At 35.8% G+C, this 1,153,433-nt stretch overlaps 3 protein-coding genes, 3 non-coding genes and 4 pseudogenes across 6 annotated transcripts; 5 read left to right on the top strand and 5 right to left on the bottom strand.

Annotated features, from left to right (window-relative positions):
* Nucleotides 1-202,316: 202,316 nt before the first annotated feature.
* LOC137776597 (elongation factor 1-gamma-like) lies at nt 202,317-203,625 on the bottom strand (annotated as a pseudogene).
* A 32,380-nt stretch (nt 203,626-236,005) lies between these two features.
* Nucleotides 236,006-236,403, top strand: LOC137776844 (large ribosomal subunit protein eL32-like; annotated as a pseudogene).
* A 114,025-nt stretch (nt 236,404-350,428) lies between these two features.
* On the top strand, nt 350,429-357,671 carry SYT4 (synaptotagmin 4). Its single transcript, XM_068563511.1, has 4 exons — nt 350,429-350,462; nt 353,329-354,143; nt 355,846-355,966; nt 357,364-357,671. The coding sequence occupies exons 1-4, from the start codon at nt 350,429-350,431 to the stop codon at nt 357,669-357,671; spliced, it is 1,278 nt and encodes a 425-aa protein (XP_068419612.1).
* A 107,986-nt stretch (nt 357,672-465,657) lies between these two features.
* Nucleotides 465,658-1,033,672, top strand: RIT2 (Ras like without CAAX 2). The gene is given in 9 exon segments (XM_068563388.1): nt 465,658-465,764; nt 590,856-590,873; nt 598,266-598,297; nt 673,033-673,113; nt 745,192-745,379; nt 1,032,081-1,032,128; nt 1,032,130-1,032,239; nt 1,032,241-1,032,279; nt 1,033,648-1,033,672. Coding segments are annotated over 9 exon segments (648 nt in total).
* LOC137776714 (mitochondrial genome maintenance exonuclease 1-like) lies at nt 574,279-575,379 on the bottom strand. The gene is made up of 2 exons (XM_068563387.1): nt 574,871-575,379; nt 574,279-574,516 (listed from the first exon to the last, which is right to left on the bottom strand). Exons 1-2 carry the CDS (start codon nt 575,377-575,379, stop codon nt 574,279-574,281), a joined length of 747 nt encoding a protein of 248 aa, XP_068419488.1.
* LOC137777107 (U6 spliceosomal RNA) lies at nt 662,643-662,747 on the top strand. The gene has a single exon (XR_011076432.1). It is a non-coding gene; the product is annotated as a U6 spliceosomal RNA (small nuclear RNA).
* On the bottom strand, nt 736,314-737,538 carry LOC137776590 (ribonucleoside-diphosphate reductase subunit M2 pseudogene; annotated as a pseudogene).
* LOC137776876 (YEATS domain-containing protein 4-like) lies at nt 876,021-876,976 on the bottom strand (annotated as a pseudogene).
* Nucleotides 1,033,673-1,040,046: 6,374 nt separating the features above from the next.
* LOC137777086 (U6 spliceosomal RNA) lies at nt 1,040,047-1,040,153 on the top strand. The gene has a single exon (XR_011076416.1). It is a non-coding gene; the product is annotated as a U6 spliceosomal RNA (small nuclear RNA).
* Nucleotides 1,040,154-1,103,041: 62,888 nt separating this feature from the next.
* LOC137777101 (U6 spliceosomal RNA) lies at nt 1,103,042-1,103,149 on the bottom strand. The gene has a single exon (XR_011076426.1). It is a non-coding gene; the product is annotated as a U6 spliceosomal RNA (small nuclear RNA).
* Nucleotides 1,103,150-1,153,433: the final 50,284 nt, after the last annotated feature.

Genomic DNA, 1,153,433 nt, shown 5'->3' with positions numbered 1-1,153,433 from the left:
AAATATGTCACTATTCTTCCTTAATAAGTGTACTAACAACTGAATGAGCTAGAAATACAGATGGCAATAAGAGTAAGGTGTTTGAAAAGAATTGGGGTACTATATCATACCAAACTTCCTTTCCTCAATAGGAAGTGCTCTGAGCAAGCTCTTTGAGGAACTCACAGTTTATTCAATCATTCAACAAGTGTTAACTGAGTGTCTACTCTAAGTAGGTGTTGTGTTGTGTTGTGCTGATAAGAACTGCAGAATTCTCAGCGTGTAACAGCTCTGTCCAAACCCTTGCACTAAGAGACTTGACCAAACAGTAGTACGGTTTCTAGCAGTCTATGAGTTTGTGTCTCTAGGATGACCCCAACCCCCCATTAAACATAGCATTTGCAGCTAACAATGGAGAGGGTTTGCAGCTAAAGTTGTAACTACCAAGTAAAGCAATTCTATATCAGCATTTGAATGTAAGGAGTTAGTCTACATTTGCTGATTCAAAGGAAAACTTAGCCAAGCCTGCTTGGCTAGCACCTTCTAAGCAAATAGGAGCTGAAGAATGGGGTTTAGGCTGACTAGGTAATTGCTCCCTGAGACAATTTTCAGTATAAGGCTAGTAGTCTGGAGAAAGGAAGAAGGACTCTTATGTCCCCTAATCCTTAGCCACTTTGTTAGTCAGTAATTCTCTCTAAAGAAACTGTGATATTTAGCAAAGTAGGGATAAGATCATTATTTGGTGAGACAGGATTTTTAAAAATATGATTCTTTTTGAAAGTAAGAAATGAAGCACACAAAACTTCAATAGTCACTGTCAGGTGCAACTGCACCCCCACAAGCTGCACTTGAAGACATCTGCAGACATTTTCAGAGCAAGTTTCTATCTTAAATTTAAGGGACAGCAGCTTCTATTTGGAAAAAGATAAGAAGAATATAAATTTCAAATTATGTGCTACAAACCCCCTTTAAAGTTCAACAATTCCAACAGCAGGAGACTCTAATTTTTTCTTCCCTACAGATCTCTATAACAATGGCTCAGTATTTTCAAAAAAACATACACGGGGGGGACCTTGAAGATGGCAGAGGAGTAAGATGTGGAGATCACCTTCCTCCCCACAAATACATCAAAAATACGTCTACATGTAGAACAACTCCTACCTAACACCTACTGAATACTGGCAGACCTCAGACTTCCCAAAAGGCAAGAAAATCCCTACATACCTGGGTAGGGCAAAAGAAAAAAAAAAAAAACAGAGACAAAAGAATATGGATGGGACCTGCACCTTTGGGAGGGATCTGTGAAGGATGAAATGTTTCCACAGACTAGGAATCCCTTTTACTGGCAGAGACAGAGGGTGCGCAGGGGGGTAACTTTGGAGTCATGGAGGAGAGCACAGCAACAGGGGTGCAGAGAGCAAAGTGGAGAGATTTCCACACAGAGGATCGGTGCCAACCAGCACTCACCAGCCTTAGACACTTGTCTGCTCACCCACCAGGGTGGGTGGGTGCTAGGAGCTGAGGCTAGGGCTTCGGAGGTCAGATCCCAGGGAGAGGACTGGGGTTGGCAGCATGAAGATAGCCTGAAGGGGGCTAGTGTGTCACAGCTAGCTGGGAGTCAGGGAAAAAGTCTGGACCTGCTTAAAGGCAAGAGATCATTGTCTCAGGGTTTGTGAGGAGAAGGGATTCCTTCTGTGTGTGCCCACAGAAGGTAGAGCACCACCTAAGTGAGCTCCAGAGTTGGGCTCGAGTTGCTATCAGCTCAGACCTCAAAGACTCTTATGAAACACTAAGGCTGTGCTGCTGCCACCAAGAATCTTGTGTGCAAGCACAAGTCACTACCCACACTCCCCCGGGAGCCTTTGCAGCACGCCACTGCTGGGTTCCAGAGATCCAGGGACAATTTCCCCAGATGAACACATGGTGCACCTCAGGCTGTTGCAATGTCATGTTGGCCTCTGCGGATGCAGGCTCACCCTGCATTCCAATTATGACTACAATACGTCTCCCTCTCCCCAGCCTGAGAGAGCAAGAGAGCCCTACTCAGCACTGCTTTAACCCCTTCATGTCTGGGTGGGGAACAGATGCCTGAGAACAATCTTCCACAGAGGCAGGGCCTCACCAAAGCTGAACCCCAGGAGCTGTACGAACACAGAAGAGAAAGGGAAATTTCTCTGTACAGCCTCAGGAGCAGCAGATTATATCTCCAAAATCAAGTTGATGAACCCTGCATCTGTGGAATACCTGAATAAATAAAAAACGTTCCCAAAATTGAGGCAGTGGAATTTGGGAGCAACTGTAGACTTGGGGTTTGCTGTCTGTGAATGATATGTTTCTGATTTTTATGTTTATCTTAATTTAGTTTTTAGTGCTTTTTAACATTGGTGGATTAGTTTATTGGTTTGATTGCTTTCTTCTGTTATTTATTTTATTTTATTTTATTACTTTTTATTTTATTATTATTATTTATTTATTTAATTGGTTTGATATGATTTGATTCTTTTTTCTTCCATTTTTTCTTACTTTTCTTCTGAGCCTGGTGGCTGACACCATCTTGGTGCTCTGGCCGAGTGTCAGGCTGGAGCCTCAGAAGTGGGAGAGCTGAGTGCAGGACACTGGACCACCAGAGACCTCCCAGCCCCATGTAATATCAATCGGCAAGAACTCTCCCAGAGATATATGTCTCAACACTAAGACCCAGCTCCACGCAACGGCCAGCAAACTCCAGTGCTGAACGTTCCATGACAACAACTACCATGACAAGAACACAAAGCCACCCATTAGCAGGGAGGCTGCCTAAAATAATAATAAGTTCACAGACACCCCAAAACACCACCAGATGTGGCCTTGCCCACCAGAAAGACAAGATCCAGTCCCAGACACCAGAACACAGGCACAAGTCCCCTACACCAAGAAGCCGAGACAGGCCACTGAACCAACATTATCCACTGGGGCCAAACACCAAAAACAATGCAAACTATGAATCTGCAGCCTGCTAAAAGGAGACCACAATCACAGGAAATTAAACAAAGAAAGAAGACAGAGAAATATGCAGCAGATGAGGGATCAAGGTAAAAACCAACCAGACCAAATAAATGAAGAGGAAATAGGCAGTCTACCTGAAAAATAATTCAGAATAATGATAGTAAAGATGATCCAAAATCTTGAAAGTAGAATGGAGAAAATAGAAGAAACATTTAACAAGGACCTAGAAGAACTAAAGAGCAAAAAAACAATGATGAACAACAAAATAAATGAAATTTAAAATTCTCAAAAAGGAATCAATAGCAGAATAACTGAGGCAGAAGAATGGATAAATGACCTGGAAGATAAAATAGGGGGGAAAACTGCCACAGAGCAGAATAAAGAAAAAAGAATGAAAATAATTGAGGACAGTCTCAGAGACATCTGGAAAAAAACTAAACACACCAGCATTCGAATTATAGGGGTCCCAGAAGAAGAAGAGGAAGAGAAAGGCCCTGAGAAAACATTTGAAGTGATTATAGTTGAAAACTTCCCTAATATGCCAAAGGAAATAATAAGTCAAGTCCAGGAAATACAGAGAATCCCATACAGGATAATCCAAGGAGAAACATGCCAAGACACGTATTAATCAAACCATCAAAAATTAAATACAAAGAAAAAGTATTAAAAACAGCAAGGGAAAATCAACAAATAACATACAAGGAAATCTCCATAAGGTTAACAGCTTATTTTTCAGCAGAAACTCTGCAAGCCAGAAGGGAGTGGCAGGAGGTATTTAAAGTGATGAAAGGGAGAAATCTACAACAAAGATTACTCTACATAGCAAGAATCTCATTCAGATTTGATGAAGAAATTAAAAACTTTACAGCCATGCAAAAGTTAAGAGAATTCAGCACCACCAAACCAGTTTTACAACAAATGCTAAAGGAACTTCTCTAGGCAGGAAACATGAGAGAAGGAAAAGACCTACAAAAACAAACCCAAAACAATTAAGAAAATGGTAATAGGAACATACATATCAATAATTACCTTAAATGTAAATGGATTAAATGCTCCAACCAAAAGACATAGACTGGCTGAATGGATGCAAAAACAAGACCCATATATATTCTGTCTACATGAGACCCACTTCAGACCTAGGGACACATAGAGACTGAGAGGGAGGGGATGGAAAAAGATATTCCATGAAAATGGAAAACAAAAGAAAGCTGGAGTAGCAATTCTCATATCACACAAAATAGACTTTAAAATAAAGATTATTATAAGAGACAAAGAAGGACACTACACAGTGATCAAGGGATCAATCCAAGAAGAAGATATAACAATTGTAAACATTTATGCACCCAACATAGAAGCAACTCAATACATAAGGCAAATGTTAGCAACCATAAAAGGGGAAGTCAAAAGTAACACAGTCATAGTAGGGGACTATAACAGCCCACTTTCACCAATGGACAAATCATCTAAAATGAAAATAAATAAGGAAACACAAGCTTTAAATGACATTAAACAAGATGGACTTAATTGATATTTTTATGACATTCCATCCAAAAACAACAGAATACACTTCTCAAGTGCTCATGGAACACTCTCCAGCATAGATCATATCTTGGGTCACAAATCATGCCTTCATAAATTTAAGAAAATTGAAATCATATCAAGTATCTTTTCTGACCACAATGCTATGAGACGAGATATCAACTACAGAAAAAAAAAAAAAAAAACTGTAAAAAATACAAACACATGGAGGCTAAACAATATGCTACTAAATAACCAAGCAATCACTGCAGAAATCAAAGAGGAAATCAAAAAATGTCTAGAAACAAATGACAATGAAAACACGATGACCCCAAACCTATGGGATGCAGCAAAAGCAGTTCTAAGAGGGAAATTTATAGCAATAGAACCCTAACTCAAGAAACAAGAAAAATCTCAAATCAACAACCTAAACTTACACCTAAAGCAATTAGAGAAAGAAGAAAAAAAACCCTCAAAGTTAGCAGAAGGAAAGAATTCATAAAGATCAGATCAGACATAAATGAAAAAGAAATAAAGGAAACAATAGCAAAGCTCAGTAAAACTAAAAGCTCATTCTTTGAGAAGATAAACAAAATTGATAAATCATTAGCCAGACTCATCAAAGAAAAAAGGGAGAATACTCAAATCAATAGAATTAGAAATGAATAAGCAGAAGTAACAACTGACACTGCAGAAATACAAAGGATCATGAGAGATTACTACATGCAACTATGGGCCAATAAAATGGACAATCTGGAAGAAATGGACAAATTCTTAGGAAAGCACAACCTTCCAAGAGTGAACCAGGAATGAATTGAAAATAAGAACAGAGCAATCACAAGCACTGGAATTGAAACTGTCATTAAAAATCTTCCAACAGCAAAAGTCCAGGACCAGATGGCTTCACAGGTGAATTCTATCAAACATTTAGAGAAGAGCTAACACCTATCCTTCTTAAACTCTTCCACATAGAGCAGAGGAAGGAACACTCACAAACTAATTCTACAAGGCCATCATCACTCTGCTATGAAAACCAAAGATGTCACCAAAAAAAGCAAACTACAGGCCAATATTACTGATGAACATATATGCAAAGATCTTCAACAAAATACTAGCAAACAGAATCCAACAGCACATTAAAAGGATCATACACCATGATCAAGATGGGCTTATCCCAGGAATGCAAGGATTCTTCAATATAGGCAAATCAATGTGATAAACCACATTAACAAACTGAAGGAAAAAACATATGATCATCTCAACAGATGCAGAAAAAGCTTTCAACAAAATTCAACACCCATTTATGATAAAAGCTCTCCAGAAAGAAGACATAGAGGGAACCTACCTCAACATAATAAAGGCCATATATGACAAAACCCACAACCAACATCATTCTCAATGGTGAATAACTGATACCATTTCTTCTAAGATCAGGAGCAAGACAAGGTTGCCCACTTTCACCAATATTATTCAACATATTTTGGAAGCTTTAACTAGAGCAATTGGAGAAGAAAAAGAAAAGAAATCTAAATCAGAAAAGAAGTAAATTTGTCACTATTTGCAGATGACATGATACTATACATAGGGAATCTTAAAGATGTTACCAGAAAACTATGAGAGCTAATCAGTGAATTGGTAAACTAGCAGGATAAAAAATTATTTCATGGAAATCTCTTACATTCCTATGCACTAATGATGAATAATCTGAAAGAGAAATTAAGGAAACACTCCAATTTCCCATTGCAATAAAAACAATAAAATACCTTGGAATAAACGTATCTAAGGAGACAAAAGACCTGTATGTAGAAAACTTTAAGGCACTGATGAAAGATATTAAAGATGATACAAACAGATGGAGAGATATACCATGTTCTTGGATTGGAAGGATGAACATTGTGAAAATGACTATACTATCCAAAACAATCTACAGATTCAATGTAATCCCTATCAAACTACCAATGGCATTTTTCACAGAACTAGACCAAAAAATTTTGAAATTTGTATGGAAACACAAAAGAACCCGAATAGCCAAAGCACCCTGGAGAAAAAAAAATGGAGCTGGAGGAATCAGGCTCCCAGACTTCAGACTATACTAAAAGCTACAATAATCAAGACAGTATCATATTGGCATAAAAATAGAAACATAGATAAATGGAACAGGATAGAAAGCCCAGAGATATACCCATGCACATATGGTCACCTTACATTTGATAAAGGAGGCAAGAATATACAATGGAGAAAAGACAGCCTCTTCAATAAGTGGTGCTGGGAAAACTGGACAGCTACATGTAAAAGAATGAACTTTGAACACTTCCTAACACCATACACAAGAATAAGCTCAAAATGGATTAAAGACCTAAATGTAAGGCCTGACACTGTAAAACTCTGAGAGGAAAACATAGGCAGAACACTCTATGACATAAATCACAGAAAGTTCATTTTTGACTCAACCCCAAGAGAAATGGAAATAAAAACAAAAATAAACAAATGGGACCAATGGAAATTAAAACCTTTTGCACAGCAAAGGAAACCATAAACAAGATGAAAAGCCAAACCTCAGAATGGGAGAAAATATTTGCAAATGAAACAACTGACAAAGGATTAATCTCCAAAATATACAAGCAGCCCATGCAGCTCAATAAGAAAAAAACAAACAACCCAATCCAAAACTGGGCAGAAGAACTTAATAGACATTTCTCCAAAGAAGACATACAGATTGCCAACAAACACACAAAGGGATGTTCAACATCACTAATCATTAGAGAAATGCAAATCAAAACCACTATGAGGTATCACCTCACACTGGTCAGAATGGCCATCATCAAAAAATCTACAATAAATGCTGGAGCAGGTGTGGAGAAAAGGGAACTCTCTTGCACTGTTGCTGGGAATGTAAATTAATACAGCCACTATGGAGAACAGTATGGAAGTTCCTTAAAAAACTAAAATAGAACTACCATATGACCCAGAAATCCCACTACTGGGCATATACTCTGAGAAAACCGTAATTCAAAAAGAGACATGTACAACAATATGCATTAGCACTATTTACAATAGCCAGGACATGGAAGCAGCATAAGTGTCCATCGACAGATGAATTGATAAAGAAGATGTGGTACATATATACAATGGAACATTACTCAGCCATAAAATGAAACGAAATTGAGTTATTTGTAGTGAGGTGGATGGACCTAGAGTCTGTCATACAGAGTAAAGTAAGTCAGAAAGAGAAAAACAAATACCGTATGCTCACACATATATATGGAGTCTAAAAAAAATGGTTCTGATAAACCTAAGGGCAGGACAGGAATAAAGACGCAGATGTAGAAAATGGACGTGAGGACACAGGGAAGGGTAAGGGTAAGCTGGGACAAAGTGAGACAGTAGCATCGGTATATATACACTACCAAATGTAAAATATATAGCTATTCGGAAGCAGCTGCACAGGGAGATCAGCTAAGTGTTTTGTGACCACCTAGAGGGGTTGGATAGGGAGGGTGGAAGGGAGGCACAAGAGGGAAGGGTTATGGCATTATATGTGTATGTATAGCTGGTTCACTTTTTTATACAGCAGAAACGAACACAACATTGTAAAACAATTATACTCCAATAAAGATATTTTTTTAAAAAAAGCATACATAGAATACCTAGTATTTGTTAAGATACCGTTAAGTACTGAGATTTAAAATGATGGCATGTCATATACTTTACCTTAAGAAATGTACATTGTGTGGGACCAGGAATCCAGTTATGTACATTACTAATTGAAAATGATAACCATTGTAGCAAAAGTATAAGAAAACTGATGTGAGAATACTCACCCAGGGGAGAATGGGAAAAGATTGGCTTAATAAAGTGTGGGATATATGGAGCTGAACTTGAAGAACAAGTACCTTATTAATAAGGAAGACCATGGGAAAGCATATGGATAGAGGAAGCTGCATGAGAATAGAGCTGGAAGGATGAAAGGACATTGCTCATTTAAAAAACAGTTGTCTGAGAGACAAGCAAAGGAAAATAGAATGTAATTACTTTTTCTATTCTATAGTGGCAAAGGACTTAAAGATTTGTATTTATTTATTTATTTATTTTAAAATTTATTTATTTATTTATTTTTGGCTGTGTTGGGTCTTTGTTGCTGTGCACGGGCTTTCTCTAGTTGCAGTGAGCGGGAGCTACTCTTCGTTGCAGTGCGCGGGCTTCTCATTGCTGTGGCTTCTTTTGTTGCAGAGCACGGGCTCTAGGCACGCAGGCTTCAGTAGTTGTGTCTTGCGGGCTCTAGAGCTCAGGCTCAGTAGTTGTGGTGCACGGGCTTAGTTGCTCTGCGGCATATGGGATCTTTCCGGGCCACGGCTCAATCCTATGTCCCTTGCATTGGCAGGCAGATTCTTAACCACTGCGCCACCAGGGGAGCCCAAAGATTTGTATTTAATTCTTTACTTTTCATAAAATGCAGGATAAAGAGGGAGTAAAGAGAAATTCTTTTACTGCAGTTGGAGAGTAATATAAAGAAATAGTGTATTCTATTTTTAGGAACATATTCTGGAGGCAGGCTCTGGATGCTGATTGAGCACCTGCACTTACACGTTCTGTGACCTTAGGCAAGTTATTCAACCAACCTGAAACTTGGTTTGCTCATCTATAAAATGGTCATAATAACATTACTCCCTTAACAGCGTATTATGGTGTATTGAGTCAATACATGTAAAAGTTTTGGAAATTTTTTCCTGGAAATTATTGATTCTATATATTGTCTAGTCTTTATTTTTGTCAAAAAGCCTCATCCACTAGTTATTTGATAGTTTATTGCTACACATATTGGTGGATGGGAGTTGGTATTATTATCAATTTATTTAGGGTCAAACTATGTTTTTATATGTAGGCATCATGGGTGCAGGTACCCATATTGCAGAAGGTGCATGGCTATGTACTTCTTTTTCTCAGAGGAAAGCACGTGGCAAAATAGAACGTTAAAGTCACCTGTTTTGACTTTTGAAAAGCCAAAGACCCTTGGAGATTCCCAGGTGCAGACAGACTGCCTTGAAATTACCTGAAGGGATTATTTCCCATAGATGAGGAAGCTATGGGAGGGGCTAGTAGAGGGGCTGTTACTGGGAATAATCTATTCTTTTCTTCCTGGTATCTCCGCTGAGGAGGCAGAAATGCCCAGAGACTGATTGGAGCTTAAGAAGGCAAACTAGAGCCTATTGGGTTGGCCCAAGAATGACATAGGATAAGCCTACGTGAGGGACATTATGAAGCCTGGGACGGTGCTGTCTTTGTGCCAGCCTATGTGACTTTATGACAGAGCATACCAGCAACACAACTACTGATATCTCTGAGAAGCTAGGTGAAATCCCAGGGGAGTGAGATGCCAGGAAATCCCTGGAATGACTGAGGTCCTTTATGGCCTGCCAATCAATAGAACGGTTGTACTAAATTTGTCACCAAGTTATGTAAAATAAAGAAATTGACCTGACTTGCCCACCTCAGATTATGGTTACATACTAGCTAAATATTGCCTATAAAGGAAAATATATAATTTCAGACAAATTCAGTTAATTCTTCCTCTTCCTCGGTTTTGCTTTCTTTATCTTGTTACAAGAAAGAAAATAGGGTGAAACTGGGAAAGCTAAGTCTCACAAGTTGTCAAACTAGTCCTTAATTCAGTTAAAAGAAACTCAGAGGTTATATTATCCACCAGAAGTGACCACGAATCTAGGGCAAATTTTATACTCAGTTCGTTTTCATTATTCTCCCAAGGCTTATTCTGAGACCCTTTCCAATCATCATCTGTCTCCTTTCTCTGGTCTTCAGGACAACAATTTTTCTCACTCTACCCACTTCTTACCAAAAGTTGTTCTACAATTTCTCTTTTCTCAATTTCTATGATAATCCCAAGCCTTCATTATTACTATCTGCCTTATAGAATTGATCTGATTATCTAATTAAAGTAATTTAGAGTAAGGTTGGAGGGAACATAATTTTCCCACAGGACATTTGCATTTTGTTAATATGAAGGAAATGCCAGTTACTAGAAAGTATAAGGAAAATACATTTAACACAGGATAATATCTTGAGCTCCTGCTTACTTAATACTTAGTTTTCCAAGATTTCAAATATGTGAGATCAGAGTGAAAACATTATTTCAAGTACCTTATCTCATTTGATCTTCATAATAACATTTATGGTAGGCAGGACTAGCACCGCCATCCTTAAATGAGCTTATACCAATTGCTCATACCTCTTAATGTTATGCATCAAACTTCTTCTGAACTCAAAATTTTGTGTAATTTTTTAACTCTTCATTAATGCACTCATAATTATTCATTTTAAAGAGTTTTAATAATTTTATTTTACAACAAATATTCAAAGTATGAATTTTAAGTAAAATTCAGTTTCCTCTGACTCAGGATAATAAATGTATAGAAAAAATTCGTTTGACTTTAAAGACTGATTAAAAGTTACTTAGAGGCTTCTAGTTCTTGCTAAGTTAAAGCCTAAAACAAGCTACCCAAGGCTAATGGGAAAAACAGATATAAGTTGCTCCTCTATGCTTAGATGGCTCTGTTCACTCTCTCCTTTTAGGTCTTTAACTCCACAGTGAAATCTCTTGTTTATTGTTCTTTGTTCCTACTTAGAAGGGCTTTATCACATATTAAAATCATAGCTACCAAATGCTAAAGCTGAAAAAAACTTTAAGAACATTTTACTCCAACTTCTACTTTCCAAATTAGGAGATAAGGGGTTTAAAATCCACAAAATTCACAGATTTGCTGCAGGTCACAAATAGAAATCAGGCATTAGGTATTGGTTTCCTAACTCACATATTCTACACTACAGTCAGATTAAAACCCATATACTACCCCTCCCCCCAAAGCACACAATTCTAAAGCTATTGATATTTCTCTATCTGAAAATATATATTAATGTCTTTCTCCTCTCCCTTCTCATTAGTCAGTAAATCCTGTCTATTAGAGAAATCCACTTATTTCTTTATAACTCTTCTCTACTGAGATAATTTCAGATACCATTATCATGCTTGGTCTGTGTCCTAATTTGTCCTTCTGACTCTAGTCTTATCTCTTATTCTGCCTACTGCAACCTAGACAAATATTCTAGGAGGCAAATATGATCATGTCACTCACCTCATTAGACTATTTCAATAATGACAACCAATAACTCATTTACAATTTATTAAGTGTAGCTGCTTGTCAGAGTCATATTGAGTAAACGACAGAAGTAAGGTTCAAACTTCAGAATTCAAGCCCTTAATGCACTGTCTGTGGAGACAACACACCAGGGATCTTACCACAATCTAAACTCCTCCCATGCCACAGGTTGTTGTTGAATATAGAGAAAGTTGAAATGACATTTCTCTCACCCCTTGCCATTACTCATATTCCATAAACATATTTAAGCCTGAATAAACTCTTGTAATTTCCCAATACCCTATGCTTTCTCCCTCCTCTAGATAAGGTGGGATTAAGAATTCTGGAAGACTTAATTGCTGGAAAGATATGGTGTTTCCCTACTTTCATGCAATTAAAATTAAACATGATATTACACATATAATTAAATACCCTATAATTAAGTATATACTATATAATTAATATAAATTATAACTAAGTGTAATTGTAGTATATTATTCACAGTATATTACACTTATATAAATATGTAAGTATATTATATGTTGTGTAAGGAAACACAATTAAGTTATTTTTTCTGAAATAGAGAGAAAGATATTTCAAATACCAAATTCTTAATATTTATTTCAAAATTTTTTGAACCCCTGCTTTTCTGGAGCCCTGATCCTGTACTTAGCCTGCCTGTTAGATAACTTGGCTTAGTCCTCTGGGGTTCTCTTTCTGTTCATGCTTTTTTTTTTTTTTAACATCTTTATTAGAATATAATTGCTTTACAGTGTTGTTTAGTTTCTGCTTTATAACAAAGTGAATAAGCTATATATATACATATATCCCCATATCTCCTCCCTCTTGCATCTCCCTCCCACCCTCCCTATCCCACCCCTTTAGGTGGACACAAAGCACCAAGCTGATCTCCCTGTGCTATATGAGGCTGCTTCCCACTAGCAATCTATTTTACATTTGGTAGTATTTATAAGTCCAGGCCACTCTTTCACTTCGTCCCAGCTTATGCTTCCCCCTCTGCTTGTCCTCAAGTCCATTCTCTACGTCTGCATTTTTATTCCTATCCTACCCCTAGGTTCTTCAGAACCATTTGTTTTTTTTGTTGTTATTTTGATTTGTTTTTTTAGACTCCATATATATGTGTTAGCATATGGTATTTGTTTTTCTCTTTCTGATTACTTCACTCTGTATGACAGACTCTAGATCCTTCCACCTGACTACAAATAACTCAGTTTCATTTCTTTCTTTGGCTGAGTAATACTCCATTGTATATATGTGCCACATCTTTATCCATTCATCTGTCGATGGACACTTAGGTTGCTTGCATGTCCTGGCTATTGTAAATAGAGTTGCAATGAACATTGTGGTACATGACTCTTTGAATTATGCTTTTCTCAGGGTATATGCCCGGTAGTGAGATTGATGGGTTGTATGGTAGTTTTATTTTTAGTTTTTTTAAGGAACCTCCATACTGTTCTCCATAGTGGATGTATCAATTTACATTCCCACCAACAGTGCAAGAGGGTTGCCTTTTCTCCACACCTGCTCCAGCATTTATTGTTTGTAGATTTTTTTTTGATGGCCATGCTGACTGGTGGGATGTGATACTTCATTGTAGTTTTGATTTGCATTTCTCTAATGCTTAGTGATGTTGAGTATCCTTTCATGTGTTTGTTGGCAATTGGTATATCTCCTTTGGATAAATGTCTATTTAGGTCTTCTGCCCATTTTTGGATTGGATTGTTTGTTTTTTTGATATTGAGTTGCATGAGCTGCTTGTGAATTTTGGAGGTTAATCCTTTGTCAGTTGCTTCATTTGCAAATATTGTCTCCCATTCTGAGGGTTGTCTTTTCAACTTGTTTATGGTTTCCTTTGCTATGCAAAAGCTTTTAAGTTTCATTGGGTCCCATTTGTTTATTTTTGTCTTAATTCCATTTCCCTAGGAGGTGGTCAAAAAGGACCTTGTTGTGATTCATCTCATAGAGTGTTCTGCCTATGTTTTCCTCTAAGAGTTTTATAATGTCTGGCCTTATATTTAGGTCTTTAATCCATTTTGAGTTTATTTTTGTGTATGGTGTTAGGAAGTGTTCTAATTTCATTCTTTTACATGTAGCTGTCCAGTTTTCCCAGCACCACTTACTGAAGAAGCTGTCTTTCTCCATTGTATATTCCTGCCTCCTTTACGAAAAATAAGGTGATCATATGTGTGTGGGTTTATCTCTGGGCTTTCTATCCTGTTCCATTGAGCTATATTTCTGTTTTTGTGCCAGTACCATACTGTCTTGATTATGGTAGCTTTGTAGTATAGTCTGAAGCCCGGGAGACTGATTAATCCAGCTCCATTATTCTTTCTCAAGATTGCTTTGGCTATTTGCGGTCTTTTGTGTTTCCATACAAATTGTGAAAATTTTTGCTCTAGTTCTGTGAAAAATGCCATTGGTTTTTTGATAGGGATTGCATTGAATCTGCAGATTGCTTTGGGTAGTATAGTCATTTTTAGAATGTTGATTCTTCCAACAAAAGAACATGGTATACCTCTCCATCTGTTTGCATCATCTTTAATTTCTTACATCAGTGTCTTATAGTTTTCTACATACAGGTCTTCTGTCTCCTTAGGTAGGTTTATTCCTAAGTATTTTATTCTTTTTGTTGCAATGGTAAATGGGAGTGTTTCCTTAATTTCTGTTTCAGATTTTTCATCATTAGCATATAGTAATGCAAGAGATTTCTCTGCATTATTTTTTATCCTGCCACTTTACCAAATTCGTTGATTAGCTCTAGTAGTTTTCTGGTAGCATCTTTAGGATTCTCTCTATATAGTATCATGTCATCTGCAAACAGTGACAGCTTTACTTCTTCTTTTCTGATTTGGATTCCTTTTATTTGTTTTTCTCCTCTGATTCCTGTGGCTAAAGCTTCCAAAACTATGTTGAATAATAGTGGAGAGAGTGGACAACCTTGTTCTGTTCCTGATCTTAGAGGAAATGATTTCAGTTTTTCATCATTGAGACCAATGTTGGCTGTGGATTTTGTCATATGTGGCCTTTATTATATTGAGTATTGAGGTACTTCCCTCTATGCCTATTTTCTGGAATTTTTTTTTTTTTATCATAAATGGGTATTGAATTTTTCAAAGCTATTTCTGCATTTATTGAGATGATCATATGGCTTTTCTCCTTCAATTTGTTAATATGGTTTATCACATTGATTGATTTGTGTATATTGAACAATCCTTGCATTCCTGGGATAAACCCCACTTGATGATGGTGTATGATCCTTTTAATGTGCTCTTGGATACTGTTTCCTAGTATTTTGTTGAGGATTTTTGCATCTATGTTCATCGGTTATATTGGCCTGTAGTTTTCTTTCTTTGTGACATCATTTTCTGGTTTTGGTAGCGGTGTGATGGTGGCCTCATAGAATGAGTTTGGAAGTGTTCCTCCCTCTGCTCTATTTTGGAAGAGTTTGAGAAGGATAGGTGTTAGCTCTTCTCTAAATGTTTGATAGAATTCGCCTGTGAAGACATCTGTTCCTGGGCTTTAGTTTGTTGGAAGATTTTTAATCACATTCTCCATTTCAGTGCTTGTGACTGGTCTGTTCATATTTTCTATTTCTTCCTGGTTCAGTCTCAGCAGTTTGTGCTTTTCTAAAAACTTGTCCATTTCTTCCAGGTTGTCCATTTTATTGGCATATAGTTGCTTGTAGTAATCTCTCATTATCCTTTGTATTTCTGCAGTGTCACTTGTTACTTCTGCTTATTCATTTCTAATTCTATTGATTTGCATCTTCTCCTTTTTTTTCTTGATGAGTCTGGCTAAGGGTTTATCAATTATGTTTATCTTCTCAAAGAACGAGCTTTTAGTTTTATTGATCTTTGCTATTGTTTCCTTCATTTCTTTATCATTTATGTCTGATCTGATCTTTATGAATTCTTTCCTTCTGCTAACTTTGGGTTTTTTGTTCTTTTTTTCTGTAATCGATTTAAGTGTATGGTTAGGTTGTTTATTTGACATGTTTATAGTTGCTTGAGGTAGGACTGTATTGCTATAAACTTCCCTCTTAGAACTGCTTTTGCTACATCCCATAGGTTTTGGGTCATTGTGTTTTCATTGTCATTTGTTTCTAGGTATTTTCTGATTTCCTCTTTGATTTCCACAGTGATCTCTTGGTTATTTAGCAATGTATTGTTTAGCCTCCATGTGTCTCTTTTTTTTTACAAATTTTTTTCCTGTAATTGATATCTAGTCTCATAGCACTGTAGTTGGACAGGATACTTGATATGATTTCAATATTCTTAAATTTGCCAAGACTTGATTTGTGACCCAAGTTATGATGTATCCTGGAGAATGTTCCATGAGCACTTAAGAAGAACGTGTATTTTGTTGTTTTTGGTTGGAATATAAATATCAATTAAGTCCATTTTTTTTAATGTATCATTTAAAACTTATGTTTCCTTATTTATTTTCATTTTGGATGATCTGTCCATTGGTGAAAGTGGGGTGTTAAAGTCCCTTACTATGATTATATTACTGTCGATTTCCCCTTTTATGGCTGTTAGCATTTGCCTTATGTATTGAGGTGCTCGTATGTTGGGTGCATAAGTATTTACAATTGTTATATCTTCTTCTTGGATCGATCCCTTGATCATTATGTAGTGTCCTTTTTTATCTCTTTTTATAGTCTTTATTTTACAGTCTATTTTTTCTGAAGTGAGAATTGCTACTCCAGCTTTCTTTTGATTTCCATTTGCATGGAATATATTTTTTCCAACCCTTCCCTTTCAGTCTGTATGTGTCCCTAGGTCTGAAGTGGGTCCCTTGTAGATAGCATATATGTGGGTCTTGTTTTTGCATCCATTCAGCCAGTCTATGTCTTTTGGTTGGAGCATTTTATCCATTTACATCTAAGGCAATTATCGATATGTATGTTCCAATTTTCTTAATAGTTTTGTGTTTCTTATTTTAGGTATTTTCCTTCTCTTATGTTTCCTTCCTAGAGAAGTTCCTTTAGCATTTGTTGTAAAGCTGGCTTGGTGATGCTGAATTATCTTAGCTTTGCTTGTCTGTGAAGATTTTAATTTCTCCACCTAATCTTAATGAAGTCATTGCTGGGTAGAATAATCTTGGTTGTAGGTTTTTTCCCTTTCATCACTTTAAATATGGCCTGTCATTCCCTTCTGGCTTTCAGAGTTTCTGCTGAAAGATCAGCTGTTAACCTTTAGGAGATTTCCTTGTGTGTTATTTGTTGATTTTCCCTTGCTGCTTTTAATATTTTTCTTTGTATTTAATTTTTGATAGTTTGTTTAATATGTGTCTTGGCATGTTTCTCCTTGGATTTATCCTGTATGGGACTCTCTGCTCTTCCTGGACTTGACTGACTGTTTCCTTTCCCATATTAGGGAAGTTTTCAACTCTAATCTCTTCAAATATTTTTTCAGTCCCTTTCTTTTTCTCTTCTTCTTCTGGGACCCCTATAATTCGAATGTTGGTATGTTTAATGTTTTCCCAGTGGTCTCTAAGACTATTCTCAATTCTTTTCATTATTTTTTCTTTATTGTGCTCTGCAGTAGTTATTTCCACTATTTCACCTTCCAGGTCCCTTATCTGTTCTTCTGCCTCAGTTATTCTGCTATTGATTTCTTCTAGAGAATTTTAAATTTCATTTGTTGTGTTGTTCATCATTGTTTGTTTGCTCTTTCATTCTTCTAGGTCTTTGTTAAACGTTTCTTCTATTTTCTGCATTCTATTTCCAAGATTTTGGATCATCTTTATTATCATTATTCTGAATTATTTTTCAGGTAGTCTGCCTTTTTCCTCTTCATTTGTTTAGTCTGGTGGATTTTTACTTTGCTCCTTCATCTGCTGTGTGTTTCTCTGTCTTATTTTGCTTCACTTACTGTGTTTGTGGTCTCCTTTTTGCAGGCTGCAGGTTCCTAGTTCCCATTGTTTTTGGTGTCTGCCCCCAGTGCCTAAGGTTGGTTCTGTAGGTTGTGTAGGTTTCCTGATGGAGGGGACTAGTGCCTGTGTTCTGGTGTATGAGTCTGGATCTTGTCTTTCTGGTGGGCAGGACCACATCCTGTGGTGTGTTTTGGGGTGTCTGTGACCTTATTATGACTTTAGGCAGCCTCTCTGCTAATGGATGGGGTTGTGTTCCTGTCTTGCTAGTTGTTTGGCATAGGGTGTCCAGCGCTTGTAGCTTGCTGGTTGTTGAGTGGAGCTGGGTATTAGCGTTGAGATGGAGATCTCTAGGAGATATTTCACAGTTTGATATTACTTTGAGCTGGGAGGTCTCTGTTGGACCAATGTCCTGAACTCAGCTCTCCCACCTCAGAGGCACAGACCTGACACCCTCCCAGAGCATGAAGACCCTGTCAGCCACACAGCTCAGGAGAAAAGTGAGAAAAAAAGGAAGGAAGAAAGAAAAAAGTAAAATAAAATAAAAACTAAAAAATAATTATTAAAATTTAAAAAAATTAAAATGTAATTTTAAAAAAAGAAAAGAAAAGAAGAAAGAAAGATAGACGGGAGCAACCAAATCAGAAAACAATGATAACAAGTGCTAAAAATTATACTAAAAAAAATAAAGGACAAAGAGAACCTAGGACAAATGGTAAAAGCAAAGCTATAAAGATAAAATCACACAAATAAGCAAACATATACACATTCACAAGAGGAGAAGAAGGAAAAAATATATATATCTATATATATATACTTTAAAAAAGGAGGCAGAGAGCAGCCAAATCAATAAACAAATCTACCAATAATAATAAACTATAAATACTAAACTAAGATAAACAAAAATCCAGGAACAAATTAGATGTAGGAAGCAAACCCCAAGTCTATGGTTTCTCCCAAAGTCCACTGCCTCAATTTTGGGATGATTCATTGTCTATTCAGGTATTCCACAGATGCAGGGTACATTAAGTTGATTGTGGACATTTAGTCTCCTGCTCCTGAGGCTGCTGGGAGAAATTTCCCTTTCTCTCTATGTTCGCCTAGCTCCTGGGCCACAGGTTTCAAGTTGGCCCTGCATCTGCGTGTAGGTTGTCTGAGGACATCTGTTCTTCACTCAGACAGTATGGGGTTAAGGTAGCAGCTGTTAGGGGGCACTGGATCACTCAGGCTGGGGGGAGGGAGGGGTATGGAATGTGGGGCAAACTTGTGGCGGCAGAGGCCAGTGTGACATTGCAACAGCTTGAGGGGCACTGTGTGTCTTCCCGGGAAAGTTGTCCCTGGATCACAGGACCCTGGCAGTGGCAGGCTGCACAGCCTCCCAGGAGGGGAGATGTAGATAGTCACCTGTGCTTGCACACAGGCTTCTTGGTGGCTGCAGAAGTAGCCTTAGTGTTTCATGCCTGTCTCTGGTGTCTGCACTGGTAGCCGTGACTCACGCCCATCTCTGGAGCTCACTTAGGCAGTGCTTTGAATCCCTTTTCCTTGTGTACCCCAAAACAATGGTCTCTTGCCTCTTAGGCAGGTCCAGACTTTTCCCAGAATCCTTCCCAGGTAGCTGTGGTGCACTAGCCCCCTTCAGGCTGTGTTCACGCAGCCAACCCCAGTCTGGTGAGTGCTGGTAGGTCCTGATACTCTGTGTGGGAATCTCTCCACTTTGCCCTCTGCACTCCTGTTGCTACACTCTCCTCCATGGCTCTGAAGCTTCCCCACGCTGTCCAGCCCCCGTCTCTGCCAGTGAAGGGACTTCCTGGTGTGTGGAAACATTTCCTCCTTCACAGCTCCCTCCCAGTGGTACAGGTCCCGTCCCTATTCTTTTGTCTGTTTTTTCTTTTTTCTTTTGCCCTACCCAGGTACATGGTGAGTTTCTTGCCTTTTGGGAAGTCTGAGGTCTTCTGCCCATGTTCAGTAAATGTTCTTTAGGAGTTGTTCCACATGTAGATATATTTCTGATGTATTTTGGGGGAGGAAGGTGATCTCCATGTCTTACTCCTTCACCATCTTGAAGGTCTCTCTCTCCCTCTGTTCATGCTTTTTGCCTAACTAATTTACTAAATTTTCAGAATTCTGGAAAGATTACTGCATTTTGGAATAGTTTTCTCTGAGTCTGGGTTAGCCACTCAGACTTTCTTCTGTCTGTCACAGCCCTCTGCACATTCCCTCTAATGTGGCTCTTTAGCATACTGCCCATTTATTTGTCTATCACCTTAACAGAATAATTGTATAATCAGCACCTGTTACATCCTAGCAGATTACAAGTAATCAATTTTTACAGACCAAATAAATATGTGAATGAGAGTCAAGTCCTATCATTATACTCTATCTGTATTATAAATACAACAAGTTAGAAATTCAGAGATACTGGTTTTAATCTTGAGTCTATAATAAAATCATGGTCACCATCTCTTCATTTCCTAACAAAATAAATTTTTGAAAAAAATGTTTTACCTACACCATAGACACTTCATGAGGATTTAAGAAGATAATGTGAATAAGAGCAATTAAAAAGGAGAATTTTGTCAAAGAAACATATTATTTTTATTTTTATAAAATGTATTGATACCACTGAACAACATTTGCTACTTACTGAACATCAAATAATGGGCAACAAAAGGTTACTACCATGGTGTACAGATCTTGAGTCTTTAAAGCTGGAACAGTAATGAGTCTTGACAATATGGATTAAAGGGAGAAAACATGAAGGAAGGCCAACCCTCAGTATCACTGGATAAAATCAATAGAGTGTTCAGGAGATCTGGCTGCTGGCTTGATTTGGCAAAACTAGCTAAAAACTAGCATTGGATAAATAAACATGAAAGGAAAGTGACTGATTTACATAATGAGGTGAATTCCATTTCACCCTTTCCTACTGGAGTCAGTTGAGAAATTGCTATAGCTGGAGGGACCCAGGAGGCATTTATTTTGCAGTGGAGTGGAAGTAGGGACAGCATAACTCATTATGAAGTAGATACCCTGCGTCATGTCCAGAAATCTTTTGGTGGACAGAGTCCAAAATATATGGATGACCTATTTTGTATGTATAGGTACTACTTATTTCCAAAATTCAAAGCAGTGTTTCATGTGGGAAGAATACTTCACTAAGAGGTGAATACTTCACCTGATGACTGGATTTCTTCCTTTCACTAGATGTGTAGCCCAAGGCAAGTTATTTAGCCTCTATTTCTTATCTGGGAAAATTAGTGGAAAATATTTGCTGCATCTATCAGGCAGGGTTATTGTATGGGTTTAACTTCCCGCCAAGGTTGGTGAGAAAGGGATGGAGAACCTAGTCTCCACAGCAGAATAAAACCATTAATAGGCACATTGGGCATTACAATTAATCTAGTTCTCACAATTGGATTGTCTAAGATACACAGACTGAGGCTTTTCTAATAATACAAGTTTTAGGTAAGCCACCATAACAGGGATTCTTTGAATTTCAGGTCTCTAAGAAATAACTGGGGTCGGGGCAGGAGGCAACACCTGTTAAAATGCCAATATTTAAGGCTCATCTTTAAGGGCTGATTCAGTAATTTTGGGATGGAACTAAAATGTGTATTTTTAAAGAGCACTCCAAATAATTCTATTGTGGGTAGTCCAAGGATTGCACTTGAGAAGTATGTGTATCCAATATGTAGTCTTGATGTATAAACAATTAACTGTACTGTTAACTTTTACAATGATGTCTCATTAATTCGCTATTATTACAGAAGGTGCACTACTCTGTACAATTATTTTCCAGAAAATTGAAGCATCCTTTTAAAAATGGGACTTTCCTTTGTTTTAAAACTTTAATGAGTATTTTTTAAAATATAGTACTAATATTTGGTCTTCTTACTGAACTTCCATACTCAGTATCATTCCTATGGTTATTAAATTTACCATGAGTTGATGCAATAATGTTCCTCAGTGTTATTAAGGTATACAGTAAAATTTATCTATATGCTTAAAATGACCCTTGCTGGTTGTAAAATTACAATTTAAGGGTAGGATTATTATAGCTCTTTTAATAGTTTATTTTGAAATAATTTTAATCTTTAAAAAAACAAGTACAGTCCAGAAAACTTCCCATTTCCACACAGGTTACCCAACTATTAAAATTCCATTCTACTGCATTTGCTCCATAACCTGCCTCTCCAACCCCTCTAAATATTCTAGTGTTTATTACACCCAAATAAGGAAACGCCCTTCTATCTAATCACTATACAACCTTCTAAATCAGGAAATCAACATGAAACATGAAAACACTATTGCATCCAACTATGTCTCTTTTTTCTTTCTTGTTGAAGTTCTCATTCAGAAACATCCATTAATTTAATTATTATGTTAATACAGACCTCTCCAATCTGCAATAGTTTCTTAGCCTTTCTTTGTCTTTAGTATCTTAGACATTTAGTCTATAGGTCTTAAATTCTGTAGGATGACTTTTAACTGGATTTTTCACCATTACCTCATGTTCAGACCCATGGCATGTTTTCTTGGCAGAAATTCAAAGAGAGAGAGAGAGAGTCTGTGTTCTTCTTAGTGATTCATAACGGGTGCATTGAATATCCCTACATCCCACCCACCACTAATAATGTTAACCATAAATGCTTTATCCTGTTATTGTCTGACCCACTATAAATTAACATTTTTCCTTTGCAAATGATGAGTATTTTCCTAGAGTACACCGATGTTCTGTTCTTCATTAAACTGCTGCCCATAAGCCTTAGCTTCCTTTGTCAACTCCTACCTGAAACAATTAGCACTAAGATGATTGTCATACTGTGATTTTCAATTTTCATCATTTTTTTCTACATCTATTATGGGCATTCTACTGCAAAGTAGAGCTTTCCATTTCCCCACTACTTATAAATTTATTCATAATTTATTTATATCAGTATGAACTCATGGATTTCTATTTTATTCAATGTTTTGAATCTGTTGCCATTATTATTTATTGTGATACTCTAATCTTCCCATATTTGGACAGACGGGATTCCTTTTAACCTGGCTCTTGTGTCTTCTCGACATGTTTCTGACATTCATTCAGCATATGCTACAATAAGTTGTTCTCAGCTCTTCTTGTTCTTTCCCTCTCATAGTCCTAGAATGTTGCATTTCTTTAAAGAACCTTGATGGTATTTAGAAACCAAGATCTGGGTGCTGGATGTATTCACTATGGGGTGTCATTACTTTTAGGTCTTTTAGAAAATGTGCTATGTAATATACATATTTATATGTATGGATTCTAACATCAGGGATAATTTCTCACTCTACCCTTTGAAGATTTTGAAGTGCTTTCTCCAATGAGAAACCTGGTTTTCCTTCCTTCAGTGTATTTACTTATTTGCTCAATATAACCAATGTCACCACTATGCTCTTTATTTCCTCCATCTCTGCCACTTGCTACATCTGCACACAACCCCTTCAGCATGCTGTGTTCTAGGCTGCTAACATGCTTTGCGTAGCTTCCCTTGCTATAGAGTGTTTTGTAATCAGGGGCTAGTGAGTATTTTACAGTGCTTTTGTCTGGTGTTTTATACACTGCACCTCACATCTTTGGACACTGGCAGGCACAGTGTTGTTGTCTCAGAACGTCTCCTCTCCCCACTCTCACCACTATTCAGCAAGCTCTCTGGTACCCCTCAACAACTGTGCTCTGTGAAGAGAAGGAAAAAGAAGATGGGAAGAGCAAGGACAATGGGAATGGAAAATTATTATTGGCTTTCACATGCCCTTCCCTTGTATGAGACTATCAGCAGTTGCTTTTTCTGCTGTCAATATGCTTATCTCTAATGATCATTCTCCCACATCTATATACTTGATGTTTACATCAAGGTTGTCTAGTAAAGATACTTATTGTCTCTGTGCATTAGCTTCCTCATCTGTGTTATGGGATTATTACATTACATAGCTGATAAAGTTGTTGTGGGGTTAAATGAGTTAATAAAGAAAAAGTGCTTGGAATAGTGTTCATTTCAGTGTGAGCACTTAATAAACACTAATAAACACTAATGGTTATTTTATTCCTGTGTGGGCTGAGTGTTGACACCAGAAGCTCTGTTTTCAGGCTCAGCAATGGACATCCAGATTGGTGAAGTTCAGATTTTCCTGATCTGTTAGCACTTGGAAGATCTGACCACAGAAGCAGATTAGTCCTTTTGAAAACTTTGTTCATGAAGAAACAGGCTATAGGTCAGGGACACTTTTATTGTGGCCAAAACGACACGGGGGTCTTGGGAAGAGGTCATGGGAATCACAAATGCTACCTTCTTTATAAATAAAGTGTGAACATTTTTGATAGGCTAAAATGGATAGGAAAAAATGACTGTAGAAACATAACACTTTAAACTCACACCCTTCATGCCCTTTTATTTCCCTTTGCAGTCTTTAGTGCTATTTGAGGTTCTTTGTTTTGTGTTACCTGTTTTTAAATATGTTTTATGTACAAGTCAGCTTTTTTTTTTAAAATTTTATTTATTTATTTATTTTTGGTTGTGTTGGGTCTTCCTTTCTGTGCGAGGGACTTCTCCAGTTGTGGCAAGCGGGGGCCACTCTTCATCGTGGTGCGCGGGCCTCTCACCATCGCGGCCTCTCCTGCTGCAGAGCACAGGCTCCAGACATGCAGGCTCAGCAATTGTGGCTCACGGGCCCAGCCTCTCCGCGGCATGTGGGATCTTCCCAGACCAGGGCCCGAACCCGTGTCCCCTGCACTGGCAGGCAGATTCTCAACCACTGCGCCACCAGGGAAGCCCTATAAGTCAGCTTTAATTCTCTTCCACGCGGTAATTTTTATCTTTCCATCACCTAGAAATGGCAAGGCTTTATATACAGACTTACTTAAGGAGAATATAGTAACTCCTAATTCTTTTGCCATTTTCTGAGTCTGTCTCTATTGCAGCAAATATTCCATTGTTGCCTCAGTGGTGTCAAGTCATTAGTTGCAAACAATCTGATCCAAGCATAAAGATATATAGCATAAAGTGATGTTAAATTGTGGAAGTTGTAACCAAGCTCATCCTAAGGAGCAGATGGAATTGATCATTTACCACCTTATCAAGAACTTGGTGTTTTATTTATCATTTTTCCAGTGTCTATCATTCACACTACAGACAACCAGACAAAATATTCCTTATAGAACCTACAGTACTTTCTTGATTAGTATGTCCCTGGTTGTTGCCTTATTGCAACAGGATCATTCTTCCTTCTAAGATAGCTGACAGAGCCTGAGGGTTCTCAAGTAACATTGACTAATTTCACCCAGGGTCCTTGACCAGGCCATTCATCTCCTTAAGTATATTTTTAAGAGTTTCAAAAAAGTTTCAAAACTAGCATATGGCAGTTAATTTGGATCTTAAGTCTCTACTTTGAAAAAACAAATGATCATCAAGCTGTTTCAAACCTTAACCTGAAATTAAGAGGAATAATTTATTATCCAAACAAAAATCTTTTAATTAATCAAGACAACATGAAAGTCAGAATTAAGTTATGCTACCAAGACCATCTGTTGCCAGGCACACACAGATTTTCTTCTTCTTCTGAAACAATACTTTGTCTTATGTAAATTTAAAAGCTAGTTGTTGTTGTTGTTGTTTTTAAGTTAATTAAACTCAGTTCACTTAATGACTTAAGTGTTGGCTGCAGTAAAAAGTTATCACACATTTCCATAAAAGAGAAAGACAGTAGAATACAACAAATAAATGAAGAATAGGGCAAAAGAAACAGTTATCAATTTGTCAGGGAAAGAATGACAGAGAAGTGAAAGATTTCATTATTAACAATAATGACAAAATCCATCTAATCTGCCATGAAATTATGATCCAATAGCAAACAATCTTTTGTCTTCTTGATTTCTTAACAAACTGCAATTTAGTTATCTAGCAATTTTAAACACATAGGATGCAGACAAGTCTGGGAAAGAAATAAAATCTGAAACATTTACAAGTGAACAAAAAATAGACATCCCCAAACAAGTGTCAATTAGCATGCCACTCATGCAATGCTCAAAATTTATTTATGAAGTTGTTTTGAACAAAATTATAACTATTTGCCACTAAGTTTATGTTTGCAAGACTATAATAGACAAAATGCAGAAAATTGGAAAATTTTTCCAATTTTAAAACAAGTTATAAGAAGAAACAGCATAGAGTAACACAAAATTATAACTGATAACATGAAAGGAGACAGAGAATGTTAAATAAATACTCAAAAGGGATTTTAAAAATCTGTGTATAGCTATTTCTTGCAGTGAGATATAGCCTATATATTTCATGAGATCCTGAAAACATTATTATAGTGCAATTGAAAGTATTGTAATAAATATTGACTCAAGAATAATGTTATATTATGCTTACTGACCATAACTTAAGAAAGTAATTATGCACTGCATTTAATGCTATAAAAATTTAAATTAAAAATAACTTAAGATCCAAAAACCATGTTTAATAGAACAACATGTTTGTTTCCCTGGTAAGCTAGGTTTAAAAGGCTACCTTTTATTTTTCTGGTTTAAAGTTAATGTGGCCTAAGAAATTTAAAGAATACCTATGGTAGACTATGGGCTTTATAGAATAAGTTTACATTAGACTACTTTTTAAGCTAACTTGGAAGACAATTTTAAGTGAAAGATAGAACTGGGCTTTCTATAAGTCCTTTATGTAAATTGTGAATCCATTCAGTATTCATGTTGAAATATAAAAACCTAGGAGATAAGTTTTTAGAAGTGTTTATCAAATACTTTTCATCATAACCCTAGTTTCAGCTCCTAGTTCAATGAAACTTTAGTATGAAAGAAGAAAATTTTTCTTAAATTTCACTTCCCTACTTACTTACTTTCTGGTCAAATGTTGAAACTCTCAAAATAATCGATAGTTCTGTAGTTGATTTTCTTCAGAAGAATACTTCACCCTCACTTTCAGTTGTGTGTTCTGATTCTTTGGTAGAAAAAAAAAAATCCCAGAATATTCAAAGAAGGGCACAAGTCTGGGTTCCTTCATATTCATGCTAATGCTACATATAAGGATTGGCTAATTTACAAGTTTGCTAAAAAATTCCAAAATAATGAGATTTTTGGATTACTTGATACTGGCCATTCATCAACTAGTGAATAGCAGGGTCTTATGGGTGTAAAAGTGGCCTGAGAATATCAATTTGAGGAAAAGAGCTGTCAGGGATAAAATGCTTCACACATACAGTAGAAATTCAGGGGAGTAAGGAGCTCCATGGAGAAGGAGAAATGCAGTAGTTAATTTCATGAGCAGTAAAGAGGAATGAAGAAGTGCTGAAGGCAGACTTCTTTGCATAGTCATATTTAAGACAATCTTGTATGGTTAATGCAGCTTGCTGTGCCAGAAGGCTCTGAAACGTGTGTGTGTGTGTTTGTGTGCATGTGTGTGTATGTGTGTGTGTGTTGGGTTAAAAGGATAACTAGCAGAGGATACCATAGACACCCAAAGACTGAGTGTCTCACAGTATATTTCTGTTTCTTTGTGAGAATTTTCCTAAAGTGAGAGAGAGAGAGAGACCTTAAAAATAATCTAAAATCTTAAAGCTTAAAAGAGTCTCTATATATATTTATACTACTGATCTTATTTAATACACAGGAAATAAAGGCCCACAAATATCATGTTACTGATCCAATGACATAAAGAGATTATTTCAGAACCATGATGAGAAACTTATCATATAATTTGTCATGCACTGTTTTGTTTTATTTTGATTTCCCTATCCCAATGTGCTATACCAGATATATGACTGCATAATCTTTGTGATTTATGTGGGTAGCTGACAAATAAACATGAATGAGAAGAGAGAAATTTTGATAGGGTGTGGGATCTTATAACTCTCTAATGAACTATTCTTTTAGGTTTTGTATTTGGGATTGATTTAAAATTACCAATCTTCCCCCGCCCCCACTGCCATTCCCTCCCTTCTTCCTTCCTTCCTCTTACTTTTCTTCCTCTCCTCCACCCATCTCTTCTCACTGCCCCATACCCCCATCATTATCACATTCTTTTTATATGTATCTTCCTTTAATGCTTTGTTTTCTTTTGTTTTCCAATTTAGCTTTCCTTTCCACTGAAATGTTGTGATTGCTCTCCATATAATCTATTGATGAGTATGACCTGGCTAACATTCTATTTACTCAGATCTGCCTTTTATTCAGTAGCATTTGGTTAAAGAGGAAAATATTTATTTGAGACAATACAATGAAAAGATTATGTGGCTCTATAATTATGAATTTTAATGAAAATTATGTCTGTGTGTTAATATAAAAGCAATAATGTCATTCACTTTTGGAATACTAATGGAATAGTTTAATCATCACATAAGATTCTATGGAAAGTATCATAGTTTGTACTAATAAGACAAATGAACTCTTTTCATGCTTTAAACTTCATGTTCATTTTTCATCATAAATGTTTTTAAAAGTTCTCATTAAGCAAAAAGCGATTTTCTTTTGTTTGGTGAATTCAAGATTCAACAACTATATAGGCTCTTGATATTTCTCTTTTTAAATTTTTTTAAAATTGAATTATAGTTATTTTCAAGTGTACAACAAAGTGATTGAGCCATATATAAAAGTATATATATAATATATATACTTTTTCAGATTCTTTTCCCATATAGGCTATTACAAAATTTTGAGTATAGTTCCCTGGACTATATACTAGGCCCTTGTTTCTTATATATTTTATATACAGTAATGTGTATATGTTATTCCCAAATTCCTAATTTATCCCCACCAACACCTTTCCCTTTTGGTAACCATAAGTTTGCTTTCTATGCCTGTAAGTCTGTTTCTATTTTGTAAGTAAGTTCATTTGTATCATTTTTTTAAGATTCCACATGTAAGTGATGTCATATGATATTTGTCTTTCTTTGTCTGACTTACTTCACTTAACTGATAATCTCTAGGTCCATCCATTTTGCTGCAAATGGCATTATTTCATTGTTTTTTATGGCTGAGTAATATCCATTGTATATATATACCATGCCTTCTTTATCCATTCATCTGTCAATGGGCAATTAGATTGCTTCCATCTGTTAGCTACTGTACATAGTGCTGTTATGAACATTGGTGTGCATTTATCTTTTCATATTATGTTTTTCTCCAGACATATGCCCAGGAGTGGGATTATAGGATATGGTAGTTCTATTTTTAGCTTTTTTAAGGAACCTCCATACTATTCTCCATAGTGGCTGTGGCAATTTACATTCCCACCAACAGTGCAGGAGGGTTCCCTTTTCTCTACACCCTCTCCAGCATTTATTATTTGTAGACTTTTTGATGGTGGCCATTCTGACTTGAGTGAAGTGAAACCTCATTGAATTGATAGTTTTGATTTGCATTTATCTAATAATTAGTGACGTTGAGGCACGTTTCATGTGCCTTTTGGCTATCTGTTTGTCTTCTTTGGAGAAATGTCTATTTAGATCTTCTGACCATTTTTTGATTGGGTTATTTTCTTGATATTGAACTGTATGAGCTGTTTGTGTATTTTGGAGACTAATACCTTGTCAGTGGCATCATTGGAAACATTATTCTCCCATTCTGTAGGTTGTCTTTTAATTTTGTTTATGGTTTCTTTTGCTGTGCAAAAGCTTTTAAGTTTAATTAGGTCCTATTTGTTTATCTTTGTTTTTAGTTTCATTACTCTAGGAGGTGAATCCAAAAAGATTGCTGTGATTTATGTCAAAGAGTGTTCTGCCTATGTTTTCCTCTAGGAGTTTTATAGTATCCAGTCTTATATTTAGGTCTTCAATCCATTTTGAGTTATTTTTATGTATGGTGTTAGAGAATGTTCTAACTTCATTCTTTTACATTTAGTTGTCCAGTTTTCCCAGCACCACTTATTTAAGAGACTGTCTTTACTCCATTGTATATTCTTGCATTCTTTGTCATAGATTAATTGACCTGAGATGCATGGGTTTGTTTCTGGGCTTTCTATCCTTTTCCCATTGCTCTATATTTCTGTTTTTGTGCCAGTATCATACTGTTTTGATTACTGTAGCTTTCTAGTATAATCCAAAGTTAGGGAGCCTGATTCTTTCAGCTCCATTTTTCTTTTTCAAGATAGCTTTGTCTATTTGAGGTCTTATGTGTTTCCATACAAAAGTTAAAATATTTTTGTTCTATTCTGTGAAAAATGTCATTGGCAATTTGATAGGGATTGCATTGAATATGTAGATTACCTTGGGTAGTACAGTCATTTTGACAATATTGATTCTTCCAATCCAAGAACTTTGTATAGCTTTCCATCTGTTTGTGTCATCTCCAATTTCTTTCAGAGTACAGGTCTTTTGTCTCCTTAGGTAGGTTTATTCCTAGGTATTTTATTCTTTTTGATGCAATGGTAAATGTAATTGTTTACTTAATTTCTCTTTATGATCTTTTGTGTTAATGTATAGAAGTGCAATAGGTTTATGTGTATTAATTTTGTATGCTGCAACTTTACCAAATTCATTGATTAACTCTAGTAGTTTTCTGGTAGCATTTGTAGGATTTTCTATGTATAGTATCATGTTATCTGCAAACAGTGATAGTTTTACTTCTTCTTTTCCAGTTTGAATTCCTTTTATTTCTGTTTCCTCTTGGCTGTGGCTAGGACTTCCAAAACTATGTTGAATAAAAGTGGCATGTGTGGGAAGTCTTGTTCTTGATTTTACAGGAAATGCTATAAGTTTTTCACCATTGAGAATGATGGCTGCTGTGGGTCATATATGGCCTTCATTACGTTGAGGTGTGTTCCCTCTATCCCCACTTTCTAGAGAGTTTTTATCATAAATGGATGTTGAATTTTGTAAAAAGATTTTTCTGCATCTATTGAGATGAGATGATCATATGGTTTTTATTCTTCAATTTGTTAATGTGGTATATCACATTGATTGATCTGCAGATATTGACCCATTCTTTTGTTTTTTTATTGGAGTATACCCCTGGAAAAAATCCCAGTGGATTATAGTGTATGATCCTTTTAATGTATTTTTTTGATTTGGTTTGCTAGTATTTTGTTAAGGATTTTTGCATTTATGGTTATCAGTAATATTGGCCTGTAATATTCTTTTTTGTGGTATCTTTGATTTTGGTATCAGGGTGATAGTGGATTCATAGAATGGATTTGGACGTGTTCCTTCCTCTACAATTTTTTGGACTCGTCCAGTTTTTTAGACTAGTTTGGTTTGCAGTTACCATGAGGTATTGATATAGCAGTCTATACAAACACATGATTAAGCTGCTGAACTCTTAATTTCAGATACATTTCCAATATTCTACATTTGTACTCTCGTCTCCTTAGGATTACTGATTTTCATATATTTGTGTATGGATGATTTCCTATCTTTACTGTGTGTTTGCCTTTACTAGTGAACTTTCCTATTTCATAATTTTTGTTGTTGTTGTTTCCAGTGGTGGCCTTTCCTTTTCCACCTAGAGAAGTTCCTTTAGTATTAACTCTTCTCTAAATGTTTGGTAGAAATTACCTTTTAAATCATCTGGTCCTGGAGTTTTGTTTGTTAGGAGTTTTTAAATCAAAGATTGAATTTCAGTTCTTGTAATTGGTCTGGTCATATTTTCTATTTCATCTTGGTTCAGTCTTGGGAGATCATACCTTTTTAAGAATATGTCCATTTCTTCTAGGTTGTCTATTTTATTGGCACATAGCTGCCTGTTTTGGTGTCTTATGGTCCCTTGTATTTCCATGGTATCCATTGTGAATTCTTTTTAATTTCTAATTTTATTGCTTTGGACGCTCTTCATTTTTTTCTTGATGAATTTGGTTAAGATTTATCAATTTTGTTTGTCTTTTCAATGAATCAGATTTTGTTTCCTTGATCTTTTCTATTGTGTACTTGTCTCTATTTCATTTATTTCTGCTCTGATTTTTATGATTTATTTCCTTCTACTAAATTTTGGCTTTGTTTGTTCTTCTTTCTTAGAACTGATTTTGTTGAGTCCCATAGGTTTTGGGTCATTGTGCTTCATTTTCATTTGTCTGTTGGTATTTTATATTTCCTCAGTGATCCATTGGTTGTATAGTAGCATGTTGTTTAGTGTCCATGTGTTTGTGTTTCTTGAATTTTTTTTTCTTGTAGTTGATTTCTAATTTCATAGTGTTGTGGTTGGAAAAGATATTTGATATGATTTCAATTTTCTTAAACTTACTGAGCCTTGCTTTGTGGCCCAGCTTGTGAACAATCCTGGAGAATGTTCCATGTGAACTTGAGAAGAATGTGTATTCTGCTTGTTTCAGATAAAATGCTCTATAAATATTAATTAAGTCCATCTGGTTTAATGTGTCATTTAAGGCATGTGTTTCCTTATTGATCTTCTGTCTGGATGATCTGTCCATTGATGAAAGTAGGGTGTTAAAGTTCTCTGGTATTGTTGCTTTACTGTTGATTTCTCCTTTTATATTTGTTAACATTTTTCTTATATATTGAGGTACTGCTGTGTTGGTTGCATATATGTTTACAATTGTTATATCTTCTTCTTGGATTGATCATTATGCAGTGTCCTTCTTTGTCTCTGGTAACAGTCTTTATCTTAAGTCCATTTTGTATGATATGAGTATTGCTATTCCAGCTTTCTTTGGTTTTTACTTGCACTTAAAACTTTTTTCCATCCCCTCACTTTCAGTATTTATGTGTCTCTAGATTTGAAGTGGGTCTCTCTTTTTTGATATAAATTTATTTATTTATTTATTTATTTATTTATTTATTTATTTATATATTTTTGGCTGCAGTGGGTCTTTGTTCCTGTGTGCAGTCTTTCTCTAGTTGCAGCAAGTGGAAACTACTCTTTGTTGTGGTGCATGGGCTTCTCATTGAGGTGGCTTCTGTTGTTGTGGAGCATGGGCTTTAGGAGCATGGGCTTCAGTAGTTGTGTCATGTGGGCTCAGTAGTTGTGGCTCATGGGCTCTAGAGCACAGGCTCAGTTGTTTTGGCACAGGGGCTTAGTTGCTCAGTGGCATGTGGGATCTTCCCTGACCAGGGCTTGAACCCATGTCCTGTGCACTCACAGGTGGATTCTTAACCACTGCTCCATCAGGGAAGTCCCTGAAGTGGGTCTCTTGTAGACTACATATATATGAGTCTTGTTTTTGTTTCCATCAGCCAGTCTATGTCTTTTGGTTGGAGCATTTAATCCCTTTATCTTTAAGGTAATTATTGATATGTATGTTCTTATTGCCATTTTGTTTTGCATTTGTTCTTTTAGGTCTTTATTCTTCCTTTCCTCTTTTTTTCCCCTCTTTTGATTTGATGACTATTTTTAGGGTTGTGTTTGGATTCCTTTTTCTTTTTTGTGTGTATATCTATTACAGATTTTTGGTTTGCAGTTAACATGAGGTCTTTATATAGCAGTCTATATAAATACATGATTGTTTTAAGTTCCTGATCAATTAATTTCAAATACAATTCCAATATCCTGTATCTGTACTCTCCTCTTCTCAGGATTACTGGTTTTGATATCATATTTTTGTGTGGATGTTTTCCTACCTTTACTATAAATTTGCTTTTACTAGTGAGTTTTCCAATTCTGTAATGTTTTTGTTTCTAGTTGTGATCTTTTCTTTTCCATCTAGAGAAGTTCCTTTAGCATTTGTTGTAAAACTGGTTTGGTGGTGCTGAATTCTTTTAGCTTTTGCTTGTCTGTAAAGCTTTTGATTTCTCTGTCAAATTTGAACAAGAGCCTTGCTGAGTAGAGTATTTTTGGTTGTAAGTTGTTTTTTCCTTTCATGACTTTAAATATATAGTGCCACTTCCTTCTTGTCAGAAGAGTTTCTACTGAAAAATCAGCTGATAACCTTATGGAGAGTCCCTTGTATGTTATTTGTTGCTTTTTGCTTGTTGCTTTTAATATTTTCTCTTTGTCTTTAATTTCTGTGAATTTGATCACTATATTTCTCAATATGTTCCTCCCTGGGTCAATCCTCCTCTGTGCTTTCTGGACTTTGGTAACTGTTTCCTTTCTCGTGTTAGAATAGTTTTCAGCTATTATCTCTTCAAATATTTTCTCAGGTCCTTTCTCTCTCTCTCTCCTTCTGGGACCCCTATAATGTGAATGTTGGTGTGTTTAATGTTGTCCCAGAGGTCTTTTAACTGTCCTCATTTCTTTTCATTCTTTTTTCTTTCTTCTGTTCCATTGCAGTCATTTCCACCATTCTGTCTTCCAGCTCACTTAGCTATTTTTCTGTCTCATTTATTCTGCTATTGATTCCTTCTAGTGTATTTTTCCTTTCAGTTATTGTATTAATCAACTCTGTTGTGTTGTTCTTTTTATTTTATAATTCTTTGTTAAAAATTTCTTGTAACTTCTTGTACTATGCATTTATTCTTTTTCTGAGATCTTGGGTCATCTTTATGATCATTACTCTGATGACTTTCTCTTGTAGACTGCCTATCTCTACTGCATTCATTTGTTCTCCTGGGGTTTTATCTTGTCCCTTTATCTGAAACATATTCCTCTGCTCTCTCATTTTGTCTAAATTTCTGTGTTTGTAGACTAACTTCTGTAAGCTGCCATACTGTACCACTCTTGCTTCTGGTTTCTGCTCCCTGGAAGGTGAAGCTGGTCTAGAGGCTTGTGCAGGCTTCCTGGTGGGAGGGACCATTGCCTGCCTACTGGTGGTTGGAGTTGGGTCCTTTCCCTCCGGTGGGCAGGGCCATGTCAAGTGGTGTGTCTAGAGGCATCTGTGGGCCCAGGAAGTCTTTAGGCAGTCTGTCTGCTGATGAGTGGGTCTAGGTACCTGCCCCATTGGTTGTTTCACTTAAGGCATCCCAGCACTGGAGCCTACAGACACTTGGGCAGGGCCAGGTCTTGGTGCTGTTGACTCAAGCAAGATGTTTACCTCATCAAGAGTTCATGTAGCTGAACACTTCTCAAAATATCCACCACCAGTGTCCATGTCCCTAAAGACAACTACAGCCACACCTCACCTCCCCAGGAGATCCTCCAAGACTAGGAGATAGGTACAGCCCAGGCTCCTATGAAGTCACTGCCTTTCCTCTGGGTCCCAGTATTCATGAGACCTTGTGTGAGTCCTCCAAGAGTGGAGTCTCTGCTTCCACCATTCCTGTGGTGCCTTTGGTCTTCAAAGCCAAATGCTTTCAGGGCTGACGTGGAACTCAGAACTCTCACTCCTGTAGGAGAATTTCTGTGATATAATTATTGTCTAGTTTGTGGATTGCTCACCCAAGAAGTATGGGATTTGTTCATATTGTGTATGCACGCTTCCTATGGCCTTGCTGTGATTTCTTTTTCATATTGTTGGATGTAGAATATCTTTTTTGGCAGGTTCCAGTCTTTTTTATCAGTGGTGTTCAGCAGTTAGTTGTTTTTGGTATGCTCATGAGAGGAGATGAGTCCAAGTCCTTCTACTCCACCATCTTGGTTTTCACTCTTCTGACATTTTTTAATAGAGATACTTCAGCATTTCTTTTGGAACTCTGGAAAGAAGAGAAAAGTTGGTAGTTATTGGGAATTTCAGTTAGTTGTTAGTTATTGTTCCACTTTGGTTGCTATAAAAACTATTAAAGCAAGTATTTTGTTCTTTCTTATATTAGTCTGGTAATTAGGAGACATATTTAGTGTCTCACTAAATCCACTGCAAATGAAAAAGGAATCTTGTTTCTGAGAGACACAGGTTGAAATTCTAACTGTAGACTTCCTTCCCTGTCAACTCCATCCCCAATTAAAGCAGTTGCAAGAAGGCAGTCAAACTTTTTATTTTAGTGTTCTCTTTTTAATATATATTGAATTAAATGCATTTATTTTTAAATAAATAAATTCTGGTCCTATTATTTACTAGCTGCATGATATTAAGCAGGTTCTTTAAGCCTCATTTTCCTCACTCATATTTAAGCATAAAACAATACTTGTCTCATATCCCAAATAAGAGCTATTTGTAGAGATAAAACTAATACAAAGTGTCTTGTTTAGTGTTTTGTCAGATAAAATACTTTTAAAATTTGTTTATAATAATAATATTGATTATAATAATATTAATTATGATATAATGTAAACTTTTCTAAATTCTCTAAGTTTTCTTCTAACAAAATGTTTATATCTTATCACAGTGCTAAGAGTACGGGAGGGTGTTTTAATTGCTCTATATCAAGTTAGAGTCCTCCTTCTGTTGATTTAACACTGTAATGCATTTAGAATCATAGAGGTGAAAGGAAACTTAGAGATTAACTGCTCCAGACAGCTGGCATTTTCCTTTGCCCTTTTGCTAAGCCCCCTTCTCTTTCTCCATTTTCCTACTTGGAATACTGACATGATGACTGGGGTTTCAGCAGTGATATTTGACCATGGACTAATATGAGAAAAAAAAGTCAACTGTTAAAGATAGTAGAGAAAAAATGTAGACAAAGTCTGTGGCATTGCTGGCAACATAAAGGTGATATATCATCAACCTATTCTGCCTACCTCTGTACTTCAACAACTAATTTTTCAACCTGCTGGTATATCCAGTCTCTTAATTACTGAAATCAATTCCTCATAAATGGCAATGTTTAGCAGAAGACTAAGCTGGATTTTATTGAATTATTAGACCTCTTTTCTACACATGTGAAAAGTCAATTAAAAAAGAGAGAGAAGAAGGTTCCTTTTATTTTTGTGCCAGTTCTTACTCTTTGGCTAAGCAGTTTCTGATAAAGGAGAGTAGTCTTTCCAAATACATAAACTCTATGTAGCTTTTAACTAAAAATCGACATGTCACTATTATAAAACTTTGGTAATCTTCTGAAGTAGTTTCTAGCTTGCTCTCTTTTTGGAGGGCAAATCATTTCCCCCTGCTTCTTACTTTATGAACTTTCTTCACTTTTTGATGTAGTATCAATTACTATGTACTGGTTTGGGTAGTTTCAAATGCATTGGCTTACCTTTAACATGGCTCTCATCATTGTGTCCCATGGCCTTCCACTCTCCTGAGTCCCCTCAGGTGTTTGCCTGAACTCCCAGGGGTCTGCCAGGACAAATTTCAGTCAGGTTTGCCTTTCAAAGGTATCTCTTGCTCCAGGATTACCATCATCTTACTAATTTTCAAGTCATCCAAACTCTCATTGTCCTTTTTCCATCAGTCTTCCCAGAAAAAAAGAAAATTATCAGCTAACTCACTTTGGGGCATTACTGATGAACTCTAGTTTTGTATCCCCCCTAAAATTTCCTTGAGCTACTCTAGTCTTTGTGGATCAGTTTATCTCCTAAACTTCTATAAGTTTTATGACTTTACCACCCATACAACTTTAATTTCATAATGTCTTGTATCCCTCAAAGATCTTTTGTATGTTTACCCCTTTCTTATAGATTGTATATCTCCTGACAGTAAAACATTAAGAAATAATTACATCCTACAACAAATATCTCAGCACTAGGCATACTATACTTTAATTGATTTGACATTTAATGGTTTCAAACTCTGCTACTGTAAAACATGAAGTAGATTCTCAGGGCATAATTAGTGTCAAATGAAAAAACAATAGAACAACTTAAAAGTTGAGAATTATTTTTAACCTAGAGGACTTTCTAAGGACTCAAGCCCAGGATGCAACCTCTCAGTTCTGAGGGACTGATCCAAAGAAGTAAAGAGGAAGCCAAGATGCATATAAGAGTTTTGCAACAAAATCCAGGAAGTTGGAACATCAAAAGATTACTGTTGAGTAAAGAAAACTGGTCATCTCAATTTAGTAATGAATTTAGTGCTTTTTTATGTATGGGAAGATGAAAAAGTTTGGGTTCATTGAAATCAGTCCTTTGATATGCACCTTAACTATTGTTTACTGAAAAAAAAAATGCACAGCATGAAAGTTGTCAGTTAAGTTTAATTGGGGACAAAATGAGGACTATAGCCTGGGAGACAGCCTCTCAGAAAGCTCTGATGAACTGCTCCAAAGTGGTGGGGGGAAGGTCAGCACTATGTATGATTTTGGTGAAGGGGGATATGTACAGTTAAGCACACATTTTGGCAGAGCCTTGCTGCTACTCATGAGAAGTAGATGTTTCCATTAATGAGTTTAATGTTTTACTGAATATGAGAAGATGCAAGAATTTGGGCTCATAAAATCTTCTCTTAAAATATCTAACTATCTGAAGGCTTGTTCTGCCAGTTTTTCCCGGAGCAGAGTCCCTCATTCTTGATCTCTGCCTTGAACTCCTTTCAGTGTGTGTTGAAGGTCAGCAACTGCAGTGGCTAATGACCTAATCCTTGTAGAGGCCGATGGCAAGTGACAATTTTTCGGGGAACTATCTAGGGTCAGTATTCTGCTTTTCTCCACCCTGAATCCCCTCAGTATGCACAGTTGGAGGTGGCTGTAGTGGCTGCTGGCTTGAAGGCTGCAGCATCCTTTGTTTATTGATATGGCAGGCTACATTCTTTGTCTGCTGGGTCTCCTCTTGGTCATAAATTCAACCAATGTTTTGGAGGCATTTCATGACCAATTTTGTCACATGGTGCTATGAAGTCTCATTCCTAGATCAGGTGAAGATTCTGTTGATAGATCACTCAAGGTGTTAATTTTTGGATCAGGCCCTGTTGATAATTTAAAACTCTCTTGATAACCTGTCTTATTAGTCTTCTATGATCCAGGAAATGTTTTCCCTTTTTGCTTCTGCCTATATCTAGAGTTGCACTATTAAACTATACAGAGTTATATATTTTATCAGTTACCTCAAAATTTTAGCCATCATTAATTTTTTGTCAGAGACCTTGTTACATATTGGGTAATGCAAGAAACAGTCTTATAAAATAGACAGGATATATGTAATGCAGCTAGTAACATTAATAAATGCACAGTGCAGCAGAGACAGAAACCATAAATAATTGGAAAACAATAAGAGAGAGCAAATTAAAACAATGATTAGTCTAACTTAGTTGTAATCTGTTGCAGTAAGACATCAAGTCCACAGTGGAATTCTGGAATTCTGGAAGGATCAGATAGAAAGAAAAAGATAAATGTTTCATCTTTGTTTACAGTAGTATAGTTTATCATACTTTATCAACTTGTGTTTTCTGAAAAAAAAAATTAAAACCCAGTATATTTCAAAAAAAGTCATAAAATTATAAATCATATTTATCAGTTCATTCAGTCCCATGTAATTAATTCCTATTGATCTGCATGAAGTCATCATGTTTTCTATTAGAGTTTTGTAATTTCATACCAAGTTCAGTGGTACAATCTAAAAGTTGTCAGAAACATATATGTCAAAAAGTATATGAACACTTTTTATGAATCTTCTTGAAAATCTTCATTTATAAAACATCAGAGTAAAACAATGATTGTCTATAAAATACAAGACTTAAAGTGGCATGGTTAAAGGTCTGATTACAATGTAACTGACAAAAAACTTGGATATTTCTGTGTCACACAACATTTTAAGGTGAAGGCTAGAATTATGACTGATAACATTATATCAAGACATATCTCATTTTTAGGAATTCCATATAAATTTTGGAATATCTATATTAATGACATTTAACCATACAATATAACTTAAGGTTCATCTCCAATCACTTGACAATACTTCTCAAGTAATTTAACATGCCAAATAAGCCTAGTTAATTTAATATTCCTCTCTGAGATGTCTCAGGGTTCCTTTGAAGCATCTCAGAGTTAGCTGGAAGTCAAGAGAACTTTAGTTAGAATTTGATATTTGGAAAGTTTGTCAAAAATATCAAACAGTTTCTGAACGCTTGGTCAAATAAGATTATAGGTCATTATGAAACAATACTTATTCATTTAACCAAAGTGACAAAAGATTTCAGAAAACAAATACAGATCATTTAAAGGCAAAAAACAAAAAAACACACAAAAAAAACGCTCACACGATCTGTTACTACAAGCAGTATTCCAAGAAAATTTTGTTCTCTTAACAGAGAGAGGAACCAAATTCAGTCTTGCACTAACCTACTTTTAATAATAAAACACATTTATCTAATTAAATGTAATGTAATCTGAGACTGACCAGGTACAAAACTCCTTTTTCAGGCGTCCCTTGCTACAAACCTACAATTCTCTGTATTCATATTAGTGTGTCTCTTATTTTTACATCCAGAAACAACCAGCTCTAGGACAAAATCATTATTTCCCCTTAACAAAATGTATTTCCATTCCTCATACCTTCTTTTGCTGAAAACACACATCCTACTTTTCCTGCATACTGAAATGTTTCCCTTATTATCTTTAGTAGCATTAATTACATATTATAATTTTAACCCTTAAACACCTTAATCTTTAGTGAAAACTGACAAGCAGCAAGTAATTGTGAACTGTTTGTTATGTCAACATTTCCTGATTGGAATATCCCAACACCTCCAGAAACATAATCTTCTCATAGTACGATTTCTTTTTTTTTTTTTTTTTTTTTAATGTCGTACAACATATGTGTCTAAAAACCCCAAATGCCTTTATATTTCCTTTTGTAAGAAGACAAAATTGTTTAAATTTAGACCTGTTTAGCAATTGATGTTTCAGAATTTTATCTTATTTGAAATGATCTGGATATTCAATGAATTCCCATCATTTAACTTAGCTTATCAAAACTCGAGTTACCAAAAATCTGGAGAAACTCTTTTAGATAGACATACCCAAAACATAATTATTACTGAAAGAGTTCACCTGAAAACTCATCTCATTTATCTTTATTTTATAATTTATTAAAATATCATTATACCAAGTTAATATTTTGCTGACAAACTGTGCAACAGAAATAACATGAACTTATTTATCTTCTGTAAGCCTAGGTACAAAAAAAGGAGATGCTTATATTGATTAAACCAGCCAGGTTAAGCTAATTTTAACACCAGAAAATAATTTAATGTTGAATATTTCCTAGATCACATGAAACTGAAAATCGTTCTGGCCAGTTTCCTTTATATTTAGAAATATTTAATTTGTAAGTGCTTACTCTTAAGTCAATTAAATAGAGCTCTTTTATAAGTTTAATTTTGATAATATTTCCCAGAGGTAGACATCTCATATGTATAAAGTGTACACAGACATACAAACACACAAAATTAGAGATCTCATAGTTTCGTTTGAACCCTTAGTTATGAATCAGGTATTACAATATAAATTTACTAGTTTATAAATAACAGTTGGAATGAGTTAAATCTGCTTGTTTAGATGACTAAGGCTTTACTGTTTGTGGAAAAGACTCTTAAGATCTGTATTTGTCCTTAATAAACCTTTAAGGTGGCTATGAATTAGATTATGGGTGAGGGAGACTTTCTAACAGTTTGAGTTTAAAAAGGCCACTTTTCCCTTTGGTTTCAGGTTCTACCTGATTGAGCTAATTATGCCCGGTCTCAAGTCACTGTAGGCTGTATTTACATCTTTGATTTGTAGAGATTTACAAGACAAAGGCAGTTGCTTTTAATTCCCTGAAGAATGGGTCTGTCACCTAAATGATATTAAACGATTGATTTGCCCAATTATATTTTCTTTAATTTGATTTTTTATATCAGTGAGAATATTTCCAACTGAAATTCAAGAATTTTATGTTCTAGAATTTTAGGACTTAATTTATCATGTCCTTAAAAGCTGCATAAGGCATTCAACAAAGTCCTTCTCTCTGAGTGCACAGGTTAGACCCAGAGCAAAATCTAACATTATTTTTATTAACCCCTGACTATTAATTTCCAGTTTTTACTTTGTATTTTATGGGCTCAGGTAACCCAATTAGTTTCCTTTAGTATGTTAGTTAGTGTTTCCTAAGGGGCAGATTCATATGCCCTGTCTTATAATACCAAGTAGGGGTAGCATTCCCCAGTAAAACATGCATATCCCACAGTACAATTAAGCAAGAGAGATGTAACCATCTTATATAAAGCCCGTTTAAATGTACCAATTTTTATAAACTTTTATCTCAATTCTTTACCTTTTTGTTTCCATTACAACCCTCTCAACGTTCTTTGGTTTTACAGGAGTTCTAGAACTTTACTTTTTATCTCCTGACCATTTTATCTATTTTTGTATAAAAAGCTCTGGGGTCCTCAGCAAGCGGTTGAGCCAAGAGACTCAGGCCCTTCTATCAACTTTTTAACTTGATTAATTGGCCTAACTGTTGCCTCAATTAATTGTTTGTTAAGTATCTCAGCGTAATAGTTTTTCATCCTTTTAAATGTATGTATAAAACTGGGGTAAAGAGAGTTGACTTATTTGGGCCCTTTAATATTGAAGACCAATAGGGGATCTCTTTGGCCCATCCAATCTTAAGTAGTGTTACATCAAACCTTTGACTTAATCTCATTAATGTCCATCTTATTTGTTCCACTTTGAAATAACCATCTAAAGATTTCTTTATCCATTTGGGACAAGACCCTGTAAATTTCCACCTTATTGGGAAATAGTTTCTAGACTTTCCCTTCAGTTTTTTCTTATTTTCCTGTTAAGAAACCTAATTAACATTAATTATTCTAATATTGTTCTTAGCCTCTGTAAGACCCATTGAGGGAAAGCAGAGACCACAAATAAGGTTTCCCAAACCTTTTTCTTGTTGTTGTTGCTTTGTTTTAAACTAAAGGAGTCCTTAGGTTAACCATTAAATATATTTTTCACCTTTTAATTTGTTTTTACCCCCATATGTACCAATAAAACAGCTGTTTATAATGAGAGTTTTCTAAAAATTTACCAATTTAGAAGTTTCTCCAATTTAAAAGATTCATCATTTAGCTATTAATGAGATATATCTTAATAATGACTGAAACAAATAAGATGCAAGAGGCAATCCCACATAGAGTGTGAAGGATGCAACCTAAATAAGATCCAGATAGTTTACTCCCAAAAACAGTCTAAGAAAGTAAAGGCCTTTGTTGTACAGGCTGATGCAACAAAGTTTAAGATGGCAAAAAGGCCCTGAGAGTTGACACAGTCAGGAAGAGACTGCTCAGAGTCCCGGTCCATATGATTGGCTGCCAAAAGTATACCAGATGTGTACCTTTTGAAAGGCAGAGACCAAGTTCTCAACACACGCACGCGGGCGTGTGCGCACACACATACACACACACACACAGACACACTGCCAAAAAAAATCAGGAAGAACATTTACATCTCAAAGACACAGGAAGAGCAGGAAGAGAGATGTAAATTTCCCCTAGAAGGGCTTTTTTTAGGTCAGAATTCTGAAAAGATGTTTTATCAAGCCAGCTTTTGCTAACTTAGCTGTGTATGCAATAAAAGAACACCATCTTAGTCATTTTCAGGACCAGATTTCCTTTAATTCCCAATTAAGTATGTACTTGCAAGTATGAGCTCCATACGTACATGAATCTGCCTAGGGTGTTAGTCAGAGGTTAGCTTTCTGACACCCTTCATTTTTCTGTTTGAGAATCTATTTCCCATTTAAAAGTTGAATTTGTCAGGGATAAAACTTACTAGTGCAATTGTGTGGTGGGTGAATGTGCTACTTGTGAGCTTAAGTTCTCTAGGCTTTTACCTTAGAGTCATTTCAGCTACTCTTAACGTGTCTTGGGTTCTCCCTCCAGTAGAATAAGACCACTGTGGGTGCTCGAATCATGGAGTGGCCATTTTTTATTCATGTCCCTGTCAGAGCAAGTTGTTAATTAAAATGAGTTGGTTTCCCTACAGGAACAACTGCATGGTATGAGGACTTGCCTCCACCATTCCCACAGGTTTCTCAGTTGCCTGAGAAAGCCATTGTCAGCTGAGAGGAGATGTTCCCTCTTTGGAGCTGGAAACTCTCATGTAATGTTTTCAATTTTATACTGACAAATTCTTGTTAAGGTGGCCAATTTGAGGAAAGACATCAGGTCAGCCTCCTACCTAATCACTCAGTCCAGACTGCTCAGTATCTTTCTACTGAGCAAATCTCAGTGTCTTTCACCCAGGCTCCCCTAGTATATCTTTCAATTAGGGGCATCATCCCCAGTATCTTTCAACTGGGAAACCAGGTGCCTGTTAGACACTGCCAAATAAAAATCAGACCTCTGCTTGTACCAAGTCTTTGGTTCCTTGTAGAGTTCATGTAAAGGAGAGAAGTCTGCTTTGGGTCCCTTCATGGTCACCAAAACTGTTGAAAAAAAATGCACAACCTAAAAGTTGAGAATTATGTTTTATGTGGTGGACTTTCTGAGCACTCAAGCCCAGAAGGCAGCCTCTCAGATAGCTCTGAGGGACTGCTCTAAAGAGGTAAGGGAGGAGCTAGGATGTATAAAGGAGTTTTGCAACAAAAACCAGGAATTTGGAACATCAAAAGATTACTGTTAAGTAAAGAAAAACAGATATCTGAAGTTAATGAATTTAGTGCTTTTCTATGTATGGTAGGATGCAAGAGTCTGGGCTCATTGAAATCATTCCTTTGATATGCATCTTAACTATCTAGGGCCAGTATCCTGTTTTTCTCCATCCTGAATCTCCTAATGGTGCACAATTGGGGCCAGCTGCCATGGTTGTTGGCTTGAAGCCTGCAATATCCTTTGTTTACAAGGCAACATTCTTTGTCCACTGTAGCTTGAAGATGGTTGATTAAGAATATCAAAACATGTAACAAAGATTCATTGAGAGAAATGGTCTGAGAAAACTGAGATGAAATACAAGCCAGAATTACTATCTTGAAGCAAACAGGAATGTACTAAAAACTGAAGCTTGTGTAGAGAATTAGCAAGAGTCATCCCTTGTATAGATAAGAATATTTGGAATGAGACACCATCACATTAGGTATCTTGTGAAGATATTTATGGAAGGTTGAAACTGATAAATGTACTGCCCTTTTGTGGAGAAGCATGTTATAAAATTATTTCCAAACAAAATGCCCTCTATTGTAATGAACCCATAGAAATTCTTGTTCTGGGGCAAAGAGACAATGTGAACCTCACTCATTTCTTTTAGTGCATTCAATCTTTTTTTTTTTTTCCCCCACATGGTGTACTGTAAGAAACACATTTAACACTGTGATTCTGCACAACTTCATGCACGTACAGAAATGAAACAAAAATTTCACAAAGCATCCTTCTTTGGCGAAAGGTACTTTCTATCACCTATTTTAGTCTAGACTAGGTTATTTCCTTATACACAGACTGTACGAGCAAATTGATTTCAAAATCCACTCATGGGTCATAACAAGCAGTTTAAAAAATAATGCCCTAATTTATGTATACAAATCCCTCAAGGCACCCAGGAGAACAATTGTCATTTTGTTAAAAATATATATCCATCCTTGAGCGATATTGAGATTATAGGAAGCAAAGGTTTTTGTTCCTGTAGTAACAAGCACTCTGGGAAAAAGAAGGCATGCTTGCAGCTCCACCCCATCACAAGAAGCTGTCCTGCCATGGCAGGAAATTAACAGAGTGATATCTTTGAATCTACTCATCTTCACTTGCCAGCAATTTTGAAATTCCCTTGGACCTTTCTTTTTGGTGTCTGTGAGGATTTAATTGTTCTTGGCTTTTGAGAGTATAGACTTTTATTTCTTTTTCTACTCTGATAGATTTTTCATCATGTCTCAAACTGATTAACTAGATCATTTTAACTCATCCATATTAATAGACCATTTATTACAGGTGAAATCATTATGACTTGACATAGGCCACAGGCTTTTATAAAATTTTAATTTTCTATTATTCTCTCTGCAGGTAGAAAGTATGGGTCCCATTTAAGCACTGCATATTTTGAGAAAATGAAAGAATACTTTGTTTAGAACATAAAATACAAAGGTCTTCATGACCCATACTCAGCCGCTTGTGTGCATATGTATGTGTCTGAACTTTCTATACCTTCTAAAAGTTCCTTTTTATAATACCATATTGCACTCTATTATTTGTTTATTTCTCTTTAGCTACCTGTACATATAAAACCCATGTTTCCCTAGATAATACTAGTTGTGGGATACAAATAAGAATCATGCTAACTTTAATAAATAGCATTTCTTTGAAATGAATTCCATCTGCTAATGCAGTTCTTTTAGTCTTTTAAATATTTCCAAGGATTTTGGGACTCACTAAGAGCAGCTTTTGTCACTGGGCAAATTTGTCATTTTCTTTCTTTCCTGTTCTGGTCCTATTTGGTGAATAAGACATTTGCCTGAGAAGCTGCAATCTCTTTCCACACCACTGACTGAGTTCTTCCAGCAAGCTGACTAGGGCATTGCTGTTGAGCAAAAGATTCCTCCATCATCTGAGCCCAGGATCCTACTAATACCCTGGGGCATTCCATGCTCACTGGAGAACTCCAATGTGCTGAAGACACACTGTGTTTATGGAAGAGTGGGGAAGATAAAATTTTCTTCCTGTTGTGGTAAGAACTGATATATTTTTTACTTGTCTCAATGTTACACAAAATATCTAGACACATATTAATTAATTTTTCTTAGAGATAATTTTCTCCATCATTTTAAATAACTAGACTTGGTTGGAATACATGTGAAAAGATGGACATGATGCTACCAAAGGTAACTGCATTATTCTTGAGCCAAGATTTTCTTTGACTATGTTTCCCTTTAGAATATTTTGTAAATTTTCACTCAACTTCTCCTTGTTCCTTGTTTATTTAAATAATCCAATGTGTTTTTTTCACTAATATGTCAGATATTTTGAGAAATAACTAAATCCCAGCTATTGAGAAAATTTAGAGTCAAGTTGAAATACCCACATATGTATGGATGTTTATAGATCTGTCTCTTTCTCAAGAAGAGATGGATATCCTGTTTATTTTTATATTGTCAGTGATGTGTCTCATACACAGAAGTAGTTTAATTCATATTTGTTCATTTGAGTAAATCCTACGACCATATAGGGGATGTTTTGTCCACATCAATTTGTAGGAATGACATTAAGCAGTTTTACTAACTAGTTAGTCAAGAAAGCAATTCTCATCAAAATGCTAATAGTGGTTGTCTCTGGGAGGTAGAGACAATAGGTGATTGTTATTTTTTACTTTATGCTTTTGTGTATTTCTAGTTGTCTGAAATGAATGTATATTGCTTGTAAAATTAGAAAGAAAGCAATAACTGTCATTAAAAATGGAAAAAGGAAGACAATTATCTATTCAAGTTCACTTATTGATATATAGTATAGTTATGGTTTTTATAATAATCATTCTGGTTTTATTATTTCTGTTATATGTTTGCTATGGAAATGAGGCGACATATTTTCTCTTATGTTTTTCAGTTGTTGTTGTTATATGAAGGAGCTGGATCAAATAATCTATGAAGATTTTTCCAGCTCTATCATTTTGTGAATCTATATTGTTCTTTATCTGCCATAGCCTTTATATAGATTTCCTAGGACTTATTTGACCTGTATTTAAAGTGCTTTTTTTTCTAGAATAAAATTGCCTACAGTTAAAATTTACAGCTCTAGGATATGCAGCCCTGTAAAATCCACAGTCTGCTTCAGCAGAAGCCATGTGTAGTTCACAATTTTTTGGTTCCAAATCTGTGTCTGACAGTAAATGCACAAAGAGTGTGGATGCTAGCAAAACATTCATGAATTCCATTTCTTTCTATTTCAGCAATTACAGAGCTAGGTCTATAATGACTGATTAGTTAATGCATTTTAAAGTGAATCTGATAGGTCAAACTCTGCAAATGTCCCTCTTACACTCCCTATTTTAATGCCTACTCTCATACACAGAGGCAGGATTTCACTTAAATGTCATCAGAATTTCCTTCTCTTCACACTCTTCTTCCAGACCATCAATTTCTTTTCTCTTTACTGTTTTGACCCTGCTTGTATATTCACCCTCTTTCATACACTACACATCTCCTTCTGTATCTGTTTCTATCACTTCCAACTCTGGGCATGGCTAATTGTCTTTATAAAAGACCTCTTATCTATCCTAAATTGATTCTATTTATGTATATGAAATTTTAAATAAATTTATAACTAGATTTACTAAAATGTATGTTCAGTGCACTCATTTGCAAACTTAATGCCTTAAAACAACATGAATTTATCATCTGATAGTTCTAGAAGTCTGAGGTCCAAGACCAGTCTCACTGGGATAAATCAAGGTGTCATCAGAGCTGGTTCATTCTGGAGGATCTGAGGGAAGAACCCATTTGCTTGCCTTTTTCAACTTCTAGAAGCTGCCTGCATTCTTCACTTTTGCCTTTTCTTTGTATCCCCCCATGACGTCTTGCTTCCTCATCACACCTACTGCTACTGACGTTGAGCCTCCTGCAGAGTCTCTCTTATAAAGACCCTTATAATCATGTTGGTCTCACCTGGATAATCCAGCATAATGTCCAATCTGAAAATCCTTAATTTAGTCACACCTGTGAAGTCCCTCTTACTATGTATGGTAACATTTACCATTTCCAGGCATTAGAGTGTAGACATCTTGGGGGATTCAGCCTACCACATTCAGTAACCTCAGGTCATCTTTCATTGTCACTCAGTATTTAGTGCAGTCTGTCTAAAAGTACATCCATGCTCTACATAAAAATGTCAATTCTAGGTTCTTACCTTCAGGAAGCAGAAATCAGACATATGACACAGAAATGTTAAATTTTTAAAAAAATGTATACCTTAGTCTTAAAGGATTTGTTCATTCTTAATTAACTTAATGTTCTATTGACTAAATCAGTTCTTTGCAATGTTACTAATATTTTGTAGACCCAAATTATTTGACATATCTTCTATATCAACACATGACTTTGTTCATTAACTCAGTAAGGAAACAGTGTTCATTTGACAAACATTGAACACAAGATACATAGTTTTGATTTGAACTTTGAGGTGGTGCATGGCCCCAAGCAATGTGTTAAACTGAGCCTGTAGTTGCTTGTATTGTGGGCACCAGGCAGCACTTGAACCTGCAATTCCTTTAAGTCCTGTCAGAACTCCTTCTTCACCTTCTGTGGGTCTCGGGCAAGGCTGGTATGCAACTTCATATTGCAGAGGGCCAGCCTCTCTGGCAGGTCATCCAGTCTCTTGATCTTCTCTTTTGGATCTTCTCTGTGAATCCTGGACCAGTTATCAAAAATCCATCAGAAATTCCCCAAGGATTGGAGAAAAGATGGCTGAGTAGAAGGACTTGAACTCACCTCCTCTCACAAAAACAGCAAAATCACAACTAATTGTTGAAAAAGCATTGACAAAAAAGACTGAAATCTACCAAAAAGAAATATTCTACATCCAAATACAAAGAAGAAGCCACAATGAGATGGTAAGAGGGGTGCATTCATGATACAGTCAAATCACATACCCACTGGATGGGAGACCCATAAACTGGAAAATAATTACATTGCAGAGGTTCTCCCACAGGAGTGAGAGGTCTCACCCCACATCAGGGTCCCCAGCCTGGGGGCCTGGCATCAAGAGAAGGAGCCCCCAGAGCATTTAGATTTGAAGGTCAACAAATTTGATCGTAGGAACTCCACAGGACTGGGGGAAATAGAACTCCACTCTTGGAGGATGCCTACAAGGTCTCATGTGCACCAAGAGCTGGGAAAAAGCAGTGACTTCACAGGAACCTGGGCAAAACTTACCTGCTTGTCTTGGAGGGTCTCTTAAGGAGGTGGGGGCAGCTGTCACACACTATGGGGACAAGGACATTGGTGACAGATGTACCAGAAAGTACTCATTGGTGTGAGCTCTCCTGTAGGCTGCCATTTTGATATGAAGACTTGGCCCACCAAAAAGTGTGTAGGCACCAGTGTTGTGATGCTTCAGGCCAAACAACTAACAGGGCAGGAACACAGCCTCACCTATCAGCAGACAGGCTGCCTGTCTTCCTGAGCTCACAGCCATGTCTAAACACACAGATTGACATGGCCCTGCCCACCAGAGGGACAAGATAAAGCTCTACCCACCAGTGGGCAGGGACCAGTCCCTCCCAACAGGAAGTCTGCACAAGCTTCTAGACAAGCCTCAGTCACTATGGACAGACACCGGAAGCAAGACGAACTACAAACCTGCAGCCTGCAGAACGACGACAACAAACACAGAAGTCAAAATCAGACAGCAGAGGAATATGTTCCAGATGAAGGAACAAGATAAAACCCCAGAAGAGCAACTAAATGAATTGGAGATAGGCAATCTGCACAAGTAAGAGTTAAGGGTAATGATAGTAAAGATGATACAGGATCATGGAAAAATAATGGAGGTACAGACTCATAAGACATGAGAAATATTTAACAAAGAGCTAGAAGATATAAAGAACAGAAAAACAGAGTTGAACAATACAATAATTGAAATGAAAAACATACTAGAAAGAATAACAGAATAAATGAGGGAGAAGAACAGATAAGTGAGCTGAAAGACAGAATGTTAGAAATCACTGCCATGGAAGAGAAGAAAGAAAATAAATGAGGATAGTTTAAGACACCTCTGAGACAATATTAAATGCACCAACATTCACATTATAGGGGTCCCAGAAGGAGAAAAGAGAGAGAAAGGGCCTGAGAAAATATTTGAAGACATAATAGCTGAAAACTTCCCTAACATGGGAAGGGAAACAGTTAACCAAATCCAGGAAGCTCATTGAGTCCCAGGCAGGATTAACCCAAGGAGGAGCATACTGAGACACATAGTGATCAAATTGACAAAAATTAAAGACAAAGAGAAAAGATTAACCAAGAGTGGAAAAGCAACAAATAACATACAAGGGAATCCCCACAAGGTTATCAGTGGATTTTTTACCAGAAACTATGCAGGCAAGAAGGGAGTGGAAATCATACACACACAAATATGATATCAAAAGCAGCAATCATGAGAGAGGAGAGTACAAACAGAATATTTGAAATGCATTTGAAATTAAGAGACCAGCAACTTAAAACAATCATGCATTCATATAGACTACTATATCAAAACCTCATGGTAACCACAAACCAAAAATCTACAATAGATATACATACACAAAAAAAGAAAAAAAGAATCCAAATGCAATACTAAAAATGGTTATTAAATCAAAAGAGGACAAAAGAGGAAGGGAAGAAAAAAGACCAACAACAAAAAAATCCAAAACAATAAAACAATGGCTATAATAGCATACATATCAATAATTACCTTAAAAGTAAATGGATTAAATGCTCCAATGAAAAGACATAGACTGGCAGAATAGATACAAAAAACAAGACCTGTATATATGCTGTCTACAACAGACCCACTTCAAATCTAGAGATACATAAACATTGAAAGGGAGGGGATGGAAAATGTTATTTTATGCAAATAGAAAACCAAAGAAAGCTGGAATAGCAATACTCATATCAGATAAAACAGACTTTAAAATAAAAACTGTTACAAGAGACAAAGAAGGACACTACATAATGATCAAGGGATCAATCTGAGAAGAAGACATAACAATTCTAAATATATAGCAACCAACACAGGAGCACCTCAATACATAAAAGAAATGTTAACAAACGTAAAAAGAGAAATTGACAGTAACACAATAATAATGGGGGACTTTAACACCCCACTTTCATGAATGGACAGATCATCCAGACAGAAAATCAGTAAAACACAGGCCTTAAATTACACATTTGACAAGACGGAATTAATTGATATTTATAGCATTCTATCAGAAAGCAGCAGAATACACATTCTTTTCAAGTGCACATGGAACATTCTCCAGGATAGATCACATACTGGGCCACAAAGCAAGCCTCAGTAAGTTTAAGAAATTTAAAATCATATCAAGTATCTTTTCAACCACAACACTCTGAGATTAGAAATCAACTACAAGAAAAAACTGCAAAAAACACAAACACATGGAGACTAAACAATATGCTACTAAAAATCCAATGGATCACTGAATAAATCAAAGAGAAAATCAAAAAATATCTAGAGACCAATGAAAACAAATACACAATGATCCGAAACCTATGGGATACAGCAAAAGCAGTTCTAAGAGGGAAATTTATAGTGATAGTATCTCAGGAAACAAAAAATATCTCAAATAAACAAATTAACCTTACAACTAAATCAACTAAGGAAAGAAGAACAAACCCCAAAGTTAGTAGAAGGAAATAAATCATAAAGATCAGAGCAGAAACAAATGAAATAGAGATGAAGAAAGCAATAGGAAAGACCAATGTAACTAAAAGCTGGTTTTTTAGAAAAGATAAACAAAATTGATAAACCTTTAGCCAACTCATCAAGAAAAAAAGGAAGAAGGCTCAAATCAGTAAAATTAGAAATGAAAAAGGAGAACAAAAACCACATTCACAGAAAGATAGACAAGATGAAAAGGCAGAGGGCTATGTACCAGATGAAGGAACAAGATAAAACTCCAGAAAAACAACTTAATGAAGTGAAGATAGACAACCTTCCAGAAAAAGAATTCAGAATAATGATAGTGAAGATGATCCAGGACATTGGAAAAAGAATGGAAGCAAAGATCGAGAATATGCAAGAAATTTTTAACAAAGACCTAGAAGAATTACAGAACAAACAAACAGAGATGAACAATAAAATAACTGAAATGAAAACTACACTAGAAGGAATCAATAGCAGAATAACTGAGGCAGAAGAACAGATAAGTGACCTGGAAGACAGAATGGTGGAATTCACTGCTGCGCAACAGATTAAAGAAAAAAGAATGAAAAGAAATGAATACAGCCTAAGAGACCTCTGGGACAACATTAAATGCAAAAACATACTCAATATAGGGGTCCCAGAAGGAGAAGAGAGAGAGAAAGTACCAGACAAAATATTTGAAGAGACTATAGTCAAAAACTTCCCTAACATGGGAAAGGAAATAGCCACCCAAGTCCAGGAAACACAGCAAGTCCCACACAGGATAAACCCAAGGAGAAACAGGCTGAGACACATAGTAATCAAATTGGCAAAAATTAAAGACAAAGAAAAATTATTGAAAGCAGCAAGGGAAAAATGACAAATAATATACAAGGGAACTCCCATAAGGTTAACAGCTGATTTCTCGGCAGAAACTCTACAAGCCAGAAGGGAGTGGCATGATATACTTAAAGTGATGAAAGGGAAGAACCTACAACCAGGATTACCTTACCCAGCAAGGATCTCATTCAGATTCAATGGGGAAAGGAAAAGCTTTACAGACAAGCAAAAGCTAAGAGTATTTAGCACCACCAAACCAGCTCTACAACAAATGCTAAAGGAACTTCTCTAAGTGGGAAACACAACAGAAAAAAAGGACTTACAAAAACAAACCCAAAACAATTAAGAAAATGGTCATAGGAACATACATATCGATAATTACCTTAAACGTGAATGGATTAAATGCTCCAACCAAAGGACACAGGCTTGCTGAATGGATACAAAAACAAGACCCATATATATGCTGTCTACAACAGACCCACTTCAGACCTAGGGACACATACAGACTGAAAGTGAGGAGATGGAAAAAGATACTCCATGTAAATAGAAATTAAAAGAAAGCTGGAGTAGCAATACTCATATCAGATAAAATAGACTTTAAAATAAAGAATGTTACAAGAGACAAGGAAGGGACTACATAATGATCAAGGGATCAATCCTAGAAGAAGATATAACAATCATAAATATATATGCACCCAACATAGGAGCACACCAATACATAAGGCAACAACTAACAGCTATAAAAGAGGAAATCGACAGTAACACAGTAATAATGGGGGACTTTAACACCTCAGTTACACCAATGGACAGATCACCTAAACAGAAAATTAATAAGGAAAAATAAGCTTTAAATGACACAATAGATGAGATAGATTTAATTGATATTTATAGGACATTCCATCCAAAAACAACAGAATACACTTCCTTCTCAAGTGCACATGGAACATTCTCCAGGATAGATCACATCTTGGGTCACAAATCAAGCCTCAGTAAATTTAAGAAAACTGAAATCATATCAAGCATCTTTTGTGACCACAACGCTATGAGATTAGAAATTGATTACAGGGAAAAAAACGTAAAAAACACAAATACATGGAGGCTAAACAATACGTTACTAAATAACCAAGAGATCACGGAAGAAATCAAAGAGGAAATCAAAAAAACACCTAGAGACAAGTGACAATGAAAACACGACGATACAAAACGTATGGGATGCAGCAAAAGCAGTTCTAAGAGGGAAGTTTATAGCTATGCAAGCCTACCCCATGAAACAAGAAAAATCTCAAATAAATAATTTAACCTTACACCTAAAGGAACAAGAGAAAGAAGAACAAACAAAACCCAAAGTTAGCAGAAGGAAAGAAATTATCAAGATCAGAGCAGAAATAAATGAAATAGAAAAAAAGAAAACAATAGTAAAGATCAATAAAACTAAAAGCTGGTTCTTTGAGAAGATAAGCAAAATTGATAAACCATTAGCCAGACTCATCAAGAAAAAGAGGGAGAGTACTTAAATCAATAGAATTGGAAATGAAAAAGGAGAAGATACGACACCACAGAAATACAAAGTGTTCTAAGAGACTACTACAGGCAACTTTATGCCAATAAAATGGACAACCTGGAAGAAATGGACAAATTCTTAGAAAGGTATAACCTTCCAAGACTGAACCAGGAAGAAACAGAAAATATGAACAGGCCAATCAGAAGTAATGAAATTGAAACTGTGATTAAAAATCTTCCAACAAACAAAAGTCCAGGACCAGATGGCTTCACAGGTGAATTCTATCAAACATTTAGAGAAGAGCTAACACCCATCCTTCTCAAACTCTTCCAAAAAATTGTAGAGGAAGGAACACTCCCAAACTCATTCTATGAGGCCACCATCACCCTGATAGCAAAACCAGACAAAGATACTACAAGAAAATAAAATTACAGACCAATATCACTGATGAACATAGATGTGAAAATTCTCAACGAAATACTAGCAAACAGAAGCCAACAACACATTAAAAGGATCATATACCATGACCAAGTGGGATTTATCCCAGGTATGCAAGGATTCTTCAATATATGCAAATCAATCAATGTGATACACCATATTAACAAATTGAAGAATAAAAACCATATGATCATCTCAATAGATGCAGAAAAATCTTTTGACAAAATTCAACACCCATTTATGATAAAAACTCTCCAGAAAGTGGGCATAGAGGGAACCTACCTAAACATAATAAAGGCCATATACAAAAAACCCACAGCAAACATCATTCTCAATGGTGAAACACTGAAAGCATTTCCTCTAAGACCAGGAAAAAGACAAGGATGTCCACTCTTGTCACTATTATTCAACATAGTTTTGGAAGTCCTAGCCACAGCAATCAGAGAAGAAAACGAAATAAAAGGATAACAAATTGGAAAAGAAGAAGTAAAACTGTCAGTGTTTGCAGATGACATGATACTATATAGAGAGTATCCTAAAGATGTCACCAGAAAACTTCTAGAGCTGATCAATGAATTTGGTACAGTTGCAGGATACAAAATTAATGCACAGAAATCTCTTGCATTCCTATACACTAATGATGAAAAATCTGAAAGAGAAATTAAGGAAACACTCCCATTTACCATTGCAACAACAAGAATAAAATACCTAAAAATGAACCTACCTAGGGAGACAAAAGACCTGTATGCAGAAAACTATAAGACACTGATGAAAGAAATTAAAGATGATACAAACAGATGGAGAGAGATACCATGTTCTTGGATTGGAAGAATCAATATTGTGAAAATGACTATAGTACCCAAAACAATCTACAGATTCAATGTAATCCCTATCAAATTACCAAAGGCATTTTTTACAGAACTAGAACAAAAAGTCTTAAAATTTGTATGGAGACACAAAAGACCCTGAATAGCCAAAGCAGTCTTGAAGGAAAAAAATGGAGCAGGAGGAATCAGAGTCCCTGACTTCAGAATACACTACAAAGCTACAGTTATCATGACAATATTGTACTGGCACAAAAACAGAAACATAGATCAATGGAACAAGATAGAAAACCCAAAGATAAACCAATGCACCTATGGTCAACTAATATATGACAAAGGAGACAAGGATATAAAATGGAGAAAAGACACTCTCTTCAATAAGTGGTGCTTGGAAAACTGGACAGGTACATGTACAAGAATGAAATTAGAACACTCCCTAACACCATACACAAAAATAAACTGAAAATGGATTCGAGACCTAAATGTAAGACTGGACACTATCAAACTCTTAGAGGAAAACATAGGAAGAACACTCTTTGACATAAGTCACAGCAAGATCTTTTTTGATCCACCTCCTAGAGCAATGGAAATAAAAACAAAAATAAACATATGTGACCTAATGAAACTTCAAAGCTTTTGCACAGCAGAGGAAACCATAAACAGGACGAAAAGACAACCCTCAGAATGGGAGAAAATATTTGCAAACGAATCAACGGACAAAGGATTAATCTCCAAAATATATAAACAGCTCATGCAGCTCAATATTAAAGAAACAAACAACCCAATCCAAAAATGGGCAGAAGACCTAAAAAGACATTTCTCCAAAGAAGACATACAGATGGCCAAGAAGCACATGAAAAGCTGCTCAACATCACTAATTATTAGAGAAATGCAAATCAAAACTACAATGAGGTATCACCTCACACCAGTTAGAATGGGCATCATCAGAAAATCTACAAACAACAAATGCTGGAGAGGGTGTAGAGAAAAGGGAACCCTCTTGCACTGTTGGTAGGAATGTAAATTGATACAGCCACTATGGAGAACAGTATGGAGGTTCCTTAAAAAACTAAAAATAGAATTACCATACGATCCAGCAATGCCACTACTGGGCATATACCCAGAGAAAACCATAATTCCAAAAGACACATGCACCCCAATGTTCATTGCAGCACTATTTACAATAGCCAGGTCATGGAAGCAACCAAAATGCCCATCGACAGATGATGGATAAAGAAGTTGTGGTACATATATACAATGGAATATTAATCAGCCATAAAAAGGAACAAAATTGAGTCATTTGTTGAGACATGGATGGATCTAGAGACTGTCATACAGAGTGAAGTAAGTCAGAAAGAGAAAAACAAATATCGTGTATTAACGCATGTATGTGGAACCTAGAAAAATGCTGCAGCTGAACTGGTTTGCAGGGCAGAAGTTGAGACACAGACGTAGAGAACAAACGTATGGACACCAAGGGGGGATAGCTGTGGGGAGGTGGGGATGGTGGTGTGCTGAAGTGGGCGATTGGGATTGACATGTATACACTGATGTGTATAAAATTCGTGACTAATAAGAACCTGCTGTATGAAAATTAAAATAAAATTCAAAAAAAAAAAAAGAAGTGAAAAGGAGATATTACACCTGACACTACAGAAGTATAAAGGATCACGAGAGACAACCAGAAGAAAGTATAGGCCAATAAAATGGACAACCTGGAAGAAGTGAACAAATTCTTAGAAAGGTACAATCTTCTGACACTGAACCAGGAAGAAATAGAAAATCTGAACAGACCAATCACAAGTACTGAAGTTGAACCTGTGATTTAAAAACTCTCAACAAAGAAAAGTCCAGGACCCAATGGCTTGACAGGCAAATTCTACCAAACATTTTGGAAGAGATAACATCTACCCTCCTGAAACTAGTCCAAAAAATTTCATGAGAAGGAACACTCCCAAACTCATTCTATGAGGCCAGTGTCACCCTGAAACAAAAACCAGCCAAAAATACCACAAAAAAGAAAATTATAGGCTAATATCACTGATGAACATAAATGAAAAAATACTCAACAAAATACTAGAAAACTTAATCCAATAATACATTACAAGGATCATACAACATGATCAATTGAGATTTATCCCAGGGGTGCAAGGATTTTCAAATATCTGCAACTCAATCAATGTGATACACCACATTAGCAAATTGAAGAATAAAACCATATGATCATCTCAGTCAATGCAGAGAAGGCTTTTGACAAAATTCAACACCTGTTTATGATAAAAACTCTCCAGAAAGTGGGCATAGAGGGAACATTCCTCAACATAATAAAGCCCATATATGACAAACCCACAGTTAACATCATAGTCAATGGTGAAACTGTGAAAGCATTTCCCCTATAATCAGGAACAAGAGAAGGATGTGCACTCTCACCACTTTTATTCAACATAGTTTTGGAAGTCCTAGCCATGGCAATCAGAGGAGAAAAAGAAATAAAACAAATCCAAATTGGAAAATAATAAGTAAAACTGTCATTGCTTGCAGATAACAAGAGACTATACATAGAAAATCCTAAAGTCGCTACCAGAAAACTTCTAGAGCTCTTCAATGAATTTGGTAACATTGCAGGATGTAAAATTAATACAAAGAAATCTCTGGAATTTCTATACACTAGCAAAGATCAGAGAGATAAAGTAAGGAAACAATCCCATTTACCATCGTATCAAAAATAATAAAATACCTGTGAATAAACCTAACTAAGGAGGCAAAAGACCTGTACTCTGAAAACTATAAGACACTGATGAAAGGAACCAAAGATGACACAGACAGATGGAAAGGCATACCATGTTCTTGGATTGGAAGAATCAATATTGTGAAAATAACTATAATACCCAAGGCAATCTACATATTCAGTGCAATCCAAATCAAATTACCAATGGCACTATTTTGCAGATCTACGACTAAAAATCTTAAAATTTGTATGGAAACACAGAAGTCCATGAATAGCCAAAGCAATCTTGAGAAAGAAAAACAGAGCTGGAAGAATCAGGCTCCCTGACTTCAGACTATACTATAAAGCTACAGTAATAAATACTGTATGGTACTAGCACAAAAACAGAAATATAGATCAATGGAACAGGATAGATAGCCCAGAAATATACCCACGCACCTATGGTCAATTTATTTATGACAAAGGAGGCAAGAATATACAATGGAGCAAGTACACTCTCTTCAATAAGTGTTGCTGGGAAAACTGGATAGCTACATGTAAAAGAATAAAATTAGAACACCATGCATAAAATAAACTCAAAATTGATTAAAGCCCATAGGCAGAACACTCTTTGACATAAATCACAGCAAAATCTTTTTGGATCCACCTAATAGAATAATGGACAAACAAACCAAAAATAAACAAATAGAACCTAATTAAACTTAAAAGCTTTTGCACAGCAAAGAAATCCATAAACAAAATGAAAAAACAACCTACAGAATGGGAGAAAATATTTGCAAATGATGCAGCTGACAAGATATTAATCTCTAAAGCATAGAAATAACTCATACAGCTAAATATCAAAACAAACCAAAGAACCCAATCAAAATATGGGCAGAAGACCTAAATAGACATTTCTCCAAAGAAGACACATACATGGCCAAAAGGTCCATGAAAAGTTGTTCATTGCTAATTATTAGAGAAATGCAAATCAAAGCTACAACGAGGTATCACCTCACACCAGTCAGAATGGCCATCATCAGAAACACTACAAATAATAAATGCTTGAGTCTGTGTGAAGAAAAGGGAACCATCCCACACTGTTAGTGTGAATGTAAATTGGTACAGTCATTATGGAGAACAGTATGGAGGTTCCTTAAAAAACTAAAAATAGAGCTACCATATGATCCAACAATCCCTCTCCTGGGCATATATTTGGAGAAATCCATAATTCGAAAATATACATGTACCCCAATGTTCATTGCAGCACTGTTTACAATAGCCAAGACATGGAAGTAACTTAAATGCCCATCAGGAGATGAATGGATAAAGAAGCTGTGGTATATATATACAATGGAATATTATTCAGCCATAAAAAAATGAAATAATGCCATTTGCAGCAACATGGATGGACCTAGAGATTATCACACTAAGTGAAGTAAGTCATACAGAGAAATACCAATATCATATAATATCACTTAAATGTTGAATCTAAAAAATGATACAAATGAACTTATTTACAAAACAGAAACAGACTCACAGACATAGAAAAAAAGCTTATGCTTACAAAACTGGAAAAGTGAGGGGGAGAGATAAATTAGAAGCTTGTGATTAACGTATACACACTACTATATATAAAATAGATGATCAACAGTGACCAACTGTACAGCACAGGGAACTCTACTCAGTATTCTCTAATAACCTATATATGAAAAGAATCTGAAAAAGGATGTATATATGTATATGTATAACTGAACCACTGTGCTGTACACCTGAAACTAACACAACATTGTAAATTATCTATACTTCACATAAAATAAAATTTTTTAAAGATGTAAAAAAAGTAAAAAATAAAAAAATTAAAGATAATTAAGAACTGTTTATAATGTAAAACATGATGCCTATATTTAACACTGCTATCTGATATAGTTTAAGAGAGTAAATCCTGAGTACTCGTCACAGGAGGAAAATTTTTTCCTTTATTCTTTTCTTCTTCTCTTTTCATTGTATCCATCTACATGAGAATATGATGTTAGCTGAACCTATTTTGGTAATCATCTCACCATATATGTAAATCAAATCATCATGCTGTATGCGTTAAACTTATACAATGATGTTTGTCAATTATTTCTCATTACAAGTGGAAAAATATGTATAATTTTGAAACCTTACAAGCTACCACTCTATCTCCTTTTGCTCTTGCAACCATTGTCTCAAATCACCTCAGGGACCATGTTTCCACAGTCTTACCTCTTTCTTTAGCACCTTTACTTTGTTCCTTTGGCCTAGGAAAAAGTGTGCCTTTTCCTTTCACTTTTTCTAAATCAACATAAATACACAAAGTGGCAAAGGGGGGAAAAAAACCAAGATTTTTCTTTTCCCTTTCCCTTTTCCCCAGAATTCAGGAATAAATCCTGAGTCCAGACCAGGAGGGGTAAGTCTGTCAATGCACACAGTGGGGCCCCTCATATTCAAGTTTCTGCCTCCCTCTCTGATGAATTTTCTGTCTTCTTTCCTAGCATGGTCCCAGCCTTCAGGCTGACTGGGACATCCTGTTCAATCACTTTGATACACTTGTACATGGTATACCCTTCCACTCCGATGGCCTGAAGTTCTCTTCTTCTCCACCCAGCTCCCTCTGCCACTCTCCACACCCACACTGACACCCACCACACCTAAACATAGAAACACACACACAAATACACACACACACCACACCACACACACAAGCTCAGCCCCTCTTACAGACAGACACACAAACCTACCCCCAACAAACATACACTCAGACACAAACACATATACTCACATACTTACCCACACATGCAAATGCTCCCCCAACACAGAGATGCACACACCTTACACACATGAACACATACACACCACACTACCCACATATACCAACTCACCTACTCACACCCACACTCATAACACACATATCTACAAATTTTCACAACTGTGCTCATACCCATGCACACAAACTCACACACAGACATACATATGCCTCCCTCAATGCACAAACTCTCCCACCAACACACATAAACATGCACATATGTGCACATATCACAGGTCTCCCACACCCACACATACACTCTCTCACAACAAACACACACTGATGCACATACATAGACACACATATACCTTCCCTCCTAAAACTCACATATATACATACACACACATATACACACTTCCCCTTCACATATATATCTTCTCACATACACATACCTATATACACATGCACACACACACAGCCAGCAATACCTCTATATTATATAAAACAAGAAGTATGCAGTTCTACATTATCACAATTCTACATTATCACAGTTCTACATTATCCACATAAACTACAAAATTATGGTGTGTTTGAATATCAACAACAACAAAAGAACTTCAGTCCTTTTAATGTCAAATATAAACATTCCCTAAAGGAAACATTCTATGAAGGATGTGAGAAGTAAGAGAGTAATAAACTCTTTAAAAAAATAATGAAAGTGAATGTACCATATACCATAATTTTAGTAAAGCAACATCCAGAGGAAAACTAATCACTTTATAATACATTATTTTTATAAAATAATATAAAAGAGAAAAAATATTAAACTTAAAATTCAATATAACACATTAGAAAAAGGATACAAAAACACACAATTATACCAGGGAAGGAAAGAAAAAAGATACCAGAAAATAAACAAAAAATATTAAAAGACATCTAATTTATAAATTCAAAAGCAGGTTCCTTAAAAAATAACTAGTCTATTATACTAACATCTATAAAACAAGTCAAGAAAAAAGAAATATACTATCTGTAAAATTCCAAGTAAATATTAAAAATAATCTCATATAATCAGATGATAATAAATTTTAAATTCTCAATGGAGAGTGATTTTGCACAAAAATTCACTGTAGACATTAAAAATTAAAGTTAAAAAATGTTGAAAACATAAAGAATTAAGCTAGTAATGAGATAATTTGAATATCATTTTTAAAGTAAACTAAAAATGAAATCTAATATTCTTATCCATTAATTTAACCACTGAAATATAATACAATTTGGTCAAAGTCTCATATAAATTCTGAACTAAATTTTTGTCAAAATCAAATAATTTTACAAGATATTTTGGAGAAAATTGACCCCATTGTAGTATTTATGATTAAAAACATGAATATAATACCTTCACTTGAAATTATGCAGTCAATATAAATAATGCATTCATAAATGTTATAAAATATATATTTTTCAATTTTTAAAGTTTTAAAAATTAAGGTGAACTTACAATTGGTAGTATCTTACAAACACATCACATCAATTGTAATACAATTATTACCTCCTTTGAATGTGAAAACTTAGAGCTGCTCATTTGTCATAATTTAACCTGATAATATGTGCAATTTCATGCTATGCTTCTTGAGTTTGTGTTTTCAATTTCTCTTTTAAAAAAGGTTCACTCGTATTCTATATTGAAATGAAAATTCTATGCAAAAAGACATGGAAACAGAGCAGTGAGGTGTACACTTCATGACCAGATATGGTCATGAAGCAAGTAACTATTGTTGGGAGCAATCACTATCAATGAAACTTGTAGATTTGTTAGCAGCTCAGAAGAAAACCTTAGAGGCAATCTAAGACAACTTTTAAGAAATACTGTATCACCAATACTGTTGATGTAATTTCTTCATTGCTAAATTGGGAAGGTACAGTTGAATTTGCTACATTTTGCCCAATATTTATTTCCTAGGAATATAGCCTCAATCTTTAGCTGATCCCTTGGCCTTTCTAGAAGCCAGGTCTAAAAGTCATGTGACCAAGTTCTTTGCAATTTGGTGAAAACAGAAATACTATGTGCAACTTCCAATAAGTGTTTTTAATGAGTGGGAGTATAATTTTATACTTTGATTTTTCTTTTTTCTTTTTTTTTTTTTGCTAGAATGCAGGCATGATGGTTGGAGCATGAGTATCCAACTTAAATCACATTCTAAGAATAGGCAAATGACAAGATACAAGATATATGAGACTCTAATAATTATGGTGCCATCTTGGACTGTTTCTACAGGATTTCGTTTACCTGAGAGTGAATTTAATTTCTATCACCCCTAAACCACTTATTTTGGGTTTTTTTGTAACTTTCAAGTTAACATTAATCTTAAATCGTATGGTGCCATAATGCATGAGCTATTTATCTTCTTATATGTTTGAAAACCTATATGGTAGAATGAAGTGCAAAAAAGATGTAACTTTATTAATTGTAATTAAGCAGATCTTAGTCATCTTCAATCTCTCTAGTGGTGGGTTTAGGATATTACAAAATCTCTTCGTTTCAAATGTATCTTTGAGTAAATACCAGGCTGCTTCTCCATTCTCAAGAGGTTCTTCTCCTCCTTATTCCAAACTCTCTGTCTGAGGGAAGTTCAATTTTCCTCATGCAGATGTATGAATCCTCACTAGAGCCCCAGAGATCTTCCTCCTAATTGGGCACTAGTTGGGACAATTAAGATTTTATGGGACAATTAAAGAATTATGAAAGATAAAATGCTTTATCTATATTATACTTACAAGATAATTCAATGTAAATTATCATTTTTATAGTGGAATATAACAGAGTAGCCAGACAGGCAATAAGTTACCTTACCATGGCCATTTGAGAAATTGGTAGAAAAATACCTTGGAAACAAATTCACTTAAGCAACATAGGAAAAAAAACAGAGATAATTTTCTAAGTAGTTGTCAATTTTTCTTAAACTAAAATTAAGAGGTGCCTTTTCCTATGAGCCTTTTGAATCTTGCAAACTGCTTTGTATATACAGAATTGAAGATATCACACTAGATACTTCTATTGACCTTTCTATGGTTTTAAACATTTTGGTTTAAAAGGATATTCTTGGTGCTGTTTTAGCAAGAGGAATGAGATCTTTTTCAGGGAGCTAAAGATGGGCAATTCCTGAAGCTGTGATTCATGGCCTCAAATTCAGCTTGTAAAATGCTAGTTTATGACTTCAAGATAAAGCTTGTTTACTTATATAATATGGATTCATGGTCATTCAATTTTAACCCAAAGTTAAAGCTAACTGGCTCTCAGTTGAGCTTTATTCAAAACAATGTGCCGATATTAATAGCAAGTTGGCAGACTCAGCAGGGGAAAATGTGCAAATGTATTCCAAGGCATTCGTCTAAAAATCAGTGTATACAATGTTCATGATGTTAGGTTTCAATTGGACAAATCAATAAGTTCTGGATGTACATGGCCTTATGATTCTTTGGTCATCCTCCAGAAGAATACAATACTACCTATTTTTTTAACATCTGTATAAAATGTAAAATATGTTCACATTAATTTAAAATTCCATTACTTAAGTTACTTCTGTAATCCCTGGAGAATTTTTTCAAAAGCGTTAATGTTCTGACCTTGGCATCAGAAAACCTTGTTTTCAAACACAGTTCTGCCACTAGCCCTGCCACTAACATTTTTAAAGTAGGGAAGTCATATACAACTGCAATGTCATAAATCTGTTATTTTATTTATCTCAATTTATCATTGTTTTGAATTATCAATTTTTGAATGAATAATGCAAGTTCATTGTACAAAAGTCAAAATACAGATGCTTACACACTAAAATGTCAGACTGATTTCAGTCTGTCGATCAGCCAGTTGTTTTCTCAAGAGACAACTATGGTTAGGAGTTTCTTATGTATTCCTATAGATACTTTTTATATACATAAAGCATATGTATAGAATTGAGTATTAGCCATTGAAAAAATACAAAGATGATGTTTTACCAAGCACAGTTTACATTTTGATTTTTTTTTTTTTTTTTTACTTAAGCCTTCTTGGTGATTCTATCTGAGCATTTACATTAAAAATAACCCCAATCCTGAAACTGACCTTATTTCATTGTATGGAGTTCCTGTAATTTATTTTAAGCAGCTCCTTCTAGTAGATATTTATTTCTAATCTTTTCCTATTTTAAGCATAGTTCCAATGAATCACCATATGTATTTTTGGGGGGGATGCACTAGTATCATATTTGGAGCATGAATTCCTAAAATTTAAAATTGAGTGAAAGCACTTTTAATAATTTCATAGTTATTGCTAATATTCCTTCAAGGAATTTGCACCAACTTATATTCCCATCAACAATGTTTAAGAATGACAGTCCTCTTTGTACCATTAAAACACAGTGGTATCAAATTATTTAATTGGATATATAAAAATGTTATGACCATCATGTACATTTACCTTACACAAATAAGTTTGATACATTTTTCTGTGTTTAAAGGCTATTTGAATTGCTCTTTTTATTGAAATAATTGTTCATAGCCAGTGTTTTATTAGGTTCTTGGTTTTTTCTTTTTCTTTTCTAACGAGGCTTTTATATAAGGCAGAAATTGATCTTTGTAACATATTTTGAAAATGTTTTCCTAGTTTTTCATTTGTCTTTTGACTCTGCTTCTGGTGATTTTTTAAATTCAGATTTTAAATGTAATCACAGCTATCAATTATTAATTTATTGTATTTAGGTTGTATGTCCAAATTTTAATTCCGATTCTATTCTAGGATTTATTCTTATATTAACATATTCTTCTAAGACATTTTTATTAATTTGATTTTTACATTTAAGTATTGGTTCTATCTAGAATTTATATTGATGTAAAGAGAAGATAGGCAACGCATTTTTTTGGTTTTTCTATATGATTACCCAATTGTCGCAAATTATTTATTAAAATATCTTGGGTCTCTCTCAGATGTATAATGTTACTTTCCTATTTGACAGAAATTGATGATCAGATTTAATTGAGCAAGACTCTGGTAAAGATATCCTGAAGCTAGTCAAAGATTTGCCAAGGATTTCGTTCAGGAAATATTCATTTTGTCACAGTGTACAGGTTCCAGAAAAAATTGAAATGCAGATTATTTACAAAGCAAAGGATATATCCTGTACTGGTCATAGTTCTTATCTGCAAGCAATAGTACCCATTTTAACTAATTTAAGCAGAAAAATCTAGAAGGAGACTGTAAATGAGATTTCTGTCTTTCTCCTTAGAAAACTACCAAAATGTGAGCAGAGTGCCCAAAAACATCACAAATGTCCATTTTGTATCCATTAGTTAATTTGTGATCCTCACCACAAGTCTGTGAAATAGGCACCAATTATAGTATTGTCTGCATTTTACAGATGAAGAAATGAGAGCCCGGAGAGGAAGTATGAAATTTACATTGTGTCATCTATTGTACTTGATATTCCACGTTTTTCCATTTAATCCTCACTAATCAATAAGTTAACTATCCTTATGTTATAGATAATGTAATTGGATCTTAAAAGTGGTTATGTGAATTGCTTATGGTCACAGCGCTAGTAAATTGCAGAATGAAGATTAAAATCTATGTCACTTGACTCTGTAGCCAGTATTCTTTCCAATACACTGGGTTGCCTTTGCAAAAGTACACGATCATAAACTAGAGAAGTAAATTATCTCAATATCAGTTCATATCTAAAAAGCTGTGTTCAGATCACTTATCAATTTAGATTCCAAAATATGTATGCAGAAGTACTTGTATATGTTAGATAACCAATGGAAATTAAATTCATGTGTAATTAATGTTATCGTTATTTATAAAATATCAAATTATTGCAGTATTAAAGCAATACTATCTTGACTTTTTAATTCCAGTATGAAGAGACCACTCTTTATGAGTTAAGAATTTGGGAATGGTTATATTGAATCAGACACTGAACTTCCATATATTTGACACTTTGGAACAAAATATGTGAGGATTGACTACACTGTAAGTTGTCTTATTTGAGGGTTTTAAGATATAGTACACCCTTAGCATAACTTAGAATATTTCATTACATAGGGGAAAAGTTCAAGGTTAGAGAAAAGTATTTCTAAATTCTACACCAGAACATTTTGATGTGCTTCCTAGATTGAGAATCACTTTCTTAAAGTTTTCTAAAATGCTTGCTTGGGTTACTCTAGGCAAATTCGGTTTGTAAAAAATGTAAACTCAGAGCCTGTCTATGGAAAAAGTATCTTCTCTCCTTCAGAAGACTGTTTTGTCTTCCTCTTGTCCAAGAAGGTAAATTATTAAGATGATGTTTTGTAGGTACAGCTACCTTTGAAATTACAAAATTCAATGAACTGTCTTCTGGCATTTTTATAAACATGATAATTATCGTGGCTTCCATATTTACTCATGTTTATTCTGTTTCTTTTACTAATGGTTACAGCAGATGCCCACATTCCCCAAGGGCAACCCAAACACTCATTGTTCTTTATGGGTATGTCCAAGGCATGATTCTTGAAAGTCTTCATCAAGTAATCCAGTAGCCACCCTTAGGCCTCTGTCATTTCTTTTCTTCTTGGTTCCCCTCTTCTAAGGAGGGGTGTTTTTGTTAGAGCAGCTCCATGGTTTTGTACACTGCAATGCCTTAGCTTTTGTTAGGTTCTGCTATACTGTAACCCCAACAGGGTAGACTGCTGCTCCTCCTGGAGCCTGCTCTTAGTATCTCCTGGCTGTAATGCCATTAGTGGCTCATGTGGATGCCTTGGTGTGGGCTGAAACCTATGATATTACAAACCTATTCAGTGTCTGGTAACAAAGTGTGGGAAGTGACACTCTTTCATTTGTCACACTGTGAAACAGGACTACCATAACATTACCACCTTGGACCCAAATATCTTAGATCTTTGTTTAGATCCTAATACCAGAGACCTTGTGTTGTTCTCACCTGGCCCAACATATCTACTGAATCAGAATCTGCATTTTAACAGGATCCTCAGGTGATTCACATTAATGTAAAAGTCTGAGAAGCTCTGCCTTAGATTTGGTTACAGAGAAGATATTTTAATTGTGACTGTGGCTTATCTCTTTTACCCTATAAATCACAATGGAACAGGTCAAAAACAAGTCCTTGTTTCAGACTTACTATGTGCCCTCAGAAGGATGGACTTCTCTTTAGGAAGTCAACCTTGTTACAGAATCAAGTTTGCTTCTTTCTAGACCACTTTTCCCTAGAACCTATTAGATCCTGATGCAAACAAGTTTGTGCTTAACTGCCCCTCCAGCTTCTTAAACACACTTGAACCTGACTACAATTTAATCCTGGACTCTGATTTAAAAGGGAACATCCTACTACATTTGTATCATGTGCCATTTCTGTTCAAGGGTCTTTCAACAGAGGACTCAACTTTAGCAGAGTGAATCCATTACTATAAGAGGCCTTTTCTGTTGCTTCTTATTTACATCAACTCTTGCACAAAACCTTTATCAGCTATGTAGAAAAATTCGACAAAAGCAGGTAAGAGGGAAGTTAAAAGGTAGACAAGAGTATTTTGAAAATCTATACCAGAACTTCTCATGTGCCTCCTAGATTGAGAGTTGCTTAAGTTTTCTAAAAACTTGCTTGGCTTGCTTTAGGCAAACATAGCTCATAAGCTTAAAACGTTGTTAGAAAGAAGAAGCTTCATCAATGACAGTTGCTGGTCTGATAGATTAATTTGTTAACATCCCTTATTAAAATATGATAAATATAAAACAATTGCTTACATATGATATTAAAGAAGATTTTCTTAAGATTTTCCTTTAAGTCTGCAATTCATTTTGCATAGTTTTGTACATTAGCAGCTTTAAGCATTAAGCTTAAAGCATTAAGGCCTTTGGATTAAAATTTTTTTTAAAATAAGTAATAAATATTTCTTTATTAAACCATTAAATGACAAGGTCTAATGGTGAGTCTAATACTACTGTAATTTTTTGAAATTAAAAATTTTTATTTTTTAGAGACATTTTAGGTTTACAGAAAAATTGAGCAGAAAGTACAGAATGGATTTTATTTTAAATTGGTGCCATAATTTTGTTACCTTCTAGATCCTGCTTATTCAACATTACATTTTTTTAGCACCAGTATAAGACACAAGTATGCAGCACTAAACTAAAAATAGGTTCTGTTTTTCTATACTTATGGCCACCATCACTGTCATCATCATCATCCTAATCATCAGACTGTCTTCATTCTTTAGTTAAATATTCATTATTTAGCTATTTCTTCAGAAGTCTGATGGAAATTCTGAGCTGGGTCTTTCTCATCTTTTACTCTGTAAAAGAATAGGCCAGTCAGGCACTTTGTTTGTGTATCCTACTATTTCTCAAAGTAAATATCTTTTCAAAGAGGCAATATTTTAAAAAGAAGGATTTATCTAATTAAAAAAAAATTTTAAGCTAATCTCAGTGAATAGAAACTTTATTTTAATATTATTTCAGACTTCTAAAAGTACACCAAGGAACTGGTCAAATAAATAACATAACTACAGCTATTTGAATAGTGCTACTACGCCATCAGCACACTGAGTCTCTTCCTTCTGAAGTCTCCGTGTAACCAACTAGTCAGATAGACTAATTGAGCAGAAACCAGAGTACTGGTTATAAAGCTTCCTTTGAAGAACAAAATTATGACCTTTTCTGATTTTCAAAAGTAGAAAATAAAGAATCCAAAGAGACATTATAAAGGGAGACCATCAACTGACATAATCCTTTTCTCCATATAATAGTTTCATTATTAGAAATTATTTTCTGTTTCTGTCTTATGATGCTGGACATACACTTGGCTTCAAATTATCAAGTGCATGTCTAGAATTAATTTGTTTTAAATAGGTTTCACTGAGTTGACAGGCCACTAATTGAAATGAATTAATTCTGGACACAGATTCTCATAACTGGAGGGTACAACGGAGGGTTAAGGAGTGAAGATGAATAATAAAGAATTCCATCTTAGTCTCACTCCAAAAGCTCAGCTGCAGCTAAGGGCTGGGCCCTAAAACTAAAATGAAGAGATTACAACATATTCCTAATGGATATACTCTTCAATAGGTGGAAGCATACTTGATAGAAAATTACGAGGTATGACTGAAACAGAAAGAGTGTCTCGAAGTTCCCCAAACTTAATCCTAATGGACAAATTTGAGGCAAATGTGAAGAAAATTTTAAGAATATATTGGGTGCAGATACTGACTTTATAGAATTTCCAATCTAGCTAGAGAGAAAGCTAACATGGGTAAAAATAAAATGAAACCTTAGAATTAAGAAGTAAAGCTAAGTAAAATCTATTCTAACTACTGAGTTAATCTCTTCCACAACATTAATCTCTTCTGTAGTATTTCCAAAATATTGTTGCACACTTACTCTTTAATCACAACCAGTTTCAGGGAATTCATCAGTTCTTAAGTTTTTAGGGCCATATATTCCATTTAGACCATTCTAATACTTAGAAAGTTCTTCTTTCTTTTGCATCAACCTCCATAATTTCTAGTTATTGGCCTTCGTTGTGACTCTTATTAGTTTCTTCTTATCTGTCTCCAAGATATTCATTGAATAGTATCTTAAAATGTGATGATGCCCATTAGACCTCTACCTTTCTTGCTTCCTTGGAATCCTCCTTTCAGTTGAATATTCCTCACATGATATTATTCTGAGAGCTCTTTCAGTCAGGGTATTTCTCTCCTGCTGAACTCCCCTTCCCCAATGTTTATTTAAAGTGAGTTTTCTGAGGGCAGTAACATTGACACCAAAAATAATGGTTTCTTGTTCTCTTCAGTTTACTACTTCTCAACTAAAGGTTAAATTCTCGAGTTTATCAGCTTTATCCTTGTACTTAATTTTTTTAGTCTTTTACTCAACCAAGTTTTGGTCAGTTTCCACTAGCTCATACTTTTGCTCTGTTTCAAAAATCTTAAATGTTCCTTCTTTTCCTATTAAATAAGCATATTGCTTTTATGCAGATACACTGTTGTTATAGAATCCATTTGTTTAACCAGTATTAAAATTTCTTAAAACTAGGAAGATTCATGTGACTGTACAATGTGGATGACAAAATTAAGGAGAAGTCACAATGGGTTCAAGTTGGTGGGACAAATTTATTGAAAAATGAGTAGGAGTTTGTTTTAGTGGGAAAGGAGATTAGAGCACATGCTGGAGAGGGTACAGAATAGGAAAAGAGAATGAGTGAAATGAAAAAAGACCTCAGGAGAAATGAGAATTATTAGATAAAATAATAAGAGGAAAACAAATTCTAATGTTACTACTGACTCAAGATTTAAAAAAAAAAAAAAACTTTTGGAGATAAAGGAAGGCAGTTGTTTCTGGAATGGAGATCACTCTGGATTTGCTAGACAATCCAAAACTCAGTAGTTCTAAAATTAGAAGGGAGAATATACCTATCACTGTGATCCTTCTGCTCTGCACATAAGGAAAGCAGAAAGTTAAGAAGAAAGAAGCATAACTCTGATGATTGCATTGATGTCTACACAAGAACAAATTGTTTGATGTTATTTTTCTTTATTAACTTACTTGGGTTGGCCAGTACTCTTGTCCTCATATAGGCTCAGACTGGAAGATGGTGGGGATACAGTCAGTCACAGTTCATCAAGTAACATGCAAACAACAGTCCTTTCTTCTTGTTCCTACCTGTAAAAGTTACCTACGAGTCCATAAGAACAGGCTCTATTCAGTGTATGTTTAAATGCATTTACATCTTTACATATATCCAAATAGCAATTTTAAATCTGGGTAATTTAAAAGATTTTTCAATTGACAAATTAACTTCAGCTGGAAATCCAATTTGAGAGCTGATAATATTAATCAGCCATTGAGGAGTGATGTTAGTTAAACCCACATTGTTTCTTCTCTGAGCAATGATTAAACCAGTAAGAGCAAGGACAGAAAAGAAGCAAACAAATAAACAAAAAGCATGTGTACATTTGTGTGTGTGTGAATGGTCACTTACAGTAATCCTTGAGATAAGAACGCAAATCAGAGTGTACCCAGGCTTCTATCCTGCAGTCTAAGTTCTGACATTGACATTATCAACCCATAAACTTACAGTTTGTCCAGAAAAGACTGTTAATAGCAGTTCAATAAAAATGAAGGCAATTATGTATAGGAAGATGTTGCCTTTTTGAGAGGTGCTACAGGAGTTATCTCATGACTAAATTAAAGTCAAGTTGGAGGCTTCCCTGGTGGCGCAGTGGTTGAGAATCTGCCTGCCAATGCAGGGGACCCGGGTTCAAGCCCTGGTCTGGGAAGATCCCACATGCCGCGGAGCAGCTAAGAACCATGAGCCACAATTACTGAGCCTGCGCGTCTGGAGCCCGTGCTCCGCAACAAGAGAGGCCGCGATAGGGAGAGGCCCGCGCACCGCGATGAAGACTGGCCCCCACTTGCCACAACTAGAGAAAGCCCTCGCACAGAAACGAAGACCCAACACAGCCAAAAATAAATAAATATATAAATAAAAAATTAAAAAAAAAAAAACTAAAAAAAAAAAGTCAAGTTGGAAAGCCCAGCACACAATTCTGTTGTTAAAATGTCTTTAAACCAATCTGCTTCATCAAGTAATCATCCTTTGCCTGAGCTTAAGGACTTTGAATCTGGTTAGCACACATACCAGAGGAAATGTGTTCCTCTGTTTATGAGAGGATTTCTCTATTTTCATCCAGTAGGGTTTCAAACTCTGTTGAATTTGGGATTTGAATGGAGAAATTGAGGGGAAAACAACCCTCAAAAATGTTAGGAGTTCCCGGCCTAGTCTTGACTGATTAAAAGCTATTGCCCTGCAAGAAACTTTTAGAAGTCTTAAGACAGTTGTAAGCTAACCCATGTGATTTGTTGTGGGTTACTAAAATGTCATTTTGGATTGCCACATGCCAGGTTGGTCTTTCTGCTAATGCTTCCTTAACATTCTCTAGAAGGAATCTTACCCATTAGCAAAGGCTTACACCTCTATCCAAATCTGAAAGAATGCACAACAGACAGTATACATGTCAATTTATATTAAACAAGAATTAGGGCTTCCCTGGTGGCGCAGTGGTTGATAGTCTGCCTGCCAATGCAGGGGACACGGGTTTGAGCCCTGGTCTGGGAAGATCCCACATGCCGCGGAGCAACTGGGCCTGTGAGCCACAATTACTGAGCCTACGCGTCTGGAGCCTGTGCTCCGCAACAAGAGAGGCCGCGATAATGAGAGGCCCGCGCACCGCGATGAGGAGTGGCCCCCACTTGCCACAACTAGAGAAAGCCCTCGCACAGAAACGAAGACCCAACACAGCCATAAATTAATTAATTAATTAATTAATAAAAAAATTAAAAAAAAAAAAAACAAGAATTACCTAGGTATCCCTGTCACTAATAAACTGTAGAATTTTGATTAGACAGGCAAAATATTTGTTTAAAAATGACCTATGCTATCCACTTTTTTTCATTACATGGAGAGATGGAAAATCTGTGTTTTGTTATTTGTTTGCTTTATTTTTTTACATGAACCAGAGTGCACAATTGACCACCTGCTAGTATTCTGATCAAATGTCCTTTGTTCCTTCTAGATTTTACTTCAAGAGTATTGAGAAACCCAATAAGATAAACCCATGGCTACCAACACCATAGGAGGATTATGTCAAGGCCACAGAATCTAAAAACAGAACTGACAGGTGATGAGACAGAAGAGGAAGGAGGTGTGTGGAATTGATACATCAACACCACAGAATATAGATGTTTTCCTAAATTTATCTATAACCCCATATTTTTTCTGGGGTTCCTCCCCTCTAAAATAACCCTACTCTCTTTAATTGTACAAGAGGCTTTTACTGTATGAATACATTCATACTTTTGTAGTTATTGGAAAATTCATTGTAAGTTAACTTTTGACTGTGCTGAGAAACGATTATCTAGGAGTTAAACTTGGGAATCATATTTTAGAAGCCTGAAGAAGAATTGGACTGATATAGTAAAAGGAAGAGAACCTAAGCCATCCTACACTTATATCACAGTTTTCCTAATGAACAGTTTTGACACCCATAATTAAATCTAGAGCATAAGTTATTTTTATTAATGGTACTACAAATTTTAAATCCCCCTCCTGGGTACCATACCATCCCTCTGCTTGAGATTATTTTGGACCACCTGACATAGGAAATGTGCTCTGTATCTACCGTTCCTGAGAAAAGTTTCCTGTTCCTAGGTCAACATGTTTTGTACCACATAACTCCACTCTCCTGACCAGCAACAGGTTAGGGTCTGGAGTGGTGGTTCATACTGCAAACTCTGCCAGACTAGTGCTACCTACAAGGTGATGACAGCCCAGACTAGTCTGATCTGCTCCAGGGAATTGTCAAAACCAAAAATAAAAAAGCAATATTAGGACTTAGAAATCAACAAATATCTGCTTCTGAGGACATGGTTAGTAATGGAGTTTCTGTTAAAACTTGACAGCTTGTGTCATGTTAATAAAACCATTGATATACCTGAATTAATGACTGTTTCTTCTTCTCCTCCTTCTCCTCCTCATCCTTCTTCTCCTTCTTCTTCTTCTTCTTCTTCTTTCAGTTTCCCTTGTGTTTTTAAAAAAAATAATTTTTATTGGAGTACATTTGATTTACAATATTCTGTTAGTTTCTGCTGTACAGCAAAGTAAATCAGTTATACATATTCATATATCCACTCTTTTTAAGATTTTTTTTCCCATATAGGCCATTACAGAGTATTGAGTAGAATTCACTGTGCTATACAGTAGGTTCTTGTTAGTTATCTATTTTATATATGGCAGTGTGTATATGTCAATGCCAATCTCCCAATTTATCCTTCTCTGCTTTCTCCTTTGGCAACCATAAGTTTGTTTTCTAGATCTGTGTCTTTATTTCTCTTTTGTAAATAAGTTCATTTGTACCAATTTTTTTTAGATTCCACATATAAGCAATATTCTATGATATTTGTCTTTCTCTGCCTGACTTATTTCACTCAGTATGACAATCTCTAAGTCCATCTATGTTGCTGCAAAAGGCATTATTTCATTCTTTTTATGGTTAAGTAATATTCCATTGTATGTATCTACCACATCTTCTTTATCCATTCATCCATGATGGACATTTAGGTTGCTTCCATGTCCTGGCTATTGTAAATAGTGCTGCAATGAACACTGAGGTGCATGTATGTTTTCAAATTATGGTTTTCTCCAGATATTTGCCCAGAAGGGGGGTTGGTGGATCACATGGTAGCTCTATTTTTAGTTTTTTAAGGAACCTCCTTACTGTTCTCCATAGTGACTATATCAATTTACATTCCCACCAACAGTGTAGGAGGGTTCCCTTTTCTCCACACTTTCTCCAGGGTATATCGTTTGTAGATTTTCTGATGGCCATTCAGACCAGTGTGAGGTGATACCTTATTGTATTTTTGATTTGCATTTCTCTAATAATTAGTGATGTTGAGTATCTTTTCATGTGCCTTTTGGCCATCTGTATGTCTTCTTTGTAGAAATGTCTATTTAGATCTTCTGCTCATTTTTTGATTGGGTTGTTTGTTTTTTTGATATTGAGCTGCATGAGCTGTTTGTATGTTTTGGAAATTAATCCCTTGTTGGTTGCTTCATTTGTAAATATTTTCTCTCATTCTGTGGCTTGTCTTTTCATTTTGTTTATGGTTTCCTTCTGCTTTTTTCTAAGTCTACTCACATTAGTCCTAAGATGTTTTCTGGTCTCTTTATTTCCCCATATATTTACCCTTAAACCCCATTTACTGAAACGACTTGAGTGTGCACTTATCTTTTACCACGTAAATGAACCTAAATAATGTAGTTTTCTGGAGACAGAGGTCAGAAAGCAATAGAGTGCATCAACAGCATTTTTCCTTGATCTTGCAGAACATTATTAGTATTGTTGACACTCAAGCATGCTGTTGAGCAAACAAGGCCACATGTTTCAAATAGCATTAAGTTCTTTGTTACTGATTTTCATTCCTTTTAGACTGAAGTGGAAACAAAGAGATGGCTATGTTTGGGAAGCTCTATTCAGGAATTAAGTAAGGCCCTGTCATGACACTTAAGCCAGAATGGCAGAACTGTATATAACATTCCTGCCAGAAGTGTAAGCAGATCACAAATGACAGGAACCAGAGCCATGAAGAGATTCACCCAAGTTCTGTGCACATTGACATTTTAAAGACAGGATTTTATTTTATCTTGTTTTATATCTTTTCCACAATGGGCTTGAATTATTATATAATGTAACATAACATAACGTTATATGATATAATTATTATATGACATTAGGCTAAAGTGTTATTTTAAAGCTGTATTTAATAGCACACCATTTTCCCCCTGTCTGAGGCCAATCAAAAGAGATAAAAGATGTTGGTATAACTTGAAGTTATAATAATGTATGATATTTTTTCCAACCAGATATTTCTTAGTAATGCTAAGAATAATGACTTTTGACTTTGTTCCTATGACCACTATATAAAATCAAACAATTGACAAATTCAAATGACTTGAGAAATGGAAGGCTGAGAGGGAGGGAGGAAGAAAGGAAAGAAGAAAATACAAAAGATAGAGGAAAGGGAAAAACCCTGGATTCTTAGGTAAATTATTGGATTAATGAACTCCAATGATGATTTTTAAATGGTCAAAATGTTAAATCTCATCTCTGAATATAGACAGTGTCCTTATTGATAAGGCCATTAAATGTGTAAGTCAGAGGAAAGTACACATGAGATGAAATCAGTTGGTCAGGATACAGAAACCTGAACCCTGAATCATGAAACCTTTCTGCTTGAGGTGGTTTTAGGGAAGTCAAATGACATCTAAGTTTAAATAAATAAATAGACAGACAGGTTGATGATAAATAGACAGATAGATGATAAATAGATAGATATAGATGGGTGAATAGATGGATGGATGGGTGGGAGGGAGGAACGGAGAGAAGGAAGGAAGGAAAGAAGATCAAGGTTAGTAACTTAATTCTACTACCACAGAGAAGTTAGTGAAAATGTGAGATGTTTATTTTTAGAATCCCTTGAAAGATAAAAGGCAAGGTAGTATTATCGCTTTTTTAGACAGAATTTGGGTTTATACAGTTAATTTCATTTGGCTTGTGTTCTAGCAAACTTAGCCAATAGGAGACTAAATAGACCTTAGTTGCCAAGAATTATATCAAAGATGCATAGATGACTGGATCAAAAGGTTTACCCTTGAGGTAAGTTCATTAGAGAGATCAAGATGTGGAGGAGTAAGAAGCAGAGTTCACCATCTTCCATAGAAACATTGAAACTATATCTATAAGTGAATGATTCACACAGAACAGCCACTGAGAGCTGACAGAAGACCTCAGATGTCCAAAAAGACAAGGAAACCTCCAAATAAATGGGTAGGACAAACAGAAAAAGAAAAAGAAGGAAACAGGTTAAGGCCTGTGCCCCAGGGAGGGATCTGTGAAGGAGGAAATGTTCCCCCAACTTGGGAAGTCTCCTCACCAGTGGGGAGTTCAGCCTGGACAGAATGTAGCTTCAGAGCCTAACAGGAGAGAGCAGCAGCCATTTTGTGGAAGGCAAAATGGAGAGGAACCGGCACAGAGATTCAGCACCACCACCCTATGCTCCCCAACCTGAGACACTCCTCTGTCAGTACTAGTGAGGGTTGGGTGCTGAAGCTCAGGCTCCAGAGGTCAGTCTCAGGGAGAGGACCAGGGTTAGGTGAGGAAACAGCCTGAAGAGGTTGAACTGTGGAAACTGAGGCTGTACTAGGAAGAAGCCTGGGCTCTCCAGAGATACAAGTCACCATTACTGGGAGGTGCATGAGAAGAGGGGTGGGACCACCATAACAGCTTCTTTCCCTGTAAGTGCTCCCGGGAAACAGGACACAATCTACAGAAGTGCTGGGGTGGGTGCAAGTCACTACTGCCATCTTGGACTCCTGAGGCAGGCACTGGCTGCCTCTTCCAGCTCCATGGGCAGATGCCAGGCTCCCCACCCCTATTGTCCTGGAAGGGTGCATATAGCTTCTGCCACTAAAAATCTACCAGCAGGCCCCAGGACCTGCCCCTGCTGACCCAGATGGGCGTGTACAGTTCCCACCACTAGGAATTCTATCAGCAGACCACAGGAAACTCCCCTGCTGATCTGGAGGAGTGAGGACAGTTCTTGCCACTAGGAATTCTGTCAACGGGGCCACAGGACCCAACCCTGCTGTCCTGGGGGGTGTGCAGGGATAGCTTCCATGACTAGGAAATCCATCAGTGGGTGCTGGGACCTTCACTGTTATCCCAGGAGCATGCAGATAGCTCTCACTACTAGGAAATGCACCAGTGGGTGCCGAGACCCACCCCACTGTCCCAAGAGGGCACAGATAGCTCCATCTACTAGGAAATCTACCCAGAGGAGGAGCTGAAACCAAAGCTGAGCCCCAGGGGTTGTGTGACTAAGAAAGAGGAGCTGAATTCTCTCCTCACAGCTGCACAAACTATGGAGTTACACCTCCACTGATGGCATCCTAAATTCAGTGCCTGCAAAATATCTGAAAGGATAATAAGTGCTCCTGCAGCTGGGACGGCTCTGGCTTCAGCAGCTGTGGACTTTGTTGGCATGTACATGTGGGGATTGGGCCAGGCCACAGTCTGAGCTGCATCCATATCTCCCACAGTGAGTTCAGGTGCAAGACTACTGGAGTTTTGGGACATGACCTCAGTGGATCTGTGCTGGTGGCCTGGCAAAAACAACACCTGGGATATGCCAGGGCAAATTGCCAACATACTCATGGTTAAGGTGAGACCAAGAGGAGTGCCAACACAGTGTACTTTGTGAGCCTGCACAATGGGTGAAAGGGGACACAACGGAGCATGTTCACAAGTGAACACCTCCACAGAAAGAATACTCAGTGGCTTCTCTCCCAGTGGTGTGCCCGAATCCCACTTACCTCCCACTGCAGATCAGAAACACAGCTAAGAAACAAATCTGGGGCCTCTACTCCAACAACTAGGGAGCAGACCCTGCCCCTGACAGGGCATTGACAACCACAGAGCAAAGGACACCCCCTGCTCAATATCCAGGGCAGGTATTGGTCACCACAACATGAGTCAAACCCCTCTCAAGAGGATAATGGCCAGCATACACTGAGGGAAGAGGCGGCAGTCATCCATATTAAAAACAGCCTTTTCACAAAAACAAAACAAAACAACAACAACAATAAAAACACACTAAACCTACAAAGGCCACACAGAGACATTCCCACATAAAAATAGCCCTCCAAGACAGTCTGAGGGTCTGAGGGTCTGGCATTGAGAGGAAGAAACCCCCAGAATATTTAACCTTGAAGACCAGAGGGGCTTGAGTGCAGGAGCTCTACAAAGTTGGGGGAAACAGACTCCACCCTTGGAGGATGCACCCAAGGTGTCACATGCACTGGGACCCAGCACAAAATAACAACTCTATAGGAACCTGGACTAGACCCATCTAGGGGTCTTGGAGGGACTCTCAGAGAGGCAGGGGTTGGCTGTAGCTCACTGTGGGGGAAAGGGGACTGGTAGCAGAGACTCCAGTTTATATTAATATGTGTGAGTTCTCTCAGAGGTCCCCACTTTGGCACAAAGACCCTGACTAACCCAACAGCATGCAGGTTCCAGTGCTAGAATGCCTCAGGCCAAAAAACCAGCAAGATAGGAACACAGCCCCACCCATCAGCAGACAGGCTGCCTAAATCATACTAAGCACACAGCCACCCCAAAACAAAACACACCCACTGACATGGCCCTGCCCACAAGAAGGCAAGACTCAGCTCCACCACCAGAGGGCAGGCATCAGTCCCTCCCACAGGAAGTCTGCACAAGTGCCTGGACAAGCCTCACACACTAGGGGGCATACACCAGAAGCAAGAAGAACTATGATCCTGCAGTCTGTGGAAAGGAGACCTAAATACAGTAAATTACACAAAATGAGATGAAGGAGAAATAAGTTACAGACAAAGGAGCAAGATAAAAACCTACAAGAACAACTAAATGAAGAGGAGATAGGCAATCTACCTGAAAAAGAATTCAGAGTAAGGATAGTAAAGATGACCCAAGACCTTGGAAAAAGACTGGAGGCACAGGTCAGGAATATACAAAAAATGTTTAACAAGGACCTAGAAGAACTAAAGAACAAATAGAGATCAACAATAGAGTAACTGAAATGAAAAATACACTAGAAGGAATCAATAGCAGAATAACTGAGGCAGAAGAACGGATAAGTGAACTGGAAGGCAGAATGGTGGAAATCATTCTTGTGGAACAGAATGAGGAAAAAAGAATAGGAAGAAATGAGGACAGTCTCAGAGACGTCTCGGACAACATTAAACTCACCAATATTTGAACTATAGGGGTCCCAGAAGAAGAAAAGAAAGAGAAAGGGCTGGAGAAAATATTTAAAGAGATTATAGTTGAAAACTTCCATAACATGGGAAAGGAAATAGTCACCCAAGTCCAGAAAACACAGAGTGTCCCATACAGGATAAACCCAAGGAGAAACACACATATTAATCAAAATAACAAAAATTAAATAAAAAGGAAAAATATTAAAAGCAACAAGGGAAAAGCAACAAATAACATACAAGGGAACTCCCATAAAGTTATCAGCTGATTTTTCAGCAGAAACTCTGCAGGCCAGAAGGAAGTGGCATGATATATTCAAAGTGATGAAGGGAAAAATACTACTGCCAAGAAGGCTCTCATTCAGATTTGAGGGAGAAATCAAAAACTTTACAGACAAGCAAAATCTAAGAGAATTCAGCACCACCAAACCAGCTTTACAACAGAGGCTAAAGGAACTTCTCTAGTCAGGGGAAGAAAAAAAAAAACAAAAAAACAAAAAATACAGGTCACAACTAGAAATAAGAAAATAACAAATGTGAAAGCTCACTTGTAAAGACAAACATACAACAAAAGCAGGAAATCATCCACATATAAATATGATATCAAAACCAGCAACCATGAGAAGAGGAGAGTATAAATGAAGGAAATGGAGAATGAATTTGAAATTAAGAGACCAGCAACTTAAAAAAACCTCTACATATATAGACTGCTTTATCAAAACCTCATGGGAAATACAAACCAAAAAAGTACATTAGATACACACACATGAAAGAAAAAGCAACCTGAACATAACACTAAAGATGGTCATCAAACCACAAGAGAAGAGAACAAAAGAGGAAAGGAAGAAAGAAGACCTACAAAAACAAACCCAAAACAATTAAGAAAATGTCAATAGGAAGGTACATATCGATAATTACCTTAAATGTAAATGGATTAAATCCTTCCACCAAAAGACACAGACTGGTTGAATGGATACAAAAACAAAACCCATATATATGCTGTGTACAAGAGACCCACTTCAGACCTAGTGACACATACAGACTGAAAGTGAGGGGATGGAAAAAAAATATTCTATACAAATGGAAATCAAAAGAAAGCTGGAGTAGCACTACTCATATCAGACAAAATAGACTTTAAAATAAAGACTGTTACAAGAGACAAGGAAGGACACTACATAATGATGATGGGATCAATCCAAGAAGAAGATATAGCAATCATAAATATATATGCACCCAACAGAAGAGCACCTCAATATACAAGACAAATGCTAACAGCCATAAAAGAGGAAATAGACAGTAACACAATAACAGTGGGAGTCTCTAACACACCACTTACACCAATGGATAGAACATCCAGACAGAAAATTAATAAGGAAACACAAGCCTTAAATGATACCTTAGACCAGATCAACTTAATTGATATTTATAGGACATTCTATCTGAAAGCAGCAGAATACACAATCTTCTTAAGTGAACATAGAACATTCTATAGGATAGATCACATCTTGGGTCACAAATCAAGCCTCGGTAAATTTAAGAAAATTGAAATCATATCAAGCATCTTTTCTGACCACAACACCATGAGATTAGAAATCAACCACAGGAAAAAAAAAACTGTAAAAATCACAAACACATGGAAGCTAAACAATATGCTACTAAATAACCAAGAACTCAAAGAGGAAATAAAAAAATACCTAGATACAAATGACAAGTAAAACACGATGATCCAAAACCTATGGGACACAGAAAAAGCAGTTCTAAGAGGGAAGTTTCTAGCAATACAATCTTACCTCCAGAAATGAGAAAAATCTCAAAGAAACAACCTAAACTTATGCCTAAAGCAATTGGTGAAAAAAGAACACAAAACCCAAACTTAGTAGAAGGAAAGAAATCATAAAGATCAGAGCAGAAATAAATAAAATAGAGACAAAGAAAACAATAGACAAAGAAAACAATTGACTAAACAATATTTAGTCAATAAAACTAAAAGCTGGTTCTTTGAGAAGATAAACAGAATTGATAAATCAAGAAAAATAGGGAGAGGACTCAAATCAATAAAATTAGAAAAGAAAAAGAAGTTACAACTGACACCACAGAAATACAAAGGATCATAAGAGACTACTACAAGCAACTATAATGCCAATAAAATGGGCAATCTGGAAAAAATGGACAAATTCTTAGAAAGGTAAAACCTTCCAAGACTGAACCAGGTAGAAATAGAAAATATAAACAAACCAGTCACAAGAACTGAAATTGAAACTATGATTAAACATTTTCCAACAAACTAAAGTCCAGGACCAGATGGCTTCACAAGCAAATTCTATCAAAAATTTAGAGAAGAGCTAACACCTGTCCTTCTCAAACTCTTCCAAAAAATTACAGAGGAAGGAATTCTCCCAAGCTCATTCTATGAGGCCTCCATCACTCTGATAACAAAATCAGACAAAGATACCACCAAGAAAAACTAAAGGCCAATATCATTGATGAATATAGATGAAAAAATCCTCAACAAATACTAGCAATCTGAATCCAACAATACATTAAAAGGATCATACACCATGATCAAGTAAGATTAATCACAGAGGCACAAGGATTCTTCAAGGTATGCAAAGCAAACAATGTGATACACTGTATTAACAAACTGAAGAATAAAACCATATGATCATCTCAATAGATGCAGAAAATGTTTTTGACAAAATTCAATACTTATTTATGATAAAAACTCTCCAGAGAGTGGGCATAGAGGGAACCTACCACAATAGAATAAAGGCCATATATGACAAGCAAACAGCAAACATCATTCTCAATGGTGAAAAACTGAAAGCATTTCCTCTAAAATCAGGAACAAGACCAGAATGTCTACTTCCACCACTATTTTCAACATAGTTTTGGAAGTCTTATCCATAGCAATCAGAGAAGAAAAAGAAATACAAGGACTTCAAATTGGAAAAGAAGAGTAAAACTGTCACTGTTTGTAGAAGACATGATACTATACATGGTAAATCCTAAAGATGACACCAGAAAACTACCAGAGCTCATCAATGAATTTGGTAAAGGTGCAGGATACTAAATTAATAAACAGAAATCTCTTTCATTCCTATACATTAACAATGAAAGATCAGAAAGAGAAATTAAGGAAACAATCCCATTTACCGTCACATCAAAAAAATAAAATACCTAGGAATAAACCTACCTAAGGAGGAAAAAGACCTGTATGCAGAAAACTACAAGATACTGATGAAAGAAATAAAAGATGACACAAACAGATGGAGAGCTATACCATGTTCTCTGATTGGAAGAATCAACACTGTGAAAATGACTTTACTCCACCAAGCAATTTACAGATTCAATGCAATCCCTATCAAGTTACCAATGGCATTTTTTATAGAATTAGATCAAAAAGTTTATAATTTGTATGGAAACACAAAAGAACCCAAATAGCCTAAGTAATTTTGAGAAAGAAAAGCAGAGATGGAGGATTCAAGCTCCCAGACTTCAGACTATACTACAAAGCTACAGTAAACAAAACAGTATGTTACTGGCACAAAACCAAAATATACAGATATGGAACAGGATAGAAAGCCCAAGGATAAACCCATGCACCTAGGGGTCACCTAATCTATGACAAAGGAGGCACGAATATACAGTGGAGAAAGACAGTCTCTTCAATAAGTGGTGCTGGGAAAACTGGACAACTACATGTAAAAGAATGAAATTAGAACACTCCCTAACAACATACACAAAAATAAACTCAAAATGGATTAAAGACCTAAATGTTAGGCCAGACACTATAAAACTCTTAGAGGAGAATATAGGTAGAACAGTCTTTGACATAAATCCCAGCAATATCTATTTGGATCTGCCTCCTAGAACTATGAAAATAAAAAAAAATAATAATAATCAAATGGGATCCAATATAACTTAAAAGCTTTTGCACAGCAAAGGAATCCTTAAAACAGAACAAAAACACAACCCTAAGAATGGGAGAAAATACTGGCAAAGGAAGCAACTGACAAGAGATTTATCTCCCATGTATACAAACAGGTCATGCAGCTCAATATCAAAAAAAACAAACTATCAAAAAAATGCACAGAAGATCAAAATATACATTTCTCCAAAGAAGACATACAGATGGCCAAAAAGCACATGAAAAGATGCTCAGCATCACTAATTATTAGAGAAATGCAAACAAAACTACAATGAGGTATCACCTCATACTGGTCAGAATGGCCATCATCAAACAATCTACAAACAATAAATGCTGGAGAGCAAGTGGATAAAGGGACCCCTCCTACACTATTGGTTGGAATGTAAATTGGTACAGCCCCTATGAGAGCAGTATGAAGGTTCCTTAAAAAACTTAAAATAGAACTAACATATGACCCAGCAATCCCACTCCTAGGCATAAACCCAGAGAAAACCAAAATTTGAAAATATACATACACCTCAATATTCACTGCAGCACTATTTACAATAGCCAGGACATGGAAGAAACCTAAATGTCCATCAACAGAGGAATGGATAAAGAAGACATGGTACATATATACAATGGAATATTATTCAGCCATAAAAAAAGAACAAAATAATGCCATTTGCAGCAACATGGATGAACCTAGAGATTGTCATACTGAGTGAAGTAAGTCAGACACAGAAAGACAAATATATGATATCACTTATATGTGGAATCTAAAAAATATATTATAAATGAACTTATTTACAAAACAGAAATAGAGTCACAGATGTAGGAAACAAACTTGCCTTGGAAATAGCATAGGTTGAGTTTCGGCAACAACATGTTCAATTTCATAGTTTTAATTTAGTCAAGATCCTTATATATTTTCCAGGAGTTTGATTAGTAAAGACAATTTTAGAAAATCAAAATAGTTTAGATTAGTATGAAATATATTATTTTCATAATGTATTCCACATAATAAGACCGTAAGGTAGATAGTTTAATTCCATATTGATAGATAAAGAATCCGTCCTGATCATATAGTTACACATGTTATTCTAACAGTCATTATAACAACATAGGAATAACAGATTAGAAAAGGGGGGGGGCACTTCCCTGGTGGTCCGGTTGTTAAGACTCCACACTTCCACTGAAGGGGATGCAGGTTCGATCCCTGGTAGGGGAACTAAGATCACGGAAGCTGCAAGGCAGTGTCTAGTGAGTAATATTTTCCACTCCCCTAGATTCCATTTCTGTTGAATATTTGCACAGGTTCTTATTTATATATGCATTTCTCATGTAGTGTGCCTGGGAAGTAAACAGATTGGATTAAAATTCAGGCCATTAGGGAGTTTATGAACAAAGCCAGCCAAGTTTTCCAGATGCAGAGGATGTCAACTGTCACCTCTGTGATCCAGTTTGGGGATACCAAAGGAGAAAACTTAGACCTCTTTCCAATGTTCCTGACTCTGTTTCCATAGCCTTGGGCCTTGAGGAATTGATGAAATCAGCAAAATCATAGAAAACAGAAAACGGTATGGAAATAGGTAGGGAAAAGAGACAAAAAGTCTAATGGGTGGGGGGGTTGTAACAAAAAATAGGGTGAGATGGCAGTTAATTCCAAGATTTTACATTTTTTCTCCTTCCCTGGCACAATTAAGAAAAAAGTTAGGAGGCATAACTACCTGGAAAATGAATATGGAACAGGAAAAGGCTTAAATATGGCATACAAGAATCTAAATTAGACATGTATCTAAAATTCTGCCCAAGCTATTACTTTGTAAATGTTTATAAACTTGATCATACAAGTGCACATAAGGAATATCTTTAACTATGAGTTATATTTATTATATTTCTAATCAATTTAAAATGTGTGCTCCCTCAGTGAAAATAATCTCACTGCACTAATTGAAGATAATAAAAGAGGAACAAGTCTGCTGCCATTTAGTTTTTGACATTTTTAAAAAGTAATTATGTTCTTATTTGGAATAAACTAAACATTTTTTTTAGTTTGAAAATTTAATTGCCATAAACTCTGAAATAGCGTTCTGTTCGATTGGACAACGTGTATATTCAATTTAGAGCAATACAGAGATTAGATTAGACCAGAATAATCTAGATTACTAAAATCCTGTGATAAGCACAAAATATTATGATTGGGATTTAATTTCTCCCACTTTGAGGGTACTTTAGAGATGTCTTATTTATTCATTTACTCACAATGCAAACTCTTTCAGAATGATTCAATAAGAGCAAAGCTAAGCAGCTTTTTATGTTAAGGCTTTCTTAGAGAAATACTTGATTAAGTTATACTAAATCATTAAATCATTAGAGCAGTGTTTCCAGCCTTAACTGAACATTGGAATTCCTTGGGAGTTTTACAAAATACTGATGCCTAGGACTCTCTCCAGGAGCTCCTAATCTGATTGATCTGGGGTGTAGCCCCAGGACCTCAGGAATTTAAAAGCCCCTCAGGGACCTCTAATGTATGAGAACACTAGTTTCAGAAACCCATTATTCCAGCAAGACACTGGTTGGTGTAAATCAAGGCAGGCACATTCCAAGGCAGCTTTGGGGAAATAAGACAGAAGCAGAAAGTGTTCATTCCGTATGATCCTTGGATATATGACTGTCTTGGCTCATTAGTTCTATGTCTGTATAGCAAAAAAAATTACTTCTTAATTATGGTAACTATGCTGAGGAGTGTAGAAAGCTTAATTAAGGGAAGAAGTCCATAAAGAAGATGTATTTACACCTGATTATTCTATAGGATCCTTAAGGTTTTTTCCAATATAGCTTGCCTACTTCAGCCATTCTTACATTTAATAACTATTTATGACTACCAGCTGTGTACTAAGGATAGTTATGGAAGAGAAATAAATAATATACAAATAAGCCTTAACCCCTCTTACACATGAGAAGGTAAAACATAAACACAGAGCCACACACACACGTATATATCCACATGCACAACGATAAATGATAAATACTATGGTAGAAGTAAAAGTCAACCAGTTATGCCATGAACTCAGAAAAAGACAGTCCATTCTTGGAGAAGAATTGTATGTTGCTAATTACATAAGAAATGACAATAGAAAAATGTTTTATCAAAAATGTTTTTAATTAATATGTATTTTGTTCATAAATTTAAAACTTTTTGAAAATAAAAATCAAGTTATATTTATTTTATCAACTTTGGAACCAGCAGAGTTCAAGACAAAGAGTATGACTTGATACATTTTCCTGAGTTAATATAAATTTGCAATTAAAGCAAGTGGGAAAACTTGATGACTCAAGGTCAGTTTAAAACTTATCTACATTTGAAAACAGAATTAGGGAAGTCTAGCTGAGAGTGTTACAAAAAAAAGAGGCTAGAAAGTATATTTGTGGGTCTGAGTCCTTAACCAGAGAATACCTACTCTAACTAGTTTATAGATAAAAGTATTTCTTAAATTATACAGATAATTCACAAAAACATTAGAAAAAGCTAAAGAAATTCACTCTAGGCTGAGCTTCCAGGACAATTTCTAATTCACATTGCCGAACTGGCTCATCAAGGGAACTGCAACCTGTACCATTTTTAGGAATATTAATATTAATTAATAAATAATAATAATAGTAGTAATGGTAATAATTTACTGGCACAGCAGCATTTACACTGTTGGGAGCAAATAAATTATTTTTACTGGTTTGAAATGAAAAGAAAGAACCCTGGGACCCTGAGGCAGCCACCCTCCCCAGCCACCCTCCCCAGTGGTTGGAGCTAGAACCACTCCAGGGTAACCACACATGACTGTACACCATGGACAGTGGAGATTTGTAAGAATAAGAATTCACCTCACTGAATTTTCTAGGCCATTGAGCCCTTTATTAATTCACAAGATAGTGCTCTTCTGCAATAGGAATGCTGGGAAAGATCCACATTGCCCTAGAAAACAGCAATCTCTAAAAGCTTCTCCCATAGCCCATGTGTTAGGAAACCATTTTTGGAGCTGAACTGGGAATGTAGTTTGTCCGTCGGCCTGGTTGTCATTTCAGCACCCTGACCAAGCCTCAAGTCTGATGTTAGAAACGAAACTTTAAGACTTTTTGTCCATGGAAAGTGCAAATCTTCTGTCCATGTGTGCAGGCCTTGCAACCTGAGTGCAATCTGATATTTCCTACTGCCTTTCCCATTCTTCCTACCCCAGTCCTCCCATCCTCCTGCCCCTAGACCTTCTGTCCTATAGTCACTCTTTCTTCCACTTCTCTCCTGATGCTGTTGAGACCAATTCTAAGGAAAGTGAGGTGCATGGTGAACAATTCCCCTGATCAGTTACCCTACTGGTCAGCATTTAAGGAAATGCTGATGATCTAGGCATAAATGATTCTGTTTTCCATCAATCCTGTCAAATGTGATGAAGAAAAGTGTTTAAAATAACAAAATAAAGAGAAAAAAAAGACGGTTTCTTTACCGTGAGAAAAGCATGAATAAACCAGGAGACATAAGTTATTCATATGTAATATGCATAAGAAAAATATACTAAACAATGAAATCAAATAAGAGAGCTCCTAATACTGTAGTTAGGTTGCCAGGTATATCTAAAATGCCAGCTAATTTTTCTGCCCAAAACCATGTTCTTTCTCCCCAATTTGACAAAATTCCTTGAAGGTAAAGAAAAGTCTCATGTAGACTTAGCAGAACACATTGTTTATCTTGTACTAAGTGTGCTGTACTGTTCAAGTAGATTTGGAGATTGAACTTGTGCTTCCTATAATTTTCTATTTAGTTTCACAAATATCTGAAAGTCTCCTTTACACTTTGCAAAGTTGTGCACATCATCACAGATATAGTCTGCTGTAGTCTTTGTTCATGGTTTATTCTTCCATGAGATATCAAGTTTAGGCTCTTTTGAATTTCTATTTCAATAAAATCCATATTTAAATAAATGTCTGGATAGGTTCTTGACTTTTTAGTTTGCTTCTGCTGTCTACTAATCCACTGTTTCTGTTGGAGTAATTCTATAGTTTCTTTACTGACAAGTTCATGTTGGAAGTCTTAGCTACCATTTTTCCATGTTTATTTTCTAAAATAAACTTTTGGCTTTCAGTTTTTCTAAACTGCCCCTTATTAACTTTTACATTTTTACTATTGCCAATCTCAGTCTTCAAATTCCTGACTTTTAACTGATTTGTATTCTTAATAAAAAAATTAAAATTATTTTTGTATGAAGAAATAATTTTAAAAAATGCTTTTTAGGAACTTTTTACTATCAGAGAACTCAAGGGGCACTAAACACAAACCCCCATTGCAAATAAAGTATTTAGTCATGGAATGTAAATGGACCTGATTAGTGGGAATCAATGGTTTTGGCTTAATTAAAGGCAAAAAACCACCAAATGGGGTAGACGGTTCTTTTTTTCTTTTTTTTTAATTGAAGTTTAGTTGATTTAAAATGTGGTCACTTCGGGCGTACATCAGAGTGATTCAGTTATATATGTATATATATGTGTGTGTGTGCATAAATATAAATATATGTGTATATAAATATAAATATATGTGTATTTTGTCAGTTGTTTGCCATTATAGGTTATTACAATATATTGAATATAGTTCCCTGTGCTATATAGTATGTCCTTATTTATCTATTTTATATATAGTAGTGTGTATCTGTTAACCCCAAGCTCCTAAATTATCCCTCCCTCCCTTCCCCTTTGATAACCATAAGTTTGTTTTCTACATCTGTGAGTCTATTTCTATTTTGTAAGTAAGGTGATTCATATCATTTTTTTAGATTCCACATATAAGTGATATCATATTTTATTTGTTTTTCTCTGTCAGGCTTACCTCACTTAATATGATAACCTCTATGTACATCCATGTTGCTGCAAATGGCATAATTTCATTCTTTTTTTTTAATGGGTGAGTAATATTGCATTGTATATAGACACCACATCTTCTTGACCCATTCACCTGTCAATGAACATTTAGGAGGATTCCATGTCTTGGCTATTGCAAATAGTGCTGCTATAAATATTGTATGCCTGTGTCTTTTCAAATTATGTCTTTCTCTGGATATATATCCAGGAGTGGGATTGCTGGATCATATGGTAACTCCATTTTTAGTTTTGTAAGGAGCCTCCATACTGTTTTCCATAGTGCCTGAAACAATTTACATTCTCACCAACAGTGTAGGAAGGCTCCACTTTCACCACACCCTCTCCAGCATTTATTATTTGTTAACCTTTTGATGATGGTCATTCTGACTGATGTGAGGTGGTCCCTCACTGTAGTTTTGATTTGCATTTCTCTAATAATTAGTGATGTTGAGCATCTTTGCATGTGCTTTTTGACCATCTGTATATCTTCTTTGGAGAAATGCCTTGAGGTCTTCTGCCCATATATTGATTTTTTTTTTTTTTTTTGATGTTAAGCTGTGTGAGCTGTTTGTATATTTTGGGGATTTATCCTTTGTCAGTTGCTTCATTTGCAAATATATTCTCCCATTCCATATGTTGTCTTTTAGTTTTGTTTATGATTTCCTTTGCCATGCAAAAGCTTTTAAATTTAATTAGGTACCATTTGTTTATCTTTATTTCCATTACTCTAGGAGATTCAGCAAAAAAATTGCTGCTATATATGTCAAAGAGTGTTCTACCTATGTTTTCCTCTAGGAGGTTTATAATATTTAGTCTTACATTTAGATTTTTAATCCATTTTGAGTTTTTTTTTGTATGGTGTTAATAATGTTCTAAATTCATTCTTCTACATGTAGCTGTCCAGTTTTCCCAGTACCACTTATTGAAGAGACTGTCTTTTCTCCATGGTATATTCTTGCCTCCTTTGTCATAGACTAATTGACCATAGGTGTGTGGGTTTATTTCTGGGCTTTCTATCCTATTCCATTGTTGTATTTTTCTGTTTTTGTGCCAGTACCATACTGTTTTGATTACTGTAGCTTTATGATATAATTCAAGGACAGAGAGCTTGATTCTCCCAGCTTCACTTTTCTTTCTCAAGATGGTTTTGGTTATTCATGGACTTTTGTGTTTCCATACATATTTTAACACTTTTAGTTCTAGATCTGCAAAAAAATGCCATTGGTAATTTGATTCGGATTGCACTGAATATGTAGATTGCCTTGGGTAGTATAGTCATTTTGACAGAATTGATTCTTTCAATCCAAGATCATGGTATGTCTTTCCATCTGTCTGTGTCACCTTCGATTCCTTTCAACAGTGTCTTATAGTTTTCAGAGTACAGATCTTTTGCTTCCTTAGTTAAGATTATTCCAGGTATTTTATTCTTTTTGATACAATTGTAAATGGGATTGTTTCCTTACTTTCCCTTTCTGATCTTTCTTTTTTAGTGTATAGGAATGCCAGAGATTTCTGTGTGTTAATTTTATATCCTGCAATGTTACCAAATTCATTGAAGAGCTCTAGAAGTTTTCTGGTAGTGACTTTAGGATTTTCTATGTATAGTGTCTTGTTAACTGCAAACAGTGACAGTTTTACTCTTCTTTTCCAATTTGGATTTGTTTTATTTCTTTTTCTTCTCTGATTGCTGTGGCTAAGACTCCCAAATCTATGTTGAATAAAAGTGGTGAGAATGCACATCCTTCTCTTGTTCCTGATTGTAGGGGAAATGCTTTCAGCTTTTCACCATTGAGTATGATGTTAGCAGTGCGTTTGTCATATTTGGGCTTTATTATGTTGAGTTATGTTCCCTCTATGCCCACTTTCTGGAGAGTTATTATCATAAATGTGTGTTGAATTTTGTCAAAAGCCTTTGCTGCATCTACTGAGATGATAGTATGGTTTTTATTCTTCAATTTGCTAATGTGGTATATCACACTTATTGATTTGCAGGAATAGAAAAATCCTTGCATCCCTCAGACAAATCCCACTTGATCATGGTATATGATCCTTGTAATGTATTATTGGATTCAGTTTTCTAGTATTTTGTTGAGAATTTTTGCATTGATGTTCATCAGTGATATTGGCCTATAATTTTCTTTTTTGTGTGTGGTATCATTGGTTTTTATATCAGGGTGACAGTGGCCTCATAGAATGAGTTTTGGACTGTTCCTTCCTCTGCAATTTTTTGAGCTATTTTCAGAAGGATAGGTGTTAACTCTTCTCTAAATGTTTGGTAGAATTTGCCTGTGAAGACATTTGGTCCTGGACTTTTGTTTTTTAGGGATTTTTAAAATCATGGATTCAATTTCATTACTTGTGATTGGTTTCTTCAGATTTTCTGTTTCTTCCTGGTTCAGTGTTGGGAGATTGTACCTTTCTAAGAACTTGTCCATTTCTTCTAGGTTGTCTGTTTTCTTGCCATATATTTGCTTGTAGTAGTCTCTCATGGTCCTTTGTATTTTTGTGGTGTCTGTTTTAACTTCTCTTTTTTCATTTCTAATTTTATTGATTTGAGCGTTCTTCCTTTGTTTTTTTTTTTTTTGATGAGTTTGGCTAAAGATTTATCAATTTTGTTTATCATTTCAAAGAACAAACTTGTAGGTTCATTGATCTTTTCTATCGTTTTCTGCACTTCTATTTTATTTTTTTCTGCTCTGATCTTTATTACTTATTTCCTTCCACTAACTTTGGATTGTATTTTTTCTTCTTTCTTTAGTTGCTTTGGATGTAAGGTTAAATTGTTTATTTGAGATTTTTCTTCTTTTCTGAAGTATGATTGTATTGCTATAATGTTCCCTCTTAGAGCTGCTTTTGCTGTGTCCCATAGGTTTTGAATCATCATATATTTGTTTTCATTAGTCTCTAGATATTTTTTGATTTCCTCTTTGATTTATTCAGTGATCCATTGGTTTTTTAGTAGCATATTGTTTAGCCTCAATGTGTTTGTGTTTTTTGAAGGTTTTTTTTTTCTTGTAGTTGATTTCTAATCTCAGAGAGTTGTGGTCTGAAAAGATGCTTGATATAATTTCAGTTTTCTTAAACTTACCGAGGCTTGCTTTGTGGGCCAGTATGTGATCTATCCTGGAGAATGTTCCATGTGCACTTGAAAAGAATGTGTATTCTGCTGCTTTCTGATAGAATACTTTATAAATATCAATTAAGTCCATCTGGTCTAATGTGTCATATAAGACCTCTGTTTCATTATTGATTTTCTGTCTGGATGATCTGTCCATTGATGAAAGTGGGGTGTTAAAATCCCCCACTATTATTGTGTTACTGTCAATATCTCATTTCATATTTGTTTACATTTGCCTTACATATTGAGTTGTTTCTGCATATATATTTGTAATTGTTATATCTTCTTAGATTGATCTCTTGATCATTATGTAGTATCCTTCTTTGTTTCTTGTAACAATCTTTATTTTAAAGGCTACTTTGGCTCATATAAGTATTGCTACTTCAGGTTTCTTTTGATTTCTATTTGCTTGGGATATAATTCTCCATACCCTCACTTTCAGTTTGTATGTGTCCTTAGATCTGAAGTGGGTCTCTTGTAGACAGCATATATGGGTCTTGTTTTTGTATCCATTCAGCCGGTCTATGTCTTTTGGTTGGAGCATTTTGTCCACTTACATTTAAGAAAACTATTGATATATATGCTATTATTGCCATTGTGTTAATTGTTTGGTTTTTTAAAATATAGCTCTTTTTTTCTGCTTTCTTTGTTTTTTCTCTTCTCCTTTGATTTGATGACCATCTTCAGTGTTGTGTTTTGATTCCTTTTTCTTTTTTGTGAGTATATCTATTATAGATTTTTGATTTGTGGTTTCCATGAGGTTTGGGTGCAGCAGTGCATACATATATGTCATTGCTTTAAGTTGTTGATCTCTTAATTTCAACTGTATTTTAAATACCCTGCATTTGTACTCTCCTCCTCTCATGATTGTTGTTTTGATATCATATTTTACGTCTAATAGTTTTGTATATCCCTTAACTGCTTATTGTTGATACAGATGATTTTACTACATTTGTCTTTTAATCTCACTACTAGTTTGTGTGTGCATGATTTACTACCTTTACTGTATGTTTACTTTTACTGGTAAGAGTTTACATTTTGTAATATTGTTTCTACTAGTGGCCTTTGCTTTTCCTCCTAGAGAAGTTCCTTTAGCATTTGTTATAAAGCTGGCTTGGTGATTGCTGAATTTTTTTAGCTTACGCTTGTCTGTAAAATTTTTGTTCTCTCCATCAAATCCGAATGAGAGCCTTGTTATTTAGAGTATTTTTGGTTGTAGATTTTTCCTTTTCATTACTTTAAATATATCATACCATTACCTCTGGCCTGCAGAGTTTTTTCTGAAGAATCAGCTGGTAGTCTTATGGGAGTGTTCCCTTGTATGTTATTTGTTGCTTTTCTCGGGTTGCTTTTAGTATTCTCTCTTTATCTTTGATTTTTGTCATTTTGATTACAATGTTTCTTGGTGTCTTCCTCCTTGGGTTAATCCTGCCTGGGACTCTCTGTGCTTCCTGGACTTGCGTGACTGTTTCCTTTCCCATGGAAGTTTCCTGCTACTATGTCTTCATATTTTCTCAGGCCCTTTCTCTCTCTCTTCTTCTGGGACCCCTGTAATGTGAATATTAGTGAGCTTGATATTGTCCCAGAGGTCTCTTAAACTGTCCTGATTTCTTTTCATTCTTTTTTTGTTGTTGTTCTGCAGTACTGATTTCCACTACTCTTTCTTCCAGCTCATGGATCTATTCTTTTGCATCATTCATTCTACTATAGATTCCTTTTACTGTATTTTTTATTTCAGTGATTATATTCTTCAACTCTGTTTGGTTTTTTTTTAATATTTTCTTTTTATTAAAAACTTCTAGCTTCTCACTCTTTGCATTCATTCTTCTCCTGAGTTCTTTGATCATCTTTATGATTATTACAGTGAACTCCTTCTTGGGTAGATTGCCTATCTCCATGTCACTTAGGTCTTCTTCTGAGATTTTATCTTGTTCCTTCATCTGGAACATATTGCTCTGCTCCCTTATTTTGTCTAAATTGCTATTTGTATTTTTATGTATGTGGTAGGTTAGTTATGTTTCTTGGCTTTGGAGAAGTGGCCCTCTGTAGGAGATATCCTATGTGTCCCAGCAGTGCACTCCCCTCTTGTCACCCAAGGTCTAGGGGCCAGCTGGTCCCAGGGTAGTGTTTGGTCTGTGTTTGTGGACTTTTTCTACAGGCTGTGGGATCATAGATTTCTTGCTTCTGGTGTCTGCCCCCTGTTGGATAAGGCTGGTCTAGAGGCTTGTGCAGGCTTCATGACAGGAGGGGCTGGTGTTGGCCTGTTGGTGGGTTGAGCTTGGTCTTGGGCCTCTTGTGGGAAGGGCCATGTCTAGGGACACATCTAGAGGTGACTGTGGGCTCTGGAAGTCTTTAGTCAACCTGTCTGCTAATGAGTGGGTCTGTGTCCCCACATAGGTTTTGTTTAGCCTGAGGTGCCCCAGCACTGGAACCTACAGGCTGTTGGATGGGACCAGGTCTTGGTGCTAATGAGCCAAGATGTCAGCCACCAGGACAGTTCATGCACATGAATACTCATCAATATGTCTGCCACCAGTGTCTATGTCCCCAGAGTGAGCCACAGCTCCCCCCACCCTCTCCCCAGGAGACCCTCCAAGACCACTAGGTATGTGTGGCCCAGGCTCCTATGAAATTACTGTTTTTATGAAATCTCCCAATGTGCATGAGATTTTATGTGTGTCCTTTAAGAGTAAAAAGTCTCTCTTTCCCCCAGTCCTGTGGACCTCCTGCAATTAAGTCCTGCTAGCCTTCAAGGCCAAATGCTCTAGGGACTCCTTTTCCCAGTGCCAGACCCTGGGCTGGGGAGACTGACATGGGGCTCAGAACTCTCACTCTTGTGGGAGAACCTCTGCAATATAATTATTCTTTAGTTTTTAGGTTGCCCACCTGGGGTGGGTATGGGATCTAATTATATTGTGAATCCACCTCTCCCACCCTTCTAATTGTGGCTTCTTCATTATGTCTTTAGTTGTAGAAGATCTTTTCTGGCATGTTCTAATCTTTTTCATCAATGGTGTTTCTGCAGTTAGTTGTGATTTTAGTGTGTTCATGAGAGGAGTTGAGCTCAGGGTCCTTCTATTCTGTCACCTTGGACACTCTCTGATAATTCTTGATAGAACTGTTCACTTATTTTAAGCTCACTTTCAGACACTGTGTAATAGCAGGTGCCACTTTAATGAGTGAAAACGGACAATCTGGTCACTGCAGTGGGGCACTCTGATAAATCTGTGACATTAAAATTATTATTTTACTTTACAACAAATAACTTGTCAATTTGTCATTACATGTTTAACAAGAAAAGCTAATTTTTTAAAAACAAGCCAACAAATGAAACAGCAAGACTTGGCTAATCCAGAGACATATGCAGGCTCATTTGAGCCAGTTAATGTAATCTCTACAGTCACAAGGGCATGCAGCATAAAATGAAATTCTGATTTTATGGCTGACACGGTGGAGTGGTGAGAAGAAACTGGATCTTTTATCATATCCTTGAGATCATGGATCAATAATCCCTACAACTCATTGCTACTTTAGGTCTCCCAACTGCATCTTAGCTGGTGGCTCTTTTGATAATAGTAACATTATATAGTGCCTACAAGAAATATTCCAAGTACTTGTCATATATTAATTGATTTGAATTTTCATTAAAAAATAAGAATGAAGTCATGAGATTGTTTCTATAAATGTTCCTTTTTACAGATGAGGAAAATAAGGTACAGAGATGTTAGCACAGTCAGTATGCAGAGAAGTAAGTTCTACATCCTGAAGTTTTGTTCCAGAGTCTTTGTTATTTACCACTAACCTATGTAGCCTTTTGAAGTGTGGCCTCAAGAGAGTTGATGCTTATTGTGGTATTTAATGTGTGCCAGACTGCTCTTAAGTGCTTTCCATGTATATAATTGTATAATCATCTCAATACCTGTATCAAGTAGGTGCTTCTGCCAAATTGCTCACCTGACTTGCAAACACTGTATGTGAGATCCAATGGAAGAGCAAAGTTGTGTTTTCAGGTACTCTTTCCAGAAGTTACACTCTGAACAATAACTATTAAGTCACCCTACTTACCTAGACACTTTCATCTCATGAGAGCTAAATACAATAACCATGCTCATCTCAATGTTTTGTTTTAGGAATCATATGGACTGGCATTTGCAGGACCTTTTAGTTTATAAAACTCCTCTGGCACCTGCCTCCCCTGTTTGCTGCACTCTCTTCCAGCCTCACTCTCAATTACTTGTCAAGATTTGATCTTGCCTAGAACATTTTTTGGCTTTGTGACCTATATAAACAGAGCCATTTATCCTCTGAAACTTCCCCTGGGTAATTTAATTAGACATAATATTAGTGCTCTTAAAGGACACATTAATGTTTCAGAAGAATTCTAATATATGCTACTGTGATATAAAAATTATTTTGAGCAGAAAGAGTTTGAGGTTCTGAAATCTCTTATCTACCTAAAAGCAGAGCCTCTGAAAAGAACTCAATTGTCATAAGTGCCCTTCTTTGGAGCAATTAGGAAAGATTGACTCATCACCAGAGATAGTCTCCACACCACACCCAAACAGATATCATTACAAAACTTTCACATCTCTCATTCATTGTCCTAAGGGCTCATTTATCTTTCTAAAAAGTCATGTGTTTTCCCATAAGTGCCCTTTCTACTTCTCTTCTTTCCATATTAAAATGGTATATAAACCCCAAATTCTAACTGTTCCTTTGAGTCACATTTTTGTGAACTCTCATACCTATGTAATTAAATTTTGTATTTTCTTTTGCTAATCTGTCTGTCTTTTGTTTGTTTAATTCAGACTCCCAAATACAATACAGGAGAGAGTAAGGAAACTGTTTTTCCTCCCCAACACTTTTAAGTTAATATTTTAGGATTAAACACCAGAAGTTTAACACCAGTTTCCTCTGGAGAAGAAATCAGAAGTAGACTTATATTCTGAGATTTTCCCCTTTTTTTGGTTAACATCTACTAATCTTTACAACTAGATTAAAAATATGTTCAGTATAGAAACATTGTGAAGTTGCTGTCCAACTCCTGTCACCATTTTAAGCTGTCCACTTCAATCCACCTGTGGACTCTGGGAAATATTTTGCATAATGTGACATTGCCTTTTAGTAATTGTAGCTCCAAACAGGATGTGGTTCCCTTATACAAGTGTAGCCAAACAAATTATCTTTGTAGGAATTTTGGAAATGGAACCAAGAGGGCGAGAGATTATCATTTTATTTGGCTGGACATGTAATATATGCATTTGGAAGCTGTGGAGAGAGCACTTTTAACCTACCATATGGACTAGACAAGCAGACAAAATTAATATTGGGAGATGGTTTGTGAAGAGAGAGGGAAATAGAAAAGAATAAAATCTATTATGAAGACAAGCAAATATAAGAGGTAGAAAAAGGTTTGGAGGACAATCTTATTCTAGTTCATTCTAGCCCTCATGACACTCTCTATGATAAATTACTGTTCTCTTCCTAAACCATCCCAAGTCAGTTTCTCATATTTGCAAGCAAAGGAAATTCAATTATGAAACATTGTTTTATTTTAAAATACTTTTAATGGAAGATAATGTGTTTTTATGCACAAAATCTCAGGGTAGTATTTTTGGCAGAGAATCATTGTGAACAATACTTTTTAACTCAAGGGAATGAACCATTATTATTGATAATTACATGTGTCATGTCAGGACAATGAGGAAGATGTTTTATGGATTGGGTAACCTTCCAATACCCGCTCAGATTTTATGGTTTATAATGTGTGTTAAGGCAATAGCACTAATGATACACCTGGACAATAATCAGTCTCATGACTTTTGAGTTGCACTTTCTGTTCTGTCATAATGAAAACACAAGTTAATCTTTGAACCTCATTAACCTGAAATGTCAACGAGGCCAACCACTATTCCTCTGGTTACCCTCATGTCTGTGGAGGAAAGGGTAGTTCTTATCACCCTATTTCTCTTTTTGACTGTCAGTCCCTGGAGGCATAGGCAGATGTTGCTGTGGTAAGGCCCAAACTGATTCAATCTCTTCAACCTGGAGCAGTTAAAGATAGATATTTCAAGGAATGGTACCCCAAAATTAAATGATGTTGTCAGAGCTATGATATAAGACCAAATTATAATTTGTGTTTGCTGCAAAAGTCAATTGAATCTTGTCTTACATATTTGATATGACTTATTAGATACTCATGCTTTAACTTCAACTGGGAAAATACGTTGTGTGATTTTTAACACACCATTTTCACTTCATAAAGGTAAAATACTTTTATTTTTATACAAAAACTTTAAGCTCTATGAAATTACTACATTTCTTGGCTGAGGTATAAAATTAAAGGAATTTGTCACACATTGTACATAATACATTAAGCAAATACTTATTTCATGCTGATCATATAATTATCTACTGCTGTAAGTATTGGGGGAACCACAGTGAACAAAACAGATGATGTCATGTCATTTTGAATTTATATTTTAGTGAAAGAAGATGGTAAAACACAAAACAAAAAAAACAAAGGAGGCCAAATAGTGATAAATGATGTAAAAAAAAAGACATGGAAAGGAGATGGGAGTGCTTAGTGGAGGGAGTTTCAAATTAAAGTGGTCTCTTGAAAGCCTTGTTGAGCAAGGATGCAGGGTGAGGGAACACGCTCACAGTATATAGGGAAAAAATGTCCCAGGTGGGAAAAACAGCAACCACAAGAATAGGCTGGCATGCTGAGGACCTGCAAAGCAGTGAGTGAAGAACAGCAAGCAAAGAGAATAGTAACAGATGACAGAGAGGTTAACAAAGAGACCATATTATGGGGAGCACTATTGATGAAAGTAAGCATTTTGATTTTACTTCTAATAAAATAAGAAGTTATTGAAAAAAATTTTAAGCTAAAATGTAGTATGATGTGAATAATATTTAACAGTGTTATTGATGTAAATGATATACCATACAATTCACCCATTTAAAATGCACAATTCAATGCTTTTAATATGTATTCACAGGACTGTGCAACTATCACCACAATCTGATTTGAGAGCACTTGTTTTCCCAAAAAGGAAACATTTGCAATCACTCCTTGTTGAGCCTTTCTCTACTTCCCTCTCTCCCAGCACTTAGCAACCATTAATCCTCTGTTTCCATGGATTTGCTTCACTTAGCATAATGGTTTCAACTTTTATCCAGGTTGTTGCACGTATCAATATTATTTCTTTTTATTGTTGAATATTATTCAACATTATTGTATGGACATGCCACAAATTTTTTATCCACTCGACAGCTGATAGACATTTAGGTAATTTTTACTTTTTGTTAACTGTGAAAAATGCTTCTATGAACATTGGTGTAAAATTTTTTGAGTAGGCATATATTTTCACTTATTTTAGATGTATACCAAGTAGTGGAATTGATGGGTTTTATGGTAACTCTATGTTTAACATTTTGAAAAACTGCTACACTATGTTCCAAAGTTGCTGCACCATTTTATATTCCCATGAACAGTGTATAAAAGTTCTAACTTCTCCAAATCCTTGCCAGCGCTTGCTAGTATCTTTTATCTACATCCTAGTGAAATGATATGTCATTGTGATTTGATTGAATTTTCCTATGACTAATGATGTTGAACGGTTTTTCATGTGTTTATTGGCTTTCTGTATATCTTCTTTGGAGAAATGTATATTCAAATGCTTTATATATTTTTAATTGACTTGTCTTTTTGTTTATGAGTTGTATGAATTCTTTATATCTTCTGGACACAAGTCTCTTATCAGATAAATGATATTCAGATATCTTCTCTCATTCTATGTGTTGTCTTTTCACTTCACTTATGGTATCATTTGCAGGAAAATAAAGTTTTAAACTTTGATGTAGTACAATTAATCTAATTTTCTTTTGTCACCTGTATTTTTGGTATCATGCCTAAGATATCATGATATCAAGGTAATAAAAATTTATGCCTATATTTTCTTCAAAGAGTTATATAGTTTTACTTCTTATATATGAGTTTATGATTCATTCTGAGTTAATTTATGCATAGTGTAAGATAGAGGTCAAATGTTATTCTTTTGCATGTGTATATTGAGTTGTCCAACACTATTGTTGAAAAGATTGTCTTTCCCCAAATGAATTTTATTGAGATTCTTAATAAAATTATTAGCCATAAATGTAAGGGTTTATTTATAAACACTCAATTATATTCTGAAATCTGTATATTATGTTTATGTCAGTACAACATTGACCTGATTATTGGAGCTTTGCAGTAAGTTTTGAAATCAAGATGTGTGAGTCTTCCAAATCCCAGTAGGTCATAGTGCATAATCCTTTTTATATGTTGCTATATCAGGTTGCTAGTATTTTGTTGAGGAAATTTACATCTGTATTCATAGGAAATACTGGACTCTAGCTTTCTTTTCTTATGACTCCATTGCCTGTTTTTAATATTAGAGTAATTTTGGCTCCATAGAATGTGTTGGGAAATGTTCCACGTTCTATTTTTTTTTAGAAGATTTGGTGAAGGTTTGGTATTATTCTTTGAGAGTCTGGTAGAATTCAACAGTAAAGTCATCTAAACATGGGTTTTTATTTGTAAGAAAATTTAGTTACTAAGTTCATCTCTTTGCTTGTTATAGACCTATTTTCTACTAATTCTTGAGTAATTTTCCTTAATTCATTTCTTTATAGAATTTGTCAATTTCAACTATTTTTTTTAATCTGTTGGTATATGTACTCTTGTTGAGAGTATTCCCTTACAATCTTTAATATGTCTTTAAAGTTAGTACTTATGCGCTCATCTCACCTTAATTTTAATAATTTCACCTCTCCCCTCTCTCTCTCTCTCTGGTCAACTGAGCTACAGATTTGCCAATTTTTAAAAATCAATATTCATTTCCATTCTCTTCTTTAGTATTACCTTCTGTCTGCTTTCTTTGGGTTAATTTCCTCTTCCTTTTCTTGTTTCTTATGGAGGAATGTTATAACTTAACATCTTTCTTCTTCTTGAATACAGGAATATACAACTAAAAATATGCCCCTGAATGCTGCTTTGCCTGCATCCACTATGTTTTGGTATGTTGTATTTTTCTTTTATTATTCACTTAAAAATATTTTCTAATTTTCTTAGTGATTTCTTCTTTGACCCACTGGTTATTTAATACTGAATCTTTTATCAATAATTTCTAAACATTTTGTGAATTTACCAAATCCCTTATGTTTTTAATTTGTAGCTTAATTGCATTATGATCAGGGGCAAATTTTATACTTCAATTCTTTAAAATTTATTGTTGATTGTTTTATGGTGTAGCATATAATCTATCCTGGAGAAGGTCCTTGCATACTTCAGAATACAGATTCTGCTCCCATTGGGTAGAGTGTTTAATAGATATCTGCTAAGACTAGTTTTATGGTGTTGTTCAAGCCAAATATTTCTTTTTTTGTTTTTAACATCTTTATTGCAATATAATTACTTTACAATATTGTGTTAGTTTCTGCTGTATAACAAAGTGCTGTTGTGTTAGTTTCTGCTGTATAAAAAAAGTTAGTTTCTGTTTCAGCTATATGTATACATATATCCTCATATCTCCTCCTTCTTGTGTCTCCCTCACACGATCCTTATCCCACCTCTCTAGGTGGTCACAAAGCACTGAGCTGTTCTCCCTGTGCTATGCAGCTGCTTCCCACTAGCTATCTACTTTACATTTGGTAGTGCATATATGTCCATGCCACTCTCTCACTTCGTCCCAGCTTAACTTTCCCCCACCCCATGTCCTCAAGTCCATTCTCTACATCTGCATCTTTATTCCTGTCCTGCCCCTAGGTTCTTCAAACCATATATATATATATATTTTTTTTTTTTGCGTCCATATATATGTGTTAGCATATGGTATTTGTTATTCTCTTTCTGACGTACTTCACTATTTATGACAGACTCTAGGTCCATCCACCTGACTACAAATAACTTAATTTCGTTTCTTTCTTTGGCTGAGTAATACTCCATTGTATATATGTGCCACATCTTCTTTATCCATTCTTCTGTCGATGGACACTTAGGTTGCTTCCATGTCCTGGCTATTGTAAACAGAGCTGCAATGAAAATTGTGGTACCTGGCTCTTTTTGAATTGTGGTTTTCTCAGGGTATATGTCCAGGAGTGGGATTGCTAGATCGTATGGTAGTTCTATTTTTAGTTTTTTAGGGAACCTCCATACTGTTCTCCATAGTGGCTGTATAAATTTACATTCCCATCAACAGTGCAAGAGGGTTCCCTTTTCTCCACACCCTCTCAAGCATTTATTATTTGTAGATTTTTGATGATGATCATTCCGACTGGTGTGAGGTGATACCTCATTGTAGTTTTGACTTGCTTGTCTCTAATAATTAGTGATGTTGAGCATCCTTTCATGAGTTTGTTGGCAATCTGTATATCTTCTTTGGAAAATTGCCTGTTTAGGTCTTCTGCCCATTTTTGGATTGGGTTGTTGTTTTTTTTGATATTGAGCTGCATGAGCTCCTTGTAAATTTTGGACGTTAATCCTTTGTCAGTTTCTTCATTTGCTAATATTTTCTCCGATTCTGAGGGTTGTCTTTTCATCTTCTTTAAGGTTTCCTTTGCTATACAAAAGATTTTAACTGTCATTAGGTCTCATTTGTTTATTTTTGTTTTTTTTTCTCCATTTCTGTAGGAGGTGGGTCCAAAAGGATCTTGCTGTGATTTATGGCATAGAGTGTTCTGCCTATGTTTTCCTCTAAGAGTTTGATAGTGTCTGGCCTTACATGTAGGTCTTTAATCCATTTTGAGTTTATTTTTGTGTATGGTGTTAGGGAGTGTTCTAATTTTATTCTTTTACATGTAGCTGTCCAGTTTTCCTAGCACCACTTATTGAAGAGGCTGTCTTTTCTTCACTGTATATTCTTTCCTCATTTACCAAAAATAAGGTGACCATATGTGTGTGGGTTTATCTCTGGGCTTTCTATCCTGTTCCATTGATCTATATTTCTGTTTTTGTGCCAGTACCATACTGTCTTGATTACTGTAGCTTTGTAATATAGTCTGAAGTCTGGGAGCCTGATTTCTCCAGCTCTGTTTTTGGTTCTCAAGATTGCTTTGGCTATTCGGGGTCTCTAGTGTTTCCATACAAATTGTGAATTTTTTTGTTCTAGTTCTGTGAAAAATGCCATTGGTAGTTTGATAGGGATTGCATTGAATCTGTAGATTGCTTTGGGTAGTAGAGTCATTTTCACAATGTTGATTCTTCCAATCCAGGAACATGGTATATCTCTCCATCTATTTGTATCATCTTTAATTTCTTTCATTGGTGTCTTATAGTTTTCTGCATACAGGTCTTTTGTCTCCTTAGGTATGTTTATTCCTAGATATTATTTTTCTTTCCATTGCAATGGTAAGCAGGAGTGTTTCCTTAATTTCTCTTTCAGATTTTTCATCATTAGTGTATAGGAATTCAAGAGATTTCTGTGCATTAATTTTGTATCCTGCTACTTTACCAAATTCATTGATTAGCTCTAGTAGTTTTCTGGTAGCATCTTTAGGATTCTCTATGTATAGTACCATGTCATCTGCAAACAGTGACAGCTTTACTTCTTTTTTTCTGATTTGGATTCTTTTTATTTCTTTTTCCTCTCTGTTGTGGCTAAAACTTCCAAAACTATGTTGAATAATAGTGGTGAGAGTGGACAACCTTGTCTTGTTCCTGATCTTAGTGGAAATGGTTTCATTTTTTCACCATTGAGAACGATGTTGACTGTGGGTTTGTCATATATGGCCTTTATTATGTTGAGGTAAGTTTCCTCTATGCCTGCTTTCTGAAGGGATTTTTATCATAAATGGGTGCTGAATTTTGTCAAAAGCTTTTTCTGCATCTATTGAGTTGATCATATGGTTTTTCTCCTTCAATTTGTTAATATGGCTTACCACATTGACTGATTTGTGTATATTGAAGACTCCTTGCATTCTTGGTGTAAACCTCACTTGATCATGGTGTATGATCCGTTTAATGTGCTGTTGGATTCTGTTTACTAGTATTTTGTAGAGGATTTTTGCATCCATGTTCATCAGTGATATTTGCCTATAGTTTTCTTTTTTCATGGTATCTTTGGTTTTGGTACCAGGGTGATGGTGGGCTTGTAGAATGAGTTTGGGAGTGTTCCTCCCTCTGCTATATTTTGGAAGAGTTTCAGGAGGTTAGGTGTTAGCTTTTCTCTAAATGTGTGATAGAATTCACCTGTAAAGCCATCTGGTCCTGGGCTTTTATTTGTTGGAAGATTTTTAATCACAGTCTCCATTTCAGTGCTTGTGATTGGTCTGTTTATATTTTCTATTTCTTCCAGGTTGAGTCTTGGCAGGTTGTGCGTTTCTAAGAATTTGTCCATTTCTTCCAGGTTGTCCATTTTACTGGCATATAATTGCTTGTAGTAATCTCTCATGATCCTTTGTATTTCTGCAGTGTCAGCTGTTACTTCTCCTTTTTCATTTCTAATTCTATTGATTTGAGTCTTCTCCCTTTTTTTCTTGATGAGTGTGGCTAATGGTTTATCAGTTTTGTTTATCTTCTGAAAGAACCACCTTTTAGTTTTATTGATCTTTGCTACTGTTTCTTTCATTTCTTTTTCATTTATTTCTGGTCTGATCTTTATTTATTTTGTTTTCAAATCTATTTTTTGTCTAATATTAATGGCCACTCCAACTCTTTTATGATTACTGTTAGCATCATATGTCATTTCTCATACTTTTATTGCAACATATTTGTATTTTTAATTTAAATACTGTCTCTTATCGATAGCATAGATTTGGGCTTTTTCTTTAATGGAAGGAGGACAAATTATCCAGTCTGGCTATCTTTGTCTTCTAGTTAGATTGTTTAATCCAGTAACATTTAATATTATTGATAGGCTTGGATTTACATATAACAGTTTTATTTTTTGTTTTCTTTATTTTTTGTTTTCTTTATGTCTCATGATATTATTTTTCTTTTATTTTCTTGTCTTGCCTTCTTTTTTATTAAGTGGATATTTTCCAGTGTAACATTTTATTTTTTTTTTCTTTTTCCTTCGTGGTTCTTCTATGACTTAAAATGTATAAATTAACTAACCAGAGTCTACCTCAGATTTATACTGAATTAGTTCATATAGAGATAGGTAATTTAATCTCATACAGCTCTGTTCCATTTTCCTCCTTTCTGGCACTATTATTGTTATATCTAACATATTAAATATTAAATTATATAATCCAGTACATTTATATGTATAAATATATTATATTTATTACATATGTTACCTTATTGACACTTGAATAGCACAGATTTTAACTGCCTGGGTCCTTTTATACGTGGATAAATAAATAAATATACTGAAAAATTTTTATAGATTTGTGACAAATTGCAAAAACTCACAGCAAACCACATCACAGCAAACCACATAGCCTAGAAATATTTAAAAATTAAGAGAAAGTTAGGTATGTCATGAATGCATAAAATATATGTAGATACTAGGCTATCCTTATGTATGCATAAAGTGAGTGATATTTATTATAAAATTAACAATGTTTTACTTTTCTTACTGTTTTATAACTGTACTTTCAAAGAATTACATTACCATATAGTATACCTGTCTCGTAATTAGAGAAACTGTGTATCAGCCTATTACCACTGGTGAGTTTTTTTTTTTTTAACATCTTTATTGAAGTATAATTGCCTTACAATGGTGTGTTAGCTTCTGCTTTATAACAAAGTGAATCAGTTATACATATACAATATGTTCCCATATCTCTTCCCTCTTGCATCTCCCTCCCTCCCACCCTCCCCATCCCACCCCTCTAGGTGGTCACAAAGCACTGAGCTGATCTCCCTATGCTATGCGGCTGCTTCTCACTAGCTATCTATTTTACATTTGGTAGTGTATATATGTCCATGACACTCTCTTACCCTGTCACATCTCACCCCACCCCCCTCCCCATATCCTCAAGTCCATTCTCTAGTAGGTCTGTGTCTTTATTCCCATCTTGCCACTAGGTTCTTCATGGCCTTTTTTTTTTTTTTTTTTCCTTAGATTCCGTATATATGTGTTAGCATACTGTATTTGTTTTTCTCTTTCTGACTTACTTCACTCTGTATGACAGACTCTAACTCCATCCACCTCATTACAAATACTTCCATTTCATTTCTTTTTATGGCTGAGTAATATTCCATTGTATATATGTGCCACATCTTCTTTATCCATTCATCTGTCGATGGACATTTAGGTTGCTTCCATGTCCTGGCTATTGTAAATAGAGCTGCAATGAATATTTTGGTACATGACTCTTTTTGAATTATGGTTTTCTCAGGGTATATGCCCAGTAGTGGGATTGCTGGGTTGTATGGTAGTTCTATTTGTAGTTTTTTAAGGAACCTCCATACTGTTCTCCATAGTGGCTGTATCAATTTACATTCCCACCAACAGTGCAAGAGTGTTCCCTTTCCTCCACACCCTCTCCAGCATTTATTGTTTCTAGATTTTTTGATGATGGCCATTCTGACTGGTGTGAGATGATATCTCATTGTAGTTTTGATTTGCATTTCTCTAATGATTAATGATGTTGAGCATTCTTTCATGTGTCTGTTGGCAATCTGTATATCTTCTTTGGAGAAATGTCTATTTACGTCTTCTGCCCATTTTTAGATTGGGTTGTTTGTTTTTTTGTTATTGAGCTGCATGAGCTGCTTGTAAATTTCGGAGATTAATCCTTTGTCAGTTGCTTCATTTGCAAATATTTTCTCCCATTCTGAGGGTTGTCTTTTGGTCTTGTTTATGGTTTCCTTTGCTGTGCAAAAGCTTTTAAGTTTCATTAGGTCCCATTTGTTTATTTGTGTTCTTATTTCCATATCTCTTGGAGCTGGGTCAAAAAGAAACTTGCTGTGATGTATGTCATAGAGTGTTCTGCCTATGTTTTCCTCTAAGAGTTTGATAGTGTCTGCCCTTACACTTAGGTCTTTAATCCATTTTGAGTTTATTTTTGTGCATGGTATCAGGGAGTGTTCTAATTTCATACTTTTACATGTATCTGTCCAATTTTACCAGCACCACTTATTGAAGAGGCTGTCTTTTCTCCACTGTATATGCTTGCCTCCTTTATCAAAGATAAGGTGACCATATATGTGTGGGTTTATCTCTGGGCTTTCTATCCTGTTCCATTGATCTATATTTCTGTTTTTGTGCCAGTACCAAACTGTCTTGATTACTGTAGCTTTGTAATATAGTCTGAAGTCAGGGAGCCTGATTCCCCCAGCTCCATTTTTCGTTCTCAAGATTGCTTTGGCTATTCGGGGTTTTTGTGTTTCCATACAAATTGTGAAATTTTTTGTTCTAGTTCTGTGAAAAATGCCAATGGTAGTTTGATAGGGATTGCATTGAATCTGTAGATTGCTTTGGGTAGTAGAGTCATTTTCACAATGTTGATTCTTCCAATTCAGGAACATGGTATATCTCTCCATCTATTTGTATCATCTTTAATTTCTTTCATCAGTGTCCTATAATTTTCTGCATACAGGTCTTTTGTCTCCTTAGGTAGGTTTATTCCTAGATATTTTATTCTTTTTGTTGCAATGGTAAACGGGAGTGTTTTCTTAATTTCACTTTCAGATTTTTCGTCATTAGTGTATAGAAATGCAAGACATTTCTGTACATTAATTTTGTATCCTGCTACTTTACCAAATTCATTGATTAGCTCTAGGAGTTTTCTGGTAGCATCTTTAGGATTCTCTATGTATAGTATCATGTCATCTGCAAATAGTGACAGCTTTACTTCTTCTTTTCCTATTTTGATTCCTTTTATTTCTTTTTCTTCTCTGATTGCTGTGGCTAACACTTCCAAAACTATGTTGAATAATAGTGGTGAGAGTGGGCAACCTTGTCTTGTTCCTGATCTTAGTGGAAATGGTTTCAGTTTTTCACCATGAGGACAATGTTGGCTGTGGGTTTGTCATATATGGCCTTTATTATGTTGAGGAAAGTTCCCTCTATACCTACTTTCTGCAGGGCTTTTATCATAAATGGGTGTTGAATTTTGTTGAAAGCTTTCTCTGCATCTATTGAGATGATCATATGGATTTTCTCCTTCAATTTGTTAATATGGTGTATCACATTGATTAATTTGCGTATATTGAAGAATCCTTGCATTACTGGGAAAAACCCCACTTAATCATGGTGTATGATCCTTTGAATGTGCTGTTGGATTCTGTTTGCTAGTATTTTGTTGAGGATTTTTGCTTCTATGTTCATCAGTGATATTGGCCTGTAGTTTTCTTTCTTTGTGATATCTTTGTCTGGTTTTGGTATCAGGGTGATGGTGGTCTCGTAGAATGAGTTGGGGAGTGTTCCTCCCTCTGCAATATTTTGGAAGAGTTTGAGAAGGATAAGTGTTAGCTCGTCTCTAAATGTTTGATAGAATACGCCTGTGAAGCCATCTAGTCCTGGGCTTTTGTTTGTTGGAAGGTTTTTAATCACAGTTTTAATTTCAGTGCTTGTGATTGGTCTGTTCATATTTTCTATTTCTTCCTGGTTCAGTCTCGGCAGTTTGTGCATTTCTAAGAATCTGTCCATTTCTTCCAGGTTTTCCATTTTATTGGCAAAGGGTTGCTTGTAGTAATCTCTCATGATCTTTTGTATTTCTGCAGTGTCAGTGGTTACTTCTCCTTTTTCATTTCTAATTCTAGTGATTTGAGTCTTCTCCCTTTTTCTCTTGATGAGTCTGGCTAATGGTTTATCAATTTTGTTTATCTTCTCAAAGAACCAGCTTTTAGTTTCATTGATTTTTGCTATTGTTTCCTTCATTTCTTTTTCATTTATTTCTGACCTGATCTTTCTAATTTCTTTCCTTCTGCTCGCTTTGGGGTTTTTTTGTTCTTCTTTCTCTAATTGCTTTTGGTGCAAGGTTAGGTTGTTTATTCGAGATGTTTCCTGTTTCTTGAGGTAGGCTTGTATTGCTATAAACTTCCCTCTTAGCACTGCTTTTGCTGCATCCCATAGGTTTTGAGTCGTCGTATCTCCATTGTCATTTGTTTCTAGGTATTTTTTGATTTCCCCTTTGATTCCTTCAGTGATCACTTCGTTATTAAGTAGTGTATTGTGTAGCCTCCATGTGTTTGTATTTTTTACAGATCTTTTCCTGTAATTGATATCTAGTCTCATAGCGTTGTGGTCGGAAAAGATACTTGATACGATTTCAATTTTCTTAAATTTACCAAGGCTTGATTTGTGACCCAAGATATGATCTATCCTGGAGAATGTTCCATGAGCACTTGAGAAAAATGTGTATTCTGTTGTTTTTGGGTGGAATGTCCTATAAATATCAATTAAGTCCATCTTGTTTAATGTATCATTTAAAGCTTGTGTTTCCTTATTTATTTTCATTTTGGATGATCTGTCCATTGGTGAAAGTGGGGTGTTAAAGTCCCCTACTATGATTGTGTTGTTGTCGATTTCCCCTTTTATGGCTGTTAGTATTTGCTTATGTATTGAGGTGCTCCTCTGTTGGGTGCATAAATATTTACAATTGTTATACCTTCCTCTTGGATCGATCCCTTGATCATTATATAGTGTCCTTCTTTGTCTCTTGTAATAGTCTTTATTTTAAAGTGTATTTTGTCTGATATGAGAATTGCTACTCCAGCTTTCTTTTGATTTCCATTTGCATGGAATATCTTTTTCCATCCCCTCACTTTCAGTCTGTATGTGTCTCTAGGTCTGAAGTGGGTCTCTTTTAGACAGCATATATATGGGTCTTGTTTTTGTATCCATTCAGCCAGCCTGTGTCTTTTGGTGGGAGCATTTAATCCATTTACATTCAAGGTAATTATCGATATGTATGTTCCTATTCCCATTTTCTTAAATGTTTTGGGTTTGTTATTGTAGGTGTTTTCCTTCTCTTGTGTTTCTTGCCTAGAGAAGTTCCTTTAGCATTTGTTGTAAAGCTGGTTTGGTGGTGCTGAAGTCTCTCAGCTTTTGCTTGTCTGTAAAGCTTTTAATTTCTCCATCACAGCTGAATGAGATCCTTGCTGGGTAGAGTAATCTTGGTTGTAGGTTTTTCTCCTTCATGACTTTAAGTATATCCTGCCACTCCCTTCTGGCTTGCAGAGTTTCTGCTGAAAGATCAGCTGTTAACCTTATGGGGATTCCCTTGTGTGTTATTTGTTGTTTTTCCCTTGATGCTTTTAATATGTTTTCTTTATATTTAATTTTTGATAGTTTTATTAATATGTGTCTTGGCGTGTTTCTCCTTGGGTTTATCCTGTATGGGACTCTCTGTGCTTCCAGGACTTGATTAACTATTTCCTTTCCCATATTAGGGAAGTTTTCAACTATAATCTCTTCAAATATTTTCTCAGTTCCTTTCTTTTTCTCTTCTTCTTCTGGGACCCCTATAATTCGAATGTTGGTGCGCTTAATGTTGTCCCAGAGGTCTCTGAGACTGTCCTCAGTTCTTTTCATTCTTTTTTCTTTATCCTGCTCTGCAGTAGTTATTTCCACCATTTTATCTTCCAGGTCACTTATCCTTTCTTCTGCCTCAGTTATTCTGCTCTTGATCCCATCTAGAGTATTTTTAATTTCATTTATTGTGTTTTTCATCATTGCTTGGTTCCTCTTTATTTCTTCTACGTCCTTGTTAAATGTTTCTTGCATTTTGTCTATTCTATTTCCAAGATTTTGGATCATCCTTACTATCATTATTCTGAATTCTTTTTCAGGTAGACTACCTATTTCCTCTTCATTTGTTAAGTCTGGTGTGTTTTGACCCTGCTCCTTCATCTGCTGTGTGTTTTTCTGTTGTCTCATTTTGCTTATCTTACTGTGTTTGGGATCTCCTTTTCACAGGCTGCAGGTTCATATTTCCCGTTGTTTTTGGTATCTGTCCCCAGTGTCTAAGGTTGTTTCAGTGGGTTGTGTAGGCTTCCTGGTGGAAGGAACTAGTGCCTGTGTTCTGGTGGATGAGGCTGGATCTTGTCTTTCTGGTGGGCACGTCCACATCTGGTGGTGTGTTTTGGGGTGTCTGTGGCCTTATTATGATTTTAGACAGCCTCTCTGCTAATGGATGGGGCTGTGTTCCTGTCTTGCTAGTTGTTTGGCATAGGGTGCCCAGCACTGTAGCTTGCTGGTCGTTGAGTGAATCTGGGTCTTAATGTTGAGATGGAGATCTCTGAGAGATTTTCGCCATTTAGTATTACATGGAACTGGGAGGTCTCTTGTGGACCAGTGTCCTGAAGTTGGCTCTCCCACCTCAGAGGCACAGCCCTGATGCCTGGCTGGAGCACCAAGAGCCTTTCGTCCACACAGCTCAGAGTAAAAGGGAGAAAAAAATAGAAAGAAAGAAAGAAAGAGGCTATAATATAGTGAAGTAATATAACGCTATTATAAAGCAAAGCTATACAGACAACATCTCACCCAGAAGCATATACATATACACTCACAAAAAAAGGAAAAGGGGAAAAATTAATATATCCTGCTCCCAACGTCCACCTCCTGAATTTGGGATGATTCGTTGTCTATTCAGGTATTCAACAGATGCAGGCACATCAAGTTGTTTGTGGAGTTTTAATCCGCTGCTTCTGAGGCTGCTGGGAGAGATTTCCCCTTCTCTTTTCTGTTCGCACAGCTCCTGGGGTTCAGCTTTGGATTTGGACCCCTCTCTGCATGTAGGTCACCTGAGGGTGTCTATTCCCTGCCCAGACAGTACGGGGTTAATGGAGCAGCTGCTTCAGGGGCTTTGGCTCACCCAGGCCTCGGGGAGGGAGGGGTACAGAGGAGGCGGGGCGAGCCTGCAGCGGCAGAGGCCGGCGTGATGTTGCACCAGCCTGAGGCATCCAGTGCGTTCTCTTGGGGAAGTTGTCCCTGGATCACGGACCCTGGCAGTGGCAGGCTGCACAGGCTCCCAGGAGGGGAGGTGTGGACAGTGACCTGTGCTTGCACACAGGCTTCTTGGTGGCTGCAGCAGCAGCCTTAGCATCTCATGCCCCTCTCTGGGGTCCACACTGATAGCCGCAGCTCACGCCCGTCTCTGGAGCTCCTTAAAGCCACGCTCTGAGTCCCCTCTCTTCGTGCACCAGGAAACAAAGAGGCAAGAAAAAGTCTCTTGCCTGTTCGGCAGCTCCAGACCTTTTCCCGGACTCCCTCCCGGCTAGCTGTGGTGCGCTAACCCCTTCAGGCTGTGTTCACGCCTCCAACCCCAGTCCTCTCCCTGCGATCTGACCAAAGCCCGAGCCTTAGCTCCCATACCCCGCCCACCCTGGTGGGTGAGCAGACGAGCCTCTCGGGCTGGTTAGTGCTGGTCAGCACCTATCCTCTGTGTGAGAATCTCTCTGCTTTGCCCTCTGCACCCCTGTTGCTGCACTCTCCTCTGTGGTTCCGAAGCCTCCCCCCTCTGCCACCCACAGTCTCAGCCCACGAAGGGTCTTCCTAGTGTGTGGAAACCTTTCCTCCTTCACAGCTCCCTCCTGCTGGTGCAGGTCCCATCCCTATTCTTTTGTCTCTGTTTTTCCTTTTGCCCTACCCAGGTACGTGGGGAGTTTCTTGCCTTTTGGGAGGTCTGACGTCTTCTGCCAGCGTTCAGTGGGTGTTCTATAGGTGCAGTTCCACGTGTAGATGTATTTCTGATGTATCTGTGGGGAGGAAGGTGATCTCCGCGTCTTACTCTTCCGTCATCTTCTCCTCTCCTATAATCTTTATATTAAAGCTACCTCTTTTAAAATATTGTCTAAGATGAAGTTTAATCCAATGCTTTATTGATGAGTCCCAAGAGAAAGGTTCTTCCAAAATCTACCCAGATTGGAAAAAGCTATTGGTTATGTATCAATGGCATTATCTCAATAACATCACTGATCTTTATAGAGCAAAATAAGCCATTTGTTTCATTGTTAAATTTTAGTGCTGGGTTTCAGCACTATCAAAACCAAAAGGCAATGCCTCAGGCATTTACATTCCTGGTCACTAATATAAAAGTGAGAAGGGCATTACTAGCTGTTTTTGTCACACTGAATTTACTTTTCTTTCTGAAGAGAAAAATGAAAGAGCATATTAATACTCTTGATACTCTTGGCTTTTTCTTCCTGCTGATAATTGGAGTGCTTAGAAAATAAGATAGCCACAGATTCTTGTCAGGCAAATAGAAGGTTTTCAAAATGATTGCATGTATCTTTCTTCCAACTGCAAGACGCAGACAAGTCCTCATTCAATTATCATGCCTTTACCTGAGGAACATTCAAAAAGAGCCTAATGCCAATTTTCTTGTCAAGTATTTTCAAAATCTCATTTTTTAAAAAATTTTGAGGTAAATCTTTTGAATTACAAGATTGTTATTTCTTTTCTGGGCAACTTTTATAAGCTGATCACTAGAAACAAAGGACCACTTATGAATTGAGGAGCTAATAGAGAGAATGTATACAAGAATATTTGCATATTTTACTTATACTTGAGGAAAAATTGTCCCCCCAATATATTTGGTTCCATCCTCAGTTTTTTGCTATAGACTGAGTTTAAGAAGACTAAATGTTTCTGATTCCCATTAAAAGAGAGAATAGAAGTACGAATGGAAACTTTTTTTTAATTTTGGAAAACAAAAACATGGATTTATTTTTTAGAATTTTTTAATGTTTCAGTTTATTAACATCTGCTTTTATTATTTCTTAAATTAATTTTTATTGGAGTATAGTTGATTTACAATGTTGTGTTAGTTTCTGCTGTATAGCAAAGTGAATCAGCTATACGTTCACATATATCCACTCTTTTTTGGAATTCCTTCCCATTTAGGTCACCACAGAGCACCGAGTAGAGTTCCCTGTGCTATACAGTCGGTTCTCTTTAGTTACCCATTTTAAACGTAGTAGTGTACATTTGTCAATCACAATCTCCTAATTCATCCCTCCCTCCTCCAACCTTTGATGTCCATATGTTTGTTCTCTACATCTGTGTCTCCATTTCTGCATTGCAAATAGGTTCATCTGTATCATTTTTTGAGATTTCACATATCAGCTATATTATACAATATTCGTTTTTCTCTTTCTGACTTACTGCACTCTGTATGACAGTCTCTATGTCCATCCACGTCTCTGCAAATGGCACAATTTTGTTCCTTTATATGGCTGAGTAATATTCCACTATATGTATGTACCACATCTATATCCATTCATCTGTGAATGGGCATTTATTGTTTCCATGTCCTGGTTATTGTAAATAGGGTCACAATGAACGTTGGGGTTCATGTGTCTTTTTGAATTATAGTTCTCTCTGGGTATATGCCCAGTAGTGGGATTGCTGGGTCATATGGTAGTTCTATTTTTAGTTTTATAAGGAACCTCCATACTGTTCCCCATAGTAGCTATATCAATTTATAGTCCCACCAACAGTGCAAGAGGGTTCCTGTTTCTTCACACCATCTCCAACATACATTGTTTCTAGATTCTTTTATGATGGCCATACTGACTGGTGTGATGTGATACTTCATTGTACTTTTCATTTGCATTTCTCTAATAATTTGTGATGTTGAACACCTTTTCATGTGTTTGTTGACCATCTGGATGACTTCTTTGGAGAAATGTCTATTTAGTTCCTCAACCCATTTTTTTGATTGGGTTGTTTGTATTTGTTATATTGAGCTGCATGAGCTGTTTGTGTATTTTGGAGATTAATCCCTTGTCAGTTGTTTCATTGGCAAATATTTTCTTGCATTCTGAAGGTTGTCTTTTCATCTTCTGTATAGTTTCCTTTGCTGTGCAAAAGCATTTTAGTTTCATTAGGTCCCAATTGTTTATTTTTGGTTTTATTTCCATTACTCTAGGAGGTGGGTCATAAAAGATCTTGCTGTGATTTATGTCAAAGAATGTTCTGCCTACATTTTCCTCTGAGAGTTTTATAATGTCTGGACTTACATTTAGGTCTTAAATCCATTTTGAGCTTATTTTTGTGTATAATGTGAGGGAGTGTTGTAATTTCATTCTTTTACATGGAGCTCTCCTGTTTTCCTAGCACCACTTATTTAAGAGACTCTCTTTCTCCATTGTATGTTCTTGCCTCCTTTGTCATAGATTAGGTGACCATAGGTGCATGGGTTTATCTCTGGGCTTTTTATCCTGTTCCATTGATCTATGTTTCTGTTTTTGTACCAGTACAATACTGTCTTGATTACTGTAGCTTTGTAGTATGGTTTGAATTCAGGGAGCCTGAAACCTCCAACTCCGTTTTTCTGTCTCAAGAAGGCTTTGGCTATTCAGGGTCTTTTGTGTTTCCATACAAATTGTAAAATTTTTTGTTCAAATTCTATAAAAATGGCATTGGTAATTTGACAAGAATTGCACTGAACCTGTAGATTGCTTTGTGTAGTATAGTCATTTTCACAATATTGATTCTTCCCATCCAAGAACATCGTATATCTCTCCATCTGTTTGTATCATCTTTGATTTCTTTCATCAGTATCTTATAGTTTTCTTCATACAGGTTTTTACCTCCTTAGGTAGGTTTATTCCTAGGTATTTTATTCTTTTTGCTGTGATGGTAAATGGTATTGTTTCTTTAATTTATCTTTCTGATTTTTCATTGTTAGTGTATAGGAATGCAAGAGATTTCTGTGCATTAATTTTGTATGTTGCAACTTCACCAAATTCATTAATTAGTTCTAGTAGTTTTCTGGTAGCATCTTTTAGGTTGTATCATGTCATCTGCCAAGAGTGACAGTTTTACTTCTTCTTTTCCAATTTGGATTCCTTTTATTTCTTTTACTTCTCTGATTGCTGTGGCTAGGACTTCCAAAAGTATGTTGAATATAAATGGTCAGAGTGGACATCCTTGTCTTTTCCTGAGCATAGAGGAAATGCTTTCAGTTTTTCACCATTGAGAATGATGTTTGCTGTGAGTTTGTCATATATAGCCATTATTATGTTGAGGTAGGTTTCCTCTATGCCCACTTTCTGGAGAGTTTTTTTTAATAAATGGGTGTGGAATGTTGTGAAAATTTTTCTTCTGCATTTATTAAGATGATCATGTGGTTTTTATTCTACAAACTGCTAATATGGTGTACCACATTGATTGATTTGCATATATTGAAGAATCATTGCATCCCTGGGATAAATCTCTCTTGATCATGTTGTAAGAAACTTTTAATGTGTTGATGGATTTGTTTAGCTAGTATTTTGTTGAGGAAGTTTTTTTCTATGTTCATCAGTGATATTAACCTGTAATTTTCATTTTTAGTGATATTTTTGTCTGGTTTTTGTATCAAGGTAATGGTGTATTCACTCAATGTGCTTGGGAGTGTTCCTACCTCTGCAATTTTTTGGAAGAGCTTGAGAAGTATACGTGTTAGCTCTTCCCTAAAACTTTGATAGAATTCACCTGTGAAGCCACCTTGTCCTGGACATTTGCTTGTTGGAAGTTTTTAATCACAGTTTCAATTTTGTTAATTGTGATTGGTCTGTTCATATTTTCTATTTCTTCCTAGTTCAATCTTGGAAGGTTGTACCTTTTTAAGAAATTGTCCATTTCTTCCAGGTTGTCCATTTTGTTGCCATAGAGTTTCTTCTAATAGTCTCATGATCATTTGTATTACTGCAGTGTCTGTCATAACTTCTCCTTTTTCATTTCTAATTTTATTGATTTGAGTCCTCTCCCTTTTTTTTCTTGATTAGTCTGGCTAAAGATTTATCATTTCTGTTTATCTTTTCCAAGTACCAGCTATTAGTTTCATTGATTTTTTTTCTGTTGTTTTCTTTGCTTCTATTTCATTTATTTCTGCTCTGATCTTTATTATTTCTTTTCTTCTACTAATTTTGTGTTTTGTTTGTTCTTCTTTCTCTAGTTGCTTTAAGTGTAAAGTTAGGTTGTTTATTTGAGATTTTTCTTTTTTCTTGAGGTAGGATTGTATTGCTATAAAATTCCCTTTTAGTACTTCTTTTGCTGCATCACATAGGTTTTAGGTCTTCATGTGTTCATTACCATTTGCTTCTTAGTATTCTTTGATTTACTCTTTGATTTCTTCAGTGGTTATTTAGCAACACATTGTTTAGACTCCATGTGCTTGTTCCTGTCACTGTTTTTTCCTGTCATTGATTTCTAATCTTATAGTGTTGTGGTCAGAAAAGGTGCACGATATGATTTTAATTTTCTTAAATTTACCAAGGTTTGATTTGTGATTGAATATGTGATCTATCCTTGAGAATGTTCCATGTGAACTTGAGGAGAAAGTGTATTCTGCTGCTTTCAGATGGAATGTCCTATAAATATCTATTAAGTGTATCTGGTCTAATGTGTCATTTAAGACTTATGTTTCCTTATTAATTTTTTGTCTGGATGATCTGTCTATTGGTGTGAGGTGGGTGTTAAAGTCCCCCACTATTATTGTGTTACTTTTTATTTCCCCATTTATGACCATTAGCATTTGCCTGGTATATTGAGGTGCTCCTAAGTTGGGTGCATAAATATTTACAATTGTTATATCTTCTCTTAAATTGATCCCTTGATCATTATGTGGTGTCCTTCCTTGTATTTTGTAAGTCTTTATTTTAAAGTTTATTTTGTCTGTTATGAGTATCGCTACTTTCAATTTCCATTTACATGGAGTATCTTTTTCCATCCCCTCACTTTCAGTCTGTATGTGTCCCTAGGTCTGAAATGTAGGTTCAGACCCTAGGTACATAGTCCCTAGGTTCTCTTATAGACAGCATATATACAGGTCTTTTTTTTGGTATCCATTCAGCCAGTCTGTGTCTTCAGGTTGTAGCATTTAACCCATCTACATTTAAGGTAATTATCACTATGTATGTTCCTATTACCATTTTCTTAATTGTTTTGGATTAGTTTTTGTAGGTCTTTTTCTTCTCTTGTGTTTCCTGCCTAGAGAAGTTTCTTTAGCATTTGTTGTAAAGTTGGTTTCATGGTGCTGATTTCTCTTAGCTTTTGCTTGTCTGTAAAGCATTTGATTTCTCCATCAAATCTGAATGATGTCCTTGTTTCTTAGACTAATCTTGGCTGTAGGTTTTTCTCTTTCATCATTGTAAATATATCATGCCACTCCCTTCTGGCCTGCAGAGTTTCTGCTGAAAAATCTGCTGATACTCTTATAGGGTCCCCTAGTATGTTATTTGTTGCTTTTCTCTTGCTGCTTTTAATATTTTTCTTTGTATTTAATTTTTGTTATTTTGATTAATATGTCTTGGAGTGTTTCTCCTCAGGTTTATCCTGTATGGGACTCTGTCCTTCCTGGACTTGGGTGACTATTTCCTTTCCCATGTTAGGGATGTTTTCAACTATAACCTCTTCAAATATTTTATCAGACAATTTCTCTTTCTTATCTTCTTCTGTGACCCCTATAATTCGAATGTTGGTGTGTTTGTCTCAGATGTCTCTGAGACTCTCCTCAATTCTTCTCATTCTTTTTCCTTTATTTTGCTCCATGGCAATTATTTCAACCATTCTTTCTTCCAGCTCATTTATCCATTCTTCTGTCTCAGTTATTCTACTATGGATTCCTTCTAGTTTACTTTTCATTTCAGTTGTGTTTTTCATCACTGTTTGTTTGTTCTTTATTTCTTCCAGGTCCTTGTGAATCATTTCTTCTATCTTCTTGATCCATGCTTCCATTCTATTTCCAAGATCTTGGATCATCTTTACTATCATTACTCTGAAATCTTTTTCAGATACTTGCCTCTTTCCTCTTCATTTATTTGATCTTGTGAGTTTTTACCTTGCTCCTTAGTCTGCAACTTATTTTTCTGTTTTCTCATTTTGTCTAACTTATTGTGGTTTTGGTCTCCTTTCTGCAGGCTTCAGGGTCATAGTTCCTTTTGCTTCTGGTATCTGCCATCTGGTGAGTTTTGTTGTCCCAATGGCTTGTGTAGGCTTCCTCGTGGGAGGGATTGGTGCCTGCACTCTGGTGGGTAGAGCTGTCTTTTCCCTCTGATAGGCAGGGCTGTGTCAGGTCGCGTGTTTTGGGTTGTCTGTGAGCTTAGTACAACCTTAGGAAGCCTGTCTGCTGATGTGTGGTGCTGTTTTCCTGTCTTGATGGTTGTTTGGCCTGAGGAGTCCAGCACTGGATCCTGAGACAGTTGGGTTGAGCTGGGGCTTGTTTTCGAGATGGAGAGCTTATACTGATTAATACTGCCTGAGGCTGGGAATTCTCTTGAAGTCCAGCATCCTAGACTCGGTGCTCCCACCCCAGTGGCTCAGGCCCAACCCCTGGCCAGGGAACAAATATCCCTCAAGCTGTGCAGCATGGCAGAAAAAAAAAAAAAAAAAAGGAAAAAAACCCAGACACATAGCACAAAACAAATAACAAAACCAAAACAAACAACAAAAAAAAGAAAGACAAACAAAACTCAAGACAAATGGTAAAATCAAAACCAACCAAACAAAAACAAAGAAACAGACAAAAATCAAAGAAAACTAAAACAAGAGAACAACCTAACAAACAAAAGAATCAAAAAACAAAAACAGACAATAAAAAACAAAACTATTAAAAACAAAAACAAAACAAAACCAGAAAGCAAACTTAAAAAAAGCAAAAAAAGATGTAAACACACAAAAATGATAAAACAAAAGATAACTAAGAACAAAAACAATAAAAAAGTGAAATAGAAAAATTAAAAATATATTAAATTTTTTTAAAAAGAAAAGAAAAATAAACAAAAAGTAAAAAATAATAGTAAAAAATCAATAGAGCAAAACAAAATAAAAGAAAAAAATAATAGTAATAATAAAATTTTCCTGGGGGCTCAGCTGTCAGTGTCCTTGCTTCCACAGTGAGCCACAACAAACACCTGCCTCCCCAGGAGGACTTCCAATACCTCTAAATCTCTGGACCCCCTGTGGGCACTGTGGGGGCAGCTCAGACTCTGACCTGGCCCAACTCCCATGTGTACTTGCCCCCAAAGTCCACAGCTGCTAAAGCTAGACCTGTCTCTGTTGTGGGAGCACTCATTGTCCATTCAGATATTCCACAGAATCAAGGTCTACCAAGCCAATCATGGGGATTTAACCTGTGGCTTGTGCAGCTGCAGAAAGATTTCTGTTCCTCTTCCTTAGTCACACAGTCCCTGGGGTTCAGCTTTGGTTTTAGCCCCACCTCTGAGTGTGATCCACCCTCAGGTGTCTGTTCCTCACCCAGGTGAGAGGGGTGAAAGCAGCAGCTGATTGGGACACTTACTCACTCAGGTTGGGGAGGGATAAGGCAGCCACAACTGAGGTGTGTGTGAAGTGGTGACAGAGCCTGGCAGGAAGCTCCAAAAACTGGAGTGTGCTGTGTGTTCTCCCAGGGAAGTTGGCCCCAGATCGTGGGACTCTCAGCAGTGGCTGGCCATGCAGGCTCCCAGTAAGGTGATGGCAGTGACCTGCACTCGCTCACAGGATGATTGGTGGTAGCAGCAGCAGCAGTGGTAGTGGTCTGTGCCCACTTCTGAGGTCCAAGATAGCGGCTGTGGCTTGCATCCACCCCTGGAGCTCATGTAAGTCGTGCTCTGCCACTTGTGAGTGCACAGAGAAAGAAGTTCCTATGTTGGGTGAGCCCCTCTCCTCATGCACCCCCCAACAATGGTCGCTTGCCTCTCTGGTGGGCTCAGCCTTCTTCTCGGGCTCCCTCAGATTTGGCACACTACACCCTAGCCCCCTCAGGCTGTCTTCATGCAGCCAACCCCAGTCCTCTCCCTGGAGTCTGACCTCTGAAGCCTAAGCCTCAGTACCCAACCCCAACCTACCCCAGTGGTCAAGCAGACAATCATCTCAGGCTGGGGAGTGCCAGGTGGCACTGACCCTGTGTGCAGGTTTCTCTCCACTTTGCCCTCTGCACACCTGCTGCTGCATTCTCCTCTGAGACTCTTAAGCTCCCCCTCTGTCCCTGCCAGTGAGGGGACTTCCCAGTGTGTGGAAACATTTCCTCCTTCACATCTCCCTCCCAGAGACACAGGTCCCATCCCAATTCCTTTCTCTCTCTCTCTTTTTTTTTTTCTTTTACCCTACCCAGTTGCATGGAGATTTCCTTGCCCTTTTGGAAGCCTGAGGTCTTCTGCCAGTGTTCAGTAGATGTTCTGTGAGAGTCGTTGCCAATGTAGATATATTTTTGATGTATCTGTGGAGAAAAGGTGAGCTCCACATCCTACTCCTTTGCCATCTTGATCTCTAGTCAACCAGATGGTTTAAATAATAGTCTGTCATGGTAAAATGCTTTACATGACTTTCTAAACCCATTGCTGCACTTTTGCTAATGCTGATCTCACAGCCAGCTCCCATTAGAAACACTAGATAATGTCATGCATTATCATTTTTTTTCTCTTGTCCATCTAGCAAGCAACAACTTATTAGAAACCTCTGTACATCTCCTTTCTCTGAAGCCCATTCCATCTGCTTTGGACAACTAGTAGTCTTCTTCTTTGTATTTCCACAATAAAAATGTGTTGAAACTTTTGTTATCCAAAAACTGGGTTTTCCTCTTGGTGGGTGTTAAGCCAAAATACACTTAAGCCAAAGAGCAGGAGAAGGAAGGCTTTATTACTTGTGGCAAGTAAAGAGAGCACCAGAGATATTTCCCAAAGCAGTGTCTCCCTGAACAGCAAAATTGAGAAAATTTTAAGCTAAAGGGGGCATGCATACTCCTGAAGAGGCTTGAGCAAAGGAGAATTCAGCATAGAACTGGGGCAATTGTTGACAAGGTCCAGACTGTAGTTGATTGAAGTCATGAGGGTTAGAAAAATTTAGCATCTTTATTCCTTAGGTTCCAGTTAATCTGGTGGTTGAGTGCTGAAGGGGATTTGAATTCTGCAAAACAGCTCAAGAATGTGCTTTATTCTAATCTTTATCTTTGAAATAGAGCTGGGAGTCTTTACAACTAATAAACTGTCTCAGATATGGTTATCTCCCTGACCCAGTTACAGCTGTTTTTACCTCCTTTTGTTACCTTAAAATCATTAAGTACTGAGACCTATTCTTTGGCAGGGCAAGCATTGTGGCCAGGCTTAGATCACCAAATGGCTTAGGCCTAAAATGGCTTCTCTTATGTTAAAAAAGTTATGTATGGTTTTTCTCTGGGGACCCCCTACCTTATCTGCTTAGACTTCTATTAAAATTATTATTTCACATTCATATATATGTGTGTGCATATATATATGTATATATATATCTGTCTATATATATATATATAATTTATTCAACTTCCTAACTGCACTGTGAGTTTTTGATAAATAGAACCGTGACCACATTATCACTAAGGCTAAAGGTGTTATCTTCACATTTTAAGTGTTCAATATGGATTTGAAAAAAAATATAGTCTTACCTCTTCTGTAAAGATTGCTCTATTTTTCCAGATTATGCTCATTACACTATCCTACCTATCATACTTTAACCAAAGAAAATTGACAATAATTTAATGTGAGTAAACTGTGCTTTATAATCCAAGGTTTGATATATAGCTGGGCAATTAAGAGAGGCTGCTAGATAAGCTTGGTAAATGGATGCATAGATAGATGGGAAAAAAGGAAGGAATAAAAGGAAGAAGGGAAAACAGACCAGGGCTAATAGACAATATACAAATAACAAAGGCGAATCATGTTTGACAAAAGAATTCTGACCCACAGTCTCTTGAGTCATCAGTTCAGGGAGCCAAACCCCAACCTCTGTGGGATCAGCCCAGAATAGTCGGAACTTGGACTTAAGGTTTGCTCCCTCTCCCAACATCTGGCCAGCCAGAGAAACATAAATATGCTTCCCAAACCAATCACATAAGATGTCTTGATTCTAGTTAGCCTGTTTCTAGCTTTGCTAAGCAACAACCTTCTACAATAGCATACCTGAAGCCATCCTTTTTTTCCACTATAAAGCTTTCATGCTCCCCTTCCTGCCTTTGACTTTTTCCAAGTGCAAGTGATGGTGTTGGCTCACTTGCTATAGCAAAATCTGAATACAAAGACTTTGTTCCCATTTGTGTGATTTTTGTTTAATTCCACAGGGCTCTCTGTGGCCCTAGTTCTGTCAGTGATAATTTGAAGAAATATCAAACAGAAAAATAATAATGAACTAAATTGCATTTAAAAAAATCAAGACTCTTTACATAACACAGAAAAGTGGGAAATACAAATACCTTTGAAATCCTCACTTTGTTATTATTATTCTCAACGTTCTACACAATACAGCAAATATAGCCCTAAAACCCTCTCCCACACTTTCTGCCTGCAACTAAAATGTTATTTTAAACTAAGAGACTCTTTCCTTCCAACTCAGCCCATGAAATTCCTCCACTTCCCTCTCCCATAATTTTTATAACTCATGTGAAATTTCAGCCCTTTTTGATGCAAATTCTCTGTGATAAGTTTTCCTGTTGTTTCCTTTTTCATACTTTGCTCAGATTCTGAATCAAAAGACAATTTGTAAATAAAATTGGGGAAATCTGAATAAGATGGGAAGATCCTGGTTATGATATTCTATTACAGTTTTTAAAATAAACTTTATTTCTTAGAGTAATATTCACAGGAAAACTGAGCAGATGAGGGATTTATCATACACCCTCTGACCCCACACATGGATAGACATTATCTAAAACTCCCACCAAAATGGTACCTTTGTTACCTACATTAACACATCATTTTCACTCAGAGTCCATAATTTACACTAATATTCACTCAGTGTTGTATATTCTATGGGTTTGGACTGATTTATAATGACATGTATCATACATTTAGTTTTATTATAGTATCCTACAGAATAGCTTCATGCCCTAAGTTTCTTCTGTACACCATCTATTCACAACTCTCTTCCCACTAAACCTGGGAAACCACTGATATTTTACTGTCTCCATAGACTGCTTTTTACAGAATGTCATATAATTTGAATCATGCAGTATATAGTCTTTTCAGATTGGCTTCTTTAATTTAGTAATATGCATTTAAGATTTCTCCATGTTTTTTCACTACTTGATACTTCATTTCTTTTTAACACTGGTTGCTATTTAATGTACTATACTTGATTTATCCATTCCCCTACTAAAAGACATCTTGATTGCTTCCAAATTTTGGCAACTATGAATAAAACATCATAAACACCCATGTATAGAATGAATAATTTTAGTTGATTTCATCCCAGGTTCTAAAGACCACCTTTGTTTCTTCTTAATGCTTACTAGTAATCCTTTAATAATTCCTTTCAAATATTCCCAGAGGTTGAGGTAAAATGTATAATTTGTGGAATGCACCTCGTCTTTTAAATAGAAATGTCATGATATGCACAACTATTTCATCCTGGCAGAACTCAAACTGCTCATTTTTCTTTTTTTAACATCTTTAGTGGAGTATAATTGCTTTACAATGCTGTGTTAGTTTCTGGTGTATAACAAAATGAATCAGCTATATGTATATATATATATATATCCCCATACCTCTCCCTCTTGCGTCTCCCTCCCACTCTCCCTACCCCACCCCTCTAGGTGGTCACAAAGCACGGAGCTGATCTCCCTGTGCTATGCAGTTGCTTCCCACTAGCTATCTATTTTACATTTGGTAGTGCATATATGTCAAGGTAGATTAGTAATTTTCCAAGCCAGAAGTTACATTGTATATTTAGCTGGAATTTACCTACATGAGGAGACTTGAAATTGCTTGAAAAATCCAGTTCCTCTCTTTTAAACACCTCATCTATTTTAAGCTTCAGTCTTTCTCTGTGAAGGCTTTTCTCCTCCCTTCAAATCAAATAAACTTTTCCTTGACAGTGTATCCAAGAGACAAATAGCAGTCAAGGTTTTCCTTTTTATGTAAACTATTAATAATACATCATCTCCAAGGACAACAGTGCTTATCCTTTTGATGTGTATTATGGCTCCAAATCTCACTCTGGTTTTCTTGGCATTTTTTTTCAAGACTTGATTTTAACCAATCCATGATATACTGTTAACTTTGTTTATTATTTATATTTTAAATGATATTTTGATGTCTTTGCTCATTAAAAAATCAGAAGTACAGTTTTGTCTTCTCTGTAGAGTTTTGTCAGCACAATCACAACAACAATTTGCAATTTGGGGCTTGAATGATTCTGCAAAGTTTTTCCTCTCCATTCCAATGTGTTCCTGAGAAGTCATTTTTATTCTATGATTAGGTTTCTCTTACCTGTAAAAATGGAAATTGTAGTGGGTTGAATGGTGACCTTCAAAATGATATCTCCATGTCCTAACTCCTATAATTGGAATCATACAGTATATAGCCTTTTCAGATTGGTTTGTTTGTAATATGCATTTAAGATTCCTCCATGTCTTTTCACTGCTTGATAGCTCATTTCTCTTTAACAGTATAATATTTCATGTACTATAGTATAATACATGAACATAGTACATTTCATGTACTATAGCTTATTTATCCTTATAAGAAAAGAGAAGGAGAAATTGATAAAGAAACATGGGAACGAAGGCCATGTGAAGATGGAGCAGAGATTGGAGTCATGCAAGAGCCACCAGAAACTGGAAGAGGCAATGAAGGATTCTTCTCTAAAGCCTTCAGTGGGAGGGTGGCCCTGCTGACAACTTGATGTTGGACTTTTCACCTGCAGAAGTGTGAGAGAATAAATATCTATTGTTTGAAGCCACCAATTTTGTGGCAATTTGTTACAGAAGGCATATGAAACTAATATAGAAATAATATCACTTTTTGAGTGAAAAAAATTCTGATAATCCATATAATAATTTTAGCAGAGAATCTCGTACATATCTTTGAACACTAATTCCCTTCCTCTTTCTTAGATTTCCTTTTGAAATATAATGGCATTGAATTCAGGCTAAATATTTTATGTTTTTGGAGTCTACCTTTCTAAAAAGTTGGCTACCATGTTTAGATGACACACATTCTTCAATTTTCTTATTATTGTCACTTCATCAAACAGTCAATGTTACTTACAATAAGATAGAATTAGAGAATCACATCTAGCCACAGCTATGTTTCACTGTCATTAAACTGACCCCTGACTTAATCAGGTCTCCATTCTTTCACCTTGTGTGTCCTGCTGGTTTCTTTATTCTGTCACCAGCCTGGGAAAATGTTTCATACCTAGGTTCATTTGATTCAACTCCTCACACAAACAAAATGTCTACCATATATTTAGAGCCTGGTGTTTATGGTTTTATAGTCAAGAGAAAGGGAATATCAATGTCATAGAAGAATGAATAAGATTTTACCTTTCTCCAGAGAAATATACTTTACTTTGCTTGAAGGTGAGAAGCTGACTTAAGAAACCTCCTATAATCAATTTCTAGTTTTCTACTTTATTAAAGAAAGATCAAAAATATTTTTATTTAGTAGAAACCAATTGAACTTCTACAAATTTCAGGCTGTAGACTCATTTAAATTTGAGATATCTTACCTTGAAATTTACATTTAAGTGTCAATATTAAAACAGGTTTACCTTAACAAAATGACAACCTGATAGTACAGTAATTGTTTCCTAAATGCAATAATGTGAACGTCTCTGAATCAGATGAAATAAATGTTGGTCTATAAAAGCAATAATCCATTCTCACTGTTTGCTTTATTGCAATGTAAAAAAATATTATTATGCTTACTAACCTGAGCAAATAAACATTCATTGAATGATCACATTTCTTTTTTGCTATGATTTTCACAATAATAAAGGTATCTAAATTTTTCTTTTACATTATGTGTATGTTAAACATCTCAGATGAAAATGAGATGAACAACGTGATCAAAGTATTGAGGATAAAACTATTTAAGAAGAAATAACTTATATTACCAGAAAAGAACCTGTTTCTTTTCTGATATTCTTTTTATTTCCTTTTCTTTGCCACACCATGCATGTTCTTTATCTTTCTCACCTTTTCCTTTGTCTTCCTTTCCCTTTTCGCTTCCATCCTTCATTCTTTTCCTCCTTCTTGCTGTCTTTCTCCCATTCATCAAGTATGCATTGAGGATTATCTATGTGTCACACATGAGAATCTGGGTCTATGACAGGTAACAAGACAAAGTCACTGATCTCATGAAGTTGACAAGTGAACTCTTTGTGGAGAAAATTTCCTCTACCCTTCTAGTTTCTTCTGCCTAGTCTAAGAATTAATTGACATGAGATAGATTAAAAGGAGAAAATAAAACAGAAGTTTAATAACACATATACATGGGAGAGACCCAGGAAAACTGAATAACTCACCAAAATGGCTGAAGCCCTCACCTTAAATACCATCTTCAGCTAAAGACAAAGGAGGCTTTGGGGATGGGCGTTTGGGACTTCAAAGGGAAGGAAGGCAATTGACATTGAGATGGAAAAGCAAATGTTTGCTGGGCCATGTAGAGACAATGGAACACAGAGTAGACTCTGACCTCTATGCTCTCCTGAGTTTCCCTATCACACCTATCCCATATTCTTTGCATATCTCTCTGATGATAGCTCTATACTGGGAACAGGTCATCTATGGAAATATTTGTAGGCAGTTAAGAGGAAGTTGAAATTTCTTCTTGAGTCTTTTGGACCTTGATTATTTTCTACTCAATATAATCTGCATGCCAAAGAAACATTTTGGGGTGGCAAATTTTGCTCCCCTATACTTCTTTATACAGTCAGATTTTTGTACACAACCCCTAATTAGAAATTATTACCTGGTTGTCATTCTACAATTGCGCAAATATGACATCTACAAATTAAACTCATTTAAAAATCTCTGAGCCCTTATGGATTCCTTTTCCTCCTTTATTCTTTACGTCTAGTCACCAAAACAAGTTTATTTTACCTCTGTATTTCTTGAATGTTTGATTACTTCTTTCCAGGTCTCAATGTGGTTATTCTCCAAATTCCTCTTTATCCTGTCAATAAATGATCTCTCTATAATTTAAATTGTATCATATCTGAATACCTAATGAAAATATAAAGATGTTTTGACAAAAAAAGTTGCCTGCCATCCCAGTAAACAATGAATGTTGCTTGACGTCAAGCCATCAGCCACTGCAACTTCGCCCGATGGTGTACCCTGAGGAGAATGCAAGATGGAGAAAAACAGAATACTAGTCCTAGATAGTTAAGATGCGTATCTACGGAATAATTTCAGTAAGCCCAAACTCTTGCATCTTCTCATACATAGGAAGGCACTAAAATCATTAACTTGAGATATCTGTTTTTTTTGATTAGCAGTAATCTTTTGATGTTCAACTACATTTTTTTTTTCCTTTTTTCAGCAAAAACTCCTACGTATCCTGGCTCCTCCTTTATCTTTCTGGAACAGTTCCTCAGAGCTACTTGAGAGGTTAATTCCTGGGCTATAGTCCTCAGCAAGTTCCCTGAATTAAACACAACTCTCAATTTTTAGATTGTGTGGTTTTTTTGAGTTGACAGTTTCAGCAATGAAGAAGTGTCCCACAACAGACTTCTCTCCTTTGTCTGAACTCTATGAGGAACCAGAACTTTGGTACCAGCAGAGGCTTCTTTGCAGCCAGTAGAATAAACTGGCATTCTGAGCAGTCTTTTTGTCTGGCTGTGCCAAATCGCAGGGAAATTTGACATAAGGGGTTTCAGCCCATAAGGTGGCTTTGTCATCTTAACCTTTGTTTTGCCTGCCTGTACAATGAAGGACCTTTACTTTCTTAGACTATTTTGGGGGGTAAACTTTCTAGATCTTGTGAAGACTGCAGCATCCTTTGTACTCTCTTGTGGGGATGCCTCTTGTGTCATTGTTTTGAGTCACTATTAAGATACTACTCATCAATAGCAAGATAATGGATACTTTAAATTGGAAAAACATCTAATTTGTTAAACTTTTAGAGAGTTCTCATTGTAAACAGCTATTTTATTGGCATCTATGAAAAAAACTTGAAAGGTGGATAAAATATCTATATTATATATAGATATATATACATATATAAGTGTATATATACATGTACATACATATATATGTATGTATATGCTAACTTAAAACTTTCTTAGTTTAAAAAAAAACAAAAACCAGTTTAGGAAACCTTATTTGCATATGAAAATATTCTCAACATCACTACTTATTAGAGAAATGCAAATCAAAACTACAATGAGGTATCACCTCACACCGGTCAGAATGGCCATTGGTAAAAATCTACAAATAATAAATCCTGGAGAGGGTGTGGAGAAAACGAAACCTTCCCACTCTGTTGGTTGGAATGTAAATTGATACAGCCACTATGGAGAACAGTATGGAGTTTCCTTAAAAAACTGAAAATAGAGCTACCATATGATCCAACAATTCCACTACTGGACGTGTATCCAGAGAAAACCATAATTGGAAAAGATACAGGCACCCCAATGTTCATTGCAGCACTATTTACAATAGCTAAGACTTGGAATCAACCTAAATGTCCATTGACGGATGAATGGACAAAGATATGGTGCATATATACAATGGAATATTACTCAACCATAAAAGAGAATGAAATAATGTCATTTGGAGTGACATGGGTGGACATAGAGATAGTCATATTTAGTGAAGTAAGTCAGACAGAGAAAGACAAATATATGATATCTCTTATATGTGGAATCTGGAAAAAAATGGTACAAATGAACTTATTTACAAAACGGAAAGAGAGTTACAGATGTGGAAAACAAACTTATGGTTACCAAGGGGGAAAGGGGGGAAGGATAAATTTGGAGATTGGGATTGACATATACACACTACTATATACAGTAAGTCCCCTACATACGAACCTTCAAGTAGCGAGCTTTTGAAGATGCAGACTTGCATTCCATCAACGTCAGGCATGAGTGAAAATTGCTGCTTGCTCTTCATCTCTTATTGCTGCTGCTATTTCAGCTCTACCATCTCTCACCTCCTCTCCCTCCTCCAGTCAGTAACTCTTCTTACCTGTTCACTCTATGCCAGCCCCTATATGCTAGCTGTTGTACCGTACTACTGCACTTTTCAAGCTACTGTACTGTAAGATTAAAAAGGTTTTCTTTATTTTTTGTGTTTTTTTAATATATTATTTGTGTGAAAAGTATTATAAACCTTTTACGGTACAGTACTATGTAGCTGATTGTGTTATCTGGGTATCTAGACTAACTTTGTTGGATTTAAGAACAAATTGGACTTAAAACACACTCTCAGAACGGAACTCATTCATATGTAGGGGACTTACTGTATAAAATAAACTAATGGGGACCTACTGTATAGCACAGGAAACCCTACTCAATACTTTGTAATGACATATATGAGAAAAGAATTAAAAAAAAAAAAAGATCACACATATCGGGTGGTGTGGGGGGAAAAAAAAAAGAGTATATATATATATATATATATATATATATATATATATATATATATGTTTAACTAATTCACTTTGCTGTACAGCAGAAACTAACACAACATTGTAAATCAACTATACTCTAATAAAAATTAATTTTAAAATAATAAATTGGAAAAGCATCTAATGTGGTAAATTTTTAGAGAGGTCTTATTATAAACAGCTATTTTATTGGCATCTATGTAAAAACTTAAAAGGTGGATAAAATATATTACATATATGTATATACAAATGTATATATACATATATAAATATATATTTATGTATATAGTATATATACAAATGTATATATACATATATATGTATTATATGCTAACCTTAAAACTTTCTTAGCTTAAAATAAACAAAATATACTTTAGGAAGTCTTATTTGTGGTGGCATGTTTATTTCAATGGGTCTTACACATGGTAATAAAAACATTAGTTTAATTAATATTAATTAGGTTGATTAACTAAGATCAAATAAGAAAAAACTGAGCGGAAAGTCTAGAGAATTTCTCCCAAAAAGGTAAAAGTTAAAGGGACTTGTCCCAACAGCATAGAAATCATCAGATGATAGTTAAGAAATGGGATAGATAAAAAGGGCATCAATGGGATTAAAATGAAAGGTTTTGCTAAAACACTACCTAAGGTTGCATGGATAGGCCAAAGAGACTCCCTATTCATCCCCAACATTAGAGGGCCTCAAACAAATCTGCTCTATTGCTGCAGTTATCTATCTATCTACATATGACTGAAGAAAATTACACTAACATACCCAATCAACAGTTGTTTGGGGCAACAGTTAGGTCAATTAATCAAGTTAAAAGATTGACAAAAGTTCTTGAGTCACTTAAATTGGTCAGAGGATAAAAAGAAACATTTCTAGACTCCTTGTAATAGCAAGACTAGTTGGTAGTGTTGTAACAGAAGCTAAAGCTTGAAAATGCAAATATGTGCAATCTAGAAAAATGGTACAGATGAACATATTTTCAGGGCAGGAATAGAAATGCAGAACTAGAAAACAAATGTGTGGACACAATGGGGGAAGGGGAGGGTGAGATGAATTGGGAGATTAGGTTTGACATAAATACACTACCATATGTAAAATAGATAGCTAGTGAGAACCTGCTGTATAGCACAAGGATCTCAGCTCTGTGCTCTGTGATGACCTAGATGGGTGGGATGGTGGGGAGGGAGGTACAAGAGGGAGGGGATATATGTATACATATACCTGATTCACTTCACTGTACAGCAGAAACTAACACACTATTGTAAAGCAATTATACTCCAATAAAAAATGTTAAAAAAAAGTTGATAGAATTGAGATAAAAGTTTATAAATGTTGGTATATTTATATGAACTTTATATAAGATGGTTACAAAACTTTTGTTTATTTATATTATAGGATAGACATTATATCTCACTGGGAATGCTTCCCTTACGTGGCATTATAAGATAGGGCATACAAATCTGCCTCCCAGGCAATATTAATTAAACATATGAAAGGAAACCCACTCCCTCCACCCCCCGTTTAACTTCTACCTTCAAAAGAGGGACTTTGCTGAATGCCTTGGGCAAACTTTTTAAGGCATGATAAATTGAACCCTAAAGTTCTAGAACATTGAACTCTTGATTTTCAGTTTTGTTGAAAGTCTTCTCACTGATATTAAAAAGTAAATTTAAAAAATTTAGTTGGGCAAATCAATCTTTTAATATCATTTAGGTGACAGGCCAGTTCTTTGGAGAATTAAAAGCAACCGTCTTTGTTTTGCAAATCTCTACAAATCAGAAATGTAAGCACAGCCCACAATAACCTGTGACTGAACCTAATTAGCTCAATCAGGTAGAACCTGAAAGCAAAGGGGAAAAAAAGTGGGGGAAAGGCCTGTTTAAACTCCAACTGGTGGAAAGACTCTCTCGAAACCTAATTCACAGCCTACTTTAAGGATTTATCAAGGACAAAAACAAATCTTAAAAGTCTTTTCAATAAAGAGTAAAGCCTTAATCATCTGAGCAAACAAATTTAACTTATTCCAACTATTATTTATAAACTAGTAAGTTTACATTGTAATACCTGATTCATGACAATGTTTTAAAGTGAAGCTATGAGATCACTAGTTATGTCTGTGTGTATGTTACACACATGAAATATTTCTAACTCAGTATAGTATTAGCAAAATTAAATTATAAAAGTGCTCTAATTGACTTAAAGGTAAGTGCTTACAAATTAAATATTTCTAAATATAAAGGAAACTGGCTAGAATAAATTTCAAGTTCATGTTATCTAGGAAATATTCAGTATCAAATTAATATCTGATATTAAACTAATGTAAGCTTATTGATTAAATCAATACAGGCATGTATTACTTTTATTATACCTAGGTTTTCTGAAAGTCAATGAGTTCATTTTATTTCTACTGCAGAGTTTGACACCAAGAAAAATTAACTTGGTATGAAGAAATTTTCATGAGTTATAAAACAGAGGTAAAATGAGATAAGAGTTTTCAAGTGAACACTTTAGGAATCATTACATTTCGGGTATGTCTATCTAAAATAATTTCTCCAGATTTTGGTAACTTGAAACTTTAGAGTTTTGCTAAGTTAAATTATGGAATTCATTGAATATCCAGATCATTTCAAGTAAGATAAAATACTGGAATATTAATTGCTACTTTTATCTTCTTATGAGAAGGAAACTAAAGATATTTGGGTTTATTAGACACATGTGTTGTACCACATTGAGGAAAGAAATTGTACTATGAAAAGATGTATGTTTCTACAGGTGATGGAATGTTCCTAAGTTTGCCAGTCAGGAAATGCTGGTATGACAAACAGTTCCATTGACTTACTGGTTGGTTTTCACTAGAGATTAAGGTTTTTAAAGGTTAAATTGTGATATGTGCAATTACTAGAATTAATAAGGGAAACATTCCAGTATGCAAGGAAAGTAGAATGTGAGTTTTAAGTAAAAGAAGGTATGAGGAATGGAAATGCATTTTGTTAAAGGAAAAGAAAGTGATTTTGTTCTAGAGCTGGTTGTTTCTAGATGAAAAAGAAAATAAGAGATAAACTAATATAGATACAGAAAATTATGGAAAGCTTGTGGAAAGGGGGTCCTGAAAAAAAGAGTTTTATGCATAGTCAGGCTGGGATTGGAATGAATTTAATTAGGTAAATGAAGTTTGTTATTGAGGGTGGACTAATGTAACACTGGTGTTTGGTTTTCCCTATGTTAAGACAACAAAATTTTCTTAGAATGTTAAGCTACTTTCAGTAACAGATTTTGAGTTTCTTAGCCTTCTAAATGATCTGTATTTGTCCTAAAAATATTTTATTGTCATTTTTATTGGATGAATAAGTATTATTTCAGTGACCTATAATCTTATTTAACCAAGTGTTTTAAAACCTTTTGATATCTTTGACAACCATCTCCAAGTCAAATTCTAAAATTCATTTGACCTCTAGCTAACTTAAGGATGCTTCAAAGGACTCCTGAAACATCCCAAAGAGTGATATTAAGTTAGGTTTATTTGGTATCTTAAATTATATGAGAAACCATGTCAAACAAGTTATAATAAAACATTCTTAAGTTATAGTATATGAATAAATATCATTAATATTGTCACTATAAAATTTCTATGCAATGCCTAAAAATCTAGTATGTCATAGTATAATGTTATCAGTCATAACTATAATTATTATCTTAAAATTTTGTATGTCATATAAATAACTAAGTTTATTATCAGTTACTTTGTAATCAGATCTTTGTGTCATTTTAAGTCTTTTGTCATTTATAGACAATCATTGTTTTACTTTGATGCTTTTATAAGATGAAGATCTTCAAGAAGATTCATAAAAGGACTTTTTTTGACAAGCATAAGTTTCTGATGACTTTTAGATCATACCACTGAACTGGAAAACGTTTTTGATTATGCTATGACCTACAATAAGTCATATAGTACACTTCTGCAAACAAAAATGAAACATTTATCTTTTTCTCTCTACTTGATCCCTCCAGAATTAGGATTCTCCAGCTGGCTCCACTTTGGACTGGATGACTTATTGCAACCAGATTACAACTAGTTATACTAATCATTGTTTTAATATGTTCTGTCTTGTTGTTTTTCAAATTACTTATGCCTGTGCTTCTCTCTGCTGTACTATGACTTTATTAATGTTACTATCTATATTACTTGTATCCTCTCTATTTAATAAAATTGTTGTCTCTTGCATTACTTAGTATGTAACCAGGTCTCTGACAATATTAACAATGGCTAATCATCTTAGGGTAGTCATCATATATATAACTCTACACAGAATAATTGTAATAGTTCAACTCTAGATATGGGAAGAAGCAACAATGGAGAACAATTTCTGTGTCATCATAGACTAGTAAGACAGGTGATCCAGAGAATTATAGGTTATCAATAGGGCCTAATCCAAAAATTAGCACATTAAGTGGCCTATGAACAGAATCCTCTCCTGATCTAGGAAAGTGACTTCCTAGTGCCAAGGAACAAAAGGGTATGAAATGTCTCAGTAACCTTGGTCAAATTTATGATCAAAAGGAGATTCTGTGGACAAAGAAAATGTTGTCTGCCATTCCAGTAAACAACAAATGTTGCCCACTGAAGCTGCCCCCAAAAATGCACCCTGAGGAGAATTCAGGATAGAGGAAAACAGGATACAGGCCCTAGATAGTTAAGATGCATATCTAAAGAATAATTTCAATGTGCCCAGCATCTTGCATTTTTCCCATGCATAGAAAAGTACTAAAATCATTAACTTGAGATGTCTGTTTTTTGTGATTAGCAGTAATCTTTTGATGTTAAAGTACATGTTTTTTTTTTTTTTCCCAGCAAAAATTCCTATATATCTTGGCTTCTCCCTTGCCTCTTTGGAACCGTTTCTCAAAGCTATCTAAGAGACTTATCCCCAGGCTATAGTCTTGAGTAATGTCTCCAAATAAAACATAACTCTCAACTTTTAGATTATGCATTTTTTCCAGTTGACAGCCCCTACAATGAAATCAGCAAGATAATTTGGGGCAGAAATGGAAAAATCTAAATAAATAGAGGGATGTGTTATACTCAATATTGGAATACTTAATATTATAAACATGTTAGTTTTCCCAAAATGAATCTGTAAATTTAACCAATTCTAATTCAAATCTAAGCTTTCCCCCTTCAATTTAACTAAATATTTCTAAAACATTTTGGGAAATACTGTAGGTCACCAAGGACCTAGTCAATTTTGAATAATCTATTGTAAAGATACATTAAATAAGACCATATAGTACTGGTGCAAAAGTAGACATACTGACCAATAAAACTGAATAGAAAGTTCAGAATGTGATCAGCATAAATATGACTGCCTTATTTATGGTGACAGTGGTATTACTATAGAGAAGTGGGGAAAGAATGGTCTTTTCAATAAACAGTGGAGCAATTGACTACAGTTTCTTCATACATCCAAATATTAGTGTGAGTAAGTTTGGAAGGCCAGTACAGTTATTCTAAAGAAAAGTTTCACTTGGTCTGGTAATAAAAATTCAAGATTGAAAAGGTTTACTAACAACTGTTTATTTTCTTTTAAGTCTTGACTAATAAAGATAGAAGTCATTGACAGAAACAAGGAAATAGGAAAGAGTTGCAGGTTTGAGGTAGGGGTACACAAGTTAGGTTTTGGATATTCAGTTAAACTCATCATTAGCAGTGAGTGTGTTTTGTTACTCATTGCAACAACCACCAATATCAAAACAAAACAAAAAACTAGGTGGATGAATTCCAGGAAAAGTTTACCATCTGAAAATCCCTGCTTATTTCACAGACTTATAGAATATATTCATTTTTGCATACTCTTTAATATGAATGTGCCTAAATCTGCAAGAAACAATCAATTTAATTGGAATTGAGCTACTAATTGTGTGTAGAGTGACACAGAAGATGGATTGTTAAGGGCAAATATCTTTATTGCCTTTCAAAACTTCCTTTGCTTGGTTCTCCATTTCCAATGTTTAACACTCCATAATATTCTGCCATTTAGTCTTTTTACTCAGCCTAGGAATGCAAATGCTGCTCAGTATATCACAGACCTTTAGGAATCAATAAAAACAATAAATTAAATTCTACATGAGGCTGTGAAGAACTTAAAAAATACCTGGAGTGAGCATTTGCATTTATTTTCTGCAAACCAGCTCAGGCCAGCCATTCTCCTGTGTCCTGTGTCTCTATGAGTTGTTCAGAGAACAAAGAATACTTTTTATTCCTATGATGATGCTTCAAAGTCTTTAAAACAACACAAGAATCATGTTATTTTACATACATAGCAAAGCCTTACAACAGAAAGATGACAAACGGAAGAGTTCTATCTCCTTGGCACATCATATCAAACATCTGTTAACTCAAATAAATATGTTCTCCGTTTTTGTTCCAGGTAATGTCAAAAACACGGGCATTTTAGTAGAACACTGTCATAATATATTTTAAAATAATATGTTAGAGTTTATCTCTTCAGCAAAACATAGTTTGGCAATCTCAGGGATAATTTAATTGTTTTTATTAACAATACCATAAATGAATCTTTTGTGTGACACTGATGAAGCTGCAATCACGGAAGGAAAATAATCTACTGATAGACTTAGTTGCTGTATTTTAAATTCTTAAGGAGCCTCCAAATCCAGGAGGTTGTCTTTGTCTGAAAAGACAGGGATAAAATAATCTTGCTCTTCTTAATATCATTATCACACATTAATCAATAATACAAGCCAACCAAATTTTACATGGAAGAAAAATTACCTTCTTCATGAACTTGACAATTGATAAAAACATAAAATGTCAGAAATGAAAAGGATTTTAGAAGTCCTTTACTTTAACCTTATTATTTGCTATTTGGAAGGCAGCATAGTGTAGGAGAAAAAGAATTTGTAGTTAAGTGTCATGATTACAATTATCATCTGAGTGATCTTGGACTGGTGAGAAAACATATCTAAATTTATTGTCATCATCTCTATAATTATCCACAGCTTAGTATCCCAAGTGTGTAAAGAATGCTTATAAATCAGTAAGAAAAATTAAATGTTCTAATAGGAAAAAGAAAAATAGGGTATGAGGTAGCAATTCACAGAAGAGAGAATCTGCAAGCTAATATGCATTTGAAAAGATGTTTATTCTCACTAGTAACCAGAGAAATCAAAATAAAATGACAATGAGATGTACTTCATACTATCAGATTAGCCAAAACAAACAAACTAAAAGAACCAATCAGTATTAGACATTGGTCAAAAGGTACTGCAAAACAGTGGCTTTCCAACTTTTTGAGATTTCCAATTGCTCCAGAGAGCAATATGGCTATATATAGTGTAAGTGAACATTAAAATGCCATATGACCAAAAATGTTCACTTCTAGGTATATTCCCAAGGGGAATTCTTACAAATATATGCAAGTGGTTATATAATTGAATGTTCATTGTAGCAGTGTTTGCAGTAGCAAAAACAAATTGTGGCTATGCACGGTAATAGACTGTTCTATATCAGGTAAAATGGAAGAACTAGATTTATTTTTATTGACATGGTTAAATCTAAAAGTAAATTATTCATAGGAAAAGTTAAGTGGCATAAGGTAGAATATATCATTGTTTAAGTAAAACTTTAATGTACAGAAATAATATGTTATTTATATAAATTTGTAATAGAACTCAAAATATGGGCTGATGTTGTAAAAGTTAATAATGAGAAACCTCAATTAAAATAGAGTTAGGAGACAAGAAGGAGGGGATCTCACACTCTAGGATGATAGCAGAGCCCACCAGGAGGAAGAAAGACTTCCACTGCTAGGCTGGCCAATAAGAGATTTTCACAACCTAGCAAATGAAAAGCACTATACTTCAAACTCTCAATTTATCCAATGGAGTCTTTGTTTACTATAGCCCTCCCAACTTCTTTTTCCCCTCTTTAAAAGAGTTCTCCTCTACTTGCTGTGGGGAGACTTGCACATGGTTCATAATGGTTGCAGATCCAAATAGCAATTATTTGTTGATTCCAAATAAACCAATCTTTGCTGGAGAAATAACTGGCAGTGTACTTGTTTTAGATCAATGACATCAAAATAAATTCATTCTTATGCTACTGGGAAGGACAAAATGTGACTGAGATGTAGAATGAGGGGACTTCTTTAACATTATTTGTTATGAATTTTTTCCTCCAAAAAAGACAATTCATTGAGGCTGTTATTAAAAAGGCATGAGGGTATATTTATTAGGAAGAGCAAAATTATGAAGCTACTTACATAAGATTAAAAAAATGTTTTCATTAAGATTGATCAAGATGGTGGAGTAGGAGGATGTGGAACTCACAAACCAGCATGAACACATCAAACATACATCTATATGTGAAATAATTCTCACTGAAAACTAACTGGAAACTGGCAGAAATACTCCTATACAAAACAAGGGTGTAAGAAAAATACACATGAAATTGGGTAGGAAGGGAAGAGAGTGAGGAGTCAGTACCTGTGTCCCTGGGAGGGAACTCAGAGGAAAAGGGAGATTACATGGGCAGAGATCCTCCCTAGGGTGTGAATGGTTCAAACCACATGTTGGGTGCTCCAGTCCTGGGGTGTGACACAGGGAAGACAAGCACCTTTGGCTGGTTGTAAGACCAGTGAGACTAACAGGAGGGTTGTGGGAAGCCCATACTCTGCTCATGAGGAATGCACCTGTGCTGGCTTGCTCCTGAAGCAGGGCAAAGAGAGCAAATTGAAAACTGCTCAAGTGGCCACCCCATTTCCCACAACTGCCCCAGCACATGCCCCAGCCTGAGCCAAGAAAAAGCACTAAGCACACTTATCTCACATTACAGGTCCACACTGGGACAAGGGTTGGCACAACTGAGCAAAGATGTTGGTTGTAAGACACAGAGGCAGCTTAGACCCAAAATGGCATGTAAGCAGGTGGGGACAGCCATTACTGCCCCCACAGTAGGGAGCACATCAGAAGTAGTCCCAATCTCTGATGGTGTCCAGACCATCACAACCTGTGTCTTGACACACACTGAGAAACCACACATGACCTGCTTACCCTGCTGCAAATGTCCACACGAGGAGGAGGGCTGCAGAGGACAAAGAGAGGGATAAGTTGGGAGGGATGAAGGAGGCTTGGACCTGAAGTGGCATCTGAGTGGGGCCATTACTGGTGCTTACACAGGCAGATCATCAGAAGCAGCCTGTACCTCTGTATGTGGCTGGGCTGCCACAGCCTGTGGCCAATCACATGCCAGGCACCTCATGCTCTAGCACTGCACCACTCTGGGACAAGGGTACATGTATTGGGAGAAGGGAGAGTACAAACTTAAAGGAAACAGAGCAAACTTGAATCCATCTATCAGGGCTTCTTCTCCTACAATTTAGGACCACACTCCCAACCTCCAATAGGGCAATAACAGACACTGAGCATAAGGGAAGCCCTGCTTCACATCTGGCACTGGCTCTAGCTGCTTCATCTCCAGGGACACCTTCTACCAAGGTGATAGATGTCAGCATACCATGAGGAAAGATGTGACTTGTGTTCATGTCAAATCCAGCTCTTCCAAAAAAATGACTGGGCAAATGCAGACTATATAGTGATGCTCCCACAGAAGGACACTTTTTCAAGACAGCAATAGTAATTGTTTCACCTAATTTCATAGAGTCAGAGAAAGTTAAACAAAATGGGAAGATGGAGGAACTGGTCTCAGTTGAAAGAGCAAGAGAAAAATCCCTGAAAAAAAATAAATAATAAAACAGAAATTAAAACAAATTATCAGGTAAAGAATTCAAAGCCCTAGAAATAAGAATGCTAACTACATTAGGGAAAAGAGTAAACAAACTCAGTGAAAATTTTAACAACAAACTAGAAAATATAAAAAAAGAACATGTCAGAACTGAAGAATACAATAACTAAAATGAAAAACACATTAGAAGGAATTAATAGCAGACTAGGTGATACAAAAGAATGCATAAGAGATCTGGAAGGTAGAATAATGGAAATCACTCAATTAGAACAGCAAAGAGAAAAACAAATTAAAAACATGAGAAAAAGTTAAGAGATATATGGGATAATATCAAGCATACCAATTTCATTATAGAGTTCACAGAAGGAGAAGAGAGAGAGAAGGGAGTTGAAAATGTATTTGATGAAATTATGGCTGACAAGTTCTGAAAGCTGAAGAAGGAAAGAGATGTCAAGGTACAGGAAGAAAATAGGGTCCCAATGAGATGAACCCAAACAGGCCTACTCCATGACATATCATAATTAAAATGACAAAAGTTAAAGAATTCTAAAGGCAGAAAAAGAAAAATAAAGAATCATATAAAAGGGAACCCCCCACTTTGCCCAAGACTATCAAATGATTTCTCTGCAGAAACTTTTCAGTCCAGAAGTGAGTGGCATAATATATTGAAATACTGAAAGGGAAAATCATGCAACCTATGATAGTTGACCCAGCATGATTATCATTTAAAATTGAAGGAGAGGTAAATTACTCAGACAAGCAAAAACTAAAAGTTCATCAATACTAAACCTACACTAAAAGGAATGTTAAAGGGTCTTTTCTAAGTGGATATGACAAAAATTAAAAATCTATAGGAAAAGAAAACTCCCACTAGGAAAGAAAATATATAAGGGCTAAGGATCAACCACTTAAATAAGCTAGTAGGAAGATAGAAAGATAAAAAATTATATAGCATTTATGACTATAACATATGTAAAGGGATAAATATGAAGATGAAGATGTAAAATATGACATCAAAATAACAACATATAGGGGAAGGAAGTAAAAATATATACCTTTTAAACTTAAATGACTACAGTTTAAAACAAGTAGATATGGCTGTAGATCAACATATGTGAACCCCATGGAAATTAAAAATCAACAACTTAAAATAGAAAAAACTAGAGAGAAACAAACACAAACATCATATTAAAGAAAATCATCAAACCACAAAGGAATAAACAAAAAGAAGAAGAAATAAACAGAGAACTATAAAAACATTTAGAAAAAATAATAAAACAGTAATATGTACATACCTATCAATAATTACTTCATATCTCAATGGTCTTAATACTTCAATTACCTATCAATAATTACTTCATATCTCAATGGTCTTGATACTTCAATCAGTTAGGGTAACTGACTGGATAAAAAAACAAGACCCATCTATATGTTGCCTGCAAGACACTCACTTCAGAGCTAAAGACACACAGACTGATAATTAGGGGATGGAAAAATATATTTCATGCAAATGAGAATGACAAGAAAGCAGAGGTAGCAATACTCATATGAAACAAAATCGACTTTAAAACAAAGGCTATTAAAAAAGACAAAAAAAGGCATTATAGGGGCTTCCCTTGTGGCACAGTGGTTGAGAGTCCGCATGGCAATGCAGGAGACATGGATTCGAACCCTGGTCCGGGAAGATCCCACTTGCCATGGAGCAATGAAGCCCGTATGCCACAACTACTGAGCCTGCACTCTGGAGCCCATGAGCCACAACTACTGAGCTCACGTGCTGCAACTTCTGAAGCCCGGGCACCTAGTGCTCTGCAACAAGAGAAGCCACCTCAATGAGAAGCCCGCACACTGCAATGAAGAGTAGCCCCCACTCACCACAACTAGAGAAAGACTGTGTGCAGCAATGCAGATGCAACACAGCCAAAAATTAAATTTAAAAATGAATAAAAAAAAAATAAGGCATTATATAATTATAAAGGGATTAATGCAAGAAGAAAATATTTTAACACTCATTAATACATATGCACCAAATACAGAAAAACCTAAATATATAAAGCAACTATTATCAGTCATAAATGGACAAATTGACAACAGTAAAATAATAGTAGGAAACTTTAACCCTCCCATCAATGGACAGAAAATCAATAAGGCAACAGAATATCAATATCAATAAGACAATATCAATAAGGCAATGTCAATATCAATATTAAATGACACAGTAGACCAGTTGGACTTTAAATAGATATTCCATTGAAGAGCAGCAAAATACACATTCTTTTTAACTGCATATGGAGCTTTCTTCAGGATAGATCACATAGTAGGCCACAAAACAAGTCTCAACAAATTTAAGAGGATAGAAATTATATCAAGGATTATTTTCAACAACAACAGTATGAAACCAGAAATCAATTACAGAAAGAAAAATGGGAAAAGCACAAACATGTGGAGAGTAAACAACATGCTACTTAAAAACCAGTGGGTAAATGAATCAATGAAAGAGGAAATAAGAAAATGTCTTAAGACAAATGAAAATGAAAATACAACTTTCCAAACTATCCTTATGAGCTGCAGCAAAAGCAGTTCTAAGAGGGAAGTTTATAGTGATACAGACCTACCTCGAGAAATAAGAAAAACCTCAAATATATAACCTAAACTACTAATTAAAGGAATTAGAAAAAGAAGAACAAAACTTAAGAAGATGTGGTATACATATACAATGGAATATTACCTAGCCATAAAAAAATGAACTACTGCCATTTGCAACAGTGCAGATGGACCTAGAGAGTATTATGCATAGTGAAATAAGTCACACAAAGAAAAATACTGTATGATATCACTTATATAAAAGTGATTAGTGGTTATCTAAAAAAAAAAAAAAAAAAGAATATATAAAACAAAGCAGAAATAGACACAAAATAGATAACAAACTAGTGGTTACCAGTGAGGAGAGGGAAGGGAGGAGCAGTGAGATAAGGATATGAGTTTAAGAAACACAAACAACTATGTATAAAATAAATAAGCAATAGGATATATTGTACAGCACAGGGAAATATAGCCATTATTTTGTAATAACTTTAAATAGAATATAATCTCTCTCTATATATTGAGTAGCTATGCTGTATACCTGAAACTAATATAATCTTGTAAGTCAACTATACTTCAATTAAACAAATAAATCAAATAAAATCTTTCCATTATAAAAATTTCAAACATACAACAAAGTACATAGAGTAGTCATGTAGCCTTTAGCCCAGATTGAACAATTGTGGAGTCCTGGTTAATTTGTTATATCTATACTCCCACTCCCCTCTCTGTAGTATTTACAGCAAATCTCAGGCATCATCTCAAGTAATACATTATTTCATTTAAAATTTAAGATATTGAAGCAAGAAGGCAGAAGAGTAGAGGACGTGGAGTTCATCTCTCTCCATGGATGCACTAGGACTACATCTACATATGCAACAGTTCTCTCAGAACATAGGCTGAACACTAACAGAAGACCTTGGACACCAGAAAGGACTATAAAGATCCCTGCATAACAGGGTAGGATGAAAAACAGAAGAGAGAAGGAGGAGAGGAAGCAGGAAGGGACCCGCACCCCAGGGTAGGGGAGCTGAAGCAGAGGAGAGATTCCCGAATTCAGGGAAACCCCCTCTCTGACGGGGAAATTGATGGGACAGAAGGGAAGCATTTGAGCCTGTCAGAAGAGGGTGAAGTGGTTGATCTGTGACAGATAGGTCAGAATGAGAAATACACAGATGGTCCGTACCATGACCCTATGTACCCAGGTCTGGGACATGTGTTCACAGGTGTGCAAGGGGACTGGGAGCTGGAGCATGGGAACTGGAGAACAGGCCCAGAGCAAGAACTGCTGTTAGCTGTGGAGAGATGGACTGAGGGGACGGAAGCGAGGAAATCTGCAGCAGGGAATGCCTAGGGAGGAAGACAAGACTGCCATGGAAGCAGGGCGCTACTGCTGAGTCACACGCAGGGAGAGGAGCCACTATTGTAGCCTCTCTCTCCCCACACACTGATGCCTGCTGATGGACAATAAAAGAAGCCCTCTCAGGGCTGGCTCTTGTGTGCTGGCTGCTGAGCAATAAAAAAACAAAACAAAACAAAAAAAAACCCTCAGGGCTGGGCCTCACTTGTTTTATGCTGAGTACAAGAAAAGGCCCTCAGTAGGGCCTTATCTCTTGTGCCCTTGGCTGCTGGCTTCCCTGCACATTTGGTGTCACTGGGGCTCCTGCGATCCAAGGACTCATACCGCCTCTGAGCCCTGTATTCACTGGGGCAGACCCAAGAGCTCCAAGGCAGCCTCAGGACCAGACTCCTGTGCGTGAACAACATGCAGAGGTGAGGATAAAACCAAGGCTGAAACCCAGGGATGGGGCGACTAAGGAAGAAAATCGAAAATCTTTCCATCAGCTCTACAAGCTGCAGATTAAATCCCCATGGTCAGCTATGTAGACCCTGCATCTATGGAATATCTGAGTAGACAATGAGTATTCCCACACATGAAAACAGTCTAACTCTGACAGCTGTAGACTTTGGGGGCAAGTACACGCAAGAATTGGGCCAGATAAGAGTCTGAGTGGTCCCCACAGGGCCCACAACTGGTCCAGAGACCAGCCCAGTGACAGAGGAGACCCTCTTGGGGAGGCAAATGTGGGCTGTGGTTCATGGCTTGTGCAAGGACACTTACAACTGAGACCCCAGGGAAACATAATTATTACTATTCATTTTATTATGTTTTGATTTATTTTGTTTTTGGTTCTGTCTCTCTGTTGTTTTTTTCTTTTTTCTTGTCTGTTTCTTGTTGTTTTGGGTTTTTTTTTTTTTTTTTTTTTAGTCTTTTGGGATCTTCATGTCTTAGAACATATTTTTTATTTTTCTAATATATTTCTATTTTTACTTTGCTTTTCTGTTGTTCTATGTTCTTTTCCCTTACTTTTTTGCCTTCATTTCCTTTAATGTATTTTTATTTTTTTATATTTGCTTTTCTACTTTGCTTTTTTGTTGTCCTATGTTTTTCCCCTTTTTTTAGTTATTTTATTTTATGTATTTTGTTTATTTTATATTATTATTATTTTTAATCATTTTTATTGGTTTGTTCTATTTCTTTGCTTTATTTTTCAGTTGACACACTGCTTTAGTTTTGTTTTTAGGTCTTCCGTTTTTGTTAGTTTTGATCCTAATTGTTTGATTTCATTTTTGAGTTCTCCTATTTGTCTGGTTGTTCTCTTGCTTTTTGTTTTATTTGGTTCTGTTTTTGTTTCTTTTGCATGTGTGTGTTTTGCTGTTTCTATTTTTGTTTGTTTGATTTTGTTTTTAGCATTTCTCTGGGGTTTTCTTTGTCTTTTCTTTTTTCTTTAATATATTTTCTATTTTATTTTGTTATATTTCTATTTCTACGTTGTTTTTTGTTGTTCTGTCTTCTTTGCCTTTCTCTTTTTCTTTTCCTTTTTTTAAATCATTTTTGTCAGTTTGTTTCTTTGCTTCATTCTTCAATTGGCACTCTACTTTGGTTTTGTTTTTTAGTTATTTGTTTTTGTCAGTTTTCTTCTTAAATGATTTTGTTCTTGGGTTCTTTTGTTTGTCTGGTTGTTCTCTTGCTTTTTGTTTTATTTTGTTCTGTTTTTGATTCTTTTCTGTGTGTGCATCTTCCTTGTTTCTGTTTTTGTTTGTTTGATTTTACTTTTTACCATTTGTCTGAAGTTTTGTTAAATATTTTTTTCTTTTTAATCCCCTTTATTGCTGGGATGAGCAACTTAATGGGTCTTGGTTCCTCTACGGGAATTCAGGCCTGAGTCTCTGGGGTGGGAGCACTGAGTCCAGAATGCTGGACCACTAGAAAATTCCCAGCCCCAGGAAAGATTAATCACTGAGAGCTCTCACAAAGGCCTCTATCTGAATCCAAGACCTGGCTCCACCCAAATGCCAGCAGCTATCTGTGCAGGACCCCTCACACCAAACAACAAACAAGACAGGAACACAAGCCCACCTATCAGCACACAGACTACCTAAAGTCATAATAAACTCACAGACACCCAAACTACACAACCTGACATGACCCTGCTCATCAGAGGGAAAAGAATCAGGCTCACACACCAGAATGAAGGCACCAGTCCCTCCCATCAGGAAGGCTATGCAAGCCACTGGAACAACCTCACCACTGGGGGTAGAGAACAGAAACAAGAGGAACTATGACCCAGTAGCCTAGGGAAAGGAGACCTCAAATACTGTAAATTAGACAAAATGAGAAGACGGAGAAATATCCTGCAGGCAAAGGAGCAAGATAAAAACTCACAAGACCTAATAATGAAGAGGAAATAGGCAAACTACCTGAAAAAGAATTCAAAGTAATGATAGTAAAGATGATCTAAATTGTAGGAAATAGAATAGAGAAAATATAAGAAATGTTTAACTAGGACCTAGAAGAACTAAAGAGCAAACAAACAGTAATGAACAACACAATAACTGAAATTAAAAATACTCTAGAAGGAATCAATAGCAGAATAACTGAGGCTAAAGAATGGAAAAGTGAGCTGGAAGATAGAATGGTGGAAATAACCACCACAGAGAAAAACAAAGAAAAAAGAATGAAAAGGAAGGAGGAGATTCTCAGAGACCTCTGGGACAACATTAAGCACACCAACATTCGAATTATACACATCCCAGAAGAAAAAGAAAAAAAAAAAAAAAAGGTCTGAGAAAATATTTCGAGAGATTATCCTTGAAAATTTCCTCAGCATGGGAAAGGAAATAGTTAATCAAGTCCAGGAAGCATAGAGTCCCAACAGGATAAACCCAAGAAGAAACATGTGGACACACATATTAATCAAACTAACACAAATTAAACACAAAGAAAAAATATTAAAAGCAGCAAGGGAAAAGTAACATATAACATACAAGGGAATCCCCATAAGGTTAGCAGCTGATCTTTCAGCAGAAACTGTACAGGCAGAAGGGAGTGGCAAGATATATTTAAAGTGATGAAAGGGAAAAACCTACAACCAAGATTACTCTACCCAGCAAGTATCTCATTCATATTCAATGGAGAAATTAAAAACTTTACAGACAAGAAAAATTTAATAGTATGCAGCACCACAAAACCAGCTTTACAACAAATGCTGAAGGAACTCCTCTAGGCAGGAAACACAAGAGAAGGAAATGACCTACAAAAACAAACCAAACACAATTAAGAAAATGGTAACAGGAATATACATATCAATAATTATGTTAAATGTAAATGGATTAAATGTCCCAACTAAAAGACACAGATTGGCTCAATGAATACAAAAACAAGACTCGTATATATGCTCTCTACAAGAGACCCATTTCAGACCTAGGGACACATACACACTGAAAGTGAAGGATGGAAAAATATATTCCATGCAAATGGAAATCAAAAGAAAGCTGGAGTACCAATACTCACATCAGACAAAATAGACTTTAAAATAAAGACTATTACAAGAGAAAAGGAAGGGTACCACATAATGATGAAGGGATCAATCCAAGAGGAAGATATAATAATTTAAAATATGCACCCAACATAGGAGCACCTCAATACATAAGGCAAAACTAACAGCCATAAAAGGTGAAATTGACTGTAACACAATAATAGTAGGGAACTTTAACACCACACATATACCAATGTACAGGTCATCCAAACAGAAAATAAATAAGGAGTCACAAACTTTAAATGACACATTAGACCAGATGGACTTAATTGATATTCATAGGACATTCCATCCAAAACCAACAGAATATACATTCTTCTCAAGTACACACGGAACATTCTCTAAGATAGACAAAATCTCGGGTCACAAATCATTCCTCGGCAAATTTAAGAAAACTGAAATCATATCAAGCAACTTTTCTGACCACAATGCTATGAGACTAGATACCAATTACAGGGAAAAAAAAACTGTAAAATATACAAACACATGGAGGCTAAACAATACGCTATTAAACAACCAAGAGATGACTAATGAAATCAAAGAGGAAAGTAAAAAAATACCTAGAAACAAATGACTATGAAAACACGATGACCCAAAGCCTATGGGATGCAACAAAAGTAGTTCTAAGAGGGAAGTTTATAGCAATACAATCTTACCTCGAGAAACAAGAAACATCTTAAATAAACAACCTAACCTTACAAATAAAGCAACTAGAGAAAGAAGAACAAACCCCAAAGTTAGCAGAAGGAAAGAAATCATAAAGATCAGATTAGAAATAAATGAAAAAGAAATGAAGGAAACAATAACAAAGATAAATAAAACTAAAAGCTCATTCTTTGAGAAGATAGACAAAATTAGTAAACCATTAGTCAGTCTCATCAGGAAAAAAAGGGAGAAAACTCAATTCAACAGAATTAGAAATGAAAAAGGAGAAGTAATAACTGACATCACAGAAATACAAAGGATTATGAGAAACTACAACAAGCAACTATATGCCAATAAAATGGAGAACATGGAAGAAATGGACAAATTCTTAGAAAAGTACAACATTCAAAGACTGAACCATGAAGAAATAGAAAATATGAACAGACAAATCACAGTCACTGAAAATGAAACTGTGATTAAAAATCTTTCAACAAACAAAAGCCCAGGACCAGATGGCTTCACAGGTGAATTCTATCAAACATTTAGAGAAGAGCTAACATCTATCCTTCTCAAACTTTTCCAAAATACAGTAGAAGTAGAAACACTCCCAAATTTATTCTACAAGGCCACAATCACCCTGACACCAGAACCAGACAAAGATGTCACGCAAAAAGAAAACTACAGGCCAATATCACTGATGAACATAGATGCAAAAATCCCCAACAAAATACTAGCAAGCAGAATCCAACAGCACATTAAAAGGATCATACACCATGATGAAGTGGGATTTATCCCAGGAATGCAGGGATTCTTCAATATATGCAAATCAATCAATGTGATACACCATGTTAACAAATTGAAGGATAAAAAGTTTATGATAATCTCAGTAGATGCAGAGAAACCTTCTGACAATATTCAACACACATTTATCATAAAAACTCTCCAGAAACTAGGCATAGAGGTCACCTACCTTAACATAATAAGGGCCACATATGAAAAACCCACAGCCAACATTGTTCTCAATGGTGAAAAACTGAAAGCATTTCCTCTGAGATCAGGAACAAGACATGGGTGTGCACTCTCACTACTATTTTCAACATAGGTTTGGAAATTTTAGCCATGGCAATCAGAGAAGAAAAAGTAATAAAAATAGTCTAAATTGGAAAAGAAGAAGTATGACTTTCACTGTTTGCAGACGACATGATACTATACAAAGAAAATCCTAAAGATGCCACCAGAGAACTACTAGAGCTAATGAATGAATTTGGTAAAGTAGCAGGATACAAAATTAATACACAGAAATCTCTGGCATTCCTATACAGTAACAATGAAAAATCAGAAAAAAAAATTAAGGAAACACTCCTATTTACCACTGCAACAGAAAGAATAAAATATCTAGGAATAAACCTACCTAAGGAGGCAAAAGACCTGTATGCAGAAAACTATAAGACACTGATAAAAAAGAAAAATGAAAGATGATACAAACAGATGGAGATATACCATGTTCTTGGATTGGAAGAATTAACATTGTGAAAATGACTATACTACCCAAAGCAATCTACAGATTCAATGTGATGTGATCCCTATCAATTACCAATGGCATTTTTCACAGAACTAGAACAAGACATTTTACAATTTGTATGAAAACACAAAAGACCCCGAATAGCCAAAGCAATCTTGAGAAAGAAAAACGGAGCTGGAGGAATCAGGCTCCCAGACTTCAGACTATACTACAAAGGTACAGTAATCAATACAGTATGGTAGTGACACAAAAACAGAAATACAGATCAATGGATCAGGATAGAAAGCACAGAGATTAAACCCATGTACATATGGTCACCTTATCTTTGACAAAGCAGGCAAGAATATACAATGGAGAGAACTAAGCCTCTTCAATAAGTGATGCTGGGAAAACTGTACAGCTACATGTAAAAGAATGAAATCAGAACACTTCATAACACCATACACAAAAATAAACTCAAAATGGATTAAAGTGCTAAATGTAAGGCCAGACAATATAAAACTCTTAGAGGAAAACATAGGCAGAACACTCTATGACATAAATCACAGCAAGATCCTTTTTGACCTCCCTCCTAGAGAAATGGAAATAAAAACAAAAATAAACAAATAGGACCTAATGAAACTTAACATCTTTTGCACAGCAAAGGAAACCATAAACAAAATGAAAAGATGACCCTCAGAATAGGAGAAAATATTTGCAAACAAAGCAACTGACAAAGGATTAATCTCCAAAAATATACAAGCAGCTCATGCAGCTCAATATCAAAAAAAGAAAGAAACCAATCTGAAAATGGGTGGAAGACCTAAATAGACATTTCTCCGAAGATGTACAGATTGCCAACAAACACATGAAAAGATGCTCAACATCACTAATCATTTGAGAAATGCAAATCAAAATAACAATGAGGTATCACCTCACATTGGTCAGAATGGCCATCATTAAAATATCTGCAAACAATGAATGCTGGAGAGGATATGGAGAAATGGGAAGCCTCTTGCCCTGTTGGTGGGAATGTAAATTGATGCAGCCACTATGGATAACAGTATGGAAGTCCCTTAAGAAACTAAAATAGAATTACCATATGACCCAGCAATCCCACTACTGGGCATATACCCCGAGAAAAGCATACTTCAAAAAATACATGTACTGCAATGTTCATTGCAGAACTATTTACAATAGCCAGGACATGGAAGCAACCTAAATATCCATCAACAGATGAATGGATAAAGAAGATGTGGCACATATATACATTGGAATATTACTCAGCCATAAAACGGAACAAAATTGATTTATTTGTAATGAGGTGGATGGACCTAGAGACTGTCATACAGAGTGAAGTAAGTCAGAAAGAGAAAAATAAATACCGTATCCTAACACATATATATGGAACCTAAACACAAAAGCAAAAACGGTACTGATGAACATAGTGGCAGGGCAGGAATAAAGATACAGACATAGAGTATGGGCCTGAGGACACAGTGGTGAATGGGAAGCTGGGACAAAGTGAGAGAGTAGCATTGACGTATATACACTACCAAATGTAAAATAGATAGCTAGTGGGAAGCAGCCACATAGCTCAGAGAGATCAGCTCAATGCTTTGTGATGACCTAGAGTGGTGAGATAGGGAAGGTGGGAGGGAGGCTCAAAAGGGAGGTGATATAGGGATATATGCATACATATAGCTGATTCACTTTGTTGTACAGCAGAAACTATCACACTATTGTAAAGCAATTATACTCCAAAAATATGCAGAAAAAAGATATTAACATTCAATAGTTCTGAGCGGTAGTTACATAGATATGTTTTATGTTAGCCTTTGGCCTTTTCTGTAACTTTTAATTAAAAAAGAAGAAATACTAAAATGGCAAGGGACCGTAAGAAAGGGAATTAAAAAAGAAAGAAAAGAAGCGATAGCCCTTGACTATTTCTAATCATTTCCTCCAAGGTTAATCATTTCTCATCATTTCCTTCTGTTTCCACTACTAAACTTACTTTGACTTCTAGGGTATTCTTCTCATCTTTCACCTAATTATAGAATTCTTCTTCTTAAACAAAAGGAAGCATGTTGCAAAAGATGTCATCGAGAATATTGGATTTATTTATTACAAAATAGAGAAATATTGAGTGTGGATTGCATTATAATGATTTCCCTTCGGCAAGGTTATCTACAATTAGAAACTTCCTGTCCTGAACCTCATCTATGCACTTTAACCAAAGCAAAGCACTGTTCTACAAAGTGAAGATCAATGTGAGATTTTAAATGTTGTTTTTAAACATTAGAATTGAAAAACGGTTCTCAGAAGTATTTTCATCAAATTCACTGAAGGACTCCTGAAATGCATCCTCCCCCCACCCCTCAATAATCTAGAAAGGGAGGGTTTTTACAATTATTTTGGGTTAAATAAATGAAAAATTGTTCACACTTAGAGTTCCCAGAACCTATTTTTGACTGGGAAGCATACTCCAATTATGTTCATTAGAAATTTAAACTCACCCAAATACCAGGTGGATTAATCAATGACAAGAGACATAAATTAGAAAGTGGTGAAAAGAAATTTATTATCTTCATTTCTTTTCCACAATGCACACATTATTTGAATGTAAATGTCCAAGACAATTAATTTCATTCAGGTGAGAGAGAAGATAATTAGGTGTCAGGAGGAAGCATGGCTATAGAGCAACCTTTTCTCCTAAAATGTGAAAACTTAATTCACATGTCAGAGGTTAATTTAACATCTTAGATCATGCCAATTGAATTTAAGATGGGAAAATGTTATATGTCAAGAACTATTTGCTTAAATTCATGAATGACATAATTTAATTAACATTTTCTTAGTTAAATGTGATATTTACAAAATAAAAAATAAACCACAGAGATGTTTGATAATCAGCTCAGGAAGAACTACAGCTACAAAATATACCCAATAATTTCAACAAGTGCAGAAATAGAAAATATTATTTTTATATATTTTAAATTGATTTTAAACCATATTTTTGTCAATTATATTTTGGGAAACGCTGGGCTATGTAGAAAGCTAGAAATGTGAATGTGTCCACTCAGTGAACTAGAAAGGTAATATGTTTATGAGATATATTATTATTATTTTACTGATAGCTTCTAATTTTAAATGTGCAGTTTGTGCTATCTTCTACCAGATTTTAAATGTTTTCCTCCCAAGCCACTCATCTCCAAAGTAAGGTAGCTACTTCAGTTAACTACAAATCATAGTGGTTAAGAGCACAGATGTATGTGCTCTTTATTCAGCTATTTGAATTTGGAAAAGGAATATAATCTAAGTTTGTGGCTTCACCTGTAAAATAGGGACACAGTTGTACCTGTTTTTATGCTTACAATGAGAATTAGATGAGATATTGTGTGCAAAGTCCTTTTCACCATACCTGACAATAGTATGTATTGATTAAATGATAGTTATGATGACTATATGTATTATTTTCTATTTATTTGTTTTTCTTAGTGATGTTGAAAGCTCAGCTTCTCTGTACACCAGTGCCAAATCAAGCCTTGGAGACAGAGTTTTGGGTGAAGTAGAAAAGGATACCTTTATTACTTTGCCAGGCAAAGGGGGACACAACGTTCTTCTGCCTAGAAAAACTGTCTCCAACTTGGAGAGGATAGTGAGAAGTTTTATAGTAGTGGTTCAAAGAGGGCATGATCAGCTCATGGACATTCTTCTGCTGGGTTGGTTGTGAGGTAAGTAGGAGTCAGCATCACCAACCTTCATGTTCCAGCTGGTCTGGGGTCTACATGCTTGTGGGCAGCATACCATCATTAATCATTAACTTCTCCCACTTGGAGGGGGTTTCAGTATCTGCAAAACGGCTCAAAGATATTGTGTTTACCAGTTGATGGGGAACCTTGCCCCAAGGCTTGGGACCTTGCCCCAAGGCTGCACTATTGTTTCTCTTGACGGTTTGTTTCTCCCTTGTCTCACATCCCCTCCCTTACCTAATTAACAACTGCTTGAATTTGCCCATTGGAACTCAAGGAAAGTCATGAAGGCTGAATGAAGGCTATTTCCTGTAATCAAATAAATAGGAACACAGATAGACTTTGTGCCCAGGAGCTCCACAGGGCCCTGCTAGGTATCATTAGGTAGAAATGCTGTAATATTAGCAGCACTACTGACACTAATATAGTAACTTGCATAATAACATTTTCTTCTTGGGTTAAATCTTTTACCAGCATCATTCAGACAAAAAAAGTCGTGGCGTGGGAGTCAGAAAACCTGGATTTTAGTTCTGTCTGTTTAATGCTAGATTTAGCTGTCTTCCTTATCTTTTGTGTGTTTTGGGGAAACATTAAAAGGGCAGATGATGACAGGTCTTGAGTGTTATGCCAATCTTAAGAATTTTAGACTTAAAGATATAGTGGGTCTGGGGAGGAAGGTCAGTGGGAACTGAAGGATGTTGAGTAGGACAGTGAATGATTACTCTGGATGAGTGAGAATGTAATAGGGAAGTAGAAATCTGATTCCATATTGGATCTGTTTCTTTTACTTTAACCTTTGTTTTCTATTGCTCTTATTACAAGTTAATCACTAAAGGGATGTTGTCTACAGCTTAAAGTATACATAATGGTCCATCTCCGGGAACCCTGTCCCCCATGCCTGATTGTTAAACTAAAATACCTTTGTTCAGCTCACAGGAAACATCCTGACCCAGGCCACCTGTGAATGGCTGAAGAAAAAAGAACACATCCCCTCCCAGAGTCTGGCCAAAATCAGGAGGTATTTGCAAAAACTTAAGGCCTTTTTCTGTTACCTCCTCACATCTCCCTTTATTTGTTCCATAAGATAAACTAGCACACAGACCCCAGTAAGATGGTTCTCTAGGACACTAGTCCATCATCTTCTCAGACTCTTGACTTTATGAATAAAGTGGTTATTATTTGCTCCAACACCTCGTCACCCAATTTATTGGCCTGTGGCAAGCAAAATGAGCTTAGACTCGGTAACAAGAAGAATCATTTGAATGGAGGTGGGTCGGCCTTAAAAGGCAGGCTGAGTGAGGCTGTTGGAATAATATGGGCTGAAAACAAGATCCTGAATTAAGACCATGGGAATAAGAACGGAAAGAACAGGGTTAATATGGATGCATGGTATCATAGGTAATTATATCAAAGAGCTCGCCAATATGTGCCCTGTTGGCTTAAATACATTTCCTTTAGTTACTATAGAGAAGGGAGCCCTAAAGATTGATTAACACCAAGACTCGTACAAACGGAAATGTCATGAGATTATTACTACTGAATAAGGAAGTCTCTTTCAGTTATATAATGTCACTTAAGAATCAATGTTGGGAAGTCTGTCAGGGAGGCATTAATTCCAGTTTTAAAGTAAATACATAAACTGAGACTCAGAGAACTTAAGCAACTCATTCGTAGTGTCTCAGTTTTAAATGCTCAGGTCTTCTGTGCTCTAGTCCTCTTTCCATTCTGCTGCCTCTGAAGTTAAAATGCATGGGCAATTATTCTCTCCCTTTGATTAAGGCTGAGCCTCTATGGCAGTCTCAGGAGTTGAAAATGTCCTTTCCTGAGAGCAAGATTCTCACACCCTGAAAGTGAGTCACCCAGAGAAGAGTCAGAAAATATTTAAAAGTGAGTCAGAGAGGGGTGGTTTTGCTAGATAGGAAAAGTCTCTTGTAGTATAGTCAAGTCAAAATCCTGAGGCTTTATAATCAACCCCCTACCCCATAATGACTACTGGCATAGGCTTCCTACCCCTGGAATCAGAACTGAGAATGGCTGATTTTTCTTATATGACTGACACATGCTCCAGACCATTGCCTGAACTGCACTTCTTGGATTTCTGATCCTTCAGTCTTATTGTTCTTGTCTCATTGGCATATTCATGAATATAGCAACTGGCATGCTCCTGAGTCCTTTGTCCATCATTTTTCCCTTTTCCAAAAGGGTTTTTTCATCCCCCATTCTCAGTGAAACTCCATTCATTATTCAGGTTGTAGCCCTGGTCTCATTACCTCTTTAAGGCTAACTGTCTTACAATACTCACAGGTCCCAACACTCATTTGATTGTGTTACAATATGTTGCCATCTGCTATGAGGGGTTTAGAAAATGGTTTTTAAATCAGAAAACTTGAGTTAGCCTTCAGCTTCCATAAAATAAACCATGTAGCCTTGGAAGTGCTACTTAAATTCTTACATAGGGCATTTGTAAAGTGTAATCAAAAATATTTGCTGAATAAATATAAATTCAGCTTCCACTTTTCTTTGAAAGTGGTGCAGTATGTTGCTGTATTTCCCAGCCCAGCTGCAAAGTTATTTTATGAACTAAAGATTAAACAATGAATGAAAACAAAATTAATAACTACTACTAGGGTTGACTCACAAGATAACACAAATTATTAGTACAAAGTTTTCATTTTTCCACAATTTCCTTCTACTGAATTGTGCCTTGGCTGCAAATTTTCCTGTTAGCCTGATGTAATGAAATATTAGCAATAAATCACTCTGATAATATTATGGTAATAAGTAAATCATTTTGCCAAATTAAGTGAACATTATAATAATAACATAACCAAGATTTATAGGAAAAAAATTGTATTCTTAACTCTTACTAATTTTACTGATGAAGTAATAGGTAGATTAATCTCTGTTATCTTTGTCAAATGACATATACCAACTTGACATACATACAACTTGACAATACTTTTGAGATAGGGGTTACATAGCTTTAAAATATTTACTTTCTGTTTAGAATTACTTATTTGAGGGGAAAAGCTTGGTGAGTCTGAAAAAAATATGTCACACCTCCTTAGCTTTCCTCTCTTTAGTCTTAAGGTACCATAAAAAAGAACTGTTCTAATTCTGAGCATTTATAAAGAGGAAACAAGTAGAGAGTTATGAAATGTATGCTAACACATATATACGGAATCTAAGGGAAAAAAAAAAAAAAAAGGCCATGAAGAACCTAGTGGGCAAGACGGGAATAAAGACACAGACCTACTAGAGAATGGACTTGAGGATATGGGGAGGGGGGTGGGGTGAGATGTGACAGGGTAAGAGAGTGTCATGGACATATATACACTACCAAATGTAAAATGGATAACTAGTGGGAAGCAGCCACATAGCACAGGGAGATCAGCTCGGTGCTTTGTGACCACCTAGAGGGGTGGGATGGGGAGGGTGGGAGGGAGGGAGATGCAAGAGGGAAGAGAAATGGGAACATATTGTATATGTATAACTGATTCACTTTGTTATAAAGCAGAAGCTAACACACCATTGTAAGGCAATTATACTTCAATAAAGATGTTTAAAAAAAAAAAAAAGTTGGAGAGGGGTAAGACTTTGCAAAATTGAATCAAACTAAAAAAAAAAAAAAAAAAAAGAAATAAAAGAAAAAAAAAAAAAGACTAAGTTCATTGAAGCATAGGCAACATTTTTACTTGGTGTCCTGCAGAGGCCATATCTTGTGTATAGGGAAACTCTGACCACATGGCATTTGTCAGGACTTTATAGTTCATGATAAATTTTCCATGTTTATATGATAGTTTTTCTAATTAATGTCTCCTTTGTTTCTTTTTTCCCATAAGTAGGCTTGAATTAGAGCAAAAATTTGTATCTCACAATGTCTTTCACCTGCTCTAAAACAAAACAAAATCTTACTTCAGGTCCATGACAGAGTAATTGATATCTGCTTGTCTTTCCATAGAATACATCAGTAAGACTGCACAAAATGTAAAAGGTTGTCATAACATAAAGCACAGGACTGTGATACTTGAAAAAGATAAAAACACAATGTGAGTCCCATGATTAAGTTGGCTTTCTGTGTGGAGGAAGGAACATCCATTTATCAAAAAACTCTTAGCCAGAGAGATTCATGAAACAATAAAGCATCAATAGCAAAGAGTACACCTAGCACCCAGATCTTTACTTCTAGACACTATTCTCCATTACAAGAAACAGGAGCCCTTAGAAAAAAAAGCTGACTCCAACACTAAGGCAGCAAAAGTACAGATGAGCCTGGATCATCTTGTAACTCTAGAAAGTATTGAAATATTCTTGGGACATATCAAAAACACAGAGAGCAGGCTGAGGGTAAACTCACTAGAAAAATCTGGGAATATTTGTTCATCAAAATAAATAATGACAGCAACAAATATAATTAAGAATCCTTAAAACCATATCAATATAAATAAATGAATAAATAAATAAATGGAAAGAAAAACTCTTTTAGATATAGAAGAAATAATTGAGTTAGACAATCATCAAGGAATTGAAAAACAAATGGGTCAGTGCTTGATAAGAACAGTGATATTAACATTTTCCCAAAGTGTCTTCAAAGTAATAATTAATTTAAAAGGTAAAATGCTAATTTTATAATGCAGACTCCTGGTGGATATCACCTTATCCAAGTGATTAAAGTTAACAAACACGAAAATTGGGACTAGCTGACATTATGGGTCTCAGTGATGAACTGAGAAGGGTGCAACATCACTTCTGAGAAAGCATGCAAGGGAGGGATTATAATGGTTCACAATGGCCTTTCAACTGGCTAAGGAGTGAAGAGGAGAATCTGAAGGATATGTTATGCTCTTATCCTCACTTTATAGACAAGGACACAAGAAGATACAGTAGGTCAATCTACCTGTTCAATTTCACAAACAAGTGCGTCCCAAAGACTATAAGAGTTCTAAGCTCTGTAAATTTTATTCTTTCTGTATAATTTCAAGTAAACAAAACATGAAATTAAGAAATGGAGATTAAATGTGTTTCTGCCCAGAAAAATCTGTGAAATCTTATGTTCTCAACTTCCCTGGACATCTATTACTTTTGCTGATTTATATTTTTATTGTTATAAGAGCAGAATGCCTTTGACCTAGGGTTATTCCTTTAAGTGGCAGCCCAATATGCTTGCATGGGGTAAATATATTCTTTGTAAAACTTTCAACACATTCAACATTTTCATGTGAAGCATGTTGGGGAGGGGAAAATTTATCCCTCTACCCTTCTTGAGTTCTTGTGGCTGGGCTAATAATAAAATTGACACAAAACAGATTAACAGGAGAGAAAGAAACAAATTTTAATTCATGTGCATGGAGGTTCCATAGAAATGGGACCTAAGAAGTGTCCAAAGCAGGCAGCTCTTATATTTTGTAGACAAAGAAACAATTTGTAAGGAATTGAGAGGACAAAGAAACTTAGGTTTTTGGTGCCCAAATAATGAAGAATCTAAACAGAGTTTGGGCTTGGGGTAGTAAATTAAAGAAGTAACAAGATTTGTTGATATAGGCTTCTCAACCCGAATGACCTATCTTTGGCAACGAGAGGGTCCTTCTACCTCCAGAGGCAGGGAGTGCACCTTTTACATAAGAAACTTATTTCCTGCATTCATGGAGACAGAAAGGAGGAGCAGAATATTCCTTTTGCATTGGCCATTTCTTAAGTAACTTTAGTTCAAAATAACCAATATGCCATTGAGGCACATTTGGGGGCAGCCTATTCTGTGCCCTAACAAGGATAAGTCCATTATGAAATTTTTTTCTGTTTTCTACAAACTGTCAGAAATACATGTAAAATTAAGTAGTCAGTACTTTCAATATACAACACTGTGCCAACAATGTTTTATGAAGGAGTTTTCATTTAAAACACCTCACCACTCAGAAGCACTTAGGATATTACCCTTCAGAGAGTCCAAGTTTCTGTCACAGGTTTACTTCTATTTAGAGGCAGTTACAAATAATTACTTCAAATATAGAATTCTTTGTAAGTTCATGTGAATTCCTTTCATTTAAATTTTTTAAAAAGTTATAAAATTTTCCAGTTTCTCAGAAGTTTTATAGGAAAAATATATAAAACATAACTACATATAAAACATGGTGTCAGAGTAGGATCTATGAGATGTAATACTACCTGGAAGAGTTTAAAAGTTTACTGGTCCAATATCCAACATTCATGCACACACAAATAGAGGATCTCATGTAGTCATATACAGCCAAGGCCAGGCTTGTCAGTTCAAAGGCAAAAGCAGCCTGGGCTTTGTCAACTAAAGAATATCACTTGTTACCTGGTTATACAAGAATTAAATCATTACCCGCTGCAGTCACTGACCTTCAACACACCCTGAACAGAATTCAGTGCAGAGATCATAAGGAACTCTGTGTTCTGGGAAAACTGGCCAAATAGGCCATCAGATAGATATTTTCAGGAGAAATTTTTTATGAACCTAGATTCTTCCATCTTCCTATACTTAGAAAAACACTAAAACCATTAACTAGGATATCTGTTCCTGTGGCTAGCCTTCTACCAAGATGTGTGTTTGATTGCACATACCCCTCTGCTAAGATCACATGTATACTGTCCTCCCCCTTTATGTCTTCAGAACAGTTTCTCCGAGCTATCTGAGAGGCTTTCTCCTGGGCTATAATCCTCAGTAAGACACTGAATAAACTCAATTCACAGCTTTTATGTTGTACATTTTTAAAAAAGCTGACAGCTAGGTCTGGAATCAGAATATAAAAAGATATTTTTGGATAACAGAGGATGGGGTTTGCCCAAAGTATCCAAATAATAGAAATGGAGGAATTCAGACAAGTAAAAGCATGAGTAAACACAAGGTATTATATTTAGTAGTTGTATGTGGTGTTCTATAGGCTTCTGTTTACCAGATGTTCAGGTTTATTTGGGATAAGGTATATGAAAACACATTTTAGATGAAGAAACTCACAGGGAGATTCATCTCATCAGTGGCATCTCAGTGAGCCTTCATGGCACCAGCGAAAAGATTAGAGGAGTCTGTTAGTGATCCCAGAAGTATCCCCAACTCCACCACTTCCCGTACCCTGCCCTGGTTGCTATGTTCCCGCATATATGTGAGGCAAAACTTAAAAAACATTAACCCTAAGGAGACCAGATTTCTATTGGCATTCAAAGAGGAAATATGCCAAATCTGTCCTGCAGGAATGTAGAAACCCCATATTACGCCATATTAATGAAAGGAAAACACTAAAGCAACATCTACAAATCATATAGTATAAAGAGTTTACATGAGAAATTAGCACCTATGTTAAATTTACATATTTTTATCGACATAATTAGAGTTTTAACAAGGGAAATGAATGACGACAGAGTAAAAGTCTAATACACTTATAGTTGTCGAGCACTCTCTGCATGAGAAAAGACAAGGCAGGAAGATCTCTGCTTAAAGGTGAAGATTACTTTTGTAATTGTTCCTTAACAATCCAGTTCAAAAACAAAAGGACCTGGAATAGTGACTCTTACACAGCACTTATGTACCCCAGGTACTGGTCTAGTGTGTTACATATTTTTAACTCCTTGAAACCTCACAATGAGTATGTTAGGTAAGTAACTCAACCAAGGTCACACAGTTAATGAGAGGCAGAGACAAGAGTCAAAGCTGTGCAGTGGGGTCATGGAATCTGTCACGGATGAACAAATTTTCCTATACAGTTTTAGGTTCTTCTGGCTGGTCTAAGAATTAAATTGACATGAGACAGATTAACAGGAGAAAATCAAACAAAAGTTTAATAACATGTATACATGGGAGAGACCCAGGAAAACTGAGTAACTCACCAAAATGGCTAAAGCCCTCACCTTAAATACCATCTTTAGCTAAAGAAAAGGAGGGGATAGGGGTTTGGAACTTCAAAGGGGAAGAAGGCAATTGAAATGGAGATGAAACGCAAAGGTTTGGAAACAAATATTTGCTGGGTCATGCAGAGATAATGGGACACTGAGTGGACTCTGATCTCTAGACCCTGCCTAGAGTTTTCCTCCATCACACGTTACCCATATTCTTTGCAGATATCTGGTGATAGTTCCATTCTGGGAACAGGTTCTCTATTTAAATTTTTCTAGGCAGTTAGGGGGAAGGTCAAAGTTTCTTCATGAGTCTTTTGGGCCTTGATTTGATCCACATGCCAAAGAGATATTTTAGGGAGGCAAGTTTTGCTCCCCCTACAGGTCCTTGTTCATAACAAATGTATATTAATCATCCAATATACCAATTTCAGTGTTAGGCACTGAGGAAAGAATATATAAGACAAGGTTTTTAATCACAAGAAAATATCTATCTAATTTAACTTATATGTAGAAACTAAAAATTCTGTACTTATAGAAACAGTGGGTAGAATGACAGTTTCAGAGACTAGGGGTTAACTGTTGAATGAAGAAAAATGCACAACTTAAAAATTGCAAGGTATATTTTATTCAGGTGCCATACTAAGGACTATAGCTCAGGAAAGAGCCTCTCAGATAGCTCTGAGGAACTGCTCCTAAGAGGTAAGGAGGAACAAGAATATATAGCAGTCTTTGCTGAAAAAAAAAAAATGTAGTTGAACATCAAAAGATTGCTACTAATCACAAAAACCCAGATACCTCAAGTTAATGATTTTAGTGCTTTTTTATGTATGGGAAGATGCAAGAGTGTAGGCTTACTGAAATTATTCCTTAGATATGCATCTTAACTATCTAGGACCAGTATCCTGTTTTTCTCCATCCTGAATTTCCATCAGGGAGCACAATTTGTGGCAGCAGTGGCTGATTGCTTTATGGCAGGCAACATTTTCCAGTTATAAGATAAATAAGTTCTTGGTATCTAATATACAATATGGTGACTCTAGTTAACACTGTATTATATACTTGAAAATTGCCGAGAGTAGATCTTAAATGTTACCACCTCATACACACACACAAAAAAACATAAACTATGTGAGGTGATGAAGGTGTTAACTGAACTTATTGTGGTAATAATTTTTCAATATATACTTGTATCAGATAATCATGTTATACACTTTAAACTTACAAAAAGTTTTAATGCTAATTATATCTCAATAAGCCTGGGGGGTGGGTGTACAGAAATTCCACACTACAAGGAAGTTCATCGATTGAGAAAACCCTCTCTTTGAAATAGATTTTTATGTGAGACTAAACAAAGAGAAAGGCAGAGAACAACTGCAGCATTTGCCAAAGGCCACATTCTGAATTACTACCGTGGCTCTTTCAGTCTACTCTTTCATGTGAGCTGTTTTGAACTGTGACTGCACTATCTCCTGAAACCCAAACTAATCACCTCCTTCATCCTCTTCTCCTATTCTCTTCTATGCACAAAATACACTTGCTACCATATTCTGCATCTTTAAAACTTACTTATCATCCAAGACCTCATTTAAATCCTACCTCTTCCTTGAAGCCATCTGTTAACAGTTTAGCTCATATTTATTTTTCCTTTTCTTAACCTATCATATGTCAAATGCAAATAGAACTCATTTTGTGATGAAATCATGCTTTTACTCATTCAAGAAATAACCATTGTAGCCAGTATTCAGTGATCATAAAAAGAATGACCTTGGAGCTAGACTGCATGGGTTCATATCCTGGATCTCCTGCCTACTCACAGTATGACTTTGAGTATGTTGTACAACTTCTGTGAATTGCTACTTCCTAAAATGACTTTAATGGTAAATTTCTGTCTCATAGCATTTTTGTAAAAAATTCAATGAATTAACACATGTGAGGTGTTTATAAGAATGCATAATGTGCACTTAAGATTTACACATTTTTATTTTGTTCCAGTAACTGTTATATCCGCAGTCATTGAGATAAAGCACAGAGCTTGCAATTTTGTTCTATTCTTCACAACAATCTTCAAACAAGGGTGTAATATTTTGAATTGAACTGATAGTAAGTATTGATTGTATCCCAAGACATGGAGTTTGAATGAGTCTTTTTCCTAATCTGTCTACACCCATCTCAGTACTTGAATATTCACATCAAGTAAAGCCCTAAAATAAATTAGAATTTTAATTTATTGTTCAGTTTTACAATCGCTATTTAATAAAAATAATGGAACCACAGGGTATTGATTTATTAAGAGGACAACCATCAATTTGTTACATAAAATTAGCCCAGTAGAGTTATCCATAGACAGAAATAAAACAATGAGTCATTATACAATGTTTTCCTTCTTTCTCCCATTTAATCAATTGGTACAAATAGGGATTCTGTTTCTGCTCAGTTCCTTCTCCTGCCTTTGAATAATCTAAGTTTTATTCAGTTACACAGCAAACAGTCATCTTTTTCTTGTTGTTCTTTCTTTACTAACAAACATCATGCCTGTGCTGTACAATATGATAATCACTATCCACATGTGGCTAACATGTAAAATGTGGTCAATCCAAATTGAGATGTGCTGTAAGTATAAAAAACATGCTGCATTTCTAATGTTAGGTATGAAAATTTTAAAAAACAATGTAAACTATCATTAAGTTTGTATATTGGCTGCATATTGAAATAATATTTGAGTATACTGGGCTAAATAAAAATATATTATTAAAATCAATTTTATCTATTTCTTTGTAACTTTTTGATGTGGCTACCAGTAAATCTAGAATTACATATGTAGGCTGAATAGTATTTATATTGCAGTGTGGTTCAGGCAGGAAAAGCATCCAGTTGGTATTCTGATACAATGTCTTCTTACTCTTTTATTCACCCCTCTTAATGCTTGTGGACAGCAGTGGCAGAAAGAATATATTGGAAAGGTAAATAGATATTGGGAGATGATCCAATTTATTCTACAAACTATAAGAAAGAAAATCTGAAACTATGCTTATGGTTATAACACTCTCCAAGTGAAAATTCTTCAGTGAATTTTTGTTTTCCTCAAAGTAACATCCAGGGTCTGTCATGCACCTTAAGGCCTTGCATAACCTGGCCCTTGTCTTTGTTCAAGCTTCATCTCTCCAAACTCCCCAACTGGCAATTATATTGCCTCTATGCATTTTTTTAAAAAAATTTCTCATACAGAACTTCTTCTCTCCTGCCCACAGATTTTGCACAAGTCTGTAAATACCTCTCCTCAATCATCATTTCACATGGTTAAATTTTGCTCATCCTTCAGTTGCCATTTCTTTTGACAGAAGTTCCCTAATTTTCTAAAGGTCCAAAGTTGGCTTAGGCATATCAAGTGTATATGTTGTAATATCTCATATGAGTGGCAATTATATATTTTAATTTTATATGTTATGCCATATTTTAAAATGCACATTGTTTTCTTTTCCTGCAGTGGTATTGAAGAGAGGCACTATAAGCATGTTGGGCAGGCCATTCTTTATTAAATGGGTCTCTCCCAGGTTGTACAGGATGTTTACCATACCTGGACTTTAATCATTGAAGATCCATAGCACTGCCCAATCATTATGTCAATTAATAGCAACCAAGCTCTCCCCTCCCCCACTACATACACACACATTCACCGCTTGCCAATTTTGCACACCCTACCTAGAGAGAGGCTAATCAGCTCTGATTGAGACCCACATGATTATAAGCCCCATGAAATCAGAACACCATGTCTGACCATTTCATTACTGAGTCCCTTGCACCCAGTGTAGTATGTGCCATAGAGCAGTAGTGCTCTGTTTATTAAAGTAGAATTTTTCCTAGTATTATTTTAAACTTTATAACATGATACACCACTAGTCATTTTTAAATAACTAAAATAGAGCAAGTTTAAGTGCTCCTTATTTAGCAAATATTCATTAAGGTCATCACTATCACTACATTCCTCCTTGGGTCTTACAATCTAGACTATGTAAGTATTAATGAAATGAAGGCTGAGGAAACTAACTGTCCTTATTCTCATAGTCTCTGAATTCCAAGCTCCTTCAAACATCAAGGTTTATATATTGGTACATTTCAAAAGAACTTAATGCAATATCCAACTTAATAAAAAGCCTTTTCTAATGGTTCAAATATTTAGTTCATAATTATTGTTCAATAAATATTTATTAAATTAAAATTAATATGTAAGTGTCTATTTTTCTATAAAAGATAGTGTTTGTTGCTAGAAATGAAAATAGGTGTAACATTTAAAGAAAAAGGAGTAATTGGGCTGAATGGAGTACTTTGTTGACTAATTTATTGCTAACATATTACTGTAATTCTCCAATTAAGTTTAATGCCTGGTTATTGTTACATCAGTTTGCCCAGGCATTCAATTGATGCTTACCAAGCCTGTCTCATTTCCATCTTCTATTCTTGTCCCAATGTTTTTCCACTGCAACCCAAGATACCAGTGTTGGCAGAGTCCCTACATCATTTTTACAAATGACATGTGTATGCATGAGAGCTTTTGTTCTAAACAATGAGTCCTGAATCTTAAGCTCTGGACAATAATAGTACAAGATATAATATGGGAATTCATATTAAGTACAGAGATTAAAGTTAGATCCCAGCTCCAATAATCAATATTTAGGAAACTGCTAAAATATCCAGAAAATGAAAGCCAACACACTCAGAATACAACTAAGTGAACAAAATATTTGTTTTGAGATATCATTATAAGCCACTTAAAAATCATTTTTGGATTAAAGTTTGAGCACAGATAAACTAAAAATAAAATGTGTGTTTTTATTTTAGGGGGAAAGAAATATTGATCTTGGTGGCTGCCATGAGAAAAAAAAAAAATCAACTGATGCAAAATGGACTGATGACTTCAGATTTTTGTTGTTGTTAGATTTTTAAAACACCTGGTGCACCATCTGTACCAAGAATCTGACAAATTGAAAAAACTGATGTGCAAATGTGTTAGCTTAGAAGTAAAACAATATACTCTTCCAGTTCAACATTTAATTCACTACCTGATAATATGTATTTACATAGAATTTAAGAATGAATTATTTCAATTCATTCTTATAATTTCCCTACAAGTAGAGCATTATTTGTTTTATTTGTATAATTCAACAACCAGATTATCCACCCTTATTGATTTTCATTCACCGAGATTGACTGTCTTATCATTTAATTTCTTAGTCACACCCTTTCTAACCAATTTAACAATAAATTATATCTTTTTTAAGCTAATTGCTATCCCATATGTTTGTCTTCCTTCTCAGATGCACTAAAAGATGTTTTTGGTCCAAGCATCATATTATTACAGTTGTATACATTCAGACATATGTTTACTTACTCATTAGCCATGAACTGATCATTTATTGAATAGAAAGGCAATAGTAATATATATCTGAATAAAATGCAAAAAACAAAGAGGTTGCATTTAAGTTGCATAAGCAGCTTCAATTACAGATATTGCGTAAAAGGAATGAAAGGGCATTGTCCGGTGTACATTAAGAACATAGATAATCTACCTCAAGTTTCTATTCTTGAGAATGATGTTTTCTTATGTGCCACTTGAAAATCCTCTTTTAATAGCTGCCTGGTCCTTTCTAAAGCTTAATTACTAGAGTCCTGAAAGTAAGCATATTTAAAGGACTACCCCAAAATCATTATGCTAAATTTTAAAATGTATCTGGACATCTGAAGATACTTCACAGTGTTTGGTAAACACTGGATCCCTGCTAAGTATTCAGTAAATAATTGTTTGGTTACTGAGACTTTAGTAGACACTGTTGATGCTGTCAACTATAATTGGCACTCACCATTGGGACTTGCCATCTACCTCTACAAGGATTAAATCATGTGCTGCTGCAGCTGCTGATTTTCAACACCCCCCTGAAAGGATTTCAGGATTGAGAACTGAAATGAGGCACTCTGTGCTCTGGGAAAAACTGGCAGAACAGGTCTTCAGATAGTTAGATATTGTCAGGAGCTGATTTTATGAGCCCAATTCTTGTATCTCCTCATATCTAGAAAAACACTAAAATTCTTCATGGTGATGTCTGCTCCTCGTGACTAGCAGTAACTTTCATGAGACTAACAGAAACGTTCTACAAAAAATATGTGCTTGATTGCATGTATTCCCCCTTCACCAAAATCACATATATATTGACCTCCCCCCTTAACTCTTTGGAGCAGTTTCTCAGAGCTATCTGAAATGTTGTCTCCTGGGCTGCATTTCTCATTTTGCCCCAAATGAAACTTAACTCACAACTCTCACGTTGTGCATTTTTTAAAGACGACAGTTATGGCGACCACGAAGGAAGAGACAGAGTGAACTTCTCTCCTTTGCCTGAACTCTACAAGGATCGGGAGGCTTGGTACCAGCAGAGGTCCCTTGCATCCATCTGCCTCCTCAGAGAGTCCAGACGAATTTGGGTAAGTCTCTCCTGGTTCTCGGATCTCCCGTATTGGTTGATGATCCTGAGTTTAATTTGGCAGTATAGCAGGTACCTGCCTCCTCCCAGTGGGAAGATACTGGGCAGGGGGATCCTGGTTGATAGATACCAGGGAAATACCCACCCAGTGGAAAGATAGTGGGTGGGGCTTTGTTGAAAGATACTGGGGAATAACCACCCAGGTGAAAGATACTGGGGTGGGGGAGGCTGGTTGAAAGATATCAGAGTTTGTTCAGTTGTAGGAGACTGAGTGGTCTGCACTGAGTCGTTAGGTAATTTGTTGATCTGACGCTTTTTCTCAATTCGGCTGCCTTAATAGAATTTGTAGGGATAAAAGTGGAGATATTACATGAGAGCTTTGCTCCGAAGAAAAGGGACAAGACACCTCCCGGCCGGTTACAGCTTTTTCAGGTGACTGAGAAATATACAGGAGTGGTGGAGGCAGAGTCCTCATACTGTGCAGTGCTCCCATAGAGAAACCCACTCATTAATTAAAACGCTTGCTCATCCAGAGGTAACAGATAAGAATTGGTCATTCAGCGATCTGAGCACCCGTGGTGGTCTTAGACCGCCAAAGGGAAAAACAGAGAGGTAAGAGGGCTGAAACAACTCTAGGGTGATGCCTAGAGGAGTTAAGCTCACAAGCAGCACACTGATCTACCACACAATTTCACTAATGTTTTTATCCCTGACAAATTCAACTTTAAAATGGGAAATAGAGGCTCTCAAACACAGAAACAAGGGGCGTCAGAAAGCCAGCCTCTGACTAACACCCCAGCCAGGTTCATATACATACAAAAACTCATACTTGCAAGTACCTACTTAATTGGGGAACTTATACTAAAGGAGATCTCAACTTAAAATGACCAAATTGGGTTTCTTTTGATATTCCAAAATTAATATTTTTGCACACACAGTTAGAAAAAAGCCAGCCGTAAGATCAAACAGATTGAATGGAATGCTTACTAGAATCTTCTAAAAGAATAAATGATAGAGTAACTTCTTTGCAGGAAACCAACAATTAATTACTTGAAACTATATCAGACCAACTTTTCAGAACCGTTAAAAAGAAAGAAAAGGGTGTATCTACAAAAATTATGAACCAATTGTGCCAATTAAGTACCCAATGCCAATTAAGTACACAATGCCAGTTAAGTACACAATGTCAATCGAAGGTTAACTGACCCCCATTTAATTCCCAACCAGTAGAGAAAGCTAGCTTGAAGGAAAAAAACATTCTCTTCAGAATTCTGACCCTAAGGGAATAAGTCCTACTAGGACAACTTGATATTCTCTCCTTGTGCCTTGAGACCAGGGCTCTCAGGAACACTTACCTAGACTATTTCTAATTCCTGAGATTGGAAAATAAAATAAAATAAAATAAAAACCTGGAAGAAGGATTAAAAAATTTTTTTTATTCCAGCTGTTATTTATAAACTAGTGAGTTTTATATTATAATATCTGATTCATGACTAAGTATAGAAAGTGAAGCTATGAGATCTCTCATTGTGTCTCTATGTTTATGTGTGTGTTATCTTTGTTTTTTTCCTTTGGATAGCATTATCAAAAATTAATTTGTAAGTGAGCTCTACTTAATTGGATTAAAGGAAATTAAGTGCTTATATAAATTCTCAAAAAAAAAAAAAGTACAGAAGGTAACTGACCAGAATTAATTTTAGGTTCACATGAACTAGGAAATATTCTGTATTAAATTAATATCTGCTATTAATGTTTGTTGATCTAAATATTATAGACATGTTTTTAGAGTCATCAACATTAAGTATAATACTTTTATTGTGCCTAGGTGTAATATAAGCTAAATAAAATCTTTTATATCTGTTACAAATTTGTCCGCAAGGAAAGTAACTTGATGTGAAGAAAATTTTAAGGAAAGAAAATGTAAATGAGGTAAGAGCTTTTAGATAAACTCTATTAAGAATAGTTATGAGAAAAGAGAAGATGGCAGAAGAGTAAGATGCGGAGATCACCTTCCTTCCGACAGATACATTAGAAATACATCTACACGTGGAACTGCTCCTACAGAACACCCACTAAACGCTGGCAGAAGACGTCAGACCTCCCAAAAGGCAAGAAACTCCCCACGTACTGGGGTAGGGCAAAAGAAAAAAGAAACAACAGAGACAAAAGAATAGGGACGGAACCTGCACCAGTGGGAGAGAGCCGTGAAGGAGGAAAGGTTTCCACACACTAGGAAGCCCCTTCGCAGGTGAAGACTGCTTCTTTCTTTCTATTTTTTCTCCCTTTTACCATGAGCTGTGTGGATGAAAGGCTCTTGGTGCTCCAGCCAGGCATCAGGGCTGTGCCTCTGAGGTGGGAGAGCCAACTTCAGGACACTGGTCCACAAGAGACCTCCCAGTTCCATGTAATACTAAATGGCAAAAATCACTCAGAGATCTCCATCTCAACATCAAGACCCAGCTTCACTCAACGACCAGCAAGCTACATTGCTGGACAACCTATGCCAAACAACTAGCAAGACAGGAACACAGCCCCATCCATTAGCAGAGAGGCTGCCTAAAATCATAATAAGGCCACAGACACCCCAAAACACACCACCAGACGTGGACGTGCCCACCAGAAAGACAAGATCCAGCCTCATCCACCAGAACACAGGCACTAGTCCCCTCCACCAGGAAGCCTACACAACCCACTGAACCAACCTTAGCCACTGGGGACAGATACCAAAAACAATGGGAACTACGAACCTGCAGCCTGTGTAAAGGAGATCCCAAACACAGTAAGATAAGCAAAATGAGAAGACAGAAAAACACACAGCAGATGAAGGAGCAGGGTCAAAACACACCAGACCTAACAAATGAAGAGGAAATAGGTAGTCAACCTGAAAAAGAATTCAGAATAATGATAGTAAGGATGATCCAAAATCTTGGAAATAGAATAGACAAAATGTAAAAAACATTTAACAAGGACGTAGAAGAACTAAAGAGGAACCAAGCAATGATGAAAAACACAATAAATGAAATTAAAAATACTCTAGATGGGATCAATAGCAGAATAACTGAGGCAGAAGAAAGGATAAGTGACCTGGAAGATAAAATGGTGGAAATAACTACAGCAGAGCAGAATAAAGAAAAAAGATTGAAAAGAACTGAGGACAGTCTCAGAGACCTCTGGGACAACATTAAGCGCACCAACATTCGAATTATAGGGGTCCCAGAAGAAGAGAAAAAGAAAGGGACTGAGAAAATATTTGAAGAGATTATAGTTGAAAACTTCCCTAATATGGGAAAGGAAATAGTTAATCAAGTCCTGGAAGCACAAAGAGTCCCATACATGATAAATCCAAGGAGAAACACACCAAGACACATATTAATCAAACTATCAAAAATTAAATATAAAGAAAACATATTAAAAGCAGCAAGGGAAAAACAACAAATAACACACAAGGGAATCCCCATAAGGTTAACAGCTGATCTTTCAGCAGAAACTCTGCAAGCCAGAAGGGAGTGGCAGGATATACTTAAAGTCATGAAGGAGAAAAACCTACAACCAAGATTACTCTACCCAGCAAGGATCTCATTCAGATTTGATGGAGAAATTAAAACCTTTACAGACAAGCAAAAGCTGAGAGAGTTCAGCACCACCAAACCAGCTTTACAACAAATGCTAAAGGAACTTCTCTAGGCAAGAAACACAAGAGAAGGAAAACACCTAAAATAACAAACCCAAAATATTTAAGAAAATGGGAATAGGAACATACATATTGATAATTACCTTAAATGTAAATGGATTAAATGCTCCCACCAAAAGACACAGGCTGGCAGAAAGGATACAAAAACAAGACCTATATATATGCTGTCTACAAGAGACCCACTTCAGACCTAGAGACACATACAGACTGAAAGTGAGGGGATGGAAAAAGATATTCCATGCAAATGGAAATCAAAAGAAAGCTGGAGTAGCAATTCTCATATCAGACAAAATAGACTTTAAAATAAAGACTATTACAAGAGACAAAGAAGGACACTATATAATGATCAAGGGATCGATCCAAGAGGAAGGTATAACAATTGTAAATATTTATACACCCAACAGAGGAGCACCTCAATACATAAGCAAATACTAACAGCCATAAAAGGGGAAATCGACAACAACACAATCATAGTAGGGGACTTTAACACCCCACTTTCACCAATGGACAGATCATCCAAAATGAAAATAAATAAGGAAACACAAGCTTTAAATGATACATTAAACAAGAAGGACTTAATTGATATTTATAGGACTTTCACCGAAAAACAACAGAATACACATTTTTCTCAAGTGCTCATGGAACATTCTCCAGGATAGATCATATCTTGGGTCACAAATCAAGCCTTGGTAAATTTAAGAAAATGGAAATCGTATCAAGTATCTTTTCTGACCACAACGCTATGAGACTAGATATCAATTACAGGAAAAGATCTGTAAAAAATACAAACACATGGAGGCTACACAATACACATCTTAATAATGAAGTGATCACTGAAGAAATCAAAGGGGAAATCAAAAAATACCTAGAAACCAAGGACAATGGAGACACGATGACCCCAAACCTATGGGATGCAGCAAAAGCAGTTCTAAGGGGAAGTTTATAGCAATACAAGCCTACCTCAAGAAACAGGAAACATCTCGAATAAACAACCTAACCTTGCACCTAAAGCAATTAGAGAAAGAAGAACAAAAAAACCCCAAAGCTAGCAGAAGGAAAGAAATCATAAAGATCAGATCAGAAATAAATGAAAAAGAAATGAAAGAAACAATAGCAAAAATCAATGGAACTAAAAGCTGGTTCTTTGAGAAGATAAACAAAATTGATAAACCATTAGCCAGACTCATCAAGGGAAAAAGGGAGAAGACTCAAATCACTAGAATTAGAAATGAAAAAGGAGAAGTAACCACTGACACTGCAGAAATACAAACGATCATGAGAGATTACTACAAGCAACTCTATGCCAATAAAATGGACAACCTGGAAGAAATGGACAGATTCTTAGAAATGCACAAACTGCCGAGACTGAACCAGGAAGAAATAGAAAATATGAACAGACCAATCACAAGCACTGAAATTGAAACTGTGATTAAAAATCTTCCAACAAACGAAAGCCCAGGACCAGATGGCTTCACAGGCGAATTCTATCAAACATTTAGAGAAGAGCTAACACCTATCCTTCTCAAACTCTTCCACAATATTGCAGAGGGAGGAACACTCCCCAACTCATTCTACGAGACCACCATCACCCTGATACCAAAACCAGACAAAGATGTCACAAAGAAAGAAAACTACAGGCCAATATCACTGATGAACAAAGATGCAAAAATCCTCAACAAAATACTAGCAAACAGAATGGAACAGCACATTAAAAGGATCATACACCATGACCAAGTGGGGTTTATTCCAGGAATGCAAGGATTCTTCAGTATACGCAAATCAATCAACGTGATACAGCATATTAACAAATTGAAGGGGAAAAACCATATGATCATCTCAATAGATGCAGAGAAAGCTTTTAACAAAATTCAACACCCATTTATGATAAAAGCCCTGCAGAAAGTAGGCATAGAGGGAACTTTCCTCAACATAATAAAGGCCATATATGACAAACCCACAGCCAACATTGTCCTCAATGGTGAAAAACTGAAACCATTTCCACTAAGATCAGGAACAAGACAAGGTCTCCCACTCTCACCACTATTATTCAACATAGTTTTGGAAGTGTTAGCCACAGCAATCAGAGAAGAAAAAGAAATAAAAGCAATCAAAATAGGAAAAGAAGAAGTAAAGCTGTCACTGTTTGCATATGACATGATACTATATATAGAGAATCCTAAAGATGCTACAAGAAAACTACTAGAGCTAATCAATGAATTTGGTAAAGTAGTCGGATACAAAATTAATGCACAGAAATCTCTTGCATTCCTATACACTAATGATGAAAAATCTGAAAGTGAAATTAAGAAAACACTCCCGTTTACCATTGCAACAAAAAGAATAATATATCTAGGAATAAACCTACCTAAGGAGACAAATGACCTGTATGCAGGAAATTATAAGACACTGATGAAAGAAATTAAAGATGATACAAATAGATGGAGAGATATACCATGTTCTTGGATTGGAAGAATCAACATTGTGAAAATGATTCTACTACCCAAAGCAATCTACAGATTCAATGCAATCCCTATCAAACTACCACTGGCATTTTTCACAGAACTAGAACAAAAAATTTCACAATTTGTATGGAAACTCAAAAGACTGCGAATAGCCGTAGCAATCTTGAGAATGAAAAATGCAGCTGGAGGATTCAGGCTCCCTGACTTCAGACTGTATTACAAAGCTACAGTAATCAAGACAGTTTGGTACTGGCACAAAAACAGATATATAGATCAGTGGAACAGGATAGAAAGCCCAGAGATAAACCCACACACATATGGTCACCTTATCTTTGATAAAGGAGGCAAGCATATACAGTGGAGAAAAGACAGCCTCTTCAATAAATGGTGCTGGGAAAATTGGACAGGTACATGTAAAAGTATGAAATTAAAACACTCCTTGACACCATACACAAAAATAAACTCAAAATGGATTAGAGACCTAAGTGTAAGGCCAGACACTATCAAACTCTTAGAGGAAAACATAGGCAGAACACTCTATGACATAAATCACAGCAAGATTCTTTTTGACCCAGCTCCTAGAGAAATGGAAATAAAAACACAAATAAACAAATGGGACCTAATGAAACTTAAAAGCTTTTGCACAGCAAAGGAAACCATAAACAAGACCAAAAGACAACCCTCAGAATGGGAGAAAATATTTTCAAATGAAGCAACTGACAAAGGATTAATCTCCAAAATTTACAAGCAGCTCATGCAGCTCAATAACAAAAAAACAAACAACCCAATCCAAAAATGGGCAGAAGACCTAAATAGACATTTCTCCGAAGAAGATATACAGATAGCCATCAGACACATGAAAGAATGCTCAACATCATTAATCATTAGAGAAATGCAAATCAAAACTACAATGAGATATCATCTCACACCGGTCAGAATGGCCATCATCAAAAAATCTAGAAACAATAAATGCTGGAGAGGGTGTGGAGAAAAGGGAACACTCTTGCACTGTTGGTGGGAATGTAAATTGATACAGCCACTATGGAGAACTGTATGGAGGTTCCTTATAAAACTACAAATAGAACTACGATAGGACCCAGCAATCCCACTACTGGGCATATACCCTGAGAAAACCATAATTCAAAAAGAGTCATGTACCAAAATGTTCATTGCAGCTCTATTTACAATAGCCAGGACATGGAAGCAACCTAAGTGTCCATCATCGGATGAATGGATAAAGAAGATGTGGCACATATATACAATGGAATATTACTCAGCCATAAAAAGAAATGAAATGGAGGTATTTGTAATGAGGTGGATGGAGTTAGAGTCTGTTATACAGAGTGAAGTATGTCAGAAAGAGAAAAACAAGTATAGTATGCTCACACATATCTATGGAATCTAAGGAAAAAAAAAAAAAAAGGTCATGAAGAACCTAGTGGCAAGACGGGAATAAAGACACAGACCTACTAGAGAATGGACTTGAGGATATGGGGAGGAGGAGGGGTGAGATGTGACAGGGTGAGAGAGTGTCATGGACATATATACACTACCAAATGTAAAATAGATAGCTAGTGGGAAGCAGCCGCATAGCACAGGGAGATCAGCTCGGTGCTTTGTGACCACCTAGAGGGATGGGATAGGGAGGGTGGGAGGGAGTGAGATGCAAGAGGGAAGAGATATGGGAACATAAGTATATGTATAACTGAGTCACTTTGTTATAAAGCAGAAACTAACACACCATTGTAAAGCAATATACTCCAATAAAGATGTTAAAAAAAAAAAAAAAAAACTAATCTCTAATTAGGCACTTTCTCTTAATATGTACCCTTCAGTGACAACAGCAGTTCTTAAAACGTTCTCAGAGGCATATAAATAAACACTTAAATTAACAAAAATTAAAAAAAAATAGTTATGCTTTAGGAATGTCTATCTAAAATAGTTTCTCCACATTCTGGTAACTTGAAATTCTAGAGTTGTGTTAAATTAAGTGAAGTGATGGAAACTTCTTGAATAGCTAGGTCATTCCCAAATAAGATACTGAAACATTAATTACTGAACGCTGGCTTCCTCTTACAGAGAAACTAAAGATAACTTGGATTATTAATGAATATGTTTGGTGCCATGTTCTCTAAAGTAAGCAAATGTTTTTAGAAATTATCACTGGTATTTATGTTCACCAATCTACAAAATGCTAATATAAAGGACAGTTCATTGTTGCTTAAGGAAAGTAGGATGTGTGTTTTCAGTAAAGAAGGCATGAAGAATGGAATTGCAATTTACTAAGGGAAAAGAATGTAGGTCTGACTTACAGGTGGCTCTTTCTGAATGGGAAAATAAAGTGATGGATAAGGAAAGTGACAAAAGTGTTTGTGGAAAGTGGACCCCGAGAAAAGAGTTTTGTGCATGATCAGGATTGACTAAGTTTAAAATAAATTTAATGAGTAAATGAATTTTAAAAGTAAGTGGGTGCAAAACTTGAATTTGGCTTTTCTCTCTCTTAAGAGGACACGATTTCTTAAAATGTTGAACTGCCTTTGATAACAGATTTTAAGTTTCCTTACCTTGTAAGTGATCCGTTCTGTATTTGTCTTTAAAGTGTTTTATTGTTACTTTGGCTAAGTGAATAACTATTGTTTCACAGTGGCCTGTGATCCTAAATGACTGAGTGTTCTAAACACTTTGATATTTTTTGACAAAACTTCCTAAATCAAATTCTAATAAAGTCCTTTTGACCTCTAGCTAACTTTGGGATGCTTCAAAGGGCCCCTGAAACATCCCAAATAGACTTATAAACTAGGTTTATTTGGTACCTTAAGTTACATGGGAAGTATTGTCAAATGAGTAATAAATCTTCTTAGGTTTTAGTGTATGATAAATGTTATTAATATAGATATTCTAAAAATTATATGGAGTTCCTAAAATACTGGCATGTCCCGGTAAAATGTTATCAGTCATAATTCTAGTTATTATCTTAAAGTGTTGTATGTCACAGCATTAACCAAGTTACTTTGCCAGTTGCATTGCATTGTAAGCAGATTTTTTTAAATAGATCTTTATTGGAGTATAATTGCTTCACAATACTGTGTTAGTTTCTGTTGTACAACAAAGTGAATGAACCATATGCATACATATGTATATGCATACATATATCCCCATATCCCCTCCCTCTTGAGCCTCTCTCCCACCCGCCCTATTCCACCCTTCTAGGTCGTCACAAAGCACCAAGCTGATCTCCCTGTGTTATGCTGATGCTTTAAACGTGCCTTAAGTCTTTTGTCACTATAGACACTTATGGTTTCACTCTAATGCCTTTGCAAAAATGTTTCCTCTTCAAGATTTATAGAAAAGACTTTTGGATAAATACAACTTTCTGACTTTCAGACCGTAATGCTGAACTGGATAAGAAATTTTTTATTTTTTGTATTCTTTTATTTTTGGCTGCGTTGGATCTTGTTGCTGCGCGTGGGTTTTCTCCAGTTGTGGTGAGTGGGAGCTACTCTTCATTGCAGTGCGCAGGCTTCTCATTGCGGTGGCTTCTCTTGTTGTGGAGCATGGGCTCTAGGTGCAAGGGCTTCAGTAGTTGTGGCACTTAGGCTCAGTAGTTGTGGTTCGTGGGCTTAGTTGCTCCACGGCATGTGGGATCTTTCTGGACCAGGGCTCAAACCCGTGTCCCCTGCATTGGCAGGCAGATTCTTAACCACTGTGCCACTAGGGAAGTCCCTGAACTGGGTAAGAAATTGAAGAATTCTTATGAAAAACCTGATGGCTTCATAAAGCTGTTAACAAAAATCATTATTTACATAGGACTGAATGAACTGGTGAATATGGTTATAAATTTTATGGTTTCTATCTGAAAAATTACTGGCTTAAATCTGTGTTTTCCAGGTGTAAGGAAAACCTTCCCCTAAGGAAGGTTTACCTTATACATTTGTAAGCAAGATTGAAACATTCATCTTTTCTCTCTATCTGTTCCCTCCAGACATTGGAAACTCTTAGGTTCCCAGCAACTTTATCAGATGAATTAGGAAGGCTACCTCACTAACACGTATAGAAAACTCAGGGTATTTTGGGGACCTTGAAAAGGGAGGAATTCACCTAGCTCTGTTAGGCAAAATATGTGATAAGCTCTTGGCGTGATTTTCCTAGCCCTGAGAGGTATTTTTTATTTTATTTTATTTTATTTTATTTTATTTTATTTTATTTTATTTTATTTTATTTTATTTTATTTTATTTTATTTTATTTTTATTGGAGTAAAATTGTTTTACAATGTTGTGTTAGTTTCTGCTGTACAATGAAATGAATCAACTATATGTATACCTATATCCTCTCCCTCTTGGACCTCCCTCCCACCCCCTGATCCCACCCATCTAGGTAGTCACAGAGCACCGAGCTGAGCTCCTTGTGCTATACAGCAGGTTCCCACTAGCTATCTATTTTACACATGGTAGTGTATTTATGTCAAACCTAATCTCCCAATTCATCCCACCTCCCCTTCCCCCCATGTCCACAAGTATGTTCTCTATGTGTACGTCTCTATTCCTACCCTACAAATAGGTTCATCTGTACCCTTTTTCTAGATTCCACATATATGCATTAATATACAATATTTGTTTTTCTCTTTCTGGCTTACTTAACCCTGTATGACAGACTCTAGCTCCATCCACATCTCTACAATTGACCCAATTTCATTCCTTTTTATGGCTGAGTAACATTTCCTTGTATATATGTACAACATCTTCTTTATCCATTCATCTGTCATTGGACATTTAGGTTGTTATCATGTTCTGGCTATTGTAAATAGTGCTGCAATGAACATTGAGGTTCATGTGTCCTTTTGAATTATAGTTTTCTCAGGGTATATGCTCAGTAGTGGGAGCGCTGGGTCATGTGGTAGTTCTATTTTTAGTTTTTTAAGGAACCTCCATACTGTTCTCCATAGTGGCTGTATCAATTTACATTCCCAACAACAGTGCAAAAGGGTTCCCTTTTCTCCACACCTTCTCCAGCATTTATTGTTTGTAGATTTTTTGATGATGGCCATTCTGACTGGTGTGAGGTGATACCTCATTGTAGTTTTGATTTGCGTTTCTCTAATAAATAGTGATGTTGAGCATATTTTCATGTATCTCTTGGCCATCTGTATGTCTTCTTTGGTGAAATGTCTATTTAGGTCTTCCACCTATTTTTTAATTAGGTCATTTGTTTTCTGGTAATGAGCTCCATGAGCTGTTTGTATATTTTTGAGATTAATCCTTTGTCAGTTGCTTCATTTGCAAATATTTTTTTCCCATTCTGAGGGTTGTCTTTTCATCTTATGGTTTATTTTGCTGTGCAAAAGGTCTTTTAAAAGTCCAGTCTGAGACTCCTTATAAAAGTTTCAGCAAGCAAAAATCCTTTATGATCAATCATAGTTATATGAATCATCAGGTCAAGTTTATTGAGACTAGATTTATTTTTCAAACAAATTAGTCTTAATTTGCTTATATTTAGTAGAAATAAGGGTAATTTTAGAGAAAAAAAAAGATGTTTCAGTGAATGTTAAATCCCAGTTTTGTTAATGGAGGTCTGTATTTACTACGATGACTCACTTCTCGTATAGTTCCCTGCTATCATGTTATAATAATGTAAAGTTAAATTGAATTATTAAAAGGACACTCTAAGTTTGTTCCTGAAGCTTATCTCAGTAATCTATCTTTGGATGAAAATAAGATGTCCCACGACCTGCAACCAAAGGACTATGTATATTGGAAAAAACATCATTTAAAGGACTCACTACAACCCAGATGGAAAGGCCCCCACTAGGTACTCTTAACTAGCTCAAGTGCAGCAAAACTAAAAAGAATTCACCCTTGGTTTCATATTTCCCACTTAAAAAAGGCCCTTGCACAGGACTGGTCTATAAACTGGACTGCTGACCTCAAACTAACCTTAAAACGATGCTCAAACAGAGGAAAGTACACTCACACCAGGATGAGAAGATAACATCAGAACTAGACCTCTTACCCAAGATGCTGGATCTGATTCATATGATCTTTTATAATGTTTTCTTGAATTCTTGGACCTTTGCATATAAATAAAATGTTTCTCTATCATAGACACAATCCTATGCTAGTTTTAAAAATCAATCCAATTGTTGGGTTTGTGGCCAATTTCCTGTATCTAGTACTTCTGGATTACCTTGGTGTATTTCTGCACTCCAAGGCTCTAATTGGATTGCCCTTAGGAAATTTATTTTAGAAGAAAGAAAGTTCAGTCTTGTTCAGGCTACTCTCTATATTACTACATGGGATCCCCACACTTAGACAATTAATAATACCCGCTCCGACACTGACCATAAAAATGAATTTTCCTCTAAAGTTACTCAAGCTTAATCAGAGCAACAAGCAATATTTCAGCCAAGGAATAAAACCTCCCACAATTATGGGATGGCTTTATGTGGTTAACACCAGGCTATGGTTACTTAAGTTTTAAGGCACCTGTTTATCTTGGGAACAATTAAATTATACTAAGGATAACCAGCCTAGTAACTAGGAAATTAGGTGGGAGCTTTACAGACAGCACCAATATATCATTTCCCTGAAAGATAAGGATTGGTACAGAACAGACTTAGTCAGACGACCTGAGGATATACTGGTCTGAACCTAATGGAAGTTCTTGGCTTAATTCTTTCTTATGGCTTTAATAATACTGCTAGCTATGTTATTTGTATTTTGCCTGTTTTACAAGATTGCTTTTTCTTGTATTACCAAATATGTGACTGAGCCGCCAACAAAAATAATGATGACTAGGTGACTTGAAACAGGTGATCAAATATATAGTTCTGTATGCGATCAATGATTGTTATAGTGTAACTCTAGATATGGGAAGATGCAAGAAGAGGGAATTTTTTTCCTGGACCATAACAGACTAAGAATACAGGTGGTCCAGAGACCTTTGTTGATAAGACCTAGCCCAGTAATAGCACATTGAGTGGCCTATCCACGAAATCTTCGCCAGACCTAGGAATGAGCCTTCCTAGCACCGTGGGACAAATGGTCATGAAATGTCTCCCAAAGTATGGTCGAATTTATGAGTATGAGGGGGTCCTGTCAACTACAATTGGCACTCGTCATTGGCACTTGCCATCTACCTCTACAAGGATTAAATTATGTGCTGCTGCAGCTGCTGATTTTCAACACCCCCCTGGAAGGATTTCAGGATTGAGAACTGAAATGAGGCACTCTGTGCTTTGGGAAAAACTGGCAGAACAGGTCTTCAGATAGTTAGATATTTTTAGGAGCTGATTTTATGAGCCCAATTGTTGTATCTCCTCATATCTAGAAAAAACACTAAAATCCTTCATGGTGACGTCTGCTTCTCGTGACTAGGAGACCTTCACAATACTAGCAGAAATGTTCTACAAAAAATATGTGCTTGATTGCATGTATTCCCCCTTCACCAAAGTCACATATATACTAACCTTCCCCCCTACCTCTTTGGAACAGTTTCTCAGAGCTCTCTGAAATGTTGTCTCCCGGGCTGCAGTTCTCATTTTGCCCCAGATAAAACTTACCTCATAACTCTCACGTTGTGCATTTTTTTAAGTCGACAATTCCCTTCCTGGATCTCCTTTACCAAGCTGATGCACCTGCTCTCCCAGCTGCTGTGAATGTTGGTTGCTAATGCTCACAGAAACCCTCTTCTCTAGAAAATTGCCCTCAGCCAAATGGCAGCTGCCTTGCCTGGGAGGTTGTATTCCCTATCCCGGTAATTGGTGTTATCAATGACTGATTGGCATAAAAATAAAAATGGCCAACTTTCTTGCTTTTGGTCTTTTCTCTGTGTAGTACAACTTATGCTCCAGAGCTCCTATGGAGATTAGGCTAAAGCTAGACTCCAGCTGAGACACATATTGGGCAAACCTCTTTCCTTGCCCTGTCCTGCTTCCTTCATGCTCTTTCTTCTGAAGGCACTGCCTTAAAAAATATCACATGGACTTGAATATTTGCCTTAGGTTTTTCTTCTAGGGAATCTAGCCTTAGGTAGAAATTAAACTAAGTTAAAAATGCTTGTGTATAGTATTTTTGACTATAAAGAATATACAGGAAGCTACTAGTATCTGTCATTTTTCATTATAAGGGAGAATTCAGTATAAAGTGAATATAATGTAATTCATCAGTATTTGTATAATACAAGATCAAGGGAACTTCATTAAATAATTTCCTTTCTGAAACATTTCCCTTTAGAAAATATTTACTGAGTGCTGGATAAACTTGATAACAGATAGGTGGATAATTTAAAAACATCATTCTACTTAAAGCATATTTTAAAAGATTACTTGGGCCAGGATAAAGTATAAGTATTTTTTTAAAAATAGAGGTGCCTGGATCCTTAAGGGCCTACAAGTCAGAATAGTAGGGAGTGGGTTCTAGGAATCTCTATATAAAATAATAACACTTTACCTACCATCCTGTCAGGGAAGAAGGAATTTTCTTTGTTCTTCTATGTTCTTCTGGATAACATAATAGTTAAATTGACATGAGATGGATTAACAAGAGAAAATCAAACAAAGTTTAATAGCATGTATATGTGCGAGAGACCCAGAAAAACTAACTCACTAAAATAGACAAAGCCCTCATCTTAAATACCATCTTCAGCTAAAGACAAAAGAGGATGTTGGGGGTAGGGGTTTGGGGCCCCAGAAGGTAGGCAGGCAACTGACATGGAGATACAAAAGTAAATGTTTGGTAAATAAATGTCTGCTAAGCTAGGCAGAGACAATGGGACACAGAGAAGAATTTTAACAAACAGATTTTGCTAGGTTCCTCACTGTCTACCATACCTAATTCGTATTATAGTTGCCTATGGTAATACTTCCCTTCCTGGAATATGTCCTCTATCTACACTCTTTTAGACAGTTAGGGGGAAAGTCAGAGTTTCTTCCTGAGACTTTTAGGCCTCGATTGTTTTCAGCTCAAAATAATCTGCATGCCAGACATTTTTAGGAGGCAAGTTTCACTTCCCTACACTATCAACAATACAAAATAGAAAAATAATTGCTTTGATGAATGTAATCACATTTGCATGAACAACGGTAATCTTTTATACAGATAAATCTTTTATCATAACCTTAAAAGTAGTATAGATGATGCATGTAACGTACCCTGAAATGATCCTGGGGAAAAAATGTGTGTGAGTGTGTGTGTATGGAGATGAAGGAAGGAGAGATAAAATAATAAAGTAGTCAAATGGGGTTAAATGTTAACAGTGGATGAAACTGAATAATGAGTATATGGATGTTACTTGCACCATTTTTATTTCTGACACATTGTGTTAGTTGAATAAGTAAAAAAGATTTTTAAAATAGTAAGCGGCGCTTCCCTGGTGGCGCAGTGGTTGAAAGTCTGCCTGCCAATGCAGGGGACACGGGTTCGAGCCCTGGTCTGGGAAGATCCCACATGCTGCGGAGCAACTGGTCCCGTGAGCCACAATTACTGAGCATGCGCGTCTGAAGCCTGTGCTCCGCAACAAGAGAGGCCGCGATAGTGAGAGGCCCGTGCACCGCGATGATGAGTGGCCCCCGCTTGCCACAACTAGAGAAAGCCCTCGCACAGAAACGAAGACGCAACACAGCCAAAAATAAATAAAAAATAATAAAAAATGAAAAAAAAAAACCCTGCTAAAATAGTAAGTGATATAATATGGTCCATGATAGAGCAATGGCATGGTATAATGAAAAAATATATCCAGTTTTTGTTCCTATGGAATTTCTGGCACAAAGCCCCTAGAACCTTTAGAATTTCCTGAGTGATAGGAGTCCTTTTTATGTTAATGAAGTAAAAAGATAAGCTCCTAGATAGTTTCAGGGTGAGGGCTGGACACCATAAAGACCAAGTATATGATTAGAAGTTTGAAATTTTGGACCAACCTGACATCCAAAGAGAGGAGGGCGTGCTGGAGATTGAATTCAATCACTTAGTCAATGATTTAATTAATCATGCTTACATGCCCAATACAAACTCTAGACACAAGACTTGGTAGAACTTCCAGTTTCGTGAACACACTGACATACAGGGAGGGTGATATGCCCTGACTCCACAGAGAGAAGGAATAAAGGCTTTATGTCTGGGACACTTCAGATCTTGTTTTATCTGTAACCTTTATAATAATACTGCAATAGAAAGTATAGTGCTTTGAGTGAGTTCTGTGAGTTATTTTAGTGAATTGTTGAACCTGAACGAGTTGTGGGAATTCTCTAATTTATAGCTGGTCTGTTGGTTCTTAGAATTGAGGCTGGCGTTTGAAATGAAAGCAGTCTTATGGGAACCCTTAAACCTATGGAGTTTGTTGCTAATTCTGGTCTTGGGTGACCTCTGCTTGCAGCAGCTTGAAGCAGGATTTTGGTTCCTTGGCCAGAGACTGAAGTCAGGCCATGGCAAAGAGAGTGCTGAATCCTAGCCACTAGACCACTACAGCCACTGACGAGGCCCTGGACTGTTGGCTTTGTAGAAATGAATTTCTACAAAGTGATGGAAAGTAGTGAAACAAGTAAAGTGTTTATTAGGAGGAAAAAGAGTATGTGTGAGTAGACTCTCATGGGTGGGCTCAGAGAGAGAGTCACCCCTATGTGGTAGTTTGAGTCACTTATATGGGGTATTTCTTCCAGGTTTCCTTTGGCCAATCAGCTTGCTTTTTCTGGCTCTGAGTCTGTATTTGGTTTATCTCAGGGTCCTACAATGTGTGCATGTGCATCTCTTAGCCAAGATGAATTCTGGTGAAAAGGCCTATGGGTAGGTTGACATAACGTACTATGGGGTGGTGCCCCCTCCCTTTTTGACCTCTGAGGAGCCTTTCTGCATGTGCATAGTCAGGAAGGTATTCTTGATCCGAGGAATATCTCTTATGTGGGCAGGGTTCAGCTCCTCCTCACTCCTGGTATTATCTTTATCTTGGAGTATCTGTCCACAGGGGACAAACTCCAGCTGCTCAGCCTGGGGCCCATCTGTCTCCTGCCTCAAATCCCCCCTGAGAGACATAGACCCCAATAAATCTTTATTGGGAAGATAAAGAGTGAAGGCCTGTCTTCTGTAATTTCTTCAGGCCGGCATGGGGTTAGTAGACCCTACCTAGCTGGGGTCATGGAGCTCTCACCCTGTCTCATTAAGGGACCCAGGGTGACTTCTGCTGTTATTTCAGCAGGATCTGTTCCAAGGACTGGCCGGAATCTCTGCATCACTCTCATCTTGTCTGGGAAACCGTTGTGTCATTAGAAAGGACAAACTAAGTAAGTAGATTAAGAAGGCAGGGACCAAAGATCAAAAAAAGAATTATTGTAACCAGGGGCCCAAGCAGGAGTAAGAACCAGGTCACGTTTGGTAGCAACTTTGATCCTGGTTCAGATAAAGTTAGAACTTGGGTTATCCTGTACAAAAGAATGGAGCCATTTGGCATGGTCATATATATTTTTGATGTCCTCTTCTATTAACCCAGTGTAATTGATGTAGGTGTAACAGACACAGTTAGAAGTAGTTGGAGGTGTGCCAACTTGAATGTTAATAGACAAAATAGATCTCATTTCTTTTCAGGAGAATAAGCATGAAACCCAGTCTGGACCTTGTACTTTGGGGACACTTGTAGCCAGGTAGCCAGTTGTCTAATTTTACCTAAGTAGGTTTTAACCTTTGATGTGTTATTAACACATAAATAACAGGTGCTATTGGTCACCACACATGTGTTTTCTCCCTTTGTTAACATATGATCTAAAACAATTTTATCATCTAAAAAATGTAATAGTTATGAGAGGAGACCTTGAAAACGAAAGGTTGCAGCTACCAGTTGCCAGCTGGTGTCTTAAGAATGGCTGGTGACACACTATTTACAATAGCCAGGACATGGAAGAAACCTAAGTGCCCATCAACAGATGAATGGATAAAGAAGGTGTGGCACATATATACTATGGAATATTACTCAGCCATAAAAAAAACGAAATTGAGTTATTTGTAGTGAGGTGGGTGGACTTAGAGTTTGTCATACAGAGTGAAGTAAGTCAGAAAGAGAAAAACAAATACCGCATGCTAACACATATATATGGAATCTTAAAAAAAAAAAAAAAGTTCTGAAGAACCTAGGGGAAGGGCAGGAATAAAGATGCAGACATAGAGAATGGACTTGAGGACAAGGGGAGAGGGAAGGGTAAGCTGGGATGAAGTGAAAGAGTTGCATTGACATATATACATTACCAAGTGTAAAATAGATAGCTAGTGGGAAGCAGCCACATAGCACAGGGAGACAAGCTAAGTGCTTTGTGACCACTTAGAGTGGTGGGATAAGGAGGGTGGGAGGGAAACGCAAGAGGGAAGAGATATGAGGATATATGTATATGTATAGCTGATTCACTTTGTTATAAAGCAGAAACTAACACACCGTTGTAAATCAACTATACTCCAATAAAGATGTTAAAAAAATAAATAGTATACTAAGAAAAAAAAGAAAAAAGGATGGCTGGTGACGTCAAGTCTGATACAGCTCATAAAACCTAATTTCTCAGCAATACAAGGACTCCTCTGAAATCACACCCATAGTGTTACCTAATATTACCTTGCATGTCTGAACCATAGGTACTCCATATTGATTTTTAATTGTAATTTTCTCCTTAATAGCCAAAGCAGATGTCACCATTAATAATGTTAGTGTTTCTCTAGGTATGAGAAGATGCAAGAGTTTTGGCTCACAAAATCTCTTAAAAGTATCTAACTATCTGAAGACCTATTCTGCCAGTTTATCCCAGTGCACAGAGTGAGTACCTCATTCCTGATCTCCACCCTGCTCCCCTTTTAGTGGGTGTTAAAAGTCAGCAGCTGCAGCAGTTCATGATTTAATCTTTGTAGAGGTAGATGGTAAGTGCAAATTTCCAGTCAGGAGGGCCCCTTCATGGTCATAAATTCGACAATGGTTTGGGGAGTATTTCATGACCATTTTGTCCCATGGTGCTAGGAATGCTTATTCTCAGGTCTGGCAAAGATTTCACTGATAAGCCACTCAATGTGCTATGACTGAACTAGGACTTGTTAACAGTAGCCAGAAGTCTCTGTACCACCTGTCTTACTAGTCTCTTATGGTCCAGAAAAATATTCCCTCTTGTTGCTTCTTCCCATATCTAGGGTTATACTATTACAATCATTGATCTCATATGGAACTATATAATATCACAATTTTGTCAGAGGCTCAGTCACACATTTGGTAATGTAAGAAACAACAATTTTCTGAAACAGGCAATATAGAAAATAATATAGCTAGCAGTATTAGTAAGGTCATAAATAAGAATTTAGGTCAAGAACTTTCATTAAGTGCCATCCAGCATATCCCAGGTCATTTGACTTAGTCTGTTCTGTACCAGTCCTTATCTTTAAGGGAAATTATATACTGGCATTGTCCACAAGGCACCCAGCCCAGTCTCCTAGTGTTACTGGACTGATTATCCTTAATATGATTTAATTGTTCCCAACATAGAGGAGCCTTTAAATTTAAATTACCATAGTCTGGTGTTAACTACATAAATCCATCCCATAATTGTAGGAGGTTTTATTCCTTGGCTGAAATTTTGCTTGTTGCTCTGATTGAGCTTGAGTGATAGAGGAAAATTCATATTTATGGCCAGGGTCAGAGCAGGTATTATTAATTGAACAGGTGAGGGTAATCCCACCTAGTAATATCAATAGTGGCCTAAACAGGACTATAATTTGTTTTTTCTAGAATAAATTTCTTAAGGGCCAACCAATTAGAGCCTTGGAGTGGAGAAGTTCACCAAAGGTAACCCAGAAGTACTAGACACAAGCAACTGGCCATAAACCCAACAATGGGATTGATTTTTAAAACTAGCATAGGATGGTGCCCACAATAGGAAAACATTTGATTCATATTCAAGAGTCCAAGTTAAGAAAAAAATTATAAGTGATCATATGAGTCAGGTCGAGGATCTTGGGCTAGCTGTCTACTTCTGATGTCATCTTCTTCTTGTCCTAATAGGAGTGTAGTTTCTCCTCTGTTTGGGCATGGTTTTAAGGTGATTTTGAGGTCAGCTGTCCTCTCTATAGGCCAGTCCAAAGCAGGGGTCTTTTGTGAACGGAAATTAAACTGTGTCAATTCCCTGCAGTTTCACTGTGAGTGAGCTAGTTAAGAGTATCTGCTTTGTGAGTGTATATGTGTATGCTTCTGGGTGAGATTTTGTCTGTATAGCTTTGCTTTCACCATTAGTCCTAGGGTTAGGTCCGTCCGTGGTTTGTTTTTTTTTTTTCTTTTTTACTTAAAAAAATTTTTTTTTACTAATAAATGTTTTCTTAATAATTTTTTCCTTATTTTCTATATTTAGAAATTAAAAAAAATTAATAAGTTTTTTTCATATTTTTTATTTCAAAAAATTAAATTTTTTTTCTTAATAATTTTTTTCTTATTATTTACTATAAAAAATTAATAAAACTATTTTTAAAAATTAAAAAAAATTTTTCTGAATACATTTATTCTTAATAATTTTTTCTTATTTTTTATTATAATAGCTTTATTTTATTTTATTTTACCCTCTTTCTTTCTTTCTATTTTTTTCTCCCCTTTATTCTGAGCCGTGTGGATGAAAGGCTCTTGGTGCTCCAGCCAGGCATCAGGGCTGTGCCTCTGAGGTGGGAGAGCCAACTTCAGGACACTGGTCCACAAGAGACCTCCCAGTTCCATGTAATACTAAATGGCGAAAATCTCTCAGAGATCTCCATCTCAACATCAAGACCCAGCTTCACTCAACGACCAGCAAGCTACAGTGCTAGACACCCTGTGCCAAACAACTAGCAAGACAGGAACACAGCCCCATCCATTAGCAGAGAGGCTGCCTAAAATCATAATAAGGCCACAGACACCCCAAAACACACCACCTGACGTGGACGTGCCCACCAGAACACAGGCATTAGTCCCCTCAACCAGGAAGCCTACACAACACACTGAACCAACCTTAGCCACTGGGGACAGATACCAAAAACAATGGGAACTATGAACCTGCAGCCTGTGAAAAGGAGACCCCAAACACAGTAAGATAAGCAAAATGAGAAGACAAAAAAAACCACACAGCAGGTGAAGGAGCAGGGTCAAAACACACCAGACCTAACAAATGAAGAGGAAATAGGCAGTCTACCTGAAAAAGAATTCAGAATAATCATAGTAAAGATGATCCAAAATCTTGGAAATAGAATAGACAAAATGCAAGAAACATTTAACAAGGATGTGGAAGAACTAAAGAGGAACCAAGCAATGATGAAAGACACAATAAATGAAATTAAAAATACTCTAGACAGGATCAATAGCAGAGTAACTGAGGCAGAAGAACGGATAAGTGACCTGGAAGATAAAATAGTGGAAATAACTACTGCAGAGCAGGATAAAGAAAAAAGAATGAAAACAACTGAGGACAGTCTCAGAGACCTCTGGGACAACACTAAACGCACCAACATTCGAATTATAGGGGTCCCAGAAGAAGAAGAGAAAAAGAAAGGGACTGAGAAAATATTTGAAGAGATTATAGTTGAAAACTTCCCTAATATGGGAAAGGAAATAGTTAATCAAGTCCTGGAAGCACAAAGAGTCCCATACAGGATAAACCCAAGGAGAAACACGCCAAGACACATATTAATCAAACTATCAAAAATTAAATATAAAGAAAACATATTAAAAGCAGCAAGGGAAAAACAACAAATAACACACAAGGGAATCCCCAAAAGGTTAACAGCTGATCTTTCAGCAGAAACTCTGCAAGCCAGAAGGGACTGGCAGGATATACTTAAAGTGATGATGGAGGAAAACCTAAAACCAAGATTACTCTACCCAGCAAGGATCTCATTCAGATGTGATGGAGAAATTAAAAGCTTTACAGACAAGCGAAAGCTGAGAGAGTTCAGCACCACCAAACCAGCTTTACAACAAATGCTAAAGGAACTTCTCTAGGCAAGAAACACAAGAGAAGGAAAACACCTACACTAACAAACACAAAATATTTAAGAAAATGGGAATAGGAACATACATATCGATAATTACCTTAAATGTAAATGGATTAAATGCTCCCACCAAAAGACACAGACTGGCAGAATGGATACAAAAGCAAGACCCATATATATGCTGTCTACAAGAGACCCACTTCAGACCTAGAGACACATACAGACTGAAAGTGAGGGGATGGAAAAAGATATTCCATGCAAATGGAAATCAAAAGAAAGCTGGAGTAGCAATTCTCATATCAGATAAAATAGACTTTAAAATAAAGACTATTACAAGAGACAAAGAAGGACACTATATAATGATCAAGGGATCGATCCATGAGGAAGGTATAACAATTGTAAATATTTATGCACCCAACATAGGAGCACCTCAATACATAAGGCAAATAGTAACAGCCATAAAAGGGGAAATCGACAGTAACACAATCATAGTAGGGGACTTTAACACCCCACTTTCACCAATGGACAGATCATCCAAAATGAAAATAAATAAGGAAACACAAGCTTAAATGATACATTAAACAAGATGGACTTAATTGATATTTATAGGACATTCCACCCAAAAACAACAGAATACACATTTTTCTCAAGTGCTCATGGAACATTCTCCAGGATAGATCATATCTTGGGTCACAAATCAAGCCTTGGTAAATTTAAGAAAATGGAAATAGTATCAAGTATCTTTTCCGAGCACAATGCTATGAGACTAGATATCAATTATAGGAAAAGATCTGTAAAAAATACAAACACATGGAGGCTACACAATACACTACTTAATAACGAAGTGATCACTGAAGGAATCAAAGGGGAAATCAAAAAATACCTAGAAACAAATGACAATGGAGGTACGACGACTCAAAACCTATGGGATGCAGCAAAAGCAGTGCTAAGAGGGAAGTTTATAGCAATAGAAGCCTACATCTAGAAACAGGAAACATGTCGAATAAACAACTTAACCTTGCACCTAAAGCAATTAGAGAAAGAAGAGCAAAAAAAACCCCAAAGCTAGCAGAAGGAAAGAAATCATAAAGATCAGATCAGAAATAAATGAAAAAGAAATGAAGGAAACATTAGCAAAAACCAATGAAGCTAAAAGCTGGTTCTTTGAGAAGATAAACAAAATTGATAAACCATTAGCCAGACTCATAAAGAGAAAAAGGGAGAAGACCCAAATCAATAGAATTAGAAATGAAAAAGGAGAAGTAACAACTGACACTGCAGAAATACAAACGATCATAAGAGATTACTACAAGCAACTCTATGCAAATAAAATGGACAACCTGGAAGAAATGGACAGATTCTTAGAAATGCACAAACTGCCGAGACTGAACCAGGAAGAAATAGAAAATATGAACAGACCAATCACAAGCACTGAAATTGAAACTGTGATTAAAAATCTTCCAACAAACAAAAGCCCAGAACCAGATGGCTTCACAGGCAAATTCTATCAAACATTTAGAGAAGAGCTAACACCTATCCTTCTCAAACTCTTCCAAAATATTGCAGAGGGAGGAGCACTCCCAAAGTCATTCTACGAGGCCACCATCACCCTGATACCAAAACCAGATAAAGATGTCACAAAGAAAGAAAACTACAGGCCAATATCACTGATGAACATAGATGTAAAAATCCTCAACAAAATACTAGCAAACAGAATCCAACAGCACATTAAAAGGATTATACACCATGATCAAGTGGGGTTTATTCCAGGAATGCAAGGATTCTTCAATATATGCAAATCAATCAACGTGATACATCATATTAACAAATTGAAGGAGAAAAACCATATCATCATCTCAATAGATGCAGAGAAAGCTTTTGACAAAATTCAACACCCATTTATGATAAAAGCCCTGCAGAAAGTAGGCATAGAGGGAACTTTCCTCAACATAATAAAGGCCATATATGACAAACCCACAGCCAACATTGTCCTCAATGGTGAAAAACTAAAACCATTTCCACTAAGATCAGGAACAAGACAAGGTTGCCCACTCTCACCACTATTATTCAACATAGTTTTGGAAGTGTTAGCCACAGCAATCAGAGAAGAAAAAGAAATAAAATGAATCCAAATCGGAAAAGAAGAAGTAAAGCTGTCACTGTTTGCAGATGACATGATACTATACATAGAGAATCCTAAAACTGCCACCAGAAAACTCCTAGAGCTAATCAATGAATTTGGTAAAGTAGCAGGATACAAAATTAATGCACAGAAATCTCTTGCATTCCTATATACTAATGATGAAAAATCTGAAAGTGAAATTAAGAAAACACTCCCGTTTACCATTGCAACAAAAAGAATAAAATATCTAGGAATAAACCTACCTAAGGAGACAAAAGACCTGTATGCAGAAAATTATAGGACACTGATGAAAGAAATTAAAGATGATACAAATAGATGGAGAGATATACCATGTTCTTGGATTGGAAGAATCAACATTGTGAAAATGACTCTACTACCCAAAACAATCTACAGATTCAATGCAATCCTTATCAAACTACCACAGGCATTTTTCACAGAACTAGAACAAAAAATTTCACAATTTGTATGGAGACACAAAAGACCCCGAATAGCCAAAGCAATCTTGAGAACGAAAAATGGAGCTGGAGGAATCAGGCTCCCTGACTTCAGACTATATTACAAAGCTACAGTAATCAAGACAGTTTGGTTCTGGCACAAAAACAGAAACATAGATCAATGGAACAGGATAGAAAGCCCAGAGATAAACCCATGCACATATGGTCACCTTATCTTTGATAAAGGAGGCAAGCATATACAGTGGAGAAAAGACAGCCTCTTCAATAAGTGGTGCTGGGAAAATTGGACAGGTACATGTAAAAGTATGAAATTAGAACACTCCCTGACACCATGCACAAAAATAAACTCAAAATGGATTAAAGACCTAAGTGTAAAGCCAGACACTATCAAACTCTTAGAGGAAAACATAGGTAGAACACACTATGACATAAATCACAGCAAGATCCTTTTTGACCCAGCTCCTAGAGAAATGGAAATAAAAACACAAATAAACAAATGGGACCTAATGAAACTTAAAAGCTTTTGCACAGCAAAGGAAACCATAAACAAGACCAAAAGACAACCCTCAGAATGGGAGAAAATATTTGCAAATGAAGCAACTGACCAAGGATTAATCTCCAAGATTTACAAGCCGCTCATGCAGCTCAATAACAAATAAACCAACAACCCAATCCAAAAATGGGCAGAAGACCTAAATAGACATTTCTCCAAAGAAGATATACAGATGGCCAACAGACACATGAAAGAATGCTCAACATCATTAATCATTAGAGAAATTCAAATCAAATCTACAATGAGGTATCATGTCACACCAGTCAGAATGGTCATCATCAAAAAATCTAGAAACAATAAATGCTGGAGAGGGTGTGGAGAAAAGGGTACCCTCTTGCACTGTTGGTGGGAATGTAAATTGATACAGCCACTATGGAGAACAGTATGGAGGTTCCTTAAAAAACTACAAATAGAACTACCATACGACCCAGCAATCCCACCACTGGGCATATACCCTGAGAAAACCATAATTCAAAAAGAGTCATGTACCAAAATGTTCATTGCAGCTCTATTTACAATAGCCAGGACATGGAAGCAACCTAAGTGTCCATCATCGGATGAATGGATAAAGAAGATGTGGCACATATATACAATGGAATATTACTCAGCCATAAAAAGAAATGAAATGGAGGTATTTGTAGTGAGGTGGATGGAGTTAGAGTCTGTCATACAGAGTGAAGTAAGTCAGAAAGAGAAAAACAAATACAGTATGCTAACACATATATATGGAATCTAAGGGAAAAAAAAATGTCATGAAGAACCTAGTGGCAAGATGGGAATAAAGACACAGACATACTAAAGAATGGACTTGAGGATATGGGGAGAGGGAGGGGTGAGATGTGACAGGGTGAGAGAGTGTCATGGACATATATACACTACCAAATGTAAAATAGATAGCTAGTGGGAAGCAGCCGCATAGCACAGGGAGATCAGCTCGGTGCTTTGTGACCGCCTGGGGTGGTGGGATGTGGGGGGTTGGGAGGGAGGGAGATGCCTGAGGTAGGAGATATGGGAACGTGTGTATATGTGTAGCTGATTCACTTTGTTATAAAGCAGAAACTAACACACCACCGTGAAGCAATTATACTACAATAAAGTTGTTTAAAAAAAAAAAAAAGAGAGTATCTGCTAAGGCTCTTTCCATCTAGGTTGTAGATAGTCCTTTCAATTATATCTTTTCTGGTATGCATAATCCCCAGGTTGTAGGTCATGGGACATCTGATCTTCATCCAAAGGTAGATCACCAAGATAAGCTTCAGGAACAAACGTAGAGTGTCCTTTTAATAATTCAATTAAATTTTATATTAATATAACATAACAGCAAGGAACTATCTGGGAAGTGAGTCTTAGTAAATACAAACCTCCTTTAACAAAACTGGAATTTAATATTCACTGAAACATAATATTTTTCTCTCTAAAATTAATCTCATTTCTACCAAATATAACCAAATTAAGACCAATTTGTTTGCAAAATAAGTCTAGTCTCAGTAAACTTGGCCTGATGTTTTATATAAAGATAGTTGATCATATAGACTTTTTTTTTTTTTTTGGCTTTGCTGAAACTTCTATAAATAGTGCCAGACTGAACTTTTAAAAGACCTCTTGGGGATAGGAAAGTCATGCCAAAGGGTTATCACAGATTTTCCCTTACAGATTTAGGTGAATTCCTCCCTTTTCGAGGTCCACAAAATACCTTCATCTTCCTGCACCTGTTAACCCAGTTCAGCATTATTGTTTGAAAGTTAGAAACTTGTATTTATCCAAAAATCCTTTCTATAAATCTTCTTGAAGAGGAAGCATTTTTACAAATGTATCAGAGTGAAACCATAAGTGTCTGTGAAGGACAAAAAATATTAAGAAGGCATGGTAAAAAACCTGATTACAATGCAATTGACAAAGTAACTTGGTTAATGTTGTGACATACAAAATTTTAAGATAATAACTAGAATTATAACTGATAACATTTAACCAGGACACGCCAGAATTTTAGGAACTCCATATAATTTCTAGAATATCTATATTAATAACATTTACCATACAATATAACCTAATAAAATTCATTACTCATTTGACAATACTTTCTATGTAATTTAACATACCAAATGAACATAATTAGTTCAATATCTCCTTTTGGGATGTTTCAGGGGCTCTTTGAAGCATCCCAAAGTTAGTTAGAAGTCAAAAGGCCTTCACTAGAATTTGACTTAGGAAGTTTTAGCAAAAAATTATCAAAAAAAGTGTTTAGAACATTCAGTCAGATAGGATCACAGGTCACTGTGAAACAATAGTTATTCACTTAGCCAAGTGACAATAAAAAATTTCAAAGACAAATATAGAACAGATTACTTAAAAGGTCACAACACTAGAATTTCAAGTTACCAAAATCTGGAGAGACTACTTTAGATAGACATTCCTAAAACATAACTATTCCTATAGTGTTTACCTAAAATCTCTTGTCTCATTTACATTTAATTTACTTATAAAAATTTTTATCATACAAGATATTAATTTATTTGCTGCAAATTTGCAACAGATATAATAAGATCTTATTTAACTTCTATTAAACCTAGGTACAATAAAGGTATTATACTTAATGTTGATGACTCTAAAGGTATGTCTATATTAATTAGATCAACAAGTTTATACATTAATACCAGGCATTGATTTAATACTGAATATTTCTCAGTTCACATGGACCTGAAATTAATTCTGGTCAGTTACCTACTATATTTTTCAGAATTTATATTTGTGCTTAATTTCCTTTAGGCCAATTAAGTAGAGCTCATTGACAAATTAATTTTGATAATACCATCCAAAGGTAAAAACAAAGATAATGCACACATAAACATATAGACAGACACAAGGAAAGATCTCATGGCTTCATTTCCTAAACTTAGTCATGAATCAGATATCACAGTACAAAACTTCATATTTGTAAATAACAGTTGGAATAAGAAAAAAGTTAAAAGGTTTCTTCCTCTTTTTTTTTTCCCCTCAGTTCTCAGGAATTAGAGATGGTCTAGATAAGATAAGAGTTCCTGAGACCCCTCGTCTCAGGGCACAGGGAGGGAAAATCAAGTTTTTCTAGTAAGACTTTTGTTCTCCCAGGGTCAGAATTCTGAAAAAAACAAACAAACAAACAAATATTTTAACAAGCTAGGTTTCTCTGATTGTATATGCAAAAAAAGAACAGATTTTGCAATTTCAAAAAAAAAAAAGTTTTTTCTTTATCAATTTTCTCTGGAGTCCAAAGAATATTGTTGCCACACTGTCAAAACTCATCTTCCTTTTTCTGTTGTCATAGCTTCATAGCTAAAATTTAGATTGGCCCTGATAACAGGAGCAGACTTGTTGATAAAATGTTGTCCCAGCAGAGGTTGTCCCTCTGGGGAGGTGAGGTCCTAGTTTGATCAGAAGAATCTGAAGGAGTAAGGGAAATTGCAGGAGTGGGGGAAGCTTGGTTTCCCCCATGACAGTTGGGAGAAGTTAGAAGGGGATCGTTTAGAATGTCAGGAGAGTTTTTCTAATTCCTCAAGCTTTTGATTATAGGAGCCATATACAGCAGGATTATGATAAAGGGCCATAAATTCCTGGACGTAATGGAACCTCAGTCTATTTTCCCATCCTGTGACAATAAAGATCTAATTGTAAGATAGTATTTTAATCTAGAGACCCATTTGCAGGCCATTTTCCATTCCCCAACTTAAATAAAGGCCAGGCAATGTTACAGCAAAACTTAAGTTTTCCCTTCTTGGCCCATCTGGCTTAGAAAGGGGATCTTCCCATGTTGAGTAACCTGCATCCAAGAACAGCACTCCTAGAAAACATTACTATGAGGCACATGAAGGAGATTCAGAGCATCCTTTGAATTTCCTTTGAAACCTGTTGCTTAATGGAATTTTGAGCCTCCTCTACTCTCCCATTGATCCCTGACCAGATGTCTCTGGTCGATCGAGTTCCTCGCATGAGGGGTCCCCAGAAGGGGGGGACATTGGATGCACTGCCAGTGCATTGCCATGACTGTCCTTGAAGGGAATCTGTTGTCTATGACAGTGCATGGGTTGCCAAGGTCTGGAGTAAAGGGGGAACTCCTAGAGGAACTGGAGTTGGCTGCAATGGAAAGTGCCATGGGGGTCAGGACATGAGGGCCGAGAGGTGGGAGTATTCCCATAGGGGATTTTGGACACAGAGTAAGGTGGGAGATTAAACAGCAGAAGAACCCCTAGTCTATTGCCCTGTTTGTTTGGCAGCTAAGGTAAAATTGAAGAGGACCTAAGGTTTAGGTGAAAAAGAAATCTTGCCTCGTGAGTAAATTAGGAAAGAAAATCTCAGGAAAAAGTGAAGGGCAGTTGTGCACGCTGGTGGGGTGGTGTGTGTATCGGAGGGCAACTCTGGGAGAAAGACACTGGAAGACAGTGGGGTCCAGGAGATGAAATTTTTCTACCCCCAGGAAATAAAGTGTGCTGTGTAGCAGGGTACAATTTGTTGGAGGCAGCAGCAGACGACAAGCTATGACTCCCAGCGCGTTGCTCACAATGTTGATGAGTATATACCCCTTGAGTGCTGGGCATGCTGAGGGTTGTGGTTTAGGCAGAGCAAAAAAAGAGGGAGAGAGGAGAGAAAAAACCCTTGGGCTCCTTCAAGGTTGGAAATCACATTTCCACCAGGTCCCAAAGGACAGTGTCAGCTGTCACCCAAGCATTATTTGAATCTGCACAGCCTGGGGATACCAGCTGCCACCCTGAATTTGAGCGGAGCCATGATGCACATAATGCAGTGAGTGGACTGAGTTTATGCCTTGTGGGTCTTGAAAAGAAAGCAAAGCAGGGAGCAAGAGAAAGAGGGCAAGAGAGAAAGTCAGGGACCTTAAGCTGCAGCCAGGCAAAGCCTGCGGTTTACCTTGAATTCCTGGGTTTCAGCACCAAAATTATCTCAGGTGGCTTCAGTCTGCAGCAGATTGAAGCAGGACTTCAGTTCTGCATCCAAAGATTGAAGTCAGCTGTGTCAATGAGAGCACTGAATCCTAGCCACTAGACCATGATGGCCAGTGACACAGCCTGTCGGATTTGTAGAAATGAATTTCCACAAAGAGACAGAAAGTAGTGAAACAAGTAAAGTGTTTATTAGGAAGAATAACAGTACAGTAAGTCCCCTACATATGAATGCGTTCCATTGGAGAGCACGTTCATAAGTCCAATTTGTTTGTAAGTCCAACAAAATTAGCCTAGGCACCCAACTAACACAGTCGGCTATATAGTACTGTACTATAATAGGTTTATAATACTTTTCCCACAAATTATACATAAAAAACAAACAAACACAAAAAATAAAGAAAATATTTTTAATCTTACAGTACAGTATCTTGAAAAGTACAGTAGTACAGTACAACAGCTGGCATACAGGGGCTGGCATCGAGTGAACAGGCAAGAAGAGTTACTGATTGGAGGAGGGAGAGGAGGTGGGAGATGGTAGAGCTGAAGGATCATCAGCAGTAGCAGATGGAGGGCAAGCTGCAATTTCACTCACACCTGATGTTGATGGCACAGGTTCTGGTTCCTTGCTGGATTCAATTCTATCTACACTTTTGAAAAAATGACCCAGTGATGTCTGGGTAGTAGCTCTTTTCTTCTCATCATAAATGACATCCTGGGCTTGAAGTAAAGATACTGTACTACTGTACTCTATACAGTACTGTACAGTAAAGTACACAAAAGCACAACCACTTGTAGAAGATACATGCATATGACAATGTTTGCAAGACATGCGAATTAACTTATGTGATTGGACATGCAAATGCATGTTCACCTCTTTAAAAGTTTAAAATTTGAAGGTTCGTATGTAGGGGACTTACTGTGTGTGTAAGTAGACATACACGGGTGAGCTCAGAGAGAGAGTCGTGCCTTTGTGATAGTTTGAATCACTTATATAGGGAATTTCATCTGGGTTTCCTTTAGCCAATCATCTTGCTTTGTCTGGCTCTGAGTCCGTATTTGGTTTATCTCAGCGTCCTCCTCTGTGTGTGTATGCATCTCTTAGCCAAGATGGATTCTAGTAAAGAGAACTATGGGGTAGGTTGACATTACCTACTATGGGATGGCATGCCCTCCCTTTTTGACCTCTGAGGAGTCTTTTTGCACATGTGTAGTTGAGAAAGTCTCCTTGACCTCAAGAATGAGAAATATGTGGTCTCTTTATCTTTTATCTGGGCAGGGCTCAGCTCCTCCTTGCTCCTGGTTTTATCTTTATCTTGGACTATCTGTCCACAGGAGATAAACTCCAGCTGCTCAGCCTAGGGCCCATCTATCTCTTGACTCAATTCTGGGTAGTGAGAGACCAGAATTAAATTGCAGGTCACCAAACTGGGATCAGAGAATTGTTGTCAGAGCATTATTGGTGTTGATTTTTTCAAATAAATAACGAATGTACCAAATATCCCCCTCACTCAGTGGCCTCCGGGGGTTTCACCTCATGCTATTGGATCCCTCTGTTACCTCCACTTATGGTCTCTGATTCTGGAAAGCATGATCAGTGCATCTTTTAGAAATAAATGATTCTTGTATAGGCTTGTTATAATTATAGATTGATAATTAATTATAGTTTTAGAATGTCCCTTTTGCTAAAAATGACTAACACTATATTGGTAGAAATACCTGAAAATCTGTTCTTTCTTGAGTGTGGAATAGATATAGAGGTGTAGAAGGAAACAAAACTAGAAAGATTGGATAGAGTTAGAAAGCACAAAGGAAGTCCAATGAGCAGTAGAGTGTTTTGGACTTTATTCAATAGAAAACAAGGAGTCTCCATGTGTTCTTAAAGGGGGCAGACATTATCTGACTTGTGATTTAAGAAGATAAATTGGGTCACCGTGTGAAGGAAAGATTTTAGAGAAGAGATAACAGAGAAGTCAGGAATCCATTGCCACAATTACCCATGTGAGAGACAATGAGGACCTAAACAGGAGCTGTCGAATCAGCACTGAATACACAGGACACCATGACTGTCTGGATGTGGGGAAGGGAACAGAATCTAAAATGATGCTGTTTTATGGAGAAGTTTAAGGATTCATGTTCATGAATACTAAAGATAGCATAAATTTGGAGAGAGCCCAAATGGAGATGGTGACTTTCTGGAGCTTTAGAGCACTTGGACATAGCAGAAACACTGCAATACGGTCAGTTTTGATGTGGATAGATGTGAAATACAGCAAAGAAGCAACAGTTGCATTTTCTTTTCCAAATATTCATATATAATCTCCTGTCTCTCTGCAATTAAAACTATCTAGTAATGACATTCTATATGATGGGAGAATATTTGAATTCCCAATGTCTTTATATGAGTACTATTTTATTTTAATGAGTGTTATTAACCTTCATTGGGTATGACTTGGGAGATGTCATATGGAGTCTTTAATGGGACTCTTCTACCTCTAGAATGTATATTTATATACATTCACCAATTATTCCTAGTTGAAACAACACATTTCATTATACAGCCTGTAGAATGGTCACTTTATCATCTTAGAGTTAATTGGTGTCATTTTGGAAATACATATGCATAAATGTAGGCACCAGGTGTGTTGACTTTTTTCCTTCTTCAGAAGTGCATGTCTTGCTAATGGACAATTTCAGGGCTAAAATTTAAAAGGGACTTTTGGTATCACCTATTTTATTATTTGATCTTTAGGTAAGCTCTCTTAGATTATATTCATTTTAAGCTGGCAATATAATTTATTGTTTTTTTACTTTTATAATTTTTTTTCAGGGTTGTTAACTGACATTTATGACTGCTCTACATTGCAGGAAGGAGTAGGGAGTGTTTAGGGTTCAGGTTCCAGTGACACCCCCTTGGTTCAAAATCCTGCCTCCACCACCTAAGATGTGTGATCACAGGCAACTTGCTTAAATCTCTGAACTCCACTTCCTTGTTAGAAATTAGGGATACCCTAGAGATGATCCACAGCCAGGTTAGGGCCCACAGGCCAGTATCTGTTCCAAGGAGTCTGTACCTCTTCTTGCTGTTTGTCTGAAGTGTTGAAACTATGACTCTTGGATATGGCTGCTGCCCCACCTCACAGGGCAGCTGCAGGAAGTAGTGTTATGTCACTCTGCATGCTGTGCTCTCACCCCATCAGCAGGTATTCTCCCCCTTCATGCAGGAAGGTCTGGAATTAGGTAGTTACAAAGCCCTGTGTCACCACCTCCTAACTACATCCAATCTTTCCCAGCTAGCCTAGAAGATGGTCCTCACAGGAGAGGCAAGGCAATTAAAAAAAAATCAAAACTGAGGAGAGACCTCTCTTTCTGCTCTTCTGAAGACTTCTCTCCTGCACAGGGAGGTCCTGCAGTTATAGACAACACCCTGCTTCAAGATATCTACTCCCCTTTGAAGAAGCCATCACCCACAGGCAGGGCAGGAAAGGGTTCGATGTTCAGTTTCCTTTAATGACCCCCATTCTCCCTGAAGAACAGGTGCAGGCAGCTTGGCAATGGCAAGAGATGTTCACTTGAAGATCTTGCCCTGATTGAAGGCTTTGCCCGCATGCTGGAAGACCCCATTCCAGGAAAAGTATTCTTGAACCAGCGGCTGGGTATCCTCGCTGCTGGGATCCAGTTTCCGCCATGTGTATGACTCATAATCCACCTGCTAATCTGGACTCAGGGGAAAAGCAAGCTCCTGGCCTCGGAAGACCCAGACTCCAGAAATGGAGCTGCTACTGTTGGTTCCAAAGAGAGTGACACTGGCAAAGGCATTCTTCTTCAGTTTGTCCAATCGCTGGAACATTCCATCGATGAGGTTGCAACTTATGAATGTCTGGGTGAGCTCTTCAGGGAAGCAGTAGTCGGAGTACCACAGGGACCAGCCATTTTTATCAAAGTGCTCCCAAAAGTACGGCAGCACCACGGAGAGTGTGTCCTCGTTGGAGTACTTGCGCTTAAATTCATCCAACACACAGGTACTCTTGGGCAGGTGAGCAAAGGGATCCTTGGCCTTCTGCTCAGCAGCCAGTGCCTGCTCACATTCATCCAGCTCCTCCTCAGTAGCAGGGGCAGCTGTCTTCTTCTCCTCTTTCTGCTCAGCCTGGGGCTTCTGCTTCTCTTCTCGAGAAGCTGTCTCTTTCCGTGGGGTGTCCTTTTTAGGCTGGCTCTCTGCAAACTTTTTAGCATCAAACTGGGCTATTTTTTCAGTTTCACCTCCCCCAAGACAGCCCAGAACTGGGGCTGGTTAATGCAGGTGAGGAGCCAGCAGTTTGTATTAGGGAAAGGCTGGCAGAAAGAAGGCTCCAGAAGCTGTTTATAAAGCCACAACAGGGTGCAGACAACTGTGATGTCAGCCAGTGTCACACATTCGCCCACCAGAAAAGTCCTTGTCTTCAAGTGAGCATCCAGCAACCCCATAATTTGCCTCACCACCTCCTTTGCATTCTCTGTGACCTGCTTGTTGTGGTGCATGATGCCCAAGGTGGGGAACACCCAGGTACTGGCTGCGGGAACTACATCGCTATCAGCAAAGCTCACCCACTGCGCCACCTGGGCTGCTGCTTCAGGAGTACTTCTCCACAACTCCTCGTTGCTCACATAGTAGGCAATGGCATTGCTCTCAAACACACAGAATCTATCGTCACCCTCAAAGGCTGGAAACTTGCCAGCAGGAAATTTACCGAGAAATTCGGGGGTGCAGTTGGTTTGGCCAAAATAGAAGTGGGGTGGTGCGGAGAGCACACGGACCTGAGCCCCGCTGTACTGAGCGGCAGTGAAGGCCTTGAAGACCCTCCAATTTTCAGATATGTGTCCAAGGTCCCAGCCACCATGGTGATTCTGAAGAGAAAGGGGCTAATTTATTGTTGTATTACCATGTGATCATTTTAAGCTGGGTACCTTACAAAAGTGATGCCTAAGGCTCTTAGAGGTAAGGCTAGCATGAAGATTTTATCAATAATATGAAGATTCATTAAGTCAATTGAACTAAATTATACCATTGCTTAAACAACCCTATGATTTTTGAAGCACCCGCTCAATCTTTATTCAGCTTACTTAATACATCAAGGTTCTTTTAAAATATTTCATATACTAGCTGGAATAAATAAAAAATTCTCTTAAAAGTTTTTTTTTTATTTTATCTCAAGAATTAATATAAGTACGTTATTATTATGATAGATAATTCTACTTAGAACTATTATCTTTTCTTAAGTACAGTACTAACATTTCCATAAACCAGCAACAGGGAGAGCTAATATCGCTGGGATTTTTCAACCCTCATTACATGACTGGGACACATTTCTTTGGAAAAACAAAATTCTCAGATGACTATTACCCACTGTGATAAACTATTTCTTACTCTGCCATTATTGGCATAAGAGTTAATGAAAAGCCTCTTGTTGCTTTACAAGTACAAATCATTTTTTTAATTTTATTTTTTTATGGAAGTAGAGTCAAGTTACAATGTTTCAGGTATACAGCAAAGTGATTCAGTTATATATATATAAGATATTGAATATAGTTCCCTGTGCTATACAGTAGGTCCTTGTTGTTTACCTATTTTACATATAGTAATGTGTATCTGTTAATCCCAAATTTCAATTTTATCCCTCACCCCCTTTCCCCTTTGGTAACCATAAGTTTGTTTTCTATGTCTAGGACATTTTAAAATATTCATTCAGAAAATAGTTATTATTATTGTGTGACAGACTATGGATTAGGGACTAAGAATACAACAATAAAGACAAATGCTTGTGCCTCATGGTTTTCATTCTAGTGAAGGATAAGGTTATGTCTAAGTGGGTTTTTCCTTTCTTGGCCACACACTTAGATACTGACATTTGAATATCTAAATTTTAGCATCTCATGTTGTTTTGTTTGCTCTATTATGCATCTCTGATTCGTTTGTGTATTTTGTCTTTAGGGAGTTGGTAATAACTTAGTTGTAAAAAAGTGCAGGGTTAGGGCCTTATTGCCTAGGTCTGAGTCCTGCTCAGCTACTTTCTAGTTGTGTTATATTGAACAAGTTTTCTTTATCATTATAAGCTTCCCAGGAATAGCAGTAGGGACAACTATGCCATAGGTTTAAAAGAGACACTTGTAAAGCACTTAGCAGAGTGCCAGGCACATTCATTAACCATTATTTCTTAAGATTAACTATTAATTTTGAGGCCAAATATTTTCATTAATACATATTTTTCATATCCTATAACAATTAGAATGGTGCTGTGTTCACAGAGAGACAATAATAAATTCCCTGGAAAAAAGTAATAAGAGCAGCTTTGATAAAGAAAAGCAGGGGAGAATACACAGGCTCTAAGCAATTCCATCAGGGGAAGTGATAAATGAAGGGGAGAGGGAAGCTGAAAACAAAGGTCTCAAGGTAAAGCCATACTCCATAGTTAGTTACTCTTACCATTTATTAATGGCCAGTCTTAAGGGGGAGGATTCAAAAGAATTTTTTTGTTTGTTTTTTAAACAATATTCTCCTCAGAATTGGAACTCCATATCTATGGTTCTCCCTTTCCCTGGAGGAAGTTAGATAAGAGGATACAGAGAAAGGGTCCTCTTTGAAAAGTCTTCTCTTCCTTGAAATGAGTTTTCAGACCCAATAGCACAATGTGTTGGAGAGACAAGGGAATTGTGGCCCATTAACTGCAAAGATGTCTTCCTGCTCTGCTTTACTAAGAAGCCAGATGACTGGGAATGACTGCTTTGGTCTCCTGACATGTCCAGAAGGTTTGATGTGTTACTGTGGGGGCCAATGATCCATTTTCTCTGTGATGACAGAGTTCTGAGCCCAGCTGTGTCAGACACAAAGAGGAGTGATTCTTTCTTTCGTATGTTGGGGCTCTCACCTAGTGTGAGAAAACTAGATGGGGTTGTAACTTTGGGGAGATGTGACAATGATAGGATAGCCCTGGTTGCTGGGTCTGAGTTATGCATAATTCTTGCAGTCAGCAAGATCCTCAGCCAAGAACAGATAATCCTTTTCGTACCGAGTTTCTCTTTTCTTCACACTCTTCTCTTTAGAGAATTCTGAGTTGCATTGGGCTGATGGAGATTTTGCTGTTTATCACATCAGACAGCCTTCTCTCTAGACACAATTCTCCTAGGAGTTTCACTGATTTTAGATGAAAGTCTACATGTGCCACATCCAAATTGGGGCTGAATAATTTAGAAATGTAATCAGGAGTCATCACTATTTGGAAAATGTCTTTGTCCTTGCTTGTTAGTTTAGCTTTTGCTGTAGGTTTTCTCAGTCTGGAGCTGGTCCAAACAAACATGCTTTTACTAGCACCCTTCATGGCAAGCTGAGATGCTGTTGACAGTATGATTTCAACCTGAGAGTAGATAGAGTCCCAGACTGTGAGCTGATTGAAATCTCTCTCCTCAAGTACTGGAGGGGAACTCATCTTTTATTAAACCAGACAGCACCCATTATGTCATGTCCTGGTAAGGTGTCATTGGCATGGCAATAGGAGACAAATAGCCTGCTACACCTCAGCTCAAACTCACCCAGTGATTCATGAAGCACCATTACATTAAGGCAACTCAAAGTGGCTCATATAAAAAATTCTTCTTAAATCTCACCCATCTGAATGCAAATTTGGAAAAGCAAATGGAGTAATATAAAATAATTCAGTAAATTTATCATGAAAAATGCATTTATACCAATGTGTAAAGTTTGCTGCTAAAATATGAACGAGATGGTAGAATAAAAAACAGAAGGTTTGTCAATGTATCAAACAGGTACAAAAGGATTTAGATATGGATGGGGGGCTCTGTGTGTAATTTACAGTGTCTTTTTATTGATGGCATTTGTTTGTTCATGTTTAGAGCAAAGCCTTTTTCATTTCCAGAAGCAGCTTGAAAATGACAAATGGTATTTGTAAAAGGGTAAGGAACAGATATTTTTATAGAGCGAGGGAACAAACTGATGTATAGTTTATACATATATAATGCTTGATAAGACATGAATCTGTCACTTTATATTAAGTACATCCTAGTGATCTAATAACATGTTAATTCGCCTGGAAGAATTAAAAAACAGAACCCCCGACCTGCAGGTACATACCCTGTAAACACATTTTCTTGAAAAAATGCCATAGAGGAAGAGCAGTATAAATTAAAACACTTAGCTATATATCATTCAAATTATATTTGTGATTCTTAGAAGTATGGAGTGTAGTAATTTAGGAAACTGTGGATAATCTAAAATGAGGGATTATTTTTAGGAGAAATAGGGGAAGAGGGCATGGAGTGTAACATGGGGGCTAGGGTAACACCGTGGCTCATGTGCAGCTGTCAGTTTGGGCCACTAATGAGAGAGATAGGAAGTAAGGGGGTGGGAATGGAGACCTAGAGAGAGCTTGAAAGATTAAAAGAGAAGCATAAAATACATGTGCCAGCCAATCAGGAGACATCATTGCACTGAGAATATAACTGCAGGCACTGATTAGGTCAAAGGCTCCACACTGCCTTTCCATGCATTGATGAATCTTGCACTCGGGTTTACAAGACGAAAGCTTTCTCTTTAGAGCATTTGCTACTTTGCACTTCCCAGGATGCTTGAAATCTTGCCTAGTCATCACTAATCATTCACTCATCACTTGCTGTATTCAGTTGTCCCAGATCCTGATGCTCTATCAACCTATCTGATTTCCAAAAGACTACAGATCTATTGGAGCATTTGAAGTTGGGCTTCAATGGGGCTTCTGATCATGTCTTCATTCCTCCCTCCTCAACAAACAAAATTAGGCTTGGAAGAACTCCCTTTGCTTTTCATTCATTTGCATGTTAATAAAACAAAACCAAACCAATAGAGTATGGATCTATCAGTTTGATCTGCTTGTATCCCAGGGAGCTTTGTTAAACTACTTTTATCACTCACTATTGGAAGCAGCCAATTGAGTGAGGAACAATCTCTGCAGCCTGCTACTGATCTTGCTAACACGGGGGTAGGTGTAGTTAGTGGAAAGATAAATGGCTATAGATGCAGAAGATTCCACTGTATTCATACCCTGGATCTGCCTGAGGGCAAGTTTTTTGGGGGTCTGACTCCTGTTATCAGGGTGAAATAAAACAACCTCTAAAAAATATGTTGTAGTAACAAAAGGCTAAACATTCATTTATTAATAAATAAAATTATATTTTCAGGCAAATACACAATGAAATGTCTCCCTATGATTCATGCTTAGCTTTGGGGATACCACGGTAAAAGGGATTGATATGGTTCTCCCTCTCATGGAGTTCCCAACCTAGTAAATTAGGGGTTTGGAGGATGAGAAAAATGTCAGTGAACTAGGAAGAAAGAAAGAGGAGGAACATGAGAGATGCTAGGCTAAAAATCATACGATTATGTACCTTAACTAAACTGTAGACATAATTTCCTATACATGAAATAAAATGCAGCAAGACCTGAATTTTCTTGTTCATGATCTATTTCCTTTTCCCTGTTACCAACCCTGATCATAACATACAAGATCTGCTGAAATTCTGGCACTATCTGTTCCTTGTAATGTCCCAGGCTAGATAAATGTACCACCCTTAGAAACTCCAATTTGTTCTTCTGGCAACACAGGAATCTTCTTAGGTTGTTGAATCAGAAAAAAAAAAATTAGTTGCAGAGACTAGCAGGGAACAAAGAAACAGAGAAGGAATTAAGGCAAAAAAAAAAAAAAAAAGAAAGAAAGAAAGAAAGAAAGAAAGAAAGAAAAGAAAAGAAAAAATGAAAAAAAAAAGAGAAAAAAGGAAGAAAGAAATAATGGGGCTGGAGAAAAAAAGTATTAAAATCTTGTCATTCTTGCTTACTCCCCAGTCTGTCTTTATTTATTTATTTATTTATTTATTTATTTATTTATTTATTTATTTATTTATTTATTTATTTATTTTTCACTATATTACGTTCACCAATGCATGGAAAGGCAGTGTGGAGCCTTTGACCTAATCAGTGCCTGCAGTTATATTCTCAGTGCAATGATGTCTCATTATAAAAGGTTCTAACTCAGGAGCAGCCAGATGGAAGAGGCACCAGGGGCAGGTTGTGGGGAGAGGGCACAGAGCTTCCATGCCCTCTGAGTTCTCTAAATCTCCACAAGTTCATCAACCTGGAAGCTCTCTGAACCTTATCATTCTGGGGTTCTATGGAGGCTTCAGTACAACGGGCATGACTGACTAAATCACTGGCCATTAGTGATTGTGTCAACCTCCAGCCCTTCTCCCTTCTCCAGGAATCAGGGGATGGGACTGAAGGGAAGTAGAAAGATCTTAGAGGAACCAGATTCAAGTCACTGGGCAAAGAACATCTCTGCCTGGATATTTTAGTAAAATCTTCTGGTGACTGTCTAGAAGATGAGCCAGAGATATTTGGGGGGTATCAAGGCAATGCCAGCCTCACAGAATAAGTTAGGAAGTGTTCTTTCTCCAGAAGTTTTTTGCATGACTTTGAGAAAGATTAGTGTTAATTCTTCTTTAAATGTCATATGATTCACCTGTGAATCAATTTGCCAGCTATCAATTTGTTCCAGAGCTCTTTTTGTAAAGAGGTTTTTGATTACTGATCCAATCATCTTACTTGTTATGAGTTTATTCAGATTTTCGATTTCTTTGTGATTCAGCCTTGGGAAGTTTTATACTTTTAGGGATTTGTCCATTTTATCTAGGTTACCCAATTTGTTACAGTACAATTTTTCATAATCCTTTTTATCTCTGTACAGTCAGTAATAATGCCCCCATGTTCATTTCTAATTTTAATAATTTGTCTTCCCTTTTCTTTAGTCATTCCAGCTAATGATTTGTCAACATTGTTAATTTTTCCAAAGAGCCAATTTTGGGTTTTGTTGATTTTCTCTATTGGTTTTCTACTCTCTATTTTGTCTCTGCTCTAGTCTTTATTATTTGCTTCCTTCGCTAGTATTAGGTTTAGTTCATTCTTCTTTTGCTAGTTCCCTAAGTTTCATGAAGTTAGATTGTTGATTTGAGAGTTTTAAAAATGTGTTTATAGCTATGAATTTCTCCTTAGCACTGCTTTGCTGTTTCCCATGTTTGGTGTGTTGTGCTTCATTTTCCTTCATCTCTAAGTATTTTCTAATTTCCCTCGTGATTTCTTTGACACAGTGGTTCTTTAAAGTGGTTTAATTTTCACAAATTTGTGAATTTTCCACTTTTCCTCCTGTTGCTGGTTTCTTTTTTTCTTTTTTTTTTGAAATAACAAATTCATTTTTTTAAAGATTTTTTTGATGCTGACCATTTTTTAAAAGTCTTTATTGAATTTGTTACAATATTGCTTCTGTTTTGTTTTGGTTTTTTGGCCCTGAGGCACTTGGGATCTTAGCTCCCTGACCAGGGATTGAACCCACACCCTCTGCATTGGAAGGTGAAGTCTTTTTTTTTGAATTAATTTTTTAAAATTTATTTTATTTTTATTTATTTACTTTTTGGCTGTATTGTGTCTTCATTGCTGCAAGAGGGTTTTCCCTAGTTGTGGTGAGTGGAGGCTACTCTTCATTGTGGTGCATGGGCTTCTCATTGCAGTGGCTTCTCTTGTTGCAGAGCATGGGCTCTAGGCACGTGGGCTTCAGTAGTTGTGGTGCACAGGCTTAGTTGCTCCACAGCATGTGGGATCTTCCCGGACCAGGGCTTGAACCCATGCCCACTTCATTGGCAGACAGATTCTTAACCACTGTACCACCAGGGAAGTCCAGAAGGTGAAGTCTTAACCACTGGACTGCCAGAAAAGTCCCACTGTTTCTGATATCTACTATACCATTGTAGTTGGAGAAGATACTTTGTATGATATCTAGCTTTTAAAATCTACTGAGACAAATTGTGACCTAACAACACATGGTCTTTCCTGGAGAAGGTCCCACATGCACTTGAGAAGAACATGTGTTCTGTTGTTGGGAAGGGTTCTGTGTGTGTCTGTTAGATCTCACTGGTTTATTGTGTTGTCCAGCATTGTGTCTTCTACCTCCTCACTTCTATTGTCTGGTTGTTTATCCATCATTGAGAGCTGAATATTGAAGTCTCCAACTATTATGTAGAACTATTTTTCCCTTCAGTTCTGTCCACATTTGCTTGTCTTAAGGTATGTAAATGTTTATGACTTTACCTTCTTGCTCTATTGAACCCCTTATTAACATATAATGTCCTTCTTTGTCTCTTGTAAACTTTTCGCATTTAAAGTCTATTTTGTCTGATATTAGTACAGCCACCCCTGCTTTCTTTTGGTTACTATTTGCATGGACTATCTTTTTCTATCTATATTCAACTTTTTTTTGTCTTTGGATCTGATGTGAGTCTCTTATAGGTAGCAAATATTTGCATCAAATGTTTTTATCTTTTTTATCTGGGAATGTCTTAATTTCTCCCTCGTTTTTGAAGGACAGTTTTGCTAGATATAAGATTCTTGGTTGACAGCTTCTTTCCTTCAACACTTTGAATACATCAACACAAGCCATCTGACCTCCAAGGTTCCTGATGAGAAATCTGCTAATGGTCTTCCTGGCAAATCTTCCTCTCAGCTTCCTGGATGTTAATAATATACGTTATCATGTCTTATGCAACAGAAAATTTTTCTACAGTGTCCTGATATCAGTTAAGTTGTAACATCTTTTTGAGACCAGAGTTTAAGGAAAAGGAATTGAATATTTCAAGTGTAGATATTATGAGGTCTTTAAAATTCCTACAGATTTTCAAACTAGAAATGAAAAGGTCACTGAAGCATCCTACAGATTTAAATTCTAACAAAGTGAATACCAATCTGTAATAACATACATAAAGAAAAATCTCTTTGTGATCATTTTTTTCTAAGCATAAAGGGGTCTTGAGATTAAAAAATGAAAGAAAGAAAAAAACAAAACAAAACACTGTGGTTTATCCCCAGCCATGATTGGTCCATTTCTTTCTCTGACCTCATAAAGTGCCATTAAGTCCCTGGTTGGGCCTAGGTTTTATGTCCTTAGAGTCCAGGAAGATGCTTTTTGTGACCTGATGTCCTTGGACCCACAGTGAGCTTGTGTTTTCTCCTTGTTTTTGTCATCTTGTTTTCTTTTTTCTCTACTCTTTTTTATTTTTCTCATTTTCTTTTGCTTTTCCTTTTACTTATTTTTCTTTGTTCTGTTTTCTCATTTTTCTTTATTTTTGTCTTTTTATCATTTTTTTCTTTTTTAAAAAATTTTTTCTTCTCAATTTTTTCCCCACTTTTTTCTTTCTGCTTTCTTTTATTTCTTTGTTCTTTTTCTCATTTTATCTTATTTTTCCCTTAATATTGCTAGTATTAGTACAGTTAGTATAGTTAGTATTGTTGGTATAGTTAGCATAGTTGGTATAGTTAATATTGTTTATTAGCATAGTTAGTATAGTTTGCATTGTTAATATAGATTGTTAATATTAGCACTGTTAGTATAGTTAGTACACTTAGCATAGTTAGCATTGCTAGTTAGTGCTGTCAGTTGGTGTAGTTAGCAGGCCACCATGATGCAGGGCCCCAAGGACATCTCTGCTGATGAGGAGGCTCATATTGACGACTATGAGATCCTCCACACCATTGGTGAAGGTAACATTTCCAAGGTGAAGCTGGCCTGGCACATTCTGACTGGGACAGAGGTAGCCATCAAGGTCATTAAGAAAAGTCAGCAGAGCTCCTCCAGCTTCCTGAGACTTTTCTGGGAAGTCCACATTATGAAGGGTCTGAATCACCCCTATACTGTACAGCTGTTGGAGGTGACTGACACTGAGGAAACGTTGTTCCTGGACATGGAGTACCTCAGTGGGGGGAACATGTCTAGCTAGGTACAGGACCATGGCCACATGACAGAGGCAGAGGCCTGAGGCACATTCTAGCAGCTGGTCTCTGCTCTGCAGCACTGCCACCAGATGGGCATCATGCACCAGGACCTGAAGCCAGGGAACCTCCCCTTTGATGCCAAGATGAACATGAAAATTACAGACTTTGGCCTCAGCAATGAGTGTAACAAGTGTGACAAGCTTGATATCTTCTGTGGCAGCCCCATTCATGCTGCCCCAGAACTCTTCCTGGGCCAGAACTATGCAACTCCCTTGGTGGATGAGAGGAGTCTGGGGGTGGTTCTCTACTTTATGGTGACTGAGTCCCTGTCCTTTGGAGGAGAGAACTTTTGGGAGCTGGGCAGCAAACCTTGAAAGGGCAACATTATATCCCCTTTTATCTCTCCTTAGAGATAGAAAATCCCTTGAAAACAATGATGACCCTCAACCCCAGAAACAGAGGCACTTTAAGTGACCTAATGAGGCATCCATGGGTGAACATGGGCCAGGAGGAACCACTCAGGCTGTACAATGAGCTGTCTTGTGACAAGAGCCCCTGGGATTGGGGTGGAACCAGGTTCACCACTCAGGAACAGGCAGGAGGCATGACAGCATGAGCTCCAAGGAACACAAGGTTGGGTCTGCACCATCACTATGAGGCCCTCCCCTTCCACTAACCTCAGTAGCCACAGGGTTGAGCCTCCCCAAGTCCTGAAGTGTCTGTGAAGAGTGAGCCTCTTAACCCCACATAGCTGTAACAGGGAGAAAATGAGTGGCTTCAGGAGGACCAGGAGTCAGGGCAGAAGGCCAGAGAGCCTACCAATTCCCCACCTAGCCTGGAGGTGATGACTGCCACCCCCATCCCAGTCCCCCCAGTGTGGGCTTGGGGCATCCCCCTCCAGCGGCAGTACCAGTAGCAGAACTGGAACTCAAGAAGGAACCAACTGCTCTCAGGGTGTGTCCAACTCTGGGAATTCCTCCCATGCTGGGGAGCCTGATAGAGTGTCCCCAGCTGCTCCCTCTGGCCACAGCCAGAAACAGCAGGGGGTGGCTGGGAGATTCTGGAACTTTATTTTAAAACACCTATGTTGCAGGCTGCCCAGCAAGAAGTGTCAAAATAAAGTGAGCCCAATGTAATACCGAATGGATGGCTAAAGCAAGAAGGTCAGGCCGTGCTCCCTGGGACTTGGTCCAGTGGATGATGGGAGTGTTCTCTGCATGGGATTCAAATCAGGAGGTTATCCAGCACATCCAAGGCCTTCAGAAGCATCATATCCAAAACATGGCCAGCTCAGAGGATGGTTTGGAGTCGCCTGAAGGACCAGAGTAGAGGCCACCCTGACTGCAGGTCTGCCCCCTCAGTCCCCACCTAGGTGAACTTAAGAGAATGAACTGCATCTCCTGGGGCACTTTCCCTCATTCTGTCTTCCATGTTGGTGGAGGAGGGGGATAGTTCTTGTCAGCTACTTTGTTCTTCCAATTCTTGTCAATAAACTTGATGCTCCAGAAAGATGTATCACAAACACTTTGTTTTGCATCCTCCCTTCACAAAATTGGGGCTATGCATTTTCCAGTTTGAGAAGCATGTAGTCATGCAGTACTTGGAGATAATGAGAAAAACTAAATGGAAAAATGACCTAAGAGAGTTATCACGATGACTCCTAACGGCAACAATTGCTGCATTGCAGGGCAGAAATGCAGACATTGTGTATTACATTCTGGCACTAACATTACCAAACATTTTCTTAAGGTCCAAGGGGAACTTTTGGTCCCTGTGACCAGTGTTAATTATGGGAAATGTCATAAAATTATTCTATAGTTTACCCTGAGCTTAACTAGTATTAAAGAAGTAAGGATTTCAGGTGTCTTTAGAAAGGAATTGCCACAGATACATCATTTCATTAATTGAAGGGCTCTTTATAAACTTGATCCTGGATACCTCTTTGCCCTGGGTTGTTTGCTTTATTAAAAAAATTATTACCTAACTACACTGTATACTTGAAATTTGCTGAGAGAGTAGATCTTAAGTGTTCTTGCTACACACACAAAATGATAACTTTTTGTGGTGGATATGTTAATTGTTTTCACTAAATCATTTCCCAATGTATATTTATATCAAAACATCATGTTGCACACCTTCAATACATATAATTTTTATTAATAAATAAAATTCTCATTGAAAGATAAAAAAAATTATGACTGACAGGTCTGTAGTAGGATAACAAGGTCCCATGAACCAACCTGTGTGGTGTGGTCACTTTCCTGTGCAGCTGAGTTTCCTATCATGTAAGATTTGGGTTCTGCTCCCCCCTTTCCCCATGGGGCGGGGCCCCAACATGTGGATTTGACCACAGGAATTGGAGAGCAGGCATCCGTGCAGGAGGAAGCTGGAGTGTTGGGAGTGAGGCTGGGGAGTGGGGTGTTGAATGAGCACCCCTTGCTTCCAGACCACCTCCACTGGTGCACTGTGCTCTGTGTCTCCAAACTTAAACATCCCCCAGTTCAGGGCTGGAAAGCAGTCAGGCCTGATGACAGAACACTGTTCTCATGAGACCATCTCCTGTTCTGTGAGCCTTGGGCCTAGACTGGCTGGCTGTGCCATGGCTGCCTCTGGTTGCCCTCATTAGTCCAAGCACAGTCCCACAGGGAGGGCTGTGGGTTTTGTTCTAAAGAGCAGGGGGTCTATGAGCAGGGAGTGACATGGTCACCTTCCACTGGATAAGACATCTCTGGCTTCAGGTGCCCAGTGAGATAGTCCCAGAGGAGGGGGATGGTACACCATGCATGACCTCACCACATGAGGAAGCACAGGAGGAGGTGGAGGAGCAGGGATCTGTGAACGAACGGGAGACTTTATCGTGTTTCATCACTGCCTGGATCATTCTTGTCTGTGGCCTACAGCGTCCACACACCCAGCACACATTCACTGAGGCCCTACTGTGTGCTGGGCAGCTTTTAGACACAAGGTATAGAAGGGAGTGAAGCAGGTGTGTCTCCATTCTGAAGCAACAGACAGCACAAATAAGTCCACAGGCAGAAGGGTTCCGGCAGGGTTGTACTTGGAGCTCAACGATATCAGCAGGAATTGTCTCTCCCAACCTTTTGGCTCTGCTTACTGGTGTCATCCTCACTCAGGTGGCTGTACCTTTATGAGAACAAGATGGCCACCCTGTCACAGGCTGAGGTCATGTCTCTTCTGCTCCAAACAGAAATCTTACTTCCCTGTCTTTATAAACTCATGTTAATATTTTTATTCTTTTTGTTTTTGTTATAATCTCTATCAGTACCACAAAATACAGCTTTCAGTCATATTCAGTTATAATTTTGATTATGGTTATTAAAAACAAAAACTGATTTGAATTAAATTAAACTAATACTAAAAATAATAATAGTGATTTATTCTGATCTGCAAGGTTGGTACACAGAATGAAAAGGCAGAATATAGCTGGGTTCAGGAGAATAAAAGCAGAAAATGTAAAGCTATCATAACTCCCTTTTTGACTCCTGATTCTGCCTTTCCGAGCATATCTGCTCTTTTTAGTTCTCGCTGCTTGGCAGCTCTCTGTTGCAGATGTGGTTTCTAGGATGAAGATGCTGAAATAGTTGGGATGCAAGATGTTTATCAGCAATCATTATAAAGGAAAGCAGGAGAAAACAGAATTGGGTAGAGAAAAAATTCAAATTCAAAGCAGGAAAAATCAGAATTGGGTAGAGGCATGCCTGACCAGGCCTCTACCAAGTTGGCAGAGATCTGGAGTGAGTATTACCTATCAGGGCTATGCCCTGTGAAGCTGAAGTGAGGGGACCATTTTACCCCCTCTTGGCAGACATAGGATTTGGGCTGCCCTAGAAGAGGTAAGAAGGACATGACTTCAGGAAAAGGCAGGTCTGGCTCCATGGAGCTGAGCAGGGACTGACAAGAAGCTGTCTGCTGACCACCCTTCTCAAAACTGGCAGCAAGTCTTTCCTTAAAGGGATCTGAGTGTCGCATCTTCATGTTCACCACACTCTGACTTTTTTGACCTCATGTAAGAGTGGTCATTTCACCATGGCTGAGTTTCTTTCACATGCTGTCCAGCCAATACATTTTAGAAGGCAAAAATTTCCCTTTACCACTTGTGAATTCCTCACAGAAGCCTGAGCAATTAGAAAGTAGACACTCAGATCACCACCCCATCAATGCAAGAAGTACTACACATTTTTTTTTTTAACATCTTTATTGGAGTATAATTGCTTTACAATGGTGTGTTAGTTTCTGCTTTATAACAAAGTGAATCAGCTATACGTATACATATATCCCCACATCTCCTCCCTCTTGCGCCTCCCTCAGACCCTCCCTATCCCACCCCTCTAGGTGGTCACAAAGCACCGAGCTGATCTCCCTGTGCTGTGCGGCTGCTTCCCACTAGCTATCTATTTTACATTTGGTAATGTATATATGTCCATGCCACTCTCTCACTTAGTAAGCTCCAGTAAAATTCTTGATTACTTTCTGAGGAAAACAGACATAGAAAAAATTAGGAAGTTTTATAGTTGGGTGGGACAGAAAGAAAGGATTCTAGTGAGAAGAAACAATAGAACAGAGTACTGAGGAACTTTGTGGAACTTCTTTTCCTAGAGAACATTAAGGGGGGAAATAATAATTTGCTTTAAAAAAAATATGTACAAGAGTTAACGTTGGCAACTTCAGTTTCTGCCTTAGTTATATGACCAATTATACGTGTGACATTGTTCAAGGCACTTAGATTTTCTGGGATCCTGTTTTTTAATCCATTAAACAAGAGGTTGGGATGAGATGTCTCATGAAATCTATAAGAACATAGATAGTTACATACTGGGTCATGCTGGTTGTTTTAGCCATTTATCACTGAAAACTAGATGTCTTCCTCAAGGTTTACTTGTTTTTTTCTTAATTTAGGACTTCTCTAATTATAAAATGAAGGCTTATATGGTGAATCAATAAAGAAGGAACAGAACGAAGAGGAAACAATATGGAGAAGACAAGATGAAGTAAGCCACTATGGCTGACTTGGATAACTATTACAATAGAAACTTTTTTTTTTTTTTTTGAAGCCTTGGATTTTACAATAGATAAACTTGAGTTGGAATTCATCTTCTTCCACTGATTAGCTCAGTGACTGTGAATAGGCCACTTAAACCCTCTGAAACATTTCCCATACCATTTATAAGAGGTATGTATAATATCTAACATATGCACCTCAAGGGAATGCTGTAAGGTTATAATCAGTAGTATATGGGGGAACAGTGCCTTGTAAAGTGTAAAGATTTATACATACTTTAATATGGTTATAATTTCTTCATCTTAGATAGTTAATAGATTTGGTATTTTAAAGAAGCTTAATCATGAGCAGGTCAAAGTGGGTGAATTTATAAGACCACTTTTCATGATGGTATGGAAATCTGGGATAATTTGAGGCATTAAAAAATTGAGCAAGAGGTAGGGATGCTATAAAAATGTAAGGGTAAGAATTAGAGTGGAATGGATAAACTATGACTTCCAATATTTCTGAGATTTGGCATGTTATCTGACTTGACATGTCATCTCTGTCCCAAGTCTGTCATTTTTTACTATCTATTGACAGAGATTTTTTTTCCTCCTTAAGATAAAATAAAATTTCAAGAGATAATTGAAGTAAAATTTAGCTCTTAAAGAAATAAAGCCAGCAATAAAATGAAAGACTTCTTCAAACTGTAAACTTCATTGAAGCCTATCATTTCAATTAAAGCTCATTCTAAGGATCCATGATGGTCTCATCTTTTTCTTAGTCACCAAGATTTTTCATGGAGCAGACATAAAGTCAGTAATAAATAAATAGTTCTGTGAATAATAGAAAAGTTGTAAAATCATCATTTTTAGTCACTGTAGTTTATATATAAGAAATCATACAATAATGGTAAATGATAATAATGTTTATAATCTCCTAAACTCTTACTTGCCCTATACTGACCAATTTTGTTTCATGATAGTAAAACTGTGTATAAATAAAATTGATATAAATAAATAATCATGAGCATGTTTTCCTAAGGAAATACTTTATAAAACTAAGAATAATTTTGTGAAGTAAAGGATTGGTTCATAGTTATGTAGATTTGGATAATCAACATTTGGGGTTTTTAGAAATTAATTATATCTCAGTTCCTATTGATATACAATCACTTAAAGCTGGCAATTATATTTGAAATTACCTTGTCTAACTCCTTTTATTTTTCTGGAGGATAAATCTGAAACACTGGAAAGTGAAGAGACCTGCCAAAAGCTCACAGCTCTTTATTAACACATCCTGAGTCTGAGCTCATGCTTCTGATGCCAAGACTAGTGCAAAAGACATTGTGACTCTAGCCCTCCAAGCTCTCAGCATGAGCAGTCATTTCCAAAGTGTTCTGGATTCATCAACATTTATAATTGTTCTCCCTAGAAATCATCTTCTGAGTTCTTGGTCCTCCAATATTTGTGACAGTGTAAGACATTCTTATTGGGTACATGTAACTCCAGTGACAGACTCCAAGAATCATAGTAAAGGAGACCTTAGAAGTCACTTATTATTACTCTTTATTCCATGCATGACGCCTTCAGAGTGGCCATATAAACCCTGAGGAAACACCTCCAAAGACAGAAACTTACTGCTTTATGTCTCATTGTAGGCAGTTTTAAGCATTGGTTAGTCATCTGTTTAAAACCATAATATTCTGTTTCAAATTTGAAGATATTTGAGGCAGCCATTTTTCTTCTTACCTGTTCTCTTTTTCAGGTAAACATAAAACATTAAGCCATGCACTGACACATTATTGTGTCTACTAAAGATCTTTATCTCAAACTTGAATAGGTCATTCACTCATGAGAACTTAAAAATTCATAGCATCAGGGAATAGAAAAATAAATTTATAAATAGTTCTATCATAATGAACTCATAGTCCAGTTGAGGGAAAAGTTAGGTAACTAAATATATGCAAAACTCTTATTTAACCACAATATAAGTTATGCAATGCAACTTAGGAACATAAATGATTGAAAGAATGTGCCTAGAAAATGGGGAGAGGTAGAATTTCCAAGGTGCATGGACATTGCTGTACTTGTGGAACTAACTCTAGGACCAGAAACAGAAGTGACAATAAAGATCACTTCCAATTTGCTGATTTTAGAGATGGAGACATTGAATCTTAGAGAAGTGACTTCTCCAATATTCTGTAGCTTTGATGAGAAACTGGGGCTTTTAACATGCTCATAAAGACCCAAAGGGAATTCACTGAGCAACGAGGTGTGGAAGGGCATTTTAGATCAAGGAACAGCCACTGTGAGACTTGGAGATAAGACACTTCAGGAGTTGTCAGAGTTGCAGTAAGCAATTCAACGTGGTGAGGCCATTGTAGCACCAGGGAGGAACAAAACAGAGAAAAATCACTATTAGTAAAAATAAAATTTAAAAATCTCCAATGTTTTTTTGTTGTTGTTATCCAGTTCCAATCTTTCTCAACCTCCACCATCAGAGAGTTCTTTCCTCTGATAAACCTCTTTCATTTGTTATCATCAATTAGAATTATAGAAAAGAAATGGATATAATTGTTCATTATTCATTGTTCTAGCTCAAACAAATGGCTCTTCAAATTCACATTACCGCTTTCCTAATTTACATGTAAAGAATTAGGGGAGTAGATTTCTAGTTACCATTTTTGTTTGTTTGTTTGTTTGGTTGGTTGTTTTTTAACATCTTTATTGGAGTATAATTGCTTTACAATGGTGTGTTAGTTTCTGCTTTATAACAAAGTGAATCAGTTATACATATACATATGTTCCCATATCTCTTCCCTCTTGCATCTCCCTCCCTCCCACCCTCCCTATCCCACCCCTCTAGGTGGTCACAAAGCACAGAGCTGATCTCCCTGTGCTATGTGGTTGCTTCCCACTGGCTATCTATTTTACATTTAGTAGTGTATATATGTCCATGCCACTCTCTCACTTTGTCACATCTTACCCTTCCTCCTCCCCATATCCTCAAGTCCATTCTCTATTAGGTCTGTGTCTTTATTCCCAACTTGCCACTAGAGTTTGAGAAGGATAGGTGTTAGCTCTTCTCTAAATGTTTGATAGAATTCACCTGTGAAGCTATCTGGTCCTGGGTTTTTGTTTGTTGGAATATTTTAAAATCACAGTTTCAATTCTAGTGCTTGTGATTGGTCTGTTCATATTTTCTCTTTCTTCCTGGTTCAGTCTCAGAAGGTTGTGCATTTCTAAGAATTTGTCCATTTCTTCCAGGTTGTCCATTTTATTGGCATATAGCTGCTTGTAGTAATCTCTCATGATCCTTTGTATTTCTGCAGTGTCAGTTGTTACTTCTCCCTTTTTCATTTCTAATTCTATTGATTTGAGTCTTCTCCCTTTTTTTCTTGATAAGTCTGGCTAATGGTTTATCAATTTTGTTTATCTTCTCAAAAAACCAGCTTTTAGTTTGACTGATCTTTGCTATAATTTCCTTCATATCTTTTTCATCTTATGATTTCTTTCCGTTAACTTTGGGGACTTTTGTTCTTCTTTCTCTAATTGCCTTAGGTGTAAGTTTACGTTGTTTATTTGAGATGTTTCTTGTTTCTTAAGCTAGGATTGTATTCCTCTAAACTTCCCTCTTAAAACTGCTTTTGCTGCATCAGATAGGTTTTGGGACGTCGTGTTCTCATTATCATTTGTTTCTATGTATTTTTTGATTTCCTCTTTGACTTCTTCAGTGATCTCTTGGTTATTAAGTAGTGTATTGTTTAGCCTCCATGTGTTTGTATTTCTTACAGATTTTTCCGTGTAATTGATATCTAGTCTCATAGCGTTGTGGTTGGAAAAATACTTCATACGATTTCAATTTTCTTAAATTTACCAAGGGTTGGTTTGTGACCTAAGAGATGATCTATCCTGGAGAATATTCCATGAGCGCTTGAGAAGAAAGTGTATTCTGTTATTTTTGGATGGAGTGTCCTATAAATATCAGTTAAGTCCATCTTGTTTAATGTATCATTTAAAGCTTCTGTTTCCTTATTTATTTTGATTTTGGATCATCTGTCCATTGGTGAAAGTGGGGTGTTAAAGTCCCCTACTATGATTGTGTTACTGTCAGTTTCCCCATTTATGGCTTTAGCATTTGCCTTATGTATTGAGGTGCTCCTATGTTGGGTGCATAAGTATTTACAATTGTTATACCTTCTTCTTGGATTGATCCCTTGATCATTATGTAGTTTCTTTTTTTGTCTCTTGTAATAACCTTTATTTTAAAATCTTTTTTTTTTCTGTTATGAGAATTGCTACTTCAACTTTCTTTTGATTTCCATTTGCATGGAATATCTTTTCATATCCCCTCACTTTCTATCTGTATGTGTCTCTAGGTCTGAAATGGGTCTCTTGTAGACAGCCTATATACAGGTCTTGCTTTTGTATCCATTCACCCTGTCTATGTCTTTTGGTTGGAGCATTTAATCCATTTACATTTAAGGTAATTATCAGTGTGTATGTTCCTATTACCAGTTTCTTAATTGTTTTGGGTTTGTTATTGTAGGTCTTTTCCTTCTCTTGTGTTTCCTGCCTAGAGAACTTCCTGTAGCATTTGTTGTAAAGCTGGCTTGGTGGTGCTGAATTCTTTTAGCTTTTGCTTGTCTGCAAAGGTTAATTTCTCTGTCAAATCTGAATGAAATCCTTGCTGGGTAGATTAATCTTGGTTGTAGCTTTTTCCCTTTCATCACTTTAAATATGTCCTGCCACTCCCTTCTGGCTTGCAGAGTTTCTGCTAAAAGATTAGCCTTTAACCTTATGGGGATTCCCTTGTATGTTATTTGCTGTTTTTCCCTTGCTGCTTTTAATATTTTGTCTTTGCATTTAATTTTTGATAGTTTGATTAATATGTGTCTTGACGTGTTTCTCCTTGGATTTATCCTGTATGGGAGTCTCTGCACTTCCTGGACTTGATTAACTATTTCCTTTCCCATATTAGGGAAGTTTTCAACTATAATCTCTTCAAATATTTTCTCAGTCCCTTTCTTTTTCTCTTCTTGTTCTGGAACCCCTATAATTTGAATGTTGGTGCATTGAATGTTATCCCAGAGGTCTCTGAGACTGTCCTCAATTCTTTTCATTCTTTTTTCTTTATTCTGCTCTGCAGTAGTTATTTCCACTATTTTATTTTCCAGGTCACTTTCCCGTTCTTCTGCCTCAGTTATTCTGCTATTGATTCCTTCTAGAGGATATTTAATTTCATTTATTGTGTTTTTCATCATTGTTTGTTTGCTTTTTAGTTCTTCTATGTCCTTGGTAAATGTTTTTTGTATTTTCTCTACTTTATTTCCAAGATTTTGGATCACCTTTACTATCATTACTCTGAATTCTTTTTCAGGTGGACTGCTTATTTCCTGTTCATTTCTTTGGTCTGGTGGGTTTTTACCTTGCTCCTTCATCTGCTGTGTATTTCTCTGTCTTCTCATTTTGCTTAACTTACTGTGTTTGGGGTCTCCTTTTTGCAGGCTGCATGTTCGTAGTTCCTGTTGTTTTTGGTGTCTGCCCCCAGTGGCTAAGGTTGGTTCTGTGGGTTATGTAGGCTTCCTGGTGGAGGGAACTAGGGCCTGTGTTCTGGTGGATGAAGCTGGATCTTGTCTTTCTGGTGGGCAGGTCCATGTCTGGTGGCGTGTTTTGGGGTGTCTGTGAACTTATTATGATTTTAGGCAGCCTCTCTGCTACTGGGTGGGATTGTGTTCCTATCTTGCTAGTTGTTTGGAATAGGGTGTCCAGCACTGTAGCTTGCTGGTCATTGAGTGGAGCTGGGTCTTGGCATTGAGATGGAGATCTCTGAGAGTTTTTCACCATTTGATATTATGTGGAGCTGTGAGGTCTCTGGTGGACCAATGTCCTCAACTTGGCTCTCCCATCTCAGAGGCACAGGCTTGACACCCGGCCATAGCACCAAGACCCTGTCTTCCACACAGCTCAGAATAAAAGGGAGAAAAAAGAAAGAAAGAAAAAATAATAATTGAAGTATAAAAAATAAAATTAATTATTAAAAATAAAAAAAAAATTAAAAATAATAAAAAAAAAAGAAAGAAGAGAGCAACCAAAACAAAAAAACAAATCCACCAATGATAACAGATGTTAAAAACTCTACTAAAACAACCACAACAAGAACAACAACAAAAACGGACAGACAGAACCCTAGGACAAATGGTAAAAGCAAAACTATACAGACAAAATCACACACAGAAACATACACATACACAGTCACAAAAAGAGAAAAAGGAAAAATTTGTATATATCATTGCTCCCAAATTCCACCACTTCAATTTTAGGATGATTCGTTGTCTATTCAGGTATTCCACAGGGGCAGGGTACATCAAGTTGATGGTGGAGATTTAATCTGCTGATCCTGAGGCTGCTGGGAGAGATTTTCCTTTCTCTTCTTTGTTTTCACAGCTCCTGGGGATCAGCTTTGGATTTGACCCCACCTCTGCATGTAGGTCACCTGAGGGCATTTGTTCATCTCTCAGACAGGATGGGGTTAAAGGAGCAGCTGATCCAGGTTCTCTGGCTCACTCAGGCCGGGAGGTGGGAGGGGTACAGAATGTGGTGCAAGCCTGTGGTGGCAGAGGCCGGCGTGATGTTGCACCAGCCTGAGGCACACCGTGTGTTCTCCCTGGGAAATTGTGCCTGGATCACGGGACCCTGGCAGTGGCAGACTCCACAGACTCCCAGGAGAGGAGATGTGGATAGTGACCTGTGCTTGCACACAGGTTCTTTGTGGCTGCAGCAGCAGCCTTAGCATCTCATGCCCGTCTCTGGTGTCCACGCTGATAGCTGCAGCTCGCGCCCATCTCTGGAGCTTGTTTAGGTGGTGCTCTGAATACCCTCTCCTTGTGCACAGAGAAACAAAGAAGTCAGAAAAAGTCTCTTGCCTCTTCAGCAGTTCCAGACTTTTTCCCAGACTCCCTCCTGGCTAGCTGTGGCGCACTAGCCCCCTTCAGGCTGTGTTCACACAGCCAACACCAGTCTTCTCCCTGGGATCTGACCTCCGAAATGGAGCTTCAGCTACCAGCCCCCACCCACCCTGGTGGGTGAGCAGAGAAGCCTCTCAGGCTAGTAAGTGCTGGTTGGCACCAATCCTCTGTGCGTGAATCTTTCCACTTTGTCCTCTGCACCCCTGTTACTGTCCTCTCCTCCGTGGCTCCAAAGCTTACCCCCACCAGACGCAACACCCCATCTCCACCAGTGAAGGGGCCTCCTTGTGTGTGGAAACTTTTCCTCCTTCACAGCTGCCTCCCACTGGTGCAGATCCCGTCCCTATTCTTTTGTCTCTGTTTTTTTCTTTTTTCTTTTGCCCTACGCAGGTACGTGAGGAGTTTCTTGCCTTTTGCGGAGTCTGAGGTCTTCTGCTAGCGTTCAGTAGGTGTTCTGTAGGAGTTGTTCCACATGTAGATGTATTTCTGATGTATTTGTGGGGAGGAGGGTGATCTCCACGTTTTACTCTTCTGCCATCTTGAAGGTCTCCTTGGAAAATAGATTTTTAAATTTAATTTGTTTATTGGTTAAACCAAGCTCTCACCATGTGCTGCAACTCTTGATCTAGAAGAACTTACAGGTTACACAAGGAGACAGACATGCAAGCAAACACTGAAGAAATCAGCAGAGTTGTAAATGCAGCGATTTGGTTTTATTCCAGGAGGTATAGACTCAGAAGTAAGGGGAATCTCTTCAGAGAGTTCACCTTTTGCTTTTGGGTTCTCAGCCTTCCCATTTTTCTGGCATTATGCCCTGCTGGCATTCTCTTTTTCACCATATCCCCACTGTCTCTTAATTGCCCCCATCCCCAATACCACCTCCCTCAGAATCTCAAAATCTGATTTCTAATCTATTCACACTGAGATATAAATGTGGAAGCGTGGACTTCAGTGATGGGCTATATAAAACTCTAAAAGTATAATTTCAGGTATAATCTAATGGATAAAAAGTACGTTTGTGCAAGGAATATAGCGAGGGGAGGGAGAAGCAGGCATCAGGCCCTTGTCTAGGACCCCAGACAATGTGTAACGCTAGTACTGGAAACACACATCATGTGGCTATTTGTAATTAGGGCAAGCACTAATGGCTGTATAAACCTTTGCTCTGCCCACACTTGCTGATTCAAAACTCCATGTTCCTCTTTCCTGAAGAATGTGAGGAGTGTGTAAAAAGTAGCTTGCATACACTCAAGAATAAATCACATCTGATGTCACCTGTCATTTACTGCTATGTTTTTTCTCCAGTGTTTCAGCTTCCTCTTGCTGTGTAGCTTGGTATCTTATGGATTTTCTATGCTTTCAATGATTTTGGAAGCTGTTGTTGCTTCCTGTAGGTTATCCGCTGGTTGGAGGTTATCCCATTAGGATCTATGAAAGAGATATCACAAATTGCTTTCATCTGTTCAGATGCAATAACCATAATTTGCAAATCAAAACATGGGGACTAACAAAAAAATTTCTTCATGTAAGTGTTGTATTCATATTCTTACACTTTTATAACAAATAATTCACATTTACTTATATGTTTACTTTATTAGATACTAATACAGTGATCATTAAAATCATTATTTTAATCAATTACTGTGGTTTGATACTTATATCTTGTTGAAAACTCAGTTTGAACAATAAGCATTTTTTAAGGGGAATGATTCAGTTGATTCTAGTTGTCAATATATTGGAATTTTCAGGGCATTTCTATGATATATGAGGAAAACACTTAAGGATATATGAAAATGGCATAAATAAGAAGCTCCTTTGCCCTCTAATTCTCTACAGGAAGAATGATTTCAATAGATTTATGATCATTTTATTGTTTTGTTTTATGTTAATTTTGAGGTTAATTTATTTTAGGTTAGGAAATGAAACTCTTTTGCATTCCTGCTGGTATGAAACTCTAGTCAGGCAGATGTCTGCTTAATTAAACAACAACAAAACATTTTGAAAAGCTAATCATAGTAGCTTTGCTTCATTTTTGGGTTTTTACACTGGTTCATGTGGTCTTTAATACTTCATAGGTAGCTTTTGATATCCATATACTTCTCAACAACCAGGTTGTGGAATTGGGGAAAGTGGAAAGAAATGGGGTTTGTACGCATAATTTCATGATATAGAAGTCTAGCAAGACTTACTAGGACAATTGTGATCACATTTTGAGCTCTCTTTGTTCTCTGTTGGAATACAGCACTCATTTGCTGCACCACTGAATCCACTATTTCCTACACCCTTTATATTCCCAACCATATCTTCTCTTTCAGGTCCCTTGTCATTTATACTACAGTGAAATGAAAGTTACGCAGGCTGACTTCTTGGAACATGTCTCAGTACATGTCTCCTTCCTACATTTGAATTTCTTAGGGTTGCTTTTATTACAAATATTTTCCTATACTTCTTAACTAGTGTCTTCAAACCAGTAGATGGAACATAGATACAATTGCATGCAAAATTTTGGGTGTGTACATTTTTAGGCATCTTTCTTGGAGGAGGTTTGTTAATTCTTGATAAATTCTCTAAAAACTACTCATAAAAGGTTACAAATCTCTTTGTTATATTGTCTAGGCTTATTTGTTTAATAATTAATATAACTTGATCAGCTCATTTTTCTTTACACAGAACCTCTAAATGTCCACATTCTGTAACATCTCACAATGAAATTTAAATTCTTTAAGCTGAAGTTCAAAGGCCTCAAAGATATAACTTTTTTTTTATTAGAGTCATATATGAGTATAATTTTTTTTTAAATCTATTGAGCAATGAGGAAATGATAGTATTTCAACAAATGGAGCTGAATCTATTTGTTAACCATATCCAACTAAATGAAATTAAATGCTTAACTCATATCATATACAAAAATTAACTCAAAATGGAATACAGATCAATGTTTGAGAGCTAAAATTCTACTATTTCTAGAAAGAAACAGGAAAATTATATAGGGGGAAAAATTTTAATAGACACTTCAAAGAAGATATGCAGGTGCAAAATATGCACATGAAAAGACGTTCCAAATCATTAGTCACTATATGCAAATTAAAACCACAACTTGATATACTATATTCTCACTAGAATGGTACAAATAAAAAATACTGATGATATTAAGTGTTGGGGAAAATATGGAGCAATTTAGACATTCTTATACTGCTGGTGGGAATGTAACATGGTTTAACTCCTTTGGAAAAGTTTTACAATTTCTTACAAGTTAAACATACACCTTCAGTATGACCCAGTCATTTCATTCCTAGGTACTTGCCCAAGAGAAAAGAAAGCATATAAAATAATATTCATAGTAACTCTATTTATAATATCTCTAAACTGGAAGCAACTCAAATGTTTATCAACAGGTGAATGGATAAAAAAAATCCATACAATGGAATACTACTTGATAATATAAAGTAATGAAACATTGACATATGCAGTGATAAGCTGGATTTGGCTAGAACTGGCTCATGAGATCTGATTGTGTTCATCTATTCCCACCTTTGAGATCAGTGACATCATGTTAGTAGCTTGAAATCAGTCATAAGGGTAAATATTACACCATGTAAATCAGTGAGTGCTACAAATCAGTCCCCTTGCCCACTACCACCAGAGAGCTGATTGTTAAATATTTACCAGCATGTAAATTAATGCATGTAAAAATGTGGATGAAAATAAAAGTCATTATGATGAATGCAAGAAAACAGACCATAAAGAAGCATGATTCTATTTATATGAAATTCTAGGAAATGCAAACTGATCTATAGATCTGGAAAACATATCACTGGTTTTCTAGGGACTGGGGAAGGAATGAATTACAAAGGGCTGTGAGGAAACTTTTGGAGTCAATGTATATGTTCATTGATGGTGATGATGCTTTCACAGGTGTGTACATATATCAAAACTCGTCAAATTGTACACTTTATTGTGTGCAATTTATTGAATGTCAACTATATCTCAATAATGATGAAAAAATCCACTGGAGCACCAAATTATCTACTTCTTATTACCAGATTATACTTTATTGACCTCCTCAGCATTTTTTGTTAACTCTCTATTTTCTTCTGGATTTTTGTCTCCCTTTCCTTATTTTTCCTCTATGTCCATATAAAGTCCTCTGTGCAAACTTGCTTCATCACAGAATGGACAGGACACAGGACATCTGACACTAGATACATGAGATAAATAGCAGTTTATTAGTCACATACTGTGAAGTATATTAGTCACATGAGTTGTAAAGTCCAGGGACAAGGATACTGCATGCTGCACAGAGAAACACAGGGGTTGCATTCAGGAACAGAGTGAATAACTATGGGCTGTGGGAGGCAGATTTTGTAGTATCAAGAGAGTGAGATGACCCTTGGTTCCTAAGGAAGGATGTGATTTACTTATTTAAATAACTTTATGAGCTGCAGGAACTGAAACCATGTCCTTAGGGATAAGCAGGAACTATTCCTGATCCTCTTCATTAAGAGGATTGTTTGGTTAGGGAACTTTACCATAGGAGTAGAGTCATGAGAGAACTTATATTTAGGCCATTCAAGATTCTCCTGGTTTTGGATGTCAATGCAGCACATAATATTGGACCTTAATTTTATTTTATTTTATTTTTTTAATTTAATTTTTTTTATTTGTTTTCCATTCTTTTTCAAATTATTTTCCCATTTAGGTTATTACATAATATGAGCAGAGTTCCCTGTGCTATACAGTAGGTCTTTGTTGGTTATCTATTTTAAATATAGTAGTGTGTACATGTCAATCCCAAACTCCCAAGAGTTTGGATGGACCTAGAAATTATCATACTAAGTGAAGTAAGTCAGACAGAGAAAGACAAATATGATATGATATCACTTATATGAGGAATCTATAATCTATAATAATTTCTCATATAATCTATATGAGAAAAATAATACAAAAGAACTTATCTACAAAACAGAAACAGACTCACAGACTTAGAGAATGAACTTATGGTTACTGGGGGGAAGAGTGGTGGGAGGGATAGACTGGGAGTTTGGGATTGACCTGTACACACTATTTTATTTTATTTTTTTTTAATTTGTATTGGAGTATAGTTGATTTAAAATGTTGTGGACCTTAATTTTAGATGTTACACAACAGTTATGTGTCCCTAACAGTGAATATCATAATCGTCACTAATATTTATTGACCAGTTTCTATTTGTTAGACATCTGTTCTAAAAGTATTACAAGTATTATGTCTTTTAATTATAAAAAAAAAAAAAAAACCCTTTGATGTAGAAATCATAAGTGTTTCCATTTTAAACACACAAAAAAACTGAGACATAGAAAGGTTACCCGATTTTCTCAATTCAGTTAGTAAATATTAGAACCAGAATTTGAACCCCAACTTGCCCAATGCCAAAGTCCTTGGAAAACGCATGATGCAGCATAATAGAAAGAAATTATTAGTCAGTGATTTACGTTTCAGTTAAATCCAGCACAGATATATTATGAATAAAATACCAAATATGCTTACATTTTTAAGACAAGTGATTTTATACCCAGAGGGAGTTACTTTGGACTCTGATCCTAGATCTTGATCCTATCAAAAAGATGGAAAAAACAGTAAAGGTTTACGAAGACAGGTGGGCACAAACTCAGGGAGGCAAACCACAACCTTAAAACGTGAGTCTATGTTCTTTTACCTAGGATATGTCATGTTTGGAAATACGATATTACAAAAATGCCTAATAAAAATATGAAATTAAGTGAACTAAAGATTCCAGGATATAAATGAGCTAATTTTTATTGTTTGCATGCAACATCATCCAAGATGGAGTCAGGTTTTACTTGGTAGAGATATGAAGTCAATCACTAGACATTGATATTACACAAAAAGTCATAGACATAAAGATAGACAGACAAAACATAGACATCAAGAAAGATGCCATGGGACATATTTCCATCTCTGGGGGAACTGATGACGTTCCTGGTGATCTTCACAATTTCAATTTAAAATAAGAGACAGATTTCCATCTCTGGGGGAACTGATGACGTTCCTGGTGATCTTCACAATTTCAATTTAAAATAAGAGACAGATTTCCATCTCTGGGGGAACTGATGACGTTCCTGGTGATCTTCACAATTTCAATTTAAAATTAGAGACAGAAGTTAAATTGCAGTGGGTTAACGTACAAATGAGAGATGAGGGAGAGGAGAAATTTAAGGCTACTTTGTTAAGAAGAGGTTAATATAGTAAAGGTGGAAGAATGACGTTAATTATAAGATCTATACAGGACTTTTAAGTATGGTAGATGTTTAAACATATTTTAGGCAAAGTGTTTCAATTTTAGTCTACTCTGAACAAGAAAAAAAAAAGGAGTGAAAATTAAAATCTAAAGGACCTTTACACAGAAGAGAAAAGTGTGGCGATGGCCTTAAAGTATTGATAAGATAGCAGAAGAGCTGGTGTGGGAGTAAGGTCATGAGTAGAAACAATAAAAACCTGAGAACAGATACTGGAAGCTTAGAGGCTAAGATTTTGGAGATAAAGAAATTCTCAGCAGGGTTTGCTATTATTTCTAGGAGTCCAAAACCATTGTTTTCTTTCTCTGCCTACGTTAAAACTTATATAAATCACTTTCTGTCATTTCTGTAATACACAGTTGCCTCCTGGCATACTACACCAGAGAACCTTTGGACTGGCATTGTCTTCTAATTATAACATACCTGGGACTAAATATGAAAATATGGATCTGGATTAAAATGAGAGTATGACTTGATGGATATTACAAAATAAAATCCATTATTTTTTCAGGCTTTATTCTTATGTCTTAAATTCCAATGTCTTTTACTGATTTTGAAATTGAGTGCTAGGCAGTGTGCTAAATACAGAAACTTTAAGTCAGAGTGAGAACAATAATAACCCCTGTTCTTATGGACTAAATTTATTTTCCAAATGCATCACACTTTGAAATTGGGTTCAGAAACAGGAAGGCCTAGAGCAATGCAACTCAAAATGTGGTCCATGAACCTACATCAGTTCAGGAACTGTTTGATACCTGTTGGCAATGAGTAGTAAAATTGAGAGTGAGCATGTAAAAATGCTTGGATCAATTTATAAAATTAAATTTATGTCTGTGGAATATAATAATTAAAAATGAGGGACTCAATTGCATTTTATATATCATTCTTGTGTTTGTATTTCATTTTCCTACACGTTATTTTTATTTTTATTTTCTAAAAGTAGCACTTATAACACATTGAGAGAACAAATAAGGCAGGCCTTCACAGGTAAAGTAGTTTAAAAAGAACTACCTTCTCAAAACTCTCAGGCAGATTTTTGGTAAGAAATGCTTTGCACTTCAGGTTTGCAGGGCTTGTATTCTTGCTACCACTTCCATACTTCACATAATAAAAGTCCTCACCATAATGCCATGGATTCTGTATTCACACATCAAGGCCATTGACTTATGTAGAAACCTGTGAGTAATAACACCAATATAAAATGAAATTTTAGAGGGCAATTATTTTAAACTCCAGAAAATATTCCATTTTTGCAGTTAATTTCACTATCAATTCAAAAATAAATTTACTATTAACTCCTAAGTTAAATTACTTAGATATATATTATTGACTTTCAGGCTGAATTTTGAATATGTTACATTAGCTGTGGTTATGGTAGATGAGTCTATTAAACACCTCCTTTATAAGGCGTATGAGTGCAAGTAAAGTGATTCCAAAAAGTGTAATTAAACACTGGTAAGTATAAATGTATTTGAATTGGATTACTCTGAAGAAATTATCATGCGAAGAATTTTTAATATTTATTCTTATTTCTTTGAATGCACTGCTGTCACTGTTCGAATGAGTAATACTACCTTTTAATTTTTGAAATTTTATGGGATAATTTAGCCAAAAAGCCAGGTTTCAATTCTCTCATACAGATAATGCACTCAGACAATGAAAGTATAAGTGATTTAACTTCAGGCAAAATGTTATATGAAAACACAATAATGCTAACACTTGATGCTGAAATGTAAAGCAGGCACAGGACACAACAATAAAAACAATTCCTGGTTGGAATTGTGGCCGATATGATGAAGTAGGAAGACCCTGACATCACCTCATCCCATGGGCATACCAAAATTACAGCTATTTACAGAGCAACTATTGATGAGAAAGACCCAAATACAGCAGAAAAGATCTTCTACAACTAAAGATATAAAGAAGGCACCATGATGAGATGAGTAGGAGGGGCAGAAATGTAGTATAGACATCCCCAAGTGGGCAACCCACAAACAAGAAGATAAGTACAATTGCAGAGGTTTTTCTCAAGAAGCAAGGGGTCTGAGCTCTACATTGGCCTGCCCAGCCCAGGGGTCCTGCACTAGGAAGATGAGCCCCTAGAATATTTGGCTTTGAAGGCCAGTGGTGCTTATTTTCAAGAGAGGCAGAAGGCTGTAAGAAATAGAATGCCACTATTAAAGGGTAAACACAAAACCTCACACACTCCAGAACCCAGGATTGAGACAATAATTTGAAAGGAGCCTGGGTCAGACCCACCTGCTGATCTTGGAGAGCCTTCTGGGGACAGAGAGACTGGCAGCAGCCATCTTGGGAGCTTATTCTGCCATGAGGACAGATGTGCTGGGAAGCACCACTTTGGAATGCTCCCTCTAGCTTATTAGCACTGGGCCTGAGACCCACACATCAACCTGTCAACACTAGTACTGTGATACTGCAGGAGAAGCAACAAGCCAGTCAGGGACACAGCCTCACCCAATAGCAGGCTGGCTGCCTTAAGACACCCTAAGCCCACAGTCATCCTGGAACATGGCCCTGTCCATTAGAGGACCCAGGATACCGCCCTACACATCAGTGTTCTGGCACTAGCTCAAGGACATGCAGAGCCCTACAGCTGGGTACCCCAGGACCCTCTTCATTCACCATAGAGCTGGCAGTAACTCTGGGACCAACCTCACCCATCAGTGGGCAGGCACCATACTCAGGGCACCCTGGGCCCTGGGCCTGCACATCAGTGGGCCAACACACCAACACTAGAACAGCCAGGGCCCTTCTGCAAGAGACATTGGGACCAGGCTTCATGCACCAGTGAGCCAGCACTATCCCCAGGACCCCCTGGGCCTTGGCCACACACACCAGTGGACCAACACCAGCTCCAGACACTTGAGCCATGCAACCAGAGAACCTAGGACTTGGTTGGTTCCTAGCTGGCACTAGCTCCAGGGACTAGCCTCACCCACCATGGGTGGGCATCAACCACAGGATGCCCTGAACCTTGGGTTTGCCCACCATCAGGCCTATATTAGCTCTTGGAAAATTTGGGGATCCTCAGCTGGCCACTCTGGGATCCAGCCTTATCCAACAGAGGGCTGACACAAGATTCAGAATACCCCAGGCCCTGCAGCCACTGAATCAGGAAACTGTCTTGCCCACCAGTGGGCTGACACGAGTCCCAGGACCCACAGGACCCTGAAGCCAGAGACCCAGGGACCTGGATCCTCCCACCAGTGGGCTAGCATTAAATGGAGTCCCCTGTGTACCCTGGACCCATCTACCAGCAACCCAACGGAAGCTCTGAGACATTTTGGCCCTCTCAGCCAGGTGTGTTGAGATCCAGCCCCACTCACCAGCAGGCTGACATGAGAAGTAGTCAATAGTAAATTAGAAGACACAAAGGAATGGATCAGGAGCTGGAAGACAGAGTAGAAGAAATTACTGAAGCTGGACAGAAAGAAGAATAAAAAGAAATGAGGACTGTTAAAGAGATCTTTGGGAGAACATCAAGTGTACTAACATTCACATTATAGGGGTCCCAGAAGGAGGAGAGAGAGAGAGAAAGGAACAGAGAACATATTTTAAGACATATAAGCTGAAAATTTCCCTATTCTGGGAGAGGAAACAGACACCCAGCTCTAGGAATAGCAGAGATTCCCAAACAGAATCAACTCAAAGAGAACCACACCAAAACACCTGGTAATTAAAATGACAAAAATTAAAGGTAAAGAGGGAACAAAACAGCAAGGGGAAAACAACAAGTTAAAAACTAGGAAACTACCAAAAGCCTATCTGCTGACTTTTCAGCAGAAACTCTGCAAGGCATAAGTGAGTGGACTATTTCAAGTGATAAAAGGAAAGGAGCAAACTTACAATCAAGAATAGTCTACCTGGAAACAGTATCATTCAGATTTGAAGGAGAGATCAAAAATTTTAGAGACAGGCAAAAGCTAAAAGAGTTTAGCACCAGTCCACCAGCTGTGTAAGAAATGTTAAAGGGGTTCCTCTAAACACAAAAGAAAAGTCCACAACTGGAAATATAAAAATTAAAAAGGAAAATCTCATTGGTAAAACCAATTATACAGTGAAAGTAGTCTGCATGTAAACTTCACGGTAACCACAAACCAAAAATCTATAATAGATAAACACACAAAAAGGGGAAGGAATCCAAACATGACACTAAAGGTAGTCAGCAACCACAAGGGAAGAGAGCAAAAGAAGAAGAAACAAAACAGAGCCACAAAAAAATCAGGGAAAGAATTTAAAAATGACAATAAGTACATACCTGTCAAAAATTACTATAAATGTAGATGAACTAAATGCTTTAATCAAAGAGAGTGGCTGAATAAATTTTTTAAAAAGACCCATATATATGTTGTCTACAAGAGAGTCATTTGAGATCTAAAGACACACAGTAACTGAAAATGCGGGGATGAAAAAGTTATTTCATGCAAATGGAAATAAAAGTACATTTGGAGTATCTATACTTAGATAGACTTTAAAACAAAGACTTTAACAAGAGACAAGGACATTACATAATGATGTAGGGATCAGTCCAAGAAGAATATAACAATTGAAAATATATATGTACCCAACATAGGAGAACCTAAAGGCATAAAGCAAATATTCACAGATAAAAATAAAGACATTGACAATAACACAATAATACTAGGGAATTTGAACACCCAACTTATATCTAAGGGCAGATCATCTATACAGAAATCAATAAGGAAACAGTGGCTTTAAAAATCGCATTACAAAAGATGGACTTAATAAATATATAAAGAACAGCCCATCCCAAAGCAGAGAGAATACACATTCTTTTCAAGTGAACAAGGAACATATTCCAGGATAGATCACATGCAAGGCCACAAAACAAGTCTCAGTAAATTTAAGAAAACTGAAATAATATCAAGTATCTTTTCTGACCACAATGCTATGAGTCTAGAAATCAAACACACACACACACACAAAAAGACTGCAGAAAACCATAAATATGTGGAAGCAGTATACTACTAAACAACCAAATGGTCAATTAAGAAATCAAAGAGAGAATCAAAAAATACCTGGAGACAAATGAAAACACAATGATCCAAAATCAATATGATGGCTCTTCCTCAGCACTGCCTACAGAGATGGCAACCATCACCTACTCAGCCTCATGGCTGCCCTCAGACCCCTTGTGTAGCCCAAGATCATCAGAAAGAGGACCAAGAGATTTATCCAGCACCAGTCAGACCAACATGTCAAAATTAAGTGTAACTGGTAGAAACCCAGAGGCAGTGAAAACAGGGTGTGCAGGAGATTCAAGGGTCAGATCTTGATGCTCCACATCTGTTATGGGAGCAACAAGAAAATAAAGCACTTGTGCTTCCGGAAGTTCCTGGTCCACAATGTCAACAAGCTTGAAGTGCTGCTAAGGTGCAAAAAATCTTACTGTGCTGAGATCGTTCACAGTGTCTCCTCCAAGAACTGCAAAACCACTGTGAAAGAGCAGCCCAGCTGGCCATCAGAGTCACCAATCCCAATGCCAGCCTGCATAACAAAGAAAATGAATAGATAGCTCATGTGCACATTGTGTTTGTGTTAATAAACCATAAAACTCAGAAAAAAATCCATGGGATGAGCAAGAGTGATTCTAAGAGGGAAGTTATAGCTATTCAGACTTACCTCAAGAAACAAGAACAATTTCAAATAAACAATTTAAAGTTACACCTAAAAGAACTAGAAAAAGAAGAATCAACAAAACCCAAAGTTAGTGGCAAGAAAGAAAGAATGAAATCAGAGCAGAAATATACAAAATAGAGACTAAAAAAAAAAAAAGAAAAAAGAAAAGATCAATGCAACGAAAAGCTAATCCTTTGAAAAGATAATCAAAAATAGTAAATCTCTTAGCCAGAATCATGAAGGAAAAAAGAGAGAGGACCCAAATCAAAAAAAGTGAAAAGGGAGAAGTTACAGCTGACACCACACAGATATACAAAGGATTACAAGAGATTACTACAAACAATTATATGCCAATTAAATGGACAACTTAGAAGAAATGGACAAATTCCTAGAAATTTACAAAATCCCAAGACTGAAATAGGAAGAAATAGAAAATATGAAGAGACCGATTATCAGTAATTAAATTGAATCAGTAATTTAAAAACTTCCAACAAATAAAAGTTGAGGAGGAATGACTTCTACCAAACACTTGAAGAAAAGTTAACACCTATCCTTCTCAAATTGTTCCAAAAAATTTCAGAGGAGGGAATGGTTTCAGACTTATTCTAGAAGACCTGCATCACCCTGACACCAAAACCAGACAAGGTTATCACAGAAAAAGAAAATTGCAGGCCAATATCACTAATGAATATAGATACAAAAATCCTCAACAAAATAGTAGTAAATTGAATTCAGCTATACATTACAAGGATCATACATCATGACCAAGTGGGATTTATTCCAGATATACAAGGATGGTTCAGTTTCCACAAATCAATTAATGTGATACAGCACATTAACAAATTGAAGAATAAAAATCATATGATCATCATAATAGATGCTTTTGACAAAATTCAATATCCACTTGTGATAAAATTCTCCACAAAGCAGGTACAGAGGGAATATACCTCAACATAATAAAGGCCATGTATGACAAGCCCACAGCAAACACCATACTCAACAATTAAAAGATGAAAGCATTTCCTCTAAGATCAGGAATAAGACAAGGATGTCCACTCTCACCACTTTTATTCAAACTAGTATTGGAGATCCTAGCCATGACAATCAGCAAAAAAGAAATAAAAAGAATCCAAGTTGGAAAGGAAGAAATAAAGCTGTCACTGTTTGCTGATGATATGATACTATTAATGGAAAACCCTAAAGACACCAGTAAAAAACTACTAGAACTCATCAATAAATTGAGAAAGGACCAGGACACAAAATGAACATATAAAAATCTGTTGCATTTTTGTACACTAATGAGAAAGAGAAATAAGAAAACAATCCCATTTGCAATCACATCAAAAAAGAATAACATACCTAGGAATAAGTCTAACTAAGGAGGTAAAAGACATGTACTCTAAAAACTGTGACACACTGATGAAAGAACTTAAGGACTACACCAATGGAAAGATATACTGTATTCATTTATTTGAAGAATTAACACTGTTAAAATGATCATTCTACCCAAGGCAACCTACAGATTCACTACAGTCTTTATCAAAATACCAATTACATTTTTCACAGAACTAGAATAAATAATTCTAAAATTTATATGGAAACACAAAATACCCTGAATCACCAAAACAATCTTGAGAAAGATGAACAAAGCTGGAGGTATCATGTTCCCTGATTCCAAACTCTACTACAGCTACAGTCATCACACAACATTTATTTAGCACTAGCACAAAAACACACACATAAATGAATGGTTCAAAATAGAGAGCCAAAAAATAAAGCAATGTTTATATGGACAATCAATTCTATGAGAAAGTAGGCAAAAATATCCAATGGGGAAAAGACAGCCTCTTTAATAAAAGACGTTGAGAAAACTGGACAGGTACATGCAAAAGAGTCAAACTTTACTACTTTCTCACACCATATACAAAAATTAACTAAAAAGTGATTAAAAACTTAAATGTAAGACCCGAACTCATTAATCTCAAAGAAGAAAATATAGGCAGTATGCTCTTTGACATCAGTCCTAGTAATATTTTTTTGTATATGTCTCCTTAACCATGGGAACTAAAAGCAAAAATAAACAAATGGGACTGCATCAAACTAAAGAGCTTTTATTCAGCAAAGGAACTATCTATAAAACAAAAAAGTCAACTACAGTATGGGATGAGATATTTGCAAATGATATCTGACATTGTCTTAATGTCCAAATCATACAAAGAACTCATATAACTCAACTTTAAAAACAAGCAACCTGATTAAACAATGGAGAGAGGATATGAATAGATGTTATTCCAAAGAATATATACAGAATGGCCAACAGGGACCTGACAAGAAGTCAACATCACTAATTATCAAGGAAATGCAAATCAAAACCACAATGAGATAACAGGTGCTATCATCAGAAAAGCTATTATCAAAAAGACAACTGTGTTGGCCAGGATGTTTAGAAAAGAGAACCCTTGTGCACTGTTGGTGGGAATGTAAATTGATGCAGCCACTATGGGAAATAGTATGGAGGTTCCTAAGAAAACCTATAAATAGAATGACCACAGGATCCAGCAACTCCACTCCTGGATATTTACCTGAAGAAAACAAAAACTCTAATTCAAATAGATATATGTACCCCAATGTTCATTGCAACATTACCTACAATAGCCAAGATATGGATGCAACCAAAGTGCAATAGATGAATTGACAAAGAAGACTGTGTATGTATACAATGGAATATTACTCAGCCATAAAAAAGAACAAAATCTTGCCATTTAAAACAACATGGAAGGGGCTTCCCTGGTGGCGCAGTGGTTGAGAGTCTGCCTGCCAATGCAGGGGACACGGGTTCGAGCCCTGGTCTGGGAAGATCCCACATGCCGCAGAGCAACTGGACCCGTGAGCCGCAATTACTGAGCCTGCGCGTCTGGAGCCTGTGCTCCGCAACAAGAGAGGCCATGATAGTGAGAGGCCCGCGCACCGCGATGAAAAGTGGCCCTCGCTTGCCGCAACTAGAGAAAGCCCTCGCACAGAAACGAAGACCCAACACAGCCATAAATAAATAAAAATAAATTAAAACAACATGGAAGGACCTAGAGGGTATTATGCTAAGTGCATTGTCAGACAGAGAAAGAAAAATAATTTATGGTTTCATTTATATGTAGAATGTTAGAAATAAACCAGCATAACAAACCAAAAGCAGATCACAGATTCAGAGAAAAAATAGATGCTTGCCAGAGGGGAGGGGATGGGAGGAAGAGAGAAATATGTGAGAGATATTAAGCGGTACAAACTTTCAGTTGTAAAATAAATGTCATGGGTATGTAATGTATAGTGTGGGAAATATAATCAATAATTATGTAATATCTTTTCATGGTGACAGATGGTAAATAGGATCACCTTTTGATCATTCTGAAATGTATAGAAATATGGAATCACTATTTCGTGTTCCAGGAACTAACACAGTGTTGTAGGTCAATTATACTTCAAAAAAAGACAGATAAACTCATAGAAATTAGAGATCAGATTTTTGGTTACCAGAGGCAGCATGTTGGGGGAGGGAGAGTTGGATAAAGGCAGCTGAAAGTTACAAACTTTTAGTTATCAGATAAATAAGTATAGGGATGTAATTCACACTATGATAAATATAATTAACACTATTGTACATTATATATGAAAAGAGAGTAAATCATGAGCTCTCATCACAAGAAGATATTTTTCTCTATTTTAAAAATTTTGTATCTTTAAGAGATGATGAATGTTCACTAAATTTATTGTGGTAATTACTTCACAATGTATGTAATTCAAATCATTATGCTGTACGCTGAAACTTACACAGTGATGTATATCAATTATATATAAATAAAACTGGAAGAAAAAAATCATAAAAAAGAAAGGTACCCAGAAATGCAAATTCTCTGTCACATGACCATATGTTTCAGAGATTGTGTAGAAATCCTAATCATTTTCTTTAAGGCTTTGATCACAAATACAAATTTACTTGGGTAAGATCATTTAACAGACTAACTAGGTGTCTATAATTTTAGAGATGGAAGATGCTATAGAATTCTCACTTTGCTATCCTCTCTTTACTTCTCTTTCCTCTCCCTTCTGCTGAATTTCTCTCTTCTCATTTCTGACTCCATTTGTCCACACACCCCCTTTCCTTTCTTCTTTGGTGTTCTAAGATGTGTTCACAATTTAAAATCTGTACATGTAAGCCAGTAAGAACATATTTGAAATTTTAAAAGTTCACAAGAAAAATATTTTTGTAAGTGCTTTTCCTAGTAAAGGGGTCAGCATAAGTAATAAAATTTACTTCAGAGCTATATGCCATTTTTTAAAAGGAAAAATGATCTTCTTGGTAATGGAAAGTAAAATCTGGAGTAGTTTTCAAGGAAGAAAAATATGGTTCAAAGATTAGTAATACATAATAAGTTAACATAATTTAAATGTTTCTTGAGCAATCTGAGAGTACAGTTTCAAGAGCCAGACTTCAAGTAGGAAGGAAGCTGGGAGAAAATTTCTGCAAGGAGAGGGACTAGGTCACTGTTACATGGCAGCAGTGGATGTCTAGTCACTATTGTCAGTGACTGACAGTAGTCAGTGCAAAAAATCCTTGTGTTGATCATGGAAAAGGACATTAGGAACACTTCAAAAGGGAAATGTTTCTCTTATAGTATCTCTTGCCTGAAGCATCAAAATTTACATTTGGATTTCATTCCAACTATTTCTAACCTTCTGAAGCTAATATTGGAACCTGAAATTTGACCCTAGGACACCAGACCATTACTGAAACGAACTGAATATTTTCCTGACTAGGGAACAAATTATTTTAACCAACTATGTACAGGACTATAGACTCATTCCATCCTCTCCAATGTGCTAGCTTTCAGTGCTAATTAGCATAATGACCATGAGCTCCTTTTCAGTCTGCAAGATACCTGAGCTTTCCCTTCACCAAAATATACAGTGAATCTAATAACAGTGTATATTTCCTTTGCTTGACACAGCTGTGTAATTTTTAGCTTTGTCGGCATTTGTTTTATTTGGCAGACTTACAGCTAATACTTAATTTGAAAACGTTTTTTACTGTCCTCTATTTCCCTTTCTCATCTCTAAACTTTAGCTAAAAGTCCAGTATACAAAAGAATATTTCCTTAGTAGTGTTTTTGGAAATGTCTCCTAAAACCCCACTTTTATTCTCTTCTACCTGTAAAAGCTCTCCTTAATCTTTCTTCAGTCTGACCCTTGAACTAGTCATGCAGTTCTATCTCTTATTCCCATGATAATAAACTTCAATTACTCCTGCTTAAAGGATAAAATTCAAACCCCCAGAGTTTCATTAAAGAGTTGCCAAATCTGGTTCTACAACATGTTTCCAGTCATATTTATTTCTAGTCTTCTGAATTTATGTATTGTTGGTTTCTTTAAAATCTATTATTATTTGAATCCGCCCAACTTAATTACTTCCTTATTTCTTCAAGTTCCATCTTTCGTCTAGAATATCACGTTTGCCTCTTCAAACTCTACTGATGTTTAAGGACCTGATTAAAGTCCTTCTATATCCAAAAAGCCTTTGAGAGCTTGTCTCTAGTTATTGCTCACATCCCCTGAAGTCCTAGTTTTCAGTACATATGCCATTTATGTGGTGACTAAGTAAGTACTATCTGATAGTCTCTTTTGACTTGTGATTCTGTATTGTAATTTAGCTTTCCACTGGCTTTTCTCAAATTTGATAGAGACAAAGTACAGGGACAAAGTAGGTGACTAATTCCACTAGGAGACTGTAAGTAAAGAAAAAATATGGGAGACCCCTGTAAGTTAATGATTACTCAAGAAAGCAGCTTTGCTTAACCACAAAACCAAGCAGGCTTGCTTAGCAAAAAACCATGCCACAGAAGAATGAGACGTGCCTCAAAACAATAAAACAATGGTGGCATGAGACCCACATCCTGCCCAGTGAGCTCAGTAAGTTAATGATTTCTAGGACATGCTCCTCTGCTTGCACTAAAAACAAAAATATAAGGAAAAGGTGACATTATACTAAAACCTGAGATGATTTACCATTTTTAGCATATGTTATCACCTTTTTGCTCATTTTCATGGCACCATGACAGTCCTGGCTTGGCCATGTAGGGACAAGAAAACTCCTCGGCCCAACGTGGAGGAGGAACTGATGATGGAAGTGTGACATTTACTCAAGAATGAGGAAGAAGGTGGTCTTTTCCCCCTCCCCACCAAATTTTATGCATTAACCCCCTATAAAATTTTCCTTTGATTATAAAACTGTAGCCCACTAAGTTCTCAGGGCATGGCACCCTCTCACCCACCCACTTATAAGCCTCACAAGCATCCTATTCTAATAAATCACTTATCTATCACTTTGCCTCTCACTGAATTCTTTCTGTACTGAGACATAAAGAACCAGAGCTCCTCGGAGCCCCCCAAAACATCACCTAGTGCAGCGGTCCCCAACCCTTTTTGTCACCAGGGACTGGTTTTGTGGAAGACAATTTTTCCATGGACAGATGGGGGAAGGAGGATAGTTCAGGCAATAATGCAAGCAATGGGGAGTGATGGGAAGTGGCAGATGAAGCTTCACTTGCTCACCCGCTACTCATCTCCTACTGTGCGGCCCCATTCCTAATGGGCCACAGACCAGTCCCGGTCCACAGTCTGGGGGTTGGGGACCCTTGATCTAGCAGCTTCAAATTCATGTCACATGAACTTCTTTTCTTTTATGCATCTGTGAATTTTCCTCAGTAACTAAAGTATTTTCCTCAGTCCAACTGTTGAGTTTAGTAAAGATTGTTGAGCACCTATGATAAAGCAGACATCATTCTAGGCTCAGGGTGTACCACAATCAGGATGTACTGTGTTACAAATTTGGTTATATATAATCTGTGAATTTAAACAGCTTAAAACCACAAATATTTATTTCTCACTGAAGCAACCTGGTTATCATAGGTTGTCTAGGCATCCTATGCACCCCCAGATGCAGGCTTCCAGAGCAAACACTTTCTGGAACATAGCTGCATCTTTGGCATAGAGAAAGAAAGGATTGTAAGTCTCACACTGACTCAATGTTTTCCATATGGAAGTGCTATGCAGCACTTCTGCTCACATTTTTACCGGTAAAACAAGTCACATGTTCAAACCTTATATCAAGGGTGTAAGGAAGTGCAGTCCTACCATATGCCCATGAATGGAACTTGAAATATTTAGTACTGTGGGCAGACAGCATGCAATAGAGACATATGTGCCACACACTACTTCAATGTAAGAAAAACACAGTTTCGCGTGGTAACCAATTACCTATTAACATCTCTTATAAATTTTACACATAGTAGTGTGTACTATTGAAATATACCCTATGTATTCATTTGACTGGCATTTATGTATTCTGTATATTTTCCTACTTCTAATGATTGAATGCTTATTAGATAATACTTGATAATAGTGAAGGATGACTGCATAATAGTCGCAGCTTGTTCCTTCATCATATGCTCAAAATAGTTAAGCTTCAGAGTTAAGCACTAGTCAAAGCTGAATGACAATAAGAAACACTCAATTTAATTATTTCATGGTCTAGTCTCTGGAAAGAAGAACTAGTTAAAGCAGATAAAAATAATTTAGAACTAGGAATAATCTTATACTTGTTTTTAAAGTTTACTTAAAAGATGTGGATTTGTTTAGAAAATATGCTACCTGAAATAGAGGCTTGGGGCAATATTGTCTGTTATTCAAAATAATGTAAAATACATTAATTGCATTAACCCCCTCATAAAATTCATAGTCTTTGGGCGCATCCTCTCACCTGAGTGCCTGTTGGAAGAGGAACCTTGACATCTGCATTTTATTGCCTGTCCATTTTGTTCCATAAAAAGTAATCCTGTAAAATGCATCTGCATTAGAGAGAGAAAAAGGCAACAGAAAACCTCCAATAAAAACAGAACCTGCAGGTGTTGCTTTCTCCATATACATATTTGCTCTGTAAATCCAGTCTTACCTTGTAAAGTTAATGAGACTCCTCCAAGGATTTGAAATGACTACAAAGTGGAACTCACATAACTAGAGAAATAAATGGAGGTTAACCTTACTTACCTATTATAATTCCTATGTTAACAGTCTTATAAAAGCTTGGGTTAAGTGAAAAGAAATATTAAACATTCTATTGCATATATTTTGGGACTACTGAGAACTGGGCAGTACAGTTAGGTCACCAAATGTAAGGTCCTTGTGAAGATGAAGAAAAAGGGGTACCTCCAGAAGTAATATAAGGTGATGGGGAAAACATAAAAGCATTAGACAGGGATTCAATAGCAGGATAAGTGAGGAGAGGAGCAAGAAATGGAAAAAGGAAGAGAGAGAGAGGAAAAGAGAGAGATGGAGAGAAAGAATGTGCATGATCATATGCTACATTTGTAGTGAAGAACCAGAACTGAAATTGATAACTAAAGGCACCTACCTTTTCCTCTGAGGGGTGTGTGTGTGTGTGTGTGTGTGTGTGTGTGTGTGTGTGTTAGGCACTAAACTATGTTTTAATGAAGTATATCATACATTCACTAAGGACACAAAACCTAAGCATACAACTCAATGTAATTTTTTAATTTATTTATTTTAAAATTAATTTTTATTGGAGTATAGATGCTTTACAATGTTGTGTTAGTTTCTGCTGTGTAGCAAATTGAATCAGCTATACATATACATATAGCCTCTCTTTTATAGATTTCCTTCCCATTTAAGTCACCACAGAGAACTGAATAAAGTTCCCTGTGCTATACAGTAGGTTCTCATTAGTTATCTATTTTATACTTAGTAATGTATATATGTCAATCCCAATCTCCCAATCATCCCACTCCCTTCTTTCCCCCTTGGTAACCATAAGTTTGTTCTCTACATCTGTGACTCTATTTCTGCTTTGCAAATAAGTTCATCTGTACCATTTTTCTACATTCCACATATACTCAATATTATATGATATTTTTCTCTGACTTACTTGACTCTGTATGACAGTCTCTAGGTCCATCCACATCTCTGCAAATGGCACTATTTTGTTCCTTTTTATGGCTGAGTAATATTCCATTGTATATATGTACCACAGACTCTTTATCCATTCCATTGTCAGTGGACATTTAGATTACTTCCTTGTTCTGGTTATTGTAAATAGCGCTACAATGAACAACAGTGTGCATTCAGTGCATTTTTACAAAGTTAAACCACCTATGTAATCACCACCCAAATAAAGAGTCAGAGCATTTCCAGAGCCTGAAAAGCTCCCTATTTTATTGTCTCCAAGATTCACTACACCCTCCCATATTCTTTTTTTTATTATTATTTTTTATACAGCAGGTTTTTATTAGTTATCTATTTTATACATATTAGTGTATATATGTCAATCCCAATCTCCCAATTCATCCCACCACCACACCCCCTCCACTTTCCCCCATTGTTGTCCATACATTTGTTCACTACATCTGTGTCTCTATTTCTGCCTTGCAAACAGGGTCATCTCTACCATTTTTTCTAGATTCCACATATATGCGTTAATATAAGATATTTGCTTTTCTCTTTCTGATTTACTTCACTCTGTATGACAGTCTCTAGATCCATCCACATCTCTACAAATGACACAGTTTCGTTCCTTTTCATGGCTCAGTAATATTCCATTGAATATATATACCACATCTTCACTATCCATTCATCTGTCAATAGGCATTTAGGGTGCTTCCATGACCTGGCCATTGTAAATGAACATTGCAATTGCAATGAACATTGGGGTGCATGTGTCTTTTTGAATTATGGTTTTCTCTGGGTATATCCCAAGTAGTGGGATTGCTAGGTCATATGGTAATTCTATTTTTAGCTTTTTAAGGAACCTCCATACTGTTTTCCATAGTGGCTGTATCAATTTATATTCCTACCAACAGTCCAAGAGGGTTCCCCTTTCTCCACACGCTCTCCAGCATTTGTTGTTTATAGGTTTTCTGATTATGCCAATTCTAACAGGTGTGAGGTGATAACTCATTGTAGTTTTTATTTGTATTTTTCTAATAATTAGTGATGTTGAGCATCCTTTCATGTGTTTCCTGGCAATCTGTATATTTTCTTTGGAGAAATGTCTATTTAGGTCTTCTGCCCATTTTTGGATGGGGTTGTTTGTTTCTTGATATTGACCTGCATGAGCTGCTTGTAAACTTTGAAGATTAATCCTTTGTCAGTTGCTTTGTTTGCAAATATTTTCCCCCATTGTGAGGGTTGTCTTTTCATCTTGTTTATGGTTTCCTTTGCTGTGCAAAAGCTTTTAAGTTTCATTAGGTCCCATTTCTTTATTTTTGTTTTTATTTCCATTGCTCTAGGAGGTGGGTCAAAAAAGATCTTGCTGTGATTTATGTCAATTAGTGTTCTTGCCATGTTTTCCTCTAAGAGTTTTATAGTGTGTAGTCTTACATTTAGGTCTTTAATCCATTTTGAGTTTACTTTTGTGTATGGTGTTAGGGAGTGTTCTAATTTCATTCTTTTACATGTAGCTGTCCAGTTTTCCAAGCACCATTTACTGAAGAGACTGTCTTTTCTCCATTGTATATCCTTGTCTCCTTTGTAATAGATTAGGTGACAATAGGTGTGTGTGTTTATCTCTGGGCTTTCTATCCTGTTGCATTGATCTATATTTCTGTTTTGTGTCAGTACCATATTGTCTTGATTACTGTAGCTTTGTAGTATAGCCTGAAGTCAGGGAGTCTGATTCCTCCAGCTCCATTTTCTTCCCTCAAAACTGCTTTGGCTATTCGGGCTCTTCTGTGTCTCCATAAAAATTTTAAGATTTTTTTGTTCTAGTTCTGTGAAAAATGCCATTGGTAATTTGATAGGGATTGCATTGAATCTGTAGATTGATTTGTGTAGTATACTCATTTTCACAATATTGATTCTTCCAATCCAAGAACATGGTATATCTCTCCATCTGTTTGTGTCATCTTTGATTTCTTTCATCAGTGTCTTATAGTTTTCTGAGTACAGGTTTTTTACCTCCTTAGGTGGGTTTAATCCTAGGTATTTTATTCTTTTTGTTGCAATGGTAAATGGGAGTGCTTCCTTAATTTCACTTTCTGATCTTTCACTGTTAGTGTATAGGAATGCAAGAGATTTCTGTGCATTAATTTTGTATCTTGCAACTTTACCAAATTCATTGATTGGCTCTAGTAGTTTTCTGGTGGCATCTTTAGGGTTCTCTGTGTATAGTATCATGTCATCTGCAGTGACAGTTTCACTTCTTCTTTTCCAATTTGTATTCTTTTTATTTCTTTCTCTTCTCTGATTGCCGTGGCTAGGACTTCCAAAACTATGTTGAATAATAGTGGTGAGAGTGGACATCCTTGCCTTGTTCGTGATCTTAGTGGAAATGCTTTCCGTGTTTCACCTTTGAGAATGATGTTTGCTGTGGTTTTGTCATATATGGCCTTTATTATGTTGAGGTAGGTTCTCTCTATGCCCACTTTCTGGAGAGTTTTTTATCATAAATGGGTGTTGAATTTTGTCAAAATCTTTTTCTGCATCTATTAAGATTATCATATGTTTTTTATTCTTCAGTTTGTTAATATGGTGTATCACATTGATTGATTTGTGTATATTGAAGAATCCTTGCATTCCTGGGGTAAATCCCACTTGATCATGGTGTATGATCCTTTTAATGTGTTGTTGGATTCTGTTTGCTAGTATTTTGTTGAGGATTTTTGCATCTATATTCATCAGTGATATTGGTCTGTAATTGTCTTTTTTTGTAGTATCTCTTTCTGGTTTTGGTATCAGGGTGATGGTGGCCTCATAGAATGAGCTTGGGAGTATTCCTTCCACTGCAACTTTTTGGAAGAGTTTGAGAAGAATGGGTGTTAGCTCTTCTCTAAATGTTTGATAGAATTCACCTGTTGAGCCATCTGGTCCTGGACTTTTGTTTGTTGGAAGATTTTTAATCACAGTTTCAATTTCATTACTTGTGTTTGGTCTGTTCATTTTTTCTTTTCTCCATTGTATATCTTTGCCTCCTGTGTCATAGATTAGGTGACCATATTTTGTAGTTCTTCTTGCTTCTGCTGTCTGCCCTCTGGTCCCCTCCCTTATTCTGTAGTCATATTCTGAATTCTATCTGCACAGAGTGGTTTTGGCTTATTTGAAATTTTATAAATGGAATTACATGAAATACACTATTTTTATACCTGGTTTCTTTACCTCAATGGTATATTTTTGAGACTCATTCATGCTTTTTTGTGTAGCTATCATTTGTTCTTTTCTATTGTTCTATCTTATTCTGTTCTATGACTATACCACAACTTATTCATTCTATCATCGATTACTTTAGGGTTGGTTCTAGTTTGAGGCTATTATGAATTCTGCTGCTGCTAATTTTCTTAGTATGTCTTTTGCACATATGTAACATTCTTTTTGGGTATTTACCAAGTATTGGAGTTTGGGGAGCATAAGGTATTCTCAGCTTCAGAGGATATTGCCAAGCAGTTTTCCTTACAGCTGTACCAATTTACACTCTGGTCAGCAGTGTGTAAAAATTAGAAATTCTACACATTCTCATTAATACTGGATATCGTCACTGTGCTTATACATGTATTTTAATTTTTGCTATTCTGTTGATTTTATATTGTATTTCATGGTGATTTTCATTTGCATTTCTAAAATGACTACTGAATTTGAACACTGTTCAGAAGTCTATCACATTTCAGTATTTTCCTTTGGGAGGTACCCATTCAGATCAGCCATATTTGAGGCTTTGTCTGCGTTTTTATTATTGATTTGTGGGCATTCTTCATGTATTCTGGATACAAATTATTTGTTAGGTAAGTATAACAAATATCTTCTCCCACACCATACTTTCCCTTTCTCTCTCTTATGCAGTATCCTCAAATGAATAGATGGTTCTTAATTTTTAATGAAACCCAATTAATTGATCTTTTTACCTGATTTTGATGATTTCTCATAAATTTAAGAAATCTTTGCTCATCTAAATATTATGACAGACTATATGGTGATTTAGACACAATATTGCTATACTTTCACCTTTAGTTTTGCAATTTACTTAAAATTGCTTTTGTTTTTGATAAGAGGGAAAGATCAATGTTTAGAAACTTTTTTCCATACAGGTATGTACTTGATGCAGCACTACTTCCTGAAAAGACCATCATTTCTCTCCTCCCATCCCCTCCTCCTGCACTGGTGTGGTGCCTTTCTCATCAGGTGATCCTGTATGTGTAGCTATGTTTCTGGGATCTCTTTTCTGTCCCATTGATTCATTTAGTTATCTTTAAATAATTACCAGGCTGTTTTAATAATATAGCTTTAAAATATGCTCTGCTAGTATAAATTCTCCATCCTTGTTCTGTTTCTTCTTTGATGCTTTTGTCCGTTTTAGAATTAGATTGTCAATTTCCACATGCCAAAATAAATGACTGCTGGAGTTTTGATTCAGATTGGGTTAAATCTTTGGATCAATTTAGAAGAGATTGAAATATTTACACTATTGAATCTTCCAATCCATGAACATGTTCTACCTCTCCATTTATTTAGGTCTTCTTTAATTTCTCTTGGTAAGTTTTGTAATTTTCAGAGTAGAGATATACACACTGATTATTAGATTAATCCTAAGTATTTGATGCTATTATGAATGGTGTTTTAAATTTCATTTCCACTTGTTTGTTACCACTATATAAAAATACAATTGAAGTGTTTATATTGATATGCTACCCCAAATCTTAGCTAATGGCACCTATTAATTCCAGTCATTTATTTTTGAATTCTTCTGTATATTCTACCTATACAGTTATGTTGTCTACTTCTGAGTTCATTTTTTTTCTTTCTTTATTGCACTGAGTAGGGGGTTTAGATACTTTTGAACTGAATTGGTGATAGCAGACATTTTAATTTTGTTCCTTATCTCTGGGATAAACATTCAACTCGTCTCAATAATTTTGTAGATAATATTTTTTTTATCAGATTAAGAAAGTTCTTTTCTATTTTTAGTTTGTTAAGAAGTTTATGAGATATTTTTGGTTTTTTAAAATAATGATTAGGTATTGAAGTTGATTAGAAATTTGAATGTATTGAGATGATTATATTATTATTATGTTAATGTGATAATTTACATTGACCAACTTGTTTTTAAAAATGGATTGACTTTTTAAAAATTGAAATTGGGATTATTCAAATTTTTTAATTTGTTCTTGTATCAGATTTTTAAAGTTATGTTTTCTCTGAGCAATTTTTAATTTTACCTACAATTTCATATTTATTGACATATAAATATTTATATTCTACTCTTATTATCTATTGATATTTTAAGTATGTGTAGTGATATAAACTTTTTGAGACTCTTGAACCTTGTTTTTAATTTAATAGATTTTTTGTTCTCATATATATTTTTCTTCCTTCTACTTTTATTTGTGCTTCATTTGCAATATTTTTTAGAAGTTTCATTATGAGAAACCTTACAATTTTACAAATAGGTCTTTAAGGCAATAATTTCTCTGAAAGTACTTCATTAACTGCATGCCACAAATTTTGATATATTGTTTTCTTTAGTAATTATTTAACATATTTTCTAATTTTACTTTTTTATTGACCATTAGAGTATTCAGAAATAGGTTTTCTTAAACATTTTGAAAATTTAGGGATTTTAATTTTCAAACATTCGTTTTTAGTTTCTATTTTGATTCATTACAATCAGTGAAGATATTCTGTATGTTTTAACTTGTTTTATACTTTATTTGCTTTATGATCCAGCATATTATCCATTATTGTAAAATTTGCATGGTTATTAAAAATGTGTTCTACATTTTTTGTGACCTAACTAGATCATTTTGATAACAGTATTTTTCAATTTCTCTATCTATCTACTGATTTCTTGTCAGTTTGTCTATCAGTTTGTAAAGACAGTTGTTTTTAAACCTCTGGCTCTGACTTAGGCTTTTCTATTTATCCCTTTATTTCTGCTTTTATTTTATATTTTGGTAGCATACAAATTTATGCTAGTTATATCTTTCCCCCGAATTAACCACTTTTATTATTGTTACATGCTCCTCTTTATCTCAAGTAATAAATCTTACCTTAAAGCCTATTTAGTCAATGAATTTATATACACAAGTTTCAGTTACTATATGCATGGTATATCATATCTCTTTGATATTTTGAATTTTAACTTTTTGTGTCATTTTATTTAAGATGTAATTCTCCAGAGGATCAAATATTGTTTGTTTATTTTTTGTCTATTATTTGGTCTATTTATTTTTACTGTCTGATAACCTTTGCATTTTAATTGGAATATTTATTTATTTTAAATTTAATTATAGTTAAATTTACAATGTTGTGTTAGTTTCAAGTGTACAGAAAAGTGATTCATTTATACAAACACACACACACACACACACACACACACACATATATATATGTGTGTGTATAAATATATATATTCTTTTTGAGATTATTTTCCATTATGGGTTACTACAAGATATTGAGTATAGTTCCCTGTACTATACAGTAGGTCCTTGTAGTTTACTTATTTTATATATAGTAGTGTGCATATGTTAAACCCAAATACCTAATTTATCTCTCTTTCCATCCCCTTTGGTAACTGTTTTGTAAATAAGTTTATTTGTATTTTTTTTTAGATTCTACATGTAAGCCATCTCATATGATATTTGTTTTTCTCTTGATAATCTCTAAGTCCATTCATGTTGCTACAAATGGCATTATTTCATTCCTTTTTTATGGCTGAGTAATATTCCATTGTATATATGTACCACATCTTCTTTATCCATTCCTCTGTTGATAGACATTTGAGTTGCTTCCATATCTTGGCTATTGTAAATAGTGCTGCAATGAACATTGGGGTGTCTGTAAGTTTTCGAATTATAGTTTTCTCTGGATATACAGCCAGGAGTGGGATTGCTGGATCATAAGGTAGTTCTATTTTTAGTTCTTTAAGGACTCTCCATACTTATCTCCATAGTGGTTGTAACAATTTACATTCCCACCAACAGTGTAGGAGGGTTTCCTTTTCTCCACACCTTCTCCAACATTTATTGTTTGTAGACTTTTTGATGATGGCCATTCTGACAAGTGTGAGGTGATACCTCACTGTAGCTTTGATTAGCATTTCTCTAATAATTAGCAATGTTGAGGATTTTTTCATGTGCCTGTTGGCCATCTGTATGTCTTCTTTGCAGAAATGTCTATTTAGGTCATCTGCCCATTTTTTGATTGGGTTATTTGTTTGTTTTTTTTTTTTTGATATTGAGCTGCATGAGCTGTTTGTAAATGTTGGAGATTAATTCCTTTTCAGTCTCTTCATTTGCAAATATTTTCTCCCATTCTGTGGGCTGTCTTTTCATTTTGTTTATGGTTTCCTTTGCTGTGCAAACACTTTTAAGTTTAATTAGGTCCCACTTGTTTATTTTTGTTTTTATTTTCATACTCTAGGAGATGGATCCAAATACATATTGCTGCGATTTATGTCAAAGAGTGTTCTGCCCATGTTTTACTCTAAGAGTTTTATAGTGTCTGGCCTTACTTTTATGTATTTGATCCATTTTGAGTTTATTTTTGTATATGGTGTAGAGAATGTTCTAATTTCATTCTTCTGTCCAGTTTTCCCAGCACCACTTATTGAAGAGACTCTTTTCTCCATTGTATACTCTTGCCTCCTTTGCTATAGATTAATTGGCCATAAGTGGATGGGTTTATTTCTGGGCTTTCTATCATGCTCCATTGATCTATATATCTGTTTTTGTATCAGTACCACACAGTTTTGTACTGTAGTTTTGTAGTATAGTCTGAAGTCAGGGAGCCTGATTCCTCCAACTGAGTTTTTCTTTCTCAATATTGCTTTGGCTGCTCAGTATCTTTTTTGTTTCAATACAAATTGTAAAAAAAATTTGTTTGGGTTTTGAGAAAAATGCCATTTGTGATTTGATCGGTATTGAATCTCTAGATTGCTTTGGGTAATATAGTCATTTTGACAATATTGATTCTTCCAATCCAAGAACATGGTATATCTCTCCATCTGTTTGTGTCATTTCTTTATTTCTTTCATCAGCATCTTATAGTTTTTTGAGTACTTGTCTTTTGTTTCCTTAGGTAGGTTTATTCCTAGGTATTTTATTATTTTTGATACAATGATAAATGGAATTGTTACCTTAATTTCTGTTTCTGATCTTTCATTTTTAAGGTATAGGAATGCAAGAGATATGTGTATTAATTCTGCGTCCTGCAAATTTACCAAATTCATCAATGAGCTCTTGTAGTTTTCTGGTAGTGTCTTTAGAATTTTCTGTGTATAGTATCATGTCATCTGCAAACAGTGACAGTTTTACCTCTTCTTTCAAATTTGAATTCCTTTTATTTCTTTTTCTTCTCTGATTGCCATGGCTAGAACTTCCAAAACTATGTTGAATAAAAGTGGCGAGAGTGGACATCTTTGTCTTGTTCCTGATCTTAGAGGAAATGCCTTCAGTTTTTCACCATTGAGAATGATGTTAGCTGTGCGTTTGTCATATATGGGCTTTATCATGTTGAGGTAGGTTCCCTCTATGCCCACTTTCTGGAGAGTATTTATCACCAATAGGTGTTGAATTTTGTCAAAAGCTTTTTCTGCATCTATTGAAATGATCATATGGTTTTTAATCCTTCAGTTTGTTAATGTGGTATATCACATTGATTGATTTGCAGTTATTGAAAAATCCTTGCATCTCTGAGATAAATCCCACTTGATCATGATTTATGGCCCTTTTAATGTATTGTTGGATTCAGTTTGCTAGTATTTTTGTGTCTATGTTCAACAGTGATATTGGCCTGTAATTTTATTTTTTTGTAGTATCTTTGTCTGGTTTTGGTATAAAGGTGATAGTGGCCTAATAGAATGAACTTGGGAGTGTTCCTTCTTCTTCAATTTTTTGGAATAGTTTCAGAAGGATAAGTGTTAATTCTTCTCTAAATCTTCAGTAGAATTCACTGAGAAGCCATTTGTCCTTGATTTTCATTTGTTGGGAGTTTTTAAATTATTGATTCAATTTCATTACTGGTAATTGATCTGTTCATATTTTCTATTTCTTTCTGGTTCAGTCTTGGGAGATTGTACATTTCTAAGAATTTACCCATTTCTTCTAGGTTGTCCATTTTATTGGCATATAGTTGCTTGTAGTAGTCTCTGATGATCCTTTGCATTTCTGTGGTGTCTGTTGTACTTTCTCCTTTTTCATTTCTCATTTTATTGATTGAGCCTTCTCCTTTTTTTCTTGATGAGTCTTGATAAAGGTTTATCAATTTTGTTTATCTTTCCAAAGAACAACTTTTAGCTTTTAATTTCTAGTTTAAGAAAAATTAATTTAGTGCTTTAGTGCACTGAAATTCTTTTTTATTGCCAGATGACATTCCCCAGATGATTTTAAGGTTTATACTTTTCATCTCACTATAGCTCACTGTCATCCTGTTTCGTATGGTGAACTCATAGAAACTGACATCTATATTTGGCAGTGCATAATCTGCTATAAGGATCATCAGTTTTATGTCTATTTTATATTAATATTTTTCATATTTATTCATTTAATATGTATCAGAAACATTTAATGTGTCCATGTGTTATAAACATATTGTATGTCTCATCATGCCTACTGTAACATCAGACACCTAATAAGTGCTGGGATTGAATTGTTTGTGCAGCTTGCTGGGTTCACACATTATTAACTTACACACAAGGGAGTAATGAGATAGGAAATGCTGAGGTAAGACCTCACACTTCTTTGGGGATACCATAGACAGAAAGTTGAGGAGACCATAAAGAAAAAGATTGATAGACTTATTTTATTAATTAAAATACTCTACACTAAATAATGGTCAATTTGTGAACTGAGAAAATTTTATAAGAAAAATAATCATCAGTATCCTTTATATATAAAGACATATTATAAATCTTTTAAAAATAAATGTAGGCACTATTCTACATCTGTGAAATACAACAATGAATAAAAAAGACAAATTGAACTTAGAGTCTAGCAGGGGGAATAGACAGAATGCATTAAATATAAGTTAATTCTAAGAGGTTCCTGTCTTCTGAATGTGATCTGGACATGTTTAAACTACACTATTTGCTCAGTAAATAAACAACTTTATGTTCTTTATGTTATGTTATATATACACACACACATGCACACAAGAAAATACTTTGAAACCCCCTGATGGGGCTGCAGTGGAAAGTGCTAAGCAACTTCAGGTGCCTCCGGGGTATACCTTGCAAGATACAGAATAATAAGTAGGACTGTACAGTACAACAGCATTGTTTGAAACAAGGTTCTTACTTTTCCTGACAGGGAGATTTTAATTAGGGTAGGGGTCAGAAGAGAGAGGTGAGTGTTATTTTGTTGGAGAAAGATAGAAAATTGCTATCTTATTCCTTTTTAAAGACCCTTAACCATAGATAATGATAGATGCTCATTATAGTTATATTGAGTCATTTTTTAACTCCTTGAAAAATGGCAATCTACAAATGGTATACTTGTTTCAGTTAACCAAACTCTAAAGTTTGTGTATAGATGAGTGATGAAGATACTTTTTGGCCTCAACTTGTTTAGTTCAGGAACTATGACACACAAAACCTCCACCAAAGCAAAAAACTCTTTTGACCCAAAGATGCAATTTCAAGTTTAAATAAAATGATGCCATTTTTGTTATGCTATGGCAACATTTTACTAAATCAGTACAATCTGAAGAGTCTATAATAACAAGCTGGCTGGGAATACTTCACTGTAACTATCCCAAGTGAAAGCAGATACAGGCAAGATCTGCCTCAGTCTAAAATAACCATTGCAAGAGTGTAGGATTCAACTCTATGATATTTCTAAGGTGGTAATGTGGAATCTTTTTATAAAATGATTGATTGGTATTTCAAAGCAAATTTATTTTCTTGAAGTCTGTGCAAAGTGCTTGAGGCTTTTCACAAGTACAGCGTATGAAATATTAATATTTTTTTCAGTAACTCTGCATTTTACTCCAGTCAGGTGCAGAAAAAGTTAATTTTAGGGGAATCAGCCAAGGTTTTCAAAGACAAGAAGATGATTTTTTAAACCATATTTAGATTTATTCAAAGTCCTCTCCTCTCTGCTGGGTGAAATAGTTAAATACTAGCATCTTTTTCATATAAACATCATATTCAGTTGTAAAGCCCCCTAGCAAAGCTCAGAGTCCAGAAATGCTCCAAGTGTGTCAACTTTTATAACTATGATAATATTTTAATGGGGAAAGGAAATGCTATGACTCTACTTTCTGTTTGGTAAGCACAAAATTCGGAGGTAAAGAACCAAAGCTTCTCAAGGTATGGATGTTTCCTACCAAAGGGCACATTGAAATTTTTATAGCAATGTTTATCAAACTGCAGGTTGGAATGACATTAGATTGAGATTCAGTGACCCATTTAGTGACCCATGACCCACTGGAGGATCATGCAATTTTGTGAATTATTTTGCTTTTTTATTACAAAGTAATGGAATAGGATGGAATGAAATAGAAGATAACACAAAGGATAGAATAGAATGGAATAGAATAGAATAAAATAGATCAGAATTGGTCACATGTACAGAGGTTACATGATATAGATATATGTGTGGGGGGAAGACATATAGATTTCCTAACTGTGCTCAGGTGACAAGTGTTTATTAAAAGATAATGGATACAAGTTAAGAACAAGTTTACTTCTGGATATTCCAGGACACAGTACTATATTATTTCTTATTTCTTTGTATTTATTTTTAAATGAAGTATAATTGATTTACAATATTATATTAGTTTCAGATGCACAACATATTGATTTGATATTTTATAAATTAAAATATTTTAAATAAAATAGTTTAAATAAAATATTTTATTAATATATATTAACTCCATTTAATGTTATTACAAAATAATATATATTTCCCTGTACTGTATAATATATACTTGTTGCTTATTTATTTTATATGCAGTAGTTTGTTTTTCTTAATCCCATACCTCTATCTCTCCCCTCTCCACTTCCCCTTATTTATTTTATACATAGAAGTTTGTACCTCTTAATCTCCTATCCTTAACTTGACTTTCCTCCCTTCCCTCTCCCCACTGGTAACAACTAGTTTCTTTTCTATGTCTGTGAGTATGTTTCTGTTTTGTTATATACATTTGCTTGTTTTATTTTTTTTTATATTCCACATATAAGAAGTGATAACATACAGTGTTTGTCTTTCTCTGACATATTTCACTAAGCATAATACTCTCTAGGTCCACTCACATTGATGCAAATGGCAGAATTTCATTCTTTTTTATGGCTGAATAATATTCCATTATGAATATAAATAAGATGTGGTATATATCTTTATCCATTTATCTGTTGATGGGCACCTAGGCTACATCCATATCTTGGGTACTGTACATAAGACTGCTATGAACATTGGGATGCATGTATATTTTGAATTAGGGTTTCTGTTTTCTTTGGATTCATATACCCAGCAATGGAACTGCTGGATCGTATGGTAGTTCTATTTTTAGTATCTTGAGGAAACTCCATACTGTTTTCCATACAGGCTGTTCTAAATAACAATCCCATCCACAGTGTACTAGGATTCCCTTTTCTCCACATCCCTACCAACATTTGTAGACCTTTGGTTGATAACCATTTTGACATATGTGAGGTGATATTCTGCTTTTGATTTGCATTTCACTAGTGATTAGTGATGTTGAGCATTTTTACATGTGCCTGTTGGCCATCTGTATATCTTCTTTGGAAAAAATGTCTATTCAGGTCTTCTGCCTGTTTTAATTGGGTTGTTTCTTTTTCTGATATTGAGTTGTGTGAGATGTTTATATTTTGGATACTAACCCCTTATTGGTTACATCATTTGCAAATATTTTCTCTCATCAGTAGGTTTTCTTTTAATTTTGTCAATGGTTTCCTTTGCTATGCAAAGACATATTGCTATTTTAAATGACAAGATAGAAATAAGTGATTATGAAAAAAAAAAATGCTAAGCAGGGCCAAGTTCCTACATTTAACAAATAAGCACTGAAATGGTTGTCACATCCCAGGTCCTCTACTGGTGCTGGAGCTACAAAGATAAAAAATCTAATACCTTCTCCTGAAGAGTTAAATGAATATTTAATATTTGAATATTCACCATATTTGAATATTCACTAAATAGGTTGCATCTTTTTGGTCAAAATTTATTTGTAAATTATTAATTCTTACCTAATGTGTAAAGAGAAGTATTTAATTATATATGTTAATATATTTAAAGATAAGACAATAAAACCCTGTAATTTCTGATTATGGGAAATCCCTTAAAATTGACTTTTTTCACTTTATTTTATACATTCTAGATGTAATGTCATTCTATAAAAGCTGCCAATTTTAATACTGTACTGTCCCCATTTACTAGATTTTTATGTGATAGAGCAGTCTCCTGTCATGAAGACCACATAGCCTTCACACTCACATTTGATATTCAGCAGATGTGGTTCATTTCTCTTGCTTATGGATTTGCATCTATCCAAATATTTATTAAGTTGACTTATTGATATTCAAGGATTTTTTCTGGCAAATCATGTTAAAAAGAGAAACACAGAAGATCCAGAATTTTGCACAAATTTGCTGAAACTCTTTTCTATATGGTCCCATACTGCTTCAAGAACTAGATTTGTGCCAGTACCATACTGTCTTGATTACTGTAGCTTTGTAACATAGTCTGAAGTCTGGGAACCTGATTCCTACAGCTCCATTTTTCTTTCTCAAGATTGCTTTGGCTATTTGGGGTCTTTTGTGTTTCCATACAAATTGTGAAATTTTTTGTTCTAGTTCTGTGAAAAATGGCATTGGTAGTTTGATAGGGATTGCATTGAATATGTAGATTGCTTTGGGTAGTATAGTCATTTTCACAATGTTGATTCTTCCAATCCAAGAACATGGTATATCTCTCCATCTGTTTGTATCATCTTTAATTTCTTTCATCAGTGTCATATAGATTTCTGCATACAAGTCTTCTGTCTCCTTAGGTAGGTTTATTCCTAGGTATTTTATTCTTTTTATTGCAATGGTAAATGGGAGTGTTTCCTTTATTTCTAGATCAATGGAACAGGATAGAAAACCCAGAGATAAACCCATGCACATATGGTCACCTTATTTTTGATAAAGGAGGCCAGATTATACAATGGAGAAAAGACAGCCTCTTCAATAAGTGGTGCTGGGAAAACTGGATAGCTACATGTAAATGAATGAAATTAGAACACTCCCTAACACCATACAAAAAAATAAACTCAAAATGGATTAAAGACCTAAATGTAAGGCCAGACACTATAAAACTCTTAGAGGAAAACATAAAAAGAACACTCTATGACATAAATCACAGCAATATTCTTTTTGAACCACCTCCTAGAGAAATGGAAATATAAACAAAAATAAAGAAATGGGACCTAATGAAACTTAAAAGCTTCTGCACAGCAAAGGAAATGATAAACAAAATAAAAAAACAACCCTCACATTGGGATAAAATATTTGTAAATGAAGCAACTGACAAAGGATTAATCTCCAAAATTTACAAGCAGCTCATACAGCTCAATATCAAAAAAACAAACAACCCAGTCCATAAATAGGCAGAAGACCTAAATAGACATTTCTCCAAAGAAGATATACAGATTGCCAACAAACACATGAAAGGATGCTCAACATTACTAATTATTAGAGAAATGCAAATCAAAACTACAGTGAGGTATCACCTCACACCAGTTAGAATAGCCAACATGAAAAAATCTACAAACAATAAATTCTGGAGAGGGTGTGGAGAAAAGGGAACCCTCTTGCACTGTTGGTGGGAATGTAAATTGATACAGCCACTATGGAGAACAGTATGGAAGTTCCTTAAAAAACTAAAAATAGAACTACTATATGACCCAGCAATCCCACTGCTGGGCATATACTCTGAGAAAACTATAATTAAATAAGAGTCATGGGGCTTCCCTCGTGGTGCAATTGTTGAGAATTTGCCTGCCAATGCAGGGGACATGGGTTCAAGCCCTGGTCTGGGAGGATCCCACATACCACAGAGCAACTGGGCCCGGGAGCCGCAACTACTGAGCCTGTGCGTCTGGAGCCTGTGCTCCACAACAAGAGAGGCCACAGCAGTGAGAGGCCCGTGCACCACAATGAGGAGTGGCCCCCGCTCACCACAACTGGAGAAAGCCCTTGCACAGAAACGAAGACCCAACACAGCCAAGAATAAATAAATAAATAAATAAATAAATAAATAAATAAATAAATAAATAAATAAATAAATAAATTTATAATAAAATAAAATAAAAATAAAAAGAGTCATATACCACAATGTTCATGTTAGTTCTATTTACAATAGCCAGGACATGGAAGCAATCTAAGTGCCCATCAACAGATGAATGGATAAAGAAGATGTGGCATAGATATACAATGTAATATTACTCAGCCAAAGAAAGAAGGGAAACTGAGTTATTTGTAGTGACGTGGATGGATCTAGAGACTGTCATACAGAGTGAAGTAAGTCTGAAAGAGAAAAACAAATATCGTATGCTAACACGCATATATGGAGTCTAAAAAAAAAAAAGGTTCTGAAGAACCCAGGGGCAGGACAGGAATAAAGACACAGACGTAGAGAATGGACTTGAGGGCATGAGGAGGGGGAAGGGTAAGCTGGGACGAAATGAGAGAATGGCATGGGCTTACATATATATTACCAAATGTAAAATAGATAACTACTGGGAAGCAGTTGCATAGCACAGGGAGATCAGCTCATTGCTTTGTGACCACCTAGAGGGGTGGGATAGGGAGGGTGGGAGGGAGACGCCAGAGGGAGGAGATATGGGGATATAGGTATATATATAGCTGATTCACTTTGTTATAAAGCAGAAACTAACACACCATTGTAAAGCAATTATACCCCAATAAAGACGTTAAAAAAAGAAAAAGAATTAGATTTGTAGAGAATGGTTTGTGCAGCATTTGCCACTATACAGGCTCAAAGTGAGCTTTTCCTACCTGAAGGAACATAGGAACAATGGAAATTCAAGCCCTCTATACTTTGGTGTTATACAGCATATATATTTAAAATAATAAAGAGGGGCTTCCCTGGTGGCGCAGTGGTTAAGGATCCACCTGCAAATATAGGAGACACGAGTTAGAGCCCTGGTCCTAGAAGATCCCACATGCCATGGAGCAACTAAGCCCCGGACCACAGCTACTGAAGCACACGCGCCTAGAGCCCGTACTCCAAAAGAAGAGAAGCCACCGCAATGAGAAGCCTGCACACAGCAACAAAGCATAGCCCCCACTTGCTGCAACTAGAGAAAACCCACACGTAGCAACGAAGACCCAACACAGCCAAAAATAAAAAAATAAAATAAGTAAACTTATCAAAAATAAAAGAAAATAATAAAGAAAAATTAAGAATGAAAGTTTTAAAAATTCAAAGGAAATCTCACTTACCTAATAGTAAATTCACGTTCCTACATATGATGTCACCATCTTCTCACTGTGTCTTCATATCACCTTCTTTTTTTTAGCTCTCTGTGTCCAAGTTTCTTTTTATAAAGACACTAGTGAAATTGATAAGGCCCACCATAATTACCTAATTATATTTTATTTTATTTTCTGTACCAATGCATATATTCAATCAGATGAGTACATCATGTGTTCCCAGTTTCCTCATTTACACAACTTCTCTCAGTATATACTTTTCAGCCACCATATGAGCTAAAAAATTTTGCTCAATAATTTACATCTTTTATACATAGTATGTCTCTGAGTTTTGTTTTGTTTTTTTTACTACATAATTACCTAATTTTAACTTTATTGTCTCAGTAAAGACACTATCTCCAAATATGGGCATATTCTGAGGTACACAGATTTAGGACTCCAACATATGAATTTTGTGAAGGACATAATTCAGCCCATAACAATGCTTAATGACTCTATATACCTTAAGAAACAACTACTATGTCAATTTTACAAGTGAGGAAACCAGTACTAAGAAGTTAGGTGAATGATCTAAATTCACTCAACCAGTACAGGGCAATCCAGAGTTTGAATCTGGGTATCCTGTGTCTAATTAGGCATTCTTCCTAGTTCTGAATTATCTGTTCTATAAGGCACTCCAGAATATGGCCCTGCATCACATTTTTCATTTTACCTCTTACTTACTTGCTACATAAGGCATTCTTGTCCTCAGTCCTTTGCAAATCTCCTATCTTCACCTCTATCTCTGCCTGTCAAGATTTTATATATCCATGAAGTTTTTACCTCAAATATCAACTATTTTATAATTTAAAACACCTGGTAAGATATTTTTAAAATCTCGATGTCCTGTCTACCATCCATGGCAATTAAGTCAATATCTCTGGAGGAAGAGACCAGAGAAGAGTATGTATTTATTAAAGCTCCCAGATGATTCTAATGTGCAGCCAAAATTGAGAACCACAGACTTAAAATCTTGCCTCATTCATAATCAGCTGATCTTTACAAACACTTCTCCCTGTTAAATTTTTATATTGGAACTAAAGACATCCATTAAGCAAAAACAGAATGTAAATATAAGTCCATATTTTAAGATTATCCTTTATGATATTTTCTGGCTTATTCTTTCATTTTCAAGACAAACTATGCACACATATTGACATTTACCAGTTAAAGTAATTACCCATGTATATTATATATCTCTTACATTAAAAATAATATTATAATGGACTAAAACTCTATGGCTGTCATACATCAGAGTATTTATATTCCCAAGAATACCAGATGGGAACATTTTATTCTGATTTGCTTTATATCTTTTATTGTAATGGCCTTTACTTGTTGGTACCGCAGAAGTATTCTCATATTGATGTAACTGTTAATACCATCCCCATCAACATCCTCCTCCTCATCATCATCATTAATCACTTCCTAGCTATTGACATCAGGAAATCATTGCTTCTCACATTGGTTATTGAAGTAACTTTCTGCCTCATCACTTGCTTCTTTTCCATTCTCTAATTTTGCTTCCACTTTGCTTCACAGGTAGTTCCCTACAGATTTTTTTACCTTAGTCCCCCGTTGAAAGAACTTCAGTGGCTCCATATACACAGAGAAACATGTTAACACCTGGCATTTAATACTTGGTATTCAAATTCCTGTCAAATATGGCTTCTATGTGAAATTTGCACTATTTGCTCCCATAATATACGCCCTTGTAACTTATGGTCTCTGGAGACCCAGTCATCTTTCCCTCAATATATCTCAAATATGTTCTGCTAATTCCAGTGTCTGCCTGAGAAAATCCTAAAGTTTCCTTAAGATCAGATTATATCTATTCCATCAAAAAACCTTTGCATAATCTCCCCAATGGAATTAGTGTCCGTTTATCTCATGTTTCTTTAGCACTTCTCTGGTTCTCCTAATGCAGGACCATGGATGGGATTTAAAGGTTCATTAGTAGAATTTAAATTTTATTCACAATTTTGTGTGTATATGCATTTCCCAACTGTACATTTTTCATCAACATCTTAATAATTCCATGACCCCAAAAGTGAGTAAGACCCAATGATCTATGAGATAATTTACTTTACTTAACTGTATTTTCATTCAGACAATATAAAAATTTAACAGGGAGAAGTGTTTGTAAAGATCAGCTGATTATGAATGAGGCAAGATTTTAAGTCTGTGGTTCTCAATTTTGGCTGCACATTAGAATCATCTGGGAGCTTTAATAAATACATACTCTTCTCTGGTCTCTTCCTCCAGAGATATTGACTTAATTGCCATGGATGGTAGACAGGACATCGAGATTTTAAAAATATCTTACCAGGTGTTTTAAATTATAAAATAGTTGATATTTGAGGTAAAAACTTCATGGATATATAAAATCTTGACAGGCAGAGATAGAGGTGAAGATAGGAGATTTGCAAAGGACTGAGGACAAGAATGCCTTATGTAGCAAGTAAGTAAGAGGTAAAATGAAAAATGTGATGCAGGGCCATATTCTGGAGTGCCTTATAGAACAGATAATTCAGAACTAGGAAGAATGCCTAATTAGACACAGGATACCCAGATTCAAACTCTGGATTGCCCTGTACTGGTTGAGTGAATTTAGATCATTCACCTAACTTCTTAGTACTGGTTTCCTCACTTGTAAAATTGACATAGTAGTTGTTTCTTAAGGTATATAGAGTCATTAAGCATTGTTATGGGCTGAATTATGTCCTTCACAAAATTCATATGTTGGAGTCCTAAATCTGTGTACCTCAGAATATGCCCATATTTGGAGATAGTGTCTTTACTGAGACAATAAAGTTAAAATTAGGTAATTATGTAGTAAAAAACTATGCACACATATCGAAATTTACCAGTTAAAGTAATTACCCATGTATATTATATATCTCTTATATTAAAAACAATATTATAATGGACTAAAACTCTATGGCTGTCATACATCAGAGTATTTATATTCATCATCAAAAGGGTAAGAATTCCTAAGGAGATAAACAACTCTGCTGGGTGAGAAGAAATATGAGAGTATTTTATTTTCCTTTCTATATCTCTCTAACATCTTATCCAGTCCCTTGAGGTATACAGGTGAGATTATCTCATCTGTCCTAGAAAGGGCTATGCTTTAGTAAAAAAAAAAAAAAAAAGGAAAGAAAAGAAAATAAGAAAAGACACATTTGGAAATGATTTTCCTTTACACCCCCAGTTCGTAAGAATCAGTGAATTCTTTTTACAGACCATGTATTATTGCAGTGAAAATGCTGAAACAAAAATAAGTAATATCCCGGATGTATTAATGGCTGAAGTTCAGCTCCATTTGACACCAATTTATCAATGTTATATTACTGGTGGGTTATAGCATAGGTGGTAATTGTGGGGATAAAATCAGACAAGGATGTGAGAAATTATTTTTAAATCAATTCTTAATGCCTAATCTTCAGCACTTTTGTGACCTTCTTCTAATTCTTTCAACATTCTTCAATTGATAAAGCAAAAGAAGAATGATTTTAGCTTAAAGTTCCCACAAAAATTTTGGGGGTTAACCTAATATTGGAATAGGTAAAATGAATTTTATGACAATGATTGGTAACCAGGATAACTGCTTACCATTACTAACATTTCTAAATGGAAACAATAAAACAGTACAATTTACAGAGAATTTTGAATTGGAGTTTTGAGAACTGCAGTCTTCCCCACCAATAGACACCATTATGAAAGAAAGAGAGCATAAAATATACCAAAGTTAAAAAGTGTGTGTTACACATTTCTTTTCCTTCAAATGTGCACATTGTTCCCAGTGTTTGGTTGCCCATAAGCTTATCACCATTGTAGGAGAAATGAATCCAGAATCCCACCAGGAGGAAAAGCCTGCTAAAGCATGTTCTAAAGAGGAGAAAAAACAATCTGGATTCTTAGTTTGGTGTGATGTGTCTTAGTTTCAGAACAGCCAGATAATGCACCAAATGTACTAGCACATTTCATACAGAGGCAGAGTTGGAAAGTTTCATCTAGCCACAGGGAAATCCTAGTGGTAGCAACAATCTGATTAGAGGTACAGCAGGATGATGGTTCACAGCAGGGCTTGTCACGTTAGCTTATGATAGGCCAGAGAACTCTGCTGTTCAAGTAGTCTGCACTTGATCATTCCAAACGAGGTAAGCCCTACTCAGATCCAGTGCCTGTTAATAACTATCATCATTCTACCACTTCAGATGTTTGAGATGAGTAATTCCTCTAATTTTCAGCAGGATAAGTAAATATTTGTTCCTAGTTCTTTAATAATTGTTTTGAGATGCAGTATATACAAATTGATGTTGTTGTTGTTGTTAAGGTATTTTGTGTTTGATTTTTTCTACTCAAATTTGCCATAAAATCAAAATTTCTTTTAAGTGCAGGTGTACTATAGAAATCTTTAGTGCTACAGGGAAAGAATATCTCAGCTAGGTAAGGGCAGTGTTTCTCAAACATGAGCATGCATCGGAGGCTCCTGGAGACGACTTGTTAAAACAAACATTATTGGACCCCACCACCAGTGTGTCTGATTCACTGGGTCTGGAGTAGGGCCTAGAGTAGGAACAGGTGATCCTGATCTGGCTTGTCCAGGGACCACACTTTTGAGAACCACTGACATAAAGGAGTATGGGTCATATTTAGAGAAGCTGGTAAAATTATGAGGAAACCCATGCCATTTCTAAGGTATCATGTTACTTTTTATATGTGAAGCTCATGATGCTGTCCATGAACATGCTGGGCTTTGGTGTTTTTGTTCATCTATGTATGTTTACCTTCCAAGAGTGGAATAGGCTTTTTCCATGCAGCCACTCTCTTCACCCACCCTCTTCCTGCAAGTGGCAGTGGTTGAAGATCATCTAAAACTGCTTTGCAAGACACTGATTCAGGCCAGTTTGGGGAAACAAGAACTTAGTAAATAAAATTTTCCACTATTTTCCATTCAAGATGATATAAAATATTAATGTTTTATCCCCGTACATTTTAAAAGGGAAAAGTCTTTTCCTGTTTTTCCTTTTCTTTCTTTTATTTTTACATTTGGATTTGCAAGTTCAGCAGTAAAGAAGTGCTTCATTGCCTTTCCTAAGCATTTGTCCATAGGCAGCACTCTGTGAAATGTATTCCTAGGTCATGGTCTTATGGTAAATAACAGAAGGACTTAAGTTCTAGGATAGCCAGGTGACTAACAAAACACACACACACACACACACACACACACATGCACATGCATGCACACACACAGACACAGAGTCTTTGAAAATCACCCTCAAAGAGAAGAACAGAAATCTAATCTGTTCATTTAATGCTTAAGTTAATATAACTCTGTTTTTCAACTCACCTTTAGTTAGCATGTTCTTTTGGGGAAGACACCACTTTTCTTGGTTAAATCTTATGTCCTGTCACTTGTATGACTCTAGAGACTGAGTTCAAGTTAGCATCTCAAGCCCTTGGAACTTACCACTACTTAGTTATGGATATGTCAACTTTTAGGGTAAAATTACAATGACTATATACTTTCATAGCCTACTCCTGAAGAAATATAGTACTGTTTACTTCCTTTGCCTTTAGACTCTCCTTTCTGAAAATACTAAAAAAAATTACAGCATACACCTGCATAAACAACCAAATATATTTTTCCTGAAATAGATTATTTCTTACTTGTTCCATCTAACCTTCTTTTTGACAGAGAAAGTCTTTTCCCTTATTTGTTTGGTTTTATCAGCTGATCTAGGATAAATTTAAACTTATCCCCCACTAGTAAGATGAGATTCGCATTTGCTTATTATGCATAGATAGTAATATGTAAATCTCAGTTTATAACAAAAGTGTGTTCTTTAACGAAACAGCATTGTCAAAGAACACATTACTAACACAGACAGGGAATTTGAGCAAGCTTTTAGTTTTTTCTTGTAAATAATTTACATTTTAGAGATTTAAAGTGGTGAATTATAAAATTAGGATTATCCAACTTGACATGTATATTATGCATGTTAAATAATTGCATTTTTACTTATAACATACTATTCCAGTTGAGAGTTTGTAGGTCCAGAAGATTTTTTTTTTAATATTTAAAAACTTCCTTTTTTATTTGTCAAGAACCAAAAATTTAACAAGTATGAATGTGTTAATAGATTGATATCAAGAACTAACATAATTTAAAGTGTGGAAAGTCTTTGGGTAATTGTGATGAGATAGATCTCTGGGTCATAGTGGACAAAGAACTAAATATGATTCATTTGTGTAGGAAAACTCCAAAAGGATGTACGTAAAATGTTAACAGTGATTTGGTTGTGGTTTGGTTTATTTTTCTGGGTAACAGAATTACTTTTTCTTCCACTTCACTTTACCTGTCTGTATTTGATAGGTATAATGTAGTGAATACATGTTGCACATGTTGCATTTGTGACATTTTTAAAGGAAAGTCAGTTATTAAAAATATCTTGATGATGAAGATTATTGAGCATGACATTGTAATTTTACTTTTACTGAAATTGTTAGTAAAGAAATTTTGGAGGATTTTTGGTTTTGGTGGTCAAAGTATAGCTTTCTTCCAGAAAGTAAGAATGGCAGAACTTTTTTGCAGCTATGATATCTATGGCCCTATTATTAAAAGAGACACATATTAGGTGTCCATTAACTTATTAGTTTATTAACCTTAGATTTATTACTTTTTGGTCAAGCTATGTTTAAAAGATATCAAAGAACTATTAATAGCTGATAATTAGCTCCTTGAATTGGCAGGACTCTACAGTATTCTGTAGATATATTTTAAACTTCTTCCTGACTCTTATTTCTAAATTAGGGTCAATAAGGCATGTTTGTAAAAATGGTAATGCATTTATGACAGTATTCTTTTTACTTTCCATACTCATCTATCTTTTCATACCTGTGCTTCCATTTCTCCACTCCCATTGCCCTACTTCTCTTGGTTGAGGACAATAATTATAGCCTCCTTACTAGCCACTCCCTACCCTCAACACTCCATTCTTTCTCCTTTTCAATCACATTGATGCCATATTAAACTTATTAAAGGATGAATTTCTAGCTTAGATTTCAAACGACTCTATGAATTACCTCCTTAAATGCTTTCAAATTAATTACTCCTAAATCTCTCTCATGAACTGTATACTCTGTCTGAAATTAACTATTCATCTTTTCCCATACATCCCCTCATCTGCATCTGTGTACATAAAGCAAAGTGATTTGCACAAGATGGCCCAGAGAAGGTGCTCAGAAAATGCTCTCGTTTCTATCTCTTTAGTTGTCCATATTCTCTCTATACTTACCATGATCAAAAGTCCTGAAAAAAATGTCGTTGCATTTATGGAAACTTCCCTAAAGTATCTTAATTGGAATTCATCTGTCCCCCTTTTTGATGGTCATAGAACTTGGTGGTATTATTCATAACTCTTATATTTTATATCCTGTGGCATAGCGATTTCTGTATTTCTCTTTATTGAACTGAATGGCCCTTAAATTCATATGGTCTCAGTATCACCAATATTGCCTAATATATACTTCCACATAGTAGGTGCTCAATAAATACCTGTTTAATTAAGGAATAAAACCTGTAGTGTCTTGGAGATCCTTAGTGGGTTCCTTTATTAAACAAAACAGTAATCCTTTTCCTGACATTTTCTTGTCAAAATTGAAAGATCATTCTTTTGAAATTGTGGTCTCAGGAAAGGTAATTTAAAACTTATCACCAAAAAACTAAAATTCTGACTTTAAGGGAAAAAATTCTGTTTTAGTTTTATATATACAAATATGTGTACCCAAATATTAACAACCTTTTCCATATTCTCTATATAATGACCACTCTGAAGGGTCCTAGTCTGGCAGAAAGAGAAGTGAGAGGCAACTCAGAGGTATATTTCAGGGAAATATACCCAAAAGTTTAACTTCCTTGGACTGTTGTAGAAAGCTGTTATAAGGCCTTCAGAATATGCTAAAATATTCCTTTCCCAGAAAGACAAATTTAACAGTGATTCTACCTGCCAATACTTCGTTTCATTCACTTCCAAAAATGAGTTGGTAAATGTAACATGTTTGGGGAAGTATTGATTAAATTTCCTCAGAAGGAATTTTACTGTGAAACTAAGTGTTCTAACTTTTATATTCAAATATTTTTAGTTTCTTGGCTGTCACCTATGTATGGACAAGTCTTTATATTAAAAAATATTTTAGCAAAATAATACTTTATCTTTTTAAAAATTAATATGGCCATTAGAGCCAAAATTTCCTATTGGATTATAATCAGCAAAAATGTTATGTTCCTTAGGGAAATGATTTCATTGATTAATAACTATTTACCATTTTGTATTGTTCTGCAAATCCCCACCCCCATCTTCCACATTGAAACTTATCTGCCATGACTCATTGTCCTAAAATCTTGGTTTGGAAACTTAAAACAATGTAAAATTAGTCTTGTATTGTTTCCCCAGTGAAACACTGGGCCACTTCATCATAATCACTAGGGTCTTTATTTTATAAGCAAAACTCTAAGCACTGGGCTTATAAAAACCCAGACCTATACAATTTCTAGAAGTAGAGATTGTGAATCTGTAATTTAATAAACTCCAGAGATTTATTCATGCCAAACCTTGAGAACTGCAGATTTAATGGGTTATTTCTCTTAAAGAATAGTGAAATTTTAAAAACTATTTTAAATGACCAATTTCCCTTTTTTGAGATAACATAAAATTAGTATGTAAGTTTCAGGTGTACAACATTATATTTAGACATTTGTATACATTATAAAGTGATCCAACTTCTAAAGGAAGTGCTAACTAATGTTACAAATATTAGCTCAAGCTACGACTTTTCTGAAGGGGTCCTGCATTGGTTTTCAGGGGCTGACTTGTTCCTTACAAATACTAGCCACCATCTCCATTGCTAGGATGGCTGCTTCTGTTCTCCAGCCATGTGAGACTCCTTTTATAAGGAGAAATCAGGAGTTTGGAGATAAAGATAAAAATTTGAATATTCTTTGGTTGTAGAAAAACAGTTGGAGCTGGAAAGTCTGCATGCTCCTTGGTAAGAATTAACAGTGGAAGACAAGTAGGTAGAAATAAAGAAGAAATGGGAAGAGTAAAATAAAAGGCACAAGATCACATTTGCTTATACCATTTTATTTGGTTACTTCAAGTGGTTTCAATTACACAATTTAATTCTTAATTCAGTAAAACTACTTTTTTTTTTTTTTTTACAGTGACGTTGCATGTTCTTAAATCAACAAAACAGTAAACTGATGGTATTTCCTTCAGGGATCTCTGAGTACAATGAAAAGGCAAGGAAGCTATGTACAGTTAGGATAATTAACATTGATCTTCCATGCCATAATGTAAAGAGAAGTTTATGCCATTTTGCTTAGGTGGGAAAAGAGTAATTTCCAGGTGCTAGCATAAAGAAAATGATGAACCCAATCTGAACAAATTAACAGAGAATCTCTGTGCCTTTTATTCCTCTGATCATTACTGCCAGCAACTCATTGCATGCCAGCACACTGATATGTGTTGGGCATGTATTAAGAGTCATTCACAGTAGTGGTCAGTAAAGATACTACAGTAAATAGGTAAACAGTTCACGAGTTACCAAGCAAATGAATTTTACAAGTTGCAACCGTAATAAATAGGAAACAAACAGGTATAAACAGTGATAACAGTGAAAACTAATTCAGAGAGTGTGGTCAGAAAAGACCTTTTCTGACAAGGTCTGCTTTAAACAGTGGAGAGTAGAATATATACTTTGTTGTTCTTATATAACTATGTGCTCTTAAATTAGCATGCACATTTTGTATACTTTATTTACTTGTATATGATTTGTTTCAGAAATAACAAGTTAATACAATGGTTAAAATTTTCCAGACATTCTTTACTGTTGTCATTTAAAACCCAAAGCACATAACATGATATGTAGAAATGGCTTTTTTTTTTTTTTTAATTTTATTTATTTATTTATTTATTTTTGGCTGTGCTGGGTCTTCGTTTCTGTGCAAGGGCTTTCTCTAGTTGTGGCAAGCGGGGGCCACTCTTCATCGCGGTGCGCGGGCCTCTCACTATCGCGGCCTCTCTTGTTGCGGAGCACAGGCTCCAGACGCGCAGGCTCAGCAATTGTGGCTCATGGGCCCAGTTGCTCCACGGCATGTGGGACCTTCCCAGACCAGGGCTCGAACCCGTGTCCCCTGCATTGGCAGGCAGATTCTCAACCACTGCGCCACCAGGGAAGCCCAGAAATGGCTCTTTTTGATGAGCGCTCTAATTTCTCCTCCACTGTTATTGTTCATACCCTTCCCCCATGTCATAGTGACCACTTGCATTTCCCAACTGTATTATTTTATGACTGTGTGCATTTGTAGGTCTTTTAACTTTATATGGAGGGGTGGCCCTACATTATCCTGGTCACCTCTATCCTAGGCTTTCTAGCTAACTTGTATTTGTCCCATAATCCTCAGCTAAAATGTCTCCATCTTTTTGCCTCCCTCTTTTTTATTAGATTTATTGATTCCCATAGTATCTCATACAAATCTCTACTTAACAGTTTTTTTACATATATTATGTTCAATTGTTGCTTTTCTTTTTTGCTTCTCCCACAAAAATGTGACTTCTTGAAAAGAACTATTGTCCATTCTCTGGATTGCCAGCATAATCCACAGTAATTGGCTTAGGGTAGATCTCCAATAAATGTCAGGTAAATGAGGTTAGGAATTAATTGACTACACAATTGTTATTTAATTCCTGTTTTCTCATGTCACATCAGACGGTGGTTAAAAATAAGAAACACTTCTGAGAAGATGGGGTATTCCTCATGTTAAGTACAACCAAAAATTCTGGACATTCAATACAAAACAAACACAAGAAGATGCTGAAAGGTGGAGAGCAGTTGACATGGTGATGAGTTCCCTTGGTTTTCTTTTTGTTGCATATATACTGTACTTGGAGTTGAAGGAGCCAGCAACCTGGAGACAGAAACAGGCACAGACAAATAAAGCCCCTTAAAAATCCAGCTCTCTTTAGAGAAAGAATGAGGAAAGCAGCAGCTTATCAAGAGAGAAAACTTTTAGATAAAAATTTGGATAAAAGTTTATTTTAGGTAAATAATGATATTACTTCAGCCAAACTCAACCCCCCAAATTGTGACCCCTACTCTAGCAAAAGCTGAGTAGGGAACTAAGTCTTCCGTTCTTGTCACCTTATACCAAAATACCTAGATCCCTGTTGGAACACTATCAGAGAAGACCAACTCAGGCACATGGGCTTTCATTCTCATTAGTCAGTAATGGGTCCCCCTTGCACAATGCCAGTGGAGACCATGTCAAGTATCTAGACTTTGATTCCCATCCATCAGTAACAAAGTGGCCTTCATCCACCACACTGGAGTGGTGCCATCCCTCACCCACCCCACTAGGGAGGTACCAAAGGAGGCCTAGTGGAGGGTCAGGACTTTCTACTTCCCAATGGTAAAAGGTCATGTCTTCCATGGTGTCAGGGGAGGTCAAGTGGAGAGCAATAAGGAGGCCTTCCTACTCCTCATAGCCAGGACAGTACCACTGGAAGCCTAGTGGGATCCAGAACTCCCACAGCCATCAAAGAGTGATGAGGGTCCTTCCTCAGCTGTGTGTCAAAAAAGGTGTTGGAATGGAAAACCTTTGCTGGGGCAATGTTATGAAAAGCCAACTAAAACAGAAGTTTTAATAAGAACCAGATCTCCTCACATAATACCCAAAATGTCCATCTTTTAAATGAAAAGCCTTTATTTTGCTAAAAAACAGGAAGATCTCAAACTGAATGCAAAAAAAGACAGTCTAAATTATAAAAAAAAAAAAAAATTCAGGTAAGCCACAGGAAGATGGGAAAAAATAGAGATAAAAAGCAGACAGAAGAAAACTGAAAACAAAAAAATAAAACAGCAAATTTACTTATTTTAAACATAAATAGCCTAAATACACCAATTAAAAGAGGTAAAAACTACTATGGATAATATCCATAATGGTATATTGTACAATTATTGTACAATGGTATATTGTACAGCACAGGGAATACAGATATTTTATAATAATACAAATGGAGTATAATCTTTAAAATTGTGAATCACTATGTTGTACACCTGAAACTTACATAATATTGTAAATAAACTACACCTCAATATACAAAAGATAAAGATTGACAGCGTGTATTAAAAATATCACCCACATATATTCTGTTTATAAGAAACATAACAATTCAATGCTATAAGCAGATCAAAAGTAAAATATGTATCTCAAGTAAATTTTAATTAAAAAAAGCCAGAATGTTTATATTAGTATCAGATAAAGTAGACTTCAGAACAAAGAAAATTACTACAGACAGAGATGTACATTATACAATGATATAAGTGTTAATATCCTAAGAAGACTTTACAATTTTGAATGTATGTACCCCCAAATAGAACTGCAAAATATGTGAGCAAAAACTGATAGAACTGAAAGGAGATATAGAAAGATCAACAATTATAGTTGGAAACATCAATATCCCTTTCTCGTCAATTGATAAAATGAGACAGAAAATCTGCAAGAATCTAGAAGAACTCAACAACACCATCAATCAACAGTATCTCATTGACATTTATAGAACACTTCATCCAACAACAGCAGACTATACATTTTTTTCAAGTGCCTATGGAATAATATATACCAAGTTTGACCATATATTGGGTTATAAAATAAATCTCAATAATATTAAAAGAATTGAAATTATATAGATTGTGTCCTCAAACTATACCAATATCAAACAAATATCAGTTACAGAAAAATAATAAAAAATATTTTAATACTTGAAAAATAAACAACAGACTTCTAAATAATCATGGGCCGAAGAGGAAACTTCAAGGGAAATTAAAAAAAAAATACATTTAACTGAATTGAAAATGAAAATTGAACATATCAAAATTTGTGAGAGACAGTTAAAGCAATACTGAGAGGAAAATTACAACACTAAATGAATCATTAGAAAAAAGGAATGTCCCAAATGGATAATCTAACCTCCCACCTCAAGAACTTAGCAAAATAAGACCAAAAGAAAGGGAATAAATATCAATGAAATTAAAAAATAAAACAATAGAAAAAATCAATAAAACAAAGGCTATTTCATGAAATGATGAATACAATTGATAAACTTCTAGTAAGTCTGACAAAGAAAAAATATCTACCACAACTACCAATAGGCAATATGAATAGTCATATAAATACTAAGGAACTTGGTTTTACAGTTTAAAAACTCCCCCCAAAGAGAAATATCTAGACTGAAATGGTTTCAATGGAGAATTCAACCAAACATTTAAAATACCATAAGAAGAATTAACATCAAATATGTAAATAGAATTGGATGGGACACCTCTCAATTTATTTTATGAAACTAGGATTACACTGATACCAAACCCAGGTGAGGATTGTACAAAAAATGGAAACTAAAGAACAATATTCCTGATTTGGGACAAGATGGCAAAGTAGGAGGACCCTGAGCTCACCTTCTTCCATGGGTGCACCAAAATTACAATGGTTTACAGAGCAACTATCAAGAGAAAAACCTGAAGTCTAGCAGAAAAGATTTTCCACAACTAAAGATATAAAGAAGGAACAATGAGATAGGTAGGAGGGGAGGAGATGCAGTAGCATCAAGGCCCACATCCCTTGGTAGGCAACCCACAAATGGGAGAATAATCACAATTGCAGAGGTTTTCCCCAAATAGTAAGGGGTCCAAGCCCCACATTGTGATCCATAGACCAGGAGTCTTGCACAGGGAAGCCAAGCCACCAAAATAATTGGTTTAGAAGGCCAGCAGGGTTTGTGTATGGGAGGCCTGGAGGACTGTAGGAAACAGAGCGCCTGCTCTTAAAGGGCACACACAAAATCTTACACACTCAGTGCAAAGGCAGCAATATGAAAGGAGCGTGGGTCAGACCCACTTGCTGATCTTGGAGACTCCTCCCAAAGAGGCAGGAGGCAATTGACATTCCCCCAGGGAATTTTTGTGATCTTATTCTACCACAAGGACACTGGTGCTAACAAGTGCCATATAGGAGTCCTCCCTTTAAACTGTTAGTGGTGAGACCTGGTCCTACCCAACAGCCAGTAGGCACCAGTTCTAGGTTTCCCCCAGGCTGAGTAGCCAACTACATGGGGACAAAGCCCCATCTACCAGTGGGCCAACACTAACCTGGGATCCTGGACCCTTCAGCCAGTCATGCTGGAACAAGGCTCCAGCCACCAGCAGGCTGGCACCAGCCCCCAGAACCCCCCAGGCACAGGACCCACAGCCAGCTGCCCTGAGACCTGGCTCCACCTATAAGCAGGCAGGCACCAGCCCCAGGATATCCAGGCCAAACTGCCAGCCATGCCAGGAATGAGCACTACCTAATACCAGGATGGTATCAGCCTGGAGACTCCATGGGCCATGCAGCCAGCCATGTCAGGACCAGACCTTGCTCACCTGCAGCCAGCAGTCTCTGAAAAGGCAGAACCTGGCAGCCAACAGAGCTAAGGCCAGCCCCTCCTACCAGCATTCCCACAGTAGTTGGCCCCAGTAAAACAGAAGGTCCCACTCAGTCCACTTAGGGGGCACCCCTAAGCATACAGCTATGGTGGTCAGAGGGGAGTGTGCTGCTGGGCCCCACAGGAACTCTCCTACTTAAGATCACTTCTCCAAGATCTGGAAATGTAACCAACCAACCTAACACATACAAATAAACACAGAGAATTAGACAAAATGATGTGACAAAGGAATATGTTTCAAATGAAGGAAAAGGATAAAAATGCCATAAGAAGGACTATTCGAGGTGGAAATAAGCAGTCTACTCAATAGAGAGTTCAACACAATAATCATAAAGATATTCAATGTATTTGGGAGAAGAACACAGTAAGATGTTTAACAAGAGCTAAATATATAAAGAACCACACAAAACCTGAAAAATACAAGAACTGAAAATTTAACAATACCCTATAAGGAATCAACAGTAGATTAGATGATACAGAGGAATGGATAAGTAAAATGGAAGACAAAGTAGTGGAAATCACTCAAGCTGAACAGAAAAAAGAATAAAGAATTCTTAAAAATGAGGACAGCTTAAGAGGCCTCTGAGACAATATAAAGAGTACTATATTTGCATTATAGGGATCCCAGAAGAAGAAGAGAGAAAGAAAGAGGCAGAGAACTTATTTGAAAAGATAATAGCTGAAAACTTCCCTAACCTGAGAAAGGAAACAACATCCAGGTCCAGGAAGCACAGAAGGTCTCAAACAAAATAAACTCAAAGGGGTCCACACCAAGACCTATTATAATTAAAATGGCAAAAATTAAAGAAAAACAAATTAAAAACAGCAAAAGAAAAGCAATTAGTTACATACAAGGGTACCCCCATAAGACTTTTGGCTAACTTTTTAACAGAAACTTACAGGCCAGAAGAGAGTGGCATTATATATTCAAAGTGTTGAAAGGAAAAATCCTACAATGAATAATACCTACCCAACAAGGTTATCATTCAGAAGTAAAGGACAGATAAAGAGTTTTATAGACAAGCAAAGCTAAAAGAGTTCAGCACCACCAAATCAGCTTTTACAAGAAATGTTAAAGAGACTTCTCCAAGTAAAAAGGAAAAGGCCACAACTAGAAATATAAAGATTATGAAGGAGACTCACTTCAGATATAAAAGACTGAAAGTGAGGGGATGGAAAAAGGTATTCTGTTCAAACAGCAAAATATTTTCAACATCATTAGCCATTAGGTAAATGAAAATTAGCACAACAATAAGATATCACTACACACCTATCAGAATGACTAAAATGACTAATCATAACACCACTGAATGCCAGTGAGGATGCTGTGAAAGTGAATCACATTTACTTGGGAACATAAAATTACACATCACTCTGGAAAACAGTTTGGCAGTTTTTAAAATAAACTGAGCATGTACCTATTATAAAATCCATTGCCCACTGATGGCCATGATGAAAGCACCAGCATGAAATAATTTCTCGTTTCTCACCTAATCCCAGTGGAAAATGTTCCACCTTCATGCTTTTTCCAAGGTAAGCTGATAATTTTGCCAAATAGAAAAAAAGCTCTTCTCCATTGTATCACATAGTCTTTCATTGTCCTAAAAAGCAGTATTGCCTTGTCCTATGAAGTTATAGAGATTTTAAGGTTTCCTTTAATTGTTATTATAATTTTTAATGTACTAAATCCCTACTACCACCCAAGTAAATTCTTAACAGGATTTCAAGGGCTTTCTGCTACACAATAGCCCAAGTTTTACATTACACTGTTCCCAGAATGGCCAATTCTGCCACTCTTCCTTTTTCTTTGATCAAGGCCTATGCTCCCTAGCAGCTCTATCCTTGGGTTTCCTTTCATAATCTATGTGGGAATGTGAAACCAGCCCTGACCACATGCCAAGACCAATAAGAACCAGGGTAAACATGTTTTTGCCTCCAGTTTGTATTGCCTTATTCAAAGTGGCCATGCCACAGAAAATTGCCACTATAATATAAAGGACTAAGCTTGTTCCTTTGTGATACACTCTTGAATTTTACTCCATTAAGGAGCAAGGAGTTTCTGTTTACTTCTGACAAGTATAAAACCAAGACTGGATGGCAGCAGCATTAATTACTAAGTAACCAATACCCAGAATTACCTTTTAGAAATGGGAATTTCCATTCCAAAACTGTCTAAAGGATATTAATAAACTATATTAATTTTCAAAGATAGCAAGAAACAGCAAGCAAGATATTGCTTACCAGATGAAAATTTATAATATTTCAATTATAACAAGCTATTGAACATATAAATGCAATGAACCTTGTAATGCATATGAATTATTTTCCAGCCATGGGGAACAATATCACAGCATCTCCACTTGGTAGAGTAAATAGCATCCCATTTATTAATAAAAGCTGTCAATGAAATGCTAAAAGACTGCTGGAGTGCAGGCACACACAGCACTCATCAACAGTATATTGGTCTCCTAGGTCATTTCCTCTTTCACCCACTACCTCTTCATCATGTTTCAATGTCAGTGGCATCTTTGTGAGAACTTCCTGTTTTTTTCCTTCCTAACTTCAACTAATAATTAAACAATGACTATTATGAACTTGGGAAATCCATTTGATCCTTAAATTACTTTCTATTACTCTGATATCAGCCCTCCTTGCTCCTTTAATCATAAAATACATCAACAATTTCATCCCACTTACCATGAAGGTCAACTTTCTGAGAATTTATGTGAGAACTGGATATATGTCTTTTCAATAATTTGATGTATTTCGGTATATGTGACTCATTATTTTCCTAAAATTTTTTTAACATTTTAAATTCATTTTCCGTTATATGACAATATATGATAATTTCTCACTTTCTGTTTCTTGTATCCTTGGTAATTAATATACTGTATTAATATGCTTTGGACAGGTTCAGAATAGCAAGGAGAATGCATGGCAATGGTGAATAATTGCTACAGTAACAAAAGTGTGTGAAGGGTGGCAGGATATGCCACCAAAATATATCATTTTGGCATCAGGATTATTTTGAGCTAAAAATACTTAAAAAACATCAGATGCACCAAGAGTATTCTAAGGATATTCCCTTTTCTTCCTAAAAACATTAGATTAAAACTCCCATGTGAAAGATAAAAGTATTATTCTTCTATGAGGAGTCACAGCTGACAGAATTCTGTACAAACATGTTGTTAAAATAATTCTTACCTTCTTTTAGCCTCACCACATAGTTACTTTTCCACATTGCTTCTCTTTGTTCAACCTAATATAAAAGAATCTAAGTTTTGTTATGTCATTGAATTATTTCCTTATGAGGGTTCCCATGTCACATGAAAATTATATATTTTTTTTCTCCTGTAAATCTGTCTCATATCAATTTAATTCTCAGGCCAGCTGCAAAACCCTAAATTTTGCCTCCCCTACATACATAGAGAGAAAAATATTATATCCTCCTATACGTGTCCCAGAGGACACCATATTACATACAATAAAGCCAATGTTTTATTTCTTCCACCACAAAGCCTTTGTTTATAGTTATTATTCCCAATATAATTTCTTGCATAGATGGAGCTAGTTTTAGACTATAGCCTATACCCTTCTCTTGAAGAAAAATGTTATGAAGCTAACCCCACCCTCAAATATTGAATGTCTCTCTAGGTGCATGTCAGGGGTGTTACTCATTAGCTTGTAGACCTGCACAATCACCATTGTTGTAGCCTACCCCAGACCTATTAAATTTGAATCTCTTGTGTGGACCCCAGCAATCCTTGTTTTAAGTCTCTTCAGGTGATTCTTATGCACCCAAAAGTTTGATAAGTCCCTCTTTGATTGTACTTTGTATCATTGACTCCATCAGGAAATATTTATTGAACACTTTTCAAATCAAGGAGCTCTTCTGAGTGGATCAGATATGAGTTATCTTTTGAGAGACTACACAATCTAACAAAGATGACAACTAATGTAAATAAGGCTACAATATGGTTGAAGTGGATACTATCATAAGAGATTCAAAGTATCATGCACAATTACATAAGATAGAGATTCTTAAAATTAAAATGCTTTGTAAAATATTATAGAAGAGTGGGATTACAGCAGAACTTTGATGGATGTTTGAATATGGAATTACAGATGATGAAGATGGAAAGGCCAGTGGTATGGAAGAAAGAAAACACAAAAGTACAAGGTGGGACCATATGGCAAGAGCAGAAGCTAGCAAGTGATTGAGTGAAGCATAAGGTGTGTAAATGCTTATGGTTGGAAATAGGAATTTGAAGAGTAACTAGGGCCATTTCAGAGAGGGTTTTGAAAGAAAGTCTACTACATGTTTAAGTTATTTTTCTATATTTTCAAGTTAGTCTCAGGAAAAAAGCTCTCAGTGCATGTATTACAAAATTTCATAAAGACTTGACATCTTTGTATCTATGGCTCCTAGTATGGTTCCTAAGAGACTATAAAAGCTCAATATTTATATTGTTGAGTAAATAAGCCCATATTTATTTAGAAAGTTAAATATTTATAGCCTCCAAATAAACTAACAGCAAACAGAAGTTCTAACTTTGTATATGGCTTCACACATCCAGTTGAAATCTGACTCCCAAGAGAAATTTAGATGATCAACTGTGTCCAAATAGTAGATAGGCCATAGCAAAATAAAGAGGTTGTCTAAATATCAATTACTGTACTTATCTGATTTATAAAAGAATAAATAATAAAACGTGTTGGAGAAATAAGAAAAATGTCACCATATGTTTTCATGCTTTCACAAGTCTAAAATCTGATTCTATTTGATCTCTTGTAGCTAAAAGGTAATTATAATTTTGGCAAAATTCTAAATCTTCAGACAAGAAGACAAGGCTATAAGTTTTTCTAGGCCAGAGATCATGCTTATTCATCAATATATCTCTCACAGTGTCTTGCACAAAATATGTGATCAATAAATAAATGTTTCCTTTAATTGACTAACCACCCAGAGAAAAGCTTGGGACAGCCAGATTCTAGGAAGTTTTAAAGACATTCTAAGAGACCCTGAATAGCCAAAGCAATCCTGAGAAACAAAAACAGAGCTGGAGGGATCAGGTTCCCTGATTTCAGACTATACTACAAAGCTACAATAATGAAAACAGTATGGTACTTGCACAAAAATAGAAACATAGATCAATGGAACAGGATAGAAAGCCCAGAAGTAAACCCATGCACCTATGGCCAATTAATCTAATGGAGAAAAGACAGTCTCTTCAATAACTGGTGCTGGGAAAGCTGGACAGCTACATGTAAAATAATGAAATTAGAAATTCTCTAACACCATACACAAAAAATAAACTCAAAATGGATTAAAGACCTAAATGTAAGACTGGATATTATGAAACTCTTAGAGGAAAACAAAGGCAGAACACCCTTTGACATAAATCACAGCAATATCTATTTGGATCCATCTCCTAGAGTAATGAAAATAAAAACACAAATGAATGGGACACATTAAACTTAAAAGCTTTTGCACAACAAAGGAAACCATAAACAAAACAAAAAGACAACCTACAGAATGGGAGAAAATGTTTGCAAATGGTGCAACTGACAAGAGATTAATTTCCACAATATACAAAGATCTCATGTAGCTCAATATCAAAAAAAGCAAACAACACAATAAAAAATAGGAGGATGATCTAAATAGACATTTCTCCAAAGAAGGCATACAGATGGCCAACAGGCACATGAAAAAATGCTCAACATTGCTAATTATTAGAGAAATGCAAATCAAAACTACAGTAAGGTATCACCTCACACCGGTCAGAACGGTCGTCATCAAAAAGTCTACAAATAAATGCTGGAGAGGGCGTGGAGGAAAAGGAACCCTGTTGGTGGGAATGTAAATTGATACAGGCACTATGGAGAACAGTATGGATGTTCCTTAAAAAACTAAAAGTAGAGCTACTATATGATCCAACAATCACACTCCTGAGCACATATCCACAGAAAACTGTAATTCAAAAATATACAGGCACCCCAATGTTCACCCAAAATATATATATATCTGAATCACTGTGCTATATACCTGAAAGTAACACAGCATTGGAAATCAACTACACTTCAATAAAAAAGTTTAAAAATACATTATAAAGTAATAATAAACTAAAGGAATAAATAATAAATAAAAATTTCTGAGTTACAAAAGTTTATATTTGCAATGGTAGATGGAGGTAGGGGGTCACTATGGAGGAAAAATACAGTCACCTGTGCTGGGAAGTCAGAGTGTCAGCAGACAGACCCATGCGTATCTATAATCATAATTTTATTGTTGTTCTGGGATTTGGACAGCAAATGGAGATATTTATGAAGCCTCATTTTGTAAACACAATACTTCCCCCTTAAATGAACCAGAATGGTGCAGTTATGGTCATTTCCTTCCCAGAAAGGGGTCGAATTATGCTTAGAGCTCCAAGACAGAAACTAACAATGTAATGGGACAGATCTGCTTCTTTTCCAACCTGTGCCTCAGCAATATAGCAAAGTTTGTGATAATTAACCCTATGTGAGTCTCTATCTTTTTGCAGAGCCTCCATAAGAAATAGAAATAGAAGTAATGACTGACTTACACACTTTTTTTTGTGAAGAATAAGAAATAAGTAGTCACTTCTGCCTGTAAAGCTGCTAGCAGGCAAATCTGTTTCATAAAATAGGGCTCGAATTTCATAGTCTTAAAAAGAAAATAATATTTTCAGGGCAAAGTGAACAAGTTCTTTCCCTCATCCACTTCTCTTTTTTTCCTCTTCTCTTCCAAAAATGAGTGACAGCTCTATTAAATATCTCCTTGCCTAACCACGAAGACAAACAGTTTATCACAGAGATTGCTTATCCCAGCAGACATTACACCTTTGTCTACCAGCCTGGATGTGCTGTCTGTAGGACTGAGGAAGGTAACTTGTTAGAATCTGAGTCCTTTCCTATATTCTGAACACAGATTCGGAATCCTATTTCCTATGGTGGAGCTAGCTAACTCCAGAGGCTCATAATATTTCTTGAGGTCTTTGAAGTAAGCATGAAGAGTAAAAACTGTCATTTTGAATTGCTTATATGCTGTTATTTAAAGCAGTGTGTCCTTTTAATGATTTGAAAACAACTTGAATGTAGTAACATATGAGAATACTATGAGGTTCTTAGAATTGAAACACCGTTTTCCCTAATAATATTCCATATTACAATTTCAAAATATAAAACACCATCCCTAAGTCCTTATTATATGCCAAATAAAATGTTAATCAATTACATTCATTCTCCCTCTCTCTCTCTCTCTCTCTCTCCCCATCAAGTTTTTCAGGTCATTCTTTACATGTCATATCTCATTAAACATTACCTCTCTACCACCCCATCCCCCAAAACTACTACCACCACCCAGAATATAAACTCCAAGACAGCAAGGCTTTTTGTCTGATTTGTTGACATCTGCCTCCTCAATGCTTAAGACCAAGCCCAACAATTAATAAAAGTGTTTTGAATAAATTATTCTCATGTTACTAATAATGACCAGACAGGTTTTATCCTACACAAAGTCATAGAGTCACATGGAGCTGAATTCCATTCTGTGCTTGGCAAAGGTTTGCCTCAGCCTGAGGAAGAAAAATATTCCTTTTTATAATACTCACAAAGACACCCTAGGTGCCAGCAGGCCCTGTACTGGAGACTCTGAGCTGAAATGATTAGCTCAGTATTCTAGCACTAAAGAACTGTGGAGCTGGGGGAATAATGAGTTCTTTCTGACTCCAGCCATGTTCTCCCCATTATATCAAAAGGGAAGTGTTCACTTTTTAGCTAATGGTCTATACCCAGTTCAGAGGTATATGGTGGTGAGGGTGGAAACATTACTCTTTGAAAAAGTAACTGGAGCTGTGAACTGTCTCTGGACACACACACACACACACACACACACACACACTTTTTATACAATTTTTAAGGGTTCAAAAGGAGACCTGAAGCAAAGATTAAGAATCCTTGTTTTAGTCATTATTCCTATATAGTCATTACTCTTGCCTGCTGTGAGTTAATTAGGAAATTGTATTAGAACACCTCCCATTTCTAATAAACATGTGTGCTTGATTTCTTAATTAATTAATTAATTAATATTTATTTATTTATTTATTTATGGCTGCGTTGGGTCTTCATTTCTGTGCGAGGGCTTTCTCTAGTTGTGGCATGCGGGGGCCACTCTTCATCGCAGTGCGCGGGCCTCTCACTATCACGGCCTCTCTTGTTGTGGAGCACAAGCTCCAGACGCGCAGGCTCAGTAATTGTGGCTCACGGGCCTAGCCGCTCCGCGGCATGTAGGATCCTCCCAGACCAGGGCTCGAACCCGCGTCCCCTGCACAGGCAGGCAGACTCTCAACCACTGCGCCACCAGGGAAGCCCTGATTTTGTATGTAGACTGTAAAAATAACTTTAATTTTTCTCACCAGCTACAGAAGCCTTATGGTCAGTATTATACTGTTCTATACCACCCTTGTCCCCTGGGCAACTACTGGTACTCATACACTCCCACAATAAACACTGAAAAGTACATTTGTCAAGGACAGATTTTATCAGAGCATTGATAATTTTAAAAAACATATTGGTGTATAGTTGATTTACAATGTTATGTTAGTTTCAGATGTACAGTATATTGATTCAGTTATACATATACACATGTTCATTATTTTTCAGATTTTTTTCCCATATAGATTATTACAGAATATTGAGTAGAGTTCCCTGTGCTATAGAGTAGGTTTTTGTTGATTATTGATTTTATATGTAGTAGTGAGTATGTTAATCCCAAGCTCCTAATTTTTCTCGTCCCTCCACCTTTTCCCTTTGGTAACCTTAAATTTGTTTCCAAAATCTGTTAGTCCAGTGAAATGTGTCTTTAATCCATTTGGAGTTTATCTTTGTGTATGGTGTTAGGTAATGTTCTATTTACATTCTTTTACATGTAGCTGTCCAGTTTTCCCAACACCACTTATTGAAGAGGCTGTCTTTTCTCCATTGTATGTTCTTGCCTCCTTTGTCATAAATTAGGTGACCAAATGTGCATGAGGTTATCTTTGGGCTTTCTATTCTGTACCATTGATTTATATTTCTGTTTTTGTGCCAATACCATACTGTGTTAATTACTATAGCTTTGTAGTATAGTTTGAAGTTGGGGAACCTGATTCCTCCAGCTCCATTTTTTCCCCCTCAAGATTGCTTTGGTTATTCAGGGACTTTTGGTTTCCATACAAATTGTAAAAATTTTTGTTCTAATTCTGTGAAGAATACTATTGGCAGTTTGACAGGGATTGCATTTAATCTGTAGATTGCCTTGGGTAGAAGAGTCATTTTGACAATATTGATTCTTCCAATCCAAGAACATAGTATATTTTTCCATCTGTTTGTATCATCTTTGATTTCTTTTATCAGTATTTTATAGTTTTCTGAATATAGGTTTTTGCCTCCTGAGGTAGGTTTATTCCTAGGTATTTTATTCTTTTTGTTGTGATGGTAAGTGTGATTGTTTCTTTAATTTCTCTTTCTGATTTTTAGTTTTTAGTGTATAGGAATGCCAGAGATTTATGTGCATTAACTTTGTATCCTGCAACCATACCAAATTCATTGATTAGCTCTAGTAGCTTTCTGTTGGCATCTTTAGGATTTTCTATGTATAGTATCATGTCATCTGCAAACAGTGACAGTTTTACTTCTTTTTTTCCCATTTGTATTCCTTTTATTTCTTTTTCTTCTCTGATTATCATGGCTAGGGCTTCCAAAACTATGTTGAATAAGAGTGATGAGAGTGGACATCTAAATAGATAACTAATAAGAACCTACTGTATAGAACAGGGAACTCTACTCAATACTCTGTAATGGCCTATATGGGAAAATAATCTAAAAAGAGAGTGGATATATGTATATGTATAACTGATTCACTTTGCTGTACACCTGAAACTAACACAACATTGTAAATCAACTATACTCTAATAAACACTTTTAAAAAATCTGTGAGTCTGTTTCTGTTTGTACATAAGTTCATTCGTATCATTTTTATAAATTAGATTCCGCATATGGGTGATATCATATGATATTTGTCATTCTCTGTCTGACTTACTGCACTTAGTATGATAATCTCTAGGTCCATCCACATTGCTGCAATTATTTCATTCTTTTTATGGTTAAGTAATATTCCATTTATATATGTACCACATCTCCTTTATCCATTCATCTGTCAATGGACATTTAGGTTGCTTCCATGTCTTGGCTATTACAAATAGTGCTGCAATGAATATTGGGGTGCATGCATCTTTTTGAATTTTAGTTTTCTCTGGTTATACAGCCAAGAGTGGGATTGCTGGATCATAAGGTAGTTCTATTTTTAGTTTTTTTTAAGGTATCTCCCTACAGATGTCCATAGTGATTGCACCAATTTACATTCCCATCAACAGTGTAAGAGGCCTCTGTTTTCTCCACACCCTCTCCAGCATTTATTGTTTGCAGATTTCTTTGATGATGGCCATTCTGACCAGTGTGAGGTGATAACTCATTGTAGTTTTGATTTGCATTTCTCTGATAATTAGTGATATTGAGCATCTTTTCAAGTGCCTTTTGGCCATCTGTATGTCTTCTTTGGAGAAATGTCTATTTAGTTCTTCAGCACATTTTTTGATTGTTTTGTTTGTTTGTTTGTCTGACATAGAGCTGCATGAGCTTTTTGTATATTTTGGAGATTAATCCCTTGTAGGTCTCTTCATCTGCAAATATTTTCTCCCATTCTGTGGGTTGTCTTCTTTTTTGTTTACGGTTTCCTTTGTTATGCAAAAGCTTTTAAGTTTAATGAGGTCCCATTTGTTTATTTTTGTTTTTATTTTCATTACTGTAGGAGGTAGACCCCAAAATTTATTGCTGTGATTTACATCAAAGAGTGTTCTGCCTATGCTTTACTCTAAGTGTTTTAATAGGGTCTGGCCTTACATTTAAGTCTTTGATCCATTTTACGTTTTTTTGTGTGTGTGCACGGTGTTAGAGAATGTTCTAATTTCATTCTTTTGCATGTAGCTGTACTGTTTTCCCAGCACCACTTATTGAAGGGGCTGTCTTTTCTGCATTGTATATTCTTGCCTCCTTTTTCACATGTTAATTGGCCATAGGTGTGTGTGTTTATTTCTGGGCTATCTATCCTGTTCTATTGATTTCTGTTTTTGGACAGTACTATACTGTTTTGATGACTGTAGTTTCGTGGCCTGTTTCCTCCAGCTCCGTTTTTCTTTCTCAGGTTTGCTTTGGATATTCACTGTCTTTTTTGTTTCCATACAAATTAATTTTCTTTTTTTCTAATTCTGTGAAAAATGCCATTGGTAATTTGATAAGGATTGCATTGAATCTGTAGATTGCCTTGGGTAGTATAGTCATTTTGACAATATTGATTCTTCCAATCCAAGAACATGGCATATCTTTCCATCTGTTTGTGAAATCTTCAGTTCTTTTGTCAGCATCTTATAATTTTCTGAGTACAGGTCTTTTCTTCCTAGGTATTTTAATCTTTTTGTGCAATGGTAAATGGGATTGTTTCCTTAATTTCTTTCTGATCTTTTGTTGTTATTCTATAGTAATTCAAGAGATTTCTGTGTATTAATTTTGTATCCTGCAACTTTACCAAATTCATTGATGAGCTCCAGTAGTTTTCTGGTAGCATCTTTAGGATTTTCCATGTGTAGTATCATGTCATCTGCAAACAGTGACAGTTTTACTTCTTTCCAGCATGAATTCCCTTTATTTCTTTTTCTTCTCTTATTGTAATGAGTAGGACTTCCAAAATTAGGTTGAATAAAAGAGGTGACAGTGGATATCTATGTCTTGTTCCTGAACTTAGAGGCAATGCTTTCAGCTTTTCACCTTTGAGAATGATGTTTGCTGTAGTTTTGTCATATATGGCCTTTATTTTGTTGAGGTATGTTCCCTGTATCCCCATTTTCTGGAGAGATGTTATCAGAAATATGTGTTGAATTTTGTCAACAGTTTTTCTGCATCTATTGAGGTGATCATTTGGTTTTAATTCTTCAGCTTGTTAATGTGGTGTATTACATTGATTGATTTTCAGATATTGAAGAATCCTTGCATCCCTGGGATAAATCCCAATTGATCATGGTGTATGATCCTTTTAATGTATTGTTGGATTCAGATTGGTAGCGTTTTTGTTGAGGACTTTTGTATCTATGGTCATCTGTGAGATTGGCCTGTAATTTTCTTTTTTTTGTGGTATCTTTAGCTGGTTTTGGTATCAAGGTGATTGTGGCCTCATAGAAAGAACTTGGGGGGGGGGTCTTCCTTCCTCTGTAATTTTTTGGATGAGCTTCAGAAGGCTAGGTGTTAACTCTTTCTAAATGTTTGCTAGAATTCACCTGAGAAGTCTTCTGGTCCTGGACTTTTGTTTGTTGGGAGTTTTTGAATCACTCTTTCAATTTCAGTACTTGTGACTGGTATGTTCATATTTTCTATTTCTTCCTGGGTCAGTCTTGGAAGGTTGTACCTTTCTAGGAATCTGTCCATTTCTTCTAGGTTGTCCATTTTATTGGCATATAGTTGTTTGTAGTAATCTCTTATGATCCTTTGTATTTCCTTGGTGTCTGTTGTAGTTTCTCCTCTTTTATTTCTAGTTTTATTGATTTGACCCCCTCCCTCTTCTTTTTTTTTTTGTTTTCTGTGATGAGTCTGGCTAAAGGTTTATCAATTTTGTTTATCTTTTCAAAGAACTAGATTTTAGTTTCATTGATTTTTTCTATTATTTTCTTTGTCTCTATTTCATTTGTGTCCGCTCTAATCTTTATGATTTTTTTCCCTCTATTAACTTTGGGTTTTGTTTTTTCTTCTTTCTCTGGTTGCTTTAGGTGTAAGGTTAGGTTGCTTATTTGAGATTTTTCTTATTTCCTGAGGTAAGATTGTATTGCTATAAACTTACCCCTTAGAACTGTGTTTGCTGTGTTCCCTAAGTTTTGGGTCATCGTGTTTTCATTTTCTTTTGTCTCTAGGTAATTTTTGATTTCCTCTCTAATTTCTTCAGTGATCCGTTGGCTATTTAGCAACATATAGTTTAGCATCCACGTTTTTTTCTTTTTAAAATTATTTTTCCTGTAATTGATTTCTAATCTCATAGCATACTGGTCAGAAAAGATGCCTGATACAATATCAATGTTCTTAAATTTACCAAAGCTTGATTTGTGACCCAAGGTGTGCTCTATCTGGGAGAATGTTCCATGTGCAGTTGAGAAGAAAGTGTATTCTGCTGCTTTTGGATGGAATGTCCTATAAATATCAATTAAGTCTATCTGGTCTATTGTGTCATTTAAGGCCTGTGTTTCCTTATTGATTTTCTGTCTGAATGATCTGTCCATTGATGAAAGTGAGGTATTAAGGTCCCTCACTATTATTGTGCTACTGTCAATTTCTCCTTTTATAGATGTTAGCATTTGGTTTATATGTTGAGGTGCTCCTATGTTGGGTGCATATATACTTACAATTGTTATGTATTCTTCTTGGATTGATCCCTTGATCATTATGTAGTGTCCTCCCCTGTCTCTTGTAACAGTCTTTATTTTAAAGTCTATTTTTCCCGATATGAGTGTCATTACTCCAGCTTTCTTTTGATTTTAATTTGCATGGAATAACTTTTTTCATCCCTTCCCTTTCTGTCTGTGTGTGACCCTAGATCTGAAGTAGGTCTGTTGTAGACAGCCTATATATGGGTCTTGTTTTTGTATCCATTCAGCCGTCTTTGCCTTTTCATTGGAGCAATTAATCTATTTACATTTAATGTAATTATTAATATGTATGTTCCTATTGCCATTTTGTTAATTGTTTTGGATTTGTTTTTGTAGGTCTTTTTTCTTCCCTTCCCCTTTTGTTCACCTCTCTTGTTACTTGATGACTATCTTAGTGCTGTGTTTGGATTGTTTTTTCTTTTTTGTATTTGTATCTATTGTAGACTTTTTGTTTGTGCTTCCCATGAGGTTTTGATATAGCAGTCTGTATATATACAAGTTGCTGGTGTCTTAATTGCCAATGCATTTCCATTATCCTGCATTTGTACTCTCCTCTTCTCATGATTGTTGGTTTTGATATCATATTTGTGTGTGGATGATTTCCTACCTTTACTTTTTGTTTGCCTTACCAGTGAGCTTTCCCATTCATAATTTTCTTGTTTCGAGTTGTAGCCTTTTCTTTTCCACCTAGAGAAGTTTCTTTAGGATTTGTTGTAAAGCTGGTTTGCTGGTGCTGAAATCTCTGTTTTGGCTTGTCTGTAAGTCTTTTGATTTCTCCATCAAAACTGAATAAGATTTTTACTGGGTATTCTTGTTTGTAGGTTTCCCCCTTTCATCCTTTTAAATATATTGTGCCACTTCCTTCTGGTCTGCAGAGTTTCTGCTGAATAATCAGTTAATAACCTTATGGAGATTCCCTTGTATGTTATTTGCTTGCCTTTCCCTTGTTGCTTTTAATATTTTTTCTTTGTCTTTAATTTTTGTCAGTTTGGTTAGTATGGGTATTGGTATGTTCCTCCTTAGATTTATCTTGTATGGGACTGTATACACTTCCTGGACTTGAGTGAGTGTTTCCTTTCCCATGTTAGGGAAGTTTTCAGCTATAATCTCTTCAAATATTTTCTCAGGTCCTTTCTCTATCTCTTCTCCTTCTGGGATCACTAGAATGCAAATATTGGTGCATTTGATATTGTCCCAGTGGTCTCTGGAGCTGTTCTCCTTTCTTTCCATTCTTTTTTTTTTTTTATTCTGTTCAAGGGTAGTGATTTCCACCACTCCATCTTCCAGCTCACTTATCCGTTCTTCTGTTTCATTTATTCTGCTATTGATTCCTTCTAACATATTTTTCATTTCAGTTATTGTATTGTTCATCTCTTTTTTTTAAATCTTCTAGAGAGCATTGTTAATTTTTAAGGAGTCTCTCTTTTTGTCTGAAAAGGCATAGTCATGATAGCACTATTCTGACAGTTAGTTCCAAACATAGATAACCCAGTGAGATTCATTAATTATAAAATGGAGGGTATACACCTAATTTTAATTTTTAAATTTAGTTTTAAATCTAGTAGAAAATTTTGGTATTTGAAAGTCTATTCATGAATGCATTACCTTTTAGGTTTGAACATTCTGATTTTATTCCTAGGAATCTAAATTAATAAAATTATAACAAAAATTTTAAATAACAGAATATATTTATGAGCTGAACTTATGATCTTAAAACTTACCTTGCTGACCTAATAATTGGTTAGAAGTACACCTAGGCAAGAATCCTACTTTTGATCTAAAAGGAAAATAAGGATATTTGCTACAGAACTTCATTGAAAAAATCTGCTGCAAACGGTAAAATATATCACTAAGAAAATTATTGCTTAAAAGCCCATTGGAATTTTATGCAATATCTTTTTAAAACTAGTTGATATAACTTTTATGCAGAATCTAAATAGAAATGGTACAAATGGACTTATTTACAAAACAGAAACAGACTCACAGACTTAGAGAACTAACTTATGGTTACCAGGGAGGAAGGGAAGGAATAGTTTGGGAACTTGGGATTGACATGTACACACTGATATATTTAAAACTGATAACCAACCAGGACCTATTGCATAGCACAGGAAACTCTGCTCAATGTTATGTGGAAGCCTGTATGGGAAGGGAGTTTGGGGGAGAATGGATACATGTTTATGTATGGCAGAGCCACTTCGCTGTGCACCTAAAACTAACAATACATTGTTAATAAGCTCTACTCCAATATACAATAAAAAGTTAAATAAAACACCTAGTTGTTTATTCAAAAAGAGAATTATAGTATAGTCTTCTTCCTAGATAAATTTTTGTTTGAATCAAGATAAGTGATTACTTTCATAATGGCATTTCCTAGGTAGTTTCATAATACTCACATGTAGAGACCATTTCCTGGACAGTAGTTACTTAATTTGCTTTTATCTTAAGTGGTTCATGGATTTTTCACCACTTATTTAAATCTCTTCAATGCAAAATTGTAATATAGCACATAAATAAAATGAGAATAAGGGCTTTGGCAAAGTGTTTTCTATTAACTGGAATGAATATGCATTTTCGCTCATTTGTTTATCTAAATCCTGATTGCACTCCCACCCTGTGTTGTGACACAGTAACATATCTCAATGTATTCCTAAATTAAGTGTTAAAAATTAAGGCATTTTAAAAACAAAAATCTGGTTTTTGTTCTTGAATAAAAAGCACTATAATTACAGTTTACAATATAAACTGTAATTAGGGAGAAAGGCTGCTGTGGCTTTCTTACTATAGTGATAGATAAACATTATAACAATTGGGTTGGCTAAAAAGTTCATTTGGGTTTTTCTGTAAGATGTTATGGAGAGGTCTGGGCAAGATGGCGGAAGAGTAAGACGCGGAGATCACCTTCCTTCCCACAGATACATTAGAAATACATCTACACGTGGAACTGCTCCTACAGAACACCCACTGAACGCTGGCAGAAAACGTCCGACCTCCAAAAAGGCAAGAAACTCCCCCCGTAATTGGGTAGGGCAAAAGAAAAAAGAAATAACAGAGACAAAAGAATAGGGACGGCACCTGCACCAGTGGGAGGGAGCTGTGAAGGAGGAAAGATTTCCACGCACTAGGAAGCCCCTTCGTGAGCAGAGACTGCGGGTGGCAGAGGGGGGAAGCTTCGGAGCCACGGAGGAGAGCGCAGCCACAGGGGTGCGGAGGGCAAAGCGGAGAGGCTCCCGCACGGAGGAGCGGTGCCGACCAGCACTCACCAGCCCGAGAGGCTTGTCTGCTCCCCTGCTGGGGCGGGAGAGGTCTGGGAGCTGAGGCTCGGGCTTCAGTCGGATCACAGGGAGAGGACTGGCGTTGGCGGCATGAACACAGCCTGAAGGGGTTAGCGCACCACAGCGAGCCGGGAGGGAGTCCGGGAAAAAGTCTGCAGCTGCCGAAGAGGCAAGAGACTTTTTCTTGCCTCTTTCTTTCGCGGTGCACAAGGAGAGGGGATTCAGAGCGCCGCCTAAACAAGCTCCAGAGACGGGCGTGAGCTGCGGCTATAAGAGCAGACCCCAGAGACGGCCATGAGACTCTAAGGCTGCTGCTGCCACCAACAAAAAGCCTGTGTGAGAGCACAGGTCACTCTCCACACTGCCCCTCCCAGGAGCCAGTGCAGCCTGCCACGGCCAGGCTCCCGTGATCTGGGGACAACTTCCCCGGGAGAACGCACGGCGCGCCTCGGGCTGGTGCAACGTCATGCCGGCCTCTGCTGCTGCAGGCTCACCCTGCATCCGTATACTTCCCTCCCTCCGGCCTGAGTGAGCCAGAGCCCCCGAAGCAGCTGCTCCTTTAACCCCGTCCTGTCTGGGCGGGGAACAGACGCCCTCAGGCGACCTACACACAGAGGCAGGTCCAGATCCAAAGCTGAACCTCGGGAGCTGTGCGAACAAAGAAGAGAAAGGGAAATCTCTCCCAGCAGCCTCAGAAGCAGCGGATTAAAACTCCACAAACAACTTGATGTGCCTGCATCTGTGGAATACCTGAATAGACAACGAATCATCCCAAATTCAGGAGGTGGACTTTGGGAGCAGGATATATTAATTTTTCCCCTTTTCCTTTTTTTGTGAGTATATATGTGTATGCTTCTGGGTGAGATTTTGTCTGTATAGCTTTGCTTTATAATAGCTTTATTTTATTTTATTTTATTTTATCCCCTTTCTTTCTTTCTTTCTTCTTTCTTTCTTTCTTTCTTTCTTTCATTTTTTCTCCCTTTCACTCTGAGCCGTGTGGATGAAAGGCCCTTGGTGCTCCAGCCAGGCATCAGGACTGTGCCTCTGAGGTGAGAGAGCCAACTTCAGGACACTGGTCAACAAGAGACCTCCCAGCTCCACGGAATAAAAAACGGCAAAAATCTCTCAGAGATCGCCATCTCAACATCAAGACCCAGCTTCACTCAACGACCAGCAAGCTACAGTGCTGGACACCCTATGCCAAACAACTAGCAAGACAGGAACACAGCCCCATCCATTAGCAGAGAGGCTGCCTAAAATCATAATAAGGCCACAGACACCCCAAACACACCACCAGATGTGGATGTGCCCACCAGAAAGACAAGATCCAGCCTCATCCACCAGAACACAGGCACTAGTCCCCTCCACCAGGAAGCCTACACAATCCACTGAACCAACCTTAGCCACTGGGGACAGATACCAAAAACAATGGGAACTACGAACCTGCAGCCTGTGAAAAGGAGACCCCAAACACAGTAAGATAAGCAAAATAAGAAGACAGAAAAACACACAGCAGTTGAAGGAGCAGGGTCAAAACACACCAGACCTAACAAATGAAGAGGAAATAGGTAGTCTACCTGAAAAAGAATTCAGAATAATGATAGTAAGGATGATCCAAAATCTTGGAAATAGAATAGACAAAATGCAAGAAACATTTAACAAGGACGTAGAAGAACTAAAGAGGAACCAAGCAACGATGAAAAACACAATAAATGAAATTAAAAATACTCTAGATGGGATCAATAGCAGAATAACTGAGGCAGAAGAACGGATAAGTGACCTGGAAGATAAAATGGTGGAAATAACTACTGCAGAGCAGAATAAAGAAAAAAGAATGAAAAGAACTGAGGACCATCTCACAGACCTCTGGAACAACATTAAACGCACCAACATTTGAATTATAGGGGTCCCAGAAGAAGAAGAGAAAAAGAAAGGAACTGAGAAAATATTTGAAGAGATTATAGTTGAAAATTTCCCTAAGATGGGAAAGGAAATAGTTAATCACGTCCTGGAAGCACAGAGAGTCCCACACAGGATAAATCCAAGGAGAAACACACCAAGACACATATTAATCAAACTATCAAAAATTAAATATAAAGAAAACATATTAAAAGCAGCAAGGGAAAAACAACAAATAACACACAAGGGAATCCCCATAAGGTTAACAGCTGATCTTTCAGCAGAAACACTGCAAGCCAGTAGGGAGTGGCAGGATATACTTAAAGTGATGAAGGAGGAAAACCTACAACCAAGATTACTCTACCCAGCAAGGATCTCATTCAGATTTGTTGGAGAAATGAAAACCTTTACAGACAAGCAAAAGCTGAGAGAGTTCAGCACCACCAAACCAGCTTTACAACAAATGCTAAAGGAACTTCTCTAGGCAAGAAACACAAGAGAAGGAAAACACTTACAGTAACAAACCCAAAATATTTAAGAAAATGGGAATAGGAACATACATATTGATAATTACCTTAAATGTAAATGGATTAAATGCTCCCACCAAAAGACACAGACTGGCAGAATGGATAAAAAACAAGACCTGTATATATGCTGTCTACAAGGGACCCACTTCAGACCTAGGGACACATACAGACTGAAAGTGAGGGGATGGAAGAAGATATTCCATGCAAATGGAAATCAAAAGAAAGCTGTAGCAGCGATTCTCATATCAGACAAAATAGACTTTAAAATAAAGACTATTACAAGAGACAAAGAAGGACACTACATAATGATCCAGGGATTGATCCAAGAAGAAGATATAACAATTGTAAATATTTATGCACCCAAAATGGGAGCACCTCAATACATAAGGCAAATACTAACAACCATAAAAGGGGAAATTGAAAGTAACACAATCATAGTAGGGGACTTTAACACCCACTTTCACCAATGGACAGATCATCCAAAATGAAAATAAATAAGGAAACACAAGCTTTAAATGATACATTAAACAAGATGGACTTAATTGATATTTATAAGACATTCCACCCAAAAACAACAGAATACACATTTTTCTCAAGTGCTCATGGAACATTCTCCAGGATAGATCATATCTTGGGTCACAAATCAAGCCTTGGTAAATTTAAGAAAATTGAAATTGTATCAAGTATCTTTTCCATCCACAGCGCTATAAGACTAGATATCAATTACAGGAAAAGATCTGTAAAAAATACAAACATATGGAGGCTAAACAATGCACTATTTAATAACCAGGAGATCACTGAAGAAATCAAAGAGGAAATCAAAAAATACCTAGAAACAAATGACTAAGGAAACACAATGACCCAAAACCTATGGGATGCAGCAAAAGCAGTTCTAAGAGGAAAATTTATAGCAATACAATCCTACCTTAAGAAACAGGAAACATCTCAGATAAACAACCTAACCTTGCACCTAAAGCAATTAGAGAAAGAAGGACCAAAAAACCCCAAAGTTAGCAGAAGGAAAGAAATCATAAAGATCAGATCAGAAATAAATGAAAAAGAAATGAAGGAAACAATAGCAAAGGTCAACAGAACTAAAAGCTGGTTCTTTGAGAAGATAAACAAAATTGATAAACCATTAGCCAGACTCATCAGGGAAAAAAGGGAGAAGACTCAAATAAATAGAATTAGAAATGAAAAAGGAGAAGTAACAACTGACACTGCAGAAATACAAATGGTCATGAGAGATTACTACAAGCAACTCTATGCCAATAAAATGGACAACCTGGAAGAAATGGACAAATTCTTAGAAATGCACAACCTGCCGAGACTGAACCAGGAAGAAATAGAAAATATAAACAGACCAATCACAAGCACTGAAATGGAGACTGTGATTAAAAATCTTCCAACAAACAAAAGCCCAGGACCAGATGGCTTCACAGGCAAATTCTATCAAACATTTAGAGAAGAGCTAACACCTATCCTTCTCAAACTCTTCCAAAATATAGCAGAGGGAGGAACACTCCCAAATTCATTCTACTAGGCCACCATCACCCTGATACCAAAACCGCAAAAAGATGTCACAAAGAAAGAAAACTACCGGCCAATATCACTGATGAACATAGAGGCAAATATCCTCAAGAAAATACTAGCAAACAGAATCCAGGAGCACATTAAAAGGATCATACACCATGATCAAGTGGGATTTATTCCAGGAATGCAAGGATTCTTCAATATATGCAAATCAATCAACGTGATACACCATATTAACAAATTGAAGGGGAAAAACCATATGATCATCTCAATAGATGCAGAGAAAGCTTTTGACAAAATTCAACACCATTTATGATAAAAACTCTCCAGAAAGTAGGCACAGAGGGAAATTTCCTCAACATAATAAAGGCCATATATGGCAAACCCACAGGCAACATCATCCTCAATAGTGCGAAACTGAAACCATTTCCATTAAGATCAGGAACAAGACAAGGTTGCCCACTCTCATCCCTATTATTCAACATAATTTTGGAAGTGTTAGCCACAGCAATCAGAGAAGAAAAAGAAATAAAAGAATCTAAATTGGAAAAGAAGAAGTAAAGCTGTCACTGTTTGCAGATGACATGATACTATACATAGAGAATTCTAAAGATGCTACCAGAAAACTCCTAGAGCTAATCAATGAATTTGGTAAAGTAGCAGAATACAAAATTAATGCACAGAAGTCTCTGACATTCTTATACACTAATGATGAAAAATCTGAAAGTGAAATTAAGAAAATACTCCCATTTACCATTTCAACAAAAAGAATAAAATATCTAGGAATAAACCTACCTAAGGAGACAAAAGACCTGTATGCAGAAAATTATAAGACACTGATGAAAGAAATTAAAGATGATACAAATAGATGGAGAGATATACCATGTTCTTGGGTTGAAAGAATCAGCATTGTGAAAATGACTCTCCTACCCAAAGCAATCTACAGATTCAATGCAATCCCTATCAAACTACCACTGGCATTTTTCACAGAACTAGAATAAAAAATTTCACAATTTGTATGGAAACACAAAAGACCCCGAATAGCCACAGCAATCTTGAGAACGGAAAATGGAGCTAGAGGAATCAGGCTCCCTGACTTCAGACTATACTAGAAAGCTACAGTAATCAAGACAGTATGGTACTGGCACAAAAACAGAAATATAGATCAATGGAACAGGATAGAAAGCACAGAGATAAACCCATGCCTATATGGTCACCTTATCTTTGATAAAGGAGACAAGAATATACAGTGGAGAAATGACAGCTTCTTCAATAAGTGATGCTGGGAAAACTGGACAAGTATACGTAAAAGTATGAAATTAGAACACTCCTTAACACCATACACAAAAATAAACTCAAAATGGATTAGAGACCTAAATGTAAGGCCAGACATTATCAAACTCTTAGAGGAAAACATAGGGAGAACACTCTATGACATAAATCACAGCAAGATCCTTTTTGACCCAGCTCCTAGAGAAATGGAAATAAAAACACAAATAAACAAATGGGACCTAATGAAACTTAAAAGCTTTTGCACAGCAAAGGAAACTATAAACAAGACCAAAAGACAACCCTCAGAATGGGAGAAAATAATTGCAATTGAAGCAACTGACAAAGGGTCAATCTCCAAAATTTACAAGCAGCTCATGCAGCTCAATAACAGAAAAACAAACAACCCAATCCAAAAATGGGCAGAAGAACTAAATAGACATTTCTCCAAAGAAGATATACAGATTGCCAACAAACACATGAAAGAATGCTCAACATCATTAATCTTTAGAGAAATGCAAATCAAAACTACAATGAGATATCATCTCACACCGATCAGAATGGCTATCATGAAAAAATCTACAAACAATAAATGCTGGAGAGGGTGTGGAGAAAAGGGAATACTCTTGCAATTTTGGTGGTAATGTAAATTGATACAGCCACTATGGAGAACATTATGGAGCTGCCTGAAAAAAACTAAAAATTGAACTACCAGATGACCCAGAAATCCTACTATTGGGCATATACCCTGAGAAAACCATAATTCAGAAAGAGTCATGTACCTAAATGTTTATTGCAGCTCTATTTACAATAGCCAGGACATGGAAGCAACCTAAGTGTCCATCGACAGATGAATGGATAAAGAAGATGTGGCACATATATACAATGGAATATTACTCAGCCATAAAAAGAAACGAAATTGAGTTATTTGTAGTGAGGTGGATGGACCTAGAGTCTGTCATACAGAATGAACTAAGTCAGAAAGAGAAAAACAAATACCGTATGCTAACACATATATATGGAATCTAAGAAAAAAAAGAAAAAGGTCATGAAGAACCTAGGGGTAAGACGGGAATAAAGACACAGACCTACTAGAGAATGGACTTGAGGATATGGGGAGGGGAAGGGGTAAGCTGTGACAGAGTGGGGGAGTGGCGTGGACATATATTCACTACCAAACGTAAAATAGGGGGACGTGGCCGCATAGCACAGGGAGATCAGCTCAGTGGTTTGTGACCACCTAGAGGGGTGGGATAGGGAGGGTGGGAGGGAGGGAGATGCAAGAGGGAGGAGATATGGGAACATGTGTATATGTATGACTGATTCACTTCGTTATAAAGCAGAAACTAACACACCATTGTAAAGCAATTATACTCCAATAAAGATGTGAAAAAAATATCTATATATGATTCTATGACCTGGGAGAAGGGATTGTTGAAGAAGAGAGGATGAATGATAAATGTTAATGAAGCTTGTAATGGTAGGTCCTGACATGAACAGGAGTGTATGGTGTAGGGATGGAATCAAATTTTATTTTTTTATTTATGAAATGTATAATATTATTTAAGGTTCACTTATTATAAGATCCATACTTTTTCCAGTGATCTCCAATACCAGTTCAGCCACCTTATCAATGAAGTTTCTGTACACGTATGGGTCTTTTTGGCTTTTATTCCATAATTGTAGTCTAAATGCTAATCTCATGCTCTACAAACACTTTATCCTATTTGATAAGACAAGTCATACTACTTGGCTGATTTTCTCAATGATTCTTTGTTATTTGCTCCTTCTTATAAATTTCAGAATCTCTTTGTTAGATTTTATGAAAGCAAACAAACACAAGGACCAACTTAGGTGAACTGATGGAACATTAAATCCATAGATTCATAAATTCTGGTAGCATCTTATACCTCTCCATTTATTTAAATCTGCTTTAAATTTTTTAATGAAGTGTTATAATTTTGTCCATTTCAGTTTTGTATCTTTGGTTAGATTTATTTGTGGAAATTTATATAACTTATACATTATTAAATGAGAGTTTTAAAGTTAATTTCTTAACTATTTGTTGCTAGTGCATACGCAATTGCTATGTATCTACATATTTTTTTAATGCAATTCTGTTGAACACTTATATTAGTTACCTTATTTGACCTGTAGATTCTAATTTTATCTGTTATGATTGCTTACAAATATTCCAGTCTCTTCAATCTGGGAACACAATAGGATTGCACTCTTGTACCCATTTGAAGTTAGGCATATTCCTGACTTGTCTTGACTAGTGAAATAAATAAAATGTGAGTGGAAATGACACGTCATTTCTGGATGGAAAAATGCAATTGCTGGGGATCAATTTCAATTTTCATTTCCACTCCCACTGTAAGTGTTATTGTGAAAATCATGTATGAAAGCTTTCATCTTAATTGGGTCACCATCAACTGGGCTTTCTGACGAAATGTCAAGAGCACTTCTCTGCTCACTCTTTTTAGACATGAAGTGTGAATAAAATATAAGTTTTTGTTTTTTAAGTTTCTGAAATGTTGTAGTTCTTTGTTATCAGAAAATAATCCAGCCCACTTTAATTAATACAATCCTACTGAAGTTTTACATATAAATTTGTCTCAAGAACAGTAACAACTTAATGTCTTTCTGTTAAATAATCATATTTCTATAGGTTCTTCTTGCCATAGAGCACTAGCCAGGACTACTAGTATATTATTGAATAAGTCAGAGTACAGTGTACACTCTGATCTTGTTCCTAATTATGAGGAAAATACCATTTAGTATGAGGTTTGCTTGGCAATTTTGTAGATACTTTTTATCATATTAAAAAAATTTTCTCTTCCATTCCTGGTTTGCTAAAAAGGAGTTTAGCTTTTTAAAAAAATCATCAGTGGTTGTTGAATTTTATCTGATAATTTTTCTACATCTACTGACTTGCAGATACAGCTTTTCTCTTTTAATCCTTCAATGTGGTTAATTATATTACTTGATTTTTCTAATGTTAAACCAAATTTACATTTCTGGGTTTTATTCAACTTTACCATTATTTAAAATGTATTGCTAAATTCAATTCATTAACATTTTGTATAAATTTTTGTCATTTATATTCTTGATCAAGATTGGTCTTGTAATTTTCCTTTCTAATATTTTCCTTGAGAGGTTTAGTTATAGAGATTATAAAATGAGTTGGAAAATATTCCTTATTTATCTAGACCTTGCAGAATTACATTAAGATTGAATGCATTTTTTCTGTGTGTATATAATTCATAAATGAATAAATATTCACATAGTGAGGACTGTGCTATACTTTTCTAATGATGAAGGGATGTTGAAACTGTTTGGTGGCCAGTGGTATATATATAAAATGTATGATTCCCTAGTTTGGCATTTGAGGTTCTCTACAGTCTAGTTCTAGGTTCTTTTTTAAAATCTTAAGTCTAAGGGAAAATATTATTCTTGACTTCCATTAGCTATATTCATTTTCTTTGTATAAATGTATAGAGTTGATATTTTAAGTACTTAAGAGAACTTGTATGGTCTTTGGTAAAATCTTATCCCTTTCCAGATAGTTCTCTAAGGTCATGTAAATAAGGATTCACCCTTTAAATTCTAATTCCCTTTTAAGGTTGTTTCTTGTTCTACCACTCAAACTCCTACAACGGGAGGATGTTTCATCACTCTGCAATTACAATGCACCATATCAAACTTATCCTCTCTCATAATACATGACCTCCTCAGAAGATTAATAAAATTCATTACAGTCCATTGTTTATAAGGGTAAGAAAATGGAAATTACATTGTAGACACACAATAAATATTTGTGGATTGGATACACTATTGAATGAATGACTATGTCTTCTATATCTTCCATTAAATTGTAAGATTCCTGAAGACAGATTCAATGCAGAGGTGTTCCATACACGTATATTAAACTGAGGAATGCATGGAATAAACCAGTGCTAGAACTGACCCAGCTATTTTTCCCCCATTCTATTTTGCTATCCTGTTTGTGAAGAATATAAATTCACAAAAAATACATATTTGAAACACCTCACAATTTTTTTTTCCTGAAATGGAACTGAATGTGCAGAAGGAGTTAACAGGAGAAGGGATTCCCTAAGGAGGTTTTCTCTAAAAACAGCCTTTTTTAAAAGATTACCTCAGAGATTATTACACTAAATACTCATAGTAAAATGCAGAGTAATGTGGCTTCCGTGTGCTCCTCATGCAGTCAAAAGGACTATGATATTCATGTGTGTGTGCTTGTTTGTGTGTGTGTATGTGAGTGTGTGTGGAACAAGGTAGAATTATAAATAAATATTTACATAATATAATCAAAAGTGGCATGTTGTTCCACAGTTAGGGATCATGAGACATGCACAAGACCAAATGTGTGGTATTTTCTTTAATTAAACATTTATAAATTAACAACACAATCAGATATTCTCCAAGTAAAAGCTAAGGTTTTAAATAATTAGAGATGACAATGTGCTCTTTGTTCTTTTTTAATCTGTGCATTTCAAGTGTCTATTAGTTATCGAAATGAAAATTGAGACACTACCCTAAAGTTGAGTCGTCCATGTCTTTTAGAAGACACAGATGCAGACAAATTTCATGTGTCTGGTTGTGATCCCAGTTATCATAATGATGTGAGTCTAATCATGTGGAGATTCTCTAGGGACAAAAGAACAGCAGGGCCCAGTGAGGAGAACCTTTGGGAGGTTTGAAAGAAAACATGATGCAGAAGTACTTGGGCCTCATTTATATTTCAAGCTGATAACTTTGAACTTTATTTAAGAAATGATAGGACTGGCAGGAATAATATCAGTTTATATTGTTAATTATATGATTTTCAGTATAGTACCTGGTTATGAGATGCAGTTTTGGGTAGTGGATAATAATATGGAGTTTGTAATTATATTGTGTGGGTACATACCCACTTCTACTACCTATAAACTGCATGAACTTTAGCAAGCTTTACAATTTCTTAGTTTCCTCACCTCTAAACAAAGACAATAATAGTAACTACCTCTTTGGGTGGTTTGGGGAATTAATGGATTAATAAATGTAAAGCACTTATGACAATGCCAGGCATATTGAAGCAGTTTATAATTATTATTATTATTGAGGCATAATATTAAAATAGAATTAACAGTGAGCTCTATACCTGGGGGGAGGGAGGTATTTGGAAAAGCAAAATTTCACCTTAAAGAAAATGACTTTGAATAACTATCAGATATGTTCATTGTATTTACTCTTTGCTGCTTTTCATTTAGTCAAATTGGGACCAAACATAAATCTTGTTAAATAAAAATTTTGGAAAGAAATGTGACTGGTATATAAAATCTAGAATTTAGATGACTGAGATTTAGAATGGACAAGAAAATGTGACATTGCAGTTACAACTTCTCCTGAGAAATTCTTTATATTTCCTCCTATCAAATAAGTGCAGGAATGATAATATATACTAAGAGGAGAATGACATTTAAGGAAGAAGATTTGGGAAATTAACATGATTAAATCTTTGTGAAAGGCTCTTTCTTTCTCCCTATCTCTGTCAGCTTTTGTCTTAATTATTTTTCAACTCCCTTACAATTGCAGGCAACATAGTTTTTCAAATAGGCCCCAAACAGTTTCTGTTAAACTTATGTTTCACAGGACTGTGTAACATAAGCAACCAACTGCTTACTAGACAGTTTTATTTCAATATCCCACAGGCAATTCAAACTCCTCAAAGGAGCCCTTCATCTGACCCCATTAAATCAGATACTCATTTTTTGCCTCTTTTTTTAGTGAAGGACACCATTGTTCACCCAGTGACTCAAGTCTATATAAAGCTCTGGTTCATTCTAGTATACTTTCCCTTCCATATTTTCCACATGTAATTTTCCTGCATTCTGGGAATTTTGTACCTTTTAGAGTTTTTATCCACTGCTTTCTATTAATTAACCAGTCACTCCCTTTTGAATTAGGCTTTCATATTTTGTTAATCTCTTGGCTGCACAATTTCATACTTGTTTATCCTCCAGGCTCACCTCCCTCTGCTTTGACCCTCTAATTCTTTATGTCATTTCCTTGCATAAAATGTACTAATGGCTTCCCATGGATAAAATCAATTTCTTTGGAATTGAACATGTTTTGAATAAACAGGATTTGGTCCTTGGCTACTTATTGAGCTTTCTGTATCACAATTCCCTAAATATGAAACTCCTAATATACCATGCTGGCTTGAATTTTATAATGATCTGTTATAACTGATCATGTATATATATTTGATTACTTGAAATCTCTAAATCTGTGGTCAGCAAACTACAGCCTGTGGCTAGCATGTGCTTTTGTAAATAAAATTTTATTGGAATAGAGCCATACTTCTTCTTTTACATATAATCTATGGAAGACTTCACACTATAAGACAGAGTTGAATAATTGTGATAGACACTAGCTGATCTCTCAAACCTATAATACTTTCAGGCCATATACGGAAAAAGCTTCCCTTACTCAGGTCTAAATTGTTGTCATAAATAATAAGGAAACTTGATTCAAAGCAGTATTTTAGAAGTCAAGGGTTATAAGAGGTGTTCTTTTGTTTTGTTGTTGTTGTTTTGTTTTTACTTCATCAACTTCATATAAGTGAATAAGTTTTATTAAAAAAAAACACTTGGTTAGCATTTATTATAGGCAGAGCTTATATCTATTATGTGTTCTTTATCCACAAGAACTAAGATGCTATGTCATCTTCCAAAATTCCATTTTGACCACATTATTCTCTGCTTTGAAAATTCCCATCATTGACGGGCCAGAAATCTGAAAGTCAAACACTTCCCAGCTGGTGGCAGCTATAAGAAAATGCTTCACAGACCTCCAAACACAGGGACCATAATTTACTGAGAGCCTAAACTATTGAGCTAATATCGATGGCTGATTTTGCAGTGAGGCCATGGCTCCCATGGGCTCTTCCAGCCAGTGACTGAGTTCAGCATCTATTATAAGGCAGACTTTTTCCTACAAAATGTATGTTCCTCAGATGCTTGCTTTGGCTTGAGGATTCCTTGAAGGGCTTGTCAAACATTCTTTAGATGGCTGGTGGTCTAGGATGCTTATACCCAACCTTCCTTCCCTCTTTCCTTCACTCAAAGTCAGACTTGCATCAAGATCTGACAGCTCTGCCAGGCTTGCATGGATTCCTCTTCATTTTTCTCTCACAGGCATTTTCTATTAAATTCTAATATCACTATCTCTACCTGTCTAATTTCTACATCTCAAGACCCTTAGCAATCTTTCCATCTATAACCTTAATTATCCTTTGCCACATAATTAATATATTCCCCCAAACTTAAAATCTTTTGCACAGCAAAGGAAACCATAAACAAAATGAAAAGACAACCTAAGGAAAGGGAGAAAATATTTGCAAATGATGAGACCAACAAGGGATTAATCTCCAAAATATAAAAATAGCTCATACAGCTCAATATCAAAAAACAAACAACACAATCAAAAAATGGGCAGAAGGTCTGAATAAACATTTCTCCAAAGAAGACATACAGATGACCAACAGACACATGAAAAGATGTGAAACATCATTAATTATTAGAGAAATGCAATTAAAAACTATAATGAAGTATCACCTCACAGCAGTCAGAATGGCCATCATCAAAAAGTCTACAAATAATAAATGCTGGAGAAAGTGTGGAGAAAAATAAACCCTTTTACACTATTGGTGGAAATGTAAATTGGTAGAACCACTATGGCAAACAGTATGGAGGTTCCCTAAAAAACTAAAAATAGAGTTACCATATGATCCTGTAATCCCACTCCTGGGCATATATCTGGAGAAAACTGTAATTCAGAAAGACATATACACACCACTGTTCATTACAGCACTATTTACAATAGCCAAGACATGGAAGCAACCTAAGTGTCCATTGACAGATGAGTGTATAAAAAAGATGCAGTATACATATGAAATGGAATATTACTCAGCCATAAAAAAGAATGAAATAATGTCATTTGCAGCAATATGGATGGACCTAGAGATTATCATACTAAGTGAAGTAAGTCAGAGAAAGACAAATATCATATGATATCACTTATATGTGGAATATAGAAAAGAGATATTTATGAACTTATTTACAAAACAGAAAGAGACTCACAGACATAGAAAACAAACTTATGGTTACCAAAGAGGAAAGGGGGCAAGGGATAAATTAGGAGTTTTGTATTAACATATACATATTACTGTGTATAAATTAGATGACAAATAAGGACCTACTGTTAAAAACAACAAACAAACAAACAAAAACCACACATATTCCTAGGTTCTGAATATTAGGACAGGGATGTCTTTGGTCGCCATTATTCTGCCTACCACAGTATACAACCATCAAAAGAAATAAACTACAGTGGTGTAACCTCATAGGAATGAACCCCAGCCATAACATATTAAATGGAAACAGTTATCCTCAAGAGATTATATATAACATGACATCCTTCTTATAAAGAAAAAAAAAACCTTTAAAAATGTATATACTTAAAAAACACTGAAGCATTATAGAAATTGGCGTTTGGGGCACTCTGGTGGTATTGCAAGAAGAGGTGGATGGGGAATAGGGACTGGAATGAAGGAGGTGAAATTTTAGAACACCTGCAGTGATGCCTCAGGTATAGCTTACTTTGTCTTATTCATCACATAATTTTTAACAGTATGGATTTTTAAGGCTGATAATTTTTCGTGATATGGAAAATTTTATACATCCCATAGGAAATTTAAATCAATATTGCTGCCCTTTAGGTTAAAAAATACATATATTAAACGTTACATATGTAACTCTATATGTGAAAACAATTATAAGAAATTAAATGGAAAGGTAGATTAGTGAATTTGAAAGCACTGATCTGGGTTTTCAGAGTCAGTCCATACAGCATCATCTTGCTGAGTGCTCCCATTGCACTTTGGTGGTTTTCTCAGTGAGATTAATCTGATTTTGGCCTGAGTGAAGTTATAGATAAGATTATGATTGACTTTGGTTTTCAATTTAGTGTTTTTCCTTTGAACAATCATGCACAGGAGAGTATCTCTATACTGTGGTGTGAGAGGCAGGACTAAATGGGACCATGTGTTAACTCTCTCTTCACAACATCTTAACATAGATTCATCTATGCTAATAAGCATTTCAGAAACTGAGCAGGAAATCATTCATATGTATAAGAAGCAAGATATTTTGTTCAGAATGGAGATATCAATTCAATTTACTGGTCACTTAAGAGGTCTGGGCACCCCAAATTATTTTATAGCACCTTGTACACATATCATATATCATGCTTTTCAGTGTCTTCTCAGATCCATTATCTTATTAGGGCTACCCTGTGATCTTGTATGATGGTTGAAAAAGCATAATTAGTGCCATTCTACAGATGAGGATGCTGAGATATGACAAGATTAAATACCTCATATGAGTATAAACCTCATCATCATCTGATGATAGAGCTTATACCAGAATTCAAGTCTTCAAAATCCTAGCTATATTAAGTAAATTAATGCTTGTTGCAACAAATACCAAAGTTCATAATAGTTAACATATGATAGAAGTTCCTCACTTGGATAAAGTCCAAAGTAGGTGCTCCTAATTGGCAGGCAATTTTCTCCAACTGTGAATTAGGGACACAGACTTTACCAGTAGCTTCCAAAGTCATTGTCTTTATCTGCATCAAGCAAGTGTAAGAGTAAATAATATGGAAGATTTATACAAGCCAGGCCCAGAAGTGGCATGCATCACTTCCACTCACATTACGTTTGTAGAACTCAGTTTAATGCCAAGAAAAGTCTGGGAAATATCATCTAGTTGTGTCCCCAGAAAGAAGAAACTGTTCACAAGTTTAGTGAACAGGTAGTCTATTTTTGCCATACTAGCCAAGCACTCTTTTCACTATTCCAAGTTATAACACAGGTTAATTTATATCCATTTCCCCCACCAAAGTCATGAAACTCTGAAGACTGATAAGTTTATTCCCTGTTAGAATCTCTAATAGGCCCAGTAAACATGTTCAATGCATGTTATCAATGTGTTTGTTGACACAGATCTAAAAGGGGTTCTCCAATAAGGAGACAGGGCTTTTATGTTAACCTTACCATAGTTAACATTGCAATGGCCACGTGAATACAGATATAGATAAGCATATAGTTTCTACTCACAACACTCTGACACCAAATGTGTGTGGTATTTTTTTCACACTAATCAATTCTCCAACTCTCAATACCAACTGGATGACCTACGATTCAACTCAATTCTGCCACTAACTACCCAGAGTAAGAGATGGATAGGATGAAATATGGTGAAATGGATGTAGGCCTCCATGTCCTCTCCAGGTGGGTCACCTTCCCAGCACATGGATGTGGTCACCACTCCAGAAGCTTTCCAAACTCTGTTGTTTAGGGTTTTTACAGAAGTTCCATTTCATAGTCATGATCAATTAAATCATTTGTCATTGGTAATGGAATTCATTGTCCTCCCTGGAAGTCTGGAGATAGGGCTGAAAGTTCCAACCCTCTAATCACATGGTTGGACTTTCTGGTGACCAGCCCCCATCCTGAAGTTATCTAGTAGTCCCTCAGCCAAGAGTCATCTCATTAATTTACCAAGGCACTATCACTCATTCCAAGGATTTTAGGAGCTCTTTGTCAGAAACCAGAGGCAAAGATGAGATTTTTACAACAAAAGATGCTCTTATCATCCCTGTCACTCAGGAAATTCCAAAGGTTTTAGAAGCTTTTTTTGCCAGGAACCATAGGCAAAGACTAAATATATATTTCTAATTATCAATATATCACAATATCACACACACACCAGTTTTATAGATGCTTTATAGATGTTTTATAGATAACATTAATGTTAGTTAATGTAAGATGTCTGAAAATGGAAGAATTTTCTTCATGATGTTGTGTTAATAACATTGTCCATTTTATTAACCATATTTTATATGTCAGAACCTGAGTTCCAATACTGAGCGGTAAGGTGAGACAAGAGGGAAATGCAATGACATGCTATATCACACATGGATATGATCTTTTGAAAAAGTTTACCCCACTGCAATTATATCATTGGTCTTGACTTTCTTAAGGTCTGCTTGAATAAATGAATATTCCATGAACTGCTACAGCTATAACTAACTGTAATTGAGGGATGATATATAAAGAAAATAGTAAAGTGTTCTATGATGCTTTTAGCCTCTTCGTGGTAATTGGATTGTCAGTGGATTAGATAAAGAACCCATGTAATGTTTCTTGTAAAATCAGAGTCTGATCAAATTCCCTGCAACTGGCAGAGGTCACATATAGGAGTCTGCTCTCCAACCTTAGTTCCTCAGAGCAGAGCATACACCAGCCCATGTACCCAACCCACTCATCATTCTGTACTGCCTCTAGGAGTATTCTGGGTATCTTCTTAGCAGCCTCTGCTTGTTCCCTTGTTCTTCTCTTTCTTATACAGCCACCTCTGCAGAGGCTACCTAAGATCCTAAACCTGTCACAAAAGCAGCAGTAGCCCACATACCACCATTCATTTTTGGGGGTAAATCATGCTGCTCACCTGAACAGAACCCAGGTCTGGTCTCTGAGATGCTGCATTCTCATCAACTTTCTAGACTAATCAAGTATTTTTAGGAGCTTTTTAAATGATTAAACTCTTTCTTAAAATGAAATCTTTCATGGAAGTATACTATACATAATAAATAAGAAGATATCTACCATGCAAAAAAGATAAAGTAGATAAAAGTTGGGTTGGGTTGCCCAGACTTCCACTGCTTAGCTACTATCCTTGTAAATGGCTCCAAAGATATCACCATATGCTCCCGAGGCATTGTGTTATGGGGTCTAAATCCACTGTATTAATCCAGAGACATGGGTTTGGGCCTTGATTTCCTCCCACTCTCTGGAAATGTATAGGCATTCTTCCTCCTGTACCAGACCTCTTTGCAGACTAGTGTTTTATACTGATCCCCAATAACTTGGATGGGGCTTTTGTGCCTCCTTCATGCCCCTCTTACTATGAGAGTAAGCCCCATTGTGAATGGACAAATTGCCCAGAACTATGATGCAACTTGAAACTTCCTGCTTCCACATTCTTCCCTGCCTCAATAGACCATGAAGGTGATTGCTGTTATTTGCTTTCAATGATTCAATGCTCCAGCTTGGATTCTACCTAAGGACATATCAACTTCAAGTGTAGAGAAGTAGCCAGTATATGTGAAAGCAGATATGTCCAAATTAGGCATAGTCAGACCTCAAACTGGGACCTCCCTCAATCCTTCATCCTCCACACTAGTTGTAATTTGGCCTAGATGTTATGTTCTTTACACCTGGCCCACAAGTTCTTCTAGAAGTTCCTTAGGGTCCCTGTCCATGAGAGTGTTAAACATATTGTCACTGGCTGCTGAAATAGGTGTTAGCATGACAGAACCCTCTCTTAGCTGAACTCTTTTCAGTGAGATGGAATAGCAAGCCTGATTTTACACAGTATGTCTATTGAAATGGAGACCTTATGTTGAACCATGAAACCCTGGTCTGAGGAGTCCTCGATGAGGTTTCTTAATGGTGGAGGTGACTGCCCAAGACATTGGTCTGCCTTATGTCCAGCACAGCCACCCTGAGTACCGAGGGCGGTAAGATCTTCATACACATATAGCTCAATTCTTTCCATTTGCACTAGGAATTTCACAAGTTGGGTTAAACAACAAGAAGAAAAAGGAGGAAAGAGGAGAAGGCTCTGGGACCCTGGTGGCATATTCCAATATGGGGTTTAAGTAGATGTGCTAAAGGAATAAAAGGCATACAAATGTGATATAACAATGTTGGATCCCTGTAAGAGTGGACATGGTAGTTTCCTCTACCCTTATTTCAGATACCTTCTTAAATTGTATTATATTGAAGGAGGCTTTCTACCTAAGCCCTATATCAACATACACACATACACATACACATACACAACAGGCTTACACATGTGTGCACATGTGCACCTGTTCTTATCCAAATAAAATATTATTTAATATTTGGCATTTTCTATACTTATATGCTGAGCATTGATTTTCATTCTGAATGTCTGAACTTGAGGTTCAACCACTTTAACATCACTCATTATTATTCATGAGATACATACAGGGTGAGGAGTTTTTACTGAAAAATTTCATGGAGGTCTGATTATAACAACCAAACTCATTTGACCACTCCATAGTCCTGAAAGTTTTATCTTAGCTTGAAGAACGATAGTTATTGATACTGTGGGGTTTAAAGGGACAAACATTTTCGTTGTTGAGGTGTAGAAAGAAAATCAATCTTTATATCTGGAGAAACACAATCAATGATGCATTACTTTAGAACCAAGATTGAAAGGGGGAGAGTTATAGAACTATTTTTGCCACCAGATGGTGTTTGTCTGTTTCTGTGTACTAGTTGCAATCAGTAATTTAACACAGGTCTCTGTATGCACAGAGGCAGTGATTCTTAAACATTTTAGAATCATTATAATACATTTTATAGGTTCAGCTAAACATAGGACTCTGGCTGATTATGATTAAACATGCTGATACTAAATTTCATATTGATCTTACAAATATCAATGCATGCAGAGAAGCAGTGAGAAGAATGCTTGTAACTATAAGGAGCATTTTAATTTTAAAAGATAATGGGGACAGTTTTTATTGGAACATCAGGCAGAAGTTTGGATTCTCCCAGATGACTTTCATCATGTAGGAAATGAATTCTGTTTTTCCTTTCAGACTATTAGACATTAATTATAGACTATGTCTAATTTTCTGAAGTACATAGCCAGCAAAATTGTATTCAAGTATCTTGAAAATGAAAAGAAGAAAAAATTTATATTCTCAATATTTTCTTAGAACTGTAAACATAGTAATTAATACAACTTAAAATTATTTCTACTTCCTTGAATGTTTACCATTCAGTAAAAGAGACAGATGAACTGTACTGAATTCAACAAATGCAAAAACTATAAAAGTTATTTTTGAAAAGGACATATATTAGATTGAAAAAAAAGGACTGTGGTTCAGACTGGATACTACCATGCTATGTGACTTTGTACCCAAACTCTTAACTAGACTGAGTATTTGTATCCTCACCAAGATTTCAAAGAAGAGGGTATAAAGTTTTCTGAAGTTTCTTATAGCTCTAAAAATTATATGATACTATTATCTTATTAAATTCCACAGCTGTTTGAGAGGGAGCTGCATTAGTACAAATGGGAAATGAGATTGCTCATGGAAGCCAAAGCTACATTTGATGAATCACTCATTTACAGTCATTTCATCTGCAGATACACTGACTGATGTAGATACTTTATATATTCTCAAAGCCATCAGATGATGCAACATATATAAAGAGCTCTCTCTCAATTATGAGTCATGTGTTCAACTGAGCTTGAGGAGACAATAAATAATGAAAACATTTGTACTATGTGAGGAAGGGCACTGTTCTTTATAAAAAAATAGATAAATGAAGTATTCTTATTGTCAAATTGTTAACTGCTCTGAAAAATATTGTGCCCTGGTGTTACTAAGTTGATTAGAAATCACTGGGAAATTATAGTGTATGAGATGCATAAATAATAGACAATCCTTTCTTAGAGCCTCAGATAACTTCATAGAGCTTTTGTCTTCAAGAAGTTTCAAAAACTTTTAAGAAGATTTTAAATGTCACAATTGATTCATTCTCCTTTCTTCTCCATCACTTTGATTTGCTACCAGAGTTGCCTGTGCCAGGTTAGAGAGGAGACCAACAAAGTACATGGTCTCAACAAGGTCAAAGAATTAACAAAACTGTATTCAGTGTAAATATAGCCCAATTTACTCAGTATTATCAGGTTTCTTTCAGTGTGGCCTTAGGGACTTATCAATTCCATCAACTGTAAGACTCATTTTAGGGATATATTTATGAAAGTAGGTAAACAACAAAGGGGAAACCTCTACTACTCTTCATGCTGTGCTTTAATATCCTCATCTATAAAATAGATCTATTGATATTCCCATGAAAATATTAAATATGTCGAATAGTAAGACAACTATTGGAATTATATCAATTTCATATTGTAGTTTACTGTGAGCATTGCATTTTATGCCCATTCTGCTTTACTTTTTTTAAAGAGATATTTACACACCTTTATTCACAACAGAACTAGTTAGCCCAGAAGTGGGAGTTTCCCAAGTGTCCATCGGTGGGTGAACTGATAAACAAAATGTGTTACATACATATGATGGACTACTTTCAGCCTTAGCAAGGAAGGAGGATTTCTTGCCACATGCTGCAACATGGATGAAACTTGACAAAATTAAGCTAAGAGAAACACGTCAGTCACAAAAAGACAAATTTCACTTATATGAAGTATCTAAAGTACTGAAATTCATAGAAAAGGAAAGTAAAATAGTGGTTATGAGGGGCTGGGAAGATGAGGTAAAAGAGAGTTGCTGTTTAAAGGAAATTGAGTTTTAGATTTGCAAGATGAAAAAGTTCTTATACTTAACACTTCTAAACTGTGAACTTAAAAATGGTTAAGATGATAAATTTTATATGATGCGTACTTTAACACCATAACAAAGAAGAAAATTAGTATATGTAGATCGATAAAACAAATATTGCAAAATATTAACTGTTGAATGTAGGTAGTAGGTAAATGGGATTTCATTGTATCATTCTTTCAATTTTTCTGTATTTTTGAAAAGTTTTAAAATCAAAGGTTGAAAAGAAAAAAGGACATATTGTATGATTCTACTTATATGAAATTTTTGGACTAGAAGCATTTAAAGAGACAGAAAAAAGAATATAGATTGTCAGGGACTGAGGCAGAGGGAGAGTTTGAGGTGACGAAAAATAGGTGGAAACAGAATGTGGTGATGACTGCACAACAATGTGAATGTAAATATGCCACAAAAATTTCACACTTTAAAAACATTATAATTGTAATTCCTGTGTTATACGTTTTACCACAATTTTAAAAAGTAAAATGAACATACATTAAGTATATCATTCCCTTTATAGAATTTCAATACCAACTTTTCCAATTTCAAAGTAGTAAGTTCTATATATTTTTCCACATTAATTTTTTAAAGTTTTTATTGGAATACAGTTGCTTTACAATGTTGTGTTTCTACTGTACAGCAAAGTGAATCAGCTGTACGGATACATATATCCCCTCTTTTTTGTATTTCCTTCCCATTTAGGTCATCACAAAGCATTGAGTAGAGTGCCCTGTGCTATAGAGTAGGTCCTCATTAGTTATCTGTTTTATATATAGTATCAATAATATATATATGCCAATCCCAATCTCCCAGTTCATCCCACCCACCTTTCCTCCTTGGTATCCATATGTTTGTTCTCTATGTCTGTGGCTGTATTTCTGTTTGTAAAAAAATCATATATACCAATTTTTTCAGATTCCTCATGTATGAGTTAATATATGATATTTGTTTTTCTCTGACTTACGTCACTCTGTATGACAGTCTCTAGGTTCATCCATGTCTCTACAAATTAAACAATTTCATTCCTTTATATGGCTGAGTAAAATTTCATTTTATATATATACCACATCTTCCATATGCATTCCTCTGTTGGTGGATATTTAAGTTATTTCTATGTCCTGGTTATTGAAAATAATGCTGCAATGAACATTGGGGTGCATGTGTCTTTTTGAATTATGGTTTTCTCTGGGTATATGCCCAGGAGTGGGATTGCTGGGTCACATGGTAGTTCTATTTTTAGTGTTTTAAGGAACCTCCATACTGTTCTCCATAGTGGCTGTAGCAATTTACATCCCCACCAACAGTGTAAGATGGTCCCCTTTTCTCCACACCCTCCCCAGCATTTATTGTTTTTAGATTGTGTGATCATGGCCATTCTGACCACTCTGAGGTGACACCTCATTGTAGTTTTGATTTGCATTTCTCTAATAATTACTGATGTTGAGCATCTTTTCATGTGTTTGTTGGCCATCTATATTTCTTCTTTAGAAAAATGTCTATTTAGGCCTTCTGCCCATTTTTGATTTTTTTTTTTTTTTTGATATTGAGCTACATGAGCTGTTTGTATATTTTGGAGATTAATCCTTTGTCCATTGCTATGTTTGCAAATACTTTCTCCCATTCTGTTGTCTTTTAATCTTGTATATGGTTTCCTTTGCTGTGCAAGAACTTTTAAGTTTAATTGGGTCTCATTTGTTCATTTTTGTTTTTATTCTCATTACTCAAGAAGGTGAGTCAAAAAAGATCTTGCTGCGATTTATGTCAAAGAGTGTTCTGCCTATGTTTTCCTCTAAGAGTTTCATAGTGTCTGGCCTTACACTTAGGTCTTTAATCCATTTTGAGTTTATTTTTGTGTATGGTGTCAGGGAGTGTTCTAATTTCATACTTTTACATGTACCTGTCCAATTTTCCCAGCACCACTTATTGAAGAGGCTGTCTTTTCTCCACTGTATATTCTTGCCTCCTTTGTCAAAGATAATGTGACCATAGGTGTGTGTGTTTATCTCTGGGCTTTCTATCTTGTTCCATTGATCTATATTTCTGTTTTTGTGCCAGTATCATACTGTCTTGATTACTGTAGCACTGTAGTAGAGTCTGAAGTCAGGGAGCCTTATTCCTCCAACTCTGTTTTTTTTTCTTTTTCCTCAAGATTGCTTTTGCTACTCTAGGTCTTTTGTGTTGCCATACAAATTGTGAAATTTTTTGTTCTAGTTCTGTGAAAAATGCCATTGGTAATTTAATAGGGATTGCATTGAGTCTGTAGATTGCTTTGGGTAGTATAGTCATTTTCACAATATTGATTCTTCCAATCCAAGAACATGGTGTATGTCTCCATCTTTTTGTGTTGTCTTTGATTTCTTACATCAGCATCTTATAATTTTTTGCATACAGTTTTTTTTTTTGACTCCTTAGATAGGTTTATTCCTAGGTACTTTATTCTTTATGTTGCAATGGTAAATGGGATTGTTTCTTTAATTTCTCTTTCTGATCTTTTGTTGTTAGTATATAGGAATGCAAAAGAATTTTGTGCATTAATTTTATATCCTGTAACTTTACTAAATTCATTGATTAGTTCTAATAGCTTTCTGTTGCTACATTTAGGATTTTCTATGTGTAGTATCATGTCATTTGCAAACAGTGACAGTTTTATTTCTTTTCCAATTTGGATTTGTTTTATTTATTTTTCTTCTCTGATTGTTGTGGCTAGGACTTCCAAAACTATGTTGAATAATAGGGGTGAGAGTGGGCACCCTTGTCTCGTTCCTGACTTTAGAGGAAATGTTTTCAGTTTATCACAATTGAGAGTAATGTTTGCTGTGGTTTTGTTATATATGGCCTTTATTATGTTGATGTAGGTTCCCTCTATGCCCACTTTCTGGAGGGTTTTTTATCATAAATAGGTGTTGAATTTTGTTCAAAACTTGTTTTGAATTTTGTTCAAAGCTTTTTCTGCATCTATTGAGATGATCATATGGTTTTTATTCTTCAATTTGTTAATATAGTGTATCACACTGATTGATTTTCATATATTGAATAATCCCTTGCATCCTTGGGATAAATACCACTTTATCATGGTGTATGATCCTTTTAATGTGTTGTTGGATTTGGTTTGCTAGTATTTTGTTGAGGATTTTTGCATCTATGTTCATTAGTGATATTGGCCTGTAATTTCTTTTTTTTTGTGATATCTTTGTCTGGTTTTGGTATCAGGGTTATGGTGGATTTGTAAAATGAGGTTGGGTGTGTTCTTGTCTCTGCAATATTTTGGAAGAGTTTGAGAAAGATAGGTATTAGCTCTTCTCTAAATGTTTCATAGAATTTGCTTGTGAAACCATCTGGTTCTGGACTTTTGTTTGTTGGAAGATTTTTAATTAGTTTCAATTTTGTTACTTGTCATTTGTCTGTTCGTATTTTCTATTTCTGCCTGGTTCAGTCTTGGAAGCTTGTACCTTTGTAAGAACATGTACATTTCTTGCAGGTTGTCCATTTTATTGGCATAGAGTTGCTTGTAGTAGTCTCGTATGATCTCATGTATTTATGCAGTGTCAGTTGTAACTTCTTTTTTGTTTCTAGTTTTACTGATTTGAGTCCTCTCCCTTTTTTTTGATGAGTCTGGCTAAAGGTATATCAATTTTGTTTTTCATCTCAAGGAACCAGCTTTTAGTTTTATTGATCTTTGCTCTTGTTTTTTTTTTTTTTTTAATTTCTGTTCTGATCTTCGTGATTTCTGTTAACTTCGGGTTTGTTTGTTCTTCTTTCTCTAGTTGCTTTAGGTGTAAGGTTAGATTATTTATTTGAGATTTTTCTTGTTTTTGAGGTAGGATTGTGTGGCTATAAACTTCCTTCTTAGAACTGCTTTTGCTGCATCCCATAGGTTTTGGGTCATCATGTTTTCATTGTCATATGTTTCTAGGTATTTTTTGATTTCCTCTTTGATTTCTTCAGTGATCTCTTGGTTATTTCATAGCATGTTGTTTAGCTTCTATGTGTTTGTAATTTCTAGTATTTTTTTCCTGTAATTGATTTATAACCTCATAGCTTTGTGGTCAGAAAAGATGCTTGATAGGATTTCAATTTTCTTAAATTTACTGAGGCTTGATTTGTGACCCAAGATGTGATCTATCCTGGAAAATGTTCCATGTGCACTTGAGAAGAATGTGTATTCCACTGTTTTTGGATGGAATGTCGTATAAATATCAATTAAGTCTATCGAGTGTAATGTGTCATTTAAGGCTATGATTCCTTATTAATATTTTGTCTGGATGATCTATCCATTGGTGTAACTGGAGAATTTCCCCATTTATGGGTGTTAGCATTTGCCTTATGTATTGAGGTACTCCTATTTTAGGTGCATAAATATTTACAATTGTTATATCTTCTTCTTGGATTGATCCCTTGATCCTTACGTAGTGTCCTTCCTTGTCTCTGTGACAGTCTTTATTTTAAAGTCTATTTTTTTCTTATATGAGTATTGCTACTCCAGCTTTTTTTTATTTTCATTTGCATGGAATATCTTTTTCCATCCCCTCACTTTCAGTCTATATGTGTCCCTAGGTCTGAAGTGGGTCTCTTGTAGACAGTATATACATGGGTCATGTTTTTGTATCCATTTAGGCAGTCTGTGTCTTTTGGTTTGTGCACTTAATTCATTTACATTTAAATTAATTATTGCCATGAATATTCCTCTTGCCATTTTCTTAATTATTTGGGGTTTCTTTTTGTAGGTCTTTTTCTTCTCTTTTGTTTCCTGACTAGAGAACTTCTTTTATCATTTGTTGCCAAGCTGGTCTTGTGGTGCTGAATTCTCTTAACTTTTGCTTGTCTGTAAAGCTTTTGATTTCCCCGTCAAGCCTGAATGAGAGCCTTGCTGGGTAGAGAAATCTTGGTTGTAGGTTTTTCCCTTTCATCACTGTAAATATATCATGCCACTCTCTTCTGGCTTGCAGACTTTCTGTTGAAAAATCAGCTGATAACCTAATGGGGATTCCCTTGTATGTTATTTGCTGCTTTTCCCTTGCTGTTTATGATATCTTTCTTTGTATTTAATTTTTGTTACCTTGATTAATATGTGTCTCAGCATGTTTATTTGGGTTTATCCTGTTGGGACTCTCTGTGCTTCCTGGACTTGATTGACTATTTCCTTTCCCATGTTAGGGAATTTTTCAACTATAATCTTTTCAAATATTTTCTCAGACCCTTTCTCCTTCTCTTCTTCTTCTGTGACCTCTATAATTAGAATATTGGTGTATTTAATGTTGTCCCAGAGGTCTCTGAGACTGTCCTCAATTCTTTTCATTCTTTTTTTTTTTAATTCTACTCTGTGGCAGTTATTTCCACCATTCTATCTTCTAGGTCACTTATCCATTCTTCTGCCTCAGTTATTCTGCTATTGATTCCTTCTAGTGTAGTTTTCGTTTCAGTTATTGTGTTCATCACTGTTTACTTGTTCTGTAGTTTGTCTAGGTCCTTGCCAAACGTTTCTTATATTTTCTCCATTCTATTTCCAAGATTTTGGATCATATTTACTACAATTACTCTGAATTCTTTTTCAGGTAGATTGCCTATTTCCTCTTCCTTTATTTGGTCTTGTGGGTTTTTACTTTGCTCCTTCGTCTGCGACATAGTTCTCTCTCGTCTTATTTTGTCTGACTTACTGTGTTTGGAGTCTCCGTTTTTGCAGGCTGTAGGGTTGTAGTTCCTCTTGCTTTTGGTGTCTGCCCCCAGTGGGTGAAGTTGGTCCAGTGGCTTGTGTAGGTTTCCTGGTTGAGGGACTGATGCCTGAGTTCTGCTGGGTGGAGCTGGATATTTTCCCTCTGATGGGCAGGGCCACATCAGGCAGTGTGTTTTGGGTGTCTGTGGGTTTAGTACAACTTTAGCCAGTCTATCTGCTCATGAGTGGTTTTGTGTTCCTGTCTTGCTTGTTATTTGGTGTGGAGCCTTTTGCACTGGAGCCTGCAGGCAGTTGGGTGGAGCTGGGTCTTGTAGTTGGATGGAGACCTCTGGGAGAGCTGTCACTGATTGATATTCCCTGTGGCCAGGAATTCTCTGACGTTCCAGCATCCTGGACTCAGAACTCCCACCCCAGGGTCTCAGACCCAACCCCTGGCCTGGGAACTAAGACCTCCACAAGCCACACATGGCAGAAAAGGGGAAAAAAAGAAAAGAAAAATGGAAAATATAAAAAAGGGCCAGAAGAACACAAATGAAAACAAACAAAACCCAAGACAAATAGCAAAGACAAAACAAGCAAACAGCAACATCAAAAATTAAAAACAAACAAATGAACAAACAAAACCCCAGACAAATGGTAAAAGCAAAACTAAACAAACAAAAACACAAACAAAAAAACAAACCCAAACACATACAAAATAAGAAACAAAAACAGAGAAAACAAGAAACCAACCAGGCAAACAAAAGAATCCCCAAATGAAATCAAACAATTAAAAAACAAAACTCACAAAAATAAAAAATAATAAAACAAAAACTGAAGGGAAAAAACGAACAAAACAAAACAAACACAAAAGTGGTAGAAAAAAGATGATAAAAAGATAAGAAAAAATAGAACGAAGGAAAAAGAGAAAAAAACAAAGTAGAACAAAGGAAAGAAAAAAACTAAGGAAAAAACACAGAACAACAAAAAAGTAACATAGAAATAGAAATATATTTAAAAAATTTAATTTAAAAAAACTAAATAAATATAAAAACAAATGAAAATCCCCACAACAAAAGAACAAAAGAAATCATAAAAACATAGTAATAATTATATTTTCCTGGGTCTCTGCTGTCAGTGTCCTTGCTCCCACTGTTAGTCACAGCCAAACTCTGCCTCCCAGAATGCCCTCCAAAACCTCTAGGTAGGTCTCTGGTCCCCCTGTGGGCACTGCGGAGGCAGCTCAGACTCTGACCTGGCCCAACTCCGACGTGTACTAGTCCCCAAAGTCCATGGCTGCTAGAGCTAGACTGGTTTCAGTTGTGGGAACACTCATTGTCCATTCAGGTATTCCATAGATGCAGGGTTTACCAAGCTGATTGCAGTGATTTAATCTGCAGTTTGTGTAGCTGCACAGAAAGATTTTTGTTCCTCTTCCTTAGTCACCATGCCCCTGGGGCTCATCTGTGGTTTTAGCCCCACCTCTGCCTGTTGGCCACTCATGGGAGTCTGCTCCTGAGGCTGCCCTGGAGCACTCGAATCTGTCCTGATGATGACGGGGTGCACAGGTGGCACAACTTACTGGGTCATGGGAAAGCCAGTGGCCACAGGTGTGAGAGATCCAGCACTAGTGGGAGCCTTTCCTAGTGCCTGGAGCCCAGCGCAAGAAGGTCAGCCCTGGTGGGGGCTTTTATTAGTGTCTGGTGGCAGGTACGAGAAGGCCAGCTCTGGTGGGGGCTTTTTCTAGTGCCTGGCAGGGAAGGGGGCTGACACATGGGGAGAGAGAGGTTTCAATGGCGGCTCCACCCACTGCACGTTACTCAACTGTGTCACCTTGCTTCTATGGCAGTCTCAGTTTCCTGCAGAAGCATTCCCGGTTGGGGATTACCTCCCCCCATCCCCTCAGCCTGTCTCCTCACAGGCAACAGCAGTCTTCCCCTTGGGACTGCTCTCCAATCCTCACATTCCAGCTCTCAGACCCCTGTGCACACGTCCTGGTGTGCACCATGCAGGGCTGTGGCACAGACCATCTATGTAGGTCTCACTCTGTCCTTTCTGCCACAAACTGGCCGTTTCACCCTCCTCTGACAGCCTCAGCTGCTCCCCTTCTGTCCTAACTAATTTCCACATTGTTGACGGGGCTTCCCCAGATGCGTGAACCTCTCTGCCTCAGCTCCTCCCAGGGTGCATATCCCATCCTGCTTCCTCTCTTCTTCTTTTTCCCTTCTTTCTTTCACCCTACCTGGTTATGCAGGGATCTTCCCTGTCCTTTCCAGTGTCCAAGGTCTTCTGCTAGTGTTCAGCCAGTGTTCTGTGAGAATTGTTCCATCTGTAGATGTATTCTTGATGCATTTGTGGAGAGAGATGAACTCCATGTCCTCCTACTCCTCTGCCATCATGGTTTCCTCCCCATTCTGCTTTATTTAGAGATAAACATTGTGCCCACTGTTCTCAGTGACCTTCACAAACTTTTCCTCCCAAACAGTTATAATGATTATGCTTAGGTTTTGTGTTTTGGAAACATTCATTGCTGTACATGAAAGAATGTTGTCATTTTAGTTTGATAAAATCATCATAAATAAGCATATCATTTTAGATTACTTGTTCAGGGTTTTGAAGTAACCAAGACAATAATAGTGTAAGATTTTTAATATACTAATCTATTATGTATTTTTTGAATTATAAAAAGACACATTGTCTAATAAAATAAAAAAATAAAATCAAAATAACAGGAATAGGACAGAAACACAATATGTTCTACATGTTACAGAAATATAGTGTGCAAGAGGCATCTGTACCATTTAGTGATGTAGAAAAATAAAAAGAGAATATATTTTATTTTTCTAACTCTGTGCCTCAGAGTCAAACCCCAATAAATAATGACACAAAGTAAACTAAAGCAAGTGTCATAACATCACAATTGGAAGTAAAATTATACAAAGATTGGATGACTGTGGCTAAATCTACAGAGACCTGAAAAGAGAAAATGCAATTCACGGTATGTGTACAGATACCATATTACACATGTAATTTGCTGCTCATGCAGATAAAGAAACATTATTCATAAGTTCACAAAGGCCATTTGAAATATAGAATTAGACAAAATGCAAGACTGCCTGTAGCAGGCATGCAGAGATGCAGATATACATGTGCAGATGTGCTTTGGAAATAGAATTCTCAACTGTCTTACCCAGTTCAGAATATATTTTTAAGTGGATGAAAATGTTGACTCGTTAAATTGAAATATAGTTGATGTACAGTATTATGTTAGTTTTAGGTGTACTATATAATGATTTGACATTTGCATCAATATGAAATGACCACCATGATAAGTCCAGTAACCATTGTTCCTCATCAAAGCTATTATAATAATATTGAGCATATTTCTTATGGTGTATATTACATCCCCATGACATTTATTATATGATTGGTGGATTGTACCTCTTAATCCCTTTCACCTATTTTACCCATTCCCCCACACCTTTTTTCCTGACAACTAACTACATGTTTGTTCTCTGTATCTATGAGTCTGTTTTGTTTTCTTTTTTAGATTTCACATATAAGTGAGATCATACAATATTTGTCTTCCTCTGTCTGACTTACTTTATTTAGCATAATACTTTCTAAATCCATCCAGGTTGTCCCAAATGGCAAGATTTCATTTTTCTTCTAGCTGAGTAATATTTCATTATGTATATATATATATATATACCACTTCTCCTTTACCCATTCATCTGTTGATGGACACTTTGGTTGCTTCCATATCTTGGCTATTGTAATTAATGCTTCAATGAACATTGGGGTGCATATATCATTTAAATTTTTGATTTCATCTGGTAAATACTCAGAAGTGAAATTATTGGATCATATGGCAGTTCCATCATTAATTTTTTGTGGAATCTCAATATTTTTATTTCACAGTAGCTATACCAATTTACAATGCCACCAATAATTCAAGAGGGTTTCTTTCCTCCACATTGTGCCAACACTTGTTATCTGTTGTATTTTGCTGATAATCATTCTGACAGGTGTGAGGTGATATCTCATCATAGTTTTGATTTTTATTTCTCTGATGATTAATTATGTTGAGCAAATTTTCATGTGTCTGTTGGCCATCTTTGAAAGAATGTCTACTAAGGTCTTCTGCTCACTTATTGAGTTGTTTCTGTTTTTGTTTTTTCTTAATTTTCAGTTGCATGAGTTTTTTGTAAATTCTGAATATCAAACCCATATCAGATATATCATTTGTAAATATCTTCTCCCATTTACTAGGAGAATTTGCCTTTTATTTTGTTGATTGTTTCCATCACAAAATAAAAGTTTTTTAGTTTGATGTAGTTCCTTTTGCTTATTTTTCCTTTTGTTGCCACTGCCTGAGGAGACATATCAAAAAAAATATTGCTAAGACTGATGTCAAAGGGCATACTGCCTATGTTTTCTTCTAGGAGATTTACAGATTCAGGTCTCACATCTAAGTCTCACATTTTAGTCTCACATTTAAGTATATGGTGTCAGAAATTAGTCCCATTTGATTCTTTTGTATGTACATGTGCAGTTTTCCTAACACAATTTATTGAAGAAGCTATCTCTTCCCAACTGCATATTCCTGCCTCTTTTGTCATAGATTAATTGACCATATAAGCATGGGTTTATTTCTGGGCTGTCTATTTTGTTCCTTTCATCTATGTGTCTGTTTTTGTGCCAGTACCACACAAATTTTGTTTTGATGACTGAGTTGTAGAATAGTTTGAAATCAGGGAACGAGATACTTCCAACTTTGTTTTCTTTCTCAAGATTTTTTTGCTACTCAGGGTCTTTTGTGATTCCATACAGATTTTAGAATTATCTGTTCTGGTTCTGTGAAAGATGCCTTGCTATTTTGATAGGGATTTCATTGCTTCTGTATACTGCCTTGTACAGTATGGTCATTTAAACAATATTCATTTTTCAAATCTGGGAGCTTGGGTTATCTTTCCATTTGTTTGTGTCATTTCATTTCCAATTTCTTTCGTTATTGAAATACATTCTCAAGTACAAGTCTTTTAAAATCTTGGTTAGATTGTTGCCTAGCTATTTTATTCTTTTTGATGCAATTGTAATGGGATAGTTTTCTTAATTTCTCTTTCTGATTGTTTGCTCTTAGTGTATAGAAATGCAACAGATTTCTTTATTTTGTATCTTGCAACATTGCTAAATTCATTTATTAGTTAGAATAGTTTTTTGGTAGCATCTTTAAGGTTTTCTATATATAGTATCATGTCATCATGTAACTATTTGCTTTTCCTTTGTTGCTTGTAAGATTCTCTTTTTCTTTAATTTTTGTCACTTAAATTATAAGGGGTCTTGGTGTGGATCCCTTTGAGTTCATTTTGTTTGGGACTCTTCATGCTTCCTGGACATTAATGTCTGTTTTCTCTCCCAGGTTAGGGAAATTTTCAGCTATTATCTCCTCAGATAAGTTCTCTGCTCCTTTTTCTCCCTCTTTTCCTTCTAAGATCCCTATTATGTGAATGTTAGTACACTTACATTGTCTCAGAGGTCTCAAACAATCGTCATTAAAAAAAAAAAAAAAAGCTTTTTCTTTTACCTTGGGTGACAGAAAATTTTCCACAACTCTCTTTTCCTGTTAATTGTTTATCTGTTCCTCTGAATCTTTTAATCTACTGTTAATTCCTTTTAGTGTCTTTTAAAGATTTTAGTTATTATATTTTTCAACCCTCTTTCATCCTTTATATTTTCTAACTCTTCTTTAAACTTCTCACTCTGTTCATCCATTCTTCTCCCAAGTTTGATGAGCATCTTTATGATCATTACCTTGAACTCTTCATCCAACAGATTGCTTATCTCTAGTTTGCTTAGTTCTTCTGCTGGAGTTTTATCTTTTTCTTTCATTTTTAATATACTCTTCTGACTCCTCATTTTGCCTAATTCCCTGTTTTTATTTCTATGTACTATGTAGGTTTGTTATGCTTCCTAATCTTGGGGGAATGGCTTTACATCCTATGGGGTCCAGCAGCATAATCTCTTTGGTCACTAGAACTACGGGCACTCCCTATGTGGGCTGTGTGGGCCTCTTGTGTTGGGGCCAACTACTGTGCTTGAACTGGTAAGCAGAGATAGCATCTGGCCGTGTTGCCTGGCAGGTCTTTCCTCATGTAGGGGCTGCCAGCTTGCTAGTGGTGGGTCTGGGCGTCAGGGAAGCTGGCTTTATGTCCTGACAAATCTCAGAGCTGGTGTTGGCCCACTGGTGGTTGGGGCTAATCCCCACATGGCTGGCTGCTTAGCCTGGAAATCCTGGGTCTGATGCTGCTGGGCGGCTTGGAGATAACTCCCAGGCACTAATAGGCTAGAGGGAGGAACATAAAATGGTGCTTGCCAGCACTAGTGTTCTCCTGGTAAAATAAACTTCCAAAAATGGCCACTGCCAGCATCTATATCTCCAGGGGAAGTTCCAGTTGCCTCCTGCCTCTCAGGGATATTCTCAAAAATCAGCAAATGGAATTGACCTAGGCTTCTTTCAAATTATTGTACCTGGGGCTTCCCTGGTAACGCAGTGGTTGAGAATCTGCCTGCTAATGCAGGGGACACAGGTTCGAGTCCTGGTCTGGGAAGATCCCACATGCCGCGGAGCAACTAGGCCCATGAGCCACAACTACTGAGCCTGCGCGTCTGGAGCCTGTGCTCCACAACAAGAAAGGCCACGATAGTGAGAGGCCCATGCACGATGATGAAGAGTGGCCCCCACTTGCTGCAGCTAGAGGAAGCCCTCGCACAGAAACGAAGACCCAACAAAACCAAATAAATAAATAAATAATAATTAAAGGTGCTAATAATTAAAAAAAAAAATTATTGTCCCTGCATTGGGTGTCAGAGTGCATGAAATTTTGTGTAGCCCTTTAAGAGAGGAGTCTCTGTTTTCTACAGCCCTCTCACTCTCCTGTACAAAAGCCCTGTTGGCTTTCAAAGGTAGATTTTCTGGAGGCTCGTCTTCCTGGTACATAGCCCCCAGGATTGAGAGCCCAATGTGGGGCTTGGATCCCTTGCTCCTCACGGAGAACCTCTACAATTGTGGTTATTCTCCTGTTTGTAGTTCACATACCCAAGGGTGTAGGTCTTGACTATACTACTTCTCCACCCCTCCTACCCATCTCAACATGGTTACTTCTTTATATCTTTAGTTTGGAAAATCTTTTCTGCTAGTTTTCAGGTCATTCTCATCAATAGTTGCTTTGTAAATAGTTGTAATTTTGGTGTACCCATGAGAGAAGGTGAGTTCAGGGTCTTCCTACTTTGCCATCTTGACCACCTCCCTGAAATGTTCTGTGTGTCCTTCTTTGTCTCTTATTACAATCTTTGTTTTAAAGTCTAGATTCTCTGATATAAGTATTGCTACCCCAGCTTACTTTTCATTTCCATTTGCATGGAATACCTTTTCCATCCCTTCACTTTCTATCTGTGTGTGTCTTTAGATCTGAATATTTCTCTTGTAAGAATCATATATATAGGTGAGAATGTTATTAACTTTTGAGTATCTACATAAGGAGGTCATTAACTCTACTAAAAGTTAGTGTAAAGCCCTACTGATAAGGCATCTACAGCAAGAGAGTACTTTGCATATTTTTCCTGAAACATCACCAGGAGAAATCACAAGGAAGTATGGTTCAAAGGATTTGAACATTGCCTCCTCACAATTTGCCCTCTAATTATAATTTAATAATCCAATTCTGAAAGGACTGAACAAATTGGCTTCCCAACAGTAAAGGGAGTCACTCCAATAAGTACTTCATTTATTGTACATTGTGCCTCAAAAATAAACCTGGTGCATTCATTTAGTTAGGCCCAAGTATTTTCCATTGCATGTAGAAAATTAAGAAATAAATTGTACATTTCAAGCAGCATGAGTTTTTCTTTTACTCCCACCTTGGGTTAATGTGCCTAATTTGTGTCTTGGAATCTATTATCATTTATCTGTTCTCAGATTTTAGTTTTGACTACAGAGTTATTGAAGATCATGCAAAAGAAATAAGGAAAATTACTTTCATCCCTGTTTTCTTGAATGATCTCTTGTCTTTAAGATTCATCTGAGGTTTTTCTAGCTCCTTGATGACTTCAAAATATCCTGACATAGAGAAAAAGTATATCCTCTAATAACAGAAAAAATTATGTGAAAGACAGAATCATTCAGGGAATTATTAAGACAGGGTAAATTCCTACAAAAGCATTGTTGTATGTAGTGTACCCACCATGACACTTAAAAGTTTTTCTGTCTTTTCCTTACAAAGTTCATGTTACTTACTTCTTTAGATGGTTTTGCAAATAGTGTAGCTATTAAATTATTTATAGTTCCTGCAGGGAGTAAGTAAAGAAAGTCAATATGACCCAGTACTGAATTGAATCTAATCAATCAGATAAGCAAGATCAGGGAAAATCCCAAGAAAGTTAAAATAAAGGTGAGAAAAGTGAAGGGAAAGTAAAGTTTGGGTTGTGGGTAAATTCTTTACTCCATGTAGGGTGTTGTGTGGTAAATATTGACAGCTCTGAATGCTTGAAAGATGAAGAAGAAGAAAAAAATAGAAAGTGTAAAAAGTAAATAGACATATACTGAAGACAATTTTGTTTTTAAAAGTTTTTATACCAAAGACAACTGTTGAGTACAATTGCTGTCTTACACTGGTTATCTGGCAGAGAGATGTTGCTACAAAAACAGGGACCAGAGTTAGAATTATACCCAACACCCTTCTTCTCTTTGTCTTTCATTTTTAAAGAGAGAAATAAAAGGGAAAAATTTTAGAAACAGTTTAGTAGAAAATAATATTATTAAAGTATCAAAATACAAAACCAGTAGGAGAAGCTTACAGAATTAGATTCCTTCCTTCTCTGAGTCCAGGTAGCACTTTTAGTCTAGAATGTGACAATAAAACCTGTTTATCCAGTAGAGTATGAGTTTTTCAAGGACAAGGACCATCATTATGCTTCTGTTTTCTAAAACATATCTATGTCTATGTATATGCTCAATAGACACATGTTGATTATGTTTGTTAACTCCATAAACAGAGAAAAGAGGAATCTAACAAGGGTTTACAATTTTAGAGATGAACTTGGATGACAAATTCATATGGGATGAATAGTCTGGTGAATGACTTAACCCAAACTAGAGATAGCCCCAATTGCTGCTACTAAAATCCTGAAGACTAGTTGGTGTAGTTTCATAATCTCTGGGCAGGGAAGGCATAATTCATGAATGACTGGGTTTGGAAGAGTGTTGGGAATAGCCTGAAATAAAATTCATGTACTCTTGTTAAGGATTTAGAGTAATATAAAGCTACTTTAGACTTCTTACTCTTTCACAGCATAAAATATTTTCAAATAATCAATAGGATAGAATGAGTAAACGTGCATGTCCTTTTATAGCACTTATCACACATTATTGTGATTCTTTGATGGTGTTTATAAGCTTATCTTCCTCACTGGAATGTACACTTCTGTAGTATAACTAAGATATTCTAATTCATCCTACAGTCCCTACAATGGCCCATTGGTAGAGATACTCAATAAATCCTTATTGAATGTACAACTCAAACAAGTAAAAATATCCTGTTGGTGTTTAAGTTGTATCACAAACTTTTCCCAGGTTACTTCCAACGTTTTAACCATTACTATCCTATACAAATACTAATAAACTCTAACTTCTGTACTCAATGAACCTATTTAAATCCTTCCTTTGGGGAAAGTATTTGTTGATACAGATTATATATATATATGATCTGTACTATGATACTTTTCCTTTGCTTTATCATGGCTAAACCAGAACACTGATGAAAATTTACATTTGGTACTAATATTCTAAAATGACCTTTTTTCCTATAAGAGGACCCATAAATTGGTGTCTTGCATTGGTTTATGTACCTTCTATGAAAAAAAATTTAATAAACTTTTATTTTGGAATAACTTTAGATTTATATGCAGGTTAAAAATATAATACAGATGACATAAAATTTTATGCAGAAAATCCCAGAGAATAATAATATAAAACCCTCCCAGAACTAATAAGTGAGGTTTGTAAGGTTGTAGGATACAAGGTCAACACAGAAAATGTAATTGTGTATTTCTACATACAAATGATGGACAATTGGAAGACAAGATTTAAAATCACAACATCATTTACAATAGCTCCAAAAAATGAAATACCTAGACATGAATCTAAAAAAACATACACAGGATCTGTGTGCTGAACACGAAAATGTTGATAAAAGATATCAAAGGTGACTTAAGTAAATGGAGAGACTTACCAAGATCATGGTTTGGAAGACTCAACATAGTAAATATATCAGTTCTTCTCAAAGTGATCTATGAATCTGATATAATGTCAGCCCAAATCCCAGCTAGAGCTTTATAGATGTACACAAGCTGATTCTAAAATTTATATGAAAGGGTAAAGAAACTACAACAGGTAAAGTCATTTGGAAAAAAGAACAGTTTTGGGAGAACTACACTACTAGAATTTAAAATTTAATATAAATTTACAGTAATAATGTGATATTGTAAAATATAGACATATATATATATATATACTTCAATGGAACAGAATACAATCCAGAAATGGACCCATGCAAATATGATCATTTTATCTTGACAAAAATTGCAAAAGCAATTCAAGGGAAAAAGGAAGTCTTTTTTTTTTTTAACAAATGGTGTTCATAAACTGTATGTAAACAAAAGTGAAATTCAAACTAAACTTCATATCTTATTCAAAAATTAACTACAAGTGGATTATAGATCTCAATGAAAGCATAAAACTATAAAAAGCTTTTAAAAGAAACATTTCCTGACTGGGTTTGGAACAAGAGTTCTTAGAACTAACACCAATAACATGATCCATTAAAGAAAAACGATAAATCATAGTTTTTCAAAATAAAAAAAAAAAAATGCTCTACCAGAGGCACTGTCTAGAGAAATCCAAAGACAAGCTGCGGATTGGTAGAAAATATTTGTAAATCACACAGGATATTCCACCAGAGTATACAAAGAAATCTCAAAACTCAGCAGTAACAAAATGAACAACCCAGTTTTTAAAAACTGTAAAGTACTTGGACAGTGTTAATGTAATTAAACAAGGAGGCAAGTAGACTGGGGCTCAAATTATTGGTAGCCTACATAAGCAAACTGAAACCTAAGGCAGAGTAAATGCACTAGAATTGGAGAAAGTGAAACTTAAGAACAACCAATCACAAATAACCAACTCAGCTATTGAGCTATAAGGCAACCACTTTGTTATAGCCAATCAAAAAAATTTATCTGCTTTGCTTCCTAGTCTTTTCTATAAAAAACTTGTCACAGTTCCTGTTCGTGCAGCACTCCTAACTACTTTCATTTCAGTGCTGCCCAATTAGAAATAATGTATGTCAAATAAGCTTTAAAAAATTTTATTGTTCTGCAGTCTATCTTTTAACAACAGACACTCTACCAAAAAGGATATACAGATGTAAGCACATGAAAAAATGTTCAGTGTTATTTATTAGCCACTAAAGAAATGCAAATTAAAACCAAAATGTATTATCTCTATCCACACCTTGCACACCTGGTAGAAAAACTAAAATAAAAAATGCTGACACTACCAACTGTTGGTGAAGATGTAGAGCAATTAGAACACTCATGAATTACTGACAGAAATGCAAGACCACTTTGGAAAACGGTTTTGCAGTTTTTTTGTTTTTTTTTTTTTTAAATAACCTGGTGAGTTTTTTTTTTTAATGTTTATTTATTTATTTATTTATTTATTTATTTATTTATTTATTTATTTATTTAGTTGTGCTGGGTCTTATTTGTGGCACACGGGATCTTTGTTGTCATGTGTGAGATCTTCATTGTGGCACACAGGGCATTTAGTTGTGGTATGTGGGATCTTCAGTTGCAGTATGCAGAATCTTCATTGCAGCATGCCTTTAGATGCAGCATGCAGACTCTTAGTTGAGGCATGCAGGATCTGACCAGGGATCAAACCTGGGCCCCCCGCATTGGGAGAATAGACTCTTAACCACTGGACTACCAGGGACGTCCCATGCAGTTTCTTATTAAATGAAACATAAACGTGCCACTAGACCCATTCAAACAACTGGGCATTTACTCTAGCAAAATAATAACATATGTACACAAAATTCTGGACATGATTGTTTCTAGCAGTGTTATTTGTAACAGATAAAAACTGGAAACAGCCCAAATGTCCTTCATTGGGTTAATGATAAACAGTGGTTTATTCACAAAATTTAATACGACTTAGCAATAAAAATGATGAAACTAATAATACATGCAACAGCTTGAATAATTCTGAAAAGAAGTTATGCTGAGTAAAAGAAAGTCATCATTCATACTGTATTATTCCATTTACATGGTTACAAAGTATCAATACATACGGTATGATTACATTTATATGATATTCTCAAAAAGACAAAACTATAGTGATGTAGAACATATTAGTTGCTAGAGTTTATACTTGGGAGGTGGTAGAAAAATAAAGATATGCCACAAGGAAGTTTTTAGGGGTGATGGAACAGTATCTTAGTTTTGGTAGTGGTTATATGAATCTATACATGTGTTAAAATTCATAGAACCATAGGAAAGAATCAATTTCTTGTATTACAATTTAAAATGTTGAATTAAAAAATAGCCATAAAGAAAACAAAGCCCAGCAGGTGGATCAAGGTGACAGAGTAGAAAGACCCTGAGTTCACCTCCTCCCATGGGCACACCAAAATTACAAATATTTACAGAGCAACTAACTCTGAGAATTACATGAAGTCCAGCAGAAAATATTTTCTGTAAATAAACATACAAAGAAGGAGCCACCATAAGATGGGTAAGAGAGGTGGAGACACTTTCTAGTAAGGACCACACCCTGGGTTGGTGATTCACAAGCAGGAAGAATATCACAACTGCAGAGGTCATCCCTGAGGAGTGAGGGGTCTGAGCCCCACATCAGGCTCCCAGCCTAGGGTCCTGCACCAGGAAGATGAGATGCCCAAAAGGCTGGCTTTCAAAAACAGCAGGACTTATGTTTGGGAGAGCTGGAGGGCTGTAGGAAACTGACACTCCACTCTTAAATGGTGTGAGCAAAATCTCTCATGCTTGTGAATCCCAGCACAGAAGCATCAGTGTAAAATTTGCCTGGGTCAGATCCCCTTTCTGAACTTAGAGAGCCTCCATGAGAGGAAGGGGGAAACTGGGGCTCCCCTGGAGAATGAGACACTGGAAGTAGCAATTTTTGTGATTTTATTCTACTGTACTGACACCAGTGCTGGCAAGAACTATTTGGAATCTTCCTTCTAGCCTATTACCACTAAGAGCCTGCCCTGCCCCCCAGCATGCCTGCAGCACTTAGATGCTGCTAGGCCCCACAACCCAGCTGTGCAGGAAAACTGCTTTATTCACCTGCCCACCTGCAGCAGTCATGGGTTGCTGGGCCTTGCAACAAGCTGGTCAGCATCAGCCTTGCCTACCAGTGCATCAACAGTTTTCTTCCCCCCACAAAAATAGGGTGTATACACCACATATAGGGGACAGCTCTGGAGAATATAGTCCTGTGGCCAAAGAGGAGCATACTGCTGGGCCATAGAATATGACTTACATAAAGCTACTTCTCCAAAATTAGGAGATATAACAGACCTACCTAATAAATGGAAATAAACACAGAGAATTAAGCAAAATGAGAAGAGAGAGGAATGTGTTCCAAACAAAGTATTCTTTTGTTTTAACAAAACCTTAGGAAAAAACTAAACAAAATGGAGATAAACAATCTACCCAAGGCAATGATTATAAAGAAGTTCATGGACCTAGGGAGGAGGATGGGTGAAACAACTGAGAGCTTCAACAAAGATTTAGAAAAAAAATCAGAGCTTAAGAAAATATCTAAAATGAAAAATACAGAAGAAATTAACCATAGATTAGATGATGTAGAAGAATGGATCAGTGATTTGGGATGACAAAGTAGTGGAAATCACCCAAGCTGAAGAGAAAAAAGAAAAAAAAAAAGAATTTAAAAATTTGAGGATAATTTTATGAACCTCTGGCACAACATCAAGGGTACTAACATTCACATTATAGGGAGTCCCAGAGGGAGGAGAGAGAAAGGAGCATTGAAATTATTTGAAAAAAAAATACGTGCTGAAAACTTCCCTAAGCTAGGAAAGGAAACACACATCCAGGTCCAAGAAGTACAGAGAGTCCTGAACAGATCCTCATAGAGGTCTACACCAAGACACATAAATCAAATGTCAAAAATTAAATATAAAGAGAAAATCTTAAAATTAGCAACAGTAAAGCAACAATTACCTTGTTATCTACAAGGAAGCACACATAAGACTGTCAGCTGACCTTTTAGCAGAAATTTTGCAAGCCAGAATGGATTGACAGATGGATGAGTAGATGATGTATTCAAAGTGTTGAGAGGAAAACTTACAACCAAGAATACACCACCTGACAAGGTTATTATTCAGAATTTAAGGAGAGATAAAAAGTTTTACAGACAAGAAAAAGCTAAAAGTTGAGCATCACTAAATCAAGTTTACAAGAAATGTTGAAGGAAATTCTCTAAGTGGAAAAAAAAAAAGGTTACAATTGAAATATGAAAATTATAAAAGAAAAAATATCTCACTGCTAAAGGAAACTATAGTAAAGGGAGTAAATCAACCAGCTACACAGCTAGTAGAAAGGTTTTGGGACCCCTGAACCTGACTCCACTCACTAGTGGGCAGGCACCAGCCCTGGGGACCCCTGGCCTGGCTACCAGCAGTTGGAAACCAGATGCAGGGCCACAGCAGTATGACATGTCAGGACCCAGCTGACCCACCAGCAGGCTGGCACCAGGCCTGAAATGCCCTGGATCCTGGCCTTGCCAACTAGCAGGTCAATGCCAGTTCTAGGACACATTGGAAACCTCAGCCAGCCACTTCAGGATTGAGTCTCACCCACCAGCAAGCTGACAACAGCTTCAGAACATCCAAGGACCTGCAGCCAGAGACTCCAGGATCTGGTTTCACACATCAGTATGCTGGCACTAGCCCAGGGAAACCCTGAGCCCTGGCAATGCCCACCAGCAGGCTGACACCAGCTCCGAGAACCACAAAGCCACAGAGCCAGCCACGCTGGGATCCAGTTCCACTCACCAGTGGGCTTTGGGCACCCCAGACACTGCAGCCAGCTGTGTCAGCAGCAGTCCCATGCATCAACAGGCTGACACCAGATCCAAGAGCCCAGGTCACAACCACCCATGTTAGGACTCAGCTCTGCCTACCAGTGAGCCATCACTAGTCCTGGAACCTCCAGGGATTCTGCAGCCAATTGCCTCCTGACCCTGTCCTACTCACCAGTGGATGGTGGCTTCTGTACAAGGTATGGCCTGGTAACAACTGAACCAGCAGACAGCCACTACTACCTGACTGCTACAGTAGTCAGCCTGCAAAATAGAAAAAACCCCACAGCCCACGTAAGAATATAGCTTTGGTGACCAGAGGGGAGTGTACTGCTGGTATGCATAGGACATCTACAAAATTGAAGTCTAAGTTTGGGAAAAGTAGCCAATCTACCAAATACATATAAATAAAAACAACAAATTAGGCAAAATGAGGTGACAGAGAAATATGTTCCAAAAGAAGCAAAAAGATAAAACTCCAGAAGAAGAACTAAGTGAACTGGAGATAAGCAATCTATGTGATCATGGTCAAGAGATCGAGGTAATAATCATAAAGATACTCAAAGAACCAGAAAAAGTTGGATGAACAGAGTTAGAAGTTAAAAATTTTAACAAAGAGTTAGAAAACATGAAGAAGAACCAAACAGGAAGAATACAGTAACTGAAATTAAAAATGCACTAGATGGAATCAAAAGTAGATTAGATGATACAGAGGGATGGTTCAGCAGGCTGGAAAACAGAATAGTGGAAATCACTGAAACTGAACAGAAAAAGAAAAAAATAATTTAAAAAGTGAGGACTGTTTAAGAGAACTCGGTGACAACATCAAGCATAATAGTAGTCATATTAAAGGGGTTCAGAAGAAGAGCTAGAGAAAGGAGCATGGGACACATTTGAAGACAAGATATCTGAAAAGTTCCCGAAACTGAGAAAGGAAACAGACATCTAGGTCCAGGATATAGAATATTTATATAAATATAATTACATACTAAAATGATAATAATTGACATATAAACTTCTTACCATGTACAGAACAAGACACTCTTCCAAGAGCTTTATGTATTTTAACTCAATTTTTGCATCAACTATGTAAATTAGGTACTTTTTTAATGCTCCATTTTTTTCCAGTTGAGGAAACTGAGAAAGAGACGTATCATAAAATTTCCATGAATACTTAGCTAGTAAGTGGCAGGCAGGATTTAAAACCAGAGTGTCTCTGGAGACCATGCTCTATCCACTGCTATGTTGAACTCTCTCCCTGTGAATTACAAAGGTCTTTCAATTCAATTCAGCTCTCACAGATGGCTTATGATCCATACTCAGGAATATGCTTTTTCTTCTAGACATACCCACTGAAAAATAACCAGATTAATTTAGCACTCCATTATTTTACTCCATCAGCACTGTGTTTGATGTTTGGGGAGGAATAGGAAGCAAAAGTGAGTACAATATAACCTCTGCTCATAACAAACTTACAGTATCAGTGGATTCATACTAAATGAGCACATAAAATTTACATTAAATAAGGTCTTTATTTTTCACAAAATGGAAACACGCTCTTCAAAATAAATGTCATGCAAAAATGCACTATATATAAAATAAAAGTGCAATAATTAAATAAATAAATATTTTGTGAGAAGCAGCATAAACAGTTCCAGAGGAAAGTTTATGGCTATGCAGGTGTACGTTGGGAAACAAGAAAAATCTCAAATAAACAATCTAACCTTACACCTAAAGGAACTAGTAGAACAAGGACAAACAAAACACAAAGTTAAGAGAAGAAAAGAAATAATAAAAGATCAGGGTAGAAATAAATGAAATAGTGACAAAAAATGATAGAAATAATCAATAAAAGTAAGAGCTGGTTCTTTCAAAAGATAAGTTAAATTCATTAAACTTTACCCAAACTCATCAAAAAAAAGAGGGAGGACCCAAATCGATCAAGTCAGAAATGAAAGAGAAATTACAACAAACAAAAATACAAGGAATCATAAGAGATTACTATGAGCAATTATATGCCAATAAAATAGACAAGAAGAAATGGATGCATTTCTAGAAATATACAATTGCTCAAGACTAAATCAGGTAGAAATAGAATATATGAACAGACTTATTACCAGTAAAAATTGGATTAGTAATTTAAAAAATCTCCTAGAAAACTAAAGTCCAGGTGGCTTCACAGGGGAATTATACTAAATATTTTAAAAGAGTTAATGTCTATCCTTATTAAACTATTCCAGAAAGTTGAATAGGGAAAAAATGCTTTTGAATTCATTCTTTGGGGCCATCACCCTGATACAAAAACCAGACAAAGACACTCCCCGCCAAAAAAAATTACAGGCTGGTATCCCTGATGAACATAGATGCAAAAATCCTTAACAAAATATTAGCAAACCAAATCTAATAATACATTAAAAGGATCATATACCATGATCAAGTGTAAAACATCTCAGGGATGCAAGGATGGCTCAGTAACACTAAATCAAACAATGTAATAGAGTGCATCAAGGAACTGAAGAATAAAAATCATAAGATCATCTCAATAGGTACAGAAAAATAAAGTTATTAACAAAATTCAACATCAATTTATGATAAAAACTCTCCAGAAATTTGGTATAGAAGGTACATACCTCAACTTAATAAAGCGATATATGACAAACCCACAGCCAACCACATATCAAGAGTGAAAAGCTGAAAGCATTTTTTCTAAGATCAGAAACATGACAATGATGCACACTCTTTCCTCATTTATTTAACATTGTATAGGAAGTCCTAGCCATAGCAATCAGACAGTAAAAGGAAATAGAAAAAATCCAAATTGGAAAGAAAAAAGTTAAACTGTCACTGTTTGCCAATGACATAATACTATATATAGAAAATATACAGACTCCAATAAAAAAAATATTATCAGAATTAATAAATGAATCTGGTAAAGTTGCAGGATACAAAATTATCATACAGAAATCTGTTCTTTCCTGTATGGAAAATCTGTGTATAGGAATCTGCATTTCTATACATAACAGAAATTTAGAAAATCCCATTTACAATTGCATCAAACAGAATAAAGTACCTATGTATAAATTTAATTAAGGAAGTGAAAGCCCTGTACTCTGAAAACTATAAGACATCAATGAAAGAAATTGTAAGTAACAAAAATAAGTGGAAAGAAACCCTGTATTCATAATTTGGAAGCTTTAATACTGTTATAATATTCATACTACTCAAGGTAATCTACAGTTTCAATGTTATCAAAATACCAATGACATTTTTCATAGAACTGAAACAAATAATACCCAAAATTGTATGGAATCACAGAAGACCCCCCAAAATGAAAGCTATCTTGATAAAGAAGAAGAAACCTAGAGGTACCACTCTACCTGATTCCAAACCACACTAAAAAGCTATAATATTCAAATCAGTCTGGCACAAAAGCAGACACATAGATCAATGACACATAAGATTCCGATCATAGAACGCCTGGGAATAAAGCTATACATATATGGTCATTTAATTTACAACAAAGGAGGTAAGAATATTCAGTGGGGGAAAAGACAGACTCTTCAATAAATGGTACTGGGAAAACTGGACAGTTACATGCAAAAGAATCAAACTGGACTACTTTCTTACACCATATAAAATATAAAGTCAAAATGGATTCAAGACTTAAATTTAGGACCTGAAACCATAAATATCCTAAAAGGAAACATATGCAGTATGCACTTTTACATTGATCTTAGCAATAATTTGGGGGATCTGTCTTCTCAGGCAATAGCAACAAAAGCAAAACTAAACAAATGAGACTACATCAAATTAAAAAACTTTTGCACAGAGAAGGAAACCATCAAGAAAATATAAAGTAATCTACAAAATGCAAGAAGATATTAGCAAATTATATATTTAATAAAGGATTAATATCCAAAATTTACAAACAACTTATAAAACTCAATATCCCAACAAATAACCTGATTAAAAAAATGAGCAGAGCACCTGAACAGCCATTTTTCCAAAGAAAACATAGAGATGGACAAAAGATGCATGAAAAGATGCTCAACATCACTAATCATCAGGGAAATGCAAATCAAAAACTCAGTGAGATAATACCTCACACCTGTCAGAGTGGCTATCATCAAAGGACAACAAATAACAAGTGTTGGTGAAGATGCAGAGAAAAAGGAACTCTCCTACACTGTTGGACAGATTGTAAATTGGTGCAGCCACTATGGAAAACAGTATGCCACTGCTTCAAAAAATTAAAAATAGAACTATCATTTGATCCAGAAATTCCACTTCTGGGTGTTTACTCTATGAAAATAACAATATTAATTCTAAGATATGTCAACCCTTTGCTCATTGCAGCATTATTTACAATGGCCAAAATTTGGTCCCTGTACGTGTCCAAAGATAGATGAATGAATAAAGAAGATGTGGTATGTATACAAAAGAATATGACTCATCCATACAAAAATGAAATCCTGTCATTTGAGACAACATAGATGGATCTAGATGGTATTATGCTAATTGAAATAAGTCAGACAGGGAAAGAAAAATATCCTATGATCTCACTTATATGTGGAATACAAAAAAACAAAACAAACAACAAAGCAAAGCAAAAACAGACTTGTAGACATGGAGTGCTGACTGGTGGTTTCCACAGGGGAGTTATGTGGAGGATTGGGAAAAATAGGTGAAAGGGATTAAGTGGTACAAACCTCTAGTTATAAAATAAATAATTCATGGGTATACAGCATATATAATATGGTCAATGATACTTTAATAACATTGTATATGTTACTAGATATACCATAGTAATCATTTTGTAAGGTATTTAAATGTTGAATTATTATGTTGTATATCTGAACCTAACCTAAAATTGTATGTTAACTATACTTCAACATAAAGAGAGAGAGAGAGAGAAATGAAAACAAAGTCCTCATTGCAGCTCTATTTACAACAGCCAGGACATGGAAGTAACCTAAATGTCCATCGTCACATGAATGGATAAAGATGTGGCATATATATACAATGGAATATTACTCAGCCATAAAAAGAAAGGAAACTGAGTTATTTGTAGTGAGATGGATGGACATAGAGTCTGTCATACAGAGTGAAGTAAGTCAGAAAGAGAAAAACAAATACCGTATGCTAACACATATATATGGAATCTAAAAAAAAATAAAAAGGTTCTGAAGAACCTAGGGGAAGGACACAAATAAAGATGTAGATGTAGAGAATGGACTTGAGGACACAGGGAGGGGGAAGGGTAAGCTGGGACGAAGTGAGAGAGTGGCATGGACTTATATATATTACCAAAAGTAAAATAGATAACTAGTGGGAAGCAGCCACATAGCACAGGGAGATCAGCTCAGTGCTTTGTGACCACCTAGAGGGGTGGGTTAGGGAGGGTGGGAGGGAGACGCAAGAGGGAGGAGATATGGGGATATATGTATATGTATAGGGGATTCACTTTCTTATAAAGCAGAAACTAATACACCATTGTAAAGCAATTATGCTCCAATAAAGATGCTAAAAAAAAAAAAGAAAAAAAAAAGTAAACAAAGCCCAGGATAAGAAAAGATCACAGACAAAAGGAGGAGATAGAGGGAAAATATAATAGTAATAACAGCAAGAAGAGTCAAAAGGAAGCAAACTTCTGTGGCTACTAACCTGCAGTTTGCTAGTAGACTACTAAATTATATGTTTTTAAATACTTCTATTCAAATGAATTTCTTTTTTTGTTTGCTTTCTTCTCTTTGCTGTCACCTCTCTTCCTTCCTTCCTTTCTCACTCATCTCTGCCTAACTTATTCCTTTCTCTACAGTCTTGTTATTCTTTTCCCAATTTTTCACCTCTTCCCTGTGTTGTTTCCTCTGTGTTGTTTCCTTTTTTTTCTTCTCTTACACTTTGGCTCTTTGGACATTAGCCAAATATTTTGATAAAGTTCATAATTTTCTAGAACATCAGTAGGGCTAGTCAGCAATTCTGGAAGCTATGACTATACATCAAATGGACCAAATGTGGTTTCATGCCCGAAGTTAATTAGTAGGTTATATTGATACTTAAATTAAAAAGAAAAAGAAAAAGATTCCTTTGAAAGATGGGGAGCAGTAAAATACGCAAACCAGACTAAATTAATTTCATAATTTCTAACTAATCTTTGTTATTGTGAACTGTTACCTTAAAAGATAACATTTTAATAGTGATGATTTGACTTACTAAACTACCATTGACTTTTTCTTTCTCCAGATTATGGATACCTTCTCAGGTATCAAATGGTAGTTTTTAAGTTAAACTTTAGCGTTTCTTCTCTTTTTTTCTTCCTTGCCACTATTAAATCAATACCATCAAAATCTGATCTTAGTTTCCCCAATATTGCTCATGAGTATGTGTCCTGCTTTCCAAGGGGAGATACTGAGAAGAGAGACAAAACAATATAGTCATTACATGATTTTAGAGGCTCAGGTAGGCAGACAGGTGATTTTTCACTCTTATTAATTTCCTGTAGTAGATAAGGATCTTTGGTTATATTCACACATATAAGTATTTTAAAAATCTATCTCCTCAAGAGAAGTCAAAAAAGGATTTTATTTAAAAGTAGGTTATGAGAAATTGTTATTAGTTTTTCACCCAAGAGAAAGTATGCATTTGTGAAAGGGAGAGGGGAAAACAGATAAGCAGATAAATATTAAGTTTGTGAAGAAGTGAGTACTGAAAGGTAAAAAAGGTTTGCATAAGGCAAGGATAAGTATGTCAAAGACACATTTCACCATCAATTTTTTATTTTGCACATTTGTATTGCTATACTTGACTTTTGGCAGTGGAAATGGTACTCTATGTAGAATGGGTTCAGTAAAATGGAGATTAGAGCTATTTCTGCTGGTGTAGTGAATTGTTTCTTAGCATGGAATAATTGGAAGGAAGCTTAAAGGTCATGGAGTTCTAAACCTTCCCAACCTTACCTTTCCAATCTGATGTTAGATAATGGTTCCAGCCCCCTGAACTTCACTTCACCCTAACTGTATTATATATGTGTATATATATATATATATATATATATATATATAAACATTTAAAATGCATATTCATCTTATGTAGAAGTTCAAGAAGTTCACATTTCACATACATTTTCTTTTTATAATCTTTATGCAGTGCCAGTTCCTAGTAGTTTCAAATCTCATAATAATCATCTATTTTTATAGTATCTGTACCTGGGTAAGAAAATAGTTCAGAATTGATGGCTCACTGTAAATCCGAGGTGGAAGTGCAGCTCTTTGACTATGAGATAGAAGTGAAACTGACTAGATAGTTGAAAAGTTAAAGTTCAAAGGAATACTCAATTTTTGGAAAACAATTTAAAACATAGATGCATAATAAATTATACACAGTCTATCTCCAATTTAATTTACTTTTCTGCTTTATGTCCAATTGCCAGTCATAGTTTCCTCCCTTACATAAATCTACTTTAATATCTACCCTAATTTGTTTGTGTATATGTCCTTGAAAATATAATTGCCCTTGTAAAATATGTTACAATGTTAAGTGCACACACACACACACACCCAGAGTTTTCGGTAAACTTTTTTTTGACATGTAACATATAAAGACTTAAACATAAGACATGACATCATAAAACTCCAAGAAGAGAACATAGGCAAAACATTGTCTAACATATATCATACCAATGTTTTCTTAGGTCAGTCTCCCAAGGCAATAGAAATAAAACAAAATTAAACAAATGGGACCTAATCAAACTTACATGCTTTTGCACAGCAAAGGAAACCGTAAACAAGACAAAAAACCACATACAGAATGGGGGAAAATATTTGCAAACAATGTGACTGACAAGGGATTAATTTGCAAAATATACAAACAGCTCATACAACTCAACAACAAAGAAACAAGCAACCTAATTGAAAAATCAGCAGAAGACCTACATAGGCATTTCTCCAAAGAAGAAATACAAATGGCCAATAGCACATGAAAAGATGCTCAGCATTGTTAATTATTAGAGAAATGCAAATCAAAACTACAATGAAGTACCACCTCACACTGATCAGAATGGCCATCATTAAAAAGTCTACAAATAAAATGCTTGAGAGCATGTGGAGAAAAGGGAACCCTCCTACACTGTTGTTGGGGATGTAATTTGGTACAGTCACTATGGAAAACAGTATGAAGTTTCCTCAGAAAACTAAAAATAGAATTATGATCTGGCAATCCCACTCCTGGGCATACATCCAGACAAAACTCTAATTCAAAAAAATACATGCACCTCCATGTTCACAGCAGCACTATTCACAATATCCAAGACGCGGGAACAACCTAAATGTCCATCAGCAGATGAACGGATAAAGAAAACGTGATACATATATACAATGGAATACTACTCAGCCATAAAACGTACAAAATAATGCCATTTGCAGCAGCATGGATGCAACTAGAGATGATCATACTAAGTGAAGTAAGTCAAAAAGCGAAAGAAAAATAACATACGATATCACTTATATGTGAAATCTAAAATATGACACAAACAAACCTATGAAACAGAAACAGACTCACATAAAGAACAGACTTGTTGCCAAGGTGGAGGGGCTTGGGAGAGGGATGGGGTGGGAGTTTGTGGTTAGCAGATATAAGCTATTATACATAGAATGGATAAACAACAAGGTCTTACTGTATAGCACAGAGAACTATATTCAATATCCTATGATAAGTCATAATGGAAAAGAATATATATAAAAAAAGAATGTATATATATATGCATAACTGAATAACTTTGCTGTGCAGCAGAAATTAACACAACTTTGTAAATCAACTACAATAAAAATTTAAAAAAAATAGAACACAGGTTGTAACTGAGTAACTCAATGAGTTAAAAAAAAGATTCACCATCTACTGCCCAGATCAAGATATAGAATGTTAATGTCCCAGAAATCTGTCTGTGCTCCATCTCAGTTATGCCTCCTTCATAGATAATCACCATATGACTTCTATTAGCACTGATTAGTTTTTATTTTTTTGAAATTTAAATAAGTGGATCTTATATTGTTTATACTTTTCTATCTGGTTTCTTTCATTCAACATAATTTTTATGAGATTCACCCTTGTTATATATAGTAGCATTTTGTTCCTTTTCATTTCTGTATAGTATTATAGTGTATAGAGTGTTTATTCAATTTAGTGTTGACAGGAAAGGTAAGATGTTTCCAATTTTTGGCTACTGCAAATAATGCTGCTATGAACATTTTTGTACTTGGGTGTAGTAATTTCAGTTTAGAATTTAACCACAGGTGGAATTACAGGGCCATAGCACATGTCTATGTTCTGCTTTAGTAAATATTGTCAAACAGTTTTCAAAATATTTGTAACAATATAAAAGCCAAAAAATCTGTGAATAAGATTTCATATTACCCCACATTCTTATCAACACTCTGTATCATCTTCCCCTACACTTTTAGGCCTTTTGGTGGGTGTGTAGTGCTATCTCTTGTGGGAGGTTTTAATTTGTATTTTTCTGATGACTGACTGCTGCTGCAAAGCTCTTTTCATTGATCATTAGCCATTAAGATGTATCTTTCTTAGTGAAGTGCCTGTGATAGGGCTTTTTTCCATTTTTAATTGGAATGTTTGCCTTTTAAAATTGATTTTTCTTTACATATTTCTGTATATAATACCTATGTCAGAAATATTCATTGCAAATATATTCTCTAAGTCCTGCTCTATGGCTTGTCTTTTTTGCTCTGTTGTTTCATTTGTAACTTTTATTTTTCCCTCTTTTCTTTCTTGTCAATATTGCCAGGAATTATCAATAAGATTAATTTTCTCAAATAAATTATTTTAGATTTTTTAGCTCTCTTTATGTAGTATTTTAAAAATTGTTTTAATTTATTTTCTGTCATTTTTCCTTCTCAACATTTCTTGCATAGAATTGCTTTTTTTTTTTCTATTTTCCCCGGTAAACAGTTAAATTATTGTTTTTCAGAATCTTTTCTATTCTAGTATGTGCATTTAAGACCACATACTCTCTCAGCATTTTTTAAGCTGTATTCCACAGAATTTAATATATATTGTAATTATCATTCATTTGAAACTTTTCCCCTAATTTCTACTGAGATTTCTTTGTTAGCCATGGGTTATTTACATGTTTCATGCTTAGTTTTCAAACAATAAGGGGTTTTCTAGATAGCTTACTGTACTATTTCCTGCTTAATATCTCTGTGAACAAACTGAATTATTTCAGTCTTCTGAGGTATTTTGAAACATTTAATGGTTACCTCATGATCAATTTTACTAAATGTTCCATATTTACTTGTAAAAATTACTAGGTATTTTTAATTAGCTCAAATTTATTAATTTGTTTAGGTACAGTGTATCTGTACTGATTTTTGTCTGCTGCTATCAGTTATGAAAAAGTTTTGAAAAAATTTCCTCTATGATGTGGATTTGTCTATTTCTCATATTATTCTACCAACCTAAGCTTTATAGATTTTGAAGCTGTATTAATGAGCATATAGAAATTTAGACATTTTATATCTTCCTGGTATAGTTATAAATTTGCCATTATATAATATCCAATATTATCTTCCAAACACCTTTTTGTCCGACTTAAAAATCTACTTATCCCAAGTAGATAAGTAGAAAAATGAATACATAACCACTTTCTCTCAGTTAGTGTACAGGACATATATTTTCTATCCTTTTACTTTGATGCTTTCTGTCTTTTTACAAATTGTCTCTTATAAGCATCATAGAGTGATGCGTTGGGTTTCTATCTTTTTCTCCAGTCTGACAATTCAACCCCCCATCTTTTAATAGGAATATTTAGTCCATTTCAGTTAATGTTTGTGTTATTCTCCAAATTTTCATTTGTATTCTATTGGGCCACCTGTTTCTTTCTTTCTTCTACCTTTTTCTTTCTTTTACTTTTTATTAGCTCTTTGGCACTTACTAACTTCTTACTTACATTTTTTCCCCTGATACTCATTTGGAGTTACCCTTGAGATTAAAAGTTAAATATAAATTATTACTATTACCATTTCCAAGATTTAGAACGTTAGAACTCAACTTATTCTCTCTTAGTCTTTGAAGCATTGTTAGCCATACATTGCAATTCTACATATATTTTATATATCACAATACATTTTTATTCTTTTAAACAGTTAATATTCATTTATACTTAGACACATATTAACCCTTTCTGTGTTCTTTGTTTTACTCTGCATTTCAGTATTTTGGTCTGTGATCATTTTCCTTCGCTTAGTTAACATTTGCTGGCAATAAATACTCTCGTCTTCTGCTTTTCTAGAAATTTCTTTCTTTCATCTTGATTTTTGCTAGGATAAATTTCTAGATTGACGGTTGTTCTCTTTTATCATTTTAGAGTTATTCAATTGTCTTCAGACTTCTCTCATATCTATTGAGATGTCAGATGAGTGTTACTGCTGCTTTTTAAGGTAATATATATGTTTATTGTTGAAAGAAGGCTAAGAGAAGTCTCACTTAGGATTGATAGGGAAGATGGATGTGTTGTGAGGAGCTAGCAAGAAATACCTTCAAGTAAATGGAAACAGGACAAACTTCTAGAATGGCTCCAGGTCAAATTCTTGTTGAAGAACCAATACTCAACAACTGTAGAAGTTGCTTCAAAGATCACAACCTAAAAACAGGCCTGGAATGTAAAAATAAAATGAAACCAAGATATATGAAAAAATTGGTGCCAAGATCATGAACAAATGTGAAACTTGTGGAATATTTGGGGGGAGAATAAGTGGAGGCCTCTGGTTTACCTTTTTGGGAATTCTTGGCATGTGACCAAGGATATGTCAAGCTGAATTAAAGGACTTCACTAGAGATAGTGTTATAAAAATTTAAATCAGAATAGATCCATGAGTGCTGATAAGTCAGAAACTTCATAGTATAAATGAAACTCTTAAATGGGAGAAAAGATGTGGACAGTTCATAGGAGAAGGAAGAATGCAATCTGAGTGTATCATAATGAATCTACAGTTATGAAGAACAAGATCAATAAAGACAGACTGAATGGGATAGAGAGGGATGGCTGTGGAATAGTGCTGACCAAGTTTGGTAGAAAGTACCAAATAAAAGATATATGATTACAATTATGATCTGAAAAGTTTCTGCCCAGTTCTAAAGGAAGGGCTGACTATTTTCTCTATGGTCTGTAAGCTCCATGACATCAAGGATCATTTTTATCATCTTGATCAGCATAAATCCCCTACTTAGGTAAAACCTAGGAGGTATTACATATTTCATCAGGATGTGTTGAAAGAGGAAAAGAAGAAAGGAAGAAAGTTTATTGGCTTTTTTTTTTTGGTTTAAGCTAATGAGTTTTTCACTCATGAGCCATCAGAGCCCAATTTAGCTTGGCACATAGTAAGTGCTGAATAGTTTGAAGAAAAACAAATATAGAACTTGTGCATGTGAAGGGATTTCTGTAATACCAATTGAGAAAGGAATTGTCTTGTAGAATTTTGACTTGGGTATGCTTGTAATACAAACCTATTCCTTTAACATTAGAGCTAGCATTCTTAATAGAATGATATGGAATATTAAAACAATTATCCATTATCCATTATCATATACTTCATTCTACTCTACCTTCAGACCAGTAAAATGCCTTTGTATTACTGATCTGGGTATTACTAAAGATTACTGAATACTGAAGATCATTGAAACATTTTCAAAACTTTTTGAAATTTTATTTTGCTTAGCAGGAAGTTCTAAACACATCCACCAATAATATTTTTAAGGAAAGAAATAAAGAAAATATAGACTAAATTATATAATTAATAAGCCATAAAAATAAAGTTTACAAATTAAACTATATATTAAATAGAAATCAGAAAAATAAGTAAAATGAATAAAAACGATCATGTAATTATTTAACTATAATCTTTAAAATCAACTGGCTTTCTTAAGGCCTTTCTTAAAAGGCCTTAAGGCCTTTCTTAAGGTTGAATTCAAGTGTTCTGCTCATTGTTTCTCAAAATATCTATACATATTTGCAATCAGAAATAAAATACGGTAAACGCTGAAGCACTTCAACAGTCAAAGAATCACTTTGAAGTAAACAATGCCACTTGTACAGATGCGTTTGTTTTCCAGGGCAGGAACTTGCTTGAGACTGTGTGTTTTGGGTGGCAATAAGGTGGTTACCTAGCAACTACCCCTCCTCCCAAATCAATGCTGCAAGAGTGGTATTGTTTACGTCAGCGAATTGATTTCTTGTTTGCTGGATCTAAAGAGAATGTAATACAGTGGTAGGGTGTGAATCTCAATCACAAGAAACTTACAGGTTTTTCCTCTGCGTTGCGTCAGTTTCCCACTCCTCATCTGGTGCTGCTGGAAGTTTGTCTAAAGAGATTAGATAATGAATAATATGCTATTCATCATATGAAAATGAGGGAAACATCTGACATTTTAATTAATAATATTTATTTTCAGTTTGCTTTTAAAGCAAATAATGAAAGGATTACTACATCCATAATAACATTAGCTCTGGGCAAGAGGTAATTTTATCACAATGTGTCCTCAGAAATGAGACAGCCCAGGGTAAGGTGGCGTTCTGTAGAAACAGAGTTTAAACAATCTAGACAGGTTTTGGATGATAGCATTTTACCACCTGAGGTAAAATTAATGAGATATTAATTTATATAGGACACATATATAAGGTACTTACGTTTACAAGTGAGTATAACCGTATGTAGCAATAACTTAACTAGAAAACATATTTTAGTAAACCTCACACCATATGTTTTGTTTACCTGTGATACATATCACAAAAAAATGCCACTCTCTCTTTCATCTGTCTAATGGATATTTAGTCATAGGGACAATCTCACCAGTGCATGCAAAATCAAGAAAGCAAGTAATCTGAATTAAATGGAAAGATGAGGACAGAAAACACAGATTTTGCCAATGAAAAATTTGAATACAGTAAGTTAGTTTGTATGTTTTCATAGCAGGAAGATATAAGCTAAAGAAAAAAATCTGTTAGAAGAATGTTAAAATGCCAAGTATGTGGGAGTGAGTAGAAAAGGAAAGAAGAGGGACTTAGGTTTATAAAATTTTCCATGATGTAAAAGACTGAAGCCAATTTCTCCCCAGACACAGTCCTGACGTTCAGAGCAGCTGCTTGCCAGTATGCAGGAAACTGTCACTTGTACAGTAGCTTTATGGACTCACCCCATACCCATTCTTCCCCCATCCCAGCACACACTTAATGTCATTTGCTCACTGAGCTCCAGAGAAGAGGAATTCTTTGTGGACCACTAATTGAAAGTTGAAGTTACAGCCTCATTTCTCTTCTCTGGAAAATTGCTAATGCTTGTTTTAAAAAGTCACAGTCTTCAGACTAAAATTAATCAGAATCTGACACCGTATTTTCCGACTTCCTCAACCCTGGGAATATCATCAGTTCAGAAAAAATATGTTTTCCTTTGAAAATAACCAATAATTATCAATGTCATTTTAGATTTTGGTATGATTCTTGTAACTATTTTGCACAAACATATTAGACTTTTATCCAGAAATGACATTCCAAAAACAATCTCATTATATGTAAAAGTCAAAACTGTGAGTTGGAATGCACAAGAGATTATTCCCATCTGTCCCTAAGTACTTTAAGTGGTCCAATGTCAGATATTAAAAGAAGAGAGCTAAGAGACAGATTGAGCAACAGAATCAACAAAATGTTTAGAGTAATAATTTATTAGAAAATAAGTGATAATAATGGGAAAACTGTTATCTTATTTCAAATGGATCAATGTGCAGTGAGTTTTTTTTTTCTAATATAAGTATAATATATCAAACAAAAATTTAAATAGCAAGAAAATATAGATTTGCATTTTACAGTGGATCACTGATGCAGAAATTTCTCTCTTTTTACTCTTTCCTCAAATCGCCTCTGTAAATTATATTATTCTGATAACATAGACACATTTTTACTGATCTAGATGATCAGATTTTATATCAGGAATTGACATTGATGAGTTTCGAGACATCTCTATATACCTCTGAGCCCTCACAGAATAGCAAACGTAGTCCAACAGTTAAAATAATTGATGAATGTGTGTTGAATTCTCAGGAGGGAAGGGAAGAAGAAAGAATGAAGGGTAGAGGAGAGGCTTGGAGGAGGGAGGTGCTGATTTCAACCCTGTAGCGTCAGGATTGCGTCAATTCGGGTTTCAGCCACCTCTAGAGTCTCGGAGACAAGCGTCTCTGAAGAGCCAAAACAGGAAGAGGGGTGGCAAATCACTGTGCGAGGGCGAGTGGACCTCCCTCTTTGCCTCCTCCCTATTCCAGGCTTAGGTCCCCCGTGCTTTGCGCCGTTGTTTTCAGCATTAGGAAAAGCCCTGTCGCTTCACATCCAGGCAAGTGAACCAAGCTAGGGAGTTTCCGTTCAGCACCTCGGACAGAATACGCAGCAAAAAATGGCTCCGATCGCTACCAGCCGGGAAGAATTTGGTAAGCAAGTTACTCCGCTTATAACTGCGGTTGTTCCTTAAATACTCTGGGGTGAGGTATGTGTGTGTGTGTGTGTGTGTGTGTATGTGTGTGTGTGTATGTGTGTGTGTGCGCGTGTGCGTGTGTGTGTTCGCGGGATGTTGAGCATAAATTTCCCAGGTAGGAAAATGAGAACTGTTAAAGGGCAATAGTGGCTTATCTCTGTGGTTTCTCCCTTCCTTGATATCTTTCTCCTTAAAACTGCTTTCTGCCAGGGCGATTTTACATCCAAGAAGTTCCTAATCATTCAGGTAGCCCTGTAAATTGCAGCGCGCGCTAAGTAAAGAGGTCTGTTTGCTTGTTGGTTTCATTAATTCTGCAGGTGATTTTTATGTGTACGTAAACCTGTATTTAACTTATTGGGGGAAGCCAGATGTTTCTGTGATTACATAAGGGTTTGATCTTGGTATAAAATAACTTGAACATTGGGCATTTAGGCTGTATATTTTATTGCAGAGTGTACCGTAAGGTATTTTTTTCTCTGCTATGTTTTTCTTGTATCCTTGAAATATGTTGCTAGCGAAAGACACAGAATCCTATGACACTAGGGTTAAAGGGATATTCAAAATTAACTAGCTGAGCCCATTCCATTTCACAGGTGAGGTAACTGGAGCCCAGAGAGATAAGGGAAATGTTGCAAGTCAGTTAGCTAAAAGCTACTGGAAACTATACTTAGGACTTATATTTTCCTGTTCAATTTCCCTTTTCCTATACCAGATTTTTAGCACCATTGCTCTCCCCTTTTTCAGTAAAAAAAAGAAAAGGAAAAAAAATCAGATGTACTTCTTCAAATAGAAAAGTAGTATTTTTAGGTCCCATTATATTCCAAAGGCAAGAGATTTGAGTTTTACTTTACATGTATTCGGAAATATCAGGGAATTTGTAGAAGTTTGTTATGAAACTGAGTGAAATGACTGAGATCTTTGCTCTCATAAGCTTAGGAGCTTAACAGTAGAGAATACACAGGGAGTAGATGAGACCTTCTATATTATATTGAATATTTTGCCATTTGACATAAATATTAAATGCAGAAAATTTGTGATATTATATTCAGAAATGAATTTCACAGCTGTCCATTTGAGTGATTGAGTTTATATTGTTGTGATATGATATGTATTCCCAATTTCTGATTTGAAAATCAGAAAAAAATATTTGAATACTGAGGAATTTTCAGAGGCTATGTTAGTTAAAAATATGTTCTAGTGTTGGCATTGTTTATTTAGGAAAAAAATTATTTTCTATTCCTTTTTAAAAAATTATTCTTCCTGCATTGACTAAAGAATCAAGAATAGTTCATGACTTTGCTTTTGCTCCCTGGCCTTGGATTGTTAGGTAGTCCAGGAGTGTTTTTTTTTTTTTTTCTCCCCACAAAGACTTAAATAGAAGGAAAAATTGAAAAGCTGGTACTAAGTTTAGCTGATGATCTTTAGCTCTCACCTCATTCTTCTTCTGTAGCATTCCCTGTTTTTTCTATCTGGGAAATTCAAAGTTCACCTCTACACAATTCAGTTCTTGGATATAATTAAACTACAGAATTTTTTATTGTTGTATTTGCTTTTTTATGTTCTTAGGCATTTTTGCTCTTGTCATTTCTTAATCTTATATTATTTGAGTTCAGTTTTGTGATTATGAAGTAGATAGGCAGAAGTTTGGGGGATTGGGGAGGGGAGAAACAAAAGATTGTTCTTTCAGGGTTAGTTAAACAAGCCTTAACCCTTTCCTGACTGGAACTTTTAACTTTATTATTGACTATTTGGGATTAAAAAATAGACTGGAATGGAGCTAAAGGCAGATATTATTACATTAATTATATTAGTTTTGATTATATTAAACATTGACTCAACTGATGCAATGTGTCCAGACATAGTAATACTGCTTTTACTTACACAGTGTTACTTATTATTGGTTGGAGAATATACTTACATATGGAACAGGATGAGCTTCATGCAAAATCAGTGTCACCTAATGTCAATAATTTAACGTGCCCTCATTCAAGGAACAAATGCCGGTTTCAATTTGATTGCCATTTACCATGTGGAAATGTGCTAGGAAAAAAATCAGTTATGGATAAAATTGAACTCTAAATTATCTCTACGCACTCTTCTCATTACATGTTAAAGAATGATAATTCATTTATAACCATTGTTTGGGCTTTATCCTATTTAGGTAATTAATTTGTACTTTGGATAATTCAGTGTTTGAAGAATTTTGGGTCAGCATATGAGTTTGTAGTCTTATAAGTTGTATACTATTAATAAACTGTTCATATATTTTTGTTCTTTTTTCCCTAATGTGTGTACATTTCTTTTACCACTGTTCTGTAATTTGGATGGAAATTATTAATGACTTTGTGACAATTGCAGATAATTTTCCATAATTTCTGTCAGTATTTGAAGAATATGCACTTAGAGCTACATAGTAAGAATTGGTACTTCTGGAAACCCTCAAAATGTCAATGAAAACATAATGAAATTAGTACTGACTCATTATGCTGTAGTTGACTCATGTTATCTGAGAAAACGAAGGTAGGTCAGGGTCATTTAGAATTCTCCCATCCCTGGCCCAGGCCCGGTTTCATCTTTTCATTTTATTTGTGAAAAATTACTACAATGAAGGATTTTCTATCTTACTGCATTTATTATTTATGTGTTATATATGTGTTTATTCCTGAAAGTGACATGAAATAGGTACATAATTCACCCAGAACAGTTGGAAAGCAATTCAATTTGTACAACCTACAGCAACTGCCAGCTTTAGGATGCTTTTCAAATAGGGTGTCTCCAACTCTGCCCAATTAATGCATGTTATTGGTCATTTGATTTTTCAGATGAAATTCCCACAGTGGTGGGGATCTTCAGTGCATTTGGCCTGGTCTTCACAGTCTCTCTGTTTGCATGGATCTGCTGTCAGAGAAAATCATCCAAATCTAACAAGACTCCTCCATATAAGTTTGTGCATGTGCTAAAGGGAGTTGATATTTACCCTGAAAACCTAAACAGCAAAAAGAAGTTTGGAGCAGATGAGAAAAATGAAGTAAAGAATAAACCAGCTGGGCCAAATAATTCTTTGCGTCTTGATCTTGAGAAGAGAGATCTAAATGGCAATTTTCCCAAAACAAACCTCAAAGCTGGCAGTCCTTCTGACGTGGAGAATGTGACCCCAAAGCTCTTTTCAGAAGGGGAAAAAGAGGCAGTTTCCCCTGATAGCTTAAAGTCCAGCACTTCTCTTACTTCAGATGAGAAACAAGAGAAGCTGGGAACCCTCTTCTTCTCCTTAGAGTATAACTTTGAGAAGAAAGCATTTGTGGTAAATATTAAAGAAGCCCGTGGCTTGCCAGCCATGGATGAGCTGTCGATGACCTCTGATCCATACATCAAAATGATGATTCTCCCAGAGAAGAAGCATAAAGTGAAAACCAGAGTTCTGAGAAAGACCTTGGACCCAGCTTTTGATGAGACCTTTACATTCTATGGAATACCCTACACCCAGATCCAAGAGTTGGCCTTGCACTTCACAATCTTGAGTTTTGACAGGTTTTCAAGAGATGATATAATTGGAGAAGTCCTTATTCCTCTCACAGGAATTGAATTAACTGATGGAAAAAAGTTAATGAACAAAGAGATTATCAAGAGAAATGTTAGGGTAATTCATTTTTAGTGCTTAACATATTTATAAACAATCTTTTTGTAGCTTTTTTGTATCTAGGGGATTTTTATTAAAATGATGTCTTATACATATCATCTTTACGATGTTTAACTATTATTAATCATAATCAAATGAGGAGCAGGGGGATAGAGTAAATGAAAGAAATTTTAACCCACAACTGAAATGCGTAAAGTATCTTAATGATATAAAATAAAGAGGAACCCTTTATGGATTTATTTAAATATCATTTATATAAATATTTTTATTAATTTCTGTCACAAGTATTTTGACTACGATTGCCACTAAAATGCAGACAAATATTTCTTACTCATAAGAAAGTTAAAAATATATTTCAATGTCAACATAATTGAATTTGAAATTCAAATTGAAATTGAAAATTAAGTCAGTTCATTTTGAGTATCTGAAGTTCTAGTTACTTTTCATAGAATTGCTTTTTAAGGAAGAGATATCTCATTATATTGAATTACAAATATTCACCTTTATGTTGTATAACAGGAAGTGAGTTACTCTGCCTTTACAGTTACACTACTTTGGTAGTTCTGGAATTATTAGAAAATGATAAGACATAAATTAATCAAATTTAAATGTATTTTCCCTTTAAATATGGAGCTCATTTGATTCCAATTGTTGTATTTCAGAATAACTGGTGTCTATAAAGCATAATTTTATAGAATACCATAAAGTTTGTTTTGACCACATCCTCACCTTTTTCTGCTGAAATTAATGAAAGTCAAGATCCAGAAATATTAAGTAGTTTGAGTCACCTGTTTAGTGGCACAGTGGGAATAAAGATTTGTTCCCTACTCTTATTCTTCTTGGAGTGCTTATTCATACAGTTATCCCATGTCAGCTTTTATATAAATATATATTGAAGTTGTAGGAGCTCTGGGCAACCATCATTCTTAGTTATACCAAGTTTACTTTTTGTTACTTTCAGTTAGAACTTGTACTTTGAGTTCTTGGTCATCTTATCTAATGTTAAAGTAAAAATAAGACCTAAGTGTTATGCAAAGAAAAACCCTATGATACTGTTCAAAGACAAAGCATTAAATATTCTGAATCAATTCTCTCCAATACTTAATTCCTTCCTTGGATTAAAGGAGGACTCTGGGTGGGGTGGGGGAAGAGAATTTTAACTCCATCAGTCCTCTGGGCTAAGAGAGTGGTGGCTGTCAGACTAAATTTCAGGTTTTCTGAATTCAAATTCTAATAATGTCTGAGCTAAAGAATTTGAAATCAAATCAAACTTAACATGAGTAATTTTACCATATACAGATCCATTCAAATAATTAGATAATTTTCAGTACCATTAATAACTTCAAAAAGTGGAAAGTTAATTAAAAAGCAAAAACTAAAAATACCTCTGTGTAAGATACATTTTAAATATCCCCCTTTAAAACATTTCTAGTAATGGGTGTGGCTAACTCATTAGGAATTTTAACATTCTGTAGTACCTAAAAAGACCACAAGATGGCAGGTAGTTGTTTTAGAATGTGATGGTACTGCACAAAAGCTTTTAGTTACTCTTTGATTCTTTAGCATATTAAAGTAAAATAAGTAGGAAAATTACAGTTAAATAACAATGCTATTATAGTGCTTTAAAAATGTTAATATAAGTATAAATTTCAAAACTAAAGAATAATAAAAACATATTTATATCATATCTCTCTTTGTTTAGAAGTCTTCAGGACGTGGTGAGTTACTGATCTCTCTCTGCTATCAGTACATCACAAATACTCTCACTGTGGTTGTTTTAAAAGCTCGGCACCTGCCTAAATCTGATGTGTCTGGACTTTCAGGTAAGAATGCTTTTGAAAAACGCAGGCTCAGTGTAGAAATGAGCAATATATTAGGCAAAATAGTTAATAACTAACATTGGAATATGATTTAGATTCACCCTTTATTCACAATCACAAGTTATGTGATTGTTTTTCTGTTTCTCATTTTATGGTATAAAAGTGTGAGCCAAGGCCATTATCAAGAAGAAGAAAACTGCATAGTTCTAAGATCCAAAACAAAGCTAGTATGTGATAGATGTCGGACTGAATGGAGTTGAAGCAGAAAGCAGTAATAAATGCAGAAGTGAGGCCATTGCCAAAAACACAGTGATGGAAATAAAATTAAGTTTTAGGAAAAGTTCTTAATTTTACTATTTTAAATGAGCCTGCCTACCCTTACATTTCTATTATTTTTATTATCTTTCCTTTAATTCCTTATGTGTCTGGTGTCTGCTTTAAGAATTAGCTTTTAGTTTTGTGACTAATTTTTACTAAAAAAACAAACAAACAAAAAATAAAACTTTGCTGTATAGTACAATGAGAAAGAGCACATGACCTATGTTTTAAAACGATCTGAGTTCAAATCCTAACCCTTCCATTTCTTAGCATAGTAACATTGGGTATGTTTCTTAAACTCTATACAAACTGGATATAATAGTACTTACCTTAAAGGGGATTATGAGGTCTGGAAATATATATTTCATTAATTATCATCCAATGCTATTATTAGTTGTAGTTTTATTATTAGATAATGGAGGTTAAAAGCATGGTCTTAAAGATTTAGGTTAGGAAGTTAAAATGAACTCATGCAACCAGAAAAGGGCAAAATAATATAATTAAATGTGTGATAAAGTAGTATGATCTTAAAATTCACAGGATACAGGTGACACAGGAAAGATCAATACTGGGTAACAGGAAACAAACACAGCAAGTGGTTAAAGAACCACAAAAAAATTAAAGCCAAAAAAGGCATTGCCATTGTGAATTCTAAATGCACATTCTCCCATTCAAAAGAGAAAGCAGCACATGCTCAGAGAATTAGTGAGATTTATCCAAAGTAATACAACTCAGTAAGGATAGATGTTGTGTACTATTTTTTCCTTCTATTCCATTCTCTGGAATGAATTATTAGTAATCAGAATGTGTCATTAGAACATTCTATTTTCTTCCCCTTTATGTTATCTCTTCATCCTTCCATTACAGTTCTTTCCCGTCCTCCACTATCTCTTATGTTGTACATTCTTACTTATTTTCAATTTATTGACAATAGAGAAGCCAAGCTATATCCATGTTTTCACTTTGTTCTGACTCATTTTCATAATAATCACATTTTATTAGCATCTCTAAGGCACCATTATCTTGAGATCGGCTTTCCTGCCAAGTTTTGTCAATACAATGTGTGTTGTTTCCCATTGCAGATCCCTATGTCAAAGTGAACCTGTACCATGCCAAAAAGAGAATCTCCAAAAAGAAGACTCATGTGAAGAAATGCACCCCCAACGCAGTGTTCAATGAACTGTTTGTCTTTGACATTCCCTGTGAGGGTCTTGAAGAGATAAGTGTTGAATTTCTGGTTTTGGATTCTGAAAGGGGATCCCGAAATGAGGTGATTGGGCGGTTGGTCCTGGGAGCAGCAGCAGAAGGAGCCAGTGGAGAACACTGGAAGGAGATTTGTGACTATCCCAGGAGGCAAATTGCCAAGTGGCATGTGCTCTGTGATGGTTAGCATCCTAGCCGTGATGAGTTGGAACTTAATGATTTTTACGAGGCAAGGAGAAATTTTCTTTCTTTTTTTTTTCTGATACATGATTGCAAGCTTATGAAAGCTTTTTTGTTGTTGTTGTTAGAAATGGATTGAATTATCAGACCAGAAAGTAACTGTAAATGTGTATTATGATAATTTACTCTTTATTAGAGAAGTTGGATAAATTTTCATAAGATATTCAATTTCCCCTGCAGGTTACCAGTTATATAAATAATAGTAGCCAAGCATTTTAGGAATACTGCTCTGCATTCCCGAGTTATGGCTGTGGTGATGATCTCATTGGAACATGTCGCTGGAAGTTAGTGTGGTTGTTAGGATTTAGAAATGAAAAGCATGTCTTCTCTTATGAAAATTCATCCATTGTTAATCAACTGGGGAAATCAATTTTTCTTTAAACCCAAAGATATTAAAGAAATATTCTCTAGATTGTTTTATTATGTCATGTGCAAATGGTTGTCCTGCATATAAAAGTATATGATTATTTCTTTTTGGTCTGTAATTATTTGACACAATTTTATCATAAGAAGGGTGAGTTAGGTTTGTTGAAAAAAAAAAAAAAAAAACAGTCAACAAAATGAGAAATCATTTTATCAAAGGGCTGAGTTGAGAATACTATAGCCGAAATATGCTTTCCCCTCTCTAAGTTTACATGTGAGTCAAAAATAAAATATAATCTCACATAAGAACCATGGCCTTGAATTATTCACTGCTTGTGACAAATGTCAATGTGGCCTAAGAAAGCCCTATATACTTTTTTGAAGTTGCTGAGTTAGCTAGTGGGTAAAGAAATAAACTTCAGTGAGAAATCCAGTTAGAAATGCCATTTTCTTATAGGAAATATGTATAGTATGCAAGTGTACATTCAAGGTTATCCCTTGAACACAGAAAGGGCATGGGTAACCAAGTCTTCATTCAGCTTGCTCTCCCCCAGAGATGACTAAGCTACTATTTGAAAAGAAATGAAGACAAAAAAGTTGTAAAGTTGTAATCATTGCTGGATAGAAAGTGTTACTTAACCCAACAAACTAATAAAAAATAGTTACACGGCAAGCCTAATATACTTTATATATGTTCATACATAATATATTTAGGCTGTCAAATTAGCACAAGTATGTTTCACTGTCTTTTCTAGGCTAATTTGTCTTGAGCTGTTGTCTGTTGACCAGTTTATAAACCTGTATCTTATACCACTTTCCAGTGCCAGGGCTCTGAAATTCATTAAAAATCCATTAAACCTTGTGATTATTTGGAAAGAATTTACTTGAGGTAATGTCACTGTATTTGAGTTTTTAGAAAAGTATGAGTGAAACTCAGGTACAGTTGAATTTTAAATATGCAAGTTAGAAAAGAAGTCTACTGAAAAACTTACATTTTGAGTTAGGTTTTGTGTGAGTGTTCTAGCAGTTTTTGAGAATGTGTTTGATACCACAGTGTTTGTAAAATCTATGACAATGCATTTTCAAAACAAGTTATACATGCTTTTTATGATTATGCCTAATGTAAAGAAAATGTTTTACACTCTATATACAAAGATCGAAATCAACCTCTCTTCTTGTGCTTTAAGATGATTTGGGGATTAAACAAGAATATTCTCCAATCATCATCTTCATGCCATCACAAAGTCAACTCACAGCATCTTGGTCCACTCAGTATTTCTGTGAAAGCAATGTGAAATGAATTGTAATCAGTATATGGTTTGGGGGAGTCATATGGCCTTTTAATGTTTGTATATTTGGTATCATGGGTCAAGGAATATAATATATTTTGGAGCTCTGAAACATTGTAAGAAGTCAACCCTAAGTATCCTTCAGAGCTTCTAGAAGTTAATGATGGTACCAAGCAAAGTATTGTTGTTGGAGGAGGGTGATTTTTTTTTTTTTAGGTGAAGAATGAAACCAACAACAAATAATTACAAAATTACAATAACTAATTTGTAAATAGTTTTTAGTTCTTAAAATTTAAAGTGTTTTTTGATGTGAAAAGTTGAGTAAAACTATTTGCAACTGCTGTTAAGAAAAGAAAGAAGAAAAACTAGAAAGGAATTGAAACAGGCAGGGGCATGGTGATCTCATCATCTTCTGAAAATTGTACTGTTTTATATTGTATTACAATATCTGTGTGAATATCTTGAATTCTGTTACACATTCTGCCCTGTATTAAACATGTAAATTAACTGTTTGTCTGAATAGTCAATCTAACCACCCTAATGGGGAGGTATCCATATTTGAAGAACTGTGTAACTCAGTAACTGATTTGTTCTGATGTTGTAACTTAATAGAAGTGATTTGGGAGGAAGCATGGTATATGAGATGGTGTCTGTTCTTTCGTGCCAGCTCTGTATGATGTTTGTAAGATCATGTTATAAGACATGAATAAATGGCTGCTTTTGACCAACCCATTCAACTTAAAGTTTTCTGTTAATGGATTCTCTTATTCCTTTCTAAACTCTCGAGTTTCCTTAATAGATCATCTGGCATATATTAAGAAACATAAAGATTCAACACCAAGATCTTCCACATATCTTGTTGTATTTTGCTTAATCCTCATAACACTCATCCAGGAAAGATATTATCCCTATTCAGAAGCAAAACCTGAGACTCAAGGAGCTTTGGCAATTGACTCAAGTACACACGGATGGTATGTGAAAAGATTTCATTGCATACCTCACTCTTCTCTCTATACCAGGCCACTCTCCTCCAGGGATCCTCATCAATTGGCTCTGTTAGATTCTTAAAATGGTTCATGCCCACATTCTTGGACTTCCCCTTTCTATATTGTGGTCACTTTTCCATATTTTATTTACCATTTTTAAAAACATCTTTATTGGATTATAATTGCTTTACAATTGTGTGTTAGTTTACCATTTTCACCATTTTCCATCACAACTTTTAATTTACTCTTCCTTTTATTGTCTTTCATGATCTTCTTTCTCACTTTAGTCTCTTTCATTACCTATTTTATATTACTGTCTTTTATTTTCTTTTTCATTTTTCCTATATCCTTTCATTGGATAGATTTATTTACTAAAATGGAGTTGAAATGGAAGTCTTTATTTCTTCTTAAAGATGTAGGGAAAAAAGACCCAGAACATCTACAATGTTTCCATCAGACACCAGCTAAGGTAAATGGGAACTATGGGATCCACCACCAGGAGGATCAGCCATTTTTTACAGCACTAATCTGTATGGATGTGTTCTGTATTATCACACTTGGCAAAACAACCTTGTAAATGGAATACAACCAAAATCTGCTGCCATTGTATTTTTGTTTTAAACCATATTAATTGTATTAAGAGTATGCACAGGTATGTTAAAAGAGTTGGTCATTACATCTAAGTGCTTAAATATATTTTAGACCTCCTTGCCAAAAGCAACCAGAGACACTGAAGAGCTCTTCTAAGGGGATTAGTCATTAGGGAAATGCTAATTAAAACCACAATGAGATACCACTGCACACCTTATTACAATGGCTAAAATCAAAAAGTTTGAAGATGACAAGTGTTGGTGATTTGGGGGAATCCTCCTACACTGATCTCCTACACTGCTGGTGGGAATATCAAATGTATAGCTGCTTTGAGAAACAAGTAGTCAGTTTCTTAAAAAGTTAAATATACAACTACCAAATGACCCAGTCATTCCGCCTCTAGGTATTTACCTAAGAGAAAAGAAAGCATGCATTTGCACAAAGACTCGTGCATTAATTTTCATAGAAGCTTTTTTTGTAGTAGCGAAAAACTGGATTCAACCTAAATGTTCAACTACAGGAAAATGGATAAATAAATTGTGTTGTATCCATAGAATAGAATACTACTTAACAATAAAAAATGAATAAACAATTGATACATGTAACAACATATATGCTTACAGTAATTATGCTGAGTGAAGGAAGCTAGTTATTTCCCCCTGGAACCCCCAAAATGTAGAGTATATAATGTATGATTTAATTTATCGGAAATGTTTGAAAATGCAAACTTATCTGTAGTGATAATAAGCAGATCAGTGTTTGCTTGCGATTGGAGTAGGGAGTCTGGACATGTGTGAGTGAGCGAGATTAAAAGGGAATTGTAGGAAATTTTGGGGGGGAATGGATGTGTTCATTTTCTTGATTGTGATGATGTTTCCACGGGTATATTCATGTATCAAAATTTTTCAAATTGTGCACTTTAAGTGTGTACAGTTTATTATATGCAAATTATACCTCAATAAAGCTGTTAAGGAAAAAATGTATAAGATAGAAACTATTTATAACATTTTTTTAGAAAAAGAAATAACAATACTAACATTATTACCAGCGATATTTTTCTGAAAATTAAAAAAAATTTTACATGTGTTGGGAGCAGTTCTCTTTTTCTTAATGTACATTTCCCCATGAATGTATAGTTGGATGACTGCTTTTTAAAGTCTTTTGTGATGGTTTCTGTGTAATTATGCCACCAACTCATTCAAGTAGAATTTTTGATTGCTTCTATTTTTAAGAAATTGATTTTTGAATTTAATTTTGATTTATAGTCATATGAAATATTATATTTTATAAAAATAAATTTACAAAACAAAATATATTAACAGAAGCCCATGTATTTCTACACTCAACTATTCCCTCCTCTCCCATACATAATGACATTTAAGTTTTGGGTTAATTCTTCTCATTTTTAATATAAATATATGTAGATATATTCACATTTTTCTGTGTATCAGATGAACAAAAGCATGTTATACAATATATCATGGATATCATTCTCCAGCTGCATATATAGTCCTTATTCATTTTTACAGCTCTATAGTACTCCTTTGCAGCATTACTTTTAACAGGTTATTTGGGAAGAAGTATTTACTCTCCCATTGTAAGATAAGGCCCTTATAAATGAAAAATGTGTGTTTTATTGATCTTTACATTTTCACTAGTAGCTAGGTTGTACATAGTAAACTCAATAAATATTTCTTTAAATCAAATTTAATTGATTATTAGATAGGAAAGCATTGTGAAAACCACAATTGTTCAAGAATAGCAGTAGAAAAATTTGTTCCAAATATATAAAAGAATTTTTTGTTGTTGTTGTTATTTTGATGTATAGTAGTCCCCCTTCCCCAGGGAATACTTTCCAAGACACTCAGTGGATGCCGAATCCTATATATACTATGTTTTATTCCTATACATACCTACCTATGATAAAGTTTAACTTATAAATTAGGCATAGTACAAGATTAATAACAATAATTAATAATAAAATAAAACAATTATAACAATAATTGTAATAAAAGTTATCTGAATGTGGTCTCTCTCTGACTTCAATGATCTTATTTTACCATACTCACCCTTATTCTTGTGAAGATGTGATAAAATACCTACATGATAAGATGAAGTGAGATGAATGACAGCTATTATTGACCTTCTGAAGATATGTCAGAAGGAGGATCACATGCCTTTGAGTGATCCTGGATCACTGAGCTATGACAATGTCAATGGTTGGATGTCAGGAACAGATGATGTCAAAAGTTGGGAATGCTGGGCAGGATGGAGCTTGATGGTGTGAGATTTCATCACATTACTCAGAACAGGGCACAATTTAAAACTTATAAACTGTTTATTTCCGGAATTTTCCATTTAATATTTTCTGGCTTTGGTTGACTGAGGGTAACTGAAACCAAGGAGAGTGAAACTGCAGATAAGGGGGGGGGGCTACTGTAATTCATACTATACTAGAAGCTATAGAAGTCCAATGTGCTATACATATAATAGATATCCCAAACTTTTTCAAATTAGTTTTGGGGTGAACTGTGTTTCACTGTTTGTTTCTTAAAATTGGATTTATACTCCAGCTTTTAGCATTAAGCTAGTACTAAAGTGATTCTGTATTCCTTGACAGGATGTCATCTGAGGTTAAGGAAAGATCATTTAAAAGCAACTAAGAGAAATGCCTATTTAAGTCTTCTGTCCATTTTTAGATTGGGCTGTTTGTTTTGATGATATTCAGCTGAATGAGCTGTTTGTAAATTTTGGAGACTAATCCCTTTTCGGTCACATCATTTGGGAATATTTTCTCCTATTCTATGGGTTGTCTTTTTGTTTTGTTTATTATTTCCTTTGCTGTGAAAAAAAATTTGGGTTCAATTAGGTCCCATTTGTTTTTTTGTTTTTGTTTTTATTTCCATTAGTCTGGGAGATGGATTGAAAAAGATCTTGCTGCGATTTCTGTCAGAGAGTGTTCTGCTTATGTTTTCCTCTAGGAGTTTTATAATATCTGGTCTTACATTGAGGTCTTTAATCCATTTTGAGCTTATTTTTGTGCATGGTGTTAAAGAATGTTCTAATTCATTTTTTTACATGTAGCTGTCCAGTTTTCCCAGCACCACTATTTGAAGGGACTGTCTTTCCACCACTGTATAGTCTTGCCTCCTTTGTCATAGATTACTTGACCATAGGTGTGTGGGTTTACTTCTGGGCTTTCTATCCTGTGCCATTGATCTATGTGTCTATTTTTGTGCCAGTATCTTATTATTTTGATGACCGTAGCTTTGTAGTATAGTCTGAAGTCAGGGAGTATGATTCCTCAGGCTCTGTTTTTCTTCCTTGAGATTACTTTGGCTATTCAGGGTCTTTTGTGTCTCCATACAAATTTTAAAATTTTTTGTTCTAATTTTGTGAAAAATGCCATTGGTAATTTGATAGGAATAGCACTAAATCTGTAGATTTCCTTGGGTAATATAGTCATTTTGACAATAGTCATTCTTCCAATCCAAGAACATTGTATATCTTTCCATCTGTTTGTGTCATCTTCCGTTTATTTCATCAGCATCTCATAGTTTTTGGAGTGCAGGTCTTTTGTCTCCTTAGGTAGGTATTTTATTCTTTTTGATGCAATGGTAAATGAGATTGTCTCTTGAATTTCTCTTTCTGACCTTTTAATGTTAAAGTATAGAAATGCAACAGATTTCTGTATATTGAGAAAGAAATATCATATGATATCACTTGTATGTGAAATCTAAAAAGAAATGATACAAATGAAGTTTATTTACAAAATAGAAACACACTCACCAACTTAGAGAATGAACTTATGGTTACCAGGGGGGTTGGTGGGAGGATGCAAATAGTTAGGGATTTGGGGGTTGACATGTACACACTGCTATATTTAAAATGAATAACCAACAAGGACTTACTGTATAGCAGAGGGAACTCTGTTCAATAATATATGACAACCTAAATAGGAAAATAATTTGAAAAAGAATAGATACATGTATATGTATAACTAAATCACTTTGTTGTACACCTGAAACTAACACAACATTGTTAATCAACTATACTCCAATATAAAATAAAAAGTTAAAAAAATAAAAACAAAAGCAACTAAGATATGAATTTGACTTGAAAATTTACTGTGGATGATTTGAAATTTAACATTGAGGTCATACAGCACACATGAAATATGACCACTGAAATGCTGAAGTTCATCTAAGCAAAAGTTTTTAAGAGCATAGAATTACCAAGGGACCTATTTAGATGGCCGGCACAAAGTCATGTAGAGAGCAATTGGGAAATCACAGCAAGCAAGTAGATGTCCAGGCCTACACCTCAAATGTCCACATGGCTCAGGGAGAGAAGGCAAGAGCACAATTAAAGTATTGCTTCAGTCTCTGTTACATTCATAGGTCACATAATTTCAGCAGAAAATCCATAAAGACAAAAGACCTTTGTGAAATAGGTTGAGTTCTCAACCTCAAATTGCTCCCCTGGCCTAGGTTGCAGATAATAGTGATGACGCTAGTGAAGCTAGTGTTCTATTACCTCTAGTACTAACAACCACCACCTTGGAATTACTTGCTTAAAGTTTATATGCCCTCTTGATGGGGAAACCTCCTGTAATAGGCATTGCTGTATCCCCAGGATCTGTTCATGGTGGAAGGTAACTCTAACATTTATTGGATTGAAATTTAAAATTTAATAATATAATGCATTTTCTAATTGAGATCATCTCATTTAATGTGCAGCACAACCCAAATTATAAGAAATATTCCTCTAGTTCTATGGATGATAAAGATAAATTTCAGATTTTTATCTCATTTAAAACCACACAATTGAAGATGGAATGGAATTTAGGGCCTCTTGAATATAAAGTCCCTACTGTGTGTATGGCATCACACTGACCTGATTTAAGCTGGCAGAGAACCATGTGTTTTGCTTCTTTCACTCCCAGTTCTTATAATAAGTCAGACCTCTGGCAAATACAGAAAATACTAGGAAATTATGGTTGAATTAACTCCTCAGGTTTGTTTTAGTTTTTTTTTAAACACAGATCATATAACAAGTAAATAATAACAAAAATTTCCTCCCTGACCAAACTTTAATTAGGCTCCTATGAGGCCTCTTCTTCTTCTAGGCCTCAACCTTCACCTGCCAAGGCCAGTTTTAGCAAAGGATCCTGCTAAGTTGATTTATCAAGAATCCTCCCCCACTCTTGATAGATGATCAAGTTTCCTATCCCCCAACCCACCCTTGATATCTAAGTCCTTGGCCTGCCTTTAGCAAAAATTCTGTTAAGCCAGTTAACCAAGAATCTGTCTACCCTTGATACCTAATGAAGTTCATTTTAGTAATACTCCATCCACTGACCCTTCCCTCTTCTGATTGATTATAAATCCCCAGTTGTCTTTGCCATATCCTAATTGAGTTCTTTCTCTCCCTCTCCCCTATTGCAACAGTTTTGAGTAAAATCTTTCTTGCTATGTTTAACAAGCATCAGATTGACTTTTATTTAATAATGGTAGAACCTGGAACTGAATATGTGTGAGTTTTCCACTAAAAGTTTTTAAGAACTACTGCCTACTTCTCTGAACATTCATGTTTGAGAGTTTGATACAGAAATGCCAACTTGATGTCATCTTGAATACCAATCCAGTGGTCATGACTATATGGAAAATCATGTTGAGGTGGATTATGAGGGTAAACGGCTTACGAGAAAACTGATGGACTTGATTATCTATGCACTGGGAACTATTTTCCCTAGCTTAAAGGAGACATTTCTATTTAGTCCCTGGTAAGTAAAATTCCATACTTCTTGATTTTGTGTTGGTAAAATGTGAATTGATTAAATTGCTTTATTTATTAAGTCAACTTCTCTCTCATATAAGATGATATTTTCATTATCCCTCTGTGTTAATGGATTAAAAAAAACGTGAGATTTATATTGAGTCTCCCTGGTTTGAATTTTGACTTCATCTCTTACCTAACCCTAACCCTAACCCTAACTTGTTTTGATGTGTGAGGATTGTTTGTTATTAAATATTTCTGTATCAATTTCTTTCTCTAAAAAAAGGGCTGGTAATAATTCTTCCATAACAAAATGTCCAGATTGCATAGAAGGATAGTGGGGAGAGTGATCAATTTTGTGTGGTGATGGTTTTTCAGAAAATGTGTATTGAATTTTTTTGAATCCAAAAAAGCCCAAAATAACATTTTAGTAATTTAAACTGCAAGGTTTTAAAAATAGGTATTGATATCTCTTACTAATTTAACTGTTTCTAGAAAACAGAGAAAAAGTATTTTGAATTAGGAAAATTCCAAACCATTCATGATGGGGACATGGCATGAATGATGAGGAGATTAGATGGGGTACAGGGGACAAGTAGACAATACCAACTGTATGAAAAATGCTTTATTTTTAAAAAATAAAATTAGGGACTTCCCTGGTGGTGCAGTGGTTAAGAATCCGCCTGCCAATGTTGGGGACACGGATTCCAGCCCTGGTCCAGGAACATATAACATGCTGCGGAGCAACTAAGCCCATGTGCCACAACTACTGAGCCTGTGCTCTAGAGCCCATGAGCCACAACTACTGAGCTCGCATGCCACAACTACTGAAGCCCACATGCTTAGAGCCCGTGCTCTGCAACGAGAAGCCACTGCAATGAGAAACCCATGCACCGCAACAAAGAGTAACCCCCCTCGCTAGAGAACAACTAGAGAAAGCCCGTGTGCAGCAATGAAGACCCAGCACAGCCAAAAATCAATCAATCAATCTTAAAAAAATAAAAATAAAAGATGAAATTAATTAAAAACTAAAATTAGAAAAACGTTTTGTTGAAGAGTAATTGAAACTACAATTGTATTTGGTTAACCTACTTTATTGCTATGCTATGCAGCTCTGCCTTCATTCATGCATATTAATATACACATGCAAAATCTTGGGTGCTTTGCATACACCTAAGTATAAAACATGTTATTAAGAGCAAAAGTAAAAGTTTCAACTTTATTAAGTTTCAAAAGCCGTAAAAGGAATTATACTAAGGCTAGAATATTTGTAAAGATGAACGTTACTTAGTATCATTATTTTAGCATATAATTTTATTCAAATAATTATAAATGAAAAAAACAATGCAACTTAAAGGATTATACAGTGACAATACATAGATTTGCACTCTGAGGAATATATTTAAAAAGATGGATGGTATATTAGTTTGTTAGGACTGCTGTAATAAATATCACAGCTTGGCTGCCTTAAACAAGAGATATTTATATTTCTCATAATTTTGGAGGCTAGGAGTCCAAGATGAAGGTGTGTTCAGGGTTGATTTCTTCTAAGGACTCTCTCCTTGGCTTGTGAATGGGTGTCTTCTTCCAGTGTCCTCACCTGGTCGTCATTGTGTGCATTCTGCTTCCTCATCTCTTCTTGCAAGGACATTAGTTATATTGAATTATATAACCATATAAACTCATTTACCTTAATCATCTCTCTAAAGGTCTTATCTCCAAATATGGTACTGGGGATTAGTACTTCAGCATATGCATTTTGGGGAGGAGAGGCACAATTTAGTACGAATAGGTGGAGAGGAAGTGAGAGAGAGAGAAAGAAATTTATTTCCCGAAATGGTTACTGAAAAGATATTTTATATTCAATAAAGAACTTTCAGATACCACATTAATATCAAGACGTTTCTTACTCTATCTGTTCCTCTCTTTGAAGTATGTGGGCAACAGTGTTTGTTTAGTTACTCCCAAAGCCAGACACAGCTACAGTCATGTTTGTCCAGAGAGAGAAAGTTGTAAACATTATAACTTCTTTCTGAAGACATATTTTGTGGGAAGAAACTAGTAAGAAGTATTTCACTATTATTGGTATATATAATAAAAATTTTAGTAAAAGAAAAAAGAAAATGCAAATATCATGCTAGTTGGCTTTTTCACTACTGAAATAAAAAAAAACTAGACATTCCAAGAACTATAGACCAGATTTTTGCTTGAAGCTGATAATGAATTTGCTATAAAATATGAAAAAATCATGTTCATAATTTGTTCATGTTAATTATCATAGAAATATGTTCCCTGAAAAAATTATAAACAGGCAGTGTGAAACAGAGCTGCATTGTGATAGGGCTGGCAGTTAGGATATCAAGGTTCCAATCTATGCTTTACTCTTAACATGGGGAAATCAATTTTCTTCTAATATTTTAAGGTTCTATAATTCTGTACAACCCAGGATAACTTAGTTTTTTTTTTTTTTTTTTAAAGGAATTCTTTTATTTTTTTAAATTAATTAATTATTTATTTATTTTTGGCTGTGTTGGGTCTTCGTTTCTATGCGAGGGCTTTCTCCAGTTGTGGCAAGCGGGGACCACTCTTCATCGCGGTGCACGGGCCTCTCACTATCGTGGCCTCTCTTGTTGCAGAGCACAGGCTCCAGATGCGCAGGCTCCGTAGTTGTGGCTCACGGGCCCAGTCGCTCCATGGCATGTGGGATCCTCCCAGACCAGGGCTCGAACCCGTGTCCCCTGCATTGGCAGGCAGACTCCCAACCACTGCACCACCAGGGAAGCCTGATAACTTAGTTTTATTGTGATCTCATTTAGTCATTTAACAACTCTGGTCAATTCAATTTATCCACATTTTTCAGGAAGGACTATCTGGATCTAAAAGACAATAGAGAAATTTCAAGCAACAATGTTAAAACAAAGACATAATTTGGTCAATATGGATCTTTTTTTCCTTCAGTACTAGTTCTTTCCCACTTGCTTAATCATCACCCTCACTTGTCAGATGAGAAGTAGAAAAATCAGTTGACTTCTTCAGAGACTGACTTGGGGTCTCTGCTGCTGTCACGTTCCCTCAATAGCTCCTTGCAAACTGATTGAGATCTAGCTTCCTTGCAGGTAAAAGAGATACTTTCTAAACACATTGACATAACAAGTTCTACAGAAATAGTGCCTTTCATTAAAGAGCCATCCAGCTGTAAATGCTTCTGTCTGTACTATTCATTCTTTAGGTCTCAATAGTACCTCTTTGAAATGTCCACTTTGGAATATGCTGACATATTACTTAACATTACTTAAGATGTTTAAGAGGCATACTACATTAATTTGTTAAAAACTGAGGTGAATGAGTGTAAACCAATGTTGTAACTTGGACAAGACAACCGTGGTTCCTGTATGTGAGTGTAAGATGGCAAATAAAAAGGAAGGGTGCTCAAGAGAATGGTTGATTCTAAAGGTAAACTTGATATTCTTCAAAATTACCCTGTAGGTTTAGCATTAGAATAGTTATAGAGTTGTGTTATTTCATTGTTTTGTGCCAGTCTCAGCCTATGGATAACAAATGTTGTGGCTGGACCAGCCCTGTAGTATTAAGAGACACAAACTACTATGTATAAAATAGATAACCAACAAAGATATGTTGTATAGCACAGGGAATTATAGTCATTACCTTGTAATAACTTTTAATGGAATATAATTTGTAAAAATACTGAATTACTGTACTATACATCTGAAACTAACATTATATTGTAAATCAACTATATTCAATTAATAAACAAACAAAAAACATAAGAGCAGGTATTTAAAGCACAGGAGGAGAAAAAAAAAAAAAAAGTGGCCCAAAATGTCAGTTATCGAAATCAAACAAGATCTCTAAAGCAAAGAGGAGGTGGTGTTGGGTAGCCTAGCTCTTTATCTAGTTGTGTGGCTGGCAATGTGTTTATTGAAGTGGATGCCTCAGCATTTACATTACAAAAGAAAAAGCCAACTGCCAGGGCTTACACTACACCAATAGAACTACCAATTGGAAAATTTTGAACAAAGCAAAGTTTTGGGCATCAAGTTATATTTGATACTGACTTGAATCCACAGAGCCGTTTATATAAGGGAATAAAAATTTTAAAATATGCAATACTTATTTGATAGATTTGGAGCAAGAAGTCTTAAGATAGAACATCTTAAAGTAGAAACTGGGGACCTTGAGTTTTTTTGTTTTTTTTGTTTTTTTTTAAATTTAATTATTTATTTATTTATTTTGGTTGTGTTGGGTCTTCGTTTCTGTGCGAGGGCTTCCTCTAGCTGCGGCAACTGGGGGCCACTCTTCATCGCGGTGTGTGGGCCTCTCACTGTCGCGGCCTCTCTTGTTGCGGAGCACAGGCTCCAGACGCGCAGGCTCAGTAACTGTGGCTCACGGGCCTAGTTGCTCCGCGGCATGTGGGATCTTCCCAGACCAGGGCTCGAACCCGTGTCCCTTGCATTAGCAGGCAGATTCTCAACCACTGTGCCACCAGGGAAGCCCGGACCTTGAGTTTTTGGAAAGACAGATTAACAAGCTCTACTCTTGTAGTTTCTGTCTCAGTACACTTCTGGAAAGACCATACTATGTTTTAAAAATAAACATACAAATAAACAACAAACCGAAATCAAAATGAAACTTCATCAGGGAGTTCTTATTGTCAGCAACTTTTAGGCAACATTGATTTAGAGTTTACAAAGTACTTTGATATACTTATAACTCATCAAATCTTCAGGAAGGCCATGTGAATTATTTAAGAAAGTTATTTTTGAGTCCATTTTATAGATAAGGACACTGAGGATCAGAGACACTATATAACTTGTTCAAAGATTTGAGCCTAAATCTTTTATTTTTAAATCTCATATTCATTCCTCAATAGCATGCTATAGGAAATATATTTTAAAGTATATTCTTTTGAGATGTGAAGAATATCCTTTTCGTTTTCTGAAGATTAAAGGTTTTTGTTTTTGTTTTTGTTTTCATTTGGCATTTCTTTCTATCCATGTTACATAGGAATTCCCCTTGTATGTTAAAGTGGCATCTCAAATTTAGCACACCCAAAACAGAATTAACAATGAAACAGATTAGTTCAAGATGGCGGAATAGAAGGACGTGCTCTCACTTCCTCTTGTGAGAGCACTGGAATCACAACTAACTGCTGAACAATCATTGACAGGAAGACACTGGAACTCACTAAAAAAGATATCCCACATACAAAGACAAAGGAGAAGCCACAATGAGATGGTAGGAGGGGTGCAATCACAATAAAATCAAAGCCCATAACTGCTAGGTGGGTGACTCACAAACTGGAGAACACTTATACCACAGAAGTCCACCCACTGGAGTGAAGGTTCTGAGCCCCACGTCAGGCTTCCCAACCTGGGGGTCCAGCAACTGGAGGAGGAATTCCTAGAGAATCAGTCTCTGAAGGCTAGTGAGATTTGATTACAGGACTTCGACAGGACTGGGGGAAACAGAGACTCCACTCTTCTAGGGCACACACAAAGTAGTGTGTGCATCGGGACCCAGGGGAAGGAACAGTGACCCCATAGGAGACTGAACTAGACCTACCTGCTAGTGTTGGAGGGTCTCCTGCAGAGGCAGGAGGTGGCTGTGTCTCACTGTAAGGACAAGGACACTGGCAGCAGAAGATCTGGGAAGTACTCCTTGGCGTGAGCCCTCCCAGAGTCTGCCATTAACTCCACCAAAGAGCCCAGGTAGGCTCCAGTGTTGGATCACCTCTGACCGAACAACCAGCAGAGATATGACCCAACCCCACCCATCAACAGACAAGTGGAAGAAAGTTTTACTGAGCTCTGCCCACCAGAGCAACAGCCAGCTCTACCCACCACCAGTCCCTCCCATCAGAAAACTTGAACAAGCCTCTTAGATAGCCTCAACAATCAGAGGGCAGACAGCAGAAGCAAGAAGAACAACAATCTTGCAGCCTGTGGAACAAAAACCACATTCACAGAAAGATAGACAAGATGAAAAGGCAGAGAGCTATGTACCAGATGAAGGAACATTAAACAGCTTCATTTAACAGCTAAATGAAGTGGAGATAGGCAACCTTCCAGAAAAAGAATTCAGAATAATGATAGTGAAGATGATCCAGGATCTCGGAAAAAGAATGGAGGCAAATCTCGAGAAGATGCAAGAAATATTTAACAAAGACCTAGAAGAATTAAAGAACAAACAAACAGAGATGAACAATACAATAACTGAAATGACAAACACACTAGAAGGAATCAATAGCAGAATAACTGAGGCAGAAGAACGGATAAGTGACCTGGAAGACAGAATGGTGGAATTCACTGCTGCAGAACAAAATAAAGAAAAAAGAATGAAAAGAAATGAAGACAGCCTAAGAGATCTCTGGGACAACATTAAATGCAAGAACATTCACATTATAGGGGTCCCAGAAGAAGAAGAGAGAGAGAAAAGACCTGAGAAAATATTTGAAGAGATTATAGGAAGTGCAGAGAGTCCCATACAGGATAAACCCAAGGAGAAACACGCTGAGATACAGAGTAATCAACTTGGCAAAAATTAAAGACAAAGAAAAATTATTGAAAGCAGCAAGGGAAAAACGACAAATAACATACAAGGGAACTCCCATGAGGTTAACAGCTGATTTCTCAGCAGAAACTCTGCAAGCCAGAAGGGAGTGGCAGGACATATTTAAAGTGATGAAAGGGAAGAAACTACAACCAAGATTACTCTACCTGGCAAGGATCTCATTTAGATTTGACAGAGAAATCAAAAGCTTTACAGACACGCAAAAGCTCAAAGAATTCAGCACCGCCAAACCAGCTCTACAACAAATGCTAAAGGAACTTCCTTAAGTGGGAAAAACAAGAGAAGAAAAGGACCTACAAAACAAACCCAAAACAATTAAGAAAATGGTAATAGGAACACACATATCGAGAATGACCTTAAACGTGAATGGATTAAATGCTCCAAGCAAAAGACACAGGCTTGCTGAATGGATACAAAAACAAGACCCATATATATGCTGTCTACAAGAGACCCGCTTCAGAACTAGGGACACACACAGACTGAAAGTGAGAGGACGGAAAAAGATATTCCATGCAAATGAAAATCAAAAGAAAGCTGGAGTAGCAATACTCATATCAGACAAAATAGACTTTAAAATAAAGACTGTTACATGGAAGGACACTACATAATGATCAAGGGATCAATCCAAGAAGTAGATATAAGAATTGTAAATATATATGCACCCAACGTAGAAGCACCTCGATATATAAGGCAAATGCTAACAGCTATAAAAGGAGAAATTGACGGTAACACAATAACAGTGAGGGACCTTTAACACCCCACTTTCATCAATGGACAGATCATCCAGACAGAAAATCAATAAGGAAACACAGGCCTTAAATGACACATTAGACCAGATAGACTTAATTTATATTTATAGAGCATTCCAATCAAAAGCAGTAGTATACACATTCTTTTCAAGTACATATGGAACATTCTCCAGGATAGATCATGTGCAGGGACATAAAACAAGCCTTGATAAATTTAAGAAAATTGAAATCATATCAAGTATCTTTTCTGACTAAAATTTTATAAGATTAGAAATCAAATACAATAAAAATAATAACTGTAAAAAACACAAACACATGGAGGCTAAACATGATGCTACTAGATAATCAATGGATCACTGAAGAAATCAAAGAGGAAATCAAAAAATACCTAGAGGCAAATGAAAACAAAAACACAATGATCCAAAACCTATAGGATGCAGAAAAAACAGTTCTAAGAGGAAAGGTTATAGTGATACAATCCTACCTCAGGAAACAAGAAAAATTTCAAATAAACAACTTAACTTTTAATAAAGCAATGAGGGTTTAATCTCCAAAATATACAAACAGTTCATGCAGCTCAATATCGAAAATCAAACAACCCAGTAAAAAAATGGACAGGAGATTTAAGTTGATACTCTCCAAAGAAGACATCCAGATCACCAAGAGGCATATAAAAGATGCTCAATATCACTAATTATTAGAGAAATGAAAATGAAATCTACAATAAGGTATCACCTCACCCCAGTCAGAATGGCCATCATCAAAAACAACAACAAAAAAAAAAAAACTACAAACAATAAATGCTGGAGAGTACAAGGAGAAAACCAACTTCGTACACTGTTGGTTGAACTATAAATTGGTACAGCCACTATCAAGAACAGTATGGAGTTTCCTTAAAAAGCTAAAAATAGAGAAAAATAGAGCTACCATATGATTCAGCAATCTCACTCCTGGTCATATATCCAGAGAAAACCATACTTTGAAAAGATACATGCACCTCAATGTTTATTGCAGCACTATTTACAAGCCAAGCCATGGAAACAACCTAAATGTCCCTAGACAGATGAATGCATAAAGAAGATGTGGTGTATATATATATACAGTGGAATATTACTCAGCCATTAAAAAGAATGAAATAATGCCATTTCCAGTGACATGGATGGACCTGGAGATTATCATACTAAGTAAGTCAGACAGAGAAAGACAAATATCATATGATATCACTTATATATGGAATCTAAAAAATGATACAAATGAAGTTATTTACAAAACAGAAGCAGATTTACAGACTTAGAAAACAAACATATGTTCTAAAGGAGAAAGGTGGGGGGAGGGATAAATTGGGAGATTGGGATTGACATGTACACACGACTATATATAAAATTGATAGCTAAAAAGAACCTACTGTATAGCACAGGGAACTCTACTCAATACTCTGTAATAATCTATATGGGAAAATAATCTAGAAAAGAATAGATATATGTATAACTAAACCACCTTGCTGTACACCTGAAACTAACACAACATTGTAGATCAACTATACTCCAATATAAAATAAAAGTTAAAAAATTTACATAGAAAAAAAAGAGAGAAATAATAGCTGAAAACACCCCTAACCTAGGAAAGGAAGCAGATATCCAGTACACGAAGCACATAGAGTGGTAAACAAGATGAACCCAAAGAGTTAAACACCAAGGCATATAATTCAAATAGCAAAAATTAAAATAAAGAGAGGATCTTAAGAGCAGCAGGAGAACAGCCACTAGATATGTTCAAGGCAATTCCAATAAGATTATGAGCTGACAAACTGTTAATTTGCAGGATAAAAAATTAATACACTGGGGGACTTCCCTGGTGGTCCTGTGGTAAAGAATCCATTCCAATGCAGGGGACAAGGGTTTGATCCCTGGTCAGGGAACTAAGATCCCACATGCTGCAGGGCAGCTAAACTCACACACTGCAAATACTGAGCTTGCACATCTCAACAAGAGAGCCCATGTGCCGCAAACTACATAGCCCATGCACCCTGCAGCCTGTGCGCCACAAATAGAAGCCCGTGCACCACAACGAAAGATCCCTCATGCCTCAATGAAGATCCCATGCACTGTAACTAAGACTCAATGCAGCCAAAAAAAAGAAAGAAAGAAAGAAAGGAAGAAAATAAATAAATAAAATAAAAATATAAAAAATTTATACAGAAATCAGTTGCATTTGTATACACCAGCAATGAACTATTAGAAAGATAAATTAAGAAAATAATCCCATTTAAAACTTTATCTAATCTAAAATGAATCAATATATGTAAGGAGATAAAAGACCTGTACTGAAAAAGCTGTTAAATGTTGATAAAAGGAATGAAGTTGAGGGGGAAGTGACCAAGATGGTAGAGTAGGAAGACCTGAGTTCACCTCCCCCATGGGCACACCAAAATGTAACTATTTACAGAGCAAGTGTCCATGAAAGAAACCTGAAGACTAGCAGAAAAATCTTCTACAGCTAAGATATAAAGAAGTAACCTCAACAAGACAGAGAGGAGAGGTGGAGATGTGGTATTGTCAAGACCCCTAACCCTAGCCCCAGGTAGGTGGCCCACAAATGAGAGGATGATTACAATTGCAGAGTCCACCCAAACAAGCAAGGGGTCCAGGTCCCAAGTTGGTTTCCCCAGCTCAGGGGTCCTATACCAGGAAGACAAACCTCCAGAATGTTTGGCTTTGAACAGCAGCAGGGCTTACTTTTAGGATAGCAAGAGGGCTGTGAAAAATAGAGACTCCACTCTTAAAGGGCAAACACAATATATCAACAATCTGAGACAGAGGGCAGAAGCAGTAATTTGAACGAAGCCTGGGTCAGACCCACTTGCTGATCTTGGAGAGCCTTTGCGAGAAGCAGGAGGCAATTGAAACACACCCTGGGGACATTGGCACTGGCATCAGTATTTGAGGGAACATGACCCACCACAAAGACACTGGTACTGGTAAGTGCCGTTTTCATCCTCTCTCTAGTGTCAGGACCCAGCTCTAGCCACAAGCAGGCCATCTGCCTTGGACCCACAGAGCCCCTGACTGCCCTGGGACACAGTCTCACCCATCAACAGATGTAGGACCTGGCCCTGCCCAGCAGTGCACCAGCACCAGCTCCAGTACCCACAGGGGTCCTGCAACTAGCTGCCAGATACAGCCCTGCCTTCCAGCAGACTGACACTAGCCCTGGAACTTAACCTCACCCACCATTAGGTGGGCACCCTCCCTGGGATCCATTAGGTCCTAGCCCTACCCACATTTGGGCAGACATTAATTGTGGGAACCCTAGGGCCATGCAACTAGAGACCCCAGGATCAGGGTCTATCAACCCCCAGGGTACCAGCCTTGCCCACCAATGAGGCAGCAACAGTCCCAGGACAAGCAGGGCCCCACAGCCAGCTGTGTAAACACCTGACCCATTCACCAGCAGGTCAGCAAGACCTTGGGATGCCCTGGATCCTGGCCTTGCCCAAAAGTGGGCCTACATCAGCTTCAGAAAATCTTTGGCCCCTCAGATAGCCATGTCAGGATCCAGTCTCACAAAGAAGCAGGCTGTCATCAGATCTAGGTTACCCCAGACATAGTAGCCAGCTGTGTCAAGAATTGGTCCTACCCACCAGGACACTAACACCAGCTTTAGGACCACTTGGAGCATATAACCAGTTGCCTCATAACCTGGTCCTGCCACCTGTGGGCAAGCACCAGGACCAGGACTCCCCTTCCATGCAACCAGCCATGCATGACTTGGTCCCACCCACCAGTAGCCAGCAACATCCACACGAGGCAAGGCCTGGCAACCAACCATACCAGCAGCCTCACAGCCTACCAGCATGCCAACAGTAGTCAGTCTGCCACACTGGAAGGACCCACATAGATACATAGAGGGCACCCTTAAAGCATATAGCTCTGTTGACTAGTGGGGAGTGTGCTGCTGGGTCCCCTAGGACATTTCCTACATAAGACCACTTCTTCAAGATCAGAAAAAGTAACCAACCTACAAAACACATAGAATAAAAAAAAAAAGAAAATTAAGAAAAGTGAAGTGACAGAGAAATATGTTCCAAATGAAGAAAAAAGATAAAACCCAAGAAAAACTATGTGAAGTGGATATAAGCACTCTAGCAGTTAATGAGTTGAAGGTAATGATCATAAAGTTGCTGAAAATACTTGGGAGAAGACTGAATGAACAGAGTAAGAAATTAGAAATTTTAACAAGGAGTTAGAAAATATAAAGTAGAACTAAGCAGAGGTGAAGTATACAATAACTGATGTAAAAAATACCCTAGAAGAAATAAACAGTAGATTAGATGATATACAGGAATGGATTAGTGACCTGGAAGACAGAGTAGTGGAAATCACTCAATCTGAACAGGAAAAAAAAAAAAAAGGACTAAAAGAAAATGAGAAGTTTAAAAGATCTCTGGGACAACTTCAAGCATACTAACATTTACAGTATAGGGTTCTCAGAAGAAGAGAGAGAAAAGGGGCAAAAAACATATCTGAAGACATAAAGTTGTAAACTTAACTAACCTGGGAGAGGAAACAGACCTCCAGGCCCAGAGAATCCCAAAAGAGAAAAACCCAAACAGGACCACACCAAGACATGTTACATATTATAATTAAAATGGCAAAGATAAAGAGAAAATATTAAAAGCAGCAAGGTGAAAATAAGTTACGTACAAGAAAACACCCATAGGCTATCAGCCTTTAATGACATATTAGACCAGATCTCTCTCTCTCTCTCTGTATATATATAAATATATATGGTCAATTTATCAATTTATCAATGGCAAGAATATACAATGAATAAACTGCATCTGCAAGAAATGTTGTGGGGAAAACTGGGCGGCTACATGCAAAAGAATCAAATTTTATTACTTTCTCACACCATATACAAAAATAAACTCAAAATGGATTAAAGACTTAAGTGTAAGACCTAAAACCATAGAACTCCTAGAAGAAAACATAGGGGATAAACTCTTTGATATCAGTCTTAGAAATATATTTTTTAGATATGTCTCCTCAGGTAAGGGCAACAAAAGCACAAATAAACAAATGGGACCACATCAAAGTAAAAAAAAAAAAAAAAAAGTACCAACAAAACAAAAAGGCCACCTACTGAATGCCAGACAATATTTGCAAGCAATACATCCTGTAAAGAGTTAAAATATACAAATAAATCATACAACTCAACATCTGAGAAACAGACAACCAAATTTAAAAAAATGGGCAGACCATCTGCATATACCGTTTTTCCAAAGAAGACATACAGATGGCCAACAGACACATAAAAAGATGCTCAACATCATTAATCATCAGGGAAATGCAAGTCAAAACCACAATGAGATACCAACTCACACCATACAGAATGGCTATCATCAACAAGACAACAAAAAACAAGAGTTGGTGACAATGCGGAGAAAAGGAAACCCTTGTGTACTGTTAGAGGGAATGTAAATTGGTGTAGCCACTATGGAAAACAGTATAAAGAATCCTCAAAAAATTAAAAATAGAACTACCATATGATCAGCAATTCCATTTCTGGGTGTTTTTTTCTGAAGAAAGCAAAAATACTACTTTGAAAAGATATATGCACCCAAATGTTCATTGCAACATTATCAATAATGGTCAAAATATGGAAGCAATCTAAGTGTCCATCAATGGATTAATGGATAAAGAAGAATTGGTATGCATATAAAATGGAATAGTAGCCACAAAAAGAGTGAAAGCTTGCCATTGCTGAAAACATGGATGAACATAGAGGGTATATCCTAAGTGAAATAAGTCAGAGAAAGACAAATTCCATAAAATTTTACTTATATGTGGAATCTAACAAACAAAAGAAGGAAACATAACATAACAGAAACAGACTCATAGATACAGAGAATAATCTTGCAATTGCCAGAGGTAGGGGAGTGGGGGGATGAGCGGATTAGTGAGAGAGTTTAAGAGGTACAAACTTCCAGTTATAAAATAAATCATAAGTCATGGGATGTAATGTACAACATACAATATATAGTGAATAATATGGTATAATTTTGTATGGTGACAGATGATAACTTGGCTTATCCTCGTGATCATTTTGTAAGATATAAAAATATTGAATCACTATGTTGTACACCTGAAACTAAAATATTACTGTAAGTTACTTATACTTTAATAAAAAAGGTATACTATTTAAGAAAGACTAACTTTTTTCAAATGTTTTTTGACGTGTAATAAGAAATGAAAAAATTCTCTATAAGGTTCTTTTTGACATAGTTACTTCATTAATTTGAATAATTTAGATAGTGTTTTTTCCATGGTGGTCCAATATTAAGTGTGAATCCAGGTGCAAAAACATCTCTGATAATTATACTCTTGGGTAAAAGAGGCTGAATTGCTATGATTATAAGGAGATTTTTCTATTCTATTTCTTTCCAAGTGTACTCAAGTAATTGGAGAAGTAGATTCTTCAACCTCTTAGTTGTAATGTTTTTTGAACTTGCCTGAAATGCTGAAGGATATTACTTACAGACATGATTTATAAATCTTTAATGTAGCTTACTCTTCAATATTAGTTTTAGACACAGATTTCAAGAAATTGCAGCATATTTTTAAATTTATGAAATTTGATTATATATGTTTGTGTATAGTTTATCATAAATATATTTTAATGTTTCTTTCAAACACTGTAGGGACTGCTAGACATGGGAAACAAAAGTTACATTGCAAACAAAGTCAAAGTCACTCATATTCCAGACTCATGGAAGACTAGAAATGGGAAAGAATTTAGACATCAATCAGGATTAAATCAGGATTAAAGCTTTCATTTTGTACATTGGAAAACTGGGTACCAGAGGAGAAAAGTCAAAATCACAAACAGGAAAAAAAGTAAGATTGAAAATCCTGAGAGACAGAAAACTCAAGAATAAGTCCCCAAATTGTTCCAGGTCTTTCTTTGCTTAGAGAAAGATAATTGACTACAGCATAATGAGCTAGAATCCAGTCAGAACACAGTAGTATGCTGAGACGAGGAGGCACAGATATATTTGAGGAGAAGCTGAAGCAGTTGGTATCTGCAATGCAGCAGAGAAGGGAGAATTGAGTAAGGTTATCTCCTGAAGCCTCTTTGGGTCTCATGTGAGTCTTTAGTTGAGGGAAGGCAGGAACATGTACAGAATGAGAATGCCTAAGAGAGTGACTAAAGAATAGAAGTTGAGAGCAGAATAGAGATACTAGAGGTCTAGTGATTCTGGGAAGGGGGTATCATATTTTTAAACAGTGTGGGAGAAATTTCTAGTACCTGATTAGCACACAGACCTCCAGCTGAGACACCAGAAAATTCTATAAGAAGCAAGCACTGCACCCTAGATTAGGACTTACTCCAGAGCCACTCTAACAAAGTCCAAAATTAAACCTTTACAAGATATGCAAGAAAGACATAGTTTGGAGTTTGATTACCATCCAGCTAGAGGGAAACATTTTATGTTTTCCAGAGAGCTGCCCTAACAATTCATCAAAACAAGCCTATAGTAGTACAAGGTAATGACTGAGTAATTATACTGCCTACTACAAATTCAACATTCTTCAGAGGAGGATAACAGAATCCAAAACTTTACAACATAATACCTTCATTGTCCATTATACAAAGAAAAAATTACTAGATATACAAAAAAGTCAGTAAATAAATATCTACCTTGAAGTAATACAGAACCTGGATTTAGCAAACACTATAAATTAACTATTATAAAATAAGTTCATATCATTAAAGGAAAATATGCTTTCAATGAGGAAACAGAAAACTTAACAGAGGAAATAAAATTATAAGAACAAAATGGATGTTTAAGAAATGACAATTGCTCTAAGAAAAATAATATGTAATAAATGTATAATTATATTATATTTTATATTATATTTTAAAAATAAATAATGAGTATATACAGAATAACAGAAAGTTCAAGACTTAGTATAAAGTTACAGAAATTTAAAAATATTATATTTCTATAGGACTGCACATATAAGTCAGTGGAACAAAATAATTGATTAACACCTATATATTTGTTTCTTTTTTTTAAGTTATTGATGCAAGTACTTTATTTTTTTATTTCTTTTGTTAAAAAATTTTTATTGTGGTATAGTTGATTTACAATGTTGTGTTATTTTCAGGTGTACAGCAAAGTGAATCTGTTATATGTATACATATATCCACTCTTTTTAAGATTCTTTTCCCACATATGTCATTACAGAGTTTTGAGTAGAGTTTTCTGTGCTATACAGTAGGTCCTCATTAGTTATGTATTTTATATATAGTACTGTGTATATGTCAATCCCAATCTCCAAATTTATCCCTTCCCACCCCTGACCACTGGTAAACATAAGTTTATTTTCTACTTCTGTAACTCTATTTCTGTTTTGTAGATAAGTTCATTTGTAGCTTTTTTTAGATTACACATATAATCGATATGATATGTGTCTTTCTCTGTCTGACTTACTTCACTAGGTATGACATTCTCTATGTCCATCCATGTTGCTGCAAATGGCATTATTTCGTTCTTTTTTATAACTAATATTCCACTTTATATATGTACCACATCTTCTTTATCCATTCCTCTGTTGATGGACATTTAGGTTGCTTGCATGTCCTGGCTATTATAAATAGTGTTTCAGTGAACACTGTGGTGCATGTATCTTTTTGAATTACAGTGTTCTCCAGATATATGTCCAGGAGTGGGATTGCTGGATTAAATGGTACCTCTACTTTTGTTTTTTTAAGGAACCTCCATACTGATAACAAGAGTGGCTCTACCAGTATAAATTCCCAACAACAGTGTAGGAGGGTTCCCTTTTCTACACACCCTCTACAGCATTTATTGTTTGTAGATTTTTTGATGATAGCAATTCTGACACTTGTGAGGTGATACCACATTATAGTTTTGATTTGCATTTCTATAATATTTAGTGATGTTGAGCACCTTTTCATGTGCTGTTAAACCATCTGTATGTCTTCTTTAAGACATAATCTTCTATTTAGATTATCTGCCCCTTTTTTGAGTGGATTGTTTGTTTTTTGATATTCAGCTGCATGAGCTATTTGTATATTTTGGAGATTAATCCCTTGTCAGTTGCTTGGTTGGCAAATACTTTCTCCCATTCTGAGGGCTGTTTATTGTTTTGTTTATGGTTTCCTTAGCTGTGCAAAAGCTTTTAAGTTTAATTAGGTCCCATTTATTTTTATTTTTATTTTTATTTTCTTTACTCTAGAAAGTGGATCGAAAAACATTTTGCTGCGATTTATGTCAAAGAGTGTTCTGCGTATGTTTTCCTCACAGAGTTTTATAGTATCCAGCCTTACATTTAGGTCTTTAATTCATTTTGAGTATATTTTTGTGTATGGTGTTAAGGTGTGTTCTAACTTTATTCTTTTACATATAGCTGCCCAGTTTTTCCAGCACCACTTATTGAGAGACTTTCTTTTCTCCCTTGTATATTTTTGCATCCATTGTCATAGATTAGGTGACTGTAGGTGCATGGGTTTATCTCGGAATTTTCTATCCTGTTCCATTGGTCTATATTTTTGTTTTTGTGCCAGTATGATACTGTTTTGAGGACTGTAGCTTTGTATTATAGTCTGAAGTCAGGGAGCCTGATTCCTCCAGCTTCATTTTTCTTTCTCAAGATTGCTTTGGCTATTTACAGTCTTTTGTGTTTCCATACAAAGTGTAAAATTTTTGTTCTAATTCTGTGAAAAATGCCATTGGTAACTTGATAGAGATTGAATTGAATCTTGGGTAGTATAGTCATTTTCACAATACTGATTCTTCCAATCCAAGAACATGATATATCTCTCCATCTTTTTTCTGTCATCTTTTATTTATTTCCTCATACCTTATAGTTTTCTGAGTATAGGTCTTTTGCCTCCTTAGGTAGGCTTATTCCTAGGTGTTTTATTCTTTTGATGCAATGGTAAATTGTATTGTTTCCTCTATTTCTCTTTCTGACATTCTGTTGTTAGTGTATTGGAATGCAATATATTTCTGTGTATCAATTTTGTATCCTGCAACTTTACCAAATTTATTAATGAGCTCTAGCATTTTTCTGGTAGCATCTTTAGGATATTCTATGTATAGTGTCATGCCATCTGCAAACAGTGACAGTTTTAGTTCTTCATTTCCAATTTGGATTCCTTTTATTTCTTTTTCTTCTCTGATTGCCATGGCTAGAACTTCCAAATCTATGTTCAATAAAAGTGGTAAGAGTGAACATCCTTGTCTTGTTCCTGATCTTAGAGGAAATTCTTTCAGTTTTTCACCACTGAGAATGAACTTTGCTGTGACCCACTTTCTGGAGAGTTTTTATAATAACTTGGTGTTGAATTTTGTCAAAAGCTTTTTCTGCATCTATTGAGATGATCGTATGGTTTTTATTCTTCAATTTGTTGATGTGGGTTTATCACACAATATATGTCAATGTACTGTGTGATATATATATAAGTCAATATATGATTGACTTGCATATGTTGAAAAATCCTTGCTTCCCTGGGATAAGTCCTACTTGATCATAAGGTATGAACCTTTTAAAGTGTTGTTGGATTTGGTTTGCTCATATTTTATTGAGGATTTTTGCATCTTTGTTCACCAGTGATATTGGTCAGTAAATTTCTTTTTTAGTGATATCTTTGTCAGGTTTTAGTGTCAGGGTTATGGTGGCCTCATAGGATGAACTTAGGAGTCTCCCTTCCTCTGCAAATTTTTAGAAGAGTTTGAGAAGGGTGGGTGTTAGCTCTTCTCTAAATATATGATAGAATTCACCTGTGAAGCCATCTGGTCTTAGACTTTTGTTTGTTGAAGCTTTTTAATTAGTTTTAATTTCAGTACTTGTGATTAGTCTGTTCATATTTTCTATTTCTTCCTGGTTCAGTCTTGGTAGGTTGTATCTTTCCAAGAATTTGTTCATTTCTTCTAGGTTATCCATTTTATTGGCGTATAGTTGCTTGTAGTAATCTCTTATGGTCATTTGTATTTCTGTGGTGCCCATTGTAACTTCCTTTTCATTTCTGATTTTATTGATTTGAGCCCTCTCCCTTTTTTTCTTGATAAGTCTGGCTAAAGATTTGTCAATTTTGTTTATCTTTTCAAAGAGCCAGCTTTTAGTTGCATTGATCTTTGCTATTGTTTTCTTTGTCTCTATTTCATTTTTTCTGCTCTGATCTTTATGATTTCTTTCCTTCTACTAACTTTGGGTTTTGTTTGTTCTTCTTTTTTATTGCTTTAGGTGTAAGGATAGGTTTTTTATTTGAGATTTTTCTTTTTTCTTGGGGTAGGATTTTATTTATATAAACTTTCCTTTTAGAACTGCTTTTGCTGCATCCCATAGGTTTTGGATCATCATGTTTTCATTTGTCTTTAGATATATTTTGATTTTCTCTTTGATTTCTTCAGTGATCCATTTATTATTTAGTAACATATTGTTTAGCCTTCATGTGTTTGTGTTTTTTACAGTTTTTTCCCTACAATTGATTTTTAATCTCATAGTATTGTAGTCAGAAAAGATGCTTGACATGATTTCAATTTCCTTAAATTTACCAAGGCTTGATTTGCGACACAAGATGTGATCTATCCAGGAGAATGTTCACTGTGCACTTGAGAAGAAAGTGTATTCTGCTGCTTTTGGGTGTAATATCCTATTAATATCAGTTAAGTCCATCTGGTCTAATGTGTCATTTAAGGCTTGTGTTTCCTTATTAATTTTCTCTCTGAATGATCTGTCCATTGGTGTAAATGGGGTGTTAAAATCCCCCACTATTCTTATGTTGCTGTTGATTTCCCCTTTTATTACTGTTAATGTTTGCCTTACGTACTGAGGTGCTCGTACGTTGGGTACATATATTTACAATTGTTATATCTTCTGCATGGATTGATCCCTTGATCATTATGTAGTGTCCTTCCTTGTCTCTTTTAAGAGTATTTATTTTAAAGTCTATTTTGTGTGATATGAGTATTCCTACTCCAGCTGTCTTTTGGTTTCCATTTGCATGGAACATCTTTTTCCATCTCCTCACTTTCAGTCTGTATGTGTCCCTAGGTCTTAAGTGGGTCTCTTGTAGACAGCATATATATGGGTCTTGTGTTTATATCCATTCAGGCAGGCTGTGTGTTTTTGTTGGAGCATTTAACTTAATTATCAATATGTATGTTCCTATTGCCATTTTCTTAATTGTTTTCTGTTTTGGTTTTTTTTCTTCCCTTCTTCTTTTGTTCTCTTCTTTTGTGTTTCCTGCCTAGAGAAGTTGCTTCAGCATTTGTTGTAAAGCTGGTTTGGTGGTACTGATTTCTCTTAGCTTTTGCTTGTCTGTAAATCTTTTTATTTCTTTGTCAAATCTGAATGAGAGCCTTCCTGTGTAGATTATTCATGGTTGTAAGGTTTTCCCTCTCATCACTTAAAATATATCATGTCACTCCCTTCTGGCCTGTGGGGTTTCTGCTGAAAAATCAACTGATAACCTTTTGTGAGTTCCCTTGTATTTTAATTGTTGCTTTTCACTTGCTGCTTATAATATTTTTCTTTGTGTTTAATTTTTGTTAGTTTGATTAATATGTGTCTCAGCGTGTTTCTCCTTGGGTATATCCTGTATGGGAATCTCTGTTTTTCCTGGACTTGGGTGACTATTTCCTTTAGGGAAGATTTTGACGAAAATCTCTTCAAAAATTTTCTCTGTCTCTTTCTCTTTCTCTTCTTCTTCTGGGACCCCTATAATGGGAATGTTGGTGTGTTTAATGTCATTCCATAGGTCTCTGAGACTGTCATCATTTCTTTTCATTCTTTTTTCTTTATTCTCTTCTGTGACAGAGATTTCCACCATTCTATCTTCCAGCTCATTTATCTGTTCTTCTGCCTCAGTTATTCTGCTATTGATTCCTTCTAGTGTATTTTTAAATTTCAGTTACTGTATTGTTCATCACTGTTTGTTCTTTAGTTCTTCTAGGTCCTGTTAAACATTTCTTGTATCTTCTTGATCCATGCCTCCATTCTTTTTTTGAGATCTTGAATCATCTTTACTGTCATTATTCTGAATTTTTCTTCAGGTAGACTTTCTATATCCTCTTCATTTAGTTGTTCTTGTAGTTTTTTACCTTGCTCCTTCTTCTGCCACATATTTGTCTTTTATCTCATTTTGTCTAACTTATTGTGTTTATGGTCTCCTCTCTGCAGGCTGCAGTGTTGTAGTTCCTCTTGCTTCTTGTTTCTGCTCCCTGGTAGGTGAGTTTGGTCCAGGGGCTTGTGTAGGCTTTCTGGTGGGAGGGACTGGTGCCTGCCCTCTGGTGGGTGGAGCTGGGTCTTGTCCCTCTGGTGGGCAGGTCTGTGTCAACGAGTGTGTTTTGGTTTATCTGTGTGCTTAGTATGACTTTAGCCAGCCTGTCTGCTGATGGGTGGGGCTGTGTTCATGTCTTGCTAGTTGTTTGGCCTGAGGTGTTCCAGCACTGGAGCTTGCAGGCTGTTGGGTGGGGCCGGGTCTTAATGCTGAGCTAGGGACCTCTGGGAGGGATCATGCCAATTAATATTCCCTGAGGCTTGGAATTCCCTGGTGGTCCAGGGGTCAGGATGTGGCACTTCCACTGTGGGCCCTCAGGTTCAACCCCTGGCCAGGGAACCAAGACCCCACAAGCCTGCAAGCCAGATGGTGTGGCCAAAAAAATAAAAAATAAGAAAACAACCAAACAAAAACCAAAACAGACAATAAAAACAAAACCAAACAAAGAAAACAAAGGAAACAACCAAACAGAAAACCCAAGAACCAAAACAAACAATAAAAACAAAACTAACAAAAACAAAAACCAAAAGCCAAAAAAAACCCCACAAAAAAAGCAAAGAAATACAAACAACAACAAAAATACAAAAAAAAAAAGATTAAAATAACAAAACAAACAAAATAACATAGAGAGAAGTAAAAAATATATTAAAAATTAAAATAAAACTAAATAAAATAAATAAATAGAACAACAATGACAACAAGAGCAACAACAAAATTCTCTGGGGCCTCCACTATCAGTGTCCTTGCACCCATGGTGAGCCACACCTAACCCGCACCTCCCCAGAAGGCCCTCCAAGACTTCTAGGTAGGTCTCTGGACCCACTGTGGGCACTGTGGAGGTGTCTCAGACTCTGACCTGGCCAAACTCCCATGTGTACATGCCCACAAAGTCCACAGCTGCTTAAGCTAGACACTTCTGGATTGTGAGAGCATCATTGTCCATTCAGATATTCCTCAGGTGCTGGATTTCCCAAGCTAATCACAGGAGTTTAATCTGTGGCTTGTGCAGCTGCATGGAGAGATTTCAGTTCTTTGCCCTTAGTCACACAGCCCCTGGGGCTCAGCTTTGGTTTTGGCCCCAACTCTGTATGTGGGCCATCCTCAGGCATCTGATCCCCACCCAGGTAAGAGGGGACAAAGGCAGCAACTGAGTAGGCCATGCTTGCTCAGTTAGGTGGGAGAGGGATAAGGTGGCAATGACTGGGGAGTACACACTTCCTCCAGTGGGAGCCCCCTCTAGAGCCCACAGAGGCAGGGGCTGGCAGGAGGCGGTGACCAAACGGAGGGCACACATTCATCCAAGCTGAAGGGGACAAGGCAGCAACTGGGGCATGCACACACTTTCTCAGGCAGGAGTCCCTCCCAGTGCCTGCAGAATCAGGGACTGGTGTGTGGGGAGAGAGGTCATAATGGCCGCCCCACCCTTCACATTCCACTCAACAATCGTGCCTCACTTCCATGGCAGTCTGTGCTTCCTCCAGGGGCATTCCTGGCTGTGGAGCTACTCACTCCCATTCCCTCAGGCTGTCTCTGTACAGCCAACAGCAGTCCTCCCCTTGGGTCTGCTCTCCAAACCCCATGATTCAGCACCATGCCCCTGCCATCACTGGCAGACACCCATCTCAGGCTGGGGTGCACAGAGCTGTGGCACATACCATCTATGTAAGTCTCACTCTGTCTTGCCTGCCACAGACCAGCTGCTGCACTTTCCTCTGATAGTCCCCAGAGCTCCCTTTCTATTCCTGTTGATCTTGCCACCAGTGAGGGGGCTTCACTGGATGCAGTAACCTCTCCTTTCCTTCAGTTCCCCCCCAGCGTTGTGGGTCCCATCTCGTTTCCTCTTTTCTTTTTCTTCCTTTTGTCTCTTTTGTCCTATCCAGTTATGCAAGCATCTTTTCTTATCCTTTTAAGTGTCTGAGGTCCTCTGTTAGTGTTCAGCAGGTGCGGTGTGCAAACTGTTCCACTTGTAGATGTATTCTTGATGTACTTGTGGGGAGAGGTGAACCCCAGGTCTTCCTATTCCTCCATTTGACCCAAACTCTGTACATTTGTTTTTGAACTATGGCATTATGGCAGTTCAATCAGAAAAATAATACATTCATTAAAAAAAGAAACTGAATATTCATATTAAAATATGAAAATTGACCCTTAGCACATACCATAAACAAAAATTAACTCAAAATGGATAATAGCCCTAAATATAAAAAATACTGGAAGAAAACAAAGCAAAAGGAAATGATAAGTTGAAATTCATTAAAATAAAATTTGCTCATTAAAACACACTGTTATAAATATAAATACATGTCACAGAGTAGAAAAATATTCATAATACATATATCTGTCAAAATACTTGAAACCAGGATATATAAGTACATTGAGAACTCAACAATAAGAAAACAAACAAACAATTTTTAAAAAATGGGCTGAAGTATCGGAGGGATACTTAACAAATGAGACATATGGAAATCATGACAAGGTGCTTTATATCATTACTCATTTGGTTATTTCAAATTAAAGTGCAATGAGACACCATTATAGTGGCTAACATTTAAAAAAAAAGCTTGGCATGACAAATGTTGGTAAGAAATCAGAGCAACTAGAATTTTTATATATTGCTGTATTTATGAAATTGTAAAATTAACCAATTTAGAAAACAGTTTGGCAGTTTCATATGGAGGTAAACATGCATTTACCACATAAGTCGGCAATTTTTCTCCTACATATTTACCCCCAAATGAAAATATTTGTCCAACCAAAAGACTTGTTTGTAAATTTTCTTAGAAAATTTATTCATAATATCAAACCTGGTAACAAAAACAAATGTCCATTTATAGGTGAATGGATAAACAAATTGTCATGTATCCAGACAATAGATTATTCCACAATAAAGTAACACATTACAGATACATAGAGCAACAGGGGTGGAACTCAAAAACACTAAAATAAGTGAAAATAATTGTTACAAAAGAGTATATTATTCTATTTATATTATGTCCTACAGCAAGATAAACTAGTAAACAGTCATAGAAAGTAATCAGTTGTTGCCTGGAGCCAGTAGTGAATTTAGGTGGCTGAGGGGATTGGGAATAGATTGAAAGTCATATTTGGAACTTTTTTGGTTGATGGAAATGTGGAAAGGTTCTGTATCTTGAATGGGGGTGGTTATATGTTGATATACATTTGACAAAATTCATCAAACTTAGTCTAGCCAAAGGTCTTGTCAATTTTGCTTATGAAAAAAAAAAAAAAACTCTTAGTTTCATTGACTTTTTCTAGTCTCTATTTCATTCATTTTTCCCCTAATCTTTATTGTTTCCTTCCTTCTGCTAACTTTAGGCTTAGTTTGTTATTTCTCTTGTTCCTAGAGGTGTAAATTTAGGTGGTTTATTTGAGACCTTTCTTTTTCCCTAAGGTAGTCGTTTATGACTATAAATGTCCTTATTAGTACTGCTTTTGCTGCATCCCAGAAATTTTGGTATATTTGGTTTCTACTTTTCAAATGTGTGCCTTTAATCTAGTGTAAATTATATCTAAAAGAACTTGATTAAAAAGAAACACACCAAATATGAATAAGTCAAACAAAGAAAGCCAGTAATGGGCCTGTTCTTCATTATTCATTTATTTAAACAGTGAGCACTATGAAAAGCTCAAATGTAAAAAGAGAATAAAAATAAATATAAGGTGAAAAAGAAACATCAATCACAGGAAATGTCTGTAAAATTTAAATTAATATCAAAAGGATAAACCTTTGAACAAAATCTTGTAAATGGTAGATAAGAAATCAAAAATCACTTTTTAATTTCAGTTTGAAACAAGATGATTAAGAAAAAATAATAATAAAATGTAGGAAAAAATGGAGTGGTGTTTATATAAAACTCCAGTACAGGATTACAGACTGTAAAGACAGTTTTATCTCTTCTTCCTCATAAAATAAATGATGAGAATAAATTTTTAAGAAGGTAAAAACTGCAGTGAGAAAAGAATGGAGGTAAGAAATGGAACACCAAGATACTGATAAGTTTTTGTTCAATGGAAAACCAAATGGTAAATGGCAAGGATTTTGTGGTTTGAAAGAACCTTTAAATCTATGTATTGGCAGAATGCATCAGTGCAATAAAAGACAATTCATCCTATTGATCATTATCATACAAGACCTGGGAACATAAAATAATAAACTTAAAGACAAATTAATTTAATTAAGCAAATTAAATATTTTATTATTAATGATTTTTTCACCAGAACAAAGAGAAGACTTGATACTCAGTCCAAGAGCTAGTTCTTTGAATAGATAGATAAAACTACAAAAGAGGCTACTATATTTTTAATTGGGAAAATAAAACACTGAATAGTAAAAAAATTAATAGTTTACCAATGAAGCAAAGATAGAAAAAATTTAAGTGATCATATTCAGTTATATGTAATAAATTTGAAAATATGGATACAATTAAGAATTGTATAGAAAAATATCAATTATTAACATTGATTCAAGAAAGAGTTATCAAAAACAAAATGACTAGATCAACTAATTGAAAACAAAGTAAAAAGACAATACTAGATAATATTGAGGCAAGTTTCTTTTTAACATCTTTGAAGACCATATAATTTATTTGCCTTTTACACTGCTTAAGAGCCTGGAAAATTAAAAATAAAATGCACAAATCATTTTACTAAGTTAAAATGTATCTAATGTCAATATTGTATCTAGAGATGCAAATTTCATAAAGAAAATATTAGTAAATTCAATGTTAGAATGGTGTTGCAAGATCAATTAGGGCTTATTACAAAAAATGAAAGACTGAATATTAGGAAATATATTATTATAATTCTTTACATTCAAACTTCAGAAAAGAAAAATAAGTTTTCAGGATAATATTTAGAAGCTAGAAAAATATTTAATAAACTTCAATATCCATACCAAATATAGCAATAAGAAAATGTCTTCTTAATATGAATAAATTTTCTAAATGACTAGATTCATTGAACAGGGGAGACATGAAATCAGAGAAAAAAGAAAAATATATGTACTATTATTTTGCATTCTAGTGGAAGATCTATGATTAGACACAAAAAAGTAAAAAGAGGAAAAGAAGATGATAATATAACCATTACTGCTCATTTGGGAAGCTTAATAAAATCACTGAAAATTTTTTGAAATGATAAAAATGTTTAGTAATGTGATAAAACAGTCAAAAATATGCAGTTATCAAAATCATTATCTTTCCAGGGTATAATTTAGAAGCTATGGGGAAATTTTATGCAAACTGATAATTTATTATGTCAATATGATATATATTTCTTGGAACAGCATACAATTATATACTATATTCTATGATGTATAATATTCACAGTATATTTTTATTTAATTTTTTCTACATATGTGAAGAAAATTACACTATATCCAGGATTATAAAATAATATTTGAAAAAATAATGTTGTTTCTAAGATAGTATGAATACTATAGATACATTTATGTTTAACTTGATCTACTAAATAATATCTTTACATGTCAGTAAAAGCTTTTTCAAATTAATTAAATAAAACCTAAATTTCATGAAGAATAATATATATGTAAAAATTTCCAAAGTTTTTGAACTAGACTATTACCTCATATTTTAAAATACATATAAATTAAATATATTAAAATTGATGTCACAATACTCAACATGCTATGATACTGGCATCAAAATATGCTATCTATAAATATTTACAAAATATTCAACATTTTAGTAAATTATAAAGTGGCATTTAAAATAATTGGAAAAATAATCATTGGTCTCAAGATAACTGCCTAATCATTTAATTTTATATATCTTATGTTGTGGTATATCTCAAGAAAAAGAAATATATACAGAGGCAAATGAAGATTCAGAGGCAGAGAAATAAAAAAGAAAATGAGAATAAATTAAGAAAAAGTTGAACTATGCAAATGTTGTAGTTTGCTTCTGTCTTAGCCACCAAGGGAAATACTTCAAATTGGAAAGTGAAAATAAATCCACTCAAATGACATTAAAACCCCAATTCGATCTCACTTTAAATAATTTCTGATAATACGTCTGTTAGTTATGCTGTTTAAAAATCTCTTTCACCTCTTGGGGTTGTTTTATTCCATATCTCTAAATTTTTATATTCTAATGAAATGAACATCTCTCCATAAAATCCTTAGGTAACACTCTTCAAATAGTGCTCCTTCATACGTTTACCCACAAGTGCTTATTTAATAACTAGTTTTTAATGTATTCCTAATAATTTAGGGCATTGAATTAATAAGATCAATTTACAAATGTGTTATGCATTAAAGTTAATAAACAAGAAATGACTGACAAATTGATTTAACATGCCAGGTTTAATTTTTTTCCATATAGGTTATAGAACAAAACTTCTCCCACTACCCCTGTGGATACATTTGAGTTTCTTGCAAATGTTTCATTGTGTAAGAAAGCTTTCAGCTCTCTACTTGTTTTTGTCTTTTCTTTGTTTCTTGTATTTTTTGTTTATTGGTTTTGCCTATTCAGGCCAACTAACTGAAGAAATCTGAGACCACAAGGACAACTCACGTATGCTGAACATGGAAAAACACTCAGGTGTGCCTTCTAGGCTCACTTTTGTATTTGATTGTTGTACAATAACAGGTGAACATGGAACCAGTTTCCTTTTCATAATAGCATGTTATAAAAGTTAAATTTGGGGTACTTCTTGATAAGAATTTAGTAAATTAAAAAAAAATCAACATTAAGATGTGCTGGGTCTATAAGTCATTTTGGTTAAAATTAGACTCAACTAGCAAAACTAAATAAAATTTACTCTTTGGAAATTTTGAAGGAATATCTGACAGGTAAGGGCACTGAGATATCTGACATTTCAAAAGATTACATTTTAAATTTATTGATGAGAATATAGAATACATTATCTTTGGAGGATAATTTGGAAACATCTATTAAAGTCAACTGAACATGAACTTTAAGTAAATAAATCTATTCTAGAATGTATCTACTGCTCTCACATATCCACTTCTGGACAAAAGAGAGAATTATCATTCTACATCCCTTGACATTAAGACAGACATACAATTAATTCTGGCCAATGGGTTGGGAGCAGAAGTGATGAGTATCATTTATACACTAAAGCATTTAGACACTGATATGATTCTTCAGTCTCTCTTCACTTACTGTAGTAATCATGGAGTTGGCGAATGGTTGAGATAACAGGACCAAAAGTTCAAAGTAGCAGAACCACTGTATCACCTCATGGCAGACAGTTGCTTATGAGATTCCTTGAAGTGGTAATCACATATTTCAAATAGATTTAAAAGGTCACCATTTGTAATATTATAGCTTGTTAAATCAGGATTTCCAACCTAAACAAATTATAGAAGTGAATAATAAGCCTGATATTTTATGTATAAACCTCTAGATTTGAAATTTTCGTGAGCATAAAATAGACTCATTCTTTCTATTGGCTAGTCTTAAAATAAATAATTACTAATTTAAACACATAAAATGTATCTATTCAATCAAATACTTATCTTCTCTTGTATTGCATTACTGCCTAAGATTTTTCTTGCATAAATTGTTTCTCTAATGAAAATGATCACACTGGATCATTTTCCAACTCTAAGATTCAATGATTCTATAATCATTTTCTACTAATTATAAGCAAGAACTGGTAAAGTTCTTCAATCTACTTAACACCTGACACATTAAGTATACCTCTTCAACAGAGCTGAAATTAGAAAATTATTACCCTTTTGAGCCTAGCAGACTAATATTCACGATACAGATATTGCTTAGTGCTGGAATAACTTACTCAGTGAAGAAAATGTAAATAAAGAACATTTGTCAGGTTTTTGAAAAGCAGTCTTCAGGGTCAATACCCTGTTTATATTCATTTGTGAGATTCCTAGTGATAATAGCTTCATTTAAAATACTACAAACTCTTTAACAAGGGAATCGTCACTGAAATGCAGACAGCTTTAAGTTACATTTTTTCATCTGTTCTTGAAGTGTTATGTTCATTTTACACAGCTTTTATTGCAACTTAATTTCAAAGAAACTTAAATATCATAAAAAATCTTAATTTACAGACTCAAAGCATTCATCTTTTATCTTTTAAATTGCTTTTATTGAACAACAAAACCATGTTGTTTAAAGATGTGATTTTTCCATGGTAAATGACTGACTCAGTGATGTCTCTGTTATCTCATAAATCACCTATGGTCTATCCTTTCAACAATATTTTACTTCCATAACTTCCTGTGTGCCAAGCACAGTTCTTTCTGTCTCTCTTTCTATCTCTTTCCTACACAAAATCATGCACATACATATGTATAAACACATACTTATCCTCTTGCATATAAGACTGAACCCCTCCAGAGCTTTATTACAAGTTTTTGCTGAGTTTTTTCTTACATCATTAATTTTCAGTATTATAATAGTTGCACTCAAGCAGAGAGGGTGTTTGGATGCCACTTAGGATAGACATGGTTTCCTGTCACAGAGCACATTAGCTTATTATTCTGTTCCTCAATCCAAGTGATGAGTTGCGTGTAGGAGGATAAATGGCTCATATAGTTCTCAATGAACTAACATCAGGACCATCTGTGGAAGACATTGTTGAGTTGTTGGCAATGTCAGCAGCTAGGGAGCTTTAACTAACCTGTTCTTCATGTCATCAGCTAGGTGTCTCTGAAATGGTTAAAAATTATGATGGATTTTCAGGAAGTATAAATGTTGTCTTCACTAATTTTTTAGAGTCAGTTTCTTCTTTGTGGCCCATATTTACATTATCAACCTCTTCTGTCTATTTATATTGATTATTCCTATTATGGAAACTAACAAGAATGTATGGGAAACATGTTGAATATTATTATCTGGCATGGTGAATTACAATGGCTTAATTCTCATTCAGATGTACATATTTCTTTCATTTTTCCATTGTCATTTTGTTGTTAGCAGTGATTGGGAAGCAGAAGACAGAAATATGCAACTCTGGTAGCAACGAGGACATTTGAGAATTATGCAGAAATGGCATCCAAAAGTTTTACCAGAGATTTGTGTTAAACACAGGGTGAAATTATAGCCCGACATGCTGACAAAATTTTAATGACATCTTTTGGTTCCTAACTTATGTTTCAGGCAGTCAAGTTTAGAAAAATGTAAAATATCTTGGGAACTGTTGATGATATAACTTGACTGCACCTGTCTTCTCACTTAATTCTGAAGCATTTGTAGTTTTACCTGCATGTGGCATCTCTTCTTGTTATCAACTCATAGTAGTTAAGGTACTAGTTTCTTGAAGTTTTGCTCAAATTCGGTTTTGTTTTGTTTTGTTTAATTTTTGGAGAGCATCACCAGTGAATTAGGTTTTTCTGAAATGCATAAATAAGCACCATTTAAGTTCAGGTCTCTAGTGCAATAAAAATTAAAATTAGCCCAAATGTAAAAAAATCATAACTTTTATATACTATTATCAGGGAATAATAATATTTTTAAGTAGACATGCAAACATTAAATTAAAATAAAGTCTTCAGAAAACTCCATTTGAAAGGGGGCATACTTAATCTATTGGTGCTGCTTTGTCTAAACCCATTTGAGACATTCTTGGAGATAATCTTTAAAATAAGACTATAAATTGTATAAGAACATTAATCTAATTTATTTGGATTCCTACTTTTTGTCAGGCCTAATAGGAATGTATCTCAGTTTAGCTTTATGCATGCACCACATAGCAGTCTTAGGTGTAGAGGATATAAAAACACAATAATCCACCAATGAACATTCTGTACTTTGTTGTTCCCACCATAAATAATGCTGCAATAAAAATTTGCATACTATTGTCAGACAAAGATGTTAAGCAATTAATAAAAAAAAAAGTCCTAAATTTCCTTTTAGGTAAATGCTATAAAGAAGAGCACATAGTGGTGTGAAAGTATATAACAGACCTAATTTAGAATGAGGAAAGTGATATTTCCCTGGGATGTATAGAAGACAACTTTGTAACGTTGGAGGATATGCAAGATAAAAATTCCACTGGAAGATAAGTCATATAAAGTGTCTACCTCTTGAAAAGTGCTGTGTATTTAAGGAATGTATCCTTGGGCTGACTTGTAAGCTGCAAGGATGGTTATATTTCTCCTAAGATCTGTTATCTTCCACTAATGTATTTTAAGATGGGAGTAACAGGTGGACAATTAGGAGAAAAAGTCTCACTGATTTTGTAGGCTCAAGGCCCACCTGATAATGGTTTTATTTCTATATTTCCATATTCCTCCCCCATGGAGAAGGAAAGCCTTCACCTGCTTCTGCAGGTATTGGTCCAAATTTGGTATGCTGAATCTTGATAGAAAGTTTAGGCTTCAACAAAGGGTGATGCTGTGGTAGGACAGGGTTGCCTGCAATATATGAGTCAAACATGTATTCTGTTCCTAAGTTAATTATGGTTGGGGATGGAAATGACATGTTCAGCATAATCATCATCATAAAATAGATATAAATTTGTACAACATGTGCTTGATGTTTTCTTTGAGCGTATTTTATTCATATGTAGTAAGGAGGAAACACAATAGGATTGATGAAACTCATGAGAAGTGATAAATATACATAATAGATATGTTAGTAGCTTGTGAGACATATTAGTCATAAATAGAATAAATGGAGCACATTTGTTTTGAATGTAGATAAAAAGGATGGAATAATAAAGAGTGTCTTACAAATATAAAAAGATAGAAACACCAAGTACTTCTTAATTATAGGAAGCAGATCATGACAGCTCCAGATTGACAACTTTGTTAAGCCTAAATAGATATCCACTGATTTTGGGTTGTAGATTTAGCAAATAAAAATACATATAGGACAACCTATCAGATTTGAATTTAAGATAAAGATAAACAATGATGCAATATTTGGGACAAACTTATAGTACAAAAAATTATTTTGCAATTTTTTCCTGAAATTCAAATTTAACTTGGTACCTGTATTTTACCTGGCAAACCTATACTTGTGACATCTATTATGGTGCAATTCTTCCTCCTGCAGATAAAACCTAGAGTTTCTAAGCACATTAATCTGTGAGCTATAGCTGTGGCAGGTGTTGCTGTCCTTCTATTCTGAAATAAAGTAAGTATAAGTTCTTGACTCTTATCACCTTGCAACTGTGAGCCTCCTATGTTAAACATCAGCTCTGATTCTTGTCACCACACCACTAGTGTGGTAGGCTGAGTGAAAAGGTTTGTGACCATTTCATGACACAGGATTCAGACAGTAGATAAGTCTGCTCAGGTTGTTATAACAGAATCCCACAGACTGAGTGGCTTAAACAGCAGACACATTTCTCACAATTCTGGAGACTTAGAAGTCCAATACTAAGGTGATAGCTCACAGGTTTTCAGATGGCTGTCTTCTTGCTGTGTGCCCACATGATCTTTCCTTGGTGCCCAAGCTCTTTGGTATTTCTTCTTATAAATACAATAATCTTTTTGGATCAGGGCACCACCTCTAAGACCTTAGATAAAGTCAAATAAGTATTCCTTAGATACTCCAGTTCCAGTTGCAGCCACATTGGGTGTTAGGACTTCAACATATGAATCATGGGGCTGTGGGTGGTGGGAAGCACAAATCATCCATAATAAGCAGAATAGTGTTTATACAATACATGTACTCTACTCCAAGGTTATTAACTTACCACATCTTGTTCTCCTTGATTCTTGCTGTATGTTTTAAACTGATGTAATAAACATGTATGATTTGAGTATCTTAATTTGGTCTGTAAGTTTTTCTGTTCTGTTTTCACTGGATAGCTTGCTAGGTAGGTACTTTTTGGCAAGAATACATCAGCATAATTTTCACACATAAATGAGGTAAAATTGGTCAGATTGTTAGATCAAGAAATTCTAAAATTATCCTTGTAGAAATTTATTCAAGGAATATAATAATAAATGATAATCATAATGATATTTATAAAGATGTTCTTCATTTTTTTTAAATACAGCTTTTATGAAAATTGTGAAAAGGGTGAAGGAAGTGTCAAAATACTCAAAAACATGAGCCAGGTTGACCAAGATTTCACTGGTCTCAAGGTTATTGGTTTGAGTATTCAATAAGCCTCCTTCAAGAGCCTCTCTTTCTCCTTTAAAATACCTATTTCCAAGGTTGCTGAAAATTAGAATCTCTGTTTAAATATTCTTATTTCAGATATAGATTTATTTATATCCACCTGTGTTGGAATGCATGTGAGCAGAATGTTGGAAATGGGATAATTTAGTCTGGAAGAAAGTGATCAAAACTTTCAAAATAAATATGGTAGATTTCCCCACAAAGTTGATACCTGACAGTTGAGAATTAGCTGGGGTGTCATCAGAATGAACACCGTAGGACAAGGTTAAGGCAGAAACAACGATTTTTGAAAATCAGAATGAGAAAAGGAACCAACTATCATTTGAATGAATGTGTCCCAGATACTAAAGGCTATTGACAAACTGAAGCTCTAGATTTTTTCTTTAATGTACTATTTTGTGTTGTCTAACAACAACAACAAAAATGACTATAAAAGGGAAAAAAATCACTTCCAGAAATATTTACCTAGGATAGTGATTCTCAAAAATTATCCTGCATTGTAATCATCCATAGAACTTGTGTAAACACAGATTGCTGAGTCCTACCCCAGAGTTTCTGATTAAGAAGGTGTTTGGTGGGGCCTGGGAATTTTCATTTCTTACTACAAGTTGCCAGGTGATGCTGATGGTGCAGGTCAGGAACACAATTTAATACCACTAGCCTAGGAGATATAAAAATTGAATATTGTTATTCATCATAACTGCTTTTAAGCAGCTGAGATTAATAAAGGACAATGGACTTTGATTCATTACAGAACACCAGACTTTTATTGGACCTAACCTTTAACTGTGTGCAAATCCATGGACTTATTCTATCCTATCCAGGGTGCTAATATGTATGACCACCATGAACTCCCACTTTTTAGCATTTAAAGTAATTGTGACTTTTTTCCCCCATGGTGGGCTACCTGATAAATTATATCTTCACTAGTATGTATTTCCTTCCTGGTAAGTTAATAAACTCAAGTTGAAATGTTTTAACTCTGGTTGTCTTCCTTATGTCCTTTGATAAATCCATAATCATTTTAGAAAATTTGTAATCCTGGAGGTTCTTCAGGTGAGCCCATTTGGATGTATATCACTAAGTTAAATCTTTGTGTAGCTACTCATTTCTCAAGATATATTCACAGGCACACTCAAAATATTATATTTTTAGTGTAGTTGTATGAGTAATTACTTTGTGTTTTTTTCTTTTTTTTAGTAAATCGATTATGTATTTATTTATTTTTGGCTGCGTTGGGTCTTTGTTGCTGCATGCGGGCTTTCTCTAGTTGCGGCGAGTGAGGGTTAGTCTTCCTTGCGGTGCATGGGCTTCTCATTGCAGTGGCTTGTTTTGTTGCAGAGCAGAGGCTCTAAGCATGCAGGCTTCAGTAGTTGTGGCATGTGGGTTCAGTAGTTGTGGCTCATGGGCTCTAGAGCAGGCTCATTAGTTGTGGCACACGGGCTTAGTTGCTCTGTGCCATGTGGGATCTTCCCGGACCAGGGCTCGAACCCATGTCCCCTGCAATGGCAGGCAGATTCTTAACCACTGCACCACTAGGGAAGCCCTGATAAATTACTCTGTTTTTTATGAACAAACAAGGGAATATCAGAATCTGGTAGTGCTTGTTTAGTCATTGATATTTATGTGTATTTTTCTGTCTTCCCCCTCTAGAAGGAAGAGCAAAGTTCTTGTTTACTTCTTTACCAGTGAATTCCCAGTGACTGGTGTGGGAATGAATTGAACCTTATTCTGGAGTTTTAGCTTGAGAAGAGGAGAAGATGACTTCTTACAAAATAGACATTTACTTGGTTTCTCTGGCAGTTCACTCTTTTTTGTGTATGACATTGTGTTTCTCCACATAAGGTGTTTTCATGAAGTTATCTCCTCTTTAAGAAAATGGATTCTGTGATCTATATATTACTCAAAATGCCTAAGAATGAGCACTTAGTATTTTCCAGATTCTATGATAAGCATCTTACATGAATTAAACTATGTAATATTCATAATAACTCCATGAGTTAGGTCTTAATACAATCCCCTTTTGGGGATGAGGGACCTAGAAGTTGGAAAGACTAATTTAACTAAGATCACAGCAAAAGCAAGTGACACAGAGAAGACATACATTCAGAAAATTTGACTCTTACCTACACTCACCAGTCACCAACACAATTAATTTTCTTCTATGTTTTCCAAATAATCCATAAGAATGATTTAATTTGTTTCTTATCATTAGAGTTCATATAAACTTAGCATTCTAACCCATAATACAATATCAAAATAATAGTTCATATTACTTAGCATTTTAAGAGTAATGCTCCAGGATGATGTACCAAACTTATACTATGGTTTCATGGGGCCCCTTTACACTTCTGGCTATGACTAGGAATATTTTTATGATAGTTAGAAAGCATGGCTATATGAGAATTTAATCTGATTATTTACACTTAAAACATTACATCTGTCTTCTAGGAAAAATGAATTAGGAAGACAAATCACCTATAAGGTAATAAGCAGTAAGTGGAATGACGTACACTATATGTCAAAATGTGATAACTGAACAAAGCTCTACTTATTGAGGTTTTTCTCAACTGAATCTGGTAACACTATATTCTTGTGCTTGATATTTATTTTTTAAATCAGAATTTGGATGAGATTTCAATGTACAATTAGACATCAAAGTTTAGGGTTTTGTTCTCTTGACTGAGGGTGATAATCTTCCTGAGTGTCAAAACAATGTCTGGAAAATATTAGTAATGATGGCAATGGTGATGATGATGATACTAATAGTGGTTGTAATAATGTCAAAATCCTTCACAGGCAACATCTAATTTGATGACCCTCTCTTTATTACCAGGTGATTATTTTGTTTCTATTCAACACCAAGACCTTTGGTTCTCTGATTCAGAAATTGACTTTTCCATGAGCTAGGCATATGAACTGGTAATTTTAGAGACTTTGTGCAGTAAGTCTTAATGAACAACTGCTTTGGAATTTTAATTTTATTTATTTGTTTTATTTATGCAGCAGCATGACTTTGATACTTGTAGATTATTAATGAGGGACATATTTTTAGAGGAGAAGACATGAATCCACACAAATATTTTATTATTTCAGACTGCGTAATAAGCAATTATAGAGGCCTGCTTCAATTCTTTGGACATGAGATAAACCTCCATTGTGAAGAAATCCATTTTCAAGGAAAATAAGCATTTTAACAATGTTGAATTAATAATTCTGTTTCCAGGGGTCTGCCACAATCTAAATGCTAATCTCATCCATTTATAATACTCATAATCCCATCCATTTATATACCTGAATAAAAATCTCTGAGTCTGTTTTTTTAAGTTTAAGTATATAAGTAAAAGGTAATAAATAAATTAATAAAAAGGAAAAAGTAACCTAAGTTAGTTTGAAATCCTTTGAAGGGCATTGGTTTTAGCCATTTCAGGAGACCAGACCAGTCCCCAACTCTATTATGTTTATCAATAACCATTTAATTCCAATAAATTAGCTTATATGTGTGTATCTGTGTCTCAGTGTGCATTTTTAAAAGTTTTTTTTTTTTTTTCCGTCAAGTGGTTTTCAAATTAAAATTGTTTCTAATTTAAATTGAACTTCTCTCCCAGTGGTCTCAAATATGTTGGATGTAGCTTGAGTTCATGGAGACAGATGGAAGTTGATTCAAGACAGAAATGTCCTTTTAAGTTTTTCCAGCTTGTCTACATTTTAATGTGAAAATAAAATTTCAACACAGTCATATCTGTTAATATTTGGTCCATTGTCCTACAATACTCCTATTTGCTTGTTTGGAAAGCAGCATGACTACTAGTTATCAAAAGGAATGGTGAGAAGCAGCAATTAAGACTTTTATATTGAAAATAGCTTACAGCTTTGTAGATGGACATTTCCTAAGGATTCATCTTTGGCATGACAGTTATTGAACTGTGGTGGATTTAATCCAGAATCAACCTACAGTGAAAATGACATTTATAAATTACTAATGGAATTCATTATTATTGACTTTGAAAGTAAAATCTACAAACGTTAAAGTAAAAACTCCCTAATAACAGTTATAATTAAAAGTATGGGCAGAGTAAAGTTCATCTTGCCCATCACCTTGTCACAGGGAAACAGAGACATACTGTAATGTTATCAGAAAAATTGGTATTCTTATTCAATTGATTTTATTAGTGATGCACAGACATAATTCTACAAATTTCCATAAAAATAGTGTAGATAAATAAACCAATGTTCTAATTCAGAGAAAAGAATCATTTCCCTTGAGAAAAAAAATCAGAAAAGAGATAAAGGTGCCTATAATAAAGCCAACTTTAGTTCATAATAAATCTGATACTCATGCTTATTTCTTAATTCATTTGTTTATTCTGCTAATTTGTTCTAAATACTTATTGTGTATATGGAACCACTCTAGGTCCTGAGGAGGAGTCAAGGGGTATCATAGAAAGTCTATAACTTGTGGAGGAAACAGAGCTGCGTCTGTGGCCCAGTTCCCTGCCTATGAGGTCTTTAGCATTTAAAGGACCTAGTTAAACCTTCAACACCTCAAGAAAAGTAAATAGCACATATCTTAAAATGTCTGAAAAATACTTAACACTATGTATGACACACAGTGGATGCTCTCTTAATACTGGTTCATTCTCTTATTTTTGAACTTCTTTTTGGAATTTAATTATAAATGATACATGATCTTTACCCACAGGAACTGGGATAAGGTATGATTGTAAACAACTACAAAGGAATGTTATGAAGTTTCAACTTTGTTGAAAAGGTTCTTAAGGCTGGACACAGGGCTCTGAGTATTAAATATAAATATTTTATATATTATATATTTACATTTATAAATAGCATCTTTCTTAATTTCAGAGTGGATAAATAATATAAATCACAAAGCATACATGAATATATATATGACATGGACCAACAAAATCCAAATGTATAGGAGATGATGGTGATAATGCTGATGGTGATGATAGCATTAACAATAAAAATGTCAGGGCTGGCATTATGTTAAATGTTTTCTATTATTTTGATTTCCTCAAAGTAACAGAATAAAGCTTATATTATTGATTATTGCCATATATATAGAAACTGAATATTATAAATGTAAAATAACTTTCCTTACATGACATAGCTAGTGAGTGTAGGAGAAGGGATTAAATTCAGCTCATATTCATAAAAAACTAATCTTTTATTAACATTCCTAGATGATTCAGCCAACTAGAGGTCTTCCAGTTGTTTTCATATGTAAACTAATCTGACTTCCATTTCTTTCAAACTGACTTTCTTCTCTGAGGTAATTTTTTTAGTGATATTATATATGTATTTTTTCCTCCTGAGGTGCTAACAGTAATATATATATATATATATATTTTATTTATTTATTTATTTTATTTATTTATTTTTGGCTGCACTGGGTCTTCATTGCTGCTCACGGCTTTCTCTAGTTGCAGCAAGTGGGGGCTACTCTTCATTGTGGTGTGCGGGCTTCTCATTGCAGTGCCTTCTCTTGTTGCGGAGCGCGGGCTGTAGGCACGTGAGCTTCTGTAGTTGTGGCACGTGGGCTCAGTAGTTGTGGCTTGCAGGCTCCAGAGCGCAGGCTCAGCAGCTGTGGTGCATGGGCCCAGCCGCTCTGCGGCATGTGGGATCTTCCCGGACCAGGGCTGGAACCCATGTCCCCTGCATTGGCAGGTGGGCTCCCAACCACTGCGCCACCAGGGAAGCCCAGTAATATATTTTGTATAATCCAGGAGCATACATTTCAACTGCTATCTCCTTGACATTAACATTTATTTTATTATTTTAACAACTTTATAGACTATTAATAATATAAAAAGTTTTAAGTAAAATAATATATATAATTTATCTGTATATTCCTCCTTAGTTAATCAATATCATATCATTTTTATTCTAAAGAAATGATGCACCCTTTTATAAAATCATGTGCGTAAATAAACTCTCAACTACTTATTGCTCTGAGAAATCAGTGTGGCAAAAGCAATTGAAATACACAAGTAATCTAAAGGGAAATATGTGTACATATATATGTATATATATGTGTGTGTGTGTGTGTGTGTGTGTGTGTATATATATATATATATATATGCTTAGAAAATTAGTACAATACAAATAAGAAATAAAGTGGGCTTGCCATCATATGGCCCAGGAACCAGATTCACCAACCAGTGGGCAGGCACCAGCTCCAGAATCCCCTGAGCTCCACCTCTGCCTTCAGGATGCCTGCTTTAGCCACTGGGCCAGCCTCACCCACCACGGGGCAGACATCAGACACAAGAAAACCCACAATCCTGTAGCCTGCAGACCCAGCCAGCCCACAGCATGACAGACCTTGCCTTGAGACCAGGTGGGCTCAGACCCTGCCCACTAGCAGGACAACACAAGCTTCTGTACACTTGTACCCAACTGAGTTATGAACCAGCCAACCCCACTATCAATCTGACACCAGCGCTGGGCTCTCTAGGCCCTGGAACCAGAATCTGGAACCTGACTCTGCCTTCCAGTAGTCTGGCAGTAATCCCAGGACCTGGCTTCACATGCCAGAGGGTGGGCAACAGCCCTGGAGTCTTCTGGACCCTGACTTCACCATAAGTGAACCAGCACTAGCCCCAGGGCCCCCTGGGGTGCTGCAGTTAGCCACCTTATGACTCAGCCCCACCAACCAGAAGCTGACGGCCTCCACACAAAGTAGAGGCTGGCAACCAACTGAACTAGGGGCTAACCAAGCTTATAGAACACCCAAATTGTCAGCCCTCAACAATAGAAGAATCAACACTGCCCTCATAAGGGAAACCCCTAGAACATGTGCCTTGGGTGATGAGGGGGGAGTGTGCTGCTGTGATGCATAAGCTGTCTCCTAAAGAAAGCCACTATTCCAATGTAAGAAACATAACTAATATACCATATACCTAAAAATATAAACAGCAGCTTAAGCAAAATGAGGTGACAGAGAAACTCATTCCAGACAAAGGAACAAGATAAAACATCAGAAGAAGAACTAAGTAAAGTGGAGGCAAGTAATCTACCCAAGAAAGAGTTCAGGGTGGTGATCGTAAAGGTAATCGATGAACTCAGGAGAAGAATGGATGCACAGAGTGGGAAGTTAGAAGTTTTCAACAAAAGATTATAAAATATAAAGAACAACCAAACAAAGCTGAAGAATACAGTAATTGAAATGAAAAATACACTACAAGGAATCAACAGTAAACTAAATGATACAGAGGAACAGATCAGCAAGCTGGAAGAGAGAGTAGTGGAAATCACTAATGGCGAACAAAAAAAAAAGAATGAAAAGAAATGAGGGCAGTTTAAGAGACCTCTGGGATAATATCAGGCTCACTAATATTTGCATTATAAGTGTCCAAGTAAAAGAAGAAAGAGAGAAAGGGACTGAAAACATATGTGAAGACATAATAGATGAAAACTTCCATAACCTGGGAAAGGAAACAGACATTCAAGTCTAGGAGGCACTGAAAGTCCAATACAGTATTAACCCAAAGAGGAACACACCAAGACACATTATAATTAAAATGATAAAAAATTAAAGATAAAGGGAGAATATTAAAAACAGCATGGGAAAAGCAACAAATAATATAGAAAGGAACTTCCATAAGGCAATCAGCTAATTTTTTTCCGCAGAAACTCTGCATGCCACAAGGAAATGGCACAATATATTTAAAGTGATGAGAAGGAAAAACCTATACCCAAGAATACTCTACCCAGCAAGGGTCTAATTCAGATTTTATGGAGACAAAAATCTTTACACACAAGCAGAGCTAAAAGAGTTCAGCAACACCAAATCAGCCTTACAAGAAATGTTAAAGGAATTTCTCTAAGGCAAAAAAAGAAAAGCCCAGAGCTGGAAACCTGAAAATTACAAAATAAAAAAGCTCATTAGTAAAGGCAAACATAAAGTAAATGTAGGAAATCATTCACACGCAAAGCTAGGAGGAAGGTTAAAAGACAAAAGTAGTAAAATCATCTATATCCACAATACATAGTTAAGCAATACACAAAACAATTAGATGTAAAATATGATATCAAAAACAGTAATTGTGAGGGGAGAAGAGTACAAATGCAGGGTTGTTAAAGTGCATTTGAAAGTAAGAGATTAGCAACTTAAAACAATCATGTAAATATATATAGATTGCTATACAAAAACCTCATGGTAACCACAAATCAAAAATCTATAATAGATATACAGACAAAAAGCAAAAAAGAATCCATTCCTGACACTAAAGGCAGACATCAAATTACAAGAGAAGAAAGCAAAAGAAGAAGAAAGGAACAAAATATGTCTAAGAAAACAAGCCCAAAATAATTTTAAAAATCACACTAAGAATATATCAAAATTAGTGTAAATATAAATGGAATAAATTCTCCAGTCAAAAGACATAGCGTGACTGAATAGATACTAAAATAGGACCTATATATATGCTTCTTACAAGAGACTCACTTTAGAACTAAATACAAACAGCCTGAAAGTGAGGGAATGGAAAACAGTATTCCATGCAAATGGAAATCAAAAGAAAGCTGGGGTAGCAATACTTATACAAGACAAAATGGACTTTAAAATAAAGACTGTTACAAGAGACAAAGAAGGACACTACATAATGATCAAGGGATCAATCCAAGAAGAAGATATGACTTTCAAATATATATGCACCCAAACTAAAATATATAAAGCAGATTTTAATGGAAATAAAAGGAAAAATGAACAGTAGCATAATACTAATAGAGGACTTAACACCCAACTTACATCAATGGATATATCATCCAGACAGAAAATCAATAAGGAAACACTGGTCTTAAATGAGACATTAGGCCAGATGAACTTAATAGATATATATGGAACATTCCATCCAAAAGCAGCAAAAAACACATTCTTTTCAAGTGCAAATGGAATATTCTCCAGGAGAGCCCACATGCTAGGCCACAAAACAAGCTTTGGTAAATTTAAGAAAATTGGCATCATATCAAGCATCTTTTTTCTGACCACAATGCTATGAGACTAGAAATCAACTAAAAGGAAAAAAAAAAACAAACTGCAAAAAACACAAACATGTGGAGGCTAAAAAGTATGTTTCTAAACAGCCAATGGATCAGTGAGGAAATCAAAGAAGAAATTTTAAAAATATCTAGGGACTAATGAAAATGAAAACACAATGACCCAAAACCTATGGGAGGCGGCAAAAGCAGTTCTAAGAGGGAAGTTTATAACAATACAACCTCATCTTTGGAAACAAAAAAAATCTCAAATAAACAGCCTAAACTTCTACCTAAAGGAACTAAAGAAAGAAGAACAAAAATAAATAAATAAAAAGAAAAACAAATTTAGTAGAAGAAAGAAATCATAAAGATCAGAGAAGAAACAGAGACTAAAAAACAGTAGAAAAGATCAATACTTAAAAGCTAATCCTTTGAAAAGGTAAACAAAATTGATAAACCTTGAGCCAGAATCATCAAGAAAAAATTTGAGAGGGCCCAAAACACTAATATCAGAAGTAAAAAAGAAGTTACAAGCAACATCACAGAAATACGAAAGATCATAATAGACTACTGAGAACAACTATATGCCGATAAAATGGACAACTTGGAAGAAATTGACAAATGCTTAGAAGTGTACAGTTCCCAAGACTGAACAAGGAATAAATAGGAAATATGAACAGACAAATTACCAGTATAAAATTTAGTCAGTAATTAATAACTCTTAGCAAACAAAAGTCCAGCACCAGATGGTTTCACAGGTGAATTCAGCCAAACATTTAAATAGTTAACGCTTATCCTTCTCAAACTATTCCAAAAATTTGCAGAGGACAGAATGCTTTTGAACTCATTCTGTAAGGCCTTAATGCCAAAGCCAGAAAAAGATATCACAACAAAATAAAATTACAGGCCAGTATCACTGATAAACATATATACAAAATTCCTAAAAATAAATAGCAAATCAAATCCAACAATACATTAAAAGGACCATACACTATGATCAAGTGAGATTTATCCCAGGGATGCAAGAATTTTTCAATATCTGCAAATCATACAATGTGAAAAAACACACTACAAATTGAAGAATGAAAAACATATGATCATCTCAATAGATGGAGAAAAATCTTTTGACAAATTTCTACATTCATTTATGAAAAAAACCCTCCAGAAAGTGGGAACAGAAGGAGCATAACTCAACATAATAAAGGCCATATATGACAAGGCCACAGCTATCATCATAACCAATAGTGAAAAGCTGAAAGCATTCCCTCTAAGATCTGGCACATGATGAGGATGCCCACTCTCACCACTTGTATTAAACATAGTATTGGAAGTCCTAACCACAACTATCAGCCAAGAAATAGAAATAAAATTAACCCAAATTTCAAAGGAACAAGTAAAACTCACTGCTTGTGGATGACATGATACTATACATAGAAAATCCTAAAGACACCAGAAGAAAATTACTAGAGCTTTCTTATCAATGAATTTGGTAAAGTTGCAGAATACAAAATTAGTACACAGTATATCTGTTGCATTTCTATACACTAAGAATAAACTATCAGAAAGAGAAATTAAGAGAACAATCCCATTTACCATCACATCAAAAAGAGTAAAATAGATAGGAATAACACTATCTAAGGATGTAAAAGACCTGTGCGATGTAGAAGACCTGTGCTCAGAAAGCTGTAAGACACTGACAAACAAAATTGGATATGACAGAACATAAGGAAAGATATACCGTGTTCTTGGGTTGGAAGAATTAATATGTTTAAAATGACCTCACTGTCCAAGGCAATCTACAGATTCAATGCAATCCCTTTAAAATGCCAAGGGCATTTTTCACAGAAGTAGATATAATTTTAAAATTTTTATGGAAACACAAAAGACCCCAAATAGCCAACAAATAATCTTGAGAAAATAGAACAGAGCTGGAGGAATTACATTCCTGAACTTCAGACTATACTACAAAGTTACAGTAATGAAAACAGTATGGTACTGGCACAAAAACAGATGTAGAGATCAATGGGACAGAATAGAGAGACCAGAATAAACCCATGTACTTATGGTCAATTAATATATGACAATGGAGGCAAGAATATACAATGGTGAAAAGACAGTCTCTTCAGTAAGTGGTGCTGGGAAATCTGGAAAGCTACATATAAAGGATGAAATTAGAACATTCTTTAACACAATATACAGAAATAAACTCAAAATGGATTAAACGTCTAAATGTAAGCCCAGAAACCATAAAACTCCAGGAGCAAAACATATTCAGAACACTCTTCAACATAAATTGTAGCAATATTTTCTTGGATCTGTCTCCTAAAACAAAGAAATTTAAAGCAAAAAACAAAACAAAAAAACCCCACAAAAACCAAAAACAACCCCCCAAAAAACAAAATTAAACTTAAAAGGTTTTGCCCAGCAAAGGAAACCACTGATAAAATGAATAGAAAGCTTACTGGGTAGGAGAAAATATTTTCTAATGAAATGACCAATAATGGGTTAATACCAAAATATATTAACAGTTCATAAAACTCAACATCAAAAAGACCAAATAACCCAATTAAAAAATGGGCAGAAGACCTGAATACATATTTTTTCCAAAGAAGACACACAGACGGTCAACACGCACACGGAAATATGCACATCATCACTAATCGTCAGGGAAATGCAAATCAAAACCACAATGAGGTATCACCTCACACCTGTCAGAAAGGCTGTCATCAAGAAATTTACAAGGAACAAATATTGTTGAGAATGTGTAGAAAAGGGAATCCTTGCACATTGTTGCTGGGAATGTAAATTGGTGCACCCACTGTGGAAAACATTATGGAGGTTGCTCAAAAAACTAAAAATTGAACTACCCTATGACCCAGCAATCCCATTCCTGGGCATATATTCAAAAAAAAACAAACACTAATTTGAAAAGATACATGTACCCTATTGTTCATAGCAGCATTATTTACAATTGCCAAGAAACAAAGTAGGAAGCAACCTAAGTATCCATCAACAGATGAATGGATAAAGAAGATTTGGTATATATATATATATATATATATATATATATATATATATATATATATATATATATACACACACATACATACATATACACGGTATATACACACACACAATATAATACTAAACAACCTTAAAAAAAGGTAATTTTGTTATTTGCAATAACATGGATAGTTTGGAAGGTATTATGTTAAGTGAAATAAGTCAGAGAGAGAAAAAAATACTGTATGATATCACTTATATGTGGAATCTAAAAAATACAACACACTAGTGAATATACAAAAAAGAAACGGACTCATAGATATAGAGAACAAACTACTGGCTCCTAATGGGGAGAGGGATTGAGAGAGGGGCAATATAGGGGTAGGGGATGAAGAGGTATAAAATAAACTACAAGGATACATTGTACAATGTAGGGAATATAGCCAATATTTTACAATAATATAAATGGAGTATAACCTTTAAATAGTTGAATCACTATACTGTACACCTGTGAGTTATATAATATTGTACATCAGCTATATGACAATAAAAAACAGAAATAAAGTAGACAAGCATTAACACCCTGGCAGTGGGATTGAAAGAAAGCACAATTGAGCAACATTATCACTTTGGAATTTACCAAATTTTAAAAAATGGTTGGATATCTGTGCACAGAAGGAGACTAAGATAATTTTTGAATTTTGATCCAACTTGGGGCACCTATGGAATCATTGCAGCACAGACATAGGAAGGACATTAGATTTTATCTAGTTCTGAGATTCAGACTGAGATATTTTTCAGTTAAATGACTGGTCTAAGGTTTCCAATTTGTCTAAAGAAAAAGAATCAGGATACTAGAGTGAGAACCCCAAGCTGACACACGTTCTGCCAAGTATACTCTCAGGTATCCTTAATTCACAAACAAAAATGAGAGAGTCTATTAGGTCTTCTGCCCATTTTTAGATTGGGTTGTTTGATTTTTGATATTGAGCTGCATGAGCTGCTTGTAAACCTTGGAGATTAATCCTTTGTCAGTTGCTTCATTTGCAAATATTTTCTCCCATTCTGAAGGTTGTCTTTTCATCTTATTTATGGTTTCCTTTGCTGTGCACAAGCTTTAAAGTTTCATTAGGTCCCATTTGTTTATTTTTGTTTTTATTTCCATTTCTCTAGGAGGTGGGTCAAAAAGGATCTTTCTGTGATTTATGTCATAGAGTGTTCTGCCTATGTTTTCCTCTAAGAGTTTTATAGTGTCTGGCCTTACATTTAAGGCTACAATCCATTTTGAGTTTATTTTTGTGTATGGTGTTAGGGAGTGTTCTAATTTCATTCTTTCATATGTAGCTGTCCAGTTTTCCCAACACCACTTATTGAAGAGACTGTCTTTTCTCCATTGTATAATCTGGCCTCCTTTATGAAAAATAAGGTGACCATATGTGCGTGGGTTTACCTCTGGGCTTTCTATCCTGTTCCATTGATCTATATTATTTCTCCAAAGAAGATATAATGATTGCCAACAAAAACATGAAAGTATTCTCAACATCACTAATCATTAGAGAAATGCAAATCAAAACTACAATGAGGTATCACCTCATACCAGTCAGAATGGCCATCATCAAAACATCTGTAAACAATAAATGCTGGAGAGGATGTGCAGAAAAGGGAACCCTCTTGCACTGTTGGTGGGAATATAAATTGACACAGCCACTCTGGAGAACAGTATGGAGGTTCCTTAAAAAACTAAAAATAGAACTACCATACGACCCAGCAATCCCACTACTGGGCATATACCCTGAGAAAACCATAATTCAAAAAGACTCATGTACCACAATGTTCATTGCAACTCTATTTACAATTGCCAGGACATGGAAGCAACCTAAGTGTCCATCAACAGATGAATGGATAAAGAAGATATGGCACATATATACAATGCAATATTACTCAGCCATAAAAAGAAACGCAATTGAGTTATTTGTAGTGAAATGGATGGACCTACAGTCTGTCATACAGAGTGAAGTAAGTCAGAAAGAGAAAAAAAATACCGTATGCTAACACATATATATGGAATCTAAAAAAAAAAGTGGTTTTGAAGGACCTAGGGGCAGGATGGGAATAAAGACGCAGACGTAGAGAATGGACTTGAGGATATGGGGAGGGGGAAGGGTAAGCTGAGACAAAGTGAGAGAGTGGCAAGGACATATATACACTACCAAATGTAAAATAGATAGCTAGTGGGAAGCAGCTGCATAGCACAGGGAGATCAGCTCCGTGCTTTGTGACCACCTAGAGGGATGGGATATGGAGGATGGGAGGGAAACGCAAGAGGGAGGAGATATGGGGATATATGTATATGTGTAGCTGATTCACTTTGTTATAAAGCAGAAACTAACACACCATTGTAAAGCAATTATACTCCAATAAAGATGTGAAAAAAAAATAAAAGAGAGAGCCAGCAGGTAGAGGTAAGTATGTGAGTGAGTTTGTGTGTGTATGTTGGGAGGTACAGGTAATGATCTTTATTTCAGACAGACTGAGGGCAGAAAATTTGTGTTTTTCTACTCTGCTCTGTTTCAGAAGCAGTGAAAGGTAGGATATAATTTGTTCCTAATCTGATTAACCACTATTTTATTTTATTTTTGATACATTGACATGTAAAGATTAGGCTTCCATTTTTCGAACATTTAATTTTTGAGGAAACTCTTTTCCTATAATGTCTGATAAATATGATGGTGATAACATAATGTATAGACCATCATAGTTAGTAAAAATTTACTACTGAAGTGATTTCTGTAATTTTTCTAATATAAGAACAAAGAAATTTAAATAGAATTTAGAAATCTGACTTAAATTTCAGTGTTCTGCTCTTCTACTTTGCTAGTCACAGTATCAATGTTACAGCCTCTATTGAAGACAACCCAGCAGGATCCACTGCCAGATTATTTTCAGTCTTCAGAATGTTGCTTCAGCTACATACTTCTAAACGTGCAAAAGAGCAGGTATTTATTGTTTGTACAAATAAAGGGTTAAAAATCATTCCAATGTCTTAAGGCATATTTTTTTTTTTTTAAATAAAGGAATGGGGATTTGCTTTACTTTTTACTCTGGAATGCTGTCCAAGGTGCATTGTTAAATAAAAAAGGCAAGACACAGAATCATATTTTATTGTTTTTATAAGACAGAAGAAGAAAAAGCATACACACACACATACTCTTGTATATGTATAAAAACTCTGGGTGCATAGACAAAAAACTAATAGCAATGGTTTATAGATTGGGGAATGAAGTGGGTGGATAGGAAAAAAGAATGGGTGTGAACACTGTTGTTAAAATCTTTTTATATTTTCAAGGGTTTGAAAAAAATGTATTAGCTATTTAATAAATAAGCAAACAAAAAAACTTGAATTCTCTACTTTATCTACAAAGGCTTTTTGTTTTTTTTGAGAAAAAATCTTTATCCAGTAAAATTTTCTTTTTTTTTTTTTTTTTGTAAAAACTTTTAAGAACATTTTAAAAAGTCTATCATGCTAGCATCATTTATAAAAGCTATAAATAGACACAGCTGACTTGCCTTCTAAGGAGTCATGTTGTGAGGATATGCTTACTTGTCCTCTGATTACACTGTGTGAAAATCTAGGACCAATCAATATAATTGGATGTATTTATTTACTAGCTTTACTAATTATGTTTTGTTAAAAAAACAACAACAAAAACTAGTCCCTTTCATATTGCACCTGATCATTAAGATGTTCAGAAGTAACAGTTTTTAAAGCAAAACTCCATATAGCAAGGCAAAAAACATGCAAAATAGTTAATGTTTTAAAGTATTTTAAAGTTGACCAGAACTGTATATTAATTGCTTCATTCTCTTAAGTAAGTTTCATTGTATACATTTTCTAGATAGGAAATCTGTTTAATTTAGCATTTAAAAAATTTTTTACACTAGAATATTAAAAAGAAAAGGAGAGAGACTAAGTCAAATTTCAAGTCAGCATCCTACTAGCTTTATGAGATATCGATTATATAATTATCAGTAAGCTTCATTACATGAGTAGAGAATTCACAAGAACCTAAAATGGGAAGGAAAACTAGAAGAGTGCCCAATCATTACAAGTCTTGTATCAAGCTTCAGTTTAGTTTTAGTTAGCAAACAGAAGTATAGTGTCCCCCTAACAAGACTTTCTCCTTGATTCATTTTTCTATTGTTGACTTCATACAACCATGAATGTTCTCCCCAACCAAACCTCTATCAGTTTACTCAACATTTCACTGATGAGAATCTGCTTTTCTCTTTCTTATCCTATGTATTTTTGACTTCCTTGGTCAAGTGCCATCTCATCCACACAGCACCAATCTGGAAGATGATTTCTAAATGAGTGGGAGGCTGGGAGGAAAAGATTGTTGTATACCAAACAGCATATCTATTTATTATTTTGTTTTTTTGTTTTGCTTTTAAATTTTATTCAGATTTATTTAGGTATAATTGACAAAAATTGTATGTATTCAAGGTGCACAATAAGGTGGTTTGACATGCGTATATATTCTGAAAGTATTATCACAATCAAGCTAATAAACAGTCATTACCTCACATAATTATCATTTTGTGAGAACACTTAAAGTTTAAAATCTTACCAAATTTAAAGTGCACAATGCAGTATGATTAACTACAGGCACCATGCTTCACATTAGATTCCCCACAACTTATTCATCTACATATGATTAGTTTGTACCCAATGATCAGCTTCTCCCTATTTCACATGACATCCATTTCCTGGCAACCTCCATCTCCTTTCAGCTTTTCTGAGTTCTAATTTTTAAGATTCCACCTATAAGTAAGATCATACAATATTTTTCTTTCTATGTCTGGTGTATTTCACTAAGCATGATGTCCTCCAGGTTTATCCATGTTTTCAAAATGGCAGGATTTCCTTATTTTCAAAAGCTGAATAAATGTTCCATTATAGATAGATAGATAAATATTTTCTTTATTCATTCAACTGTTGGATGTCAGTTTTTCCCTTATCTTGGCTACTATGAATAATGCTGCAATGAACATGGGAAGGCAGATATCTCTTCAACACGGATTTTATTTCCTTTGGATATACACCCAGAAATACTATGATGGGGCATAAGATAAACATATATTTTAATTTTGGGGGGAACCTCCATACTGTTTTTCATAATGACTATACCAATTTACATTCCCACCAACAGTAACTAGGTCTCCTCTTTTTACATATCATTCCAACACAGTATCTCTTGCCTTGTCAATTACAATCATTCTAAAAATTGTAATACATCTCAATGTGGTTTTGATTTGCATTTTCCTGATGATTAATGATGTTGAACACCTTTGCATATACCTGTTGGCTATTTGTATGTCTTTCTTGAAAAAAATGTGTATTCAGGCCTTTTGTCCTTTGTTTAAATAGCTTGTTTGTTTTGCTATTGAGTTGTTTAAGATCTTTATATATTTTGAATATTAATCCCAAATATCCCCTTATCTGATATATGGGTTGCAATTTTTCTTCTATTCCACAGGTTGCCTTTACATTTTGTTAATATTTTCCTTGCTGTGCATAAGCTCTTTAGTTTGATGAGGTACCACTTGTTTATTTTTTCTTTTGTTACCAGTCTTTTTTGTGTCATATTCAAAATATATCATCAACACCAGTGCCACGAAACTTTTGGTATTACAAGCAAAACAAAGCAAAACAAAACAAACAAAACACTTGCCAAGACCAATGTCAAGCAGCTTTTTCCTATGTTTTCATCTGGGAGTTTTACAGTTTCAGTTTTTTTTTTTCAATCTTTAATTTATTTTGAGTTAATTTTTGTGGATGGTGTAAGATAAAAGTTCAATTTCATTCTTTTGCATATAGATATTCAGTTTCTCAACACCATTTATTGAAGAAACTATCCTTTCCCCATTGTATATTCTTGGCACCCTTGTGAAAGATTAGTTGATGGTAAATATGTGGGTTTAGTTATGGGCTGTCAATTCTGTTCAACTGGTCTATATATCTGGTTTTAAACTGCATGTGATGAGTAAACTGAACCTTTTCGGTTGCTGCCTAGGCATTTTAGAGTGTGACAACCCTGCTCACACCCAGATTTTGGACATTTATATAAGGACCTGAGTTTAGGATTTTCACCACAAGTTCCTGCCTTTCTTTTCCCAGGGAATCTTTTAAAATGACCTCCCTGAGTTGAGCCCTTTAAAAAGTAGTGTCTGCTATATCAATCATAAGTAATAATGGCTTGCTACCTGCTCTCTATCCCCTGTTCGCTAGTAACCCAGGACTGAGGACTACCTGCCCACAACCCTCTGTGTTCCCATTACATTAATGTAGTGTAATTTGTTACATTAAGTAACAAAATTTGTGACCTACTTCCATTGTGTGAGTGTTGAAACTGCACTTTGATGAAAAATAGCCTTGGGGTTTTTACTTCCCCAAAGTGGGAGAACAGATACAGAGGGAGTTACTTGCCAATCTTGTGTGGATGGCTTCTGGCTTGCCAGTTCAGCATGTGATGATCTGCATATTTTTTTAAAATTGAAGTGTAGTTGATTTACAGTATTATGTTAGTTTCAGGTGTACAGCATAGTGATTCAGTACTTTTGCAGATTATACTCCATTATAGGTTATTAGAAGATAGTGACTATAATTCCCTGTGCTATACAGTATATCCTCGTTGCTTATCTATTTTATACATCATTTGTTAATCCCACACCCCTAATTTGTCTCTCCCTGTTTCCCTCTCCACTTTGGTAACTACAAGTTTTTTTTTTGTTTGTTTGTTTGTTTTATATCTGTGAGTCTGTTTCTGTTTTGCATATTACTTTTTAGATTTTATGTATAAATGATAATATACAGTATTTTATACAGACAAAAACTGTATATATCTTTCTCTGTCTGACTTATTTTACTAAGCATAATATTCCCTAGGTCCAACCACATGGCTACAAATGGCAGTATTTCATTCCTTTTGATGGCTGAGTAATATATATATATATATATACATACATATACACACACATATATATCATATATATCATCTTCTTAATTCAGTCATCTGTTGATGGGCACTTGGGTTGCTTCCATATCTAGGCTATTGTAAACAGTGCTGCTATGACGACTGTGGTTCATGTATCTTTTCCAGTTAGTGATTTCCATTTTTCTAGATATATTCCCAGTAGTAGAATTGCTGGATTGTATGGTAGTTCTATTTTTAGTTTTTTGGGGAAACTCCACACTGTTTTCTATAGTGTCTGCACCAACTTAAATTCCCACCAACAGTGTACAAGGGTTTCTTTTTCGCCACATCCTTGTCAACATTTGTTATTTGTACACTTTTTGATGATAGCATTCTTACAGGTGTGAGGTGATACTTATTGTTTTGATTTGCATTTCTCTAATAATTAGCCATGTTGAACATCTTTTCATGTGCCTCTTAGTCATCTGTATATCTTATTTTGAAAAATGTCTATTCAGGTCTTCTACCCATTTTAGATTGGATTATTTGTTTTATTTATATTGAGTTGTATGAACTGTTTATATATTTTGGATAATTAACCCCTTGGCAGTAGCATCATTTGCAAATATTTTATCCCATTCCATAAACCTGTGGAAAAAGGAAAACCTTTTTGTTTTGTTGATGGTTCCTTTGTTGTGCAGTAGTTTTTAAGTTTATTTATGTCCTATTTGTTTATTTTTGCTTTTATTTCTTTTGTTTCAGGAGACTTATCCAATAAAATATTACTATAATTTACGTCAAAGACTGTTCAGCCTATGTTCTTTTCTATGAGTTTTATTATTTCAGGTCTTACATTCAGGTCTTTATGAGTTTGCATTTGTATATGGTGTTAGGGAACATTCTAATCTCATTGTTTTACATATGGCTGTCCAGTTTTTCCAGAACCACTTGTTGAAGAGACTCACTTTTCTCCCTTGCATATTCTTGCTTCTTTGTCATAGATTAATTGATCATAGGTACCTGTGTGTATTTCTGGGATCTCTATTCTGTTCCGTTGTTCTCTGTGTCTATTTTTGAGCCAGTACCATGCTCTTTTGATCACTGTAGCTTTGTAGTATAGTCTGAAGTTTGGGAGGGTTATACCACCAACTTTGTTCATTTCTCTCAAGCTTATTTTGGCAATTCAGTGTTTTCTGTGGTTCCATATGAATTTTAGGATTATTTGTTCTAGCTCTGTGAAAAATGTCAAGGGTATTTTGATAGGGATTGAATATAATCTGTAGATTGCTTTGGGTAGTAGTCCATTTTAACAATATTAATTCTTCCAATCTAAGAGCATAAGATATTTTTGCATTTCTTTGTAACATCTTCATTTTTGTTCATCAGTGTTTTTTTTTTTTTTTTTAACAACTACCAGGGTACCATTGGGCATCTTTATTTTTTAAAAATTTTACTTATTTATTTATTCATTCATTTATGGCTGTGTTGGGTCTTCGTTTCTGTGCGAGGGCTTTCTCTAGTTGCGGTGAGCGGGGGCCACTCTTCATCGCGGTGCGCGGGCCTCTCACCATCGTGGCCTCTCTTGTTGCGGAGCACAGGCTCCAGACGCGCAGGCTCCAGACGCGCAGGCTCAGTGATTGTGGCTCACGGGCCCAGCCGCTTCGTGGCATGTGGGATCCTCCCAGACCAGGGCTCGAACCTGCGTCCGCTGCACTGGCAGGCAGATTCTCAACCACTGCGCCACCAGGGAAGCCCCTTCATCAGTGTTTTATAGTTTTCAGAGTATAGGGCAGTTACCTCCTTGGTTAAGTTTATTCCTAAGGATTTTATTCTTTTTGAGGCAATTTTAAATAGGATTTTTTTTACTTTCTCTTTCTGATATTTCATTGTCAGTATGTAGAAACACAGGAGATTTCTGTATATTAATCTTTTATCCTGCAGGCTTGCTGAATTCATTTATTAGTTTTAACAGTTTTGGAGTGGAGATTAAGGGTACTCTATATAGAGTATCATGTCATTTACCAATAATGACAGTTTTATATCTTCCCTTCCAATTTGGATACCTTTTATTTTATATTTTTCTTGTCTGATTGCTGTGGCTAGGATTTCCAATACTACGTTAAGTAGAAGCATGAAGGTAGGTATCCTTGTCTTGTTCCTGAATTTAACAGGAAGGCTTTCAGCTCTTCATTGTTGAGTATTATGTTGGCTGTGGGTTTGTCATAAATGGCCTTCATTATGTTGTGATATGTTTCCTCTATAACCACTTTGATGAGACTTTTATCATAAATGAATGTTGAATGTTGTGAAATGTCTTTTCAGTGCCTGTTGAGATGATTATGTGATTTTTATCTTTCCTTTTGTTAATGTGGTGTATCATATTGAATGATTTGCAAATGTTGAATCATCCCTGTGACCCTGGAAAACATCCAACTTGATCATGCTGTATGATCCTTTTTATGTATTGTTGGATTCGGTTTGCTAAAATCTGTTGAGGACTTTGCATCTATATCTCTCTATATCGATAACTTTCTTTTTTTATAGTATCTTTGTTTGCTTCTGGTAACAGGGTAATGACAGTCTCATAGAATAAATTTTGGAGTATTCTCTCCTTTTCAATCTTTTGGAATAGTTTGAGAAGGATAGATGTTAATTCTTCTTTATATGTTTAGTAGAATTTCCCTGTGAAGCTGTCTAGTCATGGACTTTTGTTTGCTGGGAATTTCAAAATTACAAATTCAATTTCACTCTTAGTGACTGGTCTATTCAAATTGTTTGTTTTTTCTTGACTTAGTCTTGACAGGCTGTATATTTCTAGAAATTTGTCCATTTTTTCTAGGTTGTTCAATTTGTTGGCATATAACTGTTCATAGTATTATCTTATGACTTTTTGTTTCTCTGGGATACCAGTTGTTATTTCTCCTGTTTCATTTTTTATTTTGTTTATTTGTGTCCTCTTTTCTTCTTGGTAAACCTGGTTAATGTTTTATCAATTTTGTTTATCTTTTCACAAAGTTAGCTCTCTGTGCCACTGATCCTTTCTATTTTTTTCTCTCCTTTTTATTTATTTCCTCTCTGAACTTTATTATTTCCTTCCTTCTGGTGACTGGACTTTGTTTGTTCTTCTCTTTCTAATTCTTTCTGGTTGTAGTATAGGTTATTTATTTGAGATTTTCCTCATTTCTTGAGGAAGTCCTGGATCACTATGAACTTCCAACTTCAAACTGCTTTTGCTGAATCCCATAGATTTTGAAAAGTTGGGTTTCCATTTTTGTTTGTCTTGAGGTATTTTCTGATTTTCTCTTTAATTTTATCATTGACCCATTCAGTTTTTAGTAGAATATTGTTTAGTTTCCTGGTGATTCTTCTTCTTTGTTTTTTTTTATGGCAGTATATTTGCTTTACACTGCTGTGTAAATTTCTGTTGTACAGCAAAGTGGATCAGCCATATGTATACATATATACCCTCTTTTTTTGGAATGCCTTCCCATTTACGTCACCACAGAGCACCGAGTAGAGTTCCTTGTGCTATACAGTAGGTTCTCATTCATTATCTATTTTATACATAGTTCTCATTATTTTTCTGTAGCTGATTTCTGGTTTCATACCATTGTGTTTGGAAAAATGCTTGATATAATTTCTAACCCCATAAGTTTGTTGTAGCTTATTTTGTGACCTAGTATAATCTATCCTGTAGAATGTTCCAGGTGCAGTTGAAAAAATGTGTATTCTGCTGTTTTTTTGATGGAATATCCCATAGATAGTTTTTAAGACCAACTGATCAGTTGTGTCTTTATAACCACTGTTGCCTTATTGATTTTTCTGTCCATTGATGTCAGTGGTGTGTTAAGGTTCCCTACAATTATTGTATTATTGCCAATTTCTCCCTTCATATCTGTTAGTATTTGCTTTATGTATTTAGGTGCTCCTATATTGGGTGTATATATGCTAACGAGTATAATATCCTCTTCTTGCATTGATCCCTTTATCATTATAAAATCCCCTTCTTTGTTTTTTGTTATAGCCTTTGTTTTAAAATCTATTTTGTCTGATATGAGTATTGCTACCCTCTCTTTCTTGCAGATTTTCTGTTCACATGAAATATCTTTTTCCATTTCAAAACATTCATTCTGTGTGTATCTTTAGCTCTGAAGCAAATGTCTTGTAGGCAGTATATTGAATGGTCTTTTTTTTTTTTTCTCTTTTTCTATCCAATCAGCCATCTTATGTCTTTTGATCAGAGACTTTAGTTTATTGACATTTAAAGTAATTATTGATAGGTATGTACTTACTGCCATTTTATTCCTGTTTTCCAGTTGTTTTTGTAGTTCTTCTATGTTCACTTCTTTTTCTTTTTGTTTCTCCTGTTGTGATTTGATGATTTTCTTTTATTGTATGCTGATTTCCTTTCTTTTTGAATTTTGTATATCTATTGTAGGTTTCTGATTTGTGGTTACCATGGGATTTGTAAACATTGGCCCATAATTATATCTATTTTATTTAAACTAGTAGTCATTTAAGTTTAAATACATTCTAAAAGATCTACATTTTTTTACTATTTTTCCCCACATTTCGTACTTTGGATGTCATATTTTACATCTTGCTTATCCATTTTCTGTTGATTGTAGTTATAGTTGCTTTTACAATTTTTTTTTTAATCTACATACTGACTTATTTATGTGCTGTTCAATCCTTACTATATATTTCCCTTTCCTATTGGGATTTTTCCTTTCCTATATACTCTTACAGCTGTTCCATTTAGAGGTGACCCTTCAACATTTCTTTTAAGTGTAGGTTTAGTATTGTTGAGTTCTTTTAGTTTTTGCTTGTGTGAGAAATTCTTTCTCTCTCCTATTCTGAGTGATAATCTTTCTAGGTAGACTATCCTAGGTTGCAGGGTTTTCCCTTTCAGCACTTTGAATATATCATGTCATTCCCTTGTGGCCTGCAAAATTTCTGCAGAGAAATCGACTGATAGCCTTATGGGGATTCTCTTGTATATGACTCTATATGTTTCTCTTTTTGCCTTTAGAATTCTCCCTTTATTTTTAACTTTTGTCATTTTAATTATGATATGTTTTCATGTGGGTGTCTTGGATTTATCTTGTTTGGGCCCCTCTTTGCTTCCTGTACCTGGATATCTGTTTTCTTCTTTAGGTTTGAGAAGTTTTCAGCCATAACTCCATCTTTCTTTCTCTCTTCTTCTTCTGGAACTCGTATAGTGTGAATATTGGCATGCTTGATATTATCCCAGAGATCTTGTATGTAGCACCTTTATTTATTTATTTATTTTTTAACTATTTGTCTTTCTGTCTGCTATTCTAATTGGGTGAGTTCCATTATTCTATCTTCCAGATCACTTATGTGTTCTTCTGTGTCATTTAGTCTGCTGTTCATTGCTTCTGAAGTGCTTCTAATCTCAGATATTGAATTATCTATTTTTGATTAGGTCTTCTTTATAGTTTCTAGTTCCTTTTTTAAATGATCTGTTTTTAGATGAATTATCTTCCCTAATTCATTCAGCATTTTATTACCAATGTTTTGGATTCTTTTTCTTGTAGATTGTTTATTTCTATTTTATTATTTTTTCAGGAGTTTTCTCTTGCTCTTTCAATGAGAGTAGTTCTTCTATCTTTTCCTTTTACTTAAGTTTCTCTGTCTCTATGAATTTAGATGACACAGTTACCTATTGTGGTCTTGAAAGGGTGTCCTTATGTGGGAGCTTCCCTATGCTGACTCTGTGTGCCCAATGCCTTTGATGGGAGGGCTTGTTTAGTATGGATGCCAGTTACATCTTTCCTCGGGGTGTGCTGGTTGCTCTCAGCTTGGTGGGGGGTGTGCCTAGTGATGGAGGAGCTAGAGCCTGAACAGAGTGTGAAATAGGACTTCCTCTCTGCTCAGTGGCCATCACCACCCTGTCAGGGGTAGGATCTATTCCCAAGTTGCTGGAGAGGAAGATCTGAACCTTGGACTCAAGCTGGCTATGTTCCCTTTAGGTGTGTGTTTTTTCTTCTCCCCTCACTGGAGACTTTGCCCCAAAGGAAGGGAGTGTTGAAGCAAGTGGGGCTTATGTGCTTACAGAGGTCGAATGTTCTGCCTGTGTAGTCACCTCCACTCAGATGCAGCCCATTGTCACATCATTTCCCCTGTTGTGGTCTCCCCAGATCTAGGGCTATGCTGTCATGTGAAGTGGGCAGGGCCAGAGCATTTGCCTGGCTTGTGCTGGGATGCACTTCAAGGTGGTTTTGGGAATTCTGAGCCACCAGAGTTGTCAGAAGTCTGAGCTGTTTCTAGGGTGCTCCTTGAGTAAGCACCAACTATGGCTGCCACTACCCCACCTGGGTTATGCCTTAGGTCCCTGGCTCATCTCTGTATTCCTAGATTGAGTCTTTTCCCAGGTCCTGGATGCCCTAGATCCAGGGCCAAGCTATGGTAAGGAGTGGGCTAGGTTCAGGTTAGCTTGGTTTGCACTGGAGAACACAACAAGGAGGCAGATGCTAGGGCAGAACTCTCTCCACCCTGCCTGGGGGCAAGACAGTACTCGTACACACCTCATAAGTGGAGTCTAGGTTTCTCCAGCCTTTCTATCTGTCCCAGTGGTTCTCTGAACATTCAAGGGAGCTTGTCTCATATGTGTAGGACCCCAGGACTGGCTTGACCTGCTCACTCCCTAGGGCGAGGGTCTGCCAATGTAGTATTCCCTTTTCTTTTATTCCCTTCCCAGTGTGACACAAGTCCCCACCTGTTGCTTTTCTTCCCATCCTACCCAATTATGTCTTTATCTTTCCTACAGCCTTGGTTGTTAAGAGCTTTTATACCAATTTCCAGTTAGTTTTCTGTCAGAATTTTTCCACATATAGATGTATTTTTGATGTGTTCATGGTGGGAGGTGAATTTCATATCCTCATACTCCATCATCTTGATCTCCCTCATACTTAGAAGTTAATCTTACATTAATCTTTTTTATGTCTGGATTATTACACAAAATATATTTCTATGTGAAAAAGGCTTAATGCTCTTACAAAAGACATTTATATTCTACAAACTGATACTAAGAGTTTTTAACTCAAGCAAATATTGGTCTGATGGTGGAATAAAATAAAATAAGTTTGAAGCAAAAAATTTTGGGAAAATTTTTTCTCAGTTTCAAACATAATAGTTTATTTTTCATTCACATAATCCAAACCAAGTATTTCTGATTACTGGCTGAACTCTTCTTCAAATGGAGCTTCAGGGAAAATTTTGTGGCTCCAACTTTTTCAGTGTATGTCTTTAAAAGTCCCCTTTATTACAATTTAAAAGATTTCAGGATTAGAAAGAGCATGACAAATTGAGAATGGGAAGGTTTTATGGGAAGAGCCTGGAAAAGAAGCAAAATATTACATTCATTACATTGACTGGAGCTTCATCATATGGCCACATCTAACTGATTATTTATTTTTTAAGAAAAAGTGAAAATTGGTTTAGTAAAATGCTTGCCAGTTTCTGCACAATAGACATGCAAATAAATATCAGTTCTCTTTCACTAAATCAAAATATACTTTCTTTTGACTTCCTCTGAGAGACAATTCATCATACATATATTTAACAGAGGAGTATCTTTACAAAAACTTGCTCTAGACTATTCATTTTTCTCTGCCAGTTTATCCTAAGGCTGCCCAATATCTATAATAAGTAAGTAATCTCTCCAAATTTCACTATTTCATATTTAAGAACTTTTGCTAATCTCATGTCAACATAACTTGGTAACATATGCTTTTCTTCTTTAGGCACACTATACTCAAAGTAAATAGAATAAAATACCTATGATAGTAAAGGTCCCATTCATGCCATCCTGAATTTGGTTCATGTATTTACATCTCTAGGAATTTATGCATTCCTTAGTTTGAACTTATCCAAATTCTATCTTTAGATATCCCTCATGGACCAGTGGTATATAGTATAAGGTGTGGTATATAAAGTTAGCTAGAAAGGAATAATACCTTTGTCTATAGTTGTGGTGTATTATACTGAGGGTAAAATATTGGAATAAATCATGAAAGATGGGGATCAGGAAAGAACCAGAGATGCCATAATAATCTTGGTTACTGAATTCAAACACTATTGGGTAGGATCAAAAAAATTGAATTAATGATAAATGAAAGGAATTCTAAAGGGTTGAAGAAAGATGGCTTGGGCAAGTGCTGTGATCCCAATCATGCATTGCTCTTCATGTCATTTTTCAGGCTGCTCAGAGTCAATATATATACAGCGAGAACTACTTAGAGCAGCTGAAATGCAGTATACTCTCATTATCTTTCAGTTTCAGGACGAATGTTGACACTTCTATGATAATTTCCTTTATTCCTTCCATTGAAAGTCAAACATTTTTTTGTGAACTCACTTTTACCAAATAGCTCCTATATATGGTTTGATGTTTATATTTTTGTAGTATTATTTGTGTGCATGTTATAACTCTAACAAGTCATTTACATACTAGAATTTTATAAAATAAATAACGTATTTAAAATATCAAACAGTACTGAGAATATAGTGGTAACTCAAAAATATACCCTCTGGAGGATCCCAAATTCTCTACCTTCTTCATTTATTACAAAAGAGTTGATTAAATATTTTTTAATAAACAAACCAACAAATTAATAAAGTAGATTAGGAGACTAGCATTTAATAGTAATGATAGAGTCACTTATAAACTATGACCTTGGGTAAAAGTTTAACTTTCATTAAAGCTCACTTTCCTTATGAGTAAATAAAAGTGTTGAACAAGAAGCTCTCTTGGAATCTGTATACTTCTAATCTGCATTGTCTTTCTACTCTTTTAAACCGAATTGCCACTAATTTGCTGCTTAAAACAATACCCATTTATTATCTCACAATTTCACGAGCCAGAAGTCTGGACATAGCATAACTCAACTGCGTTTCCTGCCCAGGGTCTCACAGATTGAAATCAAGGTGTCGACAGAGCTGCAATCTTATGTGGAGACTCTGAGGAATAATTCAATTCCAAACTCCTTCTGATTGGTGGAAGAATTTGGCATGGCAAATTGAACCTTTCTCTGACTTCCCTTTCTGCTTCTAATTACATCTACATGATAAAGTTCCTTTACCATGTAACATAATATGGCTGCAGGAATAAAACCGAGGAGAGAAGATCATGGAGCCCCAAAATCTATCTACCATAGATATTATATTCAAAAAACCTCTAGAAATGTACAAAGCCAGAATGAGTAGATTTCAGAAGTTATTATTGCCCACTACTTTGAGGGCTGCAGTTAGCGACATTTTAGAGAGAGAATGGTTGAAACATATTTTCTTTTGCCGCGGATGGGGTGCTTGCCAACCCTGAGAACAAATGATTTTCTGACATATACTTGTGATTTAAACTATTAACGAATAGGATTTTTCTATTTACTGAAGTCTACTGGCTATCCTAGGCAGCTTAAGGGTGGTGCAAAAAATGGTCCAGGGCATGGCAGTGTCAACACAGAAAGAGTTCTTTGAGCACCTTTCTCTCTTTCCAGTGCTAAGAAGCCATAACAACATACTATCCACTGAATGTTAAATAAATGTGCACTTAATTTATGCCACATTTAATTCATATGTCTAAGTTGGCCTGACATAAGCTTAAATATTAATGTACATATTGCAGTACAGCTAGTAAACTTGGAAAAGTATGTAAAATGTATTTAGAAATAATGCAAATTGGAGAAAAAATTTTTTCAAAAATATCTGGGATACTTCTGAATACAGAATGAGCACCTTCTGGGAATATTCCAATTTTACCTGCTGTCATCTCTCTCCAAATTACTTCAGAAATGCCAAGTTTGGTTGAGTATTGTATACACAGTTGGCTCTGTATAATTGCATTTAATGCATTGGGGAAAGAGAGGAGGAGTAAAATACCATTTTAGAATGTATGACTTTTAATAGAACTACATTAGCAAATGTAAATCACATTATAATAAAATCTCTATATCTGGAAAGCTACTGACGAAGGAAGAGTGTTCCAACCACCTGAATTTCCTGGTCTGTGGATGATTATCCTGAATTCCCTTCCTGCTTTGAAATACTTTGTAAAATGCATGTATTCACTTTCATGAATTAAAAATTTGGCATTAGATATACTGTTTAATTATTGATTAAGGAAATCTGTCATAGATCTTTGTCAAAGATTGAGAGTAGAAAATAAATGAGCTATAGTAGCGTGGATTGAACTGCCCAGAGCCCAACACATGCCCCAGAAATGGTGTGCACAATCGACAAATGGGATGTCAAATATATTTGTAATACTGACCTTTGTTGTTGCCATTTACTGACAATATTGTAATGTGGTGAATTCAATTAGTTGAGGGTATTGGTGACTAGAAGCTTATTTTGCTGTATACATGCACTCACATGCAAAGTGAAAAATCAGTGCTGGTGCTTGTAGTCTATTTATTTAGTCCTTCCTGGTTCTATGGCTAGGTGGAAGTTGGGGACAGATATGCATTATAGTTATTTGAAAATCCTTTCGATAATTCTGTGTGGGGCATCAAAGGAATGATTTTGGAAATCATGAGGCAAAGTGTCAGTCTAGCCATGAACTAGTGATGTGACTTTGAATGCCATTTTTCTATTTTTCCCAGTTGTATTAAGATATAATTGACATATAGCACTGTATAAGTTTGAGGCGTACATCATAATAATTTCACTTACATACATCATGAGATGACTATCACAATAAGTTTAGTGAACATCCATCATCTCAAACTGATACAAATATGAAGAAATAGAAAATATTTTTTCCCTTGTGATAACAACTCATGATTTTCTCTAACAATTTTCATATATAACATACAGCAATGTTAATTATATTTATCATGTTGTCCATTAGATCCCTACTATGTACTTACCTTATAACTGGAAATTTGTACTTTTTAAATGCCTTCATATAATTCCCTCACCCCCAAACCCCACTTCTGGTAACCACAAATCTGATCTCTTTTTCTATGTGTTTGTTTGTTTTTGAAGTATACTTGACTTATAGCACTATATTTTCTATTACACAATATAGTGATTCAATATTTCTATACATTTCAAAATGATCACCATGATAAATCTAGTTATGATCTGTCACCATACTAAGATATTATGTAATTATTGACTATATTCCCCACACTGGACATTTTATCCTCATGACTCATTTATTTTGTAACTGAAAGTTTGTACTTCTTAACCTCCCTCACCTATTGCTTTCTTCTCCTCATCTCCCTCACTCCTGGCAACCAACTTTTTGTTCTCTGTATTTACAACTCTGTTTCTGGTTTGCTATGTTTATTCTTTTTTTTTTTTTTCTTTTTATTTCACATATAAGAGAAATAATATATTATTTATCTTTCTCTGAAAATTATTTCACTTATCATAGTACCCTCTAGGTCCATCCAAAGCAAATGGCAAGCTTTCATTCTTTTTATGGCTGAGTAATATTCCTTTGTATATATACACCAAATCTTCTTTACCCATTCATCTATTCATGAGCACTTAGGTTGCTTCTATATCTTGGCTATTGTAAATAATGCTGCAATGATCATAAGGGTGCATATATCTTTTCTAATTAGTGTCTTGGTTTTCTTTGGATAAATACCCAGGAATGGAATTGCTGGATCATATAGTAGTTCTACTTTTAACTTTTTGAGGAATACTCTTACTGTTTTCTATAGTGGCTGCACCAATTTACATTCCCATCAGCAGTGCACCAGGGTTCCCGTCCTAGCCAACCCTTGTTATTTGTGGTCTTTTTGATAACAGACATTCTGACAGGTGTGAGGAGACATATCATTGTGATTTTGATTTGCACTTCCATGGTGATTAGTGATGCTGAGAATCTTTTCATGTGCTTGTTGGACATCTATACTTCTTCTCTGGAAAAATGTCTATTCAGACACTCTACTCATTTTTTTAATCCAGTTGTTTGTCTTTTTTTTTTCTTTTTTTGGGTGTTTGGTTGATTTATCTCTCTTGCAATTAAGAGACATGGATGCACCAGGGGGTGTGGAGAGCTCTCTTACATGGTAAAAGGACTACAAGGGGTCAGCCAATTCACCCTCCTCTTTGTTTTTTATTTTAATACATCTTTATTGGAGTATAATTGCTTCACAATGCTGTGTTAATTTCTGTTGTACAACAAAGTGAATCAGCTATATGCATACATATATCCCCATATCCCCACCCTGTTGAGCCTCCCTCACAACCTCCCTATCCCACTCCTCTAGATCGTTGCAAAGCACTGAGCTGATCTCCCTGTGCTATGCTACTGCTACCCACTAGCTATCTATTTTACATTTGGTAGTGTATATATGTCAATGTTACTCTAATTTTGCCCCAGCTGCCCCTCCCCCCATCCCGTGTCCTCAAGTCCATTCTCTATGTCTGCATCTTTATCCCTGCCCTGCCACTAGGTTCATCAGTATCATTTTTTTTTTTAGATTCCATATATATGTGTTAGCATACGGTATTTGTTTTTCTCTTTCTGACTTACTCCACTCTGCATGACAGACGCTGTTTATCCACCTCACTACAAATAACTCAATTTTGTTTCTTTTAATGGCTGAGTAATATTCCATTGTATATATGTCCTGCATCTTCTTTATCCATTCATCTGTTGATGGACACTTATGTTGCTTCCATGTCCTGGCTATTGTAAATAGTGCTGCAATGAACATTGTGGTGCATGTCTCTTTTTGAATTATGGTTTTCTCAGAGTATAGCCCAATAGTGGGATTGCTGGGTCATATGGTAGTTCTATTTTTAGTTTTTTTAAGGAACCTCCATACTGTTTTCCATAGTGGCTGTATCAGTTTACATTCCCACCAACAGTGCAGGAGGGTTCCCTTTTCCACACCCTCTCCAGCATTTATTGTTTCTGGATTTTTTGATAATGGCCATTCTGACTGGTGTGGGGTGATACCTCATTGTAGTTTTGAATTGTAATTATCTTTGATGATTATAAAGTTGCATAATAAATTGTATTTGTATTTGTAGGAATATGAGGAAAGTTAAAGATCAACATTCATTTGGTTAGAGACAGCATAACATATGCCAAATAGTTTATGTGATGATTCACCAGATAAATGCTACAGATTTTTATGTAGTAACAATTAATTGAAGAATGAAAGCACTTCCAAATTCAATGAGAAAAAAAAATTATTAAAGCTATTCTAATTTTCAGTATTGTTTCTTTTCTAAAAAACACATTAGGTAACCTTATTTGCTGGGTTTGGAGGCCAGTACATTAGAAAAAATAAGAAGCACAAGACATAATTTCTCTGTTTTGAGCAAAGTTAAATGGACCCACATGTGAAAATATTTTCTCTGGCTAGTCCACATGTTTATTTATGACAATGGGTGGGTCATAATACTTGAGGGTGAGGAGGGTTCCCTTTTCTCCACACCCTCTCCAGCATTTGATGTTTGTAGATTTTCTGATGATGCTCATTCTAACTGGTGTGAGGTGATACCTCATTGTAGTTTTGATTTGCCTTTCTCTAATGGTTAGTGGTGCTGAGCAGCTTTTCATGTGCCTCTTGGCCATCTGTATGTCCTCTTTGGAGAAATGTCTACTTAGGTCTTCTGCCCATTTTTTATTGGGTTTTTGTTTTTTTAATATTGAGCTACATGAGCTGTTTATATATTTTGGAGATTAATCCTTTGTCTGTTGATTCTTTTGCAAATATTTTCTCCCATTCTGAGGGTTGTCTTTTTGTCCTGTTTATAGTTCCCTTTGCTGTGCAAAAGGTTTTAAATTTCATTAGGTCCCATTTGTTTATCTTTGGATTTATTTCCATTACTATAGGAGGTGGGTCATAAATGATCTTGCTGTGATTTATGTCAAAGAGTGTTCTTCCTATGTTTTCCACTAAGAGTTTTATTGTGTCCGGTCTTACATTTAGGTCTTTAATCCATTTTGAGTGTATTTTTGTGTATGGTGTTAGGGAGTGTTCTAATTTCATTCTTTTACTTGTAGCTGTCCAGTTTTCCCAGCACCACTTATTGAAGAGACTGTCTTTTCTCCATTGTATACCCTTGCTTCCTTTGTCATCATTGACCATAGGTGCGTGGGCTTATCTCTGGGCTTTCTATCCTGTTCCATTGATCTATATTTCTGTTTTTGTGCCAGTACCATACTGCCTTGATTACTGTAGCTTTGTAGAATAGTCTGAAATCAGGGAGTCTGATTCCTCCAGTTGCATTTTTTCCGCTCAAGTTTGCTGTGGCTATTTGGGGTCTTTTGTGTCTCCATAAAAATTTAAAGTTTTTTTTTTTTGTTCTAGTTCTGTAAAAAATGCCATTGGTAATTTGATAGGGATTGCATTGAATCTGTAGATTGCTTTGGGTAGTATAGTCTTTTTCACAATATTGATTCTTCCAATCCAAGAACATGGAATATCTCTCCATATACCATGTTTGTGTCATCTTTGATTTCTTTCATAAGTGTCTTATAAAAACTTGATAGTTTTTTGATGTTATAAAACTAGAGATAAATGGTGGTTCATAATTATTGTTTAGCCTAATATTGGGCTGAATTTCTTAGCATTTTTAATAGAATCTGTTCAAATACATCAGAGGAAAAAATAAATTTGCCAACAACAAAAATAAGCTATAAATACAATTCGCTTAGATATACTAAAGTCTAATAGACAGCAGTCTCTTTAAAGTGGCCTTAAACATGACATATCCATAAGACGATATGGTTATTATAGCTGAAATAAGAATGAGAATAAAAGGAACCACAGAAAGTGGAAGAATATTAATCTATGTTTAAAGAGAATTTCTGACATATGTGGAGTAGTATTTTGGTGTAGGATAAGTTAAGCACTACATGATTTGCTATGAACCAGCAAACAGGATTAATCTCTACACATCTATCAGGAAGACTGATGGTCTCCTTTGTCTAGTTAATGCAGGGTCCTTTTTCAGTATCAGTTGTCTTAGTGATGCAAGTTTTATGGCTCAACAATTTTCCAAGGTTACTCTATTTATAGGGGAAAGTAATTTTCCAATTTAACCACTGTTGCTTGGAGTAACATTCATTCTGATCTTCAACTATACGTTCATATTTATTGTGATATGTGATGATTATATGTCACTGTTGAGTAAGATCCAGAACGTTTACTGTGGTGACTAAAAAGCTGTCAAAACTCAACCCCAAATTTGTTTCTTTGGATTTAATATATAAAAGAGCTTATATACGCATTTGTTGTTAACTAATTCTCTTATTTACCTCTTTATCCTACAGCATTTCTATTATCTTTGTTCTGTTCTTTGTTACAATTGGTAAAAATAGAGCCAGTACTTTTTTTTTTTTTTTTTTTTTTTTATAAATTTATTTATTTATTTATTTATTTTTGGCTGTGTTGGGTCTTCGTTTCTGTGCGAGGGCTTTCTCCAGTTGCGGCGAGCGGGGGCCTCTCTTCATCGCGGTGCGCGGGCCTCTCACCGTCGTGGCCTCTCCCGTTGCGGAGCACAGGCTCCAGACGCGCAGGCTCAGTAGTTGTGGCTCACGGGCTTAGTTGCTCCGTGGCATGTGGGATCTTCCCAGACCAGGGCTCGAACCCGTGTCCTCTGCATCGGCAGGCAGATTCTTAACCACTGCGCCACCAGGGAAGCCCTAGAGCCAGTACTTTTTAAAACTTCTCCTGGAAATTTGTATTAAAATTTAGCCAGTTTAAATTATGCTTTATAAGATGCATTTGGTCTGGAAGGAAGAAAAAGTTAAAAATATATCCAACATCTATTGGGAGCTTCCTGTCACATGTATTATTTCATTTAAATTGTAAAATATTTTATTACTGTGAATATTTCATAAGTGTCTGTAGGATGCAAGAGTGAGCTGTATTTTGGAAACAGTGTAATAAGTATACCTATGGCTCAAACACAAAGCATTTCCACAGCTAAATTGCAAAGCTATTCTAATTTAAATGTGAGCAGTAGCCAATCCAGAAATCTGGAATAAAATACATAGAAGGTCCTGAATTCAACTATTATTTACAAAATGCTGCTGAGGGAGGAGCACTATTAAAGTCTGTGTGGCTATCAAGTGATAATTTAAAAATTCATTGAAAGGAGATGACACCATGGACCAAGTAGTTTGAGAAGGCTATAGAGGGATATTTGTAGAGAGAAAGGTAAGAGAAACAAGGGGTGCAAGGTAGAGATAAGGAGAAAGTACATGAGTCAAAAAGCAGAGGTAGGAAGGAGCAGGTGGGAATCATGTTTCTAAGATAAGGACAAAGTGAAGATTGGATAGACATTGGATAAATATATGTTTCCTCATATAGTCCTTTTAATTTGATAACTTTTTATCTGTCAGTCTCTGATTTCTCAATAAAAATGTTTCCACAGGTCCCTTGTAATATCAGTTGGTGAGAGCTCTCCCAGAGATCTCTGTCTCAATGCTAAGACTGAGCTCCACTCAACGACCAGCAAGCTCCAGTGCTGGACAACCCATGCCAAACAACTAGCAAGACAGGAACACAACCCCACCCATTAACAGAGAGGCTGCCTAAAGTCAGACTAAGTTCACAGACACCCCAAAACACACCACTAGATGCGGTCCTGCCCACAAGAACACAAAATCTAGCCTCATCCACCAGAACACGGGCACCAGTCCCCTCCACCAGGAAGCCTATACAACCTACTGAACCAAACTTACCCACTGGGGGGAGACACCAAAAATAAAGGGAACTACGAACCTGCAGCCTGTGAAAAGGAGACCACAAACAGAGTAAGTGAAGCAAAATGAGAAGACAGAGAAACACACAGCAGATGAAGGAGCAAGGTAAAAACCCACCAGACCACACAAATGAAGAGGAAATAGGCAGTCTACCTGAAAAAGAATTCAGACTAAGGATAGTAAAGACATTCCAAAATCGTGGAAATAGAATGGAGAAAATACAAGAAACGTTTAACAAGGAACTGGAAAAACTAAAGAGCAAACAAACAATGATGAACAACCCAATAAATGAAATTAAAAATTCTCTAGAAGGAATCAATAGCAGAAAAACTGAGGCAGAAGAATGGATGACTGACCTGAAAGATAAAAGAGTGGATATAACTATTGCAGAGCAGGATAAAGGAAAAAGTATGTAAAGGACAGCCTCAGAGACCACTGGGACAACATTGAACACACCAACAATTAAATTATAGGGGTCCCAGAAGAAGAAGAGAAACAGAAAGTAACTGAGAAAATATTTGAAGAGATTATAGTTGAAAACATCCCTAATATGGGAAAGGAAATTGTCAACCAAGTCCCAGAAGTGCAGAGAGTCCCATACAGGGTAAATCCAATGAGAAACATGCCAAGACACATATTAATCAAACTATCAAAAATTAAATCCAAAGAAAAAATATTAAAAGCAACAAGGAAAAAGCAACAAATAACATACAAGGGAATCCCCATAAGGTTAACAGCTGACCTTTCAGCAGAAACTCTGCAAGCCAGAAAGGAGTGGCAGAACATATTCAAAGTGCTGAAAGAGGAAAACCTACAACCAAGATTATTCTACCCAACAAGGATCTCATTCAGATTAGACGGAGAAATTAAGACATTTACGGACACGCAAAAGCTAAGAGAATACAGCACCACCAAACCAGCTTTACAACAAATGTTAAAGGAACTTCTCTAGGCAGGAAACACAAGAGAAGGAAAAGACCTACAATAACAAACACAAAAAAATAAGCAAATGGTAATACGAACATACATATCTATAATTACTTTAAATGTAAATGGATTAAATGCCCCCACCAAAAGACATACACTGGCTAAATGGATACAAAAAAAGACCCATGCATATGCTGTCTACAAGAGACCTAGTTCAGACCTAGGGACACATACAGATGAAAGTGAGGGGTTGAAAAAGATATTCCATGCAAATGGAAATCAAAAGAAAGCTGGAGTAGCAATTCTTATATCAGACAAAATAGACTTTAAAATAAAGAACATCACAAGAGACAAAGAAAGACACAACATAATGATCAAGGGATCAATCAAAGAAGAAGATATAACAATTGTAAATATTTATGCACCCAACATAGGAGCACATCAATACATAAGGCAAATGCTAACAGCCATAAAAAGGGAAACTGACAGTAACATAATCATAGTAGGGGGCTTTAACACCCCACTTTCACCAATGGATAAATCATCCAAAATGAAAAATAAATAAGGAAATACAAGCTTTAAGTGACAGATTAAACAAGATGTATTTAATTGATATTTATAGGACATCCCATCCCAAAACAACAGAATACATTTTCCTCACAAGTGCTCATGGAACATTCTCCAGGATAGATCATATCCTGGGTCACAAATCAAGCCTTGGTAAAGTTAAGAAAATTGAAAACGTATCAAGTATCTTTTCTGACAACAACACTATAAGACTAGATATCAATTACAGGAGAAAAACTAAAAAATACAAACACATGGAGGCTAAACAATACACTACTAAATAACCAAGAGATCACTGAATAAGTCAAAGAGGAAATCAAAAAATACCTTGAAACAATTGACAATGAAAACACAATGAGATAAAACCTATGGGATGCAGCAAAAGCCATTCTAAGAGGGAAGTTTATAGCAATACAATCCTAGCTCAAGAAACAATAAAAATCTCAAATAATCAACCTAACTTTACACCTAAAGAAATTAGAGAGAAAAAACTAAAGTACACTAAACTAAAAAAAACCTCAAAGTTAAGAGAAGGAAAGAAACCATAAGGATCAGATTAGAAATAAATGAAAAAGAAATTAAGAAAACAATAACAAAGATCAATAAAACTAAAAGCCGGTTCTTTGAGAAGATACAAAAACTTGATAAACCATTAGCAAGACTCATCAAGAACAAAAAGGGAGAAGACTGAAATCAATAGAATTAGAAATGAAAAAGGAGAAGTAACAACAGACACGGCAGAAATGCAAAGAATCATGAGAGATTACTACAAGCAAGAATAGGCCAGTAAAATGGACCGCCTGGAAGAAATGGACAAATTCTTAGAAAAGCACAACCTTCTGAGCCTGAACCGGGAAGAAACAGAAAATATAAACAGACCAATCACAAGCACTGAAATTGAAACTGTGATTAAAACTCTTCCAAAAAACGAAAACCCAGGACCAGATGGCTTCACAGGTGAATTCTATCAAACATTTAGAGAAGAGCTAACACCTATCCTTCCCAAACTCTTCCAAAAAATAGCAGAGGGAAGTACACTCCAAAACTCATTCTACGAGGCCACCATCACCCTGATACCAAAACCAAAGATGTCAAAAAAAAATAAAACTACAGGTCAATATCACTGATGAACATAGATGCAAAAATCCTCAACAAAAATGTTAGCAAACAGAATCCAACAGCACATTAAAAGGATCTTACACCATGATCAAGTGGGGTTTATCCCAGGAACGCAAGGATTCTTCAATATATGCAAATCAATCAATGTGATACACCATATTAACAAACTGAAGTATAAAAACTATATGATCATCTCAATAGATGCAGAAAAAGCTTTAGACAAAATTCAACACTCATTTATGATGAAAACCCTCCAGAAAGTAGGCATAGAGGGAACTTACCTCAACATAGTAAAGTCCATATATGACAAACCCACAGCCAACATCATTCGCAATGGTGAAAAACTGAAATCAATTCCACTAAGATGAGGGAGAAGAAAAGGTTGCCCACTCTCACCACTATTATTTAACATAGTTTTGGTAGTTTTAGCCACAGCAATCAGAGAAGAAGAAGAAATTAAAGGAATCCAAGTCAGAAAACAAGAAGTAAAACTGTCACTGTTTGCAGATGATATGATACTACACATAGAGAATCCTAAGGATGTTACCAGAAAACTACTAGAGCTAATCAATGATTTTGGTAAAGTAGCAGGATACAAAATTAATGCCGAGAAATCTCTTGCATTCCTATACACTAATGATGAAAAATTTGAAAGAGAAATTAAGGAAACACTCCCATTTACCACTGCAACAAGAAGAATAAATATGTAGGAATAAACTTACCTAAGAAGACAAAAGACCTGTATGCAGAAAACTATAAGACACTGATGAAAGAAATTAAAGATGATACAAACAGATGGAGAGAGATACCATGTTCTTGGATTGGAAAAATCAATATTGTGAAAATGACTATACTACCCAAAGCAGTCTACAGATTCAATGCAATCCCTATCAAACTACCAATGGCATTTTTCACAGACTAGAACAAAAAAAATCACAATTTGTATGGAAACACAGAAGATTCCAAATAGCCAAAGCAATCTTGAGAAAGAAAAACGAATCAGGCTCCCTGACTTCAGACTATTCTACAAAGTTACAGTAATCAAGACAGTATGATAACTGGCACAAAAACAGAAATATAGATCAATGGAACAGGATAGAAAACCCAGAGATAAACCCCCGCACATATGGTCACCTTATCCTTGATAAAGGAGGCAAGAATATACAATGAAAAAAAGGCAGCCTCTGCAATAAGCGGTGATGGGAAAACTGGACAGCTACATGTAAAAGAATGAAATTAGAACACTCCTTAACACCATATACAAAAATAAACTCAAAATGGATTAAAGACCTAAATATAAGGCCAGACACTATAAAATTGTTAGAGGAAAACTTAGAACACTCTATGACATAAATCACAGCAAGATCCTTTTTGACCCACCTCCTAGAGAAATGGAAATAAAAACAAAAATAAACAAATGGGACCTAATGAAACTTAAAAGCTTTTGCACATCATGGAAACTGTAAACAAAATGAAAAGACAACCCTCGGAATGGGAGAATATATTTTCAAATGAAGCAAATGACAAAGGATTATCTCCAAAATATACAAGCAGCTTATGCAGCTCAATATCAAAAAAACAAACAACCCAATCCAAAAATGGGCAGAAGACCTAAATAGACATTTCTGCAGACAAGATATACAGATTGCCAACAAACATATGAAAGATGCTCTACATCACTAATCATTAGAGAAATGCAAATCAAAAGTCCAGTGAGGTATCAACTCACACTGGTCAGAATGGCCATCATTCAAAAAATCTACAAACAATAAATGGTGGAGAGGGTGTGGAGTTTTACCCTCCTACACTGTTGGTGGGAATGTAAATCGATACAGCCACTATGGAGAACAGTATGGAGGTTCCTTAAAAAGCTAAAAATAGAACTATGACATAACCCAGCAATCCCACCATTGGGAATATACCCGGAGAAAACCATAACTCAAAAAGGGTCATTTACCACAATGTTCATTGCAGTGCTTACAATAGCCAGGACTTGGAAGCAACCTAGTTGTCCATCAACAGATGAATGGATAAAGAAGATGTGGCATATATATATATAATATACACAATGGAATATTACTCAGCCATAAAAAGAAACAAAATTGAATTATTTACAGTGTGGTGGATGGACCTGGATTCTGTCATACAGAGTGAAGTAAGTCAGAAAGAGAAAACCAAATACTGTATGCTAACACATTTTCATGGAATCTAAAAAAAATAATAAAAAATGGTTCTGAAGAACTTAGTGGCCAGACAGGAATAAAGATGCAGACCTAGAGACTGGACTTGAGGACACGGGGAGGAGAAAGTGTGAGCTGGGACGAAGTGAGAGAGGCATGGACGTATATACACTACCAAATGTAAAATAGATAGCTAGTGGGAAGGAGCTGAATGGCATAGGGAGATCAGGTCGGTGCTTTGTGACCACTTAGAGGGGTTGGTTAGGGAGGGTAGGAGGGAGATGCAAGAAGAAGGGGATATGGGGATATATGTACACATATATTTGATTCACTTTATTATACAGCAGAAATTAACACACCATTGTAAAGAAATTATACTCCAATAAAGATTTAAAAAAAAAAAACTTTCTATAAGTCATGACACCATTATGCTTTTCTATCTGGCACTTTGTAAAAGCTAAAGTAAGTGATGAGTCTTCCCTTAATAAAAAAGTTGATAGTTAATAAATTTTCATGAGGGAACCCTCTTGCACTGTTGGTGGGAGTGTAAATTGATAAGTCACTATGGAGAACAGTATGGAGGTTCCTTAAAAAACTAAAAATAGAACTACCATAGGAACCAGAAATCCCACTACTGGGCATATACAGAGAGAAAACCATAACTCAAAAAGAGTCATGTACCACAATGTTCACTGCAGCTCTATTTACAATAGCCAGGACATGGAAGCAACCTAAGTGTCCATCGACAGATGAATGGATAAGGAAGATATGGCACATATATACAATGGATTATTACTCAGCCATAAAAAGAAACGAAATTGAGTTATTTGCAGTGAGGTGGATGGACCTAGAGTCTATCATACAGAGTGAAGTAAGTCAGAAAGAGAAAAACAAATACCGCATGCTAACACATATATATGGAATCTTAAAAAAAAATGGTTCTGAAAAACCTAGGGGCAGGACAGGAGTAAAGATGCAAATGTAGAGAATGGACTTGAGGACCGGAGATGGGGAAGGGTAAGCTGGACGAGGTGAGAGAGTGACATGGGCATATATACACTACCAAATAAAAAATAGCTAGAGGGAAGCAGCCACATAGCACAGGGAGATCAGCTCGGTGCTTTGTGACCACCTAGAGGGGTGGGATAGGGAGGGTGAGAGGGAGACGCAAGAGAGGGGAGCTATGGGGATATATGTATATGTATAGCTGATTCACTTTGTTATAAAGCAGAAACTAACACACCATTTTAAAGCAATTATACTCCAATAAAGATGTTAAAATATATATATAATTCAATTAAAAAAGTAAAATAAATTTTCATGGTCCGTTTTATCTATTGCTCTAGTAAATATCCAAGTTTTCACTATTTAATCCTAGAGAAAGGGTAATTTTCAGCAAATTAGGGGACATTGTAAATTATATAACAATCTATAAGTACAAGGCTTTATTTTAGACAAAAAAAAAAAAAAAAAACACCAAAAGACATAAATGACAATGAACAAGCAGTCAATTATTAAATTGTTTGAAAATGATCTAAGTGACAATAGGCTTCATCAAGAAAGTACAAGTTAAATAAATAAAATGTATTTGTTGTTTCTATTTTATGGCATATTATATACTCAAGAATAAAATCAAATCAGCAAGGAAAACAAACATAGAGAAAGTAAAAATCACCCAAAATCCATCACACAGAGTTAATCACTATTTTGCTAAACAAATTTCCAGGCTTTTCTCCCTTCATGTGTGTGTGTGTGTGTGTGTGTGTGTGTGTGCTCACGCATGTTCATGTGTATGTGAAAATTATATAGAAGTATTATACATGATCCTTTTTGATGTGCCTTTTCTATTCTAAAGTACATCTTGGAGATGTAGCTTTCAATTTCAATAAGTAATTTGTTTAGTTAGTGATTATTTCATCATTGGAGATACCAATAAATAAACTCCTATTGTAAATGAAGGATACAGTATATATAACATCAATATTAATATCTGCATGTACACAAGTACTTATTTTATTCTTTTCTGAAGATAAATGCTTATAATTAATTTTTTCTGTATAAAATACTATGGACAATTTTAAATTTATTTACTTTTGACAAATGTTCATTGATCAACTATGATAAGCCAAGAATCTTCTACACTCAGGATGCAGCAACAAACCACATACAGTCAAACTCCCTGCTCTTGTGGTGTTTACATTCTAGTGGGGGTGAGACAATAAACAGATACATACTAAATCAAGAAAGGAAATGTGCTATGAAGAAAAAGAAAGTAGGCTGTTGACATAAAGTTGACAAGGGAGAGCATTATTTTAGGTGAGCTTTGAGCAGTAACCTGGATGAAGTGAACACTTAATCATCTGGTGTTTAGGGAAGATTTGTTCCCACAGAGAGACTGGCAAGCGTAAGTGCAATGCCTCAGGAACACTGTTGGCTCATCAAAGCAGAGTGGTGGTGCTGGATTGAGCAAGGTGGAGATGAAGGCCAGGGTGGCCACGGACCAGATCACAGAAATGCTGGAAGGTCACCTGTACTACTTTATCTCCAAAGGAGACCCCAGTAACCAAGTCTACTTGGAGGATGGGGACTCATACCATTCCACACTGAAGCTGTCTGGGCCTCGGGCACAGATTAATAGATACACTGTGACAGAAGTGACCTTTTGGGCCTATATCCCTAACAGGCCTACAGGTTTCTGCTAGTGGTGCTCTGGGGAGCCCTGAACCTCCATACAAGGAGTCGAACTACCCTGCTGGAGAGGCCACATGGAGGTAAAGAAGCCTTGTGATCACACGTGACATACATTCCTCAATGGTGATAAAAGGATTTGTAAATTTTAATTTTTATATAATAAAATTGTGCTTTAACATATTTACACAAATTCTTGCTCACCAACAATGTGCAAGCTATACCCTTTCTTAGAGAATTATTCTTGGCTGACAGGAGCCTTCTGGCCAGGGAGTTTAAGGATGTCCTGTACTCCACTTCCTCCTCCCAGCCTCCTATAGCAAATTACTGATTGAGGGAGGAGGGGGATACAGAAACCTGTTCCTCTGCCTAAAGAGGAAATAACCTTGCAGGGTTGTACTCCAGAGGTTCCCCCCTCGCCACAATAGATGAGGCAAGGCTAGACTTTTCCTGAGGTCACATCCTTGCTCTGCTCCTTCATCTTCCCTATCCTGCTTTATTCCTCACTTTTGGTTTTACTCATGAGCTCAAATTCTTGTCTCAGGCTCTGTTTCAAGGAAATCCAACTTAAGACAAGAAGAATCTTGTGGAAAAGAGATCAGCAAACTACTACCTGAGGGCCAAATTGGGTCAGTTGCCTGTTCTAGTAAATGAAAGTCTTATTGGAACATAACTATGCCCATTAACTTATGAATTATTTATGGTTGCTTTCACATATGATAGCAGATTGTTACAGAAACCATGTGGTTCTGCAAAGCTGAAAATATTTACTCTCTAGCCCTTGTCAAAAAACTTTGCTGACCCCTGATTTAGTGCAACTTTAGAGGATTTTGTTTATTACTATAATTTATCTATATATTAAGCAGCTATCTTCTCTACTTCATAAGGTATAAAAAATAGTAAGAGCAAGTTTTGCCTCTCAGAAAATTTGCCATCTAAAATAGGACAAATAACATGAAAACCAACACTAAGTTATACCAGAGGAGAGGTTACCTCTTTCCTCCTCTACACTCTATTCCCGGACTTAACCATCACTTGGCAGATATTAATTAATCATATACTTGTGAAATTAAATAGTAATATGACTATTAAATTAAATATGATTTCATGTTAGACTAAACATAACTAGACTAAACATAAACAACTTATTGGAGTTAATATCTGTTGAATAGTGTTTTTTAATACTAACAACCACTTTTGTGGTATTTTTGTATTTGCCTTGAAATATAAATGTCTTTACTAATTTTCTTCCATCTTAAGACTATGTATATAAGAACTTTCATACTCATTGTCGTTAAAATCCAAAGGTCATTAGACATTTTCATGGGCACTAGGTAATTCCTTAGTGTTATGTATCTCTTCTTCAGTCATTCTACCACACCATTCTCACCAGCAGAATATGATCATGAAATTATTTGAAAAATATTTAGTAGAATTGGGACATTTACTCCTATAGCCACATTCATCATTGAAATGATGGGTAAAATTTCAACTTAAGCAATTTTAAAAGAAAGAGTCCTTAGTAAAAAAGACAAAGTAAGTGTCAAGGTTGGATATTACTAAGAAATGAAACTCCAGTCTTCAGTACCTCTAATTTTCCTGTTTCCACTGATGAACAGTCATTTGCAATCTTGTTTCACTGTCTTTTCTGGTAAGATACAGATTTTGTACTATTGGAAAGTCAAAAAAGATACACTTTTAAAAAGTCTAATACTGATTTAGCTGTTTATGAATAGTAAATATATAAAAGACTGTAACATGGAAGATCATATAGATAGATAAATGAGAAGTTGGCTAATGGGTGAAGACAACATATACATAGAGTTGAAACATAATAGCTTATGATTACTATTGTCAACAATTATAGTTAAGACTAGATGAGTTGAGAAGGTAGGCCAAGATCATGCCCAGAAATTTGTAGACTAAATAAAATTTCCTGTATCATCATTAAAATGACCTTTACTGCTGGATAAAAGGGTAGTGTGGGCACAGTGTTGAAGTGTTGTCACCCTAAAGATGTAAGACACTGATAAACACTGAGATTATTTTAGTGAGGACAGAAAACTTCACAAAGGAGCAGTTTTAGGGGGTTTTGCCATGGAAGAGGGGCTTATAAGTGTATGACTGTGAGAATTCAGTAGGTCTGGGTTGTCTATTTAAGGTGCCATGAGACTGTTTCTAAAGCTGAACTGAAAGAAAGGATTGTTTAGAAGTTGTGATCACTCTGTTACTTCGGATGCCCAAGGAGATATCAGTGATTTTCTGGACAGGGTCTCAGAGTAAAAACTCTCCCAGGATTTTAAGATCATTTGTGGAAAGGAGTTTTAGATGTTTATTTACATAGCACCAGTAACTAATTCAGAACCTTGCACATGGTGGTTCAATAATTTTTTAAATTTAGATCAGTGAGTAACATATTCATTTGAAAGTGAAGTTTTAAGGAGTTTAAGAAAGTTTCAGGGGAAAAAATTTTTTTTCAGTAAAATAACAGCAATAAGTCCAAAGGAACTTGACTTTGTCAAGCTCTAAATTTGGTCACTCCATTTTGGGGAAAATTTGATGGTTGAAATGTTTCTGAAAACTCAACTACAAATGATTTAGGTTTCTTGATGGGTTTATACAAAAGGAATATAATGTTTTAGACATCTAAGAATATTTTATGTCTTTCCCCTTAGTGGTCATAATTCTTACAGATTGCTTATTTCTCATGCTATAATCCAGAGCAAAAATTGAAATTAAAAATGTAAAAAGTAATTTGTGAAACTCAGTCCTGTTTCACAGTGGCCCTGGGTTAATGTGAACCATTAAGAATAAGCACATTAAATATTCACTTGCAGTTTTCTCTGTATTTTATTATTATTTTTTACTTTAATTTTTTAACTTATCTCAAAATCTTTTAGAATATGGTAAAAGATGAGGTGATAACTTGATTATTCCTCTAAATAATGTGTTATGTAGTAAATAATGTGTTAGGTAGTAAATAATGTGATGTTTCTCTTGCCTTGCTTGTATTTCTTTATATATATATATATATATATATATATATATATATATATATATATATATATATATATATGTATATGTAAATATATATATATATATACAGACATAGACATGGCACAGTATCTGTTTTATTCCAATAATCTATCAATTTTTACATTGTTGTTTGAATATTGAGTAAAAATACCCCCTTTTATTAATTTTTATTTTTTCAAAATATTTTAACTGCTCATTGTTTCAGACAAATGGATTTTATTTATTTTATTCAAGTAAAGTCTGTTTCTCATGACACCTTAATTCTCTTACTATAGTGTGAGATCATTAACTCACCAGATTTCTGGTTTTCCAGGATGCTTTGAACTCAAATCCATGCCCAATTTCAACAAGTGTCCCTAGCTGAAATTTTCTGTTAGAATTACCACACCCATTCAGTTATGGCTCTCTCTTTTTGTACTTTTGCAAGAATATGGTGTTAAATCTAAGATCCTTTTGTGAAACCTGATAAAAAACATAATAATACAAAACACATTAATAAAAACTGTAATTAAAATGTACAAACATCTTTGTACTCTTAAGCAAATTAAATTTAAATATAAAATAGAATTTATCTTTAAGATAAATTATTGCCTTTTATTCTCAGAAAGCCTTTTAGCAGAGTTTTGCCTCTCTGGTCTTTAATGAAGCTTTCAGGATAGAAAGCAACATATGCATTTGTCCACACTTCCTTTATATTATAGACTATTTACTGGCCACACTGAGTTATGTGTTTTAGTGGACATGCTCTGTTGGTTACTGCAGATATACTCTCCTTCCTTCTTTCAGTGCCGACATTTATAGACTTCATCAACGGGGTCCCTTACACTTTGCTTCTGGCTGGGTTCAGCCAGGTGATATATCAGTACTAGCAAGAGATAAGAAGGAGGGAGAAAAAGGAACTTAGAGTATTTATTCCCTTAGTTCTCTCTCTTGTTGGTGGGTGATTGTACAGCAGTGGCTGAGTTTCTATCCTCTGTGGTGTGAGCATCTCTTACCTATGGGTCTCACTTGGTCCATAATAGCAGTCTTCACTTATAATTGGTCCCTTGCTGTCACTAGCTTTACCATTCCTTGTCAGTCTCCTTTAGTATTGCTCAACATTATAAATAGTCTTTATTAAATACTCTTTAATTACCTTCTTTGAGTTTTCCATCTCTTTCTTGTCTGTGCCTTAGCAATGCATCTGAGTTCTTATTTGCTTGAGCAGGAAAAGAGTTGGCATCTCTGCTCATCCAACCCAGTCCCTCCAGCCTGTAAAAAGTCATGAGTTTCACCTCACATGGGAGAAGTCAGAAAAAGTAGCTGTATTGGACAAATGATGTGATACATTACACAACTGATTAATTTATAATGTACTGAATATAAGAGAATAGTTCATTATATTTTGATGTAATTTAAATTGTCCTAATGAAGATTCTACACTGATACTGTAAACCATAGAAGTGGGTTTTCTTTTTACTGTTCAGCAGCAGCAGAAGGAATTGGTTCTATTAAAGGACATTAGAAGGTGGAAGATGGACCTTGCCCCAGGGTGAAGAAGAAACATTGTCTTCTTTCTGAGACATTATGTCAGTTGGGCCTGGGTTACAGGGCATGATGGATCCTCAGCATTTTTTGTAGGTGTAAGCTGAGTTTGCATGAAGTAGAATATTGGATAGAAATACTCCATTCCAGCCTTGGAATGTCCAAATACTACTGCCATTTCAATTAGCATGAATACTTCTTTATATTATACCTTCTTTCCTTAGCATGATTTTACAAAAAGTTATCAGATTAATAGAATGATCTAGTAATTCTAGGCCTATGGACTGATTAAGGTGTTGGCAGCACAGAGTGATAACTGAAGGATAGTTGTGTCCAGGATAAAGTCATTTTAAGAGGGTCGTAATCACAATAGGAAGCAGCAAAAACATACTGATATCAGGAGCTTGTTCTTGAACCTACAGAAAAATGGGAACCATTTGAATAGGCTAATTTCTGGCAATCAAGCTGGCAAGACCTCATGCATGTGAACCTTGGTTCCTGGCAGAATCTTTGACTCTATAATTAGTCATTGATAAAACTAGGCTATTTGTACTATAATGGTTTAATGTCTGATAATAAGTTCTAAGTTCATTTCAAACTGGCCTTTTACATTTCTTCAGGTTTTTTTGGTTAACAGGATATGAATACAAAAAAGAATGGTTAGATACACATTAAATTTATATGTATAAAAAGGGAAATAATGGATAGATGAAAGAGGCAATATTGTATAGTGGGTGAGGACCATGAGTTTTAATAGCTCTGAGACCACAGGAAAGTTGCTTAACACCTCTTTGCCTCAATTTCCTCATTGTGAAGTGGACCTAATAAAGTACTTAATACATAGGGTTATTGTGAAGAATTAAACCTTTTAATATATGTAAAGCACATAGACCAGTGCCAGTCATACATAGTAAGCTCCAAATAAGCCAGCTATCAATTATACAACTATAATTGTTATTATTACATTACTACCAATATTTAAGAAAATCATTATAGAAAGAAACTGGATTGAAATTGAATAGTAGTGAGAGCTGAGACATTTGTCTTCTAAGATATATTTCATTAATTATCACTAATTGTTTTAGTTAGCAAACTCCTATGTTTGAACTACTCTTGTTTTATTATACATATACACAACTGTGTATAGAACCTTCCTTTTTCATCTGTCTCATGTATTTTACAGCCATGGGATTTCCCCACATTTATCATTTCCTAGAGACTGGGCATTTTCTCATGCTCCCTTTCCATTCCTTCTTGGATCTCTTACGTTGTTGAATAGAGAGCTCCAGCACAAATTGTGCTTACAAAACCACAGGAAGTGATTAGACAGGAAATTGTTATGAACATTTAAAAAATTACTAATATCTCCACATTATTAATTTAGACAGTAATTAGAAATTATAACTATTGCATCAATAAGACTTAAATAAAGAATTTGATTATTTTTCTCTTTATGTTTATAGTTTCTCTTTCACTATATTACATTGGATAATGTGAAAATGCAGGGGTTAGAAAGCCAGAATATACCTGTCAGCTTTAGGAGAAATGATGGTGAACATGATATAGGCAAAATACTTTTTACGTCCAGCATGAATGCCCTGAAGACAGAGGAGTCCAGTACACTTAGACTATAGCATTAACACTATCCCAGCAAACTCCTTAGAGATACTGGCTTTACATAAGCATAAATGGTAGCTGTTTATATTTTTACACAACTTATGATATTTGAAAAAGGTCCTATTTGATCAAAGACATCTCCCCAATAACTAAATGCCTGAAATTTCATTATTAATTTTTTTCCAGAATATGATGCATTTCTCTCCCTACCTCCTTTAAAAATGTAAAGAATAAGGAAGAGGGAGAAATTAAGGCATTGTACAGGTTAAATATCTTTTCAGACCTTCCCTAAAGTAAACAATAACTTGGAGTGAGAGGCAATGGATACAGGTAATAAAGGAGAAAGAATCTGGCCTCACGAGTCAGGCAACTTGGATTCTAAAGCTGAGTCTCCCACTACATTGGAATACAAAGTTTTGCAAATGTGTTCATTGCTTTTAGTATTATTTGCTCATTTATAGAACACCTCTAGGAGCAAAACATGGCTTCCAGTCTTGAGAATATTTCAGTCTATTCAAAGAAATAGGATGGCCTATGTCAAAAGTTAAATACCAGGACAATACAATATGTGATTCTCAAATGACTGGTATAAAAATATAGAAACTAAAAGGATAGGAGATTACTATGAACTGAGGTAAGGAATATAGGATCTGAGGAGTCTGTAAAGGATGAAATGGGCTGAGGTCTGGCAAAAAGTACAGTGTGAGCTAGTAAAGTGAATTATATTAAGTAAGTCTTTGGGTATACACTTGGGATACAAACTTTTTATGACTTATTTGAAATTATTATAATGAGGACATTTAGTTTTATGTTCTCATTAAAATTCCTGATAACTTTTATAGACTCTATACTTCAATCTTTATTCAGTTTGTTAGCTAAGAGTTAGCATTTGCTGTTTAACTCAGAGTTTATGTAGGAGATAAATAATTGGGAGATCTATTTTCTCTCTGCTTTAATTAAAAAAAATTAAAAAAAATGTCAAATGGAGGCATCAATTTTTGTTTCAAACTAAGCAACTACAGTCTCTGATAAAAATGAAGAATTTCCTTTTCAGCTGATAAGGCACAGAGTATTTATCTTTGGTTGATCATAGAAAGAAGTTGGCCTGGGCTATCCATCTGCCTTTATGAGGCTTTGTTAATATAAAAGAGACAATGAGACTGAAAGCGGCTTTTGACTTATTGAATCCTTTTCATATCTGACACCCCTTCATGAAGGAAAAAAGAAGTCAGGTGGCAGTTAAATTAGATGAACTTTTCTAAAGTAAAAACAAATGTGGGAAATGATAGGTTTCTCTCATCACTCTCAGGAGCTATATGAGAATTAATGTTGCTTGTGATTTCAAATAATACAGTTCACTTTATCTCCCTGGCCTTGATGGCATGTGCTTAGCACAACATGTGAAAAAGGAAAGAAACATAAGTATTAATCCCACACCAATACATTTTAAAAACCTCCTTGACAATTATCTCAGTGTCCAGGTTGTCCTCTATAGCCAAAAGTTGAGTTATAGCTACTACATAGTGAGGCCAAACACTCCATAGGAAGAGAATAATAGTTTTTGCTCTGTATTGAAAGTTAGCTCTATAGTGTGTGCCGACCTCCACAAACATTTTTTAAACATATTAAGAATTAGAATGTCTCAAAAGCATTGACTATTTTAATGATAACCTTAAGTTTCATTTTGGAAGTGAAGTCCACTTTCTTAGTCCTTTATTTTTGCATCTATACCTCAGGATAAGGAGAAACAACCTCAGTGTCTACCTTATTTGCAGAAATAGAATCCCTTGTAAGGATTCTTACGTGTTTCTTCAATACCTGTTTGAACAGCACACTAAGTGGGGGTCCTACCCACGGAGTCATCTGGTCCCATTGTGCATAGTTCAATTTGTCAGGCAACCTCTCTCTTTGGCCGAATCTTCTCTTAATATACACTGATTAGCAATAGTTTTTACAACATAAACAATGCTCTGTCTATATATTACTGTTTCAGACATTTTAAGAACTCCTCTTTATCTTATTTTTCTTAGCTTTCTCTTTTATTGATATTACCACCTGCTGTAACTCTTAATCATGTAACTTGGTTTCTAAGCTTCTTATCACCCTGGCCATTCTGCTGCAGATTTGCCTTAATGTATCGGTAATTCTTTTACATATTTTATGTAGAACTGACCACTGTATTCTAGGTGTGAGCTGATAAGTGTAGAATACAGGAAAGTGTGATATAGACAGTATTTTTGTTAAGATAAACCAATGTTGATTTTCATAGCACTCATATCATGTAACTTGTCAACAAAAATCTTGAAATTTGTTTTCAGTCTCATCTGCTGAAAAATACTTTTAGATAGATACTTTAAAAATTTTAGGTAGAAGATTTAACATTACTTCTGTTAAATTTCAACTTGTCTTTTGGGCTTGAATTTGCTATTCACAGGTGTTGTACATTTATGATCCTAGGATTTCAAGGACTTAACCTCAAACTCTAATTACAAATATCATAGAAAATTGTCATCGACTGTAATTTCAAATAAAATGAAGCCCTTCAGTACTTCATTGTCAATAGTCATAGCATAATGCTTTCCTCCCTCAGACTTGCTCTTAACCTTCCCTAAAGAATTTAGGCCTAACAATCGTGTTTCAGTTCAAGTCAGGTACAGACTAAAGGGATGCTTCAAGAACTAAGGCCTGTCCTTTTCTCCTAAATGCAGAGCTTTTGACAAAAATTTTAATTATTCCCAGAGAAAGTAAAAGGAAAGAAAGAGAGTATTAATAAAGATTGCAGTACTTTCAGAAAGGGGATTTTTACACCTATAAAATAAGCAAGTCCATGTAAGGAATTCTCATCAAAATAATCAACAAGTAACATTAAAGCTATTCATGGTATAGGAGAGGGCTAGACATGATTCAAACTCTAAAGGAACAAATATTCTAATCAGGGTATTTAGACAGAACAAGACGAACAAGTGAAGGAATTAAGAAAACTTAAATGTTTTAAATAGATGTTTCAGCTGACAACATAGCAGAAGTTACAGATAAGTGGATGAGTAATTGTGAAATGAGTGTCATAGATAATGAATGAGGTGGTTGTGTGGCAGCATGGTCCAAGGAAGCTCTGACAGGAGGGATATCTTGAATGGGGATTTTAAGGGTAAGATTTTGGGGACAGTGTTCTAAACAGAAGAACAGAATGAATTGTCTTCATTGACACCTACTTAGTTCATACTCTGGCATAATTTGGCACTCTGTTCGTATGATTAAGGTCATGTTTATTTTGGAAAATTAATTTAATTGCACTACAACTCTTGAGACAAGTAATTATTAGTGGTTCCAAGTAATGCGACTAAGTTTTAAACAAACACTGGAATTATGTAACCTAATGAAAGTTATTTTTCCTTTTGTTCCAAATGAGGACCATGGCAAGCTACACATCATTCCTGGAATGCTGAGAAGGAAATTGGAAGAGCAATGATACAGAGCAGTACCAGCATGCTGAAGGATACAGGCTATGTGCAACTCAAAGAGGCCAGGTCTGGAAAGGGTCATGAGTCTCAGTAAACAGAAATTCAAAGAGGTCTACAGAGTTTTCTAGAGAATTTTGAACCACAAAGTCCAGGAATAAGACTAAATTCAGGAATGTTGCACTCTGTCAGGAGATAAAGAATGTTAATTTGATCTTATATAAGTTTCAGAATTTGTTCAGATCTCCTTCCTCTGAACTGTTTTTATCAGTCTCCTTACCTTAGATGCTCTTAATGGGTACCAATGGGCCTATTACTATATATACTTAGACCAAAGATGCTGTTTTACTGAAAACAATCTTAGATATTCTCCTTGGGAATTTCCATAAAGCCTGAGGTACATTGTTTGGAATATGGTCATTGGATTGCTTAATTAACAATTTGAAACCCAGTAAATTCATGAGACTTATGTTTTTTGCATTTTGTGAACTGGATCTGAAGATAAGCCCAAAAGAAGAGTTGCTGTAATATTTGAGCCCCTTGTGAATAGCTACAAAACTATAACAGTGTCATACAGTGAGTGCTTTAAATAATAACGTTCACCAGAGTGCAAAAGTTTTAATCTACTCATAAAAATATCAGTTCCATTAATTTAAAATCACATCAGGTACTGTAATTATGAGCCTATAGGATTGAGATGCAGATAATTATATGTTTTTTGAAAAACATAATGTATCTTTCCTTTCAATTTATAAATAATTTTCCCCATATTAAAAGGCAAAAGAAGTATTCATAGTCTTCTTATAACTAAGATAATTGCAATTTTTAAAACTGAATGATTTTAAATTTGGTTGCAACATCAAAATGCCAAAATTTTATTTACTTATTTTATTTTTTTAAATTGGAGTATAGTTGATTTAAAGTGTTGTGTTAGTTTCAGGGGTACAGCAAAGTGAATCAATTATACATATATATATATATATATATATATCCCCTCTTTTTTAGATTCTTTTCCCATATAGGCCATTATGGAGTACTGAGTAGAGTTCCGTGTGCTATACAGTAGGTCATTATTAGTTATCTATTTTATATAGAGTAGTGTGTATATGTTAATCCCAGCCACCCAATTTATCCCTCCCCCCTTTACCCCCTGGTAACCATAAGTTTGTTTTCTATACCTGTAACTATTTCTGGTTTGTAGATAAGTTTATGTGTACACCTGTTTTAGATTCCACATATAAGGGATATTTTATGATATTTACCTTTCTCTGTCTGACTTACTTCACTTAGTTATGACAATCTCTAGGTCCATCCATGTTGCTGTAAATGGCATTATTTAACTCTTTCTTATGTCTAAGTAATATTCCATTGTATGTATGTACCACATCTTCTTTATCCATTCCTCTGTTGATGGACATTTAGGTTGCTTTCATGTCCTGGCTATTGCAAATAGTGCTGCAGTGAACATTGGGGTGCATGTATCTTTTCTTTTCGAATTATGGTTTTCTCCAGATATATGCCCAGGAGTGGAATTGTTGGATCAAGTGGTAGCTCTATTTTTAGTTTTTTAAAGAACTTCCATAATGTTATCCATAGTGGCTGTACCAATTTACATTCCCACCAACAGTGTAGAAGGGTTCCCTTTTCTCCACATCCTCTTCAGGATTTATTGTTTGTAGATTTTTTGATGATGGCCATTCTGACCGGCGTGAGGTGATACTTCATTGTAGTTTTGATTTGCATTTCTCTAATGATTAGTGATGTTGAGCATCTTTTCACGTGCTTTTTGGCCATCTGAATGTCTTCTTTGGAGAAATGTCTGTTTAGATCTTCTGTCCATTTTTTAATTGGGTGGTTTGTTTTTTTGATATTGAGCTCCATGAGCTGTCTGTATATTTTAGAGATTAATCCCTCATCAGTTGCTTCATTTGCAAATATGTTCTCCCATTCTGAGGGTTGTCTTTTCATTTTGTTTATGGTTTCCTTTGCAGTGCAAAAGGTTTTAAGTGTCTTTAGGTTCCATTTGTTTATCTTTGGTTTTGTTTTCATTACTCTAGGAAGTGGATAGAAAAAGATGTTGCTGTGATTTATGTCAGAGTTTACTGCCTATGTTTTTCTCTAAGATTTTTATAGTATCTGGTCTTACTTTTATGTCTTTGATCCATTTTGAGTTTATTCTTGTGTATGGTGTTAGGCAGTATTCTAATTTCATTCTTTTACATGTAGCTGTCCATTTTCCCAACATCACTTCTTGAAGAGACTTTCTTTTCTCCATTGTATATTTTTTGCCTCCTTTGTCATAGGTTAGGTGACCCTAGGTGTGCAGAAATATAGATCAATGGAACAGGATAGAAAGTCCAGAGATAAATTCACACACCTATGGTCATCTAATCTATCACAAAGGAGACAAAATTTTGTATATTAGAAAAGGTATCTGGAAAACTTCCACAAGGTGCTACACTAAATAATGATGCCAGGGGCTAGAATGGGGAGCAGAGGATGGAGAACCCATGAGGGATCACATGGACTAGGTACCCTTCACCCCGGTCTAGAAGCACTTTTTAAATTCATTAATTGTCATTTTGGTCTCTATCAACAGGGTAATAAAGAATGGAATATGGCAGAATGGAATATAATTTGACCATCCTGAGTCTCCATATACTTGGTGATTGTGTGGACACTTTCCCTTTGCATTGTTTTTCAGTCTTAACACTGACATCTTTGACCAACTAAAACTTGAAAGCAACTGTCTTGGAATTTCTGAAGTTTAAATTCGTGAACTTAAGATTATATCCAGCGCTTCTTTTCCTTACTATACTGACATGATGTATAAATCTTGAATTTATATGCATCTTAATTAGGAGCAAAATGAGAGATGGTATGAAAAATAGGCTGTCTATAACAGAAGAACAAGTATATTGAAGCGTTCAAAATTAATTTCCTTTGGTTGAGAAAGTGGAAGTCCCTCTCAGCTACAAGAATTGGTGCCAGACTCATGGGGAAGGATTGTGTCTTAGTGAGTAGAGAGATCCCGTGAATACAATGTTACTGGTTTCTCCTTCAAGTTCTGGGCAAGGTCCCTGCAGGAATATACCCCTATAATGCCATAGCACAAAACAGAAAACTTCAGAAAATGTGCAATCTTTATTTGCTTTTTATAATATACCTATGAAGAAATGAATGAGGAGTCCCAAGGCCTAACTGAAAGACTACAGATGAAATTTTGAATCCTGTCCCTATCATGGTGATCCTGTGTGTGTTACTAAATATCCATAGGCCTTGGCTTCCTCACTGACAAGTGGCAATATTAATCCTTACCTCATGTACACTTAAGTGAGGATGAAATGATAGTAAATGTAGTATCTGGCCAAGAGCCAAGTGGGCATAATATTACCACTATTTTCAAGTTCTATGTTTGGACTAACTTTCCTTTAGTTTCTTTTAGTGTGCATTTTTTGTTTCCCTGAAATCTAAGAGGTTCTCTTTTGGAAGGCCAATCACTAGTCTCTTCACAGTATTATCAAGGTTTACTTTCTTTTGAGTTGTTTATTTGCATGGCCATCTTCCTCTGTGGGTTGTTAACTCCTTGGCAATAGGCCTCACATGTGTTATACATACTTGTAACTTAGTTCCTCCTACCTCTCATAACGCCCACAGCCAGTCCTCACTCACTTCTTCATCTAGCCTGTGTTCCTCATTGGTGAAATGACAAGGTTGGAGAAGTACATATTAACTGAGGGAAAAAAATAGCCCCTGCCAAATTTATTTAAATCTCCTCTGCTATTTTTCTTTTTCTATTTCCCAGCTCAGTTCCTCAGTCCTTCTTGCTTCTTTCTGACCTTCACCGACTCGACAAATCCAGTGCATTTGTCAGCCAGGTTATCATTCTGTCGCTAATCAATCTACTTCTGACCCATTAAAAATTAGCTTGTTCGTGTTCCCATTTACATTGATCAGTCATGATATTTTATATTAAATATCAAACAAGGCACAATTATAATGTACTTAATAAAATTAGATTGGAGGGAGGAATGCTTCATTATTAAAAAAAGAAGGAAAAATAAGCACTTACACACCAGATAAGTAGCTTCCAGGGCCTGCCTGTGCCATGTACCTCTGGACTACACTTCAACATGCAGGAAACCTACTTCCACTCTAGAATTGGCATGTGAATGGATCCAGCTTCTTCACCTTGGCATTCATGTTCTTTATAGCATGCCTTTTTCTAAAGACTGAAGAGTCAGGGAAGGGAGAGTGATGATCAAAATGGAAAGGACATCATCAGAGAATCCATAGTCTTAAGAAAGCTACAATAGTTTGATTTGATATTTTCTCATTAGCTGTAGTTGGTCTACAATAATGTGTTTAGATGGTGCAGTTCAATTGGTCTGGGTGTCTTTTCACCTCCTCCGTCTTTGCGAACTGGGCCAGCCTTCAGTTTCCAAACCATCCCTGGCCTCTGGCAGGCACCAACAGCAAACTCACATTTAGGTATATTTGAAGGTAAGATTCTCTTCCTAGTATTCTCAAATTCATCATAAAGTTGACCATACACTGTGCTTATATTGTAAGACCAATTTACACAAGATCCCCATGCAATCTCAGCTAATAGATAGCCCTAAGTATTTTATGCAAACTCATTATATGAGTGGATCGAGACAGAAGTTGATATCTAAAGCAATATCACAGAAGAACCATGCTGTACACATTCAAAGTGTTTAAGAAATGTCTTTAAGAGAGATGGTTTCTAAATATAATCAGAAAAAGTACCTGAATTATTTTTCATCTGCAAATTGGTAATCAAAATTTGGCATACTTTGTACATCACAGTAAATTTTTTTCTTATTTTCTATTCAAAATTTCCTATTTTCTATCCAAATTAAAATGTGGGTTATATCAACTGGTGTTTTGGAAGTGGTAATGAAGCATTTAAACTAAAATAAGATCATTCACCTGTGGCATATGCTGATATGAAGTGTGAAGTGGATTTTTCCAACCTGACTGTCAGTTTACTTCTGTCATATCTAGTGTTGTTGATTCCCAGTTCCTCTTCAAAATTTAAGTTTTTGTTTAAGTTTTAATTTTTATCCTGGCCTTTCTGGGCTTATTAGAATCTGTAAACTGTGAACAAGTATAACTTTTATTTTAATTTTTATTTTATAAAGAACTAATAATTTTATTTACAAAGAAAAATGACAGGGAAGGAGAACTCCATTAAGCCTGTTTGCATGTATAACTGATTTCTTTCCTTCTTTTTAAAATATAGGATCTGGGAGAGCAGCATACTCAATATTTTTCTGATTGACCTTCAATTAAGAGTGGCTCCAAACCCTTTAGCTTTAAGTTTCACTTCCCCTTCTCCTCATTCCCCATGGCTTCTCAATCAAATGGTTGGAGACAAACGTATTGGGAGACTGGGATGCTATTAAGAAACACTTTGCAAGGTGGACTTGTTAAAGGGAACAATAATTTGCTAACGTATTAGCAAGTTTTTACTGAGGCGTGTTCATTTTGTAAAGAGAGGCCAGCCTGTCCTAAGCGTTCTTGTGATGCAATGGGAATATTATTATGTGGATTACACATGAATATTACACTGAATATTCACAGTGCAGGCTTTCATTGAACACAGGTTAATTGCATTGGAGGAAGGTGATCTTTGCCAGCCCCCCTCCCCTTTTCTTCTTTCCGTGATTTAAGTGTTCTTACCTTGTGTGAGAAGAATATTCAAATAAATAATTCTAGGAGGGTGCTGAGACATTAACTAGGTTGCGGTCTGTTGAAGTTTCAAGTACAGTTTAATTTAACTCAGTTTAATATATGAGCCCAGCACTATGCCAGGTGCCATTAGGGTTTCAGAGGAATAATCTCCATATTTAAATGTTTGACCATCCATTTAGTGAAATCAGTAACCGTCACAAAAGTAAAGGGAGGATTTGAATGAACATGCATATGCAAAGAAAAAGAAAATTATTTTAACAAGTGCACAGCTAAAGATGCCTAAATAAAAGCATAGAATCCTAGTTCTGAGTCATCTCATTGTATCCAGAAGTTCTCAGTGATACTGGAAGTGTTATGCTAATTTTTAGCCCACCATTATAAGAGCAACTCTGAGAAACTGGATAAGATATGCACAGAGGAAGGTAAGTAGTATAATAGAGAGTGTGTCTGTCAAGAGAAACCCTAGTAGTAACAGGGTACTTGTCTCCAAAAGGCAAATCTAATCTGGAGAAAAATAACTACCTCCAAACATGTGACCATTTATTTTTGAGAAGGATGTATTTGCTCCCTGCTGTTGCACACAGTAAAACCAAAGCAAATGGGAAGAAATTACAAAGAAACTAATTTTACTTCAATATATTATAGTCCTCAAAAAGAACTAATAATGAAAGAACCATATACCATATGTTTGTTTTACATTTTGTAATAAACAAAACCCAGCTATATTTTTATAGTCTGTGGTGGATGTTATTTCTATTTTCATATATATATATATATATATATATGGAAATTCTAAAGCATAGTGCTTCATCCTTGCAATAAATGGCAGAGTTAAGAATTAAATCATGTCTTTTGGTTCAAGGTCCCTAACTGAGCTATCACTGGCACCTTGGATTCATGCTGAAGACTAGGTTTGCTGTCACTGAAGGGATTCAAGCAGAAACAGCAGGACCATCTGTGGGGGTCCCTAATTAAGTGGCAAATTTTGCTGGACAAACTCTCAACACTCCTGCAGCTCTAAGACTTCTTTTTATTAGTTGTAGAATCTTCATAAGACTATTTCTGTTAAACTTGTTCATTGCTAAGAATGACTTAGATATGTTATTTTCAACTGATCCTTTTCTTGTTTGAAAATCTAATTTTCTGAGAACTCCTATCTGTAAAAAAAGCCCAGCTGGGCTTCAAGTTGGAAGACTCTTACTCTCTATTTTAAGCATATATCAGATATCTACTGATATTTCTGCCTCAGTTCTTAGCCAACCTCATTCCTTTCTGAGACTGCAAAGAACTGAAGGCTAGGTGAAGAGTAATCCTTTCCCTTATGTATCCTGATCTTTCTTCTGCAAACTCAATAATACCTCAGCAATATTTTTGATCCTTTAAAAGGCTTAATGTGTGTACTTAGAGACACCTACCAATCTTAATAAGGACTTTGTCTTACTTTTAATTTGTCTAACATTTAGCTCACATTATTTCCTTAGAGTTCCCAATTGGAGATTAACCACCAAAATCCACTACACTTTATATTCCTGGTCTATTTTGGGGTATTTATGAGATGTACTAAGTACATCAGCAAGCAAGAAGAAATGCACAGCTAGTGAATATATCATGGCTTCTGCTTTTCAAGAAGTTGGTTGAGGCATTTCTGCATCTAAGCACAAATCCACATTTGGAAAAAAATGGAGGCTGTGCCATATATATATATAAAACAGCAATTAAACCCAAGAATTACTGCAGTTGGGATTTGGGGCCACATAGAACAATACTGAAGGTTTGTTGGATACTACAATTGCATGTGATTTTTATCATTTCTTCCAGCCTCACTTTAGAAGGATCATATTTATGTTAGTTATCTGGGTGGACAGACAGACATTATGTAGATTTTCTAAGATAAAGCAACAGGAAGAATTTAGAAGAGGCCTTTTATATGAGGGTAAATAGGATACTGAAGTCTTTAATCCATATCACAAAACCATTACAGAAACCTGTGGTGTTGTGCCTAGAAAAAAGAGCAAAAGAGGACACAGTAAATGTGCTAAAGAGTGCAAAGGGCTTTCTCATCAAAGTGGGACTACACTGTTACCAACTCACTTCCAAAAGCAGAACTAAAATAAGTAGAAGATATCAAGAGAAAGACTTCAACTCAATATAAATCAACTTTTTGCATAATCACGATGTTAAAACACTGAATTAGTTCACCCTGAGCTCCAAATCTCTGAAGTATTGAGGCAAAGCTACATAAATGCAAATCTGGGATGTGGAGGAGGATGTTAAGATGGGGACTTAGGTCTAGGCAACTGAAAAATTCTTTCTATTCTGGAGTTCATGACTCAGATTATCTTCCTGGAAGGTCAAATTTAAACCAGAATTCTGCTCAGTAGGCACAGAATTAACATGATACAAGGTGCTTAAGGCAGCTGCAGGCTCTAATGGCTCTTAAGTTAATTGCTGAATTAAACTTTAGTCCACTCGCCCAATGTTAAGCAAAGTCAAACAATCTACTGACACCAGGTTGTGGTGAAGGAAAGTACAATGCTTATTGCACAGTGCCAAGCAAGTAGAAAGAGTAGTTTGTGCTCAAAAGATCCAAACTCCCCAATGACCTTCAGGGAAATGTTTTTAAAGACGGTGTGATGGAAAGTGTCACAGGGTGCTTGATCAGCTCATGCACAATTCTCTGATTGGTTGATGGTGAGGTAACAGAGTGATGTTTCAGGAATCTCAGTCATCAACCTTCTTGTTCTGACTGTTCTGGGGTCTATTTGCTGGTAGTCAGCATGCAGTTAACTTCTTCCACCTGGTAGGCATTTTAGAGTCTGCAAAGCAGCTCAAGGATGTGGCTCAGGATATTATCTATAACCCTTGAGGAGGAACTAAACGTCCTTGATTTTGTTTTATGGCTAAACTCATTGTTTTGCCTTGACTGGTTTCTTTTATTTCTGGATTTTCTCACTTCTCTGATTAAATTTGCTCTTCAGAACTCAGGGGAGGCCTTGGAGGCTAAAGTTTTTCTACAAAAAGGAGGCGAGTGACATGGGAGCATGTTCCAAGGAAGTTCCCACAGGTCATGCTTGGTTTCAAGTTCTCCTCATCACAAACAGAGGCTCTTGATCTGACAAGGTACATGGACTGAGGCTCTGGAAACTCTTTCACCACTGACTCCCATTTCACTCTTTAGGTTTCATACATCTTTATTTAGATCATATAAATAAAGGCATCTTAATGAACTGTGCTCAGTAGCAAAATAAGACCTCTCATGTGGGCTCAAAACCTGACACATTAATTACTTATTTGGAGTGATATAAATAACATATTTTCTGGAAATCAGATCCTCTCTAGGTAAGGTTGGCCCCTGGAAGAGCTATTTCCCATATAACATGTGAAGACATCTAATTAGACATGAATTTTTCAGTTCAGGAAATATCTCCTGGCTGGATCCCCCCAGTGTCTGATTTGGGTTCTTTTGTTTTTTGTTTTTCCTGATATTTCTTTGTTTCCACAGTACTGGTGTGATGTCAAACTCTTTCCTCAGACTAACCACTTCTGGCTTCTGTTTTGATTTCTTTCCAAGATGCCATTCCTTACATTTCTTCCCCAGGGAACACATGTAGCAGTTAACTGCAAAAAAAAATTTTTTTTATCTGCCCTACACCTGTTCCTGCAGCAGCTGGTTTCTGACCTTATCATTTAACTGTTGTGTTGCATCAAAACTAACACTACACACAGTGTATTCATTCTCCACTTCTCTAAGAGGAATAGTAAGAAAAATGAATTGGGTGAAAGTCCCATGTCCTCCCTCTCTACCATTTATTTCATCATTGTCATCAACTTCCTTTTCCTCTGCATCTTAACTTTTTCCTCCACTATACCAATTTTAGTTTTAATAATGTCAAATATGATTTTACCTTCAGTTTGGGTTTAAAACCCGTTATTGAAACACGTTTCTTTTCATTTTTCAATACTACTTTCTACTATTTTTTATCGGTCTCTTGTCGTTGCATACAGGAGCTGATATTTAATGAGAACCCACTATGTGCCAGTTCTGGTGTTTGGTACTAAAGTAACTTGCATCACTTTATAATTGTTATATTGTATCTCCTACCACTGTATTTTAATCTGAGTTCTATCTCTTTGTACAGCATATATACTACTTTTGTATAAAGACTTTTCTCTTTTTAAGCTTTCTACTTTTCCATAGAGCCCATGTTCTAGCATACTCTTAAGAATTTGTGAATATTTTTTGGAGCAAAAATTACAGAATTTGAAGATTTTCATAGATCTGATTTTTCTCTTTGTCACTGTGATAGCATTTCTTTTACTTTTGCCACATATTTTTTTAGAAAACTCCCTTTCTGATTACTATTCCTCAAATGTGTAGATCTATCTAGGCTTATTCGATAAGACTGCTTGGGCTTCACTCTTAGTTTCCTGAACAGGAGTACTTATGTAATCCACAATATCTAGCATGTCTTCTTTCTAGGGCTATTCATTTTTCTGGTTTTGTTGAGACTAACTTTCCAGAGTGCAGTACTTAACTATCTATGCCCCTCTCATGTACCTGACACACTGCCATTTTCTGTGAGTTGCAATTATATATAGATTTTATTAATGGTGATGGGAAAGTGGGCTTCTGATCATCTCAAAAAACAGGAGTAGGAAAGTGGAATAATCCACTTACAATTTCATGTTTGGTTCACACCCTCATCTCTAAGCCAGGGGGGAGATTGCAGGAGGTTTCACAATTTTCCATATTGATTTTTAAGACAGCAGACTGGTTGATTTCATCAAGCCAAGTCCAAAAATGTCAGTGATCTTTTTTTTTTTTTTTTTCTAGTTAGCCTGATTTTTCCTTGGCTTTGTCTTCAGTGTGATTGTTTCTCTGTTTTCTACATCTTGATAAGTATGTTGGTTAGAATTTTGGAGACGTTATTTCTAGGCTTTTTGCTAGATATCATTTCAAACCATTAGCTTTCCACCATAGTTTCTCTTTGTAATACTGACAAGCTATAGAGAGGAGTTGAGAATGCTAAGTGTCAAATTAGTGACCTCAAAAATAATAAATATATAGAAATTTCACCTAGTTCCATATCACAGGAATTTGAGAAAGCCCTCAAAATTTAATAGAAGAAAAGTAGCTTCAGTTAAAGATTTTCTTTTAATCAGAAGCTTATGTCATTCACTGTTCTACTTCAAATTGGACATCGTGCTTTGCTAAAGCTTAGATAGATAGATAGATAGATAGATAGATAGATAGATAGATAGATGATAGATAGATAGATAGATAAAAAAAGAAATTCACACTGTATGCAATAATTTAAAGTTCTTTGTGATTCATCTGTAATCCAACTTTTAGACTATGTTTTTATGCACCAACCACATATCATTAACTTGCAGTTCACCAAGCACCCTATTCTCTAAACTTTCAATATCCCTGTGTTCAGTAATTTCATCCGTTTAAATTCCTACTTTAAATCTAGCCTGAGGTACTGTACTCCCCCTTCCTGGCATCTTACCTTGTCTTCCTATTTGTAATCAGTCTCTCCTTCCCCCGTGTTCCTATCAGACTCTGCTCATTCATTTATTCAATTACCTGAGACATTCTGGCTTATTCCAGTGATTGGTATGCAGGTGTCTTTCTCCCACACGAGGGTATAATCACTTTGAGCTCATGGACTATATTGTGTATTCCTTTATTTTTCTAAAAACCCTAACACATTTGAATAAATTATTTTGAGAATGAGCAAATTAATCCATATTTTATGAGTGAATCTATGTTGAATGAATAAATGAACAAATACAGCTTATTTAGATCTCATGTAAGATTCCACTTTTCAGATATTTCAACCTTAATTAGTCTTCTGGAATAAAGTGAATCCTTCCACAACCAGAGGCATTAACACCTACTGTGAATTTTACTGAATATGCTTATGAGATCAGTGTGATAGAGAAGTCTGTACCATGCAAATGGAACTCTGCCTCCTATTTACAAAGTTAGCTCTTTTCTGTTAATCCCTTGACTTTGATGTTTCCAGTTCACTTTTTTTTCCCCAGTTCACTTTTTGCCATGAGTCATTGTGCTATCATCTTGTTTACAAAGGTCTTAAATTTCATGCTGAGAATGCACATGACAAACATTAATTTACTCAGAGATTATCAACTAAGTTGCAATTTCTTCCCTCCCTGATTTATCTTTTCATTAGGGTATAAATAGTAAATAATACAGTTTCAAGGTTAATTTCATTAATGGTGAAAATAGACAGTCACTCAGTGCAATTAATTCCTTCATTTAACAAGAATGTCTTAGTCATCTAGCACATGCCAGGTACTGTGCTAAATTCTAGAGAGATAAAGATGAATTAAGGTAGGGTCATCACTTTTTAGTGAACTGCAATGTAAATAAATCATGGTAATAAAGATTGTAAATGCTCTAATAAAGAGAAGAATGTCTTTGTAGACACAGGTGTCATGAGCTCTGCCTATCAGTGACTGAAGAAGTGAGAAAAGAACTCTCGATGTGCCAAACTTCCCCCTACAGTGAAGTAGGGTGTCACTTACAGTGACTGGATGCCTTAGCAGTTCCTAGAGGAGTTTAGAAAGATATCCATATAAATAAAGTTAATACATTCGCTTTGAAGGAATTGCTTGTTAAGTTAGTTTCTCCTTTTGTCCCCTAAGAAGGATTGGAAAGGTGAGCAGCAGCTGACAGAGCTGAGGTGGAGTGTACTTTGATCCTGCTCAAGGAGCTGAGTGGCTCTGAATAAACACTGAACACCTGGGTCTTCACTGATGGAGATGAGCACTCAAAGGGAATCATGTGACATTAAAAAAGGATGGCAAGTGCCAGAGTAGGTTAGAGGAAGAAAATGCAAACGTCAATCATTTAATAATTTTCCCAAGAGCAAAGCAATCTGCCATGTAATGATTTTGGTTACTTAAAGATTCATATCGATCATCATTTACACACCTAAAAGATACTTCTCTCTCTCTCTCTCTCTCCCCCCCCCCTTCTCTCTCTCTCAAATAGACACATACTTTCAGACTCTTGGGTGCACTCGTCAAGGCATGAGGTATGCAAATTCACAAAAGTTCACTAATAAAACTGAAACTCTGTAACATTAGAATGCTCCAAAATTCAACCATTGTCAATGAGGATGTCTTGTGGCCCTTAGTAATTTAGAAGAAGGGACTAGAGTAGAGTGATATAGAATTTCAAAGCAGAGGCAGAGAAAGAGGACTTTGTAGCTAGGAAAGTCCCCTTGCACTTTATGTTTTTCATCTTCCGTGTAAATAGGGGAAAATCTTCCTTACTTCCATTTGAGGAATATGAACAGATACATTAAACATTGAGATTAAAGCCAATTCACTAGCTAAATTTTCCTCTCTGTGTCCATTGATATTTGGCAAGCCATTCATTTATTTACTGTAAAAGGACATTTCAATGTACTCCTTTCTCTTAACCAATATTGAAATAAGTATACCAGAGAAATAAAAGCATCAAGAACACAACTGACATGGCAATTTGTGTGCTTTACCACCAAATCAGAATGGCTGACATAGTCAGAGTAGCAGAATGGTGGGACAGATAACCAGAGGGGCAACATTTTTCTTCTTTTTTCTCCTCTGATTCCTCTGGTAAGATGGAGGTAGAAAATGAAGCCAGCTGCTCCCCCAGCAGATCATCAGTCAGGGCCAGAGAGTACACAGAGGTAATGCTGGGAGCAGGAGGAGTTGGTAAAAGCAGTGAGTTTTAATACCAAATGATGGGAAAGGAGGGATCTCTGTAGAGGCAACCCTATAGAGTGAATAAATAATAACAACAACAAAAACAACAATCCTGATGCTGCCAGAGGTTAGTTAGCTGTGGCTGTTAAATACCAAGTATTTGGCAAAATGTTTAAAAGCATAGGAACTGTAAAAGGAATGTTGATGGAGAATAGAGAGATAGCAGGTGACAACATATAGAACTTTAAGAAAATCATTTTTTCCTTTGTCTTCCTGCTGGGTGACATTTGATATTAATTTATATGTCTATTAAAAAATATTAATATGATATGAAATAGCCATGGTATGAGAAAAATGTGCTCCTGATCTCAAAAATGCTCACATAAAGAAAGAAGTGCTATGAATAGTCAATGAAATATATATACAAACACAGACACACATATCATTGCTGATTGTCATGTTTGTTTCTTTGATTAGGAATTTCCTGTCTCCTTTTTCTTATCTGTGATCTGACATAGTGTGTGTGGACTTTGGATACCGAAAGGAAAGTTGTTTTTAGAAAGTTACAGGAGTTTAAGAAATTATATTCACTGTGGGACCTATGCAGGGGGATCAAACCAAATTTTATGGTTAACTGAATTAAAAGAGAAAGCTACAAGAATAAAGAAATACAGGGTATTAATGAAAGTAAAGACTGGTAATTTTTTTTTTTTGATACATAAGAAACAGAAGTTGTCAGTGGTTGGGTTTCTGGAGGGGCTTACAAGGCTGAATATAACAAATTAAAGAAATAGGATTGGCTGGCAAGATGGCAGAGTAGAAGAACGTGAGCTTATACTTTCTTATAAAAACATCAAAATCACAATTAACTGCTGCACAACCATTGACAAAAAAAAAAAAAAAAAAGCTGGAATCTACCAAAAACAACACCCTACACCCAAAGACAAAAAGAAGCTACAACAAGACAGTAGAAGGGGTGCAATCACTATAAAATCAAATCCTATACCTGCTGGGTGGGTGACCCACAAACTGGAAAATAATTATACCACAGAAGTTCTCCCACAGGAGTGAAAGTCCTAAGCCCCATGTCAGGCTTCCCAGCCTGGGAGTCTGGTAATGGGAAGAGGAGCCCCCAGAGAATCTGGTTTTGAAGGCCAGTGGGGTTTGATCACAGGAATCCACAGGACTGGGGGAAACAGAAACTCCACTCTTGGAGGGTGCATATAAGGTCCCTTGTGCACCAGGACTCAGGGAAAAAAGCAGTGACCTCTTAAGATACTGGGCCAACTACCTACTTGCTAGTATTGGAGGGTCTCCTGCAGAGATGGGGGGAGGTGCTGTGACTCACTGCAGGGACAAAGACACTGGCAGTGGCAATTCTGATGAGTACCCATTGGCATGAGCCCTCCTGGAGGCAACCATTTCCTCCCCAAGACCTAACTCCACCTAACAAACAGTAGGCTCCAGTGCTGGGATGCCTCAGGCCAAACTACGAACAGGGCAGGAACACAGCCCCACCCATCAACAGAGAGGCTACTTAAAGTCTTACTGAGCACAGTCCTACCCACCAGAGGGACAAGATCCAGCTCCACCCACCAGTGGGCAGGAACCAGTTTCTCTCACCAGGAAGCCAGCACAAGCCTCTAAGACAGCCTCATCCACAAGCAGACAGACAGCAGAAGTAAGAAGAACTACAGTTCTGCAGCGTACAGAACGTAAACCACAATCACAGAAAGTTAGACAAAATGAGATTGCAGAGTAATATGTCCCAGATAAAGGAACAAGATGAAACCTGAGAGCAACTAAGTGAAGTGCACACAGGCAATCTATCAGAAAAAGAATTCCGAGTAATGATAGTGAAGATGATCCAAGATATCAGAAAAAAACATGGAGGCACAGATAGAGAAGATTCAAGAAATGTTTAACAAAGACCTAGAAGAACTAAAGAACACATAAACAGAGATAAACAATACAATAATTGAAATGAAAAATACACTAGAAGGACTCAAAAGCACAGTAACTGAGCAGGAGAATGAATAAGTGACCTGGAAGACAAAATGGTGGGAATCCCTGCTGCAGAACAGAATAAAGAAAAAAGAATGAAACAAAATGAACACACTCTAAGAGACTTCTGGGACAACATTAAACACACCAACATTTGCATTATAGGGGTCCCAGAAGGAGAAGAGAGAGATAAAGGGCCTGAGAAAATATTTGAAGAGATAATAGCTGAAAACTTCCCTAACATGGGAAAGGTAGAAGTCACCTAAGTCGAGGAATCACAGAGTGTCCCAGGCAGGATAAACCCAGGGAGGAATACACTGATACACAGAGTAATCAAATTGATAAAATTAAAGACAAAAAAAAAATTAAAGACAAAGAAAAATATTGAAAGCAACAGGGGAAAATAAAGAAATAACATACAAGGGAACTCCCATAAATTTATCAGCTGATTTCTCAGCAGAAACTCTGTAGACCAGAAGGGAGTGGTATTTAAAAAGATGAAAGGGAAGATCCTACAAGCAAAAATACTCTACCCAGCAAGGCTCTCATTCAGATTTGTTGGACAAATCAAAAGCTTTACAGACAAGCAAAAGCTAAGAGAATTCAGCACCACCAGACAAGCTTTGTGACAAAAGCTAAAGGAATTTCTTCTCTACTCTCTAAGCAGAAAAGAAAAAGCCACTACTAGAAACAAGAAAATTATGAATGAAAAAGCTCACCAGTAAAGGCAAATATACAGTAAAGGTAGAAAATTATCTGCACACAAATATGATATCAATACCAGCAATTGTGAGAAAAAGGAGAGCACAAATGCAGGATATTGGAAATGCATTTGAAATCAAAAGACCAGCATCTTAAAATAATCTTGTTTATGTATACACTGCTATATCAAAATCTCATGGTAACCACAAAATGAAAATCTACAATAGATACACACACAAAAAAGAAAAAAAATCCAAACACAACATTAAAGTTAGTCATCAAATCACAAGAGAAGAGAACAAAAAAGAAAGGGAAGAAAAAAGACTGACAAAAACAAATCCATAAAAATCAAGAAAATGGCAATAGGAACATATGTATTAATTACCTTAAATGTAAATGGATCAAATGCTCCAACAAAAAGACATATACTGGCTGAATGGATACAAAAATAAGAACATTCTCTAGGATTGATCATATGATGGGCCACAAAGCAAGCCTCAGTAAATTTAAGAAAATTGAAATCATGTCAAGCACCTTTTGCAACCACAATGCTATGAGATTAGAAATCAACTACAAGGAAAAAAAACTGTAAAAAACACAAATATATGGAGCCTAAGCAATATGCTACTAAGCAACAAATGGATCACTGAAGAAATCAAAGAAGAAATCAAAAAATACCTAGAGACAAACGAAAATGAAAGCATGACAATCCAAAATCTATGGGACATGGCAAAAGCTGTTCTAAGAGGGAAGTTTATAGATATACAATCTTAGCTCAGGAAACAAGAAAAATCACAAATAAACAACCTAACCTTACACCTAAAGCAACTAGAGAAATAAGAATAAACAAAACCCAAAGTTAGTAGAAGGAAAGAAATCATAAAGGCCAGAGCAGAGATAAATGAAATAGAGACAAAAAAACAATAGAAAAAATCAATGAAACTAACAGCTGGTTCCTTGAAAAGATAAACACAATTTATAAAGCTTTAGCCAGAGTCATCAAGAAAAAAGGGAAAAGATTCGATAAAATTAGAAATGAAAAAGGAGAAGTTACAGTGGACACCACAGAAATACACAGGATCATCAGAGACTACTACAAGCAACTATACAGTAATAAAATGGACAACCTAGAAGAGATGGACAAATTCCTAGAAAGGTAAAACCTTCTAAGACTGAACCAGGAAGAAAGAGAAAATATGAATAGACTAATCACAAGTACTGAAATTGAAACTGAGATTTAAAAGCTTCCAACAAACAAAAGTCCAGGACCAGATGGCTTCACAGGTGAATTCTATCAAATATTTAGAGAAGAGTTAACCCCTATCATTCTAAAACTCTTCCAAAAAATTGCTGAGGAAGGAGTACTCCCAAACTCATTCTATGAGGTCAACATCATCCTGATATCCAAACAAGACAAAGATAACACACACACAAAAAAAGTTACAGGCCAATATCATGACGAACATAGACACAAAAATCCTCAACAAAATACTAGCAAATAGAAACCAGCAGTACATTAAAAGGATCATACACCATGATCAAGTGGGATTTATCTCAGGGATGCAACATTTTTCAATAATCACAAATCAATCAATGTGATATATCACATCAACAAATTGAAGAACAAAAATGTTATGATCATTTCAATATATACAGAAAAGCTTTTGACAAAATTCAACACCCACGTATCATAAAAACTCTCAAGAAAGTGGGCATAGAGGGAACTTACCACCACATAATAAAGGCTATACATGAGAAACCTACAACTAACATCATACTCACTGGTAAGAAACTGAAAAAAAACCTCTTAGATCAGAAACAAAACAAGGATAGCCACTCTCACCACTTTTATTCAACATAGTTTTGGATGTCCTAGCCATGGCAATCAGAGAAGAAAAAAAAAAAAAAAAAAGTAAACGGAATCCAAATTGGAAAAGAAGAAGTAAAACTGTCATTGTTTGCAGATGACATGATACTATACATAGAAAATCATAAAGATGCTACCAGAAAACTACTGGAGATCAACAATGAATTTGGTAAAGTGGCAGGATAAAAATTAATACACAGAAATCTTTGGTGCTGCATTCTTATACACTAAAAATGAAAGATCAGAAAGAGAAGTTAAAGAAACAATCCCATTTACCATTTCAGCAAAAAGAATAAAATACCTAGGAATAAACCTACCTAAGGAGACAAAAGTCCTTTACTCTGAAAACTATAAGACACTGATGAAAGAAATTGAACATGATGCAAACAGATGGAAAGATATACCATGTTCTTGGATTGGAAGAATCAATATTGTGAAAATGACTATACTACCCAAAGCAATCTACAGAATCAATGCAATCCCTATCAAATTACCAATGGCATTTTTCACAGAACTAGAACAAAAAATTTTACAATTTGTGTGCAGATCCAAAAGACCCCAAATAGCCAAAGTAATCTTGAGAAAGAAAAACGGAGCTAGAGGAATCAGGCTCCCTGACTTCAGACTATACTACAAAGCTACATTCATCAAACAGTATGGTACTGGCACAAAAACAGACATATAGATCACTGAAACAGTATAGAGAGTCCAGAGATAAACCCACACAACTATGGTCAATTAATCTACCACAAAGGAGGCAAAACTATATAATGGAGAAAAGACAGTCTCTTCAATAAGTGGTGCTGGGAAAACTGGACAGCTGCATGCAAAAGAATGAATTAGAACACTCCCTCACATTGTACACAAAAATAAAGTAAAAATGGATTAAAGACCTATTGTAAGACCAGATACTATAAAACTCTTAGAGGAAAACATAAGCAGAACACTGTCTGACATAAATCACAGCAAGATCTTTTTCGATCCACCTCCTAAAGTAATGAAAATAAAAACAAAGATAAACAAATGGGACCTAATTAAACTCAAAAGCTTTTGCACAGCGAAAGAAGCCATAAACAAAACAAAAAAACAACCTACAGAATGGGAGAAAATATTTGCAAATGATGCAACTGCCAAGGGATTAGTCTCCATAATTTATGAACAGTTCATGTGGCTCAATATCAAAACAACAAAAAACCTAGCAAAAAATGGGCAGAAGACCTAAACAGAATTTCTTGGCTGGCCAAAAGGAACATGAAAAGATGTTCAACATCACTAATTATTAGAGAAATGAAAATCAAAACTACAAAGAGATATCACCTCACACCAGTCTGAATGGCCATCATCAAAAAATCTACAAACAATAAATCCTGGAGACGGTGTGGAGTAAAGGGAATACTCCTACATTGTTAGTGGGAATGTAAATTGTTACAGTCACTACGGAGAACTGTATGGAGGTTCCTTAAAAAACTAAAAAAAGAGCTACCATATGATCCAGCAATTCCACTCCTGGCATATATTCAGAGAAAAACATGGTTTGAAAGGATACATGTGCCCCAATGTTCACTGCAGGGATGTTTACAAAAGCCAAGCCATGGAAGCAACCTAAATGTCCATCAACAGATGAATGGATACAGATGTGGTACATATATACAATGGAGTACTACTCAGCCTTTAAAAAGAATGAAATAATGACATTTGCAGCAACATGGATGTATCTGGAGATTATCACACTAAGTGAAGTAAGTCAGACAGAGAAAGACAAATATCTTATAATATTGCTTACAAAAAGAAATAATACAAATGTACTTATTTACAAAGCAGAAACAGACTCACAGACTTAGAGAATGAGATTTTGGTTACCCGGGGGGTGAAGAGTTGGTGTGGGGGAGAGATAGATTAGGAGTTTAGGATTGACATGTATACACTACTATATTTAAAATAGGTAACCAACAAGGACCTACTGCATAACACAGGGAATGCTGTTCAATATTCTGTAAATACCTAAATGGGAAAAGAATATGAAAAATAATAGATACACATATATGTATAACTGAATCACTTTGCGGTATACCTGAAACGAACACAATAGTGTTAATCAACTGTGCTCCAATATATATTAAAAATTTTAAAAATAAAGAGATATGTAGTAGGCTTTGAGGTGATTAAATGTTGACTATCTTGAGGCTATGGATATCACTAGAAAATAAACAGGTAAATATAACTTTTTATATAAATATAAAAAGACCCCCATGGGGGATATATCTTTGGGGATGCCAAAAGAAAGGAGAAATATTAGAGTTAGCATGGAAAAGATATATACAAAAGACTCAATAGTTTTAGTGCTTTACAAAAGGACTCAAAGTCAAGGCAACATTCTTGGCATAACAAAGAACAATATAATCCCCAAAAAGCTGTTTATTTTTGTGGTGGGTCCACAGGTGATAAGAAAATTGATCCATAAAGAAGAGGAAAAGGGAATATTCCTTTAGCAGACAGCAAAGGTAAAGAGATTGGAACAGTAGCAAGAGACACAAAATTAAACACCACAACACACTTCCAGCCCCACCCAAAAAAAAAAACAAAAAAAACACAGGGATAAGTAAAAAGAAAAGAAATAGGTAGATCTGGATATGGTCAATCACTAAATGTTTGTCAGTGTGAAGTGAAAAACTTCACAACTTTATGTGAATGAGGAATTTTCTAAAGGCTTTCCTTTAAAAAGATGTAATAGTTTGAAGGAGAACGAATCAAAATAGGTAAGGATTAGGGAGGGAGGCAAGGATGAAGGAAAAAAGAATATAATCCATATAAAATAAAACTATGTTTTGAAAGAATATAGTAAGTCTGACTCAATGAGGAAGAACAATATGAAAATAAAATGGAGAGATGAGAGAGAAAAAGGTCTAAGGAAAAGGTGACAGCCTAATCAACAGAATTGTCACGAGCAGTATGTGAGGTCAGAGAGGTGCTGTGTGGGTCCCATAATGTGCCCATGTAGTACATTTTTTTGCTGGCTTGGTATTTTCTTGTTTCACCAGGAGCTTGGGAGACGTGGGGATAGAGTGACTAGTTTTCAGTCATTTATTCCAGGGAAATGGAACTTGGAGAGATGTTGGATAGGAGCATCCTTCAGCAATATACTTACGCTGGGGGTGATATTTTCTATTTTGACCCCGCCTCAGTATTAATTGTACTGACTGATCATTGTCACCATTCCAACACCTGAAAATTTTTAACATAACAAATTGGCCAGAAGTGGGACCTGGGTTACTCTCAAATTCACTATGTACCAAAGAAGTCAGTTCATAATTAAATACTTGAGCAAACTCTTCTAATGTGATAAAGAGAGGAGTAGTCAGCTTACCTTAGAGATGGTTAAGAATGAAAGAGTGGTAGCATCTTTAGGATTCTCTATGTATAGTATCATGTCATCTGCAAATAGTGACAGCTTTACTTCTTCTTTTCCGATTTGGATTCCTTTTATTTCTTTTTCTTCTCTGATTGCTGTGGCTAACACTTCCAAAACTATGTTGAATAAGAGTGGTGAGAATGGGCAACCTTGTCTTGTTCCTGATCTTAGTGGAAATGGTTTCAGTTTTCACCATTGAGGAAAATGTTGGCTGTGGGTTTGTCATATATGGCCTTTATTATGTTGAGGAAAGTTCCCTCTATGCCTACTTTCTGCAGGGCTTTTATCATAAATGAGTGTTGAATTTTGTCGAAAGCTTTCTCTGCATCTATTGAGATGATCATATGGTTTTTCTCCTTTAATTTGTTAACATGGTGTATCACATTGATTGATTTGCATTTATTGAAGAATCCTTGCATTCCTGAAATAAACCCCACTTGATCATGATGTATGATCCTTTTAATGTGCTGTTGGATTCTGTTTGCTAGTATTTTGTTGAGGATTTTTGCATCTATGTTCATCAGTGATATTGGCCTGTAGTTTTCTTTCTTTGTGACATCTTTGTCTGGTTTTGGTATCAGGGTGATGGTGGCCTCGTAGAATGAGTTGGGGAGTGTTCCTCCCTCTGCAATATTGTGGAAGAGTTTGAGAAGGATAGGTGTTACCTCTTCTCTAAATGTTTGATAGAATTCACCTGTGAAGCCATCTGGTCCTGGGCTTTAGTTTGTTGGAAGATTTTTAATCACAGTTTCAATTTCAGTGCTTGTGATTGGTCTGTTCATATTTTCTATTTCTTCCTGGTTCAGTCTCGGCACATTGTGAATTCCTAAGAATTTGTCCATTTCTTCCAAGCTGTCCATTTTATTGGCATAGAGTTGCTTGTAGTAATCTCTCATGATCGTTTGTATTTCTGCAGTGTCAGTGGTTACTTCTCCTTTTTCATTTCTAATTCTATTGATTTGAGTCTTCTCCCTTTTTCTCTTGATGAGCCTGGTTAATGGTTTATCAATTTTGTTTATCTTCTCAAAGAACCAGTTTTTAGTTTTATTGATGTTTGCTATTGTTTCCTTCATTTCTTTTTTATTTAAACTACTAGAGCTAATCAATGAATTTGGTAAAGTAGCAGGATACAAAGTTCTTGCACAGAAATCTCTTGCATTCCTATACACTAATGATGAAAAATCTGAAAGTTAAATTAAGAAAACACTCCCATTTACCATTGCAACAAAAAGAATAAAATACCTAGGAATAAACCTACCTAAGGAGACAAAAGACCTGTATGCAGAAAATTATGACAATGATGAAAGAAATTAAACATGATACAAATAGATGGAGAGATATACCATGTTCTTGGATTGGAAGAATCAACATTGTGAAAATGACTCTACTACCCAAAGCAATCTACAGATTCAATGCAATCCCTATCAAACTACCACTGGTATTTTTCACAGAACTAGAACAAAAAATTTCGCAATTTGTATGGAAACACAAAAGACCCCGAATAGCCAAAGCAATCTTGAGAACGAAAAAAGGAGCTGGAGGAATCAGGCTCCCTGACTTCAGCCTATATTACAAAGCTACAGTAATCAAGACAGTTTGGTATTGGCACAAAAACAGAAACATAGATCAATGGAACAGGATAGAAAGCCCAGAGATAACCCCACGCACATATGGTCACCTTATTTTTGATAAAGGAGGCAAGCATATACAGTGGAGAAAAGACAGCCTCTTCAATAAGTGGTGCTGGGAAAACTGGACAGGCACATGTAAAGGTATGAAATTAGAACAATCCCTAACATCATACACAAAAATAAACTAAAAATGGATTAAAGACCTAAATGTAAGGCCAGACACTGTCAAACTCTTAGAGGAAAACATAGGCAGAACACTCTATGACATAAATCACAGCAAGATCCTTTTTGACCCACCTCCTAGAGAAATGGAAATAAAAACACAAATAAACAAATGGGACCTAATGAAATTTCAAAGCTTTTGCACAGCAAAGGAAACCATAAACAAGACCAAAAGACAACCATCAGAATGGGAGAAAATATTTGCAAATGAAACAACTGGCAAAGGATTCATCTCCAAGATTTACAAGCAGCTCATGGAGCTCAATAACAAAAAAACAAACAACCCAGTCCAAAAATGGGCAGAAGACATAAATAGACATTTCTCCAAAGAAGATATACAGATTGCCAACAAACACATGAAAGAATGCTCAACATCATTAATCATTAGAGAAATGCAAATCAAAACTACAATGAGATGTCATCTCACACCGGTCAGAATGGCAATCTTCAAAAAATCTAGAAACAATAAATGCTGGAGAGGGTGTGGAGAAAAGGGAACACTGTTGCACTGTTGGTGGGAATATACATTGATACAGCCACTATGGAGAACAGTATGGAAGTTCCTTAAAAACCTAAAAATAGAACTACGATAGGACCCAGCAATCCCACTACGGGGCATATACCGTGAGAAAACCATAATTCAAAAAGAGTCATGTACCAAAATGTTCATTGCAGCTCTATTTACAATAGCCAGGACATGGAAGCAACCTAAGTGTCCGTCATTAGATGAATGGATAAAGAAGATGTGACACATATATACAATGGAATATTACTCAGCCATAAAAAGAAACGAAATGGAGCTATTTGTAGTGAGGTGGATGGAGTTAGAGTCTGTCATAGAGAGTGAAGTAAGTCAGAAAGAGAAAAACAAATTCAGTATGCTAACACATATATATGGAATCTAAGGGAAAAAAAAAAAAAAAGGTCATGAAGAACCTAGTGGCAAGATGGGAATAAAGACACAGACCTACTAGAGAATGGACTTGAGGATATGGGGAGGGGGAAGGGTAAGCTGTGACAAAGAGAGAGAGTGGCATGGACATATATACACTACCAAACGTAAAATAGATAGCTAGTGGGAAGCAACTGCATAGCACAGGGAGATCAGCTCTGTGCTTTGTGACCACCTACAGGTGCGGGATAGGGAGGGCGGGAGGGAGGGAGATGCAAGAGGGAAGAGATATGGGAACATATGTATATGTATAACTGATTCACTTTGTTATAAAGCAGAAACTAACACACCATTGAAAAGCACCTATACTCCAATAAAGATGTTAAAAAAAAAAAAAAAGAATGACAGAGTGTAAATAGTTCAGTTGTACTGATTTTATAAATAACATACTTGGCTATAACTTCAGAGATAATTCATAGTACAGTTCCAGGCCTGGAAAATGCTGTCCTGGTGGCTATATGTTTGGAATCAGAGTGATGGAATCATATCTTATCCTTTGGCTTTGCCCCTATGATGCATTTTATGTTACCAGTATATAAATGTTCAAGTGTTGATTCTCAATATAACATTCTTTTGAAGGTTAAAATGTTTCCTTTCAAATGAACTGTTGATAAAATATTTTTAAAATTATAAAGCCACTTTTTGTATTGCTGAAGATCTGTATCAATACAGGTACAATTTACTTTCCTTCCCACAATTTGAGTGCTTATGCAAAAGGACTGTACATGCTAATTGAAGTGGGTTATATGAAGGGATTTCAAGAAGGCTGCTTTTCTGAAGAATCTAAAGAAGATTTATCTATTTCAAATCCTAAGTTAGTTCCATGTCAGCCTTAACATGAATGAGAAACTCAATTTACTGGGACCATATGTTTTAAATGAACAAAATCTTAGAGATTTTCCATGCTTACTAAGAAATTAAGGTTTTTTTCTATCTATATTTTACTAAGATATAGTTTTGTGAGTAGGGAATTTTGAAAGGATTTGCAACTTTATTGGAGCACAAATTCTCACAAGATTTAAAATGTATAGGTAAATAAATAAACTGTGTGTGAGAAATTTCAAAACCCAAGTAATTGATCAGCAAGTTATTCAGTACACACTATGCATAGGTCCTGTACTAGTTACTATAGAGGGGAAACAAGAAGGAAGTGAATATTTATGAAACACCACTGTGTAGCAGGTATTAGCTATGTGGTTTTCATGCATATATTCAATCCTCACTACAATCTGACTAGTTGTTCTCATTTTATAGATGGAAAAACTGAAGCCCAGGGCAAAAACTTGTGCCTGGAAGTAATAACTTGTGTCAGGGGGGTAATAATTTATAGAGTTCTGTGAGATTTTATCTAACTCTTTTACATTATTTTTAACACCCTGGAGAGGAAGAGGAAAGAGTTCTACCAGCCACTATTAAGAAGAAAATAGGGCTGTTGGTATTTCATTCTCTACATCCTGAAGGTTATATGTAGAAGAGATCTAAACCATCTGAACTAACTCTCTCTTTTATACATTCATGCCTTTTTAATATTTAAATTAATATAATTGAACATTATGTATTATATCCTATATAAATAAAAATGTATTTATTTTGTTTTATATATGAAACATTACACCTAATATTATCTAAGAATTCTATAAGTGCTGAGAAAACAGGATAAACCAAAGTCCCCACTGTATTTGAAAGATGGTGAAACTGAGGTCCCAGGAGTTGAAGGGACTTGCCAAATTCATGTACACAGTAGTATCAGAGTCACATTTAGAATGAAGACTTCATGACCCCCATTTAAGTTGTTTTTCTACTACACATAAATTTTTACACAGGGTAAGCTAAATAAAAGTTGAACCAATTATCCAATGAATTTCATGTAACTTGGGCTCATTCTTAGCTTTCTCTCTTTGTTCCACTGCCTACCATCCCTTCCCCTTGCTCAAAAAACAAAACAAAAGTAAAATCTCACAGGTACACTTTAAGATTTAAATGGAGTTTTAAAAAAAACCCTATAACTGTTTTAAATATTGATCTTTCTATGTGTTTGTGGTTTGATATATAAAGGCTGTTCCTCAGTGATAGAGCATGATTAGTGTCCGCTTACTTTCCCTGCATTCACATCTTGTTCTTCCAGTGCAGACTCAGGTTTTTCAGCAAATCTTACCCAGTAATTATAAGATTTTACTTTCCAAAATGCATTTTATGTATTTTGTTTTTTACTCTTATTTGAGGATAAAGAGGGTAAGTCTTATTATAAAATAAGATTGTATAATCTTATTTGAGAAGGCAAATAAATGATCTATTCCCTATGTTCAGATGAGACATCTGAGGTCCAGAAATGTTAACAGATTTGTTCAGGAGTACACAGAGGTAAGTAAGAACTATGAAAGGAATTCAAGTTTTCTAACAATAAATTGTTTCTCCACCAAATTTCATGAGAAAAGTAGAGAAATATCCAAATATCAGATGAGATCTACATGTTCTTCTCTAGTTCTGGGACACATCTTGAAATTACCTTGATAAAATTTTGTCAAGTGTAAAGTATGTATGAAATATTATACAAGTCATTGGGCAGGGAGAGAGTGTTATTCCTACATACTGTTCCTGACATGGCCCCTTCCCTCTAGGAGTTCACCATCTCATGGGAGAAAATAATGTATACTACAATAATAATGTATATTACAAAATGATAAGTTTGCATTAGACCTCTGACATAAGAGCTGTGGAAACTCAGGGTAAGGGGTGCTAAATCTACATGCTAAAGTTAAGAAGGAATCACAGCAGTGATGATATTTGAATTGTGTACTAAAGGATGAGAAGTATTTCTTGAGGTTGAGAACAGAAAGTAAAGGGAGTGCTGGGGTTGGAGAGGATGAGAATTTAATGGTAACAGAGCATGCAAAGACAAAAAGGAATGCGAGAGTTAGTTACAATTTTTTATGAAGTGATCTTGATAGCTTGATGTCTTTTGGGGCAGTTGAAAAAACCTCTCCTGAGATTTGCTTAAAATCTATCTTAGGAAAACTGAAAACTAAAACAAAACAAAACAAACTGAAAGCATATAACTTATTAGGGAACTCAGAATTTATTAGAATGCATCCGTTGTGGATTTTTTTGTAATGGGAAAAGTCATTTGTAATGTAAGTAATCATACTCTGCCCCACACCTTTCTTCAATTTGGCTCTTTTTTACATTGAGTTTTGTGTAGCAGGATTCTATAAAATGAAAGCAATAGGGATATTTTCTGCTGTAAACGGAAAGCAGCACAAAGCCAATCCTTCAACCACAAAGAATTGGTATAAGAAGGTAGAAGATCAAGACTTTATCTGATGAATTAAATCAAGGCCAACAACCAAGTGCATCAATCACTTCCCTAAGGCATTGTATTTTACCTCATTAGTAGAACTTTGGATCTGACAAAGGTGAATAATTGTCAAATCATGACCATGTGTTATTTGAACGCTCTGAATTGCAAAGACAAAAGAAAAGATAAACACGGGAAAAATGAAAGTATTTCAAGACTTAGTGAGCCCTCTGCTGTCACCCTTAATTGTCACCACTTTAATTACACTGTAGATCATCACTCACTTGCAATATTGTCAACAAGAATTATCCAAGTCCAAATAAGGCTCAGTAGTAAAGCAAATTGCTGCCTACCCACTGAAGTAATGATTGAAAGTATAATTCATGTAAAAGATGTTGACTGATAATATGTCTAAGATTATATGCACTCTATAGATTTTAAATTGATTTAAAAAAGGAGTTAGTACAGCGATGTCTTTATCAGAGAAAGGGCCTGGAGATGGATATGCTTGTATCGGTCCCTGACTACCCACATGTTGCTGGGCTCCTTCACAGTCACACATTTACTCTGGTGTCCCAATGGCTAAAGGTCTCTCAAATTCACCTGGCCCCCATTTATTCCCTAATTTGATCTTGTGAGGTAAGCATAAATGCCTACACTTTGTATGTGAGGAAACTGAGGCCCACAGAAAAAAAAAAAAGTAATATGTCCAGAGACAGAGATATTAAATGATGGTCCTGAGGTGCCTACACATACATGTCTAAGTTCAATGGTTACACTATTTTCATTTCCCACCCTAAGAAATTTTATTTTATTTCTTGAGGATATGATACAAAGAACCTGATTTCTAATTCAACTGAATCTTCATAGATACATTTTAGACATCAGACAAAATCATGTACACCAAAATACTTGAAAATTTTAAATTTTCTATGCAAACAACATGGAGTGTTACCTTTATTAGGTGGGGCAGGGGAAAGTATGGGAAGGTCTGACCAAGCATTTCAACATGTATGGATCAAAGACATTATGTTCTGGTCCATTCAGGGACCCCTGGAGGCCTTGACCACATAGAGAAGGGATGATAATTCTCTCAATTTGAGAAAATCAAGTACTAACCCAGTAATAAAAAGAAATTATTAAAGTCTGCGATCATATGAATGAAGAAAGTAAACAAGGTCTACTAGGTGCTCATCTATTACAGGGACAGTGTTCTTTCTTTCTCTCTCTCTCTCAATCCCCGTGTGTGTGTGTGTGTGTGTGTGTGTGTGTGTGTGTGTATTACAGAGTAATTGATAGAAACTATAGGTCACAAATAGAAAATACATTCCCTCTCCATTTATTTAACAAGATTAAGGGTTGTGGTGTGTCTGTGTGTGTGCCCAGACCTTGAAAGGCCCTGAACTGTTACCAAGAATTAGACATAATCCTCACCCTGTCCAGTGGGATAAAAAGGATGTATAAATAGAGAATTATAATGCAGTGGGGTAGGCACAAAGATAGAGATGTATACGTGGTATTTTGAAAACAATGCAAACTGTGGCTCAGGAAGTTAGTTACCTACCACAGGTTGCTTAGCTGCTCAGGCATAGCATTGGGACCAGAAGACTCTGAAATTCCTGGATCATGGATTTTTTTTTTTTTTTCCCATTAGATCATGCTGCCTCCCATAAACCAGCACAAAATCTGCTTCTCCTAGTTGGAGTTTAGGCTGCTTATGGTGACTCTTTTTGAGTGTGTATGTCTTTGCAGTGGTGGAATTGTGACTGTATACACTGATAGGCGGCAGTCCTCTGCATTGCTTACAAGCATGTAAGAAATTCTCTTATCACTGAATTTGGCTGTTATTTGCAAAGCCCATCAATGATCTCAACTCAGTCACTCAGGCTTTGCTCATAAATGTCAGCTCTTTGATGACTGTCACCAAACAGTGCTACCTGCTCTTCTGGTTCATCAGCAGGCATCAGCTAAGTGCTGTTACTGGCAATGTGCCAGGTAATCTGTTCTGCCCTTTCTGCTTGCTATAACCCTACTCCAGCTGACACAATAACATTATCATTGAAACATGACCTATTCTTGTCTCCACACTCTCAGGTACTTCAATCCTGCCACTACCAAGTGTATTAGAGGGATAGAAGTATGTGCCAGATTCTCCCTAGAGTATGTGTGAAGGATGGATTATGCTGGAGTATGTTGAGGATGATGGTTTCTCTGGGGATGTTGTATTGTGGTGGGAATCAGAGGATACACACAGTTCAGAATCCCAGGAAAAAAAATCTTTAACTAAACTGTAGTGAAATTGTATAGAAAATTTGTTGTCTCACAATGGAACACCAGACAAGGACTTTTAACTGGTTATATAAGTTGCAGAGGCCTTTATTCAGTGGACTGCTTGAATAGGGAAGTGATTCTTTGGGTAGTCACTAACTGAATGGATAAGAAAACCTTAGATAGTTTATTACCACATAGTTCCTCTTAATATGCTTTAAAATGAGAAACAATTATGTCAGAGTACATGTCGTGTATATAAATCTCTGTGCACTCACAAGGAGGAATGATTGTTGTTTTATCTAAACTATTTCTCTGTCTTTTAATTTCTTCCCCCAATGAAAAGCAGAATGAGAACCCACATCTTTGAGTCATACATATGTCTGACCCTGTTCAAAGTGCTTTATGTACATTATTTCATTGAATCCTCACAAAAATGCTAAGCATATTTGTGGTGATTATCCATAATTCACAGATGAGTAAAGTGAGGCTTGAAGAGGGTGAGCAGTTTTCTCAGGAACACAGAATCTGTGTCTGGGCAGATCTTAGTCACCTCCAAATCCCAGGTCCTTAACACTGTCTACTATGCCACTCACCATCCCATGTTCTTAATCTATCCTTGATCTTCAGCATAAGGCCTCAGCATAGAAATTATGACAGAATTATGTGAACTGGAGGCTTTAACATCCTAGCAAATACAGATTTGTGTTTTCTCACCTGTGAATAAGGAATAACAATAATAGATACTGCAATGACTGCTATTTATAGAGCAGTTATAACAAAGCCTGGCACATGGTAAGTGCTGAGTAATGCTTGTAACATAAAGGCATAACTTTGTTTTTAATTATTTGTCTTAACAGAATTTGACTTTGAGCAGGTCACTTAAGTTCTTTGTTTTTCATTTTTATTGAGGTATAGTTGATTTAAAATATGTTAGGTTTAGGTGTACAATATAGTAATTAAACATTTTATAGACTATAATCCAATTAAAGTTATAAAATATTGGCTATACACCCTATGTTATAAAATATATCCTTGTAGCTTATTTATTTGTACATAGTAGTTTGTATCTCTTAATCCTCTACCCCTATCTTACCCCTACCGGCTACCTTCTTCACACCGGTAAACAATAGTTTGTTCCCTATATGGGTGAGTCTGTTTCTGTTTTGTTATATTCACTCATTTGTTTTATTTTCCACAAGTAGTGATAACATACAGTATTTGTCTTTCTCTGTCTAGCTTACTTGACTAAACATAATATACACTTCAGGTCGAACCGTGTTGTTGCAAATGGCAAAATTTCATTCTTTTATATGGCTGAGTAGTATTCTATTGTGTGTGTGTGTGTATGACATCTTCTTTACCCAATCATCTGTTGATGGACACTCAGGTTGCTTCCAAATCTTGATTATTATCAATAATGCTGCTACGAACATTAGAGTGCATGAATCTTTTCAAATTAATGTTTTCATTTTCTTCAGTTATATACCAAGGAATGGAATTACTAGATTATATGGTAGTTCTATTTTTAGATTATTAAGGAAACTTCAAATTGTTTTGCACAGTGGCTGTACCAATTACATTCCCACCAACAGTATACAAGGAATCCCTTTTATTTGCATTTTGTTATTTGTGGTCTTTTTGATGGTAGCCATTCTGACAGGTATGAGGTGATATTGTGATTTTGACTTGCATTTCTCTGATGATTAGTGATGTTGAGCATCTTTACATATGTCTATTGACCATCTGTATGTCTTCTTTGGAAAAATGTCTATTCAGGTCTTCTGTCCATTCTTTAATTGGGTTGTTTGTTTTGGGGATATTGAATTGTTTATATATTTTTGATATTTACCCCTTATCTGTCATATCATTTGAAAATATTTTCTCCCATGTAGTAGTTGTCCATTTATTTTGTCAACTGTTTCCTTTGCTATAAAAAGTTTTTAAGTTTTAGTAGGTCCCATTTATTTACCTTTGCTTTTATTTCCTTTGCATTAGGAGAAAGATTAAAAAAAAAAAAAAAGCAACAGTGCTATGACTTATGCCAAGGAGAATTCTGCCTATCTTATCTTAGAGAAGCTTTATGGTTTCTGGCCTTAAATTTAGGTCTTTAATCAATTTTGAGTTTATTTTTGTATGCAGTGTGAGAAAATGTTCTAATTTCATTATTTTACCTGTAACAAATGACTTATTGAGAGTGCATTTTTTCCTCATTGTACATTCTTGCTTCCTTTGTTGTAGATTAATTGACCATAAGCATATGGGTTAATTTCTGGGCTCTCTGTCCTGTTCCATACATTTTTGTGTCTTTTTGTTGTTGTTGTTCCAGTACCATACTGTTTTGATTACTATAGCTTTCTAGTATAGTTTGAGGTCAGGGAGTGTAACACCTCCAACTCTGTTCTTCTTTCTCAAGATTACTTTAGCTATTCAAGGCCTTTTGTGCTTTTATAGAAAATTTTAAATGATTTGTTTTAGTTTTGTGAAAAATGCCCTTGGTATTTTTTTTTTTTTTTTTTTTTGCCCTTGGTATTTTGATAGGGATTGCACTGAATGCCTTGGGTAGTATAGTCAATTTAACAGTATTAATTCTTCCAATCCATAAACACAGTTTATATTTCCATTTGTGTCATCATCATTTTCTTTCATCAATGTCTTATAGTTTTTTGAGTACAGGCCTTTTACTTCCTTAGCTAGATTTATTCCTAGGTATTTTATTCTTTTGATGTGATTGTAAATAGTATTGTTTACTTAATTTCTCTTTCATTATTAGTTTATAGATATGCAATAGATTTCTGTATATTAATTTTATATCCTGCAACTTGACTGAATTAATTGATGAGCTCTAGTAGTTTTTGGGTGGTGTCTTTGGGATTTTCTATGCATAGTATTATGTCATCTGCAAACAGTGAAAATTTTACTTCTTCCTTTGCAATCTGGGGTCTTTTTATCTTGTCTGATTGCTGTGCCTAGTACTTCCAATACTATGTTGAATACAAGTGGTGAGAGTGGCCATCCTTGTCTTGTTCTTGTTTTTAGAGAAAATGTTTTTAGCTTTTCACCATTAAGTATGATGTTAGCTCTGCTTTTGTCCTATATGGCCTCTATTATGTTGATATATTTTCCCGCTATACCCATTTTGTGAAGAGTTTTTATCATAAATGAACGTTGCATTTTATAAAAAGCCTTTTCTCCATCTATTGAGATGATTATATGATCTTTATTCTTCAATTTGTTAATGTGGTATATCACATTGATTGATTTTCAGATATTGAACCATCCTTGTATCCCTGGGATAAATTCTAGCTAATCATGTTGTATGATACTTTCAATATATTGTTGAATTTGGTTTTCTAATATTTTGGTGAGAATTTTGCACCTATTTCTTCAGTTTTATTGGCTTCAATTTTCTTTTTTATGATATCTTTGGTTTTGAGATGAGGGTGATGATGACCAAATGAGTTTGGAAGCATTCCTTTCTTTGCAATGTTTTAGACTAATTTGAGAAGGATAGATGTTAACATTTCTCTAAATGTGTGGTAGAATTCACCCTTGAAACCGTCTGGTCCTGGACTTTTGTTTGTTGGGAGTTTTAAATTACTGTTTAAGTTTCATTACCGTAATTTGTCTGCTCATATTTTCTAATTATTCCTGGTTTAGTCCAGGGAGATTGTATATTCTAGGTATTTAACCATTTCTTCTGGGTTTTCCAATTTATTGGTATATTGCTGTTTGTAGTAATGTCTTATGATCTTTTGTATTTCTGTGGTGTTTGTTGTAACTTCTCCATTTTCACTTCTGATTTTATTGATTTAGGTTCTCTCTTTTTTTCTTGATGAGTCTGGTTAAAAGTTTATCAATTTTGTTTATCTTTTCTAAGAATTAACTCTAAGTTTCATTGATCTTTATTGTTACTTTAGTCTCTATTTCATTTATATTGGCTCTGATCTTTATGAGTCTCTTCCTTCTACTAACTTTGGGTTTTGTTTATTTTTCTTTTTCTTGTTCCTTTAGGTGTAAGATTAGGTTTTTTATTTGTTTTTCTCTTGTTTCCTGAGGTAGGCTTATATCACTATAAAATTTTCTCTGCATCCCATAAATTTTGGATCATTGTGTTTTCAATTTTATTTTTCTCAAGTTATTTTTTGATTTCTTCTTTAATTTATTCAGTGACCCATTGTTTGTTTACTAGCATATAGTTTATCTTCCATGTGTCTGTGTTTTCTCCAGTTTTATTTTGTAGTTATTTTCTAGTCTCATGGCATAAAAGTCAGAAAAGTTGTTAGATATAATTTCAATTTCCTTAAATTTATTGCAACTTGTTTTGTTGCCTAGAATTTTATCTATCCTGGAGAGTGTTCCATGTGCACTTGAAAATAATGTGTATTCTGCTGCTTTTGTATGCAGTGCAAACATACAAATATATATAAACATGAAAAAATTATATGTATATACTAAACCTTTTGGTCTAATGTGTAATTTAAGTTCAGTATTTTCTTACTGATTTTTTGTCTGGATGATCTGTCCATTGATATAAGTGGGGGTGTTAAAGACCCCTATAATTATTGTATTACTATTAATTTACCCCTTTATATCTGTTAATATTTGCTTTATGTATTTAGGTGCTATGTTGGGTGCATATATATTTACAATTGTAAATATATTCTTATATATTGTTATAAAATTGTTGTATCTTCCTCTTAGATTGACCCTTGATCACTATGTAATGTCCTTCTTTGTCTTATTTTGCAGTCTTTGTTTTAAAGTCTATTTTGTCTAATATCAGTACTGCTACCCCAGCTTTCTTTGATTTCCATTTGCATGGAATACCTTTTTCCATCCCCTCACTTTCAGTCTGTGTGTGTCTTTAGATCTGCAGTCACTCTCTTCTAGGCAACATATGTACCAGTCTTGTTTTTGTATCCATTCAGCTACTCTATGTCTTTGATTGGAGCATTTAGTCCATTTAAATTTAAAGTAATGATTTTTTTTTGAATTTTTGAATTTTATTTTGCTAACTTTTTATACAGCAGGTTCTTATTAGTCATCCATTTTATACACATCAGCGTATACATGTCAATCCCAATCCCCCAATTCATCACACCTCCACCCCCACCCCCCGCCACTTTCCACCCTTCGTGTCCATACGTTTGTTCTATACATGTGTCTCAATTTCTGCCCTGCAAACCAGTTCATCTGTACCCTTTTTCTAAGTTCCACATATATGTGTGAATACATGATATTTGTTTTTCTCTTTCTGACTTACTTCACTCTGTATGACAGTCTCTAGATCCATTCACATCTCTACAAATGACCCAATTTCATTCCTTTTTATGGCTGAGTAATATTCCATTGTATATATATATACTACATCTTCTTTATCCATTCATCTGTTGATGGACACTTAGGTTGCTTCCATGACCTGGCCATTGTAAGTAGTGCTGCAATGAACATTGGGATACATGTGTCTTTTTGAATTATGGTTTTCTCTGGGTATATGCCCAGTAGTGGGATTGATGGGTCATATGGTAATTCTATTTTTAGTTTTTCAAGGAACCTCCATACTGTTCTCTATAGTGGCTGTATCAATTTACATTCCTACCAACAGTGCAAGAGGGTTCCCTTTTCTACACACCCTCTCTGACATTTGTTGTTTGTAGATTTTCTGATGATACCCATTCTAACTGGTGTGAGGTGATACCTCATTGTAGTTTTGATTTGCATTTATCTAATAATTAGTGATGCTGAGCAGGTTGTCATGTGTCACTTGGCCATCTGTATCTCTTCTTTGGAGAAATGTCTGTTTAGGTTTTCTGCCCATTTTTGGATTGGGTTGTTTGTTTTTATAATATTGAGCTGTGTGAGCTGTTTATATATTTTGGAGATTAATCCTTTGTCCATTGATTCATTTGCAAATATTTTCTCCCATTTTGAGCATTGCCTTTTCATCTTTTTTATGGTTTTCTTTGTTGTGCAAAAGATTTTAAGTTTCATCAGGTCCCATTTGTTTATTTTTATTTTTATCTCCATTACTCTAGGAGATGGATCAAAAAAGATCTTGCTGTGATTTATGTCAAAGAGTGTTCTTCCTATGTTTTCCTCTAAGAGTCTTATAGTGGCCAGTCTCTAATCCATTTTGAGTTTATTTTTGTGTATGGTGTTAGTGCTCTAATTTCATTCTTTTACATGTAACTGTCCAGTTTTCCCAGCACCACTTATTGAAGTGACTGTCTTTTCTCCATTGTATATCCTTGCCTCCTTTGTCATAGATTAGTTGACCATAGGTGCGTGGGTTTATCTCTGGGCTTTCTTTCCTGTCCCATTGATCTATATTTCTGATTTTGTGCCAGTACCATATTGTCTTGATTACTGTAGCTTTGTAGTATAGCCTGAAGTCAGGGAGTCTGACTCCTCCATTTCCGTTTTTTTTTCCCTCAAGACTGCTTTGGCTATTCGGGGTCCTTTGTGTCTCCATACAAATTTTAAGATTTTTTCTTCTAGTTCTGTAAAATATGCCATTGGTAATTTGATAGGGATTACATTAAATCTGTAGATAGCTTTGGGTAGTAGAGTCATTTTCACAATATTTATTCTTCCAATCCAAGAACATGGTATATCTCTCCATTTGTCTGTATCATCTTTAATTTCTTTCATCAGTGTCTTATAGTTTTCTGCATACAGGTCTTTGGTCTCCCTAGGTAGGTTTAATCCTAGGTATTTTATTCTTTTTGTTGCAGTGGTAAATGGGAGTGTTTCCTTAATATCTCTTTCAGATTTTTCATCATTAGTGTATAGGAATGCAAGAGATTTCTGGGCATTAATTTTGTATCCTGCAACTTTATCAAATTCATTGATTAGCTCTAGTAGGTTTCTGGTGACATCTTTAGGATTCTCTATGTAAAGTATCAAGTCATCTGCAAACAGTGACAGTGTTACTTCTTGTTTTCTGATTTGAATTCCTTTTATTTATTTTCCTTCTCTGACTGCCGTGGCTAGGACTTCCAAAACTATGTTGAATAATGGTGGTGAGAGTGGACATCCTTGTCTTGTTCCTGATCTTAGAGGTAATGCTTTCAGTTTTTCACCATTGAGAATGATGTTGGCTGTGGGTTTGTCATATACAGCCTTTATTATGTTGAGGTAGGTTCCATCTATGCCCACTTTCTGGAGAGTTTTTATCATAAATGGGTGTTGGATTTTTCAAAAGGTTTTTCTGCATTTATTGAGATGATCATATGATTTTTCTTCTTCAATTTTTTAATATGGTGTATCACATTGATTGATTTGCATATATTGAAGAAGCCTTGCATCCCTGGGATAAATCCCACTTGATCATGGTGTATGATCCTTTTAAAGTGTTGTTGGATTATGTTTGCTAGTATTTTGTTGAGGATTTTTGCATCTATAATCATCAATTTTATTGGTCTGTAATTTTCTTTTTTTTGTAGTATCTTTCTCTGGTTTTGGTATCAGCGTGATGGTGGCCTCATAGAATGAGTTTGGGAGTGTTTCTTCCTCTGAAACGTTTTGGAAGAGTTTGAGAAGGATGGGTATTAGCTCTTCTCTAAATGTTTGATAGAATTCACCTGTGAAGCCATCTGGTCCTGGTTTTTTGTTTGTTGGAAGATTTTTAAACCCAGTTTCAATTTTATTACTTGTAATTGGTCTCTTCATGTTTTCTGTTTCTTCCTGGTTCAGTCTTGGAAGGTTATACCTTTCTAAGAATTTGTCCATTTCTTCCAGGTTGTCCATTTTATTGGCATAGAGTTGCTTGTAGTAGTGTCTTAAGATGCTTTATATTTCTGAGGTGTCTGTTGTAACCTCTCCTTTTTCATTTCTAATTTTATTGATTTGAGTCTGCTCCCTCTTTTTCTTGATGACTCTGGCTAATGGTTTATGAATTTTGTTTATCTTCTCAAAGAACCAGCTTTTAGTTTTATTGATCTTTGCTATTGTTTTCTTTGTTTCTATTTCATTTATTTCTGCTCTGATCTTTATGATTTCTTTCCTTCTGCTAACTTTGGGTTTTGTTTGTTCTAGTTTCTCTAATTGCTTTAGGTGTAAGGTTAGATTGTTTACATGAGATTTTTTTTTTTTCTTGAGGTAGGCTTGTATTGCTATAAACTTCCCTCTTAGAACTGCTTTTGCCACATCCGATAGGTTTTGGATCATCTTGTTTTCATTGTCATTTGCCTCTAGGTATTTTTTAATTTCCTCTTCGATTTCTTCAGTGATCTCTTGGTTATTTAGTAACGTATTGTTTAGCCTCCATATGTTTGTGCTTTTTAAGGTTTTTTCCCTGTAATTGATTTCTAATCTCATAGTGTTGTGGTCAGAAAAGATGCTTGATATGATTTCAATTTTCTTAAATTTACTGAGGCTTGATCTGTGAACCAAGATGTGCTCTATCCTGGAGAATGTTCTGTGCCCACTTGAGAAGAAAGTGTAATCTGCTGTTTTTGGATGGAATGTCCTAAAAATATCAATTAAATCTATCTGGTCTATTGTGTCATTTAAAGCTTGTGTTTCCTTATTAATTTTCTGTTTGGATGATCTGTCCATCGGTGTAAGTGAGGTGTTAAAGTCCCCCACTATTACTGTGTTACTGTCGAATTCCTCTTTTATAGCTGTTAGCAGTTACCTTATGTATTCAGGTGCTCCTATGTTGGGTGCATATATATTTATAATTGTTATATCTTCTTCTTGGATTGATCCCTTGACCATTATGTAGTGTCCTTCCTTGTTTTTTGTAACATTCTTTATATGAGTATTGCTACAGCAATATCTTTCTCCATCCCCTCACTTTCAGTCTGTATGTGCCCCTAGGTCTGAAGCGGGTCTCTTGTAGACAGCATATATATGCATCTTGCTTTTGTATCCATTCAGCAAGCCTGTGTCTTTTCTTTGGAGCCTTTAATCCATTCACGTTTAAGGTAATTATAGATATGGGTGTTCCTATTACCATTTTCTTAATTGTTTTGGGATTGTTTTTCTAGGTACTTTTCTTCTCTTCTGTTTCCCACTTAGAGAAGTTCCTGTAGCATTTGTTGTAGAGCTGGTTTGGTGGTGCTGAATTCTCTGAGCTTTTGCTTGTCTGTAAAGCTTTTGATTTCTCCAACAAATATGAATGAGATCCTTGCCGGGTAGAGTAATCTTGGGTGTAGGTTCTTCCCTTTCATCACTTTAAGTATATAATGCCACTCCCTTCTGGCTAGTAGGGTTTCTGCTGAGAAATCAGCTGTTAACCTTATGGGAGTTCCCTTGTATGTTATTTGTCATTTTTCCCTTGCTGCTTTCAATAATTTTTCTTTGTCTTTAATTTTTGCCAGTTTGATTACTATGTGTCTCGGCGTGTTTCTCCTTGGGTTTATCCTGTATGGGACTCTCTGCGCTTCCTGGACTTGGGTGACTATTTCCTTTCTCATGTCAGGGAAGTTTTCGACTATAATCTCTTCAAATATTTTCTCTGGTCCTTTCTCTCTCTCTTCTCCTTCTGGGACCCCTATAATGTGAATGTTCTTGCATTTAATGTTGTCCCAGAGGTCTCTTAGGCTGTCTTCATTTCTTTTCATTCTTTTTTCTTTATTTTGTTTTGCAGCAGCGAATTCCACCATTCTGTCTTCCAGGTCACTTATCCGTTCTTCTGCCTCAGTTATTCTGCTATTGATTCCTTCTAGTGTATTTGTCATTTCAGTTGTTGTATTGTTCATCTCTGTTTGTTTGTTCTTTAATTCTTCTAGGTCTTTGTTAAACATTTCTTGCATCTTCTCGATCTTTGCCTCCATTCTTTTTCTGAGGTCCTGGATCATCTTCACTATCATTATTCTGAATTCTTTTTCTGGAAGGTTGTCTATCTCCACTTCATTTAGCTGTTTTTCTGCGGTTTTATCTTTTTCCTTCATCTGGTACATAGCCCTCTGCCTTTTCATCTTTTCTATCTTTCTGTGAATGTGGTTTTTGTTGCACTGGCTGCAGGATTGTAGTTCTTCTTGCTTCTTCTGTCTGCCCTCTGATCGTTGAGGCTATCCAAGAGGCTTGTTCAAGTTTCCTGATGGGAGCGACTGGTGGTGGGTAGAGCTGGCTGTTTCTCTGGTGGGCAGAGCACAGTAAAACTTTATTCTGCTTGTCTGCTGATGGGTGGGGCTGGGTCCCCTCTCTGTTTTATTTGGCCTGAGGCGACCCAACACTGGAGCCTACCTGGGCTCTTTGGTAGGGCTAATGGCAGACTCTGGGAGGGCTCACGCCAAGGAGTACTTCCCAGAACTTCTGCTGCCAGTGTCCTTTTCCTCACGGTGAGACAGAGCCACCCCCCAACTCTTCAGGAGACCCTCCAACACTAGCAGGTAGGTCTGGTTCAGTCTCCTATGGGGTCACTGCTCCTTCCCTTGGGTCCCGATGCACACATTACTTTGTGTGTGCACTCCACGTGTAAAGTCTCTGTTTCCCCCAGTCCTGTCGAAGTCCTGCAATCAAATCTCACTAGCCTTCAAAGTCTGATACTCTAGGAATTCCTCCTCCCGTTCCCAGACCCTCAGGTTGGGAAACCTGACGTGGGGCTCAGGACATTCACTCCAGTGGGTGGACTTCTGTAGTATAAATGTTCTCCAGTTTGTGAGTCCCCCACCCAGCAGTTATGGGATTTGATTTTATTTCGATTGTGCCCATCCTACCATCTCATTGTGGCTTCTCCTTTGTCTTTGGATGTGGGGTATGTTTTTTGGTGAGTTCCAGTGTGTTCCTGTCAGCGATTGTTAAGAAGTTAGTTGTGATTCTGGTGTTCTCACAAGAGGGAGTCTAAATTAAATATTGGTAGGTATGTTCTTACTGCCATTTTTAAAATTGTTTTCTGGTTGTTTTTGTAGTTATGTTATGTTCTTTTCTTCTTATTTTGCTGTCTTCCCTTGTGATTTGATGACTAATTTTTCTCTTTTTTTTTGTGTGTGTATCTATTATTGATTTTTGGTTTGTGGTTACCATGAAGTTTATATATAGCAATCCATATATTTATTTGATTATTTTCAGTTGCTGGTCTCAAGTTCAAATGGGCTTTAATAACCCTTCATTTTTAGCCTCTTCCCCAAACAAGTGTTCTTGACATCATATTTTACATCTTTTGGCTTAGTGTATCCCTTCTCTACTTATTGCAGATAAAGAAGATTTTACTACTTTTGTCTTTTAGTCTTGCTATTAGATTTGTTCATGGTTGAATTACTACCTTCACTGTATATTTGCCTTTATCAATAATTTTTTTGTGTGATTTTTATTTTTCTAGTTGTGAACTTTTGTTTTTTGCTTAGAGAAATTCCTTTAACATTTATTATAGAGCTGTGCTGGTCATGCTGAACTCTTTTACCTTTTGCTTTTTTGTACAAATTTTGATCTCTCCATCAAATCTGAATGGCATGTTTGCCAGGTAGAGTATTCTTCATTGTAGATTTTTTACTTTAGACACTTTAAATATATTATGCCACTCCCTTCTGACCTGCAGAATTTCTGTTGAAAAGTCAGCTTATAGTCTTATGGGAGTTCCCTTGTATGTAACTTATTGCTTTTTCCTTGCTGCTTTTAATATTCTCTCTTTAATTTTAAATTTTGCTATTTTAATTACAATATATCTTCTTTGGGTTAATCCTGTTTGGGACTTTCTGTGCTTCCTGGACTTGAATGTCTGCTTCTTGTCTCAGGTTAGGGAAGTTTTCAGCTATTATGTCTTCAAACATATTCTCTGTCCCTTTATCTCTCTCTTCTCCTTCTGAGACCCCTATAATGCAAATGTTAGTATGCTTAGTGTTGTCCCAAAGGTCTCTTAAACTGTCCCCATTGCTTTTTATTATTTTTATTTTCTTCTATTCAGCTTCAGTAATTTCCACTACCCTGTCTTCCAGCTTGTTAATTTGTTCCTCTCTACTATCTAATCCACTCTTGATTTCTTTGAGTGTATTTTTAAATTTTAGTTATTGCATTCTTCATCTCTGTTTGGTTCTTTAATATTTTCTAACTCTGTTAAAAACTTCTAATTGCCCACTCTGTTCATTTATTCTTCTCTGAGTTCTTTGATTATCTTTGTCATCATTACCTTGTACTCTTCATTGGGTAAATGCTCATCTCATCTCCACTTCACTTACTTCTTCTGGGGTTTTATCTTGTTTCTTCATTTGAAAAGTGTTCCTCTGTTGTCTCAATTTGCCTACTTTGCTGTTTTTTATTTTTATGTGTCTGGTAGGTTGGTTTCATTTCCTGACCTTGGAGGAGTGCTTTTTTGTAGATGTCTTGTATATCCCAATAGCACACTCTCCTCTGGTCAACCAGAACTATATGCTCTAAGGATGCCCCCTATGTGTGTTGTGTGGGTCCTTCTGTTATGTCAGACTGACTACTGTGAGCAGTCTGGTAGGAATGACTGGTGTCTGGTCCAGTTGGTTGCCTGGCTCTGCCTTTTGCAGAGGCTGCCAGCCACTGGTTGTTGGGGCTGGATAATGAGGCTTCTGGCTGCAGAACCCCAGGAGGTCCCAGCCCTAGTGCTGGCTCACTGTTGGGCTGATCTGGGCTCTGGGATGGGTGGTTATGATTCCACGGTTTCCGTATCTAGTGTCTGTCTGCTGCTGGGTTGGGCCAGTTTCTGACATGCCTGTGGGTTCTGGGGTGTCCCAAAGTTGGTGCTGGCCCTCTCATGCATGGGGCTGGTTCCTGGTGAGGCTTTCTGAGGAGTCTAAGTTATCTTGGAGCTGGTATTGCCCTCCTGGTAGGTGAAACTGGGGCCCCAGGGACCCCCCAGGAGCTGATTCCCACCCACCAGTGGGTGAATTGGGTCCTAGAGATAGTGCTGAGTCATTGACAGGCAGAGCTGGGTCCTGGCATCTCTGGTTGCAGGGCCCGGGATTCCCAGAGCTGGTGTTGGACAACTGGTGGGTGGGGCCAAGACCCAAATGGTTTCAGGGCTATTGCTGGCACACTAGTGACCAGAGTCAGGTCTTGGGATCTCTGGCTGCAGAGCCCTGCGGTCCCAGAGCTAGTGTTGGCTTTGGTGGTTGGTGCCAGTTTCTTACACAGCTGGCTCTGGGCTCCTGAAGCTCATGTTAGCCCACTAGTGGGTGTGGTCAGATGCCAGGGAAACTGGCTTGGGGGCCCAAGGTGTCTCAGAGCTGGTGTTCACCTGCTGGTGAGCAGCACGGCCATTGCCCAGGTTGTCCAGGGCTAGTGCCAGACTGCTGGTGGTAGGGTTAAATTCTGCCACAGTATGTTGGTCCTGGGACTGGTGGTCCTGGGACTGGTGTGGTGGTCCTGGGACTGGTGTCTGCACATTAATGTGTGAGGCTGGTCCCAGGGATAGTGCCAGGCCCCTCGTGATTAATGTCAGGGTCCAACGTCTTGGGGTCCAGGGTCTGAGGATCTCAGAGCTGCTGTTGTCCTGCTGGTGGGTAGGGCCCAGGACCTTGTAGGCCCAGGTTTAGTGCTGATTCACTGGTGGGTGGAGCCAGGTCCCAGGGTCTCTGGCCACAGGGCCCTTGAGGTGTGGGGTTGGGTCCTGGACCTTCTGGTGGACAAACCCATATCCCAGGGTGACTGTGAGCTAAGAGGGTCTTAAGTCAGCCTGCCTGCTTGTGGGTGGAGCTGTGTCACTTCCTGCCTGGCTGCTCGGCCTGAGGTATCCCAGTACTGGAGTCAAGAGGCTGGTGGGTTGTTCTGGGTCCTCGTGCTTATAAGCTAGAGGAGGTTCCAAAATGACGCTTGCCAGCACCAATGTCCATGAAGTAGAATAAGCTCCCAAAATTGGCTGTCTCACTTTCTATTTCCCCAGGTTGGGCTCCAGTTGCCTCCTGCCTCTCCAGGAGACTGTGATCAGAAGATGGATCTGACCCAGGTTCTTTATTTATTTATTTTTTTTACTTTAATTATATATTTTTATTTTTCCAACCTCTTTTTCTATTATACACATTTCTATTCCCTGATAGAAATTTACTGAAAGTATATAAACTAATTTATAGTATTTCACAGGTGATTATATATATATATATATATATATATATATATACACATAAATGATGCTTATTAAAATTTAACTAATATATAAAGGAGACAAGCCAACTTAATTATTTATTAACTAATTCATGATGTGAAAATTAAATATTTAATGTTTTAATGTTACAAAATCATAATTCTCTTCTTTTATCTTTATTTGTTCTTCCAGTTTTATTGAGGTATATTTGACACAGGAGCACTGTATAAGTTTAAGGTGTACAGCATAATGATTTGACTTACATACATTATGAAATAATCATCACAGTAATTTTAGTGAACACATATCATCTCATACAGATGCAAAATTAAGGATTAGAAAAAACTTTCCTCGTGTTGATAACTCTTAGGATTTACTCTCTTAACAATTTTCATATATAACATACAGCAGTGTTGATTATCTTTGTAATGTTGTGTATTACATTCCTAGTACTCACCTAAAACTGGAAGTTTGTACCTTTTATTTTTTTAATGGGAAGTCCTTGTTGGTTATCTATTTTAAATATAGCAGTCTCTTTTCAAATTACTTGTTCTGCTCTGGGTTCCAGGGCATGTGAGCTTTTATGTGTACCCTTTAATAGTGGAGTCTATTTCTGACAGCCCTCTGGCTCTCCTGAAAGAAAACACTGCTGGCCTTCAAAGGCAAACATTCTGGGGGCTTGTCTCCCCAGTGCCAGGGAACTCAATGTGCATCTTAGACCCATTGCTCCTTGGCGAGAACCCTCTGCAATTATAATTATCCTCCTGTTTGTGGATTCACCACGGGGGTATGGTTCTTGAGTATACCACAGCTCTTACTCTCATACCTAACTTTTTGTAGTTCCCCCTTTATATCTTTAGTTGTAGAAGATCTATTATGCTAGATTCTGTTTTTTCTCTATCAAAAGTTGCTCTGTAAATAGTTGTAATTTGGTGTGCTCATGGGAGTAGGTGAGCTCAGGGTCTTTCTACTCCATCATCTTGGCCAATCTCCCTTCACTTAAACTCTTTGAGTCTACATTTTCTTCATCCTAACAATGGCACTAATTAAAATTATCTTAGAGAGTTGCTGGGTAGATGACATTAGAAAATATTAAATTAAAAATGTGAATTATAGTGTCCAAGATATTACATCCTCATTAAATCTATTGTCTACTGTTCTTTCTTCATTCCTTCATTTGTCCGTTCGTTCCTTCCCTCCCTCCTCCCTTCTCTTCCTCCTTCTTTTCTTCCACTCCTCCACCTAAGGCAGTTTACGTCAGTGGAGTAAGGGAGGGTAGTGAAAGAAACTCTTTCAGGTGGGTATCAGGAAAAATGTGATTTAGTTTCAACATTATATGTCATTGTATATCCACCTGCTCTATACCTATCCTTGCTCTCTGTATCCTTATATTGATTAGTTTCAGCTTTAGTCTCTTAAGTGGTAATTTCGGTGACAATAATAATGGTAGCTTGCTAGTTACTCTATTTATCCTAGTTGACCCATTACACACACACACACACACACACACACAGGACTGCCTGTTAGAGAAAGGATTTGAGAACAATTGCTTGACCTGCTACAACAGCTACAAAGGGCCTGATTAGAGTGGCTGTATTTTATAACAGAGCATGCCTGTACATGAACCTGGACTGTAACTAATTTTTCCAATACTTGTGTTGTTTTAGTAAATTTTGAATAATTAATAAGATGTTCCCTTTGTTCTCCACAGTAACATTGTTACCTTTAAATGGAAAGAGTCATATTTAACAGTTGCAGGAAAAGTTAACAATAAGCTACACACATACAGAGTTTTTGTAAAATGAAGAAATTAGACTCTTTATTTAGAAGCACAAGGGACATTCTGTTATTTGAAATTGTAAAGATTTTACGTCTTTACAATTACAATTCTAATTGGTCCCTGCCTATTATCTTTTAACAGACCACATCCCACTACATTTTGCTTTCCACTCCACCATCAGGCCAATTGTCCTGAGATTCCATTTTGCTTCTTCTGATCAAATGTCTTCAGTGACTTGCTCACTGCCAACAGACTGACATCCAAAGCCCACAGGACTCCTGATGTTTGAGACTTGTGAGATTATCTGTCAACTAAACAAAAAGGAGGTATCCCTAAGGCAAGTCAGATGGGGAGGACTGTAGTGTTGAATGGCACAGAGAAGTCAAGCCAGAGAAGGCAGCATTGGAAACCAGATAACAGAGACAAATGTCAGGAGCCAAGAGGGATCAGCGAGATTTGAAACTGAGAGTCAAAAACATCTTGACAATGAAGTTAGGTGAAGTGCAAATGGGAAGATTTAGAACTGAGGTTACAAATGTTGAGTTGCTGCCAAAATGTTATTTTATGTGGGCTCTCATATGATATGATTTTTTAGACTGTATCTCTCATCTCACTCTTGGTCTCTCTCTGTGTCTCTGTGTCTCTCTTCCTCTCTTTCCCCTTCCCGGAGTGTGAACTATGCTCCAATTTTAAAAGACCCATAACCACTAGAATTATCCTTTTAGCATGGTCTCTGTCTTCTAGACAAATTATTATACTCTTATTCTACCCTCAAATTCTTGAGACTTCTTCCCTGTTTTATTTACATAATAACTCAAACATAAGCTCTCTTCTCCTTTCTCTCAATTTGTCTGGCTTTATCTGCTCTTCTAGATTCTGCACAAGTATTTCCTGCTTTTTAATATTGTCCCTATCTAATTCAGTTTAACATAGCTTCTCCCCTTTATAGCACTTAAAACTATTTATTTCATAACTGTTCATAATCATATACGTTCTTCCAGTGTCTGGTTTGTGGTCTTAAAATGTTATTTAAATCTTGTAGTTTTATTTAACTTTGTGTCTTTTAAAATTTATCTCCCCATCTTGGTTACAAATTCCTGCAGAATAGGAAATAAACTTTATATAGTTTTTTCTCTCCCATGAAAAGATATGGTAGTAAATTCTCAAAAATATTTACAAATGTAATTTCCCTCTTTCACCTTTGGGAAAAAGCAGAGAATAAGGCACAATACATACACAGTGAAATAAAATTAACAATATTCTAAAATTTCATGATACAAAGAGCCATGGATATAAAGAAAGAAACTGGCACCAATAGAAATGTAATACATTGTAGCTTGGGAAGAAAATAGACTCAGGCTAGCATGTGTAGACTTTGGTGACAGTGGTTTTGACCACTCTATGTTTAGCATGTTCAGTAAAACAAAGAAGCCAAAGTAATATTGTGGGCCAAAATTTAACAGATAGGTAAGAACAAATAAGATGAAAATTCCACGTTATAAGAAGTGATCATGTGCAAGGCAGATACAATAGAATCAGGAGCTGTGCACATTCCTTTAAAGAAAAAGGACAGAAACAGCTGGCAGCCAAATACAGATGAGACATTGAATATAACTCATGTTTAGTTTTCCAAATAATTTTTCAATGGACACCAGGAAGAGGAAGGGGAAAGAAAATTATTTTATAAAACGTTATGGGAAAACCTTGGTAAACAAGCCTGCAGAATTTTGTTTACTCCTGTGTTTTTTGAGTTCAAAATGTGTATAACATCTCAATGAAAAAAATATTTCTTGGTTAACAGTAAGAAAAAACGAGTTAGATTGTGATTGTAAACCTGAATTCTGAAGAAACTACAAGTTTCCACAAATTTTTCCTGTGAGGATGAAAAGCACCCTGGGTGGTGATTTAATTTTGGAAACCTATATTCTAATGTGAAAAGAAAGAGGAACACCTAGCCCCTAAGAATAGCAGACAATCATAGGAGCAGATTATAATCAAGGCATTATATCTTCTCCCTAATTTCAGGACGCTCTAAAATCAAGATGGGAAGAACCATTTCATAGGTAAAATTGTTGCTGCTATTAAAAGAAAAAACAAGCACTTTCTTTGCTAGTATTAAGAGCTTTTCTTTTCTATTTTTCCCCTTGACTTACCTCACTCCTTACTCCTTTCTTTTGCTTCGTTATAATGAAAGAACTTAAACAATTTAATATCAGTTTCCACCATTTTTTAGACAACTCCAAAAAAGCCTTTAATATTTTTTGCCCTTGAAAAAAAAAAAAACAAACAAACTGTATCGCTCACTTACTTCATCACAGAAAAGCAAATGGAAAACATTTTTACATAGAATACTCTGTTGTGACAAGCACACAAGTTATCTGCTTCTCTGAGCTTATCTGCATTTTCCTTGAGTATAATTCTGAGACAACCAAGCATGTTTGAAGGTGGAGAGACAAGCACTGAAATTCTGTTCTACTACTTATAAGGCAAATGACTTTGCTGGCTCTTCCTTTTCTTTCTGATCTTTGAATGTTGGAGGGCCCAGGGCTCATTTCTTGGACCTCAACTTATCTTTAATTTCCTAAATTATTTCATCCAGCCCTATGGATAAATTTATGTATCTTTATATCTTTAGATTAAATTAAATTAATATCTATATTAAAACTATAAGGAGATAATATTAAACTGGCTAAAATTAAAGAGACTAACAATATCAAATGTGGAGTAGGATGTAATGGGAGAGTAAATTGGTAAAACCACTATGGAAAATGATTTGTCACTGTGTGTTAAGTTGAAGAAATGCATAAGTTGACCGTATGATCTAGAAATTTTACTCTTAGCTATATATACCCAACAGGAATTCACATATGTGTAGACCAAGAGGAATGACCAGAGTATTCTTAGAACCATTATTCCTAATAGCCTCATATTAAAAGTTTAAATATTCATTAATATAAAAGTGAGTAGAATCAATTGTGTTAGAATATTATGTATACTATATATACTGTATACTATATATATGCACACATATACATACATTTGTACAATATATGTGTGTGTGTGTATATATATATATAACCATAAAATCTAGGATATTAGTTACCTGTTGAGGGAGATAGGAGGCAGTGATTGGGAAGGGCATGGGGATTCTGGAGTTCAGGAAATGTTCTTGCTTTATTACGGGTGGTGGTAGCATGAGTGTTCACCTTGTGATAAACCATAGAACTGTAAAATGTTCTGTTTTGCATCTTCTTAAGGTACATCAAATTTCACAATAGAAAAGATTTATGAAATTTTAAAACATTATATCTCCAGTCCAGACTTCCTTTCTAAACTCCAGTCACGTATTCAACTCTCTACTTGACATCTCCAGTTAAATAACTAATAACAATTTCAAACAAACAAACAAAAAATGTCCAAAACTGAAGTACTGATCTTCTTCCCAAACTTGTTTCACCTGCTGCCTAGGTCTTATCAATTGATTACAACTCCAACTTTTTAATTTCTCAGGCCCTAAGTCTTGGCCTGATCCCTTGCTCTTCTCCTTCTCTCGTATCTCCACATCTAATATATAAGTAAATCCGTTTGCCTTTACCTTTTATACATATCCAGAGGTCTTCTTTTCTCAAAACCAGTTATTACCATCTTGGTCCAAATTACCATCCTCTTTTGCTTGTTTCTGCAATATTGCCCTAACTGTTCTCCATGCTTCTACTATAGCCCCCTACAATTTATTCTCAACACAGAAGCCAGAGTGGTTCTTTTAAGTTAAAATTTAGGTTTTGTCAATCTTTTGCTTAAAACCCTACCACAGGTCCTGTTTCACTCACAGTACTCCCAATGGCCTATATCACTTCTCTGATCTCATGTCCTACTACCCACTCTCTTGTTTCTCTCTCTTATAGCAACACCAGCTTCCTTATTCTTCCTAAAATATTCCAGACATGCACACTCTCCTTTTAAGGACTTTGTTCTATCTTTTTCATCTTTCTGGAATACTTTTCTCCAGATATCTGCTTGACTGCTCTATCTCTTACAATCATGGCTCTTTTTTATCTCAATGGTCCTATCCTGACCAGTCTGTTTTGTTTAAAACCTCACCTCCTTACAATACACCCATATTCTTTTCTCTGGTCCACTTTCTTCTTTATGTAGCACCTATTATCTTCTAATTTAATATTTTTATATCATTGGTTATTGTTGGCCTTCCCCAACTAGAATGTCTATTTTGTTCTTCCAAGTCCCTAGTGCATAAATGAAATAAATAAAATCACCTAAACTTGTGAAGCCTCAATTTCCTCATCTCTAAAGTATGGATAATATACTATATATAATAATATAATATAATATAATATACAATAACTATTGTACCAACCTTGTTTTGGGTTGTAAGATTCAGGATAGTAGCAGTGGAGATGGGAAGTGATAAGATTCTGGATATATATTAAAGAAATGCCAAAAGTACTTAATAATTGATAGGAGAGGATTGTTGGCTCAAACAATTGTAAGGATGGTTTTGCCATCAACTGAAATGGAATTATTATATGTAAAGTTCTTGGCACTTAAAAAAACCCACAAGATTATTCTTGTAATCTTACGTTAAAAAAAAAAAAGAGAGAGTGTATGTAGCTCTTGACATTGTAGAGAGACAAAATATAGACACATTTTATGATAACTAGGTGTTTGTGCTCCAGTTGGCTTCAAGACCTTTTCAAACAGAACTTATACTGATATGAATATTAAATGTAATAATCCAAATAAAGCAAAGTGATACTTACAATAGGTAATGTTTGATATTCTTCTTTGTTTAAATATTTATTTATTTGTTTATTTATTTGGCTGCACCGGGTCTTAATTGTGGCACACAGGATCTTTGTTGTGGCATGCAGGATCTTTAGTTGCTGCATGGGATCTTTTAGTTGTGGCATGCAGACTTTTAGTTGCAGCATGCAGGCAGGATCTAGTTCCCTGATGAGGGATTGAATGGGGCCCCCTGCATTGGGAGCACGGAGTCTTAACTGCTGGATCACCAGGGAAGTCCCATGAAATTATTCTTCTTCTTTATATTAATAAAAAGGCTGATACTTGAGGTGAGTAAGAAAGGGAAACATTTGTAAGTATAAGATAAAAATGTAAATTTACATTTACACATTCTAACGGAAAGAGAGTAGATGAAAGCTTATTTTAGATCATAGTAATCTTGGAAATCTTCCTCTGTTAAGGAGGTTTTGAAACAAGCCATTCTTTCATTCTATATGCAGCTTGTATGTATTGAGTTCTTGCTTTCCAGCCATTGTTCTGGATACTATAAACACAGCATTGAATTAGGCTCCACCCCACCTTCAAAATACTCTGTTATAATGGTAAAGAGAGACAAATAATTTGGAAATTACAATTACATAGCTTAAAGCTGATCTTGTTGGTGTTCATTTTCCTGCTTATCTTTCCCACATAAATTTGCCTTATGTTATTTGTCCAGAACCAAAACAGAAAATCAGAAAACTCCATCCTCTCCTCTCCTTAATTGATCCTTTCTTGTCACAGTCATATGCCAATAGCATGGACGTTTTCCCCATGTGCGCAGCTCAGATATCACCTTCCTGTTTCTATATTTCATTCCAAATGCTCACATGACTTCACTCATCCAAGGCTGGGTTTGTTTTGTATAGAGTGTGCTTTAGAGCACAGATTTGAGACCCTGCTACCAGCATTCAAATCCTGGTTCATTCATTTAGTGTGATCTTGGGCACATTACTCAGCATCTCTGAATCTCAGTTTCCATCTCTGTCAAATGGGGGTGATAATACAATGGTCTTGCAATGAATTAATAATTTGACTTCCAGTAAATTAGTGAGAATAAAGTGCTCAGAATAGTACCTGGCCCTTCTATATATGTGCTCATTACTGTTGTTATTGTTGCCACCATTGTTATTATTATGTCTTTCCAAAAACACTATTCAGTTCTATTCAGGTTGAAGGCTATGTTTTCTACATTTTGTTCAATGTTGTTATGACTTTCCTTTCCTCATATTCCCAGAAAAGCACTTCTCATTTACTTCCCTATAACACGTTACTTTGAGTTTAGGGTAACAAAAAATCATGCATTCCTAAGCAAATGGGCTAGGGGGATCAGGACCAAAAGTCACTTTTACTAACTAGTTTCTAGGGAAGAAAGTGGCTTCTGATTTCTAAGATTTTGGTCCTTCCCAGAAAGGAAGATATAGTTTTCTGCAGTTTTTAAAAACTCTGACTGTAAAGAGTCAGGACCTGGAATCATTCTGAACACTCAGAGACGGACTTTCTAATATTTTTTTTCAACATTGAAAGTTTTGTTTTTTTGTTGTTGTTGTTGTTAATGTGGAAAACCTAATGTGTAATGAAATTTTATATCAAGAGATTCAAAGGATAATTAGGGAAACAAAGATAGTTTTAGTAGTTTGCGAAATATGAGCTTATCATGGAAGGTCACACCTTTTACATCTCTCTGGGTTTTTCCCCATTGCTACTGGTATCATTTTTATTTTATTTTTTTATTTTATAGCTAGCACTTAAGCTATACCAGCTAATCCCTATATAACTAATAAGGTCCTCGACTTTCACTTTTATTGATTAATCATCTGTTGGAGTTTTTAATATCCATTTGTGTTTAATTTGATAATATTAAAAATGCCTCATTTCTGAAAGTGATTAATGGTCTTTCAAAAGATAGGACTTCAGTTTTGATTTATGTAATATTGAGTTCACTGGAGTCTGGCTAGAAATCTGCCATTGATGATCATTGTAATAAAAAGCCCTACAAGGGACACTTTTCAGGTCTTTAAGAATTTCCCTACTGCCTGGTAGATAAATTATATTTTTATTCAGATTTATATGTAGATCCTTCAGCACCAGCTTTCAAAAAGACTCTCTCAAAGGGAACTACTGTTTCCTTGCACAAATTTTTTGTTTCAGCTAGTGAGACCTTATTGTCTCCCAAACAAACGGTATACATCACTACCTAATTTTACACAGGTATTTCTAGTCAATGAGCTTCCAGTTCCAATGGAGCTTCTGGAATTTCCTCTTGCCTATTTAAATTCCATTTATTCTTCAAAGCCAAGAAGTGAACATCCAAACCCACAGTAATTTATTCTTCCTCTTTTACTGTCCGTACTATTCATTTAACACTTAATATATCCACGGATGTGTGAGCGATTTGGCTGATCTGGCTGACTGGGCAGGTGTTCCCTTCCTCCCTGCCAGTTCCATGTGCATCCTTCCCAAAGCTCCTGGCTAGAGGAGGACCACTCTTAGGTCAAAGGTAGCTGCGCTGCCCTGCTAGAACCGCCAAACAACCACCGAACAAGCTCATTTAACACTTAACATATCCTGATTTGTATATCTAACTTTCTCTCTGTGTGTGTGCTGTGTGTTCATAATGATATAAACTCCTTTAAGTTAAAGTCTAGTTTTATATACTCTATGGAAATAGTTCTCAAAGTGTGGTTTCCTGGTCCTTAGCCACTGCAGCATTTGGGTACTTGTTAGACATGTAAATTCTCAGGTCTCACCAGATTTACAGAGTCAGAAGCTCTGAGGTTGGGTCCCAACAATTTGTATTTTAACAAGCTGTTTTGGTATTACTGATATAAGCTCAAGTGTGAGAGTCAAACTTGGCCGCACATTAGAATCACCTGAGAGAGTTTTAAAACTGGTGACACCAGTTACCAGGATTTTACTTGGTCTGAGGTTCAGCCTGGGCATTGAGATGTTTGCAGAGCTCCCCGCATGATTATATTGTGCAGCAATATTTTGGAATCACTACCCTACACCACAATGCTTTCTTTTTCTTCCAGAATAGATAGGCCTAAGCATATACTGGAAACACATATTAGTTTGTTAAAATCTGTTTCTTCTAAGAAGAGCTAAAACCCTTTGGATTGGGACAAAGAAACATCTTTTTCTGAGCACAAATCTGATTTTGGAATTCTTTCTCTGTTTCTCTTAATTTCTCCATTACCTTCCCCTTTCAGTCCCTTATATTTCATCTTCATACTTTCCCAGAGAACTCCAAATGTAGCATATAATATACTTAAGCAATTGTGACATAAAATATTTTATTAATTATGGTAAGCAATTTCCCTAAGATTTTATTTTTTATATTTTTTAGTATAAAATACTTGATACATATAAAATAATATGTAACCTAAAAGTCAAGAAGAGCAATAAAACAAACACCATTGAGCTCTACCATTCAACTTAGTGGGTAATTTTAGTTGTTTTATTAAATACCTTTAATTACCAAACAAAAACAATTTTTAAATCAATTTAGATATTATTATAGAAAGATATAAAGGCAAAAGTATCTCTTCAACAGTCTTCAAAACATAATACCTATTCCCGTGCTAGCATGAATCTTTGAATCGTATAAATATAAATATATGTTGTCACTTGAATAGGAGTTTGTCATATTATGAAATAATCTTCGCAATCCTTCTGTGGTATGATGAGCATGTCTTGCTCTTCTTGAAAATGTGGATTCATTTTTGGATTTAGGAGGCTTGTCACCCTTCTAAATCTCAAGAGATACTGTTAATAACCTAACAGGGACAGCATGACTGCTGACTAAGTTCTACAAATTGCTAACATATGGGCCAATGGAAATTCAAATAGGCCAAATTTTACAGTTTCAATCAATTTATCTATGTCTGTTTTTCAGTGCTTATCTAGATTGTCTTCATTAGAAATGTTCTTTCCCAGACTTCCTTAACAGACCCTAAGTAAACACTTGTTAACTAATTAGTATTTATGCTTACTCTTCTGTTTCTTTCCTTCCATTTTTTTTTTAATTTTTTTAATTAATTTATTTATTTATTTTTGGCTGTGTTGGGTCTTCGTTTCTCTGTGAGGGCTTTCTCCAGTTGTGGCGGGTGGGGGCCACTCTTCATCGCGGGGCACGGGCCTCTCACTCTCGCGGCCTCTCCCGTTGCAGAGCACAGGCTCCAGACGCACAGGCTCAGTAGTTGTGGCTCACGGGCTTAGTTGCTCTGTGGCATGTGGGATCCTCCCAGACCAGGGCTCGAACCCGTGTCCCTTTCACTGGCAGGCAGACTCCCAACCACTGCGCCACCAGGGAAGCCCTTTCCTTCCATTTTTACTCCAAGGTAAACTATTCTCCTTGCTCTGGTTGTTCTGTTTCTTGAACACATATTCTATAAAAGACTTCCTGATTATCAATACCTCTGCAGAGTTTTAATTATTGTAAATATGCATGTTTTTGTGTATAAGTGTTCACTGTGTCCTGATAAGCCAGAGTCTTTCAACAGAGAGTTGAGAGGCCAAACATCACCTAATGTTAAATTCCTCATCTTTAATATTACAGTAAGAAAAAAAGGTAGATTAGATAATATCCAAATTCCTTATGATTTTTTTCAGAAATAATAATGTTAAATATCTTGGCACTTTAAACACTTAGAATGTACATCTTTGAAGTATTACTCAATTTACCAAATCAGTCAGCACATGAAATTATACTGCAGATAATTGCATAGAGATAAATTAGACATATAATCTTCCTTATGCCATTTTAGTTTAGGTAAAATGATTACATTGAATTTAAAATAAAGTTTACTTTTTTACATATGAGCTAGGGAATAAAATGTTTGCTCCCAAGTAGTAAGTTTTAACTTTATTTATGTACTTGTCTATGTTTTCAAGCTGAATTTACCACCTCAGTTTTTCTAATTGATGGGAACAACAGCTTGTTAATTTATGTCTAATATTTTGACCATTTTTTATCCCTCATTTCTTGAAGTCATTTCTCCATATGCTGTTCCATAATATCTATAGTAATTCATTAATTGTGAAGTCTTTATATTAAAAAGGTAGACATATTCTCAACACAGTTTCTCTATATCTCCATGTGATCCTCATGTCATTTTCTGTATCATCAAACCCATGTTGTCTTGCATGTTTTCTTTAGTCCTTCTAATGACATTCAATTCAAGTCAAAGTAATTAAAAATTCAGTGTTATCAAGTACCAGGTAAAGAAAAAATAATTGCAGAATCTATGACTAGGTACTGATAAACAGTATGAGATATTTGAAAGCAAAAGTGAATTTGAAGAAGCCGATCTATACACAGGTATTTTACATTCAGCTCCAATCAAAATTCTGTAAATAGTCATTCTCTATAATCCCACTCTTATGATATTTAACACCACAAAAATATATAGTCACTCAGTTTCCTTCTGGCTTGCCTTGATCATCCATATCTTTGCATTGCTTTTTGAATTTTAAATAATTGCATTATTGTTATAATTTCTCAATTACTGAATTTTTTGACATCCTCTAAATTTTGTGTCTGCCTCACCCTAGTCTCATGCTGGTTTCCATTTTCAACTTTGCTTTACACGTACATTGTTTCCTATGTAATCCAAAACTCGATCTTCGGTAAATCTCTCAATATAATGTAAAATGAAGATTTTGTGTTGAAAGTAAAACAATATTTCCAAGAGGCAGTGTCAATACTGATGTCAGTGGCAACTAGATCCCACAGCAATTTGCATGGTCTTCACCAGTTTTCACAGATCTCTCTGTCTCCCATATCTTCTCTTACCAAAGTGGTAGAATTAACTTATGCAGAAACCAAATTTTCTTTTCTTTTCTTTTTCACTGAGCTAACAAAGACCTGACTTCATTGGAAATTTCAGGTCTGAAGAAAGCATTGACTTCACCATGCTGACAGGTTCCATCACCCGCAGGATATTTATTCTCTATTCCCTTGTCTTATATTTAAATGTTTCTTCTTCTGAGAAACACATCTCCCAACATTCCTCAGTTGCTTGAAATGGAGGGGGATCAGTAGGCGAGAAGGGTCTATAAAATAAACTGTTGATGCTAATAAACATTAAAAAAAATACTTTTCCCTGAGATATAACTGAAATAAAGTGAAGCACATTTTCATCTTCTCAATGAAAACCAGTTGTTCGGCTTTGCCATTGTTAGTGGAGTGAGTTACAGCAGATTGACAGTGGCACAATTTAATATGAAATACCACAGTGACCTTCACTCTTTTGGGGCTCAGTTCTCTTATTTCAAAAATGAAAACACTGAATTATTTTAATTAGAGATGTTTTCCAGCTCTTAAAAAATTCTCCTACCTACTCACATGATTGATTCCTCAAGAAGTTTCTCTGACTTAAGCTAATAAAATAATCGTAAGTGGGATTACACAGTAATTGTATTCTTTTTAAAATTTTGATAGCCATTGTATAGAAATAATCCTGCTTACATATAAAAATATGCCATGCACTCATCAAAGCTTACATTAGCTAATGTTAGTGATGAAAATCACATCGTTTAAATTGTCCCTTTTATTAACAGAAAGACTGAAACTTCCTCTGACCATTCCAGACTGGCCCAACACTATGGTAAAAAAGAGATCTATCATAGGATCTAAGTTCCAGCCATAATTCCCTGAGTTAATAATACTATATTGCTTGCAATTATATAATACTATCTTGTCTCACATTTGCTTGATAATAAGGAAATGTGCTTGGACACAAAAGTACATGTTGAACTTCTGTACTTACAAGTCAATACAAAGCTTATATTTGGAACTATGATCCTTCCTGTTTGCAATCACAGTGGTCTTTCATCTGAAGGAGAATTTAAGATGTCTAAAATGCTCCCAGAATACCTACAGTTAATTTAGCGACTACAATTAAATCTCACAGACTCAAATGTATAGTCCATATTCAATGAGACACTACTTTACCATTGTCATGTGATAACACATTTGAGTTTAGTTAAACAGATTACAGAGAATAACATCACCTTTACCCAAAAGTATCTCAAGGCATCTCATCCAAGCCTTCTTGTGATAACACATTTGAGTTCAGTTACACAGATTTCAGAGAATACCATCACCTTTACCCAAAAGTATCTCAAGGCATCTCATCCAAGCCTTCTATCATTGTGAACTGGTCAGTCAGTTGTGTTTCCTCCATTTTTAAGATGAAGAAACACATCTTAGGTTGTGGGTCTTGAAAACATTACCCTGAGTCTTCTAACTCAAAGAGTCTCAATTTAGGGGATTAAGGAGTTCGATCTCTACAGAGCTCTTGCTAAAAAAGCATGTTTCCTGGAATGAGGTAACTGCATGGCATCTTCAGACCAAAGAATCTCTTTCTGTGTCCTCTAACAACTTTACAATGGTGGTGGATATCCTGGTAGCTTGGAAAGTAGGAATGTTTTTAATATTGTGTCTGCATGTGATGCCATAGATGGAAGAATTCTGTGACCTGTTCTAACCATAACTGTCTTTAAAATTATCCAGGAAGTAATGCATATGGAGTGACAAATGCATCGGGACATCAATGTTTGGAATTCTTTCAATGTTTGGAATTCTTTCAACTTAAATATATGTAGATACTGCTTAGCTAGATATAGCTAAGATCCAAGGGAAAATGAACTCATCACATGTTTTTAAAATATTGCTTAGGAAGGAAAGGTTAAATTAAACAGATACTATCATCTCTCAATCATCATAGGAAGGAATGGGACCAGGTGAACTCAGAATCCTAAATAACAAATAATCCAAAGGTCATCTTTGTCTTTGGAGCATATAATGCATTTTCTTCTGCAGCACATCTTCTTCCTCCTATGTAACTGGACAGCCAATTTTGTTTTAATTTCCAGGAAATGAGCCAGTTTAAGGTAAAGGGCAGAAGTACATGTGGCTCCCAGGAAATCAGGCTCACAGTCCCAGTCACAGGAGAGGGTTTGAATGAAGATGATCACCACCTACTGCTCATGGCCACATTTAACATCTTGGAAGCAAGGAGTTTCCAAATGAGGCTATGAAAAAGACTGCATTATTCAGCACTTTATTTTTTGCAACAGTTTTAATATCCTTATTTGTTATATCACCCAAAGCAAATCTACAGTTTAAGTGTTAAGATGAATAATCAAACCTCTAACTAAGGATGTTAGTGAAACACATTGGTGTTAGTGAGAAAAAAACAAAGCATGCCTCTGTCACAGGATTTGCATTTATAACCTGGTCTCCCCCATGAATTAGTGCATAAACATTTTGAGGGCAACAGTTACATTTTCTTTGTCTTGTATGGAACACAAGTTTGTGTGCCCACCACACAGTAAGGCCAAACAAACCAAAACATCAAAGTTTGGAGTAAAGAAAGTCTTATTATAGGGCCAAGAAAGGAGAATGGGTGGCTCATGTCCACCTAAACTGTAAACTCCCTGAAGGGTTTCAGCAAAGCATTTTTAAAGGTCAGGTGAGGGAGAGGGGAGTCACAGGGTATGTGATCAACTTGTACACAATTCTCTGATTGGTTGATGTTGAGGTAACAGTATTATCAATGCTTAGGCACCAGTAAGTCTGGGGGCTTATGATCATCAGGGAGTTAATTTATATTTCATTTGGTGGTTATTCTAGCATCTGTGAAACAATTCAGGAAGTGTGCATCATATAGAGTTAATTTATTTCATTTGGTGGTTATTCTAGCATCTGTGAGACAATTCAGAAAGTGTGCATCATATACTGTTATCTATGTAATTCAGAGAGGAGCTACAAAAAAAGATATGAGGTAAGGGTCTGTCCCAGGAAGACCCCATAGAGTCCTGCTCATTTACAATAGCATAGAAGTCAGTACCTTAAACAAAGTAAATATTAAATTAATATACGTTAAAAGAAAGAATGAACAAAACATGTTTCTTTATTTACTTTTAAATTTAGGAGGAAAAACTTGGGAACTTGATTAAAAAAAAACAAAAAACAAAAATACTCCCTGGAGAAGTATAGATTAACTTTTAACTGTATTCAATGTGTTTTTAATGAAACTTCATTCTATTTTCCCCCAATAATTGATGATAAAACTTTTACAAAATATGTTCCCCATATTAACACTTTCACATACATCCCCTTAGATTGACTCAGTCAGGACCAAATATTACATGGAGAATATTAAACATGGATATATTCCAATTAGGTTCCAAGACTGAACCAAGAAGAAATAGAAAATATGAACAGATTAATTACCAGTAATGAAATTGAATTAGTAATTTAAAAACTCCCAACAAACAAAATTCCAGGACCAGATAGCTTCACAGGTGAGTTCTACCAAACACCTAGAGAAGAGTTAACACCTATCCTCCTCAAACTATTCCAAATATTGAAGATAAAAGAATGCTTTCAAACTCATTCTACAGGACCAGCATCCCCCTCATACCAAAACCAGACACATATACACACAATGGGATACTACTCAGCCACAATAAAGAATTAAATTGAGCCATTTGCAACAGCATTGATAGTCTTGAGGGTATTACACCTTGTGAAATAAGTCAGATAAAACCAAATGCTGTGTGATATCACTTATATATGGAACCTAAAAAATAAAACAAACTAGTGAATATAACAGAAAGGAAACATCTTACAAATATAGATCTCAAACTTGTCATTACCAGTGAAGTGAGAGAAGGGGGGTGGGGTAAAATAGGGGTAGGGGATTAAGAGATACAAACTATCATGTATAAAATAAACTATAAGGATAAATTTTACAGCACAGGGAATATAACCAATATTTCATAATAGCTATAAATGGAATATAACCTTTAAAAATTGTGAATCACTATACATTACACCTGTACCTTATATAATATTGTACATCAACTATATCTCAATAAAAAAAAGAGGTAAAAAAGAAAAAAAATATTGCCCAGAACACAAGCTCAGAGGCTACACTGACAAGTCAAATAAATCATGCAAAGGGAGTCTCAGCTATGGCTGCAGACATACAGTAGGAAGCCTGAGGATGCCAGACCTCTTGATGAGAAGACTATGCATGGTGACACTTTGATATGTTTCAACATTTGCTGTAAATAATAACACACTGCTATTGCTATGTGTCAGGCACTATTCTATTTTCCTAATAAAAGTGCAGCTAATTTTCAAAACGACACTTTGAGGCACATAACTACTTTCTCCCTTTGAGCCCAAACAAGTTTTTTTGGTTTTTGATTAGTTTTAATTAATTGTGAGTTTACATTACTCAGTCCCATCCAAAAGTAACAGTGTAGTTCTTTCTTCTCTCTGATCATGGAGTATCTGTATTCAATAATACAATATCTGAAAAACACAAGTGACTTGATTTCAAAAGTGCCCTTCATCAGATAACTTTCTTTTATCATCTTTGTCCTGCAGTCATTTGGTGATTCTTGGTGGAGTAGTGCTGGAGGTCTACTGCTACTCTGCTCACCAGTCTAAACACCATTATGCAAGTGGACACAGAGGAGTTGGAATGGAGAAGGAGAGAGGTAAGGAGGGAGTAAGGAAAGAGACCCCACTCCTGTATTGTTTCAGTGGCATTGACAACTATAACAACCTCTTTTTGGAAATACATCACGTAAATGTGATACAGGAGATACATCCAGAAGTCAAAGTATGCCTCAAGTTAAGCATATTTATTAGGCTGTTGTGTCATAATAATTGGTTTTTCTTAATAATTTTATTACTCAATCACCAGCCTCACCCAGGAACAACTATATAAGTAAAAGCCAATAATCAGAAAGGCTGGACTCCAATTCAGTTCCTGCCATATAATACCTGTGTCTCAGACCTGTAGTATCAGTTGTAACCTCTCCTTTTTCACTTCTGATTTTATTGATGTGGACCCTCTCTTTTTCTTGATGAGTCTGGCTAAAGTTTATCAATTTTGTTTATCTGTTCAAAGTTTTATTGATGTTTTCTATTTTTTTATTCTCTATTTCATTTATTTCTGCTCTGATATTTATGATTTCTTTCCTTCTTCTAACCTTTTTTATTTTGTTTTTTAGGTGTAAGGTTAGGTTGTTTATTTGAGATTTTATTTGTTTCCTGAGGTAAGATTGTATTGCTATAACTTCCCTCTTGGAACTGCTTTTGCTGTGTCTTGTAGATTTTGGATCACTATATTTTTGTTTTCATTTGTCTCTCCAGTTATTTTTTGATTTCCATTTTGATTTCTTCAGTATTCATTGGTTGTTTAGAACTATACTGTTTAGCCTCCACATGTTTGTGTTTTTTGCAGTTTTTTTCTTACAGTTGATTTGTAGTGTCATAGCACTGTGGTCAGAAAAGATGCTTGATTTCAATTGTCTTAAATTTGCCAAGGCTTGTTTTGTGGCCTAGCATGTGATCTATCCTGAGGAATGCTCCAGGTGCATTTGAAAAGAATGTGTATTCTGCTGCTTTTGAATGGAATGTTCTATATATTTTTTCTAAGTGCATCTGTTCTAATGTGTTATTAAGGCCAGTGTTTCCTTATAGATTTTCTGTCTGAATGACTGGTCCATTGATATAATGGGGTTATTGAAGTAAGCCTACTATTATTGTGTTACTCTCAGTTTCTCCCTTTCTGTTTGTTAATATTTGTTTTTGTGTTTATGTGCTCCTATGTTAGGAACATATATATTTACAAGTGTTATATCCTCTTCTGGGATTGATCCCTTGATCATTATATAATGTCCTCCTTTGTCTCTTTCAACAAACAATCTTTACTTTAAAGTCTATTCTATCTAATGTAAGTATTGCTAACCTGGCTTTCTTTTAATTTCCATTTGCATGGAATATTTTTTCCATTCCCCTCACTTACAGTCTATGTTTGTTTGAAATCAACAGTGACTCTCTTATAGGCAATATATATACAGATCTTGTTTTTGTATCCACTCAGCCACTCTATTGATTGGAGCATTTAGTCCATTTGCTTTTACAGCAAGTATTAATACCTATGTTCTTACTGACATTTTGTTAATTGTTTTGGGATTGTTTTTGTAGGTATTTTTTGTTATTTTCTCCTTCTTTTGTTCTCTTGTAATTTGATGACTTTCTTTAGGGTTATGTTTGTATTCCTTTTTCTCTTTTGTGTGTGTATTTGCTATAGATTTATGGTTTGTGCTTACCATGAGGTTTATATATATGTATATGATTGTTATAGGTTGCTAATGTCTTACTTTCAATGCATTCTAACAACCCTGTATTTTTATCCCCTCCACTCATGATTACTGTTTTTGATGTCATATTTTACATCTAATTGTTTTGTGTATCCCTTAACTGTTTATTGTTGGTATAGATGATTTCACTACTTTTGCCTTTTAAGCTTCCTACTGGCTTTGTGCATGGATGATTTCCTACCTTTACTGTATGTTTGTGTTTACAAATGAGTTTTTCACTTAGTAATTTTCATGTTTCTGGTTGTGGCCTTTCCGTTTTTTCTTAGATAATTTCCTTTACCATTTCTTGTAAAGCTGGTATGGTAGTGCTGAACTCTTCTAGCTTTTGCTTGTCTGTAAATCTTTTGATCTCTCCATCAAACCGAGTGAGAGCCATACTGAGTAGAAAAGCTTTTCCCTTTCATCACTTTAAATATATTGTACCACTCCTTTCTGGCCTACAGAGTTTCTGCTGAAAAGTCAGCTGATAGCCTTATGGGAGTTCCCTCATATGTTATTTGTTGCTTTTCTCATGCTGCTTTTGATAGTCTCTCTTTATCTTTAATTTTTGCCATTTTAATTACTTTGTGTCTAGGTGTGTTCCTCTTTGGGTTAATCTTATATGGGACTCTCTGCACATCCTGGATTTAGGTAACTGTTTTCTTTCCCAGGTTAGGGAAGTTTTCAGTTATTATGTCTTTAAATATATTCTCACCCCCTTCTCTCTGTCTTCTCCTTCTGAGAACCCTATGATGCAAATATTAGTGTCCTTGTTGTTGTCCCAGTATTCTTTTCAACTTTCTTCATTGCTTTTCATTCTTTTTTTCTTTTTTCTGTTCAGAATAAGTGATTTCCACTATTCTGTTTTCTAGCTCACTGATCCATTCAGCTATATCATTTAGTTTACTCTTCATTCCTTCTAGTGTATTTTTCATTTCATTTATTGTATTCTTTATCTCTTTGCTTTTTCTTTATATTTTCTAACACTGTTAAAAACGACCAAAGTCTTGTTCTGTGCATCCAGTTTCTCCTGAGTTCTTTGATTATCTTTATAATCTGAATTCCTTCTCAGGTAGATTGACTATCTCTATATCACTTAGTTCTTCTGTGACTTTATCTCATTCCTTTGCCTGGAACATGTCCTCTGTTGTGGTCAACTCTTGTTTGTCTTTTGTGGAATGAAATGTCATCTCCATGCCCAGACTTCACAATAAAGTATAAATCCTAGAATGTTTTATACAAGGCCTTCAAGATCTGTTCCCTCTTTTGTTCCACTTGCCACTTTTAGCCACTGACCACAGATCCTTCTACAGAGACTCTCTTCTCCCATTCTTCTCCTCCTGCCTTCCTGCACTTCTATAAAACTTCCTCAAAAAGGCTCCCTCTTCCTCCATTCTTTCATTTCTTTTTCTTCATCTTCCTCCTCATTCCATCTCCATCTATAGGAGTTGCTCCCACAGTTTCTCTCACATATCACTATGGCACAGACTATAGTAATTCTTGATTTATATATCTGCAATCCTCAACAGATTGTAAGTCTCTTGAACAGAGTGTCTCTTAAGCAGGAGATTGTCTTTTTTTTTAAATTTTTTTTTAAACTTCTTTATTGAAGTATAATTGCTTTACAATGGTGTGTTAGTTTCTGCTTTAAAACAAAGTGAATCAGTTATACATATACATATGTTCCCATATCTCTTCCCTCTTGCATCTCCCTCCCTCCCACCCTCCCTATCCCACCCCTCTAGGTGGTCACAAAGCACCAAGCTGATCTCCCTGTGCTATGCGGCTGCTTCCCACTAGCTATCTATTTTACATTTGGTAGTGTATATATGTCCATGACACTCTCTCACCCTATCACATCTCACCCCTCCCCCTCCCCATATCCTCAAGTCCATTCTCTAGTAAGTCTGTGTCTTTATTCCCGTCTTGCCACTAGGTTCTTCATGGCCTTTTTTTTTTTTCCTTAGATTCCATATATATGTGTTAGCATACTGTATTTGTTTTTCTCTTTCTGACTTACTTCACTCTGTATGACAGACTCTAACTCCATCCACCTCATTATAAATACCTCCATTTCATTTCTTTTTATGGCTGAGTAATATTCCATTGTATATATGTGCCACATCTTCTTTATCCATTCATACAATGATGGACACTTAGGTTGCTTCCATGTCCTGGCTATTGTAAATAGAGCTGCAATGAACATTTTGGTACATGACTCTTTTTGAACTATGGTTTTCTCAGGGTATATGCCCAGTAGTGGGATTGCTGGGTCCTATGGTAGTTTTATTTGTAGTTTTTTAAGGAACCTCTGTACTGTTCTCCATAGTGGCTGTATCAACTTACATTCCCACCAACAGTGCAAGAGTGTTCCCTTTCCTCCACACCCTCTCCAGCATTTATTGTTTCTAGATTTATTGATGATGGCCATTCTGACCGGTGTGAGATGATATCTCATTGTAGTTTTGATTTGCATTTCTCTAATGATTAATGATGTTGAGCATTCTTTCATGTGTCTGTTGGCAATCTGTATATCTTCTTTGGAGAAATGTCTATTTAGGTCTTCTGCCCATTTTTGGATTGGGTGGTTCGTTTTTTGTTATTGAGCTGCATGAGCTGCTTGTAAATCTTGGAGATTAATCCTTTGTCAGTTGCTTCATTTGCAAATATTTTCTCCCATTCTGAGGGTTGTCTTTTGGTCTTGTTTATGGTTTCCTTTGCTGTGCAAAAGCTTTTAAGTTTCATTAGGTCCCATTTGTTTATTTGTGTTTTTATTTCCATTTCTCTAGGAGCTGGGTCAAAAAAAATCTTGCTGTGATTTATGTCATAGAGTGTTCTGCCTATGTTTTCCTCTAAGAGTTTGATAGTGTCTGGCCTTACGCTTAGGTCTTTAATCCATTTTGAGTTTATTTTTGTGTATGGTGTCAAGGAGTGTTCTAATTTCATACTTTTACATGTACCTGTCCAATTTTCCCAGCACCACTTATTGAAGAGGCTGTCTTTTCTCCACTGTATATGCTTGCCTCCTTTATTGAAGATAAGGTGACCATATGTGCGTGGGTTTATCTCTGGGCTTTCTATCCTGTTCCATTGATCTATATTTCTGTTTTTGTGCCAGTACCAAACTGTCTTGATTACCGTAGCTTTGTAATATAGTCCGAAGTCAGGGAGCCTGATTCCTCCATCTCCATTTTTCGTTCTCAAGATTGCTTTGGCTATTTGGGGTCTTTTGTGTTTCCATACAAATTGTGAATTTTTTTGTTCTAGTTCTGTGAAAAATGCCAGTGGTAGTTTAATAGGGATTGCATTGAATCTGTAGATTGCTTTGGGTAGTAGAGTCATTTTCACAATGTTGATTCTTCCAATCCAAGAACACGGTATATCTCTCCATCTATTTGCATCATCTTTAATTTCTTTAATCAGTGTCTTATAATTTTCTGCATACAGGTCTTTTTTCTCCTTAGGTAGGTTTATTCCTAGATATTTTATTCTTTTTGTTGCAATGGTAAACGGGAGTGTTTTCTTAATTTCACTTTCAGATTTTTCATCATTACTGTATAGAAGTTCAAGAGATTTCTGTGCATTAATTTTGTATCCTGCTACTTTACCAAATTCATTGATTAGCTCTAGGAGTTTTCTGGTAGCATCTTTAGGATTCTCTATGTATAGTATCATGTCATCTGCAAACAGTGACAGCTTTACTTCTTCTTTTCCGATTTGGATTCCTTTTATTTCTTTTTCTTCTCTGATTGCTGTGGCTAGCACTTCCAAAACTATGTTGAATAATAGTAGTAAGAGTGGGCAACCTTGTCTTGTTCCTGATCTTAGTGGAAATGGTTTCAGTTTTTCACCATTGAGGACAATGTTGGCTGTGGGTTTGTCATATATGGCCTTTATTATGTTGAGGAAAATTCCCTCTATGCCTACTTTCTGCAGGGCTTTTATCATAAATGGGTGTTGAATTTTGTCGAAAGCTTTCTGTGCATCTATTGAGATGATCATATGGTTTTTCTCCTTCAATTTGTTAATATGGTGTATCACATTGATTGATTTGTGTATATTGAAGAATCCTTGCATTCCTGGAATAAACCCCACTTGATCACGGTGTATGATCCTTTTAATGTGCTGTTGGATTCTGTTTGCTAGTATTTTGTTGAGGATTTTTGCATCTATGTTCATCAGTGATATTGGCCTGTAGTTTTCTTTCTTTGTGACATCTTTGTCTGGTTTTGGTATCAGGGTGATGGTGGCCTCATAGAATGAGTTTGGGAGTGTTCCTCCCTCTGCAAGAAGAACAAAAAAAACCCAAAGCTAGCAGAAGGAAAGAAATCATAAAGATCAGATCAGAAATAAATGAAAAAGAAATGAAGGAAACAATAGCAAAAATCAATGAATCGAAAAGCTGGTTCTTTGAGAAGATAGACAAAATTGATAAACCAGTAGCCAGACTCATCAAGAGAAAAAGGGAGAAGACTCAAATCAATAGAATTAGAAATGAAAAAGGAGAAGTAACAACTGACACTGCAGAAATACAAACGATCATGAAAGATTACTACAAGCAACTCTATGCCAATAAAATGGACAACCTGGAAGAAATGGACAGATTCTTAGAAATGCACAACCTGCCGAGACTGAACCAGGAAGAAATAGAAAATATGAACAGACAAATCGCAAGCACTGAAATTGAAACTGTGATTAAAAATCTTCCAACAAACAAAAGCCCAGGACCAGATGGCTTCACAGGCGAATTCTATCAAACATTTAGAGAAGAGCTAACACCTATCCTTCTCAAACTCTTCCAAAATATTGCAGAAGGAGATTGCCTTTGAGTAGACTCCTTGTAGCCTAGTGCTAAGAAGAAAACAGTTACTGAAAGGTATTGGATGATGGAAGAGTGAGGGGGGAAGAGAATAAGAAAAGTTAAGGAGTGCAAGAGTAAATCCAGCTGGTGTAGGTTTTGAAGTACACATTGAAGTGTTAGAGCATGATCCTATGAGCTATTATGTTGATTAAAAGTAATTATTCATGAAGCACTGCATGGTAAAAGAGGAAAGCAGGAAATAAGATTACCTGAGTTTTAAACAGAGCTCTCCCACTTAGTAACAGGGAGACTTTTCAGAAGTGCTCAGCCTTTCTGTGCCTCAATTTGTTCATCTGTGAAAGAAACAGGTAAGATGACACATGCCCTATCTATCTCATAGTGGAGGAACTAATAACATATAACAGTTAAGAGCACATAAATGATGTTGGGGAGAAAGAAATATTCCTCTGCCTTTCTAGATTTTTCTCACTTGTCTAAGGTTTAAATTGACATGAGACTAATTGACATAAGAAAATTACTGAAAGGTTTAATTACATGTATACATGGGAGAGACCCAGAAAAACTAACTTGCCAAAAAGGCTGAAACCCTCACTTTAAATACTATCTTCAGCTAAAGACAAAAGAGGATGTTGGGGGTAGTGGTTTGAGACCTCAAAGGAAAGAAGGCAATTCACATGGAGATGGAAAAGCAAATTTTTGGTAAACAAAAGTTTGCTGGGCCATGCAGAGAAAATGGGACACAGAGGGAAATTTTAACAAACAGACTTTGCTAGATTTGTCTGTTTTTAACACACCTACTTCCTACTATAATTATCTATGGAGATAACTCCCTTCCTGGAACAGGTCTTCTATCTAGGCAGTTATGTGAAATGTCAAAGTTTCTTCCTGAGTTTTCTGGGCCTCTTTGCAGCTCAAGATAGTATGAATGCCAAAGAGACATTTTGTGGTGGCATATTTTGCTCCCTTAAATTGGAAATCAGATGTACCAGCAGTGAGACAAAGAGGTCACAATACCTCTGTCTCTCAGTTTCTATCTTTGTAATATAATGTAGACAAAATAATAATACCCAGTCCTTAGTTACTGAGAGTATTGAGTGACAGAATGTATTTAAAGAAGTTAGGACATAGTAGTTGCTCAATAAACATTAACCACCATCATTGTGATTGTCATGAAAATTATTACATAGTTTAAAAAATAATTATGTTAGCTGCTTACAAGAGTGGTATATAAATCATAAAATGTTGTGGCACAAGAAGTGTTGTAATTATTATTCTAAGTGCTTTTATAAAAAGATGGGTTCAAAAGCCTAAAGAGTAAACTATTGTGAAGCCTTCTGACTAGTATTAGTACATATCTGTTAATAGACCAATATACAATGATTATTATATCAATTACTGAGGAAACTGGATTACTTTTGTTACATAACAGTGTCCATCACATGTCACTGGAACTTCTGGCATTTTACTAATGGGTCATATTTTTTTAAAGAGAACTTTATGTTCATTAAAACTAAGGTAACCATCTGTTCAGGTTTGCCCAGGAGTCTGGGTTTATTCCAGTCGTGCTAGCTTAGTTATTTTATTTATTTATTTATTTATTTATTTATTTATTTATTTATTTATTAACATCTTTATTGGAGTATGATTGCTTTACAATATTGTGTTAGTTTCTGCTGTATAACAAAGTGAATCAGCTATATGTATACATATATCACCATATCCCCTCCCTCTTGTGTCTCACTCTCACATTCTCTATGCCAGCCATCTACATGGTCACAAAGCACCGAGGTGATCTCCCTGTGTTATAAGGCTGCTTCCAACTAGCTATCTATTTTACATTTGGTAGTGCATATATGTCAATGCCACTCTCTCACTTCATCCCAGCTTACCCTTCCCCCTCCCTTTGTCCTCAAGTCCATTCTCTACATCTGCATCTTTATTCCTGTCCTGCCCCTAGGTTCTTCAGAACTATTTATTTTTTGTTTTTAGATTCCATATATATGTGTTAGCATACGGTATTTGTTTTTCACTTTCTGACTTACTTCACTTTGTATGACAGACTCTAGGTCCATCCACCTCACTACAAATAACTCAGTTTCATTTCTTTTTATGCCTGAGTAATATTCCATTGTATATATGTGCCACATCTTCTTTATCCATTCATCTGTCGATGGACACTTAGGTTGCTTCCATATCTTGGCTATTGTAAATAGTGCTGCAATGAATATTTTGATACATGAGATTTTTTGAATTATGGTTTTCTCAGGGTATATGCCCAGTAGTGGGATTGCTGGGTAATATCATAGTTCTATTTTTAGTTTTTTAAAGAACCTCCATACTGTTGTCCATAGTGGCTGTTTCAATTTACATTTCCACAAAAAGTGAAAGACTGTTCCCTTTTCTCCACACCCTCTCCAGCATTTATTATTTGTGAATTTTTGATGATGGTCATTCTGACCAGTGTGAAGTGATACCTCATTGCAGTTTTGATTTGCATTTCTCTAATGATTAGTGATGTTGAGCATCCTTTCATGTGTTTGTTGGCAATCTGTATATCTCCTTTGGAGAAATGTCTGTTTATGTCTTCTGCCCATTTTTGGATTTGGTTTTTCTTGTTTTTTTTTTTTTTTCCTATATTGAGCTGCATGAGCTACTTGTATATTTTAGAGATTAATCCTCTGTCAGTTGCTTCATTTGCAAATATTTTCTCCCATTCTGAGTGTTGTCTTTTCATCTTTTTTATGGTTTCCTGTGCTGTGGAAAAGCTTTTAAATTTCATCAGGTCCCATTTGTTTATTTTTGTTTTTATTTCCATTTCTCTAGGAGTTCAGTCAAAATGGATCTTGCTGTAGTTTATGTCATACAGTGTTCTGCCTATGTTTTCCTCTAAGAGTTTTAAAGTGTCTGGCCTTACATTTAGGTCTTTTATTCATTTTGAGTTTATTTTTATGTATGGTGTTAGGGAGTGTTCTAATTTCATTCTTTTACATGTAACTGTCCAATTTTCCCAGCACCAATTATTGAAGAGGCTGTCTTTTCTCTATTGTATATTCTTGCCTCCCTTATCAAAAATAAGGTGACCATATGTGTGTGGATTTATCTCTGGGCTTTCTATCCTTTTCCACTGATCTATACTTCTGTTTTTGTGCCAGTACCATACTGTCTTGATTACTGTAGCTTTGTAGTATAGTCTGATGTCCAGGAGCCTGATTCATCCAGTTCCCTTTTTCTTTCTCAAGATTGCTTTGGCTATTCAGGGTCTTTTGTGTTGCCATAAAAATTGTGAAATTTTTTGTTCTAGTTCTCTGAAAAATACCATTGGTAGCTTGATAGGGATTGCATTGTATCTGTAGACTGCTTTGGGTAGTATAGTCATTTTCACAATGTTGATTCTTCCAATCCAAGAATGTGGTATATCTCTGCATTTATTTGTATCATCTTCAATTTCTTTCATCAGTATCTTACAGTTTTCTGCATACAGGTCTTTTGTCTCATTAGGTAGGTTTATTATTAGGTATTTTTTGCTTTTTGTTGCAGTGGTAAATGGGAGTGTTTCCTTAATTTCTCTTTCAGATTTTTCATCATTAGTGTATAGGACTGCAAGAGATTTCTGTGCATTAATTTTGTATCCTGCCACTTTACCAAATTCACTGATGGCTTCTAGTAGCTTTCTGATAGCATCTTTAGAATTCTCTGTGTATAGTATCATGTCCGATGCAAACAGTGACAGTTTTACTATTTCTTGTCCTATTTGGATTCTTTCATTTCTTTTTCTTCTCTAATTGCTGTTGCTAAAACTTCCAAAACTATATTGAATAATAGTGGTGAGAGTGGACAACCTTGTCTTGTTGCTGATCTTAATGGAAATGCTTTCAATTTTTCACCATTGACAACCATGTTGGCTGTGGGTTTTGTCATATATGGCCTTTATTATGTTGAGGTAACTTCCCTCTATGCCTAGTTTCTGGAGGGTTTTTATCATAAATGGGTGTTGAATTTTGTTGAAAGATTTTTCTGCATCTATTAAGATTAGAATACGGTTTTTATCCTTCACTTTGCTAATATGGTGTATCACATTGATTGATTTGCATATATTGAAGAATCCTTGCATTCCTGGGATAAACCCCACTTGATCGTGGTGTATGATCCTTTTAATGTGCTGTTGGATTCTGTTTGCTCACATTTTTGTTGAGGAGTTTTGCACCTATGTTCATCAGTGATATTGGTCTGTAGTTTTCTGATTTGATTTTGGTAACAGGGTGATGGTGGCCTCATAGAATGTGTTGGGGAGTTTCCTCCCTCTGCTATATTTTGGAAGAATTTGAGAAGGATAGGTGTTAGTTTTTCTCTAAAAGTTTGGTAGAATTCACGGTGAAGCCATCTGGTCCTGGGCTTTTGTTAGTTGTAAGATTTTTAATCACAGTTTCAATTTCAGTGCTTGTGATTGGTCTGTTTATATTTCTATTGCTTCCTGGTTCAGCCTCAGAAGGTTGTGCTTTTCTAAGAATTTGTCCATTTCTTCTAGGTTGTCCATTTTATTGGCATATGGTTGCTTGTAGTAATCGCTCATGATCCTTTGTATTTCTGCAGTGTCAGTTGTTACTTCTCCTTTTTCATTTCAAATTCTATTGATCTGAATCTTTTCCCTTTTTTTTTTTTTCATGAAGAGTCTGGCTAATGGTTTATCAATTTTGTTTATCTTCTCAAAGAACCATCTATTAGTTTTATTGATATTTACTATTGTTTCCTTCATTTATTTTTCATTTATTTCTTTTTTAAAAAACATCTTATTTGGAGTATAATGATCTCTTTCCTTCTGCTAACTTTTGGTTTTTTTCATTCTTCTTTCTCTAATTGCTTTAGGTGTAAGGTCAGGTTGTTTATCTGAGATTGTTCTTGTTTCCTGAGGTAGGATCGTATTGCTATAAACTTCCCTCTTAGAAGTGCTTTTGCTGCATCCCGTAGGTTTTGTGTCCTCGTGTTTTCATTGTCATTTGTTTCTAGGTATTTTTGATTTCCACTTTTATTTCTTCAGTGATCTCTTGGAAATTCATTAGTGTATTGTTTAGCCTCCATGTGTTTGTATTATTTTACAGTTTTTTTCCTGTAATTGATATCTAGTCTCATAGCATTGTTTTCAGAAAACATACTTGATATGATTCCAATTTTCTTAACTTTACCAAGGTTTGATTTGTGCCCCCAGATATGATCTATCCTGGAGAATGTTCCATGAGCACTTGAGAAGAAAGTGTATTCTGCCATTTTTGGATGGAAAGTCCTGTAAATATCAATTAAGTCCATCTTGTTTAATGTATCATTTAAAGCTTGTGTTTCCTACTTTATTTTCATTTTGGATGATCCGTCCATTGGTGAAAGTGAGGTGTTAAAGTCCCCCACTGCTATTGTGTTACTGTCAATTTCCCCTTTTGTGGCTGTTAGCATTTGCCTTATGTATTGAGGTGCTCCTATGTTGGGTGCATAATTATTTACAATTGTTATATCTTCTTGGATTGACCCCTTGATCATTGTGTAGTGTCCTTCTTTGCCTCATATAATAAATAGACTTTCTTTTAAAGTCTATTTTGTCTGACTTGAGAATTGCTACTCCAGTTTTCTTTTGATTTCCATTTGCATGGAAAATCTTTTTCCATCCCCTCAATTTCATCTGTATGTGTCCCTAGGTCTGAAGTGGGGTCTCTTGCAGACAGCATATATATTGGTCTGCTCTTTTTTTTTTTATCAATTCAGCCAGTCTATGTCTTTTGGTTGGAGCATTTAATCCATTTACATTTAAGGTAGTTATTGATATGTATGTTCCCTTTATCATTTTCTTAATTTTATCATTTTCTTAATTTATAGTAATTCTTTTCCTTCTCTTATGTTTCCTGCCTAGAAAAGTTCCTTTAGCATTTGTTATAAAGCTGGCTTGTTGGTGCTGAATTCTCTTAGCTTTTGCTTGTCTGTAAATGTTATAATTTCTCCATCAAATCTGGATGAGATCTTTGCTGGGTAGGGTAATCTTCGTTGTAGGTTTTTCCCTTTCATCACTTTAAATATGTTCTGTTACTCCTTTCTGGCTTGCAGAATTTCTGCTGAAAGATCAGCTGTTTCCCTTGTATGTTATTTGTTGCTTTTCCCTTGCTGCTTTTAATATTTTTTCTTTGGATTTAATTTTTGATAGCTTGATTAATATGTGTCTTGGTGTGTTTCTCCTTGGATTTATCCTGTATGGGACTCTCTGTGCTTCCTGCACTTTTGAGTATTTCCTTTCCCATATTAGGGAAGTTTTCAACTATAATCTCCTCAAATATTTTCTCATTCCCTTTCCTTTTCTCTTCTTCTTCTGGAACCCTTATAATTCGAATGTTAATGTGTTCAGTGTTGTCCCAGAGGTCTATGAGACTGTTCTCCATTCATTTCATTGTTTTTTTCTTTATGTTAAAAAGTCCCCTGCTATTATTGTGTTACTGTTGATTTCCCCTTTATGGCTAAAACATATGCTCTGTGGTAGTTATTTCCACTATTTTATCTTCCAGGTCACTTATCCATTCTTCTGCCTCAGTTATTCTACTATTAATTCCTTCTAGAGAATTTTTAGTTTCATTTATTGTGTTGTTCATAATTGCTTGTTTGCTCTTTAAACAAGCTTGTTTAAATTGCTTGCTTGTTTAAACAAGCTTGCTCTTTAAACTGCTTGTTTTCCAGTTCCTTATTAAACGTTTCTTGTATTTTCTCCATTCTATTTCCAAGATTTTGGATGAGCTTTACTATCATTACTCTGAATTCCTTTTCAGGTAGACTGTCTATTTCGTCTTCATTTGTTTGGTCTGGTGTGTTTTTACTTTGCTTCTTAATCTGCTGTATATTTCTCTGTTTTTCATTTAGCTTAACTTATGTGTTTAGGGTCTCCTTTTCACAGGCTGTAGATTCATAGTTCCCATTGTTTTTTGTGTCTGCCCCCAGTGGGTAAGGTTGTTTAATTGGGGTGCATAAGCTTCTTGGTGAAGGGGACTGGTGTCTGTGTTCTGGTGGATGAGGCTGGATCTTGTCTTTCTGATGGGCTGGACTGCATCCAGTGGTTTGTCTGTGAACTTAGTATGGTTTTAGGTAGCCTCTCTGTTAATGGAGGTGGTTGTGTTCCTATCTTGCTAGTTGTTTGGCATGGGGTGTCCAGCACTGGAGTGTGCTGGTGGTTGAGTGGAGCTGGGTCTTTGCATTGAGATGGAGGTCTCTGGGAGAGCTCTCACCAATTGTTATTATGTGGGATCGTGCAGTCTCTGGTGGTCCAATGTCCAGAACTCAGTTCTCCCGTCTCAGAGGCTCAGGCCTGACACCCGGCCAGAGCACCAAGACCCTGTCAGTCACACGGCTGGAGGATGGGCAAGTCAGAAAAGAATCAGGTTTCTGGCCCTTTGATTGTGGCCATCTTGGGATTGGGCCTCTACAGCTCCACCTCAGCAGTTGAAGTAGCCTCCCCAGTAGCTTCGGGACATTGGTTCTCTACCTTAATTATTAAAAGAAGTTCCTTTCTTTTTTAAGAGTGTTCTGGTTTGGATAATAAACTATATGGTCATCTCTTTAAGAAAAAGTAACCCCAGGAAAGTACATAGGACATGATGGAAATAAGAGTACTGTCCTTAGAGCAAGTAAGTGAGTGACAACAAGTGATCTTAAGCCAGTCACCAATCAGTTGCTTTGGATTTTAAGAAGTTTCCTCTGCAGTAAATTGGGAGACTTAGAGTTCCCTTTTCTACTTTGCTTTTGAAAGTATCAAATGAAATATGCATATAATGGGTTTTGAAAAGCAAAATTAGTGTTTTATTGTCAATGTTAATTTTTCAAATCTAATGGCAGAAAAAACAAAGCAGCAGGAACGCAGTAAAGGAAGAGGTAGGTATTTTGTCATTTAGCTTGAGGTTGCTCTGAGTTATATGTCTGTGTCAGTGTGATCAAACATTCAAATGTTCCACAAAAAGCCTACCTAATTGTGAAACTCAGAACCAATAACTAAGAGACAGGATTGTGTGAGGAATCAGAAAGTTTTGGATTCAAGTTCTACATTTATCCTTTACCAGGTTTGTGGCCTTGGGCAATACACTTAGACCCTCCTTGAACCTCATTACTCTCATCAGTAGAATGGGCATTAAATAACTTGCCTTTGCAGAGTTGAGGTGAAGAATTAGGAAATGTGCATACATTCTCTAACAGATGAAGGTGTTCTGGCACAGGGTAGGAACTCAATAAAGATTGGTGGGCTCAAAGTCAATGAGACACAGAAATCTTAGTTCCTAATAAATAAATAGAAAAATAAGAACTGAATGTGGTGAATAATAAGTGAAATTTAATGCTTTATGCCTCAGTTCCCTCTCTTTGATTTTTTTTAAGATGGAAATTAACAAATATTTTAATGAAGTTGTAATATCTAAAAACATTTTTATCTCACTTGTGATGATAGTGAATGATGTTTGCCATCTCTGTGACAGGAGCCATGCATATGACAGAAGACAATTTTTTAAAAGCTGAACCAGCATACTAAAGCTCAGGAGTCTTTCTCATATTCTAACTTGACAAGAGTTCTGAAATTCAAACATGGAAGATACCTCATTTTCTTGGTAGATAAAAAGTCCAAACACGAATTCACTGACCTATAGTGAGCCTAATGAAACCAGGTTATACATTCCAAACTTACTTTTAAATATAGTATATCTCTAGCTTGCTTAAACATGCTGCTGGAGCTGAGAATACAAAATGGAAAAATAGCATTGAGTTCAGAGATGGGGAAGCATCTGCCTTTGGACTCACGTCTCATAAATCACATTTTCCTCACTTGCAGTTACTCCATGGTTTTAGTTTTCATCACAGTTCCACTTACAGATGACCGTTGGACATCTTTCCGGTCCTATAGAAAAACTTGGAAATTTTCCATTTGCAAATAAGTTTTGTCTTAATACAGATGAAAGCATCAGGGTGATGTACATTTTCTTATATTTGGTCTCTTGGCCACCAAAAATTTCACAGTGGATTAGAAATATAGTAATTACATTGCACCCAATAAATCCTTTCTATTTTTTCAGTTCAATAATCTTTGTCTTATTTCCAGTTTTATAGGTCAAAACTACACAACCCCAAAACAGAAATAAAATACCACACACACAAGTCTCCTCAACTCCAGCATTCCACTAACACATGAACATGAGTGACTTTTACAAACCCTTTGTTTTGTTTTGTTTTTTAGTTTTTCATTTGAAAAGTTAAAGGATTGAATTCGATGATTATAAGGCTCTAAATTTCTATAAATAATCTGAGACTCACTTAGAACAATATTTATAAAGCTACTTCAAGACACTTGGTTTCTTTTTAAGTGAAACAAATTATCTTTGATGCTTGCCTGAGAGAGAATGCTAAGTATCCAAACAGAATGCAATATATCTGACTTGGCTTTGTTCTGTCACTGGCATTACTTTTAATTATGGTGTGTATCCCACAGTCCAGCCAAGGCACACCCTTTAGATTTTCCATGTCCCTTCCTAGACTGTACACTGGCCTCCCTTGTCTCTACAGGTGCCTCCAAATGAAGACTGATGTAGTTCAGGTAAAAGGGGCATAGTCATAGAGAAACAAATCAGAAGAATATTAAGAAAGAAAATCTGAGACTCTGCTTCTAGCTCTCCTGGGCCCAAAGCTCCATTGCTGAGGCCAGTAATGTCTGAAGGAGCAGGAGTCCAGGATGCCACTCACCCTTCTCCTTGTTTTGCCTCAACTTTGTATCCATACTTGTTTCTGGACTCTTCTGGAAGTTAGGGTGTGCTAGATAACATGTGGAACCAGTAATATTTGACATGTACACAAGACAAGTATCAATGTGGCTTAAGGGAACTTACAAGCTATTGGGGGATGTTGAACATATCCATAAAAACAAATTTTAGAGTTTCTGGAATTCAGAGGTTAAAGATTTATAGAGGTTGCAGTGATCAGGAAAGGTTTTCTTGTAAAGGTGGGAATTTAGCTATACCTGGAAGGACAACTTGTTGAAGGAAATAAGCAGACCAGGCTTGGGCAAAGATCTAGAAGCAAGAACACACCTGGCACACAGAGTGGTCTGGGAGAGAACTGTCTCAGTATGTGGAGAGTTCAGGTTTGTGGAGAGCTTAGGTTTGTGGAGAGCAGAGATATGGTTAGAGGAATGGGATAAGGCCAGACTATGATTTAAAATATCAGCCTGGAAGGTTGAAATTAGCAAGTTAAGTATTAGCAATGCAAAATAATTATCCACAGTATTAACTTAAAAAACAGAATGTTTAATTGTCCATGAAGTGCAATATGCTGGAGGTGAGTATGAAATTGGACCTGAATATAGAAAGACTATTTTCTATTTGCATGCTTTTAGGAGAAAATATCTTTGGGAAACAAGGAATGTCTGTTTGAAAAACACAAATGTTTTTCACATTGCTTGATGGCAGTATTAGGCTGGATTTCCTGATAAGAAGTCAACATCTAGGTAACATTTACCTCACCTGACACAGAAAATAGAAACATAATATTATTTTTAAAAATTCAGTGTCCTAGAAGAAATGATACATACTACCTACTCTAGACATTATTGTTTTAATCTCCAATACAGTCTAGTAAACATAGATTTTGTGCATCTATAGAAAGAGACATGATGAGAGGATCAAGATGGCAGAGTAGGAGGATGTGGAGTTTGCCTCCCCCAACAATGCATTAAAAATACATCTACATATAGAAGAATTCTCCCAGAAAACCAACTGGAGATGGGCATAAGACCTCTTATACAACAAAAAGTGCAAAACCAGGTAGGATGGGAGAAAAAAGACATCAGGATTGGACTAGAGCCCCTGGGAGGGATCTGTGAAGGAGGGAAGGTAGACATGGGCAGGACCTTGCCCTGGAGAGGCCCTTTGCCTGCTGGGATGTCCACTGGGACAGATAGAGGGGCTGGAGGGGCCTGCACTCTGCTCGCAAGGAGTGCACAAATGCTGGCTTGCTAGACTGGCTCTGATGGTTGCCATCTCCCTGCACTTCACAGCCTGAAATATGCACTGGACAGGGCTATTAGTATGTGCAGCACCTAGGCACTGAATCTTGGGCAGACGGGCCCTGGAAGAGGACTTGGTCTAGCTGTGCAGAGACAGCCTGGAGGGCCTGGGGTGTGTTCTGAGCCAAACCTTGGAGCTCATTGCCAGCATGTGCACATCAGGTATGGGTTCACCATCAGAGCACATTATCAATTCTCACATGGTGGGAGCGTGTCCAGCAGTGGTGGATTTTGTTGGCGCACACTTAGTATAGCACCACAGAAGAGCACATCTAGGGTGGACGGCCCTTGGACAGGAGTATGCAGTGGTTTGGTTCCTGGTATAAGCACTCATGTTCTGCCTACCCCACACTGCAGCTTAGATCAGGATCTGGGGCAGACAGGTCCTGGGAGAGACCTACCACAAAGGCAGTCCAGGTCCAAGGAAGCAGCATGACCACCCTGATTCCTGCAACCACAGTGTCCTGGCCCCCAGCACCAGCCTAATACTAGATCTGAGGGAAAAATGAAAAACAGGAAGTGACCTTGGGCTACTTCTGGGCAGAATTGTGGATGCTTGCACTGGCAACGCATGGGTTTGCTGTGACCATGCAAGCCTCACTACCTTCAATGCTTACTTCCTTTGGGACAGAGCATACACTTAAGGCCAACAGAGCCTTATTGAACACAAGCCCCAGGGCTTCTACCCCAATGAGTGGGGAGCAGACCCCACCCCCAACAGGGCTGTGGGAGCCATAGAACAAAGAGGACACCCCATCCCATATCCAGTGCAAGCTCTGGACACCACAACACCAATAAAACACTATATCAAGGGAATAATGGCCAGCACACTTTGAGGAAAAATATGGCTGCATCCATACCAAAAACAGCCCTCACACCAAAAATATTAGACTATTTTTGCTCCTGCATAAAAACATCCCTTTAAGATCACAGTAGATAACTGTTTCTCATAAATTAATAGAGACAGATGAGTTAAGTAAAGTGAAAAAGAAGAGGAACTAATTCCAAGTAAAAATAAATAAATAAATAAATAAATAAATAAATAAATAAATAATAAATAAAAGAAATCCCCTGAAAGAACACATAATGAAATGGACCTCACCAGTCTACTAGATCACAAGTTCAGAAAGGTAGTAATAAAATGCTAAAGGAGTTTAAAAAGATTATTGATAGAAATGCACATCACTGCAACAAGGAATTTGAAACTATAAAGAGGAACCAATAAAAATTAGACAACTCAATTGGAAAGATAAAAACCAATCTAGAATAATAACAGACTAAATAGCACAGAAGAATGAATAAGTATTCTGGAAGATAGAATAATGGAAATCACCCAATCAGACCAGCAGACACAAAGACAAATTTTAAAAAAAGCAACATATGAGATCTATTGACTAATATAAGAGTGCTGAATTATGCATATTATGTGTTCCAGAAGGAGAAGAGAGAGAGAAAGGGATCAAAAATGCATTTAAAGGGGACCTTCAAGTTGGCAGAGGAGTAAGACGTGGAGGTCACCTTCCTCCCCACAAATACATCAGAAATACATCTACATGTGGAACAACTCCTACAGAACACCTACTGAATGCTGGCTGAAGACCTAAGACTTCCCAAAAGGCAAGAAACTCCCCATGTACCTGTGTAGGTCAAAAGAAAAAAGAAAAAACAGAGACAGAAGAATAGGGATGGGACCTGCACCTCTGGGAGGGAGCTGTAAAGGAGGAAAAGTTTCCACACACTAGGAAACCCCTTCACTGGTGGAGATAGGAGGTGGGCAGGGGAGAAGCTTTGGAGCCACGGAGGAGAGCAGGGCAACAGGAGTGCAGACGGAAAAGTGGAGAGATTCCCACAGAGATGATTGGTGCCGACCAGCACTCACCAGCCGGAGAGGCTTGTCTCCTCACCCGCTGGGAGGGGTGGGGGTTGGGAGCTGAGGCTCGGGCTTCGGAGGTCAGATCCCAGAGAGAGGACTGGGGTTGGCTCTGTGAACACAGCCTGAAGGGGGTTAGTGTGCCATAGCTAGCCGAGAGGTAGTCCAGGAAAAAGTCTGGAACTGCCTAAGAGGCCAGAGACCATTGATTCGAGGTGTGCGAGGAGAGGGGATTCAGGGCACAGCCTAAAGGAGCACCAGAGACAGGCGTGAGCCATGACTATCAGTGTGGACACCAGACATGGGCATGAAATGCTAAGGCTGCTGCTGCAGACACCAAGAAGTCTGTGTGTAAGCACAGGTCACTATCCACAACTCCCCTTCCGGGAGTGTGTACAGCCCACCACTGCCAAGGTCCTGTGATCCAGGGACAATTTCCCAGAAGAACATACGGCACGTCTCAAGCTGTTACAAGGTCATGCCAGCCTCTGCCGCTGTAGGATTGCCCCACATTCTATACCCCTTCCTCCCCCATGCCTGAGAAAGCCAGAGCCCCCTAATCAGCTGCTACTTTAACCCCGTCCTGTCTGGGTGGGGAAGAGACACCCTCAAGCAACCTACACACAGAGGCAGGGCCAAATCCAAAGCTGAACCCCAGAAACTGTGCAAAAAAAGAAGAGAAAGGGAAATTTCTCCCAGCAGCCTCAGAAGCAGCAGATTAAATCTCCACAATCAACTTGATGTAGCTTGCATCTGTGAAATACCCGAATAGACAATGAATCATCCCAAAATTGAGGCGGTGGACTTTGGGAGCAACTGTAGACTTGGGGTTCACTTTCTGCATCTAATTTATTTCTGGTATTATGTTTACCTTAGTTTAGTATTTAGAGCTTATCATCATTGGTAGACTTGTTTATTGATTTGGTTTTTCTCTTCCTTTTTTTAATATATATATATATTTTTTCCTTTTTCTCTTTTTGTGAGTGTGTATGTGTAGGCTTCTTTATGAGATTTTGTTGGTATAGCTTTGCGTTTACCATTTGTCCTAGGGTTCGGTCAGTCTTTGTTGTTGTTGTTGTTGTATAGTTTTTAGTGCTTGTTATCATTGATGGATTTGTTTTTAGATTTGCTGACTCTCTTCTTTCTTTCTTCCATTATTTTTTTAATTACTTTTAATAATTTTTTTCATTATTTATTTTAATTATTTTACTTTATTTTACTTTTTTCATTCTTTCTCTCTTTCTTTTTTTATTCTCCTTTTTTTTCTGAGCCATGTGGCTGACAGAGTCTTGGGTGCTTGGGCCAGTGTCAGGCCTGAGCCTCTGAAGTGTGAGAGCCGAGTTTAGGACATTGGTCCACCAGACACCTCCCAGCGCCATGTAATATCAAATGGCAAAAGCTCTCCCAGAGCTCTCCATCTCAATGCTAAGACCAGCTACACTCAACGAGCAGCAAACTACAGTGCTGGACACCCTATGCCAAAAAACTAGCAAGACAGGAACACAACCCCACCCATTAGCAAAGAGGCTGCCTAAAATCATAATAAGTTCACAGACACCAAAAAACACACCACCGGATGCGGTCCTGCCCACCAGAATGACAAGATCCAGCCTCATCCACCAGAACAGAGGCACCCATCCTCTCCACCAGGAAGCCTAGACACAACACTGAATGAACCTTACCCACTGGCGGCAGACCCCAAAAAAACAGGAACTATGAACCTGCAGCCTGTGAAAAGGAGACCCCAAAAAGAATAAGCTCAGCAAAATGAGAAGACAGAGAAATATACAGCAGATGAAGGAGGGAGGTAAAACTCCACCAGACTAAACAAATGAAGAGGAAAGAGGCAGTCTACTTGAAAAAGAATTCAGGGTAATGATAATACAGATGATCCAAAATATTGGAAATAGAATGGAGAAAATACAAGAAACGTTTAAAAAGGAGTTGAAGAGGGCTTCCCTGGTGGCACAGTGGTTGAGAATCCGCCTGCCAATGCACGGGACACGGGTTCAAGCCCTGGTCTGGGAAGAACCCACATGCTGCGGAGCAACTGGGCCCATGAGCCACGATTACTGAGCCTGCGCGTCGGGAGCCTGTGCTCCACAACAAGAGAGACCGTGACAGTGAGAGGCCCATGCACCGCGATGAAGAGTGGCCCCCGCTTGCCGCAACTAGAGAAAGCCCTCACACAGAAACGAAGACCCAACACAGCCAAAAATAAATAAATAAATAATTAATTTTTTAAAAAAAGGAGTTGAAGAACTAAAGAGCAAACAAACATTGATGAATAATGCAATAAATGAAATTTAAACTTCTCTAGAAGGAATCAATAGCAGAATAACTGAAGTAGAAGAACGGATAAGTGACCTATAAGATAGAATAGTGGAAATAATTAACACAGAGCAGAATAAATAAAAAAAGAATGAAAACAATGGAGACCAGTCTAGGAGACCTCTGGCAAAATATTAAATGTACTAACATTCGAATTATAGGGGTCCCAGAAGAACTAAAGAAAAAGAAAGGGACTGAGAAAATATTTCAGGAGATTATAATTGAAAACTTACCCAATAAGTGAAAGGAAATAGTGAAGTCCAGGAAGAACAGAGAGTCCCCTACAGGATAAATCAAAGGAGAAACATAAAAAGACACATATTAATTAAGGTATCAAAAATTAAATACAAAGAAAAAATATGAAAAGCAGCATGGGAAAAGCAACAAATACCATAAAAGGGAATCGCCATAAGGTTAACAGCTAATATCACAACAGAAACTCTGCAAGCCAGAAGGGCATGGTAAGACGCGTTTAAAGTGATGAAAGGGAAAAACCTACAACTAAGATGACTCTACCCATCAAGGATCTTATTCAGATTCAACGGAGAAATTAAAACCTTTACAGACAAGCAAAAGCTAAGAGAATTCAGCACCACCAAGCCAGCTTTACAACAAATGCTAAAGGGACTTCTCTAGGCAGGAAACACAAGAGAAGGAAAAGACTTACTGTAACAAACCCCCCAAAATTAAGAAAATGATAAAAGGAACATACATATTGATAATTACCTTAAATGTAAATGGATTAAATGCTCCAAGCAAAAGACACAGACTTGCTGAATGGATACAAAATGAAGACCCATATATATGCTGTCTGCAAGAGACCCAATTCAGACCTAGGGACACATAGAGACTGAAACTGAGGGGATGGAAAAAGATATTCCATGCAAATTGAAATCAAAAGAAAGCTGGTATAGCAATTCTCAAATCAGACAAAATAGACTTTAAAATAAAGTCTATTACAAGAGACAAAGAAGGACAATACATAATGATCAAGGGATCAATCCAAGAAGAAGATATAACAACTGTAAATATTTATGCACCCAACATAGGAACACCTCAGTACTTAAGGCAAATACTAACAGCCACAAAAGGGGAAATCAACAGTAACACAATAATAGTAGGGGACTTTAACACCTCACTTTCACCAATGGACAGATCATACAAAATGAAAATAAATAAGGAAAAACAAGTTTTAAATGATACATTAAGAAAGATGGACTTAATTGATATTTATAGGACATTCCATCCAAAAGCAACACAACACACATTCTCCTCAAGTTCTCATGGAACATTCTCCAGGATAGATCATATCTTGGGTCACAATCAAGCCTTGGTAAAGCTAAGAAAATTGAAATCATATCAAATATCTTTTCTGACCACAATGCTATGAGACTACATATCAATTACAGGAAAAAAAACAGTAAAAAATACAAACACATGGAAGCTAAACAGTATACTACTAAATAACCAAGAGATCACTGAAGAAATCAAAGAGGAAATCAAAAATACCTAGAAACAAATGACAATGAAAACACAACGACCAAAACGTATGGGATGCAGCAAAAGCACTTCTAAGAGGGAAGTTTAAAGCAATACAATCCTACCTCAAGAAACAAGAAACATCTCAAATAAACAACCTGACCTTACACCTAAAGCAATTAGAGAAAGAAGAACAAAAAAAACCCAAAGTTAGCAGAAGGAAAGAAATCATAAAGATCTATTCAGAAATAACTGAAAAAGAAATGATAACAAAGATCAATAAAACTAAAAGCTGGTTCTGAGAGAAGATAAACAAAAATTGATAAACCATTAGCCAGACTCATCAAGAAAAAAAGGGAGAAGACTCAAATCAATAGAATTAGAAATGAAAAAGGAGAAGTAACAACTGACCCTGCAGAAATACAAAGGATCATGAGAGATTACTACAAGCAACTATAGGTCAATAAAATGGACAACCTGGAAGAAATGGACAAATTCTTATAAATGCACAACCTTCTGAAGCTGAACCAGGAAGAAATAGAAAATGTAAACAGATCAATCACAGCACTGAAATTGAAACTGTGATTAAAAATCTTCCAACTAACAAAAGCCCAGGACTAGACGGCCCCACAGGAGAATTCTATCAAACTTTTAGAGAAGAACTAACACCTATCCTTCTCAAACTCTTCCAAATTATAGCAGAGGGAGGAAAACTCCCACACTCATTCTACAAGGTCAACATCACCCTGATACCAAAATCAGACAAAATTGTCAGAATAAAAGAAAACTACAGGCCAATATCACTGATGAACTTAGATGCAAAAATCCTCAACAAAATACTAACCAACAGAATCCAACAGCACATTAAAAGGATCATACACCATGATCAAGTGGGGTTTATCCCAGGAATGCAAGGATTCTTCAATATACACAAATCTATCAATGTGATACACCATATGAAGAAACTGAAGGAGAAAATACACATAATCATTTCAATAGATGCAGAAAAAGCTATCAACAAAATTCAACACCGATTTATGATAAAAACCCTCCAGAAACTAGGCATAGAGGGAACTTACCTCAACATAATAAAGGAAATATAAAACAAACCCACAGCCAGCATCATTCTCAATGGTAAAAATCTGAAAACTTTTCCACAAGGATCAGGAACAAGACAAGGTTGCCCACTCTCACCGCTATTATTCAACATAGTTTTGGAAGTTTTAGCCACAGCAGTCAGAGAAGAACAAGAAATAAAAGGAATTCAAGTTGGAAAAGAAGTAAAAGTGTCACTGTATGCAGATGACATGATACTATAGTTAGAGAATCCATCCTAAAGATGTTACCAGAAAACTGCTGGAGCTAATCCATGAATTTGGTAAAGTAGCAAGATACAAAGTTCATGCACAGAAATCTCTTGCATTCCTATACACTAATGATGAAAAATCTGAAAGAGAAATTAAGGAAACACTACCATTTACCACTGCCACAAAAAGAATAAAATACCTAGGAATAAACCTACCTAAGGAGACAAAAGAACTGTATGCAGAAAATTATGAGACACTGATGAAAGAAATTAAAGATGATACAAATAGATGGAGAGATATAGCATGTTCTTGGATTGGAAGGATCAACATTGTGAAAATGACTGTACTACCCAAAGCAATCTACAGATTGAACTCAATCCCTATCAAACTACCACTGGCATTTTTCAGAGAACTAGAAAAAAATATTTCACAATGTGTATGGAATCACAAAAGAACCCGAATAGCCAAAGCAATCTTGAGAAAGAAAAACGGAGTTGGAGGGATCAGGCTCCCTGACTTCAGGCTCTACTACAAAGCTACAGTAATCATGACAGTATGGTACTGGCACAAAAACAGAAATATAGATCAATGGAACAGGATAGAAAGCCCAGAGATAAACCCATGCACATGTGGTCACCTTATCTTTCATAAAGGAGGCAAGAATATCTAATGGAGAAATGACAGCCTCTTCAGTAAGTGGTGCTTGAAAAACTGGACAGCTACATGTAAAAGAATGAAATTAGAACACTTCCTAACACCATACACAAAAATAAACTCAAAATGGATTAAAGACCTAAACGTAATGCCAGACGCTATAAAACTCTTAGAGGAAAACATAAGCAGAGCACTCTATGACATTAACCACCGCAAGATCGTTTTTGATTCAACTCCTAGAGAAATGGAAATAAAAACAAAAATAAACAAATGGGACCTAATGAAACTTCAAAGCTTTTGCACAGCAAAGGAAAGTACAGACAAGATGAAAAGGCAACCCTTCAGAATGGGAGAAAATATTTGCCAACGAATCAACGGACAAAGCATTAATCTCCAAAAGTTACAAGTAGATCATGCAGCTCAATATCAAAAAAAAAAACAAACAAGCCAATCCAAAAAAGGGCAGAAGGCCTAAATAGACATTTCTCCAAAGAGATTGCCAACAAACATATGAAAGAAGGCTCAACATCACTAATCATTGGAGAAATGCAAATCAAAACTACAATGAGGTGTCACCTCATACCAGTCAGAATGGCCATCATTAAAAAATCTACAAGCAATAAATGCTGGAGACGGTGTGGAGAAAAGGGAACCCTCTTGCACTGTTGGTGGGAGTGTAAATTGATACAGCCACCCTGGAGAACAGTATGGAGATTCCTTATAATCTATAAATAGAACTACCACACGACCCAGCAATCCCACTACTGGGCATATACCCTGAGAAAACCATAATTCAAAAAGTGTCATGTTCAAGAAAATAAAATATTGTGTCAATGTTAAAAAAAGAAAAAAAAATTGTCATGTACCACAATGTTCACTGCAGCTCTATATACAATAACCAGGATATGGAAGCAACCTAAGTGTCCTTAGACAGATGAATGGATAAAGAAGATGTGGTACATATATACAATGGGACAGTACTCAGCTATAAAAAGTAATGAAATTGAGTCATTTGTAGTGAGGTGGATGGACCTAGAGTCTGTCATACAGAGTGAAGTAAGTCAGAAAGAGAAAAACAAATACCATACGCTAACACATATATATGGAGTCTAAAAGAAAAACAAAAATGTTCTGAAGAACCTAGGGGCAGGACAGGAATAAAGACATAGACGTAGAGAATGGACTTGAGGACACGGGGAAGAAGAAGGGTAAGCTGGGATGAAGTCAGAGAGTGGAATGGACATATATACACTACCAAACGTAAAAAAGATAGCTAGAGTGAGGCAGCCGCATAGCACAGGGAGATCAGCTTGGTGCTTTGTTTCCATCTAGAGATGTGGGATAGGGAAGGTGGGAGGGAGATACAAGAGGGAGGAGATATGGGAATATATGTATATGTATAGCAGATTCACTTTTTTATAAAGCAGAAACTAACACACCATTGTAAATCAATTATACTCCAATAGAGATGTTAAAAAATGTTTTTTAACACAATGTGAACTCTAAAAAACAAATATATATATTTGAAGAAATTATGCTGAAAACTTCCTAAGGAAGGAAGCAGATATCTTCAATAGAGAAGCATGGGGTTGGGGTGTTCCCAAACAAGATGAACCCAAACAAACCCACACCAAGACACATCATAATTAAAATGGCAAAAGTTAAACAGAGGTTACTAATGGCAGCGGGAGAAAAGCAAAGAGTCAGTTACAATGGAACCCCCATAAAGCTATCAGCTGATTCCTCTGAAGAAATATTGCAGGCCAGAAGGGAGTGGCATGATATATTCAAAGTCCTGAAAGGGAAAAATACCCTGGAACCTAAGATACTCTACCCAGATAGATTATCATTTAGAGTAGAAGGAGAGATAAAGAATTTCTCAGACAAGCAAGAATTAAAGAACACAGCAGTACTAAACATAACCTAAAAGAACTATTGAAGGGTCTTCTCTAAATAGAAAAGAAGCAAAAATCTACAGGAAAGGGAAAATCACAATAGGAAAGGCAAATATATAAAAGAATGGAAGATCATTTAAATAAGCCAGAACATATATTAAAAAAAAAAATGTAATAGCAATTATAAGTACAATCAACAGCAAAAGGATAAACATGAAAATGTAAAATAGGACATCAAAATCACAAAGTGTGGCGGAGAGGAATAAAAAAGTGGACCTCAGCATATGTTTGAACATATACAACTATCAATCTAAAGCAAGTAGATATAGGTATGGGGTAGCATACTTGAAAACCAAGGTAACCACAAATAAAAATCACACAATAGACTTACAAAAACCCAAAAGAAAGGAACTCAAACATAATATAAAAGAAAACTATCAAACCACAAAAAAGAAGCAATGAACAAAGAAAAACTACAAAATTAACTAGAAAACAAATTTTAAAATGGTAATAAGTATACAACTATCAATAATTACTTTAAATGTAAATAGACTAAAAGCTCCAATCAAAAGAAAACAGTGGTAGATTGAATAAAAAAAATAAGAACCTACAATAATATGCTGCATATAAGAGACTCATTTCAGGGCAAAAAACACACACAGATTTAAAGTGATGGGATGGAAAAAAGATATTTCATGCAAATGGAAATAACAAGACAGTGGGAGTAGCAATACTCAAAGTCCATAAAGAAAGATGAAGAAGCACATTATATAATAATAAAAGGATCAAAAACAAAAAAGAATAGTACACTTGTTAACATATATGCACTTAACATAGGAACACATAAATATATAAAGCAAAAATTCACAAACATAAATGGAGAAATTGACAGGAACACAAAAATAGAAGACTTCAACACACCACTGACATCCATGGACAGATGCTCCAGACAGAATGCCAGTAAGGCAACAGAGATCCTAAATTACACAATACACCTGTTGGACTTCAAAAAAAAAAAAAAAAAAGAAAGAAAGAAAAAAAGAATAAACATTCTTTTCAAGCATGCATGAAATAGACCACATACTAAGACACAAAACAAGTATCAACAAATTTAAGAGAATAGAAATTATTTCAAGTATCTTACCTGACCACAATTGTATGAAACTAGAAATAAACCACAAGAAATGATGGGGGGAAAAATGAACACATAGAGGTCAAACGACATGTTACTAAAAATCCAATGGGTCAGTGATAATGTCAAAGAGGAAATCAGGAAACACCTCAAAACAAATGGCAATTAGAACACAACTCTACAAAATATGCAGAAAAAGCAGTTCTAAGAGGCAAGTTCATAGTGATACAGACCTTCCTGAAGAAACAACAAAAATCTCAAACAACTCAACTTATCACCTAAAAGAATTGGAAAAAACAGAACAATCAAAATGTAAAGTCAACAGCAGAGGAAGGAATAAAGACCAGAGAGGAGATAACTGAAATGGAGATTTAAAAAATAGAAAAGATCAGTAAAACCATGAGCTGCTTTTGTTGAAAAGATAAACAAAATCAACAAACATCTGGCCAAGTTCACCAAGAAGAAAAGAAATAGGACCCCAATAAACCAAACAAGTAATGAAAGAAGAGAAATAACTACTGATACCACCAAAATATGAAATATCATAAGAGAATATTATGAACAGTTATATGCCAACAAACTGGACAACATAGAAGAAATGGACAAATTTCAAGAAACAGATTATTTGAACAGACCAATCTCTAGAAGTGAAAAAGAATCTGTAATTTTAAAAACTCCCTGTAAAAAAAAGGTCAGGATCAGATGGCTTCAACTTAGGAATTCTACCAAACATAGAAAGAACTTATACCTATCCTTCTCAAACTATTCCAAATATTGAAGAGGAATGAACACTTTTGAACTCATGCTACAAGGCCAATATCACCCTGATATCAAAACCAGACAAAGATATCATAAAAAAGAAAATTAGAGGCCAATATCTTTGATGAATATAGACTGAAAAATTCTCAACAAAATATTAGCAAAACAAATCCAACAATAAATAGAAAAGTTCATATACCATGATCAAGTTGGATTCATTGCAGTGTCACAAGGATGGTTCACCACATACAAATCAATCAATGTGATAAACCACATCAATAAAAGAAAAGACAAAAACCATATGATTATCTCAATAAACACAGAAAAAGCATTTAGTAAAATTCAACATCCATTCATGATAAAAATTTTCTCCAAAGTGAGTATAGAGGGAACATATCTCAACATAATAGTGATTTATGGTAAGCCCACGCTAACATAATAGTCAACATTGAAAACCTGAAGACTTCCTGCTAAATTTAGAAACAAGACAAAGATGCCCAATCTCACCACTTCTATTCAACATGGTATTGGAAGTGCTAGCCACAGCAGACAAGAAAAAGAAATAAAAGGTATCCAAATTGGAAGGGAAGAGGTAAAACTGTCACTCTTCACAAATGACACTATACTGTATATAGAGAATTCTAAAGACTCCACACAAAACCTATTTGAACTAATAAATGAATTTAGCAAGGTAGCAGGATACAAGATTAATATACAGAAATCTATTGCATTTCTTTACACCAAGAACTGAAATATCAGAAAGAGGAAGTAAAACAAAACAATCCTGTATAAAATCAAGAAAAAGTAAAAAGAGTAAAAAAAACTAGAAATAAACTTAACCAAGGAGTTGAAAGACCTATATGCTGAAAACTATAAAACATTGGTAAAGAAAACTGAAGAAGATTCAAAGAAATGGAAAGATACCTTAAGATCTTGGGCTGGAAGAATTAATATTGTTAAAATGGCCAAACTACCCAAAGCAATCTACAAATTTAACACGATCCCAATCAAAACACCCATGCCATTTTTCACAGAATTAAAACAAATAATACTACAATTTATGTGGAAGCACAAAAGGTCCAAAATTTCCAAAACAATCCTCAGGAAAAAAAACAAAGCTGGATGCATAACCCATCCAGACTTCAGACTATATTACAAAGCTACAGTAATCAAAACATGGTATTGGCACAAAAGCAGGCATATAGATTAAAGGAGTAGAATACAGAGCCCAGAAATAAACCCACACACCTATGACAAAGGAGGCAAGAATGTACAATGGACACAGTCTCTTCAGCAAGTGGTAAAGAGAAAGCTGGACAGCTACATGTAAAACAAAATTAGAGCATTCCTTCACACCATAAACAAAATAAACCCCAAATGGTTTAAATACCTAAATTTAAGGCAAGACACCATAAAATTCCCAGAAGAAAACATGGGCTAAACATTCTCAGACATGAATTGTAGCAATATTTTCTTAGGCCAATTTCCAAAGGCAAAAGAAATAAAAGCAAAAGTAAACAAATGAGACCTAATCAAAATTAAAAGCTTTTGCATAGCAAAGGAAACCATGAACAAAATGAAAAGACAACATATAGAATGGGAGAAAATGTTTGCAAAGGATGCAACCAACAAGCAGTTATTATCCAAAATATACAAAGAGCTCATATAATTCAATATCAACAAAACATACAACCCAATCAAAAAAATAGGCAGAAGACCTAAATTGATGTTTCTCCATAGAAGACATACATATGGTCAACAGGCACATGAAAATATTCTCAACATTGCAAATTATTAGAGAAATGTAAATCAGAACCACAATGAGGTATCCCCTCACCACAGTCAGAATGGCTATCATCAAAATGTGTTCAAATAATAAATGCTGGAGAGGGTGTGGAGAAAAACGATCCTTCCTATACTGTTGGTGGGAATGTCAATTATTACACCCACTATGGAAAAAAGTATGGCTGTTCCTTAAAAAACTAAACATAGAGCTACAATACAATCCAGTGATCCCATTCCTGAGCATATATTCAAAAAAGATGAAAACACTAATTTGAAAAGATACATGCAATCCAATGTTTATAGCAGTATTATTTACAATAGCCAAAACATGTAAACAACCTAAGTGCCCAACCAACAGAACATTGGTTTAAGAATATATATATATATACAATGGAATATTACTCAGCCATAAGAAAGAATGAAACATTGACATTTGCAGCAACATAGATAGATCTAGAGAATATCACACTAAGTGATGTAAGTCAGAGAAACACAAATACATGATATTACTTATGTGGAATCTAAAAAAATAATACAATCCAATCTATATAAAAAACAGAAACAGTTTCACAGACATAGAAAGCAAACTTATGGTTACCAATGGGAAAAGGGAGGGGAGAAGGATAAATTAGAAATATGGGATTAATAAATACAAACTACTATACATAAAATAGATAAGCAAAATAGATTTACTGTATAGCCCAGGGTACTATATTCAATATCTTGTAATAACTTATAATGGAAAATAATCTGAAATATACATATATATATGAATCACTTTGCTGTACATCTGAAACTAACACAATTGTGTAAATCAACTATATTTCAATTAAAAAAATGTAATAGACATTATGACAGGATGGTGTGCACAATGGCCATAAGATAAGGGAAGGGCTGTTAGAGAAAAAAGACTTGCTATGCTGCTCATGTCACAATTTAAACCCAAAAGGTGTTACATGAATCATTATAGTGTAAAGCTAGTTAGTGTTCAACAATGGACTAGAACTTGATTCGCCTGACAATACAGTATTCTCACTAAAAATGTAATAAAGATGAAACAGATAGGATATCAAGTTACAACAGGCCAAAGAAACTCAATGTGAAGCAGTTTTTCCTTGGGATAGAAGCTGTCCGACAACAAAATGTCACAGAGGAATGTGTTCAAAGGGGGCTTCCCTGGTGACATAGTGGTTAAGAATCCACCTGCCAATTCAGGGGACACAGGTTCGATCCCTGGTCCAGGAAGATCCCACATGTCATGGAGCAACTAAGCCCATGTGCCACAACTACTGAGACTGCACTCTAGAGCCCGTGCACCACAACTACTGAAGCCCGCATGCCTAGAGCCCATGTTCCACAAGAGAAGCCACCTCAATGAGAAGCCCACACACTGCAATGAAGAGTAGCCCCCACTTGCCACAACTAGAGAAAGCCCGCCTGTATCAACGAAGACCCAACACAGCCAAAAAAAAAAAAAAAAAAAAATGTTCAAGGAAATGCTTTGGCCATCTTGTCAGAGAGATGAATGAAGAATTTCTGCCCCAACTGAGTTTGAACTAGATGCTATTAGCTACTGTAGGGGAGCGAACTTGTCAACCAAAATTGTCTCTTTGGCATGCGGATTATTTTGAGTTGAAAAAAATCAAGGCCCAAAAGTCTTAGGAAGAAACTTTGATCTTCACCCTAACCGACTAAGGAATATAGATAGAGGAACTGTTCCAGGAAAGGAGTTATCACCATAGATGACTATAGTATGAACTGAGTGTGGTAGACAGGAAGGAACCTAAGAAAGTCTGTTAAAATTTCTCTCTATGTCCCATTGTCTCTGCATGACCCAGCAAAATTTTGTTTACAAACATTTGCTTTTGTATCTCCATGTAAATTGCCTTCCTCCCCTTTGAGTTCCCAAACCACTACCCCCAACCTCCTTTTTTGGCTTTAAATGAAGATGGCATATAAGGTGAAGATTTCAGCCATTTTGGAGAGTTACTCAGTTTTTCTGGGTCTCTCCCATGTATACATGTTATTAAATTTTGTTTGACCCTCTCCTGTCTAATGTTAATTTAATTCTTAGACCAGCCAGATGAATCTAGAAAAGTAGAGGATAACTTCTTCCTCTCCAACACTACCCTTCCTTATTCAATATTATAGAATCTTACCCCTTCTTGGGGTAATATTCTATAATAAACATCTACATATGCACAAGCAGAATTTTGTCTTCTCAACAGCTGCCTGTAGAAAGCACTCTTACAGGTCTTCTTTACTTCTTGTCATCCCATACCTGGGCTTTCTCTAATAGTATTTGTGAAAAAGCAGAAATTATAGGTCATATCAGATTTGACTGAAGATTTTAGATTGAGCCTCTTAAAAATAAACTACTGAATCTTTGATGTTATTTTGAAAATTTAATGTCCTATTGTCTACTACAAACTGGCACTTGCCCATTGGCACTTGCCATCTGCCTCTACAAGGATTAAATCATGTGCTGCTGCAGCTGCTGACTTTTAACACCCACTGAAAGGAATTCAGGGTGGAGAGCAGAAATGAGGTACTCTGTGCTCTGGGAAAAACTGGCAGAACAGTTCTTTGGATAGATATTTTCAGAAGACGATTTTATGAGCCCAGTTCTTATATCTCCTCATATCTAGAAAAGCACTAAAATCCTTCATGGTGACATCTGCTCCTTGTGACTAGCAGTAAACTTCACAAGACTAGCAGAAAACTTATGCAAAAAATATGTGCTTGATTTCATGTAATCCCCCTTCACCAAAATCACATATATACTGACATTTCCCCCTGCGTCTTTGGAGCAGTTTCTCAGAGATATCTGAGATTCTGTCTCCCAGGTTATAGTCCTAATTTTGCCACAAATAAAACTTACCTCACAGCTCTCATGTTGTGATTCTTTTTCAAGTCAACACTCTATGAAAGTAATTCATCCTATCTATGAATATGTCCACACATGCATCTCAAGATGTGTGGGTATTTGTATGGCAGAGCAGTCAGTAGTTCACAGGCTGGAGGCAGACAGACCTCTTGCTTTGGATCTGGGTTTTTATCTGGCTCCACTTTCCACTAGCTAAGCACAGATTTCAGTCCCCTCCCTTGGTAAATGAGATGTCATTGTTTGTCTCAGAGAACTGATGAGAAGATTAAAAAAAAACACTTTATGTAAAGATCTTAAAACGTCTGAAAAGTATTAAGAACTCAAATGGTTATGATAATTTTTATTATCACTCAGGAAAAAAAGATAAAATCCAGCTAAGCCTCCATGTGGTCCAGTAGCTCAGCAAGGTACTCAGAGTTGCAAAAAGAAGGAGTGAGAGTCTACACTCTAAATTCTGGATTTCCCTTAGTTTTTAACTATGCCCAACCCTTTCTGGTTACAGGAATCTTCCTGCCTTCTTTAGAATCATGGCTACAGATATTTCTCCAAATATCTACAGGGCTTGTTCTTTTACCTCTTTTAGGGCTTTAATCAAATGTTCTCTTCTCTAAGAGACTTTCTCTGATGACTGCCCCATTCTCAACTTCAGGTCTCTCCTTAGCACTTACCATAATCCAATATGATTTATATATTATTATTTTCTTTTTTTCCTTACTATCTATTTCTTATCACCCTTATCCCCTCCCCCCACCACACAAACCTAATTAGAACATAAACTATGTAGGGTGGGGATTTTGTTTTTTCTATTCCTTTTACTGTTGCTGTATCCCAAGCTTGACATACAGTATATGCTCAATAAATACTTATTGACTAGAAAAGTATCAATTTTAGGGAAAGAAGGCTATAGCTATGCAGCTCAAGTAGAAGGGCATCTCATAGCCACCTTAATTGAACTGCAGAAATCAGAGTCAGCACTTTGGAGACTGCCCTATTTCTGCCACTATCCTGTATATTTAGGTTTCACTATTTTAAGCTCTTTGTAAGGAAGAAATAATATATTCTCAGAATCCAAATAGTGTGAAGCTGTAAGTAAAGCAATATAAAGCAGGAGAAATGAATAGAAGTTAGATATGATCAGAAAAAGGAACCTTTCTAGGAATGCCAACAACACTCTAAAGTCAGAACTATGTTTAATTGTCCTTCATCTCAGCTCATTTCTATTGAATTGGCTTCATGTTAAAAATGATAAAAATGATGCTCACTATTGCAGGATTTTACAAATATCATTTTATTCACTAAAGCCAAATAGGAAATGAGGTTTGGATTTATACAAAATTCAATCATCTTCAAAAAGCCCATTTTCTCCCCTTTCCTTTATGTCTAGTGCAGTCTGAAAAAAGCTAAGGCATATTGATAAGACTGACAGAGTTCTTAGACAAAGTGGGGAGTGGGGGACAGAATGAAACTTCATGGCAAGAGGTGAGGAGGCAGCAATTCTGAATGATGATTCCAACGACAATTCCAATTATGATTAAATTATGCTGAAAATAATATGTGTGTATATTTAGGCTGAATAACTGCATGCTTTAAATTGTGTGCCTCAAGGCAGAATTCAATTTAATTTCCTATAAAAAGCTAGTCTTTTAAAAATATAAGATATGTATGTATTGAGTATGCTCAAGATTGGCTATATCAAAGCCTCTTACAGTTTCTGAACTAGTTAAACATTAACATTTACAAAGGAGTCAATTTCTTGTAAAGGAATTTATTCATAGACACAGAAGAAAAGAAAGTGTCAGCAAACTGTTGTCACCATAACCCCTGTTCATAGCCCTTCATGAGAGGACAAACTAATATTTTATTGCTTGTATCATACAGATTGGTGTGAAGGAATGCATTTTTCACGGTAATTGTGGTCAAATTAGAAATAAAAGAGGGAGGGGAAATTTAAAATTAAATATACTCAGGGAATATGTAAGCATGATTACAAAACATGATATATTGGTGTTTGAACAACAACCACAAAACTAAGAATGATAAATAATTGAAGACATTTTGGTGCTATGTCTTAAAAAGAGCTTTAAGGCACAGAACAATAAGGGACAATGCACAGTTCTGGATAGGATCCTAGTTTAGACAAATTACTATGAAGGACATTTTAGTAATCACTGGGGCATTTTGAAATGAGTCTGAATTTTAGATGAAAGAAACATTTACTGAAGTGGAAAGATGGAAATTATTAGCTGAAAAAGTTGTTAGAAAACAGTATGTACAGTGTGATCTAATTTTTGCTTAAAAATACATACACAAGTTGGAGCCAACATTCCCTGGTTCCACCAGGACTGACACTAAGCAATGGGTGGCCGGGTTGTCATCTGACTAGGAAGGCAGGGGCATTAAATTCTGTCAATTATGCAATCCCTTCCCTTTCTCTTCAGATAATTAAGCACGGACCATTGGAGAGTCCAACACAAAAGTCACACTTCTGTAAGTTAGAAATAGCAATTTACTACTCTAAGGTCACTTTAAAAATTCAGATACTTATAGTATCTGTTAAAACATGCCAAAGGGGTGGTGAGTAGCATAGTGTAGAAAGAAGAGGGGACTGAGGTGTAAAAGAGGGACTTGCAGAGAAGCACCATGCTTTATTCTTACTCTCCATAGTGCCTAATCCCTAGAAAGTGCTCAACAAATGATGAAAGAAAAAATAAGTGGATGTGAAAATATATTTTTCTTCTACCTTTCTTTTTTCTATAGTATTAATTCCATTAAGAGATTAATTACCTACCACCTTGGAAGATATGGGAGGTTGCAAAGAGCCTGAGAAAATGAGATTCAGAATAAGCAGATGTAATGTAAAAACCGAAATTTTGAGAAGGTAAAGTTTTGTGGAAGAAACCAGCATAGGGGAAAAATTCCCAGTGTCCTCTGACCAAAAACTAGATGACCAATTCAACTTGCTAGTTGGCTGGAGTTGATGACTAACTTGCTAACTGATTGTTTTGTTTTTTACTGTAACATTATGTTTGTAATTTCCTGAGGGCTTGAAGGGCTTCCTTCCATTTACCTCTAAAAGTGATGTTTTATTTCCTTTATGCAATTCTGTAATAGACATAAAAAGCTCAAAAGAATTCTTAGCCCTAAGTAATTGGCTGAATTTTTAACTCTGACAACAATATTAGGAGCAGATTGATCTGGAAAAAAATTTGAGAAGATAGATCCCAATTCTGCAATTTTCTTGATGAATTGCTGAGGAATAAAACTACCAACAATTGGAATACATAGAGGTATGAAGAAATATTCTGAAAACTGAACATTCTTTTGATAATTGTCTGATTTGAAGGGAGACTAAGTGTGTGAACAAAAAAGGAACAGGCTATCCCAAACCCACCCTGTCATATTTTGAGTAGTAGACACATTTTACAGTCTGGTGAAGTTTATAGAGCCCCTCCTCAGAATAATGCTTTTAAACACATAAAATAAAGGAGATGAATTTGCAAAGGAAACCAATTATATTGAAATACATTTATCATAGTATTAATAAATGTGATACAGTAATGTAAATGCTTCTTTAACATATTAAATAAGATTAACCAGAAGGAAAAATAACTGCTGTAATTTCAAAGTAGTGATAATCATTAGCGATACCTTGGGTTCTCTGCATAACTTGCAGATGATTTGAAAACTGTCTTTTCTATTTGTGACAAAGCATAGGTACTGTTAGTAGTGCTCCAGTTGGTTGACTATATTTATAATGGAACAAATAACAACTGTCAATTAGAGGTTAGTTAAAAATAAATATGTTCTCTTTTTGTTCCATTCAAATACATAGACTCAGTAAATTGAGAACCCGTGATCTAGTTGCATTTATTTAGACCCATCCAGGGATAATACTATAGGTTAGAGTGTGAATAAAAATATGAGACTCTAATAATTCAGAGTTCTCAAATAAAATTAAGACTGACTGCAAGGCAGATTTGAAGAAAAGGATCTTTAGGAATTTTTAAAATATTTACTTCCAAATTTCAGAGGAACTGAGCCATTAAAGCAAGTCTCTAGATTAGAAATTCTCATTCTTCAAAATTGCAATGGAATAAATTTTACATGATCTCTATCATTCAGATGGAGGAATCCAGAAAAGTATTGAGAAAAATAAACATTTTTATTTGAAGTGATATAAACCACAAGAAAATCTAGTATTCTTATCATTTTCTACATTAAGTTGCTTCAGAGGCACTTTTTATACAAGTGTAACAAGAAAAAGTTAATTACAAGATCCTTCACAGTGTTTAAGGGGTGGTAAAACTGGCTGTATATGAAAAATAAGCTGATAAATATAAGACTGGCTTGTAATTGCAGGAAGCATGTGGACTGCTATAGCAATACCCAGATCTGTGGGCAGACATTTGACTGGATTACTGCTGTATTTCTCACAGCCATTATCATTCTATAAAAGAGTTGCTCTGGTGATTTTCAACTGAATATATTCATTATGTTGGAAAAATTTACTACATAATAGCTGGTGCACTTAATGGACACTGTGGTAAATAGGCAAATCATATTTTTCTATAAATAACATGATAAACAAAAAGACTGCTTCTCTTAACCCCTGCTACATTCACTCTAGTTAAAAGTACACCCTGTGTGACCTGAGAACAAACATGATTTTTTAGGTCAGCCCATGATTTTCATTTCTAAAATGGCACTTTATTGTTGGTATCTAAAACAGCCCTTTGCACTCAGGAACTAGTTTTATTGAGTTGAACTAAAATCATCACCCCTGTAATTTCATTTCTGCTTTGATATAAACGAAGAATTTAGAGGACAATATCAGGTTTTGTCCTATGTGAAGAAAAAGAAATTGTGCTTATAGTTTTCCTTTGCATTCTTAAATTTTCAGATCTTTGTGAAGAAATGATACTCTATTGATTATCAATTCCTGCTACCTCATTATGTCTATTTGACAGTGTGATGATATGCCTTCTTAAATATAGCTATGGAAAATTATTTCCCAGTTGAAGAAAACCTCCAAAGGGAACAAGCAATGTGAATCATTGCTATAAACATTATTTCCTTTTTTTGTCTATTCATTTAACACACATTTTTGAGAATTATTCTGGGTAATACTTTGTTCTAGCTGTAGGGATCTATGGAATTTACACTTTAGAAGAAACAAATATATCTAAGTATTACCTTGGTTACTTTATGAGGAATAGGCTGTCGGCGGGCTTTTATTTTTTTTTTTTTGTCCTACAAAAGCAAGGAGGTTGCTTAGATGGTGGAAACAAGTCAAGCCCAGTTGAGATTAAAGAGGTGCTGATAACTGGTTATATTTCCAAGTTAACTGAAATAACACTAAGGATCATTTAGAACAAGGTGAATTTAGGGAAGGTATGGAAGTTGCACAACCATGCAGACCGGATCCAACACAAATCAAAGCTTAGAGTCTACTTGAATCTCTCTTCTTTTTGTCTTCTGAACTTTCAAAACAGTAGTTATTTCAAAACAAGTTAATTATCACCTTGACAATTGTAATATCCCTTATATTCCTAAGTTCTACTGAAGCTGCTTTTACAAATGTCATTTCAATTGTCAAACCAAATTATGGATTTTTACTGGCTTCTCAAATTGACCGCTGACCTGACCACCATGACACTATGTAGCCTGGTTCTCTGTAAATATCTCTGATGACTGTCTCACTCATAGGCTCACCTATATTTTAATAAAATAATAAACATAAAACACTAAATGCTGGTGTTCTCCATGGTTCTGCTATTGCCAACAGCTTCTCTCACTATACAGTTTCCCAGAGAAGCCATAGAGTCTATGGAGTCAGATTTCCTGAACTTCTTTCTGAGATTCAACCCTAGCTAGCTTTGTGACCTTGGGCCAGTTCCTCTTTTGACACCAATTCTCACTTTACTGGTCTGTAAAATGGGGATTTTACTAGTATTTACTCCATATATTTGTTGAGTGTTAAATGAGATAATTCATTTAAAGGACTTTGGAAAGAGCCTAGCCTCCTGTAATTGCTTAATAACTTGCACCTATCTTAAACATCAGCAGATTGTTCAACTATTAAATTTTTGAATCTTAAAACTGTATTTCTAAGCCATAGCTTTTGCCCAGGTTTCAGATTTGTATATTCATCTGTCAATAGAGTCATGTATTGGGTAGCCCACAGGCCCTATACTTCCAATATGTCAAAATTAACTCATCATTTTCTCTTCAAGGTTTTTTCCATCTCATTATAATCTCATTCTCAATTGATAGATATGTCTAAGCCAGAAAACTTATTTATCCTTGACTTCCTCCTTTCAGTCATGCCCCATGCGTAGTCAGTATTCTACTGATTTTACCTCTTAAACGTAATTTTTTTCGTTCTGTTATCTATTATCACCCGTGTTCTAGCCCAGGGACTCATCACTTGGGATAATATTAGAATAATCTTCTATCTACTATCCCTATTCCTCTTCTTAGAGTTAGCTTACTAAAATATCAAGTCAACTGTGTCATCCCTCACTTCCCATTCCCTAAGAGCTCTCCATGGCCCAAAGATAAAGCCAATGTCTTAACAGCAATTTACTACAACCACAGGGATTAGCTGCTGTTTACACTCCCAGTTTGATTCCCTAATATCTGCTGCTTCAAACTTTTCACTTTAGCAACATCAAAGGAATGTTTATTCGTGCTGTTTTTTTTTTTCTTCAAGGGCCCCACCCCTGCCCCTACAAACACGCACACACACACACACACTCACTCTCAAACTTAAACACAATTTCAATGTACTGTTTAACACTTAGCTTAGTCATTCAGTCTTCTCTGCCCTCCATGCTGGGTTAAATGCCACTTCTCTGTCAATCTCTCTACCATTGCATATTCATATTTTATTATTTTTATAAGCCAAGGACATTTTCCTCAACTAAACCATGAGCTTCTTTATGGCAGAACCATGTATTCATCTTTGTTTCTCTGACACCTAGTATCTAGGTGGAATCTAGGTAATTAGTTAAATATTAGTTGATAGAATAATCTAATGAACAGGAAAGTTCCCCAGTATCTCTTAAGATGAAATTCTCTAGCATAATTCTTCTAAAGTGATAATTTAATTATACTTTTAAACTTTAATGGCTCTACATTGACTATAAGACAGTGCCTCTTAAATTGGTGATTACAGATCCTTGTTATCAGGGAATGAAATTTCTCTATGGATTTTCTTCTTAATTATACAAATTCATTTAAATAACAATTAATAAATCAATATAAGCATATTCTGGATCATTCTGGATGGCCACTTTGTAATCCAGACTTGCCACTTGGTTTTAGTTCATATGCTTACACTTTTATTACAATGGTGATACTTCAAGTGTTCACTTAGAGAGTTCCCACTCAAATTTTAATTCAACTGGAATCAAAGTCTGTGAAACCATTGGAATATTTTTTGGAGATACACAAGGTCTTAAATTTGAGAAATAATGATATAAGTTAAAATCCATTGTCTTACAATTAAAGCACTCTATTGATCTGAATATAATTTTGTAACCTAAACATAAATACTACCCACTAAGCATACCTTAACCATGTCTTTTATTTTTCTACTTCAACTCCATGCTTTCAATTAAGTCATTATCTATCTATGTAACTACATCTACATGTACATCTACATCCATGCCATCTAAAAGGTACCCCACTTGCCATTTCTGCCTTTATGTATTCTATTTATTGTTCGTCATCTCACTCACATGTTATGTTGTCTATAAAACCCTCCTTAATTGTAGTAAGTTAAAGTTAACTAGTTCTACCCTCTTTTCCCCTCTTTTCTTACTTTCCACACAATTTGTAATAGCATGTAAATGTACCTGTCTAGTATCTTTCTTTTTTTAAGCCAAAGTTTGAGGTGGGTGGGAATACAAATATTATTTATTCAAGTGAATAAAGAAGATAAACCACTTTGATTACTGTTGAACTACCTGTATATGTACAAATGGTTGAAGACATTTTCTCAGCATCCCAGAAAGTTGTATTGACTAGCATTAACTCAAGGAAGGCAGAAAGAAATAAAAACAAAAACAGAAAAATGTTCATTTAAATTGAAATAAGTTGTCATTCCATGACTTATTTTAAATGCTTAGAAAAGATGAAAATGGGACAAAATGGAGTTTCTGAAGATAAAATTCACTAAAATCTAATACTTCTTAATAAAATGAATATATTTGAATTTTTATTGTGATGATTATAGAATATAAAAATTCTGATTAAATTGTAGCAAGAGTGGCATGTGGCCAATTACCTCATTGAGCATTAGAATTTGCTCTGATTTTGATTTGCTCTGATGCTCTGATTTTGAATTTTTTAAAGGGTCCTTGTTGAGACCATTGGTCTTTTAGAACTTTATTGTGAAGAGCATTTTTGTGTTAAAACACATCATATAAACCCAGAAGAAAAATTGCCCCAGAATTCATATTGCTGTAGTGTTCTTTAAAAGTTTTATGGAGACCTGCCTGCAATCTAATTATTCCAAGTACTATTTTCCATCTGAAATTGTGTCTCTTTATTTAATTCCCATGTTATCCTAAGTGAAATGTGTATTGCTTGGTAATAGGATGTAAAGGGAGATTCGTCACCTCCAAAATAGTCATTACTTAGAAATACTGCAGTCAGGGGAATAAGCTATTCACCAATAATAAATGCATTTAACACTCTTTCAAAAAGGCCATGCGTTACTCTAACTTGGAACCAATGCTTAATAAATGTTTTTTATGTGTTCATTATATATTCTGGTATATGACTTTATGGTGAGTTGAGATTTCTGGAGTTAGGAAGATGCCAGATTTACCTTTGCCTTAATCTACATTTCTTCAACAAAATTTAGGATTGGATCCCACTCATTTCTGTTCTGAAATTTTGAACCACCTTATGAGGGCATCCATCCAATAATTTAACAGGTTTTATTGATTGAATGTTAGGGAAGTCATGAAATCTTATGTCTGCTTCCAGTGTTGCCACTGTTTAGCTTGTACATCCTTAAGAAAATCCTTTAGCCTCCCTGGACACAAATTATTTCATCTGTAAAACATGCAGTTGAAGTTTTAACGTGCTTTTCATTTTAAGACATTGGAATTCTGTACTGAGGATGTGGCACCTGGGTGAGGCCTCAGTCCTCCCTGTGATTTCCACCAATTCAAATCCCAGATTTTGTGGGCCCCTGATAGACATTTCCATCATCATTCCCATGGCTCATTTTCATTTTTAATATAACTCACCTGGTAGCCTGTTTAGTAACAAAATGAAAGAATTCTCTGATTTTTTGATTTTGCAAAAGTGTTCATTATTTGTTAATGTTCTAAATTGTCATTTAAGAATTGTATTATTTTCATTTGAATACTTCCAAAAAATCTATACCCTAAACAAAGGAAAATAATTTATGAGTAAAAATTGAACTTTAAAAGCTTTGGATTAGATTCCTGATTGGAACATAAAAACTCTCCAACAAAGTTTAAAATCAATTTCAAAAATGAAGTAAATGACTTTTATCAAATGTGTCAATGGCTTAGGGTTGCCAATGTCCCTAAATCATTCCTTACCCAAACGGAAAGGTCTTGGGTGGGTCTTGAGTTTTATCTCCCTGCATATAAACCAGAGGTTGGCTACTTCTTCAACTCTGAAGGTCACCAATGGAGCCAAGCAAGTGAGTCAATATTGGTCAACAGTCTTATCAGATTGAAAGCATAGACACTGTGCTCTTGACGGCTGGCTGGGAGCAAAAGTTCCAGACACACATTCGGTGACTCTTATTTTAAATCACCCTTTCCCCCTGATAGATGGTATAATATAATGATTCCATAATCACATTTATAAAATATATCATTTTTACTCAAATCTACTAATATTTACTGAAAACATTTTAAAAGAAAGTCATGATTCCAGCCATAATAGACTAGATCTTTATGACTTGACTTGAATCTGCTCTTTTGTGATTTAATCTTCCTGCTCTTGTTTTTACTCTTAAATATGTAACCGTTGCCAGAGCCATCTCTTGAGTATGTCCCCATCCCTTTCCTTTTAAAAATAATCACAGATTTCTAATTCTTTCTCAAGAATGTTCATTATCTTGACTGCCACTCACTACAAGTTATCTACATCATATTTGACTTAGGATGCCTTTGTCTAATCAGTGCTTTCTATGCCACTCTGTTCTCTATTTGCATGACAGATTTTTTTTTCCTTTTTATGCACCCAGTTGGTACTGCATCACTAACCCATATTTAAGCATGTAGTTTTTCCATTCTGTTAAATAAGATGAATATTTATCAAAAGTGTATTAACTTTTTACACTGCTGTTCTAGAATGAGTAGGCTGTTGAAGAGGATATTTAAACTAATGATCCTGGTGTTGTGGAGCTCATAAATTTATTGATTTTCATGGGGAGAAAGGGTGGCTTATCAAAGTCTCTGGGGGCATTATGCAATTTTAAAATGCATATTCAATATTATAATGCAATATTTATTTTGAATAGAATGTTAAGAATCATGATTCTCATAAACTCCAAAAAATAATGCTTCTGCCACTGAATATTGTAGACTATACTCTAAGATATATAGAGGTATATAGAACATATTGAGAAGAAAGAAATGTGACATTTTTGTTCATAACTGGGATATAGCTGACCATATTAAAGAATGCACTCTTCTGTGTACTGAAACACAATATATGTAGTTACTCTTAACTTTCTTTTTTTATTGACCTGTAGTTGATTTACAGTATTATATCAGGTGTACAGCATAATGATTCAATATTTTTATAGATAATACTCCAGTTAAAGTTATTTTAAAAAGATGGTTACATTTTCCTATGCTGTACAATATGTCCTTGTTGCTTATCTATTTTATACATACTAGTTTGTATTTCTTAATCCCATACCACTATCTTGCCCCTCCCTTCTTCCCTCTCCTCACTAGTAATCAGCAGTTTGTTTTCCATATCCATGAGGCTGTTTTTGTTTTGTTATATACATTTGTGTGTTTTGTTTTTTGAATTCCACATATAAGTGATAACATACAGTATTTGTCTACTTATTTCACTAAGCATAGTACTCTCTAGGTCCACCACGTTGTTGTAAATGGCAGCATTTTATTCTTTTTTATGGCTGAGAAATATTACAGCCATATACAGAAATATTCCACATATATATGTATATATCTCACATCTTCTTTATCTGTTCATCTGTTGATGGACACTTGGGTTGCTTCCATATCTTGGCTATTGTAAATAATGCTGCTATGAATATGGGGGTCCATGTATCTTTTCAAATTGGTATATATATATATATATATATATATATATATATATATATATATATATATATATATATATATACACACACAGGGATGGAATTGCTGGATCATATAGTAGTTATATTTTTAGATTTTTGAGGAACCTCCATACTGTTTCCCATAGTGGTTGCACCAGTTTACATTCCCACCAACAGTGTACAAGCGGTTCCCTTTTATCCTCATTCTCACCAACGTTTGTTATTTGTAGACTTTTTGATGATAGCCATTCTGACAGGTGTGAGGCGATATCTCACTGTGGTTTGGGTTTGCATTTCTCTACTAATTAGAGATATTGAGCATCTGTTACTGAATCAGGTCTGACTGCTCACCACTTGAAAATCAATACATGAAAGAGAGGAATGTTGGTAGAAAAGAAAGTTGCTTTTAATCAGAATACCAGCAATCTGCGGAGATGGTGTACTCAGTGTCCCCAGAAAAACATCTCTCAAGATTCTGCTTAGCCATGAAAGTTTTTAATGGGAAAAAGGGAAGTCATCTTAGATAATCATTGAGATGGGGGATCAGAGTCATCACCATCCCCCACTGTGTGCAAGCTTGTGTGCAGGCTTGTTGACTTCTTGTGATTCTTCTTTAGATAATATTTTGTTCACACAGTTTGTTCACAGGAGTACTGAAGGGGAAGCTAGGGAATAGGTCTGGTCATCTGTTAATTGCTTATTCTTTATTTCTACTTCTTTGATCTATGGAAAGAACCAACAGCTTAGGCAAGGTATTCCATGATGAAAAGATTTGAATGTTGTGCTAGGGCCAGAGATGAGTAGAGCACGGGGGCACCTGATTTAAAAGTTAGTTACAATGTAGCTTTGCTTAAATTGGCAAGAAAGGGGATTTCCTGCTGAGGGTGGTTTTCTGGCAAAAACTGCTTACAGTAGTGGTTATGTTGTATGAATTCTGACTCTTCCACATACTACCTTTGTGATTTTGGGTAATTTATTTAAAGTTTCTGAAACTCACTGTCAACATCTTTATAACAGGAATAATCATACCCATCTTATATATTTGGATAAATGAGATGATGCTTATGAAACCCTTGCAAGAGTTGTTTGCACATTGTATATATATATATATATATATATATATATATATATATATATATATATTCAGTAAATACTAGCAATTACTCTTATTATCTTAAGAAAAATTTCATGATATCTCTCATTGCAAAAATATAGAGGCAACTTTATAACCCAAACATTCTTTAAGCCTACAGCCTCTGTAGAAGTTTTATCTTGATGTGAGTCCAGTAGGGATGCGCAGACATGATTAACATGGGGGTAAGTTGCTTCTGAAGAGCAAGAAGTAGGGAACAAAATTAGTCATAGGTTCAAGGTTGCAATATATTGAAAAATAAAACATAAACTGATTTTCAATGACAGTGCTATTCTTGTACTTGTGACTCACATACGCAAACACTGACACATCAAACCTTCTTAAAGTAATTGAGCAGTGCATCTCAAACTTCAACGTGCATATAAATCACCCAGGGATGTTGTTAAATGAGATTCTAACTTAGTAGGTCTGGGGTGCAGCCATAGTGTCTGCATTTCTAACAAAATTCCCAATGACATCAAAGTTGGACCATTCTTTGAGCAGTCAGGTAATGTAGAATCTTTATTTTTTAGTCTGATAATTCACAGCTAGGCCTATAATTTCAGTAATTTTTGTATCACTGTACATCCAAGTAATTATTTTAATCTAAAATATATACATAGGAAAGAATGTCTTAACATAACCATCAACAAAGTTACAACCATGCTTGTGATTCTAAACCATTAAGCATGGCAGCAAAGTGCTTGACTCTGAAGCCACGACCCACTTCTTTTTTTTTTTTTTTCATTTTAATTACCACTGTAATTTAGGTATAATAAACTGACCAGATCCTTTGCTAAAAATAAAGTCTTCCTGATACAGTTCCAATTAGCTTTGTTTGTAACTTGCACGTTGCCTCTTCTCATATAGCTCCAGAAAGTCCAATATTGTATTTTGTGTTGCCCAGGCAGGACACATTACAATCCTCCTAAGGACATTTGGCTTGAGCTAATTCTAATTTTTGGGCCAAATCCATTTGCTGCATCTGGCTCTGCTTTAGATGATATACAAAAAAGGAATTGTGAATCCTTTGAATGTTAGCTTCATCACTAGAGAAAATATCAACATCTGCTCCTCCATGATTGTTTTGATATTCTTTGATGGAGCATGGAAAACGGAAGAATGCAATCACCAAATCTTAAACTCAAACTAAAAGTCTTCTGCTTTTCATGTTAACTAAATATCGAATGCCAGTTTAATGCACACACATGATAGATTCAAAATGATCCATGCTTATAACTCCCAATTCTTTTACATTATTGAGAATGTGTTGAAACATGAGATTCATAAATGCCCAACTTTTTCAGTGCAAGGTAATATCAAGAAAGTATGTGGTGCCATCTGGAAAGAAAATCCTGGAGATGAGGTTGACAGGTTTATGGCACCAGACTTGTCTTATTTTCAGTAACTCATTTTATATTTAGTGCTTCACATTGGAAAGCCAAGGGCTACGGCCTTCTATGATTTAACTCAAACAATAGGTAAGTTTGTGGTATCAAAAAGGGTAGAAAATAGGTCTGCTGATTAGAACAGTATTTTAGGGGACAAGAGGAGGCAAACAAATCTAAACAAGTATTTAATTCTGTTAGCAATACTCCCTGCCTTAATTAATAGATAACACAATGTACTATATTCAAAAATAGTCTCCACTGGTATCCCACATTAACACAACCACCTGGGATGATTAGAAGTGCTTATCTAGCCTCCATCATAAGAATAAGAATAATATTTTTTTTCAGAAGTCAGACCATGGAAAAGCAAAACTACATGAATACAATTAAATAAAAGTTTGTTTTGGACATCTGAAGTATCAGAAGGCAGGAATAATGAAATAAGCAGTTTGCTTTGTTTGCTGAAGGTAATTCAAATGTTATAAGAGCTTTGTTCATTCAAAAGCTATTGTCCTGGTCATTACTCCTGGCAAGGCCTAGGGGACCCATGAATGCTGAGGTTCTTACTGATGCCTGGAGCAATTCAGATGTGTTCAGTGCCTAGAATCCATCTTGAGTCTCTATATCATTTGAGTTTCCAAGCCTAGGGTTTTAAAAATCCAAATTCTTTACGATCAATCATCATGATTTATTTCTTCAATATCTTGGAAATGTAGTAAAATGGCTGTCAATGCCAACTTCTTTTTTCATAAGTGCCACCAATTACACTGTCCCTTATTGGTTATTTCTCAACTTAATATATGATGGGGGAGAGAGTTACCTTTAGACCATGGCTCTTGTAAGTACATATTTCCCGGGGAGAAAACAGTTCTGGGAAACTTTCCAATAATATTTTACAATAAATGCTTATTAACCTTGATGACATTATCTGCAGTCTTGGGAGGAATATTACTTTTGCTGGTTTTCAGATTTAGTGTATCATGGTATTGATGAGTTTTACAGTGACAGCTTAGATTTACAGACAGCTTGAGTCATCCTTTAGTATCCTGAACTTTGTCTCTACCAATAACTTTTAAAAGTGTAAACAGTATCTGTGTCACAAAATATATCATTGTGCAAGAAACGGCTGGACAGCTTAGACTTATGTATGTGTAATAATAAACCAGTTCGTGAGTGTCAATTATGAGCAGATACAAGCATGTTATTTAAATGTCTTCATTTAATTCTCACTTTGCAAACAGGACTGGATTTTGTCTATATGTAAATATTTACCTCCATGCTCTAGGTCACACACACACACCAAGGCAGCCAATAAAATTCAGAGAACAGATGAGGGCTAAGTACAGAATTCACCTTTATTGCATCCTAATTTTTAAATTGCTATTGCAAACCCATAACCTTAGAGACCTGTTTGCCAACACCTACAGTATCTGCCTGCCCTTGGTTAATTTATCTTACTTCTCTGCACTCAGATTCTTGCTTAGTAAATCCAGTTTGCCTGTGTACTTTTATGTGCCTTAGATTCCAATTTTTTTTCCTCCTAGGCCAAAACATGTGCAAAAACCTTATTGTCAGTTCTACAGTACTGCCCCTGGTATTAGAGAATGTCAATTATTCAGTGTGAAGCCTGTGGAGTTTGTGCTATATTTTAAATTACATCCTCTCTACAAACACAACAAAGAAACATTTTATCTTTGTTTTTAAGGAGTTACAAAAGAAACTACAAAAAAAAAATATAGTATGTATTCTTTCAGTTGTTGATAACAATTGATCTATTTTATTTAATCATTTTTATTATTTTCTGGAGAACCTGAAGATAAACAAGCTCTTCTCACTTAGAGGCAGATACACCTGACATTGAGAGACCTAACTCATCTGCTTCTAATTCGTCCTCTAGTACTGAATTGTCAAGAACCCGCAACTGTAATTTCCATCTTGGTGTCCTACTGCCATTTCATCATTTTTTTCCTCACCAGGTATCCATCAAATACTCTTGGAGAACATGGTCTTGGATGGGACTCTGTTGTAGAACAGAAGGAATTATACTGAGTGCAGAGCTTTTCTTCATAAGAAGAAAATGGTTAATTTCTTTTTTCTACTTTTTGAGGTGGTTATTCACATACACAATTAAGAAACAATTTATCAGGCTGCCTTTCTCTCTTGAACATGACATTATTGTATTTCAGAAGGCATAGCAAAAGTACCATCAGAATCAGCTGAAGAACTCTTTAAAATAGTGATATATCAACCCCTGGCTGATTGCACATATTTTGAGGGGTAATTATGAACTAATGCTTGTAACAACAACCAAGGTGAATCCAATGCAAAGCTAGATTTGACAGCCCAAGTGTAAATGAAAAATGTCAGCACGTTTAAACCACAAATATGAACCATGGGGCATCTCAACAGATTCAAGATCTTCTTTGCTTTTCAGGTTCAGAAATGAACTTTTATGAGTGCACCATGGGAATAATAAGTCTGAGAATAATTTACCCTGATCAACTTTTTATTTGTAAAGAAAATAATAATTTAAACACCAGCAGGAAAAGCAAAAAATAACATACAAGGGAATGCCCATAATGTTATCAGCTGATTTCTCAGCAGAAACTCTACAGGCCAGAAGGGAGTGGCACAATATACTTACATTGCTGAAAGGGAAGAATGTACAACCAAGAATAGTGTACTCAGCAAGGCTCTCATTCATATTTGATGGAGAAATCAAAACCTTTACAGACAAGCAAAAGCTAAGAGAATTCAGCATCACCAAACTGGCTTTGAATCAAATGCTAAAGAAACTTCTCTATGTGGGGGGAAAATAAGTGGCCACAACTAGTAAAAAGAAAAGTACAAATGAAAAATTTCACAGGTAAAGGTAAATATACAGTAAAAGTAAGAAATCACCCACACACAAATATGAAAGCAAACCCAGCAACTGTGAGGAGAGTACAAATGAAGGAAATGGAACTTAAGAGACCAGCAGCTTAAAGCCACCTTGTATATATACAGACTGCTATATCAAAACTTCATGGGAAATGCAAACCATAAAGCTACAATAGATACACACACAACACACTCACACACAAAACAACCAAATACAACACTAAAGATGGTCATTAAAACACAAAAGAACAGAACAAAAGAGGAAGGAAAGAAAAAGACCTACAAAAACAAACCCAAAACAATTAAGAAAATGGCAATAGGAACATACATATTGAAAATTACCTTAAATGTAAATGGATTAAATGTTCCAAGCAAAAGACACAGATTGGCTGAATGGATACAAAAACAAGACCCACTTCAGATCTAGGAAATCATACAGACTGAAAGTGAGTGAATGAAGAAAGATATTCCATGCAAATGGAAATCGAATAAAAGTTGGAGTAACAATGCTCACATCAGACAATACAGACTTTAAAATAAAGACTATTACAAGAGAAAAGGAAGGACACTATATAATGATCAAGGGATCAATCCAAGAAGAAGATATAACAATTGTAAATATATCTGCACCCAACATAGGAGCACCTCAATACATAAGGCAAATATTAACAGCCATAAAAGGGGAAATCAAAAATAACAAAATAATAGTGGGGGATTTTAACACCCCACTTACAACAATGGACAGATCATCCAGACAGAAAATCAATAAGGGAACACAAGCCTTAAATGATGCATTAGACCAGATAGATTTAATTGATATTTATAGGACATTCCATCCAAAAGCAGCAGAATACACTTTCTTCTCAAGTGCACATGGAAAATTGTCCAGGATAGATCATATGTTGGGCCATGAAATATGCCTTGGTAAATGCAGAAAAAAAAATTGAAATTTTATCAAGCATCTTTTCTGACCACAACACTATGAGATTAGAAATCAATTACAGGGAAAAAAAAAACCTGTGAAAAACACAAACACATAGAGACTAAACAGTATGTTAGTAACAATATGGATCACTGAAGAAATCAGAGATAAAATAAAAAAATACATAGAGGCAAATACCAATGAAAACACAATGATCCAAAACCTATGGGACATAGCAAAAGTAGTTCTAAGAGGGAAGTTTATGGCAATACAATCTTACCTCAGGAAACAAGAAAAACCTCAAATAAACAACATAGCCTTACACCTAAAGCAACTAGAGAAAGAACAAAACCTACAGATAGTATAAGGAAACAAATCATAAAGACCAGAGCAGAAATAAATGAAATAGAGGCAAAGAAAACAATAGAAAAGATCAATGAAACTAAAAGCTGGTTCTTGAAAAAGTAAACAAAATTGATAAACATTTAGCCAGACTCATCAGGAAAAAAAAGGGAGAGGACTCAAATCAGTAAAATTAGAAAAGAAAAAGGAGAAGTTACAAAGGACATCACAGAAATACAAAGAATCAGAAGAGACGACTATAAGCAAATATATGACAATAAAATGGACAAACTAGAAGAAATGGAAAAATTCTTATAAAGGTATAAACTTCCAAGACTTAACCAGAAAGAAACAGAAAATATGAAAAGACCAATCACAAGTAATGAAATTGAAACTGTGATATAAAATTCTCTGGAATTCTCTGTTATCCGTTGGGTGATGTCATTATCCTGTCTACTTTCAGTTCTTCCATTTTTTTTCAGAGGGGTATATGAGTACTGACCTAACTGCACACTGTAGCCTTGTCATCCTTGCAATCACAGGCACATATTTAGAAGGAGAGTGGCTAGAATTTGGAGGTGGAGACAAATAAAACTAACTTTCAAAAAAAACTGACTCCACAACTTTTCCTCTCCTGATACAGATTGCAAATCATCAGAAAGTTCTCCATACCAATGCATGCTAGGTGCTATGCTGTGGGCACATTTAGATATGAGTGTCCTAAAGGGAGTAATGATAGAAAATAATGAAGCAGAGTCCAAAATACACTTGGATTGCAATATTATTGGAAAATATGAGTAAAGCAAGTTTTGGATTCTGAGGTAGATTATATTGAAGGTTTTTGCTATTAAATGGATATAATGTCCAATGATGAAATTTCTCCCACAAAGCTTCTAAGTGGTGGCATAAAATATGCTTCCATTATTGAATATGGTTTAAATCTAAAAATATCTAATACTGTATTGATGTATCTGTCAATATTTAACAACACTCTGTCTTTTTTCACTTCACCATCTTTCAAAATAACTAATATATTAAATAATAAAATGAATAAGTTTTTATGAAGCAAGTAACTATACGCAGAGTTAATTTTTGATGAGATAAAAATATATAATTCCTGCCCCCAGCCCTCCATACAGCACAAATTGTTGTCAGAGCTGCTTCAGGTCTTTGCTCAAAACAAACCTACCCCCACCTTTAGCAGGAGTTAACATAAATCTTTAATTTAAAGGGTATAGAGATAAGAAAGAAAGCTACAAACAAACGAAAATCAAATGGGACCAGCTCGGACAAAGATGGCAAACAAATCTGACCTCCAATAGGCCCTGAGCCTCATTATACACTGCTTTTACTATATTAGCATATTAAATAACACACCTACCAATGGCCATTACAGGACATTAAGGACCAAAGAAGAATCAAAAAGGGGTGGTTTCCCACTCCCTTGAAAAACCCCTGTCCCTTCTAGGTAGACTAATGCATGTGCGTCCCCATCATTAGCCTCACTCTTCCTCCCTTTGTCTTTACTCTTTAAAATTAAATCCTTCTCATCTTGTGGATGAAAATTTGTTCGGTGAACTTAGTTCCTGCTTCTCCATTCTTTAGCCATTGAATAAAGCTTGTGCTGTGTTGATCTCAGCTTCAGTTTTATTTGGCTGCTTGAACCCAAACTGAAAAAGTACCCTCCCCCACTGAAGCAGAGGACCTCAAACAGCCTATGGCCTGAGGAGGCTCTGTAGGACTTAATTCTGAAACAAAATAACTAAGATAACAACAATCATTATTATCTAGTTACTACTATGCAAGTCATTGTGCTTAGTGTTTTCCTATTATCTCATTTAATCTTCTAAATAATCTTATATCCATTTTATACATGAGGAAACTGTTGCTGCTTAAAAGGGTTATAGTAGTTTCCCATAGGGGCATAATGATTAGCATATTAATTTAGAATGTAGGTTCAGACTTCCCAGCATTGAAGTTCAGCTGTGCCTCTAATTCTATGACCTTGGGTAGGTTACCCAAACTCCCTGTGCTTCAATTTCCTTATTTATAAAGTGACAATAATATTACCACCATGGCTTAGTGTTCTTGCTCACAATCTTACCTGTAATAAGGTTTGTAAAATCCTTAGTGGAGAATATAGAAAATGTTTGATAAATTTCTCCACATAGCTAGTAAGGAGCAGCACTGCAGTTTAAACCCTAACACCCCAATTTGAAAGCCCATTCCCACCTCATTCTGGCCATGGGTAAGATGAGCAAGAGAAAAAAACAGACAGCTCTGAATTCAAATCCAGTTCCCCGTTAAAACTTGAGGGAGTTTTAAGAAGTTATTTGAACCTCTCTGAGTCTCATTTAATTATATGCATATAATCTGAGTCTCATTTAATCATATGCCTATAATCTATCTAAAAGTACTATTAAGACGTAAGAAAATATGCAATGTGACTGGAATTAGAGGGCAAGATAAAACTCTTTGTCTCTTGCTCACTCCTGGTCACTTCCCTCGACGTTTCTTTTATAGGTGACTTGGGAACACAGATATACATATATGAAGAAAGTGAGAAGGGAGACAGAGAATAAATGCTGAATATAATTAAGATCACTGAAAATTGGAAAGATCAGGAAAGTTCCCAAAAAAGAAGAAAAACTGAACTAAAGGTTGGTGAGTTTAGAGAGAGAAGGAAACAAATAAATAGACATGGCTGGGGCCAAGTCAAAGGTGTAGGCTGGAAAGGGGGTCAGCTACTGGAGTTCACAATTTTATGTTCAAATTCAGTCTAACAGATTAGGAAGAATTTTTGAGCATCAAACTAGGGAGTTTGGAATTGATCCTATATGCAATGGAGATTAAAGTGTCTTCTATGGGGGATTATATAAATTCCATGAAAGATTCAGGAAGTTAGAGCTGGGAAATATCATCTGTTTTCAATCAGATTTTTCATTATATAAATCACTACAGATATTATAATAGAAACAAGAAAGTCCAATCAATAAATAATTCCTATACATAGTTCTTTATTATTTACATAATCCTAATTAAATTTCTTAGAGCATCTGTATTTTTGTAATGATTCTTTTTCTCATATACCAATGGAACTATTTAACTTAAAAAATTATATATGTAATAAAAGTTAATGCAATAATTAAAAGTTGACATTGTGAGAAGGGAAAGAGACTTGATTGTTATTTATTAGCAATTGTTGAGCAGAAAGACAATGGAAGTAACAAGACAGAAAGCTTAAGATAAATTCAAAAGAGAAGTGTCATTGTCCAGGAAGTTATTGTCTGGCAATACTTGGCTTGTAAAACTTTGGTAGAGCCCTGGGTACGCTGTCTGTCTCTGTGTCAAACAGCATATGAGCAGTCTTGTGATAATCCAAAAAGCCACACAAAAAGACAGGGAGTATAAAACAGAAGAAGCTCAAAGGAAGCTCTAGCTTGAAAAAGTAGAAATTTTATCTGGAAAAAGGTGACTTAGGAGTATTCTAAAATAGGTTAAAGAATTAAAAGGTGAATATTTCTTTTGGCATTGTATTTTCTATATTTTGTGGGTTAATTATTAGATAACAAGACATATCCCTTCTGAGTTAGTGAGCTACTTCAAAGCAAGAGTAATGCAAATACTTAAATAATATTCATTTTTTCCAATTATTCAGATTTAGACTAATGGCTAGAATATAGTTAGCACTAAAAAAGTTTCTCTTAGTTAAGTAATTTTTGGGTAAATTGAGTTATAAAATTATTTGAAAAGATAATTGAGGGATCATCTCCTGATTTCTAGATGCATATGTCCAATTTTTTGATGGATGTCTCCCATTATAAACCCCCAGGAAACTTAAACTGAACTTATCCTATATGGAAATTTATCAGCTTTTCCAACCTGCTCCCATTCCTGTGTTCTTTCAGCAAAGAGCACCACCCCATCCACCCAGAAAAATAACTCTCTTCCAGATCTCATACATTTAATCAGTCTCTAATTTCTACAAATTTTCTTCCTATAATATTTATCAAATCCATTCCTCCATTCCCACTACTGCTGCTGGAGTCATACATCAAGCCTTCATTATTTCTTACCTAGCTTTCCCATAGCAGTTTCCTAACAGGTATCCCTTCACCCAGTAATGCCACTTCATATCTATTGTTTCATTTCTGCCAATGGGTTTTGTTTTCAAAATGCAATTCTGAATATGTAATTTCCTCTTAAAAATTATTTCACGATTACCCATTGCTTTCAGGATAAAATTTTAAATGATTAGCGTAATGGGGCCTTGGCAATATGAACCTGGCTTCCCTCTCCATCTTCCATCTGACCCTTCCACACCCAAGGCTCCATTATACTGAATTACCAGAAATTCCTGAAGTTATCACGTTGCCTTAGCCTTTGGTACTCCTGAATATACTGTTTCCTTTGCCTGGAAGTCTCCACTAATTCCTCCTCCATGCACATTTTTAATACACATTTACTATATTCACTATTTAAGATTCAGAGTTGTCCCCATTGTCTCAGAGAAATAATTACTCATCTCCAAGATTAGATTACATTCTTCTCTTCTTTGCCTAAATAAGAACCTGGGATTAAATATCATAACATTTAGTGTCCTTCATTCTACTGTGAGTTCCTTCAAGACAGGGTTTACCTATTTCAACTCTGTGTCCCAAAACTTCACAGGGTACCTAACAGTGGTACAATTGTTTATTGAATAAAAATACAGTAGAATAAAAATTAATAATATATCTGGTATAGCCCTTGTGGTTTAGAGTTAAGGAAATTAAACTAGAGCTGTTATTATGATTAGTCTGAATTAACTTAGCTTTAACCATTTTGAGAACTCAGCTCACACCATTGCTCAGTGATTTTTCTATTAAACCCTAGACAAATTCCAAGTAGCTCCTACTGTGTCATTGTTTATGAAAGGTAAGTACAGGCTGTCTTTGAGAGTTCTCACACCAGTATTCACTATCACCATGTATGTCAGTGCTGGTTTACCTGTTATTTTTACATAATTCACTTAGGTTTTGCTCTAGAGAGTTGGAATGCTGTACTAGTAGTGCTACAGTTTATATATTAAGAAGATCAAACAACAGAAAACAACCCTAATGAAGTAATCAGGGTATATATTCTAGGCTCGAACAAATTTTTTTTTTTTTTTAATTTCAGTGTACCATGTGGTTTAAACAATCTTTGAAACCAGTACATTAATTATATTCTCTTCTCTACTGACTCATTAATTCAAAGGCAAAAGATAAAAACAAAACCAACTGGCATTCCCAGGATAATACAAGAGCTATCAATCCAGGTGTATTCATGAAAGCAAAACACCAGTTGATTGAAATGTTATATTTCAAACAGATGGGATAACATCATATGAACATATGTGTGTTGCAGTTTGTAAAAACATTATATTCTAGCCAATTTGACCCTGAGACCACAAATGCAATATTGGAAAAGAGAAATCATGTAAATCATTCCAAATAAAAGAATTTTTAGGTCTTGATAACGTTCACTGAGCCCTTAGAATTGACCAATCACTAGTTTAAGTTTTTTATATATATTTTTTCACTTACTTTTCATAACAGTTCAATAGTAGGTATTATTATTAATCTACTTTACAGATGGGGCAACTGAGAAACAAAACAAATTATTTAAATTATTTACTAACTCTCTCAAAGTAAGAAACATGTAACAGAGTCAAGATTCAAACCCAGAAAATGTTTTAATTCATTGTACTTGTTTCCTTAACTATTTCACCAGAATGACAACAGACTGTAATCTTACAAGTTAAATAGCCATCTCTTTGAATTTTTGCTTTAAAAATTGATGTATTTCTTTCTATCAGTGGCAAGTCAGTCACCAGTGTTTACTGAATACACTTAGTATCATGTTTGATAATGGACAATATTAATATGAATGCAAGAGAGAAATACGTTTCTTGCCACTGACTCAGTATAGAATCTAAATTTACATCTGGTAGAAGATAACACTAACCAATATAATACAAAAATAATTAAAATAACTGGATTAAAAGTTAGAAAATCTCTCAATTTAATGAGAGATAAATTTCATGATTTAAATTCAAGCCCCAGCACAACACACCATATGAAGATCAGTATACCTTCCTCTATCCTTTGAAGATTCCAAATGTGACTTAAATTTCCCTCAGTCAATCTGTATCTCCAGCTGCTTCATTGGTGTCAGGTGCTTTGAGTTTTGCTCTCAGTTCCTAAGGATGTCATTGTCTTTAAACATCCAGCTTCCACTCCATGACGGGTCTAAACAGTAGAACCCCCAACATTTTGTGTGTAATATAATTTTAGTAAAGAGAAAGCACAATGGAGTATAATTGCAACACAAAGCAAAAACAAACTTCAAATTTGACATGTGTCATTAAATGGTGCCAAATTTTCTACCCATTGCAGAGTTTCTCCCTGGCATGTCCTTACTCTCTGGAAGAAATCATATAAATAATTTCAAATAACAGTTTAAAAACAAATATTGATATTAATAAGCCCCTGGCTTCAGATTTTGTCAAAGCAATTTCTTCCTTCTTCTTCACATTTCACTTATTCTTCTCATTTGAAGACTCTTCACTTCCCATAAATAAAATAATTTTCTTTTCTTTTTACTTTATTTTCCTTTTATGCTTTTCTAAGAATGTTAAAATATTTCTAGAGAAAATTTCAAACATTACATTAAAGTATGAATTAAAAATTTATTTTTGGTGTCTTTTTGGTTGTTAGAAATGTCACCAAACTTTTAATTTTAACTATCTTGAGGGGAGAGTAAAAGGAGAGATTTGATATAAATATATTAAAATTTTATTTACTAAGAAAAGCATTTATTTTTAATTCCATGATTTGATACTATGTACACTTACCGTAGTGTAAAATAGGAAAAAATGGCAGCAAATTCTGGGAGGGAAGAAAGAGAGGGATAAAGGAGAAACAGTTGGGTACAGAGAGAGAAAAAGGGAAAGATAAAAAGGAAAATACAGGGCTTCCCTGGTGGCGCAGTGGTTGAGAGTCTGCCTGCCAATGCAGGGGACACGGGCTCGAGCCCTGGTCTGGGAGGATCCCACGTGCCACGGAGCGACTGGGCCCGTGAGCCACAATTGCTGAGCCTGCGCGTCTGGAGCCTGTGCTCCGCAACAAGAGAGGCCGCGACAGTGAGAGGCCCGCACACCGTGATGAAGAGTGGCCCCCACTTGCCAGCAACTAGAGAAAGCCCTCGCACAGAAAGGAAGACTCAACATAGCCATAAAATAAAAATAAATAAATAAAAATTAAAAAAAAAAAAAAAAAGGAAAATACATAAGCACATTAGCCATGAATATATGACATGGAAACATAGAGAAGAAAAGATAGTAAACAAAAATGAAAAAAATGAAATCTGGAGTCATATATAATTATCTTCACCAAGTGAGCATCCATGTTGTTTAATCTTTAACTATAGGCTTTAGAAATGTTATTAATTGAATATAAATATTAATTGAATATGAATAATCATACTTTTTCCACCTGCTTTTATTTTATCAAGCTAAGGTTTTGCCCTAGATCAGTAGAACTCAAACTTTTTGGTCTTAGTTTCATTCTATTCACTTGAAAATTACTAAAGACCCCAAAGAACTTTTGATTACATGGATAATTTCTATTGATATGTATCATATTATAAATTAAAACTAAAATTTTATAAAATTGAACTGATTTATTAAAAAGGTGTAATAACTATTAATTTAAAATATATCATAACAAGTAACTTTAAAAAATTTATGTCTCAAAATAAATTGAGAAGAATGACATTATTTTACTTATTTTTAAATCTCCAAAGAAACCTAGCTTAAAAGATGTTTGGAGTCACCTATTTACTTCTGTATTCAATATGCTTCAGTATATTTTGGTTGAGTATATGAAAAAAAATCCATTTTCATACAGATAGGAAGTTGGAAAAAGAGAGAATCTCATTAATCCTGTGAAAGAGTCTCTCAGACTGCTAGGGGTTACATGACCACACTTTGAGAACCACTGCTCTAGACAGAATAAAAACAATTCAATTCTGTAAATGTTAATAGAGCAAAGGAGCAACCACCTGTGTCATCTGCTAGCAAAGTTCTTCCAGTCCCCAAGTAAGCAAGGCCCTGAGCTATCAGCTGTTTGGAAGCCAGTATAAGACGTCCAGCCGTAGGCAGACCTCATCTCAGGGCTGTACTGGGGTGAAAACATGTTTGTCTTAGAGGTTGGATGAAATCCAGCCCAGGTACTGGATCAAGCCAGTGGAAAAAGAACAAATGTTCATGTCACCATAACAAATCCAACATAATGAACCAACCTGTGATATGTTGAAATTTAATAATAAAATCTCCCCTAAACTGTTCATCTCCTTCAAATTTATTTTGTGTCAGATAATTATGTTGAATAATTCTAACCCTCATGTATTTTTTCATTGAACAGATGTCATAGCAGGTCCAACTCATTTAATACTTTTTGAATTGTAAAATTTATTATTCAAACTAAAATATAACATTGTTGCTTTTTTTTTTTTTTTTACTTTACTCATATCTTGTATTTTATTTCTTATAATTAATGGCTAATGAAGGAAAAAGGTGTTTGTAGCACCCTACTATTTTAAGACAGCAACTGTAACTTAAATGCTAACCTACTCCATAAAACAGGGAGCCTTCCCCCAGGGCTGTAGTGGGCATTTATTTAAGTTTCCTGAACCCAGTGACAACTAATCAATTTTATTACTTATCAAACATAGAAAAAATTACATGTTATTATTTTTCCCCATAGCTGGAAAATTCAACAAACAATACATTTTCTCCACGTACACAATTCCTTGACTCAAACCAGAAAATAGCTACCAAAATACCTACAATTACGATTCTCAGACTGGAGCCTGGCTGCTTCTGAGTGTTATTTGGTGGGATGCCAAGGGGCATAGCCCACGATATGGTGAGTATGCTCCATCTTTCCAGAGAGCAATGTTTACTTGAGGCTAAGGAATCACGTTTATTTTTCAAAAATGCCAAATGGAAGCTTCTTCCCCCAAATGAAATACAGGGAACCCCATACATAAAACAAGTTTTAGGAGCCTGCACTGGCAGCAGTAGTTGGCTGAAACGAATTCTCACTGCACATACACCCTGGGGGTGGACGGCCCTCCCTGATGGCGTGCCCGGGGGAAATGCTCTGTGCACCTGGCCTCACAACCCTGAATCTCTCAGTTCAAAGACTGGGCGTCCTGCCCGGAACACAGAAAGGTCTATGGGGGTCCAAGAGGCACCAACACTGTGCCAATGCTGCTTGCCCTTTTTCGGGTAAATGCTAGTCAGAGATAGCAGAGCTGGTCTTTTATGTGCCGAAGTCTGGCTTTTTAATTTAACTTTTCCGGCTTTGCCTTTTTGGTTGCAATAAATTTCAACAAATTACTAGTTCAGCTTGTGTTACTGCAGCTCTCAGACCCTGTCGCACCTTATTCTAGATCACAGGAAACAGCAATACATCTTCCCAAACTGTGAGAAAGTCCTGAACGTTCCCACACAGCTTCCTGCCCCTAATCTAGTTTCTGAATATTCAGGTTCTTTTCCTTCTTTGTATATTCTTCTAGTCGAAGAAGTCACTTTGCCTAGTACTGGAAGCAGAGCTCTGCGTCCATGAAATGTGGGTGGGTGGGGGACCCGTCTCTGTAGGCCACCATGATCAAGCCACACTGAACCTGAAAGCTGTAGTTGACCTTATAGTTTATGGCACCAACATACACCACGACTTGCAGCGGGTTGTCAAATGTATTTCGGATGAAAAGCTTTGGTTTCTCAGATGTCTTCCGATCATTCACACAGAGCTTGCCCTGATAATCAGCCACACAGTGCAGCCGACCTACATACTTTAGGATCTCACGTTAACCGGCACTTTTCCAGAGCCCACACTCCACTGACATCTCTCAGAACATGCTGGACCCTTTGGATGTAGCCAGATTCGAGGAGATTTTCATCTAGCTCTTTTAAGTTTCCCTGGGGTGAAAGTATGCTTTCCAAGGCTTCATGAAACCATTTCCCTTGTAAAAACATGTTTTTAGTATATTCTGCAAAACCATCCTCTCCCAGTTCCAGAATCATCCACTGTTTCCACCTCTCCAAACAGGAAGTCTGTTCTGAGTTCATGGTCTGCTGAAGGACTCGGGTCACCCTTGGTATCATATTCCTTTGCAAAGTAATTTTCAGAGGAATTGTAGGATCATTTGTTGCATTTGGTTTTCTGCTTTTCTCCAGACTGAAGATAGGACCCCAGTTTCGTGGACCTCCTGTCTCTTCTTCTTGCTTCGGGGCCTTACACTTCCTCACAGGTCCATAGAGTAAAGCATCTTCCTCGAACAAAGGGTGTGGAGTCTGAGCGTGGCCTCTGAATGACAAGACAGACCTTACTAAATCAGAGTACTTTTTTTGGTCCACTTCTTCATAACGGTTCACTTTTTTCTTCCCGCCACACGTATAAGAGGAAGTGGAGAAGACCACACTGGGGGCTGGTTTTACAGAATACCCCTTTGAACTTATAAGCTGCCTGCAGATGGTCTGAAATACCTTCATCTTTAGATGTTTTTCACTTCCCTCTAGTCTACTCCTAATGTCAAGGGCCTTTTTAATTTTTGCTTTCATCGGAAGCCGGCACGCTCTGTCGTCTCCAGGGCATGATGACACCGTGGGCTGGTACTTTCGTCGGTCCCGCGCTTTGCTCTTGACTTAGGCCCTTGCATTAATTTTTTAATATTTCGTCTTTCTGGGTTTGTTCCATCATTCCAGCCTAACGGAATTGCAATAAAATTTGCTTCTGAAACCCAGTCTATTAGCTATTAAATTTAATTTTATGTCATTTTACACTGTTGTGGATAAAAGCATATAGTTTAAAATTATGTATAAACCAAAAAATGCCCTGAAGGAGTATAGTATTATAAAGGTTATAATAATTATTTAGAAATCATCTAGGTAACGCCATGGAAAAAGTGTGACTTTTATTTAGAGTATAGTCCATCCCCCTTTTCAGAGCATTTTCTGCCTGGTTGAAACATCTATTGTATCATGAAGGACTGTAAAACCTGATAGAAGCTAATTGAAACTGCACTCCTTCTCGAATGGGACTCAAACCCAGCTAAAACTCAGATTGGGACTTGAACGTGTGATTCCTGACTAGGAGGGGCCTCAAAACCACTGTCTTGATTAAAACTGCTCACTTGTTTTCAGGACTTAATGAAGCTCAGGTTCTTTTGTCTCATTCTTTGCAGAAAGAATTCACTGTGGGGCGAAGAGTGAATTTATTAGCATAGGATACTTGTGAGTGACACAAGCAGAGTGGCAAGGGAGTGCAGCAGCCCCAAGAACAAAGAGGACTACACTTTTATAATCAAAGAAAAAGTGGGAAGGGGAGAAGATCATCTTCTTCCTCATTCTTGAGCATACCTCAAGGCTTACATTATTAGTTCCTCCCTTGGCCTTTTATGGTTTAACTGGGACTCTCATGGCACTATTTAAATCATATGTATATTAACAAAAGGGTAGTAACATATACTAAAATATGGTAATTCATCTCAGGTTTCCGTATATTGTCCCATTTCAACTAGTTATTTTTTTTTTTTCCCTTTCACCTATGTTTCTGTCTTGTCTACATGCAGAAATGCTACTCTTCAGGGACTATTAACTCTCTGACTTCATGTAACAAGATTCAGGCCCCATATCTATTGTCTTGTGTTTTGATTATCACGACTTCTATCTTGAGTGTGTCTGACACTTGGATACACCTGGTCTTCCTTCAAGGAAGTGCAGATTGTTGCTAGGTTACTGGATTCTTTTCTTGAGTGGTCATTAGCTTACAACAGTCTCTCAAACTCCCTTAAAATTCCCTTTCTCTCCTTAATCTCCTAGTGGGATTTCTAAACTGTCTACTTAATTATACTACTCTATCCCTATCATAATGATGTTTTCAAAAGAGAGTAAAGGAACCCAGAATTATGCAAGGCACAAAGCACTGAATGGGAAATTTCAGGCAGAAAGAAGAAATATGTAATGGGGCAGAAGAAAATTGTTCAAACCCTCCAATGTTCTTCTGGTAATGTAAGCAGCTGACTAGTGTAGGGGAGGAAAATTCTCTTCCTGTACGTATCTTAGATTCTCATACTGGGGCCCTGTAAGTTGGACTGACAAAAGACATTAGCAAGAGGAAACATATACATTTATATAAGTTTTATATGACTCTGGAACCTTCATTAAAAAATGAAGACCTGGGAGGAGGAACCAAGATGGCGGAGTAGAAGGATGTGCTCTCACTCCCTTTTGCAAGAACACCAGAATCACAACTAGCTGCTGGACAATCATCAACAGGAAGACACTGGAACTTACCAAAAAAGATAACCCACATCCAAAGACAAAGGAGGAGCCACAATGAGACAGTAGGAGGGGTGCAATCAGAGTAAAATCAAATCCCGTAACTGGTGGGTGGGTGACTCACAGACTGGCGAACACTTATACCACAGAAGTCCACCCACTGGAGTGAGGGTTCCGAGTCCCATGTCAGGCTTCCCAACCTGGGGATCCGGCAACAGGAGGAGGAATTCATAGAGAATCAGACTTTGAAGCCTAATGGGAATTGATTGCAGGACTTCAACAGGACTGGGGGAAACAGACCCCACTCTTGGAGGGCACACACAAAATAGTGTGCACATCGGGACCCAGGGGAAGGAGCAGTGACCCCGGGGGAGACTGAACCAGACCTACCTGCTAGTGTTGGAAGGTCTCCTGCAGAGGCTGGGGGTAGCTCTGTTTCACCATGGGGACAAGGACACTGGTAGCAGAAGTTCTGGGAAGTACTCCTTGGCATGAGCCCCCCCAGAGTATGTCATTAGCCCCACCAAAGAGCCCAGGTAGGCTCCAGTGTTGGGTTGCCTCAGGCAAAACAACCAACAGGGAGGGAACCCAGCCCCACCCATCAACAGTCAAGTGGATTAAAGTTTTACTGAGCTCTGACCACCACAGCAACAGTCAGCTCTACTCAACACCAGAGCCTCCCATCAAGCCTCTTAGATAGCCTCAACCACCAGAGGGCAGACAGGAGAAGCAAGAAAAACTACAATCTGGCATCCTGTGGAACAAAAACCACATTCACAGTAAGATAGACAAGATGAAAAGGCACAGGACTATATACCAGATGAAGGCACAAGATAAAACCTCAGAAAAACAACTAAATGAAGTGGAGATAAGCAACCTTCCAGAAAAAGAATTCAGAATACTGATAGTGAAGATGATCCAGGACCTCGGAATAAGAATGGAGGCAAAGATCGAGAAGATGCAAGAAATGTTTAACAAAGATCTAGAAGAATTAAAGAACAAATAAACAGAGCTGAACAATACAATAACTGAAATGAAAACTACACTAGAAGGAATCAATAGCAGAATAACTGAGGCAGAAGAACGGATAAGTGACCTGCAAGACAGAATGGTGGAATTCACTGCTGCAGAACAAAATAAAGAAAAAAGAATGAAAAGAAATGAAGACAGCCTAAGAGACCTCTGGGACAACATTAAATGCAACAACATTCGCATTATAGGGGTCCCAGAATGAGAAGAGAGAGAGTAAGGACCAGAGAGAATATATGAAGAGATTATAGTTGAAAACTTCCTAACAAGGGAAAGGAAATAGCCACCCAAGTCCAGGAAGCACAAAGAGTCCCATACAGGATAAACCCAAGGATAAACACGCCGAGACACATAGTAATCAAATTGGCAAAAATTAAAGACACAGAAAAATTATTGAAAGCAACAAGGGAAAAAAGGCAAATAACATACAAGTGAACTCCCATAAGGTTAACAGCTGATTTCTCAGCAGAAACTGTACAAGCCAGAAGGAAGTGACATGATATACTTAAAGTGATGAAAGGAAAGAATCTACAACCAAGATTACTCTACCCAGCAAGGATCTCATTTAGATTTGATGGAGAAATCAAAAGCTTTACAGACAAGCAAAAGCTCAGAGAATTCAATACCACAAAACCAGCTCTACAACAAATGCTAAAGGAACTTATCTAAGTGGGAAACACAAGAGAAAAAAAGGACCTACAAAAACAAACCCAAAACAATGAAGAAAATGGTCATAGGAACATATGTATTGATAATTACCTTAAACGTGAATGGATTAAATGCTCCAACCAAAAGACACAGGCTTGCTGAATGGATACAAAAACAAGACCCATATATATGCTGTCTACAAGAGACCCACTTCAGACCTAGGGACACATACAGATTGAAAGTGAGGGGATGGAAAAAGATACTCCATGCAAATGGAAATCAAAAGAAAGCTGGGGTAGCAATACTCATATCAGATAAAGTAGACTTTAAAATAAAGAATGTTACAAGAGACAAGGAAGGACACTACATAATGATCAAGGGAGCAATCCAAGGAGAAGATATAACAATTATAAATACACATGCACCCAACATAGGAGCACCTCAATACATAAGGCAAATTCTAACAGCTATAAAAGAGGAAATTGACACTAACATAATAATAGTGGGGGACTTTAACACCTCACTTATACACCAATGGACAGATCTACCCAAACTGAAAATAAATAAGGAAACAGAAGCTTTAAGTGACACAATAGACCAGTTAGATTTAATTGATATTTATAGGACAATCCATCTAAAAACAGCAGATTACACTTTCTTCTCATGTGTGCATGGAACATTCTGCATGATAGATCACATCTTGGGTCACAAATCAAGCCTCAGTAAACTTAAGAAAATTGAAATCATATCAAGCATCTTTTCTGACCAAAATGCTATGAGATTAGAAATGAATTACAGGGGAAAAAAAAGGAAAAAACACAAACACATGGAAGCTAAACAATACATTACTAAATAACCAAGAGATCACTGCAGAAATCAAAAAAGTAATCAAAGAATACCTAGAGACAAATGACAATGAAAACACGATGATCCAAAACCTGTGGGATGCAGCAAAAGAAGTTCTAAGAGGGAAGTTTATAGCTATACAAGCCTACCTGAAGAAACAAGAAAAATCTCAAGTAAACAATCTAACCTTACACCTAAAGGAACTAGAGAAAGAAGAACAAACAAAACCCAAAGTTAGCAGAAGGAAAGAAATCATAAAGATCAGAGTGGAGATAAATGAAATAGAAACAAAGAAAACAATAGCAACGATCAATAAAACTAAAAGCTGGTTCTTTGAGAAGATAAACAAAATTGATAAGCCATTAGCCAGACTCATCAAGAAAAAGAGGGAGAGGACTCAAATCAATAAAATTAGAAATGAAAAAGAAGAAGTTACAACAGACACCACAAAAGTACAAAGCATCCTAAGAGACTACTACAAGCAACTCTATGCCAATACAATGGACAACCTGGAAGAAATGGACAAATTCTTAGAAAGGTATAACCTTCCAAGACTGAACCAGGAAGAAACAGAAAATATGAACAGACCAATCACAACTAATGAAATTGAAACTGTGATTAAAAATCTTCCAAGAAACAAAAGTCCAGGACCAGATGGCTTCACAGGTGAATTCTATCAAACATTTAGAGAAGAGTTAATGCCCATCCTTCTCAAACTCTTCTAAAAAATTGCAGAGGAAGGAACACTCCCAAACTCATTCTATGAGGCCACCATCACCCTGATACCAAAACCAGAAAAAGATACTACAAAAAGAGAAAATTATAGACCAATATCACTAATGAATATAGATGCAAAAATCCTCAGTAAAATACTAGCAAACAGAATCCAACAACACATTAAATGGATCATACACCATGATCAAGTGGGATTTATCCCAGGGATGCAAGGATTCTTCAATATACACAAATCAATCAATGTGATACACCATATTAACAAATTGAAGAATAAAAACCATATGATCATCTCAATAGATGCAGAAAAAGCTTTTGACAAAATTCAACACCGATTTATGATAAAAACTCTCCAGAAAGTGGGCATAGAGGGAACCTACCTCAACATAATAAAGGCTATATATGAAAAACCCACAGCAAACATCATTCTCAATGGTGAAAAACTGAAAGCATTTCCTCTAAGATCAGGAACAAGACAAGGATGTCCACTCTCACCACTATTATTCAACATAGTTTTGGAAGTCCTAGCCATGGCAATCAGAGAAGAAAAATAAATAAAATGAATACAAAGTGGAAAAGAAGTAGTAAAACTGTCACTGTTTGCAGGTTACATGATACCATAGGCAGAAAGTCCTAAACATGTTACCAGAAAACTACTAGAGCTAATCAATGAATTTGGTAAAGTTGCAGGATACAAAATTAATACAAAAAATCTCTTGCATTCCTATACACTAAAAAGAAAGATCAGAAAAGAAATTAAGGAAAGATTCCCATTTACCATTGCACCAAACAGAATAAAAAACCTAGAAATAAACCTACCTAAGGAGGCAAAACACCTGTACTCTGAAAACTATAAGATGCTGATGAAGGAAATAAAAGGTGACACAAACAGATGGAGCAAGGGTTTCCCTGGTGGTGCAGTGGTTGAGAATCTGCCTGCCATTGCAGGGGACATGGGTTCGAGCCCTGGTCTGGGAAGATCCCACATGCCGTGGAGCAACTAGGTCCATGAGCCACAGCTACTGAACCTGCGTGTCTGGAGCCTGTGCTCCACAACAAGAGAGGCTGCCATAGTGAAAGGCCCACGCACCGTGATGAAGAGTGGCCCCTGCTTGCCACAGCTGGAGAAAGTCCTCGCACAGAAACGAAGACCCAACACAGCCAAAAAATTAAAAATATATATAAAAATAAAATTGCAAAATGAAAAGAAAGAGAAAAAAAAAAACGGAGCAGTATACCATGTTCTTGGATTGGAAGAATCAATATTGCCAAAATTACTATACTACCCAAAGTAATCTACAGATTCAATTCAATCTCTATCAAATTACCAATAGCAATTTTCACAGAATTAGAACAAAATATTTTATAATTTGCATGGAGACACAAAAGACCCTGAAGAGCTAAAGCTATCTTGAGAAAGAAAAAACGGAGATAGAGGAATCAGGCTCCCTGACTTCAGATTATACTACAAAGCTACAGTCATCAAAAGAGTACAGTAGTTGCACAAACACAGAAATATAGATCAATGAAACAGGATAGAAAGTCCAGAGATAAACCAATGCACCTATGGTCAATTAATCTACAACAAAGAGGTAAGAATATGCAATGCAGAAAAGACAGTATCTTCAATAAGCAGTGTAGGGAAAACTGGACAGCTACATATAAAAGAATGAAATTAGAATTCTCCCTAACATCATACACAAAAATAAAGTAAAAATGGATTAAAGACCTAAATTTAAGACCAACACTATGAAACTCTTAGAAGAAAACATAGGCAGAACACTGTCTGAAATAAATTGCAGCAAGGTGTTTTTTCATCCACCTCCTAGAGTAATGAAAACAAAACCAAATATAAACAATTGGGACCTCATTAAACTTAAAAGCTTTTGCAAAGCAAAGGAAACCTTAAGCAAAATTAAAAGACAACCCACAGAAAGGGAGAGAATATTTTCAATTGAAGCAACCAACATGGGATTAATCTCCAAAATATACAAACAGCACATGCAGCTCAATATCAAAAAAATAAAACAACACAATCAAAAAGTGGGTGGAAGATCTAAATAGACATTTCTCCAAAGAAGACATTCAGATGTCCATGAAACACATGAAAAGATGCTCAATGTCACTAATTATTAGAGAAATGCAAATCAAAACTACAATGAGGTATGACCTCACACTGGTCAGAATGACCTTCATCAAATAATCTACAAACAATACATACTGGAGAGGGTGTAGAGAAAAGAGAACCCTCCTACACTCTTGGTAGGAACATAAATTGGTACAGCCACTATGGAGAACAGTATGGAGGTTCCTTAAAAAACTAAAACTAGAGCTATTATATGATCCAGCAATCCCACTCCTGGACATATATCCAGAGAAAACCATAATTCAAAAAGATACATGCACCCTAATGTCCACTGCAGCACTATTTACAATAGCCAGGTCATGGAAGCAACCTAAGTGTCCATTGACAGATGAATGGATAAAGAAGATGTGGTATATATACACAATGGATTATGACTCAGCCATAAAAAATAACAAAATAATTCCATTTGCAGCAACATGGATGGGCCTAGAAATTGTCATACTGAGTAAAGCAAGTCAGACCGAGAAAGACAAATATCATATGATATCACTTATATGTGGAATCTTAAAAAAAGGTACGAAAAAACTTATTTATAAGCACAAATACAGTCAGAGTTGTAGAAAACAAACTTATGGTTACCAAGGGGGGAGGCATAAATTGGGAAATTGGGATTGAAATATTCACAGTACTATATAATAAATAGAAAGCTAATAAAACCTACTGTATAGCACAGGAAACTTTACTCAGTACTCTTTTATGATCTATATGGGAAATGAATCTAAAAAAATAGTGGATATATGTATATGTATAACTGATTCACTTTGCTGTACAGCAGAAACTAATTCAACATTGTAAATCAACTATACTCCAATAAAATTAATTAAAAATTAAAAAATAAAGCTATAAAGAGAATCAAGGAGGAGTCTCTAGATGTGTTTGCCAAACTCCATTAAGACTCTATTATACTACTATTTTTAGTATCTCCCCCTATTACCTTGACTTTATAAAGAATTCTATCATTTCTGTTTGGGAGCATTCCAGGTTGGTAGCCACCTCATCTCACTCAAGGTACTCAGCAGGATGTTACATGTCCTCCGTGGGAAAAACTTCATGCTGTGGCTTCTTATGAGGTTGTCCTTGACCCTCAACTCAATGCATTTTAGAAAATGTAACTGTGAGTGTTGGTGGACAAGTAAAAGTTCTATCTACCATTTTCACATGACTTTAATGTCAGTCAAGATAATTTTAGACGTTCATTTATTTATCCATTCAAAAAATAAATGTTTCTCACCTATCCATGCTATTATTCAGCAAATATCCATGATCCATTCATGAGAGACCAAAAGTTTTCAGTTAAGAGAGACAGATTAATAAGAAGTAACTAGCACAATGGAAAGTGTCTGTCTTTGGAGTCCTATGACCTGACCAGTTTGATTCCTTGTTAGATCTGTAACCCTGATCAAGTTAATGCATGGATCTTAAAACATTTTTGTTAAAATGTTCTTTGAAGGAATTTTGAAAGATTAAGTACCCAACTTGCATACTTCTAGGTTGATATCTAAAAACCTCATCTTAAATTTAAATCATTTTAAAGTATATAATTCCCAGCTTACTTTAAGTAATAATCATTTAAATAAAAATGTTACATTTTTTAATAAATATGTCCATTGGGATATAAGACATAATAATTTTATACTCACTATTGTCCTTTTAAAAACTATATGCACAAGTTCTTTAATAGTGTAAAATGTGTCCTTGTTCCTATTCCTCCTGGAAATTGTATAGTCATTACATTTTTTCCATAGAAGTTCATCCTAATGTACTATATCTTTATATTTAAAAAATGATTCTATAATAATTTTACTTTTTTCATAGCAGTTGGTATCATCATTTTATTAATACATGTGCAAATATGTGTGTGTTTTTATTTTTTGTCTTCCTTTCCAATTCCCCACCTTCTTCTAGATGTTAAGACCCTAGAGAGCAGGGGTTCATTTTGTGTCCCAAGAACCTAAAATAGAGTCTGGCACATAATATAAAGCAGTGTCTGGCACATAATAAATAAATATTTTTGAATAGATGAATGAATGAATGAATATAAGAAAGGGGGCATAGGGAGTTCTAGTGGGGAGGAATGGGTTTCAATTTAAATTCAGAGGTGAGAGAACACCTCCCAAAGGAGGTCACATGTACATAATAATCTTAAAGATAAAAACCAAGTGTTTATTTGGGGGAAGAGAATTCCAGCAAAGGAAACAGCACCAGGAAAAGCAATTCCTTGGGAAGGATCATGGTTGGAAAAGTTTGGAAAACTCACAGAAATCCAGCATGAATGAAACAGAATGACTAAATAGAAGACAGAATAAGAACAGAGAAAAGAACCAGATCTTAGATGGATAAAGGACTAATGATGATGATGGCGAGGACAATAAGATGAAGAAAGAGGTTTTGCAGAATGCTTAATCTAGATGCAGTTTTAAGTTGTCTTTCCTTCCTTCTCTCATTTTGCAGACAAGAAAACTGACACAGAAAGTTTAAATGATTTTGTCAAGGTACTACAACAAACCAAGAGAAAAATGGGAATAAATCTTAGTGACCAGACTCCCATCATATATTTCCTACTCCACTGACAGACTGTCAAGTCCCAAAGGAACAGCAAAGACTTGCTAACCTCTTATCTCTGCGTAATTAAATTATAACATTCTACAAAGTGTTTCAGTTTAGTACTTTTCATAAATATCATATTCTTTTGTAGGGGGAGTACTAATGAAGTAGTGTGATTTTATGCAGTCTTTTAATATTTTAAAATATTTTGTAGTAGAAAGTTACTCTTTTCTTTCTACAATTTTCCTTTTTCATAACTGACAGTCTCTGCCTCTGGGCAAATACCACTGACATTCCAATGAGGGTGATATATAATATTGTCAGATTTTTCATATAGGTAAATATGAAATTTTAATACTAAACTGTGTAAAACAAGAAGCAGTTGATTTTAAATTTAACTTTAAAATGAAATAGTAAATTAATGGAATATCTGAATAAAACATAGAAATTTAAATAAAAAACATATGCATGAAAAACTAGTCCAAGCAAAATGGATTTGTTATTTAAAAATGATTGTATTTAATCTCTCACCACTACTTTTGCATGAACACTGAAGATGCAACTGGTAATTATTTATTATATACATTTAATGAATATTTTATAAAGTTCAGGCAAGCACTACATTTACATAGCATATGTTAAAGCTATGGCCACTAATAAAGGAAAAGTGTCTTTGGTATAAAATCCATCAGGTACTATCTGATGCTGTCTGCAGCTTAATATTAAGTAAGTACCCATTTCTATAGGCAAAAAAAAAATTCTTATTTGCTAACAATGGTCATCCAATAATAATTTTAGAAATCAAACAGACCAAGGCTGCATTCACCAAATACTCTTTATTTTCATCCCTAATTACTTATTATTAAGATTACAGTGGATGACTCAACTATTCTGATCTTTAAAAGTCTTCTGTACTTCTATGCACTCTGCACTTTTTTGTATCTATAAAGCCAGTGAAAGACAAACTGACATAAAGAGAAGCATTTATGTGCATGGAGTGTGACAAGTCTCCTGTCACTATTTCTTTTTTGACCTTTTTTATAATGGTCACAGAGTTGACCTGAAAAACAAAATACCCATCATTTCAAACATACTTTTAGCTGGAGAACTAATTTTTAAATCTATAAATTATATATAGATTTCCACCATGTAGATTGCTGCAACCTACAAAAATTTAATTTGGTTTCTTGTAATAATTCCTTGAGTTGTTCAATAAAAATTAAAAGATACTTTATTTAGAAAAACTTAGAAGTGTCCTTCATGGGTATTAGTAAGGAAACAGTGCAGGAAGACCAAAAATAAATCAACAGAAATAGACCAACTACTAGCTAATTTAAACTAGAGTTTAAAAAATGGGGTCAGCAAACAAAAAATTTATAAGGAGGAAATGATTACTGATACAATAGAAATTTAAAACATTATCAGATAAGTTTATGTACCTCTTTGAAAATAATATTGAAAACCTATGTGGATAAGTTCTCAGGATAATACAGTTTCCTAAAATTGTCCCTAGTAGAGTTAGAAAACTTAGACAAATATACACAAAATAAATAGAGAAAAGTTTTCAAGGAACTACTTCTATTAAAAAGGCGACAAGTCCAGCTGGTTTCAGAGGAGATTCTACCAAACATTTAAAGACCACATAGTTCCAACGCTATATAAATTATTTCAGAGCATAGAAAATAAATAAAAATCTCCTAAATGATTTTATAATGGAAGCACAGGATTTACGTCTAATTCTGATAAAGATAACCCAGAAAGGAAAGCTGTAGACAAATATTACTTATCGATAATAATTTGAAAATCTTAAATAATTTATTAGCATGTTCCAATAACTTAAAAAAAAAAGACATCATAACCAAATAGATTTCAATACTGAAATGCAAGCTTGGTTTAATATTCAGATATCTATTTATATAGACATAATTATTATTAATAAATTTATAAATTAATTACTAATAAATCACCATACTAATGGTTCTCAGCAGAAAAAGTTGATAATTATCTCCATTATACTGAAAAAGTTTTTAAAATAATACTACTTTTATTCTTTATTAAAGATTTCAAAAAAGCACAAATGAATGACTATATCATAAGGTAATGAAATAGGTAAATATATTACAATGCTAAAGCCAGAATCTTACTGTGAAAAACAAAAATGTTATTCCCACTAAGGTCAAGAAAAAAATAAAACGTGATCACTCTCTGCATTACTATTTAATATTGTCATGAAGATTGTCCTCAATGAATATACACAAGACTAATTAGTTATGAAAATAAAAATTGGTAACTATTTCAATTTGTAGATGGATGTTAGAAACTCCTAAAATATCTTGATAATATAACTCAAATAATAAAATACTTTAGCAAGATAGAATATTTTTAAATAAACATATAAAAATCAATAACCTTCATAAAAACAAATGATAGGTACCGTAATTGTTCACTTTGATACAGAGATTCTATGGTCCAATACCAGTATTTACCTGATTCATACACACAATTCTATTTAGATCAAGGGATCTAAGATACTTTATGAGATACAACAAATTCTTGTGCTTGTTTCCCATCATCTCATTGCTTCCTGAACATTTTTATTGCTGGCTAATATCCATGTCCTCCTGCTGAATTTAGCAATACAGTCTCTGAGACAAGGATTGCTACATGTACATTGGTAATGATTTTGACTGTGAGTGAATCTCTGAACACAATAAATCCATCTGTATATCATCCAGAGGTTCAGCACTTTGTAAAACATTTTTTAACTATTTCAAATACATACATACAAAAAGAATCTCCCATTATTGAAAGACTACAACTTCTGGTAAACCCCCCAAAATTCTGACTCTGTTGACTTAGCAGGTTTTCTGAAGTGTATGGAAAAGTTATCCTGGCCTCAATGTGAAATTGATCTTCTTCAAAATTTTCCAAAATGATTCTTGCTATCTTTTAAAGAACAGCAGAGACACAGCCAGGGTAACTTCTAGAATAATATTTGTGAAATTTATTTCTAGTACTATCTTGCCTTGCTTGTCTATATCTTTCCTGAATGTATTGAATATAAACTGGTCATGCTTCCAGGTGGGTTTTGTCAAGTTGATCCATTGAACTGGTTTACAGTTAAGTGTTATGAACTTTGTCTACAACTCCTCAAGGTAATATTTTATTAATATATATATATATATATATATATATGGACTTCCCTGGTGGTCCTGTGGTTAAGACTCCATGCTTCCACTACATGGAGCACGAGTTCGATCCCTGGTCAGTAAACTAAGATCCCACGTCATGCCACACAGCATGGACAAAAAACAAAAAACAAAAAACACAAAAACATATATAAAGGAAGAAATGAATAAACTGAATATTAGGAATTTCTGAGAGGTAGTTTTGAGGTTGGGGCTTTCAGATGCTCTCAAATCATATTGTTCATGGATATTCTCTTTCTAAGCAAAAGCCTGATTTATATGGGTATTTTCTAGGATAAGTCTTTTTACTTGGGACCTATTGATTCTTACATATCTCTCAATATTGTATACATATGTGTATAACAATGTATATTTTGGGAAGGAGACATAGATCTTCATTTTAATTAGATTGTTGAAACAAATGATTTGATTATAATAAGTCAATACTATTGAAATCCGGGAAAAGAGAGGAGGAGCTGTTATTGAGTTTCTTACAGAATCGCTCTTTGACAAAAAAAATAGAATCCCAAAAGTTTGAGAACATAAAGTCAGACATCATAAGTGAAATTTAAGCCTCAGTCAAATTAATAGGTATTTAGCAGATTGATTACATCCAACATTGAATTCAACAGGTATTTAGGGGGGATTTTTCAAAAATGGTTTGTTTTCATATTATCTTTGCAAAGGGAAATGACTCTTAGATGTTCCATCAGGCATTCACTTTGTATAACACAAAAGAAACTTTTGCAAATCAGTCTTTCTAAAATTACCTTTTTAAGTTCTGGAACAAAGCTCAGCTGGTTCTCTCTTCTTTAGCTCTGTCTCAGTAGTAAGTCATAGGGTTTGAATTGAAGGGCTTTTACAATTATACAGTAAGCAGCAGGTTTCCAATAAAGCACAGATTCCATCATCTAACTATATGCTGGGTTTCTTATAAATAAGTGTAATAGGTAAATCTTTGACTGATTCATTTATTCCTGATACTAGTCCTGGGAATCTCAAGTCTAGTATAAAATATATATCAATTCTTTATATATATATATATATATATATATATATATATATATATATATATATATATATTTTTTTTTTTTTTTCTTTAAGTTTGTTCCAAACTTCCTCAGCCTTCAAAATTCTTTCCTAAATATATAGTAATTCACTTAGCCCATAATTATACACATTGTTTTCTAATTCTTCTTGGGAGCTTCCATGACTATCACATACTGGCACCTGGTAGGTGAAGAGTTTAAATGTGTTGATTGAAAGATATGGCATTGCAACAGGCCCCATGGTGTACTAGTTAGCACTCTGGACTCAATGGTATGATATTTGAGTGGAGATATGGAGCATTATTAACATTATTAAAGAGAAGCAAAGCTGGACAGTAGTTGAAAAAGTAAAAATAGATTGTATTCAGGGATTATTGCAATAGGAGAGAGAAAACTCAGTACACAATTGGGCTCAATTTCAAATACAGCAAGGACAATTAGGAATTTACAGTCAAGGAGCAAGGTGGGGGTGAGTGGATGGAAAAATTGCTAAGAGTGTGGAGTGGATTTTTTTTTTTTTTGAATTTTATTTTATTTACTTTTTATACAGCAGGTTTTATTAGTTATCCATTTTACACATATTAGTGTATATATGTCAATCCCAATCTCCCAATTCATCACACCACAACCACCCCCAACCCCACCGCCCCTGCTGCTTTCCCCCCATGGTGTCCATACGTTTGTTCTCTACATCTCTGTCTCAATTTCTGCCCTGCAAACTGGTTCATCTGTACCGTTTTTCTAGGTTCCGTATATGCGTTAATATACGATGCTTGTTTTTCAATTTCTGACTTACTTCACTCTGTATGAAAGTCTCTAGATTCATCCACGTCTCTACAAATGACCCAATTTCGTTCCTTTTTAGGGGTGAGTAATATTCCATTGTATATATGTACTACATCTTCTTTATGCATTTGTCTGTTGATGGGCTTTTAGGTTGCTTCCATCCTGGCTATTGCAAATAGTGCTGCAATGAACATTATGGTACATGACTCTTTTTGAATTATGGTTTTCTCTGGGTATATGCCCAGTAGTGGGATTGTTGGGTCATATGGTAATTCTATTTATAGTTTTTTAAGGAACCTCCATACTGTTCTCCATAGTGGCTGTATCAATTTACATTCCCACCAACAGTGCAAGACAGTTCCCTTTTCTCCACACCCTCTCCAGCATTTGTTGTTTGTAGATTCTCTGATGATGCCCATTCTAACTGGTGTCAGGTGGTACCTCATTGTAGTTTTGATTTGCATTTCTCTAGTAATTAGTGATGCTGAGCAGCTTTTCATGTGCTTCCTGGCCATCTGTATGTTTTCTTTGGAGAAATGTCTATTTAGGTCTTCCACCCATGTTTGGATTGGGTTTTTTGTTTTCTTAATACTGAGCTGCCTGAGCTGTTGATATATTTTGCTGATTAATCCTTTGCCTGTTGATTCATTTGCAAATGTTTTCTTCCATTCTGAGGGTAGTCTTTTCATCTTGTTTATGGTTTCCTTTGCTGTGCAAAAGCTTTTTAAGTTTCATTAGGTCTCGTTTGTTTATTTTTGGTTTTATTTCCATTACTCTAGGACGTGGATCAAAAAAGATCTTGCTGTGATTTATATCAAAGAGTGTTCTTCCTATGTTTTCCTCTAAGAGTTTTATAGTGTCGGGCCTTACATTTAGGTCTTTCATCCATTATGAGTTTATTTTTGTGTAAGGTTTTTAGGGAGTGTTCTAATTTCATTCTTTTACATGTAGCTGTCCAGTTTTCCCAGCACCACTTATTGAAGTGACTGTCTTTTCTCCATTGTATATCCTTGTGTCCTTTGTCATAGATTAGTTGACAATAGGTGGGTGAGTTTAACTCCAGGCTTTCTATCCTGTTCCATTGATCTATATTTCTGTTTTTGTGCCAGTACCATATTGTGTTGATTACTGTAGCTGTTTAGTATAGTCTGAAGTCAGGGAGTCGGATTCCTCCAGCTCCGTTTTTTTCCCTCAAGACAGCTTTGGCAATTTGGGGTCCTTTGTGTCTCCATACAAATTTTAAAATATTTTCTTCTAGTTCTGTAAAAAATGCCATTGGTAATTTCATAGGGTTTACATTAATTCTGTAGAATGCTTTGGGTAGTATAGTCATTTTCACAATATTAATTCTTCCAATCCAAGAACATGGTATATCTCTCCATCTGTTTGTATTATCTTTAATTTCTTTCATCAGTGTTTTATAGTTTTCTGCATACAGGTCTTTTGTCTCCTTAATTAGGCTTATTCCTCGGTATTTTATTCTTTTTGTTTCCATGGTAAATAGGAGTGTTTCCTTAATTTCTCTTTCACATTTTTCATAATTAGTGTATAGGAATGCAAGAGATTTCTGGGCATTAATTTTGTATCCTACAACTTTACCAAATTCATTGATTAGCTCTAGTAGTTTTCTGGTGGCATCTTTAGGATTCCCTATGTAAAGTATCATGTCAGCTGCAAACAGTGACAGTTTTACTTCTTGTTTTCCGATTTATATTCCTTTTATTTCTTTTTCTTCTCTGATTGCCGTGGCTAGGACTTCCAAAACTATGTTGAATAATAGTGGTGAGAGTGGACATCCTTGTCTTGTTCCTGATCTTAGAGGAAATGCTTTCAGTTTTTCACCATTGAGAATGATGTTTGCGGTAGGTTTTTCATATATGGCCTTTATTATGTTGAGGTAGGTTCCGCCTATGCCCACTTTCTGGAGAGTTTTTATCATAAATGGGTGTTGAATTTTGTCAAAAGCTTTTTCTTCATCTATTGAGATGATCGTATGGTTTTTCTTCATCAGTTTTTTACTATGGTGTATCACATTGATTGATTTGCATATATTGAAGAATCCTGGCATCCCTGGAATAAATCCCACTTGATCATGGTGTAGGATCCTTTAGATGTGTTGCTGGATTCTGTTTGCTAGTATTATGTTGAGGATTTTTACATCTATATTCATCAGTGATATTAGTCTGTAATGGTTTTTTTTGTAGTATCTTTGCCTGGTTTTGGTATCAGGGTGGTATTGGCCGCATAGAATGAATTTAGAGGTGTTCCTTCCTCTGCAATTTTTTGGAAGAGTTTGAGAAGGATGAGTGTTAACTCTTCTCTAAATGTTTGATAGAATTCACCTGTGAAGCCATCTGGTCCTGGACTTTTGTTTGTTGGAAGATTTTTAATAACAGTTTCAATTTCATTACTTGTGATTGGTCTGTTCATATTTTCTGTTTCTTCCTGGTTCAGTCTTAGCAGGTTATACCTTTCTAAGAATTTGTCCATTTCTTCCAGGTTGTCCATTTTATTGGCATAGAGTTGCTTGTCATAGTCTCTTATGATGCTTTGTATTTCTGTGGTGTCTGTTGTAACTTCTCCTTTTTCATTTCTAATTTTATTGATATGAGTCCTCTCCCTCTTTTTCTTGATGAGTCTGGCTAATGGCTTATGAATTTTGTTTATCTTCTCAAGGAACCAGCTTTTAATTTTATTGATCTTTGCTATTGTTTTCTTTGTTTCTATTTCATTTATTTCCACTCTGATCTTTATGATTCTTTCCTTCTTCTAACTTTGGGTTTTGTTTGTTCTTCTTTCTCTAGTTCCTTTAAGTGTAAGGTTAGATTGTTTATTTGAGATTTTTCTTGTTTCTTGAGGTAGGCTTGTATTACTATAAACTTCCCTCTTAGAACTTCTTTTGCTGCATCCCATAGGTTTTGGATCGTCCTGTTTTCACTGTCATTTGTCTCTAGGTTTTTTTCTTGGTTTCCTCTTTGATTTCTTCAGTGATCTCTTGGTTATTTAGTAACGTATTGTTCAGCCTCCAAGGGTTTCTGTTTTTTTGCATTTTTTTCCCCTGTAATTGATTTCTAATCTCATAGCATTGTGATCAGAAAAGATGCTTGATATGATTTCAATTTTCTTAAATTTACTGAGGCTTGATTTGTGATCCAAGATGTGATCTATCATGCAGAATGTTCCATGCACACTTGAGAAGAAAGTTTAATCTGCTGTTTTTAGATGGATTATCCTATAAATATCAATTAAATCTATCTGGTCTATTGTGTCACTTAAAGCTTCTGTTTCCTTATTTATTTTCAGTTTAGATGACCTGTCCATTGGTGTAAGTGAGGTGTTAAAGTCCCTCACTATTATTGTGTTACTGTCGATTTCCTCCTTTATAGCTGTTAGAATTTGCCTTATGTATTGTGGTGGTCCTATGTTGGGTGCACCTATATTTCTAATTCTAATATCTTCTTCTTGGATTGATCCCTTCATCATTATGTAGTATCCTTCCTTGTCTCTTGTAACATTCTTTACTTTAAAGTCTATTTTATGTGATATGAGTATAGCTACTCCAGCTTTCTTTTGATTTCCATTTGCATGGAATATCTTCTTCCATCTCCTCACTTTTAGTCTATATGTTTCCCTAAGTCTGAAGTGGGTCTCTTGTAGACAGCATATATAGGGGTCTTGCTTTTGAATCCATTCAGCGAGCCTGTGTCTTTTGGTTGGAGCATTTAATCCATTCACTTTTAAGGTCATTATCGATATGTATGTTCCTATGACCATTTTCTTAATTGTTTTGGGTTTGTTTTTGTAGGTCCTTTTCTTTTCTTGTGTTTCCCACTTAGAGAAGTTCCTTTAGCATTTGTTGTAGAGCTGGTTTGGTGGTGCTGCATTCTCTGAGCTTTTGTTTGTCTGTAAAGCTTTTGATTTCTCCATCAAATATGAGTGAGATCCTTGCCAGGTAGAGTAATCTTGGTTGTAGGTTCTTCCCTTTCATCACTTTAAATATGTCATGCTACTCCCTTCTGGCGTGTAGAGTTTCTGCTGAAAAATCAGCTGGTAACATTATGGGAGTTCCCTTCTATGTTATTTTTTGTCTTTCCCTTGTTGCTTTCAATAATTTTTCTGTGTCTTTCATTTTTTCCAATTTTGTTGCTATGTGTCTCGGAGTGTTTCTCCTTGGGTTTATCCTGTATGGGACTCTCTGCACTTCCTGGACTTGGGTGGCTATTTCCTTTCCCATGTTAGGGAAGTTTTCAACTATAATCTCTTCAAATATTTTCTCAGGTCCTTTCTCTCTCTCTTCTCCTTCTGGGACCTCTATAATGCGAATGTTGTTGCATTTAATGTTGTCCCAGAGGTCTGTTAAACTGTCTTCATTTCTTTTCATTCTTTTTTCTTTATTTTGTTCTACAGCAGTGAATTCCACCATTCTGTCTTGCAGGTCACTTATCCATTCTTCTGCCTCAGTTATTCTGCTATTGATTCCTTCTAGTGTAGTTTTCATTTCAGTTATTGTATTGTTCATCTCTGTTTATTTGTTCTTTAATTCTTCTAGGTCTTTGTTAAACATTTCTTGCATCTTCTCGATCTTTGCCTCCATTCTTATTCTGAGGTCCTGGATCATCTTCACTATCATTATTCTGAATTCTTTTTCTGGAAAGTTGTCTATCTCCACTTCATTTAGTTTTTATTCTGAGGTTTTATCTTGTTCCTTCATCTGGTATATAGCCTTGTGCCTTTTCATCTTGTCTATCTTTCTTTGAATGTGGTTTTTCTTCTACAGGCTGCAGGATTATAGTTCTTTTTGCTTCTGCTGTCTGCCCTCTGGTGGATGAGACTATCTAAGAAGCTTGTGCATGTTTCCTGGTGGGTGGGACTGGTGGTGGGTATAGATGACTGTTGCTCTGTTGAGCAGAACTCAGTAAAACTTTAATCTGCTTGTCTGCTGCTGGGTGGGGCTGGGTTCCCTCCCTGTTGCTTGTTTGGCCCGAGATGACCCAACACTGGAGCCTACCCAGGCTCTTTGGTGGGGCTAATGGCAGACTCTGGGAGGGCTCACACCAAGGAGTACTTCCCAGAACTTCTGCTGCCAGTGTCCTTGTCCTCACAGTGAGACACAGCCATCCCCCACCTCTGCAGGAGACCCTCCAACACTAACAGATAGGTCTGGTTCAGTCTCCTATGGGGTCACTACTCCTTCCCTTGGGTCCCGATGTGCACACTACTTTGTGTGTGCCCTCCAGGAGTGGAGTCTCTGTTTCCACCAGTCCTGTCAAAGTCCTGCAATCAAATCCTGCTAGCCTTCAAAGTCTGATTTTCTAGGAATTCCTGCTCCCATTGCTGGACTCCCAGGTTAGGAAGCCTGATGTGGGGCTCAGAACCTTCACTCCAGTGGGTGGACTTCTGTGGTATAAGTGTTCTGCAGTTTTTGAGTCACCCACCCAGCAGTTATGGGATTTGATTTTATTGTGATTGTTCCCCTCCCACCATCTCATTGTGGCTTCTCCTTTGTCTCTGGATGTGGGGTGTCTTTTTGGTGAGTTCTAGTGTCTTCCTGTCGATGATGTTCAGCAGTTAGTTGTCTAGAGTGGATTCTGGTTAAACATACTTAATAGTATTCTTGCTGAAGGCAGACCAAAATAATTAGATATCACCTGGAGGATGATAGTGGGGAATGATGAATTTGATCAGATATGAATTGTGGGGCATTCCCTCTAAACTGACTTTTAGCAAAATTCTTACTAACACTAGGCAATGCAGAGAAACATATGGAAGCCTAAAAGTCAAGGCCTAGTTTAGAGGAGGGGTCAGAGGAGTTTGACTAAATGTTAGTCAAGGAAAGTCTGTGTTGGTATGATATGAAAATGAAGGAAAAGTTGAAGGCCATTCTAAGCCATGGGATAAAAGTATGCTCATATATGGAAAGTACTTCAGTAAGTCTGACTAGACAGAGTAGCTGTTTGGACAGTGGTGTAAATTGAGGCTGACAAAGTATGATGGGTAACATGAAAGACAATGTACACTATCATGTTGTATTAACAACTATGATTTTTATCCTAATAGTTGATGACATATGCATGATATTTTTTCAAATAATTCTAGTATCACTGTAAAATTTCTAATGCAAGAGAAAGAAAATAGCTACAGAGAAATCAGTTTTCAGTCTATTGCAAGAGATTTTCAAGAGAAACATAAGATTCTGAACTAGAGTAATATGATAAAGAATCTAGACATATTTGAATGATATTTTGGTGGTAAAACTAAAAATTCATAAAACTTAAGAGAAGTAAAATGTCCAAAGATGTCTTCAAGATTTTGGCCTAAATTATTGACTGTCATATAATGGATGTTGAGGCTCTTAATCACGTTAATGAATAGGTGCATATCTCTTTGCTTTGAGTGAGGTGGAGTGGGTCTCTTCATTTTTGTTTTAAATGAACCTGAGATATCTTTCAAATTTAGTTGATTGACTAACCAATCTAATTGTTCATTATGAGGCCAGGCTTATGACCTCTGTGATCTACTTGAGAGTAAACCAGCAAGGGACTAAGAGATAAAGGAGACCGCCATTTTACAATTAATGAAAAACATTTTCCAAATTCTCGATATCCACTTAATAAACATGTTGCTTTCAGTTTGTTTACAAGAAATATTCTTATTCTTAAGGCTATCTATAAGGAATATTGATTTGCATTTCAAAAATTTTCCCTAAGCTGTCAAATTAAGTAATACTTTCATATGGACTTCCTTTGTTAATGCAAAGACAGGAGGTAAATACTGTCAAAGTGTAAACAAATTCTCTTTTACTGTGTCAGATTCTATTTCTTTGCATTTTTCAGCTAGTGCCTTGTACAGGTTTGTTGAATTTAACAGAGTCTTCCCTGCTCTGAACATTTTCTAAAGCATGTACGCTGTTAAAAGGAATCAAAGTCAGACAGTAAAGTAGTAAAAACACATTTTATTCAGGAACTAAGAGTAAAGAGACTTCATTATAAACTGAGCTTAATTCCAAATACAAGGAAAAGTGGGGTTTTATAGGCAAAGGAGGGGAAATGAGAGGAGGCATTGGTGGATAAAAAATAATTAAGAAGGGACATCAAGGGTAGGAGAATTATTGCTAAACAGACTTAAAAGAATTCTTACTGAAGCCAGGCCAAGGTGTTAGATATCAACGGTAGGGGAATTTCTCTACACTGAGTTAGCAGGAGTCTTGTTACAGCTGGCCTGTACAGGCCTAGAAAGGACAAGGGCCAAGGTCAAGGCCTAGTTGAAAAGAGGACTTAGAGAAACCTAAATAAAGTTGGTCAAAGAGAGAGTCATTATCAACACACACACACACATACACAAACACACACAGAAGGAAAAAGGAAGAGAAGAAATATTATATACCAATTTTTTTCTGAGTTTGTTGCTTTGCTTCAGAGTTTTCTTTGTCTCCTAATAATGGAAATTTATATGGGGAAATTCTACATCAGAAACATTAAATATGTTTTACAAAATTATAGTTTTGAAAAGAGTGTAGAAAATTGACAGGAGACACCAAAAAAAAAAAAAGTAATGCAAATTAATAGTGTTCTAAATAATATGAATTAGACAAAATAAAAGTGACAAATAATTTTAGCCGTGAAAAACTAAGGATAAAACCTCATGTAATCATGTACCTTCATAACTAATAGAGACCTCAGAGAGTATTTGTTTATTATAAAGATGAGGAAGTTAAGTCACAGAAAATGTACGGGAACATCACTTAGTGAAAAATTCTTCCCTGCTAATACCAGCTGTTTAACCAGAGCAAGCCAAGAAGGATCCTACTGCTAGTTTACATTCCTATTATGTAAAGAGCTTCTTATTTTTACTTCAATGCAATTTTTATTGAAATACACTTAAAATTTGGACAAATTTATTCCAGAGAAATATCTGGGATTATTTTTTCCTCTAGATATATTTTTTTCCCTCTAGAACTTTATCTTACTATCATTTTGTGGTTCATGTTTTATAATTAAATTAGTCACTGAGAAATAAATTACTTACTAGAACCTATTGGAATACTAATGTTACATTGGTTAATAATTTATTGATGACCTGGTGAATTTTTGTTAAATTTAATTTATTTGTTTTTCAGCAATGACAATGTAGCCATCAGTTCCCTGATTATCATGACCCAACCGAAACAGGAGGGAAGGGGGCAGGGCACAACCCTTGAAAGAATGACATAGCCCGAGGACATGACATAAACTGATTAGAACAAAATGGGTCCAAGATGGTGGACAAGTTGACTTCCACTAGACCTTGAGCCTCAGTATACACTCACTGTAACACATCAGGAAGCTAAATGACACACCCACAGGTGCCATGACAGTTCCAAGACAGACCATAAGTATCAAAATGTGGGCAGTAGCCCAATTCCTAAAATAGCTGGAATACTCCTCCCACTCATTAGCCTATGAAATTACCCACCCCTATAAAAACTGACAACCCTATACCCTGGTGCCTTTTTCACATTCTGAGAGGGCCCCCACTCTGTCTGTGGAGTGTGATTCTTCCAAGGCTGCTCTGGCCTTCTGAGATGGTCTACACTCTGTCTGTGGAATAAATAAATCCACTTCTTACCTATCACTTTGTCTCTCACTGAATTCTTTCTGGATGAGACATCAAGAACCTGGGCTTCATTAAGTCCTGAAACCAGATGTGTGATCTCAGTTGGAAGACTGTAGGTTTTGGCCAGGTTCAAGTCCCAACCTCATGAATTCAAGTCCCAATCAGGATTTTGGCCAGGTTTGAGTCCAGGACATGTGGGTTCAAGCTCCAATCTGGGTTTAGCCTCTGTTCGAGTCCCATCACAAGAGTTCAAGTCCCAACACAAGTGTTCAAGTCCCAAATGAAGGTGCACGGTTTCAACTATTGTTGAGTAAAGGCCTCTTTTCTCCTTTAACCCAAACAGACACTCTAAATAGTTCACAAATATATTGATACCTATGGACAATAAAAAATATATTTTACTCTAGACCCATTGCACAAATACATATATAGTATGTAGGCTACCACAAGAAAAGTTTCAAGATACAATATTTGTCCTTACTTCTTGCCATGCATTCTTGTATTTTCCATTACATTCTGTTTCTTTCTGATAAATGATGATGGAATACATTAGGTTGATTTCAGGATCCACTAATGGGTATCTACCTGCACTTGAAAAACTGTGCTCTGGAAAATATTTCTGATGTAGTTGTATGCTTATTTGGTCATTTGCTCACTTTAAAGTCTCTGAACTTTTTATTGCAGAATTATTTAAGAATATTAAGGGTGCATTTGGAAAAGATGTTAGATATAGGTATAAATGTAGTATACTTTTGTTCACCATCTTCAAGATGAGGCAATTAAGACCCAAAGAATCAAAATATTGTCAGAGCCTCCAGACATGTTTCATTCTTCCTATCCAGTTTTCTTTCTATCATAATACACTGCAGGAACATTGCACTTGGGAACATATTTTCTTCCTCAATTAAAGCAGAAAAGATGTATTTAAAACTGCTTTACTCATTCAAAGAGGCACTTTAAAGTATCAGTGGAAAATTTCCAAGTAGATTCTGCCATAGCATTCTTTGTCAAGAAACATGCTGGCACTGAAAACATATCAAGCATTATTTTGTGGTAGAGGAAAACATCGCTTTTGGATCCCTCATGGTTGTCTGCTTTCCTAGATTGTGAGATACTTTGACTACATATCATCACTTACCCTTTTTACTCCCTCAATCTAAATATCTCTTACCCTCACCCCCAATAGGTGAGTTCCTCTAGTTCCTATTTTGCTCATTACTCAATTTTAATGCAAGGCCCTACTGTATATATAAACTGTATCCTACACAAGTTATCTTGTTTCCCTTCTTGAAAATACACCAGGGTATTTGCTTAAAAGCTATTGCTGAAATGAATAAAATGCACTCATTTTAAAATATCCCATAATTCAGCAAGGCCTCTTTATTAATGAAACTCAGTTAGTAACATTAAATTATAGGCAATATGTATGTTGTTAGTCAAGAAGTATTTCCTCAAAGATTATGTTCCTGAAGAGAAAATAATCACTTTGTAAACTTTTAAAGGCTGTTTGCTGCAACCCTTTCTTTTTCTTCTAAATCAGTTTTCTAAGTATCTTGATACTGGAATGTTGATAACGTTGCATGACCCACTATGAGTTACAGAAAAGAATCTCTGGGCAATAGCTCTGAATCCTTTATCTTGTTGGAAAATTTAACAGTATAATATATCATTTATGAAATCATAAATTCACTATACTGTTTATTATTTTCATCATTGTTTAAGCTTTACATGAATTGGCATTTCAAAAACCTAATTTTGCTATCCAGCTTCTCATGTCTAATGGCTTGAATAGGGCAATATATAAGAATAAATTATAAATGGCTTCTTCAAGAGGAAGAAATAATAAGAATGTGATAATAAGTCCTTTAGATATCCATGAGGCACACACATCATACAAGATTAAGCTAATTGGCGGGGGTGGGGGGAGCATCAAGATGGTGGAAGAGTAAGACGTGGAGATCACCTTCCTGCCAACAAATACATCAGAAATACATCTACATGTGGAACAACCTCTACAGAACTCGTACTGAACGCTGGTAGAAGACCTCAGACCTCCCAAAAGATAAGAAACTTCCCACGTACATGGGTAGAGCAAAAGAAAAAAGAAAAAATAGAGACAAAAGGATAGGGACAGGACCTGCACCAGTGGTAGGGAACTGTGAAGGAGGAAAGGTTTCCACACACTAGGAAGGCCCTTCACTGGCAGAGACTGTGGGTGGTGAAGGGGGGAAGCTTCAGAGCCACAGAGGAGAGCACAGCAAGAGGGGTGTGGAGGGCAGAGCAGAGAGATTTGAACACAGAGGATCAGTGCCGACCAGCACTCACCAGCCCGAGAGGCTTGTCTGCTCACACACCAGGACGGGTTGGGGCTGAGAGCTGAGGCTTGGGCTTCAGAGGTCGGATCCCAGGGAGAGGATTGGTGTTAGCTGTGTGAACACAGCCTGAAGGGGGCTAGTGCACCACAGCTAGCCAGGAGGGAGTATGGGAAAAAGTCTGAGCTGCTGAAGAGGCAAGAGACTTTTTCTTGCCTCTTTGTTTCCTGGTGCACGAGGAGAGGAGATTAAGAGAGCCACTTAAGGGAGCTCCAGAGACGGGCACGAGCCACGGCTATCAGCGCAGACCACAGAGACGGGCCTGAGTCACTAAGGTTGCTGCTGCAGCCACCAAGAAGTCCATGTGCAAGCACAGGTCACTATCCACACCTCCCCTCCAGGGAACCTGTGCAGCCCACCACTGCCAGGGTCCAGTGATCCAGGGACAACTTCCCTGGGAGAGCACATGGCATGCCTCAGGCAGTTGCAATGTCATGCTGGCCTTTTCCACCACAGGCTCGCCCTGCACTCCGTACCCCTCCCTCCCCCAGGCCTGAGTGAGCCAGAGACCCCAAATCAGCTGCTCCCTTAATCCTGTCCTCTCTGAAAGAAGAACAGATGCCCTCAGGTGACCTACATGCAGAGACACGGGAAAATCCAAAGTTGAACCCAAGGAGCTGTGCGAACAAAGAAGAGAAAGGGAAATTTCTCCCAGCAGCCTTAGAAGCAACGGATTAAATCTCCACAATCAACTTGACATACCCTGCATCTGTGGAATACATCAATAGACAATGAATCATCCCAAATAGAGGAGGTGGACTTGGGAGCAATGATATCTATATATTTTTCCCTTTTTCTCTTTTTGTGAGTGTGTATGTGTATGCTTCTCTGTGTGATTTTGTCTGTAGAGCTTTGTTATTAGCATTTCTCTTAGGGTTCTGTCTGTCCATTTTGTTTGCTTGTTTGTTTGTTTTGTATAGTTTTTAGTGATTGTTATCATTGGTGGATTTGCTTTTAGGTTAGGTTACTCCTTCTTTCTGTCGTTTATTTTTAATTACTTTTGAAAAATAATTTTAATTTATTTATTTTTTATTTTAATTACTTTATTATATTATATTTTATTTTATTTTACCTTCTTCTTTCTTACTTACTTTCTTTCTCCCTTTTATTCTGAGTCGTGTGGATGACAGGCTCTTGGTGCTCCAGCTAGGCATCAGGGCTGTGCCTCTGAGGTGGGACAGCCAAGTTCAGGACATTGGTCCAGAAGAGACCTCTGAGCTCCACGTAATGTCAAACAGTGAAAATCTCCCAGAGACTTCCATCTGAACGCCAACACCCAGCTCCACTCAAAGACCAGCAAGATACAGTGCTGGACACCCTATGCCAAACAACTAGCAAGACAGGAGCACAAGCCCATCCATTATAGACAGGGTACCTAAATTCATAATGAGGCCACAGACACCCCAAAACACACCACCAGACGTGGACCTGCCCTCCAGAAAGACAACATCCAGCCTTATCCACCAGAACACAGGCACTAGTCCCCTCCACCAGGAAACCTAAACAACCCACTGGAACAACCTTAGCCACTGGGGGCTGACACCAAAAACAATGGGAACTCGAAACCTGCAGCCTGTGAAAAGGAGACCCCAAACACAGTAAGTTAAGCAAAATGAGAAGACAGAGAAACACACAGCAGGTGAAGGAGCAAGGTAAAAACCCACCTAACAAATGAAGAGGAAATAGGCAGTCTAACTGAAAAAGAATTCAGAATAATGATAGTAAAGATGATCCAAAATCTTGCAAATTGAATGGAGAAAATACAAGAAACGTTTAACAAGGACCTAGAAGAACTAAAGAGCAAACAAACAATGATGAACAACACAATAAATGAAATTTAAAATTCTCCAGAAGGGATCAATAACAGAATAACTGAGGCAGAAGAACGGATAAGTGACCTGAAAGATAAAATAGTGGAAATAACTACTGCAGAAAAGAATAAAGAAAAAAGAATGAAAAGAATTGAAGACAGTCTCAGAGACCTCTGGGACAATAATAAATGCACCAACATTCGAATTATAGGGGTCCCAGAAGAAGAGAAAAAGAAACGGACTGAGAAAATATTTGAAGAGATTATATTTGGAAACTTCCCTAATATGGGAAAGGAAATAATTAATCCAGTCCAGGAAGCACAGAGTCCCATGCAGGATAAATCCAAGGAGAAACACGCCAATACACATATTAATCAAACTATCAAAAATTAAATACAAAGAACACATATTAAATGCAGCAAGGGTAAAACAACAAATAACACACAAGGGAATCCCCATAAGGCTAACAGCTGATCTTTCAGCAGAAACTCTGCAAGCCAGAAGGGAGTGGCAGGACATATTTAAAATGATGAAGGGGAAAAAGCTACAAGCAAGATTACTCTACCAGCAAGGTTCTCATTTAGGCTTGACAAAGAAATTAAAAACTTACAGGCAAGCAAAAGCTCAGAGAACTCAGCACCATCAAACCAGCTTTACATCAAATGCTAAAGGAACTTCTCTAGGCAGGACACACAAGAGAAGGAAAAGACCTACAACAACAAACCCAAAAACAATTAAGAAAATGGTAATAGGAACATACGTATCAATAATTATCTTAAAGCTAAATGGATTTAATGCTCCAACCAAAAGACAAAGACTGGCTGAATGGATACAATAACAAGACCTGTATACATGCTGTCTACAAGAGACACACTTCTTACTTAGGGACACATATAGACTGAAAGTGAGGCGATGGAAAAAGATATTCCATGCAAATGGAAATCAAAAGAAAGCTGGAGTAGCAAGTCTCATATCAGACAAAATAGACTTAAAAACAAAGACTATTACAAGAGACAAAGAAGGACACTACATAATGATCAAGGGATCAATCCAAGAAGAAGGTGTAACAATTGTAAATATTTATGCACCCAAAATAGGAGGACCTCAGAACATAAGGTAAATACTAACAGCCATGAAAGAGGAAGTCAACAGTAACACAATCATAGCAGGGCACGTTAACACCTCAGTTTCACTGATAGACAGATCATCAAAAATGAAAATACAGTAGAAACACAAGCTTTAAATGATACATTAAACAAGATGGACTTAATTGATATTTATCAGACATTCCATCCAAAAACAACAAAATACACTTTCTTCTCAAGTGGTCATGGAACATTTTCAAGTATAGATCATATCTTGGTCAAAAATCAAGCCTTGGTAAATTTAAGAAAATTGAAATTGTATCAAGTATCTAATCCAACCACAACTCTATGAGACTAGATATCAATTACAGGAAAAAATCTGTAAAACATACAAGCACATGGAGGCTAAACAATACACTACTTAATAACCAAGAGATCCCTCAAGAAATCAAACTGGAAATCAAAAAATACCTAGAAACAAATGACAATGAAAACACGATGGCCCAAAACCTATGGGATGCAGCAAAAGTAGTTCTAAGAGGGAAGTTTATAGCATTAAAATCCTACCTCAAGAAACAAGAAACATCTCAAATGAACAGACTAACCTTAAACCTAAAGCAATTAGAGAAAGAAGAACAAGAAAACCCCAAATTCAGCAGAAGGAAAGAAATCATAAAGATCAGATCAGAAATAAATGAAAAAGAAATGAAGGCAATGACAGCAAAGATCAATAAAACTAAAAGCTGGTTCTCTGAGAAGATAAACGAAATTGATAAACAATTAGCCAGACTTATCAAGGTAAAAAAGGAGAAGACTAAAATCAACAGAATTAGAAATGAAAAAGGAGAAGTAACAACTGACAGTACATAAATACAAAGGACCATGAGAGATTACTACAAGCAACTCTATGCCAATGAAAGGGACAACCTGGAAGCCATGAACAATTTTTTAGAAATGCACAACCTTCTGAGACTGAACCAGGAAGAAATAGAAAATATGAACAGACCAATCACAAGCACTGAAATTGAAATTGTGATTAAAAATCTTCCAAGAAGCAAAAGCCCAAGACCAGATGGCTTCACAGGTGAATTCTATCAAACATTTAGAGAAGAGCTAACACCTATCCTTCTCAAACTCTTCCAAAATATAGCAGAGGGAGGAACACTCCCAAACTCATTCTACAAGGCAACCATCACCCTGATACGAAAACCAGACAAAGATGTCACAAGGAAAAGAAAACTACAGGCCAATATCACTGATGAACATGGATGCAAAAATCCTCAACAAAATACTAGCAAAGAGAATCCATCAGCACATTAAAAGGATCATATACCATGATCAAGCGGGATTTATCCCAGGAATGCAAGGATTCTTCAATATATGCAAATCATTCAATGTGATGCACCATATTAACAAATTGAAGGAGAAAAACCATATGATCATCTCAATAGATGCAGAGAAAGTTTTTGACAAAATTCAGCACCCATTTATGATAAAAACTCTACCAAAAATAGGCATAGAGGGAATTTGCCTCAACATAATAAAGGCCATATATGACAAAGCCTCAGCCAACCTTGTCCTCAATGGTGAAAAACTGAAACCATTTCCACGAAGATCAGGAAGAAGACAAGGTTGCCCACTCTCACCACTATAATTCAACGTAGTTTTGGAAGTTTTAGCCACCGTAATCAGAGAAGAAAAAGAAATAGAAGGAATCCAAATTGGAAAAGAAGAAGTGAAACTCTCACTGTTTGCAGATGACATGATACTATACATAAAGAATCCTAAAGATGCTACCAGAAAACTACTAGAGATAATCAATGGATTTCATAAAGTCGCAGGATACAAAATTAATGCCCAGAAATCTCTTGCATTCCTATACACTAATGATGAAAAATCTGAAAGTGATATTAAGAAAACACTCCCATTTACCATTGCAACAAAAAGAATAAAATACCCAGGAATAAACCTACCTAAGGAGACAAAAGACCTGTATGCAGAAAATTTTAAGACACTGATGAAAGAAATTAAAGATGATACAAACAGATGGAGAAATATACCGTGTTCTTGGATTGGAAGAATCAACATTGTGAAAATGACTCTACTACCCAAAGTAATCTCCAGATTCAATGCAATCCCTATCAAACTACCACTGGCATTTTTCACAGAAGTAGAACAAAAAATTTCACAATTTGTATGGACAGGCAAAAGACCCTGAATAGCCAAAGCAATCTTGAGAAAGAAAAAAGGAGCTGGAGGAATCAGGCTCCCTGACTTCAGACTAGACTACAAAGCTGCAGTAATCAAGACACTATTGTACTGGCACAAAAACAGAAATATAGATCAATGGAACAGGATAGAAAGCCCAGAGATAAATCCACGTACATATGGTCACCTTATCTTTGATAAAGGGGGCAAGAATTTACAATGGAGAAAAGACAGCCTCGTCAGTAAATGGTGCTGGGAAAACAGGACAGCTACATGTAAAAGAATGAAATTAGAACACACCCTAACACCATACACAAAAAAAATAAACTCAGAATGGATTAAAGACCTAAATGTAAGGCCAGACAGTATCAAACTATTAGAGTAAAACATATTAAGAATACTCATGACATGAATCACAGCAAGATCCTTTTTGACCCACCTCGTAGAGAAAAGGAAGTGAAAACAAAAATAAACGAATGGGACCTAATGAAACGTAAACTCTTTTGCACAGCAAAGGAAATCATAAACAAGATGAAAAGACAACCCTTTGAATGGGAGAAAATATTTGCAAATGAAGCAACTGACAAAGGATTAATCTCCAACATTTACAAGCAGCTCAATATCAAGAAAACAAACAGCCCAATCCAAAAATGGGTAGAAGACCTAAATAGACATTTCCCCAAGGAAGATATACAGATTGCCAACAAACACATGAAAGAATGCTCAGTATCATTAATCATTAGAGAAATGCAAATCAAAATACAATGAGATATCATCTCACACTGGTCAGAATGGCCATCATCATAAATCTACAAACAATAAATGCTGGAGAGGGTGTGGAGAAAAGGGAACCCTCTTGCACTGTTGGTGGGAATGTAAATTGATACAGCCACTATGGCTAACAATATGGAGATTCCTTAAAAAACTAAAAATAGCACTACCATATGACCCAGCAATCCCACTACTGGGCATATACCCCCAGAAAACCATAACTCAAAAAGCATCATGTACCACAAAATTCTTTGCAGCTCTATTTACAATAGCTAGGACATGGAAGCAACCTAATTGTCCATCAACAGATGAATGGATAAAGATGATGTGGCAAATATATACAATGGAATATTACTCAGCCATAAAAAGAAACGAAATTGAGTTATTTGTAGTGAGGTGGATGGACCTAGAGTCTGTCATACAGAGTGAAGTAAGTCAAAAAGAGAAAAACAAATACTGTATGCTAACACATATATAGAGAATCTAAAAAAAGGTCATGAAGAACCTAGGGGCAAGACAGGAATAAAGATGCAGACCTACTGGAAATGGACTTGAGCATACGGGGAGGGGGAAGGGTAAGCTGGGACAAAGTGAGAGAGTGGCATGGACATACAATACCAAATGTAAAATAGATAGCTAGTGGGAAGCAGCTGCATAGCACAGGGAGATCAGCTCGGTGCTTTGTGACCACCTAGAGGGGTGGGATAGGGAGGGTAGGAGTGAGGGAGATGCAAGAGGGAAGAGATATGGGAACATATGTATATGTATAACTGATTCACTTTGTTATAAAGCAGAAACTAACACACCATTGTAAAGCAATTATACTCCAATAAAGATGTTAAAAAAAAAAAAAAGATTAAGTTAATTGTACACTCCATACTAACAGATAGCTGAAATCATACATTTGTCTGGCTACAAATAAAATAATTTTAGAGGAAAAAGTTTTAACACAGAGCAATTTATTAGACTTGCAATTCAATTTTTTCATCATTTCATTTTTTAGCTTCTCTAATGGGCATATTGGTTAACAACTTCCCCTTGGTGTCTTACTATAGGAAGGTGAAAGTCCCAAATAATTTCCTTTTCACCTGCTCAAGGCACATAATTATAACTCACTCTGGCTCATTCAAGAGACAATTTATATTAGTACATCTAGAAAATCAAACAACTAGAGGAGAATGCACTTATCAAGTATATTTTTTTAACAATTTATATGGGAAATAGATATTTTTTCAGTCCCTGTTCAAATATGTTTGTCTTCATACTGATGGAGGTTTTCTAATCATTTTTCTCTGACATCTTTAGAGAATTGGTATGATTTTATTTTCTTCCTTATATTCAGCTTAGAATTATGTTTTCTTTCAAATCTACATCAATTATGAAAGTCCAGGTTTCCTTTATCATCGATAAGTTTAGGGATATTATCTGGTAGAAGTAATTTTCCCAAAGGAGTAATTGCTCTCCTTATTAATTGGCAACATTGTCAAAGTCATTTACCAATGGGTCTAGTGTCTACAAATCCTCAGAAGATACCTATGAAAGGGATATTGAAAGTATTGATTCTATTCTTCCATGTGAGAAGACCTCTCTCAAAAATTAAATTAAGTTTTTTATAAAGGTGTTGAATATGGATAAATTTATTTTAATTTAATTTTTAAAATAGAATATCTCTAAACATTAGACATTAAGTACAGTTTAATTTTTCCATAATAAAATAATTATGTAAATCAGAAGAAACATTTTGACCAAAGGCCTGCCATCCAAAACTTTGTTACCAAAACACACAAGCCATGTTTAATTAGCAATTAGTCTTTAGAGATAACCATTGTATGCAATTCAATAGGCAAAAAAATATTTAAATGTCTACTATTTGCAAAGCAATCTGTTTGTCCTCTAGAAATTTTTAAAAAAATATATTAAAATGTCACAGTTCAAGCCCTTGAGGAATTTTCAATTTAGGAAGAGGAATTAAGACAAATACACAAATGTTGATAATAACTTCAAAGGCAGTTATTACTATAAGAAAGAAGTAAAGTGTAAAGGGTTTGGGGAGACAATTCAGTGACCCTTCTTGAGTTGTATTCACTATGATATAGGATCACAACTTCCTCTATGCTTAAAAGGCAAAAAGTCCTACCATTCATTCTGGGATTCAAGATCCTCTGAAGACACTTTTCAGATAAGTCTGGACTTCTAAAGAATTTTAGGAAAATTACCTAAGAAAATTTGTTTTGCTGTGTCTTTTTAATCTCATTATACTAGCTTGAAATTTAAAATCTTATTTTATATAGTTCTAATTTAACATTGAAACCATGCAAGACCCTGTGGGGGTCCTGGGCACAAAAGCCTTTCTGTATCCCCCATTTTTTATTTGTACGAAATAGGCTTCATTCAGCCTCCATGACCTTCCCTAAGTTCCAAAGGGCAGGTTCAAACAGTTAATCAGAGAAGGAAGTGGAAGTAGAGTCAAAGGAGGAGCAGTTGAGAAATAATAGTGCAGGCTTCGGGCAGGGTCTTGGCTCCTCCTCAAGGGATATACATAACAATGTCTTTGAGCTCTTCTGCATAAGTAAAAACACCAACAAATGGAAGATGTTAACAATTTGATGCAACATTCTTCATGCTAGAGAGAAGGTCACAGTTTGCCCATCATGAGACCACCTGACACCAGATGAACTATAGATTGAAGGAATGCAGACCTTGCAGGCACCCTGATCCTTATCAGCAACCCCTCACTTTGACTATAAGACTAACCCCTCCCAGGTTGTGACACACGGTTTTGAGGGCGTTAGCCTACTGTGGCCCTCTTTGCCTGGCAAAGCAATAAAGCTATTCTTTTCTACTTCACCCAAAACTCTGAGATTAAATTCAGTGCCAGTGCACAGAAGTCAATTTTCTGCATCAATATGAATTATATATCAAGTTGTTGATTTTTTCTGCACAGAATATGGTGTCTCATTCCTCAAAACCAACAATAAAAATATCAGGATCTCATTTGTAGACTATATATTTAGTCCAAATTATTGTTTATTGACACTTTCATATGTTGGGAATTGCTGCTGTTCATACTTATTGATGATCAAATTAAGGCAAACAGGTGGAGCTTCAAGATGGTGGAAGAGTAAGATGTGGAGATCACCTTCCTCCCCACAGATACATCAGAAATACATCTACGTGTGGAACAGCACCTATAGAACACCTACTGAACGCTAGCAGAGACCTCAGACCTCCCAAAAGGCAAGAAACTCCCCATGTACCTGGGTAGGGCAAAAGAAAAAACAGAGACAAAAGAATAGGGAAGGGATCTGCACCACTGGGAGGGAGCTGTGAAGGAGGAAAGGTTTCCACACGCTAGGAAGCCCCTTCACAGCCGGAGACTGTGGGTGGCGGGGGGGGGGGGGAATTTCAGAGGGGGAGAGTGAAGCAACAAGGGTGTGGAGGGCAGAGCAGAGAGATTCCTGCATAGAGGAAGGGTGCCAACCAGCACTCACCAGCCCCAGACACTTGTCTGCTCAGCCACCAGGGCAGGCGGGGGTCAGGAGCTGAGGCTCGGGCTTCAATCTGATCCCAGGGAGAGGACTGGGGTTGGCTGCGTGAACACAGCCTGAAGGGACTAGTGCACCACAGCTAGCCTGGAGGGAGGCCGGGAAAAAGTCTGGACCTGCCGAAGAGGTAAGAGACTATTTCGTCCCTCTTTGTTTCCTGGTGCGCAAGGAGAGGGGATTAAGAGCACCACTTAAAGGAGCTTCAGAGACGGGCGCAAGCTGCGGCTATCAGCGTGGACCCCAGAGACAGGCATGGGATGATAAGGCTGCTGATGCTGCCACCAGGAAGCCTGTGTGCAAGCACAGGTCACTCTCCACACCTCCCCTCCCGGGAGCCTGTGCAGCCTGCCACTGCCAGGGCCCCGTGATTCAGGGACAACTTCCCGGAAGAACACAAAGCGTGCCTCAGGCTGTTGCAATGTCATGGTGGCCTCTGTGGCCGCAGGATCACCCTGCATCCGTACCCCTCCCTCCCACCCGCCTGAGTGAGCCAGAGCCCCCAAATCAGCTACTAGTTAAACCCCGGCCTGTCTGAGTGAAGAACAGATGCCCTCAGGACACCTACACACAGAGGTGGGTCCAAATCCAAAGCTGAAACCTGGGAGCTGTGAGAACAAAGAAGAGAAAGGGAAATTTCTCCCAAGAGCCTCAGGAGCAGCAGATTAAATCTCCACAATCAACTTGATGAACCCTGAATCTGTGGAATACCTGAATAGACAATGAATCATCCCAAATTGAGGAGGTGGACTCTGGGAGCAAAAATATATATTTTTTTCCCCTTTTTCTCTTTTTGTGAGTGTGTATGTGTATGCTTCTGTGTGATTTTGTCTGTATAGCTTTGCTTTTACCATTTGTCCTAGGGTTCTGTCCATCCATTTTTGTTTTTTTATTTTACTTAAAAATTTTTTTTTCTTAATAATTATTTTTATTTTAATAACAATTTTATTTATTTTATTTTATTTTATTTTATTCTTTCTTTCTTTTTTTTTCTCCCTTTTATTCTGAGCCATGTGGAGGACAGGCTCTTGGTGCTCCAGCCAGGCGTCCAAGTTAGCCACTAAGGTGGGAGAGCCAAGTTCAGGACACTGGTCCACAAGAGACCTCCCAGCTCCAAATAATATCAAATGGTGAAAATCTCCCAGAGATCTCCATCTCAATGCCAAGGCCCAGCTTCACACAACGACCAGCAAGCTACAGTGCTGAACACCCTATGCCAAAAACTAGCAAGACAGGAACACAACCCCATCAATTAGCAGAGAGCCTGCCTAAAATCATAATAAGTCCACAGACACCACAAAACACACCACCAGATGTGGACCTGCCCACCAGAAAGACAAGATCCAACCTCATCCACCAGAACACAGGCACTAGTCCCCTCCACCAGGAAGCCTACACAACCCACTGAACCAACCTTAGCCACTGGGGACAGACAACAAAAACAACTGGAGCTACGAACCTGCAGCCTGTGAAAAGGAGACCCCAAACACAGTAAGCTAAGCAAAATGAGAAGACAAAAAAACACACAGCAGATGAAGGAGCAAGGTAAAAACACACCAGACCTAACAAATGAAGAGGAAATAGGCAGTCTACCTGAAAAAGAATTCAGAGTAATGACAGTAGAGATAATCCATAATCTTGGAAATAGAATAGAGAAAATACAAGAAATATTTAAAAAGGAACTAGAAGAACTAAAGAGCAAACAAACAGTGATGAACAACACAATAAATGAAATAAAAAATTATCTAGAAGAGATCAATAAAAGAATAACTGAGGCAGAAGAATGGATAAGTGACCTGAAAGATAAAATAGTGGAAATAACTGCTGCAGAGCAGAATAAAGGAAAACGAATAAAAAGAACTGAGGACAGTCTCAGATACCTCTGGGACAACATTAAGTGCACCAACATTCGAATTATAGGGGCCCCAGAAGAAAAAGAGAAAAAGAAAGGGACTGAGAAAATATTTGAAGAGATTATAGTTGGAAAGTTCCCTAATATGGGAAAAGAAATAGTTAATCAGCCCAGGCAGCACAGAGAGTCCCATAGAGGATAAATCCAAAGAGAAATACGCCAAGACACATATTAATCAAACTATCAAAAATTAAATACAAAGAAAAAAATATTAAAAGCAGCAAGGGAAAAACAACAAATAACACACAAGGGAATCCCCATATGGTTAACAACTGATCATTTAGCAGAAACTCTGCAAGCCAGAAGGAAGTGGCAGGACATGTTAAAGTAATGAAGGAGGAAAACCTACAACCAAGATTACTCTCCCCAACAAGGATCTCATTCAGATTTGATGTAGAAATTAAAACTTTTACAGACAAGCAAAAGCTAAGAGAATTCAGCAACACCAAACGAGCTTCACAACAAATGCTAAAGGAACTTCTCTAAGCTGGAAAGAGAAGAGAAGGAAAAGACCTACAATAACAAACCCAAAACAATTAAGAAAATGGTAATAGGAACATACATATTGATAATTACCTTAAATGTAAAAGGATTTAATGCTCCAACCAAAAGACATAGACTGGCTGAATAGATAAAAAAACAAGACCCTTATACATGCTGTCTACAAGAGACCAACTTCAGACCTAGGGACACATACAGATTGAAAGTGCAACGATGGAAAAGGATATTCCATGTAAATGGAAATCAAAAGAAAGCTGGAGTAGTAATTCTCATATCAGACAAAATAGACTTTAAAATAGACTATTATAAGAGACAAAGTAGGACACTACATAATGATCAAGGGATCGATCCAAGAAGAAGATATAAAAATGGTAAATATTTATGCACCCAACATAGGAGCACCTCAGAACATAAGGCAAATATTAACAGCCATAAAAGGGGAAATCAACAGTAACACAATAATAGCAGGGCACTTTAACACCCCACTTTCACCAATGGACAGATCATTCAAATGAAAATAAATAAGGAAAAACAAGCTTTACATGATACATTAAACAAGATGGACTTCATTGATATTTATAGGACATTCCATCCAAAAACAACAGAATACACATTCTTCTCAAGTGCTCATGGAATATTCTCCAAGATAGATCATATCTTGGTTCACAAAACGAGCCTTGGTAAATTTAAGAAAATTGAAATCATATCAAGTATCTTTTTCGACCACAATGCTATGAGACTAAATATCAATTACAGGAGAAAATCTGTAAACAATACAAACACATAGAGGCTAAACAATACATTACTTAATAACCAAGAGATCACTGAAGAAATCAAACAGGAAATCAAAAAATACCTAGAAACAAATGGCAATGAAAACACGACAACCCAAAACCTATGTGATGCAGCAAAAGCAGTTCTAAGACGGAAGTTTATAGCAATACAATCCTACCTTAAGAAACAAGAAACATCTCAAATAAACGACCTATCCTTACACTTAAAGCAATTAGAGAAAGAAGAACAAAAAAACCCCAAAGTTAGCAGAAGGAAAGAAATCATAAAGATCAGATCAGAAATAAATGAAAAAGAAATGAAGGAAATGATAGGAAAGATCAATAAAACTGAAATCTGCTTCTTTGAGAAGATAACAAAATTGATAAACCATTAGCTAGATTCATCAAGAAAAAAATGGAGGAGCCTAAAATCAATAGAATTAGAAATGAAAAAGGAGACGTAACAACTGACACTGTAGAAATACAAAGTGATATGAGAGATTACTACAAGCAACTCTATGCCAATAAAATAGACAACCTGGAAGAAATGGACAAATTCTTAGAAATACACAGTCATTCGAGACTGAACCAGGAATAAATAGAAAATAAGAACAGACCAACCACAAGCACTGAAATTGAAACTATGATTAAAAGTGTTCCAAAAAAATAAGCCCAGGACCTGATGGCTTCACAGGTGAATTCTATCAAACATTTAGAGACGAGCTAACACCTATCCTTCTCAAACTCTTCCAAAATATAGCAGAGGGAAGAACACTCCCAAACTCATTCTATGAGGCCACCATCACCCTGATACCAAAACCAGACAAAGATTTCACAAAGAAAGAAAACTACAGGCCAATATCACAGATGAACACAGATGTAAAAATCCTCAACAAAACACTAGCAAACAGAGTCCAACAGCACATTAAAAGGATCATACACCATGATGAAGTGTGGTTTATCCCTGGAATGCAAGGATTCTTCAATATCTGCAAATCAATCAATATGATACACCATATTAACAAATTAGAGGAGAAAAACCATATGATCATCTCAATAAATGCAGAGAAAGCTTTCAACAAAATTCAACACCCATTTATGATAAAAACCCTCCAGAAAGTAGGCATAGAGGGAAGTTTCCTCAACATAATAAAGGCCATATATGACAAACCCCCAGCCAAAATGGTCCTCAAAGGTGAGAATCTGAAAACATTTCCACTAAGACCAGGAACAAGACAAAGTTGCCCACTCTCACCACTATTATTCAACATAGCTTTGGAAATTTTAGCCACAGCAATCAGAGAAGAAAAAGAAATAAAAAGAAACCAAATCAGAAAAGAAGAAGTAAAGCTGTCAGTGTTTGCAGATGACATGACACTATACATAGAGAATCTAAAGATGCTACCAGAAAACTACTAGAACTAATCAATGAATTTGGTAAAGTAGCAGGATACAAAATTAATGCACAGAAATCTCTTGCATTCCTATACACTAATGATGAAAAATCTGAAATTGAAATTAAGAAAACACTCCCATTTACCATTGCAACAAAAAGAATAAAATATCTAGGAATAAACCTACCTAAGGAGACAAAAGACCTGTATGCAGAAAATTATGACACTGATGAAAGAAATTAAAGATGGTACAAATAGATGGAGAGATATACCATGTTCTTGGATTGGAAGATCAACATTGTGAAAATGACTCTACTATCCAAAGCAGTCTCCAGATTCAATGCAATCCCTATCGAACTACCACTGGCATTTTTCACAGAACTAGAACAAAAAATTTCACTATTTGTATGGAAATGCAAGAGACCCCGAATAGCCAAAGCAATCTTGAGGAAGAAAAACGGAGCTGGAGGAATCAGGCTCCCTGACTTCAGACTATACTACAAAGCTACAGTAAGCAAGACAGTATGGTCCTGGCACAAAAACAGAAATATAGATCAATGGAACAGGATAGAAAGCCCAGAGATAAACCCACACAGATATGCTCACCTTACCTTTCATAAAGGGGGCAAGAATTTACAGTGGAGAAAAGACAGCCTCGTCAGTAAATGGTGCTGGGAAAATTGGACAGGTACATGTATAAGTATGAAATTAGAACACTGCCTAACACCATACACAAAAATAAACTCAAAATGGATTAAAGACCTAAATGTAAGGCCAGACACTATCAAACTTTTAAAGGACAACATAGTCAGAACACTCTATGACATAAATCACAACAAGATCCTTTTTGACCCACCTCCTAGAGAAATGGAAATAAAACCAAAAATAAACAAATGGGACCTAATGAAACTTAAAAACTTTCGCACAGCAAAGGGAATCATAAACAAAAGCAAAGACAACCCTTAGAATGGGAGAAAATACTTGCAAATGAAGCAACTGACAAAGGATTAATCTCCAAAATTTACAACCAGTTCATGCAGCTCAATAACAAAAAACAAAGAACCCAATCCAAAAATGGGCGCAAGACCTACATAGACATTTCTCCAAAGAAGATATAAGATTGCCAACACATGAAAGAATGCTCAACATCATTAATCATTAGAGAAATGCAAATCAAAACTACAATGAGATATCATCTCACACCGCTCAGAATGGCCATCATCAAAAAGTCTACAAACAATAAATGCTGGAGCGGGTGTGGAGAAAAGGGAACACTCTTGCACTGTTGGTGGGAATGTAAATTGATACAGCCACTATGGCTAACAGTATGGAGGTTCCTTTAAAAACTAAAAATAACACTACCATATGACCCAGCAATCCCACTACTGGGCATATACCCTGAGAAAACCATAACTCAAAAAGCATCATGTACCAAAATGTTCATTGCAGCTGTATTTACAATAGCCAGGACATGGAAGCAACCTAAGTGTCCATCAATAGATGAATGGACATCTATTGGGTAAGATGTGACAGGGTGAGAGAGTGGCATAGACATATATACACTACCAAATGTAAAATAGATAGCTAGTGGGAAGCAGCCGCATAGCACAGGGAGATCAGCTTGGTGCTTTCTGCCCACCTAGAGGGGTGGGATAGGGAGGGTGGGAGGGAGGGAGATGCAAGAGGGAAGAGATATGGGAACATATGCATATGTATAACAGATTCACTTTGTTATAAAGCAGAAACTAACACACCACTGTAAAGCAATTATACTCCAATAAAGATGTTTAAAAAAAAAAAAAAGAAAAAAATAGAGTGACTTCCCTAGTGGTGCAGTGGTTGGGAGTCCGCCTGCAGTGCAGGGGACATGGGTTCGATCCCTGGTCCAAAAAGATCTCACATGCTGCAGAGCAGCTGGGCCAGTGCAACACAACTACTGAGCCTGGACTCCAGAGCCTGCGAGCCACAACCGCTGAGCCCGCATGCCACAACTACTGAGGCCTGCACACACAGAGCCCGTGCTCCACAACAAGAGAGGCCACCGCAATGAGAGGCCCATGCACCACAGTGAGGAGTGGCCCCAGCTCGCCACAACTAGAGGAAGCCCATGTGTAGCAACGAAGACCCAACACAGCCAAAAATAAATAAATCAATTTATTTAAAAAAAAAATAGATGAATGGATAAAGAAGATGTGGCACATATATACAATGGAGTATTACTCAGCCATAAAAGGAAACAAAATTGAGTTTTTTGTAGTGAGGTGGATGGACCTAGAGTCTGTCATACAGAGTGAAGTAAGTCAGAAAGAGTAAAACAAATACCTTATGCTTACACATATATATGGAATTAAAAAAAAAAAAAAAAAGTCATGAAGAACCAAGGGGCAAGACGAGAATAAAGACACAGACCTAGTAGAGAATGGACTTGAGGATATGGGGAGGGGAATGGTAAGCTGTGACAAAGTGAGAAAGTGGCATGGACATATATACACTACCAAACGTAAAATAGATAGCAAGTGGGAAGCAGCCGCATAGCACAGGGAGATCAGCTCGGTGCTTTGTGACCACTTAGAGGGGTGGGATAGGGAGGGTGGGAGAGAGGGAGTTGCAAGAGTGAAGAGATATGGGAACATATGTATATGTATAACTGATTCACTTTGTTATAAAGCAGAAACTAACACACCATTGTAAAGAATTATACTCCAATAAAGATGTTAAAAAAAAAAAAAAGGCAAACACGTGAGCATAGAAAGCCAGGTCACTTCACTTGGCAAATTAATACAGATAGAAACATGATATAGTCTCAAATAGCTTGCTCTGAATAAGACTTTTGATAATGGATAGAAAATTCTGAACCACGAAGGATTTGTGTTCCTTCTCAGTTACAAAGTGAGATAGGAAGGGGACAGGGCACAACCTTTAAAAGAATGACACAGCAGTTGAGGACATGACATAAACTGGTTAGAACCAACTAGCTTCAAGATGGCAGACGATTGACTTCCAGTAGACCTTGAACCTCATTATATCCTCATTTTAATGCATCAGCATGCTAAATGACATACCCACAGGTGCCATAACTGTTCCAAGGCCAGCCAAGAACCCACACTTGGTGGCCTGTCCCATGGTCTCTCCTGAGACCACTTTTTTTTCCTGCAACATCTTTTCTGGCACCCAATGTGGGGCCTCAAAGGGCATAATCTTGATCTGTCTATTGGGCTATGGCTTCCCTCTGTGGAGGTGGCTGGGACTCGTCCTGAGCTGTGTAGAGTCAAGTAACCCCTTAGGTGGCAGCTTATGCTGCCTTGCAGGATCTGGCAGTGACCAGTTCTCTGGCTGTGAAGGAGCCCACTGATCTCAAGTCTTTTCTCCCTTCAATCTTTCTCATTCTCCTACCACTCTGTCTCTTTGGACTTAAAAAGATCCACTGAGACAACCACTGGACATCCAAATTAAGACCACGGGGCAAGTAATTGGCAACTTGGTTGGGTGAGTTTCCCCTCTGTGGCTCCTTGAGGTCAATTCCCCCTCTCTACTCTTTCTTAATCCCAGTCTGGTTTGGGGATGCTGGAACTGTGTTGGTTGTCCAAATTGGGGGACTCCGTGAGTCATCCTCTAAATTTTCAGGCTGGCCCTCCGCAAGTGCTCTTGGGGCTTATGGCCTCATTGCACCCTTGAGTAGATGTTGTAGGTGAGCACTTCCCTCAAGAGGATCACGGTCCCTTGTCCCCTCCCCAGGAATTGTTGTGGCTGTAAACTTGAGGCAGAAGGCAGGAGATAGATGGGCTTCAGGCTAGACATTTACAACTGGCCTCCTGTTCACACTTCCTGGGGTGAGAAGAAATGGGTTCCAGTCCAGTTATTCATTACCATTCCCCTGTTTACATTTCCTGAAGCAAGAGACAAACGTGCTCCAGGTCTACATATTTATGACCGAACTCCTGTCTATATTTTGAGATCTGTACCTCGATATAAAAACCAGCAACAGAAATAGGGTAAATAACTGGACATTGGACATTTTTATGGCATGGACAGAGTGGGATTAAACCCTGTTAGAATATCAAGAGGTCTTCTGTCTCCCATCCTTGGGGCAAAGGAAACATTGCCACATGCACAGAAAGTCTCCTTGGGGGTCAAAAAGGAGGGGGCACCACCCCATAATATGTGATGCTAAGGCCATCCCATAGGCCTCTGGGATGTAATCCATCTTGAAAAAAAGTTGGGCACACATGTTGGGGAGGGTCCTAAGACAGGTCAGGTGTGGAAAAAGACCAGATAATTGGCCAAAGGTAAACAAAGACCTGGAAGAATTGCCCTATATAAATGACTTAACCGCCTCTTTACTGAGCTCCTCCTCATTAAGGAGGATGCCCACACCCTTTCTCTCCAGATGTGTATCTCTGCCTTTCTTCTATCTTAACTAAACAAACTGTTTCTCTGTGTGCTCTCCCTCTTGCCGTTGTGCTATGTCTCTAATAATAAACTTTGTACCTGCCTTTACCATTTTGCCTCTGTGAGAAATGCATTTTTCACTGGGGGCTACAGCCAGGGCGTGTGGTGGCTAGGATTCCTTGTTTTCATCCAGGCTACCCAGGTTCAATTCCTGGGCAGGGAATTAAGATCTCGCTTCACACCACCACTCACTGCTGCCTTTCCAAGATCACAACTTCCTAGTCCCACTCAGTCATCCTCCTTATTTCAACCCCCATTTCAACTGTGATACCAAGCCAGGTCGTGCTCCCTGTTAAGGGTCACATCTCATGGGGAGCCCAGACACCCCTGAGCAGAAGTTGTGAGTGAGCACTTCCCTCGTAGGGGTCACCAGTGGACTTTATCAACCCCTGAATGGAGGTAGTAGTCGAGCACCTTTCTCAGTAGGTTTATGAATCCCTGGCCTAGGAAGCATCGTGGCTGTGCACCTTCTTGCCAACTCCTCTCTATTCTAACAAGTGTCATGGCTGTACACCTTCCCTCCTGCCCTGGATTTCTCTTATATCCTCCATCTCTCCTTACCTCTTGGACTGTCTATTGATCCTTGAACCTCCTCGCCAGCTTTGCCAGCATGTTGGGTGTTGCCTCTTTTACTTCTGTGGAGAGGTAACCCTCCTAAATATCACAAGGACCATATCCTGAGAGCTTTTGCCTTGTATTGTTATCACTGCTTTGTGGTGCTCCAGCCCTACCCTTCAGGTCTATTTGTTTCTCTTTCTTTTGTTTCAGTGATAAAGTTAATCCATTTAGTTTGCTCAGGGCCTGGGTCTCCTTCCTCCCTCTCTGAAGGATTTAGGCCCTGGGACTCTGGTTGCTTTTTCTCCCACTGGCTCTTGTTCCTTTCTTGATTAATCCAAGAGGCCTCCTCAAGCTCACTGACCAGGCAGATTTCGGGGGCTCACTGTTGACACTGGGAAAATGAATGCCAGGACAAATAACTACCATTTGACCAGGATCCATCAGACCCCCATTTTATCAAGATACACGAATTTTTTTAAAAAATGGGGGCAACTACAAGCATCGTGAAGGACTCCCCCCTTGGACGCATATTAGCTAAAAGGGGAAAATTTAGACGGGACAGTTTAAGAAAAAAAGAAATTAATTTTCTTTTTCAATACTGCATGACCCCAATATAAACTAGGGGACCAAGAGATCTGGCCAGAAAATGGATCATTGAATTACAATACCATCTTGCAGCTGGGTTTATTTTGTAAAAAGAAACATAAATGAGGGGAAGTCCTATACATCCAAATGTTCATAACCTTATTCCAAAATCCAGGTCTAAAGAATTCCTGCCAGGTGTGCCTGGCTCACATCCCTTCAAAGTGCCTTCTTCCCCAACAGGAGCCTGATGTGTTAGATGATCCCCTTATGAGTCCACCTCCCCAAGGCCCACAACTGGGAACTGTTACCTCTCCCAGTTCTGAGGAGGGGATAGCCTTCTGGACCATTTACCCTTGACACCCCATCTGGGGAGCTGGAGACCACAGACCCCCATACATCAACACATGGATTTGGCCTTTGGAGTATTTAACAATAGAGATAAGGTTGAAGAGGCAAAAATAATTCAAGGACAACAGCAAAAGGCACAATTACTGGTGGCATCCCTAAACCTTGCACCACCTCAGGGTTACATTCCTTTGTGAAGATCCATGGTGAGGACAGGATCCAGGAAGCCTGAATCAGAACCACTGTCTTGCCAAGAAAGCATCTGTTTTAAGTGTGACCAAGAGGGCCACTGGAAGGTCAAATGCTCCCTGTATGGGAAAAGTCCACGGGGACCCGCACAATATACAAACGAGAGGGCCATTGGAAGTGGGACTGCCCCCCGTCCCAAAGGGGACTCAGGCCTCCCAAACCAGTGATGGCTGAGAGGACTGGATATTGATGGGGCCTGGGATCCTCCCTGGCTTCCAAAGGACACCTGGTCCTTTCTGTGGACAAACCTTGGATAACCCTTGATGTGGCAAGTAGGAAAGTTATTTTCTTATTAGATATGGGGATTGCCTACTCTGTGCTGACTGATTTCCCTGGACCCCTGTCCTCCCCATGCTGTATAATAATGGGGATTGATGGAAAGCCCAAAACCAAGCTATTCACCCCTCCCCTCAACTGCTTGCTAGGAAATTTTACCTTTCCACATCAGTTTCTGCTCATACCTGAGTGTCCCGTCCCCTTGTTAGGAAGAGACTTACTCACTAAATTACAGACAATAGTCCAAACTGGACACCTTCATGGAGAAGACACACACCAAGAAAAATAATTGCTCTTTGCTGGAGGAGTCTACCTGTTTATAGGCTGTTAAACAGGTTCACAGTGCCAGAACTAAAGGTCACTTTCTTCTGCATTCCCCTGCACCCAGACTTCCAATATCTCTTTTTCTTTGAGTGAACAAATCCAGACACTGTAATGCCATGAACACCTCCACTCTGTGTGCTTATAAAATTCAAGCTGAGAGTGCCTACAGTATAGGAAAGGAATGGAAAAAATTGTCTAAAAATTGTCCAGCTACCTTTAGAAATGGAGATCACATGAGACTGTATGCAAGCCTCCTCAGATCAAAGGCTGGACTGAGGGAAATAATTTAAAATTTTCTTAAACCGAGGGAGGACCCCCCAAAAGAGTTTGTAAATAGATTACCAAAATGGGAGGCTACTGGTCTGACTAAACTAACCATACTTGATAACAATTTTAGGGGAGGCCTTCTCCTCTAAGCTAAATGAGGGAAAATAAAACATTCCAACATAGGTAAATGGTTATGTCAGTCCTTCAACATCATTGAGGTAGCCACCAAATTCTTCAAAAATAAATAAATAAATAAAACTGTCCTTGTTTTACAAATCTAGTCTTTACAGGACCAGAGGTGTGGCTCTAAAAGTAATTCAAAGCCCACCAATCCTGTTACCACTCCCAAAACCTTCCCTATTTATCTTAAGAGGCCTGTAAGTATTAAACAAAGAGGGAACAAAGTCTTCCTAAGAAGAACTTGCCTTTCTCCTCCCATGCCTTTGAAATGCAAATGTTTACCTCCTTTTCTCCAGGAACCCTTATCTCTTCAATCTTTAAAAAATACGTATTAAAATAATAATAATAATAATAAATACAAATTTTGAAACAGGGGGTAAGCAATTTGGAACTTGTCAAGGACAAATAAGAACCTTAAGAGTCTTCCCCATAAATATTAGTAAAAAATATATTTAGCCATCTAGACAGGTGACCGTGACTTTTATATAAATACTTATAAATATGAAGGAAACCAGCCAGAGTGAATTTCAGATTCATGTGATCTAGAAAATATTCAGTATTAAATTAATATCTGGTATTAGCTTAAGTGTGTTGGTTTGATTAATATAGACATCTTTAGAGGCATCAATGTTAAGTATAATACTTCTGTTGTACCTAGGATTACTAGAGGTCAAATAAGACCTTTTTATTATATATCTGTTGAAATTTGTCAGCAAGAAAAATAAATTGGTATGATGAAATTTTTATAAGTGAATTAAATGCAAGTGAGATAAGAACTTTTGGATGAAATTTTTAGGAATAATTATATTTAATAAATGTCTACTTAAGAATAATCTCTCCAGATATTGGGAAATTTACTTGAAATTTAGAGTTGTTCTAAACTAAGTGATGGATGTTTATTAAATAGCTAGGTCATTCCCAAATAAAATAAGATAATGAGGCATCAATTACTAAACAGAGAAGCTAAAGGTATTTAGGACTATTGATAAATATGTTTGTTACCACCCTGAGATAGTCTCTATAACAAAGCACATGGTTTTTAGAAATCATTGGTATTCATGTTTACCAATCTACAGAGTACTGGTGTAGAAGACAGTTTATGATCACTTAAGAAAAGTAAGATGTGTGTTTTGAACAAAAGAAGGTATGAGGAAGGGCATTACATTCTCTTAAGGGAAAAGATTTCTGTCCTACAGCTGGTTGCTTCTAAATGGAAAAAAAACGGGCACAGTAATATAGATAGAAAAAGTTGTAAAAGCTTTGTGGAAAATGAAAAGGAAATTTAGTTGGGTAAATTGATTTTGTTGGGAGTGGGCTGAGGCAAAACTTGGATTCAGTCTCTGTGAAGAAAACAAAATTTTCTTGGAATGCTGCATTTGATAAAAGATTGTGTGTGTTTCTTTGCCTTTAAGTGATCTGTATTTCCTTTTGGGATCTCTTGTAACTTTGGTTAAGAAATGAGTATTGTCTCACAGTGACCTATGATCTTATTTACCAAATGTTTTAAAGTTTATGACAAAATTCCCAAATATCAAATTTTAATTAAAGTTCTTTTGACTTCCAGCTAACTTTGGGATGCTGTAGAGGGCTCCTGAGGCATCTCAGAGAGATGTTTAACTAGTATTATTTGGTATGTTAAATTACATGGAGAGCACTATCACATGAGCGATAAACCTACTTAAGATATACCATGTAGATGAATGTTACTAATATAGACATTCTAAAAATTATATAAAGTTTCTGGAATTTGGATGTGTCCTGGTATAATGCTAAAGTCCTAAAGTCTTGTTATCTTAAAATGTTGTATGTCACAGCAGTAACCAAGCTTCTTTATCAATAACACTATAATCAGATATTTAACTGTGACTTTTAAGTCTTTTGTCATTTATAGACAGTTATTTTTGTACTGATGCTGTTACAAAAGTGCTTCATTTTCAAGAAGAATCATAAGAAGGCTACAGAAGCAGTTACAACATTTCCCCATAGAGATGATGGTTATGTGAGGATTCCAGCCCATACCAACTTAAAACCAGTAGCCATCTTGCCCCTGGGCCCCCTAGATCAAGAATCCAGAGATTTTTACTCTCTGACAGAGAGGGCTGATGCCTTTACTCAGCTTTGAAGCAGCTACAGAAAACAGACCATCACCCTCTGCTTCCCATAAGATTATGGGAGTAAAATCTCAGTGGGGAATGAGACAGGAAGGGGGCAGGGCACAACCTTTAAAAGAATGACATAGCAGTTGAGGACATGACATTCACTGGTTACAACCAACTAGGTTCAAGATGGCAGATGATTGAATTCCAGTAGACCTTAGCCTCATTATATGTTCACTGTAATACATCAGCACACTAAATGACACACCCACAGGTGTGATGACCGTTCCAAGGCTGAACATAAAAGGTCAAAAAAGTGGGCAGTGACCCAGTTCCTGGAAATCTGTGCCCCTTCCCCAAAATAGTGGAATAATCCTCCCACTCATTAGCCTATGAAATTAGCCAACCTATAAAAACTGATCACCTCATATTTCAGGGTCTCTCTCCTTCTGAGATGACCCATACTCTGTCTACGGTGTGTGTGTATCCCTGAATGAACCTTCTTTCACTTTACCATGGCTCACTCTTGAATTCTTTCCTGCACGAAGCCAAGAACCCACACTTGGCAGCTGTCCCAGGGACTCGTCTGAGACCTGGAATGTGATCATCCTCTCACACTTCACTTTCTTTCCTGCAACAAAAGCATCATAATTTTAATTAAGTTCTATATGTACTTGATGATTATCTCTCACTGTCCTCAAAGACTGTTGTTATTGCCTCCTTTCTCTTCATGCTTATAGAACTTTATCATATATATATCATATTAAAATTTATCAATTATATAATATTATATGTGTATATGTTTGTATTTGTATCACTCTAGGAGGTGGATTTAAAAAGATCTTGCTGTGATTTATGTCAGAGAGTGTTGTCCTAAGTTTTCCTCTAAGAGTTTTATAGTAAACAACCTTACATTTAGGTCTTTAATCCATTTTTACTTTATTTTTGTGTATCATGTTAGAGAACATTCTAATTTCATTATTTTACATGTAGCTGTCCAGTTTTCCCAGCACCACTTATTGAAGAGACTGTCTTTTCTCCATTGCATATTCTTGTCTCCTTTGTCATAGATTAGGTGACCATAGGTGAGTGGGTTTATCTCTGGGCTTTCTATACTGTTCCATTGATTTATATTTCTATTTTTGTGCCAGTACCATAACATTTTGTTGAATGTAGCTTTGTAGTATACTCTGAAGTCAGGGAGCAATCTCAAGATTGCTTTTGCTATTCAGCGTCTTTTGTGTTTCCATGCAAATTGTAAAATATATTGTTCAATTCTTTGAAAAATGTTATTGGCAATTTGATAGGGATTGCATTGAATCTGTAGATTACTTTGGTAGAATAGTCATTTTGACAATGTTGATTCTTCCAATCCAAGAACATGGTATATCTCTCCATCTGTTTGTGTCATCTTTGATTTCTTTCATCAGTATCTTATAATTTTCTGAATACAACCCATTTGCCTCCTTAGGTAGGTTGATTCCTAAGTAGGTTTATTCCTAGGTATTTTATTCTTTTTGATGTGATGGCAAATGGCAGAGAAAGACAAATATCATGGGTTATGGCTTATATATGGAATCTAAAAAAAAAGGTACAAATGAACCTATTTACAAAACAGAAATAGAGTCACAGATGTAGAAAACAAACTTATGGTTACCAAAGAGGAAAGGGGGGAAGGGATAAATTGGGAGATTGGGATTGGCATATACACACTACTATATATAATATACATAACTAATAAGAACCTACTGTATAACACAGGTAAATCTAGTCAATACTCTGTAATGACCAATATGGGAATAGAATCTAAAAAAGAGTGTATATATGTATAACTTATTCACTTTACTGTATGGCAGAAATTAACACAACATTGTAAATCAACTATATTCCAATAGAAACTAATAAAAAATGCATGTAATGTGATGTCAGATACCACGCTAAACACAGGATGTATAGAGATAAACACAGAATTTGTGCCTTCAAAGCATTCCCAGTTGGGTGGGGAAGATAAATGAGCAAACAAGACCATGATCATACAATGAGTTTATGAAATACAAATAGCACAAGGTGCTGAGGAAGGACAAGGTAGGTGTACATCTCACTTGATCTGAAGGGGCAGGGAATATGTGTAGAGCAGATGCTCTCTGCACTGAGTTTTGAAGGATGCATAAGAGTTAGGCAAGTGAAGAGGAGAGAAGAATAGATATTCCCATAAGAACAAAAAATACAGGCACGAAGAAAGACAACACAACATGTGACTGAGATGGGATATTTGGGGAACCAAAAGTCCTAAGGATGAAATAAATGACACAGTGTGCAGAGTGGCAAAAGGAAGCAAAAATTTGTCAGGGACGAGATCTTTAAATATCTTGTAAGACTGGCCAAGGGCTTAGATATCTACGGTCATGTACTCTTTTCTGAGGTAAAAATGAATATTACTGACAGCCTGCTTAACATTTACATTTAGATAGCACCAAGGCAGACAAAAGTAAGCATGCTCCAACTTCAACTAATTACTGATTATCCCTAGTAGACCTTCTTCCTGTCTTCTTATTCTAAGCCACTCTCATTTCCAATTTGGACTAGCTCTTCCAATTGGTTTATACACAGAATCCAGAAATATCTTTAAAAACTCAAATTAGGATTGTGTAACAGTTCCCAATGTTGTCCGTTATGTTTAGGATGGAGAATAAATTCTAAGCATTCAGTGAACACTCATGGTCTTGTTACTGTTGTTTACACACTTGCCACCCTCCACTCCTTTCTGGGCTTCAACCACATCCATCTTTTTCAAATTCACAAACTAGCCAAGCTACTTTCTGCCTTAGGATATTTATGCACATCTTTTAACTCTGAATGCTCTTTACTTCTCCACCCTCCACATTTGCTTCGTCAACTCATATTATGATCAAATTTCAGCCTAAACATTGCTTCCTCAAGAGAGTCCTCTTTGCCTACCCAAAATAAAGTAAGACCTTCTTTCATGTGTTCTTTCAGGACCTTGAATATTTTCTTAATATCATTTATTTCTATGCAATTAAATAATTGCGTAGTTAACTATCTTTTTATTTACAGTGTCATGATGGTAGGAATCCCAAACATATGATTCAGTAGTACTTCCCCAGACCTTAGCAGAATGCCAGGTATATAGTAGATGCTTAGTAAATATTTGTTGAATAAAAAATGGATGAACAAATACATTTCTAGAAAGGCAGTATTAATTTTTAGATGCTGCTACAGTTAACTTTAGTGTCATAGGGAGCAATAATTAATCAAATGTGTGCTAGTGGTCTTTAGTAGAAATTCCTTATATATGTTAATGGCTATTTCTTAACCAGAAATGGTTATCAGAGGAAAATTTCTTTGAAAAATAAAAGCACTATGCTGATGCCTATTATTGTTTCTTCTGCTTTCTGTTCATACTCTTTCTCCTCTTCTGCTTCTTCCACTCTTTTCAATATTGTAAACAGCTGATCCTGAGTTGGTAACAGTATTAATTAATTAGCAAATATTTGTTAGGCAGCTATGATGTTTCAGGCATTGTACAAGGCACAGGAATCAATGATGCACAAAATTAAGCAGGAATCTGTTCTGATTTGAGCTTTCCTACCTAATTCTATTTCATCATCTCTAAGAGCTGATCATATCATAAAGGTATGATTTTTTTTAGATCCAATTCCTCCCCCCCTTTTTTCTTCATTGCATTAGGATGACGAGGTCATTATGTAAATACAGAACACAATTTGATTAAACTGGCCTTATGGACCTATTCAACTGTTTGGGTTGCTTTACCTTTAAAAACTCATACATTTATTTAGCACATTATTTAGTACATTTATACAATACTCACAGTGCTCCCAAATTCATATGACCAACAAGTTTCCAGCTGTGTTTACTTTCCAACTGTCCCATTTTCAAGGAACACATACTTTCTGTGAATGATTTTCCTCTTTTAGTGTTCAGACCTTTAATTTCACTTACAAGCCATGAATACTGCATAATACACTCCCCTGAAAGATTTATATTCTACCTGAGCAATTGGTTAGGGCTGTAACAAGCTCTAAAAGAAAATAATGAAATGGTATGTATAGAGTTATATATAGAGTTAAGTCTTCCTGAATAGTTTGCGAAGCTTGAAAAAACAAAGACCTCATTTAAGTGGCAAAGTACATTAACAATGTAGACAGGTTGTGTATGGATAGCACCATGCCCAGTAACTGTTATTGTACCACAGTGCATAAGCATGAAAAAATATCAATGTGATTAGACCACCAAAGGACAAATGTACCATATTAAGTATACGTTTCTCAGCATCTCTGGTAGAATACAATGTTCCTAAGCTAAGGATTTTAGAGAAATAGTGGGTTTGAACTACACTGAAATGGCCTGTTCAGTGTCTAAAATATGCGCTAACAGAGTCACTCCTTTGTGCCACTAGAAAATCCCCGTTAGGACTTCCCTGGTGGTGCAGTGGTTAAGAATCTGCCTGCCAATGCAGGGGACATGGGTTTGATCCCTGGTCCAGGAAGATCTCACATGCTGTGGAACAACTAAGCCTGTGCACAACAACTACTGAGTCTGCACTCTAGAGCCCATGAGCCACAACTAGTGAGCCTGCATGCCACAACTACTGAAGCCCTTGCGCCCTAGAGCCCTCATGCAACTACTGAACACACGTGCTGCAACTACTGAAGCCTGCATGCCTAGAGCCCATGCTCTGCAACAAGAGTAGCCACCTCAATAAGAGAAGCCACTGCAAATGAGAAGCCCACACACCGCAACAAAGAGTAACCCCCACTGGGTGCAACTAGAGAAAGCCCACGCCCAGCAATGAAGACCCAACGCAGCCAAAAAAGAAAAAAGAAAAAGACAAAAAGAAAATCCATGTTAAAATGTGAATGTTCAGGGGAAAGGTAATGCCCAGAACCATTAGGAGTCATTTATACATTAGCATAGATTAATGTATTCAATTATTCTAGTGAGCAAACCACAAAGCTATGGTCTACAGAGAAACTATGAAGAGGTAGCATGAGATTTGGAGAAGGGAAAGTATTACTACAAGGTAGAATAAGTGCTACAGCATAATTCTTGAAGAAAAGCAAGGTGTCATATACTGAAATTGAAGAATTATATTTCTTAGTGACTCTGGAATAACAAACATGGTAGAATAGAAAGGAAATTCGTATAAAATCAGATCAGAAATTGAATTCTGCTTTCATGCTGGCACCGTGTTTTCTTTCCCGGCTCATGCCATATCACTCTCTTGTTTGCTGTGCTCCAGCCACACTAGTCTTCCTTAAGTATGACAAGAAAGCTCCTATCTGGCTTTCAGTTTTTGCCAATGTGCTATTGTCTACTTTGGGTATCTTCCCTCTACTCTTTACATAATAAATTCCTTTTCATCATTTAGGTCTCAGCTTGTTTGCACATCACCTTCTCAGAGAAGTCTTCTTTTACCACCTTACTTAAATTAATTGCCCAAAACATAAATGCAAACACAAGCTTGTGTATGTGTAGTATACAGATATATTGTCAACGTCAACACGTGGTTTGTTCTCTTAATAATATTTATCAAATTCTGCATTAAAAATTGTTTTATTTTTGTCTATCTCCCCATGTGGGATAAAGGCTCCATGATGGTAGAAACCATGTCTGTCTTATTCACTGTATTTCACACAGAACGAACCTAGCATAATGCATGGTTAACAACAAATGTTCAAAATACTTGTTTATTAAAAGAATGTATGAATGACTTTGGCGTCCTCTTCTTTGCTCTATTTAAATTATATTCCATGATCACATAATTTCAGATCCCTTAGCCCTCTCTTGTTTGAGGTAGTAAGCAAGCATCACCCAAGTTAAATCCAAAATTTTGCATGTTCTGAAACTGCTTTGGAGCAGCTGAACACAACCATGCAGCCTGATCTCACTTTAAGTGTATTACCATGGATCTCAAATGGGCTTTGAATGATTCCTGGCAAACACATTTAGGACATAGATTACTCATTCACTCCTCTAAAACCACCAACTTCTCCCATCTTCACACTCTCCCTGAAGACCTTGCTTGCTACCTTACTGAGAAAAACTGAAGCAATCAGGAGTTAAATTTACAAAGACTTCCATCCAGAAGATACCTCCAAAGCTACCCACAACTCTGCACCCATATTTGGTCTTCCTACTAATGTTATTACTTATGTGAACTTTTCATGCTCCTATATAAGCCAGTACTGTACTTTCTATTCAGTAGATTACATCTCCCTCTCTTGCTCAAGAATCTTACTCAAACATATTTTCTCTTTTAAAGAGCATTTCCTATCATCATAAAAAGCATGCTGTTATTTCTTGCATCCTAAATATTAAAACAAATAAAATCATTTTTGATCCTACTTCTTCCACCAGTCCCTGCCTCATTTTCTCACTGTCTCTGCTGTAAAACTACTCAAAAAGTTGCTTGTGCCACCACTTCTACTTCCCCTTCTCCTACTTTCTTCAATCAACTCTAACCAGGTTTTTAATTCCATTAAATTGCTCCACTGAAATTGCTTTTATCAAAGTTATCTTGACTCTATAGTGCCTAATCCAATGGTCAATTTTCATTCTATCAATTTTGATCTATCAGCAGCATTTTATATTTTCTACCACTCTCAGATTTTCACTTGGCACTCAGTATACCACAGTCTCATGGTTTTCTTCTAGTCTCTATAACAGCTTCTCTGAGTCTTGGCCTGGCTCTTCCTCTTCTCCTGGATATTATTGTGCCACTAAGACTCAGTGCTTAGTCCTCTTATTGTCTCTGTCCACATTCTCTTCATTGGTGATTCCCTTCAGAGATATGGTCTTGAGTGTCATTTATATGTTACAGCTCCTGAATTCCAGAATTGTGTATCTAACTTTCTACTCAACTTTTCCATTTTGATGTCTAAAAGACAACCTAAATTATCCTGTCCAAACTGATATCTGGTTCTTTCCACAAAATCTTTCCTTCTATCGCCTTTCTCGTCTCTATGACAATCCCATTCTTTCAAGAGCTTGCACCTAAAACTTTTGAATCTTTCCTGATTCCTCTCTCTTAACACACAACATGCTCTCTGGAAATCCTGTTGGCTTTATTCACTAAGTATATCCAAAATACACTTATTTCTCACTACTTCTACTGCTACTATCTTGACGTGAGCCATCAGAATCTCCAAGCTGGATTAGTACTCTGGCTTCTTAGAGGTGTCCCTGCTTCTACTCTTACCCCACCCTCCAGTCTATTTTCAGCACAGCAGACAGAGTGATCTTTAAAAAAAAAAATCTAGATTATGTCACTTTGTTCAAAACCCTCCAGTAGTTCCCTATTTTACTCAAAGTAAAAGCTAAGATACTGACAAAGGCTTATAATGTACTTAGGAATATCACCTCTTGCCCCTCTGACTTTATTTCTTTCCATTTCTTACCGTACTCCTTCATTCTTCTGATTTCAACCATACTAAGCTCCTTGCTGTTTCTGAAACATGCAAGATGGTTTCTCATCTTGGCTTGTTTGCACTTGAGCACTTGGGTACTCAGAGGGATAACCTCATTACCTTCTTCAAGTCCTTCCTTCAGGTTCAGATGCCCCTTCTCAATCAGGCTTATTCTGAGCACAACCAGAAATCCTGATTACATTCACTCTCTTCTATCTATTTTTCTCATAGCATATGTTACCTTCTTATTTATTATACAGTTACATCTGTCTCCTTTAGCTAGAACATAGACAGTGTTTTGGTCACTGAAGTTTCCCAAGAATCTAGATTAGTGCCTGGTCCATAGCAGATGATCAATAAATTGAAAAAGTGAATGTCTAAAGCACTTACTGGTCCTTCAAATGAATAAATTAGCATAAAATGCTCACCTTTTCTCATCTATAAAAATGAGGTGATAGCACTATTTCTCATAATTGTTCTGTGAACTAATGTAGATATAACTGATTCACACTCTGCTCAAGACAAAATGAATATTATGATTTCATTAGTAGAAGTCAGTTGAACTGAAAGATAAAATTGGTAACAAGGAAAGCTCTCAGAAAAGACCACAAAGATTTTGTCCTCTTTTTTTAAGGCCCAGGTAATCCATCCAGAAAAGATGTCAAAATTATCAGAATGACAATTTATTAACTTACAATGATGTTAGTGTTCCTGTAACTGGAATTACTCAAAGCACTTACGATTATGATCATTTTTTTCCCTGTGGCTAAACAACATAAAGGAGAAAAAAATCATAATTACAAATTCCTGATTCAATTTACCATGTGAAGTCTCTAACAAAAAACTGGATATGAGCAGCACATCATCTCCATAATGGCTGTCTTGCTTTTGGGATATCAAATTAGCCCAAAGGGAGTTAATAGAACTGAAAGTTTAATGATATTAAGCGAAGAACGTGGGCCACATCCATCAGGACTGCACTGTCTTGCACTAAATTCTACACTACCTAGTTTTTACCTCCAAAATAGACTATGAATTAGATCATTCCTGGAAATAATTGAAATAACACTTGCTGTTTTCTCAGCATTTTTGGTAAGCCAATCTCTTCCTGAATGAGATATTCATTGTTTATATATGCTAATATAATCTTATTTCTGCTGAGTTCTGTGGGTTCAGGGTAACTCCGACTTTTTCAGGTTGCTTTGACTACCAGTATTCTGGCTCATGTCCATTCATTCTTTAATAAATAATTAATAATCACCAAATCTGTGCTGGGTACTGTTCTTAAAGCTGTAACTCAGCTGTGAACAAAGCAAAGACTCTGCATTCATGGAGATTACATTTCATTGGAGTAGAGAGACAATGCAAACGTACCAATAAATATGTAATAATGTCAGGAGGTTTATTTGAGGACACATTATATTTGTATGTAATCAAATATATTTACTTGAATTGCAATCACTTCTATGTATAGTCAGGTTCTTGCTAGTTCATTTGATATGGCTTCCAGAGATACTGCTACTTCTTTGAGAAAAAAAAAAAAAAAAGATAAAGTTTTGAATACAAAATTAGGAAAAATTTTGAATACAAAATGGAAGGAACCACTGCAACTGAACAGCCCTGAAGCTTCAGCTTCATTAATGTCACAGTCTACTGTCCTCTGAGGTACCCTCTGCCTCTTTCCAAGTCACTCCTGATGTTAAGGACAATGTGAGGGAAATGAAGTCAAAGTGAAAGGAGACAGTAGTCCGAACAAAGATAGGTTACTTTGAAAACTTTTACAGAACTATTTGATCTTATATTCATTTTGTTTGGGAAACTTCGTATAAAACTTTCAAGAGATTTAAAAAAAAGGAAGAAAGTTTACATCAGTATCAACATAGTAGCACAGCAGTTCTGGAGTATACTGTCTGTTTTAGCCTTGCAGTGTGTGTGTGTATAAGGTTGCAAAGAGAATTGTCTTCCTATAGTCATCCAAATTAATATTATTATTGATTCATTGATTCATTAATATTATTATTGATTATTATTGATCCAAATTAATATTATTATTGATTCATTATTATTGATTTATTATTATTTATAAAACTAAAGGCCAGTCTTCCTGCCTCACAGGTGGAACTCTAATGAATCTGGTTTTAAATACCATGTGATTTCCAGCTGTGTGACCCAGGGAATTTGCTTACATTCCTACATCCGAATTATTGAACTCAATTTCTTCACTTGAAAAATTGAAATAATTGTTGTTCCTACCACATAAGGCTGCTATAAGGATTAGTGGAGATAACAGATGTGAAGTTTTGGCATAGAACCTAGCATACTGTAAACGTCCCTTAAATCTAAGTGCTGTTAGTACTTAAATAAATCTTAGTACTAAGTATTACCATTGGAGGAGGTCATCAAAATGACTGCTGGTTGACCCATGAGCTGGACTAAGGCAGTCAGAGGCTCCTTGCCCTCTCCCCTGTTTTTTAAATGTATGTTCCACCCACTGTTCTCACAACTGGAGTTATTTCAAGGACACAAACTTGAGAGAGCAGTGTATTGTTGAGACCATATGTATGATATATGTTACTGAACCCAGATAAGAACCTTTATATAAACTTATAAAATACTAGCAGGTGGGTGTAGAGATCTACTTCTACTGGAGATGTCCAAGAAAAGCCTCATATATAAGTTATTTTGCTTATTAAAACCACCACCACCAATCTGGAGTGGTCTGCTTCTTTCTTTGGTCTCTTCTTACCTTCCATGTACAGGGACCAGTTTGCAAACCAAGAATTGGTGAGCCAACCAGGAAACCAATGAAATGAGTCCTGGGAATGAAGCACCAATGAGGGAAATTCCAAGCTGGCCAACAATACCTATGTGAGGAGGGTTAGCCCATATGTTGGATACTTATGGACCATCATGTGAGTATGGCAACACCATAAAATTGCTAGCTTGTCTAATGCACTTGCCTAAGAAACTGCATAGAGAACACAGCATCAATAAAGAGGAAAAAAAATGGCATCCACGGTGGGTTAGCCTCTACTTTGGGCAGTTCAGCTGTCCACCGATGCCCTACTAGAGTTGAAAACTCAGGTTGGAAAGTTGAAAGAAGAACTAAGGTTAGAGAAAGACATGAAGTTATTCACTACTCTACTACATTTGGGGCTAATAGAAAATGTGGCAGAGCAGAATAATAAATTGAAGACCTTAATATGTCATTTTGCAAAGCTAGGAGGGCACACACTGTGAAGGATTAAGCTCCAAGCCCTGGTGACAAGGCCTGATGGAGACATTAAGAGGAGGTATCAATGGAAAATGAGGAGAGCTGAGGGGAGGAGTTTATGGTAATTGACAATGAAACAGAAAAAGTACCCCATGTCATCTTACACCTAATACAAAGTAATTTTTAAATAGTAATTAGCTTAGACTTTGAATAATAGAGAACTATACCTGAAACTCCTACATGAAAAAAAAAAAAACTGAAATCTTTCTCTGTTCCTTGAAGATGTAAATCTTATCATGTCTTTGAAGTGTAAACACCCCAGAAGGTTGAAGAAAAAATGAGAGAAAAAGGCTTTTCAAACTACAGACTGTTCCAAGACCCCCAGTACACACACCCAGGCTTGTGGGTGGCATCAGCCCCACCCTCCCTCCCCATCCTCACAGCCAGCCAAGCTGGGATCCAGCCCTGCACACCAGCATGATGGAAGTCACCACATGAGGCAGGTCCTAGCAGCTAACCAGTGCAGGGGCCAGCTCCACATACAAACTCACTCAAAGTAGTTAGCCTGCCACAACAGAAGGGCTCATACATCCCACAAAAGGAATACCCCAGAGCAGATGACTGCAGCTGAAACCCACAGGTAATCTCCTACATGAGGCCACTTCTCCAAGATTGGGAAACATAAACAACCTACATAATACATAGAAATAAATGCAGGTCATTAGGCAAAATGAGGAGACAGAGGAATGTGTTCCAAATGAGGGAACAATACAAAACCCCAGAAGAAGAAATAAGTGAAATGAAGATAAGCAATATACCTGATAAAGAGTTTGGTAATGATCATAAAGATAATCAACACATTCAGGATAAAAATGATAAAAACAGTGAGAATTTCAACAAAGAATTAGAAAATATAAAGAAGATCCAAACAGAGCTGAAGAACACAATAACTAAAATTAAAAACACACTAGTACTCCAATAAAGATGTTAAAAAAAATACATAAGAAAAATAAAACACACTAGAAGGAATCAACAATAGATAAGATATTACAGAGGAATGGGCCAGCAAACTGGAAAACAGAAGAGTGGAAATTACCCAAGCTGAACAAAAAAAGAGAAAACAGATTTTTAAAAATGAGGGTAGTTTCAAAAGCCTCTGGGGCATTAAGCTCTTTACATTCACATTACAGGGGTTCCAGAAGGAGGCGTGAGAGAGAAAGGGGCAGGGAACTTATCTGAAGAAAAAATAGCTGAAAATTTCTCTAACCAGAAAAAGGAAACAGACATTCAGGTCCAGAAAGCACAAAGAGTCCCAAACAGGATGAACCCAGAGGTCCACACCAAGACACATTATACTTAAAATGAAAAAAAACAAAAAGAGATAAAGAGAGAATCTTAAAAACAGCAAGAGAAAAGCACATAGTTACATCCTAGGAAACTCTCATAAGACAATCAACTTACTGTTAGGCAGAGATTTCACAGCACAGAAGGGAGTGGCATGATATATCAAAGTGATGAAAAAACCTACAACTAAGAATACTCTGCCTGGTATGATTATCATTCATAGTTGAAAGAGAGACAAAGAGCTTTAAAGACAATCAAAAGCTGAGTTCAGCACCATTAAATCAGCTTTACAAGAAATGTTAATAGGACTTCCCTAAGAGGAAAACAAAGGCCACAACAAGAAATATAAAAATTACAACAGAAAAAAATCTCACTGGTAAAAGCAAACATATGGTAAATGTAGTAGATAAACCAGTTATAAAGCCAGAAGGAAGGTTAAAGTACAAGAGTAGTAAAATAATCTATATCCACAATAAATTGTTAAGAGATAAACAAAACAAAAAGATGTAAATTATGATATCAAGCACATTAAATGTGGAGAAGAGAGTAAAAAATGCAAGGTTGTTAGAATGCTTTCAAACTTTAGAGATCATCAACATAAAATAATCACATTTACATAAGTTATTATATATGAACCTCAGGGTAACCAACAACCAAAAATCTATAACAGATACACACAAACAAAAGAGAAAGGAATCCAAGCATGAAAATATAGTCACCAAATCAAAAGGGGAGAGAGGATAAAAACAAGAAAAGAACAAAAAGCAACTACAAAAGAGCACAAAAACAATGAACAAAATGGCAATAAGTACATTATTATTAATAATTTAAATGTAAGAGCTCTGATCAAAAGACACAGTGGCTGAATGGATATAAAAATAAGAGTCATATGTAAACTGTCAACAAGAGACTCACTTCAGATCTAAAGACACACAGACTGAAAGTGAAGGGATGAAGAAAGGTATCCCATGCAAATGGAAATAAAAGAAAGCTGAGGTATCAAAATATATATCAGACAAAATAGACTTTAAAACAAAGACTGTAACAAGAGACAAAGAAGGACATCACATAAAGGGATCAATCCAACAAGAAGATATAACAACTGTAAATATAATGCAACCAACATAAGAGCACCTAAATACATAAAACAAATATTAACAAACATAAACCAGAAATTGATAGTAACACAATAGTTGTAGGGAATTTAAGCCCCCCACTTACATCAATGGACAGACCATCCACACAGGTAATCAATAAGAAGAACTGGCTTTAAATGGTATGTTAGGATGGAAATAAGAAATATATGGAGGATATTTCATCTAAAAGCCAGCAGAATAGACATTCTTCTCACATGCACATGAAACATTATCTGGGATAGATATATGATAGGCACAAAACAAGTCTAAGTTTGATAAGATTAAAATCACATCAAGCAACTTTCTGACGATGGTATGAGACTAGAAATCAACTTCAAGAAAAAAAAAAAAAACCCTGCAAAATCACAAACATGTATAGGCTAACAACATGTTAACAAACAAACTGTGGGTCATGAAGAAATCAAAGAGGAAATCAAAAAATACCTGGAGACATATGAAAATGAAAACACTGATCTAAAATATGTGGGTCATAGCAAAAGCAATTCTAAGAGGGAAGTTTAAAGTGATATATTTCTTGGGAAAGAAGAACAATCTCAAATAAACAATCTAACCTAACACATAAATGAACTAGAAAAATAAGAACAAACAAAACCAAAAGTTAGTGGAAGGAAAGAAATCATAGAGATCAGGGTGGAAATAAATGAAATGGATACTTGAAAAAATTAAATAGATCAATAAAAATAAGAGGAGATTCTTTGAAAAGATAAAGTTGAAATAAACCTTTAGCCAGAGAGAACAAAAAGAGAAAGGGCCAAAAAAATAAATAAATAAAATCAGAAATGAAAGAGGGAAAGTTATAATTAACACCACAGAAAAACAAATATGAGATTACTATGAACAATTATATGCCAATAAAATGGACAACCTAGAAGAAATGGAGAAATTCCTAGGAATGTACAATTTCCAAAGACTGAATCAGGAAAAAATAGAAAATATGAACAGACCAACTATCAGTAATGACTAGGATCAATAATAATAATAATAATAATAGAAACCTCCTAAAAAATGAATAGATGATTCTAGGACCAGACAGGTTAACAGATGAATTCTAACAAACATTTAAAGAAGAATTAATATCCATTTTTCTCAACTATTCCAAAAATTGAAAAAGAAGGAACACTTCTGAACTCATTCTACAAGGCCAGCATCATCTTCATATGAAAAGCAAAGACACCACCACACACACACACACAAATACAGACCAACATCTATGATGAACATAGATTCAGAAATCCTGAACAAAATATCAGCAAACCAAATTTAACAATACTTAGAATGATCCTATACCATAATCAATTGGGATTTACTCCAAGGATGCAAGGATAGCTCAATATCTGAAGACCAATCAATGTGGTACACCACTCAACAAACTGAAGATTAAAAATCATATGATCATCTCAATGGCTGCAGAAAAAGCTTTTGACAAAATTCAACATCATTTACTATAAAAACTGTCAACAATATGTGTACAGAGGTAACATATCTCAACATAATAAAGTCTACACATGACAGACCTTTGTTAACATCATACTGGTGAAAATTTGAAAGCTTTTCCTCTAAGATCAGGAACAAGACCAGGATGTTCAAACTTGTCACTTTTTTTCAACACGATATTTGTACCCTTGGTCATAGCAATCATGCAAGAAAAAGAAATAAAATGAATCTAATTTGGAAAGGAAATGGCATGCTTCTATATATAGAAATTCCTAAAGATGCCATCAAAAAGAACCTATTAGGACTGAAAAATGATTTCAGTCGCATTGCTGGATACAAAATTAATATACAGAATTCTGTTGCACTTCTGTACACTAACAACAAAATATCAGAAAGATAAATTGGGGAAAAAATTCAAATTATGATTGCATCAAAAATACTAAAATACCTAGGAATAAAGCTAACCAAGATTTGCTGTACTCAGAAAACTATAAGACATTGATGAAAGCAATTGAAGATGACAATGGAAAGATACAATCCTCATGGACTGGAAGAATTATATTGTTAAAATGACCACACTGGCTGGAGCGGGAGACTCTTCTTGCAGTGGTGGGGGCTTGAGGAAGTGGCTCACGGGGGTGAGGCATTTAAGTGAGTGGCTTCCTCACTCTCATTGGATGAGGTAACATAGACCTTGGAGCCAGATTTGCCGCGTTTGTACCCCAGCCGCAACATTTAAGTATTCTATGGCTTTGGGCAACTCAGGTAGCATGAATCTCATCAGCACAGAGGGACAGCTTCAGTGAAAACACATTGCAGAGCAGTGGGGGAAGCCAGATTCCACGACGGCAGCAGCAGGGTTTGTGGCAAGAATCATAGATTGCAGGCAACCCTGTGCAGTCTCGGCTTCCTGCAGGTTGTAGACTCTCAGGCTTAGGAGCTGTTTCAAGCACACACCTTGAGAGAGTAAGGTGTTCTTGAGACCATCTGTACCGAAACCGTGATTGAACGAGTGAAGACCCCTATATAAACGTTAAAATTCTGGCAGCATATGTGGAGCCCTAATCTTTTAGCCACCAGCTGCTGGAGACAGCCTTGTAGACAAATTTCTACCAAGTCAGTCTGTTCTAGCTGAAGAGCTATTGTATAACCTCATAGTCTGACTTCATACTGGAGACTGCCACATTCACTGCTGTGTGGCTGAGAGGGTCTCAGTGCTTTGGCCGGGGGTCAGGCCCGAGCCTCTGAGGTGGGAGAGCCGAGTTCAGGACCTTGGACCACCAGAAAACTCCTGGCCCAAATAATATCAATTGGTGAGAGCTCTCCAGAGATCTCCACCTCAACCCTAAGACCCAGCTCCACTCAAAGACCAGTAAGTTACAGTGCTGGACACCCTATGCCAAACAACTAGCAAGACAGGAACACAACCCCATCCATTAGCAGAGAGGCTGCTTAAAATCATAATAAGTTCACAGACACCCAAAACACATCACCGGACACGGTACTGCCCACCAGGAAAACAAGATCCAGCCTCATTCACCAGAAAACAGGCATGAGTCCCCTCCACCAGGAAGCCTACACAACCACTGAACCAAGCTTACCCACTGGGGGCAGACACCAAAAACAATGGGAACTACGAACCTGCAGGCTGTGAAAAGGAGACCCAAAACACAGTAAGTTAAGAAAAATAAGAAGACAGAGAAATATGCAGTAGATGAAGGAGTAAGGTAAAAACCCACCAGACCAAACAAATGAAGAGGAAATAGGCAGTCTACCTGAAAAAGAATTCAGACTAAGGATAGTAAAGATGACCCAAAATCTTGGAAATAGAATGGAGAAAATCAAAGAAACGTTTAACAAGGACCTAGAAGAACTAAAGAGCAAACAAACAATGATGAACAACACATTAAATAAACACTCAAAATATTGGAAATAGAATGGAGAAAATACAAGAAACGTTTAACAAGAACCTAGAAGAACTAAGGAGCAAAAAAACAATGATGAACAAAACATTAAATGAAATTTAAAAATCTCTAGAAGGAATCAATAGCAGAATAACTGAGCCAGAAGAACGGATAAGTGACCTGGAAGACAAAATAGTGGAAATAAATACTGCAGAGCAGATTAAAGAAAAAAGAATGAAAAGAATTGAGGAGAGTCTCAGAGACCACTGGGACAACATTAAATGCTTCAACGTTCGAATTATAGGGGTCCCAGAAGAAGAAGAGAAAAAGAAAGGGACTGAGAAAATATTTGAAGAGATTATAGTTGAAAACTTCCCTAATATGGTAAAGGAAATAGTCAAGTCCAGGAAGTGCAGAAAGTCTCATACAGGATAAATCCAAAGAGAAACATGCCAAGACATATTAATCAAACTATCAAAAATTAAATACAAAGAACGAATACTAAAAGCAGCAAGGGAAAAGCAACATATAGCATACAAGGGAATCCCCATAAGGTTAACAGCTGAATTTTCAGGAGAAACTCTGCAAGGCAGAAGAGAGTGGCAGGACATATTTAAAGTGATGAAAGGGAAAAACCCACAACAAAGATTACACAACAAGGATCTCATTCAGATTCAATGCAGATATTAAAACCTTTAGAGACAAGAAAAGTAAGAGAATTCAGCACCACCAAACCAGCTAAAGGAACTTCTCTAGGCAGGAAACACAAGAGAAGGAAAAGACCTACTATAACAAACCCAAAATAATTAAGAAAATAGTAATTAGACCATACATATCGATAATTACCTTAGATATAAATTGATTAAATGCTCCAGCAAAAGACAGAGACTGGCGGAAAGGATACAAAAACAAGACCCATATATGTGCTGTCTACATGAGACCCACTTCAGATCTAGGAACACATACACACTGAAAGTGAGGAGATGGAAAAATATATTCCAAGCAAATGGAAATCAAAAGAAAGCTGGAGTAGTAATTCTCATATCAGAAAAAATAGACTTTAAATAAAGACTATTACAACAGCCACAAAGGACACTACATAATGATCAAGGGATCAATCCAAGAAGAAGATATAACAATTGTAAATATTTATGCACCCAACATAGGAGCACCTCAATATATAAGGCAAATACTAACCACCATAAAACAGGAAATCGACAGTAAAAAAATAATAGTGGAGGATTCTACTACCCCACTTTGACCAATGGACAGATCATCCAAAATGAAAATAAATAAGGAAACACAAGCTTTAAATGATACATTAAACAAGATAAGCTTAATTGATATTTATAGGACATTCCATCCAAAAACAACAGAATACACTTTCTTCTCAAGTGCTCATGGAACATTCTCCAGGATAGATCATATCATGGGTAACAAATCAAGCCGTGGTAAATTATAGAAAATTGAAATCATATCAAGTATCTTTTCTGACAACAATGCTATTAGACTAGATATCAATAACAGGAAAAAATCTGTAAAATATACAAACACATGGAGGTTAAACAATACACTACTTAATAACCAAGAGATCACTGAAGAAATCAAAGAGAAAATCAAAAAATACCTAGAAACAAATGACAATGAAAACACAATGGCAAAAAACCTATGGGATGTGGCAAAAGCAGTTCTAAGAGGGAAGTTTATAGCAATACAATCCTACCCCAAGAAACAAGAAACACATCAAATAAACAATCTAACCTTACACCTAAAGCAATTAGAGAAAGAAGAACAAAAATAACCCAAAGTTAGTGGAAGGAAAGAAATCATAAAGATCAGATCAGAAATAAATGAAAAAGAAATGACAGAAACAATAGCAAAGATCAATAAAACTAAAAGCTGGTTCTTGAGAAGATAAACATAATTGATAAACCATTAGCCAGGCTCATCAAGAAAAAACGGGAGAAGACTCAAATCAACAAAATTAGAAATGAAAAAGGAGAAGTAACACTAACACTGCAGAAATACAAAGAATCATGAGAGATTACTACAAACAACTATATGCCAAAAAAATGGAAAACCTGGAAGAAATGGACAAATTCTTTAAAAAGCTCAAACTTCTGAGATAGAACCAGGAAGAAATAGAAAATATAAACAGACCAACCACAAGAACTGAAATTGAAACTGTGATTAAAAATCTTCCAAGGAACAAATGTCAAGACCAGATACCTTCACAGGTGAATTCTATCAAACATTTAGAGAAGAACTAACACCTATCCTTCTCAAAGTCTTCCAAAATATAGCAGAGGGAAGACCACTCCCAAATTCATTCTATGAGGCCAGCATCACCCTGATACCAAAACCAGAGAAAGATGCCACAAAAAAAAGAAAACTACAGGCCAAGACACTGATGGACATAGATGCAAAAATCCTCAACAAAATCCTAGCAAACAGAATCCAGCAGCACATTAAAAGGATCATACATCATGATCAAGTGGGGTTTATCCCAGGAAGGCAAGGTTTCTTCAAAATATGCAAATCAATCAATGTGATACACCATGTTAACATATTGAAGGATAAAACCATATGATCGTCTCAATAGATGAAGAAAAAACTTTTGACAGAATTCAAAAACCATTTTTGATAAAAACTCTGCAGAAAGTTTGAGGCATCGAGGGAACTTACCTCAACATAACAAAGGCCATATATGACAAACTCACAGCCAACATCATTCTCAATGGTGAAAAACTGAAAACATTTCCACTAAGATCAGGAACAAGACAAGGTTGCCCACTCTCACCACTATTATTCAACATAGTTTTGGAAGTTTAAGCCACAACAATCAGAAATGAAAAATAAATAAAAATAATCCAAATAAGAAAAGAAGTAAAATTGTCACTGTTTGCAGATGACATGATACTATACATAGAGAATCCTAAAGATGCTACCAGAAAACTACTGGAGCTAATCAATGAATTTGGTATAGTAGCAGGATACAAACTTAATGCACAGAAATCTCTGGCATTCCTATACACTAATGATGAAAAATCTGAAAGTGATATTAAGAAAACACTCCCATTTACCATTGTAACAAAAAGAAAAAAATACCTAGGAATAAACTTACCTAAGGAGACAAAAAACCTGTATGCAGAAAACTATAAGAAACCGATGAGAGGAATTAAAGATGATACAGATAGAGAGATATACCATGTTCTTGGTTTGGAAGAATCAACATGTGAAACTGACTATACTACCCAAAGCAATATACAGATTCAATGCAATCCTTATCAAACTATCAATGTCATTTTTCATGGAACTAGAACCAAAAGAGAAATATAGATCAATGGAACAGGATAGAAAGCCCAGATATAAACCCATGCATCTCAGGTCAATTAATTTATGACAAAGAATGTAATAATATACAATGGAGAAAAGACAGCCCCTTCAATTAGTGGTGCTGGGAAAACTGGACAGCTACACATAAAAGAATGAAATTAGAACACTCCATATCACCATATATAAAAATAAACTCAAAATTGATTAAAGACCAAAATGTAAGGCCAGACACTCTAAAACTCTTAGAGGAAAACATAGGCAGAACACTCTATGACATAAATCACAGCAAGATCTTTTTGACCCACCTCCTAGAGAAATGGAAATAAAAACAAAAATAAACAAATGGGACTTAATGAAACTTAAAAGCTTTTGCACAGCAAAAAAAACCATAAACAAGACGAAAAGACAACCCTCAGAATGCGAGAAAATATTTGCAAATGAAGCAACTGACAAAAGATTAATCTCCAAAATATACAAGCAGCTCATGCAGCTCAATATCAAAAGAACAAGAAACCCAATCCAAAAATGGGCAGAAGACCTAAATGGACATTTCTACAAAGAAGATATACAGATGGCCAACAAACACATGAAAGGATGCTCAACATCACTAATCATTAGAGAAATACAAATCAAAACTACAATGAGGTATCACCTCACACCGGTCAGATGGCCAAGATTAAAAAATCTACAAACAATAAATGCTGGAGAGGGTGTGGAGAAAACGGAACCCTATTGCACTGCTGGTGGGAATGTAAATTGATACAGCCACTATGGAGAACAGTATGGAGGTTCCTTAAAAAACTAAAAATAGAACTACCATATGACACACTATATGCCTAGTAGTGGGACCCAGTAGCAATCCCATTACTGGGTATATACCCTGAGAAAACAATAATTCAGAAATATCCACATACCACAATTTTCATTGCAGCACTATTTACAATAGTCAGGTGATGGAAGCAACCTAAGTGTCCACTGACCAATGAATGGATAAAGAAGATGTGGCACATATATACAATGGAATATTATTCAGCAATATAAAGAAACAAAGTTGAGTTATTTGCAATAGGGTGGATGGACCTAGAGACTGTCCTACAGAGTGAAGTAATTCAGAAGAGAAAAACAAATACCGTATATTAACACATATATATGGAATCAAAAAAAAATGGTTTTGAAGAACCTAGGGGCTGGACAGGAATAAAGACGCAGATGTAGAGAATGGACTTGAGGACATGGGGAGGGTGAATGGTAAGCTGGAATGAAGTGAGAGAGTGACATGGACATATATACACTACCAAATGTAAAATAGATAGCTAGTGAGAAGCAGATGCATGGCACAGGGAGATAAGCTAGCTGCTTTGTGTCCACCTAGAGAGGTGGGATAGGGAGCATGGGAGGGAGACACAAGAGGGAAGAGAAATGGGAATATATGTATATGTATAGCTGATTCACTTTGTTATACAGCAGAAACTAACCCACCATTTTAAAGCAATTATACTTCAGTAAAGATGTTAAAATATATATATATATAACTGTCTCAAAGTGAAATCGTATCATTTGTGCATTTAAGTATGTACATTTGTATCCCAAAGAAGGAAAAGAGAGTTATGATTGGATGTTGTACTAGTTTTCTATTGGTGCCATAACAAATTACATAAATATAGTGGTTTAAAATGTATATGAAATGTAAAACAATACTAATTTACATTGCTGGACGTCAGAGTCCTGACCCAGAATTCACTGGGTTAAGATCAAGGTGTCAGCAGGGCTGCATTCCTTTCTGGAGTCTTTAGGAAAGAATCTGTTTCCTTGCTTTATTAAGTTTCTTAAGGATGCCTACATTCATTGGCTTGTGGCTCTCCTCCTCTATCTTCATACCTAGCAGCATAGTATCTCTCTGGCCCTGCTTCTTGAGTCACATTATTTCTCTGACTCTCCTTGGCCTCCTTTTCCACTTTAAAGACCTTTGTGATTACCTTGGCCCTCCTGGATAATCTGGGATACTCTCTTTATTCTGAGGTCAAGTGATTAGCAAGGAAGGTTAAATCCATCTGCAACCTTAATTTCCCTTTGCCATGTAATATAGTATATTTATAGGTTCTGGGGTTAAGAGACATATATCTTGGGAGAGCATCGTTCTGCCTATCAGAAACATTATAATGAATCATAATTTATACTGGAAGTAAAGAAATAAAATGACTCAGAATACTCCCTTCCACACTGGCTCAGTGATGCATGAGTCCATGCAAGGGCTCAGCTGGAAGGTGAAGCCAATTCCTTCTACTTTCTGCCTCTTGAAGAGGCCCACCGTCAGGCAGAAAGTGATATTGTGACAATAATATCTAGGTATTTTAAAAACTAGCCTTTGATATGGAATAATATCTTTTAAATTTTTCCTGGAGTTCTGAAATTTCAGTCTTATTGCACACACATGTACACACACACACAGCAGCAGTGGGAGGGGGTGGCTACTTAATTCTCTTAATTTTGCCAGACATAAAACAGAAATTTTTAAATTCCTCAATCCTATGTTAAATGATAAATGGCAGGGCTTCCCTGGTGGTGCACTGGTTGAGAATCTGCCTGCCAATGCAGGGGACACATGTTCGAGGCCTGGTCTGGGAAGATCCCACATGCCACGGAGCAACTGGGCCCGTGAGCCACAACTACTGAGCCTGTGCATCTGGAGCCTGTGCTCTACAACAAGAGAGGCCGCGATAGTGAGAGGCTCACGCACCGCAATGAAGAGTGGCCCCCTCTTGCCGCAACTAGAGAAAGCCCTCGCACAGAAACAAAGACCCAACACAGCCAAAAATAAATATAAAAATAAATTTTAAAAAAAGACCTAAAGAAGAAATACATGGCGAATATCTTTCTAAAAAAAAAAAAAAAAAGATAAATGGCAAATTGATAAAAGTTGAAAAAAAATAAGTACAGTGAGGATGTAATATAAAGAGAAAACAAAAAATATAAAGTTTAAAAGAAGTGAAATTAAACTTTTAAGTCTCCACATAAAATCCCAAATGACTTTATGGTATAAGTACTATTTCTTACTCCATTTCTATCCTCAAATCTTCTTACAATCAACTATCTCACTTCTGTCTCTGTAATTCCTCCTTTAAAAGATGTAAGAAATGTTTTAAAATATCCAATCTAACACCCTGTTTTATGTTTGAACTCTCTTTACAAAATTTCCTCTAACTACGACCTATATTTCCCTGCACCCATTTTCTTTCAGGAAAATCCATCCTATCTTCTGGCAGTGTCCTTTTCTTGCCTGTACTATTTTTTTCTTATATTTGAGCTAAAATATTTTTTATTCTCCTTTAATCAAACAATTTAGTTATTTGTCTTCCTCACACTCCCTTACAGCCACACTAAAAATGTGTAATTCTTAGATGACGGAAGAGTAAGACACAGAGATCACCTTTCTCCCCACAAACACATCAGAAATACATCTACATGTGGAACAACCCCTACAGAACACCTACTAAATGCTGGCAGAAGACCTCAGACCTCCAAAAAGGAAAGAAACTCCCCACGTACATGGGTAGGGGAAAAGGAAAAAGAAAAAACAGAGACAAAAGAATAGGGATGGGCCCGTGAGCCACAATTGCTGAGCCTGCGCGTCTGGAGCCTGTGCTCTGCAGCGGGAGAGGCCGCGATAGTGAGAGGCCCGTGCAGCGCGATGAAGAGTGGCCCCCGCTTGCCGCAACTGGAGAGAGCCCTCGCACAGAAATGAAGACCCAACACAGCCATAAATAAATAAATAAATAAATAAATAAATAAATAAATAAATAAATAAATAAATAAATAAATAAATAAAAATGAAAAACTTAAAAAAAAATGGGAATTTAAAAAAAAATTTTTTTTTTAAATTATAAAAAATAAAAGAATAGGGATGGGACCTGCACCAGTGGGAGGGAGCTGTGAAGGAGGAAAGGTTTCCACACACTAGGAATGCCCTTCGCGGGAAGAGACTGTGGGTGGCAGAGGGGGTAAGCTTCAGAGCCATGGAGGAGAGTACAGCAACAGGGGTGTGGAGGGCAAAGCGGAGAGATTCCCGCACAGAGAATCTGTGCCGACCAGCACTCACCAGCCCTAGAGGCTTGTCTGCTCACGTGCCGGGACGGGTGGGGGCGGGGAGCTGAGGCTCGGGCTTCGTAGGTCAGATCCCAGGGAGAGGACTGGGGTTGGCTTCGTGAACATAGCCTGAAGGGGGCTAGTGTGCCACAGCTAGCTGAGAGGGAGTCCGGGAAAAAGTCTGGAGCTGCTGAGCAGACAAGAGACTTTTTCTTGCCTCTTTGTTTCCTGGTGCGTGAGGAGAGGGGATTAACAGCGCCACTTAAAGGAGCTCCAGAGATGGGTGCTAGCCGTGGCTATCAGCGCGAACCCCAGAGACGGGCATGAGATGCTAAGGCTGCAGCTGCAGCCACCAAGAAGCCTGTGTGCAAGCACAGGTCGCTCTTCACACCTCCTCTCCCAGGAGTCTGTGCAGCCCGCCACTGCCAAAGTCCCGTGATCCAGGGACAAGTTCCCTGGGAGAACACACGGCACGCCTCAGTCTGGTGCAATACCATGCCGGCCTCTGTCACTGCAGACTCGCCCCACATCTGTACTGTACCCTGCCCCCGGCCTGAGAGACCCAGAGCCCCAAAATCAGCTTCTCCTTTAACGCCGTCCTGTCTGAGCGAAGAACAGACACCCTCAGGCAACCTAAACACAGAGACGGGTCCAAATCCAAAACTGAACCCCAGGAGCTGTGCGAACAAAGAAGAGAAAGGGAAATTTCTCCCAGCAGCCTCAGGAGCAGCGGATTAAAACTCCACAATCAACTTGATGTACCCTGCATCTGTGGAATACCTGAATAGACAACGAATCATCCCAAATTGAGTAGGTGGACTTTGGGAGCAACGATATATATATTTTTTCCCTTTTTCTCTTTTTGTGAGTGTGTATATGTATGCTTCTGTGTGTGATTTTGTCTGTATAGCTTTGCTTCTACCATTTGTCCTAGGGTTCTGTCTGTCCTTTTTTTTTTATTACTTAAAAATTTTTTTTTCTTAATAATTATTTTTTATTTTAATAACTTTATTTTATTTCACTTTATTTTACTTTATTTTATCTTCTTTCTTTCTTTTCTCCCCTTTATTCTGAGCTGTATGGAGTACAGGCTCTTGGTGCTCCAGCCAGGCGTCCCGGCTTGCCACTAAGGTGGGATAGCCAAGTTCAGGACACCGGTCCACAAGACACCTCCCAGCTCCATATAATATCAAATGGCAAAAATCTCCCAGAGATCTCCATCTCAATGCCAAGACCCAACTCCACTCAATGACCAGCAAGCTACAGTGCTGGACACTCTATGCCAAACAACTAACAAGACAGGAACACAAACCCAACCATTAGCAGAGAGGCTGCCTAAAATCATAATAAGGCCACAGACACCCCAAACCACCTCACCAGACGTGGGCCTGCACACCAGAAAGACAACATCCAGCCCCATCCACCAGAACACAGGCACTAGTCCCCTCCACCAGGAAGCCTACACAACCAACTGAACCAACCTCAACCACTGGGGACAGACAACAAAAACAACAGAAACTATGAACCTGCAGCCTGTGAAATGGAGCCCCAAACACAGTAAGTTAAGCAAAATGAGAAGACAGAGAAACACACAGAGATGAAGGCACAAGGTAAAAACCCACCAGACCTAACAAATGAAGAGGAAATAGGCAGTCTACCTGAAAAAGAATTCAGAGCAATGATAATAAAGATGATCCAAAATCTTGCAAATAGAATGGAGAAAATACAAGAAACGTTTAACAAGGACCTAGAAGAACTAAAGAGCAAACAAACAATAATGAACCACACAATAAATGAAATTAAAAATTCTCTAGAAGGCACCAATAGCAGAATAACTGAGGCAGAAGAACGGATAAGTGACCTGGAAGATAAAATAGTGGAAATAATTACTGCAGAGCAGAATAAAGAGAAAAGAATGGCAAGAATTGAGGACAGTCTCAGAGACGTCTGGGACAACATTAAATGCACCAACATTCGAATTATAGGGGTCTCAGAAGAAGAAGAGAAAAAGAAAGGAGCTGAGAAAATATTTGAAGAGATTATAGTTGAAAACTTCCCTAATATGGTAAAGGAAATAGTCAAGTCCAGGAAGTGCAGAGAGTCTCATACAGGATAAATCCAAGGGGAAACACTCCAAGACACATCTTAATCAAACTATCAAAAATTAAATACAAAGAAAAAACATTAAAAGCAGCAAGGGAAAAACAACAAATAACACGCAAGGGAATCCCCATATGGTTAAAAGCAGATCTTTCAGCAGAAACTTTGCAAGCCAGAAGGGAGTGGCAGGACATATTTAAAGTGATGAAGGAGAAAAACCTACAACCAAGATTACTCTACCCAGCAAGGATCTCATTCAGATTTGATGGAGAAATTAAAATCTTTACAGACAACCAAAAGCTAAGAGAATTTAGCACCACCAAACCAGCTTTACAACAAACGCTAAAGGAACTTCACTAGGCAGGAAACACAAGAGAAGGAAAAGACCTACAATAATAAACCCAAAACAATTAAGAAAATGGAAATAGGAACATACATATCGATAATTACCTTAAATGTAAATGTATTAAATGCTCCAACCAAAAGACATAGATTGGCTGAATGGATACAAACACAAGACCCTTATATATGCTGCCTACAAGAGACCCACTTCAGACCTAGGGACACAAACAGAATAAAAGTGAGGGATGGAAAAAGATATTTCATGAAAATGAAAAGCAAAAGAAAGCTGGAGTAGCAATTCTCATTTCAGACAAAACATACTTTAAAACAAAGACTATTATAAGAGACAAAGAAGGACACTACATAAAGATAAAGGGATCAATCCAAGAAGAAGATATAACAATTGTAAATATTTATGCACCCAACATGGGAGCACTTCAATACATAAGGCAAATACTAACAGCCATCAAAGGGGAAATCAACAGTAACACAATCATAGTAGGGGACTTTAACATACCAGATTCACCAATGGACAGATCATCCAAAATGAAAATGAATAAGGAAAATAAGCTTTAAATGATACATTACAGAAGATGGACTTAGTTGATATTTATAGGACATTCCATACAAAAACACAGAATAGATATTATTCTCAAGTGCTCCTGGAACATTCTCCAAGATAGATCATACCTTGGGTCACAAATCAAGCCTTGGTAAATTTAAGAAAATTGAAATTGTACCTAGTATCGTTTCTGACCACAACACTATGAGACTAGATATCAATTACAGGAAAAGATCTGTAAAAAATACAAACACATGGAGGCTAAAAAACACACTACTTAATAACCAAGAGATCACTGAAGAAATCAAAAAGGAAATCAAAAAATACCTAGAAACAAATGACAATAAAAACACAATGACCCAAAACCTATGGGATGCAGCAAAAGCAGTTCTAAAGCGAAAGTTTATAGCAATACATTCCTACCTTAAGAAACAAGAATCATCTCAAATAAACAACTTAAACTTACACCTAAAGCAATTACAGAAAGAAGAACAATAAAAACCCCAACGTTAGCAGAAGGAACAAAATCATAAAGATCATATCAGAAACAAGTTAAAAAGAAATGAAGGAAACAATAGCAAAGATCAATCAAACTAAAAGATGGTTCTTTGAGAAGATAAAGAAAATTGATACACCAGTAGCCAGACTTATCAAGAAAAAAAGGGAAAAGACTCAAATCAACAGAATTAGAAATGAAAAAGGAGAAGTAACAACTGACACTGCAGAAATACAAAGGATCATGAGAGATTACTGCAAGCAACTCTATGCCAATAAAATGGACAACGTGGAAGAAATGGACAAATTCTTAGAAATTCACAACCTTCCGAGACTGAACCAGGAAGAAATAGAAAATATGAACAGACAAATCGCGAGCACTGAAATTGAAACTGTGATTAAAAATGTTCCAACAAACAAAAGCCCGGGACCAGATGGCTTCATGGGCGAATTCTATCAAACATTTAGAGAAGAGCTAACACCTATCCTGCTCAAGTTCTTCCAAAATATAGCAGAGGGAGGAACACTCCCAAACTCATTCTACAAGGCCACCATTACTCTGATACCAAAACCAGATACAGATGTCACAAAGAAAACAGAATCCAACAGCACATTAGAAGGATCATACACTATGATCAAGTGGGGTTTTTCTCAGGAATGCAAAGATTCTTCAATATATGCAAATCAATCAACGTGATACACCATATTAAAAAATTGGAGGAGAAAAACCATATGATCATCTCAATAGATGCAGAGAAAGCTTTCAACAAAATTCAACACCCATTTATGAGTAAAACCCTCCAGAAGTAGGCATAGAGGGAACTTTCCTCAACATAATAAATGCCATATATGACAAACCCACAGCCAACATCGTCCTCAATGGTGAAAAAATGAAACCATTTCCAGTAAGATCAGGAACAAGACAAGGTTGCCCACTCTCACCACTATTATTCAACATAGTTTTGGAAGTTTTAGCCACAGCAATCAGAGAAGAAATAGAAGTAAAAAGAGTCCAAATCAGAAAAGAAGTAAAACTGTCACTGTTTGCAGATGACATGATACTATACATAGAGAATCCTAAAGAGGCTACCAGAAAACTACTAGAGCTAATCAATGAATTTAGTAAAGTAGCAGGATACAAAATTAATGCACAGAAATCTCTTGCATTCCTATACACTAATGATGAAAAATCTGAAAGTGAAATTAAGAAAACACTCCCATTTACCATTGCAACAAAAAGAATATAATATGTAGGAATAAACCTACCCAAGGAGGCAAAAGACCTGTATGCAGAAAATTATAAGAAACTGATGAAAGAAATTAAAGATGATACAAATAGATGGAGAGATATACCATGTTCTTGTATTGGAAGTATCAACATTTTGAAAATGACTGTACCATACAAAGCAGGCTACAGATTCAATGCAATCCATATCAAACTACCACTGGCATTTTTCACAGAACTAGAATAAAATATTTCACAATTTGTATTGAAACACAAAAGATCACAAATAGCCAAAGCAATCTTGCAAAAGAAAAACGGAGCTGGAGGAATCAGGCTCCCTGTCTTCAGACTACTACAAAGCTACAGTAATCAAGACAGTATGGTACTGGCAAAGAAACAGAAATATAGATCAATGAAACAGGATAGAAAGCCCAGAGATAAACCCATGAACATGTGGTCCCCTTATCTTTGATAAAGGGGGCAAGGATATACAGTGGAGAAAAGACAGCCTCTTCAATTAGTGTTGCTGGGAGAATTGGACAGCTACATGTAAAAGAATGGAATTAGAACACTCCCTAACGGCACACACAAATCTAAACTCAAAATGGATTAAAGACCTAAATGTAAGGCCAGACATCATAAAACTCTTAGAGGAAAACATAGGCAGAATACTCTATGACATAAATCACAGCAAGATCCTTTTTCACCCACCTCCTAGAGAAATGGAAATAAAAACAAAAATAAACAAATGGGACCTAATGAAACTTAATAGCTTTTGCACAGCAAAGGAAACCATGAACAAGATGAAAAGAGAACCCTCAGAATGAGAGAAAATATTTACAAATGAAGCAACTGACAAAGGATTAATCTCCACAAATTACAAGCAGCTCATGCAGCTCAATATCAAAAAAACAAACAACCCAATCCAAAAATGGGCAGAAGACTTAAATAGACTTTTCTCCAAAGAAGATATACAGATTTCCAACAAACACATGAAAGAATGCTCAACATCATTAATCATTAGAGAAATGTAAATCAAAACTACAATGAGATATCATCTTACACCAGTCAGAATGGTCTTCATCAAAAAATCTACAAACAATACATATTGGAGAGGGTGTGGAGTAAAGGGAACCCTCTTGCACAGTTGGTGGGAATGTAAATTGATACAGCCACTATGGAGGACAGTATAGAGGTTTCTTAAAAAACTAAAAATAGAACTACCATATGACCCAGCAATCCCACTACCAGGCATATAACCTGAGAAAACCATAGGTCAAAAAGAGTCATGTACCAAAATGTTCATTGCAGCTCTATTTATAATAACCAGGACATGGCAGCAACCTAAGTGTCCATCAACAGATGAATAGATAAAGAAGATGTGGCACATATATACAATTGAATATTCCTCAGCCATAAAAATGAATGAAACTAAGTTATTTGTAGTGAGGTGGATGAACATAGAGACTATCATACAGAGTGAAGTAAGTCAGAAAGAGAAAAACAAGTTCCCTATGCCAACACACATATATATATGGAATCTAAAAAAAAAAAAAAAAAAAAGGTCATGAAGAACCTAGTGGCAAGACGGGAATAAAGATGCAGACCTACCAGAAAATAGACTTGAGGATACAGGGATGGGGGAAGGGTAAGCTGGGACAAAGTGAGAGATTGGCATGGACATATATACACTACCAAACGTAAAATACATAGCTAGTTGGAAGCAGCCGCATAGCACAGGGAGATCAGCTTGGTGCTTTGTGACCACCTAGAGGGGTGGGATAGGGAGGGTGGGAGGGAGGGAGATGCAAGAGGGAAGAGATATGGGGATATATGTATATGTGTAACTGATTCACTTTCTTATAAAGCAGAAACTAACACACCATTGTAAAGCAATTATACTCCAATAAAGATGTTAAAAAAATAAAAAAGAATATGGTGGGTTCTTAACTCCTTGTTCTAAGTAAATGCAAATATTCTTACCTTCCCAATCTCTATCTGCTATAGCCCAATAGACTTTACCTGGCTTTTGGATATACCTTACTTTGGTGACTCATATTGGGATTCTTATCAGTAGAAAAATGTTCAGATATTTTATTATAACTAATATTTTGAGTTCAAATCTCCTATTCCTGTCCATAGGTTTTAAGGAGTGGGAAAAAAATCACTCTCAGAAATTCACATCAATCTCAAATGTGTGTTGTCCTATTATAAACCGTCCATTTTTCAACACTGTGAAGAATCTTTAGCACACCAGTAATATCATTTAAATTATTCACTATCTTTAACAATCATCCCTTATGAACATGTATTATTCTGTACCTTCTTGAAAATCATTAATAGAAATGGAAAACACATTGTGGCAAATGACAGGATATATAGCAAACTACTAGAAAACTTCCTACATACTGAAACACTCTAACTTTTATTATTGTGGATAAAGTAATTCAAATATTTACTCTTCTTTCTAATCATCTTTGGTTCTAGTTTATACTTCTCCATTTTATCAACAGAGATTGTAAGTTAAACACCTATCTGATGCCCATTTCCCTGCTCACTGGTGGTTCAAAATTCCATTCATTTATTTTGTAGAAGCCTAAAATGTCATTACTCTAAAAAACCAGATTTACACTCCATTGCAGTAGCTACATACTCCTTTAAAATCTAATCACATATCTTGGGATTTTAGTCTCTTCACAAATGTTAGTTTTATATTTTTGATTCTCAATACAATTCTCCTAAAAGAGAATAAGAAGTCAGGGAATTCTGATGGTTTGGCCATTCATCAGCATTACAGACGCTTTTTGTCACCTTTGTTTCTGGATATATTTTCTTTTGAATTTTTTTTTTTAATTAATTTTTATTGGTGTATATTGCCTTACAATATACAATATACAATATATTGAGTTAGTTTTGACTGTACAGCAAAACTAATCTGTTATACATATACATATATCCCCTATTTTTTGAATTTCCTTCCCATTTAGATAACCACAGTGCATTAAGTAGAGTTCCCTGTGCTATACAGTATGTTTTCATTAGTTGTCTATTTTATACATAGTATCCATAGTGTATATATGTCAAACCCAATCTCCCAATTCCTCCCACTCCCCCTTCCCCTCCTTGGTATCCATACATTTGTTCTCTACATCTGTGTCTCTATTTCTGCTTTGCAAATAGGATCATCTATACTATTTTTCCAGATTCCACATATATGCGCTAATGTAGGATATTTGTTTTTCTCTGTCTGACTTACTTCACTCTGTATGACAGTATCTAGGTCCATCCACATCTCTACAAATGACCCAATTTCATTCATTTTTATGGCTGAGTAACATTCCGTTGTACATATATACCATATCTTCTTTATCATTTCATCTGTCAGTGGATACTTAGGCTGCTTCCATGGTCTTGCTATTGTAAATAGTGCAGCTATGAACATTGGGAGGCATGTGTCATTTTGACTTATGATTTTCTCTGGGTTTATGCCCAGTAATGGGATTGCTGAGTCATATGGTAGCTCTATTTTTAGTTTTTTAAGGAACCTCCATATTGTTTTCCATAGTGCCCGTATCAATTTACATTCCTACCAACAGTGCCTGAAGGTTCCCTTTTCTCCACACCCTCTCCAGCACTTATCTTTTGTAGATTTTTTTGATAATGATCGTTCTGACCAATGTGAGGTGTTACCTCATTGTAATTTTGATTTGTATTTCTCTAATAATTACTGATGTTGAGCATCTTTTCATGTGTTTGTTGGCCATCTGTATGTCTTCTTTGGAGAAATGCCTATTTAAGCCTTCTGCCTATTTTGATTGGGCTGTTTTTGTTTGTTTGTTTTTTGTATTGTTTTTTGATACTGAGCTACTTATATATTTTAGAGATTAATCCTTTGTCATTGCTTCATTTGCAAATATTTTCTCTGATTCCAAGGGTTGTTTTTTGTCTTGTTTATGGTTTCCTTTGCTGTGCAAAAGCTTTTAAGTTTAATTAGGTCCTATTTATTTATTTTTGTTTTTATTTTACTTATTCTAGGAGGTGGGTCAAAAAAGATCTTGCTGTGATTTATGTCAAAGAGTTTTCTGCCTATGCTTTCCTCTAAGAGTTTTATAGTTTTTGGACTATGGCAAAGGAAGCAAAAATATACAATGGAGAAAAGACAGCTTCTTCAATAAGTGGTGCTGGGAAAATTAGACAGTTACACATAAAATAATGAAATTAGAACACTGCCTAATACCATGCACAAAAATAAACTCAAAATGGATTAAAGACCTAAATGTAAGGATGGACTCATGTATCTTTTGACAATCTTAACTTCTCTGAAGTTTGAAAGAAAAGGAATTAAAACATTTAAGTCTCCTGGTATAATCTTCAATGTTCCCATGGGCAAAGTACTGTTTTTCATTAAATTTCTACTCTTAAATTACTTTATAATTTTCTGGGCTATCTCTGGTTTTGAAACTTCTCCTTAATTTGCCAAGTTGTACTGCTTGGTTCCATCTTCAGTGGAAACACCCTGTTCTGCTCCATGAATATCCCAATACTTCCTTCAGTTATGAGAGGATAGGAAATGCACATGTGTACAGAAATTCATTACTTTCACTCTCCCCACATCCTTCTCTATTCCCACAGTAGAGGGAAGTGTGAAAAGGAATTCTATATCAATAAGCTTCAGGCTTTTTAAAATCAGAAATGTTGATAGGGTCTTCTCATCCTCATTAGTTGAATATCTCTTGAAATCACAGGTTATTTTACAAGAATTTGGTGGGAACACCTTGACTTAATAAAACTGTACTTCAGTATTTATCACCTTTTATTATTTTAGGTTCTCTATCTTCAGGTTAAAAATCTGTGAGGGCAATGGTGATGTCTGTTTTCTTCACATTGTTCCCCAGAACAAAATACAGTTGACACTTGTGCTGACCACGCCTCCATGCAATCAAAAATCCCTGTATAACTTTAGAGCTGGTCCTCCCGTATGTATCCTCGGTTCTGTATCTATGGATTCAACCAACCTCAGATGGTGTAATGCTGTAGTATGGATTCATTGAAAGAAATCTGCATGTAAGTAGACCCTTGCTGTTCAAATCCATGTTGTTCAAGGGTCAACTGTATGTAGAAGGTGCTCAGAATATTTTTGAATGAGTAAATGAAATCCATGATGATACATATGGGATACAAAGTTAACATCACTAGCTCTGTCTGCCTGGCATAAAAATGTGGATCAAAGTGAAATTTTAGACAGCTAATAACTTCAGGCCAGGTTTTCTTTGTTTGTTCATTTGTTTTGGCTTCTCAAACATTCCTTTTTTTCCAAAATTCAGCCGTAACATTGAATGTAATAGGAAAGGGAGGACAAGAGATAGGATAAAAAATACACATCTGTAAGTACCTGCCAATAGCACCTAACCAAGTGTGTGTGTGTGTGTGTGTGTGTGTGCAGATGCCGGTCACCACAGCCTCCAGACTTAGCAGATAATTTTCTACTTTTGGTGCCTAGAAGGGAGAGAAAAACTGAAGTATAAATTATGTGCTAGAAAAATCAATCAGCAGCTGTGTGCCCTTGTCTTCTGCTCTAATGCCTAGCTCTGAAACACCAGGCTGTTCTCAGTGAATGGTGGAAAGGTTAATGGAAACCAGATGTTCAAAGGTGACACTTAGACTATAAATTAAAACTGTTGCTGTGAAAGAGAGAAAAGAAAACTAAATCACCCATGGTGTAAAAGCCTATAAGCAGAAGGGGGTAGAATCAGTGCTAGGTCTGGGAAAAATCCTTCTCACATAAATTCTCATGGACATGGAGAAGTGAATTCTGAGGATATGCATCCTGAGCCAGGTCTAAGCTATACTGTGGTTGTGCCAATCAAGCAATGAAGCTGCTATTGCTGCCACCATTCACGGGAGTGGTGTTTGCCATGCTTTATCATCCAACTAGAAATTCAAATACCATGGCACATACATCCTCATAATGTTCACATTTGAATCAAGGATTTGATTGGATAGACCTGCTTGGCATAGCCTAGGTCACATGCTCGTAACCGTGTTGCAAAGGAGGCCGGGAAAGTGAGTCATTGCTTCCACCTCAATCATGGAAAGTAGGACTTAATAAATACAGGTCGTCACAAACTTAACAATTGTCCACTATGTTACTTTTCCCTGTCTTTCACTAAATGTGGTTTCATGGAAGATTAAGCTGTCTATTATTTATATCTGAGTACTAATTTAAATTTGGACCAGATTTTGCAATTATGTATTCACTCAAATCAGTTAAGAAACAGCACCTAATCTTCAAGGTAAACCTCTTTACTTATTTGATTAGTCTTTAACAAAACAACCAGTTAGCAAAATAAGAATGGCTTTTGGTGTTTACCAGACCTAGATTATTCTCCCAATCACCTCCTACAGGTTTGTGAGTTTTGTAAAGTTTAATACCTATTTATTTTTTTTCATATTTAAATTGTCCATATTGATATATATACAGTGTGTTATGTAACTGAAATGAGCTAGCACATCTGAAAGAATCGAGCAGAGTGCAAAAGGTAAACTGAATTTATTGACCACTTACGTGACTGTCAGAATGCTAGAAAATGCATATACAAAGATGAATAAGGCATGCTGCATACTTTCAAATAACTGAGACTAAGAAAAATAATTAGAATGGAATGGCTAAAATGCTTTAATAGAGCTATGTGCAGTGTTATAGACATATAGGAGAAGGCATAAAGTTTCTCAGTGAACAAATACAGGAAAGCTTCATAGGGAAGTGTGATGGTTAATTTTGTGTGACAGCTTGATTGGGCTATGGGGTGCCCAGACATTTGGTCGAATTTTATTCTGGATATATCTGTGAAGGAGTTTCTGGATGAGATTAACACTTCAATCAGTAGAGTGAGTAAAGCAGACTGCCCTTGTTAATGTGGGTAGTCCTAAACCACTCAATTGAGAGCCTGAGTAGAATATAAAAGCTAGGTAAGAGAAAACTTTGCCTGCTTGACTGATTAATCTGGGATGTTGGTCTTCTCCTGCCCTTGGACTGTAAATTTCACCATCAACTATCCTGGATCTCCAGCTTGCCAACTGTGTATCTTGGAATTTCTCAGTCTCCATAATTGTGTGATCCTATTCCTTAGAATAAATACAGCTCATATATTTCTGTTGGACAGTACTGCTATCAGCCCTGGATCCGTAGCATGGGCATGACCTGGTATCTAATAGAAATACAGAATCAGAATTCCAGGCTGAGACCTACTGACACAGATTGTGCACTTTAACAAGATCCCCAGGCGATTTGTATGTACAGAAAAGTTTATGAAGCACTACTTTAGCCCATTGCTCTAAAAATACCTCCGCTTCTTCCTCCATCTGTAGAGGAAGTTTCATTCCTGCAGCCCTTATTCCTACAGAGCTGACATATTAGGGATTATCTGACTTCACAAAAGGAAAGCCTGGTATTCTGAATAACATGTTTCTGTAAGTCAAATTCATCTTTGGTATACACATAACGTTCAGTTATTAAAATGCCATACTCAGCAAACTTGGGGCACAGAACAACTTCATTTTGTTATCAGTTTTGAGAAGGAGGAAGAATGAACTCTTTCTTCCTATGCATACATTGTTTTTCGTCAGGCTGCGGCTAAAACCTGGGGTCCTTTCTGGAGCTTGGGTGCCCTCATGCCTCCTGGAACTCTTGTTCACCCTGTACTCTCCCAGTCTCTGTACCCATAGCTGTCAGCAGTGTTTTCCCTCCCCTTCCATTATGTTACCATCCCTGCTGATCATCCCCTCAGGCCCTGCTTTCTGCTTTCTGTCACGACAGCTAATTTTGTGCAAAAGTAATTGCAGAGTAAGGTGTTTGTGCTTGATAATAGCTTAATATTTTACCTCTCGTATAGTTTTATTGCATTTTAATAGAGAGTTCCTGGAAATTAAATGGCTTATCTTAACTAGGGAGAATGAAACAGAAAGGGTGGAATTTGGAGCACCATGCCAGGCCAATGAGAAAAGGTATTTTGATATTATTCTGTTTTCCATCTCCATAACCCATACTCATCAACATTGTAAAGATTTGTACAATACAAAGACTATTTAGAAATTGTCATTATGTGAAATAAAATTGATCTAGACTAGAGGAAGAAAGAGAAGATCATTTGAAAAAATTAAGTCACAGTTTAACTTTATGCAAATATTGTTACCAGAAAAATATGAACAAATAGAGAACCGGAACTGGGTATTTTCTCCTTTTTTTTTTTTACATTTGAGTAATTTAAAACATTTCCTTTTTAATATTTTTTTTAGTAAAGTACAACATAGATACAGAAAAGTATACAAAACAATAATTTATCACAAAGTAAATATTCAGATAATCTCTTGCAAGGTTAAGAAAGCATTTTCTAATAAATATAGCTTAGTTTGGATGTTTATTTTTGAATTTTATTTAAATGGAAATATACAATGTCTGTTCTTTTATATCTAGCTTCTTTTACTCAAAATTATATTGCTAAAATTCAACTATGCTGTAGAGTGCTACAGTTTTCTACATTTCATAGCAAAATTAACGCACTGTATAAATGTACTCGAGTTTATTTGTATCATTTGTATCATTTATAGCTCATACTGATGAACTCTGGGTTGTTTCTAGTTTAGGGACAGTATGAATAATGCTGACATAAATATTTTCATTTCTGCCTTTCCTGCACATGTGTAACTGTACATGTGCTAATACTTATTTTTTTTAACATCTTTATTGGAATATAATTGTTTTACATTGTTGTGTTAGTTGCTTCTGTATAACAAAGTGAATCAGCTATATGTATACCTATAACCCCATATCCCCTCCTTCTTGTGTCTCCCTCCCACTCTCCCTATCCCACCCCTCTAGGTGGTCACAAATGTGCATATATTTCTGATGAGTAAAATTGCTTATAGCAAACTGCCAAAAATTTGGTAAAAATAATAACACTTATTTGTCCCTCACACACCTGTAGATTATTTGGAATGTCTTCCCTTCAGACTGGTATTTATCTTGCTTCTGAAAGCAGTGGGCGTCTCAGGAAATATTCTTATCATGGTGATGGAAGAATCAAAAGAGCACAAACCCCACTGCACATGAATATTCCATGCCCCTGTTCATGTCATATTCATTAGCATTCAATTGCCCTAAGTAATTCACATGGTCAAGCTTAAAGTCGTAGAATGGGGACATATACTCCACGCTGTATAAGGCCATGGCAAGAGTGTAGATATACAATATTAGTACAGAGAAAAACTAGGACCAATAATTCAATTCAACACATAGGTTACATGTATGATCAGCTTTAGTAGACAGCCCCAAACTAGTTTTCTAAACTTGTTGCACCATTTTACACTCCACCTGTAGTATATAAAAGTTCTCCATACTCCAAAAGTTCACCACTATTTGATGTTGTCTGTCTTTTAAATTTGCCAATTTGTTAGGAAAGCATTTGCATTATACTATAGTTTTAATTTGCTTTTACTGATTATTAATAAGGTTGTGCAGGTTTAAATTTATTTATCAGCCATTTGAATGACCTTTTCATACAAACTCAATCTCTTGTGCTCACTTCATCAACACACATACTAAAACTGAACAATACAGAGAAGATTAGCATGGCTCTTGTATAAGATATTATGCATATTTGTAAAACACTGCACATTTTTTATCACGTTACCTCCTCAATTCCTGTTGTCACTATCACCGCCTCCTAACCCCAAGGAAAGAAAGAGAAGGGAAGGAAAGGGAAGAGAAGGGAAACTACATCATACTTTTTCTGATACTGCTGCCTCCACCTGGGATTTCTTTCCTTCCTTACCCTTCTCCAGTTCTCTCAGTGAGATGACTCTTAAGGTAGCTGAAGGTTTGTTATGTATTCTTCAACCTCCAACTACAACTAAACTTTGTTATACTTCCTTTGTACAGTCATTTAAGAACAAGGGTCACATCTTACTAAACTTTATACCCCTAGTACCTAGTATTATGTTAAATACACATTAGAAACTAAATAAAGATTTTATAAATGGGTAATAAGTAAATGAAAGTTTTTCTACAGTAGCATGTTTTTCACAAGTTGTGTGAAGTTGGGCAAATGATATAACTTTTCTGATCTTTAATTTCTCAACTGTAAATGGAAGTGAGAATAAATTTTTCATAGGCTTAGTATGAGAATTGTGACATAATTAATGTAAAAATATGTATTTTTACCATGCCAGTACAGTTTCAATGCTCAATAAATTATAATAATAAATGTTATTACTTAAAGAAACCCTCAGTCTCTTGCTCACTTTTCATTGGAGAAGTCTGCCTCTTTCTGATTGATTTGCAGGAATTCTTTACATATTATAGATATGAGTTGTTTTTTTTTTTTTTTTTTTTCTGCTACATATACTTTATTCCACACTATGGCTTGATTTCTCTTCTCTTAGTAGTGTCTTTCATGAAACAATTTTTTTGTTTTAATGTAGTATCAATTTTAATAAATGTATTTCAATTTGTCAATCTTTCACTTTATAGTTAGTGTGTTTATATTAGCTTTTAAGAAATCTTACCAGTATAAGCCCTGGAGGTATTCTCCTATGAAATCTCTGAGAAACTTTGTTGTTTTGCTTTGCATATTTATATTTAAAACCCAACTAGAATTTATAATTTTTTATATTGTAAGGTAGAAGTCCAGTCCATTGGTTTCAATATTTATATCTGATTCACAGTACTATTTATTGAAAATATTTTCTTTTTACTACTGCTCTAAAATGCCAATTCTATTATCTAAAAAAAGTGTTCATTAGTGTATGTGTTCTCTATTCTGTCAGTTTATTTTTCAGTCCATCTGCCAATATCATATTGTCCTAATTGCTGTGGATTAATAGTAAATCTCAATATATCATAGAAATTATTCTGTTTTGAGATTGTTGTAACTATTTTTTGCCTTTTTCATTTTCATATTAATTTAGAATTAGTTGATGAATCTCCACCCTCCCTACAAATCTGTTTGGTTTGTTTTTATAAATCAATTTGGGGAATTTGACACCATTAAAATATTGACTCTTTCAATCTGTAAGAGTGGCATTCACTTCTACTTGTTTATATCATCTTTAATTTTTCTCAAAATGTTTTCCAGCTTCCTAAGTAGGACTCTTGCAAAACTTCTGCAAGATTCATTTTTTGAGATTTGATATATGTGATGTTATGGTAATTGACACCATTAAATAATTTAATTTCTTATCTTTTTTTGCTCATGTATAAAAATAAAATTGATTATTTTCTATATTGACTTTGTTGCAAGAAAACTTACTAAATTCATTTATTCAATCTACTGATTTATCTATAGAATAAATAGAAATTTTATTTATTTGAAATTTCTTTGAAATTTTCTACATACTCAAAATATATTTTCCATGAATAGTGACATTTTCCTCTTTTTTAAAACATTTTTTTTAACATCAGTCATATTTTTGCCCAGCTGAACAGGTTAGAATTACCAGTATAAAGTGAATAAAGGTATTTATAATGAGTATTTTTATCTTGTATCCCAATCTGAGAGAGAGTGGTTTCAGTATTTCTCTATTAAACATAATGTTTGCTTTGTTTAGGTACCTGGTATTAAATAAAGCAAGCTGTTTTCTATGCCTAGTTTGTTAAGATTTTTTTTGAGATTTTTTAATAATTTTAAACATAAGTGAATAATTTTTATGATTTTTTTTTGAGACAGTTGTAAAGTCAATGGAATTTTAAGAAATAATACAGAGAGATCCCATGTTCCTTTACCCAGTTTCTCCAGTGATAGCATCTTGCAAACTACGGTACAATATCACAACCAGGATATTGATATTGATACAGTCAAGATACAAAACATTTCCATTGCCATAAGGATACTTCATGTTGCCTTATTATTTATTTATTTATTTTTGGAGAACTTTGAGAGAACACATTTTATTCTCAGGAGATTTAAACATATCATTAAAATTTAATATATATAAATCAAGATAAGAGTAATTCCTTAATTACATCTAGTATGGATGACATAGGGAAGAATATATATATATATATGTATATATTTTTTTAAATTATTATGTATTTATTTATTTATGGCTGTGTTGGGTCTTCGTTTCTGTGCAAAGGCTTTCTCCAGTTGCAGCAAATGGGGGCCACTCTTCATCGCGGTGCGCAGGCCTCTCACTATCACGGCCTCTCTTGTTGCGGAGCACAGGCTCCAGACGCGCAGGCTCAGTAATTGTGGCTCACGGGCCCAGTTGTCCGCGGCATGTGGGATCTTCCCAGACCAGGGCTCGAACCCGTGTCCCCTGCATTAACAGGCAGATTCTCAACCACTGCGCCACCAGGGAAGCCCCGGGAAGAATATATTTTGAGAGACCAACTGTGAAAGGAAAATGTTATATAAATTTTCCACAAAGGTGTAAACAGTTTAGCAGTCTATCCTGTAAGGTACTTGAAAAATTCTTAACTAAGTAAAGATATGAAGTAATTCTTTAGCAAATGAGTGGCATTCTGGGAAAGTATTTGAGTTGTGCCGTGGATAAAAGTGAGCCACTCTTCTTTTTTTTTTTTTTTTAACATGTTTATTGGGGTGGGGTGGGGGGCACGTTGCCTTTTAAAGCCATAGGCCACTTCTTCTATAATACTTGGCGACTATTAAGCTATTAATCATATCTGTAATTTTGTCATTTGAAGAATATTGTTTAAATGGAATCATATATTATGTAACCTTTTGTGATTACCTGTTCTGAGTTAGCATAATTCTATGGAGATTCATCCAGGCTGTTGCATGTTTCAAAACTCCATTTTTTTTTTTTTTTTTTTTATTGTTGAGTGGTATTCCATGATATGGTTGTACCACAGGTTGCACAACCATTGAAGGATATTTGGGATGTTTCCTGTTTTTAGCTATTATGAATAAAGCTACTATAAACAATTTGGAAACATTTTTAGTGTGTTTTTGTGTGAACATAAGTCTTTATTTCTCTGCAATAAATGGCCAAGAGTGCAACTGCTGCTTTATGTATTACATGTAGGATATACGATATATATATCCTACATATATATATTTTTAAAAGAAACTACCAAACTGTTTTCCAGAGTAGCAATATAATTTTCTGTACCCACCAGCAATGTGTGAGTGATCCCGTTTTTCTGCATACTTACCAGCATTGTATTGTCACTGTTTTGTTTTTTTTTTAATTTTTAGCCATTTTGATACATATATAGTGATAGCTCATTGTGGGTTTAATTTACACTTACCTAAGGCTAATAACGTTGAACATGTTTTATGCACTTATTTGCTATCTGAATATGGCTCCTGAAGTTCCTAGCAAGTCTGCCTCTTTCTGCCTTTCAGAATCTTCTTACTCTTGTTTCACATATAATGTCCATGGTTTTATATTGTATGTAGCAGGAGGCATAGGGAAAAGTACATCTATTCCATCTTCCCAGAAACAGTCTTTTTGGTATAAATCAATCCTCTATCACTAGATATTCTCATATTGTATCTATGGGTTCCAGAGTTTCTTTGGAGTCCTTTAGGAGGTGTCCATTGAGTGAGGGTGAAGAGCCAGTAGGATTCTGGGACTCCCATGATTGCCCTGACCATAACATGTCCTTTTATTTCTATGAAGAGATCTGTATTTAAACTAATTCAATCTTACAAAAGCTCTGGAAGGCAACCATTGTACAGATCATGGACTTAGGATCATGAAACCATTTATCATGGGTATGGTGAATGGGGGCATGAAAGATAGAACAAGATATGCCATCTTTCTTTGCTGAAGAAGCTGTAAAGCAGAGGATATCTGTGTCTTCTTCTATTTATTCCAAAACAACAATGAGTGAGGCAGAGCCAAATGACTTGAGACATTCAGTATCAGTACCTGTGGCCTAGTCTTACTGCTTCTCATATCTATTTGGCAAAAGAGAGCCAGACAATCAGGCTTTCCATGGATTCCTCTATCTTCTCAGGCTGAAAGGAAAAGGTTAAAAGCCCTAACATTGAAAGGATGTCCTGAAGTACTTTCTGTAGATGTACTTTGGGGAAGACCATTGATTTGGCTGCTATCTCAGCAAACTCTTGTCCAGGTCTACTCCCTAGAAGATGACTATTATTTCTTGTCAAAAGCCTCACTATCAGCTTGTCCTTACTCCAAGAAGCCATTGTTTGGAGTGACATCTTCCAGTACAGGTTCTCAGCAAGTAAAAATCTCCAGATGATTTCTTGCAGTTCCAAAAGAAACACTCCAGCTTGCACCACCTCACTGGGTCTGACGTATATGGCAAGGCTTCCTGAAATGCAAGGCAGTGCCATTGACTGGAAAATCTGCCTGTAGACCATTCAGAATGCATATGGTTGACCCTCTTAGGGTCAGACTTCCCAGAACAGTGGCATTGGTCTTCTCCCTAGGGGTAGCAGAGAAATTCTTGTTAGTATAAACTACTCCACTAGAATCTGCTTACATGTCTAGGGGAAAGATTTCAATTGCTGTATACCTCAGATATCATCAGGGAGCACTTACCCCTCACAGACCTAAATAAAATTGACTAAATTCTCAACTTCACAGCATGGGAAAAAAAATCAAAACTCTGTCTTATAACTCCTGTGAATTCCTCAGGATTTATTTTATAATGGTACCTCTTTCTTCAGATATTATTTCCATGTTGAGGAGGGGTGTTCTTCTTCACCCTGAGTCATCTTAGAGGCTAATTTCAGCTATTTTTCAAAACCCTTTTTACACCCAACAAGCATATATACCCAAAAACTTATATAAAATTTCACTGAATGTTTAGGTTCAAGAGAAGAGACTATACCAGAATACAAGCAACTTCCTTTCTTTTTTCCTGGCTCTCACAGTCCTCCTTCCAGCTTCTTGTTCAAGAGAAAGTGTCCAGTACAATATATTCCAAAATGCTTCTGCTTTATAAACACACACACACACACACAATTAAGATAATTTATTGAAGTAATTCTTTGAGAAAGTTTTTATAAAGAGATTTTTTGAACCATTATTTTTTTAACTGTTTTTCTGTTTTTAAATTGGGTCAATGATTAATATCTTAGAGGTGTATACTAGATCAAAGTCATAGAATTATATCTTCAATTTACTACATTTCAGATTTTAGGTAAACTATATAAAAAGTATTCCACTATCTTAAGATTTTTAAAAAGTCATCTAGTGAAAATTAAACAATAACCTTCTAATATTTTCTCTCAGTTACATATTGTAGTTTTAAATTATCCCAATTTCATATTTACAACTAAAATATTTTAAAGTTATTAAAATACATATGTTTGCTCTGTAAAGGCATTAAATCAATTATTCTGGGCAAATCATCCAGAACACCTTAAGGTTTTTTAATTAATTAAAAACCTTTATAATTTTATGATTATTGCAAACATACCCTACCAAACGCTCTATGATTTATTTGTTGGGAAGAAAGCATTCCCTCATGGGTAAATATAAATAGCAAAAGTGATTTCGTTTGAATATAATTTCATGGTTACGTTGAAAAAATTTTTTTAAAACTTACAATATAACATTCCTTTGAATTACGTTTGAATTACGGTTTCTTTTTTTTTAAAGCACCATCATATATGTTACTTTTGTTGATCCTTATAGAATTCTTATGTATTGACATAGCTTGTGCTATACCAGTCTCAGGAAGCTCTTTTTGGGACCTTTGAATTTAAGTAAACAAATATGAAATCTGAAGATTCACATGTGATCATCAGGTCACAGAGCACTTTTCAGAGTAACTATTTTTATTTCCCCATGAAACTGAAAAACAACCCTATGCATCTTCAAAATAAATTGCAAGCAATTCCACAAGAGTTCTCTGTTCTGAGAGAAAGATCAGTAAAATCACGAAGAAGAATAGAATGAAAAAATAGAAATTGTGTAGTTGCTTGTGCATTGAATGCTGTTAGAATTGTTGTGTAGGGGAGCAAAAGCTACTACTCCAAAATGTCTCTTTGGCAGAAGGAGTATTTTGAGCTGACAACAGTCAAGGCCCAAAACACCCAGGAAGAAATTTTGGCTTTCCCCCAACTGCCTAAAAGAATGTAAATAAAGGACATATTCCAAGAAGGAAGCTACTATCATAGCTAACTATAGTATGAACTAGGCATACTAGAGACGGTGAAATCTAGCAAAGTCAGTTTGTTAAAATTCCTCTCCATGGTCCGTTGTCTCTGCATGTCCCAGAAAATATTTGTTTACAAACATTTTTTTTCCATCTCCATGCAAGTTGCCTTCCTCCACATTGAAGTCCCAAACCACTACCCCAAACATCCTCTTTTGTTTGTACCTGTATTTAAGGTGAGGGTTTCAGCTACTTGGGTGAATTACTCAGTTTTTCTGGGTCTCTCCTATGTATACATATTAGTAAACTTCTGTTTGATTGTTTCATGCTAATTTATTTCATATCAATTTAATTTCTAGTCCAGCCAAAAGAACCTGGAAGTGTAGTGGAAAATGTCTTCCTCTCCTAAAGCTGGTAATTGCTAAAACCACAGTAGTTTAACTTCTCTGCAATTTTTACTTCCCACAACTTCATTTTTCTTGAGCATAGTCATAAGGAATAAATTTCCTTGAAGGTAGGCTATATGCCCTATAAATTTTTGGATTTTAACATCTCATTGCATGTATGTGTCTTCCACCATGATTGTATAAGTTCCTTTAGAGTGGAGACCATGATTATTGTGTGTGTGTGTGTCTGTGTGCGTGCATGTGTCTCCATATCTCCAACAGCTAGAAAAAAATTGAATTTGGTGGAATTGAATTGAATAGAATAGTAGAATTGAATTTTTCTACTATGCATTGAAAAAGTGCATCCTGTGTTTGGTTATTATTACTTTCTACACCAAAAGATTCTGAAAGTAATTAATTTTTTATTTGTGGTTCAAAATCAACAATATGAATAATTATTGTGCCAATATTCAATGCTGTTCTAAATGCTTTTGTAGTGGAGTGGTGCTGTTTGTTCTTTACTTATAACATAGATGTTGGATAAAACAAAATAGAGATTGCAGTCATACTCCAGGAATTTTGTTTCAGGCTCAGAAGTTTCAAGCATGTTTCACAAATGATGGTGTACTCATTGTAGGTATTTGAACAGGCTGAAATACATAGGATGGGATTGTCATGAATGAAGAAATAAAAAACGTAATGAAATAGGACTCTCAGATCTCTCCACAGAGCTTCATACCAAAATATTCACTCTTTTCACTTGAGTGAAACACAGACATGGCAAAGTTAACTTTTCCCAAATTGAACTTGTGGTTCTCCTCTTTTCTTTCTCTTCTCAATAAATGTTATAATTATCTGTCCATCTGCAAATGCCAGGAATCTGAGAGCTTCTCTTGCATCATCCTCCTTCCTTGTTCTCCATATATCACTAAGTGCCATAGGTTCAACCTCTAAACATTTTGCAAATCTATAAGTTTTCCTCCAACTTACTGTCATTATCATAGTAGAGGCCATCAATATTTCTCACCTAGATTACTATATATCCACTTAATCTTTCTAGTTTTCCACCTTAAAATTCATTTACCACATTTCAGCCAGAGTTAGTATCCCCAAATAACATTACAATAGAGTCCAAATTTCTTAAAAACAATAATCATACTTAACCCTTATTAAACATTTACTATACACAAGGCAGTATACTGGATGCCTTCTATGCTTTGTCTCTTTGAATCCTCTGAACAATTCCATGAGTTAAATACCAATATTATTATAACATTTTAAAATGAGTACTATATATTTTAGAGACATCAAGTAAATTTCCTAAAATCAGAAAGCTGGTAGTGGTGGAGTCAGAATTTAAACCCAGCCAGTCTGACTTCAGATGTCTCACTCAAAAATATGATTCAATTTAATATATTAATAAGCAAGTCTAATATATCTCTTAAATTTTACTTTTCTTTCCTGAACTCTAAGATTTAGCCACACTGAAATTATCTAGGTTCTTTTTTTGTTCCATCATCTTTATAACATCTGAGATTCTGATTTCAGTTTTCCTTTTTCTTTACTTTTTTCTAACTCCTACTCAGTTTAGCTGCTGTTTCTTACAGGAATCATTCCTTAACTTTCCAAGTATATATTGGAAGTAAGATTGAAATCACACAAAATACCTTTTCCAATCACAATGGAATGAAACTAGTAGCAAAAGGAGATGAAAACTGAAATATTTACAAATATATGGAAATTAAAAAAAAAAAAAAGGTGAAAGAAGAAATCACATGTTAAATTAGAAAATATTTAGAGATTAATGACATGAAAACACAACATTCCAAAACTTATGGAATGAAGCAATAGCATTAAAAGGGAAATTTATAACTCTAAATGCATACATTAAAAAGAAATATCCCAAATTAACAAACTAACTTTAAACCTTAAGGAACTAAAAAAAGAACAAATTAAACCCAGAATGAGTAGAAAGAAGGAAACAATAAGAAGAAATAATAAATAATTAGAAGAGAGGTAAATAAAATAGAGAATAAAAAACAGTAGAGAAAAATTAATGACACAAAGTGTTGATTTTTCAACACAATGAATAAAATTGACAAGTCTTTAGCTAGGTTGACTAAGAAAAAGAGTTTAATCAAATAACTGAAATCTGAAATTAAAGTAGGAACATTACTACCAACCTTACAGAAATGAAAAGAATAATAAGAGAATTGTATACAAATAAATTAATTTATACCATTACCAAACAACCTATAAAAAATATTAATTGAAAATTGATCAGTGACCTAAAGACCAGATTATAAAACTCTTAGAAGAAAACATAGGGTTAAATATTCATGATCTTGAATTTGGTAATAGATCCTTAGCTATGATACCAAAAGCATGAGCAACAATAGAAAAACAAATAAATTGGACTTGATAAAATTAAAGAATTTTTATTCATCAAAGGCTATTATTAATAAAGCAAAAAGATCACCTACAGAATAGAAGAAAATATTCACAAAATATATATCTTGTAACTGTTTATAGTCCAGAATATGCAATGAACTTTTATAAGTTAATAACAAGTAAACAAAGTAAAATGTTTTATAGTTTTCAGTGTACAACATTATCTCCTTAGCTAAGCTTATTCTGAAATATGTATGTATGTATGTATTATTTATGTATTCAATTATTTATTTATATCAGCATGGACTCAGGGATGCTTATTTTATTCCTTGAGTTATAATCCAAAACTTTCATTATATATCTAGTTGCTCTGAAGTATTTACTTTTGATGCTATTGTAAATGAAATCATTTTCTTACTTTGTTTTTCAGATTGTTTGTTAGTGTATAGAAATACAACTGATTTTTGTGTGTTGATTTTGAATTGTTCAACTTCGCTGAATTTGTTTAGAAATTCTAACTCTGTGTGTGTGTGTTGTGGAATCTTTAGAGTTTTCTACATATAAAACCATATTGTCTGCAAACAGAGAAAATTTTACTTCTTTTCCAATTTGTATGTCTTTTTTTTCTTGCCTTTTTGCTCTGGCTAGAACTTCCAATACTATATTAAATAAAAATGGTTAAAGCAGGTGTCCTTGTCTTGTTTCTGATATTAGAGGAAGAGCTTTTAGCCTTTCACTTTTGATTATAATGTTAAGATACAAATTTGCAGTGCATGATTAGAAAGAACTGATACATTTTTTCCATGGTTTGTTCTCTAGGTAATATGACTAAGGGACCTCAAATCATGAAATTCTTCTGATGAAGAAGAAACCCACCAGACTTCACTTTAAGCAGAAACTTCTTTCTTCTATTTCCCTGGGTTACATCCTATGTACTCTATGTAACTATGTGCTGTAATTAAGTACAGTATCTTATTCTCTTGATTAGTAACCTAATTAAAAATTCTTCTTTGTTATGAAATCTAAAAATTAATCATAACATTTATGTTGAATATATTTAAATGTAAACTTTTTCTTGTACTATTCTCAGAAGATGCATATAAGACCCAGGTTAGGATTGACAATGAGCCCGCTAATTGGGATATCTTGGACACAGCGGGTAAGGCAGGTAACTTTTTTAGATCTTTTCAATCTCTGAGGCCAGTTTATGCTTTAACCTCAAATTCTTTCACCACAGAGTAGAAGATGAATTTACTCAAACAGAAGAGCAAATTTGTAATAGCAATCAGGAATTAAATAAGAATTAGCAAAAAAAATGACTCCTTGTCACTCAGAATATTTCAACATTCCCTTAATTTTTTAAATATAAAAGTAAAGGTATTGATGTAATATTGCCAAAGAGATTGTAAAATTAATAAAATAGTAAATTATTCTCCCTCAGATTTGCACGAAACTCTGTCCTAGACCCTAATGTGGTGATAATTTTTATTAGAAAAATTTAGTTGAATATATATCTTCATTATATTATTTTCCTTTGTAAACAAAAATTTTAATTAAAAAAAAAAATGGCTAAAACTTCCAAAAGTATGTTGAATAATAGTGGGCAACCTTGTTTTGTTCCTGATCTTAGTGGAAATGGTTTCAGTTTTTAACCACTGAGAACGATGTTGGCTGTGGGTTTGTCATATATGGCCTTTATTATGTTGAGGAAAGTTCCCTCTATGCCTACTTTCTGGGGGGTTTTTAACATAAATTGGTGTTGAATTTTGTCAAAAGATGTTTCTGCATCTATTGAGATGATCATGTGGTTTTTCTCCTTCAATTTGTTAATATGGTGTATCACATTGATTGATTTGTGTATATTGAAGAATCCTTGCGTTCCCGGGATAAACCCCACTTGATCATGGTGTATGCTCCTTTTAATGTGCTGTTGGATTCTGTTTGCTAGTATTTTGTTGAGGATTTTTGCATCCATGTTCATCAGTGATATTGGCCTGTAGTTTTCTTTCTTTGTGACATCTTTGTCTGGTATACAGAGTGAAGTAAGTCAGAAAGAGAAAAACAAATACTGTATGCTAACACATATATATGGAATCTAAAAAAAAAAATGGTTATGAAAAATCTAGGGGCAGGACAGGAATAAAGATTCAGACATAGAGAATGGACTTGAGGACATGGGGAGGACAAGTGTAAGCTGGGATGAAGTGAGAGAGTGGCATGGACATATATACACTACGAAATGTAAAATAGATAGCTAGTGGGAAGCAGCCGCATAGCACAGGGAGATCAGCTCGGTGTTTTGTGACCACCTAGAGGTGTGGGAGGGAGATGCAAGAGGGAGGAGATATGGGGATATATATAAATGTATAGCTGATTCACTATGTTATAAAGCAGAAACTAACACACCATTGTAAAGCAATTATACTCCAATAAAGATGTTAAAAAAATGTTTTATTATTTCATCTATTTGATGAAACTATTTTAAAAATAGCTGCATTAATTGGAATATTGGTACTATACAAGCCACTGGAAAAAGCTGGTCTCTTTCTATATTTATGAGATATATTAAGACTATTTAAAAGCCATATATTAACAAAATCATTTGTTTCCAGCGACATTTGGATATGGGGGAAAAAACTGTTGAAGCGATTGTGAATATTGAGAATAAAAAATATTTCAATTATTTGAAAAAAAAAAGCTGTCTTATCCAAGAGAAAGAGAAAGTACACTTTTGGTGCTAATACAATCATAAATACTGGGATATTTCTCCTCCCCACAGGAGAAGGCTTGGCCATGTCATCGCTTAGGTCAATGAAATTTACAAATGAGTCAACCTGTTAGTTCTGGGCCACAGTCTTAAGAGGCACTAATGGTGTTTCTTCTAATTCCCAAAGAGAAGAGCATGAGGCAGGTAGCCCTTGGTCCCAGAAGAATGAGGAAATATGAGAAGCAGTCCTAAATCCAACTCAAAGATTGGAGCAAAACCCAGACGACTCACAGCCTGAAGCAGATCTGCTCCATCAACCTCATAGACTGGTGAACTAGAAAAATCATCAACACTAGTTGCTTCAAGCCCCTGAATTTGAGGTGGTTTGTTACACAGCATTATTATGACAATAGCTGATTGACATGGCATATTAAAGGATCATTTATGAGTTTGATATGGCTAGAGATGAAGAATACTACCCATTTGTGGGTGAAGTGGTGAATGTTAAGAGGTAAATCTGCATATACACACTCAAGTGTTTTTCTTCTGGGTGAAATGTTCTTGTCTTGTCACAGAAAGAATTCTGAGACAAGACAGGAAGGTTAAGAAAGCAAAGTGAGAATTTAAGTGATAGTACACTCTTGAGATGAGATCAGGCAATTTCAGGTGAATAGCTGCCCTGAGTGTCTTTGGCAGGCCTGTTATGTGGGGTGTACAAAAGAAGGGACAGAATATTCATTGGGGAAGGAGGGGTTTGGGGTTGTATTCCCTGATTTTTATCCCAGTGTCACCTTCCCAAGGGATGGAAGGATTTTTGTCCTTATTAAGCTTCGATCAGAAGTGTCATGACTTTGGTACATGATGGGTACATCTTATCTGCAAGGCTAATTTTATTGTAATGAGAGCATAAAGAACAACACGTTACATTTGGACCCTGGAGATTCCTGCCTTTTCCCACCTTTCTTTGTCTGCCTCCAGGACATTTATCACCCTTTCCTACCATCTGGCCCATGCACCCCTTTCTCTGATCATATCTAGCTACCTGCCTGCTGTAACACTTTCTAACTCTAAGATTATATGCTCTGGAAACAATAAGAAACTTTCAAATACACAATTAAAAAAATAAAATTATTACACTTGTATACCATTAAATATTTTTCTAACCTAGTTTCAACTGCAGCCAAACATAATCAGGAATATATCAGGCTCAAAAATGGTGACTTGTTGGCTTCCAAACCAATATTAAACACCCACATGCAAGAGATAGTCTATATAGCAGATTTAACAAAGCTTATTTCCCTGTAGGGGATAGGAGAGAACACCATTAAAATACTTTTAATGATATTGCCTTGTTTCCTTTTGGTGCTATTACTATTCAACATTCATTGAAATTTTATCCTTACAACAAATCCAGGAAGTAGGTAGGAAAATTACTATTACTGTTACCTCCTAGAATTTGAGTAAAATGTTGTACAGAAATGAAGTGACTGTCCTCTTGGAGGCAATATTTTTTTTTTAAAGAATTTATTATTTTTTCACCTATGATAAACTTTAATTTATAATTTAGACGCAGTAAGAGATTAACAACTACCAATAAAATAGTACAAATTAAAAAATATAGTGTAATAAAAGTTATGTGAATGTGGTATCGCACTCTCTCTCAAAATATCAAATTTTACAAATTTAATGCATTTTTGAGGCAATATTGATACTTGGGTCAAGTCCCTCATTGCAGTGATACAATAATTCCAAGGAAGAAAGGCTGGCCATCAACAAATCTCTGGTTGAAAAGGATTTTACCCTAACCATTCTTCTAGTGTTTCAACTTTTAAAAAATGTTTAATGCTCCCACCAAATACTTATTAAGCCTATGTTTGACCACTTCTGTTGATCAGGAACTGTGGTTCTGGAAGCAGACAAGTAGAGCTTTTAGAAAGCATTAATTATTAGAAAGTTTTCTTGCAATGAGCTGAAATTTTCCTTTCTATAGTTTCCATCTATTGGTTTCAGATCTATGCTTTCAAAAAAGTTATATTACTCATTTTATAAATGGAAAGCTTAAGGCTCATGTAGGTTACATAACTTTATCTCAGGCCATGCAGCAAGCCAGCAGTGGCTAGAATCCATCTACACTCTCATTCAAGCTCTTTCTTATTTCACTTCTCTAATGGAATCCCTTAGTGTGTACCAAGTACTATCCTAAGTCAAGAAAATGCATAATACAACAAAATTGAGCCTCCGTTCTCAAAGTGCTTAAGGTTTGATACAGTGGGAGAACACAAAATTAAAAATTGTACCAGTTGTGATAAGGAGTATGGTAGAAGTATGCAAATTGTGGTCATGAGTTATCTCTGATACCTAAGTTATCTTTTGTCCTGGCCTAAATACAAAAAGTATCTATCTATCTATCTATCTATCTATCTATCTATCTATCTATCTATCTAATATATAATCTAAATTAAAATAGAATAAAGTTTTTGAAAAAATAATTTGTAACTGTATTTAAGTGAAACTCTAACAAAATAAATATAATAAATTCAATTTAATTACAAATATATTTAATCATCCTCAGCCTTATTAGAAATAATAAAAGTAATTCAAGTACTCCAGACTCTACTTTTTTGATGTACTAATATATCCACTCACTGAAACTTCCTACACCTAAGCATGGCCCCCAACACCTGACAACTGCTTGGATTAAGACATTTTGGAGCAATATGAAATGTAATTTAAATCTGCTATTTAGTTTAGCTCTTAACCAACTCTGAAGTCAACGCAAGTCCTTTAACCAATCTGGTATGAAGGAAGTTTAGAGATTTCTGCTGTCTTTCTAATAATCCCTTCAGTGTCCTTCTCACTGCTGCCTACCCAACACCAGACTCTAATACAGGTTTCCTATTACTGTTAGCACAAGTTCCTGTGCCCAATGCACAGTGAGGCCAAACAAACATTAGAGTTTGGAGCAGAGAAAGATTTATTGTAGGGCCATGCTAAGATACAGGTGGCTAATGCTCTAAAAACCCTAGCTCCCCAAAGGCTTTCAGCAAAGCATTTTTAAAAGCCAGATGAGGAGGGGGTGTCTCAAGGTGTGTTATCAGCCCATGCATAATTCTCTGATTGGCTAATGGTGAGGTAACAGGGCGGTGTCACAGGGGTTAACATTATCAGTACTTAGGCTCCAGGAGGCCTGGGGCTATGTGATCAAGGTCATCAAGTAGTTAACATCTTCCATTTTGTGGGGGGTTTTCACATCTGTAAAACAACTCAGGAATGTGCATCAAATACCTTTATCTACGAACTTCAAAGAAGAGCTAAAGCAGAGGATATGGGGGAAGGACCTGTCCCAGGAAGGCCCCATAGGATCCTGCTCAGTTACATTACTATAGTCTTAATATGTATATTCCTTTTATGTGTCTCTCAAGTATTATCATGCAGGTATCACCTAATCCCTCTAGAAGTAAGACATATTTTAAGAAACTACTTTAACTCTGGAAATAAGTTTTTATCTTAAGGGCTTGCCATATAGTCAGAAATTATTAAAGAAAAACTAAAAGAAAATTTTTTTAAATTTAAAAATGTAGCCATAGATTTAAGGGCAAACTAATATTATCAGTATTGGCATTAAGAGAATCAACAAAGGTCAATCCAGCTCTAAATATGAGAAGAGAGAGCAGGTTTGCAACCAGAATTATGTCCTGAATTGATATAGCTTGATCATAGATTTTTATCTTGGGAAAATGGACAAATGTTATGGTGGCCCATTGCGTTGGTCTGAGACACTTGAAAACAATTTACTATTAACATTACTGCAAATAAGGTGGACTGGAATCCTGATTTTCTAAGGACATTCCTAGTTGGTACTGTAAGAGAAGAAGAGATTTTTCCTTTACCTTTCTGTGCTCTTCTAGCTGGTCTAAGACTTTTAAATTGATATGAGACAGATTAACAACAGAAAATCAAACTAAAGTTTAATAACATGTACATGGAAGAGACCCAGAAAAACTGAGTAACTCACCAAAATAGCTGAAATTCTCACATTAAATACCATCTTCAGTTAAAGACAGAAGAGGATGTTGGGAGTAGTGGTTGGGACTTTGAAGGGAGAAAGGCAATTTAAATGGAGATGAAAAAACGAATGTTGTAAACAAATGTTTGCTGGGCCCTGCAGACAGTGGGACACAGAGAAGAATTCTAACAAACTTTACTATGTTCCCTTCGCTGTCTACCACACCTAGTTCACACTATAGTTGTCTATGGTGATAGCTCCCTTCCTGGAATAGGTCCTCTATCTACATTCTTTAGGCAATTAGGGAGAAGGTCAAAATTTACTCCTGAGTCTTTTAGGCCTTGATTACTTTCAGCTAGAAATAATCTGCATGCCACAGAAATATTTTGGGGTGGCAAATTTTGTTCCCTATAGTAGCTGGTATAGCTCAATTAATGTTTGTTACTTTATTTTATTTTTTTTAACACTGCTTTTCATGCAAAAGTGCTCTGTTTGTATGATAACTCATATAGTCATCCAAACTACAAACTACTAGACTCCTCCAATAAGGTGGATGTAAAACATGAATATAAAACCAACTGTGATTTAAATATACAAGCCAGGAAAGCAAATACTATACAAAATAAGACCATAAATCAGAAATTAAACCAAAAAACAATTCTTAATAGCCAAAGCAAATGTAAAAAAAAAAAAAAAAAAAAAAAAACATGGAATAAAGTTGCTATAATTTTATTAAAGCTTCTCATAACAGGGGAGATTCTCAGGATTTCTTTCTCAGTCTATTTGATATTAGAGTCAGATATTATATGCTGGTTACTGTTTTTATTCAGTTTACAACTTTTAAAACCAAAATTTCAGAAGAAATGGGTTTCTGGGCTTCCTTGGTGGCTCAGTGGTTGAGAATCTGCCTGCCAATGCAGGGGACATGGGTTCGTTCCCTGGTCCGGGAAGATCCCACATGCCACGGAGCAACTATGTCTGTAAATCTGTGTATATATGTATCAGTAGCTCACATTTTCAACATAATTAATTTGTCATCCATAGATTTACAATACTGGATTAATTGTTCTATAGGAATACAAAAATATAAAATCAAAAATCAATCAAAATATAAAATATAATTTGTGGCATTGAAGAGATTACCCTTTTATTTTTGCACATATTTAAGAAAGAATCTAGACTCAAAACTAAAGAAAGACATCCCAGATTTAATTGCCATGTCTTTAATTATATCACCTCTTTAGCTTTCTCTTTTAAACAGTGTTCCTTATCAAACACTGTATTAAGTATTTAATTACTCACCAGTGTTATACGTAGAAAATTAAGATTTATATTTATCATTTATATTTTTAGCTAAAACTTGGCAATTTCAAAGGTAAACTTGCCAAATTAAAAGAAAAAGATTTGATTTATACTTAGCATAAATGAACTAAGTAAAATGACTCCCAAGGCACTCTAAAGTATGCTGTTAGTAGAAATAGTAGAAAAACAGAATGTCATTTAATGACCTCATTATTTGAAACATATCCTTCAGTACTCCATTTTTGTGATGGACAATACCAGAACCTTGCTTCCTGTGATTACCGTTGGGCCACCGCACAAACAATACTTTCACTAAGAATAGTTCTTAGTAGAAACTCTACCATCACTTCATAAATGTTTCTATTAAATATCCATGTAAAGAACAATAATTGTCAATATTTAAAATGAAAAGGAGCTCTAGAGGTCTAATATTTTAGCTCTCTTTGTTTACAAATAGGGACACCAGAGCTCAGAAGGGGTAAGTTGTTTATTCAAGGTCATGTGGCTTCTAAATGCCAATGCCAGAGTGATCCTAGTGCTATGCCTGTTTGTCATTCCTGAAATTTACAGTGACTTTGCTACATTATGTCTTCTAAAAGCCATCTCTGTGAATAATGCTAGACTATTCATGACAGGTAATGTTTGCTACTTGGGTATTACTTTTTTGACAATGTCAATGATATTTTGATTAAAAGAGTCTTAGTTGAAAACCACTGGTACAGAAAACTGGTAAGAATGATGGATCAAAAACTCAAGATGGTGAAACCAAGGAAGAATGTGCAGAAAAATAATGCCATCATTGCAGAGTTTGTTTACGACCATCTTTTTATCTTTCTTTATATCTTTTATACTATTTTGCACAAAGGATTTATCTTCCCTAATTCTAAATATCAGGGGGATTTTTTTTTGCCATTTTCCCTTGAGTTACATTATCAATATATCAGTCCACTAGAAAAAAATTAAACAGTATATATGAATAACAATATTACATCTATTTGACATCTATATGAATGATCAAATTAGCAAGAACAATATGAGTCAGCCAATACCACTTGCTGTAATTTTTATTTTATTTTATTTTTTATTTATTTTATTGAAATACATTTGGTATAAAATATTATGTCAGTTTCAGGTATATGACTTAGTAATTTGATATTTGCATACATTATGTAGTGATCATCACAGTAGGTGCAGTAACCATCTGCCCCATACATATTATTGACCATATTACATACTAATGATGTATATTACATCCTCATGACTTATTTTATAACTGGAGGTTTGTACCTCCTAATTGCCAATATCCATTTTGTCCACCTCCATTTTGTCCACCCCCTCCCCTCTGAAACCACTCATTTGCTTTCTGTATCTGTGAGTCTATTTTTGCTTTGTTTTGTTTTGTTTCCAATTTCACATACAAGTCTGAGCATGCAGTATTTGTCTTTCTTAGTCTGAGTTATATCGCTTAGCATAATTAACCCTAGATCCATCCAACTCTCAAATGGCAAAATTTAATTATTTTTCATGGCTGAGTAATATGTGTGTGTGTGTGTGTGTGTGTGTACCACATCTTTATCTATTCGTCTATCAATGAATGGACCTTAGGTTATTTTCATATCTTGACTATTGTAGTTACCCTACCAAGAACTTTGGTGTGCATATATCTTTTCGAATTAATGTTTTTGTTTTCTTCAGGAAAATGCTCAGAAATGAAATTCCTGGAACATATGAGAGTTCTATTTTTAATTTTTTGAAGACCTCTATATTATTGTCCATAGTGGTTGCACCAATTTACAATCTCACCAAAAGTGTACAAGGGTTCCCTTTACTCTACACCATTGATAACACTTGTTGTTTTTTACCTTTTTGATGATAGTCAAAAGATAGTCACTCTGACAGATTTGAGGTGGTATCTCATTATGGTTTTAAATTGCGTTCTCTGATGATTAACAATACTTAGCAACTTTTCTTATGTCTGTTGGCTATCTGTATGACGTTGGAAAAATTTCTGATCAGGTTTTCTGCCCATTTTTTTAAATTGGGTTTTTTTTGATGTTGAGTTGTATGACTTTTTTGCGTATTTTGGATATTAACCCTATATCAGATATATAATTTTCAAATATCACAAATGATTCAGTAGGCTGCTTTTTAATTTTTTTGATAGTTTCCTTTGTTATACAAAAGCTTTTTAGTTTGATGTAATTCCATTTCTTTATTTGTGCTTTTCTTGCCCTTGTAGGAGGAGACATATCCAAAAAAAAAACTGGTAAGACTGATGTCAAAGAACATACTTCTATGTGATCCTATAGAATTATATGATTTCAGGTATTACATTTAAGTCTTTAATCCATTTGACTTCTTTGGTATGTAACCATACAGTTTTTCCAATACCATTTATTGAAGAGGCCATCTTTTCCCCAGTATATACTCTTGCCTCCTTTGTCATAGATTAATAGATGATATAAGTGTGGGATTATTTCTGGATTCTCTATTCATTCCATTGATCTGTGGGTCTTTTTTGTGCCAATACCATACTGTTTTGATTACCATACCTTTGTAGTATAATTTGAAATCAGGAAGTGTGATACTTTAAACTTTGTTCTTCTTTCTCAAGAGTTCTTTGATAATTTGGAGTCTTTGTTTTTATACAAATTTAGAGTCATTTGTTCAAGTTCTGTCTGGAAAAATGCCTTTGGTATTTTGATAGGGATTGTATTGAATCTAGAGATTGCCTTCGGGAGTATGGTCATTTTAACAGTATTAATTCTTTCAGTCCTTGAGAAAGGCATATATTTTTATTTATTGGTGTCATCTTCAATTTTTTCATCAATGTCTTTTTAGCGTACAGGTTTTTCATCTCTTTGGTTAGATTTATTCCTAGGTATTTTATTCTTTTTGATGCAATTGTAAATGGAATTGTTTTCTTAATTTCTCTTTCTGATAGTTTGTTATTAGTATAGAAATGCAACAGATTTCTGCATTTATTGAGTTCATTTATTAGTTTACTAATAACTTTATTGAATTCATTTATTAGTTTAATAATTTCTCAGTTTTTTTTTATTTTTCTGTGTACAGTATCATTTACAAACACTGAAAATTTTATTTCTTCCTTTCCAGTGTTTATTTAAGATTTTTTTTTAAATTTTATTTTATTTATTTTTTTATACAGCAGGCTCTTAGTAGTTATCTATTTTATACATGTTAGTGTATATATGTCACTCCCAATATCCCAATTCATCCCACCACCACCCCACATTCCCCTGCTTTACCCCATTGGTGTCCATACATTTGTTCTCTACATCTGTGTCTCTATTTCTGCCTTGCAAACTGGTTCATCTGTACCATTTTTCTAGATTCCACATATATGCATTAATATATATTTCTTTTCCTCTTTCTGACTTATTTCACTCTGCATGACAGTCTCTAGGTCCATCCACATCTCTACAAATGACCCAATTTTGTTCCTTTTTATGGCTAAGTAATATTCCATTGTATATATGTGCCACATCTTCTTTATCCATTCATCTGTTGATGGGCATTTAGGTTGCTTCCATGACCTGGCTATTGTAAATAGTGCTGCAATGAACATCGGGGTGCATGTGTCTTTTTGAATTATGGTTTTCTCTGGGTATATGTCCAATAGTGGTATTGCTGGGTCATATGATAGTTCTATTTTTTATTTTATAAGGATGCTCCATACTGTTCTCCATAGTGGCTGTATCAATTTACATTCCCACCAACAGTGCAAGAGGGCTCCCTTTTCTCCACACCCTCTCCAGCATTTATTGTTTATAGATTTTCTGATGATACCCATTCAAACTGGTGTGAAGTGATACCTCATTGTAGTTTTGACTTGCAATTCTCTAGTAATTAGTGATGTTGAACAGCTTTTCATGTGCCTCTTGATCATCTGTATGTCTTCCTTGGAGAAATATCTATTTAGGTCTTTTGCCCGTTTTTTGATTGGATTGTTTTTTTTTTAATATTGTGTTGCATGAGCTGTTTATTTATATTGGCGATTAAGCCTTTGTCCATTGATTCATTTGCAAGTATTTTCTCCCATTCTGAGAGCTGTCTTTTCACCTTGTTTGTAGTTTCCTTTGTTTGCAAAAGCTTTTAAGTTTCATTATGTCCCATTTGTTTATTTTTATTTCCATTACTCGAGGAGGTGGATCAAAAAAGATCTTGCAGTGATTTATATCAGAGTGTTCTTCTTATGTTTTCCTCTAAGAGTTTCATAGTGTCCAGTCTTACATTTAGGTCTTTAATCTATTTTGAGTTTATTTTTGTGTATGGTGTTAGAGAGTGTTCTAATATCATTCTTTGACAATTAGCTGTACATGTAGCACCACTTATTCAAGAGACTGTCTTTTGTCCATTGTATATCCCTGCATCCTTTGTCATAGATTAGTTGACCATAGGTGTGTGGGTTTATCACTGGACTTTATATCCTGTTCCATCGATCTATATTTCAGTTTTTGTGCCAGTACCATATTGTCTTGATTACTGTAGCTTTGTACTATAGTCTGAAGTCAGGGAGTCTGATTCCTCCAGCTGTGTTTTTTTTCCCCTCAAGATTGCTTTGGCTATTCGGAGTCTTTAGTGTCTCCATAAAAATTTTAAGGTTTTTTGATCTAGTTCTGTACAAACACCATTGGTAATTTGATTCTGATGACATTGAATCTATAGTTTTTTTCGGTAGTATAGTCATTTTTACTATAATGATTGTGCTAATCCAAGAACACAGTATATCTCTCCATCTTTTTGTGTCATCTTTGTTTTCTTTTTTCAGTGTCTTATAGTTTTCTGAGTACAGGTGTTTTACTTCCTTAGGTGGGTTTATTCCTAGGTATTTTATTCATTTTGTTGCAATGGTGATTGGGATTGTTTCCTTAATTTTTCTTTCTGATCTTTCATTGTTAGTGTATAGGACTGCAAGATATTTCTGTTCATTAATTATGCAACTTAACCAAATTCATTAATTAGCTCTAGTAGTTTTCTGATGGCATCTTTAGGATATCTATGTATAGTATCATGTCATCTACAAATGGTGACAGTTTTACTTCTTCATTTCCAATTTGTATTCCTTTTATTTCTTTTTCTTCTCTGATTGCCATGGCTAGGACTTCCAAAACTATGTTGAATAATAGTGGTGAGAGTGGACATCATTCTTTTGTTCGTGATCTTAGAGGAAATTCTTTCAGTTTTTCACCATTGAGAATGATGTTGGCTGTGGGCTTGTCACATATGGCCTTTATTATGTTGAGGTAGGTTCCCTGTATGTCCACTTTCTGGAGAGTTTTTATCATAAATCTGTGTTGAATTTTGTCAAAAGCTTTTTCTGCATCTATTGAGATGATCATATGGTTTTTCTTCCTCAATTTGTTAATATGGTGTATCACATTGATTGATTTGCATATATTGAAGAATCCTTGCATCCCTGGGATAAATCCCACTTAATCATGGTGTATGGTCCCTTTAATGTGTTGTTAGATTCTGTTTGCTAGTATTTTGTTGAGTATATTTGCATATATATCCATCAGTGATATTGGTCTGTAATTTTCTTTTTTTGCAGTATCTTTGTCTGGTTTTGGTATCAGGGGGATTGTGGCCTCGTAGAATGAGTTTGAGAGTGTTCCTTCCTCTGTAATTTTTGGAAGAGTTTGAGAAGGATGGATGTTAGCTCTTCTCTAAGTGTTTGATAGAATTCCCTTGTGAAGCCATCTGGTCCTGGACTTTTGTTTGTTGGATGATTTTTAATCACAGTTTCAATTTCAGTGCTTGTGATTGGTCTGTTCATATTTTCTATTTCTTCCTGGTTCTGTCCATTTCTTCCATGTTTCCATTTTATTTGCATAGAATTGCTTGTAGTAGTCTCTTATGATGCTTTGTACTTCTGCAGTGTCCATTGTAACTTCTCTTTTTTCATTTCTAATTTTATTGATTTAGCTCTCCCTCTTTTTCTTTATGAGTGTAGCTAAGGGTTTATGAATTTTGTTTATCTTCTCAAAGAAACAGCTTTTAGGTTTATTGATCTTTGCTATTGTTTTCTTTGTTTCTATTTCATTTATTTCTGCTTTGATCTTTGTGATTTCTTTCCTTCTACTAACTTTGGGTTTTGTTTGTTCTTCTTTCTCTAGTTCCTTTAGGTGTAAGGTTAGATATTTTAACTAAGATTTTTCTTTTTTCTTGAGGTAGGATTGTATCACTATAAACTCCCCCTCTTAGAACTGCTTTTACTGCATTCCATAGGTTTCTGATCATCGTGTTTTCATTGTCATTTGTCTCTAGGTATTTTTTGATTTCCTCTTTGATTTCTTCAGTGATCTCTTGGTTACTTAGCAACGTATTGTTTAGCCTCCATGTGTTTATGCTTTTTACGTTTTTTCCCTGTAATTTATTTCTAATCTCATAGTGCTGTGGTCGGAAAAAATGCTTGATATGATTTCAATTTTCTTAAATTTACTGAGGCTTCATTTGTGACCCAAGATGTGATCTATCCTGGAGAATGTTCCGTGCGCACTTGAGAAGAAAGTGTGATCTGCTGTTTTTGGATGGAATGTCCTATAAATATCAATGAAATCTATCTGGTGTACTGTGTAATTTAAAGCTTGTGTTTCCTTATTAATTTTCTGTCTGTATGATCTGTCCATTGAGGTAAATGAGGTGTTAAAGTCCCCCACTATTATTGTGTCACTGTTGATTTCCTCTTTTATAGTTGCTAACATTTGCCTTATGTATTGAGGTACTCTTATGCTGAATGCATATATATTTATAATTGTTATGTCTTCTTCTTGGATTGATCCCTTGATCATTATGTAGTGTCCTTCCTTGTCTGTTGCAGCATGCTATATTTTAAAATCTATTTTGTGTGATATGAGTATTGCTACTCCAGCTTTCTTTTGATTTCCATTTGCATGGAATATCTTTTTCCATCCCCTCCCTTTCAGTCTGTATGTGTCCCTGGGTCTGAAGTGTGTCTCTTGTAGACAGCATATATATATATATATATATATATATATATATATATATATATATATATATATATATATATATATATATATGAGTCTTGTTTTTCTATCCATTCAGTGAGCCTGTGTCTTTAGTTTGAAGCATTGAATCCATTCACATTTAAAGTAATTATTGATATGTGTATTCTTATTAACATTTTCTTAATTCTTTTGGGTTTGTTTTTGTAGGTCCTTTTCTTCTCTTGTGTTTCCTGCCTAGAGAAGTTCCTTTAGCATTTTTTGTAAAGCTGGTTTGGTGGTGCTGAATTTTCTTAGCTTTTGCTTGTCTGTAAAGCTTTTGATTTCTTTGTGAAATCTGAATGATATCCTTGCTGGGTACAGTAATCTTGGTTGTAGGTTCTTCCCTTTCTTCACTTTAAATATATCATGCCACTCTCTTCTGGCTTGTAGATTTTCTGCTGAGAAATCGGCTGCTATCCTTATAGTAGTTCCCTTTTATGTCATTTGTGATTTTTCCCTTGTTGCTTTCAATAATTTTTCTTTGTCTTTAATTTTGTCAATTTGATAACTATGTGTCTCAGCATGTTTCTCCTTGGGTTTATCCTTCCTGGCACTCTCTGCACTTAACGGGACTTGGGGGGCTATTTCCCTTCCCATGTTAGGGAAGTTTAAACTATAATATTTTCAAATATTTTCTCAGGTCCTTTCTTTCTCTCTTCTCCTTCTGGGACCCCTATAATGCGAATGTTGTTGCATTTAATGTTGTCCCAGAGGTCTCTTAGGCTGTCTTCATTTCTTTTCATTCTTTTTTCTTTATTCTGTTCCACAGCAGTGAATTCTACCATTCTGTCTTCCAGGTCACTTATCTGTTCTTCTACCTCAGTTATTCTGTTATTGATTCCTTCTAATGTATTTTTCCTTTCAGTTATTTTATTGTTCATCTCTGTTTGTTCTTTAATTCTTCTAGGTCTTTGTTAAACATTTCATTAATCTTCTTGATCTTTGCCTCCATTCTTTTTCTGAGGTCCTCGATCATCTTCACTATCATTATTCTAAATTCTTTTCCTGGAAGGTCGCCTATCTCCACTTCATTTAGTTGTTTTTCTGAGGTTTTATCTTGTTCTGTCATCTAGGACATTTTTCTCTGCCTTTTCATTTTGTCTATCTTTCTGTGAATGTGGTTTTTGTTCCACAGGCTGCAGGTTTGTAATTCTTCTTGTGTCTGCTGTCTGCCTTTGGTGGATGAGGCTATAGATGAGGTTTGTTCAAGCTTCCTGATGGGAGGGACTGGTGGTGGGTAGGGCTGGATGTTGCTCTGGTGGGCAGAGCTCAGTAAAACTTTATTCTGCTTGTCTGCTGATGGGTGGGGCTGAGTTCCCTTCCTTTTGGTTTTTTGGCCTGTGGTGACCCAGCACTGGAGCCTACAGGCCCTTTGGTGGGTCTAATGGTGGATTCCGGAAGGGCTCACACCAAAGAGTACTTCCCAGTACTTCTGCTGCCAGTGTCCTTGTGCCCACCATGTGCCACAGCTGCACTCCTCCTCTGCAGGAGACCCTCCATCACTAGCAGGTAGGTTTGTTTCAGTCTTGTATGGGGTCACTGTTCCTTCCCCCTGGGTCCTGATGCCCACACTACTTTGTGTGTCCCCTCCAAGAGTGGAGTCTCTGTTTCCCCTAGTCCTGTTGAAGTCCTGCAATCAAATCCCACTAGGCTTCAAAGTCTGATTCTCTGTGAATTCCCTCTCCCATTGCCAGACGCCTAGGTTAGGATGCCTGATTTGGGGCTCAGAACCTTCACTCCAGTGGGTGGACTTCTGTGGTATAATTTTTCTCCAGTTTGTGAGTCACCCACCCAGCAGTTAAGGGATTTGATTTTATTGTGATTGCGCCCCTCCTACTGTCTCATTGTGGCTTCTCCTCCGTCTTTGGATGTGGGGTATATTTTTTGGTGAGTTCCAGTGTTTTCCTGTTGACGATTGTTCAGCAGTTAGTTGTGATTCTGGTGCTCTCTCAAGAGGGAGTGAATGCACGTCCTTCTACTCTGCCATCTTGAACCATTCCCCTAAGAGTTTTTTTTTTTTTTTTATGTGGACCAATTTTTAAATCTTTATTGTATTTGTTACAATATTGATTGTGTTTTATGTTTTCTTTTTTTGGCCGTGAGGAATGTGGGATCTCAGCTCCCCAACCAGGGATGAAACCCGTACCCCTGCATTAGAAGATGAAGTCTTAACCACTGAATAACCAGGGAAGTCCCCATTCCTTTCCAGTTTGGATTCATTTTATTTATTTTTATTTTCTGATTGCTGTGGCTAGGACTTTTAATACTATGTTGAATACAAATGACAAGAATGGGAATCCTTGTATCATTCCTGATTGTAGAAAAAGTGCTTTCAGCTTTTCACCATCAATTACTCCCTTTATGTTTGTTAATATTTGCTGTGTCTATTTAGGTGCTCATATGTTGTATGCATATATACTTAAAATTGTTATATCTTCTTGTTGGATTGATCCCTTTATCATAGTGTAACCTACTTCTTTGTCTTGTTACAGTCTTCATTTTAAGTCTATTTTGTCTGATATAAGCATTGCTATCCCAGCTTTCTTTTCATTTCCATTTCCATGGAATACCCTTTCTCGTATTCTCGCTTTCAATCTGCGATGTGTCTTTAAATCTGAAATGTGTCTCTTGCAGGCAATATATATATCTTGTTTTTGTATCTTTTCAACCACCCTACGTCTTTTGAATGGAGCTTTTAGTCCTTTCACATTTAAAGTAATTATTGATAAATATATATTTATTGCTATTTTGTTAATTGTGTTCTGGTTGTTTTTGCAGTTCTTTTTTATTCTTTTTTTCTTTTTCTCTCTTCCATTGTGATTTGATTACTATCTTTAATGTTATGTTAGGATTTTTTTCTCTTTTTTTGCTTTTCGTTTTTTATTATAGGTTTTTGGTTTGTGATTATCATGAGGTTTATGTATAAATCATATATATATATATATATATATATATATATATATATATATATATATATATATATGTCATATATATGATTAAGTTAATGATCTCTTAAGTTTGAATGCATTCTAAATACCCTACATTTTTACACTCACCCTGACATTTAATATTTTAATATCATCTTTTTGATATCTGTACCCCTTAACTTCTTGTTATGCATATAGATGATCTTACTATGTTTAACCTTCCTATTAGCTTTATAACCAGATGTTATAAAGCGGTACTGAACTCTTTTAGCTTTTGCTTTTCTGTAAAACTATTTGTAACTCTTTTAAGTCTGAATAATAACATTGATGGTTAGAGTATTCTTGTTTGTAAATTTTTTCCTTCCATCATTTTAAATATGTTGCCACTCCCTTCTGGTCTGCAAATTTTCTGCTGAAAAGACAGCTGGCACTTTTATGGGAGTTCCCTTTGACATAACTAGGTGCTTTTCTCTTGCTGCTTTTAAGATTCTCTCTTTATCTTTAATTTTTGCCATTTCGATTTTAATGTGTCTTACTGTGAACCTTTGGGGTTTCAAGATTTTTTCACTCTGTGATTTCTGGATTTAGGCGTCTCTTTTCTTTCCTAGATTAGGAATTTTTCAGCTATTATTTCTTCAAGTAAGTTCTCTGCCTCTTTCTTCTCCTTCTGGTATCCATATAATGTGAATGTTAGTATGCTTGATGTTGCACCAAAATCTCTTAAAATATCTTCATATTTAAAAATTCTCTCTCTTTTTTTTTTGTTTAGCTTAGGTGATTTCTACCCAAGAATAAAAGCCACACAGAACTCTGTCTTCCAGTTTCCTGATCTATTTCTCTGTATCATCTAATCTACTGTTGATTCCTCCTAGTGTATTTCTTATTTCATTTATTGTACTTTTCAGTTCAGTTTGGTTCTTCTTTATGTTATATAATAATAGTTTGTTGAAATTCTCACTGTGTTCATCCATTCTTCTCCTGAGTTTGTTGACCATGTTTATGGTCATTACCTTGAACTCTTCATCAGGTAAATTGTTTATCTCCAGTTCATTTAGTTCTTTTCTGAGGTTATGTCTTGCTCCTCTATTTGGAATATATTTCTCTGTCTCCTCATTTTAGTTAATTCTCTATGTTTATTTCTATGTGTTAGGTAGGCAAGTTACATTTTCTTATCTTGGAAAAGTGGCTTTATATAGGAGACATCCTATGGGGCTCAGCAGCATGCTCCCCTCAGGTCATCAGAAATATATGTTCTAGTGGTGCCCCCATGTGGTCCACATGTGCCCTTCTGTTGTGGTAGGGCTGACTACTATAGGTACCCTGGTAGTTGGGTCTAGCTCCTGGCCTGATCAGGTATGAGTCTGTGCCTTGTGTATTGACTCTGGAACAGAGCAGGCTTCTCTTGTGGTTGGTTGCATGGCCCAAGGGGTGTGGGACTCATGCCAGCCTGATGGTCCTCATACCACTATCTTCATGGCCTGAAGGGTTTTGGGACTGGTGTTGGCTTACTGGATAGTGGGGTCAGGTCCCTATCACTAATAGGCTAGAGGGAGGATTCCAAAATGGCATTTGCCAGTGCCAGCTTTATCACAGTAAAACAAGCACCCAAAAATGTCCCAGTTTGTTCAGCTCCAGAAGGCATAACATTTTCTTCATGCCTCTCTGGGAGGTTGTTTACGATCAGTAAGTGAGTCTGACCCAGATTCCTTTCAAACTACTGCATCTGCATTGGAACTTGGAGTGTGTGAGATTTTGTGTGCACCCTTTAAGGGCAGAGTCTCTGTTTCCTATAGCTCTTCAGCTCTCCCAAACAAAAGTCTCACTTGTTTTCAAAGCCAAAGATTCTGGAGGCTTGTTTTCCTGGTGCAGGATCCCCAGGTTGGAGAGCCCAATATAACCCCAAGGAGCCTTACGTATTGGAGAGGACTTCTACAATTGTGATATTCTTCCCTTCTGTGGGTTGCTGACCCTGAGGTATTGGTTGTAACTCTACCTCATCTCCTACCCCTCCTACCCATCTTGTTGTGATTCCTTCTTTGTCTTTCATTATAGAAAATACTTCTGCCAATCTTCAGGTTGTTTTCATAGGTGGTTGCTCTGTAAATAGTTTAATTTTAGGGTGTCTATGGGAGAAGGTGAACCCAGGGTCTTCCTATTCTGCAATTTTGAACACTTCACTTTCTGTAATTCTTATCTAGCTATATCATGAAGGAGGAACCCAGTTAAGGATAATTACACAATAAAAGTGAATGACACATTTGGGCATATGACCTGTGTTTTTCTCACATCTGACATAAATGGGATATGTAGAATTAGACAAAATAGTTACCATCTCTGTGATTCACTTTCTTCCCATTTTTAAAATAAAGAGCTTAGATTAAATGTTATTTAAACATTTTCTGCTCTATTATATTATTCTCAAAACTATTTCATTCATTCAACAGTAAATTATAAAGTTTTGAACACTGATTATGCTCTCTCACCTGTGCTACTAGCTATGACAGATTCAAACAAATTTGAAAAATGTTTTCTGCCTCTTAGAAATTTGCAGTTTAGGCAGTGGAGGCAAGATGTACATGGCTTATTAAGAGAAAATGTCACTAATATGCCATAAAAGTAGCTCTCAATTAACTTAAAGAATAAAAATCAATTATTTTTGCTAAGACAAAACGATAACTAGAGAAGGGTAATGCAAGAGGACTTCTCCCAACAAACTGTTAATTTCACTGAGGAGGTATATTTATACACATAACTTCCAATGTCTGAGTCTCTCAAAAGAAAAACAACTGGGCAATGTTTCTCATGATAGACGTTCTTGGAATAGGACATTTTGATGCTAAACTTTGATTTGTATATTTTTTTCTTCAGGAATATAGCAATATCATGATGTTAAAACTTTTTTTCTGTGTTCTTTTGTAGGGAATAATCTTAAGGTGAGAAAGAGTCTGAGTGTGTTTGGAACATCTTGTATATCCAGATAGTTATGAAGGGTCAAGATAGGAATCAGAGGAAAGGAAATGGAAAACTGAGTTCTTGAAACTTAATCCAGCCTTAAAGGAAAAAGCTTGCTGTTTCTTGCTAGATCATATTTCTACACTTTAAAGACCATTTTGGCAGGTTGGGAACATATATGATAATAAGGGGTAAAAACTTTAATCAGAAATTGACATGAATTTGATTGGAATGATCTATGATTCCTGAGTATGATAACCATAATGCAGTAGAAAATCAATTGTGAAATACCAGTAGTCCTTATATACTATATAGCTAATATATCAAAATTTAAATAGGTCAGTTAGTCTCCTTTACAAGATTGAAAAGCCTTTAAGTGAGTGATATGTCTTGTCTTTTTATGTGACTGTCTATGTTTAGTTTTTTTGCTAGGTATATTGTAGGTGTTTCTTAATAACATAGCTTTTTCAATCAACTGGAAAAGAAAGAAATCCAGCTTTTTCCTTTTTGGTTCAAAATTCCTGGTCTTTATTTTCTATTCAACCTGTTCTTATACCTAAGAATCTTCAAAGGCCCTGGAAGATAAGTGTGTTTCATTTTACTTGAAATTCAGGAACAGATGGAGTTACAAATCAATTCTCCATTAGAAATCAATTTTGCAATTAGGCAGAGCTGCTGAAATGCTCTCATTCAAGAAATTTGGGTTATTCTTTGGACCAACTACTGGCATGCTAATGTTGACTTCAGTGACCAACTGGAGACAGACTGTGACCAAAAGACTTAGAAATTATATTGCTCCAGAGCCATTAAGTGCCTTCTTCTAATCAATAGAATTTGATGAGGAGCCATTTAATACAGATACCTTGGAGACTAAATTTATCTGTATTGCTAAACATGCTCTGAGTTTTAAATTCTTTTTAATGCAAATGAAAATAACATCTAAATCAGAGATTACTGAAAGATATAGGGGGTCTATGTTAGAATGACAGTCTGAAACTAAATGAGTCCACCCACTAGGCTAACAAGTGTTTTTAGTATCACTAAGAAATCAAAAGACATGTTTTTCCTACCAGGCTCCTACGTCAAAAATTTTGCACCCTGCTTTCAACTTTGTAGCAAAGCTGTTTGACTCCCAAAGGCTCTTCAGATAAACATACTTTCACTAAATATAATACTTCTGTGAGATACTCTGACAACCCTGGGTTTTCCAAGCTTATTATCCAAAAATATTCTCTCATCCTGAATTAATTCATGTTTCAAATGAAAGCTGAAATAGCTTATCTAATGGAAGCTCAAAATACATTTTTATCAGTAATATTTTAATGACTCATAAACTGTCCTCAAAGGATAAAAATAGTTTTAAAAACCATTTTAGGGCTTCCCTGGTGGCGCAGTGGTTGGGAATCCGCCTGCCAATGCAGGGGACACGGGTTCGTGCCCCGGTCCGGGAAGATCCCACATGCCACGGAGTGGCTGGGCCCGTGAGCCACGACTACTGAGCCTGCGCGTCTGGAGCCTGTGCTCCGCAACAAGAGAGGCCACGATAGTGAGAGGCCCGCGCACCAGGATGAAGAGTGGCCCCCGCTTGCCACAACTAGAGAAAGCCCTCGCACAGAAACGAAGACCCAACACAGCCATAAAAATAAATTAATAAAAAAAAAAAAAAAACATTTTAAATGAGTTTCCCCCTCTCTTTTTTATTTTTTTTTCCTACTATAATTCAGGAAAGCCCATTTGCAATAAAATGCAAAGTGATATTTTCCTTTTCCTATATAGATATATAGATATAGACACAGATATAGATAAGTATGAGAAGATTTATTATAGTAATTGGCTCACACAGTTATGGAGGCCAAGAAAACCCACAATCTGCTGTCTGCAAGCTGGAGAATCAGGAAAGCCTATGGTGTAAGTTAAAGTCCAAAGCCTTGAGAACTGGGGGACGTGATGATGTAAATCCTGATCTAAGTCCAAAAGCCCAAGAACAAAGGGCTCCAATGTCTGAAGGCAGGAGAAGATGGATGTCTCAGCCCAAGCAGAAAGTAAACTCACCCCTTTTCCTCCTTTTTGTCTTATCTGGACCCTCAAGGAGTTGAATTATGCCCACCCAGATTGGTCCATTTGCTTTACTCAGTTTACCAATTCAAATACTAATGTCTCCCAGAAACACCTTCAAAGATGTACCCAGAAGGGCTTCCCTGGTGGTGCAGTGGTTGAGAATCTGCCTGACAATGCAGGGGACATGGGTTCGAACCCTGGTCTGGGAAGATCCCACATGCGGTGGAGCAACTAGGCCCGTGAGCTACAACTACTGTGCCTGCGCGTCTGGAGCCTGTGCTCCGCAACAAGAGAGGCTGTGATAGTGAGAGGCCCGCGCACCACGATGAAGAGTGGCCCCCGCTTGCCACAGCTAGAGAAAGCCCTCGCACAGAAACGAAGACCCAACACAGCCAAAATAAATAAATAAATAAATAAAAATGAGGAATCAATTAAAAAAAAAAAAAAGATATACCCAGAATTAATGTCATACCAGGTATCTTGGCATCCCTTAGCCCAGTCAATTTGAAACGTAAAATTAACCATTAGAAATACCATTTGGGGAGACTCTTATACTAATTGGTATCAAGATATCAGATGATTCCATTTTAGTAGATGTGATAGTTAAGGAAGAATTATTCCTTCTTTCACTTTCTGACCCTCGTGAGACCATAGGAAATGTAGCCTAAAGAGCAATCCAACTGGTGTCTCCAGGGAGATACTTATAAAATTTAACTGTGGGGTCAAGTCACTCACGGGGTCCCACATCTTCACAACAGACTGTGATAATGGCACAAATGTTGTCTTGACTTGGTCATAGGTGCCATGTCTGCTCCTACATTGATCTTGTAGATAAGAGAAACAGGTAACAATTGAGAGCCAGTTAGCATAGGTCAGAGGTGGGGTTGGGGTAGTATTAGAGTAAGCCTGAGTCTTGAATAGCTTCAGCTAGATCCTGATGAGAACTCTCAATACGCATGTAATTGTATCAGGGATTCAGCATTTCTGTCTTAAACTTGAGTTGATAGGTCCAGCAATAAATTGGCCAGGCTTACTATTCAGAAATTTCCAAAACTCCATTTCTGGAGTAACTGGTAACAACTTTAATAATACTTCTAACCAAACACGTATTCATCTTTGAGAGAAGAAAAACAACATAGAATTTGAGTCAATTCAAGAAAAACTGAAATTCCTGAATTGCTTGTATAGTAGAGGATTGGAATAAATACTAGCTGGGTATATAGTGACTATAGCATTTATGCTTTCAATTTTTTTATTCTTTTATGTATAAACATTAAAAGCCAAATAACTTTTAAAATGATCCCCAAAACTATATTACCTGTTCATCCCATGAATAACCATCACATGGTACCACATCTGGAATACAACAAATCAGACTCTTTAAGATGCACGGAGAAATTTCAAAAGCATAAATAATAAACAAAAAAACCCAACCAACAGGTAATCCTAGATGGTAAAAAAACTTTAGAGGAAAGGTGATTAAAAATATGCAAATTATAACATTTTGCAAACATATGCAAATTATAAATTATAACGTGTTGAATAACACAAATATTTTCTTCCTATCCTGAGGCATGATGAGCAATATTTTCTCTGAAAAATAAACATACTAGTCAACATATATGCTGGTAATAGCAAACTGTAAATAATCTTGGTGAATATGTGCTAGCCTATACCATTGCTATAGGATCTGGCAAGAAAATATAGTTGAGAAATACCATTACAGTCTATTAATGTTATACAGCTGATGTTAACCTTCAGCTTGGACTAATGATCACTTATGAGTACTACTGAAAATGTTGGCAACAACTCAAAGAATTTGCTGTATATGTTCTGAACTGTAGATGCCTTCTAGGATTTTTGTCCATGTAAGTTTGTTCATGATGTTAAGTAATATAGACTTCCATGACAATTCTTAAATTTCTTTCTGAGGTGATCCTCAGAACAGTGAACTTTCATGAAGATTCTGTGTCCTTGTAAATCTACAGAAGAGCAAAACTTGAACAGGGCTTGAGACATTCCAATTAATCTATAGAAAAGAACTCTCTGATTACTTTTATTTGTATCATTCATTTTTTAAAAATATCCTTTTATTTCATTACCTGTTTGGTAGAGTATATAGTCTCATTCATTTTTTTTCTTGGAAATTTACTTTGGCTAAATTTACTTTAGAGAAGAGGAACTAGCTGATGGCTTCATCAAAGGCATTATTATTATGCATAATAATTTCCCTAGTCATTATTACAGAAATTTATGTAGGCATTAGATAAATGACTCAGTTATATTTCATAGGCAGTAATGTCTTCACCAGGCTATTGATTCCCTTTGCAACAAGTAAATCTCTAAGCAATGGTTCATAGTGCAAGTAAATTATGAACTTTTATTAACGTAACAGTTTTTTTCACTGTTAAATAGAGGGCAGTGATCTAAGTCTGACAAATTACAGGTCCCTATAGTCTATTAGGAGAATAGCAACAATCTAGCTTGAGCATTCAACTATGTTTCCTTCAAAATAGAATGAACACCTCTTAACATGTAAATCCCAGAGAGTAGACTGATATATAACAATTTTCAATAGGCCACAAAGCTGTCATTTTAAATTTAGTGTTTGTTTAGGATTTAGAGTAAAATCCACAACTGTTCAATTGTAAGGTTTAAGAGCAATGGTGTAATTCTTGTCATACTTAACATGTCATTCAGAAATATACATAGATATGTGTGTGTGTGTTTATTTATTTTCATCCTTTAAACCAAAAATGGGGTTTACTTTTAAAATTTTTTAAGTCTTATGAAAGTATTTTATTTGTTATCTTAAAGTTACTATGTCTTAATATTGACAAATTTTCTACAGTTTTTAACCCTAGCAATTAAAAAGTCAAACAGTAAGACCCCAAATTATCTTGTAAACAATAAAATAACTGATTTATTTAGCAAAGTTTGATTAAGAGGCTATGATGCTTACACATGAAACTGGACACAAGGAAGTGGCTGAGCAAAACAGAGATCGACTCTTCCCTCATGGACTGGTCTCATGTGGAAGACATGAAAAACTACAAACTAAACTAAACTAGACTAAACGAACAACTGCAACTGTACAAAGGGAACCTGCCCTAATGTGGAGGGTTGAGGTTAGTGAAGGCTGTAAGTTCCATGAGTTTGAGTTCATGAAGCAGATGGGGGAAAAAATAAAAGCTATTCCAGGCATGGGAATTGTCATATGGGGATGCCTGTATCAGGGAAGAGGTTGGTAGGTGTGCAAACTAAGAGATGTCCAGTACTTCTCAGGGAACATGTTGGGGGCTATGTGAAGAGATGGGACTAAAGATTCAGTCTGATTATAATAACCTGACTAACCAGGTTAATCATTCTGAATTTAATTCTAACAGTAAGGGGAAGTGGTTGATGAAGAGTAAAAATATCACAGTTGTATTTTTGTGTTCACCTTGGAGTAGTATAGCGAACTGTAAGAAGACAGAATAAACTGTAGGAACATCATTAAGTGGCCTTTACAGAATTCCAGGCAAAGGATGATAGCCTTGTTTGGGTTGATGAAGAGAAGTGGCACACTACAGAGTCATTTCAGATATAGCAATAAGATTTGGGGAAATATTCTAGAGTTACATACCTGGAATTATTGTTAGCATCTAGTCATGGTCTGACATTTTAGTATTTTTCATTGTCAAATTAGATATTGTTATTTTGTAAGAATATTTTATTATAAAAGTATTTTCCCTTAATTTTCATGAAAAGCACTCATCATTTATTTAGGTACTGTAAATATGGACTGTCATATTAATTCACTCTTGGCTTGCTAATATTTCTATGCTAATTGAAATGATATTATACTTATCCCAGTACCTAGAACCAGCTAAAAGATCATTTCTAGTTTCTAAATTCATGTGTAGACCCTGGAAGGCTAAATACTTCAGTCAAATAATATTCTATTTTTTTTTTCAACATTACAGATCCAGACCCTCAGCCCTATATAGACCAATAAATGAGAATTGCTGGAGTGCTCTTGCAAAATTACATTAAAAAACAGAAACATAGATCTAAGTTTATAAAGCTGCAACATTTCCAAATTGCCACTCTTAAAGTCTTTATAAGAAACTCCTTTTTATAAACCTTCTTTTTTTTTTTTTTTTGCCCTGTAAAAATATACAGTCTCTGGCTTCCAAAGTCTGTGACACAATACCTCACTCTGTTCGTGTTACCTGTTACAGTAGGAAATCTTAACCAGCCTTCTCTTTAACTCATCCATCTGGTTAACCAGGGGACCCTACTCCCATTCTAAATCTTATGATTGATCCTGGCATCCAGATTACTCTCTATTTCATCTGCACTTCAGCTCTCCCCAATATGCTTATCAAGAGTTGGTGATATTGTCTCCTCAATAGGTTTATCCCAGTTTTACATAATTTTGTAATTATATAATGTAAGTATGTCACATGAACTGATAAAATATTGTGAGAAGAGAGTCAACATTTAAACTAATTTGAGAGTTTCAAAATGGTATGCTAATGATGAGTCTCAGCTCCTATACCTCTCAAATTGTCACTGAAATAGGGGTGGGCAAGATGGTTTAAAATTTGGCATTAAAAATCTACAATTCTGAACTCATAAATTCACAAGAATTTTAAATTCTTGCTCCACTTTAAAGATATCAAAGCTTCAAAGTATGCACTATGCATTATGGATGTTTTATGTAAAAATATAACTCCATTTGGCAGACTTATTTTTAAAAATGGGTGTGTTGGCTCATCATCAAAGATTGAAAGATAAATATATATTTGTATGTTTTAAACGAATATAAAAAATTTAATGTATGTATCATTTAAAATTATTCCATGTTTTAACTGATGCCAATTAACCAGCATGAGGCCAGATCAGATATTTTATGGTCCATAAAAGTCCCTGGCCACAGGACAGCCCAGACACCAAATATTCTTTGAATGAATCAGCAGTAAACATTTTGTCCTCTAGATTTTTACTCCCTGGGCTAGGATCTGGTTTCTCTGATTTACAACAGTCTCCACTTGACTTCTTGCCAAACAAACTCCTAACCAGACTGCTCTCATCTCCTCCCTTATCTGTCTTCTGTGACACCAGGATTCCACTGCAATTCATGACACATATCAGGATCAAACCTTTCACCTCTGCCTCATACTGCCTCAGTAGTGAGAAGTTGTGTACCTCTGAACTTTTTGGTTATATTTCCTCTGCTAGGTACCAAGAGAGTAATAATCAAGATAGCACCATGTGCAGGCAAACTTTTATCCAAGAGACTGCTGCCTGCTCTCTGTTGATGGTGCATTTCCTTGGAATAATTAAAGCAGGCAATTTGACCACAGATGCATTTCTCTTGTTAATCAGAAGGTCATTAGCCTTAATAAGATCAATCTGTGATTAGATTTACAATGTCTCAAACCAATGAAATGGAGCAGAGAGGAAATCAAATTTCAGTACATGTTTCATTTATCTCTAACCTTCATCTTATGCCACAAAGCCTGAATAGTCTGTGGAGGTTATAAGTGCCTATCATGATGCCTAAATGATCAAAAATTCAGCAGATCAAAGAAATGCAAATTAAAATCAAAATGAGACATTACACCACACTTTTGAGAATGGCTATCATAAAAAGACCACAAATAACAAGTACTGGCAAGGATTTTGAGAAAAGAGAAACCTCGTACACTGTTGGTGGGAATGTAAATTCGTGCAACCACTATGGAAAACAGTATGGAGGTTTCTCAAAAAACTAAAATTAGAATTACCATATGATGCAGCAAATCTACTCCTGGGTATTTAGGTGAAAAAAATGAATTCAAAAAGATACATGCAACCCAATGTTCATAGCAGCATCATTTACAATTGCCAAGATATGGAAGCAACCTAAGTGTCTATCAACAGATAAATGGATAAAGAAGATGTGGTGTAGGGGAGGTCTGGGCAAGATGGCGGAAGAGTAAGATGCGGAGATCACCTTCCTTCCCACAGATACAGTAGAAATACATCTACACGTGGAACTGCTCCTACAGAACACCCACTGAACACTGGCAGAAGACGTCAGACCTCCCAAAAGGCAAGAAAATCCCCACGTACTTGGGTAGGGCAAAAGAAAAAAGAAATAACAGAGACAAAAGAATAGGGACGGGACCTGCACCAGTGGGAGGGAACTGTGAAGGAGGAAAGGTTTCCACACAGTAGGAAGCCCCTTCGCGGGCAGAGACTGTGGGTGGCAGAGGGTGGAAGCTTTGGAGCCACGGAGGAGAGCGCAGCCACAGGGGTGCGGAGGGCAAAGTGGAGAGATTCCCGCATGGAGGATCGGTGCCGAGTAGCACTCACCAGCCTGAGAGGCTTGTCTGCTCACCCGCCAGGGCGGGCGGGGCTGGGAGCTGAGGCTCAGGCTTCGGTCGGATCGCAGGGAGAGGACTGGGATTGACGGCGTGAACACAGCCTGAAGGGGTTAGCGCACCAGAGCTAGCCGGGAGGGAGCCCGGGAAAAAGTCTGCAGCAGCTGAAGAGGCAAGAGACTTTTTCTTGCCTCTTTGTTTCATGGTGCGCAAGGAGAGGGGATTCAGAGCACCACCTAAATGAACTCCAGAGATGGGCACTAGCCACGGCTATCAGCGTGGACCCCAGAGACGGGCACGAGCCGTGGTTATCAGCGCAGACCCCAGAGACAGGCATGAGACACTAAGGCTGCTGCTGCCGCCACCTAGAAGCCTGTGTGCGAGCACAGGTCACTCTCCACACCGCCCCTCCCGGGTGCCGGTGCAGCCCGCCAAGGCCAGGCTCCCGTGATCCGGGGACAACTTCCCCGGGAGAACGCACGGCGTGCCTCAGACTGCTGCAACATCCCGCCGGCCTCTGCCACTGCAGGCTTGCCCCGCATCCGTACCCCTCCCTCCCCCTGGCCTGAGTGAGCAAGAGCACCCGAAGCAGCTGCTCCTTTAACCCCGTTCTGCCTGGGTTGGGAACAGACGCCCTCAGGCGACCTACACACAGAGGCAGGTCCAAATCCAAAGCTGAACCCCGGGAGCTGTACGAACAAAGAAGAGAAAGGGAAATCTCTCCCAGCAGCCTCAGAAGCAGCGGATTAAAGCTCCACAAACAACTTGATGTGCCTGCATCTGTTGAATACCTGAATACACAAGGAATCATCCCAAATTCAGGAGGTGGACTTTGGGAGCAGGATATATTAATTTTTCCCCTTTTCTTTTTTTTGTGAGTGTATATGTGTATGCTTCTGGGTGAGATTTTGTCTGTATAGCTTTGCTTTCACCATTAGTCCTAGGATTAGGTCTGTCCAGTTTTTTTTTGTTTTTTTTTTTTTACTTAAAAATTTTTTTTTCCTAATAAATGTTTACTTAATAATTTTTTCCTTATTTTCTATTTTTAAAAATTAAAAAAAAAATTTTAATAAGTTTTTTTATATTTTTATTTTAAAAAAATAAAAATTTTTTTCTTAATAAATTTTTTTCTTATTTATTTATTTTTTATTATAAAAAATCAATAAATCTATTTCTAAAAATTAAAAAAAATTCTTAATAAATTTATTCTTAATAATTTTTTCCATATTTTTTTATTATAATAGCTTTATTTTATTTTATTTTATCCACTTTCTTTCTTTCTTTCTATTTTTTCCTCCCTTTTATTCTGAGCTGTGTGGATGAAAGGCTCTTGGTGCTCCAGCCAGGCATCTGGGCTGTGCCTCTGTGGTGGGAGAGCCAACTTCAGAACACTGGGCCACAAGACACCTCCCAGATCCACGTAGTACCAAATGGCGTAAGTCTCTCAGAGATCTCCATCTCAACTTCAAGACCCAGCTTCACTCAACGACCAGCAAGCTACAGTGCTGGACACCCTATGCCAAACAACTAGCAAGACAGGAACACAACCCCATCCATTAGCAGAGAGGCTGCCTAAAATCATAATAAGGCCACAGACACCCCAAAACACACCACCAGACGTGGACGTGCCCACCAGAAAGACAAGATCCAACCTCATCCACCAGAACACAGGCACTAGTCCCCTCCACCAGGAAGCCTACACAACCCACTGAACCAACCTTAGCCACTGGGGACAGATACCAAAAACAACGGGAACTACGAACCTGCAACCTGTGAAAAGGAGACCCCAAACACAGTAAGATAAGCAAAATGAGAAGACAAAAATACACACAGCAGGTGAAGGAGCAGGGTCAAAACACACCAGACCTAACAAATGAAGAGGAAATAGGCAGTCTACCTGAAAAAGAATTCAGAATAATGATAGTAAAGATGATCCAAAACCTTGGAAATAGAATAGACAAAATGCAAGAAACATTTAACAAGGACGTAGAAGAACTAAAGAGGAACCAAGCAACGATGAAAAACACAATAAATGAAATTAAAAATACTCTAGACGGGATCAATAGCAGAATAACTGAGGCAGAAGAACGGATAAGTGACCTGGAAAATAAAATGGTGGAAATAACTACCGCAGAGCAGAATAAAGAAAAAAGAATGAAAAGAACTGAGGACAGTCTCAGAGACCTCTGGGACAACATTAAAGGCACCAACATTCGATTTATAGGGGTCCCAGAAGAAGAAGAGGAAAAGAAAGGGACTGAGAAAATATTTGAAGAGATTATAGTTGAAAACTACCCTAATATGGGAAAGGAAATAGTTAATCAAGTCCTGGAAGCACAGAGAGTCCCATACAGGATAAATCCAAGGAGAAACACACCAAGACACATATTAATCAAACTATCAAAAATTAAATACAAAGAAAACATATTAAAAGCAGCAAGGGAAAAACAACAAATAACACACAAGGGAATCCCCATAAGGTTAACAGCTGATCTTTCAGCAGAAACACTGCAAGCCAGAAGGGAGTGGCAAGATATACTTAAAGTGATGAAGGAGAAAAACCTACAACCAAGATTACTCTACCCAGCAAGGATCTCATTCAGATTTGATGGAGAAATTAAACCTTTACAGACAAGCAAAAGCTGAGAGAGTTCAGCACCACCAAACCAGCGTTACAACAAATGCTAAAGGAACTTCTCTAGGCAAGAAACACAAGAGAAGGAAAACACCTACAGTAACAAACTCAAAACATTTAAGAAAATGGGAATAGGAACATACATATCTATAATTACCTTAAATGTAAATGGATTAAATGCTCCCACCAAAAGACACAGACTGGCAGAATGGATACAAAAACAACACCCATATAAATGCTGTCTACAAGAGACCCACTTTAGACCTAGAGACACATACAGACTGAAAGTGAGGGGATGGAAAAAGATATTCCATGCAAATGGAAATCAAAAGAAAGCCGGAGTAGCGATTATCATATCAGACAAAATAGACTTTAAATAAAGACTATTACAAGAGACAAAGGAGGAAAGTACATAATGATCCAGGGATTGATCCAAGAAGAAGATATAACAATTGTAAATATTTATGCACCCAAAATAGGAGCACCTTAATACATAAGGCAAATGCTAACAACCAAAAAAGGGGAAACTGAAAGTAACACAATCATAGTAGGGGACTTTAACACACACTTCCACCAATGGACAGATCATCCAAAATGAAAATAAATAAGGAAACACAAGCTTTAAATGATACATTAAACAAGATGGACTTAATTGATATTTATAAGACATTTCACCCAAAAACAACAGAATACACATTTTTCTCAAGTGCTCATGGAACATTCTCCAGGATAGATCATATCTTGGGTCACAAATCAAGCCTTGGTAAATTTAAGAAAATGGAAATCGTATCAAGTATCTTTTCTGACCACAACGCTATGATATCAATTACAGGAAAAGATCCATAAAAAATACAAACACATGGAGGCTACACAATACACTACTTAATAACGAAGTGATCACTGAAGAAATCAAAGGGGAAATAAAAATATACCTAGAAACAAAGGACAATGGAGACACTACCACCCCAAACCTATGGGATGCAGCAAAAGCAGTTCTAAGGGGAAGTTTATAGTAATACAAGCCTACCTCAAAAAACAGGAAACATCTTGAATAAACAACCTAACCTTGCACCTAAAGCAATTAGAGAAAGAAGAACAAAAAAACCCCAAAGCTAGCAGAAGGAAAGAAATCATAAAGATCAGATCACAAATAAATTAAAAAGAAATGAAGGAAACAATAGCAAAAATCAATGAAACTAAAAGCTGGTTCTTTGAGAAGATAAACAAAATTGATAAGCCAGACTCATCAAGAAAAAGATGGAGAGGACTCAAATCAATAAAATCAGAAATGAAAAAGGAGAAGTTACAACAGACACTGCAGAAATACAAAGCATCCTAAGAGACTACTACAAGCAACTTTATGCCAATAAAATGGACAACCTGGAAGAAATGGACAAATTTTTAGAAAGGTATAACCTTCCAAGACTGAACCAGGAAGAAACAGAAAATATGAACAGACCAATCACAAGTAACGAAATTGAAACTATGATTAAAAATCTTCCAACAAACAAAAGCCCAGGACCAGATGGCTTCACAGGCGAATTCTATCAAACATTTAGAGAAGAGCTAACACCTATCCTTCTCAAACTCCTCCAAACTATTGCAGAGGGAGGAACACTCCCCAACTCATTCTACGAGGCCACCATCACCCTGATACCAAAACCAGACAAAGATGTCACAAAGAAAGAAAACTACAGGCCAATATCACTGATGAACATAGATGCAAAAATCCTCAACAAAATACTAGCAAACAGAATCCAACAGCACATTAAAAGGATTATACACCATGATCAAGTGGGGTTTATTCCAGGAATGCAAGGATTCTTCAACATATGCAAATCAATCAACGTGATACATCATATTAACAAATTGAAGGAGAAAAACCATATGATCATCTCAATAAATGCAGAGAAACTTTTGACAAAATTCAACACCCATTTATGATAAAAGCCCTGCCGAAAGTAGGCATAGAGGGAACTTTCCTCAACATAATAAAGGCCATATATGACAAACCCACAGCCAACATCATCCTCAATGGTGAAAAACTGAAACCATTTTCACTAAGATCAGGAACAACATAAGGTTGCCCACTCTCACCACTATTATTCAACATAGTTCTGGAAGTTTTAGCCACAACAATCAGAGAAGAAAAAGAAATAAAAGGAATCCAAATTGGAAAAGAAGAAGTAAAGCTGCCACTTTTTGCAGATGACATGGTACTATACATAGAGAATACTAAAGATGCTACCAGAAAACTCCTAGAGCTAATCAATGAATTTGTTAAAGTAGCAGGATACAAAATTAATGCACAGAAATCTCTTGCATTCCTATATACTAATGATGAAAAATCTGAAAGTGAAATTAAGAAAACACTCCCATTTACCATTGCAACAAGAAGAATATAATATGTAGGAATAAACCTACCCAAGGAGGCAAAAGACCTGTATGCAGAAAATTATAGGACACTGATGAAAGAAATTAAAGATGATACAAATAGATGGAGAGATATACCATGTTTTTGGATTGGAAGAATCAACATTGTGAAAATGACTCTACTACCCAAAGCACTCTACAGATTCAATGCAATCCCTATTAAACTACCACTGGCATTTTTCACAGAATTAGAACAAAAAATTTCACAATTTGTATGGAAACACAAAAGACCCCGAATAGCCAAAGCAATCTTGAGAATGAAAAATGGAGCTGGAGGAATCAGGCTCCCTGACTTCAGACTATATTACAAAGCTACAGTAATCAAGACAGTTTGGTACTGGCACAAAAACAGAAATATAGATCAATGGAACAGGATAGAAAGCCCAGAGATAAACCCACGCACATATGGTCACCTTATCTTTGATAAAGGAGGCAAGAATATACAGTGGAGAAAAGATAGCCTCTTCAATAAGTGGTGCTGGGAAAATTGGACAGGTACATGTAAAAGTATGAAATTAGAACACTCCCTGACACCATACACAAAAATAAACTCAAAATGGATTAAAGACCTGAGCGTAAGGCCAGACACTATCAAACTCTTAGAGGAAAACATAGGCAGAACACTCTATGACATACATCACAGCAAGATTTTTTTTGACCCAGCTCCTAGATAAATGGAAATAAAAACACAAATAAACAAATGGGACCTAATGAAACTTAAAAGCTTTTGCACAGCAAAGGAAACCATAAACAAGACCAAAAGACAACCCTCAGAATGGGAGAAAATATTTGCAAATGAAGCAATTGACAAAGGATTAATCTCCAAGATTTACAAGCAGCTCATGCAGCTCAATAACAAAAAAACAAAGAACCCAATCCAAAATTGGGCAGAAGACCTAAATAGACATTTCTCCAAAGAAGATATATAGATTGCCAACAGACACATGAAAGAATGCTCAACATCATTAATCATTAGAGAAATGCAAATCAAAACTACAATGAGGTATCATCTCACACCGGTCAGAATGGTCATCATCAAAAAATCTAGAAACAATAAATGCTGGAGAGGGTGTGGAGAAAAGGGAACACTCTTGCACTGTTGGTGGGAATGTAAATTGATACAGTCACTACGGAGAACAGTATGGAGGTTCCTTAAAAAACTAAAAATAGAACTACCATATGACCCAGCAATCCCACTACTGGGCATATACCCTGAGAAAACCATAATTCAAAAAGAGTCATGTACCAAAATGTTCATTGCAGCTCTATTTACAATAGCCAGGACATGGAAGCAACCTAAGTGTCCATCATTGGATGAATGGATAAAGAAGATGTGGCACATATATACAATGGAATATTACTCAGCCATAAAAAGAAATGAAATGGAGGTATTTGTAATGAGGTGGATGGAGTTAGAGTCTGTCATACAGAGTGAAGTAAGTCAGAAAGAGAAAAACAAATACAGTATGCTAAAACATATATATGGAATCTAAGGAGAAAAAAAAAAGGTCATGAAGAACCTAGTGGCAAGATGGGAATAAAGACACAGACCTACTAAAGAATGGACTTGAGGATATGGGGAGGGGGAGGGGTGAGATGTGACAGGGTGAGAGAGTGTCATGGACATATATATACGACCAAATGTAAAATAGCTAGTGGGAAGCAGCCGCATAGCACAAGGAGATCAGCTCGGTGCTTTGTGACCACCTAGAGGGGTGGGATAGGGAGGGTAGGAGGGAGGGAGATGCAAGAGGGAAGAGATATGGGAACATAGGTATATGTATAACTGATTCACTTTGTTATAAAGCAGAAACTAACACACCATTGTAAAGCAATTATACTTCAATAAAGATGTTTAAAAAAAAAAAGATGTGGTGTATATATATATTCAATAGAATACTACTCAGTCATAAAAAAAAATGAAATTTTCCCATTTGCAATAACATAGATGAACTTGGAGGGTATTAGGCTAAGTGAAATATGTCAGATAGAGAAAGACAAATACTGTAAGATACCACTTATATGTGGAATCCAAAAAAATAAAAACTGGTGACTATAACAAGAAACAGGCTCACAGATAAAGAGAAAAAAAACCTAGTGGTTACCAGTAGGGAGACGGAAGGGGGAAAGTGCACAACAGGGGTAGGGAACTAAGAGGTACAAACTACTATGTATAAAATAAATAAGCTAAAAGGATATATTATACAACACAGGGAATATAGCCAATATTTATAATAACTATAAATGAAATATAACCTTTAAAAATTGTGAATCACTGTTTACACCTGAAAATTATATAATGTTGTACATCAACTATACCTTAATAAAAAAAAGAGATGCTAAAAAAATTCAGCAGAATGACAGTAAAAGGGGGACACATAGAGAAATAACCAAAACTTATTTAATGGTCTGCTCTTATTCCTGGGATATTGAGCCAGGGTTGGCTGGATTACTGGGGATGTGACCTATTTCTTTTAGTCATTATTGTCCTCTAACAGGAATGTGGGGTGTGGGTAGATGTCTCCCAAATATCAAGGAGTGCATAAAAACCATAAGCAAATATTATACAAGTTATATGAATTATCCAAAATAAGCAAATCCATAGAGACAGAAAGTTGATCAGTGGTTGCCAAGATATAGGGGGAGCAGGGATAAGGCATAACTGCTAATGGTTTTGAAATTTCTTTATTCAGTGATGAAAATGTTCTGGACTTAGTGGCAATGGTTGCACAACTTTGTAAATATACTAAAAAAACCCTGAATTGTACACTTTAAAATGCTGAGTTTTATGGTATAATAATTAAATCTCAGTTGAATAAACAAAAATTTAAAACCATGGTAGTGGAACAAAATTTGCCATCCCAAAATGTGTCTCCTGGCATGAGAATTAATTCAAGTTAATTACATTTTAAGAAACAAAGATTCCTCAGCCGCCTAAAGAATCTAGATAAAGTGCCTTTTCCCAGAATAGAGCTATAACCAGAGATATCTGCAAAAATATTACCTAGGTGTGGTGGGGGTAACTAAAGATTAGAGTCCTCTCTGTGTTTCATTGTCTCCGTATGGCCCAGGAAACTTTTGTTTTTCCATCTCCATGTGAATTTCCCTCCTCCCCTTGGAAATTTCAAATCACTACTGCCAACATTCTCTTTCGTCTTTAGCTGAAGATGGTATTTAAGGAGAGTGTTTCAGCCATTTGGTGGGTTACTCAGTTTTCCTGGCTCTATTCCATGTATACATGTTACTAAACCTGTGTTTGATTTTCTTTTGTTAATCTGTCTCAGGTCAATTTAATTTTTAGACCAGCCAGAAGAACCTAGAAAGGTAGAAAAAAATTTCTTCCTCCCCAACAACATCATAAGGAGCAGGCTAAACCAGACCAATTACATCAGAACATCTCAGACTCAGGCATATAACCAGAGAATAGTAATCTTAGCCTCTGCTCTTGCACTGACTTGTCCTTTCACATGGGAAAACCATGAAATCATAAAAAGTGAGAAGTGGAAAGATTTTGTGACCCTTGTGTTCAAGCCTTAACCTGACAGTACCCTCTTTAAAACTTAACTGGAAAAAGTTTTGGGGTAACTTCAACACCAAAGAAATGTTAGTTTGTAATAAAGCCACTGTTCTTTATGTGCAATCATGGTCAATGCCACTATGGCCAACTGGCTTCCTGCTTTCACATCAACCTGGTATCTTCCTGTATTTGTTTTCCTATTAATCTATCTATCAACAGTTTTTATCTGAATCCTTACACACTCTATCTTCTACCCTTTTGCATGCACTTTGGGTTTCAGCAGCAGTCATTTTTGGTTGAAGTAGGAATAGTAGAACTGAACAATTTCAATCTGTGGATACAACTCTTCTGGTCTCTATTTTGAAACAGCTTGAACTATCATACTCAACTATTTTTCCAATAATTTGATCACTGCTTATCTGACTTCCTCAGAAATGTGTTAAGATATGACATCATGTGACCTACATTAGCCTCTTCATATCTAACATGGAGACAATAGTCTGACCTCATGGCTTCCTGGAGCTCCACATATAATAGGTTGCCTGATGTCAAATGCTTTGATATGCCCAATAACATCTGTATTATTAAGCAGAATAATTCCTATTGCTTTCTCACTTATTGTGACCTAATTCTGCTATACAGAGAAAGGAAAATATGTTGTAGATGGTGTGAGAGGTGATGAATGTAAATGAATTATATTTTTGAAAGAATAAAGTTTAGGAGAAGGACAACATCTTTAAGTTAATGAATATGATAGAAACAGGGAAGGATAGACTTCACTTATATCTGACAAAGGCAAAGTTCTCTCCCCCAAAAGCATCTATATTACAATTTTACACTAAATGGAATAAAATAATGAAAAATGTATTTATAAACCAGTTTAGATGTATTGTGTACCTAGTTCATAAAGTATTCAGAATACCACCTGCATTTAAGCTATTGTTCTACACTTACTAGTATACTGTTGGTATACTATTAAGTCATTCCTGTCTAGTCGATGTAAGCTCTCAAACATTTCTGCATGATTCTAATAGCAGGGCAGGAAAGAGCGGGGTCCATTCCTTTATAATGACAACTGTTTGCACAATCCTTAGCAACATCTCAATTGGCAGTGTTGCTGGTAATTAGGACAATTCCTCAGTAATGGTTTTGCTAAGAGTGGATTTGAGATAATATGATTTTTATATTTATTCACTAAAATTGAAAACTCAGTATCAGTATTAGAAAAAAAAAAACATGTACAGAGTTTTATATCAGTCTTTTAATTTTTTATAAATTTATTTATTTTAATTTATTTATTATTTTTGGCTATGTTGGGTCTTCATTGCTGTGCGCCAGCTTTCTCTAGTTGCGGCGAGCAGGAGCTACTCTTCATTGTGGTGAGTGGGCTTCTCATTGCGGTGGCTTCTCTTGTTGCGGAGCATGGGCTCTTGGCACGCGGGCTTCAGTAGTTGTGTCTCACGGACTCTAGAGCGCAGGCTCAGTAGTTGTGGTGCACGGGTTTAGTTGCTCAGCGACATGTGGGATCTTCCTGGACCAGGGCTCAAACCCGTGTCCTCTGCATTGGCAGGCAGATTCTTGACCATTGTGCCACCAGGGAAGCCCTATATCAGTCTTTTTAAACCAAAGAAAGTGACAACAATTATTTCTCTATCCACCTATGAGCCAGTTCTGCTCTAAAAAGGCTTTTTTGATAGAACATGGAGAAAGCGCTGACTCATGGGATGGGCTGGAGATCAAGGACCTAATAATGTACTGAGAAATTCAGTTAAAAGGCTATATGATTACATATATATCTCATTAAAATTAAAAAAAAATTAAAAGGACAATGAAAATTCAAAATATATTTAGCTTCAAATAGTAAGAGATTGCTGAAAAACTAAAAACTGATCAAGCCTATATAACACAGAACTTGTAAGGGAGTCTGCATCTTGGATAAGAAAGAACATGCTTCATAAGAAGGATCATGTACTAGACTAAATATCATTTATTTATATGGTTTCTTTTGAAAGTTGATAACCTCTAGAAATTTTATTTACTACATATTTTTAAAATGTATAATACCGCTGTTATTGATTTTTGTCTTTACTCCTCTACAAGACTTTTTTTCTTGTGATTTAAGAAATTTCAGGAATGTAAAGCATGTAGTTTGCAAGGAAATCCTGTTCAGCAAACTTGTGACCCTTTCTTTTCAAGTCTAGAGTGATAGAATTCCTTTTGGAAGAAAAGGAAAGCATGATGTCTGCGTTCAGCCTGGAACAGTGTAGCTGGAAGGACTCTAGATATTATCTGGTCTCTATTGTTATTCTTTAGCACTTTATTTTTTAAATACCACTCTTTCCGACACTTCTTTTAAACTTTTATTTATAGAGATATTAATTAAAATATTTTTATATACAGCATTGGGAATCACAACTAAATTTGGAAGTGTTTGATGCTTTAGGAGAAAGGAGACTCTCTGGGGAATATCCCAAGCCTTTAAAGTTGTTGTTTACAAAGATAACAAGGCCCTTCCATGGCACGTCTTGGTGATTCCATAAGAAGCAAATGGTCTTAACCAAATGTGGGACCCCTGATGTCTTTTTAAACATTCTTGTCCCTGATAAGCCAGAATCGGAGGGCTATGGTAGTCAAACTAGCACTGGCTCCTCTACAAATGCCTCCCATACTCTGATAATGTCCTCTCATATTTCCAAAGTACCCACTGTGTCTGTGTATATCACCCACTTTTAGATAACACTTAGATGACTCACTATTCCATAAAATATCTTCTCCTTTTAATCACTGATTCTTGGACTGTCTTTGTCATGAATCAATATCATAATAAAGAATAAGGCTTTTGGTAATTATATATGATGTATCATAGCTTACAGATAAACATGATAAGACTGTTAACATGTCTATTTTCTCTCTTTCAAACCATATTAAAATTATATTGAAAGACTAAAATGATATTAAAAGACTATAACTATACTCACAAAGACAAGAGGATAAAGATGAGATTGCAACATATTTTTGGAAGAAACAAAGTGAACAGGAAACGACAAACTAGGTGTCTGCAGAGAAACACAATGAAAAATAATGCAGTTTACTCTGAGGGTTCCTGGAAAACCTGAGAAGTGGAGCTATAATGTACTGAAAAAAAGTGGGAGCATAAAACCATAAAGAAAAGAAAGGGATGATAAAAAATGCAGGGTAAAGTTTACCTCAGGAAGAAGAGCCTTGTTTTCAGGGAGAGATATATAGGAAATGTCAATAGTATGAGTAATATTTTATATCTTAAGCTGGGTGGTGGCCTTTATTATCTCTTATACATTATTGATGCAATATATATGTATAACATGTATATATACATATATAATTTTGTATTTAATAAAATTGTAAGAACTCTTTTATTAACTAAAAGAGGATGAGGCTTGAGGTTAATTTAGAGGAACTGGCTGAAAATTTATGCAAAAGGATAAAGTATTGGGAGTATGATAGGAAACTTGTATTTTTTGGTATCGGTCTTGAAATATGATTCAGTTTTTTACATCTTGTACATGAATTGTTTTAATTAAAAAAAAACAAACAAACTTAGAACTGCTAAGAAATGCTTCTCTATCGTGTAGATATAAGTGAGAAGCAGATATTGATTCTTTCCTTCTTGTGTATACATAGGCCAAACCCTAAGAAAACTCCTTTTTAGGAACACATTGGAATGCAGTTCAACTGGGATGGAGCTTCGGTGTGATTTTTCCTTTTGTATTCAACCAAATTGATTCTGCAAATGGTCTCTCCACTGGGGTATACAGTTTTCAGGCTATTAAATCCAAAGTCCCATGTCATTCTGTCCCTCTGCATGTCCTTTTTTCAGTTTCCTTACCACCTTTCAGTCAAAGAATGCCACATCATCTGGTATTCTCCTCCCCACCCCTATACTTTCTGAAGCAGGGAGATGTGCAGTATAGTCCTTTTTGGCCTGAAAGCCATGGTCTATATCACAGAGCATCTAATTAGTGTTCCTAGTTTTTAGTATTGCTGTAGCAATCTCTATTTTAATTTCTCCCCAGCTGTGCAACTGGCTGGAACACAGATAGGAAGCAGAGCTGTGGGAAATCAGAAGAATTATAAAGTTAAGTGGAAAAACCAATGAAGCTTTAACAAGAGCAGAGTTGCTCTGAGATTTCTAAGCTCCCAAGGTGGGCAGGATTCTCTGACTTTCTCATTTCCTTTCCTATGCTTTGGGGTATAGCTGTGTCTTGAGGTAAAATGGAGAGGAAAGTGAAGGGCTAGAGGGTAACTTGGGAGAAGGGTTCTCCTATCAGAATGTTTTGAGTACTTTAGGTTTGTTCCAGCTGATTGAGCAATCCCCCAAATAAAGTATTTCTCTCTTGATTTTTCTCTTATTAAGATGACCACATAATTTATCATCCAAATCAGATATTTTTCAGGATATAAAGGATGTATTAATAAACAACCAAGACAAGTCAGGCATAATCCAGGACTCCTTGGGCAAACTGGAATATTCCTTAGTTTGCATTCTGCCCAGGCCCATTAGCTAGAGCACATATACACTTCCTGTACTTGTATTTTCTGTCCTGACTTACATTATCATCCTCCCATCTGATGCAGCTCATTCTTAGACTGATAATTCAATAATAAGAGGCCTGTTTGTCATGGCCCTAAAGCCTGCCACGCTGGTAATTTACACTAAATGGCAAACCCTTCCATGCTTCTGTTGACTTCAGACTATCGTTAAGGAAGATCAGATATCAAAGACTAATTTACCTGAGTGTAAATTTATAATAGCCAAACATCCTCTAACCAAGCTCTCTAATGCTTTTGAACATATGAACAACATATCAGGCTATTGAGTGTGTGTCTATATATATATATATATATATATATATATATATATATATATATATGTAAAATACCTGGAGGAGTTATTTAGTTCAGGAATTTAGTTACAGGACAAAAAACAAAAACATGGTAAAAGTAATAACACCTCTAGGAAAAGGACTACATACATTTTATTCTTCTGTTCACTTAGGTACATTTTATATATGGCTATATGAACACTGGACAGAGGTGTTCTGTATTAATCCTCAGTTCTTCTGCATTTCACTGTCCTGATCCAGTTCAAGCTATACTTCATCCACATGCTACTGACCCTCTTTTGTATGTCTAACTCCTTTGCCTGCCTCATGCTTACTACGCTGGAATAGTGGCAGTGTTGCTGATTCAGACCTCACTCTCGGTACAGAAAATCCTTCATTTTTATACCTGTGACTTTTAAATTTCCTATTAAGTGCAATCTTTATTAGTGGTTTCTAAGGAGCTTCTTCCCTCTAATATGCTGTGCACATTGAGTCATGAAATGTCACAGGGAGTAACAAACGTCAATACAGGAAATGCAAAACAAATTTCATTTTCTTAATGTGTTCAGCCATGGGAAATGAAAGATTCATTTATTGAATTGTAAAGAATCAACTGATCACAACATTCACAGTTTGACTGGGATTCCACAAATGAATTAATCAATCCGGCTGTCAAACTCGTTTTCATGACAAAGGAATTCAGTTTGCTCTCATTTGTCTTTTTTCCAAATGAAACTACTTAGTGATTCACTGTCTATGCAACTCAATTTCCAGCTAACTTGACTTTAAGAATATTCTTGTGTGCTCCTGCAGGGTCAGTTTCCTCTATATCCAGATGTCTAAATTATATTCCTAGGTCAAGAACTAATACAAATCTAGCTCTTCCATGAATCACTCTCTGATCTGTTCAGCTGGAAATTCAGTAGTGTCTCCTTATATTCATAGTTATATTTTTTATATTAAAATATAAGAGAGTGAGAAGGCTTAGAGATCCCTTCTCTTCCTTGACCCATGTCATTTCTGGTCTTGCCAAACAAAGAAAGTCTAAAACAAAGATGGAAAAAAAAATAAGAAAGGCTGTCTTCTTTTGTGCTTCTAACAGCTTAGGTCAGGAAATTTAAGGGATAGTCAGGGCTCATTTTGAGCAGGTTTTTTTTTTTTTTTTTTTTTTTTAATCTTTGGATCTTAACTGACTGACTGATTCCTCTTTCATCTGCATCTCTTTTGAACTGGCAGAGTACTTTATCTTAAACCTTCTGTAGCAAGAATTATATTTTTGAGATTTTAGGTCAATACTATCCTTGGTCATTCCAGTTCTTAGTTGTTTCACAACTCCCTTGATGAGAACAAAGTTGTCAAAATTCAGTTTGAAGAGCTTCTTTACTGTTTAGCAAGAATAGTCAGTTCTATCCCTAAAATAATATCCCTTAAATTAATAATATCCCTTAAAATTAATAATTTTATTAATAATAGGTAATAATATTCACATATTAGCAAATAACAAAATAACTAGGTTTTAACCAATGGAATCTCTCTGAAGTGTAAGTATACTACACAGGATTAAGTAGGGCATTTAAGCAATCTACCTTATAAATTAGTTTAACAACTGATAGGAAATGTTAGACTCACTGAATTTTAAAAGAGAGTAGAAGAATTCCTGAACACAAGAATTTTACTGAGTGTTTAATAGAGTTGTAACAGACTTACTGGAAAGATGGGATATAGAAAGATATTGGCTACGTTAGGGTCTTTCAAAGTGGGTCCTAGACCAGCAGTATCAGTATCACCTGGGAATTAGTTAGAAGTGCAAATTCTGGGACCCAGCAATCTGCGTGAAGAAGCTCTCTGGGTGATGTTGATGCATGCTAGAGTTTCCAAACCACTGGCCTATATTAGGAGTTGCTAAAAGTTTGACTTTTTGATACTAATACCATAATGGCTTACAAGTTTTTACCCCTTTAGACAAAATTTCTATATTCTTTCATAATGTCCACATATCATGGTCAGTTTATTTAATTTTATATTTGAAAAACTTTAGTTTTTTTTTTTTAAGGCTAATGTATGATTACATAAAATGTGTGTCCAAAGTATACATAGCATTTAACATTTGCTTCTGTATGATTTTTTAAAAAGAACTAAGAGTTAAATAAAAACATTTCCAAATCAGTGCTTCTTTGTCTACAACAAACCCATTTATCTGATATCTCCTTTTCTGTGTTTTCTCATGCAAATATTTCAAATGGTATAACGAGCATAATATCTGTCAAAAAATATTTTGACTAACTTTTTTTATTTGTTGATTAACTGATTTGTTCTTACTGTCAGATACACTCTATGTAGCTTGCTCATCTTATAAACACAATCCCTAACAAATAAGATAAAAAGAATCATTGCACAAGTCTGAAAAGAAAAGAAAATGTATGCTTTAAAAATAAAAGAATAAAAGACCAGAAGTTAAGAAAGATCACACTTACTACAAAATAATCACAGAAATAAACCTAATTAAATGTAACATTATCACTGCCTGATTGAAATAAACATGTTTATTCTGTCAGGGGAAACACTTAACAACAAAATCCATGTTTGCTCATGTAGGTTTTGTAGTGTTGTTGCCAAAACTCGGCCTCTGTTCACCAGTGCTGTATAGAAACATGGAGACAGAGCTTTGGGTGAAGTAGAAAAGAGTAGTTTTTATTGCTTTGCCAGGCAAAGGGGGCCACAGTGTGCTAATGTCCTCAAGACTGTGTGACCCACCCTGGAGTGGGTAGTGAGGAGTTTTATAGTGTTCAAGGAGCAGGGTGTAATTCTCGGATTGGCTGGCATCAAGGTGAAGTTTTAATCATCATCAAACTTTTGGTTTCAACTGGTCTAGTGTCTATGTGCTTGTGGTCAGCAGTTTTCATCTGGCGGGGATCTGCTTCCTATAAAAACAACTTAGGAATATGTGTCAGGCCTTTATCTACATCTTTCAGGGAACTGGGAGATCAGTGATTCTGCAATGTGACAGAATTATAGTCTAAATTGTTACCAGTTCCCCAGCCCAACAGATATTCTTTGTTTCTACATCTTCACATTTCCTAATCATTAACTCTTGAGCCAGCATTTTAGTTCAAAAGACAGGGGCTTGTACACAGTTTCAGTGTCAAAAACATATGCCCAATTCACACAGTGTTGTTGCCCAAATTCTCAGAGGTATGATCAGCCTGCAGTGTTTTAACGGAAGGAATATTTCCTAGTCTTCTTTGCCTCTTCAAAGAAGAATTATGACATAAATGAGTGTTATACTGATATCCCAACATTTTCTCTCCCATGGGACAAGAAAAGAAGTTTAAAAAAACAAAAACAAAAACAAACAAACAAAACTAGATTCACTCATTGGCCATGCATGTTTGTAGAATAGGATTACCCTTTGCAGAATATCTGTTAGGGAATTGATATCAATGAGCAGTTTAAGTTAATGTTAAAGGGTCAGTGACATAAATGTACCTATAAAATATCTAATCTAAACAAGTGTTAAAGTCATCAGATGGAAAAAATTACATTTGAGAAAAAACAATGTTAGATAGTAATCTACCACATTCAATAATATAACTATTAAGGAAAATGTTGAAAAATGTTATTTTATAAACAAAAGAGAACAAAACACAAGCACTAATGTTTGAGTTTTAGTAGTATGCAATAATTAAAATAATCACTCTCAAAACTCCTTTAATTATTGTAACTGCCTTCTCATCTCTCCTAAGAAGGCTTAATGGAGAGAGACTTTCCAGAGTGATATAATCTCTCTCCTAAGATGATTGAAAATATTGGCTCTTATAAATTACATATTTTCATGGGAATATGTGTGATCCAGTAATGCATCCTTTGAGTGTTTGAGCTGAAAGGATTCCTAGCATCTCAGAAGCTCAGAGTAGAGTCCCCAGAGTGGTGACTTGTGGGCATACCTTCCCCTGTCTATATAGGGTTTGTTTGTTTGAAGAGCTAATGTTAAACAACAACAGAAAATCTGTTTTGAATCTTTTCTCAGTCTTAATATCAGGAGATTTCTCACAAAAGTCCAGAATTCTGGCCCTCCCTATCCTACCATGTGAACATAGTACATTGAGGTTGAGTGGAGTCTGCCTCATTGAGATGTGTACTTGCTCTTCAAATCACAAGTGCCCACTTGGCCAACACCCCTTCCTCAGACTCAGCGATCACCTGCACTGTGCCATGCATAGCCCAGGGATTAGGGGATATAGCTGCAAATAAAAGAGAAACAAATCTCTAGCCTTAGTAAGCTTACATTGTAGTAGAGGAGGCAGACAATAAAATGACATATATAAACAACCAAACTCAATGGTCTATTAGATGAAATGGAAACTATGGAGAAAAAATTAGCTTGGAGTATGTGTGTGTGTGTGTGTGTGTGTATGTGTGTGTTAGGAGGGGATGATTAATAAGGCAGTCAGAGAAGGTCTTTCTGGAAGGTAACATTTGAATAAAGCCCTGAAAAAGATGAGAGGGTGTGCCATGTGGACATTTGCAGGCAGAATGACCAGGTAGTACTACAGCCTTGAGGTAAGAGCTTGACCAGCACATTTGAGGCACAGAGAAGAGTCCAGCATGGCTGGAGTGGGAAGGGCAAGAAGAATATAATAAGACACATGACCAGACATGCAATGGATGAGGGACAGTCTGCATAAGGACTTGTGGCCCATTGTCAAGACACTGTCATTTCCACTGAATGACATGGAGAGCCAATAGCCAGTTCTGAGCAAGGAAGGGTCCTGATCTGGCTTTCACTTAAAAGGCTCACTCTGAATGCTGTGTTGGTAACAGACCTGGGAGGAAGGAACAAATGTAGGAGCAAGAAGAGCAGCTGGGAGGCTACTGCAATAAAGTAAGTCAGAGGAGATGGTGACTTGCACCAAATTGGTATCAGTGGTAAAAGAAATTAGTTGGATTCTGGATATATCTTGAAGGCAGAACTGACAAAATTTGCTAATAGATTTAATGTGAGGTACAGAAAAACAAAGAGAGAAAAGTCAAGGTTGACTCCATAATATAGAACCAAAGCAACAGGAAGTTAAAGTGACAGTTATCTAAGAAGACGAAGACTTCATGAGCAGTGACATCCAATTGAATATTAAGTATACTAGAAGGCAATTCATTGGATTCCTAGGCAGAGAGTTCAGATGCTGAGAGTCCATCCTTCCTCTACTGTCCCAATGGTGGGACTCAAATATAGAAGGAGTTGAGACCTCACAGCATTATCCAGTCTGTGCACCAGAGAAAAGGAGTTCATATGCCAAGCCATATCAAGAAGTTGTTACATAATTAATTGTTACTTCTAGGGATTGTTTCTACTTTGAAAAAGGCAAATGGTAAACAAGTGCAAGTATTTGATATATTCATTATTTTGTTAACTTGAGCAATTCAGATAACTCTAAAAAGACATCTAAGTAGTTACAGTTAAAATGATACTTCAAGGATTTGAGTACCAGTAAGAAAAGTGCTTATTTTTTTTTATAAACTGATAAATGGAAATAAGAAAAATAAAAGTACCTATCAATCACAATAATCCCAGTTCTGACACCAACTAGCTGTGTAACTTTGACATGTTACTTAACCTCTCAATTTCTTAATTTCTCTTCTCTTTAGTTTCTTAGTCCCTCTTTCATAAGGTTGTTCTTAAAATTAAGTGAAAAAATATGTATATAGTCACAGAATAACACCTGACATAATAATACAGTAGTATCACTGTATTGTAATATTTAGTAATGTTAGTCCTTAATTCTATCTAAATGTGCTAGATATTAGTGGTATTTTAAAGCAAATAATAAAATATTACATTTGTCTAACACTTTTTCCCCATAGGAAATTCATTGACAAAAATCCTGTTTGTTAGGAAGGATAGAGATCCTCATCGCCTGTTCTGAAAATGAAGAAACTGGGCCTGAGAGGACTATTACTTACTCAAGATTACATACTGAGTTGGTGGCAGACTTTCTGTTCTTTCAAAGAGACCCAATTTTTCATGGAAGATCCTGCAATGTGGTACTGTGGTGTTCTGAGACTGTTCTTCAAGTTCTGATTATTTATTGGTGATTGATATGGCCAACATTGTAAATGGGTATGCAAGTAACAAGAACAATGAATTCAAGGAAAATATTTTTAGAAAAATTTGTTTACATGTCTTATTCTGGTTTTACTTGTACTGTTTTAAGGAATTCATTACCCTTTGCTAATCAATCACTTCATATTATATCTATGAGCAGCAAACACTGAAAGCGTCATCCCTCCTAGGAAACATACTTGCCTGTAAACAGAAACTTTTGATTCTTTAACTGAGAAAAATAAGTAATTCTAGTGGGGGGGAGAGGTCATTGAGAATGGCTTTTAGTGTCCCTTAAATCACACCAGGTTGACAGTTTCCTATCCTAAGGAAACCATGCAGCCAGTCTATATTCTTTCATAACAGAAGCTCTTGGTTCTCACCATACAAATCTGCTTAAAAAAATGATATACAACCATTGCTCATTTCTCTTTTGCTTCTGTAAAGTCTCAGTCTAGATATACCTTTCCCCACATTCAAGATCAAACTTTTCCTTTTCTCCCTTAGATGTGGTTTAAAACTTCCCTTATGCTGAATAATGTCTGTAAGCCAAATATATATGTTAGCAGCCTGAGTGTCAAGCCTGATGGAATTGATGCAATTTTCCAATATAAAACTAGGAATAAATGGGACCCTGGTTTACACTATCAGAGGGTTGCATTCAAAGTCTTAGGCTAGTGGGATTTTGTACAATGAAATAAATGGCATTGCTGCTCTAAGAGTCAGCAAATTGACCAATGCACAAGAATTACTCTCAGATGAAGTTAAATTCAAATCATCATCCTTCCACTCACTGCATGTGACCTTGGTCAAAGTATGTAATATTATTCCTGAACTTCATTTCCCTAATCTATACCTTTAAATATTGTTGTATTAAAGAAAAATCTATGAAAGAGCCATATAAACTGTAAAGGACTTTGTATAAAGTGTGATTCTTCATTTCCTTAACAAATGTTTGTGGACGACCTAATAAGTGCAAGGCAAAGGCACCTTACCAGGTAGCCCACACTGCAGTAGAGAGTGTAGAACAGGGATATATATCTATTCCTATACATTCTATTAGGTCAGTTTTTTATTTGATCTCTTTCAAGCAATCAGAAGTAGTCTATCATGTGTGTTACTAATAACTTTTTATCAGAGTAGGTTAATATTTCTCTTGTTCTTTTTGCCTAAATATAAATAGAATATTTTTCATTGTAGTATCATCCTTCAGTTGATAATGCTAAATTCTAACACTGGAGTAGACAGTTGGCTATTTGTGGAAACAAAATCATCTCCTAAAGTGTGCTTTAAAGTTGAAAATTTGTTATCTTGTGAGATCTTCTTTTAACAACTTTGAATGCGCTGGGAGCAGGGAGAAAGGGCTTGCAAATTTAAGAAATACCTACCAAAAAAAAAAAAAAAGAAATACCTACCAAGTGTGTTAATCTTTACTAAATCATGAAAGCTAGGTAGAAAAGATTTATTTTACACTGCCATTTTTTTTCCCCATCTAGAAATCTCATGAAATACATGAGTTCACGCTTATTCAGTCTCATTGCAAATATCTCTGGGACTCGCATTTCTACCGAAAGACCTTCTGCATGTGTTCTTAAAAGTCCCTTGTTTTTACTTTCCTTAATTGTTCTTCTCCCATTATTGTGTCTCCTCAGTCACACTCAATGCATTATCTCCCTTCTCATTTATAGCTTTCAAATATCAAATTTCAATCATCTATTGTGTCAAGTGGAGCACAGCTACTTTTTCCTCCTTCTCTCACATCAGTCATGTTACCTCTGTACTAAATACTGAACTCTTGGAATACCTTGGCGGCCCATATTTGAACACCTTTCCAGTTTTCTACTCTGTGCCTGATGCTGAGGCTTTGTTAACACAAGGCAATTTTCTACAACCATTGGAGTCATCTGTTAGAGGTAGAAAACTCTTTAGGCCTGGGCCTTGTCTTACATTTGCCTCTCAAATAACCATGGCCAATCCTTTGCTTCTTGAAGCGTTTTGTTTATTCTATTACTTCCTAAAGTAGTCACAATTACTATTTCCTGGGTTCTTGATCTGATAAGATTGGGTTAGCTTTTATTTGTCCCTAATGCTTTTTTCTCTCTGTTGTTCACAAATTTGTGTATCTCCCTGAGATAGTCCATCTTTGTCTTATGAACTTTCTTTCCTATTCAATCTAGATTTGAGAAAATTGAATCCAACCCTGAGATATGTAGAGCAGGAAGCTTTGTGGTTAGTTGATAACTAAATCAGCTTTGCATATAGTTTTGATGTTCTCCAGAGCACATCTCCTACTTATTTTCTTTTTCTCTCCTACTTACCTCTGAATCCATGCGTGCCAGACTGCTTGCCACAATATTGCTAGGAGAGTCAAGCTCTTATCATCCCCTTTGTCAGCTTCTCTGATATACCTCTAAAGTTCAAGTAACATAAAACATAATTTTAGGATCACTCTGATAATAGTACTCTCCACCTAGGTGGACATGTTTTCAAGGACTTTTGCTAACAAAATTGATGGCCAAATTTTTCAGTAATAAAACATTGAAATTAGGGTTTGTTATTTTGGTTTCCACGAAGATGGAAAAAAATGATACGAGGGAAATAGCTAGTAATTTTTAGTGGCAAATCACTTTAGAACCAAACATAAGACATTTTTTACACATTATATCATTTAATCTACATGTTGGTGGTATTAGAGAGGCATTGATTTTCCATATTCCAGATGAAGAAACAGATAGAGAGAGAAATGAAAAAACCTGTGCAGCAAATTAAAAGTTATGTTTATGGGGCTCTTAAGTCACGGTCTCTTCATTATATCACCTGTACTCTGTCTTTGATGTGGAGTTGGAGTGGCAAGACTGACACATGTAATGGAAGAACATATGCTTAGGTGTGACGTTGATGTTCTAAGCGTGATAGTTCATAAAAGATGGAGATCACAAAGTGGCGAGGAGTCAGGAAAAGTGTCTGGGAGGTTAGAAAAATTTGTAATGTCTCTGAATTTTCATTTCAGTAGTCTAAAAGTTCCGAAAATGATCTATATTTATGAGTTCCCTAAACTAAAAAAAATCCTCTTGTACTTTTTGTTTTGTTCCGAATTCTTAAAAGGAAACTTCCTAATATTGTTCAGTGTAACTGGAAATGTGTCTTCTATTTTTGTTACGACAAAAGCTGGTTGGGAAATGGAAGTTTATACACATCCTGACAACTTCGCAAGTTAAATGAGAATGCACCTGATAGTGTGACTTTTAAAGTATCATTCATTTATTAGTTATTCAGAACATGCTATTGTCTAATATTATATATCAGAGACTTTTGTATGAAGGCTATCATGATGAACACACTCGACACGTCTTTTGCCTTCTTGGATCTTAGAGTCCAGCAGTGTACCACAGAAAATTGCAGTAACACTGTTTATTATGTGTTCTGATAAGTTAGCCCAAAGCATGATGGCACTTAACTAGCCCTGAGGCATTAGTATACACTGAAATCTAAAAGACTTTCAGGCAGCAGACTTCTACAAAAAAGAAAGAGAGAAATAGTTGTTTGCACTAGGGATGATGTAAGGGATTCCATTAGTATAATACATTTCCCACCTGAGCAGGGTTCTCATTTATTCATCCCTGTTCCACTCTACTCTCTTGTGAAGCAGTTCAGAATTACCTCAGCATCTGTTATGCTGTCCCGATTGAGGCTTCAAAACCCACATCAGGATATCCCCCATCTAGACTTTTCACCTTCCTTAAAAGGATCAGCAGGGCTTTGAGCTAAGGTGGAGTAAAGGAGTACCGCTTGTCCCAGATATTCCTTTATTTAATTATTCTGATAAACACCCCCTGGCCCACTGTTTTTCTATATGTTAGTGACTTAGTGTTTAAAAACTACTAAGACTACACTAGGAAGCCTTCCGATAATCTGTTTTTGTTTTGTTTTGTTTCACCTTTAATCTCCTAGAAAATTTAAGGTACTGTTTTCGTTATTTTGTTTTCTAATGGTATTTATATATTTAAGAAAAAAATCTGGGATTACAATTGTATTTTGAGGTGGGGGGAAGAATGGGGAAATTGTCTACCATCATAAAGAGCAAATTTTCAATTTTAAAATATTGCTTCAATAGAGATGGTTTTAGAAAAGGATTGCTTCAAATTTCTAAATATACTGGGCACCAAAGTGCATTTTTAAAATAATAAAGCCGATATGTTAGATGAGAAATATATTAGTATCTATGCTTTTTTATTAACTACTGAAACTTATGATTCATATGAAATATTATCTTCCCCATTGAATCCATTTTCAGGCATCTCACGAACAACACTATGACAGTAGCCAACGTTGATAGTTTTAAAACTCAGTTTTCCTCATTATCTTACCTTTTCCCATTATCTTCATATTTTTACTGGCTTTTTAACCTCATGCTATTAACCTGTTTTTTGGAATATTTACAGTTGAATATGTAATTTTTAAATTATTACATTTTAAATACCTAGATGAAAATTATTCTAAAATCACCAAATTAGTATTTTAAAACTTTTATGTTATTGAGGAGCTAACTGAGTCTAAAAGTGGAATGAAGCACAATTACATTTGTATAACCAAATTATTTGGTAAAGCAGTTACTGCAGAAAGTTGAAATAATTTGGGGCAAACTATAACTGTTATGTATTCAAAAAATTAATATATTGTTATACAAGGTTACAAAATTATTTTTTAAAAGAGAGAGAGATTGGCTGATTTGAGGACAAACATTTTACTGATTTTATTTGTGTAGACATGTTCTCTAAAAGTTTAAATTTTCAAAATTTTTTCCTACAAATTTTATTAAAAATTGGTCAAGTAAAATGTATTCTTATATGTCTTCAGAAATCCTGTAGTGTTAGAAGTTTCTTTATTATCACTGTTCCAGAACACGGACATTCTCCGAGGACCAAGTATAAAAATGTATTTACTTGGAATGACATTTATCCATTCAAACAGCAACAATTTAATTGAAATTTCCATCTATCCAAAATCTACTAAGCAATATAAACATTAAGCACAGTTTAAGCCTTGATGTTGACTCTCATAAATGTTTAAAATCTACTTGATAACTCAAATCTAACTCACTTAAATAATAACAACATGATAAAGATATAACTGCTAATTTTTGAGACTCATAAGTGATGAAAATATATAAAACAGAACAATTATTAATAAGGGCTGGGCCCATTAGTCATAAATGCATAAGAGAAGAAAGAATGGGGGTGAGGCCAAGATGGCAGAGTAGGAAGACCCTGAGCTCACCTCCTCCTATAGGCACACCAAAATTACAACTATTTACAGGGAAACTATTGACAAAAAAGACTGGAAGACTGCAGAAAAGATCCTCTACAACTAAACATATAAATAAGGAACCATGATAAGATGAGTAGTAGCAGCGGAGATGTAGTACAGTCAAGACCCATACCAGATGGGTGATCCACAAACAGGATTATTACAAGTGCAAAGGTTTTCCCTAGCAACAAGTTGTCCAAGCCCCACAGAGCTCCCAAGCCCAGAGGTCCTGCACCAAGAAGACAAGCCCCCTGAATGTTTGCCTTTGAAGGCCAGTGGGGCTTAGTTTTAGAAGAGCCAGAGGGTTGTGGGAAATAGAGAATCTACCCTTAAAGGGGACATACAAAATCTCACATCCTCTGGGACCCAAGGCAGAAGCAGTATTTTGAGAAAAGCCTGGGTCAGCCTCACCTGCTGATCTTGGAGAGCCTCCCAGAGAGGAAGGAGGCAAATGAACCTCACCATTGGGACACAGACACTGGAGACAACAGTTTTGGGGAGCTCCTTCTACCATGAAAACACTGGTCCTGGCAAGCACCATTTTGGAATCTTCTCTCTAGCTTGTTAGTACCATGATGTGGGCAGGCCTGTTGGCACCAGTACTGGGACACATTGGGCCAAGAAACTAGCCAAGTGGAGACACAGCCCCACCAACAACAGGCTGGCTGCCTTAAGACCTCCTCAGCCAGCAGCTGCCTTGGAACCTGACCTTTTCCACCAGAGGGTCAATGACCCAACCCCCCCACACCAGTGTGCCAGCTCTAGCCCTGAGATACCCAGAGCCCAGAAGCCAGAGACCTCAGGACATGGCTTGGCCCACAAGTGGGCAAGCACTAGCCCCTAGACCAGCCTCGCCTACCAGTGGAGAAGCATCAGCTCCAGGACTGGCAGGGCCCCAGTCCTGTCCACCATTGAGCCAACACACCAACTGCAGGACCCTCAGGGACCTGCAGCCAGAGACCCCCAGGGATCAGGACCACCTACCAATGAGTGGACTCTAGCCCCAGGAACCACTGGGCCTTGGCCCTGTTCATTAGAGGGCCAACACCAACTCCAGGACCCCCGAGCCCTTCAGCTAAGGATCCCAGGACATGGCTTTGCCTACCAATAGTCCAGCACTAGGCTCAGGACATGGCCTCACCCACCAGTGGTAGACACCAGCCCCAGGATCACTGTAACCCTGTAGCTTGCTATGTCAGGATGCAGCCCGCATACCAGCAGGCAGGCACTAGCCCCAGGACCCCAAGGGCTGCAGCCCCACACAACTGCAGCCTGACACCAGTAGTAAGACACTTTGGACCCCTCAGACAGCTGCCCTAAGATCCAGCCCTACTCACCACTGGGCAAATACTAGGTTTGGGCCACTCTGGACCACACAGCCAGCTGTGTCAGGAAACATCCCTGCCTGCTAGCAGGCCAATGTTAGATCCAGGACACCCAAGACCTGCAGCCACCCAACTCTGAACATAGCTACACCCAGAAGTGGGTCAGTACTAGCCCTGGGACATCCCAGGGTCCACCCACTAACAGCCAGCAGTCTCCACATAAGGCTAGGTCTGGCAACCAATGACTGGAGGCCAGCAACACCTACAAGATCATCCAGAGTAGTGAGCCCACCACAAAGCAAAGGCTCACACAACCAACACAGGTGTACCACTAGAGAATATAGCTCTGATGACCAGAAGAGAATACACAGCTGAGATGCATAGGATGTCTTCTATAAAAGGCCAATTCTCAAAGGTTGGGTAATGTAACCAACCTACCAAATACATTGCAATAAAAACAGCAAATTCAATACAATTAGGTGACAGAGAAATGTATTAAAAATAAAGGAACAAGATAAAACCCAAGAAAAACTAAGTGAAATAGGTATAGGTAATCAACTCAATAAAGATTTCAATGTAATGAATGTAAAAATGTTCAAAGATCTCAGGACAAGAATAAATGAACAGAGTGAGAAGTTAGACATTTTTAACAAAGGGTTAGAAAGTATAAAGAAAAACCAGAGATGAAAATTACAATAACTGAAATACAAAATACACACGAAGGAATTTACAATAGATTCGTTGATACAGAGGAATGGATGAGAGAGCTGGAAGACAGAGTAGTGTAAATCACTGAAGCAGAACAGAAAAAGAAAAAAAGCTTTAAAAAAGAAGATTGAAAAGAAAAATAAAAAGAAAAGCTTAAGAAATTTAGGGACAACATCAATGGCAGTAACATTCACATTATAGAGGTCCCAGTAGGAGAAGAGAGAGAAAGGGGCAAAGAACATATTTGAAGACATAACATCTGAAAATTTCCCTAACATGGGATAGGAAACAGACATCCAATTCTAGCAAGTACAGAGATTCTCCAAAAGAATCAACTCAAAGAGGACCACACTAAGATACACTGAAAGTAAAACAGCAAAAACTAAAATTAAAGAGAGAATATTAAAATCTACAAGGGAAAAGCTACAAATTTCCTGCAAGGGAACTCCAATAAGCTATCAGCTGGCTTTTGAGCAGAAAATCTGCAGGCCAGAAGAGAGTGGCACAATGTATCTAAAGCAATGAAAGGAAAAAACCTACAACCAATAATCTCTCCCTGGCAAGGCTTTCATTCAGACTTGATAAAGAGGTCAAATTTTTATAGACAAGAAAAAGCTAAAAGAGTTCAGCATCACAGAACCATATTTATAAAAAATGCTAAAGGGACTTCTTTAAGCAAAAAAAAAAAAAATTACAGAAAAAAATGCTGATGGGTAAAGGCAAATATGCAGTAAAGATAATAAATCAACAATGTATAAAGCTAATAGAAAGATTAAGTCAAAAGTAGTATAATTATCTGTTTCTGTAATAAGTAGTTAAGGGATACACAAAACAAAAAGATGTAAAATATGATGTCAAAACCAGGACCAGGAAGTGTGGGTGAGGGGGAAGTAAAAATAAAGGGAGGGTTGTTAAAATGAATTTGAACTTAAGAGAGCAGCAATTTAAAATAATCATATATATATAGAGAGAGAGAAAGATTGCTATAGATAAGCATAATAGTAACCAGAAACTATAATCAATAATAGATACACCAACAAACAAGAGAAAGGAATTCAAACATAACACTAAAGACAGTCATCAAATCACAAGGGAAGACAGCAAAAAAGAAAGGAACAACAAAAACAACAAAAATCCCTACAAAAATATCCAAAATAATTAACAAAATGGCATGTGTATACTTATTAATAGTGACTTTAAATGTAAATGGACTAAATGCTCCAATCAAAAGACATAGAGTGGTTGAATGAGCACAAAAACAAAACCAAAATATATGCTACTTACAAAAGACTCACTTCAGATCTAAACAAACATGTAGACTTAAAATGAGAGGATGGAAAAATGTATTCCATGCAAATGGAAATGAAAAAAAAGTTGGGTTAGCAATACTTAAAACAGACAAAATAGACTTAAAACAAAGTCTCTAACAGGAGATAAAGAAGAACATTACATAATGATTAAGGGGTCAATCTATCAAGAAGAGATAACAGTTTTAAATATATATGCAACCAACATAGGCACACTGAAATACACAAAACAAATATTACAGACATAAAGGGAGAAATTGACAGTAACACAATAATATTAGGGGACTTTAACACCCCACTTACTAAGTGGACATATCATCCAAACAAAAAATCAATAAGAAACACTGGCCTTAAACAACACATTGTCCAAAGAACTTTATAAATATGTATATATAACATTCTGACCAAAAGCAATAGAATACACATTCTTTTCCAGTGCACATGGAACATTCTCCAGGATAGATCACACTCTAGGCCACAAAACAAGCCTCAGCAAATTTAAGAAAATTGAAATCATATCAAGAATCTTTTCCAGACACAATATTATGAGACTAGAAACCAGCTACAAGAAACAAACTGCAAAAATACACAAATATGTGGAGGCTAAACTAAACACTATTAAACAACCAATGGGTCACTGAAGAAATAAAAATAATAAAAAGCACCTGGAGACAAATGAAAATGAAAACATAGTTGTATAAAATCTATGAGATGCAGCAAAACCTGTACTAAGAGGGAAGTTTATAGTGACAGAGTTCTACCTCAGGGAACAAGAAAAATCTCAAATTAGCAACCTAAGTTTATACCAACAAGAACTAGAATAAGAAGAACAACAAAACCAAAAGTTAGTAGAATAAGAGAAATCAGAAATATCAGAGCAGAAATAAATGAAATAGAGTTTCAAACAACAGTACAAAAGATTAGTGAAACTCAGATATTGGTTTTTGAAAACATATAAAAAAGATAAATCTTTAACCAGGTTCACCAAGAAAAAAAGGGAGGAGAGCCCAAATCAATAAAATGAGAGATGAAAAAGAAGTGACAACAGGAACCATAGAAATGAAAAGGACCATAAGATATTACTAGGAATCATTGTAGGCCAATAAAATATAACAACCTAGAAGAAATGAATACATTTCTAGAAATGTAAAATCTCTTCAGACTGAACCAAGGAGGATTTAAAAATATGAGCAGGCCAATTACCAATAATGAAATTGAATCAGTAATAAGTCAACTCCCCCCCCCCCCAACAAAAACAAAAGCCCAGGAGCAGATGGCTTCACAGGTGAATTATACCAAATATTTAGAGAAGAATTAACACCTATCCTTCTTACACTATTACCAAAAAAAAAAAAAAAAAAAAAATTGCAGAGGAAGGAATGTTTTTGAACTCATTCTACAAGGCCAGAGTTTCCCTGAGACCAAAACCAAACATCACACACAAAAATTTATAGGCAAGTATCCCTGATGAACATAGATGCAAAAGTCCTTAACAAAATGTTAACAAATGAATTTAACAATACTTTAAAAATAGCATGCATCATGATCAAGTGGGATTTATCCCAGGGATGCAAGGGTGTTTCATTAAGAATGGGTATACAGTAAGGGCCTTATATATGAATGAGTTCCATTCTGAGAGTACATTCATAAGTCCAGTTTGTTTGTAAGTCCAACAAAGTTAGCCTAGATACCTACCTAACACAATTGGCTATATAGTACTGTACTGTAATAGCTTTATAATATTTTCACACAAATAATACATAAAATACAAACAAAAAATAAAGAAAACATTTTTAATCTTATAGTACAGTACCTTGAAAAGTACAGTAGTACAGTACAATAGCTGGCATACAGGAGCTGGCATTGGGTGAACAGGCAAGAGAGTTATTGACTGGAAGAAGGAGAAGAGGTGCGAGATGGTAGAGTTGAAGGATCATCAGCGATAGGAGACGGAGGGCAAGCTGCAATTTCACTCACGCCTGATGTTGATGGAACTCCCGTTCACATCTTTGAAAGTTCACAACTTGTAGGTTCATATGTAGGGGACTTACTGTAATATGATCATCTCAATAGAGGCAAAAACAGCTTTTGACATAAGTGAAAATTGTATTTGCTAATTTATTTAGAGCACATGATAGGATACTACTATAAATAAAGAAAAATGATATATGTTATATATGAAATACACTAAAAAAACCTCATTATCACACAGAGTGATTCATATTTCTATTGGCTGAATGGAAAAAACTAAATTACTATTTGGTCCCCCCCCAAGTAAAAACCAAATCATCTTGCTTTGTAATACTTAGAATAATTTGTCTCCAGAAAATCCAAAATTTTTTGAGTTGTACTGAGCAGCCAGCACTCCCTCACACACACAAATAACTGATACCCATAGAAGATAATGGTTCATCCTCCATAATTTCAGAATTATGGTGACAAATGTTCTTTCCTTCATTAAATTCTATCCAGGTTCCCTGAACCTTTCAAATACTTCTCAACTTTCTGACTTTTGTTTCTGTCTTTTCACTGTCCAGTTTTATCAAGAATCCTGCTACATTGGTTTAGCTTGAATTCCCCACCTTCCTACCTCATCACCCTTAATATCTAATCAGGTTCCTCAACCTCCACTACCCCCAGGTGATGTCTGATCACCCTGGTCTGCCTTCAGTGAGAATGCTTCTAGGTAGGTTTAGCCAGAATCCCCCCTTACTCTTGCTATTTACTCAGTTATTTTCCAGCCACCAATCCCCACCCTGCACATTGGCTATAAATTCCCAATTGTCCATGCTATATTTGAAATTGAGCCTGGTTCTATACTGAGATCCTTTCTCCCCTGTTACAACAATCCTTAATAAAATCTGTTTTTACCACTTTATTATCCAGTTCTGATTTTTCTTTACCAACAACCAGACAGAAATTAGAGTATTCCTGACTTATAAACTACTGGTATATATTATGCTCCAGCTTAGATACAGCTTCCTGAGTGGTTACCCTAATCCCAGGTTATCTCTTTTCCAATATATCCATCATTCATTTATTTACCTAACTAAGCTTTTTTAAGCATTATATTCCTTATGCTTCTCTTTGGCCGCCAAGGTCCAATGGTTACCCATTTGCTTTCACATCAAATCTATACTCATCTGTGTGATTTTAACACCCTATGCAGTCTGATACTATGCTACATATCCCAATTTATCTCCAATGAATACTGAATATTCACTCTATATTCTAATGGGGTCACATGTCTTATGGCTTGATCATATAAATTGTCTCCTCTCACCACTGTGCCCCACACTTGAACTTTTCAACCTAGTAGAGAATTTAGTGATTATCAGCTGTGATCCTTTTACTCTGCAGATAAGAAAATCAGGTCCCAGAAAAATTGTGAAGACATCATTTTCTCGTAAGGAATTGAAACACAACCAGGTCAGAAAATTCAGTCTTCCAATCTATTTTACATTGTGTGGGAAGCCGCCCTTCTCCTTTAGTGACCTGAATTACACATGCTCTTCAGAGTCAGTGCCATTTTTCTTTTAATTTTTCTTCTAGTTTTACTGAGATATAATTGACATACAGTACTGTATAAGTTTAAGATGTACAGCATAATGATTTGACCTACATACATCATGAAATGGTTATCACAAGTTTAGTAAATATCCTTCATCTCATATAGATACAAAATTAAGAAATAGAAAAAAACTTTCTTGTAATGAGAACTCTTAGAATTTACTCACTTAACAACTTTCAAATACAACATACAACAGTGTGAATTATATTTATCATGTTGTATGTTACATTCTTAGTACTTATTTATCTTATAACTGGAAGTTTGTACCTTTTGACTGCCCTCATTTAATTTCCTCTCCTCCAATCCTCACTTCCGGTAAACACAAATCTGATCTCTTTTTCTATGAGTTTATTTGTTTGTTTTTGAGATATAATTGACCTATGATACTATGTTATTTCATGTTACACAAAATAATGATTCAACATATCCATACATTTCAAAAGGATCACCATGATAAGTCTAGTTAAGATATGTCACCATACAAAGATATTACATAGTTATTGACAATATTATCCACACTGTATATTTCATACCCCAGACTCACTTATTTTGCGACTGGAAGTGTGTACCTCTTACTCTACCTCACCTCTTTGTTTCCAGCCTCCACCTCCTCCCTTCTGGCAACCACTTGTTTGTTCTCTGTATCTGTAACTCTGTTTCTGTTTAATTATGTTTATTCATTTGTTTTGTCTTTTAGATTCCAAATATAGTAAAATAATACAGTATATGCCTTTCCCTGTCTGACTTATTTTACTTAGCATAATACCCTCTAAGTCCATCCATATTGTGGCAAATGGAAAGATTCCAATTATTTTTTATGGTTGAGTAATATTGTTTTATATCTATATATCTATATATATCTCACATCTTCTTTATCCATTCATCTAACAATGGGTACTTAGGTTCCCTCCATATTTTGGTTATTGTAAATAGTGCTGTAATGAACATAGCCATGAATATATATTTTCAAATTAGTGTCTTTGTTTTCTCTGAGTAAATATCAAGAAGTGGAATTGCTGAGTCACATGGTGGATCTATTTTTAATTTTCAAAGGAACCTCCAATAATGTTCTCTATAGTAGCTTCACCAGTTTACATTCCCACCAACAGGGCATGAGGATTCCTTTTTGTCCACATCTTTGCCAACATTTGTTGTTTGTTGTCTTTTTCATAATAGGGATTCTGAAGGTGTGAAGTGATATCTCATGGTGGTTTTGATTTGCATTTTCCTGTTTATTAGTGTTGTTAAGCAACTTTTCATGTACCTGTTAGCCATTTGTAAGTCTTCTTTGGAAAAATGCCCTTTCAGATCTTCTGCCCAGTTTTTAACTGGTTTGTTGTTGTTGCTGTTGAGTTGTATGAATTCTTTGTGTATTTTGAATTTTTTTTTTTTTGACATGAGAACGGTTTTATTTAAATCATTGACACTTGTGCAGTACTCAATATTAGGACTTTGAAATGCTTTAGACAAAATCTGTTTCCCTTTAGACAGATTAAAAAACCGAATCTTAGTTGGCAGAATCTAGTGCTTGTATCACACAGCTCATGGGAGGTAGAGTCCTAAAATCTGCTTCCAAGTGCCACCTGTACCTGACAACGCCAGGCAAAGTGTTTATTTTTGTGTTGCACAAGTGTAAGGACCATAAAATCTAGATTAACTTTATAACAATAATTTAAAAGGTAGAAAAGGGTTCCATACTACAGAAATTTTAAAATTGACTATTTTACCATTTATATTAATACAATAAATGAAGAAAGCTGACAGTAGAACAGGCCAGTGGTCAGCCAACACACAACACAATGTGTTAACAAACATGGCCAAAGGATCGGTGTGTGTCATGCACTACCTTCCACGTAACATGTTTTTTGGAGGGGGGAGGGAACATAAAGGCAGATTGATTCAAACTAGCCTTATTAAATATATCTATTAAGTTTATACTTTCTTCTGAAATTAATATTTGAGGGGAACATGTGTTAGTTATTCATATAACACTAGCTTTCTACTGAAGTTTAAGAATCCAGTAGATGATGTTCACATTTAGGCAAATCCTAGGAGCAATTGCACTAAACAATATACACTCAATTATGAACTGCAAAATAATACTGGGTAATTATTTCAAAGTATGAACTACAGGTATGATATTAAAAAATATAGTAGAACAACTTTCTAACTTAAAAGTAAAGTACAAATTGTTAAGTCAACAGTACCTACTTACACACAAATTAAACAAAATCAGAATAAACACTCAACTTTTAGGAGAAGCAATTTCAGTCCTGGTTTTACCACTTAATACGAGAAAGATCTTACATAGGTCCTTTCATTCAAGGATGATTTGAAAACCAATTTACAAAGTTAATATCTTGGATCCCAGCTAGGAAGACTCTTCAAGGATCTTTCATACTAACTTGAAGTTGGGGGACATACAATGATACCGTCCCTCATGCACTCCCAGGTTACCCACAGTGAGTCCGGATCACACTTCAGTTCCTAATGACCTAAGTTAAGAGTCTCCTTTCTTCACATCTCTTATCCCGCGATACTCAACATGGGCTACAGAACCCAAAACCAACCTGTGTTCTATGTGGCACCACCTGGCTGATACTGATACCTAAGTGTGCACAGGATTGAGTTAAAAAGCTCTTCAATTCATCAAAGAAAAGAAAGAATAAAAATAACACCCTTAGTTTACACAGGCTTAACCTACTTTGATCACCTAGTAAATCTTGAATTGGCTCCCCTTAGTGGTAAACAGAATACTTTTGTATTCGGTGTAGAAACCAACAAATTTAGGTTAAATCAAGCCTTCACCCTGACAGTACAAACTATGTTTATTTGTGTGTAAAGTGCCAGTTTTATATACAAATCATAAGTAAACTTTAAAATCTGCTTTAAAATCTGAAGCAGTGAGTCTGATGTCTTCTTACTGCCTTGTGGTAGTAACTGTTTAATCCTGCTGGATCAAACTTTCTTGACTCCCCACACTTTGAGGCCAAGGAAGGTGCTGTTAAGAGCCAGGGTGAAGTCGTGCACAGCCAGCCTGCTTGCAAACGCCAAACATGGACAAGATCTTTCGTAAGAATCCGAGTAGCTTCTGTCTACGCTTTTAATCTAGGTGACCCCACTGGCATTAACAGGATTGATTTTGAGGTAGCTACACAGTTTTAAGCATGCCATTAATGAACATTATGGGTGATTTATGGTGTAGCTGGTTAATACAGTTCAAGTAGCTGATGTTTTTCTCTTTTGATGAGAAGGAAAAAAGAAAAGTCAGCAAAATAAGAGCACATCTTCAGTTCACTTAGAAGTCAGCATCCAAGGTAAAGGAATTCTCTGTCGGACTGGACATCACTCTCATCCTCTGATACTCGCCTACTCTCTTCTCAGAGAAGTTAGTCTTCCCTTCCAGTGAAATATTCCCCATAAAGTCAAATGGATTTTCTACTCTGAAAACCTTGCTAAAACCCAGCTCCAGCATAAGTCTGTCTGCCACAAATTCGATGTACTGCTTCATCAAAGTGCAATTCATCCCAATGAGCTTCACTGGCAGGGCCTCCGTGAGGAACTCCTGTTCTATCCTAACTGCATTGACGATTATTTCTTTGACTCTCTGCTCCGAAGGTTTGTGTAGCAGGTGTTTGAACATCAGGCAGGCAAAGTCACAGTGTAAACCCTCGTCTCTGCTAATAAGTTCATTGGAAAATGTGAGGCTGGGCATCAGACCTCGTTTTTTGAGCCAGAATATCGATGCAAAAGAACCAGAAAAGATTCCTTCCACTGCAACAAAGGCTGCGACACGTTCTCCATACGTAGCCTCTTTGTCCCCGATCCAGCACAAGGCCCAATCTGTCTTCTTCTTTACACAAGGCATTGTCTCAATAGCGTTGAAGAGAAATTCCCTTTCTTTGGAATCTTTAATGTAAGTGTCAATGAGGAGACTATACATTTCAGAATGGATGTTTTCCATGGCAATTTGGAAGCCATAGAAACAATGGGCTTCCGTAATCTGAACTTCTTGGCTAAACCGCTCCACCAAGCTTTCATTTACTATGCCATCACTTGCTGCAAAGAAAGCCAGAACATGCGAAATGAAATATCTCTCCTCAGGCTTCAGGGCTTCCCAGTGCTGAATGTCCTTGGAAAGGTCCACCTCTTCAGCTGTCCAAAAGGAAGCCTCAGCTTTCTTATACATCTGCCAAATATCATGGTATTCGATAGGAAAGATGACAAAGTGGCGGGTGTTTTCTTTCAGAAGTGGTTCCTCCTCCACACTGGGGGCAGATAGCTTAGGGTTCTGCGGCTCGGCGGGCTCCTGGAAGATCCTCCTCGCGGTCTTGCTGGCCAGTACGCGGGTCCCGCTGAGGGACGGGGGAGTGTTCTCCTTGTCCGCCAGGCTAAGCCCCTTCATAGGCGAGAGCTGGAGGGGATGCTGCTGCTGCGGGTCAGCGATGGTGGCGAGCGGGACGCGGACGGAGAGCATGGCTGCGTACGGCTTGGCAAGGTGGGGTTGCGCACAGGTCCTGGGAGCTGTATTTTGGATTTTAACCATTATTGGATTTGTTGTTTGCAAATTTCTTCTTTCACTCATTGGGAGGCCTTTTTGTTTGTTAATAGTTTCCTTCACTGTGCAAAAGCTTTTTAGTTTGATGTAGTCCCATTTGTTTGCTTTTGCTCTTTTTCTCTCTTTCTCAAGGAGACATATCCACAAAAAATATTGCTGAGACTGATGTCAGAGAGCACACTCCCTATGTTCCCTTCTATACATTTTATTTAAGTATTTAATCTAAGTTGATTTGATTTTTGTGCATAGTGTGAAAGAATAGTCCAGTTTGATTCTTCTACATGTAGCTGTCCAGTTTCCCCAAGATCATTTACTGAAGAGGCTATATTTTCCCCATTATATATTATTGCCTCCTTTGTCATAGATTAATTGCTCACACTAGTGTGGGTTCAATTCTGTGCTCTCTATTCTGTTCCACTGATCTATGTGTCTGTTTTCGTGACAGTGCTATACTGTTTTGATTACTGTAGTTCTGTAGTATGTTTTGAAATCAGGGAGCATAATAACTCCAGTTTTGTTCTTCTTTCTCAAGTTTGCTTTGGCTATCTTTTGTTTCTCCATAAGAATTTTAGAATTCTTTGTTCTAGTTCTGTAAAAAATGCATTTGGTATTTTTGATAGGGATTGCATTGAATCTGTTGATTGCCTTAGGTAGTATGGTCATTTTAACAGTATTAATTTTTCCAATCCATGAACATAGTATATCTTTCCATCTGTTTGTAGCATCTTCAATTTCTTTCATCAGTGTCTAAGAACTTTGCAAGTACAGGTTTTTCACCTCCTTAGTTAGATTTATTCCTAGGTATTTTATTCTTTTTGATGCAGTTGTAAATGGGATTGATTTCTTAATTTCTATTTCTTATAGTTTGTTGTTAGTGTACAGAAACACAACAGATTTCTGTATATTAATTTTGTATTCTACAATTTTCCTAAATTCATTGATGAGTTCTAGTAGATTTTTAGTGGCATCTATAGGATTTCTATGTAGAGTATCATGCCATCTCCAAACAGTGGCAGTTATACTTGTTCCATTCCAATTTACATTGCTTTTCTTTCTTTTTCTTGTCTAAATCCTGTAGTTAGGAGAACCAATACTATGTTTACAAAAACTGGTGGGACAGTATCCTTGTGTTGTTCCTGAACTTAGAGGAAATGTTTTCAGCTTTACACCATTGAGTACAATGTTAACTGTGGGCTTATCATATATGACACATTATGTTGAGGCATGTTCCCTCTGTATCAACCTTGTTAAAAGTTTTTAAACAACATAGTTAAGTTGTCTTCTTTCACGATGCATTCTTGTAGGTTTTATCAGAAGGAAAGTAGCTCCCAATATGAGTGACCTCCAGGATAAACAGGAAGCCAGCTGTGATAATAATATCTTTTAGTGGATTTCTATTACCAGAGACAGTCATGAAACTTTAAGGCTTTGAGGAAGTACATGCCAAGCAGATGGGGAAAAAGGCAAACAGACTTCTCTGGGAAAGAAATTTGATTCGTCCAAAGACAATAAGATTCAGCCTTCATTTCTTCTTAGAAAAAGGCAAATAACTGAAGGTAGAGAACATTAGATTGCTCTCTAATTGATGCAAATTTTAGTGATATATATGGCTACATAAAAGTTAAACTAGGTCTGGCCTTACATGTGCAGGAATGAGTAAATAACAATATAAAAGCTTTATCCATTTAGTTTAGAGTTTTGATCTCCTTTTCCTTTTGTTTCAATCCTCCAGCCTTCAAACTTCACTCTCCATAAAGTGTATATCATCAAGGAAATGGTAACATTACTTTAAAAACATTTAGCTTAAACTAAGTAATTAACCAAATGATAATATAATTATCTGCTGGGCTCTGATCCAGGCACCATCCCTAGTGCTTTGGAGTATACAAGGCTGAACAGTCCTTATCGCAGGTAGTTTAGAGCCTACTGATAGGAACGAGAGCAAAGCACATGAATTACAATAGAAAGAAAGAATTATAAGTGCCAAAATCTGGGAGCTGTTAAGTACTGAGCATGTTTGGCAAGAGGGAACACAACTAGAAGAGAGCTGTTAAAAACCATTTTCATAAAATCTTTGAAATAGATAAATATACTTGCAGTGGTACAAAGCTCCACATCTCAAGAAAAAAAAAAAAAAAGTGGCAAAACAATACTCTTTCCCAAAACTGATCCAGATTAGTCAACTTTACACCATAATCCCTGTCCTTATTGGTCAGTCCAAAATACTTGCCCCACCTCTGATTGTGGCTTTCATACCTACCCCTTTTAGATTTATTGTTTCATATGTACCATATTTCCAGTTACATATGGATAGTTCCTTTCAGTACAAACCTATATGAGACAAAATGACCCTTAAGTTACTTACTTTCTTAATTAACTTTTTTCTGCTATTACTTCTGTTGTTGTTTTCCAGGCTCCAGAGCTACAAAATCTGGAGCCATATTTTGTTTAATTTTTCCTTTCTTGGCTAGGCAGTGTGGCATGATGTGTCTCTGATTTTCTAATTGCTGGGTAATTGATAAATTATCTACCAATTCCTGTAGGTTTTATCTAATTGATAAAAGCTACAGGAATGCACCTTGAAATAAGGCAATTCTAGGAATTTGGCCATACTATTTAGTATCTCTATATTTTGATTTTTTAAATATCCAAAGTAGGAGTTGATAACATAGACCACAGAGGTAGGGCATGTGCAAAAGCCCAACCTATTGCCTAGTATTGATTGAACCATCAATAGCATTTTCCCACTTCCTGTCTCTCTTACACCCAAACTAGTGAGCATCAAGTTTTTCTTCATATTTCTCTTCTCCCCAATTCTTTGTATCTTTACCTTTCATTTAAGTATTTCACCTTCTATTTCTAATCCTATGAAAAAATCAGGGTTACTGCAAAAGCCTTCAAGAATTTCTCCCTGCCTTCAACCTCTCTTCTCTCCATCATTACTCCTACTATTGCCAGACCAATCCTGGAAATGAACTGGGCTGCATGTTCCTTTCCTCTTTTCTCTTGAGTTCTTGGTTTACTGTCACATCAAGTCCAAAATCTTGTTGTCATGGGTCAATAACCTGACATCACTCAACAACAGGAACCTGCCACCCCTTTACATGAGCTATACTCATGTGTCTTTCTGTAACATCATTTCCCATCTTAAGTATATATCACAGTCCCACATCACATGTCCTGCACTTTCTCTCTAACCCCACACTTCACGCCACCTTGCACATCCAACCACTGTCCAGTCTTGTGTCCCCCACAGGGCTCAGGAAACTTCAGTAATGACTTACTATTTGAACAGAATTGTCACTCTCCCTTCCCCTGGGAAACCTGCCCAGATACACTCTCTTTTCAGTTCCCCTAATATGTGCTCCTGGCTACTATTTATGTGTTGATTTACTTCTTTCATACTAAGAAGATAAATTTGGTGCAGAGATGTGGTTGTAGTGGGTATAGTAACAAATATAGACAATGTTATGTGTGTTGTACTGGGAAGCAGTTGAAAGGCTGGTCTGATTATAGTGCTAGCCCATTCATACAATGTAATACCACTAGTTGAATGCAGTGGAGAGCTGGTTCTGTCCCTAAGTTTCCAAATACCTGCTCAAAATTCTTACTCTGATAATCAAGAAACTGGGATAGGAGACTAATCAAAATTTCTTTATTTTCAGTATTAAGAGAATTTTTACACTATTTCATTATAAATTTCATTATAAGAAAGCATATCAAAGGGAACTGATCAAGCTGCAGCATTGTACTCAGAATAGCTTGGAAGATATTGGAAACGTTTATGTTTACAGCATTTTACAGTTCATCCATTTCATATATATTTTGTTACTTACAGATAACAAATAGAATCTCTTAATGTTCCTGAATAATTAACCAACAACTTTTATTTATAGCAGGATGCAAATGAAGATGTTCATATTCAAGATACACAGAACACAAAGCACAGGGATCTTGAATTCATGGATGAATGAAGATGGAAGCAGCATGTTGAACATAGCATTTTTCCTTGAAAAGTGATTTCCATATTTTATGTTATTAAGTTGATACATAGCTGCAGATCTGCTCAATTCTCTGGGCTCCATCAACCTCCAGTGCATCTTTCAGTAAAACACACATATATATGCTATGAAAGAATTGGTATGGATAAGGTCATCTAAGAGGATGTACTCTCTGCATTCATTGGGATAACTTAATTATACCTGTTTTATTGGTGGTAAGATTCTCCTATTTGGAGAAAAAAAGCTTAATCATTTTCTGATTGAGCTTATTTAAGAAATGCTCTCACACATATTTACTGCAGTTCAAAGAGGATTTCATGACTGTGCCCTCAGGAAAATGTTACGTTCTGCAGGATTTGTACCAGAGACAATAGGCTTAATTTGTATTTTAAAAATTTATCAAAACATTTTCACTTCTCTTTGCTCATTTGATCCTTTCTACAGCTTTGTAAGACAGGTTAAGTGTGTGTCCTAATCTCTCTTTGACAAAGAGGAAATCGAAGTGCTGAGGGGTTAGATAATTTGTTAGAAGACACACTCTAAGTGAGTAACAGACCTAGAAGCTGTGTACTATGTCTTCCAGATTCTGTGCTTTCAGATTATATAGATGACTTCTGAACATAAATGCAAAGTTTTGTACCCTTACATACAAGTGCAAAACCAAATCAACCAAGGAGCTTGGTAAAACTCTATGATGCTAGAACCTCATACCTGGAGACTACAATTCAGGTCAGATGTGAGACCTACTGTATCTATTTTTAAAATGACATATATGTGACTTTGAGTTTGGTTAACCAGCACTATTGAATATTCACTCATCCATTCATCCAGTGTTATTCTTTGTGAATTTCACCTTTATGTACTTTGCCTGTCTTCCTAACAGGTTGTTGGGCTCTTTATAATTTTTTAGTCTTATGTCTATGGTGTAGGTATTGTTGAAATAATCAGATTTACTGTTCTTTTGTTTCACATATAAAGAAACTTCTCCAGTCCAAATTGAAAAAAAAAATCCTAATACAAAATCAAAAAATATTTTTTTCTTACAACAAAATTGAATCCATATCTAGAAGAGAATTTATAAATGTACAATAAACATAAAAGATATTCAATATAGCTCATAAATAAATACAGATTAAAGAAACAAGATACTATATTTACCCTAAAATCTATAAAAGATAGAAAACTTTGATGGTAAGTGGCATTGGTAAGAATGAGGGGAAATAGGCACTTTTGTATAATGTTGGTGTTATTGGTACAATGTCTTTAGTGGTGAAATTGGCACTATTTCTCAAAAGTAAAAATGTATGTTCTCTTTGATCTAGCAGTACTACTTCCCAGGTATACATAAATTTGTGAAACATGGATGTCTAAAAATATACATTGTTGCATTGTTTGTAATAGGAATAAAAGAAGGATATCTAGATGCCTGTTTATCGACAACTATTTAAATAAAATATACTATATGCATAAAAGGAATTATGATGCAACCAGGGAAAATAATAATCAATACTTGTGTATGCTTAAATGGAACAATTCCAAGTTATATTAAATATATTATATTCAAGGTATATTAAGGTTCTTAAGGCTTAATTAAGATTAAAGTAAAAATAGGTATATTATGTTCCTATTTTAGTATAAAGAGGTGTATAAAGGTGAAATGTATGTCTCTGGCTGTGTATACGTAGACTGTTTCTGTAAGGATAAAGAAAATATTAACTAATGCATTTGGGAAAAAAAACTAGGAGTTTGAGGTGGAAAGAAAACTAAATTAATTTTATACACTTATACCATTTAAACATTTTGCAATGTGCATTTATTATTTTTCAATAAGCACTAGACAATTAAAAATAAGTTTAATGCTTAAAATAATAATTGACAATTAGACTGAACAGTAAATTGTAAAATAGGTCTTTTCCAGTTTAGTTTGCACTTTTATTATGACTTAAACTATATACAACTGATGCAACAAATCTATTTATATTTTCTGAAAGATTCCATATATTTCTATGATGATTCTATCATTTCTATATGAAAAATGTAATTAAAAGTTTGGGAAATATCAGTTAGCTATTTCAATCCATGCTTCTCTAGTCGATCCATATCAACTGTGGGATTCTGATTGAGGCATAGGGTTTTCAAAATAAAAGAATGTCAGAAGTATGAGGGACCTCAGACATTTTATAATCTAACCTTGTTTTGGAGATGAAGAAACTGGGTCCAGTAGGATTTATTTCCCCCATGTTAGTTTGTTTCACTCATATGGTAAAATTTAGGATTGAGTTAAAGTAAAATTTAGTATTTAATAAATTGAAATAGTGAGGGTCAGAGAATATGAATTATTCAAACCAGCTCTATATTAGCTGGCTATCTACCCTTGGATAAGTTTCCTTTTCTCTCTGGGCTCATTCTTACAGCTTTGAAATGATTGGCTGAATTCAGTGATACTGTTTGCATTTGTTCCATACTGACGGAAAACACTTTAAGAGATTCACCAACTAACTCAGGACCTTATTAACTTTATTACTTTCTCTGGACTTGTATGCGCCTCAGTTTTCCAGATTTTCTCGATCTATGTAAATGCTGCCATCCTTTAAAAGTCAAGCCATGTTAAATCAAATTGACATTTATTTTGACATTTACTCTGATCAGGTTTTGTTTTTTGTTTGTTTGTTGCACAATATGGTCTCGTGTTGTTCTTTTATTGCTTAGCATGGCTTGTTCCACAGCTAGAGTCTAAGTTTTATATTTCCCATTGCAAGTGTCTAATTAACCTTTGTGTTTTTAACACGAGGTTCAGAATAATAATGAATGAAAACAGATATTTCAGAGTAAAATAAGTATTTCATATCACAAGTCAAGCCAAATATTGAATTTTCAGTTGCCAGGCAATTTAGTTTAGGTGGAATGCAACATAAAAACTGATACAGCTATGTCTCCCAGGTTGGGATATTGGTACATTGGGGAGGGAGTTCCTGTCCTCCTCTGCAAAGAGAGGATGGAGGAGTCAACAGAATGTAGAAATGGACCCGTGACTCAGCAATTAAGATCTCTCTGTTTATCCCTCTTAGGGAGACAGATCTAAGAATACCCAAATATATCTCTGGGTTAGGGAGTATTTATGTTAATAACTTTCTCCATTCACAAGGATAAGGTAAAACTCTAGTTTGTTTTCATATTTTTGAGGAGAAATATAGTTAGTTCCTCTAGGTTTTAATGTTTGGAGTGTACAAATTTAGATTTCTTTTCCTAAAATTAGGTCATTAGAAGTATATAATCTATAAATAATCACCAAGAGTTCATGAGTAAATTTGCTTTTCAACATATCTCCCCTAATATCTCTTAAATCAAATCTTCTGTGATTAAAGATCAACACTTTGAGCAGTTTAAAACATTCGGATTTCATAATGGTTTGTTTAGACCTCACATGGCTCTTCTATATGCAAAGCCTATAAATATACTTTTAGAAAATTTCTACCCAAACTACTTAGTCTCGTAATTTGTCTACTTTTGACCTTTTATGTTGCTAATGTTACGTGTTCACTTCATTGTTTTAAATTACATAATAATTTTACTCTTTTCCTGCAGGCAGAACTCACAGCCATGTGGGAGTAGTACATGTGAGGTGGTGAAGGATTCACCATCTGGTACTCTGTCACTGACCATCAGTCATTCCAGGAAGCTGCCAAGTTTAAAGAGCTCATTTTTCAGGTCAGCCACACCTATGAGATCCCCCTGGTCCTGGTGGATAACAAAATTGATCTGACAGACTTTCATCAGGTGAGTGTCAATTGTGCCTGTTAGTGCCTGTCTTTTCCTCTGAGAATACATAAGATCAAGTATGGCTGCTTTTTGAGGTTTATATTGAGAATTATGAGAAAGAAATATTGCACACAGGTTTTCTAAGAAGTCTTTGAAGAACTGTGATAGGTTTTGTTAGTCACCACAATATACCTTATTCCACATACTACTTTTCAGTGTCCTTATCACTCCCACATCAAGAGGCACAGTCTGTTTCTCCCATCCTTTTGGATCTGGGTTGTCCCTATGATTTGTTTTGAGCAGCAGAGTGTAGTAGAACTGATGCTCTATAACTTTTGAGGCCGAGCCTTAAGAGTTAAGTGAGAACAGTTTATGAGACCTCTGGGACAATATCAAGTGCACTAATATTCACATTATAGGGGTCCCAGATGGAGAAGAGAGAGAGAAAAGGCCTGAGAAAATCTTTGAAGACTTAGAAGCTGAAAACTTCCTTAACCTGGGAAAGGAAACAGAAACCCAAGTCCAGGAAATGCAGAGAGTCCCATACAGTATTAACCCAAAGAGGAACACACCAAGACACATTATAATCAAAATGACAAAAATTAAAGATAAAGAGAGAATATCAAAAGCAGCACAGGAAAAGCAACAAATAGCATTCAAGGGAGTTCCCATAAGACTACTGGCTGTTTTCTCAGCAGAAACTCTGCAGGCCAGAAGGGCGTGTCATGACATATTTAAAGTGATGAAAGGGAAAAGCCTACAACCAAGAATACCCTACCCAGCAAGGATCCCATTCAGATTTGATGAGTAATCAAAAGCTTTACAGACAAGCAAAAGCTAAAAGTGTTCAGCACCACCAAGACAGCTTTATAACAAATGTTAAAGAAATTTCTTTAGGTGAAAAAGAAAAGGCCACAGTGAAAAACAAGAATGCTATGAAATGAAAAATCTCATCAGTAAAGGTAAACAAGCAATAAAAGTAGGAACTCTTCCACACACAAAGCTAGTATGGAGGTTTAAAGACAAAAGTATTAAAATCATCTATTTCCACGATTAAGGGATAAACAAAACAATTAGATATATAATATCAAGAACAGTAATCATGAGGGGAGGAGAGTACAAAGAGAGGGTTTTTAAAATGCATTTAAAAGCAAGACATCAGCAACTTAATTATGTATATATATATACAATGCTATACAAAAATCTCATAGAAACTGCAAACCAAAAATCTATAATAGATATACACACAAAAACTAAAAAGAATCCAACACAACACTAAAAATAGTCATCAAATCACAAGAGAAGGGGACAAATGAAGAAAGGGGAAAAAAGGCCTACAAAAATAAATCCAAAACAACTAAAAAATGGCAATAAGAACATACATATTGATAATTACCTTAAATGTAAATGGATTAGATGCTCCATCCAAAAGGCACAGATTGGATGAATGGTTATGAAAACAAGACCCATATATATGCTGTCTACAAGACACTGACTTCATATCTAGAGACACATACAAATTGAAAATGAGGGCATGGAGAAAGATATTCCATGCAAATAGAAATTTTAAAAAGCCATAGTAGCAGTACTTATATCAGAAAAAAAAAATAGATCTTAAAATGAAGACTGTTACAAGACAAAGAGAAATACTACATCATGATCAAGGGATCAATCCAAGAAGAAGATATAACAATTGTAAATATATATGCACCCAACATAGGGGCACCTCAGTATACAAGGTAAATGTTAAGAGACATAAAAGGAGAAATTCACAGTAACACAGTAATAGTGGGAGACTTTAACACTCCACTTTCATCAATGGACAGATCATCCAGACAGAAAATCAATAACGAAACACAGGCTTTAAATGACACATTAGACCAAATAGACTTAATTGATATTTATAGAGCATTCCACCCGAAAGCAGCAGAATACACATTCTTCTCACGTACATGTGGAACATTCTCCATGATAGACCACATGCTGGGCCACAAAAAAAGCTTTGATATTTTAAGAAAATAGATCATATCAAGAAACTTTTTTTTTTTTTTTAACCACAGTGTTATAAGAGTAGAAATCAACTACAGGGAAAAAACTGCAAAAAAAAAAACAAACTCGTAGAGGCTAAACAATATGCTACTAAACAACCAATGAATCATTGAAGAAATCAAAGAGGAAATTTAAAAAAATTACTTAGAGACAAATAAAAATGTAAGCACAACAACCAAAACCTATTGAATGCAGCAAAAACACTACACCAAGAAGGAAGTAGTTAGCAATACAAGCTTATCTCAGAAAACAAGAAAATATCAAGTAAACAACCGAATTTTACACCTAAAGCAACTAGAGAAAAAAGAACAAACAAAACCTAATATTAGTAGAAGGAAAGAAATCATAAAGAACAGAGGAGAAATAAATAAAATAGAGATTGAAAAAGCAACAGAAAAGATCAATGAAACTAAGAGCTAGTTCTTTGAGAAGATAAACAAAATTTAGCCAGACTCATCAAGAAAAAAAGAAGGCCCAAAACAATAACATCAGAAATGAAAAAGGGACAGTTACAACTGACACCACAGAAATACAAAAGATCATAAGAGACAACTCCGAATTACTACATACCAATGTAATGACAATCCAGAAGAGATGGACAAATTCTTAGAAATGTGCAATCTCCCAAGACTGAAACAGGAAGAAATGGAAAATATGAGCAGACCAATTACCAGTAATGAAATTGAATCAGTAATTTTAGAACTCCCAACCAACAAAAGTTCCAGACCTTAAATGTAAATGGATTAGTTTTGGCTTCACAGGTGAATTCTACCAAACATTTTGAAAAGAGTTAACACCTACTCAAACTCTTCCAAAAAATTGCAGAGGAAGGAACACTTCCAAACTCATCCTATGAAGCCAGCATAACTCTGATACCAAAACTGGACAAAGACACCACACAGAAAAGAAAATTACAGGCCAATATCACTGATGAAACTAGATGCAAAAATCCTCAACAAAATACTAACAAACTGAATCCAACAATACATTAAAAGGATCATACACCATGATCAAGTGGGATTTATCCTAGGAATTTTCCAATATTCACAAATCAATCAGTGTGATACACCACATTAAAAAATTTGAAGAATAAAAACCATATAATCATTTCAATAGATGCAGAAAAAGCTTTTGATAAAATTCAACATCCATTTATGATGAAAACTCTCCAGAAAGTGGGCATAAAGGGAATCTACCTCAACATAATAAAGGTTATATATAACAAACTCACAGCTAACATCATACTCAGTGGGAAAAAGCTGAAAGCTTTACCTCTAAGATCAGGAACAAGACAAGGATGCCCACTCTCACCACTTTTACTCAACATAGTTTTGGAAGTTCTACCCACAGCAATCAGAGAAGAAAAACAAACAAAAATAATCCAAATTGGAAAGAAAGAAGTAAAACTGGCACTGTTGGCAGATGACATGATACTATATATAGAAAATCCTAAAGAGGCCACTAGAAAAATACTAGAGCTCATCAATGAATTCAGTAAATATGCAGGATACAAAATTAATATACAGAAACTGGTTGCATTTCTGTATTGTAACAACAAACTATCAGAAAGAGAAATTAAAGAAACAATCCCATTTACCATCACATCAAAAAGAATAAAGTACCTAGGAAAAAACCCACCTAAGGAGGCAAAACACCTATACTCAAAAAAACTGTAAGACACTGATATCACTGGAAGAAATTGAAGATGACACAACAGATGGAAAGATATAATGTGTTCTTGGCTCAAAAAATCAATATGGTTAAAATAACTGTATTACCCAGGCAATCTACAGATTTAAGGCAATCCCTATCAAAATACCAAAGGTATTCTTCATGGAACCAGAAATAATAATTTTATAATTTGTATGGAAACCAAAAGCCCCAAATAGCCAAAACAATCTTGAGAAAGAAGAACAGAGCTGAAGGAATTACACTCCCTGACCTCAGACTCTGCTACAAAGATACAGTAATTAAAACAGTATGCTACTGACACAAAAACAAACACATAGATCAATGGAACAGGTTAGAGAGCCCATAAATAAACCCATGCACTTATGGTCAATCTATGACAAAGGAGGCAAGAATATACAGTGGAAAAAGAACAGCCTCTTCAGTAAGTGGTGCTGGGAAAACTGGACAGCTACATGTAAAAGAATTAAATTAGAACTTTATCTAACACATACAAAAATAAACTCAAAATAGATTAAAAATCCAAATTAAGACTGAACGTATAAAACTACTAGAACAAAACATAAGCAGAACACTCTTTGACATAAATCATAGCAATATTTTTTGTATCTTTCTCCTAAAGTAAAGGAAATAAAAGCAAAGATTAACAAATGGGACCTAATTAAACTTAACCTCTTTCCCACAGCAAAATAAACTATCAAGAAAATGAAAAGACAACCTATGAATGAGAGAAAAAATTTGCAAATGTTATGAATGATAAGGGATTAATATCCAACATATATAAACAGCTCAGAGAACTCAATATCAAAAAACCCAGCAACTTGTTTAAAGAATGGGCAGCAGAACTGAATAGACATTTTTCAAAAGAGAAAATGCTGATGGTTAACAGGCATATGAAAAGATGCTTGACATCACTAATCATTGGGGAAATACAAATCAAAACCACAATGACATATGACCTCACACCTGCCAGAATGACTATCATCAAAAAGACCGCAAATAACAAATGTTGGCAAGATTTTGGAGAAAGGGGAACACTCGTGCACTGTTTTGGGGAATGTAAGTTGGTGCAGGCACTGTAGAAAACAGTATGGAGGTTTCTCAGAAACCTGAAAATAGAACTAGCATATGAGCCAGCAATTCCACTTCTGTGTATCTATCCAAAAAAAAAAGTATACTAATTTGAAAAGATACATGCACCCCAATGTTCATAGCAGCATTATTTACAATTGCCAAGATATGGAAGCAACCTAAGTGTTCATCAACAGATGAATGGATATAGAAGATGTGGTATATATATACAGTGGAATACTACTCAGTCATAGAAAAGAACAAAATTGTGCCATTTGCAGCAACATTGATGAACCTGGAGGACATTATGAAAAGTGATGACAGAGAAAGAGAAATACTATATTATATCACTTATATGTGGAATCTAAAAATACAACAAACTCATGAATACCACAAAAAAGCAGACTCACAGATATAGAAAACAAAGTTCCGGTTACCAGTGGGGTGAGGAGGGAGGGGCACTATTGGGGGAGCAGGAGCTACAAGCTATTCTGTATAAGGTAGGCTACAAGGATGCATTGAACAACATGGGGAATATAGCCAATATTTTGTAATAACTGTAAATCGAGTGTAAGCTGTAAAAATTGAATAAAAAATTTTAAAACAGAGTTATTCAGGTTCTGTCTTTGCCACTTGAAATTCTTGTTCTTGAGGTCCAGACACTATGTAATGAGGACCAATCTAAACATTGGAGAGAGCCATGTGGACAAAGCAACATCCAGCCTCACATCTGTCCCTGCCAAGGCACCACACAGGTGGGCAAAGCCATTCTGAATGTTCTAGTACCAGCTGCCATCTGACTGTAATCTCATAAGATATCCTAGTAAATCCATAAGGGTCATTAAAATCTCCCAGCTGAGCCTTGTCTGGATTTCTGACACACGGAATCATGGACAAATAAAATGGAATTATTTAAAACACCATGGTTAGGAGTGATGTTTCATGCAGCAATGGATAATCAAATAGGACCCTTCCCACTTTCCAGAATCAGAACAACTATTTCTCAAGTTGAATAAGAAATTACTCCTATATACCATCAATCTGCTTCAAGCTCCTCTGCTGTTTTACTGTGATCCTCAGTCTCACAATTTCTCCAAACAAGCAAAATTGATAATCCAGAAACCATGCTTGGTTTAAACTGTGATCCATTATTAGATTTCATGTAGTTAGACTGTCAGATGGACAAACTATGATTGCCTTGTCTCTGAGATCTCTGCAATGTAACAATACTTCGGTTGTCCTTAGTACTCCTTACGAGACTAAAAGACAAAACCTTATTCAGGGATAAGGCAAATCATCTCAAAATTCCATTGCTGTTACTCACTTGTACAAAGTTGCGTTACTGAGATGTTGCATACAAATCAAATTTTTCTAAATAAAGTTCTCTAAATCAAGTAGTTTATAATTAGAGATGCTACATCTTTATTTGCACTGACCTTAAATTTGAACTGGATTTTAATAATTTATGTTATTCCAGCTAATGGTTTATTTTTAGACTGTTCAAACTACCCCGTTAATAAAACCTTTTGCTAAGGTAAGAATCTTCACTAAAACAAATAGTTTTCTTCTATGTTAAGTGTTTTATACATTTTAATTTTTGTATCTAATGCATTTTAAGTTTTCTTAAAGTGAAAAGATCTCATATAAGAGCCAATGTTTATAAATTTATGCTTAACACAGAAACATATTCCTATGATTTAGTGCAATGCATTTTTGTATATTTCACTTAAAATTAAAGCATCTTAAAGTGGCAGCTAACTAGTTTTCAGGAGTTATACCATTTATTTTCCTCTGCACCTGTTCTGCTGCCTTGCTTTGTTTTTTCCTTTCTACCATGTTTAATTAGATATGGTTACATTATTATGGGTTAGAAATCCAAGTTTATCTCAGCAGCTAAATATGAATCTATTCTCAGATACTTGACAGAGAGGAGGAAGAGAGGTATAGATCTAGTGGTAAACCCTTCAGATACTCCTCTGAAAAGTGGGGACACTTTAGTTTTTTTTAGGCCTTCTGGAAAGTGGCATAAGAGAGCATCTTGAGATGCGTGTGACCGTCAGTGATCACATGACCACCCTTGTTTCACTTCTCAGAATTCCTAGAAAACATAAACATTTATTTGGATGCCAGTCAAGAGAACTATAAGTAACTCTGAGAAAGCTAGTGAATTTGAGAATATTAGGGAAACTTCTTCAGGTAGAAGTTAGTCAGATTCTCTCTAGAATGATTGCTCTCCATGATTCCAATGCTGGCGGACATGTGCTTTCCTCTCACCCTCCTGTCCCTGCTTCTGCTTTCTGCTCAACGGTGGTCCTCTGCATCTCACAAAGGAATATTCAACAGGACCCTTATCTTTGCCTGGGTAATTTCACATTAGCAGTGACGTGAATCACAAGCGTTACAAATGCCACTGAAAGAAATAACAAAAAAGACATTAAGCTGAGTAATTTAGTGGATTTGACAAACTTTTCCTTTTAGATAAAAGCAAGTAAACAAGATAGTCACAGAGAGTGCCAAAAACATGAAAACTCAAATTACGATCTTTTTAAAGCTGCTCATGTACCAACCTCTCCAATAATGGAGTGTTGATATGCAAAGTTGGCTTCTGGTTGTGGTGTTTGTGATGGAAATAATTATTCCTGTAACTGTACCGTGTTTTTTATTTTTTTTTCAAAATGCTTTCAATTCACACTTTATTTTAATCATAAAACTGTCCTGTGTAGTTGTAAGGCAAGCATTTGATGGATGAGGATATTTGAGAAGTGAATATATTGATAGAAATTGAGGTAAATTATTGTTGTTAGTGACAAAATTAAGACTAAAACCCAGATCACATGTACTCCTTTTATTACATCAGTATTTAAAGTTAGGTCACTGTTTTGTTTATTTTTTTCATGTAAAACAAAATCAAAAACAAAAATGCTGACACCTGAGTCATCTATAACTCAAAGGAGTTTTGTGAAGATTTCAAGAGTAATAATGTTAAACTCTCAAAGGTATGGAAGGAAATCACGCTGGTGCTTTTGTTCAGTGCTGAGAGGCAGAGAAGTAGGATTCTCACTTGACAGCTCTTCTTCCTCCTGCCTACACTGAAAGGTATTGAAAGGAAAGAGTGCTGCTGAGGGAAGCTGTTTCTTATCACGTTTGTTTAGTATAGGTGCCTGCATTCTTAATGCATTTTGGTGAACCACAAGTCCCTTTCTTCCAAGAAAAATAAACAAGTTTTAGTGCCAGATTTTTTAAAAATATCATTCACCTCTTTGAGCTAAAATATTGCAGGGTTCTGTTTAAAGCCTAGTATTTTATCTGTGAGCAATATCCATTTTGACACTGATGATGCTGATGATGCATTTACTATTTGCAAGGCTCTGTGCCAGGCACTTAACACACATCATTGTATTCATTCCTTACCAGAAGCTCATGAGTAGGCTCTTTTATGATACTATTTACCTATGAGTCCACTGAGCTTTAATACTTTCAGTAACTTGCTCAAGGTCACACAGCTAGTTAGAGTTGAGAGACAATACCCACTGTGTTCTCATTTGAAATCTCACTATGTTAGACTATTGGCCTGTAAGCCATTATTATTTTCATGATTTTTTTATATCAGCTTCTGGATCTTAACATACTTCTCAGAGAATGGAACATAAACCATTGTATTTCATTGGCAAGATGGATCACGAAGGATCAGAATGATAACTCTTTGGATGTGGAGTGAGGAGCTCCAGTACCTGGACAAACCAGTAATAGCCAGAAGTTGGGGGGAAGAGTGTGAGGGAAAATAAGAGAAAGAAAATGAGTTTCAAAACTACTCAAAGATACTATTTTCTAATCAGTTGAATAATTTTGTCCAGATTCCATCTAGACTACTCTAAAGCCTTTTTAAAATTCCCAGTCATTAAGTCCCTCAGCTTCCACTGGTTTTGTCTCTATTTACAATATCTTCAACTGTCATACTGGAGAGTAAAAGGAGATAATTCCTGTTTTGTTTTTTGTTTTGTTTTGTTTTTTGTTTTTGGAAAATCCTAACCAACTGTGCAAAGTAAAAATGGTGCTATGAATGGAATGAATTTCAGAGATTTGGGAGCTGGATTAGAAAAGTTTTACGTCAGTAACAGACTACAAACTGTTTTATCCTGAAGATAGACCAAGACAAATCCCTCAGGGCTGCCAGTCTAATTGCAGTTAATACTCAGTTTGAGGTCTTGAAACTCTGCTTTCCACAGCCTGAATGCTGACTTGGGATCCTGAAATACTCTTTGTTTATTCATCAGTGAGCTATCTAATGAAAGTAGTTCCATTACTTTACTGAGAGGGGCATATGAAGGCTGTGGGACTCAGGAATTTTTGTACTAAGAAAAATACCTTCTATTTAGAGTTATATCAAGCATCTACTTATCTTTCCAGAGTGGTGGCAGGTTCAGAGTATAGTAAAGAAATGAGCTAAACTTAAAAGCTGTTGTACAACAAAGGAAACCATAAACAAGATGAAAAGACAACCCTCAGAATGGGAGAAAATATTTGCAAATGAAGCAACTGACAAAGGATTAATCTCCAAAATATACAAGCAACTCATACAGCTCAATATAAAAAAAAAAAAAAAAAAACACAATCAAAAAATGGGCAGAAGACCTAAATAGACATTTCTCCAAAGAAGACATACAGATGGCCAAAAAACACATGAAAATATGCTCAACATCACTAATTATTAGAGAAATGCAAATCAAAACTACAATCAGGTATCACCTCACACTGGTCAGAATGGTCATCATCAAAAAATCTACAAACAATAAATGCTAGAGAGGGTGTGGAGAAAAGCGAACCCTCATACACTGTTGGTGGGAATGTAAATTGATACAGACACTATGGAAAACAGTATGGAGGTTCCTTAAAAAACTAAAAATAGAACTACCATATGACCCAACACTTCCACTATTGGGCATATACCCAGAGAAAAACCGTAATTCAAAAAAACACATGCACACCAGTGTTCATGGCAGCACTATTTACAATAGCCAGGGCAAGAAAGCAACCTAAATGTACTACATACATGTGAAGGGAAATTGTTTAAAACATTTGAGCAGAGCTGTAGCATGAATACCTTTTTCATTGTCAGGCTAGGTATTGGGGTGGGGCAAGAATGGAAACAGGAAGGTCAGTTAAGAGATTTAGCCATCAGGATGAGAAATGACGGTAACTTTAGTGAAAAGAGTAGCACTAACTATTCACGGATTCCATATACTCATGGAGCACACGGACAGGATGACAGGTGACAAACTACAGTAGAGGTATGGAGACCTTCCATGTATGGATGAGCTATACTACATCCTTCAGTGGCACCTGAGGTCATCATTGCATTATCACATTATACAGTGTGTGTCCAACATGGACTCCTAAGACAAGGTTAAGAAATATATTTGGCAAATATATTTTAGAAAGTAACAAAATATATTGTATAAATGGTCCTTGAGTTTCAGTCTTTAGTGAGACAGTCGCTGTGTCCTTGGAAAAATCAGTGGTAGACACAAGATGGACACCCGGATTCCCCTTCAAAGAAGTACTTCCTGCATAGCACAAATGTAGGAGGTATAATCAGTAGACAGCTCCCAGCCATCAAATACTTCAGGATCAGCCTCAGCTACACAAAGCCTCCTTGCCTGAGGTCATAGCCTTCTTGGGGGAAACTCATTTCCAGTGTGGTGTGGGCATAAATGTCCAGTCATTGCAGGCCAATGTGGGTCACTGGGAAAAGCAAATCTTGCTCCAGGTCCCTTCACTGGTTTGGCAAGAACTTTGTCAGTCTTGCCTTGAGGTTCAACCTTTCCCTCTTCCTAATCCAGTTTCCTTCTCCTTCTTTTCATGAGTGTTGATCCCTAATGAATATCATGTACTCTAAAATGTGTCTCAGTGTCTGCTTCTATAAAATGGATATATTAATACCTATTTCATAGATTATCAGGTGGGGTAGATGAGATTATGTCAGTAGATTATCTAGCATAAATAGTGCTCAGCACAAAGTAGGAACTCAATAAATATTAGGTACTACCATCCTCATCCCTCACCTGGATTGTTGCAATAGTCTTTGGTTATTATCATGTTCTGATCTGCTATTTTGCAAGTTATAAATTAGCAAACCAAAAGTATAAGAATTTGTTGAAAAGAAAGAGTTAATCCTGAGTGAAGACTCAGGGATATAGATGTCAATGCATTTGCAAAATCAATTTTGAAATTATTTTTTCTAATTTTTAGCTGTGAAACATACAGTAACAATTTTGAAGTAACTGAATTCTGAAAAATAGAACTCTGTATAAATCATTGTTTTCTTCCATTAGTTCATTAATTAAGTAAACCTGAGTAATCTGGAGATATACGAGAAAGACAAAAAAACATTGACCATTCCAGAAAAGTTAAGCTAATTTTTCCATGTACCAACAAACTCACTATGAATGAGACCTGTTTTTCTCAAAGAGTGGTGCACAAACCAGAAGAATCAGTATCACCTGGAAACTTTGTTAAAAACAAATTCTCAAGCCCCAGCATAGTCCTACTAAACCAGAAAACCTGGGGATAGGCACAATAATCTATTTCAACAAATTCTCTGGGTGGTTCTGAACCATGCCAAAGTAAGGGAATCACTGGGCTGGAATATAGATGAATGGACATAAATGGTAATTTTATCCTTTAGGTCCTGTAAGAAAGCCTAGACCCTACAAATATTTCAAAGGTCTTGAACAAAATATTTGAGATATAGAAGAAAAAAAGTAAATAAACACACACCCCCATATATGCACACACATATTTAAAATATAAAAATATTTTTAAAATAAAATTAATTAATGCTTATATAAAAACAGCAGTGAAAAATATTATAGATTAAATCAATGTGTTATAAAAATCTAAATTGCTCTGTATATAGTGTGCACCTACCACTAAATGGATTTTTATTTGGCAGTTTTATGTTTCATTGGAGTAGAGATTGTATCTGCTCAGTTTGAATTAACATAACTGCTTGCTTCCCTTCCTTATTTAAATATTATACTGTATTGTTTGGTTTTCATGGATCATTGACTACATTTATCAAATTGATGTCAGTGAAAGCTTATAGAAATGACCTTTCTTCTTTTTAAGGAAAAGAGGGCGGGGGGAAAGCTGTATGGAGAATATTGCTAGTTCCTTGAAATGAAATCCAAGGTTACAAAATTTCTCAGAATAGATCTCTTATGATTTTTCAAGCCAATCATTTAAAACAGCTGCACAAAAGGAAATAAGTACTGAAGTAAAGTTTTAAATTTTGTGTTATTCTATCCAAGATTTCAGCTTTCCATGTGCTCTCCTAGGTATCCTGGCAACCCAAACTCTGACATTTGTGAGAATTTTCTTCAATTCTCAGTCAGCCTTCTGGTTATTCCCAATAAATCAGTGTGTGTGTGTGTGCACATACATGTGCACACACACACACAGTTATGTATATAGGTACAGGTATCTTAGAGACCAAGATAATCCTATAAATCCAAAAGAATGATCTAGGTCGAATTACAAATACTCTGAAAGAGGAAAACTTGCTATTTGTACTTTGGAAACTTTTAAACTTTATCTCACCACATGTTTAAGAAACTACATAATCCATCCTGTTTTAAAACTTTCATATTTCAAAATATGAAATAATTATAGAGGCAAAGGAGGTTGTGAACAAATGTGTAAAAAGTCCCATGCACCCTTCCCTTAGCATCCCCAATATTAACAAATTATAAAACTGTAAAATGATATCAAAAATGAAAAAAAATGACATTGGTTCAATTCATAGAGCTTATTAAACTTCACCAGTTACACACATACTTATTCATGCATGTGTGTATAATTACATGCAGTTCTATTACATATATAGCTTGCATACACCACCACAATCAATATATTCAACTGTACCATTACCATAAGATTCCCTCATGTTGCTCCTTACAGCTACATCCATCTCCTATCTATCCCAATCCCTACCTCCTAGAAACCACTGGTCCATAGTCCATTCTCCACCTTTACAATTATTTTAATTTTTGATTGTTTACTTTTTGATTTATTATGTACCTGAAATCATCTAGTATGTATCCTTTGGAGACTGGCTTTTTTCATTCAACATTATATCCTGAGGTACATCAACTTTTTATGTTTATCAATAATGTGTTTCTTTTTATTACTGAGTAGTATTCAATTTGTATGGTACCATAGTTTGTTTATCCATTCACCATTTATGATGACATGGGCAATTTCCGGTTTTCAGTTATCATGATTAAAGCTTCTATGAACATTCATATAAAAGTTCCTACATGGGGTTTCCCTGGTGGTGCAGTGGTTGAGAATCTGCCTGCCAATGCAGGGGACACGGGTTCGAGCCCTGGTCTGGGAGGATCCCACATGCCACAGAGCAACTAGGCCCGTGAGCCACAATTACTGAGCCTGCGCGTCTGGAGCTTGTGCTCCGCAACAAGAGAGGTCGCGATAGTGAGAGGCCTGCGCACCGGGATGAAGAGTGGCCCCCGCTTGCCACAACTAGAGAAAGCCCTCGCACAGAAACGAAGACCCAACACAGCCATAAATAAATAAATAAACAAACAAACAAACAAACAAACAAACCCAAAGTTTAAAAAAAAAAAAAAGTTCCTACATGACCTCAAGTCTATAATTCATTGGGATAGATGCCCAAGAGTGAAGTTGCTGGGTCTTATAAGTCCATTTTTAGTTTTGAAAGGAAGCAACCAAGTATTCTCCAAGGTGGCTGTACACTTTTACATTCTCACCCCTGTCAACTTTAGAAGTTATCACTATTTTTCATTTTAGATATTCTGCTAGCTATATAGTGATATCTCACTATGGTTTTAATTTTCATTTCTCCAATAACTAATGATATTGGACATTTTTTTAATGTGTTTATTGGCCACCACTATAGCCTAAGTGAAATATCTGTGTACATCCTTTGTCCATTTTATAGTTGGATTATTATTTTTTAATATTGTTTTGAGAGTTCTTTGTATATTCTAGATTCAAGCACTTTGTCATATATGTGAAATGCAAATACTTTCTCCCAGCCCATGATTTGCCTTTTCATCTCTTTAGTATGATATTTTGTTGGGAAATTTTTTTTTAATTTGATGAGGTCTATTTATGGATTTTTCCTCTTATGGATCATTAATTTGGTATTGAATTGAAGAACACCCTTAACCAAAGATTTCTCCTATGCTGTCTTCTAGAAGAGAGTAAATTTTATGTGTTACATTTAAGTGCACAGTCCATTTTTGAATTAATTTTTGTATAAAGTGTTCATATTTTGGTGATGGATGTTTAATTGCTCCAGCACCATTTATAGAAGAAGTTATCCCTTCTCTATTGAAAATTATTTTGCACCTTTGTCAAAAATTAACTGGGTATATTTGTGTGGATTTAGGTCTGGGTTCTTGATTATGTTCCATTGATCTATGTATCTATCCATTGCCAATGCCAAACTGATTTGATTACTACATCTATATAGTAAGCTTTAATATCAAGAATTCCAATATTTCCTCCTTTTAAAAATTGTTTTGGATATTTTAGTGTCTTCCCTTTCCATATGAATTTTATAATAAGTTTCTCCATGTTTTCAAAGAGGAGGCAAGAATATACAATGGAGAAAATACAGTCTCTTCAACAAGTGGTGTTGGAAAAGCTGGAAAGCTATGTGTAAAACAATGAAGTTAGAATATTTCTTCACACCATATACAAAAATAAATTCAAAATGGTTTAAAGACCTAAATGTAAGACATGACACCATAAAACTCCTAAAAGAGAACAAAGGCAAAATATTATCTGACATAAACAGTAGCAGTATTTTCTTAGATTAGTCTCCCAAAGCAAAAACAATAAAAGCAAAAATAAACAAATGAGACCTAGTCAAAGTTTAAAGCTTTTGCAAAACAAAGAAAACCATCCAGAAAGTGAAAAGACAATATATGGAATGGGAGAAAATATTTGCAAGCGATGTGAAAGACATATTTTGAACCAATTTTTATCCAGACATATGCCCAAGAGTGGGATTGCTAGATCATATGGTTGCTCTATCTTTAGTTTTTTAAGTAACCTCCATACTGTTCTCCACAGTGGCTGTACCAGTTTACATTCCCACCAACAGTGTAAGAGAGTTCCCTTTCTCCACACCCTCTCCAGCATTTATTGTTTGTAGATTTTTTGATGATGGCTATTCAGACTGCAGTGAAGTGATATCTCATTGTAGTTTTGAATTTCTCTATTAATTAGTGATGTTGAACATATTTTCATGTGCGTGTTGGCCATCTATATGTCTTCTTTGGAGAGATATCTATTTAGGTCTTCTGCCCATTTTTTTGATTGGGTTGTTTGCTTTTAAGGTATTGAACCACATGAGCTGTTTGTAAATTTTGGACACTAATCCTTTGTCAGTGGCATCATTTGCAAATATTTTCTCCCATGTTGTGGGTTGTCTTTTCATTTTATGTCTTTTCATTTGTTTATGGTTTCTCTTTTGGTGCAAAAGCTTTTGAGTTTAGTTAGATCCCATTTGTTTATTTTTGTTTTTATTTCATTTACTCTAGGAGATGGATCAAAAAAGATATTGCTGCGATTTATGTCAAAGAGTATGCTGCCTATGTTTTCCTCTAAGAGTTTTATAGTATCCGGTCTTATATTTAGGTATTTAATCCATTTTGAGTTTATTTTTGTGTGTGCTATTAAAGAGTGTTCTAATTTCAAAAGGATACAGGCGCCCCAAAGTTCATTGTAGCATTGTTTACAATAGCCAAGACATGGAAGCAACCTAAATGTCCATCGACAGATGAATGGATAAAGACGTTGTGGTACGTATATACAATGGAATGTTAGTCATAAAAAAGAATGAAATAATGCTATTTGCAGCAACTTGGATGGACCTGGAGATCACCATACTAAGTGAAGTCAGTCAGACAGAGAAACACAAATACCATATGATATTACTTATATGTGGAATCTAAAAAAAAATAATGATACAAATGAAGTTATCTACAAAACAGAACAGACTTACAGACTTAGAGGATGAACTTATGGTTACAAGAGGGGAAATATGGTGAGGAGGTATAGACTGGGAGTTTGGGACTGACATGTACACACTGCTATATTTAAAATAGATAATCAACAAGGACCTGCTGTATAGCACAGGGAACTCTGCTCAGTATTCTGTAATAACATAAATGGGAAAAGAATTTGAAAAAGAATAAAAAATAAAGTTGTCCAAGGAAAATGAAGGGAAAAAAAGTCTGCAAATAATAAATATTGAAGAGGATATGGAGAAAAGCAACACTGTATACTGTTGGTTAAACTGTAAATTGGTGCAATCACTATGGAAAACAGCATGGAAGTTCTTAAAAAACTAAAAATAGGACAAACATATGAACCATGATTTCCACTCTGGGATATATTACCAGAAAAAATGAAAACTCTAATTTGAAAAGGTACATGCACCTCAATGTTCATAGCAACTTTATTTACAATCACCAAGATATGGAAGCAACTTGATTGTCCACTAATAGATGAATGGATAAAGAAGATATATATATAATATTACTCAGCCATAAAAAAATAATGAAATATTGTCATTTGCTGCAACATGGATTGACCTAGAGAATATTATGCCTAGTGAAATAAGTCAGAGAAAGGCAAATACTATATGATACTGCTTATATGTGGAATCTAAAAAATATTGCAAATGAATCTATATACAAAATAGAAATATATTCACAGACATAGAAAACAAACTTATGGTTACCAAAGGGGACAGGGTAGGAGGATGGATAAATTAAGAGCATGGGATTAAGAGCTACAAACTACTATACATAAAACAGAGAAGCAACAAAGATTTACTGTATATCACAGGGAATTAAACACAGTATTTTATAATAACCTGTAATGAAACATAATCTGTAAAAAATAAAATCACTATGATGTACACCTGAAACTAACACAATATTGTAAATCAACTATACAACTAAAAAAAAAGAAAAAAATGTCTACAGATTAATTTATGGTGAATTTACATCTTTACTATGCTAAATCTTCCAATCCATTAATATGATCTGCCTCTCCAAGCATTTAGATATTCAATGATTTATTAATCTGCATTTTATAATTTTCATCACGCAGATACCATAGATGTTAGACTCATACTTAAGTAATCTTATTTGGAGCAATTGAAAATGGTATTGTGCTTTTTTTTTTTTTTTTTTTTCTGTTTCCAATTGTTCCTTGTCGGTATATTGAAATGCAATTCAGTTTTGTGTCTTGTTATTGTATTCTATAACTTCACTGAACTTATTAATTCTCAAAATGGATTTTCTCTTGGGGTTTTCTATGTAGGCAATCTTGCCAATTACAAATAGAGACAGTTTTATTTCTTCCTTTCAACTGTGTATGCCCATAACTTCCCTTTTTTGCCTTATTGCAGTAGCAAAAACTTCTAGTACTATATTACATAAGTGTAAGGAAAAGAGACATCCTTGAATTGAACCCAGTCTTAGAGAGAATGCAGTCATTGATATGATCATAGAGTTTTCCTCCTTTATTCTGTTGATATGGTAGATTACAATGCAAGATTTTCAATATTGAATAATGCTTGTGTATCTGGAATAAATCCCATTTTATCATGGGGTATTATTTTTTTTATACATGGTTGTACAACATTTTGCTAAAATGCTGTTGAATATTTAGCATCAGATTCGTGAGAGTTACGGGTTTCTAATTTTCATTTTCTGTGAAGTTTTCATCTGGTTTGGGTATCAGAGTAATACTGGCCTCATAATATGAGATGGGAAATATTTCCTGTTCTTCTATTTTTTTGAAGAGATTATGTAAAATTTGTGTTAATTCTCTTTTGAGTGTTTGGTAATACTTTTCACTAAAACTATCTGGGCCTGGATGTTTCTTGCTTAGTAGCTTTGAAAATTAAAATTCAATTTCTTAATAGTTTTGGACTATTCATTTTATCTGTTTGATTTTGACTGAGTTTTGTCAGTTTGTAGTTTTCAAGGAAGTTCTTGATTTCCTCCAACATGTTCAGTTGATGAGTGTAAAGTTGTTCATAGTATTCCCTTATTATCCTTTTAATGATTGTAGGATCCACTGTGATATTTTCTGTTTCATTCCTGATACTAGTTTTTCAGTCTTCTCTCTTTTTATCTCTTGTCAGTCTTTCCAGAAGTTTACAGATTTTATCTTTTATTATAAGAATCAACTTTTAGTTTTATTAGTTTTCTCTCCTGTTTTCCTCTATAATTTGTAATTTTTGCTCTTTATTATTTCCTTCCTTCAACTTGTTTTGTATTTATTTTCCTCCTCTTTCTTTTTCTGTTTATTTTTTGGTGTTGTGTGTTTTCACTTATATATTTATTATTTTTATTGCTATTTTTATTCATTCTAATCTTCTTTGCTTTCTGAAGGTCCCATTCTTCTGTTATCATTTTATTTCTGTTTGTAAAAGTTTTGTTTTGTTTTGTTTACCATTATTTAAAAGTAGATTTGCTAGGGATGAAATCTTAGTTTCCTTTTATATGAGAGTGTCTTTATTTTTTCTTCATTACTGAAGGATAATTTCACCAGATATAGGATTTGGATTTGACAGTTCTTTTCTTTCAGCACTTGAAAAAGCTTGCACTACTTCCTCCTGACCTCAATGGATTCAGATGAGAAATTCTCTGTCATTTAACTTACTTTTCCTTTATAGGTGATGTATCATTCCTCTACGGATATTTTGAAGATTTGTTGTTTATCTTTATTTTTCAGAAATTTAATTATGATGTGTCTTGGTGTAGATTTACCTACGTTTATCCTCCTTGGATTTTACTCAGCTTCTTGAATCTGTAGGTTTATGTGATTTTCCAAATTTGGGGAGTTCTCAACCATTATTCTGTTAAACACTTTTTAAATTCCACACCATTTCTCCTCTCACTCAGGACTCTGATGATTAGAATGTTATGTATTTGTCATTATTCTACAGATCCCTAAGAAGTTTTATTTTTTTCTTTCAATCTACTTTCTCTCTGTTGTTCAGACTGAGTAAATTCTATTGATCTGTCTTTGAGTTAACTAATTCTATCTTTTGCCTTCTCCACTCTACTATTGAGGCCATCCAGCGAGATTTGTTTTTTTGTTTTTCTTCTTATTTTTGGTTGGTACATTTTTCACTTGTATGATTTCTGTGTGATACTATTTTATACCTCCTATTTCTTTCTTGAGTTTTTTTTTAAATTTGTTTCATAAGAACTTGTAATGATTATTGAAGCATTTTATCATAGTTGCCCTAAAATCCTTATTAGATAATTCTAATATCTGATTCATATTAGTACTAGAATCTGAATGATTGTATTTTTAATACAGAACATGATTTTCCAGTTTTTATACTGATGAATGATTTTTATTGTATCTTTCACGTTTTAGTCATTATGATAGGAGATTCTTCATCCTATTTAATTCTTCTATTTTAGCAGGTGGTTACCATATTTAGGCTAATATGTGATTTCTGCCTTACATTTGTGGGCTTTAGACCCAATGACAGTTTTGTTTGTATACTCCTTGCAATGATATTCTGGTCTGTTTTATTCCTTTAGTGCTGTTGGAGCTCCTGCTCCAATCCCTAGTGGTGTTGTCTGAAGGGTTGGAAGAAATTTTCCAGACCACTGATTTCTCTGAACTAAATTCTATGTGAAGTAAGAGCAGAAGATCTTGGGCATGTTTCTCCTTGTTGAAGGGAAGGATAGAAGGCAGGTGTGATGCTGGTTCTGTGAGAGGATTGCTCTGCCTGCTAGTGCTCTAGTTGTAAAGTGGGTCCTGGAATAGTTGTGTTTCCTCTGCTGCTGTTCATGACAGATTGGACTTCCATATAGCTCTTTTTAAGGTCCATATAGCTCTTTTTAAGGTTACCCTGTTTCCAAATGACAAAATCCAGTAGTGGGTCCCAAGCAAAATGATGGTTCCTATCAGAGTTTCCATCCACTAAACATTCTTTATCCTTAACATATCAGTAGAAGGTAGCATTGCTGAGCTCCAGATAAATCTTTCCCATGCATATTCCCATTTTATTTCCTGCCTGTGCTCATGTTGAACATCTAAGGCTTTTTTTATTTGCTTTTTCTGTCTCACCAATTTTCTCTATCCCCCAAGGCCCAGCTCAAAGCATAATTTCTCTACCATGCCTTAGCCAAAATAATTCCAGATAGAAATTTCTTTTATGAATTCCTTCAGTTCACCCTGATGTTACAATTACTCTTTTTTGGGGGCTATGTTTATTTATTTTCTGAATTATGCTTTAAGCCCCTCAAAGTGAGTATCTTTTGATTTTAATTCTCTTCTATCCCTCATCAACTTTAACAGTGTCTTGGTTACATATAAGGTGTTGTATAAACACTGATTTGTTGATTTCAAACTGAGGTTCAAGTGGTGCTGACCTCTTTTAATCTCATTGTCAGCATGAACAAAGCAACTCTGAGAGCTGGATTTGGAAGGGATTTTAGCTATAACTTAGTCCAACACACTCATTTTAAAGAGTACAGTTTGAGTAAAAGGACACAAAGACAAACAGATGGTCAAGAGCAAAACAGAGAGCAAACTACAGCAGGTCTTCTCATGCTCACATCAATGTGTCCTCCATTAAACTTGCCTTTCTCTACCAAGTATTACTTTTATATGATTTTATAAATTAAACTTTCTTCTGAGCAGGGAGGGAGGGGAGAGGAAAATAATAGCTGCATAATTAAGAAGCCAAAACTGATATTGTCCTACTGAAGAGGGTTGTACCCTACCACACCCACAAGAAATTCTGAAAGAGAATCTTTATTAGAACTCTTGGAAAAATCCCCTTTTAGGCTGCCCTAGTTTGGAATAATATTATTATTATTATTTTTTTTTTAGTAAAGACTTTCACGCATGCAGAAAATTATGACAATAATAAGTGTATGGCTTAATTAATTATTAAAACTAAGCATATTTGTGTAACCACACAGATCAAGAAATAGAAAACAGCACCTTGGAAATGCCCTTGGGTTTTCTGAAGAGCTTTACTTCTTCCTTCCACTTCCAAGAAAACCACCATCTTGATTCTTAACCCCTTTAGTTTGTTTTGTTTTTTATACATTAAATAAATGAAATTAAAACACTATTCACATGTTTCTGACTTCTTTCAGAATATTGTAACATTGTTCAACATTGTATTTGTGAGATTCATCTATGGGTTTATATGCCTATTTATTATAATTATAATAATATATTCTTTTGTATGAATATACCACAATTTATTTATCCATTCTGTTGTTAATGGACATTTAGATTGTGTCCAGTGTGGGGGTCTTATGAATAATGCTGTTAATGTTGTTTCTTTTATTATTTGAAGCACTCATGCAGTATTTTTATTGGGTTTATATTTAGTGTGTAATTGATAGGTCATAAGACTTGCATATGTTCAACTTCAGTAGATTTTGCCAAAAATTTTTTTTTTAACATCTTTATTGGAGTATAATTGCTTTACAATGATGTGTTAGTTTCTGCTTTATAACAAAGTGAATCAGTTATACATATACATATGTTCCCGTATCTCTTCTCTCTTGCGTCTCCCTCCCTCCCACCCTCCTTATCCCACGCCTCTAGGTGGTCACAAAGCACCGAGCTGATATACCTGTGCTATGCGGCTGCTTCCCACTAGCTATCTATTTTATGTTTGGTAGTGTATATATGTCCATGCCACTCTCTCACTTTGTCCCAGCTTACCCTTCCCCTTCCCCATATCTGCAAGTCCCTTCTCTACTAGATCTGTGTCGTTATTCCCGTCTTGCCCCTAGGTTTTCATGACCTTTTTTTTTAGATTCCATATATATGTGTTAGCATACTGTATTTGTTTTTCTCTTTCTGACTTACTTCACTCTGTATGACAGACTCAAGGTCCATCCACCTCGCTACAAATAACTCAATTTCGTTTCTTTTTATGGCTGAGTAATATTCCATCGTATATACGTGCCACATCTTCCTTATGCATTCATCTGTTGATGGACACTTAGGTTGCTTCCATGTCTTGGCTATTGTAAATACAGCTGCAATGAACATTTTGGTACATGTCTCTTTTTGAATTATGCTTTTCTCAGGGTATATGCCCAGTAGTGGGATTCCTGGGTCATATGGTAGTTTTATTTTTAGTATTTTAAGGAACCTCCATACTGTTCTCCATAGTGGCTGTATCAATTTACATTCCCACCAACAGTGCAACAGGGTTCCCTTTTCTCCACACCCTCTCCAGCATTTATTGTTTGTAGATTTTTTGATAATGGCCATTCTGACCGGTGTGAGATGACATCTCATTATAGTTCTGATTTGCATTTCTCTAATGATTAATGGTGTTGAGCATTCTTTCATGTGTTTGTTGGCAATCTGTATACCTTCTTTGGAGAAATGTCTATTTAGGTCTTCGGCCCAATTTTGGATTGCGTTTTTTGCTTTTTTGATATTGAGCTGCATGAGCTGCTTGTAATCAATGGAGATTAATCCTTTGTCAGTTGCTTCATTTGCAAATATTTTCTCCCATTCTGAGGGTTGTCTTTTCGTCTTGTTTATGATTGCCTTTGCTGTGCAAAAGCTTTTAAGTTTCATTAGGTACCATTTGCTTATTTTTGTTTTTATTTCCATTTCTCTAGGAGGTGGGTCACAAAGGATCTTGCTGTGATTTATGTCATAGAGTGTTCTGCTTATGTTTTCCTCTAAGAGTTTTACACTGTCTGGCTTTACATTTAGGTCTTTAATCGATTTTGAGTTTATTTTTGTATATGGTGTTAGGGAGTGTTCTAATTTCATACTTTTACATGTAGCTGTCCAGTTTTCCCAGCACCACTTATTGAAGAGGCTGTCTTTTCTCCACTGTATATTCTTGCCTCCTTTATCAAAGATAAAGTGACCATATGTGCATGGGTTTACCTCTGGGCTTTCTATCCTGTTCCATTGATCTATATTTCTGTTTTTGTGCTAGTACCATACTGTCTTGATTACTATAGCTTTGTAGGATAGTCTGAAGGCAGGGAGCCTGATTCCTCCAGCTCTGTTTTTCTTTCTCAAGATTGCTTTGGCTATTCGGGGTCTTTTATGTTTCTATGCAAATTGTGAAAATTTTTGCTCTAGTTCTATGAAAAATGTCAGTGGTAGTTTGATAGGGATTGCATTGAATCTGTAGATTGCTTTGGGTAGTAGAGTCATTTTCACATTGTTGATTATTCCAACACAAGAACATGGTATATCTCTCCATCTATTTGTATCATCTTTAATTTCTTTCATCAGTGTCTTATAATTTTCTGCATGCAGGTATTTTGTCTCCTTAGGTAGGTTTATTCCTAGCTATTTTATTCTTTTTTTTTGCAAAGGTAAATGGGAGTGTTTTCTTAATTTCACTTCCAGATTTTTCATCATTAGTATGAAGGAATGCCAGAGATTTCTGTGCATGAATTTTGTATCCTGCTACTTTACCAAATTCACCGATTAGCTCTAGCAGTTTTCTAGTAGCATCTTTAGGATTCTCTATGTATAGTGCCATGTCATCTGCAAACAGTGACAGTTTTACTTCTTCTTTTCCAATTTGGATTCCTTTTATTTCTCTTTCTTCTCTGATTGCTGTGGCTAGAACTTCTAAAACTATGTTGTGTAATTGTGGTGAGTTTGGGCAACACTGTCTTGTTCCTGATCTTAGTGGAAATGGTTTCAGTTTTTCACCATTGAGACCGATGTTGGTTGTGGGTTTGTCATATATGGCCTTTGTTTTGTTGAGGAAAGTTCCCTCTATGCCTACTTTCTGGAGGGTTTTTATCATAAATGGGTGTTGAATTTTGTGGAAAGCTTTTTCTGCATCTATTGAGATGATCATATGTTTTTACTCCTTCAATTTATTAATATGGTGTATCACATTGATTGATTTGCATATATTGAAAAATCCTTGCCTTTCTGGGATAAACCCCACTTGATCATGGTGTATGATCCTTTTAATGTGCTGTTGGATTCTGTTTGCTAGTATTTTGTTGAGTATTTTTGCATCTATATTCATCAGTGATATTGGCCTGTAGTTTTCTTTCACTGTGACATCTCTGTCTGGTTATGGTATCAGAGTGATGGTGGCCTCGTAGAATGAGTTAGGGAGTGTTCCTCCCTCTGCTATATTTTGGAAGAGTTTGAGAATGGTAGGTGTTAACTCTTCTCTAAATGTTTAATAGAATTCCCCTGTGAAGCCATCTGGTCCTGGGCTTTTGTTTGTTGGAAGATTTTTAAACACAGTTTCAGTTTCAGTGCTTGTGATTGGTCTGTTCTTATTTTCCATTTCTTCCTGGTTCATTCTCAGAAGGTTGTGCATTTCTACGTATTTGTCCATTTCTTCCACATTGCCCATTTTATTGGCAAAGAGTTGCTTGTATTAATCTCTCATGATACTTTGTATTTCTGCAGTGTCAGTTGTTACTTCTACCTTTACATTTCTAATTCTATTGATTTGATTCTTCTCCCGTTTTTTCTTGATGTGTCTGGCTAATGGTTTATCAATTTTGTTTATCTTCTCAAAGAACCAGCTTTTAGTTTTATTGTTCTTTGCTGTCATTTCCTTCATTTCATTTTCATTTATTTCTGATCTCATCTTTATGATTTCTTTCCTTCTGCTAACTTCGGGTTTTTTTAAATTTTTCTGTCTCCAATTGCTTTATGTGTAATGTTAGGTTGTTTCTTTGATATGATCCTTGTTTCTTAAGGTAGGATTGTATTGTTATAGTCTTCCCTCTTAGAACGGCTTTTGCTGCATCCCATAGGTTTTGGGTCGTTGTGTTTTCATTGTCATTTGTTTCTAGGTTTTTTTTTGATTTCCTCTTTGATTTCTCCAGTGATCTCTTGGTTATTAAGCAGTGTATTGTTTAGCCTCCATGTGTTTGTATTTTTACAGATTTTTTCTGTAATTGATATCTAGGCTCATAGCGTTGTGGTCGGAAAAGACACTTGATATGATTTCAAATTTCTTAAATTTACCAAGGCTTGATTTGTATCCCAAGATATGATCTATCCTGGAGAATATTCCATGAGCACTTGAGAAGAATGTGTATTCTATTGGTTTTGGAAGTAATGTCCTATAAATATCAATTAAGTCCATCTTGTTTAATGTATCATTTAAAGCTTGTGTTTCCTTATTTATTTTCATTTTGGATGATCTGTCCATTGGTGAAAGTTGGGTGTTAAAGTCCCCCACTATGAGTGTGTTCCTGTCGATTTCCCCTTTTATGGTTATTACTATTTGCCTTATGTATATAGGTGTTCCTATGTTGGGTGCATAAGTATTTACCATTTTTATATCTTCTTCTTGGATCGATCCCTTGATCATTATGTAGTATCCTTCTTTGTCTCTTGTAATTGTTTTTATTTTAAAGTCTATTTTGTCTAATATGAGCATTGCTACTCTAGCTTTCTTTTGATTTCCGTTTTCATGGAATATCTTTTTCCATCCCCCACTTTCAGTCTGTGTGTGTCCCTAGGTCTGAAGTGGGTCTCTTGTAGACAGCATATATACGGGTTTTGTTTTTGTATCCATTCAGCCAGTCTATGTCTTTTGGTTGGAGCATTTAATCCATTTATATTTAAGGTAATTATCGATATGTACGTTCCTATTACCATTTTCTTAATTGTTTTGGGTTTATTACTGTAGGTCTTTTCCTTCTCTTGTGTTTCCTGCCTAGAGAAGTTCCTTTAGCATTTGTTGTAAAGCTGGTTTGGTGGCGCTGAATTCTCTTAGCTTTTGCTTGTCTGTAAAGGGTTTAATTTCTCCATCAAATCTGAATGAGATCCTTGCTGGGTAGAGTAATCTTGGTTGTAGGTTTTTCTCCTTCATCACTTTAAATATGTCCTGCCTCTCCCTTCTGGCTTGCAGAGTTTTTGCTGAAAGATCAGCTGTAACCTTATGGGGATTCCCTCGTGTGTTATTTGTTGTTTTACCTTGTTGCTTTTAATATTTGTATTTAATTTTTGATAGTCTGATTAATATGTGTCTTGGTGTGTTTCTCCTTGGATTCATGCTGTTGTGACTCTCTGTGCTTCCTGGACTTGATTAACTATTTCCTTTCCCATATTAGGGAAGTTTTCAACTATAATCTCTTCAAATATTTTCTCAGTCTCTTCCTTTTCCTCTTCTTTTTCTGGGACCCCTATAATTCGAATGTTGGTGCGTTTAATGTTGTCCCAGAGATCTCTGAGACTGTCCTCAATTCTTTTCATTCTTTTTTCTTTATTCTGTTCTGCAGTAGTTATTTCTACTATTTTATCTTCCAGGTCACTTATCCATTCTTCTGCCTCAGATATTCTGCTGTTGATCCCTTCCAGAGAATTTTTAATTTCATTTATTTTGTTGTTCATCACTGTTTCTTTGCTGTTTAGTTCTTCTAGGTCCTTGTTAAACGTTTCTTGTATTTTTTCTATTCTATTTCCAAGACTTTGGATCATCTTTACTATCATTGTTCTGAATTCTTTTTCAGGTAGACTGTCTATTTCCTCATCGTTTGTTATGTCTGGTGGGTTTTTACCTTGCTCCTTCATCTGCTGTGTGTTTTTCCGTCTTCTCATCTTGCTTAACTTACTGTGTTTGTCGTCTCCTTTTCACAGGCTGCAGGTTCATAGTTCCCATTGTTTTTGGTGTCTGTCCCTATTGACTAAGGTTGGTTCAGTGGGTTGTGTAGGCTTCTTTGTGGAGGGGATTAGTGCCTGTGTTCTGGTGGATGAGCCTGGATCTTGTCTTTCTGGTGGGCAGGTCCATGTCTGGTGGCATGTTTTGGGGTGTCTTTTGCCTTATTATGATTTTAGGCAGCCTCTCTGCTAATGGATGGGGTTGTGTTCATTTCTTGCTAGTTGTTTTCATAGGGTGTCCAGCACTGTAGCTTGCAGGTCGTTGAATGAAGCTTGGTCTTGGCGTTGAGATGGAGATCTCTGGGAGATTTTCGTCATTTGATATTACATGGAGCTGGGAAGTCTCTTGTGAACCAGTGTCCTGAACTTGGCTCTCCCACCTCAGAGGCACAGCCCTGACACCTGGCTGGAGAACCAAGAGCCTTTCATCCACATGGCTCAGAATAAAAGGGAGAAAAATTAGAAAGAAAGAAAGAAAGAAAGAAGATAAAATAAAGTAAAATAAAGTAAAATGAAATAAAATAGTTTTAAAATAAAAAATAATTTTAAGAAAAAGGTTTTTAAAAGTTAAAAAAAAAAAAAAAACAACAACAAAAAACGGACAGACAGAACCCTAGGACAAATGGTAAAAGCAAAGCTGTACAGACAAAGTCACACACAGAAGCATACAGATACACACTCACAAAAAGAGAAAAATGGGGAAAAAAAATATGTATATCTTTGCCCCAAAGTCCATCTCCTCATTTTGGGATAATTCATTGTCTATTCAGGTATTCCACAGATGCAGGGTACATCAAGTTGATTGTGAAGATTTAAACCTCTGCTCCTAAGGCTGCTGGGAGAAACTTCCCTTTCTCTTCTTTTTTCTCACAGCTCTCGGGGTTCAGCTTTGGATTTGGACCCACCTCTGCGTGTAGGTCACCTGAAGGCATCTGTTCTTTGCTCACACAGGATGGGGTTAAAGGAGCAGCTGATTCGGGGACTCTGGCTCACTCAGGTTGGGGGGGCTCACTCAGGTCGGGGATTGTGGCTCACTCAGGTACGGATTTGTGGCAAGTCTGTGGTGGCAGAAGCCGGCATGACGTTGCAACAGCCTGAAGCGTGCTGTGTGTTCTCCCGGGGAAGTTGTCCCTGGATCACGGTACCCTGGCAGTGGCAGGCTGCACAGCCTCCCGGGAAGAGCAGTGTGGAGAGTGACCTGTGCTTACACACAGGCTTCTTGTTGGCTGCAGCAGCAGCCTTAGCATCCCATGCCCGTCTCTGTGGTCCGTGCTGATAGCCATGGCTTACGCCCGTCTCTGGAGCTCTTTTAAGCAGCACTGTTAATCTCCTCTCCTCACGCACCAGGAAACAAAGAGGCAAGAAAAACCCTCTTGCCTCTTCAGCAGCTCCAGATGTTTTCCCAGACTCCCTCTCAGCTAGCTGTGGTGCGCTAGCCCCCTTCAGGCTGTGTTCACGCAGCCAACCCCAGTCCCCTCCCTGGGATCTGACCTCTGAAGCCCGAGCCTGAGCTCCCAGCCCCTGCCCGTCCCGGCGTGTGAGCAGACAAGCCTCTCGGGCTGGTGAGTGCTGATCGGCACCGATCCTCTGTGTGGGAATCTCTCTGCTTTGCCCTCCACACCCCAGTTGCTGCACTCTCCTCTGTGACTTCAAAGCTCCCCCACTCTGCCACCCGCAGTCTCCACCCACGAAGGGCCTTCCTAGTGTGTGGAAACATTTCCTCCTTCACAGCTCCCTCCCAGGTGCAGGTCCCATCCCTATTCTTTTGTCTCTGTTTTTTCTTTTTTTCTTTTGCCTTACCCAGGTACGTGGGGAGTTTCTTGCCTTTTGGGAGGTCTGAGGTCTTCTGCCCATGTTCAGTAGGTGTTCTCTAGGAGCTGTTCCACATGTTGAAGTATTTCTGATGTGTTTGTGGAGAGGAAGGTGATCTCCACATCTTACTCTTTCACCATCTTGAAGCCCCTCCACCAAACTGTTTTTTTTTTTATGTCTGAAACATTTATATTAACATATTTCCATACATATTTCCATACAAATACAAATATAAGATTTTTAGAAATTTCATATAATGTCTGAAACATTTATATTAACATATTTCCATACAAATAACCCAATGAAAGTTTAGTATTAGTTGTTTTGTTTGTTTGTTTTTTTATACTGCAGGTTCTTATTAGGCATCAATTTTATACACATCAGTGTATACATGTCAATCCCAATTGCCCAAATCAGCACAACACCATCCCCACCCCACAGCAGTTTTCCCCCCTTGGTGTCCATATGCCTGTTCTCTACATCTGTGTCTCAACTTCTGCCCTGCAAACCGGCTCATCTGCACCATTTTTCTAGGTTCCACATACATGCGTTAATATACGATATTTGTATTTCTCTTTCTGACTTACTTCACTCTGTATGACAGTCTCTAGATCCATCCACGTCTCAACAAATGACTCAGTTTCGTTCCTTTTTATGGCTGAGTAATATTCCATTGTATATATGTACCATATCTTCTTTATCCATTCGTCTGTTGATGGGCATTTAGGTTGCTTCCATGACCTGGCTATTGTAAATAGTGCTGCAATGAACATTCGGGTGCATGTGTCTTTTTGAATTATGGTTTTCTCTGGGTATATGCCCAGTAGTGGGATTGCTGGGTCATATGGTAATTCTATTTTTAGTTTTTTAAGGAACCTCCATATTGTTCTCCATAGTGGCTGTATCAATTTACATTCCCACCAACAGTGCAAAAGGGTTCCCTTTTCTCCACACCCTCTCCAGCATTTGTTGTTTGTAGATTTTCTGATGATGCCCATTCTAACAGGAGTGAGGTGATACCTCATTGTAGTTTTGATTTGCATTTCTCTAATAATTAGTGATGTTGAGCATCTTTTCATGTGCTTCGTGGCCGTCTGTATGTCTTCTTTGGAGAAATGTCTATTTAGGTCTTCTGCCCATTTTTGGATTGGGGTGTTTGTTTCTTTAATATTGAGCTGAATGAGCTGTTTATATATTTTGGAGATTAATCCTTTGTCCGTTGATTCATTTGCAAATATTTTCTCCCATTCTGAGGGTTGTCTTTTCGTCTTGTTTATGGTTTCCTTTGCTGTGCAAAAGCTTTGAAGTTTCATTAGGTCCCATTTGTTTATTTTTGTTTTTATTTCCATTACTCTAGGAGGTGGATCAAAAAAGATCTTGCTGTGATTTATGTCAAAGAGTGTTCTTCCTATGTTTTCCTCTAAGAGTTTTATAGTGTCCAGTCTTATATTTAGGTCTCTAACCCATTTTGAGTTTATTTTTGTGTATGGTGTTAGGGAGTATTCTAATTTCATTCTTTTACATGTAGCTGTCCAGTTTTCCCAGCACCACTTGTTGAAGAGACTTTTTCTCCATTGTATATCCTTGCCTCCTTTGTCATAGATTAGTTGACCATAGGTGCGTGGGTTAATCTCTGGGCTTTCTATCTTGTTCCATTGATCTATGTTTCTGTTTTTGTGCCAGTACCATATTGTCTTGATTACTGTAGCTTTGTAGTATAGTCTGAAGTCAGGGAGTCTGATTCCTCCAGCTCCATTTTTTTGCCTCAAGACTGCTTTGGCTATTCTGGGTCTTTTGTGTCTCCATACAAATTTTAAGATGATTTGTTCTAGCTCCGTAAAAAATGCCATTGGTAATTTGATAGGGATTGCATTGAATCTGTAGATTGCTTTGGGTAGTATACTCATTTTCACAATGTTGACTCTTCCAATCCAAGAACATGGTATATCTCTCCATCTGTTGGTATCATCTTTAATTTCTTTCATCAGTGTCTTATAGTTTTCTGCATACAGGTCTTTTGTCTCCCTAGGTAGGTTTATTCCTAGATATTTTATTTTTTTTGTTGCAATGGTAAATGGGAGTGTTTCCATAATTTCTCTTTCAGATTTTTCATCATTAGTGTATAGGAATGCAAGAGATTTCTGTGCATTAATTTTGTATCCTGCAACTTTACCATATTCATTAATTAGCTCTAGCAGTTTTCTGGTGGCAGTTTTAGGATTCTCTATGTATAGTATCATGTCATCCGCAAACAGTGACAGTTTTACTTCTTCTTTTCCAATTTGTATTCCTTTTATTTCTTTTTCTTCTCTGATTGCCGAGGCTAGGACTTCCAGAACTATGTTGAATAATAGCGGTGAGAGTGGACATCCTTGTCTCATTCCTGATCTTAGAGGAAATGCTTTCAGTTTTTCACTATTGAGAATGATGTTTGCTGTGGGTTTGTCATATATGGCCTTTATTATGTTGAGGTAGGTTCCCTCTACGCTCACTTTCTGGAGAGTTTTTATCATAAATGGGTGTTGAATTTTGTCAAAAGCCTTTTCTGCATCTATTGAGATGATCATATGGTTTTTATTCTTCAATTTGTTAATATGGTGTATCACATTGATTGATTTGTGTATATTGAAGAATCCTTGCATCCCTGGGATAAATCCCACTTGATCGTGGTGTATGATCCTTTTAATGTGTGGTTGGATTCTGTTTGCTCGTATTTTGTTGAGGATTTTTGCATCTATATTCATCAGTGATATTGGTCTGTAATTTTCTTTTTTTGTAGTGTCTTTGTCTGGTTTTGGTATCAGGGTGATGGTGGCCTCATATAATGAGTTTGGGAGTGTTCCTTCCTCTGCAATTTTTTGGAAGAGTTTGAGAAGGATAGGTGTTAGCTCTTCTCTAAATGTTTGATAGAATTCACCTGTGAAGCCATCTGGTCCTGGACTTTTGTTTGTTGGAAGATTTTTAATCATAGTTTCAATTTCGTTACTTGTGATTGGTCTGTTCATATTTTCTGTTTCTTCCTGGTTCAGTCTTGGAAGGTTATACCTTTCTAAAAATTTGTCCATTTCTTCCAGGTTGTCCATTTTATTGGCATAAAGTTGCTTGTAGTAGTCTCTTAGGATGCTTTGTATTTCTGCAGTGTCTGTTGTAACTTCTCCTTTTTCATTTCTGATTTTATTGATTTGAGTCCTCTCCCTCTTTTTCTTGATGAGTCTGGCTTATCAATTTTGTTTATCTTCTCAAAGAACCAGCTTTTACTTTTATTGATCTTTGCTATTGTTTTCTTTGTTTCTATTTCATTTATTTCTGCTCTGATCTTTATGATTTCTTTCCTTCTGCTAACATTGGGTTTTGTTTGTTCTTCTTCCTCTAGTTTCTTTAGGTGTAAGGTTAGATTGTTTACTTGAGATTTTTCTTGTTTCTTTAGGTAGGCTTGTATACCTATAAACTTCCCTCTTAGAACTGCTTTGGCTGCATCCCATAGGTTTTGGGTTGTCGTGTTTTCATTGTCATTTGTCTCTAGGTATTTTTTTATTTCCACTTTGATTTCTTCAGTGATCTCTTGGTTATTTAGTAACGTATTGTTTAGCTTCCATGTGTTTGTCTTTTTTACTTTTTTTTCCCTGTAATTCATTTCTAATCTCATAGCGTTGTGGTCAGAAAAGATGCTTGATATGATTTCAATTTTCTTAAATTTACTGAGGCTTGATTTGTGACCCAAGATGTGATCTATCCTGGAGAATGTTCCATGCACACTTGAGAAGAACGTGTAATCTGCTGTTTTTGGATGGAATGTCCTAAATATATCAATTAAATCTATCTGGTCTATTGTGTCATTTAAAGCTTGTGTTTCCTTATTTATTTTCATTTTGGATGATTTGTCCATTGGTGTAAGTGAGGTGTTAAAGTCCCCTCTATGATTGTGTTACTGTCAATTTCCTGTTTTATAGCTGTTAGCAGTTGCCTTATGTATTGAGGTGTTCCTATGTTGGGTGCATATATATTTATAGTTGCTATATCTTCTTCTTGGATTGCTCCCTTGATCATTATGCAGTGTCCTTCCTTGTCTCTTGTAACATTCTTTATTTTAAAGTCTATTTTATCTGATATGAGTATAGCTACTCCAGCTTTCTTTTGATTTCCATTTGCATGGAATATCTTTTTCCATCCCCTCACTATCAGTCTGTATGTGTCCCTAGGTCTAAAGTGGGTCTCTTGTAGACAGCATATATATGGGTCTTGTTTTTGTATCCATTCAGCCAGTCTATGTTTTTTGGTTGGGGCATTTAATCCATTCACGCTTAAGGTAATTATCGATATGTATGTTCCTATGACCATTTTCTTAATTGTTTTGGGTTTGTTTTTGTAGGTCCTTTTCTTCTCTTGTGTTTCCCACTTAGAGAAGTTCCTTTAGCATTTGTTGTAGAGCTGGTTTGGTGGTGCTGAATTCTCGTAGCTTTTGCTTGTCTGTAAAGCTTTTGATTTCTCCATCAAATCTAAATGAGATCCTTGCCGGGTAGAGTAATCTTGGTTGTAGGTTCTTTCCTTTCATCACTTTAAGTATATCATGCCACTCCTTTCTGGCTTTCAGAGTTTCTGCTGAGAAATCAGCTGTTAACCTTATGGGAGTTCCCTTGTATGTTATTTGTCGTTTTTCCCTTGTTGCTTTCAATAATTTTTCTTTGTCTTTAATTTTTGCCACTTTGATTACTATGTGTCTCGGCGTGTTTCTCCTTGGGTTTATCCTGTATGGGACTCTCTGTGCTTCCTGGACTTGGGTGGCTATTTCCTTTCCCATGTAGGGAAGTTTTCGACTATAATCTCTTCAAATATTTTCTCTGGTCCTTTCTCTCTCTCTTCACCTTTTGGGACCCCTATAATGCGAATGTTGTTGCATTTAATGTTGTCCCAGAGGTCTCTTAGGCTGTCTTCATTTCTTTTCATTCTTTTTTCTTTAGTCTGTTCCGCAGCAGTTAATTCCACCATTCTGTCTTCCAGGTCACTTATCCGTTCTTCTGCCTCAGTTATTCTGCTATTGATTCCTTCTAGTGTAGTTTTCATTTCAGTTATTGTATTGGTCATCTCTGTTTGTTTGTTCTTTAATTCGTCTAGGTCTTTGTTAATCATTTCTTGCATCTTCTCAATCTTTGCCTCCATTCTTATTCCGAGGTCCTGGATCATCTTCACTATCATTATTCTGAATTATTTTTCTGGAAGGTTGCCTATCTCCACTTCATTTAGTTGTTTTTCTGGGGTTTTTTCATGTTCCTTCATCTGGTACATAGCCCCCTGCCTTTTCATCTTGTCTATCTTTCTGTAACTGTGGTTTTTGGTCCACAGGCTGCAGGATTGTAGTTTTTCTTGCTTCTGCTATCTGCCCTCTGGTGGTTGAGGCTATCTAAGAGGCTTGATGGGAGGCTCTGGTGGTGGGTAGAGCTGACTGTTGCTGTGGCAGTCAGAGCTCAGTAAAACTTTAATCCACTTGACTGTTGATGGGTGGGGCTGGGTTCCCTCCCTGTTGGTTGTTTTGGCTGAGGGAACCCAACACTGGAGCCTACCTGGGCTCTTTGGTGGGGTTAATGGCAGACTTGAGGGCTCACGCCAAGGAGCACTTCCCAGAACCTCCGCTGCCAGAGTCCTTGTCCCCACAGTGAAACAGAGCCACCCCCCGCCTCTGCAGGAGACCCCCCAACACCAGCTGGTAGGTCTGGTTCAGTCTTCTCCAGGGTCACTGCTCCTTCCCCTGGGTCCCAATGCGCACACTACTTTGTGTGTGCCCTCCAAGAGTGGGGTCTCTGTTTCCCCCAGTCCTGTCGAAGTCCTGCAATCAATTCCCACTAGGCTTCAAAGTCTGATTCTCTAGGAATTCCTCCTCCCGTTGCCGGACACCCAGGTTTGGAAGCCTGACGTGGGGCTCAGAACCTTCACTCCAGTGGGTGGACTTCTGTGGTATAAGTGTGCACCAGTCTGTGAGTCACCCACCCAGCAGTTATGGGATTAGATTTTACTCTGATTGCACCCCTCCTACCGTCTCACTGTGGCTTCTCCTCTGTCCTTGGATGTGGGGTATCCTCCTTGGTGAAGTCCAGGGTCTTCCTGTCAATGATTGTCCAGCAGCCAGTTGTGATTCTGGTGCTCTTGCAAGAGGGAGTGAGAGCACGTCCTTCTACTCTGCCATCTTGGTTAGTCCTCCCACCAAACTGTTTTTTAAAGCATTTGTTTAAATTGATACTACTACCAGCAGGGTATGAGCATTCTAATTGCTCCAAATCTTCACCAACTTGTCAATCTTTTTATTTTTAAACATTCTGTTCTGCATGTAATGATATTTTCATGTGGTTTTGCTTGCATTTTCTTGGATATTAATGAGAGTGAGTCTCTTTCTAAATGTAGAGTGAAAATTTCCATTTCCTCTCTAAAAAGGCTTATTCAAGTCACTCACCCAGTCTCCTATTAGGTTGACTTGTTCTTTTTACTGTGTAGAAGGTCTTTAACATTCTGGATGTAGGCCATTTTTCAGAAACATGTGTTGTACATATTTTCCTCACTCAATGGCTTCTCTTCTCATTCCTTTAATATGAACAGAAATTCTTAATTTTAATATGGTATTATTTATTGATCTTTTCTTTTATGGTTAATGCTTTTTATACATTTTTGAAAGAATTTTTGTTAAAATTCTCTCCTTTGTTTTCTTCTAGATGATTGATTTTACCTTTTATATTTATATCTGTCATCCTACTGGATTTCCCATAGTAGGGATCAAACATTTTTTCCTCCATATAAATGTCAATTTAACCTGGTTCCATTCGTAAAAGAGATCTTGCTTTCTTCATTGTTCTTCAGTGTCACCTTGTGAGAAAGCAAGTGTACATGAATTTTTTAGTCCATTTATTTACTCTCATTTCTTCCATTTTCTATGTATATATCCTTGTACTGATAATACAATGTCTCAGTTACAGTAGCTTTGTAATAAGGCTTGATATTTAGCAGTCAAAGGCCTTAAATTTATTTTTCTTATTTAGGATTGTCCTGTCTATTCTTGCTCACATTTCCATAAAATTTTAAAATTAGCTTGTCCATTTCCATATGCAAACACACACACACACACACACACACACTTGTATTTTAATTGGATTGCAATTTATATATAGAAAATCTTGAGGAAAATTGACAACTTTATATTATTGAATATTTTAGTCAATGGACATTGTAAAATCCTTAATATTTCCCATAACATTTTGTTTTTTTCTAAGAAAATGTTGTTGTACATCTTTCATTATCTTTTATATTTTCATACCATTTTTAATATTTTATTTTCTAAATTGCTTTTTTAATATACTGACCTAGTAATTCCTTGTTGAAGAATAATCACTTTTAAAACGTTGTCTTAAAACAATAGTCACTTTGTTAGTATTCGTCAGGGTTCTGGGTGTTGACTGGGCTCATCAAGGCAGTTTTTGCCCAGAATCTCTCATGTGGTAGTGGTCAGATACTATCTGGGAATACAGTCATCTCTAAGACTTCCTCACTAACATATCCAGCAGTTGATGCTGGCTGTTGACTAGAATCTCAAGTATTGACTGTTTGCCAGAGCACCTATATGTGTCCTATTTACACGGGATGGGCTCACTCACAGCATGAAACTTGAGTCCCAAGCGCAACTGTCCCAAGAGGATTAAACAGAAGCTGCATCACCTTTTATAAACTAGCCTCATAACTCAAATGGTAACACTTCCTCCATAGGTAGAGGTTTGTCCAGATTCAAGGAGAGGACCATAAACTTCATCTCTCAATGGGTAGATTGTCAAAATCACATGTTGAAGAGAATGATGGATGGGAGACCTTGTTGCATGCATTTTGGAAAATATAGCCTGCCACAACTTTACTAAATTCACTCACGGATTTTCATAATTTATCCTCAGCATTTTCTATATACATCATTATGCCATCTATAAATAATGACAGTTTTATTATCATCTCTTCAACATTTATAATATCTTTTTAAAAAATTTATTGCCATGATATTCAGTACAATTGTTGAATCGTAGTACAAAGTACTACAATCTACAATTGTAGATTTCAATTTGAAAGGTAAATTAAATTGGATATCCTTGTCTCATTCCTGATTTCAGGCAGTAAACTCTCAACATTTCTTCATTAAGTATGAATTCTGTAATTTTTTACAGGTACCCATTTATAAAATTATGAAAGTTTTTTTTTTTCCTAGTCATTGTTTGCTCAGAGTTTTTATTATGAGAAAATGTTGAATTTCATCAATGTTTTGCTTTTTCTACTGAGAGCATCATGTGAGTCTTCTCCTTTATTTTCAAATTAAGGACTGCAGTGATTTTTTAAATTGTGAAGTCTACAATATACTGCTGGAATAATCCCAAGTTTTGAAGTATTATCACTTACATATTATGGGATTCTGTTTGCTGATATTTTGCTTAGGATTTTTTGTATATAAGGTAATAAGTGAGATTTAATTGATTTAGTTATATCCTGGTCAACTTTTGGTTTCAAGGTTATGATAGCCACAGTTGGTAATTCTACTTTTGAAATAACTTGTGTAAGATCAATATTATTTCCGCTTAAAAGTTTTGGAGTAAATTAACTGGGCCTAGTATTTGTTGGGAGAAAGTTTTAAATTATGAATTCAACATTTTTAAGAGTTATAAGAATATACAGTTTTTCTACTTATCCTTGTATTAATTGGATATGTCTTTGGTATTTTTCAATATGTAAAAATTTCAAATTTATTAGCATAAAATTATTATAATAGCCTCTTCTAATCTTTTTAAAGGCTGTAGAAACTGAAGTAATGTCCCCTTTTAAATCCCTCATAAAGTTCATTTGTGCTCCTCTTTTTATTGAACAGTCTTGACACATATTTATCAATTTTACTAGTTTTTCAAAGCACAAACTATTGGCTTTGTAGTTTTACTAATAGTGAATTCCATTGATTAATTTTTAATTTTAAAATGTACAATAAAGTTCTGGAATAAACACAGGTCTTGATGTATTATTCATTATATCTCACTATTTGTATTAGTGAGATTGTCCTGAAAAACTTCTATTTTATTATTTCCTCCTTTTTTTTTTTTATTACATGTTTATTCATTCTAATTTGTTGGTGTTTCATTTGCTATTCTGTTTTTGAATGCTTGAGATGGATGCTTAGCTCATTGATTCTCATTCATTCTTCTTTTTTTAAATTTATGCATTTAAAGTTATAATTGTCTCTCCAAGGAAGACATTAGCTATAGAGCTATATCTTAAATTTCTATTTTATATTTTATTAAGTTCACGTATTTTCCAATTTCAATTGTAACTTGTGCTTTGACTCATGGGTTTTTCAGAAGTATAGTTCTTAATTTCTGAGCATATGGTGAATTGCAAGTTATTATTTCATTATTTAATTTCTACTTATTTTCTACTATTTTAATGAATATACTTTGTATAATTTTAGTCCTTTAAAATTTGTAGAGTGTTGATTTTTTAACATGACAAATGATCAGTCTTGCTAAATGTGACATGTGTATTTGATAAGAATATGTACTTTTGGGTAGCTTTTTGTGTAGGTCCAGATTTGCAGTTATTTTATTTCAACAATTTGAAGATATCATTCCATTTCTCCTGGCGTCCATTGTTTGTGTAAGAAAATCAAATATCCATCTATGTTATTTTGAAGATACTCTATACCACATCTCCTACACCACATCTCCCTACCCTTGATGCTTAAGATATTTCTCCTCTGTAATTTTCAACAACTTCAATCTGATATATGTTATGGCTTTCTCTCTCTCTCACACACACACTCTTGCTCTTTCTCTGGGTATGTGTTACTTTTATCTGTAGTGCTTTTTGAGTTAGGCATTATTTTTTAAAAATCAGATTTGCAAAATTCTTAGTCATTATCTCTTTATATATTACTTTTGTCTTATTCTCTCCCTTCCTTTTGGGATTTCAGTTAATCCTATGTTAATATTTTTCACCTTATACTGAATTTCATTTATGATCTTTTCTGCATTTTCTATCATTTTATCTCCCCGTGCTTCATTCTAGGTATCTTCTTCTGAACTCTTTTTGTTTGTTTTTTACTATTTCATTTTTCTTTCATACTTAATTTGATTTAAACTCATCTACTGAGTTCTAAATTTCAATTGTATTTTTAAATTCTAGTTTACTATTTCATTTTTCTTTCATACTTAATTTGATTTAAACTCATGTACTGAGTTCTAAATTTCAATTGTATTTTTAAATTCTAGTAGTTCTGCTTTTTAAATTTCATATTATTTGTTCAATTTTTTAATCTATCCTTGAAAATCCTAAACATGATTATTTAAAACCTGTGATGGATACCACTTTTCTGAATCCATTGAAAGTCTCTCTCTCTCTCTTTTTTTTATTACTATTGATTTTTTAGTCACAGTGACTTATCAAATTTATTTCTGACAGGAGACTTTTAGTCTAAAATCCCACATCAACTTATTCCAGCTAGGAATTATATCTGTCTTTGTTTCTCTAGGTCTACTACTTTGTTTCAGTAGGAGAGTTATTCAAAATTACCTGGTGGGCTATCACCAGAAGGGGACTCATTCTCAAGTTTTCATGACATGTTCTTTCTCTGGCCAACAGACTCTTTGCTAAAGTAGTTTAAACTTGTAGGCCTTGTACATACATCTAGCTATTTCAAATTGATCATAAATTAATTTAAATGCCAATAAGTGTGATTGAATTTTAAGTCCATTTTTGAAAAGATGTGTGAGTTACTTGGGCCAGGGTCTGACCCCTAAAGTCTGCTATTTTTGGTAAGAGCCAGGAATATACACCCATCTGGTCCTATATTAGGACTTGGGGAGGCAGCAGCCATCTTAGTGGGCAGTGGATGAGTGGGTGGAGGAATGCGGAATCAGTCACATACAGTTTGAGATAGTGGTATGGTAAATTTTTCCCATCCTGTGGGAAGCACCATTGGTAGGATTCTACTTTGAGCCTTGGGTTTATTTGTTACCAAATGCATATTTCAGAATGTTTCATCCCTTGTATGCAACCCTCCAGATAATCTACAGAGTAAATTTTAATGTCCAATCCCATCTAAATGTAACATTTGTCCACGTCTCTCATGCCAAGTTATTTCACCACTTTCTATACCTTGAATTTAAAATACCAACTCTCAGAAAGATGATGGAAAATGATGAGAGAAAGAGAGAGAGCCTAGGCAGGAAGCTTGGCTAGGCTAAGTCTTGAGTATAACATAAGGAAATTGGGAATGATTGGAAAAGCTGCATTGTTTTCATTAGTGATTCACTTAATAGGAGAAACAAAACCATTTTCATAAATCAGTCAAAATCTGTGGCAGGCAAGTTAGGTTTTGAAATACAGTGTTTTATGCACAGCAATTAGTAATGTCTATCATCTGTTTCTAATCTACCAGTAATGTTACAAAAATGAACTTGTAATTAAAATTACCATTAGGAGCAGCTGGGGAGAGGCTGGATAGGAAGTTTTTTTTCTCTCAGAAACCAATAATTTCAGAAGCATCTTTGGAGTGTCTTAAGTACACCATGCTACTATTTAAATTAAGGTTTGCCTTTTTCTTCTTCTAAAATATATTCTAATTAGAAAAGATCTAGGAGTAAAGACACTTTTCATATAATCAAAGGAGATATTTCTTATGAAGAAATCCATACAATTCAATATTAGGGAACACAAACTTTTATTCCAAGAGAGAGACAAGTCTTAAAATAAAAGTTCTCCTGGAGAAAGAGATGTATAAGCAGCTGTATATATTTAAAGTTGCCTCAGTTACTTTTATTTAATAAAAAGAAAAAGTATTGCTTATAAATATAAGTTCCTCTTTTTTTCTCCTTAGACTTTATCCCTAGTTCTGTGCATTAAAACAAGCCTCTAACCTGTTCTCTGTTTCCTCTAATCAATTTTGTCAACAGCCCTAGATTCTAGCTTTTTAGAAACAGAAATAATATCGTAAACGTGTTTTTGTTCAGTTACAAAATATATGTACTTAGAAATAGCAGGTAATGTTATTTTATTTATTTTAAAATGTAAATAAATTTAAATACATTATATGGGATACACATACACACATATATTCATACATACAGGTCTATCTATCTTTCTATCATCTATGCATGTATACATCTTACTTTTGTTTCATACAATGCTATGATTTTGGTATCTATGTTGATATACATATATAACTAGTTCATTAATTTCAATGGCTGTATAATAATATTCCAGTCAATTAATACACTGAAATTTATATCAACCTGTTATAAAATGTTTCCTCCAGTTTTTTCACATTGCTAGAAATGCTGCTAGGAACATTTCTATGCACGTCTCTTCAAACACATGGGCAAGAACTTCCTTAGCAGGATGAAGTGAAATTGAACTGGGTGAAGGCATGCAAATTTTCAGTTTTACTTGGTACTGAAAAATTACTTTCCAAAATAATTGTACTGATTTACACATCCTCTAAAATATATAAAGAATCATCTTTCTACACCCTAATTATTGGATTTTAAATGTTTGCTAGTCTAGTGTAAAATTTTATCTCATTCTTTTGTTTTGATTTTCATTCTTCTGATTACTAATTAAGTGTAACACCTTTTCATGTATCTTTGTTGTCCGTTTCTGTGAATTATCTTTTTATATACTTTGCCCACATTTTTATTGCTATCTACCCTTTGCATGTGAATTAATGAGTTCCTTAAAAATTCTGTTTTTGTTTCTTATAAGTTATATATGCATAAACCAATCAGTCACTTATTTTTTCACTTTATCTGTTATCTCAAGTTTCCTTTCTGTGTTGTATTTTGTGATTTAACTAAAATTTTCTTTCTTAGAAAGATACACTAGTGTTGTGGTCAATCTCTCTATTATGCAAATTTCATATTGTTTTCTTTATTACATCAAATTCTAAAAGAAGTATATCTGAGAATTATAATGCTAACATTGAAAATTTGTCCACTTTTTTTATAACTTTGTTCGTCTTTGTAGATTGCTGCCTTTTTCTAATATTTTATGCTGCTCTTTTTTACTGCTTTATAAGTCAAATTCTATTACTATACCTTTTTTATTTTAGTTATCTTCTCCAATCCTTTATCCTCTCTGTCATTTTAAATTGTTCTTTAAGTAGCATATAAAAGTATTTTGTTTTAATTTTAAATGTAATTTTAGGGACTATTTTAAAAACAATGTTAATTCAATTGCATATTTTATAATTACTGATTCACTGAGATTTATTTACAGTTTTCTGTTTATGGTGTTTTTCTTTGTTTCCCTTTTAAAATATTCCTGTCTTTAATTAAAAATTCATTGTTCCTTTTTTATTACTCATTGTTCAGAATTTAAAGCTTAGATTAGTATTATTTTTACCTTCCAATTTTTCACATATTCATCTTTCTTTTTTCCCTAAGAAAAGCCAAAATTATTAGATGTTTTTATTCTCTTGACAAATAAGGTATTTTCATACTCCAACTGCCCTCTAAATTTTACCATTCTATCTTTCAATCAATTGCTATTTAGAATTCTACTTCTATATTTAAAAATTTCAAATAGTTGATATAACAGAATATATGTACATTATGAAGTACATAATAATAATGCTATCCATAAACTCTACACCCAACTTAAGAATCAGAACATTCTCAGCAACACTGTAGTGACCCAGGGTCTTTCTGTGACTGCATTTCCTTGTTGTCCTCTTCTGAATTTATATTCATAATAATTTGCTTTCTTTAGACTTTTGCTACATGTCTTTGTACTGGTCATTATTATGGTACACTCATACACATTTTATAGGTAATTAATAAAACATAAAGCCTAGTAGTTCTCAAGAGTCCCTTTACATTCTTAAAATTATAGAAGACCTTCAAAAAGCTTCTGTTTATCTCAGTCAGATATGTTGATATTCACCATATTAAAAATCTAAAAAGAACCATTAAATTTATTATTGTTATTTATGTCATTTAAATTAAAAATAGTGAACTGATTACACATTAATATCAATAAGAGATTTTTATAAACAGCCTATATTTCTTCCACAAATTAGTGATAGAGTGACATTATTTTATAATGTTTTCAAATATCTTTAATGTCTGGCCAAAAAGAAGACAGCTGGATTCCCTTATCTGCTCCTTTATTCAATCTGCGATGAACAAATTTTGGTTAAATTATATGCAAAAAATCCATGTTCAGAAAAAGTATTTTCATAACTCTTCCATATAGTTATGGGCATTCTTCTTTGACAATACAGGAAAATACAGGAATATTTTCTTAAAAATAGTTGCCATGTGGAATCTAAAGCCATGTCAATGAAATTTCAAACTCTCCTACCTCAAAATTCATTGGTTTACCTTTATTTTGTATGGACAATTTACCAAAACCTGCATAGCTTTGTAACATCTTTTGGAAAATATTAGTTTTCTGATTTACGCAGTTTTTCCAAATAGTAACACATTTAGTTATACAAAACATTAGATTCATTAGTTTTACTATTAATTTCACTTACAAAGTATTTTAGGATTGGGAATTTGTTAAGTTCATGATACAGGGTACAAGATTTCCAAAAGTCTAGTTTTTGCTTGCAAGCTCAAATTTTATTATTGGTCACAAATATTGTCAGTAGTTCTCCTTGAAATGGAAGTTTCACTTCCTTAATTCTCAAGGTAATGTATGCCAGGTATTCAAGTCTGAGAAACTATGGTTTGTCTGTTAATCATTCTTTCAAGCAAAAATAGTATTCCACAAAAAGTGGCTAGCTCAGCTCATAACTCAAACAATTGTGTAAATACTTTAATTTGATCATTGTACACGGGCAGCAAAACTGCTTTACGAAAACTTTCAATTTCTTTACACAGAATACTAAAAAGATGTGAACTCAAGAGTCAATATTTAATTAAATTAATAATGTTTACTGCTTCATCAAGTTTATTCTTCAATTAAACTGCCATTATTTGTACAATGAGCATGTGGCAGCAAGAATACAATAATACAGGTGCCACTGCCTTGATTCATGCTAAAGCATCAGTTGTTTTACCCAGTATTTTTTTTTGCAACTTTGGTATAAATGCCAGCACTGTGAAAAAGCCAAATAAAATCTTATTAATAGTATGAAAACAGTTTTGACCTCAGGGATCCGCTGAAAAAATCTTGGAAAGCTCCGTGTTCTAGGTGTCAAACTTTGAGAATTACTGTTAAACATAAGCCCTCTTTACCTACTTTCTGATTTCATTCTTTGCTAAATTCTCTGTGATACAGTTTCATAAAATTTTCCATTTTGCCAACATCTATAAATTTTTACTTTCCTCTCCAGGCCTTATGCATCAGCCTACAAAGTTGAATCTCTATTATCCCCATATGTCTTGTTATTGAAATACTATCAACATTGATCTTAAAAAAGAGAGAATTATTTAATGCAACATATTTATCCTTTTAAGGAAGCCAACAGTAGAAGTTTGAGCCAGACAGATGGTGATATGGTATTTAGATATAGCCAATACCATCAAAAGAAACTCTTTCACTAAAAGTTGTTCACAGGTATCCTTTTTAGCTTCTTTTCTACAGGAGCTATGGTCATGCCACATTAACCTGGCACATTCTAAACCTAATAATTTATACCCGGGAATTAGTTGAATTTCAATAGTTGCTTGTATGTGCTTCTCTCATGTCATGGATTACTAACCTGACTTCCCATTTAGTTTTGACTCTAAAGGTAGGTTTTGCAAAAAACCCCAGAGACATCATTAAGTGACCATATAATGTTGTCACATATGAGGTATTGTAATGATATCTTCCTCCTAAGAGAAGCAGACTTTTCACCCAAATTATGCAGCATTAAATTTTCTAGAATTAAAAGCACCTCATTAAAACTGAATTATCCTAAGTTTCTTAATTGCACACTTAATTTAGATTAATTAAGACATATAATGCATACCCTGTAAGTACTAACTGATTATAAAACAATTCTGGTATTTAGTTAATAATTAAGTTAATTTCTGGTTGTTCATTTTTTAATAACTTCATTAATTCAATTCCATTATTTGGTTTTTTTTGTTTGTTTTTTATGTTTTTTTTTTGATAGCTCTTTATTTTATTTTTAAACATCTTTATATTTAAACATCTTTTTTTTAAAACATCTTTATTTTTAAACATCTTTATTGAAGTGTACTTGCTTTACATTGTTGTGTTAGTTTCTTCCTTATAACTAAGTGAATCAGCTATATGTATACATATATCCCCATATCCCCTCCCTCTTTCGTCTCCCTCTCACCAGCCCTATCCCACCCCTCTAGGTGGTCACCTAGAGGTGAATGAAAAAGCACTGAACTGATCTCCTTGTGCTATGAAGCTGCTTCCCATTAGCTATCTATTTTATTTTATTTTATTTATTTACTTTTTTAACATCTTTATTGGAGTATAATTGCTTTACAATGGTGCGTTAGTTTCTGCTTTATAACAAAGTGAATCAGTTATACATATACATATGTCACCATATCTCTTCCCTCTTGTGTCTCCGTCCCTCCACCCTCCATATCCCACACCTCTAGGTGGTCACAAAGTACCAAACTGATCTCCCTGTGCTGTGCGGCTGCTTCCCATTAGCTATCTATTTTACATTAGGCAGTGTATATATGTCCATGCCACTCTCTCATTTTGTCCCAGCTTACCCTTCCCCTCCCCGTATCCTCAAGTACATTCTCTACTAGGTCTGTGTCTATATTCTCATCTTGCCCCTTGGTTCTTCATGACCAGTTTTTTTTTTTTTTTTTTTTAGATTCTATATATATGTGTTAGCATACTGTATTTGTTTTTCTCTTTCTGACTTACTTCACTCTGTATGACACAGTCTAGGTCCATCCACCTCACTACAAAAAACAATTTCGTTTCTTTTTATGGCTGAGTAATATTCCATTGTATATATGTGCCACATCTTCTTTAGCTATTCATCGGTTGATGGACACTTAGGTTGCTTCCATGTCCTGGTTATTGTAAACAGAGCTGCAATGAACATTGTGGTACATGACTCTTTCTGAATTATGGTTTTCTCAGTGTATATGCCCAGTAGTGGGATTGCTGGCTCATGTGGTAGTGTTATTTTTAGTTTTGTAAGGAACCTCCATATTGTTCTCCATAGTGGCTGTATCAATTTACATTCCCACCAACAGTGCAAGAGGGTTCCCTTTTCTCCACACCCTATCCAGCATTTATTGTTTGTAGACATTTTGATGATGGCCATTCTGACCAGTGTGAGATGATATCTCATTGTAGTTTTGATTTGCATTTCTCTAATGATTAATGATGTTGAGCATTCTTTCATGTGTTTGTTGGCAATCTGTATATCTTCTTTGGAGAAATGTCTATTTAGGTCTTCTGCCCAATTTTGGATTGGGTTGTTTGTTATTTTGATATTGAGCTGCTTGTAAATAGTGGAGATTAATCTTTTGTCAGTTGCTTCAATTGCAAATACTTTCTCCCATTCTGAGGGTTGTCTTTTGGTCTTGTTTATGGTTTCCTTTGCTGTGCAAAGGCTTTTAAGTTGCATTAGGTCCCATTTGTTTATTTTTGTTTTTATTTCCATTCCTCTAGGAGGTGGGTCAAAAAGGATCTTGCTGTGATTTATGGCATAGAGTGTTCTGCCTATGTTTTCCTCTAAGAGTTTTATAGTGTCTGGTCTTTAATCCATTTTGAGTTTATTTCTTTTTTTTTTTTTAATAATTAATTAACTAGGCTGTGCCAGGTCTTTTATTTTTATTTTTATTTTTTATTTATTTATGGCTGTGTTGGGTCTTCGTTTCTGTGCGAGGGCTTTCTCTAGTTGTGGCAAGTGGGGGCCACTCTTCATCGTGGTGTGCGGGTCTCTCACCATCGCAGCCTCTCTTGTTGGGAGCACAGGCTCCAGACGCGCAGGCTCAGTAGTTGTGGCTCACAGGCACAGTTGCTCCGCGGCATGTGGGATCTTCCCAGACCAGGGCTCGAACCCATGTCCCCTGCATTGTCAGGCAGATTCTCAACCACTGCGCCACCAGGGAAGCCCTTGAATTTATTTCTGTGTATGGTGTTAGGGAGTGTTCTAATTTCATTCTTTTACATGTAGCTGTCCAGTTTTCCCAGCACCACTTATTGAAGTGGCTGTCTTTTCTCCACTGTATATTCTTGCCTCCTTTATCAAAGAAAAGGTGACCATATGTGCATGAGTATATCTCTGGGCTTTCTATTCTGTTCCATTGATCTATATTTCTGTTTTGGTGCCAGTACCATACTGTCTTGATTATTGTAGCTTTGTAGTATAGACTGAAGTCAGAGAGCCTGCTTCCTCCACATCTGTTTTTCTTTCTCAAGATTGCTTTGGCTATTCGGGGTCTATTGTGTCTCCATACAAATTGTGAAAATTTTTGTTCTAGTTCTGTGAAAAATGCCAGTGGTAGTTTGATAGGGATTGCATTGAATCTGTAGATTACATTGAGTAGTGTATTCATTTTCAGAATGTTGAATTTTCCAATCCAAGAACATGGTATATCTCTCCATCTATTTGTACATGTTTAATTTCTTTCATCAGTGCCTTATAATTTTCTGAATACAGGTCTTTTGTCTCCTTAGTTAGGTTTATTCCTAGATATTTTATTCTTTTTGCTGCAATCGTAAGTGGGAGTGTTTTCTAAATTTCACTTTCAAATTTTTCATCATTAGTGTATAGGAATGCAAGAGATTTCTGTGCATTAATTTTGTATCCTGCAACTTTACCAAATTCATTGATTAGCTCTAGTAGTTTTCTAGTAGCATCTTTAGCATTCTCTATGTATACTATCAGGTCATCTGCAAACAAGGACAGCTTTACTTCTTCTTTTCGAATTTGGATTCCTTTTATTTCTTTTTCTTCTCTGATTGCTGTAGCTAAAACTTCCAAAACTATGGTGAATAATAGTGGTGAGAGTGGGCAACTTTTTCTTGTTCCTGATCTTATTGGAAATGGTTTCATTTTTTCAACATTGAGGATGAGGATGGCTGTGAGTTTGTCATATATGGCCTTTATTATGTTGAGGAAAGTTCCCTCTATGCCTTCTTTTTGGAGGGTTTTTATCATAAATGGGTGTTGAATTATGTCAAAAGTTTTTCTGTACCTATTGAGACGATCATATGATTTTTCTCCTTCAATTTGTTAATATTGTGTATCACATTGATTGATTTGCGTATATTGAAAAATCTTTGCATTCCTGGGATAAATCCCACTTGATCATGTTGTATGATCCTTTTAATGTGCTGTTGGATTCTGTTTGCTAGTATTTTTTTGAGGATTTTTGCATCTATGTTCACCAGTGATATTGGCCTGTAGTTTTCTTTCCTTGTGACATCTTTGTCTGGTTTTTGTATCAGGGTGATGGTGGCCTCGTAAAATAAGTTTGGGAGTGTTCCTCCCTCTGCTATATCTTGGAAGAGATTGAGAAGGATAGGTGTTATCTCTTCTCTAAATGTTTGATAGAAATCACCTGTGAAACCATCTGGTCCTGGGCTTTTGTTTGTTGGAAGATATTTAATCAAAGCTTCAATTTCAGTGCTTGTTTTTGGTCTGTTCATATTTTCTATTTCTTCCTGGTTCAGTCTTGGAATGTTGTGCATGTCTAAGAATTTGTCCATTGCTTCCAGGTTGTCTATTTTATTGGCATAGAGTTGTTTGTAGTAATCTCTCATGATCCTTTGTATTTCTGCAGTGTCAGTTGTTACTTCTCGTTTTTCATTTCTAATTCTATTGATTTGAGTCTTCTCCCTTTTTTTCTTGATGAGTCTAGCTAATGGTTTATCAATTTTATCTTCTCAAAGAACCAACTTTTAGTTTTATTGATCTTTGCTGTCATTTCCTTCATTTCTTTTTCATTTATTTCTGATCTGATCTTTATGATTTCTTTCCTTCTGCTAACTTTTGTGTTTTTTTTGTTCTTCCTTCTGTAATTGCTTTAGGTGTGAGTTTAAGTTGTTTATTTGAGATGTTTCTTGTTTCTTTATGTAAGATTGTATTGCTATAAACTTCACTCTTAGAACTGCTATTGCTGCATCCCATAGGCTTTGGGTTGTCGTGTTTTCATTGTAATTTGTTTCCAGGTTTTTTTGATTTCCTCTTTGATTTCTTCAGTGATCTCTTGGTTACGAAGTAGTGTGTTGTTTAGCCTCCATTTGTTTGTATTTTTTACCAACTTTTTCCTGTAATTGATATCTAGTCTCATAGCGTTGTGGTCAGAAATAATATTTGATAGGATTTAAATTTTCTTAAATTTACCAAGGCTTGATTTGTGACACAAGATATGATCTATCCTTGAGAATGTTCCATGAACAATTGAGAAGAATATGTGTTCTGTTGTTTTTGGAAGTAATGTTCTATAAATATCACATAAGTCCATCTTGTTTAATATATCATTTAAAGTTTGTGTTGCCTTATTTAATTTCATTTTGGATGATCTGTCCATTGATGAAAGTGGGGTGTTAAAGTCCCAAACTATGATTGTGTTCCTGTCGATTACCACTCTTATGGCCATTAGTATTTGCCTTATGGGTTGAGGTTCCCCTATGTTGGGTGTATAAATATTTACAATTGTTATATCCTCTACTTGGATTGATCCCTTGATCATTATGTAGTCTCCTTCTTTTTGACTTGTAATAGTCTTTGTTTTAAAGTCTGTTTTGTCTGATATGAGAATTGCTACTTCAGCTTTCTTTTCATTTCCATTTTTATGTAATATATTTTTCCATCCCCTCACTTTAAGTCTGCATGTGTCCCTAGGTCTGAAGTGCGTCTCTTGTAGACAGCATATATACGGGTTTTGTTTTTGTATCCATTCAGCCAGTCTGTGTCTTTTGGTTGGAGTATTTAATCCATTTACATTGAAGGTAAATATCAATATGTATGTTCCTATGATCATTTTCTTAATTGTGTGTGGTTTGTTTTTGTAGGTCTTTTCCTTCTCTTGTGTTTCCTGCCTAGAGAAGTTCCTTTAGCATTTGTTGTAAAGCTGGTTTGGTGAATGAGATCCTTGCTGGGTAGAGTAATCTTGGTTGTAGGTTTTTCTCCTTCATCACTTTAAAAAATTCCTGCCACTCCCTTCTGGCTTGCAGAGTTTCTGCTGAAAGATCAGCTGTTAACCTCATGGGGATTCCCTTGTGTGTTATTTGTTGTTTTTCCCTTGCTGCTTTTAATATTTGTTCTTTGTATTTAATTTTTGATAGTTTGATTAATATGTGTCTTGGCGTGTTTCTCCTTGGATTTATCCTGTATGGGACTCTCTGTGCTTCCAGGTCTTGATTAACTATTTTCCCATATTAGGGAAGTTTTCAACTATAATCTCTTCAAATATTTTCTCAGTCCCTTTCTATTTCTCTTCTTCTTCTGGGACCCCTATAATTCGAATGTTGGTGCATTTAATGTTGTCCCAGAAGTCTCTGAGACTGTCCTCAATTCTTTTCATTCATTTTACTTTATGCTGCTCTGCAGTAGTTATTTCCACTATTTTATCTTCCAGGTCACTTATCCGTTTTTCTGCCTCAGTTATTCTGCTATTATCCCTTCTAGAGAGTTTTTAATTTCATTTATTGTGTTGTTCATAACTGTTTGTTTGCTCTTTAGTTCTTCTAGGTCCTTGTTAAATGTTTCTTGTAGTTTCTCCATTCTATTTCCAAGATTTTGGACCACCTTTACTATCATTATTCTGAATTCTTTTTCAGGTAGACTGCCTATTTCCTGTTCATTAGTTAGGTCTGGTGAGTTTTTGCCTTGGTCCTTCATCTGCTGCGTGTTTCTCTGTCTTCTCATTTTGCTTAACTTACTGTGTTTGGGGTCCCCATTTTGCAGGCTGCAGGTTCATAATTTCCATTGTTTTTGGTCTCTGTCCCCAGTGTTTAAGGTTTGTTCACTGGGTTGTGTAGGCTTCCCTGTGGAGGGTACTAGTGCCTGTGTTCTGGTGGATGAGGCTGGATCTTGTCTCTCTGGTGGGCAGGTCCACGTCTAGTGCTGTGTTTTGGGGTGTCTGTGGCCTTATTATGATTTTAGGCAGCCTCTGTGTTAATGGATGAGATTGTGTTCCTGTCTTGCTAGTTGTTTGTCATAGGGTGTCCTGCACTGTAGCTTGCTGGTCATTGAGTGGAGCTGGGTTTTGGTGTTGAGATGGAGATCTCTGGGAGATTTTTGCCATTTGATATTACATGGAGCTGGGATGTCTCTTGTGGACCAGTGTCCTGAACTTGGCTCTCCCACTTCAGAACCACAGCCCTGATGCCTGGCTGGAGCACCAAGAGCCTGTCATTCACACAGCTCAAAATAAAAGGGATAAAAAGAAGAAAGAAAGAAAGAAAAAGATAAAATAAAATAAAGTAAAATAAAATGAAATAAAGTTATTAAAATAAAAAATATTTGTTAAGAAAAATTTTTTTAAATTAAAAAAAAAAATACGGACAGACAGAACCCTAGGACAACTGGAAAACAAAGCTATAAAGAGAAAATTACTCACAGAACCATACACATACATACTCACAAAAAGATTAAAAGGGAAAAAAATATATACATCATTGCTCCCAAAGCCCACCTCTTCAATTTGGGGTGATTTGTTGTATATTCAGGTATTCCACAGATGCAGGGTACATCAAGTTGATTGTGGAGATTTAATCCACTGCTCCTGAGGCTGCTGGGAGAAATTTCCCTTTCTCTTCTTTATTCACACAGCTCTCGGGGTTCAGCTTTGGATTTGGACCTGCCTCTGAGTGTAGGTCGCCTGAGGGCATCTGTTCTTTGCTCAGACAGGATGTGGTTAAAGAGCAGCTGCTTTGGGGGCTCTGGCTCACTCAGGTCAGGGGGAGGGAGGGGTATGGATGCGGGGTGAGCCTGTGGCTGCAGAGGCCAGCGTGACGTTGTTACAACCTGAAGCACACCATGTGTTCTTTCGAGGAAGTTGTCCCTGGATCACAGGACCCTGGCAGTGGCGGGCTGTACAGTCTCCAGGGAGGGGAAGTGTGGATAGTGACCTGTGCTTGCGTACAGGTTTCTTGGTGGTTGCAGCAGCAGCCTTAGCATCCCATGCCCATCTCTGGGGTTTGTGCTGAGAGCCGCGGCTCACACCCGTCTCTGGAGCTCCTTTAAGTGGCTCTGTTAATCTCCTCTCCTTGCACACCAGGAAACAAAGAGGCAAGAAAAAGTCTCTTACCTCTTCGTCAGCTGCAGACTTTTTCCCGGACTCCCTCGCAGCTAGCTGTGGCACACTAGCCCCCTTCAGGCTGTGTTCACGCAGCCAACCCCAGTCGTCTCCCTGGGATCCTACCTCTGATGCTGGAGGCTCAGCTCCCAGCCCCCGCCCATCCTGGCAGGTGAGCAGAGAAGCCGCTCAGGCTGGTGAGTCCTCCTCGGCACCGATCCTCTGTGAGGGAGTCTTTCTACTTTGCCCTCTGCACCCCTGTTGCTATGCCCTCCTCCGTGGCTCTGAAGCCTCTCCCCTCCACCACCCACAGTCTCCGTCCACAAAGGTGCTTCCTAGTGTGTGGAACCCTTTCCTCCTTCACAGCTCCCTCCCACCGGAGCAGGTACTGTCCCTATTCTTTTGTCTCTGTTTTTTGTTTTTTCTTTTGCCCTACCCATGTTCTTGGGGCGTTTCTTTCCTTTTGGGAGGTCTGAGGTCTTCCTCCAGCATTCAGTAGGTGTTCTGTCAGAGTTGTTCCACATGTAGATGTATTTCTGATGTATCTTTGGGGAGGAAGATGATCTCCGTGTCTTATTCTTCCGTCATCTTGAAGCTCTAGCTACTTTTTTACATTTGGTAGTTTATATATGTCAACGCCACACTTTCACTTCATCCCAGCTTACCTTCCCCCCACCCCCGCCACCATGTCCTCAAGTCTATTCTCTATGCCTGTGTCTTTATTCTTGTCCTGTCCCTAGGTTCGTCAGAATTTTTTTTTTTTTCTTTTTAGTTTCCATGTATACGTAGTAGCATACAGTATTTGTTTTTCTCTTTTTGACTTACTTCACTGTGTATGACAAACTCTAGATCCATCCACCTCACTATAAATAACTCAACTTCATTTCTTTTCATGGCTGAGTAATATTCCATTGTATATATGTGCCACATCTTCTTTATCCATTCATCTTTCAGTAGACACTTAGGTTGTTTCCATGTACTGGCTATTGTAAATAGAGCTGCAATGAATATGGTGGTGCATGTCCCTTTTTCAATTATGGTTTTCTCAGGGTATATGCCCAGTAGTGGGATTGCTGGGTCATCTGGTAGTTCTATTTTTAGTTTTGTAAGGAACCTCCATACTGTTCTCTATAGTGGCTGTATCAGTTTACATTCCAGCAAACACTGCAAGAGGGTTCCCTTTTCTCCACACCCTTGTCAGCATTCATTATTTTTAGATTTTTTATGATGGCTATTCTGACTGGTGTGAGGTGATACCTCATTGTAGTTTTGATTTGCATTTCTCTAATGATTAGTGATGTTGAGCACCCTTCCATGTGTTTGTTGGCAATCTGTATATCTTCTTTGGAGAAATGTCTGTTTAGGTCTTCTGCCCATTTTTGGATTGGGTTTTTTGTTTTTTTGATATTGAGCTGCATGAGCTATTTGTAAATTTTGAAGGTTAATCCTTTGTCATTTGCTTCATTAGCAAATATTTTCTCCCATTTTGAGGGTTGTCTTTAAGTCTTGTTTATGGTTTCCTTTGTTGTGCAAAAACTGTTAAGTTTCTATAGGTCCCATATATTTATTTTCGGTTTTCTTTCCATTTCTCTAGGAGGTGGGTCACAAAGGATCTTGCTGTGATTTATGTCAGAGAGTGTTCTGCCTGTGTTTTCCTCTAAGAATTTTATAGTGTCTGGCCTTACATTTACGTCTTGAATCCATTTTGAGTTTATCTTTGTGTATGGTGTTAGGGAGTGTTTTCCTTTCATTCATTTAAATGTAGCTGTCCAGTTTTCCCAGCACCACTTATTGAAGAGGCTGTCTTTTCTCCATTGTATATTCTTGCCTCCTTTATCAAAAATAAGGTGACCATATATGTGTGGGTTTATCTCTGGGCTTTCTATCCTGTTCCAGTGATCAATATTTCTGTTTCTGTGTCAGTACCATACTGTATTATTTACTGTAGCTTTGTAGTATAGTCTGAAGTCAGGCAGCCTGATTCCTCCAGCTCCATTTTTCTTTCTCAATGTTCCTTTGCTATTTGGGGTCTCTGTGTTTGCATACAAATTGTGAAACTTTTTGTTCTAGTTCTGTGAAAAACACCATTGGTAGTTTAATAGGGATTGCATTGAATCTGTAGATTGCTTTGTGTAGTATAGTCATTTTCACAATGTTGATTCTTCCAATCGAAGAACATGGTATATTTCTCCATCTGTTTGTATCATCTTTAATTTCTTTCATCAGTGTCTTATAGTTTTCTCCATACAGGTCTTTGGCTCCTTAGGTAGGTTTATTCCTAGCTATTTAATTCTTTTTCTTGCAATGGTAAATGGGAGTGTTTCCTTAATTTCTCTTTCAGATTTTTCATTATTAGTGTATAGGAATTCAAGAGATTTCTGGGCATTAATTTTGTATCCTGCTACTTTACCAAATTCATTGATTAACTCTAGTAGTTTTCTTGTAGCATCTTTAGGATTCTCTATTTAGAACACCATGTCATCTGCAAACAGTGACAGTTTTACTTCTTCTTTTCTAATTTGAAGTCCTTTGATTTCTTTTTATTCTCTGACTGTTGTGGCTAAAACTTCCACAACTATTTTGAATAATAGTGGTGAGAGTGGGAAACCTTTTCTTGTTCCTGATCTTAGTGGAAATGGTTTCAGTTTTTCACCATTGAGAACGATGTTGGCTGTGCGTTTGTCATTTATGGCCTTCATTATGTTGAGGTTAGTTCCCTGTATGCCTACTTTTTGGAGGGTTTTTATCATAAATGTGTTGAATTTTGTCGAATGCTTTTACTGCATCTATTGAGATGATCATATGGTTTTTCTCCTTCAATTTGTTAATATGTTTATCACATTGATTAATATGTGTATATTGAAGAATCCTTGCATTCCTAGATTAAACCCCAGTTGACCATGGTTTATGATCTTTTAATGTGATTTTGTATTCTGTTTGCTAGTATATTGTTGAGAATTTTTGCTTCTATGTTCATCAATGATATTGGCCTGTAGTATTCTTTCTTTGTGACATCATTGTCTGGTTTTGGTATCAGGGTGATGATGGCCTCATTGATTGAATTTGGGAGTGTTCCTCCCTCTGCTATATTTTGGAAGAGTTTCAGAATGATAGGTGTTAGCTCTTCTCTAAATGTTTTGATAGAATTCGCCTGTGAAGCCATCTGGTCCTGGGCTTTTGTGTATTGGAAGATTTTTAATCACAGTTTTAATTCAGTGCTTGTGATTGGTCTGTTTATATTTTCTATTTCTTCCTGGTTCAGTCTCGGAATGTTGTGCTTTTCTACGAATTTATCCATTTATTCCACGTTGTCCATTTTATTGGCATATTGTTGTTTGTAGTAATCTCTCATGATCCTTTGTATTGCTGCAGTGTCAGTTGTTATTTCTTCTTTTTCATTTCTAATTCTGTTGATTTGAGCCTTCTTTTTTTTCTTGATGAATCTGGCTAATGGTTTATCAAATTTGTTTATTTTCTCAAAGAACCAGTTGTTAGTTTTATTGACCTTTGCTATAATTCCCTTCAATTCTTTTTCATTGATATCTGATCTGATCTTTATTATTTCTTTCCTTCTGCTAACTTTGGGGGTTTTCTTTTTTTTTGTTCTTTCTCTAATTCCTTTAGTTGTAAGGTTACATTGTTTATTTGAGATATTTCTTCTTTCTTTATGTAAGATTGTATTGCTATAAACTTTACTCTTAGAACTGCTATTGCTGCATCCAATAGGTTTTGGGCCTTTGTGTTTTCATTGTCATTTGTTTCTAAGTATTTTTTTTTTATTTCCTTTTTGATTTCTCCAGTGATGTCTTGGTTATTTAATAGCATATTGTTTAGCCTCCTTGTGTTTTTATTTCATACAGAATTTTTCCTGTAATTGATATCTAGTCTCATAGCATTGTGATCAGAAATGATTCTTGAAAATGATTTCAATTTTCTTAAATTTACCAAGGCTTGATTTGTGACCCAAGATATGATCTATCCTGGAGAATGTTCCATGAGCTCTTGAGAAGAAAATGTATTCTGTTTTTTTGTATAGAATGTCCTATAAATATCAGTTAAGTCCGACTTGTTTAATGTATCATTTAAAGCATGTGTTTCCTTTTTTATTTTCATTTTGGATGATCTGTCCTTTGGTGAAAGTGGGGTGTTAAAGTCCCCTACTATGATTGTGGTACTGTCAATTTCCCCTTCTATGGCTGTTCACATTTGCCTTATGCATTGACGTGCTCCTATGTTGGGTGCGTAAATATTTCCAATTGTCATATCTTATTCTTGGATTGATCCTTGATCATTATGTAGTGTCCTTCTTTGTCTCTTGTAATAGTCTTTATTTTAAAGTCTATTTTGTCTGATATGAGAATTATTACTCCAGCTTTTTTTTGATTTCCATTTGCATGGAATATCTTTTTCCACCCTCTCACTTTCAGTCTGTATGTGTCCCTAGGTCTGAAGTGGGTCTCTTGTAGACAACATTTATACAGGTCTTGTTTTTGTATCCATTCAGCTGGTCTATGTCTTTTGGTTGGAGCTTTTAATCCATTTACATTTATGGTAATTATCAATATGTATGTTCCTATTACCATTTTCTTAATTGTTTTGAGTTTGTTTTTGTAAGTCTTTTCCTTCTCTTGTGTTTCCTGCCTACAGAGGTTTCTTTAGCATTTGTTGTAAAGTTGGTTTGGTGGTACTGAATTATCTTAACTTTTGCCTTGTGTAAAGGTTTTAATTTCTCTGTCGAATCTGAATGAGATCCTTGCTGGGTAGAGTAATCTTCGTTGTAGTTTTTTCTCTTTCATCACTTTAAATATGTCCTGCCACTTCCTTCTGGCTTGCAGAGTTTCTGCTGAAAGATCAGCTGTTAACCTTATGGGGATTCCATTGTATGTTTGTTTTTGTTTTTGTTTTCCCCTTGCTGCTTTTAATATTTTTTCTTTGTATTTAATTTTTGATAGTTTGATTAATATGTGTCCTGACGTGTTTCCCCTTGGATTTATCCTGTTTGGGACTCTCTGTGCTTCCTGGACTTGATTAACTATTTCCTTTCCCATATTAAGGAAGTTTTCAACTTTAATCTCTTCAAACATTTTCTCAGTCTTTCTGTTTCTCTTCTTCTTCTGGGGCCCCTATAGTTAGAATGTTGGTGCATTTAATGTTGTCCCAGAGGTCTCTGAGACTGTCCTCCATTCTTTTCATTTTTTTTTTTTTTTTCTTTATTCTGCTCTGTGGTAGTTATTTCCACTGTTTTATCTTCCCGGTCATCCATCAGTTCTTCTGCCTCAGTTATTCTGCTATTGATCCCTTCTAGAGAATTTTTAATTTCATTTATTGTGTTGTTCATCACTGTTTGTTTGCTCTTTAGTTCTTCTAGGTCCTTGTTAAACGTCTTTTGTATTTTCTCCATTCTATTTCCAAGATTTTGGATCATCTTTACTATCATTACTCTGATTTCTTTTTTAGGTAGTTTGCCTATTTCCTCCTCATTTGTTTGGCCTCATGGGTTTTTACCTTGATCCTTCATCTGCTGTGTGTTTCTCTGTCTTCTCATTTTGCTTTACTTACTGTGTTTGGGGTCTCCTTTTCACAGGCTGCAGGTTGGGAATACCCGTTGTTTTTAGTGTCTGCCTCCAGTGGCTAAGGTTTGTTCAGTGTGTTGTGTAGGCTTCCTGGTGGAGGGGACTAGTACCTGTGTTTTGGTGGATGAAGCTGGATCTTGTGTTTCTGGTGGGCAGCACTGTGTCCGGAGGTGTGTTTTGGCATGTCTGTTACCTTATTATGATTTTAGGCTGCCTCTCTGCTAATGGGTGGGTTCCTGTCTTGTTAGTTGTTTGGCATAGCGTGTCCAGCACTATAGCTTGCTGGTAATTGTGTGGAGCTGGGTCTTAGCTTTGATATGGAATTCTCTGGGGGAACATTCACCATTTGATATTATGTGGAGCCAGTAGGTGTCTGGTGAAACAATGTCCTGATCTTGGCTCTCCCATCTCAGAGGCAGAACCCTGATGCCTGGCTGGAGCACCAATACCCTGTCAGCCACATGGCTCAGAAGAAAAGGGAGAAAAATAAAGAAAGAAAGAAAAAATAAAATAAAATAAAGTTATTAAAATAAAAAATTAAAAAATTATTAGAAATAAAAGAATTAAAAAGTAATTAAAAATAGAAAGAAAGAAGAGAGCAACCAAACCAAAAAACAAATCCATCAATTGTAACCAGTGCTAAAAACTAGCCCCCCCCCAAAAAAAAATGGACAGAGAAAACCCTGGGACAAATGGTAAAAACAAAGCTATACAGACAGCATCACACAAAGAAGCATGCATATACACACTCACAAAAAGAGAAAAGGGAAAAAAAAATAATTCAGGTATTCCACAGGTGCAGGGTAAATCAAGTTCATTATGGAGATTTGATCCGCTGCCCCTGATGTTGCTGTGAGAGATTTCCCTTTCTCTTCTTTGTTTGCACAGCTCCTGGGGTTCAGCTTTGGATTTGGCCCCACCTCTGGATGTAGGTTGTCTGAGGGCTTCTTTTCTTTGCTCAGACAGGACGGGGTTAAAGTAGCAGCTGATTAGGGGGATCTGGCTCACTTAGGCCAGGGAGAGGGATGAGTACGTAATGCAGGGCAAGCCTCTGGCGGCAGAGGCCAGCGTGACATTGCAACAGCCTGAGGTGCACTGTGTTCTCCCGGGGAAGTTGTCCATCACAGGACCCTGGCAGTGGCAGGCTGCACAGGCTCCTGAGAGGGGAGGTGTGGATATTGACTTGTGCTTTCACACAGGCTTCTTGGTGGCCGCAGGAAGAGCCTTAATGTTTCATGCCTGTCTCTGTTGTCCACACTGATAGCCGTGGCTCATGCCCATCTCTGGAGCTCATTTAGGTGGTGCTCTGAATTCCCTCTCCTCATGCACCCCAAAACAATGGTCTCTTACCTCTTAGGCAGGTCCAAACTTTTCCCCAGACTCCCTCCTGGCTAGCTGTGACACACTAAGCCCCTTCAGGCTGTCTTCACACAGCCAACCCCAGTCCTCTCCCTGGGATCTGACTTCTGAAAGCTGAGCCTCAGCTCCCAGCCCCCACCCACCCTGGTGGGTAAGCAGACAAACCTCTCAGACTGGTGAGTTCTGGTCAACACCTATCCTCTGTGTGAGAATCTCTCCACTTTGCCCCCTGCACCCCTGTTGCTGTGCTCTCCTCCATGGCTCCAAAGCTTCCCCCCCCCCACTGCTACCCCCTGTATCTGCCAGTGAAGGGGCTTCCTAGTGTGTGGAAACGTTTCCTCCTTCACAGCTCCATCCCAGTGGTGCAGGTCCTGTCCCCCTTCTTTTGTCTGTGTTTTTTCTTTTGCCCTACCCAGGTACATGGGGAGTTTCTTGCCTTTTGGGAAGTCTGAGGTCTTCTGCCAGTGTTTAGTAGGTGTTCTGTAGGAGTTTTTCCACATATAGATGTATTTCTGATGTATTTGTGGGGAGGAAGGTGATCACCATGTCTTTCTTTTCTGCCATCTTGAAGGTCTCTCTTCTTGTCTTTTTGACAATAGACATCCTGACAGGTGTGAGGTGATATCTCATTTTGGTTTTGATTTGTGTTTCCTTGATGATTAGTGATGTTGAGTATCTTTTCATGTACCTGTGGGCCATTTGCATACTTTTTTGGAAAAATGTCTACTCAGGTTCTTTGCCCTTTGTTTAATTAGGTTACTTGGTTTTTTGCTATATAGATTTGTATGAGTTCTTTGTATATTTTAGATATTAGCCCCATATTTGATATGTGGTTTGCAAATATTTTCTCCCATTTCATTTGTTACCTTTTCATTTTGTTGATGGTTTCCATAGCCGGAAAGAAGCTTTTTAGTTTGATGTAGTCTTGCTTGTTTATTTTTTTGCTTTTGTTGCCTTTGTTTTGGTGTCAAGTCCAAAAAAGAACATTGCCAGGACCAATGTCATACCTCTATGCTTTCTTCTAGGAGTTTTATGATTTCAGGTGTTATATTTAACTCTTTAATTCTTTTTGAACTGACTTTTCTGTATGGTGTAAGAGAGAGAACTAGTTTTGTTCTTTTGCATTTGGCTAACCAGTATTCCCAGTGCCATTTATTGAAGAGATTATCTTTTCCCTATTTTATATTCTTGTCTCCTTTGTTGAAAATTAACTGACCATATATTCCTTCTTAGAAGTTATACATGAAAACAAACTTTCTTTTTAAAACTTAAAGTGGTACCAATAAATCTAAAGACTAGCTTTGACTGCCTCCCAGTGTACCTGCCCCAGCTCTATCTTGGTTCTCATCCTAGAGAAAATCACTGTTAACAGTTTAGTGTGTTTCTTTCTAAACCTTATATATATACCGTTTCATAATTTGCTAGGTATATATTATTCTGCAAATTGCTTCTACCTCTATATATTGTGACTGAGATATCTATTTATGTCAGTTAATAGACATCTAAAACTTTGCACTTGATAGAAGGGGACAATGAGGCTTGTCAAATACAAAAGGCACTCTTAAGATCACACAACTATTTAGCAATAATCTTGGACAAGAATCCAGGTTTTAATTTCAATTAAAGTCCTTCACCTCTCAGATGTCTTCAATCAGAAGACCCAATCACATTATTTCATGGTGGCTTTTCACTTTGGTATTATAAGTTCTGTTACTTTAATGTTGAATTTTATTTTCAGATATACTTCTGTCACTAAATAACTCAAATTTGGAAATTGACAGACATAGAGTATAAAGAAAAATATGTATTTAAACAGTATTCAATAGCAAAAATCTAAAATACATGTTTATTTTTCTCAATGTCAGAAAATAGGGGAAAATTCTATTTTATGTGTGGTCTTTAACTGGTAAAACATAGTAATCATTGCAAGCAATGTAACGGACATATTTGAAGGCCTGAGTATTCCTATATAAGGCAATGTAGTGTTGGCTGGAAAAAAAGAATCACTAAAATGAAAACCATAACTATTGAGATGGTGTGAAAAATGTTTGAGAGAAGTTTCCCATTTGTATCCTACACCTGATTACATGAGATTAAAATGTCAAAGTTTAATTCCTCATCATAAAGTTATCTGTAGATTTCCTCATTGAGGATAAGAGAAAATTCTCTCTCTCAAGTACTTATACTTGATGTTTCCCCTCTCATACTAGGTGGAGTGGCAAAACCCGAAATCATGTAATCCCTAGCTAAGATTACTTCCCTATTCCTAGAGCAGCTATGGTTAGTGACTGAACTTTTTTCATACAAACTGGTTTCTACTACTAAAAATTATATCTATGTACATAAAACTCTATCACATTCCAAAAAGTGTGATTACTTTATCATACCACAGTATCATTTTTTCCACATAGCACACTATAATTTTATGTAAGTTGATTATAATTGTAAATTGTCTTAATTTTGACTCTACTATGCTGCTTATTTTATTTCCTCTTTAGAGTTGATTTTATAGTCTATTATTTACCAGTATCAGAAATATTCAAGATGTATTTCATTATTATCATAACCCAGACTGTATACTGATCAAAGTGTTATTTTATCAGTATTTTAAAATGAGTTCACTGTAAATGGGGTTCTGCTAATAACCTTATTGTTCTTAACTTACTCCTTCAGGAAGCAGCAAGATTTCTCCAAGAAAAACATAGTCTGTAACATCTATGCCATTTGATAGACAATATTTTACTATGCTAACATCCCTTCTTGTTCCCGTTTTTGTGAGTCACTGACAATGTAGTATACATAGGGATGTGACAGGAATGATATACAGCTGCAAGGCTTCAACTAAGCTGTTCTGTTTCCACTGGATGCCTTGAGCGTTTTGACATAGACAGAGAGCTTTATCAAGCTTGTTGTCCTGAACATAGCTCACCATCTCTCAATTGATAAATTACTGTTTCTAAAAGTTTATCTTTTAGATGTAAAGATTTTGTGAAGAGATTAATGCTATGGTTCATTCATATTTCAGGGTCAATTGTTTTAATCTGATGAGGTAAAAACACTTTTATTAATATGAGTTTTGACTGAGAACAAAAAGGACTAAAGAGAAATAAAAATGAAAGAGATGTACACAAGCCCATGGTAGAAAGAAGTCACTGGATTTCTCCATCTTTGACTCCTTTCTTCCTTCTCTTCCATCTTTGTTATAGATAGAAATTTCCTACTAACAGGAACACATAAAAACCTATTTCAAAGATGATGTTTCATTTCTTAATGTAAACAACTTCATGTTTTTAAGATCCTACAATTAGAGAGTTAGCTTTTAAAGAGCCTGGTATAAACCTGATGTCTCCAAGTGCCCTGAGCTTTGGATTTTTAAAGTCCATTGGTCATGTATATGAAATAAAATTTCAATAAAGTCCACCATACTGTAGTAATGATTTTTTTACCTCAAAGCCTGATGGAGGTTAAGGTAGTAAGCAGATATAGTAAATCTTAGTTCCCACACTTTGACAAACCTAATTTAGACCTCTCTGAGAGTGGACAATCTAGAGTTCTGCTAGCTCAACATTGTGAAATTAGTATGAAGACCTATTCCCAGGCAAAATAGAATGTTAGATGGTCTTTTTATGAGACAACAGGATTGCAGGTAATTTTTTTTAGCCATTTTTATCTCAATGAAAAGTAAATATTCTTAGTTTTCTCATAAGCATTTTGTCACTAACGCATATTTTATAGACATAATTCAAGTGACTTTATTTCCCAAATGGCTTTGGTGCATTTTCATATATTGTGCTTTGTTTGAATTCAAAACAACTCCAGATTCTGAACATTTAAGTTTCATGCCACACAATGGCAGATAAATTTAATATGGGCAAAACCCTTTAGGAATGCAGATATTAGCTTCTTAAACAGGATTATTTCCTCTGGAGCGCTAAGATATTATGAGAACAGAGTTTTTTTGTTTTTTTTTTTTTTTTTTAATAGCTTAAGAATCGGTATAATTCAGTGGGCTCCAAGTAAGTTAGTATTAAAATACATTAATTCATGATAATTTCTTAATCATAGTAAGTCCAGCCCTGAGCTAGATTTTACAGAAAAAAATGTTAACTTGAGCTGAAAAAACAATGCCTATACATATGAAAGAGTTTTTAACAATGCAAAGTACTCTACTTCAAGATATATACTGAGGTCTAAATTAGTGCTCCAGATGAGATGTGCTACAGAGCTCAGAAGTGGAAACTCAGGGTGTAGATTGAAGAATGTGAGCATAAACTTAGGCAAGAGGTAACACTGATCTTGGCCCTCAATCATGGATAAGTTTGTTTTTACTGTTGTTATTGTTGTTGTTTTTCATAGATTTCATTTTTTAGAGAAGTTTTAGCTTCACAGCAAAATTGCACACAGAGAATTTCCATATACCTCTTGGCCCCACCAATATCATAATCTCCTCCAATATCAACATCTTCCACTAGAGTGATACATATGTCACAATCAGTGAACCTACATTGAAACATTGTTATCACCCAAAGTCCATAGTTTACATTAGGTTTAATCTGGTGTTTTACAAACTATGGGTTCTGAAAAATGTAAAATGACATGTATTTTCTATTGCAGTATCATACAGAAGAGTTTCACTGGCCTAAGAATTGTCTGTGCGCTGCTCATTCCTCTCTTCCATCTAACCACTGGCAAAAACTGATCATATTACTGTCTCCATAGTTTTGCTTTTTTCAGAATGGTGTATAGTTGGAGTCATACAGTATGCAGTTTTTTTCATATTGGCTTCTTTCACTTAGTTATAAAAAGTTAAGATTCTTTCATGTCATTTCATGGTTTGATAGTTCATTTCTTTTTAATGTTGAATAATATTCCTTTATCTGGATGTTGCTTGGTTCCTTCCAAGTTTTGGCAACTATGAATAAAACTGCTATAAACACCCACACACAGTGTTTTGTGAGGACATTGGATAAGGTTTATATGGCCCATGTAAATAAGACATGGAGAAAATATTTGAATTCATTGAAAAATTTATTTAGAGATCATAATAATCCTTCTTTATATGTTTTTAATATAGAGATAGAGGACTATATGACAACTCCATAAAAGCATGTGAATATCTTGGGAAGTTTGATGGATATTCATATGACTATTATTAAAATATGAGTAAAGTATTCGATTTAGGATTGAAGCTGAATGCAGCATTAAGGAAAGTCAAGGGAAAAGGACTGCTTGTACCAGTTCTCGGTCCCTGCTTGTCTTCTGCTCTGCCTGCATACTTTGAACTTCACCAAATACAAACTCTGCAGTTATTCAGATCTTTCTCTTTTGAAGTTATCGAATGATGATCTGTTTTGAGTTGAGTATGTCTGTTGGAGGGCTTAAAGCTTCCCCTTCACCCAAAAGGCTTATCGAAACCTTTTTTCCAACTACAAACTGAACATAACTTCTGGTAAACAAATATCTTCATTTTGTCTATTTCCAGTGATATTTTAATATCCATCCTACAATTATACCTCAGGCAGCTGTCCTATTCCTTAATACAGCTCTGTGTTTATATAAGGTTAATAAGGAAGAGGAAAGGTGATTTATCTTTATTATTTTTAATTTGATGTTTATATTTTTTTCAGATTTGGTAACATAGCCAAGAGAATAGGGGGCCATACTGAGTGAGTCTAAAATACCAAACTATATTAATGACCTTGGCCATTACATAGAAAATGTCCAAAAAGGCAAATATTCTGGACTTTTCTGTTGGCTCTTAAGAAGTGTTCCTTCCCTCCCTCCCTTTCTTCCTTCACATTTAAAGAATTGCAAAAGCTAAGTTTCATGCCAAATAGGATTCAAGCTGTCTAGGAAAGAGTATTAAACAGAACTTATCTACAGCAAGATAAAAATGAAATTAAAATCCTTATTGTTGGTCACATTTTTTTGTTCTTTTTTGCTTACTGGTAACTTTGATGAAAGTTTCGGTTTGGATGTTGTTTATAATAGAATTATGTAATGGAATAGTCCAAATAAAGAGTAGCCGTGTTTATTTCTCCATGAAGAACATAGAAATTTAGAGTTGAAAGGCAAGTTTAGAATAAAACTATCCTAAAGCTTTCATTTTTAAGTCAAAGCCACTCAAGTCAAATGATTTTCCTGAGTTCATCTTAATGGTAGCCAGAAATGATGCCTAAATCACCCAGCTTCTTGCATTGTAGCATAATGCATAATAGCATAATGCCTAAACCTATCAATATATTTAATGATAATTAAAATAAATCACTCAAAAGAGTCTCATAAAATCCCACAAGGACTCAGAGGCAAAAAATATACAAATCAATTTTCACTGCAAAGTAAAGGAGCTGTTACAGTGGAGGATTACTGGACTGAATGTCAATATTATGACATAGTATGAGTGTGTTTCCTGTTTGGTAATTGCAATCATTGTTGCTTTTGTTGTGGTCATCAATTTGTAATGCTTGGTGTCAGGTTATTTATCTCTTGTAAAAATAAAATACAGTGTGTGTGTGTGTGTGTGTGTGTGTGTGTGAAAATAAATAAATAAATAAATAAAGAGTCATAATTTGGAGGAGATGGTGGAGGTTTCATCATTTTAGGTGTATGTCCTTTGTAGAAAACAAAACAAAACAAATTTATAGTACAAGTGTACATCTGATTAAATGATTCTTATCCCTACGTGTTATTCAAAGTAATAGAGTATAAATAACAATACAAGCTAATGTTCTTTCTGCATTCCTCTGTCCCTTTGTTGTCAACACACGTGCCTGCTTATGTTACATAAGATAGAGTGTGTGTTTATCTTTTGTAATTATATGTATAAATATTTGATAGCAGTATACAGTTTTAAAAGGAAGCTTGTCAATAATGTGGCCGTCACAAAATGGCTTTTCTCCTTAGCTTTAAGGCACATTTGTCATTCAGTAACCCATTAAAAAAGAAATAGATCACAGAATTTCCAGTTGGGATATTCTAAAACCATCACCTTTCTTGTGGTAACAACCCCTTTGAATTAATATATTCAAGATCAAAGGTCTTCCATTATAGCAGGGATATTAAGAAATTAAATATCCATGGCATTGTATAGTCAATGGTAAGTCTACTTTATTTCCTTGCAAGAAAGTAATTTAAATAAACCACGTTTTACTATAATTATAATGTTATAGATAATATAATCCATTTGGGTGGAGTGAAGTTGGAAATTTTAGCTTATGGTACAGGCAAAGAATCCTAGTTCTAAAGAGATTATTTAAATTAACTTACTATAACTGTACATTGGTGAATACTTTGAGTTAATGTTACGTCAGTAGAATCTCTTCATGTATCAGTATACCTGAGGGAAGCTGGTTGCCCTGAGTGTTTTTTTAAAGGGAGTATATCACTTATTTGTGAAATAGCATGTATTAACTTCCTATGTAACATATACAATTGATAGAAGTGCTGCCCCTTATATTAAAATGCATTTTAATTTTTAATATATTTTAAATTAATACTTTATATTTTAGAACAGGTTCAGTTTTATATTGAGTGGAAAGTACAAAGAGTTCCCCTAAACTCCCTATTCCCACACACATACAACCTTCTCCACTCCCACTATCAACATTTCACAACAGAGTGGTACATTCATTACAACTGATGAACCTACCTTAAGATATCCTTATTACCCAAAGTCCATAGTTTATATTAGGGTTCACTCTTGGTGCTATACATTCTATGGGTTTTGACAAATGTATAATGACAGGTATCTACCATTGTAGTAACATACAGAATAGTTTCACTGCCCTAAGAATCCTGTGTTTCAGGCCTTCACCCCCACACCATCTTTAAAAACCACTGATCTTTTTACTGTCTACTTTTGCCTTTTCCATAGTGTCATATAGTTGGAGTCATACAATATGTAGCCTTTTCAGATTGTCTTCTTTTACATCGTAGTATGAGTTTAAGTCTTTTCATGGCTTGATAGCTCATTTCTTTTTAATATTGAATAATAGTTCACTGTCTGGATGTATCACATTTATTTTTCCAGTCACATACTAAAGGATATTTTGGTTGCTTCCAAAATTTGGCAATTATGAATAAAGCTGCTATAAATGTTTTGTGTGGACATTGGTTTTAAATTCCTTTGAATACATACCAAAAGCTGTATTGGATGTACTTATTGGATGGTATTAAGTTTTATAAAAACCTGCCAAACTGTTTTCTAAAGTGGCTTGTACCACTTTGCATTCCACCAGCAATGAATGAGTGTTCCTGTTGTTTCACATCCTCTCCAGCAGTTGAGGTCATCAGTGTTCTGGATTTTGCACATTGTAATAGGTTTATAGTGGTATTTCCTTGTTGTTTTAATTTGTATTTTTCTGATGACATATGATGTTGAGCATCTGTTTATTTGCTTATATGCCCTCTGTATTCCTCCTTGGTGAGGTGTCTATTAAGGTCACTGACCCATTTTTTAATTGGGTTATTCGTTTCCTTATTATTGGGTTTTAAGATTTTTCTGTATATTTTGTGGGACTCGTTTATCAGATGTGTCTTTTGCAAATATTTTCTCCTAGTCTGTGACTTGTCTTCTCATTCTTTTGACATTGTCTTTCAAAGAGTAGACATTTTTAATTTTAATAAAGTGTAGCTTATCAATTAATTTGATCATGATGGATTATGACTTTGGTGTTTTATATAAAAAGTCCTCACCAGAACTCACCATCAAAAAAACCAAACAACTCAATTAAAAAAATGGGAGAAGATCTAAATAGACATTTTCCAAAGAAGACATAGAGATGGCCAATGGTCACATTAGAAGATGCTCAACATCAATAATCATCAGAGAAATACAATCAAAACCACAATGAGATATCACCTCATGCCTGTCAGAATGGTCATTATCAAAAAGACCACAAACAACAAGTGTTGGTGAGGATGTGGAGAAAAGGGAACTCTCCTGCACTGTTGGTGGGAATGTAAATTGGAGCAGTCACTATGGAAAACAGTATGGAATAGTCCTCAAAGAATTAAAAATAGAACTACCATATAATCCAGCAATTCCACTCCTGGGTATTTATCCAAAGAAAACAAATACACTATTTCAAAAAAATATATATGCACCCAACATTATTTATAATAGCCAAGATATGGAAGCAACCTAAGTGTTCATCAATAGGTGGATGGATAGAGAAGATGTATATATGCAATGGAATATTAGACTTAAAAAAGAATAAAATCTTGCCATTTGCAACAACATAGATGGACCCACAGGGTTTTATGCTAAGTGAAATAAGTCAGACAGAGAAAGACAAATACTGTATGATTTCACTTGTATGTGGAATCTAAAAGACAAAATAAATAAAACAATATAACAAAACAGAAACAAAGTTAAAAATACAGAGAATAAACAGGTGGTTGCCAGAGGAGAGCAGGGTGGGGGAGGGAAATATAGGTGAGGGAAATTAAGAGGTACAAACTTCCATTTGCAAAACAAATGAGTCATGGGAATGAAGTGTACAGTGTGCGAAGCATAGTCAATAACAATGTAATATCTTAATATGGTGACAGATCATAACTAGACTTACCATGGTGATCATTTTGAAATGTATAGCAATATCTAATCACTATACTGTATAACAGGAACTAATATAGTGTTGTTATATTTCACAAGCTAACTAACAAACTCATAGCAAAAGAGATCAAAAGAGGAAGGAGGTGGGTGAAGGGGAATTGGAGGAAAGCAGTCAAAAGGTACAAACTTCCAGTTATAAGATAAGTAAGTACTAGGAATGTAATGCACAACATGATAAATATAATTCACACTGCTGTATGTTGTATATGAAAGCTGTTAAGATAGAGAACTCCTAATAGTTCTCATCACAGGGAAAATATTATTTTTCTATTTCTTTAATTTTGTATCTATAAGAGATGATAGATATTCATTAAACTTATTGTGATAATCACTTCATGATATAAGTCAAATAATTATTCTGTACACCTTAAACTTATACAATGCTGTATGTCAATTATATCTCAATAAAACTGGAAGAAAAAGTGTTAAAAAATAAGTAAAAAGTCATCTCCCTATCTAAGGTCATCTAGATTTTCTCTTATGTTATCTTCTAAGAGTTTTATAGTTGTGCATTTTATGTTTAGGTGTATTATCCCTTTTGAGTTAATTTTTCTGAAAGGTATATGTGTGTGTCTAGATTCATATTTTTTCTTGTGTATGTCCAGTTGTTCCAGCACCATTTGTTAAAGATTTTCTTTGTTCCATTGTATTTACTTTGCTACTTTTTCAAAGATCAATTGATTGTATGTATGGGGGTCTATTTTGGGGCTCTCTATTTTGTTCCATTGACCTATTGGCCTTTTCTTTCACCAATACCACATTCTTTTGGTTACTGTAGCTTTATAGTAAATTTTAAAGTCCGTTAGTGTCAGTCTGCTGACTTTGTTCTTGTCCTTCAGTATTGTGTTGGCTGTTCTGGGTCTTTTGTCTCTCCATATAAACTTTAGAATCTGTTTGTTAATATCCACAAAATAATTTGCTGGAATTTTTATTGGGATTATTTTGAATTCATAGATCAAGTTGGGAAGAACTGATATCTTGACACTATTGAGTCTTCCTATCTATGAACATGAAGTATCCTTCCATTTATTTAGTTCTGCCTTGATAGCTTTCATCAGAGTTTCATAGTTTTTGTCATATAGATCTTATGCATATTTTGTTAGATCTATGTCTAAGTATTTCATTTTGAGGATACTAATGTAAATTATATTGTGTCTTAATTTTTAATTCCACTAGTTCATTGCTGGTATATTGGAAAGTAATTGAAGTTTTACATTAACCTTATATCTTGCAAATTTGCTATAATGGCTTTAAGTGCTAGAATTTTTTTTGTCCATTCTCTCAGATTTTCTGCATAGATTGTCATGTCATCTGCCAACAAAATTTTATTTCTTCCTTCTCAATCTGTATACCTGTTATTTATTTTTTGTCTTATTAAATTATCCAAGACTTCCAGTACAATGTTGAAAATCTGTGGTGAAAGGGCCTTGTTTCTGACCTTAACAAGAATACTTTAAGTTTCTCACCATTATATATGATGTTAGCTGTAGAATTTTTGTAGATTTTTAAAATTAAATTAAGGAAGTTTCTCCGTATTCCTAGTTTTCCAGGAGTTTTTTTTTTTTTTTTAATCATTAATATGTGTTGGTTTTTGTCAAATGCTTTTTCTATATCGATTGATACAAACTTAACCATTCTTAAGTCTGTTGATATGAGGAATTACATTAATTGATTTTCAAATGTTGAACCAGTCTTTTATATCTTGGATAAATCTCACTTGGTCATGAGGGGGGTGAGTATAGTTTTTTTTTTTAAACATGATTTTTGCTAGAACTTTGTTGAAGATTTTTACACATAAGTTCATGAGAGATATTGGTCAGTAGTTTTCTCAAAATGTCTTTGTTTGGTTTTGGTATTATGGCAATTCCAGTCCCATAGCATTAGCTAAGGGAATATTCCTACTGCTTCTACCCTCAGAAAGAGATTATAGAGAATTGGAATACTCTGGTAGAATAAATCAGTGAGTCCAGCTGTGCCTGGTGCTGTATGGTTATTACTCATTAATGCAATTTCTTTAATAGATATATGCTTATTAAGATTGTCTACTTATTTTTGTGTGAGTTTTGGCAGACTGTGTTTTTTAAGGAATTGACCATTTCATCAAGGTTATCAAATTCATGGTCATAGAATTGTTCATAATATTCGTCTGCTTTTCTTTAAATGCTCATGGGAGATGTAGGGATGTCCCTTCTTTTAATATTTCTGATATTAGTAATTTTCCTTCTCCCTCTTTTTTCTTAGTTAATCTATCAAGAGACTTAACTATTTTATTGACCTTTTCAAAGAATCATGTTGGTTTTTTGTTTTTTTTTTGTTTTTTTGCTTTTCCTTATTGTTTCCTGTTTTCAATTTCATTGATTTCTTCTCTATTTTTTTCTTCTGCTTACTTGAATTTAATTTGCTCTCTGTTTTCTACTATCCTAAGGTGGCAGCTCAGATTACTGATTTTAGATCTTTTTTCTTTTTTAATATATATATTCAATACTATAAATTTCCCTCTAAGTCCTTCTTTTGCTTCATCCCACAAATTCTAAGTTGTTTTTATTTTCATTTAGTTTAAATAATTTCAAATTTCTCTTGATATTTCTTCTTTCACCCATATGTTATTTACAAGTTATTGTTTAATCTTCAAATATTTTGAGATTTTCCAGTTACCCTTCTGTTATTGATTTCTAAACCACTTTCATTGTGGTCTGAGAACAGACATTGTAAGATTTCTATTATTTTGCATTTCCTAAGGTGTGTTTTATGGCTAAGAATATGGTCTGTCTTGGTGAATGTTCCATGTGAGCTTGAGAAAAATGTGTATTCTGATATTGTCTATAGATGTCAATTATATTCAGTTGATGAAGTCACTGTTGAATTCCAGGATGTCCTTACTGAATTACTGACTACCTGATCTTTTTCTTTTACATATATCCTAATATATTAGTGAATTCATCTATTTCTCCTTGTAGTTGCACCAGTTCTCTATCAGTTTTTGCCTCAGAACACACTGTAACAGCAAACTTACTACCCATATGAGAAAAAATATAGTTGCAGTGATAGACATTCATGTATACACTGGTGTAGAGAGGAAACTAAAATAATTTAACTGATAGATCTTGTTAACTTATTATCAACTAGGGTACTGAGTAAGGTACTGGTGAAAAAAAAAAATCCTGTCTGGTTTGATAAGCTCTGGACAAGGCACATGGATCTGGGGGATTATATAAATTAAAATATTATTTTCCTGAATTTTTATAAAATAGAGCAGCCACTCATTTGATAGTGATAATATACCCAGATCTGCAAATTAAGGACAGAATAAATCATACTTTCATAAAATCAGCTGTTCTTCATTTTGAAAGAAATTTAGAATCAATTACTAAGCTAATTATTAAAATCAATTATTACAATTTGAAATGGATAACATCAGAAATGGTCTTGCCTATTGTCTAAGAAGGGATTAATTTAATTATTTGTAATTTTTGCCCCCATATTAAAGGCATACATGAGGAGGTGTGGTTCAATTCCTTTCCTCAAATTCATGCTTTGAGACAATCAAAGTAGTTCACCACTATATAATATGTGGGAGTATTTGGAAACATTGATCAGCACCCATATCTTTCCCTGTCACCAGCTGGCAAATTACTGGGAAATCCAAGATTAGCTGGGGGCAAGAGGGGTCAAGATGGTGGAATGCCTCAGGCCAAGCAACCAACAAGACAAGAACGCAACCCCACGCATCAGCAGATAGGCTGCCTATCTACTAAGCTCACAGACACTCCAAAACACTCCCCTTGACATGGCCATGCCAACCAGAGGGACAAGACCCAGCTCCACCCACCAGAGTGCAGGCACTAGTCTATCCCACTAGGAAGCCTAATAAGCCCCTGGACCTACCTCACCCACCAGGGGGTAGACACCAGAAGCAAGAAGTAATACAACCGTGCAGCCTACAAAAAGAAAACCACAAACACAGAAAGTTAGACAAAATGAGTAGTCAGAGGAATATGTTGTAGAAGAAGGAGCAAGATAAAAACCTACAAGAACAACTAAATGAACAGGAGATAAGCAACCTACCTGAAAAAAAATTCAGAGTAATGATAGCAAAGATGATCCAAGATCTCAGAAAAAGAATGGAGGTACAGATCAAGAAGATACAAGACATGATTAACAAGGACCTAGGAGAACTAAAGAACAAGAAAACAGTGATGAACAATACAATAACTGAAATGAAAAATACACTAGAAGTAATCAACAGCAGAATAACTGAGGCAGAAGAATGGATAAGTAATCTGAAAGATAGAATGGTGGAAATCACTGCCATGGAACAGAATAAAGAAAACAGAATGAAAAGAAATCAGGACACTCTCAGAGACCTCTGGGACAATATTAAACACACCAACATTCAAATTATAGGGGTTCCAGAAGAAGAAGAGAAATAGAAAGGGACTGAGTAAATATTTGAAGGGATTACAGGCAAAAACATCCTTTACATGGGAAAGGAAATTGTCACCCAAGTCCAGGAAGTGCAGAAAGTGTCAGGCAGGATATACCCAAGGAGAAACATGCTGAGCCACTTATTAGTCAAATTAACAAAAATTAAATACAAAGAAAAAATATTAAAAGAAACAAGGGAAAAGCAACAAACAATGTATGATGAAAACTCTGAAAGGTTATGAGCTGATTTTTCAGCAGAAACTCTGCAGGACAGAAGGGAGTTGCATGATATGTTTAAAGTGATGGAAGGGAAAGACCTACAACAAAGAATTCTCTACCCAGCAAGGCTCTCATTCAGATTCGATGGAAAAATCAAAAGCTTTACAGACAAGCAAAAGCTAAGAGAATTCAGCACCACCAAATCAGCTTTACAACAAATGCTAAAGGAATTTTCTAGGCAGAAAACACAAGAGAAGAAAAGACCTACAAAAGCAAACCCAAAATTAAGAAAATGGTAATAAGAACATACATATCAATAATTACCTTGAGTGTAAATGGATTAAATGCTCCAACCAAAAGACACAGACTGCCTGAATGTTTATAAAAACCAGACCCATATATATGCTGTCTACAAGAGACCCACTTTAGACCTAGGGACACATACAGACTGAAAATGAGGGCATGGAAAAAGATATCTAACACAAAGGGAAATCAAAAGAAAGCTGGAATAGCAATACTCATATCAGAAAAAATAGACTTTAAGATAAAGACTGTTACCAAAGACAAAGAAGGACACTATATAATGATCAGGGGATCAATCCAAGAAGAAGATGCAACAATTGTAAATATATATGCACCCAACATAAGAGCACCTCAATATATAAGGAAAATACTAATAGCCATGAAAGGGGATATTGAGAGGGACACAATAATAGTGGTGGACCTTAACACCGTACTTACACCAATGGGCAGATTATCCAGACAGATAACTAATAAGGAAACTCAAGCCTTAAATTACACATTAGACCAGATAGAGTTAACTGATATTTACAGGGCATTCCATCTGAAAGCAGCAGCATAAACTTTCTTTTCAAGTGTCCACGGATCATTCTGCAGGATAGATGACATCTTGGGTCACAAAACACCTCAGCAAATTTAAGAAAATTGAAATCATATCAAGCATTGTTTCTGACCACAATGCTATGAGATTAGAAATCAATTACAGGAAAAAAAAACTGTAAAAAACACAACACAGGTTGTCTAAACAATACGCCACTAAATAATAAATGGGTCACTGAGGAAATTAAAGAGGTAATCAAAAAAATGCCTGGAGACAAATGATAATGAAAACACAATGATCCAAAATCTATGGGATACAACAAAAGCAGTTCTAAGAGGGAAGTTTATAGCACTACAATCTTACCTCAAGGAACAACCTATCCTTACACCAAAAGCAAACCAGTTAAAGAAGAACAAACACAACCCAAAGTTAGTAGAAGGAAAGAAAACATAAAGATCAGAGGAGAAATAAATGAAATAGAGATGAAGAAAACAATAGCAAAGATCAATGAAACTAAAAGCTGGTTCTTTGAGAAGAAAAACAACCTGATAAAACTTTATCCAGACTCATCAAGAAAAAAAAGGGAGAGACTCAAATCAATAAAATTAGAAATGAAACTGGAGAAGTTACAATGGACACCACAGAAATACAAAGAATCATAAGGGACTACTGAAAGCAACTATACACCAAAAATATGCACAACCTAGAAGAAATGGACAAATTCTTACAAAGATACAACTTCCAAGACTGAACCAGGAAGATATAGAAAATATGAACCCACCAATCACAAGTACTGAAATTAAAACTGTGATTAAAAATTTTCCAACAAACAGAAGTCCAGGACCAGATGGCTTCATAGTTGAATTCTCTCAAACCTTTAGAAAACAGTTAACACCTACCCTTCTGAACATTTTCCAAAAAATTACAGAGGAAGGAACACCGCCAATCTCATTCTATGAGACCATCATTACCCTGATACCAAAAACAGACAGATATGACAGAAAAGAAAATTACAGTCCAATATCACTGATGAACATAGATGCAAAAATCCTTAACAAAATACTAGCAAACCAAATCCAAAAACACATTAAAAGGATCATACACCATGATGAAGTAAGATTTATCCCAGGGATGCAAGGATTCTTCAATATCCACAAATCAATCAATGTGACACACCACATTAACAAATTGAAGAATAAAAACCATATGACCACCTCAATAGGTGCAGAAAAATCTGTTGACAAAATTCACCATCCATTTATGATAAAAACTCTCCAGAAAGTGGGCATAGAGGGAACCTACCTCAACATAATGAAATCCATATACAGCAAACCCACAGCAAACTTCATTCTCAATGGTGAAAAACTGAAAGCATTGCCTCTAAGATCAGGAACAAGACAAGAATGTCCATGCTCATGACTTTTATTCAACATATTTCTGGAAATCCTAGCTATAGCAGTTGGAGAAGAAAAAGAAATAAAAGTCTAAATTGGAAAAGAAGTAAAATTGTCACTGTTTGCAGATGACATGATAGTATACATAGAAATTCCTAACGATGCTACCAGAAAACTACTAGAGCTCATCAATGAATTTGGTAAAGTTGCAAGATTCAAAATTAATACACAAAAATCTTTTGCATTCCTCTACATTAACAATGAAACATCAGAGACAGAAATCAAGGAAACAATCCCATTTACCATCACATAAAAAATAATAAAATACCTGGGAATTAACCTACCTAAGGAGGCAAAAGAACTTTACTCAGAAAACTACAAGATACTGATGAAAGAAATCAAAGAGGACACAAACAGATGGAGAGATATCCCATGTTCTTGGGTTGGAGAATCAATATTGTGTCAATGAATATACTACCCAAAGCAATCTACAGATTTAATGCAATCCCTGTCAAATTACCAATGGCATTTTTCAGAGTTAGAACAAAAAATTTTACCATTTGTGGGGAAACACGACAGACCTGAATAGCCAAAGGAACGTTCAGAAAGAAAATTGGAACTGGAGGAATCAGGCTACCTGACGTCAGACTATACTACAATGCTACTGTCATCAAAACACTATAGTACTGGTACAAAAACAGAAATATAGATCAGTGGAACAGGATAGAAAGTCCAGAGATAAACCCACACACCTATGGTCATCTAATCTATGACAAAGGAGGCAAGAATATACAATGGAGAAAAGACAGCCTCTTCAATAAGTGGTGCTGGGAAAACTGGACAGCTACATGTAAAAGAATAAAATTAGAACACTTCCTGACACCACATGGCAAAATAAACTCAAAATGGATTAAAGACCTTACTGTAAGCCCAGATACTATAAAACTCTTAGAGGAAAACATAGGCAGAACATTCTTTGACATAAATCACAACAAGATTTTTTCAATCCACCTCCTAGAGTAGTGGAAATAAAAACAAAAATAAATAAATGGGATCTAATTAAACTTAAAGACTTTTGCAAAGGAAAGAAAACCATAAACAAAATTAAAAGACAATCCTCAAAATGGGAAAAAACATTTAAAAATGAAGCAACTGACAAGGAATTCATCTCCAAAATATAGAAGAAGTTCATGCAGCACAATATCAAACAAAGAAAAAAAAAAAACAAAAAACAAAACCAAAACAGAAACAGCCCAATCAACAAAATGGGTGGATGATCTAAAGAGACATTTCTCCAAAGAAGGTATGCAGATGGTTAAAATGCATATGAAAAGATACTCAACATCACTAATTATTAGAGAAAGGCACATCAAAACTACAATGAGGTATCACCTTACACCGGTCAGAATGGGTGGCATCCAAAAATCTACAAAACAATAAATGTTGGAGAGGGTGTGGAGGAAAGGGAACCCTCCTACACTGTTGGTAGGAATGTAAACTAGTACAGCCACTATGGAGGAACAGTACGGAGCTTCCTTAAAAAACTAAAAATAGAGCTAATATATGATCCAGTAATCCCACTCCTGGGCATATATTGGAGAAAACCATAGTTCGAAAAGAATGTTCATTGCAGCACTGTTTATAATAGCCAGGACATAGAAGCAACCTAAATATCCATGGACAGAGGAACAGATAAAGAGGATGTGGTACATATATATATAATGGAATATTACTCAGCCCTGAAAAAGGAATGAAATAATGCCATTTGCAGAAACATGGATGGACCTAGAGATTGTCATACTGAGTGAAGTAAGTCAGACAGAGAAAGACAAATATCATATGATATCACTTATATGTGGAATCTAAAACACTGTACAACTGAACTTATCTACAAAACATAGAGTTACAGATGTAGAAGACAAAATTATGATTACTTTCCCCCTTAGTACCCATATATTTCTTCTCTACAGCTGTGTCTCTTTTTCTGCTTTGCAAATAAGATCATCTATACGATTTTTGTAGATTCTACATATATTTATTATTACATGATATTTGCTTTCCTCTTTCTGACTTATTTCATTCTGTATGACTCTCTCTAGTTCCATCCACATCTCTACAAGTGACCCAATTTCATTTCTTTTTACAGCTGAATAATATTCCATTGTATATATATACCACATCTTCTTTATCCTAAAATGTATACTTTAATCAATAGTCATAATCAATAGTCAATCATGAAAAATCATAGTTTGCAGTAAATCAAAGATTACCACTTTGTCTTTATTTCCCAATTCCACTTAAAGTGAAAATTGAAAGGAGTTCATTTTAGAGAGAACACTCTGAACTAATATAATCACACAACCTGGTTACTAATAAAACACTTCTTAAGGAAGAGGCAGTATAGTTTCGGACTTAGATACTTCAATGCTGCTATCATAGAGCTAATATAATAAGGTTACTTCCATGTCTGGTCCCATGAAGATCTAAGAAATTTATACAATATGGAACCATTGGTACTATAAAGCTGTGAGATTGATTATTAAGCCAGAATCCCCAAACTTATACATGAAAATAAGTTTTGACTCTTTCAAAAAAGTCTTGCATTTAAGTGACTTTGATTGTTACTCTTTAACATCCATAAGGAAAGTCCTACAACTACTGGGATATTATTGCTATCCCACCAGCCCTCTCCTGTAATAGTAAGCATTCATGAAAATATATTCATAATATTTCACATATCTCTTCTCATTGTGGACTCCAATTGGCTGTTTTCTAATTGGCCACAAAGTGTTCCTCCCATTTTGTTTCCATTGGTGATTGGTGTTTTTACTAGGGATGAAACCAAGTCCAGTTTGTCACCTTTGAGTTGAATATTACTTATAAAAGTAGCACCTAAAGTTTTTGAGTTGTCTGTGTTTGTTTTCTTCTATTTTAATGCTCTCACTTTATCTTGCTGTTGGCCACACTTCTTTTAAGCAACTGTTAATCTGATTTAAGAAAGTACCAACAGAAGCAATGCAATATCACCACTGACTTTGGAGTCAATCAATGGTATGATGTAATGGCTATCAAGCCATTCATTTTGGTAACCTTGGTGAAAATAGTTTCAATGAGATTCTGTAGTAGAAGCTTCTGGCAATGGGGTAAAGTGTGATCTAGAGCTGAGGAAGTGGCAATTTTAAGTACAGATAGCTTTTAAAGAAGTTTATCCATAAAGTAGAGAAAGATTGTTGAGATATAGTCTAAAGATCTCCTCATGTGATAGCCACTGATTACATTATAATAAGCATCCCTATTCTCTTCAAGTTTTAAAATTTTCTAGCTTCCCTTAACCAAAGTTTTACATTGTGTCTATTTCCTTGAGCTTTTTGGGTCTCATTTTGCTTGTCTGACAAATTAATCTGAGATCTATGGATAATTAGTGGGTTACCAGATTACTATTCCAGGTAATATAATAATACACTGACAGGACTCTATAAAAGGATCAAGTAAACATCTTTAATAATGAGATTGGAGAATGAATATTGAGGACAAATGAGACACCCAGAACCTCTGAAATGACACAATCTAAGAGGTCTACATAACAGTATCAGCCATCATGAAGAAAAAATGTGATAGAAATCTATCAACTATGATTGAAGTTAGACCTTAAGGTCCTGTTGTTTATTTCAGGGATATTCAATGGAGATTTCCAAAGGGAACTTTTCTCAGGTGATTAGTATTGCCTTGGGCTCTCATAGTTATGACCTTAACTGTTGACAGAGAAAAGAGAGAGGGTGATTTTCTGAGAGTCTATACCCTCTGTACCTAGAGAATTCAACTGACAATCCATGGAGACAAGCAGCTTCAGAAGATATTTAAAGTTCAAGAGTTGCCAATTCCCAAGGAGAACTGCTTAGATCCTGGGTTACCAATTTTTTTATTTCTTTTTTTCTTTTAAAGAAAGGCTTTGATTCATTGCCACACTCTGTCTGTAAACTGCCCAAATTTTAAGAACATTTTTCTACGCTATTAAGTCTTAAGATATTTCAACCTTTAATGTTGTGACATCTATAATTTGCATTTATTTGGATGATTACATATAATTTTATTGTCTTGTAAACTTTTAAAGATTTTTTTAAGGCTGAATGACCCCCTAAACTTCTATAATGTATAGCATGGTGGAAAGGACTGTGATCTGCTACCAATGAGCCACATCATTTTAGGGATAGCACTTAACCCTTCTGAGATTCTGATCAGAAAATGATGGTAGTCGGACACATCATTTTTAAGGGCTCTTTTTTAGAAGTAATAGTTGTATTAAAGAGTCATCTGAACAGAGGATCTCTGGAGAGTCAAACATCTGAGTATTTGGGATCACCCAAGATTTAAATAAATCTTTTTTTTTTTCTTTGTGTGCCTAGAATCATAAAATTCTCTTTCAAAGGATTATTTACATACTCGCACTTCAACTATTTCTGTAAATAGCATTGGGGTTTCCCACTGAGAAAAAAAAATACTATTTCTCTCATAAGTTGGATAAAGCAAAAGAAAATCTGAGAAACCTCAAGCACTCACCTACAGTAACCAATTTGTGAAAGTGCTATTTAAAATCTGTCTCCTACTGCGGCTCTAAAGTCCAATTTCTTCAACAGAGGATTTACACATGAAGTATGATAATGTTTAATGTAAGGAAATTAGCATAGTCATAGATGGAACAAATACAGAGTACCTCAAATTAACTACAGAACAATTACAGTGACGTTGTGCATCGTGCAATAGCCCATTAAGCAATATTAGATCACTGGCTCCCTTTGTTCCTGGCTTTATTGTTAGGAACAAAACTAACTTAGCCTTAGTAACATTTTGTGTAGTAATCAGAATTTTACATATGCTAACACCAGGTCTGTCTGGGGTTCTGAAATACATTTTAGAAACCTCTCCCCCCGCCACACACAAACTACTTCAAGCTCCAATGTATTTCTTTAGCAGCACTTCAAAATGTATCTTATTTCGTAACTTGTAGACCTAACTATTGGTGTCTGGATATAGAGTGAGAAAATTTATTTAATTCTTAAATAATGATTTTATTAATATAAATATGTAATTTTTACTAATATATACTTTCATATTTGATAATTTCATATTTTTCTGTTGTGTGTAAATTAAAAAAAATCATAGAGTGATCTTATTAAAGAAGGATATATCACACTGTCAGATTCTCTCCTATCACACTGCTTCCAAGTAGAAGTTTATCCATATCCTCCTGGATGCTTTCTTTATTTTGAAAATGCTCGAAAACAAACTTACAACATTCCTCTATGTGCAATTTCAGAAGAAACTTTTTCTTTACCTGGAAGAAAATTTCTACACATAGTAATTAAATATAACCTCTTAAAGTTAACATGTTTTTCATTATTTCTGTTCTGTGTGGAGAAAATCAATGTTCATATACATACACTGCCACATATATAATTACTGTAAGTTCATGAAGAACTTTGTACTGTTCATAACTGTGCCATTAGCACCTAGAACAGTTTCTGGCACACAAGAGATGCTCAATAAGTATATGATTTATCTTGAAGTAAGATGTGTATTTGAAATAGGAGGGGTATAGACATGTACTGTCAGTGAAGATCCTATTTATAAAACATGTGGTGGTCATACAATGACTCTCTAGGTTATCAATCTTCCTGCTCACTGTCAAAAATTATTTAAGGGTGGAGGAAGGCATATTAAAAATCCAAAAACGCTCTTAGTTCTCCAAAATTTACTAGAATTGCAAGCAGCATACCATAGGCTATAAGAGTGTTCCAGGACTAGAATTAATGATCTAAATAGAGCTCTATACCCAGCATTACTCTGTGGTCCTTCTCTCATCTAACCACCTTATGTGCCAGAAGCAGAAATCAAAACTTAGAGTTTCACTGATTGACCCAAGCCAAGCCAACTTACAGGGCTAGTGAATACACTTAGTGCTTGATACCAGCTTTCAGCTTTTTTAAGCTGACAAGAAAAACTTCATGCCTCTTGACTGAATTACCTAGTCTGCTCCACCAGCCAACCCCAGTAGTTGTAATGTAATTAGTATGAATTAACTAGACTAACGATTTCTTCCAGGTCAAAGCACATAAAGTATATAGCCACAGTCCCAGGTGTAAGTCATTCATCGTTGCTGAACTTAACAAACACTGCTACAATAATAACATTTTTAAACAGAAAACTTGAAACAATGGTAAATTTTCTGCCTTATAGTAAGTATCTCAACACAGTCTGAGATCCAGATCCCTCACCTTCTGCCCTGTAAACATTTGGAGACAGATGTTAAGAATGGAGAGAATGGATCAGAACTACCTCTAATTTGATACCACCAATGGCTCAGTAGCTGGATGATTTCCCATTTTTGAATACTAGCCCATTAAGCTTGTCTTTTACTGCTCAGCAATAAACTTGAATGGCAGAAAAAAAAAAGTCAAAAACGAATCAAATGGAAGACAAGGACCCAAGTGACCTCATTTATCTGATATAAGGAGGTATAAATGGAAAAAAAGAGGAAAATTTAGAAAAAGCATGAAATGCTTATTTTCTGTAGCAAAGAGAAAATAAGATCTTTACAATCATGTGAAAAAAAAAATTAAATGAACTATGAGCTCTGGAATGATTCATCCTTATAGCTGGGATACAATTAAGATTTTAAGATATATGCTTCCATTATAAAGCATTAAGATTATGTGCTTCAGAGCATAAATTGAGTAGGGAAAACAGAATGGAAAGAGTGTGAACTTGGACAATAGTATATTCAGGGTCTTAGCTAACTGGTTGTTTTAAATTTGCCTTTCTGCACCATAGGTGCAATCAACAACCACACTGCTGATTATAAAGCATGACTGAATATGGTAAATCAACTGCTCTCTGTCCAGTTCAATAGTGGTCATGCCATTATAATCTGAATTAGAAATATGCCCTTTCTTTTGTTCCACACAGACTGACAGATACAGCAGGAATAGATCTGGGAAAAATTATGAACAATTAAAGTTTTGTCTTTTACTCCCTCCTAACTACTTCCTTTTTCCAAACGTGTCCCTTTATATATTCAGCTTTCCCTAAGTATTGCCTGAACAAACACAACAGGTGGTGTTCATAATCAGAGTCATCTTTGCTCATTCAACCTTGCTTTCATTCAGTAATCCAATAAGCATTTCTTACCCACTATCTAAGTATCAGTTACTGAACATAAATAGGATACAATTCTTGCCCTTGATCTAATGGGCCATCAAACTCTTGCTCTAATGGGTCATAATGAAAAAAATGTTGAACATGCTGAGAGAAAGTTATATATAGGGAACACAGAAAAGAGGCATCTAACCAGCCTGACCATGCTGAGAATGCTTCCTAGAGGCTATGATACCTGAGTTGAAATTTTAAGAAAGTTCTGAGATTAGTTAGATAAAGAAGACCTAAAGGAACAACATATGCAGAGTAGAGAAAAAGTATAGACAATTAGAAGCACTTCAAGTCATTTGCTGGAATTCTGCATGCATGTAGAGGAGAGAAGAAGCAATGGTAGCAAGGAAGGTGGAGAGTTACTAAGGAGCAGGATGATGGAGAGCCTTGGACTTTCACACAAGAATTTAGACAAAGAGGTATTACTGGAGGTATTAACCAAGAGAGTGACTTAGTTTTATTTATGTTAGAAATTATCATTCTGGGAACAAGATAAAGAATCAATCAAAGGGGCAAAGCCTGAACCTATTATAATAAGAAAAAAAGTAAAAGTTGTTAATAGCTGAACAAGATAATAGCTAAGAGAAAGCAGGGATAGAGAGAGAAAGGGAAAGAAAGATATTACTAAAAGAGCAAAGTCAGTGATATTTATTGGCCAATTGTAATTAAATGAGGGAAACATGTGAAAACAAGGTATTTAAGTAATTTCCAGTTTCTGTTATTTGTTTATTTTGTTTGCTTTATTAGTGCATAGGTTGTGGTGCCATTCACAATGGGGTTCTAAGTATCAGAGAAGCAGCAAGCCTGCAGAGGATGGGAAAAAGGTAAAGAGATGAAGAAATCTGTATTGGACACATGCACTTGCAGTTATAATCACTGTTCTGAAACAGAGGGGGTGGAAAATAGGGTCAAGATTTTGATTTCACAGTCATCAACGTATAATGAAGAATTTAAAGTATGATGAAGTTTTAGAGAAAGAAAGACATGGAGATTGGAAACTCTGAGGAACATGATTGTTTTATAGAATAAAGGAGGAATAAATACCTAAGACAGAAAATGTGAACAATAACCATAAAAAAGGAGAAGAATAAGGAGAGAACAATGATGCAGATATCAAAGACAAAAACAAAGCAGTTTCAAGAAAGGCAGAGTGGTTTCTGCTACAGATTGAATACATACACAAACTTTCAACCCTCTTGGAACTCCACTAAACCAATAGTTAGGATATTTTTTTTAAGGCACAAGACTACAGGAATCAAGAAAACAGAAATAAGAAATGAAAAATGAAAGTTTGGAGGCTGGAAAACAGATCCTAAACTAGCAGTGGAGAAAATTGAAAAAGAAACTGATAAATTATGCATAACTCCAAAAAGGCCTTAGATATCTCTGGAGATGGAGTGAAAATAGGGAAATTCACAGGAGAATTGCTAGGAGTCTGTATAAGAACTTGTGATACTAGATACCCTACTTTTTGTTATATAGCTATATTATTACACCTTTCCCATGTAGAAAAAGTTTGGATTTGGGAAGGATGAATCAGTGACTGGATCACTGGTGTGTCAGGATCAAGTTCGGGAGGTGGGGTTGTGCTCAAAAAAGAAAAATTAAGGCAATATTTGAATACTATATGTTGCAAGCCTTAACACTCTTTTTCCACTCAGCTCCCAGAAATCTACTAGCTGTATCAGGAGACTGAAGTCAGTCTATCTGGAGAATTTGATCAACTTATGAAAATCTAACACATAAATAAACTGAGATCAAAATTAAATCATTCAGTCTCAAACAATCACCATAATATGAAACCCAAAATCAAAAATTCTTGCCCATGCACTCAGTTTCTTATTATTTTCTATCAGCTTTTTAATGCCCCACTGTTAAATATGATCAGACTGCATCTGATTGGGTATCATTTGAAAAAAGCCTTCGACATGAAAGCTACAGATGAAAACAAACACTTAAAAAGCAATTTGGAAATGGAGAAGAACACTTAAAGCAACAGCAACTATCAATGTTATACTCAGAGATACACACGCAAAAATTGTACCTATGAAACAAAAAAGACACAATTATTAAAAGAAAATTTAAAGAAGAAATATGATTGTTTTACTTTAAAGAAAAAGACCAACAAAACAAAGAGGTCAGGTGATGCAAAAGTAAGTGATTATAACTGAAAAGAGTTCCTTCTTTATAATAATAGCAACACTAGGATTTTAAAAGCAATTAAGCAATGCCTTAAAAATTTTGAAAGTGAATTCCAATAAATCCCATATCCTACTCAACTATTAATTAAGAATAATATTTCAACCTGAGGACATTGCAAGATGGCAGAGTAGGAGGACGTGAGTTCACCATTTCTTATAAAAACACCAAGATCACAACTAACTGCTGAACAGCCATAGACAAAAGAAAAAAAAAAAAAATGCCGGAACCTACAAAAAAGATACCCTATACTAAAAGACAAAGAAGAAGCCACAACAAGATGGTAAGAGGGGCACAACTGCAATAGAATCAAATCCCATATACAGCAGGTGGGAAATCACAAACTTGTAAATAATTATACCAAAGAAATTCTCCCATGGGAGTGAAAGTTCTGAGCCCCACGTCAGGCTTCTCGACCTGGGCATCTTGCAATAGGAGGAGGAGCCCCCAGAGAATCTGACTTTGAAGGTCAGTGGGGTTTGATTGCAGGAATTCCACTGGACTGGGGGAAATAGATACTCCACTCTTGGAGGGCACACACATCTTGTACACACCAGGACCCAGGGAAAAAAGCAGTGACCTCATAAGGGGCTGGGCCAGACCTACCTGCTAATATTGGAGGGTCGGCTGTTGGGGGTGGGTGTTGTGGCTCACTGTGGGGACAAAGAGACTGACAGCAGCAGTTCTGGCCAGTACTCATTGACATGAGCCCTCCTGGAGGCCAATATTTCATCCCCAAGACCTAGCCCCAGTCAACAGCCTGGAGGCTTCAGTGCTGGGACACCTCAGACCAAACAACCAACAGGATGGAACACAGCCCCACCCATTAGCACACAGGCTGCTTAAAGTCTTCCTGAGCATGTCCCTGCCCACCAGAGGGAAAAGAACCATGTCCATCCACAAGTAAGCAAGAATCAGGAAGCCTGTGCAAGACTTTTAGACAGTTTCATCCACCAGAAGGCAGACAGCCAAAGCAAGAAAAACTACAATCCAAAAAAGAAAGAAGAAGAAGAAGAAATGAAAAGAAGAAGAAGAAGAAGAAGAAGAAGGAGAAGAAGAAGAAGAAGAAGAAGAAGAAGAAGAAGAAGAAGAAGAAGAAGAAGAAGAAGAAGAAGAAGAAGAAGAAGAAGAAGAAGAAGAAGAAGAAGAAGAAGAAGAAGAAGAAGAAGAAGAGGAAGAAGAAGAAGAGGAAGAAGAAGAGGAAGAAGAAGAAGAGGAAGAAGAAGAAGAGGAAGAAGAAGAAGAGGAAGAAGAAGAAGAGGAAGAAGAAGAAGAGGAAGAAGAAGAAGAGGAAGAAGAAGAAGAAGAAGAAGAAGAAGAAGGAGGAGGAGGAGGAGGAGGAGGAGGAGGAGGAAGAAGAAGAAGGGGAAGAAGGGGAAGAAGAAGAAGAACTACAATCCTGTAGCCTGCAGAATGGAAACCACAATCACAGAAAGTTAGACAAAATGAGACCACAGAGAAATATGTCCCCAGATGAAGGAACAAGATAAAACCGCAGAAGAACAACCAAGTGAAGTGCAGATAGGCAATCTACCTGAAAAAAGAATTCAAAGTAATGATAGTGAAGATGATCCAAGATCTTGGAAAAAGAATGGAGGCATGGATCAAGAAGATATAAGAAATATTTAACAAGGACCTAGAAGAACTAAAGAACAAACAAACAGAGATGAGCAATACAATAACTGAAATGAAAAATACACTAAAAGGAATCAATAGCAGAGTAACTGAGGCAGAAGAATGGATAAGTGACCTGGAAGAAGAATGATAGAAATCACTGCTGCAGAAGGGAATAAAGAAAAAAGAATGAAAAGAAATGAAGATAGTCTAAGAGACATCTGGGACAACATAAAATGCACCAACATTAGCATTATAAAGGTCCTGGAAGGAGAAGAAAGAGAGAAAGGACCTAAGAAAATATTTGAAAAGATAATAGCTGAAAATTTCCCTAACATAGGAAAGGAAATAGTCACCCAAGGCCAGGATCACAGAGAGTCCCAGGCAGGATAAACCCAAGGAGGAACATGCTGACACATAGTATTCAAACTGACAAAAATTAAAGACAAAGAAAAAATATTAAAAGCAACAAGGGAAAAGCAAAAAATAACATACAAGGGAACTCCCATAAGGTTATCAGCCGATTTTTCAGCAGAAACTCTGCAGGCCAAAAGGGAGTGGCACGATATATTTGAAGTGATGAACGGGAAGAACCTACAACCAAGAATACTCTACTCAGCAAGGCTCTCATTCAGATTTGGCGGAGAAATCAAAAGTTTTACAGAAAAGCAAAAGCTAAAAGAATTCAGCACGACCAGATGAGCTTTGCAACAAATGCTAAAGGAACTTCTCTAAGTCAAAAAGAAAGGGCCACTACTAGAAACAAGGAAATTAGGATTGCAAAAGCTCACTGTTATAGGCAAGCATAAAGTAAATGTAAGAAATCATCCCCACACAAATATATAGACTGCTATATCAAAACCTCACATTATGGCAGACTGAAAATCTACAATAGATACACACAGAAAAAAGAAAAAGTAATCCAAACACAACACTAAACTTCATCATCAAATCACAAGAGAAGAGAACAAAACAGGAAGGGAAGAAAAAGGACCTGCCAAAAAAAAATCCATAACAATTAAGAAAATGGCAATAGGAACTAACATATCAATAATTACCTTAAGTCTAAATGAATTAAATGCTCCAACTGGAAGACATAGACTGGCCAAATGGATACAAAATAAAAGCAGTATATATGCTGTCTATAAGACACCACCTTCAGATATAGGGACACATACATACTGAAAGTGAGGGAATGGAACAATTTTCTTACAAATGGAAATCAAAAGAAAGCTGGAGTATCAATACATATATCAGACAAAATAGACTTTAAAATAAAGACTGTTACAAGAGACAAAGATGGAACTACATAATGATCAAGGGATCAATCCAAGAAGATATAACAATTATAAATATATATGCACTCAACATAGAAGAACCCCAAAATATAAAACAAATACTAATGGCCATAAAAGGAGAAATGGACAATAACACAATAATAGTAGGAGAATTTAACACCCCACCTTTATCAATGGATGGATCATACAGACAGAATATCAATAAGAAAACACAGGCCTTAAATGACACATTAGACCAGATGGACTTAATTGATATTTATAAAGCACTCCATTCAAAAGCAGCAGAATACATATTCTTCTCAAGTACACATGGAACATTCTCCAGGATTGATCACACACTGGGCCACAAAATGAGCCTTGGCAAACTTAAGAAAATTGAAATCATATCAAGCATTTTTTCCTACCAAAACACTATGAGATTAGAAATCAACTACAAGAAAAAAAAAAAAAAAAAAACAAGTGGAGGTTAACCATATGCTACTAAACAGCCAGTGGATCACTGAAGAAATCAAAATGAAATAAAAAAATACCTAGAGATGGATGAAAATGAAAGCACAATGATCTAAAACCTATGGGGCATGGCAAAAGCTGTTCTAAGAGGGAAGTCTATAGCAATAAAATTGTACATCAGGAAACAAGAAAAAATCACAAATAACAACCTAACGTTACACCTAAAGCAACTAGAGAAAGAAGAAAAAAAAATACCCAAAGTTAGTAGAAGGAAAGAAATCATAAAGTCCAAGCAGAAATAAATTAAATAGAAATGAATAAAACAATAGAAAAGATCAATGAAATTAAAGCTGGCTCTTTGAAAGGATAAAGAAAATTGATGAACCTTTAGCCAGACCCATTAAGAAAAAAAGGAAGTGGGCCCAAAACAATAACATCAGAAGAGAAAAAGGAGCAGTTACAACTGACACCACAGAAAAACAAAAGATCATAAGAGACTACTATGAATAGCTACATACTGATGTAACAGACAATCTAGAAGAAATGGACAAATCTTTAGAAATGTACAATCTCACAAGACTGAATCAGGAAAAAATAGAAAATATGAATGACAAATCACAATTACTGAAATTAAAACTGTGACTTAAAAACTTCCAACAAACAAAAGTCCAGGACCAGATGGCTTCACAGGTAAATTCTATCAAACATTTAGAGAAGAGTTAACATCTACACTTCTGAAACTATTCCAAAAAATTGCAGAAGAATGAACACTCCCAAACTCATTCTATGAGGTCATCATCAACCTGATACCAAAACCAAAGATACAAAAACATAAATAAATAAATAATTGCAGGCCAATATCACTGATGAACATAGACACAAAAATCTTCAACAAATTACTATCAATCCAAATCCAACAACACATTAAAAATATCATACACCATGATCAAATAGGATTTATACCATGGATGCAAGGATTCTTCAATATATGTAAATCAATCAGTGTGATACACCACATTAACAAATCGAAGAATAAAAAATATCTGATAGTCTCAATAGATGCAGAAAGAGCTTTTGACAAAATTCAACACACATTTATGACAAAAACTCTCCAGAAAGTGCCAATAGAGTGAACATACCTCAATATAATAAAGGTCATATATGACAAACATACAGCTAATGTCATACTCAATGGTGAAAAGCTGAAAGCATTTCCTGTATTATTAGGGAAAAGACAAGGATGTCCACTCCCACCACTTTTATTCAACATAATTTTGGAAGTCCTAGCCAGGGTAATCAGACAAGAAAAAGAAATAAAAGGAACCCTAATTGGAAAAGAAGAAGTAAAACTGTCATTATTTGCAGATGATATGATACTGTACATAGAAAATCCTAAAGATGTTACCTAAAAATTACTAGAGCTCATCAATGAATTCGGTGTAGTTGTAGGATACAAAATTAATACAAAGAAATCTGTTGAAGTTTTATACACTAACAATGAAAGATCAGAAAGAAAAATTAAGGAAACAATCCCATTCACAACTGCATCAAAAAGAATATAATACCTAGGAATAAACATACCTAAGGAAACAAAAGACCTGTACTCCAAAAACTATAAGAGGCTAATGAAATAAATCAAAGACGACACACACAGATGGAAAGATAAAACATGTTCTTGGATTGGAAGAATCAATACGGTCAAAATGACTTCATTACCCAAGGCAATCTACAGATTAAATGCAATCCCTACCAAATTACCAACTGCATTTTTCAGAGAACAAGAACAAAAAATCTTAAACTTTGTATGGTTACACAAAAGAACCCAAACAGCCAAAGCAATCTTGAGAAATAAAAATGGATCTGGAGGAATCAGGCTCCCTGACTTCAGACTATACTATAATGCTACAGTCATCAAAACTGTATGGTACTGGCACAAAAACAGAAATATAGATGAATGGAACAGGATAGAAAGCCCAGAAATGAACCCACACACTTATGGTCAATTAATCTATGATAAAGGAGGCAAGACTATACAATGGAGGAAAGACAGTCTCTTCAATCAATGGTGCTAGGAAAACTGGACAGCTACATGTAAAAAAACTGAAATTAGAACATTCTTTAACACCATACACAAAAATAAGCTCAAAATGATTAAAGATCTAAATATAAGACCGGATACTATAAAACTCTTAGAGGAAAACCATAGGCAGACATTCTTTGACATAAATTGCAGCAAGATCTTTTTCAATACATCTCCTAGAGTAATGGAAATTTAAAAATAAATAAACAAATGGGAACTAATTAAACTAAAAAGCTTTTGCACAGCAAAGGAAACCATAAACAAAATTAAAAAAACAACACACAGAATGGGAGAAAATATTTGCAAATGATGCTACAAACAAGGGATTAGTCTCCAAAATTTACAAACAGCTCATGTGGCTCAATATCAAAAACAAACAAACAAACAACCCAATCAAAAAATTGGCAAAAGACCTAAATAGACATTTTTTCAAATAAGACTTAAAGATGGCCAAGAGGAACATGAAAAGATGATTAACATCGTTTATTATTACATAAATGCACATCAAAACTGTGTGATATCACTTCACACCAGTCAGAATGGCCATCACCAAAAAAATCTACAAACAATAAATGCTGGAGGGGGTGTGGAGAAAAGGGAACCGTCTTACAGTCTTGGTAGGAATGTAAATTGATACAGCCACTGTGGAGAACAGTACTGAGGTTCCTGAAAAAATTAAAAATAGAACTAACATATGATCCATCAATCCCACTCTTGGGCATACCTCTGGAGAAAAGCATGGTTCAAAAGGATACATGCCCCCCAATGTTCACTGCAGTGTTGTTTACAATACCCAAGACATAGTAGCAACCTAAATGTCCATGGACAGATGAATGAATAAAGAACATGTAGTATACATATACAATTGGGATATTGCTCAGCCATTAAAAAGAATGAAATAATGCCATTTGCAGCAACATGGATGGACCTGGAGATTATCATACTAAGTGAAGTAAGGCAGAAAGATAAAGACAAATATCATATGATACTGCTTATATGCAGAATCTAAAAAAAAAAAAAAGATATAAATGAACTTATTTACGAAACAGAAACAGACTCACAGAATTAGAGAACAAAGTTATGGTTTCCAGGATGGAAGGGTGAGGGGGAGAGATAGATAGATTGGGAGTATACACTACTATATTTAAAATAGATAACCAACAAGGACCTACTGTATAGCACAGGGAACTCTTCTCAGTATTCTGTAATAACCTAAATGGGAAAGAATTTGAAAAAAAAATAGATACATGTATATGTATAATGGAATCACTTTGATGTCACCTGAAACTAACACAACATTGTTAACAAACTACGCCAATATAAAATAAAATTTAAAAAATACACACACAAAATAATATTTCTTATTTCAAGATATCAAACATATTTCCTCCATGTACTTTTTTTAAGACACTCTGAGATATGCTCCATCACAATGAAAGAGTAGAAAAATAAAGAGGAAAACATATTATTCAAGAAAAGGGAGATTTAACTCAAAAGAAAAGTGAAGGAAATCCCCAGAAGATGGTGAAAAGTTTCCCATGATGACAGCTGTACAGCAGGTTTGGAAAGAAACCATTCACATTAGAACAGATCAGAAGTTTCTTGTAAAGGCTTCCTAAGGAAGATTTCCTCTGCATTTGTAGAATACCTGATGTATTTGAATATACTGAGAGAAAACAAGAATAATTGGAAAAGATTTTAATATTGAATTAGTGATAAGTACACAGAGAAAAAAATGAGACCAAAGTAATTAACTCCTGGGAAAATTGAAAGCTGTGGAGGAATCACAAGTCTCACTTATAATAGCAATTAATACTCTAATCAAAATATGGTATCAGGGTGTGGGGGAAATAAGCAAGTAGGAAGTAGGAGTTGGGAGAGGGAGATACAGAAAGCTAAATCCTCACCTTCAGTAAAGGGAAGTCAAGAGAAAACTTCCAACAGAAACTCAGGAGAAAATGCCTAACATAGAAAAATAAAGAAGGTGCAATTTAAGCATGGTTTATGGTGATATGGAGGGGTGTGTGTGCACGCACGTGTGTGTGTGTGTGTGTGTGTGTACAAAAATCCAAGATCAGGGGTTTTGTCTCATTGTTCACTCATGTATGGCTAGACCATCTAGACCAGAGCCTGGCACATAGCAGCATGGTAAGCCCTTAAGAAATATTCATTGATGAAAAGATAACAGTAGAAATAAGCAAAATAAAGTTACACATGTAGACAGAGCCACAAAAATAAAAATAATATTTGCAATGTTAAAGTCATGTTAAAAAAAAAGGTCTCTCTCAGGTCAACGTCATAGTAGAAATAGAATAGTAAATGAAATGTAACTGAATATTAAGCAAATCACATTACCTTTATGTGTATATTTACATACACTTGACCCTTGAACAAGGCAGGGGTTAATCTGTGTATAACTTATAGTTGGCCCTCCGAATACTTGGTTCCTCTGCATCTTCAGATTCAACCAACATTTGACCGAGGAGTACTGTAGTATTTACTACTGAAAAAAATCCATGTATAAGTGGACCTGTGCAATTCAAACCTGTGTTGTTTAAGGGTCAACTGTACATCCTAATCATATATATCTGAACTGTCTTGATCCTTTTAAAAATTTGGTAGTTTTCTTCAAAAATGTCTATCTCTTTAATCAAATTGAAACTAAACCTGATATCTCCCATGGTCAGTAAACGGTGAAGGAAAGGCAGAATTATTCTTTCCTCCCTGGGTGTCTTGGAAAAATGGGCCTCCTAAGACAATATGTGAGAGAAAAAGACATTTAAAACTAGGATAAATTTCTTCCATGGTTAATGTCCCATGCCAGTTCTTAGTTTAGGGGATAGTCCATCCAGTGAAAGTAGACTTCAGAACTGTGAGCATTGTGATTGCTGGGGCTGGCAGAATTTTTCTAAAAATCTAGATCTCTGAATTTCCTAGGAATTGACCTTAAAATATTTTAATATATATCACAGTGTTAATTTTTACAAAATATTAAGTTTTGTAAGAATAAAGTATTATATGCATCTATTAAAAAAAAACAAAACAGAAGAGCATAATGCTGTCACTTAATAACACACTTCCCTGAAAGTTGACTGTTACTTATAAGAAAAAAAATGCACTAAAATAAATACTGATCTCTAAATAAATGAACAAGAAAAATATGTTTCTCAAAATTAGTTGGGAACGTGTTTTCCGGTATTATTTATGAACTTTACAAAATTCAAGGTTTTATTGTTTTGTTTTCCCTCCCTCTGCTTGTGATTACTTTTCTCACGTGGTGGAGACCAAAGAGAGCAAAGAGGCATGAAATTGAAAACAAAGTTAATTGAAGACCTCATTCCTTTTCTGTTTCATCATGGATACTCCTTTCTCTCAGTACTCTTAAAAGTGATAACTCATTTGAATAATCTTTATCAACAAATCAGTGTATTTTCTTGAAAAAGTGTTTCATACGTAGTTCAATTAATGTTTGATTTCAAAATGCATTATGAATATTTGAATATGGGTTGATAACTTGAACTGGGAGTCAGAAGACCTGAGTTATGTAATCTTGGCTATCCTAATGAGAGATATATCTGTCCTCTCATTCTCTAAGACCTAATTTTTATACTACAAGTCAGAGTATTCAACTAGTAAATGTTCTGGGAAGACCTTCCCAAAATTCTAAACTTTTTTGACTCTAATATGGTTCAGTGAATAATTTAATTGACTTTTTGTGGGTGTTTGTGATTTGGTGTTCAGTCATCTGTTGATGCTTTGGGAGGTATCATCTCTTAAGAGAAGCCACTGCTAAGCCATCTTCTTCCCAAACTCCATGCTGATAATGATATCATGTAAGATTAAATCCTTGATATAAAGCATTATTCCTTCTCCCTGTTCTCTTTTTAATGCAAATAATTGAGCCAAGCAATGCATGTATTCCTAGAACTCTGTTATGATTAAGTTGGTTAGATTCTTTTCACCATAAGGAACGACAGGAAAAACAAACAAACAAACAAAAAACACGAATGTTTGAGTGTACGTGGATAAAGGAGACTAAAATGGGTAGCATAAGTGATAGGGTCTATTCCTTTCTTGCATTATTCCTAAAGCTATCTGTAATGGTAATAAAAATTATCCTGAATTCTAAATGCACTTTTTACAAATCTCCTAAAACGTATTTTTAAACAACAGTGCAGCTACATGAAATCAACATATTGAATAAGGAGTGCAGAAATGGCATTGACTAAAGGTTTTTCCTGCATAACACAAGCATCTGTGTTTTCACATATTCAAGTTTTGTTATTCATGAAGAAATAAAGCCATCAGTGACAACACAATACCCTTTACTAGCACGTTATATTATGTAAAGGGCTATGCTCTTTCTTTCTACATAATACTCTCTCCTTTAAGCTTAACTTCAATTCTATAAAGTATGTATATTATCCTCTTTCTTCTCTTTCTTTCTTTCCCTCTCTCTCTCTCTCACACTTTTTTAACAGAGAAGGCAACAGTGGCTTACAAACAGCAAAAATTTAAAATGAAACAAGTCTATATTTATTGTTAGTTGCTCCAAAGGACAAAAATACCATGCTAAAGATACAACAAGAAGAAAAGAAAATAGGGGAAGAATGAGAAAGAATAAGAGTGGAAGGAAGTGTAGCAAAGAGGTGGCAGATGATGCAGTAGGGAGGGTTGAGAGATAAGAAAGCAATACACAGAAGTGATATATTTTAGGCCATGGCATTCATGATGCCAGTCACAGTGACATGTTGACTACTCTGGTTCTAAATTTTTCTACCTGCTTAGATCCTAAATGTGAGGATAATGTTAAACCACATGCTGCATGTATGTGATCAGTTCAACTTCAGAGGAATAGAATCCTGGCTATGTGGTGTGATTCTCAGGGCCCCAGGCAGTCTTGAGTGAGCCTTCTCTGTACTCCTTGCAAAATGTCCTCACATGCAAAGAGGTTCCACCTCTTTCCTCCCAACTGTGAACTGGTGTGCAAAATCATCAGAACTACAGTTTAACATTTCGGTGCCTAAGAAAATTCAAATTCTCAAGTAAAGGAAGTTTTTTCAACTGTTTTTGAGATTCGTAACACAGTATGATGAAGATTCTGTAACCAAGATCTCATTAAAGGGAGAAGTGTATTGCACACCAGGGAGTTAAACTGTGGTTTCATAGTGGCAAGTCCAGGGAAACACAAGACAGGTTCTTGATCCTACACATACATGAATAAAAATCTAGCCACCTATTACTTTTTCTGTTAAGATCTAATCTCTTCAAATCTCAAGGTTTCAACAATGCAAAAGAGGATAAGTTTCCTTCTATTGTAAAGATTCTATTTCAGTCACATGCAAATATCAGTTGTGTTTATGTAAAACAGTTTGATTAAAACAGGGATATCAACAAATCTGCAAATATAAATATGAAGGGAAGAAGAAAACCTCTTTTACGTAGACTTCAATTAAATTACAACATTAAGAAGGCTGCAGCAAGTGTCCATTAAAGATTTAGTTACCTTCTGTGGTGAACATTAAGAAGCTATTACTCAAGTTTATTTAAACTGTTAAAGGAAATTAAAATGTATAAGAAATACCATTACAAATCATAAGCTAATTTTCTAACGAAAGCTTAGCAGTTGATAGATTGTTTAAACCTCTCCAAGGTTTCAGTTTCATACTCAATAATTCAGAGGCAAAAGCAGGGTTATGTTGATTCATAATTTGTTCCCAGCTATCTCTCTGTGGAATGACGCTGTGATGGAGAATCAACTTTCATTTCCCATTCTGTGTCTAAAGCTGTGTTCTCTAAGTTAAATTTAGCAATTATCAGCAAGAAAGTGACACTGTGTTCTCCCAGGGCCCACATATCACTCACCATTGCTTTATCTGATTCCCACTTCAGTGTTCTTTGCACTGTTCCATGTAGCCTTTTCCTGTTTCAAAACCATTGCCAAGGACAGAGAAGTTAACTATTTTATTAGCTTAGAAAATGTGACCCCCTTCTTTCTGAAGAGAAATTACTTTTAAGAATACAGTGTTCCTTTCTTTTCACTTCATTTTTGAGGAATAATTACTTTTAAAAGTTTCCAGTATCTTCTTTTATCATCTTCAATATCCCTTGTGTTCAGCAGAAGAAAACCTTTCTTTCTCCTTATTATAATATCACCATTTTTTTTAATTAAAAAATCATCACAGAGCAACTAGGAGATGAACAAAAGTAAAACTTCAAGAACTGTAAAATAAAACCGTGCAAAATAAATGTAGGGGGTGAAAATGTTCCTGGGCTTGCCTTCTATATTTTTGTTCATAAGAATTCCTCTCACATTCACAATCAGCCAATAATCATTTATTGAACATGGTCTATTTTGTAATCAACATAGCTCTGCTCACAGATGGGAATCTAATAACATAAATCGTAAGAACTTTAATGTATGAAAAGCATAGACGTTAAGAGTAACTTTTTCAGCTATAGAAGGTGTCCTCCCTTGGAGAGATTTAAGTTTCACTCAGTAGATAAAACACAAGAAACAAATAAATGATGACTAAATTTCAATAATAAGTAAAAACAAACTAGATATAATAGACATCTTATTGCCCAACAATACTGAATTTTTTAATCAAACAGCACTATGAAAGTCTTCTTGGGGAAGCACCTGTCTACAACCCTCAGTCATGTGGAGTCAACCTCACCCTCAGATCAGGGACTGGGTTATGACCAGCTAAGTCCAAGGAACATATTCCATCATTCTGATGACATTTGTAGTTCCCAAACTGTGGGCCATGGGATATTATAACTTTTCAAGAGAAACAAAGTGATGCACAGTTTCTGTTGGACATCACAAACATCACAACGTGTTGTACAATATTCCTTTCTGTAGCTTTGTTTATTTGTGAAAAAAAAAAGTTTGTTGTGGTAAAAATAACAAGTGCTGAGTGAAAAATCTATGTGTAACAGGAAATAAGGGTGGAAGTGTCCAATCTGATTCCAGGTTTTGAGAAATTGTGCAGTGCCCCATGCAACCTACAAGTAAGTACTTGGAGTTATTTTAAAATAAAAATAAAAATATTTTTTTAACTTATGTGTATTGTATTTTCTAACAGCTACCATGTTGTTAAGACATAAATACTTATTGAGTTGTTTGGACCTAAGTACTTAATAAAAAACAGTGTTTTGTATTTCCCTGGCACACCATGAAAAAACTATTGAGACAAAAGGGTGATGTGAACAAAGAAAGTTTGGACTCCCCTGGGTTACGGTGATTAATTCAGGGTTGGGCACAAGATGCAAGTCCAGCCAATGAGTTCTAGAACTAGGACTTTGTTCAACTTTGTGGAGAGAAGCTCTCTTCCTCTGGAAGTGATTTTGTGATCATGGGTGTGGAAGGCATCTCAATCTGTATATGTCCACAATGTAGATGTGGAAGATGAAGCCAATAAAACGGACCAAGAGAAAGGAAGAGAGGAATTGGGGTTTTGGTGACATTTAAACAATTGAAAGAAGACACGTCTGAATCCAGTCCTGTCTCTGGATTGTAAACGATATGAGCCAAGCAATTCTCTTCATTGTCTTAAACCAGATTGAGAGCCAGTTTATTTGCAACTGAAATAATTTAAAATGTTACATTGAAAGAAAAAATCTGTCAAATCCTAGCTTTTTAAAAATTTAATATAAAAAATTCAGATATGGAGGGATCATTTTTTACATCACTGTAATGAAAGACAAATGGGGATGGCCCTGGATACTCATTTCCTTCCCTCATTTGGTAACCTAACAGAGAGCTAGCTCCCTGGACTGAGTAAGTCTGTGGGAGAAGGCTATTGGCTAATGTCCATATTTCTGATACATGAGAATTGTTTCCAGGGCCCTCGTATACACTCTCTACCATAGTTCCTGGGCCCACAGATTGTTTGAAATAGCTCTTGTCACCTAGAAAAATTCAGAGTTGCTTAGCTTTTAGGAAGACCTATATATTTTTTACATGTAAAGGGATGGAGCTTGCTGTCCTTCTGGAGTGCTTTCACTTGCAAGCCCTTCTTCCTGTTGGCCAAGTCAAGCCTTGCCTGCCCTGTCACAGCTTTGGCCTTAATGCCAATATAACATTTATATATAACTGTCCTACACTGTAGAATAATGGTTTTGGACACTGTGCTTGCTCTATTATTTCCCTGTTTATAAGTTTCCTCCCTGTGTACATATCCATGACACTCACATCTAAAGGCAAAAATAACACCTGGCTTAAACAAATTCAGTATGAATTTATTGTGTGTCCAAGTGTGATTTTATTTGGAATAAATGAGATAATACACTGATCCTGTTTTATTTTGGCATCATGAAATATAAAGTGTGCCTAATTAATTAATCAGCAAGTAGTTGTTGGAATATACATTATCAATCTCTCTATTCATCTATCTTCACATCATATAAATATATCTATGACTTCTACAAAGAGTTTAAAATATTGTTTAATTATAATTTCCCAGATGAAATATCAGATGAGATAAAGAAATATTAGAGGAATGTTAAGTGCTAAAATGTTTTACTGCTTATTAGTGCAATAACATTAAGAAATAGTACTGAAAGAGTTGATTAATTTTGTTTAACAATGTCACATTCATACAGGTTTTTCTCCATTTCTTTAAACAGTGTTTTATTTTCTTTTTTAAAATAATGTATTGGCCTAGAGTTAATTTACAAAGTTGTGTTAGTTCCAGGCGTACAGCAAAGTGATTCAATTATACATATATTCATTCTTTTTCATATTCTTTTCTCATATAGGTGATCACAGAATATTGAGTAGAGTTCCCTGTGCTATACAGTAGATCCTTGTTGATTATCTACCTTATATATAGTAGTGTGTGTATTAAACAGTCTTTTTATCCAATTTATGCACAGAGTTGCTAGTTCTCCAGCTCATTGTTTTTATTATATTCCATCATCGTTTGTTCCTTTTCTATGGAACAGTGCCTGATTTAATTACTTTGCCTTCAGTCTCTCAATACATAGATATTAATTATTTATTTCTGCTTTCTCTAATTTACTTAGATTTATTCTTGAAATGCACACCCTTTGTTTGTTACTTGAAATTGATTAAATAGTATGATGATTTGAGATTAAGACTGAGTTATTTTGTATCTATATTCCAAGTTTCTGCACTGGGAGAGTAACCTACCAAAAAGTAGTGGAAGCAGGAGTGGAGAAGTTTGGAAGTTTCCAATAAATATCCTAGGTGTTATTACAGAGTAAGAATTGTATAGTTCATTTCCTGGAATTTCCAAGGGAGCATGCTTGGCCTTCAAATTTAACTTGGAAGATATTTGCTTTACTGCTCAATAAGAGGTCCAACTAAATCCTTTGTTATTTTCATTCAGGTAATTTTTCTTCAAGTGAACTACAGAAACTAGGAAAAGCATAGAGGCATAGAGGGAGAATGTTCTTTTCATTTCTAAAAACATCAGGAGAATCAGGAATGGTTAAATATTGGCATATTTAATGGTAGAAAATCTGTAGAAGTAGAACTATGACAATTGGATTAAGGTCCTTTGATTTTTGTCAAGTTTCACTGAGAGAAGATTTTAATTCTCACACTGCCTATGCTATAGGGAACTTTGTACTGATGTTTTACATACTTTTATAACTTTTTGATTCTACAATGGCCTGATATATGTCTCCTCAAGGACCACACATGGTTTAATTTAGAGGTCCAAAAATTTATTTTAGTCCAAAAAACACTGTGAAGGATTTTTGTATTGTTTTAAAAAGCAGACTTGGTTCTCTACTTCCCAGTCTGATTCAATATATCTGGAATAAGACCTAGAGTTTTGCATTTTAAAACAAGTATGCCTGAGGAATGTGAATGAGTATACAATGATGGAAGTCTTTCTGGCCATTATCAAATCAAAAGAAGTATTATTCAAAGTGGTATTTTTGATATTGGATCAAGATGGAAGAGTAAGAAGATAAAGAGCTCACCTCCCACCACAAACACATACACACACACAAAACACCTACATGTGAAGCAATTCTCACAGGAAGACTCTTGTACAACCAAGGCTGTAAGAAAAATCCACATGGTATCAGACTTGGATCTGTGCCCCCAGGAGGGACCACAGAAAGGAGGGGGATTACACAGGCAGTGTTCCTTCCTGGAGAGTGAGCAGTTTGAGCCACATATTCAGTGCCCCAAACCTGAGGTCTGACACTGGGAAGACGAGTCCCCTTAGCTGGTTTGAAAACCAGTGGGACTACCAGGAGAAGCATAAGAAATGTAGATTCTACTCATGAAGAGAATGCACACTCTTGCTTACTCCTGAAACAAGGCATAGGAAATGCATTGAAACTGCATGAGACTCTGGCCAGTTTCTCCCAACTGCCCTGGTTTGTGCCTCAACCTGAGCTGAGCTCCTGCTCTGGCCTTGCTGGCTCCATGGTGCAGCTCTACACTAGGGCAAGCTACAACTGAAAGGAATGCTCAGTTGTGAGGGATGGAGCCAGCTCGGACTGGAATGACAGAATGGCACAGGGACAGCCACTACTAATGCTTAAAGGGGCAGTGCATTGTGTGCAGTCCAGGACTCTGACCATGGTGGGCTTGTCACAGTGAGCACTAAACATATGCTGAGCATTCAGTCCAGCTCTTCTTGCTCTAGTACTGCTCCATTCTGAGGGAAGGGTGCCAGTGCTGGGAGAAGAGAAAACACACACTTAGAGAGAATGAAGCCAGCTTGGACACAAACCACAGGGCTTCTGCTCTAGCAACTTGGAAACCAATCCCACCCCCAAAAGGGTTGTGTGGGTCATTGAGCAGAGGCAAAGTTCCAACTCACACCTGGCTCTGACTCTAGACCCTCCATCTCCACCCCCACCTCAAGTTGAGAGCTGTCATCACAACCTAGAGTAAGATGTGACTTGTGCTCACATCAGATCTAGCCCCCCCATCAAATCCACTGACCACACACAGACTGTATAAAAATGGTCCCACATAAGTACACTTCAAGGCTGAAATAGATAACTGTTTCACCTACTCATAGAGATAGAGAAAAATGAATAAAATTAGAAGACAGAGAACTTTGTTTCAATTGTAAGAACAAGAGAAAACCCTTGGAAAAACAACTAATGAAGAGAAATGCAAATCAAAACTATGAGGTATCACCTCATACCAGTCAGAATGGCCATCATCAAAAAATCTACAAACAGTAAATGCTGGAGAGGGTGTGGAGAAAAGGGAACCCTCTTGCACTTTTGGTGGAAATGTAAATTGATACAGCCACTATGGAGAACAGTATGGAGGTGCCTTAAAAAACTAAAAATAGAACTACCATATGACCCAGCAATCTCACTACTGGGCATATACCCTGAGAAAACAATAATTCAAAAAGAGTCATGTACCACAATGTTCATTGCAGTTCTATTTACAATAGCCAGGACATGGAAGCAACCTAAGTGTCCATCGACAGATGAATGGATAAAGAAGATGTTGCACATATACACATTGGACTATTACTCAGTCATAAAAAGAAATGAAATTGAGTTATTTGTAATGAGGTGGATGGACCTAGTCTGTCATACAGAGTGAAGTAAGTCAGAAAGAGAAAAACAAACATTGTATGCTAACACATATATATGGAATCAAAAAAAAATGTTATGAAGAACCTAGGGGCAGGACAGGAATAAAGACACAGACATAGAGAATGGGCTTGAAGACTCAGGGAGGGGAAAGGGTAAGCTGGGACAGAGTGAGAGAGTGGCATGGACTTATATATACTACCAAATGTAAAATAGATAGCTAGTGGGAAGCAGCTGCATAGCAGGGGGAGATCAGCTCAGTGCTTTGTGATCACATAGAAGGGTGGGATAGGGAGAGTAGGAGGGAAATGCAAGAGGCAGGAGATATGGGGATGTATGTATATATATAGCTGATTCACTTTATTATAAAGCAGAAACTAACACACCATTGTAAAGCACTTATACTCCAATAAAGATGTTAAAAAATAAAAACAACTAATGAAGCAAAACTAAATAATTTACCAGATAAAGAGTTCAAAACATTAGTAATAAAAATGAATGCTAACTGAATGAGGGGAAATAATAGATGAACACAGTGAGAATTTTAACAAGGAACCAGAAAATATAAATAGAGCCAGTGAGAACTGAAGAATACAATTGCTAAGATAAAAATACAGTAGAAATAATATGAGACTAGGTGATACAGAAAAATGCATAAGTGATCTATCTGGAAGATAGAATAATAGAAACAACCAATCAGACCAGAAAAAAAGAAAAACAAATTTAAAATTGAGAGAAAAATTTAAGACACCTCTGGAACAACATCACACATACCAATATTCCCATTATATAGGTCCCAGAATGACAAGAGAGAGGATAATGTTGAAAATATATTTTATTAAATCATGGCTAAAAACTTCCCAAACCTGAAGAAAGAAGCAGAAAACAAGGCATGGAAAGCACAGAGTGTCCCAAACAAGATGAACCCAAACAAACCAACAGCAAGACATATCATAATGGCAAAAGTAAGATAAAGAGATTATTGTAAAGGCAGCAAGGGAAAAATAAAGAGTCATATGCAAGGGAATCCCCACAAGGCTATCAGCTAATTTCTTTGCAGAAACTTTGCAGGCCAGAAGGGAGTGCATGTTACATTTAAAGTACTGAAAGGGAAAAATCTGTAAACTAGAATACTCTACCCAGCAAAGTTATCATTTAGAATAAAAAGAGAGATAAAGAACTTCTCAGGGAAGCAAAAATTAAAAGAGTTCATCAATATTATACATAACCTAAAAGAAATGTTAGTCTTCTTTAAGTTGAAAAGATAAAGCTAAAACAAGAAGTAAGCATCCAGAAGAAAGGAAAGATCTCACTAGTAAAGGCTGCAGATCAACCAATTAATTAAATTAGTATGAAGAATAAGAAAAAAATTGTAAAATCAGCGATAACAACAATAATAAAGGATAAATATAAAAATGTAAAATATGACATCAAAAACACAAAATTTGGGGGAGGGGAGTAAAAAATGCAGATCTCTTAGAATGTGTTTGAATGGTTAAAGTTTAAAACATGTAGATATAGGTCAACATATATGAACTCCAAGGAAATCATAAATCAAAAACCTATCATAGATACACACAAAGTAGACAGCAAGGAACAAAGAATACCACTAAAAATCACCAATCCACAAGGGAGGAAAAGAAGAAAAGAACAAAGAAGAAGAAGAAAAGAACAGAAAAGAACTACCCAAACAACCAGAAAACAAGTAACAAAATGTCAATAAGTACATACCTATCAATGATCACTTTAAATATCAATGGATTAAATGCTCCAATCAAAAGACATAGGGTGGATGATTGGATAAAAAAATAAATAAGACCCATGTGTATACTGATTACAAGAGATTCACTTCAGAACTAAAGACACACACCAACTGAAAGTAAGGGGATGAAAAACAATATTTCATGCAAACTGAAACAATGAGAAAACAGGGGTAACAATACCCATATTAGACAAAATATAGTATAAAACAAAAGCTGTAACAAAAGTCAAAGGACATTATATAATGATAAAGGGATCAATACAAGAAGAGGAAATAATACTTGTTTACATATATGCACCTAATACAGGAGCACTGAAATGTAAAAAGCAAACATTAACTGAGATAAAGGGAGAAGCTGACAATAATACAATAAAAATAGGAGAGTTTAGTACCCCACCATCAATGGACAGATCATCCAGACAGAAAATCAATAAGGAAACAGTATTCATAAATGACATATTAGAACAGTTGGACTTAATAGATATCTACAGGACATACTATCCAAACCCAACAGAATATACATTATTTTTATGTGCACATGGAACATTTTCCAGGATAGATCACATGCTAGGCAATAAAACAAATCTGAGCAAATTTAAGAAGACAAAAATTATACCAAACATCTTTTTCCAACCAAAATGGCATGAAACTAGAAATTGATTACAGGAAGAAAAGTGGAGGCTGACAACATTCTACTAAAAGCACCAATGGGTCAACAATAAAATAAAAGAGGAAATCAGAAAATACTTAGAGATAAATGAAAATGAAAACACAAGTTTTCAAAATCTATGAGATACAGCAAAATCAGTTCTAAGAGAGAAGTTTATAGCAATACAGGCCTACCTCAAGAAACAAAAATATCAAATAAACAACCTGATCTACCATCTAAAGGAATTAGAAAAAGAAGCACAAAGCCCAAAGTCAGCAGAAGGAAGGAAATGATAAATTCAGAGAGGAAATAAAGAAAATAGAAACCAAAAAGACAGTAGAAAATATTAATAAAACCAAGAGCTTTTTTTTTAAAAGATAAAGTTGATAAGCCTTTATTAAGGCTCATCAAGAAAAAACAACACAAAAAACAAAATAAGAAATGAAAGAGTAGAAATAACAACCAATATCACAGAGATTCAAAAAATCATAGGAGAATACTATGAAGACTTATATGCCAACAAATTGGACAACTTAGAAGAAATGGACAAATTTCTAAACATACAACCTTCCAAGACTGAATCAATGAAAAATAGACAATCTGAAAAAATTGATCACCAGTAGTAAAACTGTATTTGTAAAAAGAAAGAAAAAAAAAAAAACAAAAAAAAACTTCCCAGCAAACAAAAGTCAAGGCTTTACAGGGGAATTCTACCTAACATAAAAAGAAGAGCTAATATTTATCTTTCTCAAAATATTCCAAAAAATTGAAGAGGAGAAAACACTCCCAAATTCATTCTAGGAGGTCACCATTACTCTGATATCAAAATCAGACAATGATAATACAAAAAAAAAAAAAAAAGGAAAGAAAATTATGGGCCAATATCTCTGATGAATATAGATGCAAAAGTCCTCAACAATATTAACAAACCAAATTCAACAATATATAAAAAGGATCATACACTGTGTTCAAGTGGGATTTATTAAAAGGATTCAACATATTTACAATATCTGAAAATCAATCAGTGTAACTCATCACATTAACACCACATTAACAAAAAGGATAAAAATCATATGATCACATCAATAGATGCAGAAAGAGCACTTGAAAAAATTCAATATCAATTCATGATAAAACTCTCATGAAAGTTGGTACAGAGGGAATATAACATAGTAAAGAAAATTTATGAGAAACCCACAACTGACATCATACTCAATGGTGAAAAGTTGAAAGCTTTTCTCTAAAATCAGGAACAAGAGAAGACTGCCCATTCTCACAACTTTAACATATTATTGGAAGTTCTATCCACAACAATCAGACAAAAAAAATGAAAGGCATCCCAATTGGAAGGGAAGCAGTAAAAAGTCACTATTTGCAGATGACATACTATATATAGAAAACCCTAAAGTCTCCACCAAAAGTTATTAGAACTTACAAATGAAATCAGTAAAGTGGCATGATCCACAATTAATATACAGCTATCTGTTGCTTTGTTATACACTAATGATGAACTATCAGAAAGAGAAAGCAAAAGAAAATTTCATTCAAAATCATATCAAAAAGAATAAAATACCTAGGAATAAACTTAACCAAGGAGGTGGAAAACCTATACTCTGAAAACTATAAAATATTAATGAAGATGCTACAAAGAAATTGAAAGATATCCCATGTTCATTGATTTAAAGAATTAATATTGTGAAAATGTTCATACTACCCAAAGCAATCTACAGATTTAATGCAATGTCTATCAAAATACCCATGTTATTTTTCACAAAACTAGCACAAATAATCCTAAAATTTATATAGAGTCACAAAAGACCCAGAATGGTAAAAACACTCTTGAAAAAAAAAGAACAAGGTATCATGTTCCCTGACTTCAGACTATGTTGCAAAGCTACAGTAAATAGAACAGCATGGTACTGATACAAAAGCAGACACATAGATCAATGGAACAGAATAGAGAGCCTAGAAATAAACCCATGTTTATACAGTCAATTAATCTATGACAAGGGAAGAAGAATATACTATGGAGAAAATACATTTTCTTCAATAAGTGGTTCTGGGAAAACTGGACAGCTACATATAAAATAATGAAATTAGAACATTTTTATCATGCCATATACAAAATAAAATCAAAATGGATTAAAAACCTAAGTGTAAGTCCTGAAAACCTTAAAAGTCCCAGGGGAGAACATAGGTGGAACACTCTTTGACATAAATTGTAACAATGTGTTTGGTTTTTGTTTGTTTGTTTGTTTGTTTGTTTGGGTCTGTCTCCTAAGGCAAAAGAAACAAAATTAAAAATATACAAATGGGACCTAATTAAACTTTAAAGTTTTGCACAGCAAAGGAAATCATTGACAAAATGAAAAGACAACTGACTGAATGGGAGAAAATATTTGCAGATGATATGACTGAAAAAGGGCTAATAACTAAAATATACAAACAGCACGTACAAATCAATATCAAAAAAAAACAAATAACCAGATTAAATAATGGGCAGAAGACCTGAATAGATATTTTTTCTAAAGAAGATATACAGATGGCCAAAAGCACATGAAAAGATGCTCAACATGGCTAATCATCAGAGATATGCAAATCAAAACCACAGTGAGATACTACCTCAAACCTGTCAAAATGGCTAACATCAAAAAGTCTACACAGAGCAAATATTGGCAAGAATGTGGAGAAAAGGGAACATTAGTACACTGTTGGTGGGATTGTAAATAGGTGCAGCCACTATGGAAAATAATACAGAATTTCCACAAAAAACTAAAAATAGAACTCCCATATGATCCAGCAATTCCACTCCTGTGTATATATCTGAAGAAAATTAAGACACAAATTCAAAAAGACACTGCTCCTCTATATTTATAGAAGCACTATTTACAATAGCCAAGATATGGAAGCAACCTAACTGTCGATCAACAGATGAATAGATAGAGAACACGTGAGATGTGTATATATATGTATATGTGTATGGAATATTACATATATACATGGAATATTACTCAACCATAAAAAAAATGAAATCTTTACAGTTGCAACAACATGTATAGGCCTAGAGGGTATTACACTTACTGAAATAAGTCAGACAGAGGAAAACAAATTCTGAATGATATCACTTACGTGGAATCTAAAAAATAAAATATATAAATATAGCAAAACAGAAACAAATTCATAGGTATAAAGACTGGTGGTTGCCACTGGGGGAGAGGGAGAGGGCAGAGGTAGGATGGGGGTATGGGATTGAGAGGTACAAACTACTATGTATAAAATACATAGGTTTCATGGATCTATTATACAAGACAGGGAACACAGCCATTATTTTGTGGTGAACTTAAGTGGAGTATAATCTATAACAATGTTGCGTTGCTATGCTGTACACCTGAAACTAATATGATGTTGGAAATCAATGATACTTCAATAATAAAAGTGGCCTTTTGAATGGTGAGAAATCCAAAATACATAAACACACACACACATGTGCACACACACACACCCTTGAATGCCAAAAGTCAACAGGTGGAGGATTCTGCCAAACTAAATATACTTCTCTAAATATCCTCATCTGTAATGGAGTTTATTTCATTGGCATATCAACACAGTAAATTCTGTAATCCCTACCCAGAGAATGTTCATGAGCTATAAATATTAGTCAACAATTATCTGGATTGAGACATCTACTCAATCCATTGGGTAAAAATACTTCATCTTTGTTATGTATCTCTCCCTCAAAACAGAGGAGTAACAGAATAAAACATGAAGTGTGTTCATCCAAAGTTGGTATCTCGTGAGGATTTAAAGATTCTAAGTATTAATAGATTATTTAGTATGCTTTTTATGCCCTCCAGCATTATGCCCAATCTAATCATAGGTACCCTTGAAAATATGAAGAGTTAACAGCTTTATCCTTTGTTTGAATAAGTTTCATAATCTTAGTAGGGAGGTTAGATATGCCCACAATAGAGAGTTAAATTACAATGAAAAGCAATACCTGCTCAGGAGGCTGAATCACTATGTTTACCTGCACAGATGTGGGTTTGGGAAGTTTGGATGTTGGGTTGTAAAGCACAATGCTTGACATATAACATACAATAAGGACATTAGTAAAAAATGTATAGAGATCCTGTAAGAATTAGGCCATGATTTGATGGACTCACAAAATATGGAATTGTCACTACAAGTTCACAATTTTTAACTTGAAAACATTGACCTCAAATAGTTGATGCTTTCTGTTTGATGAATGCAGTTGTATTACATGCCACAGTGAAATGTGTTTCGCTTCATAAATCACAACATGTCTCTGTCTCTCTGGATCATATTACAAATGTATATATGGTAATATTTTGAAAAAAAAAAAAAAGAGTAGTATGCTTTTCTCTTTTGTTTTACAGCATGCCTGACGTTCTTCTCCACCTTTGGGTTTAAAACTCCAACTTACAGAGTAAAAGATGGGATTAGGATTGTGCGAGTAGGAATACAGAGAGAAAGATAAAACTGGCATTCAAAACAGTACTATGCTTTGACATAGTAAGATTAAAAGCTAGCTGTTATTGAAAGAGACAGGGTTTCCTAATTTCCTTTAACCCCTGTTTAGCATGGACCTAGTGAAGGGGAAATAAAGTATATTGGATAAATTGACAGAAAAGGAAGACCGATTAATGACACACTTCTAGAAACTTTAGAAAAACACTTTTCTGCAAGATCCCTGAACAAAATGTATGGCCCCAAAACAACATAGGGAGAGTATCGAGTTATTTATAGGGTAGAAAGACATTGTCAGACAACAGAGAAATGGTCTCTTCTGTACTCCTGAGACTTACGTTGTTCTCTTATCATGTGAATGTTCCACTGAGAGCCAGCATGCCTGCCATGGGTTATACTGTGATGGGGTACCTGGTGGTGTCACCACAGAGACATAAATTAGAGATTATGAAATAAGTAACTAATTAAATACATGACAGAGATTTAGAGGCAATAGAGACTAAGGAAAGTTGAATCAGCTAGCAGGCCCTGACAGAATAAAAAGATAGATATATGCTGCTATCCAAATTATGGTCTCTTAGCAGTGGAAGCCAGAGTTGGGACTTAAGTCAAAGGATGTCACACAGGAAAAGGAGGGCAAATCTCCTTGCCTTAACTGTCATTGGGTTACTCAGATCCCTTCCCCATACTCATACACAATTTGAGAGTGGCTGGGGGTGAAGAAGATGATTGTGGAACATTGAATAAATCATCCAGTGTAAACCTAAATAGATTGCTTTAATTATTAGATCCTAATAAACTTTAAAGCAGATTGCTCCAAATATAGTTGTTTTATTTCCTCACTATGCATAGGTATGTCTTATAAGAGAGATCAGATCAGCTATAGACGAAGAAGCTATGTCTTCTCTGTACATTTAAGTACAATATGAATAAACTTGTGACACAGACACACACACATCCTTCATAAAGATGAATTCTCAGAGATAGATAGACATTAAGGAAGAAAAATAATTTCCTTATGCAAAGTGTAACCTGCACAGACACATACCATCCTGGAAATATATTTACAAGGTTATACAGAGTGAAGTTATTTTTCTCTTTGGTTCATGTGCTCTTTTTCAGGCTCTGCCTAAAGGCTTGCCCACTGGAATAAATAATGTATAAAAGGCAGAATTATTACAAAGCTCTCTACAGCCCTTTGAGGGCTATATAGAGACTGGCAGGAATGTTTCTACATTTCAGGTTAAGTAGCACCCCTCCCAGGAATGGTTTTCTCACTCTATCATCCCCGTTCACTCCCCAACTAGAGATCAAAGGAAACCACAAAATAATTTTTGTTCAAATTATATCAGGACAGAAAACACTTCTGGAATGGTGAATTAAAGACCTCCAAAAACCTTCCCCCCCATAAAAGGAATGACAATACTGGCAAAATATGTCTAAATCAACTTTTTCAAAACTCTGAAAATTAATCATATGCTTAACCTTAACCCTAAGGAAAAATGACTCTCAATAAGCACAGCAAGCTTTGTGGTGTTTTAACTTGCCCCATTCCCATCTCTCTCCCCAGCTCCAATGCCTGTACTCCTAAGAACACTTAGGTTCCACAGTAGCATGTGTGCTCATACAGGAGCAAAGTAATGGCCCTCTCCCTGTATCTTTGTCACATTTTATTACCTGAATGCCAAAAGAAGTTCTACTTGAGCCTAAAATTAAAGTCTTTAATTCATGTTACTACATCAGTTTTTGTTCTTACATTTCTAGCCATAGGATTTTTAAAAGTACAAACATCTTGAGTATTACCAGATACCATGCAATTCCCTCCATAAATCTTTCTTTAACCTATAGCCTGCTCCTAATCAAAACATCTCCCATTTATCCCTGTTGCAAAAGTAAGAACCCATATGCAAAATCATTCTGGAGCATGAACATTTCATTGCGCAATTCTAATATTCAATTATAACATCGTGTTACACTAGGTCAGAAAAAAATAATGCTAGAGTAATGAGGGATAACATTAGAGTAAAAACAATAATACTAATCTATTCACACAAATAACTTAGCACTGATTTAAAAATGTATAGTTTGATATAAAAATAAGATGAAAAGAACCTTTTGGACAAAGAAGTTGGAGCAATGAGTATAGAATTTGAAGTAATTTTGCAATATTTTAGTCCAGTATTCCCAACTGTGAAACTATCGACTTTATGGGATCAATAATTATTTTCGGTGGAGGGTGGTCTTGTACAATGTAGGATGTTCAGCAGTATCCCTTGCCTTTCCCCACTAGACAATAATAGTTCCCCTACCCTGGTTGTTATAATAAAAAATGTCTGTGGAGAGAGGGCAATACTTTCTCCCAACAATCAGGAATCACTTTTTCAGTCTAATCCCTCACGAACAGAAGGGATATTGAAGCTTAGTGATTTCAAGTGACTTGCTTTTGGTGATATATAATTCAAAGTAAAATCATGTTAGAACACTCTTGTGACTTCTTGTCCTGTGTTCCTGCCAATATTACCCTTAATATACACAGAAATGACAAACTAGATCTTAAAATACGAAAATTTCACTAATTTTCTGATTCAGCTGTAGTAGTGACAGTAGTAGTAGTTAAATATTTATCAACTGTTTGTGTATTTTCCTCTTTTTATTGCCTTCTATATAATGTCTGAAACAAGCTAGAAAACTGTATGTTATAGACAATAGAAAGAACAGGATTCAACACATTCTTCTATGTTAAACTCTATAATTATTATCCCCATGCTGACTAGATTTTGAGAACTTTTTAAAATGGAGAGAGGTAAGAATTATAAAAGATATTTTGCTAAGTAATCTAAGGAGGACCATGAGACTACAGCTGAGCGGTAACTTTTACAAGGTGTAATTCTGTGGCATTTCCCCCTTTCTGCTTGCGTGTTGGGTCAAGTGAATAGATGAATTTATTTAATTTTCTATTCTCATTAGAGATTTTGTCAGGAAAAGTGAGTTATCACAGAGTTTTATCATGTGATATATTTGGTGAATTACAGCAGTGAGCAGAAGATGGTTAACCTCTCTTATAACTGTATGTCTTGAGTGACTATTCTGTCCTTTCCAAGTGCTTCTGGAATAAAATTTTACCTCTTAATCTCTATAAATTTCAAGATAGTAATACTTAAATGAACTGTTAGAAGGTTTGAGAGTATTTCCCTGATAAAGGAAAATTTCTATCTAATACTCTAACCTAAAACCAAATCAAGCTCTCAACAGGCCTTGTTATGTAAAGAAATTTCAAATTTCATAAATAACATTTAATATAGATGTGTCTTAGCTGTGCAAAACACTTTGCTGGCTTTCTGAAATGGGAGCACTTTATATAATTCTGCTGTCTAATTTCCTACTTGGCCCAGAAAATTGTTGATTGTTGACTCTCCCAAAAGCTCACAATAAAAACATATTAATAAGATAAATCTAGGCATTTTACATCTACTGCAATAGGGGAGAATACTACCTTGATAGCCTCTTAATAGTGTCTCAAAAGGGAGAGGTCAGAGGAGGATATTTATAAGATTTTGGTCTGAGATGTGTGGTTTCAAGGTAAGTCTCGCAAGAAGGGTAAATGATGGGAAGATTTAGAATTTATGATGTGCTGGCTTTGGATGGATGGATACAGCAAGGTAAGGGTCTTAATGTAAATTTTGATGAGCAAGCTGTAAGCCTTCATAGGAAGCTATTTTAATTGGGTCACAATCTCATCTTCTAAGAGGAGTATTTTCTGGAACTTAGGCATATTGCTTATTCTCAGAGTTGTTTAATTGTATGCCTGGCCCCATTATTGCTTAACACATGGACAAGAAAATATGGTCAATCCCAGTAAGGAAGGGAAGGAAAATTATGTTCATTTCAGTTTCAAAGGCCAATTTGAATTCACAGATACTATTAAGATCCTAAAGTAAATGTAGGGACAAACATTAATAACAGAATATCCTGGCTAAGACAGAAGACTCCACATAAGAATGCCTTAGCTCTGTGTTTATTAGGAATGTGGGGTAGAATTTTGTTTGTCAGATCTTTCATTTACCAGTTAGTCATTATATGCTTAGTTTATTAAGAATATTAGACAAGGAGCTATAGAGATATAATATGATAGGCCCCTGCCAATCAAGCCAAAGTTATATTATCTTCCTCTGGCTTATTGGCTGGAGAATTGGGATACTTACTAACTAATAAAACGATAAAGGTAAAAGTGGTGTAACCACTTTGTGTTAAGTTCCGGGCTATAGAATATGAACAAAAGTAGTATAAGATGTGGTTTTTGCCCTCAAGGAGTTCACAAATTAATTGTAAAGATAAAGCAAAATTGTAAAGAATAAATAGTTTAAAATATTATAGAATAAGTTGTAAATTTTATGATACTTTCATGACAGTTAAAGGATCAATCAATGTAACAAGCTGCCAGTCATGTGAAATAATAAGAGAATATAGAAAAGAAATAGGTTGTTTCCTTTGAGTCTAGTTTCAACAGAACTTCCAAATGGAAAATAAGATTCTTTTACATAGAACAAGTTAAGCCTTTAATCAGTGTATAAACCCAGAGTTACTCTCTAAGCATTTAAAGCAACCTATTTTTAAACACACAGGTCAAAGATTCAGGGAGAAATAGTCCAGTTGCATTTTTATAGAGCCAAAAATAGATTGAAATTCTATACATTCAGTTAAAACTACTGAGCATATTCACAGGACTTTAATAACCTCAATAGGAGCTACAGGTCTAAGTGAGAAACCTCACATTCTCAGATATCCTGCTACAGAAGCAGAATTAAAATTATAACAGTAGCTTAAAATTTGAGGGAGAGAACTACACAATATAGTTATGTAGGTGAAAAAAAACAGTCCCACAATACTATTCGAGTATACAATTCTCTGGTTCCTTACTTTGGGTTTTATGTTTTTAACATGCAAATGTTAGAGGATAACTACTAATTATGAAGCAATAGAAATTCAGAGAACAGAGATTTTACCAGTTTATTCCAAATGATGGATTTAGTTGCTATGCTTACACATAGACTGAATTTATGTCAGTGACTTTATTCTAACTTGTGCATGATCAAAGTTTATGGAAATATGGTATCTTACCACATGTGGCAAAGCAGTCTCAATCCTACAGGAACACATTAAATACTCCAAATGGCTTATTAGATACCTCTATCTTTAAATCATTACTATATCAATACTGAAGGTATAAACAGCAACTTTAAGCATACATACAAGAATTGTATAACAAATTTATTTCAAGTTATTACAGAATTCTTAAAAGAAAATCTCAACAGGGAATTAAATTGAATCCACTCAATTTTACAGATACTTATAAATAACAACCTATACAGGCAGGGGTGATAGAGTTGTAGAGAGTATGTGATCATAAAAGAGGGCAAAGCTTTGAAAAGGAGAGCATTTGGAGAGAGACTTCCATTGCCATTTAAGTTTGACTCTACTCTCTGTCTCACAACATCATTTCTGAGCAACGAATAAGTAGTAGAAGTCAGGACAAAGCCTTAGAATTTGTGTACCATAAGGTAAGAATCACATTACTTCAATCTAACTGAAACTCCATATTCAGCCACATGAGTTCAATTGTTCAGGACCTTATTGGTATATTATTGTGTCCCCTAGTCCACTAAGATTTTTAAGTGTGTTCTTTTATATTCTAAATTAGTTATTGCCGTTCTTATTACTTTCAATTTATATCAGAACTGATCTTTCTTAAGTTTTAGAGCCATGTTCGTGAATTTTAAAGCAACAGCTAGGAACCTGATTCATCTAGATGTACTAAACTATAAATGAGAGACAGCTATAACATAATCTGCTATTACTTTACTATCTTAAGGTACACTTTGTATTTGAAGAGACGTATTTGAATAGCCATTTAGGACATAATGACTTAATTTAGAGGTTACAACTTCATGATGGAAAGTTGAGAGTGAAAGTAGACAGTGACTGTCACTGTTATGTTCCTGTGGTGTACTTTTAGCTGGAATCAGGTGCACAGCCCTAGTGCCTGGAAGCAAGCAGAGATCAGGGATGACTTCATAGGCATACATGGAACCTCATATACCCTGAAGACCACCTCATCTCTGCAGTCACCTCATAGAGAAACTTTACCCATAAAAGTTAGAGTTCTCTGTTTTGAGATCTTTACCTGTATTTCAAGAGTGCTGAGGTTGAAAAACAAACAAAAAACATGTTGAAAACAACTGCCTTTCAACTTTCTGCCTCTGTCTTTGACTGGTTTTAGACATATGATGTGAGAAGCCCTGTTGAGCACAATTCTGAAGAATCCTCCCCTTTTGTTTTTGTTTTGTTATTGTTGTTGTAGCCATTGTTTTTTGCTTTGTTTTTAAAACACATTACTTCCCAATATCCTATTCTGTAATACTCATATTCTAACACAATCTGTAGGCAAAATTAAGATTTTAAAATCTGCTGCTAGCTTATTATCAAGATTAAACAACATTCTATGTAGAAATTAGATTATAAATTGTAAGCACATTACAAATGTAAAGTAACAAGTGGTTCTGCAGAGGTAGAAAAGAGAATAACCATCTCAAAATGGTCAGGGACATCTGAGAAATAGAAGTCTCATTTGACTGTATTCTTGCCATCAACTGAAAAAATAGTGCAGTCATTTGAACAAAATTAGGAACAATTTTGATTGGTATTGGCACTCTCACTTAGATCCTAAATTAATGAGTTTATTTATTTTCTTCATTTCCTCACTCATGAGCACCTCTTATATGTACATTACTGTAGGAGACAATGTGGAAGATATAAAAGAACATGACACCTGGTTCTTATGAGAATTATAGAGTAGTTGAGGAAACAGTGAATACAATGGTGACAGGACATAATAGAAGAGAGAATTCCTAACGTTCTGTCAAGATGATAATTTCAGAAATGGATGAGATCATTCGGTATGGGGGCAGGGAGTCAAGAAAGCCTGGACAAAGTGGAACTTGCATCCAGGATGAAAGAATAGATAGGGCCAGAACATTTCTGTCAAGAAAACAACTTTAACTGACTTCTTATGAAGACAAAATAAAAATCAAAATGTAAATTTTGAGTCTTCTACACATTATTTCTACAGATTATTTTTCTTTCCATTCTCAATAATCTGCCCCAAACTTTTGAAATAATTCCATCTTCTAGGCATATTTTTGCCAGTGATTCTGCTTGACTTGTGAAAAGAATTCATGTGTAAAGGCTATTAAAACATTCATCATCAATTATGGTCTGCTAACATGTTTATGTCCAGACCAACCTTACTCTTTTTTTGTTTTTTAAGATTTTTTTTTTTTTTTTTTTTTTTTTTTTTTGCTGTGGACCACTTTAAAAGTCTTCATTGAATTTGTTACAATATTGCCTTGGTTTTCTGTTTTGGTTTTTTGGCCGTGAGGTATGTGGGATAGAACCCACACACCAGGGATAGAACCCACACACCCTGCATTGAAAGGCAAAGTCTTAACCAATGGACCACCAGGGAAGTCCCCAGTCCAACCTTACTCTTTACAATATAATCCAAAGCATGCTTAAAACATGTTTAAGCAATATAGATAATGTGGGTAATGGTAAAACTGAGTGATTGTCATGCCCCAGGGTAAAATGATTCAAAACTGGTGGCATTTTAAATTTCTGGCCATATGTTAACTGATTGTTTTGATAGCAAATTAAACATGAAGAGATAAAAGTTAATTCCAAAGGATTATCATTGCCAGGTATCTTTCTTTCCTAAATGTCCCTGTGTGGCCCGAAAATTGATTCATTAACATTTTTATTCATCTTGTTATGTTTATTCATACACACACACACATACAGAGTGTTTTTGCTTAAATAAAAATTTACTTCTTAAAAAAAAATTTACTTCTTAGACTCTTCTAGAAATGGGAGGGAAATGCACTTTGAATCTTAGTTTTAAAATACTTACCATGATAATTATTAGAGAAATGCAAATTAAAACTACAGTGAGGTACCACCTCACACTGGTCAGAATGGCCATCATCAAAAAGTCTACAAATGACAAATGTTGGAGAAGGTGTGAAGAAAAGGAACCCTCCTACACTGTTGGTGGGAATGTAAATTTGTGCAGTCACTATAGAAAACAGTATGGAGGTTCCTTTAAAAACTAAAAATAGAGTTGCCATATGATCCAGCAATCCCACTCCTGGATATATATCCGGAGAAAAGTATAATTTGAAAGATACATGCATCCCAATTTCATAGCAGCACTATTTATAATAGCCAACATATGGAAGCAACCCAAATGTTCATCAACAGATGAATGGATAAAGATGTGGTATATACACACACAATAGAATACTACTCACTCATAAAAAAGAATGAAATAATGCCATTTGCAGCAACAGGAATGGACTTAGAGATTATCATACTAAGTGAAGTAAGTCAGAAAGAGAAAGACAAACACCATATGATATCATTTATATGTGGAATCTAAAATATGGCACAAATGAACATATTTACATAACAGAAACAGACTCACAGACATAAAAACAAACTTATGGCTCCCAAAGGGGAAAGAATGTGGGGAGGGATAAATTAGAAGTTTGGGATTAGCAGATACAAACTATTATATATAAAATAAACAAGTCCTACTGTATAGCACAGGGAACTATATTCAATATCTGCTAGTACACCATAATGGAAATGAATATATGAAATATATATATATATATATATATATATATATATATATATATATATATATATATATATATATATATATAATGGAATCACTTTTCTGTACACCAGAAACTAATACAACAGTGTAAATCAACTATACTTCAATAAAATTTGAAAAAAATACTTAGCATGAGAATTATGGATTATTACATTTCAAAGGCAACTTAGAATGTATCTGAAACCATCCTAATTATATAGATGAGAAAACTGAGGCACAAAAATGTTAAATGGCTTACCCCAGGTCAGACAAATTATTGTTTTCTGAGCTGAGGACCTGGTATATTTCCTGCCTCCTTAGAATTTCCCAGCACATTGTGCTGGGTTGGGTTAGAGATAGGAAACTCATGGCATTATCCTCCTTAGGTTTATATGAGGGGATGCTGGATGAATGTCCCATGATTCACTGTATGATTTAGAGAGTTCTTTATTGAAGATGGTTTATCTTGATTTTCTTATTGTTGAAGCCCACTCTCAAAATGAAGAAAATTTTATGCTGCAGTAGTATTAATATAAATGTTACCAAACCAAACCTGAGTCTGCTCACCCTTGCTCAGTAAAGCCAATCGACTGACACCAGGTTGTGGTGAAGAAAAGTACAGCATTTATTGTAAGGCATCAGACAAGGAGTCTGAGGGAGCTAATGCTTAAACAAACAAACAAAACAAACCCAAACTCTCTGATGGGTTTCAAGAAAGCATTTTTAAAGGCAAGGTGAGGGAGGGGAGTCACAGGGTGTGTGATCAGCTTATGCACAATTCTTTTATAGATTGATGGTGAGGTAATAGGGCAGTGTCACAGGTTAAACATTATTAATCCTCAGGCTCTGGTAGGTATGGAGGCTATGTGTTCATGGTCATCAGTAGTTAACATTTTACATTTGATGGGGCTTTTAGCATCTGTAAAACAACTCAGGAAATGTGCATCAGATACTGTTATTTATATATTTCAGGGAGGAACTAAAGATTCTGTGACTGCCATATGGCTGATTTACTGGTTGAATTGTTACCAGTTCTCCTGGACCAAGTGTTATGTTCTCACTACATGTTTACAATCTTTCAATCATTAATTCTTGAGTCAGGTTTTTGTAACACAAGGGAGGCCTGAAATTCTACAGTTTTTCTACAAACAAGAGGCAGGCAGAGGACAAAGAGGGAGGGATCTGTCATGGGAAGGCCCATTAAGGGTCTGCTCAGTTACATAAATAATAATAATCAGTAACTCTATTGGATGCTTACTACGTGCCAAACACTGTGATCAACAACTAATATACATTATCTCAGTTAACCTTCATAGTTAGCCTGAAAAAATTATGAGTCCACTTTTATCCATGGGAGAACTGAGAATAAAATGAGTTATAACCTACATAAGGTTTTAAGGTCTTAAAGCTGGTAAGTGGGGGTGGTGGGATTTGAATTTGAGTACTCTGACTAAAATATATTTATATGCACAGGCAAACATAGACACTAATTCAAGAGCTATTTCTTCTGGTTTCTTGTTATCTAAATTCATAATTACAAGAAAATAAAAAACCTAGAAATAGGTTTACATGTAAACATGTAAATCATGTAAACATGATTTACATGTTTACAGACCTATCTTTGACGCATCATTATAATCAATAATTTTGTTTTTGTTTTTCTGAATATATATTCATATATATATATATAGAGAGAGAGAGAGAGAGAGAGAGAATTGCCTTCCAGGGTTGTATTGAATTGAATCAAGATGACTAGGCCTTTATATTTCAACACGGATCAGGCTTTGGATAGGGGACACACTGGGATAGGACTTGGGCTGGGCAGTTTGGAGAGAGGCAGTTACCAAAGTGGCTGATAGTGAAGACAATCCAGTGACTGCACTCCAAGAAGCTTGGCAACAAGTTCTTTATTATAGGGTGACCTAGGTAGTATATCATAGTCTCTATGACAATTCCTTATAAATTCTTAAAGATCAGGTTTATAAGTCTGATAACCAGTAATACTCCAAACTGTAATTTTTACTTCCCAAAGGCCTACCTAGAACATAGTTATAAATAATTCCACCTATCTGTCCAGTAATGAAAATATAAACTAAAAGACTTAAATTTCTTTGATTAAAATATATACATTTTAAAAAGATTAGAAATTATGATTATATGGACTGGAAGTGTGAAGAATGACAGATGGTTTTATTGGAGGAGTTAATAGAGAGAACATGACTGCAGTTGAACTGAAAGCTGGATCTAGATAAATTCCCCTATCCCCCATCCTTGGAATGTACACTCTGTCCACCATTCCCACAGTGGAAGCAATTTTCAAGGATGCAAGCTTGAGTAATGTGTTGTTGAGACCTTCTAGATGGTATATATGATGACCCTGTTAAGGCCTCTCTATAAACTCTTAAGATTCTCGTTGAGCCAGGGCAGGATCTACTCATCTTGCAGCACCCAAGACAAGGCTCAAATGTAAGTTCCCTTTCTTGTTAAACCCTCCACTTACCAACATGGAGTGGTTGTCTCTTTCTTCAGTTTCTTCATGCCCTTCCTGTGCGGGGTCCAATTTGTGAACCAATAGGCTTGACCATCTATAATGAGGTGCATCAAGGAACTTCCTACAACTTATTTATGACAGAAAAGTATCTTTAAACTGAGAGAAAATTTGCCACTTTTTTTTTTTTAACTTAAAATGACTTACTATGTAGTCCAAATGAAGAAAAACAGTCATGGCTATTCACAGCACTTTTCCAAACTCAAAGGAAAACTCAAACTCAACTCAAAGGAAAAATATCAACATTTAAATTTAAGTGTAATGTTTGTTTTGGATTTTTTGTTTTTACCTCTTATGAGAGTGAAGAAGTCCTGTTTTTATTCCTGGCTTGCTAAATATTTTTAATATGAATAAATAATGTATTTTATATTATGTTTTTCTGCATCTACTTAGATTATTGTGTATTTTTTCCTTTATTCTGCTCCATTCATGAGATGAATTACATTGTTTGGTTTTTGAATATTATCTTTGAATTCCTAGAATAAACTCATCTTGTAATATATTGTCTTTTATACACTGATAGATTTGGTTTGCTGATATTTCATTTAGAATGTTGCCATCTGTGTTTGTGAGATTAGATTTGTTGATTGGAATATCAATAAAATAATCTACAATAAGAATAGAAGATAGGTTTTTTGTTGTTGTTTTTTTGTTTGTTTGTTTGTTTTTGTCAAACAGAGGACTATAACCTGGGAGACAGATTCAAGGAGCAGTTGAATTGTGTTCTGCCTGACTACAATATGGGGAGGCTTATTAAGGCAAAACCCACAAAATTACAAAAGTTGTTTGTTAAGAGTTAGAATTGGAGCTAGCAAGAAGTAAGGGTGTTTGTTAAGCAAGGATTATTTGGTGTCCAAAATGATTGTATAGTTACAAGGGGATACCTTGAGACCATAGAGTTATAACTGGAAGCTGCTAACAGATGTGCAATGCATATCGGACAGGCCATAAGACAGGTTGTTCTGGTTAGGCATAAAGTTTAGCCCAAATCATGTATAAGCCAGAATGACTTTCCCATACCTCAATATGAAAATTTCTTCTATCAGTCTATAATTTTTTTCTCTTGTAACTTCCTTGCTAGATTTATTAACAAAGCTGAAACAATACCAAGCTTGAAGAATTTATACAAGATTATTCATGGTGAAAAGCCATTTCTTTTGGTAAAGATTCTTAGCTACAGATTTATTTTCTGTCACAATTATAAGACTATCCTAATTTTTTTCTTGTGTGTCAGTTTAAGTATTATTTTTTCTGAGAATTTATCCATTTAACACAAATTTTCAGGGTTGTTGTTTATCGTCCTTCTTTATAATTTTTTTTCAGTGTCTAGTGGAAATATATCATGCCATCTATTTTCTTCCTGATTTTGCTTATTCTCTGCTTGCTTTCTCTCTTCCACTTTGCTTAATATGTCCAGGAATTATTTCAATGGTATTAGTTTTTTTCACATTTTATTTTTTGGGAAGTTTGCCTTTAGTAGATTTTTTTATGCTCTTATATTTGTTATTTTCTTCCTACTACATCTTTGGGTTTAATTTCATATTATTTTTCTCATTTCTTACTGATTAATATTTAGCTTACTTTATTTCTCATATATGCATAAAAAGAAAAAGCTTTGAATTTCCCTGTAGGCACAGATTTAGCTGTATCCTCCAAGTTTTAAAACATATCATTTTCTTTATAATTTATTTCAAAGCATTTTCTAAATTCCCTATGATTTCTTCTTTGATGTGTTGGTTATTTATATGATTATTTTTTAATATCTAAATATGAAAAGATTTCCTACTTTTTTTGTTTTTAATGATTTCAAACTTAATTCCACTGTTATGAGACAATGTATTCATTGATTTTTATTTTTTGGAATATGATGAAGCTTGTATCATGCAAATATATGAGCAATATTTGTAATTGTTTCATGTGTGCTTGAAAATGATTTGTATATTACGGTTATTGGGTGCAATGTTCTGTACATGAATAAGGTTGTTTGTGGATAATGCTCTTTAAATATATTTTTTTACTGAACTATTTTTGTCAGTTTTATCTATCAGTTACTAAGACAAGTGTGTTAAAATTCCTATTATGACTGTTAATTTTTCTATTTCTCCTTTTAGTTTTGTCAATTTTGTCATATATTTGGAGCCTATATTATTAAGATTATCTACATTTAAAATTGTTATTTTTTTTGATGTTGTGATCGTTTCTTTAGATTTGTGAAGTGTGTCCCTTAAATTCTGGCTTTTAAATTCTCAACTTTGTATTATTTTTTGAATACAATAATTAAAGTTGTATAAAAATCTGTGCTGGGGAAAAAGCTGAATTCATTGTGTGTCTGTTTATAATGTTCATTGCTTCTTTTGGATTTAATTTCTATTTTCTTATCAACTGCCTTATTTTTTCATATCTGAATATAACATGAAATATTTTAAAACTAGCATAAGTCCTAGTATGATATTATTTTCCTTTTAACCAAAATTTATGTTAATTTTTTTCTGGGTGGAGGCTAGGGACAATATAAATCTGGAAAATAAAATAATAATAATAATAACCTATTTTAAATGTGTGAGATTATTTTAATTTGGATTTAACACTTGTGAGTACCAGTTTGTTTCTGGCTCATTCCTTATGATGGAGCCCTCCCGGGTCCCAATTCAAGTCATGTGGATTTGTTACAGCAAACTTCATGGGCCCCTGATTCCAAAATTTTCTCCTTATCTCACATGGCATCTGAAAATTTCTTTTTAGCTTCTGAGATTCTCATCTACATTTTTCTAGAAAAGATATACCTCCTTGGAAAAGTGATACCAGATTCTGGATGGAATACTCTGGATTTTTATATTTTCCAGCTTCTTACTGTCTTTGTAGCACTCTGATGCCTTCAAGTACATACTTTGAATTTTTTTAGTTTTTTGTATATGTGTGAGTCTGTGAATAATAAAGTGCAGTACTTTGTTGAACATACTCATATACGTGGGAAGGTTTATTCAAAGTTCGTACACCACCATTAATAGAAATTGAATACCAGTAGCTATTTCATTAAAATTCAGAGTGATTATTTTTATTCCTGTTATTCATAGTACAAGTTTATGGGCCAAATTTTACTTTAGAATCACTTTATTTTATATGCACAAAATATAATACAAAGACTTTATGATTATTATAATTGGTTTCTACCATACACTAAAGAAAAACAAAAATTCTAATAAAATTTATGTTACTCTCCTGAAATAAAGAGGGGCAGTGTGTGGTAGACAGAAATCTAAAAATGACCCCAAATGATCCTTGTCTTTTATGCAATTCCCTCCACTTGAACATGGGTAGAACTTGTGAATATGATGAAATATCACTCCTGTGATTAAGACACATTATTTGGGAAAAGGAAAATTATCCAAGTGGGCCTAATCTAACCACGTGAACTCCTTAAAAGACTAGAGTCTTCCTTGAGCTTAGCTCAGACACTGATGAGTCTAAATCTAAATTAGCAGTTTTGTGATTCATTGTTTCCAGGTAGATATTAAACTATTTGTGACCTGAAAGCCAAGGAAGTACGAAGACTTTTTTGGGAGAAATAATGGAAGATCAAGTATGAGATGAACATATACTAATTTATTTTTGGTCTGGTTAAAATTTGTATACCATATGGATTATTACTATCCCAATTTCTTTTCTGTCCACAACTCTGAAGTGAAAATAGTATGTATATAAGAACTAAGTAACTCCTTATGTAAGAAACAGGATATTACACCTAGAAAGGGAACTTAATGATCATCTCGTTCTTCACCATCATTTTACAAAATAGAAACATGAAGCCCTAAGAAGTGAAATAATTTGGATACTTTTACTGCGTTATTGTTAGTAATGAAATAATTTCATATTTGGTTGAATACAAATTTATTAATTCTATTTAAATAATTCCATTTGATCAAACAACAAATATTCTGGCCAGGGCAATATGGTACCCATTAATTTACACTTCTTTATTAATCTCCAGTCATTTTGAAAGTATATGTTCCCCATGAATTCTAAAGTTGGTTCCAACATTTACAGGCATTCATTCCTTCACATTGAAAACTTGTTTTTGTAAGTTATCATTATAAGGTATTATTCCAACTTTGTGTCTTTCTGCATGTTTGTACATGTCATTTTGGCCTATCTACTGAATCTTGGGCAGAAACCTTTAAAAAACAAGTAAAAGTGGAAGCTTTTAAAAGGGAATGTCATCATAGGTTTGTAATGTATAGAATGGTGACTATAGTTAATAATACTGTATTGCATATTTGAAAGTTGCAAAAATGGTAAATCTTAAAAGTTTTGGTCACAAAAACATTTGTAATTATGTAAGGTGATAGTGTTAACTGGATTTCTTGTGGTGATCATTTTGCAATGTATACAGGTATTGAATCATTATATTGTATACCTGAAACATAATGTTACATGTCAATTATGCCTCAATTAAAAATTATACAAATGTAAATTTAAAATAAATGAATAAAAGGGAATGGCAAATGAGTAGAATGAACTAATGTAAGATTTAGAGAAATGTCTTTACAAGTGCATGGAGTGTGGCCAAAGTAGAACAGATTTTCAGAATAATTTTGACTTGATATTTTACTCTAGTTAGAAATAGTTAAACATGAGAGATATAAATTGGTCACTTCATGGATTATAATTTCATATGGACCTCATGTAGAATTATTTTTCTCCTTAAGTGGAGTAATAGAATGAGGACAGTTTGAAGACTCATTCTTGACCAGTTCTTTCAGCAAATTTAAATGAATTTTGTTTTGTGCTTAATTTAGCAATCATGTCTGTTATGAGACTAATTTATGTCAAGCATGTCAAAAGCATTCTAAAAGATGCAATGAATTCACCGTGGCGTCAATTGCTTTTAGCTTAATTTGTAGGTACATATTTAAGTGGAGAAAATATGGAACATACCTGTTGGAGTGAGATTTATCCATTGTATAACTGTATATTTAAAATTTCTTTCAATTAATTTTTTATTTCTATAATTCAAATTCCTTATTACTTAATAGAAATTCATTTACATATACATAAATATATATATAAATCTTCACTGGAAAAAAAATTTTGAAAGCTATTCAAAACCATTGTAGAAGTCTGTGTGTGTGTGAGAGAGAGAGAGATAGAGAGAGAGAAAGCAAGCAAGTGGTAGCAAAATTCTAAACTTTGCATTATACACCATTGCATATATAAATAGAGGAGTTGCAAATATCCAGTAATATAATTTATCCAGTAATATAATTATCAAGTAATATAATGGGTCAAGTTCAGTCAAAGTGTTATTTCAGAAATAAGACAGATTTTAGGTCTAACCCATCCATTTATAGGTGAGAAAAATTAAGGTTCACATAATTCATAGTTTACATGTATTGCCCAAGTCTACAAAATGAGTTTAAAACAGATAAAATCTAGACTGCAGACTTCTTGATTCTCAATTTAGAAAACTTTCAACTATACAATGGACAAACCAGTCAGGGACCTTAGACAAAATAATCAGTCCTATTCTCTCCTCCTCATGAACTTACATAGTAAGTGAGTTTTGCCTTTCATTTATTTATAATTCTTGGAAAAGAGAAAAGTTTGATGGGGAGAAGATGAGGCTGATGGAGTTGAATCCACACCCACTGGGGGCCGGGTGGGCAGTTGTGTAACTTCTCTTTGTTTGCACTTCCACCATATAAAAGAGAAGCAGTGTGTGCTTTGAATGACTGTTAAAAAGGTTAAAATAGGTAGTACATTTTAAATTACCTGGCACCAGGCAGTCAGAGCAGCTCATTTCTTCTCCCTTTACACTTTTCTCAAATTTACACCTTTTTACTATTGTCTTCCTACACAATCTTTCTGTACAATCTTCTTGTGAGCAGTACAGTATCATATCTCTTTCCTTTTTAAATTTTCTATTAATGCTTATGAAAATGCTGGGCACAGTTGGTACTCAATAAATACTTACTGAATTATATTGACTGGTTGAATTGAATCAATCAATAAAAATACATTGAATAAGTGACTGTAGCTTAATTAGTAATTGAGAAAACTTCAGATTTTGACTCAGCAGAATCAGTTTGAGTCATCCATGTCTTTCAAGATGCATGATCATAGGTACAAGTTATTTTACTTATTTTAGTCGACCTAGAATATGTGAATGTATGTGTACTGTAAAATGTTATACAAATTAAAATAACTTTATTGCTGACAGAGTTTATCCTCTCATTTAAAAATTAAGACTTGTGTTCAGGGTCATTTTACAATACTACTTATTGGGAGTACATGTAAAGTATATTCTGACAGTGAGAACTGCTTGAAAATTACATTAAATAATCTTAGAAGGTGAATATCCATTTTTTTCTTTCACTTTGTGGGTAGGGTGGATAAGTTTATTTCATTGATGGTTTCCACTTGATATTTACCATTATTTGGAAATAGCTTGATCACATATTTATTTTAACACCAGGTCATTTGTTGCTGCCTCAGACTCAAGATTAAACCTGATGGTTGAATTCTTTCTAATCTGTGCCAAACGCTAAATGATTGAGTCAAACTAGTAGCACACACTAGACCAAAAGCTACCTCCTCACCATCCTTTTCTCTGATTCCTCATTTCCAACCCATTTCCAGCATTTCCTGTATAACTGCTCTTCTGATAATAGCATGCCCTGAAGCTTTTTCCTCTGAGTCTGCATTTGACCTAGGAAAAGAAAGTTGAGTATAAAAATAGAAGACATGACACACTGTGGCTTGTTCTTACCTGATTGTTTGTAAGATCAGAAGAAAATCAGGTGGTGTTTCAAGCCTGATCATCCAAGTTAATAATCTAGAAACAAAGAGATCAATGCAGAATCATAGCTGTTGCAGGGAAGAGGAGAGGCAGCAAAGAGCAGGAAAAGGGTTAACCACTCAAATGATTTTCCAAACTAAGATTCAAACTCTACGCTAGGGAGCAGGGAAGAAATAATAGTCAACCCTCCTTGGGCATCATTTTCCAAGTTTAGCTTGTGTTTATATATCTGTGTTCCATACCTACAGGAATTGGGTCAAATATAAGACTTGTTAACATTCACAGATGCAAACAATTTTCTTCTTTCTGCGTCCAGTCCTCTCATGTCCCTTGACTCTTCACATTTTCTGCTCTTTGGGGGCTGTCCCTTTAGGGTCTCAAACTAACCCTGCCTCTACTCTACTGTCACACTGAGCATAAGCCCTTCTTGTCACTTAGAGGTAAGGATCCAATAAACCATTCTTCCTATCAAAACAACATCTCCCAACTACCAGTAGATTTAAATTAAAAAAAAAAAAAAATCAATGAGGACAAAAGGGCAAATCTGGGAAAAAAGCAAAAACAAAAACAAGAACTAGTTTTGTGGAGAATGAGAACTTCCTACTGTCCTTCAAAACAATCTTCCTCTGAAGTATTTGCTTGTTTAGATATAAAACCAGCTTTATGAGCAAACAAGTGTTTTAACACTGAGATGATCCTAAGCACAGATGTTTAATTTGTTTTATTTGAGAAACCATTCCTGCCTCTCATAGTATACACAAAGAAAGGAATAAACTGACAAACACACTCATTTACATAATCTGTTCAGTTTAAAATGATAATTAGTTAGTCCCAAGCTATAATGTACAACTCAGCAGGCAAAAGTAATTTTAAAATCATTAGACTTATACATCATGGTCAGGAGGTCAGCACACTTGAATTTCCTTATGCAATAAGGAAAAGTACTTCCAGTTCCTACATCTTTGTTCTGTGCCCTTATTTAGAAGAGTAAATTAGAAAATACTGTGGGAGGAATAATCCATTTCTACCAATTACTTTCTGAAAGAAAGTAAAATTGGTGACCCAGTGATTCTGATTTTAAGTGGAGACCTCAATCAACATCAATTCATTTAAGGGTCCTAGAAAAGAAAAAGAAAAAAGAAAACAGCAGGTTACCATCAAAAAGCATCTATAATAAACCCATTTAAACACTACCTTGCCTCAAATTCTTATAGCACCCATTGTTTTACATTTACAAGACACTCATGCAAGATGGACAGAATGATGGGGAGAACCCCTGATTTCTAGTCTCATTTGGAAGCCTTGTTTTCAGCTCCAGATTATTAGGAAAATTCTGTCTTTATTTAGTTCCAGTACAGCTTGGGTCTATACACTTTTTGGATACAGAGTTTAATCTTCCACCACTATTCCAGCAAATTCCGTGAACAGACAGTGTATAATTTCCCCTGGGGCATTTATGAAGGCTCTTCCTTCTTGGAAAATTCCTCAGCACCTGGCTGAAGTCTTTATTGAAGTTCTCACCCTGTCCATTTATGTGAATCACGTGAAAACATTACTATTTGACCATCTTATAGTGGAGAGTAGTATAAACTCCACTCCAAATAACTATTGTGAATAGGAAACAACTGATCAGACAGCACCAGGCTACAACTAGGCAGCAAGTATGATGTTTTCTTAGCCTGAATTGGCTGTTGCTTTTGAAACTCAGAAGCTGTACAAATAGCTCTGTGATATGAACTCATGTTTTCACCTTTTCAGATAATGCCTTTATCAGCCTGCCCTTTAAGGGAGTGAAAACTGCTGGCAAGTTATTATCCCTAAGTTCTGCCCATGAGAATCACATGGTAGGGGATTGTGGTGCAGTATCTCTCGAGAAAGAAAGTTGGACTGCTCTGAGAACTCTTAAAAATTCTCATTCCTTAGTTGCTTCTAGTAATTTTTATTAACCCCCCACCCCTTTTCCTCATCCATCTCTCATCTTCTCAATGTTTGATGTTTTTTTCATTTAAATATGGCTTTCTTCAGCCTTCTTTATTTTTTATACTACACTCCTATTACTACTACTTTTTAATTTTATTTATTTTTTTATTTCAATTTTGCCATAGATTTCTTTTCTGGTATTTTAACTCTCTAAGTTATACCACATTATATATACATTGCTTTTACTACTCCTACTACTATTTATTTTAGTTTTAATTACTTTTTAATTTCTATCTCCTCACCTCACACACCTCTTATATTTTCTCTGTTTCTTGTCATTTTGTAGTTTTTCTTAAGTTTCCTTGAGTTTGAGTCCTCTTTTTGCTGATTTTTAAGAAGCATATCTAGAAAGATGGTGTTGGTTTGAGAAATTCTAATCCAACAACAAATAGTCAGGGGACCTTTCTTGACATTTAACTGCTACCATATGCACCTCAGTACCAGAAACCACACCTGAGCTCTCATCTTCACCCTCAGAAGGTCTCCCTGTCATTTAGGTTCCACATAGAGATACAAGAAACACAAAGGTCAGCTGTGCAATGAGGACTAATGTATAGGTAACATAATGTGATGTTTTGTGAGGTTATTCTTTCTTGGCATCTCATACTGTCTAGACTTTATATAAGTAGATGTGTGTTTTATAGTATTAATGTTAATTTTACTTTTGTAATTATAGTTTTTAAAACTATGTTTAAAACTATTCCAATTGCAGCCATGAACCACAAAGGTAAAAAAGCAGGTCTTTCTCAAAGAGGTGACTTTTTTTCTCTCTACCACCCTCTTCTGCCAGGATGGTTTTGCTGAAGTATCAGGTAGAATCAGATCTCCAGAGAAGGGACCAATGTAAGGGAAACAGTCAAGATTCTGGCATCAACCAGTCTCTAACATACTTACTTCCATATGTCCAAATGTTTCCTACAACAACTTAGGCAGGGTCCCAAGGAATTTCTCTCAGTGCTCACTGCCAATAGACCAGGGTGAAAAGTCTTCTCAAAACTGACAACAGCTATGCCCTTGTTGGAAGAAACTCTTAGTTTTTCAAGACTTATTTTAGATAGTGTATTCCTCTCCTGAATATCAGAGCCTAAAAAGAAGGATGCTAATTTCAATTCTAGAACACAGATTTAATTTTTAGGTAACATGACAAGGCTGAGGCTAGGCCTTTTCAGTTTTCAGTCTGTTTCCCATGGGAGAGCAGGATTCTATAAATCTTTAGTCTCCAGGCCATGATGACAATTCCCTTGACTTTCAACATTTGTTTCCTTGGAATTGATGTTGAGTATCCTTTCAAGATACCACCAAGTGTCAGTTCTTATGCCATGAAGGGTCTTGGGCCATTAATATCCAACTTGGCTTATTGATTTCTTACACTAACTCTACAAATTTCATTGCTTTAATAACCAACTGCTTTTGTTAATTTCTGCCAAAATGAAGGGCTACATGACAACTGTTCTAAAAATAAAGTTATCACTCTAAATAGAAGCCTCTCATCATATAACTGAATGGTAGTTGAGAAATTTACTGGCAAATTAAACGTCACCTAAGTAGATATATTGCAAACAGGTGATTTTTAAGGATGCTCCAAGTAATGTTCAAGATAATATATTTATTCTAGTAGCACACAAGTTTGAGTTTTATTTTAACAACTGCTGTAACAGTTTGATAATAATTGCACTATATAGAATTGATAAATATACATATATTAGTATACAAATATTTCGTGTTTATATTAACAAACCACTCTCCAAAGTTGTAAAAATGTATGATATTGCCAGCAGGGTCTCAGTGTTCCTTACCAAAATACATTCTTATCAACATTTGGTACTGTCCAATTGTTCCTTTTTTTTTTTTTTTTTTTTCCTTAATGTGATGGGGATGAAATGGTATCTCAGTGTATTGTTTTTTCTGTAAACTGCATTCATTGAGTGCTTACTGAACACTGGGCACATCAGATACATAAGAGATGGAATAGGGGCAGGTAAGAACTTAAGAAATTAAATATACACATTAATGTTACCACTAATTCTAACTACTAGGGAAGTAAAAAATTTTTACAAGTTATACTTTATAGTGAAATTTTGATGCCTGTCAAAAGGATAAGCTATACATACAATGCAATAGAAGTGTTTTAAAATTGTGCTTAATATCATAGAACTACCCCAAAATGCGTTGATAAAATGCCTATATAGCATTCATTCTTTTTATACACATATATTTCACATTAAAGATTGCTTGTAAAGTACAAATACTTTGACTTCATTGCTGAGAAATCTATGGTCAACAGCTATATACACAGTTCCTCTAAGAAACATCACAGCATTTGTAGTCCATCTCCCCTTTAATGTCTATCTTATTTTTAGTTTCCCTAACTATTGAGTTCTCTTCGGAACTGTTTATATTACTTTTGTCAGAACATCTTCTTCAAGTTTCTTGATTTCATTTTTTAAACAATTTATAGTGTCACGACTTGCTTTTAATCTCTCTTTAAGCTCTGCAATTTCAAAGCTTGTTTTTTTTTAAACATCTTTATTAGAGTATAATTGCTTTAAAATGGTGTGTTAGTTTCTGCTATTTAACAAAGTGAATCAGCTGTATGTATACATATAGCCCCATGTCCCCTCCCACCTTCCCTATCCCACCCCTCTAGGTGGTCACAAAGCACCAAGCTGATCTCCCTGTGCTATGCAGCTGCTTCTCACTATCTATTTTACATTTGGTAGTGTATATATGTCAATGCTACCCTCTCACTTTGTCCCAGTCAAAGCTTGTTTTTTTTTTCTCTTTTTTTCCCTCAGCTTCTAATTTTTTCTCAGTTTTCACTTCAAGTTCTGCAAATTCTGTTTCATGCTTATAGGCTCCTAAAGTAAACTGACAAGATGTTAATAATTGGTGCATTATTGCTGTTGGGTCTTGAAACATCATTTCATCATAGAACTCTGAAACCACTGACTTTTTTCCCAGCATTGCATTGGTGTTTGATTGAAACAGCTTTAATAAATGTTACAGGGTTAAGGTCTTTCATTAGGATCAATGAAAAATATTTTGATGATTATTTCAAATTCACCCCATCCCGTTTCAGTAATTTCATACGGAGGCTTAGTAACAACTCTAAAAGGACTGCCATAACTTTCATGTAATTTAAAGTGGATTTTCTTCACATATGCTGACATATCCTCATTTCTATTGAATATATGGTTTTACATATACTGTCCATTGATGGGTGTGCCCATCCTCTTCTTTTCTTTCCAAAATATTGAGCAACATTACCATAAACTATTGGTTTAAAGATAGTAACCCCCTTCACTCTCCTGCCAGAGTCAAGCCCAAATTCGGCCATTCTCTTGAACATATTGTCCTACTGAAAAGCCGCCACTGTTAAGGAGAGACCAGGGACGGCAGGCTCACAGCTCCCCGCAGAGGCACTGCTCCTCCCACACAGGCCCAGGGGAAGGGTTTCTGGCTAAAGGAAAATGAGCCAGCAGGACTTGGGATGCTAAGGGACCACCAACTCCTCACCATGGGCAGTGCCCCTCATTATAGTTTTATTTTATATTTTTCTCGATTCTTATGAGATTGAACAACTTCATATGCTTAATAGCAATTACATTTTATTCTTCTGTGTATTGCCTATTCATAGCCTGTATCTAACTTCTATTGTGTTGTATTTCCTTTTCCTACTGATTCATGTGGGAGGTCATACATTTTTTCCACAAAATGAATTCCTTGTTTGTTTTTTGAAGCAAATATATTTACATAGGCTTTTACATATCTTTTATTTTTTTAGTGTTCTTAGATTCCTTTGTTATGAAGAAGCGTTTGAAGTTTATACAAAAATAAGTCTTATTTTGTGTATGATTTTGTCTTTTGAGTCTGATTTAAGAGATCTTTTACTACCCTGAGATCTTAAAGTCAAGCTCTTATAATTTCTACTAAATGTTATAAAGTTTTGCTTCTTGAGTCTTTAACCCAACTGATATTTATTTTGTATTTGATTCAATACAGGAATAAAATGCTATTTTGCTTTTTTCTTCCAAATAGAAAGCCAATTGTCTCGAGAAGAAACAAGAATAACTACAATCCTGCAGCCTGTGGAACAAAAACTGCACTCACAGAAAGATAGACAAGATGAAAAGGCAGAGGTCTATGTACCAGACAAAGGAACAAGATAAAACCCCAGAAAAACAACTAAAAGAAGTGGAGATAGGCAACCTTCCAGAAAAAGAATTCAGAATAATGATAGCAAAGATGATCCAAGACCTCGGAAAAAGAATGGAGGCAAAGATCGAGCAGATGCAAGAAATCTGTAACAGAGACCTAGAAGAATTAAAGAACAAACACCTAGAAGAATTAATGAACAAACAAACAGATGTGAACAATACAAAAACTGAAATGAAAAATACACTAGAAAGAATCAATAGCAGAATAACTGAGGCAGAAGAAGGGATAAGTGACCTGGAAGACAGAATGGTGGAATTCACTGCCACAGAACAGAATAAAGAAAAAAGAATGAAAAGAAATAAAGACAGCCTAAGACACCTCTGGGACAAAATAAAATGCAACAACATACGCATTATAGGGGTCCCAGAAAGAGAAGAGAGAGAGAAGGGATCCAAGAAAATATTTGAAGAGATTATAGTCGAAAACTTCCCTAACATGGGAAAGGAAATAGCCACTCAAGTCCAGGAAGCGCAGAGAATCCCAGGCAGGATACATCCAAAGAGAAACACATGCAGACATAGAGTAATCAAACTGACAAAAATTAAAGACAAAGAAAAATAATTGAAAGCAACCAGAGAAAAATGACAAATAACATACAAGGAAACTCCCATAACGTTAATAGCTGATTTCTCAGCAGAAACTCTACAAGCCAGAAAGGAGTGGCATGACATAACTAAAGTGATGAAAGGGAAGAAACTACAACCAAGATTACCCTACCCAGCAAGGATCTCATTCAGAATCAACAGAGAAATCAAAAGCTTTACAGACAAGCAAAAGCTAAGAGAATTCAGCACCACCAAACCAGCTCTAAAACAAATGCTAAAGGAACTTCTTTAGTGGGAAACACAAGAGAAGAAAAGGACCAACAAAACAAACCCATACCAATTAAGAAAACGGTAATAGGAGCATACATATCGATAATTACCTTAAACATGAAGGGATTAAATGCTACAACCAAAAGAAACAGGCTCGCTGAAAGGATACAAAAACAAGACCCATATATATGCTGTCTATAAGAGACCCACTTCATAAGTAGGGACACATACAGACTGAAAGTGAGGGTATGGAAAAAGATATTCCATGCAAATGGAAATCAAAAGAAAGCTGGAGTGGCAATACTCATATCAGATAAAATAGACTTTAAAATAAAGAATGTTACAAGAGACAAGGAAGGACACTACATAATGATCAAGGGATCAATCCAAGAAGAAGACATAAAAATTATAAATATATATGCACCCAACATAGGAGCAATACATAAGGCAACTGCTAACAACTATAAAGGAGGAAATCAACAGTAACACAATAATACTGGGGGACTTTAACACCTCACTTACACCAATGGACAGATCATCCCAACAGAAAATTAATAGGGAAGCACAAGCTATAAATGACACAGTAGACCATATAGATTTAATTGATAATTATAGGACATTCCATCTAAAAACAGCAGATCACACTTTCCTCTTAGTGTGCATGGAACATTCTCCATGATAGATCACATCTTGGCTCACAAATCAAGCCTCAGTAAATTTAAGAAAACTGAAATCATATCAAGCATCTTTTCTGACCACAACACTATGAGATTAGAAATCAATTACAGGTAAAAAAACACAAAACACAAACACATGGAGGCTAAACAATACATTACTAAGTAACCAAGAGATCACTGAAGAAATCAAAGAGGAAATCAAAATATACTTACAGACAAATTACAACGAAAACACGATGATTCAAAACCTATGGAATGAAGCAAAAGAAGTTCTGAGAGGAAAGTTTATAGCTATACAAGCCTACCTAAAGAAACAAGAAAATTTTCATATAAACAATATAACCTTACACCTAAAGGAACTAGAGAAAGAAGAAAAAGCAAAACCCAAATTTAGTAGAAGGAAAGAAATCATAAAGATCAGAGCAGAAATAAATGAAATAGAAAGAAAGAATACAAGGGCAAAGATCAGTGAAACTAAAAGCTGGTTCTTTGAGAGGATAAACAAAATTGATAAACAATCAGCCAGACTCATCAAGAAAAAGAGGGAGAGGGCTCAAATCAATAAAATTAGAAATGAAAAAGGAGAAGTTACAACAGACACCGCAGAAATACAAAGCATCCTAAGAGACTACTACATGCAACTCGATGTCAATAAAATGGACAACCTGGAAGAAACGGACAAATTCTTAGAAAGGTATAACCTTCCAAGACTGAACCAGGAAGAAAGATAAAATATGAACAGAGGAATCACAAGCAATGAAATTGAAAGTGTGATTAAAAATCTTCCAACAAACAAAAATCCAGGACCAGATGGCTTCACAGGTGAATTCTATCACACATTTAGAGAAGAGCTAACACCCATTCTTCTCAAACTCTTCCAAAAAATTGCAGAAGAAGGAACACTCCCAAACTCATTCTATGAGTTCACCATCACCCTAATATCAAAACCAAACAAAGATACCACAAAAAAAGAAAACTACGGACCAATATCACTGATGAACATAGATGCAAAACTCCTCAACAAAATACTAGCAAAAAAAATCAAACAACACATTAAAAGTATCATACACCATGATCAAGTAGAATTTATCCCAGGGATGCAAGGATTCTTCAATATATGCAAATCAATCAATGTGATACACCATATTAACAAATTGAAGAATAAAACCATATGATCATCTCAATAGATGCAGAAAAAGCTTTTGACAAAATTCAACACCCATTTATAATAAAAACTCTACAGAAAGTGGGCATAGAGGGAACCTACCTCAACATAATAAGGGCCATATATGACAAACCCACAGCAAACATCATTCTCAATGGTGAAAAACTGAAAACATTTCCTCTAAGATCAGGAACAAGACAAGGATGTCCACTCTTGCCATTATGACTCAACATAGCTTTGGAAGTCTTAGCTACAGCAATCAGAGAAGAAAAAGAAATAAAATGAATACATATTGGAAAAGAAGAAGTAAAACTGTTACTGTTTGCAGATGACATGATATTATACATAGAAATCCTAAACATGCCACCAGAAAGCTACTCAAGTTAATCAATGAATTTGGTAAAGTTGCAGGATACAAAGTTAATGCACAGAAATCTCTCGCATTCCTATACACTAATGGTCAAAAAACTGAGAGAAATTAAGGAAACACTCCCATTTACCATTGCAACAAAAATAATAAAATACCTAGGAATAAACCTACCTAGGGAGACAAAAGACCTGTATGCAGAAAATTATAAGACACTGATGAAAGAAATTAAAAACGATACCAACAGATGGAGAGACCTACCATGTTATTGGATTGGAGGAATCAATATTGTGAAAATGACTATACTACCCAAAGCAATCTACAGATTCAATGCAACCGCTATCAAATTACCAATGGTATTTTTTACAGAACTAGAACAAAAAATCTTAAAATTTGTGTGGGGATAAAAAAGACCCCGAATAGCCAAAGCAGTCTTGAGGGGAAAAAACGGAGCTGGAGAAATCAGACTCCCTGACTTCAGACTATCCTACAAAGCTACAGTAATCAAGACAGTATGGTACTGGCCCAAAAACAGAAATATAGATCAATGGAACAGGATAGAAAGCCCAGAGATAAACCCATGCACCTATGGTCAACTAATCTATGACAAAGGAGGCAAGCATATACAATGGAGAAAAGACAGTCTCTTCAGAAAATTGTGCTGGGAAAAGTGGACAGCTACATGTAAAGGAATGAAATTAGTACACTCCCTAACACCATACACAAAAATAAACTCAAAATGCATTAGAGCCCTAAATGTAAGACTGGACACTATAAAACTCTTAGAGGAAAACACAAGAAGAACACTCTTTGACATAAATCACAGCGAGATCTTTTTTGATCCACCTCCTAGAGAAATGGAAATAAAAATAAAAATAAACAATGGGACCTAATGGAACTTAAAAGGTTTTGCAAAGCAAAGGAAACTACAAACAAAACGAAAAGACAACCCTCAGAATTGGAGAAAATATTCACAAACGAATCAACAGACAAAGGATTAATCTCCAAAATACATACACAGCTCATGCAGCTCAATATTAAAAAAAAATAAAATAAATCCCAATCCAAAAATGGGCAGAAGACCTAAATAGACATTTCTCCAAAGAAGACATACAGATGGCAAAGAATCACATGAAAAGCTGCTCAACATCACTAATTATTAGAGAAATGCAAATCAAAACTACAATGAGTTATCACCCCACACCAGTTAGAATGGGCATCATCAGGAAATCTACAAACAACAAATGCTGGAGAGGTTGTGGAGAAAAGGCAGCTCTCTTGCACTGTTGGTGGGAATGGAAATTGATACAGCCACTATGGAGAACAGTATGAAGGTTATTAAAGAACTAAAAATAGAATTACCATATGACCCAGCAATCCCACTACTGGGCATATACCTGGAGAAAACCATAATTAAAAAAGACACATGCACCCCAATGTTCACTGCAGCACTATTTACAGTAACCAGGTCATGGAAGCAACCTAAATGCCCATTGACAGACAAATGGGTAAAGAAGTGTGGTACATATATACAATATTACTCAGCCATAAAAAAAGAATGAAATTGGGTCATTTGTAGAGACGTGGATGGATCTAGAGACTGTCATACAGAATGAAGTAAGTCAGAAAGAGAAAAACAAATATCGTATATTAATGCATATAGGTGGAACCTAGAAGAATGGTACAGATGAACCAGTCTGCAGGGCAGGAATTAAGACACAGATGTAGAGAACAAACATATGGACACCAAGAGGGGAAAGTGGAGGTGGGGTGGTGGTGGTGTGATGAATTGGGAGATTGGGATTGAAATATATACACTAATATGTATAAAATGGGTAACTAATAAGGACCTGTTGTACATTAAAATAAAAAGAAAGGCAATTTTCTCAAACACTGTTTGTTAAAGCACTCTTATTTTACCCCCAAATTTCTACTACATCTTCTAAAGTATAACATTGTCCATACAATTGTCAGTGTCTTTTCTGATCATCCTTGCACCAACATTATTCTGTTGTAATTACTGTTGAAAGATAGCATTATACTAAACCTTGAACTCACTAGGGCAAGTCTTCTCTCTTTGATTTTTGTTTATTTTAAGATTTGCATGCTTGGGGCTTCCCTGGTGGTGCAGTGGTTGAGAATCTGCCTGCCAATGCAGGGGACACGGGTTCGAGCCCTGGTGTGGGAAGATCCCACATGCCACGGAGCAACTAGGCCCATGAGCCACAACTACTGAGCCTGCACGTCTGGAGCCTGTGCTCCGCAACAAGAGAGGCCACAACAGTGAGAGACCTGTGCACCACAATGAAGAGTGACCCCCGCTCGCTGCAACTTGGGAAAGCCCTCGCACAGAAACGAAGACCCAACACAGCCAAAAATAAATAAATAAAAATTAAAAAAAAAAAAAAAAGATTTGCATGCTTGGACCTTTTCATGTGAATTTGGAGAACTGACACATTTTAAATAACACAGTAACTATCATAATCATTATTTCTCTTGTAATTTTTCAAAAATATATTGTAATTTTCTCTTTTAAATACCTATAGTTTTGTTGTATTTGTTCCTGAGTATATCAGGAATAGTATATACTTTATAGTATATAGTTTATTTTGCTAACATGAATTTATTTTTTCATATTTTATTTTTATAATTTTTATTAGTACGTGTAAAAATACTATTGATATTTGATAACGTATATTATATCTAACAAATTTGCTGAGTTCTTCTACTAATTATTTTATTCCTTCTCAAAAGTCTTAGTATATTCTATATAGATAATCATAATAATATTTATAAATAGCATATTTATTCCAACTGTGCAATGTTTTTTTAATCTTGATACTGCCTGGACTTCCCGTATAATATTAAATTGTTGGGGTGATAATTCTTTGACACATTCTTGCTTTTTTATTGAAATGTAATTGACTTAAAATATTATATTACTTTCAGGTGTACAACATAGTTATTCAACATTTTTATGCATTACAAAATGACCAACATGACAATCTAGTTAACATTTGTCACTAGACAAAGTTAGCACAATATTATTGGCTATACTCACTGTGTTGTTCATTACATCCTTGTGGTTCATTTATTTTATAACAGGACCTCTTAATCTTCCTCACCTATTTCATTCATCACCCCAACTGTCTCCCCTTTGGCAAAGGGATATATATATATATATATATATATATATATATATATATATATATCTCACAACTTTTTTATCCATTCATCTATGGACACAGGTTGCTTCCATTCCTTGGCTATTATATATAATGCTGCAAAAAACATTGGAATACATGCATTATTTATAATTAGAGTTTCTGTTTTCTTCAGGTAAACACCCAGAAGATAAATTACTAGATCATATGGCAGTTCTCTTTTTAATTTTTGAGGAACATTCTATACTGTTTTCCATAGAGTCTGCACCAATTTACAATCCCACCAACAGCACTCAAAGATTCCCTTTGCTCCACATCCTCAACAAAATTTCTTACTTTTATCTTTTTGATATAGCTATTCTGACATGTATGATGTAGTATCTCATTGTGTGTGTGTGTGTGTGTGTGTGTGTTAATTGGGGTATAGTTGCTTTATAATGTTGTGTTAGTTTCTGCTGTACAGCGAAGTGAATCAGCTATATGTATACATATATCCTCTCTGTTTTGGATTTCCTTCCCTTTTAGGTTGCCACAGAGCATTAAATAGAGTTCCCTGTGCTATACAGCAGGTTCTCATTAATTATTGATTTTATACTTATTAGTGTATATATGTCAATCCCAGTCTCCCAATTCATCCCATCCTCCTTTTCCCCCCTTGGTGTTCATATGTTTGTCCTCTGCTTCTGTTTCTTTATTTCTGCCTTGCAAACAGGTTCATCTGTACCATTTTGCTGGATTCCACATATACGTGTTCATAAACAATATCTGTTTTTCTCTTTCTGACTTACTTCACTCTGTCTGACAGTCTCTAGGTCCATCCACATCTCTACAAATGACCCAATTTCATTCCTTTTAATGGCTGTGTAATATTCCACTGTATATACCACATCTTCTTTATCCATCCGTCAATGGACATTTAGGTTGCTTCCATGACCTGGCTATTATAAATAGTGCTGCAATGAACATTGAGGTGTATGTGCCTTTTTGAATTACAGTTTTCTCAGGGTATATGCCCAGTAGTGGGATTGCTGGGGAAAAAACTAAAAATAGAATTATCATTGTGGCTTTGATTTGCATTTTCCTGATGATTATTGGTACTGAGAACATTTTCATGTGTCTGTTGGCCATCTGTATGTCTTTCTTGGGAAAATGTCTATTCAGATCTTATGCCTTTTTTTTATCAAGTTGTTTTTTTGATGTTGAGTTATATGAGTTCTTTGTATATTTTGGATATTAACCCCTTATCAGATACACTGCTTGCAAACATATTTACCCATTAGTAAGCTCTCTTTTTGTTTTGTCCATAATTTTCTTCACTTTGGAAAAGTTTTTAGTTTGATGTAGTGTCATTTGTTTATTTTTGCTTTTGTTTTCCTTGTCTGAGGAGATAGATCCAAAAGAATATTGCTAAGACCAATGTCAAAAATCATTCTGCCTATGTTTTCTTCTCGGAGTTTTATGGTTTCAGGTCCTACATTTAAGTTTTTTAATACATTTTGGTTTTATTTTTGTATATGTTGTGAGACAGTAGTCCAGTTTGATTCTTTTGCGTGTAGCTGTCGAGTTTGCCCAATACCATTTATTGAAGAAGTTCTGTCCCCATTGTTTATTCTTGCCTCCTTTGCCATAGATTAATTGACCATATAAGCATGAGTTTATTTCTGGGCTCTCTACTCTGTTCCCTTGATCTATGTGTCTGTGTTTGTGCCAGTTCCATATTGTTTTGATTACTGTAGCTTTGTAGTATAGCCTGAAAACAGGGAGCAAGATACCTTCAGCTTTGTTCTTTTTTTTTCTTAAGATTCTCTTGGCTATTCAGGGTCTTTTTTCTTTCCCCTTAAGTTTTAGAATTATCTGTTCCAGCTCTGTATAAAATGTCATTGGTATTTTGATAGAGATTGCACTGAATCTGTAAATTTCCCTGGGGAATATGGTCATTTTAACAATATTAATTCTGTCAATCCCTGAGCACCATATATTTTTTCAACTGTTTTTGTCATCCTCAATTTCTTTCATCAATGTCTTATAGTTTCCCAAGTACAGGTCTTTTACCTCCTTGGTTAGATTTCTTCCCATGTACTTTATTCTTTTAGATGCAATTGTAAATGGTATTGCTTTCTTAATTTTCCTTTCTAATAGTTTGTTGTTAGTGTATAGAAATGCAACATATTTCTGTATATTACTTTTGTATCCTGCAACTTTACTGAATGTATTTATTAGTTCTAATAACTTTTTTGGTAGCATCTTAAGAATTTGCTATATATAGTATTATATCATCTGCAAACAGTGACAGTTTTACTTCTTCCTTTCCAATGGAATTCCTTCTATTTCTTTTTCATGTCTGATTGCTGTGTCTAGAACTTCCAATGATATGTAAAAAAGTAGTGAGAGTGGGCATCCTTGTGTTGTTCCTGATTTTTGAGGAAATGCTTTTAGCTTTTCATTGTTGAACATGATGTTGGCCATATATGGCCTTTATTATGTTGAGGCATGTTTCCTTTGTAACCACTTTGTGTAGAGTTTTTATCATAAATGGATGTTGAATTTCATCAACAGCTTTTTCTGCAACTATTGAGATTTTTACTCTTCAATTTGTTAATGTGGTGTATCATGTTGATTGACTTACAGATACTGAACTCTCTGGTATCTATGACATAAATCCCACTTGATCATGGTGTATGATTCTTTTCACTTATTGTTGAATTTGGTTTACTAATATCTTGTTGAGGGGTTTTGTATCTATTTTCATCAGTGATATTGGCCTGTAATTTTCTTTTTTGTGGTGTCTTTGACTGGTTTTTGTGTCAGGGTGTTGTTGTCCTTGGAGAATCAGCTTGGAAGCATTCCTTTCTCTTCAGTTTTTTGGAATAATTTGAGAAGCATAGATGTTAACTCTTCTTTAAATGTTTGGTAGAATTCACCTGTGAAGGCTTGTGGTCTTGGATTTGTTTGTTGGGGTGTATTTATTACTGGTTCAATTTCAATACTGGTAACCTATCTGGTCATATTTCCTATTTCTTCCTGATTCAGCCTTGGAAGATTGTACATTTTAGGAATCTATCCATTTCTTGTGGGTTTTCCATTTATTGCTTATAGTAATATCTTATGATCCTTTGTAATTCCATGGTGTCAGTTGTAACTTCTCTTTCATTTCTGATTTTATTGATTTGGGGCCTCTCTCTTTTTCTTTTTTTCTTTTTTTCATAATAAGTCTGGCTAAAGGTTTGTTAATTTTCTTTTTAATGTTGTCAAAGAACCAGCTCTTAGTTTCACTGATCTTTCCTATTATTTTTTCAATCTCTTTGTCATTTATTTCTGCTCTGATCTTTATGATTTATTTCCTTATACAAACTTTGTTCTTCTTTTTCTAATTCCTTTAGGTGTAAAGTTTGATTGTTTATTTGCAATTTTCCTTGTTTCTGGAGGTAGGCTTTTATTACTGTAATCTTCCCTCTTAGAACTTCTTTAGCTGGTTCCCATATATTTTGGATCATTGTGTTTTTGTTTTCATTTGTCTCCAGGTATTTTTTTAAAAATTTCTTCTTTGATTTCTTCACTGATCCATTAGCTGTTTAGTAGTGTATTGTTTAGCCTCCATGGGTTCTTTGCAAGTTTTTACTTTACTTGACTTGTAGTCTCATAGCAGTGTGTCAGAAAAGATGCTTGATATGATTTCAATCTTCTTAAATTTATTGAGATATTTTGTAGACTAGCATGTAATTTATCCTGGAGAATGTTCCATGTACACTTGAAAGGAATTTTTATTCTGCTTCTTTTGGATGGAAAGCTCTCTCTCTCTCTGTCTCTCTCTCTCTCTCTCTCTATATATATATATATATATATATATATATGTATATACACACATATATATAGTCCATCTGGTCTAATGTGTGATTTAAAGCCAATGTTTCCTTTTTTTCTTATTGATATTTTTGTCTGGATAATCTTTCCATTGATATAAATAGGTTGTTAAAGTCCCCTACTATTAAAATACTACTGTCAATTTCTCCCTTTATGTCTATTAATACACCCTGTATGCATTAGGTGCTCCTATGCTGAGTGCATATATATTTACAAGTGTTATATCTTCTTGTTGGATTCCTCTGTTTATCATTATGTAATGTCCTTCTCTTTCTCTTGTTATAGTCTTTGTTTTAAAGTCTATTTCATCTGCTATAAGTATTGATACCCCAGCTTTCTTTTCATTTGCATTTGCATAAAATATCTTTTTCTATCTCATATCCCATCACTTTCAGTCTGTGTGTGTCTTTAAATCTGAAGTGAGAAGTGTGTGGGCAGATGTATATGGGTCTTTTAAAAAATATTTATTCTGAGACTATATCTTTTGACTGGAGAGTTTGATCCATTTACATTTAAAGTAATTATTGATAGGTATGTACCTATTGCCATTTTAATAATTATTTTCATTTTTTTGTAGTTCTTTTTTCTTTCTTTCTTCTTCTTTTTCTCCCTTCACTTGTGAATTAATGACTATGTTTAGTGTTATGCTTGAATTTCTTTCTCTTTTTTGTGTATGTGCCAATTAGATTTTTGTTTATATGAAGATTATATATAGAAATATATATGTGGGTATATATACACACATATATATACACACACATATGATTATTTTAGGTTGAAGATCTCTTAAGTTCAAACACATTTTAACAATCTAGCATTTTTACTCCCCTCTCCCACATTTAATATTTCTGACATCATAATTTACATGTTTGGTTTTGTGTGCTTCTTAACCTCTTATTGTGGACAGAGATGATTTTTCTAATTTTGTACTTAATATTCCGCCTTATAATTGGTTGATCTACTGCCTTACTGTATGTTTGCCTTTACCAATGAGATTTTTCCTTAGCCTTGGAGAAGTTACTTAATATCTCTATGAGTGTCAGAGAGTGCTTACCTCACTGAGTACTCATAAATACATATAAGAAAAAGGTGAAGTCCTGACTCATACAAATATATAATGAACATTTGTCATAATTTTATTTAACTAATTCATGAGGAAACCAGCAAAGTGTTACAACTGATTCAAATGAGAATTAATACTACCACGCATATAGTCAATAAGCAATGCTGAAATGAATTTACAAAGATATGCCAAACAGGTAAATCCACAGTGTAATAATAAAATGCATTCCACAAGACACAAATCATGTTATTATATATTCAAGAATTATTTGCAGTAAATCAGTTTCCCACAAATTATGGAGTTGTAAAATAGCTCAAAGACAATATAAGACACAGAGACTCCATAGAATCAGATAGACCCAGAGGGTATGATGATACACAATCCCAAGTCTTCAACTGAACACATTCAATACCTTTTTGTTCCATTAAAAAAGAAATCTATGAATTTTATTTAGAAATTGTTGTGATCATGTATATATATGTACATATATACATATATTTATAAACACACACAGAGAGACAGTTGCACAAGGCATAAAATTAAAACTGTAATTTTAATTACAGTTCTTTACTACTGTTACTGATATTGATATTATTTTACATACTGGTAAAGTTTATTTGCTCATACTTTATTTAACATTTTTACAACCATATATTTAAGTAAATTGGGCTATAATTATCTATGGAATGCTTTGTCCATATATTTTTTAATCATACATATTCTAGCCAAAGTTATGCAGTAGTGTTCCAATGGTGGATACTTGGAGGAAGTTTTAGGGGACATTGGCTAAATGCATTACTTCTTTGGGAAAATTTTCTCTTTGGTCCTAGTACTAGAAATATTTTATTTTCAGCAAGTAATCATTTAATTTATATCATAAAGACTTTGACTTATGTGGTTGATCTCCCTGTTTGAACTGCCTGTTAAAAGGTTAGAGCTGAATTTATAATCTACATCAAGCTTATGTTTAAGGCATTATGGAAGGAATTTTACTTCATGCATTTTACTCTTATCTTTTATTTGTTCCATTTTCTCCCTATAATTAATGCTTTTTTTGTCTTAATGAAATATATGTATATGTGTATATATATATATATATATATATATATATAGAAATGGCTTTGACCAACCTAAAAAAAAAACAAAACCTGTAGTGACTCTTATTTTTCATTAAATTGAGAAGCACAAGTTTAACTAAATCATCAAGTTATTGGACTAAACACAATTATGATTCAGTCAAAATTATAAAACTGATTATGTGTGCAAAATGTCAAATTCCAGCAATTAGCAGAATTGATGAGAATGGTCCAATCCGATATTTTTTCTTTAGCCTAAAAGCAGAAGTTAGTTCAACTTCATGTACATGATCCTCTGACCATGACTATCAGACACAAACATAACTTGTTAAAATTTTATAAATAAAGAAGTGGTATTATGAGGTGTGTACTTTCCTTCTTTCTTACAATTTTTCTCCTTAATTTTTTCTCCGTGTAATGAAAGAGAAGAAAAGAAAAGAAAGAAGATTTAAACTAGCTTTAGCAAGAGATTTCCTTAGGAGAAAAATTTGATATGAATATCATTATTAAAATCCCACTGCTTCAAATGGATTTTTACATTAATATATCTGCAGAAGTATAAAAATATCTGATGTATAACTTTACATTATTAGATCTGAAATGTCAGTTATTATCTCCTCAACTTAATACTTAGACTAGCATATAATTTTATGCATCTTTGAGAAAAAAGCACACATCTTCATAAGTCATTCCTTGTTTATGAGTATTCTTTGTTACAGTATAGTTGAATTACTGTGTTATGACCTACCACTCATTCTTTTACTTTTAAATTGTGAATGTATGAAATTCAACCAAGAGAATTTATCAACCCAACTTTCACTTCCTTCAGTGTATGGCATTTGAAGTTAACAATGTGCTACATGTTGAAAGAGAAAGTTGAAAGTTCCTAAACTAAACTAAAGTCACAAAGTCCTAAACTTGTGAATCTAGAAGCCATTAGTAACGCAGAGTTGATCTTTTTTTGTTGTTTATTTATCCATGTTTATTTTGATATAAATAAACAGGGAAATAATGGAGGCTATATGAATATGAATGAAAATACTTCATCTGAAAAGATGATAACTGATATGTAATTATGCTTTATATCTATAGAATCTTGTGAGATAATCTTAAGATTGAACACATGCTTGTTTACCAAACTCCTTAATACTAGAATGGAAAAAGGGTAGATATAGGTAAAGAAAAACTTTAATCCCAGCTCTGTCTCTTGCTTACTTTGTGAATTTAGCTCTATAAATTCCTTCAGTTTCCTTATCAATTTAATATGGGTATCTACCTCAAACATTTGCTGTGAGCATTAAATAAGATGATGGATGTAAAGACTCCTGATATAGTTTCAGTACATAATAGACAGTTAATAAATTTTACCTTCTGTGTTTACTGTTATTTTTATTCTAATCCACTTTTCTTTTTATAATTAAGAAACAGGTATATAGTGGTAAGTTACCAGCCTGATGCATAAGCATATTAGGCAGAAATCAGAAGTAGAAGCTTGATCTCTTGACTCTCCTACACTGGTATTTCCACCAAAATATGCCTTTTATATTAACAATTATTTAATTACCTAATATTGCTCCTGCATTTTTCACCAAAATGCCTTGCACAAAATATGTATTTGATAAATGCCTGTGGAACTTAAACACATGGATATAACAAGTTCATTTTCCTCTCACTGACTCTTTAGCCAAGCTGTGTAAGGGTAAAACCTAAATATTAGTCAAGGATTAGTTATTTGCCAAATCCATCTTCATAATTTTTAAGCAAACGTGTGGAACATTTTCTGATAATTGTCCCAACAGTTCTAGTTGTCTGGCTCTGCACTTTTATTTTCGGGAGTGCTCATGGAGCTTTTTCTAACTAAAGCTCTAAGTGGATATTTTTCATTCTTAACTTGTCATAAAGTAGGCTTCACAGTTGTCTGATTTGAGATTACCAATACATCTGGCCTATCAGGACTTCCACAGGGTCTAGATGTCACATTGTTGCTAGCCCAATGTTGATTTATTTGCCACAGATGGGCTTCTCACCATAATCTTCAATGGCACAGTCTCAATAGTAGGAATCAGTCAGCTTCTTTCTTGTCTTTGAACTGTGCTTACAAGGGTTTATTTATGCCTGCCTTGCGAGCTTTATTATAGTTTTTATTCTGTTTGGATACTGGCCAATGTTTTGCATTTTGGATTTCATGTGGATACATTTTAAGCTTTGAATTTTCAATTATTCTTTTAAAATTGCTGCATACGCCCTTATATTTGCATAGTATTTTATGCATTTTAGTATGGCTTCAAAGGTATGGTGTCATTGTATCCTTAAAAATGTATAATAAGAACATTAATAGAAACATCTTTATCAGAGAGACAGACACATAGTTTCAGGAAGTTTCTGTATATCACAAGGTCATTAGAGCCAAGCTGGAGGTAAGTTCCTGGTCTTCTGCCACCCACAAGTACTCCAGACTGGGGTATTGTGCTCTGTTGTCTTTATTAATGTACAATGTACATTAATACATTGTACATTGTTAATGTACAATGTACATTAACAATGTACAATGTATTAATGTACAAATCATTGAAACCCAGCACTACAGATGAAACAGACTGGAATATTAGATCTAAGAAAACTTGAGACAGTTCCTTTTCAAACTGTCACCCTCATCTCTCTCCATAAACATGCACACAAGTTTTCTTTAAAATGAGTGAAGTTATCAAACAACTTCAGAGCCTAAATTTTGGATGTAGAGTTTTGCACATGATTGGCCATTGAGCTAATTATAATTAGTACCATTTATAGAACATTACTCATACATGAGGAAGCTTTGAATGGAGTAAGAAACAGTTCTTAGTTCTGGACAATTTACTCCTTAGTTGGAGATAAAACAGTTTCAAACACAAATGCAACCATGAAAGAAAAATACTCTAACAAGGAAATAATATACTTTACAACTTATGTACATACATATTTGGAATTGGCCAGTTGCTCAGACCTCCAAACACTGCACATGCTCTCTCCTCTGTATTCACATTTCTTCCCTACCTAACTCAATTCCTACTGAATTCTTGTTCAGGCAAGTCCTTTCTGACCTCCTTGATTTGACCAACAACTCCCATCCCCCATCTTAAGTTGCTATATTTTCAACAGCCTCCTTTAACATAGCTTCTATTTTACATTTATTTGTGTAGTTAATTAATGACTTCTTGCCATTTGATTCTAAGTTCTCTCCTTTTTGTATGCTCTTGTAATACAGTGCCTTGCACAGTGTTGTACACAAAATATGTAATAAGTAAGTATTTTTTGAATTAATTTATGAATCTTCCCTGCCTAACTAAGATATTCTGGAAGGGCAAGTGGTCAAGAAGTACTGAATGTACTCCAAAGTTAGCTGTCAAGTAAGGTTTGGTAACTTTGGCACTATTGACATTTTAGGCTAGATCATTCTTTTCTGTGTTGTGTTGTGCATTGTAGGATGTTTAGCATCATATCTGGCCTCTAGCCACTAGATGTCAATATCATTTCCTCCTGTTCCCTACCCCCACCCCCAAGTCTTAACAACCATAAATGTCTCCAGACATTGCCAAATGTCTCCTGGGTGCAAAATCATCCCTGATTGACAATCATTGCTTTAAAGAAATAATTACAGTCTTATTTCTCATATTTTCACAGCATGAATTGTTTATATCAAAGCTAACCTATTTACAGTCATATAAATCCACCTTGTACCATCCTTATGCCAGTGTGTGAGGTAGTATTTTTATTGTTCCTTCTTTAAATTTCCTCAAATCTTATTCATACAATAGAGCCTGATTCTGATTCTCAGCAGTCAGATGAGGCTTTCCCTATTAGTCAGGGTCCTAGCAGGAAACAGAGGACATCTCAAATAAGGATAAAAGAAATATATACAGAAATAGGCAGATTGTAGGCAAGAAAAAAAAGGTGAATAATGCAGTACCCCACAGTTGTTAAGATTCTAAGGCCTGACAGGATAGAGAAATGGAATTGTTAACAAAACCTAGGAAGAAAGAGTCACCTTGATAGGTTCTGTGACTTTCAGTAGAGGGTCAAAGGCAAACCAAGGTGACCTCTTAGGGAGAAAGTCAGAGAAATAAGCACTCTGATGTCACTCTTCTTCACATGAATCCCTTCCATAGTTCCCCATTGACTGAACCATACAGAAAATTATAGAATAAGAAAAACTGTTAATGTAGCCCCTATGGGTCAAACTATTGGCGTAGAGATCAGAGTGGAGAAGGATAAAGAGTGAAGCTGGTAAAACAAAATGAAGTTAATTCAGCCCACTTTTTCTCTCTACCTTTGTAAACAAAACAGAATGGCCCTGTTATTAATGTAAACATATAATTTACATTATCATTGTGAAATTAACTTGTATGGCAGACAATAGTTCTTCCTTAATTGTCTTTACTTGTTTTTTAAAACAAATCCTTGTTTACCTGCTAGCTAGCACACCAATTACAGTGAATCTGAAAGTCTTTAAAAGCAGTGATTGTGTTTTAATTGTAGTATATTCTCTTGGACATATTTGGTTATTAGAGACAAGGTTTTAAACTATTTATAATATTTTGTTACTGTTTAAATTAATTTTGATTTCCAGGTGGAAAGAGCAACAAGTACAAGGATCTCATGCTTGCTCTCTTCTGATCTTGAACCAGCTTCTTTAAGCAAAGTGTACTTTCCTCATTCTCACATCTTATTTATACATCAACCCCCTATAATTAGCCTACCACCTTCTTCATGGCATTGAATTTGGTTTGATATAAGTCTAAATCAGTAGAGAAGCTCTTTCATTTTTTTGTCACGACACCCTGCATTGCTTGATAATAATGACAATTCCTTTCCCTAAACTCTATCTTTAATCAGTTTCTACAAACAATGAATCTTTTATACTCTTCCTAATTCTCTGACCGTTCCTTCTTTTCTACGTTGTCCTGTCTTCTCAATGAACATTATAAATGGAAATGTTCTCTAGATTCATTTTTCTTTTGCCATAAATAGTCTTCCTAGGCAATATTGTATATTTTTATTTATTTAACTCCTACCTACATGCTCATAATTCTTCAATCTGTATTGTCAACCCATGGTCATGTGATGTTTCAGAGGCCCTCAAACTAAACTTTTTTCAAAATTAAGCTGACTGTCTCTCTTCTTTCCCAAAGTAACATTTTCTCCTGGTTTCCTTGTGTCAAATGAGAGCAACACTATCTACCTCAGAATCATCAAAAACCAAAGACCTCAGAATAATCTTCTATACCAATACTCTAGCCAGTTCACTTTTCTAATTCTCCACAGATAGTCATTTATAAATCCATTGTAGTTTATCTTCTAAGTAGCTCTCAAATCTGTTTGCTATATCTCATCCTTCTTGTAATGTGCTATATATGAAACCCTGGGCATCTTTGCATTACCTATTGTCAGAATCTCCTATCTTTTGTGTACCATAAGTGAGAACTGGCTGAAATCTGTCCTGTCCTTCTATGGCCAGGAATTAGAAGTGGTTCTCAGAAGTCAACAGTACTAATAAGTTAGTCCAAAGCAGAAAGAAAATATCAAATAGCTCCAAGTTAGATGATAAAAAAGCCAGTAGCTAGAGAGACATAATGCAAAGTCAGAAGAGAAAAGGGCAAGGTGATAAACCAGAGAGCTAAGAGTCAAGAATAAGAGGGGGGAAATGTAAAATGAGAGGTAAATAATTAGTAGGATTACTATTAAAAATAGTTAACAGTGCATATAATTTTGGCACCCACTCACCAAAAATGTGCTGGCCATAGACTTAGAGCAGTAAGAACAATATCCCCAGCAGATTTTGGTGGGGGGTCCAAGGAGGGACAAATATGAGTGGAATAGCAAGTGAAATAGCAAGTGAAAAATAGCTTGTGGGGTTTAAGGTAGTGACTTTACCCCCCCCACCCCGGTATGGAATTAATATAATTCAATTGTAATTTGCCTATGTCAGCCCTGGGATAAACTGAAGGAAAAAATGGGTAAAATATCAATGGAGTGACTACACTCACAGTAAACTCCCAGGTCCCTGCATATGCTGTGCTTAATAAAAACTATATGGTTGAGATGAACTATAACTTGCTAGTTAATGTCTGTTCCATACTAGTATCCTCTCCCAGTTAGTCTCCATATTACCACTTGTGATCTTTTGAAATAGATATGTTAATCATGACACTATCACATGAACCTTTCTAGAGCTATCTAGCTTCTTGGTATGTGTACACAACTCTTGATGATTTTGCTGTCAATAATCACATGTGTGTAATCTTTCACTTTTTCTCAACTTGCACTTTACAGTTGGTTAAACCTACACAGCCTTGAATTCTATAAGCATACAAAGCTTTTCCATTCTTTTGCTCCTTTTCTTATGTTATTCCTGCTTCCTGGAACAGCTCAAAAATGCCAACATGGAAAACTCCGACTTGTCCTTCAAGAAGCTAAAGCTTCATCTAATACTAATGAGGTTTCTCTGACTCCTGGATACTTCATTCTTGAAAGAATTTATGTCCCCTCTTTTTCTTGAATAAAAATGCATGAATGAATGAATGGATTTATGCCCCATCATGCATTTTTCTGTAAAAATCTTCAGAATTTGCCATTATGTTAAACTGCCTTATTTCCATGTCCCACATTTAAACATTCAGTTTCTGTTCAAGGCCAGGGTCATGATGATATATATTCATCTTAAAATCTCTAACAATGTGTATACTGTCTGTTGCAGAAAGAGAAAATTTACTCTACCTTTATAGGTTCTTCTGGCTACTCTGAGAATTAAATTGACATGAGACAGATTATTACGAGAAAATCAAACAAAAATTTAATAACATGTACATGGGAGAGACCCAGAAAAACTGAGTAATTTCCCAAAATGGCTTAAGAGTTCACCTTAAATACCATCTTCATCTAAAGACAAAACAAGTTGAAGGTAGGGTTTTGGGACTCCAAATGGGAAGGAGGCAATTCACGTGGAGATGAAAAAACAAATATTTGGTAAACAAATGTTTGCTGGGCCATACAGGGACAATGAGACACAGAGTGGATTCTGATCTCTAGGATCTGCTGAGTTTCCCTCACCACACCTAGATCATATTCTTTGCTGATAAGCCCTTTATCTAAATTAATTAGGCAGCTAAGGGGGAAGTAAAAGGAAAGACTTCCAGAGTCTTCCATTTATTAAAATAATCAGCATAAATTCGTCCTCATAATAAAAAAAAAACACATTTTTGGAGGCAGAGCTTCAAGATGGCAGAAGAGTAAGATGCGGAGATCACCTTCCTCCCCACAAATACATCAGAAATAAATCTATATGTGGAACAACTGCTACAGAACACCTAATGAACGTTGGCAGAAGACCTCAGACCTCTCAAAAGGCAAGAAACTCCCAACTTACCTGAGTAGGGCAAAAGAAAAAAGAAAAAACAGAGACAAAAGAATAGGAATGGGACCCGCACCAGTGGGAGGGAGCTGTGAAGGAAGAAAGGTTTCCACACACTAGGAAGGCCCTTCATGGGTGGAGACAGCGAGTGGTGGAAGGGGGAAGCTTCAGAGCCACGGAGGAGAGCACAGCAACAGGGGTGCAGAGGGCAAAGCAGACAGATTCCCACACAGAGGATCAGTGTTGACCAGCACTCACCAGACTGAGACGTTGTCTGCTCACCCACCGGGACAGGTGAGGGCTGGGAGCTGAGGCTCGGCCTTCGGTCAGATCCCAGGGAGAGGACTGGGGTTGGCTGCATGAACACAGCCTGAAAGGACTAGTGCACCACAGCTGGCCGGGAGGGAGTCCAGGAAAGTCTAGAACTGCCGAAGAGACAAGAGACTTTTTCTTGCCTCTTTGTTTCCTGGTGCGTAAGGAGAGGGGATTAAGAGTGCTGCTTAAAGGAACTCTAGAGACGGGAGTGAGCCACGGCTATCAACGCGGACCCCAGAGACGGGCATGAAATGCTAAGGCTGCAGCTGCGGCCACCAAGAAGCCTGTGTGCAAGCACAGGTCACTAACCACACCTCTCCTCCTGGGAGCCTGTGCAGCCTGCCACTGCCAGGGTCCCGTGATCCAGGGACAACTTCCCTGGGAGAACACATGACACTCCTCAGACTGGTGCAACATCACACTGGCCTCTGCCGCTGCAGGCTCACTCCATATCCGTACCACTCCCTCCCTCCAGCCTGAGTGAGCCAGAGCCCATGAATCAGCTGCTCCTTTAACCCCATCTTGTCTGAGCAAAGAACAGACACCCTCAGGTGACCTACAGGCAGAGGCGGGTCCAAATCAAAAGTTGAATCCTGGGAGCTGTGCGAACAAAGAAGAGAAAGGTGAAATTTCTCCCAGCAGCCTCAGGAGCAGTGGATTAAATCTCCATAATCAACTTAATGTACCCTGCATCTATGGAATACCTGAATAGACAACAAATCGTCCCAAATTGAGGAGGTGGACTTTGGAAGCAACGATATATATATATATTTTTTCCCTTTTTCTCTTTCTGTGAGTGTGTATGTGTATGCTTCTGTGTGTGATTTTCTCTGTATAGCTTTGTTTTTACCATTTGTCCTAGGGGTCTGTCTGTCTGTTTTTTGGGTTTTTTTTTTTAATTACTTAAAAAATTTTTTTTCTTAATAATTATATTTTATTTTTTATTTTATTAACTTTATTTTATTTTACTTTATTTTATTTTATCTTCTTCTTTCTTTCTTTCTATTTTTTCTCTCTTTTATTCTGAGTCGTGTGGAGGACAGGTTCTGGGTGCTCCAGCCAGGCATCAGGTCTGTGCCACTGAGGTGGGAGAGCCAAATTCAGGACACTGGTCCACAAGAGACATCCCAGCTCCATGTAATATCAAATGGCAAAAATCTCCCAGAGATCTCCATCTCAACACCAAAACCCAGCTCCACTCAATGACCAGCAAGCTACAGTGCAGGACACCCTATGACAAACAACTAGCAAGACAGGAACACAACCTCATCCATTAACACAGAGGCTGCCTAAAATCATAATACGGCCACAGACACCCCAAAACACAGCACTAGACGTGGACCTGCCCACCAGAGAGACAAGATCCAGCCTCATCCACCAGAACACAGGCACTAGTACCCTCCACAGGGAAGCCTACACAACCCAGTGAACAAAGTTTAAACACTGGGGACAGAGACCAAAAACAATGGAAATTATGAACCTGCAGCCTGCAAAATGGGGACCCCAAACACAGTAAGTTAAGCAAAATGAGAAGACAGAGAAACACGCAGCAGATGAAGGACCAAGGCAAAAACTCACCAGACCTAACTAATGAACAGGAAATAGGCAGTCTACCTGAAAAAGAATTCAGAATAATGATAGTAAAGGTGGTCCAAAATCTTGGAAATAGAATGGAGAAACTACAAGAAACATTTAACAAGGAACTAGAAGAACTAAAGAGCAAACAAATAGTGATGAACAACACAATAAATGAAATTAAAAATTCTCTAGAAAGGATCAATAACAGAATAACTGAGGCAGAAGAACGGATAAGTGACCTGGAAGATAAAATAGTGGAAATAACGACTGCAGAGCAGAATAAAGAAAAAAGAATGAAAAGAATTGAGGAGAATCTCAGAGACCTCTGGGACAACATTAAACACACAAACATTCGAATTATAGGGGTCCCAGAAGAAGAAGAGAAAAAGAAAGGGACTGAGAAAATATTTGAAGAGATTATAGTTGAAAACTTCCCTAATATGGGAAAGGAAATAGTTAATCAAGCCCAGGAAGCACAGAGAGTCCCATACAGGATAAATCCAAGGAGAAACACGCCAAGACACATATTAATCAAACTATCAAAGATTAAACACAAAGAACAAATATTAAAAGCAGCAAGGGAAAAACAACAAATAACACATAAGGGAATCCCCATAAGGTTAACAGCTGATCTTTCAGCAGAAACTCTGCAAGACAGAAGGGAGTGGCAGGACATATTTAAAGTAATGAAGGAGAAAAACCTACAAGCAAGATTACTCTACCCAGCAAGGATCTCATTCAGATTCGATAGAGAAATTAAAAGCTTTACAGACAAGCAAAAGATAAGAGAATTCAGCACCACCAAACCAGCTTTACAACAAATGCTACAGGAATTTCTCTAGGCAGGAAACACAAGAGAAGGAAAAGACCTACAATAATAAACCCAAAACAATTAAGAAAATGGTAATAGGAACATACATGTCGATAATTACCTTAAAAGTAAATGGATTAAATGCACCAACCAAAAGACATAGACTGGCTGAATAGATACAAAAACAAGACCCGTATATATGCTGTCTACAAGAGACCCACTTCAGACCTAGGGACACATACAGAGAGACAGTGAAGGGATGGAAAAAGATATTTCATGAAAATGAAAAGCAAAAGAAAGCTGGAGTAGCGATTCTCATATCAGACAAAATAGACTTTAAAACAAAGACTATTACAAGAGACAAAGAAGGACACTACATAATGATCTAGGTATCAATCCAAGAGGAAGATATAACAATTGTGAATATTTATGTGCTCAACATAGGAGCAACTCAATACATAAGGCAAATAATAACAGCCATAAAAGGGGAAATCGACAGGAACACAATCATAGTAGGGGACTTTAACACCCCATTTTCACCAATGGACAGATCATCCAAAATGAAAATAAATAAGGAAACAAAAGTTTTAAATGATACATTAAACAAGATGGACTTAATTGATATTTATAGGACATTCCATCCAAAAACAACAGAATACACGTTCTTCTCAAGTGCTCATGGAACATTCTCCAGGATAGATCATATCTTGGGTCACAAATCAAGCCTTGGTAAATTTAAGAAAATCGAAATTGTATCAAGTATCTTTTCCAACCACAACGCTATGAGACTAGATGTCAATTACAGGAAAAAATCTGTAAGAAATACAAACAGATGGAGGCTAAACAACACACTACTTAATAACCAAGACATCACTGAAGAAATCAAAGAGGAAATCAAAAAATACCTAGAAACAAATGACAATGAAAACATGACGACCCAAAACCTATGGGAGGCAGCAAAAGCAGTTCTATGGGGGAAGTTTATAGCAATACAATCCTACTTTAAGAAACAAGAAACATCTCAAATAAACAACCTAACCTTGCACGTAAAGCAATTAGAGAAAGAAGAACAAAAAAACCCCAAAGCTAGCAGAAGGAAAGAAATCATAAAGATCAGATCAGAAATAAATGAAAAAGAAAGGAAGGAAACGATAGCAAAGATCAGTAAAACTAAAAGCTGGTTCTTTGAGAAGATAGACAAAATTGATAAACCATTAGCCAGACTCATCAAGAAAGAAAGAGAGAGGACTCAAATCAATAGAATTAGAAATGATAAAGGAGAAGTAACAACTGACACTGCAGAAATACAAAGGATCATGAGAGATTATTACAAGAAACTCTATGCCAATAAAATGGACAACCTGGAAGAAATGGACAAATTCTTAGAAATGCACAACCTTCTAAGATTGAACCAGGAAGAAATAGAAATATGAACAGACCAATCACAAGCACTGAAATTGAAACTGTAATTAAAAATCTTCCAACAAACAAAAGCCCAGGACAAGATAGATTCACAGATGAATTCTATCAAAAATTTAGAGAAGAGCTAACACCTATCCTTCTCAAACTCTTCCAAAATATAGCAGAGGGAGGAACACTCTTAAACTCCTTCTATGAAACCACCATTACTCTGATACCAAAACCAGACAAAGATGTCACAAAGAAAGAAAACTAAGGCCAATATCACTGATAAACATAGATGCAAAAATCCTCAACAAAATACTAGCAAACAGAATCCAACAACACATTACAAGGATCATACACTATGATCAAGTGGGGTTTATCCCAGGAATACAAGGATACTTCAATATATGCATATCAACCAACATGATACAAGATATTAACAAATTGAAGGAGAAAAACCATATGATCATCTCAATCGATGCAGAGAAAGCTTTTGACAAAATTAAACACCAATTTATCATAAAAACCCTCCAGGAAGTAGGCACACAGGGAAATTTCCTCAACATAATAAAGGTCATATATGACAAACCCACAGCCAACATCATCCTCAACGTTGAAAAACTAAAACCATTTCCACTAAGATTAGGAAAAAGACAAGGTTGCCCACTCTCACCACTATTATTCAACATAGTTTTGGAAGTTTTAGCCACTGCAATAGGAGAAGTAAAAGAAATAAAAGGAATCCGAATTGGAAAAGAAGAAGTAAAGCTGTCACTGTTTGCAGATTACATGATACTATACATAGAGAATCTAAAGATGCTACCAGAAAACTACTAGAGCTAATCAATGAATTTCCTAAAGTAACAGGATACAAAATTAACGCACAGAAATCTCTTGCATTCCTACACACTAATGATGAAAAATCTGAAAGTGAAATTAAGAAAACACTCCCATTTACCATTGCAACAAAAAGAATAAAATATCTAGGAATAAACCTACCTAAGGAGACAAAAGACCTGTATGCAGAAAACTATAAGACACTGATGAAAGAAATTAAGATGATACAAATAGATGGAGAGATATACCATGTTCTTGGATTGGAAGAATCAACATTGTGAAAATGACTCTACTACCCTAAGCAATCTACAGATTCAATGTAATCCCTGTCAAACTACCACTGGCATTTTTCACAGACTAGAACAAAAAATTTCAAAATCTGTATGGAAACACAAAAGACCCCAAATAGACAAAGCAATCTTGAGATAGAAAACTGGACCTGGAGGAATCAGGCTCCCTGACTTCAGACTAGACTACAAAGCTACAGTAATCAAGACAATATGGTACTGGCACAAAAACAGAAATATAGATCAATGGAACAGGATAGAAAGCCCAGAGATAAACCCATGCACCTATGGTCACTTTATCTTTGATAAAGGAGGCAAGAATATACAATGGAGAAAAGACCGCCTCTTCAGTAAGTGGTGCTGGGAAAACTGGACAGCTACATGTAAAAGAATGAAATTAGAACACTTCCTAACACCATACACAAAAATAAACTCAGAATGGATTAAAGACCTAAATGTAAGGCCAGACACCATCAACCTCTTAGAGAAAAACATAGGCAGAACACTCTATGACATAAATAACAGCAAGATCCTTTTTTACCGACCTCTTAGAGAAATGGAAAAAAAACAAAAAATAAACAAATGGGACCTAATGAAGCTTAATAGCTTTTGCACAGCAAAGGAAACCATAAACAAGACAAAAAGACAACTCTCAGAATGGGAGAAAATATTTGCAAATGAAGCAACTGACAAACGATTAATCTCCAAAACATACAAGCAACTCATGCAGCTCAATATCAAAAAGAAACAAACCAATCCAAAAATGGGAAGAAATCCTAAATAGACATTTCTCCAAAGAAGATATACAGATTGCCAGCAAACATATGAAAGAATGCTCAACATCATTATTCATTAGAGAAATGCAAATCAAAACTCAATGAGATATCATCTCACACTGCTCAGAATGGCCATCATCAAAAAATCTACAAACAATAAATGCTGGAGAGGGTATGGAGAAAGGGAACCCTCTTGCACTGTTGGTGGGAATATAAATTGATATAGCCACTACGGAGAACACTATGGAGGTTCCTTAAAAAACTAAAAATAGAACTACCATACGACCCAGCAATCCCACTACTGGGCATATACCCTGAGAAAACCATAATTCAAAAAGAGTCACGTACCAAAATATTCATTGCAGCTCTATTTACAATAGCCAGGACATGGAAGCAACCTAAGTGTCCATCAACAGATGAATGGATAAAGAAGATGTGACACATATATACAATGGAATATTACTCAGACATAAAAAGGAGCAAAACTGAGTTATTTGTAGTGAGGTGGATGGACCTAGAGACTGCCATACAGAGTGAAGTAAGTCAGAAAGAGAAAAACAGATACTGTATGGTAGTACATATATATGGAATCTAAAAAAAGAAAAAAAAAATGGTCAGAAGAACCTAGGGGCAAGATGGGAATGCAGATGCAGACCTACTAGAGAATGGACTTGAGGATACAGGGAGGGGGAAGGGTAAGCTGGGACAAAGTGAGAGAGTGTCATGGGCATATATACACTACCAAATGTAAAATACATAGCTAGTGGGAAGCAGCCGCATAGCACAGGGATATCAGCTCGGTGCTTTGTGGACACCTAGAGGTGTGGGATAGGGAGGGTGGGAGGGAGGGAGATGCAAGAGGGAAGAAATATGGGGACATATGTATATGTATAGCTGATTCACTTTGTTATAAAGCAGAAACTAACACACCATTGTAAAGCAATTATACTCTACTAAAGATGTTAAAATAAAAAACAACATATTTTGGGGTGGCAAATTTTACTCCCCTACATGTCTGGCACTTAAAAGTTAGTGAACAAATGAATGAATATTTGTTGATCAGAGCTGAACTAAAGCTGAATGCCAGTGGTGAACTTAAAATGTAATTGACAGGTTAATTAGACATTTCTCCAAAGGAAACATACAGATGGTCAAAAGGTACATGAAAAGGTGCTCATCATCACTAATTATTAGAGAAATGCAGATCAAAAATAAAATGAGGTACCACCTTACACCAATCAGGATGGCCATCATTAAAAAGTCTACAAATAATAAATGCTTTAGAGGTTGTGGAGGAAAGGGAACCTTCTTACACTGTTGGTAAGAATGTAAATTGGTGCAGTCACTATGGAAAACAGTATGGAGGTTCCTCAAAAAACTAAAAGTAGAGTTGCCATAAGATCCAGCAACCCCACTTTTGGGCATATGGCCAGACAAAACTGTAATTCAAAAAGATATATGCACCCCAATGTTCATACCAGTACTATTTACAATAGCCAAGACATGGAAACAACTTAAATGCCCATTGATAGATAAATGAAGAAAGAAGATGTGGTATATATACACAATGGAATATTACTCAGCCATAAAAAGAATGAAATAATGCCATTTGCAGCAACATGGATGAACCTAGAGATTCTCATACTAAGTGAAGTAAGTCAGAAAGAAAAAGACAAATACCATATGATATCACTTATATGTGGAATCTAAAATATGACACAAATGAACATATCTATGAAACAGAAAGACTCATAGACATAGAGAACAGACTTGCAGTTGCCAGGGGAGTGGGTGAGGAAGGAAGGATTGGGAGTTTGGGATTAGCAGATGCAAATTATTATATATAGGATGGATAAACAACAAGGTCCTACTGTATAGCACAGAGAACTACATTCAATACCCTGTGATTTAACCATAATGGAAAAGAATATGAAAAAGTATATATATGTATAACTGACTTTGCTGTAGAGCAGAAATTAACACATTGTAAATCAACTACACCAGTAAAATTTTTAAAAATGTAATTAAATACTCATGTTGGAATTACATAGAACACATACAGTTTCACTATGCTGTTCAAGTAACTTTGTTAAAAAAAAAATAGTGACCCAAATAGTCATTTGAGATTTGTGTTTGTGTGTTTGGGCATGTTTAATTATCTTTTTGTACCCATTGCTCTCTGTTTTTTTGTTGATGTTTTTACTGAATTCTCTGTTGAGTTGAATAAATTGAACAGATAGATGAAATTGGGCAACAAATTCAGGCCTGTCAGTTGTATATATTAAGTCATTGTTTTCCTATATAATGTAAAATAGGAACTTCACCTTTTAAGACCTAAGGATAACATAAACAGAATGAATTAATTTATATTTGCAGAGTACAATGAGTTATGCATAAAGATATGTTTTATTTAAATATAGAAAACATATAATAAAAGCCCACTGTGCTGAGAATACAACATTATAAAAGACAGACAGGCTTACTTTAGAAGAAGAAAAACAAGAAAACCATACTTGAAATAATAAGAATTTAACACAATATTCTTGGAAATAAACAGTTTATGAATTGCAATCTTTCCTATGTTTGACATATCGCTTACATGGTATTCCAAACCTCTGGTGATTTTAATGAAATGGTATTAGGGGTTTTGCATCAAGTGTTAAAATACAAATTCAGGGATTGCAGCATTTACATTGTTTTTGCATAATCTTATTAATTGGTGAATACAAATTTGGTAACTCCCATGGTTTGGATGCTACCAGTTCCTCTTCAGCTATGTCATTTTATCATATAATGCAGAAAGAGAAATATTTGTTTGAGGTAAGAATATCTCACTTCTGATCACAAGCCAAGCTTCTTATCACCTCTGTCTTCCTTCATAATTTGTTTTATTTGAACAAATTATTTTTCTGATCTAATAATTTATATAGTATTGATGTGATGCTCTGTCTTTTCTCAATTCTATACGTTATTTTCATCACTTTTTAAAATAAACTTATTTTATTTATTTATTTATTTTTGGCTGAGTTGGGTCTTCATTGCTGCTGGTAGGCTTTCTCTAGTTGCGACGAGTGGGGGCTACTCTTCATTGTGGTGTGCAGGCTTCTCATTGCAGTGTTTTCTCTTGTTGCAGAGCACTGGCTCTAGGTGCACAGGCTTCAGTAGTTGTGACATGCAGGCTCAGTAGTTGTGTCTCACGGGCTCTAGAGCTCAGGCTCAGTAGTTGTGGTCCATGGGGTTAGTTGCTCTGTGGCATGTGGGATCTTCCCAGACCAGGGATCAAACCCGTGTCCCCTGTATTGGCAGGCAGATTCTTAACCACTGTGCCACCAGGGAGTCCAATTTTTATCACATTTAACACTTAAAATAGAAATGAGAAGTGAGAACATTTTTTAAAATTCATTCATTCATTCATTCATTTTTGGCTGCATTGGGTCTTCGTTGCTGTGCGTGGGCTTTTCTCTAGTTGTGGCGAGCGGGAGCTACTCTTCGTTGCAGTGCATGGGCTTCTCATTGTGGTGGCTTCTCTTGTTGTGGAGCACAGGCTGAGCACAGGCTCAGTAGTTGTGGCACACATGCTTAGTTGCTCCGTGGCATGTGGGATCTTCCCGGACGAGGGCTCAAACGTGTGTCTTCTACATTGGCACGCGGATGCTTAACCACTGCACCACCAAGAAAACCCTAAGTGAGAACATTTTTAAAGACAATTTTATAAGCCTTTTGATGATTGATATATCTTTTATGACTTGAATTTTTTTCTCCTCTCCAATTCCTCCCACATAGAACCACCTTACTTGTTGATTTAATGCACTGTCTTTATTACATCGTGATTTTGCTCCCAAATGCTGCTGTATGCTGTCCAGATGCTCCAAAATCTGTTCCATCCTACCTACCCAGCTGTATTGACCACATCTCCCCAGGATCCACTTTTCACTACAATTAGCCACATGACTGCAATGTTCTTTATTTATTGTTCATTGCACAGTCTGTGTTCCTTGACATCCTCAGTTAAGTGAACATGATTACTGCTTGGAGCAGTATCTCCAAATTCAAGCTAAACTTCAAGGTCAAGTATTAGATACCAAGACCTCCACAAAACTTATTTAATGACTGTGTTAGCCAAAGACTTCACTCTTTTCTACATATTTACAAATATAAATGTCACCATACATTATACCATATGGGTCTTGTTTCATGTGTGAATCTGGTCATCAAATTTCTGAGAGAAAAAAGGTCACATTTTATACTTTTAAAATGTTTCTCACAGTGCCAAGTGCAATATGAAGTAAAAATAAGAAAAAGTAGAATTATAAAGTTCCTTACAGATCCAGCTTGCCTGGTTTTGAGCATTCTGAGCATCAGTATTTTGACTCTAAATCTGTTCATGTGTGGCCAATTCATTCTGGTTGAAAAGTTAACTCATATATATATATCATACCTTATTTTTTTAAAAGAAATTTCATATATAGTATCTCATTTTATCTTAACAATTGAGCATATTAAGCAGACACATCATTAATATAAATGATTACTGTTTTTCTATAAAACTTCAAGAAAAATTACAGGAGAAAATATTCGTGAACTTGGGATAGGCAAAGATTTCTTGGGGCTCAAAAAGCATGAACCATAAATCAAAAATTGACAAATGGGACTCTATCAAAATTTAAAACTTCTATTCTTCAAAAGACATCATTAAGAAAATGAAAAGGTGATCTTTAAACAGAGAGAACATATTCACAATGCATATACCTGACAAATGACTTGTAGCCAGAATATATAAAGAACTCTTACAGCTCATTAAAAAGACAACCCAGTTAAAAATCTAGGCACAAGAAAGTAATGAATGGACAGTGCAGCACAGGAAAAGAGGTTCAACATCATTAGACATCAGAAAAATGCAAACCAAAACAATGAGATACCATTGTATATTCATCAGAATAGCTAAAATTAAAAATTAAAAGAACAAGAGTTAGAATGGAACTTTCTTATATTGCTGGTAGGAAAGTAAAAAGATAAAAAACCATTTAAACTGTTTGGCAGTGTGTTATAAAGTTAAACATATTACCATAACATACAACAATTTTACTACTAAATATTTACCTAAGAGAAATGAAAACATATGTTTACACACATACTTGTACATGAATGTCCATAGCAGCTTTATTCATAATAGCCTCAAGCTGGAAGCAACTTAAATGTCCATCAACTAGTGAATAGATGAGCACATTGTGGCATATCCATGTAATAATATACTACTCAGCACTTAAAGGGAACAAAGTACTGATACATATAACAACATGAATGAGTCCCAAAAACATTATGCTGAGTTCAATAAGCCAGACACAAAAGAATACAAACTTTATGATTCCATTTACTATCCACGATTATTATACCAGAAATGTTGCTTAAAAAAAAAAAGGAAAAAAAAAAACCAGATTTAATCTATAGTGACAATAAGCAGATATGTTGTTGTCTGCAGCTGAGGGTGGAGTGTGATTGACCTGGATGGGGCTCAATGGAACCTTTTGGTTTGACCAATGTGTTCTATATCTCGACTATGGTGGTGATTATATGGATATATGTATATGTTTGTAAAATTCATTGAAATGTACACATTTTACCTCAATAATGTTGTTTTAAAAAAAAAGATTACTGTTTTTAATAAAAACTCATAAAATATCAAAATAACATAACTAATATGTTACTTTAATAATATGTACTCTAGGATAAATACAAATTTCATTTTAAATTAATGTTTATATTATATTTTGTTAAATAAAATATGTAGCACAGGAAATGATATAAAATTTTCTATAGTAACGATGATAATGATTACTTATTATAAATGAGTACATATTGAATGCTTGCTTTGTGTGAGCAGATTCAAAAGTTTACAGACTTCATTTTTGAGACATAGTCTACTATGTGTCTACTTCATGTGGTCTTCACTAAGGGATTCAAACCAAGGGAAACTCCTTATCTGAACATTTATGATTCTCAAGGAAGGAAAATAGGAATATGCAGACTTGTACCCTAGTGCTTAAAACTTCTACTCACAACTTATTGGCCAAAACACATGACATGACCACACCTCACTTTAAAGGTGGCCAGAATACACGATTCTACTATGTCCTGGAAAATAGAAAGTCAGAAATGGCGAACAGCACTACCATTTATACCAAGAGGCCTAAGTAGCTCCTATCACATGTAGCACACTACTATGCATGCTTCTAGGTCTCTGAATTTTCTTCTGCTTGCAAATATCTTATTTATGTATTTCCAGGCCCAGGACTTCCATATTTATGTAGAATGTTCAATATTTATACCCAAGTGACTCATATTTGCTTTATTTATCTTATGCTTGCTTGACATAAAATCTGGGTCTTTGCATTCTTGGATAATTAATTTTTTGTAATACTTGTTGACTTTTTCCCCTCATCACTGTATATATGTTCATTTGATATTTTGTGCCTTTTATTCAGTGATCATATATCCAAAATTCTAGCACCTTGCCATGTGTTTCAGATGAATCATTCAATTCTAATTACATTGTTCAACTAAAGCATGACAATTTGTGGATTTTTAGGTAGTATTTATTTTTATTTATTGGCTATTTATAATTTTACCTACTTTTAAATTTATCTCTTTTACAGAAAAAATTTCAGACCCTATTATTGAGGAAGTTAAACACAAAGTTGAATCATTTTATTGTATATAAGTTTTTGAACTCCTGCTAGATCTTTACAGCCTGGGTGACATTCCCAGTTCAACAACACATTGTCTTTTCTGGTCTCTGGCATTTGTAGTATCCTTTAACCTTAGTCCAGCTCTTTGTTTTCTGGCTGTGGCCCTGCTTAACAATTCCTACTTTACATATCCTTTCTCATACATGTCTCCTACAAATATGCCTTCAATGTGAACTGTTTTTGAACTTTCAAAATTGTTATTTGTGATATGGTCCTATCATTTAATGGTCAGTGGGAAACCATAGATAATGCTAGAATTGCTCTTGAATCAAGAGCAAAATCTATTTTGTCTATAGCTGAATGACAGATGACACTGAAGGAATTGATAAGCAATAAAATAAAATCTGAGAAATGAAAGAGTGTTTTGAGGTCATCTACTTTAATTTCCAAGTCAAAGTCTGAAATTTAAAGCGTGTTCACGAAGTTGAAGGGAATGAATCTGGCATTCCAAACTGGGAGAATGGCATGAACTAAGGCAAAGCCAGAGAAAACTGTAAAACCTCTTTTGACAGATTGAAACCCAGCAGGATCCTGTGGAGCCCTCCCAGGTACAAAATCCCCTCTATGTCTCTCATTTCTTTTTTGTAAAAAAAAGCTTTAGTCTCCTAGGCCTTACCAGAGCCCCAAATAACAGATTCAAGCAGTTGCTAGTGAGAGAAGAAGGTAATGCAGAAACAAAGGAAAAGCAGTCAAGGAAAAATAGTTCAGTTATAAAACAAAGTCCTAGTTCCTCTTCAAGGCATATACATAAAAATCTGATGGATATCTTTGAGATGTTCTACAGAAACTAAGACCCGACCAGGTTGACCACAAGCATGTAGACCCTAGACTGGTTGAAACCAGAAGGTTGATGATTAAGATTCCTGAAACTTCACCCTGTTACCTCCCTGCCAACCAAGTCATACCCCTGCAACTCTCACTTCAAATGTTGCCTTTGAAAATCCTTCCCTGACAGCCATTGGGAAGTTCTGGTCTTTTGAGAATGAGCCACCCATACTCCTTGCTGGGCCCTGCAATAAATGTTCTACTTTCCTTCACCACAACCTGATGTCAACATATTGGCTTTGCAGGTAAGTGACCCAAGTTCTGCTCAATAACAAGATAACAATTGGAAAGTTTCACATAGTATGATAATCTCTGGGCTATTCATGTTGCTGCAAATGACATTATTTCATTTTTTTTTATGGCTAAGTAGTATTCTATTTTGTATATATACCACATCGTCTTTACCCATTCATCTGTTGATGGACAATTAGGTTAGTTAAGTTGATTCCATGTCTTGGCTATTGTAAATAGTGTTGTGATGAACATTGGGGTGCATGTATCTTTTTGAATTATAGTTTTCTCTGGACATACACCCAGGAGTGGAATTGCTGGAACATATAGTAACTTTATTTTTAGATTTTTAAGGAGCCTCCATATTGTTTCCCATAGTGGTTGTACCAATTTACATTCCTATCAACAGGGTAGGAAGATTCCCTTTTCTCCACATCCTCTTCAATATTTATTATTTGTAGTCATTGTTGTGAGTTTCTACAAATACTCCTGACTCCAAAACACCTTAAATATTATCCTGCAAATTTTTAATTCTTTAGGGTTTTCTATATACAGTATCATGTCTTCTGCATATAATGATATTTTTACCTCTTCCCTTCCAATTTGGATATATTTTTATTTCTTTTTCTTGTTTGATTGCTGTGGCTATGACATCCAATACTATGTTGAATAGACGTTGTGAGAGTGGGCATTCTTGTCATCTTCCAGGTTTTAGTGGGAATGCTTTATTTTGGCTGTGGGTTTGCCATAAAAAGCTTTTATTATACTGAGATATGTTCCCTCTCTACCCACTTTGGTAAGAGTTTTTATCATGAATGGATGTTGAATTTTATCAAATGCTTTCTCTGCATCAATTGAGATGATCATGTGGTTTTTGTCCTGTCTTTTGCTCATGTGGCATATCACATTGATTGTTTTGCGTATGTTGAACCATCCTTGTCATCCTGGTATGAATATAACTTAATCATGATATATGATATTTTTTGCATGTTTTTGGGTTTGGTTTGCTAATATCTTGTTGAGAATTTTTGCTTCTATTTTTATCAGAGATATTGGCCTGTAATTTTCTTTTTTTGGTAGTGTCTTTGTCTGGTTTTGGTATAGGGATAACGGTGACTTCATAAAATGATTATGGAAGTGTTTCCTCCTCTTCAATCTTTTGGAAGAGTTTGAGAAGAATTGGTATACATTCTTCTTTGTATGTTTGGTAGAATTCCCCAGTGAATCCATGTGGTTCTGAACTTTTGTTTTCAAGGAGTTAGTTATGTTAATTACAGATTCTATTGCACGTCTAGTGATTGGTCTGTTCAAACTATTTCTTCTTGATTCAGTGTTTGTGGACTGTATGTTTGTAGAAACTTGTCCATTTTTTCTAGGTTGTCCAATTTGTTGGCATATGATTGTTCATAGTATTCTCTTTCTCTCTCTCTCTGTTTTTTGTTTATGTTTTTTTTTTTTTGTATTTCTGCAGTCTCAGTTGTCATTTCTTCTCTTTCATTTCGTATTATGTTTATTTTGGTCCTCTCTTTTCTTCTTGGTGAGCCTGACCTGAGGTTTGTTGACTTTGTTTACCTTTTCAAAAAAATAGCTTTTGTTTTATTTTTTTTTCTATTTTTTAAAAATATTTATTTTACTTATTTCCTCTCTGATCTTTAATATTTTCTTCCTTCTGCTGACTTTAGTTTTTGTTTGTGCTTCTTTTTCTAATTCTTTTAGTTGGTAGGTTATGTTGTTTATTTGAGGAAGGCCTGTATCACTAAGAACTTCCCTCTTAGGACTGCTTTTGATGCATCCCATAGATTTTTTCTGGTTCTGTGTTCATTGTCATTTCTCTCAAGGTATTTTTTAATTTCTTCTTTTTTTTCATCATTGACCCATTGTTTTTTTAGTATCATGTTGTTTAGTCTCCATGGAATCAATTTTTTCTCGTTTCTTTTTCTGATGTTGATTTCTGGTTTCATGCCATTGCAGTCAGAAAAAAGCACAGTAAATAAGAGTGATTGTAACGCAGATTTAAGCCATTGTTTTCCGCATTGATAAGAGTTTCTAGAAATTTGGCCACCCTCTTTTTTCAGGTACAGAGAGGGAAACACCCTTACAAATGTGTTTCTCACAAAAGGGTAATTTTCACTTGGTTTTCAGAGCCCTTCCCATGTATGCTGTTTCTCTGAAAATAACCAGTTTAAAAGAATTAATACTCCAGAGAAATATTTTGGGGTGACAAATTCTTCTCCCTTACAGTGTCATTAAAAGAAAATAATACAGGTATTTAGGATATTTGAATTAAAGTAATTTACATCTATCTCTAGTTATAGAATTTTGGTCAAGTCTTTTAATCTTGTCCTTACATTTTCATTTCAATAAATAATTTGGCCCAGATTTTCTCTAAATTTCTTTCCAGTGCTAAAACATTGACTCAAACTTGATTTTTTTCAAAACACAACATAAGCAGAATTTTTATTGACTTTAATATTTTTGCTGTCTTTTTATCACTAATCATATAATGTAATAAGTATATATGATCTTTACTCTTTGTTTTGCCTATTCTATCTCAATAGTATTGTAAAATCCTTAAAAACAAGGTCAAATGTAATACAATTTCCCCCAATGTAAACACATTCTAAAAGAAGGTTTTTTCTCATTGCAATGATATTGATATAAAGCTTGGGAAAGCCAGATCTTTACTGTAAACCTTGAGAGGCTAGGATTTCTGGTAGTATCACTGTCACTTTAAATTTAGTAACTGATACTGATAGAGAACTAATCTAAATAGAACAATAGGATTATATTTTGATTATTGCTAGAATTGTTCATGGTTATTTATTGAGTCCAGTCTTTGGTGAATTTTCACACCCAGTGATGATTTATATGAATAAATTACATGTCCTAACATTCCTGCAGGTATTTATAAAATAACACAAAAGTAGTTTCAAGAGGGAGTGCAACTAAACACAGAAGACCTAATATTCAGTTTAATCAAACTTTTAGTTGGTAGCCTCCTTTTCATCTAACTCACCAAGTAAAAAGATACTAAATTATCTTTTTTTCTTTTTAAGCCATCTTTTTAATTCAAATTATGTGTACTTAAGTTTAAACATAGATGTTTTTATCATGGCATCTATACTGAAATAAGATATAGAACTATCATTTCTCTTTAGAGAGAAAATAATTGGCTCTTTTTTTTAGCAATAGTATGGGGCAGGGGGCTGGGGTGGTAAATTTCCACACAAGATTATGACTTTACATGTCCTTTATGTGTGTTCTTTGCATGAGTTTATAACTTCTCTTTTCTATGAAGTACATAATTTTCCAGATTCTCTTGACGTATTTTAGCAGAACGTATACCTCAAAATGTGCTAAATAACTAGCATGTGTGATACAGAAGTTTGTGTTAATATTTTACTAATTTCCAGGAGTAACTCAGTTTTTTCAGTTAGTTCATACAACTCTAAGGTGAGAGAATAGATGCTAAATGATTTTGCTTTTACTGCATTGAGCAAAACAACCTTAAGAGATGCCATATAAGCCTTCCAGATTTTCATTAATCCTTTGTTCATATTTATTCTGTCACTCTGATAATTCTGACTAGCTTCCCAACTGACAGCTCATTAGATTCTGCTGGACAATTCCTAACACATCATCCACTCTCGCCAAAAGAACCAACCTTGAGTCTTTTTTCATTTCTCTATACATTAGCATAATCAAAAATCTTACCTTAACATTTTTAGCATTGTTTGTTACCTACACCAATAATACCTGCTGAAGCTCCTAAGCAAATTCACATCTAATTTATTTTATTTCAGATGTGATGTGTACTCACTTTGCATTAAAATAATCTTGTATCTTGCTTTTGTGCTTCTAAGGGACAGTGGTTTCCATAAAAGCAAAAGCACAAGAATGGGAAATGTTTTGTTTTACTTTTTATTCTGACTCAGTATCTATGACAGTTTTCAGATACCACATTTTAAAATAACAGCAGTGTTCTCAGAACACAAACACTTTATTCAAGGCTGCTTAAAAAATATGAAAATGCATACAATGACACATTCTGAAAGAAAACAGAAGAGCCTGAGGACTGCCTCTTATCTAGAAAATTCTGAAAGAATTAATGACCCACTCAGAATAAAATGGTCTTTCTTTAAATTTAAAGTAACAAATTTATATATTGAAAGACTCAGAGACACATAACTTAAAATATCCATAACATTAGGATAATGAAAGCAACACAGAAATGTAAGAATATCTAAACAATTACAACCAATACAAGATATATTTTAAAGCCATACACTGTCCTTCATAAACATACCATAGGAATCATCCTTCAAAATTACTGTGATAAAAAGTTATTTTCTTCAAAGAAAAAATAATTATTTCTATATGCAGAGATTCGAAATTCCTGTTTGCAATTAACTGTTTTGTATTTTAACAGTATTGCTTAATATGTCCTTCTTTACTAGACTAGTATTGAAAATTTTGTAATTATTACATTTGTAAATTCAGTAGTCACTTGTTATTTACTAATAAATTTAGGTTAATTTCTTTGCAAAATGTTAATATAGAACAGTTACAAAGATTATTCCACGACCCTTAAGACCCTAGGAGATCAAAACTATTTTAACAATAATACAAGTTGCTATTAACCTCTTTTACAGTGAAGTCACTGGCCCTTTAGCACAAATCAAAGCAGTGACATTAAATCATATTGGTGGTCATTTGTATTCTTCATGGCCATGCAGTCTTAAAAACAAATACCCAGTTTCACTTAAAAATGCCTTTGATGAATCAGTAAAAATTATGAATTTTACTGAATTTCTACCCTTAAGTATATGTCACTTTAATGTTTTGGTGACAAAATGGGAAGTCTACATAAGGTACATACAGAAATACATAGTAGTTGTAGCTTCTCTATACATAAGGATTTCTCTTATGAGCTTGGTAATGATATTAATAAATGTGATATTTTTGATATTTTATAATCAATGTATTAATATTTGGAAGATCAGCATCTCTCAGTAAACCAATATTTTCCAAATGATCAATACAAGATTTACAAAATCAAGCATGAGTAAAAAATCCATTCAAAATGCAAGTTAGACAAATAGATTTAAATGTAAGAAGGTATAAGCCATTTACTCATATGGTTTCAGACTGGTAAAATAGCAAAGAAGAATATTCTCAATTATCTAGAAAGTCTCTTCAAATACTCCTCCCTTTTCCAACTTTGTAAGCCCAGATTTTCTTCATGTACTCCAAAAAAAAAAAAAAAAAATTGTAACATATTAAATAATACTAAAAAGAAAAAAAAGATATCTGAATCCAACTTTCTTATTTCTGACCAGACATTAATGAGATTTGTAGAAATGTAACTCAATGCCATTTTCTCCCACATTTTTTTGAAAAGTGCATTTTTAATTAAAAAATATGTTAAAATCAATGTTATCATTGTTATTTTTCAATGAATTAATAAACATAATTAAAAGTCAGTTTTAATTTCTAATATGGTAAATGTCAATAGATGTAACTTACTTAAATTCGGAGCCTTTGATCTAATGACCTTAGTCTTTAGTCTCATGTTTTAATATTCAAAGAAAGATGGGTGTTTTATTTTGTTCTCAGCTTTGCCTTTGCTGGTGAAAATTGTCTCAGTTATCTCCAAGCTTCTCTGTTAAGAACTCTCACTCTCCTTTCTGACATTCTCAAACTGTCTGTTTTCTTTTCCTGATTAGGGCACATCTAGGAAACAGAAAATGACAGAGTTCAGGTCATCCCCACCTGGAAATTAAAACAGGAGTTAGTGATTATCAACCTTGGTCAGCTAGTGTTGGTAAAGAACCTCAAGTGAGTTGAGACAGTTGACTCGGTCACAGTGAGCTGTGATAGTTGGCACCAATTTTGAGGACCAAGGGCATGAGTTAATCATTTATATCTTGTTAGATATGGATGAAAGACTGGGGATACAAGGAAGATATTTATCATTAATTTCCTAAGAATATAAACCTTAATCCATGGTGGGATGAATGTTCCTTCTTGTCCAATTTATGCTTGATATGTATATTGTTATCCTGGAAATGCTGATATGTTTGTTAAAATTTCCTTTGGAACATCCTGATTTTTGTCACATTTTTTGATATATAATCCACCATTTGTGAATCTATTCTTCAACTATTACTATAATTCTTCAGTTACAAGCAGCTTGATTCACTAGCTAGTCAGAATGCCTTAAAGCCCTTTGGCACATATTTTCCTTTTAGACCTGAATGTAACAAAATTATTACATTACCAGACCGTTATCTTAAAAGCAACATGACACCTTAAAACTTACCTGTACTCTGTCCAATCTGGGTCAAGTCCTATGCTAGTTAATAACTAAAGATTCTATTTCTTAAAATGGAAACATCTCTTGAAAAGTAATTAAAGTTCTTGCTGAAATTGAATTTTTACAATAAACGTTTTCATTTTCATCAGAGAAATGTTGTTTGCAAAATGTTTATAGGACTATTAATAAACACCTTGGGCAGCAAATAACATCAGATTGAAATATACCAAAACATGTATTAATTGTCCCATACAACATGCTCTGTTGTGTCTTATTGATTAAATTAGGTGGAGTTGCCAAAGCAATGCTTGTATACTACAATACCACTATGGCTAAAAGAAGTCATACTAAATTCTGTGTTCCATTTACAGAAAGGCTAATGGGAAACCTGCACAGAAATGAAGATCTCATTGTTTACACTCGACTGCAAACACACTCTCACCGACATACAGTATTCAGTAACAAATTATTAAACAATATTAGATGGAGATGAAACCAGGTCAGATACAAGTTATTTTCAATGGACTGTTGAAACTGACATCTATGGCTTTCCATACAGGCACCAAATTCATGTAACACAATGAGCATAAGAATATTCTTTTAACTTCCCAGCTCTATAGTCTCAATCCATGAAAAAAGCAAGTGATCTTATGTTTCAAATGAGATTCTAAGGCCTTTAGAATCCACTTTAGGGTATTTTAACTATTTCTTCAGTCATTGTTTTTCTTTAATCTGTTATTAAGTACTAAATGCTTTGATAGGGCAGAACGGTTGCTGGTTTTTGACTCTAAAATCTAGAAGCTTATTCTTCGCTAGATTAGGGCATTATGGAGGGTAATGCTTGCTAGTTTCTATAACAACCAACAACAAAAATCTCATTGGTTTAACAACATGAGACTTTATTCTAGTTCATGTCATAATCTGATATAGATTGAGCAACTCTGCTGGGTGGCTTCTTTCCAAGTAGCGACTCAGGGATCTAAGCTCGTTCCATCTTGTGAAACTGTTATCTTCAACACAGTGTGTCTGCAGTTGCCATAAAAAGGTAAGAAAACATGTAATTACCCAGGTGATTTTATGGTAGATGTGCAGTCATTTTTTATCATGTTTTATGTGAGTCCTCCTTTTCTAGTTGATGATGCACTGAAGAGACAAGTTATATACCTCCTGTCATATCCCATATACAATAACAGAACAGGACCTTACCATTCAGAAAATGGAACAGATGAGAAACATAACACTTGCCACTCCTTACTAATTCTGAAATTCAGTTTGACAGCTATTTTAAAGGACTCCTCCTCCCACTACGGATCAAGGAGTGTTACCTTGTTAAGGCTTTGTAACTTCTCTTGCCCATTGATATCTATAGTACCTGTTCCTAACCTCTGATTTGAGTATTGAGGAACATACTTTCTTCAGGATCTGTACACACCTACAAGCTGATTCTTGTCCATGGTAAATTGGGAACTAAAGAATTGTTTTACATCTTGAATATTCAGCCATATTTAAATTGAACACATGGTTTCTTTGCCAGTGCAATTCCCTAAAAAAGGGAATTAAACTTCTGATCAATGTGCTTCAGTGATCACTCTCAAAATTATGTGCAAGATACTTTTAAATCTGATTCACTTATTTGCTTTCTCATACTATGTTTTTCTTTCTATGATTAATGGAAGCTACCTTAGAGATATCAGAAATAACCTGGTCTTTGCCTAAATTACTTTACTCATTTGAAAAGTTTTATGGCCTATTATTGTACAAAGCCTTTTCAAAATCTTATTCCTATTTACTAAGGGTCTAGACCTACACTGTACAATATTGCAGTTACCAGCCACGTATGGCTCCTGAGCACTTAATTGTAGTTAGCCCAAATTGAGATGTGATATAAATTTAAATACACACTGATTTTGAAGTCTTAGAATAAAAATAAAAGTATAAAATATCAAATTAATATTTTATATTGATTACATGTTGAAATAGTATTTTATAAATATTAGATCTTATAAGATATTGTTCAATTCATTTCACCAAGTTCTTTTTAATTTTTTGATATGGCCACTAGAAAATTTAAAATTACCTTTGTGACTCAAACTATATTTCTATTTGAAAACACTTGTCTAGAAGCAATTGTCCAAAGAAAGTTGTCAATTTTCTGAATTCTCTCTGTTCCTTTTCATATCTTTTTGAAAACCAGTCAATTTGTTCCTTAACTTATCTCTATCTTATAACCCCTCACCAAGTACAGACAAAAAATATAACACATAACACTAATATCCCATTTTCCAAAGCCTTGCCTTAAAACCACAATCTCATTAGGCAAATGAGTTGCCTTCTAGGGTATATTGGATAATAATTTTACTAAAATTGTTTGCTACTATATATCACTGATTTTCATCTTTCTAGTGTCTGATACCAGTTTTTAGCTTGCATACCACCCAATACCAAACCAACTTTATGAGCTTTAGCTTTGGTCTAAAACAGCACCCTAATTCAAGCATAAATTACTCAAGAAATTGAAGTAGGCTCTGTTGTAGTACAAGAGCAATTCAATTCTTAGTGATATAACACAGGCTACTCATTTTAGAATCTGATGTAGTTTGGATAGCTCCTGTCCAGAGAATGACTCAGGAATCTAGGCTTTTCATGGGCTTGTGACATTTCCATTGTAGCTAGAGAATAAAAGGAGTGACAGTGATACAGGAGTTCTATACCAGGCCTGGGATTAGCTTACATCACTTTGACCATACTACATTTACCAGCTTCCAGTTACACAGCCCCTGTGTAAGTACAACGAAAGCAGAGAAATGGAGTTTTCCTGTGTGCCCAAAAAGAGGAAATGGAATTGGTGAGCATTTCAGCTGTCTCTGCCACAATAAATGAGTTCAAATACCATATAAGGAGCATAAAACAAAGGACATGTGAGTACTCTACAGAGCTTTTGTCTGTGTGCCATATGATGTGAGTGGAACATATGTATGTTGATATTTGAATTCCTCAGGGGAGCCTGGTAGGGACAGATCTGAGCCCCAGGGCAACTCATAAGATGAAGACTGAAGAAACATGGGATGGCTAGCATATTGCCCATAAAACTATGAGCACTCAGTCAATGCTTGCCAGTGAGGTGAGATGAGACCTATATTTAAATAATGAAAAAAGTTCCAGGGAAGCAGAGATTAGACCTACTTATGTACAGTTCTACAGGAGGTTACTTGGTAAAAAATAGCAGAAAATATTTTTAAGTAAAACAAATTCCTTGTTAGATATTGGAATCATCTAAACATTTTAGGAGTTGCCTTATGAAGTGTTGAGATTCTTATTAGTATAAAAGCCTAAGTATTTCTGGAAACAATCTATCAGAATTATTTCTGAGAACTTTTCTGAGTACACTTGTTGGTCTCTGATTTTCCTTCCAAATCTAAAAGCCTAAGTTTTGACACTGAGGATTGTGTATATATGACAAATGAAATGATGAGGTTTTGCCAAAGACAGTTACATCTACAGAAGGTGTAAAACCTAGCAAATAAAACTTGGATCTGCTCATTTACATGCAGTAAAGCCAATCTACTGACACCGGTTTGTGGTGAAGGAAAGTGCAGTGTTTATTGCAAGGACAAGCAAGGAGTATGGACAGCTAATGCTCAAAAGACCCAAATTCCCTGAGGATTTCAGGGAAGGGCTTTTAAAGGCAAGGTGAAAGAGAGAGTAGCAGGTTGCATAATCGTCTCATGCACAATTACCTGATTGGTTGATGGTGAGGTAACAGGGTGTTGACACAGAGATTAACATCATCAATCCTCAGGCACCAGCTGATTTGGGGGCTGTGCACTCATGGTCATCATGCATTTAGCTTCTTCCATCTGGGGGAGGTGCAGTTAGCTTCTTCCATCTGGGAGAGGGGAGGGTTTGCATCTGTAAAACTACCAGGAATGTACATCAGACACTGTTATCTGTGTCCTTCAGGGGGGACTAAAGATTCTGTGACTCTGCGATATGGCTGATATGTTGTTTAAATTGTTACCAGTTCTCCTGGCCCAACTGCTATATTTTGTTATCTCATGTTCACATTCTCCTATCATTAATTCTTAAGCTAGCCTTTTGTAACTCAAGAGAGGCCTGGGAGACTAAAGCTAAGTACAAACAAGAGGTAGGCAGGCAGAAGACATGGGAAGGGGGAAACAGTTACAGGGGGACATATTATGGTATAAAATTGTTTAATTAAATAAAAAAGACTATTATCTGAAGACTTTTAATATATCTAATAGCGTGTTTTAAACTGATACTAGAATCTATTATAATTGGGGAACATTTATAGTTATGCCATGTCCAATTTCCTACTGTAACTCTCTCTTCACCAACTTATTCCTAAACCATCAGCAAAATAATTTTGCTGACAAGATGTTAAAATGAATAAAATAATTTCAACATTTAATCAGAAAAGTGGGAGACAGAAGATCTGGATCCTGTCCTTTACAACCTCATCAGGTTGCCTGCTCACCAATCAGATCTCTAACTCAAAGACTAGTACAGGGAAAAACTAAAAAAGGTAATTGATCTTTATGATGTTACATTGTATAAAATATTCAAAATGATTCTGTACAGCCTTTTCTCAAGAAAATTATTCCTAGTTTGAGAGATTATTTTAACATATGCAGACATTCTTAAATGTTGATTCAGGATTTATGGACATCTTATCTATGGTTTCATGTCAACAACAACTAGTATACTCCTCAAAATATTCAGTTTCACAAAGAAAAAGTTCATGGTAACACATGTGAAATAAGCTCAACAAAGAGTAATTAAAATCCCACTTAATCCCATGGAAACTTCCCTGGGTAGTCTATTTTCATTTGTTTTCTATTATTCTGTACTTCCTTAGTAAATATAAGTTTATACAACACAATTCTAAATTTATACACATTTCATTTTTAATTAATTTTGTTATATTTACCATTTGTGAAAATCTTGTCTCTCTCATTATGGTATTAGGACTTTGAAGAATACCTTGTACTAAAATACATAACTAATAACCAATAACTAAAAAATAACCAATTGGAAAATTTGTTATTTTTTGATGAAAATATATTCTAGCATGTGAATTATATGCAAACACATAATATTCAAATATCATCAACTTTGAAAAAAATATCCTTCCACTCTATATCTTAACAAAGATAACCAACATTGCCTCATATACAAACAGGTGCAATTAAAAAACAAAACATTTAGAAAAGAGACAATCATGCTGATGCAGATAGTCACCACATTTATCTTTGAGAAAATTAATGTATAATACACAACTTATTAAGTGAAAAACATTTTTTACCCCATTAGTTTAACATTCATAAAAAGGAATCGAATAACTTTGAATTTACAAGGATTTGAGTTACTTAGTACTTCAGTTAGCTGCAAAAATGCATAAGAATTGTTTCCAACCTCATTGAGATATGATTGATATATAATATTTGATATATAAGTTTAAGGTGTGCAACATGATTTTATACACTTGTATGTTATTTCATGGTTGCCACAATAAGGATAGGTAGCAACTTTGTCACCTCACATAATTACCGTTTTTGTTTGTTATTTTTGGTGAGAACATTTGAGATCCATTCTCTTAGAAACATTCAAGTACATAATACAGTATTGTTAACTATAATCACTATGCTATACCTTAGTTCCTTAAAACTTATTTATCTTATAATTGCAAGTTTGTACCATTTGACCAACATGTTTCCATTTTTCCCACCCTTAGCCTTGGCAATAATCTACTCTCTGTTTCCATGGGTTTAGTATTTTTGTTGTTGTTGTTGTTGTTTTCTTTTTTGTTTCTTTTTTTTTTAGATCCCACATACAAGTGAGATCAATCAGTATTTGTCTTTCTCTGACTTAGTTCAATTTTAATGCCCTCAAGCGTCATCCTTGTTGAAGGAAATGGCAGGATTTCCTTCTTTTATGTTTTAATAATGTTACATTGTATATGTATTTAACGTCTTCATTATCCTTTCATCCATCAACAGACACTTAGGTTATTTCCATATCTTGGCTATCATAAATAATGTTGCAATGAACATGGTAATACAGATAACACTTCAAGATACTGATTTCATTTCTTTTGATATATACTGAGGAGTAAGATTACTAGATTATATGGAAGTTCTATTTTTAATTTTTTGAGACATCCATACTGTTTTCCATAGTGGCTGCACCAAATATATTTCCACCAACAGTGCATAAGGATTCCCTTTTCTCCATATCCTTGCCAACACTTGTTATCTTTTATCTTTTTGATAACAATTATTCTAACAGATGTGAGGTAATATCTCATTGTGGTTTTGATTTGCATTTTTCTGATGATTAGTGATATAAGGCATTTTTTAGGTACCTGATGTCCATTTGCTTGTGTTCTTTGGAAAAATGTCTCTGCTCATTTTTTAATTGGATTTTTTTTTGTTTGCTTTGCTATCAAGTTATATGAGTTCCTTATATATTTTGGATATAAACCTATCAGATGTATGGATTGCAAATATTTTCTCCCATTCCATAAGTTGTCATTTCATTTTGTTGATTTCTTTTTGCTGTGCAGAAGTTCTTTAGTTTAACGTAGTTCCACTTATTTATTTTTGCTTTTGTTGCATGTGTTTTTGGTGTCATATCCAGAAAATCATTGTTAAGACCAATGTCAAGGAACTTTTCTCCAATGTTTTTTTCTATGAGTTTTATGACTTTAGGCCTATATTTAAGTCTTTAATCCATTTCAAGTTTATTTTTGTAAGTGGTGTAAAATAGAGGTTCAATTTCAATCTTCTGGGTGTGGTTATCCACTTTTCCCACCACCATTTAGTAAAAAGACTACTCTGTCCCCATTGAGTGTCATTGGCTTCCTTGCCAAATAATAGTTTACTGTATGTAAGAGATTATATCTGCACTCTCAATTCTGTTCCACTGATCTATGTTTCTGTTTTTATGCCAGTACCATACTGTTTTGATTACCATAGCTTTGTGATATAGCTTGAAATCAGGAAGTGTGATATCTCCAGCTTTGTTCTTCTTTTTCAAAATAGCTTTGGTTATTTGAGATCTTTTGTGTTTCCATACAAATCTTAGGACTTTTTCCTATTTGTGTGAAAATACCATTGAAATTTTGATAGGAATTACCAAAAATCTATAGGTAGCTTAGAATGGTATTGACATTTTAACAATATTAATTTTTTTCATCCATGAACATAGAATATCTTTATTTGTGTCTTTAATTCCTTTCATTAAAATCATAGTTTTCAGTGTACAGAATTTTCACCTCCTTAGTTAAATTTAATATTAAGTACTTTGTTGTTTTTGATTCTATTGTAAATAGGATTGATTTTCTTATTATTTTAGATAGTTTGGTTTTTATGTATAAAAATGTAATTGATTTCTGATATTGATTTTGAATCCTGCAACTTTACTGAATTTGTTGATTAGTCACAATGGTTTTTTGATGGAGTCTTTAGGATTATTTTTATATATATAATCATGTCATCTGTAAACAGAGACAATTTGACTTCTTCCTATCCAATGTGTATGCCTTTTATTTCTTTTTCTTGTCTAACTGCTCTGGTGAATATTTCCAGTACTATGTTGAATAAAAGTGGTAAGAATGTACACCCTTGTCTTACTCTTGATCTTAGAAGAAAAGCTTTCAAATTTTCACTGTCGAGAGTGATGTTCAGTGTGGGTGTATTGTATATAACCTTTATTAAATTAAGGTATATTCCATGTATACACAATTTGTTGAAAATTTTTATCATGAATAGTTATTGAATTTTGTCAAATGCATTTTCTGCAACTATGGAGATAATTATATAAATTTATCCTTCATTTTATTAATGTGGGGTATCATATTTATTGATTTCCATATATTGAACAATTCTTGTGTCCCAGGGAAAAAAATCCCCCTTGATCATGGTATATAATCTTTTTAATGTACTGTTGAAATCTGTTTGCTAATGTGTTGAGAATTTTTGCATCAATATTCATCAAGGATATTGGCCTGTAATTTTCTTTTCTTACAGTGTTCTTGTGTGGCTTTTTAATGAATGCTGGCCTTGTAAAATGAGTTTGGGAGTGTTCCCTCCTCTTCAATTTTTTGGGAAGAGTTTGAGAAAGATTAGCATCAATCCTTCTTTAAATGTTTGATAGAATTCACTAATAAAACCTTCTGTTCCTCGTTTTTTATTTGTTGGGAAATTTTTGATTCAATCTCCTACCCGTTTTTTTTCGGTCTGTTCAGATTTTCTTGTTCCTCATGATTCAGTCTCAGTGGATTGTATGTTTCTAGGAATTCATTTGCTTTAGGTTATCTGATTTGTTGGCATATAATTGTTCATAGTAGTGTCTTATGATTCTTTATATTTCTGTAGTATTAGTTGTAATATCTCTTTCATTTCTGATTTTATATTTATTTGAACAATCTCTCATTTTTTTCTTTGTCTAGCTAAAGGTTTGTCAATTTTTTTCTTTAAAAAAAGCTCTCAATTTTGTTAAACTTTTTCAATGCTGTTCTGGTATAGATTTCATTTATTTCTCCTCTTCATTTTGCATCTCTTTCATTGTATTATTCAGCTGCTGAATTTCTATTTAGGTCTTTTTTATGATTTTCATCTCTTTATTGAACTTTTCACTTTGTTTCTGTATTGTGTGCCTCGTTTTATTGAATTTTCTTTCCATGTTTTCTTATAGCTCATTGAGCTTTCTTAAAACAACTATTCTGAATTCTTCATTGGGAAAGATTATTGAGATCCTTTATTGGTGTCATGTTTCAATGATTTTTCATATTACTTAAAGTCTTGCATTGCTGTCTTCACATTTGAAGTAGCAGTCACCTCCTCCATTTTTCCTGGCTATTTTGGGAGAGAAATATCTTCTGCCAGCCCTGCTAGGGATTCTGAGACTTTCTCATACCTTCTACATACACCTACTCCACACTTATTTCTCCCTCTTGTGACAGAATTCTTAAACTTGTATGCTTTCTTTCTATCCTGCAATATACTATGGTCAAGTGCTAACAGCTTCCCTTTTGCTTTCCCAATGTCAGTGTTAAGGCTCCAATTGGTGGTCTTACTCTCACCTGTAGATTTGATCCCCATTCTCTTTGTGTTCACTTGTCACCTGCCAAAGCTTTCTCTCACAGCTGATGGAAGAAATTCTTACACGTATTGAGGTATGGGGAAGTCATTCTGTTTATACATGATTTGGCTTGAACTAGAACAGCCTGTCTTGTGGACTATCAAACTTACATTGTACATCTGATTTAACCATTAAAGAAGAGAATGCATTTAAAAATCAAAATGGAGTATCTGCTGTTCAGGCATTCAAAATGGAGCCTGATGGCCATTATGAATGTTTCAGACCTGTTCCTGCATTACTGAGAACTTGAATTTTCTGACCTGAGTCAAACTCAAGGACACCACCAGCCATTCTCAAAACAGTATCTGCTAGTAGCTTTAAGTCTGGATAACTTTAGGGAAAATTTCAAAAAATAGGTAAATAAATGGAATGGAAAGATAACTTAATTAGCTTCAGCATTACAAACTTCACTTCTGCTATATTATTGATAAGTAAATACATTGAATAATTAATAAATGCCCATTTTACAGGTAGATAATTGGTTTCTGTGAATAAAAATATATAGATGTTGGCGAATTCAAAATGTAAAAAGCTATTTCCATTCATCTTCCTAATTAACAAATGTAACTTTAGTTCCTTTCTTTGGAAGATGGGGAAAATTTGGTACAATAAGTTTAATTTACCAAAAGAAGTAGATAATGCTTGAATAAAGAATAGTTTGAGTGAATTTCCTGATGGTCCAGTTGTTAGGACTCCATGCTTCCACTACAGGGGGCACGGGTTTGATCCCTGGTCAGGGAACTAAGATCCTGCATGCCACACGGCACGACCAAAAAAAAAAATTAGGTTGAGATGATGAAGTCATTGGAATTTATTTTTGATAAGAAGAACAGTTAATATTTATCAAATACTAAATAGATGCCTAGAGTAGACATTAACAAATATTTAATTAAAAATATAACAGTGAGTGAAGGGATTCATGGCATTATCTCCATTTTACAGTCATGGAAACTAAGACTTAGCAAGATTAAGAATCTTTCTCAAGGTCACAGTGCTGGTGGTGACAGAGCCATGATTCTCTGACAGCACCAAAACCCATGGTATACTGCCACTTGAAGAGTTTAAACTGAAATATGTTACAGGTTTGTTTTGTTTTGTTTCATAAATCGATAGGGCGTAAGATTTCAAATTACCTGACAACAACATGGTTTTTGGATTCTAGGACACACATAAAGAGTAAATGAGAGAGAATATAAACATCTGTGTAGTCAGCAATATCAGTCGATTAGGAGAATCAATCCTGACCATGAATAAAGTAAAAGAAGATCGCTATATGTAGTCTAAAGAGTCACTTTATGATAAAACATATCCTAAATCCCAGAAAGGATTTACAAAATAGCTAATGCCTCCATAATTTTATGCTTAACTCCTTTTAGCAGTGTTTCTCACTTTTATCTTGTCAGTGTGCAAATAGGAAATGATACTAGACTTTGTTACTTAAAGTAGTGCATACTTTAATAAATACTTTTTGAAACACGATGCCCAAAACTGAAGACAAGGCTTCAAATATTATTTGACATACACCAAGAGCAATACAATTGCTGACTTTCTTATTTTTAGTATTTTTATATTTATTCGGCCTAAAATTGCATTCACTTTTTGTAACTACATCACAGCACTGTTTGTTTAATCATATTAAGCATGTTATCTAATAAATTGCTTTTTCCTCTGCATGAACTAGTTTTTAAATAATACCTCAAGTATCTCTGTATGTTTTATGATTTTTTGAACTGAAGTGTTTGGGTATTATCTTAATTATAATCCCAATTAAAATTCACACTTTCAGTTTTAACTCTATTTTCACGTCTTTCCAATTGACTGATATTCCATATTTTCTGCATTTGAGCTTAGCAATTTTTGTCTCTTGCACTATTTACATGCCTGTTTTATAAGTCATCTTTATGAGCCAAATAAAAATTAATTAATTAATTAATAATACTATAGATAGGGCTGCAGTCAAAGCCCTGTAGCTCTTGGCATTTGATGTCCAAAGTGACGTTGAGCAGCGGCCCAATGTCACATGCTGTGAGTGTATTGATCAACAAACTTCAACTGCTTCTAATAGCACTAGCATCAAGTTAATATTTTGCATATTGTAAAATAGACTGTCATGAGAAACACTTTCAAATAGCTGTTTAAATCAAGTTTCTTCTTTCTGCAGCTTAGGCGCTGAGTACAAGAAAGAGATAAAAATGACAGCCATCAGCAACTGGTGCTCTTAAAACCTATGGGAGAAGATGAAATTGCCAAGGGAATGCATGCAAAATTAATGGAATGGAGTAGAGAATATGATTGTGAATTCATCAAAAAATAGAAGCCATTCAGAGGAAAAGGGTCCAATATAGGAAACTAAGAGGAAAAGATTAGAGAGGTTAAAGGAGAAGGGAGAGTACAGTGTCTTGAAAACAAAAGGAGGGACAATTACCTTCAGGGTGCTTCAGCTCTAAAGTTTACCTCCACATACAATTTAAGCTGGTTAAAGTCAATGTGCATAATGCTTTAAATATAAACCCTTATGTAAAGCAAAAATCAAGATCCTAAGGATAACAACTAGCAGCTGAAACCTAATCCTATGTAAAGAATTAAAATTACTAATACAAGTTAGCTTAAAAATAGAAATAAGGGCTTAAGGGAAATGTGCTGTCTTCAGATACCTATAGGACCAATTGTTTGTAGCTCCAGAGAACCATACTAAAATTAGATGGTATTTGTTGTGCCATAAATGAGATGACCAATCTTACAAAAGAGTAATTGGAAATGCTACTTTTACATGAGTGCCATTTATTCCTCTATTCTTTTGATTAACCAATGTTTATTGAGTCAGACCATGTGTCAGACATTTTTTAAAGTGCCAAGGATATAGTGGTAACTGAGACAGACACATTCTTAACTTCATGGAGTCTATAGGCTAAATGAAGAGAGTAGATATAAAACTTATATACAAATAACTATTTAAATTTCAATTATGATAATATTAATGAAAGACAAATACAAGATCTATAATAACATGTAGTGGGAGAATTAGGCTAGTTTGGAAGGCTCTCTATGTGGAGGTGATGTTCTAGCTGAGAAGACTGCCAAATGAAGAGGTAGAGGAAACATCTGAGCAGGAGACAAACACAAAAGTTGCTCACTGCAAATAAAAAACTAAAAGAAAATCAATATGGATGGGGAAAGGTATTCTTTAGATTCATGGGGGAATGCATTCTTTACACGGATCAAGAAAATTAAGCAGGACCCAGACTATGCAGCGTTCTGTGAGGTTTTAGTCTTCATTTTTATTTTTAAAAAGTAATCATTGAATTTTCTAAAAAAGCGACATGGATTAAAGAGATGAGAGGAAAATGGATTCATGGGACTGAGAGAGAATAAGAAAGTAACAATTAGGAAGGTATTGCAATAGTTTAATCAGGAAATAGTGGCAGCTTGGGCTACAGTAGTAAAAAAATAAAAATGAAGAAGTGAATTCAAAATATTTTAGACATTTATTTTGGTGTGCAAATGGATATGAAAAATGAGTATTTATGAGAAATGCAAGAGTGAGAAATTTTGCTTTAGATAAAGTCTTTGCCTAGGTTATTTCTAAGGTCTATTCCAGACAGTCTGTAATCTCATTATTCTGTAACACCTTAATACCTACTTACATTGCAATTTCATGAAAAGAGAATAGACTTTGAATTTATTGTCACAGCTCCACTGGGGGCAGGGAAGGCAGAGAAGTATGATTTCATTTGATTCACTGCATTCTTTTTTAAAAATTCATTTTATTGGAGTATAGTTGATTTACAATGTTGTGTTAGTTTCTGCTGTACAGCAAAGTGAATCAGATATATACATACATAGATTATTTTCCCATATAGGCCATTACAGAGTATTGAGTAGTTTCCTGTGCTATACAGTAGGTTCTTATTAGCTATCCATTTTATATATAGTAGTGTGTATATGTCAATCCCAGTCTCCCAATGTAACCCCCACCCCTTTTCCCCTTGGTAACCATAAGTTTGTTTTCTACATATTGATTGACTGCATTTTCTTTCTTCAACCTATGAAGGCCTGACAGAGGTGCCCTATTTATTTATTTTTCAGAATACTAAATACCCTCCTGATAACTGCTGAAGTTAATATGTTGACAGTGTGACAGTAGTGGAAGATAACAGATAATTACAAACAAACGCTAAAACTAAAATAGTTTATGCAATGAGACTAGATATATTTCCTTGAGGGTTGATCATGATTAAAGACCTATAAAAATCCTCCCTCCACAATGATTCTACAGCATGCTGAGATCCTCAGGGAAGGGTTATTTATGCCTCCATCTGCATCCGAGTTATCACCAGGCTCTCTAATAGAGGGACAGGAGATTTTTTTTTTTAATTAATTAATTTATTTATTTAAACACTATTTTATTTATTTATGGCTATGTTGGGTCTTCGTTTCTGTGCGAGGGCTTTCTCTAGTTGTGGCAAGTGGGGGCCACTCTTCATCGTGGTGCGTGGGGCCTCTCATTATCGCGGCCTCTCTTGTTGCGGAGCACAGGATCCAGACGCGCAGGCTCAGTAATTGTGGCTCACGGGCCTAGTTGCTCCACGGCATGTGGGATCCTCCCAGACCAGGGCTTGAACCCGTGTCGCCTGCATAGGCAGGCAGATTCTCAACCACTGCACTACCAGGGAAGCCCAGATTTTTAATTAAACTTTTGTGAATAAAGACAAAACCATTTTCTAAAGCAATTGTCTGGAAGTCAGCAGCAACCCAATTTTCAACATGCAGTGTAGCCATTAATTGGCTAGATGCCAATAGTAGATGGGAGGTGTTGGGGAGAAAGTATGTCAGAATGGAAGAAAAACCACAATTTAATGTTCTTTTACAAGTATACTTTCCTAGAGTTCCATCAGAAGGGTCAGTATGATTGAAGATCTCTATCTTTCCAATTTAATATCTACTGGTTATTTATTTTTGTAATACTTTATTTTAGTGCAATAAATTTTAGAGAGGGAAAGCCAATATTATAATAAAATATTGGAAATTGAATTAAACTAGCTTTTATCAAATATACATAATCTCGATGCTTAACCAAAAAAAAAAAAAAAAAAAAAACAAAAAAACAAGAAAGGTACTGTAGTTTCCTGGAAGTGGTTTCAATTTTAACTTTCTATGACCATGAGGTAAAATTTTTGATAACATTAAGTTCACAAATTCCAGACTGTTTTGTTTCTTCCAGAATTAATAGCAGTGAATCTGAAGGAAAACTTCTTGAGACAATTCTTTAGGGTTTTCTGAGATCAAAATGATTCTTGACACATAGTGGGTACTCAGTGAATATTAAATGACTGAAGACAAAACAACAATTTTAAATGCTGAAAAAGCAGGCTAAAGTTCTAATGGATAATGGCTCAAAAGATCAGATAATTAAAACCATATATCCCATGGTACTGTATTATAGTCTGCATATTTTTATGGAAGTTAAGATTTATGATCTAGAATTTGGTCACAACCAAATCTTGAATGTTTTGGATCTGCCTGTGCTGAGGTTGATTGTGAGGGCTCTTCCACATAATTTGTAACAAGCAATATGTAAAATGACTAATTTTGCAAATTAACTACAGTTAACAAAATAGAGAGCTGTAAATTAATCTTCATATACTATCAGTTATTCATGTGCAGTTTTTTTTAATTCTTGTGGAATATAAATGGAGTTGCTCAGAAACCCACAGATTTCCCCCCAGTACAAAGACCCCTCTATGCCCACTCACTCTTTTTTGTAGAAAAATTGAAGTCTCCCAGGCCTCCCTGAGTCACAAAATTGCAGGCTCAAGCAGTTAATAATTAGGACTATAGAGTCACAGACTCAGTGTCTGATGCACATTCCTGAGTTATTTTACGGATACTATATCTGCCACCATAGAGGAAAGGCTAAGTGTATGGTGACCAGACTGTAGCCAATACAAAAACTGCTCCATCTTGAGTAGTACTGAATCTATGGCTAGCACAATTCCAAGAACTGGCCTTAAGAGAATGGGAGTAACACTATTGCTCATAATCTATATCTTTGTGGGCATCAAAATAATTGTAGGGGCTTCCCTGGTGGCACAGTGGTTGAGAATCTGCCTGCTAATGCAGGGGACGCGGGTTCAAGCCCTGGTCTGGGAAGATCCCACATGCCGTGGAGCAACTAGGCCCGTGAGCCACAACTACTGAGTCTGCGCGTCTGGAGCCTGTGTTCCACAACAAGAGAGGCCACAATAGTGAGAGACCAGCACACCACGATGAAGAGTGGCCCCCGCTTGCTGCAACTAGAGAAAGCCCTAGCACAGAAGTGAAGACCCAACATAGCAATCAATCAATCAATCAATCAATCAATAAATCTTTAAAAAGAAATAATAATTGTAGCTTGTTCTGTCTGTCTATGTAATCAGGCAACTAAAATTGTCAACAAACAGATGGTACAGACCCATGTCAACATCTTCCACTTTAAGTATATGGCATCCTATGTCAACATGAAGTTACACAAGACCAAACTTTGCCCCTAATCTCATAGAAATAGAATGATGTCTGAAAAGTGGGGATTTGTAAGCAGCTTTTTTGCCCCTTTCTTATTTTGTCTATTTCTGTTCCACTGAAACCTTAATTATAAAAATGAGATTACTAGGTAACATTTAACACAACTGCTGACTTATACCCTGCTAAATGCACACAATACCATGCCTAGCCTATTGATTCTTTCCCTAGATTAAAAGAAGTAGAAATGAAGAATTAAGTAGTTAAAGGATGGCTAGCTCTCTACCCCTACTAGCTCCCTTAACAATACTGCAGGTAGACCACAAAGGGATGAGATAACATCTGAAGAAAGATCATGAGGAGTCAGCCAGCCTGCAGGCAAAGGAAAATGACTCAGAGTTTGACTTCTGCCATGATGATTCACTGAGATACTTTCCCTGTTAAAAACTGTTATGGCTGAGCAGAATCTTCAGAGTTGGTTTTTGAGGACATGAGTCCACATGCTCCCTAGATCGCTGGCTTTCTGATTAAAGCAACTTTCCATTCTACCAACTTTTGCATCTCAAGTATTGACTTTTGAGCAGTGAGAAGCTGAAACGGAGTTCAGTAACAGAAAGAGTTGAAGTCTTGATTATAGATCCCAGGTGTTTTCTTCATGTGATTTTAGTGAAGAAAAAATTGTGACATTACTAAAGTAAAAACATCTTATCCTCCTTCTCAGTACTACATCCATAATCATGGCTTTTTTGTTTCCTAATTGAACCTTTCTTGACATTTGAGTTCCTTTTTAGATTGTGTGCATGATTTCCTATCCTTTACATTTCTTCTACAGAACTAGAAAGTAAGCTAAGGATCAGGGAAGGAAATTAATATTTACCAAGGGACTATTGTGTAGATGCTCTCTGGAGATACAGATGTTTATTTTATTTAAATCTCTCAATCACCCTATGAGGTTCTGACTATTATTCCTTGGTACAAATAGATAAATATGAATTTGTGTATATCTAAGATTAGCCAGCAGAAGAATGTAGAAAGAAATAAAACTTTTAACTTATTTTTTTTATTGGAGTATAGTAGCTTTACACTGCTGTGTCAGTTTTTGCAGTAGCAAAGTGAATCAGCCATACACATACATATAGCTTTTCTTTTTTGGATTTCCTTCCCATTTAGGTCACCACAGTGCACTGAGTAGAGTTCCCTGTGTTACACAGTAGATTCTCATTAGTTATCTATTTTATACATAGTAGTGTATATATGTCAATCCCAATATCCCAATTCATCCCACCCTTCCTTCCCCTCTTGGTTACATACGTTTGTTTTCTATGTCTGTGTCTATATTTCTGCTTTGCAAATAGGTTCATCTGTACCATTTTTTTAGATTCCGCATATATGTGTTAATAAACGATATTTGTTTTTGTCTTTCTGACTTACCTCAGTCTGTACGACAGTCTCTAGGCTCATCAACGTCTTTGCAAATGACACAATTTCTTTCCTTTTTATGACTAATATTCCATTGTATATAGGTACCACATCTTCTTTAGCTATTCCTCTGTTGGTGGACCTTTATGTTGCTTCAATGTCCTGGATATTGTAAATAGTGCTGCAATGAACATTGGGGTGCATGTATCATTTTGAATTATGGTTTTCTCTGTGTATATGCCCAGTAGTGGGATTGCTGGATCATATGGTAGTTCTATTTTCAGCTTTTTCAGGAAACTCCATACTGTCCTCCATAGCGTTGTATCAATTTACATTCCCACCAACAGTGTAAGAGGGTATCCATTTCTCCACACCCTCTCCAGCAGTTATTGTTTTGTAGATTTTTTGATGATGGCCATTCTGACCGGTGTGAGGTGATACTTCATTGCAGTTTTGATTTGCATTTCTCTAATAATTAGTGATGTTGAGCAGCTTTTCATGTGCATCTTGGTCATCTGTTATGTCTTCTTTGGAGAAATATATATATTGGTCTTTGACCCATTTTTTGATTGGGTTGTTTGTTTTTTTGATATTGAGCTGCATGAGCTGTTTGTATATTTTGGAGATTAATCTTGTCAGTTTCTTCATTTGCAAATATTTTCTTCCATTCTGAGTGTTGTCTTTTTGTCTTGTTTTTGGTATCCTTTGCTGTGCAAAAGCTTTTAAGTTTAATTAGATCCCATATGTTTATTTTTGTTTTTATTTTCATTATTTAAGGAGGTAGGTCAAAAAATATCTGGCTGCAATTTATGTCAAAGAGTGTTCTTCCTATGTTTTCCTCTAAGAGTTTTATAGTGTCTGGCCATACATTTAGGTCTTTAATCCATTTTGAGTTTATTTCTGTGTATGGTGTTAGGGAGTGTTCTAATTTCATTCTTTTACATGTAGCTGTCCAGTTTTCCCAGCACCACTTATTGAAGAGGCTGTCTTTTCTACATTGTATATTCTTGCCTCCTTTGTCAAAGATCAGGTGACCATATGTGTGTGGGTTTATTTCTGGGGCTTTCTATCCTGTTCCATTGATCTGTATTTCTATTTTTGTACCAGTACCATACTGTCTTGATTACTGTAGCTCTGTAGTATAGTCTGAAGGCCAGGAGCCTGATTCCTTGAGCTCCGGTTTTCTTTCTCAGGATTGCTTTGGCTATTCGAGGTCTTTTGTGTTTCCAAACAAATTGTAAAATTTTTTGTGCTAATTCTGTGAAGAATGTCATTGGTAATTGATAGGGATTGCATGGAATCTGTATATTGTTTTAAGTAGTATAGTCATTTTTACAACATTGATTCTTCCAATCCAAGAACACAGTATATCTTTCCATCTGTTTGTGTTGTCCTCAATTAGTTTCAAAAGCATCTTATAGTTTTCAGAGTACTGGTCTTTCTTCCTTAGGTAGGTTTATTCCTAGGTATTTTATTATTTTTGTTGCAAAGGTAAATGGGAGTGTTTCCTTAATTTCTCTTTCTGATCTTTCATTGTTAGTGTATAGGAATGAAAGAGATTTCTGTGTATTAATTTTGTATCCTGCAACATTACTAAATTCATTGATTGGTTCTACTAGTTTTCTGGTAGCATCTTTAGGAATTCTATGTATAATATTATGTCCTCTGAAAACACTGACAGTTTTATTTCTTCCTTTCCAATTTGAACTCTTCTTATTTCTTTTTCTTCTCTGATTGCTGTTGCTAGGTCTTCCAAAACTGTTGAATAAGAGTGGCAAGAGTGAACATTCTTGTCTTGTTCCTGATCTTAGAGGAAATGCTTCTGTTTTTCGCCATTGAGAATTATGTTTGCTGTGGGTTTGTCATACATAGCTTTTATTATGTCGAGGTAGGTTCCCTCTATGTTCATTTTCTGGAGAGTTTTTATCATAAATGGGTGTTGAATTCTTTCAAAAGCTTTTTTATGCATCTATAGAGATGACCATATGTTTTTTATTCTTCAACTTGTTAATATGGTGTATCACATTGACCAATTTACACACATTGAAGAATCCTTGTATCCCTGAGATAAATCCCACTTGATCATGGTGTATGATCCTTTTACTGTGTTGTTGGATTCTGTTTGTTAGTATTTTGGTGAGGATTTTTGCATCTATGTTTATCAGTGATATTGGTCTGCAATTTTCTTTTTTTTTGTGTGTGTGTGATATCTTTGTCTGATTTTGGTATCAGGGTGATGGTGGCCTCATAGAATGAACCTGAGAGTGTTCCTTCCTCTGAAATTTTTTGGAAGAATTTGAGAAAGATGCATTTTAGCTCTTCTCTAAATGTTTGATAGAATTCACTGGGAAGCCATCTGGTGCTGGACTTCTGTTTGTTGGAAGATTTTTAATCAAAGTTTCAATTTCATTACTTGTGATTTGTCTGTTCATATTTTCTGTTTCTTCCTGGTTCAGACTTGGAAGCTTATACATTTCTAAGGATTTGTCCATTTCCTCCAGGTTGTCCATTTTACTGGCATATAGTTGCTTGTAGTAGTCTCTTCTGATTCTTTGTATTTCTGTGGTGTCTTTTGTAACTTCTCCATTTTTATTTCTAATTTTATTGATTTGAGTCCTCTCCCATTTTTCTTTTCTTTTTTTAAAGACCAGTTTGTTTTTTTTTAACATCTTTATTGCAGTATAATTGCTTTACAATGTTGTGTCAGTTTCTGCCATATAACAAAGTGAATCAGCTATATGTATACAGTCTGGCTAAACTTTTATCAGTTTTGTTTATCTTCTCAAATAAAACATGTTTTAGTTTCATTGATCTTTGCTATTGTTTCCTTTGTTTCTACTGCATTCATTTCTGCTCTGATCAATATTATTTCTTTCCTTCTACTAACTTTGGGTCTTGTTCTTTTTTTCTAGTTGCTTAAGATGTAAGGTTAGATTGTTTCTTTGTGATTTTTCTTGTTTCTAAAAATTTTTTTTTAAATTAATTCATTTATTTATTTATTTTTGGTGTGTTGGGTCTTTGTTGCTGCACACGGGCTTTCTTTAGTTGTGGTGAGCAGGGGCTACTCTTCATTGCAGTGTGTGGGCTTCTCATTGTAGTGGCTTCTCTTGCTGTGGAGCACGGGATCTAGGCACATGGGCTTCAGTAGTTGTGGCACGCAAGCTCAGTCGTTGTGGCTCACAGGCTCTAGAGCACAGGCTCAGTAGTTGTGGTGCATGGGCTTAGGTAGTCTGCAGCATGTGGGATCTTCCTGGAGCAGGGATCAAACTCATATCCCATGGATTGGCAGGCAGATTCTTAACCATAGTGCTACCAGGGAAGTCCCTTTCTCATTTCTTGAGGTAAGATTGTATTGCTATAAACTTCCCTCAGAACTGCTTTTGCTGCATTCCGTAGGTTTTTGGGTCTTCATGTTTTTGTTGTTATTGTTTGTAGGTATTTTTAGATTTCCTCTTTAATTTCTTCAGTGATCTCTTGGTTACTTAGTAGTATTTATTTAGCCTACATGGTTTTGTATTTTTTACTGTTTTTTTTTCCTGTAATTGATTTCTAATCTCATACCATTGTGGTTGCAAAAGATGCTTGATACAATTTCAATTTTCTTAAATTTACCAAGACTTGATTTGTGATCCAACATGTAATCTATCCTCGAGAATGTTCTGTGTGCACTTGGGAAGAAAGTGTATTCTGCTGCTTTCAGATGGAATGTCCTATAAATATCAATTAAGTCTATCTGGTCTAATGTGTCATTTAAGGCTTGTGTTTCCTTATTAATTTTCTGTCTGGATGATCTATCCATTCGTGTAAGTGGAGTGTTAAAGTCCCCCACTATTATTGTGTTACTGTCGATTTCCCCTTTTATGGCAGTTAGAATTATCCTTATGTATAGATGTTCTCCCCTATTGGGTGCATAAATATTTACAATTGTTATATCTTCTTGGATTGATCCCTTGATCATTATGTAGTGTTCTTCCTTGTCTCTTGTAATAGTTTTTATTTTAAAGTCTATTTTTTCTGTTATGAGTATTGTTACTCCAGCTTGCTTTTGATATCCATTTGCATGGGATATTTTTTCCATCCCCTCACTTTCAGTCTGCATGTGTCCCTAGGTCTGAAGTGGGTCTCTTGTGGACAGCATATATGGGGGTCTTGTTTTTGGATCCATTCAGCCAGTCTGTCTTTTGGTTGGAGTATTTAATCCATTTGTATGTAAGGTAATTATCGATATGTATGTCCCTATTACCATTTTCTTAATTGTTTTGGGTTTGTTTTTGTAGGTCCTTTTCTTTTGTGTTTTCTGCCTAGAGAGGTTCCTTTAGCATTTGTTGTAAAGCTGGTTTGTTGGTGCTGAATTCTCTTAGCTTTTGCTTGTCTGTAAAGCTTTTGATTTCTCCATGAAATATGAATGAGATCCTTGCTTGGTAGAGTAATCTTGGTTGTAGGTTTTCCCTTTCATCACTTTAAATATATCCTGACACTCCCTTCTGGTCTGCAGAGTTTCTGCTGAAAAATCAGCTGATATCCTTATGGGGATTCCCTTGTATGTTATTTTGCTTTTCCCTTGCTGCTTTTAATAGTTTTTCTTTGAATTAAATTTTTGTTAGTTTGATCAATATGTGTCTCAGCATGTTTCTCCTTGAGTTTATCCTGTATGGGACTCTCTGTGTTTCCTGGAATTTGGTGGCTATTTCCTTTCCCATGTTAGGGAAATTTTTGGCTATAATCTATTCAAATATTTTCTTATTCCCTTTATCTTTCTCTTCTTCTTCTGGGACCCCTATAATCCAAATGTTGGTGCATTTAATGTTGTCCCAGTTTCTGAGACTGTTCTCATGTCTTTTCATTCTTTTTTCTTTATTCCTCTCTGTGGCAGTTATTTATTTTCTTTTCGTGAGAGAGACTGATACCTGTACTCTTGTGGAGCTGATTCTTTTCCCTCTGATGGGCAGGGCCACATAAGGTGGTGTGTTATGGGATGTCTTTGAGCTTAGTACAACTTTAGGCAACCTATCTGCTGATGGGTGGGGTTGTGTTCCTGTCTTGCTGGTTGTTTGGCATGAGGTGTCCAGCCCTGGATCCTACAGGCAGTTGGGAGGAGCCAGGTCTTGGTGTCTTGGATATCTCAAGGTGGGTGCATGCCAATTAATATTTCCTGGGCCTGGGAATTCTCTGGTGATCCAGCATCCTGGACTCATCTTTCCCACCCTGGAGGCCTGGAGGCCCAGGCCTGACCTCTGGTTGGGGAACCAAGAGCCTGAAAATCACATGGCACAGCCAGAGAAAAAAGAAAGAAAAAGAAAAGAAAAGAAAACAAGAAACAAACAAAACCCAAGAGAAGTAGCAAAAACAAAAATAGACAGCAGTAAAACCACACACAAAATAAGAAGGATGAAAACAGAAAAACCTAACCCAAGACAAATGATAAAAACAAAACCAAACAAACAGAAACAAGCTAGCAGACAGAAAAGAAAGAAAAATAAAATAAAAAACGAGAGAACAAAGAACTCAAAAGTGAAAATAATAAATACTAAACTAATAAAAAAAAGATGAAAAACAAAATGAAAACAGAAAGGAAACCAAAAAAAAAAAAACGCAAAGAGAACATAAGACAAACATATAAAAACGATTAAAAAAATAAAATAAAGAACAAAAACAAGAAAAAAGCACAAAACAACAAAAAAGTAAAGTAAAAAATAGAAAAAATATTAAAGAACAAAACTTAAAAAATATTAAAAACAAGAACACCAACTACTGAACAAAACAAAACAAGGAAAAAAGAATAATAGTGATAAAAATATTTTCCTGGGGCCTCCTCTGTCATTGTCCTTGCTCCCTCAGTGAGCCAGAGCCAACCCCCACCTGTCCAGGATGTCCTCCAATACTCTAGGTAGGTCTCTGTACCTGCCGTGTGCATTGTAGGGCCTGCTCAGACTCTGACCTGGCCCAACTTCCACATGGACTTGTCCCCAAATTCCACTGCTGCTAATGCTAGACCAGCCTCTCTTGTGGGAACACTTGTTGTCTCTTCAGATATTCCACAGATGCAGTATTTAACAAGCTGATCACAGGGATTTAATCCATGGCTTGTGCACCTGCATGGAGAGATTTCCATTCCTCTTCCTTAGTTGCACTGCCCTTGGGGCTCAGCTTTGGTTTTGGTTACCCCTCTGTGTGTGTGCCACCCTCAGGCATCTGTTCCCTGCCCAGGCAAGAGGGAGCAAAAAAGCAGCATCTAATTGGGCTACACTTACTCAGGCCAGGTAGGGGTATGGAGGTCACAACTGGGGTGTCCCTGGTGGCAGTGGAGACCAGAAGGCAGTTGCAACAGATTGAGGTGCAGTCACTTTGTTGGGAGTCTCTCCCAGTGCCCATGAAAACAGGGGCTGGCATGTGGGGGATGTGGCAGCCCTGGCCCTTGCACTCAACAATGGTGCCTCATTTCCTAGGCAGATGATGCTTCCTCTATGGGCATTCCTGGTAACAGAGCCCCTCACTCCCTTCCCCTCTGTTGTATCCATGCAGTCAACAGTGGTCCTTTCCCCAGATTTGCTCTCTTGACCCCATCCTTTAGCACTCAACCCTTTCAAGCACTGCCAGATTCCTGTCTCAGGCAGGGATGCCCAGGGCTGATTCCCGAGGAGGATTTGGGATGGACAGCACTCAGGACCATGGAGCCTACATTAGCTGAGGATGCCTTGGTTTGAAGGGCTGGTGAACTTGTTCAGATGGATGCCCTTCCCAGTGCCCTCAGAGGCTGAAGCCAGTGGGTGGGGAAAGGGGTTGCAATGGTAGCCCGCCCCTTGCGCACCACTCAACAATGACACCTTTCTTCTTATGGTGTCCCAGGCTTTTTCCTCAAACTTTCCCTGTTGTGGAGCTCTTTACTCCTGTCCCTTCAGGCTGTCTTTTTCACAGCCAACATCTGTCCCCTCCCTGGGTTCATGCTCCAAACCCCACTTTCCAGGACCCAGCCCCCTTTGGCAATGAGACACACAACTCAGGCTGGTGTGTGCAGAGCTGAGGCACAGACTATGAGCACAGTTCTTACTTTGTCCTGCCTGTCACAGACTGTCCACTGTGTTCTCCTTTGATCCCACAAATGTCCCTTTATGTCCCAGCTGATTTCCCCACCATGAAGGGGGTGTTTTTCTGAGTGTGGGAACTTCTCACCTTCAGCTTCCTACAAGGGTTGCTGGTCTCTTTTTTGATTCTTCTTTTCTTTTTTCCTTTCTTTCATCCTACCTGGTTGTGAGGGAATTTTTCTTGTCTTTTTAGGTGTCCAAATCTTCTGCTAATGTTCAGCAGGTGCTCTGTGAGAATTGTTCCATTTGTAGATGTATTCTTGATGTACTTGTGAGGAGAGATGAATTCCACATCCTCCTATTCCACCATCTTGACTCCTCCTCTAATTATTTTTATTGCTTTTACCAAATGTCTATTAACTAACTACTCTGATGTTCTGAGCTAATCCTTCTCTTTACTTAAGGAGGAAGGAATCATAGCTGGATGACTTGAAAGACAGGTGTCAAGTAAAATTTGCAATTCTTTCTGTTTGGACCTTATATTGCTGTTCTGGTCATTGAGCTCTCTGGTAGAACCCAGCATATACTCCTGAGGGAATGTTGTAGGAGAGGATCTAAAACACCCAAAAATACTAGTCCTGTTGACTAGATGAGATAGAAAGAGGGGCAGATTCTGAGGAACTATGATGAGTTCAGTTTAGAGGAAATTGGATGAAAGTTGTATGTGAAATGAAAAAAAAACCCTGAAACATGTGCTAAAAACACTCCAAGGTTTAAGAAGAACACATTTAAAAAGATGATCACCTTTTAGAACTAGGTTTAAATCCTGTCACATACTAACTTTATAAACTAGGTCTCTGTTTTTGTTTTTTTTTTTTTCTTTTTTGGAAAACAAGAACTATAACATCCACCTCATAAGGATGCATAATGGAGGACAACCCAATGATAAAAACTCCTGTAAACCCCACACTCAGCACCCAGCTCACTGTGGTCAGGAGTAGATATGGTTGCTATTGCCTTTGTTTCAAGGAAGGGGAAATATTTAAAATGTTCATGTCAATTTTTCTACAGCCTTTGACATATTCAAGATTTTCCTGTGGAAAAGAAATGCAATAAGTTAATGGTTGTATGCCTTTCACCAGTGTCAACTTATTTGACAGTTATTTTCATAGTTTTTTATTATGCATTATTTTTCATAATATTGAAGGAAAAATAGCCCCTCCCCCATTAGCAAGGCAGCCTCAAAGGTTTTTCATTCCTCTTTTGATAAATGGCATGATATGAATCAGCTTTTACTGCACAATATGAACTGTTTCCTCTAATAAAAGTGTACCATACAAACAATTTCATCACTCCTATTGGATTTATGTGTTTGTTTTTTTTTAATTTTAACTGTTTGCACTGAGACATCCATATGAACCATTTGTAAAATCAGATGTAGAAGTCAGAGGTGTAAATTGTGTCTCCAGGACCTCATTATTTTAACCTTAAAAAAAAAAAAAAAGCATATGATGGCTTACATTTCCATCACTCATAAGTAATGTAGAAGCGAGCATTTTAGTTAATACAAAACTGACTAGTTAATTAGCTAAATACTTTATATTTATATGATAGACTATTCAATGATATATAATATTCAATGTGATATCCTATAAATGATATATTTGATTTGGCCTAGGTAGATATTCCTCCTTTAAAATCAAGATTCCAATGATTTAAAAGATCAGTGACTTGACTGATATTACGGAGCCAATGTTAGAACCAGGACTAGTTCATTTTACTCTTTGCATCTGGTGCAGTTTTCTGCTGAGTTCTTATTGAATGTGTCTGAGAGGTAATGAGTGTGGCAGAGTAAGAAGATGCTAAGCTCACCTCTACCCACAGGCACACCAAAATTGCAACTATTTACAGAGCATTTATTGATGATAAAGGTGGAAAGATTAGCAAAAAAGGTTTTCTACAACTAAAGATATAAATAAAAAGCCAGAATGAGACATGGTAGGAGGGACAGAGATACGGTATAGGCAAGACCCATACTCCTGGATGAGTGACCCACAAACAGGAGGATAATTACAATTTCACTGGTCTCCCCAAGGAGCACGTGGTCTGATCCCCACAGCAAGTTCCCCAGCCTAGAGATCCTATGCTGGAAAATAAGCCCCCAGAACATTTGGCTTTAAGGCCAGTGAGGCTTACTTTCAGAAGAGCCAAAGGGCTGTGAGAAATAGAGACTCCACACTTAAAGGGGGAACACAAAATCTCACATGTTCCAGGACCCAGGGCAGGAGCAGTAATTTAAAAGGAGCCTAAATCAGACCTACCTGCTGATCATGGAGCGCCTCCAGGAGAGGTAGGAGGCAACTGGAGCTCACACTGTAGACATAGACACTGTTAGCAGCCATATTGAGGAGCACATTCTACCACATGGACAGAGATGCTGACAGGCATCATTTTGGAATCCTCCCTCTAGCTTAGAGTGCCAGTAGCCAGCAATTCTCACCAGCTTGTCAATGCCAGTATTGGGATACCTCAGGCCAAGCAACTAGCCAGTCAAAGACAAAGCCCCACTCACCAGCAGGCCTGCTACCTTAAGACCCACTGAGTACGCAGCCACCTTGGGACCTGGCTGTGTTCACCAGATTAAACAGGACCTACCCCACATACCAGTGCACTAACACAAAGCCCAGGAACTCCAGGGCCTTGCAGCCAGAGACTCACTTTCTGTGGACCAATGTACCAGCTCTAGGCCCCTAAGGCCCTACTGCCAAAGACCTTGGGAGCCAGCTCCACTCACTAGTGAGCTGGCACTAATGCCAGGACTCCCTGGGCCTCAGCCTCTTCAACCAATGGGCTGACACAAGTCTGGAACCCTGGACCCTGCAGCAAGAGACCCCAGAACCTGACTCTGCTAACCAATGGGCAAGCACTAGTACCAGGATCCAATGTCACCTACCAGTGGGTGAGCAAAAGTCCCAGCATCCCCTGGGCCCCAGTCCTGCCTACCAGTGGCAGACACCACCACTTATAAAGCTAGTAGGAGAATTAAAATACAAAGGTAGTAAAATCATCTATATCTGCATAAATAGTTAAGGAATATGAAAAGCAAAAAAGATGTAAAACATCATATACATATACATGACCATAAGCATATATGGATCATATACATATATATATATATAGAGAGAGAGAGAGAGAGAATTAGAGAGTGCTATATATAAACCTCATAGTAACAACAAACCAAAAATCTGTGATAGATACACACACACAAAAGAGAAAAGAATACAAACATATAACTAAAGGTAGTCATCAATCTCAATGAGAAAGAGCAAAATATAAAAAAGGAACAAAAACTATAAAAACACCCTTTAAACAATTTAAAAACTGGCTATAAGTACTTATCTGTTGATAATTACTTTAAACGTAAATGAACTAAAAAGGTATAGATTTGAATGGATACCAAAAAAAGACCCATATATATACTGCCTACAAGAGACCACTTCAGATGTAAAGACACAACAGACAAAGTGAGGGGATGGAAAAAGGTATTTCATGAAGATGGAAATCAAAGGAAAGCTGGAGTAACAATACTTATATCAGAAAAAAATAGACTAGAAAATAAAGACTGTAAAAAAAGACAAGGGACTTTACATAATGACCAGTGGATCAATCTAACAGAAGATATAACAATTGTAAATATATATGCACTGAACATAGGAGCACCTAAATATATTAAGTAATCATTAACAGACATAAAGGGAAAAATTGACAGTAACACATTAATAGTAGGGGACTTTAACACCCCACTTAGATAAGTGAAGAGATTAGCCAGACAGAAAATCCATAAGAAAACAGTGGTCTTAAAAACACATTACATATATATATATATAATTTTCTCCAGGATCGACTACTTGTCAGTTCACAAAACAAATCTCAGTAAATTTAAGAAAATTGAAATAATACCAAAATATTTTGGCCATAGTGTTACGAGAATAGAAATCAACTATAAGAATAAAAACTGCCAAAAATACAAACACATGGAGGCTAAATATTATGCCCTTAAACAACGAATGGATCACTGAACAAATCAAAGAAGAAATAAAAAAATACCTGGAGACAAATGAAAGTGAAAACACAATGATCCAAAATCTATGGGAGGCAGCAAAAGCAGTTTTTTTTTTTTTTTTTTAAGATTTGATTGATTGATTGATTGATTGATTGATTGCTATGTTGGGTCTTCGTTTCTGTGCTAGGGCTTTCTCCAGTTGCGGCAAGTGGGGGCCACTCTTCATCACGGTGCACGGGCCTCTCACTATCGTGGCCTCTCTTGTTGTGGAGCACAGGCTCCAGCCACGCAGGCTCAGTAGTTGTGGCTCACGGACCTAGTTGCTCTGCAGCATGTGGGATCCTCCCAGACCAGGGTTCAAACCTGTGTCCCCTGCATTAGCAGGCAGATTCTCAACCACTGCGCCACCAGGGAAGCCTGCAAAAGCAGTTTTAATGGGCAAGTTTACAGCAATAGAAGCCTACTGCAGGAACCAAGAAAAATTGGAAATATACAACCAAACTTTAAACCTAAAAGAACTAGAAAATGAATTAAAAACAAAACCCAAGGTTTGTAGAAAAAAGAAATCAAACATCACATAATAAATAAATGAAATAGAAAGCAGAAAAAAAATAGAGAAAATAAATGCAGCTAAGAGCTGGTCCATTGGAAAGATAAACAGAAGGAATAAACCTTTAGCCAGTCTCAACAAGAATATAAAAGAGAGGGCCAAAATCAATAACATCAGAAATGAAAAAAAAAAAAAAAAGTATTTACAACAACCCAAAGAAATACAAAAGATCATAAGAGATTACTGTACACTATTATATGCCAATAAAATGGACAACCCAGAAGAAATGGACAAATTCCTAGAAATTTGCAATCTCCCAAGACTGGAGTTGGGAGAAATTACCAGTAATTTCATTACCAGTAATAAAATTGAATCAGCAATAAATCAACTCCCTCCCACCCCGAAAAAGAGAACAAAAGCTCAGGACCACAAGTCTTCACAGGTGAATTCTACCAAACATTTAGAGATGAATTAATGCCTATCCTTCTCAAACTCTTACAAAAAATTACAGAGAAAGAAATATTTCTGAACTCATTCTATGAGGCCAGCATCATCCTGATACCAAAACCAAAGATATCACACAAAAATAAAATTACAGGCCAACATCACTGTTAGATTTAAATGCAAAAATCCTAAACAAAATATTGCTTAACTAAATTCCACAATACATTAAAATGATATACACCATGATCAAGTGGGATTCATCCCAGGAGTGTGAGAATTTTTCAATATCCACAAATCAATCAATGTGATGTGTCACATTAACAAATTGCAGAATAAAATAAAATTAGCTTGATAAATGTAGAAAAACTTTTCACAAATTCAACATTAATTTATGATAAAAACTCTCCAGAAAGTGGGTATGGAGGGAGCATACCTCAACATAATAAAGGCCATATATGGTAAGACCACTGCTAACATCATACTGAACAATTAAGAGCTGAAAGCATTACCTCTACTATCAGGAACAAGACAAGGGTGCCCACTCTCACCAGTTTTATTCAACATAGTATTGGAATTCCTAGCCACAGCAATTAGAGAAGAAAAATAAACAAAAGGAATCCGAATTGGAAAGGAAGCAGTAAAACTGCCACTGTTTGAGGTCACATCATATTATACATAGAGAATCCTAAAGACACCAACAAAAACATATTAGAGCTACTCAAGGAATTTGGTAAAGTTGAAAGACACAAAATCAATATACAGAAATCTGTTGCATTTCTATACACTTACAACAAAATGTCAGAAAGAATTGAGAAAACAATCCCATTTACAATTGCATCATAAAGAATGAAATACCTAGAATAAATCTAACCAAGGAGATAAAAGACATTTATTCAGCAAATTATAAGATACTTATGAATTAAATTGAAGATTACACAAACAGATGGAAAGATTCCCTGTTTTCACAGGTAGGAAGACTCAATATTTTTTAAATGATCATACTCCCCAGGTCAATCTACATATTCAATGCAATCCCCTTCAAAATACTAAGGGTATTTTTCACAGAACTAGAACAAATAAAATTTATATGGAAACAGAAAAAACTCTGAATAGTCAAAGCCATCTTAAGAAATAACAAAGCTGAGGGTATCATGCTCCCTGATTTTAAACTATACTACAAAGTTACAGTCATCAAAATAATATGATACTTGCATGAAAACAGACACATAGATCAATGGAACAAAATAGAAAGCAAAGAAATGATACCACACTTACATGGTCAATTAATATGTGAAAAGGAGGCAAGAATATACAATGGGGAAAGACAGCCTCTTCAATAAATGTTGTTGGGAAACTGGACAGCAACCATGCAAAAGAATCAAACTGGATAATTCTCTCATATGATGTACAAAAATAAATTCAAAATGGCTTAAAGACTTAAATGTAATACTTGAAACCATAAAACTTCTAGAAGAAAACATAGGCAGTAAGCTTTTTAACATTGGTCTTATTTATATATTTTTTGGATGTGTCTCTTCAGACAAGGGAAATAAATGCAAAAATAATCAAATGGGACTACATCTGATTAATGGGACTGAATCACACAAAAAAGGTTTTGCACAGTGAAGAAACTATCAACAAAGTGAAAAGGCCACCCCTTGAATGAGAGAAGGTATTTGCAAAAGACATATTAAATAAGGGGTTCATATCCAAAATATGGAAAGAATCATAAAACTCGACATCAAAAAAAAAAAAAAAAACTAATCAGAAGTGGGCAGAGGCTCCAAATAGACATTTTTTTCTATGGAAGGTATACAGATGGCCAACAGGCACATGAAAAGATGCCCAACATCATTAATCATCAGGGAAATGGAAATCAAAACCACAGTGAGATATCACTTCACACCTGTCAGAATGGCTATTAACAAAAAGACAACAAATAACAAGTGTTGTCAATGATGTGGAGAAAGGGAACCCCCCTGCACTGTTAGTGGGAATGTAAGTTGGGGCAGTCACTATGGAAAACAGTATAAATATTCCTCAAAAAATTAAAAATAGAACTACCATATAATCCAGAAATTTCTCTCCTGGGTATTTATCCAAATAAAACAAAAATACTAATTTAAAAAGATATACACACCACAATGTTCATCACAGCATTATTTATAACAACCAAGATACAGAAACAACCTAAGTGCTCATCAATAGAAGAATGGATATAGAAGATTTGGTATATACACTTATATATAATGGAATATTACTCAGTCATAGAAAAGAGTGCAATTTTGCCATTTGTGGCAATATACATGAACCTAGAGAGTATTAGGCTAAGTGAAATAAGTTAGGGAAAGACAAATACTGTATGATTTCACTTATATGTGGAATCTAAAAAAAGCAAAATGAATAAACAAATTCAACAAAACAGAAAGTGATTCATAGATACAGTGTACTAACAGGTGATTGCCAGAGAAAAAAGGGTTGGAGGGAGAAAATAAATAGTTGAGAGAGATTAAGAGGTACATACTTCCAGTTGCAAGATAAATGGTTAACAGATACGAAATGTATGATGTGGGGAATGTTGTTAAAAACTATATAATATTTTTGGTTACTGTAACTAGACTTATCTTAATGATGAGTTTGAAATGTATAGAAATATTATTTCTATACACCATATTGTGTAACAGAAACCAACATAGTGTTGTAGGTCAGTTATATTTCAAAAACAAACTAACAAACTAATAAAAAATAAAATCAAATTTATGGCTACCAGAGGGGAAGGGGGAATTGGATGAAGGCAGTCAAAAGGTACAAACTTCCAGTTATAAGACAAGTAAGTACTAGGTATGTAATGTACAACCTGATAAATTTAATTCACACTGTGGTATGTTGCATATGGAAGTCATTAATAGAGCACATCCTAAGAGTTCTAATCACAAGGAAAAATGTTTTCTATTTTTTTTTTTGTTATCTATACAAGATGATAAATGCCCACTAAACTTGTTGTGATAATCACTTCATGATGTATGTAAATCAAATCATTATGTTGTGAAACCTTAAATTTATACAGTACTATATGTCAATTATATCTAAATACAACTGGAAGAAAAACAAAAGTCAGTCCCTTACTGGCAATTTACTTCCTGACTTCAGGGACAATGCGTCAATGGAACCAATCCAGAAAAAGATTCTCATTGTCCAGGTCTTCTTGTTGTACAACCACAAGATGGATATGTGGTATTTCTTTTCCCTTAAAGGCTCGGGCATCATCAGCTTTATACATAAGGGCAGTTCTGATCATAAAACTGACTGTATTTGCATAAAACTGTAGAGTTATCCTACTCCTTCCTGCCTTAAATCCTGCTGCACACTTCTCTTCCTTACTAATAATTGTCTTTTGTGGCATTTTTTTCCAGAATAGGTCACTTTTATCTGCATTAAAAACCTGTCCAGGTTGATATCCTTTCACTTCAATGATTTTCTTAGTGATGTCTGGGAATGCACGTACTGCATCCTGGTTGACAGAAGCAGCTTCTCCTGTTATCTTGACATTTTAAAGGCAAACCTCTTTCTAAAATTATTAAACCATTTTTTGCTGGCATTAAATTCTCTGACTTTAGATGCTTCACCTTCCTTTTGCTTTGTGTTGCCATATAATGACTTCACATTTTTCAAGTCATATTGGAGTTTATAGGTATACATTTCTTATAACAATCCTGCACACACATAAAAGCTACAATTTCAAGATAAGATAAAAAGGTATTTCACAAAAAGTGTGAGGTTTTTGCACATGTTGGCATAGCTGTAGCAATGACTCCTTAAATTTCCTTTTCTTTTTTGATAATTGTCCTTATGCTGGATTCATTTATCTTGAAATGAATGGGCAACCACCACTGCAGACCTCAATATACTGTACATATCAAGCAATTTATTTTTTTCTTATAATGTCATGACTTTTCTCTGTTTCTTGGGAGCACTTCCTGCATCATTAGTGCACTTCATCCTATGGTGTTACTCAAGGTTTATAGAATTACACTAAAAACAATAAAAATTATATGAGAATGTAAGAGATCATTTTTAATTGTGATATCCAATTTACTGGAGAGATGAACTGCTCAGGTGGAGATGACCAGGGTCACATGGTGTTTTAAGCAGATACTCACAACACTTGAGCTCACTGCAATAGCAACAGGAGGTGGCTACAAAATTATTACAGTAGTACAGTATTACTACAGTTAACTTTATGCTGTTATAATTTAATATTGCACCTTTACATTTGTTTATATTTCTCATGATGGTGAATGGCACCATGTATGGTCTGTAAGTGTTTGCGTGCATAAGTTTTGCTAAATTTCTACTGTTTATAATAGATTTCTCTATATTTTATGGTAGTAAACAATAAGATGGACGAGTATCTATGTATATTTTTATGCATTCATGATATACCTAACTTTTTATTAATTTTTTTCAATAGTTCTAGGCTACCTGCTTCATCTGCCAGTTTTTTCAAATTGTTGCAAATTTCCAATATATTTATTGGAAAAAAAATCCACATATAGTGGATCCACACAGTTCAATCCAATGTTGGTCAAGAGCCAACTGCATATGATAGTATGAGTAAAAGTACTAATTGTGGGGTGTTAATCAAAATACAAAAGGACTTGGATATGAGAGAGGGCTCTCCAGAAGTTACCAAGCTATCCTAGAAAAACTGTGAAAAAAATCTAGGAAACTTTTGGTTAATCTCCATTCTTATCTCCTTTTACCCAATAGTAAAAGGAGTGTGGGAGTAAAAGTTATTCATTATTTATCAGCAGTATTTGCCAAAGTTGATCACTCCCTCCTCCTTGAAATACTTTCTTATTTTGCTTGATTTTTTTTTTAGCTTTGGATCTTCTGTCTCTTTCTTGTTTTCTTTTCATTTTTCTTTTGTTTCTTTTCTTCCTTTTGGTTTCTTTTTTTTTTTTTTTCCTTTAATTCCTTTTTGTGTTACCAGTCCTCAGATTTTCTTTTTTTCCTGTGTTACTAAACCAAACTTGATTCTGCTTGCCCATGTGCAGTAAAGCCAATCTACTGACACAGAGTTGTGGTGAAGGAAAGTGCAGCATTTTTAGCAGGGAGCCAAGCAAGGAGTCCAGGGAGTTAGTGCTCAGAATACCTGAATTCCCTGCTGCGTTTCAGAAAAGCATTTTTAAAGGCAAGGTGAGAGAGGAGGAGTCCCAGGGTATGTAATCAGCTCATGCACAATTCTCCTATTGGTTGATGGTGAGGTAAGAGAGTGGTGTCACCGGGGTTAACATTATCTATCCTTAGGTGCCAGTAGGTTTGGGGGCTACATGCTCATGGTCATCAAGTTGTTAACTTTTTCTATTTGGTGGTGGTTTTAGCATCTGTAAAACAATTCAGGAAATGTGCATCAGATACTATTATCTAGGTACTTCAGAGAAGAACTAAAGCTGAGGATATGGGGGAAAGGTTGGCTCCAGGAAGACTCCATAGTGTCCCACTTGGTTACAACTACACTCAATTACTAGGTGATCTCATTCAGTTTCATGATTTTATTTAGCATCACTATGCTTAAGTTCCCCAGAGTTATTTCTCTAGCTGAGACCACTTTCTTAAATAAGAGAAAAAGAGTCCAGATAAGAAAGATGACTGGATTTTGAGAAATCAGGATAGGCTTCATGGAATTAGTGGGATCTGAGCTAGTTTTAAATGATGGAGTAAGATTTTAAACAGAGAAGAAGGAGATAGGTCGTTTATGGGGAATGGTTAAAAATGTCTATGTCCTGTGCAGTGAAACAAGAAGTAAAATAGTTAAACTCAAATGGAGAATTAATGTTGGGCAACATAGAGAAAAGAACTCAGAAAATTTGATTAGGATTATTTTATGAGCAAAATTAAACTCAAGAAATGAAATCTTATTTTACACAGGGCTGCCCCTCCTACAACATACACATTTCAAGGAATCACTCATAATACTCCTAATTGGTTTGTTATTAGAGTCAGTTCAAACAGTTCTAAGGAGAAGTTGGAGATTAATAAAAAACATGAGTGTTAAAACATATATTCTTGTTGAGGAATCTAAGTTAACAATAAGAATGTTTATGCAGAGAGAGAGTTTCCTAATCTTCAATATTTTCCCTGGTATTTGGATAAGAATACTCAATAATCAGCTATTACTTTGGAGGAAAAAATATGGTTAACAAAACAGGATTTTTACTACAGTTTTGCACAGGAAGACAGAAAGAGGAGAATTGAAACTTTCAATAAAAGTTGACACTAAGAAGGCAATTTTTATATGTAAACTACAAATAAAAAATTGATTTATGGTGTGTGTTGTATTTATTTAACAAATTAATTTGGGGTTAAACATAAAGGTCAATCTGCAGAGTAGAGAAGTAAAAGAAAAGAACCTTCAACTAGAAATGTTGTCTTGTTTGGCTTCACTAGGGATTCAGTACATGAATTTAAGCATATCATGTATTCTATATTTTTTTATTGTTCTCATTTGTAAAATGTAAATCCTACCTTTCCTACTTCATTGAATCAATAATCCATGGATTAAAATAGATAATGAACATGGAAACTTTTTATGTATAAAAAGCACAAAGAAAATGGAAGGTAGTATTTTGGTTATACTATTATTATTATTATAAATTATATTGCATATGATTAGTCTAAGACAGATTGGAAAATATAAGCAACTGAAAGTTGAGTCTGGATACATTGAGATGACTGATGTTGTAACTGTCAAGAAGTGAATTAAATTGTCTAAATAATGGTTCAACTATTTTTCCTTTTTAGTTCAGTTTTTCACCTTTTTGACTATCTTCTTAGGTGATAGCAGAATTACATTTTAATAGAAAATGTAAAATATTTCAATATTATTGCTCATACACCCAAGAAACTTTGAATCAATATCTACCCTATTTCTCTTCAGGCTGTGTGTGACAACTCTGTCTCCTTGAATCTTAAGGGAGAAGAGAAAAAATATAGAACAAAATTTGTTAAAAAATAAAATCAAACAACATGTTCAACAGTAAAACTCCCACATGCAAAAATGTATGAGACAAGACAGTGGCAAACCTCCCAATAAGAAGTTGATGACTGATATAGTTTTCCTGATTATTTTTTTCTTTTTCAAATCACAGTTCCCCAAGCAAGAAAATACAGTGAGTAAAGCATCTTAAGTCATATTCGGTCATTTATGTCAAACACTCCACACAGCCTTCTGAATTATCTGACAAATTGGTCTAATTTTGTTTCTACTTATCTCAGGAATACTGCCATTGTTATATTACCTATTAAGTTCACAGCCTATACAAATACAGTGAGGAACTTATACGGCTATCCCATCATTGGGCTAGTTTAGGTGGTGATAAAATAAGTGGTTTTCCCAAGATGTTGAGATTATTGAGAAAGGGTTTTTGTTATTGTTTGCTTTTTCTTTGTCTTAAACATCATTTTAAAACAAGCACCTCTTTCACACACATATATAGTTGTCCTTATCTTTATACCTAAAATATTTTTATTTATCTTTGCATATGTATTTGGAAAGTATTACTATTAAGTACGCATGTGTTCTACTCTTCATTGTATTATTTTTCTTTCCCTTTCTTGTAAATTCTGCCTTCTACCAGAGTGACATGTTTCATAAATAATATTTTTTAAAAAGGAAAGGGAAAACAAAGAACAAAGTTTTTAAAAATATATTCTATGTATATATTTATTTATTTCCAAAACTTATATCAGGAGTTTTGAGGCAGTGATTTGATAGCTGAGAGCTAAAGTGACTTCACAGAACAAAGGGTTACAGTGAAAATAATAATGATCATTTTCTACTTGTCAAGTTATGAGTCTGTGCTCGATCCTAACTTTCTTGATAGTTCAGAGTGATTAACAGATATGGAATAGAAAACAAACATTAAGGAAACTCTTGTTAGAAGAGATCTTTGTAAGTAGCATTCCTAGATTTAAGAGAATGAGATAAATAAATCTTTTCTGAAAGTACAAAAGGAAAAATTACTATGATTCCTGACACTGCTGTTGGCCATGGAAAAAAGATTTTGGACAAAGTAGTGGCATCGCTGGTCTAAGACTGGTGAATCTAGACTGGTCTAGACCAGGGGATCTCCAAAACTTGTTCAGAGAATTTATAATGTCAATTTTATTTTTATAATAAAACTAAAACAGTATTCTCATTTTTTCACTGTTGACATTTACACTGATGGTACAGAAATTATGGTACATAAAAATACTAGTTCCTTGGAATAAATCAATGTGGTGGTACAAATTCTACTAGAGATTATTTTATTCTTGACCACTACACACTTCGAGTAAAAATATGCCAATTTTACTTAAGAATCTCTTTGATGAATCAATAGAAATTATTAAATTTATTAAATCTCTACCCTTGAGTACATATCTTTTTTTAATATGATAATTTTATCATATCATTTCATATTATTTATGAAAATGATAAAGAACCTCTGTCCCATACTGATATTAGATGGTTATCTCCAGGAAAAGCACCTGTGCAATTGAGTGGCAGGCTAAATTAGCTACTTTGTTCATAGAAGGCTGTTTTTTATTAGTAATAATAATTGACTGACAAAATATGGTTATTCAGACTTAGGTAGTTGGCATATATTTTCTCAAAAAATAATGAATAAGCTTGTTACTTCAAGGAAAACAAATGACAATGCCACCATCAGATTTGCAAACAAAAATTAGAATTTTGGAAAATCTGTATGCACCCCATGGATTTGGAAAGCTCTTCAATATTTAAAGACTTTTCTGATGAAATCAATGGGGATATTAATGAATCTAATCTTGATATTTTACAATAAAATGTGTCAACATTTAGAAATTCAGCTTGGGTCAATAAACAAATGTTTTACAAATGATAATTGTAGGATTTTTAAAAACAATTCATTGATAAAACCTCATTCAAAATTTCTGCTGTCTGAAGGTGGAGAACCAGGAACATTGGTGGTACAATTCAGCCTGACTCTGAAAGCCTGAGAACCAGGACAGCTTATGGTGTAATTCTCAGCCCCAGTTGGATGTCTGAGGGCAGGAGCTCAAGCTAAAAGAAAAAAAATCACCCATCGTCTGCCTTTTTCTTCTATTCAGGCTCCCAATGGATTGGATGATACCGACTCACTTTGGTGAGGGTGGATCTTTACTCAGTCTAACAATCAAAGTGATAATCTTTCCTAGAAACATCCTCACCAATGTATCCAGAAATAATATTTTACCAGGCATTCCTTACCCCAGTCAGGTTGACACATAAAATTAACCATAGCAGAAGCAACATGAAAATCTAAGTGTCTTCACAGAGCCACATGAATCTGCAAAAATGTAAAACAATAATACTCTTCTCTCCAACTATTTTTGTTTTGAAAATTGTAGTTATTTTGTTTCATAAACATTATTTATGTTAACATATAATGGAGTTTATTATTATTAATTATATTAATAAACATTTTTAAAGTCTGTTTTATTTTACAAAATAGAAATATTGATATGTAACCCATATTAGCAAAGATTTATAGGATTCTCAATAATTTTTGAGTGGGGTCCTGACCTTTATCTTACACCACTCACAAAAATTAACTCAACATGAATTCAAGCCTTAAATGTAAGACATGAGACAAGTACAAGAATGCACTGGAGAAATTCTTGCAGAGAACATACTGGGCAGTAGAGGAGTACCTCAGACATCTAAAGGGGAAAGGAGGAATCTCAACGTGACAAAGCCAGGGAGTGGTCCTGAACTCCTGTGGTGGGAGCACTGAGTCCAAACTGCTGGACTAAGAGAGAATCTCAGGTCCCAGGGAATATTAATCAGTGTGACCTCTCCCATAGAGAGGTCTCTCTCATCTAGGCACCATGAGCCAGTTCCACCCAACTGCCTGCAAATTCCAGTGCTGGACGCCTCAGGAAAAACAACCAACAAGACAGGAACACAGACCCACACATTAAAAAAATGAGATGACAATAAATATGTTACAGACAAAGGAGCAAGGTAAAAACTCCAAGACCAAATAAATGAAGAGGAAATAGGGAAAGTACCTGAAAAAGAATTCAAAATAATGATAGTAAAGATGATCCAAAATCTATGAAAAAAAATAGAGGCACAGATAAATTACAAGAAATGTTTAACAAAGACATAGAAGAACTAAAGAAAAAACAGAGATGAACAACACAAGAACTGAAATGAAAAATACACTGGAAGAAATCAAGAGCAGAATGACTAAGGCAGAAAAACAAATAAGTGAGCTGGAAGATAGAATCATGGAAATAACTGTCAAGGAGCAGAATAAAGAAAAAAGAATGAAAAGAAATGAAGATAGTCTCAGGGACCTGTGGGGCAATATTAAATTCACCAACATTTGAATTACAGTGGTCCCAGAAGAAGAAGAGAAAGACAAAGGTTCTGAGAAAATATTTGAAGAGATTGTAGTCTAAAACTTCCCTAACATGGGAAAGGAAATAGCCACCGAAGTCCAGGAAGCACTGGGAGCCCCACAGAGCACAAACCCAAGGAGAAACATGCCAACACATATTATTCAAACTAACAAAAATTAAATTCAAAGAAAAAATATTAAAAGCAGCAAGGGAAAAGCAACAAATAACATACAAGGGAATCCCCATAAAGTTATCAGCTGATTTTTCAGCAGAAATTCTGCAGGCCAGAAGGGAGTGTCAGGATATATTTAAAGTGATGAAAGGGAAAAACCTACAAACAAGATTGATCTAGTCAGCAAGGATCTCATTCAGATACAATGGAGAAATCAAAAGTTTTGCAGACAAGCAAAAGCTAAGCGAATTCAGCACCACCAAACCAGCTTTACAACAGATGCTAAAGGAAATTCTCTGGGTGAGAAACACAAGAGAAGAAAAAGACCTACAAAAACGACAATTACGAATATGGTAATAGGAACATACATATTGATAATTACCTTAAATGTAAATGGATTAAATACTCCTACAAAAAGAAACAGACTGCCTGAATGGATACAAAAACAAGACCCATATATATACTGTCTACAAGAGACCCACTTCAGACCTAGGCACACATACGGACTGAAAGTGAGGGAATGGAAAAAGATATTCCCTGCAAATGGAAATCAAAAGAAAGATGGAGTAGCAATAATCATATCACATAAAATAGACTTTAAAATAAAGACTAGTACAAGAGACAAGGAAGGACAAGACATACTGATAAAGGGATCAATCCAAGAAGAAGATATAACAATTATAAATATTTGTGCACCCAACATATGAACACCTCAATACATAAGACAAATGCTAACAGCCAAAAAATGGGAAATTAACAGTAACACAATAATAGTGGGGGACTTTAACACTCCACTTACACCATGGACAGATCATCTAGACAGAAAGTTAATGAAGAAACACAAGCTTTAAATGGCACAATAGACCAGATAGACTTAATTGATATTTATAGGACATTCCATCTGAAAGCAGCAGAATACACTTTCTTCTCAAGTGCAAACAGAATATTCTCCAGGATAGATCACATATTGGGTCACAAATCAAGCCTTGGTGTATTTAAGAAAATTGAAATCATATCAAGTATCATTTCCAACCACAACACTATGAGATTAGAAATCAATTAAAGGAAAAAAAAAGTGTAAAAAACACAAAAACATGGAAGCTAAACAGTGTGCTCCTAAATAACCAAGAGATCACTGAAAAAATCAAAGAGGATATAAAAAAAAATACATAGAAACAAATGACAATGAAAACACAATGACCCAAAACCTATGGGATGCAGCAAAAGCAACTCTAAGAGGGAAGTTTATAGGAATTCAATCTCACCTCAAGAGAGGACGAAGTCAAGATGGCAGACTAGGAGGACGTGGAGTTCGTGTCTCTGCACAACTAGGGAACCAACCAGTCACTGATGGGGGACCATGGACACCTAAGGGGATGGGAGGAAACCCCAGAGACCAGGTAGGATGTGGGGGGAAGTGAGTGGGGAGAAGAAGTGGAGGCGGGATGGGACCAGTACCACTGAAGGGCAGCTGGGGGAGGGTAAGTGTTCCCATACCCAGAGGGGGAAAGAGGGGGAGCACTGGGAGAGCAGAGGACCAGAAGGGAGGTGGCAAGCATTTCCCCTGCCCACTTGGGTCCCAGGGAGCCTGCTGAGATCCTGGGCCTGATCCTCTGCCCACTGAGGCACCCTCCAGTTGCGTGGGCCCTGAGAGAATGGGAGGGAGGGAAGGGGGAGCAAAAGTAAAAGCTGGACTGATTGGCCAGCACTCCTGAGGGGTGACTGGTGTAGGGAAGGAGTTCTCACACCCAGTGGGGCCCATTCACAGTTAGGGGTTCAGCGGTGACAGGGGAGACACTCCGGGGTGTGGAGGAATGGAAGAAGATGTGGCTACTGTTTTCCCTGCCCACTTGGGCACCAGGGAGACTGTTGGGCTCCCGAGCCTAATCCCCACCCTTGGAGGCTACCCCCAGCAGCAGTGCAGAGCCTAACCTCTGCCTCTACATTCCCACCCAGGTCCCTACCTCTACAAGCAGCACTACAAGAGACACCTCTGAGCCCCCTCCAGCAGTGCTAGGCCTAAACCCTGCCCAGACATTCACATCCAGGGCCTTCCACCAAACTCCAGAACTCCATGACCCATATGCCTCCTCAGGCCATGCTGCCTTTCCCCCACCCCACAGGACCTAAGCTTCAACCCCACCCGATGCTTAAACGTTGCCCCACCCAGGCCCCGCCCACAAGGCCTTTTCCAGCTGTGCAGGCTGCACTTCATGCTTAAATGTCACCCCTGCCTAGGCCCCACCCCCACCCTAAACCCCACCCTCTCCTAAGTTACACCCCCCACCAAAGCTCCACCTCCCCATCCAAGGACTTTTCTGGCCTTTTTTTTCCTTCTTCTTTTAGGATGTGGTTCTGTTTTAGCTTGTTTTTTTAAATTCATTTATATTTTTATTTTTCTAAGAAATCTTTTATTTTTTAATTTTATTTTATTCTTTATACCTTGTTATTGTTCTGCTCTTTTTGGCTTGTTCTTTTTTTTTTTTCTTTCTTTTCTCTGTTGTGGTTCTGTTTTATCTTGTTGTAGTTGTTTCAATTGTAGCTTTATTTTTCCTAATATATATTTTAATCTTTCTAATTTTATTTTATTTTTTATTCTCCGTTATTGTACTGCTTCTGTTTTTTTCTTTTCTTTTGCCAAGCCACGTGGCTTGTGGGACCTTGGTTCCCCGGCTGGGAGTTGAGTCTGAGCTTCTGTGATGGGCGTGACGAATCCAACCCACTGGTTCTCTCTAAGAGAGAACCTCAGATACCAGGGAATATTAATCAGAGTGAGGCCTCCTGGAGGTCCTCATCTCAGCACCAAGACTCAGCTCTACCCAACGGCCTTCAAACTCCAGTGCTGGACACCTCTGGTGAAACAACCAGTAAGACAGGAACACAGTCCGACACATCAAAAAAAAAAAAAAAATGAAATAACAAAAAATATGTTACAGATGAAGAAGCAAGGTAAAAACCTACAAGACCAAATAAATGAAGAGGAAAGAGGCAACCTACTTGAAAAAGAATTCAGAGTAATGATAGTAAAGATGATCCAAAATCTTGGAAACAGAGTGGAGAAAATACAAGAAACCTTTAACAAGGACTTAGGAGAATTAAAGAGCAAACAAACAGTGATGAACAACAAAAAAACTAAAATTAAAAATACTCTAGAAGGAATCAATAGCAGAATAACTGAGGCAGAAGAAAAGATAAGTGAGCTGGAAGATAAAATGGTGGAAATAACTGCCATGGAGCAGAATTAAAAAAAAGAATGAAAAGAATTGAGGACATTCTCAGAGACCTCTGGGACAACATTAAGCACACCAACATTTGAATTATAGGGGTCCCAGAAGAAGAGAAAAGAAATGTTCTGAGAAAATATTTGAAGAGATTACTGTTGAAAACTTCTTTAATATGGGAAAAGAAATATCCACCCAAGACCAGGAAGCACAGAGAGTCCCACACAAGATGAACGTTAAGAGAAACACACCAAGACACATATTAAACAAACTAACAAAAATTATATTCAAAGAAAAAATATTAAAAGCAGGAAAGGCAAAGCAATCTCACCTCAAGAAACAAGAAAAATCTCAAAAAAACAATCTAACCGTACACATAAAGCAACTAGAGAAGGAAGAACAAAGAAAACCCAAAGTTAGTATAAAGAAAGAAATCATAAAGATCAGAGCAGAAATAAATGAAATAGAAACAAAGACAATAGCAAATATCAATAAAAATAAAAGATGGTTCTTTGAGAAGATAAACAAAATTGATAAACTTTTAGCCAGACTCATCAAGGAAAAGAGGAAAAGGAATCAAATCAATAAAATTCAAAATGAAAAAGGAGAAATTACAACAGATACCACAGAAATACAAAGCATCATAAGAGACTACTACAAGCAACTATATGCCAATAAAATGGACAACCTGGAAGAAATGGACAAATTCTTAGAAAGGTACAACCTTCTGAGATTGAACCAGGAAGAAATAGAAAATATGAACAGACCAACCACAAGTAATGAAATTGAAACCGATTAAAATCTTCCAAACAACAAATGTCCAACACCTGATGGATTCACAGGTAAATTCTATCAAACATGTAGAGAAGAGCTAAAACTCATCCTTCTCAAACTCTTCCAAAAACTTGCAGAGTAAGGAACACTCCCAAACTCATTCTACGAGGCCACCATTACCCTGATATCAAAACCAGACAAAGATATTACAAAAAAAGAAAATTACAAACCAATATCACTAATGAATATATATACAAAAATCCTCAGCAACATACTAGCAAACAGAATCCAACAACATATTAAGAGGATCATAGACCATGATCAAGTGGGATTTTTCTCAGGGATGCAAGGCTTCTTCAATATATGCAAATCAAACTGTCTGATACAACATATTAACAAGTTGAAGAATAAAAACTATATAATATTCTCAATAGATGCAAAAAAAGTTTTTGACAAAATTCAACACACATTTATGATGAAAACTCTCCAGAAAGTGGGCATTGAGGGAACCTACCTCAACATAAAAAAGGCCATATACAACAAACGTCATTCTCAATGGTGAAAAACTGAAAGCATTTCCTCTAAGATCAGGAACAAGACAAGGATGCATGGTCTCACCACTATTATTCAACATACTTTTGGAAGTCCTTGCCACAGCAATCAGAGAAGAAAAAGAAATAAAAGGAATACAAATTGGAAAAGAAGAAGTAAAATGGTTACTATTTGCAGATGACATGATACTATACATAGAAAAACCTAAGGATACCACCAGGAAACTCTTAGAGCTAATGAGTGAATTTGGTAAAGTTGCAGGATACAAAAGTAATGTACAGAAATCACTTACATTCCCATACACTAAGAATGAAAGATCCAAAAGAGAAATTAAGGAAACAACCCCATTCACCATCGCAACAAAACAATACAATACATAGGAATAAACCTATCTAAGTAGGTAAAAGACCTGTATGCAGAAGACTATAAGACACTGATGAAAGAAATCAAAGATGACACAAAAAGATGGAGAGATACACCATGTTGTTGGGTTCGAAGAATCAATATTGTGAAAATGACTACACTACCCAGAGCAATCTACAGATGCAGTGCAATTCCTATCAAATTACCAGTGACATTTTTTACAGAACTAGAACAAAAAATCTTAAAATTTGTATGGAGACAAAAAAAACTCCAAATAGCCACACCGATCTTGAGGAAAAAAAATGGAGCTGGAGTAATCAGGCTCCCTGACTTCAGACTATACTACAAAGCTACAGTAATCAAGACAATATCATACTGGCACAAAAATAGAAATATAGATCAATGGAACAGGATTGAAAGCACAGAAATAAACACACACACCTATGGTTAACTAATCTATGACAAAGAAGGCAAGGATATACAATGGAGAAAAGCCAGCCTCTTCAATAAATGGTGCTGGGAAAACAGGACAGCTACATTTAAAAGAATGAAATTAGAACACAACCTAACACCATTCACAAAAATAAACTGAAAATGGATTAAAGATCTAAATGTAAGGCCAGACACTATAAAACTCTTTGAGGAAAACATAGGAAGAACACTCTTTGACATAAACCACAGCAAGATCTTGTTTGACCCACCTCCTAGAGTAATGGAAATAAAAACAAAAATAAACAAATGGGACTTAAAGAAACTTAGAAGCTTTTGAACAGCAAAGGAAATCATAACCAAGATGAAAAGACAACCCTTAGAATGGGAGAAAGTATTTGCAAAGGAATCAACAGTCAAAGGATTAATCTCCAAAATATATAAACAGGCCATGCAGCTCAATATCAATAAAACAAACAACCCAATCAAAAAATGGTCAGAAGATCTAAATAGACATTTCTCCAAAGAAGACATACAGATACCAAGAGGCACATGAAAAGCTGCTCAACATCACTAATTATTAGAGAAATGCAAATCAAAACTACAATGAGGTATCACCTCACACCAGTTCGAATGGCCATCATAAAAAAATCTACAAGCAATAAATGCTGGAGAGGGTGGGGAGGAAAGGGAACCCTCTTGCACTGTTGGTGGGCATGTAAATTGATACAGCTACTATGGAGAACAGTATGTAGGTTCCTTAAAAAAACTAAAAATAGAACTACCCTATAACCCAGCAATCCCACTACTGTGCACATACCCTGAGAATACCATAATTCAAAAAGAAACATGCACCCCAATGTTTATTGCAGCACTATTTACAATAGCTGAGTCATGGAATCAACCTATATGTCTATTGACAGATAAATGGATAAAGAGGATATGGTACATATATACAATGCAATATTACTCAGCCATAAAAAAGAACAAAATTGGGTCATTTGTAGAGACGTGGATGGAGTTAGAGACTGTCATACAGAGTGAAGTAAGTCAGAAAAAGAAAAATATCGTATATTAACGCATACATGTGGAATCTAGAAAAATGTTTTGCAAGGCAGAAATAGGGAACAAATGTATGGACACCAAGAGGGGAAGCAGGGGGTGGGGGGTGGGGGGTGGGATGAATTGGGAGATTGGCATAGACATATATACACTAAGATGTATAAAATAGATAACTAATAGGAACCTGCTGTATAACACAGGTAACTCTATTTCACTTCGCCGTACAGTAGAAACTAACACAACATTGTAAAACAACTATAACCCAATGAAAGAAAAAAAAAGTACTGAAAAAGAAGTTACAACTGACACCACAGAAATATAAAGCATCTTAAGAGACTACCACAAGCAACTATACACAAATAAAATGGACAACCTAGAAGAAATAGATAATTTCTTAGAAGGGTACAATCTCCCAAGGATGAATCAGGAAGAGATATAAAATATTAATAGACCAATTATAATTACTGAAATTGAATGTGTAATTTAAAAACCCCCAACAAAAAAGTCCATGTTCAAATGGTTTCACAGGTAAATTCTACCAAACATTTAGAGTAATCACCTATTCATCTGAAACCATTCTTAAAAAATTGCAGAGAAAAGAACACTTCTGAACTCTTTGTATGAGACCACCATCACTCTGATAACAAAACCAGACAATGATATCACAAAAAGGAAAATTATAGGTCAATAACATTGCTGAACATAGATGCAAAAAGCCTCAAACAAATACTAACAAACCGAATCCAACAATATATTAAAAAGATCATACACCATGATCAAGTGAGATTTATCCCAGGAATGTAAGAATTTTTCAATATCCACAAATCAATCCATATGATATATCACATTAAAAAATTGAAGAATAAAAAACATGATCATCTCAATACAGCAAGTCCCCTACATACAAACCTTCATGTGAACTTTCAAAGATGTGAACGTGCATTCACATGTCCAATCATGGAAGTTAGTTCACATGTCTGGTGTACATTGTCATGTGCGTACAGCCTCTACAAGTGGTTGTGCTTTAGTGTACTTTACTGTACAGTATTGTATAGAGTACAGTAGTACAATATCTTTATTACAAGCCCAGGATGTACAGAAGCAAGCATAAAGTAGCAGTGATGTAGCTGGTACTGCTAAGAAGCACCAGCTGTTGTACTGTACTACTGTACTTTTTGAGGTACTGTACTGTAAGATGAAAATATTTTCTTTATTTTTTGTGCTTGTTTTTTATTTATTTGTTTTATGTAATATTTTTATGTATTATTTGAAAAGTATTATAAACCTATTACAGTGCAGTACTATATAGCCAATTGTGTTAGTTGGGTACCTAGGATAACTTTGTCAGACTTAAGAACAAATTGGACTTATGACGTGCTCTCAGAATGGAACTCATTTGTGTGTAGGGGACTTACTCTATATCATCTCATATGATCATCTCAATAAAAACCATATAATCATTTTGATAAAATTCAACATCCACTTAAGATAAAAACTCTCCAGAAAGTGGACATAGAGGGACTATACCTCAACATAATAAAGGCCATATATGGCAAGCTGACAGTTAACATCATACTCAGTAGTGAAAAGCTGAAGGCATTACTTCTAACTAAGATCAGGTACAAGACAAGGATGCCCACTCTTTCTACTTTAAGGCAACACAATATTGGAAGCCCTAGCCACAGCAATCAGAGAGGAAAAAGAAATAAAATGAATCTAAATTGGAAAAGAAGAAGTAAAACTGTCACTGTTTACAGATATGATACTATATGGAGAAAATCCTAAAGATGCTACTAGAAAACTACTAGAGCTTATCAATGAATTTGTTAAAGTCACAATATACAAAGTTAATATACAGTAATCCGTTGCATTTCTAAACACTGACAATGAAATATCAAAAAGAGAAATTAAGGAAACAATCCCATTTAACATCACATCATAAAGAATAGAATGCCTAGGAATAAACCAACTTAAGGAGGCAAAAGACCTATATTCTGGAAACTATAAGATGTTGTTGAAACTAGTTGAAGACAACACAAACAGATGGAAGGATATACTATGTTCTTGGACTGGAAGAATCAATATTGTTAAAATAACCATACCCAAGGCAATCTACAGATTCAATGAAATCTCTATCAAATTACCAATGTAATTTCTCACAGAGCTGGAACAAAAGATTTTAAAATTTGTTTAGAAACACAAAAAACCCTGGATAGTCAAAACAATCTTGAGAAAGAGGAACAGAGCTAGAGGAATCAGGCTCCCTAACTTCAGACTATACCTCAAAGCTACAGTAACCAAACAATGTGTTGCTGGAAGAAAAGTAGACACATAGATCAATGGAACAGTCTAGAAAGCACCAAAATAAACTGGCACACCTATGATGAATTAATCTATGACAAAGGAGGCAAGCATATACAGTGGAGAAAAGATTGTTTCTTTAATAATTGGTGTTGGTAAAACTGGACAGCAAATGTAAAACAATGAGGTTAGAACATTCCCTCACACTGTATACAAAAATAAACACCAAATGGATTAAAGACCTAAATATAAGACTGGATGCTCTAAAACTCCTAGAGGAAAACATAGGCAGAACACTCTTTGACATAAATCACAGCAATCTTTCTTTATATCCATCTTCTAAAGTAATGGAAACAAAAGCAAAATAAATGTGACATAATTGAACTTAAAAGCTTTTTCACAGAAAAGGAAACCATAAAATTAAAAAGCAACCTACAGATTGGGAGAAAATGTTTGCAAACAATGAAACAAACAAGGGATTAATTTCCTAAATATAAAAATGGCTTATACAGCTCAATATCAATAAAACAAAAACCCAATCAAAAAAAGGGCAGAAGACCTAAATAGACATTTCTTCAAAGAAGACATACAGATGGGCAACAGGCACTTAGATAGATGTACAACATCACTAATTACTAGAGAAATACAAATCAAAACTACAATGAGACACCACCTCACACTTACCAGAATGGTCATCATCAAAAAATCTACAAATAATAAGTGCTGAAGAAGGTGTGGGAAAAAGGGAACCCTCCTAACACTGTTGGTAAGAATGTAAATTGGTGCAGCCACTATGGAGAACTGTATGGAGGTTCTTTAAACACTAATAATAGAGTTACCATATGATCATGCAATCCCATGCCTGGGTATATATCTGGAAAAGACAAAAATTGTAATTCAAAAAGATGCAAGTACCCCAATATTCATAGCAACACTATTTATAATACAACAGCCAAGACATGGAGGCAATCTAAATATCCATCAACAGATGAATGGATAAAGAAGATATGTTGTGTGTATATATATGTATATATATGTATGTATACATATGTGTATATATGTATGTGTGTGTGTATATATTATATATATATATATAATATATACACACAATGGAATATTACTCAGCTGTAAACAAAAATTGAAATTCTGCCAATTGCCACAACATGGGTGGACCTAGAGATTATCATACTAAGTGAAGTAAATATCATATGATATCACTTGTATGTGAAGTCTAAAAAAGGTGATACAAATGAACTTATTTACAAAACAGAAATAGGCTCACAGACATAGAAAACAAACTTAATGTTACCAAATGGGAAAGGGTGGGGGAGGGATAGAGTGGAAATTTGGGATTAACAGATACTACTATATATAAAAGAGATAAATAACAAGGACCTACTGTATAACACAGGCAACTATATTCAATAACTCGTAATAACATATAATGGAAAAGAATCTGAAGAAGACAATATATTCTTGTTCAGATTCTTTTCTATTGTAGGTTATTACAAGTTACTGAATATATATTTGTATATATATGTATGTATATATAAATACATTTATAATATATATAATATATAGTATTAATATATAATGTATAATCATTTTGCTCTACACCTGAAACATTGTAAATCACTTATACTTCAAGTTATTTAATTAATTAAAATAATCAATATATTATTTTATTTAATAGATGTTTTAAAAATCTACAGCTACATTTAAAATTATAAGCAAATATGTAACTCAGTTTATAAATTCAAACTTCTTTTGTGTCTTCTCATTTGAAACTTGGGCAGTCTCTTATATTTGATCAATTATAGCTACTTATTTAATAATACATAGCTAGGAAATGACGGAGAAGGGATTCAAGCGTAGGTCTGTTTCAAAGCAGTTTCTATGTTCTATAAATTACATTGTTAAAATTTTGTACAACTTCCTAAGAATACTAAGATAGGGCTTCCCTGGTGGCGCAGTGGTTGCGAGTCTGCCTGCCAATGCAGGGGCCACGGGCTCGAGCCCTGGTCTGGGAGGATCCCACGTGCCGCGGAGCACCTGCGCCCGTGAGCCACAATTACTGAGCCTGCGCGTCTGGAGCCTGTGCTCCGCAAGGAGAGGCCGCGATAGTGAGAGGCCCGTGCACCGCGATGAAGAGTGGTCCCCGCTTGCCACAACTAGAGAAAGCCCTCGCACAGAAACGAAGACCCAACACAGCCATAAGTAAATAAAAAAACAAATACTTAAAAAAAAAAAAAGTAAAAGTCTATTAATTAAAAAAAAAAAAAATACTAAGATAATTCAAAGTGTTGTCAAATCTAAGTTCATTTGCCTGATGCACAGTGAGGCTAAACAAACTGAAATGTTAGAGATTTGAGCCGAAAAAGATTTATTGCAAGGGCCAAGCAAAGAGAACAGGAGGCTCTTGCTCAAAAGACCTGAACTTCCTGATGGTTTTCAGGGAAGTGATTTAAAGGCAAAATTTGAAGTGAGGGCTGCAGGGTGTGTGACTTTCTTCTGATTGGCTGGTGGCGAGGTACAGGGTGGTATTCCACGAACCTTGTGCTCATCCCGAAGTTACCATTCTCTACTTAGATGGGGACCTTAGTTCCCGTATAAGAACTCAAAGATATATTGTTATGTATATCCCTTGAGAAGAAACTAGGACTCTGCTTTACCTATGCACTATTGTTTCCTGACTGCTTTCCCTTTGTTTCTGCATTTACTCACTTCCCTAATTAGTAGCTGTTTGAATCTGCCCTTTGGAACTCAGGGAGTGTCTAGGAGGCTGAAGCATTTTTCTTACAAACAAGAAATGGGGGACACAGAGGGACTTTTGTACCCGGGGGGTCCCCACAGGGTACTGTTCAGTTTCAAAAGGAGATTAGTGGTTACTGAAGTATTTGAGACAGTCTTAGTGATAGTGTAAGAACTGAGTATTGAAAGATAGTTAGGATTTTTATTGACAGAAAAAGCATTGTAATCAGAATGAGTGTCAAAAATAAAGTCGTTCCATTCCTAAAAATTTCTCCTATTAAAAAAAATTATCGGGGCTTCCCTGGTGGCGCAGTGGTTGAGAATCTGCCTGCCAATGCAGGGGACACGGGTTCAAGCCCTGGTCTGGGAAGATCCCACATGCCACGGAGCAACTAGGCCCGTGAGCCACAACTACTGAGCCTGCGCGTCTGGAGCCTGTGCTCCGCAACAAGGGAGGCCGCGAGAGTGAGAAGCCCGCGCACCGCGATGAGGAGTGGCCCCCGCTTGCCACAACTAGAGAAAGCCCTCGCACAGAAACGAAGACCCAACACAGCCAAAAATAAAAATAAAAAAAAAAAAAAAAAATTATCTGCTTTGGTAGATTAATAGTAATACTCATATATTATTATTACTTCTAAAAATGCCTTACACTTACTAAGAGTTTACAGTCTAGCACCATGCAAACCATATGGAAAAATGGTCTCATTCAATGTATACAAAAAACCTGAGGATTGCTATTGTTCTCATTCTAAGAAAGACAAATTTGAAGCTAATGGGAGATTAAGTAATTTGCCTGAAAGCATAAAGAAAATAGCAGAACAGTGGTACAAACCCAAATATATCTAAATCCACTACCTGAGTTCATAAATTATAGCACTCTGTTGCCTTAGTCTTTCATTCCACTTTAAGGTCAAAAAAATCTTGAGAGAAAAAGAGATTCATGAAGATTGGAATTATCTAGGAAGGTTTTATGCTGGGACTATTGAGTTTGACTTTGGAAGATATGTACAATTTAGATATGCAAAAGGGATATGGGATATATGATAATGTAAATGTAACTATGGATGACCTGTGTATATACAACCATGTTCATACAACTTGACTAGCAAATAAGGAAAACATGATTTGCCATTATTAATTCTTTGGACTTTTCTTGGGCTGAAAGTTTTCCTTGAACAACAAAGAGTACATGGAAGTTAAATTACAATGATTTGTCAAGGGTTCAAGGAACAAATATCCATAATATATTACCCCAAAGAGAGTGATAAACGACCTTGCCCTAAGTGATTTGGCACCTTCCATTGGATTATTAAAATTATAATCTGGCTCTTATATCTCTATATTCTGAATGTTCACAAATAAATTGTTTCTAATGTGAAGTCAGAATTTACAAATATGGTGTCATGTTCTATGAGACTTCCTTGAGATTTGAGAAAATCTAGGAAAAATGAGCTATTGAGTTGCTCTTTACTTCCTCTTCCAGACTCACTAATCACAGTTTCCCATGGAATGCTTTAAGCAAAACTAAATAGTGCTTAATGTAACTATGAATGTAGACATTTCACATGTATGCCTCACTCAGGCTGTGTACTCCATTGTTCTCTCTGTCCAGCCTCTGTAAAATTTTTAGAAATTATAAACTAAAAAAAAAAAAAAAAGAAAATTTTAACTTAAAATAGCAAAAATTTTATTTGTTATTTCAATTGGAAACATAATTTTTATTACCCTTGAAATTAGTGTCCAGAAGTGCATTTAAAATCGCACAGGACAAATGTAATTTGTACCAACCCATGTAAAAATCCTCATTTTATTCTACTCATTTTGACATCCCCTCATTGCTTCTTCCACACCTTTACTCCTAGAATTATCCTTGCCCTCACTTCTCCCTCACCACCCTCTGCTTGTCCATTTCTTCCCACTGATCAATGCCCAGATCAGGTTCCATTTCTTGCCTGAAGACTTCCCTCACCACTCCAGCCCTCACTATCTTCACTTTCCTTTCAGTTTCTTTAGTATTTTGAGTAATATGTACATGTGTTACCAAACTCAGGTTCGGCTGCTCGCTGCTCAAAAGTCAATACTCAAGACAAATGTTGGTTGGAGAGGAAATGTTGCCTTACTCAGGAGGCTGCAACCTGGGCAGAAGGTGAAATCATGTCCAAGAACCAACCCCAAAGATTCTGCTTGACCATGAAAGATTTTAAAGGGAGAAAGGGGAAGCTAATCACAGTTAATCATTTGGGGAGGGGTTCAGAGCCTTCATTATCTTCCAGTGTGTGCAGGCTTTCTTCTGATTATTTGGTGGTGAGGTAACATGGCAGTGGTTCAGGACCCTTGTGCTCAGCCTGAAGTTACTATTCTCCACTTAGGTAGGGGAATTAGTTTCTACAGAAGAACTAAAAAATATTGTTATGTTTATCCCTTGAGGAGGAACCAGGCCTCTGCTTTATTGCTGCATTATTGTTTTTTGATTGCTCCTCCTTTGTTTCTGCATTCCCTCACTTTTCTGATTGGCAACTGTTTGAATCTGCCCTTTGGAACTCAGGGAAGGTCTAGCAGGCTGAATGAAGCCTATTTCCTACAAACAAGAAACAGGGGATACAGAAAGTATTTGCACCCAAGAGAACCCCTTAGGGTCCTGCTAGGTAGGTTTCACATGGATCACAAAATTAATTCTATTTATGGTGTTTGAATCTGCACAGCATTTGCTTGGTAAAGCACTAATATTTAGAACCAAAGAAATAGGACTTAAGTATTTCAAATACAAGCATCTATAGACTTTGTAAGTGCAATCTGAGTTCCTGGAATATCCTGGTTTTTCCACTAGCCTATGCTTGATCATATGTGACTGTATCCATCAATAATTGCCCTCTGTTTTTACCTTTCTGCTGTTTTTGGCTCCTTATTGTTTCCCTTTCCAGGATCCCTAGAAATGATCTTGCCTGTTCTATTTCTATCTCTGACCCTTTACTTTTTTCCCCAGGAGATATAAGATTCCACTCCCCAATGCCTATGCTCTTTTGTCATTGAAGCACTTAGATTTTCTTAGAGGTCATATTGTGCTTACCTTAAAGCCAAAATTGTGAGAGCTTATTTACTTTTCATTTCCTATGACTCACCCTATGAACACTGACCTCCAGAAATTTTAGAATATTTTTAGAACATTTATACCCTGTATTGTGTTTTGTATGCTATTCTTCTGTGTATCTAAATTGTCTTCTGTTTATATAGTACTATTATATTACATATATGTATGTATGTATCTGTCTATCTATGATCTATCTATCATCTATCTTTGAGCTTCTATCATCTGTCAGCTATCTATCATATATCATCTATTACCTAGCCAGCCAGGCAACCATATATATGAATAAATAAGAAATTACATGTGATAAATATCTACATTAAAAAATGGATCATCTTTCTTCTTGTTGTGTGGTGTGACAATTTAGTTAGAGATAACTGAGTAACACATTACATAGTGCTCAAGACTTGGAGTACATCAGGTACTCAAAAAATATTTGTACCCAACAATACATGGACAATAATTTCTAACTGTTAATGTTAGTAATAATCTATAGGGGCAAAAGACATTTTTTGAGCAGCCCAACTTAATGTCTGTTGAATTAATAGTTAAATGATCACCTTCCATACTCCTAGGGCTGATCCAATCATTTGAATTCAGAAAAAAATTCAGTATTGAACATACAAAGAAACTACATTTTGTTGTGTTTCAAAAGATATTGAAAAATTGATGTTTTTTCTGAAAATTAAAGCTAACATTGAATGTATTTGAAAGGTGTTGTAATATTTATTTCATTCACAATTACAAAAGAAAAGCTTACTCATGAGGGGGAAAATGCCAAGAATAGAATAATGCAAAAAAGAGAAAAATTACCCATTGCTCCACAACCAAAAGTCAAACAGTAGAAGTCCATCATTTCTAGCTCTGCCCTGTCAAACCTCTGCTTGCAACTATACCTGGAATGATTTCATTTAAGTTTGCATAACTCTCCTTGACCTTGCTTGTCCTATAGGATGTGTGATAAGAAGTATGTAAATAACTGAAGAACAAAGAGCAAGAGAGAGAGGAGAATCAAGAGAACAGAAATCCCCCCAAATCAGAACTAGTTTATATGCACTAGTACATTTTCATACACAACTATCAACATTTATCAATAATCCAGCTCAATTCTACCATCTCTGATGCCTGAAAATCACAAGGAATATGGTGACAGATGTGTGGAGCATAGGCCTGACCTTCAGAATATCTGCCACTGAGGCTCTCAGGGAAAGATCCAAGAGGCTACTATGGGTGGTGATCAGGCAAAGTAAACAAAATAAAAAGCTCAAAATGCAAAGGCTTTCTCTCCTTTGCTTTCAGTGGAGAGAAGGCACAAATCCACATCTGTCCTCAGTATTATAAAGAAAAACGTTCACTGAGAGCTGATGCTTCTGATCCAGGAATGTAGATATTTAAGCACAGTTTTTAAATAAGTAGGAAAGAGAGAGGTTTGTATTCTTTTGAGATGTAGAAACTGGAAGGAATATGTGGAAAGCACATTTATAGAGTTAATGTTTATTACACCCCACATACCAGAATGCATAAGAACAGAGAAATTCCACAAGTCAGTTAGTCTTCCTCTTTTTATAGCGTGGACATTTATTTCTTTATATATTTGTCATATTTTCTGAATATTTGATTTTTTTCAATTTGAAAACACTTTCACAGATTTTATTTTAGTGAAGTAAACAATAAAGGTAACTTTCAATGTAGGTCAGCCATTTATGAGTTGATAACCTTGATCAAGATATTTACTATGGCTGTGCCTCAGTCACCTTATATGAAAATAAGGATGAAAAGAGTACCACCTAGGGACTTCCCTGGTGGTGCATTGGTTAAGAATTTGTCTGCCAATGCAGGGGACATGGGTTCGAGCCCTGGTCTGGGGAGATCCCACATGCCACAGAGCAACTAAGCCCATGCACAACAACTACTGACCCTGTGCTCTAGAGCCCACAAACCACAACTACAGACCCTGCATGCCACAACTACTGAGGCTGCACACCACAACTACAGAAGCTTGCGTGCCTAGAGCCTGTGCTCCACAAGAGAAGTCACCACAATGAGAAGACCATGCACTGCAAGGAAGAGTAGTCCCCACTCGCTGCAACTAGAGAAAGCCCATGTGCAGTAAGAAAGACCCAATGCAGCCAAAAATAAAAATAAATAAATTTATTAAAAAAATAGTGTACCACCTAAAGTTGTGAGAATTGAATGATAATATATATATATATATATATATATATATATATATATATATATATATATATATAGCATTTAGAACATTACACAAGCCACACCATAAGTGCTCAATAATTTTTGGCTATTTTTAAGTCTCATAACATAGTTAAATCGGCTATTTTCGCCATTTCATGGATGAGGAATCAAAAGTGCATAGACATTAAGTAACCTAGTTAAGGTTACAGACTAGTCAATGGGAAAGTCAGAGGTGCTCTTCACACAATATTAACTTTGGACTCACATAGGTATTAACTAATAATCTTAGTTATACTATTTCCAAATCACAGACTTCTCCCTTCATAGAACCTCTATTACCCTTACTTTTTCACTAACACTTTTGTGTATTTTTATTTCTATTTAACAGGTTATAAGCTCTGAAGGATAAGAATAGTATGTATATTTCTACTACATCTTTCACAGATCCTAATATAATACTGTAAAAGAAAAATTGCAGCAAGCATTTGTTAAAAATGGAAAGGAAGACTTTATTGTCCAGGACTTGAAATCAAGACTACTGCAATAAGGGAGAGTTGAACTCAATTCCACTGAACTAAAACGTAGAAGATTTTTAAATACTGGAGTGAGGTGATGGGAAAAAAAAAAAAAAACTGAAGAATGTTTGATCAGTTTGGTTAGGCCATCTGTGTTTGCTAATTATCACTTATTGAAGTTAGATTCCTACCTTTTCACAGAGATTGGGAGGTAGGAGCCCTATCAGTCTTACTGATTATATTTCCAAGGGATAACTCGCAGGTCCTGAAGAATGATATTCCTGAGTTGTAGAAGATTTACATGTCAAAGAAGTAGAGTATAGATATACAATTGCAAATTTTCTAAAGTAGATGCTCTAATGCTTTATCAATTTATATTTTGGAATCCAAAAAGATATTAGCCAAATATCTTATTTTAACAATGTGTAATAGTTGTATTAATATTTTTTGTGGGGGAGGAGGTTATGCAGAAAATCAAAAATAATTTGTAGTCAGTCAATGAGTTTAATGAATCATAACCAATACCTATTTGGGAGGATTTTTTTTTTCAGGGCTGTAACTGATGGGAAGTCAAATACATTGCTTCTTTGTGTGTGTGTGTGTGTTGTCTTTGCCCATTTTCTGAAGGAAGTGCTCAAAAACATTAAGATGCTCACAAAATAGCTAAGAAAAATACATGCAATACAAAAATAGCTATTTCAATTTAGGCATTTTGAATGTTTAAGTCTATTTGGAGTTTTTAAATTCTAGGACTCAAGAGAAGGGATACAGGCATCAAGTGGGGAGTAAAAGGGCTGGCAATGGTGACTGGAGAGTCACTAGCATGGTGCTGATGATAGAAATTCTATAATTGAATGGCTTCTAAAAATCTGAGGTAACTCCATGTATGGATGTTGCCATTTTTATTTCAAAATATATTTAAAGTGCTCAAGTGTTCATGTGGTCTTTCTTATGTGTCAGTTTTAATCAGTGACAGTGTATTTTAGAAAAGTCCTTATACAAACTTTAGTAGATACACATATATAAGCAATCATTAGTCATCACATGTTAGTATATTTTACAGAGTTAATAGATCAAAAGAAGAGAAGAAATAACTGACAGTAAGATTTCCAAGGGTTAACTAAAATTTTCTGTTCCTTTGATAGATGGAACATCTTCATCTGGAGCTGCCATATTTTTTGTAGAATTTTTTCTTCTGGTGTCACTATGAGAGAGGAAATGAACACATAATTCCTGTTCTGACTGCTGGAGGGAGAAATGCTGACCTAACTAAGGGGCTAATGACATGATTTTAGAGTACATGTATACCTCAGTCTCTTTTTGTGTCCTTTTGTTCTAAAAGCACAGCAGCCAGTCACAGACAGCATTAAGGCTTTTTTTTTTTTTAATTGAATGAAAGATTCTTTAAAATCTATAATGCTTTACAATTTTCAAAAGTTTTACACACAAGATTTTATATAATCCCATAATAACTCTTTTTTTCCCCTTCCCCTAAATTGCTCTCCCCCTTCTCTCTCCCCCTGGGTAACCACTAGTTTGTTCTCTATATCTGTAAGTCTGCTTCATTTTTTGTTTTATTCACCAGTTTGCTGTGTTATTTTAGATTCCACATATAAGTGATAACATTGAGGGCTTTAAATAGAAAATTTCCTGATTGTTGTTGTAAGAGAGATGAAAAAATGTTTTCTTGAAAGCCAATTTGCTAGAGAGGATCAAGAAAAGAAATAGTAGCTTGGTACAACTCTTCTGTATGTATTACTGAAAATTTTATGAAATATTTTTGCATATTTATGATTATTTTATTTTGCAGTTAAGGGTTATATAGTTTATACTGGCTAAGATAGCTATATTTAATGTGTGGATACTAGACTAGAATTTGCTATTATTTCTATATTCTAGCTTTTTATGTATATAGTGAACTTAATCTATTTTTCTTATTGAAATATAGTGGATTTACAATATTGTGCTAGTTTCAGATGCACAGCATAGTGATTTAGTATTTTTGCAGATTATATTCCATTACAGGTTATCACAAGATAATGGGTATAATTCCCAGTGCTATACAATATATCCTTTTTGCTTATCTATTTTTATATATAGTAGTTTGTATTTGTTAATCCCATACCCCTAATTTGCCCCTCACCCTTCCTCTTCCTTTTGGCAACCACAAGTTTGTTTTCTATATCCGTGAGTCTTTTTCTGATTTGCATATACAATTATTTGTATTATTTTTTAGGTTCCACATATTAATGATATCATAGAGTATTTCTCTTTGTTTGACTTATTTCACTGAGCACAATATTCTCTAGGTCCATCTATGTTGCTGCAAATGACACTATTTCATTCCTTTTTATGGCTGAGTAATATTCTACTGTGTATGTGTGTATACACACACACACACCACTTCTTTTACATGTAGATATACAGTTTTCACAACATCACTTATTAAAAAGACAGTCTTTTCTCCATTGTATATTCTTGCATCCTTTGTCACAGATTAATTGACCATAGGCATGTAGATTCATTTCTGGGCCCTCTATTTTGTTCCTTTGATCTATGTGTCTGTTTTTGTGCCAATACCATATAGTTTTGATTACTGTAGCTTCCTAGTACAGTCTGGTCTGGCGGGGGTTATACCTCTAACTCTATTCTTTTTTTCTCAGTGTTCCCTGGCAATCTGGGGACTTTTTGTGGCTCCATATAAATTTTAGGATTATTCACTCTATTCTGTGAAAAATGCCCCAGATATTTTGATGGGGATTGCATTAAATATGTAGATTGTTTTGAATAGTATGGCAATTTTAGCAATATTTATTCTTCCAATCCAAGAGCACAGGATATCTTTCCATTTCTTTGAATCATCTTCAATTTCCTTCATCAGTGTTTTATAGCTTTCAGAGTATAGACCTTTCACCTCCTTAGTATATTCCTAGGCATTTTTTTATGCAATTTAAATGGGATTGTTTTCTTAACTTTCTCTTTCTGATAGTTCATTATTAGTGTATAGGAATTCAACAAATTTCTGCATATTAATCTGTATCCTATGACCTTGCTGAATTCATTTATTCGTGTTAATAGTTTTTGTGTGAAGCTTTAGGATTTTCTATATAGAGTATCATGTAATTTGTAAATACTAACAATTTTACTCCTTCCCTTCCAATTTGTATACATTTTACTTCTTTTTTTATCTGGTTGCTGTGGCTAGGAACTACAATACAATGTCAAATAGAAGCAATAAAAGTAAGCATCCTTGTCTTGTTCCTGAATTTAGTGGAAAGGCTTTCATCCTTGTACCATTGAGTATGATGTTAACTGTGAGTTTTTCATAAATTGCCTTTATTATGTTCAGATATGTTCCATCTATATCTGCTTTGATGAGCATTTTTCTCATAAATTGATGTTGAATTTTGTCAAGTGCTTTTTCTACATCTATTCATATAGTCATGTGATTTTTGTCTTTCCTTTTGTTATTTGCATTGATGATTTGCATATGTTGAATCATCCTTATGATCCTGGAATAAATCTAACTTGATCATGGTGCATGATTCTTTTTATGTATTGTTGGATTTGTTTTGCTAATATTTCGTTGAGAATTTTTGCATCTATATCCATCAGAGCAAGATATTAACCTGTCATTTTTTTTGTAGTGTTTTTGTCCGGTTTTGATACCAGGGTAATGGTGACCTCATAGAATAAATTTGGGAGTGTTCCATCCTCTTCAATTTTTTGGAAGAGCTTGAGAAAGCTAAGTTCTTTATATATTTGGTGAATTCCCCTGTGAAGCTGTTCAGTCCTGGGCTTTTGTTAAGTGGGAGGTTTATTATTATTATTATAGAATAATTTCATTTCAAGTTATAGGTCTGTTCTAATTGTCTGTTTCTTCTTGAATCAGACTTGGCAGGCTTTATGTTTCTAGAAATTTGCCTATTTCTTCTAGGTTGTCCAATTTGTTAGCATATTACTGTTCACAGTATTCTTTTATAACATTTTATATCTCTCTGATATTAGTTGTTATTTCTCCTTTTGTTTCTTTGGGTCCTATCTCTTTTCTTCTTGATGAGCCTGGCTAAAGTTTGATTAATTTTATTTATTAAAAAATGAGTGCTTGATTTTCTTCATCTTTTCTATAGTTTGTTTGTTTCTATTTTAGTTCTTTTCTCCCTGATTTTTATTATTTCCTTCCTACTGCTGACTTTGGGCTTTGTTTTTTTTTTTTTTTTTTTTCTTTCTAATTCTTTTTGGTGGTAGGTTAGGTTGTTTATTTGAGATTTTTCTTGTTTCTTGAGGAAGGGCTGTATCACTATGAACTTCCTGCTTTGAACTGCTTTTGCTGCATCCCATAAATTTTGGAAAGTTATGTTTTAATTTTCATTTGTGTCAAAGTATTTTCTGATTTCCTCTTTGATTTCATCATACCCATTGGTTTTTAGTAGTATGCTTTTTAGTCTCCACATGTTTATTCTTTTCCTCTTATTCTTTCTGTTGTTGATTTCTACTTTCCTACCATTGTTGGAAAAAATGCTTGATATAATTTCTATACTCATAAATTTCTTGCAGCTTTTTTTGTGACTTACTGTGTGATCTATCCTGGAGAAAGTTCCATGTGCACTTGGAAAAACTGTGTATTCTGCTTTTTTTGGATATGACATCCTATAGATATTAATTAAATCCAACTGCTCTATTGTGTCATTTAGGACCTCTGTTGCCTTATTAATTTTCTGTCTGGATGATCTCTCCAGTGAGGTTGGTGGGGTGTTAAAATCTCCTACTATTATTGTATTATTGTCAATTTCTCACTTTATCTCTGTTAATATTTGCTGTATATATTTAGATGTCCCCATATTGGGTTCCTATATGTTAATGACTGTAAGTTTTTTTGTATTGATTCCTTTATCATTATGTAATGCCCTTCTTTATCTTTCATTATAGCCTTTGTGGGGTTTTTTTTGTTTTTTTTTTTTTTATAAATTTAGCCTTTGTTTTAAAGTCTATTTTGTCTCATACGAGTAACTAGAAACCCCTGCTTTCTGGTCGCTCTTATTTGCATGAAATATCTTTTTCCATCTCCTCACTTTCACTCTGTGTGAAAGTTAGTCTCACCCTGAAGTTAGTGTCTTCTTGGCAACATATTGAATAACCTTGTGGGGTCTATTTGGGTTTTTTGTTGTTGTTGTTGTTGTTTTGTTTTGTTTTGTTTTGTTACTTTTTAAAAATTTCAATCAGCCACCCTAAATCTTTTGATTGGAGCATTTAGTCCATTGACACTTACAGTAATTATTGATAGGCATATACTTATTGTCATTTTATTCCTTGTTTTCTAGTTGTTTTTATAGTTCTTCTTTGTTCATTTCTTCTTCTTTTTGTTTCTGCCTTTGTGTTTTGATGATTTTCTTTTGTAGTGTGCTTGAGTTCCTTACATTTTGGTTTTTGTGTATCTATTGTATGTTTTTAATTTGTGGTTACCATGGAGTTCATATATGTTGACCTGTAATTACATCTGCTTACTTTAAACTGATAATCATTCAAGTTCAAACACATTCTAAAAGAGCTACATTTTTTACCCCCTTCCCCCACATTTTGTGAGCTTGATGTCATATTTTAAAGCTGCATGCTTATTCTTTTCCTGTTTATTGTAGTTATAATCACTTTTATAATTTTTGATTGGTTTTTAATCTATGTACTGGCCTATTCAAGTGTCTTTGATCCTTACTATATATTTACTTTTCCTATTGGAATTTTCCCTTTTCTATAGATTCTTACTTCTTTTCCATTTAGAGCAGACCCTTTAACTTTTCTTATAGGGCAGCTTTAGTATTGCTCAATTGTTTTAGTTTTTGCTTGTCTGAGAAATTTTTTCTCTCTCCTTCTATTCTAAATGATAATCTCACTGGGTAGATTATTCTATGTTGCGGGTTTTTCTCTTTCAGGACTTTGAATATATCATGCCACTCCCTTCTGTCCTGCAAAGTTTCTGCAGAGAAAGAAGCTGATTTTTTTTTTATTGGGGTTCTCTTGTATTTGACTCTTTGTTTTTCTCTTCCTACTTTTAGAATTCTCTTTATCTTTAACTTATGCCTTTTAAATTGTTATGTCTTGATGTGAGTCTGTTTGTGTTCATCTTGTTTGGGACCCTCTGTTCTTCCTGTACCTTGATTTCTCTTTCATTCTTTAGGTTTGGGAAGTTTTCAGCCATCACTTTTCAAATACATTTTCCATCTCCTTCTCTCCCTCTTCTCCTTCTGGAACCCCTATAAGGCAAATGTTGGCAAGTTTTATGTTATTCTATAGGTCTCATACATTGTGTTTTTTTTTTTTTTTTCTCTTCCTGTCTGCTGTTCTGATTGGGTGAGTTCCATTATTTTATCTTCCAGATCATTTATGCATTCTTCTGTGTCATTTAGTCTGCTATTCATTGTTTCTAACATGTTTGTTTAACTCAGAAATTGAATTATACATTTTTGATTGGGTCTTCTTTATATTTTCTAGCTCCTTGTTCAAATAATTTGTGCTTAGATTGATTCACTTTCTTAGTTCATTTAGCATTTGTATTACCATCTTTTTAAACTCATTGTCTGATAACCTGATTATCCCTGTTTCATTATCTTTTAATTTATTTTTTATTTTTCATTTATTATTATTTTTATTTTTTTTGAAGTAAAATTGATTTACAATGTGTTTCACTATTTTTTTTCAGAGGTTTTCTCTTTCTCTTAAGAGTAGTTCTTCAGCCTTTTTATTTTACTTAAGTTGCTCTTCTTTATGAATTTAGGTGGAACAGTAATCTATTGTGGTCTTGAAGGGGTGTTATCATGTGAGAGCGTCCCTGTGTAGACTGTGTGTGCCCAGTGCCTTTGGTGTGACAGCTGGGTTTGATGTGGACTACAGCCACATCTTTCCTCAGGATGCACTGGCCACTATCACCTGGATGGGATGTGTGGCTGATATTAGTGGAACTGGAGCCTGAGCAGGGTTGGGAATGGGACTTTTCCTCTGCTCAGTGGCAGCTGCTGTCCTGTCAAGGGCAGGATTTTCTCCCAAGTTGCTTGAGTGAAAGCCCTTAGTTTCAGGCTTGAGTTGGCTCTGTTCCCTGTGTGTGTTCTTTCTCCCTGTTCTGGGGCCTTTGCCCCAAAGGAGGGGAGTGCTTAAGTAAGTGGGGCTCTTGTGCTTACAGAGGTCTGATGTGCTGCCTGTGTTGGCATCTGTGGCTCTATTCAAATGCAGCCTACAGTTGTGTCTTTTTGCCTGTTGTGGTCATCCAAGATCTAATGAAATGTTATGGTGTGGAGTGAACACAGTCAGTGTGTTCACTTGGCTGACACTGAATATTGCAGGATTGTGGTTGTGGGAATTGAAGTGGCTAGGCTTCTGTCAGAAGTCTGGGCTCCTGTGACACTGTTTGATTAATCACAAACAATGGCCATTGCTGTCCCACCTGCGCCATGCTCCAGGCCACTGGGTAGCCTCTGTGCCTTTAGATTGAGTTTTTTCCCCAGCATCTGCCTGCCCTAGATCCAGTGCCAAGCTGTGGGAAGGACTGAGCAGTGCCAGGATGTTCACTCAGCTCGGATTAGGGAGCACAACCAGGTGGCAGCCACTAGGGTAGACCTCTCTCCCCCCCTGTCTGGTGTCAAGCCAGGACCTGTGCACTTCTCCTGAGCGGAGTCTAGGGTTCTCTAGCCTTTCTACCTGTCTCAGTAGTTCTCCAAGCAGCTAAGGGGATTTTCTCCTCCACCTAGGACCCCAGGACTTGGGTGTCCAGTCTGTGGCTCAACCTGCTCACTTTCCAGGGTGAATTTCTATCCATGTGGTCTCCTTTTTCCTCTTAATTCCCTTCCGAGCCACAGGTCCTGACCTAAAGCATTTCTTCCCAATTACATGGAAGTAATTTTTTTCAGCCATGATTTTATAGGATTTCTTCTGCCAGTTTTCAGTTATTTTCCTGTGAAAATTGTTCTACATGTGGATGTATTTTCAGGGGAGGTGAGCTCCACATTCTCTTACTCCACCATCTTGATTCCCTTCCATGAACTTAATCTTATAATTTTTACATAATAATTAGATACTGCTGCTGTCAAGGATATTATTTTAGGAGAAAGTACCCATCCTTTTCAATGGGGTAAATTTTGAAAATTCAATTTCTGTTAATAGAGTATTATATAGAGGGAATAAGACTATGGAGTAAGGCTATGTTTCTAAAATCTCTAACAAATCAGAAATTGTAGGTGACCTCCAGCTAAATGACAATATGAATTTTCCCAATGATTTTCATCATGTTGAACCCTATACTTAGTTCACAGTCAATTTTACTTGACCTAACAGCAACATTTGCCACTGATTACTTTTTTTTTTCCCTTGAAATTTGAAGCTTTTCTCACTTGGCTTCCAGGAGTCCACATTCCCCATATTGTCTTTCTATTTTATTGGCCACTACCTCTAAGTCTCATTTGTTGGCATCCCTTCCTTTTCCTAGTCTGAAAATGTTAGAATTCCTAAGGATTTACTTATTCTCAAACATCCAGGACCATGGCTTAAATGCTGTCTACATGCTGTTGTATCCTATGTTTATGTCTCTAGTCTTACTTTCTCTTTCTTTAAAATCCAGACACATGTTTCCAACTATCAGGTTGATGTCTCTTCTTCTCCATTGGAATAATTAATAAATCATCTCAAACATAAAGATTTCTGAACACAATTTTTAATTTTCCCTACTTCAAAATTTGTCCTTCCATCTCAGGAAATATTGCACCATTCATCCAATTAAGCAGGCCACAAAACTAGTAGCAATATTTTTTTTCTTTCCTTTTCTTATACCCATATGCAATCTGTGGGGCAATGTCTTCAAAGTATATCCCAAATCTGACCATTTTCTGCCAAAGTTTCTACCACCCTGATCCAAACCACTACTGTGTATTTTCAAAACACTTCAGAAAATTCCATCCTGTTTTCTTTTTCCTCTACCTAAGACACCCTAAGGTCTATTCACATACATATTGATCTTTCTGAAAATGTAACTCAGATAATGTCACTCCCCTTCTTAATCCCCTCCCATAGATTCTTGTCACACTTAAGCTCCTTCATAGGACTTATGTGTACTATTTTTTTGTACTGCAACAATTGAGAGTGTAGAATTCTTAGGTTTGAATCTAGATTCTTCTTTGGAACTTTTGAAAAATTGTTAATACTTTCTGAGCCTCATTGCCTTGTCTATAAATGGGCATGATAATAGTAATAGCTCATAAAGTTGTTAGTTTTGAGAATAAAATAAGTTATTTGATAAGAATCCCTTAAACCATCATTTTCTACTTTTGTATAATTTTCAATGAATACAGAGAGTTAGTTTGTAGTAAGTACCCAGTGGAGGTGGTGATGTTGCCATGAGCTGGTGAGTTCCATGAAAATAAAGACTGGGTTTGTCTTGTACACTCTGTGTCCAGAGCCAACTGTAGGATTAGCACATATTAGGGGACCAGTAAGCAATTGCTGAAAGAATGAAATAATCTAATGAAATAGACGTCTTTCCTTATTCTCAGCTCTTTTTCCCCCTTTTTTTATTTTCCAGCTGTTTATATATTTTCATTTTCCTAAGACCTGGAAATAATTATTTTCACAATCTATTCTTCCTAATAGAGTTCTTCCTTTCTGTTCATGTCCTTTCCCTTCCCTGATTTTCATTAGACCCACAATCCAGAGCACTGGCAGCTATCCATTTTATTAGCAGAATAATCTGAACCCATTTTTGAGCTTTTAAAAGATCTCTCATGTTCTCATCACATCAATTTATTGCCTTAAATGTTATTCTTATCACATTTATTTCTCTACTGAATAGTACTGGGGAAAAAAAGAAAGTATGTGTGTGTGGGATTGACCTTATTAGGGATGGTGCTGTTCCAAAAAGCTGGGAGTGGTGACAATGAGCAGAATTCTCAGGCAATCTGTGATAAACACTTAGTGTATGTAACAAACTTTTGTCATTTTGTGCTCCTGAGATTTGGAGTCTGTGTTACTTCAACATAACCTAGACTATCTTGACTTAGATAAAATGATCTTCTCAAAATATGTCATTGTCTACTTCTCTTGTTCCTTATGCAGTGAGAAAAATATAAATGAGAGGATGCTATGTGCTCAAAAACAAAATAAAATTTGAAGTCTCAATCTCTGCTATCATATTTTTACATATAAACTTAGTAGAAAAACATACATATAAGCATGGTGGTTTTTGTGCTTCTGTTACTGCACATTAAAGATCATGAAAGTTTAGAATCTACTCTAAGACTCTTATTCAAAAGATGTTTTATTTGTGGGAAAACTAAGATAATATACCTAGCTAGAAATCTAGTTTCCCTTCTAATGTTTCATACTAATATTGATATTAAAAATGAATAAACAAATGGAATAAGGCTATATATCCATGATGTCAAATTATTAATTTAGTTTGGTTAAAGAAATTCTAGTCAATCTTAACACTTGATACGATGTAGAAAAAATGTCTGGTTAACTGATTGAGAAGATATATTTCTATCACATAGATACTGCCTAGGGAAAATATAATTGTGTTGTTTCTGTGCCTTACCTTAATGTTTAGCTGAGACCAAGTCTTTCAGAGAAAGTGGACTTTTACTGTCAATTTGTGGGGTAGGAGGAGTGCATGCTACTCTACAAGGAAAAAGAGAAGAAAAGCCTCTTTCTGGCTTCTTATAGATATTTTCTCTACAGTCAAATTATTAGACATTGTCTGAAAAAAATCATGCAACTAAGTCACCCGTGCTGTTAGACGAAGGGGAAAATAAAACAAACTAAAATTTAAAAAAAAACTTTGAGTCTACCATTTAAAGGTACAGATGTTAAAATAAAATTGGTCTTAAATTGTAACTTGAGAGAAAACATTCTGTAAATGGTTTGAATTGCTTTCCTTCTCTTAAGTTCTGTAAGTTTCATGGGCTTGGAAATATTTTTTAACTTTGTTTAAAGGAAGTGCTAACCTATAGACTCTTAGTGAAACTGACTAATTGCTTTTCACAACATTGGTAAAATTGTCAATTCCATTACTTTCTCATTTATGCCAGGTCCAACAGTTTCTACAAACTCTTTTGTGTTGTCTTTAGAATTTAGAGTAAAACCAAGTGAAATGAAATAGGGAGATATTTTCCTGTGAGGCTTTTAAAATAATACAGTAAGTCCCCTACATATGAACCTTCAAGTTGAGAACTTCACAGATGCGAACATAACTTCCATCAACGTCAGGCATGAGGGAAATTGCAGCTTGCCCTCCATCTCCTATTGCTGATGATCCTTCAGATCTACCATCTCTGACTTCCTCTCTCTCCTTCAGTCAGTGACTCTTCTTGACTGTTCACTCGATGCCAGCCCCTGTATGCCAGCTGTTGTACTGTACTACTATACTTTTCAAGGTACTGTACTGTAAGACTAAAAATGTTTTCTTTATTTATTGTGTTTGTTTTTTATGTATTATTTGTGTGAAAAGTATTATAAACCTATTACAGTATAGTACTATATAGCCAATTGTGTTAGTGGGGTAACTAGTCTAGCTTTGTTGGACTTACGAACAAATAGGACTTAGCAACTGCACTCTCAGAATGGAACTCATTCGTATATAGGGGACTTGCTATAATTATTTTAAAGAATAAGATAGAGAAATAATCCAGCTTTTGTGTTACAGATATAGACAGTAAATCTAGTTAATGCCAATTCTTCTGTATCTCTCTGCTCAATTACTACTTTTTCATATTTCTTTTCCTATCTTATTTGACAGGATATAGTCAAATTTTTATATTCATTAAAGCTTTATGCAATTATCTTTCATAGCATTTATTGTAGTAATTTTATATTAAATTGAATAATTAATTACTATGTCTTTTGCATAGTGAATATATATTCATTGAGTGCAGAGACTGTATCTGATTTTGTTCATCCATTATATAGCACAGACCTGCCCCCAAATAAATACTTAAAACAAATTTGCTTAAAGAAAGACATATTTTAGTCTGTTTTTCAGGCTAACTATTGAAGTCTATCGTTATTAATACCTTAGCTTGCCAGGCCTAGATCTAGAAAAGAGATTCTTTTTCCATACTTCGGTTTATATTCCTGATATTCTTACCTTAAATTATTTCCAAAAGCTACTACTCTGCTTATATTATTTATTCCAAACATATACAAAGAGTTTCCTTTCATTACTTTTTGATTTGAATTTATTTCCTTTCAATCTGGTTTTCTCACTGAGTCGGAGATGTGAGTTCTGTTTCAAACTTTATGATCAGTTCATAAATATTAGGGGATTTAAAGAATTTTACTTATTTACATGCACATAAATATTTATTTTAAAAAACAATATTTAGTCTTTGCCTTGCACAGAAAGGAGCTAAAAATAATTTTACTTTTCCTTGGAAGAGAAGATATTTTACATGCCTTTTTTTATACTGTCTATGGATGTGGCTCTTATTGGAGGGGGATTTTAAGTATACATGTCTGCTCTCCTATTTTGACTATTTATCCAGGCACATGGGTCTCCAAGGTCACCCTAGTCCTGGTGTGTGGCAGCAGTATATATAAAGAGCTTCCCAAAAGTAATGACAAGCATCCTTCCAACTACCACAGCCCTTCCTACCCTCAGTCATCTTTTGTTGAAAACCAATGCTTTTGGATTAGTATAAGTAAATGTATTGTGCTCTGTAGGGGAGGGAAAATGTTTTCTCAACCTTCTTATGGTCTCTTGCTGGGTCTGAAAATTAAACAAAGACAGGTTAACAGGAGAAAAGCATATACGATTATTTAATATAAGTTTTACATGACACAGTAACCTTCATAAGAAAATGAAGACGCAAAGCAACAGACCTGAGTATTTTTATGCTGGGTTTGACAAAGAGAGAATGGTAGAGGAATATGATAGGTTAAAGAGTACAACATAAGTTAGTAAACTAGGGGAAATTTAGCAAGGCTTGTTTGATTCTCCTGAGTATTTCTTGGTCTTTGGAGATAAAGATGCTCTTTTCCTCTGTGGAAAAGCACGTCTCATATGAGGGTCTTATGGCCTGTTTTAGGAGAGAGGAGTAGAGGGAAATTCAGAGTGACATTTCTGCTTCTGCTGTTTTCTCAACCTCCTTTGGCTTAAACTATTCAATATGCCAAGGTGCCATATTTTGTGTTAGCATGTCCTGGACCCCATTATTTCTGATGGACACCTTAGAATGGAAAATTCACTCACTTTTACTTTCAATCACCTTTTCCCAAATAATAGAGTTTTTTTTGGTGGATATAAACACCTTTTTATACTTTATATGTTTTGTCTAAATTTAACAGCATATGCAAGAGGATAAAAATTCAACCACCTTCAAAAAGTCCATCATCTCCTCTTCCTGGTGTATCACAGTAGTTCATTTTTTACTTTTTATTGGAGTATAATTGCTACAATATTGTGTTAGTTTCTGCTGTATAATGAAGTTAATCAGCTTTATATATATAGATATATCCCATCCCTCTTGGACCTCCCTCCCACCAACCCAATCCCACTAATCTAGGTCATCACAGGGCAGTGAGATGAACTTACTGTGCTTTATAACAGGTTCCCACAGGCTACCTATTTTACACATGGTAGTGTACATATGTCAATCCTAATCTGCCAATTTGCCCACCCTCCCTTCCCCCATGTCCACAGGTCCATTCTGTACATCTGCGTCTCTATTCCTGCCCTGGAAATAGGTATATCTGTACCAATTTTCTAGATTCCACATACATGCATTAATATACGATATTTGTTTTTATCTTTCTGATTTACTTCACTCTGTAAGACAGATTCTGTGTCCATCCACATCTGTACAAATGATCCAATTTCATTCCTTTTTGTGGCTAATATTCCATTGTATATATGTACCATATCTTCTTTATCCATTCATCTCTTGTTGGACATTTAGGTTGTTTCCATGTCCTGGCTATTGTAAATACTGTTGCAGTGAACATTGGGGTACATGTGTCCTTTTGAATTATGGTTTTCTCAGGGTATATGCCCAGTAGTGGGATTACTGGGTCATATGGTAGCTCTATTTTTAGTTTTTTTAAGGAACCTCCATACTGTTCACCATAGCGGCTGTATCAATTTATATTCCCACCAACAGTGCAAGAGGGATCCCTTTTCTTCACACCCTCTCAAGCATTTACTGTTTGTAGATTTTTTTTTTATGATGGCCATTCTTTCTGGTGTGAGGTGATACTTCATTGTAGTTTTGATTTGTATTTCTCTAGTAATTAGTGATGTTGAGCATTTTTTATGTGCCTCTTGGCCATCTGTATGTCTTCTTTGGAGAGATATCTATTTAGGTCTTCTACCCATTTTTTAATTGGATTGCTTTTTGTTTTTTTTTTTTATATTTAGCTGCATGAGCTGTTTGTATATTTTGGAGATTAATCCCATATCAGTTGCTTCATTTGAAAATATTTTCTCCCATTCTGAAGGTTGTCTTTTCATCTTATTTGTGGTTTCCTTTGTTGTGCAAAAGCTTTTAAGTTTAATTAAGTCCCTTTTCTTATTTTTGTTTTTATTTTCATTACCTTAGGAGTTGGGTCAAAAAAGACATTGTTGTGGTCTATGTCAAAGAATGTTTTTCCTATGTGTTCCTCTAAGAGGTGTATAGTGTCCAGGCTTACATTTAAGTCTTTAATCCATTTTGAGTTAGTTTTTGTGTATGGTGTTATTTAGGGTTCTAATTTCATTCTTTTAAATGCAGCTGTCCTGTTTTCCCAGCAGCAATTATTGAAGAGGCTGTCTTTTCTCCATTGCATATTCTTGCTTCCTTTGTCATAGGTTAAGTGACCATAGGTACGTGGGTTTATCTCTGGGCTTTCTATCTTGTACCAATGATCTATTGGTACAAGTACCATACTATCTTGAATACTGTAGCTTTGTAGTATAGTTTGAAGTTAGTGAGCCTGGCTCCTCTAGCTCTTTTTTTCTTTCTCAAGATTGCTTTTGCTATTTGGGGTCTTTTGTTGTTCCATACAAATTGTGAAATGTTTTATTCTAATTCTGTGAAGAATGCCATTGGTAATTTGGTAGGGGTTGCATTGAATAGCTAGATTGCTCTGGGTAGTATAGTCATTTTCACAATATTGATTCTTCCAATCCAAGAACATGGTATATTTATCCATCTGTTTCTGTCATCTTTGAATTCTTTCATCAGTGTTTTGTAGTTTCCTGATAGCAGGTCTTTTGCCTCCTTAGGCAGGTTTATTCCTAGGTATTTTATTATTTTTGTTGCAATAGTAAATGTGTTTGTTTCTGTAATTTCTCTGCCTGATCTTTCATTGTTAGTGTATAGGAATGCAAGAGATTTCTGTGCATTACTTTTGTATCCTGCAATATTACCAAATTCATTGATTAGCTTTAGTAGTTTTCTGGTGGCATCTTTAGAATTTCTATGTATAGTATCGTGTCATCTGCAAACAGTGACAGTTTTACTTTGTCTTTTACAATTTGTATTTCTTTTTCTTCTCTGATTGCCATGGCTAGGACTTCCAAAACTATGTTGAATAATAGTGGCGAGAGTGGACATCCTTGTGTTGTTCCTGATCTTAGAGGAAATGCTTTCAGTTTTTCACCTGTGAGAATGTTTGCTGTGGGATTGTCATATATGGCCTTTATTATGTTGAGGTATGTTCCCCCTATGTCCATTTTCTGGAGAATTTTTATCATAAATTGGTGTTGAATATTGTCAAAAGCCTTTTCTGCATCTATTGAGATGATCACATAGATTTTATTCTTTAATTTTTTAGTATGATGTATCACATTGATTGATTTGCACATATTGAAGAATCCTTGCATTCCTGGGATAAATCCCAGTTGATCACGGTGTATGATCCTTTTCCTGGGTTGTTGGATTCTGTTTGCTAGTATTTTATTGAGCATTGTTGCATCTATGTTCATCAGTGATGTTAGTCTGTAATTTTCTTTTTTTGTCATATCTTTGTCTGGTTTTGGTATGAGGGTGATGGTGGACTTGTAGAACGAGTTTGGAAGTGTTCCTTCCTCTGTAAGTTTTTGGAAGAGTTTAAGGATAGGTATTAACTCTTCTCTAAATGATTGACAGAATTTGCTTGTGATGACAGTAAGTCCTGGACTTTTGTTTGTTGCAAGATTTTTAATTACAGTTCCAATTTCATTACATGAGATTTGTCTGTTTATATTTCCTGGTTCCGTCTTGGAAAATTGTACCTTTCCAAGAATTTGTTTATTTCTTCCAGGTTGTCCGTTTTATTGGTATATAGTTGCTTGTAGTATTCTCTTATGATCCTTTGTATTTCTGTGATGGTAGTTTTAATTTCTCCTTTTTCATTTCTAATTTTATTGATTTGATTCCTCTCCCTTTTTTCCTTGATTAGTCTGGGTAAAATTTTATCAATTTTGTTTATCTTCTCAAAAAAACAACTTTTCATTTTATTTGTCTTTGCTATTGTGTTCTTTGTTTCTATTTCATTTATTTTCTGCTCGAATCTTTTTTTTCCTTCTACTGACTTTGTGTTTTCTTTGTTCGTCTCTTTCTAGTTGCTTTAGGTGTAAGCTTAGATTGTTTATTTAGATTTTTCTTGTGTCTTGAGGTGAGATTGCATTCCTATAAACTTCCCTCTTAGAACTGTTTTTACTGCATCCCATAGGTTTTGGTGCATCATGTTTTCACTGTCAGTTTTTTCTATGCATTTTTTAAAATTTCCTCTTTGATTCTTCAGTGATCTCTTGGTTATTTAACAGCACACTGTGTAGACTCCATGTGTTTGTGTTTTTTACATTTTTTTTCTATAATTGATTTCTAATTTCAGAGCATTTTGGTCAGAAAAGATGCTTCATATGATGTCAGTTTTCGTAATTTTTCCGAGGCTTGATTTGTGACACAAGATGTGATCTATTCTGGAGAATGTTCCATTGTGTACTTGAAAAGAAAGTGTATTCTGTCACTTTTGGGTGGAATGTCTTTTAAATATCAGTTAAATCTATCTGGTCTATAGTGTTATTTAAAGCTTGTGTCTGGATGATTAGACACAAGCTTTATATATTTTCTGTCTGGATAATCTGTCCATTTTTGTAAGTGGGGTGTTAAATTTCCCCACTATTATTATGTTACTGTTGATTTCTCCTTTTATGACTGTTAGCATTTGCCTTATGTATTGAGGTGCTCGTATGTTGGGTGCAAAAGTAATTACAATTGTTATATCTTTGTCTTGGATTGATCCTTTGATCATTATGTAGTGTCCTTCCTTATCTCTTGTAACAGTCTTTAAAGTCTATTTTATCTGATATGGGTATTGCTACTCTAGCTTTCTCCTGATTTCCATTTGCATGGAATATCTTTTTCCAACCCCTCACTTTCAGTCTGTATGTCTCCCTAGGTCTGAAGTGTCTGTCTTGTAGACAGCATATATATGGGTCTTGTTTTTGTGTCCAATCAGCCAGTCTGTGCCTTTTGGTTTGAGATTTTACTCCATTTACATTTAAGGTCATTATCAATATGTATGTTCCTATTACTGTTTTTTTAATTGTTTTGGGTTTATTTTGTCTTGTGTTTCCTGCCTAGAGATGTTTGTTTGGTGGTGCTGAATTCTCTTAGATTTTGCTTGTCTGTAAAGCTTTTGATTTCTTCATTGAACCTGAATGAGATCTTGCTGGGTAGAGTAATCTCATTCATAGTTTTTTTTCCCTTTCATCACTGTTAATATGTCCTCCCACTCCCTTCTGGCCTCCAGAGTTTCTGTTGAAAAATCAGCTGATAACTTTATGGGGATTCCTGTGTATGTTATTTGTTGCTTTACCCTTTCTGCTTTTAATAAATTTTCTTTGAATTTATTTTTTGTTAGTTTGATTAATATGTGTCTTGGTATGTTTCTTCTAGGGTTTATCCTATATGTGACTCTCAGTACTTCCTGGACTTGGGTAGCTATTTCCTTTCCCTTGTTAGGAAACTTTTCAACTATATTATCTTTGAATATTTTCTCAGACCCTTTCTTTTTCTCTTCTTCTTCTGGGACCCCTATAATTCGAATGTTAATGCTTTTAGTGTTGTCCCAGAGACCTCTGAGACTGTCTTCAATTATTTTATTTTTCTGCTCCTTGGCAGTTACTTCCACCATTCTATCTTCCAGCTCACTTATTTGTTCTTCTGCCTCAGTCATTCTGTATGATTCCTTCTAGTGTATTTTTCATTTCAGTTATTGTTTTGTTCATCTCTGTTTGTTTCTTCTTTACTTCTTCTAGGTCTTTGTTAAACATTTGATCTGTGCCTCCATTCTATTTCTAAGATTTTGGATCATCTTTACTATCATTACTCTGAAATCTTTTTCAGGTAAGTTGCCTATTTCCTCTTCATTTATTGTAGTTTTTTACCTTGCTCCTCATCTGTAACATATTTTTTGTTGTCTCATTTTTTTTGATGGGTTGGATTGTGTTCCTGTCTCACTGGTTGTTTGGCCTGAGGCGTCCAACACTGGAGTTTACAGGCAGCTGGGTAGACCCCAGTCTTGGTGCAGAGATGAGGACCTCCAGGAGACCTCACTCTGATTAATATTCCCTGGAGTCTGAGGTTCTCTGTTAGTCCAGTGGCTCAGATTTGGTGCTCCCACCACAGGAACTCAGGCACAACACCTGGTCCATGAACCAAGATCCTGCAAGCCATGTGGTACAGAAAAGAAAGAAAAAGGAGCAGAGCAATAACAAGGAATAAAAAATAAAATAAAATATAAATGAAACAACTGGAAGGTAAAATAGAACCACAATAGCAAAAAAAAAGAACAAAAAAAGAAAAAAAAGCCTTGGATGTGGGAGGATGGAGACTAGGCAGGCGACAGGGCTTAAGTGGGGGTGGGGTTTATGTAGGAATGGGGCTTATGCTCAGCACCAGAAAAAGCCCTGGGGAAGTGCAGGGCGGGGCTTAGGCTCAGCATGGCCAGAAGTGGCCCTGGAGTGCCTCTGGCCTAGGAGTGTAGAGGATCCAGCCCAAGACTTCAGCAGGCTACCCAGGGCCCAAGTGAGTGGGGGAAATGCTAGCCACATTCTCCCCCTGATCCTCTGATCCCTGATGGTCCCTCCCCATTTGTCTCTACTCTTTCTCCCCCCTCCCCATGCACCCAGGACCATGAAGCCGGAGGAGGGCTTGGAGGGTGGAGGACCAGGCCCGGGACCCTAGAGGCTCCCTGGGGCCTGAGTGGGTAGGGAAAATGCAAGCTGCATTCCTCTCTGATCCTCTGAACCTGAGAGGGTCTATCCCTGTCCCCATTGATCCCCTAGCAGCGAGTGGACCTCTCCAGGTGTGGGCAGCCTTCCCCTCCCCCAGCCATCCCTCAGAGGTGCCAGCCCCATCCCGCCTCCACTTCTCTTCCCTCTTCCCTCCCCGCTATATCCTACCAGGTCACTCGGGGATTTCTCCTGACCCCTTGGGTGTTGCAGTTCCCCACCAGTGTCTGATAGGTGCCCTAGTTGTGAGGAGATATGAACTCCACATCCTCCTACTCCACAATCTTGACTCTGCCCCCCACAGTAGTTCTTAAACCTTGCATATAGGATTACTGGGTTGGAATGGGACATTATTAATAACTGATTTTTTGGTGTTGGAGGGAAGGAGATATAAGGATCTACAAAGCACCACTAGGAAGTTAGTTTGATATTAATAAGATAAAGGAGCACAGGGGAATGGGAAACAATATGCTTTCATGGAAAATGGTGGTGCTGAACTGATTTTTAGACATTATATTTGAGACTGGGGAAATTCAGGCAGATATATTCAGGGAGTAATGAGAAATTTAGATCTGGATTTTAACAGAGAGAGTATGGCTGTAGGCAACAGATGTGATAGATGTTTTGATACAGGTAGAATTTTAAAGTATGAAAGTGAATAAATGTGTTTAGAAAATGTGTATAGGAAGACCTTCCTCTAATAATCTTGACCTGTCCAGGTCAAGCGTAAAAATGAAGGCCCCTAGGGGTTTCAAGGTCAACATCTCTCTTTTCTTTTTACCTTTGATTTTTCCTTCATTTCAAGAACCCTTCTGTCTACATATCTGAATTCTATCACATCCCCTCCTCACACACTCCATCCCTCACAGAGAGTCACCATCTGACCACCTCCCTATGTAGAGATACACTTACTGATAAAGGGGAGACTTCCACTGGGAGGTTGGCTAGGGATGTGGCCAAAGAAGTAGATTTAAGACGTTTTAAACAGGTAATTCTGAAGTCCCAGATATAAACTTCTAGGAAGGTATGGAATCCAGTTTAGTATCTACTCTTGACTTCTTTACCCTGTGTGGATGGGTATCACCAGAGGAGTGCCAGAGAAATGGCTCTTAAGTGTCAAGTCACTCAAGTCTAAGGACAGTACTACTATTAGTAAGAGGCTGAGTCTGAATCTCTGTGAAATATCTAGGCTTAGTGTATGGGTAGAAGAGCAAGGACCAGCAAAAGAGATAGAAAGAGAATCATATTTTCCATAATCCAATGGGGGATAGAATTTAACAGGAGAATAGTGATAAATATTATGAATACTTTTTTTTTTTTAATAAAAGACAAGACTACAAAATAATCCTGGGCTTGGAGATACTAGTAATTTTGTTTTACATTTTTTGAAGAATAAACAATAAAATAAGCCTTTAATTAATCCTTTGATTCAGTAAAATAGGTTAGGATTTTTTTTTTTTAATATTTTTAAGAATTGTGGGAAAATACACATAGCATAAAATTTACCATCTTAACCATTTTAAAGTTCAGTAGTGTTAAGTACATCTACATTGTTTTTCAACCAATCTCCAGAATTCTTTTCAACTTGCAAACTTAACACTCTATACTCATTAAACAACAAATTCACATTTTTCTCTTCACCCAGCCCCTGGAAATTATCATTCACTCTCTGCCTCTATGAATTTGACTACTATGGGTGCCTCATAAAAGTGGAAGCATAGGGCTTCCCTGGTGACGCAGTGGTTGAGAATCTGCCTGCCAATGCAGGGGACACGGGTTCGAGCCCTGGTCTGGGAAGATCCCACATGCCGCGGAGCAGCTGGGCCCGTGAGCCACAACTACTGAGCCTGCGCGTCTGGAGCCTGTGCTCCACAACAAGAGAGGCCGCGACAGTGAGAGGCCCGCGACCGCGATGAAGAGTGGCCCCCGCTCGCCACAACCAAAGAAAGCCCTCACACAGAAACGAAGACCCAACACAGCCAAAAATAAATAAATAAATTTAAGAACAGTTTAAAAAAAAAAAAAAAAAAAAAGTGGAAGCATACAGTAATTGTCATTTTGTGCCTGGCCTATTTTATCTAGCATAATGAACTTAAGATACATCCATGTTATAGCATGAGTCAGAATCTTCTTCCTTTTTAAGGCTGAATAATATTCCATTGTGTATATATAATCTTGCTTATCCATTCATCCATCACTGGACACTTGGGTTACTTCCATATTTTAGTTATTGTGAATAATGCTATCAACATGGGTATACAAATATCTCTTCAATGTCCTGCTTTCAATTTTGAGTATATACCCAGAAGTGGAATTGCTAGATAATATGGTAATTGTATTTTTAACTTTTTGAGGAACTGTTATATTTCCATAGTGGCTGTTCCACTTTGGAAATTCCTACCAGCAATGCACAAGAATTCCAATTTTCCTACATCCTCATCAACACTTATTTTCTTTTTCATCTCCGTTTTTGATAGTAACCATCCTAGTGGGTGTGAGGTGGTATCTCATTGTGGTTCATTTACGTTTTCCTAATGATTAACAATGTTCAATATTTTTCCAAGTGCTTATTGAGCATATCTATTCAAGTCTTTTGCCTATATTTTAATCAAGTTGCTTTTTGTTGTTGTTGTTGTTGTGAATTGTACATTTGATGTTTTGCTTTGAAAATTAACTTTTTAAAAAATGAACTGATGGTAATCGCAGGTTGAGTCTTTTTCTTTTTCTTTCCCTTCCGTCCTGTTTTCCTTCCCTCCTTCTTTTAGTGTCTGTACTTGGATGGGAGACTGTTTTGAGAAGTCTTAACTCAGAGACATAACTGAAACTTATTTATTTATTTTTTTAAGTCTCCACCCATTGTGAACTGGCATGGGAAAGGGGAAATTTAATATTGTCAATTAACAATATCTCATTCCCTTTCAAAAAATATTATTTCTGTCCTTTGGCTTTTTAGTCAGTTTTGTTTAAGGCTATCCTTCTTCAGGTAAATATTTAACCCAGTCTAGGTGATCTTGTTTGTCACAGTTCAGAGTCTTATCTTCAAGAGCTTGGAGTGAGGTTTCACATCTAGACTGAGACTTGTACCAAAGAAAAGGAATGCTCATTCACATTTCTCTCACTCTCTCTCTCTTTCTGTTCCATCAAACTTCTCTTTCTATAGAAGTTGCATAAATATATGTAGGTAGTAAAGGAGGTACCTATGGAGAAGGGATTAGTATCTGCTTTTATTTGGATTAAAAGCCCTGCTTTTGGGTCATTGTGACTTGTCTGCTGGCTATGGATACTAACGACTACCCTATAGGCTAATCTTTGCATTGACAGTGACCGGAAATATCTGTGCTTGTCTTTTAATGCCCAAGTTGTCTGAAGGAATTCTACCATTGGAGATACCAGTTACAATTCTTTCCCTTTCCCATCCAGGGTCTTTGCAGTTCTTCCAGAGACCAATACTTGGCTCCCTGGGGCAGTCTGAGTAGCCAACCAGAATCTGCAATTTCTTCCCAAATCAGGCATAGGCCACAAGAAAGCCTAGGAATTTTAGCCATGACTGTCTTGGATCTGGATTTTATCTTGACTGCCTTGGAAATCAATATCGGATTTTTCCCAATGTACTATGTCACTCTACCATTTCCCTAAGTTTCATTCCCCATAATGACCATAACAGCATCGCCTACAGTTCAGAAAACATCCAGTCTCTAGCTAGGAAAAAGGATCCCATTCTTACAGACACAATCATATTTTACAAGTAATCGTAGATAAAGTGACCCTCTAAATCACATGAGATAGGGAGGGGAAGGAATAGATAGTGTCCTGTTCACCAACTTCTGATGTGGCAAGAAAACATATATTTTTCTCTTTAGTCTATTTTAAAAGATATCTGGAGGCAAATAATTCCCAGTTAGTCCTTGAAACTTGATGCAAAATATAAATATCTAGCACCAGGGAATCAGGCTCCTATTGAACCCTGCCATTTGAAATTTATCTTCTTTGTTTCTAACTTTCTATAGTAATTCCTGTAGTCATTGGTAACCCCAAAGGACCAGAAGGGAGTCTCAGTAATGCTTTACATCATCACTGTATATTTGCTGAAATAAAAACTTGACAGCTGTATTAGTCAGAACCCATTCAGTTCTTACAGACCTCCACATATACTAGTTTAAACAACAATAAAACTGTAAAAAAAAAATAATTTATTAGTCCCTATAACTGGGAAACCCAATTCAGTTGGCTTTAGGCATAACTGGATTCAAAGCTGCTAATAGTATCATCAGAATTTTTCGCTTTGTTTTTCTTATCTTTCTTTTTTTTCTTTAGATAGGCACTTACATTCACAAATTCATCTATTGCTATCAAAAAACGTGACTATTTCCAAATACTGCTAGCAAAATTCCAAGGAAGGGGGTCTTGTTGGCTTTGTCTAGGTCATATCTAATTTCACAACAAAAATTTGGTTAGAGAGATGCAGATCTCTGAGTAGCCAGGCCTGGATTATTTGTTTATCCTTGGAGTCCAAAATATATATTATTTTGTTTATCCTTGCAGTCAAGTCCGTCAAAACTATTAGGCTGAGAAATAGAGAAGGGTAACTGTCCCAGGAGATTGGGTTATTATTTCCAAAAAAGGAAGAAGGCCTTCTGGGGAGGCAAAAATAATACATGTCTTATCACTGAAATGCTTACGGAGCAATAAAATCAGATCGGAGTTAAAATTTTACTCTACTGCTTTCCACAATTTCACTTTCTCATGCCTTTTTTTCCTTTAATTAAAGTGGGCTTTGGAAGCCACACAGAGAAACCTGTTTCCCTCTGGTAACTAACTAGACTAATGTCTACCTAATTCCAAGCCCTTTTGTTTGTGCAAAGAGCTTCTGAAGTTATAATTTCACCTGTTTCAAGGACAAGGTATCCATGGAAACCTTGAACTTCTAATGACTGGTGGTTGGCAGGCTCAGGTATCCAGAGGGCAATTTATTGCTTGGCTGCCTTGAGACCTGCACTTGGGTCTGCCATCCTGATTTAGATGATTTCACTAATGGTATGGAGTTACTCCATACTAAAATCTATCTTGCGTTAATTCCAGTATCATTCTGACAAACTCATTTAGGAAGGTAAATGTACAAAGTCAACTAGAGGAGCAAAGGTAAGGAACAGAAATCTCCTGTAAGAATAAGTCAAGGACACAAGGATATGGAATAATCACTCTTTTTTTACCCTCAAGCAGATATAGGTACCCCCCACACACACTATATACACTATATCATATACAAAATATGTACGTATATATAATATGACTATATAACTAATAAAAATACAAATAAACATTAAATGTATGCATACACATACATAAAAGAATAGTCTCCCCTTAAGCCAGGCTGGAGACCACTAATGTTGATACACACTCCCAGCTCTCCCTGGGCCTTGGGTTTTGTTTTTGTCCTCTGGTATGTGAGGGCTGACCTTAGCAGAGAGCCAGTTGTCTTAAATATGGCAGGTCATCTATCAATTCCTCCCCAGGTTGAGTTCCTTTTAATCTCACTTGTAATTTTCTAGGGGAGGTTTACAAAAGGCACAAACAGAATTCTAATGTTGTAAAATACCTGTGGAGGCAGTAAATATTTCTTTTCTCATGAGGACAGGCTGTAGGTCAAATGGTCTAAGAAAATATGAAAACTTCTTCCAAAATAGTGTATTGAATTCAAATTGTCTATGAACTGGGTCATTTGCATTACTCTTCTCATGTTATTGAATGCCTGAATCTTGTAAGATTTTTCTTCTGACAAAAACAAAATATTAATTGCTTTCATAATTGCAAAATATTCACCCTGCTAATTTGCAAATGCATTTGTTATGCATTCCTAACATCAGATCCAGACACTAAATGGCAAAACTAATGGATAGTCCAAGTCCCCATTGAAAAGAAAATATAAGCTCAGGGACGCTTACTGATGAAGTGTAGACTGAGTGCCCCTAAATATTAAGGCAATAATGACTTTTCAAGGTTGTTAGATAAATGGACTCTCAAATTTCTCAGATCAGCTAGCAAGTAAACACTATAAACTAAATAAGGCTGCATCACAAATTAGTTTGGTAAGTGAGTTTTGTTTTAATTATTTGTGCTAATATTTCACAGCTTCATCAGAGATGGAACATACTTAGTGAAATAAAGTTAGTAGAAAATTTTCCCATAGCAATCTTATTCAAATCTGCAGATTAGAAGGTAACATTAGTGATGTTGTGATGCTGGGACTTTATTTTGTGAATCTAATTCATTCAACCAATATTTATCAAATCTCTGCTATAGTTAAATTCTGAGAATATGAAATAAACATGACAGTTTCTACCCTCAAGTAGACCTGTTTATGAGGAATAAAAGGCATAAGGCCTATAAGATACCTAGGAAGATGTATGGGGTGGGGGTAAAGATAATACTTCAAAGACATTGGAGGTTCATCTGTACCAATTTTCTGACTTACTTCGCTCTGCATAACAGACTCTAGGTCCAACCACATCTCTGCAAATGACCCAATTTTGTTCCTTTTTATGGATGAGTAGTATTCCATTAGTATTCCATTGTATATATGTACCACATCTTCTTTATCCATTCGGCACAGGGAGCTCAGCTCAGTGTTCTGTGATGACCTAGATGGGTGGGATGGGGGTTGGGAAGGAGGTCAAAGAGAGAGGGTTTATATGTATACATATAGCTTATTCATTTCATTGTACAGCAGAAACTAACACAACATTATAAAGCAATTATACCCCCCAAAAAAAGTAAATAAATTACTCTTTTCTGCAAAAAAAAAAAAAAAAAAAGACATTGGAGGTAAAATCTTTAAGGGATGTGTTGCATTCCTGGGAAACATATCTAGGCAGAGGAAATGATACATTTGGGAGAGTGCAAGTAATTTTAAATGGCTGGAGTGTAGAGTACAGAGGGTGGGGCGTGGTTAGCAACTGGGTGGACTTTGGTAATACTCCTGAAAATAGGACATAAAAAAGATTCATACAAAAAGAGAGGTGGGCAAGCATGAAGAGAGAAAGGCAAAAATAACAATGAGTTTGTGAAATCATTGAAAACTGGGGGTAGAAGTAGCCTTCGCTGTACAGTAGAAACTAACACAACATTGTAAAACAGCTACACTCCAATTAAAAAAATTAAATTAAAAAAAGTATCCTTAAGTATCATCTAGTTCTCTGTCTTGATTTTATAGATAAGAACACTGGTATCCAAATCAGTGTGGTCATTATGTTGCTTTGAAGAACATGAACTTAGCTCACCTCCTTTAAAATGAAACGCATATTTAATTTCCACTGATTTCTTCTCCCCTGGAGCATTATTTATTTGATCCAGATCCCCTCTTCTTTCTCTGACAATTTAAATTACCCACCTTAGACACACAAAAAAAGCAGAAATGTTATGGGACTCACCATGCTGGTGTTCACGTGGACTCTTCTAGTTTAGTAAACATGTATTGAGGATGTACTATACATAAATGCAATGTGTTGGTTCATTTCAGATGAACAAAATCATTGCAAATGTTCATAAGAGATTATATGTTAGAGAAAATATATCTGGGGGGAGTAAGTCATTGAAGGAAGCTATTTTCTAGGAAACAGACAATGCTAATGATGACATAGCAAAGGACATATTTCAGCCTCCTATATTTTTGCTTGTTTATTTAACCAAGAAATTAAAATACAGTGACCCAACTATCTGCCTTTATCTTAGCAGAGGGAGTAATAATCATAGTTTTAAAAACCTTTATTGTTTGGTGTGGTCAAGCCATTATGCATCCTCTGTGGTTAGAAAATTAATGATAAAGCCAAAGTTTTATTGTTGCTGCTCCTATTAACTATGTTCTAGAGCTATATTATTTTTGGTCACACTTTATAAGAGCAAAGCAAAACGGAGCCATATATTTATTTTTCTTCTCCCTGAGTAATTTTTTTTTTCAGTTTAACATTCTACAGGGTGAAACACCATCTTCTAAATACAATCAGTGGTAAAGCCATGAATGGCTATGTTTTCCAACATTAAGAGTTGTCATATGAAAAGAAAAGAGGGTATTGTCCTGAATGTCTTTATAAGACCAAAATTAGGACAATAGATAGAAAATCTAGGGAAAATATGTTCTTCTTAATATGATTGACTTTCACCCAGTGAGAACTATACATTATGGCCTAGAATTCTCTTATATGTGAATAAAATCATCACTGGAAATGTCCATAAAAAGGTTTGTATGCTCCATGCTCACATTTCATTGCTTTAGAAGCAATGGTGTCTGATATCCTTTACAACACTAAAGTCTCTAATATCTATGATTCATGACTTTATGGTTTACCTCTCTACTCAGAATGGCTTGCTTGCACTTAGACAAATCACAATTGGTTATGGAAATTGAGAATTTGCTCAATTAGATACCACTGTGAAAGACCAGGATTTGATCTCAAGGGCAGATTTATGTTGTTTTGATAGCCACATATTATGGGAAGTAAATAAACTAAGAAAAACTGAACCCCTAAGGCAAATATTCTGTTAATTGAGAGGAAGGAAGGAGTTTACAAACAGTTAGTCAGTTAATCAGTTAGTTAGTTGTCAGATAGCTTTAGGAAACTACAGGGGTCAGGTTTTCAAGTCAATTTGATCATTATTCTATGTGAAAGAGACACAGAGGTGAAAGCACTTTGTGCGCTCATGAAATTTAGCCTTGGTAAAGAGCAAGAAAAGTATTAATTGTAATAAAAGACTGAATGATGAAAACCAAATGCTTAGGAATTTTAAAAGAGAGAGTAATTATACCCAGTCTTGGCAATCAACAAATACTTCATAAAGAAGAGTCTGGGAATTATTTTTGAAAAGCCTAAGGGATTAGAAGAATGTTGGCTGGTAAAGGACAAGACAGATGAGAAGGAAAGGTAAAGGAGTAAAATAAGATAATGGAGGAAAACAAGAAATATTTAAAAGGCTATGCAGAAGAAAGATGAGGGAAAAACAGCAATAGTTGAACTGAAGCAGTATCCATGGCTTTTGACAGACTGAAGAAAAAGAGCATCTCCACTCAGCATAACCATGGTTGCTTTTGAAAAAAAAAAAAAAAAAAAAGATGTGATTTTAGCAAGAAGCTTTTCTGACATACTCAATAAAATAAACCCAAAGGAGGATTCAACCATGCTGAGAATAGATATGATAAAGGACTCAATTGTATCAGAATAATTCTGATCACAGAAAGCCCCTTACCCCACTTTCTGGTGGTCATAATAAAGATGAGAATCAAACATCTTACTTATCAAGACTGCATGATTTCTAAGAGGAGATAGGCCAGTTGTATTTACCAAGTGATTACACAAACAAAAAAGTCCAAATAGAGTACACTTAATACGTAATAAGCATGAGGTGTTCTGTTTATCTTATTTACATCTCATTAACCCACTTTAAGTTCAGGACATAGTATTAGAGAGGCTAAGTAACTCAGTTAAGTTCACTCAACTAGTAAGTAGCAGAGATAGGATTAGAATTCAGGGCATTTTATTTCAGAAACCTCTTAAATAGGATACTTTTCTCTCTTGTATCTTAGTAAGACCTGCTGTTTTGACTAATGCAGACTATGTTCTCAGCTTCTTCGGCAGAGAATGGAGCACAGATAATGTCAGTGAGCTGACAAGTCAGTGCAGTGATAGTGTTGTTTGCCATGTGCTCTGACATGACCAGAATCTGGAAACAGGTGTCACTAGCTTGGAGATGTAGTCTCAGGCTGCTGCTTCTTAACAGACTTGTCAAGATTACCTTCCTTGTGCTGGCATGCTGTGTGCTCAGCTTTGAGAGGCAGATCATTTTGTCCACCTGAGGAGGGATTGGGCAGTTGGGATTGGGAAGGAACAAATGGATGGAGTTTCTAAGGCCACGGAGCAGTTTGCTGTAACAGTTAAAAGCTGTCATCTTTGCAGCCACTTGAATCTACATATAATATCTGCTAAATCTAAAGGGATGGGAACTTACAGATATACATTCTATTATAAAAGAAAATTAAAGACTGTAAATTTTAAAAATATAAATTTGAATTTAATAAAGTTAAAAACCCAGATCCAGATGTCCAGATTCTTTCCCCACCTCCGCGCAAACCTGATTGTCTCAGGAAGTCCCTTCTCTGAACATTTATTTCCAGTGTGCTCTACTTGTCCTGTGAACCAGTTTTTCAGCCCGAGTCTTTGTATTCTAGACAGAGAGGCAGATATGGTGGTAAAGAGAGAGCCCTGAGTTTCAGTGCCAACTCCAGTATTGAAGAACTATAGTGTCTTGGAAATTTAAGTATTCTCAATCTGTTTCAGCTAATTTAGTTTGCATAAGAAGGAATTTGGAGTGTATAATGCCTAAAGACAATTGCAGCTCTAAAATTCAAATTCCCTTTTGACTAAATATAAGAACATTTGACAGACATTTATACCTTTGAAAACTATTTTAGGAGAATGGGTGGAAAAGAGGGCAGAATTCAGATTGTGAATATTAATATGCAAATCAGTAGTGATTAAGAGAAATCAGCACATAAATCTATGATGTGTCTTGCTTTGAGATTGTGCATTCTCCTCATTTTACAGTTATATAGTAAGTAATAACTTAATTATATATAATTAATAGATAAGAAATAACTTTGTAATTGCTATATACATTACAAGTATAATATATGTTTCTTCTATTTTTACCTAATATAAATTTATTAGTGTAATAAATTAACCAGTGAAATGTTTTTTGGTGCTTAAAAGTAAAATTTTTGGCCACTTGGAAAATTTAACTTTTCACAATGACTAATTCCCTTATGGTTAGGGAGAACCATTCATTTAATATACATCAAATATACACATTTATTTATTAGTGCAAATATATGATGATATCCTTAAACATGCACACATTTGTATACTCATACATATATATATATTCCTGCATGTATATTTCATATGCTGCTTAAGTTTGTTGATTTATAATATTACCAAGGTAGTTTACAAATAAAGTCCTTAGGGGAAAGATTCAAAGAAGCAGCCAAATATTGCTGTTAGAAAATTGTTTAGCATTAACCTTCTCCTTTTTTCCCTTCATAGCAACTACTGGCTGCCATGGCAACATTTTCCCCCAGTATACCAGAGCTTCTTGGATGAAAAGCACAAGGCCTTGGAGACTTCAAATGTCTCTTGTACAAAGCAGTCCAAACCTTTTACTCTAGAGCCATTACCACCCTGTGCCTTAAAAGGACTAGCTACCATTTAATTTATTATGTCCTGCTTTTCTCCCCATTCAACTAATATCTCTCCAGAATAGCAGGAGGGAGGAAACCTTTTATTTACAATTCCTTACACATAGTAGGCACTCAAGAAATTAGCTTTATTATTATTATTATTACTCAATTGATAGATTCCAAACATATTTTACTTTATATGAAGTTAAGTAAATTGGACATTTAAGCTCATTAATTTTTTCTGATTGTGCTCTTCATACACTCCTTCTTTCCTCATACTATGATCTAAACCACATTAACTACCCATGATCCCACAAAAGTGCCATTATCACTTCTGCCTTAGGCCTTTGTTAGTCCTTCTATCTGAGACTCCTGTTCCCAAAACACCAAACTTTCTCTCACTAACCTAGGTAATTCTTACTGTCATTCAGATCTCATATGAAGGCACCCTCTCTCAGGAAGCCAAGAACCATGGATAAGGGGTTGGGTACTACTTATAAATGCTACCACAATGCCCTGTGCTGGCCACTGCCATGGCACTGATCACAGTGATTAGAAATGTCCTTTTTATTTGTCTATTGCTCTGACAACTTGCTCCTCTACTGTATTCCCATGGCCAAGTTTCCAGTATAGTCACTCTACAAATATTGAGTACCTACTAAAACCCAGTCACTATGCTGGTGACCAGGTACTGAAGTGAACAATACTCACAAAATTCCTGAAATAACAAAGCTTTCTCTGTACTGGAGAAAGATAGAAAATAAACACATAAACAAATTAGTAATATGAATTCAGAGAGTAATTAAATGCCCAAAAAGATATAAGGCAGAATAATGGGATAGAATTATTGGCAATGCACAGAATATTTTCCAGAGAATAGTTAGGCAACATGTCTCAGTGGAGGTGATATTTAGCCGGGACATGAAGGATGAGCAGAAAACAACCAAGAAAAGTACTGGGGCAGCACATTCCAGGCAGAGGAAATAACATGTGCAAATACTTGAAGGCAAAAAGATTAAACTGGGCATGTGTGGGAGTATATGATTGAGTATAATGAGTGACGGGAGAGTGGTGTGATTGGGTTTGGGGAAGTGGACAAAGGTCACATTATGTAGGGTTTTTAGGTCATGGTGAGAAGTAGAAAAAAATTTAAGCAGGACCAAAATATGATATTAAAGAGTTGAAATCTTAAAGATTTCCTCTGATCTTCTTTTCAGACATTGAAAAAAAAAATAAACTATTCTGAGTGTTTTTCATGTAATAGCTCACTGAATACTATTAACAATTCTATGAAGTAGGATTTTAAAGATAAGAAAATGGAAGAACAGAAAAGCTAAGCAACTCCCTAAGAGCCTGTGACTAAGAATTGGTATAAGCCAGAATTTGGATCTTGGTAATTCGATTCCAGTATTTATACTCTTATCTACTGCGGCAAAATTTTGTCAAGTGTCATGCTGAAAGCCAAGCTATGGCACAAATAAATTTGGAAGTAATATCCTGGCTTCTAGAATTGCAAGTTTCATGAACTCTGTGGCTACCAGAATGTTTATGGGATGCTATTATCACCATCATCAAGATTAAATATTTAATAAGAACCTGCCACCTGCAAAGACTGAGGCTAAGCACAGTGAGGATTACAATGGATACAATATGGTTTCTGTTCAGCTACATTGCAGTTTGATTGGTGAGGTAAAACAACTAAATTGTAAGGTTCATAAACTTCCTTTATGGATGATAAGTTGCACAGCAAAGCAGAGGCCACTGAGATCACCATACACTGGATGCTCCATGAAGACTTTGCATAGGTCTGGAAGAGGTAGAGGAGAAGAAAACTGGAAGACTTACTAGAGGGAGGAAAAAGCAAAATGGAAACATTTGTATAGAGAAGTTATATGTTGTGAGATATAAAGAGAGTCCCAGACAAATGGGCAACCAAAAAAGTTTTCTTGACACCTACCCTCACCTTTCCCCAATACCCACTCCCTTCCTAGTCTATGCAGGAAAATCTCAGGGGTTGGGAAGTTGGCATGGGAATGTAGCAGGTATTGGTGTTCTTGAAGCCAAGGTGTGGAGTGATTTTCCTTCTCCCTACCACAGAGAAGTGTAGAAGAATGCTTGCACTCTTCCTTGCCAAGACAAGGGAAGGAGGCTCCAACATAATTGATCCTAAAAGATAGAGGGACCTAATAAAAGAAACTAACATCTCTTCTTTAATTGAACGTCTGCTTAGGTCACAGACTTGTTGTTCACTCACCTAAAAGAGGAGAATTGGAGAAAAAGAGCAGGACAGAGGGAACACACTAAGTTGGAACACCCTGTAAGCCCAGTATCTGGTCTGTCAAGAATGAGTTTCCCATGTATCAGTGACTGCAGCTGAGGGTGGAACAGTCTTGTCAGTGCTTGCCAGGAGTTCGAGATGACATTTATGAACTTATCTTTTTGTTTCTTTGTTTGTTTCTTTGTTTTTGTTTGTTTTTTACAATAGCAACAATTTTTTTTAACATCTTTATTGGAGTATAATTGCTTTACAATGGTGTGTTAGTTTCTGCTTTATAACAAAGTGAATCAGCTATACATATACATATATCCCCATATCTCTTCCTTCTTGCATCTCCCTCCCTCCTACCTTCCCTATCCCACCCCTCTACGTGGTCACAAAGCACCGAGCTGATTTCCCTGTGCTACGAGGCTGCTTCCCACTAGCTATCGGTTTTACATTTGGTAGTGTATATATGTACATGCCACTCTCTCACTTTGTCCCAGCTTACCCTTCCCCCTCCCCGTGTCCTCAAGTCTATTCTCTAGTAAGTCTGAGTCTTTATTCCCATCCTGCCACTAGGTTCCTCACGACCATTTTTTTCTTTTTTATTTTTTTAGATTCCATATATATGTGTTAGCATACCATATTTGTTTTTCTCTTTCTGACTTACTTCACTCTGTATGGCAGGCTCTAGGTCCATCCACCTCACTACAAATAGCTCAATTTCATTCCTTTTTATGGCTGAGTAATATTCCATTTTTTATATTTGCCACATCTTCTTTATCCATTCATCTATCAGTGGACACTTAGGTTGCTTCCATGTCCTGGTTACTGTAAATATAGCTGCAGTGAACATTGTGGTACATGACTCTTTTGAATTATGGTTTTCTCAGGGTATATGCCCAGTAGTGGGATTACTGGGTCGTATGGTAGTTCTATTTTTAGTTTTTTAAGGAACCTCCGTACTGTTCTACATAGTGGCTGTATCTATGCACTTATCTGTTATTTTTTGTGAGGATGGGGCAGTATTTGGATGATTTTTATTTTCCCCCTTTTGCATATTTGTGTTTTCTTTCCACAATAAACACAAATGATTTCTGTGATAGTTACATGAACTGCAAATGTTAGCAAAGGCAGAAGAACACACTTCATACTCACAACCTAGGGACATTTGTTTTCAAAGTTTCTTAAGGTTTTGGCTAATATGACATGTTAATGCAAAAGTCAGTTTTCCTAAATTAGTGTTACTGGGGTGTTGTTTGTTTGCTTTGGAATGTGGAGAATATGTTTGTGCTCAAGAGTTTAGGCATTTAGCAAAATCTAAGGTAAAATATAGTTGTTTTTTTTTTTCTTTTTTTAATTCTTTTCCCATTTAGGTTGTTACATAATATTGAGTTCCCTGTGCTATACAGTAGGTACTTGTTGCCTATTCATTTTAAATATAGCAGTGTGTACATGTCAATCCCAAACTCCCTAACTGTCCCTCCCCACCCACCCCTTCCCCCTGGTAACAATAAGTTTGTTCTCTAAGTCTGTAAGTCTGTTTCTGTTCTGTAAATAAGTTTATTTCTATCATTTTTTTTTTTAAGATTCTGCATATAAGTGATATCATACTATATTATTTCTGATATTTCACAGTCTGACTTACTTCACTCCATATGACAATCTCTAGGTCCAACCATATTTCTGCAAATTGTATTATTTCATTCGTTTTAATGGCTGAGTAATATTCCTTCATATATATACATCAATCACAAATTCTTTGTCCATTCCTCTGACAATGGACCTTTAGGATGTTTCAATGTGTTGGCTATTGTAAACAGTGTTGCAATGAATATTGAGGCGCATGTATCCTTTCGGACCATGTTTTTGTCTGGATATATGCCCAGGAGTGGGATTGCAGTATCATATGGTAGTCCTATTTTTAGTTTTCTAAGAACCTCCCCACTGTACTCCATAGTGGCTGTACCAATTTACATTCTCACGAACAGTGAAGGAGGGTTCCCTTTTCTCCACACCCTCTCAAGCGTTTATCCTTTGTGGATTTTTTGATGATGACTATTCTGATAGGTGTGAGGTGTTATCTCATTGTAGTTTTGATTTGCATTTCTCTAATAATTAGTGATGTTGAGCAGCTTTTCATGTGCCTCTTGGCCATCTGTATGTCTTCTTTGAAGAATTGTCTATTTAGGTCTTCTGCCCATTTTTTTCATTGGGTTGTTTATTTTGATGATATTAAGCCCCATAAGCTGTTTGTAAATTTTGGAGATTAATCCCTTGTCAGTCGCATCATTTGCAAATATTTTCTCCCATTCTGTGGGTTGCCTTTTGGTTTTGTTTATGGTTTCCTTTGCTGTGTAAAAGCTTTTGAATTTAATTAGTTTCCAAAATAAACAACCTAACATTTCACCTAAACCAACTAGAGAAAGAAGAACAAACAAAACCTAAAGTTAGTACAAGGAAAGAAATCATAAAAATCAGAGCAGAAATAAATAAAATAGAGATGAAGGAAACAATAGCAAAGGTCAGTTAAACTAAAAGCTGGTTTTTGAAAAGATAAACAAAATTGATAAATCTTTAGCAAGACTCATCAAGAAAAAAAGGGAGAGGACTCAAATCAATAAAATCAGAAATGAAATAGTAGAAGTTACAACTGACACCACAGAAATACAGAAATACAAAGGACCTTAAGAGACTACTACAAGCAACTGCATGCCAATAAGATGGACAACCTGGAAGAAATGGACAAATTCTTAGAAAAGTACACTCTCCCAAGACTGAACCAGGAAGAAATAGAAAATATAAACAGACCAATCACAAGCACTGAAATTGAAACTGCGATTAAAATCTCACAACAAACAAAAGTCTAGGACCAGACGGATTCACAGGTAAATTCTATCAAACATTTAGAAAAGAGTTAACACTTATACTTCTGAAACTGTTCCAAAACATTGTAGAGGAAGGAAAACTCCCTAACCCAACCATGAGGCCACCATCACCCTGATACCAAAACCAGATAAAGATACCACAAAAAAAAGAAAATTGGGTAGGAACCAAGATGGCGGAGTAGAAGGACCTGCTCTCACTCCCTCTTGTGAGAACACCAGAATCGCAACTAGCTGCTGGACAACATAGACAGGAAGACCCTGGAACTCACCAAAAAAGATACCCCATATCCAAAGACAAAGGAGAAGCCACAATGAAACGGTAGGAGGGGCACAATCAGAGTAAAATCAAATCACATAACTGGTGGGTGGGTGACTCAGACTGGCGAACACTTATACCACAGAAGTCCACCCACTGGAGTGAAGGTTCCGAGCCCCACGTCAGGCTTCCCAACCTGGGGGTCCAGCAACAGGAGGAGGAATTCATAGAGAATCAGACTTTGCAGCCTAGTGGGAATTGATTGCAGGACTTCGACAAGACTGGGGGAAAGAGAAACCCCACTCTTGGAGGGTGCACACAAAATAGTGTGTACATTGGGACCCAGGGGAAGGAGCGGTGACCCTGGGGGAGACTGAACCAGGCCTACCTGCTAGTGTTGGAAGGTATCCTGCAGAGGCAGGGGGTGGCACTGTTTCACACTGCGGACAAGGACACTGGCAGCAGCAGTTCTGGGAAGTACTCCTTGGCATGAGCCCTCCCAGAGTCTGTCATTAGCCCCACCAAAGAGCCCAGGTAGGCTCCAGTGTTGGGTTGCCTCAGGCAAAACAACTAACAGGGAGGGAACCCAGCCCCACCCATCAAGAGTCAAGTGGATTAAAGTTTTACTGAGCTCTGACCACCACAGCAACAGTCAGCTCTACCCACCACCAGAGCCTCCTATCAAACCTCTTAGATAGCCTCAACCACCAGAGGGCAGAGAGCAGAAGCAAGAAGAACTACAATCCTGCAGCCTGTGGAACAAAAACCACATTCACAGAAAGGTAGACAAGATGAAAAGGCAGAGGGCTATATACCAGATGAAGGAACAAGGTAAAACCCCAGAAAAACAACTAAATGAAGTGGAGATAGGCAACCTTCAAGAAAAAGAATTCAGAATAATGATAGTGAAGATGATCCAGGACGTCGGAATAAGAATGGAGGCAAAGATAGAGAAGATGCAAGAAATGTTTAACAAACACCTAGAAGAATTAAAGAACAAGCAAACAGAGATGAACAATACAATAACTGAAATGAAAACTACACTAGAAGGAATCAATAGCAGAATAACTGAAACAGAAGAATGGATAAGTGACCTGGAAGACAGAATGGTGGAATTCACTGCTGCAGAACAGAAAAAGAAAAAAGAATGAAAAGAAATGAAGACAGCCTAAGAGACCTCTGGGACAACATTAAATGCAACAATATTCGCATTATAGGGGTCCCAGAAGGAGAAGAGAGAGAAAGGACCAGAGAAAATATTTGAAGAGATTATAGTCGAAAACTTCCCCAACATGGGAAAGGAAATAGCCACCCAAGTCCAGGAAGTGCAGCAAGTCCCATACAGGATAAACCCAAGGAGAAACATGATGAGACACATAGGAATGAAATTGGCAAAAATGAAAGACACAGAAAAATTATTGAAAGCAACAAGAGAAAGATGACAAATAACCTACAAGGGAACTCCCATAAGGTTAACAGCTGATTTCTCAGCATAAACTCTACAAGCCAGAAGGGAGTGTGGCATGATATACTTAAAGTGATGGAAGGGAAGAACCTACACCCAAGATTACTCTACCCGGCAAGGATATCATTCAGATTTGATGGAGAAATCAAAAGCTTTACAGACAAGCAAAAGCTAAGAGAATTCAGCACCACCAAACCAGCTCTACAACAAATGCTAAAGGAACTTCTCTAAGTGGGAAACACAAGAGAAGAAACGGATCTACAAAAACAAACCCAAAACAATTAAGAAAATGGTCATAAGAACATACATATCGATAATTACCTTAAACGTGAATGGATTAAATGCTCCAACCAAAAGACACAGGCTTGATGAATGGATACAAAAACAAGACCCATATATATGCTGTCTACAAGAGACCCACTTCAGACCTAGGGACACATACAGACTGAAAGTGAGGGGATGGAAAAAGATATTCCATGCAAATGGAAATCAAAAGAAAGCTGGAGTAGTTATACTCATATCAGATAAAATATACTTTAAAATAAAGAATGTTACAAGAGACAGGGAAGGACAAGACATACTGATCAAGGGATCAATCCAAAAAGAAGATATAACAATTATAAATATATATGCACCCAACATAGGAGCACCTCAATACTTAAGGCAACAGCTAACAGCTATAAAAGAGGAAATCAACAGTAACACAATGATAGTGGGGGACTTTAACACCTCACTTACACCAATGGACAGATCCTCCAAAATGAAAATAAATAAGGAAACAAGAGCTTCAAATGACACAATAGACCAGATAGATTTAATTGATATTTATAGGACATTCCATCCAAAAGGAGCAGATTACACTTTCTTCTCAAGTGCGCACGGAACATTCTCCAGGATAGATCACATCTTGGGTCACAAATCAAGCCGTGGTAAATTTAAGAAAATTGAAATCATATCAAGCATCTTTTCTGACCACAATGCTATGAGATTAGAAATCAATTACAGGGAAAAACACGAAAAAAACACAAACACATGCAGGTTAAACAATACGTTACTAAATAACCAAGAGATCCCTGAAGAAATCAAAGAGGAAATCAAAAAATACCTAGAGACAAATGAAAATGAAAACACGATGATCCAAAACCCATGGGCTGCAGCAAAAGCAGTTCTAAGAGGGAAGTTTATAGCTATACAAGCCTACCTAAAGAAACAAGAAAAATCACAAGTAAACAATATAACCTTACACCTAAAGGAACTAGAGAAAGAAGAACAAACAAAACCCAAAGTTAGCAGAAGGAAAGAAATCATAAAAATCAAATCAGACATAATGAAATAGAAACAAAGAAAACAATAGCAAAGATCAATAAAAGTAAAAGCTGGTTCTTTGAGAAGATAAACAAAATTGATAAGCCATTAGCCAGACTCATCAAGAAAAAGAGGGAGAGGACTCAAATCAATAAAATTAGAAATGAAAAAGAAGTTACAACAAACACTGCAGAAATACAAAGCATCCTAAGAGACTACTACAAGCAACTCTATGCCAATAAAATGGACAACCTGGAAGAAACGGACAAATTCTTAGAAAGGTATAACCTTCCAAGACTGAACCAGGAAGAAACAGAATATATGAAAAGACCAATCACAAGGAATGAAATTGAAACTGTGATTAAAAATCTTCCAACAAACAAAAGTCCAGGACCAGATGGCTTCACAGGTGAATTCTATCAAACATTTAGAGAAGAGCTAACACCCATCCTTCTCAAACTCTTCCAAAAAATTGCAGAGGAAAGAACACTCCCAAACTCATTCTATGAGGCCACCATCACCCTGATACCAAAGCCAGACAAAGTTACTACCAAAAAAGAAAATTACAGACCAATATCACTGATGAACATAGATGCAAAAATCCTCAACAAAATACTAGCAAACGGAATCCATCAACACGTTAAACGGATCATACACCACGATCAAGTGGGATTTTATCTCAGGGATGCAAGGATTCTTCAATATACGCAAATCAATCAATGTGATACACCATATTAACAAATTGAAGAATAAAAACCATATGATCATCTCAATAGATGCAGAAAAGCTTTTGACAAAATTCAACACCCATTTATGATAAAAACTCTCCAGAAAGTGGGCATAGAGGGAGCCTACCTCAACATAATAAAGGCCATATACGACAAAACCCACAGCAAACATCATTCTCAATGGTGAAAAACTGGAAGCATTTCCTCTAAGATCAGGAATGAGACAAGGATGTCCACTCTAACCACTATTATTCAACATAGTTTTGGAAGTCCTAGCCACAGCAATCAGAGAAGAAAAAGAAATAAAAGGAATACAAATTGGAAAAGAAGAAGTAAAAGTGTCACTGTTTGCAGATGACATGATACTATACATAGAGAATCCTAAACTGCCACCAGAAAACTACTAGAGCTAATCAATGAATTTGTAAAGTTGCAGGATACAAAATTAATGCACAGAAATCTCTTGCATTCCTATACACTAATGATGAGAAATCTGAAAGAGAAATTATGGAAACACTCCCATTTACCACTGCGACAAAAAGAATAGAATATCTAGGAATAAACCTACCTAGGGAGACAAAAGACTTGTATGCAGAAAGCTATAAGACACTGATGAAAGAAATTAAAAATGATACCAACAGATGGAGTGATATACCATGTTCTTGGATTGGAAGAGTCAATATTGTGGAAATGACTATACTACCCAAAGCAATCTACAGATTCAGTGTAATCCCTATCAAATTACCAATGGCATTTTTTACGGAACTAGAACAAATCATCTTAAAAGTTGTATGGAGACAGAAAAGACCCCGAATAGCCAAAGCAGTCTTGAGGGAAAAAAACGGAGCTGGAGGAATCAGACTCCCTGACTTCAGACTGTGCTACAAATCTACAGTAATCAAGACAATATGGTACTGCCACAAAAACAGAAACATAGATCAATGGAACAAGATAGAAAACCCAGAGATAAACCCACGCACCCATGGTCAACTAATCTATGACAAAGGAGGCAAAGATATACAATGGAGAAAAGACAGTCTCTTCAATAAGTGGTGCTGGGAAAACTGGACAGCTACATGTAAAAGAATGAAATTAGAACACTCCCTAACACCATACACAAAAATAAACTCAAAATGGATTTGAGACCTAAATGTAAGACAAGACACTATAAAACTCTTAGAGGAAAACATAGGAAGAACACTCTTTGACATAAATCACAGCAAGATCTTGTTTGACCCACCTCCTAGAGTAATGGAAATAAAAACAAAAATAAACAAATGGGAACTAATGAAACTTCAAAGCTTTTGCACAGCAAAGGAAACCATAAACAAGACGAAAAGACAACCCTCAGAATGGAAGAAAATATTTGCAAACGAATCAACGGAGAAAGGATTAAGCTCCAAAATGTATAAACAGCTCATGCAGCTCAATATTAAAAAAACAAACAATCCAATCCAAAAATGGGCAGAAGACCTAAACAGACATTTCTCCAAAGAAGACATACAGATGGCCAAGAAGCACATGAAAAGATGCTCAACATCACTACTTATTTGAGAAATGCACATCAAAACTACAATGAAGTATCACCTCAGAACAGTTAGAATGGGCATCATCAGAAAATCTACAAACAACAAATGCTGGAGAGGGTGTGGAGAAAAGGGAACCCTCCTGCACTGTTGGTGGGAATGTAAATTGATACAGCCACTATGGAGAACAGTGTGGAGGTTCCTTAAAAAACTAAAAATAGATTTACCATATGATCCAGCAATCCCACTACTGGGCGTGTACCCAGAGGAAACCATAATTTCAAAAGACACATGCACCCCAATGTTCATTGCAGCACTATTTACAATAGCCAGGTCACGGAAGCAACCAAATGCCCATTGAGAGATGAATGGTTAAAGAAGATGTGGTACATATATACAATGGAATATTACTCAGCCATAAAAAGGAACAAATTTGAGTCATTTTTCGAGACGTGGATGGATCTAGCCACTGTCATACAGAGTGAAGTAAGTCAGAAAGAGAAAAACAAATATCGTATATTAACGCATGTATGTGGAACCTAGAAAAATGGTACAGATGAGCTGGTTTGCAGGGCAGAAGTTGAGAGACAAATGTAGAGAACAGACATATGGACACCAAGGGGGGAAATCAGTGGTGGGGTGGGGATGGTTGTGTGCTGTATTGGGCGATTGGGATTGACATCTATACACTGATGTGTATAAAATTGATGACTAATAAGAACCTGCAGTATAAAAAAACAAACAAAACAACTAATACTAAACTTTAATTGGGTTATTTGTATGAAAATATGTTAATATAAATGTTTCAGACATTACCTGAAATTTCTAAAAATCTTATATGTTCTGGTATAATGTTATAAGTCATAATTCTAGTTATTACTTTAAAATGTATATCTCAGAAATAACTAAATTTCCTTGTCAATTATATTATTATGAACTTTCATCAAATCTTTAACTGTTGTCATTTTTAAGTCTTTTGTCATTTACAGACAGTTCTGGTGTACTCTGATGCTTTTGCAAATATGTTCCTATAAAAGGGTTTCATCTTCAAGGAATTCATGGAAAAGACTCTGACAAGTACAGGCTTCTGGTAACTGACTGTACTGCTGAACTGAATGAATAAGCATTTTCAGAACTCTAATGAAAAACTGATGAGCTCATAAAAGTGCTAACAAAAGATCAAGCTGAAAAAAAATTAATTGCATGGGACTGAGTGAACTGATGAGGATGCTTATAATTTTTGTGACTTTCTGTTTGAATTAAAAAAAAAAAAAGAAAATTACAGGCCAATATCACTGATGAGCATAGATGTAAAAATCTTCAACAAAATACTAGCAATCCAAATCCAACAATACATTAAAAGGATCATACACCATGATCAAGAGGGATTTATCCAAGTGATGCAAGGATTTTTCAATACCCACAAATCAATCAGTGTGATATACCATATCAACAAAGTGAAGAACAAAAACCATATAATCATTTCAATAGATGCAGAAACAGCTTTTGACAAAATTCAACACCCATTTATGATAAAAAACTCTCCAGAAAGTAGGCATAGAGGGAACATACCTCAACATAATAAAGGCTATATATGACAAACCTACAGCTAACATTATACTCAATGGTAAAAGCTGAAAAAAAAAAACAAACAAACTCTTAGATCAGGAACAAGACCAGGATATCCACTTTCACCAATTTTATTCAACATAGTTTTGGAAGTCCTAGCCATGTCAATCAGAGAAGAAAAAAAATATAAAAGGAATCCCAATTGGAAAAGAAGAAGTAAAACTGTCACTGTTTGCAAATGACATGATACTATACATAGAAAACCCTAAAGATGCTACCAGAAAATTATTATTATTATTCTAATTATTAGAAAACTGTTAGAAAATTATTAGAGCTAAATACTTTGGTAAAGTTGCAGGTTACAAAATTAATACACAGAAATCTGTTGCATTTGTATATACTAACAATGAAAGATTAGAATATAAATTAAGGAAACAATCTCATTTACCATTGCAACAAAAAGAATAAAATACCTAGGAATAAACCTACCTAAAGAGACAAAAGACCTGTACTCCGAAGATTATAAGTCACTGATGAAAGAAATTGAAGATGACACAAACAGATGGAAAGATATACCATGTTCTAGGATTGGAAGGATCAATATTGTGAAAATGATGATACTACCCAAAGCAATCTCTAGATTCAGTGCAATCCCTGTCAAATTACCAATGGCATTTTTCACAGAACTAGAACAAAAACATCTTAAAATTTGCATGGAGACACAAAAGACCCCAAATAACAAAAGCAATCTTGAGAAAGAAAAATGGAGCTGGAGGAATCAGGCTGTCTGACTTCAGACTATACTACAAAGCTACTGTCATCAAAACAGCATGGTACTGGCACAAAAACAGAAATACAGATCAATGGAACAGGATAGAAAGCCCAGAGATAAATCCACGCCCATATGGTCACCTTATCTTTGATAAAGGAGGCAAGGATATACAATGGAAAAAAGATAGTCTCTTCAGTAAGTGGTGCTGGGAAAACTGGATAGCTACATGTAAAAGAATGAAATTAGAACACTCCTTAACACCATACACAAAAATAAACTCAAAATGGATTAAAGACCTAAATGTAATGCCAGACACTATAAAATTCTTAGAGGAAAACATAGGCAGAACACTCTCTGACATAAATTGCAGCAATAACTTTTTATATCAATCTCCCAGAGTAATGGAAATATGCACTTATCTTCAAATGGAAGGTGACTTCTAAAAAACAAATGACTCACAGATTAAATAAATAAATCAGGTTTAATCAATCAAAAGCACTTTCACTGTAGCTGTTCAAGGAAACTGGCATGGCTGCTCATACTGTTAAAAATGATCAATACTATTATACAACTAAACAAAATGAAAACTAAACAATCTAAGCTTAGATAGCTTTTCCTTCAAATAACATGCTGGTCCCAAACTTCTAAGGAAACTATGATTCCTGTTACTGTGATGATGTAGGCTATACAATAAAAATTAATAGTTCCATGGATAAGAATGAAGTAAAACACAGACAGGGAGATATTAAAAAAATTTAAAACAAATCCCAAAGAGTTTGTTCTGTGCACTAAATATTTTAACAGCGCCCAGTAGTCTTAACCATGAAGGTATTTTTTCTTGTGAAGCTTCTCCTGGAGGAGTCAGAACCATCTTTCTGCCAATCTTTCATCATTCAAGTTTAGCAATTATAGCAGAGCATTATCAGAGCTTCCTTTTGTCATATTAAGAATTATATAGCTTACAGAACACCACTATTACCATGAATACCTTACAATAATTTAATTTAGTTTATTTTTACCCAGCTCGGGTATAAGATAAAAAAGATGTGAAGAACAATGAAGCTCCTGAAGTCAGCAGATTGTTGGGATTGGAATTCTAATTGCCCAGTATGCTTGTCACTTCTCACTAGCAGCTGGGCCTGGACTAGAACAGGCTCTGCTAGCCATTGTGCCCCAGTAGTCTCATCAACCCCCTATGCAGCTGTTGCTGTATTCAAATGCCTCCTCTGGCAGATGGGAAATGGCATTTCAGGGAGTACCTGGCATATTATATGGTGATCTTCCTTGGTGGAAAATGTCACATATATTAAAAAGATGGTTTCCCTGGGTTACTGAAATTTTTATTACTTGTATGAAACATTTTTCTTTATTCCTTTTTTTCTTCCAATGCTTTCTAAGGCCTCCAGGTGGTATGTTTAATCACAAATGCCCTTTCTTTTTAATGGAGGGGTATGGTGTTATAATGATATCTGCACCAATTGTTCCTCCCTCCCAAATAATCTTTCTACAATATTTTATTTTTCTTATTTTTCTGCACTTATTTAAATTTTTCCCTTTATGTAAATGTAATGTAAAATATTCTATGCCAATTTTTTACCATTTAAGAATCATCTTAAGTTGTAACACCTCACATCAGTATAATTAATTATTCCACATATATACTATATATGAAATATTGTACTAGCAAAGGGAACTGGAAAGACCCCCATTGGAAATAGTAAGAAGGACTGGAAATAATACTTGATGGAATAGAGTAGAACTTGATGGTTGTTTTACCTTAATTAGATGTGTGTTTAAGCTTTCTGGACCTGAAACTCCTCACTTGGTAAATTAAAAAAAAATTTAATTCCCTTATAACACTATGCTTCTTTCTTAGCAGTTACTATAGCATGTGGATGAATATTTGTAATTTAAAAATATGTAATTTTACTTGAAATTTATAGAGACAAGATATAACATCTTAGGAAAATACGTTAATCATCCAGGTTTTGAGCTCTGATACAGAAGCTGTAATTGCTGAATCAGTCAGACACCACTAGCGGACAAAAAAAAAAAAAAAAAAAAAATTACTTTCAGTGATACTATTGCAATATTTATGGCCTTCAAACTGACTCATAATTACTAAGTAAAAAGCCCAGAAATCTGTAAAAATTAATGTTTCTTAAACTTACTTTTTCTTACATGTTTGGACTCAAGTTTTTCCATTGAAGTTATAGTATATAAATTTCAATGTCGAAGGTAGAAATGACAAATGTATGATTTGTCAATAAACGTATGAGATGGAATTTATTGAAATGTGGAAATTTATTTTTAAAATATGCTTTCATCTTAATATTTTTTCTAAAAATAGAAAGCTTTAGGTCACTGATCTAGTAAGAATTTTTTAAAAGAAGAGATCAAATATTTTACTAAATTTAAATTCCATTTAGACTTTATTATAATGAGTGTAAAATTTACTGAGTTATTCATTTTAATAACATGGAATTAATATTCTGATAATGAACCTAAGGGTATATGCAACTACATTTTATACTTTGAAATAGAGGGTTCATGATTCCTAAGTTGCCTCCCAAAGTAATGCATAGTCATGGAGTTAAATATATGTTCTTCAGCCTGCTACAAATAATAAAATATGCAGTTATGTCATCTATTAAGGTGCTGTTTTGCTGTATAATATTTCAATAACAATCTTTGCATAGAATCGGTTTTCCAATTTTATTTTAGGTTAAGCTTGATTATAATATTGGACTGAATTTTGATGTTTCCAATGGTTTATTTGTGTTGCTACATTTTTATAATTAGGAAACACTTAGCTAATATATATGCATATTTGTATAGTGAGATTTTTCATATGTGTAAAAGAATTGTGTATTTCATGAAAAACTTAGCTCCAATCCCTTTCTACTTCTATTCTCCCCAAAGAAAAATCACCTTCCTCTGTTGGTGGAAAAATCTCTTTGAAATAATACATCAAAAATAATCTAAAATGATAACTCAATGTCAGTGTACCATTGAATGCACTTTCATTTCCCCACTGGTTTGGAATGCAACCCCAATAATATATCAAACTCCCATATATATTTTGACCATATTCCTTTGTTCTTTATTGAATTTTACTGGTCTCTCTAGCCCTTAACTAATACCCCATTGCTTAAACTGCTACAGCTTTACAGAGAGCCTTAAAAGAGTGAGTTCAACATCATCATTATTGTTCCTTTCCTCCTTATCTCCTTCTTACTAGAATTCAAATATTTCTTTTTTATTTTTACCTTTATTCTTCCCTATTAATTTTAGTATCTCTGTATGACATTCTATGATTCAAAAGATTTCAGGACTTGAATGTATTTGTATTGAAATTATATATTAATTTGGGATAATTTTCAATTTTTATGATGCTAAAACTTCTCACTAAAAACACAGGTCCACAGTCTGTTATCTGATTTCAGAAATGTAAATAATATGAAAGATAAAGCTTTTCTTGATGTAGTTACTTGCAAAATCTGACAAGAATCAATTCATTTTGTGAAAAAAAATATAATCTGATGTGATCTGAGTCTATTTAGAGACTTACATAACCAATTTACTGTGGATGTTAAAACATTTAGCTCTGGAAAAATTACCATACAGGCATACCTCAGAGACACTGAGGGTTCAGTTCCAGACCACTACAAAAAAGCAAATACAAAAAAAGTGAGTCACACAAACTTTTTGGTTTTCTAATGCATATAAAATTTATGTTAACACTATACTGTAGTCTATTAAGTGTGAAATAGCATTATGTCAGAAAAAAACTGCATACCTTAATTTGAAGTACTTTATTGTTTCGGGTTTTTTTTTAACATCTTTATTGGAGTATAATTGCTTTACAATGGTGTGTTAGTTTCTGCTTTATAACAAAGTGAATCAGTTATACATATACATATGTTCCCATATCTCTTCCCTCTTGCATCTCCATCCCTCCCACCCTCCCTATCCCACCACTCTAGGTGGTCACAAACCACCGAGCTGATCTCCCTGTGTTATGCGGCTGCTTCCCACTAGCTATTTATTTTACGTTTGGCAGTGTATATATGTCCATGCCACTCTCTCACTTTGTCACAGCTTACCCTTCTCCCTCCCCATATCTTCAAGTCCATTCTCTAGTAGGTCTGTGTCTTTATTCCTGTCTTACCCTTAGGTTCTTCATTACCTTTTTTTTTCCCCTTAGATTCCATATATATGTGTTAGCATATGGTATTTGTTTCTCTCTTTCTGACTTACTTCACTCTGTATGACAGACTCTAGGTCTATCCACCTCACTACAAATAACTCCATTTCGTTTCTTTTTATGTCTGAGTAATATTCCATTGTATATATGTGTCACATCTTCTTTATCCATTCATCTGTGGATGGACACTTAAGTTGCTTCCATGTCCTGGCTATGGTAAATAGAGCTGCAATGAACATTGTGGCACATGACTCTTTTTGAATTATGGTTTTCTCAGGGTATATACCCAGTAGTGGGAATGCTGGGTCGTATGGTAATTCTATTTTTGGTTTTTTTAGGAACCTCCATACTGTTCTCCATAGTGGCTGTATCTATTTACATTCCCACCAACAGTGCAAGAGTGTTCCCTTTTCTCCACACCCTCACCAGCATTTATTGTTTGTAGATTTTTTGATGATGGCCATTCTGACTGGTGTGAGGTGACACCTCACTGTAGTTTTGATTTGCATTTCTCTAATGATTAATAATGTTGAGCATTCTTTCATTTGTTTGCTGCCAATCTGTATATGTTCTTTGGAGAAATGTTTATTTAGGTCTTCTGCCCATTTTTGGATTGGGTTGTTTGTTTGTTTAATATGGAGCTGCATGAGCTGTTTATATATTTTGGAGATTAATCCTTTGTCCGTTGATTCGTTGGCAAATATTTTCTCCCATTCTGAAGGGTTGCCTTTTCATCTTGTCTGTACTTTCCTTTGCTGTGCAAAAGCTTTGAAGTTTCATTAGGTCCCATTTGTTTATTTTTGTTTTTATTTCCATTTCTCTAGCACGTGGGTTAAAAAGGATCTTGCTGTGATTTATGTCATAGAGTATTCTGCCTATGTTTTCCTCTAAGGGTTTGATAGTTTCTGGCCTTACATTTAGGTCTTTAATCCACTTTGAGTTTATTTTTGTGTATGGTGTTAGGGAGTGTTCTAATTTCATACTTTTACATGTACCTGTCCAGTTTTCCCAGCACCACTTATTGAAGAGGCTCTTTTCTCCACTGTATATTCTTGCCTCCTTTATCAAAGATAAGGTGACCATAAGTACACGGGTTTATCACTGGGCTTTCTATCCTATTCCATTGATCTATATTTCTGTTTTTGTGCCAGTACCATACTGTCTTGATTACTGTAGCTTTGTAGTATAGTCTGAAGTCACGGAGCCTGATTCCCCTAGCTCCATTTTTCGTTCTCAAGATTGCTTTGGCTATTCGGGGACTTTTGTGTTTCCATACAAATTGTGAAATTTTTTGTTCTAGTTCTGTGAAAAATGCCAGTGGTAGTTTGATAGGGATTGCATTGAATCTGTAGATTGCTTTGGGTAGTAGAGTCATTTTCACAATGTTGATTCTTCCAATCCAAGAACAGGGTATATCTCTCCATCTATTTGTGTCATCTTTAATTTCTTTCATAAGTATCTTATAATTTTCTGCATACAGGTCTTTTGTCTCCTTAGGTAGGTTTATTCCTAGGTATTTTATTCTTTTTGTTGCAATGGTATATTGGAGTGTTTTCTTAAAGTCACTTTCAGATTTCTCATCATTAGTGTATAGGAATGCAAGAGATTTCTGTGCATTAATTTTGTATCCTGCTACTTTACCAAATTCATTGATTAGCTCTAGTAGTTTTCTGGTAGCATCTTTAGTATTCTCTATGTATAGTATCATGTCATCTGCAAACAGTGACAGATTTACTTCTTTTTTTCCAATTTGGATTCCTTTTATTTCTTTTTCTTCTCTGATTGTTGTGGCTAAAACTTCCAGAATTATGTTGAATAATAGTGGTGAGAGTGGGCAACCTTTTCTTGTTCCTGATCTTAGTGGAAATGGTTTCAGTTTTTCACCATTGAGGACGATGTTGGCTGTGGGTTTGTCATATATGGCCTTTATTATGTTGAGGAAAGTTCCCTCTATGCCTACTTTGTGCAGGGCTTTTATCATAAATGGGTGTTGAAATTTGTCAAAAGCTTTCTCTGCATCTATTGAGATGATCATATGGTTTTTCTCCTTCAATTTGTTAATATGGTGTATCACGTTGATTGATTTGCGTATATTGAAGAATCCTTGCATTCCTGGAATAAACCCCACTTGATCATGGTGTATGATCCTTTTAATGTGCTGTTGGATTCTGTTTGCTAGTATTTTGTTGAGAATTTTTGCATCTTTGTTCATCAGTGATATTTGCCTGTAGTGTTCTTTCTTTGTGACATCTTTGTCTGGTTTTGGTATCAGGGTGATGGTGGCCTCGTAGAATAAGTTGAGGAGTGTTCCTCCCTCTGCAATATTTTGGAAGAGTTTGAGAAGGATAAGTGTTATCTCCTCTCTAACTGTTTGATAGAATTCGCCTGTGAAGCCATCTGGTCCTGGGCTTTTGTTTGTTGGAAGATTTTCAGTCACAGTTTCAATTTCAGTGCTTGTGATTGGTCTGTTCATATTTTCTAGTTCTTCCTGGTTCAGTCTCGGCAGGTTGTGCATTTCTAAGAATTTGTCCGTTTTTTCCAGGTTGTCCATTTTATTGGCATAGAGTTGCTTGTAGTAATCTCTCATGATCTTTTGTATTTCTGCAGTGTCAGTTGTTACTTCTCCTTTTTCATTTCTAATTCTATTGATTTGAGTGTTTTCCCTTTTTTTCTTGATGAGTCTGGCTAATGGTTTATCAATTTTGTTTATCTTCTCAAAGAACCAGCTTTTAGTGTTATTGATCTTTGTTATCATTTCTTTCCTTTCTTTTTCATTTATTTCTGATCCGATCTTTATGATTTCTTTCCTTTGGCTAACTTTGCGGTATTTTTATTCTTCTTTCTCTAATTGCTTTAGGTGCAAGGTTAGGTTGTTTATTTGAGATGTTTCCTGTTTCTTAAGGTAGGATTGTATTGCTATAAACTTCCCTCTTAGAACTGCTTTTGCTACATTCCATAGATTTTGAGAAGTTTTGTCTCCATTGTCATTTGTTTCTAGGTACTTTTTGATTTCCCCTTTGATTTCTTCAGTGATCACTTCGTTATTAAGTAGTGCATTGTTTAGCCTCCATGTGTTTGTATTTTTTACAGATCTTTTCCTGTAATTGATATCTAGTCTCATAGCATAGTGGTTGGAAAGGATACTTGATACGATTTCAATTTTCTTAAATTTACCAAGACTTGATTTGTGACCCTAGATATGATCTATCCTGGAGAATGTTCCATGAGCACTTGAGAAAAATGTGTATTATTTTGTTTTGGGGTGGAATGTCCTATAAATATCAATTAAGTCCATCTTGTTTAATATATCATTTAAAGCTTCTGTTTCCTTATTTATTTTCATTTTAGATGATCTGTTCATTGGTGAAAGTAGGGTGTTAAACTCCCCTACTATGATTGTGTTACTGTCAATTTCCCCTTTTATGGCTGTTAGTATTTGCCTTATGTATTGAGGTGCTCCTATGTTGGGTGCATAAATATTTACAATCGTTATACCTTCTCCTTGGATTGATCCCTTGATCATTATGTAGTGTTCTCCTTTTTCTCTTGTAATAGTCTTTATTTTAAAGTCTATTTTGTCTGATATGAGAATTGCTACTCCAGCTTTCTTTTGATTTCCATTTGCATGGAATATCTTTTTCCATCCCCTCACTTTCAGTGTGTATGTGTCCCTTGGTCTGAAGTGGGTCTCTTGTAGACAGCATATATACGGGTCTTGTTTTTGTATCCATTCAGCCAGTCTGTGTCTTTTGGTGGGAGCATTTAATCCATTTACATTTAAGGTAATTATCAATATGTATGTTCCTATTCCCATTTTCTTAAATGTTTTGGGTTTGTTATTGTAGGTGTTTTCCTTCTCTTGTGTTTCTTGCCTAGAGAAGTTCCTTTAGCATTTGTTGTAAAGCTGGTTTAGTGGTGCTGAACTCTCTCAGCTTTTGCTTGTCTGTAAAGATTTTAATTTCTCCATCAAATGTGAATGAAATCCTTGCTGGGTAGAGTAATCTTTGTTGTAGGTTTTTCTCCTTCATCACTTTAAATATGTCCTGCCACTCCCTTCTGGCTTGCAGAGTTTCTGCTGAAAGTTCAGCTGTTAACCTTATGGGGATTCCCTTGTGTGTTATTTGTTGTTTTTCCCTTGCTGCTTTTAGTATGTTTTCTTTGTATTTAATTTCTGATAGTTTGATAATATGTGTCTTGGCGTGTTTCTCCTTGGATTTATCCTGTATGGGACTCTCTGTGCTTCCAGGACTTGATTAACTATTTCTTTTCCCATATTAAGGAAGTTTTCAACTATAATCTCTTCAAATATTTTCTCAGTCCCTTTCTTTTTCTCTTCTTCTTCTGGGACCCCTAAAATTCGAACATTGGTGCGTTTAATGTTGTCCCAGACGTCTCTGAGACTGTCCTCAGTTCTTTTCATTCTTTTTTCTTTATTCTGCTCTGCATTAGTTATTTCCACTATTTTATCTTCCAGGTCACTTATCCTTTCTTCTGCCTCAGTTATTCTGCTATTAATCCCTTCTAGAGTATTTTAAATTTCATTTATTGTGTTGTTCATTGTTGCTTGTTTACTCTTTAGTTCTTCTAGGTCTTTGTTAAATGTTTCTTGTATTTTGTCTATTCTATTTTCAAGATTTTGGATCATCTTTACTATTATTATTCTGAATTCTTTTTCAGGTAGACTGACTATTTCCTCTTCATTTGTTAGGTCTGGTGTGTATTTACCTTGTTCCTTCATCTGCTGTGTGTTTTACTGTCTTCTCATTTTGCCTATCTTACTGTGTTTGTGGTCTCCTTTTCACAGGCTACTGGTTCGTAGTTCCCATTGTTTTTGGTATCTGTCCCCAGTGGCCAAGGTTGGTTCAGTGGGTGTGTAGGCTTCCTGGTGGAGGGGACTAGTGCCTGTGTTCTGGCAGATGAGGCTGGATCTTGTCTTTCTGGTAGGCAGGTCCACGTGTGGTGTTGTATTTTGGGGTGTCTGTGGCCTTATTATGATTTTAGACAGCCTCTCTGCTAATGGGTGGGGCTGTGTTCCTTTCTTGCTTGTTGTTTGGCATAGGGTGTCCAGCACTGTAGCTTCCTGGTCACTGAGTGTAGCTGGGTCTTGGTGTTGAGATGGAGATCTCTTGGAGATTTTCACCATTTGGTATTACGTGGAGCTGGGAGGTCTTTTGTGGACCAGTGTCCTGAAGTTGGCTCTCTCACCTCAGAGGCACAGCCCTGATGCCTGGCTGGAGCACCAAGAAACTTTTATCCACATGGCTCAGAATAAGAGGGAGAAAAAATAGAGAGAAAGAAAGAAAGAGGATAAAATAAAATGAAATGAAATAAAGTAAGATAAAATAAGATAAAGTTATTAAAATAAAAAATAGTTATTAAGAAAAAAACTTTTTTAAAGTAAAAAAAAAAACAAAAACCGCCTGACAGAACACTAGGACAAATGGTGAAAGCAAATCTATACAGACAAAATCTCATATAGAAGCATACACATACACATTCACAAAAAGAGGAAAAGGGGAAAAAATAATATATCTTGCTCCCAAAGTCCACCTCCTCAATTTGGGATGATTCGTTGTCTATTCAGGTATTCCACAGATGCAGGTACATCAAGTTGAATGCGCAGCTTTAATCCGCTGCTTCTGAGACTGCTGGGAGAAATTTCCCTTTCTCTTCTTTGTTATCACAACCCCCGTGGTTCAGCTTTGGAGTTGGCCCCGCCTCTGAGTGTAGGTCACCTGAGGGTGTCTGTTCTTCGCTCAGACAGGACAGGGTTAAAGGAACAGCTGCTTTGGGGGCTCTGGTTCACTCAGACTTGGGGGAGGGAGGGGTATGGATGCAGGGCGAGCCTGCGGCAGCAGAGGCCAGCGTGACGTTGCACCAGACTGAGGTGCCGTGTGTTTTCCCGGGGAAGTTGCCCTTGGATCACGGGACCCTGGCTGCGGCAGGCTGCACAGGCTCCCGGGAGGGGAGGTGTGGACAGTGACCTGTTCTTGCACACAGGCTTCTTGGTGGTGGCAGCAGCAGCCTTAGCATTTCATGCCCGTCTCTGGGGTCCGTGCTGATAGCCGCGGCTCGCGCCTGTCTCTGGAGCTAGTTTAGGTGGTGCTCTGAATCCCCTCTCCTCGCGTACCAGGAAACAAAGAGGCAAGAAAAAGTCTCTTGCCCGTTCGGCAGCTCCAGACCTTTTCCCGGACTCCCTCCTGGCTAGCTGTGGTGCGCTAACCCCTTCAGTCTGTGGTGAGTGCTGGTCGGCACCGCTCCTCTGTGCGGGAATATCTCCGCTTTGCCTTCTGCACCCCTGTTGCTGAGCTCTCCTCCGTGGCTACAAAGCTTCCCCCCTCTGCCACCCGCAGTCTCTGCCCATGAAGGGGCTTCCTAGTGTGTGGAAACCTTTCCTCCTTCACAGCTCCCTCCCACTGGTGCCGGTCATATCCCTATTCTTTTGTCTCTGTTGTTTCTTTTTTCTTTTGCCCTACTCAGATACGTGGGGAGTTTCTTGCCTTTTGGGAAGTCTGAGGTCTTCTGCCAGCATTCAGTGGGTGTTCTATAGGAGCAGTTCCTCGTGTAGATGTATTTCTGATGTATCTGTGGGGAGGAAGGTTATCTCTTAGTCTTACTCTTCCACCATCTTCTCCTCTCTCATGAATGTTCTTAATGGCATCTAGAATGGTGAATCTTTTCCAAAAGATTTTCAGTTTTCTTTGTACAGATTCATCAGAGGAATCACTATCTATAGCAGTAAGCTATAGCCTTATGAACTGTGTTTCTTAAATAATAAGTCCTGAAAGTTAAAATTACTCCCTGATCTATGGGTGGACATATGGATATGTTAGCAGGCATGGAAACATTAACCTCTTTGTACCTCTCCATCAAAGATCTTGGTGACCAGGTGCATTGTCAATGAGCAGTCATATTTTGAAACAAATCTTTTTTTCTGAGCAGTAGGTCTCAATAGTGGGCTTAAAATATTTAGTAAACCATGTTGTAAACAGATGTGCTGTCATCCAGGCTTTGTTGTTCCATTTATAGAGGAGAAGCACAGTCAATTTAGTATAATTCTTAAGGATCATAAGATTTTTGTAATGGTAAAAAAGCATTACCTACAACTTCAAGTCACCAGCTGCATTAGCCCCTAACAACAGAGTCAGTCTGTCCTTTGAAGTCAGACACTGACTTCTCTCTAGCTATGAAAGTCCTAATGGTAGACTCTTGTGATATAAGGCTGTTTCATCTACATTGAAGATCTATTGTTTAGTATAGACACCTTTATTATCTGAGCTAGATCTTCTGGATAACTTGCTACAGATTCTACATCAGCACTTGCTGCTTACCTTGAACTTTGATGTTATGGAGATGGCTTCTTTCCTTAAATGTCATGAACCAACTTCTGCTAGCTTCAAACTTTTCATCTGCAGCTTCCTCACCTCTCTCAACTTTCATAGAATTGAACAGAATTAGAGTCTTGCTCAGGATTAGACTTGAGGGAATGTTGTGGCTGGTTTGATCTTCTAGGCAGACCACTAAAACTTTCTCCATATCAGCCTTTTGGCTGTCTCATTTTTTTTATCATTTGTATGTTCATTGGAGTAGAACTTTTAATTTCCTTCAAGAACTTTTCCCTCACATTCACAACTTTGCTAACCCTCACAAGAGGTCTAGCTTTTGGACTGTTTTGTTTTCAATATGCCTTCCTCACTAAGCTTTACCATATTTAGCTTTTGATTTAAAGTGAGAGATGTGTTACTCTTCCTTTCACTCAACACTTAGAAGCTATTGTAGTGTTACTAATCGGCCTAATTTTAATATTTTGTTGTGTCTCAGGGAATAGGGAGGCCTGAGGCAAGGGAAGAAGATGAGGGAACAGCCAGTAGGTGGGGAAGTCATAACACACAACATTTATTGCTTAAGTTCGCCATCTTATATGAGCGTGTTTTGTGGTGCCCCAAAACAATTGCAATAGTAACATCAAATTTGTGTTTCTACCTTTCTAAAACATTCATATAGTGCTATAAACATCATTCTAAACAATGTTTTTGATATCCCACAGTTTTGATATGTGGTATTTCCATTATTGTTCAGTTACAAATATTTTCTAAATTTTATGTAATATATTTTTGACCTATTGACCATGTAGAAATATATTTTTTTCCTAAAATATCTGGGGATTTCCTAGTTATCTTTCTAAAAATTAATTTTCAGATTAATTTCATTTGTTTGGGAGTATGCTATGAACTTGATTCTTTGCTATGCTTTGAGAAGTGCTTTATACCTTAGCATGAAGTCAATTTCTATAAATGCTCCAGGTTCATTTGAAGAAAATGTGACTTTTTCAGTTGTGGGGTACAACATCTTATATATGTATATTAGATTGATTGTGTTGTTTTGTTCAAACTTTCCATATTTTTATAGATGTTTTTCCTACTTATTCTTTCAATTGCTGAAGGAGATGTGTTAAAATATCTTACTATAATTTTCAATTTTTGTTCTATCAACTTTTCTTCACCATAAACTGAGGCTACATTTTCAGTGCATACAAAATATAATATCTTGATAGATTAATCTTTTTATCATCATAATACAACTCCCTTTAACTCTAGCAATTTTTTAAATACTATGTACTTTGTCTGATATTAAGTCAGTGTATCAGCTTTCTTTTTGTATTAATTTCCGTTCAAATTTTACTATTTCTGTATCCTTACGTGTAAGATGTTTCAATTACAAGTGCTTTTAAAAAATCTGTTCTGATAATCTTTTTTTTTTTTAATTTGAGAGTGTACTGCATTTATATATAACTGATTTTGGTACCTTCTATTATTTCTTTACAATTTGTTTTTTTCCTCATCATTTCCATCACTCATTGTGAGCTGAGTATACATCCTGCTTCATTGACTTTAGATTTCTCCATTTGTCTTTGACCATGGGATGTGGGTGCAGTTATCTCTACCTTCTGCCTACCTGTTCTCCATCATAGGAACATCATATTCCAGGTAAGATGTGCTCTTTCAGCCAGAGTCCCAGGATAAGAAGATAGGAGGGACAAAGTAGAAGCCAACTAACAACCTGGAGCTGAGCTCCAGTTAAGAGTCTAGAGTTACAAGCTCCACTTAAGACTACAAGTAATAATAACTAATAGTTATAGAGTTTTAACATGTGCCCAGCACTTTCAATGTATCTTTTATAGGTGATCTCATTTAACCTTAACAAAGAGCCTCTGGGGCTGGTGTTATTATCTTATGTTACAGATGAGAACACTGAGACCAGAAAGTTAAGATATTTACTCAGATTTGCAAGGCTAAAAAGTAGTAGAGCTAGGCCTTGAAACCAAGTAGTTTTAACCTAAAGCCATGTTTTTGACTACTGTGCTATGTTACTTCTTTTGAAGTCTGGAGAGTGGTTTCCAGTATCATTTTTAATCACTTCTCTTCTATTGCCCTTTCAGAGGTTCTGATTTCCCATTTGTCCTTCAAGTTCAGAAATCCTAGGAGTCTTCTCTTAAAAACCGATTCTCACCCATAAAAAGGAACGAAATTGGGTCATTTGTAAAGATGTGGATAGACCTAGAGACTGTCATACAGAGTGAAGTAAGTCAGAAAGAGAAAAGCAAATATTGTATATTAACGCATATACGTGGAATCTGAAAAAAATTGGTATAGATGATCTTATTTACAAAGTAGAAATAGAGAGACAGATGTAGAGAACAAACATATGGATACCAAGGGGGAAAGAGGAGATGGGATGAACTGGGAGATTGGGATTGACATATACACTATTGATACTATGTATAAAATAGATAACTAATGAGGACCTAATGTATAGCACAGGGAACCCTACTCAGTGCTCTGAGGTGACCTAAATGGGAAAGAAATCCAGAAAAGAGGGGATATATGTATACATATAACCGATTCACTTTGCTGTATAGTAGAAGCTAACATAACTAACACAACATTGTAAACCAGCTATACTTCAATAAAATTTTTTTAAAAAAATTCTCGCATTTTTACATGTAACCAAGGCCTACATATAACCGAGGCCTACAACACTGGTAGAGAACATACTTTTTGATTAAAGTGTCTCTCCCTTTCTCTCTTTTTAATATAGTTTACTTTCCCCTTAGGTCTCTGTGGAAGAAGGCTTGAGTCTGTCCCGAGAATATAATAGTGGTTTTTTTTGAGACCTCTGCAGCACTCAGATTCTGCACTGATGATGCCTTTCATGGCTTAGTGAGGGAAATCCACAAGAAGGAGTCCATGCCATCCTTGATGGAAAAGAAACTGAAAAGACAGTCTATGGAAGAAGTTAAAAGGCTCATTGAATTGTGATTTTCTCAGGGTTTTTGCCCAGTAATAGGATTGCTGTGTCGTATGGTAGTTCTATTTTTAGTTTTCTAAGGAACCACCATACTGTTCTCCATAGTGTCTGTATCAATTTACATTCCCACCAACAGTGCAAGAGGGTTCCCTTTTCTCCACACCCTCTCCAGCATTAATTGTTTGTAGATTTTTTGATGATGTCCATTCTGACTGGTGTGAGGTGATACCTCATTGTAGTTTTGATTTGCATTTCTCTAATGATTTGTGATGTTGAGCATTCTTTCATGTGTTTGTTGGCAATCTGTATATCTTCTTTGGAGAAATGTTTATTTAGGTCTTCTGCCCATTTTTGGATTGGGTTGTTTGTTTTTTTGTCATTGAGCTGCATGAGCTGCTTATAAGTTTTGGAGATTAATCCTTTGTTAATGCTTTGATTGCAAATATTTTCTCCCATTCTGAGGGTTGTCTTTTTGTCTTGTTTATGGTTTCCTTTGCTGTGCAAAAGCTTTTAAATTTCATTAGGTCCCATTTGTTTATTTTTGTTTTTATTTCCATTTCTCTAAGACGTGGGTCAAAAGGATCTTGCTGTGATTTATGTCATAGAGTGCTCTGCCTATGTTTTCCTCTAAGAGTTTTATAGTGTCTAGCCTTACATTTAATTCTTTAATCCATTTTGAGTTTATTTTTGTGTATGGTGTTAGGGAGTGTTCTAAGAATCATGTACCACAATGTTCCTTGCAGCTTTATTTACAAAAGCCAGGACATGGAAGTAACCTAAGTGTCCATCGACAGATGAATGGATAACGAAGATATGGCACATATATACAGTGGAATATTACTCAGCCATAAAAAAGGAATGAAATTGAGTTATTTGTAGTGAGGTGGATGAACCTAGAGCCTGTCATACAGAGTGAAGTGAGTCAGAAAGAGAGAAACAAATACCATATGCTAACACATATATATGGAATCTAAAAAAAAAAAAGTTCTGAAGAACCTAGGGGCAGGACAAGAATAAAGATGCAGATGTAGAGATTGGATCTGAGGACACGGGGAGGGGGAAGTGTAAGCTGGGACGAAGTGAGAGAGTGGCATGGACATATATGCACTACCAAATGTAAAATAGATAGCTATTGGGAAGCAGCTTCATGGCACAGGGAGATCAGCTTGGTGCTTTATCACCACCTAGAGGGGTGGGATAGGGAGGGTGGGAGGGAGAAGCAAGAGGGAGGAGATATGGGGATATATGTATATGTATAGCTAATTCACTTTGTTATAAAACAGAAACTAACACACCATTGTAAAGCAGTTATACTCCAATAAAGATGTTAAATAAATAAATAAATAAATATTTTTTTAAAAAAATGGCTCATTGAAGAAGAGAGAAAACATAACATGATATCCGTGCTTCTAACTCCCTGACTCTCACTCTGAATATTTTCAGTCAAGCAATTCTAGATGTTGTATTGTACTTTAATATTCTCCCTCTCCCTCCACCACTCCCTTCCTCTCCCTCCACCACTCCCTTCCTCTCTCTCTCTCGCTTTCAATATCTGCCTATAAGTATAAGCAAAATCTGCATAACTCTACCTCTTGAGATAGTTTGTTTTGCCCTTAAGAGTTGGATGGATTTTGTCAATCAGCCAGATATGCTGCTTAGTTTTTACAATATATTACTAAATAAAATTGACATTCCAATTGCCTCATTTCCCTTTAAAGACTCTAGCTTTATTTGGTATGCTGTCTGATTATAGAGAAAATATTCAAAATTGCTGACAGAATGGTAAAAGGCTCAGGGAATCTGCCTTTGCCTGATAAGACTCCAGTTTTTTGCATTTCAGGAATCTCAGTAAATAATAAAGAAGCTCAGGAAACAATTCAGATCAGGAGTCTGCAACCTGGTCTTTCCTTAAGTGCAAAAGCCATGCTGCTTTTTCTTGAATGCTTGAGATGAACCTTAGAGGAATTATTAATAATAGGAACTAGTTGTGGGTCATTGGAGGGCTGAAATAAAATATCCCCATATTTACAGTGCTCTGCCCCATCAGGCTTCAGCAAAATTATCACAGTGAAGTCACCGGCTGTGGCAAATGGATACTGTTTTTATAGCAGTAAAAGAGAGGCTTCTATGAATCTGATGGTTCACATACTTCCAAAAGGACATCCTGAACCCTCTCAGTAAGGAGTCCCTATTAGGACTGAGTAACCTGAGTTAAGACCACCTGCAAGGCAAGAGGCTTCTTGACTCCAGAGACCCTGTGTTCGCCCTTTGTTGCCAACATTTTCTATCTCTTCTTACTCAAATGATGAAACACCACCACTTAGAGGGCTTTTTTTCTTGTTGGTTTTAAAATGGATCATTTTGTAAAATGAAGTTGCCCATATACTCATTTATCCCCTTGCATTAATTGGTGTATTCAAATTCAAACTCAGAAAGCACCTTACCAGAAAGAACAGTTCTGACTGTTTAATAGACCAGAATTAAAACAAAAAACATAAAGAACAGACAGCTAAACATGAGGTGGAATCCATCAAACTAATCTTCATGGGTTGGGGACAGTTTTTATCATAAATTAGAGAAAAGGAAGGACTAAGGCCAGAGTTATCATTAAACATGCAAGCACTTATCATTTTATTCACAATGCTTCTGGCACTGGATAATCTCTGAGAATGCAGGAATGAATCAAGGTAGTTTAACACTACCTAGAAGACTCACTTGTGGAAGAAAAATGGGATTATAAATTTGTAGATGAGAAGACACATTTTATATCGTAATATAGCTACAGCAAGAATGAATAGAGATTGTCATTTTTCAACCACTGGACTAAAATCTTAGCCTTTCAGAATATTGTACTTATGGATCCTTTTATTTCTTGGGGCCAAGGCCTTTCTCAAACCCACATGGACTTCACTGTTCTTATTCCTAAGCTCTGGGATCAAGACAATCAGCTTGCATTTATTCACTTGTTAACTGCTTCTACTCTGTCCCTTTGGATTTTTCTCAACCCTCATCTTCTATGGAGTACGGCACAATCTCTTGAGTTTTCCCTGTCCCATATTACCTCTAAAATCAAATCCACTATATCTTTTCATTCTAAGGTATCCATAAGTAAGGAGAAAAACCAAAATTTTTTTTTTAAATGTGGAGATGATATAAAAATAACAAGATTCTTATAGCCATAGAACTGGTCTTTACTTCCTCTTTTCCTTTGCTCTAAATGTTTAATACTCTGCTTTTATCCTGCTAAAATGGGTTAGTACATTATTTTTCTCCCTCAGCTACCCTGACCCCTGGAACTCTTCCAAGTTTGGGAAGACTCTGTGAATACTGCAGTCCATTAGATTGTTCTGTTTGCTAGAAGATGCAATGTAAGAAACAGAGTAGTTGGCATCTAGTTTCATATGACAGACCTACATCTTTGAAAACCTGATGACTGCCCTATCTATGAATAATAGTAGTGTTTGACACATTTCATTACACAACTAAAAGTCTTTGTAAATTTTATTTTACTGTCAGCTTCCGTGCCTTTGGCTCTAAAGTTTTGTGTCTCATTTCTCTCTTGTTCCTTCTCTTTATACTTATTGAGTACTGATAAATAATTTACATGGTTTAGAAATTCTTAGAGAGTTTTAGATTGTGGAACAGTTACCAAGTCCAATCATTTCATCCTGTGGAAGGAAAGAGGTCTGTAAATGATCACTCAGGGAAACTGCATGAATTTGAAATAATTATCACCAGCAGAGAGAGACAGACTTTAAGTATTTTTTAAACCAGTCTGCTAGAAAGAAGTAAATGTTCTAGAAGAATAAAACCTAGTTATTTCTGCCCAAAGACTATTGACTCACTCTCTTTGATATGACCTAAATTCCAAGATCTCATACCTGATCAATATCCCTGAAAACTTCTAACCAGATCTAGGATACCTCAATCAATCTCAAATCTTAAAGAAGAAAAGCACAATGTGCACATACCCACATAGCCAAGGGAGTGTTAAGAAACTATGAAACAATAAGCATCCATGTGCATTGTAAACAAATATGTAGTCACCCAAGACAATTTACCAAATAGTGACTAAATGCATGCTATGTGCAAGCACTTTTCTAGATATCACTGGGTGTGTGTGCATGCATGTGTGTGTGTTGGAGAGGCACTATGCAATTCCAAATACATTTTCTGCTCTCTAGAAATATATCATCTATTTATTTTATGTATTTTTAATTAACTGATCTTGTGGGTCTCCATAATAAAATAATTTGCCAGATTGGACACAAATGACAGTTTATAATGAGCCTTGGAACTTGTGTAGAAAATGCCAATAAGAAAAAAACATGGATAGCTAGAGCCAAGCATTATTCACTTCACACTCATATATGCAAAGAACAGGTAGCTGTTTTATTTCTCTACAACTTGTCTATTCTTTCTCATGCGTCCTTGACTGATGGGTAGCTGGGGTGAGGAGGAACTAGATTTTGGTTTAGTCCAGTAATTCAGTGCTAATCTAAGGCAATAATTTAAGAAACATATTTAAATAACACAACTTCTGCATGGGGCACTTAGGCCAGTTGTTTTCGTTCAAAGTTCTGCCCTGTTCACTGTCCTTTCCAAAATTGCACCTGAGTATGGGGGAAAGGTTGGCTTATGTGACCTCATGGCAGTAGAATTTCCTCCTCTCATCTTCTAAAAGTCCTACAGTATCCTCTGTATTATTTTTGATATTTTTAACTAAGGGTTGGGCCTGATTCTTTTTTTTTTTTTTTATTCAATTGTCATTAGAACACTTAACATGAGATCTACCCTATTAACAAATTTTTAAGTGTACAATATATTATTGCTACCTGTAAAAACAATGTTGTACATCAGATCTCTAGGGCTTCTTGCTTGAAACTTTGTGCCCTTTGATTAGTAATTCCCCATTTCTCCCTCCCCCCAGCCCTTGGCAACCATTTGATTCTGTTTACTAGACTGGTTTACTCTGAGGTATGTCAAAGACAGGCAAGTGGGCCCATGATAAATAGGCACTTTCTACTGGAATACATGAACTGGTCCCTTTGCCTTTGGGTCTCAAGGTCCTTCTCAACACAGTCTCTTTATTCTTACACCGGGTCTCTTCCAGTCCATTTCTGCCAGTACTTTTGACTCTCTTTGGTATTATTTGCATGTCACACGTAGGCCATGGGGATTCCTGAGCATTGTCTCAATAAAGCTGTTGCAGATCTCTGCCCCCACCTCTGTCTAGCTCATGTGGGTCTGTCCCAGGCAGTCCAGCTTACTCCTAGCATTCCTTAAAAGTGAAATATAAACAAAGGCCAATCAGAATGGAGATATAATGTAAACAATGTGTGTTCGTAACTGTGGGAAACTCGGTCACTAGCCCCAGTGTTTTCAAACTTCCTTGTGATTGCTTGTAAGCAACCTCCCATTAGTTGGCTTGAAAGGCATAGAGTGGAGGATTAGGAAGAGGATGCTGCTCTATGACCCATATGCTTTATTAGTGTCTCTCTTCCACAAGCCATCTGGTGGAAGGGGAGTAGGCTACTTACTTATTCTATCTCTAAGTAACCCTTCAACAACATGCTGGCACCTAAAATAAATAAGAAAACAGAATTTGATTGTCAAAGATGAGAAACGAGTTTCTTATTTTAGGGGGTTTCTGTTCAATGAGTGGTACTCATTGAATAGACATTTTCCAAAGAAGACATGCAGATGGCCAAACACACATGCAAATATGTTCATTATTAATCGTCATTCATCATTAATCACCAGAGAAATGCAAATTAAAACCACAATGATGTATCATCTCACACCTGTCAGAATGGTTATCATCAAAAAGAACACAAATAACAAATGTTGGCTAGAATGTAGAGAAAAGGGAACACTTATACAATGTTGGTGGGATTGTAAATTGGTGGAGCTACTGTGGAAAACAGTATGACAGTTTCTCAAAAAATAAGAATACAGGGCTTCCCTGGTGGCACAGTGGTTGAGAATCTGCCTGCCAATGCAGGGGACACGGGTTCGAGCCCTGGTCTGGGAAGATCCCACATGCCACGGAGCAACTGGGCCCGTGAGCCACAATTACTGAGCCTGCGCATCTGGAGCCTGTGCTCCGCACCAAGAGAGGCCGTGATGGTGGGAGGCCCGCGCACCGCGATGAAGAGTGGTCCCCACTTGCCACAGCTGGAGAAAGCCCTCGCACAGAAACGAAGACTCAACACAGTCATAAATAAATAAATAAATAAATAAATAAATAAATAAATAAATAAAAGTAAGTGAATTTCTAAAAAAAAAAAAAAATAAGAATACAGATACCATATGACCCAGCAATTCCATCCTGGTGTACATTCAAAATAAAAACAAGAACATAAATTTGAAAAGATACATGCACCCCAATGTTCATAGCAACATTGTTTAGAATTGCCAAGATATGGGAGCACTCTAAGTGTCTGTCAACAGATGAATGGATAATGAAGATATGGTATACGTATACAATGCATTACTATTTAGCCATAAAAAAGAATGAAATTTTGCCATTTGTTACAATATGGATAGATTTGGAGGGTATTATGCTAACTGAAATAAGTCAGAGAAAGACAGATACTGTATAATATCACCTATATGTGAAATCTAAAAAAAACAAACTAGTGAATGTAACAAAAAGAAACGGACTGACAGGTACAGAGTACAAACTAGTAGTTACCAGTAGGGAGAGGGAAGGGGGAGGGGCTAGTTGAAAGTGGAGGATTAACAGGTACCACTAATATACATAAAACAAATAAGCTATAAGGATATATTATATAACACAGGTAGTATAGCCAATATTTTATAATAACTATAAATGGAGTATAAACTTTAAAAATTGTAAATCACTATGTTGTACACCTGTAACTTTATATAATATTGTAAAAAATATGAAAACCCCATCTCAATAAAGATGGTGCATATTTTTTTAAAAACGGTAAAAAGCCATGGATCAAGAAAAATTTCAAGATAGGAGAATATACCTAAACATATTTTAAAACATAATGATCCCTGTTACACATGCACCAACTAAGACTAAGCCTCTTGAACTATATTTATATAAATTAAAGTTGTAGTTCTTCTGGTTTGGTTGTTTACATGATACTAGGGAATGTTCTAACATCTACCTGGCCTAAATCGTCTACTTTAAGGTTGCATTTGAACACTTCCACTTGGCCTAAGGTTTCCCAATTAGAGTTACTATTTGGGTTTAGATGGCAAAAGTGAAGTTGTTCTTTCAAGCCATCCATATACTATTAAATGCAAATGTTAGAAAGTATAAAATTTAGTCTTCTATTAAAATGTCAAGAGCATAAATATATTTGTCATATAATCTTGTTGCCAATTGTAAAAGCAGAGCAGAAGGGACTGTGGTGGAAAGGACAAAGAATATGTGAATTTTTATTGGTAAAAAAAAGAGTACCTAGACCATTCATCATTTTCAGGTCTAAGTAGCCTACTGGGAACTCTGGACATACAGGATAGAACAAAGGAATCAGAGTCCCCAAGGTAAAGGGATTATTAAGAGGAGTAAAGGGATGCTGGCCACAAAAGCAGGGTAGGAGGTAAGAATACAACACAAAACTCACACCGACAGACTATCATCTACTTCATTCACCTTTTTTGCTTCAGTCCAGCTCTGTCTCTAACACACACACACACATGCACACACACATATATATATATCAGTATAACTGTCACTCTTCAAACTATTGGTGTGAAAAATTAAATATTATAAAAAAGAAATCACATCAGTGCTCACTTCAGCAGCACATATAGTAAAATTGGAACAATACAGAGAAGATTAGCATGGACCTTGCACAAGAATGACACGTGAATTTGTGAAGCATTCCACATATTTAGGCCAGAAGGGAGTGGCACAATATATTTAAAGTCATGAAAGGGAAAAACCTACAACCAAGAATATCCAACAAGGCTCTCATCCACATTGCATGGAGAAATCAAAAGCGTTGTAGACAAGCAAAAGCTGAAAGAATTCAGCACCACCAAACCAGCTTTACAACAAATGCTAAAGGAACTTCTTTAGGTAGAAAAGAAAAGGCCACATCTAGAAATAAGAAAATTACAAAATGGAAAATCTCAATGGTAAAGGCAAACCTACAGTAAAGGTAAGAAATCATCCACACACAAACTAGTAGGGAAGTTAAAAGACAAAAGTAGTAAAATTATCTTTATACACAATAAACACTTAAGGGGTATGCAAAATAATTACATGTGAAATATGATATCAAAACCAGGAATCATGACAGGAGGAGAGGACAAGTGCAGGAAATTTAAAATGCTTTTGAAATTAAGAGATCAGCAAACTAAAGCATTCATGTATATATATATAGACTGCTATACCAAAGCATCACAGTAACCGAAAACCAAAAATCCATAATAGATATAAAGACATAAAGATAGTCATCAAACCACAAGAGAAGAGAAAAAAGAAGAAACAGAAAAAAAGACTGACAAAAACAAATCCAAAACAATTAACAAAGTGTAAATAAGAATACACATATTGATAATTACTTTAAATAGAAACAAATTAAATGCTCCAACTAAAAGACAAAGACTTCCTGAATGGGTACAAAAACAAGACCAGTATATATGCTGTCTACAAGAGACACACTTCAGATCTAAAGACAAATACAGACTGAAAGTGAGGGGATGGAAAAAAGTATTCCATGCAAATGGAGATCAAAAGAAAGCTGGAGTAGCAGTATTTATATCAAAAAAAAAAAAAACTTTAAAGTAAAGACTTTTATAAGACACAAAGAATGACACTTCATAATGATCAAGGGATCAATCCAAGAAGAAGATATAATAATTGTAAATATACATGCACTCAACATAGAAGCACTTCAGTATATAAGGCAAATATTAACAAACGTAAAAGGAGAAATCGACAGTAACACAAAAAATTGATAAACCTTTAGCCAGATTCACCAAGAAAGGGTCCAAATCAATAAAATCAAAACTGTAAAAGAAGTTACAGCTGACACCACAGAAATAAAAAAGATCGTAAGAGACTATTATTAGCAATTATACACCAATAGAATGGACAACCTAGAGGAAATGAACAAATTCTTAGAAAGGTACAATCTCCCAAACTGAACCAGGAAGAAATAGAAAATATGAACACACCAATTACCAGTACTGAATTGAATCAAAAATAGTAATATAAAACTCCCAAAAACAAAAGTCCAAGACCAGATGACTTCACAAGTGAATTCTACCAAATATTTAGAAAAGAGTTAACATCTATCCATCTGAAACTATTCTAAAATATTGCAGAGAAAGGAACACTTCTGAACTCATTCTATGAGGACACCATCACCCTGATAACAAACCAGACAAAGATGTCACAGAAAAAGGAAACTACAGGCCAATATCACTGATGAATATAGATGCAAAAATCCTCAACAAAATACTAACAAACCAACTCCAAAAACACATTAAAGGGATCATACACCATGATCAAGTGGAATTTATGCCACAGATGCAAAAATTTTCAATATCCGCAAATCAATCAGTGTGATACACCACATTAACAAATTGAAGAATAAAAACCATATGATGATTTCAATAGATGCACAAAAATGTTTTGACAAAATTCAACACCGATTTATGATAAAAACTGTCCAGAAAGTAGGCATAGACGGAACATACCTCAACATAATAAAGGCTATATATGACAAACCCATAGCTAACTTCATACTCAGTGGTAAAAGCTGAAAACCTCACCTCTAAGATCAGGAAGAAGACAAGGAAACCCGTCTGGCCACTTTTATTCAACACAGTATTGGAAGTCCTAACCACAGCAATCAGAGAAAGAAAAGAAATAAAAGGAATCTAAGTTGGAGAAGAAGTAAAACTGTCACTGTTGGCAGATGACATAGCAACATACATAGAAAATCTTAACGACGCTACAAGAAAACTACTAGAGGTCATCAATGAATTTGGTAAAGTTGCAGGATATAAAATTAATATAGAAATCTGTCACATTTCTATACACTAACAACTAAAGATAAGAGAGAAAAATTAAGGAAAAGATCCCATTTTCCATCAAAAATAAAATAAAATACCTAGAAATAAACCTACCTAAGGAGGCCAAAGCCCTGTACTCCAAAATCTATAAGACATTGTTGAAAGAAATTGAAGATGACACAAACAGATGGAAAGATATACAGTGTTCTTGGATTGGAAGGATCAATATTTTTAAAATAACCACACTACCCAAGGCAATTTACAGATTCAATGCAATTCCTATCAAATTACCAATGGCATTTTTAACAGAACTAAAAGAAAAGATTTAAAAGTTTGTATGGAAATACAAAAGACCTTGAATAGCTAAAGCAATCTTTAGAGAAAAGAATGCATCTGGAGGAATCAGGCTCCCTGACTTCAGACTATATCACAAAGCTACAGTCATCAAAACTGTATGGTACTGGAATAAACAGAGACATGCAAATGATTGGAACAGAATAGAAAGCCCTGAAATAAACCAACTCACCTATGGTCAATATGGTCAATTAATCTATGACAGAGGAGGTCAGAGTATACTATGGAGAAAAAGACAGTCTCTACAATAAATAGTACAGGGAAGACTGGGCAGATACATGTAAAAAAAATGAAATTAGAACATTCTCTAACACCATATAAAAAAATAAACTCAAAATGTATTAAAAACCTAAATGTAAGACTGGATACTATAAAACTCCTGGATGAAAACAGAGGCAGAACACTCTTTGACATAAATCGCACCAATATTTTTTTGGATCTATATCTTAGAGTAATGGAATTTAAAAATAAATAAATAAATGGGACCTAATGAAACTTAAAAGCTTAACTATAAACAAAACAAAAAGACAACCCACATAATGGAAGAAAATATTTGCAGACAATGTGATCCACAAGGAATTAATTTCCACAATACATAAACAGCTCAATATCAAAAAAGAAACACTCAATCAAAAAATAGGCAGAAGATCACATTTCTCCAAAGAAGACATACAGATGGTCAACACGCACATGAAAAGATGCTCAACATCACTAATTATTAAAAAAATGCAAAACAAAACTACAATGAGATATCACCTTACACTGGTCAGAATGGCCATCATCAGAAAGTCTATAAATAATAAACACTCGAGAGTGTTTGGAGAAAAGGGAATCCTTCTACTCTGTTGAGGTGCATGTTAATTGGTGCAGCCACTAAGGAAAAGAGTATGGATGCTCCTTAAAAATCCAAAAATTAGAGTTAACATATCATCCTGCAATCCCAATCCCAGGCCTATATGTAAAGAAAACCATAATTTGAAACGATGCATGCACCCCAATGTTCATAGCAGCACTACTTCCAATAGCTAAGACATGGAAGTAACCTAATTGTCCATCAACAGATGAGTGGGTAAAGAAGATATGGTATATATACACACTATAATACTACTTAGCTATTAAAAAAAATGAAATAATGCTATTTGCAACAACATGGATGGACATAAAGATTATCATACTATTTGAAGTAAGTCAGAAAGAGAGAGAAAAATATCACTTATATGTGGAATCTAAAATATGACACAAATAAACTTATATATAAGACAGAAATAGACTCAAAGACATATAAAATAAACGTATGGTTACCAGAGGGGAAGGGGGGTAGGGATAAATTAGAAGTGGAGGGATTAACAGATATAAAATAGATAAACAACAAGGTCCTACTGTATAGCACAGGGAACTATACTTAATATCTTGTAATAACCTATAAGGGAAAAGAATCTGAAAAAAATAGATATGTATTTTTTACTATATCTCCCAGTTTTAGTAAAAATTATCTCAAAAGAATAAAAATTTTGTTTTCTGATATACCTCGTATGTGACTAAGATAACAAAAATAATTTAATCTTCTGACTCTGCTGCAATCAGGGCTTCATTCAGCTTTCTCTAGAGGTTTAATTAAAACCAGCTAATAAATAAAATAAAAATATGGTTTCTGGAATAGATCCATAGTATCTCTTTAAAATACATAAAATATGAGGATGGTTTACTTCCCTTTATAGGTTAGGGAAATAGGACCCTGAAAACATTGCTATTGGAAATCAGTCCCTCCAGGGAAGTTCATTAGACAAGGGAGTGAGACATCAATTAAGGGAAGTCGGCCAAAGGTTTTAAATTTATTGCTGGTGAGAAGTGCTGGACTTGCAGCAATTAGAATCTGAATTTATGTGTTGAAAAGGTGAAGAAAAATAAAAGTACTACCAGCATGCCACTATCCTGATGATGTTTGGGAAGCTTAAAACAACTATAACTCAAGAGTTTTCTGTTCATACTGAGTCTGAATCACAGAATTTGTGACTTTCAGAGGATATGCTAAAAAAAATGTTGAGCTGAAATAACAGATGACTCATGAATTCACAAGTACTCAATTCACTAACAGATAATTCAACATTGAATTATTCACATAGTTATTCACTTAATTTTTTATTGAAGTATACTTAATTACAATATTATATTAGTTTCAAGTGTACGACATAGTGATTTGATATTTTTATAGATTATATTCCATATAAAGTTATTATAAAACATTCATTATATGCCCTGTACTGTACATTACATCCTTGTAACTTATCTATTTTATGCCTGTTAGTTTGTACCTCTTAATCCCCCTCAGCCATTTTGCCCCTTCTCTCACCCTCTACCCGCTGGCAACCACCAACCTTTTCTCTGTATCTGTGAGTCTGTTTCTGTTTTGTTTTATTCTTTAGATTTCATATATAAGTGAAAACATACAGAATTTGTCTTTCTCTGTTTGACATTTCACTAAGCATAATACCCTCTACCCTTCAGGTCAATCCAGTTATCACAAATGGCAAAATATCATTCTTCTTAATGGTTGAATTATACACATAATTATATTATATATCATATAGTTACATATAATATAAAATACATAATATATATCTCACATATTCTTTATCCATTCATCTGTTGATGGACACTTAGGTTGCTTGTTTTAATATTTTGGCTATTGTAAATAATGCTGCTATGAACATTGAGGAGCATATATCTTTTCTATTTAGTGTTTTCATTTCCTTCAGATAAAATACCCAGGAGTACAATTGCTTCATCATATGTTAGTTCTATTATTAATATTTTGAGGAACCTCCATATAGTTTTCCATAGTAGCTGAATCAATTACATTCCCACCAACAGGGCATTACAGTTCCCTTTTCTCTATATCCTTGCCAACATTTGTTATGTGTGGTCTTTTTGATGACAGCCATTCTGACAGGTATGAGGTGATATCACACTGTGGTTTTGATTTGTATTTCCCTGAGGATTAGTGATGTTAAGAATCTTTTCATGTGCCTATTGGTTATCTGTATGTCTTCTCTGGAAAATGTTTATTCAGTTCCTCTGCTTATCTTTTAATCAGGTGGTTTGTTTTCACTTAATATTTTTGAGCTCCTATTGTGTGCAACACACCCTGATTAGCATTTTTATTAACTCTTCAGTAATCACACACACAAAAACAAATGATTCATACACAAAGAACATAATTTCTGAGACCTTACTCTGTGTCAAATACTGCACTAAATCAAGGGGATAATATTGTACCAAAATAACCATTGTCCTTGCTCTTTTGGAGCTTACAGTCTAATCAGGAAGAAAGATAGTGATAAAATATTTAGATTTATAATGTTTAAATTGGGACCATAATCAATGCTATAATGGAGAATTGTGGTGTGTAAATATTGTCCATAATAGGAGCATTTGAACTAGTTGAGGAGCTCAGGAGCTTCCCTGAAGACATGAAGATTGGGTTGGGATATGAAGGAGGAACACTATTTATTTAGGCCAAGAGGATAGGGATGATGTTAATGTATTTCAATCAGCAAGAACAGCATGGGTATCAGCCCTCTGGCAAGTGGATGCATCATGAGTAGAGGTGACCAGCAGGATAGGGAGGAAAAAAAAGAGGTCTGTGAAATGATGACACATGAAGGGAGACTTGGAAAAAAAAAATGCAGATCTATTTAGGTAGGAGTTATGAGTTTGGTCTTTATTTTGAGAAAAATGGGAAGCTATTAAATGGAGTTAAACAGTTAGATGATGTAACAATTATTTGGTCTTTAAAATGTTAATTTTGGAGGGAAGAGGCAAGATAGTGGAGTAGAAAAACTCTGAGCTCACAACCCCTCATGGAAACACCAAAATTATAGCAATTTACAGAACACCTATCAAAGAAAAAGACAAGGACCTACCGGAAAAGATCTTCTACAACTAAGGATAAAAAGAAGGAACCACACCAAGACAGCTAAGAGGGTTAAAGTCATGGTATAGTCAAGCCCAATAACTCAGGTGGGTGACCCACAAACAGGAGAATAATTACAATGGCAGAGGTTCTCCCTATGGACTGAAGGGACTGAGTCCTATATTGGGCACCCCAGTCTGGGGGTCCTGTGCCAAGAAGACAAACCTCATCAAGAAAAAAGAGCATGAGAGAGAGGGCCCAAATCAATAAAATCAGAAATAAAAAAGGAGAAGTTACAACTGACACTAGAGAAATACAAAGGACCATAAGAGATTATTGCAAACAAGTGTATGATAATAAAATTGACAAATTCTAAGAAACATACAATCTCCCAAAACTGAACCAGAAAGAAATAGAAAGCATGAACAAACCAATTACCAGTAATGAAACTGAATCAGTAATTGTAAAACTTCCAACAAACAAAAGTCCAGGACCAGATGCCTGAATTCTGCCAGACATTTAGAGAAGTGTTAACACCTATCTTTCTTCAAACTATCCCAAAAAATTATAGAGGAAGGAATGCTTCCAAATTTATTCTGAGACCAGCATCACCCTGATACCAAAACCAGACAAAGACATCACATAATAAAAGAAAATTACAGGTCAACATCATTGATGAACATAGATGCAAAAATCCTCAACAAAATATTGGCAAGCCAAATTCAACAATAATTAAAAGGATCAGACTCAAAGACATAGAAAACAAACTTATGGTAACCAAACTGGGAGTGAGGGCAGGAGGGATAAATTAGAAGTTTGGCATTAGCAGATACAAACTACTATATATAAAAGAGATAAACAACAAAGTCCTACTGTATAGTACAGGAAACTATATTCAATAATTTGTAACAAAATATAATGGAAAAGAATCTGAATTACTTTGCTGTATACCAGAAACTAACACAACATTGTAAATCAAACATACTTCAAAAAAAAAAAAAACATACACTATGATCAAGTGGGATTTATTCCAGGAATGCAAGGATTTTTCAATATCCACAAATCAATCAGTGTGATATATCACATTACCATATTTAAGAATAAAAAACATATGATAACCTCAATAGATGCAGGCAAAGCTTTTGATAAAATTCAACATCCATTCATGATAAAAACTCTCAAGAAAGTTGGTATAGAGGGAACATACCTCACCATAATAAAGGCCGTATGTGACAAACCCACAGCTAACATCATACTCCACAATGAAAACTTGAAAGCATTTCCTCTTAGATCAGGAACAAAACAAGGATTCCCACACTTTCTACTTTTATTCAAAGTACTACTAGCAGTCCTAACCACAGCAATCAAAGAAGGAAAAGGGATCCAAATTGGAAAAGAAGAAGTAAAACTGTAATTGTTTTCACATGACATTATACTATACATAGAAAATCCTAAAGATGTGACCAAAACTACTAGAAATCATCGATGAATTCAGTAAAGTTACATGATACAAAAATAACTTGCAGAAATCTGTTTCTATACACTAACATTAAACTATCAGAAAGAAAAATTAAAGAAACAATCCAGTTGCAATGACATCAAAAAGGGTAAAATACCTAGGAGTAAACCTACCTAAGGAGGTAAAAGACCTGTATTCAGAAAACTATAAGACACTGATGAAAGAAATTGAAAATGAAACTAACAGATGGAAAGATATACTGTGTTCATAATTTGAAGAATTACCATTGTTACAATGACCATAATACCCAAGGCAATCTACAGATTCAATGCAATCCCCATCAAAATACCAATGGCATTTTTCACAGAATGATATAGAAGAACAGATTTGTAGGTATCATGCTCCGTAACTTCAGACTGTACTACAAAGCTACAGTCATCAAAACTGTATAGTACTGGCACAAATGAATCAATGGACAAAGGATTAATCTCCAAAATATATAAACAGCTCATACAGCTCAATATTAAGAAAACAAACAACCCAATCCAAAAATGGGCAGAAGACCTAAGTAGACATTTTTCCAAATAAGATATACAGATGGCCAAGAAGCATATGAAAAGCAGCTCAACATCACTAATTATTAGAGAAATGCAAATCAAAACTACAATGAGGTATCATCTCACACCAGTTAGAATGGGCATCATCAGAAAATCTACAAACAACAAATGCTGGAGAGGGTGTGGAGAAAAGGGAACCCTCCTGCACTGTTGGTGGGAATGTAAATTGATACAGCCACTATGGAGAACAGTATGGAGGTTCCTTAAAAAACTAAAAATAGAATTACCATATGATCTAGCAATCCCACTACTGGGCATATATCCAGAGAAAACCATAATTCAAAAAGACATATGCACCCCAATGTTCATTGCAGCATTGTTTACAATAGCCAGGTCATGGAAGCAACCTAAATGCCCATCAACAGACGAATGGATAAAGAAGTTGTGGTACATATATACAATGGAATATTACTCAGCCATAAAAAGGAACGAAATTGGGTCATTTGTTGAGACGTGGATGGATCTAGAGACTGTCATACAGAGAAAAACAAATATCGTATATTAACACATATATGTGGAACCTAGAAAAATGGTACAGATGAACCAGTTTGCAGGGCAGAAATTGAGACACAGATGTAGAGAACAAATGTATGGACACCAAGGGGGGAAAGCCACGGGGAGGTAAGGGTGGGGGTGTGATGAATTGGGCGATTGGGATTGACATGTATACACTAACGTGTATAAAATTGATGACTAATAAGAACCTGCTGTATAAAAAAAAATTAAATAAAATTCAAAAATTAAAAAAAAATAAAAGATATATGAATGGCCAATAAGCACATGAAAAAAAAGAAAAGTCTCCAGTTAGCCTTAGATTACTAGTTAAGAGATGCAGGATATAGTCTCAGGTATATTGGTAACTGAATTTGTGATTATGAAAACATTTTATATTCTTCTGGGCTTTAATTTCTCCATTTTAGAAATAAGAATAGTAAACCCTACCAACCTCTCTATTGTGAGGATCAAATGAGGTTAAAAACTAACAAAGGTCTTTCATTAGGGAGAATTTGGCATTGTGTTCCTTAAATTCATGTAAATTGTTAGGAATATTATGTGAATGTTGAAATAAGATGTCAACTTCAGGTGGAGAAGAAATGGACAGGAATGCAGAGAAGAGATCATTACTGTAAAAGAAAGCTGCAATCAGGATAGAGACTTTGAAAAGGCTGGTTTGGAGATTTTAATTCTTATGAATAATAATCCCTAATAAACAAGTTTGGTGGGAGGGGAAAGCAAAGTGAGAAATGGTAATAAAGTGTTTAGAGAGATCAAGAGCAGGACAGGAAGTAAAAAAGAGAAGAGCAGACTTGCAAGAAAAATATTCATTTTTTACACAAAGCTCTGAATCTAATAAAAATGTACCTAACACTATAGCCTGAAGTATATGTTAGATGTACAAAATGATCAGGGAGAATAATTAGAAATCCTAAGAATTAAGTAAATCAGGATCTGCCTGTGTTTTGATGTAGTCATTGTGGAATGAAAATGTTAAACTTTTTATAAAGCAAGCATTTTTCTTAAATCTTTTTTGTGTTCTGTATTATTTTTGAGCCTGGTGAAACTATGGAGTCTCAAGAAAAATGTACACAAAAAATTTCCTACTAGTCCATGTATATGTACTCACACTTAACATGTACACTTACATCTATATGTACCCATACAACTACATCTACAGCTTTACCTACAGTTACAGAGACTTATACATATACAATTTCATGGAGTTCATCAACACCCTGAATTTGGTCTATAGACTGCTAGACACAAAAATTTCTACTCTTCTCTAGAGATTAGCTAGAATCTTTGTTTCTATGATTTGGTGGTAATTTAAGTAAGTAACAGAGAAGGAAAAAGTCTAAGAGAATGAGAACGTTAATACTATGACACAACATATCATAACAGAACAACATTTTAACTACAACTCTTTAAGTTAGTTCTAAGATAAATGGACAAGCTTTCAACAGTTCTTTTTATTTATAATAGAGTACATCTCATCTCCTGTGATAGTTGGTAAGTTATGTAAAAAAGTTGGTTAAAGCAGGATAGTTTTAAAAACTCATACACAGCTAAACAAATATTTTAATTTATATGTATATATTCAAATTTATCTATCAATCTTTTTCTATCCATTTTATAATTTTGACAATTTTTACCCTGTTTATATAAAGAAAAAATGATTTTTGCATACCCAAGTTGTTTGCACTTTGAACTGAGAATACATCAGCTTTAAAATCAGAAGGCCTCAGCAGTATTCCTGGACTAGACACTCAGAAGCTAAATGATCTCAGTGAAGTTACTTAAATTATATGCCTTACTTCCTGAAACTTCATGGACTGTTATTAGCTTTGAGTGAAGTATGCAACCGAAGTATTTAATAAAGGCTTTTACCTGGGTACTCCTGAACCCACAGTCTCTGACTAGCGGGACCACAAAGAATTAGTTCAGATTCAGGGCGGTTTTTTGTCAAAAGATTGGGTGGAAAAAATTCTGAATGGGAGTCAACAAGTGGCTTATGAGTCCTGATAACAGCATTCTCATTCACCCTGACAAAATAATTAAAACATTTTAGTTTAATTTCCCTATTTATAAAAGGACAGGACCAAAAATAAAATACCAGCCCAAACACATTATTATTCCTACTCCTCTTCTCTGAATTTTCGGCAAATTTCTTTGTATATTTATATTATAAGTCAATATATAGTTCATATTAAGCTTTGAAAATATTTGAAAATAGCTCTTCAGGAACCCTAGATTAGGAATCACTATATAAAATAATCCCGAAGCTCTCTCTCAGCTCTCAAAAAATTTATGATTTTAATATATTCTATCAATATACCTATGTGGCTAATAAACAACACAATTTGCTAGGAACAAAAACATTTTTTTCTTTGCCTTTTATTATCTGCAAAAAAAAAAAAATATATATATATATATATATATAAAGATTTTAGGGTAGTCACAGCTAGTGGTATACATGAGACTAGGACATAAAATAAACTTTTACTACCTTTCAAATAGTCATTTTCCCCTTTGTTTCTTGTACCAGCACATAAGCTTTCAGTCTTCTCAGGAAATAGAACACACATACAAACAGTTTTTGTGTGAATACACTGGGATTTTATCTGTGTCATTAAATTCACATGTCAGACTGCTCATGTTGTGAAATCAAGGGAAGAAGAACAAATGGAGCATTTAGAAAAAGTTAAGTTTATTTGGCCAGTAAAGAAATAATTTCTTATAATACAGAACAGAAAGGGACAAAAAGACTGGAGCACCAAAAATCTAATCTCTTTATCCACCTGCAGATTAAGCCTCAGAAGAAGATGGAGTATATATAAGGAAAGTATGACTTTCAGAAGTCAGAACTGAAAGAAAATTTAAGCATATTCATTTAAATTAAAAGTTGAATAAACTAAATTCCAGAAGTTGAGTGACTTGACCTGTCATTAGCTAGGCGGTACAAGAGTCTAAGCTCAACCCAGGTATTCATTTCTCTTGGTAGTTACCGAGAGATATTTTAATAGAGATATTAAGAATATGGGAAATACCCACCTACCTGGAGTGGTCTGTTTCAAGAGAGATTTGAAAAAATTTAGGGGCCAATGTCATTTAAAAAAATTATTTAAAAATTCAAGGTCCAACTTAATTCAGCAAACACACATGGAGTTACTTATTGCAGTCACTTATATGTATAAGGCACTTCAAAGAGTAGAGAAATAAGATGCTCTCCTTACAGACAATTATTAAGAGGTAGAAATAAGTATAATTTAAAAAATACAAGTCTCTTGGAGAAGAGCAAAAAGTACAATCAGATTTCAAAAGGAAGAGATTGTATCTGAATTAGGTGAACATAAGAAGATCTCCATGGATAATAAGGAATAGAATGACAATAACAATGATAAGGAACAGTTATTAAATGCTCACATGGCAAGCACTAAGTGTTTTACAAGTGCTACCTTATTAATCTGTACATCAATTCTTTGAGGTAGGTAAATATTCACATTTAGATGTAAGAATGTTACTTGTCCAAGATCATACAGTTTTCAATGAGCAGAACTAGAGCTCAAACTTGGTTCCATTTGACTCAGAGGCAATGTATTTAAACTCTAGGTTATACTGCAAATGAGATGTGCTTTGAACTCTGGATAGTTTGGTGATAAGAACTTTTTTTCATCCTAGGAAAACCACATACAAAGACTTGGCATCCTGAAAGCATAATTCCAGCAAAAATCTAGTTTTATTTAGACGGCAGCTCAGGGTATATATAGAAGTGTATGGTGACAAGCTTGGAAAAATAAATTGAAGTGAACTTTGGAGATCAGTCTTAAAGGTATATATTTTACTTTTTAACAAATGAAATTCCAAGGAAAGGGAAAGCATCTTTGAGAGGAGCTATGGTGCATCTCTGTATTAATTACCTACTACTGTATAACAAATTTCTTCCAAACTCAGCACCTCAGACCAACAAAAATTTTTATTTCCCATTTTCTGTGTGTCAGGAATCCAGGATTACTTACAGAGGTGATTTGTACTCAAGATCTCTCATTAGTTGCCATGCTAGACTAGACTAGAATACAGCTAGTGCTGTATTCTCATCGGAAGGCTTGATTGAAGAACGATACACTTCCAATCTCAATCAAGTGACTTTCGGTAGGCCTCTGTTCTTTGCAGGGTGTTGTACTGAGGGCCTTAGTTCCTCACTGGCTGCTGACTAGAGGCATTCTCTGTGCCTCATCACTTAGGTCTCTCCATAGAGCAGCTTTCAACATAGTACCTGGTTTCCCTCTGAACAAGTGATCGGAGACGGAAAGAGAGAGAAGACTCGGTCATTCTACTACCTATTTTCAGAGGGTACAAACCATAAATTCTGTCATATTCTGTTCTTGAATGTAAGAATATCAAATAGTATGTAGATATATTTTTAAAACCACCATAACCTCCCTACATTCAAATTAGATTAATAATAACTATCCAAGAGTGTTGATTATCAATTATCTTAGCTAGCTCTCTGAACATTCACTTTCTTTTCTCTGAGAATCAAGACATTCCTGTACCTAAATTTTAGGCCATGTTTTCCTTGTTCAGAGGCTTGTAGAAAAAAAATCCTAAATGTACTTTATAAGCACTTCCTGTTCTTAAAAAAATACTTATGTCACATCTTAGGCTTCTTGTCCTAGAATAAAAACATCCCAGGAGAAGTAAGAATTATAGAATTGTGGTCCTGGAAAAGTTCAGGGACTTTCTGCTCTCAATAAAACTGCTTAAACCACACCAGCAAGATCTATTTAGACACTAGAGATATTCTAATCCAGCTGTGTCATTCCATGACTGAAGATACTGAAGTCCAAAATGTGACATGTTATAACCAGCCAGCAGTACTGGTAGTCAACTTGATAGTAGAATCTGGATCTGTGTCTATTTCCATTTCATCGTCTTGCCATTTCATGTGCTTTTAAATCATTGATTTCCCATCTCATCTTTATCAACTCTAGTCTGGAAACAGTTCAATTTCCAATGGAAATGATAGCATACCAACACTGATTGGGAGCATACATCTATAGTCAGGATCTCAACATGAATACAATAATTTATGAACCTTTACTCAGTCAAAGATAGGAAGGTGGGGGAGGAGTAGATTGGGAGTCAAATATTATTAGCACATTGGAGGGCCATTGTCATTTTCTCTCTCAGAATGAAATCTGAGAACTATTCAGAAAGCTTCTGAGGAAGAAATAAGATAGGAAACCAAAATTTATTGGTCCGCATTTCAGAATACAGGCAAAAGAAAAAAAAAAGCAGTAGCTTAGAGGTTTCTGAAGAGGTGAGATCACTCAGGTCAGGTACTTGCCCCAAACGGGGCAAAAATACAAGAGTTATTGAGATTTAGCATGGAGAGGTTTTTGTTTTGTTTTGTTTTAATAGAAAAAATCTCCTTCCTCTTTTCTTCACCCTATCCTTCTCAAACGCCACATAAGAACCAAGCCTTCATACCTCTCCACATGCATATACACCTTTCCCAGTTTGTCATTGGCAAGCTTCTTCTTTTTTTTTTTTTAGATTCTTATTTAACTTTCTTTTATTTTTTATTTTATTTATTTTTTTAACATCTTTATAGAAGTATAATTGTTTTACAATGGTGTGTTAGTTTCTGCTGTATCACACAGTGAATCAGCTATATGTATACATATATCCCCATATCCCCTCCCTCTTGAGCCTCCCGCCTACCCTCCCTATCCCACCCCTCTAGGTGGTCACAAAGCACTGAGCTGATCTCCCTGTGCTATGCGCCTGCTTCCCACTAGTTATTTTACATTTAGTAGTGTATATATGTCCATGTGTCATTGGTAAGCTTCTTAATGATGATTCTTTAGATGTAGAATTTAAGGACTCCGGGGAGGAACCTTATTTTGTTTTTTTGTTTACTGCTGGATTCTTAGTGCTTAAGAAAGTGCCCTGCTCACAACAGTGAATGTTAAGTGGTGGAAAGCATGGAGGAAGCCTGCAGGTGAGCAAGATAATCACTGATTACTAACATTTTTGCAATTGTCTCCCCTTATTGATTTTTACAGTAGTTATTCTTCCTAAATAACTCTGATTGACAGATGCAATTCGTCTTAAAATCAAAGATAATTAGTTTTATGGACAATAGTTATTTGATTGATATCATTGACACTTCAAGGTATTTAGAGGTAACTTGGCTCAGGGTCAAGAATTACTGATTGAAATAATTTTTTGGAGGAATAAGCTAGTATTTGAAGGGATCCTAAAGACTTCTTTACTCATCTCTACAATTTTGTAAAGAAAGGGACTGAATGGAAGCACACAAAATCTAAGTAATTTGTCCAACATTTCTTAGGTAGTTAATTAAATAGTAAAGATCCAAACTCAGATTTTTTTGAAAGTTAGTTCGTTGTATTTGCCATTTAGCTTATTATGGACTCTGACATGTCTGTTTCTTTGTGAAGCTTGTGTGAAGTGAAGGAAGCCTTAAAGGTTGATATGTTTGTAAACAAGAGAGATGAAAACATAGTCAATAATTGGTGAGTAGTTACGTAAGTGCTGATACTCAGAGAAGAAACATATCAAGCTTAAGAAATTTTTCTATCTGGAGGTAAATAAAAACTGCAATTTCAGTAGATAGCCTATTGCTTCAAGAGTACAATTATGAGACTTCATTACTTATAAATGAGTAGGCCCTGGACATGTCCTGAAGTGGAGGAGGATATGTAAGAGGAAATGGAGGTTGTCCTCTTTGTGAGAATTATTATTTGTAATGTGTGTGTGTGTCCATATGCAAAAATGTATTATATATAGTGAATTAGATCCAATAGTTTACCACCATGAAGACTGGAAAATGATGAGAAATTAAAGGGCTTATCTTCTCCTGACACTGGCAAAGATCACACAGCAGACCAGATCTGGAGCCTCCCTGTCCCCGGCCTGAACTGGTCTTCTGGGAAACATACACTGGCCCCTCTCCAACTAGCCACTGATTACCCCACCTCTGTGTGTGTATCTCTGAAAATAAATAGCTCAGACTTTAGGAAATATGATGCTTCAGGTTACTGTGTCCTTTTGTGGAATGGCAGGGTCAGGGAGAGCACGTCTCAAGACAGTGCAGCAAATAAAGGCAATGGTGAACCCAGGAAGGTTTTAATATTTGCTCTTTTGCCTTAGATTCTGGGAATTTCCTATTCAGTATCTAGGTTATCTCCCACCCTACACTCTATCCCCAGAACATTAATCACCTCTGGTTATTCTTCATCCTTCAGTAAAGTACGTTGTACATCTAAAGTTTCCAGGAAATTTTATAGATGGGGACCATCGAGGAGTGTGCCCTTCTCTGTATTACCCCTTTGGTGAGGTCAGTAGAGTATTGGCCAAATATGATCGGGGAGAACTGACTGGAATAAATCGTTGAGCCTCTGGAAAGGGAATGTTGGCACTAGAAGGACAGCAAACTTTCAAAAAGGAGCACCTGCAGAACAAATGGACTCAGGGATAACTGTCTGGCAAATTCTCCTTTGCATAAATTCTGTTAGAAGAAGACATTTGAAAGAGGTGAGGCTAATACTCAGGGCTATATAAAATTCTAAATTTTTATAATTGTTAGTGGTAAAAAACAGGTCATGTAAAACTCTATACATAGCATAATCACACTTCATATAAAGAGTGATCTATATCTCTATATATCTATCAATATATATATATATATGTTTCATATAATTATACATATATATGTGATTATAACTATACATGACAAATACATACAACCATTTTATACACATACATATTTCACAGTATACAGATAAAAGACTAAAACTTAATACTCTAAAAATTTAATAGTGGGTTATATCCAGGATTTAACATTTTGAATTATTTTAACATCAGCTTTTTCTAAATTTTCCAAAATTTGCATCTATTTCTTTTGTGTTTAGAAGAAAAAAAAATTAATCCTGAGTAATAGTCCCTATTTGAATAGCCATCTAATAGTGGTGTCTTCAGGGAAACATGAGAAATAGCAGGAGGCCTCCTCCATTATCAGTTCTCACTTGACTGCTTTAAAACCAACCTGAGCTCCCTGTCGAAATGAATTGCCAATATGGCACACTAATTAAATCTGGCTTCACAATGGAGCATTGTAAGCTTTATTTGATTAATTCTTTTTAGCTTGTTTATTTCGGAGAAACCAAATGATACTTAAAGAAATATCTATTGTTATTCTTCAATTCAGTTTCTACTCCACTGAAGTCTCTGCTCACCTGAAGAACAGTCTACCTTAGAACCTGTGATGCTGCTGCTTACTCTGTAATGCTGATCACCTGACAGATCAGGTATCCAGTTCTTCAAGATGCAATGCCTGAAGGGTTCCTGATTATGGCTCCTGCTATTGTTCCTTCTTATTAACTATTGCTGTCATTTGGCACTTTCTCAGATATCACCTTACCGTCTCTGTATTCACACTGCTTTCTTGTGCTGCCTGCTTTGTAACTAGTTCAGATGTGGACTAGCTCATAAGCACTGGCAAGGTCATGAACTCCTACTTGGCAGAAGCTGTTTCATGTCTCTGGTCTTTCTTGAAATGCCACACCCTCTAGGTAGCCTCTTATTTCTCCAACTACTTGATGTGAGCCTCTGGATAACAATTTGTGTTATAACTCTCTGTGTTGCCCTTTGAGACAGCAAGTACTTGTGTGATGGAATGGAAAGGGTACTGAGTTGGGAAGTAAGTGCCTGATTTGCCTTGAGGCTTTACCACCTGCTTCACCACCTACTAACTTTGGTTAAGTGACTTTTGAGATTCCACTTTGCCTAGATAGCCTTGGTTTTATTGCCCTGTACACTTCCAAAATTTGTGCCAGGAGTCAACAAAATAATGTACACAAAACCAATTTGTAAATTACAAAGTACTCAAAAGTATACGAAAAATGTTTATGCAATCTTCCATACTTCAGGTGTGAACAGTGGTTGATTTTTCTTGTGGTCTCCACCACACCCAAAACAAGGCTTGGTACCTTCTGAGTACTCCACAAGTATTGCTACCTAAGTTAAGAAATAAATAATTGATCCATGAGAAACTCATGCAACATAACCAAACAGAAAAGTTTAAGAACAATCCCACCCTTGGATTCCTTTTTTTGATAAAATTTTCCAACTTCCTTAAAAATTAATGCTTTGATGTGTCTCCTGTGCCTCATACCCATTTCTTCTTATTTCTGGATCATGGGAAGTTGCTTTATTCATGGACAAATTGCTCTTGTCTCAGATGCCTTCTACTTACAATCATCTCTCATGCTGAGCCATATTTCTTACTGATAGCTTTTAAAAAGCAAGCTAACCCTTCATCCCAGCACAGCCACTGCAGTTTTCCTTTTGGATCTTGTTCATCTGTTTACAAGGCAACAAAACACACATAAACATCCTTGACACAACTCAGTGGTGGGAAAATATGTTAGTAATAATCTTGGTTTTCAGGCAAGTAGTGAATGGTATATCTGTATCCCTGAAGAGATGATTTAGAAACGATTACAGCATGCAGCTGCCATATGACATACTTCATATAAATGATGCTGACAGAAACTAAGATAAAAATGTATTTTGTGGTCCTAATGATGTTAACAGCTAAGATGACGATTAAAGCGATGATACTAATAAAAATATGTCAGACTAGACTTGTGCATTCCTATATCTTATTTATCATAAAGATCCTTTAAGGTTAGTAGGACATTGATTATTAGCTCAAGTAATAAGTGAGGAAATTGAGGTACTAGGTAACTTTTTCATGCTTCATTCATTTATGAAATGTGCAAGATAGTTCAGATAATGACAAATGTACTAAAGGTAATAAACACATACTGTAATTGTAATTTTTAAAAAGACATAGAGATTCTTAGAAGGGAAGGTAGACGAGCTTCTCTCAGTGTGGGTGGTCAAGAAAGATCTATCTGAGGGTTAAATATTTGGCCTGATATGAAGAAAAGAGTATCTAGTCAGTAGGAAAGCTGTTGTAAAAGAATTTCAGGAAGAGAAATATAGATACAAAGGTTATACGTCAAGAAAGAGCTTGATTCTGTATAGAACAAGATACTTGGTGGCTAGAATCTAGCATCAATGAAGAGAGACACAAATTAAGTTGAAACAGGTAAGCAGGGGCCAGATTATGAAAGTTTTATAGGTCATGTTTAGGAATTTGTATGGTAATTTATTTTTAACCATCTTAGCGACTGATAAATCCTGTTTAACAGGGATGTATATTTTTGTATAGAACAGTTGGAATTGATTACTTAATATTTGCTTTTTAATTTTTATATTTAATTGTCTTCTCTTGTCCTATCTATATCTGATTGGGAATAAAATTTATACAAGCCCCATAAATAACTAAACAATCATTCCTTTTTTTTCTGGAAAATATTGTATAAGAGAGAAAATATCTATTTCTTAAAAGCTTGATAGAAGACTCTCTAGACCAAGCACTTTTAAATTTGGGTAGGGGAAAGGAAGTAGCTTTTATTTTTTTTATTGGGCATTTCACTATCATTAAAAATTATTAATCTATTCATTTTCAGTTTCTTTTTTGGGTCAATTTAACATTTTAGAATTTTCCAAGGATTTCTACCTCTAATTTTTTCTTAGTAAATTTATTGTCATATACTTTATGATGTTTTACACTCTATTATAACTAACTTATTTTTTAAGTTTTGTTTTACTTACATCTGTCTTTTAATTTTTATTGTTCCTGCCAGAAATTTGATTATGAACTTAAGACTAAGAGGATTTTTCCTAAAGAAGCATCTTGTGATTTTCTGATTTTCTTCCTTTTTTTTTCTCTTTAGTTTATTTCTCTTTCTTTTGTATATATATTACCAAGTGAAAAATAGAGCTCCATGTCATCTTCTGAAAGGCTGCATAATCATAATTTTAATAATTTCCCTATTAATAGATTATTGTATCTAATTTTCCCTATTTTAAATTATTCTGAACATTGTTCCATTTTTTTATTAAGAAAAATTCTTACAAATAGACTTACAAAATAAAAGGTTATAAACATTTGAGGCTTTAAAAAAAAAAAAAAACATTTGAGGCTTTTAATGCATATTAACAAATATTCCTCCAGAAATATTGATCTGAGAATTTTCTTGCCAAAACACCAATAAGCTTTTAAGCTCCTATTTCTTTCTACTTTTTCCAGAGCTCAGTGTAATTAATCATTTTAATCCTTGGTTGTGTTAAAAAAAAAAAATCCTAAAATACCTTTTCATCTCATCCAGCATAAAATACAGTCTTTAAAATACCTACAAAACCATACATGATCTGGCCATTGCCTCCCCAGCGCTTTACATCCCTGATGACTCATATCTTCTAATTAACCCCTCTTTCGTTGGTTTCACTCAGTTCACACCAAGTTTTTCACTGTTCCTCACGCTAAGCAAACTCCTGCCTTAGCGTTTTTGTACTTGCTCCTTCCTCTAACTAGACCACCTTGGACGTTTGCTAAGCTTGTCTACAGTTTCTTCACATCACTTATTCATGAGGCCATCCCTGAAAACCCTATTTTAAAATTACCCACTCCCTACCCATACTCACACTGTAATGTTAGAGCTAATGTAGAAATAGCAATTTAAACTCATGATTTAAAAAATATATATCTTTATGTATCCAACAAAATTGTCAAGGACCCAGGTCATCCCTATAATGCAAACCTGATATATACCACAAGAATCCAGACTTTTCTAATATGATTTTCAACTGACAGTATCCTGGGTTTCTTGTAAAAATGGTTAATTCCCTTATGTGAGCAAGGAGAGTAGAGGGGGAGCATGGAATCTTTTGTGTAAGAAGAAGAAAGTTTGCAAAGATTAATATGACAATATCTAAGAACAAAAGTGAGTCTGTTTCTATTTTGTTATATTTGTTTGTTTCATTTTTTTAGATTCCACATATAAGTGAAGACACACAGTATTTGTCTTTCTCTGTCTGACTTATTTCACTAAGTATAATACCTTCCGGGTCCATTCATATTGTTGCAAGAGGGGAGAGGGTGTGGGAAAGTGCAAAATAGGTGAAGGGGATTAATAAATATAAACCACTAGGTATAAAACAAATACATTACAAGGATGTAATGTACAGCACAGGAGATACAGTCAACATTTTATAATAACTTTGTATGGAGTGTAATCTATAAAAATATCAAATTACTATGATGTACAACTGAAACTAGTATGATATTGTAGGCCTAATATATTTTCATTAAAAAAAGAAAGAAAAAAGAAAGAACAAACATGACAGCTTGAAGGGAGTTCTGATGACTAACATTGTTACAATGTGAACATCAAAAAGATCATAATGGCTATTGAAATACATTGAGTCCATGAAAAGTTATTGGTCCATAGTGATTCTCAAAGTGAGAAAATAAACATGCAACATATAAAATCACATCTGATGTCTCTTTGGAAAAATGTAACTTGTTTTTAGTTGAATATTTAGAATTAAATTCTGATTTATAGGAGTTACAGGGATAAAGGAAAAAATGAAATGATATCAACAAGGAAGTAATCACACAAACCCCAAGTTAACAATGAACAGGTCAATAGGTAGAATGACATTGCAAAAACAACTTGAACTGAAAGAAACTTAAGGGGTGTAACAACCAGATGTAATATATGGTTTGGGTTGGATTATGATTGGGATGGAAGAAAATACAAAGGACATTTTTAGACAGAAGAGAATTTTTATTGGTTATGAGATGATGTTGAGAAATTTTTATTCATATTTTTGTTTTGATCACATTTTGTAGCAATGGAAAAGACACTTTTATTTTTCAGTAAAGTACCTTGAAATATTTAGGGATGGATCATTATGATGTCTGTGATTTGTCTTAAAATATTTTGGCATAGGCAATATGTATATGTGTGGAGCAGGGAGATTGGTGTTAGTGTAACAGAGAAGAACAAAACTAACTCCATATTAGATTTGTTCCTTTTACTTTAACCTTTGTGCTCTGTTGCCTGTGCTTAGTCATGCTGGCTTTGCACCTTTTGTGAAAGAATGTTGCTTACAGCCTGCAATACACAGGATAGCCTATTTGCAAGGCTCTGACCTTTAAAAGTCCATTCATACAGAGAAAAAAAGTTGCAGAACAATAACATTTGTCTTTTTGGAGGTTTACTGAACATCGTGACCTGACCTATGTGGACCACTGAAAGAACAAAGGATTCCTACACCAAGAAGTTTGCAACAACTAACCACGACCCACCCTCACCTTGCCTTTAAAAATGCTTTGCTGAAGCTAAAAACAACCTTGTTCCTATACAGACTGCTTTATCAAAACTTTATGGTAACCACAAACCAAAAATCTACAATAAATACACACACACACACACAGACAAAGAAATACAAACACAATACTAAAGTTAGTCATCAATTCACAAGAAAAGAGAACAAAAGAGGAAGGGAAGAAAAAAGACCTGCAATAACAAATCAAAATACATATTGATAGCTATCTTAAATATATATGGATTAAATGCTCCAACCAAAACACATAGACTGGCTGCATGGTTACAAAAACAATACCTGTATATATTCTGTCTACAAGAGATTGACTGCAGACCCAGGGACACATACAGACTGAAAGTGAAGGGATGGAAAAAGATATTCCATACAAATGGAAATCAAAAGAAAGCTGGAGTAGCAATGCTCATACCAGAAAAAATAGACTTTAAAATAAAGACTGTTACAAGAGACAAAGAAAAACACTACATAATGATCAAATGATCAATCCAAGAAGATATAAAAATTTCAAATATATATGCACCCAACATAGGAGCACCTTGGTTTATAAGGCAAATAATAACAGCCATAAAGGGAGAAATTGACAGTAACACAATAATAGTGGGGGACTTTAACACTCCACTGTCATCAATGGACAGATCATCCAGACAGAAAGTCAATAAGGAAGCAGAGGACTTAAATGACACATTAGACCAGATGAACTTAGTTGATATTTATAGAGCTTACATCCAAAAGCAGCAGAATACATAATCTTCTCAAGTGCACATGGGACATTCTCCAGGATTGATCGCATGTGGGACTACAAAGTGATCCTCAGTAAATTTAAGAAAATTGAAGTTATATCAAGTATCTTTTCCAACCACAATGCTATGAGATTAGAAATCAACCACAAGACAAAAAAAAAAAAAAAAAACTGTAAAAAACACAAACACGTGGAGGCTAAACAATATGCTGCTAAACAACCAATGGATCACTGAAGAAATCAAAGATGAAATGAAAAAGTACCTAGAGACAAATGATAATGAAAGCACAATGATCCAATACCTATGGGACACAGCAAAAGCAGTTCTAAGATGGAAGATTATAGCAATACAGTCTGACTTCAGGAAACAAGAAAAATCACAAATACACAAGTTAACTTTACACCTAAACCAACTAGAGAAAGAAGAACAAAGAAAACTCAAAGTTATCAGAAGGAAGGAAATTATAAAGATTAGAGCAGAGATAAATGATATAGAAATGAATAAAACAATAGACAAGATCAATGAAACTAAAAACCTATTTGAAAAGATAAACAAAATTGATAAAACTTTAGCCAGACTCATCAAGAAAAAAAGGGAGAGGGCTCAAATAAATAAAATTAGAAATAAAAATGGAGAAGTTACAAATGACACCACAGAAATACAAGGATCTTAAGAGACTACTAAAAGCAACTATATGCCAAAAAAATAGAGAGCCTAGAAAAATGAACAAATTCTTAGAAAGTCACCATCTCCAAAGACTGAACCAAGAAGAAATAGAAATTATGAACAAACCAATTACAGGTACTGAAATTGAAACTGTGATTAAAATTCTTCCAACAAACAGAAACCCAAGACCAGATGGCTTCACAGGTAAATTCTATCAAACATTTACAGAAAAGTTAACATCTATCTTTCTGAAACTATTCCAAAAAATTGCAGAGGAAGGAATACTCCCAAACTCATTCTATGAGGCCACCATCACCCTGACACCAAAACCAGACAAAGATACCAAAAAAAAAAAAAAAAAACACGAAAATTACAGGCCAATATCACTGATGAATAGAGACACAAAAATTGGCAACAAAACAAAATACTAGCAATCCGAATCCAACAATACATTAAAAGGATCATACACCATGATCAAGTGGGATTTATCAAAGGGATGCAAGGATTTTCCGATATCTGCAAATCAATCAGTGTGATACACCACATAAACAAACTGAAGAATAAAAAGCATATGATCATCTCAATAGATGCAGAAAAAGTATTTCACAAAATTCAACACACATTTATGATGAAAACTCTACAGAAAGTGAGCATAGAGGGAACATACCTCAACATAATATAGGCCGTATATGACAAACCTATAACTAACATCATGCTCAACAGTGAAAAGCTGAAAGCATTTCCTCTAATATCAGGAATGCGACAAGAATGGCCATTTTATTAAACATAGTTTTGGAAGTCCTAGCCATGGCAATTAGAGAAGAAGAAGAACTAAAAAGAATCCAAATTGGAAAAGAAGAAGTAAAACTGTCACTGTTTGCAGGTAACATGATACTATACATAATAAATCTTAAAGATGCTACTAGATCTCATCAGTGAAGTTGATAAAGTTGTAGAATACTAAACTAATACACAGAAATCTGTTACATTTCTCTACACTAACAAGGAAAGATGAGAAAGAGAAATTAAAGAAGCAATCCTATTTACCATTGCATAAAAAGAAAGAAAATACCTAAGAATACACCTACCTAAGGAGACAAAAACCTGTACTCCAAAAACTATAAGACACTGATGAAAGTAATCAAAGATGACACAAACAAATGGAAAGATATAACATTTTCTGGGATTAGAAGAATTAATGTTGTCAAAATGATTATATTACCCAAGGCAATCTACAGATTCAATGCAATCACTATCAAACTACCAATGGCATTTTTCACAGAACAAAAATCTTAAAATTTGTATGGAGACACTAAAGACCCCAAAGAGCCAAAGCAATCTTGAGAAAAAAAAATGGAGCTGGAGTAATCAGGCTCCCTGACTTCAGACTACACTACAAAACTACAGTCATCAAAACAGTATGGTACAGGCACAAAAACAGAAATATAGATCAATGGAACAGTATAGAAAACCCAGCGATAAACCTACGTACCTATGTCCAATTAAAATATGACAAAGGAGGCAATGCTATGCAATGGAGGAAAGACAGTCTCTTCAATAAATAGTGCTGGAAAAACTAGAGAGATACTTGTAGAGAAAACAAATTAGAACCTTCTTTAACACTATACACAAAAATAAATTCAAAGTGTATAAAGACCTAAATGTAAGACAAGATACTATAAAACTCTTAGAGGAAAACATAGGCAGAACACATGCTGACATAAATGGCAGCAATATCTTTTTTGATCCATCGCCCAGAGTAAAACAAAATAAACAAATGGGACCTAATTAAACTCAAAATACTTTTGCACAGCAAAGGAAACCATAAACAAAATGAAAAGACAACCCACAGAATGGGAGAAAACATTTGCAAGTGATGTGACTAACAAGGGATTAGTCTCCAAAATTTACAAACAGCTCATGCAGCTCAATATTGAAAAATAAACAATGCACTGAAAAAATGGGCCAAAGTCCTAAAGAGACATTTCTCCAAAGAAGACATACAGATGGCCAAGAGGCACATGAAATGATAACCCAACATCGCTAATAATTAGAGAAATGCAAACCAAAATTGCAATGAGATACCACCTCACACCAGTCAGAATGGCCATATCATCAAAAAATCTGCAAACAATAAATGCTGGAGAGGGTGTGGAGAAAAGTGAACCCTCCTACATTGTTGGTGGGAATGTAAATTGATACAGGCACTAAGGAGAACAGTATGGAGGATCCTTAAAACCTAAAAATAGAACTATCATATGACTCAGCAATCCCACTACTGGGCATATACCCTGAGAAAACCATAATTCAAAAAGAGTCATGTATCACAATGTTCATTGCAGCACTATTTACAATAGTCAGGACGTGGAAACAACCTAAGTGTCCATCCACAGATGAATGGATAAAGAAGATGTGGCACATATATACAATGAAATATTACTCAGCCATAAAAAGAAATGAAATTGAGTTATTTTTAGTGAAGTGGATGGATCTAAAGTCTGTCATACAGAGTGAAATAAGTCAGAAAGAGAAAAAAAAATACCATATGCTAACATATATATATGGAATCTAAAAAAATAAAAATGGTTCTGATGAACCTAGGCTAGGGGCAGGACAGGAATAAAGACGCAGACATAGAGAATGGACTTGAGGACATGGGGAGGGTGAAGGGTAAGCTGGGACGAAGTGAGAGAGTTTCACTGACATATATACACTACCAAATGTCAAATAGACAGCTAGTGGGAAGCAGCCGCATAGCACAGGGAGATCAGCTTGGTGCCCTGTGACCACGTACATTGGTGGGATAGAGAGAGTGTGAGGCAGATGCAATAGGGAAGGCATATGGTGATAAATGTGTACATATAGCTGAGTCACTTTGTTATACAGCAGAAACTAACACAACACTGTAAAGCAATTATAGTACAATGAAGATGTTATTTTAAAAAAAAGGGAATTCTTATTAAAAAACTCTTGTGTACCAATCACAGCAATATCAATCATCATCTGTAAGGTTCTGAGAACTCCTATTTGTTAATGCAAAAGCCCTCTGCACCCTAAATCATGACTTTAATGCCATCCCAGGCTGGATAAACTTCCATTACTAACAAATACCATATAATTATAGCATATTTACCCTATTATTTTAAATCTAAATTAGATAATTTAAGTCAATTATATTTAGTATGTAGAAATACCTTTATGAACCAAAGTATACACTAGCTAGCCATGTTTTTCTTTCTTCTATGTTTCTTTAAAACTCATCCTGAAGATGTGCAGAAAAAATAAAAAAGTTGCTCACCAGCATTTTACCCTCTAATCATCTCCAAAGGATACATAAGAAACAGAGTAGATTAAAATCTCTCTAGTCATTTGCCATCAATTGTGATATCTCCTCCTCTCAAAAAACTCACAGTAAACTTATTCCCAAGGGAAACTGATAATGTCCAGATAATAAATTTTCTAAAGGTGTATAAAGTTATTTAGGTGTAAGGATGTGTATAGAACAAAGTGTTTCAGCGTAAAACAAAGCTGACTTCACATTCCCACTGTGCTTGCTCTATGGAATCCTTCCATGTTGAGCTGACTATATCTCCAAACTATGGATAAATCAAACTCAGTGTACCTTCATAGGGTAACCTGTAAACTGTTACCAAGAAATGGCTCACTGCCCAACTCCCACAGAAGCCAATACTATGACACTGACTTTTTAGAAAAGAAAAAGCTTTATTGAGAGATCTACTGGGAAGGGAGACAGGAGGCAAGACTTTTAATATGTCTCTCCCATCTAGGGTCAGGTCAAACTTTCATGGGTTAAGGGAGGGCGGGCTGGTATGCAGAAGCACTGGTGGAGCAGGTTTCCATTGGAGGGCTTTGGAACCTGGCAGTTAATAGTAAGATGTGGTAAAGGGACTTCAGCACCAGATCTTCTTGGACAATGGGCCATTCATTTCTCAAAGGGTTCTGGCATTCAGGTTGTGGTCCTGTCCTGGTCCTTTGGTTCCATGCAGAGGGGAGAAACTTTGGTTCTGGGTATTATCTGAGATCAAAATTTTTCCTCTGCACATGTTTGTCTGCATCACCCTATTTCCATAATAATGTCACATTCTGAAGTATTAAGGGTTAGGACTTCAAATATGATGTGTGTTTTTTAGAGGGAGCATGTGGAGGGGAACACAATCCAAGCCACTACACACCTGAAACAACCAAAAATGAAGAAAAAATCAAACAAAAATATTTAATATCAGAAATAATAAATGACATCAGAACAACTCTATGCCAATAAGTTTGAAAATATAAATGAAATAGATAAATTCCTTGAAAAACTATTAAAGTTTATTTATGAAAAAATAGATAACTTGATTATCCCCTACATCCCTTAAAGAAAATAAATTTGTAGGAAAAACAAACAAAAAAAGCCTCCCACAACGAAAAGCCCAGATGGCTTTACTGATACTTTCTAACAACATCTGAAAATTAAATAATACTAGTTCCATACAAACTGTTGTAGAAACTCATTCTGTGAGGCCATTATTACCTTGTATGTTAGTTTCTTAAGGTTGCTACAACAAATTAATACAGACTGGGTGACTTAAAGTAACAGAAATTTATTTTTTTCTGGTTCTGGAGTCTAGAAGTCTGAAATCAAGGTGTCAGCAGGACCACAAACACTCTGAAGCCTCTATGGGAGAATCTTTTCTTGTTTCTTCCAGCTTCTTGTGTCTTGAGGTGTTTTTTGGCTTGTCATCATTTCAATCTTTGCCTCTGTGGACATATTGCCTTCCCTTTTCTTTGCCTATGTGCCTGTGTCTTTCCTCTACTCTCTGTCTCAAATACCCCTTTACCTCTGTTTTATGGATTGAGAGCCAACCAGATAATCTAGGATAAACCCTGCCTCTCAAGATCTTTAATGTAATCTTATTTCTCTTTTTGGTCACATAAGGTGATATACTTTTACCATAAAATATTCACAGGTTTTGGGTATTAGGATGTAGACATATCTCTTTAGTAACTACCATCCAGCAAAGTAAACGTTGATGCCAAAACTGGACAAAACCATTATTATAAAGGAAAACTACAGATCAACATCTATGAAATCACTGGGAAAATTATAAAGACAGATTTAGAAATTTGAATACAATATATTTTAAAAGTACATTTTGACCAACTAAGGTTTATCCAAGGAATGCAAGCTTGGTTGAATATTTAAATATCAATTAATACAATTAACCATATTAAAAGATTAAAAAATAAAAACTTTATAATGTAGAATTTGATTTAAACTAGTAGCTCAACATCATTGAATAGTAAGTTTCCCCTTTCAGACTTTGTATTTCACAATTAATGAAGTCTTCACCTGACCAGAAGAAATTTGAAAAATAAGATTTCTTTTAAACACAAATTTATTATTTTTTAAAACTCTGAGATTATTTAATTATGTTTATGTTTTTTATGTCAAAATGTCCTTTATGTTATCAAATTATGATAGATTATATGTTTACTTACATTTATTTATACATAACTATATATTTTACTTGGCAAAAGAGTATCAGCATGCTTATGTAAGTCCCTGGAAATGTTACCGACCCATGAAATTCCAAAGTCTTGGAACCACTGTTATAAAATATTACACCACGTTATTTGTCATTGTGTATTATATATTCTCCCCTGTCTCCCCTGTTCTGACAGAGAGAAAAAGGAGAGAGAGAGAGTGAACACACAAACTATCCTCTCTCTGGAGTAAGTGTAATAGACTAGAAACAAGAAGGAAGAGTAACTTCATCCACTAGAAAACATAATCCACTCTTTGTTCTGGAAACTTCTTTCATTTTTTTATATTTCAACAAGTAATTTTAATTTTTTGTTTTCTTAACATCCTATTTGGAGTATAATTGCTTTACACAGGTGTGTTAGTTTCTGCTTTATAACAAAGTGAATCAGCCATACATATCCATATATCCCCATATCCCCTCCCTCTTGCGTCTCCCTCCCACCCTCCCTATCTCAAGGCTCTAGGTGGACACAAAGCACCAAGCTGATCTCCCTGTGCTATGCGGCTGCTTCCCACTAGCTATCTATTTTACATTTGGTAGTGTATATATGTCCATACGAATCTCTCACTTCATCCCAGCTTACCCTTTTCCCTCCCCGTGTCCTCAAGTCCATTCTCTACGTCTGCGTCTTTATTCCTGTCCTACCCCTGGTTCTTTTTATTTTTTTTAATTTTTGAATTTTATTTTATTTATCTTGTTTATACAACAGGTTCTTATTAGTCATCAATTTTATACACATCAGTATATACATGTCAATCCCAATGGCCCAATTCATCACACCACCATACCCACCTACCCACGGCTTTCCCCCCTTGATGTCCATACGTTTGTTCTCTATATCTGTGTCTCAATTTCTGCCCTGTAAACCGGTTCATCTGTACCATTTTTCTAGGCTCCACAAACATGCGTTAATATACGCTATTTGTTTTTCTCTTCCTGACTTACTTCACTCTGTACGACAGTCTCTAGATCCATCCACGTCTCAACAAATGACCCAATTTCGTTCCTGTTTATGACTGAGTAATATTCGATTGTATATATGTACCACGACTTCCTTATTCATTCGTCTGTCGATGGTCATTTCGGTTGCTTCCATGACCTGGCTATTCTTTATAGTGCTGCAATGAACATTGGGGTGCATGTGTCTTTTTGAATTACGGTTTTCTCTGGGTATATGCTCAGTAGTGGGATTGCTGGGTCATATGGTAATTCTATGTTTAGTTTTTTAAGGAACCTCCATTCTGTTCTCCATAGTGGCTGTATCAATTTACATTCCCACCAACAGTGCAGGAGGGTTCCCTTTTCTCCACACCCTCTCCAGCATTTGTTGTTTGTAGTTTTTCTGATGATGCTCATTCTAACTGGTGTGAGGTGATACCTCATTGTAGTTTTGATTTGCATTTCTCTAATAACTACTGATGTTGAGCAGCTTTTCATGTGCTTCTTGGCCATCTGTATGTCTTCTCTGGAGAAATGTCTACTTAGGTCTTCTGCCCATTTCTGGATTGGGTTGTTTCTTTCTTTAATATTGGGCTGCATGAGCTGTTTATATATTTTGGAGATTAATCCTTTGTTCGTTGACGCATTCGTATATACTTTCTCCCATTCTGAGGGTTATCTTTTCGCCTTGTTTATGGTTTCCTTTGCTGTGTAAAAGCTTTGAAGTTTCATTAGTTCCCATTTGTTTATTTTTGTTTTAATTTCCATTACTCTAGGAGGTGGATCAAAAAAGATCTTGCTGTGATTTATGTCGAAGTGTGTTCTTCCTATGTTTTCCTCTAAGAGTTTTATAGTGTCTGGTCTTACATTTAGGTCTCTAATCCATTTTGAGTTTATTTTTGCGTATGGTATTAGGGAGTGTTCTAATTTCATTCTTTTACATATAGCTGTCCAGTTTTCCCAGCACCACTTATTGAAGAGGCTGTCTTTTCTCCACTGTATATCTTTGCCTTCTTTATCATAGATTAGTTGACCAGAGGTGCGTAGATTTATCTCTGGGCTTTCTCTCTTGTTCCATTGAGCTATTTTTCTGCTTTTGTGCCAGTACCATATTGTCTTGATTACTGTAGCCTTATAGTATAGTCTGAAGTCAGGTAGTCTGATTCCTCCAGCTCCGTTTTTATCCCTCAAGACTGCTTTGGTTATTTGGGGTCTTTTCTGTCTCTATACAAACTTTAAGATTTTTTGTTCCAGTTCTGTAAAATTGCCATTGGTAATTTGATAGGGATTGCATTGAATTTGTAGATTCCTTTGCATAGTATAGACATTTTCACAATATTGATTCTTCCAATCCAAGAACATGGTATATCTCTCCCTCTGTTGGTATCATCTTTAATTTCTTTCACCACTGTCTTATACTTTTCTGCATACAGGTCTTTTGTCTCCCTAGGTAGGTTTCTTCCTGGGTATTTTATTCTTTTTTTTGCAATGGTAAATGGGAGTGTTTCATAAATATCTCTTTCAGATTTTTCATCATTAGTGTATAGGTATGAAAGAGATTTCTGTGCCTTAATTTTGTATCCTGTTACTTTACCAAATTCATTGATTAGCTCTAGTAGTTTATTGGTGGCATCTTTAGGATTCTCTATGTATAGTATCATGTCATCTGCAAACAGTGACAGTTTTACTTCTTCTTTTCCAATTTATATTCCTTTTATTTCTTTTTCTTCTCTGATTGTCGTGGCTAGGACTTCCAAAACTATGTTGAATAATAGTGGTGAGGGTAGACATCCCTGTTTTGTTCCTGATCTTAGAGGAAATGCTTTCAGTTTTTCACAACTGAGAATGATGTTTTCTGTGGGTTTGTCATATATGGCCTTTATTATGTTTAGGTAGGTTCCCTCTATGCCCATTTTCATGGAGAGTTTCTATCATAAATGGGAGTTGAATTTTGTCAAAAGCTTTTTCGGCATCTATTGAGATGATCATATGTTTTTTATTCTTCAGTTTGTTAATATGGTGTATCATATTGATATATTTGCCTATATTGCAGAATCCTTGCATCCCTGGGATAAATCTCACTTGGTCATGGTGTATGATCCTTTTAATATGTTGGATTCTGCTTGCTAGTATTTTGTTGAGGATTTTTGCATCTATATGCATCAGTGATATTGGTCTGTAATTTTCTTTTTCTGTAGTATCTTTGTCTGGTTTTGGTACCAGGATGATGGTGGCCTCATTGAATGAGTTTGAGAGTTTTCCTTCTTCCGCAATTTTTTGGAAGAGTTTGAGAAGGGTGGGTGTTAGCTCTTCTCTAAATGTTTGATAGAATTCACCTGTAAAGCAATCTGGTCCTGGACTTTTGTTTGTTGGAAGGTTTTTAATCACAGTTTCAATTTCATTGCTTGTGATTGGTCTGTTCATATTTTCTGTTTCTTTCTGGTTCAGTCTTGGAAGGTTATACCTTTCGAAGAATTTGTCCATCTCTTCCAGGTTGTCCATTTTATTGGCATAGAGTTGCTTGTAGTAGTCTCTTAGGATGCTTTGTATTTCTGTGGTGTCTGTTGTAACTTCTCCTTTTTCATTTCTAATTTTATTGATTTGAGTCCTCTCCCTCTTTTTCTTGATGAGTCTGGCTAATGATTTATCAATTTTGTTTAACTTCTCAAGAAACAGCTTTTAGTTTTCTTGATCTTTATTATTGTTTTCTTTGTTTCTATTACATTTATTTCTGCTCTGATTTTTATGATTTCTTTCCTTCTACTAACTTTACGTTTTGTTTGTTCTTCTTTCTCTAGTTCCTTTAGGTGTAAAGTTAGATTGTTTATTTGAGATTTTTCTTGTTTCTAGAGGTAGGCTTGTATAGCTATAAACTTCCCTCTTAGAACTGCTTTTGCTGCAGCCCACAGGTTTTGGATCATCGTGTTTTCATTGTCATTTGTCTCTAGGTATTTTTTGATTTCCCCTTTTACTTCTTCAGTGATCTCTTTGTTATTTAGAAACGTATTTTTTAGCCTCCATATATTTTTTTTTTTTACGTTTTTTTCCATGTAATTCATTTCTAATCTAATAGCGTTGTGGTCAGAAAGGAAGCTTGATATGATTTCAATTTTCTTAAATTTACTGAGGCTTGACTTGTGACCCAAGATGTGATCTACCCTGGAGAATGTTCCGTGCATACTTGATAAGGAAGTGTGATCTTCTGTTTTTGGAAGCAGTGTCTTATAAATATCAATTAAATCTATCTGGTCTATTCTGTCATTTAAAGCTTCTGTATCTTTATTTATTTTCATTTTCGATGATCTGTCCATTGGTATAAGTGAGGTGTTAATGTCCCCCAATATTATTTTGTTATTGTCGATTTCCTCTTTTATAGCTGTTAGCAGTTGCCTTATGTATTGTGGTGCTCCTATGTTGGGTGCATATATATTTATAATTGTTATATCTTCTTCTTGGATTGCTCCCTTGATCATTATGTAGTGTCCTTCCTTGTCTCTTGTAACATTCTTTATTTTAAAGTCTACTTTATCTGATATGAGTATTGCTACTCCAGCTTTCTTTTGATTTCCATTTGCATGGACTATCTTTTTCCATCCCCTCACTTTCAGTCTGTATGTGTCTCTAGGTCTGAAGTGAGTCTCTTGTAGACAGCATATATATGGGTCTTGCTTTTGTATGCATTCAGCAAGCCTGTGTCTTTTGGTTGGAGCATTTAATCCATTCACATTTAAGGTAATTATTGATATGTATGTTCCTACAACCATTTTCTTAATTGTTTTGGGTCTCTTTTTGTAGCTCCTTTTCTTCTCTTTTGTTTTCCCCATAGAGAAGTTCCTTTAGCATTTGTTGTAGTGGTGGTGCTGAAATGTCTTAGTTTTGCTTGTCTGTAAAGCTTTTGATTTCTCTATCAAATCTGAATAAGATCCTTGGTGGGTAGAGTAATCTTGGTTGTAGTTTCTTCCCTTTCATCACTTTAAGTATATCATGCCACTCCCTTCTAGCTTATAGAGTTTCTGCTGAGAAATCAGCTGTTAACCTTATGGGAGTTCCCTTGTAGGTTATTTGTCACTTTTCCCTTGCTGCTTTCAATAATTTTTCTTTGTCTTTAATTTTTGCCAATTTGATTACTATGTGTCTCAGCATGTTTCTCCTTGGGTTTATCCTGTATGGGACTCACTGTGCTTACTGGAATTGGGTGGCTATTTCCTTTCCCATGTTAGGGAAGTTTTCAAATATAATCTCTTCAAGTATTTTCTCTGGTCCTTTCTCTCTCTCTTCTCCTTCTGGGACCCCTATAATGCAAATGTTGTTGCATTTAATGTTGTCCCATATGTCTCTTAGGCTGTCTTCATTTCTTTTCATTCTTTTTTCTTTTTTCTGTTCTGCAGCAGTGAATTCCACCATTCTGTCTTCCAGGTCACTTATCCGTTCTTCTGCTTCAGTTATTCTGCTATTGATTCCTTCTAGTGTAGCTTTCATTTCATGTACTGTATTGTTCATCTCTGTTCGTTTGTTCTTTAATTCTTCTAGGTCTTTGATAAACATTTCTTGCATCTTCTTGATCTTTGCTTCCATTCTTTTTCCAAGGTCCTGGATCATCTTCACTACCATTATTCTGAATTCTTTTTCTGGAAGGTTGCCTATCTCCATTTCTTTTAGTTGTTTTTCTGGGGTTTTATCTTGTTCCTTCATCTGTTACATAGCCCTGCCTTTTCATCTTGTCTATCTTTCTGTGAATGTGGTTTTTGTTCCACAGGCTGCAGGATTGTAGTTTTTGCTTCTGCTGTCTGCCCTCTGGTGGATGAGGCTGTTTAAGAGGCTTGTGAAAGTTTCCTGATGGGACGGGACTGGTGGTGGGTAGAGCTGACTGTTGCTCTGGTGGGCAGAGCTCAGTAAAAGTTTAATCCACTTGATTGCTGATTGGTGGGCTGGGTTCCCTCCCTGTTGGTTGTTTGTCCTGATGCAACCCAACACTGGAGCCTACGTGGGCTCTTTGGTGCAGCTAATGGCAGACTCTGGGAGGCTTACGCCAAGGAGTACTTCCCAGAACTTCTGCTGCCAGTGTCCTTGTCCCCATGGTGAGCCACAGCCACCTCCCACCTCTGCAGGAAACCTTCCAACACTAGCAGGCAGGTCTGGTTCAGTCTCCCCTGGGGTCACTGCTCCTTTCCCTGGGTCTCCATGTGTTCACTACTTTGTGTGTGCCCTGCAAGAGTGGAGTCTCTGTTTCTCCCAGTTCTGTCGATGTCCTGCCATCAAATCCCAGTAGGCTTCAAAATCTGATTCTCTAGAAATCCCTCCTCCCATTGCTGGACCCCAGGTTGGGAAGCCTGACGTGGACCTTAGAACCTTCATTCCAGTGGGTGGACTTCTGTGGTATAAATGTTCTCCAGTCTGTGAGTCACCCACCCAGCAGTTATGGGATTTGATTTTACTGTGATTGCGCCCCTCCTACCATCTTACTGTGGCTTCCCCTTTGTCTTGGGATGTGAGGTATATTTTTTGGTGAATTCCATTGTCTTCGTGTCGACGATTTTCCAGCAGGTAATTGTGATTCTGGTGTTCTCACAATAGGGAGTGAGAGCATATCTTTCTACTCTGCCATGTTGGTTCATGGCCACCTGTTCTGGAATCTTCTGATACCCAAAATTAACAACTCTTTCCCCCACCTCTTTTGTTGATGGGAATGCATAGGAAGGATAATTTTTCATCCTTATAAGAGATTTCAGTAATTAAAGGAAGACTCATTCTTGTACCAGTCTTTGCTTTAAGTCCCTGTCCTCTTTCCTAGTCTGGTAAAATGAACTGAACACATAGAAACAACCTACAAGTCTCCATGAACTGCTACCTCTTTGTTTTCTCTCAGGCCTCACCCCTCTTATCTTTCAAAAGCAAAAATAATACCTGTCACCAATTTGAGCCCTCCCAAATCTTACCACCAAGAATGACACACTAAAGCGCCTGAAAAATAGGTTGCAAAGAGAGTGGACATGTATTCCTCCTCCAAATACAGTCTTCTCTCTGCCACCACAACCATCACAATCTGAAGAATATTGAGTGCTTGATGTTTACGAAGCCTCATATGGAAGGGGATGAGTAGAAGAAGAGGGACATGAAATCAACCTAAGATTTTAGGAAATAAATTGTAAGTAGTAAATAAAGACAGAGAGAAATAATTCAGGGTGTGTTCTTCAGCACACCTCTGGCCAGGTGTGCTGTTCAGACCATCTGAATCCCTTTGTTTGGAAAGTAAAGGATAGGGATAGCTGTTTGCTATCATTTCTCTCTACTTCTGCTTCCCAAACTCATTTTGAGACTCTAAGTTGTCCCTCATGCTGCTCCTACCATGTAAAGCTTCATAAATGTACTGTTCACCAGTTAAACACGTCTGAGGGAGAAAAAATGTTGCATTCTTAGTCTGAGATTGTCATTCATCTTTAACTAGAACAATAAGGGGAAAAAAATCGACAGGCACATATTTCATAGTACAGATATTTTATCCTACCTTAACTCAGTCTGGCCACAGATGGGATGGCTGGCACAGCCCAAGATGCATTGAGCCAGGCTCTTTTTCATTCGGACCTGCACAAATCTAATCCCCTCCATTCCTTGGATATTTCTCTCTCTTAATTCTTTATTTAGATGTTTCTCACTCTGATGGCAAGCCTCAAGCCTTAATAATCCATAATTTTAGAAGGAGCAATTTACAGTGTCAGTTCCTTGGCACATTGATACAAGTTTTGATCCTAGAACATCCTCTTTCCATGTAAGGTAAAGAAACTTTTCCTTAACTGTAAATAAGAAGTGGAGAAGCCAACTGAATTTATACTGAGCAAATTTTATCTAATGTAATTGAGCACAGAAACACGTGGAATTCATGCTGATTATGTAAATTGCTTATGAATGCCTCGACAGAGTTTGTGGGCAAGATGTCTTTTCCTATGAAAAGGAAGATTTTTATAATTCCCTTCTTTCTTTTCCCCTAGAACTGCATAGAGAAACTGGGAGCACACCTATCTTTTCACCCCCAAAAAGCACAAGATCTTTGATTCTTTTCAGAATGAGATTTTACAAAGCAAGTAGACTGAAAAGCCTTAAGACAAGTGCAGTCAAAAAAGTTTAAGGTACGTACAGCAAATATCGAAACCCCAAGTTTATTTCGAGAGAAGGGTTTCTGTAGGCTATACCTAGCAATGTCTGAACTGCCAGGTGAAGGTATTTGGATTTCATCTTTGAGAAATAGGTAACTGTTGAAAGGTTATAAATTGGAGAGGAATATGATAAATCTTGAGATTAAGGAAGGTGAAGCTGACAACAGTGTATAGATGGACAGGTGGAGGACAATGACTTGGTTAAGGTGTATATATTCCACATAAGGAGCCCTGCAGCCTTCCACATTAGTAGGAATTCTTTAGCAGGTTATCAGGGGCCACTTGCAAGAGCCCTCTAATTGTGCTACCCTCCCTGTTCAACATCTAAGGGTGCATCCTTCTGACAGCATGCATCCCCACAGAGAATTAGACTGAGAAAAATACACATATCCACACACACATATATATTCATATTGTAATATACTAAATCTGAAGGTGAACGTTTTATAGCATATAAAATGTATATTAAGTTACATTTCAATGACAAATAGCATCCAGGTTGTCAAATGGTTTAATACAAAATGCCCTCATTAATTCAGATCTGTGAATCTGTGCTCATGGAGCATCTAAGCTCCTGATGTTCTTTTGGCAGCATTATTTATTTAATACCACTTTCCCTGGTGTTGATATTCCTCCCCAAAAATAAGCTTCTCAAAAGTGCTTCAAAAAAGCATTACTGTTATCTCCTCAAATCCATATCCTCATTTAATTACATCTCTTTTTTAAAGTCAATTCCCTTAGATTTCCCAACTTCAACTTGTTTATTTCCTGAAAAAAGATAACTTTTTCAGTGCGGGCTCTTCATACATGCAATAGTATATGTGGCCTTCAAATTTTGAAATAAGTAACAGCAAAACTCAATCCTTTCTTCCAAATCCCTCTCCTCTTAGTCATCTAAAATGCTTAATAATCCCCACTAAAAGTTTTATAGTTGTTCCACAGGGTATTGGTTCCAGGACCCCCACAGATACCAAAATCCTCTGATACTCAAGTTCCTTTTGTCAAATGATATTGTACAGTTGGCCATCCCGTATCCCAGCTTCTGCATCCAGGGAGTCGACCAATAGTAGATGAATAGCTAAATTCACCAATAAAAATAATTCTCCCACTCATCAGTCTGACGTGTGTAATAGGAGGTGCTGATCAAGATACCTTGTAGTAGCTGCTTCTAGAATATAGACTTTTTCTCATAATGAAAAATCCCTGCAGTGTGCATTATAAATGAGGACAATGGCTCCTAAAACTGAGGCTTGAACTACTTAGCGTATATACAATATATCACTACCCAGGACAGATTATTTTTAAGTTCATTGTAGATGTAGCATAAGTTAGCTAACATATTTGAAAAATACTGGACTGGGAGTAAATAAAACTGAAATCTACTGATGAATTTATTACAAGTAATATTTGTGATCTTAGAAAATTTTTCATTCTAGTTATTAGTTCTCCTGCTCCCTTGCTCCCTCCTTCCATCCGTCTCTCCCTTCCTACTTTCCTTTCTTCTTCTTCATTTATTGAATAGGTAATCTCTAATACTCTTTGCACTCTTAATATTATATACCACACTTTATAGTATAATATACTGATATTATCATTACTAATTTACAGATGGAAATGAGGCTCAGAGAGAGAATGTACTGGAGCCTCCAATGGGCCAAATCTGTTTGATAGTCTGTGGTGAAGAACAAGAAAATTTCATTATCCCTTTTTCTGTGATGTTGTTATGTTAGAGTTTTACTGTTGGAGGACCGCCTCATTCTCTAGTATCTGATCTAGGTCTTATTAAAAACAGCTTTTTCAATGTTTTCTCACACTCCTCTCCCCTTACCTATTAAGTTATACTATAAGCCTCAGTTCAAATCCAATAGGCACATTCACCTGCTAGTTACTAGGGTTGCATTAATGGGTCAAGCTTTTCTGTATGATTCTTCTCTTCAGAGAAAGTCTCTCCAGTGAGGCTTCTCAGCCTCTCAGAGAAGTAGATTTCTGGTGAACATGTCATACAAATTAGTCAGACATAGGTGGTGACAATAAATATTTTAATACCTATATAAATGTCATTGAAAAACCTTTATTGCCAATCTTTTAAATTGTTCCCAGAACCATAAACACACAAAGATGCAAGGTCCTCAGCTATATGAATGATTTCTTTTCCTTGTTTTGTAGAGCAGTAGTTGTATAGGTAGATTTGAACAGAGGATAGATATATTATTTCTTTGTTCTAATTTATTTTCCAACAAATTTCTCCTTGGGATGACAATTTTATGCTTCCCAATAAAGTTCTGTTCTAGATGACGGCATCTCTGGTTCTTTTGGTCCTTCATGCTTTGGGAGATAAATAGCATGTTCAAAGGAGCTATAGTCTGAGAAGCCATCATACATTGGATTAAACCTTGTATACATGTTTCCCTGCATCAGAGTTTAGTGACAGTTTCTTTCTCCTTCCTCATCTTTCTCTGTTTCATAAAGAGATATGGCAAGAAAGACTTGAAAATCCTTTCTGCAGAGTTCATGTTCTCTCTGACTAACTATTTGCCAACTGGGCTCCAGGGTGGCAAGTCAACAACACTATCAGTCTCCATATAAGCAGAGTATATTGTATTGTCTGCCAAAATTAGTGAACCTTCTCTCCTCAGGACTAGAGTGAATTTTGTTTATGTAATTGGAATGAGTCAAACATTTGAAGAACCAATTAAAATTGTTTTATAAGACCTTTACTCTATCACACACTATGCCCAGACTCTATTTATCTATTTTCTACCATGCATTAAATCCTTTGTCTGAAGGTCAGACACCTCACTTCTCTGAATGGACCTGGTATTGCTCCCTCATTATTAAGGGCAAACAATGACAGTGTCCATATGGTAAAATTTATTGGCAATCTGCTCCCTTCTGCTACACTTCCACCTATGGTCAAATCTCATTAGACCTAACTGCTTTGTAAGGACAAATCTCTGCTCAGATATGTTAAGGAACTTACATCTCAAATGGCAAATAATTTCAAATGCTAAAGGAAGGAATTTTAAGCAGGAGATACTTATGTGTTATTCATTTTCCCACAGTGCATTACAGATAACTTATGAGGAATAAACAGCATCCTGATTTCAAAAATGGTCATGATTTATTGATTTCTCTGTTCTAGAAAGATGGAAAACGTGCTCATGTGAAGAATCCATGAGCTTGTGCTTGGGTGGAGCTATTTCCAAGGAACTGACAGTAATGTCTGTGCCTCTCCTTAATTAAATCTGTGTGACTTTCTACCTGTAGTTTTATATGCTCTTCTACCATCATATACAGGGATTAATTTCCTTAGATAAAATGGTATCATTTAATTTTCTCTCTGGTAAACTGGATCCTTCTCTACAAAGGATCAATGAGAGTCCCACCATCATCTCTCCTAGATAAGAATGTTGAGATAGAGAGAGGAACAAAGATGGCAGAGTAGGAGGTTGAGCTCTCACTCCCTCTTGAGAGAACATAAGAATCTAAGCTAGCTGCTGGACAATCATTGACAGGAAGACACTGGAACTCACCAAAAAAGATACCCCACATCCAAAGACAATGAGACTGCAGGAGGGACACAATCACAGTAAAATCAAATCCCATAACTGCTGGGTGGGTGACTCACAGCCTAGAGAACACTTATACAACAGAAGTCCACCCACTGGAATGAAGGTTCTGAGCCCCACGTCAGGCTTCCGGCAACAGGAAGAGGAATTCTTAGAGAATCAGACTTTGAAGGCTAGTGGGATTTGATGGCAGGACATCAACAGGACTGGGGGAAACAGAGACTCCACTCTTGCAGGGCACACACAAAGTAGTGAACACATGGAGACCCAGGGAAAGGAGCAGTGACCCCAGGGGAGACTGAACCAGACCTGCCTGCTAGTGTTGGAAGGTTTCCTGCAGAGGTGGGAGGTGGCTGTGGCTCACCATGGGGACAAGGACACTGGCAGCAGAAGTTCTGGGAAGTACTCCTTGGCGTAAGCCTCCCAGAGTCTGCCATTAGCTGCACCAAAGAGCCCACGTAGGCTCCAGTGTTGGGTTGCATCAGGACAAACAACCAACAGGGAGGGAACCCAGCCCACCAATCAGCAATCAAGTGGATTAAACTTTTACTGAGCTCTGCCCACCAGAGCAACAGTCAGCTCTACCCACCACCAGTCCCGTCCCATCAGGAAACTTTCACAAGCCTCTTAAACAGCCTCATCCACCAGAGGGCAGACAGCAGAAGCAAAAACTACAATCCTGCAGCCTGTGGAACAAAAACCACATTCACAGAAAGATAGACAAGATGAAAAGGCAGGGCTATGTAACAGATGAAGGAACAAGATAAAACCCCAGAAAAACAACTAAAAGAAATGGAGATAGGCAACCTTCCAGAAAAAGAATTCAGAATAATGGTAGTGAAGATGATCCAGGACCTTGGAAAAAGAATGGAAGCAAAGATCAAGAAGATGCAAGAAATGTTTATCAAAGACCTAGAAGAATTAAAGAACAAACGAACAGAGATGAACAATACAGTACATGAAATGAAAGCTACACTAGAAGGAATCAATAGCAGAATAACTGAAGCAGAAGAACGGATAAGTGACCTGGAAGACAGAATGGTGGAATTCACTGCTGCAGAACAGAAAAAAGAAAAAAGAATGAAAAGAAATGAAGACAGCCTAAGAGACATATGGGACAACATTAAATGCAACAACATTTGCATTATAGGGGTCCCAGAAGGAGAAGAGAGAGAGAAAGGACCAGAGAAAATACTTGAAGAGATTATATTTGAAAACTTCCCTAACATGGGAAAGGAAATAGCCACCCAATTCCAGTAAGCACAGTGAGTCCCATACAGGATAAACCCAAGGTGAAACATGCCGAGACACATAGTAATCAAATTGGCAAAAATTAAAGACAAAGAAAAATTATTGAAAGCAGCAAGGGAAAAGTGACAAATAACCTACAAGGGAACTCCCATAAGGTTAACAGCTGATTTCTCAGCAGAAACTCTATAAGCTAGAAGGGAGTGGCACGATATACTTAAAGTGATGAAAGGGAAGAACCTACAACCAAGATCACTCTACCCACCAAGGATCTCATTCATATTCGATGGAGAAATCAAAAGGTTCACAGACAAGCAAAAGCTATGAGAATGCAGCACCACCAAACCACCTCTACAACAAATGCTAAAGGAACTTCTCTAAGTGGGAAACACAAGAGAAGAAAAGGACCTACAAAAACAAACCCAAAACAATTAAGAAAATGGTCATAGGAACATACATATCGATAATTACATTAAACAAGAAGGGATTAAATGCTCCAACCAAAAGACACAGGCTTAGAAAGGTATAACTTTCCAAGACTGAACCAGGAAGAAATAGAAAATATGATACTGTGATTAAAAATCTTCCAACAAACAGAAGCCCAGAACCAGATGGCTTCACAGGTGAATTCTATCAAACATTTAGGGAAGAACTAACACCCATCCTTCTCAAACTCTTCCAAAAAATTGCAGAGGAAGGAGAACTCCCAAACTCATTCTATGAGGCCACCATCATCCTGATACCAAAACCAGACAAAGATACTACAAAAAAAGAAAATTACAGACCAATATCACTGATGAATATAGATGCAAAAATCCTCAACAAAATACTTCCAAAGAGAATACAACAACATATTAAAAGGATCATACCCTATGACCAAGTGGGATTTATCCCAGGGATGCAAGGATTCTGCAATATCAACAAATCAAACAATGTGATACACCATATTAACAAATTGAAGAATAAAAACCATATGATCATCTCAATAGATGCAGAAAAAGCTTTTGACAAAATTCAACACCCATTTATGATAAAAACTCTCCAGAAAGTGGGCATAGAGGGAACCTACCTCAACATAATAAAGGCCATATATGACACATCCACAGCAAACATCATTCTCAATGGTGAAAATCAGAAAGTATTTCCTCTAAGATCAGGAACAAGACAAGGATGTCCACTCTCACCACTATTATTCAACATAGTTTTGGAAGTCCTAGCCATGGCAATCAGAGAAGAAAAAGAAATAAAATAATACAAATTGGAAAAGAAGTAAAAGTGTCACTGTTTGCAGATGACATGATACTATACATAGAGAATCCTAAAAATACTACCAGAAAGCTACTAGAGCTAATCAATGGATTTGCTGAAGTTGCAGATTACAAAATTAATGCACAGAAATCTCTTGCATTCCTAGACACCAATGATGAAAAGTCTGAAAGAGAAATTAAGGAAACACTCCCATTTACCATTGCAACAACAAGAATAAAATAACTAGGAATAAACCTACCTAGGGAAACAAAAGACCTGTATTCAGAAATGTATAAGACACTGATGAAAGAAATTAAAGATGACACCAACAGATAGAGAGATATACCATGTTGTTGGATTGGAAGAAACAATATTGTGAAAATCACTATACTACCCAAAGCAATCTACAGATTCAGTGCAATCCCTATCAAATTAGCAAGGGCATTTTTTATGGAACTAGAACAAAAAAAATCTTAAAATTTGTATGGAGACACAAAACATCCTGAATAGCCAAAGCAGTCTTGAGGGAAAAAAACGGAGCTGGAGGAATCAACCCCCTGACTTCAGACTATACTACAAGGCTACAGTAATCAATACAATATGGTACTGGCACAAAAACAGAAGCATAGATCAATGGAACAATATAGAAAGCCCAGAGATAAATGCACGCACCTTTGGTCAACTAAACTATGACAAAGGAGTCAATGATAGTCAATGGAGAAGAGACAGTCTCTTCAATAAGTGGTGCTGGGAACACTGGACAGCTACATGTAAAAGAATGAAATTAGAACACTCCTTAACACCATACACAAAAATAAACTCAAAATGGATTCGAGACCCAAACGTAAGACAAGACACTATAAAACACTTAGAGGAAAACATAGGAAGAACACTCTTCGACATAAATCACAGCAAGATATTTTTTGATCCGCCTCCTAGAGTAATGGAAATAAAAACAAAAATAAACAAATGGGACCTAATGAATCTTAAAAGCTTTTGCACAGCAAAGGAAACCATAAACAAGACGAAAAGACAGCCTTCAGAATGGGAGAAAACATTTGCAAACAAATCAACGGAGAAAGGATTAATCTCCAAAATATATACACAGCTCATGCAGCTCAATATTAAAGAAACAAACAACCCAATCCAAAAATGGGCAGAAGACCTAAATAGACATTTCTCCAAAGAAGACATACAGATGGCCAAGAAGCACATGAAAAGATGCTCAACATCACTAATTATTAGAGAAATGCAAATCAAAACTACAGTGAGGTATCACCTCACACCATTTATAATGGGCATCATCAGAAAATATACAAACAACAAATGCTGGAGACGGTGTGGAGAAAAGGGAACCCTCTTGCACTGTTGTTGGGAATCTAAATTGATACAGCCACCATGGAGAACAGAATGGAGGTTCCTCAAAAAACTAAAAATAGAATTACTATATGATCCAGCAATCCCACTACTGGACATATACCCAGAGAAAACCATAATTCAAAAAGACACATGCACCCCAATGTTCATTGCAGCACTCTTTACAATAGCTGGTGATGGAAGCAACCTAAATGTCCATCAACAGACGAATGGATAAAGAAGATATGGTACATATATACAATGGAATATTACTCAGCCATAAAAAGGAACAAAATTGGGTGTTTGTTGAGACGTGGATGGACCTAGAGTCTGTCATACAGAGTGAAGTAAGTCAGAAAGAGAAAAACAAATATCGTATAGTAATGCATGTATGTGGAACTTAGAAAAATAGTAGAGATGAACTGGTTTGCAGGGCAGAAGTTGAGACACAGATGTAGAGAACAAACGTATGGACACCAAGGGGGGAAGGCCATGGGAGGGTGGGGATGGTGGTGTGCTGAACTGGGCGATTGGGATTGACATGTATACACTGATGTGTATAAAATTGATGACTAATAAGAACCTGCTGTTTAAAAACTGAATTAAAATAAAATTCAAAAATTCAAAAAAAAAAAAATGGCATCATCCTTTCCATGTAAGTCTATATTTTACAAAAATTTATAATTTCTTGCACTGCCCTGGAAAACCACACTTAATACTTTTCAGTGTTGCATTTGTGGTCAAATGTTAAGCTTCTTTCTGTCTCTTACTTAGTTTAAGCTCATACAGATTGGGACTTGCTGAATCCTCTCTGGTATCATTCAATCCACAGTAGAGGTTTGTGTCCACATTTCTCATGACAGTATAGACATGCACCAGGAATGTTATTTGCAGGTCACTTTATTCCAGAATACTCAAATTTACAATTGAATCTCTAAAATGGTAGTTTCATCTAAAACACAATAAAGTGATGTTAGTTTATTATGTATCATTCAACTGATTCCTTGCTTGGGTGCTTTCAGTTCTGCCACCTAAAGGAAAATATCCCATTCCCTAGCATTCTCAATGGTCCTGATTCCCCTACTGGGGCCTTATTTTTGGTATTCTGTGAATATGCTCACTGAAAAGAGAAAACTGTTTGCTAAGCTCAAATCTATAATATGCACCTTACAGTTACAGCCACCACTGACCATTTCTGTCTAGCATGATATTAGTTATAGAGCAAGTAACAGAACTCTTGTTACTTCACTTCTAGAAAAAAAATGTCATATATTTCTTTTTAGAATTTCTCTATGATTGCTAACTCTGGAATTAAGAACTTAGATTTTTGATGAAATTTCTGTTGATGATACAAGCAATAGGCTGCTTACCTGTTTTCTTTGTACTCATATACAGCTTTAGCCATCTGAAAACTGTTATTAATGAAAACTTTATTAGTGAAAAATATATAGGACTTAGTAGGACCTATAAATATCTGTGCTAGAGAATGAACCAAGGAGCCCCCCAAAGTTTTCTAACATAGCTTCATTGACTTACTTCCCACACTTATTCCCAAAGAGTACAAGAGGCTAAAAGGTCTTATTTCTCTTTTGTCTGTGAAATGTCCCTTTTGGGATCTATTTTTAATCAGGGTCCAAGCTGAGATTTGAAACCCATTTATCAGTTTTTTTTAATGATGGACTAGTTCTTCATAAATATCCCAGAGCACACATTGCATTCAAATAATGCCTTAATCCTCAGGAATTGATGCATGTGGTGGATAACCAGTGAAGAAATCTGCCTGATGAATTCTTATTCCTACCAGGTCAATATACCCCACATATTTCAAAAAGGCCCATCAGAATTAGTGCCTATTCATGGACGATTTCACACTATTTTTCACCTGGATATCTGGGATGTGCAGAAATTATGTCTTTTATGTCCTGAAAATGACAATAATTTCATCTGAGTGTATGCTAGAATCTTTTTGAAGTTCGTGTCAGCTATCATATACTCCATTGTTTTTTAAGGATGTCCTGCTTTGCCTATTATAAACTTTGTAACCTTAGTTTTATCTAGGACTCCCAGATTCAGAATATAAAATTGTAGGACACCCAGCTAAATATGAATTTCAGATAAGCATGCAATGTTTAAAATATATTTAACTAAAATTTGTTGCTTTTCCAACATTCAAATATAACTGGATACATCACACTTGTACTTTATCTGGCAATACTTATTCAATCACTTCCCAAAATTAAATTTATTTTCTTCATCTCTAAAAAGTTGCCTCTTGTGAGCTGCTGAATACTTTAAATGTATTTTGTAAACTTTAAAAGTTTAGTCACATGTTATTATTTCTCACATCTAATTCTACAACTTTTATTTCCATAAGGTTTTTGTTTAATCTACTTCTAAATGGATTATTTAAATATTTTAATATTAATGATACATTTTTCCCCCAAAGGGTCAAAATAATGGTCCATGTTTATTTTTTTGTTTTTTTGGGGTTTTTTGGTCATACCACGTAGCATGTGGGATCTTAGTTCCCAGACCAGGGAATGAACCTGCACCCCCTGTATTGGAAACATGGAGTCTTAACCACTGGACCGCCAGGCAAGTCCCTAAGTTGTTTTTTTAAGAGAGAATTTAATTGTGTTTCAGTGTCTATGGTTATGAGAGCAATTTCCTCTCAGTTTCTCCTGGATTTGATGGATTGCCTGCATCTGTTGTACAAACAATCATGGTGAAACAGTAAGAGAAACAGAGTTACAACTTGACTTTACTCCCTGAAATATGCTAAGCATATGGTGAGTTGGCAATAACCTGGTCCCAGTATAGGAATTTTGAGAGAGAGGGGAAGCTTATATTTTTACATTGCCCAGTTGGATCCCTGGAACCTTTATTAGCAGGGTAATCTCAGGAAAATGTGACAAAAGAAGCTGGGTTCCTTCCCACTCATACCTAAGATGATAGAACTTGGGAAGTTTTAAATGCTAGGAATCAGCAAAAGACATGTCTATAAAGAAGACATGTTTTCAATGTATTTTCAAAGAAAAGTTTACTTTTTGGGAGGATGGAAAGGAAGAGAAGTAATAGAAAAAAATTCTAGAATGTTTGCCTTTATGAAGTTCCACAGTCTGAACACTTTCCAGATGTCAAAAAAGAAAAAAAAAAAAAACATCACACAAACATTCAAGGTCTAGAAAGCAATGAAGAAGTCAAAGTGAGATTATTAGTATTTAGGTTCCTTTGTAGTTCAATACACTCTTAGCAGATAGAGCTTCCTTCACAAAATTATAAAAGACGTTTGTTCTGAATAAAAGTGGAGGACTGGACATCATGTACAGATAGACAAAGGATAACTTAGTGAAGCTTACATACCCCAGGGCATATTAGTAGTCAACAATTTTTTTTTAATTTTTTTTTTAAATTTTTGGCTGTGTTGGGTCTTCGTTTCTGTGCGAGGGCTTTCTCTAGTTGTGGCGAGTGGGGGCCACTCTTCATCGCGGTGCGCGGGCCTCTCACTGTCGTGGCCTCTCTTGCTGCAGAGCACAGGCTTCAGACACACAGGCTCAGTAGTTGTGGCTCACGGGCCCAGTTGCTCCGTGGCATGTGAGATCTTCCCAGACCAGGGCTCGAACCCGTGTTCCCTGCATTGGCAGGCAGATTCTCAACCACTGCGCCACCAGGGAAGCCCCAGTAATCAACAATTTTAATTGCCAGTAACAATGATTTAACTCAATCTAACTTAAGGAAAAATAAGACTGACTGGAATATCTCATAAAATCATCTCCAGTCTGTCTCTAAGAAGGTCAGTATTGTAACCTAGCTTCTGGAACAACTAGAACCAGGCACTCAAACACTCCTGGTACTCTCAATCTTTTTTTCATCTCTGATTCTTTATGCATGTCAGGAACATTCTCTCCCATTGTAGACATCTAGGATTTCACCAAATTGTGGTGACAAGACTATCAAGAGCCTCAGAATTCTACTTGAGAAAATGTTGACTATGATAATTATGGTTTGAAAAATCCTCGGGAAGAACTGTGGCTAGATAAAGGTGCCCATTACTCTACTAGAAATTGTTGTTGGGGTGAGATTACAATTATATAGGAGAAAAGGTATTTCTAGGGGAGATAACATAGATGGAGTGGGGAAGAAGTTTCCAGAGAAGTCACAGAAAATATAGAGGAACACTGAGCAGGCAAAACAATAGTCACTCACTGTATAGAATTGACAACTATTAAACTAATAATCTGACACAAAGCAAATTACAAACCTCATAAGTGTTTACTTATAACAGGACACCTTAATTGAAGGTTGGAGAAATGTCACCTGAAACAAAAGGAAGAGTGAGGAAAAGAGTATTCCTGTAAAGGGAACACTTAAAGTTCAAAGAAAAAAAACCCACAAAACTCTCCAATAAAAGGCTACTTTATCTAGAGAACGATGAAAACATATAATACCACAGCATGAGCTTATGAAGGCATGGACGAAATCATGCCCATTGGAGAGCAAGTTAAAGATTTTGTATTTTTTTCCTTAAGTGGAATTAGTTTTGATTAAAAATGTGGTAGAATCCAGTAGATGTTGTCATAACTTATACCACTCAGCTGAGAATTCTGCTGAATTCCCAATACATTGAAAATCACTACATATCTATATTTAGCCAGGTTGACAGAGTTTGACATTTCCCAGTCTGTGCCCACCTGTTCCAAGATCATGAAAACAAATTTAAGTGTATTGTTGAAACACTAGATTAAGCTGTATGTGAGGAAAGAAAAAGTAGTAAGTTTGAAATGACAGTTTTCTCTAATAATTATTGAATAAAAATAAACATGTCATAGTCATAGGAAGCTAGAAATGCCTATAAGAATTCATATATCCCACTATCCTGTTTTCATCAAGACATCACCAAACTGATCAGTATAGTAAATAAGGTCTGCCATTTTTAAAGACATCACAGAAGTTGAGTCAGCAATATGAATTAAACAAACAAGTGCTGGAAATATTTGACTTCTTTCTTTGTAATGTTTCTGGAATATAATTTGCTTGAGGTAAATTTAAGACATAGGTACAGTGGAGGGCAGTAAAGGAATAAAAATACTTTTGCTTGAATGCACTGAGGACACACCTAATCTGGCATTGAGTTCACATACTACTCTTAGAACAGAGCAGAAAGGGAAATGAGTGAAAAATTAGCAGTAAATTTTTCTACACATTGAGCACCAACCAATTTGATGGAATTTTTTTCAACTTATTGATTTGATGGTTAATTTTGGACATGCACAAAGATACCAATTTAATCATCAGAATAAGTTCACCAATAGAACAAATGCATTTACAAGGCATTATATTTGCATATAGTAAAACCCTATATGTTAATTAAATTAACTAACAATATAAACAAAGTGTTCCCTGGTTAGGATAGACTCAGATGTTCTGCTGCAAAGGAGACCCAATATTAATTCAGTTGCTTAAGAAATAAAAAGGTTTGTTTCTCACTCATGTAATAGTCCAGGGTGGGCATTTTGGGGCAGTAGGCAGCTACCCACATACCATGATTCACAGACATAGGGGAGCAGTGGCTCCACCATCTTCAACAAGTGACTTCCTGAGTGGCCATGCTCTGGTCATCTCAGTCAGTAGGAAGGCAGAAAAGAATGCATACAGAAAGACATCCAAGTTTTGGACTGCCAGGCACAAATTCAGTTATATAGTGATACCTAGTTCCAAAGAAGGCTGAGATACGTGCTCCCTAGAGAGCTGAGTCCTAGCCCAATTCTATAATTTTGGAAGAAGAAGAATATGGATTTTAGTGGACACCTAACCATCTCCAATAGGTGTTTAGAAGAACATAATTCACATATCTACAAAGGGTTAAATTTAAGGTCAATCCTCAGTTCTGATATGGATCTGTGGGATCTCTATCACCTTGGCCAGCAGAGCAACTGTGGGAGCTATGAACTATCATCCCCATCTTGGGGGTGGGTGTTAGCTGCAGCTCTGACACTTAGGGGATGTGTGATTTCAAGTGTTCTCATGACAGTGTTTACCTCACAGGATTATGGTGTGAACTGAATGACTTTAAGTAATATAACAAAGTAAAACAAATAACTGAGTGGTGGGTACACAGTGAGAGCTCAACAAATGAGAGTTTGTGCCTCTCTTTTCTTCTGCCCAGAAAGGTTCTATCTTGTGATGGAACCATACCTAGACAGCTTCAGGAACATAGAGCAGCCCCCTCACAAGCCCCAACAAATTTAAGGATTAGGACATGTTCACAGATTAGGTAGAATTTAGGGTTATACTTGATGATAATTGGCTTAATCTGAAAAGGCTTGTCCTCACTTTAGTATTCCCAAGTGAGCTGCACACACTAGGAGGAGGATCACTTTATTTTAGTCAGGGACCTATAAGAATCAATGTGGTAGTCCCTGGGCTGGACTGCAGCCCACAGCCTGGGCTTCCTCCTGCTAAGGGAAAATCCAGATTGCTGTTGGTAAAGTATTACAACTTTAGGGCAGTATATATTGAGAGAAAGGAAGGAAGGAAAGAAGGAAGGAAGGAAATTGATCCTATATCGTAAACTTCCTCAGCCAACCAAATAGAAAGAAAAAATAGGAAAGCTCTATTAGCAGGTATATTCATCAGAGTTCAGAACAAATAAGACATATATATATATATATATATATATATATATATATATATATATATATATATATATATATATATATATATATATATATATATATCTCATATATATATATACACACACATATATATGTATATACATATATATACATATATATGTATACATATATATATATATATAAAGGGTAGGTGACAAAGCTACTAAATGATATTTATGAGGAAAGACAATCAAATTAAATAAGGAAGAATGATCCTTATATAGGCATTGCAGTAGAGTATGAAAATCTCTGAATAATTTTACAAAAAATGCATCCTAAATAAATAATATCTATGTCTTTTTATGGGAAGGAGAGTTAATATTTATTATTAAACTTACTCTTGTCAAAAGCAGTCAAGAAGGAACTTGGTTGCTAGTTCTAGAAACATGCTAAAATGCAAGCAATGTGATAAATCTTGTGTAAATTGTATTTTTATAAGTTTGCTGTAAACAACATTGAACATTTTCTGATAAATTGTACAGGAAATTGGCATCCTTCACATCTTCTGAGGAACCAAATAGTAATATTAGAATGAAGCATGGCTGAAATTTATGGTAAGCATCAAAGACACGGGATTAATTAGCCTTAAATGAGAAAACTTTATGAAATTGTTATGCTGGTTTTCTGACTAAGAAAATATATTTTAAGCCTAGTCCTATAGAACTAGCATATTCCTTTTTTTGTGGAGGTTGAAATTTTATGGAGATATAAACCACAAAAGGAATTGACAAACTGTAATGTGTCTAAAGAAGGGAAAACCGTATCTTCATAGAAATTTTAAAAAGTGAACAATGGTTCATTTTTGGTATATTTAGTCAGTAGATATTCTGAAAGCCTGGAATATGCAGGGCCCTGATATGTAAGATAGAATCTCAATCCTCAGAGCAACTGTTCTCAGTATCATGTTGAGAAATACTCTCTAAGATAATAAGTTACCTTTTTTCAGCTCATTTAATAAAAATGTTTGCTCTGTTAAGATGCAGTAATTTTGATAATAAATGTAAACACATGTAACATTGTTGAAAATAGAGTAACGCCCGTCAAGGGCCACTATCGGGTCTTTTTCAGACACCCAAGGACTGGAAAATTACTGAAGACAAAAAGTTACAGATTCTCAGAAAAACCACATCCTATAGAAGCATAGCCAGCTCGAATACAACTGTGGACCAAAACACATAAGAACCCACCACCTCTTTCCTGCACCTTGCCCTTTGTAGCCCAATAAAAGACTCAAACCCCCACCCTTCAGGGACGACACCATTTTCTGCGTCTGGCCCCTTTCCTCCCTTGGAAAGTGAATTAAAACTTTCTTTTCTTCTCACTTCTGTGAATTCTTTCACAACCCGCGTTGACTCACCTGACAATAATTTCATGAGAGTGCTTCACAGAAAAGGGGGTGGGAGGCGAAAGTATTTCAGACTAACTATATTGAAGTCTTTTCTTCCTTGAAATAATTTTACTAATATTGGGCATGAAGAAAGCTATAAAAATATAAATGTAAAACCCAAATATAATTGAAGAAACCCAGCATTGATAATATCTCTGTTCTGCTGAAGCGTAATGTTCCTATTCCTATTTTTCTTTTCCTATTGCCACCAGCACTGTGGTTATCCACATTATAGATTCCCTTAATCGTGTTATCACTGTTACAGAGATAAACAGCACAATTCTGCTTAGGTTTTGTACAGTGTTAGGTCCCACTTGCCATTTCAGTATAAGCAGTCACAATTCATATAATGAAAACCACATATGTTCACATTTCAAGTTGTAAAACAGTGAGTTGCAGACAAAAATTCAGATATATGTGAACACATAACACCAACACACAAACACATTTTTTCTATCCTAGTGAAACCTGTGTTTTCCACAGAATATCCTCAAATCTGAAAGAAGATATTGCTCCATTCTCATTGAACCATCCCACACCCATCCTGCCATGCACACTTACACAAATACACACACACACACACACACATTCAAATCTACTATTTTTCTAAGACATACCTTGTTAACTTCTGCTTTTATCTTTATTATTTACTCTTTTGAGCTTTCTTTGCTTGTTCTATTTTCAGTTTCTTCAGCTGGGTATTTAATTTGTTTACATTCTTTCATTTTTACTAGTGAAAGAGTTTGCTATGAATTTTCCTCTGACCACTGCTTTAAGTGTATCCCAGGATTTCTTGTATGTAGTATTTTTATTATTTGATTGACTTCTCTGGTTTCAATCTCTATTTCTCTGTTTCACCCAAGATTTGTCTAATAGAAAGTGGAAGGGGCTTTTAGTTTCTTCATTTGTTAATAATTTCTAGTTATATTGCACTGTCATCAGAGAGTATCGTTTGTAGTATTTATGCTTTATAGGACATCTTGATGTTTTTCTTGTGAAGTAATATGTGAAAAACTTTGGAAATGTTCCATAGCACTGGAAAGGAAGACTATTTTCTAATATCATGGTCTAAAATTTGTTATATGATGATAAGATCTACTTTATTGATTATGTTGCTTATGTTTTCTGGCTCCTTAATTATTTTTGGTTTGTCCACTTGTTCTGTCTTGATCTGAGATTGCTGTCTTAAAGTCTCTAATTATTACAGTGTTTCTATATATGTTCTACAGTTTTTACTTTGTAAAGGTGGTTGCTACATTATTTGTTCATATATACTCATAAATTACATATTTTAAAATATGAGCATTAAAAATCTCAAATTTTATTAATTTTTAAATTGAATACTGCTTTATAGATATCAAGTTCACATTCTTCTGTTCTCACTGTTTTTATGGGCCTGGGGTACTTTTGTCTATATCATTTGCTTGCTTTGCTGAATCACTTTGTTTTAATTATGTCCCTTGAATACAGCGTATAGCTGGGTATTGCTTTTTAAGCCAAAGTGAAAATCAAATTTTTTAACAACTTTAGTTCATTCATATTTATTGATATGACTAATATGTCTCAATTCTGTTGTCCCAATTGTGTCACTATATTTTTAAATTTTTGTGTATTAGATTATACTTGCTATGCTTACTCCTTCACAAGATGTGCATTATTTGCTCTTTAAACACAATAATTAGGAAGGATCATATTTTCATTCTAATGGTTACATTTGAATTTATATCTTTTATAATACCATTTATCCTACATTTTCTTATTTGATATTTTACTCTTTGGTTTGTTAATTTTAGATGGTATATTTTACATCCTACTTATTGACTTATAGGTGAGTTTATTCTACTTTATGTTTCCTCTCTTCTCTCATATTTAGTTGCTTTTTTTCTGTTTTGTCATAAAATGTAACATCTGTGCATTCATGCCTTTGGTTTTTTTTGCAATAAACAAGGAAATTTAGTTATTTCTGAGATATACATTTTAAAATAATAACAAGAATTATGACATAACATTATACCAGAACATATAAGATTTTTAGGAATTTCATGTAATGTCTGGAACATTTGTATTAACATATTTCCATACAAATAACCGAAAGAAAGTTTAGTATTGGTGTGTTTTTTTTTGAATTTTAATTTATTTATGTTTTTATACAATAGGTTCTTATTAGTTATCAATTTTATACACATCAGTGTATATATGTCAATCCCAATCACCCAGTTCATCACACAATCATCCCCACACCCCCAAGGCTATCCTCCCTTGGTGTCCCTACGTTTCTTCTCTACATCTGTATCTCAATTTCTGCCCTGCAAACCGGTTCATCTGTACCATTTTTCTGGTTCCACAGACATGCATTAATATACAATATTTGTTTTTTCTTTCTGACTTACTTCACTCTGTATGACAGTCGCTAGATCCACCAACGTCTCAACAAATGACTTAATTTAGTTCCTTTTTTGGCTGAGTAATATTCCATTGTAGATATGTACCACACTTCTTTACCCATTCATCCGTTGATGGGCATTTAGGTTGCCTCCATGACCTGGCTATTGTATATAGTGCTGCAATGAACATTGGGGTGCATGTGTATTTTTGAATTATGGTTTTCTCTGGGTATATGACCAGTAGTGGGATTGCTGGATCATATGGTAATTCTATTTATAGATTTTTAAGGAACCTCCATACTGTTCTCCATAGTGGCTGTATCAATTTACATTCCCACCAACAGTGCAGGAGGGTTCCCTTTTCTCCACACCCTCTCCAGCATTTGTTGTTTGTAGATTTTCTGATGATGCTCATTCTAACTGGTGTGAGGTGATACGTCATTGTAGTTTTGATTTGCATTTCTCTAATAATTAGTGATGTTGAGCAGCTTTTCATGTGCTTCCTGGCCATCTGTATGTCTTCTTTGGATAAATGTCTACTTAGGTCGTCTGCCCATTTTTGGATTCGGTTGTTTGTTTCTTTAATATTGAGCTGCATGAGCTGTTTATATATTTTGGAGATTAATCATTTGTCTGTTGATTCATTTGAAAATATTTTCTCCAATTCTGAGGGTTATCTTTTCATCTTGTTTATAGTTTCCTTTGCCATGCAAAAGCTTTGAAGTTTCATTAGGTCCCATTTGTTTATTTTTGTTTTTATTTCCATTACTCTAGGAGGTGGATCAAAAAAGATCTTGCTGTGATTTATGTCAAAGAGTGTTCTTCCTATGTTTTCCTCTAAGAGTTTTATAGTGTCCAGTCTTATATTTAGGTCTCGAGTCCATTTTGAGTTTATTTTTGTGTATGGTGTTAGGGAGTGTTCTAATTTCATTCTTTTACATGTAGCTGTCCAGTTTTCACAGCACCACTTATTGAAGAGACTGTCTTTTCTCCATTGTATATCCTTGCCTCCTTTGTCATAGATTAGTTGACCATAGGTGCATGGGTTTATCACTGGACTTTCTATCTTGTTCCATTGACCTATGCTTCTGTTCTTGTGCCAGTACCATAGTGTCTTGATTACTGTAGCTTTGTAGTATATTCTGAAGTCAGGGAGTCTGATTCCCCCAGCTCCGTTTTTTTCCCTCAAGATTGCTTTGGCTATTGGAGGTCTATTGTGTCTCCATACAAATTTTAAGATGATTTGTTCTGGTTCTGTAAAAAATGCCATTGGTAATTTGATAGGGATTGCATTGAATCTGTAGATTGCTTTGGGTAGTATAGTCATATTCACAATATTGATTCTTCCAGTCAAGAACATGGTATATCTCTCCATCTGTTGGCATCATCTTTAATTACTTTCACCCATGTCTTATACTTTTCGGCATACAGGTCTTTTGTCTCCCTAAGTAGGTTTATTCCTAGGTATTTTATGGTTTTTGTGGCAATAATAAATGGGAGTGTTTCATAAATTTCTTTTTCAGATTTTTCATTATTAGTGTATAGGAATGCAAGAGATTTCTGTGCATTAATTTTGTATCCTGCAACTTTACCAAATTCATTGATTAGCTCCAGTAGTTTTCTGTTGGCATTTTTAGGATTCTCTATGTATAGTATCATGTCATCTGCAAACAGTGACAGTTTTAGTTCTTCTTTTCCAATTTGTATTCCTTTTATTTATTTTCCTTCTCTGATTGCTGTGGCTAGGACTTCCATAACTATGTTGAATAATAGTGGTGAGAGTGGATATCCTTGTCTTGTTACTGATCTTAGAAGAAATGTTTTCAGTTTTTCACCATTGAGAATGATGTTTGCTGTGGGTTTGTCATATATGACCTTTATTATGTTGAGGTAGGTTCCCCCTATGCCCACTTTCTGGAGAGTACTTATCATAAATGGGTGTTGAATTTTGTCAAAAGCTTTTTCTGCATCTATTGAGATGATCATATGGTTTTTATTGTTCAGTTTGTTAATATGGTGTATCACATTGATTGATTTGCATATATTGAAGAATCCTTGCATCCCTAGGATAAATCTCACTTGCTCATGGTGTATGATCCTTTTAATGTGTTGTTGGATTCTGTTTGGTAGTATTTTGTTGAGGATTTTTGCATCAATATTCATCAGTGATATTGGTCTGTAATTTTCTTTTTTTGTAGTATCTTTGTCTGGTTTTGGTATCAGGGTAATGGTGGCCTCATAGAATGAGTTTGAGAGTGTTCCTTCCTCTGCAATTTGTTCGAAGAGTTTGAGAAAGATGGGTGCTAGCTCTTCTCTAAGTGATTTGAAAGAATTCACCTGTGAAGCCATATGGTCCTGGACTTTAGTTTGTTGGAAGATTTTTAATCACAGTTTCAATTTCATTACTTTTGAATGGTCTGTTCATATTTTCTATTTCTTCCTGGTTCACTCTTGGAAGGTTATACCTGTCTAAGAATTTTTCCATTTCTTCCAGGTTGTCCATATTATTGGCATAGAGTTGCTTGTAGTAGTCTCTTAGGATGTGTTGTATTTCTGTGGTGTCTGTTGTAATTTCTCCTTTTTCATTTCTAATTTTATTGATTTGAGTCCTCTCCCTCCTTTTCTTGCAGAGTCTGGCTAATGGTTTATCAATTTTGTTTACCTTCTCAAAGAATTAGCTTTTAGTTTTATTGATCTTTACTATTGTTTTCTTTGTTTCTATTTCATTTATTTCTGCTCTGATCTTTATGGTTTCTTTCCTTCTGCTAAATTTGCATTTTGTTAGTTCTCCTTCTTTAGTTCCTTTACGTGTAAGCTTAGATTGTTTACTTGAGATTTTTCTTGTTTCTTGAGGTAGGCTTGTATAGCTATAAACTTCCCTCTTAGAACTGCTTTTGCTGCAGCCCACAGGTTTTGGATCATCGTGTTTTCATTTTCATTTGTCTCTAGGTATTTTTTCATTTCCTCTTTGATTTCTTCAGGGATCTCTTGCTTATTTAGTAACGTATTGTTTAGCCTCCATGTGTTTCTGTTTTTTACTTTTTTTTCCCTGTAATTCGTTTCTAATCTCATAGCGTTGTTGTCAGAAAAGATGCTTGATATGATTTCAATTTTCTTAATTTTACTGTGGCTTGATTTGTGACCCAAGGTGTGATCTATCCTGGAGAATGTCCCATGCCCACTTGAGAAGAAAGTGTAATCTGCTGTTTTTGGATGGAATGTCCTATAAATATCAATTCAATCTATCTGGTCTTTTGTGTCATTTAAAGCTTCTGTTTCCTTATTTATTTGCATTTTTTATGATCTGTCCATTGGTGTAAGTGAGGTGTTAAAGTCCCCCACTATTATTGTGTTACTGTCAATTTCCTCTTTTATAGCTGTTAACAGTTGCCTTATGTATTGAAGTGCTCCTATGTTGGGTGCATATATATTTATAATTGTTATATCTTCTTCTTGTATTGATCGCTTGATCATTATGTAGTGTCCTTCCTTGTCTCTTGTAACATTCTTTATTTTAAAGTCTATTTTATCTGATATGAGTATTGCTACTCCATCTTTCTTTTGATTTCCATTTGCATGGAATATCTTTTTCCATCCCCTCACTTTCAGTCTGTATGTGTCCCTAGGTCTGAAGTGGGTCTCTTGTAGATAGCATATATATGGGTCTTGTTTTTGTATCCATTCAGCAAGCCTGTGTCTTTTGGTTGGAGCATTTAATCCATTCACGTTTAAGGTAATTATCGATATGTATGTTCTTATGACCATTTTCTGAATTGTTTTGGGTTTGTTTCTGTAGTTCATTTTCTTCTCTTGTGTTTCCCACTTAGAGAAGTTCCTTTATCATTTGTTGTAGAGCTGGTTTGGTGGTGCTGAATTCTCTTAGCTTTTGCTTGTCTGTAAAGCTTTTGATTTCTCCATCGAATCTGAATGAGATCCTTGCCGGATAGAGTAATCTTGGTTGTAGGTTCTTCCCTTTCATCACTTTAAGTATATCATGCCACTCCCTTCTGGCTTGTAGAGTTTCTGCTGAGAAATCAGCTGTTAACCTTATGGGTGTTCCCTTGTATGTTATTTGTCATCTTTCCCTTGCTGCTTTCAATTCTTTGTCTTCAATTTTTGCCAATTTGATTACTATGTGTCTCGGCATGTTTCACCTTGGGTTTATACTGTATGGAACTAGCTGCACTTCCTGGACTTAGGTGGCTATTTCCTTTCTCATGTTAAGGAAGTTTTCAACTATAATCTCTTCAAATATTTTCTCTGGTCCTTTCTCTCTCTCTTCTCCTTCTGGGACCCCTATAATGCGAATATTGTTGCATTTAATGTTGTCCCATATGTCTCTTAGGCTGTCTTCATTTCTTTTCATTCATTTTTCTTTTTTCTGTTCTGCAGCAGTGAATTCCACCATTCTGTCTTCCAGGTCACTTATCCTTTCTTCTGCCTCAGTTATTTTGCTATTGATTCCTTCTAGTACAGTTTTCCTTTCAGTTATTGTATTGTTCATCTCTGTTTGTTTGTTCTTTAATTCTTCCAGGTCTTTGTTCAACATTTCTTGCCATCTTTTCGATCTTTGCCACCATTGTTTTTTCTGAGGTCCTTGATCATCTTCACTATCATTATTCTGAATTCTTTTTCTGGAAGGTTGCCTATCTCCACTTCATTCAGTTGTTTTTCTGGGGTTTTATCTTTTTCCTTCATCTGGTACATAGCCCTCTGCCTTTTCATCTTGTCTATCTTTTTGTGAATCTGTTTAGTGCACTTTGATAGAAGTACAAGGTAAATATATATATGCATTTATTTTTATATGTGTATGTATATATATCAAAGTCTTTGCTTTTATTAGTGTTTTTAACTTAGTTAAGAACATAAGACATATCCTTTAAAAGATTTAAAAATAAAGAGGTGTGTGCTTAGTGCCAAATAAGTAATTTTTTTAAAAAAATTGTTAAATTTTATATTTGGCTGTGTCAGGTCTCAAGTGTGGCATACGTGATCTTCGTTCAGGCATGTAGAATTTTTTGTTGTGGCACGGGCTGTTCATTGGGGCATGCAGGCTTCTCTCTAGTTGTGGCATGTGGGGTTTCTCTCTCTGGTTGTGTCATGGGGGCTCCAGGGCGTGTGGGCACTGTAGTTTCTGGCACACGGGCTCCCTCATTGAGGTGCATGAGCTCAGTAGTTGTGGTGCACAGGCTTAATTGCCCCATGGCACATGGGTTCTTAGTTCCCTGATGAGGGTTCTAACCCACGTCCCCTCCTTCAGAAGCCTTCTTTGTTTCTCGTCCTCTCTGATCAGCTCTGTAATCTCTCTCCATTTAGGGGTACCATTCTGTAGTCCTGCCGGTCGGCAAAGCTCCCAGGGGCACCGTCTGTTCATTGGACACCTCACCCTGGGCTCGCGGGTGCCCTGTACTGTGCCCCAAGGCGCTCCGCCAGCCCCCCTGCTTGCAGCCTGCAGCCAGCACTGCCTGTGTCCCGTCTGCTCTGCACTCCAACCTGTGCTCAGCTGCCTTTCCATGCCTCTGTTTTTGTCTTAGATCTACATTTGTATGCATTAAAATGCCCATCATCAGTCCTTTGTTGAGGTTTTCCCATTTATCTATTGAGTGAATGAAGCTAATCTAGTAAATTCTTCATGGAGGTCTCATGGGCAGAGAATGTTTTACATTGTGTATGTTCAATATTGGTTTTTTAAAGACTTGGTATTTGACAAGCACATTAGCTGGCAATTAAAATCTGTTTTCATACCTTCATTCATTGAGATTTATTATTCTAAAGTTACTCTATTGTTGCCTTTCCTTGTATGTTGTTTTTAAATAGTCTAATGATCTTGTAAATTATTTGATCTTTTACCTGGAGGCCTTGATAGGCTTTTGGATTTTTTTAAGTCTAATAATTTTAGTAGGATACACCTTGGAGATGATAATTCTGGGTTAATTTTCCTAGGTCCCTAGTGGGCCTTTTCAATATGTAGATTTTACACTCTTTTATTTCTGGGAAGTTTTGTTCAGTTATATTTTTAAATATTAATTCTGTTCTATTGTTTAGTTTTCTTTTTCAGGGACTCTGATTGTACCTATGTTATTCTAGTTTTGTCTACCTTCCATGTCCTTTACTTCATCTTTGGCTTTTTTACTTCTTTTCTTATCTCATTTTCATTTTGTTAGTTATTTTCCTGACTTTCTTCAACAGTCTTCAGTTGAGAAATATTTCTGTATTTCTCCTATTTTTTTTTCTGAGTACAATCAACTCGTTTTATTGCTTCTTGAGTTTTGTTTCTATTCTGATTCAAAGTGGTAACCTACTTTAGCATCTATAATTTTCTTCTGCCTTATTTTTCTACTTTGAAAAAGAGTTTTGTCAGTCAAGATGTGCTAAATCATATTTTCTGTTATGTTATGGCAATTTTTACTAGATTTATCCAGTTTCTTCTGTTCATTCTGTGGATTTGGTGTGGTTTACAAGATTAATGTTTACAATGGCATATTCTGTCAGTGCTCCAAAGTTTAGATTCTTTAGTGAATTTTTGTCTTTTTTGCACATGTGTTTGCTTGAGGGTGGAACTGTGTTTTTCCTCTTTTGCTTTTTCTCTTTCCACATAATCATCAAAGATGTTTCTCTGTCACTTTTGTCCTTTCTTCCCCCTCCCACCCATAAGTTCTACAGGGCTGTCATTTCAAGTAGTACATACTTGTAAATGCCTTCTTTGCCATGCATGCTCTGATCTACCAAGGCATATTGTTAGTATTTTCTGACTTAAGAGTGAATGTAATCTTTCTGGCAGTGTTTTGGCTCAACTTTAGTCCTGTCACCAGCTGCTTTCTTTTTTCTTCTCTGCACTTTTTCTTAGACTGCTCTTGCTTGACCTCAAAGTCTTATGATATAATGGAAACATAAGAGATCATTTTGTGATTTTTCTTCTTCTGCTTTTTTCTTATTTCTTTTTTGGTTCCAGTTATTTTTAAATTAAGTGATACTCTAAGTACATTGAGTGTGTCCTTCATGTGTAGTTTTGATTGTCTTGTTTTTCTGTATTATTCTATAGGAAATAGTGAGGGACACGGGCTTAAGCACTACTAGTTTTCCAGCTACCATATTTGCTTCTCTTCCATTAGAAACCAGATTTGAAACACTCCCTACAGGGAGTAGCTAGAAGGCATTACTCAAATGCTCCAATAAAAAGCACATTCAGCAATGAAGAATGTAGCTTCTTTATGAAAGTAGCTTCCAAGTTCAAACTTGGAAGAGGCCTTAGTGATTATCTGGTATGACCAGAAATTAGAAACTAAAGTAAATAAAACAACTCTTTTAAATTGTCATAGATATTGACTGAGTCATTACCAGAAACCAGGTCTCCTGATTCTCAGTCCAGTGCTGGTTTTTTGGTTTTTTTGTCTTGTTTGTTTTTTAATATTCAATACATATTCATTTATTTTACACTTACAAAACAAATCGCCCACCCTTCTGCCTCATCCCCTAAAACAATTTAGTTTTACAAACATTAAGAATCTTAAACTAAATGAAGGTAAACAATTGCAGAACAATTATTTTTCAATGTAGCTGTCATAATTACTAGAGTTTAAATCTCCTAAAAGTGACCAGTGTCCAAGCAATTTATAAGGAAATCCTGCTTATCATCCAAAATGAAAATTCCATATTACAAGTTAGCAAATTCTAGTACAAAAGTAGTCTGTGTGATGGAATAGTCTTTTCTTTTAAAAATATGGAATGCTTCACAAATTTCTGTGCCACCCTTGTTCAGAGGTCATGATAATCTTCTCTGTATTGTTTCGATTGTTTTTCTATGTGCTGCTGAAGTGAGCACTGGTTGTGTTTATCATGCCTTAATGCCTAGTTTGTATGAGAAAATGCTTCAACAGTATCAAGAACTACATAGTCATTAAGGGTTAAGTTAGTTCTCTAGCCTGAATAGAAAAGTCAGATTCTATGTACTTTCCATAAGTTACTTTACTGTCAACCAGTGCTTCTGAATACCATGGAGAACACAGATAATAGAATTAGGTGTACCCTGAGTTGGTATCAAAGCAGTCAAAAGTAGATTAAAGTTGATCATTATACCAACCAGTGAATATATAATTTCCAGCAAGTGTTATGGAACATTGAAAATGATTATCGACCTACATTTCCACATTTATACCTTGGTGGGCCTTTGTGGACTCATGAAATAGATAAGATTTTAGATCCCTTTAACATTCCTTGTCTTTCTGACAGTACATATCACATCATCAAATTGTGCAATAGAAGCCCAAGAACACCTATTTCATTATAAATATGCTAATTGACACAAAAGCATTTGGATTTTGGTGTAATCATAAAGAAATTTTCTCTTCCATTATTAAAAAAATAAGTACGTTTACATATATGAAGATAGGATAAAGACTGATAAAGATGGACTTTTCAGCTCTCACATACTTGAGCCTCTTTTTAATACAGGCTTAAAATCTAAGATGAAATAAAAAGATTGGTTTTGCAAGAGGCACTTATTTGTCACTACCATCGCCTATGGGTATTACATACATTGCTGCACACTGCTTTGCTTTAGAAGGGAAGAAGGTAAGACCCTGTCTTTATAAACTGGTTTTTACGTAAGTGACATTTTCTCAAGTTGTCAGCATTTAATTTTCCACTGACACACTTACAAGCTTTCATGAACAGTTGAATGCAAATGTGACACTAACCCTGAATGAAGCATGGTTTCCCTATTAAAGCCTTTGGTACCAAGACAATGGCAAGTAATAAATACTTACCACTGGTCCATTTCCACAGTGAAGTTTCTCATTGCAAACTCACCAACAACTTTTGACCTCTGAACCCAAAGATCATCAATTACCCAGCTTACAGAGGTGGAATACAGTGAACCAGCAGCATCATTTAGTTGTCACCCAGTTAACAGCTGAAAAGTAATTTGTCCAATATTTCAACCTCCAGGGAGAATTCTTTATTAGCTTTTGTATAGGTTTGCCTTTCAATTGGATGATTTGAATAGCTTCTGTGGTAAGAGAGATGCTGCTCTCAGATATTGATTTTGCATTTCATCTCATCATTAATGCTTTGAACCTCATGGGAAGTCACTATGCCTTTTATGAAGGTTGAAGCATTTTATAACCTTAATAAAGACTCATAGCCTCAGGAACGTCAAGTGTGAGCAAGTGAGGGAGATTGACGAATAAAAATATAATTAAATTGCCACTTTAGATTGCACTAGGTGGAGGATTTCTAATGCAAATCAACAGTTAAAGAGTACAATGGCACCCCAAACTTCAGTTCTATTCAGAAATACACACATAAACTGGCATAATTCAAAGAAAAATGAGATAAATCATCTTTTTCTCCTTTCTGGAGAAGCACTTTTTAATAATTTTATATTTAAGTCCTAAATATTTTTTATGGGAGATGTACAGAGATAGGTTAATAAACATCTTGATATATCTGAACTCAAAACAATTAATAATCATGGTGGTTCTTTGCTATTGTAAATTTATTTCTATACAGCATTTAAGTCACTGTATTTTGAAGTGTGAAATGAATACAAGATAATATGCAAGAGTGATTTTGAAACTATATCATCATCTACATTTCCCAAGGGATAGGTCACTCTGTCCTAAACATTACTAATAAATTATAGCTTTCAATACTTACTTAAGGGTATTCTCCAGTGGAATCACCCTAATTTATAAATTCAGTGAATTCTTTTACAGTTTTCCTGAGTGTCTACTTTCTTCTTTCAGACATTGCTTACTCTCCTTACTTATGTTCATGGGAACTATGAAAGAAAACAGGAGCTCCTATTCCAGGCATTGTGATAGAATAAAATCGCATCTTCTTTGACCTTCACAGAAACCTTTAGAGGAAGGCATATTATTACAGACTGTGGATCAGAGAGGTTAAATAATTTTGCAAGGTCTTATTTCTGATGAGTATCAGAACTTAGTTTTGCTGAACTCACCTTATCTTTCAAGTGCAGTAAAACATACTGTCTACTGCAGCAGTAAAAGAAAGTAGGCCAGGTTTTAGGGAATGATCTCAGGTAGGATAGTGGTTGGAGTGTCTGAAATGATCCTTGGACTTGACTGGAAGTCTAGGTCTCAGGGTCAGTACTGGGGAGCCTGACACGTAGGCTGACCCTGAGGTAAGTAAGACTCTGGTTTGAGTTGGCACCTTGAAATAGAAACTGGAGGGGGTCTGGGCAAGATGGTGGAAGAGTAAGATGCGGAGACGTGGAGATCACCTTCCTGCCCACAGATACATTAGAAATACATCTACACGTGGAACTGCTCCTACAGAACACACATTGAACGCTGGCAGAAGACGTCAGACCTCCCTAAAGGCAAGAAACTCCACACGTACTTGGGTAGGGCAAAAGAAAAAAGAAAAAACAGAGACAAAAGAATAGGGATGGGACCTGCACCAGTGGGAGGGAGCTGTGAAGGAGGAAAGGTTTCCAAACACTAGGAAGCCCCTTCGTGGGCGGAGACTGCGGGTGGTGGAGGGCAAAGTTGAGAGATTCCCGCACAGAGGCTCGGCGCTGAGCAGCACTCACTAGCCCGAGAGGCTTGTATGCTCACCTGCTGGGGCGGGCGGGGACTGGGAGCTGAGGCTCGAGCTTCAGTTGGATCGCAGGGAGAGGACTGGGGTTGGCGGCGTGAACACAGCCTGAACGGGTTAGTGCACCACAGCTAGCCGGGATGGAGTCCGGGAAAAAGTCTGCAGCTACCGAAGAGGCAAGAGACTTTTTCTTGCCTCTTTGTTTCATGGTGCGCAAGGAGAGGGGATTCAGAGTGCTGCCTAAATGAGTTCCACAGATGGGCGTGAGCCGCGGCTATCAGCGTAGACCCCAGAGACGGGCATAAAATGCTAAGGCTGCTGCTGCCGCCACCAAGAAGCCTGCATTCGAGCACAGGTCACTATCTACACCGCCCCTCCTGGGAGCCTTTGCAGCCTGCCACTGCCAGGCTCCCGTGATCCACGGACAACTTCCTCAGGAGAACACATGGCATACCTCAGGCTGCTGCAACATCACACTGCCCTCTGACACTGCAGGCTCACACCGCATCCATACCCTTCCCTCCCCGCCACCTGAGTGAGCCAGAACTCCCGAAGCAGCTGCTCCTTTAACCCCGTCCTGTGTGAGCGAAGAACAGACGCCCTCAGGCGACCTACACGCAGAGGCGGGTCCAAATCCAAAGCTGAACCCCGGGAGCTGTGCGAACAAAGAAGAGAAAGGGAAAATTCTCCCAGCAGCCTCAGAAGCAGTGGATTAAAGCTCCACAAACAACTTGATGTACCTGCAACTGTTGAATACCTGAATAGACAACGAATCATCTCAAACTCAGGAGGTGGACTTTGAGAGCAGGATATATTAATTTTTCCCCTTTTCATTTTTTTGTGAGTGTATATGTGTATGTTTCTGGGTGAGATTTTGTCTGTATAGCTTTGCTTTCACCATTTGTCCTAGGGTTCGGGCCATCCGTTTTTGTTTTTTTTTTTTTTTCTTAAAAAATTTTTATTCTTAATAATTTTTTTCTTATTTTTTTTAAATTAAAAATTTTTCTTAATAAATTTTTTCTTAATAATTTTTTTATTTTTTATTATACAAATTAATAAATTTATTTTAAAAAATTTTAAAATTTTTTCTTAATAAATTTTTTCTTAATAATATTTTTTCTTATTTTTTATTATAATAGCTTTATTTTATTTTATTTTATTTTATTTTATCCTCTTTATTTCTTTCTATTTTTTCTCACTTTTATTCTGAGCCATGTGGATGAAAGGCTCTTGGTGCTCCAGCCAGGCATCAGGGCTGTGCCTCTGAGATGGGAGAGCCAACTTCAGGACACTGGTCTGCAACAGACCTCCCAGCTCCACATAATACCAAATGGCAAAACTCTCTCAGAGCTCTCCATCTCAACATCAAGACCCAGCTTCACTCAATGACCAGCAAGCTACAGTGATGGACACCCTATGCCAAACAACTGGCAAGACAGGAACACAGCCCCATCCATTAGCAGAGAGGCTGCCTAAAATCATAATAAGGCCACAGACACCCCAAAACACTTCACCAGACGTGGAACTGCCCACCAGAAAGACAAGAGCCAACCTCATCCACCAGAACACAGGCACTAGTCTCCTCCACCAAGAAGACTACACAACCCACTGAACCAACCTTAGCCACTGGGGACAGATACCAAAAACAACAGGAACTACGAACCTGCAGCCTGTGAAAAGGAGACCCCAAACACAGTAAGATAAGCAAAATGAGAAGAGAGAAAAACACAGAGCAGGTGAGAAAGCAGGGTCAAAACAAACCAGACCTAACAAATGAAGAGGAAATAGGCAGTCTACCTGAAAAAGAATTCAGAATAATGATAGTAAAGATGATCCAAAACCTTGGAAATAGAATAGACAAAATGCAAGAAACATTTAACAAGGACGTAGAAGAACTAAAGAGGAACCAAGCAACGATGAAAAACACAATAAATGAAATTAAAAATACTCTAGACGGGATCAATAGCAGGGTAACTGAGGCAGAAGAACGGATAAGTGACCTGGAAGATAAAATGGTGGAAATAACTACCGCAGAGCAGAATAAAGAAAAAAGAATGAAAAGAACTGAAGACATTCTCAGAGACCTCTGGGACAACATTAAACGCACCAACATTTGATTTATAGGGGTCCCAGAAGAAGAAGAGAAAAAAAAAGGGACTGAGATAATATTTGAAGAGATTATAGCTGAAAACTTCCCTAATATGGGAAAGGAAATAGTTAATCAAGTCCTGGAAGCACAGAGAGTCCCACACAGGAATAAATCCAAGGAGGAACACGCCAAGACACATATTAATCAAACTATCAAAAATTAAATATAAGGAAACATATAAAAAGCAGCAAGGGTAAAAAAACAAATAACACACAAGGGAATACCCATAAGGTTAACAGCTGATCTTTCAGCAGAAACTCTGCAAGCCAGAAGGGAGTGGCAGGATATACTTAAAGTGATGAAGGAGAAAAAACTACAACCAAGATTACTCTACTCAGCAAGGATCTCATTCAGCTTTGATGGAGAAATTAAAACCCTTACAGACAAGCAAAAGCTGAGAGAGTTCAGCACCACTAAACCAGTTTTACAACAAATGCTAAAGGAACTTCTCTAGACAAGAAACACAAGAGAAGGAAAACACCTACAATAACAAACACAAAATATTTAAGAAAATGGGAATAGGAACATGCATATCAATAATTACCTTAAATGTAAATGGATTAAATGGTCCCACCAAAAGACATAGACTGGCTGAATGGATACAAAAACAAGACCCATATATATGCTGTCTACAAGAGACCCACTTCATACCTAGAGACACATACAGACTGAAAGTGAGGGGATGGAAAAAGATATTCCATGCAAATGGAAATCAAAAGAAAGCTGGAGTAGCAATTCTCATATCAGACAAAATAGACTTTAAAATAAAGAATATTACAAGACACAAAGAAGGACACTATATAATGATCAAGGGATCGATCCAAGAGGAAGGTATAACAATTGTAAATATTTATGCACCCAACATAGGAGCACCTCAATACATAAGGCAAATACTAACAGCCATAAAAGGGGAAATCGACAGCAACACAATCATAGTAGGGGACTTTAACACCCCACTTTCACCAATGGACAGATCATCCAAAATGAAAATAAATAAGGAAACACAAGCTTTAAATGATACATTAAACAAGATGGACTTAATTGATATTTATAGGACATTCCACCCAAAAAAAACAGAATACACATTTTTCTCAAGTGCTCATGGAACATTCTCCAGGATAGATCATATCTTGGGTCACAAATCAAGCCTTGGTAAATTTAAGAAAATGGAAATCGTATCAAGTATCTTTTCCGACCACAACGCTATGAGACTAGATATCAATTACAGGAAAAGATCTGTAAAAAAATACAAACACATGGAGGCTACACAATACACTACTTAATAACGAAGTGATCACTGAAGAAATCAAAGGGGAAATCAAAAAATACCTAGAAACAAATGACAATGGAGATACGACGACCCAAAACCTATGGGATGCAGCAAAAGCAGTGCTAAGAGGGAAGTTTATAGCAATACAAGCCTACCTCAAGAAACAGGAAACATCTCGAATAAACAACCTAACCTTGCACCTGAAGCAATTAGAGAAAGAAGAACAAAAAACCCCAAAGCTAGCAGAAGGAAATAAATCATAAAGATCAGGTCAGAAAGAAATGAAAAAGAAATGAAGGAAACAATAGCAAAAATCAATGAAACTAAAAGCTGGTTCTTTGAGAAGATAAACAAAATTGATAAACCATTAGCCAGACTCATCAAGAGAAAAAGGGAGAAGACTCAGATCAATAGAATTAGAAATGAAAAAGGAGAAGTAACCACTGACACTGCAGAAATACAAACGATCATGAGAGATTACTACAAGCAACTCTATGCCAATAAAATGGACAACCTGGAAGAAATGGACAGATTCTTAGAAATGCACAACCTGCCGAAACTGAACCAGGAAGAAATAGAAGATATGAACACACCAATCACAAGCACTGAAATTGAAACTGTGATTAAAAATCTTCCAAAAAACAAAAGCCCAGGACCAGATGGCTTCACAGGCGAATTCTATCAAACATTTAGAGAAGAGCTAACACCTATCCCTCTCAAACTCTTCCAAAATATTGCAGAGGGAGGAACACTCCCCACCTCATTCTACGAGGCCACCATCACCCTGATTCCAAAACCAGACAAAGATGTCACAAAGAAAGAAAACTACAGGCCAATATCACTGATGAACATAGATGCAAAAATCCTCAACAAAATACTAGCAAACAGAAACCAACAGCACATTAAAAGGATCATACACCATGATCAAGTGGGGTTTATTCCAGGAATGCAAGGATTCTTCAATATATGCAAATCAATCAACGTGATACATCATATTAACAAATTGAAGGAGAAAAACCGAAAGATCACCTCAATAGATGCAGCGAAAGCTTTCGGCAAAATTCAACACACATTTATGATAAAAGCCCTGCAGAAAGTAGGCATAGAGGGAACATTCCTCAACATAATAAAGGCCATATATGACAAACCCACAGCCAACATTGTCCTCAATGGTGAAAAACTGAAACCATTTCCACTAAGATCAGGAACAAGACAACGTTGCCCACTCTCATCACTATTATTCAACTTAGTTTTGGAAGTGTTAGCCACAGCAATCAGAGAAGAAAAAGAAATAAAAGGAATCCAAATCGGAAAAGAAGAAGTAAAGCTGTCACTGTTTGCTGATGACATGATACTATACATAGAGAATCCTAAAGACACTACCAGAAAACTACTAGAGCTAATCAATGAATTTGGTAAAGTAGCAGGATACAAAATTAATGCACAGACATCTCTTGCATTCCTATACACTAATGATGCGAAATCTGAAAGTGAAATTAAGAAAACACTCCCGTTTACCACTGCAACAAAAAGAATAAAATATCTAGGTATAAACCTATCTCAGGAGACAAAAGACCTGTATGCAAAAAATTATAAGACACTGATGGAAGAAATTAAAGATGATACAAATAGATGGAGAAATATACCATGTTCTTGGATTGGAAGAATCAACATTGTGAAAATGACTCTACTACCCAAAGCAATCTACAGATTCAATGCAATCCCTATCAAACTACCACTGGCATTTTTCACAGAACTAGAACAAAAAATTTCACAATTTGTATGGAAACACAAAAGACCCCGAATAGTCAAAGCAATCTTGAGAACGAAAAATGGAGATGGAGGAATCAGGCTCCCTGACTTTAGACTATACTACAAAGCTACAGTAATCAAGACAGTTTGGTACTGGCACAAAAACAGAAACATAGATCAATGGAACAGTATAGAGAGCCCAGAGATAAACCCACACACATATGGTCACGTTATCTTTGATAAAGGAGGCAAGAATATACAGTGGAGAAATGATAGCCTCTTCAATAAGTGGTGCTGGGAAAACTGGACAGGTACATGTAAAAGTATGAAATTAGAACACTCCCTAACACCATACACAAAAATAAACTCAAAATGGATTAAAGACCTAAATGTAAGGCCAGGCACTATCAAACTCTTAGAGGAAAACATAGGCAGAACACTCTATGACATAAATCACAGCAAGATCCTTTTTGACCTAACTCCTAGAGAAATGGAAATAAAAACACAAATAAACCAAAGGGACTAATGAAACTTAAAAGCTTTTGCACAGCAAAGGAAACCATAAACAAGACCAAAAGACAACCCTCAGAATGGGAAAAAAATATTTGCAAATGAAGCAACTGACAAAAGATTCATCTCAAAGATTTACAAGCAGCTTATGCAGCTCAAAAACAAAAAAACAAACAACAACCCAATCCAAAAATGGGCAGAAGACCTAAATAGACATTTCTCCAAAGAAGATATACAGATTGCCAACAGAGACATGAAAGAATGCTCAACATCATTAATCACTGGAGAAATGCTAATCAAAACTATAATGAGATATCATCTCACACTGGTCAGAATGGCCATCATCAAAAAATCTAGAAACAATAAATGCTGGAGAGGATGTGGAGGAAAAGGAACACTCTTGCACTGTTGGTGAGAATGTAAATTGATGCAGCCACTATGGAGAACAGTATGGAGGTTCCTTAAGAACCAAATAGAACTACCATACGACCCAGCAATCCCACTACTGGGCATATACCCTGAGAAAACCGTAATTCAAAAAGAGTCATGTACCAAAATGTTCATTGCAGCTCTATTTACAATAGCCAGGACATGGAAGCAACCTAAGTGTCCATCATCGCATGAATGGATAAAGGAGATATGGCACATATATACAATGGAATATTACTCAGCCATAAAAAGAAACGAAATGGAGGTATTTGTAGTGAGGTGGATGGAGTTAGAGTCTGTCACACAGAGTGAAGTAAGTCAGAAAGAGAAAAACAAATACAGTATGCTAACACATATATATGGAATCTAAGGAAAAAAAGAAAAAGGTCATGAAGAACGTAGTGGCAAGATGGGAATAAAGACACAGACCTACTAGAGAATGGACTTGAGGATATGGGGAGTGGGAGGGGTAAGATGTGACACGGTGAGAGAGTGGCATGGACATATATACACTACCAAATGTAAAATAGGTAGCTAGTGGGAAGCAGCCGCATAGCACAGGGAGATCAACTCGGTGCTTTGTGACCACCTAGAGGGGTGGGATAGGGAGGGTGGGAGGGAGGGAGACACAAGAGGGAAGAGATATGGGAACATATGTATATGTATAACTGATTCACTTTGTTATAAAGCAGAAACTAACACACCATTGTAAAGCAATTATACTCCAATAAAGATGTTAAAAAAAAAAAGAAATAGAAACTGAATAGTCAACCTTGTTAGAGTAGCAATTGGCTAAAAGTCCACTGGGTTTCCCAAGAAATTATCCCATAAGCTACAGGAAAGTTATAAATTTTCAGCTTTATTTGTCCATTACCCTATGAACTTGAGCTATGTGAGAGCAGGGTGTGGCTCTTTCACTTTATCTCAAATATCTCGAAAATTCTTGTTAAAAAGTAGTTTCTAAATAAATAAATAATAAATGAAGATGAGTAAAATTCAAGCTAAGCAGAGAGCAAAAGTCAGAGTTAGAGTTCAGATGTCCATCCTAAGCCCATGATCAGTATTTCTAGTAGTAGGTAATACCCAGCAGCTGGAACACATTAGTATGCCCAAGAGTTCTGGAATTTAAGGACAATGATTATTAAGTTTAACTCCTACCTTAAGATCTGTCACATCAATATACTGACTTTTAGGACCAGAACTCCTTTTGAGCTGGCCAGATTTTCATTACAGGGTAGAAAGCCATTTGATCATTTGAGGTTTATTCAATATTCCTACTGTCTTTTCAACTTGTATATATACCCACCAATAACCCAAATATGGAGCTGACTGTCCTGGGTCACTCACTCAAGTTCCAATAAGCACCATGTCTCATCACAGACCCTAAAATGTCTTTATCTTCTTCTTTAACCTTCATTCATTCATTCCTTTGTTCCTAAATGTTTATTAATGTCATAATGTACCAGGCAATGAGGATAAAATAGTTAGTAGCTTAATAGCCATTATCGTTCACACTAGTTGGCTGGGAAATCAGGAAACTATGCAAGAAGTTACAATGTAAGAGGCAAGGAAAAGTATGGAATGCTAACAAATCACATGCCTGGTATTTTCAGTTATTTTACCAGAAAGCTCTCCTGGCATCTCCTCCCTTTATTCAAGTCTTCTTGTTAGCAGATATAGCAAAGGGACATTTCCAAGGAAATTGATCAATACAGGATGTATCACTCATGTCTCATCATCAAGAATAGTTTACTTCTTGCATAAGTCTTTTTGTGTTCATGGACACTGTAAATCTTGAGCTGATCTGTATTGCCTCTTTACTTTTAAACTGAGGACAATTAAAGCTAGATGAGCAACCTCTGCCTGCAGTTATATGTATTAATTTCATCCTTTGCTGATCTTGGTTTTCATTTGTCTCATTTACTTCACTACTAATTTCATTCTCTTATCTTTTCTAAGTAGCTTCAATGAGTGGGATGAAATGGGATATGAGTAAATAAATGTATCATCTAGAAATACTCCTCTTATTTATTGGTCATTTGGTGACTTTATATATAGCAAATTGCCTTATATATTTATTTTCCTTGCTGGACAACTGTACTGAGAGTAAGATTAAAATTTTATTTTAATGTTTAAGTATTTGAGGGGCCTACATATATTACTTCCAATACAGTAAGAGGTAGAAAGATTATAAATGCATTTATTCATTCTACTTTCTTCATTCACACATTTATTATGGGACCATTCAGTGCCAGGTACTGGGAGATTAAGTAGTACAAATGTTTTAAAAAGATAACTTGCCCTCATGAAGACTGCATTCTAGAAGAAGAGATAAACAATAAATACATGCTCTGTTCAAAGATGAGACACATTATGATAAAAGATGATGCAGGGAAGGGGGACAGAGATAGATAGGGTATATTTTTATACAAGAAGGTTAGAGAAAAAAATCCCTGATAATATCTAAGAAATATGAAACAAATAATCATTACTTTTTTTCTGAGGAAGGACCTTCCAGGTAGCGGAAACAGCAATTGCAATGACCCTAATACAGAAGTCTGCTGGCAAGTTTGAGGACTACTAAAGAGGCCACTTTGAAGGGAGTAGAACAATGGGGTTAAGAGAAAATGAGGTCAGGAAGGTAAGGATCTTTCAGCTTGTCATATAGAGCAAGGTGGAAACAGAGTGACCATTTCAGAGACTATTTGTAACAAATGAGGAATTCAGTGATGGTGGTTTTAGAGGAAAGTGGTAACACTGGAGGTACTGTGAAATAATTATATTCTAGAGACATTTTGAAGGGAAAGCTGAAAGGTTTGACTAATAGATATGATGTTGAGTGTGAGCAGACAGATTTCCAGTTTGTAAATAGGAAATAGAGGACTGATAAAGTTGACTAAATTGATCAAGATTAGGGTATACAAGTACAAGTCAAGCAAGGGTGAACCTTGAGTACAGAAATGAGGAATTGGGTAAAAGCCAGGAATGAAGAGGGAGTAGGTAGAGAATAAAGTAAGGACAGGGAGATGGAAAAAAACAATCTCAGGGTCAAGAGCAGCCTTACTTTAAGCTTAGGAAGACACAAGACCTATGTGTTTATTGCCAGTGACCAGGAAGTACTGACTACAGCTGCAGGATCAGCTCTCCCCCACTGCCTTACATTAGTTACAGGCACATCATTAGAAGGCTGTTTAAAAATTCTGGCCTTGGTCCTGCCTTATTGACAAAACTGACTTATAAAGACTTACTTGAGCAACCCATGAGCAAAGTAACTATCACTAATATATTCTTCCTTATGTGGATTCCAGAATTGATCTTCCTTAGAGTGAATTCTCCTCTACAGCTAATCTTTTAATAGTATTTGTTTGTTTTTTCATGAATGTGAAGGCATTTTTATCTGTGTATGTGATCCAACCCAAGTTCCTGTGCCCAATGCACAGTGAGACCTCACTTACTTGCTTGTGGTCAGCATGTAGTCACCACACTCCACCAGATGGGGATCTTAATTTCTGCAGAACAACTCAAATATATGCATCAGACTATTACCTATATCCCTTCAGGAGGAACTAGGAGTCCTCTGACTCTATTGTCCTAATAACTGCTTGAGCCTGCTCTTTGGAACTCAAGGAAGGCATAGGAGACTAAAGTCTTTTTTCCTCACAAACAAGAAACAGGGAACGTGGAGGGGATTTTGTACCAGGAGCGTCCTGTTCGGTTCCATGCATTTACTCTGATATTCTCAATGAATGGACTTTTTGAAGAAGTGACCCATGTGGGAGCTTCTCCCTGACTACTGCTCCCACCACGCTAGCTAAAACCAAGGCTGATTTTTAATACCCCAAGACAGAGTGCACTCATTTACACTTGCATGCCAAATAGTCTTGCTTTCAAGGGCCTCAGACATTATTTCCCTGACAACTGGTAACTTTCTTATAATAAGGTATTTAGACAACAACATGCTGTTAGGTTAGGTGCATGAAGCGTTTTATTTATGAGGCTAGATATAAACTCCTTTAACATGAAAACATATTTTCTTTGCTGCATTGTAATGAATAATTACTATGCTAAAATGAATATTCATTCCAGAATAGTAAGAGTACCTCTTAGCTCTACAAATTAGAGCTACTATTAAAAAAATATGCAAAATATTGTGAAGCCAGAGACCTTCTTTCTCCTGTTTGAGGAAAAATATTTTTTTAAAGCCGTGAATGATGTAGAAAAAACAGATGAAAATAAGATTTTTTATACAGAAGGATTAGCAATAAAAGGGGCTCTACCTCATCGATGACTGTAGGGGAAGAGGAAGAATGTAATGGAAGAGTGAAATTATACCCATGGGGAATAATGCGCTTACCCCATTCTTGTGAGTAACAGAGAGATGAATGAGCAAGCTAAAGACTCGCAAGTTGTAATTATGTTTATTAAATACTTCCATGCATTTAAAGATTATCTCTTTATAATATAATGAAAGGTACTATTTGCTGTCTTAAAAAAAACAAAACAAAAACAAAAACAAAACAAAACAAAACAAAACAAAACAAAAAAACAGAAAACAGAAACCAGACATTTTCTTCTGGAAGTCTATGTCTGAATTTCAATAGCTCCAACCAGATAGAAGGTTGTATGTTATAAAACAATGTAGACCAATAAATAAACTCTGGGTTTAAAACTCAAACCAGTTATTAAAAGAAAGTAATCAGCCTTTAAAGTTTATGTCTAATAACTTGAACTTATTTGAAAATGCAGTAAAAAGAAAAAAAATAATGAGATTCCAATTTTCTTCCTGTAATGTTGGATTTGGGTATAAACAAATCCTAGCTATAATGCTTCATTAATATCCAGATCAAATTTATTATGATTAGTTTTCCTGGGACCTCAAAAATAATAATTGTTGTAAGTAATTATTAAAGACTATTCACAGAAATAGAAAAGTGGGCAAAAGTCATGATGAAATGACTCTCTGTCTCTCATACACACACACACACACACGCACACACACACACTTATCCACAAAAAAATATCCATTAAATAAAAGAGAAAATGTTCAATTTTATAAATAATGCAAGTAAAAATAATGACATTATTTTCACCTATCAAATTGGCAAAGATCTTTTTATATCCAAGATAATATCAAAGTTGACAAGGAATCTTTAAGGAAATAGTTGGGTCTTCTCAACTATTATAAGTTGGATTATAAGTTGGTATTTTTAGGAGAATAGTTTGGCAGTATGTGCCCAAATCACTAAAAATGTTGATACATTTCAATTCAGACATTTCACATCTGAGAATTTACTCTGAGAAAATAAGCATTGAATTATAGATTAATGTTGAGTGATGTTCATCAAAGTGTTAATTATAACAATGAAACATTATAAAAATGTAAATATTCAACAAAAATGAATATTTCAATAAATTATAGTATGTTATGAGGAGATTAAGTATATTTTGAAAATGGCATAGGAAACATTTTTAACATAAAACAAAAGCAAAAAATTAGGATACCAATGATATGTTTGGCAGGATCACAATCATAGTAAATAAATAAATACGTAAATAAAGTATTTACACCATACAGGGTTAAAAAGCTAAATGGAAATTCACCAAACTATTATCTGTGATTTCTTTGGTAAAATTATGGGTGACTTTTAATAAACATTTTTGTTTATATATTTCTCTAACCTGGATTGTAAGCTAAAGAAAAGGAGAGAGAGTGTTTTGTTTTGTTTTTTTTAATATCTTTATTGGAGTAAAATTGCTTTACAATGTTGTGTTACTTTCTGTTGTATAATAAAGTTAATTAGCTATATGTATACATATATCCCCATATCCTCTCTATCTTGAGCTTCCCTCGTACCCTCCCTATCCCACCTCTCTAGGTGGTCACAAAGCACCGAGCTGATCACACTGTGCTATGCAGCTGATTCCCACTAGCTATCTATTTTACATTTGGTAGTGTATATATGTCGATGTTATTCTCTCACTTCGTCCCAGCTTACCCTTCCCCCTCCCTGGGTCCTCAAGTCAATTGAGAGATGGGTTTTTAAAATCCTGTGTTCTGAAGAGGGACCTTCAAGATGGCAGAGGAATAAGACGTGGAGATCACCTTTCTTCCCACAAATACATCAAAAACACATCTACGTGTGGAACAACTCCTACAGAACACCTACTGAACACTAGCAGAAGACCTCAGACTTCCCAAAAGGCAAGAAACTCCCCCACTTACATGGGTAGGGCAAAAGAAAAAAAGAAAAAACAGAGACAAAAGAATAGGGATGGGACCTGCACCTCTAGGAGGGAGCTGTGAAGGAGGAAAAGTTTCCACAGACTAGGGAGCCCCTTCACTGGCAGAGATAGGGGCTGGGCTTGGCAGAAGGTTTGGAGCCACAAAGGAGAGTGCAGCGACAGGGGTGCAGAGGGCAAAGTGGAGAGATTCCTGCACAGAGGATCAGTGCTGACCAGTACTTACCAGCCTGAGAAGCTAATCTGCTCACCTGCTGGGGCAGGGTGGGGCTGGGAGCTGAGGCTTGGGCTTCAGAGGTCAGATCCCAAGCAAAAGGCTGGGGATGGCTGCATGAACACAGCCTGAAAGGGGCTAGTGCACCAAAGCTAGCTGGGAGGGAGTCAGGGAAAAAGTTTGGAACTGCCTAAAATTCAAGAGACAATTGTTTTGGGATGCCCAAGGAGAGGGGATTCAGAACACCACCTAAACAAGTTCCAGAGATGGGTGCGAGCTGTGGCTATCAGCACGGACAACAGAGACTGGCATGAAATGGTAAAGCTGCTGCTGCAACCACCAAGAAGCCTGCGTGCAAGCACAAGTCACTATCCACGCCTCCCTTCCCAGGAGCCTTTGCAGCCTGCCACTGCCAGGGTCCCGTGATCCAGGGACAACTTCCCCAGGAGAACACACGGCATGCCTCAGGCTATTGCAACGTCATGACAGCCTCTGCCACCACAGGCTCACCTCGCATTCTGTACCCCTCCTTCCCCCCGGCCTGAGTGAGCCAGCATCCCCAAATCAGCTGCTCCTTTAACCTTATCCTGTTGGGTGGGGAACAGACATCCTCAGGCGACCTACATGCAGAGGCAGGGCCAAATCCAAAGCAGAACCCCAGGACCTGTGTGAACAAAGAAGAGAAAGGGAAATTTCTCCCAGCAGCCTCAGGAACAGGAGATTAAATTTCCACAGTCAACTTGATGTACCCTGCATTTGTGAAATACCTGAATAGACAACAAATCATCCCAAAACTGAGGCAGTGGACTATGAGAGCAACTGTAGACTTGGGTTTGCTTTCTGAATCTAATTTGTTTCTGGTGTTATGTTTCTCTTAGTTTAGTATTTAGAGCTTATTATCATTGGTAGATTTAGTTATTGATTAGGTTGCTCTCCTCCTTTTTTTACATATATTTTTATTTTCCTTTTTCTCTTTTTGTGAGTGTGTATGTATGCTTCTTTCTGTGATTTGGTCTGTATAGCTTTGCTTTCACCATTTGTCCTAGGGTTCTCACTGTCTGCTTCAGTTTTCCAGGTTTTTTTGGGGGGGGGTTAATATAGTTTTTATTGCTTGTTACCATTGGTGGATTTGTCTTTTGGTTTGGTTGCTCTTGTTCTTTTTTTATTACTTTTTATTTGTCTTATTTTTTACAATTTTTTTTATTATTTATATTAAATATTTTATTTTAGTTTAATTTTTTCTTTCTTCTTTCTCTCTTTTTTCTTCTCCCTTTTCTTCTGAGCTGGATGGATGATAGGGGCTTGGTGCTTCGGCCAGGTGTCAGGCCTGAGCCTCTGAGATGGGAGAGCCGAGTTCAGGGCATTGTTCCACCACAGACCTCCCGGCCCCACATAATACCAAATGGCGAGAGCTCTCCCAGAGATCTCCATCTCAATGCTAAGACCCAGCTCCACTCAATGACCAGCAAGCTACAGTGCTTGACACCCTTTGCCAAACAACTAGCAAGACAGGAAGACAACCCCACCCGTTAGAAGAGAGGCTGCCTAAAATCATACTAAGTTCAGAGACACCCTAAAACACACAAACAGACGTGGTCCTGACCACCAGAAACACAAGATCATGCCTCATTCATTAGAAAAGAGGCACCAGTCCCCACCACAAGGAAGCTTACACAACCAACTGTACCAAACTTACCCACTGGGGACACACACCAAAAACAACGGGAACTACAAACCTGCAGCCTGTAAAAAGGGGACCCCAAACACAGTAAGTTAAGCAAAATGAGAAGACAGAGAAATACATAGCAGATGAAGGGTCAAGGTAAAAACCCACCAGACCAAACAAATGAAGAGGAAATAGGCAGTCTACCTGAAAAATAATTCAGAGTAATGATAGTAAAGATGATCCAAAATCTTGGAAAGAGAATGGAGAAAATACAAGAAACGTTTAACAAGGACCTAGAAGAACTAAAGAACTAACAAAAATGATGAACAACACAATAAATGAAATTTAAAATTTTCTAGAAGGAATCAATAGCAGAATAACTGAAGCAGAAGAACGGATAAGTGACCTGGAAGATAAAAGAGTGGAAATAACTACCACAGAGCAGAACAAAGAAAAAAGAATGAAAAGAATGGAGGACATTCTCAGAGACCTCTGGGACAACATTAGACACACCAACATTCGAATTATAGGGGTCTCAGAAGAAGAAGAGTAAAAGAAGGGGACTGAGAAAATATTTGAAGAGATTATAGTTGAAAACGTCCCTAACATGGGAAAGGAAATAGTCAATTAATTCCAGGAAGTGCAGAGAGTTCCATACATGATAAATCCAAGGAAAAACATGCCAAGACACATATTAATCAAACTATCAAAAATTAAATACAAAGAAAAAACATTAAAAGCAACAAGGGAAAAACAACAAATAACACACAAGGGAATCCCCCATAATGTTAACAGCTGATCTTTTAGCAGAAACTCTGCAAACCAGAAGGGAGTGGCAAGACATATTTAAAGTGATGAAAGAGAAAATTGTAAAACCAAGATTACTCTACCCAGCAAGGATCTCATTCAGATTCAACAGAGAAATTAAAACCTTTACAGACAGGCAAAAGTTAAGATAATTCAGTACCACCAAACCAGCTTTATAGCAAGTGCTAAAGGAACTTCTCTAGGTGGGAAACACAAGAGAAGGATATGATCTACAATAACAAACCAAAAACAATTAAGAAAATGGTAATAGGATCATACATCAGTAATTACCTAAAATGTAAATGGATTAAATGCTCCAACCAAAATACATAGAATGGCTGAATGGATACAAAAACAAGTCCCGTATATATACTGTCTACAAGAGACCAACCTCAGACTTAGAGATACATACAGAGTGAAAGTGAAGGGATGGAAAAAGCTATTCCACTCAAATGGAAATCAAAAGAAAGCTGGAGTAGCAATTCACCTATCAGACAAAATAGACATTAAAATAAAGACTATTACAAGAGATAAAGAAGGACACTACATAATGATCAAGGGATCAATCCAAGAAGAAGATATAATAATTGTAAATATTTATGCACCCAACAAAGGAGCACCTCAATACATAGGCAAATGCTAACAGCCATAAAAGGGGAAATTGACAGTAACACAATTAGTAGGGGACGTTAACACCCCACTTTCACCAATGGACAGAAAATCTAAAATGAAAATAAATAAGGAAATAGAAGCTTTAAATAAGGCATTAAACAAGATGGACTTCATTGATATTTATAGGGCATTCCACCCAAAAACAACAGAATACACTTTCTTCTCAAGTGCTCATGGAACATTCTCCAGGGTAGATCATATCTTGGGTCACAAATCAAGACTTGGTAAATTTAAGAAAATTGAAATCATATCAAGTATCTTTTCCAACCACAACGCTAGGAGACTAGATATTAGATACAGAAAAAAAACCTGTAAAAAAATACAAACACGTGGTGGCTAAACAATACACTACTAAGTATTCAAGAGATAACTGAAGAAATCAAGGAGGAAATCAAAAAATACCTAGAAACAAATGACAATGAAAACACGACCACCCAAAACTTATGGGATGCAGCAAAAGCAGTTCTAAGAGGGAAGTTTATGGCTATACAAGCCTACCTGAAGAAACAACAAACATCTCAAATAAACAACCTAACCTTAAACCTAAAACAATTAGAGAAAGAAGAAGAAAAAGACCACAAAGTTAGCAGAAGGAAAGAAATCATAAAGATCAGATTAGATGTAAATGAAAAACAAATGAAGGACACAATAGCAAAGATCAATAAAACTAAAAGCTGGCTCTTTGAGAAGATAAATAAAGTTGATAAACCATTAGCCAGACTCAACAAGAGGAAAAGGGGTAAAGCTCAAATCAACAGAATTAGAGAAGAAAAAGGAGAAGTAACAACTGACACTGCAGAAATACAAAGGAACATGAGAGATTACTATCAGTACCGATATACCAATAAAATGGACAACCTGGAAGAAATGGACAAATTTTTAGAAGAGCACAACCTTCCGAGACTGAACCAGGAAGAAATAAAAAGTATAAAAAGACCAATCAAAAGCACTGAAATTGAGACTGTGATTAAAATCTTCCAACAAAAAAGCCCAGGACCAGATAGCTTCCCAGGCGAGTTCTATCAAACATTTAGAGAAGAGCTAACACCTATCTTTCTCAAACTCTTCTAAAATATACCAGAGGGAGGGAGGAACACTCCCAAACTCATTCTATGAGGCCAGCATCAGCCTAATACCAAGACCAGACACAGATGTCACAAGAAAAGAAAACTACAGGCCAATATCACTGATATACATAGATGCAAAAATCCTCTACAAAAGACTAGCAAACATAATCCAACAGCACATTAGAAGTATCATACCATGATCAAGTGGTTTTTATCCCAGGAATGCACGGATACTTTTATATATGCAAATCAATCAGTGTGATAAACCATATTAACAAATTGAAGGATAAAAACCATATGGTCATCTCAATAGATGCAGAAAAAGCTTTTGACAAAATTCAACACCCATTTATGATAAAACCCTTCAGACAGTAGGCACAGAGGGAAGTTACCTCAACATAATAAAGGCCATATATGACAAACCCACAGCCAACATCGTTCTCAATGGTGAAACATTGAAACCATTTCCTCTAAAATCAGGAATGAGAGAAGGGTGCCCAGTCTCACCACTATTATTCAACGTAGTTTTGGAAGTTTTAGCCACAGCAATCAGAGAAGAAAAAGAAATAAAAGGAATCCAAATCAGAAAGAAGAAGTAAAGCTGTCACTGTTTGCAGATGACATGATACTATACATAGAGAATCCTAAAGACACTACCAGAAAACTACTAGAGCTAATCAATGAATTTGGTAAAGTAGCAGGATACAAAATTAATGCACAGAAATCTCTTGCATTCCTATACACTAATGATGAAAAATCTGAAAGAGAAATTAAAGAAACACTCCCGTTTACCATTGCAACAAAAAGAATAAAATACCTAGGAATAAACCTACCTAAGGAGACAAAAGACCTGTATGCAGAAAACTATAAGACACTGATGAAAGAAATTAAAGATGATACAAACAGATAGAGAAATATACCATGTTCTTGGATTGGAAGAATCAACATTGTGAAAATGATAATACTACCCAAAGCAATCTATAAATTCAAGGTAATCCCTATCAAACTACCAATGCATTTTTCACCGAACTAGAGCAAAAAATTTACAATTTGTATGGAAACACAAAAGACCCCAAATAGCCAAAGCAATGTTGAGAAATAAAAGCAGAGTTAGAGGAATCAGGTTCCCTGACTTCAGACTATACTACAAAGCTACAGTAATCAAGATGGTATGGTACTGGCAGAAAAACAGAAATATAGATCAACGGAGCAGGATAGAAAGCCCAGAGATAAACTCACTCACATATGGTTATCTTATTTTTGATAAAGGAGGAAAGAATATACAATGGAGAAAAGACAGCCTCTTCAATAATTGGTGCTGGGAAAACTGGACAGTTTCATGTAAAAGAGTGAAATTAGAACACTCCTTAACACCATACACAAAAATAAACTCAAAGTGGATTAAAGACCTAATTGTAAGGCCAGACACTATCAAACTCTTAGAGTGAAACATGGGCAGAACACTCTATGACATAAATCACAGCAAGATCCTTTTTGACCCACCTCCTAGAGAAATGGAAATAAACCAAAAATAAACAAATGGGACCTAATGAAACTTAAAAGCTTTTGCACAGCAAAGAAAACCATAAACAAGACCAAAAGACAATCCTCAGAATGGGAGAAAATATTTGCAAATGAAGCAACTGACAAAGGATTCATCTCCAAAATTTACAAGCAGCTCATGCAGCTCAATATCAATAAACACACAACCCAATCCAAAAATGGGCAGAAGACCTAAATAGACACCTCTCCAAAGAAGATATACAGATTGCCGACAAACACATGAAAGAATGCTCAACATCATTAATCATTAGAGAAATGCAAATCAAAACTACAATGCAATATCATCTCACACCGGTCAGAATGGCCATCATCAAAAAATCTAGAAACAGGGGCTTCCCTGGTGGTGCAGTGGTTGAGAATCTGCCTGCCAATGCAGGGGACACGGGTTCGAGCCCTGGTCTGGGAAGATCCCACGTGCCACGGAGCAACTGGGCCCGTGAGCCACAATTGCTGAGCCTGCGCGTCTGGAGCCTGTGCTCCGCAACAAGAGAGGCCGCGATGGTGAGAGGCCTGCACACCGCGATGAAGAGTGGTCCCCACTTGCTGCAACTAGAGAAAGCCCTCGCACAGAAACGAAGACTCAACACAGTCATAAATAAATAAATAAATAATTGGAGACAGACTTACTACATAACTTAAAGGCTACTATATCCTAAACTTAAAAAAAAAAAAAATCTAGAAACAATAAATGCTGGAGAGGGTATGGAGAAAAGGGAACCCTACTGCACTGTTGGTGAGAATGTAAATTGATACAGCCACTATGGAGAACAGTATGGAGGTTCCTTAAAAAACTAAAACTAGAACTACCATATGACCCAGCAATCCCATTACTGGGCATATACCCTGAGAAACCATAATTCAAAAAGCATCATGTACCACAATATACATTGCAGCTCTATTTATAATAGCCAGGATATGGAAGCAACCTAAGTGTCCATGGACAGATGAATGGATAAAGAAGATGTAGCACATATATACAATGGAATATTACTCAGCCATAAAAAGAAACAAAACTGAGTTATTTGTAGTGAGGTGGATGGACTTAGAGTCTGTCATATAGAGTGAAATAAGTCAGAAAAAGAAAAACAAATACCATATGCTAACACATATATATGGAATCTAAAATATTTAATAAATGGTTCTGAAGAACTTGAGGGCAGAACAGGAATAAAGATGCAGACGTACAGAATGGACTTGAGGACACGGGGAGGGGGAAGGGCAAGATGGGATGAAGTAAGAGATTGGCATGGACATATAAACACTACCAAATGTAAAATAGATAGCTAGTGGGAAGCACCTGCATAGCACAGGGAGATCAGCTCAGTGTTTTGTGTCCACCTAAACGGGTGGGATAGGGAGGGTTAGAGGGAGACCCAAGAAGGAGGAGCTATATGTATACATATAGCTGATTAACTTTGTTATACAGCAGAAACTAACACACTGCTGTAAAGCAATTATACTCCAATAAAGATGTTAAAAAAACCCAAAACACTAACTTAAAAAAAAAAAAATCCCTGTTTTCGGAGCAGTGGGTGTTTAGTTGTTTAGGTGAAAGCCCATATATAAACAAACAAATATAGTTATTAAATATCTGCAAAGGCCAGCCTTGTAAAGAAAGTCACAGACTAACAATTCTGCGGATAATATATGGGTGATCAAGTGAAGCAGCAAGAGTATTTTCTCTTATGAAAGTATCACGAGATTTTACATATTTAATATAAAGCTATGAGAATGTCTGTTTTCATAGTCTGATATGAAAGATCCATACACATAAAAGTTCCTTAGGTTTCAATTTTTCTACTTTGCTGAAAGACTGTGTCAATGTCTCCTGGGAATCCACCTTAGCTTTCAGAGAGTCTGAATATTGTGGTGAGCCAATACTTAGCTGAAATAATTCAATGTTTCCTTTAGGACCTAGGTTCATTTCATTTTCATGTATGATGTAAAATATGAATGCTATTTTCTATATTGTCTACTGATGATATGGCCTCACATAATATTTGTACTCTATATTTGTGCATTACTTTCTCTACACTTTTGTTCATTTTCTTATTCCTTCCTTATTAGAGATGAACCTGTTTTCTCTTCTGCTCATGCAATTCCATTATCTTCTACAAGGCCCAAGATAAATACCCCATTATCCATGAAAACTTCCTTGCTTCAACAGTACTCACTGTATCTCTCCCTTAAACATTTAAATCTCTACACAATTTAAAAATTGACCACAGAGTAATTTTTTTCCACAGTTTTTCAATTAGTCTAAGGGTACTAGAAAGCAAGAATCTTGAGGTATGATTATTTTGTTTTCCTCCTCACTGCCTCACAGTGCTATTCACAATCACTAAAAGCTAGTTGAATGATTTCCAAATATGTTTGAAGTAGCTCAATGTTCCTCAGCAGTTTTCTGTCAGAACAATTTAATGCATTTTGTACCTTGAGATTTTTAAAGAGAATACTTCAAATAATGTAAGAGAACTTGGCCCAGATGGGTGTTCTTTTCAATATGGCAGGGGAACATTTCTAATGTTGAAGGACTGCTTCTTTCCACCTCCTCCTGTATAAACTCTGGCTTTCACACCTTAATTATTTAACATCCCCTTTTGACATGAAATCAAAAGAGATTGGCTCATAAATGTTCCATTCCAGCACACGCTCTTTCTAAAAGACTTTAAGAAATCCATGAATATCTCATTGTCTTCATCAGTGCCAGGAAGATGGCACCATCATCTAAGAAACCAAATGCTACTTGCTAGGTTTGCTTCCCTGTGCTTACACCCAAACAGTGTGTGTTCCCTCAACTATCATTTCTGTGACTCAGTACACATTAACAGGTGACATAAATGAAAAACAGAATCTGAAACAGGGAGGTCAATGAAAGAAAGCATTTCTTTTGAAGGCAGACACCTGCCTTCTTCAACCTGGATATGTAAACTCAATCAGAGCTCAAGAGAGGTTAATAAAGTTTAACCTAATATAGTTTCTTAGTGGCACTTAATGAAAGTTAAAAAAATATATATATGCAGGTAAATCTGCCCATAAAAAATATCTTAAAACAGATAAGGGAAATGACTCTGGTCTTTTTCTTTTCTTTTCTCTTTTCCCCCCTTATTTTTCTTTTTAGAGATAATACTTCAAGCCATGAAAACTCTATGAAGTTTGAATCTTTATTGTTATGTTTTCCCACCATCTTCTTTCACACTCTTCTCTATATCCTCAAGAGCCATATAATTGGGGCCATAAGGAAGAACTGCTTAACTCAAATATATCCAAGCTCTGAGCCAATTTTGACAATAGAAACTAAATAAAACAAGTGTACTACATTTCAAAGTACCCCAGGTCCACAACAGTTAGTGGATTATGATAATATATAGGACATAAAAATGATAAACAATGCATTGTTAAATGAGATATTTTCCAAATATTTATTTCAATGAAAATGTACTTTTGACACCTTAGAAATCCTGCAAAAGTCACAGACATTATTTTCCCATTTTATAGGTGAGAAAACTGACGTGAAGAAGTTAAATAATTTGTATCCAAAAATATTAGGTGAACCTAATTGTAAAACACTCATCTCTGATCAGTCCAGTTCTCTTTAATTGAAACCATGTGCTATATCCTAAGGGGCACTCCTTACCTGGAGACTTAATATATAATATTCTCTGGGAGAGATTAACTCTCCAGTATAAGCACTGTTGCAAAGTATTCGGAAGTTGGGTCTAAGATCTGGTTCAAAATTTGTGTGGAAAATTAAAATATCTCCAGCTGACAACTAATTATCTTTTTTTCCATAATTTAAAAGTAATTTTTGAAAATATCTGATCACTAAGAATGTACCATTTGGAGTACAGAATTGGGTGCAAACTCAACAGCTCAGTACCACCCATTTGAATTCCTTATGAGACCATGTTCCGTCTGTCTCTGAAGGCTTATTTTATTCTATTTTCATGAAAAGAACAAGTCATTATCTGAAATTTGACCAAAAAAGAGACAATTCAAATGCAGTTTGACATTACTAAAAATAAGTTACTATATTATAACCTCAATTGTAGTGTGCATTTTAAAAAAAAATAAATACAATTCTTGATACAATCTCTGAAAATTAAAATTTGCTATTGTTTGAAATTATTTGTCTCCCTGAAAATCAATCCAGTACTTTCACCTAGATCGCCTTTTTCCTGTGCCCAGCTTTGCACGTAGGCAGTTATATACAACAATTGACACTGGGTGATTTCAGGGGCAAAGAGAATACCCCGACCCTACAGTCTCCACTTACTGACTGAAAGAAATTATTGCTAAGAGCTGTGGTGCTTCTAAGAGTCAGCAAGTGCAGGGTGGCTCCTGGAGTACCCTGAGATTGGACACAGAATCAAGACTTTAAGCACCAGCCCTGTACAGTGAAAAAAGCTTCAGGCAATTTGAATGAGCTTCTCAGATGGAGGTATTCCTCAAATCCTAACTGTCTCTAAGTCATCTATGAAATAAATGTTTGATGGATGTGTTAAACAGTTATTTCTATTTAGATGAGAGTAATTATTCTTTATTTCAAACATATCATAAGAACCAGGGAAAGAAGGCAGACAGAAAAGCTAACCAGATTGTATGAGCTAAATACTTGGGATAGAAATGTCACAAAAGCGTTGATTGAATTTATATAGTGCAAGATCCCTGGACTGGAAATAGAGAAGCTGAATTCTAATCCCAGATCTGTCGCTAAGTAGAAATAAATGTGTCTTCCTAGCCTATCTTCCCAGACTGTGTCAGGATTTGACAACTAATGTGAAAGTTAAACAATGGTAAAAGTGAAGGTGCTCTTATTATTTTATTAGGACAAATATTATTAATAGATGGAACAAAAATGAAAAAGTAACATAAAATTACAATGATAGGAATATCTAAGTATTTTATGACATAATATAACTGTGCAGTTTTATATTCTGCCCAGTACATATTTACAACTGAAGGGATTGTTGGAGGCCTGGAAACAAATATTAAAAATAACTGCAGAATAATGTTCTCAAACTTCTCTGGTAAAATTCATCAAAATTCTGGGAAGTAGGATATTTTTGTTTTCTAATTTCTATCCTAAATTCCTATTTCTGAAATCTAATATGATATATTTTCCTCAGAATCTCATTTTCCAGTTAAGTAATCTCAATGTCTATAGTGGTTAAACACCAATAAAATATTTATTACCCTCTTACTGTGTGTTCAATCTCTGTTCAGCCCTGGGGAACACAGAAGCAGAAGACATCCCCTGCATGAAAATTTAGGATAAAGTATAGAAATTATTTTAGGATTAGAAGTGGAGTTAGAGTTAGAATATTGTGCAAGACAGGATTCCCTGCAATCATTTCTTCTTATTTTCTCATATCTTAAAATCTCTGTTGACCTCACACATTCATCTAGTTACAATAGTACCTTTTCCTTAATTTTAGCCAAGATCCTTAAAAGCCAGTTGTTTCCTGAGGTCTTGTCTGAATTGCTTCACTTGCCCAAGACAGCCACTAAAAACAACTAAAGTTCTACCTGACAACTCTACCTAGAGCTGCCAGTTCACTTGGCATATAGCATGTTTCCCAAGTTATTACAGAAAAATATTTTTCCAAACTTTCTTCACTGCATAACATGTATAGGCATCTTTTCAATCTTTAATATCAGGTTTCTTCCTGCTTGCTGACTGACCACTAGCCTTTGCCACATATTTTAAGTGTTTGTTATGGTAGCACCCTATTTCTGTATTAATCAGGATAACAATACCTGCTATTTTTAAAAAAAGGTTTAGGGTTTAAAATAGTTTAAAAAAATCTTTCTCTCGCTTTCACCAATGCAAATGGAATCAATCTGAAATGACAGAACTTCATGATGGAAAGAACCCAGATCCCTGAGCTGCCACTAGGCGAACTGTCTTTTCTTCATCAAACTGTATGGTGAGCAACACAAAATCTTCTTCTTTGTGAAGCCACTGATATTTGGAGGTTGTTGCTTTAATTGTTACCAATCCCCAATGGGTCGGTGACTCCTCAGTGGGTCCTTTGCCCAGAGTCGCACATGCCAATCAAACAAAATTGGATTCAGTATAGCAGAGCAGAAACTATTCTTTGATCAAGGAATGGAGAAGGGAGAGCTAGTGCTCTAAAAGCACTTTCTTCCTAAGGGAAGAGGAGTAAAGGAATTTTAAGGGCCAGAGGAAGGTATGTCTAGGAAAGGGGCAGAGATTTCCAGAGGCAGCTGGGGCATGTGCAGTCTTCCACAATTCTTTGTACATGGCACAAATTGTGCCGAGCAAAGTGCAAGTTTCCCCCTGGGCGAGACTTCAGCATGGTAATGAAGCACAGGTAACTTTTGGTCACCTCCAAGTCTCATCTGCCAGGCATGCTCCTGTGGTCAAATTAGAGCCATTCAGGGCAGTTGATCATTGCATATTTCTTGAAGCACAGCTGTAAAACATCTTTGACAAATGTCAGGTGCTTTAAAATAAATACAGAGACAAATCAAAACAAGGATCCTTTAGTTACCAGGGGCAGGTATGTGCGACATAACAACTAGCATTAGTTATCCTGACTAATAAACTATTCCTCTTAAAATACTGCCTATTTTATTGAACAACACCACTGTAAACCCAGTTGCCTAAACCAGAAACTGGGCATTAGTTTCAAAGTTTACTTGTTTCTTATTCCCTTTGTCCAATCTCTCACAAAGCCTTTTAGATTCTACCTTCATATGTAGCATCTTTGAAATGTGTGCATTTCTTTGTACCACCAGTACACAACCTTATTTCAGGCTACCAGTACTCTCCCAAATTACACAGTTTCAAAGCAGTTTATCCTCCACCCCAACTCCTGATATCCAGTAATCTATTTTCCACATTGCAGCTCGACTGATCTTTTAAGGGTCCAGTCTGGTCATATAATTTCCTCGCTTAATATCTTTCAAGGAATTGCTATTGTCACAGCATACACTCCTAATTATTTAGACCACTTATCAAGACTCTTATGACCTGGCCCCTGTTCTCCTCATCAGCCTCAATTCACCATTTGACCTTCGACTTTATGCAGTTTCTTGAATGCACCATCTTCTCCCATGCTGCTGAGCCTTTGTATATTCTGCCTAAAGTTCTGTCCATGCCGTTATTGCCTCTTCCTCCTCGTTTTTCACTTAAAATTTCGCTTCTCCTTGGATGACATCCATAACTCTTAAAATAGGTAGGTTATGGGCCTTATGTTGCATTGTCACAGAACATGGATCTCATCTGTAACCACTGCGTTCCTGTCAGTCTTTCCCAAACCCTACATTCCTTATGGTCAAGGACTGAGTCTTAGTGACCAATGTCAGTGAGCACCTGACTTAGTGCCTGGCTCAGAGTGTGCTCAATACGTACTGCATAAGTGAACAATTAATGTTCTTTGTATAAATATTTACTAGTAGAACAGTTAGTGTAATTGTAGAACAGAGGCTTTAAAATCTCCTGGGTTTATAGAGTCTTACATGCGTTTTAAATTCAATAGATTCCTACTATTCTGCACCTTTTTGATGTATAGAATATAGCAATAGCCTTGATTATATAGAGCTAGTGGCAAATGTCTAGAAAAAAAGCTAGAAATTTAATATAAATATTTATATTTTTACGTTTCTATCCCGTAAGATAATTATCTATTTAGTAAACTTTGCCTTTTTTTTTTTTTTAAAGCAATACATTTTTTTTTTTTTTGGAATTACTTTATTTTTATTATTTATTTATTTATTTTTGGCTGTGTTGGGTCTTCGTTTCTGTGCAAGGGCTTTCTCTAGTTGCAGCAAGCGTGGGGCCACTCTTCATCGCGGTGCGCGGGCCTCTCACTATCGCGACCTCTCTTGTTGTGGAGCACAAGCTCCAGACGCGCAGGCTCAGTAGTTGTGGCTCACGGGCCTAGTTGCTCTGTGGCATGTGAGATCTTCCCAGACCAGGGCTCGAACCCGTGTCCCCTGCATTGGCAGGCAGACTCTCAACCACTGCGCCACCAGGGAAGCCCTAACTTTGCCTTATTGCTAAACACACACCAAATATAATATAAATACTTCTGCATTTTTCAAATATAAGTAAACTTCTTAAGACCTGCATGCATATCTAAAGGCACATTCACCAGCTGTATCCATATAAGCACAATTCCAATCAAGGAAAAAGATTGTGCTTAAACCAACAATAAACCTTTAAAATAAAAATTAACAAGGAAATCCAATTCAATCATATGCAGTGTTTATCCTTTTCATAGTCCAAATTTTACCCTTGACAATGACCAATGCAATTTCTTATGGTTTTCTTTTTGTGATTAATCCCAAATACTGTAAATAAACTCATCTAAATGGACTCATCTAAAAATGCTGAGTTCTATTTGATAAATTCTGTTTTATTAGAGCAAATCATTTTTGTGTTAAAAAATGTAAAGTGGGTCATTAAAGCAATTATTTTAACTGTATAACTTTAGCCAAAATCTTCTAAGTAAATAATATTTACTGCAGCAAAATTTAAGCTTACTTTCTTTTCACTTACTTTCAAATGAAATGTAAAAAGAGCTAGTTGTTCCTTTTGTTCTCAGAAGTCCATAATTTAGTGGATGTGATGGTTTCTCATTCATGAGAGCCCATTGCTACAGTCCCACAGGTGTGATTTGCTTTTAAAGTATATTCACATTTGTTGTCTTATTTTTTCATATTTAATAATTTTACCTAATTTTATAGTTATTGAAACTATGTAACAGCTATGCTGTTCTATATCTGGACTGCTGCATATGCCCTGGAATTCATTCCCTTCATCTTTTTCGAGGCACACATAGCTCTTAAAGCAACCACACTTGAACTTAAATCTGCTAATCTTTTAAATTGAACAGATTAAAAAATTATTGTCAGTAAAAAAGAAAAATCAAACCTAAGCATTACTATTGACTTATTTTAGAGATTTAGGAAAGGGCTTCCCTTTTACTCTAAACATTTTCTGGTTCTGTTTGCAAATGGCTCAAATTCCTTCAATCAGGAACCAATCTTGTTTCTGCTCCTACAGAAAAGTTGTTAATGTAAACGTTCTCAAGGGAAGGAATCTAGTGTTTTATAATGACTGGTATTTGAATAACTATTGTCAGTTTCTATTGAGGTTTTAACAATGAAGCCACTGGATGTGGCAGAAAGGGGAGGCAGTTTACTAAAGACAAACTTCATCAGTTTTGTAACTTTGAAGCCAGTAAGTCCTTCCCACTCTTGACTCTAACTGATTCACAGTCAGTAAGGAAAGACTTCAGATCAAGCGGTTCATTCTTCGCCCCTCAAAATTGAACACATGTCATTTTTTGCAACACCAGGTATCTTTGGGTACCACCCACAAATTCATTCATAGCGTATGAAGTATCCCAAGTCATTCAATAACGATTAAAAAAATGGAGTAGTTCTTTGTCCTGGTTTTAGAATTTGTTACTGCTCTTTAACCTTGAGAAATTTTAGTTTAATATAGGTGGAAAAAAAATGCTTTGTTAATTTTATCTGTCTTCAGAATCAAAGATAGCAACAAGGTGAAAAGCAAAGCCAGGAGAACCACCATTTATTAAGCTTTGAGCATATACCAAACTATGTACTTTACACTTATAATGCTTTATATCTTTGCAGAGACCCTACAAGTTATGTATTAAATACATTCTCTGAAAGAAAAAGAAAAATTTACATAGCATTTGTAATTGAGTTACAAACAGCCTGGAGCCCTCAACCTAGCTAGAATTTAGAGCACATTAATTGAACAAACATATGATATACAGGTCAGCAGACTAGCTGTGAAAAGATTTCATGATCATAACTCCCAGGATTATGGTGATTCCAAACTAGCAACCCAGGGAAGCCATCCACCAAGGGGAACAATTAAGCCAGAATGGCATTCTATTCTGCTGCTACTTGCATATTGATTATTATAGCAGTTTACACTGTAATTTTCCATCTATCGGCATGTACAACTTGCATATTCAAGCACTCTGCACTGTAGTTTCCTCATCTATCAAGCAACTTTTCAAACAGGGGCTGTGAAGAAAGAACCACTGGAACTTTTGATTCATAAAATGAAACATATTTTGGGATCCTTTGTGAGCAGACAATTAACTACTTTTTTCTTTTAAAATGTTTCTGATCTTCGGAAAAGATGAGAGTATAATTAAAACTGCAATTACTGTCTAGGTAATCAGGAGCATTGAGCATAAAAGAGAGGAAACTGAAAAGAGCTATTATGTTAAAACATAATCTAACCAGACTCTAAATATAGTCTGCTATATCTAAAAATAAAGGAACTTTCCTGTAAATTGTGGCCATAATTGCACATGGTTCTTCATTCCAAAAAACCCAAAACAAAACAAAAAAACCCAGCAAACAACAACAAACAAAACTAGAGCAATGTTTTTTTTTTAATTTATTTACTTATTTATTTATTTATTTATTTATTTATTTTTGGCTGCGTTGGGTCTTCGTTGCTGCACGCGGGCTTTCTCTAGTTGCAGTGAGCGGGGGCTACTCTTCATTGCCGTGCACGGGCTCCTCACTACCGTGGCTTCTCGTTGCAGAGCACAGGCTCTAGGTCCACAGGCCTCAGTAGTTGTAGCACACGGGCTCAGTAGTTGTGGCTCGAGGGATCTAGAGTGCAGGCTCAGTAGTTGTGGCACACAGGCTTAGTTGCTCTGTGGCATGTGGGATCTTCCCGGACCAGGGCTCGAACCCGTGTGCCCTGCATTGGCGGGCGGATTCTTAACCACTGCGCCACCAGGGAAGCCCAAAACTAGAGCAATTTTAAATATCTGGTATTTATCATGTTTTAAGGGAGGAAAACAAGTATGAGTATCACCTATGTGGAAATAAGATCAACAAAATGGGAAAAGCAAAGGCTATTTATTCAGAGCTTGCTATAGCAAGGGAGTCAACTACCATTACCTGTGTTTGGCAGACTCAAAGACCAACAGAAGAGTGGGAAAGCTTAGTAGTGGGAAAAAAAGAGGCTTCAGAAATGCCCTGGAGGCTATTGACCTGGGAAAGATGTGGCTGGGCTAACTAGAAGTCAGGCATTTATGTGATTGGTTAGGGGTACATAACTGGCTTTCTCTGGTTGGTCCTAAGTTGAAAGTGGGGGCAAAAATTAGGGAAGCTCTTAGTTATTTATCAGGTCCTGGGTATTTTGGACTGATTGTTACAGAAGTTATTGTTTAGCTTCCTGGATTATTACTAGCAATAGCAATCTGGTTTCTTACAAGTATGTCTCAGAGGAGGCTGGCTTTCTGTGTTGCTTATTGTAATAAAAGGATGGTTTCCTGGCCAGGTTGCTGCAGGCTGTGAGTTAGAGTTCTATTTTTATATATGGCCTGTGCATTGTCCTTTTGTAAATTCAATCTCTCACATACATTTAGATTATCACATAAAAATAAAATTTTTTGAGTTCTATAAAAATTTGAAAAAGATGATTATATTTTATCAAGAAACACACAGCAATATAGTGAGATTGAGGCAGGAGATAGGTGGGCCCCAGGCTGAGCAGCTGGAGTTTGTCCCCTGTGGGCAGATACTCCAAAATAGCAGAAGTGAGAGAAGAGCTGCGCCCTGCGCAGATAAAAGATAGAGACCACATATTTCTCATTCTCGAGGTGGAGGAGACCTTCCTGACTATACATGCTCAGAAAGGCTCCTTGGAGGTCAAAAATGGAGTGATGTCAACCTACCATAGGCATCTTCCCTAGAATCCATCTTGGCTAAGTGATGCGTGCACACACATTGGAGGACCCTGAGATAAAACAAATATGGACTCAGAACCAGGCAAAGCAAGGTGCTTGGCCAAAGGAAACCTGGAAGAAATGTCCCATATAAGTGATTCAAACTACTACGAGGGTGTGACTCTCTCTCTGAGTCCGCCAGTATATCTATCCTCATGAACTCTTTTTCCTCTTAATAAACACTTCACTTGTTTCACTACTTTCTGTCTTTGTGGGAATTCATTTCTACAAAGCTGAAGGGCCAGGGGTCTTGTCACTGGCCACTGGTCCCTGGTGGTCTAGTGGCTAGGATTCAGTGCTCTCACTGTCACAGCCTGACTTCAGTTTCTGGCTGAGAACTGAAATCCTGCTTCAAGCCATTGTAGGCCAAGACCACTTGATTTCAAGATGGCCACAGATCCTGTAGTCCCTAGTAAGAAATGGACTAAGATACTTGAGATACTCTGCAAACATTGCTCAGTAATTTAGAAAAAAATATCAAATCAGAACTCTATCTTGTAGAAACAAAAGATTGTTCTTTCTATTGTAACATTTTTCTCAATAGTCCATTAGATGTTGCGGGATGCTGTCTTTAACAGAATACATTCACCTCTAGTGTTTACTCCTTTTCAAACAAATCTTGTTTAATGCCTATATTGAACCTTCTCAAAGGAGATCAATCCTTATTTTCTGGGTGGGTTTGATTTTTATTTTATTTTATTCTAGTGTGTTTTATTTTATTTTCAACAACCTAAAGTTATATAAAGACAAGAACTTTTTTTTTTGTATGGCTCTGAAATGGTTCAGAGTTTCAAAACAGTATTTCCCTAAAGAGTTTGGGCACTGGCAATATTAGCAGAATCATGGTGTTCCATCCCAAAGTAACCATATATAAGGGGATCTCACACCTCATTCATTCACTCTCTGAACAACACATGCCATGAGGAAAATACTGAACTAGCTGCTGGGGTTGGAGAGAAAAATTATACAAATCCTGCCTCAAAGAACTTAGGGTCAGATAGAGGGAGACAAACTTTTAATCAAAGAAGACTGAGTACTAATTAGAAGCATTCTTCTCCAAGATCATTCTAGAAGTGTTTGTAATATATAATGAAGATCACAGAGAAGGGTGCTTCAGTTCTTGGAAGAGGCAATGATGGAAGCTCAACAAGGACGGTTAGGAACAGGTAATTTTGGGGACTTGTATCTTCTACTACTTGCACAAGGTCAAGGCATTTAAGATCAGGAAACAGAGTAAGCAAAGGCATGGGTCATGAAGTAGCCTAATTAATTTGAGAAACTGTAAGTAGTTTATAATGGCAAAAGAGAGGGTACATGGTGAAGAGGACTAAAGATAAAAATGAGAGGGCTAATAAGAAGCAGATAATGGAATGCAAGAATGTCCTACTGAGGATTTTGCACTTTATCTTGTAGGCAATAAAGGGGTCTTTGAGAATTTTAAGGTGGGTTATATTTTTACAAAATGTTTTTTTAGAAAGCTGCATGCACTGTTATTACATGTATTCTTGTATATTTTAAAAATAATTGTGCTTTCTTGTAGCTCTTGTTGTTACTCAGGTGAGAATTCTAATGTTCTAATAAGGGCATATACAAAGAAACTTCAGGATCAGAACCAATTTGTATAGTAGAAATGAGATGTCTACATCTCATCTAAGATCCAAGGGGACAAAATTGACTTCTAGAAAAGGGGAAAAGAAACTTTAGAGATCATTTTCTCCAACCTCTCCTTCTACATAGACAGGATGTTAAATTAGAAAATTTGTTGGAAGGTACAACAGATAAGATGCACCAAAGTGCATCTTGTCACATTGTCAAAGGAAAGTATAGAAAACCAATTATAAGACTCAAAGGAATAAGAAGATCTGGTCATTACAAATTGAGTAAAAAAATTTGGAGAGTATTTCTCTAGAAAGAGGTATTTCTTTGCTCTGAATCTCTGCCTCTTAAGGGTAGATGTGGGAAGTGTCAACCCCCCTCCTCAGGCTTGGTGAATGGACATCAGTGTAACCTCTCTGAGTGAAATATGTGCCACCTGCAGGTGAAGTGAAGTGGATTGGTGTCTAACATCGACTGGAAAAGTTAAAGGCAAGAGACTTCTGGCTAGCATCCTGGATAGAGGGAACATAGGTGAAATGATAAAACTGGTGAACTTCACTCCCAGAATTAATTAGGGCAAAGGTTTCATGAGCATTTTTTAACTGACCAAATGTGGGTCAAGAATGAGAGAGCAGTAGTGTGAGTTATATTAGATCTTATCCAGTCAGGCACCTACAGAAGCAAACAGGCCTTAGCCCCATCTAAGATATCCAAGGTATTTTTGTCAGAATAGAAAGATCACACACATCAAAGGAACTATAGTTAAATGTTCCCAGTAATAATGGGAAGTCCCTAAGAATATAGGGTTGTCATATTTAGAAAATAAAAATACAAAACACCAGGTAAATTTGAATTTCAGATAAACAACAAGTAGTATTTTAGTATGTCTCAAATCTTGTGTGGAAGATAAGTACACTAAAACAAAAACATAAACAAACAAACAAACAAAAACTGCTGTTTATTTGAAATCATGTTTAATTCTACTTTATTTGGAAACCTTATTGAGGAAACCACATCAGCACTGAACATTGGTCAGACTCAGAAAGCGTAAAGCCAGCATGTGACTGTACTAGCCAAGTAAAAACTTCTTCTGAACACTTTATCCTACTTCTTTCACTAAGATTCAACACTAGAGGACTCATTAACTGCAAGTTTGTGGGGGAGGATAAAGGGAAGAAGGAATAATCTGCCCACATTTCTATCACTCACTGCAGCAACTTCCAGCTGGAGAAGCAGGTAAAATAGTTGTAACTGTGAATGAATTTGACTATTCCATTAAATTGAACATTCTGAGTGCTGAGATAAATCTGTTTTTGGCTCAAATTGACTGTAGAGCATTGGATTAATTGGGAGAATAGAAAAGCTATGAGTCTGCATGAGTTTTCTTCTAGATTAAAGGGAAAAGTAACTCCCTACCTCCTAAGCAAAGTAATTAAGACAGTGGGAGAAGAAAACAAATTTATGCTCTCATTGCATTCATAAGCCTTCTTTGTTCAATACACAAGTTATATGTCAATTAGTGAGCAGAGGCATAAAGAGGTCCAGTGATAGTTCTGATGGCAGATTGCTGGAGATGCACAAAGGTGAAGAGGAGCTTCTTCCACATATGCTCTGCAACTCTTTCCATGGCAATTCTGTGTCATCCTTCTGCCAGTATTGGGCCATCTTCTCCTCCCCACAAATTCCCCTGGAACTAGAGAAATGATAACTGGCAAATTGACTCAAAAATATGCAAATAATTATCATTTGAAATATCTTCAGAGAGACATGCATCAAAATTCAAAATAAATTTACCTATCCTAGTTGCATGAATTGGGAATATAAAAGCATCTATTGCCTGCCTTTAACTTGGGCACTGCCCAGATGAGCTCACCAAAATATGGAGCTCATCGCTCATAGGTGTAGAAAGTGAAATGGCACAAGAGTTTATCCTCATGAGCACTCAGTAATAGGCTATTTTTCAAAGATGTGGCCCTACTTTTTAGGGAAATATGAGCTAATGAATGACAAACCATTATGACAGGGAAGCCCTAGCAAATTAAGGAGGGTGACAGGGAAGGAGAGCAAGAGAAGAGACAGATGTTAGGAGTGAACTGATGTTGTATTAGTTTCTTATGGCTGCTATAACAAGTTATTACAAATTTAGTGGCTTAAAACAATCAAAAAATATTATCTTACAGTTATGAAGATCAGATATCTGAAATGAGTGTCACAGGGTTAAAATAAAGGTGTTGATAAGATTGCATTCCTCTCGAGACTCTGGGAGGAAATTATTTCCTTGCCTTTACTAAATTCCAGAGGCCACGTGCATTTCTTGGCTTCTGGCCCCTTCCTCCATTTTGATGCCAGCAATAGATCACTCCTACTTCTACTTTCATCATTGCATCTCCATTACTGACTCTAACTCCCTGCTTCCCTCTTTCAACTATAAGGACGCTTGTGATTACATTGGGTTTACACAGATAATCCAGGATGATCTTCCCATCACAAGAGCCTTAATTTAATCAAGATGCAAAGTCCCTTTTGCAAAGTAAGATAATAAATATATCACATGTTGTGAGGATTTAGGACATAGACGTCTTTGGGGACTGTTATTCTGCCCACCACAGATGTGTTCTTTTATCCTTGTCTTGGGGGCAAATTCTAAATTGCGAAATGAAGGACAGGAATGGCTGCACTGCCTGGGATTTCTCCTTTCACCGCTTCCCATTTTATTAAAGTCATTTATCAGTCCCATTTTGGAGTCAAGGACTCTCAAATTTTATGATTATTTTATGCCATAACAGAAACTTGACATTCACCTTTGGTAGCACTATTTACCATTCACCTTTGGTAACACTTTATATCACTTCTTTTTTTTTTTTTTTTTTAAGATTTTTAGAAATTTCATGTAATGTCTGAAACATTTTTATTAACATATTTCCATACAAATACAAATATAAGATTTTTAGAAATTTCAGGTAATGTCTGAAACATTTATATTAACATATTTCCATACAAATAACCCAATGAAAGTTTAGTATTAGTTGTTTTGTTTGTTGTTTTATACTGCAGGTTCTTATTAGGCATCAATTTTATACACATTAGTGTATACATGTCAATCCCAATCGCCCAATTCAGAACACCACCATCCCCACCTCACCGCAGTTTTCCCCCCTTGGTGTCCATATGTCCATTCTCTACATCTGTGTCTCAACTTCTGCCCTGCAAACTGGCTCATCTGTACGATTTTTCTAGGTTCCACAAACATGCATTAATATACGATATTTGTTTTTCTCTTTCTGACTTACTTCACTCTGTATGACAGTCTCTAGATCCATCCACGTCTCAACAAATGACCCAATTTCGTTCCTTTTTATGGCTGAGTAATATTCCATTGTATATATGTACCACAAATTCTTTATCCATTCGTCTGTTGATGGGCATTTAGGTTGCTTCCATGACCTGGCTATTGTTAATACTGCTGCAATGAACATTCGGGTGCATGTGTCTTTTTGAATTACGGTTTTCTCTGGGTATATGCCCAGTAGTGGGATTGCTGGGTCATATGGTAATTCTATTTTTAGTTTTTTAAGGAACCTCCATATTGTTCTCCATAGTGGCTGTATCAATTTACATTCCCACCAACAGTGCAAGAGGGTTCCCTTTTCTCCACACCCTCTCCAGCATTTGTTGTTTGTAGATTTTCTGATGATGCCCATTCTAACAGGAGTGAGGTGATACCTCATTGTAGTTTTGATTTGCATTTCTCTAATAATTAGTGATGTTGAGCATCTTTTCATGTGCTTCATGGCCGTCTGTATGTCTTCTTTGGAGAAATGTCTATTTAGGTCTTCTGCCCATTTTTGGAATGGGGTGTTTGTTTCTTTAATATTGAGCTGAATGAGCTGTTTATATATTTAGGAGATTAATCCTTTGTCTGTTGATTCATTTGCAAATATTTTCTCCCATTCTGAGGGTTGTCTTTTCGTCTTGTTTATGGTTTCCTTTGCTGTGCAAAAGCTTTGAAGTTTCATTAGTTCCCATTTGTTTATTTTTGTTTTTATTTCCATTACTCTAGGAGGTGGATCAAAAAAGATCTTGCTGTGATTTATGTCAAAGTGTGTTCTTCCTATGTTTTCCTCTAAGAGTTTTATAGTGTCCAGTCTTATATTTAGGTCTCTAATCCATTTTGAGTTTATTTTTGTGTATGGTGTTAGGGAGTATTCTAATTTCATTCTTTTACATGTAGCTGTCCAGTTTTCCCAGCAGCACTTATTGAAGAGACTGTCTTTTCTCCATTGTATATCTTTGCCTCCTTTGTCATAGATTAGTTGACCATAGGTGCGTGGGTTAATCTCTGGGCTTTCTATCTTGCTCCATTGATCTATGTTTCTGTTTTTGTGCCAGTACCATATTGTCTTGATTACTGTAGCTTTGTAGTATAGTCTGAAGTCAGGGAGTCTGATTCCTCCAGCTTCATTTTTTTGCCTCAAGACTGCTTTGGCTATTCGGGGTCTTTTCTGTCTCCATACAAATTTTAAGATGATTTGTTCTAGCTCCGTAAAAAATGCCATTGGTAATTTAATAGGGATTGCATTGAATCTGTAGATTGCTTTGGGTAGTATACTCATTTTCACAATGTTGATTCTTCCAATCCAAGAACATGGTATATCTCTCCATCTGTTGGTATCATCTTTAATTTCTTTCATCAGTGTCTTATAGTTTTCTGCATACAGGTCTTTTGTCTCCCTAGGTAGGTTTATTCCTAGGTATTTTATTCTTTTTGTTGCAATGGTAAATGGGAGTGTTTCCATAATTTCTCTTTCAGATTTTTCATCATTAGTGTATAGGAATGCAAGAGATTTCTGTGCATTAATTTTGTATCCTGCAACTTTACCATATTCATTAATTAGCTCTAGCAGTTTTCTGGTGGCAGTTTTAGGATTCTCTATGTATAGTATCATGTCATCCGCAAACAGTGACAGTTTTACTTCTTCTTTTCCAATTTGTATTCCTTTTATTTCTTTTTCTTCTCTGATTGCCGTGGCTAGGACTTCCAGAACTATGTTGAATAATAGTGGTGAGAGTGGACATCCTTGTCTCGTTCCTGATCTTAGAGGAAATGCTTTCAGTTTTTCACCATTGAGAATGATGTTTGCTGTGGATTTGTCCTATATGGCCTTTATTATGTTGAGGTAGGTTCCCTCTATGCCCACTTTCTGGAGAGTTTTTATCAGTTTATATCACTTCTTAAGCTGGCTGCTTTCTTCTCCCTATGGCTATACCTCTCTGCTCCTCATGGAGGATATTATTCTTCCCCCACTCTAACTGTGTGGTTCTGTGAGGGATAACAATCTAAATTCCCCTGCCTCATAGCTATAAGTATGGCGTTGTGCACCAAGATAGGAGAAAAAAAGTCCTTTTGCAGATCTCTATATTGTTGAGGTATGGACATGAAACCTACCTCTAACCATTGACATTGAAAGACAAGGTAAAGTCTGGAAGAATCTGTGTCATGCCTCCCCCAAAACAGAAAAAAAACTAGTCTGCAATAGCAAAGAATGAAACTGAGACTCTGGAGCAAGTTGAGTGTGATGAAGATGCAGTTCTATTGGAAATTTGATTCCCTGTACTTGAGCTGATGATCAACCCCACCTCTATCCTTCCCTGTTATGAAAGTCAAAAAGTCCTGTGGTTTGTTTGTTTAAGCTATTTTAAATTGGATTTCAATCTTTTGCAGCAGGTACATTCTTTATTAGTATATTCCTATCCTGAGCTAAGTGCTATAGTTCACATATTCCATTAAATTCTTCTTTTTTTTTTTTTTTTTTTTTTCTGCATTGGGGCTTCATTGCTGTGCACGGGGTTTCTTTAGTTGCAGTGAGCGGAGGCTACTCTTCATTGTGGTGTGCAGACTTCTCATTATGGTGGCTTCTCTAGTTGCGGATCATGGGCTCTAGGCCTGTGGGCTTCAGTAGTTGTGGTGCACAGGCTTAGTTGTTCTGCAGCATGCGGGATCTTCCCAGACCAGGGATTGAACCTGTGTCCCCTGCATTGGCAGACAGATTCTTAACCACTGCACCACCAGGGAAGTACCCACCGTTAAATTCTTAAAACAATCTTGCAACGGTATAATTCTTACCTTTATTTTACAAATGAAGGAACTGAGGCAAGGACTGGTTAAGTAACCTGCCAAAGTTCATACTGGTAGAATAAGAAGGAGTCAGAATACAACCTAGTTCCCTGAATAAAAAGTCCAGTCTCCCAACCACAATACCAACTGCCTCCTTTTCTCCCTTATAGTGAGACAGCACACCATGTCAGCCAAGGAGAGTCTCCTTGGCATTCTCTGAGTACATTGTGCTCAACCTTGTATTTTTCACATGTTGTTTCTTCAGTCTTGTTGGGAAACCACTACAAGGCTGAGGACAGAAAAGGGTTACTGGACAAACTCTTCAAAGAGGAATTCACTGCTGGTTACATTAGCTTCTACTTTAAGGAAAAAGAAGTATTTTGACCACAAGTTGATGATTGTGACTGATGTGCCCAGTCCTCTGTACCTCAAACCTTCCATTTTGTGTTGTAAGCTTTCTAAAGTTTAATTTGTTTTAAGTAAAACTTTTTACTTTAACATGATATGATACATTTGAGGACTTGAAATAAATGAATATATGAAAAATGCATTAGATGTGCAGCTTTATGATTTGTCCAAAGTACTAGGTATAGTCAACAATTCAAAGAAAGCCACTAGGTTATTGCCTTGAGGAACAAAGGGATAAGTTCCAGATGAGGAAGAGGATGTAAAAGGGTTGTGGGAAAAGTAGGAAAATAGATGTCATTCTGAATGTGTTAAGAGTTTCAAGCTAGGATGATTTCAGCATAAGTATCCTTATCTACTATATGCTTTCTAGATTACTTGTCCCATTATACACTCTTAATAAGCTGCACTTCTCCTTTCTAACACTTATTTATATAATTAATTGATCAATTATTTATTTGTATTCTGTGTCACCACTAGACCTGACTTCAAGCTCCATGCTTGCAGTGGTTGTTTACATCTCCAGTACCTAAGAAGAGAGTTTTAAATTTGTCAAAAGAAAAGAAAAAGGGACAAAGGCAGGGATGTTGATTCATGCAGGTGATGGTATAGGAAAGCAGATGAAGGCTATGTTCCATGAGACTCAGGGGTATTAATAGTGACACAGTGATTTCAATTTGATTCTTTGCTTTGTCTTGCCATGAACAGTCTACAACCTGTCCTTTCACTTTCTCTTCAGCAGAACTTCTCATACCATCTAACCAACAGACAAATTTTATCAAATTGCTATTCTGTACCTCTGCCTCAATCCCTATTACTGGTTGTGACATTATTGCTAAATATGCTAGAAAAAATTTAATACACAGTATACAATGATATGGTGCCTTGTTCTGGTATTTGAGGATTTGCTGTTATTTCTTTCTGTTCCATCTCTCAATTTCAGAACAGAAGTACTTTCTGTGCTGTTAATAGAAATTAAAGCTCAGCTTTACACTAGACCAGTTTATTTTTCTTTAAAAATTTGTTCATTATGTTAATTTTCTGCAACTTATCCTTTCTTTTTTGATCTATCACTTGGTATTCTAATCAATATATGCCCTCTTCTTGTCTCCTGCAAATACTTTTCTTAAGTAACTTGAGTTCTCTTAACTCAATCATATAACTAAGCAAGTTTCTTTTTAATACTTTTTTTATACTCTTTTCACTGTTTATTCCAGCTATTCCTCTCCCTTCCTTGCCTCTTCACTGTTTATTTCTGCTTCTTCTTATGAAACCGGTATCTCCAAATCTTCACATTTTCCACAGGCATAAAAAGTGCTCATCTACAGTGGTCATGTTAAGTCAGGGGACACAAGAGTTTAAATGATCAAGTAAGGAGCCAGATGCAGGAAGCTGAGCACACAAGAAGTGAACAGATCAGAGGCCATGAAAACACTAAGGATGAGGATACATAGAGAAGAGACCAAGTCAAGGAGTCAATTGTCCATGAAAACAGTCAACAACCAAGAGATCTGGAGAGAAATATGGATAGCAAAATGTCCTATTAAAAACAGTCAGGGGCTTCCCTGGTGGCGCAGTGGTTGAGAATCTGCCTGCTAATGCAGGGGACACGGGTTCGAGCCCTGGTCTGGGAAGATCCCACATGCCGCGGAGCAACTAGGCCCGTGAGCCACAATTACTGAGCCTGCGCTTCTGGAGCCTGTGCTCCGCAACAAGGGAGGCCACGATATTGAGAGGCCCACGCACCGTGATGAAGAGTGGCCCCCACTTGCCGCAATTAGAGAAGGCCCTCGCACAGAAACGAAGACCCAACACAGCCATAAATAAATAAATAAAAATTATTAAAAAAAAAAACAAAAAAACAGTCAGTCAATAGAATGTCTCCAGAGACAGAGATAAGAGGCCAGACAACACTGAAGTTTCAATGAGTCCTCGGCAAAAAAGAGTCCCTTGTGCTGAAGCCTCTTTTGCCTCAGTCTTGGGTGCCTACAGTCCTCGTTGCATCCCGGTCAGATTGCATCCCTGCCCACCAGTGAGTGGACACTGGGCCAGATTTAGATGAAGCTGTCCTGAAGATAGCAATCTGATGTGCAGAAGCTATTTAAAAACAGAATCAGTGCTCTCAAGAGAGGAAGAATGAATATTCCATAATATTTATTTAATCAGACATTTTCCTGCTTTGATAAATTCAGATACTACCTTAATAAATGAAGAGAGAGATTATAATTTTGGATATAACTGCATTAGGGAAGTTAGAATCTTGAATTTCCCTTCAAAAATAAACTACTCTCAGAGTGTGGTCAAGATGGTAGAGTGTGAAGACCCTGAGCTCCTCCAAGGGGCTCACCAAAATTTCAACTACTTACAGAGTAACTATTGAAAAAGACTGGAAGCTAGTAGAAAAGATCTTCTATAACTGAAGATATAAAGAAGGCACCACAACAAAGCAGGTGGGGGTGGGGTGGAGATGCAGTATAGTCAAGACCCATACAACTAGGTGGGCAAACCACAAAAAGGAGGATAATTACAATTGCAGAATTTCTCCCCAAAGAATGAGAGGTACAAGCCCCACATCAGGAGTTCCAGCTCAGGGGTCCTACACCAGGTAGACAAGCCCCCAGAACACTTGGCTTTGAAAGTCAGCAGGGCTTACTTTCAGGAGAGCCAGAGGGCTGAGAGAAATAGCGACTCCACTCTTAAAGGCTACACACACTCCAGGACCCAATGAAGAAGTAATAATTTGAAAGGAGCCTGGCTCAGACCTACCTGCTGATCTTGAAGAGCCTCATAGAGAGGCAGGAGGCAAATGGAGTTCACCCTGGAGACAGAGACACTGGCAGCAACAATTTTGGCATTCTCATTCTACCATGAGGACACTTGCCAGCACCATTTTGGAATCCTTCTTTTAGCTTATTAGTGTCAGCATCTGGCCCCACCAACTCTGGCCCTGGGACAACTCAGGACAAGCTGAGCAACTGGTAAGGCAGGGACACACCCTAACCACTAGCGGGTCTTCTGCCTTAAGACCCTTTGAGTGCCAAAGTGCCCTGGGACACGACCCTATATTGCACCAGCAATAGTCTTGAGACTCCCAGGGCCTGGTACCAAGCTATGCCCACCAGCAGGTGGGCAGCAGACCCAGGACCAGCTTCACACACCAGTGGGAAGACACCAGTCCAAGCACCTCTGGGCTCTAGCCCCACCCACTAAAGGGCTGACACACCAACTCCAGGACACTCAGAGCACTGCAGTCAGAGACCCTGGGACCCATCTTCACCCACCAGTGAGCCTGCACTGGCCCCAGGAACCTCCTGAGCCTAAGTCCTTCCCAGCAGGGGGGTGATGCCAGATCTGGGATCCCTAAGCCCTGTAACCAGAGGCCCCAGGACCTGGTTCCACCCACACTGGGGCTGGCACTAGCCCCAGAACCCCGCCTCAACCACCAGTTAGAAAGCATCAGCTCTGGGTTACCCTGGGCCCTGGCCCTGCCCACCAGTGAGTGGACACTAGGCCCAGGACCACCACAGCCTGCCATGTCAGGACTCAGGCCGCCTACCAGCAGGGCAACATTAGGTCTGATACACCTTGGATCCCTCACCCAGCTAGCCTGGGATCCATCCCCATTCACCAATGGGCCAACAGTAGCCTCAGGACAACTTAGGCTGTGCCACCAGCCACCTTGTGACCAGACCCCGCTCCCACCAGTGCCCAGCAGCCTCTGCACAAGGCAGGGTCTGGCAACGAACTGGACTGGGGGCCAGCCACACCTACCAGATTGCCCATAATAGTCATCCCAGTACAACAGAAGGACCCACAGAGCCCACATAAGGGGCATCCCAAGAGCATATAGTTCTGGTGACCAGAAGACAGTGCACTGCTGAGACACATAGGACATCTCCTACAAAAGGCAACTTCTCCAAGGTTGGGAAATATAACCAAATTACCAAATATATGGAAATAAAAACAGAAAAGTTGGCAAAATGAGGCAACAGAGAAACATGTTTCAAATGAAGGAACAAGTTAAAACCACAGAAGATGAATGAAGTAAAGTAGAGGCAGGCAATCTACTTGATAAAGAGTTCAAGGTAATGTTTGTAAAGATGTTCAAACAACTCAGGAGAAAATTGGATGTGGAGAATGAAAAGTTAGAAGTGTTAATAAAGAGTTAGAAAGCATAAAGAACCAAACAGAGATGCAGAATACAATAACAGAAATAAAAAATACACTAGAAGAAATCAACAATAGATCAGATAATACAGAGGAGTAGATTGGTGAGCTACAAGACAGAGTAGTGGAGATGAACAGAAAAAAAAAGTAAAAAGGAATAAAAAGAAATGAGGACAGTTTAAGAGATCTTTGGGACAACATCAAGCACACTAACATTTGCATTATTGGGGTCCCAAAAGGAGAAGAGAGAGGAAAAGGCAGAGAATTTATTTGAAGAAATAATAATTAAAACTTTCCCTAACCTAGGAATGGAAGCAGATAACAAAGTCCAGGAAGCATAAAGAGTTTCAAACAGAATTGCCCCAAAGAGTATCAACATGAAGACAAATTGTAATTAAAATGGCAAGAATTAAAGATAAGAGAGAATATTAAAGCAGCAAGGGAAAAGCAACTAATTACATACAGGGAACTTGAATAAGGTTATTGGCTAACTTTTTAGTAGAAATGCTGTAGGCCAGAAGGGAGTGGCACAATTTATTTAAAGTGATGAACAGGAAAAACCTACAACCAAGAACATTCTACCTGGCAAGGGTTTAATTCAGATTTGAAGAAGAGATCAAAAGTTTTACAAGAATGCAAGAGCTAAAAGAGTTCAACAAGACCAAACCAGCTCTAGACAAGAAATTTTAAAAGGACTTCTCTAAGTGGAAAAGAAAAAGTCACAACTAAAAATATGACAATTACAAAAGGAAAAATCTCATTGGTAAAGGCAAATATACATAGATCAATGGAACAGAATAGAGAGCCCAGAAATAAACCCACACCTATATGGGCAATTAATCTATGACAAAGGAGGCAAGAATATACAGTGGGGAAAAGATAGCTTTTTCAATAAATGATGTTGAGGAAACTGGACAGCTATATGGAAAAGAATCAAACTGGACTATTCTCCCACACCATGAACAAAAATAAATTCAAAATGGATTTAAGATTTAAATGTAAGACCTGAAACCATAAAACTTCTAGAAGAAATCATAGTTATTAAGCTCTTTGGCATCAGTCTTAGTTATATAGTTATTATATATATACATATGACTTAGTTATATATATGTGTTATATATAACATATATACATAACTAAGTCATATATGTCTTATGTAAGTTATATATATATATCCTCAGGCAAGGGAAACTAATGCAAAGATAAACATATGGGACTACATCAAACCAAAAAGATTTAGCACAGCAAAGGAAACTACCAAGAAAATGAAAAGTCCACCTACTGAATTAGAGAAGATATTTGTAAACAGTATATCCTATAAGAGGTTAATATCCAATATATACAAAGAACTCATAAAACTCAACATCAAAAAAAAAAACAAAAACAATTAAAAATGGGCAGAGGATCTGAATAGACATTTTTCCAAGGAAGATATATAGATGACCAAAAGACACAGAAAAAGATGATCAATATCTTTAATCACCAGGGAAATGCAAATGAAAACCACAATGAGATATGACTTCACACTTGTTGGAATGGCTATTATCAAAAAGACAATAAATAACAAATGTAGGTGAGGATGTGGAGAAAGTGGAGCCACTGTGCACAGTTGGTTGGAATGTAAACTGGTGCAGCCACTGTGGAAAACAGTATGGAGTTCCCTCAAAAAATTAAAAATAGAACTACCATATGACCCAGTAATTCCACTCCTGGTTATTCTGAAGAAAATTAAAACACTAATTAGAAAATATACACTCACCCCATGTTTATTACAGCATTATTTACAATAGCTGAGATATGGGAGCAACTGAAATGCCCATCGACAGATAAATGGATAAAGAAATTGTGGTGTGTATACAATGGAATATTACTCAGCCATAAAAAGAAAGATATCTTGCCATTTGCAACAACATAGATGGACCTAGAGGGTACTATGCTAAGTGAAATGTCAAACAGACAAAGACAAATACTGTATGATTTCACATATATGTGAAATTTAAAAACAACACAAATGAACAAACATAAAAAACAGAAACAGAGTTATAGATACAGAGAACAAACAGGTGGTTGCCAGAGAAGAGGGAGGTAGGGAGAGAAAAGGAAAAGATGAGGGAGATAAGAGTTACAAACTTCCAGTTGCAAAATAAATGAGTCAGGGTATGAAATGGACAGTGTGGGAAATATAGTCAATAACTATGTAATGTCTTTTTATGTTGACATATCGTAACTAGACTTATCATGGTGATCATTTTGAAAAGTATAGAAATATTGAATCACTATGTTGTGTAACAGGAACTAACATAGTGCTGTAGGTCAATTACACTTCAAAACCCAAACAAGCAAACTTACAAACTGATAGAAAGAGAGATCAGATTTGTGGTTACCAGATGCCAGGGGAGGGGGAGAGGCAATTAGATGAAGGTTGTCAAAAGGTACAGACTTCCAGTTACAAGATAAATAAGTACAAGGGATGTAATCACAACGTGAGAAATATACTCTTAACTTTCATATACTTACATATGAAAGTTAAGAGAGTGAAACCTAAGAGTTCTCATCACAAGGAAATTGTTTTTTCTATTTTTTAAATTTTGTGTCTATATAACATGATGGATGTTCACTAAACTTATTTTGATAATCATTTCATGATGTATGTAAGTCAAACCATTATGCTGTACACCTTAAGCTTATACAGTGTTGTATATCAATTATATCTCAATAAAACTGGAAGGAAAAAAAAAAGAAATAAAAAAAAAAGAAAAGAAACCACTCTTCCCAACCCCTGTCCAAACAAAGCTGTGTTATCATTAAAGTATGTCGTCCTGCAAAGTGAGCTGCCAACTCCAAAGCCCTAATTCTATTTACCTCTCATTTATTCAAGGCCACCATAGTGATTTTTAAAATATTGTGAAAATAACAAGTGAATTTAACTCCATATTTCTCAAAATACTCTGTTTTTGGAGCTGTAGTTTTTTTTTCCATCCCACAATATCTCCCTCCTATTTCTAATGTAAGAAGTCTTTCTTAAATGTTTAATGAGTTTGTTTATTGTTTTAAACCATTTTCATTGTGAAATATAACATATTTCAAAAAATTGCACAAAAATGTATTGCTCAAGGAAACAAATGGATAAACTCCATTCAGGTAATGAAACAGAGGGCTGATGACTACCTAAAGCCTCCCTGTCCACAATGTCCCTTCCCCTTACTGCTCCCTCACTCCCCCTTGAGAAAAAGTTTGCTAACCCCTGCTTTATAGCATTCTATCCTTTGACACACAAAATTATCAATCTGTACTATTACTGACAGAACATTTGAGTTGTTTTTATGTTGGGCCTATTATGAATAAAGCCGTCATGAGCATTCTTGTACCTGTCTCATGAGGTACATATTGTTGGGTGTAGATTCAGATGAGTGTCTATAACTTTTGTAAATAATGCCAAAAAGTTTTTATAAGTGGTTGTGCTCACTAATGTTTCCACCAGCAGTGTATAAGAGAACTCAGGGCTCTTCTTCCTCTGCAATGAATTTTAAAGAATCAGATGTGTGTACAGGGACATCTGATTTGGGGTTTAACTTCAGGTGTTTATTTATGTATTTATTTGTTTGTTTGTTTATTTATTTATTTATATTATTGGGATACCTTCTTTTATAAAGTGCCCATTCCAGACTCTGGCCCAATTTTTACTATGATGCCTCTTCCTTATTTATTTGTAGATCTTCTATATTCTGGATTCATGCCCTGTTCAACAGTTACATGTATGTAAATATCTTCCATTTGGTGCTTTTAAGAGAAGTTCTTAATATTAATGTAGTCATACTTCATATTTTCCTTTATGTATCACACTTTCTTTAGACTATAAAAAGTTTTTTTCTGCCTAAAAATCTTGACAGTACGTAATATTTTCTAATATAACTTCTTGAAGCTTTATTTTTTAAACTTTTATATTTAAAACTACTATCCACCTGACACTGATTTTTATATATAGTATGAGGTAGGGATTAAGGTTCATTTAAAAAAAAAAACATATATCTAATTGTTCTAGTGATATTTATTAGAGGATTATCATTTTCCTCACAGATCTGCAGTGCTAATTTGATTTTAAATCAAACATTCATATACACAAGTATAGGCCAGTAAACTGACAGAATCTACAAAAGATAAATGTATTTATATATTACTATCTAACAATTATACTTCTAGGTATATAAAAGAAATGTATAAAAATATTTCAAAGCAATATTGCTTATAATAGACCAAAAGTAGAAACACTCAAAGTGATCATCAACAGTAGAATGGATAAATACATTCTACAAATTTATTTAGCACAAATATCCTACAATGAAAATAAAAAATGATGAACTACAGTTACGTATTTCAGGAACAAATCTTAAGAATATAACGTTGGGCAAAAATGTCTGAAAAAAAAATATGTATATATATACTGAATGATTCCTTTATTTAAGATATAAAAACAAGCAAAATTAATTCTGGTGTTAAAATTAAAAAATAGTTACTTTTGGGAGAATAGAGTAGGTAGTGATGAATGGGAAAGAAGGGAGGGAGGAACTTTGAATTACTGATAATTCAAAATCAAATTCAAATAATGTTCTGTTTCCTTACTGCATTGTTTTCATGTGGTTGGTTCATTTGATGAAAACTCATTAATCAGATTGCTTACAATGTATACATTATTTTTCAGTATATATGCTATGTGTTAGTAAAAGGTTTACTTAAAAATTAATAAAGTTATAAAAACTACATGTTTATGTTGACATGGTATGTATTGATTTTGAAGAAAGTAGGAATGCTTTGTGATATAGATGAAAGAACACAAGAAAATACGCAGAATATGAGGCTTTTATTGTGGCTTTGTCATTAACTAGTTTGCAAACTTAAAAAAGTCCTTTGACCTCTCTGGATTGTTGTTTTCCAATCTGTAGAGTAAAAAGCATTGGACCTTCAATAGGCACTTCCAGAAACTATATTCTGAAACTACATTTACCTGGATAACTAGAGCTGAGTTGCACACCTTTATGCCTGTCCTTATGAGAACTCTAATTTTTATTTCTTATGCTTTCCCTGTTGATTTTATTTTTGGCCTGTCTCTTTGGACTTTTCCCATAATAGCTTTCATCTTAGAATAATCAAAAGCTAGTTTG

Source organism: Eschrichtius robustus, chromosome 14 (genome assembly GCF_028021215.1).
Source record: "Eschrichtius robustus isolate mEscRob2 chromosome 14, mEscRob2.pri, whole genome shotgun sequence".
Taxonomy (NCBI): domain Eukaryota; kingdom Metazoa; phylum Chordata; class Mammalia; order Artiodactyla; family Eschrichtiidae; genus Eschrichtius; species Eschrichtius robustus.
The sequence above is the reverse complement of the archived record's forward strand: the minus strand, read 5'-3'. Positions and strand labels throughout refer to the sequence as shown.

Bases quoted from the DNA above. Each gene is read 5' to 3' on its own strand.
- SYT4 (XM_068563511.1), top strand. From the start codon at position 350,429: ATGGCTCCGATCGCTACCAGCCGGGAAGAATTTG. The intron at 354,144-355,845 runs GTAATTCATTTT...CTCTTTGTTTAG, and splicing joins TTATCAAGAGAAATGTTAGG to AAGTCTTCAGGACGTGGTGA. The intron at 355,967-357,363 runs GTAAGAATGCTT...TTCCCATTGCAG, and splicing joins TGATGTGTCTGGACTTTCAG to ATCCCTATGTCAAAGTGAAC.
- LOC137776714 (XM_068563387.1), bottom strand. From the start codon at position 575,379: ATGAAGGTATTTCAGACCATCTGCAGGCAGCTTATAAGTTCAAAGGGG. The intron at 574,517-574,870 runs TAAAAACATGTT...TCAACTACAGCT, and splicing joins GATGGTTTTGCAGAATATAC to TTCAGGTTCAGTGTGGCTTG.